Source organism: Mobula birostris, chromosome 8 (assembly GCF_030028105.1).
Source record: "Mobula birostris isolate sMobBir1 chromosome 8, sMobBir1.hap1, whole genome shotgun sequence".
Taxonomy (NCBI): domain Eukaryota; kingdom Metazoa; phylum Chordata; class Chondrichthyes; order Myliobatiformes; family Myliobatidae; genus Mobula; species Mobula birostris.
The window spans coordinates 41544646-42449203 of NC_092377.1; the positions used below are offsets into that span (position 1 = coordinate 41544646).

The following is a 904558-nucleotide window of genomic DNA, read 5'->3' on the forward strand; positions in this document are numbered from 1 at the left end:
GTTAGAGAAACAATAATGTCCCTTCCTCACCCTAAGTGGAATTGCATTTACCTATATCACTCTCAAGCACATTATGATTGTACCTGCTCTTGTACCCAATCTCTACCTGTTCCCTCCCCTCTTAAATTCCAGCTGTATTTACACTTCTCATTTTAGTTATACCCAATATTCTCTTTCTCACTCCCATCCTCAGCTCCTACTGTGATCCAACTGTACTCGTCCCTCTCACTCATATAATTCCTGCCTTTGCCCCTGTTTCTTGCACACTGGAGTATGTCTGCACCTACCATTCAAACTATTAAGGTCCATCTGCACCAGCCTCTCATTTTGACAATGGGCCTGCCTCAGTTTCCTCACACTTTCTACGCCTTTCTTTTTCTCTCACTCACTGACAGCGTATCAGCCGTCTCCCCCGCAATGAGTTTTGCTCTCTCATGCACTGATTGTTCCTGTCCCCGTCCCCTTTACACAAGCACACTTCCCCCTTTCATTTTGCATGTGGAATCTATGTATGCCTCACTCACACACAATGCGCCTACTCCTTTCTCTCTCACATAAGGAGCAGAACTACCCCATCCCTCACATTCTCATATTGTGCCTATCTCCATCTCCCTCACACTGACAGATATACCTGCACCTTCCCCCTCACCCCAAACACAGTATACCTCCCGCCCCCTGCTTCCCTCACACAAGGAGTGGACCGTCGTGCCCATGTCTCTCTTTCACATTGATTATACCTGCACCAGTCCCTCGCACACGAACCGTACCTGCACCTGTTTCTGTGGTTTCCAGAAGGGCGCCGCCTTTCGCTCCAGAGCACGCGCGTTTTACTCGCGCGCACGGAGCGGCGTGAACGTGCCTCGCCTGGAAGGTTCTGTGTGCGTGCCGGTGTCTGCTCCCTTCCCTCGTCCTCTTCCCTCACCTTTTCCAGCAACCGCTCCCCGGCGCGGTGGTGGCAGAGTCCGGCTGGATGGATCGTCAGCATCATGGCGATTGATGGTAAGTGGACCACACGAGACCCAGCGCCCCAGCTCTGCTTGGGCCTGGCTCATGGGCTCCCCACACCGGATTGCAGGCCCCAAAGTGCGGGCGCCACCGGCTATCGGTAAGCCGACCCCGCGACCGGGACCGGGCCCGTAGCCGACGTTAGGGTCTGCTGCCTCGCCGCTCTCCGCGGTGCTGAAAGCTGCACTGCAAGTTGTCATCGGCTGAATGCATGTTTAATCTGGTTAGTGACACGCAGGGCATGTGGAACGGGTTAATGATCTGACTGTGGATGTAGATACTCCCCTCCCCCGCCCTACATCCCCAGTCTCACTGAACGACACCCCAGGTGTCTGTCGCTGCCTCCCCGGGAGCCACTGCTTGTCACAACAAAATTCAGAGCTCGATACACCGAGAACGTTTTTAACACCGAGCATCCGCACACATCGCACCAGATGTATCCTCTCTCTGAGCGTCATTATCAGGTTCAGCGAAGAGCCATGCGAAGGCAGTCTCGTGTATAGCGAGGCCACCGTATCGCACGCTTTATCACTGTTGTAAACCGCCTCCATCAGCTTAGTTACTACATCTTATATTCATGATCAGTTCTTACCTTCTTTCAGAATCAGAATATCCATCTTGGGCCCAACATATTGATGCAATCACCAAGAAGGCACGCCAGCGTTTCTACTTCATTAGGAGTTTGAGGAGATTTGGTATGTCACCAAAGACTCTTGCAAATTTCTACAGATGTAGGTGGAAGGCATTCTGACTGGTTGCATCACCATCTGGTATGGAGGCTTCAATGCAAACTCTAGCTTAGGCACGTGTGCATATTAATAAAATATGCCTGTTTTTATTGGTATCTTCATTTTAATTAGAGCTCTAATTATTTTTGATAAGATTTATTTGATAAAGTTGTACTTGAGTTTATAAAGTCTACACTTGAGTTAGTTTGCAGTAGGACTGTAAAAAATCACATAGAATATGCATCACAGAAATATGGACAATAGGCTCTATATTGGGTTTTATGCACCAAGCAGATCTACAGAAGGGATAGATTGCAGTGAAATAAGTGGAAATATGAGATTGATAGGAGCTGCTAAATATTTGATAGTTGAATGGCCTTCATGTTATAAAGAAAGCTGAAAAAGAAAAACTGAAATATCCTTTCAACCTTCTATTCCTGTCTTGCCTCTTCTTATATACATTGTTCACTGTAACCACTTCCTGAAGTAGCAAGTTCCACATTCTTGTTACACTTTAGGTAAAGAATTTGTTCTGAATCCTTTACTTCACTTCTTGCCATCTATCTTATATTGATGATTTCTAGTTAGTCTTTTCAAAATGAAAATATTTTCTTTGTTTTTTTTATCAAAGTCTTTCATACTTTTATGACATGCCCTTTATGATATTTGTTAGCTTTTTTTCAAGAAAGAAAATCCAGTTTCTTCATCTCGCCAGAGGCAGGTACATTAACAACATTTAAAAGTCGCTTGGATAGACACATGAGTAGGAAAGGTTTGGAGACAATGGATCAAATATAGGCAAATAGCACTAGCTTAGGTGGGAATCTTAGTCAGCATGGACCAATAGACCTGAAGTGCCTGTTTCTGTACTGTATGGGTCTCTGACTCTACCCTTACCTGATATATTTGGATTTCTGAGGTCATCCTTCTAAATCTCTGCACCCTTGCTAATGCCTTGACTTCACTCTAATTGTAGTTAACCAAGGATCGTGAACTACAACTAGTGTGGTTTGACATAACCTTCCCAGCTTTAATTCTGTCTCTCTAGAAATAAAGACAAATGCTTTGTTTGTTTTTCTTATGGCCTTGCCAACTTGTGGCACACCTGTTATTGATCGGTGCATTTGTATTCAGAGATCCTTTTGTTACTCCTACCCAACCACACACTCATTTTCCAAATAATAAATCCGTTCTTCCTTTCAATGTATATACCCGCATTTATTGAACTTCATTTATCATTGATTTGCCTATTCTGCAGTTTTGTTTATTTATTCCTGTAATTTTTGCAGTTTTTCTCAATACTGAATATAAAATCCACAGCCCAAATTTGATATAATTCATAAATTTAGCAACTGTGTTCTTGATTCCAAAATTTAATTGTTAATGCAAATTGCAATAGCAGTGGTTACAGCATCTATTATTGTGCAATACCACCACCCACCTCCTCCCACTGTGAATTGCTTCTATTCAATCCCACTCTCTGCACTCTCCAACATGAAATGAGGAAGCAATTAATTCTATAACTTGTCCTCTGACCATTATTATGGATATCATAAAAAAAGTAGTTTGACTAGCTAGATAACTCATCTGCTGCATTAGCAAAGCTGCTCCTATTGCTATCTGTTCAAAAACATTCAGTAAATTTGATCAACAAGATTTAAAAATTACTGCTGATTGTTCATTATGATAATGCAGGGATACTATTGCAGTTATGGTATTGTAGGTTTCTTTAAAACAAAAAGAAGTGTAGTATAAATAAATAAAATGGAAAAGACTTGTTACATTTAGTAATAGAATATACGTGCATGGGATATATTAGTTATCATAAGATAAAAATGATTATTACAACATACAAACAGGAGGATGTGTTTTGTTTTGTAAGTTGCAATGATAGAATGCTGATTAAGTATTCTATATCTTACATGTTAATTTTTATTATGCTATATTGATGCTGACTTTTAAGATTTTTCACTACACTTAAATTCTTTTTGTTAGCACTCACTGACATGATGTATAATTATTATTTTGCCAGTAAGCTTTGTGGACATTTATTCAAAATGTCATTCAATATTTTAATTTTATGGATTTAATTTTAATCACATATTATATAGAGATGTATATTACTTATTCGACTTACTCTCAAACGTGCTTCCCCTTACCTAAATCTGTAGTTATGAATCTTCTTAGGTATAAGAAAAATGTGTATGAACTCTTTAGATTAAGACATTGTAGATTGTAGATTTTGGCTTTCATTGGTATGCCAGAAAATTTGAGACTAAAACCAAAATAAAACATATACACATATGTGAGCATTATATTGCTAGACAGTATTTTGATCTGGATTTTAGTGAGACTACCTCGTTGATCTAAATAATTTAAAATCTACTTCCCAGGTCACAATATGTTATCCATTAATGTTGGCCAAGAAGACATACAGCCAAACATCATATATCAATATTGTACTGAAATTAGAAATGAGAATATTTCAGGGAAGATTTGTTTTCTTTTTGTCATTCTTGAGGTTAAGTGCCCGTTCCATAAAAAAAATCCTTAATTGCAATGTGATTGGCATTAGAATTCAGTGACCTAGAAATTCAATCACTTGACACAGGGCAATTATTTTGTTAGTAAGGTTGATTGTGAAATGAAATCAGAGCACAATGGATTTATTTGATATAGGTAACTTTTTTGACTGCCTGTCCATTTTTATGTCATTTGGTCTACATGTATGTGTTTATATGTGGAGGATGTAGCATGTCCACAGTTTTAGCAGTCTGTGTCCAATGCACCATTGCTGGTTTCCTAGCTAAATTGAATGGAACAACCTTAATTAATATTTAATGTGGATCATACCCAGTAAAGGAATGTCTCCTCTAGCTGATCTGTTTAAAAGGGCCACCAATGATTTGCCGGTTATAGGGGGAACAGTGTGAAGTTGTGTTCACTAAATATGGACCGGGATTGCAGACTCATATTTGTGCAAGAGCTAAGCTCAAGGCCAAATTTTTGTTTGCTCCCGATGCTAGGATGTTTAAAATGAATTCCACTGAGCCTCTGGCTTGACCAAGAGCAGCAAATGAGGGATCCAAGGGAGGAATGACTTTTCAGAGGTGATCTTTTGCTGGGTACTCCCGTTTCCTCTCACATTGAAAGATGTGCTGGTAGGTTAAATGGTTACTGTATTATACATTGTTGGTAAGTGGCAATAAAAAGAATTGAAGGGGAGTTGATGGGCACGAGAGAGAAAAAGTTGCAAGGCTACAGGGATGAAGGAAAGGAGAAAGAAGGACTCATTAGTTTGCTTTGCTAGGAGCTGACATGGACCTAGTGGGCTGGATAGTTGCCTTTTATGATGTAATAATTGAGTAGGATCCTTAACATGGAGGGACAGAAGAGGATTGACTAGGAAGGTCTACACTTCCCTCCCACCATCCCCCATCACTGCACCCAATGTGAGATGTCTAGGACTTATGTTCTTTCTTCCAAGTGATCCTTGGCTAAGGACTTCTGAGACATTGGAGACAAAGATATGTCACCTTCTGCAAAGGAAATGTCCAACCAGACATCTGTGCTTGGGCTGCTCTGCTGAATGCTTACCAGTGATGAGGTGTCATGGATCATCTCTTCAAGGTGAGGGGAATTCATTTACTTCCTCTTCTGTAGAGAGCATCATGCATATTTTTCAGATCTGGAAGCTTCCTGAAAATTATATGGGATCCATCTGGTGTCTTCATGAACTAGAATGGCAGTCAATCTTTAAATGCATCGATGGTTGGTGGTTAATGCCACACATCCAGGAAATGCAGATGATACATTCATTCTGAGAAAACCATTGTGTCCTTCATTTGTTAACTGCTATATTGAGTGGTAACTCTTGGGAGAATGTCTTGGCTCCTTATTCTAGTACTGACTCCTGCTCAGGCTGGTGAGATAACGTAAAATCAGACCATTAGGCCTCTAGAAGCTTAGTGGAATGTACCTTAGCGGGCTGTAAGATCAGATGTATGTTGTCAGTATGCACATTATAGTACTGGGGCCCACTGAAACATTAGTTTCCAGACTGGGCCGCACAGACCATGTGCATTTTCATAATAATGAGATATTTTAGGACCTTTATTAAAAAAAATCAAGAGCCACAAGTTAACCACTTATCTGACTCTGTGCTCTAGGGACTCCGTGCCTGTGTGCAACAAATTGCTGCTTCAATATTGAATTTTAAGTAGCAGCATTACCATTGTGCACACCAGCCCTGATAACAACTATCTCATTTAATTCTCCCCATTTTTTCATGATATTGCTACTGTTACTATTTTCCCCAATGAGGTGTTTGGGACTCACTAATGATGAGGAAGTAACCTCAGAGCTCTTAATTACTGTGGCTGCAACAGCATTTTGGAGGCTGAAAATTAGCATTAAGGAATTGATCCTGTTACTTGGCAAAGTCATTATACCATTCCTAAGGCTGTAGTTTTGGATGGCTGTTGGGTTTTGTATTATTTTTACTTTCCCAACTAACTCTATGAATTATTTACTAGTGAATAGTTTTTCTATTTGAGATGAAGCATTTGCTGTTGGTATTAAAGAGTGTTAAGTACTTGCAGTACCAAAGAGTCTGTTTTTGGACTGTGTGTCTTGCTGTGAGAGACAGCAGCATAACTTAGCTAGCTCATGGGAGCTCAGATGAAATCATCCCAAAAGAATGTGAGAGATAGAAGCAAAAGTAGGCCATTCACACCTTCTCCACCATTCATTGAGATATGGCTAGTTTAAAAAAAAATCTTTCTGACTTTTTTACACTGATCTCAATTTCCTGGATTCTCTCAATATCCATAATGATCTCAATCTCCACCTAGAATATTTCCAATAACTGTGTCTTCATAACACTCTTATGTATTGTAAAATATTCCAAAATTCACCATTCTGGGTAAAGTAATCTCAGTTCATCTCAATCCTGAATGGTCAATCTTGTATTGTGAAAATGTGCTCCCTAATTCTAGACCCCCAAGCCAAAGGTATTATCGTCTTTGCATCAACCCTGAGAAGATTCTAAGAGCATAATCAATAAGATAAACTCTCATTTGTGTATATAGTCTCAATTTGTTTAATCCCTTTTTAAACAACAGCCTCCAACTCTGTCCTGGGAATCAGTCTGACACAGATTCATTGCACTTCTTCTTTCATGTATTCTCTCTTGGGTAGGAAGCTGACCAGATCTATACATAATATTACAAATGCCGCCTCACTAGGACCCTATAAAATATCAGTGAGCCATTTTTATTCTTGTACTTAAATTCTCTTGCAGTATAGAGCAATATACTACTTACTTTTTCTAATTTCTTGCTGCACCTGCATGTTAATTTTCTGTGATTTGTGTAGGAGGAAACCAACAGATAGCTTCTTTTGAACATCAACAACTTTTAGTCTCTTAGCATTTAAAAAATCTATCTTTCCTGTCGAAATTGTAAATTTTCACATTATATTCTATCTCCCATGGCTTTGGTTATTCACTTAGCTTGACTATATCCCCTTGAAGTTCCACTCTGTCCTCTTCTCAACACACATTGCCACCCATGAACAAATTTGCATACTTTATCCTTGGTTCCTTTAACCAAATCATTGATATACAGTATACCATGAGAGCAAATGGGACTTTAGCTATCTCTGTGGCACCCCAGCCCAAAAATTATCCATTTCATTCTACTCCGTTAATCAGCTTGTGGTCCATGCCAGTATATTATTCTGTAACACACATAAAAGTTGCTGGTGAATGCAGCAGGCCAGGCAGCATCTCTAGGAAGAGGTACAGTCAACGTTTCGGGCTGAGACCCTTCGTCAGGACTAACTGAAAGAAGAGCTAGTAAGAGATTTGGAAGTGGGAGGGGAAGGAGGAGATCCAAAATAATAGGAGAAGACAGGAGGGGGAGGGATGGAGCCAAGAGCTGAACAGGTGATTGGCAAAAGGGATATGAGAAGATCATGGGACAGGAGGCCTAGGGAGAAAGAAAAGGGGGAGGGGGGAACCCAGAGGATGGGCAAGGGGTATAGTGAGAGGGACAGAGGGAGAAAAAGAAGAGAGAGAAAACGAATATGTGTCTATAAATAAATAACGGATGGGGTACGAGGGAAAGGTGGGGCATTAGCAGAAGTTAGAGAAGTCAATGTTCATGCCATCAGGTTGGAGGCTACCCAGATGGAATATAAAGTGTTGTTCCTCCAACCGGAGTGTGGCTTCATCTTTACAGTAGAGGAGGCCGTGGATAGACATATCAGAATGGGAATGGGACGTGGAATTAAAATGTGTGGCCACTGGGAGATCCTGCTTTCTCTGACGGACAGAGCATAGATGTTCAGCGAAACGATCTCCCAGTCTGCGTCGGGTCTCGCCAATATATAGAAGGCCACATCGGGAGCACCGGATGCAGTATATTCCTCTTGTTTGCGATATTATTCTGTATCCTGTATGCTCTATTCTTTTTCAATAACTTTCTTCTGGCCTGCTATACAATAAAATTGAATTATACCATTTTCACGTATCTATTCTGTTAGCAAAAACCTGAAAAACCTCTTAACAGATTTGTCATTCATGACTTTTTTCATAACCATGTTGGCCCTACTATTATAATATTAATTAATATTTATGAGCAATTATTAATAAATGCTCTAGTATCAATTAATAATATGGCTCCTTCTCAGGTTATGTATACTCGACTTATAGACAACCTGCACATATGAATGTCTGGCAGTCTGGTAGGATGTACAGGGATGGTTTTGCTACCTGTTGCAGGGTTGCAAGCAACTTCTGCCAAATATGAATGGGGAACCCTGTCATAACATTATGCTGCCTGTAAATGCTAGCATTTTTTATTTTACTTAAGATCAGCAGGTCTATAAATCTCCATTACATCTCTCTCTCTCTCTCGCTCTCTCTCGCGCGCTCTCTCTCGTGTGCTCTCTCTCTCTCTCTCTCTCTCTCTCTCTCTCTCTCTCTCTCGCTCTGAATAGTGACATTAATTTGAACCCTTGATCTGTGGGAATTAGTCCAAAATAATTGTAATTTTGGAAAGTGAAATTTTGGAAGTGCTTTTCAGTACAAGTACATTCAGTACTTTTGTTGTTACCTCTTTCAAAGCTGCTGCTGGTGATTTATCAGATTTCGGTCCCAGTAATTTTTTCCAATACTAATCTGTACAAGTGTTAATCTCCTTCATTTGCTCATACACTCTGGATCAGTAGTTGTCCACTATTTCAAGGAGGTCTTCATTCAACATTCATTAAGCAAATAATTTCTCAGCTATTTCCTTATTTTCCAATATAATTTTTCTTGTTACCTGCATTAACTTAACCTAATGCAAGCCACTTCCCTTGGGAGACCACGTGATATTCTGTACCTTAGTGACATGCTTGTAGCTGGCGACTTAGTGGAACACAATACTGAAAGAAGCAACATGGTCTGGAGCACAAGTGGTCAGTGGAAATTTTTTTCACATTATTTTTTCACTGTTAAGAAAGATACTAGCATAGATAGAAGATTGGCTGACTGGCAGGAGGCAAAGAGTTTGAATAAAGGGGACCTTTTCTGGTTGGCTGCAGGTGACTTGTGGTGTTCTGCAGGTGTTGGTGTTGGGACCGCTTCTTTTTATGTTATAAATCAATGATTTAAATGATGGAATTGATGGCTTTGTGGCCAAGTTTGTAGATGATAAATGGAGGGGCGGGTAATGTTGAGGAAGCAGGGAGTCCAAGGAAAGACCTAGATCAGTGGTCCTCAACCACCGGGCCGCAAAGCATGTGCTACCGGGCTGCGAGGGAACGATATGATTTGGCGATATGAAACGATACGAGTCAGCTGCACCTTTCCTCATTCCCTGTCACGAACTTGAACACCCCACCCCCACCCCCATCAGCCAGTCCACAAGAATATTGTCAATATTAAACCGGTCTGCGGTGCAGAAGAGGTTGGGGACCCCTGATCTAGACAGATTGGGAGAATGGACAAAGAAGAGGAAGATGGAATATCATGTAGGGAAGAGCATGGTCATGGACTTTGGTAGAAGGAATAAAGCTATAGAATATGTCTTGCTGCAGCAGGAGTGATAACTCTTTCTTCCTCATTAATGAGAGAAAGCCTGTGGGATGTCAAGATGTTGGGATGAACAGTGATTGTTTTTTGAAGGACTCTAGATCATGGTCTCTTTGGGGGCTTTGTTCTTGCATGCGTGGTGCAAGGCTGATGCTGTTGCTGAGGCAGGTGGAGGCGGGGAGGGTTGATGCTTGTGCATGGGAGAGGGAAGGAAGGCTTCGGGATTCGAACAGTTTTTTGTCATTCATTCTTTGGGATATTTCTTCTGTTTATGGATGTCTACAAAGAGTAAGAATTTCAAGTTGTATACTGTATACATTCTATGATATTAAATGCAACCATTGAAATATTTTCTAATTAGGGAGAAAATTCAAAAATCAAAGCTGCAAAGGGGAATTGGGTGTCCTTGTGCTAGGTTCCTTAAAGGTTAACTTGCAGGTTGAGTGGGTGGTGAGGAAGGCAAATGCAATGTTAAAGGCAAGGATGTAATGCTGAGGCTTTGTAAGGTGTTGGAGTACTATGAGCATTTTTGGGCTCCTTTTCTAAGAAGAAATGTGCTGGCATTGGAGGGTTCTGAGGACGTTTTAAAAAAATTTATATAGATACAGTGCGGGCGGCTCCTCTGTTGAGATCGTTAAGAGCACCAAATTTCTTGGTGTTTATCTGGCGGAGAATCTCACCTGGTCCCTCAACACCAGCTCCATAGACAAGAAAGCACAGCAGCGTCTCTACTTTCTGCGAAGGCTGAGAAAAGTCCATCTCCTACCCCCCATCCTCACCACATTCTACGGAGGATGTATCGAGAACATCCTGAGCAGCTGCATACTGCCTGGTTTGGGAATTGCACTGTCTCGGATCGCAAGACCCTGCCATTACAGACATTTACACTACACGCTGCACCCGTAAAGCCAACAGCATTGTGAAGGACCCCACACACCCCTCATACAAACTCTTCTCCCTCCTGCCATCTGGCAAAAGGTACCGAGGCATTCGGGCTTTCACAAACAGACTGTGCAACAGTTTCTTCCCCCAAGCCATCAGACTCCTCAATACTCAGAGTCTAGACTGACATCTACATCATTTATTATTATATTGTAATTTGTCCTCTACTATCTTGCCTATTATCTTGTTTATTATTTATTGTACTGCCCTGCACTGTTTTGTGCACTTTATGTAGTCCTGGGTAGGTCTGTAGTCTAGTAACACACGTAAAAGTTGCTGGTGAATGCAGCAGGCCAGGCAGCATCTCTAGGAAGAGGTACAGTTGATGTTTCGGGCGGAGACCCTTCGTCAGGACAAGCATCAAGCCCTGACAAAGGGTCTCGGCCCGAAACGTCGACTGTACCTCTTCCTAGAGATGCTGCCTGGCCTGCTGCATTCACCAGCAACTTTTATGTGTGTTGCTTGAAATTCCAGCATCTGCAGATTTCCTCATGTTTGCGTCTGTAGTCTAGTGTAGTTTTTGTGTTGTCTTCCGTAGTCTAGTGTGACCTTGTGTTGTGTCAGTTAGTCTAGTGTAGTTTTGTGTTGTTTCATGTAGCACCATGGTCCTGGAGGAACGTTGTTTCACTTTTACTGTGTACTGTACCAGCAGTTTATGGTCGAAATGACAACAAAAAGCGATTTGACTTGGAATAGGCCCTTCCGCCCCTTCGAGCCACGCTGCCCAGCAACACCCCGATTTAATGTTAGCCTAATCACAGGACAGTTTACAATGACCAATTAACCTACCAGCCAGTAGGTCTTTAGACTGTGGGAGGAAACCAGAGCACTCAGAGGAAACCACGTGGTGATGGGGAGAACATATAAACTGCTTAAGGGTAGTGGCGGAATTGAACCCAGGTCACCTGTACTGTAAAACAAAGTGCTAACCACTATGCTACTGCACTGAGAAAGGAAGTGTTAATGTATGAGGAGCATTTGATGGCTCTGGGCCTGTACTTACTGGAGTTTAGAAGAATGAGGTGGGATCTCATTGAAACCTACAGGCTTAGATAGAGTGGGTATGGAGAACGTGTTTCCTTTAATAGAGTGGATATGGAGAGCGTGCTTCCTTTAATGGTGGAGTCTAGGACCAGAGGGCACAGCCTCAGAATAAAAGGATGTTCATTTAAAACGAATATGCGGAGGAATTTTTTTTTAGCTGGAGGGTAGTGAATCTGTGCAATTTATTGCCACAGACCACTATGGAAGCTAAGCCATTTGGTATATTTAAAGTGGAGGTTGATAGGTTCTTGATTAGTCAGGATATCAAAAATTACGGGGAGAAGGCAGAGCAATGAGGTTGAGAGGCATAATAAATTAGCCATGATGGAATGGCAGAACACTCAATGGGCTGAATGGTCTAATTTTATTCCTATATCTCATGGTCTTATGGTCATATTCTCCTCATGTGCACCAGTAGATATGCTTCTAGCACTAGATGGGATTTGTTTTTGTTTAACTCACTTTTATCAAACTTTTTTGGTCATTAATTTTTTTCCAGATTCAGGATTGACTCCTTGTGGCATCAATTCAGATATTGATCTCTTTAGACTCCACCTCTTACTGGCACAACATCTTGGGGCTTGGAAGCTTCCTGAATTCCTGAGCATGTAGTGCCTCTTGGCAAGAAGCAAATGTGTTCTAGAGAAAAAATAATTGAAAAGGAGGAAATGACTGAACGAAAAAAGGAACTTAGCATAATGACAGTACTTTGGAACAATGGTACAGTGATAGAACTGTTAAATATAGTCTGACATGTTTCTGCTAACAATCTCAAAGTAGTGTAATGTTATGCTTCAAATTGGAGAGTATTTTGGTGAATTGATTTGTTATTGCCTCATTACAATGAAAAGGTGCAATGAAAAGCTTGTCTTGCATACTATTCATAAAGACCAATTTATTACAACAGTGCATTGAGGAATTACGAGGTAAAACAATCAAAGAGTACAGAATGAAGTACCGGTATTACATCTATAGAGAAAGTATGGAGCGGGTGGACAATAAGGAGGTAGAGTAATTTCAAAGATCTATCTTATCATACTAGGGAACCACTCAATAGTCTTTTGACAGTGGGTAGAAGCTGCTTTTGAGTCTTGTGGTATGTGCTTTCAGGCTTTTTTATCTTCTACTCAATGAGAGAGAAGAGAGAATCGTCAGGGGTAGATGGAGTCTTTCATTATTCTGGCTGCTTTACCAAGGTGGCAAGAAGTATAGGCAAAGTCCATGGGGGAAAGGTTGGTTTCATGATCTGCTGAGCTGTGTCCACAGCTATCCACAGTTTCTTGCAGTTGCAGCAGAGCAATTGTCATATCAAATCATGATGCACCTAGATAGGATGCTTTCCTGTAGTGTAACAGTTAGCAAAATGCTTTACAATGCCTGTGATCAGAGTTCGATTCCTGCCATTGTCTGTAAGGAGTTTGTACATTCTTCCCGTGACTATGTGAGTTTCTTCTGGGTGCTCCAGTTTCCTCCCATATTCCAAAGGTTTACGGATTAGTAAAGGTTGTTAGGTTGTGAACATATGTTGGCTCCAGAAGCTTGGCAATCCTTATGGGCTGAACCCAACACATTCTCAGATTGTATTTGTCGTTACCGCAAACGACGCACTTCACTGTATGCTTCAGTGTTTTGATGCACATGTGGCAAATAAAGTTAATCTTTAAAGCTTTCTGTAGTGCATGGATTAAAGTTGTTGAGAGTCAGTTTGGACTTGCCAGATTGCTTTAGCCTCCTGAGGAAGTAGTGGCACAGCTGTGCTTTCTTGGCCATGCCGTCAACATTTTGGTGATGTTTATTCCTGGGAACTTGAAGCTGTTGGTCCTCTCAGCCTCAGCATTTTTGATGTAAACGGGAGCATGTGCACTGCCTTCTTTCTTAAAGTCAATGAACAGCTGTTTTGTTTTGCTGAAATTGAGGGAAATGTTATTGTTATGAAACTATATCGCTAGGCTGTCTGTATCCTTCCAGTGCTCTGACTCATTGTTATTTGAGATACAGCCACCATAATGGTATCATCTGCAAACTTGCAGGTGGACCTAGAACAGAATCTGGCCACATACGTAGTCATGAGTAGAGTATGGGGCTGAGGAGCCTTGTTGGGCGGCAGTATTGAGAATAGTTGTCGCTGCCTATCCTTACTGATTGCGGTCTGTTGACCAGGAAGTCAAGGATCCAGTTGCAAAAGGAGGTATTGATTCCCAGTTTTATGAGTTTGGGGATGAGTTTGCATGGGATTTTAGTATTGAAGGCAGAGCTATAGTCAATAAATAATAGTCTAACATAGTTGTCTTTACTGTTCAAATGCTCCAGAAATGAGTATGGGGTGAAAGAAATAGTGTCTATTCTAGACTTGTTCTGGTGGTGGTGAAATGCAGTGGTGTAGGTTTTCTGAACAGCTGGAGTTAATGCTTACCATGACCAGCTCCTGAGAACACTAAATGATGGCAGATGGCAGAGCCACAAGGCAGTGATCATTAAGGCATGTTACCTTGTTATTGTTAGGTACCTGGATGATAGTGGTCTTCTTAAAGCAGATGGAAAAGTCAGATTGAGACGGAAAAGTTAAAAATATCTGCAAGTACCTCCTCCTTATGATCTGTGCAGGATTTAAGAACACAGTCAGGGGTACCATCCTTGCCAGTTGTTTTCTGTGGGTTCACTCTCCAGAAAACTGAATTTACATTACATTCCAACCCCTTCCTGTTCAAAATGTCTAGGATGTGTTAAGCTCATCTGGAAGGTATGTACTGTTGTCAGTGGTGGCACCTGACTTTGCTTTGCAGCCTGTTATAACTTGCAAGCCCTGCTAGAACTGATGGCTGGTCTAAAACTCAACTTTGGTCTGGGGTTGTCTCTTAGCATCCCTGATAGCTTTATAAAGTTTGTGTTTTGATTTCTTGTAAAGGTCAGGGTTACCTGATTTGAATGCCACAGTCTTACACTTCAGTAGGGAGTGGATCTCCCAGATTATCATGTTTGAGAAAACCTAGCTGTCCTCTCATGTTCTACCAATAAAACATTTATCTGCTCGCATGTATTTATTTTGTTGTAGTAAAGAGTTAAAAAATATTCATCTATAACTATTATGATATTTTTATGGAGATTATATTTTACAAATCTATGTTAATATTTTCCTATTTAACATTCTGGGGAAAAGATAAAGTCTACAAAATCTTGCCTTAAAATTATTGCTTTATTTGGACAACTTTATGTGTGAGTAGGAATGAATGTGACAGGAACAGTTTGTGCAAGACATAATGCAAATGTAAACTGGGATTATTCTATGAGAGGTTTATGAAAGTAAAATGTGACTATTTCATTGATTTGAACAGTTTCTAAAATTAAGTAGTATAAATTGCTTAACTTCCTTCATTATTCTAGTGAAATCTACATTATAAGTTATGTGTTTTGGAAAAATAATGAAATAGTAATAGTGGAAGTCCTCAAACATACTCAGTTGTGTGGTTAGCATTGTTAAAAGCTAAGAATTAATAGCAAGTTGATATTTTGTAAATATTTCATTCCAGATATAATAAACTAATTTGCTTCAAGAAAAGCTATTGTACAGTGATGATTATGTAAGTGGAAAAGTGGGAAAAAACATGGATGCCAGTAAGCTGAAAATGCTGGAAATACACAGCATGCCAGACAGTTTTTATGAGAAGGAAAACAAAATTATCATTTCAGGATCAGTGACTTTTTTTTTTAGACTCTTTCTTTGGTTCATAAATTCTGATGGAAAGTCATTTTCTAGAAATATTAGCTTGATTTATCCCACTTTTGATGCTGCCTGACCCACTGGTATTTGATGTCATGATTACATAAATGTTTCTTTGAATTCCACAACTTCAGGCCATGTAGAATCAAGGCATCGTGAAGCTGTCAGTTTAAGCTCATTGAGTGACATGTCAGTTTGCAAATCCAATGGGCTGATGCTCATTTTTTTTGATTTTATTTCTTAGTTCTTTTTTGGCAAGGTAGATACAGTGTATGCTGAAGGGTCTTGGCCCAGAATGTCGACTCATTATTCCTTTCCATAAATGGTGCATGACATGCTAAATTCCTTCAGCATTTTGTGGATGTTACTCTGGATTTCCAGCATCTGGAGAATCTCTGTGATTACCAAATATTATGTCAGTTTATAATTTTAGCTATCTCTTACTGATCCAGAGTTTTTGCTACTGATATAATAGGTAAAAAATATTGAAACAGCTTCTTTAGATGCTATACCTTACCATCACAAATTGCTCAATAACTGCTATTGATGGTTAAAGGGAATTACTCCTTGTTTCTGAGAAAATCCAAATGAAAACTTGCAGCTTAGGAATGTGAGATACAATCCAAATTTCAGTTGAAACTTGCGTGTGCTTCTTTGGAGTGTGAAATTGGTGTACTCAGCAGATACAGTATTGAAATTTTGAAAATGAGGACTCTTTTGGTGCAGCACTAGTGTGAGTGACATTCACAATACGCTGGAGGAACTCAGCAGGTCGGCAGCATCTGTGGAAACGATCAGTCAGCGTTTCGGGCCGGAACCCTTCGTCAGGACTGAAGAGGGAAGGGGCAGAGGCCCTGTCTAATAAGAACCCTTCCCTCTTCAGTCCTGACGAAGGGTTCCGGCCCGAAACGTTGACTGATCATTTCCACGGATGCTGCCCGACCTACTGAGTTCCTCCAGCTTACCCTTTGACCCCAGCATCTGCAGAGTATTTTATGTTTATTTGTGAGTGAAATTGATGACATATGTGAAAGCGTACTTCTTAAATTATATCTAGCATGGATAAGCAAAAAGAAAAATGAAAAACAGCAATAACATAAGAAGATAAGAACTAGGAAAAGGAGTAGGCCATCCTGCTTGTCGAGTCTGGTCTGCCATTCAATAAGATCATGGCTGATCTGACCATGGACTCATCTCCACCTACTTGCTTTATAAGAACATATCAACAAGAATGGTTGCAAGCTCACCGATGAGCCAAATTGTGTCAAACTAAATATTTTTTAAATTTTGTTCTTGCTTTATCCTTTTCCACCCTTTGAAACATAGTCCTTCATGATTTCCTTTGCTGAATCACAAAGGCTGTAATTATACTACCGGCACATGTTCTGACTGAATTAAATGCTTGTTGTTATTCTGTCTCGTTCATAGTAAAGCCAGCCACAAAGTTAATAGTTTTGTTAGATGCGGACAATTTTTTGTGTCATTAGGTACATTCCACACCGACGTGAGAATGATACATTATCTTTTTTTTCTGCCTCCCTATAGAATATATATGTGTCTGCATAACTGCTGAGCTAGGTTCAAGTCTCATCAGTGCATTGGTAAATCTATGACTCAATCTTCAATGGTCAGATTTTAGAATGGGATAAAACTTACAAATATTTTGCATCAATCTGAATCCTTCCTTTGTGTTGTTGCACTGGTCAACTCTAATCCCAAGCCAATAACAATGTTATGATGTTAGCACTTTCTATATATAGCAGTAGGCAGACCAACAAAATTTGGACACCAGATTTCATTGGTTCCCTACAAAGGTATACTATAGGTATATGAAATATTTGTATCTATTGAACCAGAGTATTTGGTCATGAAGGGAATAAAGTTTGATACTTTATCAAAATCAAATAATGTTTGATACTATCAAAATCCATTTGATAGGAATATACAGAACTGGCAAATAAGATTAATGAAATAGGATAATTATGCTCGCTCAGTTTTTTGGAAAGTATTCTTGGGGAATGTGTATCATTTGTAACACTAGTTGTTGCCTAGATTTACCAACAAGGTATTATTGGCTGCTTTCTTGAATTGATGCAGCCCATGTAGATTAATTTATTTGTCAATTGAAATTAGCCAAATGGGAGCATTCTTGGTGACTAAGTCAAGTTCAGTTTTTGCAGTTGAATTGCATGGTGACATTCATGCATAATGTGTGCCATGGATTGATCTGCATACAACTTGGCAAGTCCTTTGGTACCTGTAATTAATAAGAAGTATACACTGATAGCTTGGCAGGTTGAATTCAGGTGCACCATCACTCACGCCTATGAGAAAGAATGAATTGTTAGCTGATGCCAGTTGGCATTGCTTCTTCTGTTATATTATGCTGATGTGGTCTTAACCAGAAAGAGTGTTGTGAGTTAGTTTGTGTAGCTGTTGGTCTAAAAAAAGACACCGGACATGGGTAGATGAGTTGGTTGTCTGAAATAAATTAGATAACATGCCAATTAGGTTACAAACAGGAATGTTCAAGTGAAATTGTGGAATTCAGTATTGAGTCTCAAGGACAGCAACATGTCTAGATGAAAGTTATGGTACTTTTCCTTGAATTTATGTTGTGTTTCATTGCATGGAACAGTGGTGCAGCTGGGAGGACTTCTTCCTTACTAATCTGCTGATTCATGTTCAATTCTTGTGGAGATTGCATGTCTGCTCTGTGACTGCATGGGTTTACATGGGTAGTCAGGCTTCCCAGCATGTTTGAAAGACATGATGGTTAGTGGGTTAATTGGCCACTGTAAATTGCCCTCAGTTTCTTGTGGGTGGGAATTGATAGGAATGTGGGGAGAATAGACTAGAGCAAGTGAATGAGAATGTTTTGTGAGCTGGCATCAACTCAGTAGGTTGTATCACCCCTGTCTATATTGTAAGGAAATACAAGAAAATTGTAAATATTAGTGTTGGCGGTCAAACTGAGAGAGATCATAGTGAGAATGGATAGGGAATGATGTGACAGATGAGTGTAAGCTCAGGCTCATGGAGGTATTCCACAAAACTATCTTTGGTTTCTCCAATGCATAATCAGGTTAAACTTCCCTTTATTGATGATGATTATTATTATCAGTGTGGAATGAATGTGACTTACCACCTTGCATGATGCAATTGGGAATCTTAACACCGCTGAATTCAATTTAGGAGTATAACTGAGTGGATCACTGCTATTTACTCGAAAGGAACTTAAAAATTACTTATTTCATTTCTTCATTCCTTTCATTTTAATATCCATAGCCACATTTTGGAGTTAGAATTTATCAAACATGTTTGAGTAATAATAAATATATCTTTACAGGTGGAGAACGAACTTGTGGTGTCCATGAACTTATATGTATCCGCAAAGGTAAGTGAACTGTTCTGGAAGTTAATAATCTTATTATCTGTGCCACATTTGGCAGTGGGGTGTGAGCTGGTGATTGTAGGAAGGAAACTTTATTGATAAATAAAGCTTTAGTTACATCTGTGAATGCGTCTTTTAATTTTTGAGACCGATTTTAAATAACAGAAGGGAAAAATGTTATATGCGCTATGCACTAAAAAGATTATGTATCTGATTTCTATAAATGGGATAATAATTTTATTTCACAGTGGAAACTTCTGAGCACTACCTTAATTTATGAACTTAATTTATGCCCTTTGACACGCAAAGTTTAATTGATAAGTTGCTTCTACCTTTTCAGTTTTTGGTTTTCCTGGAGCGATCTTGATTTGAGATAAGAATGAAAAATGACAGGGCCACTAGTAAACATCTCTCTTGATACTCGTTATGACTGACTTTAATGGAAAGATATGTGTAAAATTATTGTTGGCATGTCAACGCCCTACAAATGGGGATAATCAGTAGGCATTGTAAATCAACTATTTCTTTTGATGGAATATTTTTAAATGAGTCAACTATTCTCTGTAACTGTTTATTTTATTTAGGGTCTGAGCAGAATAGGCCCTTATGTCCCTTTGAACCACACCATCCAGCAACTCCCGATTTAATCCTAGTCTAATCATGGGACAATTTACAATGACCAGTTAACCTACAAACCAGTACGTCTTTGGATTTGAAAGGAAACTGGAGGACCCAGAGAAAACCCAAGTATTCCACAGTGAGGATGTACTGACTCTCCTTACAGATGATGTCTGAATTGAACTCCGATGCCCCAAGCTCTAATAGCATCACACGAACCACTACGTTATCGTGGAGTGCTGCCCCAGTCTCTCACCCCAACTTTAGTATCGCTGATTTTGCTTAATTGAAACAATTGCATTAAATTTTATTACAGAGGTTTCATCACAAAAAGGATCAAAATATTCCATCAATGCAACTGGTTACATAATTCTAAACCAGACATTGCACCATCAGAGGTTTATTATTGTCACAAGTGTCAAGATATACTGTTTGCGTACCAGATCGTTCCATACATACAAAGCACATTGAAGTAGTACAAAATGGTCAAAAAACAGAATACAGAATACAGTGTCACATTTACAGAGAAAATGCAGTTTAGGGAAACAAATAAAGTGGAAAGGCCCTGGCAAGATAGACTGAGAGATAATAAGAGTCCAGCTTTATTGTACAAATGGTTCATTGAAGGATGTTGTAACAGTGGATAGAAGCTTTTATTGAGCTTAGGTTCTAAGGTGGTATGTGCTCTTAAACTTTTGTATCTTCTGACTCATGGCAAGAGGAAGAAGGGTAAACGGTCAGTTTGGGAGGGATCCTTGATTATGTTGGCAGCTGCTCTGAGGCAGCAGGAAACATAGACAAGATCAATAGAGGGGAAGATGGTTTTGGTTAAAAGCCTGGGCTATGTTCACATCTCTCTGCAATTTGTGGTGAATCTGTAAAAAAACTGGTGAGGATCATTGGAAACATGTTAATATTTTCTTGTCTGGAGAACCCATCAAATAAAAGTTCAGGCATGTCAAGATTGAAGTAAGTTGCAGAAACCTGTAAAATTAGTCAGCTCCATCATGAGTGCTAGCCTCCATAGTATCCAAGATATCTTGAAGGAGTGGTGTCTTAGGAAGGCGGCATCCATTATTAAGGAGCCCCACCACCCAGGACATGCCCTCTTCTCATTGTTACCATCAGGAAGGAGGTACAGAAACCTGAAGCTACACACTCAGCGATTCAGAAACAGTTTCTTCCTGTCTGCCATCTGATTTCTAACTGGACATTGAACCCATTACATCACTACTTTTTTATTTCTGTTTTTTGTACTACTTATTTGAACTTAACTATTTAATAGACATGTATATCTTGCTGTGATTCAGTTATTTTTCTCCAGATTTACTTACCATGTATTTCATTGTACTGTTACCGTAAAGTTAACGAATTTCATGACATCTGCTGGTGATATTAAACCTGATTCTGACTTCCTAGCAACACACATAAAAGCCCAGGCAGCATCTCTAGGAAGAGGTGCAGTCGACGTTTCAGACTGAGACCCTTTGTCAGGAAGAGTGAGTAAGGGATTTGAAAGTTGGAGGGGGAGGGGGAGATCCAAAATGATAGGAGAAGACAGGAGGGGGAGGGATGGAGCCAAGAGCTGGACAGGTGATAGGCAAAAGGGATACGAGAGGCTCATGGGACAGGAGGTCTGGGAAGAAAGACAAGGGGGGGGCGGACCCAGAGGATGGGCAAGGGGTATATTCAGAGGGACAGAGGGAGAAAAAGGAGAGTGAGAGAAAGAATGTGTGTATAAAAATAAGTAACAGATGGGGTACGAGGGGGAGGTGGAGCATTAGCGGAAGTTAGAGAAGTCGATGTTCATGCCATCAGGTTGGAGGCTACCCAGACGGAATATAAGGTGTTGTTCCTCCAAGCTGAGTGTGGCTTCATCTTTACAGTAGAGGAGGCCGTGGATAGACATGTCAGAATGGGAATGGGATGTGGAATTAAAATGTGTGGCCACTGGGAAGATCCTGCTTTCTCTGGCGGACAGAATGTAGATGTTCAGCAAAGTGGTCTCCCAGTCTGCATCGGGTCTCGCCAGTATATAAAAGGCCACATTGGGAGCACCGGACGCAGTATATCACCCCAGCCAACTCACAGGTGAAGTGTTGCCTCACCTGGAAGGACTGTTTGGGGCCCTGAATGGTGGTAAGGGAGGAAGTGTAAGGGCATGTGTAGCACTTGTTCCGCTTACACGGATAAGTGCCAGGAGGGAGATCAGTGGGGAGGGATGGGGGGGACGAATGGACAAGGGAGTTGCGTAGGGAGCGATCCCTGCGGAATGCAGAGGTGGGGGGAGGGAAAGATGTGCTTAGTGGTGGGATCCCGTTGGAGGTGGCTCATTCCTAGCTTGCCTGTGAGCATCACTCAGGGTGCTGTTCTGGGTTCCATTTTGCTTACACCTGAATTGAATGGTTTCTCTAAGCTGAACCGTTGTGGTAGGGAATTATGCAGTTTTTCTGAGGAGTGCTTAATTTCTTGAGACATTGTTTGATGTTGTTGTTAAATTGAAGCCTTGGCTTTCCCCTGCCCCACAGCTGGGGTTATTGGGTTGGCTATAGAGCATAGCACTGATGGACCATTTAATGGCAAGCATGTCATTTATTATTGGTAGCAAATCCTCTGAATATTCTTATTCATTGTATGAAGAGAAAACTGGTTATATCAAGAATCTTAAGTTTCCTCTGTTTGTAAGTCATAGAACAGATAGTTGTAGAATAAAAGTAAAGCACTGCTAATGCTGGAAATAGAAAATAAAAAATAAGAACATCAGAAATAGAAACTTAGAAAACTTACAGCACAATACAGGCCCTTTGGCCCACAAAGCTGTGCCGAACATGTCCTTACCGTAGAAATTACCTAGGGTTACCCATAGCCATCTATTTTTCTGAGCTCCATGTACTGTCCAGGAGTCTCTTAAAAGATCCTATTGTGTCCGCCTCCACCACAGTTGCCGGCAACCCTTTCCACACACTCACCACTCTCTGAGTAAAAGAATTTACCCCTGACATCTCCTCTATACCTACTTACAAGCACCTTAAAACTGTGCCCTCTTGTGCTTGACATTTCAGCCTTACAAAAAAGCCTCTGACTATGCACACAATCAATGCCTCTCAGCATCTTTTATACACCTCTACCAGGTCACCTCTCAGCCTCCGTTGCTCCAAGGGAAAAAGGCCGAGTTCACTCAACCTATTCTCACAAAGCATGCTCCCCAATCCAGGCAACATTCTTGTAAATCTCCTCTGCACCCTTTCTATGGTTTCCACATCCTTCCTATAGTGAGGTGACCAGAACTGAGCACAGTACTCCAAGTGGGGCCTGACCAGGGTCCTATATATCTGCAACATTACCTCTCGGCTCCTAAACTCAATCTCATGATTGATGAAGGCCAATGCACCGTATGCTTTCTTAACCACAGAGTCAACCTGTGCAGCAGCTTTGAGTGTCCTATGGACTTGGACCCCAAGACCCCTCTGATCCTCCACACTGCCAAGAGTCTTACCATTAATACTATATTCTGTCATCATATTTGACCTACCAAAATGAACCACCTCACACTTATCTGGGTTGAACTCCATCTGCCACTTCTCAGCCCAGTTTTGCATCCTATCAATGTCCCGCTGTAACCTCTGACAGCCCTCCATACTATCCACAACACCCCCACCCTTTGTGTCATCAGCAAATTTACTAACCCATCCCTCCAGTTCCTCATCCAGGTCATTTATAAAAATCATAAAGAGTAGGGGTCCCAGAACAGATCCCTGAGGCACACCACTGGTCACTGACCTCCATGCAGAAAGTGATCCGTCTACAACCACTCATTGCCTTCTATGGGCAAGCCAGTTCTGGATCCACAAAGCAATGTCCCTTGGATTCCATGCCTCCTTACTTCCTCAATAAGGCTTGCATGGGGTACCTTGTCAAATGCCTTACTGAAATCCATATACACTACATCTACTGCTCTATGTTCATCAATGTGTTTAGTCACATCCTCAAAAAATTCAATCAAGCTTGTAAGGCACAACTTGCCTTTGACAAAGCCATGCTGACTATTCCTAATCATCTCCAAATGTTCATAAATCCTGCCTCTCAGGATCTTCTCCATCAACTCACCAACCACTGAAGTAAGACCCAATGGTCAGTAATTTCCTGGGCTATCCCTACTCCCTTTCTTGAATAAGGGAACAACATCCGCAACCCTTCAATCCTCTGGAACCTCTCCCATCTTCATTGATGATGCAAAGATCATTGCCAGAGGCTCAGCAATCTCCTCCCTCACCTCCCACAGTAGCCTGGGGTGCATCTCGTCTGGTCTCGGTGACTTATCCAACGTGATGCTTTCCAAAATCTCCAGCGCATCCTCATTCTTAATATCGACGTGCTCAAGCTTTTTAGTCCACTGCAAATTATCCCTACAATCACCGAGATCCTTTTCCGTAGTGAATACTAAAGTAAAGTACTCATGAAATACCTCTGCTATCTCCTCCGGTTCCATGCATACTTTTCCACTGACACACCTGATTGGTCCTATTCTCTCAGATCTTATCCTCTTGCTCTTCACATATTTGTAGAATGCCTTGGAGTTTTCCTTAATCCTGTTGGCCAAGGCTCATGGCCCCTTCTGGCTCTCCTAATTTCTTTCTTAAGCTCCTTCCTGCTGGCCTTATTATCTTCTAGATCTCTATCTAATTTTTTGAACCTTTCGTAAGCTCTCCTTCTTGACTAGATTTACAACAGCCTTTGTACACCACAGTTACTGTACCCTACCATTCTTTCCCTGTCTCATTGGAACGTACCTATGCAGATCTCCATGCAAATATCCCCCGAACATTTGTCACATTGCTCCGTACATTTCCCTGAGAACATCTGTTCCCAATTTATGCTTCCAAGTTCCTGCCTGATAGCCTCATATTTCCCTTTACTCCAATTAAACGCTTTCCTATCTTGTCTGTTCCTATCCCTCTCCCATTGTGACCACTATCTCCAAAATGCTCTTCCACTGAGCAGTTCATTTCCCAATACCAGATCAAGTACAGCCTCTCCTCTTGTAGGCTTATCTACATGTTGTGTCAAGAAACCTTCCTGAACACACCTAACATGCTGCACCCCATCTAAACCCCTCGCTCTAGGGACATGCCAATCGATATTTGGGAAATTAAAATCTCCCACCACGACAACCCTGTTATTATTACACCTTTCCAGGATCTGTCTCCCTAACTGCTCCTCAATGTCCCTGTTACTATTGGGTTGTCTATAGAAAACACCCAGTAGAGTTATTGACCCCTTCTTTTTCCTAACTTCCACCCACAGAGACTCCATAGACAATCCCTCCATGTCTTCCTCTTCTTCTATGGCTGTGACACTATCTCTGATCAACAGTGCCACATCCCCACCTCTTTTGCCTCCCTCCTTGTCCTTTCTGAAATATCTAAAGCCTGTCACTGGAAGTAACCATTCCTGCCCCTGAGCCATCCAAGTCTCTGTAATGGCCACTACATCATAGCTCCAAGTACTGATCCACACTCTAAGCTCATCCACTTTGTTCGTAATACTCCTTGCATTAAAATAGACACATCTCAAATCTTCTGCCTACCCTCCCTCTCACACTGTCTCCAAGCTTTCTCTATTTGTAAGCCAATCGTCTCTTCCTCTGTCTCTTCAGTTTGGTCCCCACCCCGCAAGTTTAAACTCTTCCCAATAGCCCTATCAAACCTCCCCACCAGGATATTGGTCTCCCTGAGATTCAAGTGCAACCCATCCTTTTTGTAAAGGTCATTCCTGCCTCAAAAGAGGTCCTAATGATCCAGAAATCTAAATCCCTGCCCCCTGCTCCAATCCCTCCGCCACACATTTATCCTCCACCTCATTCTATTCCTATACTCACTGTCACGTGGCACAGGCAGTAATCCCAAGATTATTACCTTTGCTTCTCAACTTCCTTCCTAACTCCCTGTAGTCTGCTTTCAGGACCTCCTCCCTTTTCCTGCCTACGTCGTTGGTACCAATATGTACCACGACCTCTGGTTGTTCTCCTTCCCACTTCAGGATATCGTGGTCATGATCAGAAACATCCCAGACTCTGGCACCTGGGAGGCAAACTACCATCCGTGCTTCTTTCCTGCATCCACAGAATTGCCTGTCTGATCCCCTAACTATAGAGTCCCCTGTCACTGCTTCCATCCTCTTCCTTTCCCTACCCTTCTGAGCCACGGGGGTGCTCTCTAGGCACGGCCATTGTTGCTTCCCCCAGGTAGGCCGTTCCCCCCCCCCCCAACAGTACTCAAGCAGGAATACTTATTGTCAAGGGGTACAGCCACGGGGGTGGTCTCTAGCCTCTGACTCCTGCCCTTCCCTCTCCTGACTGTTACCCACTTACCTGTCTCCCGAGGCCCTGTTGTGACTTCCTGCCTATAGCTCCTCTCAGTCACCTCGTCACTTGCCCTGACCAGATGAAGGTCATCGGGTTGCATCTCCAGTTCCCTAATGCGGTCCCTATGGAGCTGCAGCTTGATGCACCTGGCACAGATGTGGCTGTCCAGGAGGCTGGGAGTCTCCTGGACTTCCAACACCTGACATTGAGCACAGGACATTGGCCTCACACACATTCTTCCTGTTTGTATTCTACACAGGCAACCTACGTCGCCTCGACACATTATCGCCAAAGCTCCGTTGAGGCAAAGCCTTCCTACTCTGTCTCTCTCTACTCCAGTGCCGGCTCTATAAAGCTGTCTCCTTTTAAACTCTTCTCACTGTTTTAACTGGCTGATGTCCATGCACTTGCATAGTCGTGCCCCGGTCAAACTGCTGAAGAAATAATCATTTATAGATCACAATATCTTTGGAAGGAGATATAGTTAATATTTCAGATTGACACTAAGCCCATTCTGGCACTCTGGCTTAATATGTGTGTATTTATTGGTGCTGAATTGTTGAGCTGTTACAGTGGATTTCATTTGCCCTGGACCCAGTGTGTATGAACCATATTGAATAATATCTCACCACAAGTAGTTAGAAAAAGGCCATTTGGTACATTGGTGCTGAAAAACAGACTCAAAACAAAATCAACCAAAAACGTGAGAGAGAAATTCTGAAAAATTCCCTTGGTCTCTCAAAGGCAATAAAAACCAGAAGATAATAATCATGAGATACATTATTCCACATCTTTTCCATCTTTTGTGCTAAGCAGTATTGGCATCTTCCAGCTTTCTTTCCAATGTTTTTAATACAGAAGGATAATTAGTCCAAACATAAATTACATCTGTCCCATTTCCTTCCCTTCAGCTCTCAGCCCCTTCTCCACCCAGAATAAGGAAAGGGTTCTCTCCGTTCTTATCTTCCATTCCACCAACCTCCATGTTCAATAGATCACTCTCTATTATTTCCACAACTGTCAACTGGATGCCACCAGCACAGATACCTTTATCTCATCTTCCATTTTGGTATTTTGAAGAGATCTTTTCTTTTCTGGTTCACTTTTCATCTTTGCCATCACCCATTTCCTTTTTTCTTTGGGACGACCACGCAACCACCTGAGGGACTTTAATCACCTGCTCTATTTGTTTTTGTTCACCTCCACAATCCATGGTCCCAAGTAATTACCTTCTAAGAGAAATAATGATTCACTTGCACCATCTTCAACTGAGTGTACTGCATCCAGTGTACATAATCACGAAATACAAATAGGGTGACTACTTTGCCAAACACCTCTATTCAGATTGCAACAGTGACCTGAATTTTTCAATTGCTTGTCATTTTAATTCTCCATTCTACTCTCACTCTGATCATTGTTGCTAACCCCTTACACTGTTTTACTGAAAGCCAATTAAGATTGACATCTCATCTTTGCCACTGGGGCTCATCACTGAATTCAGTGAATTTTTAGATAAATGGCATTTCCTGTTAGTATCAGTACTGACCATTTTATGTGTCAGAGCAGAATGCTGGAGCTTGCGAACAGACTGGGTGGAATCAGGTTGGTGGTGGCATAAAGTTAAGCAGATCACATAGACAATCAAGGTAGCCTCAGAATAATTAGCAGGTGGAGTTTTTTATTAAGAGAAGTGGTTGGGGCAAATAATATGTATGCATTTAAATTAAACAGATGATGATAAAGATATTGAAGAAAGAAATATTGAAGTGGATAGATGAATAGGCTTGATTAGGGCATAAAGAGCTGCATGAACTTGTTGGTTCAACTGACCTGTTTTTGTGCTATAAAAAAATGTCACAATGTGACCTATAATTGATGTGGCTCTTATTACAAAAGTACAGCAGCTGAAGATTTTAAACCAAACCAGAGAATCCCAGTGAAAAATTAGCTATCACAATATTTTAATGGGTGGAATGTTAGAAATTTACCTCTACATATTTTGCAAGATTGATTATTTAATTAAATTACCACACACATTTTAACAGTTGTGAAATCCAAAAAAAAGCTTGCAGTCACAATAATTTACAATCACAACAAAGTTACGTCCCATTATGTCTTTCAATATAGGTTTTTAAATATAATCATATTCTTTAATGGTTTCTGAACATCATCTTGTGATACTCATACTTATTTGATTCACCTTTCAAGTTTTAATTTTTATTTTTAAATGACTCTATGCTTTTCATGATGTTTTAATTTTCATGTACTTAAAGGGACTGAACTGCTGTCTTAATAGTCCAGTTTCTGCCAGAGTGCAGATCAGAAATCCAACTCTAAATTCTGAACTAATATCAGCAGTATATGGTTAATGTGAGTTGTGCAACACCATTGAACACTTCTGTATGAAGTGATAGCTAATATTATGTATTATAAAAGCTGATGCCAATTCAAGAGAGACCATTGATGCTGCAGGTCGTCAAACTGTTATTTTTCACTATAACTTTCGAATGGTAAGAAACAGAAGTAATATGTGCAAATCAAAGCCCATCACTCTACTTGTTGACTACGTAGACTTTTTAAATTCTTTTAGTCTTTTAAATCTCTGTCTTCGGTTCTCATCCATTCTTTTGGCCTTTATCCTTATAAACTACCATATCAATTCTTTAAAAATATTTTTGATCTCATCTCATTTATTTATGAAGGTGTGGACATTTTTTTACCCCATTTTTTTTTAGTATTAACATAGAATTTAAAGTCTCCTTGTGAAGATTGTATTAAAAGCAAGAGCTTCATTTTGAAAGTTCACTATGTTGTTGGGTTGTCTTGTTGATTGCCCTGCTGAAAGTGTTGATTTTGATTTCAGCACTTTATTCCCTGTTGTCATATTAAAAGTTCTCACACCTATCACCAAATAACATTAACTCACTGAACAGCTGTCCTCATTGATATTTGTGTCCTCTAAGACCTCAACTACTACCTCACATATGTATCTTGATGATTTTGTCCATGAAGGCAACACTGGAGTTACTTGGAGCTTCAACTCAGGACCATTCAACTGATGCCCCTATTCACTTGCATGCTTAAACTTGCATGAAGGAAGTCACCCAATTATCAAAACAGAGGAAAAGATTTTTGTTGGAAGCTCTCATAGTGACATACAAGCTTCACTCTTGCAGCCACTCAAGAATATTGGTACTGAATGAATGGGTATGAACAGGCAGTGGTGAGGTGTTTTACAAGGAAATCAATGGTACCTGGCCAGGCTAGTAGAGAACAGAGACCACAGAAAGCATATTGATCTTCAAGGAGGCACTGAGACCTTCCAGGGTTAAGGTCAGGTACTTGTTATAGGAAATGACCAGTGATGCCTCCATGAGGACATTGTCTGAATGCCAGCATTTTGGGAAAGCCTGCAACACAGGTCCAATACTGCTTGCTTCAATGAACTGAAGACAAAAGAGGAAAATCTTTTCCTCTGTTTTGATAATTGGGTGACTTCCTTCATGCAAGTTTAAGCATGCAAGTGAATAGGGGCATCAGTTGAATGGTCCTGAGTTGAAGCTCCAAGTAACTCCAGTGTTGCCTTCATGGACAAAATCATCAAGATACATATGTAAGGTAGTAGTTGAGGTCTTAGAGGACACAAATATCAATGAGGACAGTGTGTAGTTTAAGTGTTTCTTTAAATAATATAGTTTCAGTCTACTGCCCTTGCAGTGCATATATACAAAGCTGTTCAGTGAGTTAATGTGTCAGGGCACTCTGTTTGCTTACCTACAATCTTCCTTTACATACAGATTCTACTCTCACAGTGTCTGAAATGACTTGAGTGCCTGTTCTCCAGGACATTACTCTTAAATGTGCTCTCAGTGAGCTGTTGAACACCACCAAGGCAGACTTCACCACCCGCCCCCCCATGATCCAACCCAGCTTTAGTCATTGGGCATAAGGTGCATTGTGTCAACCATCGCATTGTTCACATATCTTATTTGCACGGAAGGTGTCTAGGAGAATTCTCAGCAGAAGAGTCAAGTGGGAGAATCACATCAGCTATGTCTTTAAGGTGTGAACGACCACCTGCAGCTTCAGGAGTTGGGATTTCATCCCTGTTGTTGTGAGTATGGTTGCACTCAAAGAGGGTTGGCACGGGTAAACAGAGGTCCCCTGCTATTAACTCCATGACAAATCCATTGGCTTTTCTTCTGGCACTTTAGATGTTTCAGAATAAGTCTTTATAGTGCATGGGAACCAGACCTTGAATACTGAATGTGTCAAAGAATGTTGACTTTGTCAATGACATATTGCTCTGATCATCCGATATCATACAGGCCTTTATTTTTTGCTCAGGATGTCTTTTCGGGTAGGTGCTGTTAGACATATTTTAGAGCAGGATTTGCCTTGCAACCCTCATATGCATACCCTGTGTATGAGGAAGTAGCCTCATCTGATGGATGCTCAGCCTTGCTACGGGTGTGCTGGAACCAGTCTTAGCCCAGGGCTCTGGGCCCTGAATGAAGTGCTCATATGTGCTGGACATTGTTGCACTCGGTGCATTGTATAATAACTTTACAGTCCTTTGCTTCGTGTGGTGTTGAAGTGCAACACTTGAAACATATTGAGTGCGCCTTCAGAAAGCATCACCAGTCTGTAAGCAGTTTCTCTCTGAATCTCTGCGATTCTTTAAGGTATGAGGTTTCTTATGGACAGGGCATTGTCTATCAGGGCTCATGACAGAGTTTTCTACTTTGGTTTTGTTGACAATGATAGGGGTTTGATCTTCCATGCTTATGCTGGAGACTTTTCTCTGAATGATATGTTACCAGAAGTTGAGAGCATAAAACTGGGCCACTTCACATTTTTGTGTGGTGTTAGATGAATTCCACAAAGAATGAAAATGGCGGATAGTGGGCATAATGCATTATTTTATAGTTGAAACCTTTGGTTATCCTTTGTTCTTGAATATTGTTCGGTAGTTTCTCCACTATAGGGTTTAATCCTGTTTCTGTATCAAAAAAACTCAATCCTAGTAGGTAACCCTTGTACTTTTGTGGCTTGTAGTTCTGACAACAGATCTGCAAGCTCAAGTAGCCTCTTGGTTCTTTGTGTGAGAGCATCGGAAAGTTATCAAGTCTACTGAAGAGATTCTTCGATTGCCTCTGGAGAGCCATAGCAATTGTCCGGCCTCTGCCACAACATTTGTACCCGGCAGCTCAATTATTAATGTGAATGTGTATATTTTGATCCTTACAGGTTGCTGTCAAGCTTCCTTGTGTGTTACGTATTGAAAGTAATTTAGAGGGCATTTTGGGTAGGTGACTTACAAGCAAAATAAACTGCTGCACATTCGTTCCTCACCTCTTCGTCTCTCATGTGTGTTATCCATGACTACCATCCAGCTGCTCAGCACCACAAACATAGCAGCTGGCAACAAGGTGACAAGCCCTCATGTGATATTTATTATTTTGTTCCTTTCGCCAAGAAAAGTTGGGGGGGGGGTGGAGAGAGGGGAGAGAGAGAGAGATGTCTAATTAACTTTTCTGGAATGTAATTGTGTTTGAAAATAGAGGCAATGTTTGGAAGGATGGGGTCGTTGGAGTTCATATACTGAAATATTTATTCGTGTTCTATCTTTTCTGACTGATGGATGCACAAACGTTTCATTCATTGCACAGTCTCGTGCAACCTACTAAGCCTGGCTATAAGCCTTATAAGGACATAGTTAAAGAATTAAGGACCACCAATTATTTGAATCTTTGATTATTGCCAAGAGGTTTAGATTTCATTAAAGGAATCAAGACGAAGGCGAGTGTATCTCACAGTTTGTGGCATTGATGAAGCAATTGTCAACACTGATTTGGGCATTCATTGAATCATATGTTGTGTGATAGACTCGTATGTGGTTTGCGTAATGAGGCAATTCAGAAATGTTTGCTGACAGAAAACAGACTAACAATACAGAAGGCAAATGAGATTAGTACATCTATGGAGATGGCAGCTAAAGAAGCACACCTACTAAGTGCATCTTCCCAAGTTCATAAAGTTTCTACTGACTTTAAGAATAAGACGCCTTTTAGTAATCAATGTTACCATTGTGGCAAAACTGGGCATTCAACAGAAGGATGCTGGCATAAGGATTTAGATTAGCAAACCTGCGGCAAAAAGGGACATATTGAACACACCTGTAAAAGTGAAAAGACACTGTCAACCAAAAACACTGATAAAGACTATAAGACAAAGGAGCAGAAGTAGGCCATTCAGCCCATCAAGTCTGCTCTGCCATTTTATCATGAGCTGATCCATTTTATCCTATTTAGTCCCACTCCCCTGCCTTCTCACCATAACCTTTGATGCCCTGGCTACTCAGATACCTATCAATCTCTGCCTTAAATACACCCAGTGACTTGGCCTCCACTGCTGCCCATGGCAACAAATTCCATAGATTCACCACCCTCTGACTAAAAAAATGTTTTCGTATTATTTTAAAGAAACATTATTTTTGGAAAAAAACTAAAAGAAACACGTGAACAAGATGGAGCATACTGAGGATGGACTGAGTGACTCTCACTCCATGGTTGAAGGAGTTTTCCATGTTTTATCTGTTTCAGGACATAAAGTCGGCTGTAGGGTGACCCCGTGGTTTGATGGGGCCACAGTGAGGTTGCAGGTGGACACAGGTGCTGCGGTATTGCTGATGTCAGAGACTGTTTACAAAGAGAAATTGCAGCATCTCACCCTAGAAGGGGCGAGGTTGACTTTAAAGACTTATACTAGTGAGCTTTCTCCAGTGAGGGAAGTAATATATTTTACAGTGGAGATTAACAAACAGAGAAAGAAACTTGCATTGTACTGTATATTGTTAAAGGTTGTTATCCAGCACTTCTGGGCTGCTTGTGGTTCAAGTAGCTCAAATTCAACTGGCACGAAGTGCATTTGATTAGTGGGAGTGCTGGTCTACAAGAAGTATCAAAGAAACACACAGAAGTATTCAATGAAGAACTGGGCAGTATGAAAGAAATCACTTTTAAGTGAAGCACTCTGGTTCCATTGGCTGCGTAAGTCTGGGGAGGACAATCTCCGGCCCTGCCAAACGTGTGAGATTGAAGTGCAAAACCCTGAAACCCCCTGTTTGTGTGGATGCTGCAAGATGTTACAAATCAGTACCATGAAATAACAGCTTCCTCAACAGTTTGTAAGTGACAATGGCCCACGACTCCTGTCTGAAGAGTTCAAAGTATTTATGGAAGCAAACTGTATTTAGCACTTAAAGTCAGCAGCATATCATCCACCCTTCAGTAATAGCCTTACTGAAGGGTTTGTACAAACAGTGAAACAAGCCCTCAAGACTTCAGTGGGAGGTGGATCTCTCAACCGGTGTCTTAGTACTTTCTTGCTCACACCACCACCACCAAAGTGGCTCCAGCCACTGCACTGATGAAAATGACAGCTTTGCACCTGACTTGACCAAACACAAAACAGATTGTATTAAATGAACAGAAATCCCAAGCAGAGAGATGTGCCAAAGCAAAGTACAGGAGTTTCACAGGAGGAGAGGGAGTACTTGCCCAGAACTACCCTCTGTGACAAAGTGAATACCTGTGATGGTGGTAACGCAAACTGGTCCTGTGCATGCGCAGTGGAAGCTAGCGACCACAACATCTGGAGAAAGAATGTTGATTGGCTGCTATCTATTTCTGAGGCTACTGAAAAGCAGCATCAACTGACCAATCCAGATCCAGTTGTAGAAATGGGACACGGATTCTGAGATAACAACTGCAAAACCTCCGTTAAGATCGAATAGCACAGCCAGTGCTTCCCACGTCATCTGTGCTTGCCCCTACTGACAATGCAGTACCCAACCAAGAGGTTATAACTTTGAAGCCATCCCCAGGTCATCAGTACCCTCCCAGGCATAGGCAACCACCAGACAGATTGAATCTATAGTTTAGTGACTAACCCTTAGCACTTGGGGCAGAAAACTCCCCAGGGTTATATCTGGGAATAAAGGCAGTCTACCCTCTTTCCCTAGTTTAGAAAACATATTTTTTTGTTGTTGGTTTAATTTGATGATTACTCCATTGAATGTTAATAGTACAGCAGCTAGTCTATGTATGGGAGGGGGAGAAACCTTTTAAATAAGGGGGAGGGGAATATGTTATGTATTCATGTATATTTTGACCCTTATGGGTTGCTGTCTGGCTTCCCTGTGTGTTACGTACTGAATGTAATGTGAGAGGGTAGACGACTTACAAACAAAATAAACAGTTGCGTGTCTGTTCCTCACCCCTCTCTCTCTCATACGTGTTATTCACAGCCACCCAGCTTCCCAGCACCACAAACATAACACTACTTGCATGTTGCAGTGACTCTGCATCAAGCCCCTTCCAGAGAAGGCCGAACTCTTCGCTATGTTTGAGACTTGCTCTTTCCGTGGCATTGTAAAAGCTTGATTTCCAGGACAGATAACTGGCAGACTGGTTGTCGAACTCTTTTTTAGTGCTCCATGGGCCACATACCAAGAGCTAATGCACCTACAGCTCCTGAATGAGAGCACTGAGGAGACTGGTTTGCCAAATGTGTGTCCTGGGATGGATGGAAGTTCAGTCTGTGCAGATAGGGTTGGCATCAGTAGCAACTCTTGACTGAGGTTTTTGCTGTGATGAAACTGTGCAAGGTGGTGCTGTGGGTCTTTGCTGCTGTAGACTTTTGACTGTCAATACCTGGACTATGTGAAGGACATGTTGGCTGCGTGGTGTGGGCAGCTTCTCCTTGTGGAGCTGGGGCACTTTTTTTTTAATATAGCCAAAATGCATTTGGACATATTCTTTAGTAAGCTATATCTGCTTCTGTGACGGCAAAGCGTGACAGATTCTGGTTATAGACTCAGCACTGTCTAAGTCTGCTACTGCTTCATACACCTTTGCCTCTGCTGAGGCATCCTCAGCTTCTCGCTCTTCCTTGAATGCACTTAATGTAGTCTCCACATGTGCTTTCCATGTCTATATGTTCCTTCTCCATGTCTGTGCAAGCTTTCTCCATTTGCATCTAAACTTCAGGTTTAGCATAAGCCACTTTCATTCTTACCACTTCATCTTTAGCGAGGGCTCATGCTGCAGCTATGCTAATTGGGGATTTGTTCGAGCATCGCAAAGATATGATCAATGCACCAAATTCTGACTTCACTTCAGGTCTCGGTGATCGATGATCCTCAAATCGAAAGCTGATATTGTCATATACAGCATTCAAACGTGTCTACCATCTGTGGGTGAAGCCTTTGAAGATGAGTTATCTTTTCACTCTACTGCCCTTGCAGTGCGTATATATAAAGCCATGCAGTGAGTTAAGCACCTTCCCAAAAATCACCCAAGACAGAAGCTTCCTTCAGGGTTTTCAATGAGATCTTACTTGTGAAATCGCAGTATGTTAAGTAAAATACGCGTTAAATTCAATACAGAATCACTGTGGCCCTAAATATACTAACACTGTTGATTATACTCATAATTGTTGCAAACCAAGGTGCAACAATCCATAACTAGGCCATGTAAACAAGAGTAAATGCATGGCACATTGATATCTTAATAATGATAAGCAATTACCATAATAGTTTTTAAAAAAAATATAGTATTTTCTTAATGCCCAAATCAAACAAAGTAAGTTTAATCCAGCGTAGATCACAATAGCTTTTTGTTTTATGAAATTGCACAATGTGTGTTAGAGGACCTGACGTTTTTCTTGCAGCAGCTGTGCACTTAATGACGTTACTATCATGCAATGCTCATTTCTGCTTCTATTGAGGTAAATGAAAACTCAAAGGTGCAACTTGAGGTCTACATGGATCAGATTCAGTAGAACTAAGAGTATTTAATCAGCAAGGGAGGCTGATTAAAGGATAATCAGTAGCTAGGAAAATAGTGCAGGGAATTGAAGTTGGGATGGAGGATCAACCATGACCTGCTGACATTGGGAGGCCGGACTTGTCAGCTTCACAATTCCCAGGCTACTCAAGCACTTTCCAAAAACCAGGGAATGTATGATATTTTGTTGCTAACATACTCTTTCAGTGTCTTAGTGCTGACGCCACTGGCATCATTCCGTTAGCACTCTTTATAAGTGAGAGATGACAGGATCAACTTTAATTCCATCACCTACTGCATGACAATTTGCCAAAATGAGAGCATAGGTCATCTTGAGATGAGGAGAAATTTCTTGATTTAGAGAATGGTGAATCTTGGGAATTCTTTACCCCAAAGGGTGTGGATGCTCAGTTATCAGAATGTATTCAAAACAGAGATTGATAGATTTCTGGATTTTAGGAGAATCAGTAGATAGGGAAATAGTGCAGGGAATTGAAGTTGGGATGGAGGATCAACCATGACTTTGATGAATGGAAGAACAGACTCATAGGACCTCATAGCCTACAATCGTCCTTAATCTTATTAATGTTAATTAGCTTCTATTATTATCTTTTGTCCTTGGTGTAATGTAGAAAAAGCTGCAGCCAGCCTGTGCGCAGTATTCCATAACTGCACCATGATAATGATGAGGTGACAGGTTTTAGTATTATTGAGTGAGGGATATATTTTGACTATAATGCTGGGGATAATTCCCTTATTCTTTAAAATTGTGGCATTAAATCCATTACACCCTTTTACAGAAGCAGGAGAAGTTTTTGATTTTGTCATCCAAAAGACAGTTACCTCAGCAGGATTATACTTTCTCAGTAATCAGAGTGCCAGCACAACTTGAACCCACGACTTTCTGATTCAGAATCAAAAGCTGTTACTGAAAGAGATTAACTGATTATGTAGTATCTGAGAGCTGTAGTCAGAAATGGTTGCAGATTGGGTTTGATTATATACTCACTTTATAATGCCAGTGAAATTGTAAAACTTCTCAGTCCTTAGGGTCTAACTCCTTGCATTCATCTCAATGTCCTAAGATTCTAAAAAAAAATATGGCTCCTCATGGAAGTGAAGCATTTACCGATGGTAGAACCACTTGTGCCAATCAAAAAGAATAGTAGACTGCTAATATTTTCCTACATTTGTAAAATAAAGTTGAAAAAGATTTGAGGCTTTTGACAGATTTGTTTAACATTAGTAATAGAGAACCAAATGGAAATTTTAACTTAAAACTGGAAAAAAAAATCAATAACTAATTATATAAAGAACAGTCAGTGGTAAAATCTATAGGGATGACTTATACCTCGACGCCTTTGACTTCCTTGAAAAGAAACAGATAAATAATGCATGGGCAACCTGGTAGATGTAATATATTTGGAATTACAGAAGGTTTTTGGTAAGCTCTCACATAGAAGACTCATGATGAAGGTGGGTATGTGGAATCTGGAAAGCAAACTATCCAGAATATAAAATAGAACAGGTAGGTTTATGAGAGCTATTCACATTGGCATTACTTTAAGAAGTAGACTTCCAAAGGTATCTGCAGAGTCACAACCAACTTGCTTATGGCAATTGAAAGTATATTTTCAAAATTTATGCATAAAGTCAGCAAGAAAGAACTCTGTGATAAAATAGCAAATGCTTGCAGCATGGGCATGTAATTTGCAAATAAATTAAAAAATATAAGGGTTTGCATTTAATCAGGAAGAAAAAGGTCTCTTCGCATTCCTTGGATAATAATTGTCTAAATGGATTAGTGGAACAAAACAATCAAAGGATACAAATCCAGACATCAATTAAACTGATTCTAGTTAATAAGGCCATTAAAGAGAGTGATTCATTTCCAGAGAACTGTAAGGCAGAAAAGTGATATTAAATTTGTATTGACTTTGGCCTGACCGTTTTTGTAATACAAAGCACAGTTCTGGTCTCTATATTACAAAAAAGTACACAGAAAGCAATGTAAAGAAATATTCACCTGGATGACAGCAGAATTGAGTGGATGTTGTCAAAATGATTGAAGGGAAATGAACCCTTGTCCCAAGGAATGAGAAACCAAAGGAATGACTTGAAGGAGATCTTCATGATTATGAAAGATTTTGGTCAGCTAGATAAAGAAAATATGTTTCCTTTCTTGGAAAGGCCAGTTATGGGCCTCAATTATAAAAATATCATACGAATCCCAGTCAATCCAAATGGAAATTCAGGATAATTTACTTTATCCAATAAACAGTGAGAATCTGGTGCTCAGTACTACAAAGTATCATCAGGTTGAAGAGTGTTGATGAATGTAAGGGGAAGTTTGATATGCATGAGGAAAGAAACAGGAGTAAGATTAGAACTGTTACAGTACAAGTAAGGTAATTGAAGCGAAGAATTGAAAATTAAGGGAACATGCAAATCATAGCTGAGAAAGGCAACTATAAAAATGCAGGTAAGAGATCATGGGAGACCCTAAAATGGTCTAGCTCAAGAGGTTATGAAGAAAAAATGAGCACAAGAATGGATTTTGTAAACTTAATTTACATTTACAGTACTGTGCAAAAGTCTTAGGCATATGTAAAAAAAACCTATAAAAAGATGCTTTCAAAAATAATGCAATGCAGAGGTTCTAAATATCAAAAAGTCATTATCAGGAACAGTAAACAGTAAGAAACTAAATCAAATTAATATTTGGTGTAAAATCAGAGCTCATGGATTGGGGGGAGGATATTGACATGGATAGAAAACTGGTTGGCAGATAGAAAGCAAAGGGTAGCAGTGAATGGGTGTTTCTTGGAATGGCAGGTGGTGACTAGTGGGGTGCCACAGGGCTCGGTATTGGGACCACAGCTGTTTACGATTTACGTCAATGATTTAGAAGAAGGCATTGTGAATAACATCAGCAAGTTTGCTGATGATACTAAGCTGGGTGGCAGTGTGGATAGGGGAATCTTATGGATAGGGGAATCAAGGATTATGGGGACAAGGCAGGAACCGGGTATTGATAGTAGATGATCAGCCATGATCTCAGAATGGCGGTGCAGGCTCGAAGGGCCGAATAGTCTACTTCTGCACCTATTGTCTATTGTAACCACCCTTTGCCTTTAAAATTGTACCAATTCTCTTAGGTGGTGTTCCCCAACCTCCAGGCCGTGAAGCATGCAGGGGTGCAGCAGTAGCTGGAGCACACCCAGCACATCTTTAAGAAAAAAGCCGAAATAAACAAGTTAATTAATTAGGTGCTGCCCAGAATCCAGTCTTCATTAGAGGAACTGAGGTGGAGATGGTCAACAACTTTAAATTCTTCAGCATTAAGGATTGACGTTTCTCTCTCTGAAAAGTGTCAGAGAATCTGTCCTGGGACCAGCACGTAACTGTCATTACAAAGAAAGCACGGCAGTGCCTATACTTTATTAGAAGTTTATGTAGATTCAACATGTCATCTCAATCCTGACAGCCCTGTCTTTTCAGTCTGTCTGGGCTGGCTTTTAAATTGACCAAACAATGCAACAGCTAAAGGCTCCAGTGCCCTGGAAAGAGGAGTGAACATCGCGTAGAGCACGTGAAATTGGCAATCGCCTCTGATCTGGGCTGACATTTACGTGCTGGGCAGCACCTAATTAATTAGCTTGTTTAGTTCGGCTTTTTTCTTAAAAATGTGCTGGGTGCGCTCCGGCTACCGCTGCACCCCTGCATGCTTCACGGCCCAGAGGTTAGAGTCCACTGATCTTAGGTACACAGTTGTGCAGTTTTGTAAGAAAATAGTCTGGTAGGTTGTTCCAAGCACAGATCTTCAGCAGACTTTGGCCATCTTGCTTGCTTTGGTCTCTCCAGGTAACTTCCAGACAGCCTTGATGATGTTGAGATCAGGGCTTTGTGGAGGTCATACCATCTGTTGCAGAACTCCTTGTTCTTCTTTTCACTGAAGATAGTTCTTTATGACCTTGGCAATGTGTTTGGGGTCATTGTCCTGCTGCAGAATGAAAATGGGACCAATCAGATGCCTCCCTGATGGTATTATTGCATGATGGATGAGAATCGGCTTGTACTTCACAGCACTGAGGATTCCATTAATTCTGACCAGATCCATTTGCAGAAATGCATTCCCAAACCTGCAGGGAATCTCCATTGTGCTTCACTGTTGGGTATAGACACTCATTCATGTAGTGCTGTCCAGCTGTTCCTTGGACAAACTGCATCCTGCTTGAGCCAAAACTTACAAAATTACACCCAGTGAATGATTTGTGTATCATATCCAGATTATTCAGCTGTTTTCCTCTTCTAATTTCCTTTATACTTACAAAACTAAATTCAGGAAACAGAAAACTACCTTTACTTGGTCAGTAGGTTAGAAAAGTGGATGTTATTTTGATTTTTGTTAATTTAAATGAGGAAGTAAGTCAATTCTAACCTTTTAAATGTGTATGTTTACTACATTATTTATCTTCAACTTCAGTGCTGTTTTAGGACATGCATTATGCCATAAATCATTCTTAAATTTTATTTGTGCTTCAATAATATCAGTCTGGAAAGAAACAAATATATAGAACTCTAGTTATGAAGAAATCCTGCTAATTTTACACTAGTACCTAATTACAGGTAGTTTCATTTTCATTCTTTCAGTTCTTTACAAGGTTGTGTGCTTGTATATGAATAAGATACAGTTTCAGCAATCACATAACTTATTCATTTTCCTTGACATATGGTTGCTTAACCATATGGTGTCATCCAATACTGTCGATGGTTCACTAACCAATGACCTCAGATGAACCCAGCATGTCATTTTGCTTTTAATATACACTGAGTTGCCACTTAGATAGGTACATCTGTACACCTGCTCATTAATGAAATATTTAATCAGCCAATCATGTAGCAGCCACTCAATGCATAAAAGGATTCGGGCAAGGTCAAGAGGTTTAGTTGTTGTTCAGAACAAACATCAGAATGGGGAAGATTTAAGTGACTTTGATTGTGGAATGATTGTTGGTGAATGGGTAGTTTGAGTATGATCAGAAACTGCTGATCTTCTGGATTTTCATGCACAACAGTCTCTAGAATGATGCAAAACAAAAAAAAAAACCCACATTCAGTGGGTGGCTGTTCTATGTGAAAATGACTTGTTAACAAGATAGGTCAGCGAAGAATGGCCAGACTAATACAAGCTGACAGGAGGGCGACTATAATTCAAGTACCCACACAATGCTGTGGAGAAGAGCGTCTGTGAATGCAGGAAATGTCAAACCTTGAAGTGGATGGGCTATAGTAGCAGAAAATCAGACATCCCACTTCTCCCGGAAGTTCCGGGAGTCTCCCACATATTAATAATGGCTCCCTGATGCCCGCAAATTATATACAATGTTCCGGAAATTGATTTTTTTGAGAGCAAGTGTGAGAGAACGCGCGAGAAAGAGCGAGAGAGTGAGCGCAAGAGCAAGAAAGCAAGCGCGAGACAGCAAGCGCGAGTGAGAGCGACCACATGAGAGAGAGAGCAAGAGTGACCACGAGAGAAAGAGCGCATGAGAACGAGCGAGAGAGCAAGAAAGCAAGCACGAGTGAGCGACCACAAGAGAGAAAGCAAGAGCAAGAGCGAGAGTGTTCCAAAAAAAGAAAATATGAAACGTACGTCACCCCAGACTACACTAAAGTGTACTCCTGCCTAATAGGGGTCAAAAATAATGACAATGTTGCTCGCTGCACTGTTTGCAACAGTGACTTTTCTATTGCCCATGGTGTGTTAAGGCTGTAAAAGACATGTTGAGATGAGTTTAACAGGTGTCATTCATTCATTAGCATAGCTAATGTTATTTAAACTAGCTGGCTAGCTGCTAAGGAGCTACTCTATTGCAGACATCCCACCTCTCCCGGAAGTTCCGGGAGTCTCCCACAAATTGATGGTGCTACCTCCCTGAAATGAGTTTTTGCAGGGTGGGATGTCTGGAAAATCATGAATGTACACACAGTGGCCACTGAGTGAAGTTTTAAATCTTTATTCAGGACTAAGACAAATGTGCAAATGTGTGTTTCGTTAGGATGCCAACAACCAATGTTGTTTTGGGTCTCTGATACATATTATTGTAGATATTTGGGAAAGAAAACATGTCATTTGGAAATTGGCCCCAGACTGGGTTTAGGTTTGAAGTTCGAGTTCAAGTCAACCGCATCCCTTCTCTATATTTCCACGGTTTCTAGAAGTATCAACAGGATCCTGAAGAAATACCGGATAAATAACATTCAGAAACCTGTAAGGAAGCTCAAATCACAGCTTACGGGGGTCGAAAATGACCTTGGACTCAAGTTGGCTGGTGCTTCCAGGATTCCCTGTGAATACAGAGAAGTGTACCTTGGCCAGACAGGATGCAAGGTGGAAACCCACATCAAGGAACACAGGAGATGTATCCATTTTGGTTACCTGGAGAAATCATCAGCAGCAGAAAATTGCATTCACAATGGCCACAGGAATGACTTTGTCAGCACAAAACTACTGTGGCACACCAATGGCTTTTGGGACTGCCTGGTGAAGGAAGCCATTGAAATAAAACTAGAGGAAATTTTTTTTTCCACAAATATGAAGGTCTTGCTCAAAGTAAGAAACAGAATTTGATTGTAAACAAAGTGGGAAAGCAGAAACCTGATTAATGAGAACTAACCAATCAGGAGGGACGGACTATGGGGTCATAAATACCAGCGGACTAGACATACCTAGACATCATCCTTGATGAAGATGGCGGAGTTTGTCATCGAAACGTCGGTTATAATTGATATGTATACCCAACTGGAAGCCCAAGAAGAGTTTATGTATCATATACGCCAGGAAAGTACTAGATCCTTTTTCAAGTTTGTTATTTAACGTATAGGAAAACTCATGAATACAGCCAAATGAAACAGCATTACTCTGGAGCAAAGGTGCAAAACACAGTACCAGTAGTCATACACAGCACAAGGCACATATAGCACATATAAGACAGCGGTAAACTAACAATCACACAAAAAATATAAAGACTGATGGTTTGTGTTGGGACGGTGTTATGTAAGCTATCTCAAAAAGTTGCAGAAGGAATGTGGACGTTAATATGAAAAACACATCAGAAGCAGACACATTATTCATGCTTGAAAATACCTAGATGACCTTCTGGTGTGACACAAGAGACACAGAAACAGTTTGAAAGAAAACAATCTTTTAACTGTACAAAAGTCATATGATTTAATTTCCAGGCACACATAATTATGTAACTTTGCTGCCACGGAAATCCTTTGCAAGTGTTTGGCTGCTAAAGCAAATCCATTTCTGAATCTGTAACCAAAATATTTTAGTGAGTTGGTGTATTTTGCATCATTATATCAGGAGTATAAGGAGCAAGCAGTTGGGAAGTAGAATGAAGATTGCAGCTCTGAGGAGTACTAAATTTGCAAACGAAAATTCTAAGACTTTGGCTTGGAAAAAAGAAAAACAGAATTACAGTGAGAAATCCAGGCTAATATATTCACAGTGTTGCTGTCAATAAAATTGATGATTCTGAAAGATAATTTCAAATGTTTTTCTTTAAAAATAAGTAACTGCCTTAAGAATTTTCTGTGCAGTTAAAAAGACAACCAATATATTAAATTGTCTTTAAGCAGCATGAATTTGTTTCTATTATTTTGAAAAATAAATATTTTAGAATGTTTTGTTGATACTTTCATTTGCATTTTAATAAATGGAATAAAATCTTGAAAATTGACTTACTGCATTTATAACCATGTTTGAAATACTGCTCATCCATGTATATGATTCCAAAATGATTTTTAACTAGAGTGGGAGTAATGTATCAGAATTCTGTGAGAAATATATTTAAGAGACAAATTGTGGAACAGAGAAGTTATTACATTGGTGAGAAAGGCAAGATATTTATGAGATTGTATTATTTTATTCATATACTAATTTGGCTAAAATTTTGTTAATTTAAAATATAAATATGTTTCAGTAGAATTTTATATATTGCTTGGTCAATTAAAAATTTCCTTTTGAATTTCATCAGCTGGAACTCAGATGGGAATAGACAAGGCCGTGAAAGCCCACTCTGCAAAGAGGAAGTATTGAGTTACTTACATACGATGTTGTATCTCAGACTAGCATGAATATTTTACTGCGGAACAAGGATTAAAAAGCAGCATTATTACCAGATGTTGGTTGGCAAAACAAATGCTGTTTGCTGTTTTCTGTCCTGAATCCCATACAGTGAACTGAAATTATTATTTCTACTAAGTAAATTTCTGGGTCAATCTTAATGAATAACGGAAGTCAATAGAGCTGAATTTTAAAAGCATAGTAGAACAGTAACCATATATTCAGAGAATCAATCTAGGTGAATTTCTTGGCTAATATCTTTTAGTTTTATATCTGGAGTACACCAGTGTAATCTCTGATGACTACTTTCTTCATTTTCATTTGTTTAGAATGATGATTAATGCTACTTTTTCCACGTGAGCCTTCCCTTATGATACTGATTGTGGAAGTCACAGAAAATTTAGAACACAGAAGCAGGGCAGTTGGGTCCATTGTGTCTATGCTGATTGGAAAAAGAACTGCCTTATGAAAGCCCATATTTTAATACCGTCCATTGACTTGCAGGTGACAGCTTTGCAAATATACACCTAAGCATGTATTTTAAAATGCATTGGGGATTTCTGTCTCTTTCATCCTTTTAGTTCACAAGTTTCAGATATCGACAATTTTCTGGGTGACAATTATTTTCCTCCTTCTCCTGAACCTTCTGCCAATTATCTTAAATCCATTTTCTCTGATTTCCAAAACTCATTTTAAAGAAAATGAGGTTCTTATTTATTTGCACTGCCTCCTTCTTAAATACCTCAATTAATAACCCACCCTGTTTCCATAGGAACTGCATTCAAAGGTCTAATTATTCTTCATGGCACACAATATCCAGCTACTTATTCTATTTAACCTCGCCATATCGTATCTCCTCTAATATATTATCTTACACTTCTCTCAATTAAACCTCATTTGCTGTTTCCTGCCCAAATGACCAAGCCATCCATGAATTTCTAAAGTTACTCCTTCACTGACAAAACAGTCAATTTTGGTATCATTTGTAAACTTCTTTATTATGCACACTACATTTAGGCTACATTTACATCCTATATTTACCATAGTTATATCAATAAAAACATGCACCACTTCCATTTTCCATGACCCGCCACTCAGCAAAGTGAGACATTGAAAATGAGATGCAACATTGCCTTTAATGCATTAGCATAGCTTTTGGATAACTTTCAAGGGATTGTTTGACGATTGAGCTTAAATATGTCGGAATTCACAGATCCTTCGGCAGCATTGACTCCTGCTCTGGTCCACTTACTGCAGAAACAGTGAAAATGCTATTTCTGTAAAATCCTTCAATTCCATTGGGATCATAAGCAAACCAATTCAGAGTTCTCTTCTAGGCCAACATTCTCAGCTTTGAGGTCCTAGTTACATATACTTTGTTATCTGCACTTGATAGGCCATGCTATTCATAACTGACATCACACTTCCAAAACAGACAGTCAGTTCTGAGATTTTGGCTAAAGATTACCAGAAGAAAAGATTCATAGATGTGCTCAAAGTCTCTCTGGAAAAAAAAAACAAATGCAGTACTGTCACTGACTCACGGTAATCCCTGTCCATATGGACAAAGAGCATTCAGAGTGGTATTGAGAACTTCACGTCCACAAATGGTGGGACCCAGCGTAAACAGCAGAAGGAATGCATCACTTTGTACATTACTCACCACCTGTCCCGTCAGAAATATGCTGCTTCGATTGCTGCTCCCACATTGATCTCATCATTCACTTCAGAAAACTTGAAAGTGGAACGGAAGCAAGTCACCCCTGACCCTGAGGCACCATGTAGAAGAAGACGAAGAAGAAGAAAGGATATTTAATATGCAAGCAAGAGATTTGATACTGCACCGTGGAGGTGATTGAGATTGATGGCTGGAAGAGAATTCTAATGTTGGAAATGCATTTATGACATCCATTCACAAAAATGCTTTCCAACAATTACTCTTCCTTTCTACTTCTGGCACAGTTTTGAAGCCAACTTGCTATTCTCCCTTGGATCTGTGGTCAATCTGACTGCTTGATTTATTTTTTCTGTCAAGACCGTAGTACCAGCTCTGTTGAGGTACAGCCTGTCTCAGTGACACATTTCCTACTTTTTGCACATTTAATCTTCTTTTGTATGATTTAATGCAGAAAATGAATCCCACTCTCATTCACCCTTGATCTCACCTCTTTAAATTTTTGCCTCAGTCCAATTTGTGCACAGTTTGGATAATCCAGGGATTAAAAATAAAAATGTCTTGTTTGTTCACTTTAGCTTGTTTGCTTACTTAGTCATGTTCTGTCCAAAAGAGCCTTTTTCCTGTTCCTGAGCAACATACATAAAATGCAGGAGGAACACTAGACACTAGAATACTACAGCACAGTACAGGCCTTTCGGCCCTCGATGTTGTGCTGACCCATATATTCCTTAAAAAAATGTACTAAACCCACACTACCCTGTAACCCTCTGTTTTTCTTTCATCCATGTGCCTATCCAAGAGACTCTTAAATACCCCTAATGTTTTAGCCTCCACTGTCATCCATGGCAAGTCATTCCAGGCACCCACAACCCTCTGTGTAAAAAACTTACCCCTGATGTCTCCCCTAAACTTCCCTCCCTTAACTTTGTATATATGCCCTCTGGTGTTTGCTATTCGTGCCCTGGGAAACAGGTATGTCACAGCAGGGGGCATTGGGAGCGGACCCAACTGCAAGACACAGACACTGAAGTACTAGGAACAGGACAGGACTAGAGTTAGGGATGTGACTGGATGCAGACAAGGAGCTGGAACGAGAACACAGACTTGGGCTAGGACTTGACTAGGAAAACGGGACTTGGACGAGGAACTAGGAACTTGGAACCTGGGCAAGGACTCCGAGCCAGAGACTGGACAAGGACCTGAAACCTGGATCTTGACTTGAGCTCGGACCCCGGATCGAGCCGAGGATAGGATGAGGCTTGGATTCGGACTCCGAGCCGAGGGCAGGACGAGGCTTGGATTCAGACCCGGGCTCGGACTCCGGAACTAGGCAAAGACATGACGGGATCTTGGGAAACAGGAAACTCGGAACACAAAGCTGGAAGCCTTGACTTGGTCAAGGGAGAGACAGGAACGCAGAGCACAGAGCCTTGATCTTGGGGAGGACAGGAACGCAGAGCCTTGGTCTAGAGCATGGGAACACAGAGCCTTGGACTTGAGAGACAGGAACACAAGGACATGGAACACAGAGCTGGGACCCCTCCTTGGGAACGGGACTTGGGGCCAGGGCTCTACACAGAATGCTGAACATGATGAGACGGATCCCAACACTAGGTAATGGCAACCAGCCAGACCTAGCCAGCGAAGGCGTGGACACAGAGACAGTTCCCAACACTAGGTAGCAGCAAATGGCCAGACCTACCTAGCAAAGGCATGGACACAGAGAGACAGTTCCAAACAACAATAGACAGTTCCTTATCTTGCTCCGGCAGTTGAACTTAACAGCAGTGCAGGTGAGGGTTACAGGCAAGGCAAGGCTCCAGACACTGGCTGCAGGGCAAGACCTCAGGAGAAAGGGGCAGAGAAGGGATTCAGACAGGGGGTTTGGACAGGAACAATCCAGCAATTCAAGCTTCTTCTTTCCTTGAATTTTTACAGCAGTTGGCATCCACACTGTTGCATTACTGCCATCTTCAGGATTTAAAGTGAGAGTTTTAAAGGGGAACTGAGGACCATCTTTTCCACACAGATGGTGGTGGGTACATGAAATAAGATACCAGAGGAAGTGGTAGAGATGGGCACAATTATGTGTCACGTGATCGACATCAATGAATTATCAATTGAGGCAGGTTTCGTGAAAACAAAGAAACATTTATTAAACTCTGCTCAACAAATAGCGAAAAGTATTCAAGCGACTAACTTAGCTGGAAGTTAACTGCTATATGGCAACTCTGGAACAATTCTTTAAAGGGTAAATGTGAAAACAGTTCTTAAAGTGGTAAATTCGAAAGTCAAAGCGATTCACACAATCAATAAGGAGAGACTTCTCTGGAAACGAACTTCTTCAAAGATGTGACGTTACTGCTGATTCTCCAAAGGATTCACGACAAAGGAAATAAAATGGTTTAAAGGAACTGACCTTTTTCTGGCGAGTAGACACAGCTCAAACTTCCCTGCTCTTGCAGGAGTTATCTCAGATACAGGTCACCATTTCTGAAAGGAATCCTCAATAAGGTCGATCCTTTATAAAACTGCCAAACAACTCCAACTTTATTCGATCCTTCAGGTTCTCCAAATTTGAGGAAGGACATTCTTGCTATTGAGGGAGTGCAGCATAGGTTCACAAGGTTAATTCCTGGGATGGCGGGACTGTCATATGTCGAAAGATTGGAGCGACTGGGATTGTATACTCTGGAATTTAGAAGGCTAAGAGGGGATCTTATTGAAACATAAGATTATTAAGGGATTGGACACGCTGGAGGCAGGAAGCATGTTCCTGCTGATGGGTGAGTCCAGAACCAGAGGCCACAGTTTAAGAATTAGGGGTAGGCCATTTAGAACGGAGTTGAGGAAAAACTTTTTCACCCAGAGAGTGGTGGATATATGGAATGCTCTGCCCCAGAAGGCTGTGGAGGCCAAGTCTCTGGATGCTTTCAAAAAAGAGATGGATAGAGCTCTTAAAGATAGCAGAATCAAAGGTTATGGGGATAAGGCAGGAACTGGATACTGATTGTGGATGATCAGCCATGATCACAGTGAATGGCGGTGCTGGTTCAAAGGGCCGAATGGCCTACTCCTGCACCTATTGTCTATTGTCTATTGTTCCCATCCTTTAATAAAGTCTTCACTCTCTAATACTACTGAAAAGGGAAAATTATAGATGCAACACACAGACCTGGCAGCAATTGACGAAACTGCCAGCACCAATTTTTGCACCTTAAAATAGACAGGAAAGCTCTGTTTTAAAACGAAACTGCATCATGACAAATACGCAGCATAACGGAGTAACTAACAAAGCCAACAACAACTCAGCTGAAACTAACTGCGTCACCAGGGTTTCCCTTTATATACCTGTTGAGAACAGGTCATCATGTGACCTCACACTGGTGGGAAAATTACATCATGTGACCTCCACAAGATGGTCATCATGCTCATAAGACAGTCACAAGATACCCATGGGGTATGTAACATATGTTTAAAAGACATTTGATCAGATACCTGGATAGGGAAGGTTTAGAAGTATAATGACCAAATGCAGACGAGTGGGGTTTGCTCAAGTAGCAGTGTTTGTCAGCGTGAGTAATTTGGGCCAAAGGGCCTGTTTATATGCTGTAGAGCTCTATGGCTCTAAAATGCAAAAACACTGTTTACGAATGTTTTTACCTGCAAAAAGTATGTACGTTAAATTTCTCCAAACCTTGAACTAGACATTAGGTATCTTGTTTGTACCTACATGATGCCTAATGCCTATTTCATGTTGATGGACAGGTATCTCAGCACTCAACTTTGCTAATGTGGCTGCTTATAATCCTCGTGCAACTTTAGTTCTTTTGAATTGGGCACTCTGAAAATATGTTGATATATTAAATTCCTAGGATTGCATAGCCTATAGAATAATGTCATAAAAATACACCCCTGTGCAACACCAACATGTAATTATATAACACAGCCCAGTAACAGTGCAAAGGGCTAGACTTACAATGGTAATCAATCCCTGAGGTGTTAATTTACCTTGTTTTTTTCCAGTTTTGGGACCTTCAGGAGGCCCAGATGAGAAATTACATCTGCCTCAGTAGGCAGAGGCTCCATTGGTCTGATTAGAGGTGAACTGGGTAGAACTCCAAGGACAAATATAGAATATACCAAAGTACAGTGGATTCCAGTTAATTGAGACACATCAGCATCAGTACATTTTGACCCAATTAAGCAGCTGCCCTAATTAGCCGAAGTTTAATGGAAATACTTAAAAACATATAAAAAAGACCACCTACTGTTTATCTGGGTAACAAATTACATAGTTAAATGAAATACAAAAGAAATTAGAACACTACCAATACCACTACAGTACTGTAAAACTGTGCAGTAGTTTCTAATAGTTATCGATGGATGAATTCATTCAGTGTACTCTGCCATGTTCTTTTGATTGACTGTAAATGAACAAAATCAGCGCAGGCACCTAGTGCAGATATTGGACCACTTTCATACATTGCTGTCAATGATTGCATCCTGTAAATCCTCATTTTCATTGTTACATTTAAGATGATTGTTGATACCTTTAAATTTTTTGTAGTCTCTAATTTGCTGAAGTAACAAAATCTTTTCATTTTCACTCCCCACCATTTCCCACATCTCCAAGCCTGAATGCTTGAAACTACAATGAGCAACTGTCTTACTGCTTATTCCTCAAAAATCACTGCTTTTTGAACACAAACACACATAACTGATGTGAGTTTAAAAAGTATTCACTCTAAGCACTGTGTAGTGTCAAACAGCCACATAGTGCAAGTGACTGATGCTGGTTAGAAACTGTTCTGCAGTAGTCTCCTGTCCTAATTAAGTTACATAGTGTCCCAAATAAACAAAGGGAATCCTATCTATTTTCTTGATTAGTTTTTAATCTTTAAGATTTGTCCCAAATAAGTGGCTGTGTTGATTAATTAATGGCCCAATTAACTTGAATCCACTGTATTGTGTTGTGTATTTATGAGATTAAAGGAGTAGATTTTCTGCTATGCCATTTGTAAGTCAGTGTGTAGTTCCTAATATAGTCTGGGACTTCCTTAGTGCAAGAGGTTTAGATGGAGCAGGATTTGTTTGGTGCATCCAGGAGGGTTTTTTAAATCAATATGTAGCTAGTCCAACAAAAGGGGGGGGGGGGCATACTGGAGCTGTTGTTGGGTAATGAATCTGGCCAAATGATACACCCTTTCAGTGGGAGAATAGGTAGGGGATGGTGATCACTATTCCTTAAGTTTGAAGGTAGCTGCGGGTAAGGAAATGTATGGTTCTTGTGCAAGAGTATGAAATTGGAGCAGGGCAGACGACAGAGTATCAGGCAGGAACAAGGAAGAGTTAATTGTGAATAATTGTTTTTCGGCAAGTCCACATCTGACATGTGGCAATTGATTAAAGACCAACTTTACAAAGTACAGGGCAGGTATGTTCCACTAAGAAGGAAGGACAGTGATGGCAAGGTTATAGAAATATGGATGGAATGGCAGAGCAGACTTGGGTCGAATACCTAATTCTGCTCCTATGTCTTATGTTCTTGTGGTCTAACATTGACGGAGGTGGTGAATTTAATCAAAAAGAAAAAGGAAGGATATGTAAGGTTTATGAATCTACAATCAAACAGAACCCTTGAGAATATAAAGAAGCAAGTAAGTACTCAAGAAAGGAAATAGGAAAGCCAAGAGGAGTCATGAAAAGTCATTGGCAAATAGGATTATTGAGAATACCAAGACATTCTGTATATCCGTCAAGAGCAAGTGGATTACTAGGGAGCAGATAGGGCCACTCAAAGATAAAGGAGGGACCAATGTGCTTGGAGATGAAGGATAAGGGTGTAAGTGAGTACTTTGTATCAGTATATGCCAAGGAGAAGGACATGGAGGAGAGTGAGGTCAATATGGACTGTGCTAAAGTGCTCAGGCATTATGAGATAATAAAGGAGGTAGTGAGGGATCTTTGAAAGAACATTAAGGTGGATACATCCCCAAGACCTGATGTGATAAACCCCAGGTTATTGACAGAAGTAAGAAATGAGATGGTTCAATATCGCCATGTCCTCTCTTGCCACAGCTGAACTTCTAGAGGACTGGTGAGTAGCTAATGTTGTTCAATTATTCCAGAAGGGAAGTAGGAAACTGGTCTATTGAAAACTACAGGCCAGTGGGTCTCATGTCAGTGATAGGGAAGTTGCTGGAGAGGGTTCTTTGGGATTGGGTTTATGAGCATTTTGAACACTCAGTTTTTTTTATTGGAAGTGTCAGGGTAAGTCATGTCTTCGTAACTTGATTGTATTTTTTGAGGAGATGACAAAGTGATTTATGGGGGTAGACCTGTGAGCACTATCCACGTGGATTTTAGTAAGGCATTGGACAAGATGCCTCATGGGAGGCTCATCCAGAAGATAAAGATGTATGGGATCCACAGTGAATTGGCTGTTTGGATTTAAAATTACTTTGCCCATAGAAGACAGAGGGTTGTGGTCAATTAGAGTAATTCTGGCTGGAAGTTTATGACCCATGGTGTTCTGCAGGGATCTATACTGGGATATCTGTGATATCTGTGAAAAACCCTAACTTGCTCAGCCTTTCCTCATAAGACATTCTCTTTAATCGTGGTAGCATTCTGGTAAATCTCCTTTGTGCCTCTCTAAAGCTTTTGCATCCTTCCACAAACATGAGGAATTCTGCAGATGCTGGAAATTCAAGCAATACACATCAAAGTTGCTGGTGAACGCAGCAGGTCAGGCAGCATTCCGCTAATGCCCCACCTCCCCCTTGTACCCCATCCATTATTTATATACACACATTCTTTCTCTCACTCTCCTTTTTCTCTCTCTGTCCCTCTGACTATACCCCTTGCCCATCCTCTGGGCTTTCCCCCCCCCCCCCCTTTCCTTCTCCCTGGGCCTCCTGTCCCATGATCCTCTCATATCCCTTTTGCCAATCACCTGTCCAGCTCTTGGCTCCATCCCTCCCCCTCCTGTCTTCTCCTGTCATTTTGGATCTCCCCCTCCCACTTTCAAATCTCTTACTACCTCTTCCTTCAGTTAGTCCTGACGAAGGGTCTCGGCCCGAAATGTCAACTGTACCTCTTCCTAGAGATGCTGCCTGGCCTGCTGCGTTCACCAGCAACTTTGATGTGTGTTGCTTCCTTCCACAAGGTAACTAGACCCAAATACAATTCCCCCAAGTGGGGTCTAACCAGAATTTTATAGAGCTACAGCTTTACCTTACATCTCTTGAACTCTATCCTCCAACACAACATCAGCCTTCTTAACCACCCTATCAACTTGTGTGGCAACTTTAAGTGACGTATGGACATGGACCCCAGATCCTCCTCTCTTTTTCCACACTGCTAAGAATCCTGCCATCCTTAACTCTACCTTCAAGTTTGACCTTCCAAATTGTATCACTTCACACTTTTCTGGATTGAGCTTCATCTGGCACTTCTTGGCTTAGTTAGACAGGATGGAAGCAGGTCCTTGGTCCCAATTTGTTCATATTGGCTCATCATGGTACGATCTAAGCTAATCTCATTTTCTTACATTTGCTTGCATATCCTTCTGAACCTTTCGTATCCATATAACTATCCAAATATATAACCAAATATTTATATATATTTGCATTTGCACAGTTTGTTGTCTCCTGCACTTTGGTTGTTATAGTTACTATTTTATAGATTTGCTGAGTGTGCTGCAGGAAAGTGAATCTCAGGGTTGTATGTGGTGACATATATGTACTTTGACAATAAATTTACCTTGAACTTTGAAATGTCTAATACATGATTGAGCCTGTCTCTATCACCTTTGACAGCTCATTCCATATGCCATTGACACTTCGAGTGAGAAAACTGCCCAAGATCCCCTTTAATGTTTCCCCTCTCACCTTAAACCTATGCCCCCCCCAGTTTTTAAACTCCTTTGAGAAACAGGCCATGATGATCTATCCTATTTATGCCTCTGATAATTTTACACATCTTTATAAATTTAACCCTCAGTCTGCTAAGCTCCAGAGAACAGTCAATCTTAGCTTATCCAATTTCTCTTAATAACCATAAGACACAGGGGCAGAATTAGGTCATTCAGCCCATCGAGTCTACTCAGCCATTTCACCATGGCTGATATATTATCCCTCCCAACTCCATTCTCCTGCCTTCTCCCCAGAACCTTTAAAGTCTTTACTAATCAAGAACCTATAACCTCCGCTTTAAATATACTCAATAATTTGGCCTCCACAGTCATCTGTGGCAATGAATTCCACAGATTTACTACTCTGATCTCTGTTCTAAAGGGGCTTTGCCCTATTCTGTGGCTTTGCTCTCTCATCCTAGACTCCCCACTACAGGAAAAACTGTCTCCACATTCACTAAGTCGGCCCTTGCATACTTCGATGAGATCCTCCCTCATTCTTCTATACTCTAGCAAGTACTCCACATACATTATCCCTTTCATTCCTGGAATCAAGCCCTTTAGTCCAGGCAACATCTTTATGAATATTTTCTGCACCCTCTTTAGCTTAATCACATCCTTCCTGGAGCATGACAACCAGATTTGCACAAAATTCTCTGAATACAGTTTAAATAAAATTTTGTACAAGTGTGACACAATGTCCCAAGTCTTGTACTTATGCCATGGCTGATAAAGGCAAGTATATTCTATGCCTTCTTCAGCCCTTGTCTACCTGTGTTGCCACCTTCAAGGAACTATGTGCTTGTATTGCTAGATCTCTCTGCTCTATAACACCTCTCAGAGGATTGGGAAACTTTTAAAGAGCAACAGAAGGTAACTAAAAAGGCAATACACGGAGAAAAAATGAGGTGCGAAGGTAAACCAGCCAAGAATATAAAGGAGGATAGTAAAAGCTTCTTTAGGTATGTGAAAAGGAAAAAAATAGTTAAGACCAAAATTGGGCCCTTGAAGACAGAAACAGGTGAATTTATTATGGAGAACAAGGAAATGGCAGATGAGTTGAACAGGTACTTTGGATCTGTCTTCACTAGGTAAGACACAAACAATCTCCCAGGTATAATAGTGGCCAAAGGACCTAGGGTAATGGATGAACTGAAGGAAATTTATGTTAGGCAGGAAATGGTGTTGGATAGACTGTTGGGTCTGAAGGCTGATAAGTCCCCGGGGGCCTGATGGTCTGCATCCCAGGGTACTTAAGGAGGTGGCTTTAGAAATCGTGTACGCATTGGTAATTATTTTCCAATGTTCTATAGATGCAGGATCAGTTTCTGTGGATTGGAGGGTGGCTAATGTTGTCCCTCTCTTCAAGAAGGGAGGAAGAGAGAAACCAGGGAATTATAGACTGGTTAGCCTGACGTCGGTGGTGGGAAAGATGCTGGAGTCAATTATAAAAGATGAAATTACGACACATCTGGATAGCAGAAACAGGATTGGTCCGAGTCAGCATGGATTTACGAAGGGGAAATCGTGCTTGACTAATCTGGAATTTTTTGAGGATGTAACTATGAAAATGGACAAGGGAGAGCTAGTGTACCTGGACTTTCAGAAAGCCTTTGATAAAGTCCCACATAGAAGATTAGCGGGCAAAATTAGGGTACATGGTATTGGGGGCAGAGTACTGACATGGATTGAAAATTGGCTGGCTGACAGAAAACAAAGAGTAGTGATTAACGGGTCCCTTTCGGAATGGCAGGCGGTGACCAGTGGGGTACCGCAGGGTTCAGTGCTGGGACCGCAGCTGTTTACAATATATATTAATGATTTAGATGAGGGAATTAAAAGTAACATTAGCAAATTTACTGATGACACAAAGCTGGGTGGCAGTGTGAAATGTGTGGAGGATGTTATGAGAATGCAGGGTGATTGGACAGGCTGGGTGAGTGGGCAGATGACTGGCAGATGCAGTTTAATGTGGATAAATGTGAGGTTATCCACTTTGGTGGTACGAACAGGAAGGCAGATTATTATCTAAATGGAGTCATTAGGAAAAGGGGAAGTACAACGAAATCTAGGTGTTCTTGTACATCAGTCACTGAAATCAAGCATGCAAGTACAGGAGGCAGTGAAGAAAGCTAATGGCATGCTGGCCTTCATAACAAGGGGAATTGAGTGTAAGAGCCAAGAGGTCCTTCTGCAGCTATACAGGGCCCTGGTGAGACCACACCTGGAGTTCTGTGCGCAGTTTTGGTCTCCAAATTTGAGGAAGGACATTCTTGCTATTGAAGGAGTGCAGCGTAGGTTCACAGGGTTAATTCCTGGGATGGTGGGACTGTCATATGTTGAAAGATTGGAGCGACTGGGCTTGTATACTCTGGAATTTAGAAGGTTGAGAGGGGATCTTATTGAAACATATAAGATTATTAAGGGATTGGACACGCTGGAGGCAGCATGTTCCCACTGATGGGTGAGTCCAGAACCAGAGGCCACAGTTTAAGAATAAGGGGTAGGCCATTTAGAACGGAGTTGAGGAAAAACTTTTTCACCCAGAGAGTGGTGGATATATGGAATGCTCTGCCCCAGAAGGCTGTGGAGGCCAAGTGTCTGGAGGCTTTCAAGAAAGAGATAGACAGAGCTCTTAAAGATAGCGGAATCAAAGGTTATGGGGATAAGGCAGGAACTGGATACTGATTGTGGATGATCAGCCATGATCACAGTAATGGCTGAAAGGGCTGAATGGCCTACTCCTGTACCTATTGTCTATTGTCTATTGTCTCTCATCAACAAAGATGCAGCAATCCCATTGACTGTGTACATCTGCCTAGTTTAACTTCACGAAGTTTACCATTTCACTCTTGTTTGAGTTAAATTCAATTTGCCATTCCTTTGTCTACTTTCCCAGTTGATCAATATCCTGTTTTAATCTTTGTCCACACTATCACCAGTTTTTGGGGTCAGCTGTAAACTTGTTAATCATTGCCACCTGAACATTCATCCAAATCATCAAAATAGTTATCAATTAGGGACACAGCAATGGTTCCTACGCTGCTAGCACTCAGCCAAGATTGACTGATCATATCTTATGACAGTTGCTATCTATATAAATATACATGTAGTTGTGATGCCTATGAGGTCACATAGATATTATTTTAATGCCTTTCATTGTTTTTCAGTATCTCCCGAGGCGGTTGGCTTCCTTTCTGCTGTCGGGGTGATTATTATACTCATGATCCTCCTTTTTCTATATATCAACAAAAGGCTGTGCTTTGAGAATATAGGAGAATTTCCATGCCTTGATGCAGAATACAGGGCCAACAAAGATTTATCAGACAACAGCCGTAAGTGTTTTATTTTCTGTCTTAACCCTTTTAATCTTTCTTAAAGTAAAAAGTAGTTCACTTTGGTAGCAAAAAATAAATGTGCAAAATAATTTGTTTTATTCAATTCAATATTTCAACTATGTTGATGGTAGTAAATTATTCCTCTAATTTCTTTGAATTAAATTTTCATGAATGTCTTTCAGAAAAGCATTGGCAATGCCAAGATCATCTTTATTCGGTTCCATTATAGTTCAATTCTTGGATTTTTTCAGGATGATTTTGACTTCATCACAGAAGAAATGGACATGTAGGTCCTCATGGTCTCCATAGAACCTTATACTTTAGAAATCAACATTAATTTTTCTGTTTTTCCTTGTAGGTTCCCACATTTTGCATGATTTTCATGGAAATATAGGAAACAAATACTTGAGAAATTTTGTTCTATAGATTCCCAAATGTGCAACAAATCTCAATGACTAGGGAGAGGGATAGTATTTATATAATTCCATATTTGATTTACCATTGGTGAATCAGTTGATATAAAATAATGGGCTATTCATTTGTGTTTTTCCCATTTATTAATCTGGCAAGAAAACTTCCCTGGCCATGTTACAAAGAAAAAATATTACTCTACAGTTGATACTAAGGTGCAAGAGACACTATAAGATACGTTTTCTAGATTATTTTTATAGGTCACAGATAAATTTAGGATATGACGAATTTAGGCTCATTGTTGAAAAGTTGCACATATATTTATTGGATTTACTTATCATAATTAAACACTTTGCATTTATTTACTAACAGAGTTAAGCTGAAAAGGATGACCAATTTGGCACCATTAACCAAATGCACAATGCATCTGAATGGGGTTTTGCTTTACTGGGGTTAGAAAGACTGCGGGAATAAATGTCGTTTTTCAAGAGTTTTCAACAAAGCCTGCCATCAGTATCCTCTTTAGTTGAGCAACTTAGTAGTGTTGTAGAGGACCTGAGTGATGCAGTTGGGCAAGCTGGGTACAGTGTAGCTGACTCAGTCACAGAGCAGGTTACACACATACTAAATAGCTTGCGAACAGAGGAAGAATCTTCTGAAGTGTGTGATGATACAGCATCTTCAAGGAGTGGCTCAGAAGTCAAAGATAAGAAGCTATCTGCTGATGAAAATGTAGACACATGGAAAGATACAACAAAGTGTGAACTAAGTGTTAATTCAGGAGAGTTGCAAGACAGTGCAAAGCTTGTGGTATCAGAAATTAAAAATGAAAAAAGACAAAGGCAGTTACTACACCAGTCTTCAGTTAATAGTTTAAAAGGTGATGAATTTGCTAATAAAACAGATTCCAATGCATTCGTTTGTGTACCAGTGGAAAGCATTGCCTCTCCACAAAACAGAGATACTTCAGATTCTGCTTTGGGACAGAAGATTATACACCAACACAAAAAATCAAAAACTGACCTTGTGGAATCAGAAAACTTAAACAGTGCAGTTAAAAAGAGTCTCAATCAAAGGGAAAATAATTATGGAAGCAGAAAAGGATCAATTGTCAAGAAAGATACTTGCAACATTCCTGACTGCAATAGTGCTGCACAGACAACTGAATCTCAAACAGTTGAGGGAAAGACTAAAACATTAAGTTGCATGTCAACAAGAGCAGATTTGAAGGTCAGCAATGATTTTGAAGATCAACCTATAAGTGACAAAAAAAATAGTTCTGCCAATTCCAGCAAATCTAAAGTTAAAGCCTCTGATTGTAAAGTGCACATCAATGACCCTATGGATAAACAGAAAGATCAAGTACATGGAAAGGGCAAAAGGAAGTCATCACTAACTAATATTGGTGTTTGCAAACAATCTGATGGAAGTACTGCAGGGCTGAATGTGGAAGAACAAACAAAAGACAATGAAAAGGAAAAACCAAGCAGCCAGCTTTCAGAAGCTCCAAGGAAATTGGTCATTGATAGAATGGATCTGTCAGAAAAAGACAATAGAAAGCACAAAGAGAGTCTTTCAAATGGAAATAAAAATTGCACAGTTCTAAAAAAAGATTTGCAAGCAGAAAAGGAGCTTAATAGAAAAGGAGTCCATACTATAATATCAGAAAAATATAAAAAGATCAAGAAACAAAAGAAAGATGAGAAAACATCTGACAAAGGTGAGGTGCATTTTTCCAACTTAAGCTTCAATAGAACTTCAGCCTGATGTACTATGCTCTCTCAGCAGAACTATTTAAAAATTCTGGAAGGTTCTTCGAAAAATAATTTGAACTATGGAAGCATATCTTTTTCTGACCTTGTGTGAAAGACATTCTGTACTTCACTTTTTTTCTGTTCTTTAGGAATAACTTCAATAATGATATTCTTTCCACATCTGTCTCTGTAACTCTTGACACCTTACACAGTTTCTTTGAAAAGTTATGCATGAAGTTTCATATTGTTATTGTATAATATACTATAAAAGTGGTTGGAATAATGTAAGGTTACTTGTTAACATATATCAATGAACTTAAAAATGGTATAGAAATTATTCCACAGTATAATCAGCACTAACAGCTATCCAGATAAGAGAATTTTAGTTGCACCCCTTAGTTTGTATGTTTTTATTAATTTCATGTGAAGGTGCTATATTAAATATTCATCAGAGCTTAGACTTTGTACTTGAATCAGTGGCAAAACTGTTACTGTTCTTGCTATTACTCTGAAATTAGCAGCATTTTCTGGTATACATACTTAAGGGTTTAAATGGAGGGATCCAGATGTTGCTTCACTAGTACACTACTTCTCACAGGGTGTGTTTTGTAGCCTCTAGTGAGGCAATTAATGTAGAGATAGTGACAAATTGCAAACTTCAACTTAATGCTGTATTCTTGCTGTAAAATCACTTAAAATGTTTTATTTACAGAAATATAATTCAGTTTTTAACTGCAATTTAAGTGATTTTACTGGTCAAAAATCTCTCTATAACACAGAAGGTTGAAATAAAACAAGTTTTGTATGTGTGGATCTAATTCCTTCAGAATAATTACTTAAAAGTTGCTTATACATCACTCCCTTGATATATAGATGGTGATCAGGAAACCACATTAATACTCACTTCTTAAGCTGCATGTGTTATAAGTGAAACTTATATACAGTATCTAACTTTGGAATCTCTATTCTCTAACACAGTACAAGCACGAACAATTTGAACAGGTTTCTCATTTTGCCCACTTAAAATATCATACTGTATCTCACATCTGAATTTGTACAACGGATCCCAGTGCAGGAGTACCAATTCTTTTCCAAAGTCTATTGCTTCTTCCTCCTTACTGTTTTTATCAGTGAGACTTCCACAAACAACAGTTTATTACACTTGGCTGAAATAATATTGCTCCCATGATCCAGGAATAAAAAGTCCTCTATCTCACAAGTCCTCTATCTCGCAAGATGTGACAATACTGCTTGTTAGTCCAAAGCCATTTGTTTTGCAAGGTGTGTAATAACATAGCTGTACTGTATTTAAAATATTTGCAAAATTTTCTAAAAGTTCATGAACTTGAAGCAGAAACTATTATTCTGTGTATTTGTAGCTAATTTAATTTTGTTCTACATAAATTATTCTAAAAGTTATTAAAATTTGAGCTCTGATGCTTTCCATTTGCTGAATGTCAGAATATAATTTTGCTTTTCAGCCAGCTTTAGAACATTACTGATGCTTGACGTTAGAAAACTTTTACAGAATACCACACAGGAAACCATTCAGCCAATCAAGTCCACATGAGCTCCCAGCAGAGCAATCCAATCTGTCCCAATTCTTTATTTTCTGTAGCCCTGCAATTTATTCTCACTTACATATCCATCAACTCCCCTTCAGTTGTTTTGACATTTACCTAGAACTAAAGGATACTTTTATAGAGGCCATATAGAAAACATACAAATGGGGGAGAGCATGCAAACTCCACATTAGAGACAGCAATGCAGATGAGGATCATACTCAGGTGTCAGAACTGTGAAAAAGCAATAGCAAGTTTCACCAGCATGCTGCTTTGAGGTTGCAAAAGTGAAACCTGTAACATAGGAACTTTGATGTAATTTGCTAGTGCTTTCATTTTTCTATTGATGGGATTCACTGATCTCTGTATTTTTCAGTAAATTTAGATCAAAGTCTGGGTTTGAATCAACCCAATTTGTCTATTAAATTAATGCAATATCTATTACATATTGAAAATTCCAGATGATTTGTAATTTAAAGTACTGTATCTTGATAATTGCTCTGCAGGTTTTGCAGTACCTATGTTATGTCAAAGGCAAGTATGTAATGTTAAATGCCAGATCTAACATATATCATTTTTTGACTACATAATCATCCTTTAGATTTTATTCAAACTATTTTTCGTAATGGTGGCTGGTACTAGCTAACACTCTATGGTAATTGCTGTGCATTCTATTCTGATTCTGAAATTTCCCTCCATTGTTAACAATATTATGCATATCACTTCAATATGGCTGAACAAAAACCATAGACATCAATTCCCAAGACACTATTTGACTTCATCAAACTCTGACAAGGAAACATGCACTGTAGCAGTGTCTACTTCAGTTGTAATTTTTTTCTTTGCATCATTGTTACAAATGGCACATCCTCTCAGCTGATGCCTGAAATTATAGGAAAAGGATAGTATAATGCAACATCTTGGAAGCTTTTCAAATACATAGTTACTGATTTTGTAATAAGCAGTAATGTGCCTTTTATGTATATTTGAAATGTTGTGTGGCAATACATTAACTTTGTCTAGGAAATAAAAAGGTGCTGAAATCAAATTGGAAAAAGTACACCAAACAATATAAATTATTTAAGAGAGAAAAAATGTGACAATTACAAGCAACTGGTTGAATTTGTTCGTACTGTGTGAATTTTTAATTTATAGCAGGTGACTAGCAAAATTGGCAGCTATTTGTACCTGTCTATATTTATGTTCATCAGCTTTGCTAACAGATGGTAGGTGGTTTTGCAACTCAATGAAATAAGATAGATGTTTCTTAGCCTTTAGGTATTTTAATACGCAACTAATATCTGATATGTTATATACAATAGTTTTAATTAGGTAGTTTAATTCCTCATTTTTCTCATGGATTTCTGATGCTATGGAGTTGGAAGACAGGAGAGGTCATAGCCATAATGTTAATTTGTGGGTTCCATTAATCTTCCTTCAAGCGTGAGTCGAATTTTCATGTACCTCACTTCTCAGTTTACCCTGCCATTCTAATTTTGATCTTTCATTCAAGATTGTTCTCAATGTCCACAAAACAAATTTTAAGCATAATATTTAATTTTCTTTTGGAGCACCAGTATCTGAACATTAAATGCCAGTTTCAGATTTCCCCTTCCATTTTTCTGTGGTTTTCTCATCAACATTCCACTTTTAACTTGTCTATTTTCCTCAAAGGTCTCTATATAATCTTTTTGTACACTCAATGAAATGTCATTTGGATAGAAAATTACATTATGAAAACTGTCACCTTCTAAGAAGTGTATTTGTAATGATTAATTAGTATCTGATTCTCAGCTTCCTTTAGTATGTTCTTGGAGAGAATAGATCTAGTTTTTCATTGTAGGTTTGGTAAATATCTATATCACAAAAATAACCCATTGATGATTGTCTTTTCAGATGCTGAGGGTTCTGTATGTTTCTGACATTTTCTATTTCTATTTCTGAAAATTTCTACAGTTGGGTCCATGAACACTACCTCACTATTTTGCTTTCTTTCCTTTGTAACTTAGTAATTGTTATGTATTGTGCTGTACTGCTACTGCAGAACAACAAATTTCATGATTCTGATTCTGAGAAGTTTATTGTTTTCATGTTCCTTTGTCTGCTAGAACCATTTTGTGATGTATTTCAAAAGGTTTAGTAAAAGCCTTCCCAAGGTGTTTTTCATGTTTTACATTATTAGAGGAAAAAACTGGTTATAACAGGAATCTCAACTAGAAGTGACTGCTCTTTTTACCTACACTCAAAAGTAAACACTATTTCTTAAAAGGTAATAAGGATACAATTAGATTAATTTGAACCAAAGTATGCAGGTAATTATAATAAGTAACAGATACAGATAGTAGTTAACATAATTGCAATAAACAACTGCTATATTTATGATTTATTTCAAAATCCAAATAAGTCAGCAGGAAATATTTTGTTACTCAGATTCCCTAATCATTTTTGATTTTTTTTCCCCTCACTGGGTGTCTTACTATTAAAAGATTTCTTTCTGAGATATTTCTTTAAACTTTTGAGTAAATTTTCTGAATTTATCTGCAACTGCAAATAATTTAAGCACTTAGAGAACTTGAATGTCATTCTCAATGGCATGATTTCAGTGCTCTAAGTCTATAAAGATAGTGTCATTTGTCATTAATTACTATAATTCACTATTTCTTTTCATGGCATTTAATAGAAAAGAAAGAGATGACTGAATACGGGTATCACATAGTCCCTAATTTTCTTTTTCCAATTAAACTATAATTTATATTCTTTGATTCATAGTTATCACTTACAAATAGAAATGACAAGCTCTATTTCATCTTCACAGGAGGTAGAAGATTTTGTCAAGCAAAAGCACCTTTTTTCGTGTGATGTTTGACTTAAAATATACTGTAATAATAGATTATTAATATCAAAGCCAAGAACTACATAATGAGGCAAATTTTATGGTATCTCAAAGTCACTGGCTCTCTGTCCTGATTCCATCTTGCTTGTTCCCCCTGCAGAGTCATTTTGGCATGGCTCAGCACAGTATAGGGGCTATCTCAACACATCAGCTGGTTGTATTCACAAAAGCATTTTAACAATTAGTTATTCTGTCCCCCCCCCCCACCATGATTTCCAACAGCTGTCAATGGCAGTATCTTTGTGATTGGAGCCATATAACTTCTTTCATGATCATAAACACTGAGGAACATGTATGCATGAACAAAAAAAAAAATAAAAATAATTAAAAAGCAGTTTATACTTCAAAAACTAGTGAGTATACATAAAAATCTTGAGAATATACAATTCTGAGGATGTATTAATTACAAAAAACCTTGCAATAGCTATCACATAGTATGATAAAATCATTGCTATGTTTTGCAATTTTTTGATAACCATTTACAGTGAATATGATTTTCTGCCTTTAGCCCAGTGCTGTCAGGGTTAAATTCTGTGGCTTAGTGCCCATTTAAGTGGTAGTTCACTCTTAATAGGTCAAAAGCAGTGAACAGAAGAAAGTAAAGGTATATGCATTTTAGCAGTTAGTTTTCAAGCCTCATGAAAGTGCACTTTCAAGAAGAAAGTGCAGAAAGTTAAATTAATGAAATAAAAATGGGAGATGCTGGGAATAAAAATCAGCAGGTTAGGCAGGATCTTTGCAAAGAGTAACAGAGTTGTCATATTAGTTTCACACCGTAAAAGTGCTGAGGAATTCAGCAAGTCAGGTAGCATCTAGAGTGAAGGATAAACAGTCATTGTTTCAGTCAGAAACCCATTATCAGGGCTGTAAAGTAGGGGTGCAGAGGCCAGAATAAGAGGGTGGGAGGGGAAAAAGTGAGAATAGGTGAGGGGGGAAGGTGGGCAGGTGAGGGAGGAGGAGTGAAGTAAGAAGCTGGGTGGAAGAGGTAAAGGGCAGAAGAAGAAGGAATCTGATAGAAGAGGACAGTGGACAATGTAAGAAAGGGAAGGAGAAGGGAAGTCGGAGGGAGGTGATGAGCAGGTGAAGAGAAGTGAAAGAGTGAGAGGAGAACCACGATAGGGAATGGAAATAGAGAGAAGGAATCGTATTCATGGTTGCAAAGAGAAAACATTTCAGGATGTATATTATATACATTTGTCTTCCTTAAATGAACCTTTGAAACCTTTGAGTGAGGGGAGAAATTAATGGAAAAAGGGAGAAGGTGGAGAGGAGAGAAACTAATGGAAATAGAGGGAAGGTGGGAGAGGAGAGAAATTAATGGAAAAAGGGAGAAGGAAGATGTTTCCCTCCTCCTGTTTCTTCCATGGTCCATCACTCTCTCCTATTAGATCCCCTCATCTTCAGCCCTTCTTCCACCTGTCCCCTCCCAGCTTCTTATTTCATCCACCCTTTTCCACCTACCCACCTTCCCCTTCAGCTAGTCTCACTTGTGACCTGCCAGCTTACATACTCCTTCCCCTCCCCTACCTTTTTATTCTGGCTTCTGCCTCTTTCCTTTCCAGTTCTGATGGAGGGTCTCAGCCTGAAATGTAGAATGTTTTGTCCCCTCCATAGATGTTGTCTGTCTTACTGAGTTCCTCCAGCATTGTATATGCGTTGCTCAAGACTTCCATCATCTGCAGAATTTCTTGAGTTTAGCATATCAGTTCATCAGTCCATAGGGCAATGCATAGGTGAGAATTCAAATTTAAAGCAAGTTGCCGATATAAGCAGAAATATTTTGAATCACTTGAACTTTATGAAGTGTCATTAATGAAAGATTCACAAAGCTTGAATTGGAATAGTTGAGTCTGATGAGACAAAGGCATAATTATATTTTCAGCATTATGAGACTGAGCTAAAGACAAGCAGTATTACGAATGTGCAAATAAGCTACCTTTGCCATGGAGAAGAAATAAACGTGAAGTGTTAAAATAGATACATATAGAACGCAATGAATAGGTGGCTTGAATTTGAGTAGTGGATGAGTAATGGGGTGGAAAGAATGTCAGGGGTATGGAGTCGTGTTAGTGATGAATATCAGTCCTCTGAATCTTCATTTGGAGAAAATTTCAGCTCATCTAATTGTAACCATAGTTTAGAAAGGTAGATGGATGATGTAGAAGGCTGTACAGTTGGTTGGAGGGAGCTCACAGAGAGATAGAAGACTATGTGACATGTTTCTGGAGCCTAGTCTTGAGAAGCAGCATTAGATGATGAGGGGGAGAGATCATTACGTGATGGCCATGGTTTCAGCCACTTTACCTGGGATTTTGTTGCTCATCAGCTGAATTTATAACAAATGAGTTACAGAGTGCTTTGTAATTTCCATTAGTATTTAATCAAGTCTACTAATATGTTTATCATTAGCATCTGAAATCTTTCTCAGAGAAAATGATCAATCTGTTAAAAGACTTGACAAAGAATAGGATAATAGCTGAGGCAGTGAATAAATGACAAAAAAAGTTGAAGTTTATCATAATAAAAAGGCAATTTGTCCTTATCATTCTGATGTGTCTGGTTCGTGTCTGGTGCTTACTGTCATTGTTGTGTTAACTAGATAACAACTATGGTGATGGAGAACACCATGGTACCTCATCAGACAGTGAAGATGAGGTGCTTGGCAAATACCACGAGGCTTTGTCCAAAATACAGATCGTCTCTGGTGCAGCATCAGACAGCAGACACAATCAGAAGGGTTATGTGTGGGAATCCAGACTCAAGTATAGTCCCCTCTCAGCTGAATATGATGGCTACAGCAGTGAGGCATCTGCAGATGAAGGTAAGATAAATAATCTGATTTCATGCTTTACAGATAAAGACAAAAGAAATATATATCCTTGATAAATTGTAGAAAACATGCAGTTTTACCTTGAGCAAATGGTCAGATGGCTTTCGTATTGTTTCTATAATAACGTGATGTTATACATGATTTCTGGCAAATCATATTTCTATCTGAAGGAAAAAAAGCAAAATGTGTGATGCCAGTTTTAAAAATATGATGATATTCTACACAGATTATCTTTCACTTTTTACATTGGAAATTTTAGGGTTTCATTTTATATAAATGTGTGACCTTGACATATTTTACCTAATATTTCTTGAAAATACTGGAACTGTGTTTCTATTCTGTTTATTGACTTTCTCTCCATGTAGTAGTGCTTTATAGGACATTCTAAGTTATTTTGTGTTTCCTATTTGAAGGATGCTTTGCAGTATATTTATGATCTATTAATTTTCATGTGGGGTTCAGAGAAGCATTGGTTCAGAAACATGTTAAGTGGACTTGCTTTTGTGGAAACTAAGTTATGGACTAGTTACATAGAGGCCTGGATGAACAGTCCAGGGACATGAGTTCAAATTCTATTAAAATACTGTGAGATTTAATTCCAGTTATTTGTTGATAAAAGGATGCACAGCATTACTGGATTATTATGAGAAACTTTCTGGGCCAATAATATCCTTCAAGAGAAAAAATCAGCTCTATCTAACTTAGCCTGGCCTATATATGATTACATACAAGCAGAGTGTTTGCTGAAATGATCCGGCAAATCATTCAGTTGCAACATAGTTGTTGAAAAAGAGAAAAGGTAGAACCAAACAGACCACACAGTTTCAACCCAGGTACCAAATTTGAACATAACAGCCACTCCCAGTCTTGTAAGTTTACAGATCCTCATAAACATTTGAGAGCTGGATTCTCAATTGGGAGTCATATCACAGAATCACAGTCCCCTGAGTACATCCTAACCAGCAGGAAAAACCCACCAGATTGGTTGATATAGTATCTGTAGGCATGATGGAAGAACACTGGGAATTCTTTGTATTGGCTTCAGACTCCATGGGTTATTGGCATCAAATCTAACACAACTTCCTCCTGGTTACCAACTGCAATCCTTCCTTAGCTCCTTCATTTTGATCAACAGTTGGATGAAGTACTAATAGTAGCAAAGGCATAGAATGTACCTGGGTGATGGATTTCAACGCTCATGAGTAAGAAGGGGTTGGGAGCATCACTGATACAGATATGAACATTGAAAATTGGGTATGATTCTTGATTGATGAGGATTGTGGTGTGTGTGTATTGGGCTTGTGATATAATAAGCATGCTTCCACGAGTGACTGAGACTGATGAGCATTTGGTGGGGTGCGTTGCTTGGCCTTCCATAACTTGTGATTAATATTTCATCCACTAGATGGCCACATTTACATATTTTCTATAATCATTTATATTGTCAGCACAATTATTTGAGGCTGCAGCATTTTATGGCGTAGGAGATCCTGAAGGAAAACAAAATAGTCAAAAGAATGTTTTATAGAAGCTAATAATGTTATAAATAAACTTCAAAAATGCACTTGATGTAAGCAATCTGATTCTGATGCGTGTCAGTTCTCTATGAGATATTCAAGACAAATTAAGATATTTGTTTCAAATTCATATGGGAATGGATTGATATCAGCGGACGCTGTCTCCATCAGTACAAAACAGGAAGCAAAGCCAAAGCCTTTTCACTTTACATCTGCAAAGCTTGTAATTGTTTTCACTTAAAACCACATTGATCCAATATGAAAATAAAGCTTGAGAGCAACCACTCCAGATGTTTTCATGGATGAATTTCTATCATTCACTTGTTTCTTACAGTGTATAATGGAAGGGTTTATACTAAGGATGGGTTTAACAAAATGTTTTTACATTGTAATTTCTAATGTCAATGATAGAACATGGATCATTATAGCACATTTCAGTCTCTGTGACCCACAATGTTGCAGTGACCTTGTAGCCTACTCTAAGATCATCCAACCCTTTCCCTCCTACATAGCCTTCTATTTTTCTATCATCCATGTGCCTATCTGAGTGCTTCTTAAGCATCCTTAATGTATCTGCCTCTACCACCACCTTGGTAGTGCGTTCCATGCACTTATCACTCTGTGAACCCCCCCCCCTCCCCCGCCCATTCCTCCACTCACCTAAAATTGTGCCCACTTGTATTAGTCAAAAATGTCCTGTTTGTAGCCCAGTGGTGAGAAGACCATAAGACATAGGAGCAGCCATGGGCCAGTCAGCCCACTGAGTCTGTGCCGCCATTCCATCACAGCTGATTTATTATCCCTCTCTCAACCCCTTTTTCTACCTTCTCCCTGTAACCTTTGACACCCTGACTAATCAAGAACCTATCAACCTCCACTTTAAATGTACCCAACACCTTGACCTCCACAACCATCTGTCGCAATTAATTCCACAGATTCACTACCCTCTTGCTAAAGAAATTCCTCTTCATCTCTGTTTTAAATGGATATCCCTCTGGTCCTAGACTCCCACACTAAAGGAAACATCCTCTCCACATCCACTCTTACAATGTTTGGTAAGTTTCAATGAGATCCCCCTTCATTTTTCTAAACCCCAACGAGTACAGGCCCCAAACCTTCAAACATTCCTAATTACATTAACACTTTCATTCCCAGCATCATTCTCATGAACTTTCTCCGGACCCTCTCCAATGCCAGTGCATCTTTTCTTAGATAAGGAGCCTAAAACTGCTCAAAATATTCCCAACTATGGTCTGACCAATGGTTTATAAAGCCGCAGCATTACATCCTTGTTTTTAAATGCTTGTGTATACTCTTTATAGGGTGTGTCTGCAAAAAAAACTCTTATTATCCTCTTTTATATTATTGGCTAGCTTACCCTCATATTTCATCTTTTCTCTCCAGGTGGCTTTTTTAGTTGCCATAATATGCATTCTCACCTCCCTTTTACTCTTTATCTATCTGAATAAACTTTTGTTATCCTTTTATACTATTGGCTATTTAATATTTAATTTTTATTTATTTCATATTTTAGAGTTTTATGTCTGTTTCTTACAGGTATATCATGATTAGTTAAGAAATTCCCTTAAGAAGTGTGTGAAGTTACCATTACTAGGGAGATGGTTCTTGGGAAACTGAAAGGACTGAAGGTAGATAAGTCACCTGGAACAGATGGTGTACACCCCAGGATTCTGAACAAGGTGGCTGAAGAGATTGTGGAGGCATTAGTAATGATCTTTCAAGAATCACTAGATTCTGGAATGGTTCCGGAAGACTGGAAAATTGCAAATGTCACGCCACTCTTCAAGAAGGAAGAGAGGCAGGAGAAAGTAACTGTAGGCCAGTAACCTCAGTGGTTGGGAAGATGTTGGAGTCAATTATTAAGGATGAGGTTTCAGGGTACTTGGAGGCATATGTTAAAATAGGCCATAGTCACCATGGTTTCCCCAAGGGAAAATCTTGTCTGACAAATGGAATTCTTTGAAGAAAAAACAAGCAGGATAGACAAAGGAAAGTTGGTTGATGTTGTGTACTTGGATTTTCAAAAGATCTTTGACAAGGTGCCACACATGAGGCTGCTTAACAAGCTTCAAGCCCATGGTATTGCAGGAAAGATTTTAGTATGGATAAAGCAATGACTGATTGGCTGGAGGCAAAGAGTGGAAATAGAGGGAGCTTTTTTCTGGTTGGCTGCCAGTGACAGTGGTGTTCTACAGGGACCGGTTATTTTTACATAATATGTCAGTGATTTAGATGATGAGATTGATGGCTTTGTTGCAAAGTTTGCAGATGATATGAAGATAGGTGGAGGGGCAGGTTGTTTTGACAAAGTATAGAGGCTACAAAAGGACTTAGAATTGGAGAATGGGCAAAGAAGTGGCAGATAGAATACAGTGTCAGGAAGTGTATGGTTATCCACTTTGGTAAAAGAAATGAAAGGGTAACCTATTTCCTAAATGAAGAGAAAGTACAAAAAAAAACTGAGGTGCAAAGGGATTTGGGAGTCCTTGTGCAGGATTCCCTAAAGATTAATTTGCAAGCTGAGTCTGTGGTGATGAAGGCAAATTCAATGTTAGAAATTTCAAGTAGACTAGAATATAAAAGCAAAGATGTAATGTTGGGACTTTATAAGACACTGGTGAGGCCTCACATGTAGTATTGTGTACTGTTTTGGGCCCCTTATCTTACAGATGATGTGCTGAAGTTGGAGAAGGTTCAAAGGAGGTTCACAAAAATGATTCCAGAATTGAATGGTTTGTCATATGAAAAGTGTTTGAGGCTCTGGGCCTCTATTCATTAGAATTCAGAAGAATGAGGGATGACCTCATTGAAACCTATTGAATGGTGAAAGGCCTTGATAGAGTGGATATGGAGAGGATGCTTCCTATGGAGGCAGAGTCTAAGACCAGAGGACACAGAATAGAAGGGCGTCCTTTTAGAATGGAGATGAGGAGGAATTTCTTTTCCAGAGAGTGATGAATCTGTAGAATTCTTTGCCACAGACAGCTGTGGAGACCAAGTCTTTATGTATATTTAAGGAAGAGGTTGATAGATTTTTAGTTGGTCAGGTTATGAAGGGACACAGGGAGAAGGCAGGAGATTGGGGCTGAGAGGAAAATTGGATCAGCCATGATGAAATGGTAGAGCAGACTCGATGGGCTAAATGGCCCAATTCTGCCGCTATACCTTATGGTCTTAATTCAAACTCAAAATATGCCATTTTTAACTGTACTATTTTACATTGTTCCATTTATCATATTAATTGTCAGAATTTTCTCTTTGTAGATGTTTGTGAATATAGTTGCAATTCCATATCACAAACCTGTGTACATTCATCTTTAATTGTTTTATTTTAATGATTAATACCTTATTATGTACTGACTTGAATATTTAATGAATTTATACTCCTGGTCAACTTGTAATGAATTTACTCTCCACTTTCCGATATCTTTTGAGTTTTTCTACGTGAGATTATACAAAAATTGCTCAAGAACTACAAAACATTTCTTCATATCTGTGGAAGACTAAGATAGTCCCCAACATCAATTATATACTTGGAGATACAAGTGACTTCCAGTAAGATGGCAGCATGCTTAGTCACGGTGCCTCTCCACATCTAACAAATGGTGCAAATGTTTGCCTTAAATATTTTTCTTGTGACTGCAAAACCCTGTTGGATATTGGTAATATAAAATGCTGTGAGTCTAGTTCATTAGTTTATTGGGGCATGACCAATGACCAAGGAGCTGTGTGGCTTTGGGTTGTTGCATGGACCAGGCCTTCATGCCACAGCATTGCCTGTTGTCGACACTGGAGGTGGTGTGGGAGAGAACGTAGGTGTGGTGGGCGTGCTGAAATCTGTGCTGAGTTGGGGGCTTGCCTCTGCAGGCTGGCTCTCCCATTGGTGCTGCCTCTCCAGTGTTTGCTCCCTGGAAGACAAGTTGGATTACCTTCATTTGCAGCTGACCTAGCGCATGGTGAGGAACTGCTGTGTTCTTGTTCTTGCAGAAATCGAGCTTTAGGAAAACATCCCGTGCACCATCAATCTTCAGGCGATGTCGCTCAGGGACTTGTGATAGTATTATTTTGTGACTTTATGTGTTGGATCATAACTATATGTGCTGTGTTCTGTGTGTGTACTGTATTTTGCACCTTGGCCCCAGAGGAACAAAGTTTTATTTAGCTGTATACATATCTGTGTTGGCGTGACAATTAAACAAACTGGAACTTGATTAAACTGCTGCAATGAAAGAAGACTAATTAGTCCTTATGTGTAATGTTTCATTGTTTACATTTTGAAGAATGCAGAGTATCATTAATACAAATAATGGGATCATTATATCTGTGCAATCAAACCAAAACCAAAACAATTGCTGTTGCCGGCGACCCTATGGGTTTGTTTTACTTGCAGGATGTGCCCTCACTCCTATAATAATTGCTGCAAAAGATGAGGATATGTATTTGATCCTTTATTAGCAATTAGCAAGTATATTATTTTGAAGCGATGAAATCTAAACATACCCTATTGTAAGCTAAGTGTAGTTGAGCATTATTGAGTGTTCAGCAAAAGATACAACATCTACAAATTGCAATGAACAAAGCATGAAGACCATCATGGCTTGCAGCGGGATCTGGACCAGCTGGAAAAATGGGCTGAAAAATGGCAGATGGAATTTTAATGTAGACAAGTGCGAGGTGTTGCACTTTGGTAGGACCAACCAGGGTAGGTCTTACACAAACAGCAGCAGGCACTGAGAAGTGTGGTAGAACAAAGGGATCAGGGAATATGGGTCCATAATTCACTGAAAGAAAGCTTTTGGCACATTGGCCTTCATAAATCAAACAATTGAGTACAGAAGATGAGATGTTATGTTGAAGGTGTATAAGATATTGAAAGGGCTTAATTTTGAGTATTGTGTGCAGTTTTGGTCACCTACCTGCTGGAAAGATATAAATATGGTTGAAAGAGACGAGAGAAAATTCAGAAGGATGTTGCTGGGTCTGGAAGACACGAGTTTTAAGGAAAGATTGAACAGGTTAGGACTTTATTCCTTGGAACATTGAAGATTGAGACGAGATTTGATAGAGGTATACAAAATTATGGGGGGTATAGATAGGGTAAATGTAAGCAGGCTTTTTCAACTGAGGTTGGGTGGGACTACTACTAGAGGTCAGGGGTTAAGGGTGAAAAGTAAAAAGTTTAAGGGGAACATGAGGGGTAACTTCTTCACTCAGAGGGTCATGAGAGTGTGGAACAAGCTGCCACTGCAAATAGTGGTTACAGAGTTGATTTCAACATTTAAGAGAAATTTAGATAGGGGTAGAGAGAACTATGATCCTGATGCAGGCTGATGGGAATAATTAGATTAAATGGCTTAGCATGGAGTAGAAGGGCCAAAGGGCCTGTTTCTGTGTTGTACTTTTCTATGATTCTATGAAGACGTAACTTATTCCCTTCACTTTTACCATGTCCCAGTCACGTGACTTGTTACCACAGTAAAAGTGCAACACAGAGTACCAAGTAGATAAAAAACAGATAAATGGTACCTACATTCCACCCCCTAGTTATTATGCTAGAAAATTTACAGCTACATGCTACCAAGACACAGGAGATATGAAATGTCAACATTAATGCAAATACCCTGTTTTGGTCAGCAGTTTAGCAGTCTATCCTAGATTGCAGTCTTCTCCTGACAAACCAGGTTGTTCTTGACTACATTAAGGAAGTTCTGCTGAATTTCTGCTGCCAAAGCTTTTCCAAGTACAAAATTGAAGGCCCTTTAACTATCAGCTCTGGCTGAGCGTCGTCTCTCTACCACCACGATTTCCTTTCAATGGTCCATTTACAGTTGAACCCAGCATTGTTCTGATTACATCGGATCCATCATTAACACTGTGTATTACTTGCAAGGACTATAATGCCCTAGGCATATTCATCACTATCAGCAGCCCAATTTCTGACTCAATTTCCAGTAAATGAATATGCTTCAGGTGAGACCATTTCTGAAGATCTCTCTGACAAGGAGTATTCCCTTTTTCAACAGGCATACTTTCCTGCATATAGATGTTAGGCAGTTCACAGTAGCTTTCACTATCTGAGCTGGCCACTTCCAATCCTGAAATGACGTAGCTACTCACAACCTTCTCGTGGTCAATTATGCATAAGAGAATGCATGTCCCTTTTCCTGTCAGGTTGAGCTTGTTCATGAACCTCACTGTACGGAACACTACTGTACTTCCTTGATCTAGGAAAGCATAAGCAACCACTTTCTTGTTACTCTTCCTAGCCTTCACCTGAGCTAGAATTATAGGAAGTTTACATTCATGATCACAGCCCCAATAAGGCCATTAGGTACCAAGGCAGTACTCACTGCCAACGTTCCCTCTAATTTGTAATGGCCAGTGTGTGCAAAAATCTTGTGCTGCACAATTTTTTGCCTAGTATCAATAACATGTGCACATTGAATTTTTAAGTGGAAGTAAACCTGAAGCTATTCTAAGGATAATAAACTACCAAGTCCAGTTTGTTGTTCATTGTTTAAAGGAAACAAAGTAACTGTCACTAAGAACTTTGATTTCCTCTGGGTTTGATCACAAAACACATGTAGCAGGCTGTAGCAAGTAATGAAGGATTTTCTCACCGGAACTTTTGCACACTGTCCATATGTGATTTGCTTGCTAAATGACACTTTAAAAAGTCAAGTTTCCAAATATCAGTCCATTTCTTCCCACTTGCAAATTCTCCAGCAACTTCTGCATTGTGACAATACACACAGGTAACACCAATTTCTGTATTGTACATAAATATTTCTCAAAGTTTCGTGTTCCTGAACTCATGAGCTTTCGGTCTAGCAGTTTCTACTGTTTCATTAAGCCATTCTTCTTTAAATGAACTAGCGGTTCTTTTACGCTTCACAGTCTTTGCTTCTTTGGAATTCAACATAGTGAATGAATAATTTCTTCAATAAAAGCAGTATAAATAAGCCAGTTATAAAATCTGAAGACAAATCATTGCAAACTCCACGTTGTCAACACCATCCGCATCTGAAACCAGAAAAGGAAATGTGATTATGTATGATCATGAAATGTACTTAACATGCCAACAAGGTAGAGGGTGAAGCAAAATGCTGGAGGAACTCAGCAGGCCAGGCAGCATCTATGGAAAAGAGTACAGTCGACGTTTCGGGATGAAACCCTTCATCAGGTGATGAGCACAAAGTTGCTGCAGCTAACATAGAAAAGACACCTTCTTGGCCTCATATCAAATCAGAAGATGTGAAAACTTTCTCATTGCTGTGTTTGCTTCATTCATGGCTTTTTTCAAATGTGCACCCTTTTCATCAGTTCCAGGCTCAGTTGAAGCTTCACTTTCCACAGTAGCTACAGTAGTAGCAAAGCTGCTTCCTTTAGCTTGAGAATAAATTTGTGATGTCCTGTTGTTGACACCCTTGCTTACTGCCGCCAACGTTGCATCGTATTTTTTTCCAAACGCTGGGTGTGTAACAATTTTTACTTGCCTTTCAATTAAATCAACACTGTCAGTGAAAGTAACCATATGGTTGTTCCTTTCTTGCAGTTTATAGGCCACTGATTTCCATTTTTCCTTAAGTTTATGGGGCAATTTATTCCATGACAATCCTCGTATTAGCAGGCATGTCCAACTCACGCATGTCCTGCACACGTCCCATGGCACAGCCTCTAAGCAAAGGACTGTAATCTGGAAAATCTTTCACATCTTCTGATTGGATATGCGGCCAAGAAATAGTCTTTTCCATGTAGGCTGCAGCAATTTTGTTCTTGTAATAAAGCTTGGGTCTTTATCCTTGCTCTGGGCTGGTCCACTAGTATCATTTGACAAGCTCTCGAGGGTAACCTCCAGTGAACGGTTCAAGAAAATAGAGACGGTCACCATAATTATCAGTGTTGCCTTCAATGCTAATCTTGAAAGCCCTCATAAATGAATGTTACTGCAATGGATCGCCATCAAAGATTTGAATCTCTCTTTTAAACAGAGGTACAATGCACTGTTGTTGAATCACTATGTTTGTTATTTCCTTTCGTGTCCTTATGGTCTCCAGCGCAGCATTTAGATTTTTATCATCTGAAACACAAATGTCATCAAACTGTAAATCAATGTCCTCAGAAACACCTTGTGCTGTTGGATATGGCATAGGTTCAGAGTGCCTCCTTGATGCAGTTTGAGAGTAAACACCTGAACTACCCCTTGGGGTCCAAACTCGTGACGCATAGACATTTGTTCCTCAAATCTATCCACATTGACACCGAGTATGCTGGATTTTCTCTGTTCCATGTCAACATCGGAACTCTCACTATAGAACTATCCTGCTGAAGCACGTTTAGCACTCACAGTACACGAGTCTTGGCACTTTAACTCTGGCCACCTTGGCTGCAATTCCTCCTGCTCCATCTTTCTCCGAGTTTGTTCTTCTATCTGCTCCTGGTTTCTTCAAAGCTGTTCCATCTGTTCTTCCTGGTTTCTTCAAAGCTGTTCCATCTGTTCTTTCTGGTTTCTTTGAAGCTGTTCCATCTTTTCTTTCAATCCCTCAATAATTGTTGTCTTGCATATAACTCAGCTAAATCAGCCTCCATTGTAATATGTGCTGATGAGGTATCAGATGCATGGTCTCTGCTAGCAATGGGACATACTGCATGCATTTTTGATGCGCTGTCTTCAGCTTTATACGTAGACACAGTCTGTCCTGTTGCTTTATAAATATTTTCATTTCCTCCAGCAACCTGACACATTTGTTTAATTTCTCTCTTAGTCTTGATGTCGAGGTCATTGCTTCCAGCTTGACTCACGTTGTTTTCCAACTACACAAACCAGAAAAAAACAACAGCAAATTCAATTCAGCTGTCAACAGTGGAAGTATTTCAATTCAGCATTCAACAGAACCAGGATTCGAGCTACTCAAGCAAACACCACTATACAGTTTTTAGTCCCCAACTGGGCAGGCGGCGCTGACCATTTAAAACTGTGTTTCAAACCCAAACACACAGCATGAACCAACAAAAGGTTGTTACTTGCCACAAGCTGCTCCATGCAAGTAGGTGCTCCTAATTTCACAGACATATCTGAATGCCAATGATCATTTAGTATAACTGTCAAAAGCTTTTGCTGACTAAATGTAGCAGACAAACCAAACCAAAACAAAAACAATTGCCGCTGCTGATGACCCTATGGATTTGTTATACTTACCTGACGTGCCCTCACTCCTGTAATGGTTGCTCCAAAAGTCGAGGATATGTATTCGATCCTTTATAAGCTATTAGCAAATGTACAATTTTGAAGCGATGAAACTTAAGCGTACTCAAATATAAGCTAAGTGTAATTGAGTGTTATTGAGCATTTTGCGAAAGATACGACATCTGTCAGTCCTGAGCTATGACAAACTGCAATGAAGAAAGCATGAAGACGTAACTTATTTGCTTTGCTTTTACCACACCCTCCACTCATGACTAGTTGCCATAATAATCATGCTACACAGAGTACAATGCAGATAGAGAACAGATGCATGGCTCCTACTATATTGACTATAAAATTAGATTGACAATAAAGGCATTCAGTATATGAAAAAATCAAACTGTAGAAAAAAAACTTTTCCCACTGTCTATTGCCAATTACAATATTTGCTTCTGAAAAAAAGTGCCCTGCCCAGCCCCCCATAATTGATTTAACTCTACCTCTACATTTGGCATTAACCCAAGTTGAAACAATTTGAAACCACAGATGCTGACAGTACAGCATCTGTTGGTTGCCAGAAAATAAATTGTGTATTCAGTGGCTTAAAGGCTCCTTCGTTCTCCTTGTCAACAGAATAGATTCACTTAGAACTCCTTGATTTTAAAGCAGTGCTGCAATGATAACAACTTTTTATGATTTATTAGGAATGACATTGTAATATTGTCCAAAATACAGCATTGTTTTTTGAACAGCATATGCATAACATTTTGAAAAAATTATACTTAAGTCAACAATGAATTGTATCCCATAGTTTCAGCCTGCACTTGTCTTTCAGCACTTACTTTTTCCAAGCTTGATCCAGTCTCTTAGTCATAGTCATAGTCATACTTTATTGATCCCAGGGGAAATTGGTTTTTGTTACAGTTGCACCATAAATAATTAAATAATAATAAAACCGTAAATAGTTAAATAGTAATATGTAAGTTATGCCAGGAAATAAGTCCAGGACCAGCCTATTGGCTCAGGGTGTCTGACCCTTCAAGGGAGGAGTTGTAAAGTTTGATGGCCACAGGCAGGAATGACTTCCTATGATGCTCTGTGTTGCATCTCGGTGGAATGAGTCTCTGGCTGAATGTACTCTTGTGCCCAACCAGTACATTATGTAGTGGATGGGAGACATTGTCCAAGATGGCATGCAACTTGGACAACATCCTCTTTTCAGACACCACCTTCAGAGAGTCTAGTTCCATCCCCATCTTCTTACGTACACTTCTGATGTCTTCTGCCATTTTGACAATTTCCAGTTTTTCTCTTACCAAATGTGTTACCTTCAGTCTGAACATTCAGTCTTCTTTACCCTCATCCCACATTCATGTAATTAAAAGGTTCTTCACTGTTTCCTTGAACCAAGGTCTAACCAATCTTCTATCACCACTCTCTTCCTGGCTGAGCTTGTTATTACATTCAATAACATTAGACAGCCTAGTGGCACAGTGAAGTATAGTAGCTGCCTTACAGTGCCTGAGACCCGAGTTCATTCCTGAGCTTGGGTGCCCTCATTGTGGATTTTGCACCTTCTCCCTGTGACCAGAATGCTCTGAATCCCCCCACATTCTAAAGACATAGAAATTGATAAATTAATTTGCCACTGTAAATTGGCTGTCGAGTATTAGTGAACGGTGGAATCTGGGGGAGTTGAAGGAAACATATGGAGAATAAAAAATGCGATTAATGTAGGATTAGTGCATATGTGTGATTGATAGTTGGCACAAACTTAATAGGCTGAAGAACCTATTTCTGTGTAGCTTGTCAATATGACACTATGGATCTACAACTTCTTCAACTTATCTTACTTTCTCCAAGTCAAAGACATAGCTATGGAAACCCAAAACAACCTCCTCATTGGATATATGTATCAGTGTTATTCAGTCCTGTTTCTTATCTTTATCATACCTGCTTTGTTGATGAGGCTCTGGCAGTTGCACTGTGGCATAAGTAGTACAACTGATACCACACAGGTCCCTTGGTCTAGGTTCGATCCTAACCCCCAATGCTGTCAATGTGGAGTTTGCATGTACACCCTGTCAGGACATGGGTTTACCTTGTGTTCCCAAGATGCACAGGTTAGTAGATTAATTGACCATTGTAAGTTGACATTAATGTGTACATGAGTGGGAGAATATGGAGGCAGTTGATGAAAATGTATTTGAACAAAATGGGGTAAGAGTAAATAGGTGCTTTTTGGTTGATATTTTCATGCTGTATTAATCAATAATTATATCACTGGTGCCTTCCATTTTCCTTAATTGTAAAAGGGTTAGAAAGATTAATTTGTATATTGCAAACTTAAAGCATAGTGTGCAACAAAAGTGTATTTCTCCTACTCCAATTAAGTAAGATTTGGTCTGTGTAATAGTGCACAAAATAAGGGATAGCAGAACGCCCTTGTAAGGAATATATGAACTGGAGACAATCTGACATGCTTCGGGTACTGTCACTGAAGCCTGCATTGAGCAAGTTGATATTTTAGACAAACTAGTAGATCCTGATCAAGTGCAGGGATTTTTAAGCACAGGTTGATGAAGCTGTGTGTGATGATATCAGAAGAAATTAATCACATACTTCTTCACCTTGGGTTGGTCAATGTGGTACATTGACGGAGGTGCTTTACGTCATGTGAATAAAAATGTCTTGCTTTGTCCAAATGGAAAGAGTATATGTGGGTTCCACGAGTATGGTGAAGGGCCGTTCCTGTTCTTCCTCATTGAGTAAGTATTTTTTTGTTTGAGTTGTAAAATTTCTGTGAGTGAGTCTCTTGCTCGGCAATGGTGTTTTCTGCTATGTCTCTTCATTTCTGCAGCACTGGTCTCACTGCCTTCTTTTCCAGCCAGACCATGTATAAGGTATGCCTTGTCCTCACCTTCCATCCAACTAACCACACAGTCAATGGATCACACACTGCTCGACCTCCATTTTCAGCATTCTGAAGTGACCAAACTCTCTGCAACCTCTTGGATCACCCTTCCATTTCTACCAATTACTTCCCTTCCTTGGGCACTTCCCTATGCAAGTGCAGGAGATACTGATCTTTGACTATATCCTTCCCATCATTCAGGAACAAACATGGTCCTTTCAGGTGAAGCAATAATTTAGTAGCACTTCTTCTAATTTAGTGTAGCAGAGTTACTACTCACTACATTGCGGAATCTAAATACAGATGTGTGACCTCTTTTCAGAACATCACTCAATCTGCAATAGTGGTCTTAAGCTTCTCTCATTAGTCACTTTTAGTCCTCCCCATGTTTACTCTGACCATCTGGTCTTTGGCCTCCTGCAATCGTGCAATAATACTCTGAAGGGGAGAAAAAAGGAACTTAAGGAAAATTTTTTCGAGCTGGATGTGTTGATGGCTTCATAATATTGAATTTATTAATTTCAGGTAACTCATTGTTTCAGTGTTCTTCAATTTTCTCTTCTGTCTTACGAATTGCTGATTTAGCTGGTAATTGTTACCTTGAGAACTTTGGTCTGCGCCCTATTACAGACATTCACTCCCTTTTCTACATCTGTACTCCTCTTTGCAACTTAACACATACTTTTTCTCATTTATCTGGCTCTGTTGAAAAAACCTTGACCTGAAAGTTCAACTCTGTTTCCACTCCTCATGTGCTGTTTGAAGATGACCTGAACTGAACGCTTGAATGCTAGCAGAGATGATCTCCATTTGCATGTATTTTGTGTAATCTATGTAAATAGTAACATCCGTCTTCAGTTCTGCTTTTGTTACATTATGTTTCCCATCTTCCTCTTGACAGACCCCCCCCATTCCTATTTTGCTTTGGCTCCTCGCACTTTCTTTTGGCTTGAGGGATAGCCCTGGACTCCAGCTACACCTTCCTCTTCGTTGGCTAAGTAGAACAGTCCATTTTTCAACTCTTACCCAGTAACAGTCCCTAACTCTTCCTCTGCTACATTGCTGCTGCTTCATGCACCCATGCTGAGCTTGTCAATTTCATCAACTTTGCCCCCAATTTTCACCCTGCCTTAAATTCACTCGGTCAATCTCTGACACCTTCCCCCACTTTCTTGATCTCTGTGTCTCCATCTCTGGAGACAAACTGTCGACCAACAACTTTTATAAACCTACTGATTCCCATGGATATCTTGACTACACCTCTTCCCACCCTATCTTCTGCAAAAATGCTATTTCCTTTTCTCCGTTCCTTGCTCTGTGCCGCACTTGTTCCCAGGATGTAGCTTTCCATTCCAGGACATCAGAGATATCCTCCTCCTTCAAAGAACAGGGTTTCCTTTCTTCCACCATTGAGGATGCCCTCACCCAGACCTCTTCCATTTCCCAAACTTCTATGCTCATCCCATCCTCCCTCCACTCACTTCAACAGAGAGATTTCCTCTTGTCCTTACCTACCACCTCATGATCATCGGTATCCAACATATGCTCCACAACTTCCACCATTTCCAAAGAGATCCTACCACCAATCAGATCGCTCCCTCCATGATTCCCTTGAACACTCGTCCCTGTCCACTAATCCCCCTTTCGGCATATAGCCCTGCAAATGGTCTAAGTGCTACACATGCCTGTTCACCTCCTCCCTCACTTCTATTCAAGGCTCCAAATAGTTCTTCCAGGTGAGGCAACACTTTACCTACAAATCTCTCGGGATTGTCTATTGTGTCCAGTGCTCCCAATATGGCTCTTCTACATGATTGAGACCTGTTGTAAATTGGGGTTCCGCTTCATCGAGCACCTTCACTCCATCCAGCAAAAGCAGAACTGCCCGGTGACCAAATATTTTAATACCCATTCCCATTCCCTTTCCAACGTGTTGGTCCATAGCCTCCTCTTGTGCCAAGGTGAGGCCACCCTCAGGGTGGAGGAGCAACAATTTATATTCCATCTGGTTAGCCTCAGATCTGATGGTATGAATATCAATTTCTCCTTCCCCCCTCCCCTCTTCAATTCCCTACTCTGGCCTCTTACCTCTACTCACCTGCTTATCACCGCCTCCTAGGTCCTCTCCTCCTCTCTTTTCTCCTATGTTCCATTCTCTTCTCTTATCAGATTCCTTCCTCTCCACTCTTTATCTTTCCTACCCACCTGACATGACCTTCTAGCTATCATCCTTCCCTTCCCCCACACCCTTTTATTCTAGCATCCTACCCCATCCTTTCCTGTCCCAAAGAATGACCTTGACCCAAAATGTTGACTATTTATTCATTTCCATAGATGCTGTCTGTCTTGCTGAGTTCCTCAGGCATTTTGTGTGTGTTGCTTTGGGTTTCCAGAGATCTACAGCCTTTTTCGTTTATCATATAACATAAGTTGTGTTGTTTTTAACATCATTGATTTTGCTTTGCTCATAATAATCTTGATTTGGAAGTGTATTATCCACCTAGAAATACAACTTGATGTTTTTTATGAAATTGACCTGAAGTTCATTGCAAATATTAGAGTCATAATCATCATTTTTAAACATTCTCCTTTAGCTCCCATTTTTGCAGACTGCAGGTATCTCTACTCAGATTGTCAACATTGGTTCTGGTGCTACTTGAGGAGGGACTGCAAGTTAAGAGCAACAAGCTACCATATTTCTTCTTACATGGATGCTCTTTAGTGGCACTTCTGAATGTTGATAGAAAAGTAGAATGATATGTAGAATACTGATTGGATACAGAATTATGAGTAAACCGCTGTGAAAAGAACATTTTTTTTTTACAAATTTAACAGTCATTACTTAGTATAATTTATTTTAAGGGAGAAGGAAAGTTTAAAACAAAATATCAGTCAGGACCCATAAACAGGCTTTTCTGTAATTGTTTTTTAGTTGTTATAAAGCCGTAAAGATCTGTTTACTTTATAAAAGTCTCCAGGATCAACCAAATATTATAGCAGGGAAATGTTATAGCCAGGAAGCCTTACTCATTTTTTCTATAAGTGATAGATCCATAAATAATGCATGATTATTAAAGGATATGGGATTTCAGTGAGTATTGGTGACAGAATTTGAATTTTGGACTGTATGAGAGAGAAATTCAACATTGCTTCAAATGTCTTTTTGAAACAAAGGCTAGGGAATTCAATTTTTGATTATAATCTTCCATTCTTGGTTTCTGTCTGAAGTATGTTGGCTGTCAAATGATAAAGCCACAATATGCTTCCATTGGTGATCCAAGAACAGTCAGTCAAGGCTTTCTAGAGGGAATTGGGTAAGCAATAAAAAGAAAAAAACTTCCAGGACGATGTGGAAAAATGGAACTTATTGGATTGCTTTTTAAAAACATATTGGCTAAATGATCTCCGGTGCTATTAAGATTTGGTGTGCTAGGCATTTGGCTCAAGTGGGTTTTAAAGTCCTTTCCTATTGCAACAATGATAAAACTCTGATTAAAAATCATATATGATAGGTGCTGAGCTGCTCCTTCCGCTTGTTCTTGGTCTTGATCCACTTTGGGCTCCATGGTAGCGTAGTAGCTAATGTGACACTATTACAGCTCAGGGCATTTCAGAGTTTGTAGTTCAATTCCAGTGCCGTCTATAAAGATCTTGTACGTTCATCTCGTAAACCACATGGGTGCTCTAGTTTCCTCCCACAGTCCACAGATGTACTGATTGGTAGGCTAATTGCTCATTGTAAATTGTCCTGTGATTAGGCTAGGATTAAATAGGTGGGTTGCTGGGCAGTGCAGCTCACAGGGGAGGAAGGGCCTGTTATGTACTGTATCGCTAAATAAGAGAACCAAAAGCAGCTTCTTAATGGACACTTTTGAAGTTTTCGTAAACATTTAAATTCTCTCATTGATAGATTTCATTTTTCTACTTGCAATGACTCAAAATAACTTAAAGAATAAGCATTGCACCAAGAAAAATTGTGTTAAGGTACTTAAGAAATCATTTTAAACATTTTTGTTATTTGCTGCTTTAGCTAGCATTTAGAGAAGAATTTCAAGTTCAAAGATAAGCTGCAAGTAATATGCCTGGTGAATGTACTTGTTGGGAGGATAGGGATTGTAAAACTGGAAATGTAAAATATAATGTGATAAGTTTGAGGCCTGAATCTTGGTAACAGATAAATTAAACAAACCAGTTGGAGAATCAGTGGAAGGTCTCAAGACAAGCTTTTTGTTGGAGATGGACTGGGCAGAAAGAATTGAAAGCTGGTACAAGAACAATATTCCATTTACAGAAGGGAAACAGAGCAGGTGGAGAGTGGATAGAACCAAATTTTGCATCATGCCATCAAAGCAGGTATGCTGCTCACACCTCAGGGTTAAAAAAACCTAAAATCAATAACAGAGCCTACTGTGATTACAAATGATCAATATAGGACCCTGGTCAGACCACACTTGGAGTACTGTGCTCAGTTCTGGTCACTTCACTACAGGAAGGATGTGGAAACTATAGAAAGGGTGCAGAGGAGATTTACAAGGATGTTGCCTGGAGTGGGGAGCATGCCTTATGAGAATAGGTTGAGTGAACTTGGCTTTTTCTCCTTGGAGCGATGGAGGATGAAAGGTGAGCTGATAGAGGCATATCAGATGATGAGAGGCATTGATCATGTGGATAGTCAGAGGCTTTTTCCCAGGGCTGAAATGGCTAACACAAGAGGGCACGGTTTTAAGGTGCTCGGAAGTAGATACAGAGGAGATGCTAGGGGTAAGTTTTTTACGCAGAGAGTGGTGAATGTGTGGAGTGGGCTGCTGGTGGTGGTGATGGAGGCAGATACAATAGGGTTTTTTAAGAGACTCCTGGATAAATACATGGAGCTTAGAAAGATATAGGGCTATGGGTAACCCGGGGTAATTTCTAAATAAGTACATGTTCGGCACAGCATTGTGGGCTGAAGGGCCTGGATTATGCTGCAGGTTTCCAATGTTTCTATGTTTCTATTTTGAAAAATATTCTACTGAGTTGACCAGTACCATTTAAGAAACAAGTGATGAATTTAGCTGGATGGATTGGGATAGTCCAAGGGTCACATTTATGTTCAATCTTGTATTTGAAAGAGTTTTTCACCAGGAAGGACAAAACTGCTATGTGGAACCTACCCTCACCCAACAACAGCATGTTGCATTTCCATCAAGGGTTAATGAATTTCAACCATAAGATAATTACTTTGCTATTGTATTATATTTTATGCCAAAGTAATTTCTGGTATAATAAGTTTCAATAACACATGCATTGTCATTTACCATCACTTTTTAAAAATGAAGCAGCTGTAAGATTGCTTAAAATATCAAATTGAGTAATAGGATGAATAACCCAGGGAGTTTTGAAGGAAAGTTCTTGTAAAATAAAATCTGCTATTCAATTCTTTGATTAGTATTGCTTCATTCAATAATGAATTTTATATATGTTAAATGTGAAATTTTGCTTTCGATTAATTTATAATGTTAATTCTGATCAGAGCACTGTATTCAGAGGATGAGGAGGACACCCCCACTTGATGAACTTCAGCCTCCTCCTTATCAGGATGACAATGGATCGCCACATCTCTCATACACACCGTCAGAACTTGATGACAAGTGTGAACTGTCTCATTCCAGTGCAGATTGTAATAGTCCACGCTGTTCATACAGTAAGTGCCCTAGTGAGGGAAGTGTAGGCCCTGAGACGGAGAGCTACCATCAAAAAGGGTATGAAGAGGATGTTCCCAGTGACAGCACTGCCATTCTCAGTCCAGAGGTAATAGAGATGAACATTTACATGTGGTTTGTTGAATTGTTAATTTCAGCTATTTAAACTGTAGGAGCTGAGGTGATTTACAAATACATTAAAATCTTCATTATAGTGTGCCTGCAGATATCTAATGTTCTGTAAATGTTATCTAACTTATACCAATGTAATGTCTTGCTGTACATTTATTTATATTCTTTATCTCATTTAATTATACATCATTTAAATGATAGAGATCCACCTGGAAGTCAAGATGAGTTCCTTTCTTTTTTGCTGTAACTCAAGATTAAGCAGGGTTTTATAGAAATACCCAAAGTTAGCAATGTTATTTTTCGATTAAATAGTGAATAAATGGACAGAAATTTCTTTGTAGTTATTTCCACTTTGCCACAATAACTTCATTATATTTTAGTAGATTATATGCAGTGTTTGCTGTACTCCCAGCAGAGTTATGGTGTTGAAGTAGGGATATCTCGGAGAAGACTCCTGTGGTTGGTAAATCAATGATAGTGGTGTGTTAGATGGGGATTAGTTGCTGAAATGTTAGAGGTATTTAAAAGAATTGTTTAGTCACAATTTTTTATGGAAATGTGTAGCATTCCTGAAAATGGCTGTGGAAGATCATTCCATGATGACATCAAATAGGAGTTACAGAAGTAGAAAGTTGCTTTGGTCATTATTGGGATGGTTTTTTCTCACCACTTGGTAGTTCCAAAGTAAACTTAGTTATTTCCCCTTGTGATTGTACTTGTGTCTGACTTCACATTGAAATGCAGAAGTCAGGGATAACCTGGAGGGGATCAGATGCATAGCTTCTACTCCTAGGTCTTCCTGTTTTACAAATCTCTCCAGGGCCCACCCATTTACTATTTAGGACCTGCCCAAATTTAACTTAATAAAATGTAACCCTTCACGCTTGCCTGAGTTAAATTTCGTTTGCTATTTCTATGTGTATTTTTCCAGTTAGTCGATATTCTGTCATCATCTTAAATAGCCTTCTTTACTGTCCGCTATACCACCTATTTAAGCATGCCAACTACATTCATATCCAAATTGTTAATATAGATGACACACAACAGTGGACTCAGCATCAATCCCTGTGATCACAAGCGTCCAGTCTGAAATAAAGACCTCTAGTACTGTGCTCTAACTGCTACCACCAAGCCAATTTTGTATCCAATTGACTAGCTCACCCTGGATCTCCTGTGACTCGAACCTTCCAGATAATCCTACCCATGCAGGACCTTGTCCAAGACGTTCCTAAAGCTGAAATAAATAATGTTTATTACCCTACTCTTATCACTTCTGTTGGTTAGCTTTTCAAAAACAAACCCACCAGTTACCTTGAACTAATACTTCCATTCACCTGACAGAACTTGTTTGACTTCTCTATCAGTTCCTCTCACTTTCTGCAAATCACAGGTACAGCCACAGGCACTTGTATAGGCCTCAGCAATACCTGTCTTTTTGTTGGCTTCCTGTAACAGTCTTTACTCCAAACAAGTGTTCTCTGATTCCATTGCTCAACTCTTTCTCTGTTGGTGCTACTTCCTGCAGAATTTGTCAGTATATGAGCTTCACCATTTACTTCCATTCCACCCTTAAATTCACTTGGACAACTTCTTGCCCTTTTCTGTTTCCATCCCATTCAGTCTTCTCCACCTACCCCTTCTTCATCCATGGCACTTTCCCTTGAAATTACAGGAGGTGCAACACCTGTTTCTAAACCACCACCATACAGTGACATAAGTAACCCTTCTAGGTAAGGCAAAGATTTATGTGCACCTCCTTCAATCTTGTCTGCTGGATTTACTGCTTACATTGAGATCTCTGCTGCATCAGCAAGACCAAGTGCAGACTGGGTGACCTGTTTGCTGAGCATCTTCCCCCCAACTGCAATCTCCATCTGTAACTTCTAGTTGCATGCCACTTCAACCCTCTGTCCATTTCCTACACTTACCTGTCCATCTCTCGTCTTTCCCAATGCCATAATGAGGAGAAAGACAAACTAGATATCTCACGTTCTACATTCTGCAACCCAATGCTCAGATTTTTCCCATTTTAGGTTACTGTCACCTCCGTTTTCACATCTAATCTGGTTCTATTCCTCCCATTTTTGTTCCCTTTCCCATATCCACCCCTCAAGCAACCCCATCACCCATTTCATCTCCTTCCTATTCCTGGTTTTATCCATTGATTACCCACACACTTACAGCCATTGGATCCTGTGTGGTTTTCTGCTTCTCTCTCCCTTAAATAGTTCCCATTATCACCTTCATTACTTAGCATATATTAACATTGTAAACTTTAGTTCCCTACTCATCACTGTTCAACCTTCATCTTCATTTTCCCCCTCCCTTCTGAAGCATTCCCTTTGTTTTTCCCTTGTCTTTTTCTATCCAGCACCAGCTTGCCTGTTTCTCCTAACTCCATCCTTTCCTTTCCCCCCTTAGCTCCATCTGCTCATCATTCCTTACCTCTCCTCGGTGCATCTACCAGTCCTGTTTCAGCCCACCTCCTCTCCTCTGTATACCAGCTACCTTCCCACTCCACATTCAGTCTTGATGAAGAGTCTCAATCAGAAAAAAACTATCAGTTCCTTTCCCTCTCTGATGCTGCCCAACCATTGAGATTTTGCTTCTTGTCCTATTATACACCAAAGCTAAATATCTTTTCATTAGCGAGCACAGCTGAAAGCTTGCAAGTTGGCTTCACCAGCATCTTGAATTTGGCATGGTGTCCCCTTGAACAGTGCCCAAAACAGAACTTTGTCTATCACCTGCCTCTTCGCAATTGTGCTCCCAGGTATGTCTGGCCCCAGTGTTCATTCTTGGCTACCTAAATTGAAGTCTGAAGATAGTTTGGGATCTCCCAAGTTGTCCATTTCTCCACTGCCCAGATAGGAAGCTGCTCAGTTACCCAAGTGCCCACAATGATCCTGTTCTGTGCTAACAATAATGCCTTGTGGGTAGTTACAGTGTCAGTTCTGGTTACCTGTGATGTCATGTTGCTGAGTAAATTCAGGCATTCTTATTTTTATGTGGCAACATGAGCATGTAGAGAATGTCTTACTTCATTTACTTACTTAGTTAAGTCCATCACCCCTACTGGGGCATAGGTCACCGACAGCAGCTTGCCAGATACCTTTGTTTAGGGCCAGTCTTTCAAATTGTCCCCAGGTGTACCAAAGATCCTGCCTCTCCCAGGTATGATGCCTTTGGAGCTCTTGTTGGTGTTTCTTTAGCCCTGGGTTTTTACAGAATGTGGTTGCTAGCCCCATGCCCAACCTTCCTCCTTTTGCAGCTAGGCTTGGGACTATCCATGGCAGAATCCTTGCGTCCTTTGTTGTTTTCCATTTCTATGGTGGCCGTAGATCTTTAGTTGTCTGACGAGGATGTACACATTGCTGATGCTTGTTGGAATGAGACAGCCATTGAAGTTACTGCAGCTACCATTCAGCACTTGGCTGACTTTTTTTTTGCTGGTGAAAATGCACCCATAGCAGGCAAGTATACAAATTTATAGAATTCAGCAATTTAAAATATGGACGTGTGTGCCTTCTGTTTTGAATTGGCAAACTTACAGATTTTCTTGTAATTTTCTTGCTTTGAATTGTACTTGATTCCACTTCTGAAAAACTACATGAGAAGAAAGTCACTATATTAGTTCCAGATGCGATCCTTGTTGATACTTCATTTCACTCTTTTTTTAGACTAATCATTATATAAACATTGGAAGCTCAACTCCATAACTTTCCTGTGTGATATTATGTAGCTCATCTTATAATTTCCAATTATAGACTGAGCATTGGCTTTTTCAAAAATAATTGAACATTTCTGCCACATAAACACATATTTGAAAGCTTACACTAAAATATTGCTATAAGCATTGGTTTTAGCCAGTGATAAGACTGGAAAATAGAGGTATAAACACCCTAGCAGAAGAACAGAGATAAGCTGATATTAATTGTCTATGAATCCATTTTCTGGGACCATGAGAATATTTTGAAAGAAAATGTTATTTTTTATAGATCAACCCATGTTCTAATATCAGTTATTCAAGTTATTATTTCACTGGTTGATTGGCATCCGTCTGCCTCAAAGGACAATGAGTGATGATGATCATCATCACAAGCCTGGGTGAAAGGTATGGAGATCCTGAGATACTCAGTTGTCAAGAACCCCCTTTCAACCTCACTAGTGTAGTCCAAAGGAAAGCTTATGAAGCAATATGTTTGGCACCAGCTTGGCTGCAGAAGCTGCTGGAAGGATGTTTAATGACGTCCAGCTGCCTTAGGGGCTCCACTCCAGATTTGTGGCCTGGGTTTACTCTATAGCCTTTGTCTCTCCCGAAGCTGCCTACAAGGCAGTGGGGCTATTTACGCATACCTGGGGATCTGGTTCACAAATTCCAAGGCATGTCCACACACTGGTGGGCCTGCATGCTACATGTGTCCTCCGTAGTTCAGCCTGAATCCGAAAGGAGTTCAGTTTCTGTGTGTCACCAGCGAGGAGGCACTACATGAGGCTTGATGTTGGAGAGGTTATGTACTGGCAAGGAGAGACTTGTACATTCAACTCTCCTTTTTGCAAGACTACTAGCCATTGGTGGAAGCTGAAAGTGAGAGCGACGAGCACTACCCACTACATTACCAAATTAGATGCATCACAACAAGCATTTTGACACCATTTCACTATAAATGTGTTAAAAGGTGATTATATCATTACTTGTTGAAACTGATCTAATTGCCTATATATTCCATTTATGGTTTCTCCTTCAATGACCTTTCAAGTAACTTACACTGCAGGTCTATAAACCAGTCCATTTTATTTCATATTATTAATAATCTCTTTGCACTTCTGTACCTTAAATCATTAAATTTTCAGTAATCAGTCTCTGAAAGCAACTGTGAAAATGATACTTAAATAAACTAGATTAAACATAAGCAGTTAGGCAATTCATGCCCAAATGGACCAAGAAGTTTCCACTATATTGATTTGCACTTTGAAGCAGTAAATTGCTGTTGTACCATACTAGTCTCTTCCAATGACCATCGGTATCATCTCATATTTTTCTGTTTAAGTTCTCTGAAATTACAATAGTGCATTGCTCCTAACTGAAAGCTTTCAACTGGCATGAACTTAAAATTAGAAATAGAAGATATCAAAAAATACAAGCACATTTTTAAGGTAAGGGTTCACATACAGATATGTAAAGTATTATATAATTTGCTGTATCTCATTTTCCTTTGCTTGTATCCACTAAACACCTATAACACCGTGTCATATATTCCTCATGCCTCTTCTAGACTGACCAAGTTTGTCACTTCTAAGTTAATAAGTTTATACAAATTGAACTTAATCTTTAATCTTTTATTCATATTCTGTAGGACATGTCAGCTAGAGGATCTTCTGCACAGCTACCTAAAGCTTATGATCCAGAACCTGTTTCGAAGTATGGTACATTGGATGTCATTTTTGATTATGATTCACAAGCACAGAAACTAGTAGTAACGGTCACAGCAGTTACAGACATTCCTACATATAATCGAATTGGCAACAACTCGTGGCAAGTACATCTTGTGCTTCTTCCCACAAAGAAACAAAGGTCAAAAACAAGCGTCCAACGAGGATCATGCCCTGTCTTCACAGAGGACTTTAAATTTAATCGGATTGAGTCTGAGATGATTGGTAATTATGCTGTGCGATTTAGACTCTACAGTATACGTCGCATGAAAAAAGAAAGGATTGTAGGTGAAAAGATATTTTATCTCACCAAGCTGAATCTGCAAGGCAAGATGTCAGTTCCAATTGTGTTGGAGCCATGTGGCAGCATCACTGTAAGTAACTAAAATGGAATGAGTATATTAGTTGTAGTTGTTCTGTTTTTAATATTTCTGTTAATTTTTAGCAGCCTTGTATATAAATTGTTTAAGTATTCTTGTTCATAAATAATTAATTATGGGTTATATATAAAATACATTAATTGCATACGTCATCGTGCTACCATGTGATACGCGAAGACCTTGCTGAAAGTAAACTTGAAGTTACACCTATATTTTTGGACCCCATGTTTTCCTTTGAATTGACTTAATGTTTTGAAGTTACCAAACATAACACTGGTGACAAGGTATTTTGAAACAACCCCGTGATGGCTACTCACAGATTAAACACAAGACGTTCAAAATAAAATAAAATGCAGCAGGAGCATTGGTGAGTAAAAAGGCACCCCAGCACTTGGAGGGACAATTGAGTTTAAAACAAAAGCAGCCAGCACATGTTTTTCAGAAGGGAAGACATGATCGAGTTTTATTTTTAAGGCAGTGAACAGAAAAATTCAGAGTTTATTAAGAGTGAGTACCAGGTGATAATAATCATTAAAACACATCCAAAGTGGCTGGCTATGTCAGAAAGATTGAAGAGTTTGATTACACAACATGTAATTGGCTCATGTATACTGAGCTATTGGAACGGTATTTTGAAATAAATGAAACAGCCAATGGGAAGCAAGAGCTAATTTTGCTGAGTTCATTAGGTTTAAAGGCATACAGTTTGTTTTGAAGTTTGACTGCTCCAACCAAACCATCAGAAATAAGCTTTGCAGCTATTGCAAACGTAATGCTGGCACAGTTAGAACCAAAGCCATTGTTAATTGCAGAGCCTTTAGGTTTCACAAGCGGAATCAAAAAGAAGGGGAATCCACTTCAGCATACGTGGCTGAATTGAAGAGATTATCTGAGCATTGCCATTTCAGTAATGGGCTTAATGATACATCAAGTAATCATTAGTTTGTGGAAACTTGAAGAGAGCATTCAAAAATTACTCCTAACTAAAGCACAGTAACATTCAAATGAATCAGAATCAGGTTTATTACCACCGGCATGTGATGTGAAATTTGTTAACTTAGCAGCAGCAATTCAATGCAATACATAATCTAGCAGAGAGAGAGAAAAAATAAAACCAAACAAGTAAATCAGTTACGTATATTGAATAGATTTTTTAAAATGTGCAAAAACAGAAATACTGTATATTAAAAAAAAGTGAGGTAGTGTCCAAAGCTTCAATGTCCATTTAGGAATTGGATGGCGGAGGGAAAGAAGCTGTTCCTGAATCACTGAGTGTGTGCCTTCAGGCTTCTGTACCTCCTACCTGATGGTAACAGTGAGAAAAGGGCATGTTCTGGGTGCTGGAGGTCCTTAGTAATGGACGCTGCCTTTCTGAGACACCGGTCCCGAAAGATATCCTGGGTACTTTGTAGACTAATGCCCAAGATGGAGGTGACTAGATTTACAACCTTCTGCAGCTTCTTTTGGTCCTGTGCAGTAGCCCCTCCATACCAGACAGTGATGCAGCCTGTTAGAATGCTCTCCACGATACATCTATAGAAGTTTTTCAGTGTATTTGTTGGCATGCCAAGTCTCTTCAAACTCCTAATAAAGTATAGCCTCTGTCTTGCCTTCTTTATGACTACATCGATATGTTTGGACCAGATTAGATCCTCAAAGATCTTGACATCGAGGAACTTGAAGCTGCTCACTCTCTCCACTTCTGATCCCTCTATGAAGATGGTATGTGCTCCTTCATCTTACCCTTCCTGAAGTCCGCAAACAGCTCTTTCATCTCACTGACATTGAGTGCCAGGTTGTTGCTGCGGCACCATTCCACTAGTTGGCATATCTCACTCCTGTACGCCCTCTTGTCACCACCTGAGATTCTACCAACAATGGTTGTATTGTCAGCAAATTTGTAGGTGGTATTTGAGCTATGCCTAGCCACATAATCATGTGTATATAGAAAGCAGAGCAGTAGGCTAAGCACACACCCCTGAGGTGCTGCAGAAATTGCTGTTTCAATGGAAACCACAGACGCAACTGAGTTGTAGTCAGGAATGAGAGTGAGCATGAACAAATTTGCATTTTTTAAACAGAAACTGGCCTGGCTGAACAAACTGTGTTACTGTCCGTTGTGGCAAATAAATGTAGATTTAAAGGTGAAACTTGCAGAAAATATACCAAAGTAGGGCATATACAAAGAGCATGTCAGGCAGACACAAATAAATGGTCTGCACAGGGAAGAGAAAATGCTAAAAAGTCAAGTTGCAGTTTCAAAAAGAGCACTAATCTGCATGCTGTTGATAAAAAAAAATCTGATAATTTTGAGAGTGGCTCTGGATTGTGTAGCCTTGAGAATTACAGTGTGAAAAGTAACAATTAATGTAGTGTGGCTTACACCAGAAATGAATGGCAAATTAATTAAAATGGAATTAAACACTGGTTCAGCTCTTACAGTCATTCCACAAAGTGAGTTTGAGAGGCATTTCAAAGATACTGAACTGAAGCCTGCAGTATTCAAAAAAGAACTTAAACTGGAGAAAAGATTACTCCTGTAGGGATGACACCTGTAATAGTGAAATACAACAATCAACCAAGCCACATTGAGCTTGTATGTGGTAAAAACTGAAGGACCAGCATCGTGGGGTCATGATTGGCTGAGAGAACTACAACTTGATTGGAGATATATCCACCATTTGCATGCCACATCCCCTGCAATGAAGCCATCTAAAAGAGAATTCAGAAAGGTACTGGATGATTCCACAGCTTTCTCTATACCGAACACAATGAACTGTTGTCAGTTGTCTTGGTACATGTTGGTACCAATGACATAGATAGGACAAGAGAGGAGGTCCTGAAGAGAGATTTCTGAGAGTTAGGAAGGAAGCTGAGCAGCAGGACCTCCAGAGTAGTAATTTCAGGATTGCTACCTGTGCCACGTGCTAGCGAGGGTAAGAATAGTAGGATCAGGCAGATGAATGCGTGGCTGAGAGACTGGTGCAGGGGGCAGGGCTTCAGATTCTTGGATCATTGGGATCTCTTCTGGGGGAAGTATGACCTGTTCAAAATGGACAGGTTACACCTGAACACGAAGGGGACCAATATCCTGGTGGGAAGGTTTAGTAGAGCTGTTAGGGAGGGTTTAAACTAATTTGGCAGGGGGATGGGAACCGGAATGATAGAGCAGAGGAAGGGGAAAACAGAAATAAGTCTAAGATAGTGAGCAGTAAAGATGTCAGGAAAGACAGGCAGGTGATGGGGCAAATGTGTAGCCAATGGGATGAGTTGCAGTGAAATCAAAGCGAAAAGTACCAAATAATGATCTTAAGGTGTTATACTTAAATGCACGCAGCATAAGGAATAAGGTGGATGATCTCGTCGTACAGCTACAGATTGGCAGATATGATATTGTGACCATCACTGAGACGTGGTTAAAGGATGCATGTCTCTGGGAGCTGAACGTTCTAGGATACACGGTGTATCGGAAGGATAGGAAGGTAGGTGGAGGGAGAGGCATGGCTTTATTGGTAAGAAATGATATTAAATCATTAGAAAGAGGTGATAGAGGATCGGAAGATGCAGAATCTTTAAGGGTTGAGCTAAGAAATCGCAGGGGTAAAAAGACCTTGATGGCAGTTATTTGTAGGCCTCCAAACAGCTGCAGTGATGCGGACTACAAATTACAACAGGAAATAGAAAAGGCTTGTCAGAAGGGCAGTGTTATGATAATTGTGGGGGATTTTAACATGCAGGTAGATTGGGAAAATCGGGTTGGCACTGGATCTCAAGAGAGAGAATTTGTAGAATGTCAACAAGATGGCTGTTTAGAACAGCTTGTTGTTGAGCCCACTAGGGGATCGGCTGTACTGGATTGGGTATTGTGTAATGAACCGGAGGTGATTAGAGAGATTGAGGTGAAGGAACCCTGAGGAGGCAGTGATCATAACATGATTGAGTTCACTGTGAAATTTGAAAAAGAGAAGCCAAAATCTGATATGTCGGTATTTCAGTGGAGTAAAGGAAATTATAGTGGCATGAGAGAGGAACTGGCCAAAGTTGACCGGAAAGGGACACTGGCGGGAAGGATGGCAGAGCAGCAGTGGCTGGAGTTAATGCAAGAAGTGAAGACGGTGCAAGACAGCTATATTCCAAAAAAGAAGAAATTTTTGAATGGGAGAAGGATGCAACCATGGCTGACAACAGAAGTCAAAGCCAAAAAATTAGTGGGAAGACAGAAGATTGAGAAGTTTTTAAAAGCTTACAAAAGGAAACTAAGAAGGCCATTAAGAGGGAAAAGATGAACTATGAAAGGAAGCTGGCAAATAATATCAGAGAGGATACTAAAAGCTTTTTCAAGTATATAAAGAGTAAAAGACAGGTGAGAGTAGGTATAGGATTGATAGAAAATGATGCTGGAGAAATTGTAATGGGAGATAAGGAGATGGCAGAGGAACTGAACGAGTATTTTGCGTCAATCTTCACTGAAGAAGACATCAGCAGTATACCGGACACTCAAGGGTGGCAGGGAAGCGAAGTGTGTGCGGTCACAATTATGACAGAGAAAGTACTCAGGAAGCTGAATAGTCTACAGGTAGATAAATCTTCTGGACCAGCTGGAATGCACCCTCGTGTTCTGAAGGAAGTAGCTGTGGAGATTGCAAAGGCATTAGCGATGATCTTTCAAAAGTCGATAGATTCTGGCATGGTTCCGGAGGAGTGGAAGATTGCAAATGTCACTCCACTATTTAAGAAGGGGGCAAGGAAGCAAAAAGGAAATTATAGACCTGTTAGCTTGACATCGGTGGTTGGGAAGTTGTTGGAGTCGATTGTCAAGGATGAGGTTACAGAGTATCTGGAGGCATACGACAAGATAGGCAGAACTCAGCGTGGATTCCTTAAAGGAAAATCCTACCTGACAAACCTATTACAATTTTTTGAGGAAATTACAAGTAGGTTAGACAAGGGAGATGCAGTGGATGTTGTATATTTGGATTTTCAGAAGGTCTTTGACAAGGTGACACACATGAGGCTACTTAACAAGATAAGAGCCCATGGAATTACAGGAAAGTTACATACATGGATAGAGCATTGGCTGATTGGCAGGAAACAGAGAGTGGGAATAAAGGGATCCTATTCTGGTTGGCTGCCGGTTACCCGTGGCATTCCACAGGGGTCTGTGTTGGGGCCGCTTCTTTTTACTTCGTACATCAACAATTTGGATTATGGAATAGATGGCTTTGTGGCTAAGTTTGCTGACGATATGAAGATAGGTGGAGGGGCCGGTAGTGCTGAGGAAACAATCTGCAGAGAGACTTGGATAGATTGGAAGAATGGATAAAGAAGTGGCAAATAAAATACAATGTTGGAAAGTGGATGGTTATGCACTTTGGCAGAAGAAATAAATGGGTAGACTATTATTTAAATGGGGAGAGAATTCAAAGTTCTGAGATGCAACGGGACTTGGGAGTCCTCGTACAGGATACCCTTAAGGTTAACCTCCAGGTTGAGTCGGTGGTGAAGAAAGCAAATGCAATGTTGGCATTCATTTCTAGAGGAATAGAGTACAGGAGCAGGGATGTGATGTTGAGGCTCTGTAAGGCGCTGGTGAGACCTCACTTGGAGTACTGTGGGCAGTTTTGGTCTCCTTATTTAAGAAAGGATGTGCTGACATTGGAGAGGGTACAGGGAAGATTCACTAGAATGATTCCGGGAATGAGAGGGTTAACATATGAGGAACGTTTGTCCGCTCTTGGACTGTATTACTTGGAGTTTAGAAGAATGAGGGGAGACCTCATAGAAACATTTCGAATGTTGAAAGGCATGGACAGAGTGGATGTGGCAAAGTTGTTTCCCATGATGGGGAAGTCTAGTACGAGAGGGCATGACTTAAGGATAGAAGGGCGCCCATTCAGAACAGAAATGTGAAGAAATTTTTTTAGCCAGAGGGTGGTGAATCTATGGAATTTGTTGCCACGGGCGGCAGTGGAGACCAAGTCATTGGGTGTATTTAAGGCAGAGATTGATAGGTATCTGAGTAGCCAGGGCATCAAAGGTTATGGTGAGAAGGCAGGGGAGTGGGACTAAATGGGAGAATGGATCAGCTCATGATAAAATGGCGGAGCAGACTCGATGGGCCAAATGGCCGACTTCTGCTCCTTTGTCTTATGGTCTTATGGTCTAACTGTTGTCCAACAGAGGACAAACTGGTGTTGGTGCCAACCTCTGTGCGTCTGTTTGGAAAGCATATTGGATCAAGAAAGGACCATGCTGCTCAGAGGAATCGTGAAAGTGACAAAAGCAGTGGTCCAACTACAACAGTTTTTATTGGCAACATATCTGAGAAAGCTTCTGATATATTAATCAAGCATATATTTGTGACGTGGCTTTGTTTTAAGTTGGAGGAGTGTTCAAGGAGCTTCAGGAAAGTTGCAATCATTTGGCTTTTGTGAGTAGTAACGAACCAGAATCTACTGTGCGTGCATTAAGATTAATTCATGAACTTCAAGGGAGAGACAAAAAGCTGCTTGTAAAAGTAGATACAAAGACCAAAGCCCAGCTGGTTGAATGGAAGGCCAAAAAGAAAGGAGCAAATGGAGATAGTGAAACAGAAGATCTATCAGATGATATTGTCAATGAGGAAAACAAGAGGGGAGATCAGATTGTAAAAGAAGCAATAGAAGGATTAATAAGAGAATACTTCAGTGAACTAATGATCAAGATGCACAAACTAGAAGAAGAACGAGGGAAGAGATGTGAATGAGAAAGAGAAAGGTGTGGAAGGGATAAGGAATGTGAGAAAAAAAAGAAAAGGATTGAAGTAAATCCAGAGAGAGAAAGAGAGAAGAATGGTCAGAGCAGTCAGAGCCACGTCCTGCAGTCTCAGAGTCAACCCCTACAACCATCACAGAGGAGGCCCCAGAACCTGAGATTGTTTTCACAGCCACAAGTCTCACCGGGCAAGCAGAGTGATCTTGCTTGTCAAGAAAGATGTTATCCCACATGAGTAAGAAATCCTCCACATTGATTCAACCTCATGACCTGAATGGGACAATTTAAAATTTGCTATGCTGTGGATGTCTGTATATAGTAGTTGTATTGTATCGTATACTGTGTATATAGTTCAGATAATTCTATATTGAATTGGAGTTTATAGCAAAGCCGGGGGGGGGGGGGTAGTGTTGTGTATTTAATATTTCAGTTATATTTTAGCAGTTTTGTGTTTATATATAGTTTGATTAAGTATTTTTGTTCATTATAATTAATTTCCATTTATATGTAAAATACATTAATTGCATGCATCATCACACTACCACGTGATAGGTGCGCACCTTGCTTAAAGTAAACTCGAAGGTACATCTGTATTTTTGGACCCTGGTGTTTTCCTTTGAATTAGTTTAATGTTTTGACATTACAAAACATAACAGTAGCATGCTCAAAGACTTAAGTGAACAAAACTGTAAGGCTAACACAGGAATCGAATAATATCAATTAGCGAGTTACACTTAGATTATCTGTTGTGCTTCCTACAAGCTGGCATCACAAAGTCACATGAGAAACTAGTAAGATAAATAACTGGGCTACATAAGAATTGTGAACTTGGATTAGCCTGGTGTTTGATACACTACAGAAATTTACTACTTGAAGAGAAATCCATTTAAATAATCTGGAGTGAAGGACACAATATTTTCCTCACGAAGGCTTACTCCATTTACCTAACCCTAAACAACTTGTTTGAAAGCTGTCAAAGACAAATGTTTAGGGATTTCCAAATACACCTACATTACAGCTGGAGTCTCAAAAGATAAAACTGACAAGAACACTTGTAATCTTAATATCTGGAAGTTGTCCTATCCATAATGCCACATTAAAGTTAAGTAGGGTAAGTTCTGATGTATTGAGGTTGACTTGTTATTAGTAAGCAAAGAATCAGCAAACCATCCAGTGACAAAATGTTTAGTTTATACTCTAAGATTCTTGGTTACATTTACTTATCTCTCAACGTCCCGGAGATAATATTTCAATTTGAGGTTTATTTCTTAGTAGCTTACTCCTTCAGAAGGCTGAAACAGAGGTAGGATAGTTAAGGGGAAATTAGCATAATGATAAATTTACTTGATTAGCATTCAGAGGTGTAAGCTATTAACACAAAGAAGGAGTAGAAATACCATTATGACAATTGGGGAATTCAAATTCAAATAGAATATAGAACAGTACAGTACAGCACAGGAGCAGGCCCATTGGCCAATGATGTCTATGCTAACCATGCCAATTTCTACTAATCACACCTGCATGCACATGGCATACATTGTTCCATCCTCTGCTTGAAAATCTGGAATGAAAAAATAATCTATTCTTTGTAATACTGACAATGAAATTTTTGATTCTTGTAAAATCCCACCTAGCTTACTAATGTGCTTCAGGAGGTATATCTGCAACCCACTCCTAGTCTAGACCATGAGTGACTCTATATCCGACAGTGGAATTAACTCTTAACTGCCCTTTGAGGTGGTCTTTTAAGCTTCCTGATTCATTGAGCAAATAGAGATGCCACTACTTGCCAGCTTTGCAAGCAATGACCACATCCTGTGGATGAATAATTAAAAACAAAATTAATCCCTTGTGTCTTTGTGCCATCAAGAAGATAGTAATAGATTCAAGTGGGTGGAATAATCAACTAGATATGATTTACTCTCCACTTCAAAAACTCATTGAGTTTGATAGGCATGGTGTAACGTTTACATAAACACGAGGGATTCTGTTGGAGCTGGAAGTGCATAGCAACTCACAGAAAATGCAAGATGATCTCAGCAGGTCAGGAAACATCTATGGAGTGGAATAAACAGTCGATATTTTGGGTCAACACCTTAGGGCGAAGGTGGGTGGGTAAGGGAGAGGGGATGATGTAAGAAGCTGGGAAGTGATAGGTGTAAGAGGTAAAGGGATGAAGACAAATAAATCTTATAGGAGAAGAGAATGGTCTATGGGAGAAAGGGAGGGTGGAGGAGAACCAGAAGGTGATGATGGGCATGTGAGGAGAAGAGAAGAGGTGAGAAGGGAACTGGAATGGGGTATAGAAAAAGAGAGAAGGGGGAGGTGTGAGAAATTACTAGACGTGTGAGAAATTCAATGTTCATGCCATCAGGTTGGAGACTACCTAAACACATGTTCGCTTTTTCTCGACAACTGAACATTTTAAAGACATTCAGACACTCCATCCTTTATTACATTTTAAGTTTCTGATGGGACTATAATTTCCTAATTTTGTTGTCTTACCTTTCTTATGTTATGAAGTGATTGCTACACTTCGCCAAAATATAAAAAGTTACCAAATCTAGAGAGATTTGGAAGATTATTTTGAACACATCTGCAATATCCTCACTGCTTTTAAGCTGTAGGATCTTTTGTGGAACTGAATTTTCAAATTTTGTACAAAAGGGAAAAATACTGGAAATTCTCTGAAGATCAGGGGGCATCTATGGAGTGAAAACCTTTCTTTTTACAGGTTGATGACCTTTCATCAGAACAGTCATCAATTTGAAACTGTTTAATTCTTTCTATCACCAGTTCTTCCTGACCTGCTAGATATCTCAATTTTTTAATAAAAATTTTCATCATTTACAGTTTTTATGCCTTTCAGTGACAAATGTGTTGATGTATTCACAAGTGCTGGTAATGTTAGTCCTGATGAAGGGTCTCGGCCCGAAACGTCGACTGTACCTCTTCCTAGAGATGCTGCCTGACCTGCTGCGTTCACCAGCAACTTTAATGTGTGTTGCTTGAATTTCCAGCATCCGCAGAATTCCTCGTGTTTGTGCTGGTAATGTTCATAGCTCTTGTTTGTGTACACAAATGCAAACCAAAACAAAAACAATAGATTAATGAGTCCAAAACTATTTAAACATCTAGAAATAGCTGGCAATTCAAAAAAAGCCCCGAATGCAATCTAGAGCATGGAATTACAGAATCAAGAATAAATTTGTACTTACTAGTCAATAATGGCAAAGGTATCAGTACATTCCCCAGTCATTCATGCAGGACCCTGACATATAACTTGGGTACTGCTGCAGTTAAGTTTGAACATTTCAAAAGTGATGTTATCATGACTAGTGGGTGAACCAGGAACTCAGAATGATCTTTCTTTCATTCCTACCTCTCTCTCTTTAATGAAACATCTGACCATGTTGTGCTGACCTTTTAACCTACTCTAAGATCAATCTAATCCTTCCTTTCTACATAGCCCCCCAATTTTCTATCATACGTGTACCTACCTAGGAATTTCTTAAACGTATCAGCCTCTACTATCACCCCCTGGCAGGGCATTTTACACAACCAACAGTCTGTGTAAAGAACTTACCTCTGACAACCCCCCTATACTTCTAAAATTATGTCTCCTTGTATTAGCTATTTCCCCCCAGGAAAAAAGTCACTGGATATCCACTCGATCTATGCCTCTTATCATCTTGTACACCTCTCACATTCCTTCACTCAAAAGAGAAAGCACCAGCTTGTTCAAGCTATAATCAGAAGACATGTTCTCTAACCCAGGCAGCATCCTGGTTAATCTCCTCTGCACCCTCTCTAAAGCATCCACATCCTTCCTGTAATGAGGCAATCAGAACTGAACACTATATTCTAAGTGTGGTCTAACCAGGGTTTTTTTTAGAGCTAAAATATTACCTTGCAGCTCTTGAACTCATTCCCCCTACTAATGAAGGTCAACACACCATATGCCTTCTTAACAAACCTATCAATTTGCACAGCAACTTTAAGGGATCTATGGATGTGGACCCCAAGATCCCTCTGTTCCATCACATTGCTAAGAATTCAGCTATTAACCCTATATTCTGGCTTCAAATTTGTCCTTCCAAAATAAATCACTTCACTCTTTTACAGCTTGAACTTCGTCTGCCATTTCTCAGCTCAGCTCTGCATACTGTTAATGCCCAACTGCAACCTACAACTACCCTCCACACTATTCACAACTCCACCAACTTTTATGTTATCTGCAGATTTACTAATCTACCCATCCACTTCCTCATCCAAATCATTTATGGACATCACAAAGAGCAGGGGTCCCAGAACAGGTCCCTGCATGACACCACTGGTCATAGACCTCCAGGTCTCCATCTATTACTTCCCTCTGCCTTCTATGGGCAAGAAATTCTGTATCCACACAGCCAAGTTCCCCTGGTCCTGTGCCTCCTGACTGTATGAATGAGCCTACCATGAGTAACCTTGTCAAACACCTTACTACAGTTGTTATAATTTTTATAGATGCACCATAGAAAGCATTCTTCTAGGGTGTATCACAACCTGGTATGGAAGTTGTCCTGCCCAAGACCGGAAGAAGCTGCAGAAGATCGTGAACACGGCACAGCACATCACACAAACCAATCTTCCATCCTTGGACTCACTTTACACCGCACGCTGTCAGAGCAGTGCTGCCAGGATAATCAAGGACACGACCCACCCAGCCAACACACTTTTCGTCCCTCTTCCCTCCGGGAGAAGGCTCAGGAGCTTGAAGACTTGTACGGCCAGATTAGGGAACAGCTTCTTTCCAACTGATAAGACTACTGAACAGATCCTGACCCAGATCTCGGCCGTACTCTCTATATATCCGGACCTGCCTCTTGGTTTTTTTGCACTACCTTACTTTCCATTTTCCTATTTTCTATTTATGATTTATAATTAAAATTTTTAATATTTACTATCGATTTGTAATCCAGGGAGTGGGAAGCACAGAATCAAATATTGCTGTGATGATTGTATGTTGTAGTATCAATTGTTTGATGACAATAAAGTATAAGGTATATGCCACATCCACTGTTCTATCTTCATCAACATACTTTGTCATGTCAACCTCTTCACTTTCTGTACATCACTTGTGCCTATCTAAGAGTTCCTATTGTATCAACCTCTACATCATCTCTAGCAGTGCATTATTGGCACCTACTGCTCTGTGTTTTAAAAAAAAAACTTGCCTCTGACATCTCCCCTTACCTTAAACAGATGTCCTCGGATTTGGCCATTTCCACCCTGGAAGAGTGGTGCTGGTTATCCACTCTTATCTATGCCTCTTATAATATTATACACCTCTATCATTGCCTCTCATCCTCATCACTCCAAAGAGAAAAGTCCTAGCTCACTTAGTCTTTACTCATAAGACATGTTCTCTAATCCAGGCAGCATAAATTTTCTCCCTCAGCTTCCATGTCTTCCTATAATGAGGTGACCAGAACTGCACAGGATACTTCTGGAGTGGTTCACATTTTTTCTGAATCATACTCCATCTGCCACCACTCTGTCCAGCTCCGCATCCTGACTACGTCCCATTGTAACCTACAACAACCTTTTACCCTATCCCTAACATCTCTCATCTTGTCATTTTTGAATAAACCTTTCATCTTTTTCTTATTTTTCACTTTCCATTCCTCACCTAATTATTACTAACTCTCTTTTCCTAAAAGTGATGTAGATCACACTCCCTCTGAGTGAAGAAGTTCACCCTCATGATCACCTGAAGCATTTCACTTTTCACCCTTAGTCTATAACCACCCCTAGTGTAGTCTCACCCAACCTCAATGGAAAAAGCCTGCTTATATTTACCCAGTCTGCACCCTTCATAATTTTGTATACAGTACCTCTATCAAATCTCTCCTCATTTTTTTAGGCTCTAGGGAATTAAGTCCTAACCTACCAGTCAGAGGCCTCCAGTCAGAGAGGCATCCATCTACAGCCACTCTCTGCCTTCTCCCATGAAACCAATTTTTAATCCAGTTTACTACCTCAACCTGAATGTCAAGCAACTGAACCCTCTTGACCAGCCTTCCATGAACTTGTCTAAGGCTTTCCTAAGTCCATGTAGTCCATTTGTTTTCTAAGACACCAAAGGGTGAGGAAGTCCAATCACTATTGTCTTCAGAAAAGCAAATGCTCCTCATCTCAGTCTAAATGACCTATCTCTTATTTTGAGACTGGTTGCAGGCTTCCCAATTTTTATCCAGCATGTATAGTTCTGCACATATTGTATAATTTACAATGAGATTCCCATTAACTCTAGAAAGTGACACTTACTTGCATAACTTTTTCTCATGTGGCAAACTGCTCTCCCTGGAATCAGTTTTGTGAATCATTGTTGCTTTTTCTCTATAGCAAGTAAATCCCTTTTAAGTTGCGAGGTCCAAAAATTATGCTTTATGTTTCGGTTTCACTAAAATGGATAGCTTCACTTTTTTTTTCTGTATTTGTCATGTTGCTGTCCACTACTTTATTATTAGGTAACCTATAATGAAGTGGTGGTGGAGTTAGTTGGTGGAAGTGTTGTTCAGCCTTACTGCCGAGGAAAAGTAACTTTTTGAGTCTGGTGATGCAGGAACAGCTTCTCCCCATCTGTAATCTGACTTCTGAATAAACATTGAACTCTGAACACTACCTCACTACTACATTTTTAATTTCTGTTTTTGTACTACTTATCTTAATTTAACTATTCAATGTGCATAAATACTTACTGTATTTCAGTTATTTTCTATATTTATCATGTATTGCATTGTACTGCTGCCACAAAATTAACAAATTTCGCGACATATGTTGGTGATATTAAACCTGATTCTGATTCCGATACATTGGGCAGTTTTGACTACCCAGCGTAGAGCCGTCCTGTCTGCCACAGTGCAGTTTTTGTAATTAATAGTGATGCAGCTTGTCAGGATACTCTCCACTGTGCATCTACAGAATGTCTTGAGTATGGATGCGCAAAGTCCAGCTCTCTTGAAAATGCAGGGGTGTTGATGAGTTTTCTTGACCATGTAGGACCATGAGAGATGGTGTGTGATACACACTTCCAGAAGTTTGAAACTGCTCACAGTTTCCACTGCTGTGCTGCTGATGTAAATGGGATGTTCGTAGTGCGATTTCTCCCGAAATCGATAAACTTCTCCTTTGTCTTGTTGACGTTAAGGAACAGGCTATTTGTGTGGTACCAGGCCTCAAGCACTTTCACCTCCTCTCTGTAGGCTGTCTCATCATTGTTGATGAGCCCCACCACTGTCATGTCATCGGCAAACTTGATGATGTATTTGCTCGGGAGTTTGGCCATATGTGTGAATAGAGTGCACAGCAATGGGCTCAACAAAATATTGGGGTCACATTCTTGACTCTCCAGTCTCCTAAAGCATTTCCAAAATCAACAGAAATAAAAGCAGTTTAATGTAAAACTAAGGTTAATTTCTCCCTAGGTATATTTTTAAATAAAAAATATTCTCAAAATGTTTATAGCATGCATATCTCTGACAAAAGTTTAAAGGGTAGGCTACTACTAATCCTGATTTAGGAAAAGTGTAAGTTAAGCTTTACCCATTATGGTACTTACAGTAAATCTTTATGACTTTTTTTGGAGATCTTTACGATACTTATTGGTTAAAGGTAAGTAATGCTAATTAAAGGGCAATATATTATGAAAAGGTGACTTTCATACAGGAGCAAGTATTTTTAAAAAAATCCCACATTTAAAATCTCAATTCTAGAAAGATAGTATAGGTTTAGAGTACCACTTCTGAAAGGAAAAGTTAGTTAGCAGGTACTGTTCCTTACAGTATCGTGACCTATAAATTCATCAGCATAACAGGTAGAAATTTTACACCATGGCTCTGTTTGTATTGCTCATCCACAGAGTGTCAACTGTCAATGGTAATGCAATACAATATTTTCAATGATCTTCTTTTAAAAATGCTGTTCATTCATAGAGGAACCTGCTCTTACTGAAATTAAAGGCTACACTACAGCATTATTTAAAGGTCCAACTTCATTTTTCCTACATTCATTGCAGAAAGACATAATTCTGCCAACAGGCATGACAAACAGTCCAAATTTTCTCAAATTCAGATACATCAAATTAAGCTAATTTCCAACAAGTGAGCTTAATCTGATGTATGCGAATTTGAGAAAAAATCCCCTTAAAATCTTGTGACCATTGAAGCATTACAAAAACTGGAATTCTAATATTCAAAAAAATATTTTATGTACTGCTGCATTCAAAGCACTACACAATGCATGGAAATAATTTTTTTGAAAATTGAGCAACACTAAAAATAATCCATACCGGCATTCCAGTTCAATTAAAATTACTTGCAAAACGGTTTAAGAATAAAATCAGGGAAGGCCAGTATTTTCAAGTATCTTAACAGTTAGAATGTTTTTGTGCTCCGTGGCATTCAATATAAATAAAAACGTTAAGCAAGGCTGGAGACTTGCTGTGAGTTACATGAGGTGGTCACTATTTTTCTGTGTCCTCTGTGTACCTGACCACAGAAATGTGCAGTGGTATGCAACAGCTAGAATGTATGTCTAGATGCAAGTTCTGTTATTTATCATCTGTATGTTCGTGACCTGCACAGTCCACTGTCCATTCAGTCAGAAGCTGGTTTTTCACAGTGGTTAAGAGAGAGTTTCATCAGTATTTCTTAAAAACCTTTATAAGGTAATCTTTAAGTAATATACTCAGCTGGGTCTCTAACTATTCCCTTCAGTCATCAATCACCAATCCAAGGAAGTTATCCTCACCTTGCATAACTAAGTCTTCAACAACTACACCTGATAATTGACTTAAAATTGCACCATCTGTATTGATTGTTAGCCAATTCTTCCCTTAAATTCTCCTGATCCCCAGCAGTTGACCCCTGTCCTACCCATTTCCAAACAATAAGCTTGACCACAATCTTACTGACCCCATGCTAATCCTCTTTTTGATTCTTGCTTGAACCCTGTCATTTTCATCTCAGACCCAAAATCATACTTCTGATACCCTAACCTCCCAACTCTAGCTTCAGGATGATCTCTTTCACAGCTCTCATTTTCTACAATACCCAGACTTAGTCTTGCACTTACCTGATTTCTTTTGTACAACTCGCAGCAGCAGAGCACATGAACAAAACATTTTAGTGCAAGATTGAAAAGTTGTGCACAATGGCTTAGACCTTATGTGCTATTGAAAATACACCTGTGGCAGCGCTTAACTAAAATTGTTGGATCACACATCAATTTCTACACATATCAATTTAAAATTACGATGATGAGATTGAGGAGTGGCCTTAGAATATATTTTTAAGACCTCTGCCTCTGTTAGGTAAGAATCAGATAAATGTTTGAAACAGGAGATGATGCAAGGCATTGGGAATAGACAAGGAAATAAAAAGCCAGTACAGATTTTTAAACATCTAATGTTGCCTGATTTTAGACATGCTGTTGCAAGTTGCTAGAAGTATTACTGCAAAAGAAACAGATACCTGAAACTTACTGTCCATAGGCAGGCTGAAATTGGTGCACCTAAAATTCAGAAACCGGAAGTACAAAAAGTGGATGTGGATTTTACTGAGCCTCTAGTACACAGCCCTGGACTGTACTTAAGGAAGATAATTGACCGCAGAGTGGAATAATTAACTACAGATTAACTCAGGTTTCAGGTGTCATATTCTTATGCTTTCAGCTATTTGCAAGGTCAAGTCCAATTGCAGAAATATTGGATTTCATGCTTTTGGTCATCTGGTCCATTGAGATTTTCATCTGATTCATTAAAGTTTTTGTAATATGTGTGGAATTTAAAACATATACCAAAATACTAATTCAACGAATAAAAACAGAAAATGCGGCAACTTCTATTTGTATTTCAGATTTACAGCATTTGTAGTTTTGTGATTTTCAGTAATTCAACAAATTCTGAATATGAAAACTATGACCTGGATGAGGAAGTGGCGGGATGGGCTAGTAAGTTTGCTGATGACACAAAGTTAGGAGGTGTTGTGGATAGTGTGGATGGCTGTCAGAGGTTACGGCGGGACACTGATAGGATGCAAAACTGGACTGAGAAGTGGCAGATGGAGTTCAACCCAGATAAGTGTGAAGTGGTTCATTTTGGTAGGTCAAATATGATGGCAGAATATAGTATTAATGGTAAGACTCTTGGCAGTGTGGAGGATCAGAGGGATCTTGGGGTCTGAGTCCATAGGATGCTCAAAGCAGCTGCGCAGGTTGACTCTGTGGTTAAGAAGGCATACGGTGTATTGGCCTTCACTAATTGTGGAGTTGAATTTAGGAGCCGAGAAGTAATGTTGCAGCTATATAGGACCCTGGTCAGACCCTGCTTGGATTACTGTGCTCAGTTCTGGTCGCCTCACTACAGGAAGGATGTGGAAGCCAAAGAAAGGGTGCAGAGGAGATCTACAAGGATGTTGCCTAGATTGGGGAGCATGCCTTATGAAAACAGGTTGCGTGAACTCAGCCTTTTCTCCTTGGAGTGATGGGGGATGAGAGGTGACCTGATAGAGGTGTATAAGATGATGAGAGGCATTGATCATGTGGATAGTCAGAGGCTTTTTCCCAGGGCTGAAATGGTTGCCACAAGAGGACACAGGTTTAAGGTTCTAGGGAGTAGGTACAGAGGAGATGTCAGGGGTAAGTTTTTTTACTCAGAGAGTGGTGAGTGCGTGGAATGGGCTGCAGGCAACGATGGTGGAGGCAGATACGATAGGGTCTTTTAAGAGACTTTTGGATAGGCACATGGAGCTTGGAAAAATAGAGGGCTATGGGTAAGCTTAGTAATTTCTAAGGTAGGGACATGTTCGGCACAACTTTGTGGGCCGAAGGACCTGTATTGTGCTGTAGGTTTTCTATGTTTCTATGTTCTAAACTGTTTTGAGGCATTCAGTGCTTCTTACAACTTACTGCATTTGAACCTCAGGGGGAAAAAAACAGTTTGTAAACATTGTTACTTGGTAGGTTATATGAATTATGTGACATTAACATAATTTGTAAATTAACATAGTTCCTTCAAGTATCCTGTATAGATTACACAAAAAATGGTTCCTATCAGTAGATTTTAGCTTGTAAAACTGCAGCTTAGAGAGGAGATTTACAAAAAGTAAGACCTATGGATGGTGATAAATTATGCATCAGTAGAATCTTGGGTCTGATACAAATCTGAATGAGAAGGAAGTTTTATGGAAATGGGCATGATTCATCTTGCAAGCCGATTGCAGAGCTATATTGGCATTGATTGTCCATGGCTTATTTCCAAAGGTCTTAGGCTGAAAGAGAATAATGCTGTGTTTGCTATACAAAACAGATTTGGATTCAAATGTAAATTTGGAATAATTCATCATTGCTTTCTATAGTAACCCTGGAGAATGCCATGTTTTTGACTTAAATCTAGATTTAGGGACCTGTTCCAATTCAGTGAAAGTGTAGAAAATAGCAGTTGGTTATACCCAAACCTTGAAGCATAGACATCAAAATTGTTACCATTTCAGTTTTCTATGGAGTGATATTTTTTTACTGCCATCACCATGGCTGAAGAAAACTAGCATTCTTCATTAACTTTTGAAGAATGAGTTTTCTATATCTTCCATTTTCATGCCATGGGGAGGTGGCTGCTCTTCACTTGTCTGTTTCTGTTTTTATTTCTTTCCCTCCTCTTGTTTCTTCTTCAAAGTTCAAAGTAGATTTCATGTCTAAGTACATATATGTCACCATATGCAACCCTGAGATTTATTTTCTTGAAGGCATTCACAGTAAATACAAAGAAACATAATACAGGTCGACCTTCACTAATCCGACTACCTCTAATCCAGTTCCTTCGATAATCCGGCACTGATTATGCTTAATGTGATCCTTCTGTAATTCAGCATTTTCACTAGTCCGGCACTCCTCAGGTCCCAATGGTGCCGGATTAGTGAAGGTTAGCTATTGCTTAATGTGATCCTCCTGTAATTCGACATTTTCACTGATTCGGCACTCCTCAGGTCCCAATGGTGCCAGATTAGTGAAGGTCGACCTGTACAATGAAAAACCACACACAACAAAGACGGGCAGAGAACCAATGTACAAAAGACAACAAACTGTGTAAATACAAAAAGGAGAAAAATTCAAAATAATAGTAATAAATAAATAAATAAACAACTAATATCAAGTACATGAGTTGAAGTGGCCTTCAAAGTGAGTCCACAGGTTGTGGGATCAGTTCAGCTTCGGGGTGAATGAAATTGCTCTGGTTCAAGAGCCTGATGATTGAGGGGTAATAACTGTTCCTAAAACTGGTGGTGTAGCCCCTGAGTCTCCAGTACCACCTTCTTGCTGGCAGCAGTGAGAAGACAGCGAGAGCAAAAACACTCCTTGTAGATGTGCTCAATGGCAGGGAGTGTTTCACCCAGGATCTATTGGGCTGTAGCCACTACTTTTGTAGGCTTTTCCATTCAAGGGCATTGGTGTTTCTATACCAGGCTTTAATGTAACCAGTCAGTATACTCTCCACTGCACATCTACATAAGTTTGTCAAAATTTTAGATGACATGCCAAATCTTTGCAAACTTATAAGAAAGTAGAGGGGCTGCCGTGCCAGCTTTGTAACGGCACGTATTTGCTCGACCTTCTGAAATAATAACACTGAGGAATTAAAGCTATGACCCTTCTGGTGATGGTCTGCTTCATCCTGTTTATATCCATTAATGTTTCCCACTCCCATTTCTTATTTTCTTCTGATGTTTCTCTGTTCTTTTTTTCCTGTTTATTTAATTTGTTCTGTGACTATCTTGCGATTTCCCCCTTTGGTCTATATTGTATTTTTCTTATATCTCTTTCCAATTATTTTCAGTACTTTTGGGAAAGTTGAGGTGGTTGAGTTGTATTTTACAATGGTTGCTGACATAGTTTCTGATTGTAGGTGGAGGAAGGGAGCAATCACTTAGCATCAGGAAGCAGAAATAATTGGATAAGCTTAAAAAAAAGCAAGTCTGAATTAAGTGGCATATTCTGCCTCAGAGATGCAAATAGGAAGATGAGAAATAAATTGGATATTTAAACCTGATAGTTTAAATTGAATTATAAAAAAATAGCAGGAGCAGAATATTTAGCCTTTTGACCCTGTTGTGGCTTTTAACCTGTTCATCACTTCTTCTCTGTCCAAGACCGCTCATCAGTTCTCCCTATATACTCCATATTGACTTTGTGTGACAATGGTTCACAAGATGATATCTCATGTGAGCACAGACATCGTGAGCATATTATAAGACATATGAATTTATGTAGATAGTTTTAATAGTTTTCTTTAAACATTTTAAAGGTGTTATTGGTGTAGAAGCTATGTTAGGTAAACTGGAAATGTTGCAGAGGTGAGTAAGATAAAGAAGCCAATTTCACTCTCAAATATAATTGGCATAACAAACAAACCATGTTGATCGGCTTGTTTATGGCTTTTGAAACATTCACCTCATTTTTAATACTAATTGAAATAAAGAAATGAAGGTCATTTTTTAGTTACAAGATAAGTCTAAAATTTCAAAGTCGTTGTAGGTTGCGTAAGAGACAGAAAAATCTCTGCTGAGAAGATTTTAACAAAAAAATCACTCCATCACCATTGCAACATTGTGCACAATTCTGATTGCCACGTTACAGGAAGTTTGTGCAGGCTTTGGAGAGAGTGCAGAAGAAGCCCATGAGTGTCTTTTCCCTCAGGTGGAAATGTCAAAACCAAGCGGATATCGGTGAGAGAGTGAAAGTTCAATGGAGATTTGCGAGGCAAGTTCTTTTACACTAAGAGTGGTAGGTGCGTGGAATTCACTGCTAAGGAAGGAGGCTGAAGCAGATATCATAATAACATTTAATAGGTATTGTGTATTTATTATTTCATAATATTTGAGTAATTTTGTACATACACTGTGCCTGGTGCTCCTGATGTGGCCTCCTGTATATTCGGGAGACTGTTTCGCACCTGTGCTCTGTTTGTCAGGTGAAGTGGGATCTCCCAGTGGTCACCTATTTTCATTCCACTTCCCATTGCCAATCTGATATGTCAATCCATGGCCTCCTATACTGTCGTGATAAGGCCACACTCAGGTTGGAGGAACAACACCTTATATTCTATCTGAGTAGCCTCCAACCTGATGGCGTGAATATCGATTTCTTGTACTTCCAGTAATGCACTCCCCTTCACCATTCCCTATCCCACTTTCCCCTTCTCACCTTATGTCCTTGCCTGCCTATTGCCTCCCTCTGGTGCTCCCCTCCACTTTACTTTCTTCCATCGCCTTCTGTTCTCTCCTATCGGACTCCCCCTTCTCCAGCCCTGTATCGCTTTTACCAATCAACTTCCCAGCTCTTTACTTCATCCCCTCCCAGTTTCACCTATCACCTTGTGTTTCTTGTTCCCCTCCCCCCACTTTTTATATCTACTCATCAGCTTTTTTTCTCCAGTCCTGCTGAGGGGTCTCGACCCGATATGTCGACTGTACATTTTTCCATAGATGCTGCCTGGCCTGCTGAGTTCCTCCAGCAATTTGTGTGTGTTGCTTGTATGTATATCCTTTGATTAAGCATTCTTGTTTGTTTAATTATGGGTTGTATGTATAAGTATGTGAATCGCACGACCACGTGTCATGTATGCGCCTCAAAGTAAACATGAAGTTAGACTCACATTTCGGACTCCTGTGCCTCTCTTTCAATTAGCTTAATGTGAACTTACAAAACACAAATAGGTATTTATACAAGAAGATAAAACAGCCAGGGGTTGGAGGGATTTCGATCACAGATATAGGTAGATGAAATATGGTGGTCTGAAGAGCTGTTCTTTGTTCAGTGTTCATTTCTGTAAACCACCGTTTATATCAAACTTAGCTCAGCTCTGCTTCAGTAGGGGCACAAAATAGATGCTCTCAGATATTAGGAGTGTAACAGCTGGGTCTCATGTCTGTAAATCTTAGTTTTTACCAATTCTCTTTACTTCCCCTTCCTTCGACTCACCACTTCACCTTGCAAATGACACCTCAACACCCACTTTGATCTCACCCATCATTCGCTGACTGGCTGTATGCCTGACCTCTGATTAGTCCTGGTCCCAATATCCCTTGTTATCTTTAACCCTCACCCACCATCATTTTACCCAATCGACCCAAAGCTAACCAAAGATAAACCAACACCCCTGATCTCCAATTTCATCTCACCTCCACAAGAATTTCTAGCTACCCAGCCACATAACTATTGAAGCACTATGCGTCAACTGATGGATTTCTCTCACCCACTAACTCTGGATCCGGCACAATTCTGGATAGAGTTTCATTGGCTGTATCACAATTCTGATCTATATGAGGGCGCACTAAAATTTCTAGGCTTATATTTCAACGAACCATTGAGAAAAACCTTTTTGTTGTTTTAAATTATTTTGTCAAAACAATGCATTATCTGTAATGAGACAAATATCTTTCACACTCATTGGGAGCTTCTTTTCATGGAAACTTTCTTCGTTGCAATGCTCTAAGATTATAATTTTCAAGGCTGCAATAATGTCTGAAAATGCATTTAGGTGGCTTCAATGATAGGAGAAATCATTAAGTGAAGCGCTGTTCGTAACTGAAACACAAACCCTTTTTCAGCCGCAACTCTTAACCTAATGAAGGTGCATGTTTATTTATAACCTGGTGTTATATTCACTCGGCACTTAATTTTGAAGTGTTATATGATGGACTGGAACTTATCGCTGTTGAATAAAAATGAATAATAACAGTAGTCAATTGTCTTGTTACAAAATCACTCACTTGAAAGTGTGGAATAAATACTCAAAAGTTTGTGTGGTTGGTGCATTGCTATTCATCCAATCTAAACCCTAAGAGGAGGGGTTCAGGCAGAGCTGAATCAGGTGACAATTACAATGCATCTGTACATTCTCTTCTGAATGGTATAAATTTATATAATTGCTCTTTACTGCATTGTTAAAACTTGTTATTTCATGTTCACATAAACTTAATTTTGCTCCTTATATCAGACTGTACTAGCACTTTGAAGCAGTATGAATAATTAAAGATGATCAAAACAAAGCATGCATTCAGATTTTGCAGACCGTTTTTGGCAAGATTACACATGCTACAATTTACAACTCTAATGTGAATTTACTGCATATTATAGAGATGCAGAAGCATGCAATTATTAAAAAGCTAAACATAAGTGTCATCATTTCAGTAAGCATGTAATGAAAAAGATAGCCTGATCCTATAAAAGCATATTTGTTGCCTGGTTGACTAGTTGTTTGGTATTTGCATTTCCAGTGCATTTGTTTGGTGAATATACCTTAAATATTAATGTCTTCATCTATTTTCCTAGGGCTGTGACTCACAAATGAGCATGTCTGAGATGTCCTGTAGTGAAAGCACTTCTTCCTGTCAGTCTCTGGCACATGGCTCAACACCAGAAATTCTAGTTGGTCTGCTGTATAATGCCACCACTGGCAGACTGTCAGTTGAAGTCATAAAAGGAAGCCACTTCAAAAACTTGGCAGTGAATAGACCACCTAGTGAGTACAAGTCTTGTCTGGAATCCAGTAATGATGAATATGTCTTGTGTAAACTGAAAGTATATACTGTATAACATTTAATTTTTAAAAAACTTATTGAAGTAGTGCAGGCACTCTGGTCACCAAATAAAGTTATTTTTCTTCTGTTATTAATTAGAAAACTCAAGTAAATTGATGTTCTTTGGAAATTATGTGTGGCTGTGGAGAAATGCGGACTTTTTCATCTGCAGTGATGTCAAATTAGTGAGGAAAATATAGATGGGTCAGGATTAAAGTCTCGAATCTTGTTTTGGTAAAAGCACATTTCCATTAGTGCTTAATCTGTGCTATCTGAATCTCTGTATTGATCAGGTAATAGTCTGCATTCTCCACTTGTGTATGCATGTTGCTTTTTTATTATGTTAACTTATTATTACTTCCAGACTTTTCCAGTGCCAGTTCCTGCACAAAGTCATGTAGTAAAAAAGAGTAACCACTTTATCATTTACTAGAAGTTTCACATGCTTTGTACTACATCCTCACTAATGAGTAATTGGATTTTCTACATTTATTTCTCAGTAGTCAGATTGAAAAAAGACAAAAAAATAAATTTTAAAATACTTTTCATATATCAAAACATCCTGGCAAAGGGTGAATGCTCCAATTGACAATGTTTAATACTGTCTACTTTCTCTTCAAATACTCAAATCAGTAATCCAGGCTACTAAAGTGGAAATCACTGCTTTATGAGATATTTTATTAAACATATGTGCTTAGTGTCAACTACAATATAATTAGTGACACCATCAGTAATTGATCACTAAATAAGCACTCTGAACCCTTTTTTGTGATTTCTTAGTCAAGAACATTAGTTAGAAAAATAAATTCGGATACTTGTTTGGTGGAATAGTGGCTGAATTTCTGAAATTCAGGGTCTGCCTGTGCAGGAAAACAAAACTTGAACTGTAACTATCCTGCATCAGACTTGGGATTAGTTGCTGCTGCAGAAGTGGGAATGGTATATTGCCTTACTGAGTTCAGACAATTATGTAAAGTGTTACATATGATATGTTTGACATGCACACATATCAACTTAATTTACAATACAAATAATAAAATGCTTCTAAAGGTGATACTGCCATAGGATATTTTAAGTAATTGAAGTCTCCCAATAATAATATTCATATAGGTTAGAAATCACTACTGGAGATAAATGCTTTGAAAGAATAATAGCTTAATTAAAATAGTGAATAATGGATTGTTATACAGTACAAGTGTGCTCAACTAACAGCAAATTCTAGCTTCATATGACAGCTGAACAAAATAAACTTTATTCATGCTGAGGTATTATACTTAGAACAAATAACAATAAAACTAGCATCTAAGTGACTGAATAAAAAGAAACCAAAGTGAAGCAAATGAATTATACAAAATGTCTAGTTTTAGTGTCACTTCAAAAACAGTCATGAAAGGGTTCTCTTGAATAATTTCACTTGATACCTCTATCATTTTACAAATTAACACTGTACACATTCCCCAAATCATTGAAATTGCTTGCTAGAGAAAACAAATTTTTCTAAAACTCATGGAATTCCAGCATTGCCCTGTGTGATATTTTGATCAGATCTAAAACAATACAAATTAATGTCAAAATGTTTTGACTTTCAGATCAAAATCATCTCTGTTGCAGAAAAACGAAAAATAAATTAGGTTTGTGTTATTTTGCTTCATTACCAAAGTATACAAGTTGTAATTGTTTTAGGTCAGCTTGTGAATATCTTCGGATCCTTGCATTCTTAGCAATCCCACATTAAAAAAACAGTTCTTAAATGTAATTAATTAAAAGGAACTACTGCAAATTCTAACAAATATAAAAGATGTTTAAATTCTAAAGCAAAATGCAAATATAATCATCTATTTATTGTTCAATAATTTCACTCTGTAAATACAACTCACCCGAATCTGTTTTATTATTGTGGAAATATTGTGCATTAACTTAAGAAAAATGGCATTGCCATGGTAAAATTAATTGATGCTACTATATGTATTTGCACAATTATTATACAGTTGTTTTAACAAGAATTTATGTAACTTTTCTGGTAGGTACTTGCTCTGGTAAAAATTATTAGTTCTATTAAAGGTGACTACTGCCTGGTACAATGGAATCCTGGGCCTCCAAAGCACATGTGACACTAAATATGGCCCCATGTGTTTCTCATCATATTGTGGGCTGAGAACACAATTTTGTCCTGGAACATATCCACAAGTTGGTTATGATCATTAAGTTGCTCAACTTGAAGCTACTCAAAATGAAACATTGGCCATTGAAAAGTGCCATTTTTTGGTGGTATGACAATTGTATGATTGGCATTTCACTGACCTTAGTTATGATTGTGAATTTCAAATCTTCAAGTTATTTTTGACACATAATTGGATTGCACTACTACATCTCTGAAAGCATCTTCACAGGCAATTTTGGAAAATAGAATCCATAAAGAAAATACCAAGGCTGCTGAAAATCTGAAATTAAACAGAGAATGCTGGAAATACTCAACAGATCAGGCAGCATTTATAGAGAAGGAAGAGGAGTTTACATCTCTGCTGATTAACCTTTCATTAAAACTAGGAAAAGATGAAGGGAACGTTCCTTTAAGATTCAGGAAAAAAAGTGGAGGGATGAAGAAAACATTATAGTAGGCAGGAGAGATTCAATACCAAAAGATAAATTGGTGAACTCTGGAAATATACAAACATAAAAGCGCAAGCATTAGGAGTAAATTTAGGCTGATCTTCTACCTCATTTGTATTACCTTCCTGCAATGTCTCAGTATCTGTATTCTCCTAATATTCAGGAACCTATTGATCTCTGTTTTGAATAAATTCAATGACCGGAGGAGAGAATTCCAGAGGACTCACTGTCTGAATGAAGAGATGTTTTTTCTCACTTTAGTCATAAACAGCCAGGCCTATACTCTGTGACTCCTAAACTAGAGGAGACTAAACCTATATATATATATATATATATATACTATGTAATACAATCTCACCAAAGCCTTATGAACAACAAAGAAGAAAACTTTACTTCTCTACTCAGATGATTTTGTAATAAAGGATAACACTCTATTTAACTTCCTAATTGTGGTACCTGCATATCAATTTTTAATAGTTTGTACTCAAGGATATTGAGATCCCATTGCAGATCAATATATTCCATTCTTTCACCATTTAAAAATATTTTGCTTTTCCATTTTCAAGTTCAAGTTTGTCGTCCAACTGTACGCATGGATACGGCCAAATGAAACAACGTTCCTCTTGACCAAGGTGCACAACGCTGTACATATAACTCACACACATAACACATAAAGTAATATTATCACTAGTAAATTAACAAATAATAAGATGCATTTGCCATGCAACTTAAAAAGTAAACATTGTAACGCTCAGATGCTTCAAGCTTGATGAGACCTGGTTTTGTGCGCCAAAGTGGATGGCCTCACCCTTTTCACGTTAGGTTGCATCTGCCATTTTCTCATTCACTCACATAATTGATCTACATCTCCCTTAAGCCATATTCATATCCTTATAATCCATCTAGTTTTGTATCATCAGGATACTTGGAAATATTTCTTTTGGTCCCCTCATTCATAATCTTGCTAATTCACTTGGTCTAGAAGGCTCTTTGCATCTTCCTTGCAATCCACACTGTCGCTTTGCTGTGTATCATCAGCAATCTAGGAAATGTTGCAGTTCACCCCCTCTGACAAGTTATTGATACAGATTTTGAATAGCTGTGACGAAAGTCCTGATCCCTGTGGTATCCCACTTGTCTTAGCTTACCAACTTGAGAAGGACCTATATATTCCTATTTTTGCCTTCTATGTGTTAACCAATTTTAAATCCACCTTAGTATACTTCACCCAATTGCATGCGCTCAAATTTATGACAAAATCTTTGTGTTGTTATTTCATGCACTTTGTTGTGAATGGTATAAGCATTCAAATGAGAATTAAGCATTTAAAAAAGTTATTTGTAATTTCGCCCTTTTTATATTTTGATATGTGAAATGTCGAAGATGGAATTATTGATCGTCTGAAATTGAAATCAATTTTGAGCCCAGGAAGCTGAAAAGTCCTAACCAGAAGATGTTATTTTGTTCCTTTTGCTTAAATAGCAATAGAGAAATGGTAGAATGGTAGGGAAGGATTGGACATGGACCATGGAGCTTTCTAGTTCAATGCACCCAGTATCCATTATGCATCTAAGGACTGTTAGAGCAATATTTAGCACACATTCTTCCAACCCATTTTCTGAAGGACTTCATTCTCCAACTTTCTTCTCTCCATTTTGTCTGTTGTGACAATGATACCTTCCACACCAACGATCTATCTTATTACCAGCCCCTCAAGCATGTACGTGCTGTTTATCACTCCTCTCATTTCCATCTTTCCCTTACTCTCAGAAAGGATGAAGTTTCCCCTGTTGTCGCCTTTCATCCCACCAAACTCCACATTCAATGGACTTTGCTTGTAAGGTTGACATCTCCAATGCAATGCTCCCACCAAAATGATTTTCCTTCTGCCCCCTTTGCATTTCAGTGTTCCAGAGAGCTGTTCAATTTGGGGTGCACAGTTTCACTAGCCACACCTCATGGAGGCTTTTCTGCCAGTGCCTGAGCAGCTACATCTCGTCATTCATATCCTCCCCTGCTCACTATCTTAAGACTCAGTCATTCTTTTCAGATAAAACAGTAATTTACTTGGACTTCTTTCAATTTAGCGTACTGCATTGAGACCATAAGACATATGAGAAGAATTAAACCACTTGGCCCATCAAGTTTGCTCTATGATTTCATCCTGGCTAATTTATTACCCCTCTCAAGCTCATTCAAAGGTTCAAAGGTCCAACTTAATGTCAGAGAAATGTATACAATATACATCCTGAAATGCTTTTTCTTCGCAAACATCCACAAAGTGCCCCAAAGAATGTCTGACAGTTAAACGTGAGAACCTCAAAGTTCCCCCCAGCTCCCCCTCCCCCAGCAAAATAAAAGCACACCCGCTACCGAGCACAAGCGTAAGCTAGGCGATAGCAAAGGCACAGACCTTGCAGTTACCCCAAAGACTGTTGCATTTCATCTGGCATTTGACAAACCACAGGTTCTCTCTCTCCCTAATAAGGGAGAGGGAGGTGTCCCCCACTTTCACAGCGAGCAGGAGACATAACAACAATCTGCTGGCTTATGATGTTAAAAAGTCCGTTTCGTCCCTTTTCTTGAGTTCTGAGCCTGAAGATCGCAAAGATCTCGGGTCTTCGGGCCCACAGTGAAAGATTTTCCGGCCTCCCCTATGACACATGAGTCTCTTGCCATGACACCGACCCTCAATAGGCCTGTCTCCAGAGCCCCAAGATCTTAGGCTTCGACTTCGAGCTGGACCCTCAGGCTGAACCCTTGGCGTGCCGAACAACAACGGCTGGTTCTGAAACCCTGAGAATGGGTCCCATTCCCGCAGAAAACCGAAGTCTGCGTGTAACTCCAGGTCAGGGTCTTCAAAAGAACCCGGAAAGGGAAAAATAAAGATATTGAAGATGGAAATAGAGTTGATTTCGAAGGTGCAAGCAAAGGAGTTGTCGTTTAGCGCCATCTTAACTCTGCCTCCAACTTCTGTCAACTTCTTCTGCCTTTTCCCTGTTAGTTATGAACCCTGACTAATGAACCTATCAACCTCCAGTTTAAACATACTCAATGACTGGGCCTCCACAGCTGATGTGGCAATGAATTCTACAGATTCACCATTCTCTGGCTAAAGAAATTCCTCCTCACTTTCAGCGACTTGAATCTTTCCATTTTGCCTACCAGCACAACAGTTCCACAGCAGATGCCATTTCATTAGCTCTTCACGCAGCTGTGGAATATCTCGATATCTCAGGATGCTCTTATTGACAGCAGCTCAGCATTCAATACCATCACCCCCTCTAAACTAACCAATAAGCTTCAACACCTTGGCCTTGATACCTCCTTGTGCAATTGGATCCTTGATTTCCTCACTTGCAGACACCAGTCAGTTTGGATTGGTAACAATCTCCATTAGTACAGGTGCACTACAAGGCTGTAAGCTTTAGTTTATTTAAGTTTGTTGACAACGCTACTGGCATTGATCGAATCAAAAGTGGTGATGAATTAACATATAGGAGGGAGATTGAAAATCTGGCTGAGTGGTGCCATAACAACAACCTCTTACTCAATGTCAGCAAGACCAATGAGCAAATTATTGACTTCAGGAGTAGGAAACTGGAAGCCCATGAGCCAGTCCTCATCAAGGAATCAGAAGTGGAGAGGGTCTGCAACTTTAAATTCTTCGGTGTTGTCATTTCAGAGGATTTGACCTGGGCCCAGTGAGTAAGTGCAATTACGAAGAAAGGACAGCAACACCTCTACTTCTTTGGAAGTTTGCAAAGATTTGCCATGACATCTAGGACTTTGCCAAATTTCTGTGGATCTGTGGAGCAGAGTCTATTGACTGGTTGCTTCACAGCCTGGTTTGGAAACACCGATGCCCTTGAATGGAAATTCCTACAAAAAAAGTAGTGGAATCAGCCCAAACCATTATGGGTAAAGCCCTCTGTGCCATTGAGCACATCTACAGGGAGTGCTCTTCCAGGGAAGCAGCATCCATTATCAGGGACCCCCACCACCCAGACCACGCTCTCTTCTCACTGCTGCCATCAAGAAGAAGGCGCAGAAGCCTCAGGACCTACACCACCAGGTTCAGGAATCATTATTACTACTCAACGATCAGGCTCTTGAACCATTTGCCCCATCTGAACTGTTTCCACAACCTATGGACTCACTTTCAAGGATTTTTCATCTGATGTTCTCAATATATATAGTGTTTATTTATTTATTTATATTTTTTCTTTTGCATTTGCATAGTTTGTTCTCTTTTGTGCATTGGTTGTTTGTCCATCCCATTGTGTGTGGTCTTTCATTGATTTTGTTATGTTCTTAGATGTTTCTTGTATATCCACAAAAAAAAATCTCAGGTTTGTATATGTTGACATATAAGTACTTTGATAATAAATTTACTTTGAACATTGAACTTGGGAATGGACACCAACATCTTCCTAACCACTGGTCAGGCTAACTGTCTTACAATTTCCTTTCTGCTGCTTCCCTCCTTCTTAAAGAGTGGAGTGATTTTTGCAATTTTCCAGTGATTCTTGAGATATCATTATTAAGACAATCTCTTCAGCTCCCTCTTTCAGAACCTGGGGTATAGTTCATTTGGTCCAGGTGACTTGTCTATCTTCAGACCTTTCAGCGTCCCCCTAGTAATAGCAATTGCACTTATTTCTGTCCCCGATACTCTTGAATTTCTGGCATACTGATCGTGTCTTCCAGTATAATTTTCCACCAGTCCAATATCCACATTCATCTCTCTTTTACTCTTTCTAGATCTGTAAAAACTTTTGGTATCCTCTTATACTATATATTATTGTCTTCTTCCTTTATATTTCATCTTTTCTCTTCTTAGTGCTTTTATAATTGCCTTCTGTTGGTTTTTAAAATCTTCACAATTCTCCATCTTCCCACTAATTTTTGCTATATTATATGCTCTCTTTTTTGCTTTTATGCTTCTTTGACTTCCCTTGTCAGCTGCAGTTGCCTCATCCTCCCTTTAGAATACTACTTAATCTTCGGGATGTATCTTTCCTGCACCTTCTGAATTACACCCAGAAACCCCAGCCATTGCTGTTCTGCCATCATCCCTCATAGTGTTCCCTTCCAATCAACTTTGACCAGTTCCTTTCTTATGCCTCTGTAATTCTCTTTACTCCATTGTAATACTGACACATTTGACTTTATCTCCCTCTCAAACTGGGCGAATTCTATCATATTATGATCACTGTCTCCTAAGGGTTCCTTTATCTTAAGCTCCCTCATCAAATTTGTTTAATTACACTCCCCTCAATCTGGAATTGAATTTCCTCCAGTGAACTCAACTAAACGCTGTTCTAAAAAAAACTATCTGATAGGCATTCCACAAATTCCCTCTCTTGGGATCGAGCACCAACCTGATTTTCCCAATCTACTTACATATTGAAATCCCCCAAGACTAATATCACATTCAACAGGAATTCTGCAGATGCTGGAAGTTCAAGCAACACACATCAAAGTTGCTGGTGAACGCAGCAGGCCAGGCAGCATCTCTAGGAAGAGGTGCAGTCGACGTTTCAGGCCGAGACCCTTCATCAGGACTGGCGAAGGGTCTCGGCCTGAAACGTCGACTGTACCTCTTCCTAGAGATGCTGCCTGGTCTGCTGCGTTCACCAGCAACTTTGATGTGTGTTACTAATATCACATTGCCCTTATTACATGCTTTTTCTATCTCTCATTGTAACTTATATCCCACATCCTGGCTACTGTTCAGGGGCCTGTATATAACTCCCATCAGGCCCTTTTTACCCTTGCAGTTTCTTAAGTGCACACAAGGATTCTACATCTTCCGATCTTCTGCTACCTTTTTCTAAGGATTTGATTTAATTTTTTTTTACCAACAGAACCACCCCACGCACTCTGCCTGCCTACCTGCCTGTCCTTTTCATACAAGGAGTATCCGTAAACATTAAGCTCCTAACTATGAACTACTTTTTGCCATGACTCATTGATGCCCACAACATCATACATGGCAACCTCCAATTATGCTTCGAAATCATCTACCATATTCTGTATACTGTGTGCTTTTAAATATGACACCTTCAGTCCTGTATTCATCACCCTTTTTGATTTTGCCCCCATGTTACACTTCAACTCATTCGAATGACTGCAATTTTGCCCTATCATCTGCCTGTCCTCACCCCTATCAGTCTGGTTCCCATTCCCCCGCCAAATTAGTTTAAACACTCTCCAACAGCTCCAGCAAACCTGCATTTGGTGCTAATGATGTAGTTACTTCTGCAGTGAGCAACTGCACACAGAATAGGGTAACTGCTTTACAGAACACATCTGTTCATAAAGAAAACATGATTCTATGGTTCTATTTACCTACCATTTTAACTTGTTCCCACTCCGATCTCTCTGCTTTTGGCCTCCTACAATATCTAGTAAAACCTACTACAAGCTCAAGGAACAAGATCTCATTTTCTGACTTGGCACATAGAAAACCATAGAAATCACATCACAGCTTTCTGGACTCAAAACAGAATTCAAAACTTTCAGGTAATCAGTAGCCCTATATCTTGCATTTACAGCATTCACGCAGTTACAAAAAAATCTCTCCCTTTGTTGATTTCAGATTCTTATATGTCTGTACCTAATTACACATCTAGACCTATCTTTTGTTATTCACTTGGTTGCTGAAAGGTTACCTGCTGAAAGGCCTGAAAAGTTACCTTTTTAGCCCTCTTCACAGATACTGCATGTCTTGATGAGTATATCCAGTTTTCTGCTTTATTTCAGAATTTTGAAAATGTTTGCCATTCACATTAAGTGTCAAGGTACATGTTATACTGGCACTTGTATAAAATGAACGTAAGTGCATTGAACTGCAGATAACATTTTTTGCTATTTTGTTATATTAGTGTGCATAGCCATTACAGTAAACACAGAAGAAGTGCAATAATTTTCTCACCAAATAACAAACTGTTTTTTCCACTGCTTCATTTCCTTTGTTATTGTTATTCTCTAAAAGTAAATTATTTTTGAAGTTATTTAGATTGGATGTGTAAATCCTTAACTCTTTAGGTGAAACGAGGGTAGAAACAGGATAACTTGGCAGATAGATGTGTGGTTGAGAAGCTAGTGCAGGGGGCAGTGCTTCAGGTTATTGGATTATTGGGATCTCTTCTGGGGGAGGTATATTGTGTACAAAGGGGCAGGTTGCACCTGAACCCGAGGGGAACCAATAATCTCGCAGGCAGGTTTGTTAGAGCTGATGGGGAGGGTTTAAACTAATTTGGCAGGGAGATGGGAATCAGAGTGAAGGGACTCAGGATATGACAGATGGTTAAAAAAGCAAAGGTAGCATGCAGTCAGACTGTCATGAAGCACAGGCAGATGATAGGACAAAATTGCAGCCAGCAGGGTGAGTATAAATGCATTAGGGATGCAGAATCAAAAAGGGTTGCAAATACAGTACTCAGTGTTAAATCTCACTGCACGGAGTATAAGAAATAAGGTGATCTTGTTGCACTATAACAGATTGTCGGCTATGATGTGGCCATCACTGAATCATGGCTGAAGGATGGTTGTAGTTGGGAGCTGAATGTCCAAGGCTACACATTGTATCGAAGAGATAGGAAGGTAGGCAGAGTGGGTGGCGTGGCTCTGCTGGTAAAGAATGGCATCAAATCATTAGCCAGGTGTGACATAGGATCGGAAGATGTTAAATCCTCGTGGGTTGAGTTAAGAAACTGCAAGGATAAAAGGCCCCCGTCTGCAGTTATATACAGGCCTCTAAACAATAGTTGTGATGTGGACTGCAGATTACAACGGGAAATAGAAAAGGCGTGTGAAAAGGGCAATGTTATGATAGTCATGGGAGATTTTAACATGCAGATAGTTTGGGAAAATCAGGTTGGTAATGGATCTCAAGAATTTGTTGAATGCCTATGAGATGGCTTTTTAGAGCAGTTTGTTGTTGAGCCAACTAGGAGATCAGCTATACTGGATTGGGTGTTACGTAATGAACTGGAGGTGATTAGGGAATTTAAAGTAAAGGAATCCTTAGGAGACAGTGATCACAATATGACTGAGTTCAACTTGAAATTTGGTCGGGAGAAAGTAAAATCTGACGTAGCAGTATTTCAGTGGAGTAAAGGAAATTACAGTGGTATGAGAGGGAAGTTGGCCAAAGTAACTTGAAGGGAGATGCTGGCAGGGATGACAGCAGAGCAGCAGTAGCTTGAGTTTCTGGGAAAATGAAGAAAGTGCAGGATAGATGTATTTCAAAATCAAACAAATACTCAAATGGCAAAAATAGTACAATCGTAGCTGACAAGGGAAGTCAAAGATAATGTAAAAGCTAAACAGAGGGCATACAACAAAACAAAAACTAGCAAAAGATAGAGGATTTGAAAATTTTTAAAACCCTACAGAAAGTAGCTAAAAGAATCATTAGGAGGGATAAGATGAAATAGGAAAGCAAGCAAGCAAACAATATCAAAGTGGATAGTAAAAGCCTTTTCAAGTATATCAAAAATAAAAGAGAGATGAGAGTGGATATAGGACCACTAGAAAATAAGGCTGGAAAAACAATAACAGGGGCAAGGAGATGGCAGATGAGCTAAGTTAACAAATTTCACGACACATGCCAGTAATAATAAACTTGATTCTGAACTAATTGAATGTTCTGTATCAGTCTTCACTGTGGAAGACACTAGCAGTGTGCCAGGTATTGAGTGCGAGAGAAGAGAAATGAGTGCAGATACTACTACAAGGGAGAAGTTGCTCAAAAAGCTGAAAGACGTAAAAGTGCCTAAAGGTCACCCAGACCAGATGAACTGTACCCTAGGGTTCTGAAAGAGGTAACAGTAGAGATTGTGGAGGCATTAGTAATTATCTTTCAAGAATCATTGGACTCTGGCATGGTTCCAGAGGACTGGGAAATTGCAAATGTCACTCCACTCTAAGAAAGGAGGGAGGCAGCAGAAAGGAAATTTTAACCAGTTAGTCTGACCTCAGTGGTTGGGAAGATGTTCGAGTCAATTGTTAAGGATGAGGTTATGGAGTGCTTGGTGACACAGGGAAAGATAGGACAAAGTCAACATGGTTTCCTTAAGAGAAAATCTTGCCTGATGAACCTGTTGGAATTCTTTGAGGAGATTACAAGTAGGATAGATAAAGAGGATGCAGTGGATGTTGTATATGGATTTTCAGACGGCCTTTGACAAGGTGTCACACATGAGGCTGATTGCCAAGTTAAGAGCCTAATGTATCACAAGAAAGTTACTAGCACGGTTAGAGTATTGGCTGATAGGTATGAGGCAATGTGTGGGACTGAAACAATTCTTTTCTGGTTGGCTGCCAGTAACTAGTGGTGTTCCGTAGGGGTCAGTGCTGCAGATCAATGATTTAGATGATAAAATAGATGGCTTTGTTGCCAAGTTTGCAGATGACATGAATATTGGTGGAGAGCTAGGTAATGTTGAGGAAATAGGAAGGCTGCAGAAGGATTTAGACAGATTGGAGAGTAGGGTAAGAAAGTGGCAAATGAAATACAATGTTAGAAAATGCATGGTAGAAGAAATAAATATGCAGACTATTTCCAAAAATTTGAGATGCAAATGGACTTTATTAGGCACTGGTGAGGCCTCACCTTGAACAGTTTTGGGCTGTTTATCTAAGAAAAGATGTGCTGGCATTGGAGAGGGTCCAGAGGAGGTTCACAGTGATGATTATGGGAATGAAAGGGTCATCGTATGAGGAATGCTTGATGGCTCTAGGCCTGTATTCACTGGAATTTAGAAGGTTGAGGGGGGATCTCATTGAAACTTATTGAATATTGAAAGGCCTAAAAAAAGCAGATGTGGAAAGGATGTTTTCCTTGGTGGGGATGTCTAGGACAAGAGGGCAAAGCCTCAGGATAGAGGGCATCCATATAAAACAGAGATGTGGAGAAATTTCTTTAGCCAGAGGGTGGTGAATTTGTGGATTATTTTTTTACCACAGGCAACTCCAGAGGCCAGGTCTTTGGGTGTATTTAAGTCAGAGGTTGATAGTCTCTTGATTGGACATGGCATCCAAGGATATGGGGAGAAGGCTGGTAGTGAGGCTGAGGAGGGGAAAAGAGGATCAGCCATGATTGAATGGCGGAGCTGACTTGGTAGGCCAAATGGCCTAATTCTGCTCTTACACTATGTCTTATGGTCTAACTGGTAAGATATGCAACAGTAAAAAACTAATATTTTCATCTTGTCAAAATTTATAATTGTTGCACTACTACTGTGTGTAGAAATAAATGGCACTTAAAAAGAAAATCTTTGCAAAGTTACGTAATTTATCTTAAGAGGACTTGTTAACCTACCTCAAGTGACACTTGAAGGCCCATCCTTCAAGGTGTTAGATAGAATTATGTTTTAGTATGGTAATTAATATCTTGATAATTCACAAAATTACTTGATTCAATTATAAAGAAAATCAGTTCCAGATTTTGACAATGTGGTTATTAAAATGGGCAACATTATGTCACCAAACAACGTAAAGGAAACAAGTTCCTGTGAATTTCTTGTTTATGATGAGGGAAGGAATAGTTATATACTGATATTGTGAATTATATTTCTAAAAAATTGTACACTTGCACTTCTGTGCCATAAAGAGATGCTTCATTTCACCAGAATGCTAAGACTCTCTGTTGAATCCATTCTTATTACTAAACTGTTAGACTTTTACCACTCGATTAAACAGTGTTCCTCGTTTTAACTTTTGACCTATGACCCTTTCTCACCCAACTATTGACATTTGGCCATTATTTCTTTTACTGCTTTCCACCCCCTGTTGTCAGATGGACTGTTCTGTTGTCTAAAACACTTGATAGGTGGGCAGGTTTATATAATCCGAGGTGAGTTGCAGTACAGGATTGCTATTAGTGGCTCTTGTCTCTTTCATGTGAAAGAAACTTGCCAGCAGTGAAGCTGTCCACCATTTGTGCTGGCTTATTAAAAGAGATTTTTAACTAATGTCGTTTTCTGTAATCAAGATAAATTATACTGCTGGAACTAGCCATCTCTCCTTATCAAACGTTTGTGTGAACAATCATGAAGACTTGAAATAATATTCTGTGCATCACTATAATACATAGGGTAATAAAAAAGTGCTGCAAAACCCCAATAAATTTATCAACTTGGTTAAAATATTAGATACTTTGATCAAGACTTTTAGAAAACTTAATTAACATGGTCTTTTCTTTATTATTTCTGAATTAATCCTTTAATTATTTAATGGCTTTGTAGCAATATGCAAAAATGAATACCATGGTATATTTATTTAACATAAACTAAACCATACTGCTCATGGCAAGAGATTTTTGAGAACTGTTGAATTTCAATCCTGAAGACATTCAGAACTTGGATACAGTATATGATCTGATTAAGACTCCATAATATTGGCATGATCTAGTTTATTGGAGTTTTATATCTTGAGTCACATGTACAATCTATGGTTGGTAAGTTACGTTTTAATAATGAAAGATAGCAAAATAGAAAAAAATCTGAAAATCTAAGCACCCAGAAAATTGAGCCCAAGGAATTATCATCTAATTTGTGAGATGCAAAGACTATAGAACTGGGTGGAATGTTGGTTTTGCGACCCATCCAACGTAACTTTCTGCTAATTTTACAGCAGATTAAACCACTCTATTTTTCACAATTGTATCAGGTAAATTCTGAGACAGGTGGCCATGTTTCACCAGTGGCTGTCAAATTCAACACTGTTCCCTATACCCGCTGAAGATTGAGGGATCACTTTGCTGAGCACCTTCACTCCTTCTACCATAACAGCTAAGATCTCCTGGTGGCCAGCCATTTTAATTCCACTTTCCATTACCACAATGATTGTCTGTTCATGGCCTCATCTACTGCCAGAGTGGGACTAAACAGAGATTTGAGGAACAATACTTTTTATTCATCAAAGTAGTCTCTATCTTCATTACATCAACATCGATTTCTCTAACTTCCAATAAGCACAGCCCTCCCCCCTTTCACCCACACCCTTGTTTTTCCTTATTCCTTTGGTCCATCACCCCTTCCCTGCTCTCCAAACTTGCCTATCATCCACATTTTACTCTTCTGGTTATCTGTCTCCTTCCTTTTATTCCATGGCCCACTGTCCTCTCCTGTCAAATTCTCCCTTTTCATCCCTTTTTCTCTTCGACCTATCACCTCCCAACTTCTGACATAATTTCCTCTTCCCCCACCTATCTATCTTTCCCCTTTCACCTGTGTTCACTTATCATCTACCATCTTGTAATCCTACCCTTCCCCCTTCCTTTTATTCTGGCTTCTGCCCTCTTTATTTCCAGTCCCGACAAACAGTGTCAACCTGCAAAATTAACTGTTCATTTCCCTCCACAGATGCTGACTAACCTGCTGAGAACCACCTGTGTTTTCTTGTACGTTGTTCAATAATGTTCCAACTCTTTTGGCTCTGATTCTTCCAGAAGCTATTCAGAGTCAATCTTATAGTCAGCAGCACAGAAATTCATAAAACAGGAGAATGTTTCTTTGCCAGAACTAGTAATTATGTTAACTAATTTTAAATAATGAACTAACCAGATTTAGTTTGGGAGAGGATCTTTCCTTTACTGGACATACCTAGAAGTAAAGAAACAGCATCGAATTGAGAGACTACTCATATAAGATGACGAGGAACTAAATCCTCTCAAATGAAGGGATTCTTTGAAATACAGTACCATAGAGAGGCGTGAAGGAGGTGTATGGGGGCTTGATCATGCTTACCATGATCTGCCCTCATGTCCATGCCATCCTTAAAAAGCCCTATCAGTTCTAAAGATGTGAAGGCTTTGGTTCTGTAGTTGTCCCATGAGGGGAACTGACCATGGGTTAGGTAACTTTCTGATCTCCTAAGGCCTTCACCTCATCACTTCCACGTAAATCTTTTGATAGCACCTGTAGGCAAAGTTATATTTCAAATAATCAATGAAAATCAGAGACAAAACTGTGTAAATTCATAAAAATAGAAGATGTGCAATAAATATATTTTAAAAGGTTATTAATTAAACATTGCATAACTATGCATTAATGGATATACTGGGAAATTATGAAAAATAAACAGAGTTTGAGTAAAATTATATTTCTGTACATTGTGGAGTGCCCAATGGAATGGCAGAGCATGGAGCTGGATGTGCCTTCGTATGTTGCAGTACACAAGTGATAGTCCGGAATGCACTGCAGGTATTTTGTCATTCTTGGAGCTGACAGTTATCCATCAGTCCAATGGAAGCCTAAAGAAAATCAGAACAGGAATCAACCATGGGGTACGTTGAAATGGCTCTGCCATTCAATATGATCATGGCTGATCCTTTAGTTCACACACGATTCATGTTCTCCCTTCTTGCCATTGACGCCTTCGTGTTTTGAAATCTTTTGGTCCCTTTTTAAATTATTAAGGAAATTGGCCACCACAGCATTCTGTGGTGGAGAATTGCAGTTTGACTGCCCATTAGTTGAAGAAATTTCTCTTCCACTCATTTCTAAATATCCTAGTCTGTATCTTGAGAATGACCCACTACTCAGAGGCACTGATATCCCTGCATCTAATCTGCCAAGCCCTGTCAGACATTATATATTTCAGTGAGATCTCCTCTTTTTCTGTTGGTCTCTCATGAATACAGGTTGAGCCAATGTGATTTTTCCTTATTTGCCATCCATGGAAACAGCCCGGTAAACCTTTGTTGCACTCCTTCCATGTCAAGTATATTCTTTCTTTAGTAAGAAGACCAAAGTTACACACAGTGCCAGAGTCAGCAAGGTCCTGTATAATTGTTGGAAGACATTCCTACTCCTGTACTCAAAGCCTCTTGCAACTTGCTTCACTTGCATGTTTGCTTTCAGAGATCGGCATGCAAGGATACCCTGATCCTTTTGTATGACAACATTTTTTTAAGTTTATCACCATTTAAATAATATTCTTTTTCTTTTCTGTACCAAAATGGATAACATCATGTTTATTTGTACTATATTGTATCAGCCATATATTTGCCCACTCACTCAAATTATAAAAATTACCCTGAAGCCTCTTTCTCCTCATAACACACAGCAAACCACTGAGTTCCTGTATCATGAGTGAGCTTAAAAGTTTTACTTTTTCTTCCCTCATCCAAAATATTGAAACATTTTGAAAACAGTTGGGGCACAAGCACAGAATGCTGCAGTTCCCACTAATCAGTGCCAGCCATCATGAAAAAGAATTGCTATGTTTCCTTTCTTCCAACCATTTCTCAATCCATGCTACTGTATTATCCATAATCCCAATTGGTTTAATTTTGCACCTTAACCCCTTTTGTGAGACCTTTTTAAAGACCTTTGGAAAATCCAAATAAATGTCCTTAAATACTTGTAATAAGAACATAAGAAATAGAAGCAGGAGTAGGCCATCTGGCCCATTGAGCCTGCTCCACCATTCAATAAGATCATGGCTGATCTGGCCATGGACTTATCTCACCTACCTGCCTTTTCCCCTATAACCCTTAATTCCCCTCCTATGCAAAAATCTATCCAACTTGTCTTAAATATATTTACTGAGGTAGCCTCTACCACTTCATTGGGCAGAGAATTCCACCAATTCACCACTCTCTGGGAAAAGCAGTTCCTCCTCATCTCTGTCCTAAATCTACTCCCCCAAATCTTAAGGCTAAGTCCCCTAGTTCTAGTCTCACCTACCAGTGGAAACAACTTTCCTGCCTCTATCTTATCTATCCCTTTCATAATTTTATATGTTTTTATAAGATCCCCTCTCATTCTTCTGAATTCCATCGAGTACGGTCCCAGGCGACTCAGTCTCTCCATATAGTCTAACCCCCTCAACTCTGGAATCAACCTGGCGAACCTCCTCTGCACTGCCTCCAAAGCCAGTATGTCCTTCCTCAAATATGAAGACCAGAACTGCACACAGTACTCCAGGTGCAGCCTCACCAGTACCCTGTACAGTTGCAGCATAACCTCCCTGCTCTTACATTCAATCCCTCCAGCAGTGAAGGCCAACATTCCATTTGCCTTCTTGATAGCCTGCTGCACCTGCAAACCAACCTTCTGCGATTCATGCACAAGCCCTCCCAAGTCCCTCTGTACAGCAGCATGCTGTAATTCTTTACCATTTAAATAATAATCTGCTCTTCCATTTTTCCTTCCAAAGGGATGACCTCACATTTATTAACATTGTACTCTATTGCCAAACTCTTGCCCACTCACTTAACCTATCTACATCTCTCTGCAGGCTTTCTGTATCTTCTACAGAATTTGCTTTTCCACTCAATTTAATATTATCAGTAAACTTAGATACACTACACTGGGTCCCCTCTTCCGGATCGTTAATGTATATCGTGAACAGTTGCATGCCCAGCACCGACCTCTGCGGCACACTGCTCACCACAAGTTGTCAACCAGAGGAACACCCCTGTATCCCAACTCCATGCATCCTCATCTTATGGATAAGCCTTTTATACGTCACCTTATTGAACGCCTTCTGGAAATTCAAGCAAATAACCATGCAGTGTTTAATTAATAAAAATAGCAAACAGCACCTGTTCCCCTCTATCCACTGTGCTCATTATATCCTCAAAGAACTTCAGTAAGTTTGTCAAACAGGACCTGCCTTATTTCTTCTATTTCTTCTTTAATGATAGCTTCAAGCATTTTCCCAACTACAGGTGTTAAACTAGCTGGCCTACGGTTACCTACATTTTGCCGACATCCTTTTTTGAACAGTGGCGTAACATTTGCTGTCTTCCAATCCACTGGGTCCTGCCCAGAGTCCAGAGAATTTTGGTAAATTATCACTAAAGCTTCTACTGTAACTTCTGCCATTTCTTTCAGTACCCTGGGATGCATTCCATCAGAACCAGGTGACTTATCTATCTTCAGTCCCATAAGTTTGCTCAGCACTATCTCTTTAGTGATAGCTATTGTATCGAGGTCTTCACCTCCCGTTATATCTATAACATCTCTCTTTGGCATGTTAGATGTGTCCTCCACCATGAAGACCAACACAAAATAGTAATTCAAAACCTCTGTCATTTCCTCATTATCTGATATCAATTCCCCCTTCTCGTCCTCCAAGGGACCTACATTCACTTTAGCCACTCTTTTCCGCTTTATATAATTATAAAAACTTTTACTCTCCGTTTTTATATTCTGTGCTAATTTATTTTCATAATCGAGCTTCCCTTTCTTTATTGCTCGCATAGTGGTTCTTTGTTGCTTTTTAAGGTTTTCCCAATCTTCCAGTTTCCCGCTACTTTTGGCGACCTTGTACAAATGAACCTTTAGTTTGATGCCTTCTTTTATTTCCTTAGTTATCCAAGGCTGGCTCTCCCCACCCTTACTGTCCTTGCTTTTAACTGGAATATACTTTTGTTGAGCACCGCGAAAAACCTCTTTGCAAGTCTTCCACTGTTCCTCAACCATACCACCATATAGCCTGTGTACCCAGTCTACACTAGACAAATCCTTCCTCATCCCATTGTAGTCTCCATTGTTTAGTCATAATACACTGGTTTTAGATTGAACTATTGCAATCTATATTTGTATGCGAAACTCAGTCATACTGTGATCATTCTTTCCAGGAGGATCCCTAACTACAAGATCACTAATTTTACCTGTCTCATTGCTCAGGACCAGATCTAAGATAGCATGTTCCCGTGTAGGTTCAGTAACATGCTGTTCAAGACAGCCATCATGGATGCATTCTGTGAAGCCCTCCTCAAGACTGCCTTGACCAACTTGATTCACTCAATCTATATGCAAGTTAAAGTCCCCCACGATAGCTGCTGTTCCATTCTTACATGCCTCAGATATTTCTCAGTTTATTGCCTGTGCCACGGTAATGTTGTTATTCAGTGGTCGCTAGACAACTCCCACCAGTGAGTTTTCCCCTTTACTATTCCTAATCTCTACCCAATGGATTCAACATTCTGCTCCTTAGATCTTATATCATCTCTCATTGTAGCCCTGATCTCATCTTTAATTAAGAGCGCTAACTCTCCTCCCTTACCTTCCTGCCTATGCTTCCATATTACCTGATATCCTTAGATATTTAATTCCCATTCCTCTCCACTCTGCAACTACATCTCTGTCGTGGCCAGTAAATCATACCCCTTTGTACTGACTTGTGCCAAAAGTTCACTGACCTTTTTTTGAATACTATGGGCATTCAAGTAAAGTGCCCTTACACTCATTGTGCTTTTAAAATCTTGTAATCTTTTTCTGTTTTGCATTTGACTTTTCCTTACTCCACCCTTACCTTTCTCTTTTTTATCTTTTGCTTTTTCTTTAATTTTATCCACACTTTTCTTTTTTTACTTTATCCATACTTCTCCAATCTGTTGAACCCACCTCTCTACTATTTAGTTTAAAGCCCTATCCTAGTTATGCAATTCACTAGGATCTAGGTCCCATCATGGCTCAGGTGAAGCCTGTCCCATTGGTACAGCTCCCTCCTTCTCCAATACTGATGCCAGTTTCCCATGAATTTAAACCACTTCTTCCACACCAATCCCTGAGCCACACATTTAACTTCCTAATCTTCTTGACCCTATGTCAATTTGCACATGGCTCAGGTAGTAATCCAGAGATTACCACCTTTTCGGTTCTGCTTTTTAATTTAGTCCCTAGCTGTTCAAATTCCCTCAGCAGACCCTCTTTCCTCATGCTACCTATGTCGTTGGTACCCACATGGACCACAACAACTGGATCTTTCCCCTCCCACTGCAAATTCATCTGCCTTTGGGATGCTCTATCCTCGCAATAAAAAACAATTACCACTACATTTCTCCTCTCTCCCTCTTGAATGGCTCCCTGAACCACAGTGCCACAGTTAGGTTGCTCCTCCTTCCTACAGCCCCCACTCTCATCCACACAGTGAGCAAGGATCTCAGACCTTTTGGACAAGCTTAAGGGCTGAGGCTTCTCCAGCACTGTCACTTGGATCCCCCTACCCACCTCACTTACAGTCACACCCATTTTGTCCTTGACCACAGACTGAATTTGAGGCAGCTAATCTAATGGGCCAGCTGGTGGTGTAGTGGCATTATCAATGGACTTCAGGCAGATGGTCCTGAGTTCAAACCCAGCCGGGTCCCAACCTGGGCAGCAACAGTATCTGTGCAGAAGAAAGGCCTGGCAATCTACTTCCGTATCTTGTCATGAAATCCCTATGGGCCCTATGGTCCATGAGGTCACAAAGAGTTGGACTCAACTTAACTACTGAACAACAACAACTACCTCCTGAAACAGAGAATCCAGGTAACTCTGCCCTTCCCTGATGTGCCGCAGTGTTTGAAGCTCAGATTCCAGGTCATCAACTTTGAGCCTGAGTTCCTCGAGCAGCCAACACTTGCTGCAGGTGTGGTCATCATCTGATCCTGCATCATACCTACTTCATTTAATTAGCTGTAATTTAGTGACTGTTTATTTAACCACTACAAAAGCCTTACCTGCTACTTACCTGTAGCTCCTTGCCAAAGCCTCTTGAGCTAAAGCCTCAAGTTCCCACTCCAACACTGGTCCACTCTACTTTACTTTTATTTGCCCCTTCTAATGAATCGTGAATTGATTGGTCCAACGCCAATGTGCTGAGCCCCGCGAAACCCTCCCTTTTTATACTCTTCTTCCCGATCTGTGTGAAGCTCGCTCTCTCTGCGAATCGATTGGTCCACCGCTAATGCAATAGGATAGGCAAATGTGATTCTCTTTCAAAAATTCACATTAATGTTGTCTATTCTAATTAACATTTTCTAATTATTGTAATAGGCACTAGAATGTCTATACTGCTGATGTTAGGGCGAGTGCTCTGCAGTATTTTCTCTATCCCTTTTGAAATAGTGACCTTACAAGTGTTATCCTCCAATTTGCAGTAATCATTTAAGATCTTAAAAGATTTTAATCCTACTATTTCTTACAAATTCTTATGGTATGCTGGGTTGCAGATTATCAGGTCCTGGGGATTTATCAGTTTTCAATCCCATTAATTTCACCAGCGACATTTTATTACTAATACTAACTTGTTTAATTCCTCCTTTTTATAGATTCTTAATTCTCTAGCATTTCCAGGAAACTGATTGTATTTCTTTTCTTAAGAGGATGGCAACAGGTGAAAATTAGAAAGACTTTGCAATGACTTTTCCACTACCACATCTCTTTCTGTCATAATCCTTCTCTACTTTCCTGGCAACAATGGGTTTGAGAACTATTTGCTGAAGTTCAATAGGACCCTAAGTGGCTAAGGCTAGTGATCAGGTCTCTTATTTAAGGTAGCATTAATACTGTGTAGTTCATTAGTAAACACAGGCATGCACATGTGATTGCTCCAGTATAGTTACCAACTCTGCATGGTTGAAGCTGTTGTCACAAATGGCTGAGGCGCTCTCTTACTTGAGATGGTCATTACCTCCCTGTTGTGTAGATTGAGTGTTATTTTCCACTTACCATCATTCCATGCTTAAATTTTGTCCCAGTCTTGCTTTATGCAGGCATGTTTTGCTCAATTTTCTAAAGAATTTTATTTTTTTAATAGCATTAAACATGACTCAATCATCTAAAATCATCACTACTTCAGATTTATTGAGGGCCTCAGACTCTACTCTAAAGAACCCCTGTAACATAGAAACATAGAAAATAGGTGCAGGAGTATGCTATTTGGCCCTTCGAGCCTGCACCACCATTCAGAATGATCATGGCTGTTCATCCAACTCAGAACCCTGTACCTGCCTTCTCTCCATACCCCCGATCCCTTTAGCCACAAGGGCCATATCTAACTCCCTCTTAAATCTAGCCAATGAACTGGCCTCAACTGTTTCCTGTAGCAGAGAATTCCACATCCTGGGGCTGAGATGATTAACCATGGACAATTTTAACCAATTTCCTTAGTATGAAGTATGACCCCAGCCACTGGAGTTATTTCACATTGAGTCCTATTTATGTAGTTTTACCGGGATTCTTCAATACCACATTTGGTCAAGTGCTGCCTTGGTATTAATCACTTAGATATCAACTCTGGCTTCAGCTCTTCCGACAAAATTTGTACTTAGACTGTAATGAACAATGTCCCACAACCATTCAGGATGTGGATGCTCTCAGAGCTGCCCCCTCCTGTCTTCTGTTCAATTGACCATTACCATGAACACATGTATGTGATAGAAAATTTCAGAACTTTGATCTGATAAGTTACTTACGGGAACAGAAGTCCATTAGTTCTGCTATTTGATGCGCTTGACTGTGTCTTACATGTTTATCAGATTGGTACCTCATTTATAAGTATGCCTGGCGCTGCCCTTCTAAACTTCTTATTCAACCAAGGCTGATCCCCTGTCAAATTCTGTTGCTTCAAATGTTCTGCATAAAGCTCATGAATGCGCAGTCGATCTATGTCATGGAGCACAATATTGATGGCATTCAACCTGATGGAAGATGTTCTTGGTGTGAAGAAGAATCTTTTTCTCTGCAATGATTGTACAGTGGTTACTCCTGCCAATATTGTCGTCTGCAACAGCTACATTGCTGAGGTTGAGTGTTGTAAGATTAGCCCTTGTGAGAGTTTGTTCATCACCAGTACACATCCTGTCAGGTAGCTAGGACTTTGTCACTCTGGTTAGCAATGGGGATATATATTAAAGGTTCTCAGCTAGAATTCATTCTTTTACCTTTTAGCCTTTCTTTCAATCAGTTCTCAATATTGCAGAAACAATATTTTGTCAGCTAAGGAACAGTAGCTTTTACTGTGTGGACATCCATATTCTCACACAATGTGTGCAGGAATTTATCATAGAATTGAGATGCAGCCTTTGATCTTTATGACTCCATTTTCAGGTCTCCTCTTTTTTTGAAGTCAAACATCACATTACATGTTTGGAGCTAACTTTTAAATAACGGCATTGTAATTTATCACAGTGGCGATCTTTACAGCCTCAAAAGCAAACTGGTGAGGAAATGCAGTAATGATTTTATAGTATAATATCTGGATCAAATAGCCTCTAATTGATGAACAGTACTGAGGAATAAGCTCAAACTTGATGGAATATGACAGAATCCATTCAAGGTCACAGACAAGGGGCTCAAACCCCTTGACATTTCATTTCACTATTACAGGAGATGTGCCGTTTTCAAACAGACAGCAAGCTGCCACTCAACAAGTTTGAATAGCAGAAAAATAATCTAGTTTCTTTAGTTAAGGCTACTTTAGGGAATGGATGCAGGGGAGGATGAGAATGGGATAGCAATGAGTGGAAGGGTGCTTTGGACTGCAGAAATATCATTTATAAAAAAAATAACTTCAGTGCATAGAACTATCTCCTTAAGGATTTTGTCTATGATCGCATAAGGCCTTGTGCAATTGCATACTGATTTGCATATTTAGGCAGCTTCCCATCTATTTTGTATGGAGAAACTTGGCATCCATTTAAAGATTTGCCTGAAAATTGAATTGATACACAAATGTTCTCCAAGATGCTCACTTAATTTTCTTAAACCAAGTAATTGGCGAGCAAAATTAACATTTGATATTGGTTAGAAAGTTTGAAGAACTAAAAAAGATGAGAGAACATTAAAGGCTTATTAGCTTCAAATTATTGTTAAAGTGAAAAATAAATATCTTTGCAAACCAGTTTTAGTTTATCATTTTCTGTACAGTATATTAAAACAAAAAAGTAGATTTTGCTTTTTTGAATTTGTATTTGATCTAATGCACATATTGGTTAGTAAGTTATCATGATCAATTCTGAGATTTTTAAAAAGTGCAAGATTAGTTTCTGTTAGTGGTTCTGTGTGAAGTAAATTTGAGGAGTTTCATTCTAGTGCAGGACTATCAGAAGTTCAATACTAATTGGCACTGTCCATTTCACTCGGGTAGCCTACATGAATGAAAATGACATTATCTTTTCACATTAGTGCTGATGTATATTTTAAAATCAAGAATGAATGAAAATTTAATTATTAACTGTGAATCCCTGAACAGAATTGTGTCAGGAATGAAAAATTTCATATTGCAAAAGCATTGCCAGTCCTCAGCTTAGCTAATTCAAAATTGGACAAAAAGTAAAATGAATTACTACAAAAGGAATAATGCTCAACATTTGTAATCACCATACTGTCTGTTTCTCAGACACTATCAATCATTCTTTACATACCAACAAATTATGTTTTCCTAACTGTCATCTGATGGTTCAGAATTAAAGGATAACAAAAAAGGAGAGATGGTTATTCCAACCATTGCTATAATGTCCATCCATGCCAAATTGTTTTAATAGCATTCTCTGTGCTTCCTGTTAACCCTTGTTCCTGATTCATTTTCATTACCTGTGCTATCTTTTAGACATATCCTTTCATTTCTTCTAAATATGTATATTCCTTTATGGAGACCAACTAGTATGCTTACCAAGTGTTGTGGCTAGTGGAAGCTTGCTAAGTGTTTGTTATTGATAGAAATATGATTATAAAGATGAGTGTTTTCTTGCTTTTGATGCCTCTTTTAAACCTATTTACTTTTACAGATACATATGTCAAGTTAACATTGCTGAATTCTATGGGTCAGGAGATGTCCAAATGTAAGACGTCCATCCGCCGAGGCCAACCAAATCCTGTGTACAAAGAAACATTCATTTTTCAGGTAGCACTATTTCAGCTTTCCGATGTGACACTCATACTATCTGTATATAACAAACGGAGCATGAAACGAAAGGAAATGATTGGCTGGATTTCATTAGGTCTCAACAGTTCAGGTGAGGAAGAGCTGAACCATTGGACTGAAATGAAGGAATCAAAAGGACAGCAAGTTTGTCGATGGCATTCATTATTGGAATCATAACAAATCTGCTGTGGACTGTGGTGGGCTTTGGCTCAGGGGTTCAACACAATTCCTTTCAGACTTTTTTTCTTAACCAAATCAATGGTTGCAGAGTACGACAGTTGCCTCATTGTTGGCTCAGCTCAAGATAATGCTGGAAAAGAAATAACTTTTAGCAAAATGTGAGGGAACACAATTTCCTGTATAATGTGTACTGTTTACTATCAATGCAACACATAGGATGAGGCACAAACATTTATAGAAAACTAGAGAAAATTTATAGTGTTTGAAAAGCCTAAAGAACATGACATTGTGAATTCCAGTTATTGGTCAAGGTTATGGTACAAATAACAGTCACATGCTGAAGAAAACATGAAATTCATCCTTAGTTTGTAGTGTATAAGAGTATCAATGCATTGCACTCTGGCTCAAAAATCTATTCAACAAAGTGAATTCTGGAGGCAGAGCATCATTTTCAGATGTAATTGTGTAGCATGATTTGCTCTACTGACTGGGGGTGAATCTCTAGCCCGGGATATTTGCATGAAGATGGAATTTAGGCTACTTAATAGAAAAAAAAATACCAGAAGGAAAATTATTTTTGTGATGCAGAAATTTAGCCATTTTACTGTTTAAAGGCTTGTGGCAATGAAATACAAGCATATCATATTTTAGTAATTTTCAAAGGTAAACATGCACAAATATTAGCTTTTAATATTCTCATGCCTTAGCTTTACTCCTAGAATCTGACTTCCTTGTCAAACTGCATTGCTCTTTGACTTCCTGTTGTTGCTGGTAGGAAGGTTTTATGGTTGAAAGAAGTTGCAGTCAAATCATGGTGACACTCTCTAGAAAGCAAGCACACCAATCCTTTTGATTGATCAGAAACCAATAGGCCATGGTGGTTAATTAAACGAAACAGAAAATTCCTCTGGGATTTGTCAACAATGAAAATTTTAAAATAGTAGATGGTGGAAACTTGAAATAAAATCGTGTAATCTTTCAGCTCTGACACCCTTTGTCAAAAGTTGTAACAATATTTCAACTATAACCACTCAGTAAAATCAGCAGTTAAATGGAATAGAAAGGTGCCTTTATCACCTACTGGCTTTAAAGTAGAAATTTCACCTTAGACATGCTTTATGGCTGATTTATTAATGAAACTTTTAATCCCTACACTTGGGTACTATAAAGAAGCATAAAATATGGTCATGAAAACTGAGTACCTTCTATTTTAGAGCAGTAGATTGGGATTGCTTTTGGAATGGGAGTAAGGATGGAAGGCTGGAGTGGTGTGATTTCAATAGTATTCATTTATACAGTATTAGTAGAGCAGTTGTGTAAATAGTGTAGTCAGCTATTTATATACTTAGATTTTTGTTATGATTCATGAGTCCTTAATAATACCAGCTCCTACACAGTGACTAATGTGATCTAATTGTGATCACATTAATTCTGTATATAAGCTAAATGCTGTATATATTCTAAAAGTAGTATGGACTGCCACAAAATGTAACTGAAGAAATTAATCTTTCCATCACCAGCATTGTTAATTCTACAAGCACAAAATAAATTCATACCAACTTGTTTAAATACATGTAATTTTCAGACACTAGGATCAGATTTAGTTTAGTTCTATCCAGGTGGTTGAAATGGGATAAACATTTTTTTAAAATAGACTAAAGGTTAGTATACTGTAATCAAACTCTGTAGGGATATCAAAAACTCCAATTTTACTCAGCACTGCTGAATTTATTCTATTATAAGCTGCATTGAAATATGTTTCAGAATTTTTATACCAGATCAATATATTAGGAAAATTTTGCAAAAGAACATCAATATTTCATAGTTTGATATAATAGGCAGTAGCCATCTGCCACCATTCTTTTAAAGCACATTGACTGGAACAACAACACAACTTGTTTCAGCCATAAGAATTTTTAATAGCATTCAATTAGAGATAATAACTTAGCAACTACTTTCAAGCCAGTTTTATTTTGTAAAGGTACCAACATTTAGAAAATAGATACATGTAAGTTAAATGGAAGAAACTGTGTTAGTCCTCTATAATCCAAAAATTGCTGCAAAATTAAATTACCAGAGCATTTTGGAAGCTGTTTTTGTTATATATTTATCAGGTATTTTAAGACTTCAGAATCCCAGACTCTCATCTTGACATTTTGAACTTTATACTTAGAATAGCAACTATTGCTATAGTGAATATGTTCTTTGGTTTTTAAATCTGACATTGATATTAAAAATAATTTAACTGTTCAATTTGATGATTTTAGGTGAAAACAAATCCAGAAACTATCAATCTATTGCCTAATCAATTTTAAAGCTGACTTGGTGTGAAAGTGTGAAGTAATGTAACCTATAAGACACCGCATAGGTCTCCATTTTTACATTTGTGTACGGTCTACTGTGAGTCACTGTTGATGGAGTCTTGCCTTTCTTTTATTGGCATGACATTTATCAAATTGTAATATGTAGTACAATATTAATGATTCAACCAGAAACCAGGGTTCATGCACAGAAGGGAATAATAATACTTGACTGATCCCACTCATCTTCTCAATAGCTACCTGGATGGTCACAGAAAACCATCTGCAGAGGCAATTGAATATTTTGCCTCAATATCCTCTCACAGAAAATAATTCATAAACTTCAGGAAAAAATGAAATAAAGAAAACAATTTAAAATCACCATGTTCACTTTGCTCAGCATTGTTAGTCAGAATTCATTCTTCTCAAGTAAAGGCAAAATTAGGGATAAGTTTTGCTAACTTGGAACAGAAATGAGGTTAATTACATAATATCTAGCTAATTACATTTAATTATTCTAAAAGGTAAGCAATTTATTTATTTCATCAGTTTATGGAATAAATGAATTATACCCAAATGGAAATGCATTACCAAACAAAATTTATCAAAATTCAATTTGTTAAGGCAAATGTTAATAACCAACTTTACAACATTTGACTTTAATAATCTTATTACATAATTAGTAGTTCTGGGAGTATGAATAATCTAGTCACTGAAATTGCGTGAAATGTTTGTTAAAGGTTTGCTCTCATTTATACTTGGAATATAGCATAAATAAAGTTAAAAATTGGGACTAACAACACAAATTTGAAAGTAAATGCAAATAGTTTGAATACACAGGCAAAGACAGAGCCAGGAAGGATCATGGAGTGGTTGACATATTGCCCATTCCAAGAAATTGCCATCCCACTGAAACTTATGAATGTTGAAAGGCCTTGAGAGAGTGGATGTATAGAGGATGTTTCCTATGGTGGGGGAGTCTAAGACCAGAAGACACAGCCTCAGAATAGAGGGGTGTCCTTTTAGAATGGAGATAAGGAGGAATTTGTTTAGCTAAAGAGTGGTGAATCTGTGGAATTTCTTGTCACAGGTGGCTGTAGAGGCCTAGTCATTTGGTATATTTAAGGCAGAGGTTGATAGATTATTGATTAGTCAGGGCGTGCAGGAGATTGGGGCTGAGATGGAAAATTGGATCAGCCATGATCAAATGGTGGAGCAGATTCAATGGGCCAAATGGCCTAATTCTGTTCCTATATCTTATGGTCTTATTAGTACAATCCCAATACTTAGAAATTATATCAGTACCTGTCATTTGATTCCAACATGATCCATCTAGCCATATAATAATAAGTACTGATTAGCAAAGTCATGTGATAAAATTGTTTGTGCACAGATGCAATGAACAGTGTTGACGTGAGAAGAAAGGGAACAAGGTCAGCAGGTCTTGCAAAATTTCAAGAAAGACATGAGGCTAATGTTGTTCACAAAAAATGCAGATAAAATGACAAAAATAATTTTATTTAATTAAAAAGCATGAAAGAAAGAACATTTTATTGTTGAAACCAGCATACCCTGGGTTAAAAAGACTGTCGGGTAGCAGCCTAAAACCCAGTTTTATGAATAAATAATCTGAGTAGTGGGAGGTTGCTGCTGTGAAGTACAAAGGTTGAACATTTTTATTTTTATTTTATTTAGAGCTACAGTGTGGAACAGGCCCATTGGGCACAATGAGCCATGCTGTCCAGCAATGCACCTAATGACACAACAATTTACAATGACTAATTTACCTACCAAGTGCTATGTCTTCAGACTATGGGAGGAAGCCCATGATAGAAAATCTGCTTGTAAATGAGTTTTGTTCGTGTTACAAGTCCAAAAGGCAGCAGATTTATTATAAAAGAACACAAATCCTTTGAAATTTCAGGGAAGGAGAGCAAAGGAATAATTCTGCTGAAATTATGCTGGGATTTTCAAGTTAGAAATATTTCCTGCTGGGGATCCATTGCTCTGGAGCTCCTTCTTTGAATTTGATTGGAGGGATAAGTTTGTAAGCTCTTGTTTAATGTACTCCTTGATATGTGATCTTATAGCCTTTTACAGGGAAGTTGTCACCTCAAAGTTGCAGGAGGCAAGTAGCTGGGTGACTGTCAGGAGAAATAGAAATATGCAGTTAGAGCAGAGCACACCTGTGGCCATTCTCCTCAAAAACAAGTATACCGCTTTGGATACTTTTGTGGGGGAGGACCTCCCGGGAGAATATCATGGCGACTGAGTTACAGACACTGAGCATGGGTTCAGGTGCAGAAGGGAAAGAGAGAGAAGAAGGCAGCGGTAGTGATAGGGGTCTCAATAGTGAGGGGAACAGACAGCAGATTCTGTGGATGTGCATGGGACACCTGGATGGTATGTTGCCTCGCAGGTGCCAGGGTCAGGGACATCTCAGATCGCGTCCACAGCATTTTGGAAAGGGAGAGGGAGCAGCCAGATGTCTCGGTACATATTGGTACCAATGACATAGGAAGGAAAAGCAAAGAGGTCCTGAAAAGAGAATTTAGAGAGCTAGGTAGAAAGCTGAGAAGCAGGATAGTAATTTTTGGATTGCTGCCTGTGCCACGCGCCAGTGCGGGTAGAAACAGGATGATTTGGCAGATAAATGCGTGGCTGAGAAGCTGGTGCAGGGGGCAGGGCTTCAGGTTCTTGGATTACTGGGATCCTTCTGGGGGAGGTATGACCTGTTCAAAAGTGACGGTTGCACCTGAACCCGAGGGGGACCAATATTCTCGCGGTCAGTTTTGTTGGAGCTGTTGGGGAGGGTTTAAACTAATTTGGCAAGGGGGTGGGAACCAGAGTGAAGGGACTCAGGATAGGACAGATGGTAAAAAAGTAAAGATAGCATGCAGTCAGACTGTCAGGAAGGGCAGGCAGGTGATGGGACTTAGTTGCAGCCAACAGGCTGAGCGTCAAAACATTAGGGATGCAGAATCAGAAAGGATAGCAAATACGGTACTCAAGGTGTTGTATCTAAGTGTGTGTAGTGTAAGAAATAAGGTAGATAATCTTGTTGCAATATTACAGATTGCCAGGTATGATGTTGTGGCCATCACTGAATCGTGGCTGAAGGATGGTTGTAGTTGCGAGCTGAATGTCCAAGGTTACACATTATTTCAGGATAGGAAGGTAGTCAGAGGGGATGGGGTGGTGTGGCTCTACTGGTAAAGAATAGAATCAAATCAGTAGAAAGATGTGACATAGGATTGGAAGATGTTGAATTCTTGTGGGTTGAGTTAAGAAACTGCAAGGGTAAAAGGACGTTGATGGCAGTTATATACAGGCCTCCCAACAGTGGCTGGGAGGTGGACCACAACAGGAAAGAGAAGAGGCATGTCAAAGGGCAATGTTATGATAGTCATGGGAGATTTTAACATGCAGGTTGATTGGGAAAATCAGGTTGGTAATGGATCTCAAAAGAGTGAGTTTGTTGAATGCCTAAGAGATGGCTTTTCAGAGTAGTTTGTCGTTGAGCCTACATGGGGATCAGCTATACTGGATTGGGTGTTATGTAATGAACCAGAGGTGATTAGGGAGCTTAAGGTAAAATAACCCTTAGGAACCAGTGATCACAATATGATTGAGTTCAACTTGAAATTTGATAGGGGAAAGTAATGTCTGATGTAGCAGTATTTCAGTGGATTAAGGGAAATTATAGTGGTATGAGAAAGGAGTTGGCTAAAGTTGGAAGGAGCTGCTGGCAGGGATGTCAGCAGAGCAGCAATAGTGTGAGTTTCTGGGAAAAATGAGGAAGGTGCAGGACATATGTATTCCAAAAATTAAGAAATACTCAAATGCTAAAATAGTACAACCATGGCTGACAAGGGAAGTCAAAGCTATTGTAAAAGCAAAAGAAAGGTCATACAACAAAGCAAAAATTATTGGGAAGATAGAGGGCAACTAAAAAAATCATTAGAAGGGAAAGGATGAAATATGAAAGCAAGCTAGCAAATAATATCAAAGGGATAGTAAAAGTTTTTTTCAAGTACATTAAAGACAAAAGAAAAATGAGAGTGCTAGAATTGCTAGAAAATGAGGCAGGAGAAATAACGGTGGATGAACTAAATGAGTATTTTGCATCAGTCTTCACTGTGGAAGACTCTAGCAGTGTGCCTGATGTTGTAGTGTGTGAAGGAAGAGAAGTGGGTGCAGTTACTATTACAAGAGAGAAGGTGCTCAAAAAGCTGAAAGACCTAAAAGTACTTAAATCACCCGGACCAGATGAACTGCATGCTAGTGTTCTGAAAGAGGTAGCGTTAGAGATTGTGGCAGCATTAGAAATGATCTTTCATAAAGCATCGGACTCTGGCATGGTGCCAGAGTACTGGAACATTGCAAATGTTACTCCACTCTTTAAGAAAGGAGGAAGGCAGCAGAAAGGAAATTTTAGACCAGTTAGCCTGACCTCGGTGGTTGGGAAGGTGTTAGAATCGATTGTTAAGGATGAGGAGATGGAGTACTTGGTGACACAGGACAAGATAGTACAAAGTCAGCATGTTTTCCTTCAGGGAAAATCCTGCCTGACGAACCTGTTGGAATTCTTTGAGGAGATTACAAGTAGGATAGGTAAAGGGGATGCAGTGGACTCTTAGAAGGCCTTTGACAAGGTGCCACACATGAGGCTGCTTACCAAGTAAAGAGCCTATGGAACTAAAGGAAAGTTACCAACTTGGTTAGAGCATTGGCTGATTGGTAGGAGGCAGTGAGTGGGAATAAAAGGATCCTTTTCTGGTTGGCTGCCAGTGACTAGTGGTATTCCACAGGGGTCGGTGTTGGGAACACTTCTTTTTATGCTGTATATAAGTGATTTAGATGATAGAATAGATGGCTTTGTTGCCAAGTTTGTGGATGATATGAAGATTGATGGAGGGGCAGGTAGTGTTGAGCAAACAAGTAGGATGCAGAAGGACTTAGACAGATTAGGAGAATGGCAAAAAAGTGGCAAATGAAATACAATGTTGGAAAATGCATGGTCATGCACTTTGGTAGTAAAAATAAATGTGCAGACTATTTTCCAAATGGTGAGAAAATCCAAAAATCTGAGATGCAGAGGGACTTCGGAGTCCTTGTGCAGAACACCCTAAAGGTTAACTTGCAGGCTGAGTCGGTGGTGAGGAAGGCAAATGCCATGTTAGCATTAATTTCAAGAGGTCTAGAATACAAGAGCAAGGATGTGATGCTGAGGCCTTATAAGGCCCTGGTGAGACCTCACCTTAATTATTGCGAACAATTTTGGGCCCCTCATCTTTGAAAAGATGTGCTGGCATTGGGGAGGGTCCAGAGGAGGTTCACAAGGATGATCCCAGGATTGAAAGGGTTATCATACGAGGAACGTTTGATGGCTCTGAATCTGTACTCGCTGGAATTCAGAAGGATGAGGGAGGAATCTCATTGAAACTTTCAAATGGTGAGAGGACTAAACAGAGTAGATGTGGAAAGGATGTTTCCCATGGTGGGAAAGTCTAGGACAAGAGGGCACAGCCTCAGGATATAGGAGCACCCTTTCAAAACAGAGATGTGGTGCAATTTCTTTAGCCAAAGGGTGGTGAATTTGTGGAATTTGTTGCCACATGCAGCTATGGAGGCCAGGTCACTGGGTGTATTTAAGGCAGAGATTGATAGGTTCTTGATTGGCCATGGCGTCAGAGGTTACGGGGAGAAGGCCAGGAACTGGGGTTGAGGAGAAGAGAGAAGGATCAGCTATGATTGAATGGCAGAGTAGCCTTGATGGGCCAGATAGCCTAATTCTGCTCCTATGTCTTATGGTCTTACAGTCTTTATGGATTGCATGCCGTGATACAACATATTTGATGCTTAGTCATATAGCATTTGAACCTGTAATATTTGCCCACCAAATACACACCAATTCTTAATTTTGTTTCTTTGTGGGCATACACAGCAAGTCCAAGAAACACAATATAATCAATGAAAGACGGCACCCAACAGGATAGACAAGCAATGTGCAAAGGACAAACAGCTGCAAACGCGAAAATAAATAAATAAATCCACAAGAAGTCTTGAGTACATGAGATGAAGAGTCCTTGAAAATGGGACCATAGGTTATGGGAACCATTCAATGATGGGGCGAGTGAAATTATCTCCACTGCCTGATGGTTAAGGGGTAATAATCATAACATGTTCGGTCTAGGGCAGATCCTCTGAAATGATAACATTGTGGAATTTAATGTTGTTAACCCTCTCTACCTTTGATCTCCGACTGAGGACTGGCTTAAAGATTTCCAATTTTCTCCTCCCGAAGTCAGTGATCATCTCCTTGGTCTTGCTGACATTGAGTGAGAGGTTGCTGTTGTTGATACCATTTAGCCAGGTTTTCAATCTCCCTCCTACCTGCTGATTCGTCAGCACCTTTGATTTGGCCAGTGACAGTGGTGTCATAAGCAAACACATGTGGCATTGGAGCTGTGCTAGCCTCATCATCATAGCCAGAAAGTGAGTTGAGTAGGGGGCTAAGCATACAGTCTTGTGGTGCATCTTTGCTGATGGAGATTGTGGAGGAGATGTCTCCAATCCGAACTGTCTGGGGTCTGCAAGTGAGGGAACTGAGGATCCAATTGCACATGGAGGTATTGAGGCCAAGTTTTGAGGGAATTATAGTGTTGAAAGCCAAGCTGTGGTCGATAAACAGCATCATGATGTAAGCATCTTTGTAGTCCAGATGTTCTACAGTTGAGTAAAGCGCTAATGAAATGGCATCTGCTGCGGACCTGTTATTCTGGTGGGCAAATTGAAGCAGATCCATGGTGCTTCTCATGCAGGAGTTGAAAAGTTTCATCAGCAAATCTCAAAGCAACCATAGTGGATATATGCCTGCTTGAAACATGTGGGAATTTCGGACTGCTGAAATACCCACCTACTTTGGTGAACACTCCAGCCAGTGGATCAGCAAAGTTCTTTGGTACCTGGCCAAGCAATTCCATCTGAGTTGGATGCTTTCCGTGGTTCATCCTCTTGAATGATGCTCTCACATTGGCCCCAGAGACTGAAATCACAAGGTCATTGGGGGCTGTGGAAGTTTGTGAAGGTTCTTTCATGATTTGATGGGCAAAGCAAGCATAGAAGGTATTGAGCTTATCTGAGAGCAAAGCCTTGCTGTCACCTATGTCACTTGGTTTCACATTGTTAGAGCTAATAGCATTAAAGCCCTGCCACGGTGGTCACACATCCCACAGTGACTCAGGTTTGGTTCGGGGTTGCCACTTTGAATGTGAGATGGCTTTCTGGAGATTGTATCTGGACCTCTCATATCATACTTGGTTGCCAGACCTGAATCCCACTGATCTGGCCCTCAGCTAATTGTGGATCTCCTGGTTCATCCAGGCCTTCTGGCTGAGACTCGGAATGATTTTGTGGGGATAACTGTTTTAATAAAGTCGATGACAGCCATGGGTTATTTATTCAGATCCTCTATAGTCATTGAACATGGCCTAGTTCACCAACTCAAAACGATTTCATAGCCACTCCTTTGCCTCCCATGGCCACCTTTTTTTGTCCTTATCTTCAGAGCCTAGCTCTTTAGCCTCTGCCTGTATGTAGGTAAGAGGACAGCCAAATGATCAGATTTCCTGGGTATCCGCTCAGCATTAGCTTTTGGTAGTATGTAAACTGTGGTCAGGATCATGGAAGAGAATGGTCAGCTCTTAATTGTTATAGGTTTCAGGTGAGGGGAACAAGAGATCGACATGATCAAGCATCTGAGCACCACAGAGTTTATCATGAAACATAGACCCCCACCTTTTGCCTTCTCTGAATCGGCAGTTCAGTCCTTCCTGTGCATTGAGAAGTGCTTGGGTCTGATTGCAGAATCCAGCATGTTCGGAGTGAGCCATGTCACCATGAAACACAGAATGCTGCAAATCCTCATTTCCCTCCTGCATGCATGAGTGTTAAATTCACTGAGTCCTTCAGAAGATCATAAGATCTCTAGTTTATTAAGACAGTTCAAAAGTACATTGCTTAAAAGGAAATTACAGGCTGCAGATTGCAGTGAGTGTAATTCAGAAGAGGTACTGTATACTTAGAAGTTTTGTAAGTGCTGGCAACATGTTGCCGTGGTTCACCATCATTATCAGCTTAAATTAACTCTTCCTCTGTTGTGTTTCTCTCACTTCATCCACCAATTTGTGTTGCTCCTATCCCTTCGCTCTCTCTGTTTTCCACTTTGTGACAACTTCCAGCCAGTCCTCATGAGTCCCATGCTTTCTTCATAATCAACGAGCATGTGTCAGGCACTGAATTAACAGTGGTCAGCTAGAAGACCAGACAGAGAGTTGAGCTTGAATAAACTGGAAGTCACCAGCAGCTATACTTGTGAAACCAGTCATCTGTTCCAGTAAAGCTTTATGCCAAAAACAAAAAAAAAACATTATTAATCCCGAAGGGGCAAGGATCCATGGACTTTTACCTACGATAGAGCCATGTTCTAGAATTTTCTATTTAATCTCATTGTATGTTTCTGCTGTCCTTTTGAACTCCATATACCCATGGTAAGCAGGTACATGGTTACCTTCTAGACATGTTGCAGTTTCTCCTTGATCCCTGACCACTAAATCACAGTGTGACTTATCATTTTGTTAAAGACAACACAGAAATATAATTTGTTGATGACAGTGGTGAAGATAGGGAAGAGAGAACATAAAATGTGGATTAAAAGAGTAATATTTTAGTAATTACTTATCTGTATGTACTAAAATCTGTATAAGTAGCCATGTGATTTTGTATAAAATTCCTTGGAGATACATAATGACAAAAATTCATGATTGAAAGAATAACAAAAAAAAATCGCTGAAAGGTGGGATGGGAAGAACCAACTAAATGTGAAATATTTAGAAAAAGTGAAAGAAATTGGAGAAAATGCAATGAAATAATGTGTATGAATAGGACAAGAAATTTGTACCTTGAAAGAGCAGGTAGATGTTACAGTAAGCTGAATGGGAAACGTTAATACTAAACACAGTTTTATCATCTTGGCAATGAAAGAACAAGTGAAATACCCAAAGGAATAAAGTTCTGGAAAACTAGAAGGAAATAAAAGCAAAGTAATAATGAAATGAAGACGGGAAATGATGAGGGAAGTTTTGTTTTAAAATACCTGATAATACTGGTAAAGCAAAACAAAGGAGCCTTGCGTATCAGCAGGCCTTTCATTTCTGGGAGCTGGGCCAAAGCCAGTTCAGATTGATGTGATAAAAGATTTGCTTGCTGGCTAGCTATAGGGGTTCTCTGCCTAAAAAGAATTTGGGCAGTCAATCCAGTTCCTTATCAAAATAGCCCCACAGCAAAAAAACCTGTTCAGAACTGGTATTAAATCGGTAAGTATCCATTCAGACATACGCAGGAAAAGCTGTTATTTGGAATAGTAAATGAGACACTGATGCATTAGAGACAGTATATTTCTCAAAGGTTGCAATGTATTGTACAGAGATTCATGCAATCTTTGCCACATCCAAATCATTCAACAATTGGGATTATTTGAGACTGGATGATAAAGTGGGCAAAGCTCTCACTCCCAGTTCTAACAAAGTTCACAAAAAAGAAGAGATTTGAAATGAACACCTAAAATAGCAGAATATAACTAAACCAAACACAGCAGAACTGAAACAAGAGCAGAAAGCAGAAAAAGAGCAAAATCATTTTTAAAAAAATGACAAAAGACTTGATGAAAGGAATGAAGGAGGCCAATTTGCTAAGGTGCATTTTTCTTCATGTTGGCTACTGTCGGAATACTATGTAATTGCTGACGTGCAACCATGTTTAATTTGTGCCTTTTCATTCAGATATTAGTCTCACTAATTAATGTCACTATATTTCAAGGGCAGTAATAAATTTAATACCTTTAGTGTATCTACACTACATTGTATTGGTTTTAGATTGGGTTTTAATACCATCAACTACCAGAAGTTGAATAATTAAACTGGATTTTACTTGCTGCATCTGAAAGAAATCAGTCTTTTAATTTACTATATTTTGAAATTTACTTGTGGTGCCTTTATGCAGATAACCTGTCTTGATAAATAATGTATTTACAAGTTTAAATAAGTTCTAGTCTTCTAACACAGTAGAATATCCATCAGTAATATATAAATATTAATGCAGATCTTAATATCTTAATGCAGATTCCAGTATAATTTTGTAATTACAAATTCATCTTTGAATTTTAACAAAATATGGATCTTTAAGTAATGTAGTGAGAATAATTAAAGTAATTTACAACCTTTACATAAATTATTGCACTGAAAGTGACCTGGAGTGAAATGAGAATGTTTTAACAATATATTTGCAATAGAGAGTGGCTGCATACACCAGTAGACTTTACTCTGACCAGCAGTGGACTGAGACTAAACCAGTAGTAGGCAAAATCAAGTTACCCATGTAGAACCTATTTCTTTTCTGTTACTTATTATCTAGATCTGCAGGCAGCTGAGGTACCTACTTTAACCTTCAGAGACTTCTTAAATTTAAATACACAAATAGGAACCCAAACTTATTAGTAAAGAGGCTGCTCTGGCTTCTCTGCCAGGTGAAGGAAAGTTCAAAGCTCAAAGTAAAGTTATTTTCAAAGTACATATATGTCATCATATACAACCCTGAGATTCATTTCCTATGCATTCACATTAAATCCAAGAAACACAATAGAATCGATGAAAGGCTTCATCCAAAAGGATGGACAAACAACAAATGTGCAAAAGACAAAAAACTGTGCAAATAATAAAGAAAAAATAAATAATAATAATATTAAATAAGCAATAAATATCAAGAGCATGATATGAAGTGTCCTTAAAAGTGAGTTCACAGATTGTGGGAACAGATCAGTGATGGGGCAAGTGGAGTGAGGCTATCCCCTCTGGTTCAAGAGCCGGATGGTTGAGAGGTAATAACTGTTCCTGAACCTGGAGGTGTGGGTCTTGAGCCTCTCATACCTGCATCCCGAAGGCAGCAGCAAGGAAGGGAACATGACCTGGGTGGTGAGGGTCCTTGATGATGGATGCTGCTTTCCTGCGACAGCACTCCATGTAGTTGTGTTCAATGATAATTGAAAGTAAGAGTGAAAGTGAAACACTTTTGCATGTTATTCTTTCAGGGGATATAGGAGTCAGCCTTTATTGCCAATTGTTTTTAGTCCTTGACTTGATTGTCTTTCTTGACCATTTGATTGGATAGTTAAGAGATAACCACATTGGTCTGAGCCTAGGGTCATTATAGGCATGGATAAGGACAACAGCATGTTTACTTCTGTGAAGGACACTAGTGAACAAGGAAGTCAAAATAAATGGTATAAACTCAATATGCAGTGAGCTAACAATTTTTTCCAGATCTATTTTAAAATGGACTTATAAACAAAGGTCCACACATCAAAGTTGCTGGTGAATGCAGCAGGCCAGGCAGCATCTTTAGGAAGAGGTACAGTCGACATTTCAGGTAGTCCTGATGAAGGGTCTCGGCCTGAAATGTCGACTATACCTCTTCCTAGAGATGCTGCCTGGCCTGCTGCGTTCACCAGCAACTTTGATGTGTGTTGCTTGAATTTCCAGCATCTGCAGAATTCCTGTTGTTATAGACAAAGGTTATTTGTGGCCTTTGTTGCTGATATTAATTACTCCATTAAATTGTACCATCACACAAGGAATGCCTCAAGCATCCCATCTCTCTCACATTTCTTTCAGCCCTAATTGATTCCATGCATAGCCCAGTCTTCCCAACCTGTTGCAATTCGCCCCTTTGCTGCCAAGCATGCTTTTGATTTCCAAATACCTCCACTGCCCATCAAACTACTGCTGCTTATAGGTGTGCAGATGACTACCAGATGTGGCTTTGGAGTTAAAAGTAACCTAGTTCTCAAAGTGAATGTGTTTTGCATTCAGATGGTGCCCCGTGCAGGTCCATCATTTAAATAAAATATATCAACTGAAGCAAAAATTGTGATATTCAAATCACTATACCTATAGGGAATTTGGCTCACTCCACACAAATGTAAAATAATTAGCTTTTACAATGAATAATCATATTGATCTTTTCCATATAATAGAGAATACTGTTATTGGGATCGTCATTTCTCCAAAAGGCACATGCTCTAAATAGTTCTGACAAGAAAGGATGTATTCATATTTTTATATCCTCATCTCTTTTTAAGAGTTTGGCACACTGTGCCTAATCAATCAACAATTTGACATCATGAATGCAATAACAAAGTAACATTATGACTTGTGTTGTGAATGTCAAAAGCACCTTTCACAATAGATAAAAAAAAATGTGTCCAGCTGAATTTTATACTGAAATACTAAGTCACATTATACAATACTTGTGTTCTCTCATATTTTAATGCCTACAAAACACCGATCTTATCGGTGCCTTATTTTTATCGTGGTACTTAATAAAACTTTACAATTGTGTGTATTAGGAATGTAAATCTGAAGACCTATCTATTTGTACTGGTGACTTTAGCTCTTAAATTTATTTACTATGAATTTATATAGATTTATTGTGAAATCCAGATGTTTCTAAAGGTTTCAACTCAATAGGAAAGAATTTGGCAATCTGAACAACGTGCATGCTACTTTATTTATATTGTAAATATTATTTTCAGCTTATACCAGGTCAGTTTGATTTTTCTTTTGCAGGATATGCTGACATTGCTGATGAAGATTAATAGAATTGTTGAGTTTGATCTTTCCTTTCATCGTTTTGATTAGGCTTTGATAGGAGAGCTAATTTTGCTATTTTACCATTTTTTTTCAAGGAAGCAGTTGTGAAAGGAAGCAGACCAAATATATTGACGTGGATCAATTATATTTGGCAGATAGAATATTGAAATGAAAATGCTTCAGATACATTTCTGATACTAGGATAGTGCTGCTTCAGTGAACATAAGAGTCTATCAAAATGTCAGGACTGGCTTTGTATTCTGCTTATATGGGAAGGACATTTTATAAAATCAACATTAGGCATTGTAAACATTTTTTAAGATATACATTATGTTAAGGAAATCTGGCTGATTTGTATCTAAATGGTGAATGTGGAAAACCTTTGCAAAAATTACTTCATTCTACTAATCCATTGAAAGAAGTTTTGTACAAAGAAGCATTATCATATTTACTGTACTGAGAAGAAACTATCAAATGCTGCTATGTTCTTCCATTGTTAATATTAAGAAACTTAAGTTAATGAGGAAAACATAACCACATAAGAAGAGGCGAGTTAGATAACTATACAGGGACAAATTATGAAATTTACATTTAAATAACATCTGTTACTCCTTGCCCAACCAAAAGAAATAATATTGATTTTTCACTGTGTTAATAGGATTAAAAATAGATATAAATAATCCATGATATTTTACTGATCTCAGTCTGCTCACTAAAGGAAATCTTTGTAAAACAACCGGGAAAAGAACTAGAGAAGCTGGTTCTTAGTGTGTTAATGCGGAGTATGATACTTGCTGAAGATCCATGTTTAAAGATAAAGATATGCCTTTTTATGTTAGGTGTTGACAAGCAAAGAGAGTGCCTTGAAGCCTCATTCAGAAAGATAAAGGAAATATACAAACATTAACACACAATTGGCAGGAATGGATTATTCTAAATGTATTTCAGATGTATGAATAAGTACAGTGGTCATATTACAGTTGGAAGCTCAAAAGAGGCTGAGACACAGGAATATCACTAATCCTGAGGAATATGGCCTGATCCTCAAAGATCTGCACATACATTCAATCATTTAGTGTACACTGGTACTGATGCTAAAACTAATTACAACCCTCCACATTGAGACCAAAGAGTCCCCCTAAACATCTGTAGGTATACAAAAAAAATCATGTCAGATCAACAGAAAACTCAATTCACTGAACATCCTACTACACCCAGTTTAGGAGAGACCATGAGCAGTAATGGCAGTGGGCATTTTATACTAATGGTGACTTCCCTAACACCATATTGCTGTAGAAAAGATATTGATACCTGGGAGGCAAATTCTGGGCTGATTAGAGGTAAAGGTTTGCAGCAAAAAGAAAAACAAGATGTTATTGTTTTGTGAAGATGAAGAATTGAGAAAAAATGGGTGTTTTCAAATGTTCTGCCAAAAAGTAACTGCTTTGATTCTTTAAGTGGGGCACCAGTTGGCGAACAACCTGATTCACATTTTGGATGCAGTCAGTTTGAGGAGGATGCAGCCTTAAGGGCAAAGAGATGTGAAAGAATAATCAAAGAGTTTGGATAAGAAGAGGTGGCCCAGTTCAGAAGATGTGGGAGCCTGGTGTGAAGATGTAAGGGATCACAGTTCACAGCTGCTGATAACTGTATATGTTGGTGTGGAATAGGCTGGGGACCAGTGTTGGACAGGGATCAGATGGTGGTCAGTAGATACTCTTGATCATATGGGAGAAGACAGATCATGGGAGTAGGGCAGCATGTCTTTAGTCAGTAGTTTGTTGGACCCAATGAATACATTCCTGTTTCTCCTGGCCTTCTAGCACTGCTGTTTCCCAAGTATTGGGAAACCCAGTAAGTTGTTAAGACTGAAGGCTGTCAAATTCGTTATAATACAATATTTAAATGACCAGTTCTCAGTTCCCGTGAGTGGATCCTTTAAAACCAGATTGACGGGGTTTAGAAATTACTCTGAATCTTAAAGTTTTGATTTCTGACACGACACAACCCACCCATTTTTGAGAAACGTATGCAGAAAGTACATTAAAACTTGTCTCAGAAAAATGAAAATAGCATATTGCATGTCGCATAATATTCCCTTGGCTAAATAGTGAGGATTTCAATGAGAAGCAGAGGGAAACCATGGTAGACCAGGAGGGCAGAGGATAGAGCTATAGAGAAGTCACCAGCTGCAGATTGGAGTGTACCAATGGGTATTTTTTCTGTTTTCTTTCAGTCAATGAGCACAGCATTTTGATATAATAAATAACTGGCATTCAACAAAATCACAGGACAGTCATTTCAAAATTACTAGCCTATCTAAGATTCAGGATTGTTTCATGTCATTTCCAGTACACAAGTGTTACTCCGGATCCGATGCAGTGCAAAAACACACAATAAGATAAAGAATACAATAATAATAAAAAAATAAATATAAATACATAAGCTAGCTTATATACATTGAATGCATAAATGCATCTGATTCACTTTCGTAGGTTAGTGTAAAATGCATTGTGGTAATCATTTTCTGTGTTCCATTTTCAAAACACATCAATGTTACTCCTTCCTTTGTAATGGACATTTTTAATGCTAGAGTTGGTAATAATATTTCTTGTGTAGTTTTTGCTAACAGCTAAATAGTGCTGTATTTATTTTACTTTTGTATTTTTTTAGTGAATGCAAAAAGAATGATTTACTTCAATAGGTATTCTAAGTAACAGCATCCTAAAATGTCATTAAATGCATGTGATGTCCTAGTACGTGTGCTTCTTAAGTGCATGTGCCTTTGGTATTCAGCCTAGTTTTCTGTACACTTATTGTTTTTCAATCATATACAGCTTTGTGACTCTTTTCAAAGTGCGTGAACTCATAGGCTTCCATAAAGGAGGGAGAAGTGATTCATTTTTGCTTAAACACTGCTCAGGTGTAGAGTATGTGATCTGCAGAAACCACTAAATTGTCTGCAACGTGTTTGAATTGTGTACACCTGGTGTTTCCGGATGTATCACTTGTTGTCCTTTGAGCAAAGTTACATAATCACTCAGAATTGCTGCTGACACAAGAGCCAATTGGCTGCTCTTGTGCTTCTACATGCAAAGCCTATACTGGGAGAAGGATTGCCCTCGTAAGGTCCCTTGCTCTTTTTAGGCATGAATACAATGGACCAGTCCTCTTAGTTTACTGTGATTTTCCAGGTGAGTTGAAGCAGGCCTTAGTTGCTTGAGGTAAAATATACATTTCATTTTTCACTGGCAGAGCTACTGACAGTAAGGATACAAGTGACTTTTCTGTTGTGTCTGTATTTTAACATTGTATGTACAATGTGAAACCCTGTAATGTCTATTTCCTGAGATACTTGAAGTAATTTTGTCAGCTTGTAGTTCTCTGCCCTATACATGCTTGTCAATCATCAGTCTTTTTTGGTCCCTTCATCATTAGTATTTAGTGTTATTCATCAAGCTCCTGAAGATATGTTGCAGGGTATTTGGTAAAGAATGTGTGTTGACAGTTGTTGCCGTGGTGGCTATTCTGGCATGCTTGATCATTGTAAACCACCTAAACCATCGATCTGTGAGAAACTTGCAAATATTTAAGCAAATTCATTTATTTATCAAATGTATTGTTATTGTATGAACTATTGTTCACACTTCATTGTAACATATAGTGAAAATTCATATAACATGTTCATAATTGTTTTTTCTTGGGAGCTTCCACACCTATATGCAGCCTATGCTCTTCTGTTGTGAGTAACTCTTGCCTGAAAAAAATGAATTCCTCTGTAATTTGATCTGTCCTGTAAATTTTCTTTTTCTATTCTATAGTCAGTTACTCAACCAGAAATTCTATCCCATACATGAACCCACTACTGTCTCGCAAAATACTCCTACCTATGAGTTTGTCTTGATATTGAGACAATTTTCTCTTCTACTCTCTCCCTGCTGCTACGTTAATATGAAACCTTGTGAGTCTATATTTGTTGTCTCTTCTGTCCATCATGGTACAGGTTATTTGACAATTTCAAATTCATTTGTATCTCAGAGTCATACTCTAATGTACAATTTTACATAGCATCTGTTCAACATATTCATATTTTGCCTTTGGTGGTACAACATCATTTAATTATATCCTATATTGTGTTGTATTTTCCAGTTTTACAATATATTTTGTACTTTTTGCTTGCTTAATTTGATTAAAACTAAATTTCAGATGTTTTATCACAGTGATAATGTGCACTGTATGGTAGCTAACTGCCATGCAGCACCAGAAAGATTATTCTTTTTTTTATGAAAATGAGCATTGCTTCCAAGCCCAATCTGTAAAATTTGATGGCTTGATATAAAGAAACAGGTTTGCTATGAAATATGCTTCTACGGCTGGCTGAACAAAAATAAATTGGTATTTATATCAAAATAAGTAATTTAGATGTGTATGGAATGTGCAGGAATCACCATCAGCAGCCCAAAGAGATTGGACTATTCTGCTTTTCCCTGCTTTCAGCCATGTTTCCTGAGATCTGAGAGTGAAAAAAAAATCATCCACATATTAATTGGTGAGAAATTAAATTTAGAAATAAAGTATTTTATATCAAATATTATAGAATATACCCCCACAATTTTGCTTTAGTTCCAAAAATGTTTTGCATTAATATTTGCACCTCAAAGGGCTGGAAAGCAGTTGGCAAAATTAATCCTGTAATTCCTACTATTGTAATGGATATATTTCATGTCCGAGATGTTCTTACTTATTGTAAATGCTATTTGAATTAAACAGAACACAGCAGAGTTGTTTCAAATTGTTTACTTCTCTTAGTCCTATTTATAATTATTAATACAGGTGCTATTATTTTTGATGCATAATCTTTATGCACAGTTTCTAAAATCTCAAAATAAAATTTTTCATAGTTTACAAACTATGCTTGTGTAGATTCTCTAGTAAGGAATTGACAGATGACCTTGTACAAGGGCTTCTGTAATGATATTCAGTAGCTATTCTTTAAGACCTACAGTACAACTGTTGATTTTTTTCTTTTCCTATGGAAAAGTATCTCTCCGACAGTGTGACCACGATGAAAATCAACTCACATCCTGCCAGCAATTCTAACACAATCATGTTTTGCAGCTGGTGTGATTGATTCACTTTTATGCATAGAGAAGAAGGTAATTTTACAGGTTTTTAAAAATAAAACTATGGTTTTCATGTATTAGTTTCATAGTTAAGTAAATATCATTTTAATTGTAAAAAGAGTATTTGTTTTTTTTTGTCCTTCTGTAATCATTTAACAATGGACACAGGCAAAGGCTCGGAAGTTGTATGTTTCATTTGTGTTAACATCACAATTAAGTTGAATACATAAAATAATACAGGTTGAGTAGCCATTATCCAAAATGCTTGGGGCTGAGAGTGTTTCAGATTTCGGATTTTTTTCAGATTTTGAGATAGCTTGATCACCATCATTTCCAACTCTGAATTGATGTATTACCATTAAGCAGTCTTTATCTTAAACTTGTTCATCACACATACTGTATGTACTTAACAATAAAATATATTAGATAACATTAATATAATGAAAATTTAATGTGCAGATTAACAAAAGCAGCACAGCAGCATTGGGAGAATACCTGAATCAGCTGTTGAACAACAACAAACAACAGCAGGCTTTCAGTGTTGAGCTATGATGCCGTGTTTTGATTAAAGGGTTACAGTGCACTACCTTTGCATTTAAGTTTTTGTAAGATACGTGAGATATAAAAACAATCAGCATTGTAGACTTGTTCTGGTGTTAGATTTTCATCAGCAAAGATCTTTGCAAACCCATCAAAGATTTTCTCTGCTGCTTCGTGATCAGCAGACACTTTATTGTTAAAACTTTAAAAATCTTTTAAAATATTAACTCTGCGCCTTTTCTTAAAGCACTGCAACCAGCCTGCTAAATATTCACAATTACCTTCTATTTTCAGTTTGTCATAAATCTTTATTTGTTTCATGTCATTAAGCTGCATATGTTCACTCCAATGCTAACAAATCCATTCTTTCAATACACAATCGAGATATTCATTTTTCACTTTACGCAGTGTTTTTCTATTTTTCATTAACTTTTGCTCATTACGTATGTGAGGTTTCTTCTCCAAACAGAGTCCTGTGCATCACCTGGGAACCTTCCCAGTGCCTTGAGGAATTTTCCATTTGTGACATCATGTCAGTGCTCAAGAAAACTGCAGATTTTGGAGGTTTTTGAATTTTGAATAAGGGGTGCTCAACTTGTATTAATCCAAATCAATAGCTATTTTAATAGAGATCTTGTTACTTCATAAATCCATTAAGGAAGTAAAGAAAGAAATGCAAAAATGATTAAATAAGCATTTTGTGCAATAATACTGCCAGTAATAATTGCTAGCTTTGATTTTGGAGGAAAATATAAATTACATGATTCTGGTCACTTGCTTTCTATTTTGGTTTTCGGAAGAAGTATAATTCTTAATGATGTAAAATCTTGCATTCAATATTTTAATCTTGGCTCAGTGGTAGTACCCTCACTTGAGTAAAAAGCCTGTGGGTTTGTATAGCAATCCAAATGTTGAGCACATAATCCAAGCTGACACTCCATTGCTGTTCTTTTGATAAGATTCCACTAACTATCATGGGTGTGTATAAAATATTCCATGTCTCTAATCGGAGAAGAAGTTGGGAGTCTTCAGTATTTGTCCTTTGAATTTCACCAAAACTCATTATCTGTTCACTAATGTATCGGTATGAGTTGGATCTTGATGTACCTAATTTGGTGGTCATGATTTATTTCATTATAGAAGTGATTATATGAAAGAATTATTGCATTTGTTACATTCTGACATTTTCAAGGCACAATTTAAATAAAAAAAAATTCTTTTGGATAATTATTCCCTTTTACGGACAAAATTAAAAGTGTACCTGGTAACAATAAGCCATTAAGATTAAATAATTCATACATAGATGATATCTACATGTAAAGGTCTTGTATTAATATGTATTCAGGCATCACAATCCAAATGTCATATCTCTAATGACAAGTTCGTTGTGGCACACTCTTTATATCTGAAAGAGAGGAAGAATTGAAAGCAGATGTTAAATACTTGACTTCACTACTTAGCATGAAGACGTGGACTACTGGATGTGCCTATTGTTGCAGCTTTTATAAGACAAGTTGATGGTTAAGTATTTTAAATATGCCATGCTCTATAACCAAACAGGAAGAAATCCCACCTGCATTCACTCATAATATGCAATCAAACTGTGCATTAAGGGCCTGGACATTACTGTTATATTTTCTAACTGTAAAACCTTCAACTGGATTTTTAAAAAATGTGTTGCTATTTCGCTTCTTTTCCAAATGCATGTGCTCAAGTTTCCAGCTAAAATATAGAGCTGTTTGTAAACTCAGACATGTGGTTTTACTTAACACTGTGTGTGGTTAGCTTACCCAAGTTTAACCATCGGTTTAAGTACTTAGTGATACATGCATGGATACCAAATGTTATTTCTGATACTTTCCTACTTCTCTTATTCTAGATCACTCCCACAGGTTGGGTTTATACATAGGTAGCCATGAGAGTGTCTTCACAAACACTGATGTTGAATTATTGATATTAATATTTATAACAACATCAACAAGTAAATAATTATTAGTCGAACAATAACCTACATATAAAGCTATTTATAATAAAAGTGCATTTATATAGCTCCAAAAAGAAAAAAAAACAGAATAAGAATAAGAGTTAATACTTAGCTATTCTCAACGTTTCAGGAACAGCTTCTCCCCCTCAGCCATCAGATTTCTGAATGGACAATGAACCTATGAATATTCCCTCAGTATTTTTCCTCTCCTTTTGTACCACTTACTTAATTTATTTTTAAAATATAAACTTCTTATTGTAATTTATAGTTTTTATTACTATGTATTTGCAATGTACTGCTGCAGCAAAACAACAAATTTCATGACGTATGCTGGAGAAATTAAACCTGATTTTGATTTTGATATTCTTGTGTAAAATGCCTTTTTTCATCTGAAATGTTTTTGTGTTTCTTGCACTTGCAGAACGTGATAGTAATCTAACTTACTCCTTGGGAACTTCAAAACTACTCAAGTAATCGAACACCACAGTCTCTTAAATAATTGAAAACAATTACAAGGATTTCTTGCATTTGAATGACAAGTGAGGGTACTAAAAATAATTGGCTGTTTTTCCAGAAGACTAAAGAGGTTTGGCATGTCTCCATTGACCTTCACCAATTTTTAATCAATGCACCAACTGAAAACATTCAATTTGGATGTACAACAGATTGGTATGGCAATTGCTCCACCAATAACCTCAAGTAATTGCAGAAAGTTATGGACAGATCAATACATCATGGAAACCAGCTTCCTCTCCATGGAATCCGTGTACACTTCTTGTCTCAGTAAAGTAGCCTGCATAATCAAAATCCTCACCCACCCCAAATATCCTCTCTCTCTCTCTCTCTCTCTCCTTTCCCTTCCTACTGGGCAGAAGCTACAAAAGCCTGACAGCTTGTACTGCCTGTCTTAAGCACAGCTTCTACCCTGTAGTTATAAGATTATTAATAGTTCACTAATATAAGATAGACTCTTGACCTCACAATCTACCTTGTTATGAACTTGCACTTCCTCTGTAGCTGCATTCTGTTACTGTTTTACCTTGTACTACCTCTTTTGCACTGTGCAATGATTTGATCCGTATGACAGTGAAAGACAAACTTTTCGCTCTTCCTTGGTGCATGTGACAAAAATAAATCAATTCCAGTTCTGCAGATGAGGAAACAATTATACAATTTAATTGCTTCTAGCTGGAAATTAAGCTCACTTGTGGGAAACATTTAGCATTACTATCAATATCAGAAAACCACTCATGCAAAAACATGAGATATAGAAGCAGGAGTGCCCTTTCTGCTGGTTCTATATATCCCAGTCCGAGGAAACACCAACCCCACAGCAGCAACATCAATGGATTGGAATAATTTGCCAACTTGGATACATTACACTTGGTTCCCTATCCAACTCATTGATGTAGATTATAAAAACTGAGCCCTCAGCACTGATACCATTTCTTTTCCCCTCAATTTAAATTTTTTCTCTCAATCTGTAAGGAACCCACATTAACTTCAGCCAATCCTTTTTTTTCCCAGAAACTTGCATAGTCTTTCCCTATGTTCCTTGCTAAACTAACTTAATATTCTCTTCCTAAACAACCAGATCATCAATTACCATTTTCTTATTATACTATACAAAGTCTTAGATAAGTCATAATGTTAATCAGAATGCAACACTGACTTTGTGCTCCAACCAATGCTCTCTTTTAATTTAGCACGTTAAAACAAGTCAGTTAAATGACAAATACCCAATCAATGTTATCTAAAGCATTCATTGACAATAGGATATTTGCTGTTTTTTAAATATTCAGGCCATGGTTATTAATCTATAATTATTTGGTACTTTCTATTTGTATAAAGCTGTAATTTGAAACAATGTAGCAGGTACTGAAGGACTCACACCTGACTTTAAACCTTCTCCACCAATTAAATGCTTCCTCTCACGGGTATATGAATAAATACCCCCGTTGAGAATGGGCAGAGGGCATACAAATCAGGAAAACACCTGGCAAAAGAAGAAATATTTGCAAAGGAGAAAGGCTGGTAGAAAGAGCTCCTCTCTTCCCACAATGTTTAGGGAACTAACTCCAGTATCAAGCTGATTGTAACCTCAGAAGTGGGGCTGATTTTGTGAGTGGCTGAAACCAGGTGAAGCCAGCTTTTACTACTTAGGGTCACCCTTCTCGGAGTGAGTCAAGTGATGAGTATGAGTTTTTCAAGCAGTGATGCCAAATCACAATAAAGGACGGTCTCCAAGCTTATCCAGAAATATTGGCTGAGGAAGCTGAGAGAAAGAGTAATATCCTCTTTCCAGAGAGGCTGGAACAATTTGGGTAAATGATACAAGGGCAATGGTTGGAGAGGTCCAGAATGTGAATACCCAGCACATAATACTGAGGCAACACTCAAAATGCTGGAGGAACTCAACAGGTCAGGCAGTATCTATGGAGGAAAATAAACAGTCAATGTTTTGAGCCAAGGTCCTTCTTCTGGATATCCAGCATCTCCAGAATCACTTGCTCCACATAATCCAGAGGACCTGGAAGAAGTGCTTCAAAAAGCATTCATGTGCATTAGTCCATCATCTCCAATGTTTGATCAATTGTACCACTCATCTCAATACAGTCTACCACCACTCATTTCCCAAGATTCTCTTAATAGAAACTCATGCCTAGTCTGTTATAAGACTGCACTTTGTAGCTTAAACACACTGCCAGCTATTAATTGATAACAAACTACTTATCCAAGTACAATTAGTTTCACTCACCAACACACTTCCCTCCCATGAATAAAGAATTTATGCATAATTACTGGCAGCAGAGGATGACGAGCACATTCCATTCCTACTGGTAAAACTCTGCAGACAAGTTTTTGTGCACTTATGGCAGACGTTGTACTATTGGTGAAGCTAATGCCATTAAAATGACTATACCCTCACACCCCAATCTGCCTTCTCCTTCACCCTGCAATGTCTTTTTTTCCCTTTCATGCTGCAGCTGGAGTGAACTTAGACCTCTTACTTTCATCGATGTCTTGCCACAGCCCTACTCCATCCCTTCCTTGCATCAGGTTGTCAAGATCTCCAAACCAGCCAGGCAGCGATGGGAAAACCAGGAGAGAGGTTTGCCATTGTTCAACACAACACTCTGAAATTTCATGAATTTTGGTTTGTAGTTTTGGTATCTGGTTAGGGTGGACAAATGGGCATCAGTGGCAATGGATCCAAAACCAAATGGTGTTTGGTAGGGGGGGGGCAGTTAGGAGAGCAGTAAGAAATGCCAGTTTACAGATACCTGCTGGGCAGGACCATCTATCCCTTTCTAGCAGACTTTCATGAGGGAAGCCTGCAAAGAATGCTAATGTGTAAGCACAATAAATTGGTTACTGTAAGGGGCATGCCTGCCAAAACTACTGGTATGCATTGATAAGGAATGTGGAGAAGATAAACTTTGCATAGAGTTCAAACTTTTCAGCATGGAAATGGAGAGCAAACTGGTGATGGGGAGGGGGACACATTAGCACATATTGGCTTCAAACAATGATGCAGCATTTGATTGCTCATGCTGCTGCTTCAAGTGTAGCACAAGTAGAAGTCATACAACAGGGGATGGAGAGGAGTGAACATGGTTTTTTCTCTCAAGGAGTGGTTGGAATCTGGATTCACTGACAGAAGGAAACAGAAGAGAGAATGCAGATACTGGAAATCTGCCGCAACACACACAGACACTGGAGGAACTCAGCAGGTCTGGCAGCATCTATGAAGGGAAATGAATAGTCAATAATGAATAGTCAATATTTCAAGCTAATGAAGGAGTTAGCCTCTTTTCTAAAAGGGCTATCCACATACTGTTTCAGAAAACTTGTCTGGGCACACTTAACAAATTCTACCCCATCTAATCCCTCAGCTCTGTGGCAGTTGCAGTCTATGTTGACGAAGTTAAAATCACCTAATATTAAAACTATTATTTATGCAGTTATCTGCAACATCCCTACATATTCGCTCCTTTAATTCCTCCTATGTACTGGGGGACAAATATGTTGCAGATATTTTCAGTAACGGCATGGAGGGAGCCTGACAGAAACTGATGGCAAGTGCAACCCTACCAGCCAATAGCAATGTAGTCTGTGTTTGTATGCTGGTTAAGGTTACAACCTTAGCATGACGTTTTTCACCCAGAGCCTCCTTAATGAATTGCAGACACCCCATATGTCACTCCTTAATGGGGTGGGAAGGAAAATTACTTCCTGAAGACCCTATGATCCACTGCTGCGAGCCATTCACCCCTTCACCCTCTCCATTCTTTGAGCATCCTGGTTGCTCTGTATGCCCTCTCCTCTTGTCCTTGTCATACTGTTTCAACTAAATCAGCCATATGTAAGATTAAACTAGTTGTTGCAGATACTTTCATCTTTTCAGCTTATAGTTAAAGTAGACTTCACTAACCACAAATAATAATGCAGTCATGTATTTCCACTTGAATTGAAAGGGCAGTTCAAACCAATCAAGAATAGAATAACTAATAACCCCTTAAATAAGTTTAAAGAGGGCTCTTGCCTGCTGCTGAATATATTTAACTGTGTGTGGTTAATACGTGGTGTTAGCTGAATCATGCAGGTTCACATTAGTGTTACATCAGAAATGAATGAATGAGGACATCACCACCAACCTGCTTGGGATCTAACTGAATCTCAAGAGCAGAGGTTGACAACCTGTTCCAGGAGATACTGTAACACCGCTGAGCCAAGTCTGATTCCCACTCAGTACAACGAGACTTTCACCATTACTTTTAAAAACAATACTTTATTTCTATCCCTTTATGTCAATTTTTTGATTATCTTTCTTTTAAGTGCTGATGTCATCATTAAGGATAACTTGAATGAGGTAAAGGTTCAACAGTTATAGAACTAAATCTTGTGAAGGCGTGTGTAGCTGGAAATGATCGAGGATTGAGTGTGTATATTAATCCAGTTCCCTTCACCAAAGGATCCAGTCACTCTTCCATGTCTGATGATTCATTGTTTACCCATAAATATTTGAAGTGAGGATCAAAGAGAAAAATGTATGATAAACCATAACATTTTGCATACATAAGTTTTAAAAGGAATCCTGATTGTGTGATTGTTCCTTCAATTGGGTGATTGCTAACGGTGTGCAATAAAAACAGTTGAGCGAGTAAATTATTTCAATGCCTTTGGTTCATGCCACTGTATTTGATTTTTGTTCTTTCCATTCCTTTCTAACATTGGCTTTTTAACCCTTGGAGAACAGCCTGTGAATAATAAATCTTCAGTATTGTGAGTGTTGCTAAATTTAATGAAGGAAAAGGATCTGTGGAAGAGATTATTTGAGAACCAAGGATGACATCATCTGATACTTCTGGGCATTTGTGTTAATGTCAATGTGCTTAGAGAAAAATTAGATCCCAGGAGGACCGGCAATATGAATGCAGTGAAATTCCAGAATGAAGTGATAACGTAAAATAATTCAGCATTTTGTGAAAAGGAAACTTTTTGCAAAAGAGGCTAGAAATTAAAACTAGATAGATGAAGATGTTAATGTAAGTTAGTTCTTCCTCTGTAATGCTCAATTCACCATTTGAACTGAATTTAACGAAAGATGTAATACATATTATCAGATTATAAAGTCTGATTGCTTCTGCCACCTTTTATTTTGGCCCACCCTCACTTTGAATTTGCCACTTCGTCACAGTTTAAGGATGTATTGAAGAAGAATTAAATCTCAGGTTGTTGCTAGGAGAAATTAAATGTTTGAAGGGAAAGGAATTGTAAGTGTAAACATCTACAGTGGCATAACAGTTAATGCAAAGCTATTACAGCTTGGGGCGATGTATTTTGGAGTTCAATTATGGAGTTCTCCATAGGAAGTTTGGAAGTTCTTCCTGTGACTACATGGTTTTCTTCTGGGTGCTCCGGTTTCCTTCCACAGTCCAAAGACATACTGGTTTGTAGGTTAATTGATCATTGTAAATAGTCCTGTGATTAGGCTAGGTTGAATAGGTGTACTGCTGGGTGCTGCACCTCATTGGGCCAGAAGGGCCTGTTCTACATTGCATCTCTATATAAAAATATAAATAAAAATCAAGTAAAACAATTTTGTAAAAATTGAATTAACTAAGTGACATACAGATATATGTCAGAAACACTTCCAACAGGATGACGAGAATCTTGAGGTCACTGTAGGAATTAAGGACCATAAAATAAAGATTATGTCAGAAATTTGGAACCAGAGAAGTAAAAGCAGCATGCGTTCAAAATTGATTGTGGGATCAAAGGCAATTGTGGTAAATGATTTTCATCCATTTGGTATATACTGTAACTACAGGACTGAAATTGGTTTCAATTTACAGGAATAGGTTTAATTTTGGGGATACAGAGCACAATTTTGAAATTTGCTGATGCTGCAGATTTTGGAATCACTAATTTATGAATAGCTTTAAAGAAAAACTGGAAAGGGATGTGTAATGGGAGGACACATGGACAAATAAAAATCAGCATAGAAAAATTAGGACAGCTAATGCATGTTGAATAGTACCAAGTATCACAATTAAAAGAAGCTTTCACAACTTTTTTAATGTTGATGCTCATGAAATGATCTCTGCATTAGAGAAGCTGCAGATTGTTGCCCACTTTGTGGAGTGCCTTTGCAAGGGTCACTATGAGCTTCTAGCTGCCAGTAACTTTAATTCTCCATGCCATTCCTATTCTAATCCATTGGTCAAAAGCCTCTGGCATTCTTCAAACTGTACAAATAGAAACAGGAGGAACAACACGATGTTTTGTATCTGGGCATATGCAGTCTTTGGGACTCAATATTACATTCAACACTTCAAGTTAACCCACTTTTCCTGCTTGGATCAAAACTGGTCATTCCTCCTGTAATATTATTGCAGTTTTTCACCTTTCACATACTGATATGGTGGGCATTTCCAGCACTGTCTTTTGGCTTCACATTTCAGCAGCAGCACTGATGTGACTTCCATACCTTAAATGGGACCCTTCCACTTGTTCTCTCTGCCAATTCTCTCTTCACTCCTAACAGGACCAGGTTCTGTATTAGAGAAATATCCTGTGCCCTGTCTATTCCTTATTCACCCACTCTGCAGCTAAGACTTATTTTTCTTTTCCAGTTTTGATGAAGGGTCACTGACCTGAAACATTAATTATCATAAAGTCGTAGAGTTATACAGCACGAAAACAGACTCTTCATCCTAAATGATCCAGCTGACTAAGATACCCCATCCAAGCTGGTCCCATTTGTCAGTGTTTGCCCCCTAACCTTCAAAACCTTTCCAATCCACGTACCCATCCAACTGCCGTATAAAAGTTGTTATCATCCACTTCCTCCGCAGCTCAATCCACATAGACGTCTCCCTTTGTGTTAAATATAGTTGCCCCTCAAGTTCCAATTATATCTTTCTGCACTACCGTAACACTTATGCCTCCTATTTTTTGATTCCCCAATGCTGGGATAAGCACTGTGTGCACTCACCTTACCTATGCCATTCATGGATTTATACACCTCTATAAGGTCCCTTCTGTTTCCCACATTTCAAAGTCCCAGCCTCTTCAACCTCTCCCTCAGGTTTTGACATTATCCTTATAAATTTCTTCTGTACTCTTTCCAATTTAGTAACCTCTCTCCTAGAGCAGAGTGACCAAAATTGAACACAATACTCCAAGTGTGGCCTCACCAATAATTACAGTATGACCATCTAACTTTCATACTCAGTGCCCTGACTGATGAAAGCCAGTATACTAAAAGCTTTCTCCACCACCCTGTGATGCCATTTTTGGGGAATCATGCACTTGTTCTCCATGGTCACTCTGTTCTGCAACACTGATATAGATCATGGATGGTTTAGGGCCCAAGCCCCATTTCCTGAGATACCTCTTTATCATTATGTGTTAACCTGAGAATTATCCCTGCTCTTTGCTTTCATTGAGCAACACTGAGGCTACGTCCACACTACGCCGGATAATTTTGAAAACAAAGCTTTTCTCTTCGTTTTGACTCTCTGTCCACACTAAAACGGCGTTTTCATCCCCCGAAAACGGAGATTTTCAGAAACGGTCTCCAGAGTGAATAAATCTGAAAACGCCTAATATCCGTTGCAGTGTATACAGGGTAACTGGAGCTTTTTAAAACCACTGTCATGACGTGCCGGAACACATGGTGGCAGCCCGACATTTCATTGTTTTCTTCTTCTTCTTAATATTATTATTATAACTACTTTATTGTTGCCAAACAATTGATACTAGAGCGTACAATCATCACAGTGAAATGTGATTCTGCGCTTCGCAGAACCTAACAATTCCAGAACAGACGGCAATAAGACTGAAGCCAGAAGAGTTAGAAATGTACTCACCAAATACTTTGATAGCTTACTGAATGAATAAGGGATATTTTGAAAAACACTTAGTGTGTATGCCTGTCGTTTTTACTCGAACCGGTGTTTTCAAAACTATCCAGTGTAGTGTGGACGTAGCCTCATTATTTTTCACTTTCCTAATTCTGTGTTCCGGCTTATTGGTTGAGCTTTTGCTTTGTATCTTCAGTCTTTTAAAATCCAAATGATCACATCCACTGAATTTTCCCCATATCCATTCTACTAGTCCCAATGTCACTCAATTACATTAGTCAAAATTGATTTTCCTTTCATAAGTGCACAGTTCTTTATTCCTTTCTTATTCCAACCTTAACAACAGACTCGAGCACTCACAATAGGCTAACAGGTGGATAGTTCTCTGCTTTACTCCCTTCTTTCTTGGAGAGTGAAGCTATTTTTGGTGCTCTTCAAACTGCAGGAACGATTTCAGAATATACTTCCTTTGTATATACCTCTTTCAAATATTGGTATAGGGACAATCAGATTATATCGGCTGTAAATCTCACTACCTTCTCTAGTACTATTTTCTTACTGACACTTTCTTTGAGTTCCATGAAGGCATATGCAAAGTAAGTGTTTAATTCTTCTGTCATTCCTATTCCCTTTTGGAAAATCTCCTGGGACCCACAGTTACACTGGAAAGTCTTTTTCTCCTTGCATACCTATCCAATCTTTCACAGTCTGTTTTCATGTTTCGGGGCAATTTACTCTTTATATCTGTCCTTCCTTTTTCTTCTCTCAACTACTTGGAACTCCTTTGCGACTTCTCAAATGCTCCCAAACTTCAGACTGACTGATTTTTCTGGCAACTTAATAAACCTTGAATTCAATACCATCATTAATATCTCCTGTAAGCCTTCGATCACCAATGCTTCCTGCTGAGTTTTAGTCACTTAAGGAATATACATTTTTTCCAAATTATGCATTATTTCTTTAAATGCCAACCATTACCTGTCACGCCCTTTTTTCAATGTATTTTCCAGTTCAAGATTCAAGATAGTTTACTGTGGCCATGTAAAAGAGAACGAAATAATTGTTACACTGGACCCAATGCAAATGAACTCCACAAATGACAAAGAACACAACAATAATTAAAAACACAATAAATAGAACATAGACATAGAATAGTACAGCACAGTACAGGCCCTTCGGCCCACAATGTTGTGCCGACCCTCAAACCCTGCCTCCCATATAAGCCCCCACCTTAGATTCCTCCATATACCTGTGTAGTAGTCTCTTAATCTTCACTAGTGTATCTGCCTCCACCACTGACTCAGGCAGTGCATTCCACGCACGAACCACTCTCTGAGTAAAAGACCTTCCTCTAATATCCCCCTTGAACTTCCCACCACTTACCTTAAAGCCATGTCCTCTTGTATTGAGCAGTGGTGCCCTGGGGAAGAGGCGCTGGCTATCCACTCTATCTATTCCTCTTATTATCTTGTACACCTCTATCATGTCTCCTCTCATCCTCCTTCTCTCCAAAGAGTGAAGCCCTAGCTCCCTTAATCTCTGATCATAATGCATACTCTCTAAACCAGGCAGCATCCTGGTAAATCTCCACTGTACCCTTTCCAATGCTTCCACGTCCTTCCTATAGTGAGGCGACCAGAACTGGACACAGTACTCCAAGTGTGGCCTAACCAGAGTTTTATAGAGCTTATTTACATAAGAAAGCTTATTTACATAGATTGACTGTATGTCTATAAAGTGATTGTAAAGTACATAATTTGACTGCTAGGAAATAATTAAGTACCAGGTGGAGGTGTTGATCAGCATTACTGCTTAGAGAAAGTAACTGTTTTGATTCTGGTGGTCCTGGTGTGGATGCCTCATAGCCTCCTCCCTGATGGGAGTGGGACAAGTAGTCTATGAGCAGGGTGGGTGGGATTCTGCATGATCTTACTGACCCTTTTCCAGCACCTTTTGGCATCTATGTCCTTGATGGTGGGCAGTCTGGTGCCGGAGATTCATTGGGTGGTTTTAACTACCCCTTGTAGAGCCTTCCTGTCTGCCACAGTGCAGTTTCCATGATGCAGCTTGTCAGGATGCTCTCCTCTGTGTATCTGTAGAATGATGTGCATTTAGATGTGCAAAATCCAAAAATCTTCAGCCTCTTCAGAGAGTAGAGGTGTGGATGAGCTTTCCTGACTGTGCAGGACGTGCTCTGGGACCATCTGAGGTTGTGTGAGATGCACACTCCCAGGAGTTTGAAACTGCTTGTAGTTTCCACTGCTGTGCCACTGATGTAAAGTGGGGTGTGAATGGTGCGAGTTCTCCTGAAGTCAATAACCATCTCCTTTGCCTTGTTGATATTAAAGTAGAGGATATTTACAGCAATTAACTGCAGCCCTCATACTTTCATTCAGATGTAAGATCCTCATTTCAGATTGAACCACTTCACTTTTCAATTCAATGAAAAATGTTACCACAGTTTGGTTACTCTTTCCTTAAGTGCCCCTTACAACAAAATTATCAACTAATCATATCTTCTTACACAGGTGCTTCCTATAACCTTTTTTATTATTACAGATACTGTCTGGATTGTTCTAAAGATAATTTATTTCTTGTTATTAGAGATCCCTTCCTTTTGATCTTAACCATTTTATTCTACTCAAAAATGTTTAATACTCTGAGCATATACGGTAGTTTATTTTCTCCCATACTCTCCAAACTATTTTGTTTTTACTTAAACTTGCAACAATTTTTTCTTTAGCTCCCTTCTTTTTGGACATGTTTCATATTCAATAAATTTATGCAATTCTGTACAAGACATCAAATTGTACCTTTGAACCTTTGACCGGTCCCACAAATGTGGACTATCCCATCAAAGGGACTCTATCCCAGCAATACTATTGTCACCCTTTTTTTCTAAGTCAGCTTTTCATCAGCCATCTTTGATGTACTAAATCACCTGATCTAATAAATTTGTTTATGGGTGGTAGATCAATAAGTTAAATAGGCTGAATAGGTACATTTAATTTCAGAGAATTGTATACAATATACATCCTGAAATTCTTTTTCTTCGCAAACATCCATGAAAACAGAGAAATGCCCAAAGATTGAATGACAGTTAAACATTAGAACCTAACCCCCACCCACCCCAGCTCCCCCCTCCCACGCATAAGCAGCAGCAAGGCAACGACCTCCTCCTCCCCCACCAGCAAAAAAGAGCAACAGGGCCTTCCATCAAACACTCAAGTGTGCAGCAAAGCATCACTAAAGGCACAGACTTGTATTACCCCAAAGATTACTTGTACAGTACACCCGGTAATTTGACATACCACAGACTCACTCTCTTCCTAATAAGGGAAAAAGCGATGTCTCCATTTCACAGTGAGAGGGAGGGACATAACAAACAACTCACTGATTTATGATGTTAAAAAGTCTGTTGCATTGCTTTTTCTGAGCTCTGTGCCCAGAGAGTCAGCCCCAAGGCTCAGGTCTCTGGACACAGAGCTGGCAGCTAACCCTCTGCTCCCGATGTTCCGTGTTCTCCGGCAACGCCTCAGTCAGGGGCACCGGCCCTGAACCAGCCACAAAAATCTGGCACCCTAAAGGTGCACTAATCTTCCAGGCCGCATCCTTGGAATATCAAAAAGCAGCCGATCGCGAGGCCCTGAGAGCGGGTCCCATTCCCGCAAAGAACCAAATTCAGAGTGTAGCTCCAGGTCAGGATCTTCAAAAGAACTCCAGAGATAATTACTCAAGTACTTTTCTATAGCTCCTAACTCCTGATATTCTATGAGACTGCTTTTTTTTAAACTATTGTTGCATACCTCATGGGTATCTTGTGACTGTCTTAGGACCATGATGTTATTGAGTATCTTGTGAGCATGATGTAATGGTCTTGTGATGGTGGGGTGATGTAATTTTCTGGCTAGTGTGAGGTCACGTGATGACATGTTCCCAACAGGTATAAAGGGGAACCCTGTTGTGACGCAGTTAGGTTTTCAGTTTATTTCGTCAGTTACTCCGTTATGCTGCGTATTCATCTCATGACGCAGTTTCATTTTAAAGTGGAGTTCTACTTTCTCGTGTAAGGTAAAATCGTTGTGCTGGCAGTTTCTCCAATCGCTGCCAGCTTTCTTCGGTGTACCTAGGATTTACCTTTACAGAGTGAAGACCTTATTAAAGTACGGGAACCTTGAAGGATCGAATAAAGTTGGAGTCGTTTGGCGGTTTAATAAAGGATCGACCTTATTTAGTATTCGTCCAGAAATGGTGACCTGTATCTGAGAAAACTACTGCAAGAGCAGGGAAGTTTGTGCAGTGTTCACTCACTAGAAAAAGGTCAGTTCCTTTAAGTTGTTTTATTTCCTTCATCGTGAATCCTTTGGAGAATCAGCAGTAACGTCACATCTTCGAAGAAATCCATTTCCAAAGAAGTCTCTCCATGCTGACTGTGTAAATCACTTGGACTTTTGAATTTACCATTTTAAGACTGTTTTCGAATTTACCCTTTTAAGAACTGTTTTCGAAATTACCCTTTTAAGAACTGTTCCAGAGTTGCCGTATAGCAGATAATTTCCGGTTAAGTTAGTCGTTGGGATACTTTTCTCTATCATTGAGCAGTGTTTAGTAAATGTTCGTTATTTGTTTCATAAAACCTGACTCAATTGATAATTCATTGTTGCCGGTCACGTGACACTATTCCTACATTAATTGTTCATTCCAAAATAGACCATCAGGAGTGCATCCAGCCCTTCTTTTTTCCAAATTCCTCTCCAGCCACTCAAGCTTTCTCTTATCCTGCTGGAGTGGATGCTGTCTGTACTCCAACTAATAGATCGATTACCTACACCACATTTCCATTCTGTTTCTCCTCCACCTCATCTTGGTCCCTTTTCTGGGGGCTCTCTTCCCTAGGGGTCTTTTCTATTTTCGCAAGGATAGTGACCACATCATATCTGAAGGATGAGAACAGTGACTACAGAATCTCCAAACCAAACTTTTTTTTAAAGTCACTCTTCCTAGCTCTTTTGCAATCATATCTTTCCCCATCTTTTCTTCTAGAATTTGACTGTGTTCCGGAATAATCCATCCAAAATTTCTTCTTCCTTTCCCGTGTCTCTATCTTGCCTTCCAGGCACATAATTCCTTCCTGCAGACCTGACACATGCAAATCTGGGCAGGTCTTATTAAACCTGGACAGCCAAATCTTGTTTTAATTAATGGAATAGATTTGAACAATGAGACACAGTTTCAAGATAAGTTGCCATTGACAATGGAGATGCATGGAAATTTCTTTGCATAGAGGGAGTGAAAAACACACAAGTATTTCCTATCCCAGAGAGTTATGGAGGCTATATCATTATAAGGTGGAGGTAGATAAATTTGTAGAGAATCAGGGATTGAGACCAAAGGGACCTCATACAGGGAAGAAATTGACAGTCAGGGTAGATCATCAATTATCTTATGGAATGGTTGGGCAGGTTTGAAAGATAGGGTAGTCTACTAATGTTTTATTTTCTTGTGTTGTTCACTTCTTATGTTTCATTGAGTCGGGGATTTTGCATTTTCAATGCAGAATCACCAATCTGGTCTCTCATTACCTCTCACTGCAAAGCAGAAAAAGATTCCCTAATACAGCTTTTGGGTCCAACCTGAAAAAAGGAAGCCAACAATGACAGCAAAGCAGAGATTACATCAGCCTGCAGAAGTGAAGAAACTTCAAGAGCAATGAAGAAATTATTCCAGAAAGTTTTAAAATATGAGTTTGGCTCTAAATTTAGGTTGAAAATTTTCCCGTGATTTTGGGTAGTCATTGTCCAGCAGCTGACTGAGGTTCTGATAACAGAAAATAGAACCCCTGATGTGAGGACCACCTCGTTCAAATGCCCTTTATTTTATGGAACCTTTAAAGTAGTCATGTATGTGAGGTAATGCTTCAATTCTCATTCCATCCACCAAGCATTAAGATTAAATTTCAAAATAAATTTATTATCAAAATGCGTATATGTCACCATATACAACAACGAGATTCATTTTCTTGCAGGCATTCTAAATAAATCCAATAACCCTAATAGAATCAATGAAAGACCGCACCAACAGGGTGGAGACCAATGTGCAAAAGACAGCAAACTGAGCAAGTACAAAAGAAAGAAAATGAATGATTGAATAGATAAATAACCATAAAACCATATAGCAATTACAGCATGGAAACAGGCCATCTCGGCCCTTCTAGTCCATGCTGAATGCTTACTCTCATCTAGGCCCATCGACTTACACTCAGCCCATAACCCTCCATTCCTTTCCTGTCTATATAGCTATCCAATTTTACTTTAAAAGACAATATCGAACCTGCCTCAACCACTTCTGCTGGAAGCTCGTTCCACACAGCCGCCGCTCTCTGAGTAAAGAAGTTCCCCCTCGTGTTACCCCTAAACTTTTGCCCCCTAACTCTCAACTCATGTCCTCTTGCTTGAATCTCCCCTACTCTCAATGGAAAAAGCCTATCCACGTCAACTCTATCTATCCCCCTCATAATTTTAAATACCTCTACCAAGTTCCCCCTCAACCTTCTACGCACCAAAGAATAAAGACCCAACTTGTTCAATCTTTCTCTGTAACTTAGGTGCTGAAACCTGGGTAACATTCTAGTAAACCTTCTCTGTACCCTCTCTATTTTGTTGACATCTTTCCGATAATTCAGTGACCAGAACTATACACAATACTCCAAATTTGGCCTTACCAATGCCTTGTACAATTTTAACATTACATCCCAACTCCTATACTCAATGCTCTGATTTATAAAGGCCAGCATACCAAAAGCTTTCTTCACCACCCTGTCCACATGAGATTCCACCTTCAGGGAACTATGCACCATTATTCCTAGATCCCTCTGTTCTACTGCATTTTTCAATGTCCTACCATTTACCATGTATATCCTATTTTGATTAGTCCTACCAAAATGTAGCACCTCACACCTATCAGCATTAAACTCCATCTGCCATCTTTCAGCCCAGTCTTCTAACTGGCCTAAATCTCTCTGCAAGCTTTGAAAACCTACTTCATTATCCACAACGTCACCTATCTTAGTATTATCTGCATAATCTTAGTATCATCTGCAATCCAATTTACCACACCATCATCCAGATCATTAATGTATATAACAAACAACATTGGACCCAGTAAAGATCTCTGAGGCACACCACTAGTCATTGGCCTCCAACCTGACAAACAGTTATCCGCTACTACTCTCTGGCGTCTCCCATCCAGCCACTGCTGAATCCATTTTACTACTTCAATATTAATACCTAACAATTGAACCTTCCTAACTAACCTTCTGTGTGGAACCTTGTCAAAGGCCTTACTGAAGTCCATATAGACAACATCCACTGCAATACCTTCGTCAACTTTCCTAGTAACCTCTTCAAAAAATTTAATAAGACTTGTCAAACATGACCTTCCACACACAAATCCATGTTGACTATTCCTAATCAGACCCTGTCTATCCAAATAATTATATATACCATCTCTAAGAATACTTTCCATTAATTTACCCACCACTGACGTCAAACTTACAGGCCGATAATAGTTAGGTTTACTCGTAGAACACTTTTTAAATAATGGAACAACATGAGCAATACGCCAATCCTCCGGCACCATCCCCGTTTCTGATGACTTTTGAAATATCTCTGTCAGAGCCCCTGCTATTTCCACACTAACTTCCCTCAAGGTCCTAGGGAATATCCTGTCAGGACCCGGAGACTTATCCACTTTCATATTCCTTAAAAGAGCTAGTACTTCCTCTTTTTTAATCATCATAGTTTCCATAACTACCCTACCTGTTTCCCTTACCTCACGCAATTCAATATCCTTCCCCTTAGTGAATAAGCAATAAACATCAAGAACATAAGATGGAGTCCATAGGTTTTGGGAACAGTTCAATGATGGAGCAAGTGAAGTTGAGTGAATTTATCCCCTCTGGTTCAAGAGCCTGAGGTTGTGGGGTAATAACTGTTCCTCAACCTGGTGGTGTGAATCCTGAGGTTGCAGTGAGAGAGAGCTTAGTCTGGGTGCTGGAGGTCCCTGATGATCGAGACAAGGTCTTGCGACAACACTCTGTGTAGACATGCTCAGTGGTGGGAGGGCTTTATGTGTGATGAAGTCAAGCAAATGTAAATTAGTTGAAACTGACCTCTCTCACTTACAGAGTCAGAATCAGAACTAGGTTTAATATTACTGGCATATGTCATGAAAGTTGTAGTTTTATGGTAGCAGTTCATTGCAATGGATAATAATTAAAAAACTAAATTATAATAAGAAATATAGAGTATATAAAATCAAAAAGTAGTGCAACAAAGGAGCAAAAACAGAAAAAAAATAGTGAGGTAGTGTTCATGGATTCAGTATCCATTCAGAAATCCGATGGCGGAGGGGGAGAAGCGGTTCCTGAAATGTTGAGTGTGTGCCTTTAGGTTCTTGTATCTTTTCCCTGATGGTAGTAATTAGAAGAGCTCATGTCCTCAGAGATGGGGCCTCCTTAGTGACGGATCCATCTTTTTAACGCACCTCGATTTGGTGTCCTTGATGCTGGGGAGGCTAGTGCATATGATGGAGCTGGCTGAGTTTACAACTTTCTGCAGCTTTTCCTGATCCTGTGGAGTGGTGATGCAGCCAGTTAGAATGCTTTCCCCGATACATCTGTACAAACTTGTGAGAGTCTTTGGTGACATACCATGTCTCCTCAAACTCCTAATGAAATATGGTTGCTGTTATGCCTTCTTTGTAGTTGCATCAATATGTTAGGCCTAGGATAGATCTTCAGAGATTTTAATGTCCAGGAACTTGAACTTGCTCACTTTTTCCACTGCTGATTCCTCGATGAGGACTGGTGTGTGTTCCCTCAACTTCCCCTTCCTGAAGTCCACAATCAATTCTTTTGTCTTACTGACACTGAGTGCAAGGTTGTTATTGTGACACCACTCAAACATTTCACTCCTGTACACCTTCTTATAGATGGTGTTTTAGCTATGCCTAGCAATGCACCGTCATGGGTGTAGAGAGAGTCGAGCAGTTGGTTAAGCACACAACCTAGATGTCCGCCAATGTTGATTGTCAGCGAGGAGAAGATATCATTCTGATCCTGACTGTGGTCTCCCTGTGAGGAAGTCACATATTCAGTTGCAGAGGGAGGTATAGAGGCCCAGGTTTTGAAGCTTGTTGATTAGAACTGAGAGTATGATTTCGTTGACTGCTGAGCTGTAACAATAAACAGCAGCCTGATGTGAGAATTGCTATTGTCCAGGTGATCCAAGGCCGAATAGAGAGCCAGTGAGATTGCATCCACTGTACACCTATTGTGGAGATAGGCAAATTGTAACAGGTTCAGGTCCTTGCTTAGGTAGGAATTGATTCTGGCCACGACCATCCTCACAAAGCACTTCATCACAGTAGATGTGAATGTAACTGGGCTTTAGTCATTGTGTTCATCCTGCTGTTCTTGGGCACAGGTATGATTGTTGAAGCAGGTGGGACCTCTGAGTGCAGCAGTAAAAGGTTAAAGATGTCCTTGAACATTCCTGCTAGTTGGTTGGTGCAGGTTTTCAATGCCCGTGCAGGTACACGATCAGGGCCTGACACCTTGTGAGGTTTTACCCTCTTGAAAGATGCTCTGATGTCTATCTCTGAGACAGAGATCACAGGGTCACTGGATGCTGCAGGAATTCACTAGGATGTAGTTTTATTCCCCCTTTCAAAATGAGCATAAAATGTATTAAGCTCATCTGGGAGTGAAATACCACAGCCATTCATGATGTTAGGTTTCGCCTTATGGGAAGTAATGGCCTGCAAACTCTGCCAGAGTTGACGTGCTTTGAGCGGTTGGCAATGGATCATATAAAATCCCATCTTCCTGCTACATTGGACCCTTTCCAGTTCGCCTACTACTCAAACTGGTCCACTGATGGTGCCATAGCCTTGCCATCCACTCCGCTGGATAGGCCCCAGCTAGAAATTGATGCCTCCTACACCAGAACGTTGTTCGTCGACATCAGCCCGGCATCTAACACGATCATCCCTTGGAGGGTGGAGGATACACTGTCCTCGTTGGGACTCAACAGCCCTCTGTGTAACTTGATCTTGCACTTCTTAATGGAAAGGCCCCAGTCAGTCCGAGTTGGCAGCAACATCATCTCAAGCTCCTTGACGGTGAGCACTGGTTCCCCCGCAAGGTTAGTGCTCCGTCTGCAGCTGACTCGTGATGGCACTGCAGATTCAGCGCAAACCACATCATCAAGTTCACTGATGATAGTACAGTGGCTGGCCTCCTCAGCTACAATGATGAGTCAGCATTCAGAAAGGAGGTAGAGAGGCTTGTCAAATGGTGTGAGAACAGCAAGCTGCCGCTCAACGTGGACAAGACAAAAGAGATGGTTTATGGACTTCAAGAAGGCACAGGTTGACCACTCTCCATTACACATCAATGGCTCTGCTGCAGAGAGAGTGAGGAGCACGAATTTCCTTGGTGTGCACATAATGGATGATCTAATCTAGACCCGCTACACCACCTCACTAATCAAGAAGGCACAGCTGCATCTGTACTTTCTGAGGAGATTGAGGTATGCAAGGCTCCTAGCTCCCATTGTAACAATTTTCTATCAAAGCACCATCAAAGGTGTCCTGTCTGGCTGCATCATTGTGTGGTGCAGAAGCTGCAAAGCATTGGACCACAAGACTGACAGAGGACAGCAAAAGCTGCAGAGAAGATTATCAGGGTTTCCCTCTTTCCTATTTGCGACATTTACAAAGAGCGTTGCAGACTAAGGGCCTAAAGTATTGTTGAGGATCCTTACCAACCATCCCACAATCTCTTTGACCCACTACTGTCCGGAAGAAGGTGCAGAGGCGTTAGGACTAGGACTGCCAGTGTTATGGTCCGGTCCGTGAGGTGCGTATTCCGGTTCACGGTCCGGTCCATGGACTCCGGACTCCGGGTCTTCCAGCCGTCCTTTGCTTTGGTTGGGTTAATCATAAGCACCTGATTCCCATCTTGGGGCTAAGAATAGAAGTGGCCTTGGGGTCGTGTGTGGGCGGCTGGTTGTCTCATCAAGATTCCCTGGGAGTAACCTGCTGGTGGAAGGCTAGATCGGCCACTTGCCATCTTTAGGCTGCTTTGGTGAACCATCGCCTCATGGAGCCTTGCTGTCGGTGGTCGGAGCTGTCTTTGCGGTATGGATTCGGCCGTTTCCCGGCCAGCTGAGTGGCCATCAGCCACTTCGAGCTAGGTAGGGATCCAGCTGTTTCCGTAGCCAGCCAAGGTTGCTGGCCATAACTGCGACTTGGAGCAACCCCGATGCGGAGATGGAATTGTCTGTCGTTCTTCGGTGTTTGTCTCTTCTTGTCCTCACCTCCGTGGGTCAGTCAGGCTGTTTTGCTGTTTCCCTGTGGGGGGAGTCTGTCTTGTCTTGTCCTTGCCTCTGTAGGGTAAGTCAGGCCGTTCTGCTGTTACCCTACGGTTGGATCTGTCCCCTCTTGCCCTCGCCTCCATGGGGTAAGTCAGGCCGTACTGCCAGTGCTCTGCAGGGGGACCTGTCTTGTCTTGTCCTTGCCTCTGTTGGGTAAGTCCGGCTGTTCTGCCATTACCTGATGGATGGACCTGTCCCACCATGGTGTGGAGATAAAGTTGAGTCCCGGCTTGTCTTAGGATAAGTCCCAGCTCTATGTCTATGTACTGTCCAGTCTCATGTTAGTGTCGTGTCAAAGATGAGTCCCGGCTTTTCGAAGGATAAGTCTCGGCTCTATGTTGATGTACAGTTTCCAGTCTGTCTCCGAGCTCCAACCTCTGAGTTATCATCCTCTGCATTCCAAGACCCCAGCCTGCAAGCCTCAAGACCAAGATCCCAGCCTCAAGCCTCAAGACCCAAGACCCCAGTCTGCAAGCCTCAAGACCAAGACCCCAGCCTCAAGACCAGGAGCCCAGCCTGTCTCCAAGCTGAAGCCCCAGGAGCCCAGCCTGTCTCCAAGCTGAAGCCCCAGGAGCCCAGCCTGTCTCCAAGCTCAAGCCTCAAGACCCCAGCCTCCAGTCCTGTAGTCATGTCATGTCCTTGCCTGGTTCTGGGACCCGAGCCTGAGGCAAGACCCAGGTTCTGGGTCCTTGTCCAGTCTCTGGCTCGGAGCCCAAGCCCAGGCTCCTAGTTCATAGTTCCTTGTCCGGTTTCTCTGTTTCTTGTCCATGTCCTAGCACAGGTCCTGCATCCTAGTCCTGTTCCTAGTACTTCGGTGTCTGTGTCTTGCATTTGGGCCTGCCACCAATGCCCCCATTATGACAGCCAGACTGGGTAACAGCTTCTTCCCTCAGAATGTGAGATTAATGAATACCCTGCCACCACCAAGATCTTGTCACGAGGACAGTGAGCTGTTTACTGTTTACCTGAGCTGCACTTTACTACATGCATTTTGAATTATATTTTATTAATTTATTTGTAGTATAATTTTTTGGTTTGTGTGTAATATTTGTTATGTAGTTGCACCGTGTTCCGGAGTTTGGCTGCATACACTATATGTACAGTCAGATGACAACCAATTTTAACTTGAACTTGGTTCTATCTCTAACTTCAATTGGAATTTTTTTTAGCTCTTAAGATGGCCTTCCATAGGTCATAGCTGGGCTGCTTGTCTACTTCAGGATAACTGGTCTTGAATGCCACAGATCTGACCCTCAGCAGACTGTGGGTCTCCTGGTTCATCCACAGCTTTTGGCTTGGGTATGTCTGGCATGTTATCAAAGGCACACACTCACCCACACAGGTCTTGATGAAGTCAGTGACAACTATGGTGTATTCACTCAGATTCGAAGATAAATCCCTAAGTATTGTCCAGTCCACCAACTCAAAGCAGTCCTGCAAGCTCTTCTCCACCTCCCTTGACCATTCCTTCTTGTTCCTCACCACTGGTGCTTTGATGTTTTTTTAAAAAGTCTGTCACGGGCCTTGTGGCCCATCAGGCCGGTGCTTATGCCTAGCCTCTGCCTACAAGCTGGGAGTAGAAGTACAGCCTAGTGATCAGACTTTCCAAAGTGTGGGCGTGGGAAGACGTGGTAAGCATTCTTGATGTGCTTAATGGTAGTCAAGTGTGGTAGCTTCTCCGGTTCCACAGGTGATATGCTGGTAGTAATTGCTGAGAGACTTCTTCAAGCTGGCCTGGTTGTTCTCCCTTAAAACCATGAACCAGTGCCAGATGTACAACATCTGGGACACCGTGGGAAGCTGGTGCTTTGCTCCCTGGCTGCATGAGAAATTCAATAATGAAGCAAAGCTGAAATGACAGAAGTGAGGACTTGCAGAAGTTGAGATACGTTAATTCATGTGTGCTTTCTCTTAAAAATCTAGGCCTTTATAATGTCATTTAAAACAAAACTCAAATTTGTTTTAATTGTGTTATTTTGCCAAAAATATGAAGCTTTTTAATCACATCATCAACAACACTGTGAATTCATTTTTATCATCACAATCCAGCTGTAAAATATGTACTGGGAACCATGGACAAGTTTTAAAGCGTGTCACAATTAATTTAATCGTACGGATGATGTAGACATATCCCTGAAGCATGGGAGGAGATCTCTATACATGGGTAGACATGCTCACAGGCAACTCTCCAATCTATATGTTTTTAACTGGACAATTTTGGGTAATTGCTCGCTGAAACTTGCTCCCTAGCTACCTTTCTCAGGTTACAGCCCATGACCACTATAAGTAAGCCTAAAATTCAATGATTTTATTATATACATCAGCATACTTTATTTTTGTAATTTGTATTCATTGCTCAACATTCTCACGTTTTATTTTTTGTAGTTTTGCAACCCCAATTCTTTGAAATCTTCACTGTAATAAAACATTGAAATCAAGCACACAGCTTTCATGGTAGAACTTTACATGCATATACTTAATGTTCTCTTACCACATTCATGTAAGAGCTATTTTTATGCAGGTGTGAACCTGTTTAGAATAACAGATTTACTGCTTGCCTTAACAAAGCCCTGGTAGGAATTTTTTACCTTCAGTGCTTGCACTACCCTTCAGAACAATTCTCCTTTAGGCTGACAGCCACTAGTCACCCTCTGGTATGTTATTCATACAATTGTTTTATTATATGCCCTTCTATAACAAAAGGTGAAAAAGACTACCTCCATTGAGAATGTAGAAAGAAGAGAAAAGAGGACACGGACAATTTGCAGCAAAGTAATAAGCATTATCAGCATTCCATCCAATCCCTTACTGCTGAACTGTGGCTTCAGTTACATCTACAAAATACAATTCAGTTACCTTTCCAGGATCCTTAAAAAAAAAACCAAATCCTAACCCTCTACCACCAAGAAGGAGATTGAAGGTTAGTGCATTGAACACTTCCTTCCACAAGTTCCCTCCTTAGTCAAACATCATTCCAGCTTGGAAATATACTGTTGTTCATTCAACAGCAATGGATCTAAGTCAGTCCACAGTGGGATCAGCTTCACTTGAGGGCCAATAGTGATTCCAGAAGAGAGAGCTGACTACAACCCTATCTATGACAATTTATAATGGATAGTAGTTAATAGCCTTGTCAGCTATGCCAACATCCTATAAATAAAAGACAATTAAGCCTACTAATGCAGTTTTAATTTGCTTTGCTGATCAAAGCAGGGCACTGATAACACAGGAGTGGAGACTTTGCATACAGTATTTAGATTTCCTCTACCATGGCCTTAAGGTGAAGCATATTTGAAGCACAAAATAATCAGCAGATGCTGGGGTCAAAGCAACACTCACAACACGCTGGAGGAACGCAGCAGGTCGGGCAGCATCCGTGGAAACGATCAGTCGATGTTTCGGGCCGGAACCCTTCATCAGGACTGTAGAGGGAGGGGGCAGAGGCCCTATAAAGAAGGTGGGGGGAGGGTGGGAAGGAGAAGGCTGGTAGGTTCCAGGTGCAAAACCAGTAAGGGGAAAGATAAAGGGGTGGGGGAGGGGAAGCAGGGAGGTGATAGGCAGGAAAGGTGAAGAAGGAATAGGGGAAAACACAATGGGTAGTAGAAGGAGGCAGAACCATGAGGGAGGTGATAGGCAGCTGGGGGAGGGGGCAGAGTGAAATAGGGATAGAGGAAAAGAGGGGGATGGAATTACCGGAGGTTGGAGAATTCTATGTTCATACCAAGGGACTGGAGACTACCTAGACAGTATATGAGGTGTTGCTCCTCCAGCCTGAGTTTAGCCTCATCATGGCAGTAGAGGAGACCATGTATGGACATATCTGAATGGGAGTGGGAAGCAGAGTTGAAGTGGGTGGCTACTGGGAGATCCTGTCTGTTGTGGCGGAGGGAGTGGAGGTGCTCGACCTCCGTTTCTAATATTTGGAGCCTCTGTTTCTAATGGGAAAAAAGACATACTCGTCACATTGCTGGTGTATGCAGGGGCACACTTTTGATCAAGGCTGTTGACTGCTGGCCTGACACCACTAGATTTATCAATACTGCACATATTGCAAACAGATCATAAACTCCTCATCCTTTGGTTAACAAGTTTTGGGCCCCATTGATGATTTGATAGATCATGGGAATGAGGGATGGTAGGGGTGAACCGGCTTACTTTTATTCCTTGAACAGCTACAGAGAAGAAATTTGTTCCCTTTAAGTCCAAACAATGTTAAACCTCAAGCATTTTCCAGTCAAAAATCTGCTCAAATAGAAGGCATACAGTGGAGTATAGAAAGCAAGCTTCCCTCATGGGAGGGTCTTTGTTTCTGATCACCTCACCCGAGAGAAGGAAAAGATACTTTGAGCACATTTAGGGGCTCCATATTTCTGTCCCACATTCCGATGAACCTGAAGCGAGGGCATACCACAGGGCACTCTGTCATTCTCGAGTGATATTGGAATCGTCTACAGACTGACACCAAGAGAATGCAGATACTGGAATCTGGAGCAACGTGCAAACTGCTGCAGGAACTCAGCGGGTCAGGCAGCATCTGTGGAGAAAGATGGTCAGTCAGAGTTTCGAGAGAACGGTCTCGATCCGAAACGTCCACTGTCAATTTCCCTCCACAGATGCTGCTGCCTCACCCGCCCAGTTCCTCCGGCAGTTTTTTAAAAAAACTCAACATGCAGAAACAGGCCAAACAGGATTAGCTAGTTCCGTAAAGATCTTGGTAATTGAATGATCCTAAGTTTGACCTGAAGTCCTGAACCGTGACGGTTTCCATTCAGGTACAAGGCTGCGATCACCGGACAGTCTGCACGGGGCGGGACCAGCAGGGTGAAAAACTGAAGGGGCGATTTCTTCTTGGTTGTCAGCAGAAATTACAAAGAAGGTGGGCGAATAACAAGGCTTTGGGTGGCAATATATTTTCTTTATTTTTTCGTGATATAATTCAAAGATAAAACACCTTCCCACGGGGGTTGGGGGTGGGATGGAGTTGAAATACGAGGATGGGGCGATGAAATGTAAGTGAGGACCCGAGTCCACCACCTGGGGGATATTTTGTTTCCTCACCCCACAATGCCCTACAGGGCGACGACTTGCACAATTTTGAAGTTGTTTTGTAAATGACCAGCGTCCCACGACGGACTCCAAGGGACCGATTCCCAGATTCCTCCGGCCGCGGGACTTTGGCTAGGAACCAACAACAACTTACAATGAGGTAGCGCATTTGGATGTCCCGGGGCGCTAGGCGGGCTGGGCTGTCAGCCGCACATTGACCGCCCTTTCCGTGCTCTTGTTGCGGCATGTAACAATAAGGGCGAGGCGCCGGCTCTCGAGCGAATCGAAAAAGCATCCCGAGTGCACAGCGGATATAATGCCCTGAATTCCAGTCTGCAGAGAGCTGGGAGACGCTGCGGAGACGAGGTCCGTGAGTAAAAAGGAATGCTGCGCAGTGGGGAACTTCAGAGGTTCATTCCAGATGTGGGAGTCTATCCTGCGTTGGATCAGTGGGATCTGCACAGCCATTGCGGCGATGCGCCCGGGCTGCGCTCACACAAAGCAGCCTCTGTTGAAGCGTGCAAGGTCTGGGCTTGGGCACAGCTGCACGGCGCCTTTTCTGTAGCCCTTTTTGTTACTGCTTTACGTTGAACGCGTTTGATACAGGGACAATCGAATGCAATTTGATTCAAAATTGGAAGCCGAGACTTGAGAGCAGCGAACACACGGCCCGCATATGTGGCCAGCGCTGAACCTCTGTTTTATCTGTCTCTGGGCGTCTGACATCCTGAAATCAGATCGCCCAGAAAAGCAAGTTAAAAAAAAAACTCCAGTTGCCACGTCTGGCCGCGTGGTCCTAGACGGGCATAAGAATGCTCTATAAAAGGAATGGGAGAGTTAGCTGTGCTGGAGCCGGTCCCAGTGGTTTTCACAATGGTGCACGGCTGGACTTCTTGGGAACCAATCCTCCGTGTGACTCCGCCCCGTTCCTCACACAAATACTGGAAGCATTCATTCGGTGTCTGAACAGTTTGCCATCTATGGGGAAATGGATCTTGTAGGTAGGATTCCTGGGGATATGACTCTAGAAACTCTGAAATGTTGGCGTTAGTTCCCTGGGTCCCGGGCCAGGTTCACAAACCGGATTGCTGACAGAATTAGGTATGCCTTTGGAGATTTTTAATTAACACCCCTTTACGCTCCTGTTTTAAGTAGTTTCGGATGTCGAAATTATTTCTGCAGCATTAATCGCATTTGTGCTCTATATTTCTCCTCTGGGTATTTCTTTTGGGAAGCGGCTTTGTAGGAATGCGAGGGTTGAACATGGTAGTTAGAATCAGAATTTATTTCTTAACCTATCTCTGGACCCAGAGGCGATGATAGATTTGGGAGTGTGGAGCGAGGATCGATGTGAATTCTTTTGGCATTCAGTTTGAAAGTTCTTCCTCCCTCCCCCCCCCCCCAAGTCAAACATACAGTAAATGGATTTACCTTTTGCCCCGGTTTGGAATTTCCGAGCGCCTCCATTGCCCGCCAGAACTAACCAGCCTCCAAATTACATTTGGTGTCATTGATGGGAGCGGAATGCTGGCTGTGATGTGCTTGCATCTGTGTGAAAGTGGCAGTGGAAGAGATTGCCCGGGAGAAGGTCGAGCCCCTTGAGTCTGTAAACCCAGCCATTTAAAATAAATTGATTTAAACCGCTGGCAAAAATAAATGTGCTTTGGGAAGGACACGAATGACTTAATCTGTGTTTTGTTTATCTCCAGTCTCAGGGCAGCTCGATCTCCCCGAATACCAAGGCTTGTGCAATCTGCATGCTTTTGACGTTGTGCTTGGCTCCTCCGGGACTACACACACACACACACACACACACACACACACACACACACACACACACACACACACACACACACACACACACACACACACACACACACACACACACACACACACACACACACACACACACACACACCTGTTCCTCGCCAATTCGCCAATTCTGTTCCTTTTTCACAGTGTTGTGACTCCGGGAGCCCGGCTGGCTCAGGCTTTGGATCCAATCAATTTCCCTCAAGTTTCCCAAACCGAACTGCAAACCGAAATCGACTCTGAATGACAGGTAAGGCGCCAAAGGGGCTCTTTCTTGTGTTTGGTACAAGATGGGTTTCATTAGATGCAGATGTGCAGTTGAGGGGTTGTGGCTGCGATTTTAAATTATTACGGGAGGGAGAGGGAGCAGGATTGGCGATGGATCGCGGCTTTTACTGAAAAGGATTACTGTAATACGAGAGCTGAAACAACCCGAGATCTTGCACCAAATAAGGAACAATAACCGGAGAGAGAGAGAGATTTTCTTTGGAGCAATATGTGTTGTTTTGGGCTAAAATGGACTGAATGATTATTGCTGTTTTGGCCCTGCAGTCCCTAGGTTAAGAAATGACATTGGTGATTTCGATGAGCAGATTATGCGATCTTCCCACTGAAGAACGTTCAGATATCCCGGCGTACGTCCCCATCTGGGAAGAATCTTTCAGCAAAACCGCAGCGATTCCAAACCAGACTAAATACGGAGAGCCCACAGGTCAGTCGGGAGTAGATACCAGACATCACATCTCAATCGGTTGTGTTTTTCTATGTGTGTTTGGGTACGGGTGGGTCCGCACAACAGGCTGCCAAAGTGTGCCACACGGCCACAGTTTACAACGGGGGTGGCGTGGGAGAGCCAAGGTGGATTGCGATGAATAAGATTTTCACAAGGGAACGCACTGACTTTGTTTATTCTGGCATCATATACCAGCCTGCCCTAATGTACTGCTGTAGATTTTTAAAGGATTTAATCTTCAGAGGTACTGCTTGCAAAGGGTCTTCATAACCACTTCTAGCAGGCATCTGTCCAGTTGCTATAATGTTTCTGTATGTACCATAGAATCTATTTGCATATACTTTCCTGGAGCTGTAGCAAGTTATGTTTGAATAAAATGGCAGTAATAGAGTGGAAGTAATTAATATTTAATTCCCAACATTATTATGCAGCATCAACAGAGTGCAGTGGTGATTGACACATTGCAAACCAATTTCAGCACAAAGACAAATGCTGCACAAAAAAATAACTTCACAATCAGTGTGTTGACAGTAGTAAATCTCTGGCAGTGATCTCAATCTGGCAATATAATGAAGGTAGGTTACCCTGGTAATATATAAACCTTCCATTGATCCGGAAATTACTGCTAGCATAGCGTATTTTCAACAGTAACAGCGGATTAGAAGGGTGGAATGGAGAAAGGGCAGCAGAGGTGTGCCAACTGCTGCTTTTTCCAAAGCTGGACAAAACTGACAGGGGTGAAAATCTACTGGGACTCTTGTTTCAATCCAATAGTGCTATCAAGTATGCAATTGCTGAATCTGATCACAAGATTCTGCTATGTCATTGCATGTCAAGTCCTCACTAAGAAATAAAAGTCCTTGGACATTATGCCAATGTAAAACATTTCTTCAAAAAGCTTGATTGAAGTTACTGATTCTGCACTTGAGGGCCGGCAAATATTCTGCAAAGCTGTGGTGCCCCAGCATAATTCTGCTGGTGGATTATGCTGATTATAAGACCATAAGGCATAGGAGCAGAATTAGGCCATTCAGCCCATCGAGTCTGCTCCACCATTCCATCATGGTCGATCCTGGATCTCATTCATCCCCATATACCTGCCTTCTCACCATAACCTTTGGTGCCCTGCCCAGTCAGGAAACTATCAATTTTTGCTTTCAATATACCTACGGTCTTGGCCTCCACCCCAGTCCAAATTGCAGTGAGTACAGGGCCAAAGCTGCCAAATGCTCCTGATATGTTAACTCCTTCATTCCCAGAATCACTCTGGTGAACTTCCTCTGGACTCTCTCCAATTACAACACATCCTTTCTGAGATATGGGGCCCAACACTATTGACAATACTCTTAAGTGTGGCCTGACCTGTGTCTTATAAAATCTCTGCATTATCTCCTTGTTTTTATATTCTTTTCCCCTTGAGATGAATGCCAACTTTGCATTTGCCTTCTTTACCACAGATTCAACCTGTAAGTTAAACTTCTAGGAATCTTGCATGAGGACTCCTGTGTCCCTCTGCACCTCTGGTGTTTGAATTTTCTCTTCAATTAGATAATATTCTGCACTATTGTTCCTTTTACCAAAATGCTTTATCATACATTTCCCAACACTGTATTCCATCTGCCACTTTTTTGCCTATTCCTCTAATTTGTGTAAGTCCTTCTGCAATTGCATTGCTTCCTCAGCACTACCTACCCCATCCACCTATCTTCCTATCATCCGCAAACTTTGCCACGTTGCCATCAATTCCATTATCTAAATCATTGACAAACAATGTGAAAAGTAGCGGTCCCAATACTGACCCCTGAGGAACACCACTAGTCACTGGCAGCCAACCAGAAAAGGCCTCTTTTATTCCCACTTACTGCCTCCTGCCTGTCAGTCAGTTCTCTATCCATGCCAGTATCTTCCCTGTAATGCCATAGATTTTATCTTGTTAAGCAGTTTCATATGTGGCACCTTATCAAATGGCTTCTGAAAATCCACTGCCTCTCCTTTGTCCACCCTGCTTGTTACTTCCTCAAAGAACTAATAGATTTGTCAGGCAAGATATTCCTTGGCAGAAACCATGCTGACTTAGACTTATTTTATCATTAGTCTCTAAGTACCCAAACCTCATCCTTAATAGTGGACTCCAACACTTTCCCAATCACTGAGGTTAGGCTAATTGGGTCTGGCCCAAAATGTCGACTGTACTTTTTTCCACAGATGCTGCCTGGCCTACTGAGTTCCTCCAGCATTTTGTATATGTTGCCTGGCCAATAATTTCCATTCTTTTGCCTTCCTCTCTTCTTAAGGAGTGGAGTGACACTTGCAATTTTCCAGTTCTCCAGAACCATGCTAGAAGCAAGTGGTTCTTGAAAAGTCATGACCAATGCAACTGCAACCTCTCTCAGAAATCTGGGATGTAGTCCATCTGGTTCAGGTGACTTATCCATCTTAAGACCTTTGAGTTTACCTAGTACTTTTTCATTTGTAATAGCAATGGCACTCAAACCTGCTCCCTGACACTCACAGACTTCTGGCACACATCTTGTGTCTTCCACAGTGAAGACTGATGAAAAGTACTCATTAAGTTCATCTGCCATTTCTTTGTCCCCCATTACTACCTCACCAGCATCATTTTCCAGTGGTCCAATATCAGCTCTCATCTCCCTTTTACTCTTTATGTATCTGAAACACTTGATATCCTGCTTTACATCATTGGCTAGTTTATCCTCAAATTTCATTTTTTCCCTTCTTATAGCTCATTTAGTTGCCTTTTGTCAGATTTTAAAAACTTTCCAATCATCCAACTTCCCACTCAACTTTGATATATTATATGGCCTTTCCTTGGCTTTTATGCAGTCCTGAACTTCCTTTGTCAGACATGGTTGCCTAGTCTTGCCATTTGAGAACTTCTTCTGTGGACATATTTATCCTGTGCCTCGTGAACTATTCACAGAAACTTCAGCTACTTCTGCTGTGCTGTTATCACCACCCGTATCCCCTTCTGATCCACCTGGGCAAGCTCTTCTCTCATGCCTCTGTAATTCACTTTATTCCATTGCAATGCTGATACATCTGACTTATGTTTCTCCCTCTTAAATTACAGGATGAATTCAATCATATCATGATTACTGTCTCCTAAGGGTTCCTTTAACTTAGGCTTTCCTCGAGTAGGCTCAAGGACAAGCTGATCTGAAAAGCCATCTTGTAGGCATTGAACGAATTCCCTTTCTTGCGATCCAACACAACCTTGCATACTGAAGTTTCCCATTATCATTGTGACATTGCCCTTATTACATATCTTTTCCAGCTCCCTTTGCAATCTCAACCCCATATCTTGGCTACAATTTGGAGGCCTATATATGAATCCCTTAATTTTTTTTCAACCTTGCAGTTTCTTAATCCACCCACAATGATTTGAGATTCCCTAATCTATGTCACCTCTTTCTAAAGATGTAATTCCATCTCTCACCAACAGAGCCACACCACCGCCTATGCCTTCCTGCCTGTCCTTTCGATACAAGTTCTATCCTTTGATATTAAGCTTCCAACTATGACCTTCTTTCAGCCACGACTCAGTGATGCCCACAACATCATACTGACCAATCTCTAATTGTGCCATGAGTTCATCCACCTATATGAATACTACGCACATTTAAATACAACTTCAATACTGCATTCTTGGCCCTTTTGAATTTTGTTTCTGTGGTACAATTTAATTCTTTGCACTGTCTGCTTTTGCACCCAATCATTGGCTTGTCCTTCCTTACATTCATAGTATACCCATTATCTACTTGTAAACCTGCTGGCTCATCCTCAGCTCTCTCTTATTGGTTCCCATCCCCCTACCATATTAGTTTAAACCACTCCCAACAGCTCTATCAAACCTGCCTGCAAGGATATTGGTTCCCCTCGGATTCAAGTGCAACCCGTCCCTTTTATTCAGGTTACACCTGCCCCAGAAGATGTCCCTATGATCCAGAAATCTGAATCCCTGTCTCCTGTTCCAATTCTTCAGTCACACATTTATCTGCCACCTCATTCTATTCCTATCCTCACTGTTGTGTGGCACAGGCAGCAATCCTGAGGTTACTATCCTTGAGGTCCTGCTTCTCAACTTACTTCCTAACTCCCTGTATTCTGTTTTCAGGACCTCCTCTCTTTTTCGACCTATGTCGTTGGTACCAATATGTACCACAACTTCTGGCTGCTCCCCTTCCCTTTTCAGGGGCGCATTCAGAAACATCCCGGACCCTGGCACCTGGGAGGCAAACTACCATCTGTGTTTCTTTTTTGCACCCACAGAATCGCCTCTCTGTCCCCCTAACTCTAGAGTGCCCTATTACTGCTGCCCTCCTCTTCAGTTCCCTACCCTTCTGAACCACAGGGCCAGACTCAGTGCCAGAGGCACGGCCACTGTTGCTACCCCCAGGTAGGCCGTCCTCCCCAACAGTACTTGAAATGGAGTACTTATTGTTGAGGTGGGTGGCCACAGGGGTGCTCTCCACTATCTGACATTCTCCCTTCCCTCTCCTGACATTCACCCATTTATCTTCTCCTGTAGCCTTGGGTTGACGACCTCCCTGAACCTCCTCACTTTCCCTAACAAGGTGAAGGTCATCGAGCTGCAGCTCCAGTTCCTTAACATGGTCTCTAAGGAGCTACATCTTGATGCACCTGGTGCAGATGTGTTCATCGGGGAGGTTGGAGGTCTCCTGGAAGTCCCGCATCTTACGCACAGAACAGAACGCTGGCTCTGCAGTCATACCCCCTATTCTTTCAAGAGTTAAATAAAGAAAAGAAATAAGAAATAAACTTACCTAGCCTCCATCTGTGCTCACTGAAGCCTGTTGAGCCAAAGCCTTACCACTCTGATGATGACCGTTCTGCTAGACATTACAACCCTTTTATGGAGACTGGGTTTTTCAAGCTCCACTCCAGACCTGCGCGGGAGACCTCTACTGTGTTTGCGCCGCTGTCTAATCAAAGACTCCCACTGAAAACTGGTTGCTTTTTCAAGCTCTGCTCCAGACCTGCCGACGCAGGAATACTTCTGCTACGTTTGCGCCGCTGTCCAGTCAAAAAAGGAAAGCACTGTTAGAATACTTTCCAACAAAAGTTATAAGAAAGGTAACTTGAATCATCATTCTTTGAAGCCCATCCGATTTTTCTGGTGCTTGGGTACAATTTGTCGTCTAAGAAGCTTGGAGAACAAGGGAAGTCTACTTGTAATACTGTACTAGGTGGCAAGTGAAGAGGACAGTTAAGTTGTGGCACTCTGCACTTGCTATTACAGTGAAAAATGGCACGGCTTAAAAGGTTCTGGTCTGTAATTATGTCACTTTGTCACCATAACTCTGCAGAACATCTGCCTTTCCAAAAATATGGATACAGTGATTGCAATCATGTAATGACAAGGTTGTTTTCTTGCATAATATACAAGGACTTTTCTATTTCTTGATAAGGACATAATGTAGAATAAATTAATAGAATCATCTAGAGTGATATCTGCTTTCCTGGAAAGGTTTTATTACGCTTTTAATACTGGCCATCATTACTGCCCACATGGTGTTTAGAAAGACTGAGAAAAATCTTGAAGCAATAATGCAGCCATTTTCACTGGTAATAGTTCTCTTGTAGGCCTGCTGGTTAATAACATGGCTTACTTATTATGGTGGAACTGGTGTGTAATGGAAAAGAATCCCCTAGCTCTGTACTGGGAGGAGATTAACAGATAGGGAAAGATTCAAGAAGTGTTCAAAGCATCCGTGAAATAATAAAATATTCTCATTGACTCCTGGGAATCTCTGGCTGCTGACTGCTCCAAGGAAAAATGGGTATTGTGAATCCTAGAACGCTGAGGCTCTGCTTTTGGAGCACACAGAAACCCTGTGTAAACACTGGAAGGAGCGGACAACATCACAGACTACCCATCCTGCCAAATCTTTGGAAGAAAGCCTTTCCCAAAGTGGCCTCTTTAGCCACCTCAGGGCACACAAGTTTGGGAGTGGAAGCAAGTTAGCCTTGATCTCAAATGGTTGTCTAAAATTGGTTATTAAATTACCTGCTGAGGCCTTATAATGGACATAGGGCTCTGTTTCATGTTAACAACGGCTATATTTAATTACAGTGCCTATAAAAAGTATTCACCCCCTTGGAAGTTTTCATGTTTTATTGTTTTACAACATTGAATCACGGTGGATTTAATTTGGCTTTTTTTTACACTGATCAACAGATAAAGACTCTTTCATGTCAAAGTGAAAACAGATCCTTACAAAGTGATCTAAATTAATTACAAATATAAATCACAAAATAATTGATTGCATACGTATTCACCACCTTCAGTATTTAGTAGATGCACCTTTGTTAGCAGTTACAGCCTTGAGTCTATGTGGATCTCTCTTCTCTGGATATCCATCCCATAGGATGATGATGGTTCCTTTCAGTCAGTTAGTGGGGTGGTACCCCACTCCTCAGAAAGGAACAGCGTGTGCGTGAGTGGATTTTAGGTGAGTAGGGGGTTGCACAGGTCCAGACCCACCCTCTCGACATCCCCTCCTGGGTCCAGCGGCATGGTGGGGTCCAAGACGGCTGGGGGAAGTTCTGTTGTAGTGAATGGCCAGACCAGGTTTCGATGAAAGGGGTGCCCTTTCCATGCTTCACGGCGCGTGTTTGCTAGATGGTCATTGACCCTACGAGAGGGTTCATCCACCCTTTGACAGGTCTTGTTTTTCATCCTGCAGGGTGTCTAGCCATCCTCCTCACTAGGCAAGGCTGGTGGGGGAGCGGTTTAGTTGCCGACCACCCGACCATGCGACAGGTCATACTGGGTTACATGGTACCAGTAGCACTCAGACGAGTGACCTGACCAGAATCTGTGTGGATAGGTCTCTATCAGCTTTGCACATCTGGACACTGCATTCTTCTTTACAAAACTGCCCAAGCTCTGTTGGATTGCATGGGGCATCGTCTGTGAACAACACTTTTCAAGTCCAGCCACAAATTCTGAATTGGATTGAGGTGTGGACTCTGACTTGACCACTCCAGGACTTCAACTTTGTTGTTTTTAAGCCATGCCTATATAGCTTTGGCTTTATGCTTGTGGTCATTGTCTTGCTGGAAAACAAATCTTCTCCCAAGTCGCAGTTCTCTTACAGACTGCTTCAGGTTTTCCTCCAGGATTTCACAGTATTTTGCTGCATTCACTTTACCCTCTACTTTCAGAAGACTTCCAGGGTCTGCTGCAGTGAAGCATCCCCACAGCAAGATGCAGAGACCACCATGCTTCACAGTCAGGGTGGTGTGTTTTTGATGATGTGTGCAGTTTGATTTTAACCAAACATAGCGTTTAGTCTGATGGCCAAAAAGCTCAATTTTGGTTTCATCAGACCATCGAACCTTCTTCCTGCTGGCTTCAGAGTCTTCGTCATAGTCATAGTCATAGTCATACTTTATTGATCCCGGGGGAAATTGGTTTTCGTTACAGTTGCACCATAAATAACAAATAGTAATAGAACCATAAATAGTTAAATAGTAATATGTAAATTTTGAAATAAGTCCAGGACCAGCCTATTGGCTCAGGGTGTCTGACCCTCCAAGGGAGGAGTTGTAAAGTTTGATGGCCACAGGCAGGAATGACTTCCTATGACGCTCTGTGCTGCATCTCGGTGGAATGAGTCTCTGGCTGAATGTACTCCTGTGCCCACCCAGTACATTATGTAGTGGATGGGAGACATTGTCCAAGATGGCATGCAACTTAGACAGCATTCTCTTTTCAGACACCACCATCAGAGAGTCCAGTTCCATCCCCACAACATCATTGGCCTTACGAATGAGTTTGTTGATTCTGTCGGTGTCTGCTACCCTCAGCCTGCTGCGGGTAGCAGACACCACATGCCTTCTGGCAAACTCTAGTCGAGATTTCATGTGAGGTTTTTTTTTCAACTGTGGTTTTCTCTTTGCCAGTCTCCGATAAAGCTGCAACTGGTGAAGCACCAGGGCAACAGTTGTTGTATGCAGTCTGTCCCATCTCAGCCGCTGAAGCTTGTAACTCCTCCAGAGTTGTCATTGGTCTCTTGGTGGCCTCCCTCACTGGTCCCCTTCTTGTGCAGTCACTCAGTATTTGAGGATGGCCTGCTGGAGGCAGATTTACAGCTGTGCCATGTTGTTTCCATTTCTTGATGATTGACTTAACTGTACTCCAAGGGATATTCAGTGACGTGGAAATTTCCTTGTATCCATTTCCTGACTTGTGTTTTTCAATAACCTTTTCATGCAGTTGCTTGATGGTGTAGCTTTTGCCAGGATACTACTGACTAGCAGTTGGACCTTCCAGATACAGATTGATTGAAGATATTTTTACTGCAATCAATTGAAACACCTTGACTGCACACGGTGATCTCCATTTAACTAATTATGTGACTTCCAAAACCAGTTGGCTGCACCAGTGATGATTTGGTGTGTCACATTAAAGAATCAGAATCAGGTTTATTATCACCGGCATGTGTCGTGAAATTTGTTAACTTAGCAGCAGTAGTTCAATGCAATACATAATATAGAAGAAAAAATATTATAATAATAATAAAAATAAATCAATTACAGTATACATATATTGAATAGATTAAAAATCATGCAAAAAAGAAGTAATATATGTAAAAAAGGGAGGTAGTGTTCATGGGTTCAATGTCCATTTAGGAATCGGATGGCAGAGGGGAAGAAGCTGTTCCTGAATTGCTGAGTGTCTGCCTTCAGGCTTCTGTACGATTGACTTCTGGTAACAGTGAGAAAAGGGCATGCCCTGGGTGCTGGAGGTCCTTAATAATAGATGCTGCCTTTCTGAGACACCGCCCTCAGAAGGGGGTGAATGCTTATGCAATCACTTGTCTTTTATGTTTGTAATTAAGTTAGATCACTTTGTAGAGGTCTCTGTTCATTTTGACATGAAAGAGTCTTTCTCTGTTGAACAATTGTCAAAAAAAGCCAAATTAAATCCACTGTGATTTAATGTTGTAAAATAATAAAACATAAAAACTTCTGGGGGCGGGGGGATTGAATAATTTCATACACTATATTGTGGATCAATAAATGAGATTTATTCCAACTGTGCTCTGCTTCTGTACATTAATATTTGGGTATCATGTAATTGTGCACATATCATTAACAATGACTGAACATTGCACCCTTCATCAAAGACTGAAAGTTTTCTCTTGTCGTTATTCATAAACTAAAATATTCAAGGACTTGAAGAGACTATTCAAGGAGTGATAACCATTAATGAATCAGTATAACATGGGAGTCACGATGGAAAGAATGTGGTGATCTGTTTTGTGGGAACAGAGTCAAGAGAGAAGGGCAAAGATCCATGGATAAGATGAGGCTGAGGGTGAGAGGAAGTGTTAAAGGGAGAATGATACTGAGGAGATATATGGTGCACCAGGCCTGAGGAAGGGAAGGGAATGACAGGGGCATCTAATCAGATACTCTCACTTTAATGACAAAGAAGCCCATATGCTCCTCTCATTTGTTGTGTGGGAGATCTGGAGAAAAGTTTAAGAGAAAAAAGTTTTTACATTTGACTTTGTGCATGGCAGATGAGAGATCAGGCAATTATTGTCTATCTTATCTGTTGTTTGAATCTACGTCATCTGAAGTAAATGTGGTACCAAGGGAAATCACTGGGGTAGCGATAGTAATGGTTTTTATAGGGAAATGAGCAATATAGGTAAGATTTGGTTAAACTGATCTGTAGCTATAAGAAGGTACTGAAGGCCAAAGTTTAGACGTTTGTGTGTTTTAATAATGCAACTGTAAATAAATAAGACCAGAAGACATACGAGCAGAATTAGGCCATTCAGCCCATCAAATCTGCTCTGCCATTTCATCATGGCTGATCCCGGATCCCATTCAACCCCATACACTTGCCCTCTCACCATATCCCTTGATAACTCCGACCAATCAGGAATCTATTAACTTCTGTTTTAAGTATACCCATGGGCTTGGCCTCCACAGCAGTCGGTGGCAGAGCATTCCAGGATTCACCGGACTTTGGCTAAAAATATTCCTCCTTACCTCTGTTCTAAAAGGTCATCCCTCAATTTTGAGGCAGTGCCCTCTAGTTCTGGATACCCCCACCGGAGGAAACATCCTCTCCACATCCACCTCATTTAGTCCTTTCAACATTCGGTAGGTTTCAATGAGATCCCCCGCATTCTTCTAAATTGCAGTGAGTACAGGCCCAAAGCTGCCAAATGCTCCTCATATGTTAACCCCTTCGTTCCCAGAATCGTCCTTGTGAATCTCCTCTGGACTGTTTCCAATGACAACACATCCTTTCTGAGATATTGGGTCCAAAACTCTTGACAATACTCCAAATGCTGCCTTATAAAGTTACAGCATTGTCTTCTTGTTTCTATATTCTATTCCTCTTGAAATAAATGTCAACATTGCATTTGCCTTCTTTACCACGGACTCAACCTGTAAATTAACCTTCTGGGAGTCTTGCACAAGGACCCCTAAGTCCTTTTGCACCTCTCATGTTTGAATTTTCTCCCCATTTAGATAATAGTCTGCACTATTGTTCCTTTTACCAAAATATATAATCATACATTTCTCAACACTGTATTCCATTTGCCGCATTTTTGCCCATTCTTCCAGTCTGTCCAAATCCTGCTGCAATCATATTGCTTCCTCAGCACTACCTACCCTTCCACTTATCTTCGTATCATCCGCAAACTTAGCCACAAAGCTATCAATTCCACTACCTAAAGCATTGACAAAGAATGTGAAAAATAGCAGCCCCAATACTGACCCCCTGAAGGACACCACTAGTCACTGGCAGCCAACCAGAAAAGGCGCCTTTTATTCCCACTCACTGCCTCTTGCCTGTCAGCCATTCCTCTACCCATGCCAGTATATTCCCTGTAACACCACAGGATTTTATCTTGTTAAGCAGCCTCATGTGAGGCACCTTATCAACTGCCGTCGGAAAATCTAAGTAAATGACATCTACTGCCTCCCTGCTTGTTACTTCCTTGGAAAAACTCTAGCAGATTTGTTCAGCAAGATTTGCCTTTGCAGAAACCTTGCTGATTTTGACTTATTTTATGATTAGCCTCCAAGCAGTCCAAAACCTCATCATCAATTATGGACTCCACTACTTTCCCAACCACTGGGGTTAGGTTAACTGGCCTATAATTTCTTCCCTTTTTAAAGAGTGGAGTGACATTTGCAATTTTTCAGTCCTCTGTGACAACGCCAAAATCAAGTGCTTTTTGAAAGATCATGACCAATGCATATCATCCCTTCAGCAACCTCTTTCAAGACTCTGGGATGTAGTCCTTCTGGTCCAGGTGACTTATCCATCTTAAGGTCTTTGAGTTGTGCCTAACACTTTTTCCTTTGTAATAGCAATGGCACTCACTCCTGTTTCCTGACACTCATGGACCTCTGGCATACAGCTTGTGTCTTCCACAGTAAAGACTGAAACAAAGTACTTATTAACTTCATCTGCTATTTCTTTGTCCCCCATTACTACCTTGCCAGCATCATTTTCTAGTGATCCAATATCAACTCTCACTTCCCTTTTATTCTTTATATAACTGAAAAAACCTTTGGTATCCTGCCTTATATTATCCGCTTTTTTGCCCTCATATTTCATCTCTTCCCTTCTTATAGTTTTTTCAGTTGCCTATTGTTGGATTTTGAAAGCTTCCCAATCACCCAACTTCCCACTAACTTTTGCTACTTTATATGCCCTTTCCTTGGCTTTAATTCAATCTTTCATTTCCCTTGTCAGCCACAGTTGCCTAACGCTGTCATTTGAGAACTTCTTCTGTGGGATACATCTATCCTGCACCTTGTGAACTATTCCCAGAAACTTCAGCCACCTCTGCTCTGCCATCATCCCCGCCAGTATCCTCCACCAATCCACCTGGGCAAGCTCCTCTGTCGTGCCTCTGTAATTCCCTTTGGGGCATAAGAATAACGGTAATATTCTTTCAGGGCTTGACACAGAAGAAAGTAAGGTTGGAAGGATGAAAGGAGATGGGGAGGGAGTGATAAAGGAATAATTTCAGGTTGCAGAATACAAATCAACTGTAATAAAATTAAAAATGGCCGATGGAGTAATCTGGAATAGGACTGGAAGCTGATGAGAATGCGCTGCATGTCAGTCATCAATTAAAATATTGCAGAGGAACTATTCTGATATACTGCCGAACAGGAGCGCCAATGTACTTTCCCTTTTTGTTGTTAATTGGATGTCTATATGTTTCACAACATTTAGATTTTCCGAACAAATTCAAGTATTTAACATGTTCTTCCAGAGTTTACAGAGTGGCCCATGCACTTCAGATGCAGCTATCATTTATAGGCGGTATCGTCAGTTTTATAATCATTCTCATTTTGTTCTGTAGCATTCCTGGTAGAATTAACAATACCATTGGTAATAACTCACAGCAGTTATCAAAAATAAAGGTTTCCATATGCAGGAGGCCCAGTGCATTCCAGACTTAAGTGCAGAAATTGATTTCCCATAAATTCAAAACACTTGTCAGCAGGGAGATGGTTTCCGAGATATAAAACCTTCAACGTTATTCAATAATGGGCCAGTCCAGGACGAATGGAAAGTGTCAGTGAGCAAACTGATCGTTTCTGAAGCTTTGAGAATGTCAGAATGAATTATATATTTACACAATTAATTGTAACATATTTGTCGAGCCAGTGCTTTAAAGTGCTACAGCAGAAATATTAGACAGAATTCCTGACAGTAAACCAACAATACATGAGCAAGTATACATTCATTCTGTTTGCATCATACTTGTATAAAATCCGGATTTAGATGAAATAACCTTTAAGATATATTGCTTATACAGTATTTTTATTACAGGACAAATCAAAAACCAAAATGTGACAGAAGAACTGAACGGGTAAAAATAATAGAGTAGGTTGTTAAGCAAAATATTATATTTGGAAAAAATTGCACTTAATCCAAGCTGTCTGTAAGTGGCTACATAATCCTGTAACTGCAGTCATGAACTCAAGGTGCCCAATGTAAGTAAATAAACCCTAAATTAAAAAAAACTTTTCTCCAAGCATGGACTCTCTCTCAGTGGAACCCAGATTAGGGAAATGTGCGTGGAGTTCAATCCACCGTAAATAATAGAGTTTTCTTTTTCTTGGCAATTGATACAACAGCTGAAATATTTTAGCTACTGCAGATTAAATAAACTGGCCAAATATTTGATTTTGTACACGAAGCTTGGCTGTGGGGTTCCATACAGAAGCAGAATTTCATAATATTGGGGTTATCGCCAACCTTGTTGCAATTGTTTAGTCTTTCACAATAATGAATTTAAGGTATATAGGAAAAAGAGTCATCGTTGCCTGAGGATGATTATTATATTAGATCATAACTGATCTGTACTGCAGTTCCATTTACTGACTTGTGCTCCACTTAACTTTAAATCTTCACTTTTGACCCAAAGCATCAACAATTCCTTTCCTCTCACAGATACTGCTTGACTGACTGAGTTCTTCCAGCCAATCATTTGTTGCTCCAGATTCCAGCATCTATATCTCTTGTATCTCCAAAAATGATTAATCCTGACCATTCTAACAATGCTTAGTAATGGGAAAAATATATTGTGCAATTCTCTAAATATTAAGCAATATATAATGACGAATGTATATGTAAAATCAACTTGTCACTAATAAGTCTATATCTGAAAACCCAAGAGAAGGAGATGATTATAGATCTACGAAGATTTAGCCATCTTAATTCATCTTCCTAGTTTTACTCTAGTTATTTTTCCCTTGCAGTATTTAAATGAGTGATTCAATGTTTTACACTTATTGTATCAATCTTTAAATGAAAAATTTTTGACATCAGCCTTATATTTACCATATACTAGTTTAAACAATTCTACAGTTTACATGCCTAACACACATCCAATGGGTTTAACACACTTCGTTTTCTCCATTTGAATCTTTGATATTTTCTAAGGAACAGCAAAACATTATCATTAAAGCCATATCCTTCAACAAGATTAGTAATGACATTAAGGGGTTGTGTTTTAGAAGTGCCTTTTGAAATGCTACGGTGGCCATTAACACGAATCTTGTCCTATGAGACACAACTACATAAAATTGATTAGACTCCTACAATGTTGGATTGACCCCCTAAGGTCTTAATAAATTCATTAAAGTGAAATAATTCAAAAGAGAAGCTGTAGTCAAAGGACTACTTAATAAAGAGGCAATGTATCATCCTCTATTCAATGGGAGAAAATTAGCTTGAGGAAATGACTCATTTAATATCCCTTAGGTGAAGGCAGTAATAATTTAAAACAAATGAAAAAAATTTAAAAGATGCAATTATTATTCAAAGAGATGTTTAATGATCATAACAATGCTGAAATGTCAATCTTGTTACGTGGCCTTTAACATAACAAAAGTGATTGTGTTCATTGAATTGTGCACGTGCTGTTAGTGAAATTTTATGTGTCCTTTACTCTTCAAAAATGTTAATAGGATTTGTATGTGAGTAAAAAACCATAGCATATACATCTGAATATTTTATTGATTTTGGAATTGGTCTAAAATTGCATGGACTTTATTAATTGTTAATTTTAAGTGGAAAAAACTAAAGTATAAAACATGAAGAAATTTTTAACCACATGCTGTTCCTGAACTTGATTTATTTCAGCAGAATCCTCTTGCAAAGGAATCTCAAATTTTCTAACAACGTCCAAGATAGCATACTTCAAACGGAAATATGTGGAAGATGAAGATCTTCATCCACCTGCTCACAGCTGCTGCCAAAGGGTAGGTTGAAAGAATCAGTTGGAGTTTTTTTAAACTCAATTACTAATTTGTATTATATTATGTTCAGTTTTATTTCAACTCTTCACATACAATATATAACAGTATACAATGCACATATAAAATATGATCTGGTCGATTTAGCAATGTTTAACCATGACTTTACAGTTTTGTATTGCCTTAGCAAGTTACTAGATTGAAATATGATTAATCATGTGAACTCTGGATTAAAAAAGTACTAAGCAAAAAATCTCTATTCTATTACTTCTGTGGATCTTTCAAAGTCCAATCAAAAGGCAAGGGAAATTTGTTTGGTAAGAGGATTGAATAAAGAACCATGTAGTTTTATGGTTATTTATTTGGCGAGATACCTCGTGAAGAAAGCATACTGCCAGAAAAAGAAAGAAAAATGTAACCATGCATGTTTATTTACCTGTCCCCTTTTCCACAAACCCCACCTGTCGCAAGAACACTTAAGTTTATAAGGGGTGCATATGACTGGTTGTGGCTTCTAATGCATATACATGAACTCAATTACAACTGGCTAGTCAGGAAAGAGATCCCAATAAAGGCAAATGTTGGACCTGGTTAATGAAGGTGTGGGCCAGATCAAAGTGGCAAGATTGCATGACACTGAATCTTGAGTGACAAGAACAAGAAGCACAAGAGGGATGATTTTCCCACTGCCCGCATAACCTCAACCTAACCAGACAGTGACACACTTTTCATTCTCCCAGTCCACGAAATGCCAATAAAAAGGTCAAGATACCAACAAGGCAAGAGGGAGCCAGTAAATTAAAGCCAAGGTGGGATCACAGAAAACAAGTCACCACTAAACTCAGTGACAGGGTGGAGTGACACTGCATCTCCAGGAAGCCCTGAGAGGAGGAAAAGGTGGTGGTACAACGCAGCTCGCAGTGGCCACTCTGGTGGTCATATCTGTTATCTGTCAAGTAGGGTGCCGTGCACAATCCTGATTTGATGGAGACAGACATGAGAGCATGGAGGAACATCTGATGAAACTTCTGAAATGCCTGCTTCACTACCGCTGCTACTGTGTGATCCAGAATCTCCGGAGGGGAAGGCCCCGAGTCCTCGGCTTTGCTTGTTGCTTGGCGGCCGGGGTGAGGTCAAAGCACTTGGCAGAGGATGGTGCTCGGTGTCGGAGGGCTGGTCGGAGGCTCGAAGTTTTCAGACGGACTCAGAGTCCACTGCTGTCGGGTGCTTCCAATGGTGCTGCATCGGCAAGTTTGCGGGGAGAGTTCCTCCCTTCTGCCATCTGCATGAGATGATGGGGCTATCGGGACTTGAGACTTTTTACCGTGCCACGGTCTGCTCTTTATCAAATTACAGTATTGCTTTGTACTGTTGTAACTATACGTTATAATTATGTGGTTTTGTCAGTTTTAGTCTTGGTTTGTCCTGTGTTTGTGTGATATCTTTCTGGAGGAACATTTTTTAATGTATGCATTTCTAAATGACAATAAACGAGGACTGAGTGTCCTCATAATCTAATCTAATTTAACCCATGCAATCCGAGGCATACAGATTAAAGACCCAAACCCTCGAAATTACATACCTTTCATTATCTTGGACCATGGGATGAACACAAGCCGGGCCTGATCAACCCAGGCTGGGTGTGTAGTGATCAAAGACCCCAAACACATGATGACCCCAGGTTACATTACCGATGAGGTGGCTTGTGCAGTAAAAATTGATGTAGGAATGATGGTAAATCAAGAAGATTAAAATTGCCTTATTAAAGAGAATAACATGGCTTTGTTATTTATTTGATTTAGGCGCGGACCTTGGTTGCTTCAGAGGATCGTACCCACATACTTCGTTTATCACTGGAAAAACTAAGGCTTATTGAAGATCCTGAAGTATTTTTGCGGCGATCAGTACTGATCAACAATTTACTGAAACGGATCCGAGGCGAGATGCAGAATGACTGGTATTTGTCTGCCTGCTCTTTTGGGGAGACACGACCCAGTGATTGGTTCGGATCACCAGAGTCTACCTACAGGAAAAGGCTGCGGATTGCCAAGGAGTATGAGAGTAGCCTGCATGATTGCTGCTTTTACCAGGAATGTGGCAACCAATATTCAATAATACCTTTCTCTGTTTATAACGGGGAAAAAGTTGCCTCCACTCTGCCAAGTTGCTCCCACCAGGGCATAGACTGCTCTGAAGTTTATGGAGTCCATAGTGCACATCCCAGAATTCAACTGACAACCAGTGCAGGGTCTGACATTTATCAGAACATTGAAAAAAATTGTGATAAGGAAATCAACAAAGAAGATGAGCATCAAAGGGAAAACAGCACAGAGAAACATACTTCCAGTGAAAAGGCCCTTTCTCATGTATGCAGTGATAAGGAAGTTGATTGTACAGCAACTGACTTCAGAAACGATGGGGTAGTCTCTCCTGAATCCGCATTGGATCCTGACATACTAAAGCAATATGTAGGTGATCACAAACTTTGTTGTGTAAAGGAAGCGAAACTAGAGCCAGCTTGTTTTGCAGTGGCTACAACCAACAGTTTGACAAGCATAGCAAAGAGTACTTGCAGAGTCAGTGACACATATTAGCATGAACACACATGACAGAAAATGATGTCAAATTTTTACCATCATACTGATGCACTTTATTCAATTGTTGAAACTAGATCCTGAAGAAGAATAATTAGGAAAAGAAATAAATCAGCACATTGTAGGCTGGATTACTTGGACTATCCATCATAGCAGGTTAAGTTTTTATATTGTAGACAGTGGTTTATATAGAAAGTAACATGAGTGTGATCTAAGGTGCCTTAAATTTGTTACGACAGTGTTAACGTTTGCAAGACTGTACGAACATCTGTTGGGGTTAGCTGTAAGAGATTTTATACTATTTTCTTATATTTTGACTTGCCACAGAACGAGATCCAGTACATATGAAAAAAGAATTTTTGATTTAATCTTAAAATTTACATTTTGAACAGATAATGTGTGTAATTTCAGTCTGTTCTCTGTATAATATTCTTAAATAAGCCAACAATGTTTCCCTGGAGCAAACATCAAACAGCTTGAGCATCTCCATAGCAACAAATAGACCTTACGGAGAATGAAATTTGTACTGAATACTCCGTGAATTGGTGGCTGACATAATTCGTCAACATTTTTACTTTAAATTGCCTTGTTTTACTTAACCTCTAAGCTAAAAAAACACACCTTTTAAAGCTTGGTACCTGCTTTTTGTTGAAATCTTAAATTGTTTTAATGACCGTGAGGACCATAGAATGAAATTTTGGTTATAGGGGCTGTTCAGTTGTAACTGGATCTTAAAACTTTGGGAGCAGTATCAGCTCAAACAAAGAATGGAAAATGCTCTCCATTAAACCAATTGCATTTGGAGTGACTGAGTCCTTGACATTAAGACATTAGTTCTTTTGTTGTGATTGTGGCCAATATTTATGTTTCCAATGCAATTGTATATGCTTTTATAAAAGTTTCAAAAAATGCTATATGGGGTACTTTTCCAAGTGGTATGGTAAATTGGTACATACAAGTGTTTTACAGTAAAATGTGATTTACATGTAAAATATTTATTAAACAGAACATCTTACCCAGAAGTAGTTTAATGTTACTTTTCCTCAGAATAGATGAAAACAATTGAATGGGTACTGAGTGCGAATGAAAATTTATTAAAGATAGCATTTCAAGTGATCTCCTGTCCAAGTGTATTTGATAATGAAGTAAGGTGTGAGAAATAAAACTTGCATTTATGTAGCACCTTTCCCCATTAATGAGCATACCGAAGCATTTGACTGTACTTCAAACAGTAGGTAGCAATGTTATTTTGTAGTTGATTTTCATTTTACAGTGAATACAAAGAAAGTAGGTCAAAGATCACTTCTAACAAATGAGTGTTAGATAAAATTCTGTTGCAGTAGCCCATGAAAATATTGAGCTGGGCAATAAAATTTCTTGGTCCCGGTTTCGTATAAAAGTTTTACGTCTTAAGTTTGAGGGAGTAAAGAAAGATTCTTTTGTAATCTTACTCATTGGTTATAAAATTCAATCTTCTACTTTGAAGAGGTGGAACAAGGCGCTATCACTAGACCAAACCATATAGGCAAAAAAACCAAAGGTTATATTTATTCACAAACAGGGCACACAGAGTCAGACATGTGCACCAGAGTAACCTCTCCAAGATGTGGTTTTCGGCGTGAAGACTTGTTCAACAGGGCCCTTGTTCACTTTATAATATAAATTTTTCAAATTAAATTGCCATTTAGAATATACAGTAGATGTGTAAAATTTAGCTTGTGGAATTTATCATTCTCACCAATATTTCTTAATTATCATGAAAAATACAGGCAGGTTGAAAAAGACTTTGTAATGGAGAGTTATGTTTGGAATTCTGAAGAGGATCAATCTTTGGATTTAGAATATAAGAAAATAGGAAATTAGCCCTTCAAGCCTGCTCACTATTTGACATGATTATGGTCTCATCTCCACTTAGTGCCAGCTCTCCACAGCTATCAATTCCTTGATATTTCAAAAGTGTACACAGTATTTTCCTCTTTAAATGATCTAGCCTCTCCAACCCTCCAGGAACTCACTACCTTCTGTGAGAAGTTCCTACACAACTCAGTTTTAAATGACTAGCTCAATAATCTTGTAGTTATGTTCCCTCATTTGAGTCATTTCCACAAGTGGAAACATCTCAGCATCAACATTGTCAGGCCCCTATGAGAATCATGTATATTTCAATAAGGTCACACTTCATTCTTCTAAACTCCAAAGAATACAGATTATTTTGTAGAAATGTTCACATTTCAAAGCAAGAGTGAAACATGTATAATGCCCTGATTAAAATTTTTGCTGCCATACTGTAGGTATCTTATTTTAGCTGTTCTGCTTTTAGTGTGTTTGGGTATGAGCTAAGATAAGGGGCTTTGTTGTTCAACTTAGGAATGTTGTGTCAGCCAATCAGGATGGTGGAATTGGGAGAAAGTTCTAGAGAATGCTGGGTGGAGAGGTTTTTGTGTTGAACCCTGGTGTGGGTCAAAGTCTTTTTGGCGGGAGCTAGGAGAAGACAGGATGGAAGCTGGCCAAGGATGTTGCACAAGGTGCCTTGTATAGATGAATGGCTTCAAGGAGGAAGGGCCAATACCCCTGTGGGAGAGCCCGTTTGTTCGAGATGGATTTCGAGCAACATTTGGAAGGTGGTGTGTGCTTTCACACAGATCAGGGTTCGGGTGGGCAAGACATCCCAACCTCCTGGGTTTGGTGGGACCCAAGTCATATCAACCCTAGATGTATGGAGTCTGAGAAAGTTGTTTTTCCTCACTGCTCAGTCCAGTGGCTGTTAGCAAGGGGCTAATGAGCCACACCTCTAGAAATGCCCAGTAAAAAGGGCATGTATAAAAATAGATGATTTTAACATCCATAGTTCAGGATCACATGCAACTCAAAATTACAGCAATAGATTTTGGAGAAGGTGGTATATTATTCTTAATAGAAATATTACCCCATAGTGGGTCATAAGAGTAGAGCCAGCCCTAGACATTGATAAGACATAAGTAGTATTGAAAAGTGTCATCTAGTAATACATCACAGGAACAAGCTCACTGGCCTAATTTATCCATGTCAACAATGGTGCCAACCACGCTAGTCCCATTTGCTGTGTGGTCCATATCCTTATGAACCTCTCCTATGTTCGAACTTGTCCAAATGTTGTTATTGTACTTTGCAGTTCATTCCATATTTACACCACTCTCTGCGAGTCTATAGAAGTCCTCTTTGAACCCTCTCCGGCTGAATGATGGCTTTTCTCTAATGGGCTGACCAAAACTACATGTAATGCTCCCTAGTGTGGTCTCACCAACATATTAACTGCAACATAACATCCAAACCCTGACACTCAGTGTCCCGACTACCGAAGCCAGAATGCCGAAGGCCTTCTTCACTGCCCTGTATACCTGTGAGGCTGCTTTCAGCGAAACATGCACTTACACTGCAGGGTTCTCCTTTTGCACACACTCCACAGCACCTGGCCATTCATACAACAGCGCTAGTACAAACCTTTCAGTCCACAATTTCATGCCGAATTTTACAACCGACTCCATGATCAATCTAACCCCTTCTAAATAGCCTATAACCCTCTATTTTTCTTTTATCCATATGCCTATTTCTAAGAGTCTCCTAAATGTCCCAACTGTATCAGCCTTTACGATCACTCCTGGCACTTACTCAGTGTTAAAAACTTAACTCTGTCATTGCTAAATATTCCTCTCCTCACCTTAAAGCCACCTTAATCCTCCAGTGTTAGCCACGGCTGCCCTGGTTTTCCACTCTATCCATGCCGAACATTCTTACTAACCATGACATGTATATTCACATCCAAATAATTTATATAAATAATGAACAACAAATGTGCCAACGCCAGTCTCTGAGGCATGCCATTCATCATAGGCCTCCAGACTGCAAAACAACAATTGACCATCACTTTTTACTCCTACCACCAAGCCAATTATGAATCCAACTTGCTATTCCTGAGAGATTTAGACAAAGTTAATTAATCTAAGAGAGTAATCGTTCTATGTTAGTGTCTGTGCAATGAGGTGCTCCAAATGATAACCACGCAAATGATATTTTCACTGTTCTTTTCAGTTTTTTGATCACACAGCCATAGCATCGTTAACCACCTCACAACTAAATTACTTTTAAAGATCATCACTGTTCATATGTAGTAAAAGTTCCTCAATAAGTACATTATTCTTTGCTGCTGAGGTGAGGATAAATATTGGCAACTCTTAAAAGAGTTAGAGGATTTTTATATATACCTGAAAAGGACAAAAGTGCTTTGTTTCATATTCCCTTAGGAAAAAATCAAGGAATCTTCAGTACTGGACTGATGTATGACTTTTCAGGCTGCATGCTGAAATAATGGCATTGACACTGAATCCACGAACAATGTTACTGAGCCAAACTGATAGCCAATAATTCATTTCAGAGCTCAGATTTTTTAAAAAAGAAAACACAATTACTGTGAGTTTAACCGCATTTAAATCATTAATTTAATGATGCATTTGCATTTAGTGTTATTGTAATTTGTGTTAAACATCTTTTTCCAAGAAACAAATTGAAACATTTACAACCCAATATTCACGTGCTTGTGCTTATTAGCTAAAAAAAAACCTGCACAGGAATAAAAAATAGTAACTCTCTGGGGAAATTTGTGTGGTTTTATGTAGTTTGTTTGTTGTCCTTTTCAGCTATATATTGTTACAAAAATATGACATTTTCATTTTGAAAGGACTTTTCATAATTTCTATTTTCTATTTTAATTCTCTGCCTTCATTATATTTGTTGACATTCCCAAGTTTCAGTAGAGTTATATTTTTCAAGATTACTGGTTCATGCCATGTGCATTTATGTCTCAGTTACTGCAGTATTGGTATTGTTCATTTCATTATATAATACTTCTGGATCATTGTTAGGTCACCAATGTGATAGCTAATATTAGTGACTGATTGCCTGAGTATATATTTCTTCCTGTGACTGGTAATACTCAACCAAGTCTGTTGCAGTTCTTACCAGCACTTTAATGGTCTCATCACTTAAATTACTTTTTCCTTATCAACTTTCAGACTATTTGTTCAACAACAGAAAATGTTCTTATACAATAGTGGTAATATTTATTATGATTGTATGGCAGATATGGCAGATTCATTACCATATCTTCTTCATGAAATCACAATGACAAATTATATATTAGGAAGGTGGGAATTCTTGCAGTTTAACTCTTGATAACGCCAGAGAAAGATTTGCTTCACCTTTTTTAGGGAAAATGTCAGGCCTTCCATTTCATATCAATGCAGACTTAGCAAGAATGGACTTGCTCGAACTATGAAGGGAAATTATCACGAAACAAATTATTTAGAACTTGAACACCCTTCATTGTTTTCTTTGTTAATGTGCATGCACATTTTTCGCAGCTGAAAAAGAAAATTGAATGGAAAATTTTGGATAAGCTTACTCGTTGAAATACATGGGAAAGCATTTAGTAGGATGTGATCTCTATGAAATGTTCAGGTTAATTTTGTTGAAACTAGCATGAAGGGTAATCTAAAGATGTTTTAACACATTTACTTCATGCGTAAATGTTCTAAATTTGCTCAGATGCTTCTTTACTGATATTTTCCTTCAAAAATAATACAATAATTTAAAATAACACACATTTTTCATAATTTTAAACATGACAATTATATGTTGCCTGGATTTTTTTATATATTAGTTGACATTACTAAATAACTTTAGCATTTTGTAAATTAGACTATATAAGACTGTAAGAGACTTGAGCAGAATTAGGCCATTTGGCCCATCAAGAGTGCACCACCATTTCATCATGGCTGATCCATTTTTCTCTTCAACCCCATTTTCCTCCTTTCACATCCTGACTAATCAAGAATCGATTAACCTCTGCCTTAACTACACCTAATTATCTAGCCTCTACAGCAGCCTGTGGCAACAAATTCCACAGATTCACCACCCTCTAGCTAAATTCCTCCTCACTTCCATTCTAAATGGAGTTTCTCTATTCTGAGGTTGTGCCCTCTGGTCCTAGATTCCCCCACTATAGGAAATATCCTCTCTACATCCACTCTATCTATGCCTTTCAACCATTGATGGGTTTCAATGAGATCCCTCCTCATTATTCTAAATTCCAGTGAGTACGTGCCCAGAGACATCAAATGCTCCTTATACAATAACTCTTCCATTCCTGGAATTACTCTTGTGAACCTCTTCTGAACCATCTCGAATGTTAGCACATCTTTTCTTCGGTAAGGGGCCCAAAGCTGCTCACAATACTCCAAGTGATGCCACAGCAGTGCCTTATAAAGCCTCATCATTACATCCTTGCTTTTACATTCCAGTCATCTCAAAATGAATCCTAACATTGCATTTGCCTGTTGCACCACCAACTCAACCTCCAGGTTAACCTTTGGGAATCCTGTCCGAGAACAGCCAAGACCCTTTCCACCTTAGGTTTTTGAATTGTCTGCCCGTTTACCTCTGCCCATTTAGTCTATGCTTTTGTGCCTTCTATCAAAGTGTCTGACCATATACTTCTTGACACTGTATTCCATCTGCCAGTTTCTTGCCCGGTCTCCTAATCTGTTTAAGTCCTTCTGCAGCCTTCCTGCTTCCTCAACACAACCAGCCCCTCCACATATCTTCTGCTAACTTGGCCACAAAGCCATCAGTTCAGTCATCTAAATCATTAACATATAACGTAAAAAGAAGTGGTCTCAACATCACCCACTGTGGAACACTACTATTCACTGGCAGACATCCAGAAAAGATTCCCTTTATTCCCACCTTTTGCCTCCTGCCAATCAGCCGATCCTCTAATCACATATGTTTCCTGTAATACCATGGGCTCTTATCTTTTTAAGCGGCCTCTTGTGCGGCACCTTGTTAAAGGCCTTCTGAAAATCCAAGTGCACAACATCTACCATTTCTCCTTTGTCGATCTTGCTTGTTATTTTCTCAAAGAATTCCAACAGATTTGTCAGGCAAGATATTTCCTTAAGGAAAACATGCTGATTTTGGCCTATTTTATCATGTGCCTCCAAGTACCCTGAGACCTCATCCTTAACAATTGACTCCAACATCTTCCCACCCACTGAGGTTAGGCTAACTGGCTTATAATTTCCTGCCTTCTTGAAGAATGAAATGACATTTGTAACTTTTCAGTATGCCGGAACCATTCCAGAGTCAGGGGATTCTTAAATGATCATTACTAAAACCTCCACAAATCTCTTAATTTATCTCTTTCAAGACCCTGGTGTGTAGTCCATCTGGTCCAGGTGACTGATCTACCTTTGGACCTTTCAGCTTCCCAAACACCTTTTCCATAGTAATATCAAGTGCACTCACTTTTGACCACCGACTCTCGAACTTCTGGCATAGCACTAGGGTCTTCCACGGTGAAGATGGATCCATAGTAGTTATTTAGTTTATCCCCCACTTCTTGTCCCTCATTACTACCTCTCCAACATCATTTTACAGTAGTCCAATAATTTACTCTCACCTCTCTTTTACTCTTGATATATCTGAAAAAACTTTTGGTATCTTCTTTAATATTATGAGCTAGCTTACTTCTATATTTCACCTTTTCCATCCTTATGGCTTCCTTTATTCTGCTGTAATACTGATACATCTGACTTCTCCCTCTCAAATTGCATTGATTATGATCTCTTCTCCTAAGGGTTCCTTTACCTTAAGCTCCCTAATCAAATCACATTCGTTACACAACACCCAATCGAAAATAACCTTTCCCCTGGTGGGCTCAACTACAAGCAACTATATAAAAAAAACAACATCTCATAGGTATTCTACAAATTCTTTCTCTTGGGTTCCATCATCAATCTACATTTCCCAATCTACCAGATATTGAAATCCCCCATGACTATCAAAACATTGTCCTTTTGACTTGCATTTTCTATTTCCCATTGTAATTTGTAGCCCACATCCAGGCTACTGTTTGGAGCCCTGTATATAATTTCCATCAGGACCTGTTTACTCTTGCAGTTTCTTAACTCTACCTACAAGGATCCTACATCTTCCGATTCTACTGCATGTGACGTCTTTCCAAGGTTTTGAATGAAAGAAAGAAAGAAACCCCTCTGCCTACCTGCCTGTCCTTTTGAAACAATGTGTATCCCTGAACGTTGAGCCCTCAACTATGATCTTCTTTCAGCCATGGCCCTGTGATTCCCACAATGTTTTACCTACCAATCTCTAACGGCACTACAAGACCATCAACCTTGTATGTGCATTCAAACATAACACCTTCAGTCCTGTGTTTTTGATTTTAATCCCCCATTACACAGCAACTCATCCCATTGACTGCAAATTTGCCGTATCATTTGCCTGTCCTTCCTGACAGTCTCACTGTGCTCTTCATCCAGTTGTATACCAATTGCCCCGCCCTCAGCCAAATCACTGGTTCCTATTCCCCTGCCAAATAATCCCTCTCCCTAACAGCTCCAGTAAACCTGTCCATAAGGATATTGGTCCCCTTTGGTTTTAGGTGTAACCCATCCCTTTTGTACAGCTCATACCATCTGCAAAAAAGATCCCAATGATCCAGAAATCTGAACCATTGCTCCCTGCACCAGTTCTTCAGCCACACATTCATCTGCCAAATCATCCATTTCTTATCCTCACTGGTGCATGGCACAGGCAGCAATGCAAAGATTACTATCCTGCAGGTCCTGTTTTTCAGCTTTCTACCCAATCTCCGCGAAATTGTCTCTTCAGGACCGCCTCCCTTTTCCTACCTATGTCATTAGTGCCAATATGTGCCAAGACTTCTGGCTTCTCACCCTCCTCATTTAGAATGCCGTGGACCCAATCCAAGATGCTCCTGACCCTAGCAACTAGGGGGTGCAAGCATACCATCTGAGTCCCTTTCAGGTCCATAGAATCTTGTGTCTATTCCTCTAAATATGGAATCCCCAATCACTTCCGTAGTCCTCTTCTCCTCCTGTAATGGTTCGGTCCATGAAGTCTGCGTTCCGGTTCGCGGTCCGGTCCGTGGACTCCAGACTCCAGGTCTTCCGGTTGTCCCTTGTTTCAGTTGGGCTTAATCATAGGCACCTGATGCTCGTCTTGGGGCTGGGAATATAAGTGGCCCTGGGTTTGAGTGTGGTTGCTTGTTTGTCTTGTCAGTATCCTGTCCTTGCCTCTGTGGGGTAAGCCAGGCTGTCTTTGCTGTTACCCTGAGGTTGGACTGTCCCCTTCCCCTTCCTTCTGGAGCCTTTGCCTGCAGCCTGGTCAAGTTCTACCATGGGAGCGAGACAGGAGCCTTGCTGTGTCAAGATAAGGAACTGTCTATCATTGAGTTGGAACTGTCTCTGTGTTCATGCCTTCGCTAGGTAGGTCCGGCTGTTTGCCGCTACCTAGTGTTGGGAACCGTCTCGTCATGTTCTGTATTCTATGTAGAGCCCTGGCCCCAAGTCCTGTTCCCACGGAGGGGTCCTGGCTCTGTGTTCCATGTCCCTGTGTTCCTGTTTCTCAGGTCCAAGGCTCCATGTTCCTGTGCTCTAGACCAAGGCTCTGCATTCCTGTCCTCCCCAAGACCAAGGCTCTGTGTTCTGCATTCCTGTCGTCCCAAGTCCAAGATTCTGAGGATCCTGTCATCCCAAGTCCAAGGCTCGACTGTTCCTGAGTACCAAGTCAAGGCTTTGTGTTCTCATCCTGTCCGAGTTCTTTGTCCTGTGCTGGAGTTCCCTCATCTTGCCCAATGGTATCTTGTTCTGTCCTGTAGCCTTGCCTAGTCCTGTCTCTGAAGACCACGTCATGTCTTTGCCTAGTTCCAGAGTCCGAGCCTGAGTCAAGACCCAGGTTCTGGGTCCTTGTCCAGTCTCTGGCTCGGAGTCAGAAACCAAGCCATGAAGGCAGTCACTCAAGTCACTCAGGTACCTAATTCCTGTAACTTAGGTGTGACTACCTCCATGTAGCTCCTATGTATCACCTCCTCAATGCTGTAGGTCATCGAGCTGCAGCTCCAGTTCCTTATCACATTCTCTGGAGAACTGCAGCTCAGTGCAGCTGGTGCAGGTGTGGTTAAATGGGAGGCTGGAGGTCTCCCAGATTTCCCACATCTCACACAAAGAACACAACACAGCCCCGAAGCCATTGTCACTGCACTAGCTATTCACCAACAGACGAAGGATGATGAAGAAGAAATTAACTTTGCCCAAAGCTGTTGTCACTGAAGTCTGCTGAGCCAAAGCTGCCTCACTATTAACACTAGTCCTCTGCAGCAATGGATGGTCCACTGGTCCCTATCTTATTTGTATTTGCCCTTGTTAATGAATCGCGATTCAATTGGGTGCCCGGAAAAAGCCAAAAGAAATTGTCAGAATTTCCCATCACCCAGCTTTCACAATCAGCTCTCTGCTTTCCTCAGCTTTTCTGCTTCTTGTATCTTATAGGGTCATGCTGAGCTCACCAGAACTTCTCAAAGATTTGAAAAGTGAGCTGTTGATTTTGAAGTAAGACATGAAATGCTATGAGATTTGTGCAGCATATTGGCAATTCTGGATTTATGCACCTGGAAGAAAAAGAAAGGAAAGTAACTTTTGTCTGAAAGTACTTAGCATTTTTTAACTTAAGGTTACACTTTGGGTATCACGAAAAACCACAAAGTTCATTGTCAGTCCTTAGCTCTCTTTAAATAAATATGAAAAATGTTTTCTGGATTTAAAAACATCTTGAAAGAAAAAATCCTGCAGAAGACGTACTGGAATTGTACAGAATCCTTGGGTCGCAGACCCAGTAGATTGCAGTGCCATTTAAAGAATGTGAGAGGGGAAATTTAGAAACACAGAAATATTGGAACTGGGGTGGGTTCTTTGACGCTTTGGACCTGTTCCTCCATTCAGAATGAATGTGGCTAATCCTTTGTATCAAAATCATGTTCTTCCTCTCACCGAATGTCACTCATCAAATGGAGTTTGGGTAGGTCCCTTATCCAAATTGAAGATATAGTTACAAAATGGAATAGATTTTGGGGCAGCGTGAAGGCATGAAAAACAATATAAAACAATTTTTTAGATGCAATGCAAGCCAAGACAGTTCCTTTCTGCTAACCTAGTGTGTTTCCCATCAGAGCAACTGACCAGGTATGTCAATGTGATTTAAATAAAACACATTTCATAAACTTCCCTTGAATAGAATTATTATTCAGCTTCTCCACTGAGAAATTCATTGAAGTAAAACTTTGCCATTCTCATCAGAACTTTGCATGGAAGCATCCACTAGATTACGGATGTTCAGCGGTGCGCTGTCCAGGAGTTCCTTTCCAGATTATTTTTAATCCATTGCTTCCTGGTGATGAATCCTCCCTAGGCATCTGGTATACCTGGTTGGAGGTTGCAAACCTGTGCTGGAGTGTTCAAAGACATCTTCAACCCCTCACTGCTGCAGTCTGAGGTTCCAACCTGCTTCAAAAGGCGTGCAACCAGATGGGTGCCCGAGAAGAACAGAGAGAACTTCCTCAATGACTATTGACTGCAGTGCTCACATCTACTGTAATGAAATGATTTTAAAGGTTGGTTAGGAAGAGAATTAACTCCTGCCTGAACAAGGATCTGGATTCCATGCAATCCATCTATTGCAGATTCTGATTCTGATAATGATTCTGGAGATTAAATAGTTATCCTAGGAATCCAATTTTCTAAAAGGTGGGATCCTGAGCTCGAGATCATGATCAAGTGCAATGCCCAGTTTGAGCTTTGACTGCCATGGCCCACACACCTGTTTTGGGTCAAGTGGATCAATTTATTGGTATTCATTTCCAGTTCTCTGGCTGCTGTCCCCATCACCATTTGCCTTTGTCTTCCTCTTGCTTTCTTCCCTTCAATCTTTCCCATAATTACTGTTATTCTAACTCCTCTTTCCTAATCACATGTCCAACGAAGTTACGTTGCTTTTTCATGATCCTGTACACTACTTCTCTTCTTGTGTTTGCTCTGTTCATGACATCGTCCTTAGATATTCGTTTTGTCCATGATATCTTTGCATCCTCCTCAAAAACCGCATCTCTGCTGCTACAATTTGTTTCCTCATGTTACTAGATATTGTCCAACATTCTGAGCCATATAACATAACTGGATAAACATAACATTTCAGTACTCTGAAGCGGGTTGTCATGCCTAGTTTAGTATTGGTCAGTATACTAAAGGAGGGAGGGAGGAGAAGATGGCAGCGTGATGCAGCGCACGCAGCCATTCTGAATGATATCGATATGTGTTAACTTGGGGGCCATGCACAATCCTGATTTGATGGAGGCAGCTGTGAGAAGCAGGGAGGAACACCTGGAGAAACTTCTGAAATGCCCGCTTCGCTGCCGCTGCTACTGTGCGATTGAGAATCTCCGGAGGGGAAGGCCCCAAATCCTCGGCTTTGCCTATTGCCTGTTGCCAGGGCTGGGGTTGAAGCACTCGGCAGAGATGGTGCTCGGTGTCGGAGAGCTGGTCGGAGGCTTGGAGTTTTCGGATGGACTCGGAGTCGGACTGTGGTCGGATGCTTCCAGGATGCTGCATCGGCAAGTTTGCGGCGCTGGAGGTTCACCGTCTGCGTGAGATGGTGGGACTTTCGAGAGACTTTGAGACTTTTTACCGTGCCCATGGTCTGTTCTTTATCAAATTACGGTATTGCTTTGCACTGTTGTAACTATATGTTATAATTATATGGTTTTTGTCAGTTTTTCAGTCAGTTTGTCATGTGTTTCTGTGATATCATTCTGGAGAAACATTGTATCATTTCTTAATGCATGCATTACTAAACGACAATAAAAGAGGACTGTGTGTCCTCATAATCTAATAATCTACTCTTCATTCTCGTGAAGGTGTCTTTTGCCATCCCTATTCTTCTTTTGATGCCCAAGTCACACCTGCCATCTGATGTCACCCAGCTTCCTAAGTAGCAAAAGTTCTGTACTTGTTTTATGTCTTCATTTATTCTCAGCCTGCAGATAGGATTCTCCTTTTTGAAAATCACCATACACTCTGTCTTTTTGCCATTGATAGGTAGACCCATTTTTGCACTTTCTTCAACAATTATATCAATTAAGTTTTGTAGTTCTTCCTCCGTACTTGCAACTAACAGTCATCTGCATATCTGAAATTATTGATGTCTTCACCGCCAACTTTGATTCCAAAGATGTCTCTTATTTTTTGTAATATTGTTTCACTGTACACATTAAATAAATCAGGGGAGAAAACACACCCTTGTCAAACGCCTCTCTTGATTTTCGTAAACTGACTCACTTCTCCATCTATTCTTACAGCGGCAGTTTGTTCCCAGTACAGATTTCTGATTAGGCGAAGGTCTTTCGAATATAGATCTAGAGTTTCCTGTAATATTTCAAATAACTTATTGTGCTTCACTTGATCAAATGCTTTTGTGTGGTTGATAAAACAAACAAACAAATCTTTTTGCACTTGAATAGTTCATTCTGATAGTATCCTTAACATCAATATTGCATTTCTTGTACCTTTATCTTTCACAAAACCACATTGTTCTTTGCCTATTTCAGCTTGTATCTTACTTTTAGCTCTTGTCATCAAAATTCTTAGAAGTGTCTTAGAAGTATGTGTCATTAAACTTGTGGTCCTATGTAATTCACATTCTATTGCTCCAGCTTTCTTAGGAAGAGTGATAAATACTGATTTTTTTCATGTCTTCTGGTATTATTCCAGTCTCATAAACATCATTGATTAAATCAGTACGTTTTTCAATTCCATAATCTTCAAGGGTGATAATTTGTTCTATTACTAATTCATCAGGACCTGCTGCCTCTGCTTTCTTCATCTTATTTATTGCATTACGAATTTCAGATTTTAAAATACTTGGACCTTCAATGTTTTTCTTAATTTTGGGGTTTTCGCCTCAATCGTCTTCAAACAGTTCCTGAATATACTCAGTCCATCTGTTCATAATCTCATCTTTTTCCATGATAATAGTACCGTCCTTAAGGCAAAAATTTACAATTGAAGTAAGGAATAGATTTCAATGTCTAGAAATAGAATCTGTTGAAGATGATAGCAATCACGTAGAAATGAAATTTAACTCTCTGAAGGATGCCTTGGTAGAATCAGCAAAGTCAGTGATTCCTAAAAAAAGAAAAAAGCACAAAGAATAAATGGATTACAGATGAAATCAAAAATCTAATAGAAGAAAGGAGACAGAAGAAAGCAAATCCTATAGAATATAAGTCCTTAGATAAAAAAGTTAAAAGCTTATGTCAAAAAGCCAAAGAAGAATGGTTAAACCAGGAATGTGAGCAAATAGAAAGAATCCCTATTACTGATCCAAAAAGGTTACATCAACAAATCAAGAATATCACTGGCAAAAAGCTCCTCTGTTGTTCAGGTGGATGTTTGAAAGCAAAGGATGGTACAATTATCATGGAAAACGATGAGATTATGAACAGATGGACTGATCCTGAGATAGGGATTACATTACAATATTATTCCCAACACTAAACTTTATATCATCTAGCAAACTCCAAGGAAGCAAATATTTCAAAATAATAGACATCTTGTGCAGTCTCTCCCTTTCTTTTAAATTACTTCATTTAACTAAATGGAGTGGGGAGCAACTTGCCCATTCAAACTTTTGTGACTTGTTAACAGATCTGAGTTTTTATTGAATTGAATTGACTTTATTTCTTACATCCTTCACATGTATGAGGAGTAAAAACCTGTACGTTACATCTCCATCTAAATGTACAATGTGCAATCATAGTAATTTATAATAATTTATAATAAATAGAACAGTCAATGTAACATAGAAATACACACAAATCAGCGTGAGTTAATGTCTGATGGCCTAGTGGAAGGAATTGTTCCGGAGCCTGGTGGTCCTGGCTTTTATGCTGCGGTACCGTTTCCCAGATGGTAGCAACTGGAATAGATTGTGATTGGGGTGACTCGGGTCCCCAATGATCCTTCAGGCCCTTTTTTCACACCTGTCTTTGTGAATGTCCCGAATCATGGGAAGTTCACAACTACAGATGTGCTGGGCTGTCCGCACCTCTGTCTGCAGAATCCTGTGATTGAGGGAAGTACAGTTCCCACACCAGGCAGTGATGAAGGATGCTCTCAATTGTGCCCCTGTAGAAAGTTCTTAGGATTTGGGGGCCTGTACCAAACTTCTTCAACCGTCTGAGGTGAAAGAGGTGCTGTTGTGCCTTTTTCACTACACGGTTGGTGTACAGACCACGTGAGGTTCTCGGTGATGTGGATGCCGAGGAACTTAAAGCTACTTACCTCCTCAACCCCAGATCCATTGATGTCAATAGGGGTTAGCCCGTCTCTATTCCTCCTGTAATCCACAACCAGCTCCTTTGTTTTTGTGACATTGAGGGAGAGGTTGTTTTCTTGACACCACTGTGTCATAGAGATGATTTCCTCCCTGTAGGCCACCTCGTTATTGTTTGAGATTAGGCCAATCAATGTAGTGTTGTCCACAAATTTAATTAGCAGATTAGAGCTGTGGGTGACAACGCAGTTATGGGTATACAGAGAGTAAAGGAGGGGATCTAGTACACAGTCCTGAGGGGCTCCTGTGTTGACAGTCAGAGAGGTGGAGGTGAGGGAGCCCACTCTACCACCTCCTGATCTGACAGGAAGTCCAGGATCCAGCTGCACAAGGCAGGGTCAAGGCCAAGGTCTCTGAGCTTCCTGTCGAGCCGGGATGGAACTACGGTGAAGGCAGCCTGAATGCTGAGCTGTAGTCCAAGAACAGCATTCTTGCATCAGCATCCTTCTCCAGATGTGTAAGGACGGTGTGTAGAGCTGTGGCTATTGCATCGTCTGTCGATCGGTTGTGTCAGTAGGCGAATTGTAGGGGGTCCAGTTTGGGTGGTAGCAAGTTGCAGATGTAATCCTTGACCAGCCTCCCAAAGCATTTGCTTATTATTGAGGTGAGTGTGACAGGACGCCAGTCATTCAGGCATTTTTGGTACAGGGACAACGGTGGATAATTTGAAGCAGGAGGGCACTCTACACTGGGAGAGGGAGAGATTAAAATGTCAGTAAACACACCTGCCACTTGTGCTGTGCACATCCTGAGTACTCACCCTGGGATGTCGTCCGGTCCGCAGCCTTGCGACTGTCCACTCGTTGGAAACATCTGCGTGCCTCAGTCTCAGAGATGACCGGGTTGCAGGTTGTAGCGGTGGCTTTCCTCAGAGGCTCAGAGTTAGCGACATCGAACCGAGCATGAAAGCGATTCAGCTCATCTGGGAGAGAGGCCATGATGTTGGCGGCACCACAACGTTTGCCTTTGAAGTCTGTGATGGTATGCAGCCCTCGCCACAAGTCACGTGTGCTATTCGTTGTGAATCTTGACTCAATCTTGTCCCTGTATTGTTGTTTCACAGCCTTGATAGCTTTGTGCAGATCATGGTTGCTTTTCTTGAGCTCCAGCTGATTGCCGGCAATGTAAACTCTATATCGCACGGTATCACACGGAACTATTAATCCAGGGTTTCTGGTTCAGGAAGACCCTGACTGACCTCTGGGAGACAACATCATCAGTGCAGTTCTGGATGAAGCACGTGACTCCATCCATGAACACGGAGACATCCTCAGCATGGAAGATATTCCAGTTGACGACATCGAAGCAGTCCTGCAGCATGGAGCTGATTAGTCGGACCAACAGTGGACAGTTTTAGCTATGGCCGCTTCTTGTTTCAGTTTCTGCCTGTACGTCGGCAAAAGCAGGATCGAAGAGTGATCTGATTTTCCAGAAGCTGGGCGAAGGAGAGCTTTGTAAGCGTTGTGGAAGGGAGTGTAGCAGCGGTCAAGTGTCTTATCTCTACGAGTGCTCATCTGGATGTGCTGACAAAACTTTGGAGAGACTTTCATTAGTGATGCTCGATTAAAGTCACCGGTGACGATGAAGGCAGTTGCTGAGTGATATTTGTTTAAACCTTTGTATTAAAAGCTATCATAATCATTCTTTTCTTAATCAAAAACAGTGAATGAAATTGCTATCTCTCTTGCTTCAGCCACATGATTTACACGATATTAGCTGATGGGGTGGGCATTCTTCCACCACTCACAAGGCCTGCATTTGACATTCTCGGAATGTTCCTTCATCACTTTGAATGATCATGGGTCAGAGTTTCCCAGAAGCTGGACTCTTCTACCCTGGGGAAAAGACTGTTTCCATCCTCCTGATCTGTGTCTCTCATAATTTAAACATGTCCATCAGGCCACCCACATTCTCCTGCGTTCCAAGGAATAAAGACCCAGCTTAGCTGACCTTTCTCAATAGCTCAGGCCCTCTAGTCCTTGGAAGTCGTTTCTACACACTTCTCAATTAAAAAAAGTCTTTCCTGTAACAGAGTAGCCAATACTGTGAACAGTACTCCAAGGATCCTGGTTTGACTTTCCAAAAGGCATCACCTCATACCTACCTGTGTATATTGAAATCCATTCACCACTCCTTGGCCTACTTCCCTAACTGATCAAAGTTCCCACGTGAAACCTATTGCATGTTGAAAGGCCAAGATAGAGTGGATATGAAGAGGATGTTTCCTTTGGTGGAGGAGTCTAGGACCCGAGGGCATATTCTCACAATAGAGGAACGCCCATTCAGAACAGAGATGAGAATGAATTTCTTTTTCCTTCTGAATCTGTGGAATCTGTGGAATTTGTTGTTTCAGGCCATTGGGTGCATTTAAGGCGGAGGTTTATAAGCTCTTGATTAGTCAGGGTGTGAAAAGTTATGAGGAGAGGCTGGAGAATGGAGTTGAGAGGGAAATGGATCAGCCATGATCCAAATGACAGAGCAGACTGGATGGGCCAAATGGTCTAATTCTGCTCCTGTGCCTTATGGTCTTATCTACGATAACCTACTTCACTATCAATAACACCTCCTATTTTTGTGGCTTCTGGAGACTTTCTGATCAACACTTTTGTCCAAGTCATTTACATAATTAACAAATAAATAGGGTCCCAACATTGACTCCTGAGGCACACTACCAGTTATCCGTCTCTGATCTGAGAAATAACCTTCAATCACAACCCCTGCTTCCAACCTCCAAGCCAATTCTGAATCCACCTAACCATCTCTCCTTAGTTTCCATGGGACTAACCTTCAAACCAGCTAGTCAAAAGCCTTGCTAAGGTCCTGTTAGACACCATCCATTGCATTACCTTCACCTCCCTTTTAGATTAGATTAGATTATGAGGACACTCAGTCCTCGTTTATTGTCATTTGGGAATGCATGCATTAAAAAAATGATACAATGTTCCTCCAGTATGAAATCACAGAAACACAAGACAGACCAAAACTAAAACTGACAAAAACCACATAATTATAACATATAGTTACAACAGTGCAAAGCAATACCATAATTTGATAAGAGCAGACTATGGGCACGGTAAAAAAAAAGTCTCAAAGTCCTGATAGCCCCATCATCTCACACAGAGGGTTGAAGGAAGAAAACTCTCCCTGCCATGAGCTTCCAGCGCCGCAAACTTGCTGATGCAGCATCCTGGAAGCACCCGACCACAGTCCGACTCTGAGTCCGTCTGAAAACTTTGAGCCTCCGACCAGCCCTCCGACACTGAGCACCAAGCACCATCTCTGCCGAGCGCTTTGACCCTGTCCCCGGCTGCCAGGCAACAGGCAAAGCCGAGGATTCGGGGCCTTCCCCTCCTGAGATTTTGGATCACACAGTAGGAGCGGCAGCGAAGCAGGAATGTCAGAAGTTTCACCAGATGTTCCTCCGTGCTCTCATGTCTGCCTCCATCAAATCAGAATTGTGTACGGCCCCCTACTTGACAGATTACAGATATTCATCACCAGAGAGGCTGTGCGCGCTGTGTTGCGCCGCCATCTTCTCTTCCTACCTTTTCAAAGAACCCTAAAAAGGTTGTCAACCATGACTTCCCATGCACAATGGCATGCTGACTCCTCCAAACCAGACTCTGTCCAAGCAAATCCTGGTAGATCTTGTCTCTCAGAGTGCCTCCAGCATCTTCCCCACCAGTGATATCAGGCTGACTGGCCTGTATTTCCGTGGCTTGTTCTTGCTACCCTTCTTAAGCAACAGAATAATATTAGCCACCTTCCAGTCTTCAGAAACCTCACCAGTGGCTAATGATGAAGCAGATATCTCTGCCAGGGCCTCTGCAGTTTATTTTCTAGCCTGTCACAAAGTCTGAGAATGAAATCAGTCAGGCTGTAGGAATTTATCCACTTTAAAGGATTGTAAGACTTCAAAAGCCCCCCCCCCCCGATAATATGAATGTTATCTAAAACATCTCCATTTGCTATGCTTGTCTCAGTAACACTGAGGAAAGGAATTTGATAAAAATCCTACCTATCTCCTGTGACTTGAGACATTGCTGGGTCTACTCATCTCTAAGGGGACCTACTCCCTCTCTAGATCCTGAAGCAGATTGAGGGAATTGTGTTGCACAATTAATTTGCGTCTTTGAAAGGAATATGGACACCATTTTTTATGATTTATTGCATCCAGCGAAGCTAATCGTGCTTTTCAATATCCAGATATATCTCAAGCATAAATATTATGAGTGTTAACATCAGTTAAGGTTAGTCTGGACTCTTTAGAGCTACCTGGACTTGTGCAGAGTCATAAATTAATCCACAACTACATCCTACCAGGAGATATATAACTGGCATAACACAGGAGGGAGCAGGCTCCAAGGTTTTGACTGTTGCACTGGAGGAGGTAGAAAGTAAGAAAGGTGCTCAGTTTTGCAGCCAGAAAATCTTGCAGACATGATTAAAATGGCATGGAAACATATGAATACAGAGGCAAATGCCAGGAGCTGGATGGAGAATAGTTTAACAGTTTAATATGGTTGTTCAGAGATAGTAGATGCACTATCAACTGACACCTATCAAATGTATCTATAAACTTGGAAATTTCTCAATTCAACGTGCCCCCACCACTCATCACGAATCTTTATCAATCAGGACACATAACTAATAAGACGATGCTCACATTTAGCTTTGCTGTAATCTAATACCACCCTTCAAACATGAACTTATCACCAACCATTCAACCAGAATGATTACATCTTTCAAACAGGTTACGCAGGTCCCTGATCCATACACATCTCTCTCTCTCTCTTATAATACAGACCACACAGAATCAGACAAATTGACATGCATTGCAGAGAATGAAATGCAGGAGGCTCCCTTTTAACAGGTTATGTTGGTTCCAGCCTGCATGGCCTAATTGTGTTGGACTAATGACCATTGTCAATGGCAATGTGGACTTTTGCTCTGATCCTGTTCTGCAACCAGTGAATGTTTTTGGTGGCCTTAAAGATCTCGAGATGTTTCACCCCATTTGGGAGAATTGCTTTTAGAACATTGTGGCTAGTTATAGTCTCTACCTCAGAGCCACACGTAGCTTTCTGCTGCTCCTAACTTTGCCTGTTTTGCACAGTGGGCCTCTGATTGTCACCCTTAACCCTTTTCATGTTGCAATCTGACAGCAAGTAGCTATGGAGAAAATTTGCCATCAGCAGTAGCTCCTTCAGCACCTGACATACAGATTTCTTCAATCAGTAAAAGAAAACGAAGACAGCCCTGTATATTTCTACAACTATAATACCAATCAAAAGAATCTGACCAGCTACTAACCTGTGAACACCCACAGATGACTTTCAGTAGCACTGGACATTTGGTCCTTTCTGCTGTGTTCACCTGTGTGAGATTAAGAGAAGACATTAATTGGAGTGTTGAATTTCAAAGCAGCAATGCTGGTGCTAGATCTATTATATCACGGTTTGCTTACTTTGTATACTACTGAGGAGAAGATGGACTAAGAGATAATATAAATCTAATTTAGCTAAGTATAGATTAGTCAGCATAAATTTGTTAATGGAAGGTCAAATCTTAACTTAAAATGTTTGAGGAGATAATAAGGAGGGTCCATGAGGGAAATGCATTTGATGAAGTTTACATAGGTTTTAGTAAGAGGCATGGCAGATTGATCAAAAAGTTCATAGAGTTATACAGCACAGAAACAGCCCTTTAGCCAAACTTATTCTTGCTGTTGAAGACCCCTGTCTGATCTAACCCCATTTGCCCATGTTTGTCCCATATCCCTCCAAATCTTCCCTATCTACGTACCTGTCCAGGAACTCAGTACTTGTATCCCTAGATCTTTCTACAACATTCTCCAGTTTTATTTTTAAAGTTGAGATCCATAGTTTTTAGGGATTACAAAAAATATGGTTTCATGCCGAAAAATGGACTTGAGACAATTATCAACTATGAACTTATTGAACTGTGGAGAAGTAGTAAGTAGTCATATAAAAGGTGTCTATGTATAAAGTCTTTGGACTTAATTGTTGAGATCATAATTAAGAAGATTCAGCTGATGCCAAAATTAGCAATGAGGTTAATGGCAGGGAAGAAAATTATAGTGACAGGAAGATGATAGTGTACTGGTCAGATGGGCAAAATCTGGAAAGTGCAGTTAACGCAGAAATGGGAAGGTATGGATATGGGTAGGATGTATATTGCAAGATAATATAGTTGAATGTAGGGTACTGCAGTCAAATAGAAAGATTTGAGGTGCACATCACTGCTTTGTAAAGCCAGTAAAACTGGTAATTAAGAAGGTGCACGATAAACCTGCCTTTGCGGCCAGAGGCACAGAACAAAACAGGATGAATCAACTGTATAAAACAGAAGCTGTGTAGTTTTCATCACCACACAACAGGAGGTTTAGGGAGGTAAAGAGCTTCAGAAGGATGTAGCAAGAGGTGGAAAAAGGAGTGAGTAGCTTCCTTATAACTAAGAGAGACTGAGCAAAGATTTAAATGAGATGCATAAGGTTATGAAGGGCCAAGGGAAGATGAACAGTAAAATAAAGGACCAAAATATTCAGTCACTACTGCAGAAGCAAGACCTGGGAGGGGGGATTGGTGGACAAATAGCTGAGCCCACAGTAGAGGAAGTCACCAGCAAGCAGGAAGAAACATACTTTTCTTGGGTCTCTTCTGGCCCAAAATCATTCTCTGAGTTAAAATTGATCAAGGGTTTAGTTATCAGAGAACATATTAAAATCATAAACTGTCATCTCCTGACACTTCTTGGCTTGCACACAACTCAGGATTTTTAACTACTTGCCCACATGGTGCCAGCAGCTGTCAGGCAGGAACTAAACTGGGTCCATATACATTGTGAGATAAGATGCTGTATTTACTGGCATGTGAAAATGCAATTCCCAGATGTCAGAACAGTCATCTAATTGCTGCAGTACTGTTCTTCAATTAAACAAAATCATTGCAAATGCATCTTCTTTGCATTCAAATGATCCGGGACAGCAAATTGATAAATATTAAGAAAGTGATCTCATTTTAAAGTGATGCCTTAGCAATATTGTAACCCTGCTCATTAAGGTGAGTTGGCCAAGCATTCAAGTCACTCAGAGGGAATTGCTCTTTATTCAGTCGTTTCAATTTTGTTCAGTGGCTGAATTCCTTTGGCACAAATAAAGCAAGTCAAACTCTTGGCTGCCACAACCCTGTGCACCCATTTCCCCTCACACCGATTGATGTGGTATCCCTGACAGGAGGGTCTTCGGAGCACTTGAGAGGGTGGTGCTGAATTGTATTGACTTCCCATCTGAAATGAGAATAAAGTCAAGCTATTTATTAAGCAAGTTAAAATACCTTGGACCTCTTCCCTGATTTTGAACCGGACGGCTCTGGTCCAAGTGGGTGTAAGTGGGTTGCTACAAATTAATCATAGCAAAACAATTGTCTGTTTTTTCTATTTCATCCATTTAAAAAATGTTGATTTAATTATCACTCACTTTATCTTACCCCATACAAGGGCAAGATCAAACCCCAAACCAACTGAAGTCATAGACACTGGGTCTGCTCTCAGTTGTGTTGGTGAACTTCAATCAATCAAATCAAGAGCTGGGTATTTAAGAGAAGTAAGGAAGCGAATGGTCATGTTCCAGCAGCTGGGAAACCCAAGCCCAAAATACTGGGAGAGGATGGACTGCTGCAGGGTTTAATAGTGGTGTGATATGACACTACTTCACTGTTCTTTGGCTGGCAATATCCACGTTGAGAGTGTGGCAGCTGCCAGGAGGAGAAGTCCAGCATAGAGGCTCTATCTGCTGCAGGCCATCTCGAGCAGTGTAGATGATTGGGGTGATTACAGGACAGGGTTTGGAGCACGGCAGATAGAGGGGAGAGGTCACGAAAGAGATGCTGGGTCAGAGTATGATCTCGGCAGATATTGAGTGCGATTTTGAAGAGGTTTCCTTGCCCCACGGAGCTAGGAGAGTGCATACTGATGGACCTACTGTTTCTGTCTGTGTTTAACTGTTCATGGCACCTGAGCCAGAAACACTCAGTCAAAAGAGCTGGTCACAATCTGAGGACATTGCTATTAACTAACAATTAATGACCCACTTCAAAGAGCCAACTTCTCAGGTGCCCACCAGACCATTAATTTTTGAACAGGAAACAGTGGATGAAAGCAATATTAAAAATTCCACACTCCCCAAAACTCACCTACTCTAAAGTGGCCAGGAGTCAAAATCTTCATTTTGATTGGATTGGTGCATTGCTTTCTTCCCTCTTCTATTATTTTACGTTCTAATTCAAAGTTATTGAAATATCCCCTCCTTTCTTAGTCTATCACCAAGTCACTTTCTCTACTCAGGAAGCTGAACCATCTCAATAGTTCTGACTCATTTCCAAACAACCCAGTCAATCTTCTTCTCTGTTTCCCAAAGCCCTAAATCATGCACAACTGAAGCCTCTTCCATTCCCATCCCAACTCTACTGGTCCCTCCAAACTTTCATCCTAATACCCATCTGCCTTTGTTTCATTGTTAATTCAGCTGCAAATTTACCAAGTACAACATTCCTACAGTGACTGTATCTAAAAGAAGAAATTCACTTTTAAAGCATCTGGGAATGTTGAAGTTCTTAAAAGTGTTCTGTACATCCATGTACTTTTTGTTGCCAGTGAAAAGGAATTTAGATTGGGTCTGACAGAAGAACTGAGCCGGTATACCAGAGGTCTGCTATGGGGTGCAAAAATAAGACAACTTGCTGCCAACAACCGGCCCAGCGGGTGAGCAGTGTGTCTCTGGTAAGTGATAGTGCAACCTGGAATGTGAAAAGTGAAGCATCAGCTTCAGCTGCCTGCAGCAAGAAGGTACAGCCTGTGTACCAGGTCAACTGACAGCCAACGTTCCTGTTCACATCTCAAGCAAGTGCTAGGAGGGTCATAACTACAACGTGCTAAAATGTCATTATTATTAAAATGCCCAAAAGGTCTTCAAATCTTCACGTATTTACCTTGCAACTTCAATGACGCCTTGATCATAATACATCAATCAAAAATTATGGGAAGCAGAGATTATGTTTGAAAATTGGAGAAGTGGCCAATGAGCCTTGGTATAACTGAAGCAATAAGCATCAGTAGCAAATAGTCCAATGGTTTGAGTCATGCATCACACAAAGCAAGTCGTCAAGTCAAGTCAAGTCAAATTTATTTATAAAGCACATTTAAAAACAACCCATGTTGACCAAAGGACGATGAGAGGTGTTTTTTGGGGGTGAATTGTCCAGTCCCAGAACACAACTGTTGGAGTTCATTGGGACTGTACTTCAGGCTGCTTCAGCACTGACCTTCCTTCCATCATCAACTCCTATGTGGGCATGTTTACTGATGATTATGCCATGTTCAATTCTGTTCACAATTCTTCAACAAATTAAGCAGGCCATGTCTGCACGCAGTAAGACCCAGACAAAGATTCCAGTAGTAGCAAACAACATCCATGCTGCAAAAGACTGTAACCACTTCCAACAAGAGAACCTAGTCACCTATCCTTGACATTCAATGGCATTGCCATCCCCAAGTACCCACTCATCAATAACTTGGGGGTCACTATTGACCCGAAATTCAACTAGAACAGCACAGAGTCACTATGGACACAAGAACAGACCTGAAGCTTAATATTCTGTGGAGAGTGATTCACTTTCTAATATTCCAAATCCTTTGCTCCATCCTACCCTACAGAAAATACTGGCAAGTCTGGACAATGTTTCTCACCCTCTGCATGCCACCTTGGCTGAGCAGAGGAGCACTTTTAGTAATAGTCCAAGACAACTGCACTACTCCAAAGAGCGATATATGAGGTCATTCTTATCCTCAGCCATTAGGCACTATAATGAGCCAACGTATGGCTGGGGAAGTGATGACCTGCTCCTGTTAACAACAGGAATTCTGCAGACGCTGGAAATTCAAGCAACACACATCAAAGTTGCTGGTGAACGCAGCAGGCCAGGCAGCATCTCTAAGAAGAGATACAGTCGACGTTTCAGGCTGAGACCCTTCGTCAGGACTGGCGAAGGGTCTCAGCCTGAAACGTCGACTGTACCTCTTCCTAGAGATGCTGCCTGGCCTGTTGCGTTCACCAGCAACTTTGATGTGTGTTACTTGCTCCTGTTAGACTGTTTGTGGTAATTTATTTTTTATTCTTTCTACTTCTCTTCTAATATTTATATCTGTGCACTTGTAATGCTACTGTGACACTGTAATTTCCTTTGGGATCAATAAAATATCTATCTATCTACAAAAGGCACAAGTCAGGAGAGCAATAGAATATCCTCAACCTGAAAGATCAAAAACCTCAAGACAGGCTAGGTCAAAACAGCTTGCTCTAACCCACTTTCTACCTGTCAGCTTTAATTTATCATCCAGATAATAAATTCGCTGGAATTTAGAAGATTGAGGGGGCATCTGATTGAAACGTATAAAATTCTAAAGGGATTGGACAGGCTAGATGCAGGAAGATTGTTCCTGATGTTGGGGAAGTCCAGAACAAGGGGTCACAGTTTAAGGATAAAGGGGAAGCCTTTTAGGGCCGAGATGAGGAAAAACTTCTTCACACAGAAAGTGGTGAATCTGTGGAATTCTCTGCCACAGGAAACAGTTGAGGCCAGTTCATTGGCTATATTTAAGAGGGAGTTAGATATGGCCTTTGTGGCTAAAGGGATCAGGGGATACGGAGAGAAGGCAGGTACAGGGTTCTGAGTTGGATGATCAGCCATGATCATACTGAATGGAGGTGCAGGCTCAAAGGGCCGAATGGCCTACTCCTGCACCTATTTTCTATGTTTCTATAACCTTGTTTATCACTTATTTCCATTGTCATCCTAGCTTTACCCTGTCAGAACCCGCCCTCTCTCCCCATGTCCCTGCACTTCTTTTGATTCCATGTTCTGATGACTGGTCCTGGACCTGAAATATCAGCTCTATTGCTTTTACCACAGGTACAGTTTGACTCGAGCGTTTCCAGCTTTCTCTACCTTACTTTAAACTTCCAGTATCTACAGATGTCTCTTTATATAATTTTCAAAATGGATGGATTGCTTTATTTGCACTCCATCTCTCACCTTAAAGCATTTGATTCTTCCACCACCAGTTTATAGAAGCACAGCATGTACCTTTTATAAAATGCACTGCCATTATATTTCTGAGGTAGCTTGAACATCACCTCTTAAAGCTATGATCTCCACCTTCAGGAAGAACAAGGGCATTAGGTGTATAAAAACACCACATGGACCATGTTATCCTCCAAGTTGCAAACCTTTCTGCCATGGGAATACAGTATATTACCTCTCCATCACTCAGTCTAAATCCTGGAGCTCCTTCCATTGCAGAATTATGCAAGTCCCTTCACCAGTTCAGGAAGTCAGTCCCTTAGCACCTTCCTAGGGCAACTAATGGTGGTTATTAAAAGCAGTGTTTGGGCAGTGAGGCCTACTTCCATAAGCCATCCATATTTAAGCTACTCAGTTATGTATTTTACAGCATGAATATATTCCTCTAGATCAGGTGTTCCCAGTTTGGGTCCACGGACCCCTCAGTCAATGGCATGCAGAAGGCTGGGAACCCCTTCTCTAGATTTGGAAGAAACTTGACACCACAATAATTTATCAACCATCAGACCCAATATGTTCAGCCTGTGCTGTTGCTCTTTCAATCTGTTGTCTTCACACTATTTCTGAGGATCATTGAGTCCAAATTAATATTTGAACTTTTCAACCTCCATTATTCTCAATTTCAAATCCTGTTCCAAACTGCATTTGTGAGGCAGTGTTGTTTCACAACAAGAAAGCCTCAGTCTTTTCAATAGTTTAATTTTAATAGTTTGAATCAATATTTACTAACATTGCTGTGGATTTACTCAGTACATTTGATTCTAATGCTGAGCAATAAATCTGTTCAGCAGCAAAGGCAACATCATCTGGATTCTGTCAAACAGATGGGAGCGTCACAATAAATGCCAGACTCCAGTGTTTCTTCCAAGCACTTACAGATCCCAAGATAATATGTACTGAAGATGGAAAAGTATTTTTGTTAATGATATTACAAAAGGAATGGGGTCAGTTGTAGGAAATACATAATTTTTCAAGTCTGACTAATCTAAAACCATGGAACAAGAAATGAGTTCCATGTAAGGAAAGTATGTTACTTGGAGTCTGTTGTGATGGTCTATTTTTTTTAAACAGTTGCTTTTTCATCAGCCCTTTTCTTGGAATGAAAAACAGAATCTAAAGTTACATTTCTACAAATCTACGTTTCAAGGTTTAGCAGCTGAAAATTAATGCTCATCTGGTTTTCTTCCATGGGTTTTCACTGTGGCATTTCAATTTTCCCAAGAAGTTAATGAAGGTAACACATGCACTGCGAAGTAAATAAGTCACATGAAAAATGGCATGTGCTGGAGAACAGGAAACAGACATCTCCAATGTAAGACTTTGCATTCCATACTGTTTCTACAGATGATCTCATGCAATATGCAGGCATGTCTGAAATGTAGATTTGTGCTTTTAGAAACTTTGGATTCTTTCTTTCATTCCAAGATAATGGCTGATGAATCAGAATCAGAATCAGGTTTAATATCATCGGCATGTCGTGAAATTTGTTAACTTAGCAGCAGCAGTTCAATGCAATATATAATAATAGAAAAAAAACCTGTGAATTACAGTATGAATATGTGTATATATATATATATATATATATATATATATATATATAAATAGTAAAATTAAATAGGCAGTGCAAACTAAAGTAGTGAGATAGTGTTCATGGGTTCATTGTTCATTCAGAAATCGATGGCAGAGGAGAAGAAGCTGCTCCTGAGTCATTGAGTGTAGTGTGTTGTCAGGCTTCTGTACCTCCTTCCTGATGGTAGCAATGAGAAGAGGGCATGTCCTGGGTGATGGGGGCCCTTAGTGATGGAGGCGCCTTTCTGAGGCATCATTCCTTGAAGATGTCCTGGATACTATGGAGGCTAGTGGCCATGCTGAAGCTGACTAATTTTACAACTCTCAGCAGCTTACTTCGATCTTATGCAGTAGCCCCCTGGCCACCCACACCAGACAGTGATGCAGCCAGTTGGAATGCCCCCCATGGTACAACTGTAGAAATTTGCAAATATTTTTGATGACATACCAAATCTCCTCAAATTTTCCTGAAATATAGCTGCTGTATTGCCTTCTCTATAGCAGAACTGATATGTTGGGTTGGATCCAGGTTAATTCAACTGTTGAATAGGCAGCTGTTAAAAATTTACAGTAGCACACCTACTGTCAGTAAAGTACATCTTTACATAGAACTCATTTAAGGGCTATGTAGATTTCTATTAACTTGGCTTGAAAATTGATGTATTTCCTACAATTGGCCTCATTCCTTTTCTGAAGTTTCTGATGAACTTTTGCTAAAAAGTTGGCAAAGCCCGGAAATCGTTGGACTTGTTTCACACTGGATGATTGTGTCCAATCTCCAATGATTGTGGCCTGTGTCTTACTGGGGTCCATCCTGAGATTGCCATTGGAGATGATGGAGCCCAAAAATGAAATAGTGGTGACGTGAAACTTGGACTTCTCCAGCTTGAGGTAAAGTCCATGATCAGAAGTCTCTTTAGAATGTCTCTGATGTGAGTGACGAGCTTCTCCATGGACTTGGATAAAATTAGAATGTTGTCCAAGTAGATGAAGGCATACTTATGGAGAGCATCCTGGAGTATGTCATTTATAAGTGCCTGGAAAACTGCTGGTGCTATCACAAGATGAAAGGTGTGTGCAAGTCTAGCTTTGAGAATACTCCTGCCCCTTGGAGAATCTTGAAGGCAGTGTTCATGGGTGGAAGAGCGTAACGATTCTTGACTGTTATGTGATTCAGCCCTTAATAATCAATGCAGGGCCACAGGCTCCCATTCCTTTCTGCACAAAGAAGAAGCCAGCACCATCTGGAGTCCCATGGCAAGAGCCTCCTTTATGTACTCCTCCATAGTGCTTCTCTCCCGGCCTGAGATCGTGTACAGTCGACCCCGTGGAGGACAAGTACCTGTCAGTAGATCTATGGCACAGCTGTAGGGTCAGTGTGTGGAAGAGTTGAGGCCTTTCCCTTTCTGAATACCTCTTCCTAATCCTTGTAGACAGAAGGTATTTTGTACTGACTTGGGTTGCTGCAATTACCCCCGAACCTTCCTCCAAGGATGACTCCTGAGACTCCATTGGTAGCAGGAATCTCCCCCATAGGTCCATTAGAGTCTTTAGTGAAAACAGAGGCCAAATCAGAGTCCAAATCTTCATCCATCTCCTCAGACATCGGCAGTGAGGTGTGATAAATGGTCCCTGTGCTCCTAGGACTAGGCCCCAAGGGTCTCCATTTTGTAGCCTTCCCCTTAGATGGGACCTGGCAACTGGAACCCTTTGGCTTAGCTGCTAGAGCTCCAGACTGCTTGGACACCTCCTTGGCTTGTTCCTGAACCAGAGATTTAGTTCCTGTGCACCCCTGACTAGACAGGGTTGGGACTCGCACGGGCCTATTGGCTGGGACCAGCTGGTCTTCCCTCGTAGGCAGGATAGGGTTTCCTGAAGGCTCCAGGTTATGCTGAGCAGAACTCTGCCCCCTCGTCGGCTGCCTGTCTGGAAGTCGGAACACCTAGCCGAAAATACAACTTCTTGCAGCGACTGGACGATGCAATGATCCTCCCTTCCTTCCAGTTCACAGAAGAGTTAGGCTGGGTCAGCCAAGGGTTCCCAGGGATCAGGGATATGTGAGGAGACTCAATGATATAGAAACAAATGTCCTCTGCGTGATCCTCTATCCTCATCCGCAAGACCAATGTCTGCTGTTGGACCTGCCCGGAACCAAGCGGATGGCCGTCCAAGACAGTTACTGGCACGGGTTGACACAACACTTGCCATGGTGTATTGAGCGGATAGGCGGTCCCCAAGTCCAGGAAATTTCCCGCTGCCCCAGAGCCCAAAAAAGCATTCACCTCTCGTCAATTTATCCCTAGGAGATCTCTGCCCTCAGTGTGATACCAAAATCAGTGAGGTTGGGGGTAGTGGCTACTACTGTCACAATTGTCCTGACTCTGGACGGTCCGAACAGATCTCCCAACAGCTGCAGTTTTGGGCATTCAGCCCACATATGACCTGCTTCCCCACAGTAATGGCAGCAACCTCATCTCTGACACTGGAACCTCTCCTCGGCAGAGGTTCTTATGCGGCCAATTTGCATAGGCTCAACAGCATCTTGACCAGGAGATGGGCTGGTCGTGGTGAAGATCAGTTGTGGGGGTCGAGGGTCAGTTGGGGAGGTAGAACAATGATACACGGAGTCCAGGTCAGCTAGCCCTCTTCGATCTCTTGATGTTGTCCCACCTACGCTCTGCCAGATGATTATTGAGACAAATGGATTGGTTCATCAGAACCTCTAAGTCTTTGGTTGGTTCTCCCAAGGTGAGGGCATCCTTCATTTCATCTCGGAGTCCGTGGTGGTATAGTGTGGTCAAGACTCCCTGTTCCAGCTACTCTTTTGAACCAAAGTTTGAAGTTCAATCGGTTTGTCAGCTGCTGACCTTCCACCCTGTCGAATCTTCATCAGACGGTCTGAGATTTGGCTGGCTCCGGCAGAAGTGATGGAACACCCTTCTTATAGTGGCCATGAATTCCTCTGAATCTGAGCAAATCTCTGACCTCCATTCCCAATGCCCGGTGGCCCAGGCCAGGGCTCTTTCACTCAGAAATGAGATAATGAAGGCCACCTTTCCATGCTCTGAAGGGAACCGGGTCAGCTGGAGTTCAAATACTGATGAGGACACTGCAGCAAGAACCCGGATCACCATCGAATCTCTCCAGGGTTGGAAAATGGACCGGCTCTGCAGAGTGAGCGACAGCCTCACCCGAGTGACTTCGACTTCCTCCCTGCAGAAGTTGGCATATGGCGGCCTGGAGGTCATGCATCTCCATGCTCTGTCTAAAATCATTTTGCTATGGCTGGCCACAGCTGACAAAAGTCTCCGATACCCTGCTGAGTCCATGTTGGCTCAATTGTACAGCGACAGGAGTCCTTGATGAGGATAGCTTAGTCCCAAATGCTGGAGTATCTTAAGGCTAAGTTCGAGGCATGGTTTCAAACTGGATCAAGAATCAGAGCACAAAACACACACTAGACAAAATCACAAGTAGGCTTACAATTGAGCATTGAACCTCAGTGTTCAATCCTTCGCACCCAAAACATGATTGCCAGTTAGCAGGACTGTCCTGAATCTTTAAAGGGGCCTCACCAACTATCCATACTCCAGGGAGTTAGAGTGACTAAACCTCGGAAGCTGGCGCGGAAGGGTGCTTCTTGTAACAAAAAGTATCTGAAAAGTAACTGTGCAATGTCTGATTGTTTCCATTGCATTACAAGTGAAAAGCACCCAAGGTCTGTATGAGACAGTGGAAGTGTTCAGTGGACGTCACTATCCTCTATCATGTTTGCTGAGGTACTATGTGGGTCTACCAGCAATTCCATAGAAAATGAATCAGCAAGCTTTCCTCAAGTGACCTTTCCCCTTTGCCACTCTGCCCATGACCTGTTTTATCTCTCTGACAACCAAGTCAGACTACTGCCTCCCTGCTGGAAAGTATTGTAAAGTTGAGCCTTCCAGGTCTTCTAGACCTGCATTGCTAGTCAGAGTTTAGGATCTTATCAACTATACCTGCATTGCTAGTCAGGATTTATGGTCTTATCAACTATGCTGCAGGCATAGAGAGACACGACACAGGAGCATTAAACTAAGAAATGGGATATAAATGTCAAGCATGAAAATAAAGGCACAGTGGTAATTACTTGATGACCCTATGGATGTTGTCATGGTTGGGTAAGTACAGTAGATATGGTTCGGAAGGTTGATTTGGTATTGCATTGTAAAGTGTACTTGTCTGCAACTGCAAGAAGGCAAGGTGAGAACTATAGTAATTTAGATCAGGGCAATTTAGATTTTTGGGCATAATTTTCTCCACATAAGGATGAAATTAAAATTTAGCTCACATTGGTTAAAACAGAGTACTTAATTTGGAGCCAAACTATAATATAGTTTTATTCATCCAAGTACAGAAGTTCCAGTGGACAATCACAGGAAGAGTGAATCATAATTCTTCTGTGTACGAGGTATTGATCACCATAATCTTATGCCCTAAGGTTGAAGACAGCCAGAAATTCAAGATGTGAAATCTTTGTGTTTCCTGAACATCTATGAATTCCAATGTGGGATATTGGGTAGTCATTGCTGATTTACATCACCAGGAAGACTCACATTCTGGAACCACTATCGCTATTGGTGAAGAAAATAAATTTGGATTTGCTGGAAGGAAGGATCACCTTTCTAATGCTTGATGGTCCATATTGGAAAATATGATTGCTATTCTTCAGTGGTTTGATCGGGGTACGACTGCGCAAGTGTGTGGACGTCTGCCAGTGAGAACAACGAGAAGAGTTTAAAAGGAGATGGTTATTTCTTCAGCAGTTTGATCATGGCACGACTGCACAAGCGCGTGGATGTCAGCCATTGAGAACAGTGAGAACAGTTTAAAAATGAGAAGAGTTTAAAAGCAGATGGTTATTTCTTCAACGGTTTGATCGCGGCACGACTGCGCAAGTGCGTGGACGTCTGCCAGTGAGGATAGCGAGAACAGTTTAAAAGTGAGAAAAGATTAAAAGGAGACAGCTTTATAGAGCGGATGGTAGAGTAGAGGGAGACAGAGTTGGAAGGCTTTGGCTCAACAGGGCTTTGGCGATAATGGTTGATGCGAGGTAGGTTGCCTGTGTAGAATACAGACAGGAAGTATGTCTGTGAGGCTGGTTTTCTGTGCTTGGTGTCAGATGTGGGAAGTCCAGGAGACTCCCAGCCTCCTGGATGGCCACATCTGCGCCAAGTGTGTCGAGCTGCAGCTCCTTAGGGGCCGGGCTAGGGAACTGGAGATGCAGCTCGATGACCTTCGTCTTGTCAGGGAAAGTGAGGAGTTGATAGAGAGGAGCTATAGGCAGGAAGTCACACTGGGGCCTGGGGAGACAGAAAGTGGGTAACAATCAGCGAGGGAAGGGCAAGAGTCAGAGGCTAGAGGGCACCCCTGTGGCTGTACCCCTTGACAACAAGTACTCCTGTTTGAGTACTGTTGGGAGGGACAGCCTACCTCGGGAAGCAACAGTGGCTGTGCCTCTGGCACAGAGTCTGGCCCTGTGGCTCAGAAGGGTAGGGAAAGGAAGAGGATGGCAGCAGTGATAGGGGACTCTATAGTTAGGGGGTCAGACAGGTGATTCTGTGGATGCAGGACAGAAGCACGGATAGGAGTTTGCCTCCCAGGTGCCAGGGTCTGGGATGTTTCTGATCACGTCCATGGTATCCTGAAGTGGGAGGGAGAACAGCCAGAGGTCATGGTATATATTGGTACCCATGATGTAGGCAGGAAAAGGGAGGAGGTCCTGAAAGCAGACTACAGGGAGTTAGGAAGAAAGTTGAGAAGCAGGACCACAAAGGTAATAATCTTGGGATTACTGCCTGAGTCACGTGACAGTGAGTATAGGAATAGAGTGAGGTGGAGGATAAATGCGTGGCTGAGGAATTGGAGGAGGCGGCAGGGATTCAGGCTTCTGGATCATTGGGACCGCTTTTGGGGCAGGAGTGACCTGTACAAAAAGAATGGATTGCACTTGAATCCCAGAGGGACCAATATCTTGGCGGGGAGGTTTGCTAAGGCTGCTGGGGAGAGTTTAAACTGTAATTATTGGGGGGTGGGAACTAAACTGAAGAGGTGGAGGAAGAGGCAGTTAGATTATGAGAACACTCAGTCCTCTTTTATTGTCATTTAGAAATGCATACATGCATTAAGAAATGATACAATGTTTCTCCGGAGTGATATCACAGAAAACAGGACAAACCAAAGACTAACACTGACCGAACCACATAACTATAACATATAGTTACAGCAGTGCAAAGCAATACCATAATTTAATGAAGAACAAACAATGGGCACAGTAAATAAAGTCTCAAAAGTCCCAGAGCCGATCGACTCCCGAGTCCCCGATAGCAGGCGGCAAAAGGGAGAAGCTCCCTGCCATAAACCTCCAGGCACCGTCAACTTACCGATGCCTTGGAAGCAGCCGACCACAGCCGACATTAAGTCCATCCGTCTGAAAACTTTGAGCTTCCGACCAACCTCTCCGATACAGCCTCCCGAGTTCCATCCTCTGCCGAGCGCCTTCAACCTTGCCCCGGCCGCTGAAACACGCAAAGCCAAGGATTTCAGGGCCTTCTGCTCCGGAGATTCCGGTTATCACACAGTAGCAGCGGCAGCAAAGCGGGCATTTCAGAAGTTTTCCAGATGTTCCTCTGTGCTCTCACATCTGTTTCCATAAAATCAGAATTGTGCACAGGTCCCTACTTGACAGATAACAGACATCACCACTGAAGTGGCCGCGCGCGCTGCCGTCGCGCCGCCATCTCCTCCTCCTCCATCTTCCAATGTTGGCTCACAAATAGAGAAAGCTTGGAGACAGTGCAAGAGGGAGGATAGACAAGTGATAGAGAAGGAATGCGCTCAGAATGATGATTTAAGATGTGTCTATTTTAATGCAAGAAGTATTATGAACAAAGCGGATGTGCTTAGAGTGTGGATCAGTACTTGGAGCTATGATGTTGTGGCCATTACAGAGACTTGGATGACTCAGGGGCAGGAATGGTTACTTAGAGTGCCAGGCTTTAGATGTTTCAGAGAGGACAGGGAGGGAGGCAAAAGAGGCGGGGGCACGGCACTGTTGATCAGAGATAGTGTCACAGGTACAGAAAAGGAAGAAGACATGGAGGGATTGTCTACAGAGTCTCTGTGGGTGGAAGTTAGGAACAGGAAGGGGTCAATAACTCTACTGAGTTTTTATAGACCACCCAATAGTAACAGGGACAGCGAGGAGCAGATGGGGAGACAGATTCTGGAAAGGTGTAATAATAACAGGGTTGTCATGGTGGGAGATATTAATTTCTCAGATATCGATTGGTATGTCCTGAGAATGAGAGGCTTAGATGAGGTAGAGTTTATTAGGTGTGTTCAGGAAAATTTCTTGACACAGTATGTAGATAAGCCTATAAGAGGAGAGGCTACACTTGATCTGGTTTTGGAAAATTAACCTGGTCAGGTGTCAGATCTCTCAGTGGGAGAGCATTTTGGAGTTAGTGTTCACAATGCTATCTCCTTTAAAATAGCATTGGAAAGAGATTGGAACAGATAAGTTAGGAGAGAGTTTAATTGGAGTAAGGGGAAATGTGAAGCTATCAGGCAGGAACTTGGAAGCATAAATTGGGAACAGATGTTCTCAGGGAAATGTACGGCAGAAATGTGGCAAATGTTCAGGGAATATTTGCATGGAGTTCTGCATAGGTACATTCCAATGAGACAGGGAAAGGATGGTAGAGTACAGGAACCATGGTGTACAAAGGCTGTTGTAAATCTAGTCAAGAAGAAAAGAAGAGCTTACGAATGGTTAAATAAACTAGATTATGTTAGAGATCTAGAAGATTATAAGGCTAACAGGAAGGAGATTAAGAAAGAAATTAGGAGAGCCAGAAGGGGCCATGATAAGGCCTTGGTGGACAGGGTTAAGGAAAACCCCAAGGCATTCTAGAAGTATGTGAAGAGCAGGAGGATAAGACCTGAGAGAACAGGACCAATCAAGTGTGACAATAGAAATGTGTGTATGGAACCGGAGGAGATAGCAGAAGTACTTAATGAGTACTTTGTTTCAGTATTCACAATGGAAAAGGATCTTGGCGATTGTAGGGATGACTTACAGTGGACTGAAAAGCTTGAGCACGTAGGTATTAAGAAAACGGATGTACTGGAGCTTTTGGAAAGCATCAAGTTGGATAAGTCACCAGGACCGGACAAGATGTACCCCAGGATACTGTGGGAGGTGAGTGAGGAGATTGCTGAGCCTCTGGCGATGATCTTGGCATCATCAATGGGGATGGGAGAGGTTCCAGAGGATTGGAGTGTTGAGGATGTTGTTTCATTATTCAAGAAAGGGAGTAGAGATAGCCCAGGAAATTATAGACAAGTGATTGTAACAAGTGACAAGTTACTTCAGTGGTTGGTAAGTTGATAGAGAAGATCCTGAGAGGCAGGATTTATGAATTTTTGGAGAGGCATAATATGATTAGGAATAGTCAGCATGGCTTTGTGAAAGGCAGGTCGTGCCTTACAAGCCTGACTGAATTTTTTGAGGAGGTGACAAAACACACTGATGAAGGTAGAGCCATAGATGTAGTGTATATGGATTTCAGCAAGGCATTTGACAAGGTATCCCATGCAAGGCTTATTGAGAAAGTAAGGAGGCATGGGATCCAATGGGGACATTGCTTTGTGGATCCAGAACTGGCTTGCCCACAGAATGCAAAGAGTGGTTGTAAATGAATCATATTCTGCATGGAGGCCGGTGACCTGTGATGTGCCTCAGGGATCTGTTCTGGGACCCCTACTCTTCGTGATTTTTATAAATGATCTGGATGAGGAAGTGGAGGGATACGTTAGTAAATTTGCTGATGACACAAAGGTTGGAGGTGTTATGGTTACTGTGGAGGGATGTCAGAGGTTACAGCGGGATATTGATGGGATGCTAAATTGGGCTGAGAAGTGGCAGATGGAGATCAACCCAGATAAGTGTGAGGTGGTTCATTTTGGTTGGTCAAATATGATGGCAGAATATAATATTAACGGTAAGACTCTTGGCAGTGTGGAGGATCAGATGGATCTTGGGATCTGAGTCCATTGGACACTCAAAGCTTCTGCGCAGGTTGACTCTGTGGTTAAGAAGGTATACGGTTCTTTGGGCTTCATCAACCATGAGATTGAGTTTAGGAGCTGAGGGGTAGTGTTGCAGCTATATAGGACCCTGCTCAGACTCCCCTTGGTGTTTAGTTCTGGTCATCTCACTATAGGAAGGATGTGGAAACCTTAGAAAGGGTATAGAGGAGATTTACAAGGACGTTGCCTGGATTGGGGAGCATGCTTGATGAGAGCAGACTGAGTGAACTCTGCCTTTTTTCCTTAGAGTGACGGAGGATGAGAGGTGACCTGATAGAGGTGTATAAGATGATGAGAGGCATTGATCATGTGGATAGTCAGAGGCTTTTCCCCAGAGCTGAAATGGTTAGCATGAGCGGGCGCAGTCTTAAGGTGCTTAGAAGTAGGTACAGAGGAGATGTCAGGGGTAAGTTTTTTATGCAGAGAATGGTGAGTGCGTGGAATGGGCTGACGGTGACGGTGGTGGAGGTGGATACGATAGGGTCTTTTAAGAGACTCCTGGACAGGTACATGGAGCTCAGAAAAATAGAGGGCTATGGGTAACCCTAGGTAATTTCTAAGGTAAGGACATGTTTGGCACAGCTTTGTGGGCTGAAGGGCCTTTATTGCGCTGTAGGTTTTCCATGTTTCTATGTTGTCCCAAGAATCGGGACCCTGTCCTCCTAAAACAAAATCAAAAGACATACATATCTGCTACACTCATCTTCTGTGTCACTGGCAAAGCCATTCAGGCCCTGTAACATGGCTACAGCTATGGTTGCATTTCTGACATTTCTCTGTCAGCAAGTAGAAGCTGACTTCTTGCTAGATATGTCTTGCTGGACAACTTGCTGAAGTGGATTCCTGAGAATGTTGTCTAAACTCCATTGTATCTGCACTAAATAGTCATGCAAATAAGCTGGCAACATAAAGTACTAAAACTTGTACAAAACAATGAGCTTGCATTACTAGCATTTTATGATTCTTTCATCTCTCTCTGGTGGTCTCTGTTACTCAACCCTCCATTTACTCAAAATGCATGCCAAGAATCTCTATATTGCTTGACTGACTTGATTTGCATGGAACAATAAGAAAGGAAGATCCTGAGAATGTATTAAAACTGATTTGGATGCTAAACTATTTGTGTCTGCTGACTCCAAAATTTTCTGGGGCAGTGGCAGATGCCTTGTTGATGCTTGGTGAGAGAATTTTTCCTTCTCATCAGATCTTGTTTTAGTTTTGATGTAGTCTGATGGAGAAAATCACTTTGTCGCAGTCTTCCTCCTCAAATCTCACTTCTGATATTGCAAAGCCATTGAATTTTCTTGTTTTCGAGCAGTGGGTCCCTTCTATGTAACAAAAGTGTTGTAGAGATCCTATTCTACATAACTAATGATCCCATATTGAGGGTAATAATTTATGGGGTTGGTTCACAGGCCATAATTCATTGTAACTCTTCCACACGGGAACAACTACCCCGCAAATAATTCTATTTTCTATGCCTTCTTTTATCACACAATGTTTCAGTTAGCTTTGAATATTCTGCTTACAAACACGAGACTGCTGCTAAATAAATCAAAACAGATGATTCTGTGTTCGGAGATGTATATTTCAAAACATGATGACATTTCCCTTTACATATTTTCTTTGTCATGCAATCTGCTGAGTAAGTTATTTTTAGCATTCAGATGCCTTAGATGTGTATTCTGAAGTCATTTAAGTAACGTGCCAATTTAAAGCTTATTGGTTAAATTTGAAAGAAACCTGAAGTGAAAGCAGAAAGTGTTGGAAGTAATCAGGAAACATTTTTGGGTCAGTCACTGTTAACTTGCTAAGTTCTTTCTAGCACTGCCTGTTTTTATTTCAGATTTCCAGCATCCATGGTCGAGTTGTTTGCTTGTATAGTCTAGATGGTACCATTTTATGAATAAGTTTACAAACTTACTATCTGATTCAATAACCATTGTTTTCTGGCAGTTTAAGAAGATAAGAATATTTCATGGTCAGTCTCAAAGGTGCAACATTATGCAGCACTTGACTCTTGGTCAAACACTTTATTGTAAATCTCTATTCTATTAACTTTGGTGTGAAGTTGTTTTCTGGAATTACATTTAAAATAAGTAAGTTTTGCTTCATGCTGTGTCATCTTATGTTCATTCCACACTGAGTGGAATGAAAGTTAATTTACCTCTTTTTCTTTCCTGTGTACCTCACTTAAAGGAAGTTTCAGTTCATCCTGTATTACTTGACGTGTCTCACCTTATGCACTGTCAGTCATATAACACAACATTTAATTCTCATAAACACGAGGAATTCTGCAGATGCTGGAAATTCAAGTAACACACATCAAAGTTGCTGGTAAACGCAGCAGGCCAGGTAGCATCTCTAGGAAGGCATCTCTATTTAATTCTCATGCTTTTTTTTCAGAACTGTTGAAATAATTTTTTTTCTGGAAATCGTCTGCTGCAGGGGAAACAAAGATCTTAAAAACTCATGGATAAATTGCAAAATCTGTTTCTCATTAGATCTGCTATGCTTTGCAAATCAGGGTCAAGTTTCCCAGTAAAAATGGGCCCAGCTGGAATATATTAACTAGAGTCTTGCGCCACAAACTGGTGATACTGCTAATTGGTGACCAGTTGATCACTGCAATTAAGTACACTGAAAACAAACCCACCTGACATAATCTTAAAGCAGGAAATGTGAACAAAATGATCGAAGTTGGAAAAGCAAAATGACAGCTCACCATCTGGGTGGCAAGAAATGTGATTTCCTTTAACATGTGAGGATGTACTGAATAGAGAAAAAAGCTACTGATGAACACAGTTTGAAATATATTGCTCCCAATGGAAGCATTTATTTTCAGCACCTCCATCAGAGGCAATATTCACTCACAATAACATAAGCAAGGAGTCAGAAAAGCTCCTGGAGAATTAGATACTTTGAAAGGTTGTTTCTCCCCATGTGGTTAGAGGAAAACTCTCAAGTGTTGCGTAAAAAATGCTTTGGTAACAGGTATTTCTAGGCTAACGATATATTTTAAGTCAACAATCCAGATTTTTCAGTGCTGACCTCCAGACCTTCCTCAATGTTAGATCAGGCTGATAGACTTGTCACATTCTTACTTACAGTATGGGCGATTGAGTTAGTGTTGTCACCTGTATTCTATACCTGACAATCAGTTGAACTGCAGCAAATCTAGAGTGGCCGGGCCACTTTCAGATTGAGGAGCCCCATCCATAATAGACTGTAAATTTCACCAAAAGGTGCAGTAATCCTTAACTAACACATGTGCCCATTCCTTGCTGCATGTAATCATGCGAGCAATACAGTGAAACTGCTGCCAGTGCAACTGGTAATGCGTGACTAATCCAGGTACACTATTAAATGTATTTGACAGACAGTTGTACGGGGCTGTGGACTAGAAAAAGGCTCTTGTTTGTGTGCCTGTGCTGCTCTGTTTAGTGGAAACAGATGGGTAAAAATGGCTTTAGGCCAGTGGTAAAAATACTAGAGATGAGAAGTCATTGCAGCTTAAACGGAGGTTGTCAATTTAGAACTGAATGTATGAAAGCTGATGTAAGTGCTTTTTGTTAAAATACTATATCGCATAACAACAAACTTGTTTTGGTTAAATGCTTTTTAACTATTTGTTAACAAATATTTTAATATTCTATTTGTCTAATTTTTAAATGGCCAATTGTATTAACATTTCAACGACAAAATGATAGCCTAGTTACTTTAGTAGTACTTATGCTGGTTTACAAATTCTGACATGGATTTAATACATAAATAAATTTCAGCATGGGCCCTTGCCACTGAATAGTTCTGGAAAGACATCTGCAGTTATAAATCAGAACCTTTATCCAAAAGCAAGTTTCTGGAGCAGCTGGAAATCTGAAATAAAACCTAGAAAATGCTGGAATTAATCTGTAGATAAAGTGAAGAAAGAAACAGTAATTAATGACTCTTTGTCAGAACTTTCATATGATGGTACGAAGCTGCGTGCTCATGTGAATTGTAAGGAAGATACAATGAGGTTTCATGAGCATATTAACAGGCTAATTAAATAGGTTAGGACATGGGAAATGCAATATAATATGGAAAAACATGAAGGAATCCACTATGGAAGGAAAAATTAAAAAACAGATCATATATTAAATGGTGACAGATTAAAAATTGTGAGATTTCAGAGGGACCTAAGTGTTCCTGAACAGCAAAACTAGAAATAAAATGAAGTTATGAAAGCAAGCGGATTGTTACCCTTTAATATAAGAAGACTGAACTACAATAATTTATATAGGAGCTTGTTGAGAGAGCACTATGAATATTGTTTACAGATCTTGCCTCCCTTCTGAAGGGAGGAGAGAGTAATGAAAGCTCACCAAGTTATCAGAAAGGATAGTCTGGCAGGACCTATACTCAGTAGAATTCAGGAAAATGAGAGTTGACCTCTGAAACACATAAACTTCTCATGGGACCTGACTGCGTAGATGCAAGCATGGTGTTTTCTCTGGCTGGGGCGTCTAGAACTAGGAAACACAGTTTAAATAAAAGGTTGGCCCTCATGTTTGAGAGCAAAGAAAAATACCTTCACCAGTTTGGTAGTAAATCTTTGGAATTTTTTTTTCCACTCAAGAAAACAATGGAAGCTCAGTCACTGAGAACATTTTAAACTAGTTTTTCCAAACCAAGCTATCATGGGATATGAAGGTAGGAATGAACGGAATCAATAATAAGTTATGAAAAGTAAATTATGTTTGACTAACACTGGAATTTATGACAAGGTGATGAATAAAATAGATAAAGGGAAACAGAGAATGCTGCATATTTGGATTTTCAGAAGGTTTTTGATAAAGTCCCATAGAGCGCTTGTCTTGATAATAATATATTGACATCTCATTAGACAGACAGCAAAGAATGTGAATAACTTAATCCTTTTCAGATTGGCAGGCTGTGTGGAATGGCACACCACTGGGAGTGTCTCTCAAGCTCTTAAACTCAGAATCAAAAGCAACAATTTGGTCGAAGAGACCAATATTACACTTCCAAACTTGCTGTTGATACAAAAGTAGTGGAATTGTAAGTGGGGAGCATAATATAATGAGTCTTAATGGACATATAGGTAAGCTAAGTGAGGAGGGGTGAACATGATCTGGGAATACAGGTCAATAATTCATTGAAAGTGGCATCACAGGAAGATAAGGTTGTAAAGAAAGCTTTTGGCACATTGGCCTTCATAAATCAAAGTACTGAGTACAGGAGATAGGATATTATATTGAAGTTCTATAAGACATTGGTGAGGCCTAATTTGGAGGATTATGTCCAATTTTGTTCACCTACGTACAAGAGACGTAAATAAGGTTGAAAGAGTACACAGAAAATTTTCAAGGATGTTGCTGAGACTGTAGGACTTGAGTTATAAGGAAAGATTGAATAGATTTCAACTTTATTCCCTGGATGTAGAAGATTGAGAGGAGATCTGATAGATGTTCACAAAATCATGAAGAGTATAGACAGGGTAAATGGAAGCAGGCTTTTTCCACTGAGGTTGGGTGGGACTACAGCGAGAGGTCATGGGCTAAGGGTAAAAGGTGAAAAATTTAAGGGGAAATGTCTTCACTCAGAGGGTTATGAGAGTGTAGAACAAGTTGCCAGTGCAAGTGGTTCAAGCAAGCTTGATTTCGATACTTAAGCGAAGTTTGGATAGGTACATCGATGTTAGAGGTCTGGAGGGCTGAGGTCCCGGTGAGGGTTGATGATAGTAGGCTGTTTAGATGGTTCAACATGGACTAGATGGGCTGAAGAGCCTGTTTCTGTGCTGTACTTCTCTGTGACTCAAGGACTCTATGACTGATGCAACTTAATATGGAAAATACTGAAGTTATCCTCTTTTGAATACAAAGCATAAAAGCAGATTTTGTTTTAATAGTGAAAGCTGGAAAGTAATATAGATGTACAAAGGAACTCAGATGTCTTTGCACATAAAGTATTGAAAATCAGCATAGAAACCATGTGGTCATACAACATGGAAAGATGCCCTTCAGCTTTCTGACATTGTGATGACCATGGAGCACCTTTATAATAATTTACTAACTTGATACACTCAATATGTAAAAATATATCTGTCTCTATCTTAAGTATACTCAGCAACTAAATCGCCACAAGTTACTTGGGTAGAAAATTCTAAGGATTCGCTACCATCTGACCAAAACGGTTGGCAACATATTTTGACACATATGCACCTATGCTGTCAAGCCCAACAAGAATATATCAATGGAGAACAGAATGGAGGTCAACTTGGAAAGAAAATCTTTCTAACAATTGCCATCAGTAGCATTTGCACTTTGTGAAGTCTGTCCAAGTTTTGCATGTTTATACAGATGGGATACAGGCCAAACAGGAGTGAAATCAGGAAGCACATTTTCACACACATGCCAGAGTAAATGTGAAACTTGCTTCCCAAAACACTGCAGCTGTAGTGTGGAAATGAACAAGATAATATCCATTCCCTCCTCAATCTGACTCCATTTACCCATCAGCCCCTGCATTGTTGTTTCCATACAAGGCCATAGAGAAGCCGGTTAAGATACTCTCCACTGTGTATCTACAGAAGCACAGTGGAATATATATCCAGTTCAGTGCTAGTATCTATATACTGGCACAATAGCATAACAGTTGGATCAACACTATTACAGTTCAGGGTATTGGAGTTTGGAGTCTCTGTACGTCTTCCCCATGGAATAGACCATAAAACCATATGATATAGGAGCAGAATTAGGCCATTTGGCCCATGGAGTTTGCTCTGCCATTTCATCATGGCTGATCCAATTTTCCTCTCAACCCCAATCTCCTGCCTTCTCCCAATATCGCTTTATGCTCTGACCAGTCAAGAATCTATTGACCTCTGCCTTAAATATACTTAAAGACTTGGCTTCCACAGCTGCCTGTGGCAAATAATTCCACAGATTCACCATTCTCTGGCCAAAGAAATTCTTCCTCATCTCTGTTGTAAAAGGACGCCCCTCTATTCTGAGTCTGAGTCTTCTGGTCTTGGACTCTCTAACCATAAGGAACATCCTCTCCACATCCAATCTAACAAGGCCTTTCACTAATTGATAGGTTTCAATGAAGTCACCCCCTATTCTTCTGAATTCCAGTGAATACAGGCCCAGAGCCATCAAATACTCTTCACATGACAATTATTCAATCCCGGAATTATTTTCAAGAACCTTCCTTGAACCCTCTCCAGTTTCAGGACATTCTTTCTAAGATAAGGGGCCCAAAATTTCTCACAACACTCCAAGTGAGGAATCACTTGGAATAGAAGTGGTTCCAATCCAGACCCCTTTGGAACACCACTAGTCACCTTGGCCAACCAAAAAAAGGCTCCCTTTATTTCCAAACAACAGGAATTCTGCAGATGCTGGAAATTCAAGCAACACACATCAAAGTTGCTGGTGAACGCAGCAGGCCAGGCAGCATCTCTAGGAAGAGGTACAGTCGACGTTTCAGGCCGAGACCCTTCGTCAGGACTAACTGAAGGAAGAGTGAGTAAGGGATTTGAAAGTTGGAGGGGGAGAGGGAGATCCAAAATGATAGGAGAAGACAGGAGGGGGAGGGATAGAGCCAAGAGCTGGACAGGTGATTGGCAAAAGGGGATACGAGAGGATCATGGGACAGGAGGTCCGGGAAGAAAGACAAGGGGGGGGGGGGGGACCCAGAGGATGGGCAAGAGGTATATTCAGAGGGACAGAGGGAGAAAAAGGAGAGTGAGAGAAAGAATGTGTGCATAAAAATAAGTAACAGATGGGGTACGAGGGGGAGGTGGGGCCTAGCGGAAGTTAGAGAAGTCGATGTTCATGCCATCAGGTTGGAGGCTACCCAGACGGAATATAAGGTGTTGTTCCTCCAACCTGAGTGTGGCTTCATCCTTACAGTAGAGGAGGCCGTGGATAGACATGTCAGAATGGGAATGGGATGTGGAATTAAAATGTGTGGCCACTGGGAGATCCTGCTTTCTCTGGCGGACAGAGCGTAGATGTTCAGCAAAGCGGTCTCCCAGTCTGCGTCGGGTCTCGCCAATATATAAAAGGCCACATCGGGAGCACCGGACGCAGTATATCACCCCAGTCGACTCACAGGTGAAGTGTTGCCTCACCTGGAAGGACTGTTTGGGGCCCTGAATGGTGGTAAGAGAGGAAGTGTAAGGGCATGTGTAGCACTTGTTCCGCTTACACGGATAAGTGCCAGGAGGGAGATCAGTGGGGAGGGATGGGGGGGACGAATGGACAAGGGAGTTGTGTAGGGAACGATCCGTGCGGAATGCAGAGGTGGGGGAAGGGAAAGATGTGCTTAGCGGTGGGATCCCGTTGGAGGTGGCGGAAGTTACGGAGAATAATATGTTGGACCCGGAGGCTGGTGGGGTGGTAGGTGAGGACCAGGGGAACCCTATTCCTAGTGGGGTGGCGGGAGGATGGAGTGAGAGCAGATATACGTGAAATGGGGGAGATGCGTTTAAGAGCAGAGTTGATAGTGGAGGAAGGGAAGCCCCTTTCTTTAAAAAATGAAGACATCTCCCTCGTCCTAGAATGAAAAGCCTCATCCTGAGAGCAGATGCGGCGGAGACGAGGAATTGCGAGAAGGGGATGGCGTTTTTGCAAGAGACAGGGTGAGAAGAGGAATAGTCCAGATAGCTGTGAGAGTCAGTAGGCTTATAGTAGACATCAGTGGATAAGCTGTCTCCAGAGACAGAGACAGAATGATCTAGAAAGGGGAGGGAGGTGTCGGAAATGGACCAGGTAAACTTGAGGGCAGGGTGAAAGTTGGAGGCAAAGTTAATAAAGTCAACGAGTTCTGCATGCGTGCAGGAAGCAGCGCCAATGCAGTCGTCGATGTAGCGAAGGAAAAGTGGTGGACAGATACCAGAATAGGCACGGAACATAGATTGTTCCACAAACCCAACAAAAAGACAGGCATAGCTAGGACCCATACGGGTGCCCATAGCTACACCTTTAGTTTGGCCTTTTATATATTGGCGAGACCTGACGCAGACTGGGAGACCGCTTTGCTGAACATCTACGCTCTGTCCGCCAGAGAAAGCAAGATCTCCCAGTGGCCACACATTTTAATTCCACATCCCATTCCCATTCTGACATGTCTATCCACGGCCTCCTCTACTGTAAGGATGAAGCCACACTCAGGTTGGAGGAACAACACCTTATATTCCGTCTGGGTAGCCTCCAACCTGATGGCATGAACATCGACTTCTCTAACTTCCGCTAGGCCCCACCTCCCCCTCGTACCCCATCTGTTACTTATTTTTATGCACACATTCTTTCTTTCACTCTCCTTTTTCTCCCTCTGTCCCTCTGAATATACCTCTTGCCCATCCTCTGGGTCCCCCCCCCCCCTTGTCTTTCTTCCCTCCTGTCCCATGATCCTCTCGTATCCGCTTTTGCCAATCACCTGTCCAGCTCTTGGCTCTATCCCTCCCCCTCCTGTCTTCTCCTATCATTTTGGATCTCCCCCTCCCCCTCCAACTTTCAAATCCCTTACTCACTCTTCCTTCAGTTAGTCCTGACGAAGGGTCTCGGCCTGAAACGTCGACTGTACCTCTTCCTAGAGATGCTACCTGGCCTGCTGCGTTCACCAGCAACTTTGATGTGTGTTGCTGTCCCTTTATTTCCACTCTTTTCCTCCTGCCAATCAGCCACTGCCTTATCCATGCTAGAATCTTTTCTGTAATACTCTAGGCTCGTAGCTTGTTAAGTAGCCTCATGTGTGGCACCTTTGCAAAGGCCTTCTGAAAGTCCAAATACACAACATCAGCCGATTCTCCTTTGTCTATCCTGATTGTAATTTTTTCAAAAAGAATTCTAACACATTTGTAAGGCAAGATTTTCCCTTGAGGAAACCATGCTGAATGCAGCCTACTTTATCATGTGTCACCAAGTCCCCTGAGACCTTATCCTTAATAATCAACTCCAATGTTTTCCCATCCACCGAGGTCAGACTAACTGGTCTATAGTTTCCTTACTTCAGCCTCTCTCACTTCTTGAAGAGTGGGGTAACATTTGTAATTTTCCAGTCTTCCGGAACCATTTCAGAATCCAGTGACTCTTGAAAGATCATTACTAATACCTCCACAGTCTCTTCAGCCACCTCTTTCAGAACACTGGGGTGTACGCCATCTGGTCCATATAACTTATCTATCTTCACACCTTTCAGTTTCCCAAGAACCTTCTCTCTAATTATGGTAACTTCACACATTTCATGCCCCCTGACACCTGGAATTTCCACCATACTGCTAGTGTCTTCCATGGTGAAGACTGATACAAAGTATGAATTCAGTACATCCACCATTTCATTGTCCTCCATTACTACCTTTCCAGCATCATTTTCCAGTTGATTGATATCCACTCTCACCTCTCTTTTACACTTTATGTATCTGAAGAAACTTTTGGTATCCTCTTTAATATTATCAGCTAGTTTATTTTCGTATTCCATCTTTACCTTCTGAATGACTTTTTTAGTTGCATTCTGTTGATTTTTAAAAGCTCCCCAGTCCTCTAACATCCCACTAATTTTTGCTCTATTATATGCTTTCTCTTTGGTTTTTATGTTGGCTTTGACTTCTCTTGTTAACCATGGTTGTGTCACCTTGACTAGAATATTTCTTCCTCTTTGGGATGTGTACATACTGTGCCTTCCAAATTTCTTCCAGAAGTTCCAGCCATTGCTGCTCTGCTGTCATCCCTGCCAGTGTTCTTTTCCAATCAATTCTAGCCACCTCCTCACTGTACAACACCCAATCCAGAGTAGCTGATCCCCTAGTGGTCTCAACCATGAGCCGCTCTAAAAAGCCATCTCATAGGCATTCTAGAAATTTCGCCTCTTGGAATCCAGCACCAACCTGATTTTTCCGATCTACCTGCATATTGAAATCCCCCATGACTATTGTACCATTGCCCTTTTAGCAAGCATTTTCTATCTCCTGTTGCAATTTGTAGACCACATCATACCACTGTTTGGGTGTCTGTATACAACTCCCATCAGGGTCTTTTTACCCTTGCAGTTCCTCAGCTCTATCCACAATGGTTCAACACCTTCCTACCTTATGTCACCTCTTTGTAATGATTTGATTTCATATTTTATCAACAGAGCAACCCCATCCCGTCTGCCTTCCTGCCTGTCCTTTTGATACAATGTGTATTCTCGAACATTAAGCTCCCAGCTATAATCTTCTTTCAGCTATGATTCAGTGATGCCTACAACATTATACCTGCCAATCTGCAACTGTGCTACAAGTTCATCTACCTTATACTGCGCGTATTCAAATGTAATACTGTTATATTTGATGGCCCCAGGAGCCCTGTATTCACCCTTTTCGATTTTGTCTGCCTTTTACATTGCAACTCATCCTGTTAACTGCAATTTTGCCCTTTCAACAGCTTTTCCTCACTACACATTGCCTCTGTTTGTAAACCAACTCAGGACATTAGTTGCACCATGTCCAACCTTTTGATTCCTAACTTTGTCTGATGTCTTACCAACATCTGCCTCCTCAATCTCTCCATTAATTGCTCTGGCACGCTGGTTCCCATCTCCCTGCAACTCTAGCTTAAACCTCACCTTGCTGTATTAATAAACCTTCCTGCTAGGATATTAGTTCCCGCTCCAATTCAGGAGCAAGCCATCCCTTCTGTACAGGTCCCACCTTCCCTGGAAGAGAGCCAAAGATCCAAAAATCTTATGTCCTCCCTCCTATACCAAATCCTTAGCCACGTATTAAACTATATAATCTTCCTAGTTCTGGCCTCACTAGCACATGGCATGGGTAGAAGTCCTGAGATCACAACCCTGGAGGTCCTGCCCTCCCACTTAAGAATGCAGAGGACTCGATCTGAGATGCCCTGGATCCAGGCACCTGTGAAGCATCACACCATTTGGGAATCTCGTTCTCGTCCACAGAACCTCCTTTCCGTTCCTCTAATTAACAAATCCCATATCACCACAATGTGCCTCTTCTCCAATCTTCCTTTTTGAGTCACAGAGAGAGACTCAGTGCCAGAGACCACAACCATTGTTCCTTTCCCCCGTTAGGGCAACTGTATCCAAAGTGATATATCCATTGTTGAGGGGAATGGACACAAGGATACTCTGCCCTGGCTCCTTAACCCCTTTCCCCTTCCTGACTGTGACCCTGTCCTGCACCTTGGGTGTAACTACCTCTCAATATGTCCTGTCTATTACCCCTTCAGCCTCCCGAATGATCCAGAGTTTATCCAGTTCAAGCTCTAACTCCTTAATGTGGTTTGTTAGAAGCTGCAGCTGGATGCACTTCTCGCAGTTGTAGTCGTCAGGGACATGGGAGGTCTCCATGCCTTCCAAATCCCACAAGAAGCACATTGCATTGTCCTGCCTGGCATCTCTATGGTCCTAGCTGAGCAACTATAAAGAAGGGAAGGAGAAAAAAAAACTTAACCTTGAGCTTTTCTTTTCTTGCTTTCTCTGACTGAAGCCTCGAAGAGCTAAAGCCTCAAAGCTAGCCACTCTGACTGCCAACTCAGATGATAACTGCTGTGACGATAGGCACTGTGACAATTATGGTGGGTTTCACCCAGATTTCTGTGTTAAAATGCAATCTGCATAGTTCCTGACTGCAGCTGCCTGCAGAGGTTCGACCTGCCACGTCACAGCCTTAAACAGCACCTCACTCTTCTTGGACAGCCACAGTGCAGCAGCATATGAAGCTGCCATAGAGGTGAGGGGAAATACATAAGATATATATATATATATATATATATGTATATATATATATATGTATGTATGTTTGTGTGGCCATCCAAGCCATCTCCGCTGTCATCATTATCACAGGTTGAATCCCATCCTGAGTGGTCCCACATCAATGGCACACATTATTCAGGTAGAGACTACAGAGTGTATGATTTTAAAGTCTGCCCTCAGCTCTGTGAAATCAATGTAATCAGTGTAATAAATATGTATAACAGAGAAATCAGGCATCAGTGCACCCACATCTCAGTTGCACAGGCTTTAATTTATATCTCCATTCTTTACCTAGATTGGGTCTTCTGCATGTCTCACCCAGGTTAAGACAGGATTCTATTCCCGAGAACTGTTCATAACCCTAACAGGCTGCAAGTCACAAAAGTAACTGCCTGGCAATATATTTAAATAAAATCATTGGCTAACAGTGGTTAAACAAGGGCATTTAATTCAACCATTCAGATATTGCCATAAGTTGAAATCCACAAGGCAGAAGAGGCCTGCAGCCATGCAGTAGCTGGCAAATCCATTTTGCATCTCCAAAGTGCTTGTTCGTATAAGCAGGCGATATATAAGTCAGGTGTTTGTAACCTGGAGAGGACATATTAGACATTGGTTTTGCCAGTGCTGTAGACCAAAATCTCACCCTGGCTCTCTCAGAAGGATTTGGGCAAAAACTATCTCTGAACTTTATAATAAATCAGGAGACATGTATCTAATTTCAGATGCTGGTGTAATATGGATAATAACAAACTATAGTGGATTCTTGGTTTTATTTACTCTTTGCCTGATTTTTTTTTTGCAATTCATTTTCAATGGAAAAGAAATTAGGAGAGGTGTAACACAGGCTGCTGACTCATTATCATCCAGAAGATATTATGACACTATTACATCAGTAAGAAATGTAAAATTAGACTTTATCTCTGCCCCACCTGCAACCCCCTGCTCTTCCCACCTCGCATCTGTAGCCAAGGATCAGAAGGTCTTAATTAACTTCCAAAATTAATCAGAGTAAGAGTATACCCTTCAATGATCCCTTTTTCAATGGCAAATTGTGTCCTGACAATATAATTTCACTCCTGGTGAAATAATGTTTCTGATGTTATTGCCACAGATTCCAAAGAGTTTTTCTGCAAAGTTTATTCACAGTATATCCAGGAACAATTTGTTCCAGATTACTTTGAAGCTGACAACTCATTCCCACTAATATGTTGTGAATACTTTCAGTTAAAAATAATCCACTTGTACTATTCTGGAGGACATTAACATTTGTAATATTATTGATATTAATTTTTTGTTAAAAATTAAATACCTTTTAGCCATCATCAACCAGATTTTAACGTATTTATTAATGCTAGTTCATTATTCTAGAGTTAAAGTTTTGCCTTGAGAAGTAATGAATTATGCAGTGTTGTTTCATGCTTTCTGTTGGTTACCTTGTGATCATCAGCCCAACCTTTATTGCTTTCAGTCATTGAGCTGCACAGCACAGAAATGGGCCCTTTGGCCAACATTGTCCATACTAACCTTTTTTTTAATCTATCTACACTAATCTATTTGCCCATATCCTGACGAAGGGTCTCGGCCCGAAACGTCGACTGTACTTCTTCCTATGGATGCCGTCTGGCCTGCTGCGTTCCACCAGCATTTTGTGTGTGTTGCCCGTATTAGAATTGTATTCTTCAATGTTGTGTACATTTAAGTGTCTGCCTAAATGTTTCTTCGATGTAGTTATTGCACCTGAATCCACCACTTCCTTTGGCAACATGTTCCAGATATCAAACATCCTCTGTTTTAAAAAAAGAACTTCTCTTCAAATCCCCTTCTTCTGACCTTCAACCTATGCCATCATATTTTAATACTTTTACCACAAGAAAGAGATTCTGACTATGCACCTATTTATGTCCTTGATAATCTTACACATATTTATCAGTTCACCACTTAGTCACCTTTGCTCCCGGGAAAACCACTATCTTTCCGGTAATGGTAACTGACCCAATTGATAACTGTCTCACAGCACTGACTCCAACAATCATAAAATGCTTTGAGCGACTGGTAATGGATCATACAAAATCCCACCTTCCAGCTACTTTGGACCCTTTCCTGTTTACCCTCCACTCAAACTGGTCGACTGATCTGCCATAGCCTCGGCCCTCCACTCCGTCCTGTCCCACCTAGAAAATGATGCCTCATAACCCAAGATGCTGTTCATCAACTTCAGCTCAGCATTTAACACAATCATCCCTCACGACTGCACTGCCAGATCCAGCTAAAACTGCACGATCACTTTCACTGATCATACAAAAGTGGTTGGCTTCATCAGCAACAATGATGAGTCAGCACACAGAGAGGAGGTAGAGAGACTTGTCAAATGGTGTGAGCAAAACAATCCGAGTCTAAACATGGACAAGACAAGAGAGATGATTGTGGTCATCATTGCACGTCAGTGGCTCTGCCATGGAGCAAGTGAAGAGCACAAAGGTCCTTGGTGTGCACATAACAGACGACCTAACCTGGATCCACAACACCTCCTCACTAGTCAAGAAGGTGCAGCAGCATCCTCACTTTCTGAGGAGACTGAGGTGTGGAAGGTTCCCTGCCCCCATTCTAACACCATTCTACAGAAGCACCATCAATAGTGTCCTGTCTGGCTGCATCATTGTGCAGTACAGAAGCTGCAAGGCATTGGACCACAAGACCCTACACAAGATAGTAAAAACTCCCCCCCTCCCCCGCTCCTTCTATTTGTTTCATTTACCAGGAGCATTGTATATGAAGGGCTTGGTCATTGTTGAAGATCCCTACCACACATCCCACCAAATCTTGGACCCATTACCATCAGGAAGGAAGTACAGAAGTATTAGAACTAGGACTGCTAGACTGGTAACAGCTTCTATCCTTGTGCTACAAGAGTAATGAATACCTTTGCCACCACCGAGGTCTCATCACTAGAGCTGCAAGCTGTTCATTGTATTGCTACCTGTGCTGTACACCCATGCCTGTTGAATTATATTTTCTTAACTTATTTATAGTTAATTTGTCTTATGTGTTGTATGTAATATATGTTTTATGGGTGCATGGTAGTCTGGAGGAACATTGTTTCATTTGGTTTTATATATGTACAGTCAGATGACAATAAACTCAAATTTGAACTTGAACATGAAACAAGCCCTGCCTAACCAACCTGTTTCCCTTAACTCAGGTCTTCCAATGCTAGCAATATCCTAGTGAATTTCCTCTGCATTCTGTCAAACGGCATCACATCCTCCCTTTAGCTGAGTACTTCACAGAGTACTCCAGGTGCAGCCTAACCTTGGGTTTCTTGGGAAGAAGGAAACCATCAACTGCAGAAACTATGAAATTGATACCCCCATGATAATTAGATTACTTCAGAACTGTTAAGTTCTTTGTCACAGTATTGCAAACCTGATTAGGAATTCATGTCATGTCAAGTAACTCTAGCAAAATGGATTCTATATAGGCGTAGATTTATAATATGGGAAGTGAAAACCTTGCTGTAAATACCTTCCAAAAATAAGAGTAGACCACGAAATTACAATTTAATGCTGGGAGGAAATATATATTTGTTTAAGAGCAATTTTGCCCATTGATGTCATTTATTGCATCAGATGCTCCTGGTGTGTCTCTTCCGTATTGATGAAACCTGACACAGACTGGGAGTCGCATAGTCTAAACCTTTTCTCTGTCTCCTATAGCAGCTAGGAGCTCCCTGTGGCTATCTATATTAATTCCACTTCCTATTCCAAAACTATCATGTTTGTCGACGTCCTCTACTGCCAGCTTGATGATTGACACCAGTTAGAGGAACAATACCTCATATTCTGTCAAGGTAGTCTCCAACTTGACGGTATCAATATGAAATTTTGTAACTTCTGGTAATTATTTCCCTCAGTTCCCTCTCCCCACCCCATTTGTTTTACCTTTATCTCTCTAGCCCCATTACCCTTTCTCTTTCCTCTTCCCCACCATCACTCCCATTTTCTTCTCACTTTTTCCTGACCTTCTTCCCTTTATTCCATAGTCTACAGTCCACTCCCATCAGATATCACCTTTTTCCCACCCTCACCCAGCTAACCATCTTCCCCCTCTCACTTGAGTCCACTTATCCACCGATTCGTGCTCCTCACCATCCCTCCACCCTTTTATTCTGCCTTCTGCACTCTTTGTTTCAGCCCAGACGTAGAGTCTCAGCCCAAAATATCAATTGTCCACTTCCCTCAATATGCGCTGCCTGGCCTACAGAGTTCTCCAGCAACTTTTGTGTGTGTTGCTCCATTCTGGCATCCGCAATCTTTCTTGTGAAACAAAAACAAAATTGTAAATAATTCTACTTGGAATTTGAATTCATAATCAATTTTGTAGAAAGCTGAAAGTATTCACTTAGAATATGGTGGGGGGCAAATTAATTAGATTCAACAAATCAAGAATTTTGATGTTATGCTCTGGATGGAACTAATAATTAATAAGGCAAGACACACAAGAGAAAATCTGCAGATGCTAGAAATCAAAGTAACACACAAAAAAAGCTGGAGGAACTTTGCAGACCAGGCAGCATCTATAGAAAAAAATACAGTCGATGTTTTGGGCCGAGGCACTTTGACAGGACCTTGGCCAAGACTTTTTTCCATAGATTGCTGTCTGGCCTGCTGAGTTCCTCCAGCATTTTGTGTGTGTGTGTTGCTTTAATTATAAAGGTTATGTTTTCTCTGTAATATTATTTCAGCAAATTCAAAATACAAGTGAGGACTATTTCATCTCTGAAAATGGAAAGAAAAATAATCACAAACTTTTGGAATACTGTTTGCACATTGCAGCATATTCTGCCATCTGACACTTCTGTCTTTACCTTATGTCTCATTTAAAAAAAAATTCATCACTTCCTCTAAAGTGTATTTCCCCAGCAGTAGGAGTTTTTGGATATCCTCACAGTGTTTTCACATGTAATCTTATTCTTAAACACATCTGCAATGCGTCTTTAAGATTATGCAGCTGGAACTTCACAGTCAAGTACAATTGAACAGTTGTGCAGTGTAATTCTTATTTCCATCGTTAAAGTCAGGACCATTGAAGACTTCAGTAATTCACTGTCCAACAGTAAACAGTCAGCTTCCAGGATTTTACCATTGCTGGCCTGTAACTGGATGCCAATGGATGAAGGTGGTACAGAAACAAGTGTGCTGCCAGTTCTCCTACTTTATTCTAGTTAGTCTGGCCACACTCAGTAGTTCAACATGTGTGAAATTCACACCCTATCACTCCATAAGTTTCCATTTGGTTTGGCAAATACAGTGAGTTTTTAGTTGTCTTGTTTATTATTATGACTTGTTAGGTTTATACAGTGATTCGAGTTTCCCCGAAGTCGTTCTGGCTGCAGGAGAGAAAAATAAACACGATGAAACGCATTATGTTCTTGCAAGGTCACAAAGGTAAAATGGAAAAATAATGCAATCAGACTGATGAAACTTTGAGTTGGGTGGGAATGTCAAGTAGGTTAAAAGAAGTTGGCCATCTATTATATATCTAATTAATTGGTCCAAATGGAAAGGAAAATCTGACAGAATCTATAGATGACAGATGATCTGATACAGCTCTGTTTCTACCCTGAGTTTACCTCAATTGTGTTGAGTTTCACAACCCCTCTCTTCAGATGCAATACTGCTAATATTCCGGTAGCTTTCGGAAATGATAAATTAGTGATACATAATGCAATGAGAGTGAAAATGTTCACCAATTTCAGAAATTTTAAATTCAGTTTGAAACAATCTTGCATTTTAGCTGAGTTCAGTAGACATGCAGACCCATTTAATTTTGCAAAATGTTGTGAATCCTTTGGTGTTTGGTTCAATGCATTTCTTCCAATTGCAGGGACTTAGCAAAGCTAGAAGGGGACATGAGATCTTTAGCGAGCAGAATTAAGGAAAACCTTAAGGCATTCTACACATACTTGAAGAACTGGAGGATGACTAGAGAGAGTGTAGAATTGATCAGAAATAAAAGAGTAAACATGTGCTTGGAGTCTGGGGAGAAAGGGAAGGTTCTTAATAAATATTTTGCTTCAGTATTTACCAGAGAGAAGGGTTTTGGTGAATGTGATGCCGGAGAAGAACTATCTCATGTGCTGGAAATGTTGATGCTTAGGAACTTTTGAAAGATATGAGGATAGATAGGTCCCTGGGGGCTGATGGGGAGTTTCAGGAAGCGAGGAAAGAGATTGCTAATGACCCCTGTGAACTCACTGGCAACAGGACTAGTACCAGAAGATTGGAAAGCAAATATAATTCTTTCATTCAAGAAAGGGACTAGGGATAACTTGGGGAATCATAGACCAGTGAGCTTTACATTAGTACTGGGCAAACTACTGCAGTGATTTCTTAGAGACAGGACTTATGAGCATTTGGAGAAGCAAAGTGTGATTAGGGATATGTAGACAACATGGCTTTGTGAGGAGCAGGCCCTGATTCAAGAGCTTGATTGACTCATTGAGAAAATCAGGAGGAATGGGATCAACAGAAACTATCCCTTCCTTCAAGATGGAATCTGTTGTTCATTGGTGCCATTGTGGGTGCACTAAGCAGTATCTTAAGGTCCAGTTGCTTGAACTCCAAACACTTGTGCAAATTCCTTAACAATTTTTTGCCATGACTTAAAGGTTCCCTTGAGTATTATTTTCTGACATCTGAGGTGTATATGGACCTCTAAGCACAGAGTACCTATATATTAATCAAATTAAAATTTTGAGTATGGAGAGAATCAGAGTGCTTGTCCTTGTGCCAGGTTTGCCAGAGGTTCAGTAAACCTTCCTAAAATAATGACTTCCAGCAATTGTTCTCAGTAATGATTACTTAATTTTCAGAAGATGCAGGCATGGCTTCAATGCCAGTTAGATTCTGACACAGCTAATAACTTCTGAAATCATACCATGTGAGTATGCACTATGGAGCTAAACAGCCCAATTGTTGGTTGTTGAATGAGCAGTCAATATAATGAATAAATCTCAGGTGTGAGTAATAGCAGATCAATCTGGTGAGGACTCCTGTTCATTGTGATTCTACTGCATGGTTTCCAGCATAGTGGAATTTATTGCTGATGCTATTTTATCAGAGAGCACTCAGTATGCTATTTGAGACAGTTTCATGTAGATGCAACTGAGGCTGTGAGTGTGAAGAATGTGAGTAAATCTCTGTTGATAAAGATACCTGTATCCTACTGGATGAAATAGTTTTAAAGTAGAATTATTACTTACTAGCTTGGTGTCAAATTAAATGCTATAATTTTACTACTTTAAAAAAACACTGATCACCATGATGTAGCTGGCAACATTCTTTCCAAGAACTTTAAAACTTACCTGGCAAGATGTCACTATGGCTTGAAAGAGATTCCAAATTTGGTGAATAGTAATTGATTTGAAAACATTTCAGAACAATATTTTCAATAGAAATTCCCATTTGTAGTCTGAAGTTATAATGTTAACTTAGCTGATTTCTTGGCATTGTATGTGCTTTGAGGATGGTGCAGAGGAGATTCACTAGCTTGATTCTGGAGGATTGGTGTAATGGTTTATGATGAGGGATAGAGTAGTCTAGGATTATGCTTGCTGGAATTCAGAAAATGAGAGGGAATCCAAGTTCAAATTCAAGTTTAATTTTCATTCTTACAGAAACACAAAATTATGAAAGGGATAGATAAGATGGAGGGTAGAGTTTTTTCACTAGTAAGTGAGACTAGAACTAGGTTCTAGAACTAGACATAAGTTCAAGATTTGGAGGAATAGATTTGGGATGGACATGAGAAATTGCTTTTCTCAGAGAGTAGTGAAATTGTCTGCCCAGTGAAGCAGTAGGGGCTATCATTAAATATATTTAAGACACAATTAGTTTTTTTTTTAATTTTTTTTTTGCAAAATGGAGGAATTAAAGGTTAGAGGGAAAGACAGGTAGGTGTAATTGAATTGAAGGTGAGATTAGCTATGACATCGTTGAATGGTGGAGTAGGCTCACCAGGCTTGTGTTTTTATAATGGATGGTAGAAATGAAAGAAACAGCTGGAACATAGACAGTACAGGAACACATTTCATCTATTTGGCCAAGAAGGTTAATCTTTTAAAATATGAGCCTGATATGACTTTGTAATATCCTTTGAGGGATTTCTCTGGTGTTAAAACTCTTTCCAAAACTATTCAATTGTAAATTATAAAACAGACATTCAAATAGCTGGAAACTCTATCAACAAATTTGGAGCTTTTGTTAAGTTGATGAAAATCATTACAGGGAATTCTTTCAGTCCCCAGCCTGTCAATTTCTTTCAAACTATCCCTGTCTTTTGCTACTTGTTTCAAACATAATAATAAAAAAAAAAAATTGGAACTATTTTGAATGTGCTGAAGCAGAGATAGCTCTTGCTTGTTGCTAAGCAACCAAGCATACTGTGAATAGTATTGAGCTTTTGCTTTCTTTGTTTTGGGTATGGTCTTGGATGGAAGGAATGTCAATGTGAAACTGATGTCTCACCCGAGAAATTGTCAACCTTCACTGCTTGAGAATGAGGCTGTAATCTATAAAGTTACAGCAATGTATTTTGTCATTCCAATTCTATAATTCTAAAATATCAACCATGACTAATTGCCTCTTCAGTAGTGGAAATCTCCACTCAGTTATAATTGTTTTGAAGCAACTTTTTCAATGTTTGACTTTTTTTTTAAAAAAAAGAAAAAAATGAGAGGATGAGGATCATTAGAATGACCACCTTTTCAAAAGGAATAAAAGGAGAATAACTGATCTTGTTTGAGATTACTGAGTGTGGTCCAAATTCTACGTGGAAAGCAATAGATTTGAAAATTATACAATTCTACAGCTAAACTGATTCTCCTGCCATTGTTAAAATATTTTAGTCCAAGAGTCACTGTGATGCGCATAACCTGATAGGAGAAATGAGCACATAATCACATGATGATCATAGATATCACCAGAAGCTATTGCCCACTCCCAATTTCAATTAGTCATCACTGTATCGTGAGGCCTCAAGTGCAGTCATAATATTGGCACTCTTGTGGCAGACTCTAGAACACTAGTATGAACTTGCTATAACTACAAATCTAAAACCGTAGATGTGCTAAAGTTCTCTGCATGAAACCAGTCTGCACCTATTCAAGTGCACCAGTCTTTTGTTTGTTGAATGGCAGATTACAAAATGTAACCATACTGTTCAAAATGAATGTTACTGAACTACTGCAAGGTGAAATATTTGAGGCAAATACCATTGTTCTGATAGAATTGCCACTAAATTCCTTCTCCCTATATACAAAAAAAAAAGCAATGTACTGTGTTATTCTTGCTAATGAATACCCAAAGGATAAGTCTGGTATAATTCAAAGTTGGCTGAAGCTTCTTCCTTAACCAAAACAATTCTTCAAAGTTCACGATCCCCAAATGAGACTGTTTATAGACTGCCTGAAAGCCAGAATGACTAACATTTTTATCCAACAGCTGTTCAAATGATAGATGAGAGACAGCCTATATAGTCCAGTAAATGCGTATAGGTTACCCAAAATGTGTGTATGTGGCAAACTTCTTGGAAGATTAAGCGCAGAGGTTCATCTTTTTTTTTTATATAAAAAAAAAGTGAACCTGGCAAGGAGTGAGAAGAATAAAAATAGCATGGTAGTGTATACTTAAGTTACAGGCTGATATTCTGTTTGGGAAAAGTGCAGTATACAAGAGATGAAGAGGCTTTACTGTCAACATGCTTTGATAGTTCTTGTGGTGGTTCCTGGGGTGTTAATCTCAGGATAGTCTTGGCTACAAAACAGATGAGTTGGAATTCCCTCTGAGAAGCCTGTGAATACTTGAAGATCTCTACCCCAGAAGGATGTATATTCTGAGTAATTAGATATATTTATGACTAAACTAGATAGAATTTTGGACTACAGGGGAAATTAAGATTATGGGAGTTGGTCTTAAAAGTAGAACTGAGTCCATAAGCCAGATCAACAATAATGTTGAAAAATGGAGCAAGTTAGCATGAGGATGTGCTCTGATCTCTTGCGTTCTTAGTAAAATATATTCTTTGGATTTGCATTTTAGTTCTTTTCAAGTGAGCGTGCTTTTAACACTTTTAGTTGTGACATCAGAATATTTGCATATTTGTGTATCATTACTGTATGCTTACAAGAATCTACTTGGATTTTCAGCTGCTTTACATTCCTTCTTGATTCTATCTATCATATAGTTGGAAGAAGGGCAACTTTTACTCTGCTTTGATAGTTCATTTTCAGTGTGAACAGAACAGTTTAAAAGAGACATCACAGCTACAAAAGCAAAAGATTCCACCCAGATAGCCGACAACAAAAGAAATACATAAGAATTGACCACTAATATTACTTTTTATCTAGTACTAGTTAATACATCAAAACAAACATTTTAATCTTTTTTTCTAGAACCTCCATTATAAACTATTAGAAGTGCTGATTGGTTTCAAGAGTTGAAGTTTAAAGTTGAATAAGAATCATAGAATTACTGAGGAATTATTATTTCTATGATATTATCATATCCAATAATTTCCTGAAATCCTATGATTTCTGTCTTTGAGCTCGATGTGAGAGTAACCCTCAGGAGGGTGAATCTATGAAAAGCATCCGGACCAGACAGGATACCTAACCAAGTATGACCAACTGACTGGAGTTTTCAGTGACACCTTTAACCCCTCGCTTTGGCAATGTGTGTTACCCACTGACTTCAAGCAGTCTTTGATTATACTGGTGCCCATGAGGAGTGTGGTGACAATTTCAATTGTCCAGTAGCTCTTAAGATCCACAATGAAGAAGTGTTTTGAAGAGGTTGGTGACAAAACATATCAACTCCTGCTAGAGGAGTGACTTGGATCCTCTCCAATTTGTTTACTGGAGCAACGGGTCCACAGCAGATATCATCTCATTTGCTCCTCATTCTACTCTGGAACATCTGGACAGCAAAGATGCAGACACCAGGATGCTGTTTATCAACTACCATCATCCCCTCAAAAGTAATCAATAAGCTCCAAAACCTTGGTCTCAATAGCTCCTCACACAATTGGATACTGGATTTCCTCACTTGTAGACCCCAGTCGGTGCAGATTGGCAAAAAATCTCCTCATGATCTCCAGAAATACAGGTTCACCCCAGGGCTGTGTACTTAATCCACTGCTCTACTTGCTTTATACTTGTTGTGTGGCTAAGCACAGCTCCAATGGCGTATTCAAGTTTGCTGATGACACAATTGCTGTCGGCCAAATCAAAGGTAACAATGAGTCTGTATACAGGAGGGTGATTGGAAAATCTGGCTGAATAGTGCTGTAACAACAACCTCTTACTCAATGTCAGCAAGATCAAGGAGTTGATTATTGACTTCAGGAGAGGGAAACTGGAGGCCCATGAGCCAGTCCTGATCAAGGGATTGGGGGGGGGGAGGGGAGGGTCAGCAACTTCAAATTCCTCAGTGTTATTATTTTAGAGGACCTGTTCTAGGCCCAGCACTTAAGTGCAATTACAAAGAAAGCATCTCAGTTCCTCTGGTTCCTTAGGAATTTGCGGAGATTTGACAGGGCATCTAATACTTTGACAAAGTTCTATAGATGTGTAATGCAGAGTATATTGACTGGTTGCATCACAGCTTGGAATGGAAACACCAATGGCCTGAATGGAAAATCCTACAAAAAGAAGTGGATTTGACCCAGTCCATCACAGGCAAAGCCCTCCCAACCATTGAGCACATCTACATAAAACGCTGCCTCAGGAAAGCAACATCCATCATCGGGGACCCCACCACCAGGACATGTTCTCTTCTCACTGCTGCCATCAGGAAGAAGGCACAGGAGCCTCAACCATCAGGTCTTGAACCAAAGGGGATAGTGTCACTTGCCCTATCATTGAAATGTTCCCACAACCAATGGACTAATTTTTGGGACTCTTCATCTCATGTTCTTGATATTTATTATTATTTCTTTATTTTCATATTTGTACAGTTCATCTGCATGTAAAAGCTCAAGTTGATGTGGTCTTTCATTGATTCTGTTATGGTTATTATTCTAAAGAGTTATTGAGTATACCAACAAGAAAATGAACATCAGGGTTGTAAATGGTGACATGTATGCATTTTGATAATTATTTGAACTTTGTTTAATAGCTGACTAAGATATTTTAATAAAATTCATTCAATGTTTCTATCCTGGGGATAAGGCAATTATTATTGAAGTAAAGTGAACATGTATATGCTATACTACTTCAGCCAATCATGTCCATTAATATTTCAAGATTGGCATTCCCAGTGACACATGGATACATGGTCCTTAATGACTAGTAGGGCATTAAAATAATTGTGATTATCATATGATTATATAAAAAAAAATCCAAATTGCAGATTTAATTGGTCTCTGAAATGTCAAAGGGAGGTCCAAAAGACTCCATGCTTTTAACTTTAATAGGCTAAAAGGAAGTGCTTTGCTTTAATTATAATCATAGTATAACAATATTGTCATTGTGTTCCAATCTCTTCATACACTCGTCCTTCCAAATCTCCTTAAATTCTTTTAGTCCTATCAGCCTCAGATATCTGTATTCCTCCAATTACAACTTCTTGCACATCCCCCATTTCCTTCACTCTGCTTTAGGTGACAGTGTGGCTACTGACTTCTGTTCCTAACATCAGACAGTAAGGTCAAATAACACAAGAGAAGAACAGGGAGATGGGTAAATAGTTTTGGGCTTAGTCCTAATTTAACTGTTTACTATCCATTTGCTTTCTTTCTCATTCTCCCTCTTTCATGATCTCCCTTTTTGAACTCTTTCCTTGCCCTTCCCTTTTTCTCCTCCTGCTCCCTACTTCTGATTTCTTATCTATCTCTTTCACTCTCTTGCTCTGCCTTATCTTTTCCCTCGTATCCTCCCCCTCATACCTTTCCCACTTCACGTCTCCACCTAGTAGGTACGATTTCCTCCTTGCACCATGTGGCAGTGTAGTAACTGAGAGGTCTGGAAGTCTGAGCGATAGGATTGCATGGGGTTGGACAGGGATGGGTTTGGTGTAGGGTGGTGCTGGTCCTATATTTTGATGTCCTAATAATTACTGGGGGACCTGGGGTGAATGGGGGTCAGTGGTGGGATCGTTAGGAAGTGGGTTGGAATGGTTGGGGTGTGGAGTTCACAGGGAAGGGGAAGATTCCGAGGCTCATTAGTTCCCATGTGTCCAGGTAAAGTGATTATGAAGAATAATGTCAAGTTGGTTTATTGTTGGAAATCCCATATGAAATCTTCCTTCCCAGCAGCACAGATAATTCACACTTTAAAAATGTTAACCTGTTAATATGTAATTACATTTTCTGCACTTGATATGATTGATGGTTGTAACAGAGGCCATTAAAAGTTGTACATGGAAAATATTACTGATGTGACTGCTGAGACTGGGCTTAATTTGATGTTGTGACATGTAAATTCAGTCCCTCAACTCGTGCAATGGGGATTTTCAAATTGTGTCTTTCCACCCTCCACCCCACCCCATCCCAAACATGTCTGTTTGCCTTAATTTCTTATTGACTATTCTGTTCTGTTTGAATTTTGAAGTTTTGGGATTAACTATTGATTCTATTGCTTAGTGGAGATCTGCTTGCCTTAGCAACTTGATATAGAAGTGATTCATGAGAATGAAAGCTTGGAAATGATCATGGGAGTTTACAGAGTGTCTTCCAGAGTCCAATTTCTTATCTTGCTCAGTACATGGGTAGTTCCAATGTTGAAACTGTACTTGTTACAAAATCAATAAACTAGATAAAGAAGAATACATAGAAATTTGTTGAGCATGAGAATCCATAGATTTCAAACTCCTTACAGAGCTTGATAATGTGAAAATCATGCCTAATATAACAGATGCATGACAGACACAGCTTCTCTGAACCATATGATGTGGAGGATGATGATCATCTTTCCAATGTCCTCAGTCCTCATTAAGATGGGTGACATAATTGGCAAGCTGATCGTGCAATCAGCCAGTCTGGCTCTCCCGGGAAATCCCAAAGGACAGGATGTACTTTAGAATGGAAGAACACAGATCATTTTTGACAGTTCTGGATAAATAAATCAAACTACAGAAATTTGATGTAGAGGAGCACAACCCTTTATGTAGAGGTGCTAGTCTTTGGATTCTCCTGAACAGGAGTGAGAACAATGCCCTTGAAGTTAATGAGTGAATTTATTGGGAATAATTTTTTATGCTGTTGGACTGGCTGGGGAGGGGAGAAGGTGCTACTCATGCATGTAAAATGTTTTATTTCTAATCTCTCAAGAACAGCGGTGCAGGAAAAATTGGGAAACATGGCACTCTAGCTGTAGACGTTTTACTTGCAGCAGTAGTTCTGACATTCAAATGAAGTCAAGTTTATTGTCATCTATACAAGTACGGAGAAACCCAGGTGCAATGGAAAATCTTGAATCAGCATTGCTGGCTAATAGGTACAGACAACACGTTGGACATAATTTATACAAGAAAGTGAAGAGGAAAGAATCGAATGTAAAAACAAGACCTTAGTGCAAAAAAAGCATTTATTATTCCTTAAGAATAACCATCTACTTTTAAATTGAACATGCTTTGAAGGGGGTCAAAACATCAACTAACTCCTCAACTCCAAATGACAATATACAGACTATGAGCTCATGTAACTTTGCAAACAACCCTCAATCGGGGAAAAGATAAAATGCCCATAACAATGTTTGGCTTTGGTCAAGTTTGCTAGGTTCCCAGTCCACTTTATATCCACTTACTACTATTCGAAACAAGTTTTAAAACTTAATTTGCGCTAACTCTGCATCTACCACTCATCTCCAATCTCTCCTGAAGCAATTAAGTGGCTTGCTGATTGACTTCAGAGGGCAATCACATTAATGCTGAACAGGAGTCACATACAGTATATTTGCACTATACAGGGTGATTTATTTTGTTAACTGATTTTAGTGAATGGATTATTTTCTTTAATAATTCATCAGGTTTACTTTGACTAATTCCAGCTTTTTGCTATCTAATTAAATGGTTGATAACATTATGCCAACATGTGGTATGTGACTGATGGAATGGTGAGTTTTGAATTGTAGTGGAAATTGAGATTGTCCTTTTCCACTCTTTAGGATATTCAATGAGATGAATGTTTCTTTTATACACTTCACAATTATTGACTGTCATGTCTAAGGTTTTTTTCAGTTGTATTGACATGAATTGAGCTGTACAGAATTCTGACAGTTCCTATTCTTTAGTACATGTGAACATAACGAAGGTATGTTGGATGTCATACTTTCAATAGTGCATAGAAATGTTACTGAAATATGTTAATGCACATTAATTAAATAAAGATAAATACTATTGAGAAATATTTCAGAAATATCTCACTTTATAATTTGCACAACAAATTTATAATGAAATCTAAAATAAATTGTTTAATTTTACTGGAAAACAGTGTGGCTTCAGAGTTGGTCTGTAAGAGTAAAACCACGCTAGTGAATCAGTTATCTGCCATAAGCCCTTGATAAATCCTGCACAAAATTACAAATGATGCAGAGAATGCAGAATCTAGTTTGTTACACAGCACACTTAAAGTTCATCACATTATGAAGCAACAAAATTTTAAGCTCAATGTTTTGACTCGTAGTGCAGCTTGATACAGGGACAAAGTTTGCACTGCCCATTTGTATCAAGGGATATGGCCAGTTTTAGAATCAATGTTGGTGATGCTTAGAAGGAATTGAATATATTGATGGTCTGCTACAGTGGGAAGGGTCTTAACTTATCAATACTTTTGGATGACTATAATGCAAGTCTGACCTTAGTAGGCAAGAATTGCTTGAAAACTTATAACTTATTTTGAAATCTATTCATCATCCTTCCAGATACTCTAAAGCAGGGGTTCCTACAGTTTTTATGCCATGGACCCCTACCATTAACTGAGGAGTCCATTAGCCCCAGGTTGGGAACCCCTGCTCTGAAGTCGTGTGTGGAGAATTGTTTTGCAAATACAATGATATCTCCAAAGATTCTACAGGAGTATTTGGATACAAGTGCATTTGTAGATTAAACCAGCAGTCAACCCATTTTATTAAAAGTCCTGTACCTTCCTCCTTTGAAGAGCAGGAGAACCTTGAACTAAATTGAGTTTTGATTAAAGAAACTTGTAGCAGTGGGTGACACTCATAGTAATCCTTGTAGTACAGGTAAGATGTTTGAAAAATGCAAGATAATTTAAATCAGACACTTGAATGATATACAGTATTCTTCACTGATATACCAGAACTTGAATGGATAGCAAGCACCTGATTTATTAGTAACCTCAATTTGTCACATTCAGTAGATAGACAGACAGCCTACAGAGTTGGATCTTGCCAAATGTTTTCTCAATTCATCATGGACATAGGTAATTGTCCATGTAGTCAAGGTCTCTATCTTTTCACCATTGCAGCTACTCAGAAAAAGAAATGGAAGAGGACCAGCACTGAATAAACATTTGATCAATGAGATGGCATTTGAGCAGTGAATCTCGGTTGTTTCTTTACACTACAAAATTCTCAGTCCAATGTGGCAAATCTAAAATGGCAGCCTCCAATGTACTTTTGTAATTTCTGTATTTTCAGGCAGGTAGCAAGAAAAAAATAATCAAGCAGCTTTTTTCTCCATTTGATATGGCAGAATATCACTTGTCCAAGCAAATATAATTGCTGTTATTCTATTTAGATGACATTAAGGAAACTTAAGGTGGAGGTAGTGAAAGGTTGAATTTCACATTATAACTCACAGATGAGGATCTCCTAGTTATTACCACAGTGACTGTTCAGATGACTCTGGAAGATGAAGAAGCAGGTCTACATACAGACTCTGATAAAATGAACTTAGTCTAGTTTAAAGGAGATGGTAGCAAAGTGGCAATTAAAGCAAAATGCAGTAATGAAAGTTAAAGAAAATTCAGCTGAAGTAAAATCTAAAGTCACAAGTGCGAGACTCTGCAATGGGATCTTGGTGAAGAAGTATATGTCTAAGATGGAACAGTACAACACAGGAACAGGCCCGTACATCCACAGTGTTGGGCTAAACCTGTTGTGTCTGTGCACAACTACATGTATATTAAATAAAAACATATACATGGGAGACGGCTTTAACTGGTGTATTCACATTGCATCGAGAGAGGGAGAACAATGCACAAACAGCAGAACAATATGTAGTTCTAAGAGGGGGGGCATCATTACTCTAAAAGAAATGGATTCATATGTTACACTTCCTTCCCCTTTAGATTAATGTAACATAAAACTACATGTACAAAACATTCAATTTCCCTTTTTATAAACCCATATTCAAATAAACATACTTTCACAATAACGGTTCATAACTAACTTCACAGTTCTAAAGGTTTAGTCCTTTGGGTGGCACTCTATTTCTTTCAGGGCTCAAATGATTTTGTAAAATTGTTTTTTTTTTAATAAAAAAAAAATTGTTAAATGTCTTGCTGGCTTTTCGGGGTTACTAGTTTGCATGAGAGACTGTATGGTCTTGTACCCATTAAGTTAAGAAGGCTTTCTTTAGCTGCTCCACGTTGTTTGTGTTACAATACAGTTCAACCCTCTCGATATACAACTCCCAGCCTTCAATAATGGGAGTCATTCATCAACTTTCCCAGCTGAAGCTATCACCATGTTATTTTCACTTTAAATTCAGCACATCTTTCACTGTTACTCATGGTCCTTTGGCTTTCTTATGCTGTTTAACTCTCGTTGTTTCATCCAGTAACTGTTGGTACAGTTCATGAAATTTTTTGACGTTCAGGTTTGTACTTGTCACCAATTTGTGTCTGGGCGCTACATGTATGTTAGATAAAAGCCTGCATGTGGGAGATGGCTTTATCTGTGTATTCACATTGCAGCGAGAGAGCAATAAGCATGCGTAGACAACAGATCAATATGTAGTGCTAAGTTGGGGTGGGGGGTGTCATTGCTCTAAAAGAAATAGATCCATACATTACAAAACCAATTAAATTAGTCATCATAAACACAAGAGGTGGGCAAAGATGCCAGAATAAGAAGGTGGGGGGGGGGGGGAGGAAAGAAGTACAATCTAGAGGCTGATGGGTGAAGCCAGATGGGTGGGGGAGGGGGATGGTATAAGCTGAGAGGTGGAAATGGTAAAGGGCTGGAGAAGAAGGGATCTGATAGTAGAGGAGGAACTCAGCAGGTCGGGCAGCATCAGTGGAAATGATGAGTCGACGTTTCGGGCCTGAACCCCTATAAGCCTCTGCCCCTCCCCTCTTCAGTCCTGACGAAGGGTTCCGGCCCAAAACGTCAACTCATCGTTTCCACTGATGCTGCCCGACCTGCTGAGTTCCTCCAGCGTATTGTGAGTGTTGCTTTGATCCCAGCATCTGCAGATTATTTTGTGTTTATGATAGTAGAGGAGAGTGGACCGTGGGAGAAGGGGAAGGAGGAGAACCAGGGGAAGGTGAGAAGAGTTAAGGGTGGAGACAGAGTGGGGAATGAATACAAGAGGAGGGGGAAATCGGAGAAATTGATGTTCATGCCATCAGTTTGGAACCTACCTAGACAGAATATCATATTCAACTGAATTAATCCCTTCCATTTTTCTCATATACATGTGCCTATCTAAATGTATCCTAAAAGTCTCTAATGTATCTGCCTCCACCACCATCCTGAGCAGCACGTTCCAGGCACCTGTCACACTGAGTAAAAAAACTTGACCCCTCACATCTCCTTTGAACTTGCCCCTTCTCACCTTAAATGCATGTCCTCCGATATTAGACATTTCAATCCTGGGAAAGAGATGCCTTCTGTCTGCTTTACCTATGCCTCTCAGAACCTTAGACATGTCTAACAGATCTCCCCCCTCAGCCTCTGTCCTCCAGAGGAAATAGCCTAAGTTTGTCCAATCTCTTATTGTAGCACCCACCCTCTAGTCCAGGCAGCATCCTGGTAAACCTCTTCTGCACCCCCTCCAAAGCCTCAACATCCTTCCTAAAAATAGGACAGCCAGAACTGCATGCAATTCTCCAGATGCGCCCTAACTAGTGTTTTTTAAAACTGCAACACAACTTCCTGACTTTTGAACTCATGCCTCAACTAATAATGGCAAGCATACCATCTGCATTTTCAACCACCTCAAACTGTAGCTACTTTCAGGGATCTATGAACTTGGACACAAAGATCTGTCTGACTATTGATAGTCCTGCCTACATACATTGGAAATGAGGTTGGAATGTCCATGCAGAGCAGATGATCAGAATAGGAAACATACCTGAATGACAAATGCGTTCCTGCAAGGGGTCCAGATGTACATCTCTGTAATAGTGCAGATAGAGGGGATGAGGAAGCACAGAAGAATTGGCTAAGTTGCAGCATATAATAATGAACAGTAACCTTGATCATTTTTTGTTACTACCTGCCTGAAAATACAGAACTCTATTTGCAACTGTACAATCCTGGCCAAAAATATTTATTTTAATAGCTATCCATTACTTACGATGCATTGAATTTGTTAAGAAATATAACTGTGGACTCATTGGTAGATAAATCAGCTATATATACTTTTTGTTATTTTTAGCATAGTGGTATATCAATGTGGACTAATGCTAAGGAAACACAAAATGTGTGATGATTTGATCCATTCATATAATTTGCTTAGGGTGTTTGTGACTAGACAAATGCTAAGGTTTTGCAATGTAAGTTAATGGGTTAGTTCTTCAAAGACAGCACTTAAATGTGTCTTTTGGAATAATCTCATTTTTTAATATTTCATATATTTACTTAAAATTAATGTCATCCCTCTTACAAAAATAATTTTGAACTAATTGCTGATAATTTTTTGAGGAATATTACCTCGTGATAGAGGTAAACAGTTCTGACCTTATTTCCAATACATACCAAATACCTGAGGGAATGTACACTCCAGTCCTTTTAGTTATTAAGCCTATAATCCTTTATAAATTGAAACAAAACTTCTGAACCCTTGAGCTACATTTACTGCATTCACTTTCTGTGTATTAACATGATTCCAATGGAGAAAAAGTATAAAATCACAATTGGGATATTTTACATAATGTATAATCATAATGTATTTTTGTTGCTTGTGCTTTTACAGATTTTCTTGTCTTGTGTTTTCCACTTTTAAGGGATACCCAAGGTAAACAATAATATAAACATACGGTATAACGTAGTACAACCACTGCTTTAGACTGTCAAAACATGTTTACAATTGCTAATTTTGGTGATGAATTCAGAAAACTACAGATACTTTGTCAGTGCTGGTGCAAGTTTATTTTCCAGAGATTCAGATTCTCATAGGACATGCATGCTGTTTGACCTGGTGAGTTCCTTCAACAGTTTGCTTTACCTCTTCGGACATCCTGACTGGTTATATTAGGCTGGTATTCCCTGCTAGGATAAATGTACAGCAAGTTATTATTAATGCATAAATGTTAGATTACTTTCAGACCACAAACAAATATGTGGTTAAACTAGAATTCCCAAAGTTGCTGCCTCTTTAGTTTAGGTTAAAATAAATAGTCCCTCATCACCTGACTCTCAATTAACTAACATTGAATAGAAGGAAGTTCTTGTGTAAGGGATAGGAAATATAAACATTTGTCCTTAAGATATGAGAGCAGAATTGGGCCGCTTGGCCCATTGAATCTGCTCCAGCATTCCATCATGGCTGATTTATTATCCCTCTCAACCCCATTCTCCTACCTTCTCTCTGTAACCCTTGACATCCCAACTAAGAAATTCTACTCTAAATATATTCAATGATTTGCCCTCTACAGCCATCAATGGCAATGAATTCCACAGATTCACCACCTTCTGGCTAAAGAAATTCCTTCTCATTTCTATTCTAAATGATCATTCTTCTATTCTGATACTGTCTCCTCTTGTCTGGAGTTATCCACTATAGGAAACATCCTGCCCTCATCAATTCTGGCTAGGTCTTTCAATATCAGATAGGTTTTAATGAGAATCTTACCCCCCCCCCCCCCCCATTTTTCTAAACTCTAGTATGTAAAAGCCCAGAGCCATCAAATATTTCTCATACATTAACCCTTTCATTACCAGAATCATTCTTGTGAACCACCTCTAGACCCTCTACAGGGCCAATGTATCTTTTCTTACATAAGGGGCCCAAAACTCTTCACAATACTGTAAGAGCGGTCTGACCAATGCCTTAGCAAACCTCAGCATCACATCATTGCTTATATTCTAGTCCTCTCAGAATGATTGCTAACATTGCATTTGCCTGCCTTACCACCTACTGAACCTGAAAATTGAATTGTCTTTATTACTTACAACCTTCACATACATGAGGAGTAAAAAAATTTGTGGGACGTCTCCATCTAAATGTGCAATTTGTAGTAATTTGTTATAAATAGTATGTACAACAGGACAGTCAATATAGCTTAGAAATACAATTGTATCAGTGTGAATTAATCAGCCTGATGGCCTGATGGAAGAAGCTATCCCGGAGCCAGTTGGTCCTGGCTTTTTTATTGCGGTACCATTTCTCGAATGGTAGTAGCTGGAACAGTTTGTGGTTGAGGTGACTCAGGTACCCAATGATCCTTCTGGCCCTTTTTACGCAACTGTGTCTGTAAATTCCCTGGATAGTGGGAAGTTCTCATCTACTGATGGGCTGGGCTGTCCGGACCACTCTCTGCAAAGTCCTGAGATTGGAGGAAGTACAGTTGCCATACCACGTAGTGATGCAGCCAGTCAGGATGCTCTCAATTGTGTCGCTGTAGAAAGTTCTTGGGATTTGGGGACCCATACCAAAATCCTCATGCTGAGGAACTTAAAGCTGTTCACCCTCTCAAACCCAGATCCATTGATGTCAATAGGGGTTGGCCTGTCTCCATTCCTCCTGTAGTCCACAACCAGCTCCTTTGTTTTTGCGACACTGAGGGAGGGGTTGTTTTCTTGACACCACTGTGTCAGAGAGATAATGACTTCTCTGTAGGCTGCCCAGTTATTACTTGAGACGGCCAATCAATGTAGTATCATCAGCAAATTTAATTAGCAGATTGGAGCTGTGGGTGGCGACACAGTCATGGGTATACAGGGAGTAAAGGAGGGGGCTTAGGACACAGCCCTAAGGGGCTCCTGTGTTGAGGGGCAGAGGTGACGGAGCCCACTCTTGGCACCTGCTGACGATCTGACAGGAAGCCCAAGATCCAGCTGCACAAGGCAGGGTGAAGGCCAAGGTCTCCGAGCTTCTTGTCAAGCCTGGAGGGAATTATGTGATGAATGCTGAACTGTAGTCCAAGAACAGCATTCTCACATAAACACCCTTCTCCAGATGGGTAAGGCCGGTGTGTAGAGCTGTGGCTATTTGCATCTTCTGTCGCATTTCAGCTGCATGAGATTTCCCAAGTTCCTTTGCACCCCTGATTTTTGAATTTTCTCCTAAGTTAGAAAATACTCCATGCCTTTATTCTCTACCAAAGTGAATGACCATACACTTCCCAACACTGTATTCCAACTGCCACTTCTTTGCCCATGCTCCCAATCTTTCCAAGTACTTCTGCAGACTCTCTGCTTTCTTCAACACGACGCACCCCTCTACCTGTCTTTGACTCGTCTGAAAAGTTGACCACAATGCTATCAATTCCATCATCCAAATCATCGACATATAGCATGAAAGGAAGTGGTCCCAATACCAATCCTTGTGGAATGCCACTTGTCACCAGCAGTCAACCAGAATTGGCCCACTTTATTCCATCTCTTTGCCTCCTGTCAATTAGCCTACCGTGGGCTGTTATCTTGTTTAGCAGCCTCATGTACAGCACCTTGTTAAAGGCTTTCTGTAAATCCAAGTAAACAACATCCACTGACTCTCCTTTGCATATTCTGCTTATTATTTCAAACAATTCCAAATGGTTTGTCAGGCATGATTTCCCCTTAAGGAAGCCATGCTAACTTTGACTGACTTTATCATGTGCTTCCAAGTACCCAGAAACCTCAGCCTTCCCAACCACTGAGGTCAAGCTAACTGGCCTATAAGTTTCCTTTCTTCTGACTCCTTCCCTTCTTAAAGAGAGGAATGACATTTGCAATTTTCCAGTCCTTCAGAACCATTCCAGAATCTAATGATTCTTGAAAGATCATTGCTAGTACCTCCATAATCTCTTCAGCTAGCTCTTTCAGAACCCTGGGGAGTTATCCATCTGGTCCAGGTGACTTGTCTACCTTCAGACCATTCAGCTTCCCAAGCACCTTCTCTTTAGTGATGGCAACTACATTCACTTCTGCACTCCCTAACACTCTCAAGTTTGACATACTGCTCGTGTCTTCCGCAGTGAAGACTGGTGCAAAATACTTGCGTTTGTCTGTCATTTTTGTCCCCATTACTAATTCTCCATTGTAATTTTCCAGCCATCCAATATCCACTCTTTATACTGTATACCTGCAAAAAAACTTCTGGTATTCTTTACCTTAATGTTGTCATAATATTAAACATGAATTTACTTGTCTTAGAATTAAACAACCATGTGATGACTAATCAGTACACCTTCTAGCACTGAGATCAATCATCACCAATGCAAAGACTTATTCCTTCAGCTATTGCTTATCACGAAATATTAAAACTGTAATATTTTATATTGCTTTCTTTTCTTTCTGAAAATTTTATTATTTTCTCTCTCCAAATCAATCTTTCCTTCGCCTTTTCGTTCCTCTTTTGACATTGAGTTCTCCATTCTAATTTTAGAGTCTATGGCTAAGGGCAGCTCCAACGTCACCTTCAAATTTGCCAATGACACGATTGTTGCTGGACAAATCACAGGTGCTGATGACAGGATGTCTGGTTGACTGGCACTGCAGAGACCTCACTCAATATCAGCGACACTAAAGAGCTGATTGACTTCAGAAAATGGAAGGAGGATGAATGTGCCCCAGTCTACATGGGTTGGGGGTGGGGGGTGGAATTGGCAGTGGAAGGAATCAATGCTTTAAATTCCTGGGCGTTAGCATATCGGATGGTCTGTCCTGGGTTAGCACATGTATGAAATCATAAGGACAGCGCACTAGCATCCTTGCTTTGTTTGGAGGTCTAGCTTATTGTCAGACGCTATTGAATTTACACAGCTATACAGTAGAAAGTGTATTGAGGACATCACTGTGATTAAACACTACACTGATAGGGCAAACCTGAAACCATGGCTGATGGCGGAGGCTCATGCACTGCTTGGTGATTGGGATGCAGTCTTCAGATTGGAGGGACAGGGTGACTCTAAGGTAACATGAGCTGCGCCCTCCTGTGCCATCAGGAAGACAAAGCTTGAGTATGTGAGTACACACAGAAAATTCATAGACACCTCTATGACACCAGGGACACGCGGTACATTTGACAAGGTATACAAGCCATAACCGATCATGATCCCGCCTTGCACATCATCCTTTCCTGATGGACTGAACGCTTGCTATGCATGATTTGACCAATTGAATGGTGTGATATCAAGGAAAGCCCCCTCTTCCAGAGAAACAGGCACCCTGTCTGGCTGCAGCTGAGGCCAGGGCAAATTCATGTAAAGCTGCAGGGCTGAACAACAAGCTGCTCAGGCCCTGGGGGACTGTGCAGCTCAGCTAATGGAGGTTTGAAAAGGCATCTTTAATATCCCTATCCTCCAAGAGAACAACAACATTATTGTGGTTTGGAGGCTTGTGTGCCTCAATGACCCAGAGAGCTATGTTGACTGGAGTCAGGGCTTTATGATTTGGCTCTTGGTAGGATCACCAAACAGAGCAAAAGGTAGAGGACACGAGTGGTCTACTGGTCCTCCAGCTTCAGGGGTTCAGCTCAACAAGATCATTAAGGAAAGAGCACTGAAGAATCCTTCCACATCTGAGGTTTTCCTGAGTCTCCTCCCAGGGCTTCAGGATCTGCATGACTGGCAGCAGTGAAAACTGAGAAGAAGCAACTGACGTGATGAAGGAAGCCTGGAAAACTGCCAGAGGTGGAGGACTTTCATTGCTGCCCTAAACACCAGTGGCATAACAGGCTGCAAGTTAATATCTCTCTGAAGCAGTCTACTGTCCCTGCAGGCTTCAAGAGAGCAATGGTAATTGGTCTCAGTGATTACTTCCCAGTGGCACGACTTCAGCAATCATAAAGTGCTTTGAGTGGATAGTAATAGATCATATAAGATCTCACCTTCCAGCTACATTGGACCCTGTCCTATTTGCATACCACTCAGACTAGTCCATCAATGATGCCATAGCCTCAGCCCACCAATCCATCCTTCTACCTAGAAAACAATGCCTCATATGCCAGGATGTTCTTCAAATTCAGCTCAGCATTTAACATGATCATCCCTCAGAGGAAGGTGAGTAAACTATCCCGTTGGGACTCAACACCTCTCTGTAACTGGATCTGGAACTTCTTGATGAAAGGACTCTAGCCAGTCTGATTTAGCAGCAACATCTCATGCTCCATCATGCTGAGCACTGGTGTCCTCCAGGGCTGTGTGCTCAGCCCGCTGCTGTTCACACTGCTGACTCACAATTGTACTGCCGGATTCAGCTCAAATCTCATCATCAAATTTGCTGATACAGTGGTTAGCCTCATCAGCAACAATGATGAGTCAACACTCAGAGGAGGTTGAGAGGCTTGTCAAATGGTGTGAGAACAACAACGTGAGTCTCAACGTGGATAAGACAAAAGAGATGATTATGGCCTTCAGGAATGCACAGTTCGACCATTCTTCATTACATATTAATAGCTTTAACCTGGACCCACAACACCTCACTTATCAAGAAACACAGCAGCATCTAAACTTTGAGGAGACTGGGGTGTGCAAGATTCCCCACCCCCATTCTAGCAACTTTCTACTGGAGCAACATCGAGAGTGTTCTCTCTGGCTGTATCGTTGTGTGGTATAGAAGTTGCAAGGCATCAGACTGCAAGACCCTACAGATGACAAAAGCAGCTGAGAATTATTGGCGTTTCCTTCCTCCCTATTTGAGACATTTACCAGGAGTATTATAGATGAAGGGTCCAAACCATTGCTGAGGTTCCTTACCATCTATCCCACAACCTCTTTGACCCACTACTGTCAGGAAGGAGCATCAGGACTAGGACTACCAAGTTGGGTAACAGCTTCTTCCCTCAGGCTGTGAGAATAATGAATACCCTGCTACCACTGAGGCCTGTCACGAGGACAGCAAGCTATTTGCCTGTGTTGCACTTCACTACACGAATTGCATTTTATTAACTTATCTGTTGTCCTATATTATTGGTTTATGTGCTGTGTGTGATATGTTGTGTGGGTGCACGGTGTTCTGGAGGTACACTGTTTTATTTGGTTGTATGTACATGTACAGTCAGTTGACAATAAACTTGAACTTGAAGGTGAACTTGCTTATTGGTCTGGTACAACCATTCAAACTCACAGGGTTGTTTGAAGCCGCAGAGAGTAGAGAATGCTGCCTAATACATCATACGCACATCCCATCCCACCATCCAGGCCATACCATTATTTTGTAGCTGTCATCGGGAAGGAGGCACGGAAGTCCTACACTACCAAGTTCAAAAGCAGCTACTTCCCTTCAGCTATTTAGTCCTTGAACCAATGAGCAAAATCCTAATCACTGCAATTGTGTTTCTTCTCATAAAAACAGTATGATTTGTTTTTTTTTTCTTGTGAATGTCCCTTAAAATGATACTTTCCTGCAATACTACTGTTAACTTTTCATTGCACCTGTGTATACATGTGTATCTGACAATAAACTCAACTATTGACTTTAGCTTGCCGGCTTAGTATAGTCTTTGACCTGCTAATTTCGCAGTTCTTCAGATGGATTGATTAAGGAGGTACAAAGTCAAAGTCAGGTTCCTTGTCATAATCATGTGTTCATGTATGCACAGGGGGAACGATGAACTCATTTTCAGCTGCATCACAGGCATATAAGCAGTATTCACAAGTAAAACAAATTATTTTACAGTAAAAATACAGCTGGAACAAAAGAAAACAAGCTCCATTTTAGTGCAAGGTTGTCAGTGGTCATAGTCTACTCAATTTTGCTAAACTTTTATGATTAGTGTCTTTCCAGTTAATTCAAGAACCGGATAATTAAAGGGAAGTAGCTGTTCTTGAAAGTGGTGGTCTGAAACTTTAGGCTTCTATACCTTCTGCCAGATGGGACTGCAAAAAAAAAAAAGCATGATGGTGTTCTTTGATGGATATGGCCTTCCTGAGGCAGTGACTCCTGTAGATGCTACTGGTGGTGGGGAAGGATATGCCTGATGTATTGGGTAGAGGTCACCCCACTACTCTCTGCAGCTTCTTGCATTCCTGCCTGCACATTTGAATTGCCATACCAGACCATGAGGCAACCGGTCTGGATACTTTCAACAGTACATCTACAGAGGTTTGTAGAATGTTTGATGAGATAAACCTCCTTAATTTCATAAAAAGATGCTGGTGCACTTTTATGATTGTACCTATTTGCTAGCCTGGGACAGGTCATCCAATATGTTAACACCCAGGAATTTAAAGCTGCTGACTCTCTCCAATGTCAATTCACCAACATAGAATGGCACATGTTCTCTCTTCTTCCTCTTCCTAGAGTCAAAAACCAGCTGTTTTAGTTTTGCTGATGTTGAGCAGATGTGTGTGGTATTCATTCAGATACAAGATACCATTTTCCTTTCTGAGTTCTGTTTAGCTCAGACTTTCTATTCAAAAAAAAAAATTAAATTCCAAGTGTACGAACGCAAGTTTAACTAAAGACAAATATAATTAGCTTCTATAGCAAAATGTAGTTTGTAATATGTACTGAAGATAAATTGTTCTCTTCCCTCAGTATCATGACATTAACCAAATAACCTTCCTCTCCTAATTATATAGACGCTCCCTGCTCTGTCGAATCTAGAAAACCACATACTTTCACAAAGTATGTAATAGTCGTCGGTGATCTTTAATCATATCATTTCCATTCTGCAATGACTCTAAGAAGTTGAGCCATGCAGAATATAAGGCAAGTAGAGAAGACTAGAAATACTGAGCCTGTCAGGCCATATCTGTGGGAAGGGAAACGGGGTTAGTGTTTCAGCATTTCCAGCAAATTCTATTTTTAATTTTAGATTATGAAGACATGTAGTCCTCTTTTATTGTAATTTAGTAATGCATGCATTAAGAAATGATACAATATTTCCTCCAGTGTGATATCACAAAACACAGGACAGACCAAGACTGAAAAAACTGACAAAACCACATAATTATAACATATAGTTACAACAGTGCAACAATACCATAACTTGATGAAGAAGTCCATGAGCACAATAAAAGTTCCAAAGTCTCTCAAATATCCCACATCTCACACAGACGGGAGAGGGAAGAAAAACTCTCCCTGCCATGCTGACCACAGTCCGACTCTGAGTCATCCAAAAACTTCAAGCTCTGATCAGCTCTCCGACACCGAGTACTGAGCGCCATCTCTGTCCGAACGATTTGACCTCAATCTCGGTCGCCAACAGCAGGCAAAGCCGGGGATTTTGAGGCCTACCCTCTGAAAGATTCCCGACCACACAGTAATGACAGCAGTGAACGAGTGTTTCAGAAATTTCTCCGGATGTTCCTCTATGCTTTCACGTCCATTCTCCATCAAATCAGAATTGTCCACGATATCATTTTTCACCGGAGGGCTGCGCACGCGCAGGCGCGCTGCTCTCTCTCCTCCCGTTTAAATTTTCAGATCTAGATAGAAACATAGAAAACCTACAGCACAATACAAGCCCTTTGGCCCACAATGCTGTGCTGAACATGTACTTACTTTAGAAATTACCTAGGGTTACCCATAGTCCTCTATTTTTCTAAGCTCCATGTACCCATCCAGGAGTCTTTTAAAAGACCCTATTGTATCCACCTCCACCACCTTCGCCGGCAGTCCATTCCATGCACTCACCACTCTCAGCGTGTTTTTAAAAAACAAAACTTGCCCCTGACATCTCCCCTGTATCTACTTCCAAGCATCTTAAAACTGTGCCCTCTCGTGTTAGCCATTTCAGCCCTGGGAAAAATCCTCTGACCTATCCACACAATCAACGCCTCTCATCATTGCAGATCTGCAGATTTTATTTCGATTTCCAGAAAATAAGGTAAATGTTTTGAATCTTGGATTGAGCTGAGCTAGTTGAATGCATAGAATAATGACGGGAAAGTTATGAACATGGAATAAAGTCCAACACTGCTGAATTGGGGTAAGGATGAAATGACCACAGGGTAATGGAGTGGCTGATGGAAGTGGAGTGTGAGATCATTTGATTTATACTTTGAGATTAAAACTCGTGTGTTTTACAATGAATTGTCAAACTCTTCACAAAGAGAAAGGAAGAATGAAAACAAGCATTTTAAATTATCATTTATTGTGGTTGGCATTCTTTTTGCTCCAATTGGTTAATTCTAATCTTGCCTCTTTCCCTCTTGACTATCTTAGAACAGAAAATATTACTCAAATGCTGGTCCTCAGTTTGAGTGAATAAACTTGCATTCATATTAGAAATGTTGCATTATATCATAATTTGAAAGATTTGTATGGAGAGATAGATGTTGATTTTGTTACATTCTACAAGATTTGTTCTGCAGGAACACAGAAGTGCAGGTGGACGTGTAAAAGCGGGAAAGTTGCTCATGTGCTTCACGTTGTCTCAAAGTAATGATACCAGGTTGGGAATAATCTTCAGGTACGTTTTTTACTGTGCCCACGTAGTTGGTGGGATATACATGAGGAAGTCTGCAGATGCTGTAAATCCGGAGCAACGCACACAAACTGCTGGAAAAACTCAGCAGGCCAGGCAGCGTCTATGGCAATGAATAAACACCTGATGTTTCAGGCCAAGAGCTGCCTTCTGGTGTGAAAAGTCAAGGGGAAGTTACCAGTATAAAAAGGTGAGGGGAGGGGAAGGAGGATAGCTAGACGGTGATAGGTGAAGCCAGCTGGGTGGGAAAGGACTGGAGAAGAAGGAATCTGATAGGAGAGGAGAGTGGACCACAGAAGGAGAAGGGGACCCAGGAGGAGGTGATGGGCAGGTGAAGAGGTAAGAGGCAAGAGTGGGAATATAAGAGACCAGAGGAAGGGAATTGTTTTTCTTTTAAAGAGAAACTGATATTCATGCCATCAAGTTAAAGTCTACTCAGATGGAACATAAGCTGTTGCTCCTCCACCCTGAGGGTAGACTCTTCTTGGCACAAGAAGATGGACCAACATGTCAGAACATGAATGGGAATTGAAATTAAAATGTTTTGCCACTGCCAACTTCTGCTTTTGGCGGATGGAGTGTGTGTGTGTATACACATACACTTTCTGGCGTGCTTCCCTTTAATGCTCTGCCTCAGAAGGCAGTGGAGGCCAATTCTCTGGATGATTTCAAGAAAGGGTTAGATAGAGCTCTTAAAGATAGCGGAGTCAAGGGATATGGGGAGAAGGCAGGAGCGGGGTACTGATTGTGGATGATCAGCCATGATCACAGTGAATGGCGGTGCAGGCTCGAAGGGCCGAATGGCCTACTCCTGCACCTATTGTCTATTGATCTGGTTTCATCCTGCATTCCAAATGTGCGCTTGTTAATTGACTAACTCAAGTTATCCTCATGTGGCCTCAGAGCAAAGGAATAAAAAGCACTTGACAAGTATGTGTGAGTAAAGGTATTTTGCAGGGCACAGGGAAATTGAGGAAGGAGACTAATCAGAATTGTTCTCTGAAAAATGGCATGGATCTGATGGGCTGAGTGGCCTCTTTCTGTATTATTATAAACAAATTGTCAGCTATTCTGATTTTGGTGGTGTTCTTAACACTGAATGAATTCCGATACAATTGTTTCCATATCATCTGAAGGCGGGAACAATGTTTGCTCCTTTGGTCACCTGCCCCTTGTTTTGTGGATGGAGAATGAGTATCTTTTTACCTCTATTGGGAAGACTTTCTTTCTTAACTCTATCCAAGTATTCCTTGTTACATTAGGTCAGCAAGGAAAAAAATAATGCTTTCAAAGCAAGATTGCAGGAACACTTTAAAGGACTATTACATCAGATGCATTTTGTATGCATATACAGTATATATTTCCATAACAATGGTGCTCCCTGGAGTTAAATTTTTCTCTATTCAATGGTTTAAAATATGCTGACAAGTTGACATCTTGTTTTGTAATTCAGCCAGTTTTTGTCTCATCAACTGGGTGCATTGTTGTTTATCATTTATAATAATGATTTAGATGATGTAGTCAACTGGATCAGCAAATTTGCAGATAATACTAAAACTGGGAGCAAAATGGACAGTGAGGAAGGCAATCAAAGCTGAAAAATAGCAGCTGAAATTTAATGCAGACAAGTGTGAGGTGTTGCACTTTGGAAAGACAAACCAGAGTTGGACATGCACAGTGAATCGAAGGGCACTGAGGAGTGTGGTAGAACAAAGGATTCTGGGAATACTGATCCACAATTCCTTGAAAATGGCATCACAGGTACAATAGGCTCAAAATGGAAGTGCTTGGCACATTGGCCCTCATCATTGAGGGCATGGAATGCTGTGTTGAAGTTGTACAAGACATTGGTGAGGCCAAATTTGGAGTCTTGTGTTCACCTATCTACAAGAGGGGTATCAATAAGCTTTCTAGAGCACAGAGAAAATTGTTGTTGGAACTTGAGGACCTGTGTAATAGGAAAAGGTTGAATAGGTTGTATATGGTGACATATATGTACTTTGATAAATTTACTTTGAAGAGGGCAGAGATCAGTGATGATGGTGCTAAATGGCAAGCCCTTTGACCATAAGGTATAGGAGATATTCAATCATGAGCTGATCCAGTTCTTCCAGTCATCCCCCGCTCCCCTGCTTTCACCCCGTACCCTTTGATGCCCTGGCTAATCAAGAACCTGTTTATCTCTGCCTTAAATGCACCCAATGACTTGGCCTCCACAGCCACTTGTGGTAACAGATTCCACAGATTTACCACCCTCTGACTAAAGTAATTTCTCTGCATCTCTGTTCTAAATGGACATCCTTCAATCTTGAAGTCGTGCCCTCTTGTCCTAGACTCCCCTACCATGGGAAATAACTTTGCCATATCTAACCTGTTCAGGCCTCTTAACATTAGGAATGTTTCTATGAGGTCTCCCCTCATTCTCCTGAACTCCAGGGAATACAACCCAAGAACAGCCAGATGTTCCTCATACGGTAAATCTTCCATTCCTGGAATCATTCTCGTGAATCTTCTCTGAACCCTCTCCAATGTCAGTATATCCTATCTAAAATAAGGAGCCCAAAACTGCACACTATGCTCCAAGTGTGGTCTCATGAGTGCCTTTTAGAGCAGCGGTCCCCAACCACCGGGCCGCAAAGCATGCGCTACTGGGAGCGAGGAAGCTATATGATTTGGCGATGTGAGTCAGCTGCACATTCCCTGTCATGGGCCACTGTTGAGCCATTACGTATGCGAGGTCATTACCCGCGCATCATCCGTTTCAGCGCGGGAAGGAGATCAACTCCTCGAGCTTGCAAATGACGGCGGGCTGAAAAGTATGTTTTACATAACATCTCTGCCGGCATTCTGGATCAAAGTCAAGGCTAAAAATCCTGAGATTGTCAGGAAAGCACTGAAAATGTTGCTTCCACTTCCAACATATCTCTGCAATGAATGCAACGAAAACTAAACTGCAGAACAGACTGGACATAAGGAACCCCGTTTGACTATCGCTGTCTCCCATCACCCTTCGATAGGACCGTCTTGTTGCAGGAAAACAAGCCCAGGGCTCCCACTGATTCAGCGATATTGGTGTGTTGCAATAATTTTATATGTTCATATGGGAAAAAAACATGTATTGCGTGTTTAATATCCAAACATTACTTAAAATGTTATGATTCTATTGACTTGTATAACTATATAACAATTACAGCACGGAAACAGGCCATCTCTCCCCTTCTAGTCCGTGCTGAACGCTACTCTCACCTAGTCCCACCGACCTGCACTCAGCCCATAACCCTCCATTTCTTTCCTGTCCATATACCTATCCAATTTTTCTTGGAATGATAATATCCAACCTGCCTCTACCACTTCTACTGGAAGTTCGTTCAACACTTACTTCAAGCTCCCCGATAATTGACTTGTCACTATATTCATGAGAGGAAAATATGTGCTGTGTGTTTAATATTAAATTTGTTAGATAATCCCTTTTAGAAAGGAAATTGAGTGTATTAGCCACTTATCACCGATATTCCAGTTGTGATTAAACCCCCCCCCCGAACAGAATTGCCAAAAACGGTTTGTAGGAAAAAATCGTACACGTATGCCAAATCACGCATGCGCACTGGTGCCCGCGCAAGGCTGCATGGTCCTTGTAGTCTTTCTCGGGGTAAACCCAGCGTATTTGTCTGCTACTCTTGTCCGTTGGCAACCCTACCCCCCCCCCACCCCGCCAGTTGGCCGGTCCGCAAGAATATTGTCAATATGAAACTGGTCTGCAGTGCGAAAACGGTTGGGGACCCCTGTTTTAGAGCCTCAACGTCACATCCCTGCTCTTATATTCTAGCTCCCTAGAAATGAATGCAACATTGCATTCACCTTCTTCACCACTGACTCAATCTGGAGGTTGAACTTAAGGGAATCCTGCACTAGGACTCCCAAGTCCCTTTGCAACTCTGCATTTTGAATTCTCTCCCTATCTAAATAATAGTCTGCTCGTTTGCTTCTTCCACCAAAGTGCATGACCATACACTTTCCAACATTGTATTTCATTTGCCACTTCTTTGCCCATTCCCCTAAACTATCTAAGTCTCTCTGCAGGCTCTCTATTTCCTCAACACTACCCTCTCCTCCACCTATCTTTGTATCATCAGCAAACTTAGTCACAAATCCAATAATACCATAGTCCAAATCATTGACATACATAGTGAAAAGCAGTGGTCCCAACACCGACCCATGTGGAACTCCACTGGTAACTGGCAGCCAGCCAGAATAGGATCCCTGTATTCCCACTCTCAATTTTCTGCCAATTGGCCAGTGCTCCACCCATGCTAGTAACTTCCCTGTAATTCCATGGGCTCTTATCTTGCTAAGCAGCCTCATGTGCGGCACCTTGTTAAAGGCCTGCTGAAAATCCAAGTACACCACATCTACTGCATCTCCTTTGTTTACCCTGCTTGTAATTTCCTCAAAAAATTGCAGTAGGTTAGTCAGGCAGTATTGTCCTTTCAGGAAACCATGCTGGCTTTGGCCTATCTTGTCATGTGCCTCCAGGTACTCCGTAATCTCATCCCTAACAATTGATTCCAACAACTTCCCAAACACTGTTGTCAGGCTAACTGGTCTATAGTTTCCTTTCTGCTGCCTCCCACCCTTAAATAGCAGAGAAACATTTGCAATTTTCCAGTCGTCTGATACAATGCCAGAATCTATTGATTCTTGAAAGATCATTGTTAATGCCTTTGCAATTTCTCCAGCTACTTCCTTCAGAACCCAAGGGTGCATTCCATCAGGTCCAGGAGATTTATCCACCTCCAGACCATTAAACTTTCTGAGCACCTTTTCAGCTGTAATTTTCACTACACATACTTCACTTCCCTGATGCTCTTGAATGTCCGGTATACTGCAGAGGTCTTCCACTATGAAGACTGATGCAAAATACACATTCAGTTTCTCTACCATCTCTGTGTCTCTCATTACAATATCTCCAGCGTCATTTTGTATTGGTCCTATATATACCCTCGACTCTCTTTTACCCTTCATATACTTTTAAAAAAAAAAAGACATGTACGTTTGAATGCTGTTCATAGACTTTAGTTCAGCATTTAACACAATCATTCCTCAGAAACTGACTGGAAAGTTGAGCTTTCTGGGCCTGTACACCTCCCTTTGCAACTGGATCCTAGACTTCCTGACCGGGAGACCTCAGTCAGTCCGGTTTGGAAGCAGCATCTCCAACACCATCACACTGAGCATGGCCCCCCCCCCCCCCCCAGGGCTGTGTGCTCAGTCCACTGCTGTTCACTCTGCTGACCCACGACTGTGCTGCAACACACAGCTCGAACCACATCATCAAGTTCGTCGATGACACGACCGTGGTGGATCTCATCAGCAAGAATGATGAGTCAGCATACAGAGAGGAGGTGCAGCGGCTAACAGACTGGTGCAGAGCCAACAACCTGTCTCTGAATGTGAACAAAACAAAAGAGATGTTTGTTGACTTCAGGAGGACATGGAGTGACCACTCTCCGCTGAACATCGACGACTCCTCTGTAGAGATCGTTAAGAGCACCAAATTTCTTGGTGTTCACCTGGCAGAGAATCTCACCTGGTCCCTCAACACCAGCTACATAGCAAAGGAAGCCCAGCAGAGTCTCTACTTTCTGCAAAGGCTGAGAAAAGTCCATCTCCCACCCCGCATCCTCACCACGTTCTACAAAGGTTGTATTGAGAGCATCCTGAGCAGCTGCATCACTGCTGCCTGGTTTGGAAATTGCACCATCTCGGATTGCAAGACCCTGTAGCGGATAGTGAGGTCAGCTGAGAAGATCATAGGGGTCTCTCTTCCCACCATTACAGACATTTACACCACATGCTGCATCCGTAAAGCAAACAGCATTATGAAGGACCCCACACACCCCTCATACAAACTCTCCTCCCTCCTGCCATCTCGCAAAATGCACCAAAGTACTCGGACTCTCATGACCAGACTATGTAACTGTTTCTTTCCCCAAGCCATCAGACTCCTCAAAACCCAGAGCCTGGACTGACACCATCCTACTGCTCTCTACTGTGCAAATTGTCTTGTTCATTATTTATTGTAATGCCTGCACTGTTTTATGCACTTTATGCTGTCCTGTAGTCTAGTGTAGTTTTGTGTTGTTTTACGTAGTTCAGTGTAGTTTTTGTATCGTTCATGTAGCACCATGGTCCTGAAAAATGTTGTCTCTTTTTTACTGTGTACTGTACCAGCAGTTATGGTCAAAATGACAATAAAAAATGACTTGACTTCTAGTATCTTCTTTGATATAAGTCGCCAATTTCCTTTCATAATTCATCTTTTCCTTCCTAATGACCTTCTTAGTTTCCTTCTGCAAGTTTTTAAAATTTTCCCAATTCTCTATTTTCCACTAGTTTTGGCTTCCTTGTATGCCTTCTCTTTACTTTTACTTTGGAATATATCTGTCTTGCACTTCCCTCATTTTCCGCAGAAACTCCAGCCATTGCTGCTCTGCTGTCCTTCCTGCTAATGTCTCTTTCCAGTCAACCTTGGCCAGTTCCCCCCTCATGCCATTGTAATTTATTTTATGCCACTGAAATACTGTCACATTGGAACTTAGATTCTCCTTCTTTGCTTGCATCTTCGAAACAGCTTTATTTCTTTCTTTGAGATAGATAGATATATTTATATATATTATTATATCTCCATTCCTCCCCCTACCCCCCCCCCCACCTTCAAGGTTCTTCTGAAGACCCTGACCTGGACTTGCACTCTGACCTCAGTTCTTTGCGGGAATTAAACCCGCTCGCAGTGCCTTACGACAGGTCACTTTCGATATCCCGAGGACACGACCTGGAAGGCTAGCAAGTCTTCAGGGTGGCGGAGGCACAGAGCTCGGATAAAACTACACAACAGACTCTTAACACCATAAATCAGCAAGTTGTTTTGTTATGTTGCCCCTCTTGCTGTGAAACGGGGACACCTCTTTTTCCCTTATTAGAGAGAGAGAGAGCCTGTGGTATGTCGAATAGCGGGTGAACAAGTAGTCTTTGGGCTACTGCAAGTCTATGTCTTTACTGATATTTTGCTGCATGCTTGGTGGGGGGGTTCCGAGGCTGTTTTGCTGATGGCGGTGGGGGGAATCATTGCTTGGCTGCTGCTTGTGTGTGAATGGGGGGAGCTGGGGGGGGGGTGTGGTTTGGGTTTCTAACGTTTTAACTGTCATTCATTCTTTAGGGCACTCCTCTGTTTTTGTGGATGTTTGTGAAGAAAAAGAACTTCAGAATGTATATTGTATACGTTTCTCTGACATTAAATGTATCTATTGGAACTTGATTTCCTGGAGTGTAGGAGAATGGGGGGAGATCTCAGTTGTACAAAATTGAGCGGTATAGAGAGGGTGAATGCCTCCAGGTAGAGTGAGACTAGAACTAGAGGTAACACATTTGGGTTGAAATCTGAAACATTAAAGGGGCATCTGAGAGTGAACTTCTACATTCAGATGGTGATGCGAGTGTAGAATGACCTGCCAGCAGAAGTGGTAGATATGGGCTTAATTAAAACATTTAAGAGAACTTTGGATAGAGACTGGTATAGAGGATTATGATCCAGTTGCAGGTAGGTGGGAATCGGCAAAGACGAGATCACCATGGACTAGATGGGCCAAAGGACCTGTTTCTGTGTTGTTGTGCTCTGACTCTTAATACTTGCCATCTATTTAACTCTGTTGCACAAAATTTGCATCACTCCAATCCTCCATGTTGCCTTGCCACACCCCAGCCTTCTGCTTCTAATTCAACCTGCAGTCAGTTACATGGAGACATTAGATAACCATGCAATATCTTAGCTCTGGTCAATAGTTGGAAAACCTTCTGAAACTATTATCCATTACCTCACTACTTATTTTATCTGCTGCAGTTTGGCAAATTTGCAAAATGAGCCAGCGATCTTTCTTTGCTTTTTTTTAATGTGATGTTTGCCTATTAGAAAACTGCCTGAGCACTGAAGAAATAAACAATTACATTGAGTGCAATCACACTGCAAATTCCTAAAAAGTTTTTTTTTGAAAAAGTACTTATTTTTGCTTTGAGTGATTTTTTTTTCTCTCTTGCAGACTGCAAAACTCTGCTGGAACTCATTATCAGGTCCCTGTGGACATGAAAGAAAAATTGTAAATTCTGAGAAGTTTTGTAGAAATAAGATACTGGGTATAGGGTTACAAACTAACAATGGTGGCCAAATCCAGTTGCCTCCTCCCCTTTTCCCACAGTGGACTAACTTGCACAAGCCTTTTGTTTATTATAAGTTCAGACATTGACTGAGAGGTTGGAGAAAGAACCAGCAGTGCAGGGGGTGAAGTAACTGCTTGGCACTGAACTCAAAACTGCTCGGGGATTACAGTACTGATGAAAAGTTCCAGTAAAAACAAAAAGGGAGCTTTTTTTTTCTTCAAGCCATGCATTTCCTTTATGGCAATTTTTTTTTTAAAGAATGTGCCTTTGGTACTGCCTTGGCTGTCTGACTAACCCTCACGGGGTGTGTCTGCGGTTTGCTCCACACAGTAACTCTTTTGTTTATGAACTGCCGCCAAAAATACAAAGGTGGAGTGTTTATATAAACAACATGTTTGACCGTATTAAAAAAAATGCTAGTGTGGAGTGCTCAATCAAAACACAAAGTTCTTAATCACATCATGTGCTGACAATATTTAAAAATAATGTTTTATTTTTTAAATTTAGAAATGTAGCATGTTAACGGGAACTTGCGGTCCAATGAGCCCATGTTGCCCAATTCTATCCCTGTGACCAATTAACCTACTAGCCTGCATGTCTTTGGAGAGTGGTAGGAAACCAGAGCACCTGGAAGAAACCCAAGCAGTCACAGGGAGGACAGACAAACTCCTTACAGACAGGGGCGGGACATGAACCCAGGTTGCTGGCACTGTACTAACGTTATGCTAACTGCTACTCTACCATGTCCGTGCTGTCAGTATGCAGACTGCTATCCACTGCCAGTGTTTTCATACCACTACAGAGCAACACCCTAGCCTCACTCTCTTTGTCAGCAGAGTGATTCAGAGAGCAACATTTATTTAGCAACACAGCATGTTAACAGGCCCTTCTGGCCCAACGAGCCCATGTCACCCAATTACACCCAACTAACTGGTTAACTTATTACCTTGTATGTCTTTGGACGTGGGAGGAAACTGGAGCACACGAACATGCAAACTCCTTACAGTCAGCAGTGGGAACTAAACCCAGGTTTCTGCTGCTGCACGCTATGCAACCGTTCCATCCCCATTTCATGTGGAGTAGTCCATTCTTAATGTATGGTCCCCAGATAAGGGATGTATCAGATAAGAATAGATACCACACTTGATCTTAGCCGAAGGCTGAGAAGTGATTTCCTCCGCTGCCTTGCGGCCATACTCACCATGGGGAAAGGGTTCGGGAGTAAACTCTGAGGAAGAAATCCGCAGCTGGGGTCCCTAAGGCAGCTTGATGTTGTTTACAACTTTACTTTGGCAACCTCTGTGACGAGACTGGTGCCAAGCTGTATCAGTGCTTGCCCTTCCCTTGGACTACATCAGTGACGTGGAGAGGGGGATACCACTGCATGGGCAACAGCCGGTTCTTCAAATCTTCCCACCCAGGCTTGCTCCCTGGAGTGGACCAGAGGTGCAAACCCATGAACCCCTGTGATCGATGGCTGCCTACTAGTCCATTCTTGGTCTCCACCAAGCTCCTGCTAGCAGTGTGGCTGTGACTGTGGTCTTGTTCAACTGGTGTGCTGGCACTTGGAGCCAGAATGAGCAGCTCATAATGCCGAGGGATTTCGTCATCTCCCAGAATACATTCTTCAGGGCAATGTGGGCTCCGAAGGTGAGAGCAGCTGAGACTGGCCAATACCTGGATTATGAGAAAGGTCCACTGATGATCTACCACCAAATGTGTGTCGAGAAAATGTACTTCCTTTCTTTTGAGCCACAGTTGTGCATTGGTGACAGGAACTCTATCAACTAAATGAGTGCAGCCTATGACTCTGCAATTCAGCGAAGCCTACACGAGCAGTAAAAGCTGATGATTGCTCTGTCACCTTTTGTAGGCTCAAGAGAAAATAGACAAAATCTCCTCTCGTTGAAATGAAAGCATCAACAACCCCCTTAATGCAAAAGTCAGAAACAAGCTCAATTTATAAGGCTTATTTCAACAGCTGCTGACTGAATAATCCTGAGGCTAGGAAGTTAATAGTGACAGAAGAAATTGAGGCACTTGTGAATTTGTATCCAAGATTTTCTGAGGTCATTCCGCCTTGTGGAAGCATAGTCATTATTTCTCGAAGAAGAGTAGAGAGGTCATCCTTTTAGCATCACCCCTTTGACTTTTAGCAATTTTTATCTGTGTACCAGAGAACGTATTCTGTCTGGAGTATAACTTGGTATGGCAACAATTTTGCATGTGACTAATGCATATTAACAACCTGAATGTTAGAAGGCCGGAACAGATTAGATATGGCAAAGATATTTCCCATGGTAGGAGATTCTAGGACAAGAGGGCACGACTTCAGGATTGAAGGACGTCCTTTTAGAACTGAGATGTGGAAAGATTACTTTAGACAGATGGTGGTAAATCTGTGGAATTTGTGGCCACAAGTGGCTGTGGAGGCCAGGTCATTGGGCATATTTAAGGCAGAGATAGATAGGTTCTTGATTGGCCAGGGCATCAAAGGGTATGGGGAGAAGGCAGGGGAGCGGGGATGACTGGAAGAATTGGATCAGCCCATGATGAATGGTGGAGCAGACTTGATGGGCCGAATGGCCCACTTCTGTCCCTATACCTTATGGTCTTGTGGATTACAAGAAACTGCAGAATGTTGTGAGCACAGCTCAGCACATCACAGGAACTAGCGTCCCCTACATAGACCCTGTCTATACTTCTCAATGCTTCATTTAAAACAGCCAGTACAATAAAAGACCCCACCTGACTCACATTGTCTCTTCTAACTCCTCTGATCAGGCAGAAGCTACAAAAGCCTAAAAGTATGAGCCACCAGGCTCAAGAACAGTTTCTCTCTCACTGTTTTCAGACTCTTGAATAGACTTCTTGTACAATAATATGGTTTCATGGCCTCACAATCTATCTTGTTATGAACTTGTACTTTATCAGTTGCCCTGCTCAGCACCTTTTTGGTAGCTTTTACACTTTATTCTGCATTGTTATTATTTTATCTTATTCCAGTTCAATGCACTGCATAATGATTTGATCTGTATAAACAGTATGCAAGATAAGCTTTTCACCGGATCTTGGTACATGTGACAATAATAAATCAGAGCCAAAGAGCTTTGTTCCCATTGAATCTCGTGATTGAGTTTTGGGTGCTGATTGTTTCAAAAGGATGTAGCCTGCAGAATAATCTTCAAGAGGCCCTGGAAATTGTCCTTTGCACACTTGTGTTAGCCATGAACAGAAATGTTGGCATTGTGTATTGAATGTTTCAGTAATAGTTGAGTAATATTGTAACTATATTGTTTGTTGTTTAACATGTCTATAGAAATGAAGTATGTTAATATTATAGGTCATCACACCATGTGATAAGTGTGTTAGAAGAATGTGAATGGCATATGTCGTCACTCCATGTGATAAGTGTGCGCCTCACTTAATGTAAACACAGTTTGAAAATGCAACAGGGTGGGCACATACAAAAATAATGTCAGGCAGGCAGAAATTGCACAGGGATACAAAGATCAGGTCAGACACGCAAAGGTCATATCGGCAGAGAAACGTAATTGCACGGGGAAGAGATAAAAGACAAAAAGTCAGTCACAGTTTCAAAAAGAGCACTAATCTGCATTCTGTTGATGAAAAATCTGATAATGGTGAGAGTGACACAGGACTGGGTAGCCAATGTGGAAACTAACAATAGACAAGCAAAATGGCTTACACCAGAAGTGAACGGTAAATTAATTAAAATGGAATTGGACACTGGCTCAGCTGTTTCAGTCATTGCACAACATGAGTTTGAAAGGCATTTCAATAATACTAAGTCCTGTGGGAATGACATTCGTAACAGTGAAATACAGCAGCCAACAAGCCATGTTAAGCTAAAGACAGGAGGACCAGCATTGTAGGGACATGATTGGCTGAGACAACAGCAACTGGATTGGAAATCCATCCACCATTTGCATTGCACATCCCCTGCAATTAAGTCATATGACAGCGAATTGAGCAGTTACTTGCGAAATGTGGCTTGGTTTTAAGCTGGAAGAGAGTTCAAGGAGCTTCAAGAAATTTGCAAGCATTTGGCTCTTGTGAGCATAAAGAACCACAAACTACATTGTGTGCATTAAAGTTAATGCATGAACTTCAAGTGGGAGTCAAAAAGCTACTGATAAAATTAGATACAAAGACTGAAGCTCAAGGTGGAGGAACAGAAGACCAAAAAGAAAGGAGCCAATGGGAATACAAAAACAGAGGATTTATCAGAGGATGTTGATGATGAGGATCCAAGGGAAGAGATCAGATCATAAAGGGAGCAATAGAAGGATTAGTGAGAGAGTACTCCGGCGAGCTAAATGAACCTTCCTGAGATCAAGATGCACAACCTAGAAAGATGAAAAAGGAAAAGAAAGAGAAAGATGACATAAGTGCTATGGAAATAGAAAAGGATAATTGGGACCTAATTTCTTGAGAAATTAGCAAATTAAGGGATACTCACAAGAAACTCGAAGAGGAAAAAGGAAGGCAAGAAAGAGAGCAGAAATGAAAGCATGAGTGGAATCAGGACAGTCAGTGAGACCATGAATGGGAAAGAACCAAGGATAAGGAAAGGCAGCGTGATGGAAAGGGATCAACAGCAGGCAAAAGAAAGAGAGAGAAGGAAGCCAGGACCAGGAGAGAAGCAAGGATCAAAGTAGATCAAGGGAAAAGAAGAAGAAAGGTGTCAGAACCACTCCCAGCAGTCTCAGTGTCAACCATGGAGGAGGCCTCAGAACCAGAGAATGCTTTCACAGCACAAGTCTCAGCTTCAAAGCAGAGTGATCTCCCTTGTCAGGAAAGATGTTACCCCACAAGAGTAAGAAAGCCTGCACTGCAGCTAAATCTTTTGCAACACACACAAAATGCTGGAGGAATTCAGCTGGCTAGGCAGCATCCATGGAAGAGTACAGTCGACGTTTTGGGCCAAGTCCTTTCGGCAGGATTGGAGAGAAAAAGCTGAAGAGTGGATTGAAAAGGTGGGTGGAGGGGAGAGAGAAACATAGGGTGATGAGTGAAACCTGAAGGGGGAGGGATGAAGTAAAGAGCTGGGAAGTTGATTGCTGAAAGAGATAGAAGGCCATGGAAGCAAGAAAGTGGGGAGAAGCACCAGAGGGAGGTGATGGGTGGGCAAGGAGATGAGGTGAGGGAGGGAAAAGGGGATGGGGAATGGTGAAAGAGAATGGTGGCGGGGCACTACCAGAAGTTTGAAAAATCGATGTTCATGCCATCAGGTTGGAGGCTACCCAGACAGAATATAAGGTGTTGTTCCTCCAACCTAAGTGTGGCCTCATCAAGACAGTGGAGGAGGCCATGTATAGATATAACAGAATGGGAATGGAAAGTGGAATTAAAATGGGTGGCCACTGGGAGATCCTGCTTTTTCTGCTGGAATTAAGTCTTTTGGCCTGAATGGGACATTAACATTTACTACACTCTGGATGTCTATATAATAGTTGTATTATATAGTTAGTATACATAGTAATGGTATACAATTTGAGATACATTCTATATTGAGTTGGAGTTTATTGTCGTCATCGTGACTATCCCTCGAGGTCGAGGATGATGGTCTTCATTCTGTTGATCTACTTATGGGCTCTCAAGTGGCTTACGAGTCCAATCCTGGCTTTGAAAGTTCTTCTGCATTCAGGACAGGTAGTTCCGGATAGCAGATCGGGCTTTGTTTGTTGATGCCACCCTTCCCATTTTCTTCTCTTTTCTTCTAATTCGCACACCTGTTGGCTTCGAAAGTTGCTGTTCCTTCTCGGATAATGGCTTGCCAGAGCTTCCTGTCTTTGGCATTGGTTTCCTAATTGTTGATGTCGATGTTACATTTCTTCATGTTGGCTTTTAAGACATCTTTGAATCTCTTCTGTTGTCTGCCTCTCTTACATTTGCCTTCTTTAAGCTGGGAGTAGAAGATTTGTTTCGGCAGAATTTCGTCTTTCATCCGAACAACAAGACCGCTCCATCGTAGTTGGTTCTTGATGACCTAGGCTTCAATGCTTGTTGTTTTTGCTTCGTTTAGCACACTGGCGTTGGTTCTTCTATCTTCCCAGCTGATATTTAAGATGTTTCGAAGACAGCGTTGATGGAACTTTTCAAGTGCCTTCAGATGTCGTCGGTATGTTGTCCAGGTTTCTGATGCATACAGGAGCGCTGGGATTACCACTGCTTTGTACACTAACATTTTGGTGTCTGTTCGGATGTCACGATCATGAAAGACTCTTGTTCGGAGACATCCAAAAGCTGTTCCAGTGCATTTAAGATGACGTTGGATCTTGTCATTAAGGTCGACATTGGAGGAGAGGTGACTTCCAAGATACGGAAAGTGGTCCACATTTTCCAGGGTTGTTTCGCCAAGTTGAATTGACAGTTCTATCCAATTTGTCTAAATTGTTGACGGTTGATAGATGATGAGTCTTCTTGGAATTGATGGTAAGTCCAAATTTTGTGTATGCACGGTTGAAGGCAGTCAGAATCTGTTGTAGATGGTTTTCTGAAAGAGCTGCAACACTGTTGTCATCTGCATATTGGAACTCAGTGAGGGAACTCATGGATGCCTTCGTTTTGGACTTGAGATGGGCAGGATTGAAAAGTCTGCCATCTGTTCTGTAGACAATTTTGATTCCTGGGGGTAGGTCATCCTTGATAATGTGGATGATTGTGGCAATGAAGATGGTAAACAAAGTTGGGGCAATCACACATCCCTGTTTTACTCCTGATCTAACTTGAAAAGGCTCACAGTTACTGTTGCTGACCATGACTGTTGTGGAGGAGTCTCAGGATTCAAACTTACTTCATGACATTTTTCTTGTAGTTGTCGCATTGTGAAGATCATGCTGATTGCTCCACGTGATAGTCTAAAACTGGCTTGTGTCTCCGGAAAGATCTTAGCTAACAGCTTGAGCCAGTTGTTCATGATGCGGGTGAGGATCTTTCCTGCTGTTGCTAACAGGGAAATTCCACGATAGTTTCCGCATTTGGATCAATCGCCTTTCCTTTTGTAGATGGTAATGATTACTGAGTCTCTAAAGTCTACTGGTACATCTTCATTTATCCGGATCTTGATGAGAAGTTGATGCAGTTGATAATGAAGCGGGTTACCTCCAATTTTGTAGACCTCGGCTGGTATTCCATCGAGTCCAGCGGCCTTGTTGTTTTTCAAGGTTTTGATGGCTTCCTTGACCTCTTCAAGTGTTGGTATTTTGCTTAGCAGGGAGAATTGTTGTGTATTGAATATTTCAGTAATATTTGAGCAATATTGTAAATGTATTGTTTGATTAAGCATTTTTTGTTTAAGTAATTAAAGTAAAAACAAAGTAAGACTGTTAATCCTGGATATACATTTTTGCTTTTAATTAGTTTTATGTTTTAGAGTTACAAATTATAAACATTACAGTAGGTCCTGACAAATACCCATTGTAAATCAATAATGGAAGCAGCCAAGTGCTTGACGATGTGAGGAAGGGTCAGTTTTCAGTGTGGCCAGCATGTAATGCAAGTCAGGAGACTTCAAAATGGTACTTAGCAGATTGACCAGAAATGGAAGTTTCGTGTGATTAACTATTTAAGTAACATTTCCGAGATTCAGTTTTAGTAAAATCTGATTGTTCCACAAATGAAGAAACTTGTCGTGGTTCAGAATTAATGTGGTTGAAGTATTCCTAATGACAAATTTTGATTGTTGTACCATTGGTGTCATCTGGGTGAGTTACACACTGAAAAAAATGCAATTCACATGAAAATTTTGACAATAGAGGAGAATATGTTACTGTCATTCCCAAAAATCGACTTTCAAAAGCATAACATTATTTTAACGTGATTCTCAAAAGAAAAACATTGTTTGCAGTTGTATAGACGAATTTTTAGTGGATTGACTTTTCCTCCTTCTGGGTCAGAAAGTAAACCTACTTTGAATTGGCAAAAATAATTTAAATTCATGAGACAACTGTTGTCTCCAGTTGTAAAATTCAGTTCCATAATTAGATACAGACTATTTTAGTCATGGAGTGTAAAAATTTATAAGGACTGATTGAAAGATTGTGTTACCATGTTTTATTCATTTACTCTGGTTATGTTCATAGTTAACAATCATCACTTCCTTTTTGACTCAGCAAAGAAATGCCTTGAATGCTATAATCCTTATGTACATACACCAGATTTAACCTTTGGTCTATACTGAATTAGTTGATCTCATCAGTGAAATAGTTGGGTACTTCAAATTCCGACACAGTGAGGGTGAAAAATTATCTAGAATGTCCTCCTTTGTCTATTTTGCAGGGAAGTAACACTTACAGAGTTGTCTGAATAATGATTTTGTTTTCTGCTGTCTTGCTGTTCTCTGAACTCGTAGCCAAAAAAAAACATAGACACTGGGGGGTTGAGTTCTATGAGCCTGCATTATCAGGTGAAACCCTTTTCACTAGTAAATATCAGAAAGACATGGTTCATAACTGTAAAGCGCCAATAAATGATTTCTTATGGTGGATTACAAGTGAGCACTGCTTGAGCCTGTTGAAGATGACATGTAGGAAAAGAACACTGCAAGGTGAAAAAGGTTGAGTTCGTACAAAAAACCTGTTCTATCCTCAGGATGTTTGGAAGTGCTTTGCAGCTAATGTAAGAAGTTTGACAGCCAATGGTAGACAACAAGATCTTACTGAAATGAATTGTATTCATCCTCACTCAATGTACTGTCATGCTGAAACCAGTAAACGAGTAATCGGAGATACACGGGGTTGGTTTATGTTGATCCTCAGATGCCGGATCTGTAGATAACCATTGGTAAACTGCAGTGCATGGATCAGCTTAATTTGAATTCCATACCTATGCATTGCAGCATAGGAAACGGGAATGAGCTGTCATCCCTTTCTGCTGAGGACACAAAACTTCAGGCAGCACACAAACATCCCGAGTGGAGGGGCCAGAGCATTTTGTATCCGATCTCTGTTTTACAGCTGCTGGGGTGGTTTGTACACAACTCCTTCATTTGAAAAGAGTCACTGCCTTTGATAGCAATAGTACAGTTAATGTACTTTAGTTTCTTTGTTTTACTTGTACCGTGATGTTTTAAACTCAGTTATGGTAATTTAGTATGCCTTTAAACAAATCAAAGGTTTCAAAGTACATTTAAAGTCAGAGAAATGTATACAATATACATCCTGAAGTTCTTTTTCTTCGCAACCATCCACGAAAACAGAAGAGTACCCCCAAAGAATGAACAACAGTTAAATGTTAGAACCCCAAAGTCCCCCCAGCTCCCCTCCCTCCTGCGCGTAAGCGGCAGCAAGCAACAATTGCCCCTCCCCCCCCCACCGGCAAACAAAAGCATTGGCACCCGCCACCAAGCACTCAAGCATGAGCAAGGCAACAGCAAAGACATAGACTTCCAGTACTCCAAAGACTACATTGCTCACCCGGCATTTGACATACCAAGGGCTCTCTCTCTCCCTTATAAGGGAGAAAGAGATGTCTCTGTTTCACAGCGAGAGGGGAGACATAACAAACAACTCGCTGGTTTATGAAGTTAGAAGTCTGTTGTGTTGCTTTTTCTGAGCCCTTTGCCCAATGATCTTGGGTCTCCGGGCACACAGCGTTAGATCTTCCACCTCCCACGATACACCTGTCTTCTGCTCGTACACCGACTTCCGATCCCCCTGTTTCCAGAGCCATGAAAGCTCGGTCCTCTGAAGGCGAGCGGAGCTCTTAGGCTGAGCCCTTGGCGCGCCGAACAATGGCCAGTTGTGAAACCCTGAGAGCGGGCCCCATTCCCGCAAAGAACTGTAGTCAGCATGTAACTCCAGGTCAGGGTCTTCAAAAGAACCCTGAAAGGGAAAAATAGAGATATTAAAGATGGAAATAGAGCTGTTTCCAAAGATGCAAGTAAAGGAGTCGCTGTTAGGCTCCATTAACCCTCCTAAGCTCTGACTTCCATATACAAATACATTATATTTTAATATAACTTTTTTTGAAAGGCAAAAGAATTTGGTTGGAAAGTTGGAGAGGATGCAGAATAGATTCATGGGAATGTTACCTAGACTGGAGGGCTTAAGATATAAGAAAACATTGGATAAAATGGGAAAGTTTTTCCTGAAGCGACGGAGGATGACCTGGTAAAGAGAAGTTGCTAAAAATATCAGGGGCACAATAGGCTAGGTAGCTACAGTCTTTTATCCAGGGCAGGGGAATCTATAACTAGAGAGATTCATTTTAAAAGGGACCTGAGAGGAAAGATTTTCCCATAGAAGTCGGTGGGTAGGTATATGGATTGAGATGCCAAAGAAGGTTGTACAAACAGGTACAATTACAGCACTTAAAAAATCATTTGGGCACAGATACATGGACAGGAATTGTTTAGAGGGATATAGGCGAAAGTCATGCATTTGGATTAGGGTGGATAGGCACTTTGGTTGGCTTGGATGAGTTGGGCCAAAGGGATGTTTCTATGCTCTATTACTCTGGGAAAGTGTGAATCTAAAAACCATTAAAACATTAAAAAATAATATTTAGGAAAGATTAGAACAAAGTAAATAAGAAAAGAATACATGACTGAACTTAACATCTTCAAAATCTGCAGGTCTGGAAACACCATTCAAAAGAATGGGGATTCAAATCCGATATTGGTCCTGGCTGCCAAGGGACTTTCAGAATCTCAGCACATCTGGGCTCTGCTGTTAGACTCCACAAGGATTTGGGTACTGCGGTGGAGTGACAGATGCCTTGTACTGAACAGGGAACAGCTGAACATCAACAGTTCCCCTGATTCATTGTCTGCAGTTTGCACAATTTGGCTCGTTGTCTTCTGTGCAGGTATTTACAACCTGATCTGTTGATAGTCATAGTCATACTTTGTTGATCCCGAGGGAAATTAGTTTTCGTTACAGTTGCACCAACCAAAAATAGAGTATAAATATAGCAATATAAAACCATAAATAATTAAATAGTAATATGTAAATTATGCCAGGAAATAAGTCCAGGACCAGCCTATTGGCTCAGGGTGTCTGACCCTCCAAGGGAGGAGTTGTAAAGTTTGATGGCCACAGGCAGGAATGACTTTCTTTGACGCTCTGTGTTGCATCTGGGTGGAATGAGTCTCTATCTGCGAATTCTTAAAAGACTGTGACTCTTGCCACAATTGTCATGTACAATGATTTGCTTGCTGAATTGGTTACTAGGAGCCTGAGTGGCTTTTATTTGCCTTACTGGGTCCCATTTGAGAAATCTTTGTTTTGATGAAGGATCTTCAATGTAAGTGGTTAACTCCATTGTCTTTCCACAAATGATGCTGAATATAGAACATGGGACATCATATTGCAGGAAGGGTCCCTTTGACTGGAGTCTGTGCTTACCATGATGTCGATTTAAACTACGGATCTGATAGCACTCATTCTATGTCTTTCCATTGCCTGCTTGTTCATGTGTCTGTCAAAATGCTTCTTAAAAGTTGCTATTGTATTTGTTTTCACTTCTTTCCCTGGCAGCACATTCCAGGCAACTAACACTCTTTGTAAAATGAAATTTGACTCATAAATGTTCTTTAAACTTCCTCCTCTCATCTTAAAGCTATGCCCTCTAACATCTAATATATCCACTCGGGGTAAAATGCTCTATCTACCCATATGAGGGTTATCGTATAAGGAATGTCTGGCAGCTCTTGGGCTGTATTTCCTGGAGTTCAGGAATGTTAAAAGGCCTGAACAGATTAGATATGGCAAAGTTATTTCCCATGGTAGGGGAGTCTAGGACAAGAGGGCATGACTTCAGGATTGAAGGACATCCATTTAGAACAGATGTGGAGAAATTACGTTAGTCAGAGGATGGTAAATCTGTGGAATTTGTTGCCATGAGCGGCTGTGGAGGTCAAGTCATTGGGTGCATTTAAGGCAGAGGTAGTTAGGTTCTCAATTAGCCAGGCCATCAAAGGGTATGGGGAGAAGGCAGGGGAGTTTGGATGACTGAAAGAATTGGATCAGCCCATGATTGAATGGCGGAGTAGACTCGATGGGCCGAATGGCCTACTCCTGCTCCTATATCTTATGGTCAAAGGAGTCGCCATTTATTGCCATCATTACTAAGCTCCACCCTCTTCAAAATTCAGAGTAAATTTATTAATAAAGTACAAACATACATATATGTCACTATATACAACCTATGTCTTGCTGAATTCTTTGACAAACCTCCCAACTATCCAGAACTCTGCCAATTTCTGCCAACTGACCTTAAAATGACATGTTTTGGATATGGATGACATAATAGCCTCTCTCAATCTTCTCTCACCAGCTCCTGCTTTAATCTGTTGCAATTAACCTTCCCCCAAGTTAGCACTTTACCCCAATGCCCAGTCTTATCCTTAACCATAACTATATAAAAATGTACAGTGTTATGATAATTGTTCCCAAAACACTGAAATACTGATTACTTGGCCAGGCTCATTCCTTAAGGTCTAATGTGACCCTTTCCCTGGCGGGTTGCAAGCAACTCCCCTGGATCCATCTAAAAAATTCTGCCTCATTTCAGCCTCTGGACAGAAGGGAGTCCCAGTCAACACTGAGGAAATTAAAGTCATCCTCTGCAAACTACTCTGTTGTTTTTACATCAAGCCATAATTTGCCTAAATATATGTTCCTCTATAAGTTTTTGGGAGGTCAATAGGATAACCCTGTCATAGTGATGACGCCTTTCTTATTCCTGAGCTCTACCCATACTGCCTCACAGGATGAGCCCTCCAGAATGTCCTCTCTAAGTACTGATGATTCTTCCTCACCAGTAGGCAAGTCCCCCTCCTCTTTTATATCCCTCTGTAATATATCAGAAAATTGTGAACCCCGGAATGTTGAGCTGCCAGTCCTGTGCTTCAACGTCTGTGTTCATTCTTGTTAAAGTACAGGGCATTGATTGATATGATCCACCTAGGATCATAAGATTGTCACTGGCTGAGGATCTTCTATTCCATTTTAGATCTCTTGGATGGATGCATAAATAAAACATTTCAAATTTCAAGTTCCAGCATGCCACTGTCTTCTGTTGAGTTAATTATTGTGAAAGCATGAAATCCCTAATTTTTTCTCAGCTACCCACACACCTCCTATGGCTTGTCAACATGCTCCTGTCTGTTTTTGTGATCTGAACTGGTTGCTAGGAGCCTCAGGGTTTTTTTTTGCCACACTTGATCTCCTATGAGGAATCATGAGGTTTTACCTGGAAGCTCCTCCCAATGTTTATCTGTAATGTTTATCGAAGGTTATGGTTAAAATTTGTAACAGTTATAATTGTTGTAATGGGGGTCAATAATGTAGAATGGTGGCTGAAAGACTGGAATCACAGCTAGAGTAGTGGACCATTGATCTTGAAACATGACCTCAAATCTCACCATGGCAACAGGGGAATTTAAATTTAAGTAATTCATAACTATGGTATTAAAGTGAAAACCAGTCTCAGTGATGGTAAATATAAAATTACCAGATTATTGGGGAAAAAAAAGCATGTAATTCACTAATGTCCTTCAGGGAAGAAATTCTTTTATCCTTACTTGCTCTGGCTTGTATGTGACTCCAAATACACAGCAATCTGTTTGATGTACTATTTTTTCAGTTTGGGAATGATTAAGAATGAAAATAAATGCTGGAATTACCAGCAATATCCAATTCTGTAAAAGATTAAGTAAGATTTCTATTTCATCACCATTTATGGCATAAAACATAATTTAAGTATAACTTAGGCTCCTATTTTTGCTACTAGCTTTAGAACATATCATTTTGCATACTTTCTCCTTGAGAGGGTCTCCTTTAGATGTTGATGATTTTGCTGTTTGAATGGAACTCTAAATGTACTAGAAGAAAAAATATTCTGTGAAATGCTTCAATAATGCCTGATAAGTTTGATTAAGCAGACATGAAATAAGTTAAATTTTAATATTATCATAAATTGAAGAGCAACAACCAATATTTAGGCATAGACCCTGAAATTGCAACTTTATCGAATACACTCTCCAAGCTTATCATTACTCTGACAGAAAAGCAAAATTATTATTTCCAATGAAAAAACATTGTTCTGAAAAGTTAATTCTGCCTCTCTGGATGCTGCTTGGGTATATTTTGCATTATCAGTTTTAATTTTATATTTCCATGCAGCTGTGATATTTAGGCTTTGAAAAGATCTTGTTGCATTTTTTTTGAGGAAGCCTGATCCATTTCCAATTCATGTCAATATGAGAATACAGGGCCAGCTCAGAATCCCCTAGCTTTGTTGTAGATACGTATATTATTGTGTCAAATACACACTGATGGCTAAATTAGTTGGGTTTTGAATTGAGAGTCAAATTTCCCGGGTTGTCCACCTATATAAAAGGGCAAGCAGGCAATTTATAGTCCTTGAGTTATACAGTATCTAAAGAAGCTCTTCGGTCCAACTTATCTACACCGACCAGGTTGCTCACCTAAGTTATTCCCAGTTTAGCCAGTTTATTTACATCAATTAAAGATTAATTATTTAGAGACATGACAATACATTATACATCATAGAAACTGGTATATTATTAATATCCATAATCTTACTGTGGGTAAATAAGAAAGAGAAATTTTATTTTAAGTTGTGAACAACTTTAGAAAGAAATGTTATTAAATGAAACTTGATTTTTAAGAACAGGAGGTTCAAACAAGTTCTCCAAGATTCCCCAGTTTAAATCAGGGGATGATTTGAAGTTCAATGTTTGTTTGAAAATTAATGAAATTAAATCTTACTATAATTCCAATTTACTGCATCAAACCTCTGCAATCATTGTGCCTGGTTGTAGGTACCCAGTTTCTAGGATGCAACAAAATTTCAAGTCTCTTCTCATTGCTCCAGCCATGGATGCTAATTTACCATGATCAATGACAAACAATTCATTGCAAAAAAAAAAAGCAGCTAAGACTAGACATTATTAAAGTGAAAAAGTCAAAATATATTATTGATATGTACAAATTATTATTTCATTTTCAGACATGTTCTCTGCAAAATGTGTTTCCGTTTTCAAAATTATTCAATGTGTTTATTTCTCTAGCACTCTATTTCTCTCTGTTGCTATAAGTAATTGATAGTTATAATAGAGTATGCAAGATGACTGCTCTTGTTGAAACTTTTAAATATATAAACTGTATGGAAAGCTTATACTTTTAAAGCTATGTTGTGCTACTTTAACTTTTGGCAAAATGGTAGCTATTTACATTCACAATATAAAAAGCAACTAAAGACTATTTCATTACATTTTTCAAGAAACAGGTGACAGAAAGCAAAGTTGATGGATAAATTGTTGATTTGAAACAAAATTCTATTGCACGCATATCCCTTTTGAAATTAATGGTGGAAATAGCAATGCAGTGAGTTAGAATATTATTTTTCAGTTATAAACCCTTAGTTTCAATCCAGTCAGACAGGTGGAATTAAAGTCTCTTCACTCCTGACAGCTGTTACAAATTCTATGTGAATTTAGTTTTGGCACTCTGAAACTGATTCCCCATGAACAGGAAGCCACAAAACAAAATTGGCAATACTTTCAAACTAAAGTGCTCTTAAGGGTGCCTGCTGGATTAATGGAAATATCTCATGTGTGCTTATGCAGACTTTTGCTAAAGTTGGGGTAGGGTGGTCAATGTTAATAGAACTAAGTCCAAACAACAACACAAGACACTTCCTTCCTATTTTAAGTCTTGGTTTTAGTCATCACTGAGAGCATATTGAAAATAGCTGGAATCAAAGTTCAAAGTAAATTTATTATCAAAGTATGTATATGTCACCATAAGCAACCCAATGTTTGTTTTCTTGTGGACATACTCAATAAATTCAATAATCATAATAGAATCAATGAAAGACTCCACCCAACAGAATGGACATCCAGTGTGCAAAAGATAACTGTGCAAATACAAAAAAAAAGTTATTGCTTCCACATATCTTTACCAAGATTTGCAAGAATGAAATCGTATTGAAGTTATCCAGCAAAAAAATGAGTGTTTTAATTGTATGGTTTTAAATGACTACATGAGTACTTTTCTAGTTCTAGTTATTGAAACAAAGGTATTATTAATAATAAGTAGGGAAATTCTTTAAGAATAGAATGCCATGTATAAAATTGAATACCAGAATGAAAGACTCTGAGCAACATATAGCATCTGCACCCAGCATCAGAAGATTTTCCCTTGTTTGTGATGGAAGTCACTGATATAGCATCATTGATGGAAATCTCATTTTGGGAAATTCTGTTACATATGTTGTGAATTCTTATGAAATAAATATTTCCAGATTTTTGGGAAGGTTTGTGATATTAAAAGGTACCATGTAAAATTTGATAGGTGTAATTATTTATGTTTGGAGAAAGTTTTAATTATTATAAATTTCAGTAGTTAGGGGTTTGTAAGTTTTTAATTTGGTTCTTGAACAAACCATGATGAATAAATGTATTAGAATTTATTCAATGCTACTGTGACATTTGTCGTTTCATATTAAAAAATGGTACATGCATACGAAATGTACTTCGAATATAGAACAGTACAGGAAAGGAACAGGTCCTTTGGCCCATGATGTCTGTGCTGACCACGATGCCAATTTAAACTGCATGTCTGTCCACACGAGGTTATGTTCCTCAGTTTCCTGCCTGTTATAGTACAGTCGGCTCTCTGTATCCACGGATTCAACCAACCGCGGATCGGGATCCAAAAAAAACCAGTAAGTTCTCTCTTCGGCAGTCGTTGTTTCAGCATTGTTAGGTCACTACTAGTGTTGTGTGCACCCTTTGTTCCTGTGAAAAAATGGCTCCTATAAAAAGCAATTAAGTGGTCAAAGCAATTCCTCAAAGGCTAAGAGGGAGAATAAAATACTGTAATCTAGAGATGATTAAAAGTATTACTCGTATTAGGTATTATAAGTAATCCAGAGATGATTTAAAGTACACGGGAGGATGTGCGTAGGTTATATGCAAATACTATGCCATTTTATATACGGGACTTGAGCAGCCGTGGAATTTGGTATCCGTGGGGGGGTGGCGGGGTCCCGGAACCAAACCACCGCGGATACGGAGGGCCGACTGTATCTATTTAAATGTCTCTTAAGTGATGCTATCTTATCCGCTTCCATCACTTCTCTTGGCAATGCATTCCAAATACCAGCCACTCTTACTTGTGTAAGGAAATGCCTCAAATCTCATTAAAATTTCAGCTCTCTAATCCAGATGTTGTTCGTCCATCGTTGATGTCGATGAGGACCTTGACACCATAATGATGGTGTCCAGACTAGCGCGTGATTTGGATTTAAGTGAGGGAGAGTTGCGCAGCGTCAGCCTCACTCTCTCTTCCCAATTCCCATCAGGATCCAGTGGCAAGACAGAGTTGAGATGGCTGGAGATGGGACTAGTCGCAGTGGATGACCAGGACGTCTTCTGTGTCTTGTCCTGCTCTGCACGTTCCACAACGCTTGCAGAGACCACCTTCTTGACCGTTGGATCTTCCATTGGTCTCATCCACTCAATCCGCCGGAATCTGTCTTCACATGCTGGAATAGACAACTCCCTATCTCACCTAGGGTTTGAGACCTGTCGGCTACCCTCACCTGGTTTAGTCGGCTTCTCAAAGCCGTTGCCCAGGCTGTGGCCGCTGTCGCAAGCAAACAGCTACGAGGAGCCACAGGTGAGAGCTGAGTGCCAGGTGGGGACCAAAGGTGGACAAACCGCCCTGAAAAGGACACAACATGTTCCCCCACCAGAGGTGCTACCCCTCCCTGACACCCCATACACCCCTCTAATCCAGACAACATCCTGGAAAACCTCTTTTGCACCCCTACAAAACCTTGGCATTCTTCCTGTAATGCAAAGACCAGAACTTCAGCTACACCATGAGTTCCTGAATTCTTTTTCCCTCAACATCTTGAGGAAGGTTATTTCGAACATATCAGTAAGTAGTTTTTGACAGAATTCAGAGGAAGACCTTGGAAATTGATTCCATTGTGCAATTAACAGCCAGTGTCTGGAAGTACATTGCGGAAAGTTGACTACAGGCAAACTTCAGGGGGAAATATCGGCACAGGCGTTTACAACACTAAGCATGACCAAAAATAGTGAAAGCAGAATGCAGGAATTACGCAGCAATATGTAAAATGTTAGGGAAGAATATGACTGCACATGATCACAAGAGATTCTACAGATGATGGAATTCTTGAGCAACAAACACAAAGTGCTGGAGGAACTCAGCAGGTCAGGCAGCATCTATGGAGAGGAATAAGTAGCTGATGTTTTAGGCTGGGGTCCTTCATCTGGACTGGAAAGGAAGAACACAAAATAAGAACATTAGGGGGAGGAGAAGGGATATAAGCTGACAGGTGATGGGTGAAACCAGGTGAGGGGGGAAGGTGAGTGTGTGTGGGAGGGTGTTGCGAAGTAAGAAGCATGGAGGGTAGAGGTTGAAGACTCTTCAAAGGCTGAAGAAGAAGGGATCTGATAGGAATGGACCATGGAAGAAAGGAAGGAAGAGGGGAACTAGAGAGAAGTGATGGGCCGGAGAGAGAAGGGATGAGAGTGTAAACAATGGGAAATGAAAAAAGAGAGTGGGGGGGGGAATGGGAGAAATTACTAGAAGCTAGAGAAATCGATGTTCATGCAATCAGGTTGGAAGTTAACCAGATGATCTGGCCTCGTTATGGCAGAAGAGCAGGTCGTGGGTATAGCACAGCAGAGGCACGTCGGAACGGGATGTGGAATTGAAATGTGTGGCCACCAAGATGGTTTGATTTAAGAGTATTTCCAGCAGTTTCTCTTTATTATGTAAAAGTCAGATTGCTTATAATTAGGTTATCCATTTAGCTAGCATTCATGCCTTCTATAGTGTATGACAGTGATTTGTACAGTAGCTCAGAATCATAATCCATTTGGTTAATTCATCACATAGCTGAAGTATTAAAATAGCCAACAGATTCTTTGATTGTTACATTTGCTGTAATTTTATATTTGCTTACTATAACCAACATATATTAAGAAATAGAATCATAGAGTCCTTATAAACCCTCAGACTATTGAGTCAAATACTTCACATTTTTAAACACACAACTGCATTGCATATGACTGTGTCATATTTTAAACACAAACACTATATTTTTACAGATTCTGGCAATGTTTTTTTTAAGTTTGACTCAGATCTTCAATTCCAGATCAGTTGTGAGCCGCATCTGTATTTTGGTGAATGTCTTTGGATGGTCATGCTGTATTTCTGTGTTGACATTAAAATCCAAAAATTAATTTTTCCTAAATGAAAAACAACCATAAAAAATCCAGCTTGTGATTTAAAAATAATGAACAGAATAAATGGGGCCACAGGCAAGAATGCAAATGACCATAACTTGTTCATGCAGCATGGAAAAGAATTGAATTACATGGTTATAAATGGAAGCCATAATCATTTTAAACCATTCAAGTATTGTGAATGATGTTGTGATTTTAGTGTAATTCTAAGTTGCTCTGAGTAGACAGACTGTTCTTTTGACTAACTGTAGATTCTGTGCTGTTGCAAATGCCATAATGCTGTGATGAAAGAAAATGTTGGAAATCTGAAATAAAAATAGAAACATTTGGAAAGTCAGGCAACATTTGTGTCTTTGAGCAGAAATATTGACTCTTGTTTATTTTCCAAAGATGAAGAATGATTTGCTGAGCTTTTCCTACATTTTGTGCATCTGTTGTCATGGTGATAGTTATACAGCATGGAAACAGGCCCTTCAGCCTAACTCATCTAGAACAAGCAGGATATCTATCTGAACTAGTCCCATCTACCTGCCTTTTCCCTATATCCTTCTAGGTTTTCCCAAACACATATTCCCTTAAATGTCTTTTAAACATTATAATTGTATATACATCTCTAAAGCTTCATCTGGCACCTTGTTCCATCCACCCTCCATTCTGTGTGGAAAAAGTTTCCCTTCATCTCCTTTTCAAATTTTTACCCTCACCTTAAAACTACAGCATATCCTCTAGTTTTAGTCTGTCCAACCGTGGGGAAAAGACTGAATATCCAACTTATCTACTCCTCTTTTGATTCTTCCTATATATATACACACACACACATGAGGTCACTCAACAACCTCCAGGGAAAAAAAAAACAACAGCTTATTGGACCTCACCTTAAGTTCTCCCAGTTCTGGTAACATCCTTGTGAATCTTTTCTGTACCCTTTCAGGGTTAATGACATACCTCCCATAGCTGGGCAACTGGAACTGCACACAGTACTGTGTGTGTTCTCATCAACAACTTGTACAGTTCTAATTTGACATCCCAAACACAAGACAACCTTTGAATGCTGGAAACCTTGAGCAACATATATAAAATGTTGGAGGAACTCAGCAGGTCAGGCAGCATCTATGGAGGGGAATAAACAGTTAGCGTTTTGAGCTGAAACCCTTCATCAGTATCTTAGCCAAACTCTTGTATTCAGAGGCTTGACTAATGAATATAAGCATGTTTCTCCACTTTCAGGGAACTAGGTATCAGTACTTCTTAGTCTCAGTTTTTTTTTACCACACTCACCAGGGTCCTACCACCTACACTGTAAGTTCTGCCCTGGTTTAACTGATCAAACTGTAACACATTGCACTTGTCCAAGTTACATTTCAATTGCCATCTCTTGGCCCGATTCCCCAGTTCAATCTGATCCTGTTATAATCTTAGATATCCTTCTTTACTGTTCTCACCACCAGCAGTTTTGGTGTAATCTGCAAACTTTCTAAGCTTACTAAAATATTGTCCTTAAAGTCAAGAATATGGATGACAAACAACAATGGACACGAATGGCCTCAGGTCTCCAATCTGAATAATAACAACCCTCTACTTCTACATTCTTGACTCCTTCAATGAAACCATTTTTGGATCCATCGGGATAGTTCACCCTGAATCCCTTGTGATTTAACATTCCAAACTAGCCTACCATGGGGGACCTTGTCAAAAGCCTTGCTAACGTCTGTGTAGACAATGTCTGATCCCACCTATCACGCCCATCCTGGTCAATCTTCCTTGTCACATTTTCAAAAATTCGTATTCATGAGACACAATTTTCCACATACGGAGCTACGTTGACTGTTCCTAGTCAGTCTTTGACTTTCTAAATGCTGGTAGATCCTGTCCACCTAAATCCCCTCCAGTAACTTTCCCTCTACTGGCCCGTGGATCCATGGTTCCTCCCTGTAGACCTTCTTAAATAAGAACACAATGGTAGCCACGCTACAGTTCTCCAGTACCTCACCCATGGCTAAAGATAATACAAATAACTCTATCTGGACACCTACAATTTCTTCCCCATCTCCCTACAATATCTTAGACTACATTTGATCGGGCACTAGGATTTATCGCATTAATATACCCTAACACCATCAGCCCCTCTTCATTTGTGAAGTGGATTTGTTCTAATCCAACCACTTTGGGCTGTTGCTGACATTATGGGTACAATATAAATGGAAATTGTTTTAGTTGCAATATTCTCTGTACACTCTAGAGACTATTGCATGTGAAAATCCCAAGAGATCATCAGTTTCTGAGATACTCAAACCACCCTGTCTGGGAGCAACAATCATTCCACAGTCAAAGTCACTTAGATCACATCCCTTCCCCATTCTAATGTTTGATCCGATCAACAGCTGAAACTTTTGATCACGTGTTTATGCTTTATGCATTGAGTTGCTGCCACATGATCAGCTGATTAGATACTTGCATTAACGAGCAGGTGTACAAGTGTACCTAATGTGGCCTCTGGAGTGTTTATAGTATTCTGTGGCAAACCAGTCTTCCTCATCATCACCCCAGTCGACCATTTCTCTGCTTTTAAATCTGTCATGTAGTACCATATGAGCAGAGATTTCTCCAACCACGTATTATTTTGACTGAAGAATAGAACTTGCTATTGGTCATAAACTCTCCAGATGAATAGTTATACACTTACCCATTGCAGATTCATTGTTGACATCTAAAACACAAAATAATCTGCAGATGCTGGGGTCAAAGCAACACCCAGTCCTGATGAAGGGTTCCGGCCCAAAACGTCGACTGATCTTTTCCACTGATGCTGCCCGACCTGCTGAGTTCTTCCAGCGTGTTGTGAGGATTGTTGACATCTTGTGCTTGCACACAGGTTTTGAACCTCAGTGGCAAGGCCTGGTCCTGGAGGAGATGCCATGTCATGATGTCACATCGGGGAGATAGGATAAACTTTGTGAGTGAACACTGTGAAGAATTAACAGTCCCAATCTCTTGTCATTATTTTCATATTAACCTGTAATTTCCTTCTGCCTAACAACCTTTAGACGTTTCCATGATTCTGCTAATTCTGACTCCTGGCTTCTCTCTGAGTTTTAATTGCTCTGCTATAGATGGCCACAATTCCAGCCGTCAGCACTCAAAGCTCTGAAGTTTCCGTTTAATCTTCTCTTCTTCATTACCTCAATTTTAATCTCTCAGCATCATCTTTGACCAAGCTTCACACATCATTAAGCCATCATGTTTTGTGTGAATCTCCGCCTTGGGCTGTTTTGTTGTTAATGGTGCCTTTTATAAATGTAATTTTTTATTTGCTTTAGGAATAACTAACCACCTTTGAAACATGGGAATGCCTTGGCAGCATTGGAAATATTCTGGTCTTTGTGGCCACCTGCTGGCCAATTACTAAAAGTGAATCAACTTGTCAAAAATATTTAGTATGAAAAGTAATGGGCCAGAACTAGCTGCCAGCAGCAAACCTCATGTGCCTGCCATTAACATATGTGTTAAATACAGACTTGCCTCTTGATTTTATTAACACTAGCAGAAGCTGTCCTACTCATAATAGACAATGCAGGGTTTTGCACAATACTTACATGAAGATGTGCCAGCCTAGTGAAGTTGCAGCACTTTGATGCTAAACAGTAAAGAAAAACAGTATGCGATAGAAAGAACTGAACAATATCACAACCAATAGATCAGATTGAAGTTAACAAGTTTCATGACATAGGCTGATGATATTAATTCTGATTCTGAGTCCTACCACATCTAACTGTAAATGACGTTGGAAAATTTAAACAGCTAACAGACAAAGAGGCTCCAATAAAATCCTCTTTCTCAGGGATTGTAGAACCGTGCATTTGGGTGCTTATGAAAAGACTGGAGCCATTCAGAATCATTTACAGCCAGGACTGCTGAAGAGATAACCCATCTAGGCTTCCTCCTGATATCCCACATCACAGAAACCATTATTTAGCCAATATGATTCACTCCATGTGATATCAAGAAGTGATTGAGATTAGAGATTAAGGCAAACACCACAAGACTGTACCAAATCACCACATTAGTACTTAAGGTCTGCTTTAGAACTACCTGCACTTCCAGCTAACAAGTTCAGCACAGTTATAACATTACCCAATAATGTGGCTATGTCCTCGTTCAAAAAAAAATTGAACAAAACCAATCTGACCAAATACTACACGATCAATCCACTCTCAATGATCTACAATGGGGTGGAAATCTTTGTCAAGACATTCATTAAATGGCAATTGTTCACCAATAACTTACTCAGCAATGCCCCATCTGGATTTGCCTTTGAACTTCAGTTTAAAAGTGCTGCACTCTGGAGGTGAAATGGGACTCATTGCAGATGATGGGATTAAAGTGGCTTTTGTAAAGATGAAGTCAGTGGGCATCAAAGAGGAAACATTCCAGTAGTCTGAGTGAGGATCGGTGTAACTCATTGTTGCTCTGACTGAATTTTTGAGCTCTTTCTGCTGATGTGGCCTGCCCTGTTGAGTGCTCCCTAAAAAAAAGGTTTTAATTGAACACAGTTTCAGAATTGTAAAAAAAATCAATGAAACAATCAATGAAAATATAAGTGATTAATATGTTAACATTTAAGAAGAATTGCATTCTTAAAACATTCAAACTATCTCAACTAATTCAAAATTTCTCAGTTTGTGGAGGACTGACTTCCACACTAGATCACTAGGATGATTCTGGTCAGGTCACTCGTCTGAATGTACCATGCAACCCAGTACTACCTGTTGCATGGTCGGGTGGTCGGCGACTAAACCGGCTCCCCCACCAGGCTTGCCTGGTGAGGAGGGGGGCTAGACACCCTGCAGGATGAAAAACAAGACCTGTCGAAGGGCAAATGAACCGTCTCGTAGGGTCAACGGCCATCTAGCAAACACGGGCCCTGAAGCATGGAAAGGGCATCCCTTGCATCGAAGCTTGGTCTGGCCATTCACTGCAGCAGAACCTCCCCCAGCCATCTTGGACCCCACCATGCCACTGGATCTGAGAGGGGATGTCGAGAGGGTGGATCTGGACCTGTGCAACCCCCTACTCACCTAAAATCCATTCGCGCACACGCTGCTCCTTTCTCTGAAAGGAACCATCATCATCCTATGGGATGGACAGCAAGAGAGAGATAGAGAGAGAATGAGAGACTAGGATGGAAGATACTTGTTTGTGAATTTTGACAATGGGGTGGGCTTCGCCTGACCCTATTACATGGTATGAACAAGTGAAGTCCTGGTGCAGGGGCAAGGAGGTCCAGAAGAAATGATCACCAGACTTTACTGCCTGCAGTCAGCAAGGAGATGTGCATGAACACACATGCAAACATTGAGTATGTACAAAGTCTCACTAACTCTGCAAAGACTCAGCATCCACACAAACATGGACGTGCATGTATCTGCAAAGAGAACAAAGTTACACACAAAGTACTTAAATGTCATGGAATATTTTGCCTCTGCACCCTTATATTCATTCTGTCCTTTGCAGCAATTAGATTAGATTATGAAGACACGTAGTCCCCTTTTATTATCATTTAGTAATGCATGCATTACGAAATGCTACATTATTTCCTCCGGTGTGATATCACAAAAGCACAGGACAAACCAAGACTGAAAAAACTGACAAAACCACATAATTATACATATAGTTACAACAGTGCACAATACCATAACATGATGAAGAAAGTCCGTGAGCACAGTAAAGTTCAAAGTTTCTCAAATATCCCACATCTCACACAGACGGGAGAGGGAAGAAAAACTCTCTCTGCCATGCCGACCACAATCCGACTCTGAGTCATCCAAAAACTTCGAGCTCTGATCAGCTCTCTGACATCGAGTACTGAGCGATTCGACCTCTTTCTCGGTCGCCAAAAACAGGCAAGGCTGGGGATTTTGAGGCCTACCCTCCGAAAGATTCCCAACTACACAGTAATGACAGCAGCGAACGGGCGTTTCAGAAATTTCTCCAGATGTTCCTCTGTGCTTTCACGTCTATCTCCATCAAATCAGAGATTGTCCACGGCCCCTATTTAACAGATACGACATCAATTCATCTACATTCAAATGAATGGATTTTATGATTTGATCCTAGCAATTTTCCAGTGCAACTTCTAGATTATTGCAACAAATTTATGGACTTGCTTTGGGACTTAAAAGGGAACTGAAACCCACAGCACGACTGAGAAACCATGAGGGAAGTTTGGGCAATATGCTTCTGATATCACTGTCAATATGGAAGTCCACATTTTCTGATGCTTACAAAGGTGAATAATGGAAATTCTGAGCAGGTTGTGGTTCAGTGGAAAATTGCAATATTCTTAAATCTGAAGTGGTGTGTGGGAGTGAGTGAGGTGGGTTGATGGAGTCAATTATCTTCTCAACCCAGAAATTAAAATCAAATTTCACTTAACATCTTAAATGTGTTAAAAGATGCTGAAAAAGATCAGAACATACAAGAATAATGTTAAAACTGAAGGACCAACAGCACTGAAAAATATCTATATACAATTAATATGCTTATTATATTCAAAATAGATTTTGAAATAATAGTGTAGAAGTAATAATGCATAAAGTTAGATCCTTCAATTTAATTAAATTATTATTAGATCGTAAAGGTTACTCCACTCTTTAAGAAAAGAGGAAATCAAAGGACAGAGGCCATTTAGCTTAGTGGTTGGCTAGATGCTTGTGTCCATTATTAAGGATGAGGTTTCAGTGTACTTGGAGGCAGATGATATTATAGGTCAAAGTTAGCAAGGTTTTAAGAGGAAATTTTGCCTGACAAATATGTTAGAATTTTTTTTGTGGTAATAACATACAGGATAGACAAAGATGTTGTTTACTTGGACTTTCAAAAGGCCTTGGACAATGTGTCATATATGAGGCTGCTGAACATGATAAGAGCCCATGGCACCACAGAGAAGATACTTGCATGGGTAGAAGACTGGCTGACTGGCAGAAGGCAAAGAGTAGGAATAAAAGGGAGCTTTTCTGATGGGCTATGTGAATAGTTGTGCTCTGCAGGAGTCAGTGTTGGAGCCACTTCTTTTCAAGTTTTATATTAATGAATTAGATGACAGAATTGATGGTTTTGTGGCCAAGTTCGTGGTTGATATAAAGATAGATGGAAGGATGGGTGGTGTTAAGGAAACAGGAAGTCTGTAGAAGGACAGATGAGAAGAATGGGCAAAGAAGTAGCAGATGGAATACAATGTAGGGAAGTGTACAGTCATGCACTTTGATAGAAGAGAATAACGGCATAGACTATTTTCTAAACAATGAGAAAATTCCGAAATCAGAGTTGCAGAGAGACTTGGGAGTCCTCATGAAGGATTCCCTCAAGGTTGTAAATTCAATGTTAGTATTCATTTTGAGAGGATGAGTATATGAATGAATGAATGAATGAAATTTATTTCTGTCAGTACAAACATAACAAAACGCATCATTTTCAACGATGATTTCAGAGGGCAAAATTACAACAAAAAAGCAAAGATGTAATGCTGAGGCTTTGTAAGGCATTGTTCATACCACATTTGGAATATTGTTGGCAGTTTTGGGCATCATATCGAAGAAAGAATGTTCTGGCATTGGATCGGGGTCAGAGAAAGTTTATGAGAATGATCCTTGGCTGAAATGATTAACATATGAGGAACATTTGATAGCTCTGGGCCTGTACTTTCTGGTGATTATAAGAATGATGGGATGGGGCGGAGGGGGGAATGGAATCTCATTGAAACCCTGAATATTTAAAGGCCTAGGTAGAGTTGATGCAGATAAGATGTATCAAATAGTTGGAAAGTCTGAGACCAGAGAGCACAGCCTCAGAATGTCCCTTCAGAACAGAAATGATGAGGATTTCTTTAGCCATCAGGTGGTGAATATGCGCTACTCATTCCCACAGATAGCTGTGGAGGTCAAATTGTTGCGTATATTTAAAGTGAAGGTCGATAGGTTCTTGCTTGGTAAGGTTGTCAAAGGTTATGGGGAGAATCAAAGGTTATGGGGAGAAGGCAAGAGACTGAGGTTTAGAGGGAAGATAAATCAGCTATAATTGTACGGTGGAGCAGACTCGATGGGCTAAATGGCCTAATTCTTGTTCAATGTCTTATGGTCTTATTATTTTTTGAGGGTTGGTGTGGGTAGTAAAATGTCATTGTAAACTCACCTACATGCAGATTTTCAGGATATTTTACAACAGCAATAGGTCATGTGTTTCTAGGGGTTGAAATCTGTTCAATGGGACAATATATTAATGTATGTATAGTGTATTCACTTCTATTGTTCGCACTGCACTTTCTTATTACATAATGCATAGCGGGGTTAGTGCGTGTAACCGACAATGAATCGGTACTCTCCGAAGTTCTCGATTGTTTATTGATTTCTGACAATTACCTTAGAAATGGCTCTAAAAGGAGAAGGTGCAAGCAACTTCTGAATTCCTCGTTTCACTGTGCACAGCACATCGTTGTTGCTGTACTGACGGTAAATGCTTAAATTATTCGTAGCAGGCAAGTCCGAAGTTATGAGCATGTTAAGGAATGGTTGAGACGGATCCAGACTTTATACTTAGATTTCTGACAAAGAAGACTATCTCAGCCTCTTAGATTTGGAATAGAAAGTTCAGGCAAAAATGCAATTACAATAGAGTCATAAAAATATTATTTTATAGTGTTCAGGCCCTTTAGCTCTGCAGCACTATAATCTCTAAAGCTGCTAGGTCCCGGCTTGAGGCGTTGGGTAATTAAGTCAATATTATCAAACGTTCAGATTTGGAACAAATTGGAGTAAAACGACTGAAGGCAGGAGAACTTTCCTGGAACGCATGACGTTTCCCTCCAGGACCTAATATCGGCTGGAACATCCAATTCGCAATGGTGCAGCCGTTCTCAGGTTTCGGAAAGAAACATTGTCCTGTTGATGCAAGCGCAGAGTGAGCAGTCAGGACGGACGGATCCCGGAGCTGCGGTGAGGCCTGGGGCAGAAGCGGCGCCTGCTGCCGGCGAGCCCGGCAGTGATCGTGCGGCTCGCTCGTGCAGCCTCCGCGCGCTCCGGGGGTCACCAGCCACTCGAGCGCGTGTTGGCGTCTTTTGCAGCCGCTTGTCCGCTTCTCAGCGTGAGCGCCGTCCGCAGAAAGATGTGCTACAGCGGAGCAGCCGGGCGATTGCAGAGCGCACCCCTGCCGACCTATGAACTCGCCCTCTACCTTGCCATCACTGTTGGATTCCACCTGTACTCATTCTACGAGCTGTTCAGAGTCTCCAGAAGTAAGGGCACTTCATTTCAAAATTCTGCGGGGGAAATGCTAAAACGCTGCGTTGTAACTCCTATGCTACATGAAAGTTGCAGAAGTTGTACCTTCTTTATAATATGGGTTAAGTTTTGCCTAGGTACTCTATCTGTGCCTATCAGAACACTAGAGTAGAGAGGAAAGATTGAATTAAAGGCTTGGGAATTTGAACTAATAACAGAAAATGGAGTATGTACACAAACTGTCAAATTCTGTAAGAAGTAACTTGGGAAGGTACATACTCATCGGAATGTTTCCTCTTATGCCCGCTGACTCGTGTTCCAGCAGCGGAATCAGATTTAATATCACCGGCATGGAATTTGTGGCAGCAGTACATAATAATACAAACTGTGAATTACTCTCTCTATATAAAATATATTTAAAAGAGTAGTGAGGTAGTGTTCATGGGTTCAGTGTCCATTCAGAAATTGGATGGCAGAGGGGAAAAAGCTGTTCCTGAGTCATTGATTGTGTGCCTTCAGGCTCCTGTACCACCTCCTTGATGAGAAGAGGGTATGTTCTATGTGATGGGTATCCTTAATGATGGATGCCTGCTTTGAGGCACTGCTTATTGAAGGCAGTAGCGGTGCCAGAGACTTTTTCTTGCTGGTGCTACAGTGGTGCTGATGGATGTACCCTATGGTAATATGTATTTGCAAGACCAGACACGTGGCGTTCAAAAGTCAGTTTCAAGCATTATGTGCCTACTATAAATGCCTCTGTCGCTTCACAAGCAACAACAATTGATAAATATAATATAGAAGCGAACTGTAACAGTGTCAACAGCATCGGAGACAACCCAGGCTATACAGAGCATAAACAAACAAACCAACAGAGCATCCGACCCACAGCACACAACGTGAATCACGCACCAATCCCGCAATCAGCGTCAAATGTGTGCTTTTCAACTGAAAGACACAACACTAACCCACAATGTCCACTGCTATTCACATTACATAGACAGACAATGCCAAAAGATACACTGTTATTAAGGTCAAATAAGGCAAACAACAGATGCAAGACTTTACCAGGAGTTGGACAAATTGTACTCTGACCATGCAATACCCCAATTAATTCGGCTATTGAATTTAAAACAAAAATCAACAGAATCGCCGTTTGGAAGTCTAAGCAAAACCAGTGGGCTTAATAGAAGTAAATGTAATATTTTTGGATTTGCAGGAAACATAAGGACTATGGGGTATCCACCACAAAATAATAATAATAATCAGCATTAGTCTTGGACCAAATTTAAAACAAACAACTGCACTCACCATTGATGTTTTCAGAGAAGAACAATCTGTCTGTTGTTGTGATTGGTGGCGAAAGCATCAATGATTTTCTGGATGTCAAGTGCCCTGGTCCTCCGGCTGTTTATGGCCAACAGGGCCAAGTTGCTGTTCCGAGCATTGCCGCTGTTATTCCTTAGGTAGTTTTTGAGGCGTCTGAGGCAAGAGAAACTCCGTTCACAGGAGGCAGATGTCACAGGTAGAGTCAGTGATATGCAGATTAGTTTGTATAAATCTACAAATGCATCGCGGTAGGGTCTCATTAGAGCTAGAAATTCCACTGTGTCATTCACTGTCTGTCCTTGCTAGAGATTCAACCACTGCTCTCCTATACTCACGGTTTTCTTGGACAATCTTTGCATGTCCTTTGTCAAGCATATTTCCTAATCTTGAACTGTCTTGTTTTATCAATTTGAATTCAGCCCGTGCCTCCAAAGCAAACTTATGAGCTGCACTTACATGGTGGGTTATGAAAGCTGTTGTAGTTTTTCGCCAGTTGCGGTAACCGGTGACAGTGAAGGTAGACTCAGAATGGAAACCATGTCCTCCACACAGGAAATGCCTGCATGCGAAGCAGAACGTAATATCTTTCATGATCAAATATTCCAGTCAGTCAAACCAGCCACGAATAAAACTCCTTTGCTGATTACCAAGCTCTTGCAAATAGCGAAGGGTACTTTTTCAATGCTGGCCGACAGGGTCCTTCCTCAGACTACTGGCTAACATCGCTGACAGTATTCCCACTAGCACTAAGAGCAGCTTCATCCACGTTCTCTGCCGAACCCCACGCCATTTCTTGTAGCTCTACTTCGCCCTCACACTCCTTCGATGAACTGCTGTCCTACTCATCCCCACTTACTTCTTTCTGCATGTCACTTTCAGTTAATACAGGCTCAGGCTGAGACACTACTGATTTCTCTGGATGAGGTCGTTTTCTCACTAAAAATCGATCCATTTTTCACACCGGCCAAAATAATGCATGTTGCAGGCCCACGCTAGCTTGTAAAAGCACAATGTGTGTGTGTGGGGCCTCCGTTAGCTCGTGAGACCATGGATCTGCGCTTCGATGTAAACTATCAATCTCTCGCGTGAGTGAGAGTGAGTGACATCACCCCCTTAAGTGATCTTAGATCAGCTTAACTGATCTGAGGACAGCATCAGTAAGACATTGACAACAAATGAATAAGCAAAAGTGTAGAGTGGATCTGACATAGTTTATAACTTTATTACTGCGTGGGTGCTATGGTAATTGGGAGCGCTGTTTCACTAGATCAACTGGAGAAACAAGCTATATTCAAAACTATACAGAGAAAGCAAAGCAACTGCAGTTAATTTCTTGATGGTTCTACGCTGGTGCTATTGCAATTTCTGCTGGGGCTATAGCCTCAGCTAGCACCACCTTAGTGCCGCCCCTGATTGAAGATGTCCTTAATGCTGGGGAGGCTAGTGCTCATGATGGAGCTGACTGAGTTTACTGCTTTCTGCAGCTTATTTTGATCCAGTGCAGTGTTGATGCAGCCAGTTAGAATGCTGTCCAGGATACATCTGTAGAAATTTACAAGCGTTGTTGGTGACATATCAAATCTGAAAATCCTAATGAAATATAGCCACTGTTGTGCCTTCTTCAGAATCCTTTAATCAACTCATTTCTCAATTATATCACCCCTTTATGTATAAAAGAGTAGGTACATACTGAATCTTCCCAAACCAGAGCCCTGGATGAATCAGGATTTAAGCAGTCTGCTGAGAGCTGGAACTGTGGTGTTCAAGACCAGCAATCCAGAACCCTGCCAGAAGTTCAGATAGGACCTACAGGAGGCCATCATTAAAGCGAAAAGACGATTCTCTGTGAAGTTTGCGATACAATCAGATGTTGTGCCAGGGTTTGTACATTACTTCCTCTAAGGCAAAATCTGACTGCATAAATGGCAGTGATGCTTCATTCCCTGTTGAGCTTAATGCTTTTTATGCATACTTTGAACAGGAAAATAACACTGCACCTGTGTGAATCCCCACAGCTTCTAGCAAACTTGTGAACTCTATCTTCGAGACTGACATTAGAAGAGGGTTAACCTTTGCAAGTTGTCTGGCCCCAAAGGTGTACCTGGTGGTGTACTGAAGATCTGTGCTGATCAACTAGCTGGAGTGTTCAAAGACATCTTCAACCTCTCACTGCTGCAGTCAGAGGTTCCAACCTGCTTTTAGGGCATCGATCATACCTGTGCCCAGGAAGAGCAGGGTGAGCGGCCTCAAGAACTATCACCAGGTAGCACTCACTTATCTGTGAGTAGGTGCATCGAGAGGTTGGTCTTGCCTAGAATTAAGTTCCGCTGGAGCAAGCATCTGGGTCTGCTGCAATTTGCCTGCCCTGATAACAGGTCTACAGTGGATGCAAACTCACTGGCTTTCCACTTGGCTCTGGAACATCTAGACAGCAGCAAAACATGCATCAGGCTGCAGTTTATTGATTACATCTGGGTGTATAATCCCTCAGTATTAATCAACAAGCTTCTAAACTTGGGCCTCTATACCGCCCTCTGCAATTGGATCCTTGACTTCCTTATTGGAGACAACAGTCAATATGGATTACTAATAATATCTCCTCCTCATTGTCTATATGGGTGCACTTCAGGAATGTGTGCTTAACTTACTGCTTTACTCTCTCTATACTCATGACTGTGTGGCTAGATATAGCTCAAACAAACCCCATTTTCAGAAAAGTTGGGATATTTTCCAAAATGCAATAAAAGCAAAAATCTGTGATATGTTAATTCACGTGAACCTTTATTTAACTGACAAAAGTACAAAGAAAAGATTTTCAACAGTTTTACTGACCAACTTAATTGTATTTTGTAAATATACACAAATTTAGAATTTGATGGCTGCAACACACTCAACAAAAGTTGGGACAGAGTTAAAACAAGATTGAAAAGTGCACAGAATATTCAAGTTTGGAAGACTCCACATTAAGCAGGATAATTGGTAGCAGGTGAGGTAGCGTGACTGGGTATAAAAGTAGCTTCCATCAAAGGCTCAGTCTTTGCAAGCAAGGATGGGTCGTGGCTCACCCCTTTGTGCCAAAATTGGTGAGGGAATTGTTAGTCAGTTCAAAAGGAACATTTCTCAACGCAAGATTGCAGAGAATTTAGGTCTTTCAATATCTACAGTACATAATATTGTGAAAAGATTCAGAGAATTCAGAGACATCACAGTGCGTAAAGGGCAAGGTCGGAAACCACTGTTGAATGCACGTGATCTTCGAGCCCTCAGGCGGCACTGCCTAAGAAACGTCATGCTACTGTGACAATTGTAGCCACCTGGGCTCGGGAGTACTTCGGAAAACCATTGTCACTCAATACAGTCTGTCGCTGCATCCAGAAATGCAACTTGAAACTGTATTACACAAGGAGGAAGCCATACATCAACTCTATGCAAAAACACTGGCGAGTTCTCTGGGCCCGAGCTCATCTCAGATGGACCAAAAGACTGTGGAACTGTGTGCTGTGGTCCGATGAGTCCACATTTCAGCTAGTTTTCGGAAAAAACGGGCGTCGAGTTCTCCGTGCCAAAGATGAAAATGACCATCCAGATTGTTATCAGTGAAAAGTGCAAAAGCCAGAATCTGTGATGGTATGGGGGTCCATCAGTGCCCACGGCATGGGTGAGTTGCATGTATGTGAAGGTTCCATTGACTCTGAGGCGTATATTAGGATTTTAGAGAGACATATGTTGCCATCAAGGCGACGTCTCTTCCCGGGACGTCCATGCTTATTTCAGCAGGACAATGCCAGACCACATTCTGCACGGGCTACAACAGCATGGCTTTGTAGACACAGACTGCGTGTGCTTGACTGGCTTGCTGCCAGTCCAGATCTATCTCCTATTGAAAATGTATGGCGCATCATGAAGAGGAGAATCAGACAACGGAGACCACGGACTGTTGAGCAGCTGAAGTCTTATATCGAGCAAGAATGGACAATTGCAAGAAACTTCCAATTGCAAATCTACTACAATTAGTATCCTCAGTTTCAAAACAATTAAAAAGCGTTATTAAAAGGAAAGGTGATGTAACACAATGGTAAACATGCCTCTGCCCCAACTTTTGTTGAGTGTGTTGCAGCCATCAAATTCTAAATTTGTGTATGTTTACAAAATACAATTCAGTTGACCAGTAAAACTATTGATAATCTTTTCTTTGTACTTTTGTCAGTTAAATAAAGGTTCACGTGAATTAACATATCACAGATTTTTGTTTTTATTGCATTTTGGAAAATATCCCAACTTTTCTGCAAATGGGGTTTGTATGAATTTGCTGATGACACCACTGTTGTTGGCAGAATCTCAGGTGGTTTTCGAGTAAGATTGGTTGGTTGAGTGATGTTGCAACAACAACCTCACACTCAACCTTAGCAGGACCTAGGAACTAATTGTGGACTTCAGGAAGGAGAAGTTGAGAGGACACACATCAGTCCTCATTCAGGGCTCTGCGGTGAGCAGTGTTAAGTTCTTGGATGTGTCCACATCTCAGGATCTGTCCTGGCCCAACACGTTGATGTACTCATGAAGAAGATACTTCAGTGAATATATTCTTTAAGAGTTTGAGGAATTTTGGAATGTCACCAAAGACAGGAGCAAATTTCTATAGATGTTCTGTGAAACACATTCTGAGTGGTCTTTTCACAGCTTGGTATGGAAGCTCCAGTGCATAGGGTTGCAAGAGGGTTGTAGACTTGCCCAGTTCCATCACAAGCACAACTCTTCCTGCCGTTGAGGACACTTTCAAGAGGCAGTGCCTCCAGAAGTTGGCATCCGTCATTAAGGACACTCACCACCTGGGACAGGCCTGCTTCATATTATCTAACTTTGGGGAGGAGGTACAGGAGGCTGAAGTTCAAGTTTAATTATCATTCAGCCATGCGTGAATACAGCCAAACAAACCCTTGTTCTTCTGGGGCCAAGTTGCAAAACACAGTACCAACAGCCATACACCGCACGAGGCACAGGTAGCACATATAACACACATAAAAAAGCAAGTAAACCTGCAGTCACGCAAAAACTTAGCCCAAGTCCCTGAGTGGCATGTCCTGTAAATTGATGGTGCATGGGTGTTATTGGCAAGAACAAGCAATTCTCAGCCTGGCCCTTGCTACAACCAAGTCCACGCAGCTCACCCTCCATCTGTCTCACCAATAAACAAGGGAAATGGACGCAGCATTTTACATTATCAATGTCCAGCAGGATCTTACGATCGCAAGAGAAATGTCCAATTCACTGTTAGACTGCACACTGCCTTCGTGCATTGACTTTGATGCCTTCCTGTAACAAGCAGCAACATGGTCCATATCAAGTTCAGCTCCTTCAGCTCACTGATGAGGCTGACTTGCAGTACCTGAATGTCCAGCATTGTCCTACGATCATAAAAAAGACGTTTAAGAGCCACACTCAAAGTTTCAAGAACGGCTTCTTCCCCTCTGTCACCAGTTTTCAGAAAGGTGCATGAACACTACCACTTTATTCATCATTTGCTCTATCTATTTTTTTATTTTTAAATTTATAGTAATTTGTCTGTCTTGCACCACACTGCTGCTGCGAAACAACAAATGACCGTGATAACAAACCTGATTCTGATCATGATAAATTGTGCAGTTGTTATTATACCCAGTTGTATTAATAGATCTGAAATTAGTATTACTCCCATTGGAAACATGTAAGGAGACAAATCTCAAGTTTGTATATACTGTACATACTTTGTACATTAATGACAAGTTTGTAAAGTAATTCTGAAATATGTCACTAGAGGGCAGATTTTGACTGCGCTATGTACACTGATTTAACTTTTTGCCTTAATTGGCTGGATTAATGTTTGTCAGTGTTGTTTCAGGATGACTTGATTTCTCAGACCTAGTTCCTTTATTTATGTTTAAAAGGAACCCTTTTAGTCCGTGGACCAGTTTCTATATATTCTGCATGTGAGGTGTTTCTTTTCCTGCTGCTCCCTCAACCACTTTCTCTGCCATTCCTGGTTGAAAAAACAGATTTAATACTGCGTTGCATTTCTTTGTGCTTTAGTTGAGGTATAGCTAGAGGCAGCACGCATGGTTATCACAGTGCCACAGACTGAAAATATTTTGTTTTTATCAATTATTAGTTATTTAGTTATTAGAGAGAAAATACAACCCAGATATCACTGTGTACATTTAAGGCTGTTCCTGGGGAACAAATAGGTGGTTTAATGTTAAATTCATGCTGAGTAAATTATTACTCTCATTCTTTCCTGCTATCTGGACATATTGATCTACTTTCCTCAGGTTGGCCAGTGTTTTAAATCAATCAGGAGATTTCTTGGAAAGAGGCTAATCTGTTCCCTCCGATTACAGCTATACTGATGGATTGTTTGCATTACCTTTGGCATCTATATGTGTTGGACAAATGCCAATTGAACCATCAATTACTAACCTCTATAAGTATTTATAAGAAATACCTGTACTGTAGAGCTATGTTTGTGTCTGTTCCTCTGTGCTGTTTTATGTAACAATGGACACAACATGCATTTACTGGTTTCGGTGAAGGGCGTAAGCAGAGTTGTTTTTGGTGATTTAATTGTGTTAGCACTGCAATCCTGCAGAAAAGATGCTAAATTAGAATAAAGCTGGAAAAGTGGCAAGTTGTCTGTTGTTATCCTCTTTAGTAGGCTGCAAGACTGATTAACCAGATAAATAGTGGATGAACATTTAATTTAGAGAACTGTGAAAATGCATTCTCCCTCTGAGGTGTCAGGGAAGGCAATGTTGTCCAAATTACTCTTTTCCAAAGGGTTTTCAGGAAACCATGGACCTGGATGCAGAAGCAAATAGAAGCAGTATTTGGCTAACAGGCCCCTCAACCCTGTTGTACTCCTCAATATGATCCGAGCTGACTTATACAGGCCTTAATTCCTGTTTTAGTTCCCTGTAACTCTATGTCCTTGATCTTTCAAATATATCTCATGATCTGGCCCCATCCTCTCCTGATACAGAAAATTCCACAGATCTGCTACACTCTGAGAGACATTGAATTGGCAAGGCGTAGAAGGATATGGAGTAGGTTAAAAGATCAGCACAACATAGTGGGCCGAAGGGCCTGTTCGGTGCTGTGATGTTCTGTGTTCTTTCTAATGTAGGTAAGTTACTGGAGAATATTCTGAGGAGCATGATATAAATCACTTGGAAAGATAGGAGGTGATTAGGAACAGTCAACATGGCTCATCAATTTGATCAAGCTTTTTGAAGAAGTAACCAGAAAGGACAATGAGGGAAGGACAGTGTACATAGTATGTGTGCATTTTTGTAAGGCCTTTGATAAGGAGACACACAAAACTGCAGTCTGGAATCTGGAGCAACAGTTTTGCATGGCAAGCTTAATGGAAAGTTAGCTTGAACGTAATCCAGGGAAAGCCATCAAATTGGAGACACAGTTGGCTTGATGGTAGAAAGCAGAAGGTGGTGGTGGAAGGCTGCTTTTTGAACTGGAGGCCTGTTAACTGATGTTATGCCTTGGATCAGTGATAGGCCCATTGTTACTTGTCATCTGTATCAATGATTTGGATGAGAATGTACGGAGCATACAGAAATCATGATGATTCTAAAATGGCTTGTGTTGCAAACAGTGAGGATGGTTATCAAGAATTACAGTGAGACCTTGATCACAGGGAAAGTGAGCCAAGGAATGGCAAGTGGACAAATCCCGGTAAGACTTTCACAGTGGAGGGTATTGTAGAACAAAGATGTTATAAATGCACTATTTCCCTTAAAGTGGTGTCACAGGTAGACAGGGTGGTGAAAAAGGCTTTTGGCACCCTAGCCTTCATAAGTCAGGGAATGTAGAGAAATGATTGTGGTGTACCTGGATTTTACTAAGACATCTGACAGTGTTCCCCATGGTAGGTTCACTCAGAAAGGCACTTGGACAGGAAAAGTTTTGAGGGATATGCATGAAACTCAGGCAAATTGGACTAGCTTAGTTGGGAATCTCAGTTGGGTTGAAAGGCATGACTTGTGGCTCTAGCATCTTACCAGTAATGGATGTTAATTTAGAGCAAAAAGACGTATGCTAAAGTTTTTGCATCTGTGCAAACAAAAAGATGGTTGATATTTTGGGGTGATACTCTGTACATTACTGATGCAAGGTTTTGACCTAGAAGTATTATATATGAATGCACGGAGTATAAGAGATAAAGTGGATGAGCTTGAGGCTCAGTTGGAAATTGGCAAGTATGATGTTGTGGGAATAACAGAGAAAGGGCCACAAGAGGACCAGGGCTGGGAAATGAATATTCAGGGTATACATCCTATCGAAAGGACAGGCAGGTTGGCAGAGGGGGTGGGGTGGCTCTGTTGGTGAGGAATGAAATTCAGTCACTTGCGAGGGGGGACATAGAATCAGGAGATGTAGAGTCAGTATGGATAGAACTGAGAAACTGTAAGGGCAAAAAGACCCTGATAGGAGTTATCTACAGGCCCCCAAACAGTAGCCTGGATATAGGGTGCAAGTTAAATCAAGAGTTAAAATTGACATGTAGCAAAGGTAATTCTATGGTTGTTATGGGGGATTTCAACATGCAGGTAGACTGGGAAAATCAGGTTGGTACTGGACCCCAAGAAAGGGAGTTTGTGGAATGCCTCAGAGATGGATTCTTAGAGCAGCTTGTATTAGAGCCCACCAGGCAGAAGGCAATTCTGGATTTAGTGTTGTGTAATGAACCAGATTTGATAAGGGAACTCGAGGTAAAGGAGCCATTAGGAGGTAGTGACCATAATATGATAAGTTTTAATCTACAATTTGAGAGGGAGAAGGGAAGATCGGAAGTGTCAGTATTACAGTTGAACAAAGGGGACTATGGACCCATGAGGAAGGAGCTGGCCAAAGTTGACTGGAAAGATACCCTAGCAAGGATGACAGTGGAACAACAATGGAAGGTATTTTTGGGAATAATATAGAAGGTGCAGGATCAGTTCATTCCAAAGAGGAAGAAAGATCCTATGGGGAGTAAGGGGCGACCGTGGATGACAAGGGAAGTCAAGGACAGTATCAAAATAAAAGAGAGGAAGTATAACATAGCAAGGATGAGCGGGAAGCCAGAGGATTGGGAGACTTTTAAGGAGCAACGGAAGATAACTAAAAAGGCAATACAGAGGGAAAAGATGAGGTACGAAGGTAAGCTAGCCAAGAATATAAAGGTGGATAGTAAAAGCTTCCTTAGGTATCTGAAGAGGAAAAAATTGTTAAGACCAAAGTTGGGCCCTTGAAGACAGAAGCGGGTGAAATTATTATGGGGAACAAGGAAATGGCAGATGAGCTGAACAGGTACTTGGATCTGTCTTCACTAGGGAAGACACAAACAATCTCCCAGACGTAATAGTGGCCAGAGGACCTTGGGTAACAGAGGAACTGAAGGAAATTTGCATCAGGCAGAAAATGGTGTTGGGTAAACTGATGGGATTGAAGGCTGATAAATCCCCAGGGCCTGATGGTCTGCATCCCAGGGTACTTAAGGAAGTGGCTCTAGAAATCGTGGATGCATTGGTAATCATTTTCCAATGTTCTATAGATTCAGGATCAGTTCCTGCAGATTGGAGGGTAGCTAATGTTATCCCACTTTTTAAGAAAGGAGGGAGAGAGAAAACAGGCAATTATAGACCAGTTGTCTGACATCAGTGGTGGGGAAGATGCTGGAGTCAATTAAAAAAGATGAAATAGCGGCATATTTGCATAGCAGTAGCAGGATAGGTCCGGGTCAGCATGGATTTACGAAGGGGAAATCATGCTTGACTAATCTTCTGGAATTTTTTGAGAATGTAACTATGAAAATGGACATGGGAAAACCAGTGGATGTAGTGTACCTGGACTTTCAGAAAGCCTTTGATAAGGTCCCACATAGGAGGTTAGTGGGCAAAATTAGAGCAAATGGTATTGGGGGTAGGGTACTGACATGGATAGAAAATTGATGGCAGACAGGAAACAAAGAGTAGATATTAATGGGTCCTTTTCAGGATGGCAGGTAGTGACTAGTGGGGTACTGCAAGGCTCGGTGCTGGGACCACAGCTATTAGATGAAAGGATTAAAAGTAACATTAGCAAATTTGCAGATGACACAAAGCTGGGTGGCAGTGTGAAATGTGAGGAGGATGTTATGAGAATGCGGAGTGACTTGGACAGGTTGGGTGAGTAGGCAGATGCATGGCAGATGCAGTTTAATGTGGATAAATGTGAGATTATCTACTTTGGTGGCAAGAACAGGAAGGCAGATTACTATCTGAATGGTGTCAAGTTAGGAAAAGGGGAAGTACAACGAGACCTAGGTGTCCTTGTTCATCAGTCACTGAAAGTAAGCATGCAGGTACAGCAGACTGTGAAGAAAGCTAATGGCATGCTGGCCTTCATAATGAGGGGAGTTGAGTATAGGAGCAAAGGGGTCTTTTGCAGTTGTACAGGGCCTTGGTGAGACCACACCTGGAGTATTGTGTACAGTTTTGGTCTCCAAATTTGAGGAAGGACATTCTAGCTATTGAGGGAGTGCAACGTAGGTTCACGAGGTTAATTCCCGGGATGCGGGACTGTCATATGTTGAAAGATTGGAGCGACTAGGCTTGTATACACTGGAATTTAGAAGGATGAGAGCGGATCTGATTGAAACATATAAGATTATTAAGGGATTGGACACGCTAGAGGCAGGAAACATGTTCCCAATGTTGGGGGAGTACAGAACCAGAGGCCACAGTTTAAGAATAAGGGGTAGACCATTTAGAACGGAGTTGAGGAAAAACTTTTTCACACAGAGGGTTGTGGTTCAGTGGAATGCTCTGCCTCAGAAGGCAGTGGAGGCTAATTCTCTGGATTCTTTCAAGAAAGTTAGATAGAGCTCTTAAGGATAGTGGAGTCGAGGGATATGCGGAGAAGGCAGGAAAAGGGTACTGATTGTGGATGGTCAGCCATGATCACAGTGATGGCGGTGCTGGCTCGAAGGGCTGAATGGCCCACTCCTGCACCTATTGTCTATTGTTGACCATCCCACAGATACTACTTCACCCGCAATTCTTTCTTTTTGTTCTAGGTTCCAACATTTGTAGTCTCTTGTGTCTCCATAGATGTTAATCTAATAGGCCTATAGTTCTCCCTATACCCTATAATATTAGACTCTCCTAGTCTGGGGAAAGGATTGTGACTATCCAGCTTATCATGATTTTATTAACCTCATGAAGATCTCCCCTCAGGCTCCTTGGACCTAGGGAAAACAGTCCCAGCTTGTCTAGTCTTGCCATCCTCCCTTTATTGGGCAAAGGGGTCACATTTGTTAGTTTCAAATCTTCTGTTACCCTGCCAGAATTTAACAAGTTTGAAAATTTTCAATTAGTTGGTGCACTACCTCCACAGCCACTTCCTTAAAAGTCCTTGGGAGCAGATCACTGTCTCTAGGCAATTTGTCTGCCTTTAGCCCATTTGCTTTGTTAAAGGTACTTGCAAAATCTTTAATGGTAAGGACAGATGCAAAAACTTCTCTCTCTCCCCTCCCCCCTCCATCTCCTCCCTCTTCTCTCTCCCTCTCCCTCCCTTATATAGTTTCTTTGCTTCCTGGTACTAATTCAACAGCCTTGTTCTCTCAAGGTCCTACAATTCTTAGCCGTCATCTTCTTATTTATCTATCTAGAGTCATGCTTACTGTTTGTTTTGATGTTACATGCAAGCTTTCTCTCAAAATCAATTTCCTGCTTTCATGCAAGCTTTTTAATTTCTCACTCTGGGAATACTAAATCAAATCAATTTAAAATTATCTTTGACCTCCTTTGTTAACCACGGATTGGTGCCTCTTTCTTATAAAATCCCTCTTTCTAATTGGGAGAACCATAGAAACTACAGCACAGAAACAGGCCCTTTGGCCCTTCTTGGCTGTGCCGAACCATTTTCTGCCTAGTCCCACTGACCTGCACATGGACCATATCCCTCCATACACCTCCCATCCATGTATCTGTCCAATTTATTCTTAAATGTTAAAAAAGAACCCGCATTTACCACCTCGTCTGGCAGCTCATTCCATACTCCCACCACTCGCTGTGTGAAGAAGCCCCCCCCCTAATGTTCCCTTTAAACTTTTCCCCCCTCACCCTAAACCCATGTCCTCTGGTTTTTTTCTCCCCTTGCCTCAGTGGAAAAAGCCTGCTTGCATTCACTCTATCTATACCCATCATAATTTTATATACCTCTATCAAATCTCCCCTCATTCTTCTATGCTCCAGGGAATAAAGTCCCAACCTATTCAACCTTTCTCTGTAACTGAGTTTCTCAAGTCCCGGCAACATCCTTGTAAACCTTCTCTGCACTCTTTCAACCTTATTTATATCCTTCCTGTAATTTGGTGACCAAAACTGAACACAATACTCCAGATTTGGCCTCACCAATGCCTTATACAACCTCATCATAACATTCCAGCTCTTATACCCAATACTTTGATTAATAAAGGTCAATGTACCAAAAGCTCTCTTTACGACCCTATCTACCTGTGACGACACTTTTAGGGAACTTTATATCTGTATTCCCAGATCCCTCTGTTCCACTGCACTCCTCAGTGCCTTACCATTAACCCTGTATGTTCTACGTTGGTTTGTCCTCCCAACGTGCAATACCTCACACTTGTCAGTATTAAACTCCATCTGCCATTTTTCAGCCCATTTTTCCAGCTGGTCCAAGTCCCTCTGCAGGCTCTGAAAACCTTCCTCACTGTCTACTACACCTCCAATCTTTGTATCATCAGCAAACTTGCTGGTCCAATTTACCACATTATCATCCAGATCATTGATATAGATGGCAAATAACAATGGACCCAGCACTGATCCCTGTGGCACACCACTAGTCACAGGCCTCCACTCTGAGAAGCAATTCTCTACCACCACTCTCTGGGCTTCTTCCATCGAGCCAATGTCTAATCCAATTTACCACCTCTCCATGTATACCTAGTGACTGAATTTTCCTAACTAACCTCCCATGCGGGACCTTGTCAAGGGCCTTACTGAAGTCCATGTAGACAATATCCACTGCCTTCCCTTCATCCACTTTCCTGGTAACCTCCTCGAAAAACTCCAACAGATTGGTCAAACATGACCTACCACGCACAAAGCCATGTTGACTCTCCCTAATAAGCCCCTGTCTATCCAAATGCTTGTAGATTCTGTCTCTTAGTACTCCCTCCAATAACTTACCTACTACTGACGTTAAATTTACCGGCCTATAATTTCCCGGATTACTTTTCGATCCTTTTTTGAACAACGGAACAACATGAGCCACTCTCCAATCCTCCGGCACTTCACCCGTAGACAGCGACATTTTAAATATTTCTGCCAGGGCCCCCGCAATTTCAACACTAGTCTCCTTCAAGGTCCGAGGGAACACTCTGTCAGCTCCCGGGGATTTATCCACTTTAATTTTCCTCAAGACAGCAAGCACCTCCTCCTTTTCAATCTGTACAGTTTCCATGGTCTCACTTCCTGCTAAGCATGACCAAGCTGCCACTGTTAATCTACTGACCTCTCTCTCAGCTTATTTTTTCTCAGTTCACTGTAGATAACTTCACCTTCATACTAATTATTAATTGAGTAAAACAAGTGGTTTTGGTCATGTAGTATTCACCCTCAAACTCGATCTTGAATTCTATGATATTGTGGTCACTGCCTCCCAGGGGAGCTTTAACCACAAAATCTCTTATTAGTACCTCTCCATTACTCCTAGCCAAGTCTAAAATAGCCTGTTTCTTGCAGGTTTGTTATCATACTACTCTATAAGAAACAATCCCTGCTGCTTTCTGCTATTTTTCTTGATAAAGGCAGTGCTAGTTTGGTTTGTTAACATAATGTGTAGGTTCAGATCTGCCATTACAATTGCAGTTCTCTTCAAACATGCTGTCCATATTTTCCCAATTATTCTTTTCTCTTTAAAGAGGTCACATTTTGGAAGCCTTTAGACAACTCCCACCTGCGTATCTTTCCCTTGCTATTCATGATTTCAACCCAAACCAATTCTACATTATGATATACTGCCTCTATATTGTGACTCAGCACCACTCTGATACATTCCTTGATTAACAACACTAAACTGCCTCACTTTTCTTTGGCCTGCTCTTTTGGAACATTTCACCCTGAAATATTGAGCTCCCAGTCCTGGTCATGCTGCAGTCATATGGTCATAATAGCTATTAGATCACAATCATATGGTGATACTTTATCTGATACTTGAATTCAATTAAAGACTATTAAGAGCATAGAAAAGTATAGCACAGAACGGGCTCTTGGCTCACAGTGTTGTGCTGTGCAGGCCTGTATAACTTACTTCATTCCATAACCTATTTTTTCTTACATCCACGTGCCTATCTCAGAGACTTTAAAATGTCCCTGTTTGTTTCAGCCTCTACCACCATCCCCAGCAGTACATTCCAGACACCCACCACTCTGTGAAGATAACCAATCTCTGACATTTCCCCATAACTTTTGTTTGCTCACCTTAAACAAATATACTTTGGTTTTGGACACTGCCGTCCTAAGGGAAAGGTGGTGGCTGTCCACTCTATCTCAGCCTCTAATAAACTTAGGCACCTCTATCAAGTCACTTTTCATCCTCTGTCACTTCAGAAAGGAAAGCCCTAGGTCACACAGCTATTCCTCATATGACATGCTCTCTAATTCAGGCAGCATCCTGGTAAATACCTTCTGCATCCTTTCTAACATTGTAGGAGTCAGATTCTCTGCTACAGTACACTTGAAACTATGCATTTTCCTCTCTATTTTATTTTCCCTTTCTAAGTGGTTCAGGTGATTATCTTAGATTATTGAACGTGCATAGACCGTTTAAAGTATCAGGGTTTGCTGAGGGAGTACTCCGCAAGCTCTAAGTACAAAGCCAGGAAGTTGTGTTGAAACTTTGTGTAATAGCAGTGATTATATCTTAGGAAGGATATGATGATCCAAGGGAGTGCTTTATTTAATTTTTTACATTTATGTGGGCGTTGCCAGCTAAACCAGCATTTATTGCCCATCCCCGGTTGCCCTTGAGAAGGTGGTGATGAGTGTGCAGTATTCATGACTGGTTCTCCTCAGGGTTCTGTTCTGTAACCAGTTCCCTACTGGGATAGTTTGCAGGTTGGCTGTGACTAAGCTTCCCACACTGCAGAAAGAAGATGCCGGCAGCCCTGCAGCAGCTGGCAAGTTTATACTGCTAGTTTCCCAGACGCTCGATTATATGTATGGGTGGACTTAAATCAGATGTTCATTAGTTGGAAAGGAGCTATGTAACTGAGGTGCAAGCAGAATCAATCAGTGGCTTCAGAAGGAAATTATTAGGTACTTGAGGGAGAGCAGTTTCCTGGATCATGGGGAAAGAGCAGAGAAGGGGGACTGATGGGATCACCATAGGAGGAGGCAGTATGGCCTCCTTCTGTGCTGGGTCAATTTGCTGATTTGATTTCTATGATAGAAAATAGAAGTTAATTGACATGCCTTGGTAAGCACATTCCTTTTTTTTCCTCATTAACTCCACTAGGGGTTGTTTTTTTTTTTGGTTAGGACAGGTTTTATTACAGATCTAAAGGTGAGGCTAGCACAGTCCATGATTTCAGCCATGAATTTCAGCACCTGCCCATGCAATATTAGGTGCTGGAGGATGAGAATTGCTGCTCGATTTGGAATGTTTTTCTAGAAACTGGTATCTCGTTAATGGATATTCCTTTTTAATGGCAAGGAAGATCTTAACTACTGTCAAAGAGCTTTGGGCACTAAAATTTAACAGTAAACAATGTGGGAATTCTTCTGATATTTAAAAATATATACTTAACTTTCTCTCTTAACCCACTTCTATATTTATTTTGCTTTGCATACTTGATTTGAACTTGAATTATTCTGGGTGAATTTCTCAGTTGGACTTTGTGCTACTTTTCATTTTTGGTTAAAAAGACGTAATTGATTATAATTCAGGTGCTCTGGCGTGGTGTTATTTTCCATTGTGACAACATCAACGAATTCTGATAAAACTGAACAATAGGCAACAAAAGGCAAACACAACTAATGGTGAAATTCATGCCTTGAACAGAGGGAAATGATGTGAGTTTTGGCCATCAATTATTCCAGCTTCATAGTGTTACTGCAAGAGTTTCTCTAGGTAGTGTCCTTGACCCATCAGTGCTTCAACACAGGTGTTCTTTCTTTCACAAGGTGAGAAATGGAACTGGAGAACTGACTACATAAAGTTTAATTCCATTCTCAATTCCTCAGCTATTGACACAGACCATGCCAACATGCAGCACGATGTAGACATCAAATGGGCATGAGTGATAAGAGACAAGTAGCATTTGTGCTGCAGAAGTGTAAGACGATGGCCATTTCCAAAAGAAGGGAGATCAACCACCTCCCTTTGACATCAATAGTGTTACATGGTCAACTCATTCACCAGCACCATCTGTGGCTGGGGTAAAGGTTTGCTCTGACGCAGAAGTCAACTGGACTGACTATAAGAAAGGTAGCAGCTACAAGGATAGGACAGGAGCTCATTACCTTATGATCAGTGACTCCTCGTGATACCCCTAGGTGTTAAACATTCATATTTTCCACTACCAGCGTGGTTGTATTACGTGCCATCTATGCTGCAGTTAGCATCCAGGCCATTCTTGACAGCACTTAGGACTTTACCCCCAAGAAACTCATTTGGCATGAAATATTACATCCTGGTTCGGAAATGTATTGCAGGCCATGATCTGGAATGGAAATATATTGCTGGGTATAAATCCTGAAATGTCATTCGTAGCACAACTGTGAGAATACTGCCACCAGGGGTTGCAGCTGTTCAAAAGAATGGCTCACCACCACTCTTTTGCAAATGGGCAATAAATGCTGTTCGTACCAGTATGTCCGATCTCAAATAATGAATGCAATGACGGAAAGGACCATCTAGCATAAGAGTTCATGAAATGTCACATCAAATCCAGGCCGCTATTCCAGCATAATCGTGGAGTGTATCATTCATAAAAGAATTGATGTTGAATATTTTGATGTGAAATAGTTAGGGTGTACTCTGGAGTTATGGAATATAGCAAATATTAATTTGGATAGCAACCAGTCTTAAGATCTGAATGTGGATTGTAGATTGAGTTTGAAATACAGCTCAGAACAATGGCGTTCTTGGAGCTGCAGAATGCAAACCAAGAAATACTAATTGACCTGAGATGTCTGCATGAATGCAGATCAGAGAGAAAGGTGATTAGCAGTCATTTTGGATGTCTGGAGTGTTGCTGTGAAGATGGAGGTGTTTGAAAATTATATGTAATTCAAAGGAAGCATTGTGGATACATTGTAACTATAGAATTGTCCTACCGTTACCTTTGATCTTGAGCATATTAAAAATGTCATTCAATATTGGATCAGGGAGCCTCTTCTAGGAGTGTCTCCAGTATAGTGCCTGCTTGTGTGCTGAATAAAGACTGCCATATCACCAGCTTCAGTGTCTCCCAGTGACTTTGATCACAGTCACTACAAAATGAAATAAAAATCACCAGAATAGAAGTTTAAGAGCTAGGAGGATTTGGAAGTGTTGCACATAGCAGTAAATTCTGTTCAAATATTTCAGTCTGCTTTCTGAATTGTTATAATTTACTATCAACTTTATATCTTTCGAAAGATCAATGTCCTTTTTTAAACTCTGCTTTATCACTCACTCCCTCTCCTCACGTCCCATATTTCCAAATAGAAATTGCCTTCCTCGGGACAGCATTCCATAACTGCTGATGAAAGGTTGATAATCTGGGCTACAGAATACTTCAGATTATTAGCAGAAGCAAGTGAATAGTTTGACTTCTGTATGTGGCTGTTTACACAACAATATCGTTAATAAAAACGCTAGAGACTGGAGCTAAGTCCACAGGGGCTTTTACTTATGGAACCCAAACTGAACACAGTTAGGGTTAGGGTTAGGGAGTCAGGGCAAGATGTTGTTGAATTCTTCACCTGAGCATTCAGGATTTGATCGACATGACGTCTCCATACATTCTCTCCCACCTGAACTCTATACATCAGTGGCCCATCTATGGTGGAAATTATACCTGGCTGCCACTTTTCAGTCCAGTAATCCCATGCAAGAACTGACTGTCCCACATTGAAGCTCTGTGTTGACTTAGCATTCAAGTGTTTGCACTGTTTGTTCTCTACATCATGCCGTACATCTGGTTTGTGAAGATCCATGTGGGACCTCAGGTTCCCGTTCAGAAATATCATTGCTGGAGTCTGGTTAGTGCCTGTACGTACCGTATTACAATAGGCAAGGAGGAAGCTGTCTACCTTGTGTTGTAGTGTCGATTGTCGCTTTCCCTTGCCTTGAGGGCTTTCTTGAACGTCTGTACAAATCTTTCTGTCAAGCCATTTGTGGATGGATGGTAAGGAGCCGATGTAAAGTGCTTGATTCCATTGTTCTTCACAAAACTTTGCAATTCTTCAGAGACAAATTTTTATCCATTGTGCAGATTTGCTGTGGTATGCCATTCCTGACGAACATGGCCCTCAGCAGTGTAATGGTCTTTTCCGATGTGGTTGTCTTCATTTTGATGACCTCTGGCCATTTGGAATGTGCATCAACGGCGATTAAAAAGATAGAGTCCATGAATGGTCCAGCAAAGTCGATGTGCGCTCGCTGCCATGGTGATGAGGGCCACTCCCATGGATGGAGAGGGGCTTGTGGTGGTGTGTTCTGGATCTTTTGACATCCAGAGCAGTTCTTGGTCATGTCCTGAATTTGTTTATCGATTCCTGGCCACCACACATAGGCATGGGCAAGACCTTTCATCTTCACGGTACCCAGGTGCCCCTCGTGCAGTTCCTCCAGCACTCTGGTGCGTAACTTGGGAGGAATCACAACTCATGAGCCACGCATCGGGGTTCCTTGACACACTGACAACTGCTCCCTCGTCGCTGAGAAGGCTGGAAACAGTGTGTTACCCTACACTAGCCATCCCTTTACCGTGATGTCATACACTTTTGACAACATAGGTTCATTGCGTGTTTCCCTTTCAATGAGGCTGTTTGTTACTGGTAATAGTTCAACTATTGTTCTGTGAAAGATCTCTGCTGAATCCGTTTGCGTAGTTACCTCGGAAGTGGGCAGTGGCAAGCGTCACAAGCCATCTGCGTTGCCGTGTTGCCTGGTCCCCTTGTGTTTGATGTTGTACCTGTGACCTCCTAAGAAAAGGGATCATCGCTGTAGCCTTGTGCTGTCATCACTGGAACGCTTTTTCTTGGATTGAAGATTGACATGAGCGGCTGATGGTCAGTCAACAGAGTAAACTTCTGGTCATACAGGTAGTAACTAGATTTCTTAACTCCCCACACGAGGCTTAGGGCCTCTCTGTCAGTCTGTGCATAGTTGCATTCAGCTGAAGTTAGCATATTTGAGGCAAAGGCTATTGGTCTTTCGGAGCCATCAGGAAACTTGTGCGATAACACAGCTCCTATCCCATGGGGCAAGGCATCGTAAGCTAGTCGGATAGGTATGGAGTGGTCAAAGTGCGTGAGCACCCCTTCTGAAGTTATGAGTCTTTTAGTTTCTTGAAACGCCTTCTCACAGCTCTCAGTCCACTTCCATTATGTCCCTGCCTGTAATAATGCATTTAGTGAGTGTATGACTGTGGATAGGTTAGGCAAGAACTTGTGGTAGTAGTTCACTAGACCAAGATATGCTCTCAGCTGAGACATATTTTCAGGCAGTGGTGCCTTAAGCACTGCTTCTGTCTTGTCTTGAGACATGTGTAAGCCATCCTTGTTGATCACATGCCCAGAGTGTGAAAATTCCTTTTTGAAAAACTCACATTTCTGTCGATTAGCTCTGAGCCCATATTCTCGTAACCTGGTGAGCACTTGTTTTAGGTGAGAAAGATGTTCGTCGTCATCTTTGCCGGTGACAATGATGTGATCCAGGTAACGCTGAATCCCTGGAATCCCCTGCAGAACCTGGTCCATTGCCCTTTGCCAGATTGCAGGCGCTGATGCTATCCCAAACACCAACCTGTTGTACTGGTGAAGTCCTTTGTGTGTATTTATTGTCAGGTATGGATGCTTGGATGCTTCCTCGATTTCCATTTGAAGGTAAACCTGGGTCAAATCAATTTTTGTGAAATGTTCCCCTCCTGACAGGGAAGCAAAAATGTCCTCAATACAAGGTAGAGGATACTGTACTGCGTGGAGAACTGGGTTAACAGTCACTTTAAAGTCACCACATATGCGCACCTTGCTTGGTTTTCCTGGTTTTGTGCTGGAGGTTTTCTTCATCACTGGAACAATAGACGTGGCCCATTCACTCCAATCCACCTTTGACAGGACCCCAATCTGCCCAGAATTTTCAGCTCTGCCTCTACTGTAGGACGGATTGCATATGGCACTGGCCTGGCTTTGTGAAATTTTGGACATGCATTTTCCTCAATCTCAATCCTTGCCTTCATGCCCTGAAGTGTTCCTATTCCTTTCATGAACACTTCTTCAGAGTCAGCAAGTATTTGTGGCAGTTTCTCAGATGTAGCCTTGCTGCCCTCCTTTGCTGACACATTTAGTGCCTTGATGGTGTGCCAATCCAACTGAATTTTCCTCAGCCATTCACGTCCCAGTAACGGTGGTCCTCCATTTTTCAATACATAGAGGTTCAGTTGCTGTGTTTTACCTCCGTGGGTCACTGTCACATTAATTTTGCCTTCGGGATGCATATTCTGTCCTGTGTAAATCTTTACCAGTAGTTTAGTTTGTTTCAGAGGTATGTGTGAAAGCAGTTGTTTGTAGTCGTGTACAGAGATCACTGTTAAGGCTGAGCCTGTGTCCAACTCCATTTTCAGTATCACACCTGCCACTTGTGGAGTGATTGATATTACTCTTCGATCATCTGTCTCTTACACGCTGTGAAGTGGCAGACAAGACAATTCACTGTCGTCTGAGTCATTTTCATCAGAATTGCTTTCTTTCATTTTGTGCACATTGTTATATTTTCCTTTCTGGGGTTTCTTGTATCTCTGTATTTTGCCCTTTTCCTGCTGTTTACTAGTTTTGCATACTCTGCCAATGTGGCCCTGTTTGCCACAGTTTCTGCATTCTGTATCTTTAAACCAACACCCATCAGGGTCATGTGACCTGTTCCCACAACAGTAATATTTCTGCGCAGTGTCATTTTATTTGTAGCATATTCCAGAGGTTTTTGTTGTATCTCTGAAGCACCTCGTGCGGCTGTTTCTAATGATATTGAGATGTTTAGTGCTTTCTCGAATGTAAGATCTTTTTCACATAGGAGCTTCTTCTGTGTGGTTTCACCGTACATGCCACACACTAACCTGTCCCTCAATGCGTCTGATAGCCCAGCTCCAAATTGACAGTGTTCTGATAATTTGTACAATTCAGCACAATATTCAGAAATGCTTTCATTTTTGCTCTGATTCCGTTTATGGAATTTGAATCTTTCAGCAATGACCAGCAGTTTGGGGTTTAAATGCTGTCGGAGAGTGTCTACTATTTGCCTGAAAGTTTTGTCAGCTGGCTTTTCAGGGGTTAACAAGGTCTGTAGCAGGCCGTATGTTTTCTCGCCCATTACACTAAGTAAGACGCTGGCTTTCTTTTCTGCATTAACATGTTAGCATCACAATATAACTCTATTCTTTATAAGTTGCCCAGTCTTCAATGCCACTATCAAATGGTTCCAATTAACGCCATCTTTGTTGTGTTAATTTATCCTTGTTATGTCAATTTAGCCCCCGGTCCCTTGTTTTCTTTCTGACTCTCGTGACCTTTTTTTTTGCTAGCATTGCAAGCATACTCTGGCTAGATGTATGTGTCGCTCCTATTTTTTAATCTCTCTTCTGAGGTAGGCAGACCCTCAGCCCTGGGGTTCAGCGCTGGCTGTGGTCTCGCCTGGACGCGCCGCGGCTCCGACTGTGTCTTTTGGTCTCCCGACATTCCCGACTCTGGCTGAACTCCCGCTTCTTTTCAGACTCGCGGCCTCATTATGCCTCTTCTGAGTGCCATTATCAATTAAAACATGGCGTTCTGATATGATGCAGGTTCATTAACCTCGTCGCCAATTTGTTGTGCATGTGGCCGTTTACACAACAATATCATTAATAAAAATGCTAGAGACTGGAGCTAAGTTAACAGGGGCTGTTACTTACAGAACTTGAACTGAACACATATATACAGATCAATATGTGCCTAATAGCGCATGCTCAATACCGTGTTACTATGACTTAAAATAGTCCCATATTATACAGTAGGCTATATGGTAAAACTTGCATGTTCATTGCTGTGCTCTTTGACAGCCATTTATTCTCTTAAACATGCATAGTGACTGCCAAGCTGCAGAGGCAACAGAACATTATTACTTTGAATGCACATTGAATATGACAGATTAATTGAAAATTTAATTCTTCACAAACACTGGCAGGCAGTGCTTTATTTCAAGTAATGATTCTGGTGTTAATAATTCAAAATTATTCTTAAAATTTTGTACTGTAAAATACTGCTGATGCTGAAAATCTGAAATCCTGTTCGAAGCACTGAGCAGATTAAGCAGCACCTACAGAAAATAGAAACATTAGTGATTGATTACCCACTTTCATCAGAATATTATACAGAATTTTATATATCCTTAGTCTCACAATACATTTATTCAGAATCAGCTCAGAATGGAAAATTGTTAAATCTTCATTGGATATATTGTAAGAGTTGTGGACAAGGTTTCTATACATTTGTAAGGCAATATTTTAAATGCATCATGAATGTTGTACTTTTTTCTATGTTACAGATTCTCAATAACAGCAAGATTTAAAATCTCATTCAGAGTACAATCTCACTGTACACGACGTAGGAAATCCTTTCATGCTTGCCCTTTGTAAAGATTATTTCTGCACAACAATTTTTGTTTAAAACCATGCTATCTTCCCAGACTTTAATTCTGTATGAAATTTTCAAACACTTTACATTTACATGTATCCTGAAAATCTAGCGATTAATTGAAGGTCACATCTTATTGTAAAAAGACAATTCTGACAGATTATTTCCTAAACTTGTTCATCAAGCAGGTGGCTAAACACCTGTGTATGCAGTAAACTTATTCCAGAGTGAGGGAATCATAAAACCTTAGTTTGAATCACTTCAGAGTGAGTTATTGGAGTCACCTGTATTTTTTTGTGGATGATGAACTGGCTTAAACTTTTTCTTGACAACATCTGTTGAGTCGGTTGCAAGCTACCTCCGGATCAGCTGTATGTCTGGTCTATTAAACTCAAGAGTCTTGTTATTTGATTATGTGTATTTCAATGAGTTGAGGTAAATTTGCCCTTGGTAACTATATCAAAAACATTTTTCTGAAAGAAGAGTGAGGAAGTTCTTCCTGATATCTTGGCCAATACAAATTTCTCAACCATTACCTCTGAAAGCAGATTATCTGTCATTTTTTTTTCAGTCTTGGTTTGTCCTGTGTTTTGTGATATCACACCGGAGGAAATAATGTATCATGTCTTAATACATGCATTACTAAATGACAATAAAAGAGGACTATGTGTCTTCATAATCATACCCCTTGCTCTTTGTTGGTTCATGCTGATTATACGTCGGCCAGCTTTTGCGAATACAAGAAAATGTGTACAGGAGTATGCCACCTGCCTCACTATTCAAATAAACGTGGTTGATGAGCCTTTAGTCTTCAGCTCCTCTTCTGTGTCTGTTTCCTCCATTTCCCTTAACTTTCAAAAACTTATTTAAAGTGAAGGTAGATACCTCCAATGATCTGACTTTCAGACATTCAGGGCAGAGAATTTTAGAAATTTACCACTTTTTATAAGAAGAATTGACCACCTCTTAATTGTGTAACTGTGTCTCCTTGTTTGGACACACTAGTGGAAACATCTCAACATGTATCTCGTCACATCACTTGTGATCTGGTGTATTTCAATCCCCCCTCATTTTTCCAAGCCCCAAAGAGTACATTTCAAACTTTTTTAGTCTCTTTTGATAAATCGTCCCTCTCATTCCAGGAATTAGACTGTGAATCCCTCTTGGATTTCTTCCAGTGCTGCTATACCCTTTCAGTAAAATAAAGGGAACAAAATTGTCCATAGTACTCCCCCCAGATGTGGCCTCACTAAGTCTCTTTACAATTGTAATAATAAACTATTTCTTAACTGCACCCCATCCCCCACTATAAAGGTGTAGCACTTATCTTCTTAATCGTCTGCTGAATATCTGTTGAACTTCTATGATTGAAGAACCTATAAGTTGTAATCTTGATCTACTTTATGATCTGTGGGACTCGTAACAATGTGAATGACATTACACACATGCAACACACTAAGGGCTGGAAGAACTCTGTGCTCAAGCAGCATCTATGAAGGGAAATGTACAGTTGAGTTTTTTGGGGTGAAGACCTTTAATCTGAACTTGCACAAATGCATGTTTATCTATGTTTTTGTCCATTACTGTGTTTATGAATGTCCCAAATAACAGACAGGAAAATACATTACATAGAATACTGACATGATTTGCTGCAGAATATATATAATCATAACTACCCAACTTCCACTGAATCGAGGCAAGGCACTTCCCTACAGAATGGAAAGAAAATATCAAGAAATGACTTGTTTCAAAAACTGGATTTACTCAACATCCATTAACAAATTGTTTTAGTTATGGACCAGATCTTAGTTATGGACAATTATTATTAACAGTAACTATCTGATTATATGTAAATTTGAACATATTTGTTGTATCATAGTCGTTTATTGTCTAAAGAGATTAAATTTGTTTGTTGCTTTGTCTCGTGTTATTCTATTGAAGTTCAAATAAACAGCCTGATGTTATAAATGAGGCTTTAGAAGGAGTCCTGAATTTGTTACTTAGAAATTCATTTTAAGTATTAAGTTCACAACTTCTTATAAAGTCTCACTCTCAGTCCACTTGGTTACATTACTGAATGACTTGTACTGTGTCTATTTATCTTTTCAAGAGAAAGCCAAGTTGGATGGGCTAAATGTTTTTCAAAAATAATAATCTTGATCACAGGAAATATTTTAAATATGTAATATACCATGGTACATTGCTGTTTAGAGAACTGCGAGTTTGTTCTCTTTTGAATTTTCATATACTCTAAATTGATGAGATTCTTGTCAAGGATTCACACCACTGGCCCACCAGCATCTGTGTTTTGCCTTTGTTGTCCTTCTGATGTGTCCATGGTTTTTAACATGTCTCACCTGTGGACAACTTGTATTAAAAAAAAACAATTATACGCATATTACTTAATACTCCACCAAAGTTGTTTCAAGGTTCATTCAGACATATTTATTTTAGGAACAATATTTACAGTTGGATATTTATTGTTGAAAAAGTTTAATAATAAACTTGGGAAGTAATGACGATAGTTTTCTCCCTGCTTTAGTAGATGGTCGTATTTCCTTCCAGAAGTACAACTTTCACAAGACCAGTAAAGCATTTAGAATGATGGGCAACTTCACAGCTGCATGATGGAGAGCAGCTTAACTTCAGAGACTCTCTGTCAATGCTTTGGATCCTGAATAAAGAATGAAGGAACTGAAATCAACATTTATAATGATTTTAGTCAAAAATGTTATGTCACATTAGAGTTTTATTGGAGTTAGTTACCAGTGATGGCAAGAGATAGGTGTTGTGCAAACTGGTAAACCAAGTTAATTGTCTTATGTATTTTATGTGATAATAACAGTGAATAGTACTCCTTGTTCCTCTGTGTCTTATAATATGCTCATAACAGGCTTGGCTATGAGCTAATGAAAACTTGATTAATCCTGCTGGCTCTGTCTTTCTACATTGCCGTCTATTCCTTCATAATGTGCTATTTGTTGCTTGCTTCAACTGCTTATTGCCAAGAAATAGGTCGAGCACTGACTCAGTGATCTGATACTTTAAAAACCAGCTTCTTAACTATTTTTGTCTCTGAATTTCAAATATACTGATTACAACAAGAAAGTCAAAGTTCAGCAACTAGATTTATTTATGTTCACATTATTCTTCATTTCAGACTGTTAATCAAAATCCAAGCCAGAAAATGAATTTTGTAATTGGCCTGGAATTTTCTCACATTGGTTTATGAACATGTGTTTTATTTCTAACAGTTTATGAGAAAGACCTTGACTCAGAATTTGGATTTGAAAATGGATTCTTCATTTGGGGTTTTAAGAAGGTAATTAGACCCATTTAATAATTATGTTGGCTTGTCTTTGCAGAAACTATTCTGGTTGTAACTCAAGCTATACTGACAAACCTGGGATACTCAATAACAGATGTACATTTGTTCTAAAGTGTGTTGATTGGTTTATTTAAATGCATTGTTCGGTCATTGTCTTTTGGTATTAATAAGACTAATTTCTTGTAGCTTTTTGTTAGTACACTTGCCTTTGAGTCTGAGCTTTGCAGATTTAAGCCCTGCTTCAGAGATTTAAGCATTGACTAAAGGGTGACTGTTCAGTGCCAAGAAACATTTGCACCCCTGCAGCTACTGTCATTTAGCTGAAAGGCTCCATGTTCTCTCTCCTGTGATATTAGGAATGCCCTGTCCTATTTTAAGGAAGAGTAAATGAGTGCCAAATGCAGTGTTTATCCGTCAACCAACATTGTCTACACCTTGCGACCTTGGCTCCTGCTACACTTAAGTATCACTTTGGTCCTTTATAAATACAAGATTAAGTTGTACTTTATCTGTACTTTGGACATGACTTTATGTTACACACAGGACCTGACTTGCTCATAACATTAATTAAGCAAAGCACAAAATATAATGATTAGAAGTGTGAAGAAACTTGTAGAGGTGAAAAGGTGGACATCCTCTTCTGAATTTCCAGAATTGGAAAATATATTTAGCCAATACTGAGATGAAATAATTTACAAAGTTTAGACAGGTTGTCAAACGTGTATATTCTGAAAAGAATATGAAAGAAATCCCAATCAATGTGCTAAGAGGAACTAATCAATATATGCTAGATGGATTCAGCAACAGCAAACACAGACATTTAATTTGTGCTGTTAATTAAGGAAATATATCCTAAGATGTTACCAGAGAAGGAATCAAGCGTTTATAGACACTGAGCCAAAAGGGAAGTATTAAAGAGTTGACTAAAAGCTCGGTCATTGCGATGGGTTTTGGAAAGAACGTGTTGGAGCATGTAGTCTAGGAAGTTGAAGGCACATATGTCTAGTGGGATCAGCAGTTGGAAAATATTGTGAATAAAAACTAATAAATAGTTGATGGAAAAAGTTGTGGATATTTGCTGGATGCTGGAAGAGGCAGTTACATTAAAAAATTCTGATTCAGTTAAAGCTCCTATAAAAATCTATCCTTGGGAAGTTTCAAGTAAACCTGGCTCACATTAATTCCATTTATTTGCAGATTTGATGCCTAATTGACCCTGTACTCTGCAGAACAAATGCAGTTGTGGAGGAAGGGAACAAAATGGGTCAATATCCAGTATTTATTCTGTGTACTTATCCAATAGCTGCTGGTAAAAAGTGTGCATGTGCTCAAGAAATTTGGGTGGAAATGGAATCTGCCTTGTCTGTGATGTTGATTATTATTTCCTTTCTGCTGTTCTGGCAAAGAAACAAAAATATATTGGTTGTTGCATTTGTATTAAGATATTTCAGAGAACTCATCCTTGTGTTTCAGGACCCAACAGACTTTGAATGGAGCTTTTGGACAGAGTGGGTAAAGAAGTTGTTGCTGTGGACTCTCCTTGGTCACATAATCATATCACAAGTGTCCAATGCCTTCTTTCCAAAGGTTTGTATTATTAAAGTGGTATTTACTGGATAGCTCAGTGATAGGGTATAGTGGCACCTTTCTGAGGGGAAAAAAAGCTTTTATAGCTTTGTATATTTTTTCCACTAGCAGGTATGCGATCTTTTTAACAAAACATAGTGTATATAATGAATTTCAATGTACTATTTCAAAGTGTAAATATTTATATAAGATTAAGCTTGAAGGAATTGAGTTATGTGCTGTTAATTTGTTAGTAGCTATGAAAATATGCAAATGCATAAAGAGTATGCCTAAAATGTGTATGTACACACACACACACACACACACACATTAATTATGTCAATTTTTACCAGTGGTGTAGATGGCCTCGCTACAAGAGTGGTATAGTGGCATGCAAAAGTTTGGGCACCCCGGTCAAAATTTCTGTTACTGTGAGTAGCTAAGCGAATAAAAGATGACCTGATTTCCATAAAGGCATAAAGTTAAAGATGACACATTTCTTCAATATTTTAAGCAAGATTACTTTTTTATTTCCATCTTCTGCCATTTCAAAATAACAAAAAAGGAAAAGGGCTCAAAACAAAAATTTGGGCACCCTGCATAGTCAGTACTTAGTAACACCCCCTTTGGCAGGTATCACAGCTTGTAAACGCTTTTTGTAGCCAGCTAAGAGTCTTTCAATTCTTGTTTGAGGGATTTTCGCCTATTCTTCCTTGCAAAAGGCGTCTGGCTGTGTGAGATTCTTGGGCTGTGTTGCATGCACTGCTCTTTTGAGGTCTATCCACAGATTTTCGATGATGTTTAGGTCGGGGGGCTGTGAGGGCCATGGCAAAACCTTCAGCTTGCGCCTCCTGAGGTGGTCCATTGTGGATTTTGAGGTGTGTTTAGGATCATTATCCTGTTGTAGAAGCCATCCACTTTTCATCTTCGGCTTTTTTACAGATGGTGTGATGTTTGCTTCCAGAATTTGCTGGTATTTAATTGAATTCATTCTTCCCTCTACCAGGGAAATTTTCCCCGTGCCTCTGGCTGCAACACAAGCCCAAAGCATGGTCGATCTACCCCCGTGCTTAACAGTTGGAGAGGTGTTCTTTTCATGAAATTCTGCACCCTTTTTCTCCAAGCATACCTTTGCTCATTGCAGCCAAAATGTTCTATTCAAAATGTTCAAAGAACATCTAAACAAGCCTGATGTATTTTGGAAACAAGTCCTGTGGACTGATGAAGTTAAAATAGAACTTATTATTGACCATGCAGGGTGCTCAAACTTTTGCTTCGGGCCCTTTTCCTTTTTTGTTATTTTGAAACTGTAAAAGATGGAAATAAAAAAGTAATCTTGCTTAAAATATTAAAGAAATGTGTCATCTTTAACTTCATGCCTTTTGGAAATCAGGTCATCTTTTACTCACTTAGCTATTCACAGTAACAGAAATTTTGACCACGGGTGCCCAAACTTTTGTGTGCCACTGTATGTAATAAGTTCACAAGGAGGAAACTGAGGCTTAAAATGGCATTTGTTTTTGAAATTATAGAGTCATAGAAAAGTACAGCCCAGAAGCAGGTCCATACTAAAACCATTTAAACTGCCTAGTCCCATTGTCCTGCACCGGGGTCATAGTACTCCATACCTCTACTATCTGTGTACCTATCCAAACCTCTCTTAGATGGTGAAATCAAGCTCACATGTGCCATTTGTGCTGGCAGCTCATTTCCACACTCTCATGACCCTCTGAGTGAAGAACTTTCCCCTCATGTTCCTCTTAAACATTTCACCTTTCACCCCTAACACATGACCTCTGGATGAAGTCTCACCCAAAGTCAGTGGAAAAAGCTTGCATGCATTAACCCTATTATATCCCTCATAATATTGTATACCTCTATCAAATATGCTCTCAATCTTCTACTTTCTAAGGAATACTGTCCAAACCAATTCAATCTTTCCTTCTAACTCGGGTCCTCCAGACCTGGCAACATCCTTGTAAGTTTTTTCTGTACTCTTTCAACCTTGTTTATGATTATGAATTCCAAAATGGATCTCATTACAGTGAAAAATCATACCATTAACTACTTCTAAGGACTGAATAGAGTGAAAGTATTATATAATTTTGAAATCCAGTTTCCAATTGCTTATTTCTTATATTGTGAAATTATTATTTTAATAATTTATGCTCTTTCACTTCATAAACTGACAATTAATATTCTATATATTTAACAAATTCTACTGAAACAAGTTTGAGTCTTATGGTCGCAAACAACAGGAATTCTGCAGATGCTGGAAATTCAAGCAACAAACATCAAAGTTGCTGGTGAATGCAGCGGGCCAGGCAGCATCTCTAGGAAGAAGTACAGTCGACGTTTCAGGCCGAGACCCTTCGTTAGGACTAACTGAAGGAAGAGTTAGTAAGAGATTTGAAAGTGGGAGGGGGAGGGGGAGATCCAAAATGATAGGAGAATGGGGTGATATACTGCATCCGGTGCTCCCGATGTGGCCTTCTATATATTGGCGAGACCCGACGCATACTGGGAGACCGCTTTGCTGTCCACCAGAGAAAGCAGGATCTCCCAGTGGCCACACATTTTAATTCCACATCCCATTCCCAGTCTGACATATCTATCCACGGCCTCCTCTACGGTAAAGATAAAGCCACACTCAGGTTGGAGGAACAACACCTTATATTCCGTCTGGGTAGCCTCCAACCTGATGGCATGAACATCAACTTTTCTAACTTCCGCTAATGCCCCACCTCCCCCTCGTACCCCATCCGTTATTTATTTATATACACACAATCTTTCTCTCACTCTCCTTTTTCTCCCTCTGTCCCTCTGAATATACCCTTTGCCCATCCTCTGGGTCCCCCCCCCCCCTTTTCTTTCTCCCCGGACCTCCTGTCCCATGATCCTCTCATATCCCCTTTGCCAATCACCTGTCCAGCTCTTGGCTCCATCCCTCCCCCTCCTGTCTTCTCCTATCACTTTGGATCTCCCCCTTCCACTTTCAAATCTCTTACTATCTCTTCCTTCAGTTAGTCCTGACGAAGGGTCTCGGCCTGAAATGTCGACTGTACCTCTTCCTATAGATGCTGCCTGGCCTGCTGCATTCACCAGCAACTTTGATGTGTGTTGCTTGAGTCTTATGGTTGCTATCTTTCAGCATTATTAAAATATAACTTGCATGCACCAAGACACAAAAGAAGCATGGCAATGAGGAACGCTTGAATGTATTTTCACAATGGTAATATAAGAATTCTTTCTCTTCAGTTTAGGATGTGGTTGTTTATGATCTATGGGATGTTGGCCTGTTTCATTACAGTTGGCTATAAAGGTCTGGCAGTAATATTGCTGCACTTGCTCATCTCCTTTGCTGTGGCCCAGTTGCGAGTGCCTGTGTTTTCCTGGCTCTGCTCAGTTTTACTGCTGTACAGCTTACAAATTGACTCTCTTGGAAGAATTCAGGTAAGAATGTGAAATATAGGTGTGCAGAAAAGCTGATAAATCTTGATTTTATAGACTTTCTGAAATCAATAATAAAGCTAGTGAACGATTACTTAATTACTAATTATTGCTTCACTTATTTTGCAGATAATTCTGCAGCTTATAACCTGCTTCCAGAATCAGCTGGCCTATTTTTCCATTGTTAATTATAAGCATGCACATAAAACAACAAATTACTTGGAATATAACATGGTGTATTGTTATTGGCTTATTATTGTCGCAAGAACCAAGCTTGTCTTGCATGCTGTTATACAGATCAAATCATTGCACAGAGCATTAGACCATAAGACCATAAGATATAGGAACAGAATTAGGCCACTTGGCCCATTGAGTCTGCTTCACCATTTCATCATGCATTGAGCTAGAACAAGATAGTAACAATGCAGAATAAAGCACAAGAGCTTTCAGAAAGAGGCGCAGTGCAGGTAAGTGATAAAGTGCAAGATCATAACGAGGTAGCTCACTAGAGTCCATCTTATCATACGAGAAGTCCAATTTCATGAGAGTGATATGAAGTGGAAGAGGTGATTGACAAGTTTAGGCAACGTACTATTAAATAGGTAATCACAAGGCTTCATGATAGCATTCATTAAAAAAAATACAGAAGCAGAAGAACAGGCCCTATCCCTTGGACCTACTCCACCATCTTTGTCTTCAGTGTATTAAGTGACTAAGCTTTCGCAACCTTCTTGTAGAATTTCAAAATTTACTTGCCTCTGAGTGACGATATTCATTTTACCTCTATCTGAATATTTTGCAATGGAGCAATGCACGCAGTGTGCTGGAAGAACTCAATGGGTCAGGCAGCATCTGTGGATGGGAATAAACAGTTGACGTTTCAGGCTGAGACCCATCATCAGGATAGAGAACTTCATCTCAGCCTGAACCATCGGCTGTTTATTCCCATCCAGAGATGCTACTTGAGCTGCTGAGTTCCTCCAGCACATTATGTGTATTGCTCTGGATTTCCAGTATCCTCAGTACCTCTTGTGTCTTTTGAGGCAGTGACCTATGATTCTAGATATGCCAACCGGCAGAAACATCAATGCTATATCTACCCTGTCAAGCCTCATAAAGATTTTTCTATGTTTCAGTGAGACCTTTGTTCATTCTTATAACTTAAAACAGAATAGGCCCAGTCTGCTTAATTCTCCTCATAGTCAAACCACGTATATCAGGAGAGATCTGGTTCCCCTTGTTTGTATATCCCTTAATCTGAGTCTGTTCAGGCCAACCAGACCTGTGCAAAATGTTCCAGTTGAAGTGTGACCAGGAGCCTACGTATATCAAGAAGAGATCTTTATTATTGTATCAAAACACACTTTGTAATAAATGCAAGTGTAACTTTTGCCTGCCTTATCTGTCAGTGATTTGGGTAGAAGGACATCCAGGTGTCTCTGAGTGCTAGCAGCTTTCGATTTATTTTTGTTATTTTGGTTTTAATGTGCGTTCAATTTTTTTATTTTAATGTAATGTATATATTGGTTCCAGCCAAGTTCCTGACAATATCTTTAAAACATTATTTAATAATTGTGAAATATTAAAAATATTTGAATTTGGATAAAAACACTTTTTTGTTTCTAAGTATGGAGGTTTTGTTTTTCTTGAAAACATTATGCAAATTGATAATCTGTTAAGTGGCACAATTTGTTTATCTTATTCAGAAAGACAGTTGTTATTGATCTGGCTGAGTACACAGTTCTTTAATAATTTACCTTTCTGTTTCTTGGCAGTGTTCTTTACTGTATAGAGTAAACTTCATTTTGCATTTCCTGTCATAGTAGAAGGAATGCCTGTCATCAGCCCTAGAGTTTACCTTCAGCTATACATCCATGTTTGCTGTCATTATAAACTAAACTGCGAAATGTTTGCGAAATGTTTGAGTGCAAGTGGCAGATTGGATCATAATCCAATTTAATTTATCTATTACGGTAAAAAGAATAGTAAAACTGAAGGTGAGATGAATTTGTCATTAATTGGTTTGCAGAGATCATAAATATTTATTAGAAAATACACATCAAGTGATGGGGAAAACAAGTAGTCTGTTGGCCCTTACTCAAGATGCTTGGTTATTAAGGGTAAGGAAATTTGTTACACTATATATGACTTTGGGCCCATAAATAAGTATAGCACATAGTTTCTCTCACCTTGCCCAAGGAAGAATATGGAGTGGACGGTGCTGGGAGTGTAAACCAAAAGTTTTTAGATGATTCCTCAAGTTTTGTGAGAGGAGGTTGAGTTGAATGAGTCTTTATTTTCCTCGTTTAAGTTCAAGTTTATTGTCATTCAACCATATATGCGTAGACCGCCAAACAAAACAACAGTTTCCAGACCAAGCTGAACAGCACAGCACATATAACCCACACACAATGCATAAAGTAATATTAACACAAATTGACAAATAATAAGCTGTATTTAGTACGAGAATGCTACGGGTGCTTCATACGTGATAAGATCTGGGTGGTGGCAGAGCGTTCAGTCGTATCACAGCCTAGGGGAAGAAGCTGTTTCCCATCCTAACAATTCTCCTAATGTGATGATACCTCCTTCCTGACGGTAGGGAATCAAACAGATTGTTGGACGGATGTGACGGTTTTCTGTGATTAAGCTTTAAAAGGTGTTCTCACTGAAACATAAAATTCTTGGTAGGTAGGATAGGTTCATAACAACCCTTTTTCTGGGTGAAGAATCTGTAATTACGATTACTAGCTCACAGTAAGGGATAAATGTTGAGTACTATTTGGGTACTAAGAAAGTTGGGATATGGCTACAATGGGTAAGTGGAATGCATATGGAATTACATCTGTGGACTAACTGAATGAAGGACCAAGCTCAGTGTCATTATGGACCTCTGTTTCTTTTAGGTGCTTGTGTTTTATGTGAGCAGTAATTTATAATTAATTTGTGTATGGAAATATTTTGAAGAATGCAGATAGATTATAAGTGCATTCCTGGTTCATACTTGCGTATTATATTAAACAGATAACCTATATAGGTTATATATAATAATAGTAATTTAATTAGATATCTGTGTGTATTCAGAATTAGAAGAAATGGAGGCCTAGTGATGTAGCTTTCACTATTTTGACAGGACGTCTGAAGTTCATTTTACTACAGTCGTTACATCGTGGGCAGCTTCAGGCCCCTTGTCTAAGAAAGGATGTGCTGGCATTGGAGAGGATTCAGAGGAGGTTCACGAGAGTGATTCCTGGAATGAAAGGGTTAACACATGAGGACCGTTTGATGGCTGGGGGCCTGTACTCACTGGAGTTTAGAAGAATGAAGGGGAATCTCTTTGAAATCTATTGAATATTGAAAAATAGAGTGGGCATGGAGAGGATGTTTCCTATAGTGGGGTAGTTTAGGAATAGAGGGCACAGCCTCAGGATGCAGGGATGAGAAGGAATTGCTTTAGCCAGAGGGTGATGAATCTCCGGAATTCATTGCCACAGATGTCGAGGCCAAGTTATGGAGTATATTTAAAGCGGAGTTTGCTTGATTAGTCAGGGCATCAAAGGTTACAGGGAAAAGGCAGGAGAATGGGATTGAGAGGGTTAATAATTCAGCAATGATGAAATGGTGGAGCAAACTCGATGGGCTGAATAGCTTAATTCTGCTCCAATGTTTTATGCATTAATAGAAGAATCATTGTTTAAATATGTTTGAACTTCCATTTCGGGTTTGCGTAACTTGGGGATATCTGCATTTGTGTCCAGGCCTCATTAGGGTATTGTGGCTAATTATTTTAATTTTAAAGAAATTCATAACAGAATGTTTTTGATCAATAAAATAAATGTTTAAACTCCACTTCATAATCAACAATATCTTTTCACGTAGTTTAAAAACAGAAAAAAAAACATTGTGAAAAAACACTTGTTGCTTCATTCTGGCAAGATACAGTACCTCTGAGATTAGACATTCCGCTCTTGACGCTTAGGATTCCATGAGATGCTCACTAATCTTCACATTGTGAAGAACCTAGCAGATTACTTTTCCTTCTAACGCTGATCATTGTGTCGCACGTACAATGTGAAACTTGGCTCACATAATGAGGACATTGTATAGTATTATCTGTCATAATAATGGCTTTGGCCATTATGTATAATTGCTTATGCATTCTATAAGTGGGGTATTACTTGTTGTATAGTTTTCCTATTGACCAGAAGTTTTTCAAAAGATTGATGGCATATGCTTCAAAATACTGACAGGTTAGGTAAACCGTTCCTCCTGAGAGTTCTATGATTGAAGCAAAGAACAGAGGCATGAAATATAAATGGACCTCGATTGAGAATAAAGACAAGGAATGGCAATTATTTCCAAAATTGAAATCTGGAGGCAAATTACTGACACAGTCTACTGGCTGTAATTGAAGGAGAGATCTGCTAAAATTGAGAGGAGAACAAAGATAAATGTGCTCATCAGTGCTGCACACACACACTTTGCAGAGCTCAAGAAGTATGTAATCCACAGCAGTGACCTACCCACACATCCTGAGAGTACCATTTCATGCTTGATGTCAAAGATGCATGGAGATTGCGAATGAAGGTGGTAGACGTGGAACAGCAACCAGTAACTGTAGCTTCCAGCCCAAGAAAATGCCCTTTGTTGTTAGAGATTTCTCTCAGCCTTTGCAGCCAGAGATGTATAGTTTCCAAAAATTATGTGTGTTCTTTTGCACTAAATGAGTCACTGTGCATTGCCACAGTGCTTTTCCCTGTGATCAGAAACCATATGAGCACCAATTGAGGCAACATTTTTTTTGCTCTTAAACACTGCCAGATTAATAGGGGGATGATTTGGCTGTTGTCTGTTGTAGCTGAAGCCTATCAGCCCGCCAAGCTCCATATCTTTTTTGGGTGAAGATATTGCCGCCAGGTCCTTTATGATTCCTTGTCTTTCGCGTCCATTCGGCGTGCTGTTACCAGGAAAAAATGCCCATGTATTGCAATAACTAAGAATAAAATAATTTCTTAGCTACAGAGAGAAGTAAAAGTGCTAATGCAGCATAAGCAACCAATGCATAAAATAAGATGTTGCAAGCAGAACTGAAGATGCAAACAAGCAAAAATCTCCCGAGGCAAAGGATGGCATGGATTTCAGGTTTTACAATGGACAAGCAGTACATAGTAGTCTTATGCCTGAAGGCAGCAATTGTAGCACCATAATCAATTCATTGGCCTCACTCATCCCAAAAGTTGCTAGCATCTCCACCTCCTACTGCTAGTGAGATTTTCAACTGTTGACAGACCCTTGGAAAATGGGTGTAGTTGAGAGACAGGAACTGTTTTATTAAAGTTATCTTCATGGACGAATGTTTCAAATTCAAATTCCAGTTTAACGAATTGTGTGAAGTTTAAATGGAGCATTTGCCAAGTTTTTTTTTGTATTCATGTTAAAGCCAGTAGGTGGGGATAGAGTTCATTACGGTTTCATTCAAGGAGACTGGGGTGCTGGCCCACTACTGAAGCTAAAATATTTCCCTCATTAATTATTAGCACAGTTTGGAAAACTAGACAAAGCATGCTGTAACAAGGCTGTAATAATTGAAAAGACATTATGATTATAGAAAAGATCTATTACTTACAGTATAAACCAGTAATTCTTTAGGAAACATTTGAGCTTATAGTTCTGGATAATACTGACTTCCTAAGCAGGCAAGGTTAGTTTCTTTTTTAGTATTCAGCAGTCTATTTGTAATCCTAACTTTTACAGAATCCAGCACAGATCCAGAAGAACAGTTAGAATTTCATCTAGAAATGTATGCACAATTTATTGGTTGGCTGGTTTGGAAGAAGATCTAATTAAAATGCCCTGCAAATTCTATCATTTACAGCAATTTTTTTTGTGGCTACTGATAGTTTTATCAGGAACCTGATCACTTGCTGCATTGTTAAGGATATCACCTGTTTTCTTCCAAGACTTTGGTGGCACATCAATGAAAGCACGAGTTGTGTACAGTGCCATACAATGGTACTCAACATATGTTTGGGCACGAACTAGTTGCCATTACTTCACGTCCGTGCCTTGACAACACACATAAGTCTCATTGGTGCAATTTATAGGGAATTTTGAAAAGGAACAATTTTTTTTCATTTTTCATTCTCCAAGCCAAGCATCCTTTAATTACTCATGTGCAGTACAGCAAAAATTCTGTTGGTTCTTTGTAAAACAGATAAGCTAAACCTACACACTCAAATTTAAATCTGCCTTTACCTTAATACTCATCTGGCCTTGGTTTAGCAATCAGGATTACCTTTGAGAGGGGAAAGTGGAGTTCTGTTGGAAGCCCACATTGGCTGCGTGGCTCTTCAGTTGGGGACTATACATGGGGATTGTCCTGAGTCGCCTGTGTGTGGCTGAGATAAATATTGAGGTGAACCCTGCTTGTCCAGGGTCAGTGCCTCTGATCAGAATTGCTGGTGTTCAGCTGATAAAACTCCACTGAGTCTTGAACTTCTCTGTGTATGCTGCTGAATCCCTGGAATCCAGTTATAAAGAACAGTAACTGGTTTTTCGATTACTTCATTATAACTTGGTTGTAAATAATAAGTAACGCAGTTCTATTCAAAATCTCATTATCTTTCCAGATTGTGAATAAGACTGTGTTTTTTAATTTTTATTTTCGTGGTAGCTAACTAATACTTGCTTTTCGATTTAGAAACGCTGGTATGAGACAGAGAATGAATATTTCCTGCTGTTATTCTGCTTGGCTCTTTGCAATCTGCGTTACACAAGTTTCTGCCTGGAGTATTGCTGGGACCGTGTCTCTCCTCAGAGGTGTTGTAGATCCTTCTGTTGGCTGCTGACTTACGTCTTCTATTATCCTGTATTTCACAATGGACCCATCATATGCTATGATGACTTTAATAAACAGGTGAGTTCACCTATTCACACATTTTTGGCAGCAGGTCAACTGCGTTAAAATATAAAGCTAGAACTTACAATATCAAATATTGTGTCGTGTTGTAGCTTTTGAAAATCCCAAAGTGTTTTCAAATATACCAAAGGGGCTATGTTCATATTAGCCAGTTTTTGGTAAATCGGTTTTACAATGTTGATCAAACATTTTGTTTTAAATAGCTCATTTGGGATACTGGTTGTTAAATTGGCCATGTAGCAATAGTTACTAGACTTGAAATGTGTTATATAAATGCAGTTTATATTTTTATTTAATTTGTAACAGTTACTATGGCTGGGAGTGCTGCTACCATTTTAGACATTTCTAGCTTTCTGTCTTCACTTTTGAAACCCCCTGACTCATTACACAACTACAACATTTTAAATGCTACTTCAAAACTTCAGTGTTGTCTGTTTCCCACTGGTAGCTCAGGGGTATTTGTGAAAGAGAAATATCACGGAAGCATAACAGAAGCATGCGAATAAATACAGTTTGTTGAATTCTGACAGTGACTAAGCTACGTTTTCTGGGGAATGGAAGGATATTCAGCTCAAGACCTCCAGGAACAAGCTGTTTACTACAATACTGTTTAATCTTCTCTATCATTGTGAAATGAAGCACATGTGCTTAACTATAACAAGCTTGTGGACGGTTTTATATACTTCTCTCCGAAGATGGAAGAATATTCAAATAAAGCAGAAGACCTCAATACCTAAAAGTAAAGGAATTGAGTATTATCTCTGATTTCAAGATGAGTTGGCTGTCCCTAAACTGTTTTCACTTGTCTGAGTGAATTGCTAGTGCTTGCTTTTCAGCAGAGTGCTTTATTATTCTTCTTTCTAGTGTACGTGAATTAAAAAAAAAAACAAATCAGAATTTGGGCACTCTACAGTACTGTGGGAGAACTTGACAGTCAAATTAACCTGATGGTTTAAGATCTGTGATAATAAACAAATGGGCAGCTTACAGATCATTAACATAAGACTGGTTAATACGTGTAGGAGGCACACTATAAATTGGCCTAGTAATCAGACAAAGCAATTGGGAGTTTATTAAACATAGGAAAACACACCACTGCTTCACGTTCAGAGGAGACTACTCACATCATTCTACAGATTTGCAATAGCGAGCATTCCAAAAAGCGGCATCACTGTCAGACAGGAAGACTCTACAACTGGTGGTCAAAACTGCCCAACTCATCACTGGTACCAGCGTACCTGCCAACAGGGATGTGTAGACAGAAAGGTGGTGGAACATGGCCAGTAACATCATGAAGGATTCCAGTCATCCTGCTCGTGGACTGTTTGTCGCACTCCCATCAGGAAGGAGGCTGTTATAGCATCCACACCAGGACCAAAAGACTCAAAACAATTACTTTCCCCAAGCAGTAAGGCTGAACAACACCTACACCCATGAACTTACCCCTTCAGTTTCCCAACTACTACTAACTTTATCATTTCCTATCCATCACCTGATGTACAGACAATCCTGTGCCTAGTGTCACTTTATGGACATACAATCATTCTATGTATATTTATAAGCTATCATGGCTTTATATTTATTATATAATATTATAGAACACAGAAACCTATAGCACATTACAAGCCCTTCGGCCACAATGTTGTGCCATCCATGTCATCTACTCTAGAAACTGCCTAGAATTACCCTACCACATAGCCCTCAATTTTTCCAATTTCTATGTACCTATCCAAGAGTCTCTTAAAAGACCCTGTTGCATCCACCTTCGCCGCTGTCGCCTGTAGTGTATTCCATGTAGCCACCACTCTCTGTGTGAGAAACTTAAACCCTTGACAGCCCCTCTACCTTCATTCAAGCACCTTAAAACTATGCCTCCTTGTGTTGGCCATTTCAGCCCTGGGAAAAGCCTCTGGCTATCCTCACTATCAATGCCTCTCATCATCTTCTACACTTCTATCAGGTCACCTCTCATCCTTCGTCACTCCAAGGAGAAAAGGCCAAGTTCATTCAACCTATTCTCATAAGGTACACCCTCCAATCCAGGCAACATCTTTGTAAATCTCCTCTGCACTCTTTCTATAGTATCCAAATACCTCCTGTAGTGTGGTGACCAGAACTGAACACAGTACTCTAAGTGGGGTCTGACCAAGGTCTTGTTTAGCTGTAACGTTACTTCACGGCTCTTGAAATCAATCCCATGGTGTTCCTTATCTTATTGTGTTGTTTTGTTGTGTGCATCGGATCCGGAGTAACAGTTATTTTGTTCTCCTTTACACTTGTGTGCTGGAAATAACATTAAGCAATCTTTAATCATTGTTCAATGCTGGAATTTTCTGGTTACAACGTGTTTATAATGCATGTTTTCAGAATAAAGGAGGTATAATAAATTGCAAAACATCTGAAACAGTGCATGAACACATTTCTTTAAATTTGTTGCACTTTTTATACATGGGTACTTCTTGTCCAGACTAAAGGGAAATACAGATGTCAAAAGCAAAACATTTTACTTGATTACTTTTCTACGCTCATATTTGGAATCACTCATTTTTTCTCTTTTTATCTTTCAAATGGCAGATGCAGAGAACAGAGACATCTGTCCCAAAAGCAGATCTTGTGTGCTTGTTCCTGGGTGCAGTGCGCATTTTCTTCTGGTGGTGGCTCACCGAGTCCATGCTTCACTTCATGTACATTCACGCCATCCAGCATCAAGAAACGATACTGGAATCTGCTTCTTATTGGACATTAGGTCAGTGTAATGCTTCTATTTAATGAAAAGGGCAATAAATTTTCTTAGCAAAAATACTGCCTTTTATAATATTTGTAATCCTCAGCATTGGCTCTTTCCTTTTATATCACATTATGAGCATCTGGTGGTTTGAAAGTAAATGCTTTTGTGTGATTCTGAATTGTAAATACATGGCTTGACAACACGATGCTCGAGTGGAATTGTTAAATTAAAAAATTGACAGCATCATTTACTTAGTAACTTTGTAGTGAAACATCATAACATGCTTCATAGCTCCATGATTGGGTAAGAATGAGTGAGTCAAAGCTGAAGACATTGGGAGCGGGTGACCAAAGTGATGATCTTTTTAAGGTTTTGTCATGTTTTGAAATTGTATGAAGCAGAAAAACTCTATCTAAATGTGACAGGAAGAAAACGTGATTCGTATCAAAGGGATTAGTTAGATCTAGAGTTTTGACATTTATTGCTGTGGTTTGCAAGGAAAGGAAATTTATTTCTTCCATTTATACATGTTCAAATACCACTATATCTCAGCCTGATTATTATGAACTGAATCAGTCCAAGTAAAGAGAGAAGTAATGGAGGAAGAAATTGAGAAATATTTATTTACTTCAGCTTGTCACCTGAACAGTGGCATGTCGTAGAGGCAATTCGTTCATTCGTTATGAGCCATGTGGTCTGATGTAGGCGATCATGGTCTTTCCATGACTGTGATTGTTCTAGGCAAAATTTTCAACAAAAGTGGTTTGCCATTGCCGCCTTCTGGGCAGTGTCTTGACAAGATAGGTAACTGCAGCTACTATCAACGCTCTTCAGAGATTGTCTGCCTGTGGCGTCAGTGGTCGCAAAACCAGGACTAGTGATATGAACCAGCTGCTCATACAACCGTCCACTACCTGCTCCTATGGCTTCACGTGACCCTTATTAGGGGGGGCTAAGCAGGTGCTGTATCTTGCCCAAGGGTGACATCTTCTTTGATAGAGACATATCTCCATCCCGACACCCAAAATACAGAGTATTCTATATAATACAACTCTTAAATAGACACCCGCAGCATAGTAAATTTTAAATTGTCCCATTCATGCCTGAAGATTTAATGACTGTAGATGTACCACCACCCTTCCACTGTGGAGACTATCATACATGTGAAATAAAATGCCGTGGTCTTGAAGAAACATTTTGTACTAGGTGTTGATGTACAGTCCAGCAAAATATGATGTATGTAATGCTCCTGTTTATAATGAGGGCAAGAGTGTAGTAACATCTGTGAGAGGGCAATGTGATTTTTCTTAGACTATAAGACATAGGAGCAGTATTAGGCCATTTGGCCTATCAAATCTTCTCCGCCATTCAATCATGACTGATACTTTTCTTTTTCCTCCTCAGTCCAACTTCCTGTAACCTTTGATGCCGTGAACCTATCAATCTCTGCCTTAAGTACATCCAACGGCCTGACCTGCACAGCTGCCTGTGGTTACAAATTTCACAAATTCACCACTCTTTGGCTAAAGAAATTTCTCCGCATCTCTGTTTTAAATGGATGCCCTTCTACCCTGAGGCTGTTCCAGCTTGTCCTAGATTCCCCCACCATAGGAAACATCCTTTCCACATCTACTCTGTCAAGGCCTTTCAACATTCAAAAGGTTTCAATGAGATCCCCCTCATCCTTCTAAATTCCAGCGTGCACAGGCCCAGAGCCATCAAACTTTCTTCGTATGTTAATCCTTTCATTCCTGGAATCATCCTTGTGAACCTCCTCTGAACCCTCTCCAATGCCAACACATATCTTCTTAGATATGGAGCCTAAAACTTTTCAAAATACTCAAGGTTGTGGCCTCACCAGTGCCTTCTAAAGCCTCAGCATCACATCCCTGCTCTTATATTCTAGACCTCTTGAAATAAATGTTAACATTGCCTTTGCCTTTCTCACAACCGACTCAATTGCAAGTTAACCTTTAGGGTGTTCTCACCCTAAAAGAATCCCAAGTCCCTTTGCATTTCAGATTTTTGAATTTTCTCCCCTCTTAGAAAATAGTCTGCACATTTATTTCTTCTACCAAAGTGCGTGACCATGCATTTTCCAACATTGTATTTCATTTGACACTTTCTTGCCCATTCTCCTAATCTGTCTAAGTCAAAGATCAAATTTAATGTCAGAGGAATGTATACAATATACATCCTGAAATGCTTTTTCTTTGCAAACATCCATGAAAACAGAGAAGTACCCCAAAGAATGAATGGCAGTTAAACGTGAGAACCCAGAAGTCCCTCCCCCAGCTCCTCCCTCCTGTGTGTTAGCGGCAGCGAGCAACGATCCCCCCTCCCCCCACCAGCAAAAATAAACGTGTATCGGTACCATCACCGAGCCCAAGCGTATGCTAAGCAATAGCAAAGACACAGACTGCAGTTACCCCAAAAGCTTCACATTTCATCAGAAATTCGACAAACCAAAGGTTCTGTCTCTCCCTGGCAAGGGAGAGGGAGGTGTCCTGCATTTTCACAGCGAGCAGGAGACATAACAACAACCCGCTGGTTTACAATCTTAAGAGTCCGTTTCGTCACTTTTCTTGTAGAGTAAAGTCCTTCTGCATCCTACCTGTTTCCTCAACACTACCTGCCCCTCCACCAATCTTTGTATCATCTGTAAACTTGGCAACAAAGCCATCTATTCCATCATCTAAATCATTTATATACAGCAGAAAAAGGAGTGGTCCCAACACTGACCCCTGCGGAACACGACTAGGCACTGGCAGCCAACCAGAAAAGGATCCTTTTATTCCCTCTCGCTGCCTCTTACCAATCAGCTGATGCTCTAGCTATGCTAGTAACTTTCCTGTAATACCATGGGCTGTTAACTTGGTAAGCAGCCTCATATGTGACATCTTGTCAAAGGTCTTCTCAACATCCAAGTATACAACATCCACTACACCCCCTTTATCTATCCTACTTGCAATCACCTCAAAGAGTTCCAACAGGTTCATGGGGAAGATTTTCCCCAAAGAAAACCATGCTGACTTTACTCTATTTTGTCCTGTGTCACCAAGTACTCTATAACCTCATCCTCAACAATTGACTTCAACATTTTCTCAACCACTGAGGTCAAATGATGATTTTTGAAACGTTGTCTAAGAGGTGATTGTTGATAGGATTTACAACGCTAAGCAACAAAGCGTGAGATGGGCGATATTTAAAATTTGGTTGTTTCAAATGCTCTTTTAATTTTGAGTTCATAAGATAATGTACAGACATTTCTGGCTTTATGATATACCAGTCCATCAGTGTAATATTCAAGTACCTTATTTATGTAGGTAACTTCAAGTTTAAATTATCTAAAAGAGAATCATGTAACTCAGCGGTCCTCAACCACCGGGCCACAAAGCATGTGCTATCGGGCTGTGAGGAGACGATATGATTTGGCGATATGAGTCAGCTGCACCTTTCCTCATTCCCTGTCACGCACTGTTGAGCTTGAATGCACGCGAGGTCATTACCCGCGCGTCATCCATGTCAGCGCAGGAAGGAGATCAACTCCTTGAGCTTGCAAATGACAGCAGTCTGAAAAGTATGTTTGACATAACATCTCTGCCGGCATTCCGGATTAAAGTCAAGGCTAAATATCCTGAGATAGCCACGAAAGCACTGAAAATGTTGCTTCCGTTTCCAACAAGTCTCTGCGAAGCGGAGTTTTCTGCAATGAATGCAACAAAAACTAAATTGTGGAATAGACTGGATATAAGGAACCTCCTTTGAGTATCGCTGTCTCCCATCACCCCTCGATAGGACCGTCTTGTTGCAGGAAAACAAGCCCAGGGCTCCTACTGATACAACGATATTGATGTGTTGCAATGATTATGTTCATATGGGGAAAACATGTGCTGTGTGTTTAATATCCAAACGTTACTTAAAATGTTATGATGCTATTGACTTATAAATGACTTATATAACCATATAACAATTACAGCACGGAAACAGGCGATCTCTGCCCTTCTAGTCCGTGCCGAACGCTACTCTCACCTAGTCCCACCAACCTGCACTCAGCCCATAACCCACCATTCCTTTCCTGTCCATATACCTGTCCAATTTTTCTTTAAATGATAATATCAAACCTGCCTCTACCACTTCTACTGGATGTTCGTTCAACACTTACTTCAAGCTCCCCTGTCCTCCCCTGATAGTTGACTTATCAGTATATTCATGCGAAGAAAATATGTGCTGTGTGTTTAATATTAAATTCATTAGATAAACCCTTTTAGAAATGAAATTGAGTGTATTAGCCACTTATCACCTATATTCCAGTCGTGATTAACACCCCCCCCCCGCCGAACTGAATCGCCAAAAACGATTTGTAGAAAACAATCGGCACGTACACGCATGCGCACTGGTGCCCATGCAAGGCTTCATGGTCATTGTAGTCTTTCTCGGGGTAAACACAACGCATTTGACAGCTACTCTTGTCCGTTGGCAACCCTACCACCCCCCCTCGGTCAGCCGGTCTGCAAGAATATTGTCAATATTAAACCGGTCCGCTGTGCAAAAAGGATTGGGAACCCTTGATGTAACTGATGTGAGCAATGATCAACAAGTTGGATACTGTATATGAGTTTGTTAATACACATTGTTGACACTAGTTCAGGAAATTCATTACTTTCATGGTTACTTATTGAAAGTTAAAGAAAACGTTGTTCATGCTCTTTTGGGTGAGTTGTTAATACAAGAGAACGCAATGTACCATTAAAGGCATCTGGTCTGGTTTTGAACATGTATATCTGGGACAGGTAATCCATGAGTGAATGTAGAGTAAAGCTCCCTTTAATCACAGAATAACATACTTTAAGTACAATCTCGGAAGAGCAGTCTGCTGTGCCAATGAAGCTCTACTTAATTTAAAATATCTTTCACTCCGTGGCTTCTTTATGAGTTGTCAGTTAATTACAAGTGCAGGACAATTTTTTTTAACAAGCTGTCAGTTACACTAAGATGCACTCTAACCTCAGTAGTTTGGTTTTATTTAAGTCCCTGAAGCCATTAACTTTGAAGCAAGGAAAGCATGGAATAGATTATACAATTAGGTAATGAAAATAATGATTTTTGAAACATTGGATTATAGACAATTAACCTGATTGAGCATCTGAACATGACTGATTTGTTCAGCAAACTATCTGTTAGTTTTTATGTGGCATTCCTGATGGAAGCAATTCTACAGTGTGGAAGTAGTGAAACCTTAGTTGATGGATTTGATTTTGTTCCTATTCCCTACTGGAAAAATAAATATATTTTCTGGTATTACTAGAGTTGGATCCTCCATTTTGAATGTCCCATGATTATGTTCCTTCTGCTTATTATAATAAAAATAAAGATGCTACTCTTAAAATAGATTCTGCCCTGGCATGTATGGTCTCTGGAAAATAAAACTGAAGACTTCAGAGCAAGATTGCGGTACCAGAGGGACATCAGGGGCTGTGCTTCACAGAAAGATGGCTAGCCCCAGCCATTTCGGATATGAAAGCTACAGTCCGAACGCTTCACCATCCACTGAAAAGACAGGATAGATTAATCTTTTAAAGGTAGAGGAGGAGGGGGAGTATGTTTCATGTTAACACTCACAACACGCTGGAGGAACTCAGCAGGTCAGGCAGCATCCGTGGAAAAGATCAGTCGACGTTTCAGGCTGGAACCCTTCATCAGGACTGTAGAGGGAAGGGACAGAGGCCCTATAAAGAAGGTCGGGGTAGGGTGGGAAGGAGAAGGCTGGTAGGTTCCAGGTGAAAAACCAGTAAGGGGAAAGATAAAGGGGTGGGGGAGGGGAGGCAGGTGAAGAAAGAATAGGGGAAAACAGAATGGGTAGTAGAAGGAAGCGGAACTATGAGGGAGGTAGTAGGCAGCTGGGGGAGGGGGGCAGAGTGACATAGGGATAGGGGAAGGGAGGGGGAGGGAATTACCAGAAGTTGGAGAATTCTTTGTTCATACCAAGGGGCTGGAGACTACATAGACGGTATATGAGGTGTTGCTCCTCCAACCTGAGTTTAGCCTCATCATGGCAGTAGAGGAGGCCATGTATGGACGTATCTGAATGGGAGTGGGAAGCACGGCCGGAAACGTCGACTGATCTTTCCCACAGGTGCTGCCTGAGCTGCTGAGTTCCTCCCGCGTGTTGTGAGTGTTGCTTTGACCCCAGCATCTGCAGATTATTTTGTGTGTATGTTTCATGTTAACTCATCATCATGCTCAGACGTGGCAGTTCTGCCTCAATCCTGCTCACCTGATCTAGAACATCTAGTGGTCAAGTGTTGAGCATTTTATCTACCAAGGGAGATTTCTACCATTAACCTGGTAGTAGTGAACTATCCTTCTCAGACCAACATCAGGCAGGCATTGGAGGAGCTGAGCACCGCGATCAGCAATCATGAGACAATGCAACCTGATTTCAACCAGGCCAGTTTGAAGAAGTATCTAAACACTTACCACCAACATATCACCTGTGGAACCAGAGCTCCCAACACACTTGATCACTGTTTTACCACATTAAGATCAGCTACCGTGCCATTCCATGCCCACACTTTAGAAAGTTTGATCATCTGGCTGTGCTTCTACTCCTGGCGTACTGGCAGAGACTAAAGAATACAGCACTGTAGTATGGACAAAGATGGTATGGTCAAGGGAGGCAGTTGAGCACTTGCAGAACTGCTTTGCGTCAGTGGACTGGACAATATTCAGGGACTCATCTTTGAATCTGAATGAATACACCACAGTTGCTAGTGATTTCATCAAGACATGTACGGATGAGTCTGTGCTTCAAGAACATACTAAACGTACCAAACATACCCAAACCAAAAGCTGTGGATGAACTAGGAGATTTGTAGTCTGCTGAGGTCTAGATCTGTGGCATTCAAGACCGGTGATCCAGAACTCTACAAGGCGTGGGTACAACCTAAAGCAGGCTATTTTAAGAGCTATAAAACAATTCCGATTGAAGTTGGAGATGGAATCGAAGCAGGTTAGCTCTGGCAGGGTTTGTAGACCATAATTCCTACAAAGTGAAATCTAAAATCATGAAGGACTGTGATGCCTTAGTCCCAGATGAGCTCAAAGCTTTTGAGGAATCTTTGAAAGGGAGAATAAAACTATACCTGTGCGAACCTTTGCAGCGTCTGGTGACCCCGTGTTCTCTGTCTTGGAACAGTTTTCAAGAGGGTGAACCCTCACAAGGTGTCAGGTGTCAGGCTCTGATGATATACCTCATAGGGCACTGAAAACCTGTGCCAACCAGATGGTGGGAGTGTTCAAGGACATCTTCAATCTCACTGCTGAAGTCCGAGGTTCCCACCTGCAACAAATGGGCAACTATCATACCAGTGCCCAAGAAGAGCAGGGTAAGCTGCCTCAACAAATTTCGCTCAAGTCTACTGTGATGGAGTGCTTTGGTCATGGTGAAAATCAACTGTTGCCTAAGCCGCTGCATTTTCCCTATGGTCACAATAGGTCTACAGCAGATGGAAACTCACTGGCTCTCCTCTCTGCTTTGGATCACCTGGACAATAGCAATACATACTTCAGACTACTGTTTGTTGGATACAGCTCAGTGCTCAATGACATCCTATCCTCAAAAACTAATCAACGAGCTCCAAAACCTGGGCATCTGTATCTACCTCTGCAACTGGATCCATGACTTCCACATCGAGAGTCAGTGCCTATCTCCTCCTCACTGACAACCAACACTGGCGCACCTCAAGGATGCCTGCTTAGCCCACTGCTCTACTTTCTCTGCACCCTTCATTGTGTGACTGGGCACAGCTCAAACGCCAGCTATAAATTTGTCGATGACGAAACTATTGTTAGGAGAATTTCAAATGATGATAAGGAGGTGTACAGGAATGAGGTAGATCAGCTGGTTGAGTCATGTTGTAACAACTACCTTGCACTGAATGTCAGTAAGACCAGGGAACTGATTGTGGACTTCAGTAAGGGGAAGTCAATGGAACCCACACCATTCCTCATCAAGGGATCAGCAGTGGAAAGGGTGAGCAGGTTCAAGTTCCTAGGCATCAATATCTCTGGGGATCTATCATGGGTCCAACATTTTGACACAATTACAAAGAAGGCACAATAGGGACTATATTTAATCAGGAGTTTGAGGAGACTTGGTATCACACCAAAATCTCTTGCAAACTTCAGCAGATGTACCCTGGAGAGCCTTCTAACTGGTTGCATCAACCCCTGGTATGGAGGGGCCACTGCAAAGAATTGGAAAAAGCTGCATAAAGTTGCGAATTCAGACAGCTACATCATGGGCACTAGCCTCCCCAGCATCAAGGACATCTTCAAAAGCCAATGCCTCAAAATAATGGCATCCATTTTTAAGGACCCCCATCACCCAGTACGTGCCCTCTTCTCAATTGCTACCATCAAGGCGGAGGTACAGGAGCCTAAATACCCACTCAGTGCGATAGGAACAGGTTCTTCCCCTCTGCCATTTTGAATGGACAATGACCCCATGTACACTACCTCAATATTATTTTTACTCTTTTTGCCCTACTTATTTAATTTAAAAAATTCCTATTGTAATCTATAGTTTTTATTATGCTTTGCACTGTACAGCTGCTGCAAAACAACAAATTTCATGACATATGCCAGTGATATCATACCTGATGTGGATTCTGATCATAATCAATATTTTGAAACTTGTTTTACACATATATAAGTAAGTGTTCTCAAATCATTGTGGACTGGGATCTTTTTTATTTGGTGCTGTTCATACCATTCTGCATGTGAAAGCTTCTGTGAGAACATTGGCCAGACTAGCAGAAAGATTCGAGGAGATACTGAACTTGGAGTAAATTAGGTGGACTTAAGGAATGGAAAGGTAAGAGGAGACTGTTTCAGGGTGGTGCTTTGGAAGTGAGGGAAACATTAACTTTGGTGGAATATGATGGAAAACTACTGGAAGCTGAGTATAAAAGTACAGCTACAAGATTATTCTGTGTGAGAAGTTGGAATGGCCCAAAAATTGAAAATAACAAGTGGATTCCAGCCTCATGTTCATTCCTCGTATTTTACAGCAGAGTGAGTTGATGGCAGTTTTCCATTTCTCTGGGCATTGAGAAATAAAGTTAAATAAAAATTACAAAAGTTTTCTGAAAATACTTCAAAATATGATAAATAATAGTATTGCACTCAACACAGTGAAAACATTTTGGAGATGCCTCCAGTACCAGTGGTATTATTGGAATCTTACAGTTTCAAGCTGGAGACTTGGGCAAATTTTGTATTTGGAAAATAACTCAAAGCAAATTGAATTCTTGCAGCCTTTGACATTGATTCCTGAAATTATAAATTATGTTAATGATTTCCCTCTTTTTTGGATACATTTTCCAATTTTGCCCTGATTGCATTGACAGAACTGATGGAATCCTGGGTCTTGTGCATTGAACTATAGTGGCCACGAGGAATTGTGCAATTATTCATATAGGTTTCTTCAACTCACTTACCTTTCCTATCCTTTATAAAATAGGAAATTATCTAGGGGGGAAAAAAGGATAATCCACAAAGCATTGCATTTCAGAGCCGTTGTGTTATATTCAGGATTATAAAATGTGGATTGCAAATTCATTATTTGTTTCGGAATATTTAAATGTCTACTGTCATACCTGTAAAATAGTACTAAATATATTGCTATCTAAATGGCAATGAAATATTGACAAGAAAAATGGAGCTACTATAAAGTTTAATAGTTGAAAGTGTAGTGCTTCTGGAATTAGCAATCAGAGAACATTCTTGGGAATGAATATACTTGTTGAATCACCTCCAGAAGGGTCAATATGTGCTGTTCTTGGAAAGGTGACAATGGCATAATGTGCTCTTGGTGGCTGAATGAATGTGAGCAATATGGCCATGTCAGGGAGGCTGCCTGGATGTCTTTATAAACTGGTAACTTTTGATTACTTTATTCTTTTTTTTTTGTTTGGGCTTTGGATATTGTAACGGATCAGCATTTTTTGGAGAATCAGCACTTCATGGGCACTACCAGGGGCCAATGCACGGGAGCCCAGAAACAGAAAGTGTTCATTGCTGCCTGAACAAGTTGCACTGTGGTCCAGACTGAGTTAGCATTTTCTATTAGCAATTGTTGCCAGTGGTCATCCCTTGCCTTTTATTTCCTGACGTGTGTGGATTTCCTGCTTAGCTGCCTGAGCATACTGGAAACCCTCAGCGATGCAGGGCTTCTAATGATGCACTGGATAAATCCAGCCTTGGAAGTTTTTGATGGTTTACAAAGCCCAGACCCAGCTTTGCCAGCTGCCGAGACAAACAGACAGACCATTATAGATTTTTGAAAAATGAATTAGAAATGATGATCTAAATTTATTTTACTGTGAAAGTATTGGAGACTTAGAGAACTGGTGAATAAGGCAGCAATAGACTTCAAGAACGTAGAGCCAAGCTGATTGAAGTGACAATATAATTCAAACTTAATGCAGAAAATTTTCATAAACACCAGAAAATCTGTAAGTGCTGGAAATCCAAGCAACATACTTTATACTATACTTTATTGTCGTCAAACAATTGATACTAGAACGTACAATCATCACAGCAATATTTGATTCCGTGCTTTGTGCTCCCTGGAGTACAAATCGATAGTAAATATTAAAAATTTGAATTATAAATCATAAATAGAAAATAGAAAAGGGAAAGTAAGGTATTTAAAAAAACTGAGAGGCAGGTCTGGATATTTGGAATGTACAGCCCAAATCCGGGTCAGGATCCGTTCAGCAGTCTTATCACAGTTGGAAAGAAGCTGTTCCCAAATCTGGCCGTAGGAGTCTTCAAGCTCCTGAGCCTTCTCCTGGAGGGAAGAGGGACGAAAAGTGTGTTGGCTGGGTGGGTCGTGTCCTTGATTATCCAGGCAGCACTGATCCGACAGTGTGCAGTGTAAAGTGAGTCCAAGGATGGAAGATTGGTTTGTGTGATGTGCTGGGTTGTGTTCACAAACTTTTGCAGCTTCTTCCGGTCTTGGACAGGACAACTTCCATACCAGGTTGTGATGCACCCTAGAAGAATGCTTTCTATGGTGCATCTATAAAAGTTAGTGAGGGTTTTAGGGGACAGGCCAAATTTCTTTAGCTTTCTTAGGAAGTAAAGGCACTGGTGGGCCTTCTTGGTAGTGGACTCTGCTTGGTTGGACCAAGTCAGGTCATTTGTGATATTGACCCCGAGGAACTTAAAGCTTTTGATCTGTTCCATTTGCGCACCATGGTTGTAAATTGGGTCGTGCGGTCCGCTACTCCTTCTGAAGTCAACAACCAATTCCCTCAACCACCAATGTCAGCCCTCACAGCATTAATTTTGGGTGGCTGGGACTCTTTCCCCAGAAGTTTTTAGACCATATGTGTGAATTTCTCAGCAAAGTTATCTGAAAAAATATCACATATGTGTGAAGTTACCAATTGTAAACGTAAGAGAGCAATTAGGCTTGCTAGAAATGGTCAAGGAATGACGAGAAGAATGACCAAAAGGCGGGGTAACTGGAATCAACTCCCCTGCCTTTGATTTCTGTGATAGATGATTCATTGTTATGTCATTTTAGCTTATAGGAAACCCTTTGTGTTTTAGAAATTGTTTGAAATTTGCAAATCTTTTATAGGATAGAAATCCTCTGAGTTTTAAATGTGTTTTAACAATTTTATGTAAATTTAAACATGTATCACTAAAATGAATAGTGTTAGGCGGGAGTATCTCCTCCTCAGTAGGGAGTGGTGCCCCATGCTCAAATGGTGGGTATTGGCAGCTAAACTCTCTGTGGAAGATAAGCATGGAAGTTACCTAGCCTTTGAAGAGCAGGCGGCTACAGCATAACCTCTCTTCAGTGAGGGCACCCATAGCTGTCCATATCGGATTGGGTATTAAGATCTTTGTTTGAGTTCAACACTTCGCGGACAGCAAACCCAATACCATCATAAGAGATAAATGATTCCAGCTATGGGGGACCTGGATTGTGTAGTCAGACCGCAATTGTGTACAGGAGTGAGATATGCCAACTAGTGGAGTGGTGCCACAGCAACAACCTGGCACTCAACGTCAGTAAGACCAAAGAGCTGATTGTGGACTTCCGGAAGGGTAAGATGAAGGAACACATACCAATCCTCATAGAGGAATCAGAAAGTGGAGAGAGTGAGCAGCTTCAAGTTCCTGGTTGTCAAGATCTCTGAGGATCTAACCTGGTCCCAACATATCGATGTAATTATAAAGAAGTCAAGACAGCGGCTATACTTTATTAGGAGATTGAAGAGGTTTGGCAAGTCAACAAATACACTCAAAAACTTCTATAGTTGTATTGTGGAGAGCATTCTGACAGGCTGCATCACTGTCTGGTATGGAGGGACTGCTGCACAGGACCAAAAGAAGCTGCAGAGGGTTGTAAATCTAGTCAGCTTCATTTTGGGTACTAGCATACAAAGTACCCAGGACGCCTTCAAGGAGCGGCGTCTCAGAAAGGCAGCGTCCATTATTAAGGACCTCCAGCACCCAGAGCATGCCCTTTTCTCACTGTTACCATCAGGTAGGAGATACAGAAGCCTGAAGGCACACACTCAGCGATTCAGGAAAAGCTTCTTCCCCTCTGCCATCCGATTCCTAAATGGACATTGAATCTTTGGACACAACCTCACTTTTTTTTTAATATACAGTATTTCTGTTTTTGCTCTATTCAATACATGTAATTGATTTACTTGTTTATTATTAGTATTTTAATTTTATTTATTGCTATTATTTTTTCTCTGCTAGATTAAGTGTTGCATTGAACTAGTGCTGCTAAGTTAACAAATTTCACGTCACATGCCGGTGATAATGATTCTGATTCTGAATTGTAAGGGTTGCTTTTGGAATAGGTGACATTGGAAGACAATTTAAAATTACATACTTTATGTTCTACACAAAATAGACTGAGAAAAACTGTTTGCATTGGTGAAAGGGTCAAGAATTAGAGCACATAAAATAACATGGCTAAAATCTACAATGTGCTGAAATGGCTAGCGCGAGAGGGCACAGTTTTAAGGTGCTTGGAAGCAGGTACAGAGAAGATGTCAGGGGTAAGTTTTTTACGCAGAGAGTGGTGAGTGCGTGGAATGGGCTGCTGGCAACAATGGTAGAGGCAGAAACGACAGGGTCTTTTAAGAGACTCCTGGATGGGTACATGGAGCTTAGAAAAATAGGGCTATGGGTAACCCTAGGTAACTTCTAAAGTAAGTACATGTTCGGCACAGCATTGTGGGCTAAAGGGCCTGTATTGTGCTGTAGGTTTTCTATGTTTCTAAGTACACAAAAGAGAAACAAATTAGAGGAGGTACTGGGAAAGAATGGGTCTTGATTGCTGTTTCATCAAGCTGGCACATATTCCATGGGACTAGTGGCATCTTGTGATGTGCCTCCTGCAATTCTGTGAAATAATCAACAAAATATTCAGAAAGTTCCTTTAAATCATTGGAAACAGTAAACAAACCGCAATTAATTAAATTGAATGATCTTCCTTTATACTCTGCAGCCACATTACCTCAATGATATCAGTTAGATCATGGATTCTGAACCAATTCCAGAATGGCACATGATGGGAGAGTAACCTATGTTACTTTTACACTGGTAAACACTGGGAATTGCAGCAAGAACGAGCTCTGCAGCTGTAGTCCTTGGGGAGGTCAAGTATTTAGAACGTTGCAATTTGGTAGCAAAATCTTGGCCATTGGCATTATTTGTTAGGTAAAAATAATTCGCTTTTTGCTTACTTCAGACTTAAATTTAAATACATTCTTGTTCTAACCTGAATAAGTACATACACTTGTCGCCTTATGCTAACCTCACTGAGATAGACAACTTCATTTGCGGCCCTAATCTTCAACTGGATACGTTTCCAAGAGTATCATGTTGATCATTTGGAGATGGAGAAAGACTTTCATTTTTATACTTTTCATAACCTAAGAATATCTTCAAAATGCATTTCAGAAAATTAAATAAATGTTCTTGAACTGTAGTCCTTGGAAGTAGTTCCTTAAATATCTAGATAGGAATGTAATGACTTCAAAAGGCTTTGGTTGCAGTTCTAATTGCAAACTGAATAGTGATGATATTTTTGCAGCTGGGGGAGATTTCAGGATAGGAAGAGTTTGTTGAAGTTTGGGCTGCAGAGCAGTGCAACTCTGACTTCTAAAAGTTCAGTAACCACTGCAACTAATACAATATAAAGCACTAAAAGTTTTACAAGCAATTACAAAAATATGTAAAATACCAGAAAATGCAATGTCACTCTGCTGTTAGCAATCTTAACTTCATTTCATCAGCAAACTTGTTGACCAGGTGTGCATTTGCATCCAAGTCATTGATATAAATAATGAATAACAAGGATTGGAACACTGACCTCTAGTTACTGGCCTCCATTCTGAGAAACAACCTTCAACTACTGCCCTCTGTTTCCTACCTCTGACTAACTAACTCTCCCTGGATTCCATGGGACCTAACTTTCCAGACCAGCCTACCAGGCAGCACCTAGACAAATGCCTTGCCAAAGTCCAAATAAACAACATCTACTGCCCTACCTCATCTATGTTTTTAGTTACATCTTCAAAAAAATGCTCTGAAGGATTTGTCAAATATGACTTTTGGTCATGCTGACAGCTCCGAATCAGTCTGTCTGTCCATGGGCTGCCAGATCCTGTTTTTCAGAATTCCTTCCGGTAAAGAAGGCGCCGGCGTACATCAGCGACTCTCTGTGGGCTGCAGAAAATTGTCTTAAGTATATTTCTTTTGAACTGATTTTGCTGTAATCTGCAGCATGTAAATTTCCTCTTAATTATTACGAAAAAATTACATCAATGATCTTCAGATCTCACAATTGATGATCAAATGCGGAGCAGAAGTAATGAGCTCCAGAGGAGCGAGAGTGGTGCCTTTAAGGGTCAACTGCGGCAGGAGAGGCAGAATTCAAACCAGGTTGAAGCACAGAGGGATGAGGCCTCCTTTACCCAGCATCTTGTTGGCGACTGTGCAATTGCTGGAAAATAAGATTGACGGCAAGGCTGCTGTATCAGAGTCAGATCTCAATTGTTTATTGCATTGAAACTTGATTAGTGGTGAATATGCCGGATGTAGCTATCCAGCTGGAAGGTTTTACTATTTTCAGGATGGATTGAACTGTGAATCTAGTGAGGAAAAGGTGGCGGCATGTGCTTTTTACTCAATTCTCGTTGATGTATGAACATTGGGGTTATGTTGACCTCTTGTTTCCCTGACTTAGAACACCTAATGATTAAATGTAGACCATTCTATTTGCCCTGGGATTTCTCACCCATGATCCTGACCACAGTTTACATACCACCAGCGGATGATTATAAGCAAGTACTTGTGAAACTACATGTTGTCATCTGCAGGCAAGGAGTAGCCCATCCCGATGCATTTTAAATTATTGTCAGTGACTTCAACCAGGCATGTTTGAAGAAAACCCTGCCCAATTATCATCAACATGCAAATCTAGTCCTACACACTGGACTATTGCTACACCATGACAAGGAATGCCTGTTGTTCCTTCCTGAGACTGCATTTTGGCAAACCAGATCCTTTGGCTGTACTCCTGCTACTTACATACAGGCAGAGCCTAAAGATCAAGGCTTCAGAGATCAACACAACTAAGAGGTGGTCGCAGGAGGCAAAAGGAGACTTACAGGATTGCCTTGAGTCAGTGGACTAGGCTGTCTTCAAGAATTCATCTGAGGATCTGAATGACTTCACCGGGATTGTAACAGACGTTATTAAAACAGCTGTAGATGAGTGTGTTCCCATGAAATTGTTGAGGCTTTACCACAATCAGAAACTCTGCATGAAGCATGATATTCGAAATTTGCTGAGAGCCAGATCAGAGGCATTCAAGTCTGGAGATCAAGAATGCTGTAAGAGGTGCAGGTGTAATTTCCAGAAAGCCATCTCTTGGGCAAAGTGGAGATTCCAGACTAGACTGAAATCAATGAGGGATGCTTGGCAGCTGTGGCAGGGTTTGAATGCCAGAACCTCCTACAAAGTTAAATCTTGAGACATAGGGGACAGCAGAGCGTTGCTTCCAGATGAACTCAATGCTCTCTATGCTGGTTTCGACAACCAGGTCAGGGAAGAACCATTGCCCACCCCCCGGTATCCTGATGATCCTTTGGTCTCAGTATCTGAAGATGACGTGCGGGCTGCCTTCAAGGAAGTGAATCCAAGAAAGCATCTAGTCCAGGTGGAGTACCTGGCCAAGTACTGAAGACCTGTGCTGACCAACTGGCTGGTGTTTTCACAGATATCTTCAACCTCTCGCTCCGGAAGTGTGTGGTACCCATCCACTTCAAGCAGGCTTCAATCTTACCGGTGCTAAGGAAGAGCACAGGGACCTGTGTCATCAACTATTGCCCAGTGGCATTTACATCCACGGTGATAAAGTGTTTTGAGAGGCTGGTGTTGAAGCATGTCAGCTCCTGTCTGAGTGGTGACTTGGACCCGCTCCAATTTGTTGACGGAAGCAATAGGGTTACAACAGATGCCATCTCATTAGCTCTTCACTCAACCCTGGAACATCTGGACAACAAATGTGCATACATTAGAATGCTCTTTATCGATTACAGCTCAGCATTTAATATCATCATCAACCGTGGTCTCACTTTAAGGACTCTTTATCTTGTTATTTCATGCTCTTGTTAGTTATTGCTATTTATTTATATTTGCCTTTGCTCAGTTTGTTGTTCATTGATCCTGTTTACTGGTATTGTTCTATAGATTTGCTAAATATCTCCACAGGACAAAGAATCTCCAGGTTGTATGTTGTGACATGTATGTACTCTGATAATAAATTTTTTCTTTGAACTTTGAGCTTCCCAACACTGATGTCAGGTTGACTGGCCTGAAGTTTCCTGGCTTGTCCTTGTTACCTTTCTTAAACAAAAGAACAAGATTAATTGCCTTGCACTCTTCAGGAACTTCACCAGTAGCTAAAAATATAATAAATATCTTTGCAAGAGCCTCTGAAATTTCTTCTCTAACTTCCCGCAAAATTGAAGGATGCACTCAGTCTGCCCTTGGGGATTTCTCTATCGTAACACATGTTAAGGCTGCGTATGCTCCCTCCCTGGTATAATGAATGGCCTCTAAAACTTCTCCACTTGTTTCCCTTATCTCTTCAGCAAACATGATTTTCTCCTCCGTTTGCACAGTGGAGATGTATATTTTTTAAATACCCTGCCCATCTCCTGTGGCCCAAGGCAGAGACGATCCCTGGTGATCTTTAAAGGAACCTACTCTCTCACCAGCCACCCTTTTACTCTCAATATAGCTATAGAACCTCTTGGGATTTTCCTTAACCTTACCTGCTAGATCTATCTTGTACCTTTTCTTTCACCTCTCTATTTATTTCAAAAGATGTAAGCATTCTGCAGGTTGCTCGGGATTGGAAAATGGTCGTGGACTTGGAAAAAAACCTTGTGTTTCCCCCAGACATTGCGGCTACAATACTCCGGCCAGACGTGGTCCTGTGGTCCACAACAGCCAAGCTAGCATATGTTGTGGAATTGACAGTACCATGGGAAGATGGTGTCGAAGAAGCTTATGAGAGGAAAAAGACCAAGTACTCTAAACTGGCAACTGAAACTGCCCAGAATGGCTGGAAGACCAAGATTTTCCCTGTAGAAGTGGGATGCAGGGGATTCGTTGCTACATCTATGACCAGTCTATTGAAGAAGATAGGGGTGAGCATAGAACATAGAATAGTACAGCACAGTACAGGCCCTTCGGCCCACAATGTTGTGCCGACCCTCAAACCCTGCCTCCCTTATAAGCCCCCACCTTAAATTCCTCCATATACCTGTCTAGTAGTCTCTTAAACTTCACTAGTGTATCTGCCTCTGCCACTGACTCAGGCAGTGCATTCCACGCACCATCCACTCTCTGAGTAAAAAACCTTCCTCTAATATCCCCCTTGAACTTCCCACCCCTTACCTTAAAGCCATATCCTCTTGTATTGAGCAGTGGTGCCCTGGGGAAGAGGCGCTGGCTATCCACTCTATCTATTTCTCTTATTATCTTGTACACCTCTATCATGTCTCCTCTCATTCTCCTTCTCTCCAAAGAGTAAAGCCCTAGCTCCCTTAATCTCTGATCATAATGCATACTTTCTAAACCAGGCAGCATCCTGGTAAGTCTCCTCTGTACCCTTTCCAATGCTTCCACATCCTTCCTATAGTGAGGTGACCAGAACTGGACACTACTCCAAGTGTGGCCTAACCAGAGTTTTATAGAGCTGCACCATTACATCGCGACTCTTAAACTCTATTCCTCGACTTATGAAAGCTAACACCCCATAAGGTTTCTTAGCTACCCTATCCACCTGTGAGGCAACTTTCAGGGATCTGTGGACATGTACCCCTCCAACAAGCAATCAAGTCCTTGTCAAATGCAGCAGAAGAAAGCAGCAATTGGATTTGGATTAAAAGGAAAGACAACAACTGGGCTGCAAGATGAAGACAGGAGAGTATGGAACTGAGGGGGGTGTATCTGGGACGCCAGGTAGCACCGTTGAGCCCTCTGGAGACGTCGTGGGCTTATCAACGAAATGTCAAAGAAGGAGGGTGCCCACCTGATGACCCCGATGACGTACCTACCCTCCCTCCTTGTCACCACTCCAAACCCACTGCCAACATCGAGAGTGCCAATTTACCATAGGGATTGAAACATCAAGTCCTAGTAGCTCTACTGATCTTAAGAGAATTCTTAATCGTTTTTTATTGTCATCAAGGGATTCACTTCCCTGAATTCCTTCACTTCCTTTCATTCTAAAACAATGTATGTTTCCATCTTTTTCTTCACCAGATCAGATCTGATCCGATCTTTTTCTTGATCAGCAAAAGTTCGTTAAACTTTTGAGGTTTACTCCTCACCCAAGTGGTGTCGTGTTGTCTCTCAATGCTTGATGCCACACTCTTTTAAGCTGCCCCCTTGCCTTTCAATCCCTTCAAAAAGGCCAACCCAGCCAACCTCTGCTGGATCCTGCCCAATTCCCCCAAGGTTACCCTGCTTCAGTTCAGGAAGCCGTAGACCTGTCCTATCCTTTCCCAGCACCGTCTGAGAACTGATAGAATTAGAGTCACCAGAGCCAAAGTGCTTCTTGACTGCCACTTCAGTTACTTGCCCTGCCTTGTTCCCAAAGAGGAGGACAGTTCCTTTGTTTTTGCTGACTTTGAGGTAAAGGTTGATATCTTGACACCCTGTCATAATGCTTTCTATCTCCTTCCTGCCAGAAATATTTTTAAAGATGCACACCAAGGTTTATTTTTAGATGGCGTTGGTTTACTAGGAGTTAATTGCATTCCTTTATTTAAGCTTTAGTTACAGTATTATTTGATCAAAGTCCTTTATTTTAACCCTGCAGCAAGCTGTTGCTTTCATCCTATTTCAACTGGAAATTTGAATGACATTTTGCAGAATAAGCAGCAATGTCCTTGTGGAGTGGTCATAGCTAATATTAAATGTTCATTTCACTTCGTTGATAATATCGAAGCTTAGCTGTTTTTTATGTCAGAAGATGTTTCCTTGCTCTGGTTTGAAAAAGTTTCATGGAATAGAAGTGATTATCCATTTCAGATCACAAGGAGACACCAGTATGAAAGCCCAAGCTTTGCTCTGTTAACCTGAAATGATCAAAATCTCTGCTCTCTCCATTGATTCTATTATGCTCTGAGGCCAAATGTTGTTTGATAACATTTGACTACTGTACCTTGAAATATTGTGCTTTATTAAAGGTGCCATTTAAATGAAATGCTGCATTTGTCTAATTGGATTTTGGGAGAGAAACAGTTGAGATAAAAATAATTTGTATATTTTTTTCCAAGGTGGCCTTGGGTTTGCTCATACATTATTCTTCTATCTGAAATATCTGCTGCTTTATGGCATTCCATCAATTATCATGTATCTGGATGGTATTGAAGCACCAAGATTGCCAAGGTGCACCAGCAGCCTGTACAGTTTTACAGGAACATGGAGGTAAATTATATACAGTACTTTTTTTTGTTGAAAGTGAAGGTTAAGAATGAAATGGTGTTCTTGTTGAGGCAGTTGCCTCATTTACTTTATTGTCCTTTAACGCAAGGCTGGATCTTGCTGAATGGAAGGTACAACTGAGAGTCCTCAGATGTATCTGAAGTATTGTCCAGTACTTCTAGATGATATGATATTGACTCTGAACTGGATGAGGAGATACTAGGGAAAATTGCTAAAATATTAATAGGGAAAGAGGCTTTAAAGAATTGAAGGAAGAACCAGTTAAAGGGGTAGATATTGAGGGGGGAATCCCATAACTTAGGGTCTTGTCAACAGAAAGCATGATTGGTGATGGTGAAGCAATTAAATTCTACAGATGTCAATTTATAGAGGTGGAACAGATTACAGAAATAGGGACAGGTGAAACCATGGAAGAGTTTGGAAAACAAAAATCTTGAGAATTTTTAATTCCAGGGAAGGGAAAGTGAATTGACTGTTTTGAATGGGAAGCAGTAAGGAGAGCAGGAACCTATTAGTTGTCATTGATAAGATCAATGATAATATTGGAATGGGGAAATAATGGGAGAGGATGAATAGAAGGATTAAGGTGTTTATGATCATGGATTGTTAAGGATTGTATAAAGTTCTATCAGGTGTCCTTTCGTCTCCAATATTCTAGAGCAGGGGTTCCCACCCTTTTCTCTGTTATGGACCAATACCATTAAGCAAGTGGTCTGTGGACCCCAGGCTGGGAACCCCTGCTCTTGAGTAAATATCCCAAGTTTGTCCAATTAACACATGCTGACTATTCCAGCCAGCTTCCTGGTCAATGTCTTCTGTGCTCTGGCTAATGCCACCATTTCCTAATGGGGTGACCAAAGTTGCATGCAATACTCCAGATGTGACCCAACTGGAATTTTATAAATCTGAAACAAGGCTTCCTGACTCTTGACATCAAAGCAAACATAATTCTAATAGAATGGTGTCTCTGTCTCTCTAGCTCTCTCTCTTAAAAAATTAGATCACACTTGCTCTTCTCCAATCTGCAGGGACTATTTTTGAAGTTAATAGTGGCAGCATCCACTCTTGCTATAACTAACCTGTTTCAGAACAGTAGAACATCAGGTCCTTGGGAATCAGTGGAATTTTGGAAGATGTTGGTGTCTATCCCAAGCGATGATGGTGGCCTCAGAATGAATGTTTCCTTGCTTATAAGCAGCAAATTGTAATTTCAACATAATTTATTGAAGGCATTGCTTGAAAAGGAAAATTTGTGCATTTATCAATTCAAACTAGTTATCACAATGCTCTATGCTAGTCTAATGTCAGTTGCCTGCTTCAAAAGCAGTCTCTTGATGGTCTCCCCTCAGCCGACACAGGTGGGCTGTGAATACCTTGTCGCAGCTGCAGGCCCTTTGAGTCAATGACCCTTAAAAAAAAGAGAGAACTTGATTGCTTGTTCATTGTGCAATTGCAGCTGTAGCTGCTTCTGCTGAAAATGCAAGTACATTTCAGAGTGGTGTGCTCTCCACTCAAGTAGTTGGTAGCCTTCTGTGTAACCAACAGTGTTTTGTTTTTTCAAAATGTCTCTTTTTGGTCACAACTTCAAAGGAAACTGTGTAAGTAGAATCTGCTAACTGCCAAAGCGGTATGAGTGCACGTATTCACATGTAAGGACTCATGCAAATTTGATAATTCCTACCTAATGCTCTGAATGTGAAACTAATTGATTTTAATTTAAATATATTCATACCCACTCTGTCAGCCCAACATATTTCTCTGAATTCTACCTTCTCAACTCTCCACATTTTTTTTTTTGCCATCCCCTCATGTTTTCTCACATGCCTTCTCTGTCTTTTCCCAATTCTTCCACACTGTCTTTCTCTCCATTTGGCCTTTTAACCCATATTCTCTTTCTCCCAGCATTTTGTCCCTCCCTCTCCATTGTCTTTTCTATATAGTCTCTCTATAGGGTTGGACTGCTAGTCTCTGCAATTGTGAAAGGGTAAGAAAGTTTTAAAAAAAAGGTAGAGTGCAGTCAGTTGTTTTTGTGTTGTTTTCAGGTAGTCTGCTTACTCCTAATGCCCCACAGATCTTGGTTTCACTCTTCTAATATATCTATGAGCCTGTAAACTATTTACCATTAGCCAGAGAATTTGTTCTAACTCTAGATTCTGCAGACAGAATAGCGGAGGTGTTCAGCAGGGAAGTCTCCAGTTTATGCATGATCCTCTTTGGAGAGCTCTATGCGTTAGCATAGGCACAGCTGTCAGGTCCAACAGTGGCAACTTTAGGTATAATGCGGGCTCAAGATAGTGCCAATTCTGCATTCTGGGACGTCTGGATGGATAAGCAAGTAATTCCAAGTGGCAACCTTACATTGCCTCTTAAATTGTAGCCTAGTTGTTTCATCCTTAAAGATTCAGTGGAACTACGGCAGTTTGAATAATTTAACAAAACATCCTCAGAGTGATTCTTGAAGTTCATTCTGTTCTAAATTTATCTTAATTCTTGCTTTTCCCATTCCAGGGAGTTTGATGTTGGACTACACCGCTGGCTGGTTAGGTAAAGTACAACTTTTTAACTTGTATTATCTCTCAACTGACAAATTTCTTCTCCTTTCCCATCAATGGGTTTTGGAAAATGTGGATTCACGTAATAAGTCTTTATCTTTCAGTTTTATGTAATGCATTGTGATGCTCGATCAAGCGAAAATTAACTGTGTAATTTTCAAATCAGAATATTGGGCATAAAAAAGCTGAAAACTATCTTTTTAATGTAATGCAGCAAGACATTATTTGAATTATACAATGTTGAATTTCCTGTGAATGTAGTTTAAGGTACATTATTTTTTGAATTTGCAGCCTTGTTTGCCAAGATGTTTTCTCAGTCACTTTGCATTTCAATCACAATAAAGTTGATTTGCAGGGTCATACGCTGATACTTTGGCCTGTGTCCCTGTGCTGATGTTTTTTTTCTATTGGAATGTTTGTCAACTTGTTCCCTGTGAAGTCCATCCTTTGCAATTACTTGACATGCCAAATTTGGCCTTGTTTATTCAAGGAATGCAGTGAATGCACAAACTGATTTTGACCTTTATTTGAATATTTCTTGAATTACACTGAAGTGTTCAATATTTCCAAGCTTCTATAAATGGATGAGCTGCAATGCAGATTTAAGAGTTTGCATATTCAAGGAATACAGGTCAAAAGCCTACGTAATGCTATCTGCTGTTCTAAACTGAAATGTTCAGCTAACGTTAAGTGCATTGTGCATTGGCTGAATGCAAGAGCTGGACTCCAACGGTAAGGTGTAGTAAAAGCTAGATTGCTGCTCAAAGCCGCCTGGAAAATAACAGAGGTTATGTATTTACAAGAGTCCTGAAGGCAATCAAGACACCTGGGAGTAGTGGAGTGTAACTTTAATGACTTGGTTGCAATGTTACATGTTTAGTGAACATGTGGAAGTAGTATATTGGTTTATCATTAACACATGTAATGAGGAACAGTGCAAAACTGTTATACATGCCATCCATGCAGATTATTTCGTTATAACAGTGCACTATCGTAATACCAGGGAAAACTATAATAGAATGCAGAATGAAGTGTTACAAACACAGTGCCATTGAGGTAGACAATAAAGTGCAAGGCCATTTTATAGTCATAGAAGTGAGGTGTAAAAGAGTAAAAAGTTTTTATAGTAGAATCAATGAGTGGATCTGCAGAGAGCAGCTTGCAAGGATTTGCTATGCTGCAGTGCCATTGATTCCTGTTAATGTTAAAGCTATAGAAAACAACCAGTTCTGGATCAGTAGATGGCTTTCCAAATACCATAACTCTTCAAACTGTAATCTCTTTAATCTCGAGCAATCTTTAATTTACTATTGAACAGTGAACTATGAATAAGGATTCTCACCTAACATCCATTTGACCTACATCACATTTCACTGTTTTAACATTTACTGCAGTCTCTACCATAAAACACAGCATACGTGCAATGGCAGGGAGTCATATTGTCTATATTGATTACACAGCTATTGTTGATACAATTCTTTAGCTCCTTCAGGACTAGATGATGCAAAACCAGAAAAAAGCAGCAATTACGCAGAGTACTTGCGTGCCCCAGGTCCCAGGTCAATAAAGAAACTGGTTTTGATAATTATTAGGATACCTGCAGAGAAAATGGCCAGAAGCGAGGCTAAAGATGATATCATCTCCTTCCTCATCTTCCTTCTCACATTTTGTCTTGCTCATCCCATTTTTCCCCCATCACTCCCACCATCCAATCTTGCATTTGACACCTTCAAACTCCACAATGGCCAGATAGGACAGGAATACAAGGAGGTCAACTTTCTATTTCAAACTCTAGCACCATGAAGAGTTGGCACTTCAAGAATAACACAGAGGTAAGGTCTGGACATGGGTTGTCAACAGCCTGGCTGGTGGTGAAGTGAGTCAGTCATCAGTTTCCTGGATAGTATGATAGCTTATGTGTTCTCTCGCGGAAACTCTTGATGGTTTGATTAGTGTTGGCAATGAGGTTCTTGGCATATTCGAAAACCTGCTAGAGAGCTTGCCTTCGTTTACAGATTCTGGCACTAACTTCAGATTCAGATTGCCAGCTGAAGCAATTCCTATCTGCCCATACATGATCTGCCTATGTGTCTCTTAAATTCCCTGCTTGTTCATTTCTCTATCTAAATGCCTTTTAAATATTAATACTGCCCTCACCCACATCTCTTCTATTTTGCACTCACCACATCCTCCCACCTCCCCACCAGGAATAGGGTTCCTCTTGTCCTTCCTTACCTCCCAACTAACCTCTGCATCCAGCACATAATTCTCCATAACTTCTCCCATCTCCAGTGGGATCTTACCACCAAGCACATGTCTCCTTCTTCCCCATTTTCCACTTTCCCCAGGGATTGCTCCTGAAGCAACTCCCTTGTCCATCCGTCCCTCCCCACTGATCTCTCTCTTGGCACTTATCTTTGCAAGCGGAAAAAGTGCCCTACCCGCCCCTACACCTCCTCCCTCACTACCATTCAGACCCGACATAGATTGGGAGACCGTTTCACCGAGCACCTATGCTGCATCTGCCGGAAAAAGTGAGATCTCCCAGTGGCCACCGATTTCAATTCTACTTCCTTTTCCCATTCTGGCATGTCAGTCCATGGCATCCTCTACGGCTACGATGAGGCCACACTCAGGTTAGAGCAGCAACACCTTATATTCTGTCTGGGTAGCCTTCAACCTGATGGCATGAACATTGATTTCTCAAACTTACTGTAATTCTACCGCCCCCCCCCCCGCCAATCCTTTCACCATTCCCTATTCTTGTTTCCCGCTCTTACCTTATCTCCTTGCCTGTCCATCACTTTCCGCTGGTGTTCCTACCTCTTCCCTTTCGTCCATGGTCCTCTACCCTCTCCTATCAGATTCCCCCTCCTCCAGCCCTTTATTTCTTTCACCTATCAACTTCCCAGCTCCATACTTCACGCCTCCCCCTCTCCCAGCTTCACCTATCATCTACCACCTTGTACTACTCCTCCCCTCCCTTCACCACCCAGTCCTGATGAATGGTCTCATCCCGATACGTCAACTGTTTACTCTTCCATCGGTGCTGCCTGGCCTGCTGAATTCCTCCAGCATTTTGTGTGTGGTGTTTAAACGTTACTGTTGTTTTTGCTTTCATGACTTTCTCAGGTTTTTTAACAAAATATACTTTATTCAAAATAAAATTATTTACAATAAATTGTTCAATGATTCTCCATCCTTTACAGACATTACCATTACATTCTGTATATTCCCACACTTTCAGCCACGCATGTGGCACTCTGTTGGTTCATCTTTACCCACCAGTGTTGTTGAGTATACTCCCCACCACCCAACCCCTCCCCCTCCTGAGGGAGAAGAACCCTAAACCGTCCTTCCCTGCCGGGCCCTTGCGGTGGCTACACCAAGTTTGAGTGCGTCCCTCAGAAATGTACTCCTGCAGCTGAGAATGTGCCATGGACCTCTCCATGTGCAGGTAGACCATCAAGTTTCGGACTGACCAAAGAGCGTCTTCCACTGAGTTGATGATCTGCCAGCAGCACCTGATGTTTGTCTCCGTGTGCACCCATGTGAACATCCCATAGATCAGCGAGTCCTCTGTTATGCAGCTGCTGGGGGTGAAGCGTGACACTAGCCCTTCCATCCTCCTCCACACCTTCTCCGCGAACCCACAGTGTGCAAAGAGGTGGGTGCATTCCAAGTGCCATCTATTCTTTGTTTAAAAAAAAAAAAAAATCTTGACTCGCACATCGTCTTTAAACTTTTCCCCTGTCACCTTAAAGTTATGCCTTCTAGTTTTAGACATTTCCGCAATGGGATAAAGACTTTACCCACCTTATCTGTGTCTCTCATAATTATATCTACTTCTATCATGTTGTGAAACCATTATCACTACACAGCTAATTGCTGTTCATGGGATCAACATCTTGCCATTCTGCACACATTTCTATTAGAGATTATAATTTTATCCTCAGCCAACCCACCATCTCTTGCTCTTTGTCTTTGATGCGATGTTCACTGGTTGATAATCTTACCCCACTTGAGTAGCACTGACACAGTGGGAGACGGGAATCCTGTTCAAACAACTTTCAGCTGTCTGGACCATTGTGGGATTGCTGAAGACTTTAATAAGCCTCAGGCAGAGTGTCATATATTGTTGAGTTCTGCTTCAGTTGCACAGAGTTGCATTCCAGAGTCTGCACCTGGAGGTGGAAAAGCAATAGTTATTTGATGAGATAGCTATGGGAAAATCAGGTTATACAGCAGAAGAAAGGCTACTTTAGCATCTGATGTCAGGATGAATCAGGTATAATGTCACTGGCATATGTCGTGAAATTTGTTGTTTTGTAGCAGTAGTACATTGCAATACATAATAAACTATAAATTACAATAAATAATTTATAGTTAATAATTAGTGCAAAAAGAGCCAAAAAAAAATGAGGTAGTGGTCATGGATTCATTGTCCATTCAGAAATCTGATGGCAGAGGATGCTTCATTTTAGAGACTCCCTAAAATGTTGAGTGGGTGTCATCAGGCTCCAGTACCACCACCTTGATGGTAGCAATGAGAAGAGGATATGTCCTGAGTGATGGGGATCCTGAATAATGGATGCTACCATTTTGAGGCATTAACTTTTGAAGATCTCTATGCTGGGGAGTGTAGTGCCCATGATGGAACAAACTTTCTGCAGCTTGTTCCAATCCGGTGCAGTCACCCCTCCGTACCCAACAGTTGGTTATACAACCAGTTAAAATGCACATGGCACATCTGTGGAAATTTGCACAAGTCTTTGGTAATGTACCAAGTCTTCTCAAACCCCAAATGAAATATAACTGCTGTCATACTTTCTTTGTAATTGCATCATTATGTTGGGCCCAGGATAGGTCTTCAGAGATGTTGATACCAGGAACCTGAACTGCTCGCCCTTTCCACCGCTGATCCCTCAATGAGGACTGGTGTGTGTTCTCTCAACTTTTCCATTCTGAAGTCCACAATCAACTCCTTGGGTTTGCTGGTGGAAGGTTGTTGCTACACCATACGAGATCTGCTCACACTTCAACAATTTTCACAACTCGGTCTGACTTTTTTCAGAGCCCCTCCAAGTAAGGATGTCATAGATCAGTATTGTCTCCAATGATTATTGTGATAATCAAGTACTGTATTATACATAACTCAAGTGATTTTAAAACAGGTTTTAAAATCACAAACAAGCGAAAATCTGCAGATGCTGGAAATCCAAGCAACACACACACACGATTCTGGAGGAACTCAGCAGGCCAGGGGGCATATAGAACATAGAAATCTACAGTACATTACAGGCCCTTCAGCCCACAATGTTGTGCCAATCATGTAACCTACTCTAGAAGCTACCTAGAATTTTCCTACCCCATAGCCCTCTATTTTTCTAAGGCCCATATACCTATCTAAGAGTCTCTTAAAAGACCCTATGTAAGCACCTATGTAAAAGAGCATGTTGACGTTTCAGGCAGGACTGGTTTAAGATCATATCATTGCCTTATCACCATCCAAATGGTCACAGCACTATCACAAAATATAGCAAAAATTGCCATTTTTAAAATTGAGGACAGAGCTATAAATAGCAACTTTTCAATTTTCAATCCTAGGTAATTGTGGAGTAATACAAATGTAGTAGGAAATGTATAGAGTGGCAATAACAACTACATAATTTCCTTTTTGTAGTATTCAACTATTCTGCATGAAGATTGGCTAAAATTGATTTAATTTTTATTTTGTTGAAAGTTGAAACTTTCCCTTAACAAGGTTTAATGATCTTGCTGCACTGCATTGAATTATAAAATAATTAAAGAGGCCATTTGGCCCATTATGTCTGTGCCAGCTTTCTGCCAAAACAAGTTTTCCCCCTCTGACTTTTCCTTCATAGAGCTCCACCATATTTACAATGTTCTGCTGGCAGTGCATTCCAAATTCCATACATAGGCTGTGTTTTAAAAGAAACCTGTTTCTCCTCATGCCATTCTTAGTTTTCTTCCCCTTTATGTTTGTGATCTCTAATCCTTGAACTGTTCACCACAGGAAATGGCTTCTGACTGTTGACACTATCTAGGCCTCTCATCGTTTTATGTACTTCTGTAAGATATCCCTTCAGAGAGAAAAATACCTCTTTCACTCAATCATTGTAACTTCTTGCCTCATCCCAAGAAGCATCGTTGTAAATCTTTTCTGGAACTTTCTAATGTTTTCAAGTCCTCTTATAATGTTGCAACTGTAAATGGACACAATAATGTAGTTGAGGCCAGGCCAATGTTTTAGAGAGATTTAGCATAACATCCCTGTATAAACGGATGTACCATGGTTACAAAGTGGTTGTACCTATGGGAAAAGGCAGTAATCATCAGAACATGCAAGCCATTAAGTGTACATTTCTGTTGTAGACTTGATTATTGGCAGCAGTATTTATTGGTCATCGCTTAGATATATCAAGTCTCAGTGATGATGAACTGAACATATTTGAATTGTAATGAAAGAGAATTGATTTCTCTTGATGTAGAAGGGAAATTACCTTTAGATTGCGTATTACAGAAATTTTCTTTGATATTCTCTATGTAAGCCAATCTGAATAGCACAGAAATATGCACAGGAAAATCACTTTCACTCTGCCAATCTCTTATTTTTCTATGGCTGTCATCCAAAGCCCTCTGGTGCTCATGTGCACTGTTTTGCTCCCACGCAGTGACCAGTTTCATGAGTTTCATCCTGCATTGGAATGGGCTTGGTCAACAAAATTAACACCATGATCCAAAGCTGGATTCTGGTGTTTGAAAGGGAATTTATTTCTATGGCTCCATAATTTAAAAAGTACTTGCAATAAAATTAGTCAAATGTGAGCAATGTTTATTGAAGTATGAGATGGTTGAAGGTTTCAATTGATCTACCTTAAAACGCCCTAACAATTTAACATTGTTGGAAGGCTTATTGCTGGCACTGTACTCTCTATCTCATTCATTGCCTGGTTATATTCAAAAGACACTATAAACCACTTGATTTGTGACAAATAATGGCTAAATTTATTTATAGTGTTTGTTTCACTAAGGAAATGTCTCAGTGATCTGTACACCAAAAATTATTTTGGAATTGTTATGAACTAGGCAAATGTGATAGACATTCTTAATCATATACATTCTACTATTAATGACCCAGATCAATTCAGTTGATTTTAATTATAACCTTTTGTCCCTGTACACTGACACTTAAATCTTCAGCATCCTCCTCTGATTATCTTCCTGATTCACATCCTTGAGTTCAGTAAGTGTATCTGGATGATGACTTGGTGAAGCCTAGAATGTTCCCTCATGAAAGGCAAACCAGCGTAGAGAACTAAAGCTCTCCCTAATTATCATGTTTTTTGAATGTTTCTGCATTCAGAACCATTTAAAGCTCTTAAAATGAAGGCTTTCATTTCAAAATTACCTTAATTAAAGCATAGACACACTTTTTGAATTTAATTTTCAAGCAAACTTGTTTGTGAAGATAAGACAGCTAAGTTGATGGTATCCCAGACCCTCACCAGAGAAACATGTTTACTGTATTGTACTGATATTTTCAAGACAGATATCTGATTTTGGGCAATAACTAATTGTAAGAATAATGCGAAGTAGAAGATAATGCATGATAGAAGAAGATTAAAGGCCCAGATGTTATGTCTGCTCTTTTTGTTGTTTTTGCATTGCTCCTAATGAGAGCTTAAATAATAGTTTCACAAGGGCAAAACCAGATTTCACACATATCTGAAGAAAGTTGCTTACTAGATTTGATAATTTAAAAAAAAAGAATGTTCGCAGATCAAGGCGAACTAAATCAACTCTTGTCATTTGATAATCAGCATGAACACTAGTTTATCTGGTGTTAATCTAACAGCAAAAGTTTTGCAAAGCAAAGTTATGCAAAAATGTCAGTAGTATTCTAATGCTGCCACATAATCTTTGTTCTGAAATGCATAAATGGATCCATATTTCTGTTCATTAGCATCTATCTAATTTGTCCAAATAAATGTTTTTACTCTGATTTTAAGTTGTTTGACCCAGCTGGTGGCATAGTGGCATCAGTGCCGGACTCCGGGACAAAAGGTCTCAAGTTCGAATCCAGCCGGCTCCCCTGCACGCTTTCCACCCGTGCTGGGTTATGAACTGGTGATCTCTTTCGAAACTCACCCAGCAGAAGGCAATGGCAAAACCACTGCTGTAACTTGCCTCGTATGCAGTTCCCCACTACGTCAGAGAGGCGTGGAGGGAAATCATCCGCTAACCAGTGAAACTCTGGATGCGATGTACCTTTCCTTTCCTTCCTTTAAGTTCAATCCAGACTCAAAATTTCATTTAAGCTTCAAGTAAACCTTTATGGGTTCTATTCCATTATGTCTTCAAAGCAGAGAATTTAAGTAATGTACATGCTGCCATTTCTATTCATGGAAATTTGTATAAAATGCCCCAGCTTTCTCTAAATGTGCTGACAAACGACTGATAACCATGATTTAAAAAAAAAAAAACCTCCTCTGAACTGAGAAAAGTGCAGTGCAGGAATCCTTGTCAACCTCTGTTTTGGTTTCATCTTTTGAGTGAATGAAACTGATTCACTTATTGCCAATCAAATCAAATTTACTATGTCTCTTTTGAACCCTCTCCAAATTTTATCAATGCGCACAGAGAAAGCATCCTATTCAGATGCAGCATGGCTTAGTGTGGCAACTGCCCTGCCCATGACCACAAGAAACTGCAGAGAATTGTGGATGCAACTCAGCACATCACAGAGACCAGCTCCTCCATGGACTCTTGCTGCACTTCTGACTGCTTCAGTAAAGCAGCCAGCATATTTAAAAATCCCACCCTAGCTCAATATTCTCTCTCCCACCCCTACACTCCCCACCGCCCTGATCAGGCAGAAGATATTTTAAAAAAAACCTAGAAGCACATTCCACCAGGCTCAAGACAGTTCTAAACTGTTGTTATAAGACTGTTGAATGGCTTCTTAATGAGATAAGTCAGACTCTTGACCCCACAATCTACCTTGTTATGATCTTGCACCTTATTACACTGCACTTTCTTAATACTGTCATGTTTTATATTTTACTTTGTACTACCTCAATGCACTGTTATAATGAATCGATCTATATGAATGTTATGCAAAATAAGTTTTTCCCTGTATCTTGGTACACGTGACAGTAATAAACCAATTTACCAATTTAATATTTAGCTTTTCTTGTTTCCCTTTTTGTGGTAAACACCAACTTGCTTTCTTGCCTTCTAAGGGCCTTGTTGATTGGTTCATTGGTGCTTATCTGTCACATTAAAGGACATTTTTGATGTCTTTGGTATGTCATTGTGTTGACCTTTAACATTTGAAGCAATTTTTTAAATGTAGTCTTCTGTTCATATATACTTGGGAGTGGTGTTTTTTTTTTAAATAAAGCTCAATAGAAATAAAAGCTAAACATAAAAGGATCCTTGTTTTATCAGATATTATCCAAGCACAATCTCAATTTTATATCTAATGGGTCTACCTAGTGCTGGATAATCACCCATGCAAATATCTCTTGGACCGAACATCCATGCCAATCACTCCTGTTCCTTTTGAGCATGTACTGTCTTCAGCTTATTTACTGTAGGTTATGAGAAGGACCATCTTTTACCTTACTGAGCAAGAGTCGGTGGTACATACAGTATGTTTCTGATAATACATGCTGGGAAATAACATTTTGAATTCAGATTTAAAGGACGGGCTATGGGGTTGGGTGGAACACAACTCCTTTCTGTTTTTCTATTTTGTAAATAATACTTTGTTAGAAGTAGTCTTTTATTTTTGATCCAATATTAATAACTTACCTGCTTTCTGCATCTAATGAAGATTTGTGTAATGAAAGTTCAAAGTAAATTTATTTTCAAAGTACAGGTATGTCATCATATGTAGTACAACCCTGAGATTCGCTTTCTTGTGTATAAGAAACACAATAGAATCAATGAAAGAGCACACCAGGATGGACAAACAATCAATATGCAAAGGACAACAAACTCTGCAAAAACAAAAGAGAAGAAAAAATTAATAATAAATAAACAATAAATATTGAGAACATGAGATGAAGAGTCCTCGAATGTGAGTTCATAGGTTGTGGGACAGTTCAGTGATGGACCGAGAAGGGTTCAAGAGCTAATGGATGAGGAGTAATAACTATTCTTGAACCTGGTGGTGTGAGTTCTCAGGCTCCTGTACCACCTTCCTGATGGCAGTAGCATGAAGAGAACATGACCTGGGTGGTGGGAGTCCCTGATGATGGATGCTGCTTTCCTGCAACAGTGCTCCATGCAGGTGTGCTTGATGGTGGAGTGGGCTTTACCTGTGATTGACTGGGCCATATTCCCTACTTTTTGTAGGATTTTCCATTCAAGGGCTTTGGTGTCTCCATACCAGGCCCTGAGGCAACCAGTCAGTAAACTCTCCACCACACATCTATAGAAGTTTATCAAATTTTTAATGTCATGCTGAATCATCGCAGACTTCTAAGGAAATAGAGGTCTCCATGCAGTTTTCATATTTGTACTTACATGTTGGACCAAGGACAGATCCCCTGAAATGGTAACACCGAGGAATTTAAAGTTGTTGACTCTTCACCTCTGATTCCCTGATTGGCTCATGGACTTCTGGTTTCCTCCTCCTGAAGTCAACAGTCAGCAAGACCAAGGAGCTGATATTGAGTGAGAGGTTTTTGTTGTAGCACCACTCAGCTAGATTTCCAGTCTCCCTTCTATATGCTAATTCGTCACCACCTTTGATTCAGCCAGTGGCAGTGGTGTCATCCGCAAACTTAAGTATGGCATCGGAGCTGTGCTTAGCCTCACGGTCATAAGTATAAAGTGAGTAGAGCAGGGGGCTAAGCACACAGCTTTGTGGTGTACCTGTGCTGATGGAGATTGTGGAGGAGATGTTGTTGCCAATCTAACTGACTGGGGTCTGCAAGTGAGGAAATTGAAGATCCAATTGCATAAGGACGTATTGAGGCCAAGATCTTGAAGATTATTAATTAGTTTTGAGGGGATGATAGTGTCGAATGCTGAGCTGTAGTTGATAAGGAGCATCCTGATGTATGCATCTTTTCTGTCCAGATGTTCCAGGTTTGAGTGAAGAGCCAATGAAATGGCATCTGCTGTTGTGCTTTTCACAAAAATAAGCGATAGAATTATGATTATATTTTAAAATTAATAATGAATTTAAATTAAAAGTAAATAAGAAATAAGATCTACAGGGAATCTTGAACAATATGACCATTCGCAGGAAATGAAGGGTCATGGGCTGAAACGTTGACTCTTTATTTCTTTCTATAGATGCTGCCTGACCTGAGTTCCTTCAGCATCTTGTCTTTGTTACTCTGGATTTCTAGCATCTACAGAAACTCTTGTGTTCTTTAAAAAACTGTTTTCTCTAGTTGTTAGTTTTGGCCTTGCAGGAACTCCAAAGCATTTCTATAATTAGAAGTGACAGCATGAAATTTTCAAATTCTTCTCGGACTTTCCAGGGTATATCCAGGGCAGATGACTCCATTGGCTGAACTGTTGAGCACTGGCTCTGAAATGGATGAATGGATTTAGTTCAGTAATGTAGTGCTGAGGCTAATGATAAGCCATGGTCTTGTTACATGGTGAGGCAGCTATGATGGGCTGAATGGACTATTCATGTTATCTCTTGAGTTCTTACATGTTATTTAAACATGTCTTCCACCAGGCATGAAATAAATACCTTTTTGCAGATCACAGTTGGCTTTCTGGTTGAAAATTTTACTGACAGCTATATTTTTTGAAGAGATCTTAACCTACTACTTTGGACTCTTTTCCCCTCAGTATCTTACTTTGCCTCTAACAAAACATTCGGCTGCATTGCATTGTGCTTTTACTCATAAGCAGTTCAATGTCAATGTAAAATAAAATATTCAGGAGAATTACAGACTTCGTGCAACTCATGCTAAATCTGTAACTTCATTTTTGTTGTGCCCTTCATCTGAAGTGCAAACAGAGACAAGCCAACACCTGCAAGAGCATCCACAATTTGAATGCAAGCTTAAGCTCTACTGCTTGAATCTTGGGCTGCTCACTTTCCATGGGTCACAGTGCTTATGAAGCATGCTTCATTATTTATTATCTTCACATCTTTCAGATGCTGCTGTAAAAGGCTTTCTTCTTACAAGTCACAAAAATGTGCAGATAATGCTCACAAATTTTTCATTACTTGTAACTGATTTGTTACCTTTTGCCATCCCAAACATACTTTAATATATTTTTTGTGATTGTTCCATTTTATTTTTGAACAGTTCCTGCATTATGAGAAGCAGGATAATGGTTTCCTTTGAGCAGAATAATTTGTAAAGCTCCATTTGTCAACCATAAAGCTCTTGTATATCAGTCAGAGTTGTCCCATCTTCTGTTTTTTTGATTTGCAGTTCTTTAGAAGGCTACCATATATTAAAAGCAGATCTGAATCTCTTTGTAAAGCCCTTGCCAGTACTTGTGAACATTCTTTCCGTACTGCCGCCTTACTCACTGAATTTAAGAATGCTGAACCTTTTCAAATAATATGAGCTGGTAAGCTTGTTTGTTTGAACAGATGTTCATATTGCTATGAAACAGTTGGGTTATTTTTGATTTGTTGTTTCAAGGTCAACCTTTGCAATAGCCAGTGCCCTTGAAAAGTTCCCTTGTACAAATCAGGCATGTTAACTTGATCAATTTTTTAAATGTAGAGAGGATTCCAACAAATTGGGACCAGGGCATTTTGTCCCAATTAAGCAGCTGCCAAAGTTTCATGGAAATAGTTAAAAAGGTATAAAAAAAGACAAGCTACAGTTTGACTGAGAAACAATTCTCTTTAAATGAAACACAGAACAAATTAGAACACTATCAATATGACTATGGTACTATAAAACTGTTTATTTGTTCCTAATTGTTATCGATGGAGGAATTCATCCAGTGTACACTGCCACAGTCTTTTGAATGACTAACTGAGCAAAACCAGAATGCATCCTTCAAATCTTCATTTTTATTGTAAGATTCAAGATGATTTTCAATACCTTCAAATTCTTTGTAGTTCCTAATTTGTTAAAGTACAGTACTGAAATTGTTTCAGAATCAGGTTTACTGTCACCGGCATGTGTCATGAAATTTGTTAACTTAGCAGCAGCAGTTCAATGTGATACATAATATAGAAGAATAAATAAATAAGTAAATCAATTGCAGTATAGTGAATAGATTAAAAATTGAGTAAAAACAGAAATAATGTATATTAAAAAGTGAGGTAGTGTTCATGGGTTCAGTGTCCATTTAGGAATCGGATGGCAGTGGGGAAGAAGCTGTTCCTGAATTGCTGAGTGTGTGCCTTCCGGCTTCTGTACCTCCTACCTGATGGTAACAATGAGAAAAAGGCATGCCCTGAGTGCTGGGGGTCCTTAATAATGGACACTGCCTTTCTGAGACACCGCTCCTTGAAGGCGTCCTGGGTACTTGTACGTGAGTGCAAGTTTGTTGCTGCGACACCACTCCACTAGTTGGTATATCTAAATTTACAACCTTCTGCAGCTGCTTTCAGTCCTGTGCAGTAACACCACCCCCCCCATACCAGACAGTGATGCATCCTGTCAGAATGCTCTCCATATTACATCTATAGAAGTTTTTGAGTGTTTTTGGTGACATACCAAATCTCTTCAAACTCCTAATGAAGTATAGTCTCTTTCTTGCCTCCTTCATAGCTGCACCAATATGTTGGGACCAGGATAGATACTCAGAGATCTTGACATCTAGGAACTTGAAACTGCTTACTCTCTCCACTTCTGATCCTTCAATGAGGATTGGTATGTGTTTCTTCGTCTTGCCCTTCCTGAAGTCCACAGTCAGTTTTTTAGTCTTACTGACGTGAGTGCAAGTTTGTTGCTGCGACACCACTCCACTAGTTGGTATATCTTGCTCCTGTACGCCCTCTCATCTCCATCCGAGATTCTACCAACAATGGTTGTATCATCAGCAAATTTATAGATGTATTTTATCTTCACTCATGGCTTCCTGGTATCTCCAAGCCTAAATGCTTGAAACCGCAGTAAGCAAAACAATTCTGAATTGTCTTGCTGCTTATTTGTTGACAACTGTCAGTGACAAAAATCACTGGAGTTTGAAAGACATTTAGACAGATACGTAGCTACAGAGTGATCTTTAAAATGATACGGGCTGAATGCATGCAAATTCAATAGACAGGCATGCGCAATTGATGCTATTTAAAAACTTCGCTGTAAACATGGTGTAATGTCTAATGGCCACACAAATGCACGTGACAGAAGCTAGTTAGAAACTTTGGCAACAGCCTGCTGTCCCAATTAAGTGACCAAGTGTCCCAAATAAACAAAGGGATTCCTGGCTATTTTCTCAATTAGTTTTTGTTCTTTAAAAGTTGTCCCAAATAATTGACTGCCCTGATTAACCGATGGCCCAATTATCCACTGTACACGAAAGCACATATTAAAATCTAAACAACACACAAAATGCTGGAGCAAATCAGCAGGCCAGGCAGCATCTATAGAAAAGAATACAGTCGATGTTTTGGGCTGAGACTCTTCAGCAGGACTGGAGAAAAAAAGATGAGTTGATTTAAAAGATGAGGGAGGAGAGGGAGAAATACAAGGTGATAGATGAAATTGGGTGGGGAAGGGATGAAGTGAAGAGCTGGGGAGTGGATTGGTGAAAGAGAACAGGGCTGGAAAAGGGGTAATCTAATAGGAGAGGATAGAAGGTCATGGAAGAAAGAGAGGGGGTTAGGAGCATCAGAGGGTGTTGATGAGTAGACAAGGAGATAAGGTAAGAGAGGGAAAAGGGAATGGTGAAGGGTGGGGCATTAGCCGAAGATCGAGAAATCAATGTTCATGCCATCAGTTTGGAGGCTATCCAGATGGAACATAAGGTATTGTTCCTCCAACCTGAGTGTGGCCTCATCATGACAGTAGAGGAGGCAAAGGATTGACATATCTGAATGGGAATGGGAAGTAGAAATAAAATGTGTGGCAACTGGGAGATATTGCTCCTTCTGGCGGACGGAGCATAGGTATTTGGCCAAGTGGTCTCCCAACCTACGTTGAATCTTGCCAATGTACAGGAGGAGCATCAGACACAGTATATGACCCCAACAGACTCAGTGTCACCTGAAAGAACTGTTTGGGTCCTGAATGGTATTGAGGGAGGAGGTGTAGGGACAGGGGTAGCACTTGTTCCATTTGCAAGGATAAGTGTGAGGAGGGAGATCAGTGGGGAGGGACAAATTTTCAAGGGAGTCATGCAGGGAGTGATCACTGTGGAAAGCAGAAAGTGGGGGGGGGGAGGGAAAGATCTGCTTGGTGGTGTGATGGAAGTTATGGAGAAATCTAAAGTTAAGTATTAAGGTCCTAGTGCTTTAGGATATCTTAAATCTCACCTCTTTGGCTAATCATTTGGTCATCTGACCTACTTTAGAGTTTTCAAGTCATAAAGTTGTATAACATACAAGCAGGCCTTCAGCCATCATGTGTATCTATACAAGAGTTAGATGGCACGTAAGCAGGTTCTTCATCCTGACTTGTCCTTGTTGACCCTAATTATCTACCGAATTTGCGTGCATTCAGCCCATATTATTTTAAAGATCATTTTCTAGCCATGTATCTGGCTAAATGTCTTTTAAATTGTGATTGCACCCACCTTTACAGCTTCCTCTGGCAAACTGTTCTATATATTCACCACCCATTTTATGGGCAAGTTTTCCTTTGTGTCCTTTCAAATCTTTTCCCTATCACTATAAATTTATGTTCCTCGAGTTTTAGACATTCCTACCCTTGGGGAAAAAGACTTTATGCAGTTTTTCTACATGTGTCTCACCAATGACTTGAAGGGTTGCAGCATGACATCCTGACTCCTGTACTCAGAGCTCTGACTGATAAAAACAAACATGTCAATGCCTTTGCCATCCTGTCCACCTGCGTGCCCTCAGTCTCTGCTGGAATATGAAAGGACTATAAAATTCAGTGTACAATGACAGCATGTAGACCTTGTCATTGATGTGATTTCTGAAAGAAAGCTTGAGAAAATGTCATTTGAATCCTTATGAATTTTAATTTAAAACTAATGCAGATGTACTTTTAACTGAAAACATGATAAGCCCAATCACATTTTGGGCACTATTCACTTTTATTCAAATATATTTTTATTGCTAAATTTCGTCCTGGGATTCTTCAACAGGAATGCTCACATACCATAAAGCAAAATGAAAAAATGTACTTTGAATATAATTGATCCTGTCTTGCAATCAAGCTTTAATTCTTTGAAATCACATGCTGACAGAGGAGCGAAAGGAAAAGCAGCTTGAATATTTTTGGAGGAGTCACTTTCCCAGAAATTATTATGTCTTATGAATTTTCATAAAACAATCCTTTTTTCCATTTAATTCCCAAATTACAAGTGAATATATTGGAATATTTTCCTATTCACAGCAATGACATCCAGGTGTTGTACTTTAATAGGGGAATTCTTGATCATATTGTAGGCAGAAATGAAGGGGATCGTTTTAATTCATACATTAATTTATAGACACATTTGTTGGTTATATCAGGTTTTGTATTTATTATTTATCTTCCTCCCCTCCTCCACCCATACACCAAAAAAATGAGTGAATTTTAGTCCATGTTTCAAATATTTGGGTATTGACTTGTGAATTCTTTAAAGGTGAATTTCCTTTAGCTGAATGGATGTTATGGGTGGGAGATGTTTTTATGAAGCTTAATTAATACCTGTTTTCTTGCTCTGGAGCTCTTTTGCAAATGAATGAACTGAAAGGCAGTAATGTGGTTAATGCAACATTTTAATTTGATTGTCAAAAAGAGAAAAATATAAGCATATTAATTTGTTTGTGACTGAAAATGCTAACTGATTAGTTTATTTTTCAATGTTATTATTTATATACATTTGAGAGTTCAGAATACCTTGAACTGAATATTTGGATGGCAAAGCAGTAAAGTAGTAGGAATAGTTGAGACTTAATTAATATTAATATGCTTCAGTTGATATCTGTCATTAGTTAACTATTTCTTTGATAGGCTTATTTTGTCTATATAACCATTGTCAGTTGAAATTGTTTCCTGCATTGAGGTATAGTTTGTTTCAAACTGGGTAGGCCTGGTAGGTTGATTTGGAACTTTAGGTGGTTAATTTTTTTAAATTAAATAATTTTGACATGCTCCAAAAACTTAAAAAATATAAGAGCTAATTATTCTGATGGAAGAATGGGAAGCAGATGTCCTCCAAAGGGATCTCTTTGTCATTATACCATAATCTGCACTGTACTAAATGTAAGTTAGTACATGTAACTTGCTTGAAGAAGTATTTTGTTGAGCTATCCACTGCAATTATGTAGATAATCATCTCTGACAAAGCTTTCCTAGTCTATGGCAGCCAAACAGTGTTAATAGCTTGATGTTCTTGAAAGCTGCCTTAGCTCTGCAAATGTTGCTGTCCATCCATATTTTGGGTTTTTAAAGACATTCACTTTGATGAGAAGACATTTGCACTTGGTCTTTAACTTAATATAGAACATAGAACAGTACAGCACAGGAACTGGCCCTTCAATTAAATTAGTAATCAAATCGGCAACCTAACTAATTCCCTCTGCCTACACAATAACCATTGCCTTCCACTTTCCTTAGATTCATGTGCCTGTCTAAATGTCTTTTAAAAGTCTCATGTATCTACCTGTACCACCACTCCAGACAATGCATTCCATGCACCCACCATTCAGAGTTTTTTAAAAAAAACCCTGCCCCTCACATCTCCTTTGAAATGACCTCCTCTCACCTTAAACGTATGCCTTCTGGTATTAGATATTTCAACCCTGGGAAAATGATACTGTCTGCCTACTATACCTATGCCTCTTATAATCTTACTAACCTCTGTTAGATCTCCCCTTAGCCTCCTCCGTTCCAGGGAAAACAACCCAAGATTGTCTGACCTCTCGTTAAAGTACACTCCCTCTAATCCAGGCAGCATAATGGAAACAATAGGAATCTGCAGATGCTGGAAATTCAAGCAACACACATCAAAGTTGCTGGTGAACGCACTCACTCTTCCTTCAGTTAGTCCTGACGAAGGGTCTCGGCCTGAAACGTCGACTGCACCTCTTCCTACAGATGCTGCCTGGCCTGCTGCGTTCACCAGCAACTTTGATGTGTATAGCATAATGGAAAACAGCTTCTGCACCCTCTCCAAAGCCTCAAAATTCTTCCTATAACAGGGCGACCGGAACTGTATGCAGTACTCCAGATGTGGCTTAGTTAGAGTTTAATAAAGCTACAACATAGCTCCCTGACTTTTGAATTCAGTGCCTCGACTAACAAAGGCAAGCATGCCATATGCTGCTTTAACCACCGTATCTATCACTCTGTGTGGCTACCTTCTGAGAGCTTTGAACTAAGATTTCTCTGCTCATCAACACTGTTAGGGTCTTGCCTCTAACAGTGCACTGTCTCTTTACATTTGACCTACAAAGGTGTAACGCTTCACATTTGTTTGGGTTAAACTCCATCTGCCATTTCTCCTCCCATAACTGCAACTGATCTATATCCCACTGCATTCTTTGCCAGTCATCTATGCTATCCAAAACACCGCCACCACTCTTTGTATCATCTGCAAACTTACTAACCCACCCACCTATGTTTACATCCAGGTCATTTATATACATCACAAACTGCAGAGGTTCCAGTACAGATCCCTGTGAAACACCACTAATCACAGACCTCCAGCAAGTATAAGTCCCTTCAACTACTGTCCTCTGTCTTCTGCGGGCAAGCCAGTTCTGAATCCAAGCAGCCAATTCATCTTGGATCCGGCATGTCTTAATCTTCTGGATGAACCTCCCATGAGGGACCATGTCAAATGCCTTACTAAAATCCATGTAAACAACATGTACAGCTGTTCCTTCATCGTTCACCCTCACCATCTCATCAAAAAAAACTCAGTCAAGTTAGTGAGACATGACCTGCCCTGCACAGCGCCATGCTGGCTCTCCCTAATTAGGCCATGGTTCTCCAAACGCTTATTAATGCTATCTAATAATTCTCTTCAGTAATTTCCCTACCACAGATGTGAGGCTCACCTTTCCATAGTTTCCAAGATTAATCCTGGTTTCCTTCTTGAATAATGGAGCAATTGATACCTTGCCTGAGGCTAGAGAGGATATGGTGATATTGGTCAAGGTCCTAGTAATCTCTTCTCTCTCTCTCAATAACCTGGGGAATATGCCATCAGACTCTAGGGACTTAACCCACCTTAATGCTTTTTAAGAGAACCAACACAACCTCCTCCTCAACTTCAAAATGCCCTAGCATATTAATATGCTCGGCATTGATATTCCTATCCTCTACGCCCTTCTTGGAAAATACTGATGTACAGTACTTATTAAAGACCTCACCCACCCATATCTCCCATATCCAAGAAAATGTCCCTCCCTTTATCTTTAAGTGGTTCTACCCTCTCCCAAGTTACCCTCTTGTTCTTGATGTATGTATAGAATGCCTTGGTGTTCTCTTTAATCCTACTTGCCAAGGAATTTTTATGGCTCCTCTTGGGCTTTCCTAATTCCCTTGAGTTCTTTTCTGGCTTCCTTATAATCCTCAAGAGCCCTATTGGAAACTGGCTTCCTAAGCTTTACATACTTCACCTTTTTCTTCTTGATTAAATTCATCAACTCTCTTTCAAGGTTGCCTTAGCTTGCCATTCTTGTCCTTCCTTCTGAGAGGAATGTATTTGTCCTGTACTCTATGCAGTTAGTTTTTAAACACCCTCCACATGTTGGACATGGACTTGCCCAAGAACAGTTGTTCCAAATTAACTCTCCCTAATTCCTGCCTAATGCTCTCGTAATTTGTCCTGCTCCAATTTAATGATCTCTTGCAAGGTCCAAATTTACCTTTATCTGTAGCTATTTTATAACTTAAGCAGTTGTAGTCACTATTCCCTAACAGCTCGTCGAATGAAAGGTCAGTCACCTGGCCAAGCTCATTACAGTAGCTCCTGTATAGCCCCTCCTCCGAGAAGCACCTAACATATTCTGCTCCATCTAAACCTCTTGTACTCAGAAGCTCTCAGTTCGTATTAGGGAAGCTGAAGTTCCCCCGTGACAACAACCCTATTGTTTTTACACTTTAATCTGCCTGCATATCTTTTCCTCAATATCCTGGTGGCTATTGGGGGATGGAGGTCCGTAGAACAGTCCCACCAAAGTGATTGCTCCCTTCCTATTTTTGAGTTCTACCCCTATAGACTCAGTGAATGTGCCTTCCATTATGTTCCCTCTGAGTGCAGCTGTGATATTGATTAGTAGTTCACTCTCCCACCCCCTTTAACTCCCTCTCTATTTTTTCTCTAAAACTTTGAAACTCTGGGACATGAAGCACCCATTCCTGTTCCTGTTCCAACTAAGTCTGTAATTGCCACAACATCATAATTCCATCTACTGATCCATGCTCTTAGGTTTATCACCTTTACCCATAATACTCCTCGCATTAAAAGCTATCTGTCCTTTCATATCTATTACTTTGCTCCTGCCTGTTTTTTACTGGGCATGATATCTACCTTCCTCTGTATTCCTCCACTTTCTGACCTGGTGCTCTGGTTCTGATCTCCTTGCCAAACTGATTTAAACCTTGCCAAGTAGCACTAGCGAACCTCCAGGCCAGGATATTAGTTTCAGGTGCAACTTGTCCTTCTTCTGCAGGTCTCCCTTGCCCCAGAAGAAGTTCCAATAATCCAAGGAACTGAAACCTGCACCAGTTCCTCAGCCACTTATTCATCTGTGCTGTCTTTCTATTCCTGCCCTGAGTAGCACATGCCACTGGGAATAATCCTGAGATTAATACCTTGCAGATCCTACTGTTGACAACCTCTTTTCTAACTCCTTATACTCCCTGTGCAGGATTTCTTCTCTCTTCCTATCTGTATCATTGGAGCTATTGTGCACCACAACTTCTGGCTGCTCACCCTCCCCCTTGAGAATATTCTGCAGCCGCTCTGAGACATCCTGGACCCGAACACCTGGGAGGCAACACACCATCCTAGCTTCTCTGTCTTGGCCATAGAATCTCTTCTCCGTTTCCCTAATTATCAAGTCACTGTTGCTCTGCCTAACAATATGTTTTGTTAACGTTCTAAAGTCTTTCAATTTCCTCAGTTAATTCAGCATATTTCTGGTGTTTTTCACTTATTAATTTATGTATGTTATGTGTGTTTGGAATGGCAGTTTTTTTTTACTTGTTTATCCTGTAATATTATATGCAGCCAGTTATTATAGATTGTCCTACCTGTAATAGCAGATCAGTCGTAGTATAATTTGTAGGACTCTGACTCTAAAACTGGATCGGGCTTGAATTTATAGCAAGTTGTGGTGTCTTTTATGAGTTTGTATCTAAAAGCAAGATTTTAGTGAATGAGGTTTGGCATTTGATTGTGCCTGTGTAAGTAATCAGATTGAGTTAAATTGCTGCAGTATCCTGTAATGTGTTGGATTCTTTCTTGTTTCTCTTGGCATTTTCTGCATTTACCATCTTGAATTTGTTGGTCCTTTATTATGTATTTTAGATAATTATTTTCTGTTAACCATCTGGTCCTGTATTGCCACAAGGAACCCTCTGTTTCTGAGAAGAGCTCCCCAGCTCTGAGCCAGGCATTCGATGCTTCCTTGTCGACATCTAGTCTGCTCATTGCTTATTTTATTTATTATTTCTTCTTTCTTTTTGTATTTGCAAAATTTGTTGTCTTTTGCGCTGTTTGTCAGCCTGTTGGTGCGGTCTTTCGTTGTTTCTATTATGGTAGTTGGATTTATTGAGTATGTCCACATGAAAGTTAATTTCAGGGTTGTGTATGGTGACATATATTTACTTTGAAGAAATGATCTAAAAGCGTATATAATCCTACCCTTTAAAAGTAAAAAGACAAGTTGGTAATTACAGTACAATATCCTTCCTCAGAAAAATTCTAAATTAAATTATGTTGTGAAATCTGGTGTTTTGGTCAGTATTGTATTTATAAAGCAAGTAATGTATGAGCTGTTTAGCACTTTAGATTCATGCCCTGACAGGAGCAGAATTGATTGCAACTGCTGTAATTGGAAGTGAATTGTCTCCATTAAGTCCATTATTGTTATCAAATAATGTTGAGTATGAAATGTTAACTTGTGCCACAATTTGAATTTTTGATACTACTATGTTTTGCATTGTACTGCTGCAGGAAGTTAACAAATTTCACGACATATGCCGGTGATGTTAAACCTGGTTCTGATTCTGTTTATGAAGGTGATTACATGGTTTTTACCTGATTGCCAGTGGCAGTGTGATCTTTGCACCAATTGGCTGGTGAATTATAATCATAATCACATTTCAGAAGCTTTTCTTTGGGTGTATTTTCAATTCTGGATGTCCCAAGGTGGTGAAAACCTACGATTTAAAGTCAAAAATTCAAACTGTTTACTTTCTCTTTAAGCTAACCATTAGTTCATTAGATTAAGCAATGCACATCAAAGTTGCTGGTGAATGCAACAGGCCAGGCAGCATCTCTAGGAAGAGGATGCTGCCTGGCCTTATGCGTTCACCAGCAACTTTGATGTGTGTTGCTTGAATTTCCAGCATCTGCAGAATTCCTCATGTTTGAGTTCATTAGATTGTTTTTTTTATCATTTGTTCACAGTATTCCAATTATGTTATTCAACACCTATAATTGATAGGAAAGCAATAAGGTACCAAAGTTGAATTTTCATAAATGTTCTGTAAATTTTATGATGCTTTATTTAACTCTGGTTAAACAGTACAAGTGCTGTTTGCCCATCTCTCTGAGGTTTAGATTGAATTTCCAATAAGTTACAACTGACAGGAAGAGATATTCAGTCCCATCATTATAATTTCTTGCACTACTTATAACAAAAAAATCCTGTATGAAAAGAAAATGATAAGATATTTTTAAAAATGCTTGGCTTTGTCTTCCTATCAAGCATCTCTGAATTATAGGTTATCACTATTCTAGTTTATAACTGAGGTTATCCTTATTCTCTGCATCTCAGCAGGTGACAAGATATTGTGTCAGAATAACACAAAATGTCTGAAACCCAGATCTTTCACGGTCTGCTCAGCATTAAAATATGTTGTTTTCAGTGAAGAAGTTTTGCTTAAATTAAACAGAAAACAATAGAAAGTTTCAGCAGATACATAAATGTCTTGACGAGGTAGACAGGTTAATATTTATAAAACCTCAGTGTCATGCATAAGACTTTCTGCTTTAATGCTTACTGTGACTTTTTAACACAATGCAGCAGGTTTTGCATGATGTCTCACTGCAGTTTTTTAGTTTAAGATAGAATTAATGCAACTTCATAATTTTAACAAACCTTGCAGAAGCGGTTGGAAGGATACTCCGCGATGTGGCCCTGCAAATCAAAAGAACCTTCCATGCTGTGGGGCAGCAAAGCAAGTCCTGTTAACAAATTGAATGCAAAAAGTGTTGATTGCTGGCTAAATTATGCACCAGGATTCTGAATTTTTATAAATAGTTTGAGTAATTTTTGAAATATTCAAAACCATTCAAAGACTAAGCAAAGTATTAATCAGTTTTAGCTGAACTACATACATATACACACATTTATATACACACAACCAAATGGAACAACATTTTATCTGAAAACAGTGTACCCACAAAACATGTATCATATACAGCACATAAATCAAAATATTACCACAAATAAGTTAATAAAAATATAGTTCAAAATGCATGTAGTGTACATCACAGGTAGAAAGTAAACTGAATACTAGACAGTAAAACACCTCCAAGAGGACCACAACCTTCTCATGGTTTGGAGGCTTGTGTGCCTCAATGACCCGGAAAGCTATGCTGGCTGGAGTCAGGGCCTTTTGCTTTGGCTCTTGGTAGGGTCACCCATACCAAACAGGTCAAAGGGCAGAGGCCAGACTAAAAGAGGTCCACCAGTCCTCCAGGTCCAGGGGTTCAGCTAACAACTCTAACCGATCAAACAAAACTGTTACAGAAACAGTAGTGAAGAATCCTTCTACAATGCGGGCTCACTCTTAAGTTTTAAGAACAAATTGGATAGATACATGGATGGGAGCGGTCTGGAGGGTTATGGACTGGGTGCAGGTCAATGGGACTAGCGGAATAAAGTTTCGGCACGGACTAGAAGGGCCGAATGCCCTGTTTTCTGTGCTGTAGTGTTCTATGGTTCTATTTGTGTATGACGGTATCGCTGAATCTCTACCCAGGACCTGTGTGGCTGATAGTAGTAAAAACAAGAGGAAGCTATTAGCATTTTGAGGGAAGCCTTGAACACTGCCAAGACCAAGACCAAAATTGGTTTCTGGAATGTACGAACCATGTACAACAGTCGCAAGCTAGCACAAATGACTGCAGAAATGCGTTGTTCCAACCTACATATACTGGGTGTCAGTAAAAACAGGCTCTGGCAGACAAAAGGCAGCAACTGCTGAAACAGTTTTATACTGGGGAAGCAAAGATGGTCAGCATCATGATGGCGTTGCTGTCATTTTGAAAAAAGGCTGGAGTGGAAACCAAATAACATTACACTGATGAGAATCAGACTGAAAAGGAAGCAAATAAACAGGACTGATCCAGCGTTATGCACCAACTAACGATAGTGTCATGGAAGAAAAGGATGTATTCCACAAACAGCTGGTAGAAGTCGTCCTTTTCTTCCATGTCACTATCTTGAGGTAGAATTAACACCACATCATAAAATAATCATCGCCTTGGGAGATCTAAACGTCAAAGTGGGAAATAACAACTCACACTTCACTAGGGTCAGGAGCACACATGGATGTGGAACGATGAATAACAATGGCGAAAGACTGGTGGAATTCTGTGCCATGAACAATCTGGTCATAGGAGGGACCCACTTTCCATGCTGTGAATCACAAACTGACATGGTGCATACCCAAAGGACACAACAAGAGCCAGATTGACCACTTGATGATCAATGATATGTGGAGACAAGCCTTGCAGGATGTCAAGGTGAAATGAGACACAAACAGGAAGTGATGGCCACCTTGTTATGGCAGTGAAGAAACTCAAACTGAGAAGCACTGGGACCGTTGCACATGTACAAGGACGTTTTGATGTTGAGAAGCTCAGGGACAGCAGTGTGAGATCTGTATTCACTGTTCAGCTTGAGAAAAAGTTTCAAGCCTTGCAAGACCTTGAAGAGGATGTGTCAGTAGACAAGATTGATGATTGTCTCAGTCATCAAGGAGAACACTGAAGCTTGTCTATTATACAGAGCTGGAAAGAAGAACAAAGAATGGATAGAGCAGGAAACATGGACAGATTTAGAAGAAAGGCAGAAAATTAAGAAGTGCAAGATTCAGTGTCAACACAGCTTAAGGAAGAAGTTCAACCAGCATACACTGAAGCTAACAAAAATATGAAGAATATTGTAAGAAAGGATGAGAGATGCTACATGGAAGACATTGCAGTGCAGGCTGAAGAAGCAGTGAATTGAGGTGATCGGGGAAATATAAACGAGATTTCACATTGTATGTGGTAAGTTCCAGGCCAGAATGGTCTGTTTTTGACAACTGAGAAAGAGCAAGATGCACGATGGACAGTGTATTTTGGAGAATTTTTGAACAGGGCACCACCAGATGAAGAACCTGACATATAAGAGGCAGCAGAGGACCTCGACATCAACACAGCTCCACCCAAGAAAGGAGATTATTGCTGTGATTTAATCACTAAAGAACACCAAAGCTCCAGGACTTGACAATTTGAACACTGAACTGTTCAAAGCTGATCCAGAAGTTGCAGTAGCCATTCTGCAATCATTACTTAGTATAATCTGGGAATGGGGACAAGTACCCAAGAACTAGACAAAGAGAGTTAGGATGCTCATGAAAGGAACACTAAGTGAATGCAACAACTGGCATGGCATCAGACTTTTGTCAGTGCCCAGCAAGATTCTTACCGAAGGCATTGATCAAAGGATTACAGATGCTGTCAATGTGTGCTTAAGGAATGAGCAAGCTGGCTTTCGGAAGGATAGAGGCTGTGTTGACTAGATCTTCATGCTGAGTAACATCATAGAGCAGTGCACAGAGTGGCAGTGACAACTCTGTAAATTTCAAGGACTTTGAAAAGGGTTTTGATTGTGAGGTGGGTGGTAGAGCTCCTCAACAATGCCTGAGTGCTCCATCTGCAACACTCCCAATAAGTGTCACACACAGAAGTGAGGAAGACCCCAGTGATCCTCTCACCAGTTATTACTATCTTCTGTAGGGTCCTGTGGTCTGATGCCTTACAGTTTCTTAAGTACGTACTTAAATTTGCACATGCAGTATGCACATTATCAAGCCAAATACAGATCTTTAAAAAATATCAAGAACACCTAATATTGTACCTGAAAGTCTTTTTAATTTCTGAACTTTTCATTGGGGCGATTATGTCTATCTTCCATTTATATACAGGATTAAACGATGTTTGTTTGAGTCTCTTGCATACATAACAGAAGTTCAGGCATTTACTCAATATTTCCTCTTGAATATCAGTGAAATGTAAATGATGAAAGAATTACCATTATTTTCTCAATGATTAGGCCATTGAGTTGGGAAGTGTATGTTGCAAATGATGTGCTAATATGTACAGTATATAAACTCTGCGATAGTTGGATGCATCAGCAAGGGAGATGAGGCTGAGTACAGGGCTACGGTAGGAAACTTTGTCACATGGTGTGAGCAGAATTATCTGCAGCTTAATGTGAAAAAGACTAAGGAGCTGGTGGTAGACCTGAGAAGAGGTAAGGTACCGGTGACCCCTGTTTCCATCCAGGGGGTCAGTGTGGACATGGTGGAGGATTACAAATACCTGGGGATATGAATTGACAATAAACTGGACTGGTCAAAGAACACTGAGGCTGTCTACAAGAAGGGTCAGAACTGTCTCTGTTTCCTGAGGAGACTGAGGTCCTTTAACATCTGCCGGACGATGCTGAGGATGTTCTATGAATCTCTGGTGGCCAGTGCTATCATGTTTGCTGTTGTGTGCTGGGGCAGCAGGCTGAGGGTAGCAGACACCAACAGAATCAACAAACTCATTCGTAAGGCCAGTGATGTTGTGGGGATGGAACGACTCTCTGACAGTGGTGTCTGAAAAGAGGATGCTGTCTAAGTTGCATGCCATCTTGGTCAATGTCTCCCATCCACTACATAATGTACTGGGTGGGCACAGGAGTACATTCAGCCAGAGACTTATTCCTCTGAGATGCAGCACAGAGCGTCATAGGAAGTCATTCCTACCTGTGGCCATCAAACTTTACAACTCCTCCCTTGGAGGGTCAGACACCCTGAGCCAATAGGCTGGTCCTGGACTTATTTCATAATTTACTGGCATAATTTACATATTACTATTTAACTATTTATGGTTCTATTACTATTTATTATTTATGGTGCAACTGTAATGAAAACCAATTTCCCCCGGGATCAATAAAGTATGACTATGATTATGTATTTGGGCTCTCTTAGGTTGGTATTGAAGAAACATATCTAAGTCCTATTACGTTCCGAAATTTTAAAGAAGGATTGCTGGAATTATATGGTTGGTTTGGAGTGATTTGTTATGAAATATGCTGGTATGTCCAAGAGAGTGCCCCCCCATCCCCAGTACTTTGGTATTGGCTTGGATATCTAGAACAGGGATCAGAGAATAGAGAACCAACTCCATCTCCTCATCCCCAAACAAACTAGAGAGCGAAGCAGAAGACATGATAGAACACTGAGATAACTAACCCACTGTAAGAAGGAGCAGTTGAATGTGTCTGCTTTACACCCATTGAAATCTCTTCCAAGTTCATATCTAAACTGTTTTCTGGCATTTAATTGTGGTCCAATGTTGCAGCTCCACCATCAAACGTGTTTAGCTTGACCAGATGCTAAATGTCATTTGTACATAGGCTTGCCTTTCTTAACTTTAGACCTTGCACCTAAATTCAATTGCATAGCACATAACAAATAGATATGGGGTTAGTGCAGAAAGGTGAACTTTTGATTTGCAGAGCTTGCGCACAAAGAGGTAATGGACTTGTTTAACACAGGTTGAGCATATTTTTCGGTAAGTGGAATTGGATAACTGAGTTGCAGCATTACAACTTTCATATTGTGTTTATCTTTGTCTTCTGGAAGGTCCAATATCATGGTGAAATTGTTTGTGTTGGTTTAAACTAATTAGGCAGGGGGATGGGAACCAGAGTGATGGTGCTGAAGATGAGATAGTTGGTTTACAAACAGAGGCGGTGTTCAGTGAGACTGCTAGCAAGGAGAGGCTAATGATAGAGCAGATTTGCAGTTAAGAGGATGACTTGCAACATAAGAGGCAGATGAAATTGAAACGGGTAAATAGTGGACTAAAGGTGTTAGAGTTGAATGCCTGCAGTATATGGAGTAAGGTCGATAAACTTATAGCACAGTTGCAGTTCGGCATGTATTCTGTTGTGGACATCACTGAATCATAACTGAAAGAAGGTTATAGCTGAGAGCTTAATGTCCAAGGGTACACATTCGTTGAAAGGACAGGCAGGAAGGCAGAGGGGGTGGTGTTGCTCTGTTGGTAAAAATGAAATCAAGTCATTAGAAAGAAGTAACAGAGGGCTGGTAGGTATTATAGTGGAGCGAATGGAATTACAGAGGCTTGAGAAAGGAGTTAGCCAGAATTGATTGGAAAAGAACACTGGCAGGGATGACGGCAGAGCAGCAATAGCTGGAATTTCTGGAAGCAATTCAGAAGGCACAGGATATACATCCCAAAAAGGGAGAAGAATCCTAAAGGCAAGATGACACAACCATGGCTAACAAGAGAAGGCGAAGCTAACATAAAAGCCAAAGAAGTAACGGAGGGCCAGAAGGTATTACAATGGAGTGAATGGAATTACAGAGGCTAATAGAGCAAAAATTAGTGGGAAGTTAGAGAATTGGGGAGCTTTTAAAAACTAACAGAAGGCAACTTTAAAAAGTCATTAAAAAGGTAAAGATGGAATACAAAAGTAAGATAGCCAGTGATATCAAAGAAGATGCCAAAAGTTTCTTCAGATAGATAAAGCGTAAAAGAGAGGCGTGAGTGGATATTGTACCACTGGAAAACTATGATAGAGAGGTGGTAATAGACAAGGAAATGATGGATGAACAAAATAAGTATTTTGCATCAGTCTTCATTGTGGAAGACACTAGCAGTGTGGTGGAAGTTCCCGGTGTCTGAGGTCGTGAAATATGTGAAGTTAGCGTTACTTTGGAGAAGGTTCTTGGGAAACTGAAAGGTCTGAAGGTGGATAAGTCACCTGGACCAGATGGTGTACACCCCATTGTTCTGAAAGAGGTGGCTGAAGATATTTTGGAGGCATTAATAATTCTGTTTCAAGAATTACTAGATTCTGGAATGGTTCTGGAAGACTGGAAAGTTGCAAATGTCACTCCACTCTTCAAGATGGGAGAGAGGCAGAAGAAAGGATGTTATAGAGCAGTTAGTCTGACCTTAGTGGTTGGGAAGATTTTGGAGTTGATTGTCAAGGATGTCATTTCAGGGTACTTGGAGGCACATGATAAAATAAGATGTAGACAGCCTGGTTTCTTCAAGGGAAAATCATGCCTGACAAATCTGTTGTATTCTTTTTCAGAAGGCCTTTGACAAAGTGCCACATGTGAGGCTGCTTAACAAGTTAAGCGCCCACAGTATTACGGGAAAGATTCTAGCATAGAGGAAGCAGTGGCTAGTTGGCAGGAGAGAAAGAGTGGGAATAAAGAGATCCTTTTCTGATTGGCTGCCAGTGATTAGTGGTGTTCCACAGGGGTCCATGTTAGAACCGATTCTTTTTAATTCCATCATGATTTGGATGATGGATTTAATGGCTTTGTTGCAAAGTTTGCAGGCAATACAAAGATAGGTGGAGGGGCAGGTCGTTTTGAGGAAGTAGAGTGGTACGGATAGATTTGGGGAACGTGTAATGAAGTGGCAGGTGGAATACAGTGTCGAGAAGTGTGTGGTCATGCTCTTTGGTGGAAGAAATGAAAGGGTTGACTATTTTCTAAATGGAGAGAAATTAGAAAAAAAATGAGCTGCAAAGGACTTGGGAGTTGTTGTGCAGAATCCCCTAAAAGTTAATTTGCAGGTTGAGTTTGTGGTAAGGAAGGAAAATTCAATGTTAGCATTCATTTCAGGAGAACTGGAATATAAAAGCAAGGATGTAATGTTGAGACTTTATAAAGCACTGGTGAGGCCTCACTTGGGGTATTGTGATCATTTTTGTACCCCTCATCTTGGAAAGGATGTGCTGAAACTGGAGAGTGTTCAAAGGAGGTTCACAAATATGATTTGAGGATTGAATGGCTTGTCATAGGAAGAGCATTTGATGGCTCTGGGTCTGTATTCACTCGAATTCAGAAGAATGAGAGGTGGCCTCATTGGAACCTATTGAATGGTGAAAGGCCTTGATAAAGTGGATGTGAAAGGATGTTTCCTTTGGTGGGAAGAGTCTAAGAATAGAGTAGTGTCCTTTTAGAATGGAAACGAGGAGGAATTTCTTTAATCAGAGAGTGGTGAATCTGTGGATTTCTTTGCCACAGACAGTTGTGAAGGCCAAGTCTTTATGTATATTCAAGGTAGAGGTTCATTGATTCTTGATTGGTCAGGGCATGAAGGGATACAGGGAGAAGGCAGGAGATTAGGGTTGAGAGGAAAATTTGATGAGCCTTGATGAAATGGCAGCACAGGCTCAATGGGCTCAATGGCCTAATTCTGCTCCTATATCATTGGTCTCTACCTCATTGGGCTAGTATAGTGACATAGCAAGTAGAGCCAAGCTGTTGCAGCTCCAGTGACCTGGGTTCAATCTTGACCCCTGATGCTCTCTGTATTTTCCAATATCTTCCTTCAACTGTATGGGAATTATCTGAGTGTTTCGGTTTCCTTCCACTTCCCAAAGACATGGAAGTTGACAGGTTAATTAGCCACTGCAAATTGCCCCTGTTGTGCAGATGAGTAGTAGAATTCAGGCTGGGAGACTGGAAGGGAATTGGTGAGATTATGGGGTGAATAAATAAAGAACAGAATAAAAATTGATTGACTATGACTATACCTCTTCCCACCCTGTCTCCTGTAAAAATGCTATTCCCTTTTCTCAGTTCCTTCGGCCCCACCACATCTGTTCCTAGGATGAGGCTTACCTTTCCAAGACATCAAAGATGTCCTTCTCATTCAAAGAATCAGGTTTCCCTTCCTCCACCATTGTTGCTGCCCTCAGCTGCATCTCCTCTATTTCCCTGGTATCCGTTCTCATCCCATCTTCCCACTGCCTTAACAGCGAGGGAATTCGTCTTTTCCGTTACCTACCACCCCATGAGCATCCACAACTCCCGCCATCTTAAATGGGATCCTTCCACAAAGCACATCTTTACCTCCCTCCCTCTCTTCACTTTCTGCAGGGATCACTCCCTCTGTGATTCCCTCATCCGCACTAATCTCCCTCCTGGCACTTACTCCTGCAGGCGGCCAAAGTGCTACACCTGCTCATTTACTTCCTCCCTCACTTCCATTCCGGGCTCCAAGCAGTCCTTCCAGGTGAGACAACACTTCACCTGGGGTCATCTTTTGTATCTGGTGCTCCCAACTCCACTACTTTGTTGAGATCCATCGTAATTTGGGAGACTGCTTCATTGAGAAACTCTGTTTCATCTCCCAAAAGCAAAACTTCCTGGTGACCCAACTCTTATTCCCATTCCCTATCCAACATGACAGTCCATGTCCTCCGCCTCTTGCGCCATGATGAGGCCACCCTAAGGGTGGAGGAGCAACACCTTATATTCTGTTTGAGTAGCCTCTAACCTGATGGCATTATTCACTCCTCTTCCCCTCATCTTCTATTCCCCACTCTGGCCTCTTAACTCTCATCACCTGCCTATCATATACCCCTCAAGCCCCTCCTCCCCTTTTTCCTTTGGTCCACTCTCCTCTATCAGATCCCTTCATCTCCAGCCCTTTACCTTTCCCACCCACCTGGCTCCACCTCTCACCATCTAGCTATCTTCCTTCCTCTCCCCTCACCTTTGTAATCTGGTGCCTTCCCCTTTCCTTTCCAGTCCTGAAGAAGGGTCTCAGCCCAAAACGCCGACCGTTTGTTTATACCCAACCTGCTGAGTTCCTCCTGCATTTTGTGTACGTCCCTTTGGATTTCTAGCACCTGCAGAATTTCTTGTGTTTACAGAATAAAGAATGGTTGATGGTCAGTATGGACTGGAGGCTTAAAGATGCAAATTTAAACAGCACAACTGTCTGCACATGTTCTAAATCAGAATTGGATTTATTATCACTGACTTGAATGACATAAAATTTGTTGTGCTCAGGCAGCAGTACAGTGCAAAGTCAAGATTGCTCTAAATTATAGAAACAAATAGTGCATAAAAAAGGAATAATGAGTTAGTGTCCTCATTCATGGATTGTTCAGAAATCTGATAGCAGAAGGGAAGAAACTGTTTCTGAATCATCGAGTGTCAGTCTTCAGTCTCCTGTACCTCCTCCATGATGGTAGTGACAAGAAGAGGGCATGTCTGGGATAGTGAGGGGTTTTAGTGAAAGACACTGATACTGCCTTCTAAAGGAACCACCTCTGGAATGTTGGGGAAGATTGTACCTGTGATGGAGCTTAGATCTTCCAAGCTATTGATTCAGTTCTTGCCTGTTGAAATGTCTCTCATATCTACTTCCAAAACCTTCCCCAGCAGCGTGTTCCAGGCAACTTTCACTGTGTTAATAAAAATAAAAAAAAAACAGCAAGAAGTTAACAATTTGTCTCAATAATCTCTTTTCCCTCTTACCTTAAAATGTTGCCCTCTAGTATTTGGCATATCAATCCTGGACACAGCTAACAAATTCTGCCCCATCTTAAGCCTCTTGCATTAATGGAGTCCCAGTCGATATTGAGGACATTAGTCAGCCACTGCAACTACCCTCTTGTTTGTACCTCTTTCCATTATTTGTCTACATATCTGTTTCAATATTTCCTCTTGGCTATTGGGAGGCCAGAAGTATAAGCCCAATGTAGTGATTGTTCCTTTCTTATTCCTGAGCTCTGCTCATATCCCCTCAATGGTTGAGCCCTCCAGCAAGTCTACTGCTGGAGCAGTCTCCTTGATCAGTAGTGTAATTCCCCACCTCTTTTACATTCCTTTCTATCATGTGTCATATCTGAAACCTAAACATTGTGCTGCCATTTCTGTCAACCAAGTTACTGTATCAGATACAACGTTGTACTTCCATGTACTAAACTAGGCTCTAAGTTCATCTATAATATTCCTTACATTGAAATAAATACAGCCCCACTCGCTTAATTACCTGATCCCACCTGTCCTTCCTCTCAGCCTCACTCGACCTGGCCTTCAACTTCCTCTCAGCCTCACTCGACCTGGCCTTCAACTTCCTCTCAGCCTCACTCGACCTGGCCTTCAACTTCCTCTCAGCCTCACTCGACCTGGCCTTCAGTCCTGCTGAGCTGCTATGCTGGTCCTACCCTCCTGCCGCCCTCACGTTGGAATAGGGTTGTGGAAAGAGAAGAGAATCTAGCAATACTGCCCATATTGGTCATTTGGTAGATACAGGTTCCCCATAGTTCAACCTGGCCAGTTTAGCTGCGCAATAAGTTTCTCTGAAAACTAGCTGTGAAAACAAGTAACTGACTCAATGTTGGTGAGGAAATATTTTATGCTAAATTAGTAATTTTATTCTAAATAAAATACTTTATTGGGGCAGGCTTAAGTCAGTTACTTTCAGTTTCCTGAACAACATGATGTTCATGAAAGTACAGCAGGAGAAAATTAGAAGTGAAATTTCTTTGGCATAGTGAACATAGAACATAGGATAGTACAGCACAGTACAAGCCCTTCGGCCCACAATGTTGTGCCGACCCTCAAACCCTGCCTCCCATATAATCCCCCACCTTAAATTCCTCCATATACCTGTCTAGTAGTCTCTTAAATTTCACTAGTGTATCTGCCTCCACCACAGACTCGGGCAGTGCATTCCACGCACCAACCACACTCTGAGTTTAAAAAAAACAAACCTTCTTCTAATATTCCCCTTGAACTTCCCACCCCTTACCACGATCTGCTCTTCACAAAGCCATACTGACTGTCACTGATCAGACCATGATTCTCTAAATGCCCATAGATCCTATCTCTAAGAACCTTTTGCAACAGCTTTCCCACCACAGACGTAAGGCTCACTGGTCTATAATTACCCGGACTATACCTACTACTTTCTTTGAACAAGGAGACAACATTCGCCTCCCTCCAATCCTCCGGTACCATTCCCATGGACAACGAGGACATGAAGATCCTAGCCAGAGGCTCAGCAATCTTTTCCCTTGCCTTATGGAGCAGCCTGGGGAATATTCCATCAGGCCCCGGGGACTTATCCATCCTAATGTATGTTAACAACTCCAACATCTCTCCCTTAATATCAACATGCTCCAGAACATCAACTCACTCATATTGTCCTCACCGTCATCAAGTTCCCTCTCATTGGTGAATCCTGAAGAGAAGTATTCATTGAGGATCTCGCTCACTTCCACAGCCTCCAGGCACATCTTCCCACCTTTATCTCTAATTGGTCCTATCTTCACTCCTGTCATCCTTTTGTTCTTCAATAATTGAAGAATGCCTTGAGGTTTTCCTTTACCCTACTCGCCAAGGCCTTCTCATGCCCACTTCTCGCTCTCCTTAGCCCCTTCTTAAGCTCCTTTCTTGCTACCCTATATTCCTCAATAGACCCATCTGATCCTTGCTTCCTAAACCTCATGTATGTTGCGTTCTTCCACCTGACTAGATTGTCCACCATAGTGAAGGTTGCCAGTTTTTTATATAACAACAAACCTTTAGTTGCACCATTACTATGGCAGTAATTGCAGAAGCTAGATGAAGATAACCAAAGGGGGAAATGGCAGCCATGGATAGACTAGAGGGAATGGTTCATTTGGATCTATGTGGTTCATAACTTCTAAATATTTACCGAAGCATTTTTTCAAAGTTTTAAGAAAATTATGAAGGAAAATTCTTAAGATGCATGGATAAATCAGGTATCCTAACTCAAAACAGCAACCGCTCCTACCGAATCTATTAAGTACCAAACCATGTGTATATTTGTGCAAGCATGCTTTGATTGTCTTTTCTTCTCCCTAGATGGGCATCATTTTGGAACAGCTTCCCACAAGAATGGCATTAAATTCATTTAAACGTTTGCAGGACTGAATATTAAGACATTGAGTAATATTTTCAGTGTACCGGAGGGTAAATAACAGACTACTTTGCTTCACCATTCCACTCCCACTTTGACCTAATTGACCTCTTACAATTTTGTAATGAAGCCCAATGTTCTGGCCACCTCACTACAGGAAGGATGTGGATGCTATAGAGAGAGTATAGAGGAGATATACAGATCTGTTTACCTGCATTGGAGGGTGTACCTTATGAGAATAGTGGAGTGAATTTAGCCTTTTTTCCTTAGGGTGCAGAGGATTAGAGGTGACCTGATAGAGGTGTATAAGATGATGAGGGGACAGCCAGAGGCTTTTTGCCAGGGCTGAAATGGCTAATATGAGGGGCATAGTTTTAAGGTGCTTGGAAGTAGGTACAGAGGGGATGTCAGGGGTAAGTTTTAAACACAGTGGTGGGTGCGTGGAATACACTGCCGGTGACAGTGGTGGAGGCGGATACAATAGGGTCTTTTAAGAGACTCTTGGAGATGTACATGGAGCTTTGAAAAATAGAGGGCTATGCGGTAGGAAAATCCCAGGCAGTTTCTAGAGTAGGTTACGTGGTGGAACAACATTGTGGGCCAAAGGGCCTGTAATGTGCTGTAGATTTCTATGTTCTAGACACAAGAAACAGTATCTCAGATTGTCCGAAATTGCTATGTTTCCTCCCTTCCATTCAATTCACCTCTCTCTCTGTTTACTCTTCCTCTGGGCATTTACAGTCCTTCACCACGTTTCCTTGGCAGATGCCACTCTGTACTACTCATTTTTTTTTCTCTTGGCTTTTGTCCGATCATGGGCATCCTCTGTCTGTCTCTGCCCTTTCTCTGTAAATTAAAACATGCCTGTTTCTCAACTTTTCATAGATCTGAAGAAAAAGCATTGACCTGAAACATTAACTTTGTGCCTCTCCACAAAATGATGAGTACTTCTAAACCAAATAGATGATTCTGTTAATTAAGCATTCATACATTTGAAAATTTGGCATTCCATATTACAGACTTGCTGGATAATGACAGAATAGTCATTATCTTTAGATTTCTTCTTAAGCAAAATATACCCCTCAAAGCGCGAGTCACATGGGTGTCTCCTGTCTCACTTTGATTTTGTCTGCAAGCTGGAGCTGAGTACAATACTAAAAATAGATTGTTCTGGAACAGGGTGCAGCAAGCATTTGGAAACTGGAAATCCACAAAATAAAATGTAAATAGTTTTGTTGTACACACCAGTGTATTATTTTGCATGAGTTCATGTAATACAGTGTATTGTTAAATGCTGTTACAAATTGCACCATTTTGGGAATCTGGGTTTGAAGATAAATGAATGCACTTTGTATAAATTGGAAATCAGGGTTTCATGAAGTCTGTGTTTAAGCCATAAAAATGATGCTATCAGAAAATTAAAAATAAGTAATTTATTTTGTCTTGAAAACTAGAATGAGAAACACTGGAATGGTGTAGATTTGAATGTATTTTAGCTATATATGTGCAAAGATTTGTTTCATTAAATGTGTAGTGACCTGGTGGAACAGATTTCTTGCTCATTAAAAAGACCTCCATGGTTTTTGTGCAATTAGTGGATAATCTCCTTTATTCATAATAACTGCTGTTAATGATTTTATTAAAGCATCTTTTAAGTTATCTGTCATACTGCAAATTCCTACTGGTTTACAAATGCAACTGTATCCTTTGCTAATGTCTCACCTACATCAGAGATTCCTTGATTGTACCTCAGTATCCTTTACACTTTTCTCCTTTCATTCTTTTCTTTCCCTTAATGCTGTAGCTTAAATGCAACCAATCAAGTAACGCACAAGATTCTGCAGATGCTGGTAATCTAGACTAACACACACAAAATGCTGAAGGAACTCAGCAGGTCAGGCAGAATCTTTGGAAACGAATTAACAGTCAACAGTTTGGGCTGAGTCCCTTCATCAGGACTGGAAAGGAAGAGGGAAAGTATTAAAATAAAAAGGTGGCAGGAGGGGAAGGAGGACAAGCTAGGAGTTGAAGCCAGGTGGGTGGGAGAGGGGGATGAAGTACGAAGCTGGGTGGTGATAGGTGGAAAAAGCAAAGTGCTGGAGAAGAAGGAATCTGATCGGAGAGGAGAGTGGATCATGGGAGAGAGGGGAGAAAGAAGGGCACCGGGGGAGGAGATAAGCAGGTGAGAAAAAGAGGTAAAAGGCTGGAGAGGGAAAGGGGTCAAAACGTATGACCAGAAGGTGAAATCAATGTTTATGCCATCAGGTTGGAGGCTACCTGGGCGGTATGAGGTGTTGCTTGACGCCCCTGAGAATGGCCTCATTGTGGCAGAAGAGGAGGTCATGGACCGACGTGTGGAGTGGGAATACAATTCAAATGGTTGGACACTGGGAAATTCTGCTTTTTGTAGGTGGAGCAGAGGTGCTCGATAAAGTGGTCCCCTAATTTATGTCGGATTTTACCAATGTAGAGAAGGCTGCATCAGGAGCACCAGAGGGTGCTGTCGTCAACAGACTTGACAGAGATATACAGTTGTGTCTTCAGCATAACTGTGGAAATTGTCATGCAAACCACACAGCCTGCCCAGTGTAGACATCTAGGTGTAGTAGTGACTCAATGCTGGATACTTTGGCCTGGGAAATGCCATAGATTGTTGTGTACTTGTCCTTATGCTGAATTTAGTGAACTTTGTAAAGATGGCATAAACAATCGGATAAGTGTATGTACATCTAGCTGCAATACTGGTGGAAATGTGTGTCTCATTGAATAGGTGTATTATTGATATCAAAGATTCTTTTACACTGTATCTCATGGTTATGACCTCAGAACAGAATTTACTTCAGTATTTCAGCTGTTTATCCTTTGTTTCATATTTGCATTTATGTCAAAAGATTCAGGTGCTTTATTCCCTTTGAAACTCGGATAAAAGGAAATCCAGCAAGAGTAGTTTAAAAGAAATTGCAAAACCTTGCTTGGCTGTTTGAAGTCTCAAACTCTGAAAATGGGTAACACTATTTGTTGTTTGAAAGTTAATTACTGGTGGGAATGAGACCATTATCAAGGACTTTACCCAGTTTTACTCCAGGAATTAATGTCAGACAAAGTTCAAAGTAAATTTATTCTCTAAGTACATATGTCACCCAATACGATCCTGAGATTTGTTTTCTTGTGGCATGCTCAATCAATCCAATAATCACAATAGAATCAAGGAAGGACCACACCCACTAGGACAGTCATCCAGTGTACAAAACACAACAAATTTTGCAAATACAAACAAAAATAATGATAATAAATAAGCATCAAGAACATGAGATGAAGAGTCCTCGAAAGTGAGACCAAAGGTTGTACAAACCAGTTCAGTGATGGAGCAAGTGGAGTGAAATTGTCCCCTCTGGTTCAAAAGGCTGATGGTAGAGGGGTAATAACTGTTCCTGAACCTGGTGGTGAGAGTCCTGAAACTCTTGTACCTTCTTGATGGCAGTGTAGAGATGAGAGCGTGACCTGAGTGACAGTGGTCCCTGTTGATGGGATGCCACTTTCCTGCGGCAACACTCAGTGGTGGGGACGGCTTTACCTGTGATACACTGGGACATATCCACTACTTTTTATATTAGGATACAGTAGATGACCCAACTGATTTGCAGGTGAAGCTTTACTTCATCTGGGGCACTGAATGGAGCTGAGGGAGGAGATGAATAGGCAGCTATAGTATTTCACACACAATGCTGGAGAAACTCAGTAAGCTAGGCGGCATTTATGGAAAAGAGGAAGTAGTCAATGTTTCAGGCCAGGATCCTTCATTGGGACTGGAAAGGAAGAGGAGAAGTCTGAATAAGAAGGTGGAGGTGGGGAGAAAGAAGTACAAGGTAATAACTGAAAGAGGGGGAGGGGGGTGAAGCAAAGAGCCAGGAAGTTGATTGGTGGAAGAGATAAAAGCCTGGACACAGAGGAATTTGATAGGAGAGAACAGAAGACTATGGAAGAAAGGGAAGAGGGAGGTGCAGCAGAAGGGAGTGATGGGCAGGCGAAGAGACAAGGTGAGAGAGGGAAACAAGAGAATGGTAAGGGGTTGGTGGGGGGGGGGGGAAGCCACAGGATATCTGAGAAATTGATGTTCATTCCATCAGGCCTGAGGCTACCCAGAAGGAATATTCCATCTCAGGTGTGGCCCCATCACAGCAGAAGAGGATTGACATGTCAGAGTCAGAATGGGAAGCAGAATTAAAAAGGAGGGCCACTGGGAGGTCCCACTTTTTGTGGCGGATGGACTGAAGGTGCTCGGCCTCTGGCCTGATGGCATGAACACAGGAGCCATCCCATCCATGTTTATTTGCAGCATGACACAAAACTGTGGTCTTTTTCATGGAGCTTTTGCAGTGAATGCACCCAGCATATACTCCTCAACGTGGGATGTGCCAGTTGGCAGCAATTACTTGTAGACATTTCCTTGTACTGGAAAGTCAACAGTTTTCAGGAAAACCTGAATGAGACTTTAAGTGAGTTGACCTTTCATCACAAATTGATGTTTGTCTTGATACGTGCCCCTTGGAACAGCCATAGAGCACAAAGTTCTGTGTTACACAATTACTCAGGACAAACCTTGACAAAGACCACTGCACCCCTCTTCATACCTTTTCTGTATGCACAGGTCCACAAAGAGACAGACAATCATCTCATCAGCTGCTTCAGGAGCAGCGTATGGTGGGACTGAGAATCTGGTTGTGCTGGAAGGATACGTTGAGGATGGCTCCTCTCACCACCATGCATGTAAAGCCTTAGAGCTGGTGTTTTGACACTTTGCTGGTCAGCTCAAGGAACTATCCCAGTTGATTCACTGTCTCCTTCATCTCTGGACAATTGTGCTGACCATACCTGATGGACTTGTGGTCAAAAGTGTTTCTCTGCAGGATCTTTTCTAAGAAGGAATAGCACACGCAGACTAAAACATTGCTCAGTTACAAGGGCAGATTCATGCTTTGTAACAACAGGGACAGGCAGATGTACAGCACAAAGTAATATTTGGTATTTATATGCTTGGATTAAACAACAATGACTCCACCTGATTTGATGAGGATGTTGTGTGTTATCAAGCTGATTAACCTCAGGGCATTTGAGAATTGTATCTTGCTGGATCATTCCTTGTCCTTCTACTTTACAAGCAAACATTTAAAAAGAATTTTTTTTGCAAAAATATAACAAATCATTGAACCTTCCCAAGCATTCATCTGGCCAAGTTATACCAATGGTTTCCAATCTTTAAGCATTAGTTAAAAGCTGTGAAACCCAACCTTTAGACACTCACATTAAAATGACAAAGGATATGGGAACATTATAGAAATAAAATTCAGCAGAAGAGCCTTGTTATCTTCCAATAGTGTAGGCAGGATTAATATCGAGATTATACTTTTGTTATCAACAGTCATACTTTCACTGACCCTGTTTTTTTCAGTATATCTCCTTAATTTACCAATGAAGGACTTTATTTTAACGTATTATGGTTTTATTAATTACAAATGTATATCTTGTTCCTATAGGTACATATATGTTCCTTTGGGAGGCTCTCGGCATGGCTTAATAAGAATGATGTTCTCCTCTGCACTGGCCTTCAGCTTTGTATGCTACTGGCACGGTGGCCACAGCTTCATGCTAAACTGGGCAACCATGAACTGGGTTGGAGTAATGCTAGAAAATCTACTGAAGATGATCTGTTTTCTTTCACCTGCTCAAGAAATCATTGTAAGTGCTAACACTGTGTATTCACTACAGTAACTAGGGCACAAATTTAAATTGCATTTTAAAATGCTTGTAATTAGTAATTTGAATTTAGAAATGCTTTTATCATTTTTACACTGTGGAATTGTAAGCATAGTTAATTATCTAATATACAAGAATCTCAATTAACCAATCTTTCTCCATATCAATACGATGTAAAACGTCTTTTATGAGATAAATTTGAGTTAATTGCAAAGTGATGAATATTGATCCTTGCTGTGCTTATTAAGTTAAAATTTTCTTAGTAATCATCACCCACAGCAGCACTTGAAATCTTAATCTCAGATGTATACAGATATTGAAAATCTAATTTAGCCAAGGAGAGAAAATAATTTTATATTGTACTTAATGATAATTATTGCACTTGATGCTTCCAGTGTGCATGTTTTGGACCTTGAGTTCCAAAGTTTTCTAAAGACTCTGCTTGCATATACATGGTCATATTAATGTGGCTGTTAGTATGTGCAATGAATGTTCTGTGGAAGTTTGTGCAGCTGGTAGATCACAAAACAGGTTGAGTACCTCTTGCCTGAACTTCTAAAATCAGAAATCAAATTCTTTTTGTTTGACACTGACATGACGTCAGAAATGGAAAATTCCACAAAACACCAGGAAGTTTCCCAGGTGATGCACAGGTCTCTGCACAGCACAGACAGTTCAGAGAATGACCTCACATACATAATGACCATAAGTTAATGAAAAATAGAAAACACTATAAAAAGCAAAAAATGAAGATCTCAGTCGTGTATTATCAGTGTCAGAGTGAATATACGTCACTTAACAATTTGCTGATCATGATAAGCTGAAAATTGAAGGTAAATGTGAATATTCAGCAGACAAACTTAAGAAAAAGCACAGCGTTAAATTTTTAAAGTGACTGCTGATCACAAAAAATCTAGCACCAGAGCAAGTCTATGATGCTATTGTTTTTATATAATGACATTCAATTTTTAAAGTGTCACTAATGAAAGTCGAACACGAGGACAAGTCTACAATGCTGATTGTATTTATACCTTACATAAAACCTTAAAAAAAGTAATATACAAATACTGTAATCTTTTTAATCAATACATCCCATCATAGGTAGAGACTGAAAGCCTGCTATTGTTTGCTATTCAACCAGCTGGTTCAGGAGTTCACCTGGTGCTGCTTTTGTAACCCTTCATACATTATATTTTCACTATATGACTGGTATGTGATCATTTTTACTGTTAAGTACATATGTGTGACAAACAAGCATAAGACAAGGGCTGCTTACCAGTAGTACATAAATTTGGAGTCAGAAGTTATGGTGATCCCAAACAATCTCATTTTACTGTATATTCCAAAATCTGAAAAATTCCAAAACATTTCCGGACCCAAGCATTTCAGATAAGGGGTATTCAACCTCCAATCAGTTTGCAGTCTTGCTGTTCTCGAGCTCTGATCCAGCCAATGGGAACTCTTTATCTGACCAAGCCCATTCAGTATACTGAAAGAACTGTGTTCAATTACTTATCAATGACGTAGTTACTCGATTTCTTCCCGTAGCAGAATGATTTGGCAGGATTCCTGACTTCAAGGCATCTGCACATCTAAAGTGTGGATGTATGTCAGTCTGGGTTCAATTGCTCAACTACTTGGTTTTGTGGGGAATTGGAGCTGCCTTATAACACTGCAATTTAATACTTAGCACTTGCCTAGTGTTAAATAAATCTCCCCTCCATTGACTGCATCCATACTGCCTGGTGCCTCTGGAAAACAGTTCACAATCAAGGATACCTAAAGCTAAATTTAGTCATTCTCTTCCCCATTCTCCCAGAACAGGAACACTACAATCCAGAAATGTACAGTCTCCATTCCCCTTTGATGACAGTGGGATGTAGAGAGAGAGTGGATAGGTGGTACATCTATGGTACTGTGTAAGACAAGTAACAGCAACCCCTCCACGGCTTTGGTTCAGACCAAGGATCCCATTTTAGAAAGGGTGTATCCCTTGCAGCCAGTGATATGCCTGACAACCACATACCCAGTAAGTACCATTAAAAGGATTCAGAGGATCACCAGTAGTATAGACATTGCATCTACTTTTACTTAAGTCTAGTCCCGTTCATGATAGTTACAGTAACATACTTCACCCCTATCTACAAAACAGCTTCAGAGCTGGGTGGGTGGGGGTGGGTTATGCAATCATTGCAAGTAGATCGATGCCATTCCTCAAAGCAGTCGCATTGGCAAGAGTCATCCCAATGGGCAGTGCTCCCTTGACAGTTCTAATTTAATTGTCAAAATAAAACACGGAATCAAACTCACTATGACCCAAGGGTATAAACACATCGGCAATCCTCCTTTCAAATGCAAAGGTCCTCCAGAGTATACCCATCAACCTGACTGGTGTGCACGTGACGCACCTTCATATCCAAGGCAAAGAAAAGTGTTGGGAGTATGTGTCATGGGATACTTCTGCATTTGGTCAGAAAAAAGGTGTCCCTGGTCCGGTAGCAACATTGGCTTAACATGCGAGGCGTTTAACCACATCGACTCTCCTTGGATCTTAAAAGCAGTATATGTGGTCAGCAACACTTGGAATGAACCTTTCCTGCAGGTCTCCAGGCAGTTCTTTTGTAGTCTTCAGCCAGCATGATCTCTTTGGTTTCAAGTACCTGTTGATGGGAACCTTTATGACCTTGCGTTAATGCTATGCAATACTGCAGCATGCTTTTGCTCATAATATGGATGTCCATCTGTTTAATTAAAAAGGGAGGGGTGACTGGCAAGTGCATGGACGTCCCATAATTTTCTCATGCGGAGATTGGCCTGATACAGAGTTTGGAGTGCAGTGCAGTGTCATGGGGGCCAGTGGAAGTGCCTTTGCTCAATTTAACTTGGTCTTGTGCAATTTAACTAACCTGCATTTCAGAGCCCCGTTCTGTCTTTCAGCTGCCCCACAAGATGGAGGGTGGAAAGGGCATGTGAAATGATGTTTAGAGTGAACTGCTTTTATATAGCATCAGTTGTGTATCTTGTATTCAAAAAGCAGTTATTTTTTGCCACTGACCATTAGCGAGAAGTAAGCAGTAAGAGAATTCAGAACTGTTTTGTTCTCTGCGGTTTCAAGCACTCAGGCTTGGAGATGCCAGAAACACTGGGAGTGAAAATGAAATGATTTCACTAATTCAACAAATCAGGAACTATGAGGAATTTGAAGGTATCACAGTCATCTTGAATATTACAATAAAAATGAAGATTTGGAGAATACAATTGTCGATAGCATTGTATGAAGACAATCTATTATCTGCACTATGTACACTTGATGAATTCCTCTGGTAACTATTTGGAACTAATATACAGTTTAATAGTGCTGTAGTGCTATTGGTGGTCTAATTAGTTCTTTGTTTCTTTAAATATATAATTTGTTACTTGCTCTTTTTTATATACCTTTTTAACTATTTCCATGAAACTTCAGCTAATTGGGGCAGCTGATTAATTGGACCAAAGTGTACCCTATGTGTCCCAGTTAATTAGAATCTACTGTAATTGAAAAGCAGGAAAAGGTTCATAGTTAATTCATCATGTTTTATCAGAGTTCTGAAGAGGTGTGAAATCTACGTAGTTTCCATAATTGTCCATTGTCATGTGCTACTCCTAAGGCATAATAAGATTCAGTGTAAATGTTTACACGGGATCACCTGCAAGGAGGCAGACTTTTATTCAGGTAAGAAGGTACAGGTCCTTGAGCAAACAGGAAGGAATGTTAACACACAAAACACAGGAGGAACTCAGCAGGTCAGGCAGCATCTATGGAAGTGAATAAACAGTCGATGTTTCGGGCCAATATCCTTTTTCAAGTCTGGAAAGGAATTGGGAAGATGCCAGAATAGAATGGTGGGGGGTGGAAAAGAGGATAGCTAGGTGATAGGTGAAGCCAGGTGGGTGGGAAAAATAAAAGGCTGGAGAAGACGGAATCTGATAGGAGTGGGATGGCTGGCTGGGCCAGAACTAGAGGGGTGAGAGGTCCCTGACTGCAAGGGAGTTGGAAATATCTTACCCAGATTCAGCCTAGCAGTTTGGAAAGGGTTAGTTTGTAGCCTATGGCTGCAAAAGGGAGGGGTGGGTTCAGATTGAAGGAGGAGGGTGGGAGACTGTGGAATACTCCAGAGGTAAGGGTAGCCAAAAAAGGGGTGCATCAAGTGAAAGATCTGAAGTAATGGGGGACAACAAATTGAGGAAAATGGGTGAATTGGAGGAATTTATAGTTCTGTATAAAGTTAAAGGTCAGAAGGAAGGGGAAGGAAGATTTGGAGCCCTTAATCCTTTGAAAGTGGCAGCAGCATTAGAGAACCAAATAGGTAAAGGATTCCAGGCCAAGATTTTGTCTAATGGATTGCTGAAAATTTGTTGCAAATTATTGACCAATATAACAGTGCTAAAATGGTGGGAAAATTGGTTGTGAAAGTGGAGTGTATTACTCCGAAAGAAAGGAAGGGAGTTAGTGGGGTAGTGCATGGTACTTGGTCTGGCATGACTGAAAAGGAAATTTTGGACAATATTAAAGGTAGTCAAGTGATTGAAGCCAAATGATTAAAATCAAGAGAAAGTGGTGATTGGGATTTTCCTGTTCTACTGGTTTTTGCAGATGACATTCTTCCAACTAGAGTCTATCTTGGGTGCTTGTCTTATCAAGTTAGAGAATATACTGTATTAGACCTCCCTTGCGCTGTTATAATTGCCAGAGATTTGGACACGTTGCTGGTTCATGTCGAGGTAAAAGAAGATGTGTGAAATGTGGAGAGGATCATGATATTAAAGCATGTAAGGCAGCGGTGCCTAAATGCAGTAACTGTGGAGGGGACCATATAGCGGCGTTCAGAGGATGTGAGTATTTCAGTAAGGCAAAGCAGATTCAGGATGTTAGTATCCAACAAAAAATATCTTATGCTGAGGCAGTAAAGAAAGTTGATAGAGAGCAAAGGATAAGTTAAGAAAAGATTGGAATGATGGGGAGTCAGTACATTCTGAATTCTGCAACTATGGTTCCTTCAGGCATGTTGTTGATGACTAAAGACTCTTTTTGCCATTTGTTGTTGATGTACTGGTCGGGGCTAAAATTACAACCCAAGAGGTCGGATATGATAAAAGTAATTGTTGGAGCTGCAGAGAGATTCCTTGATATGAAACAGATTTTGCCGGAAAAATTACGTGAGTATGTGACAGACAAACATTCACTGGATACTTACCAGTTGTCAGGGTCAGAGAATACGGAGGAGCTTTATGTGGGTGAAGAAGCCAATAATTAGTATTTGGATGTTTTTAATATTACAATGGAATGCAAGAAGTTTAACTGCAAATGGTCAAGAATTAAAAGATTTCTTGGAACTTTTAAAGACAAGCCTGATTTGATCTGTATACAGGAGACATGGTTAAAGCCTCATTTAGATTTTGTGATCTCTAGATATGATAATTTGAGAGCTGACAGAACGGGTAAATCTGGTGGAGGGTGTGCAACTGTCATAAAAACAGAACTCCAGTTTAGAAGACTTGATTTTAAATCTAACCTTGAAATTGTGGCTGTGGAGGTTTGGAGCTCTCATGGTCAAACAACTGTGATTAACTTTTATAATCCATGTAATATGATGTTATCAGATGTGGATGAAATTATGAATAAGGTAAGATCCCCAGTAATCTGGGTTGGAGATTTCAATGCCCATAATCCTATATGGGGTAGTGAAAGTAAAGATAGTAATGGAGCGGTAGTAGAGGAGTTTCTAGATAAATACAATATGGTACTGCTAAATGACGGAAGGCCTACAAGATTTAATATTGTAAGGAATACTTGTAGTCACTTAGACTTATCTATCACTTTCTCAAACTTAGCTAGGGTTGGGGAATGGGATGTTATGGACGGATACACACTAGGAAGTGATCACTATCCTATATTATGTAGATTTGGTAGAAATTTGATATTAGAAGTTGTGGAGAGGTCTGCTAGGTATAATTTTTCTTTGGCCCATTGGGATGAGTACCAGGAGAAAGCTGTGGATATAATAGAAGAGATTAATAGCGAGAGCTCCATAAATGATTGGAATGAATCCCTCTGTCCTATAATTCATAAAGTTGCTCAGTTGACTATTCCGCTACAGAATGTTCCTAAGGCTCGAGCATTAGTTCCGTGGTGGAATAAAAATTGTGATATAGTGGTAAGAAACAGAAATAGAGCTTACAGGAAATTAAGAAAGTACCCAGTGTTAGATAATGTTATGGAGTATAAAAAGGAAAGAGCAGTAGCAAGGAGAGTAATTAAAAATGCAAGGAGGGATAGTTGGAGAAGATTTTGTGGAACCCTGGGCCCTGAGACACCTATAAGGCAGCAATGGATGTTCATTCACAGAATGACAGGGATATAGGAAATCATCTATCCCAGCTTTGCTGGAAGGAGATACTGAAACTGTAACCAATAAGGAAAAGGCTGATATGTTTGTAGAGGTGTTCCAAGCGTTACACAGTTCTGGAGAATTAGGTGATTTGAGAAAGGAAATTATGATAAAGTTGCAAATTGGACAGGAGTTTGGATGATAATAGCTCCATAAATTTCTTTTTCTCCCTTCAGGAATTGCAGGAAGCTGTCAAATCAGGTTCAAACGCTTCTGGTAGGGATGGACTGTGTTATGAATTGCTTAAGCATTTAGATGACTTTGTATTAATAGAAATACTAGCATTGTTTAATTCAGTGTGGAAGGAAGGAAAATTACCAGTAGAATGGAAGCATGCGGTGGTAGTTCCAGTTTTAAAAGCCAGGTAAGGACGTGTCTAGTCCTAGTTCTTATCGGCCTATAGCTTTAACATCAGTGCTTTGTAAAATTATGGAATGAATGGTCACCAACAAATTGTTTATTTTTTGGAAAATGAGGGACATTTTGCTGCCTATCAAAGTGGTTTTAGAACTGGAAGATCAACAGTGAAATCTGTTGCCCTTTTAGATCATGATATTAAAAAAGTGTTTCAAAATAGAGACGTAATGGTAAATGTATTTCTAGATATTGAAAGAGCATATGACTCACTATGGAAGATCGGCTTATGAATTAAACTCTATGATGCGGGAATTAGAGGTAGAATGTTTAATTGGATCAAAGATTTCCTTAAGGAAAGGAAAATTCAAGTAAGAATAGGTAGAACAAGCTCTAGGTCAGTTAAAATAGGTAATGGTACCCCTCAAGGAAGTGTCATTAGTCCAGTTCTTTTTTAATGTCATGATAAACGATATCTTTGATCAGGTAGGGACAGGATTTGGCAAATCATTGTTTGTAGATGATGGTGCAATCTGGAAAAGAGGAAGAAACATCAAGTATATATTAAGGCAGGTACAGAAGTCTTTAAGATCAGTTGAAAACTGGGCTAATAAATGGGGTTTCAGAATTACTGCTTCTAAGTCCAAGGGTCTCAGCCCGAAACGTCGACTATACCTCTTCCTAGAGATGCTGCCTGTTCTGCTGCGTTCACCAGCAACTTTTATGTTTTCTGATTGTGAATTGTGTCTATATGATTCTCCACTAGAAAAAGTCAAGGTATTCAAGTTTTTAGGTGTCTGGTTTGATGAAAAACTTACTTGGAGGGTTCATATAGATAAAACAATTGGGAGGTGTGAGAAAGTTTTAAATATTATGAGAAGTATTGCTGGATGCGACTGGGGAGCAGGGTGCGAAACTATGTACTTAATACTGTATACCTAGCTATGATTAGATCAATTATTGATTGTGGTTGTATTGCTTATGGTTCTGCTGCTACGGCAGTGCTTGGAAAACTAAACACTGTGCAATCCAAAGCACTTAGACTCTGTTGTGGAGCTTTTAGAACAACATCAGTCCCGGCATTATGTGTGGAGATGGGAGAAGTGCGTCTATATTTAAGACGAATTCAGTTGGGCCTGCAGTATTGGGCAAAATTAAATGGATTCAATCACAGCTGTCCGCCAAAGTGTCTTTTGCAGGGGAAGTCAGAGCGGCAAAGTAAAATTAAAAGATATCCACTTTTAGATTTGGTTAATAACTGGGCTGTGAAATTGAAAGTGACTGAGGAAGACATAGTTGACCAAAATTGCTTGCCGCCTGTTCCTTTTTGGCTCATGCCAGAACCGGAAGTAGACCTATTCCTCCTTTTTCAGCTTCAAGGAAGCAGAGCAATTTCATCAGCGATGATCATAAATGAATATTTAAATAAATGGGGATCTTATCTGAAGAATTTTACTCATGGCTCAATGGACCCAGAGAGCAGTAGGACAGGATTTGGGATGTATGTGTCTCAACTTGGAGTTAAGATTGGTCACCGGGTTTCAGATGGTGTTTCTGTCTTTGCAACGGAATTATTAGCAATCCTCTGGGTCTTATGGTGGATAGAAGACTCTCGACCATGTAGGGTTATCATCTGTTTGGATTCTACTGCTGCCTTAGAGGCTATAAAAGGGAATAAATCAAAAGTTATTGAGATTCTCTTAGTGTTGTTTATAGTAGGGAAGATGGGTTGTGTAGTCAGATTTTCATGGATACCTGGGCATGCTGGGGTGGAGGGAAATGAAATTGTGGATGGCATTGCAAAGTCTTCCTTACAGAGCAGGCAAGTAGAAATTAGAGTTCCCCTCGGCAGAGCAGAATTGAGAAGTAGGATTAAAAAAGGTGTAGAGAAGAAGTGGCAGGAGGATTAGAAAAATGAATTAAGGGCAGGCATTATTTTTCTAGTCACCCACTAGTTAAAAAGGTCTCAGACTGTAAATCTTTTAAATCGTAGAGATATGGTGAAATTAACAAGACTTAGGTTGGGGCATTGTGGGATAAACTATTATTTAAACATAATAGGAAAACATCCTACTGGATTATGTGACTGTGGTAGTCCAGCATGTTCTGCTGAGCTGTAATCAATATAAAATTGAAAGAAGCATGTTGTTCAAGAGGCTGCCTGGCTTAAATGTATTTTGGTTTTCTATTAAATCTTTGTTTGGCCATCAAGAGAACCAACATCTGATTGAAGAGTTTATTATTCATTTTATACGTGAGACTAGGTTATATTCGAGAATTTGAGTCCCTTGAAGTTCTATACTTAATTATACATCCTGCGGAGAGCAGTAATACACTTAGATGTGTCTAAACTGGAAGGAGGAGGAGGATGAAGAAAGAGAAGAAAGAGAAGAAGAATTATCATCATACTAAATGCAGGAGTAACTCAGCAGCCCAGACAGCATCTACAGTCCTACCGAAGGGTTTCAGCCTGAAACGTCGACTGTACTTTTTTCCATAGATGCTGGCTGGCCTGCTGAGTTTCTCCAGCATTTTGTGTGTGTTGCTTTTTCATGTCAAACTGAAAACAGATCTCTACAAAATGAACTAATTTAATTACAAATATAAAACACAAAATAATTGACTACATAAATACAAACGTATTAACCCCCTTTAATATGACACACCGAATCATCACTGGTGCAGCCAATTGGTTTTGGAAGTCACATAATTAGTTAAATGGGGAACACCTGTGTGCAGTGAAGGTGCTTCAGTTGATTGCATAGGCGACCTTAAGCATCTGGGGGCCCATTTCAAGAGTTAATGTGGGACCCTACCCCCACTTCCCAAAAAAAAGAAAGAAAGAAAAACGAATATTCAAGTTGGTTTGCATCAATAATGGTATAATTTCGGACTTAAACGTTGATGCATTATATGCACTTTCAGCATAATGGACGGATAGCTCAACATAATCCAAACAATTCTCTGCATTAAAAACTGAAACAATGACATTTTTTTGCTTTGGAGTGAGAAGCCTTGCCCTTTGCAGCAACTAGCCTGCATTGAATGGCACTATGTGTTAGGTATCAGCTCACATAAGAACAGCTTAAACAATTTCCCTCAAATTAAATTAATAACAAAAGCAGCATCATATTTAATGAAGATTCACACTTTATTTATTCAGTGAACAGTGTCTGAAAGCTAACCACTGGCAGTTTACAACAAACTGCGTGGCACGCTCTTTCAGCATCATGGACAGCTCATGTCAGGCCTGGAGAGCAAACAGGAGGAGAGTGAGAGAGAGAGGGAACGCAAGCGGGAGAGAGAAATTACGATTTGTGGAAACGCCGCCTAATCGCCTGTACACATTTTGAGTGAAATACGTGGTTTATTTTATTATTTTAATTATAAACCTTATTTCTGCTGAAAATGTGTTAAAAGACTTACCACTAGAACTTCACCACCCTCCTGTGCTTGAGTGTTGAGAATGCTTTAATGAGCTCATCTTTGTCCAGCGATCTTGTTATTTCATGTTCAATTGATATCTGAGCAAGAGCTGACAGACGCTCCTGGAGCATGGTTGTCCTCAGATGCGTTTTGATGAGCTTTAGCCTTGAAAAACTTCTCTCTCCACTCGTTATAGTCACAGGCACTGTCAGCATGAGTCTTAGAGCAATGGTGAGGTTAGGATACAGTTCAACCAGATTGTTGCTGTAAATGTAGCTCAGAATCTGCAGGCTAGTGGTTTCTTTTGCAGGCACGGCACTGACAGCAGCCGACACCTTGCGCAGAAGGTCCTCAGCATCCACATCACCAAGTGTCCTCTCCATGTTTACGCAGCTGTCTTTCAGTGTGTGACTTTGGGTGGCTTTTTTCATTTCCTGTCTTCCATAAATGAAGCCAAACAGACTGTAAAATGACTCCATCAGCTTGAAGCGCTCACTAATGCGTGTGATGGCGGAGTCCACTAGTGGAAGGAAAACTTCTCTCTTGTACTGTTCCTTGGGTGCCACTGTAGGGAAGGATCTGCACTTTGGGACTCGTACTGGAACTGGCATTTTGGTTTTCTGATTCGTGCAGTAGGAAAGACCATTGGCATCCCTATCTCTTCAGCTATGTCTCTGGCATCTGTTTGGGCGGATGAACAAACTCAACAAACCAACCAACAAAATCAACAAACTCATTCGTAAGGCCAGTGATGTTGTGGGGATGGAACTGGACTCTCTGACGGTGGTGTCTGAAAAGAGGATGCTGTCTAAGTTGCATGCCATCTTGGACAATGTCTCCCATCCACTACATAATGTACTGGGTGGGCACAGGAGTACATTCAGCCAGAGACTCATTCCACATAGGAAGTCATTCCTGCCTGTGGCCATCAAACTTTACAACTCCTCCCTTGGAGGGTCAGACACCCCGAGCCAATAGGCTGGTCCTGGACTTATTTCCTGGCATAATTTATATATTACTATTTAATTATTTATAGTTTTATTACTATTTAATTATTTATGGTGCAACTGTAATGAAAACCAATTTCCCCCGGGATCAATAAAGTATGACTATGAAAGGCCTTTCTCTCTGTATTCCTTGGGAAATTTCAGAACATATTCCACCTCGTGCTGTAGCACATCGATTCCCACTTGTGGGCTCTGGAGCAGCTTGCTGACACGATTCACCTCATGTAAAACGTTGTACCAGATGATAACAGTCAGCAGGAATTTCCATGACATGATCTCCTGTTCTAGGCCTCTGGCTACAGATATGGTTTCACTGTCACCTTTCTGTGTGGCATGTTCAATCAGTGACAGGAGTGCATTGCCAACATCGGGAAGCTGGTAGCACAGGACTTTCATAATTTCTATGTGGTACGTTCTCCTTGAAAAGCTTCCATCTTTGTGTCGATGAGCTGAATAGTGCGTATAGACATTGCCGCACCCCAAAGAAGCCCACAGACTCCACTGTTGATTTTGCAGCATCGACAATGACTAGGTTTAGGCTGAGGCTGGCGCATGGCATGAACAGTGCTTTTTTGTTAATATTTAGCACCCTCTTCTGCACCCTGCTATTTTTCCCCTGCATATTGCTCCCGTTATCATATGCCTGCCCCCTGCATTTTGAGATATCTAATCTTAACTTCTCCATATGCGTTAAGAAAACGTTGGTGAGGCCTGCACCTGTTGTGTCAAGCACTGGTAGGAAACGGACAAAATGCTCACTAGCAGTAGCTCCGACATTTACTTGGCGTGTGACAATACACAGTGTCACAGAGAGCTGCTCTATGTGTGCAGCGTCAGCGGTGCAGTCCATTATCACCGAGTAGTAATGTGATTGTTTTACTCTCTCTGTTATTGCTTCCAGTGTCTTGTCTCCAATAAGTGTGATTAACTCATTTTGTATGGTTTTCCCCACGTAGTGGTCAGCAATCTCTTTTTTTCTCTCCTCGTGACATGTTTGCTCATCACTGGGTCGAACTCGGCAAGCAGCTCCACCAGACCTAGAAAGTTCCCACTATTTGGTTCATGTGGGGTGGAATTGTGGCCATGGAAAGCAAGGTTTCCTTCTGCAAAGTGACAGACTATGGCATTGAACATCTTCATGACATCATTCCAGTGTTTTTTTTCAAGCATTCTTGGTACGTGCTGTCAATGGCACTGTGCGTTCTGAAGCGCGTTTCCAGCTCGCGCCAGCTATCCATGTTGGCACGGTGCGCATTTGACTTCTCATGATCCTGTAGTGTGAGAGTGAATCGTTCCCATACTCTGAAACCTCCGCAAATGAGACTGTGATTTCGCTTGCCAAATAGGGTACAGCAGAAACGGAAGATTGAATCAGATGGTTCTGAGTACACTAGCAATGACCTATGAATGGTTTCTTCATTTTTCATCTTCATAAGATATCTGTCCTTGGTAAAACATCGGTGTGATTGGCTCTGTGGAAAGTTAATGTCCTCTAACTGAACGGGACCTCTCCTAACAATATCGATCCGTTGGTCACTGGTAATATGCGTTGGCCAACGTGCTGGATCAGTCTCTGTGAATGTTCGTGGGGCTTTCTCTCTGTCTGGTGAGCTGGTGGCAGCATCTCCCTCACCTGTCTCAGTTGTAGGACTGTCATCATGCTGTGGTGCTTGTTCATCAAACAAAGTTTGGTCATCATTATCACCATCTGTTTGAGTAGAATTGTTCTTCTCATTTTCATTGCTCTGATTATCAACATCTCCTGTACCGCTTACACTGTCACTTGGTACTGCAGCCCCATGCTGTGACAATGGTGCAGCAGTAACTGTCGTTGGCGGGCCTTTTACAGATGCTGGACCAAAGAAAGATGTAACTTTTGGGAGACTATTTATACATTTTGTTTTGTTTTACTCTCATTGAAAGTTTTGTTTTACTCTCATTGAAAGTAATTGCATGTCTTCTTTGCTAGGAGCAATGTTTACAAGTGAAGTAAATATTTTAATGTATTTTCTGAGAGGTCAGTCAGCGAGTGCCCACTGGTGAATCGGCTGGCAATAGCAGGAGAATATTGTGGCATCTGGGAGCTGTGCACTAAATTTTTGCATGTCAGTCAGGGGCCCCTTGGAGGGCGGGGCCTGTTTCAGTTGAAACAGGTGAAACATAGCTAAGGCCGCCTATGGTTAATTGCAGTAAAAAATACACCTGTATCTGGAAGGTCCAACTGCTGGTGAATCAGTATCCTGGCAAAAAATACACCATGAAGACAACAGAACACTCCAAGCAACTCTGCAAAAAGGTTATTGAAAAGCAAAAATCAGGAGATGGATACAAGAAAATTTCCAAGTCTCTGAATATCCCTTAGAGTACCGTTAAGTCAATCATCAAGAAATGGAAAGAAAATGGTATAGTTGTAAACCTGCCTGGGGCAGGCTGTCCTCAAAAACTGAGTGACTATACAAGAAAGGTACTAGTGAGGGAGGCCACCGAGAGACCTATGACAACTCAGGAGGAGTTACAAGCTTCAGTGACTGAGATGAGAGAACTGTGCATACAACAACTGTTGCCCCGATGCTTTATGGGAGAGAGGCTACTGTTGAAAAGAACTCACATGAAATCTCAGCTAGGGTTTGCCAGAAGGAAGAAGGTTCTATGGTCTGGTGAACCCAAGATTGAACTTTCTGGCCATCAGACTAAACACAATGTTTAGCGTAAGCCAAACACCGCACAAAGTCAAAAATACACCATCACTATCAGGAAGCATGATGGCTGCATCATGGCTGTGGAGTTCTTTACTGCAGCAGGCCCTGGAAGGCTTGTGAAGGTTGAGGGTAAAATGAATGCAGCAAAATCCAGGGAAATCCTGATGCAGTCTGCCAGAGAACTGCGACTTGGGCGAAGATTTTCTTTAGGTATGTGAAAAGGAAAAAAAATAGTTAAGACCAAAATTGGGCCCTTGAAGACAGAAACGGGTGAATTTATTATGGGGAACAAAGAAATGGCAGACGAGTTGAACAGGTTCTTTGGATCTGTCTTCACTAGGGAAGACACAAACAATCTCCCAGATATACTAGTGGCCAAAGGACCTAGGGTAATGGATGAACTGAAGGAAATTTATATTAGGCAGGAAATGGTGTTGGATAGACTGTTGGGTCTGAAGGCTGATAAGTCCCCGGGACCTGATGGTTTGCATCCCAGGGTACTTACGGAGGTGGCTTTAGAAATCGTAGACACATTGGTAATCATTTTCCAATGTTCTATAGATTCAGGATCAGTTTCTGTGGATTGGAGGGCGGCTAATGTTGTCGCTCTCTTCAAGAAGGGAGGAAGAGAGAAACGAGCGAACTATAGACCGGTTAGCCTGAGGTCAGTGGTGGGAAAGATGCTGGAGTCAATTATAAAAGATGAAATTATGACACATCTGGATAGCAGAAACAGGATCGGTCCGAGTCAGCATGGATTTACGAAGGGGAAATCGTGCTTGACTAATCTTGTGGAATTTTTTGAGGATGTAACTATGAAAATGGACAAGGGAGAGCCAGTGGATGTAGTGTACCTGGAGTTTCAGAAAGCCTTTGATAAAGTCCCACATAGGAGATTAGTGGGCAAAATTAGGGCACATGGTATTGGGGGCAGAGTACTGACATGGATTGAAAATTGGCTGTCTGACAAAACAAAGAGTAGTGATTAATGGGTCCCTTTTGGAATGGCGGGCGGTGACCAGTGGAGTACTGCAGGGTTCATTGCTGGGACCGCAGCTGTTTACAATATATATTAATGATTTAGATGAGGGAATTAAAAGTAACATTAGCAAATTTGCTGATGACACAAAGCTGGGTGGCAGTGTGAAATGTGAGGAGGATGTTATGAGAATGCAGGGTGACTTGGACAGGCTGTGTGAGTGGGCAGATGCATGGCAGATGCAGTTTAATGTGGATAAATGTGAGGTTATCCACCTTGGTGGTAAGAACGGGAAGGCAGATTATTATCTAAATGGAGTCGAGTTAGGAATAGGGGAAGTGCAACAAGATCTAGGTGTTCTTGTACATCAGTCACTGAAAGCAAGCATGCAAGTACAGCAGGCAGTGAAAAAAGCTAATGGTGTGCTGGCCTTCATAACAAGGGGAATTGAGTATAAGAGCAAAGAGGTCCTTCTGCAGCTGTACAGGGCCCTGGTGTACTGTGTGCAGTTTTGGTCTCCAAATTTGAGGAAGGACATTCTTGCCATTGAGGGAGTGCAGCGTAGGTTCGCAAGGTTAATTCCCGGGATGGTGGGACTGTCATATGTTGAAAGATTGGAGCCGCTGGGCTTGTATACTCTGGAATTCAGAAGGCTGAGAGGGGATCTTATTGAAACATATAAGATTATTAAGGGATTATTATGCTGGAGGCAGGAAGCATGTTCCCGCTGATGGGTGAGTCCAGAATCAGAGGGCACAGTTTAAGAATAAGGGGTAGGCCATTTAGAACGGAGTTGAGGAAAAACTTTTTCACCCAGAGAGCGGTGGATATTTGGAATGCTCTGCCCCACAAGGCAGTGGAGGCCAAGACTCTGGATGCTTTCAAGAAAGAGATGGATAGAGCTCTTAAAGATAGCGGAATCAAAGGTTATGGGGATAAGGCAGGAACTGGATACTGATAGTGGATGATCAGCCATGTTCACAGTGAATGGTGGTGCTGGCTCGATGGGCTGAATGGCCTACTCCTGCACCTATTGTCTATTTGTTTTCCAGCAAGACCATGACCCCAAGCGTAAAGCTAAAGTTTCACATTAATGTCCTGGAATGACTGTCAGAGTCCAGACCTCAATCCAATTGAGAATTTGTGGCTGGACTTAAAATGGGCTGCTCATTCACAATCCCCATGCAATGTGACGGAGCTTAAGCAGTATTGTAAAGAAAAATGTGGGGGAAAAAATGCAGTGTTCAGATGTTCAAAGCTGATGGAGAACTATCCACACAGACGCAAGGTGTATCCAGTAAATACTGACTTGAAGGGGGTGAGTAATTATACAATGAATTATTTCGTGTTTAATAATTGTAATAAATTTAAATCAATTTGTTTTCACTTTGACATGAAACAGTCTTTTTTGTTAATCAGTGTCAAAAAGCCAAATTAAATCCACTGTGATTCACTGTTGTAAAACAATAAAATATGAAAATTTCTTTGGGGGGTGGGGTGAATACTTTTTTAAGGCACTGTACATTGGTGGCATTTTACAACAGGCAGAATTAAAATTGTACAAATTCTTCAAATTATTATTTAAAGCAATTGTGGTCTGTGGTCCTGGTGGAGGTGGAAACTATTATCAAGCTCAACATGATGGAGCTTGAGATGTTGCTGCAAACTTGGACTGACTCGAGCCTTTCCGTCAAGATGTCCGAGATCCAGTAACAGAGAGGGGTGTTGAGTCCCAACGAGGACAGAGTATCCTCCAGCCTCTGAGGGATGATTGTGTTAAACGTGGAGTTGAAGTCAGTGAACACCATCCTGATGCCTGAGGCATTGTTTTCTAGCTGGGACAGAATAGAGAGCCAGGCCTAAGGCATCATCAGTGGACCAGTTTGAGTGGTAGGCAAACTAGAAAGGGTCCAATCTAGCTGGAAGATTAGATTTTATACAATGCATTACCAGCTGCTCAAAGCACTTCATGATAACCCAGTGGCACTTTTTTTTTATACGACAATCTACTGTGCAAGGAAAACGTTTTCTTGGAATTCCTGCTGCATCAGTTCAAGGTACATTTAAATAAAATTTCACTCATGCCCTCTGCATCCCTCCACCTCCCATCTTACATTGGGCTACTGGGAACTGTCATGTTTGGCAGGGTGCTGGTTGACACTGGCCTCATCAAGTGATCGAGGGAGGCATCACTTGGCGTGGGCCTTGTTGGGAAAGTAGGGGTATAACAGATTATAGTCATATTGTTCATTCTCAGACTCTGGTGTCAGTGTTTCTTTTCAAACACTTCTTCCTCCCCTCTTTCTCCCAGCCCACCCCGCGCCCCCCCCAACTTTCTTACTCTGTCTCCTCATCTTTTTTTTGCAGTGCTGATGAAGGATCTCAGCCTGAAACATTGACTCTACTCTTTTTCATAGATGCTGCCTGCATTGTTGAGTTCCTTCAGCATTTTGTGTGTGTTGCTTGGATTCCCAGCATCTGCAGATTTTGTGCCTTTTCCTCCTTTAACTTTGATTCATATTCACATTCAGGGTGCACACAGACAGATACATTTTGTAATTACTTTTTTTTAAACCAGATACTTCCTGCTGGACCCAAACCAGACCAGAGCGACTTTATCATTTGCGCAGGACCCAACTTCTTTCTGTGCTTCCTGCAGGACCCGACCCGGACCAGGGCACGCCCTTTTTTAATGTGCTCGAGTGATACTCTATCCGGACTGTGGCATTCCCCATTTAATGTGGCAGCTTTCCTATGTCGGCAACTGAGGTGTTGGCGTAACTTGACTATGCCACACAGGAAGAAATTTGGATTCCAGCAACAGACTCAGTCCCTTGCTCAAATACGAGCAGTCCAGGATTTAGGCCTGATCAGCAATCAGGGCTGAATTCCTTTGTCCCAGATAATGAAGCTAAGGACTAGTCATCTTAGTGGAATCTTTGAGTAACTGTCATCACTGATCATAAAATAAAGCACACACACTCTTAGGACTCAAACATACTTTATCTTACTTGTGCACAAGGAGAACAGCATGCGTCCTGTCACCACACTGTTCTGAATTCTAAACAGATAAATGTCATTTTTACACAGGATTGACTAGCAGTTATGGATAGAGATGTTAAAATCAATAGAAACTACGAGGTCCGAATCGATGACACTTTGAGTCAATAAAGCAATTGTCCCGTAGTAGCTGGGTGTGTTTTGCATCCTTCCATTATTCCTGAGCAGGGTGTCTCCAGCAACTTCACTTCCAAGGTCTCTCTTGTCTGGGTTTGACTATATACTGTCACTATATCCTCACCTGGACATTGTCCATAATCCTTGCTTTACTCCAAGTCCCACAGCCTGAATCAGACTCAGGATAGCTTCTATTCCAGTGTTATCAGATCATTCAGCAGACCCTCCTGTAAACTTAAAAGATGAACTTTTGAATTTGGAATCTACCTCCTCATGACCAAATAGTACATTGAAGATGAGTTATATGACTTGCGGCCTAAGCAGCTGGCAGTAAGGTAGCTGCAGAAATTTCAGGAATTCTGATAAGGGTTTGTAAGTTGGGGAGAGCATTGTTAGGAACAAAACAACAGCTGAACGACACTGGTGGGGCTCGTCACAAGCAACAGCCAGACAGCCTATAGAGAGGAGGTGGTAGAGCTTTGAGGTTTGGCGCTAGGTAAATAACCTGTTCCTCAATGTCAACAAGGCACAGAAGATAGTTGACTTCAGGAGAACTCACACCCCTCTACACTGGCGGCACAGTAGTGAAAAAACAGAAGTGTGAGGCATTTCAAATTCCTGGGACTGCACTTCTCGCACAACCTCTCATGTCCCAGAACACATCCTGCACAATCAAGAAAGCTCACCAACACCTCTACTTTCTGAGAAGGCTGAAGAGAGCTGGACTAGACACAATACAACCTTCTACAAATGCACAGCAGAGAGCATCCTAACATGCTGCATCACTACACGGTACGGAAGCTGCACGGTTGTGGACAGGAAGGCTCTACAACTAGTCAAAATTGCCCAGTGCATCAGCGACACCAGCATACCTGCCTGCCATCAGGGACATATATACAGAAAGGTGCTGGAAAATAGGCCAGCAATATCACGAAGCATCACACCTACCCTGCTCGTGGACTGTATGTTCCCCTTCTGTCAGGGAGGAGGTTGCATAGCATCCATGCCAGGACCATCAGATACATAAAGTTACTTTCCCCAAGCAGAAAGGGTCAAAGCCTCCACTCACTAACCCACCCCACCACCATTACCTTATCATTTCCAGTCATAGTCATCTTATGTATTGACACTCCTGTACCTAACATCACTATATGTACATGAGATATGTATTTATATTTATTATTGTCTTCTTTATCTTATTATGGGTTTTTTTGTGCTGCATCAGATCCGAAGTAGCAATTATTTAGTTTTCCTTCATACTTGTGTGTACTGGAAATGACATTAAACAATCTTGAATCTTGAACCTTTGATATTTTGGATTAGCTTTGTTAGTCTCTTTGTTTATTTACTGTCACGGTGAATTTTCAGTAAATTTCTACTTGACATGTGAGGAAAAGACATACTGCATGTTCCAATCCAGGCAGTCCCTGTGTTATGAATATTTGAGTTGCATCTATACATATGAATGAGCTTTTAGAATAAATTCAAAAGCTATAAGCAACACACATCAAAGTTGCTGGTGAATGCAGTAGGCCAGGCTGCATCTCTAGGAAGAGGTACAGTCGATGTTTCGGGCCGAGACCCTTCTTCAGGACTAACTGAAAGAAGAGCTAGTAAGAGATTTGAGAGGGGGAAGGGGAGATCCAAAATGATGGGAGAAGACAGGAGGAGGAGGGATGGAGCCAAGAGCTGGACAGTTGATTGGCAAAAGGGATATGAGAGGATCATGGGACAGGAGGCCTAGGGAGAAAGAAAAAGGGGAGGGGGAAGCCCAGAGGATGGGCAAGAGGTATAGAGAAAGGGACAGAGGGAGGAAAATGAGAGAGAAAAAAAAAGAAAGTGTGTATATAAATAAATAAATAACTGATGGGGTACGAGGGGGAGGAGGGGCATTAGCGGAAGTTAGTGAAGTCAATGTTCATGCCATCAGGTTGGAGGCTACCCAGATGGAATATAAGGTGTTGTTCCTCCAACCTGAGTGTGGCTTCATCTTTACAGTAGAGGAGGCCGTGGATAGACATGTCAGAATGGGAATGGGATGTGGAATTAAAATGTGTGGCCATTGGGAGATCCTGCTTTCTCTGGTGGACAGAGCGTAGGTGAGCGGAAGTTTGAGAAGTCAGTGTTTATGCCATCAGGTTGGAGGCTACCCAGACGGAAGATAAAGCGTTGTTCCTCAGGTTGGAGGAACAACACCTTATATTCCGTCTGGGTAGTCTCCAACCTGATAGCATGAATATTGACTTCTCAAACTTCTGCTAATGCCCCACCTCCCCCTCGTACCCCATCTGTTATTTATTTATATACACACATTCTTTTTCTCTCTCACTCTCCTTCTTCTCCCTCTGTCCCTCTCACTATATCTCTTGCCCATTCTCTGGGCTCACCCCTCCCCCTTTTCCTTCTCCCTGGGCCTCCTGTCCCATGATCCTCTCATATCCCTTTTGCCAATCAACTGTCCAGCTCTTGGCTCCATCCCTCCCCCTCCTGTCTTCTCCTATCATTTTGGATCTCCCCCTCCCCCTCCCACTTTCAAATCTCTTACTAGCTCCTCTTTCAGTTAGTCCTGACGAAGGGTCTCGGCCCGAAACATCGACTGTACCTCTTCCTAGAGATGCTGCCTGGCCTGTTGCATTCACCAGCAACTTTTATGTGTGTTGCTTGAAATTCCAGCATCTGCAGATTTCCTCGTGTTTGCATCAAAAGCTATATGTTCATTCTTACAAATGGCTCAACTAGTATTCTTTCTCCACTTTTAGTAAACGTTCTTATCAGTCTTGTCTTATTTTGATGCATTATTACTTTTGGTTGCCATATCATGTGATTTTTTTTTAATGTGTATTTTCTGGCTTGTGGAGAAAATCAACTTTTAAGGAAGACTGTAAGACCAGAATCTGTTATCTGGGGTGTCTTGTTATGTGTTCAGAACACTAAGAATTTAAGAAAATTATCAAATCAATCTCATTAATGAATTAGAAGTCTTGAGATGTCTTTAAACTATCCAAGTCTATTGCCTGCCTTTGAAAGGAAAATAAGCTATTGATAAATTATTCATTTTCTGTGGATTTAATGAGTAAGAGAGTGTTAAAGCAACTCGTGCAGTGGTGCCGGTTAAAGCGGTTTGTTTTGTATATCTGTGCTGTTTTTGATGTAAAAATCAGTCCCATGGAATTAGCAGGAGTAGCTGCTTGCTACCCGTGCATCCTGTAGGCTTAGGATAGCATTGTCAACTATCAGAAGGTTGTTGGTTCAAGTCTCATTCCAGAGACTTGAGCATAAATATCTAGCTCGCCAAAGTGCTGTTGAATGAGCATTGCCCTGAAAAGGTATCATCTCATATGTGGGACAGTAAACTTGAGCCCAACATGTTAATGGAATATATGTAAGTGATGTGTTCTGTACTATTATTAAATGCTGCTCATTTAAAGTTTATTTATTTATTTATGATCAAAGCATGTATCTGAATTTGTTTTTCTCTGGATAGCCACGAAACAAAGAAAGAACATTAAAGACATTCAGAGAGGAACACCAAACCCATCCTCCCTCCCCCTCCATATTAAAAAATAGTACGGCATCCCGATCATCAACCTCCCAAAACCCTTCTCTCCCTGCATGAAACAGAACAGGAACATCAACCCCCAAAAAGCAAATCCTGCCTTGCACAAAAACTAACAGAACATCAATCCCAAACACCCTCCCCTGGCACAACTAAACGGAAAAGGAATGGACGATTTAAAAAAAACACAGAATATGAGAACCATAAGTCTGAAAAAGCAGTAGTCCAATCCATAAATGCAGAACCACCATACCATCCTACAATATCATCGGCATTTGTTGAAAGGGAAGGATACCACACGAGGCAGAGGCCCACAGTGAAACACCGCTCACAGACTCCTCCTTCAGCAGTGATCAAAAGTCAGGCGGCGCTGAAACAAGTGCACGCATCTGGAAATTTTGACTCAGTTGTGTTTTTATCTGTAAATTACTCAGAGTTTTGCACTTGTTTATGACTATTAGGAAACTGGACCAGGCATTAACTGCCAAAATTCATTGTCTCTTTTTTTCATACACATGACAAACTTGAGTATGTGGCTTATTTTAATTACTTATTGAAGTTTAATCATAGAATATTTATAGCAGAGGGGCTGTCATGTCCATGCCAGTTGACTAAAAGCTCTACAGCCAAATCTCAGCTTCCTCAGAATCATTTGGTTCATAGCCCTACAGGTTATGACTCTTCAAGTACATATATAAATAGAGTGTAATAAGTACAGTGAGTTCCAGTTGCTTGCTACCCTCTGAGAAATTCTTTCCTTGACTCTCCTCTAATACTTCCACTTGTACTTTAAATCTCGCTCCCTGTTTTCTGACCCTTTTGCTCATGGAAATTGTTTCTTTACCTTTTTAGTCGACTTGAGCTGTCCTAATACTTCACACTTCAGTTGCAGCTGCTCTGAGATCAATAGGTCATGACTTAAAACCTGTGTAAATATATCACTATAAAAAGATCATATCAAGCTGAAAGAAGTGACATGCACATGATTTAAGGTGCCTTCCTCTCAGATATTGTATCTAGGTTGCAAAAATTCCTCCTGTGAAATTTTTATTGGATGTTATCATGCCTTTGTAAAGGTTGTCTTCTGTAACCTGGTCAGTGGTGTTCCTAGATCTTTAGTCTAGTCTTGGCTCTGACAATGAGACTTAGTGCCACCCAAATCATGGTACACGATTGGGTCCGTTCCATATTTGACAGGGAAGTCTACTCCAGAGAGCCATGCACTGGTATCCCTTCTCTCCCCTGTGAAGCACTGTTTCAGTAATATCTACCGACCTTCTTCATTGGCCATAGGCTTCCATGGGGAGGTCATTAAATTTGCTGATCCATTTCCAATGTTCAGGTTTTGAATGAAGTAACACCTGCTGTCTCGTGATGAATGCAAAATGTGCAGTTCAAGGTTTAATGCTCAGGAGAGAAGCACAAACTGAACTGTGCATATTTCATTTTGCAACTGCTCACCAGTACCCAGCTGCTGATCCTTTAAAAGCGAGAATATCCATTTTTTTTTCTTCATTTCTTCTTATTTGTCCCTGATACTAAATGCAACACCTATGAAAATTACCTGGGGTCTAGTTCCTAGGCAGCAGTGCATAAATTTTGTGAATGCTATGTTTGATTCATCTGTAAGCATGAAAGAAGAATTCAAGTCTCTGTTTGAACCATAATTGCCAGTTTTATAAATACTAGTATTCTCTATATGACAGTGTTCATGTTGAGCTGGAGGTCATGCTGGAATGTAATGGCCGGAGCAGTTTTCTCTATTATAATAGATTTTCTCTGTTGCTGCTCACAGAATTAAATGAGATTGTAAAATTAACCAGTGTGTCACTAATAGTCTTTTAAAAAAAAAATTAAAAGTGCTGGACCAGCATAATGGATGAAGAAAAGAACAAAATATGAATGAATCAGCTTGAAAATTAAATTAAATCAGTTGGCTAGACGGAGGGAAATTATTGATTTGGAATAGATTCTGAGTGGAAAATATATGAGAAAATGACTATGGATGGCTGAACCCTGTTTTCTCATTGTTTTAATGTTTGTTTATCTTAAGGGAAGATTTTTATCAAGCAGAATGCAGCGTCGAGCTCATGGAGCCTTGGGAAGTGTTGCTACAACTCTACTCATATTATCTAATTTGGTATTTCTTTGTGGGAATGAAGTGGGGAAGATCTATTGGAACAGAACTTTCATACAAGGTAACCAGAACCAAAGAAGTGGTATTTGCTAAGATATTTAGTTTCCTTAAACTAAAGGTGACTGCAATTTGGGAACAAATAATTCCAAATGTATTGATACAGTAGAAGACTTCTTTTAATAATTTGGAATAAAGGGTGTTATATGCTTTTTGATCATAATTGTTAGCTCTAAACATGTTATTAAAGCAGAGGACATTGATAGTCTTTCATAGATTCAGCTAAATTGCATCAAGCAGTTAAACAATGAGAGATTTTTAAATTTGTCTTACAATACAAACAGCACATGCCAAAAAGGTTGGGAGAAAAGTTGATGGAATTGTTGACTGAATATTTTCAGCTATTAAGTTTTATTCTAAGCAGATATATAATTTCAATTTGATAATTGAATTGGTTTTATTTCTTAAGTGCTTCATATACATGAGCAGTAAAAATGTAAATTATGTCTTCGTCTGAATGTACAATGTGTCAATTATAGTAGTTTGTAATAAATAGTATGTACAGTAAGATGTACAACAGAGCAATCAATATAGCTTAGAAATACAGTTGTGTCAGCGTGAATTAATCGGTGTCAGGACCGGGTGGAAGAAGCTGTCCCGGAGCCTGTTGGTCCTGGCTTTAATGCTGTGGTACTGTGTCCCAGATGGTAACAGCTGAAACAGTTGTGATTGGGGTGACTCGGGTCCCAAATGATCCTTTGGGCCGTCTTTATGCACCTGTCACTGTAAGTGTCCTGAATAGTGGAAAGTTCACATCCACAGATGCGCTGGGCTGTCCGCACCACTCTCTGCAGAGTCCTGCAATTGAGGGAGTCACAGTTCCCATACTAGGCAGTGATGTAGCCAGTCAGGATGCTCTCAATGGTAATGGTAGTTGTTTTGCTGTTTCCATTTTTTTGTTCTGCTTTTGTAGAGGACCAAATATTTAGAAAACACATATGGAGGATTGTTAAACTGAGGTTGTTTTATAGGTATCTGTTGCTCTTTGGATGTGTGTGTGTAAAATGCTGGTCAATGTAAAGTGTATTTGAGATATCAAACCATAAGTAGGAGGAATGGTTCACTCTGCCATTCAAGTAGGTAATTGCTCCTCTTCTCATGGCATAACCCCATATTTTTGTATATTTTTACTGGGTAAGAGTGCCAAGTCTCAGGCTTGAGAGCTCCAAATGTCTCATTTTATTTTGGTTAGAGGTAGTCAAATAGTATTCATTGGTCATTGAGCAATGTGAATAAGGGATATGTGATCACAGCAGTTTGGAAGTACTCTTCAGAGAATGTGTACAGCATGTGATTGCAGCTGAGGAGTAAAATAGCTCACTACTGCTGCAATTGCATTTTCTAGATCGTTGATTGTTCAGCTACATAATGTTCTACTAAATTTTAATTTGTTACCAATGCAAAGTGGATATAGCTAGTAGTAAAATGAAGTCTGCTTTCGAGCAGATGACTGAATTACTTTGGTCAATATTCAAACTTTTGTGGAATTTTTAACAAAAAGCTTCTCAATTGCAATGTCTTTTCTACTCATGACTACTAATCATGGATATTGTTGACAAAACATTAACTTATAAATGCTGCATGTGGTAGTATATCATCTAACTGATGGCAATGTCGCAGGCCCAATGAAGTTCCGAGAATTAGTCTAGTACTATATGCAATCCTCTCAACAGTGATCAAATGGTTGCACTTTCTTAAGCAAATCAATTAAGCATGGCAGACACTATCATTCAAATGTTTTCCTATTGAGATAAGTGGAAGTTATTTATGAATGTGACTAAATGTGAAGTGGGACATAGCACCTCCTAGATTTTCAGAGGGATTGAATTGCTAGTAACCAGTAATCTTCCCACCATTTGACATTGGCTCATTGGCTCTGCTATTCATGCCCCTCCGATCTATCATCTTAACTTCAACATTGTTTCAACATTTTAATGTGATTGATATATTTTAATGCTAAACTTACTGAGTTCACTGAAATGATAATGTTAAATTATAATATATACATAAATATTTTGCCATTGATTTTGGAAAGGAGAAATTTCTTTTTAAACAGCACGTTTCATAATCACATGCTCTTATAGATAAGAAACCTTGCAATAGAAGAAGTGTTAACTGCTGTTTAACATGAAATTTCTTTTGAAAGTTATTTCAAAAAGTTATCTGAAAGTTTCGGATGCTCTGGTGTTTGAGCCGGTACACTCCACTGGGGGTAGCATAGTTGTAATTAACTGAAGATTTCCATGGGCTGAAGGGTCTGGACTATATACATATACTGTATATTTTGTGTATTTGTATTTTACTCATATTCCATTTGTGCTTCTATATGCGAGGGCTGGGCCTGAAGCCGTGTTGTTGCCTGGCAGGAGTTGGGGCTAGTGTACTCCATTGTGGTTGACTGATATACATGCATATTCTGTGTTGTTATATTTTTCTGATATTCTGTATGTGCTTGTTTTCTCGTATGTATGAGGACTGGGTCTCAAGCCGCAGTGTCACGGGGGTTGGGGGGGGGATGCGTCGGGACCGGTGTGCGCATTGTCGCTGCTGCTCTGCAGTGCTCACTTGGCGGAAGACAGGCTCTATTGTGGTGGAGTGTGGATTGATGGTGTGAGTTTTGGGACTCTTTTATTGCATGGTTGTGATACCATTTGTGCTTGCTATCTTGTGCGTGCTTTGTGCTGTGTGTGACTTTTGGTACTGTGTTTTGCACCTTGACCCTGTCTCATGTTGTGCTATCTCATTTGGCTGTATTCATGGGTATCCACATATAGTTGAATAAGAATTAAACTTGAATTCAATTCAATTAAGTTTTTAGTTCAGTTCTTGTCTCTCCCACCCTCTCTTTCCACAACTCCCACTCCACTCCAGAAACGAAGGGATCATTAAACTGTCGAAGCAGTGCTTAAAAAAAAAACTCCACTATTTGAATGTAGTTTAATTGGTAGAGTCTTATTTAAGAAAGGAAATAGGAATAATCCTGGAAATTATTGATCACCGAGTCTTACTTCAGTGGTGAGCAATCTATTGGAGAGAATTCTTAGAAACAGTTTTTATGAGCATCTGGAGAAGCATAGTCTTATAAGCGATATTCAGCATGGCTTTGTGGTTGGCAGGTAATGCCTCATGAGCCCAATTGAGTTTTTTAGGGATGACAAATGATCCTTAAAACAAATTTTAATTTTAGTAAGGTGTTTGGCCAGGATCTCTGTGGTAGGTTTATATCGGAAGTCAGGGCATGTGATCCATGGAAACTTGGCTGTATGGATTCATAATTGACTTGTCCACAGATGGCACGGTGTGGTCGTAGATGGAGCATATTCTGCCTGGAAGTTGGTGGCCAGTGGTGTTCCACAGGATCTGTCCTGAAACCCCTGCCCTTTGTGATTGTTATAAATGAAGTGGAAGGGTAGGTTAGTAAGCTTTGAGATGACTTGGAGATTGTAGGTGTTATGAGTACAAAAAAAGGTTGTCTTCAGTTCCAGCAGGATAGAGAAAGGATGCATAGTTGTACAGAGATGTGGCAGATGGAGTTCTATGTAGAAAATTATTAATTGCTACACTGTGGAAGGTCGAACTTGAAGGCAGAGTAGAAGGTTAATGGCAGGATTCTTAGCTGTGTTGAGGAACAGAGGAGTCTTTGGGTCCAAGTTGCTAGATCCCTCAAACTTATCATGCAAGTCAGCAGGATGGTTGAGAAGGCCTAAGGAGTGCTGGCCACCTTTGGTTGGGGGAATTGAGTTAAGGAGCCACTCAGCGATGTGGCCTATATTATTTTTTTTTGCGACTGTTTTTCTGGTTTTGTAATTGTTTGTGCAGTGTGTGACTGGTATTGTGTTTGCACCTTGGCCCTGGAGGAACACAGTTCTCTTTGGCTGCTCCATCTTGGGTACTAGACTACAAAGTACCCAGGACATCTTCAAGGAGTGGTGTCTCAGAAAGGCAGCGTCCATTATTAAGGACCTCCAGCACCTAGGGCATCCCCTTTTCTCACTGTTACCACCAGGTAGGAGGTACAGAAGCCTGAAGGCACACACTCAGTGATTCCGGAACAGCTTCTTCCCCTCTGCCATCTGATTCCTAAATGGACATTGAACCCTTGGTCACTACCTCACTTTCTTTAATATATAGTATTTCTGCTTTTTGCATGATTTTTAATCTATTCAATATACATATATTGTATAAAGTATACTGAATAAGATGTACTTATTTATTATTATTTTATTTTTTCTTCTATATTATGTATTACATTGAACTGCTGCTACTAAGTTAACAAATTTCATGTCACATGCCAGTGATAATAAACCTGATTTTGAACTCGAACTTAACGTGAAAATGCTATAAAACTCTGGTTCAACCACACTTTGAGTATTGTGTTCAGTTCTGATCGCCTCATTGTAGGAAAGATCTGGGAGCTTAAAAGGTAGTGTAGAGGAGAGTGGCGAGAATGTCTTACCAGGAGAGGTTGAGAGACATCGTACGGCTTTTCTCTTTGAAATGACGGAAGATTCAAGGCAATTTCACAGAGTGTATAAGATTATAAGAGGCATTGATAGCGGATAGTTAGGAGCTTCATCCCCGGGTGGCAATGACCAATACTAGAGATCATTCCTTTAAAGTGAGTGGAGGAAAGTTTCTTGGAGATGTCAAAGGTAGTTTTATTTTTAAACAGGGTGGTGGTAGAGGCTGATTCAATAGGAACTGTTTAAAAGACTCTTTGGGCACATGGGTGTAGGAAAAATGGAGGGTTATGGGCTTTGTAAGATTCATTATGGAGTAGGTTTTAACAGGTCAGCACAACATTGTGGGCTGAAGGGACCATACTGTGCTGCACTGATCGCTAACCTGGGAATCATGATGCATGGGAAAGATGTTATCAACTGTACCCTACAAGTGGCCTTTGGTCACAGCTAACCTGCACACTTGATGCCCAGTTTGTTTTCACTAGGACCACTTCTCTATAAACCTCCTGCCTGATAGCTTTGGTTCAAACGTAAACAAAGACACTAAGTTCCAGATGAGAGTGACAGCCCTTGGTTGCATATGACTGTATTTCCAAGTGGCCGTGTCAAACTGAAGTCGTGGACATCAAGGAGGAGGCTCTCCAGTGGTTGGAATACTTGCACAGTGGAAGATGCTTGTGATTGTTGATCCTAGTCCCAGGACCATGCTGAAGGAGTGCTCAGGGTAGTGTCCTGGACACAACCATCTGCAACTGCTTTGTCAATAATCTTCCAACTTCCATTGTGCATTAATTGGCAAACATCTCTAGTTCCTATCCTATATTCAATTCCAATCACAATTCTTCAGTCCGTGATCCATGTAGAGACAACATTCAGTCATGCTCTGAAAATCGACGAATAGCATACACACTACAAGTGCCAGCCAATGACCATTCTCAATAAAGTTGAATCTAACCATATGTCTTTGACATTGACTAGTACTACTATCAATGAACTCTCCTGCATTGTACTGTGGCTATAGTGTATGTCATCTACAAAATGAGTAATTATTAATCGCCGTGGCTCCTACAATGGCTTTCCTTACTTCAGATTAGAAGGTGTAAAAGGTTATTCATTCAGGGCCCCAAACAGCTCTTCCAGGTGAGGCAACACTTCACCCGTGAATCTGTTGGGGACATATACTGTGTTCGGTGTTCCTGTATATTGGTGATACCCGACATAGATTGGGAGACCATTTCACCGAGCAGCTATGATCTGTCAGCCAGAAGAAACAGGATCTCTCAGTGGCCACCCATTTTAATTCCACTTCCCATTCCCATTCCAATATGTCAATCCATGACCTCCTCTACTGTCACGATTAGGCCATACTCTGGCTGGAGAAACAACACCTTGTATTCAGCCTGGGTAGCCTCCAACTGATGGGATGAACATCAATTTCTCAAACTTCCAGTTATGCCCCCCCCCCACCCCTTCACCATAACCCATCCCTTTTCCCTCTCGCTCACTCTATCATCTTGCCTGCCCATCGCCTCCCTCTGGTGCTCCTCTCTGCTTTTCTTTCGTCCATGGCCTTCTGTCCTCCCTTATCGGACTCCCCATTCTCTAGCCCTGTATCTCTTTCATCAGTCAACTTCCCAGCTCTTTATTTCATTCCTCCCCCTTGGTTTCACGTATCACCTTGTGTTTTTCTCTCTCCCCTCCCCTACCTTTTAAATCTACTTCTCATCTTTTTTTCTCCAGTCCTGCTGAAAGGTCTCAGCCCGAAACATTGACTGTACTCTCTTCCATTGATGCTCCCTGGCCTACTGAGTTCCTCTAGCATTTTGTGTGTGTTGCTTGGATTTCCAGCATCTGCAGATTTTCTTTTGTTAATCATCACGAGTGCTATTTCCTGTATGACTTAGAAACGTACAACTATTCCTTCATTTGTGTCAGACCTAAATCATGGAACATCTACCAAACACGAAAAAAAAAGGATCGAAAAGTAATCTGGGAGATTATAGGACAGTAAGTTTTACGTCGGTAGTGGGTAAGTCATTGGAAGGAGTACTAAGAGACGGAATCTACAAGCATTTGGATAGACAGGAACTTATTAGGGAGAGTCAAGATGGCTTTGTGCGTGGTAGATCATGTTTGACCAATCTATTGGAGTTTTTCGAGGAGGTTACCAGGAAAGTGGATGAAGGGAAGGCAGTGGATGTTGTCTACATGGACTTCAGTAAGGCCTTTGACAAGGTCCCGCATGTGAGGTTAGTTAGGAAAACTCAGTAGCTAGGTATACATAGAGAGGTGGTAAATTGGATTAGACATTGGCTCAATGGAAGAAGCCAAAGAGTGGTAGGAGAGAATTGCTTCTCAGAGTGGAGGCCTGTGACTAGTGGTGTGCCACAGGGGTCAGTGCTGGGTCCATTGTTATTTGTCATCTATATCAATGATCTGGATGATAATGTGCTAAATTGGATCAGCAAATTTGCTGATGATACAAAGATTGGAGGTGTAGTGGACAGTGAAGAAGGTTTTCAGAGCCTGCAGAGGAACTTGGACCAGCTGGAAAAATGGGCTGAAAAATGGCAGATGGAGTTTAATGCAGACAAGTGTGAGGTATTGCACTTCGGAAGGACAAACCAAGATAGAACATACAGGGTAAATGGTAAGGCACTGAGGAGTGCAGTAGAACAGAGGGATCTGGGAATATAGATACAGAATTCCCTAAGAGTGGCGTCACAGGTAGATAGGGTCATAAAGAGAGCTTTTGGTACATTGGCCTTTATTAATCAAAGTATTGAGTATAAGAGCTGGAATGTTATGATGAGGTTGTATAAGGCATTGGTGAGGCCGGATCTGGAGTATTGTGTTCAGTTTTGGTCACCAAATTACAGGAAGGATATTAATAAGGTTGAAAGAGTGCAGAGAAGGTTTACAAGGATGTTGCCAGGACTTGAGAAACTCAGTTACAGAGAAAGGTTGAATAGGTTAGGACTTTATTTCCTGGAGCGTAGAAGAATGAGGGGAGATTTGATAGTATATAAAATTATGATGGGTATAGATAGAGTGAATGCAAGCGGGCTTTTTCCACTGAGGCAAGGGGAGAAAAAAACCAGAGGACATGGGTTAAGGGTGAGGGGGGAAAAGTTTAAAGGGAACATTAGGGGGGGGCTTCTTCACACAGAGAGTGGTGGGAGTATGGAATGAGCTGCCAGATGAGGTGGTAAATGTGGGTTCTTTTTTAACACTTAAGAATAAATTGGACAGATACATGGATAGGAGGTGTATGGAGGGATATGGTCTGTGTACAGGTCAGTGGGAATAGACAGAAAATAGTTCGGCACAGCCAAGAAGGGCCAAAAGGCCTGTTTCTGTGCTGTAGTTTTTCTATGGTTTCTATGGTTTCTAATGTGAGAGCATATTCATCCAAAAGAATACAACTCCAAGGGGAAGCTCGCCATTTCTTTTATGAGGGCCAGTAAAGCATTAAATGCTGGCTTTGCCCGTCTAAATGGCATCCTGAAAAACATTTTTTAAAGTAGATTTTTTCCATTCAGTAATCAGAATTAATAACTTCTATCTGCCCTTGGCCAGTATTTTGTCCAGAACTGTTTACACCAATCCCACAAAATTTATTTAGTTCTTTGGGATTGTAGACATAATTGTTGAGGCCATATTTGTGTCTGTCGTGAAACCTTTTTTAGCTTGCTTGCAATTAAAGTGAGAGAGGAAGTCTTTTGGGAGAGAGAATTTTTAATCACTTCTGATATACTGGTCTTATGGAAATAAAGGCATAATAAGTTCTTGTTTCCAATAACTGGGAATAATGTAGTTGCCAAATGTGAAAGTGCTTGTTGATCACATGGTAATATAGTACTGTGCAAAAGTCTTGGACATATTATATAGCTAGGATGCCTAAGTACTGTAGTTGTCAGCGTGGAGTGGAGAGCAGGTTTGTAAATCTGGTAGAAGCAAAAGATGTTGGGAATGGAAAGGCTGCAGCGCCACGGAAAGGATGTGGGATAGGTGGCAGAGAAGGATTGCCAGGGGTGGGGGTGGCGTAGGTGCAGGTACACCCACCCTGAGACACCAGACAAGGTCATTTAATTCCAAACAATTGATTTATTGATCATTACAGAATGTCTCTCTGATACTACCACTCATGCCCTTCTCTCTTCTCCTTTTCTCAACCATGATTCCCCTCTCCCTCTCCCCTTCCCACTCTCAGAGCACAATAGAGACCCGTACCAGAATTAGGTTTATCAACACTTATGTATGTTATGATTTTTCTTACATCAGGAGGACAGTGCGATATATAAAATTATTACAGTACTAAAATAGATCCTTCAACCAGACCATCTCACACACGCACACACATTTACCCTTTACCTTTTTATTCTCCCCACACTCTCATCAACCCTTCCCCAGATTTTACCATCCATATACAATCTTGTAGGAAAAAGCCAAGGAACCCAGAGAGAACCAACAAGGTTCACAGGGAATGTAAAAAATCGACAATGATTGGGACTAGAGTATGAAGGGATTTGTGGCTAAATTTGCTGATGATACAACGATAGGTTGAGGAGCGGATAGTGTTGAGGAAACAGAGCCTGAAGAGAGACTTGGGTAGTTTTGGGAAATGGGCAAAGAAGTGGCAAATGAAATACAATGTTGGAAAGTGTATGTTCATACACTTTGGTGGAAAAAATAAACGGGCAGACTATTATTTAGATGGGGAGAGAATTCAAAATGCAGAGATGCAAAGAGACTTGGTAGTCCTTGTGCAAGATACCCTAAAGGTTAACCTGCAGGTTGATTTGGTTGTGAAGAAGGCGAATGCAATGTTGGCATTCATTTCTAGAGGTATAGAATATAAGAGCCGAGATGTGATATTGAGGCTCTATAAGGCACTTGTGAGACCACACTTAGAGTATTGTGTGCAGTTTTGGACTCCTTATTTTAGAAAGGATATACTGTACTGACATTGGAGAGGGTTCAGAGAAGATTCACAAGAATGATTTCAGGAATGAGAGGGTTACCATATGAGGAACATCTGGCAGCTCTTGGGCTGTATTCCCTGGAATTCAGGCGAATGAGGGGGAATCTCATAGAAACATTCCAAATGTTAAAAGACCTGAACAGATTAGGTATGGCAAAGTTATTTCCCATGGTAGGGGAATCTAGGACAAGAGGGCACGACTTCAGGATTGAAGCATGTCCTTTTAGAACTGAGATGTGGAGAAATTACTTTAGTCAGAGAGTGGTAAATCTGTGGAATTTGTTGCCATGAGTGGCTGTGGAGGCCACGTCATTGGGTATATTTAAGGCAAAGATTAGCCGGGGCATCAAAGGGTATGGGGAGAAGGCGGGGAAGTGGAGATGACTGGATGAAGTGGATCAGCCCATGATTGAATGGTGGAGCAGACTCGATGGGTCGAATGGCCTACTTCTGCACCTATATCTTATGGACAACAGACAGCATTGGGGATCGAGGTAGAACCCATAACTGCATGGAATGATTTGGAAGCTTGGGATCGTGCCTAAATGTTACCAGGTTGAAACCCGCCCCACTTCAACAAAAGTCACCAACTCCATTGCCTCAATATCCCAAGTTCGGTTTCATGCTATTAAAAGTACCAGTTAAAGTATTTATGTGAGCAAATGTGTTTTTCTGCACAATACTGCTTTATTATTCCATTGAATAATACAAAGAGTGTCCTCTGTATGCTGATAATTGAATTATTTTTGGAAATAGCAGGCAGGATAGTCAGTGGATGTTGTTTACTTAGATTTTAAGAACGCCTTTGACAAGGTGCCACGCATGAGACTTCTAAACAAGATAAGAGGCCATGGTGTTACAGGAAAGATACTAGAATGGACAAAAGATTGGCTGATTGGCAGAAGGAAAAGAATAGGAATGAACAGGGCCTTTTTTGATTGGCTGCCAGTGACTATTGTTTGCAGGTGATGGGGTTGGGTCCGCTACTTTTCAAGTAATATGGTAATGATCCAGATAATGGAATTGATATCTTTGTGGGCAAGGATCAGGGAGTCTGCAGAGGGACAGATTAGCATAACGGGCAAAGAAGTGGCAGATAGAGTACAGTGTAATGTAGGAAAGTGTTGGTTGAAGGAATAAAGGTGTACACTATTTTCTAAATGGAGTGCAAATTCAGAAATCGGAAGTGCACAGAGACTTGGGAGTCATAGTGCAGGAAAGTTGTCCTTTAGAGCTGAGATGAGGAGTAATTTCTTTAGCCACTGGGCGGTGAATCTGTGGAATTTGTTGCCACAGATGGCTATGGAGTTGTCCTCTTTTGTATTATTGGCTAGCTTACTTTAACATTTCATCTTATCTCTCCTTTTGATTTTTTTAATTGCCTTCTGTTTGTTTTTAAAAGCTTTCCAATCTTCTAGCTTCCCACTAATTTTTGCTATGTTGTCTGCCCTATCTTTTATTTTGATGCTGTATTTGACTTCCCTTGTCAGCCACGATTGCCCTGTCCTCCCTTTTAGAATGTTGCTGCTTCCTTGAGTTGAACCGATCCTGTGATTACCAGATTACTCCCAGAAACTCCAACGATGCTGCTGTATTGTTATCCCTGCTACTTTCCCTTCCAATCAACTTGGCCAGCTCCTGTTTCATGCATTTACTCCACTGAAATACTGATACACCAATTTTAGCTTCTTCCTCTCAACTGTAAGGTGAGTTCAATCATATCATGATCACTACCTCCTAAGGGCTGCGTTACCTTTAGCGCCCAAAGCAAATTTGTTTCATTATATAGCACCCAATCCAAAATTGGTTTTTCTCTAGTGGGCTTGACCCCGCTGTTCTAACGAATTCTACAAATTCTTTCTCTTGAGATCCAGCACCAACCTGATTTTCCCACTCTACCTGCATATTGAAATTTCCCATGACCATTGTAACATTGCCCTTTTTTACATGCCTTTTCTGTCTCCTGTTGACATTTCTACCCCACATCCTGCCCACTTTTCAATGGCCTGAATATACTGTAACTCCCATCAGGGTCTTATTTCTCTTGTAGTAGAGATCTTTGATAACGATGCCTGTAATTATTAGTTGTCAGTTCATTGTTGATAGTGTTTAATCCTAGTCCCAAGAATGAACTAAGCTTCTGACATTGAAATTTGTCTTTATCTTGCACTTGCCTCAGATGTTAATTCTCAAAAACACTCAAAGGCTGAGTAACTGACACTGGAAATTTGACAGGATTTTTTGGGAGCCATAACCTAGTTGTGAACTTCAGTGCAATTTACTGAACACTTTACAAAACAGAAAAAATGTCAAATCATTCAAAACAAATCTGTCACAGCTCTAAAAGCTGACAAATCAAGAGCTAGCTGACATGAATGTAAACTGTTGTAAGGTAATAATGTTCACACTAACTCGTTCATGAGATGGCAATCTGCTGTTCGATCTGTATTTGTGTATATGTGCGAGATTCCCTGATCCTGTGAAAAAGAGCAAAAAGGTTAGCCAGGTATCCTGAATAATATTTATCTCTAAATCAATAAAACTAAATGATAGAGCAGTTTTTTTTAAGTTTGCCGTGTTTAATTGCACATCGGTAACCAAGAGATTGACCAAAGACCAGCTTTAATTACCTTGGTAGCTTTATATCACAAGGTGCTGGAAGTAAAGTAGAAATAAAAAGAATTGCCATTGCCATTGCCAAAACCAACTTCCAAAAAATGAAACCCATTTTTACGAATAGACACATTTCTATGACAGCAAGGCTTAGGCTACTAAAATGTTATATCTGGTCAATCTTGCTGTTTGCTTCTGAAGCATGGACTGTAACACCAGAACTCCAAAGAAACTTAGAAGCAACAGAAAGGTGGTTTCTTCGAAGAATGCTGAAAATATCATATAGAGATAGGGTAACTAATGAGACAGTACTCCAACATGCCCATACAAAAAGATCTTTAATGAGAACATTAAATGAGAGAAAACTTAAATTTCTGGGCCATGTCATCAGAAAGGGAGAAATAGAATGCCTTACACTACAAGGCCGTATGCCTGGGAAATGCAGAAGAAGAAGGCAAAGAAGAAAATATATGGACACTGTGAAAGAACTAATAGATCTAAGTGTGCGAGATATCATTGATGCTGCATGGGATCGTTCGATGTGGAAAGCCATGATCGCACAAGCGTGTAACGCGCAAGGCACATGAAGAAGTTTTTCCTCATCATAGTAGTGATTATATTTCTTAAACATAAGAAACCAGGGACTGGAATAGACTATTCAACTCCCAGTGTGATCTCACTGGATACCATGTCCCTGCTGTCTCACCATACCCTTCGGTGCCTTTTGTGTTTAGAAATCTATCTACCTCCAAATATTTTTAGCAACTTGGACTCATTTTGTGGTAGAGAATTCGCCAGGTTCACCACCTTCTGAGGGAACAAGTTGCTCACATTGATGAAGTGTGAAGTGATTCACTTTGGAAGGTCACACTTGAAGGGAGGATTCTCGGCAGTGAGGGGAGGAGCAGAGGGAAATTAGGGTCCACAGGCATAGATCCTTTAAAGCTGCCGCATAAGTTGATTAGTTTATTAAGAAGGTGTATGGTTTTGTTTGCTTTTATTAGTCGGAGGATTGAGTTCAAGAGCTGCGAAGTAATATTGCAGCTCCATAAAACTCTGTTTGGACTACACTTGGAGTATTGTTTTCAGTTCTGGTCAACTCATTACAGGAAGGAGGTGGAAGCATTAGAGAGGGTACAGAGGTGATTTACCAGAATGCTGCCATGTCATATGAGTATAGGTTGAGTGAGCTATTGCTTTTCCCTTTGGAGCAACAGAGGATAAGAGTTAACTTTATGGAGGGGTATAAGGAAATAAGGCATAGATAGATTGGGCGGCCAGTGCCTTTTTCCCAGGGTGATAGTGGCTAATATGAGTGGCCATAAGTTTAAAGTGATTGGAGGTAAGTTTCGAGGGGATGTCACAGCTAGTTTGTTTTGTTTTACAGCTAGATTGGTATGTGCATGGAACACTGCCAGGGGTGGTGATAGAGGCAGGTACGTTCTGAACTCTTATGAGATTCTTAGATAGGTATGTGAATGATTGAATAATAGGGGGTCTGTGGGAGGGAAGGGTTAAATTGATCCTAGAACAGGTTAAATGGTTGGCACAACATTGTTGGCCAAAGTGCCTGCACTGTCCCTTCCTCCAGTGATGCTGCCCTCACCTGCGTCTCCTCCATTTCCTGGATATCCTTGTTAACCCCTTCTTCCCACTGCCTTAACAGAGGTGGAGTTCCTCTTATTTTCACCTACCACCCCATGAGTCTCCAATCAAACACATCATTCGCTGCAAATTCCACCATCTTCAATGGGATCCTACCACCAAACACATTTTTACATCTTCCCAATCTCCACTTCCTGTAGAGATCACTCCCTCTGTGACTCACTTGTCCAGTCATCCCGACCCACTAATCTCCCTCCTGGCACATTTCCCTACCCCTGCCCCATCAGCTCCTACCTCACCAAATTCAGCGCCCCAAACAGTCCTTCCAGGTGAGGTACCACTTCACCTGTGAATCTGCTGGGGTTGTCTGTTGTATCCAGTGCTCCTGATGCTGCCTCCTCTACATTAGTGAGACCTGATGGAAACTGGGGTCTGCTCTGTCAAGCATCTCCACTCCATCTGCCAAAAGCGGAATTTCCTGGTGGCCAACCATTTTGATTCCTATCCCCATTTCTGTTCTGACATGGCCTCATCTTCTGCCATGTTGAGGCCACTTTCAGGGTGCAGGAGCAACACCTCATATTCCAGCTAGGTACTCTCTAACTTAATGGCATGAACATTGATTTCTGGTAATTTTCTTGTCTCTTTTAATTCCCTCCCACTTCCCTCTTCTATTCCCCACTCTGGCCTCTTGCCTCTTCTCCTCAGCTGCCTATCACCTCCTCCTGGTGCCCCTCTTTCTCTTTCTCCCATGGTCCACTCTCCTCTATTATCAGATGCTGTCTTCTCCAGCTCTTTACCTTTCCCACCCACCTGTCTTCACCTATCATCTTTTAGCTTGCCCCCTTTCCCCTCGCACACCTTTTTATTCTGGTATCTTCCCCCGTTCTTCGCAATCCTGATGAAGGGTCTTGGCCCAAAACATTGACTGTTTATTCATTTTCATAGATGCTGCCTGATCTGCTGAGCTCTTCCAGCATTTGGTGTGTGTTATGCTGGGATTCTAGCATCTGCAGAATCTTAAAAACGCAAACAACAGGAATTCTGCAGATACTGGAAATTCAAGCAGCACACATCAAAGTTGCTGGTGAACGCAGCAGGCCAGGCAGCATCTGTAGGAAGAGGTACAGTCGATGTTTCAGGCCGAGACCCTTCGTCAGGGCTAACTGAAGGAAGAGTTAGTAAGAGATTTGAAAGTGGGAGGGGGAGGGAGAGATCCAAAATGATAGGAGAAGACAGGAGGGGGAGGGATGGAGCCAAGAGCTGGACAGGTGATTGGCAAAGGGGATATGAGAGGATCATGGGACAGGAGGTCCGGGGAGAAAGACAAGGGGGGGGGGGGCGGGAAACCCAGAGGATGAGCAAGGGGTATAGTCAGAGGGACAGAGGGAGAAAAAGGAGAGCGAGAGAAAGAATGTGTGTATAAAAATAAATAACGGATGGGGTACGAGGGGGAGGTGGGGCATTAGCGGAAGTTAGAGAAGTTGATGTTCATGCCATCAGGTTGGAGGCTACCCAGACGGAATATAAGGTGTTGTTCCTCCAACCTGAGTGTGGCTTCATCTTTACAGTAGAGGAGGCCGTGGATAGACATGTCAGAATGGGAATGGGATGTGGAATTAAAATGTGTGGCCACTGGGAGATCCTGCTTTCTCTGGCGGACAGAACGTAGGTGTTCAGCAAAGCAGTCTCCCAGTCTGCAGAATCTCTTGTGTTCATGCTGTATTGTTCTATGCTCTGCCACAATCCTGACCGTCTTACACCATATCCTGTGACTGTGAACCTTTCTGCATCCAGCCTGTCAAGATGTGTTTCATTCTTTGAAATGTATGGCCCTGTGGTATCTTTCTTGATAGTAAGGACATATTTCCGCTTGTGGGTGGCTAATTTAAGATTGAAAGGGTATGTAATGTTTCCTGGGGAGTCATGGTTCTTTGAAACACTCTTCCTTGAAGGATGATAAATGCAGTGTTGAATACTTTTAATTCAAGGTAAATCAACTTTTGATAAGCTAAGGGGAGACGGGTTATTAAAGGTAGGCTGGTTACAGTCAGATCAGTCATGATTTAACTGAATGGGTGACTAGGCTGGGGGACTTGAGTGCCCAACTCTTGCTCATAATTTGTATAATCGTATATGTCATTATTTCCATCCTATATAACTTTGCAACTGAAGAATATCTTGGCCCAATGGCTGGGAAAATAGATCAGGGGGTAATCTTGTTTGTTCAAGGTAGAAGATCAATATAAGACACCATTATTGGCAATGTGTGAGGATCACAAGCTGTGCCGTAGGAAAGAGACTTTCTTTGAAATGCATGTAAAGGCAATTTAATTGATCTCATGAGCACTAGACTCCACAGCCTAATCATCAGTCCTGCACGTACACTGGTGTGATTGGTGACGCAATCTTGCAGCAGAAAAGAGTCTGTGACAGTGTTACTGTGTCGTGAGCACAGTTTCCATAAACTCCAGTGGACTTTCTATATTGAACCCAAAGAAATCTTGCTTTATTGTTAGAGCCAGAATTTTCAAAGACGAATTAGGACTTTGAATGACTGGGGTATTGTTTTCATTTGTGGATTTGTCATTATTGTGCCCCGATGCCAAAACAGCTCATAAAAAGCAGAAGCCAGCAGTCCTTAAAAGTGCTCAAATATCATTTGCCTTGGCTGAGGCACTACCTTCTGAAACAACTGCAAAAAGGCCTGGTTATTGCTGATCTACATTACAATTTTTTTGACACCATTCAGGAATTAATTCATATTGGGTTTTAGGGTTAAGTTGGTGCTGTAGAGAATTCTTTACCATTCCAATTAATTGTGCTAAATAATCAGCTGAGGAGGACCTTCTTTGATTGTACAGTAGCAGAATGCCATAATAGCTTATTGCTTATACAATGGATCATGAGATTCTCTCAAGTAAGAAATTCAGTTAATGCTAGTTGTAAAAATAGTGAAGAATGGTCCAGTTAAAGGACCAAGCTTAATGGAAATCATATATTTTTAAACAGCTTGTGTGGAACACTGAATTGTGAAGACAATTGTAAAGAATGTAAGGAGGTGTCTATTGAACTTTCCCATTCTGGCTACTGTCGAACAATCTGCTTAAGGAACTCAGCAGGTTAAGCAGCATCAGGGGTGGTGGGAGGGGGGTGGGGAAGAAATTGTTGAAATTTCAAGCCAAAACCCTGCATCAGCACTGGGGCGGGGAGATGGTCAGTACAGAGACAAGGGGATTGGTGATCAGGAGCGTGAGGTGCTTAGTGGACAAATGACAGGCAAAGTGCACCTTTGGCAATGGGAGTGAAGATTGGATACAGCTGTTGTAAAGTGAGAAGCAGGCATACTGTATATGTTTATCTGATAAGTAAAGGATGTGGTCACTAGGGGATAGGTGAATGAGCTGCAGTTGTATCTTCTGATCCCTCTTGGCCATTGAGCTCCATATTGAGCAGCCCCAGGACAAGAAATCCCATGATACAATCAATACTTTGCTCAGAAATTTGCAGTATGCCTTGGCAGCCAAAGCCACTAAATCTGATGATCCATTCGTTCTGAATCATTTATACCCATGCAATGAGGGGCCACCTCTGAGTAAACTGCACTGCCTCAATTCACATTACTTTTCTCACATCAGGTCCTGTGAGAATCCCAGTCGCTATTCACCTATTCGCTATCATGTGGCCTTTTCATCATAGAACATAGAGGACTGGTAATAAAATACCCTCATTGCAACTTGCTCTCAGAGTACTTATTGCACCTGATCCCCTTCAACAAAGCAGGATGAACTACATTTATCATGCAGAAAGTAAGAGCCATTCTCTGTTTTGTCTCAATAATTTTGGAGAATTCTTTGTGCCTTTTAATCTCTGACCATAAATAATTAAATGGGGGGGGGGTTAGGGTTAATGGCTTAAGAAACAAATGAACAAAATGGCACACTTTCTTATTTCATAACTTGGTCAAAGTAGGTTCCTGCTGCCCATTTCTTTTCAAGCTTAATTTGTTGTCCAGCCTTAATTAACTTGGTCCTAATGTGGAGGTCCCTTTTTATGGTCTGGGTGGTAACAGGGTCCCAGGTGATTCAGTGAGAATAACCTGTCCTGAAACATCTCCAGCCCTCTGTGACAAGCTGAGGGAGTGGCTTGACTGGTTGCTGTGGACTTTAATAAGTTTAACATGTTCCTATTGCTATAACCCTGAACTCTGTATTGCCTCCCTGATCATTGCTCTCTATGACCCTGATATCACCTCATCATCAAATTCTGTTTGCTAATACTGCTGTGAAGAGCCCCAGATTTTTTTATATAGGTGTTTTATGCATGTACTAAATTTTATTTTTCTTCTCATCCCATCCTCTACTATATTACCATAATTTCACCTTTATTATTATGGTTGCCATTCTCCCGTGGCTTTTAAATTCCCATTGACTACTTTGTTCCATTTTGTAGTAATTCTGGTCAATAATGACAGATTAAATTTTAACATACTGGAGATAGTTTGATTTCCTTTTATAATATGATGTTTTCCTTGTGAATGTTGTGCATCTCATCATGATTATCTAAGTTAATCATGAGGGTGACGGGTAAGTAAAATGAGTTGCCAGAGGAAGTGGGTAGAGGGTGGATACAGTTTAAACATTTTGAAGGGCGTTTGAAGAAGTTCATGGATAGGATAGATTTAGAAGGATATGGACCACATGCAGTTAAATCAAGTTGAGTTTATAATAATATGCACAATTACAGTGGGCTGCAGCTAGAATGAATAACTTGCAGCAGCACCACAGGCAGGTTGAAATAGGACGAGTTCAGAAGGGCAGCTTGGTTGGACGAGACAAGTTAAGCCAAAGGGTATGTTTCTGTGATGTACATTCTGTGACTCAAGCAGGTGTAGGTTATGGAAGCAAAATGTATTGGATACTTTTTGAGTTTTGTATGCTGTTATTAATGGATGGACTGCATAAGTACTTCATAGGGAATATTGCGAGGTAAATGTATTCCCAACCTATAATCGAATTCAACAATAAAAAATGTAGAGAATTTTTTTATTACGAAGAGAAATGAATGAAGGGGAACAATAGGGATGCTTTTGCCCTTCAGAAGGATGGTTTGAGAGTGAAAATTCAGCATTGAATTCCTAATTTTCTAACCGTTGGAAACATGGGATCCCAAAAAGAGAACAAAAATTTAATATCATACTACAAAATTGCTAAAAGAGAGAATAGTATAAATGCTGCATACAAGACACTTGATGCAAATTAGTTGCCTATGGGAAGAGTGAGTTTCCAATGGACATTTTAATTTCCACACCTATCAATCAGCAGATTAATTTCTATCTCACAGTAGGAATTTTACTTTCATAACAAGATACTATTTCTGACTTGCTATTTTTATTTTTATACAAAAATTATATTCCAAGTTAATGACCATCCATCTTTATCAATAACACTTTCTGTTTATAGCTAAGCTTACAACAAAGCAAATTGAAATACGGTATTTAAGATTCTTTTTTTAGCCTGGAGGTGAGCTTTATGTTGAACCATGTGATAAGTTCAGGAAATCACTTCTGTGTCTCCTTGCTGACCTGCAGCTTTTTGCCTACGTGACTTTTGGTAGGGTTTTGTCCAGATACAGCCTAGCTGACAATTTCACAATCTTCAATTCCATTTGCAATTCTGCAGTAAAAAGTGACCCAATTATGACTGCAGGTGTCAAATTGGGGCACTCAGTACAGGGGCTGGATGTCCCTCTATTCTGAGACTCTGCCCTCTGGTCTTAGACTCCCCCACTATAAGAAACATCCTTTCTACATCCATTCTAGGCCTCTCAATCTTCAATAGGTTTCAATGAGATTTCCCCCTTCATTCTAATAAATTCCAGCGAGTACAGGTCCAGAACAATCAAGCGCTCCTCATTCCTGGAATTATTCTCGTGAACCTCCTCTGAACCCTTTCCAATGTCTGCACATCATTTCTTAGATAAGGTTCCCAAAACTGTTCTCAGTACTCTGAGGCCTCACCAGTGCCTTAAAGGTACTCAACATTATATCCTTGCATTTATATTCTATTCCTCTTGAAATGAATGACATCATTGCACTTGCCTTCCTCATCACTGACTCAACCTTTAGGAAATTCTGCACAAAGATTCCCAAGTCCCTTTGCACTCAAAGTTTTGAGTTTCCTGCCCATTTAGAAAATAGTCTACGTTTTTGTTCCTTCTACCAAAATGAATGACTATACACTTCCTGATACAGTACTGTATTCCATCTGCCGCTTTTTTGCCCATTCCCTTAATCTGTTTAAGTCCTTCTGTAGACTTCCTGCTTCCTCAACACTACCTGCCTCTCCACCTATTTCATATCATATGCAAACTTTGTTTCAAAGAGATCAATTCCATAATCCAATGTAAAAGAATCGGTTTCAATGCAAACCCCTGTGGAACATCACTAGTCACCGGCAGCCAAACAGAAAAGGCTCCCCTTGTTCCCACTCTTTTCCTCCTGCCAATCAGCCACTACTTTATCCATGCTGAAATCTCTCCTGTAATACCATGGGCTTGTAGCTTGTTAAGCAGCTTCATGTGTGGCACCTTGCCAAGGCCTTCTGAAAGTCCAAGAACATAACATCAACTGATTCTCATTTGTCTATCCTGCTTGTTATTTCCTCAAAAAATTCCAACAGATTTATCAAGCAAGATTTTCCGTCAAGGAAACCATGCTGACTTTCGCTTATGTTTTCTTGTGCCTCCAATTACCCTTAGACCTCATCCTTAACAATCAACATCATCTTTCCAACCACTGAGATCAGGCTAACTAGCCTATAATTTCCTTTCTCCTTTCTCCCTCCCTTCTTCAAGAGTGGAGTGACATTTACAATTTTTCAGTCCTCTGGAATCGTGTGATTCAAGTCATTCTTGGAAACTCATTACTAATGCCCCCACAATTTTATCAGCTGCCTCTTTCAGAACCTGGGATGTCATCCATCTAATCCAGATGATTTGCATACCTTCTGATCTTTCAGCTTCCCAAGTACCTTCTTCCTAATAATAGCATTGCACTCACTTCTGCCTCTGACACTCCTGAACCTCTTGCATACTGCTCATGTCTTCCATAGTGAAGACAGATGCAAAATTTTTCAGTTCATCTGCCATTTCCTTGTCCCCCATTACTACCTCTCCAGCATCTTTTGCAGCAGTACAATATTGACTCTCTTTTACTCTTTATCAGTCTGAAAGTATTTTTGGTATCCTCTTTGATGTTATTGGCTAGCTTAACTTCATACTTCATCTTTTCTCTTTAGTTGCCTCCTGTTTTAAAAGATTCCCAATTCTCTAACACCCCACTAACTTTTGCTCTACTATATGTCTTCTCGATTGCTATAATGTTATCTTTGACTTCCTTTGTAAGTCGCAGTTGCGTCATCCTGCTTTAATAATACTTCTGCTTTGGGATGTATCTATCCTGTGCCTTCTGAATTTCACCCAGAAACTCCAGCCATTGTGGTTGCACTGTCATCCCTGCTAGTGTCCAATCTACTTTGGCCAGCTCCTCTCTCATGCCTCTATAATACTGATACATCTGACTTTAGCTTCTCCCTCTCAAATTGCAGGGTGAAGTCTATCGTATTATGATCACTGTCTCCTTAGGGTTTCTTTACCTTAAGCCTCTTAATCAAATCCAGCTCATTACACAACACCCATTATAGAACAGCTGGTGGACTCAACCACAAGCTGCTTTAAAAAAAACAGTTTCATAGGCATTATACAAACTCTCCCTTGGGATCCAACACCAACCGTATTTTCCCAAACTACCTGCATATTGAAGTCCCCCATGACTATTGTATTATTACCCTTTTGCATGTGTTTTCTATCTCCCATTGTATTTTGCAGCCCACATCCTGGATCCTGTTTGGAGGCATCCCATCAAGATCTTTTTACCCTTGAAGTTTCTAAACTCTACTCACAAGGATTTTACCTCTTCCGATTATACTGTACAGCGTGTCACCTCTTTCTAAGGATTTGATTTCATTTTTTACCAACAGAGCCGCGCCAGGCTTCTGCCTACCTGCCTGCTCTTTTGATACAATGTGTATCCCTGAATGTTAAACTCTGAACCTTCTTTCAGCCAATGCTCAGTATTGGCCACAACGTCATACCCGCTGATCTCTAACAGAGCCTCAAGATGATCTATTCTGTTTACTGCATGCATTCATATACAACACTTTCAGTCCTGTATTCGTCACCCTTTTTGATTTTGTCCCCATGTTACACTGCAACTCATCCCACTGATTGCAAGTCTGCCCTATCATCTGCCTGTCCTTCCTGACAGTCTCATTGCCCACTGTATCTAGTTGTATATGAACTGCCCCATTCTCAGCTCTATCAATCTGGTTCCCATTCCCCCTGCCAAATTAGTTTAAATCCTCCCCAACAGCTCTGGCAAACCTGCTGCAAGGATGTTGTTCCCCTTTGGGTTCAGAGATAACCCATCCATTTTGTACAGATCATACCTTCCCCAGAAGAGGTCACAATGATCCAGAAGTCTGAAGCCCTGACACATGGCACAGGCAGCAATCCAGCAATTACTACCCTGGAGGTCCTGCTTTTCAGCTTTCTACCTGACTCCCTAACTGTTCTCTTCAGTCTACACAGAGTACAGAAGGAAGCAATTTGGATATTCATGTCAGCCAGCTCTTCGCTAAAGCCTATCCCTAAACTAATCCCACTGGCCTGGGTTCTCATCTCATTCTGGATCTTCCTCTCCTTCAATTCAGCGAGGGAGATGAGGCTGAGTACAGGGCTACGGTAGGAAACTTTGTCACATGGTGTGAGCAGAATTATCTGCAGCTTAATGTGAAAAAGACTAAGGAGCTGGTGGTAGACCTGAGGAGAGCTAAGGCACTGGTGACCCCTGTTTCCATCCAGGGGGTCAGTGTGGACATGGTGGAGGATTACAAATACCTGGGGGTAGGAATTGACAATAAACTGAACTGGTCAAAGAACACTGAGGCTGTCTACAAGAAGGGTCAGAGCTGTCTCTATTTTCTGAGGAGACTGAGGTCCTTTAACATCTGCCGGACGATGCTGAGGATGTTCTACGAGTCTGTGGTGGCCAGTGCGATCATGTTTGCTGTTGTGTGCTGGGGCAGCAGGCTGAGGGTAGCAGACACCAACAGAATCAACAAACTCATTCGTAAGGCCAGTGATGTTGTGAGGATGGAACTGGACTCTCTCACGGTGGTGTCTGAAAAGAGGATACTGTCTAAGTTGCATGCCATCTTGGACAATGTCTCCCATCCACTACATAATGTACTGGGTGGGCACAGGAGTACATTCAGCCAGAGACTCACTCCACCGAGATGCAACACTGAGCGTCATAGGAAGTCATTCCTGCCTGTGGCCATCAAACTTTACAACTCCTCTCTTGGAGGGTCAGACACCCTGAGCCAATAGGCTGGTACTGGACTTATTTCCTGGCATAATTTACATATTACTATTTAATTATTTATGGTTTTATATTGCTATATTTATACTCTTGGTGCAACTGTAACGAAAACCAATTTCCCTCGGGATCAATAAAGTATGACTATGCCTATGACTATTAACTCATTCTCCCCTACAAATGGCCCTTGCCTCAATAACTCGCTGTAGGAAATCTCTCCATTCTTTGAGACCACTTCAAATAATTAAAGTTAAATTATGAAATTACTCTAAATTTAGTTCCATGTTTCACAGTAGGGATATTAACTGAATATTGTACAATGGGCAATTTGATAACGTGGAGGAGATGACTTTACACATGGATAAATCAGATCTTTTGCAGCACGCCTTCTACTTCAATTGTTCACTAAACCAAGTAATTTGGAGTTTGTATGTATAAGATTAGCACATTGTAACCTGCTAATTATAAAACATTACTTTCATGTCAGCACATTGAAAAATGGACAATTTTTCCCATAATTAATTAGTTTGAAGAACTGATTTCCCTGTACCATATTTTTGTTTGTAAACAATGTTTTAATTGGCATTATTTAATTGGTTTAGCAGATCAAAGTGAACTGTTTGCAATTCTGCAAATCACTTCATATGATTCAAATCTGTCAAGGGAGTTGAAATAAAAGGTAGTTAATGATCTACTGGTTTCCTGTTCAAATTTAACAAAAGATAAACCAGTATATAGCTGACATAACTTCAAAAACGTATGGAAAACTTTATTACAAAGCAAGTCCCAAAGCAAATAATTCCTGCTCCCAAAAGTGAAAACTTGTAGAAATTGATGAACAGTGACTATATAGGTCAGAGATATATTTGGAGATATCTCTCAGGAATGGAAAGTGATAGATTGTTCTCACTGTCATGTTTCTTGAAGGAACTGATTTGAAGAACCTTGCTGCACCTTGTGCAATGTGCTTTTTAATTATGAAATACTGAGTTCGCTGGTGTAAAGAATTAGCTTAGCCTATGATGACCATCTTGTATTGGGCTAAATCCATAAGACAAAGGAGCAGAAGTCAGCCATTCGGCCCATCGAGTCTGCTCCGCCATTTTATCATGAGCTGATCCATTCTCCCATTTAGTCCCACTCCCCCGCCTTCTCACCATAACCTTTGATGCCCTGGCTACTCAGATACCTATCAATCTCTGCTTAAATATACCCAATGACTTGAGCTCCACTGCCGCCCGTGGCAACAAAATTCCACAGATTCACCACCCTCTGGCTGAAAAAATTTCTTCGCATCACTGTTCTGAATGGGCACCCTTCAATCCTGAAGTCATGCTGTCTCGTACTAGACTCGCCCACCATGGGAAACAACTTTGCCACATCCACTCTGTCCATGCCTTTTAACATTCGAAATGTTTCTATGAGGTCTCCCCTCATTCTTCTAAACTCCACGGAATACAGTCCAAGAGCGGACAAACGTTCCTCATATGTTAACCCTCTCATTCCCGGAATCATTCTAGTGAATCTTCTCTGTACCCTCTCCAACGTCAGCACATCCTTTCTTAAATAAGGAGCCTAAACTGCCCACATTACTCCAAGTGAGGTCTTACCAGTGCCTTATAGAGCCTCAAAATCACATCCCTGCTCCTATACTCTATTCCTCTAGAAATGAATGCCAACATTGCATTCGCCTTCTTCACCACTGACTCAACCTGGAGGTTAACCTTAAGGGTATCCTGCATGAGGACTCCCAAGTCCCGTTGCATCTCAGAACTTTGAATTCTCTCCCCATTTAAATAATAGTCTGCCTGTTTATTTCTTCTACCAATGTGCATGACCATACGCTTTCCAACATTCTATTTCATTTGCCATTTCTTTGCCCATTCTCTGAATCTATCCAAGTCTCTCTGCAGACTCTCTGTTTCCTCAGCACTACTGGCCCCTCCACCTATCTTTGTATCATCAGCAAACTTAGCCACAAAGCCATCTATTCCATAATCCAAATTGTTGATGCACAATGTAAAAAGAAGCGGCCCCAACACGGACCCTTGTGGAACAGCACTGGTAACCGGCAGCCATCTGAAATGGGATCCTTTTATTCCCACTCTCTGTTTCCTGCCAATCAGCCAACGCTCTATCCACGTATATAACTTTCCCCTAATTCCATGGGCTCTTATCTTGTTTAGCAGCCTCATGTGCGGCACCTTGTCAAAGGCCTTCTGAAAATCCAAATACACAACATCCACTGCATCTCCCTTGTCTAGCCTACTGGTAATTTCCTCAAAAAAACTGCAATAGGTTTGTCAGGCAGGATTTTCCTTTAAGGAAAATATGCTGAGTTCTGCCTATCTTGTCATATGCCTCCAGGTACATCCTTGACAATCGACTCCAACAACTTCCCAACCACTGATGTCAAGCTAACAAGTCTATAATTTCCTTTTTGCTTCCTTGCCCCCTTTTTAAATAGGAGTAACATTTGCAATCTTCCAGTCCTCCGGAACCATGCCAGAATCTATTGACTTTTGAAAGATCATTGCTAATGCCTCCGCAATCTCCACAGCTACTTCCTTCAGAACACGAGGGTGCATTCCATCTGGTTGGGAGATTTATCTACCTTTAGGCTATTCAGCTTCCTGAGTACTTTCTTTGTTGTAATTGTGACTGCGCACACTTCTCTTCCCTGACTCCCTTGGGTGTCCAGTATACGTGCTGATGTCTTCCTCAGTGAAGACTGATGCAAAATACTTGTTCAATTCCTCTGCCATTTCCTTATCTCCCATTACAATTTCTCCAGCATCATTTTCTATCAGTCCTATATCTACTCTCACCTGTCTTTTACTCTTTATATACTTGAAAATGCTTTTAGTATCCTGTTGATATTATTTGCTATCTTCCTTTCATAGTTCATCTTTTCCCTCTCAATGACCTTCTTAGTTTCCTTTTGTAAGCTTTTAAAAACTTCCCAATCCTCTGTCTTCCCACTAATTTTTGCTTCCTTGTATGCCCTCTCCTTTGCTTTAACTTTGGCTTTGACCTCTCTTGTCAGCCACGGTTGCATCCTTTTTCCATTCGAAAATTTCTTCTTTTTTGGAATATATCTGTCTTGCACCTTCCTCACTTCTCACATAAACTCTAGCCACTGCTGCTCTGCCGTCCTTCCCGCTAGTGTCCCTTTCCAGTCAACTTTGGCCAGTTCCCCTCTCATGCCACTGTAATTTCCTTTACTCCACTGAAATACAGACACATTGGATTTCAGCTTCTCTTTCTCAAATTTCACAGTGAACTCAATCATGTTATGATCACTGCCTCCAAAGGGTTCCTTCACCTCAATCTCTCTAATCACCTCTGGTTCATTACACAATACCCAATCCAGTACAGCCGATCCCCTAGTGGGCTCAACAACAAGCTGTTCTAAAAAGCCATCTCGCAGACATTCTACAAATTCTCTCTCTTGAGATCCAGTGCCGACCTGATTTTCCCAATCCACTTGCATGTTAAAATCCCCCACAATTTTCATAACACTGCCCTTCTGACAAGCCTTTTCTATTTCCTGTTGTAATTTGTAGTCCACATCACTGCAGCTGTTAGGAGGCCTGTATATAACTGCTATGAGGGTCCTCTCACCCCTGCTATTTCTTAGCTCAACCCATAAAGAATCTGTACCTTCCGATCCTATATCACCTCTTTCTAATGATTTAATAGCATTTCTTACCAATAAAGCCACGTCACCCTCTCTGCCTATCTGCCCATCCTTCCGATATACCGTGTATCCTTGGACGTTCAGCTCCCAGAGACCTGCTCCTTTAGTCCCATCTCAATGATCACCAAGATATCATACCTGCCAATCCGTAGCTGTACGACAAGATCATCCACCTTATTCCTTGTGCTGTGTGCATTTAAGTAACCTTAAGTCCAGTATGGTACTTTTTGCGTTGATTGCACTGCAACTCATCCCAATGGCTGCAAATTTGCCCCATCACCTGCCTGTCCTTTCTGACTTCTTTACTGCTCACTATCTTAGATTTATTTATGTTTTCCCCCTGCTCTGTTCTATCATTCCAGTTCCCAACCCCCTGCCAAATTACAAACCCCATTTCCAGAAAAATTGGGATATTTTCCAAAATGCAATAAAAACAAAAATCTGTGATATGTTAATTCACGTGAACCTTTATTTAACTGACAAAAGTACAAAGAAAAGATTTTCAATAGTTTTACTGACCAACTTAATTGTATTTTGTAAAGATACACAAATTTAGAATTTGATGGCTGCAACACACTCAACAAAAGTTGGGACAGAGGCATGTTTATCATTGTATTACATCACCTTTCCTTTTAATAACACTTTTTAATTGTTTTGGAACTGAGGATACTAATTGTAGTAGATTTGCAATTGGAAATTTTGTCCATTCTTGCTTGATATAAGACTTCAGCTGCTCAACAGTCTGTGGTCTCTGTTGTCTGATTCTCCTCTTCATGATGCGCCATACATTTTCAATAGGAGATAGATCTGGACTAGCAGCAGGCCAGTCAAGCACACGCACTCTGTGTCTACAAAGCCACGCTGTTGTAGCCCGTGCAGAATGTGGTCTGGCATTGTCCTGCTGAAATAAGCATGGACGTCCCGGGAAGAGATGTCGCCTTGATGGCAACATATGTCTCTCTAAAATCCTAATATACGCCTCAGAGTCAATGGTACCTTCACATACATGCAACTCACCCATGCCGTGGGCACTGATGCACCCCCATACCATCACAGATGCTGGCTTTTGCACCTTTCGCTGATAACAATCTGGATGATCGTTTTCATCTTTGGCACGGAGAACTCAACGCCCGTTTTTTCCGAAAACTAGCTGAAATGTGGACTCATCTGACCACAGCACACCGTACCACAGTCTTTCGGTCCATCTGAGATGAGCTCGGGCCCAGAGAACTCGCCAGCATTTCTGCATATAGTTGATGTATGGCTTCCTCCTTGCGTAGTACAGTTTCAAATTGCATTTCTGGATGCAGCGACGGACTGTGTTGAGTGACAATGGTTTTCCGAAGTACTCCCAAGCCCAGGTGGCTATAATTGTCACAGTAGCATGACAGTTTCTTAGGCAGTGCTGTCTGAGGGCTCGAAGATCACGCGCATTCAACAGTGGTTTCCGACCTTGCCCTTTACGCACTGAGATGTCTCTGAATTCTCTGAATCTTTTCAAAATATTATGTACTGTAGATGTTGAAAGACTTAAATTCTCAGCAATCTTGTGTTGAGAAATGTTCCTTTTGAACTGACTAACAATTCTCTCACAAATTTTGGCACAAAGGGGTGAGCCACGACCCATCCTTGCTTGCAAAGACTGAGCCTTTGATGGACGCTACTTTTATACCCAGTCATGATACCTCACCTGCTACCAATTAGCCTGCTTAATGTGGAGTCTTCCAAACTGGTGTTACTTGAATATTCTGTGCACTTTTCAATCTTATTTTAACTCTGTCCCAACTTTTGTTGAGTGTGTTGCAGCCATCAAATTCTAAATTTGTGTATATTTACAAAATACAATTAAGTTGGTCAGTAAAACTATTGAAAATCTTTTCTTTGTACTTTTGTCAGTTAAATAAAGGTTCACGTGAATTAACATATCACAGATTTTTGTTTTTATTGCATTTTGGAAAATATCCCAACTTTTCTGAAAATGGGGTTTGTAGTTTAAACCCTCCCTAACAGCTCTATTAAACCTTCCTGCCAGGATATTGGTCCCCTTTGGGTTCAGATGTAACCCGTCCTTTTTGAACAGGTAATACTTCCCCCAGAAGAGATCCCAATGATCCAAGAATCTGAAGCCCTTCTCCCTGCACCAGTATCTCAGCCACACATTCATCTGCCTGATCCTACTATTCTTGCCCTTGCTAGCACGTGGCACAGGTAGCAATCCTGAGATTACTGCCCTGGAGGTCCTGCTTCTCTGCTTCCTTCCTAACTCCCAGAAATCTCTCTTCAAGACCTCCTCCCTTGTCCTATCTATGTCATTGGTACCAACATGTACCAAGGCTGCTCGCCTTCTCCCTTCAGAATATTCTAGACCCGATCCGAGACATCCCGTACTCTGGCACCTGGGAGGCAACAGACCATGCGGGTATCTCTATCAGGCTCACAGAATCTCCTTTTGGTATTCCATTTAGCAGAAGGTTTGTTCCTGCAAGGGGTTTGTGGTGGAAATGCTGTCATGACAGGAAATAGGACAATACAGCACACAGCAATGCCTTTTACCTGCAATGAATCATTTGGGGAGGGTCAGATCAGGTTTTTGCTGGTCATGTTTGTAAAATGAACATTATTGCAGACACAGGTCAGCTCAGAATGGAGTGGCATATCAATCTCTTTCTCATGGGTCTGTGGACTGACATAAAGGCAAAATTGATTGAGGATAGCAGATTTCATATGCTGAAGGACTGCTTCAAACAGATGGTTACCACTGGAGAATCTGCTTATTTTTTATTTCCAGAATACTTAATAGGGTGCACTCTAGATAATAGAGTGCATCTTTGATTTGTGAATAAAATTCAGTGGTTCTGTTTGTGATAAATGTTCCAATAAAAATCATCAACAGTGGAACATCTTTTTGAGTGCATTTTCGACATGACATCCTTGGCCCTGGGGATGAAGTAAACATACATTAATAGCATCTTGAAAAAACTAACTTTGTTAGATTAAATCCAGCTAGAATTTCCTTTCTTTAATTTCCAATTGTTCTTCAATTTTAGTTGTATTAATCTACTTTACTATTGCTCCAGTCTCTAGTCTGTGATGAATATTGCCAGTAATTATCAAAAGTAAATTGCGTGTTTAATTTTTAAAGTGACATTTTTCCAATGAATTGTGACAGAATAAAATTCTTGGTTACTGAGTTAGTAGCATAAAGAGTAACCTGTCTACCTAAACTGAGAGCAAGTTTGATTTGATCTAAGCGCCGGGCCAATTTGGTGATGTCGGGTACAGGCAGCGTATCAATGCGACAGGGCCCAGGTCCTAGTGCGGGGAACGACCTGGTGTTTGAACAATTTAAACGTTGGGACAGATGGACTGAAAAGGCAGGGTGTTGGGACCAGAGGCAAGGGTCAGGCCAGTTCTGCTCACTCCTCTGCGGCGTTTATTCCACTCTCCATGGTAGTAAGGCTGTGAGACTGCTCCTTGTGTTGCTTGTTTTGTGACAGTCTGTAAGCAGACAAATCTCAAGATTGTGTAATTTAAGCATACTTTGATAATAAATGTGCTTTGAAATTATTGTTACATGTACTGAAGTGCAGTGAAAAATATTTTGCATGGTGTCCATAAAGATCACTGCATCAGTTTGATAAATTCAATACAGCAAGTGAAATTAACTGTCTTTCCAGATAATAACAATAATCTCAAAGATTAATTTATCTGCCACAAGCCAGACAGTGGCCAAACATTTTAATTCCCATTCCCATTCCCATTCCTGTTCCAACGCGTTAATCCATGGCCTCCTCTTGTGCCAAGATGAGGACACTCGCAGGGTGGAGGAGCAATGTGTTATATTCTGTCTGAGTAGACTCCAATCTGATGACATGAATATCGATTTCTCCTTCCAGTGAACAAAAATTCCCACCCCGCCACTCCCTATTCCCCACTCTGACCTTTTACTCCTTCTCACCTGCCTATTACTTCCCTCTGGGTCCCTTCCTCCTTCCCTTTCTCCTATTGTGCACTCTCCTATCAGATTTCTTCTCCAGCCCTTAACCTTTCCCATCCGCCTGGCTTCACCTATCACTTTTCAGCTAGCCTCTTTCCCCTCCCCATCTTTTAATTCAGGCATTCACTCCTTCCCTTTCAGTCCTGAGGGTGAATCGCGGCCTGACACATCGACTGTTTACTCTTTTCCATAGATGCTGCCTGACATACTAAGTTCCTCCAGCATTTTGTGTGTGTTGCTTTATGTTATACCATCCTGTCTACCCTTTCTTTATCTTTGAAAACTTTGCTATTTTGGGTTCCCTATGTTGAATGTCTCAGATATTTTTATTTTGAAGATTAAGGATTCAATTTAGACCCTTTTGGTGAGTGTCCCACACTTTACCAGAATTTTTCTGGCAAAGAAAGCCAATGTGGAGCTCTTTAAGTAAATAGTCACATTGAAACTTTCATGATTAACATCTGTTACATATGGCCCATTGGTGCTGCAAACAGAAACAGAGAAGTTCCCGGAAAATGTGAGACATGGCAAAGTAATTCTAATTGGTTTAGGGTTTCCCATGATTGTTAAAACCCTTAAATTACCAAAGGTATGTATAAAACAGAAAAAATTCCATAATAATAATAATAATAATGACATTCATTGTCTTAATTGTAAACATCAAAAGGCATATTGGTTTCTGGGAATACCACATAAACATTTTTCATGCTACATAATTATCTGTTCTACAGTAAAAATTATTTATTTTTTAATCTACCTCCTTTGGGTCTCAGCCGTTCACTATTCCACTTTAGGGATGCCATCGATTTAGCTTAGAGCAGATGGTCTGCTGCAAAAATGGGTGAGCTTGTGGTCTATGATTAGATGGATGGATTGAAATTAGCCAAGGTGAAGGCTCAGAGGATGTGAAAATGGAGTATTTTGAGCAATCCAGCCTGTGGCAATCAAAGTCCGATCTTATGAAATCCTCAATTTTTGCAATATTGTAGGTTTGTGAGACTTAGTGTTGTAGTGATGACATCGATCATAATGTCATTTTATTATAAATAATTCTTGGAAAGCTTACCATTTCACATAGATGTGCATGGCTTTCCAAATTGAGTACTAGTTTTATATGGTGGACTCTTCCCGCTTTTGGCTCACCACATTGATAAAGTTAGATTCAATTTCTGGCATGTGTGATTAATGGTCTCCAATTATTTCTTCATTGAAGATTGATCCCTTTAGATACATTCCCTTTACTTCCTTCTCCTCACTTTAATACTCTTGTTCCTCCCAGGTGTATAATACTCTGTACTTTGAAGTCTTTTGTTGTATAAAAATCTTGCTGACTAGATAAATACTTCCACATTGTGCCTGAATACATTATTCTATCGATATTTTATCTGTTCTCAATCCAAACTAAATGTCGGTAAAAATTTGTAAATGAAGTTGAGTTTCCTGAACAATCGCATGACCGAAGAAATAATTAAAGAGCTAATGGGAGGTAAAAGGCTCCAAGGACAACCCAACTTCATATAGATTATTTTCCCTACGTCTAATATACCAGACATTTCCCCAAAGAACTCCAGATTAGCCAAGCATGATTTCAATTTTGTAGATCCATGCTGGTTTCACTCAATCATACTGCTATTCTAATTGACTTAATATAAATCAATATTGACTTATTATAAGTTTCTGTATTTAGTCCGCTGTTGACATTGGGCTCACAAGTCAGGAATTCCTCATGTTCTGCCTTCCTTTTTTTGAAATAATGGTGATCTCACTTTCTATAGTTTAATATCCGTGAGCAATTCCAATATTTATTGAATTTTGGGAGCTGGTAACAAACGTAGCCACTGTCACTTAAATTCTGTAGTGTTGGTTATAGTTACTTGGGATTTATCGGTTTTCAGCTCAGTAACTCCTTTCCTTTCAGCATCTTTAGAAAAACGAGTTCAGATAACTTCCACGTAATTCCTGAGGCATAATGTGGCATAGATTTGTAATGTTAGTCAGATAATAAACCCCAGGACATGTGTTCATGTTCTGCACAGACAGCCCCATGCCAGACCAAGACTACCACCTTGCCTTTCCTTTCAACTCCAACGTTAACATCTTTTATCCATATCAGCATGATAAAAGGCGACAGGGCAAAGCATGGGATACGTCTTGAAAAATATTACTGTATCTTCACATCATGGGGAGCCGAATCATCGTTGTACTGCTGCCACAAAACAACAAATTTCATGACCGGTTAGTGGTAATAAACCTCATTCTGATTGAACAATGGGCTGAAGCCAGTGTAATTCTTAAAAATAAGAGATGGTATAAATGAAGCAGCAGTTTAGCTGACCAACCAGAACTGATTAATTTTAATTTCACTGAACACCATGATGGACACATGGATATATCATATTCAAATTAAACAGAGAAAGTGTAGGTCTATCATGTGCTCCTGTCCATTTAAGGTGCCAATCTACATTTGCATAACTTCAATCTGTGATGTTAAAAAGGGTCATAGTTTCAGATGCTTATAACTATAAATTCATATTATTAACGTGGAATTTATGCTTGCCAGTTTTATTACATTAATGTATGATGTTTGTTATTGCCTCTGGGCTTTAATTAATTTGGTACATAGAAAATACATTTTGAATGCAATTATTTTCTCATACAATTTTTAATGATATTTTTGAACAACAAAGGGGACAGAATTTTCTCTGTATAGAAAACATTCAGTCCTGAGAACCATTCATCTGCTGCCAACACAAGCTTCCTGCACTGTACAATTATTTCAGAAAGACATCTTCCTAGTTGTCTAATTTTGAAACTGATGTCAAATTATGTCAAATTTTTTGGAGGAGGCACTTGAACCCTTTTCCATTTAACACAGGTTGTCAAAGCAACCTCTGCACTGCTCCTCTGTGTTGCTTAGCTCTTTGTCTCCTCTGTTCTGAAAGTCTATTAGGGCCAGTGTTGAATGTTCAAGATGCCCTTATACACATCTAATTTTTGCAATAAATATGTATTTTTGCAAAATGCCATGTATTGAAAACAAACATAACATGAATGGTTTTGAACTGCTTTTGGAAGTCGGCTAGCTGGCAGGAAGACCAGTCTCTTTTTAAATTCAGAAGACGTTTCTTTTACTTTCATCAGTGACTGAGCATTCAACTCAAAATGATACAATCAGGTAAATCGGATTTTACAATCCATATTGTACGCTCAATTGCATTAAGATGCATCATTAATATTTTAAAAGAGTGAAATATTGAAAAAGTATGAATGACAATAGCTTTTGGGATTATTTTGTGATGGTAGAATAGCATACCAGAATAGGTATTTTTCATGTAAAGTATGAAGGTGTTAGCCATGTAAAATAGCTATTTTAGTATTGTAAGAAGGATTGCCTGTGAAAAGAAGCATTTCTTAATGGATTAGAATTCTTTTTCCTTATTTGTAAAGAAAGTTCATTGCAAAGGTGAAACTTTATTTTGTAATCATCGATTCCTAGGAAACATTTATTATTCTATACTACCTATTAACAAATATTTTTGGTTATTTTATTTAGTTATATATTTAATTATTTTAGACTGATGAGCTAGTGATGCATTCCGTAAATTCTTTATTTTATCATGATACAGCATGGAACAGGCCCTTCAAGGCACACTGCCCAGCACTCCCGGATTTAACCTTCCCTAATCACAGGACTATTTACAACGGTGGTCCCCAACCTCCGGGCCGCGGACCGATACATTGCCGCGAAGAATGTAGCGGCAGTCTGAACGCAACCAGCGCATCTATAAGAAAAAAGCTGGGCAATCGCCTCTGATCTGGGCCGACATTTACGTGCTGGGCGGCACCTAATTAATTAGCTTGTTTATTTTGGCTTTTTTCTTAAAGATGTGCTGGGTGTGTTCCAGCTACCACGGCACCGCTGCATTCTTTGTGGCAATGTATTGGTTCACGGTCCGGAGGTTGGGGACCACTGATTTACAATGACCTAGTAACCTACTAACCAGGAAACACACATAAAATGCTGGAGGAACTTAGCAGGCCAGGCAGCATCTGTGGAAGAAAGTACAGTTTCAGGTCAAGCCCTTTCGGCAGGACCTACCAACCAGAATGCTCTTGGACTGTGGAAGCAAATCGGAGCACGTGGTCACTAGGAGAACGTACAAACTCCTTACAGCCATGGTGGGAATTGAACCTGGGTTGCCTGTACTGTAAAACGTTGTGCTAACCACTACACTACTATGCCAGCCACCACCATCTTATGAAAGCAGAACTCATTTGTAAATCTAGTTTTTAAAATTGTAAATGCACATTTTTCTTTTTATTTCCTTCTACTTTTTTGTCACTTCATGTGGCTCATTTAACTTCAGAAGTTTGGACAATATATTTGGAAATTCTTTTCAGCAAGTGGAGAAGGCAGAGCGTTCAAATGGGGCTTTAATTGTCATCAAAGTGTTGCAGAGAAACCGATGTTAATGAAGCAGTTAGAGATAACTTGCTGTCTGAGGATGAATCAAGGCTCGCTGTTCAGCAGTGATCCTCAACTAGTGGTTGGAAAGGACAAGACAGTCAAGGGAAGTATACATGAACCAGAATTACCATTTTGGGAATAATTGATTTAATGCCAATGTTTCATGACACTTGATTATTTAAACTTAGTGAAGATATTAGCAATCCTCCTGCCTCAAGTGGTTTAAGTTTCTGCTTTCAGCCACGAATTTTGGCCAGGTGATATTTGTAGAATGCTGTGAAGCATTGTCATAAAATCAGCCAGGGCCCTTGTAATATGGATAGCTGATGGTTCACTAGGCCACGTTCCTACCCAGTAAGAGCCTGCCTTAAAATAACATTGAGTGCCATCACGTAGATTCACAGAACACTACAGCACAAAAACAGGCCCTTCAGCCCATCTAGTCTGTGCTAAACCATTAATCCACCTGGTCCCATTGACATGCACGTGGACCATAGGCTTCTATACCTATCCAATTTTCTCAGTCAAAACTGCATCCACCACTTGCTCTGGCAGTTTATTCCACACTCTTACCACCCTCTGAATGAAGAAGTTGCCCCTTGTGTTCCTATGTTTCACCTTTCACTCTTAACCCATGACCTGCAGCTGTAGTCTCACACAACCTCAATGGAAAAAGTTTGTTTGCATTTACCTTATCTATACCACTAATAATTTTGTATACCTCTATCAAATCTCCTCTCAATCTTCTACGTTCTAGGAAATAAAGTCCTAAACTATGCAATCTTTCCCTATAACTCTGGTCCTTAAGAACTGGCAACATTCTTATAAATTTTCTCTGCTCTCTTTCAATCTTATTTACAGCTTAGCTGACCAGAACTGGACACAATACTCCAGATTAGGCCTAACCAACGTCTTGTACAATTTCAACATTACATCCCATCTCTAGTACTCAATACATTAAGTTAGGAAAGCCAAGGTGCCATAAGCCTACTTTACGACCCCATCTACGTGTGCACCACTTTTAAGGAATTATGGATCTCTATTACCAGGACCCTCTGTTCTACCGCAGTCCTCAGTGCTCTGCCCTGGTTGTTCCTCCCAGAGTGCCAACACCTCATACTTGACTGTGTTAAATTCTGTCTGTATTTTTTTCAGCCCATTTTTCCAGCTTGTCCGTCCAGTCCTGCTGCAAACTTTGTTAGCCTTCCTTGCAATCTATTACACCCCCAATTTTGGTGTCATTTGCAAATTTGCTGATCCATTTTACCACATTATCGTCCGGATCATTGATATATATGACAGGCAACAGTGGACCCAGCACTGACTCTGCAGCACTCCACTGGTCACAGGCCTCCAATCAGAGAGGTAACCATGTCTCTGGCTTTTCCTGTAAAGCCAATGTCTCATTCAATTTGCTACTTCATCTTGAACGCCAAGCGACTGAAAATCCTTGAACAACCTCCCATGTGGGGCCTTGTAAAAGGCCTTGCTAATGTCCATGTAGACAACATGCGCTGCTTTGCCTCCAGCAACTTCCCTGGTTGCTTCCTCAAAAAACTCTAATATTGGTTAGACACGAAATACCATGCACAAAGTCACATTGACTATCCCTAATCGATACCTGCCTATCCAAATAATTGTGTATCCAGTCCCTTGGGATACCTTCTAATAACTTTCCCACAATTGATGTCAGGCTCACCGGCCTAAAATTTCCTGTCTTATTCTTAGGGCCTTTCTTAAACAATGGAACAACATCAGCTATTCTCCAGTCCTCCAGCACCTCACCCGCAGCCGAGAATGTTTTTAATATTTCTGCCAGGGCCTCTGCAACCTGTGCCACAGGATCTGAGGGAACACCTTGTCAGGCCCTAGGGATTTATCTACCCTATCTTGCCTCAAGACAGCAAACACCACCTCCTCTGTAATCTGTATTGGGTCCATTCGCTTGCTGCTGCTTTGCTTCACTCTGACTCTGTGTCCATCTCCCGATTAAATACTAATGCAAAAAATCCATTCAAGATCTCACCCATCTCTTTCAACTCCACCAATAGGTTACCACTCTGATCTTCCAAAGGGTTAATTTTGTCCCTTGCTATCCTCTTACTCTTAAGATATCTGTAGAAGGCCTTGAATTATCCTTCATCTTGTCTGCTAGAGCAACCTCATGATTTCCTCCTTAATTGGTCTCTTGTATTTCTTATACTCCACAATTACCTTGTGTGTTCCTATCTGTCTATACTAGCTACACACTTTCTTTTTCTTAACCAGGTCCTTAATCTCTCTCAAAAACCAAATTTCCCTAAACCTGTTATCCTTGCTGTTTATTCTGACAGGAACATGCAAGCTTTATCACTCTCAAAATTTTACTTTAGAAGGCTTTCCACTTTCCAAGTATTCCTTTCTCAGAAAACAGCCTGTCCCAATCCACACTTGCCACCTCCTTTCTGATACTATCAAAATTCGCCTTTCTCCAAATTAGAATTTCAACTCAAGGACCAGATAACCTTTTTCCATAATAACCTTGAAACTAATGGCACTGTCTTCACTAGATGCAAAACGAGCCTCAATGAGCCAAAGCCTCAGCTCCCCACTCTAACATTGGCCCTCTCATAAAATGGCCACTCCACTTAAATATAGCTTTTTATTGGACCATGCTATACCTAATTATGCACAATCCAATGCCTCCTTGGGAACCGTGCCTTGCAAAGTGTGCCAACTGTCCCTGCTCGGTTTTTTTTTTAAAACTCTCTCCCTCTATGCAATCCAATGTCTCCTCAGGAAATGTGTCATGTAAAATGCTGCACCCTTTCTTGGTATCATGCAGGACTTAGGAATGATGCTGTGATTCTTTGAAAACAAACCTCAGGATCCTCTGATAAACTACACGATAGCTGTACACTCCGTAAAACTGAAAGAAAATCTCAAAAGAATGAGTGGCACTTTCAATTCAAGGAGTAAATGTGTCTCTCTGACTTGCTCCCAGTTACTCCCAGGTTACACAGGAGTTATGCCCTTGATCTTACCTGCTCCCTTCACCCCTGGGAGCTCACCTCACAGCCTCCAGAAAGTCAGGGACAACATCAGCAGCATCTTGAATTTCTGTAGTATCTATAGTTTTGAGTTTTTATTTGGAAAAAAAAAGAATTTTGAGGATATTGAGTTGCAAAAAATGTTTTCATTGTTTCAACATACTTACAAATGAAGTTTTACCATTTGACCTCGCATTTAAGGGTAATTGGTCTGAAATTTCAGAATTGTAGTATAGAATTAGAGAAAAGATCAATTATGTCAAATGAAAGTCAAAAGCTCTGACAGTTTAATTGTGAAAATTACTGAGTGACTAAACAAATAACTATTATGTTTTTGTTTCTTGGCCCATGCAATTTATTTAATTTTAGTAATTGTCATTATTGTTGCAGGCAACATTTTCTTGATGCTTTGATTTTGTCAAGTGGCTTTCTGGACCTTAGAGAATTTCTATCACTTCTGTGAACAGTTGACGGTCTCTTAAAAAGACTCCCTGGATACTGCTATCTGTACATGGATGTCTGAATTTCTGATGTTTTGTGTCACTGTTTGAAAACAAACAAGCTATGGGTATCTGCACTCTTCCTCCCCTGTTAGTAAAATGCCTGGCATCTCTTTGGAATTGAATACATTTTCTTCTTTCCCTCATGGTTTAATTAGTTAACTGATTGCATTCATACAAAATACAGAGAAAGAAGCTGTAATACAGAGTTGTGATTATTTTACTGCTTCAGTTAACAGTGATTTCCCACTTTCAAGATCATGCCTTGTAGTTAATGAACAACAGGAAGATCTTGCAGTCTTTAGTAGTCCTAACTTAATAAACATTGGAAGGATTGAGATTTGATGGTGATGTTAGATTATAATTTTTTTTGTTGGGATTAAAATGCCCAACATTAAGTGCCCAACCTCGTGTTCTCTAAGCAAGCTCTTCACACACAGCTCAAATTAGTGGAAGACACTTCTACCAGCTGCTGACAGAGGTGAATCTATGTCAGAGGCCAGTTTAAATCATTTGGGAGAAAAGTGAATACTTGGATTACAGAAACATAAACCTTGTACAGAAAGAAGGAATTTAACTCCATGCTAGTATAAGCTCTTTGAAAGAGCCATTTAATTTCCTCCTACAACCTACCCTTTTCTCCATAAATTGTAGATGTTCTCTTCAATTATAATTGAAGTATATACCTATATGCAGTAACTGATAATTGCTTGTCCAACTGCCTTTTGCAATATTGTTTGTAACCTGATCCCATCATACAGAAGTCCCCAGGTTGTTACAGGGTTCCATTCCTGAGAACTGTTTGAAACCTGAACTGTTGATAAGTCAGAAACGAACAAAAATAGTGTGTGGAAGAGGATCACAGAAACAACTGAGATGGGAGAGTGAGCAGATGTGGGAAGAGCACCTGCCAGCTGGCCTCACTGTTGCGGCGAATGAGTGAATCCTTTCAGAGCTCCCAGTTCTGCTTGGCTTGCCTCAGCCTGGCATGAGTGATGGGGGGGGGGGAGAGTGAGGATGGGTGGGCTTGCATGTGCAAAAGAGTGCACTGCCGATGGCTAAGTGGGTGATGAGAGAAGATGTGCAGGAATGCCTGGTGATAAGTGTTTTCAGGCTTTTGTACCTTCTGCCCAATGGAGGTGGAGGGAGAAGAAGGGAGAATGTCTGGGCTGGCTGGGGTCTTTGATTATACTGGCTGCTTTACTGAAACAGCGAGAGCTGTAGACAAAGTTCATAGAAGGGAAGCTGGGTCCCATGATGTGCTGAGCTGTGTTCACAATTCTCTACAGTTTCTTGAGGTCATATGCAAAGCCATTTTGCATCCGGACAGAGTGATTTCTATGCTGTATCAATAAAAAATAGTTATTGTTGACGGGGTCATGCCAAATTTCTTGACTCTCCTGAGGAAGTAGAGGCACTGCTGAGTTTTTTTTTAATCCCTAACGTCAACGTAGTTCCACCAGGAATTACACTGCTGATCAAAATGAACCAGAGTTGTGCCAAGTTTCTCATCAGGCACTTTGTTGAATTTTATGAGCAACTGAGCGACCACCCCTGTTTACTGGTCCTATTGTCAAAGGGAGCAATTCCTTCCTCCTTGGTCCTCAATTTGGTGTCTCCTTAACTTTCTCAGCTCTAAGGAAAGCAATAATGAAGACACTTGGTGGGACAGAGAGAGGTAGCATTCCCAAAGTTCAAAGTAAATTTATTATTCAAGTACATGTATGTCTCCATATAGTACCCAGAGATTTGTTTGCTTGTGTGCATATTCAGTAAATCCAAGAACCATAATGAAAGACTGCACCCAACAGGGCAGACAAATAACTAATGTGCTAAAGACAACAAACTGCAAAGAAAAAAGAGAAAAATAAATAAGCAATTAATATCAAGAAAATGAGTTGAAGAGTCCTTGAAAGTGAGCTCATAGGTTATTGGGACAGTTCAGGACGGGGCAAGTGAAGTTGAATGAGGTTATCCCGCTGGTTTAAGTGCTGATGGTTGAGGGGTAATAGCTGTTCCTGAACCTGGAGGTGTGAGTCCTGAGGCTTCTATGCCTTTTTCTTGATGGCAGCAATGCAAAGAGAACATGGCCTGGATACTGGGGGTCCCTGGTAGTGGATGCTGCTTTCTTGCAGCGGCACTCCGTGTAAAGTGCTCAATGGAGCACAGAGCTTTATTCGTGATGGACTGGGCCGTATTCACTACTTCTTGTAGGATTTTCCGTTCAAGGGCATTGGTGTTTCCATACCAAGCTGTGATGCAGGTAGTCAGTGTACTCTCTACCACACACCCGTAGATGTTTGTCAAAGTATTAGATGTCTTCACAAATTTCTAAAGATGTATAGGCGTTACTGTGCTTTCCTCGTAATTGAACTTGCATGCTGGGCCCAGGACAGGTTCTCTTAAATGTTAATGCTGAGGAATTCCAAGTTGCTAACCCTCTCCACCTTTGATCCCTTGTTGAGGACTAGCTTATGGACCTCCAGTTTCCTCCTCCTGAAGTCTTTCTGACATTGAGTGAGAGGTTCTTGTTGTGACACCACTCAGCCAGATTTTCAATCTCCCTCCTATATGCTGAGTTGTCACCACCTCTGATTTGGCCAAAGACAGTAATGTCATTGGCAAACTTAATTGAGCTTAGCCACACAGCTGTAAGTGTAAAGTGAGTAGTGCAGGAGGCTTAAGCACACTCAAATTTGTGGTGCACTGTGTTGAAGGAAAAGTTGGTGCTGATCCAAACTGACTCGAGTCTGTAAGTGAGGAAATAGTTTACAATTGCACAAAGAGATATTGAGGCCAAGGTCTTGAAGGTTATTGATTAGTTTTGAGGGGATGATGGTATTGAATGACGAGCAATAGTCGATAAAGAGTATCTTGCCGTCCAGATGTTCCGGGGTTTAGTGGAGAACCAATGAAATGGCATTTGCTGAAGACCTGTTGTGCCAGTAGACAAATTGGATTTCCTCCAAGTAGCTTCTCAGGCTGGAATTGTTATGTTTCATCATCAACCACTCAAAGTACTTCATCACAGTGGATTTAAGTGCTATAGGATAATAGTTACTGAGGCAGGTCACCACGTTTTTCTGAGGCACTGATATAATTGAGGCCTGCTTGAAGCAGGTGGGTACCTCAGACTGTCAAAGTGCGAGGTTAAAGATCTCAGTGAACACTTCAGCTAGTTGATCAGCACAGGTCTTTAGTACTTGGCCAAGTACCCCATCTCGGTTGGTTGCTTTCCGTGTGTTCATCCTCCTGAAGGATGCTCTGTCGTTGATGTCAGAGACTGAAATCACAGGATCATCTGGGGCTGTGGAAGTTCATGAAGGTTCTTCAAAACAATATTTTGATGGTCAAAGCGAGCATAGAGGTCATTGGGCTCTTCGGGAAGCAATCTTCTATTGTCACGTGTGTTGCCTGATTTCACTTTTAAGAAGAAATAGCATTCTTAAAAAGCCTTGCCACAGCTGCCAAGCATCCTTCATTGATTCAAGTTTAGTCCTTAATAGTCACTTAGCCCGTGAAATGGCTCTACGGAGATTGCACTAGGACCTTCTGTATCTTATTTGGTTGCCAGATCTGAATGTCTCTTATCTAGCCTTCAGCATGTTGCAGATCTTCATGTTCATCCAGGTCTTTTGTTTTGGAAAGGCTCTGATTGATTTTGTGGGGACATACTTGTCTCCAGCCGTTTTTATCCAAGACAACTGTGAATTCATTCAGATCCACAGATGAGTCCTGAGGGTGGCACAGTCCATTGATTCAAAGCTGTCCTACAGCCACTTCTCTGCCTCCCCACAACCACCTCTTCATTATCCTTGGCTCTGGACCTTTGTTCTGCAGCCTCTGCCTGTATGCAGGTAGGAGAAGGCCAGCCAAGTGATCAGATTTCCCAAAATGCGGTCTAGGCATAGAATGGTAGGCATTCCTTCTCGTATGTGTTCAGACCCACCAGAACAGCAGTGGAAATTAAATTCAAATAATTAAGTAAATCGGAACTTTAGGAGAAAAGGCTAGTTTCAATAATGGAATTCTCATAAAGCCACTTGATTCAGTAACATCCTCCAGGGAAGGAAAATGCTAAAATCGCATGTTCTGTCTGATATGTGACTCTACAGCCATTAAAGCAGTTAACTATTTTAAAGGTCATGTCAGTTCAGGTGCAAGTAAGCATGAACAAATAAATGCCAGCGCTGTCATTTATTTCTGGAATGGGCAACCTATGACATAAGTTCACCTCTGTTAGTAGCTGATGAGAGTCTCTTTCACTAATTTGAATTATATAATAGCTTGCTTCGAGAACCTGAATTTGTTACTAGATACTGGGCATTTTAATCCCATCCATCAAAACAAATGCGTCAAGTCCTGCAAGGACAGCTCCTTTCCCACCAAATCATTCTATCAATGTTTGCCCAGATTTTTCTAGGTGTAATCACACCAGCTCGGAAATTCAGTTACAGGTACTATAGTTCCACTTTCACCAAGCACAAAATGAAATTATTGTCTGTCCCATTCCTCCAAAAGACAATTGTTGCCAGTTACTCCTGGAACAACTTTGTTCTTGCGACTCTCTTTGACTTGTTACAGTCCTTTATGAGCGCCACTGTAGCGTAGCGGTTAGCGCGACACGATTACAACTCGGTGTTCCGGAGTTCAGGGTTCATTTCCACGGCCATTCTGTAAGGAGCCTCTGTACGTCTTCCCCATGGGATGTGTGGGTTTTCTCCTTGTCCTCCAGTTTCCTCCCACAGTCCTAAGGCGTACCAGGTAGGTTACTTTTTCATTGCAAATTATTCCATGATTAGACTAGCATTAATCAGGGTTGTGTGGGGCAGTGTGGCTCGAGGGGCCACAAGGGCCTACACCATGCTGCATTGCGAAATTAATAAATAAAGGAACATAGTTGTAATTGTACAGCTCTATTGGTTAATTAAAGGTACGATGTAAGAATACAGGAACAGCAGACAAATCAAGAGCAATGGTAGGATGGTCTTCACTGCAAGGAGGTTGGTATCCAAAAATAAGGAAGAACTACTTCAATTCTGGATGTACTGAATTGGTGGTATTATGGCTATGAAACCCGTGCATGATATTACAGAGTGGGACTCTCCATGAGGCGCTCATGGCATAAGGTACAGTTTGGCTTCGCTCCATTCCCTTTACTTCTTTTACCTGTAACCACCCTTATTTACTTTATCTATACCTACACTAAAGAGTTTATACCACAAAGATATCTTTGATCTTCGATTTTAACTTACTGAAAATGCTGACCAGAGAACGAGAAGTTAAAAACGGGAAGGATTCTGGCAGGAATGGGAAAAAAGATGGCGATTCCAAAGCATCTAAGCAAATTCCATTAACTTTTGAAACGATGTTGAAACTTTTAGAAGATACACTTAACCAAAGATTTGCTGTGTTTGAAGAACTTTTGAAGACGATTCAAGATGACGTTAAATCGTTCAGATGCGAAGTCGATCAACAACACATTAGAATTTCAGAGCTAGATGAAGCTGATCGAAATAGGGACCGAATAATTGAATCTCTCGAGAAAAATCTAGCTTCGACATCTCAGCAGTTGGAACGTTATAAATCAAAGATTATCGATCTTGAAAATCGTTCTCGGCGACAGAATCTGCAAATAATCAGGCTTCCGGAAGATGTTGAGACGGGCGATCCTACTAAATACTTTTCTGAATTGTTAGTGGATGTGTTTGGTCCAGAAGTTTTGGATGCCCCTCCATTGCTAGATCATGCGCATCGTACATTACGCCACGAACTTTCCAAAGAATTTAAATCGAGACCTATTATTGTCCGGCTTCACTATGTTCATATTAAGGAACAAGTGATACAAGTTGCTTGGCGGAAAGGTATGATCGAATTTCAAAGTTTCAGATTTTGCATCGTTGAGGATTTCAGCCGGGGAAGTATTGGGGGAACGGATGGCTTTTAAACCACAGATGTCAGAACTCTATCATAAGGTCTTCAAGTTAGCGTTGCTGTTCCCAGCGTATCTGAGAATTGTTCTGGCATATAACTCTCGTCGTTTCTTTAAAACTCTGGACGAAGCTCAAAGCTTTCTCGACAATCTGTCTTCCTTTGCTAAGGATTAATTAACACACTGTTCTCTTTTTTTTCTTTTTTTCTAACTTGCTTTTCGGCTTTTTTTAGGGGGGAGAAAAACTACTATCTAGCTTACAAATTTATATTTTTATATTTTGAGGGTTCCTGCTTTGATTTTGTAGTGTAGGTATTTTTCGTATTTTTGAATAAAAGTATTCTTTTTTTCTCTTTTTTCATTAGTGAGCTTGTATTTTTCACTTTTAATCTTTTAGCTTTTGAGAGTAATTAAGTAGTAGATTCAGTGTTTGATTTTCCTTTTCTTTGAAACTTAATTAGAGAAGTATTACATTGTAAGATGGCGGATTGCTTTCCTTCTCAGAATTTATTTTTTCTTGCTGTATTTCTGATCATTTATATACGAAAAACTGATAATATGAATTGGCGCTTGATCTATTTTTTTTGTAATATGAGTAAGAAGAAACTATTTTATGTTTGTATTTGTTATCTTTTTACATTTATAGTAATTGCTTTTTTACTTTTATGACCATGGGTGGTGTTTTTTAAGAAAAGCATATTTCTTTTGGGTTGCCTTCTGGAGAGATGGGGGTAGATTTAGCATTAGATTTAATATTGGCCACTTTCTGGCTTTTTTCTGTTTTTTTGTGGGGGGGGGGTGGTATTTTTGTTCTTATTTTTAATTTAGACATTTTCTTTAAATGGGCTGACTTGAAACTACCAAAATGTCCGAAATGTCATGACTTCCAGTTCCTCTTTGAACCTTTCTTCCTCTTCTGGGGTAATGAGTGTGTATTCTGGTTAACCCTTGACATACCTAATGCTCAATTTCACTACTATGGATAAGATTACTAATTTGGTTTCTTGGAATAGAAATGGTTCAGACCACCTGATTAAGCAGAAGAAAATTCTTAAAGTATTCTATAGGATGAATGCTCGTATTATTTTGGTACAAGAAACTCATGTGCGGAAAGAGGATAATCAGCCTTTTTTTTTAGGTTTTGGAAGGATTACCAGTCCCATTCGAATTCACAGGCGAAAATGAAAGGTGTTTCTATTTTTATAGATCCTTCAATTTCATTTGTGCATTATGAGACTATTTCAGATCCGAATGGTAGATTTTTGTTAATTACTGGTCTGTTATTTAACAGAAAAGTTGCTATGGTTAATGTTTATGCTCCAAATGTTGATTGTCCTGAATTTTTTAAACATCTCTTTACATCCCTTCCTAACTTAAACGATTATATGATGATTATGGGTGGAGATTTTAACTGTTGTTTAAATCCTTTGATGGATAGATCTATGTGTAATCAGGCACTCCCAAACAAATCGGCTACTCTTATTAACTCTTTTATGGTTGACTCTGGAATTTCAGAAATTTGTAGATTTCTACATCCCAACGATAGAGTTTTCATTCTTTTCACATGTATATCATTGTTATTCTAGAATTGATTACTTTCTTATTGACTCTCGATTAATTCCACTTGTTATTGATTGCAAATATGACTCCATTATTGTCTCCGATCATGCGCCATTGAAACTATCTATTAAGTCGGTGGATACATCTTCTAGTACTGGACAATGGCGATTTAATACCACTCTGCTCCAGAACTTGGACTTTGTTAATTTTATTGAGGAACAGATTAATTTTTTCTTCACAATGAATTTTACGGAGGGAATTTCCAGCGGGGTACTATGGGACACTTTTAAAGCATATATTCGTGGACAAATTATTTCATATTCTGCCGGACTGAAAAAGCGAACTAATGATGAAATACTTAAGCTGGTTGACAAGATCAAAGAAATCGACAAGAAATACTCTATTACTCCTAATCAGGGGCTTTTTAAAGAGAGAGTTGAACTTCAAATGGAACATAGTCTATTACTATCATCTTCGATTGCAAATCAATTAATTAAAACTGGGAGTCAATTCTATATACAAGGTGATAAAACTGGAAAAGTACTGGCTAATCAACTGAAATCAGCTTCGGTTAAACTCCAGATAGTTAAGATTCATAAAAATGATGCTACTCTGACAGTTGATCTTGATGAGATTAACAAATCCTTTCAAGAATTTTATACCTCTTTATACCAGTCAGAATTTCCTGATGACTCCACTTTAATGCACGAATTTTTAAAGAAATTGAATATTCCAAAATTACCACCTAATGAATGTTTAAAACTAGATGTACCTATTACGGTAGAAGAAATAAAAAATGCTATTTCTTTGATGAATTCAGGTAAATCACCTGGTCCAGACGGTTATACAGTAGAATTTTTTAAATGCTTCTCTACTATACTTCCTCCTTTGTTATGTAGAACCTTTAGGGATGCAGTATCTATAGGTAAATTACCTCAATCCTTTTATCGAGCTTCTATTTCCCTAATTCTTAAAGATAAGGATCCTACTGAATGTTCATCTTATAGGCCTATATCTTTGCTGAATATGGATTCTAAGATTTTTTTCTAAAATATTGGCAACGAGACTGGAGAATGTATTACCTCATATTATTTCTGTTGATCAGATTGGATTTATAAAAAATTGTTACGGCGCTCCTTTAATATTAGGAGATTAATGAATATTGTTTGTACTTCTTTACCTAGAACTCCAGAATGGGTCATCTCATTGGACGCTGAGAAAGCTTTTGATAGAGTCGAATGGACATATTTGCTTAATACATTTGAGAAATTCAATTTTAGTCCAATATTTATATCTTGGATTAAATGGATATACCTTACTCCTTTGGCTTTGGTATTTACCAATAATCAAAGATCTCCCTTTTTTCAGTTATTCCGTGGTACTAGGCAGGGTTGCCCTCTTAGTCCATTATTATTCGATATTGCCCTGGAACCGTTAGCTATTGCTCTTCGTCACTCTCCTAATATATTTGGTATTACCCGTGAGAATGAGATACATAAATTATCACTATATACAGATGATTTACTATTATATATTTCTAATCCTGAGAAATCCATTCCAGCAGTATTATTTTTGCTTACTCAGTTTAGTCGTTTTTCTGGTTACAAATTGAATCTTGGTAAGAGCGAACTTTTTCCATTAAATATGCAGGTTCCCATTTATAGTTGTTCACCATTCAGATTGATTACTGACTATTTTACTTATTTGGGGGTTAAAATTGCTAAGAGATATAAGGACCTATTCAAGCTCAATTTTTCACCGTTAATTAGTCAGGTTAAACAATCGCTTACTAAATGGTCCCCATTGTCTCTATCACTGATTGGCCGAATCAATGCAATTAAAATGATTATTTTACCTAAATTTTTATATTTATTTCAAGCTGTACCAATTTTATTGCTAAATCTTTTTTGATGCTATTGATTCTAAAATTTCCTCTTATATATGGCAGAATAAAAATCCCAGGTTAAGTAAAAATATATTTACAGAAGTCCGAGAAAGGTGGTGGTTTAGCATTGCTGAATTTAAGATACTATTACTGGGCAATTAATATTCAATATTTAATATTTTGGACATAATATTGGAATATAATTCCAAGTCCACAATGGATAAACCTTGAAGGATACTCTGTACAAGTGTTTTCATTGGTTTCTATTTTAGGAACTTCACTTCCTTTCCTTTGTATTTTCTAAATTGAATAAAAAAATTGGTTAATCCAATAATTAAACATACATTACGAATATGGTTCCAATTTTGTAAATTTTTTGGTTTGAACAAATTCATATTATCAAGCCCTATTATATCTAATTGTTTTTTCCAACCCTCAGTTATGGATCAAGCCTTCCTGATATGGAAAATGAAGGGTATAACATGTTTCCATGATTTATTTCTGAATAACTGTTTCATGTCTTTTGAACAGTTATCTAATAAATACAACTTGCCCAGATCCCATTTTTTTTAGGTATTTACAAATAAGAAACTTTTAAAATACCATGCTGCCTACTTTTCTGATTTCACACTCTACTGATATCATAGACAAAATTTTAGGTTTAAATCCTTATTAGGAGGGATTAATACCAATTATTTATGATACAATTTTGAAAATACAGCCAGGTATATCTGATAAAGTTAAAAATGAATGGAAAAGGGAACTTAAACTTCGCCTACCTATAGAGAAATGGGAAAAAAAATCTTTCAAATTGTTAGCTCTTCCTCTATATGTGCTAAACATACACTGATACAATTTAAGGTAGTGCATAGGGCCCACATGTCTAAAGATAAACTAGCTCATTTTTACCTCTATATAAATCCTATTTGTGACAGATGTCACTCTGAGGTGGCTTCTTTGACTTGTACATTCTGGTCCTGCCCTGTCTTGGAAAAATTTTGGAAAAATATTTTTGATATTATTTCAACAGTTTTGCATTTTGATTTACAACCCCATCCTATTATGGCAATTTTTGGTTTGCCAGTGATGGAACATAGATCTTTATCCTCTTCAGCTCGTCGGATGATCGCATTTGTTACACTAATGGCCAGAAGATCCATCTTATTGAATCGGAAAGAGACCAACCCCCCTACTACATTTCAATGGTTTTCCCAAACTATATCATGTTTAAATTTTGAAAAAATCAGAAGTGTCATTTTTGATCCTTCAGTTAAATTTGAAGAGACTTGGAAGCCATTTATTCAGCATTTTCATATGATGTAGTTTGACCTTTTCCGAATCCTTTTTATTAACTTAGAATATATGAATAGAGGAGTGGACTTGACGACATTAATGAATGTATTCGATCTAATATATTGGTTCAGCCTTGTTTTGTCCTGTTTGTCTTTTTTTGGGTTCAGTCATTAGTTCTATCTTATTAGTTTTTTTTCTGTTTTTTTTTTGGTGGGGTTTTCTTTGTAATATCCTTTTCTTTTTATTTCTTCTCCATGATTAACTATATCAAAAGTTTGGAAGTCTATTACGCTTGTACTATTTGTAGTCTTTTTTTGTATATGTTTATTAACAATAAGGTAATTCCAATCTCTTTGTATCACTATTGTTATGTTTATGAACTTGAAAATTAATAAAAAGATTAAAAAAGAAAGATAATATAGAATGGTAAAAGAGGCTTGAAGAAACATTTCTTTAAGTTGCGCCAGCAATCTGAAATTAGGTGATGTCCAACAAAAGAGCATGTGAGCCAGTGCCCATGTTGTTGTTAGTACTGCACTGCAATACCTTGTTATACATTGCTCGGATAGAACTGCTTCCAAGTATCAGAGAAATATAGTTTTCCTCTTGCACTCTGATGCTAAGTTTGTCTGCCTGTGCCTTGGAAAGGGTTTGGTGCTTTGGGAGGTGAGTCAATTGCTTTAGTTATCCTGAGCTCATTCATGTTTTTGGTATTTAAATGACTTATCCAGCTGAATTTTTGGTTGAATCTGGTGCCCATGTTGAAGGTATGAGATTGTGTAATGCCTAAGATATGTATTTAGATTCTTTCCTGCTGGAGATAGTCGTTGTTTGGCACCTTTCTGATGCAGATGTTGCTTGCCCAATATCAGCTCCTGTGTGTGAATGTGGAGGAATTGGAAAAGAAATTGAGTATCGCGCAGTTATCAGCAAACATTCTCACTTCGAACCTCACAATGGAACAAAGCCACTGATAAAACAGTTATAAATGGTAGGGCTTATGACACTTCATGAGAAACGTCTGCCATGATGCCCGTAAGACCATAAGACATAGGAGTAGAATTAGGGTATTAGGCTCATCAAGTCTGCTCCACCATTCCATCATGGCTAACTTAATACTCCACTCAACCCCAATCTCCTGCCTTCTCCAGAACTGATCAACCTCTATTGTGACTGTGATCAGTCACTAGAAAGACTAGAAAGCTGGTGATATAGAAGACTTTGTTCGTTATGACAAGCAGGCAATCTTAATGGAGACACTCTCAGCAGAGGCTCATAAACCCAAGGGTAAGGCAAGATGAGTTTATTTATATAGGTCTTTTCAAACACAAGGCAGTTCGAAGTGCTTTACATAGAACAAGGTATAAAAATCAAGTATCAAACTTCAGACAATATAAAAGAGAATAAAATCACACAAAAATAATGTGATAAAGATTAAAAAAGGAATAAAAGTTACAGTGCAGGAGATTATAATTAAAAGCTACAGTGAAAAAAGGTTTAAGTCTCGATTTAAAAGAGCTTAGAGTTGGGGCAGATTTCAGATTCTGTGGAACTTTATTCTAGTTATATAGAGTATAGTAAAAAAAAAAGTGCTTCAGCATGTTTAGTTTTGACCCTGGGGATGGTAAGCAGAACTACCCCAGATGCAACAAAAGATCGGACATATATTTTGGCCCTACACCATTCGGTGCTTTATAAACTAGTAGTAATATTTTAAAAATCAATTCTCTGATGGACAGGAAGCCAATGAGAAATGGGTGATGTGTTCTACTTTCTTGGTCTTAGTGATGACTCTACAGAAGTGTTCTGAATGAGCTGCAGCTGTCTGAGGGGTTTTTTTACAGAGAACTGTGAAAACATGATTACTGTAGTCAAGCCTACTAGAAATGTATGGACGATTTTTTCTAGATCTTGCTGAGGCATAAGCCTTTTAACTCTCACTAAATTTTTAAGATGGTAGTGGGCTGACTTTGTAGTTGTCTTAATGTGGCAAATAATATTTAATTTGGAGTCCATCACAACACCAAGGTTTCTGGCTTGGTTTGTTGTCTGTAATGACAGAGATTCTAAGTGAGCTCTGACTTTTAATCATTTTTATTGGCACCAAAAACAATTATTTCAATTTTTTCTTTGTTTAACTGGAGGAAATCTTGGCTCATCTAATCAGTGATTTGTTCAATACAGTTTTTTTTTAATGATTATGTGGAACCACAGTCACTTGATGACCCTGTTGTATAAATCTGAGTGTCATCTGTAAGGTATAATATTTTGTTGCTTACCATGATTTAAGCTAGAGGAAGCACGTATATGTTAAAGAGGCCCTAGTATGGACCCTTAAGCCACTCTGCATGTCATTTTTGTTTAGTCAGATATGCAGCTACCAATCGACACAAAATAGTCCCCATCCTGTAAATATGATTTAATCCACTTTAGGATTGTACACGAAAGTTCCACTCAGTTTTCCAGTCTGTCCAGTAATATGCCATGGTCGACTGTGTCAAAAACAGCACTGAGATCCAGTAAAACCAAAACTGAAATTTTACCATCATTGTGGTACATCACATGTTTATACCCTTAAGATTAAAGTTAACAATTGGTGATTCAATACAATTTCAATAGTTATAATGACATTGTTTACTTCAATACCTTGGGTTGACAAATGGTTCCTTTGACGTACATATTTACCGCGGAAGCACATTGGAATTGATAAGGTGCCTATGAAGGTTCAAACACCTTTGTTGGGAGAAAATAATTAGCACAGATTTATTATATTCTGTTTATTATATTCTAAAAACTTCTGATGACAGACAGCCAGAAACTCAAAATTAATGTTATCGGGACTGTGTCTGAGTGCATAGATATCTTGAGTACACAAAAACTATTGGTTGCCTATACCTATGGCTATGTTTGATATGCTAAATGATAACAACAGTCTGGTCTACCAGCTTGAACTCAAGTCACAATGTGCAAATAACTTAGTGCATGTTGCCTGGCTTGATGGAGGTCAATTAGTCTAACTCCATTGTCTTAACGTTTGGCTCATGCATATGCAAATATCTCATGGTCACCATTTTGCAAACTATATCTCTTAGTCCGTGGGCTTTAAACTTCAGTTTACTGCTTGCAATTTACAATAAAAGCTGAGGACTGAGTCTTGCTTGAATTAATATCTGCTATAGTCGCATAACTCCAGAATACTATCTAGCAGTCTCCACAGCCGTCTGAGGCAATGAATTCAATAGATTCACCATCCTTTGGCTAAAGAAATTCCTTTTCACCTCTGTTCTAAAAGAACGTTCCTGTATACAGAGTCTGTGCTCTCTAGAACTAGACTTTTCCACTATATAGGAGTTTCCTTTGCACGTCCACTCTATCTAGGCCTTTCAAAATTCGAAGAGATCACTGCTTATTCTTCTAAGCTCCAGTGAGTACAGGCCCAGAGCCATCAGACACTCCTCATACGTTTACACTTCCATTCCGGAATTATTCTCATGACCCTCCTCTGGACCCTATACGAGCATATATTTTCTTAGATAAGCTGCCCAAAATGTTCACAGTATTCCAAGTGCAGTCTGATCAATGCTTTATAAAGCCTCAGTATTACATCTTTACTTTTATATCCTAGTCTGCTTGAAATGAATTCTAACTTTGCATTTGCCTTCCTTACCAGCGATTTAACTTGCAAGTTAAACTTTAGGCAATTCTGCATGAAGGCTTTTCTGATTCCTGAACTTTCTCCCCATTTAGAAAATAGTCTACATCTTTATTTATAACCACCGTATCCTTACCGAGTCTCTGGTCAGCAGTAAAACACAGGAGAGTTTGGTACCAACTCTGGCGGGAATGTCATCGAACAAAAAAAAATAGTGGATTCGGCCCAGTCCATCTGAATACAAACTTGCAATTCACCCTAGATCCCATGCTCCTTTATCTTCTAAATCAACCAACTATTAAATGCCTTACTACAGTCCATGAAGATAACATCTATTGCCTTCCCCTCATCAAGCACCTTTGTCACCTCCTCAAAAAACTCCGTCAAGTTTGAAAGTCATGACCTACTCTGCGCAAAGTCATACCGACTGTCAAAGTTCAAAGTAGAGTTGTTATCAAAGTATATATATGTCACCATATACAACCTTGGGTTTCATTTCAATGGGCAACAACAGTAAATACAAGAAAAACAATAGAATCAATGGATGTTCACACCCAACAGGATGGGCAAACAACCAATGTGCAAAAGACAACAGACTGTGCAAATACAAAAAGAAAGAGGGAAAAAATAAATAGGCAGTAAATATCAAGAGCATGAGATGAGTCCTTGGGAGTGAGTCGTAGATTGTGGGAACAGTTTCTTGATGGGGTGAGTGAAGTTATCCCCTCTGGTTCAAGAGCCTGATGGTTGAGGGGTAATAACTGTCCCTGAACTAAGTGATGTGGGTCCTGAGGCTCCTGTACCTTCCACCTGATTACAACAGAAAGAATGGCCAGGATGGTGGGGGACCTCGATGATCAATGCTGCTTTCCTGCAACAGCCCTCCATGTAGATGTGCTCAGTGGTGGGGACTGATGGACTGTGACCTGTGATGGACTGGACCGTATTTTCCATTCAAGGGCATCGGTGTTTCTATAGCAAGCCATACATAGGCTGTATGCATATGAGGCATACTCTCTCCCTCAACTCATCTATACCATCTGGCAAATGTCTTGCATACACCCAAGGCTATACATATTATAGCTTGGGAACCTCAGTCATAAGTACGAAGTGAGTAGAGCAGTGGGTGAAGCGCACGGCCTCATGGTCCACTTGTGCTGATGAAGATAGCGGAGGAGATGTTGCCAATCTGAACTAACTGGGGTCTGCATGTGAGAGAATTGAAGATCCAGTTCCACGAGGAGGTATTGAGGTCTGAGTCTTGATTCTTATTGATTGGTTTTGAGGGGATGATGGTATTGAATGCCGAACTGTAGTCAATGAAGAACATCCTGAAGTATGCATCTTCACTGTCCTCATGTTCCAGGGTTATGTGAAGAGCCAATCTGCTGTTGATTTATTGTGACAGTAAGCAAATTGGAGCAGATGCAAGTTGCTTCTCAGACAGGAGTTGCTACGTTTCATTGCCAACCACTCAAAGCGCATCACTGTGGATCTGAGTGCTACTGGATGAGAGTCAATAAGACAGGCCAAGCTTTGCCAAATGTGCATAAATTCTATTCCTCAGTACCTCTCCAGTAGCTTCCTTACTACTGATATGAGGCACCCAATCCTATAGTTACCTGGATTATCCCTCTTTCGCTTTTTGAACAAAAGCACAATATTTGCTACTGTCTGGTGCTCTGGTATCCTGCCTGTTGCCAGTGAGAGCACAAGGACCTTTGTTAAAGTCACAGCTATCTCCTCACTTGCTTCTTTCAATATTCTGGGATTATATGCCATCAGGCTTGGAGGAAGTCCTCAAAGGGTCTTCTGAATGTTTTTCAGAAGACCCAGCACTATCTCCTCTTTAATCTCAAAATGTCCCAGCACATTAGCATGTCCTACTCTGCCTTCACTATTCTCCAAATCCGAGAGAATCTGCAGATGCTAGAAATCTTGAGGAAAATAGGGAGAGTGCTGGAGGAACTCTGCAGGTCAGGAAGCATCTATGGAGAGGAATAAAAATGCCGACTCTTTATTCCTCTCCATAGATGCTGTCTGATCTCTCCATCCTCCAAATCCTTCTCTTTAGTAAATGCTGGCACAAAGTACTCACTGAGTGCTTCAGCCACTTGTTGTGACTCCAGGCACAGAAACCTCCTTTATCCTTGAGTGGGCCTATCCTCGCCTGTTATCCCCCTTTTTTTCTAATATTTTTTCAAAGGCATAAAATGCCTTTGAATTCCCCTGATTCTGCTCGCCAAGGACGTTTCACACCCCCTTTTGGCCTTCCTAATTGCCTGCAGTAGCATTTTCAAACTCTACAAGGAACCAGTCTAATTTCAGTTTTGTAAACCTTACATATGCTTCCTTTTCCTTCCTGATCTCTCAGGTCATCTGGGGTTCCCTTACCTTATCATCATTGTCTTACTCTTAAACTGATCCTGCACTCTGATCAGCTGGTATTTAAACAGTCCTGAAGTTAGACATGGACTTGTCTGACAGCAGCTGATCCCAATCAAATCCTGTTTTATCCTGTCATAATTTGCCCTTCCCCAATTTAGTACCTTTCAATAATCTGTCTACATATTTGTATCTCTCCTTCTTGGTGGCTATTGGGGGTCTTATAGTATAATTCTATCAGTGTAATTAGCCCTTTCTTATTTCAAGCTCTACCCGTATTGTTCCTGTGGATGAATTGTCCAGTCGTGTCTCTCTGTTGAATACTGCTGTGATGTTCTCCCTTATCAGTAGTACAACACCTCCACTTCTTTTACCCCACTCTATCGTGTCTAAAACAATGAAACTCAGGAACGTTGAGCTGCCTGTTTGTCCCTCACAGGAACAACGTCACTTGTTTTTAGAGACTCCTGCAAGAGAGAGGAAAGTGAATTAATGATAGTTTTGTAATGTTTCTTTGTGACATCCCTATTGTTGTAGAATAATAGGCAGGATGTAGAAACTGAAATGTGTTTTGACCAGTGCAGTAATAGTACATCTTGAGGTGTGTTGCAAGCTATATATAAAAAAAAATTAGGTAGTTGTCCTGATCAACACAGATTGCAAATAGTGTTCATGATTGTTATGTGTTTAATAGATCAGAACATGATGCTTTTGATACAATTTATGAGAGTAGGGATGATATATTTATTGATCTTGTGGCACTGTATCCATGATTTGCAATTTTCTTTCTCCCAACACTGGTCAAGTTCAACTTTATTGTCATCTGTTTGTACATGTATACAACCAACTGAAACAATGTTTCTCCGTACCATGGTGCACCCGCAAAACATTTATCACGAGCAGCACGAAAACAAAATATCACCATAAGAATGTGTCTTAAGATCAGAGTTAGCAATTTTTACCAAGACTTGTAGAAAGCTCTCAACCTTCGGAATGATTCCCACTACTATTTGCAGCTGAGATTACCTAGCATGGACTAAAATCATTTTAAACAAGTGTAGATTACAGCTAGCCATTCAGAACATGGAATGTGTCAACAAACAATGCATTTTTTTATTGTCTGAACAATGAAATGGCAATAATGAAGGAAAGGGATAAGTTTGTACGGACTGCACCAAATTCCAAGTCACTTCTTTAATTACACATTGTGGCACATACTATATTCTTTAGTGCTATGCAGTTGCTTATACAGTGTGTTCTAATTATGGCCTCCTTGACTCCTCAAACCTTTTTCCATTAGAACAATATCCCATATTGTGAATGGTGGGATCCATAACAGGATTTCTGCTGTTTGTGATGTATGTAAATGACCTGGATGAAAATGAAGATAGGTGGGTTATTCAGTCTGCAGTTGGTGCAAAGATTGGTGGTGTTGTGGATGATGTAGAAGACTGGTAAAAGATACAGTGGGGATAGATCTGTTGCAGATATGCATGAAGAAATGGAGAGATCAAATGTAAGGGGATTATACACTGTCAATGGCAAAACACTTAGCAGTGTTGTTGTACAGAGGGATCTTAGTCCGGAGCTCCCTGAAAGTGGCTGCTCAGGTTGATAGCACGGTATATGGCATGTTGGCTTATTAGTCATGGCATTTCAATTAGGATTCCGGAAACTATATTGCAGCTTTATAAAACTTGAGTTAGGCCACACCTAGAGAATTGCATTCAATTCTGATTAGCCCAGTGTAGAAAGGACGTGGGGGCTTTGGAGAGGGTGCAGAAGAGGCTTACGAGGATACTACCAGGATTAGAGGACAATGCTATAAGAGGTTGGACAAACTAAATTGTTTTCTCTGGAGCAGCTGGAGCTTATGGAACATCTAAAAGAGGTTGACAGGAGTACGAGGAGCAGAGACAGAACAGACCGTATCGTTTTTCTGGGATTGATATGTCTTAGACTAGAAGGCATGTACTTAAGGTGAGAAGGTATAAGTTCAAAGCAGATGAACGACGATACGGACGATGCTGAGGATGTTCTACGAGTCTGTGGTGGCCAGTGCTATCATGTTTGCTGTGGTGTGCTGGGGCAGCAGGCTGAGGGTAGCAGACACCAACAGAATCAACAAACTTATTTGTAAGGCCAGTGATGTTGTGGGGATGGAACTGGACTCTCTCACGGTGGTGTCTGAAAAGAGGATGCTGTCTAAGTTGCATGCCATCTTGGACAACGTCTCTCATCCACTACATAATGTACTGGGTGGGCACAGGAGTACATTCAGCCAGAGACTCATTCCTCCAAGATGCAGCACAGAGCCTCATAGGATGTCATTCCTGCCTGTGGCCATCAAACTTTACAACTCCTCCCTTGGAGGGTCAGACACCCTGTGCCGATAGGCTGGTCCTGGACTTATTTCATAATTTACTGAAATAATTTACATATTACTATTTAACTATTTATGGTTCTATTACTATTTATTATTTATGGTGCAACTGTAACGAAAACCAATTTCCCCCGAGATCAATAAAGTATGACTATGACTCTGAGCAGTGCAAGCTTTTATTCAGAGATCGGTAGATGCCTGGAGTGTACTGCCAGGGATGGTGGTGGAGGCAAATACCATAGAACAGCAATTCCCAACCACTTTTATCCCATGGTCCCCTGCTATTAACCGAGGTTGGGAACCCCTGTGATAGAGGCTTTCGAAGGGCTCTTAGCGAGGCCCATGACTGTGCAGAGGATGGAGGAATATGGATATTGTATAGCCAAAAGGGATCAGTTTAGACATTTCAATACTTATTAGTTCAGTGCAATATCATAGGGCAAAGGGCCCATTCCTGTGCTATGTCTAAAAGAACAGTACAGTATACGAACTCGTTATTTGACCAAACATGCTGTCAAATTAAACTAAATATCTGTGTCCTACACATTATTAATATTTGGTGATGTAGAATGCCACATTATGCTAAAAAATAATAATTAATAGTTGTCGTATTTACATTCCACTCTGAAACTAAAATCTTACTGCAAATGCTCAATATTCTTCCAGAGATGTAGAATCTACGACTACAGACACTCCAGCTATGATCTATCAATGTTTGCTTTTGATTCATCATTTTTTTGCCTTTATATCCTTTTAATGCTAAATTCCTATGAAGTTTTTTACATCTGTATTATCCTGAGGTGCTCCCTCAGTTTTTTTGCAAACTTTTATTCGTCAAGTTCTGAAGGTACAAAAGTTAATTTTATTGTCAAAGTACGCATGTACAATACATCTCTGATATTTGTCTCCTCCAGATATCCATGAAATACAGAAAGAACATGGGTGTTGATGAAAGAAAAGACATCAACTTCTTACCCTCCCCCCAAAAAAAACAAAAGAAACAAAACTCACAGAGCCCAAAACTTCCCCCTCCCGCAGCAAAAAACAGGCACAATAACAATCACCGACCCCTGCACATAACAATCCTCGATCCCTGACACCCTCACTTGCAGAAAAGATTTGCACCAAGCACCCAACAATTCCTCTTACACACGAAAGTTAACAGACCATCCTCTTGCCAACACAAAATAATCTGCAGATGCTGTAAAGGATCAAAGCAACACTTTCAGTACGCTGGATGAACTCAGCAGGTCAGGCAGCATCAGTCAGAAACGGTGAGTCGACGTTTAGGGCCGGAACCCTTCGACAGGACTGAAGAATGAAAGATGGGGAAGGATTTGAAGAATGCTTGTAGCGTCTGTAGCTCCCCCCCGGCCACCCTCAGGGTCGCTCGGCTCGCTGTCGTCTAGGGAAGCAGCCTCGGCCCCGGCAAACTGGGTAATTCGTTTGTGTGGATGCTGTGTGAGGTAACCCACCCCGCCCAAATAACAGACAATACACCAGGTGCAATTAAATGATTTACAGTTTATAGATATTACTGGAACTATATAATTAAAAAAGAATAAAATATAAATGGAAAATAAAAGGCACCACACTTATCAAAGTTCAATCTCTTCGTGCACAAAAACCGTTGGAGCTCAAGGACCTTCTTCTTCACCCTGTGACCCCCTCGGACCAACTCGACCGGCCGCCTGGGACCACCAACGGTGGTCGACCAGACGCTCCACACGAGTCTGTCTCCGTCTCCTCGCCGAATGTCCCGCTCGGGGTCCGACCCCGTTAGCGGACTCACAGCACCTGGTCCATCCTCTGTCTCGCTCTCCCGCCTTCTGCCCCAAAACCTCGCACATACAGTATCTTCAAATACACCAAAACCATAACAACTATCCCAATTGGTTAATAGCACTCTCTTATCGCACTCTCTTATCACACTCTAAAGCAAAAACAAACTGCTAGCGCAAACTTTCTCAGCGTTTAACACAACAAAGCCGCATTCCCCAGATTAACATAACAAAGACGCCATTTTAATTAGCCTCCGCAGTAACATAAAAGTCGAAACCTCCTTACACGTCAGTTGATAGACCACTGGTCCATCCTCTTGCCAATCAGCCACAAGAAAGAAAACACTGAAAAGCTAAAGGAAACAAATATAGAGTAGTCTAAAATTCTCTGCTCTTTGATAGCACTGTGTGTAGTACTTTTGAATTATGATTGCAATAGTAATACTTCTTTAAAAATGCATCACTTCACAGCAAGAATTATTCATTCTATCAATTTTTTTCTCAATTTTCAGATCTTCTCAAGTGCTCTTTTTCAATTTCCTTTAGTTTTCTAAATTATTATTTATCTGTCCAATTTTAGTATTATCAATAAGTTTCAGTGGTATCTTCAGGGATGCATCCAAGCTATAGGTATGTGAAGTGAACAGCATTAGTCTAAAACTTCATCTTGATGTACACTACGTTAGATAATTGTACAGTATATTTTCCTTTTTCTCAGTCTATTCTATCCCCACTAAATCCATATTTCATCTTCCATTAATATTCTTCCAAGAAGAAGCATGTCAAATACTCTCTTAAACTTAATACAACTATAATGAAATTCTCCACTTTGTTTTCATAATTTTATCAAAGAATTCAAAGATTTATAAGGTGCGGTTTTCTACTCAGAAGTTCACGCTGCCACCTTTCTTATCTTTTTTTTGGTCTCAAGGCAACAGTGAAATATTGGCATTCTGTTATTTATGTTTGGTCACTTGTGGAATTATTCAAGGACCACATACTTGGTTAAAGCCAAGTTATGACAGGCAAATTATGCCATCCACCATTAGCTTTGTGTAATTTAACCTGTTATCTGAGTCAGCATTGAAATGCACCAAAGATCAGCAGGTTATTTTTATGTAGTAAATTTGAACTAAATTCACCTCAGATAGGTCAACTTTGGCATTACGAGCATCAATAACTTTTAATAGTGTGAAAATCAAAAAGGCTTTTGAAGCCTTATCGATTCTTGTTCCACATCATTCATCCATTTATAACATTGTTATCTTTTTCCCTGTTTTTCTGTCTCTTTATGCAAATCTTGTTCTCCTGCTCTGCAATTCACAGCTCTTACATTCTTTTGTCTGTGGGCTAGTTCTACCTTATCAGAACCATCTCCCTCTTCCATTCTCCCTGCAGCTTTCCAAACTTATTTTGCCTCTCTTTCATTTCTGATGGAGGGCCTCTGATGTGAAATATAGGCTCTGATTTTCTTCCTACAGATACTGCCTCATCTGCTGAGTATATCTTGCATTTCATGTTTTTTACACTTTAAGCAGCATTGTTGTTAATAATCAACCTTTTTAGCATTGAACATTGATATTTACATTTGGGACAGCCATTCACTCAGTAATTAACTGTCTTTAGAGATTTTAATTCGTCAAATGCAAAATCTTTTTTTTTGTCTATTTTTTCCTGTATCTCTCAATTCAATCTCCTAATTTATTTCTCTTTTTGTACCTGATTTTAAATTGCATTCACTCGTTCCAATGTACAGTTCGTTCTCAGTCCTTTTGCCACTAAATCACAGTCCATTAGTCTGAGGAAATGTGCAGTTATGGGTCCTGTTCATTGAAGTTCAGGTTATGCCATTTCTCAGTGGGGCATTGTTTGGACTTGCAGCAGTTTAGTGGGTGAATTGTTTGTAGTTGTAGGGTGAAGGAACAAATTTTGCCAAATAGGCATTGTTAGATCTTCTGCTACAGCAACATGAGGCCCATTGAGGATAATTTTAACCTGAGCAACAAGAGGCTAAAGTCTGAGAGAAAATTAAAAAAAAACACCTGAGCAGGAGCTGGTCTACTCTTGCCATTCAGCATCACAGCTAATCCAGCCCTCATCCTGATATCTCTTTTTCTTTTGGAATGCTCCCAGGACAACTATCAGCTTCACTATTCTTACTAACCTTCTCTCTTCCCCACACCCACCACTGGACCTTCCTGTCAACCAGTGCCAGAATTTTCAGGTTTTACTGAAGCGAAGTTGGAAAAAATTGAGAACAACATTATCAGACTTGCTATAAAGAGATGGTGCAGGGGTGGTGCCAGACATACCCAACGCATGCTGATGCTGAAAGCTTCAACATAGTATTTGCACACACAGCAGACAATACCTGTAGTAAAGCGGACTAACTAATATCACAATTAACAGATCATATCAAAGCTGTGCAGTCCTATCACAATTGTGATCCTCTTACAAACAAAATGCCAACAAAGAAATAATCTATTCTCCCACAGTAGGAAACTCTTGCAGAACATAAATATTTTCCACATTGACCTTTTCCTGAGGTTCAAGCTATTGCAGAAGATGACATTGAATCTGAGTCACAGCTCTCGTTGCCAGTAGGCAACAGAGAATATTGGAGCAACACACAAAATGTTTGAGGAACATAGCATCTCTGAAGGGAAAGGAATAGTTGACTTTGCAGGCTGACACCCTTCATCAGGACCCAAAAGGAAGAGGGCATAAGCCAGAATAAAAAGATAGGTGGAGGGATAGGAGCACTAGCTGGCATCCTGCACATTCAAATGTAATAGGTGAGTCCAGATGGATAGGTGTGGTGGGAAATGAAAGGGACTGTCTGAAATTTAATGTGCAAAGCTAGGAGGTGATAGGTGGAAGAGGCAAAGGTCTGAAGAAGGAATTTAATAGGAGAATGCACTAGACCATGGAATAAAGGGAAGGAGGGTGGGAATATTGGGTACAAGAAAGGTCATGGATGCAGCATCATTCGAGTCATCCTTCGGAACTGACCAACCTGTAGGTAAATTTTTCCAGTACAGCTGCAAGACTATATTCTTCCTCGAAATGTGGAAACTTGACTAATCAGGTGCTGACCATAAAACAGCAATCTAACCCTGCTAATTACTCCTCTATTAATATAAGCTCATTTGGTAGCAAAGCAATGAATGATGTCATAGACAGTATTATCATCCTGCACAATCACATGTGAACTTGCTTAGTTTTGGTCCAACAGAACCACTCAGCTCCAAACATCATGAACTGTCTCTAAACTGGGCCTGAGGAGATCCAATATAAAAATGAGATCAGACTGATAGCCTTTATCCCAATTTCAGTGGAGGAATTGGTTAATTTTTCATAGCTTTTAATAGTTTTTGTTTTATGAATTCTCTCTTCTTCCCCTTTCACATCAACTTTTTTGAGCATTCATTAACATCACCATCTTGTTCAAACTTTCTAACTGATTTTATATTCTGGATATTCCATAGTCCTCAAGAGTTTGAGTTTTTCAGGATCAACTATTGCCTGCCCACCCTCAAAATATTCCCTCCCCATTGCCTTTCCTACATCATCTCAGAAACACATGTCCTGTTATGTCTAGATGCCTTGATCTGCTTTATTATCACCCCCCAAGACTTTCCAATTACCTTTCAATTCTTTATTCACCTCACTCCCCCGAACAGCTTCCACTTCCACACTTTAGATCTGATAACTCCTTCTTAAAGACTTGATGGACCTTAAATTTAATCAGTGTATCCCTCATTCCCTCTAATATCTCTTCTGATATTTCAGGATTACCTTAAGGAATAATGAAACTCTACACCCTCCTCCTCAATTAAAGTGCAAGGAGCTCTTGGACTTTTTCCACATTTAATTTATTGTTCTAGTATGTTTAATGACATTTGAGATTCTGTCTGTGTTGTAGATAAAGCTTAGTAGAATCAGCTTATGATCTTAAACAATAGCCTTTGGAAATTGATGACAATATAGGATTACAGTAATGGAGCATTTCAATGATGAGAAGTGATTCACTACAGACACGGATCTTATTTTAAATGGAGGTAAGCTAACCACTTCTAAGTAGCTTGACTCGAGAATAAAAACCCCAGAAAAAAACATTATAGACTATTATCTGGGTACAAATATAACTGGAAGCAAAAAATGGAAATGTTGTGTCTGCACAATTACATATCAATTAAATAAAAGCATGCATGTGGGAGAAGGCTTTAACTGGTGTATTCACATGGCAGTGAGAGCAAGAAGGAACAATGCACATGCGTACATGACAGCACATGCACAGACAATAGATCGGCAGGTGTGCTGGGGGTACACGTCATCGCTATAAAAGAAAAGGATCCATATTTTACACTTCTTTCCCCTTTAGGTTAATGCACCATGAAGCTGTATATGTACAAAACGTTCAATTTCCCTTTCATAAATCCATACTCCAAATAAACATGCTTTCACAATAACAGTCCATAACTAACTTCACAGTTCTAACGGTTCAGTCTCTTGGGTGGCGCTCTGATTCTTTCAGGATAGTCCCTCTGGACCTGTGGAGTGGCATCAGGTTTGGTAGGTGTCTTCTCGGTTTCTGGTGTCATGTTGCTGCCAGTGACATGATCATCACTGAGAGGTAAATCCGGTGACTGTAATGTATCCATCTTATTGGATGCATTCGACTCAGGTGCGTTCTTCGGTTGAGCATCCAGTATCTGGTCCACATGATGTCTCCATGTCTGATCTCCAAAATCAGTGGTTCAGTTCGTGTTGCTATCCTACTGGGTGTCCACTTGTCTTTTCAGGGATCACACACTAGGACTTCCTCTCCAATCTCAAAGCTTCTTGCTGCTTCACTTGAAACTGGCTGAACTGTTTATTCTGCACTTCCCTCCATCGATCTGGTTTCAGGAGGTCTATGTAAGATCTCAGATTCATGTTCATGAACAGCATTGCAGGAGTTTGATTTGTCGTCACATGAACAGAGTTCCGTAGAAACCAAAAGGAAGTTGTCTACCTTGTGCTATAGAGAAATGTCCTCCTTGTCTATGGCTTTAACGGACTTCTTGAAGGTTTGGATAAACCTTTCAGCGAACCCATTCATTGCTCGGTGGTGAGGAGCTGACTTGAAATGTCTGATGCTATTTTTCTTCATGAACAGTTGGAATTCTTCTGATGTATATTGTGGTCCATTGTCACACACAATTTTTCTGTTAAGGGATTTCTTGCGAAGATAGTCCTCAGAGTAGAAACAGCCTTTGCTGACGTGGTTGACTTCATTGGTATAACCTCCGGCCACTTCAAATGAGCCTCCACAGCAATCAGAAACATGGAGTCCATGAATGGCCCAGCAAAGTCAATATGTACTTTTTACCATGGTGACGACAGCCACTCCCACGGCTGTGGGAGTGCACTTTGACCTTTTTGGCCACCCAAACAGCTTTTGGTCAAGTCTTCAATCTGTCTATCTATTCCGGGCCACCACATGTAGCTCCAGGCGAGACTCTTCATCTTGACTGTACCCAGGTGTTCTTCTTGCAGATTTTCTCTCATCCTGGTGCACAGTTTAGAGGGAACTACAACACAAGATCCACACATCAGTGTTCTTTGACATACCAACAGTTGGTCTCGTCTCACTGAGAACTCTGGAAACATAGGATTACCGTGAGCTGACCATTGTTGCATGGTGATATCATTGACTTTTGACAATGTTGGATCATTTCTAGTTTCTCTTTGTTTTTTAGAATTTGTTACCAGCATCTGGTCCACCAATACGGTGTGGAACACTTCTGCTGGGTCATAGTTTGAAGACTTTTCTTCTTCAGTTGCCAGTAGTGGAAGACGTGCCAAGCTGACAGCATTGCTGTGTTGTTTGGTACCCTTGCACTCTAAGTCATAAGAGTGGGCTCCTGGGAACAGTGCCCAACTTTGTAACCGGGTAGCGGGTAGCTGGCAGCACTGGAATTCCCTTCCTGGGATTGAAAATGAACACAAGAGGCTGGTGATCTGTCACTAGCATAAACTTTTGTCCATAGACGTAGTGGTGGAACTTCTTTATTCCCCAATCTAAACTAAGGTCCTCTTCGTCGATCTGTGCGTAGCTGAGTTCTGCACTCGCCAGTGATCTTGAAGAGAAAGCAATTAGGCATTCAGATCCAGCTTTCATAACATGTGACAAAGCTGCTCCAATGCCATAAGGGGACGCATTGCACACCAGTCTGAGGAACAGGGATGGGTCATAATGGGTGAGCAGTTCATCTGATGTTATTGGTCTCTTTGTTTCCTTGAATGCTTTTTCACATCTTTTTGACTATTCCCACCTTGCTCCTGTCTGTAACAGTGCATTCAATGGGTGCAGCACTGTAGCAATGTTTGGCAAAAACCGATGGCAGTAGTTTACAAGGCCCAAGTATGACCTCAATTGTGACACATTTTTTGGTTTGGGTGCCTGTAGCACTGCTACAGGACCATTGATCTTTGCTAAATTGCTGGAGCTGCTGAGTGTTGATTGTGAGGAACTCCTCAACTCCTCAATCTCCATTTGCAGATAGGCTTGTGACAAGTTGATCTTTGAAAACTTCTCCCCACCAGCCAAAGATGCAAAAATATCTTATATTCATGGCAGGGGATACTGCATAATATGCAGCACCGGGTTGATGCTCACCTTGAAATCCCCACATATGCGAACATCTCCAGCCTTTCCTTTCTTGATCACTGGGACAATGGGCGTGGCCCAATCGCTCTGAAGTTCAGCATCCACTTTAGGGTGTAGTGCATAAAGCACTGGACGTGCATTATGGAATCTTGGTGTTGCTGTTTCATCCACTTTAATTTTGGCCTTCATGCCTTTGAGTTTACCAATCCCCTTCTCAAACACCTTCTCATTAATTAGCATTAAGCAGCTGTGCCAGTGTCTGGTTAGTGCTACCATTTGGACTACTGTTGCCTGTTGATGTCACACTAAGAGCTTTGACTGGGGGCTTGTCTAGTTGGATTTTTCTTAACCGTTCACGTTTGAAAAGTGCTGACCCTCCACTTTTTAATACATAAAGCTCTTGCTGCTCTGTTTGCTTCCATATGTCACGTTTGCTTTCATTTTATCTTTGGGAGATATTTTTTCACTTATGTAAGTCTTTAGCATCACTGAGGTCTTCTCTAATGGTATCTTAGAAAACAGTCTGTTGTTGTCAGCCTTTGGAATTATAGACAAAGCTGACCTGTATCCAGCTCCATTTTCAGTTTTACACCAGACACATCTATTGTGATCCAGATGATTTTGTGATTTGTATTTCTAGGCACGACATTTCACCTTTGTCAAACTCTATGTTGTCTGATTCTGTTTTACATTTGGTAACTTTATGCATTTGTTTAGTTTTGTGTTTGAGACTTTTCACTGGGTTGTGCTTTTTGTCTGCCTTGCACATTTTCTCTGTATGTGACTCTGCAAACTTTTTCTTTGAACTAAGTCATTTGCATCACAGGAAGATTTGCCACATCAATAACATTGTTGGCTTTTTGCACCATTCAGGGACAAACTGTGCATTTCACATTCTGACCTCCTTTTCTGTAGATCTGCTGCATCCTTTGCTGTAGTCTCTAATGATATTGCAATGCCTGTTCTAAGGTTAGGTCTCTTTTGGACAGTAGCCTCTTTTGAGTGCTTTGACTATGCATGCCACATACAAGCTTGTCCTTTAATGCATCAGAAAATTAATCTCTAAAGTCACAATACTGGGAAAGTTTGTGCAGTTCAGCAAGGCATTCAGAAATGCTTTTTCATCTGGTTCCTTTTGTAAAATATAAACCTGTCAACCATAATCAGAGGTTTAGGGCTCGAGTGATTTTGCAAAATTGTAACAATTTCATAAAACATCTTGCTTGCTGGCTTTGCAGCAGTTACTAGGTTGCATAAGAGACTACCTTCTTGGGCCTATTAAGCTAAGAAGTGTAGGGGCTTACTTTTGCTCCTCCACGTTGTTCGCATTACAATTCAGTTCAGCCCTCTCAATATACGATCCCCAGTCTTCGTTAGGGGTTCACATTCATCAACTTTCCTCTCTGAAGCCATTGCCACATCATTTTCACTTTAAATTTAGCTTCTTTCACTGTTACTGTGCACGGTACTCACACCTTTGTTAGCATCAGTGACTGCTTTCTCTGTACTGTCTAATTCTCATTGTTTTGTCCCGTAATCGTGCCATAACTGTCGATGCAGTTCATATTTTCTGACATTCTGGTTCGTCCTTGTTGCCAATTTGTTGTGGCTGTGCACAACTACATATCAATTAAGTAAAAGCACGCACATGGGAAATGGCTTTAACTGGTGTATTCACATTGTAGCGAGAGAACAATGCATGTGCAGACAACAGATCAATACGTAGTGCTAAGAGGGGGCATCGTTGCTGTAAAAGACACAAACACAACACAAAATACTCTGCAGATGCTGGGGTCAAAGCAACATGCACAACACGCTGGAGGAACTCAGCAGGTTGGGCAGCATCCATTCGTTTCCATTGATGCTGCCCGACCTGCTGAGTTCCTCCAGCATGTTGTGCGTGTTGCATTGCTCTAAGAGAAATGGATCCATACATTACAAGTAATTCTGCAAATTTTTAGCAAGCCAGACAGCTTTTGTGGAGAGAAACAGAAGTAACGTTTTAGCTCTGAAATCCTTCACCGTGTTCAGCAGGTCATGCACACAGATGCTGGCTGACCTGCTGAGTGTCTTCTCAGAAACATAGAAAACCTACAGCACAATACAGGCCCTTCGGCCCACAAAGCTGTGCCGAACATGTCCTTACCTTAGAAAGTACCTAGGGTTACCCATAGCCCTCTACTTTTCTAAGCTCCATGTACCTATCCAGGAGTCTCTTAAAAGACCCTATCATATCAACCTCCACCACTGTTGCCGGAAGCATATTCCACACACTCACCACTCTTTGAGTAAAAAACAACAACAACTACTACTGCTACTACTTACCCCTGACATCTCCTCTGTACCTACTTCCAAACACCTTAAAATTGCGCCCTCTCAGCCCTGGGAAAAAAACTCTGACTATCCACACAATCAATGCCCCTCATCATCTTGTACACCTCTATCAGGTCACCTCTCATCCTTCATCACTCCAAGGAGAAAATGCTGAGTTCACTCAACCTATTCTCATAAGGCATGCTCCCCAATCCAGGCAACATCCTTGTAAATCTCCTCTGCACCCTTTCTATAGTTTCCACATCCTTCCTGTAGTGTGATGACCAGAACTGAGTACAGTACTCGAAATGGGGTCTGACCAGGGTCCTATGTAGCTGCAACATTACCTCTCAGCTCCTAAACTCAATCCCACGATTGATGAAGGCCAATACACCGTATGCCTTCTTAACCACAGAGTCAACTTACGCAGCAGCTTTGAGTATCCTTTGGACTCAGACCCCAAGATCCCTCTGATCCTCCACACTGCCAAGAGTCTTACCATTAATACTATATTCTGCCAGCATATTTGACCTACCAAAACGAACCACCTCACACTTAGCTGGGTTGAACTCCATCTGCCACTTCTCAGCCCAATTTTGCATCCTTTCATTGTCCTGCTGTAACCTCTGACAGCCCTCCACACTATCCACAACACCCCCAACCTTTGTGTCATCAGCAAATTTACTAACCCATCCATCCACTTCCTCATCCAGGTCATTTATTAAAAATCACAAAGAGTAGGGGTCCCAGAACAGATCCCTGAGGCACTCTATTGGTGACCAAGCTCCATGCAGAATTTGACCTGTCTACAACCACTCTGCCTTCTGTGGGCAAGCCAGTTCTGGATCCACAAAGCAATGTCCCCTTGGATCCCATGCCTCCTTACTTTCTCAATAAGCCTTGCATGGGGTACCTCATCAAATGCCTTGCTGAAATCCATATACACTATATACACTTCTTGCTTCAGATTTCTAGTATCCACAGTTCCTATGATCTGCAAGTGTAACTTTGAAGTACCAGTCTGGAACTTGTGCTATTATAAAGGACATGAATTACATGACTTCCCAGAATTAGACAGCCATCCCGACGGAGCTATATTGATAATACTCACCAAGTTGCAGGAGCCGAAAAAAGCTACAAAGATAAGGGAAAAAAATTTGTACATCTTTGTAACTTAAGTGAAAGTTTGCATTCATATTCCTCTCAGGCTTGGATTTGGACTTTTAGGCTGGTTCCAGGTTTGCTATTAGATGCCAGAAATATCTGGTCTGTTACCTGCTGATTCTGCCTTTTGATGTCTGGGATGAAGGTTCTCCAAATACTGACTTTCATGATTATCTTCTTTTTTGCCCTTGACCTTGTAATGGGGTCAGAAAACTCATAGCAGGATTTCCCACTAAATGTTGGGACATAACATATCCAGTCTTGGCCTAGCTTGCAATGTTTTGACTGACTGTTGCCCAAATTAGCATGGGAGAATGGAAGCTTGTCACAAGATTTTAGAGGTCACAATCTTTATCTTTCAAATCTGAGATTGAACTTTACTATTCAGTGCAATTAACATGAAGGTCAGCACTTGAAATATCAAAACTGCCATCTTCATCCTTTTCCTGTGTCCACTGAGCTCTGTTTAATATCTAATTATCCAGTTGTACTACCTGGTTAATGAAACTTAACAGCTAACTTCAAAGATCATATCTTGCAATCCTGTGCGAAGACAATGTTGTCACCAAAAATCAAGCCCTTCCATTTCCTCCCAAGGTTAGGAGTGTATCTCGAAGGGTGAATAAATCATCTGGCTAATTTGTGACATTTTAAATGCTGCTGAAAGAAAAGCACAAGGAACTCATCATGATAGGATGCAAGGGACATTGATAGGATGCAAAACTGGGCTGAGAACTGGCAGATGGAGTTCAACCCAGATAAGTGTGAGGTGGTTCATTTTGGTAGGTCAAATATGATGGCAGAATATAGTATTAATGGTAAGATTCTTGGCAGTGTGGAGGATCAGAGGGATCTTGGGGTCCGAGTCCATAAGACACGCAAAGCTGCTGTGCAGGTTGACTCTGTGGTTAAGAAAGCATACAATGCATTGGCCTTCATCAACCGTGAGATTGAGTTTAGGAGCTGAGGGGTAGTGTTGCAGCTAGAAAGGACCCTGGTCAGACTCCCCTTGGTGTACTGTGCTTAGTTCTGGTCGTCTCATTACAGGAAGGACGTGGAAACCATAGAAAGGGTACAGAAGAGATTTACAAGGATGTTGCCTGGATTGGGGAGGATTCTTTATGAGAGTAGGTTGAGTGAACTCGGCCTTTTCTCCTTGGAGCGATGGAGGATGAGAGGTGACCTGATAGAGGTGTACAAGATGATAAGAGGCATTGATCGTGTGGATACTCAGAGGCTTTTTCCCAGGGCTGAAATGGCTAACATGAGAGGGCACAATTTTAAGATGCTTAGAAGTAGGTACAGAGGAGATGTGGGGGTAAGTTTTCTTACACAGAGTGGTGGGTACATGGAATGGGCTGCTGGCAACAGTGGTGGAAGCGGATACAATAGGGTCTTTTAAGAGACTCCTGGACAGGTACATGGAGCTCAGAAAAATAGAGGGCTACAGGTAACTCTAGGTAATTTCTAAGGTAAAGGCACAGCTTTGTAGGCCGAAGAGCCTGTATTGAGCTGTAGGTTTTCTATGTTTCTATGAAATTAAATCATCATTGAACTTTTTAACAGCTCAAACCTGAATTCAGGTGCAAGCTTGGTGGACTTTGCACATTCTCCATGTGATCACGTGGGCTTCCTCCAGATGCTTCACTTCTTCCCACATTCCAAAGATGTCTGGATTGGTAGGTTTATTTTGGCCACTGTAAATTGCCTTGGGTGGCTAATATGAGGCGGCTCCATCATTACGGTGATTGGAAGGAAAGTAAAGGGGGTCATGTCAGACGTATTTGTTTTTACACAGGGAGTGCTGGGTGCATGGAACACCCTGCCAGCATTGGTGGTAGAGGCAGGTACATTAGGGACATTAAAGAGAACCTTGGATAGGCACATGAACGACAGAAAAATGGAGGGCAATGCAGGATGGAAGGATTAGATTGATCTTAGAGTAGGTTGTAAGATCAGCAGAACATCGTGTGCTGAAGCACCTTTACTGTGCTGTAATGTTCTGTGTTTGATTGTGTAGGTGAGTGTAAGTTTGGGTAACATTGGTGGGGTTATAGGAGGCAGCCTAGACTTGATAGGCTGAGATTGCCTACCTCTATGAGGTAAAGAAATATAGAACCATGGAATAATTGTCCATAAATATTGTAGCAAATATGTATTGTTCAAAACTGGCAAGAGTTAAAATCCACAGGAAACAGATATTTCTGTAGAAGATTCACCAGAGTTACAATGAGAAACCAGGAGAGCTCCTGGGGAATTTCAGCATGCATGATAGTTTCTGCCTTTCCTAATTGCTTGATTTCCATTTTCTCCTGCCTATCTCTCTGTCCCTCTACATCCAGTTTAGTGTCTATTCTGCTCTACAAGCCTTTCAGTTCTTTGGATTTCACCACATTTCCCCTAATGTTCATTGCTTTATCAGTGGAAGCAACACTCCCAGATGACTACTCATAAACCTCTGAGTTTGCCTAATGTTTCTCCCACCTTTTTTTGTCTTTGAAGATTCTCCTTAAAATTTACCTGCATGACCAGGTTAGTGGGAATCAGAGCTTGCTGCCACTATTTTTGATAGCTCTTGGGAACTTCATTGTTTAAGATTAGAGATGTTACATGAATGTAAAGTTTCAATGTCACACGAAAGGAAAACAGCAAATATTGACTAGCTGCCAGTTATGCACCTGACAAGTCATAAAAGTTCCACAAGTAGAAAATGTGTCTTCATGATTTTCAGAGTTAATCGGGGACTTGAGAAGCAGACAGACAGGGAGAAGGACAATAAGAAATTCTACTTAAATCCTAGCAAAACAATTTCAATTACAATTTAACTTTTTGAAATACAGTGGATTCCGGTTAAGTAGGCCATCGGTTAATCAGGGCAGCTGTTTATTTCGGACAACTCTGAAAGAACAAAAACTAATCAAGGAAATAGCTGGGATTCCCTTTGTATTTTTGCGACACTGTCTCTTAATTGGGGCTGGTGACTGTTGTTGCACTAGTTCTAACTAGTTTCAGCCATGAGCACTTGTGCGGTCTTCAGACGCTACACTGTCCTTCGAGCAAGCTGTTTTTAACTAGCTTCAGCTGCATGCATTGTGTTCAAAGAGCAGTGATTTTTGTCACAAAAGATGGCAAGAAATAAGCAGTAAGACACCTCAGAACTGTTTTGTTCACTCTGGGTTCACTGAGGTTTCAAGCGGTGAGGCTTGGGGGTGCCAGAAATGGCTGGGAGTGAAAATGAAATGATTTCACTTCTTCAACAAGTTAGGAACTACAAGGAATCTAAAGTCATCGCCAGTCGTCTTGAATGTTACAATGAAAGTGAATAGCGTTGTATGAAGGCAGTCCATTTTCTACACTAGGTGTCTATGCTGATTTTGTTCATTGCGTACACAATGAATTCCTCCGTCAATAACGAATACACATTTTTATAGTGCTAATTTGTTCTGTATCTCATTTAAGTGCATAATTTGTTACTCGGTTTGTCTTTTTTTATTCCATAGAAACTACAGCACAGAAACAGGCCTTTTGACCCTTCTTGGCTGTGCGGAACCATTTTCTGTCTAGTCCCACTGACCTGCACACGGACCATATCCCTCCATACACCTCCCATCCATGTATCTGTACAATTTATTCTTAAATTTTAAAAAAGAACCCCCATTTACCACCTCATCTGGCAGCTCATTCCATACTCCCACCACTCTCTGTGTGAAGAAGCCCCCCCCCCAATGTTCCCTTCAAACTTTTCCCCCCTCACCCTTAACCCATGTCCTCTGGTTTTTTTCTCCCCTTGCCTCAGTGGAAAAAGCCTGCTTGCATTCACTCTATCTATACCCATCATAATTTTGTATACCTCTATCAAATCTCCCCTCATTCTTCTACACTCCAGGGAATAAAGTCCTAACCTATTCAACCTTTCTCTGTAACTGAGTTTCTCAAGTCCCGGCAACATCCTTGTAAACCTTCTCTGCACTCTTTCAACCTTATTTATATCCTTCCTGTAATTTGGTGACCAAAACTGAACACAATACTCCAGATCCGGCCTCCCCAATGCCTTATACAACCTCATCATAACATTCCAGCTCTTATACTCAATACTTTGATTAATAAAGGCCAATGTACCAAAAGCTCTCTTTACGACCCTATCTACTTGTGACGCCACTTTTAGGGAATTTTGTATCTGTATTCCCAGATCCCTCTGTTCTACTGCACTCCTCAGTGCCTTACCATTAACCCTGTATGTTCTACCTTGGTTTGTCCTTCCAACGTGCAATACCTCACACTTGTCTGTATTAATCTCTATATGCCATTTTTCAGCCCATTTTTCCAGCTGGTCCAAGTCCCTCTGCAGGCTCTGAAAACCTTCCTCACTGTCTACTACACCTCCAATCTTTGTATCATCAGCAAATTTGCTGATCCAATTTACCACATTATCATTCAGATCATTGATATAGATGACAAATAACAATGGACCCAGCACTGATCCCTGTGGCACACCACTAGTCACAGGTTTAATTCCTGTTTAATTATTTCCATGAAACTTCAGCTAATTGGGGCAGCTGCTTAATTGGCCCAAAATGTACTGCTCCTGATGTTCCCAATTAACTGAAATCCACTGTATATCTATAAGGAGTTTGAGACTATGTGAGCTGTTGCTAGTGGTGATTTAAAAAGCGAGGAGTCCTGTCGGGTCCTTTGCTGGACTTTGAGATTGTTGGGTAATTAGGCACTTGGCAAGGGCCAATAAAAACAAGTGAGGTTTAAGCAGAGGGAGCAGCCATTGTGTGAGTTGTCCAGCATTGGAATGCGGAGCACAGGCTTTGCCTCAAGAACCTTCTGCGAGGAGAGGGAAAGGCTGGGGTATTTTTCTGGTAGTCTTCTAGTTCACACAGTTAAAACAGTAGGAATGACAGGATAGTAGAGTGTTCCTCTTACAGGATGTGAGAAGTCCCCTATGTTCCTGAAAACTGCACTTAGAAAGAAGTACATCCAACTGAAGGTTCTTACTGACTGCTGTAGGGAACTGAAACTGGAGCTGGATGATCTCTGGATATTTTGGGATGCTGATGTGTTGATTGCCAGGCTATACAGAGAGGTAGTTACATTTAAGGTGCAGGACACAGATAACTGGGTGGACTGTCAGGAGAGGGAAAGGGGGTAGGCAACTAGTGCAAGATATCGCTGTGTCTGTTCCCTTCAGTAGCAAGTCAATGTGTTCATAAAGTGCTGGTGAATGAAAATCAGATACCCTGCAGATGCTGGAAATCCTAAATAAAAATATAAAAAATTCTGAAATAAAAGTTCAGCAGAACATGTAGTATCTGTGGAAAGAGAAACAGTCAAACTTATGGGTCTGTAGCAGGCCAGGCAGCATCTGTAGGAAGAGGTGCAGTCGACGTTTCAGGCCAAGACCCTTCGTCAGGACTAACTGAAGGAAAAGTGAGTAAGTGATTTGAAAGTGGGAGGGGGAGATCCAAAATGATAGGAGAAGACAGGAGGGGGAGGGATGGAGCCAAGAGCTGGACAGGTGATTGGCAAAAGGGGATACGAGAGGATCATGGGACAGGATGTCCAGGAAGAAAGACAAGGGGGCGGGGGGGGGAACCCAGAGGATGGGCAAGGGGTATATTCAGAGGGACAGAGGGAGAAAAAGGAGAGTGAGAGAAAGAATGTGTGTATAAAAATAAGTAACAGATGGGGTACGAGGGGGAGGTGGGGCATTAGCGGAAGTTAGAGAAGTCGATGTTCATGCCATCAGGTTGGAGGCTACCCAGACGGAATATAAGGTGTTGTTCCTCCAACCTGAGTGTGGCTTCATCTTTACAGTAGAGGAGGCTGTGGATAGACATGTCAGAATGGGAATGGGATGTGGAATTAAAATGTGTGGCCACTGGGAGATCCTGCTTTCTCTGGCGGACAGAGCACAGATGTTCAGCAAAGCGGTCTCCCAGTCTGCGTCGGGTCTCGCCAATATATAAAAGGCCACATCGGGAGCACCGGACGCAGTATATCACCCCAGTCGACTCACAGGTGAAGTGTTGCCTCACCTGGAAGGACTGTTTGGGGCCCTGAATGGTGGTAAGGGAGGAAGTGTAAGGGCATGTGTAGCACTTGTTCTGCTTACACAGATAAGTGCCAGGAGGGAGATCAGTGGGGAGGGATGGGGGGGGATGAATGGACAAGGGAGTTGCGTAGGGAGCGATCCCTGCGGAATGCAGAGAGAGGGGGGAGGGAAAGATGTGCTTAGTGGTGGGATCCCGTTGGAGGTGGCGGAAGTTACGGAGAATAATATGTTGGACCCGGAGGCTGGTGGGGTGGTAGGTGAGGACCAGGGGAACCCTATTCCTAGTGGGGTGGTGGGAGGATGGAGTGAGAGCAGATGTATGTGAAATGGGGCAGATGCGTTTAAGAGCAGAGTTGATAGTGGAGGAAGGGAAGCCCCTTTCTTTAAAAAAGGAAGACGTCTCCCTCGTCCTAGAATGAAAAGCCTCATCCTGAGAGCAGATGCGGCGGAGATGGAGGAATTGCGAGAAGGGGATGGCGTTTTTGCAAGAGACAGGGTGAGAAGAGGAATAGTCCAGATAGCTGTGAGAGTCAGTAGGCTTATAGTAGACATCAGTGGATAAGCTGTCTCCAGAGACAGAGACAGAAAGATCTAGAAAGGGGGGGGAGGTGTCGGAAATGGACCGGGTAAACTTGAGGGCAGGGTGAAAGTTGGAGGCAAAGTTAATAAAGTCAACGAGTTCTGCATGCGTGCAGGAAGCAGCGCCAATGCAGTCGTCGATGTAGCGAAGGAAAAGTGGGGGACAGATACCAGAATAGGCACGGAACACAGATTGTTCCACAAACCCAAAAAAAAGGCAGGCATAGCTAGGACCCATACGGGTGCCCATAGCTACACGTTTAGTTTGGAGGAAGTGGGAGGAACCTTTTTTTTGGGTTTGTGGAACAATCTATGTCCAGGTGAGGCAACACTTCACCTGTGAGTCGACTGGGGTGATATACTGCGTCCGGTGCTCCCGATGTGGCCTTTTATATATTGGCGAGACCCGACGCAGACTGGGAGACCGCTTTGCTGAACATCTACGTTCTGTCCACCAGAGAAAGCAGAATCTCCTAGTGGCCACACATTTTAATTCCACATCCCATTCCCATTCTGACATGTCTATCCACAGCCTCCTCTACTGTAAAGATGAAGCCACACTCAGGTTGGAGGAACAACACCTTATATTCCGTCTGGGTAGCCTCCAACCTGATGGCATGAACATCGACTTCTCTAACTTCCGCTAATGCCCCACCTCCCCCTCGTACCCCATCTGTTACTTATTTTTATGCACACATTCTTTCTCTCACTCTCCTTTTTCTCCCTCTGTCCCTCTGAATATACCTCTTGCCCAACCTCTGGGTCCTCCACCCCCCCGTCTTTCTTCCCGGACCTCCTGTCCCATGATCCTCTCGTATTCCCTTTTGCTTATCACCTGTCCAGCTCTTGGCTCTATCCCTCCCCCTCCTGTCTTCTCCTATCATTTTGGATCTCCCCCTCCCCCTCCAACTTTCAAATCCCTTACTCACTCTTCCTTCAGTTAGTCCTGACGAAGGGTCTCGGCCTGAAATGTCGACTGCACCTCTTCCTACAGATGCTGCCTGGCCTGCTGCATTCACCAGCAACTTTGATGTGTGTTGCTTGAATTTCCAGCATCTGCAGAATTCCTGTTGTTATGGGTCTGTGACCCTTTGTCAGAATCCTAGTGTTTGGTAGATATTGAATAAGCTGATTGATGCAGTTTTTAAGTTCATAGACTTGCTATAAAACCATCAATGTCCACAAATAATGAAAAAGAATCTGATTAAGGATTTCCTAACCTGGTTAATCTCTGAAGAGTATTATTTGAAAATGAATGTGAATTATCTGAAATGAATAAATACATGAAAATTTTAGCTAGAAATAGGAAAATAATGCAGCTAAATACATGGCTAAGGAGTTGGTGCAGGAGAGAGGGCTTCATGTTTCTGGACAATTGGGTCTTGTTCCAGGGAGGGTGGGACCCGTTCCGACAGGACGGATTGCACCTGAACTGGAGGGGGACTAACATCCTTGTGGGAAGGTTTGCTAGTGCTGCTCCTGGGGGTTTAAACTAGGTTTGCAGGGGGAGGGGAACCAGAGGGTTAGAGCAGATAATGAGATGGAGGAGGATAAAGGTTATGCGAGAACTGCAAGTATAGTGCATGGTGTAAAGCCAGATCTAACATATAAAGAGGCTTTGAGGAAAGAGGAGCAGAATAAAGGGTGTAAAGGTAGTAAGGTAGAAGGGCTAAAGTGCATGTACTTCAATCTAAGAAGCATCAGGAACAAAGGTGATGAACTGAGAGCTTGGATACATACATGGAATTATGATGTAGTGGCCATTACAGAGACTTGGCTGGCACCAGGGCAGGAACGGATTCTTAATATTCCTGGATTTCAGTATTTTAAAAGGGATAAAGGGGAGGAGGGGTGGCATTACTGGTCAGGGATACTATTACAGCTACAGAACGGGTGTGTAATGTAGCAGGATCCTCTTTTGAGTCAGTATGGGTAGAAGTCAGGAACAGGAAAGAAGCAGTTACTCTATTGGGAGTATTCTATAGGCCCCCTGGTAGCAGCAGAGATACAGAGGAGCAGATTGGGAGGCAGTTTTTGGAAAGGTTAAAAAATAACAGGGTTGTTATCATGGGTGACTTTAACTTCCCTAATATTGATTGGCACCTGATTAGTTCCAAGGGTTTAGACAGGGCAGAGTTTGTTAAGTGTGTCCAGGATGGATTCCTGTCACAATATGTTGACAGGCCAACTAGGGGGAATGCCATACCAGATCTAGTATTAGGAAACGAACTGTGTGAGGTCACAGATTTCTTAGTGGGTGAGCATCTAGGGGGCAGTGACCACCGCTCCCTGGCCTTTAACGTTATCATGGAAAAAGATAGAATCAGAGAGGACAGGAACATTTTTAATTGGGGAAGGGCAAATTATGAGGCTATAAGGTTAGAATTTGCGTGTGTGAATTGGGATGATGTTTTTGCAGGGAAATATACTATGGACATGTGGTCGATGTTTAGAGATCTCTTGCGGGATGTAAGGGATAAATTGTCTCGGTGAGGAAGATAAAGAACGGTATGGTGAAGGAACCATGGGTGACTAGTGAGGTGGAAAATCTAGTCAGGTGGAAGAAGGGAGCATACGTGAGGTTTAGGAAGCAAGGATCAGATGGGTCTATTGAGGAACATAGGGTAGCAAGAAAGGAGCATAAGAGGGGGCTGAGGAGAGCAAGAAAGGGGGCATGAGAAGGCTTTGGCAAGTAGAATAAAGAGAAAACCCCAAGGCATTCTTCAGTTATGTGAAGAACAAAATGATGACAGGAGTGAAGGTAGGACCAGTTAGAGATAAAGGTGGGAAGATGTGCCTGGAGGCTGTGGAAGTGAGCGAGGTCCTCAATGAATACTTCACTTCGGGATTCACCAATGAAAGGAAACTTGATGAAGGTGAGGACAATATGAGTGAGGTTGATGTTCTGGAGCATGTTGATATTAAGGGAGAGGAGGTGTTGGAGTTGTTAAAATACATTAGGACGGATAAGTCCCCAGAGCCTGATGGAATATTCCCCAGGCTGCTCCACGAGGTGAGGGAAGAGATTGCTGAGTCTCTGGCTAGGATCTTCATGTCCTCGTTGTCTACGGGAATGGTATCGAAGGATTGGAGGGAGGCGAGTATTGTCCCCTTGTTCAAAAAAGGTAGTAGGGATAGTGCTGGTAATTATAGACCAGTAAGCCTTACGTCTGTGGTGGGAAAGCTGTTGGAAAAGATTCTTAGAGATAGGATCTATAGGCATTTAGAGAATCATGGTCTGATCAGAGTCAGTCAGCATGGCTTTGTGAAGGGCAGATTGTGTTTAACAAGCCTGAGAGAGTTCTTTGAGGAGGTGACCAGGCATATAGATGAGAGTAGTGCAGTGGATGTGATCTATATGGATTTTAGTAAGGCATTTGACAAGGTTCCACATGGTAGGCTTATTCAGAAAGTCAGAAGGCATGGGATCCTTGGAAGTTTGGCCAGGTGGATTCAGAATTGGCTTGCCTGCAGAAAGCAGAGGGTGGTGGTGGAGGGAGTACATTCAGATTGGAGGATTGTGACTAGTGGTGTCCCACAAGGATCGGTTCTGGGACCTCTGCTTTTCGTGAATTTTATTAACGACCTGGATGTGGAGGTAGAAGGGTGGTTTGGCAAGTTTGCAGACTACACAAAGGTTGATGGTGTGGTGGATAGTGTAGAGGATTGTCAAAGATTGCAGAGGGACATTGATAGGATGCAGAAGTGGGTTGAGAAGTGGCAGATGGAGTTCAACCCGGAGAAGTGTGAGGTGGTACACTTTGGAAGGACAAACTCCAAGGCAGAGTACAAAGTAAATGGCAGGATACTTGGAAGTGTGGAGGAGCAGAGGGATCTGGGGGTACATGTCCATAGATCCCTGAAAGTTGCCTCATAGGTAGGTAGGGTAGTTAAGAAAGCTTATGAGGTGTTCGCTTTCATAAGTTGAAGGATAGAGTTTAAAGTCGCAGAGTAATGATGCAGCTCTATAAAACTCTGATTAGGCCACACTTGGAGTACTGTGTCCAGTTCTGGTCGCCTCACTATAGGAAGGATGTGGAAGCATTGGAAAGGGTACAGAGGAGATTTACCAGGATGCTGCCTGGTTTAGAGAGTATGCATTATGATCAGAAATTAAGGGAGCTTGGGCTTTATTCTTTGGAGAGGAGGATGAGAAGAGACATGATAGAGGTATGCAAGATATTAAGAGGAATAGATAGAGTGGACAGCCAGCGCCTCTTCCCCAGGGCACCACTGTTCAGTACAAGAGGACATGGCTTTAAGGTAAGGGGTGGGAAGTTCAAGAGGGATATTAGTGGAAGGATTTTTACTGAGAGAGTGGTTGGTGCGTGGAAAGCACTGCCTGAGTCAGTGGTGGAGCCAGATACACTAGTGAAATTTAAGAGACTTCTAGACAGGTATATGGAGGAATTTAAGGTTGGAGGTTATATGGGTGGTAGGGTTTAAGGTTCAGCACAACATTGTGGGCCAAAGGGCCTGTACTGCGCTGTACTGTTCTATGATCTATGTTCTATTTTATACAGAAATATAATTACAATGAAATTCCAACATTGTATGATGGAAGTTACTGACAAAATGTGAACCTAACATTGGATTTGTGAAACCCAAAATAAGCAAATGGATAAGGATATGAGGATTTGCATTGTGACATGTAGTTGTGTGGATTAATCTAGATTCAATCAGTTTATGAATTTTAACACTGTCGATGAAGGCCTTTGATTATGAGGGTAAATTTGCACATTATTTTCCAAGTCTATCTTGTAACTTTAGTGGCAGCTCTTTCAATTGTCAGTATTATGATCACATCTAATTTATGAAGCATCTTTTTCACCCCTGTAACATGCTATATATTTGTTAGGATTGGTTTATTTGGAATAGGACAGTCATTATGATTGAAGTAATTTCTTGTAAAGCTGTAATTGTTTTTATTCACAGTTCAATTTTTATTAAGTTATTGTAATGAATGAGGCAAATTTAAAAGTATGAAAGATAATTATTAATACCAGTATCTTAAAACAAAAATAAATTTCAGAATCAGGTTTATTATCACCGGCATGTGTTGTGAAATTAATTAACTTAGCAGCAGCAGTTCAATGCGATACATAATGTAAAAGAAGAAGAAGAAAAAAAAATCAATTACAATATACGTATATTAAATTAAAAATCGTGCAAAAAAACAGAAAAAATATGTGTTTTTAAAAAGTGAGGTAGTGTTCACAGGTTCAATGTACATTTAGGAATCGGATGGCAGAGGGGAAGAAGCTGTTCCTGAATCACTAAGTGTGTGCCTTCAGGTTTCTGTATCTCCTACCTGATGGTAACAGTGAGAAAAGGGCATGTCCTGGGTTCTGGAGGTCCTTAATAATGGATGCTGCCTTTCTGAGACACCGCTTCCTGAAGATATCCTGGTTACTTTGTAGGCTAGTACGCAAGATGGAGCTGACTAGATTTACAACCTTCTGCAGCTTCTTTTGGTCCTGTGCAGTAGTCTCCCCATATCAGACAGTGATGCAGCCTGTCAGAATGCTCAGAACTATAGAAGTTTTTGAATGTATTTATTGACATACCAAATCTTTTCAAACTCCTAATGAAGTATAGTCACTATCTTGCCTCCTTTATAACTACATCTATATGTTGGGACCAGGTTGGGTTCTCAGAGATCTTGACAACCACTCTCTCCACTTCTGATCCCTCTATGAAGATTGGTATGTGTTCCTTCGACTTACCCTTCCTGAAGTCCACAATCAGCTCTTTCATCTTATTGACGTTGAATGCCAGGTTTTTGCTGCAACATCATTCCACTAGTTGACATATCTTGCTCTTGTACACCCTCTCATCTCCATCTGAGATTCTACCAACAATGGTTGTATCGTCAGCAAATTTACAGATGGTATTTGAGCTATGCCTAGCCACACAGTCATGGGTATATAGAGAGTAGAGCAGTGGGCTAAGCACACGCCCCTGAGGTGCGTCAGTGTTGATCGTCAGCGAAGAGGAGATATTATCATCAATCCACATAGATTGTGGTGTTCCGGTTAGGAAGTCGAGGATTCAGATATTAGAAACCAGATCTGTTAAGGAATGTTAACCGAACTGTTAAGGAATGTTTTTGTTACAAGCAGATTACTTTCAAGGCATGTGTGTCCATTGATTATGTATTCAGTTCCCAAACTGTTTTAATATCTTCAACCCCATCAGAAATTGTAATATGTTGTGTTTCTTAGGAATCTAAAAAGCACTGGCAGTCATTGTTGGGTGTAGGGGAAGTTGAACTGAGCAAAATACACCAAACCAGCTTCTAAAAGGAAATGTAATACAATTTTTTAAAATTAAAATGAGGTGTCCATGCATGATTGCTAACTGAAATAACAGCTTGGTGCACAATGATGAAGGAAAGCAGCAGAAATTCACCATTAGTTAAATTCATGTGGAAATATATTTTTACGTTTACTCTATAGCTAACTCTGTTTCCTCCATCTGCTGAATTTTAGTGGACTGCTTTTATGTACAGTCATAAGTTAGAAATCAAATCAAATCAAGTTTAATTATCATTCAACCATACATAGATACAGCCGAACGAAGCTGTGTTCCTCTGGGGCCAAGGTGCACATTCAAAATAGCGAGCAAAGAAAATGTATTTATGTGAATAAAAACATTTATAGTTTCCTTGGAGACTATATCACTCTGTAATTAATGTATATCCTTATACATGCTCGGAGGAATTAATATTAATTGAAGTGCTTGATTCAAGAACATTCTCCGAAGTCAAATTGGAGAATTTAATTACTTCTCTAAAAGTAGATTAAACTGAAGGGACTAATGACTTATCTAGCACAGATCAATCCTGCTACAGAAGTCCTACGTGCTTCATGAATATATATGCTTTCAACAGCAATATTTTAGATTTGCCAAACATTTCTAATTCATGTCATCTGATGAAATATAGCCTCAAAACATTTATTGGAATAGTTCCTTTCAATTCTGAAGTTTTTATGTTTTTAACAATTTTACAATTTTTATATCTGTTACCATGGCATAGGCAGTATATGATGTATACTGTATATCTATTCGCAGTCCTAGTCTCACACTTTTAAAATGCATGTTTGCTATCCGGGATTAACTAATCCTTAAAGACAGTTCCATGCATACTTAGAACCACTTCTATTCTCAGTGCTGTGAGGAGTTATTGACCTGATGAAGCTTATCTCCTATCACTGTTCACTTGCAGACGGTGAAGAAAGTTGGTTGAAGGCTCCAGGTATATCAATGTGCTGTCGTCTATAGGCTCTGGAGTAACGTACCTGCTGCTTAGCTTCACCTTATCATGAACTGAAATTAGTATGGCCATTGCCTTAATGCCAATAATGAGATTAACAAGTTTGGTTTCATTGAGTAAACCTTTTGAAATAGAGAGTTTGGACCAATGAGAGGAATCCACGCTGTTTAATAACTTTACAGAAAATGCCTCCATTGTTGCTATGTGCTCCATCATCGTGCTGAGTGTTTTGAACATAACTTGCAAAACTGATATACTGGCAATTATCTTCAGGAAATGCACAGTGTACAATCTCAGGAGGCACTGTATACTTAAAAAAGTGGGCATGACAAAAGAAATAGACTTTTGAATAATCTAAATGCGCTAGTGATTTTACAATCTCCTGATATCCCTGAGGATTTGGTAAACTTCGACCTTAGGGCGTGAGGAGTCTGTTAGGCATAAACTGGACTCTGTTCCACTGCACTTGGAATAATACCTAAATGGATAATCTATACAACTGTCTCCACATTCCTCAGTAACAAGTAAATGAGCAGGTCGAAAATGTAGACAAGCTGCCAGTGGAAATAGACCCTTACAGCTGAAGAAAGTTATTTGATGCGTAGGCCTGATTTGTCTCATGCAGTGTAAACTTAATTATCTTTCTAAAGAGCTTGTTGCAGACAGACTAGCTCAAGTGCAAACACCGCACTCACAGAGCATTGTAGATCGTTTGTCTTGTGGAGATTGAGACAATATCTGTAAAGATGCAAAACTATCTTTGTTATTGGAATTGTACTGTCCTTCTCAACGTTAAGGTGTGTGATACACTTTGATTTTATCTGAATTCTTAGAGATCCAATTTATCAGTTATTTAAAAAATGACATGCCATTGTATGGGTTTTATTAGTTAAAAGTTTTCACCATGTTGGTGAGGGATTGATTATGGGGAAATGTTTAATTTGTTTTAATTAAAGGTTCTAGATTTTAACCAGGTGATGAACATGCAGCAATCTAACCAAGATGTTTCTATTAGTGCCCTCGAGTACTGACCCTGCTTTATTTTTAAAGTGAGAGTTTATTTATATTGAAACATGCATTGCAATCAAAGATTCTGGAAGATTTATTTGTTATTTCCTGTTTGGCCCTGCTGTTGTATCCTGGAGGGCTTTCTATTTTGATATAGCAAGCAATAAAACTCTGACATCCATAGAGATAAAACATGCCATTATCCAAGCTTTCTAGTCCTTTGATATGAAGGAAGACCTTCCCCACTCCACACTCTGCACTCCCCTGGAGATAGAAGAATTAAATCAGCCCATGATTGAATGGCGGAGCAGACTCGATGGGCTAAATGGCCTACTTCTGGTCCTATATCTCATGATCTTAAACTTTTTACCCATTAGGCTGCTTGGGCATTGAAAATCCAATTCAGAGAAATGTGTGAAGTAAGGAACATAGATTTTAAATGAAAATGTAAACAATATTTGAACCATACAGATCTGGTTGTGAAGCAACACACACAAAATGCTGGAGGACCTCAGCAGGTCAGGTAACATCCAGGGAAATGAATAGATAGCCAACATTTCAGGCCGAGACCTTTCTTCTGGGCTGAGAAGGAAGGGGGAAGGTGGCAGTGTAAAAAGGTGAGGGGAGGGGTAGGAGGCTAGCTAGCAGGTGATGGGTGAAGCCAGGTGGGAAAGGTCAAGGAATGGAGAATAAGAAATGTGATAGGAGAGAAGAGTGGACCTTAGGAGAAAGGGAAGGAGGAGGAGACCCAAATGGAAGTCATAAGCAGGTGAGAAGAGGTAAACAGTTAGAATGGGGAAGGGGGGGGGGGGGGTGAAATTTGTTCACTGGAAGTAAAAATAGATTTCCTGACATCAGGTTGGAGGCTACCCAGACGGGATGTGATGTGTTGCTCCTCCACCCCGGGAGTGGCCACATCGTGGCACAGAAGAGGAGGCCATGGACCGACTCATCTGAATGGGAATGGGAATCGGAATTAAAGTGTTTGACCACTGGGAAGTCCCACTTGTGGTGGATGATGTACAGGTGTTCAATGAAGAGGTCCCCCAATTTACGCTGGGTGTCACCATTGTAGAGAAGGCCGAGTCGGAGGCACCGGACACAACAGACGACTCCAGCAGATTCGCAGGTGAAGTGTTGCTTCACCTGGAAGGACTGCCTGGAGCCCTGAATGGAGGTGAGGGAGGAGGTGAATGGGCAGGTGTGGCACTGAGGCCACTTGCAGAGGTGAGTGCTGGCAGGGAAATTATTGGGAAGGGATGGGTGGACAAGGGAATCACAGAGGGAGCAATTCCTGTGGCAAGTGTGGGGGCGGTGGATAGGTAAAAATATGTTTAGTGGTAGGATCCCTTTGGAGATGGCGGAAATTGTGAAGGATGATGTGTTGGATACCCAGGCTGATGGGGTGGTAGGTGAGGACAAGGGGAATTCTGTCACTGTTATGGCCGCGAGAAGATGGGGTGAGCATGGATGCATGGGAAATGGAGGAGCTGTGAGTGAGGGCAGCATCAATAGTAGAGGGAGAGAAACCCCATTCCTTAAATAAGGAGGACCTCTCTTATGTCCTGGAATGGAAAGCTGCATCCTGGAAACAGATGCGACGGAGGGAAAGAAACTGAGGAAAGGGAATCACATTTTTACGGGAGATAGGGTAGGAAGAGATATAGTCGAGATAACTGAGAATCGGTACGTTCATAAAAAATGTTAGTTGACAGTTTTTCTTCAGAGATGGAGACTGAGATTAGGAAAGGGGAGAAATGTGTCAAAGATGGACCTAGTGATCTTAAAGGTAGGGTGGAATTTCAGAATCAGAATCAGATTTATTATCACCGGCATGTGACATGAAATTTGTTAACTAAGCAGCAGCAGTTCAATGCAATACATAATATAGAAGAGAAAAAAATAAGTAAATCAATTACAGTGTACATGTATTGAATTTGGGGGCAAAGTTGATAAAACTGATAAGCTAGCATGTGTGCATGAAGCAGTGTCAGTCAAAGCAGTCATCGATATAGTGGAGGAAGAGCTGGGGAGTATAACCGGGGAAGGCTTCGAACATGGACTGTTCTACTTAGCCATTGAAAAGGAAATGGAGCCCATGCAGGTGCCCATGGCTACCCCTCAAGTTTGGAGAAAGTGGGAAGAACTGAAGGACAAATTGTCCAGAGTGATGACCAGTTCTGCCAGACAGAGGAGGATGGTGTTGGATGGGGATTGATTGGTTACTTTATCAAGAAAGAAGTGGAGAGCTTAGAGGCCCTGATGGGGTATAGAAGAGTATAGGGACTGAACATCCATGGGGAAGATCTGGCTGCCAGGGTCAGGGAATTGAAAGTTACTGAAGAAATAGAGGGCATGAGAAATGTTGCGGATGTAGGTGGGATGGGACTAAACCAAATGGGATAAAACAGAACCGAGACATGAGGACATGTGTTCAGTGGGACAGGAGCAAGCAGAGACGATAGGCCTACCCAGACAGTTGTTATTGGATCTTGGGTAGGATGTAGAAGCAAGCAGTGGATGAGAGTCCTCTGGAGGGGATGAGGTCAGTGATAGTGCTGGAGACAAATTTCTGATGGTCTGGACTGGGGTCCTTTTTGAGGGGTGGGTATGAGGAGATATCTGAGAGTTGCTGCCTGGCCTCAGCAAGGTAGAGGTCACAACAGCACCCTCTTTTTCTGTGGGTTTGATGGTAAGGTTGGGATTGGTGCAGAGAGAGTGGAGAGCAGAGTGTTCATAGAGGGCAAGGTTGGAGGAGGAGAAAGGAATGCTGAAGTTGAGATGGTTGATCTGTCATTGGCAATTCGAGATGAAAAGATCCAGAGCAGGGAGAGAACCAGAGTGGGGTGCTGAAGAGGAGGAGGAGGCTTGAAGATGGGAGAAGGGGTCATCAACGAGAGGTGTGGAATTCTTGCCAAAGAAATTGGCTTGGAGGCAGGCGACTGCAGAATAGCTCAATATTGTAGCGGACATGGAACTCACCGAGGTGCAGGCAAAGGGGGACAAAGGTGAGGCCCTTACTGAGGACAGAATGTTCTCTTTAGTGAGGGGGAGGTCTGAGGGATTTGTGAAGACATGGCAAGAATTGGAGTTGGTATCAAATGGGGGGAAGAAAGAGTTGGCAGTACCAGAAGAAAAAGAGAGGTTGGGGTGTTCAGGGAAGGTGGGGTGGGAGGAAGATCTCCAAAACCATCTTCCCCTTTCTCGATCTCTCTGTCTCCATCTCTGGAGACAAACTGTCAATCAACATCTTTTATGAGCCTACTGATTGCCATGGTTATCTTGACTATTGCCTCTTCTCACCCTAGCGAGCCTCAATCCCCTCCCCTAACCTTTTTATTCTGACACCTTCTCCTTTCCTTCTCAGTCCTGAGGAAAGGTCTCAGCCTGAAACATCGACTGTTTATTAATTTTCATAGATGCTGCTTGAACTGCTGCGTTTTTTGTCTGTTGCTTTGGATTTCCAGCATCTGCAGACTTTCTCTTGTTTATGATCTGGTTGTGAAGATGTTTTTTAAATTGCACTTCAAATTTGGGGAAGATTTGTGAGGACAATTATTTATTATATCTGATTGACTTTCTTACTAGAAAGTTGAAGAAAGGATGCTTGCACATTTAAAAGGAGTTTTTTTCAGATTTTTGTAAGAAGACTTCTTTCTGTTCTGTGAACTCTGTATCCATGATATCTGTATCAAAGCCAAACATTATATCATCTCCACAATAATCAAGAGCAATATCCACAAGAAGATCAATTAAAAATCTCTTTCCGGGATTTGGTGGAAATCCCAGGAGATAAGTATTTGGTAATTTATATTACATTATGTGCTTGCAATCAAATTACATTAGGCTTTAAGCTTCCATTAGAAGAATATTGCAAATGCACAAGAAAGAATTTTGTTCCACATGGCAACACAATTAATTGGCAAAGCAATGAAATGTGATCTTTTAAATTTTTTTCTAGAAAATGTTTTATATATTGTGATAATCTCATGAACATTTATTAACATCTGAAAATAAGATTAAAATGCGAAGTTAACACTAACAAAGATGTCCAGTCCTTGAACTGAGAGGAACATGAATTAAGATCACTAATTAAAACTTTTAAAAATCTATACTGAAGCATTTAATCACTTCTTTCATTATCATAGTCTGAGTCAATTAAATGCTTTTGATTTTAAAAAAACCAAAACTCATGTATACCTAAGAATTAATGCAATTAAAAACGGCATTCTTGAGTTGATATCAGCAAAATCTGACATGTAAGTGTTAAATGCACCATTTAAATCTGAGATGGATTGGGGAAACAGACAATCATTAACTGCATGTATCTCAGAGAATTGAGAACCAAAAATTCATTCTACAGTAGAATATTTTCACATCTAAATGGCAGAGAATAAATGCTGATAGTCATTGCCACACTAACAGTATCTACCATTATTAAAGCAAAAAAGAGCAGAAAAGGATAAAACCCTTATTTATTATGAACAATATCAGATAGCATTTCCAAAGCAGTAGATTCATATGAGCCCTGCTGATAATTTACAGTGAAAGCTGAACTCAATTCTGTTTTTAGAATATAATTACTCAATGTACACTGTACTCTGTGTCATTGCTATTATTACCACATCAGTCCTGTTGCAAGGGTTTGTGGGATGATTTTAAACATTTTGAAACTGACCTGTAAGGTGATGTGTCAAGTTTATGATCATGGTGCCATAGATGAAACATTTCTGGAGATTAATACAGTTTTCATTTCAACATGAGTAGTCTGTGTTAAATTGTTAACAATAATTCACAAGTGACATGATTGCAGTATTTTTACAAATGAAATCTTGGATTTGAGAAATTGACTTCTTCATTGTGACACATTTGTATTTGCGGAGCATCATTAATCATTGTGAAATATAAAGGGATTTGTTTCCATTGATCATTCTGGCAGATATTAACTCTTAGTTACAGTGCAAAATATGAAATAGTTGTTTTTTGGCGGATGCGATTCAGCAAATCCAGCCTTCACATAGTTTGTATTAGTGTTTAGCAGAAAACTCAGAAGCTCTGTGAAATGCTAATCCACATCTTAGCCTCATCAATTATTCCGTTAAGCTAAGACCTATTACAGTTTTCAGAATCCTACTGAACCTCATCATAAAGCAGTTATGGAGTTTGGATATACCTACTCAAAAACTTCTAGTTTTCCTACAGATTCCTCGGCAGTGTTGCCTTATAGTTGGCCCCTCTGATCCCTTTGTCTGAACAGGTTGAGTACCTCTTACCGAAATGATTGGGGCCATGAGTGTCTTGGATTTCAGATTTTGGAATATATAATAAGATGGCATGACTCTGACTCTAAATTTCTGTGCTAACCATAAGCAGTATTTGCCTTGCGCTTGCTCATCACACATATGTACTTAAGAGTAAAATTTATTACATACCATAAATGTAATGTGTGCAGCATCGCAAGAATACCTGAATCAGCTGTTAAACAAAACAAAAGCAAGCTTTCAGTCTCCAGCTACAATGTCATGATTTGATTAAAAGGTTGCAGTACAGTGTATTTATATTTTATCTTTTAAGATTTATGTAGGGTATAAAACAGTCAGCACTTGTTCTGGTGGTAGAGTTTCATCAGCAATACTTTAAAAATTTAATGCCATTATGTAAGGTATAAAAGCAATCAGCACTGTAGACTTGTTCTGGTACTAGATTTTCATGATCAGCAGACACTTTAAAAATTTAATGTTGTGCCTTTTCTTAAATTTCTGCAACTAGCCTGCTGAATTTTCGCAATTACCTTCAGTTTTCAGTTTGTCATGGTTGAACTTTCCTTGTTTCATGATCAGCAAACCATTAAGTAGTATATGTTCACTCCAACGATACTACACGATCGAAATCTTCATTTTTCACTTTATGCAGTGTTTTTCTATTTTTCATTGACTTCAGATCATAACACATGTGAGGTCACTTCTCATAACTGGTTATGATGCGCAGAGACCTGCGCATTGCCTGCGAAACTTCCCAGAGTCTTGTAGGATTTTCCATTTGTGACATCATGTCAGTGCTCAAAAAAAAATCAGATTTCAGAGGTTTTTGGAATTTCGGAGAAGGAGTACTCAACCTATGTTATAATGGGATGCCTTAGTATCCATTCCTCTGCAAATTAGAGTGCTGCATTATTATCCTACAGCAACATACACAAAATGTTGGAGGAACTCAGGAGGTCTGGCAGCATCTATGGAAATAAATAAACAGTCGAAGTTTCAGGCTGCAATGTTGACTATTTATACATTTCTATGGACACTGCCTAACCTGCTGAGATCCCCTAGCATCTTGTGTGTATTACTCTGGATTTCCATATCTGAAGAACCACTTGTGTTTATCACCGTCTTCTACCTGTGTCTTCAATGTTATGGCTATTTGGGTTATGGAAATTCATCCTTACAGAATTCACAAATTACAGCCCAAAGATTTGAGATTTGGAATAAAATTCACTCTCACACAATTTGTGAGGAAACAAAAAAACAATTAAGACAAAATTTATTTATTTTACCTTGCCCTACCTAAACCGCTGGCATGCATAAGGTTATGTGAACTATTCTTACACTGAGTTTTGCCACAATCATTTGTGAAATTTGAGAAATTTAAAGTAAAAGAGAAATATTGAACTTCATTGTTTGGGTTCTCCTGAAAAATGTTCCTGTTTATTAAACAGTTTGGGCTTTCTATAACAGATCATATTTTTAAAAATCAGCAACTTTTACTTTCTGTCTAGTCAAAGTTATTAATCTAATCTCTTTACACACAGGAAAAAAATAATGTAGACTATCTGGCTTTTATTATTATTAAATTTTCCCCAATTAATGTTTATTTCTGATAGTAATTTTAAAAAAAAGTTGTAGATGTTGGAAATCAGCAGTAAGACAAATCAAAATTCTGGAAACATTCAGCAGGTCAAGTTGAAAAGAGAAATAGTTAAAGTTTCAGATCCAGGTCCTTTCATCAAAATTTGGAAGGAGAGAAAGCAAGAGGAGCAGAGAAGGTGGGGGAGCCTGAGGTTGAGTTAATTCTGATTTTTGGTGGAGGCTAGCTAATTGCAGATTGTTCCTGTCATTTTGAAGCATAATTTAAGTGCACATTGAGGTTTCAGCTTCAACATCGAACGAAAAATTGTGATTTTTCATTTACTCATGAATGACCATATTTAACATTGCAACTTGAAGCATGGATGGAATGAATTTAACCAGATGAATACATTTTCTGATTCTGCAGGGCATTCAGCAGTATGATTCTTTATTACTGCAGCAAGCTCTGTAGTACTTAACTTTCAAATTTGATTATTAAATAAATGCATCTAAATAGGTGTATGCAGAAATGCATAAGTTGTTCTTTTCAAGATGTTTACGTTGTTGCAGATTAAATTCAAGGTGAAAAATTATGTCAGCGTTTTCCATTTATTATCCAATAGAAAATCACTGCAGAGCTGAGCTGTCAGTGCAAAGCTGTGAACCCGATGAGATATGATTCTCCTCTGAGAGGTTACTGACACTCTTACTTAGACTATAACTGGAATGGGTGCATAGCTTAATTGTAGAAACTGTGCAAACGTCAGCGCTGAGAAATAGTTCAAATTAATGATATCTATGAAATGTGTGTCTGCTAGGGGTGAGTTGCAAATAATATTATTCCAAACATTGCCAAGCAGGAGCAGAGAAATAATGCATGTGTTTTAATACATGAACCTGTTGGTGCATATTTGTGATTATATGCCAAAGGCTTGTGATGAGTCACCTAAAATGGCTCTGGTGACCTACTTCGCTCGGGGTGAATTGGTTTTAAGACTTCTCTCCAATTTCCTGAGAAATTGTTATGGGAGTGCTGTAGATGTGGTACTTTTAATCAGTAGTTCTTACTGATTGATGGCCTCACTGTGCTCCCTTTAAGGTTGTGGTGGATAAGCAGAGAAATGACATCAAGCACAAGGGAATAGTATACTGACCACATGGTTTTAAATCTGTTCATTAGACGAGGGCTTACTGGCAAGGTCAACAGTTATTGTCCATGTCAGAGAATGTAGAGGTGACCACTTCAGTCACAGGAGCCTAGAAGCTTGTGGGAATTTGATGAGCAGATAAAGGAACAACAATGAGCTGTATCAAACTGGATCTACCACCGATCCCATGGCCTTTTCCAGAAGTTCAAGGCCAAAACACTTGATTCTCCACATCCTTCGTACAGAGCGGATTTTGAGAGTGCTGGGTGCTGTTGAGGCTTCACCCCAGAATTCCCTGTTGCCTTTTGCCATCTCATTCATTGTTGGAGGCATTTTAAAGCAGTTCCAATTAATTTAATTAATTAACAATACTTACATAATTAAGAGCAATGTGAGATACTGATAGATAATTTAAAAGTTAAAGTAATTAAAATAATTTGCTTCCATCCACTCATTTTTTCCAATAGGGCAACGAACTTCATTTAAGTGAATGAAGCCTCCGTGAGTACATGAAGCAGCCCTACTAAATCCAGTGGCAGAGTGAGAGATCGGATGTCTTGGCATCTGATCTCCACTCCCTTTTGGGCTATTATTTTTGTGGAGTGTGCACAGAGATAGAGCAAGTTGAGCTGCACCTGCCGGCTGGAGACCCTCAATGGACCGCCAGCTCAATTCGATTCATTACTTTTGAAGATCAAGATGGTGTGTGTATCATAAGGCAGCTTGGGTGCCGCAGTTTTCCATTATAACAGCTGTCTCTGTCTGTCTAGCTGGTGCAGAGTCTGGAAGTTGGGTTGTCCTATCAATGAAGTACAGTATTTGTGAATTCCCACAGTGCATCTGGTAAACTGTCCATGGTTCTGTCATGGTGTGCCAGTGGTGGGGGTGAGGGTTTTAACTTGGGAATGGGTGTAAAGAAAGAGGCTGTTTTGCCCTTCATGATTTTGGGCTTGAATGCAACTCCAGCTGTACTTATTCAGGCAGGTGAAGAATATTCCATCACTCTCTTAATTTTTGTGCCCTGTAGTGGATGAAAGTTTTCAGGAGTTCCCAAGAAGTCACGTTTGACCAGCTACTATATCTGAGAGGATGATATATTTTGTCCTTCAGGGTATCGATGGTGATAGATTTGATTACAACACCACTGTGGAGTGTCTGTTGCATTGGAAGTAAAATTATTTAATTCGAGGCGAAGCTTAGAGCATTTGTTACATTCACAATGCTTAAGAATTAAAACTCCTTGTAGTGAAGATTTTGATAGACTAGTTTTTGCCAGGGAAAGCGAAAACTATTTTTGTCATGATGGTTTCATGTATGTATTTGTTTCAATATTATTGCAGCAGGCGTTGATGAAAATGTAAAAAAAAGATTTGTCGGAGTATGGGGCTGGTATCTTCCATTGATATTGATGTTTACAAGTAAATTAATTACTGCTAGCAGTACAGATGTTCTGATAGGGGAATTGAGTAAATAACAAAGGACCAGAACTTATTATAGAGTGATGAAATACCATAAATTTGAGGGATTACAATAACCTTAGTATAATACTATGACCTCTTTTGCTCTCTCCATTCTATGAGCTAAGCCTTGCAATAAAACTCCCAACTGCCTTGTCTAGCTGGATCCTGGACTTCCTGTCGGATTACTGGCAGGTGCTAAGAGTGGGCTCCCTCACCTCTGCCCATCTGACCTTCAACACAGGTGCCCCCCTGTACTCTCTGTATACCCATGACTGTGTCGCCACCCATAGCTCCAATCTGCTAATTAGATTTGTTGATGACACTATACTGATTGGCCTAATCTCAAATAATAATAAGCCAGCCTCAGAGAGGAAGTCATCACCCTGACACAGTGGTGTCAAGAAAACAACCTGTCCCTCAATGTCGCAAAAACAAAGGAGTTGGTTGTGGACTACAGAAGGAATGGAGACAGGCTGGCCCCTATTGACATCAATGGATCTGGAGTTGACCATAAGACAAAGGAGCAGAAGTAGGCCATTCGGCCCATTGAGTCTGCTCCGCCATTTTATCATGAGCTGATCCATTTTATCCTATTTAGTCCCACTGCCCCGCCTTCTCACCATAACCTTTGATGCCCTGGCTACTCAGATACCTATCAATCTCTGCCTTAAATACGCCCAATGACTTGGCCTCCACTGCTGCCTGTGGCAACAAATTCCACAGATTCACCACCCTCTGACTAAAAAAATTTCTTCGCATTTCTGTTCTGAAAGGGCGCCCTTCAATCCTGAAGTCATGCTCTCTCGTAGTAGACTCCCCCATCATGGGAAACAACTTTGCCACATCCACTTTGTCCTTGCCTTTTAACATTCGAAATGTTTCTATGAGGTCTCCCCTCATTCTTCTAAACTCCAAGGAATACAGTCCAAGAGTGGACAAACGTTCCTCATATGTTAACCCTCTCATTCCCGGAATCATTCTCGTGAATCTTCTCTGTACCCTTTCCAACGTCAGCACATTAAATAAGGAGACCAAAACTGCCCACAGTACTCCAAGTAAGGTCTCACCAGCGCCTTATAGAGCCTCAACATCACATCCCTGCTCCTATACTCTATTCCTCTAGAAATGAATGCCAACATTGCATTCGCCTTCTTCACTACTGACTCAACCTGGAGGTTAACTTTAAGGGAATCCTGTACGAGGACTCCCAAGTCCCATTGCATCTCAGAACTTTGAATTCTTTCCCCATTTAAATAATAGTCTGCCCGTTTATTTTTTCTGTCAAAGTGCATAACCATACACTTTCCAACATTGTACTTCATTTGCCACTTCTCTGCCCATTCTTCCAATCTATCCAAGTCTCTCTGCAGACTCTCTGTTTCCTCAGCACTACCGGCCCCTCCACCTATCTTCGTATCGTCAGCAAACTTAGCCACAAAACCATCTATTCCATAATCCAAATCGTTGATGTACAATGTAAAAAGAAGCGGCCCCAACACTGATCCCTGTGGAACACCACTGGTGACCGGCAGCCAACCAGAATAGGATCCCTTTATTCCCACTCTCTGTTTCCTGCCAATCAGCCAACGCTCTATCCACGTATGTAACTTTCCTGTAATTTCATGGGCTCTTATCTTGTTAAGTAGCCTCATGTGTGGCACCTTGTCAAACGCCTTCTGAAAATCCAAATATACAACATCCACTGCATCTCCCTTGTCTAGCCTACTGGTAATTTCCTCAAAAAATTGTAATAGGTTTGTCAGGCAGGACTTTCCTTTAAGGAATCCATGCTGAGTTCTGCCTAACTTGTCATATGCCTCCAGGTACTCTGTAACCTCATCCTTGACAATCGACTCCAACAACTTCCCAACCACCGACGTCAAGCTAACAAGTCTATAATTTCCTTTTTGCTTCCTTGCCCCCTTCTTAAATAGCGGAGTGACATTTGCAATCTTCCAGTCTTCCGGAACCATGCCAGAATCTATCGACTTTTGAAAGATCATCGCTAATGCCTCCACAATCTCCACAGAGTTGAGAGAGTGAACAGCTTTAAGTTCCTCAGCATAGACATCATCGAGGATCTCACGTGGTCTGTACATACCGACTGTGTGGTGAAAAAGGCACAACAGTGGCCTCTTTCACCTCAGATGGTTGAATAAGTTTGGTATGGCCCCCCGCAAATCCCAAGAACTTTCTATAGGGGCATGATTGAGAGCATCCTGACTGGCTGCATCACTGCCTGGTGTGGGAGCTGTACTTCCCACAATTGCAGGACTCTGCAGAAGGAGGTGTGGACAGCCGGGCTAATCTGTAGATGTGAACTTTCCACTATTCAGGACATTTACAAAGACAGGTGTGTAAAAAGGCCCCGAAGGATTATTGGAGACCCAAGTCACACCAACCACAGACTATTCTAGCTGCTACCATCTGGGAAATGGTACCGCAGCATAAAAGCCAAGACCAACAGACTCCGGGACAGCTTCTTCCACCAGGCCATCAGACTGATTAATTCATGTGGACGCTACTATACTTCTATATAGACAATCCTGTTGTACATAATATTTATAATAAATTACTTTAATTGCACCTTGCACATTTGAACAGAGATGTAACTATCGTAAAGATTTTTACTCATGTATTTGAAGATGTAAGTAATAAAGTCAATTCAATTCAGTCTCATGAATCAATCTTTTGATGAACTGATGAGGCACATCTGTTAGCAACCTTTCTTTGACAGTAGTACCCTTGTGGCTGAAAGCTCTTACTTTTATGGTAAAATCTTTTAGATTAGATTAGATTATGAGGACACTCAGTCCTCGTTTATTGTCATTTAGAAATGGATGCATTAAAAAATGATACAATGTTCCTCCAGAGTGATATCACAGAAACACAAGACAAACTAAGTCTAAAACTGACAAAACCACATAATTATAACATATAGTTACAACAGTACAAAGCAATACCGTAATTTGATAAAGAGCAGACCACAGGCACGGTAAAAAAAAAAGTCGCAAGTCCCGACAGCCCCATCATCTCACGCAGACGGTAGAAGGGAGAAACTCTCCCTGCCATGAACTCCAAGCGCCACAAACTTGCCGATGCATTGGAAGCACCCAACCGCAGCCGACTCTGAGTCTGTCCGGAAACTTCGAGCCTCCGACTGGCCCTCCAGCACCGAGCACCATCTCTGCCGAGGGCTTTGACTCCGCCCTGGCCGCCGAGCAACAAGCAAAGCCCAGGACTCGGGGCCTTCCCCTCCCATGATTCTGGATCACACAGTAGCAGCGGCAGCGAAGCAGCATTTCAGAAGTTTCACAGATGTTCCTCCGTGCTCTCACGTCCGTCTCCATCAAATCAGGATTGTGCACGGCCCCCTACTTGACAGATAACAGATATCATTCACCGGAGTGGCCGCTGCAAGCTGTGTCGCGCCGCCATCTTCTCCTCCCACCTCAATAATTGCAGATTCCCTATTGATTTGACACTTTGTACTCCACACAATTCTGCTCCTGGCCTGAGTGGGGCTCACAGCATCAGACACACACCAGAGTTTCCAATTACTGCTGCTTTCTTTACTTGACTGAAGTACCTAAAGTATTCTTTTTGATTTATTTTCCCTAATTTGTCAGCCTTTGACTACATTGAGGATATTGTTGCCATGTGACGGGTAGGGGAGGTGAGTATCAGATTTTAAAAATTGTCAAATTTAATCATGAACACATCTCCACCTTTTCTCCACTTCACTCCATTCCCAGTGTTTGTATATTTACAGAGTATCTAGTTCTGTCATATCTTGCTGAGACATGATTCTGGGAATGAACCGGTTAACATATGAAGAGCAATTGTTTGGTCCAGGCTTGGACTTGCTGGAATTTAGAAGAATGCAGGGGGATCTCATTGAAACTTATCAAATACTGAAAGGCCTATATCGAGTGGATGTGGTGAGGGGTTTCCTATAGTGAGAGAGTCTGGGACCAGAAGGCACAGCCTCAGAATAGAGGGACATCTGTTTAGAACTGAGCTGAGGAGGAATTCCTTTAGCCAGAGGGTGATTAGTCTGTGGAATTCATTGCCACAGACACTATGGAGGCTAAGTCATTGGGTATATTTAAAGTGCAGGTTGAGAGGTTCTTGATTAGTCAGGGGGTCAAGGGCTGTGGGGAGAAGGCAGAAGAGTAGTGTTGAGAGGAATAAAAAAAATCAACCACGATGGAACGGTAGAGTGGCCTAATTCTGCTCTTATGGCCTTATGGACACTTACAGGCAGTTTTTGGATTTAGGCCATAAGACATAGGAGCAGAATTAGGCCATCTGGTCCATCGAGTCTGCTCCGCCATTCAACCATGGCTGATCCTTTTTTTCTCCTCCTCAACCCCAGTTCCTGGCCTTCTCCCTGTAGCCTTTGATGCCATGTCCAATCAAGAACCTATCAATCTCTGCCTTAAGTACACCCAACAACCTGGCCTCCACAGCTGCATGTAGCAACAATTTCCACAAATTCACCACCCTTTGGCTAAACAAATTTCTCTGCATCTCTGTTTTGAAAGGGCACCCCTCTATCCTGAGGCTGTGACCTCTTGTCCTAGATCCTCCCAGCATGGAAACATCTTTTCCACATCTACTCTGTCTTGGCCTTTCAACATTGCAAAGGTTTCAATGAGATTCCGCCCCCCCCCCCCATCCTTCTGAATTCCAGCGAGTACAGACCCAGCGCCATCAAACGTTCCTTGTATGATAACCATTTCATTTTTAGTTTTCATTCGTGGTCAGTGGAAATGGACTGTTATCATTTTAGATTATGAGGACACTCAGTCCTTGTTTATTGTCATTTAGAAATGCATACGTTAAAAAATGATACAATATTCCTCCAGAATGATGTCACAAAAAAAAGGACAAACCAAGACTAAAACTGACAAAACCACATAGTTATAACATATAGTTACAATAATGCAAAGCAATACCATAATTTAATAAAGAGGAGACCATGGGCACGGTAAAAAAAAAGGCTCAAAGTCCCGACCAACCCACCATCTAACGCAGGCGGCAGAAGGGAGAAACTCTCCCTACCATGAACCTCCAAGTGCCGACAACCTGCCAATGCATTGGAAGCACCCGACTGCAGCCGACTCTGAGTCAGTCCGAAAACTTCGAGCCTCTGACCAGCCCCTCCGATACAGCCTCTCTGCCGAGCACTTTGACCTTGCCCCGGCCACCGAGCAACAAGCAAAGCTGAGGACTCGGGGCCTTCTCCGGAGATTCCGGACCACACAGTAGCAGCAGCAGCGAAGCAGGCATTTCAGAAGTTTCTCCAGATGTTCCTCCGTTCTTTCACGTCTGTCTCGATCAAATCAGGATTGTGCACGGCACCCTACTTGACAGATAACAGACATCACCACCGGAGTGGCTGCTGCGAGCTGCATCGCGCCACCATCTTCTCCTCCATTTGTAGATAACAGTCCATTTCCACTGCATGGACATGTTAATGTAGTTATAGGTAGTCACTCCTGCAGATAAGGCAACAGTGATAGGATATAAGCTGTTCCCCACACTTAATCCCTGGTGAACTTTGATCTCAACCAGGCTAATGGTTGAGCAGAGGTGATTCTACCTTTGGTCTTTGTGCAAAGTCTCAGCGTGAGCATTTGCTGCATGTTGAGCTCACTTCTTTGCTTCCATTGGCGTCAATGGAAACAAATGTCACAGGGTGAATTCAACCAGCAGCTGGTAGTCTAGTACTGGTTTAATTCTCACAACAATGAGTTTATCCCCTTTGGTCATTGTCTGTTTTCTTACTGGTAGCCATGCTTGGTGTGGAACAGTCTCAGGCAATATCATTTTAGATTCAAAAAGAAGGCAAGTACAATGATGCAAGATAGGTGCATGGCAGCAATTGACACCTGACCTGTTTAAAGGACCTTTCAATATTGAAGGAATTTTTTCTACAGCAATTTTTTCACTTGAATTTATTGCATATTTTTATTTCCTCTCGACTCTGACCTTCTGTGAAACTTCTCTGTTTCTTAACACACACACTCTGTACCATGAGTATTAATTACATCAGCAGGAGTAGTAGCTGTGCAGGTCACAAAGCCAAGCTCTTTCCAATTACAAATGAATTCTGTGCATGGCATTCTCTTCCCACAGCTGTAACCTTACTATTTTAATCATAAGTTTTCCATTAAAGAAAACTCTGTCAGTATACCCCAATAGAAAAAAAATGTAAAAACAAGTCAACAGTAAAAATAAATGCTGGAAAAGAAAGGGGCAGGCAACATAAGGCCATAAGATGTAGGAGCAGAATTAGGCCATTGGGTCAATCAAGTCTGCTCTGCCATTTCATCATGACTGATCCAATATTCCTCTCAGCCCCAAACACCTGCCTTCTCCCTGTATCCCTTCATGCCCTGACCAATCAAGAATTTATCAACTACTGCCTTAAATATAAATAAAGATTTCGCCTCTACAGCTATCTATCCGTGGCAAAGAATTCCACAGATCGACCACTCTCTGGCTAAAGAATTTTTTCCTCATGTCCATTCTAAAAGGATGCCCATCTCTTCTGAGGCTGTGTCCTCTGGTCTCAGACACTCCCACCATAGGAAACATCCTCTCCACATCCACTCTGTCAAGGCCTTTCATCATTCGATGAATTTCAATAAGGTCAACCCTCATTTTTCTGAATTCTAATGAATACAGGCTCTTCATATGATAAGCCATTCAATCCTGAAATCATTTTCATGGATCTCCTTTGAACCTTCTCCAGGTTCAGCACATCCTTTCTAAGATAAGGTGCCCAAAACAGCTCTCAATACTCCACCAAGCGAGGTCTCAGCAGTGCTTTATAAAGTCTCAACATTACGTCCTTGCTTTTATATTCTAGTCCTCTTAGCTTTTATATTCTAGTCCTCTTGAAATAAATGTTAATGTCGCATTTGTCTTCCTCATCACAGACCCAACCTGCAAATTAGCCTTTAGGAAATCTTGCACAAAGACTCTCTAGTCCCTTTTCACCTCAGTTTTTTGGAATTTGCAATTTTCCAGTCTTCCGGAACCATACCACAACTTAGTGATTCTTGAAATATCATTACTAATGCTGCTACAATCTCTTCAGCCACCACTTTCAGAACCCTGGGGTTTACAGTACCTGATCCAGATGACTTACCTACCTTCAGATCATTCAGTTTTACAAGAACCTCTCTCTAGTAATAGTAACTTCACACACCTCATGACCCTGACACCTGGATCTTCCACCGTACTGCTAATGTCTTCCACAGTGAAGGCTAATGCAAAGTATTTATTTAGCTCATCTGCCATTTCCTTGTCCACTACTATCTCTCCAGAATCATTTTCCAGTGGTCTGTTATCCACTCTCACCTCCTTTTATGTATCTGAAGAAATTTTTGGTATCATCCGTAGGAAAGAGAATCTGAGTCAACATTTCGGGTCAAAATCACTCCTTCAGAACAAGAAAGGAGCAAAGACAAGTTCGTAGCATCAAACTGCAGGGAAGGGTAGAAGAGGGAGATGAGTAAAATAAATGCTCGAGGCCAGGGTTCCACTGCAGAAAAGGTCTAAACAAGGTCATGTGTTTGACAGGTTGATGGGGGGAAAGAGCAGAATCCTATGTTCATAAAACAATCAATGAAGTGAGGGCAGCTAGAAAGTGAGAACACAAATTAAGTTTAAGAGTTGTAAATGTAGATCAGCAGGACGTATCTGACAGTACCACTATGTGAACAGGGAGCAAAAACCTGAGCCAATATCACAGTTGGATGATGTGGCAGACAGAGAAAGTGGAGTTACCTAAAGTTGCTGAATTTAATATTAAACCTGGAAACCTCTAACATGCTCAGCAGGAAGGTGCACTACTGTTCTTCAAGCTTATGTTGGGCCTTGTTATAATACTGCAGAACATCACAGACGGCTCAGCGTGGAAGTGTGAAGGAGATTTAAAATGGCAGGCAATCAGAAGCTCAGGGTCATCCTTGCAGAATGGATGTAGCCGCCTTGTAAAAGTCACTCAATCTGTGAATGGCTTCTCCATTGTGAAGGAGATTACATCCTGAGTACCCAGTGCAGTAAACTAGATTGGAAAACGTGCAAGGAGATTGCTGGTTCATCTGGAAGGATTATTTTAAAGTTCAAAGTACATTTATATATACATTATACAACCTTGAGATTTGTCTCCTTACAGGCAGCCACAAAACAAAGAAACCGAATAGAACCCATTAAAAAGAAGACCGTCAAACACCAAATCTGCAGAAAATAAAACAAATTGTGCAAACAGTAAGCAAATAACATCAGAATTGAAGTTCACAAAAGTGAGTCCATTGCTACGAAGCCAGTCTTCGCTGCAGCCGGTCCAGGAGCCAGTTAGTGGCAGGACACAGCCTCAGTTCAGCACAGAGACGAATAAACCTCATCGAGCGGCTGGCCTGTTCCCCTCCTTCGACCCCAGCACTCTAACCTTTTCAATCAGGCCCGGCACTTAACTCCATCTATAGTCAGGTGATTTTTCACTTTTGGACCCATGCCCTATTCCTTTGTTACGCTCTTGGGCCTCGGGCCCCAGGCCCCGGACCCCGTTGTGTCGGTTCAGCCCATACCTGATCTTTGTAATTTGGCCTGGCACTTGAATCGGTCGAACCTTGGGTTGTTCCTCACTTTCGGATCTGGGCCCTGCCACCTCAGCTCTGCCTCAAATCCACTCTGCTCGCCTCAGTTCTGCCATATTGAATCGCCTCCAAGCCGATCGAGCAATGGCCAAACATAGGCTCATTCCCCACTTTCGGGCCCGGGCCTTTTCGCCTCGATTCAGCCTGTACCTGCCACACCACACCATCCTGCACCTTGGAAACTTCAGTTCACAGCTCAAAGGTGCCAGGTTCAAAAAGCTCAACTCTGAAAGCAAAATAACAGGCTACTGAATGTAGTGATAGTTTCCAAGAAAAAGTATGATTAATACTGTAGTTTATTGTTTTCCTTGCTGCCAACAAGTCATCACAGTGCTTCGCCAGCGTCATCTTAAACCGGAACCGTTCTCTGAATGGGTGATCACTTTGCTGTTTGCACAGGCTGACCCTGAGCTTCCTGTTGCCTGATACACTGCTATTATAACAAGGCTCAGTTGAAGGCTGAGGAGCAGCCTTTCTTCCAGTTCAATCCCCTCCACTGTTTATAAGTTTGTACGTTCTTCTCTTGAGCTTTAAATTCCTTGGTTCAGAGGACCTATCCTTGGTGCAGCACCTAAGTGCAATAATGAAGAAAGCACGGGAGCACCTCTACCTAGCAGTTTGCGAAGATTTGGCATGACATCTAAAACTTTGACAAACTTCTATAGATGTGTGGTGGAGAATGTATTGACTGGCTGCATCACAGTCTGGTATGAAAACACCAGTGCCCTTGAATGGAAAATCCAACAAAATGTATTGGTTTCGACCCAGTCCATCACAGGTAAACCCACCCACCACTGAACACAACTACACAGAGTGCTATCACAGGAAAGCAGTATCCATCACCAAGGATCCCCACCACCCAGGCCATGCTCTCTTCCCACTGCTGCCATCAGCTGGAAGAAATGCTGCTCCTCAGCCTTCAACTGAGCCTTGTTATGATAGCAGTATGTACAGGAGCCTCAGAACTCACACCACTAAGTTCAGGAATAGTTGTCATCCCTCAACCGTTGGGCTCTTGAACCAGAGGGGATAACTCACCCCATCACTGTACTGCTCCCACAACCTATGTACTCACTTTCAAGGACTTTTCAATGTTTATTGCTTACTTATTATATTTTTTTTGTATTTGCAATTTGTCGTCTTTTGCACGGGTTGCTTATCCTGTTGGGTGTGGTCTTTCATTGATTCTATTGCGTTTCTTGGATTTATTGTGTATGCCCCCAAGAACTCTAATCTTAGGGTTGTATATGGCGACATGTAACTACTTTGATAATAAATTTACTTTGAGCTGCGTTTGAGTTGACCGCATGGGTTTCCTCTGGGTGTTCCAGTTTCTTCCCACATTCCAAAGACGTATAGGTTAGGGTCAGTAAGTTGTGAGCATGCTATGTTGGCTAGAAACATAATGACACTTGCAGGTTGCCCTCAGCATATTCACAGACTGTGCTGGTTGTTGACACAAAACATTTCACTGGAGGTGTTTCGATGTACATGTGACAAATAAAGCTAATTTCTTTATCTACACTTTGTAGTCTTCTAGACTGTATATCACATTTGACAACTTCAGATAATACATTTTCTCTGTCTTTACCAGAATGGGCCAAGTCATCCATCAGTTTCTCTCTCATTATCATTGCGGTGTGAATTGCTGGGCACGTTCTGCTACGCTGCATTTTGCAGCTCGTACATTTATTTGAGTGCTCGCTCTTTCTGCCATCATTCTGCTTTTATGAACAAAGTATCACATCTGTCTCCCTAACTGTTCCCATTAACTCAGATGGTTTTACAGTGTATCAGGCAACAGGAAGCTCAGGGTCAGCCTGTGCAAACAGCAAAGTGATCACCCATTCAGAGAACGGTTTCGGTTTAGGATGATGCTGGTGAAGCACAGCGAAGACTTGTTGGCAGCAGAGGAAACTATAAATTACAGTATTAATCATACTTTTTTCTTGGAAACTATCACTTCACTCAATAGCCTGTAACTTCGCTTTCGGAGTTGAGCCAACCCCACCGGAGATAATTTTTGTCTTGTTCATCCTTCTAGTTCTACTCCTGCTTGATACTAGCCCTTCCCCAGTTCTATCAAAGGCTTTGGACCTGAAGTAAGTAGCATCTCGAAAAGTTAACGATTTTAAAAAAATTAAATAATGTTTTTCAAATTACTAAAAGGAGATTGTATCTTTATCAATTCTTATCTTGGGATTGATGAAAATCATTTCTTTAATGGGAGTTAAGTGTTCACCACAACTCTATGAATTCTAGTTCATTTTAGCCTGCCCTTTGCAACTGAACAAAGGTGTTCTCCTTCCTTCAGAATTCCAGACTTCAGTATCCAAATATTAGCAATAGCATTTGTGAATGTTAATATATTCCATTATTATAGTGGATATTATCGGATTAGCAGACAAAGATCTGGATCATTGTTCAAGGTCTGCCAAGATTGCTAGGAAGCTTGAAACTCAAGCAATTAAATAAATTTGAAATATTGATCTAATACCTGTAAATGTAAATATTTAACTGTTGTATTAACATAGAACATAGAAATCTACAGCACATTTACAGGCCTTTTGGCCCACAATGTTGTGCTGACCATGTAACCTACTCTAGAAACTGCCTAGAATTGCCCCAGCACATAGCCCTCTATTTTTCTAAGCTCCATGTACCTATCTAAGAGGCTATTAAAAGACCCTGTTGTATCTGCTTCCACCACCGTCGCCGGCGGTGCATTCCACACATCCACCAGTCTCTGTGTGAAAAACTTATCCCTGACATCCCCTTGGTATTATTTCCAAGCACCTGAAAACTATGCACCTCCACGTTAGCTATTTCAGCCCTGGGAAAAAGATCAGTGCCCCTCATCATCTTATACACCTTTGTCAGGTAACCTCTCATCCTCCATTGCTCCAAGGAGAAAAGGCTAAATTCACTCAATCTATTCCATTAGGTATGCCTTCCAATGCAGGCAACATCCTTGTAAATCTCCTCTGCACTTTTTCTTAGTATCCACATCCTTCCTGTAGTGAGGTGACCAGAACTGAACACAGTACTCCAAGTGGGATCTGGCCAAGGTTTTATATAGCTGTAACATTACCTCATGGCTCTTGAACTCAATCCTATGATTGATGAATGCCAACACACCACGTGCCTTCTTAACAACATTGTCAACCTGTGCAGCAGCTTTGAGTGTCCTGTGGACACGGACCCCAAGATCTCTCAAATCCTCCACACTGCCAAGATTCTTACCATTAATATTATATTCTGTCTTCAAATTTGACCTACCAAAACGAACCACTTCACACTTACCTGGGTTGAAGTCCATCTGCCACGTCTCAGCCCAGTTCTGCATCCCACTATAACCTCTGACAACCCTCCAGACTATCCACAACACCAACCTTTGTGTCATCAGCTCACTTACTAACCCACCCCTCTACTTCTAACCCACCCTTCTACTTCTTGTAACGTTTCATTGTTTTCATTAATGCCAAATCAGTATTGGAAATCTGACTTCCTTGCCCACTGCCTATATGTAACTCCAGACCAAAATGTTGCCCTCTCTTGTACCCTTTAATCATAGGTCCGAGAACCTCAGTTCTACAGGCAATTAAGGTTGGGCAGTAAGAATTTTGACAAATTCTGTAATGGGGTAACTTCATTTTTTTTTCAATACAACAAAGCTTTCAATCTCTGGAGTGATGTACAAAGGTTGTATCTTTGCTGCGTTGGTACATCTCAGGGATTGGAGAATTAATGTTGATGATTGTGAATATCTGTTGGATATTCTTTTGCTTAAATAAAATTCAGATTTTATTAACAATTGTAGCACCAATGTACGTGAGTAAACATAAAAGACAGTGAACTACTGTGACCCTAGAGCCTGTCCTTTAGATCCTGCTTGCTGATTGCAGCTGAGATATCGGCAGTTATCAAAGTCGGTGAGATTGGAAAATGTTCTCATCTTAACAGTATTGCAGAGAATCTGAGGAAGACCTTTCTAACTAATAACTAATTATAACATAATGACTAATGTTATACTAATTCTGTCAGAATATTAAAATAAAGTAGAAAATATGGTCACACAAAAAGGGTTATGGAGTAATACACCATGGAAACAGGCCCTCTGGCTCAACTGATCCATAGCAACCCCAGCATTCTCCAACTCATCCTCAATGTCTGCACTTGGTCAATATCCTTCTAAGCCCCTCCCCTCCACGTACCTATTCAAATACCTCTTTAATGTTGCAATTGTATCCACTTCGACCACTTCCTCTGGCAGCTCATTTCAGGTTCTCAAAGTTCAAAGTAAATTTATCATCGAAGTACGTATACCATATACTGTCTTGAGATTCATTTTCTTACAATTATTTACAGGAAAAAAATACAGTAGAATTTTACAAAAACAATAAATAAGCAGGCAAAGACTGACAACCAATGTGCAAAAGAAGACAAACTGCAAATAAAAATAAGAGCAAAAACTTATTAGAGTTCTTGTAAGTGCATCTGTAGGTCATAGAGTAATTTCAGAGTTGTGACTGAAGTTATCCACACTGGTACAAGAGCCTGATAGTTGTAGGCTAATAACTGTTCCTGAACCTGGTGGTGCGGGACCTAAAGCTCTCTTTTCCTGAGCCTACTGGTATGATACAGAGGCCATACACATAGGGGTTGACTATGCAGGTGTGGCAACTGACCAAGGTACTGACCCAGGTCCAAGCTTACTGAACAGCAGCCACAAGCCTGTGGTTGGCTGACATGAAGTTTGCAGAAGCTGGGATTTTTCTCCTATGCGATGTCTCAACCTATCGCCCTCGCACCGTAGCACCCGGAATCTAGAGGTGGACTGTTTCTAACTCCATTGATGGCCTCTTACATCTGGACTGGAAGGCCTCATTGAAACTGTTGCACTAAAGTTTGTGTGGCATGGCCTGAGAATGGACGTGCGTAATTGGAGTGCAGCCTTTGCTGAGTGCCCGTGGGTGAAAATTAACTGTTATGTTCGGCTGCCGTTGGCACCTTTTTGAGATCTCTGAGCGACGGTTTGACCATGTCAATCTAGATCTGGTTGGTCCTCTGCCCTGCCCCCCCCCACACACAATTTCACGCATCTCCTTACCATGGTGGACCGTGCCACCATGAAGGCCAAAGGTTGTCCCTCTAGCATCGATGACAGCCACAGACATGGCTCAGCTGGGCTACTCAGTTTGGTACCCCTTCTGATATTTTCTCTGACCGCAATCCCCAATTAATATCAGACCTCTGAGCTGCTCTGAGGGCTTCCCTGATGGATGAGTGTTGGCATGATCATCTCCCATGGATCCTGCTGGGGCTCAGAACAGCTCCAAAAGAGGACCCGCAGTCATCTGTGGCTGAGTTAGTATATGGGTTGCCATTAGAAACATACGAACACAGAAAACCTACAGCATAGTACGGGTCCTTCGGCCCACAATGCTGTGCCGAACATGTACTTAGTTTAGAAGTTATCTAAGGTTACCCATTAGCCCTCTATTTTTTCAAAGTACCAGGTGATTTTATTCCTGATGCCACAATCGCCTGGTCAGCCTCTCAACGGTGTTCTGCCCTCCTCAGTAAATTAAATTCCCTTGCACCTATTCCTACCTCCCATCACAGCGTACAGCTCTCTTGGGTTCCCGTTGACGTACATTCTGCCTCATTTGTTTTTGTCCACCATGATGGACACCAACATCCCCTTAGGCCCCCTTACGCTGGCCCATTCCATGTTTTGGAATGGAGAGAAAGGACTTTTATTATAGATAAGAAGGGTAAACCTGAATGTATTTCGGTAGATCTCCATAAGCCTCCCCACCAAGGTTGGGAGGATACCGCTATCAGGCCCCTGCCGTCACGACGTGACCATGAGCCTGTCAACACACCTCTAGATGAGCCAGAGGCCTGTGCTGTTCCTCCGCTTGTGGAACATAGGACCCGAGCTAGCTGGCTCATCTGAGCTCCAGACAGGCTCACAGTGCCAGTTTTGATGAATTCTGGAAAGGGCCTGTGCAGCGTAATGTAATGGGTGGAAACATAGGCATAATTCACAACCACCGACATTGAGTTGGGGTACACTTTAAGAGGCTGTCCTGATGTGATGAGGTAATTATGTGAAGTTTTTTTACCACGATGTTCTGCTTTTGGAGGACAATAAAGAAGACATTACGGTTTCATGTAAACTTGAAACCCCTCTGACATTTTATTTATGAAAGTCATGGTACCTTCTGCCCGATGGTTGTAGTGAGAAGTGGCCTGGATGGTGGGTTTCTATAATGGATGTGCTTTATTTTATTTAGAGATACAGCATGGAACAGGCTCTTCTGGCCCAGTGCCCAGCAACCCACCTATTTAACCCTGGCCTAATCACAGGACAATTTACAATGATCAATTAGCCCACTAACCAGTACATCCTTACAGATGGCACCGGAATTGAACTCCGAACTTTGACACCCTGAACTGTAATATTGTCACGCTAACTGCTACGCTACTGTGGCACCCCCGTGTGACACCATGTAAATGTACCCAATGGTGGGGTGGACTGCATTGTATCCTCCATTTTCTGTAGCATTTTCCATTCCTGGGTATTGGTGTTTCTGTATCAAGCCGTGATGCACCGAGTTAAGATCCTCTCCACTCTGCATCTGTAGGTGCTGAAAATCTTGAGCAACACACACAAAATGCTGAGGTAACTCAGCAGGCCAGGCAACATCTATAGAGAGGAATAAACAGTTGATGTTTCGGACCCTTCATCAGGACAGGAAAGGAAGGGGAAAGAAGTCAATAAGAAGGTGGGGGTGTGGAGGAATGAGTACAAGCTGGCAGCTGATAAGTGAAACCAGATGAGTGGGTGGGGGGTGGGGGAGGAAGTAAGACGCTGTGATGGGCCTGTATTCACTAGAATTCAGAAGAATGAGGAGAGACCTCATTGAAACCTATCGAATGGTAAAAGGACTTGATAGAGTGGAGACGATGTTTCCTATGGTGGGAGAGTCTAAGACCAGAGGACACGGCCTCAGAATAGAGAGGTGTCCTTTTAGAATGGAGATGAAGAGGGATTTCTTTAGCCAGAGAGTGGTGAATCTGTGGAATTCTTTTTCACAAGCAGCTGTAGAGGTCAAGTCTTCATGTATATTTATGGCAGAGTTTGATAGATTCTTGATTGGTCAGGGCATGAAGGGATACAGGAGAAGGCAGGAGATTGGAGCTGAGAGGGAAATAGATCAGCCATGATGAAATGGTGGAGCAGACTCAATGGGCCAAATGGCCTAATTCTACTCCTGTATCTTATGGTCTTATAGGTGGGAGAAGTAAAAGGGCTGAATAAGAAGGCATCTGATAGGAAGTACAGTGGAGCAAGGAAGAAAGGGAAGGAAGAGGGGCACCAGAGGGAGAGGATGGGATGAGAAGAGAGGTGGAAGAAATTACCGGAAATCACAGAAATCGATGTTCATGCCATCTGGTTGGAGGCTGCCTAAACAGCATAAGAGGTGGTGCCCCTCCTAACTCATCATGGCAGTAGAGGAGGCCATGGACCAATATGTTGGGATGGTAAGTCAAATTGAAATTGTAGGCACTGGGAAATCCTGCCTTTTGTGGTGAAGCGATCCCCCAATCTTTGTCAGGTCTCACTAATGTAGAGGCAGCTGCACTGGGCATACCGAACACAGTTAATAACCCTGGCAGACTCACAGGTGTTTCCTCACCTGGATATTTGTCAATGTTTTTGGGGCATGCCGAACCTACATGAACTTCCAAGAAAGTTGAAGCAATATCATGCTGCCTTTGTGATAATACTTACTGGTCCCGGAACAGATCCTCTGATATGTTAATGCCAAAGAATTTTTAAAGCTACTGACCCACTCCACCACTCATCTATGTAAAGAAGTTACCTCTCAGGTCTCTTTCAAATCCCTTCCCTCTTATATCTTTGGTTGATTTTAATTTTCTGGACTCATGATTAAATAAAAATTTCTACAGTAAAGTACAACTCCCTTTGTTGAACAATGCATATTTCAGAGTTATTTTTGTGTTACCTAATTAGTTAGTGCCCAATTTACTGAATAGTTTCCATTATCTTTGTGCACTTTACAACTAAACCCTTTATATTCCAGTAATATACTGGAAGACTGTAACAGTAATATATTGGAAGCAAATCCATGGATATTACCAACAATTGACTTCAACAGTATTGCATTTTGACCTAAACAGAATATGTTGTTAATTCTAGCAGTAAATTAATCTATTTAATGAACAAGTGCTGGTATTATATACATAAAGCAAAGCAGGAATGAAAATGAAAAACTTAATCATCAGTAATGACTCAGGCATTATTTCAGTCAGATATAAAAGAGGAACACACATATGAATTTTATTCATATGGAATGGCTGGAGATCACTTTTACCTACCGACCAGCTCCCATGCCAAGCCTGGTGAGGATAGATGATTCTGGGTAACAACCCAGAGATTTATTGCTGAGACCAAGAGAGGAACTCATTCTGCTAATTTCCCAGGACTTTCCCGGGTGATTTTGTTTTGGATGGTTCCCACTAACCTCCACCATATCTTCTTATAACCTCATCAGTGAGCTTATAAGAAGATTGTATGGTAAGGTTGTTATGCTGTATGAAGGAAGATGGAAGAACTATTTTACATGTGTACTGCTCAGCTGAACCTATTTTTTTTGTTAGTGTTGTCGGGTTCATAATTACCCACTGTGATACCCAGTCTCTCCAGGGGGACCACGTACTTTTTCCTGAGGTTTAGAACATGAACGTGGAACGGCACAGTGCAGGCCCTTCGACCCATGATTTTGTGGCAACTTCTTAATCTACTACAAGATCAATCTGACGCCTGTCTCCCATATAACCAACCATTTTCCTTTCATTAATAGTCTCTGAAAGCTATTGCTTCCTTCAGCAATGTCACTGGTTTTAAGCTGTATAAGATTTTAAGCTGGTTTTCAGATATATACTGTATCTTTTAAGTGATTGTCCTTGGCCATCACACCATGATAGTGTCTGTATGGCACTCTGTTTTCTATTTATCTTCAATATTTAGAAGATACTTATACTTCATACTTTATTGTCACCAAACAATAAAACTATAATAGGACTATAGACAATCACAGCTGCCTTTGTTGTTATGATTGAAAACTATGCCTTTGTTATACAGCACATCTGATCAGTGTTAGCAATTGAAAGACTATTTTAAAAATATATAGCAATTATAAATATTATGCTTGCACTGAATAATTGAGTAATACCTGTGATACCTGTGTTTTTATGAACCTTATTTTTAAAATCCTTTTTGATGTATTTAACATCACATGAGATCAATGATAATCCATTACCATCACCATTTCGATCAAGCTTTGTTGTGCCAATGTATATGGCCTTTTCTTCCAAGATCTTGTAGTCTTGGTCTTCTTAAAGTCAATATTCATGTGGTCTTTAAGTCAAAGTTCCCAAGCTATAATGATTTTCTGACCAATTGGACTGAGTGTGCTTCAAAAGCCATGCATTACTTAATTGGTTTAAAAGAACATTGTTTAAATCATGACCTTTGGGGGATCTTGCACTTGTTTTTGTGGAAAATAGAATAGATTTGGGCAAATACATCACTGATTTGGTATCTCTGCACTGAAGACCATGTTGGAGTCTTGAAGTTGTTACGTACCCCGTAACTGGGTTGCCAAACCAGCAAAAATGGATCACTCAGTTGGAGTCTGGATTACTAGAACTAAGAAAGTTTTATTAAAGAAACAAGCAACACAGTAATTGAAAGGATAATAAATGCAACAGTTCAGCAATGATAACCACACATGTGCACAGAATTAAGATAACAGCATCAATCAAGCTCTATCGTTGTCTAGGGATAAATGACCAATTTCAAAGTGACACAAAGTTCAGTCCAATTTAGTAGTTCAGTTCGCAGTAATCGTTGCCATGGCAATGGACAACGTGGGGGGGAGAGAGAGAGAGAGAACGGGAACGACTGATCATTCAGAAACGGCTTCTGCTCACAGACCGGCGATAATTGCTCACAAGCAGCTTTTGGGCAGGTCCTTGGTGATGTCACCTGAGGTCACTGACTGTGACCCCTCCTCCAGATGCAGTCGATCCTCTGCAGTGAACCTGGCACCCAAGCGAGGGTGGACACACACCGGGTTCCCGCTGATCGTACCTTTCCACCCTGTGCGTTTAAGGTCCGGTACTTCCCACCGACTCGTGAGAGGTGCACTGCTTCCAGGGTCTCGTTACCTCGGGTGTTGTGTGTGACCTGCCTTAGCGAACCTGTCCCTTTTTATCCCCCTGCTGGGGTATCGCCTGTCCATCACTTCAAACAGTTCTGGGTTCAAAGGGGGAGCCGCTCCAGACAGCTCTCTCTCCCCCCCCCACCCCGGTCCCTTCATTACACATCTCCAGACGCTGCTCCATTGTTCCTTATCTCTCCTTCCCCTGAGGACAGGTGGCAGACCAACTGCTGATTCCACTGATGCTAACCCAGGCCAGCAAACATCTTGATTTTATGTGTATTCTCATCACAAAGTAAACTCAGGAACTTCGTTTCCACACTGATATTTTTTAAACTGACAATAATGCATGAAAGGGTTGGTTTAAAGATGTTGTTACCAAAATGATCAACAAGAGCTTGGTTCCTGCCATTTGTTTGTCAACAAATCTAAAAAGTTAGGAGTGATATGCTTTGCTTCAACCCCATTATTCCCTTCTTTTAAATCATTTACATAACACCATCCCTTTGCCTGTGGAATTTCTTATATCTCCTTTTATACAACTAACACTAACTTTCAGCTTCTTCTTTATGCGAGACCATACTTGTCTCTTGTTGCCACAATCAGCAGCTATTCTTTATCATCAGTCTAGAACAGGGGACACCTTGAATTTGCTAAGTGCTCAACAGCTCTTTGCTGGTAGAGAAATCTGGGAGGGCCACAGGAGAAATGGCAGAACAGACTCGTGGCACTGGGGATTCTAATCAGCGGCTTCTATTTCTCTCCCATTAGTCAGTATCCCACATGTTGCCTTCTGCCCCGCTGGCTGTGTCTGGCACTGGGCAGATGCTTGCTGTGCAAAGACTCACAGGCTCAAGTATTCAGAAGAAGTCACAAAAACAGCAAGGATCTGATCGCACTTCATTTATTTCGGTTGATGCTACAAGGGTTGCAATGGTGTGAATTCTAGTGAGCAAAAGAGTCATTGTTTGTGGTTGCAGTAGGTTAATTTGAGTGGACATTTTACCAAATAATAGCTATAGTTGTGATTTTTTGAATTACTTTAGCTGTTGACCAAAAAAGTAGATTTGTGCTTATTTGGAATGCTGAATGTTGAGGAAGTTGAGATTAAGCAGAATATGCATGGATCCTAACTGAGGCATTCTGTGTTGGGAGGAGGTGGGGAGAGAAAGTGAGGTTAACATCTAGATGTCAGCAAAATACATTTATTAAAGATTTAACTGCAAAACTAATTAAATATAAATTAAGATTTATATTTAGTCTTAGATATTCATGAATCATGTGTATAATCCTTGTGGTAAGCAAGATTTATTGCTTATGTCTTGCAGGTTGGCCGTGGACACCGCTCATAGTTTTGGGATATTTTTACTGCTACACCCAAGTAGGAATTGAATATGACAGAATCAAAAAATAAATCCTTTGGTTTTGTTGTTTGTATCATGAAATGAAAATGGTAGTCCTGACCATATTTTGTTTGTGCTTAAATGTTAAAATATAAGACACATTTTCATTATGAATAATATTTTGACTGCATTCCCATCTCTCTGTTTGATATGCTGCTGAGTAAATTTTTAAACATTTTCTGTACTGAATAAGATTTTTGGTAATTGTAGAATGCTTTAGTGCTCTTTGAAATAACTTTAAAAAAAAATATTGAACTGATCTTTTAAAATCTTTTATTTGATGCTTTCAGTCATTTAGGCACGTTAATGCAGGTACATGAAACTCCATTGCATAATATTTTACCAATATCAATACATTAACAAATGTGGAATTTCATACAAACTGTTCCATATATTTTATAAACGTGTACATGATTCTAAACCAATGTACTTTATTCGTGGAGGATAAGGCTTATGAGCCAGCTTTCAATAGTAGCTTGTGAGCTACTTTGTGAGACTCAATTAAAATTAGAATTGCTTCATACAGCTGGAGATTAATGCAAGTTAATACACCAGTTAAGTAAGATATACAGTATCTGATTACCCTATCTCAAAGAAGATTTAAGGAATGGAATTAAATTACAACAAAATTATTGGAATTAATTTGAAACATATGATGCAGTGTTGAGATGTTAAATCAAAGTGGGTCTAAAATATCATTATTCTTTGCTATATGTTGTCCATTTTGCTAGAGAAAAATCAGCTTAACAATTTTAAACTAACTTTCATTAATCAAATGGTAACTATTCTAGCAGAACAAGTGCAACACCTCCCCCTACACCACTTCCCTCACTACCAGTCAGGGCCCCAAACGGTCCTTCCAAGTGAGGCGACACCTCACCTGTGCGTCTGTTGGGATTGTATACTGTGTGTCAGGTGCAGCCTCCTGTATATTGGTGAGACTCGACATAGATTGGGAGACTGCTTCACTGAGCGCCTACGCTCTGTCCGCCAGAAAATGTGGGATCTCCCAGTGGCCAACCATTTTAATTCTACTTCCCATTTCCATTCTGATATATCTATCAATGGCCTCCTCTACTGTTGCAATGAGGCCACACTCTGGTTGGAGGAACAACACCTTATATTCTGTCTGGGTAGCCTCCAACCTGATGGCACGAACATTGATTTGTGTGCTTCCAGTAATGCCTCCCCCTCACCATTCTCCATCCCCATTTCACTCTCATCTCTTTGCTTGCCTCCCTCTGGTGCTCCTCCCTCCTTTCTTTCTTCCATGGTCTTCTGACCTCTCCAATTGGATTACCCCTTCTCCAGCCCTGTATCTCTTTCACCAATCAACTTCCCAACTTTGTACTTCACCCCTCACCCTTTCGGTTTCACCTGTCACCTTGTGTTTCTCCCTCCCCTCTCCCCATCTTTCTACTCTACTGTTCATCTTTTTCTCTCCAGTCCTGCTGAAGGGTCTCAGACCGAAACATCGACTGTACTCTTTTCCATAGATGCTGCCCGGCCTAATGAGTTCCTACAGCATTTTGTGTCTGTTGCTGGGTTGCCAAGGAGGTGAGCTATAGATGAAGTCACCGAGTTTTACAAGAGTTGACAAACATGTTCAAGTGACAGATGAGGGTTGAATATAAGAACACAAGGCCATAAGACATAGGAGCAGAACTAGGCCATTTGGTCCATTGAGTCTGCTCTCCCATTCCATCATGGCTGATTTATTATTCCTTTCAGCTCCATTCCCCTGCCTTCTTCCTATGATACCCTTGCTAATCAAGAACCTATCAATCTCTACTTTAAATATACCCAACGACTTGGCCTCCACAACCCTCTGTGGCAATAAATTCCACAGACTCGCCACCTACTGGCTAAAGAAATTCCTCCTCATCTCTCTTCTAAAGAGCATCCTTGTATTCTTAGGTTGTGCCCTCTGGTCCTAGATGCCCCCACTATAGGAAACATCCTCTCCAGATCCACTCTATCTAGGTCTTTCAATATTCAATAGGTTTCAATATGATACCTGCTTATTCTACTAAACTTCAGCCTAGAGCCATCAAACAGTCCTCATAATTAACCCTTTCATTTCTGGGATAGTTCTGGTGAACCTCCTCTGGACTCTGTCCAATGCCAGCACATCCTTTCTTAGAAAAGAGGCCTAAAACTGCTCATAATACTCCAAGTGAGGTCTGACCAATGAAGTGGATCTGGACACAGATCATGTTGGTGTTCTGCCAGTAAACCCAAGGACACGACCTATGGTAAAATGGAAGGTCAAATGCACCAAGACTTGATTTTCTGACTTCTGTGTTTGACAGAATACATGTCGATGTCTAAGTGTATTAAGTGGTAACTGTTAAGAATTAGTGTTTTTCTGTGTAATTGCAATCAGCTCCTTGTAGCCCATTTGTTTCTTATAATATGATATGTGAAAACTTGTTGCAAAATTTCAATTATTAAAATTGATCGTGGACTTCAAGAAGGGGAAGTTGGGGGAACATGCACCAGTCCTCATTGAGGGATCAGTGGTGAAAATGCTGAGCAGCTTTAAGTTTCTGGGTTTTTTCAAGGATCTGTGCTGGGATCAACACATTGATGAAGAAGACACGCCAGCAGCTCTATTTTAGGTCGTTTGAAGAGATTTGGTATGTCACCAAAAACTTGCAAATTTCTACAGATGGACGATGGAGAGCAAGCATCATAGCCTGGTTTGCATGCTTCAATATAAAGAAGCACAAGAGGCTGTGGAGAGTTGTAGACTCTGCTGGCTCCATCACAGGCATAACCCTCCCCACCACTGAGGGCATCTTCAATAGGTGGTGACTCAAGAAGCCAGCATCCAGCATTAAAGACCTTCACCGTCCAGGATATGCTATTCTTGTTACCACCATCAGTGAGAAGGTAATATATGATATGAAATTTGTTTTATGCTACAAAATAACAAATTATTTACCAACTGCCCCATCCTCAGCCCCATCATTCTGGTTTCCATTCTCCTGCCAAATTAGTTTAAACCCTCCCCAACAATCCGAGCAAACCTGTGCCACAAGGATATTGGTTCCCCTCGAGTTCAGGTGTAATGGGTCCTTTTTGTACAGGTCATAACTTCCCCAGAAGAGATCTTAATGATCTAAAAATCTGAAACCATGTCTCATGCACCTATTCCTCAGCCATGCATTCACCTGCCAAATAATCCTCTTTTTACCCTCACTGGCACATGGCACAGGCAGCAATCCAGAGACTACTACCCTTGAGGTCCTGCTTTTCAGATTTTGACCTAACTTCCTGTATTCTTTCAGGACCTCATCTCTTTTTCTGCCTATGTCGTTGGTACCCATATGTGCCACAACTTCTGGCTGTTTACTCTCCCTCTTTGGAATGCTGCGAACCCAACCCGAGACATCCCTGACCCTGGCACCTGGGAGGAACATATTTCTTTCATGTCCAAACAATCTTCTGTCTGCTCCTAACTGTGGAAACCCTTATCACTCCTGCACCCCTTCTCTCTCCCCTTCCCTTCTGAGCCACAGAGCTAGACTCAGTGCCAAAGACCCAGTTACTGCGGCTTCCCCCTGGTGGGTCATACCCCACTCCAACAATATCCAAAGCAGTGTACTTATTATTGAGATGAACAACCAAAGGGTACTCTGCACTGACTACCCCTTCTCTTCCTCACATCACTCAACTACGTGCCTCCTGCAACTTATGGGTGACCCCGTAGCTCCTATCTATCATTTCCTCATTCTCCCATATGAGTCAAAGGTCATCTAGCTGCAGCTACAGTTCCTTACAAAAGTCACTAAGGAGTTGCAGCTTAATGCATTTGGTGCAGATTTAGTTATCAGAGAGACTGGAGATTCCCACAAAGAACATATCTCTAACTTGCACCCATTCTCTCCATACTAGCAATGTACTCATAGACAAAGAAAGAGGGAAGAAAAAACATACTAGAAACTTTGATCCTCAAAGTATTTAAGTCCTCAAAGGGTATCCACCTGGTAAAGCATAGCGTCATGTCCTAGCTGCTTGTCAAAGTTATATTCTTGAGTGTGGCTCAATTGCATCTACTGGCAAATTGGAGCCTTATCATCATAGACTGAACAGTTTGGGAAACAAGTTGATGCCAGTAGATCGGAAAAAGATAAGTTTCACTTGGTGTATATATCAGCAACAAGCGTAGGCAGTTTGCTGCTGGCACCAAGCTATGGCCCAGTACTTTATATGTGTAACAAAACTGCTGATACTAGGTGGTTCTTTTGTCTTGATTATCCCAATTACCATATTTTGCATTTTCTCTTTCTTTCCACACTCATGAAGAGATCTATATGTATTTTCTGTGCTCACATCTTCCCGTTGCCTCAATAGTGATAGTTACTTTTGTCCTTACCTACTACCCCATCAGCCTCCACATTGAACACGTCATCCTCTGCAGCTTCCTCCATCTACCACTAAACACATCTTTACCTCCCCCCCCCCACCCAGTTTTCCACAGGGTTCACTCCCTCTGCATTTCCCTTGTCAATTTGTCCCTCCTCACTAATATACCTCACAACACTTATCTCTGCAAGCACTGAAGTTCTACACCTGCCCATACACCTCCTCCCTTACTTCCATTAAGAGCCCCAAGCAGTCCTTCCTGGTGTGGCAACACTTCCCCTGTGAGTCTGCTGGGGTCGTCATATTGAGTCCAGTGCTCCTGATGTGGCCTCCTCTACAATGTTAAATTCGGGGAACCACTTCTTTGAGCACCTCCACACCATCCACCACAAGTAGCACTTCCCAGTGGCCAAAGATTTTAATTTCAAATCCCATTCCATTGTGTCGATCCATGGCCAAGACAAGGCCACCCTCAGGGTGGAGGAGCAACACCTTATATTTCGTCTGGGTAGCCTCCAACCTGGTGGCATGAATATCAATTTCTCCTTCCGGTAACCAAATTTCTCCTTCCCTACCCCACCCCCTAACTTTAACCTCCCCTCACCTGCCTATTACTTCTCCCTGGGTTCCACCCCCTTTTTTTTCTCCTTTGGTCCATTCTCCTGTCCTATCAGATTCCTCCTTCTCCAGCCCAAGATCTTTCCCCCTCACCTGGCTTCACCTATCACCTTCCAGCTAGCCTGCTTCCCATCCCCCCACTTTTTTATTCTGGCATCTTTCCCCTCCCTTCTCAACCCCGAAGTAGGGTCTTGTCCGAAGCGTTAACTCTCTGTTTACTTTCAGGGATGCTGCCTGACCTGTTGAGTTGCTTCAGCATTTTGTGTGTGTTGCTTTGGATTTCCAGCTCTAGCGAATTTCTCATGTTTCTAATCTATATACAAGTTGTGCATTTAATCATGTTATATGTGTAGGCCAGGGAAGTCCCAGTCTGCTGTCTTGCTCTAAGATATGCCATAAATTTTAATTATTTCATTAAAAAAACTGACAAAAGTAAAATCCCAACAAGGTTTAGCTGTGCAACACACACAAAATGCTGGAGGAACTCAGCAGGCCAGGCATCATCTACAGTCGACGTTTCGGGCCGAAACCCTTTGGCAGGACTGGAGAAAAAAAACTGAGGAGTAGATTTTAAAGGTGGGGGAAGGGGAGAGAGAAACACAAGGTGATAGGTGAAATCTGAAGGAGGAGGGGATGAAGTAAAGAGCTGGGAAGTAACTTGGTAAAGGAGATAGAAGGCAGACATCCCACCCTGCAGAAACTCATTTCAGGGAGGTAGCATCATCAATTTGCGGGAGACTTCCGGGAGAGGTGGGACGTCTGCAATAGAGTAACTCCTTAGCAGCCAACCAGCTAGATTAAATGACGTTAGCTATGCTAATGAATGAATGATACCTGTTAAACTCACCTCAACATGTCTTTTACAGTCTTAACCCACCACGGGCAATAGAAAAGTCACTGTTGCAAACAGTGCAGCGAGCAACACTGTCATTATTTTTGACCCACTTTAGGGTAGTCTGGGGTGATGTACAATTTATATTTTCTTTTTTTTGGAACACTCTCCCATGGCGCGTGCTCGCTCGCTGTCTCGTGGTCGCTCTCTCTCTCGCTCGCACGCTCGCTCTCACTCTCGCTTGCTCTGGCGCTCTCTCTCTCTCTCCCCCTCCCTCCCTCTCTCTTTGTCTTGTTTGCTTGCTCGCTCTCGCGCTTTCTCTCTCTCTCCAAAAAATTGATTTCCGTGACATTGTATATAACTTGCGGGCATCAGGGAGCCACTATTAATATGCGGGAGACTCCCGGAATTTTTGGGAGAGGTGGGATGTCTGCAGAAGGCCATGGAAGAAAGAAAAGGGGGAAGAGGCAGGCAATGGGTGAGCAAGAAGCTAATGTGGGAGAGGAAAAAGGGGGTGGGAAATGGTGAAGGAGCAGGTGGTGGGGGCATTACTTGAAGTTCATTTTGTGTGTCAAATTTCAGTACAAATACCCTTTTGCTTGTTTGGAGAGGTTTCCAATTTCAGCAGAAGGCTCGAAATACTTAAAACAAAGGTTACCCCTATACATGACCCTTGGGGAAACAATTTTATAGGTGCCCATTGAGAAATCATTCCAAGAGCAATGAATAGTCAATACTTTAGAGAGGTCTAGATGGTGATTGTCATTTCAATTCATTTTACTTTTTCCTCCTCTCTCCTGCTCTATGTGACATCTGTTATGTTTGTGCTTGGTTTTTGAGAAGTGCTTGGCCCTTCAATTTTCCAACAACCCAAAGCACTGCTTTCAACTGGTGCTGCAGAAACTTGTGTTGCACAAAAGAAAGTTGTTCTTACTTATATAGGCATTGCCTTTAATCTAAGAAACAGCATTACAATATGATTTAATTTCACTCAATAAGATAAGCTGATTAGTCTTGAATTTTTGGTAGTATTGAGATATGATTGTTCAGTGACATGAAACCTACCTCTTACTGGCTTTTAGTTCAGCTAGAATATTTTACAATAAACTGATCTCCATTCTGAAACAATTAAATTTGCAAGGTTGTAGTGCTTTTTTCCAACTTAAGATATGACAAAGTATTTTCAGTCAATGAAATAGGTTTTTTTAACTGCTGTAAAATTACTGTTAAGAAAGATTACCATGGTAAAGAGAAAATTTTTCAAATTTTAACCATAAGCAAATGACAACAAATGTGTAAAAAATGATAACGTGGGCCATTTAACATGAGCACTATCAACATTTTATAATTTATGCACAAACAAAGCTTCTATATGAGTAAAATATTCTTTATTTTTGTAAATAAAGTTTACATATCTTTATAAATCAAACATTTGTGCTTCATGTCCCATTTTATTATAGGAATAAATATGATGTGCATAAATTCTGCGTAACGTTGCAAAACTGTTACATGTGCCACTACAGGCAGCTTTCCTGGCTGACCACAAAAATAATTCCTAAACTCTTCAGTACATTTGTCATGCTCATGGTTGTATATGCAGAATTATAGTAATGATAAAAGTGTATAGTTCGACTGAAACCAATATTGTAGGTAATTTGGTGCTTCTTTGACTAGAAAAGAAAATAAGTGAAGCACATCCCAACAAAGCTCTAACCCTACTGCATTATGCAGATCATGCAAAAATTAAACTAAATGAAAACAGAATTTCTTTGAGAACAAGTATTAGACTTTTTCCCAGTCACGTTGAAGGTTTTGTCCTTTAGATATCTCCCACAATTCTAAAATTTGAGCCATTTATTGTTAAAGCATTTATATTCTTACATCTTCAGTGTCTTATTAACAGCCTGTTGCTTCTGTACATATTAATCTGTTGATGTGACTTTAAATCAGGTAATTAATTTCCTATGAGAATATCCAGGCATTTTATGCTGCTAAAACAAATTCAGACAGTGTATTGCTCATTTACTATGTGTACACTTTTTCTGATGCAATACAATAAAAAGGTTTACAGCAGCAAGAATAAAACAGAATGATTAGAAACTTGTATCAATTCATTCTTCTGCCTACTTAAAAGCAATATAAGGTTCTTTGGAAATCAAAATTCTTATGTAGAATGTCAGGCAGTTGAAGCAATGTGCTCTGCTAAACTATTAAAACATACACTGTAATAATTAAAGCATGTTTTTAAAATACCTCCTTTGCAGTCTCGATTATATAATATGGTAGCATCTATTGATTTATCTTAAGCTAAAGAATAAAGATTATTGTGGAAAAGTTACTTGGAAATAAATGCAATTAGTTTAACAAAGACTTGGGTATGATCTCAGTTGCTATCTTTTGATAATTTAACTTTTATTTGACGAATGTAAACATAAGTTCAAGTTTAATTAAAAGTTTTATTACATATATTATTCAATCATGTTCAACCACCCTTTCTACATTCTACTCATTTGAAATTATCTATTATCGATACTCTGGGAAGAATTAAATATTGTGCAGAACCACCATTTACCTTAGTTGGAACAGTATAAATATTTTAAAGAGTTCTAAATATCATGAACAAAACTGAAACTAGATTCATTACTTGCAGCATTCAAAGAAAACTATTTTATAATTTTTTTTATTGTTCCCTCTTACTCTAGGATCAGCCTTCTCGCTAAATTGGAGTATGTAGGCCTGCTTCAATTTTGTCTTTCAGGTGTAGGATGCTCTGTAATCCTTACTGTTGAAGAATATCTTCTTTCGGCACATTCAGGTCAGCATACGAGTCATTGCAGTAGATTCTTGGGAAAATCAGTTGTTTATTGAATGATTTCTCCAAGCTCATTTTTGCAAATTATCAACATTTAAATTTTAAATTGTTGCATTCAACTTCATGGTGGAAGAGGATACTTAATTTTTGTACTTTTGTAATTAATTCTTGCTGTCAGCGGGATCATCCAGGATGCTGCAAAAACATTTGGATTCCATGGCAACTTTTAAGATAGTGTATGTAACTATATTAGTTACTTTAATTAGTGGAGGTGTTTGAGGATTATTTTTGGGAAAGTTTATATTTAGGATTTGTCTCTTCGAACTTGTATAATCTAATAAATTCTTCCACTGCTCGTAAGACCTCAACAATGAATTCATAATAATAATTCCTTTTGTATTTCAATAACAATGTCTAGTTCCACAGAGTGACAGAGGTGGATAAGTCATTAAGATAAAAGTTTGATATGAACTGCTTAATGTAAAGGTTATTTATGTTTAGTAACACTGATGCGAGAATTTGGGCTACAGACATTAATCTGCCAGTATCCATTATGAAATTGTTTAGATGTTTCAAATTATTGCAGCATCTTTACTGGAGGATGAAAAATTATCCAAGGTTCACTGCCCTGATGAACAAAATTTCTTAGTATACCCAATGAATATAAAGGGGTCTCAGTACTGAAGCTCCATATTTAAGAGTATTGACTATCCAAGAACAATACATTAAGAATAGCCATAGGATATAAGATACCGGAGAACCCCTGCATCTTTGGAATCATCTGGTATAAATTGGTCGCTTCAGAAGGAAAAATTCCAGCTGTGGTGTCAGAAAACTGCAAACAAAAACAGTAGAACAGTAAAATAAACAATCCTGACGGGAAACAATTTTTACACTGAATTTTTGTTTTTTTTTAAAAAATACACTTCAATTTGAGCTGCTTAAAACAAAAGTTAGAGTAAAGCCGCAAAGAGCAATAATTATGTGCAACCTCAGCTATTGCCAGAACAAATGCTTAGACATATTTTTGCTCTTTAAAGCCAATGAGGTACAAATAGCTTAAATAGTATTATGTTCTATGGTCATAAACACAAAATAAACTTAACTTTGGTAAATAATTAATCTACAGAATATAGTGCAGATTTGTAAAAAATCACCATTTTTTGTTTACACCTGTGAAATAGGCTGAATCAGATAGAACAAAGAATCCTGCGTTACCCAAATTAATTATCCAAAAAAGTGTGGCAGTTACCTTTTGTGATGAGGTGTAAAAAGACAGCATGTCAAAGATATTTTAGATTGTGTATTCATAATTTCATCACTTTTAAACTGATCATCATATATTCACCAGCAAATCGGCAAAATCTGTAGTATTTTTAGTCTTCATTCTGTAAATGTGGCAATCATACACCTTTTTATGTATGCTTCCCAGGAAAGTCATGAATAAACAAGATTACACCCCACCATTCCATTGTCAAGCTAAATTTTCACCTGTATTTTCTCATTGTAATTTATTTTGTATTAATGTAAAGACCGTTTCAGTTAGAACTGCTGATCTTCCTTCTCAGACTCTGGGGTTGCTGGTCTCGATATTTCAAATACTTCCTGTGGTGAATGTGTGGACCTTGCATTTAATATTCTCAGTATTTCTGAAAGTTGTTTTTCAATGTTAGTGATCTTGTTATTAAGTGATTTGATATCTTGTTTCAGCTCATTCTTTACTTCCAGTATGGTGGCTTGAAGAGTTTGTTCAGGAATTGGACAAAAAGTATGCTTTGCCTCTGTAAGCACAGGGCTTCTGTCCTGAGGGCTCCGTGTTTCCCCTGCATTGTCTAATCTCAAATCACTCTTTGTGATGCCACTGTCAAATGAGTCTGTTTTTCTCAGAGACATCTCTTCATGTGCTTTAGTTCGTTCTGGCAAAGTTTCCATGGATTCTGCCTTGGACACTTTATTCCAGTCTTCTGCTTTGGAAGCAGAGTCTTTATACTTTGACGAATCCTTGCGCTTAGTGGACTCACCAGATTGCCTTGCAGTTGCAAATTGCTCAGATGTTGGAGCTTGCAACTTATCTTGGTCTGATGTCTCTGTTAACGCTCTTACCACTTGTGAAGGGATTGGAGTTGCAGGACTTTCTGTAACTGTAACTACACTGGTTGTTGCTGCTACATCCATCACAGGGCTTTGTAATTGTGAAGGACCTTTCTCCACATCCTCAGCTTCTTTTAATCGCTCTGCTGCCAAGCGTGCTTCTTTCTGCTGTCTAAACCTTTGGAAAAGTCTGCGGACTGGATGATCAGGAGGTAGGTTTAAAGGTGCCTCATTCTTTCTCCTCATCCTTTCTTCTTCTTCACGCTTCACATCACTGATCTTTCTGAACACAATCTGTACCAATGAAGAATGGTAAAAATTATATTAATAGATCTTTGTGCATCTTCCATTGTGTTATAGTTAAAGTTGTGACATTAGTGATACAGAGTGACAAAGATCATATTTAGCTTCTGGTGCATTATGGTAACATACTGTTTTATACTATTTTTCCTTTTTAATGTCTTGCAACTTTGATCTGCATCTCTTAGATTAGATTAGATTATGAGGACACGCAGTCTTCTTTTATTGTCATTTAGTAATGCATGCATTAAGAAATGATACAATGTTCCTTCAGAATGATATCACAGAAACACAAGACAAACCAAGGCTAAAAAACTGACAAAAACCACATAATTATAACATATAGTTACAACATTGCAAAGCAATACTGTAATTTGATAAAGAACAGACCATGGCACGGTAAAAAAAAGTCTCAAAGTCTCTCGAAAGTCCCATCATCTCACACAGACAGTAGAAGGAAGAGAAACTCTCTTTCTGCCCCGAACCTCCAGCGCCGTAAACTTGCCGATGCAGCACCCTGGAAGCACCCGTCCACAGCCGACTCTTGAGTCCGTCTGAAAACTTTGAGCCTCCGACCAGCCCTCTGACACAGAGGACAGAGCACCATCTCTGCTGAGCGCTTCGACCCCGACCCCAGCAACAGTTAATAGGCAAAGCTGAGGATTTGGGGCCTTCCCCTCTGGAGATTCTCGATTAGACAGTAGCAACAGAAGCAAAGCAGGCATTTCAGAAGTTTCTCCAGATGTTCCTCCGTGCTTCTCATGTCTGTCTCCATCAAATCAGGATTGTGCACGGTACCTACTTAACAAATATGATATCATTTCGTGCTGCCATCGTCTCCTCCCCATCTTGCTGAGGTATCTATGAAATAGCACTGGTTTAAGATTCTAATGAAAAATCTCTGACCTGCAAAGTTAATTCAACACCTGCAAAAACAATTGATCTGGCCTATTGTGTTTTTCTAGAATTTTCTGTTTTTATTCCCTATCTAGAAGTTGGTCAAATCCATAGATCACAGAAAAAAGCAAACTATGCCTTTTCTCACTGTTACCATCAGGTAGGAGGTACAGAAGCCTTGAAGGCACACACTGAGCGATTCAGGAACAGCTTCTTCCCCTCTGCCATCCGATTTTTAAATGGACATTTAATCTTTGAACACTACCTCACTTTTTAAATATATTATTTCTGTTTTGGCACTATTTTTAATCTATTCAATATAAGTATACTGCAATTTATTTATTTATTTATTTTGTTTTCTATATTATGTATTGCACTGAAGTGCTGTTGCTAAGGTACCAAATTTCACAACACATGCCGGTGATAATAAGCCTGATTCTGATTCTGAAAGTGTATGCCATCTTGCTTTCGTCAGTCAGAGCAAGAAGTATGACAGTCAGGAATGAAGCTGTAGAAAACTTTTGTAAGGACACATTTGGAGTACTGTGTGCAGTTCTGGTTATTTCATTACTCAAAGGATCTGGAGGCTGTGGCGTGGATGCAAGAGTGGTTAGACAAACTTAGATTGTGTTCTCTGGAGTTTTGGAGACTGAGGGGAGACACAATAGAGATTTATAAGACTATGGGAAGCATAAATAGAGTAGTTGGAGTCTTTTCCCACAGGCTAGAAATGTCAAATGCTAGAGCACGTAGCTTTAAGGTAACAGGGGGAAAGTTGAAAGGACTTGTGCAGGGTAATTTTAGAGAGTGGTAGGGCCTAGAACATGCTAGAGGTGGTGGGGGAAGCAGGCATGATAATGGATTTTGAGACATTTAAGACAGACATTGAATGTGCGGGGAATTGAGGGATAAGGACTATGTACAGGCAGATACTTCTGTCAAATCTGGCAACGTGATCGGCACAGACATTGTGGGCTGAAGGGTCTTTTCCTGTACAATACTGTTCTGTCCTTTCTTCAATACAAATAGCATTTTGTATGTATAATACTTGTATTATAGAATTATCTAGACATGTTATGTACTTATCTTTTACACACACTAGTTCAATTCTACAAACATAGTCAACACTTGCTACTTTGCTTAACGCTGTTAAATCCCATCATGGACAAATCTCCTGTTACTACCAAATATACATTCAGTGACCACTTTATTAGATACACCTTCAGAACGCGGTGTGGTCTACTGTTGCTGTAGCCTTCAAGGCTCGACGTGTCATGCGCTCAGGGATACTCTTCTGCACACCACTGTTGTAAACCGTGGTTATTTGAGTTAATGTCACCTTCCTGTCAGCTTGAACCAGTATGGCCATTCTTCTTTGACCACCCTCAGTAATAAGATGTTTTCGCCAGAGAACTGCTGCTCACTGGATGTTTGTTGTTTTTTGTATCATCCTCTGTAAACTCTAGTGATCGTGTGTGAAAATCCCAGATCAGCAGCATCTGAGATACTCAAACCACCTATCTAGCACCGACAATCATTCCATGGTCAAAGTCACTTAGGTCACATTTCTTGTCCGTTGTAATATTTGGCCTGAATAACAACGGAACCTCTTGACCACGCCTGCATGATTTTATGCATGGAGTTGTGGCCATGTGATTAGCTGATCACGTGGCTGATTGAAAGAGAAGCAATATATAATACAATGTTAAGGGTAACGATAAACAAAAATCTGCAAGTTTACATACATAAAAGATTTCAGGGCAAGTTGAGAAGGAAAGGGATTATTACCTTTAATAATAGAGGGAATGCAGTATAAAACAACAGATAATGCCTGATCTAACTATTACATGCGTTTTCTGTTTTATTCCAACATCTTGAAATCATTTGATTTGTTTCTGAGTATATCTGACAGGGTTTTCATTTGATGTACATCAGGCATAATTTTTTATGACTAAACTGCAGTTTCAGCTTTTAAAATTTTCCAGTGAGAACTGACAGTAGACACTCAACTGGCAGCATACTTAAGTTTTGTTTTGCTTCTACAATCTTTCTATGACTGAAAGTTTAACGCTAGTATTCCCTTGCTTTGCAATTGTACTGTATTGAATTCTAGGTATCATATAAAAGTACATCATGTTTAAAATATAAATCTTGATAGGGACAGCTTCTGGCAAATCTGTTTTATTTTGGAGCATAAAACAAACCGCTGAAGGAATTTAATGGGTCAAACAGCCTGCTTGGAAGGAGAGGTAAGTGGATTAGGAATTCAGTACAGGGTTCCCCTGTGGCCATTTCCTCAGCAACGTCTACCTTTGGATACTGCTGGGGGCTGGATGGGGGAGGGAGTGAAGACCCATTGGTGCCTGGCAGCAGCAGCCAGACTGGTGGCACTGTGACCAGGTCTGAGGCTCAACAGGGAATGATAATATCAGGCAGTATGGTGGTTATAGGAGACTCGATAGTTAGGGGGATAGAAACGAGATTCTGTGGCCGCAAAAGAGACACCAGGATGGTGTGTGCCTCCCAAGTGCTAGGGTCAGGATGTAATGGTATTCTCAAGGGGAAGGATGAACAGCCAGAGGTAGTGGTGCATATTGGCACCAATGACACAGGAAGAAAAGGGAAAGAGATCCTGCGAAATGATTAGAGTTAGGAAAGAGGCTGAAGGGATGGACTTCCAAGGTAGTAATCTCCAGATTACTCCCTGTGCCACAGGCTGGTGCAGGTAGGAAAGAGGGACAGCACAGATGAATGAGTGGCTGAGGAGATGGTGCAGGGGACAGGGTCTCATGTTCTTGAATCAATGGAACCTTTTCTGAGGAAGGGTGACCTGTACAAGAGGGATGAGTTGTACCTGAACTGGAGAGGAACCAATATCCTGGCCAGGAGGTTTGTTAATGCTACACAGGAGAGTTTAAACTAGTTTTGCAGAGGGCTGGGAACTGAGCATTAGATTAGTACAGGAAGAACTGGACCAGAAGGAAGATGTCAGAGAAAATATTGAAAGGCAAAATCGAAATAACGGTTTTGATGGGTCGGATAGTTTGAAATGTCTATATTTGAATGTTAGGAGTCTTATGGGTAAAGGTGATGAACTTAGAGCATGGATCAGTACATGGAACTACAATGTTGTGACCATTTCTGAAACTTGGCTGAGAGGGGCAGGAATGGGTGGTGAATGTACCAGGTTATCAAAGTTTTAGAAAGATAGAGAAGGAGGTAAAAGTTATTGTGGGGGAGGTTGCGTGGACAAAATCACATCTACGCTCAAGGGAGACATAGTGGAGGGTTCAGACATTGAATCTATTTAGGTAGAACTCAGGAATCGAATGGGTGCAATCATACATTGATGGGATTGTACTACAGACTCCCAAATAGCGGGACATTGGACATGTGAAGGGTGTTTAGAGACCAATTGCACAGAGGATAGGAAAGGTGTGTTCCTCTTAAAAGGTAGGACAGGGATAGAAAGATATCCAGAGAGGTCAAGAAGAAAAAGGAAAAGTATGTAAAGCTTCGGAAGTTAGGATCAAACAAAGCACATGAGGAGTATAAAGAATTCAGTAAAGAACTAAATAAGGAAATTAAGAAAGCCAGGAAGGGCCATGAAAAGTCCTTGGCAAGTAGAATGAAGGTGAATCCGGAGGCATTCTATACATACATCAAGAGCAAGAGGATAACTAAGGAGAGGGCAGGACCACTAAAAGATAAAGGGGGAAATATTTGCTTGGATGCAGAGAATGTGAGTGAGTTACTTAGTGAGTACTTTGCTTCATTCTTTATCAAGGAAAAGGATATGGAGGACTAGGCAATCACTGGTGAGTGTATAAATATGTTAGGGTGTTTAGAGGTGAAGGAGGAGAAAGTGTTGGACATCCGAATGAGCATTAATGTGGATGTCTCCAGGGCCTGATGGGATTCACACCAGGTTTTTGAAAGAGACAGACAAGATTTTTGAGTCCTTGACCAGTATCTTTATATCCTCTTTAGGCAAGGTCCTGGAGGATTGGCGAGTCACGAATGAATTTCTATTTAAGAAGGGAATGGAGGAAAATCCTGGGAACTATAGACTGGTGAGTCTCAAGTCAGTTGTAGGAAAATTGCTTGAGAAGATTCTTAGGGGCAGAATATATGGCCTAATTAGGGAGAGCCAGAATGGCTGTGTGTGAAGCAGGTTGTGTCTTACCATCTTGATTGAGTTTCTTGACAAGATGTTGGGAGACATTAATGAGGGTAGGACAGTGGATGTTGTCTACATGGATTTTAGTATGGCATTTGTCAAAGTTCCTCAAGGGAAACTAATCCAGAAGGTTAAGATGCATGGGGTCCATGGCGAATTGGCTGATTGGATTCAGAATTGGCTTGTGCAGAGAAGAGACAGAGGGTAGTGGTTGAAGGAACTTGTTAGAACTGGAGGTCTGTAATTACAGGAGTTCTGCAAGGATCTGTGCTGGGACCTGTTCTGTTTGTAGTGTACATAAATCACCTGGATGAAAATGTAGATGGGTGGTTTAGTATATTTCAGAATCAGGTTTATTATTACCAGCATGTGACGTGAAATTTGTTAACTTAGCAGCAGCAGTTCAATGCAACACATAATATAGAATTAAAAAAACAAAATATAATAAATAAATCAATTACAGTATATGTATATTGAATAAATTAAAAATTGTACAAAAACAGTAATACAATATATTTTTAAAAGTGAGGTAGTGTCCAAGGGTTCAATGTCCATTTAGGAATCGGATGGCAGAGGGGAAGAAGCTGTTTCTGAATCACTGAGTGTGTGCCTTCAGGCTTCTGTACCTCCTTCCTGATGGTAACAGTGAGAAAAGGGAATGCCCTAGGTGCTGGAGGTCCTTAATAATGGACACTGCCTTTCTGAGACACCGCTCCTTGAAGGTGTCCTGGGTACTTTGTAGGCTTCTACCCAAGATGGAGCTGACTAAATTTACAATTCTCGGCAGCTTCTTTCGGTCCTGTGCTGTAGCCAACTCCCCCCCCGCCCCACCTCCATACCAGATAGTGATGAAGCCTGACACACATCTATAGAAGTTTTTGAGTGTATTTGTTGACATACCAAGTTTCTTGAAACTCATAATTAAGTATAGCTGCAAAAACTTGCCTCCTTTATAACTGCATTGATATGTTGGGACCAGGTTAGATCCTCAGAGATCTTGACCCCCAGCAACTTGAAACTGCTCACTCTCTCCACTTCTGATCCCTCTGAGGATCGGTATGTGTTTTACCCTTCCTGAAGTCCACAATCAGCTCTTTCGTCTTACGCCAGGTTGTTGCTGCTAGTTGGCACTCCGCTAGTTGGCATATTTCACTCCAGTACGCCCTCTTGTAACCAACTGAGATTCTACCAACAATGGTTGTATTGTCAGCAAATTTATAGATGGTATTTGAGCTATGCCTAGCCACGTAGTAATGGGTATATAGAGAGCAGAGCAGTGGGCTAAGCACATATCCCTGAGGTGCACCAGTGTTGATCGTCAGCGAGGAGGAGATATTATCACCAATCTGCACAGATTGTGGTCTTCTGATTAGGAAGTCAAGGATCCAATTGCAGAGGGAGGTACAGAGGCCCAGGTTCTGCAACTTCTTAATCAGGATTGTTGGAATGATGGATTGCAGATGATATCTAGGTTGGTGGAATCTTGGATAGTGTAGAAGACTAGCAAAGAATACAGTACAATATAGATCAGTTGCAGATATGGGCAGAGAAATGGCAGATGGAGTTGAATCCAGATAAATGTGAGATATTGCAGCATGGTAGGTCAAATGCAAGGCGACAGTGCACTGTTAAGGACAAGATCCTTAACAGTATTGCTGAGCAGAGAGATCTTGGGATCAATATTCATAGCTCCTTGAAAGTGGCTACACTAGGTCGAGAAAGTGGTTAAGAAGGCTTATGGAATGCTTGCTTCTATTAGTTGAGGCATTGAGTTCAAAAGTCAAGAAGTTACGATGTAATGTTATAAAACTCTGGTTAGGTTACATCTGGAGTACAGTATTGCATACTGTTCTGGTTGCTCGCTATAGGAAGGATGTTGAGGCTTTGGAGAGGGGACAGAAGAGGTTTACCAGGATCCTGCCTGGTCTAGAAGGCATTTGCAATCATGAGAGGCTGGATAAACTTGGGTGGTTTTCCTCTGGAGCAGCGGAGGCTGAGGGGAGATTTGATAGTGGTTTATAAGATTATGAGAGGCATAGATAGAGAAGACAGAGAGTATCTGTTTCCCAGGGCAGAAATGTCTAATACTGGAGGGCATGCATTGAAGGTGAGAGTGCTAGGTTCAAACGGGATATGAAGGATAAGTTTTTGTTTAAATCAGAGTGATGGATGTGCTGCCTGGTGTGGTGGTAGAGGCTTTTAAGAGGTGTTTGGGTAGGCACATGGATGAGAGGAAGGTGAAGGGACATGGGCATTGTATAGGTAGGAAGGATTAGTATTTGGGTGTTTTAAATTTCCTTTTTAGCTGCTTTGGCACGACATTGTGGGCGGACAGGCCTGTTGCCATGCTGTCCTGTGTTCTCTGAAATGTTTACTTGCTAACTAAAACCTAAAAAAAAACACTGATTCATTTCTCTGACAAAATGTTCAACGCTATGGAAATGCATAAAATTTAAAATTTTCAAACACAGGCAAAAATCCAAATTATACACCAGGCTACCAAGTATTTGGATAATGCTGCTGTTTTCTGTATTTGCAGTGACAATCTGGTTTGTACACAGTGTCCTTGTCTCAAATGGATCCGCTTTGATAAATCTATTTTACAAAGAGCTTCTCTGAAGTCCTCCGTTATGTTTCAGGTGTTGCTACATCAAGCTTCCTGAATCAGTCTTTAATTGTGTACTTATCTTGAAAGGAGTACAAAAATTGGGAACAGATGTTCTCAGGGAAATGTACAGAAGAAATGTGGCAAATATTCAGGGGGTATTTGCCTGGAGTTCTGCATAGGTATGCTCCAATGTGACAGGGAAAGGATGGTAGGGTACAGGAACCATGATGTGTGTACAAAGGCTAGTCAAGAAGAAAAGAAAAGCTTACGAAAGATTCAAAAAACTAGGTAATGATAGAGATCTGGAAGATTATAAGGCTGGCAGGAGGGAGCTTAAGAAAGAAATTAGGAGAGTCAGAAGTGGCCATGGGAAGGCCTTGGTGGACAGGATTAAGGAAAACCCCAAGGCATTCTACAAGTATGTGATGAGCAAGAGGATAAGACGTGAGAATAGGACTTATCAAGTGTGACAATGGAAAAGTGTGCATGGAACCGGAGGAGATAGCAGAGGTACTTAATGAGTACTTTGCTTCACTATTCACTATGGAAAAGGACCTTGGTGATTGCAAGGATGATGTACAGCGGACTGAAACCTTGAGCATGTATATATTAAGAAAGAGTATGTGCTGGATCTTTTGGAAAGCATCAAGTTGGATAAGTCACCAGGACAGGACGAGATGTACCCCAGGATACTGTGGGAAGTGAGGGAGGATATTGCTGACCCTCTGGCAATGATCTTTGCATCCTCAATGAGGACGGGAGAGGTTCCAGAGGATTGGAGAGTTGCTGATGTTGTTTCATTGTTCAAGAAAGGCAGTAGAGATAGCCCAGGAAATTATAGACCAGTGAGTCTTACTTCAGTGGTTGGTAAGTTGATGGAGGATATCCTGAGAGGCAGGATTTATGAACATTTGGAGAGGCATAATATGATTAGGAACAGTCAGCATGGCTTTGTGAAAGGCAGGTCATGCCTTATGAGCCTGATTGAATTTTTTGAGGATGTGACTAAACACATTGAAGAAGGTAGAGCAGTAGATGTAGTGTACATGGATTTCAACAAGGCATTTGACAAGGTACCTCATGCAAGGCTTATTGAGAAAGTAAGGAGGCATGGGAGCCAAGGGGACATTGCTTTGTGAATCCAGAACTGGCTTGCCCACAAAAAGCAGAGAGTAGTTGTGGACGGGTCATATTCTGCATGGAGGTCAGTGACCAGTGGTGTGCCTCAGGGATCTGTTCTGGGCCCCCTTCTGTTCATGATTTTTATAATGACCTGGATGAGGAAATGGAGGGATGGGTTAGTAAATTTGCTGATGACACAAAGGTTGGAGGTGGTTGTGAGTAGTGTGGAAGGCTGTCAGAGGTTACAGCGGGACATCAATAGGATGCAAAACTGGGCTAAGAAGTGGCAGATGGAATTCAATGCAGATAATTGTGAGGTGGTTCATTTTGGTACGTCAAATATGATGGCAGAATATAGTATTAATGGTAAGACTCTTGGCAGTGTGGAGGACCAGAGGGATCTTGGAGTCTGAGTCCACAGGACGCTCAAAGCTGCTGTGCAGGTTGACTCTATGGTTAAGAAGGCATACAATGCATTGGCCTTCATCAACCGTGGGATTGAGTTTAAGAGCCGAGAGGTAATGTTGCAGCTATATAGGACCGTGGTCAGATCCCACTTGGAGTACTGTGCTCAGTTCTGGTCGTCTCACTACAGGAAGGATGTGGAAACCACAGAGAGGGTGCAGAGGAGATTTACAAGGATGTTGCCTGGATTGGGGAGCATGCCTTATGGGAATAGGTTGAGTGAACTCGGCCTTTTCTCCTTGGAGCGACGGAGGATGAGAGGTGACCTGATAGCGGTGTACAAGATGATGAGAGGCATTGATCATGTGGATAGTCAGAGGCCTTTTCCTGGGGCTGAAATGGCTAGCATGAGAGGGCACAGTTTTAAGATGTTTGGAAGTAGGTACGGAGGAGAGGTCAGGGCTAAGTTTTTTTTAATGCAGAGAGTGGTGACTGCGTGGAATGGGCTGCCGGCGACAGTGGTGGAGGTGAATACGATAGGGTCTTTTAAGAGACTCCTGAACAGGTGCATAGAGCTCAGAAAAATAGAGGGCTATTGGGTAACCCTGGGTAATTTCTAAGGTAGGGACATGTTCAGCAGAGCTTTGTGGGCCGAAGAGCCTGTATTGTGCTGTAGGTTTTCTATGTTTCTAAGGTGATAACCTCTGCTATCATTCTTTCTCATGATTACAACATTCCCCTTCTTCAGTTCTCACTTCACCTACTATTAAATTCTATTCATCCTCAGATAATATGTCCCATTCCAACCCCTTTTTTTGCTAACTGGAAGGATCATTCCTTAGAGAATATTTTTGTTTTTCACCTCTCTGGCACCTCTTTGCTAAGCTGTTAACCTTTTTTCTCCCAAGATCTTTTGAGTGAAATAGTTTTTGTGTTATTTCCATAGTTGTTGGTCTTGGAAGGACCATTCACAACCATTGTTTCATGTGCATTCATATCTTATGGTATCCTTCCAGTTCAACACCAGCTCCCTTGCATTCCTATCTGTTCACTCTTTTCTTTGATCGATTTCGTGATCTTCACAAAAGCATCGCAGTCCTCAGTACCTCAGTCTTTTTACTTCTTTAGCATTGTGTAGTACTTTCTACAACCTGCTTTTAGTAAATTCTGCTTGACATTATCACTAGTCTTAGAGCAGTGGGTACCAAGGATAATTAGAATTCACTGTGTTTAGAACAAGTGCAGAAGAGGGAAATTGACATTTTGCTTAGAGTTATTCACTTCGATGCATCAGGAGGAAAATGAGCAGTTTGGACACAGAGCTCAATACTGGGAAGGCCAGGATTGTGGAGGCCCTGATAAATTTAATTTGAGATTCACATTATCATTGATTTCACAAGTTTGTTGCTTTTGTATTGCCTGTTGATACAGCAGGAACAATGGAGAGAGAAAGAGTAATGTGGAATGGTCGGATCGGAATAGAGTATCATACCAACACTTTGGGAGGAGGGAAGAATACAATTGCACGCAGGGGTTTTAATTCAAGAGTTTGGAGTAAGGAATGGTGGAGATTAACTAGACCTGCAAAATTAAAACAGATTGGGCCCTAGACAATGCAGAATCACAGGAAACTTACAGTAAGGAATATGTCTATTTTGGACATCAATGCCTTGGAATAGCTATCCAACCACATCCCCCCTTCAACCTTGCTATTAGATGTTTGAATTTGTTTTTTCAAGTTATTTACTTCAATATTTATATCTTTAAAAGGTCCAGATGTAGCCCAGAAAAATAAAGGCATACAGGAAATGTGGTTTACAATTCCAGGCAGCGCAATCTACTCCATGGTATTTTATTCCTCGTTGTTCATTATTTTGCCCCTTAAATACCTTTTTACTCCTTATTGAGATAGCCCTTTGTATCTTTCAAAAGGTTACTGGTACGCCATTAAGCAAATAGATTGTCATTTCCACAACAGATTCAAGATTCTGCAATGCTGGAGGAACTCTGCCAGTCAAGCAACATCTATGGAAGGGAATAAATAGTCAACATTTCAGGGCAAAACCCTTCATCTGCTTGACTTACTGAGTTCCTCCAGCATTTTGAGTGGATTGTCATTTAATTAAATTTCCTAACTTGTATCTACATTTTATTCCATTGCTTTCTTTTTGATTTCAGTTATCAGTTTAATAAATAAAATGTTAGCATATCATCTGTTATTACAAGGCAGCCACTTTAGCTGTACATTTCCCATAGTATCTCAGATTTTTAGCACTTGCAATTATTTGAAAAGATATATAGGAGGCTACTCAGAAAGTATTCGATGAGATTCATAAAAAGCTTACTGCCCCAGTTAAGAGCACATAGGATTAGGGGCTATATATTCAATAGTTCAATGGTTCCATTTAATATCAGAATTTGTACAATGTATACAACCTGAAATTCTTGTTCTTCACAGACATCCACAGAACAGAAGAGTACCCCAAGGAATGAGCGACAGTAAAAATGTTAGACCCCTAAGACCCCTTCTCCCCCCTCCCAGGCACAAGCAGCAGCAAAGTATCAACCCTCCCCCTTCCCCACTTATTTCAGCAAAAAGCATCAACACCAATTATCCATCAAGCAAGCAACAGCAAAGCCCGAAGGGAGATCATGATCTGCAGTACAATAAAAACTAATTGTTCAACTGACAATTCAACACACCACAGGCTCTCTCTCTCTCCCTAATAAAGGGGCAGAGAGATGTTGCTCAGTAAGAGACGAAAAACAAAACAACTTGCTGAGTTTGGTTTGGATAGTGACATAGCTAACTAACAGAAAGCACAATTAAGATAAATATGTCATTTTTAAATCCACAAACAGGGGATCATCCAATTATTAGTATTTGGATGTTGCCAAATTTGCTCATGATACAAGTGTAGGTGAGTTAGCAAACTGTAAGGATAGGAAGTGCATAGCAAGAGATTATGCTGAATAGAATAATAGGGGTAAATGTGCAATTATTCACATGGATGAATGAATGAAAAAGTTAATTATTATTTAAACAGACAGAGACCAGAAAATATTGTGATACCAAGTGATCCAGGGTGTCAGATCATGAAACATAATAATGTACGGGTACCGGAAAGCTAATAGAATGTTGGTCTTCATAACATTGGTTATGGAGTATTGCGTTCAATTTTGATCTCCATATTAAAGGAAGGGTGAGCTTCCCTTTTGGAGCACCCAGGTAGATTTCTGTGATGAAGGAATTGATGTATAAACTAAGACTGAGCAGGTGGGCTTCTATGGAGTGAGGTGATCCTATTAGACCAAGGGTTCCCTATGTCTGATCTCCCCTTCCAGCCATAGTGTGTACTTGGGTGGTTCGGCTGAACTGCTGGTTAATGGAGATGCCAAGGATACTGAACATCCTTCTTTCACCGGGTTAACAATGGTGAGTAAAGCAGAAATAGTAATGCCTTTACATGTCAAGTATAAGTGAATTGTGTGTGTGTTTTTCTTGTTGTTGGCGGTGCAAATTCTCTAGTGTAAAGGTGCATGGAATTCATGGTTGTTTGGATTCAGAATTGCTTTGCTCATAGAAGACTGAAGGTTGTGGTAAATGGGTATTATTCTGGCTGGAGGTCTCTGTTGCTTGTGCTGTATATAAATGGCTTGGATAAAAATGTAGGTGAGAGGGTTAATAAATTTGTAAATAACACAAAGCTCGGGAATTGTAGACAGAGAATATTGTCAAAGGATACAGCAGAATATAGATTAATTACAGATACAGGCAGAGAAAATGGCAGATGGACTTTAATCTAGACAAATGAGGAGTTGCACTCTGGGAGGTCAAATATTGCGGTAAGTATACAGGATCCTTAACAGCATTAATGTACAGGAGGATCTTCGGATCCAAGTCCTCCTGAGACTGACAATGCAAGGGTGATAAAGATGATGTTTGGCATCAGAGGAACACAAGAGATTGTCCAGATGCTGGAATCATGAACATCAGACACAAACGTCTGGTGGAACTGAGCAGGTTAGGTAGCATCTACGGAGGGAAGTGAACAGTCAACACTTTGGGCTGAGACCCTTCAGGTTGGCATAGAGTGTGTATTGCTTTCATCGGTCAAGGCATCAGTATAAGAGTAAGAAAGGTATATTGCAGCTGTATAAAACTGCAGTTAGATCCTAATTGGAGAATTGTGGGGTGCAATTTTGGTTTCCCTTTACAGGAGGTGGCTTTGGAAAGGGTTCAGAAGAGACCTGCTCGGATGCTGATTGAATTAGAGAATATGAGAGAGAGAAACTTGGGTTCTTTTCTCTGGAGTGTTGGAGGTTGAGGGTATACCTAATAGGAAGTTTTATAAGATTATGAGAGGCTTAAGAAGAGTAGACAGTCAGAATCATTTTCCCAGAGCAGAAATGTCAAATACTAAAGCACATGCATTTTGGGTGAGAGGAAAAAAAATTGAGGTGATGTGCAGGGCTCGTATTTTCTACATGGAGAGTGGTAGATGCCTAGAACATAGAATGATATGGTACAAACTCTTAGCCCATGATGTTGTGCTGACATTTTAACCTACCCCAGATCAACCTACCTTTCCCCCCACATAACCTTCTATTTTTCTTTCATCTTTGTGCCTATCTGCCTCTACCACCACCCCGGCAGTATGGTAAAATATAAAAACATAGAAAACTTACAGCACAATACAGACCCTATTTGACTATCCACATGATCAATGCCTCTCATCATCTTATACACCTCTATCAGGTCACCTCTCATCCTCCGTCGCTCCAAGGAGAAAAGGCCAAGTTCACTCAACCTATTCTCATAAGGTATGCTCCCCAATCCAGACAACATCCTTGTAAATCTCCTCTGCATGCACCCACCACTCTGTGTAAAAAAAAACTTATGGACAAGAGATCTTATCTAAGTTTCCATATTGTCCTGTAGATGCCAATCTAGTAATTGTACTGCATCAGCTCAACTAGAGACACTTCACGTCCTGCATTTGCTTCATTTGCTTTCATAAATCCATGTATTGAGTACAGGAGATGGGACATTATGGTGAAGTTGTATAAGGTGAGGCCTAATTTGGAGTTTTGTGTGCAGTTGTGGTCAGCTACCTTCAGAAAAGAGATGGATGGTAGGGGTATGGAGGGCGATGGTCCTGGTGCATGTTGATGGGAGTAGGCAGTTTAAATGGTTTCAGCATGGACTAGATGGGCTGAAGGGTCTGTTTCTGTGCTGTACTTATCCATGACTCTGACATTCCCCCTTATACTTTCCTCCAATCATCTTAAAAGTATGTCATCATGTATTAGCTTTTGCCACCCTAGGAAAGAAAGGTGCTGCTTCTCCAGCTCTATCTAAGCCTCTCATTGTCTTTACATTCTATTAAGTCTCCTCTCATCCTCTCTAAAGCGAAAAGCCATATCCCATCAACCTTTCCTTATAGGATATGTTATCTAATTCAGACAGCATCCTGATAAATCTCATCTTCACTCCCTCTAAAGCCCTGCATCCTTCCTATAATGTGGTGACCAAACTGATTACAATAGTTGAAGTATGGTCATACCATAGCTTTATAGAGCTGCTATATTACCTTGTGGCTCTTTAACTCAGCGCCCTGACCAATGAAGGCCAACACACCATATGCCTTCTTAACCACTATGTCAACCAGACTGCAACTTTGAGGGATCTGTAGTCTTGGACCCAAAGATCTCCCTGTTCTTCCACACTGCTAAGAATGGTTGCCACGGGTGATGGTAGAAACATTTAAGAGACTTTTAGATAAATACATGAATATGTAGGGAATGAAGAGATTAACTTAACTTAGCATTGTGTTTGATGCTAAAATTGTGGGCAAAAGGGCCTATTCCTGTACCACACTGTTCTATGATCTAAAGGTATTTGCCACTTTCAAACTAGACCTGTTGTGTTAGGTCCTGTTGCATTCTGCACGGACTGCTTCATTTGCTGAGAGGCTGCGAATGGAATTGAACTTCTTATTTGTCAACAGATATCTCCACTTCTCTCCTTAAGATGGAAGGGAATTCATTGTTAATCATTTTGAAAAAATTATTGCGGCGCTGGAGGTTTACTGTCTGCGTGAGATGATGGGACTTTCGAGAGACTTTGAGACTTTTACCGTGCCATGGTCTGTTCTTATCAAATTACAGTATAGCTTTGCACTGTTGTAACTATATGTTACAATTATGTGGTTTTTGTTCGTTTTTAAGTCGGTTTGTCATGTGTTTCTGTGATATTCTGGAAAAACATTGTATCATTTCTTAATGCGTGCATTACTAAATGACAATAAAAGAGGACTGCATGTCCTCATAATCTAATCTAATCTAAAATTGAGGTCTGAGGAAAGGCAGCGCCATGATGTCCTGCAGCTGAGAATGATTTATCTCCAACAACCACAACCAGAGTCCTTTGGGATAAATAAGATTCCAGTGACTAGAATGTTTTTACTTTAACTCCCACTGATCAGATTAACTAGGGTTCCTCAAAACCATCCTCTATTAAATGTCATAGTTTCACACTTGCCTCACCATTGTATTTCAATTCTAAAGGCCATCTTTTCAATCTTGATCTAATGAGATTCAAAGTTGAAGTGAAAAGATTATTGTTGAGAATGGGCCTCCTGATAACACTTTCATTCATTAGTTTGGTTGAATTTAGCCTGTTTTAGTGAATAGGAGACTTCATCCAGTTTTCCACATTGTCCTCTGGATGCCAATCTAGTAATTGTACTAGGTCAGCTTGACTAGAGGCACTTATGGTCAGACATTTGCTTTATTGTCTAGTTTCCAATTTCATTGCTGTATCCAAAGCTATCAGTTGAGATGCGGCATGTGTTGAATTGGCTTGTATGATGGGAATAGTAGAAGGATGCAGAGATTATTTCTCTAACCAGCATTTTCATCGGAACACCAGCCTCCAGGCAGAATACACACCATCTACAACCATGCTGTGCCTTCTTTGGGCAAACCAATTCTGAATCCACACGGCCAAGTTTCCATGGCTTCTGACTTTCTGAATGAGCCTACCATGGGGAACCTTATCAAAGGTCTGACTAAAACCCATATACACCACAGCCACTGCTTTATCTTCATCATTGTGCCCTGTCACATCCTTGAAGAATTCAATCCAGTTTATGAGACACAGCCTGCTCCTCACCTCACAAAGCCATGTTGACTATGCCTAATCAGACTCTGTAATCAGGTCACGTCTCATCAGTGGGAGAGAAAATGTTCTCCGACCTGAAACTTTGACACGGCTTCTTTTTCCACAAATACAACTGAGGATTTCCAGCATTTTTTGTTTATGTTTTAGATTTCTAGCATCTGCAAATTGTGTTGAATTTCACTTTGCTGATATAATTAAGGTAATTTCTATTTATCTTCATTAAGTAAAATCTATAAACAAAGAGAACTGGTATTTGCCTCAATACTATTGTCTTGAAATTATCAGCTGCACAGAACATGTGCAAAAAGTCTTTTACAATTGCCTGTGGTTTAAAATATTCCTAGACAGGCACAACTATGACTTATCAGGAATGCGAGGCAGTTACATTTTCAACAATTAAAGATTATAATGTTTTTAAGTCTAATATTGGGCTCTTTGAGTCCGTACCAAATAAAACTCGACTAATGCTTCTCGAACATGTGGAATTATAAGTTTTAACTAGTACCAAATTCAATTTATTACATTATTATCATTGGTTTCGAGGAGTCAAAGGTAATTAAATATCCTCTACGAGGAAGGTAATGTCAGTCCTTCACACAAATTATTATAATTTTATCAAGAGGAATAAAGTGTACTTTTCATTTGCCAATTATTAACATTTCTAGTGCAAATTGTGGCCAAAACAGCTTATTGTAAAAAATTCATTTTTATTATATTTGCCAAGAGTGACATCTACAATGAACCAGTGCATTAAATATATTTAATATTTCAGTAATCAATCTTTAGCAAAATTTACAATTTAAAACCACAGTGCAAAATGAAACCATCTGATTAGCCTAATTTTAATGAATGAAAATACCAGTTTTAAAAATTTACAAACCTATTTTCTCATTATATTGCAGTTCAATCATTAGTTCCCTGATTTTAAAAAAATCATTCAGACCTGAAAATAGAATCCTCGATATGTTTTCGCCCCAGCTCTAGCTTAATTTGTAGAGCCTCCACAAAGACCCATAAACAGTTTAAATTAGCAGAAAGCTCCAGTGATAATCAATGTATGCTGGAAGTGCTTTTTGTTGGAGACTATTTCGAGCTTGCTATTATTAAACTAGAGGGTTGTGGATGCTTGCATTGTGCTGCGGGTTACTTTGCTTACAATTCCTTGCTCACTTTATCCCAATATTAGGAAACTATACCAACATGAAGTTGCAATTAATGAGAACCTCCAGGCAAATGTGTACAATTATAGGAATACTACAACATGTAGCAGATTATGATCTGCTTCAGAAATTTGGCTTCACTGAAATCAATGAAAACATTGCGAAGCCTGTGTACTGTATACACAACTAAGAACAAATTTCTATCTTTCACCTGCAACAAGTTGTATTTTCTTTCTAAGTGATTATGAATTTTGCAGAAGAACAAGATTTTAGAGTAGGATTAAGCTTTGTCTGCTCTGCTGTACATCAAGCTCATAGTTCACCTGACACCTCAGCTCTATTTTCCTGCACTGTTTCCATATACTTTGATTTACTTAATGTCCAGAAATGTATTGATGTTTTGAATGAAACTAATGATTGTTTTTTCTACCCCAAAGGCCTGTGGAAATGCAAACATTTAGCATTTCCTTTTTCTGAGACTGTGACCACTGCTAGGGGAAACTATGTTCCCCATATCATCCTGTTAAGATCTATAAGCATTTTGTAAGTTTAAATAAGATTATATCTCATTCCTAAATTCCAGAGAATAAAAATCAGTCAATCATTCCTCATATCTGGCATCTACCATCACAAGAACCGGTCTGATAAATCTTCATTATACTCTCTCTAAAGCCCTTTTTAGACAAGGATATTGAAACAAGACAAAAGCTTTACCAGCACCCCATATATTTCTACCAATAAATTGAACAACCTTATAATAGTTCAACATTTCATTTGCCATACTTATTGCCTGCTCCACCTTTATGTTACCTATCAGTGACGTGTGTATAAAGACACAAAGGCCTCATTGAACACCAACATTTTCTAATGGCACCATTGAGAACTCTGCTTTTCTGTTTTGTGCATTAAAGTCAATAGTCTCACATTTTCCACAACATATCCCGTCTGATATGTGCTCTCTCAGTTTATCTGCATCTCCTTGCAGATACAGATAACTTAGATTATGAGGACACACAGTCCTCTTTTATTGTCATTTAGTAATGCGTGCATTAAGAAATGATACAATATTCCTCCGGTGTGATATCACAGAAATACAGGACAGACCAAGACTGAAAAAGTGAAAAAACCACATAATTATAACATATAGTTACAACAGTGCAAGCAATACTGTAACTTGATGAAGAACAGGCCATGGGCACGGTAAAAAAAGTTCAAGGTCTCTCAAACTTGCTTTAGAACATAGAAATTTATAGTGCAATACAGGCCCTTCGGCCCACAGTGTTGTGCTGACCATGGATTCTACTCTAGAAACTGCTTAGTATTTCCCTAGCGCTTAGTCCTCTATTTTTCTAAGCTCCATGTACCTATCCAAGAGGCTCTTAAAAGAACCTATTATATCTGCTTCCACCACCACTGCCAGCAGTACATTCCACCACTCTGTGTGAAAAACTTAACCCCTGACATCCCTTCTGTAACAACTTCCAAGCACCTTAAAACTATGCCCGGAAATAGGTACCGGGCAGTTTATATCATCATGAAATTTGGAAATATGGCATTTGGTCCCCACATGCCATATCACTAAAAATAAATCCTTTTGAATATCAGCTGTTTCTTCAATTAATACTTATGAAAGGGCATACATTGAACATACCTCAAACACTCAGTTCTTGAAAATGAGGTGTATCCAAAGCAAACGGGCAAGTTATGCATTAAATTTGTTACCAAACAAGAATTACTCTTTTTAATTTTAATGTCAACTTATCTTGGTGTTTCTAACTTTTTCATTTCTACTTCCTTTTTAACAAGTTGGTCATCAAGTTTTTAAAAAAGTAAAACTTTTGTTCACCAAGATCTCAGGTGAATTCTCGCCTACCAATATGTTTTAGAAATACAGTTATAAATAATTTGCTATGAACGCTTATTTAATTTGAATATGGTGCAAAATGTTAACATTTTTCGAATGGAGTGTACAGTAGGTGGCTGTTTTGAGGTCTTTTAAAGGTGAATGCTTAAGTTTCCAAAATAGAAAAAAAAAACTTGTTTATATTCTGGAATTCCAAATTTAGTGTTTCTCTGATTATTTACCCACTACTTGACATGTTTAACTTTTCGGAATTAAAGATAACATATTTCTTGACACCTTAGGATATTATTGAGGTTGTAAAGTGAGAGATGTGGCCACTAAGGCCATTTGATTAAGCAAGAGCCAATTTTTTTTGAGCTCTTAGTTTCCTGAACTCCAAGGAATAGCTAGCCCAACCTCTCCCTTTAACTTAGTCCTGACAACATTCTTATAAATCTTCCTTGCACCCATTCAAGCTTAATGATTTCTTCATATAACCAAATAACCGAAACAGTACGCTGCATTCCTGGTGCAATCTCACCAACGCCTTGTACAACAGCTGCATAATTCCTGACTCCAATTGCCGATGCCCTGACTGGTGAAGGCCAGCGTATCAAGTGCCTCCTTTACAACTGTCTAACTGTGATGCCTCTTTTACGTGCCCCCTCTGTTCTACAACGGTCCTCAGAGCCCTACCCTACTTTGACTTAACAAAACACAACACAGCATACTTTTCTGAATTGAGTTCAATTTGCCACTCCTCAACCCAATTACATCACTGATTAAAGTCGGCCATTTTATAGCCTTCTTCACTGACTACAATACCATTCATTTTAGTATTCTTTGCAAACGTAATGAGGAAAGATGGCAGCAGACTAAAAAGATTAGTTAGGATTTTATCAATGGGATAAATTTACAAAAGAATATGTTAGGGCTGTAGACTTCATTAGTTTTAATTTCATACAATATTATTTTTAAAAAATGAAAGAGATATGATGCAGAGTATTTAGACAGAGCATAGTGGGAATGTATGCTAGATACCTAATTCTACTGCATATTCTACTCCATCCTCCTATTCCTTATCCTTGTATTTAACACTTTCATAAATATAGAAAATAATACAAAATATAAATTAACAGATGCATTTTACTGAAATATACAAAATGTTACGTTTTGTAGCCAGATTAATACATGAAAACATTGCTTAGGATCTGCTCTGTACTTAAAGACCATAAGACATAGAAGCAGAATTAGGCCATTTACCCATCGAATCTTCTCCACCACTTCACCAGGGATGATTCATTATCCCTCTCAACTCCATACTCCTGCCTTCTCCCCCTAACCTTTGACACTCTGATTAATCAAGAACCTACCAACCTCCACCTTAAATATACCCAATGACTTGGCCTGCACAGCTATCTGTGGCAAAGAGTTCCACAGGGTCACCAATCTCAGGCTAAAAAAGTTTTTCCTCATCACTGTTCTAATTGGATATCCTTCTATTCTGAAGCTGTGCATTAAAGACCCCCCCCCCAATAGAAAACATCCTGTCCACTTCCACTCTAGCTGGACCTTTCAATAGGATTCAATGAGATTCTCGCCCCCCACCCCCAAATCTTCTAAATTCTAGAAGGCCCAGAGCCATCAAATGCTCCTCATATGTTATCCCTTTCATTCCTGGGATCCGTATTATGTTGGGCTAAGGGTGATGTAATAAATATAGCTCACTTGGTATGTGACCGCCTTAGAAGGATTTATATTTTGTGCCTGATGATGTGGTTATTGAGAAAGCATTTAATATCTTCAAAGATCAGAAAAAAACCCAAATCTTGTCTACACTGATAACACCTTTGGATTGAAAGGAAGTGATTGGTCAGGGTTTAAGTTGTACAGCAGAAAAAGACAATCTTTAGTCTGTGACCCTTCAAATCTCATGCTTAGTGCCAGATAAAATATCAATCTATTTAACTGCCATTAAATGTTAACTTATGTTTATTTTCAATATTTACTCAATTTGGAAACTCATTTTAAGGGCTGTATTGTTGGAGGATTAGGACAAAGGGAAGAACAAATAACCATGGAAATCTACTGAACTCCTACTGGCGAAGGCATATTTTTAGCTTCTAATTAAAAAACAGTGGAAGCACTAAGCAGGTCATTCAATCACAACGCAGAGGGTAATTCTGTTAATGTTTTGGTTCTAATGAAAAGTCAGAACTCTACAGATGCTACACGACTTGTCAAAAAAGTATACGGTTCTTTTTCATTTTTCATGTCACTATCTTCCACAGTCATTTGCTTCAAAATAAAGGGTGCTCATTTAATAAATAAAACACAAATATTATACATCATCCGCGTGGCTGTAAAGGGAATGGGGCCAATATTTGTCTCTGCTCAATATGTGTCTGCTTATATCTGTAAGTGGACCAGAAGCAAGTCAAAAGCTTATAGTAAGGAAACACTGGGTTACCACTGGTATGCATACATTCTAATTTTCATGTGGACTTCCAAATAAGCAAGATCTAGAATAAAATACTCAAATGTAGACCAGTTGATGTTACTAGGCCAAACCATTTTATATTCTTTGTATACCAGTATTAACATAGTTACCTCCTCAAACTGGTTACAAACCATGACTAATTTCATCAACCTCCTGGGTGTGATTAATATATTTGTGTAGCACTAAAACTTGAGGTTTGTGTGTATATACCATAGATTTGGGAAAGGAGGCCGTAGGAAAGGGAACTTAAATCTCAGAAACAGTAGTTTAAATGATGGGTAGACACTAATCATCAGGGTACCGCAGACTTGTTCTCTCATGCCCATGGACAATGGAATAGAATCTTACTGGGAAGGAGAGAAAATGTGGGGGTGGGGGAGGATGGGGGGGGGGAGAGAGAGAGAGAGAGAGAGGAAGGAGAGAGGGATTTTCATTTCATTCCATGCAATGCATTCTTGATTTCTCAATAGCTAAAAGTGCTAAAGTTATCATGAAGAATATGTTCTCCATAGTCCCAGGAAAATTGTAATCCAGGGTTAACAGTAAAGACGCAAAGGAGGGACCAGGTGAAAAATTTCCTCAGTTTAAGTTAAAAATTAAATAGCTATCGGTATGATAATTCAAAATCATTGTACAATGTAATTTGTTTGGTTTTGTTTTAAACACTTCTACACCAGTTCATTAATGTTAAGTATCTTAGTTCATTCTGTAATGTATTGCTTTAAATATTAGCTGTCCGGCTGCTCTCTCACATTCCTGATCTGCTAGTTGAATAACACGCTTATGTGGTCAAGGATGAGGTCTTTGCACAGTTGAAATTTCATTCTGCCCCATCAGTTCCTTGCTGAGACTCAAAAAATAAAACCTGACAAACTCCCCAATACAAGAAACCATGCAATTTCAGAAGGAGTTTCTCATTTACACAACCCTATACAGGTTTTCTGTGCACAGTAGTTCATGGACAATACTGAATTATCTTCAGTGCAGCTGTATATTTATCCTCATGATTGGCCAGAGTCTTTTTCATTCTGAAGAATTCATGCACATTTAACATTGAAGAGGCAAATGAAGATTTATTATTTACTGGTTTGAGAGTAATTCTAATTTGCAATTATATCTTAGATTAACAGTTGAGATCCAATTAATGTTGCTATCATCTGTTAAAAATAATTATTTTTTCAGAAGTAATTAATCAAAATATATTTTAATTAAATATTGACTACATCACTTTTTGTGGAAATGATGTTCTGAAGCCTGCAGGCCTTCCAGCAGGATAGTTTAGGACTGTGACCCATTTATACAACATATAAATAATATATTAGCAGTGTAATGTTGGATGAAATAGTTCACGGGAAGTAGACTAATCTCAGAGATGACGAAATGCATAGTGGTAAAGAAATCAGTTTTCAAATGCGTTTGAAAGCAAGAAAAACAGAACATCTTTCTTTGATTTCTTTTGCAGATGCATGCTACTAATTTTTGCAGAAATTATGTAGGTCTTTCGAACCCAAACACAAAGTATTATTGACATTTATCACACACAGTTCAAATTAGCACCTAAATTTTCCAATAATAAATATGCTGTAAAGCTCCACTTATTGTGCATTTGTGCATAAACTCAAGGAATTGTGGAAACTTAAAAAGCAGCCACTTATTCGATAATGAAAAATAGTTGACTAGAACAATCAACCTGTTGGGGGTGAGGAAAGATCCCTCCTATAAGATATTTAAAACATTCGTTGGGATTTCATCTTTCAAAATTACTGTTAATAAAATAGACATGTATTTGTATACCTATGTCAACCTGATAGAGATTGAGATACTGTATTTGTAATCTAATATGCCTAGAATATTGAAAAATAAACTCCTGTTGAAAATGCTGTTTCATAGTAAGCCATTGAAATTCATAATCACGAGGTTCTGCAGATGTAACTCGTACAAAATGCTGGAGGAACTCAGCAGGTCTGCATAGTCCTGATGAAGGGTCTTGGCCCAAACCATCAACACTTTATTCCTCTCCATATATGCTACCTGACCTGTTGAGTTCCTCCAGCATTTTGTGTAAGCCACTGAAAGTTTTGTTTGAGGCAGTGGTACTGGGAAATTCAGATCAGTGGTCTGCAGAGTTGTGGGCCTAAGGGTAGAGCTGATAAGCACAGTACTTAAGAGACCTAGCTAAAGGAGGTTCTCAGAATTAGACTCCAAGCTGGGAAGTTCATCAGATGGAGCAGGTCTCAAGTGGTATGAAGGCCTGTATTTACGCAAGTAGCACATAGGTGATGCAGACCAGGCAAACACAGGAGTCCCCAAGTGGAATGCCGAGCATATGGTGCACATCATTTGGCCATCACTATGTATGTCTTGGCTCATCCATCAGTATATCACATGCACAAAAGATCCAAGAGTAAAATCCCAAGCTTTGTGTAACTCACGTAATAAGCCTCTGATTTTGAAGGACATTTTATTTTCCTGAGTTTGACTTTTCATTTAGTGCACAAAAATGCAGTAATACCCAATCACACTGCTGAACAATACTTGAAAATATTACAAACATGAAATGTATAAACAACACAGACAAAATGCTGGAGGAACTCAGCAGGTCAGGCAGTGTCTAGGGAAGGAGTAAACAGTGGATGTTTTGGACTGAGGCCCTTCTTCAGGACTTGTATAAATGTATAAAATGCTGCAGTTGTACAGTATACCTACATATCCTGCCACTGCAGTTAGCATGATGCTATTACAACTCAGGGTCTGCTGCAGTTCCGAGTTCAATTCCGGCACCATTCTGTAAGCAGCCACTGTAGATCCCCCCCTGTGGAATGTGTGGGTTTTCTCCGGGTCTGCCCACAGTCCAAAGACATACCGGGTAGGTTAATTGGTCGTTGTAAATTGTCCCGTGATTAGGTTAGAGTTAAATCAGGGTTTGTCGGGTGTTGCTGGGGCAGCGTGGCTTGACAATAAATAAAAATAAAATGAATTTGGATTACCATGCAAACTCCAGCTGTAATACTGTCAATTGGCACTGTTAACAGATACAAGTTTAGTACCTCCTCCTTCATGACAATGTTAGTGACTCCGTTTTACCATATTCATCTTATTCAAATGCCCAATTTGATGTGCACTAGAAATATAACTGATTATTTTCTGCAACCAACTTTTTTTCCTAGTGGAATACATTAGATATAGATTCCCCCCTGTTAAAGCATTGTGCTGTGCACCCAATATATTTTTAATCATAAAAGAGGGAACATTAAAAATATCGTACACTTAAAGAATTAAGAATATCTTAGGTTAATTAATTATTAATATCCATGCTGCCACTGAAACTTGTATCTTTCAAAAGGTACTCTAGAAATGAAAAGATGACAAAAATAACTTCCCTGGAATTTCACATCTTTAATCGTTGGTGTTGCTTGTTCTTCATGAAGATCAATTTTTCCAGAGATAGAACAGGTTTATGATATTTTGCAACAGACTGTTCATTTCACCAGGCACTTATTTTCATGAATGGCCCTGACACAAGTCAATCACTTTCCATGTTGACACATCATCACTGTCTGTGCAGTGTCCTTCTCTAGCATTGCCAAGAGCAATTAATTGATGTAGTTCCAAAAGAAGCTTGACGGTGGGCATTCTGAGCAGAACCAGATTCTAGCAGCTTTACTTACTCTATGACAGAATGATTTTTTTTCCCCAGGAGTTCTATGGAGTAGTTTTCACCTTGACTCCGGGAACCTAGTTGAACTTACTTCATTTACTTGCTCTCCTTTGAGCTACCATGCCCAGCCTCACCACAGTAGACTGATCCCTTTCCTCTTCCATCAATTGTATTAGTCCCCAAATCTGAATTCCACAAACTGTAAACCCCACAGTCACTTGAACCAATCTCTCAACATACATCCACCAACATCTTTGACTCAGTAGGATCCTGGACAGCAAAATATTCCTTCCCCAACTATAATTAGCCCTCTCCTTCTCTGTTCCATCAATACTAATCACAGATCTTCTATTCACACAGCCATCCCATTTCTGACCCTTTAATTTCCTCCTCTCGCAATCTACATTCACTCTCCCACCTCTTTCACCTAAATTTCTGTTTTCCTTCATGTATTCTGTATTTGCATTGTATGCAAAGGATAAGTTTACTCTTCTGCAATGCCCAGTATTGTATGTCGTGCCTAGCCTCAAATAGTATTGAACTTTGAAGTGAAAGGTACATCAGTGAGGTTTCATGCTAAAATAACCAAATAAATGTAAATTGATTTAGGACATCAACGAATACAGTGCAAAGTCAACAATGCTTAGAAATTGTGTTGCTCTGTATAGTTATGCTGTCTGGTCAATATGGCCCATCACAGTTGTCAGGCTACTGTTATTAACATCAGCAATTCTCAGCCCTGTCCAAGAAACTACTGTGGACACACTAGTCTGGAGCAAACCAGTCATGGGATGGCTCATCCAGCAGTTGTGCTAACAACTAGAATGGAATGTAGCAATACACCATTTTACTTCAGTCTTTTACTGTTTGAGTCAGGCCCATACAAGCCCCCAGAAACATAGATTTATGTTGGGGAACCAAAAAAAAAATGGTGTTTTTCCTGAATCATGCAACCTTTGCTGGATTTGTTTATTTAGGCAATACAGCACGGAGTTGGCCCTTCAAACCACACTGCCCCTGCAACCCAATGACCCTGATTAACCCTAACCTAATCAATGGACAATTTACTATGAACAATAGTATGTCTTTGGACTGCGACAGGAAACCGGAGCACCTGGAGAAAAGTCATGCATTCCATGGGGAAGACGTACAGCCTCCTTACAGATGACATCAGAGTTGAACTCTGACACCCTGAACTCCAGCAGCATTGCGCTAACCACTACTCTACTGTGGATCTAAAATGAATACAGCAAAGTGGATGACATCACGTTAGGCTGCATTAATATGCATTTACCATGGTTTATTGCACTATTTAACCTATTGCTATTTTCATTAATAACAAGAGCTTCCAGGTAAATTACTAATAATGGAATTTAAAAGCTTCATGCAAGCTGTAGTTAATAAAACTTCAATCATGTTCATGATTAATATTATCAACAAGAAGGATTTTTGAAGACTTTACTGATTTAGGCACTTTTATGAATTTCCTTCACTTTTTGATATTGGTCCTTTGAGATCCTTTGAGCATAGAGGAATTTCACCGATAGAAAGAAGATACAAACCTAATATTTAAAATACATATTCTTGTAAACCCTGAGTTTTATGACACAAGAATCTTTTCTGGAAAATTACTAACAAGTATTAATGGAGTTCCTTTGTTAAATATTTCGATGAAGATGGGTTCAATTAGAGTAATAGAAAAAATTCTTCAAGCATTCATACACAAATATTTTGAAGCCACATTTTGATAACTAAAACCAACATTATGAAATTGCATTAAGTGGTGAAAGACAGGATTCTAGCACCGTAAACGTGATTCTTCATGTGGAATTCTGGAAAATGGAAACCACAGTTTCTCTGCAAGTTTTCGTTTAAAGAGTTATGTTTATAATTAAAGAGTAACGAAGGAGAGAATAGGACTCATGAAGGATAAATGTTGTTGTCAATGTACTGAACAACAGGAGCTGGGTGAATTCTTAAATGAATGTTTCTTATCAGAGAATGCCATGGAATTATCTCTGCTTAAAGAAGCAGTGGAGACTGTCTCAGTAAATATATTTAAAACAAGGTTGGATAGATTTTTGCATAGTAGGGGAATTAAAGGCTATGGAGAAAAGACAGGTAGCTGGAGGTGAGTCCATGGTCAGATCAGCCATGACCTTATTGAATGGTGCAGCAGGCTTGATGGGCCAGCTGGCTTATTCTTGCTCCTATTTCTTATGTTCTTATGTAATTCAGATAAGAGAAAAGTGATTATCTTGAAGCATATCCTCATTACAAAAGGGGTGGTACTGGCAGTCTTAAAGTGTGTAAAGGTGGATAAATCTGCAGACATGACCAAGTGTATCTTTGGATATTGTGGCAAGGTAGGGAAGAAATTGCTGCGGCCCAGGCAGAAATATTTGTTTGTTTGTAGGGTCGCTCGCCAAACTCGAGGCTCCGCGAACAGCCCTATAAACAAGCAGTCAGCTTGAGCTACGAATCTCTTTTATTTCAGAAATATTTGTATCATCTGTTAGCTATGGGCAAGACTAAAGAGTGGTTTATTAGAGAATGGTTTCAAGGACAGGACAAGAACTATCTGCCGAAACAACATGCACAAAATGTTGGAGGAACATTTTGGACTGAGAACCTTCATCAGGACAGATTTCCAGCATCTGCAGAATTTCTTACATTTATGGTAAACTACCTGCCTTTGGAGAGGAAGAACTGATCAGCAATCATTAGCAAGGCTTTGTACAGAGGGAATCATGTATTTGACTGGGTTTTGTTTTTGAAGAGGACATAAGGAAGTTTGAGAAGGGCAGGATGGGCAATAAGCAGTTGATGTTTTGGGTCAAGAACCCTCATGAAAAGTGGAAATAAAGGGAAAAAAATCCAGAATAAAATGATGAGGGGGAAGAGTAGCTGGTAGGTGGAAGGTGGGTGGGGGAGGGGAGAATAAAGAAAGAAGCTGGGAGACGATATGTGAAAGACGTAAAGGGCCGAAGAAATCTAATAGTGTGGACCACGGAAGAAAGGGAAGGGAGGTGATGGGCAGGTGAGCAGAAGAGAGAAGAGTATGGCGAGGGAGGAATTTTCAGGTTGGAGGCCTGTAACCAGTAGTGTGGCACAGGGATCGAGACTGGGTCCACTGCTGTTCATTATATATTTTAAATGATTCAGATGAGAAAGTAGACAAGAGACTGCAGATGCTGGAATTTGGAACAAAATACCAAAAGTCGTAAGAATCCAGTGGGTCAAACAGCATCTATGGAAAGAAATGGACATTTCAGGTACAAACTATTAATCTGAACTACTGGTCTTAAATTGAAATCCCAGCTGTCTATTTCTCTCCTTCAGTACTGCCAGACACGCTTAATTCCTCCAGCTTTGGGTGCTGGATGAGAACCCAGTTGTCTTGATTAGTAACCTTGCAAGTGACACCAAAACTTGTGAGCGCTGTGGATGGTGATCTTGATCAGCTGGGGAAGTGGACCACGGAGTGGCAAATGGAATTTAACACTGGCAAGTGCAAGGTGGTGTATTCTGGCAAATTAAGCCATTGTAATACTTGCACAGTAAATGGTAGGACACTAGAAAGCACTGTAGATTGAAGAGACCTCAGGCTAGCAAGCACATTGTTTGCTGAAAACAGGCAGGGTAGTGACTCACGTGTTTGGCACATTTTTCTTGATCAGTCAGGGTGCTGAGTGCAAAAGTTGGGATGTCATGTTATATGGCTTTGTGAGTTCAAACATGAAGTATCAGGTGCAATTTTAATTCCTAACTATTGGGAAGGCATTAAACTGGGAAGCACATAAATAAGGTAAATACTCACAGTCTTTTTCCCTGGGAGATGGAGAGTAAAATTAGAGAGCATAATTTAAGGTAAGAGGTGAAAGATTTGAGGGGTAACCACAAAATGTGGTGGGTATGTGAATGAGCAGGCAGAGGAAGCCAGATACAGATACAATGTTTAAAAGACATTTGATATGTACATAGAAAGGAAAGATATAAAGGGGGTATAGGCCTAGCTTAAGTAGGCAACTTGGTCAGCATGTGGCGAGTTGGGCTGTAGGGTGTGACTGTGTGCTATATAACTCTATGACACTAAAATAAGAATGATGTCTCAGAATAGGGTCCTATTCACTTATAATTTCATTTTACTCTGCCAGAATAGTTTGAAGAACTTCATTAGTTTATAAACCAACTACTCCACGCATTATAAAGTTAAACAGAATTTTAAAAACTTTACAACTGATTGTGTCTTAGAAATCAGTATGTAAAGAATACAGCTGTCCCAAGAAAACGCAAACACGAGGAAATCTGCAGATGTTGGAATTTCAAGCAACACACATAAAAGTTGCTGGTGAATGCAGCAGGCTTTTTCTCTCTCTCCTTTTTCTCCCTCTGTCCTCCTCACTATACCCCTTGCCCATCCTCTGGTTTTCCCCCCATCGCCCTTTTCTTCCTCACTATAGCCCTTGCCCATCCTCTGGTTTCCCCCCCACCTTGCCTTTTTCTTTCTCTCCAGGCCTCCTGTCCCATGATCCTCTCATATCCCCTTTGCTAATCAACTGTCCAGCTCTTGGCTCCATCCCTCCCCCTCCTGTCTTCTCCTATCATTTCAGATCTCTCCCTCCCCCTCCCACTTTCAAATCTCTTACTAGCTCTTCTTTCAGTTAGTCCTGATGAAGAGTCTCAGCCCGAAACGTTGACTGTACCTCTTCCTAGAGATGCTGCCTGGCCTGCTGCATTCACCAGCAACTTTTATGTGTATCCCAAGAAAACATGTGAGCTGTCTCAAAGAACGATAAATAGCATGGTACTTTGATAAATAAAATAAATAGATTTTTATATCCCCTAGTGTATTAGTATGACTCAAACTGCTTATTAATAATCAAGGTAAAACAATTAATAATCAAGGTAAAACATTTAATCAACAATTGTATAATTACTGAACAATGGACAATACCGAACATACATCTAAATAATTGCATCTTGAATCTGCTTAAAATCTTACAAGAGGCTTGGTTGCAATGTGAAGTTTTGTAACATTCCCAAATGATCAACATGAGTGAAAAGTGAACCTTTGCTAATCATTATGTAAGAAGTGTGATTTTCAAACAACTCAAATGGGAAAGAAAACCAAACAGGGGAGGTTTCTGGATTCTGAGGAAGGTCACAATGCAAAACCACAGGCTTTGCCATCACCTTGTATTATACCCACTCGCAGAGGCAGAGGAAGTGGAAATTGCTTTATTCTATTTTTAATGGATTCTGGTTAATCAGGGCAGCTGCTTATTTGGGACAACTCTTAAAGTGTCAAAACTAATTGAGAAAATAGCCGGGATTTCCTTCGTTTATTTGGGACATTATACTGCTTAATTGGGACAGAAGACTGTGGCTGAATAGTTTCTACTAACGAAAGCTGCTGGGGAAGGTCTCAACTAATTTGGCAGGGGGATGGGAAATGGAGTGATAGGGCTGAGGATGGAGCAGTCAGTATACAAGTAGATGCAGTGAGACTGTGAGGAAAGAAGGATAGATTGCAGTCAGTGGGATGAGTTAAAATATAACGGAGCCAAAATCAAAAAGGGTGATGTATACAGGACTGAAAATGTTATATTTGAATGCACGCAGTATACAGAATAAGGTAGATGATTTTGAAGCATAGTTGGAGGTTGCCATGTATGATGTTTTGGGCAACTCAGAGTCACGACTGAGAGATCATCGTTGGGAGCTCAAAATCCAAGGATACACATTGCATTGAAAAGACTCACGGGTGGGCAGAGGAGGTGGGGTGGCTCAATTGCTAAAAAATGAAATCAAATCCTTAGAAAGAGGTAGCATACAGTAGGATCAGAAGACGTAGGATTCTAGAAACCGCCATAGTGAAAAGAGCCAATGGTAGTTATAACCAGGCCTCTGAACAGTAGCCAGCATGTGGGTTACCAATTACAATGGGAGATTTCAAGAGGGCATTATTGTGATAATTGTGGGAGATTTCAATATGCAGTTAGATTGGGAAAATCCAGTTGGATCCTGAGAGAAGGAATTTGTAGAATGCCTACAAGATGGCTTTTTGGAGCAGTTTGTGGTTGAGCCCACTAGCAAAACAACAATTCTGGATTAAGTGTTATGTAATGACCCAGATTTGATTTGGAAGTTTAAGGTAAAGGAACCTTTGGGAGACAGTTATTATAGTAGGATTGAATTCACCCTGCAGTTTGAGAATGGAAAGCCAAAAGTAGGTGTATCAGTATTACAGTGCAGTAAAAGGAATTACAGAGGCATGAGAGAGGAGCTGACCAAAGTTGATTTGAAGGGGACACTAGCAGGGATGATGGCAGATCAGCAATGGCTGGTGATTCTGGGGGTAATTAAGAAAGGCACAGGAAAGATACATCCCAAAGATAAAGAAGTATTCTAAAGGGACGATGAGGCAACCATGGCTGACAAGGTAAGTCAAACACAGAATAAAAGCAAAAGAGGGAGCATATAATTTAGCAAAAAATAGTGGGAAAGTAGAGGATTGGGAAACTTAAAAAATCAACAGTAGGCAACTAAAAAACCAATCAAAAGAGAAAAATAAAATATGAAGGTAATTAGTCAATAATATAAAAGAGGATACATAAAGTTTTTTTTAGATATACAAGGAGTAAAAGAGAGGTGAGAGTGTTCTATTGGTCTGCTGGAAAATGACATTGAAGAAGTAGTAATAGGGAACAAAGGAATGGTGGAGGAACTTAATAAGTAATTTGCATCAGTATTCTGTGTGGAAGACACTAGCAGAAAGCCAGAAATGCGAGAGTATTGGAGGCAGAAGTGAGAGTCACTGCCATTATTACGGTGAAAGTGCTCGGGAAGCTGAAAAGCCTTGAAGTAGATAAGTCACCTGGATCAGAACCCTACACCACAGGGTTCCTGAGAAGATAGCTGAAGAGATTGTGGAAGCATTAATAATGATCTTTCAAGAATCACTAGATTCTGGAATGGTTCCTGAGGACTAGAAAATTTCAAATGTCACTCCACTCTTTAAGAAGGGAGGGAAGCAGAAATAAGGGCATTATAAGCCAATTAGCCTGACTGTGGTTGGAAAGATGTTGAAGTCTATTATTAAGGATGAGTTTTGGGGTACCTGGAGGCATATGATAAAATAGGCTAAAGTCCAACATGGTTTTAAAAACAGAAATCTTGACCGACAAATCTGTTGGAATTCTTTGTGGAAAAGACAACAGGAGAGACAAAAGAGAGTTGGTGGATGTTGTTTACTTCGATTTTTAGCAGGAAGTTGAGAGTCAATGGATGTGGTTTATTTGGATTTTCAGAAGGCCTTTGGCAAGGTGCCACACATGAGGCTGCTTAACAAAATAAGAGCTCATAGTATTATGGGAAATGCACAAATGAATGGAAGATTAGCTGTCTGGCAGGAGGCAAAGAGTGGGAAAAATGGAGGTTACTGGTTGGCTGCCAGGTACCAGTGGTGTGCTACAATCAGGGATTGGTATTGGGACTGCTTCTTCTCACTTTGTATGTCAATCATTTGGATGAAGGAAATGATGGCTTTGTGGCCAGATTGATGGACAATACCAAGATAGCTTGAAGGGCAGGTGATGTTGTGGAAGTATGGCATCTACAGAAGCACTTAGACAGATTGGAGGAATGGGCAAAGAAGTGGCAGATGGAATACAATGTAGGGAAGTGCATGGTCATGCACTTTGGCAGAAGGAATAAAGGTGTAGGCCATTTTGTCAATGAGAAAATTCAAAAATCAGAGGTGCAGAGGTACTTGGGAGTCCTCGCGCAGGATTCCCTAAAGGTTAACTTGCAGGTTGAGTCAGTGGTAAGGACAGCAAATACAATGTTAGCATTCATTTCAAGAGCAACACACACAAAATACTGGAGGGACTCAGCAGGTCAGGCTGGAAGAGAGTAAACAGTCAATATTTTGGGCCGAGACCCTTCACCAGGACTGAAAGATAGAATGAGGTCAGAGTAAGGAGGTGGGGTGAGGGGAGGAAGAAATACCAGGTAGATAGGTGAAACCGGGAGAAGGGAGGGGGTGAAGTAAAGAGCTGGGAAGCTGTTTGGTGAAAGAGATAAAGGGCTGGAGAAGGCAGAATACGATGGGAGAGGACAGAAGACCATGGAATAAAAGGTAAGGAGGAGGAGCACCAGCAGGAGGTGATGGACAGGTAAGGAGATGAGGTGAAAGAGGGAAATGGAAATGGGAATTAAGTTACTGCTCCACTTGGTCTGTACCGCACAGAGCAGCCATTTCCCTACTCAAGCATCAATGCTTTGCCTTGCTTAAGATAGCATGGATCTGAATCTTGGCTACCTTTGCTATAAACAGCATAGATTGGAGATCCTGGTTTTTCTTCCCTGCTGGTAATTCCTGTTCCACTTTGTTGCATCACACTCCACCACATCACATCCCCCCTCACCCCCCTATCCAATGCTATAGTCAGGATCAATTGTCACAAAGAACAGATTCTCATAACCTATGGTGATTTGGGAAACAGCTTTATGTCATTCTGGATTTAAAAAAAGCACAGCAACTTTTCAACAAAAGAACTAATTTTTAAAATCATAGCTAGGAATGCCTCAGTTGGTCCATAAAGAAAAGAAAAAGGCCTGACTAGCATTTCTGGAAGTGAGCTGGGAGCTGTCAATTTGATGTTGAAAGTACATCATCCAAGACGATAACATTAACACTGATCCGAGGAAAAAGTCAGACCATTGAGGTACTTTGATTATAGTACCTGTGATTCTGTCACAATTTTTAAAAATGTCTTCTTGACCGTCTCAGAAGCACGTAACACGTATTGCATAAAGTTCAGCAAATAGCAGTTTTATATAACATGAAATTAATCACAAAGTCGCTATCTGACAGGTTACTACATCAACATGTATTCTATCTAATTATGGATATTTTGGGGAAGATGATGAATATTTCCATTCTTTCTGGTCATTAATGTTTACATGTTATACTCTGGTGTACAGAACAATATTAAATTTATCTAACTTAATGATTATGGTAGACTAAATTGAGAAAAGAATAGAACACATTAATAAGACTAATTCCAAATTGAAATAATTTGAATGGACTACCCTAACTTTTGTGTCTATTTCTTTCCACCTCTACTGTGTTCATACCTACTGCAGATGAATTGATCAGCAGGAGTCAGAATTATGGTAAGAAGCTGGAAGAAATCAAAGGGGTAAACCTTCATATTTACCATTTGAGGCATGCATTTTCAATTCCTTGTGCAAGTGTATGTACTTCCTATAGTTGAAGTGATGTTGGGAGTACAAAATACACAAATATGATTTTTCAGCCATGCAAAATGATAATGGAGAGATATCTGCAGAATCAATAATATACTAGAAACTTAAATTTGAATGTTTTGTCTGAACTAACAACCTCAAACTATCCTTTTCCTATCAGCTTGCTAGGATTGCTAGGACTTCGACAAGAGATCTTTGTATCTTCTTTAGCCCCAGTCAAAGTCCCAAGGGATTGGTGTTCCTTTGTTTCGGAAGGTTAATAGGGATAAAGCAGCAAATTACCGATGAATCTTGCGCCAGTGAGAGGGAAATTATTGGAGAGGGTTGTCTACTAGCATCTGAAAGAGCATAGACTTATTAAGGATAGTCATCGTGGCTTTGTATGAGCGGACATCATATTTTACTAAGATTTTTTGAGGCAGACAGAAAATAATTGATGAAAGTAGGGATGAAAGTGGATGTGGTAGACATAGACGTCAGCAAAACATTCATCAGGGTCCCTCATGCCATTCTGATCCCGAAGATTAAGGCACATGGGCACCACAGTGGCTTGATGGTTTGAATTCAAGACTGGCATGGCCATAGAGACTAAAGGTAGCAATGGAGGGGTGTTATTCTAAATGGAGGCCTGTGACCAGTGGTGTTCTACATTGATCAGTGCTGGGACCTCTGTTACATGTGATATACATAAATGATGTGTAGGAATACTTAGGTGGGCTAATAAGTTTGCAGATGGCACAATAATCACCAAAGTTGTGGGTAGTGAGGAAGTTTGTAAAGGACATAGCAAGATAAACATCAGTTTATATTAAGAAATATGGGTGGATAAACAGCAGATGGTGGTTAATCTGTACAGGTATAAGATATTGCACTTTGTCAGCTCATATGGAAGAGGACAGCATACAATAAGTGGCAAACCCCTCAGAGCACTGATGTACAAATCCATAGCTGCTGGGACGTGGCAACAGCATTATAGAAGGAGGCAAAAGTGGCATAATGGCATACTTGCTTTCATCAGTCAGGGCACTGACTATAACATTTGGTAAGACAGATTGCAAAATAAGACTTTATTTAGGCCACATTTGGAGTATTGTGTGCAGTTTGCTTGCCACATTATATGGAGGTTTTAGAGAGTGTGCAGAAGTGATCCACCTACATGCCAACTGGATTTGAGCATGTTTTCCATGTCTGTCCAAACAAGGACTGGTAGACAAACTTGGATAGTTTTCTCTGCAGCACTGAAAGTCAAAGTGTGACCTGATTGTGAGGAAGTTGTGAGAAGGCAAGGGTTAACAAAATGTCTAGGCAAGCATAGATTGCTGATAGAGAGCAGACAGCCGAGACAAGAAATATCTTTGAAGGGCATCGTTTCCTTTTGCATTTCCATTTTGGCTTAGGTAGACAAGATAAGAATGGTGCAAAGCATAAAACAATGGAGGGACAATTGCTTTACTAATTTCAAATTATCATTAGTTGTTAGCTTGTAGTTTCTATTGACTTTGAATATCTCTACTGTGAATGGGGATTGATATTGCAAATAAGGAATTCAAACATACAAATTTGGCCAAATGGTCAATTATCATAACTGCTCGTCAATTCTCTATACAAATGACATTATCTGTTCCGATTTCAGAACAGAGTATTGATGGGCTGTGCTGTTCTCCTTGTACACGAGTAAAATAAAGTATGATTTGAGGAACGAATGCAAGTCTTCAGAGTCCAGTTAATCGGCAACAACAATTGAAATATAAAACTAAGAGAGGCACAGATAGATAATATACTCAGTCCTTTTCTCCAGGATGGAACTATCAATACCAGAGGGCATAGCTGTAAAGTGAGAGGGAAAAATTTAAAGAGGTTTATGAGGCAAGAATTATTATCTTTTTTAAAAAACACAGAGTGGTAGGTTCATGGAACATGCTACATGAAAGCAGATAGGTTAGTAATATTTAAGAGGCAGTTAGACAGAAAATGGAGGGATATGGGGGGATATAGACCACGAACAGGCAAATGGGACATGATCAGCACAGACATCATGGGTGAGAGCGGCTGTTTCTGTGTGGTACAATGCTATGTCTAAGTGATCTTGGGAAAATCCAGCTTCTACCTTTCTTAATAAAATATTGCCAGCTTCTAAAGTAGTATTTATACAAAATGAAAAATAAAATTACTTTTTTCCGATGACAGATCTTGACATGTATTTATACAGTACTACTCCAGACCGTAGAATGTCCTGAGGTATTTACAATCAGATACATTTGGAAGTATTGTCGTTGTTTTAATATGTAAGTAAAAGCCAGTTTGTGCAAAGGTCCCACAAATAGCAATATGATAAAGATGCCTGATAACTTAGTAGTTTTATTTAAAGAATATATTTTCGCAGGTATATTTGGAAGCTCCATTTGAAGGACGAACACGGGGTTAATGGAAGGATTCTTAAAGACCATACAAGACATAGGAGCAGAATTAGGCCAAATGACCCAATGAGTCTGTGCTGCCATTCATTCACGGCTGATTTATTATCTCTCTCAACCACATTCTCCTGCCTTCTCCCCGTAACCCTTGACACCCAGACTAATCAGGAACCTATCAACGTCCACTTTAAATATACCCAAGGACTTGGCTTCCACAGCCTTCTATGGCAATGAATTCCACAGATTCACCTTTCAATATTCAATAGGTTTCAGTGAGATCCCCTACCATTCTTCTGAAGTCCAGTGAATACAGGCCAGGAGCCATCAAATGCTATCCATGTTAACTCTTTCATTCCTGGAATTATTCTCATGAACCTCCTCTGAACTTTCTTTAATGCCAGCACTTCTTTTCCCTAGATGAGGGGCCCAAAACTGATCTTAGGATCCATGTCCATAGATATCTCAAAGCTGTCACGCAAGTTCATAGGGAGATTAACAAGGCCTTTGGGTGTGGCCTTCATTAGTTGAGGGATTGATTTCAAAAGCCTTGAGGTAATGTTGCAACTCTGTAAAACCCTGGTGTGTCCATTCTTGGAACATTGTGTTCCGTTCTGAACACAGTTCATTTCCGTCTCATTATAAGGAGAATGTGGAAAGTGTGTTCTTTGTAATTGCTGCAATATATTGTGTGCAGGATAGATCTTCAAAGATGTTGATACACAGGAATGTGAAAATGGTCATCCTTTCCCCTACTGATCCCTCATAGAGAGTTGGTCTGTGTTCCCATGACTTCCCCTTCCTGAAGTCCACAATCAATTCCTTAGTCTTACTGGCGTCAAGTGCAAGATTGTCATAGCGACACCACTCAATCAGCTGATCTATTTGAACCATGTACACCTCCTCATCACTGTCTGTAATTCTGCCATCAATAGTTGTGTCAGTGGGAAATTTAGAGATGGTGTTTGAGCTGTGCCATGTGGTTTTGGGTGTAGAGACAGTAGAGCAGTGGGATAAGCATGCATCCTGGAGGAGCACCAGTATTGTCTGTCATTGAGGAGATGTTATTTCCAATCTGCACTGATTGGAATCCCAATGAGGAAGTCAAGGATATGGTTGCAGGAGGTGGTACAGGGGCCCAGGTTTTGGAGCTTGTTGATTAGGACTGAGGGTATGATTGTGTTGAACACCGAGCTGTAATCAATAAACTGCAGCCTTACATAGATATTGCTTTTATGCAGCTGATTCAAGGTGAGTGGAGAGTCAGTGAGATTGCATCTGTTATTACAGAAAGGATATGGAAGCTTTAGCGAGGGTGTAGAGGAGATTTACCAGGATGCTGCCCGCGTTAGAGAACATACAGTACTGTGCAAAAGTCTTATGCATATGTAAAAAAAACTTCTGCAAAGTGAAGATGCTTTCAAAGCTAATGAAATGTAATGTTTCTAAATATGAAAACAATTACTATAAAGAGCAGTAAAGAGGAAAAAAAACAATCAAATTAATATTCAGTGTGACCACTCTTTGCTTTAAAACTCTATCAATTCTCTTAGGTACACTGTCAAGCAGTTTTATGAGGAAAAAAAATTTAATATAAAGCAGGATACCAAAAGTTTTTTCAGTTATATAGAGTAAAAGGAAGTGAGAGTTGATATTGGACCACTGGAAAATTATGCTGGTGAGGTATTAATGGGGGACAAAGAAATGACAGATGAACTTAACGAGTACTTTGCATCTGTCTTCACTGTGGAGGACATTAGCAGTGTGCCAGAGGTCCGCAGGTATCAGGGAGCAGCAGTGGGTGCCATTGCTATTACAAAGAAAAAAGTGTGAGGCATACTCTTAGGTCTTAAGGCAGATAAGTCACCTAGACCAGATGGACTACATCCCAGAGTCCTGAGAGAGGTTGCTGAAGAGATAGTTGATGCATTGATCATGACCTTTCAAGAATCACTTGATTCTGGCATGGTCCTGGAAGACTGTAAGATTGCAAATGTCACTCTACTCTTTAAGAATGGAAGAAGGCAAAAGAGAGGAAATTATAAGCCAGTTAGCCTAACCTCAGTGGTTGGGAAAGGGTTGAAGTCTATTATTATTAAGGATGAGGTTTTGGGTTACTTGGAGAGTAATGATAAAATAAATCAAAGTCAGCATGGATTCTGTAAAGGGAAATCTTGTCTGACAAATTTATTAGAGTTCTTCCAGGAAGTAACAAGCATAGTGGACAAAGGAGAGGGAGTGGATGTCATTTACTTGGATTTTCAGAAAGCGTTTGATAAGGTGCCACACATGAGACTACGTAACAAGGTAAAATCCTATGGCATTACAGGAAAGACACTGGCATGAATAGCGTAATGGTTGACAGGTAGGAGGCAGTGAGTGGGAATAAAAGGGGCCATTTCTGGTTGGCTGCCAGTGACTAGTGGTGTTCCTCAGGGGTCAGTATTGGTACTGCTACTTTTCACATTGTTTGTCAATGATTTGGATAATGGAATTGATTGCTTTGTGGCAAAGTTTGCGGCTGATACGTAGGTAGGTGGAGGGACAGGTAGTTCTGAGGAAGCAGTGTGTTGCAGCAGGACAGAAAGATTGGAGGAATGGGCAAAAAAGTGGCAGATGGAATACAGTGTTAGAAAATGTAATGATAATGCATTTTGGTAAAAGGAACAATAGTGCGGACTATTATCTGAATGGGGAGGAGGTTCAATCATCCAAGGTGCAGAGGGACTTGGGAGTCCGTGTGCAAGACTCCCAAAAGGTCACTTTACAGTTTGAGTCTGTGGTAAAGAAGGCAAGTGCAATGTTGGCATTTATTTCAAGGGGGATAGAATATAAAAGCAAGGAGATAATGCTGAGCCTTTATAAGACACTAGTCAGGCCACACTTGGAGTATTGTCAACAGTTTTGGGCCCCATATCGCAGAAAGGATGTGTTGTCATTGGGGAGAGTCCAGAGGAGGTTCACGGAGTTGATTCCAGGAATGAAGGGGTTTAACATGTGAGGTGCGTTTGGCAGCTTTGGGCCTATACTCAATAGAATTTAGAAGAATGCGGGAGGATCTCATTGAAACCTACCGAATGTTGACAGGATGAGATAGGCTGGATGTGGAGAAGGTATTTCCTATGGTGGTTGTATCCAGAACTAGAGGGCACAGCCTCAAAATTGAGGGGCAGCCCTTTAGAACAGAAGGAAGGAGAAATTTTTTTAGCCAGAGAGTACTAAATCCGTGAAATGTTCTGCCACAGAATGTGGTGGAGGCCAAATTCATGGGTATATTTAAGGCAGAAGTTGATAGTTTCCTGATGGGTCAGGGCATCAAGGGATGTAGCAAGAAGGCAGGTATATGGGGTTGAGTGGGATTCAAGACCAGCCATGATAGAATGGCAGAGCAGACTGATGGGCTGAATGGCCTAATTCTGCTCCTATGTCTCATGGTTTTACGGTCTAAAATCAGCTGGTGGTTTATTGCAAGCATCTTATGGTTTTATGGTCTAAAACCAGCTGGTGGTTTGTTCCAAGCATCTTGGAGAACTTGCCACGGTCCTTCTGCAGATTTTGGCTGTCTCACTTACTTCTGTCTCTCCAGGTAATCCCAGACAGCCTTAATGATGTTGAGATCAGAGGTCTGTGGAGGCCATACTATATCTAAAACCCTAAAAAAAATCCAGGGTGCCCAAAACTTTTGCATAGTACTGTATCTTATGAGGATAGGTTGAGTGAGCTAGGGTTTTGAAATGAAGGAGGAATCAGAATCTGGTTTAATATCACTGGCACATGTCATGACATTTATTGTTTTGCAGCAGCAGTACAGTGCAATATGTAATAGATAATTTGATGGAAATGTACACAAGATGATAAAAGGCAACGATCGAGTGGATAGCTATAGGCTTTTTTCCAGAGTGGTAATGGCTAACAGCAAGGAACAATAATTTGAAGGTGATTTGAGGAAAGTACATCTCCATCAAAAATAAAATAAAATATAATTGTAGGTGATAGGGGGACTGTTCTAACCTTAAAATCATACAGTATTAATTGGCACTTTGTTAAATCCTTTAAATGTTAAACTGTACTCCCCATTATTCTGATTCACACTTCAATGAAGTACCAAGGGAGAGCTGCATTGTTCAGGTGCTATAATTTCAATGAGATATTATTTTAAAAAGTATCTTCTGTCATCGGTGGATGAGAGAGGCAAGTTTTATTTACACGGAGGGTGGTGGGTACATGGGACATCCTGCCAGGAGTGGTGGTAGAGGCAGATACATTTACTTAAAAAAATTCTTAGATAGGCACATGGTTTAAAGTAAAATAGGGGGGGGGGGGTGTTATGTAAGATGGAAGGGCTAGATTTTAAGGTTAGAATAATCCCCCTATAACCTACCATTTTATTTTATGCCCATTTTAGTACTAACAGTTCCAAATTATCCATTTTCTTTCCATTTGATAATAACTTATTTTTGATGGAGATATTGAAGCAGAAAATTAAGTGCTGAAAGCTTTGAAATAGATTTCAGTTCTGAAATAAAACTGTTCATTGTATGTCACTTGCAAAATAGTTTGAATCTTGTTGGCAATGCTGGCAATTTCATAGTGAACTGCTTGGTTTATAGTACCCGTAATTCCATTACATTTTCAATTTTTTAAGCCTATTTCAAATACAGAACCTGCTGTTTAGAGACATTGACTCATAGAAAAGTAGAACACAGAAACAGACTCTTCAGCCCATCTAGTCCATGCTGACCCATTTAAACTGCCAGCTCCCATTGACCTGCACTGGGACTGTAGCTCTCAACATCTCTACTATCCACATACATACTCGAATTTTCTTATATCAAACTCACATGCACCACTTGCACTGGCAGCTCGCTCCACATTCCACATTCTCTGAGTGAAGAACTTTCCCCTCATGTTCCCTTTAAACATCTCACCTTTCACCCTTGATCCATGATCTCCAGTTGTAGTCCCACCCAACCTCAGTGGAAGAAGTCTGCTTGCATTTACCCTATCTCTATCCGTCATAATGTTGTATACCTCTATCAAATCTCCCTTCAATCTTCTACATTCCAAGGAATAAAATCTTAAGGTCTAATTTCAATAGATATAATAAGATGCATGGAGGTCAACACATAAAGGCATCCGTTAGTCTTGCGACCATGGATCTGTGCCTTCAAAATCTTCACTCTCCAGGGCGCAGGCCTGGGCAAGGTTGTATGGAAGACCAGCAGTTGCCCATGTTGCAAGTCTCCCCTCTCCACGACACCAATGTTGTCCAAGGGAAGGGCATTAGGACCCATACAGCTTGGCATCAGTGTCGTCGCAGAGCAATGTGTGATTAAGTGCCTTGCTCAAGGACACAACACATTGCCTCGGCTGGGGCTCGAACTCACGACCTTCAGGTCGCTAGTCCAATGCCTTAACCACTTGGTCACGTTCCCACACTCAACACATAACAGACATACAAAAATATATGAGATTAATTAAATTATACTCATTTGACAAGTCACTATTTAAAGCATACAGTGAAGTATGTGTAAACAACTTCAGGGTTTGGTAGATACACAACAAAGCAGAAGTCTTAAAGATGCACAGATTACCAACCAGGAGCAAAACACAGTACCTACCAGATCTTTGCAAAAATAAAATTATAACATAAATAAGTAAAATCTGTTTTCTTTTTACATGAAATAGTGGCTTAAATAGATGGAACCTATTAAATTTAATTAAGTGTTGAAATGCTAGTGACTTCTGTGTGGACTGTGGAATTGAAAACTGTCTTAATGAAAATTTAATTCATTGTGGTGATAAATTACTGTTACAATTCTGATATCATTTCACTTCAACATGGAAGCCCTTTTAACAGTTGCAAAAGATCTCTATACTATAACTCATGAATTGTTTACATCATTCTTGGGAGATTAACATAGTCAATTTATTATGGAATTGCCTAGAATGATGGACAGGATAATTCTTCTCCCGGATCTTCCACTTAGCTAAATATCAACTATAGACAGTGAATTCTTTAATAATGAAAAGACGAATTTCCACAGGCCTTTCACATACATTATCCTTTTCAGACATCAATGGCAATAGTGACAGAATCCTGACTACAAAAGCCAGCAGCTCTCAGAAACTGATCAGCTGAGAGAGAATGGACAGAATTTAAATTACATCTAGACACTCCACCTTCTCAAAACGGCTGAGGACTTTTATCTGACTGACATTCAAGTTGTATCACTATATCCTTTGCATCTCTGAAATCTACATTAATCTTAACCTTGCCATCTTCTGAGGCAAAACTACATGCATTGTCTTTAACAGTAGCAATTGTTTAGACATTGTTCTCCGTTCACCAAGTTATTCCTACAGCTAACAGTCTGTTCAACAGAACAGTTGCCTCTATCTTTGATGCCAGAGTGCTCAAGAGATCTTTAAATCCTCTCTTACCGGCACTAGTTTTGCAGCCATCTGCACCACGACATATGGGGATGCATTCTTAAACTAATCAGGTGAATGTCTGCTTTAGTCATTCACTGTCGGACATGGCTAGACAAAGGAGACCATCAGTGTAACCTAACCCTTTTACTGTCCTCTTCCTTATGAACCCAGTGTTACAATGGATACATTCAGTGGCCACTTTATTAGATACATCTTTCTAGTACTGGTTAGGACACTAACCCACACCTGCCCCTTGAACAGCCTGAATTCTTCATGGCATTGATTCAACGAGGTGTTGGAAACATCCTCAATTGGTATTATGAGCCAAATGTGAGCCAAGAAAATATTTCCAACACTGTTACACCACACCACCAGCCTAAACAATTGACACCAGACATGATGGATCCATGGATTCATGTTGTCTATGGCAAATTCTGGCCCTGGTATTTGCACATCACAGCAGAAATCAAGATACGTCACACCAGGTAATGATTTTCCAATTTTCAGCTACCTAGTTTTAGTGAGCCCAAGTCCGAGCCCATAACTGACAGGAGTAGAACCTGTTGTGGTCTTCTGTTGCTGTAGGCGATTCACTTCAACGTTTGACATGTTGTGCATTCAGAGATGCTCTTCTGCACACCACTGTTGTAAGCATTGGTTATCTGAATTACTGCCACCTTCCTGTCAGCTTGAAGCAGTCTAGCCTTTCTCATTAACAAGATGTTTTCACCCACAGAAATGCTGCTCATTGGTTTCTTTTGTTTTGTTTTAACACTTGTCTGTAAACTCTAAGAGACTGTTGTGCATGAAAACCCAAGAGATCAGCAGTTTTTGAGATACTCAAACCATCCTGTCTGGCACCAACAAGCATTCCACAGTCAAAGTAATTTAGATCACATTTCTTCCCCATTCTGATGTTTGGTCTGAACAACAACTGAACCTTTTGACCATGTTTGCAGGCTAATATGCTTTGAGTTGCTGCCACATGATTGGCTGATTAGATATTTGTATTAGCAAGCAGGTGTCAAAATGGTTGTTGTGATGCACCTAGTGTGGTAGTGTAGTGGGTAGAGCTTGTCGCTCTCACTTTTAGCTACTGCTGGCTAGTAGTCTTGCGAAAAGGAGAGCTGATTGTGTAAGTCTCTCCCTGCCAGTACGTAACATCTCCAACCGCAAGCCTCATGTAATACCTCCATGGTAACACACAGAAACCGAACTCCTTTCGGACTCGGGCTGAACTACAGAGACGGGAAGGACATCCGGCAGTTGCACACATAGCACGCAGGCCCACCAATGTGTGGGCATTCCCTGGTGCCAGCTATGGGTAAATAGTCCCCTTTGTCTTGTGGGCAGCCTTGAGAGAGACGAAGGCTACAGGAGTAAATCCAGACAGCAAATCCGGAGTGGGGCCCCTAAAGCAGCTGGATGTCATTGAACATCCTTCCAGCAGCTCCTGCAGCCAAGCTGGACTATACCAGTGAGGCCACGGGGCGATCTTGGCGACTGGGCATCTTAGGATCTCCATATCTTTCACCCAGGCTTGTGATGATGATGATAATCACCCATTGTCCTTTGAGACAGATGGATGCCAACTATCTAATGTAAAATCCTAAATGTGTACCGAACATGGATTTCTTCAATATTCGGTTTAAACCTCATCCTTCCTATAGATGACTGTGATCAGGAACTTTCAATCTAAATTCAACAGGTGCAATGATTGTGACAAACAGGTCTGAGAATTTCTCCGAAGCTTCTCACAGTGCCGTCATAACTTAAAATGCTTTCTAACTCTTCTGAATATTAAACATCTCACATTTGTGTTCTAGTAACTGTGCCATAACCCATGGAGACCTTCAGGAGTAACACAGTCATGGTGCCAGTGTCATGTACAAAAGCTGCTGTTTATTCCCTTGGTCAGTTTCTTGCAGTGATAGTGTGTTCCCCAAAAAGTTATGGGGAAATATTGAAATCTGGGTTCTCGCTATCATAATTCCTTAGTGGCAACACTCCATTCCTAAGTAGTATAACAAGTTTATGACCAAATGTGTCAGATACAATATTCTAGCATTGATCTTATTATCAAGGGAGCCACTCAATTGGGGAGGCAGAGGCCAGTGAACTGACTCAAGTTAACTAAAGACATCCCATGCACTGACAGCAGCAACTATCAGAGTTCACTCACTGATACAATGAAGTAATAGAATCCTAAATATATATATATTTATTTATTGTGTCATTTACACAACTCACAGCGTGAGTGGGCCAGTGAAGGAGTGGAGCTTTGAGGCTTTGACTCGAGAGGCTTCGACGAGAAGAGGCGGAGGACAAGCTAGCTCACAGTTAGTTTTTACAATGTCTCCTGAGATGGTGATGTGCCTCTCATGTGAGATGTGGCAGTCTGAGGGGAACGCCCCTCTCCCGCAGAGTCACATCTGCCAGAAGTGCATACGGCTGGGCGATCTGGAAGACCATGTAAGGAATCTGGAGCAGCAGCTGGATGACCTTCGACTCATAAGGGAGAATGAGGCGGTCATAGATGAGAGCTACAGGGAGGTAGTCATACCTAGGCTGTCGGAAGCAGGTCGTTGGGTGACAGCCAGAGGGGGGAAAGCGAAGGTGAGCAGACAGGTAGTGCAGAACACCCCTGTGGCCATTCCCCTGAATAATAAGTTTACCATCCTGGATACTGTTGGCGGGGACGACCGACCAGGTGTGAGCCACAGTGGCAGGGCCTCCGGCACTGAGTCTGACCCTGTGGTGCAGAAGGGTGGGACGGAGAAGAGGAGAGCTGTCGTCATTGGAGACTCTATAGTCAGGGGAGCAGACAGGAGATTTTGTGGACATGAGAAGGACACCCGCATGGTTTGTTGCCTCCCGGGTGCCAGGGTCCGGGATGTCTCTGACCGGGTGCACGACATACTGGTACGAGAGGGAAAGCAGCCAGAAGTCATGATGCATGTTGGGACCAACAACATAGGCAGGAAGAGGGATGAGGTCCTGAAGTGTGAGTTTCGGGAATTAGGCAGAAGGCTGAAGAACAGGACCTCAAGGGTGACGTTCTCAGGATTGTTGCCAGTGCTACGTGACAGAAATGGTAAGAATTGGAGGAGATGGTAGTTGAATGCGTGGCTGAGGAGTTGGTGCAGGGAGCAGGGTTTTAGATTTTTAGATCATTGGGATCTCTTCTGGGGAAGGTGGGACCTGTACAGATTGGATGGGTTGCACCTGAACTCGAGGGGGGGCAATATCCTTGCAGGTAGGTTTGCTAGCATGGTTCGGGAGGGTTTAAACTAATTTGCAAGGGGGATGGGACCCGGAGCGATAGAGCAGTGAAAGAAGTGCATGGAGTAAAGCCAGATCTAACATATAGAGAGGCTTTGAGGAAAGAGAAGCAGAATAAACGGTGTAAAGACAGTAAGGTAGAAGGGCTGAAATGTGTGTACCTCAATGCAAGAAGCATCAGGAACAAAGGTGATGAACTGAGAGCTTGGATACATACATGGAATTATGATGTAGTGGCCATTACAGAGACTTAGCTGGCACCAGGGCAGGAATGGATTTTCAATATTCCTGGATTTCAGTGCTTTAAAAGGGATAGAGAGGGTGGAAAAAGGGGAGGAGGGGTGGCATTACTGGTCAGGGATACTATTACAGCTACAGAAAGGGTGGGTAATGTAGCAGGATCCTCTTTTGAGTCAGTATGGGTGGAAGTCAGGAACAGGAAGGGAGCAGTTACTCTACTGGGGGTATTCTATAGGCCCCCTGGTAGCAGCAGAGATACAGAGGAGCGGATTGGGAGGCAGATTTTGGAAAGGTGCAAAAATAACAGGGTTGTTATCATGGATGACTTTAACTTCCCTAATATTGATTGGCACCTGATTAGTTCCAAGGGTTTAGATGGGGCAGAGTTTGTTAAGTGTGTCCAGGATGGATTCCTGTCACAGTATGTGGACAGGCCGACCAGGGGGAATGCCATACTAGATCTAGTACTTGGTAATGAACCGGGTCAGGTCGCAGATCTCTCAGTGGGTGAGCATCTGGGGGACAGTGACCACCGCTCCCTGGCCTTTAGCATTATCATGGAAAAGGACAGAATCAAAGAGGACAGGAAAATTTTTAATTGGGGAAAGGCAAATTATGAGGCTATAAGGCTAGAACTTTCGGGTGTGAATTGGGATGATGTTTTTGCAGGGAAATGTACTACGGACATGTGGTCGATGTTTAGAGATCTCTTGTGGGATGTAAGGGATAAATTTATCCCGGTGAGGAAGATAAAGTATGGTAGGGTGAAGGAACTATGGGTGACAAGTGAGGTGGAAAATCTAGTCAGCTGGAAGAAGGCAGCATACATGAGGTTTAGAAAGCAAGGATCAGATGGGTCTATTGAGGAATATAGGGAAGCAAGAAAGGAGCTTAAGAAGGGGCTGAGAAGAGCAAGAAGGGGGCATGAGAAGGCCTTGGCGAGTAGGGTAAAGGAAAACCCCAAGGAATTCTTCAATTATGTGAAGAAAAAAAGGATGACAGGAGTGAAGGTAGGACCGATTAGAGATAAAGGTGGGAAGATATGCCTGGAGGCTGTGGAAGTGAGCGAGGTCTTCAATGAATACTTCTCTTCGGTATTCACCAATGAGAGGGAACTTGATGATGGTGAGGACAATATTAGTGAGGTTGATGTTCTGGAGCATGTTGATATTAAGGGAGAGGAGGTGTTGGAGTTGTTAAAATACATTAGGACAGATAAGTCCCCGGGGCCTGACGGAATATTCCCCAGGCTGCTCCACGAGGCAAGGGAAGAGATTGCTGAGCCTCTGGCTAGGATCTTTATGTCCTCGTTGTCCACAGGAATGGTATCGGAGGATTGGAGGGAGGTGAATGTTGTTCCCTTGTTCAAAAAAGGTAGTAGGGATAATCCGGGTAATTATAGACCAGTGAGCCTTACGTCTGTGGTGGGAAAGCTGTTGGAAAAGATTCTTAGAGATAGGATCCATGGGCATTTAGAGAATCATGGTCTGATCAGGGACAGTCAGCATGGCTTTGTGAAGGGCAGATCGTGTCTAACTAGCCTGAGAGAGTTCTTTGAGGTGGTGACCAGGCATATAGATGAGGGTAGTGCAGTGGATGTGATCTATATGGATTTTAGTAAGGCATTTGACAAGGTTCCACACGGTAGGCTTATTCAGAAAGTTAGAAGGCATGGGATCCAGGGAAGTTTGGCCAGGTGGATTCAGAATTGGCTTGCCTGCAGAAGGCAGAGGGTGGTGGTGGAGGGAGTACATTCAGATTGGAGGATTGTGACTAGTGGTGTCCCACAAGGATCAGTTCTGGGACCTCTACTTTTCGTGATTTTTATTAACGACCTGGATGTGGGGGTAGAAGGGTGGGTTGGCAAGTTTGCAGACGACACAAAGGTTGGCGGTGTTGTAGATAGTGTAGAGGATTGTCGAAGATTGCAGAGAGACATTGATAGGATGCAGAAGTGGGCTGAGAAGTGGCAGATGGAGTTCAACCCGGAGAAGTGTGAGGTGGTACACTTTGGAAGGACAAACTCCAAGGCAGAGTACAAAGTAAATGGCAGGATACTTGGTAGTGTGGAGGAGCGAGGGATCTCGGGGTACATGTCCACAGATCCCTGAAAGTTGCCTCACGGGTGGATAAGGTAGTTAAGAAAGCTTATGGGGTGTTAGCTTTCATAAGTCGAGGGATAGAGTTTAAGAGTCACGATGTAATGATGCAGCTCTATAAAACTCTGGTTAGGCCACACTTGGAGTACTGTGTCCAGTTCTGGTCACCTCACTATAGGAAGGATGTGGAAGCATTGGAAAGGGTACAGAGGAGATTTACCAGGATGCTGCCTGGTTTAGAAAGTATGCATTATGATCGAGATTAAGGGAGCTAGGGCTTTACTCTTTGGAGAGGAGGAGGATGAGAGGAGACATGATAGAGGTGTACAAGATAATAAGAGGAATAGATAGAGTGGATAGCCAGCGCCTCTTCCCCAGAGCACCACTGCTCAATACAAGAGGGCATGGCTTTAAGGTAAGGGGTGGGAAGTTCAAGGGGGATATTGGAGGAAGGATTTTTACTCGGAGAGTGGTTGGTGCGTGGAATGCACTGCCTGAGTCAGTGGTGGAGGCAGATACACTAGTGAAGTTTAAGAGACTACTAGACAGGTATATGGAGGAATCTAAGGTGGGGGCTTATATGGGAGGCAGGGTTTGAGGGTCGGCACAATGTTGTGGGCCGAAGGGCCTGTACTATGCTGTACTATTCTATGTTCTATGTTCTAAAAGCTACTTGCACAAAGGGTCAAAATACTGGTGTTAGAATGTTTAAGCAGCATAGCTAATAAATAGTTGTCTAGCATATTTAGTTTTAATAAATCTGCCACGAGGTACAATATCCCATGCACTTTCAAAACAAACATCATGAGCAAAGCACTTTAAATATACAATTGGAGCGATCCTTAGCCCCATTTCAAATAATTATGCCAAGAAGGAATAATAACTTGCAGAAGCATCCCAAAACTACATTCTGAACTGAATGATATATGTGCATTCTCAAAGTATTCTTCCCAATTAAGTTAATCCGCTAAATTCAATAATCCATGAAAGCCCACTTTAGTCAGCCAGTTTAGTTTAGATTGCATTTTCCCACACTGTTCAATGTTAATTAACCATAGTATTTTAATTACTATACTTTTATATGGAATTATTTGAGTGGTTGGTGCATTTAGGAGGTAAGTATGGATCTTAGACTCCCAAACTAAGCCATTAGTACAAATAGTCAAAGTGAATATCACTACTGAGGTAGGATGCTTTTGCTTTCTGACAAATTTTCTTTCCTATTTCTGTTGGTAAGGAACATTCTGTGATCCATTAAGATTGATATCAAATGAAACAAAAATTTGTTTTTCTTTGAAAAATAAAAAGTTATCATTATTGTATTCTGACAATGGCTACCAATCAAGTGATTTTAAAAAAAACTAATATCTAAATGTAAATAAGGAATATATTTAAAATGAAACCGCAGCCACTATAAACACAAAAGGTTCTGCAGATGCTGGAAATCCAAAACAATGCACACAAAACGCTGGAGGAACTCAGCTCCAATCCTTATGAAGGTCTTGACCTGATTGGTAGTCATTGGCAGAATACAATAATGGTCACTTGTTACTTTCCAAAGAAAAACAAGTTTCTGTTTCATTTGATATCAATCTTAGTAGATCATAGAATGTCCTTACCAACAGAATATTTATTCATTTCCATAGATGCTGCCTGACTTGCTTAGTTCCTTCAGTGTTTTGTGTGTAACGAGTTAATATTTTACGTCATCTCAACTGGAGACAAAAACACTACGCAACAACAGACTGGGAGACTGCTTTGCTGAATATCTACACTCTGTCCACCAGAGAAAGCAGGATCTCCCAGTGGCCACACATTTTAATTCCACATCCCATTCCCATTCTGACATGTCTATCCACGGCCTCCTCTACTGTAAAGATGAAGCCACACTCAGGTTAGAGGAACAACACCTTATATTCCGTCTGGGTAGCCTCCAACCTGATGGCATGAACATCGACTTCTCTAACTTCCGCTAATGCCCCACCTCCCCCTCGTACCCCATCTGTTACTTATTTTTATACACACATTCTTTCTCTCACTCTCCTTTTTCTCCCTCTGTCCCTCTGAATATACCCCTTGCCCATCCTCTGGGTTCCTCCCCCCCCCCGTCTTTCTTCCCAGACCTCCTGTCCCATGATCCTCTCGTATCCCTTTTGCCTATCACCTGTCCAGCTCTTGGCTCCATCCCTCCCCCTCCTGTCTTCTCCTATCATTTTGGATCTCCCCCTCCCCGTCCAACTTTCAAATCCCTTACTCACTCTTCCTTCAGTTAGTCCTGACGAAGGGTCTCGGCCTGAAACGTCGACTGCACCTCTTCCTACAGATGCTGCCTGGCCTGCTGCGTTCACCAGCAACTTTGATGTGTGTTAATGATTAATGTATAGATAGTTTTAGAGGTGATTTTTATTATTTTCTCCTGGTATAATGGTTACCTCCACTTTGATGTGTGCTGTCCAGAAAACACCCATTATTTCTATCAGTAGCTGCCATTTAGTATAGAATCAAGATCCTGTGACAATAATAGGACTACGCTGTTATCTTGTCATTTTGTTTTTAAGTCAGTACTACATTGAGCCTCTAGTTAAGGATCACATTAGTTCTATAGGAACTGTGCAAACACAAGACCTCCCCTACCCCACTCTACACCTTGCTGTCAGCCGCCACAACCCAACTTTCAGATCAGAACTGATATATCTTCTTTGGAGAAGCTATCTGGCATCCTGCAGCTCACCAATTTTAATTGGGACTGGGACCTGAAAATCAAGTTGCTACCGGAATGGCAGCCAGTTAGTTAGAAAGACAAAACCTACAACAATGCAACTGGAACAGCTACCCTATTCGACACATCTTTGATAACACAGTTCCATCACACACTGCTGTAATAAAACGATCCTATCTAATTATACCAGCTTTCCACTGGCAGGTAGGTTAGTCCAGTGTTCTTTCAAAAACAATTTTTTTTCTTTAAATAAAGAGTATTTATATTTTTAAGTGCTGCACTCAGTAACCACTGATCCTTATCCAATTACTTTCAGTTTCATAGTTTTAGTAGTATCCAAGTTTTAAAAAAAGTACATACATTTATGTTCTTACCATGTCAAAATTTAATAACCTACCAATTTCAGCTAAAAAGTGTCAACATGGCATACAGTATATAATCAGAACATTTCAAGAACTTCACTGAATGAGAGAAAATTATAAACTTCATTTTAACTGCTTATGAATTTTAACATATTTAAAGTTGACGCATTGTATACAATTTTCTGAGCACCAGGAGAACGTCTTAAGAAATCACACACCATGATTTTGTGAACACTTGATATTCAGGCAAAAAACTGAATGTGGCACACTTCTAGTTATCCGATATGTGGAAGCAATGTGGAACCAATTCAAAGGTACTCCTCCAGTGTGTTTGAAAAATCCAACCATCAGCAAAATCGTGTTGGTAAGAAGCCGGAAAGTGTAATTTCTCAAAGCAGAAATGCTAAGGAAGGGTGACAGATTTAAAGGTACTACATTGTCCCCTAGACATTGATAATCCTTTTAGGCAGCTCTCCACTGGCTTCAACTTAGATTTTGTGGATTCTGAGTGACCTATTATCCGACTCTCCCACAGGTGCGACTGGAGTTTGTTAATGAGGTATTGTTCTCCTCACTACTTAAAACAGGGTTCTTTTGCAGCACTGGCTGAAAACTAAATGACACTAGTCCAAGGTGCAACTGATGTTGCACATTTTTAGAATTAGCATGTTTTAGTTAAACTAGTGGAGCTAGGATCAATTCCTAAGCACCTAAACCCTCCTCTCATTTTAGTATGACTTACTCCGCAATCCCTACATAACCTCCTGACCCACCGAGTGACTCACCATGCTGTATTGAATCCAAACTGCAAATGCTAGCATTCTCTCCCCCATGATTTCCTGAGACTTGTCCCAGGTCTTGGACTTGACTCAGCAGATGCCTAGAAAACATGGCTTTTTCATTAAGTTACTAAAAATACCAGTTTTGGTGCAGCAAGTTCACACCCTACCAGGTTGATTGGTTCACCAAGCAATGTTCTCAATCTTGGCTTCCCTGGCACCAATAAATTTCTTGGCCCTTAAGTTAATCTGTTGAACCATGTTAATGGCTGCATTTATTTGAGATCGTATTTCATTTCCAATGTAACAATAGACCATTTAGGAATAGGAGAAGAGTTAGGCCATTGGGCCCATCGAGTCTTCTCCATTCCATTATAGCTGTTTCACTATCCCTCTCAACCCCATTCTCCTGCCTTCTCCTCGCAACCTTTGATGTCCCTGAATAATCAAGAACCTATCAACCTCTGCTTTAAATATACTCAATGATTTCGCCCCCACAGCCATCTGTGGCAATTAATTCTACAGATTCGCTACTCGCTGGCTAAAGAAATTCCTCCTCATCTCAGTTCCAATTGGATGTCTCCCTATTCTGAGGCTGTGCCTTCTGGTCCTAGACTCACCCAGTAAGGAAACATCTTCTCCACATCCACTCTGTCTAGGCTTTTCAATAGTCGTGGGGTTTCAATTAGATCCCCGCTCAAAGTGCATGACCATACACTTCCCTACACTAGATTCCATCCACCACTTCTTTGTCCATTCTCCTATCTAAGTCCTTTTGAAGACTCCTTGCTTCTTCAACAGTACCTGTCTGTCCACCTATCTTCATATCATCCACAAACTTGGCTACAAAGCCATCAATTCCCATCATCCAGACCATTGACATAAAAGGTGAAAAGAAGCAATCCCAACACTGAACCCTGCCACTAGTCAACGGCAGCCAACCAGAGAAGGCCCTCTTTATTCTTACTCTTTACCTCCTGTCCAAGACAGCCAATCTTCTATCCATGCAAGTATTTTTCCTGTAATAACATGGGATCTTGTTAAGCAGCCTCAAGTGCAGCACCTTGTCAAAGTCCTGCTGAAAATCTAAGTAAACAACATCCACTGACTCTCTTTCGTCTCTCCTGCCTGTTATTTCCTCAAAAAATTATGACAGGGATTACAGGCAAGATTTCCCCTCAAAGAAACCATGCTGACTTTGGCCTATTTCATCATATGTCTCCAAGTACCCTTAAACCACACCCTTAACAATGGATGCCAAAATCTTCCCAATCACTGATGTCAGGTTAACTGGCCTATAATTTTCTTTCTTCTGCCTCCCTCCCTTCTTAAAGAGCAGAAAGAATTTGAAAATTTCTAGTCCTCCACAACCATTCCAGAATCTAGTCATTCTTGAAAGACGACTACTAATGCCTCCATGATCTCTTCAACTACCTCTTTCAGAATCTGGGGTATAGTCCATCTGGTCCAGGAGACTTATCTACCTTCAGACTGTTCAGCTTCCCAAGCACATTCTCCTTAGTAATAGCAACAACACTCACATTTGCCCCCTGATACTCTCAAATTTCTGGCATACAGTAATGAGTGATGCAAAATTCTTCTTCTCTGGTGCCATTTTCCAGCAGTTCGATATTCACTGTTACCTCTCTTTGACTCTTAATATACCTGGAAAAAAAAACTTTAGGTAGCCCCTTTTATATTATTGGCTATCTTCCTTTCATAGTTCATGTTTTTCACTCCTCATGGCTTTTTAGTTGTCTTCTGTTGGTTTTTAAAAGCTTTCCACTAACTTTTGCTATATTATTTGTTGTCTCTTTTGCTTTTATACTGGCCTTGACTTCCCTCGTCAGCCACGTTGCCTCATCCTTCTTTTATAATACTTCATCTAGGGATGTATCTATCCTGTGCCTTCTGTGCCCCAGAAACCCAAGCCATTGTTGTTCCAGCATCACCCCTAACAGTGTCTATTTCCAACCAACTTTGGCCAGCTTCTCTCTCATGCCTCCGTTAATTACCTTTACACCATTGTAATACTGGTACAGTACATCTGACATAAGCTTCTCCCTCTCAAACTGCAAGATGAAGTCAATCATATTATTATTACCACCTCCTAAGGCTTCCTTTACATTTTCCCCATTCAAACCTGGTTCATTACGAAATACCCAATCCAGAATTGCCTTTCCTTCAGTGGGCTCAATCTCAAACTGCTCTAAAAAGCTATCTCACAGGCATTCTACAAATTCCCTCTCTAGGGATCCAGCACCAACTTGATTTTCCAAATCTACCTGAATATTGATAGTCCCCCCATCACTATCATAACATTGTCCTTTTTACATGCCTTTTCTATCTCCCATTGTAATTTCTATCCCATATCCTGGTTACTATTCAGAGGCCTGTATACAACTTCCATCAGGGTCTTTTTTACCTTTTCAGTTTCTTAACTCTACATCTTCTGATCTTCTTCGATTTGATTTAATTTATTTTAAGCAACAGAGCCACTCCACCCCCCCGCCTACCTGCCTGTCCCTTCCATACAATGTGTATCCTTGGATGTTCACCTCCTGGCTGTGATTTTCTTTCAGCCATGACTCAGTGGCACCCACAACATCATACCCGCCAAACTCTAGCTGCACTACAAGATTATCTACCTTAATCCACATACTGCATACATTCAAATATATCACCTTCAGTCCTCAATTCCTCACCCTTTTTGATTTTATCCCCATGCTACACTTCAACTCATCCCACTGGCTGCAATTTTGCCCTTTCATCTCCGCCTAACCTCCTCAGTCTCACTAAGCACTGCATCTACTTGTATGTCAACCACCCCATCTTAGCCCTCTCCCTCTGGTTCCCATCCCCCTGCCAAATTAGTTTAAACAATCACTGGCAGCAGTAAGAAACCTGCCTGCAAGGATACTGGTCGCCCTCGGGTTCAGGTGTTACCAATATTTTTTGTACAGGTCATAAGTTCCCCAGAAGAGATCCTGATGATCCAGAAATCTAAAACCCTGCCCCTTACACAAATTCTTCAGCCACACATTCAACTACCACATCATCCTATTTCTTACCTTCACTGGCACTTGGCACAGGCATCAATCCGGAGATTACTGCCCTGAAGGTCCTGCTTTTCAGCTCCCTCTACTCTTTCTCTTCAGCACCTCCCCCCTTTTCCTACCAATACCATGACTTCTGGCTGCTCATCCTTCCTCTTTAGAAGGCTGTGGACATGATCCAAGGCATTCCTGACCCTGGCACCTGGGAGGCAAATACCATCCAGGTGTCCCTTTCTTGCCCAATTAATCTCCTGTTTGCTCTTCAAACTATGGAATCCCCTATCACTAATGCACTCCTCTTCTCCCACTTTCCCTTCTGAGCCACAGGGCCATGCTCAGTGCCAGGGACCCCATTGCTGCAGCTTCTCCCTGGTAGGTCAACCACCCCAATAGTATCCAATGCAGTACACTTATTATAGAGGCACTCTGCACTATCTGCCTACTCCCTTTCCCTCTGCTGACAGTCACCCAGCTACCTGCCTCCTGCTACTTAGGGGTGACTACTTCCCTGTAGCTCCTATCTATCACTCTCCCATATGACCCAAAGGTCATCAAGCTAAAGCTCCAGTTCCTTAAACTGGTCTCTAAGAAGCCGCAGCTTGATGCACTTCATACAGATGTAGTTATCAGGGAGACCGGAGGTCTCACAGAGTTCCCACACCTCACACAAAGAACATACCACCAACTCTGAATCCATTTTGAGCACACTAGCTATGTACCTATAGACAAAGAAAGAGAAAACAAAATACCAGAAACCTTCTTAGAACTTCGGCCTGTGCTTGCCCAAGCCTGGAGTCAATGAAGCCTGTTGAATCAATGCTTGACCACTCTAACCCTGAACTGCTCCAACAATGGCAGCTCCATTTACATCTCCCTTCTTTTTATATTAACTCAAATAAAGCTCACTCCTGATGAGACCTTTTCTTTTCAAATGGCATGCACACTGCAGTGATGTCTTTCTGTCAGTCACTACTTCAATTTATGATTCACTCCTGATGGGACTTACTCTTTTTGAATGCCTCCCACACTGCAACGTTGTCTATCTCTCTCTCTGTTAGACACCTCTGCTTTATAAGGCATAAGAGAAGCATAGTAAAAGAGGTGTAGAAAATAGATTGAGACCATTGCAAAGTTTACATTTCTAAACTACATCTAGGTTGGTATTGCACTGACTTTTTTGTGACCTATCTGTTCTTTCTGAGAGGGCATAGCATCTATCAGAGCAAAACTGCATAGGTGTGAAGAGAAAGACCCATTTCATAACCTTTCTTAGACGATTATCTGGATTCAATTTTAAAGTTTTATAGAGCTGAGGGTCCAATATTCAGCTAATGTGGATACAACCTTTTATCATGAGAAAGCTAATTTTGTGCATGATGCATTTTTTTTTCCTTTCCAGAATTAACAAATGATGCAGATGTATTCTGGGAAGCAGCCTCACAGGCACATCACTGGTTTGGAGCTCCGTCAAATTGCTTTTTGTCTTTGACAGTGATGAACCTTCTATATACAAGCTATAGGATGAACATTTGCAAGTTCATTGGTATACATTAACAGCCTATGTCTTTAATCTTTTTTGCTTTTCTATCTGGTCCCATGTACACTAAAATCAGGAAAACATTGGAGTATGAAGCAAATACATTCACATAGTGTTGTCACAAAAACAAGTTACAAAACTGGGTTATTTCTGCAGAGATTTCAAGTAGCTTTAAGCAACTGGACAGATACACACCAAATAGTAGCCGTTTACATTTGAGGTTACGAATAAGGAGAATCAGAACTGCTGAGGACAACATAGGACATTCAGTTATTCCACATGCTGCTCATTGAGAACTATTAGCATAAGAAAACCTTCATTAATTACACAAGATTAGAAGGAGACAGCCAATCTAATCATCACAAAACTTGGAAATGGCTGCTAGCCAGAAACTAATGGATTAACCAGCCACCTTGTTTGGTAGTGAAGATTCAAAGTCATGGCAGATAGCTTCATAAAGATTTCAATCTTTCTCCAATTATTAAATACACCATGATTTATAATCTAGTTCTTGTACTTTTGGTGATGGAATTATTGCAATGGAAATCTGATATAACTGAAGAGAAGAGAAGGCATCTACCATAATTAGCATACGCACTTAAATCTGATTTCAAAAGAACATTGTAATTACAAAGTATTAAGGTGTATTACCTTAATCTTATGAAAGTGACCTTTATTTTCTAAGTAGATTGGGGACATTTATGACTTGCACACAATTCTTCAGCATACAAGTGAAACAATGAATTTGCCGAAACAGGCTGATATGCTTGAACATGTCAACATTAAGAAAGAGAATTTGGTGAAACTTTTGAAAAAACATTAGGATAGCTAAGTCCCTGGGGCAAACAGAATATATGGAGAAGATTCTTAAACAAACAGGATTTACAAACATTTGGAGAGGCATAGTCTGATTAGGTTTAGTCAGCATATCTTTATGAGGGGCAGGTCATGCCTCATGAGTCTGATTGAATTATTTGAGCTAGTGACAAAGCACGTTGATGAAGGTAGAACACTTGATGCAGTGTATATGAATTTTAGTAAGGCATATTATAAGGTTCCCCATGGTAGGCTCATTCACAAAGTCTGGAGACATGAGATCCAGGGAAACGTGGCTGTGTGGATGCAGAACTGGCTTGCCTATAGAAGGCAAAGGGTGGCTGTAAATGGAGGGTGATCTGCAGGGTTCTGTTCTGAGACCCCTTCTCTTTGTTATTTTTGTAAATGACTTAGATGAGGAAGTGGAATGGAGGGTCAATAAGTTTGCAGATGATATGAAGGTTGGTGGACTTGTAGGCAGAGTAGAAGGCTGTCGAAGCTAGGCTGAAAAGTGGCAGAGTTCAACACGGAAAAATGTGAAGTGATTCACTTTGGATGGTCACATTTGAAGACAGGATACAGGGTTAGTGCCAGGATTCTTAGCGATGTGGAGGAACACAGAGACCTTGGGGTTCACATCCATAGATCCCTCAAAGTTGTGCAAATTAATAGGGTTGTTAAGAAGGTGTAGGTGTATGGTGCATTGGGATTCATTAGCTAGGGGATTAAGTTCAAGAGTTAACATTCCAACTCTATAAAATGCTGGTTAGACCACCCTTGGAATATTATGTCCAGTTCCGGTCGCCACATTATAGAAAGGATGTGAAAGCTTAGATGAGGTGCGGAAGAGGTATAACAGAATTAAAGATCATGTATTATGAGGGTAAGTTGAGTGAACTTGGGCATTTCTCCCTGTAGTGAAGGAAGATGAGATGTGGCTTGATAGGAGTGTACAAAATGTTAAGAAGCATAGATCAAGTGGATAGTCAGAGACTTTTGGCTCATACAAGGGAGCTAAAGCTTACGGTGATTAGAGGAAAGTATAAAGGGGATATCAGAGTAAGGTTTTTTTTTGCACAGAATGTAGTGAATGCATAGAATGCCCTACCAGAGGTGGTGGTAGAGGGAGCTGGATTAGGGGCATTTAAGAAACTCTACCATAGGCAAATAGGTGATAGAAAAATGGAAGGCTAACTGGGAGGGAAGAGTTAGATTAAGTGGGTTAAAAGTTCTGCACAACTACTTGGCTGAATGGTCTGCATTGTGCAGTAATGTTGGCTGAAAGGCGGGCTGAAAGAGTATCACAACTGGAAGTTTAACATCCAAGGATACAACTTGTATCAAAAGGACAGACAGGTAAGTAGAACTGGGTTAAGGTTGCTCTATTGGTAAAAAGTGAAATAAGATCCTTAGAAAGAGGTGACCTATTATAAAAAAAAGATCACTCCCTACTTTGTACATAGTTTTCTCCTTCCGATTGTTCTTTCTTTCCTCTCCTTTCTATAAGTGTATACCTCAGATAAATATTATGTGGAGATTTGTGACAAATATGATTATGTGATATATATGTACAGTATCTGAAATACATCTTATGGAAATGTTTGATGATGAACCTCAATAAAAAATAAATTACAAAAAAAAAGAGGTGACATAGGAGCAGAAAATGTAGAATCCTTGTAGGTAAATTTAAGAAACTGCAAGGATAAAAAGACCCTGCTAGGAGTTATATACAGGCCTCTGAATAGCAGCCAGGATGTGGGATACAAATTACGATGGGAAATAGAACTGGCATGTAAAAGGGGCAATGTTACAACAGAGATCAGGGATTTCAATATACATTGGGATAATTAAGTTGGTGTTGGATCCCAAGAGAGGGATTTAGTAGACTGCCTGTGAGATAGCTTTTTAGAGCAGTTTGTGGTCGAGCCCATGAGTGGAAAGGCAATTTTCGATTGGATGGTGTGCAATGAACCAGATTTGATTAGGGAGCTTAAGGTAAAGGAACCCTTAGGAGAGCCGAAACTTAATGATCATAATATAGAATTCACCCTATAGTTTCAGAGGGATAAACTGAAGTATCAGTATTACAGTGGAGTAAGGGGAATTACAGAGGCATGAGAGAAGCACTGGCCAAAGCTGAACAGAAGGGAACACAAGCAGGACAATGGCAGAACAGCAATGTCTGGAGTTTTACCCCGGGGCAATTCAGAAGGCACTGGATAGATACATTCTTAAGACGAGAAGTATTCTAAAAGTAGATGAGGCAACTGTAGCTGACAAGGGAAGTCAAAGATAGCATAAAAGCAAAAGAGAGGGCATATAATATAACAAAAATTAGTGGGAAGCTAGAGGATTGGGAAGCTTATAAAACCAACAAGAGGCACCTAAAAAGCCAAAAGGAGAGAAAAGATGCAATATAATGGTAAGCTAGCCAGTAATAATAAAGAGGATACAAAAAGTTTTTACAGATACATAAAGTGTAAAAGAAAGGTGAGAGTAGATAATGGACTGCTCAAAAATGATGCTGGAGAAGTAGTAGTAGGGACAGGGAAATAGCTGATGAACTGAATAAGTATTTTGCATTAGTCTTCACTGTGGAAAACACTAGCGGTATGCCAGAAGTTTGAGAATGTCAGGGGGCTGAAATGTGTGAAGTTACCATTAGTTGGGAGAATGTTATTGGAAAGTGAAAGATCTGAAGGTAGGTAAGTCACCTGGACCAGATGAACTACACTCCAGAGTTCTGAAAGAGGTAGCTGAAGAGGAGGTGGAGGGATTAGTAATGATCTTTCAGGATCAATAGATTCTAAAATGGTTCCAAAGGACAGGAAAATTGCAAATGCCACTCCACTCTTTAAGAAAGGAGGGAGGCAGAAGAAAGGAAGTTAGCTGACTTCAGTGGCTGGGAAGGTACTGGCATCCATTATTAAAGATAAAGTTTCGGGGTACTTAGAGGCACATGATAAAATAGGCTAAAGTCTGTGTGGTTTCCTCAAGAGGACATCTTGCCTGACTAATCTGTTGGGATTCTTTGAGAAAATAACAGGCAGAACAGACAAAGGCGAGTCAGTGGATACTGTTTACTTGGATTTTCAGAAGGCCTTAAGAGCCCACGGTATTGCAGGAAAGATAGTAGCATGGATAGAAGATAGGCTGACTGGCAGGGGGCAAAGAATGAGAATAAAGGGAGCCTTCCCTAAAAATCAGTGTTGGGACCCCTTTTTACATGATATGTCAATGATTTGGATAAAGGAACTTATGCTGTTGTGGCAATGTTAGTGGACAGTACAAAGTTAGGTGCAGGGGCAGGTAGTCTGCAGAAGGACTTGGACAGATTGGGAGTAAGAGCAGAGAAGAGGCAGATGGAGTACACTATAAAGAAGTGTTTGATCATGCACTTTGGTAGAAGGAATAAAGGTGTGGACTATTTTCTATGGGGAGAAATCCAAAAACAAAAGTTGCAAAGGGACTTGTGAATACTACAGTAGGATTCCCTTAAGGTTAACTTGCAAATGGAGTCCATGGTAAGGAAGGCAAATTGCCACACTTGGAATATTGTAAGGAGCTTTGCGCTCTTGATCTAGGAAAAGATGTGCTGGCACTGGAGAGGGTCCAGAGGAGGTTCAAGTGAAAGATTCCAGGAATGAAAGGGTTAAGATATGAGGAGTGTTTGATTGCTCTGGACCTGTACTTGTTGGAGTTTAGGAGAGTGAGGGATAGATGTCATTAAACCTATCAAATATTGAAAGGCCTGGATAGAGTGGATTTGCAGAGGATGTTTCCTATAGTGGTGGAGTTAAGGACCAGAGGGCACTGTCTCAGAATTGAAGGACATCCATTTTGAACAAAGATGAGGAGGAGTTTCTTTATCCAGAGGGTGTGAATTTGTGGAATTCATTGCCACAGATGGCTATGGAGGCCAAGTCATTGTGTACATTTAAAGCAGAGGTTGATTAGTCAGGACATCACAGTTATGGGTAGAAGGCAGGAAAATGGGATTGACAGCGAGAAAATGGGATTGCTCCCATGTTCTCTAATATTATGGAAAATGAGGTTTTGAATGAGGAGAGGAAGACAAGGGTCAAAGGAAAAGTAAGACATCTTAAAGAGACTCTTTGAAAGCCTTGTTATCACATATACATCAGCTGGGAGAATTGAAGGGTCCCTTGAATGAAGCTGTTTGTGAGTAGATGTAGTCAGGATAGCTGTGGGAGTCAGTTGATATAAAATGCATGCTTGTCACTAACCCATCCCCTGAGGTAGAAATAGATGGAAATGAGAAGGATGGGAAGAGTCAGGTATCAATTCTGTGAACATTGAGTATGAGTGGGAATTGGCAGCTAAGGCAATGAAATACTTAGCTTCTATGCAAGACCAGAAAGCAGCATCAATAAAACAATCAATGTAAGAGAGGAAGCTTTGAGGAACAGAACCCAGATAGAAGTGAAACAAGGACTGTTGTACATCTCCTTTGCTTCAATTTGTAAAAGACATCTTGGTAAAAAGGTGGAGCCAAGATCCTCAGAATCATTTGACAGCCAGTTGGATTGAATAGGAATGGGGAAATTACGGTGTACATGGATGGATGGTCATATAGAGCTGAACTAGCTTCTTAATTTTAAATTATTTCATGACATGCATAGTTGACTAATTAATATTTTGCTGACTTTACTGGTAGTTGAATTTTAGAGATAAAGAGTTTTTTGTCACATATATATCAAAACATACAGTGAAATGCGTCAGTGACTAACACAGTTCAAATGTGTGCTAGAGGCAACCTGCAACTGCTGCCAGGTATCTGGCGTCAATATAGTATGTCCACAAATCAGTAGCCCACATGGCTTTGGAACATGGGAGGAAACTGGAGCACTGGAGGAAACACGCGTTTTCACGGGGAGAACATACAAACTCCTTTCAGACAGTGGCGGAATTGAGCCCCAATTGTTGATATAATGATGTTAGGTTAACAGCTGCATTACTGTGCTCCCCATTTTGTGATACATGTACTTTAGCCAAGAAATAAGATCAAAAACAATCTGATACAGGAATTATATTGAAAAATTTGTTCAAGTACGTAATTTAAAAATTCACAATCAAATTATTTTTTCAGCATAATTTGATATTGTGCAAGCCTTTATCAGGTTTTAAAATGATAATGTGTTTAATTATGGTTTGTGTGAAAGATTAAAACCTCTCTATGAATTCCCCTTTGTGTGAGATTAGTAGAGATATTCATTCATTCATTTTCAATGGGTCAGCACTTTAATTGAAATAGCCCAAAGAGGATTTTACTGCAGATATTAAAGATTTACTTGTTGAAGTCATGTGAACAATGGGAGCATTTGCTTCTGTTAATAAGTTGTGTTTTGGACCTGATTGTCCCTCATAACCAAAGACTGGAATAAACATTTAGCTGAATAACTTTAAACTTAATAGATAAGGACTAAGAAGGCAGATTCAATACTCACAATTTATATAATAGTCATACTTTATTGATCCCGGGGAAAATTGGTTTTCATTAGAGTTGCACCATAAATTAATAAATAGTAATGAAACCATAAATAGTTAAATAGTAATATGTAAATTATGCCAGTAAATTATGAAATAAATCCAGGACCAGCCTATTGGCTCAGGGTGTCTGACCCTCCAAGAGAGGAGTTGTAAAGTTTGATGGCCACAGGCAGGAATGACTTCCTATGACGCTCTGTACTGCATCTCGGTGGAATGAGTCTCTGGCTGAATGTACTCTTGTGCCCACCCAGTACATTATGTAGTGGATGGGAGACATTGACCAAGATGGCATGCAACTTAGACAGCATCCTCTTTTCAGACACCACCGTCAGAGAGTCCAGTTCCATCCCCACAACATCACTGGCCTGACGAATGAGTTTGTTGATTCTGTTGGTGTCTGCTACCCTCAGCCTGCTGCCCCAGCACACAACAGCAAACATGATAGCACTGGCCACCACAGACTCGTAGAACATCCACCTCATCGTCCGGATGACATTTTACTGAAACTAAATGCAAATAGTCTTCCTTCCTTCTCACAAAAGAGGAAAGTTAACAAATAGATATCAGAAACTAATTAACTGGTATTATTCTAACAGAAGGCTCACAATTTATAACTGTAATTAGAACCATGATAATAGAAAATCTATTATGTGACTGAAGTTACTCTTTGCTACCTCACTGTTAAAGCATTCACTGCTTTTCCATTTCATGAGGTTTTATTCAATGAATATTTGAAATTATATCATTAGCAGTTCTCAAATGACAGAACAAATTCTCAGTCTCCATCCTTGATTAATACATGGCAACGTTTACACCGTAGGCAGGGGATTCTTATACCAAGCTCAGAATAATACAGAACTGAAAGAAGCTAGTCATCCCACTCTTTGCGTGCTAGCTCGTTGCAACTTGGTCCTTTTCAAATACATATTAAATTCCCTTTCAACTGTACTGCTGAATCTACTTCCACCAGTCTTTCAGATCATAACTCACTGCATAAATCAAATTGTCTTCACTTGGTTTCTTTGCCAAGTATCCTTACAAGAGTTACCCTGTCTCAGCTGGAAGTAGTTCATTCGTACCTAGTCTCTCAAAATCCTGATTCTTTTGAACACAACAAAAGACAGCAATACCAGATTCTCACCAATGTCTCTTCTAAAGTCATGCTCTTAACTTAGTACAGGTTCCTTCTAACTACTCATTTATACAGGTGCACCTTAACGTCCTTGCATACGCACTTTATGTGTCATTTATTATTCCAAATGTGCAGTATAGATTTTTGTTGAAACAGCTTTATTATCTATCTTGGAGCTATCAAGGATTAATGCATCTGCTGCCTCAAATTAAAGCATACCCTTTAAAGTCGCACTGTTTAATTTGAAATTCATTTAGAAATGATTTTCAATGATTATGTTCAGTTTATAATTAATGAATTCATTTATAAGGAGAATTCTAGAACTTCACAGTTTTAAAATATTTGTGTCATCTCACTGTACAAATAAAATGTGCTCTTAGTAGCCTGGTATATGCTATTGATTCTCTGTAATGGATAATATTTAAAGCAGGTTGAATCAGTCATTTTCTAATGGTACTTTGGATAAAGAATGCATTAAAACTTTTTTTTTTATTTACCTCGGACATGAACACTTAATCCAGCTGAATAAATGTAATTTATGCCTTTCTCATTTCGAATATTCTGCTCCCAGCTAAAGTCTTTCATAATGAAATGTAAATGGGTCCTAAAAACATGAAACTTAAGTATTAATTTACTCTGGAGAAAATCACTCAGGTTTCTGCATTTTCTCATAAAATAATACCACAAATTCCAGAAATCGCTGAAGTATTTTTGGATGAGGGATTAAGCACAAGCATCCTACAGATATACAGAAAGAAATCCATCAGAGTCTAGCCTCCCAGTGGAACTCCTGCAGGGCCATGTAGGGTGACCCAAGGAGAATATTTTCATGGAACAGCTGCTGTTATATGCTGCTATAATTAAGTCAAATATGGAATATATATTTCAAAAAGTATTTCTGAATCAAGTTAACAGTATATATATTAGGATGTAAATGTACATTTTATTACAGGTGATTTCTTTATAAATTTAGAGAAATGCAGAATGATGTAGCTCAGAAGCCAGCCTCTCAGCTCACGACATATGCACCAGCTCTCTGACTGAGCTTTTCCTTTGATCCCCCCACCACCCCCATGTCTTCTAAAAGCTTTCCTTTCAACCTCTGATCAAATCCCTTTCAAAAATTTGAATTTTGAATGTGACTCCCAGTAAGAGCAAGAGAAACAATAATAATTCAATATTTCAAAGACCTCCTCATGCCACCTCAGGATATTTTCCTGATCTCTTAAATCAATGTTCTTCATAACTAACTCATTCACCATTGGAATCAATTTTAACTTATTTGTACTACCAGAACTACTTAATCATTTTCACCTTTCTACAAGCACTATGGCTAATAAAAGTCTTCAATCTTTTTCAGAACCAATCACAAACCTAACTGCTGCTATTAAGATTTTGCACAGTGTCCTTGCTTTCATATCCCATGCCTCTATTAATAAACGTGTAGATTTAACGAGAAATTTGTCAACAACCTGAGTGTCAATGTGGACAAGAAAAACAGATGATTGTGGACTTCAGGAAGGCACAGGTTTTCAATAAAGAATGCATACCCTGCTATCACAAACATTTCTTCACTAGGAGAGGGAGTTATTTATCATTTACTGTTTACCTGAGCTGCACACTTCACATGCATTTTGAATTTTATTTTATTAGCTTATTTGTGGTAACATTTTGTTTTATGTGCTGTGCCCGATATATATATTGTGGGTACCATGGTCGGGAGGAACATTGTTTCATTTGATCACATGTATGTACATTTAGATGACAATAAACAAATATAACTTCATAACTTTACAGCCAAGCAAGCACATTGTATGTCTATAAAATGAGGAAAATCATTTGGCCCCTTCTGTCCCAAGTGGATGTTAAGGCTTGTCTATGTTCCTTCACCATTAACTTTACTATTGAGTTTATATTTTCTCATTACATTCAGTTCAGAGTGCGCTTTAATTCATACTCCTCTGAACTAAATTTCATCTGTCACCTGTCTTCACATTTGTTTGCATTGTCTATAAAATGCATTTCTAAATACCATGTAATTTACAAAATATGAAATTATGCACTGTAAATTTAAAATCCAGTCCAATGGCACAAATCAAACAGAATTCTGGTCTTAATGCCAAACAGTGGGTAATGTCACAGTATCCTTCTGTGATCTCCACTGCTCACTGTTTCTATTAGTCAATATTGTATCCATGCTGACAATATTTTTGAAATGATTTTTTTTTAAAAGTCTGCTACAGGCTTAGTTAAACAGGGCCCAAACTGAGCAGTGCGGGCTGCCTTAATGACATCATCCAGTAGCACTCACATCTGCGGTGATGAAGTGCATTGAAAGGTTGAACATAACTAGATCCGACCCCTGCTTCAGGAAGGGCCAGGACCCACTCTAATTTGCCTATCGCCACAACAGACCTATGGCGGACGAGATCTCAATGGCTCTCCACATAGCCTTGAATCACCTGGACAATAGAAATGCCTACATCAGTATGCTATTTATTAACCATAGCTCAACACTTAACACCATCATTCCTACTGTCCTGATTGAAAAGCTACAGAACCTGGGCTTCTGTACCTCCCTCTGCAACTGGATCCTCGACTTCCTAACCAGAAGACCACAATCTGTGCGGATTGGTAATAACATCTCCACCTTGTTGACAATCAACACTAGCACTCCTCAGGGGTGTGTGCTTAGCCTACTGCTTCACTCTCTCTATACCCATGACTGTGTGGCTAGGCACAGCTCAAATACCACCTGTAAATTTGCTGATGATACAATCTTTGTTGGCAGAATATCAGATGGTGATGGGAGTGCATACAGGAGCCAGCCAATTGAGTGGTGTCATGGCAACAACCTTGCACTCAACGTCAGTAAGACCAAAGAACTGACTGTGAACTTCAGAAGGGTAAGACAAGAGAACAGAAATCAATCCTCAGAGAGGAATCAGAAGTGAAGAGAGTGAGCAATTGCAAGTTCCTGGGTGTCAACGTCTCTGGGGACCTAACCTGGTCCCAAGAATACGATACAGTTATATAGAAGGCAAGACAGCAGCTGTATTTCATTAGGAGTTTGAGGATTTTAGGTCTGTCACCTAAAACACTTGAAAATGTCTACCCGTGCACCATGGAGGGCATGCTGACTGGCTGCAAAACCATCTGGTATGGGGGTGGGGGCTACTACACAAGAATGAAATAAACTACAGAGGGTTGTAAATTTAGTCAGTTCCCTCAGTGTCTCAGAAAGGCAGTGTCCATTAGTAAGGACCCCCAGCACCCAGGCCATGCCCTTTTCTCACTGTTACCATCAGATAGGAGGTACAGAAGCCTGAAGGCACACACTCAGCAATTCAGGAACAGCTTCTTCCCCTCTGCAAACCAACTGAACCCTTGGACACCACCTCACTACTTTTTTTTATTTCTGTTTTTGCACTACTTATTTAATATTAACATATATACTTACAGTAATTCACAGGTTTTTTTCTATATTTATCATGTATTGCTTTGTACTGTTGCCACAAAGTTAACAAATTTCATGACGTATGCAAGTGATACTAAGCCTGATTCTGATTCTAATCAGCATGCCATTGTCAATATTTCCCAGCTCTTTCAGAACCTGGGTGCCATTGGAATTAGACTAAGTTATTTCATTAATCAGTCATACAGCACAGAAACAGACCCTTCAGCCCACCAAGTCAATTCCATCCACCAGAACCCATCTAGAAATTACAACACATGGTCTGTAGCTAGTGTTTACCCACTTAATAGGCAAGAACATTTAATACTTATAAGTAAGCCACAAAACATGACAAGAAATATCTAGGCTTGTATCACCGAAGCATACATGAAATATTAAGGGCTTAGTTGATCTTAAATGTGACTAAACTACTTCTTAACACTGAAACTCACTCTTCAGCTGTGGAGTGCTCTACCTTTAGACTTTAAAAGATTTCAAAACGTATGATCTTTTTGGAGCATTGTGATGATGATAGACTAAGTTGCCTGGGAGCAAACTTTGTTGATCACTCCCAAGATAACTTGGTCTTCCCAATGCATTGCAGGTTTGGGCCTGTGTCAAGATAGTTCATTGCTTGTGTTTTATCCTTCTGTCACCTCCACAAACACCCCACCTTCAGGTCACTAGTGATTGCCCCATCCCTTATCATTTATGTCTTCACCCTGATCCTGGGTCCCAATCAGATTCTCTAAGTTTTGCCACTTCCATCACAGCACTGGCTGCAGTCACTCTCCTCATCCCCACAAACTCAGTTGCAGTTGATCTCCATTCCCTGCCTTCAGCAGATGTATCTCACCCTATCCCTATCCCTCCACCCACTATGTACAGTACAGATTTGATGAGGCCTACTAGTTCTTCCTCCCTCCCTCCACTGAACGAATCATCAGTCGTAACTCTTGAGCAGATAATTTTGAAGACTAAAATATAAAACTCCCAGCTGAGCACAAGGCCATTGCTTTCTAAGCAGTAACCATTTCTGTCCAAATGTTCTCCTACTGAAACATAGTCCACCTTTCAGACACTTTCCTGAGAAAAAGATGCAGCATGGCTTTTCGCTTCACTTGAACATCAAATCAGAAAAGTGCAATTGCACACATTCCAATTCTCCCTTCTCTTTGCCCTTTGTATTTCTATGATTCCACTCTAGTTAAGACTAATATACTTCAACATTTCTTAGATCTATATGTTTTATTCCCTATAATTGGAAGTAATACAGACTTTGCAGGCAATATCCATGATACGAACATCAAAGCCACATTTAATGAAAATGTCCAACTTATGTAAATGAATAACGTAGGAGGAGAATTAGAACTCATCTCAAAAGATTGATAACGTGGAATCCAGGGTTCAACCAAATAAGGTAAATTAAATCAGGAAGAAAATCCTCAAAGTATATGCTCTGCTGTATCTAGAACCTACTGAACATTACTATCATTACACTTGATAACATTCATTAGGAGTCATGATTCTTTTTCAATGATATTGATTCCTATTCTCTCAACGATAGCCTACCAACAATGCTAACTCAAAGCTAACAAGGATAACATTTTATTTTTCCTAGTGGTTGCCTGGACTACATATTTTAAGTTATTCAAAGTTAATGCTAACAAGCTACACATAAATTTTGACGACATTTACTTGAGCTTTTTTTTTTTACACACAAGTATAAATAGGTTACAAATCTGAAATTTCTGTTGACATTGAATATAATCTTCATCAATGATCACAGATTAAGTAGTTTGAAAGCAAGCTCTAAACAAGGCTAGGACATACGTTTCCATATATCATAACACAACGATGGCCAGGATTTTCCAGAATAAGCTGTGCCCACGCTCACATCTAATATTCCTCATTCCCTAGAAATTGCCTTCTTCGTAACAAGATTAATCACAGTGGCCTAGATAGTTCTGGAGTCAAGTTGAGAAGCTCTGAATAGGAATTGGAGATCCAACACAGAAGGGCCAGAAAATCCATGTCCACATAACTCCTCAGGAAGACTTTGACAGCTAGAGAAAAAACACCCCCAGATTCGCCAGCTATTAAAACTGTCAAGATTTTCTGGGTGTCTCTGACATACATCCAGAAAGCAGAACATAGAACAATACAGCACAAGAAAAGGCTCTTCAAACCACAATGGTGCGTCATACTAATTAATCTAATAGCACTAATTGACTAATCCCTACCACCTACACATGGTCCATATCCCTCTGTTCTCTGCCTTTTCCTATGCCTGTATAAGAACCCCTTTAATGCCTCTACTGCATCTGCCTTCACCAACAATCCTGGCAATGCTTTCCAGGCACTCACTTAAATGCATGCCCGAGTAACAGCTGTCTACTGTGCCTCTCTTAATTTTATAATCTGAAGGCCGTGGCTGCAATGCCACCCTATTACAATGAATATAATGATAACATTAAGAAAAGTAATTACTGAAGTAGGGAAATACCATCAGGGAGGAGGCACACCAGCAGCTGTATTTCATTAGGAGTTTGAGGAGATTTGTTATGTCACCAAAGACTAGCAAATTTCTTCAAATGCATCGTGGAGAACATCCTGACCGCAGCGTTATCGTCTGTTTCGGAGGCACCAACATACAGGATTGGGAAAAGCTGCAGACGAATGTGAACTTAAGCCAGCTCCATCATGGCTTCTAGCCTCCTCACCACCAAAGACATATTCAAAAGGCGATGCCTCAAGAAAGCAGCATTCACCTTTAAGTACCCTCACCATCTCAGACATGCCCTCTTTCATTATTACCATCAGGAGGAGAGACAAGTTTTCTTCTCTCTGCCATCAGATTTCTGATTGGCCCAGGAACCCATGAATACTACCTCGCTATTTTGCTCTTTTTGCACTGATTATTTTATTATATACAATTGTAATTTTATGTATTGTACTGTACTAATGCCACAAAACAAATTTTGCAGTACATGTCGGTGATGATAAACTTGATCCTGATAATTCTGATATGATTTAGCTCTCAAGTCTCTGGCAAAATGCAACTAGACTGGTCATTCAGAGCAACACAAACTAAATGCTGGAGGAACTCAGCAGGTCAGGCAGCATCTACTGAAATGAATAGATAATCACTCTGATTTCTAATAGTGAACATTCTAATTTAACAACTGTTGTTCAGCATGTTATTAGCATTGGTAAGGGAGGGTCAAATTATTTCTTCTGCGGTAATAATTAAGCTACTTTTCCTGAATACTGTATTTGAAATATAAATTTTCAAAGATTATTTTGTGCTTTTATTGTATTAATTTTTATTTGTTAGCAATAGATCAAGACACTGATTCAACTTAGATTGTTTCCTTTCAAGCGGTCCCAATTAGAAGTACATATCAACTTATATTTGTGCAGACTTGGAATGAAGTTAAGGTGATGACGATTTATAACAGTCTCAAAATGTCAAGTACATTTAATGTTTTTACAGTCTGGAATTTGTTTATAAAGGACTGTGCATTAATATTCCAGGCCACTTTTCCCCTCCAAGCATCAATTGATATATTATTTTCTCAAAATCTGCTACTTCATTACTTACACTCATTACATATTTACTTGTCTTAACCGACATCATCATTCACCTCTAGCATTCGTTCTCACAGATTTCCGTGCCCTGTAATTTTTGCAACATCTATAAGATCTGAAGCCAGTTGTTTTGTGCCTGGGCAAAAGTTACATTTGGAAGTTGAGAATAGCAGCTCAAACTACAAATATCTGAGGTGAACAATTAGTTGCATTTATCATTTAGGGAAACATCCATTTACATGATTCACTACTTTATACATGTCAATCATCCCAATTTATTTATTCCTACACTCTGAATTCAACACCAAAGATCGATCCTTATAACCTGCCACTTAGGGTGTAAGCTTTATAAGATGGTTTTAATGTTAGCATACATCTCATTCACTGTATTTATTTTGTCTATCTTCTCTGTAATTTTCTCAAAGGATAAGCTTTATATATCCATGCTGATCTTAACCACTGCTGAGGAAGACATAAAATTATCACAAATCCAAATGAGTCATGTCATGATTTATCTTCACAAAGTATTTGTGAAACACAATAAATCATGAACTGAAAGATATTAAAATCACTTGGTTCCTTGCAAAGAAACAGTTGGTGAAGTCGGCTGGTGTTTCATGCCCAAGGCTTTCAGCTCTGTACACTGTCACTATCTCGGCATTAATGGCATCTGCTCTGTGGGGAAACCACACATACTGAAGCAGTAATCACAGGTGTAGTCTTTCATAAATGCTTTTGCTACTGTTGTCAAGGTGATGGAGTCAAATTTCAAGTTTCAGCAGCAGCTGGTTTCAACATGCACAGAGATGTACTCCAGAGAATCCACAGATTCAGGAGGTCAAGTAAGAGTGTAATGCTTTGTTCTCAAACAAAACAGCTTACATGGAGCTTGGTCTCCAGTACCAGTATTGGATCAGACAGAAAGGTTTGAACAACACAGCTGAAAAACTAAATAAGAATTCATCACCAAAATCTCAGAAGAGAGGGTAACATTGATTATGGACACAGTGAAAACTAGAAAGGAGGTGTTGGCTCAAGGATTGAAGATGCAGATTTATTTCTTTTTGATAAAATAGTAAGACAAAACTCAGAAATGATTAGTTTTGATCTGGACTTCCAAAGTTAGTAGAAAGATAATCAGTGCCTTGAAAAGGGAATTAGATAGGTATTTGACAGAATAATTTGCAGGACTGTGGTAAAAAAAAACAAAAAAAAAATAGATTGACAAGATTGCTCTGATAGGAGCTGGCATTCATTTGATTGGGATAACAGCCTCCTTTCATGCCATAAAAAAAAATCAAAGTTCAACTTCTTTTGATGTGCCAGTAATATGCTGAGTTTAGCATTAACATCTATTGCTCCAATTTCCATTAAAAATGCACGAAGTTGGGACAAAAACATGTTAAAATAGCACCATAACATTTTATACACCAATTTATGTGCAGAACCGGACTTGTAAAGTTCCCACTGAGAGCTGTATGCAAAGCTTGAAGCAGCCATGCCATTCTGGTGTTAAAAATACTTCCCTCCATGGACAGCCCAGACCAGTTGCAGAAAAGTATGGTAAAGAGGTGAGGGTAAACACAGAGGAAGCAGTGACCTCGGCTATGTGTGGTCACTCCTGTACGTGATCTGATACAGTGTTCAATTTTTGTGTAGCTGATGGCTCCACAATGAAGTACAAGCTGATCAGTTGAGCAGGTATTATAGAAGTGCATAACGTAGTAACATTGTGATTATACTGCAAGGTTGGCACATTATAAACACAAGAGAGTCCGCAGATGCTGGAAATCCCGAGAAACACACATAATGCTGGAAGAACTCACAGGTCAGACAGCATCTATGGAGGGGAATAAATAGTCAGCATCTTGGGCTAAGACAGTTAAATAGGACTGGAAAGGAAGGTGGAAGAAGCCAAAATCAGAAGGTGAACGGAGGGAAAAGAAGTAAAGCTAGCAAGCGATAGGTGAAGCCAGGTGAGGGGGAAGGTGGGAGGGTGACGTGAGAATCTGGCAGGTGATAGGTGAAAAAAGAAAAGGGCTGAAGAAAGAGGTGTCTGATAGAAGAGGAGAGTAGACTATGGGAGAAAAGGAAGGAGGAGAGGCAAGAGAGGGAGGTGATGGGCAGGTTAGAAGAAGCTAAGAGGCAAGAGGGGAGCCAGAATGGGGAATGGAAAAGAGAGAACATGGGGGGGGGGGGCAGAGGTAGAAGTGACTAGAAATTAGAGAAATCAATGTTCATGCTACCAGGTTGAAGGCTACCCATTCAGAATATGAAGTGTTGCTCCTTGAACCTGATGGTGGCTTCATTGTGGCAGTAGAAGAGGCCGTGGACTGACATGTCAAAATGGACATGGAAATTAGAAGTAAAGTGAGAGGCCAGCAAGTAATCCCCCCTGTGGTAGTGGACAGAGCCAAGGTGCTCAACATAACAAGGTTGGCGCATTCAGGAGAAAATCTGCAGATGCTGGAAGTCCAAACAACACATTCAAAATGTTGGAGGAAATCAGCAGGTCAGGCAGCATCTGTGTCAGAATTCAACCGACGTTTCAGGCCGAGACCCTTCAGCATGTCTGAAATGTCAGCTGTACTCTTTTCCACAGATGCAGCCTGACCTGCTGAGGTTCCTCCAGCATTTTATGTGTGAAGGTTGGCACATTGTTATGTCATGTTACTAACCTTGCACCTCTGCACTCAGTTATCAAAACTGATGGTGTTCCATGAAAGGAGCCCTACTGAAGGGCAGCTCACTATAAAGGAAAAGAAAGTGACAACTTTGACTGTCTTTTTGATTTATTTTTCAGTATCTGGGCATTACTAGCCAGGTTGTCATTTTTTTGCCCATCATTAATTGCCCATGAGAAGGCAGAGCCAAGGCACCTTCCTGAACTGCTGCAGCCCTTCCACTGGGGAGTGCTGGGGAGACAGTACCAGGATTGATGTAAATGCCACCATTAGATCAGTGAGACAAGAACAAGTAGGTTTGCGCTGATCACCATCTGCTGCAGACCCAGTCTGGCAGTCATGTCCTTCAGGACGCGGCCAACATGGTCAGTGGTGGTGCCAGCAAGCAACACAAATCCCCTACACAAAGTATGCTTTGTCCCCTTGCTTACTTTCCATGTTCGTTCTAAAGGCTGATTTATACTTGTGCGTACTAACTTACACCGTAGCCTACACAAGTGGGCTACACCGTTGTGAGCGTTTATACTTGTGCATTGGTGTGTCTGCGTCGCTCTGCAGTTCACCATCAAAACGCTAGTTGGTGGTGGGGTTTCTATGCCACTGTGTTGAGTTTCTTCGTGTTGAAACTCAACATGAAGAAACTCAAACTTCAAACAATGGCGACTAAAACTGAAGGAGGGTGAATTTTCAGTGCTTGTCTGGCCACTGAGACATGGACAAGGAAATGCATTTCAAATATTTTCGGAAGTCAGCAGGTAGATTTGACGATTTGGTTCATCGTCTCCAACCATTTATTTCGCATCAGTGTACGCACAGTATACTCAGAGACTGGCAATCACCATTCGAGTTTTAGCTTCAGGAGGAAGTCAACAGGCTGTAGCAGCTGGCTACAAACTGGCATCAAGCACAGGGTCCTCCATAATTTCTGAGGTCTGTAAAGCTTTATGGAAAGCATTGCAGCCAGAGTTCCTTCCCTGCCCTTCAGTCGCCCAATGGTAAGCTATTCCAGCGTAGGAGGAAATGCGACGCTATCAAGCAGACCAATCACAGTGGTTGAGGTCTGTGTCGCCACGACGCGTAGTTACATTTTTGGGGAGGTGCACGTCAGGCTACAGCATAGGGTATGGTGTAGGGTATGCGGCTATGCCATACCTACGGCGTCAATTTGACGTACGAGTATAAATCAGCCTTTAGTGTTGTTCAGCTCATAGGATCACAGCCGCGGATTGGCAGTAAAAATTTATTAGTCAATGCTTACTAGACTGCTGGTGTCACATTCTCATCATCTGCCTTTTTACTACCAGTTAGTTTTTAAAAAGGTTATGAAGCCTGCCAAAGAAGGGCAAAAAACTGATAAGCACAATAAAACTGAAATGGAATACAATGGATTACATATGAGGAAGAAAACATTAATATACTCCATGTATCATGTTCAAGTATCTAAGTTGTTAAAGAGTACACACTTATGATTCACACTTTTCATCACTTCTGGACCCATATGTACCTTACAATGAAGTGCATTGAAATTGTTTTAAAGTATGTATTGCAGCAGATCATTTGCACCAGCTGAGCTCTAATAGAACCAAATAGCACAAAAAGCAGGCCACTCATCCCACCTAATCCATCAGGTACCTGACAATTCTAATCCCACTTTGCAGCACTCAGCCAATACCATGCGATACCATGCATTTTAGGTGCTCATCTAAATATTTATTACATGTTGAGGGAGTATTACTTCCACATCCTACAAGTAGTGTGTTTCAAACTTTAATTAATCTCTGGGTGAAAAATATTCGTCCTCAGATTCCCCCGAAATCTCCTTATCTGAACTTAAACCCATGCCCTCTGGTTATACCCAACTATGCCATGGGAAAAGCTTTTCACTATCTACCTCTTATAATATTGTATGCTGACATCAATCAGGTCTGTCTTCTCCACTTCAGATAGAGATAAACTCTGCCTACCCCTTCTCTCTACACAGCTAAAACCCTCCATTCCATGTAACATATTGGTAAATCTCTGCTGTACACCTCCAGTGTATTCACATCCTTCCTACAGTGTGGAAACCAGAATGACACCCAGTATTACAGCTTTGCCTTAACAATAGTTTAGAAAAGTGTACCATAACCTCCACATGCTTAAATTCTACAATATGCTCCAGCTAAAGAAAGCAAGTGTTCTATTTGCCTTCTTAATGGTCTTTTCTGCCTGTGTTGCTGCTTTCAGGAGTCCCTGGGCATGTATGCAAACATCCTTATTCTTCTGCAGGCTTTAACCAAAGGAAAAATATTGGCCAAGGCTTGCTAGCTTTCTAAATGGTGTCATGGGTCTACTACATCGATGTCAAACCCAACAGATATTTATTTTGTACAATAAAACTGATCTCACAATCTACCTTGTCATGGCTCTTGCACCGTACTTGTCTACCTGCACTGCACCTTCTCTGTAAATATAACTATAAAACTATCTTCTGCATCCTGTTATTGCTTATCCCTTTGTTTTTCTTCAATGTACTTATATTTGGAATCGACTGTATGGGTGACATGCAAAACAAAGTTTTTCATTCTATCTCTGTACATGTGACAACAATAAACCAATTAATAATATTGCCAGTGCAAAATTTCCTTGGTATCACACCTAACACCATTGTAGACTTTGGTACTCAAGTCTTTGAGTGGCTCTTTAACATAAAACCTTCTAAATCAGATGTAAGAATGCTGTCAAATAAGCCACAAGTTTGAAGGACTTTAATAGATTGGTGCAAAACATGTCTGATCAGTGCAAAACCACAATTATCAATGGCAACAGCATATTGTCAAAGAGTTATTAAAAAGATAAGATACAATAAAGAGAAATTTGTAATCAGACAAGAGAGAGCATTAGACAAATTAAGGCATTGAAAGCTTACAGATCTGCAGAACCTGCCACCTTGAATTCCAAGGTTTTAAAGTGATGGTTATGGATATAATGGTTGCTACATTCCAAAATTCCATACTATCTAGGCCTATTTCAACAGATTGGAAGGTAACAAATGTAACTTCACTTTTATTTAAAGGAAGGAGAAGAAACACTGAGAACTACGTACAACTAGTCTGTTGAAGGCAATAGGGAAAAATGCTAGAATTGAAAAGAAAGTGGTTACAAGGTGTCCAGAAAGTGATGAAATTAGCTGAATCAACATGGAATTATGAAAGGAAAAGCCTTTTGGTTAAATCTGTTAAAGGCGTTGAGACAGTAAGTAGCAGAACAGATAAGGTGGAACCAGATGATATCGGGTACTTGGACTTCCAGAAGGCTTTGGATAAACCAAAAGGCATCTGATCATCCAACAGGTTATTCAACAAAATGAGTGCAATTCAGGCTGGGTTTAATATCTCAACAAGATCTGTTAATGGGCAAAGAACAAACAGCAATCATAAACCAGTCAGTTTTGGGTTGGGAGACTGTGAATGGAGCACCATACCCTGACTATTTAGTAATTTGAAGGAGGGGACCAAGGGTGAAATATCCAGGTTTGTTAATGAAACAAAGTTGTATGGGATTATATGGATTGTAAAAATGATTCAGGAAGACTTCAGAAGGATAGGTTAAATGAATGGGCAAGGACTTCAGAGGCATGATTTTGCAAAGGTATACAACATAATGAATATTTGAAAAAAAGGTTAGACTAGTAAGCAACTACAAATTAACTTGTCCAAACACGAGGAAGAAACAGCTTTTGTTTACTGGTTTAAGATAATTGTACAGGGAATTCTGTCTTCCATGTGGGCATCAACCAACATTTGGAATTAAGCCAACTGGCAGAGCAAAAGAAAAACATTCTATTCATTTAGAAACAATTACATGCAGAGTAGTATTTTTCTGGATGGATGAATCAAGAAGGGCAAAATGATTTTCCTTATCCCCTTGTAGCTCAATCTTGTGGTGTAATATTGAGTTATTAATCAATCAATCAATTCCTGGTCAAAGTGCCAAAGGACATCAGAAACACAAGAGACAGCTGATGCTAGAATCTGGAGCAACAAACAGTCCTGGTGAAGGGGTATGATCCCACAGAAGCTGCTTGAATTACTAAGTTCTTCCAGCAGTTTGTTGCTAAAGTATATTAATGTGATCGCGTATTTTAACAGAGTACCCTTTAAGGGAAAATTTTAATGATTCTCCAAGAGACAGCTGAATGAGATATGTTGTATAGTATAAAAAAGCCTACGACAGTATATGAATGTTGATAAATAAGGCCACCTCATCCTACAAAGTCAATAGCATTACTTAAATGGTCATAAAGGTTTATAGAGATGTGAGGTTGATTGCAGAAGATAAGAAAACAGTAAACATAAACATTATATTAAAATGCTTTTACTGAATGGAATACTTATAGGATTGAAGATAAAGGGGTTGCTGGAGGAAAATTTCCTAGCAATATTAGAACTATGTTCAACAATCATTGTGTAATTTGAAATGTGCACACAAGCCCAAAGCATCTTTAAGACGAAGACTATGAGCACGGACCATGAGAGACTAAAACCATATCAAACTTTTCAACATTTAAGAACTAACGTGAACACTGTAGATTTTGAATCCTGATTTTAATTGTTTGATTTAAATTGCTTATAGTAAATATTAAAAACAGCAACATTAGTAAATTTTAAAAGTTTATTGAAAGAGTAACCAAAATGTATTTAAGGTTGTGATAAAGTACTTGCATAGACTTAAGCCTGCACTCATTAGACTAAATGTTGGAGAGCAGCAGAAACCCTACTTGCAATTCTAGTCATTAGCCTTTTGATCCCGCTTGTCAGTAACCTGATCAATTTTAAATCTTTGGCTTTTCTTTTTATAATTGATTGCAAAATCCCTCAAGGATATCCTCCTGCTAAAAATGTTAAAAGCTCATTAGAAAATTAAAAGCCTATAAAACATATGTGATGTGTACTTACAGCTTCACATATTGGCCATTCAATCATTTAAGTAATGGATGATTTTTTTCTCCAAAGCCCGTTATCCCTGGTACCATTCTCACAAATCTGTTCCTCTGTTGCACCTTTAAACCCTCTCTAAAATGTTTTGGACAAAACACCCTTCTCAAGATGTAGGCTAACTAGTGTTTAGTACAAGTCCAGCATAACGTCTCTGGTTTTGTATCTCATGCCTTCATTTATGAATCACAAAACTTGATCTGCTTTACTATGATATATAGTCCTGTTCAAATACAGGCAGAAGGGACAAGCTTAGATGGATATGTAGGTCAGCATGGACTGATGAGTGTGAAGGGCTCATTTCCACACTACCACATCTTCTGTGCTCTTATCCAAGTCATTTCTATAGATTGTAATAAGCTCAGGTCCACAGATCCCTGTAGCGCACCACACATTACCAAGCAGAGAAAGATCCATTTATGTTGACTATCCTGTTAGCCAGCTAATCATCCATTCATGCAACAAAAGTTAACCTTACATGATAAATTTGTTGCAACACTTTATTAAATGCCTTCTGAAAAGTATAGAAATCCACTGGTTCCCTCTTTATCCACCGCACATGACAAGTTTTCAGAGAACATTAAATAAACTACCATCTCAATCATGATCATTATTTTGTCTTATTTGAACCACATTGGACTTATGAACAATGGCATCCAGATCTGTGTTGGACCATAAGACTATAAGACACAGGTGAAGAATTAGGCCATTTGGCCCATTGACTCTGTACCTCCATTTCATTGTGGCTGATTTATTATCCCTCTCAAGCCTATTTTCCTGCCTTCTCCCCTTAACCTTTGACACCTGTACTAACCAAGAACCTATCAACCTCCACTTTAAATATACCCAATGACTTGGGCTCCACAGCAGTCTGTGGCAATGATCCACAGATTTGCCACACTCGGGCTAAAGAAATACTTCCTCATTTCTGTTCTGAAGGGATCTCCCCCTATTCTGAGGCTGCGCCCTCTGGCCTTAGACTCCCCTACCATAAGAAAAATCCTCTTCCACACAATGTTATTCTGCACATTTGAGCTCTTTCAGGTGCATAGTTGCAGAGTATATAGAACAGTACAGAACAGGAATAGGCTTATCAATTAAATTAGACTAGATCATTGTCCATGCATGTCCCAGGGAGATAATTTTGGATTTCAACAGTAGCTAGGGAAATCAAAAGTCAAAGTAGAAGGCCATATGATGCCCTGATAAATGGAGTTTAATGTCTGGAAAAGTGAGGTCATGCACTTTGGTAAGTGGAATTCAAAGGTAGGTTATCTAATATAGAAGAGTACAGCACAGGAACAGGCTCGTGAGCCCACAATGTTGTGCCGAACCAATTCAATTAATAATCAATTGGCCAACTAACCTAATCCTCACTGCCTACACAATGTCCATATCCTTCCATTTTCCTCAAATCCTTGTGCCTTTATAAATGTCTCTTAATAGTCTCTTAATGCACCTGCCTCTACCACCACTCCAGGCAGCCACCACTCTCTTGCCCTCACATCTCCTTTGAAATTACTCTGTCTCATCTTAAACGCATGCCCTCTGGTATTAAACATTTCAACCCTGGGAAAAAGATACTGTCCATCCACTCTATCTATGCCTCTCTTATAAACCTTTATCTGATCTCCCCTCAGCCTCCACTGCTCCAGAGAAGACCACCCAAGTTTGTCCCATCTCTCATTATAGCACGTCTCCTCCAATCCAAGCAGTCTCCTGGTGAGCCTCTTCTGCACCTTCTCCAAAGCCTCAACATCCTTCCTATAATGAGGTGACCAGGTCTTCCCCTTAACAGTGTACTGCCTCTTTACATTTGACATACCAAGGTGTAACACTTCACAATTGGCTGGGATAAATTTCATCTGCCATTTCTCCGCCCATATCTACAACTGATCAACATCCTGCTGTGTTCTTTGCCAGGCATCTATGCTATCCATAACACCACCAATCTTCGTATCAGCTGCAAATTTACTAATTCATCCACCTACATGTTTATCCAGCTCATTTATATAGGTCCCACTACAGATCCCTGCAGTATGCCACCAATCACAGACCTCCAGCTAGAATAAGTCCCTTTGACTGCCACCCTCTGTTTTCTATGGGAAGTCAGTTCTGAATCTAAATGGTCAATTCACCATTGATCCCATGCATCTTAATCATCTGGAAGAGCCAGCCATGAGGGACCTTGTCAAACACCTTTCTAAAATCCAAATAGACAACATTCACAGCTCCACCTTCATCAATCATCCTCGTCACTTTGTCAAAATACTCATTCAAGCTAGTAGGTCACAACTTGCCCTGCACAAGACCATGCTGGCTCTCCCTAATTAGACCATTGTTTTTCAAATACTCATAAATCCTCTCCCTAAGAATTCTCTCCAGTAACTTCCTTATCACTGATGTAAGTCTCGCTGATCTATAGTTTACCTCTGATTTCCTTCTTGAATAATCAACAACATTAGCTACTTGCAAGCCCTCCGGGAACTCTACTGTGGCTAGAAAGGATGCAAAGATATTAGTCAAGGCCCCAGCAATCTCTTTACTTGCCTCTCTCAATAACCCAGTATATATCCCATCATGCCCTAGGAACCTATTCACTGTATTGCACTTTAATAGACCCAACACTACCTCCTCCTTCACCTCAAAATGCCAAAGCCTATTAATACTCTCAGCATTGACATCCCTATCCTCCATGTCCTTCTCCTCAGTACATACTGATGTAAAGTACTTAATAAAGACTGCCCACATCCAATTAGATGTTCCCCCCTTATCCTTGAGTGGTCCCACCCTCTCCCTAGTTACACTTTTGCTCTTGATGTCTGTATCAAAAAGTAAACAAGAGAAATTTGTGATCTTCATGTTCTAGCCATTTTTTTTTCAGTTATGTTTTATTTTTCCTTAAAAATGTTGGGACACGATTAAAATGTTGGTCCATGTAGCTTCTACATGGGCATCAACCTTTATAATATTTAACTACTTGTCAAGGAATCTGCATTTGAAGTTATTCTGTTAATCATGTTATATTAAAAATAGACACATAGCATATTTTCAGCAGCCACTGTAACAATCTGCATCAGGATTTTTTTTTCCACAAGCCCATGGGAGGTCATAAAGCTTAAATATTGGCTATTTGTTGAAAAAAAAACACTTTACTGTGACAGCTGAATAAAATCACATGTAAATTATTCAGTGTGGTCATTTGACAAATAAATATTTTATCCTTATGTACATATTCTAAAAATGAAAATAAGTGTGGCAGACCTTCTGGAAGTCTTTCATAATCAATATAGGTAAAGTGATGTTGTGACATTTTGATGCAAGTGAAATGTTAATGTTAATGACTTCAGTCCGTGAGGCTGTGTAAATATGTATACTTCTAACTTTGTGGATCAAGTAGTCATAAGGAGATGAAATTTTATGTTTTAAGTGTGTTTGTTTGAGTAAGGTTATGCTGATGCCCCAGTAGTTGGCATATTAGAATAGCATAGCATGATGTGACTAATACAGAGAAACCAACAGCTTCCTCATCTAAAAAACAACAAGTCACTCTACCCAATTGTATTCATATCTTTCCCAATAGAAGATTGTAGTAAAAAAGACCAAAGCACGATGGGAAATCACCTGGTTAGCACTCAAATGGGATAACAAGACTCCAAGAGTGACAGGACAGGCTCTCCGGCTCACAATGTTGTGCCAAACTTATTAAACCAATAACTTCTAATTAATCTAATTCCTCTTTCCTACACATTGACATAAAATTCCTCCCTTTTCTGCATATTCAGGGATTTATCCAAGAGCCTTTCAAGTGCTTCTATGCTATCTGCCTCTACTACCACCCCTTGCAATGCAATATTAGGCCACAAAAACATCCTTCCTTTGTGCTTTCCCTTCTCACTTTAAATATATATATACCCTCTAGTAGCACACATTTCAATCCTGGGAAAGAGATACTGGTTGTCTATGACTTACATAATTATATAAACTTCTATCTATTCTCCCGTCTCCGCTGATCCAGAGAAGATAGTCCCAGCTTGTCCAATTTCTCTTCACAGCACTTGTCCTCCAAACCAGGTAGCACCTGGTGAACCTGGTCTTCACCCTCTTCAAAGCCTCCATATCATTCCTATAATTCTATGACCCAAATGCAATACTCTAGATGTGGCCTAAGCAGAGTTTTAAAGACTTGAAACCACTGGTCTATAATTTCCAGAATTATCCTTATTTTTTTTCTTGACCAAAGAGGCAAAATTAAGTGCCCGCCAATCTTCTGGTACCACACCAGTGACGAGCAAAGATACAAAGATTTTAGTCAAGGCCCCAGCAATCTCACCTCTTGCCTCTCTCAATAACTTGGGGTATATCCTATCAGGCCCTGGGGATTTATCCATCTTAATGCTTTTCAAGGCACTTAACACTATATCTATATTTCATTATTTTAATTCTATTGCATAATTATATATTTCATTAGGAGTTTGAAGAGAAATCACCAAAGACTAGGAACTTTCTATGGATCGCTGTGGAGAGCATTCTGACCAGTGTATCATGGAGAGACCAATACACAGGATCCAAAAAAGCTGCTTTTTCAGGATCAAGGGCTGTAAACTCAGCCAGCCCCATTGTGGGCACTAGCCTCCGGAACATTCAGAACACCTTCAAAAGGTGATGCTTCAAGAAGGCCGCATCCATTATTAAAGATCTCCACCACCCTGAAGACATGTGTTTTAGGAGCAGCTGCTTCATCTCTATCATCTGATTTCTGAGTAGTCCATGATCCCATGAACACCATTTCAACATTTTGCTCTCTTTTTTGCACTACTTTTTTTTTTAAACTTATTTGTTTGTATTCATGTACAGTATGGTTAAATGATAATTCAACTTAACTTCAAGATCAAGTTTAATTATCATTTAACCATTCATGAATACCCATGAATACAGCCAAATGAGATAGCATTTCTCTGGGGCCAAGTTACAAAACACAATACCAACAGTCATACACAGCATAGTGCACATATAACACATATAAGATACACAGTCACTAAGCGACATGTCCCACAGATTGATTTGATGTTGTGGGAAAAACAACATTCAATCATCCACAGACAAACACACACAATTCAGCTTGTCCTCCACCGAGCAAACACTGGAGAGCAGCACTGTTTGCCCCAATCCAGCGTGGATGCTGCACCACACCATCTCTGGTGTCTCCACGTCTAGCAGATGCAAGGCAACACCGCAGCATGAAGCCTAGTTTGTCCTACAACTGAGCATTTTTTATTCCAATTTCTAGCATCTTTTTATGCATTGCACTGTACTGCTGCTGGAAAACAAACTTCATGACATAAGTCAGAAATAATAAACCTGATTCTAATTTTGATTCTTAACCTTGAAATGGCCGAGCATCTAAGTATGCTCCACTCTGATCTCACCACCCTCTAAATCTTTCGCCTCAGTAAATACTGATGCAAATTACTATTTTGGGATCTCACACACATCCTCTGTTCTTAAATAGAGGTTTCTTCTTTAATCATTGCGTAGTTCTCCCCTCTCCCTTGCTTGTAAATATAAACTAAATAAACATGTAAAGACAAGCCAAACTCCAAATTGTTTCCGCAGTTTCTGCCAATTAAACTCAATCTAAACTTGCAAAGGATACTTTGAATATCTTCAGTGTCTATTGCTACTACTGCTGAGAACTCAGAATTCCTGATTTCCTTTTTAATTCACACTTCAAGACTTGAACTCTAATTAATCTTTCACTAAGATCTCAACATTGTAATAAACCACATGTCTACCCTTTTAAGCAACCTTTGGATCCTTAAGGTTGTAATAACCCCAGGTGGTAGTGCGGATAAGCTCCCACTACCTATTAAATGCTCCCAATGGCATGCTCCCCAAAGAGCTCCTGGCCTTCAAGTTCGACTTAGCTACTAAGCCTGGAAGAACTGTTCCTACTGACAGAAGGGGCAAAGGCGTTTGATTACTGGTGCCTTAAAGCAAGTCACTTCAAGCAGATTGAGCTCGTCAGCCATGGTTGCCAGGTCTCCTCGGAGAAGGAAAACTCTGATCTCAAACTGGCACTACCTTGCAGCTGATACCCACTCATGGAGAAGACCGGGAGTAAACCCCGAGGAAAAATCCAGAGCTGGAGTCCCTAAGGCAGTCCTCAGTTGAATTTAAAACTGACTGGCAATTCCTGTGACGCCGATAGTGCCAAACTATCAGTCTCTGCCGTTCCTTTGGATTTACCAACCATGTGGTGCGGAGCAGCGTGCTACATGGGCAACAGCTTGCCCTCCATTTTGTATTTTCCTGGTTTGCATAGCACATACTCAGCTGGGATGCAACATCCACGGTCGACCCCGAGTAACAGAGGGTCTCAATCTACTCTTTAGCAAATATTTGCTCAACAAATCATTACAGTACTACAACAAATAGCTTAATTTAATCTGATTCTTTTCTAACCAAATTTTGCTCAGTGCACTTAAATTCTCCCAATATGACTGCACTTGAATAAACTCACCAATTGCTGATCTGCTACCAGGCAATGAGCTACCATTTTTAAAACAATGTGCACAAGTACAAAGACATCAGACAGCAAGTTATCTATTTAAGAACTGGCACTTGGACAATAATGCCACTGCTGACTAGCTATCCTCTCAGCTGGAGTTACCCTGGCTGGGAAATCAGCAAGTTCCATGGTTGTATTATGGCCTGGTATGGAAACCCCAATGCCCTTTGTTACGTACCCCGTAACTGGGTTGCCAAACCAGCAGAAATGGATCACTCAGTTGGAGTCTGGATTACTAGAACTAAGAAAGTTTTATTAAAGAAACAAGCAACACAGTACTCTAATCAAAAGGATAATAAGTGCAACAGTTCAGCAATGATAAACACACATGTACACAGAATTAAGATAATAGGATCAATCAAGCTCTATTGTTGTCTAGGGGTAAATGACCAGTTTCAAAGTGACGCAAAGTTCAGTTCAATTTAGTTCAGTTCAGTTCACAGTAATCGCTGCCGTGGGAGATGGACATTGGGGGGAAGGAGAGAGAGAGCAAAACGAATGAATATTCAAACGGCTTCCACACAGACCTTCGATATTCTTCGCAGTCAGCTTTCGTGCGAGCCCTTTGTGATGTCATCTGAGGTCACCGACCATGACCCTTCCGCTTCCAGATTCGATTGTTTCTCTGCGGTGAACCTGGCACCCAGGCAAGGGCGGACACACACCAGGTTCCCGCTGATCGTGCCTTTCCACCCTGCACGTCTATGGCTTGGTCCCGCGACCAGCCTTCCAAAACTTCCCACCGACTTGTGGGAGACGCACCGCTTCCAGGGTCTCGTTACCTTAGGGTGTCGTGTGTCCTGCCTTAGCGAACCTGTCCCTTTTTATCCCCCTGCTGGGGTATCGCCTGTCCATCACTTCAAACAGTTCAGGGTTCAAAGGGGGAGCCGATCTTGACAGCTCTCCTTCCGTTAAACTCTCCCGTCCCTTCATTAACATCTCCAAATGCTGCTCCATTGTTTTCCTTATCTCTCTTTCTCCTGAAGACAGGTGGCAGACCAACTGCTGATCTCACTGGTGCCAGCACAGGACAGCTAACATCTTAATCTATGTGTATTCTCGTCACACCTTGAACAGAAATTCTAGCATGACATCTAAAACTTTGACAACTTGGTGTGGTGGAAAGTATATTGAGTGGTTGCATCATGGCCCAGTATGGCAACACCAGTCCCTTTGAATGGAAAACATCATGGGTACAGTCCTCCCCACCATTGAGCAGATCTACACGTAGAGCAGTCGCAGGAAAGCAGCATCCATCATCCCTGGATCCAACCACCCAGACCATGCTTTCTTCTCACTGCTACCATCAGGGACATGGTACAGGTACCTCAGGACCCACACCACCAGGTTCAGGAACAGTTATTACCCCTCAACCATCAGGCTCTTGAACCAGTGGGGACCACATCACCGGCCATCACTGAACTGTTCCCACAACCTATGGCCTCACCCTCAAGTACTCTTTATCTCATGTTCCTGATATTTATTGCTTTTGTTTTCTTTTGTCTTTGTATAGTTTGTTGTTTTTTTGCAAATTGGTTGTTTGCCATCCTGTTGGGCGAGGTATTCCATTGATTCCATTGCATTTCAAATTTACTGTGTATGCCCGGAAAAAAAAAAGAATCTCAAGGTTGCCTATGGTAACATACATGCACTTTGATAATAAATTTACTTTGAACCTTTAAGTTCCTACCTTGACAAGCACCACTCTGGAATCTGCCAGTGAGTGTCAGTCAGCATTTCACTCTAGTCTCATCTTCCTCTATCAACATCTTTTTGATGCTAAGTACCAAAGCAGATTTTCTTTCTAGGGGAAACCTACCTCCGGATTTCTGTGTTCAACATATGAATTCAGTTCACCATCTAAAGAAAAGTAGAGTAAGTTGCTCCAGGAATGCAAATAATACCACAAAGCCCAATTTTCATTGTTGCCAACATACACACTTAAAAACACAATTTTTTTGTGGAGATTAAAGCATTCTTCAGTGCAGCTTTATTCCACAATGATGACTGCCAGGAAGTGGCTATGTTCATACAGTTACAAATTAGCTCAATTCGCATTAGCCTTAGTTGTTCAACCGTTTTGTCATCCAAGTCAGTAAAGGGTTTATGCTGCATTCAAAAAAAAATCTGGCATTACCTAAACTGATACAGTAGATACTGAAAAGCATGGTGTTGTGGAAGATGGCTTTCAGATGAAACACAAGTCTAGCTTCTTTTTTGCCTCATGCTATTAATCAAACCACAGGGACATTCTCATTATATTGCGAACAACATCTGTCACTCAACAATCATTAATACCATGTAAAACAGTTCAAAAAATCATATTGCAAATCTTGGAAATCTGAAGTAAAATAGGAAATGCAGTTCTGCTGAAGGGTTATTGACCTGAAATGTCAGCTTTGATTGTCGTTCTACATATGATGTCTGATCCACTCAATGTTTGAACATCTTTTGTTTTTACATGGTGTTCCTTCATCTTCAGAATTCTTTTAATTTAATAGTACAAAAATTAAATCTATATTTAAAGTATGTTAGACATCTATTCAGAATTTACCCCATTCACAAAATTATTTTAATGTTGATTATGTTATTGTGAATCATGGAGAATCTCAAACAATTGATTCCTATCCTGATCTTTCTTTCATTGAAAGCCATTACAAAAATATACTTAATGAGCACAACCATTTTCACTCTCTGGTCATTTCAATTGTCTTTCTTACGGAAAGAAATTCTGAATTGTTTCCTTTTGTTATTTCTACCCCTTTTTTCCTCCCCATTTTAAAATTAAAACTAGCCAGAGAGTAAAATAATCATGAAAATTACAGCAACACATTATTTACAAAACTCAATCACTGTGACTGAAGAAACAATACTCAAGCTGCCCTGTCAGTTATAATGATTGGCATATTATTTTATTGCACAACCTAGCAGGAAGGGAGGTAAAAACTTCGTCAGACAAAGACAAACATTACTGTAGTGAGGGTCACTTTTCCTAATTTCAGAACACAGCGTCATTTTATTTTGGCAGATAAAATTTGTACAAGAGAATGAAGAGAAAAAAAATGAAATGAAGGTGTGTGGGGTCGTGGACAATGATGGGTTATACTTCTGTTTGCTGCCATCTCCCAATAGCAGAGAGATATAAAAGGTACTAAGAGTCTGCGTTTTTGAATGTTATTCAATAATTCCTATTTTGAAGGGCACTCAGCAGTTAAACCCAACGATCAGCTGGTCCATCAATACTTATCATGAGAATTTACCATTGTGGTGAGCTAATCAGGTTAGAGTAGGGGAATATTTATGCTTTAATATAGTTTCAATAATAGTTTTGAACAGGAAGAAAATTGGAAGTACATGAGGTTCATATTTGATCACTGGTCAGGCAGCATCTATGGAAATGTTTCAGTGTTGTTTATCTTTTTTTCCATAGATGCTGCCTGACCTGCTGAGTTCCTCCAGCATTTTGGGCATGTTGCTTTGAATTTCACCAGGTTAGAGTAGCATGCCTTGTACATGGTTTGGAACTGGCTCCTACTGGGACTAATCAACAGGCAGAAGGACTGTTGAAGCAACTGGACATATTTATAGTTTTGTTTCTGTTGAGGTATAAAGAGCACAGTTGCCTATTTAGTCTCAACTGCTGACTGTGTTTATCAAAATAAAGGCGCAACTTGAAATAAAGTAGTATTTGCTGATATTTAAGCTGATCATAGGATAGAATATTGCAGAAAAATACTAAAATATACATGATGATATCCACGTAGAGAACTAACAAACTTTATACCGACAATGGAAAGTATTATATTGTTTCCTCCTGATTAGAGAGGGAAATTCAAAGTAGAAGATATGCGGGAGTATTGCTATAAACTACATGAGATTATGGCTATTACTGTGAATGCATGTAATCTTCACTTATTCCCCCCAACCACAAATGTTTCAACTTGCAACATTACTTGAAATCAAAGATAGTTTTAATCACCTGGACCAAGAACAAGTACTGCATTAGTCATTCAAGAAAGTATACAGTGGTTTAATAACAACCCTTTTCACCATATATTATCAAAAGCCTTAACTCATATTGTTTTATTTAGACCTCCAAAATGAAGATTGTTGGGCACTTTCATTTCTAGTATGATGACAGCCTTTGGCATTCACCTTTTATTAAAGACTCGCTTCAAGATTACTGTAGGAATCCTGTTTGGGTCAGAAATGCAAATGATTGAAAATGAATTTACCATGCCTGAAGGTGAAAACATCAGGCAACTAAGCATAAACAACTGAAGTGACGTAACCATTACAACACTATCTAGGTGAATGAGCATCTATGAATATTAATGTATGTAATATCAACAGGGTGAATAACTTACCAGCCTGACATCATTACTAATGCAGCTAAAACAATTTTTTGGAAAATAAATAGCATACAGAAAAATGTAAACTATTTTATCTTTCTTAAAATCATTTACATTGGAAAGAGCTTCTGAATGTGTCGGAGATCAGAAAAATACATTTAAAGAAACACTTTTATGAGCAAACTGAAATATGGAGGGATTACATTTCTGGAAAAGTTTCTATCATGATCTTCTATTACATAAACCTCCTCTTCCCCATAGAAACCCGTGTTATAATACACCCATGGATCGGGTGCAGAGTATTCCGAAGGGAGAGGGTGGACAGCCAGAAGTCCTAGTACACGTTGGTACCAATGTCAGAGGTAGAAAAAGGAAGAAGGTCCTGAAGAGAGAATTCAGGGAGTTGGGTGAGAAGCTGCAAAGCAGGACTTCCAGGGTAATAATCTGGGGATTGTTGCCTATGCCACATGCTAACGAGCGCAAGAATAGCATGATCAGGCATATTAATGTGTGGCTGAGAGACTGGTGTAGGGCACAGGGCTTCAGATTCCTGGATCATTGGACCCTATTCTGGGAGAGGTACGACCTGTACAAAAAGGACAGGTTACACTTGAACCGAAAGGGGTTCAATATCCTAGCAGGCAGGTTTAATAGAGCTGTTAGGAAGGGTTTAAACTAATTTGGCAGGGGGATGGGAACCGGACTGATAGGGCTGAGGAAGGGGAAAACAGAATGAAATCAAAGATAGAGTGCAGCAGACAGGATAGAAAGGACAGGCAGGAGATGAGGCATAATCACAGCCAGTGGGATGATTTACAGAGCAATAGAGATGTAGTGCAGTTAAAACAGAAAGCAACAAATACTGGAAAGAAAGTGTTGTATTTGAATGCACGCAGCATAAGAAATAAAATGGACGATCTTGAAATTCAGCTACAGATTGGCAAGTGTGACATTACGGCCATCTCAGAAACTTGGCTAAAGGATAGCTGCCATTGGAAATTGAATGTCCAAGGATATATGGTGTATCGGAAAGATAGGTTAGTAGGCAGAGTGGGTGGTATGGGCCTGTGTATAAGAAATGATATTAAATCATTAGAATGGAATGACATAGGATCGGAAGGTGTAGAGTCTCTATGGGTTGAGTTAAGAAATGGCAAGGGTAAAAGGACCCTAATGGCAGTTGTATGCAGTCCTCCAAACAGCAGCTAGGATGTGGATTACAAATTAAAGCAGGAGATAGAAAAGGCATGTCAGAAGGGCAATGTCATGGTAATCTTTGTGGATTTTAACATTAAAATGGATTGGGAAAACCAGGCCAGTACTGGACCTCAAGAGAGAGAACTTGTAAAATGTCTAAGGGATGGCTTTTTAGAACAGCTTGTTGTTGAGCCCACTAGGGGATCAGCTGTGCTGGATTGGGTGGTGTGCAATGATCCAGAGGTGATAAGAGAGCTTAAGGTTAAGGAACCATTAGGGAACAGTGATCGCAATATGATCGAGCTCACTTTGAAATTTGAGAAGGAGAAACTAAATCCCAGTGTGCTGGTATTTCAGTGGAATAAAGGAAATTACAATGGCATGAGAAGAGAACTGGCCAAGGTTGACTGGAAAGGGACACTAGCAAGAAGGACAGCAGAGCAGCAATGACTGGAGATTCTGCAAAAAATTAGGGAAGTGCAAGACAGATATATTCCAAATAAGAAGAAATTTTTGAATGGAAGAAGGACGCTACTGTGGCTGACAAGTGAAGTCAGAGCCAAAGTAAAAGCAAAAGAGAGGGCATACAAGGATGCCAAAGCTAGTGGGAAGATAGAAGATCGGGAAGCTTTTTAAAAATTGCAAAAGGAAACTAAGAAAGTCATTGAGAAGGGAAAAATAAATTATGAAAGGAAGCTGGTGACTAATATCAAAGAAGATACTGAAAGCTTCTTCAAGTGTATAAAGGGTAAAAGTGAGTCAAGGGTAGATATAGGACCAATAGAAAATGATGCTGGAGATATTGTACTCAGAGATACAGAGATGGCAGAGGAACAGAATGCATATTTTGCATTAGTCTTCACAGTGGAAGACATCTGCAGTATACCAGACATTCAAGAGTGGCAGGGAAGTGAAGTATGTGCAGTGAAAATTACGACTGAGAAGGTGCTCAGGAAGCTTAATGGTCTGAGGATGGATAAATCTCCTGAACCTAATGGAATGCACCCTCAGGTTATGAAGGAAGTAGCTGGAGAGATTACAGAGGCATTAACAATGATCTTTCAAGAATCAATAGATTCTGGCATTGTACCAGATGACTAGAAAATTGCAAATGTTACTCTGCTATTTAAGAAGTCTGACATCAGTGGTTGGGAAGTTGTTGGAATCGATAGTTAGGGATGAGATTATGGTGTACCTGGAGGCACATGACAAGATAGGCCAAAGCCAGCATAGTTTCCTGAAAGGAAAATCCTACCTGACAAACCTAGTGCAATTCTTTGAGGAAATTATAAGCAGGGTATACAAAGGAGATGCAGTAGACATGGTGTATTTGGATTTTCAGAGGGTCTTTGACAAAGTGCCACACATGATGCTGCTTAGCAAGATAAGAGCCCATGGAATTACAGGGGAGTTACTAGCATGGTTGGAGCATTGGCTGGTTGGCAGAAAACAGAGAGTGGGAATAAAGGGATCCTATTTGGCTGGCTGCCGTTTTCCAGTGGAGTTCCACAGGGGTCGGTGTTGGGACCACTGCTTTTTACGATGTATACCAATGATTTGGACTATGGGATTAATGGATTTGTGGCTAAATTTGCTGATGATACAAAGATAGGTGGAGGAGCGGGTAGTGTTGAGGAAACAGAGAGCCTGCAGAGAGACTTAGATAGTTTAGGGGAATGGGTAAAGAAGTGACAAATGAAATACAATGTTGGAAAGTGTATGGTCATGCACTTTGGTGGAAGAAATAAATGGGCAGACTATTATTAAATGGGGAGTGAATTCAAAATGCAGAGTTGCAAAGAGACTTGGGAGTCCTTGTGTAGGATACTCTAAAGGTTAACCTCCAGGTTGAGTCAGTGATGAAGAAGGCGAATGCAATGTTGGCATTCATTTCTAGAGGTATAGAATATAAGAGCAGGGATGTGATGTTGAGGCTGTATAAGGCACCTGTGAGACCATACTTAGAGTATTGTGTGCAGTTTTGGGCTCTTTATTTTAGAAAGGATATACTGACACTGGAGAGCCTTCAGAGAAGATTCACGAGAATGATTCCAGGAATGAAAGATTTACCGTATGAGGAACGTCTGGCAGCTCTTGGGTCGTATTCCCTGGAGTTCAAGAGAATGAGAGGGGACCTCATAGAAACATTCCTAATGTTAAAAGGCCAGAGCAGAATAGATATGGCAAAGTTATTTCCCATGGTAGGGGAATCTAGGACAAGAGGGCACGACTTCAGGATTGAAGGATGTCCATTTAGAACAGAAATGCAGAGAAATTACTTTATTCAGAGGGTGGTAAATCTGTGGAATTTGTTGCCGCAAGCGGCTGTGGAGGCTAAGTCACTGAGTGCATTTAAGGCAAAGATAGATAGGTTCTTGATTAGCCAGGGCATCAAGGGGTATGGAACGAAGTCAAGGGAGTGGGAACGACTGAAAGAATTGGATCAGCCCATAATTGAATGGCGGAGCAGACACGATGGGCCAAATGGCCTACTTCTGCTCCTGTATCTTATGGTCTTATACACAGAGAAGTGTTCCTATAGGATGTTTTCTTTCATATTAATCCAATTTATTGGTATGGACAGAGGAACTCACTATGATTATTTTATGGCTAATGCCAAAATTAGACTTGGGGATGGACAACACCCCTGTAAAACAAAACAAATTTTGTCATCTTTTATTTTTAGCCAATCAGTTCTTTGATCAATGATGTCACCATATCAACTGCGTTGGCAGTCATAGCAAAGACTCACTCTGTGTTTCATGATAAACTTATTGTGATGCTCGGACGCGAGGGTTTTGCGTACTCTTGTTCCCCCGATCAGGAACATGTAATGATTAAGTAACAACCATTTTAATGTCAGGAGAGTTCACCGTTATCCTAAATGCATTCTTATGCCACCAAAAGCCGAAGGTAATCATGCACTCGAGATATTGAATGTTGTCATCACCAAACAAGAAATAGCCCACCCCAATGCATTTCATAGTCGGGGACCTCATTCAGGTTCATTTGAAGAAATCTTTGCCCAATTATTATCAGCATATAACCTGTAGCCCCAGGGGTCCCAACACACTTGACCACTGCTATACTAGGATAAGGAATGCCTACCGTTCCATACCTCGAACGCATTTCAGGAATTTGATCACTTGTCTGTCCTCCTCCTACCTGACAGAGGCCAAGGAGCAAAGCTCCAGAGATAAGGACAACAAAGAGGTGGTTGAGGGGGGCAGAAGTGCGGCTAAGGGATTGCTTCCAGTCAGTGGACTGACCACATTCTAGGACTGATCAGAGGATCTGAATGAATACACCATGGTTGTAATATTTGTAAATATTTTGCTTGATTAAGCATTCTTTGTTAGTTTAAATAATTTATATGCAAAAGTACGAGAATGATAAGCGTTATTATCCCAGCATGTCATATATGTGTGCACTTCACTTAAAAGTAAAACTAAACTAATACACGCATCTCTCGGCTCCATGTTTTTCTTCAATTACTTTCATGTTTTAAAGTTACAAAACAACAGAGGAGGAAACCAGAGGTCTATGTGCCAGTCTCATCAGGGGGTCAGAAGTAGGGAGTCATCAACTTTAAATTCCTGGGTGTTACGATTTCAGAGGACCCAGCAGGCAAGTGCAATTACAAAGAAAGCATGACAGCACCTGTACATCCTTTGAAGTTTGTGATGATTTGGCATGACATGTAAAACTTTGACAGCTTCTAGAGATGTAGTGGAGAGTATATTGACTGGTTGTGTCAAGGTCCAGTCTGGAAACACCAGTCCCCTTGAATGGAAAATCCAATGAAAAGTACTGGGTATAGCCAGTCCATCAGGGGTAAAGCCCTCCCCACCATTCAGCACATCTGCATAGAATGCTGTCACAGCAAAGCAGAATTCATCATCCCCGAATCCCCACGATCTAGGCCATGCCATCAGAAAAGAGGGTACAGAAACCTCAGGACCCATGCCACCAGGTTCAGCTTCAGTTATTACCCTTCAACCATCAGGCTCTTGAACTAGTGGGGATAACTTCACTTGCTGCATCACTGAATTATTCCCACAACCTATGGACTCACTTTTAGGACTCTTCATCTCATTTTCCTCAATGTTTATTGCTTAGACTTGCTTTTTTTTTGCTTTTGTATTTACAGTTTGCTGCCTTTTGCATATTGGTTGTTTGTCCATCCTGTTGGGTGTGGTCTTTCATTTTGTTCTATTATGTTTCTTGGATTTACTGTGTCTGACAGCAAGAAAACGAATCTCAGGGTCATATAGGGTGACGTAAATTTACTTCAAACTTTTGAAATAAAGGATTGAGTAGTGTGTAGCTCAATTGGTTATGAACATCTGAAGAATGTATAATGATTAGTATTTTATATATCCAAGTAAGGAATGTAAAAGTCTACAAGCTTTCAATTACGCAAACCGAAGGGTCTTGGCCTGAAACGTCAACCGTACCTCTTCCTAGAGATGCTGCCTGGCCTGCTGCGTTCACCAGCAACTTTGATGTGTGTTGCCCAAGCTTTCAATTAGTCAGTATTTGCATAAATGATGAATTCTGAGCTGATGTTTTAGAACAGTTTCAGGACAGGGGCTGAACTGTTCTTCTTGTGAACACGTAAATCAACAGTGATTTAGAAATGAGTGGAAATTGTCAGAGTCTAGTTGCAGGCTAATACTGAAGTCATTTTTAAAGACAGTTTTTTTCATAAAAGATAACACTATCTAGCTAAGGTGTAAATTGCAATTCTCAATAATATTTAGTTCTGATTGTCCCCAAGTCCATGTATTTTCAGGCGGCCATGCGAAAACATGAGCCAGAAATCCTCCAGTCATAATCACCTGACAGAGAAATGAGAAGGAAAAGGTGCTGCAAAACACAGCAGGTATAGCAGTTCTGTGCAGAGGGCAATATGATTAACATTTCAACTCGATCACCATTCATCGGCAATGCGGAAAGTTAAGCCTGAATCAAGTTTTAAGAGGAGACATGACTAAATAAAATTTATGGGGTGTAAGTTGCATTGGTGTTTCCATAACAGGCTGTGATGCAGCCAGTCAATATACTCTCCACTTCACATCTACAGAAGTTTGTCGAAGTTTTAGATGTCATGCCAAATCTTCGCAAACTCCTAAGGAAGTAGAGGCACTGCCATGCTTTCTTTGTAATTGCACTTACGTGCTGGTCCAGGACAGGTCTTCAAAATTAATGTCACCAAGGAACTTAAAGTTGCTAACCCTCTCCATCTCTGATCCTCCAGTGAAGACAGATCATGGGCTTCTGGTTTCCTTCTCCTGAAGCCAATAATCAGCTCCTCGATCTTGCTGACATTGAGTGAGAGGTTGTTGTTATGATCCAACTCAGCCAGATTTTCAATCTCCCTCCTTTTTGATGATTCATCACCACCTTTGATTCAGCCTGTGACAGTGGTGCCATCAGCAAACTTGAATATGGCATTGCAGCTGTACTTAGGCACACAGTCATAAGTATAAAATTATAAAGTGAGTAGAGCAGGGGACTAACCACACAGCTTTATGGTGTACTGTACTGACGGAAATTGTGGAGGAGATGGTGTTGCCAATCCAAACTGACTGTGGTCTACAAGTGAGGAAATCCAGGATCCAATTGCACAAGGAGGTATTGACGCCAAGTTCTTGGACCTTGTAGATTAATTTGAGGGGATGATGGTAGTTGAAAAAGAGCATCCTGATGTATGCAGCTTTGTTGTCCAGATATTCCAGGATTGTGTGAAGAGCCAACGAGATGGCATTTGCTGTGGACCTGGTGCGACGTTAAGCAAATTGGAACAGATCCAAGTTGCTTCTTAAGCAGGAGCCGATACGTTTCAGCATCAACCCTATCAGTGTGGATGCAAGTGCTACTGGGCGACAGTCATTGAGGCAGGTCACCACGCTCTTCTTAGGCACCGGTTCACTTGAAGCCTGCTTGAAGCAGGTGGGTACCACACACTGCCAGAGTGAAAGGTTAAAGATCTCAGGGCAGACACCAGCCAGTTGATCAGCACAGTTCTTTAGTACTTGAATTGCCTAGGGATAGTGGACTATGGACCAAGAACTGGGCTATGGGATTAATATAGAAAGGTTCCTACTATACAGTATGGGTAAATTAGAATGAATGGCCTATTTCTATACTGTACAATTCTATTTTAAAATGCATACTAAGTCCTTAAGGGCTCAACAATGAATCCAACAATTTCAGATAATCAGCCATTCCAATCTTGTCTTTCCGCATTCATTTTGTTTTTTTTCACCCATCTCCTCTTTTTCAGTTTTCATTAACCTCCTTTCATTTACACCTCTTCCAGACAAATTTTACTATTCTTTTCCAGTAGTCTCTACTATGACTTCTCTCATTTAATCTCTCCTAGTTTTCTTTACTTTTCTTCCCTCCACCCCTCCCTCTTTCTCAGCATTTTAAACTTGTTTTATAACTAATTGATGAAAGATAATCACATTATAGGTCATTTCAGCTTATCATTCTCTGCAGATGCTGCACAGCCCACTGAACATTTTTCTGTTTTTATTTCAGAAGTACAGCATCTGCAGTATTTTTGATGATCTAACAAGAAGCTTGGAAAGCACTACCCCCGTGGATGCAAAAACCTTACGTCTTATTTTATTGAGAAGTACACAGCAATACCAACAACTGCATATTTCCTTTTAACCATCCCTAGTTGCAAATATATCACTTTCCCTTTACTGTCACTGAGTCTAAAAGAAACTTTGATCCAACAGCACAGTAGGAGTATCTTCACCAGAGGTACTACAGTTGTTCAAGAATTGCAGCTCACCATCAATTTCTTAAGGGCAAGTTGATGCTTTTAAACAGAAGACAAAGCGTAACACTGAAAACATACCCATTGCCAAATGACTCCACCTTATTCTTCAGACCTTTGCTCGAGTGCAAAGGATTAAAACATTACATCCTGTTTTACTTTTAAAACACCATATAATATACTGCAGTCAATGGATATTTTTGGAAGAAAGTGCGAACTACAGATTTTTGCTTGAAATTTTTTGTCTGATGCTCGGTAGTGAATTACATTAATTACACAGAAAAATCAAGTAGGAGGCTTATGTCATGTCGCAACATGAGCAGTGAGAACAAAGAGCCCATAACACTATCCGGAATATCTATGCTTCAGCTTTCATGAAAGTTAGGTATCCACCCATTGATTATTTAAGTCACACACACACACACACAAACCTGCCTTTAACTGGGCATCGTAAGGTATCAAGCAGATTTGCTGGTGTGTGGGTCTGTAGTGACAGACAGAGTTAAGGCTTCAATCTCTCACCTTTCATCAGAAGTGAACGGAAGAAGTTCAGAACTGTTTGATTAAAGGTCATTAATCTGTAATGTTAACTTTGCTTCTCTCTGCACAAATGGACCAGAACTTGTTGAGTACTTGGAGAAGATGGTCTGCTTTCAGTTCAAATATCTAGGATCACCGGTGTTCTGCTGTTCTCTCATTTTATTACAGAATTAGTTCTTTAAAACAGAAATTGGCTCAGCACTAGAGATCTGTATAGAGACAACATTATCAACTCCCTGATCTGTCTGCATAAATCAAAAGAATACATGTTAGATACTGACAAAATAGTTTATATAAGTACTCTGGTGGACTACCCTTACTTATGGGTAAGGGTAATCCAGCAAACTACTGATAACTGAAGCTGAAACTAACTTACTCAGTAAAGTGTAAACTCAGTGCGGGAGAAAGCTCGATTCTTACTTTTGAAAAATAGTTAATTATCTCAGACTGTATTTGGGATTTCTTGTATTGTCAAATTGATGGGATCCTGGTATGTAGACTGGCATTATACATTGCATGAAAATGAACAAGAGTTGCTGCTGCTTGAAGATTCTCTGGCAGAAAAGCAGAGCCCTTCAGAGTTAAACTGAAGACAATTGGGACAAGAGGGTGGGCAGTGTATTTCTCATCACTCAAGTTATATTTTCTTGTCATATGCACCACTCAATGGACGAAAAATACACCTGCAAAACTGACGAAAATTGTACACAACAAAATTTCAATATTTTTCCTTCGTGTCTGTTAAGAATATTGTCAACTGGTTTCAGATTGGAAGAGTTGTAGAAAGTAATGTTTTGCTCTGAAGCTATGTGGTTTTGGGAAAACAGATGTAGGGTGAAATTAAATTTGCTGTATAATATACACATTCAATAAGTCTCTTTAGACAACAATGGCTGAGGTTCAGACATGGAGTACAACTTTATAAAATCTTTGAATTATGTTTATCTGGATCTCAAATCAATAAATATGCAATAACAATAGATATTTTGCTGCTGTATATGTAGAAGAATATTGCTACAACTCTGCCCTTCAAACGCTTTCCTTAATCATCTTGCTTAATTGCTTTCTTGCTGAAAATTTGGCTCTAATAATCAAATGATGCTGGATTTACCTTAAATCTAAAAATTGTTTCATGGCATGGATTCAAACTTAGGGCAAAGCAGTAACAATAGATAGGAAGCATGAACTGGCAAAGGCAGTATCACTAAAAAAAGATGATTAGGTGAGGGGAAAAGTATTTGAAGAGGAAAATGTCACAACCATCTTTTCCCCAGGTTTGTGGGATGTGTGAAGGGTATCTCTGTAAAACAGAAAGGATAAAAATTGCAGTTCTTTTGCATCAACAGGCAATAAGCCATATCACTGCACTGCAGGAGAGAAAAGAAAGATTTATAGAGTAGCAACTGCACCAGTCGTAAATGCAATCAAAGCCTCAGCTCTGATATTGCATCCTCTGCTCACATTTTATTACAAGGCAAGTAAATGGCTCCTTTGGTATTTATTGCATGCTGAGAATACAACATTATATTTTCTACATTGCAGAATAGCTGAATTCCTAACAGGCAGAGAGGTTTTAAATATAAATGCAATTTCCTTTACTTCCCTTTTCTGCATTAAAAATTTAAACAAAATCTTACTTGATTTTGCCTGTGAAAGGAATTTCACATTTTAACTGTGTTACAAATCATATGAAATACAACATTCAGCAGAGTTACAAAGTAGCAGGAGGTATCTTCTATATTTGTAATTATCACTAATGAAATGTTATTTTCATGCGTGTACTATATAGTCCAGTCACTACAAAAATATATCGATATTTATAAATTTCTAATAATGGTATACATTAACTTTTTTTAAAAAAATACTACAGGTTAAATTATGGCAAATCATTAGTCTTTTTCCGCAAGTTTTCATTTCTGAAAGATGCATGAACAGTACCTCATTCCATTACTTTTAATTTTGTAATTTATAGTAATTTTATGTCTTGCCACTGAACTGCTACTACTAAACAACAAGCTTCAGTGATAACAGACGTTACTCTGATCATTACACCTAATTTATGAGTAAAACTAGCAAGCTTTGTGCATTGCAATAATACAGTCGAGGCGATGTGGAAAATTACCGATTGGATTGTGAAGCTCCATGTTGAAAGGAGCTGAGATGACCATCTTCTTAAAAAAAATCATATCATCAAAGGCAGTGATAATAAACCTGATTCTGACCTCAGCACTTTGTCGCCCTTTGTGCAATCATATTGTTGATATCAACCAACAAATTATTTGTCTCCAAGGAAAGCCTCTTAAAATTGTTGCGTTTGATCAAACCCCCATTAGACCATAAGGCATTAAATCAGAGGTTCTCATTTTTTTATACCATAGACCAATACCATTAAACATAGACCAATACCCCGCCCTAAGACACAAGAGCAGAGGCTATTTGGTCCATCAAGTCTGCACTGCCATTCCACCATGGCTGATCCCTCTCAACCCCATTTCCCTGCCTTCTCCCCGTAACCTTTGATGCAATGATTAATCAAGAACCTATCAATCTTTGCCTTAAATATACCCAATAAATTGGCCTTCACAGCCATCTGTGACAAAGAATTCCACAGATTCACCACCATCTGACTAAAGAAATTCTTCCTCATCTCTGTTCTAAACAGATGTCCCTCTATTCTGAGGTTGTGCCCTCTGGTCATAGACTCCCCCACTATGTGAAGCATCCCCTCCATAACCACTCTATCCAGGCCTTTCAATATTCAATAGGTTCAATGAGATTCCCCCTCATTCTCCAAAATTCCAGAGCCCAGAGCCAGTAAATGCCCCTCGTATGTTAACCATTCATTCCTGTGATAATTCTCGTGAACCCCCTCTGCAGTCCCTCCAATGCCAGCACATCTTTTCATGGATACATGGCCCAAATCTGCTCACAATACTCCAAGTGCAGACTGACCAGTGCCTTATAATTAAACACAGAATAGTACAGCACAGGAACAGGCCCTTCAGCCCATGATGTTTGTGCTGACCATCATACCAATTTAAACCAAACATTTGACTGCATGTGGTCTGTATCCCTCCCTCAATTCCCCGCCTGTTCCTCTATTTTTCTAAATGTGTCAAGACACTGCTGTCAAATCTGTTTTGACCACTTCCCCCAGCAGCTCATTCAAGGGAATATCGCTCTGTGTGAGAAGACCTGCCTTGTAGATCTCTTTTAATCTTTTCCCCAAGTTATGTTAAATCTAGAATTTGATATTTTCACCTTGGGAGAAAAAAAACCATTTCTGCTATGACTCTCAAAATGTTATATATTCTCTTAAGTCACCCCTCAGCCTCTGACACTAAAACAACCCAAGACTGTCTAAATATTTCCTTATCGCTAATACTCTGTAATCCTGGCAACACACTGGTGAACCTCTTTTCCACCCATCCAAAGTCTTCACTATCATTTCAGTAATGTGGTGACCAGAACCACACACAACACTCCTCATGTGACCCAACCGAAGTTTTATGCAGCTGCAACATTTCTTCCCAAATTTATATCCTAGAAGTCCTAGAAGTAATCCTTGTGGAAAACCACTAATCAGAAACCGCCAGTCAAAATTCGACTTTTCCACCACTACATTCTGTCAGAATCACAATCAGGTTTACTAAGATCGACAAATATTTTGAAATTTGATGTTCTGCAGCAACAGTACAGTGTAATACATAAAAATTACTACAAATTACAAAAACAAATAAATAGCCCAAAAGAGGGATAATGAAGCAGTGTACATGGGCTTGTGGACTGTTCATTCAGAAGTCTTATAGCCAAGGGGAAGAAGCTGTTTCTAAAACTCTGAGTGTGGGTCTTCAGGCTCCTGAGCCTCCTCCCCAATAGTAGCATTGTGAACATAGCATGTCCTTGATGGTGAGGGTCTTTGATGAGACATACTGCCTTCACGAAACACCTCTTGAAAATGTCCTCAATGGACAGACTTGTGCTCATGATGAGCTGTAGCCTTTATTGATCCTGTACACCTTCAATGGCCAAACCAATATTCAGTCCAATTTACCACGTCTCCATGGATCCTACAGGGCTTAACCGTCAGGATCAGGCTGCCATGAGGGACCTCGGGATAAGATCAGGTTTAAAACATGCGTTGCCATATCCTCATCAATCACCGCCATTACCTCCTCAAAATTCTCAACCATTGGTTAAACATGACATGCCCTGCACAAAGCCATGCTGTCTATCCCTAATAAATAGATGCTCTTCCTGGTATGAGTTGATTCTATCCCTAAGAATAGAGCTTTTGGCTTTGGAGAAGGATGAGAGGAGACTTAACAGCTGTACAAGATGGTATGAGCAGAGAAAAGTGGCCAGCAAGCACCATTTTCCCAGTGTGGCATTGGCTAATACAAGGAGGCATTCGTCAAAGGTGATTAGAGGAAAATGTAGAGGAGAACCTCATAAATATTTTATTTTTTAATTACACACAGAGCATAGTAAGTGCATGCATAGCACTGCCGGCAGTGCACCAAGGCAGATACATTAGGGACACTTAACAGACTATAAGATAAACACATGTATGAAAAAAATAGAGGGCTCTGTGGGAGGGAAGGGTTACATTGATCTTGAAGCGGTTGCAAGTTCAGCAAAACATCGTGGGCTGAAATTCCTGCCTTGTGCTGTACTGTTCTATAAAACTTCTCCAAAGTGTTCCCCCTACCACTGATGCAAGGTTCACAGGTGTATCATTTATATATTAAACAACAGGAGATATTATATGGAGACTGGTAAATTGATGGCTGATGCCCACAACATGGGTGCACATAGAGCCAACTGTGTATGGCCAAAGATGGCCCAGTTCCTTTCAACCCAGTACTTCACAATCCAATCAGCACGTTTTCCACACCACCTGGACTGTTCACTTGTAATGCACAAAGCTGGTTAATAGCCCAGAAGAAATGTCTACCCAACATGTAGGCCACTTTACAGCACTCCAGCTATTTACGTAGAACTGGTAAACTGGGAAATACCTCAGAGTGGGTCGTTACTTTTAAATATGGTGCTGCTTTGGGGACTTCATTTGCCACTTGTTGCCTCTTTGCTGCATTGCTGCTTTAGGAGAAATTAAAGTTTAGAAGTTTCTACTTCCTTATTGGATGCAGCAGATTTCCAATATGAGAACATAGAACTGTATAGCATTAGACAGGCACTTGGACCACGATATTGTGCCAATCTGGATGTTAGTACATGCTGCGTCCTCCTCCTGTGTATCATCTATATGCCTCCATCCCCTCAATATTCCTGTGTCTATGTAAAAGCCAATTAAACTACAGCAAACTACCTGTTTCCACGACTACCCCTGTAAACACCTGGCACCTTTCACTCTTTACATAAAAGATCTAGCGCTCGCATTGCTTTTAAACATCCCCGTTCCACCCACCCATCCCCAAATCTTAAAAAGTGTCCTCTGGTGTTTGATATTTCAACCCTAAGGGAAAGATTCTGACCATCTGCCCTATCTAAAGGTTTGTCTAACCTTTCATTGTAGTTCATATTTCTGAACCTAGAAAACCTCTTCTGCACCCTTTCCAGTGTCCACATCCTTCCTACAGGAAGGATTATACAGGGAATTATAGACTGGTTAGCCTGATGTCAGTGGTGGGAAAGATGCTGGAGTCAATTATAAAAGATGAAATTACGACACATTTGGATGGCAGTAAAAGGATAGGTCCGAGTCAGCATGGATTTACGAAGGGGAAATCGTGCTTGACTAATCTTATGGAATTTTTTGAGGATGTAACTATGAAAATGGACAAGGGAGAGCCAGTGGATGTAGTGTACCTGGACTTTCAGAAAGCCTTTGATAAAATCCCACATAGGAGATTAGTGGGCAAAATTAGGGCACATGGTATTGGGGGCAGAATACTGACATGGATTGAAAATTGGCTGGCTGACAGAAAACAAAAAGTAGCAATTAATGGGTCCCTTTTGGAATGGCAGGCGGTGACCAGTGGGGTACTGCAGGGTTCATTGCTGGGACCGCAGATGTTTACAATATACATTAATGATTTAGATGAAGGGATTAAAAGTAACATTAGCAAATTTGCAGATGACACAAAGCTAGGTGGCAGTGTGAAATGTGAGGAGGATGTTATGAGAATGCAGGGTGACTTGGACAGGCTGGGTGAGTGGGCGGATGCATGGCAGATGCAGTTTAATGTGGATAAATGTGAGGTTATCCACTTTGGTGGTAAGAACAGGAAGCCAGATTATTATCTAAACGGAGTCAAGTTAGGAAAAGGGGAAGTACAACGAGATCTAGGTGTTCTTGCACATCAGTCACTGAAAGCAAGCATGCAGGTGCAGCAGGCAGTGAAGAAAGCTAATGGCATGCTGGCCTTTATAACAAGGGGAATTGAGTATAGAGCAAAGAGGTCCTTCTGCAGCTGTACAGGGCCCTGGTGAGACCACACCTTGAGTATTGTGTGCAGTTTTGGTCTCCAAATTTGAGGAAGGACATTCTTGCTATTGAGGGAGTGCAGCGTAGGTTCACAAGGTTAATTCCCGGGATGGCGGGACTGTCATATGTTGAAAAGTTGGAGCGACTGGGCTTGTATACTCTGGAATTTAGAAGGATGAGAGGGGATCTGATTGAAACATATAAGATTATCAAGGGATTGGACACGCTGGAAGCAGGAAGCATGTTCCCGCTGATGGGTGAGTCCAGAACCAGAGGCCACAGTTTAAGAATAAGGGGTAGGCCATTTAGAACGGAGCTGAGGAAAAACTTTTTCACCCAGAGAGTGGTGGATATGTGGAATGCTCTGCCCCAGAAGGCTGTGGAGGCCAAGTCTCTGGATGCTTTCACGAAAGAGATGGATAGAGCTCTTAACGATAGTGGAATCAAAGGCTATGGGGATAAGGCAGGAACTGGATATTGATTGTGGATGATCAGCCATGATCACAGTGAATGGCGGTGCTGGCTCAAAGGACCGAATGGCCTACTCCTGCACCTATTGTCTATTACAATGGACAACCAGAACTGCACACAATACTCCAGTGTGGTCAACTAAAATTTCAAATAGCTGCTACACGATCTCTTTATTCCTACACTCAACACTCCTAGCAATGAAGGCAAGAATGCCATACTCCTTTCCACCTTTTCCATTTGCATCAACACGCTCAGTAAGCTACGGACGGGAACTGGAACTAGTGGACATAGCTTCAAGATTTGATCATGGAGGGCAGGGGGAGGAAGTAGATTTAGGACGGAGTTGAGGAGAAACTGCTTTCCTCAGAAAGTACTGAATCTGTGGAATTCTCTGCCCAAAGAAGCAGTAGAAGCTCCCTCATAGAATCACTTTTGTCTTGTAATCCCTGCTCGAGCTCTCGGGTCTTCTTTCACTAGTCTCTTAAATTTAAGCAATCTCCTCAAAAGAAAATTGGCAGGTCAATTTAACTACACTACTAAACTGTGGAACTCAATATCTAAAGCTATAAAGGGACGCAGACTCTGTTGACATTTTTATATGTCAGCTCAAAGCCTATTTATTTAACTTTGATTTTAACTCACATCATTTTGTCTTTTATTTTGATGTTTACACCTTGTCCCATTGTAAAGCACCTTGAGTTCAATCGCTTGTATGAGAAGTGCTCTATAAATAAGTTATTATCATTATTATTGAATATATTTAAGACATAGTTAGATAGGTTTGCATTGTATGGGAATTAGAGGTTAAAGGGAAAAGGAAAGTATGTAGAGTTGAGTCTATGGCAAGATCAGTCATGATCGTATTGAATGGCAGAGCAGGCTCGATGAGCCAGATGGCCGACTCCTGCTCTTATTTCTTATGTTCCTGTGGACCCCAAGATCCCTCTGTACCAGTGCCATTAAAGGGCCGACCATCAACAATTCTTCTGTCCATGTTGCTTCAAAGGTGGGGTTGGAGTTTTAAGGTCTGGAGCAAAACTGAGGTAATGACATAAATGTGTCCTTGTGGATTTATCCACCCTGCAAAGCCCTGCTACTATTACAGTATCCTCCTCAAAAGGAACTGCTTTTGCTACAGATAGTACAAGTGAAGCCAACTTCCACTACGCTTGTATTTCAGTGTTAGCCACACTAACTACGACCCAGGTTTGGTAGGCAAGTTTCAGAGAAACTGACCGTTTTCATTGACATTATCCCATTACCCTTACTGTAAGCTCTCCAATTGTGCATGCCCATTACAAAGTCATGGTCTATTGTTTTGGCATTCCACCTGACTGCCCCCGAAAATGGATTCCGCCAGTAAGGGAGCATGGAAGTTGCAACAATCCTTTACCGTTGTAATGGGAAATCTACAGGAACATGCTGGTTCTTCTTTTTACAGGAGAAGGAAGAGTTACATCAGTAATTTCAGTGGAGGGGAATTGTTGATAAGGGTCAACATAATTAACAGATAAATAAGATATATTTTTAAAAAACAATAAATATTGAGTTAATAGGGCAAGACAGACTCATTTTGGAAGTATTGACTAGTGAGGTTTATACTTATTTTACATTTTTGAACATCATGAATCAATACAAGTTTACAAAGAAGGCAAGAAGTTAGAAATTTTCAGTACTGAAGTAGATCTTAAGAGTGTCAAACTATCAGTGTGTATTCAGCTCTAAGCAGAAATAAATATTCTGTGCAGTCATTTAAGAAGCCTGTTCTAGACTTATAAGAAACAAGACATCTAGAGCACAACTGGTTGAAAAACAGTTCTCATTTTGGGAACTACATGTAATTTCTGATTGATACAAGTACTTCACATTAACATTTTAATCTGAGGATATGCTAGATATTCAATCTAATACATTCCATTTAATTACTTTCATACTCCTTAAACAAGTATTGCTCTCAGAAACATAAAACTTTAGTTTCTGCTACTTTTGGAAAATATATAATTATTAAATTGATACTATCTATTTTGTCTATAATTTGATCACACAATTAATTTTATAGACTAACATTTCAAATTAGCCTAATCTATTCATATTATATTTCTGTGTACATTATTTTAACATAGTCATTAACCAGTTATTTGAATGGACTAATACCCATACAATGTATTCCAGCACATGGTTTTTTTAAAGCGTGTCGCACCAGTCAGCCAGCCATTCTTGTCTGGCGCGTGGTGTCAGGATTGGTCTCCTTTGTATTAACCGGGTCACGAAATGAACGTTCTTGACTCAACCCTTGTTTTTTCACAAGGCCGAGTGGCTAACTCGACGCTCAACCCGGCACGGATGGAAAGCGTGCTTGGGAGCTGGCCCGAATTGGATTCGAACTCGGGAGCCTTCGCTCCGGAGTCCGGTGCTGATGCCATTGCATGGTGAGATGCTCAGGTTCTCTACTTCAATTTCTATGTTTTCGATATACCATGGTACGTGGCGGCTTGCAGGACTCTACGGTAGTGTAGCGGTTAGCACAGCTCGGGCATTCCGGAGTTCAGATTTCAATTACGGCACCATTCGGCAAGAAGTCTGTATGCTCTCCCTGTGGAATGCATGGGTTCCCCCCCCCCCCCGAGGTACTCCAATTTCCTCACACAGTCGAAAGACATATCAGTTAGTAGGTTAATTGTCCCGTGATTAGGTTAGAGTTAACGGGGCTTGTTGGGGTGGCTAGGGTGACGTGGTTCAAAGGGCTGGAAGGGCCTACTCCATGCTTAGATAGACAGACAGAAAGATCCCCCCTAAAAAAAAATCCATTTAAAAATAGGCATCTGGAAACAATTCATATAACTATCAAATCAGTTTTCTTTTTCCATGCATGGACTACGTAATATAATTCATTGCACTACTCGCTTTGTAATTGAATAAAATTAAGAATAGTTTGGATAATGTTTCAGGTAGAGATGCTTAAGCAGTTGTAAATAAACAGCACAGCAAGTAAAGTTTTGAGAAAAGTTCTTGGGAGGAAATACGAACCATTTTTTTTTGCCATAATGAGCCCAGGTATGTTAAATCCAGATATATATATATATATATTCATTCCAAATTTTGAACATTGCATCATCTTCATTCCATTTTTACCAAAATATAAACTGAAGGAAGTCAAATACATTTCACCCTATTCCATTATATTTTTACACTTAAAGATCATCTAATGTACATCTTAGTTGTCAAATATGCATCTTACTTACCAGATCAAAGTCACAAAAGGTCTAAATGCAATATGGTTAATTGCATAATAATGCTTAATAGCACTGAAACAAAATTGTTCCCTTCAGTTGTATCAGAGCAGTAAATCTTAAACTTGTTATCCAACATTTAATTCTAACTGTGATATTTTCTTCAATAAGTGTTAACATTACAAAAGCGTGTGAGTGTGATATAGGCCAACAGAAAATGCTGGCGGCATCAGAAAGCTGAAGGGCAAATCAAAACTATTTATAAAAATACAAAAGAAAGACTCAATTATTTTCCGAGTTTATATAGCACAGATGTTATTCCTTTTGAAGATGCAATTAAAGGAAAAGAGCTTGTTTATAATTAAAGGAAATCTTACCCTTTTCCGAAGATTATACGTCAATATAAGGTTCCTTGAAAAGGAGTTTGCAAAGGCTGTATAGAATTCCAGAACCTTCTGCAAGGCATCTCTTTTGATAACATGAAGATCACAATATGTCAAGGCTCTGACATTGACGCATGATTGAGCAAGGGTATTTTCCTTCCAGAAAACATCTCCAAAGACATCTCCTTTCCCTGGGCAAATAAAAAAATACAAAGGAGGGACAGATTCGGTTAGACATTTTTGCATGCAGAGACTTTTTTTTAAATTTCGTTTTCTTTCTGTAATGATATTTGTATGAAAATGCAAACACTCAAGACTCAATAATTTTAAAAAAACATATGTAATCTGTTAGGTAGTCAATATTTGTTAAAGTGATTAACAAACACTGTCAAATTTCATGATGCCAAATGGACAATCACTATGCGGTTATAATAAAAAAGTAGCATCATTTCATACACAATTTGCAATATATCATTAATAGGAGCATTTGAACAATAGGAATATTTTACTTGCTATATGCCTATTAACAATATAATAATTACTTGCTTACCCACACTGTACAGTTAGAAATTGACAAAGATTTACTGCAGATGATTTTGAGATTATATTCTAAACTAAAATACTAAGATACTTAGCACTGAGATCTGGGCCAGCTGAGACGAGGCTAAATTATGGGAAATACAAGAGTATTCCATATTAATTGGTGTGAGATGCAGAACAATAGTATACAAAACAAAAAATTTCACAATATATGCCTGTGATATTAAACCTGATTTTGATTCTGATTGATAGCATTAGCACTGGCCATGTTAGCAAGCCCAGGTTAGCAACACAGAACTAGACCAATAGGCTTGAAACACTGGTTCATATCCTGCTGTGCAGTTTGAGATTATTCTCCGGAAAAATCTGGAATAAAAAAATACCAGTTTGTCATAAACATCCCACCCACAGAGTCATATACAGCTTTTAGGAAACAATATCAGTAAAAAGGACTCAGCTGAGTTCATATTCCTGAGAGAGTACAAAAAAAAATTAATTTCATTGGAGTGCTCAAAATCATCAAGGGTCCAGACACAGTAAACAAAAGAGAACAGATTCCAGTTGTGGAAGGGCTGAGAACCAGTGGGCGCAGATATAGGGTGATTACAAAAAGGGCCAAAGTAGCTGGATGAGAAAAACAATATGCCAAAGCAACACACACAACACGTTGGAGGAACTCTGGCAGCATCTATGGAAAAAAGTAAACAGTTGACATTTCAGGCCGTGACCTTTCATCAGGACTCCTGACCTCCTGGTGGTAAAAAGGTCCCTTGACCTAACTGGCCCTTGCTGAGCAAGTCCTTCAGCAGACTCACTGTTTCTTCAACACTACCCGACACTACCCACACCCCCACCCCCACCCCACCTGATATTACCTTCCTGCTACAGCTTGGGTCACTACCAGTGCAAAAAGGAATTAGATGATTTACCTCGACTCAAACTCCTGAAAGAGGAAAGCAGACAATAAATGTCCAGCAATTAAGCCATCAACAGAAAAGTGTAAAGAGGTGTATGCACATTTCACACGTCCCCCTCTATGAAAAGTTATTTTCAACCTGCTCCAGCTGAAAAATTCTGGGATTAATAATGATCAGAATATCTGCTGAGTTTGATTTGATCTGGGAAAGTAGGTTGGTTATCACTAATCCCAACCAGAATTTTACTTATAACTGCATAGATTTATCACTGCATTGCAATATCAAACCAGTATTTATTTTGTGTAGCAGAATATTAATGATGTGAAGCAGCAGTACGACAATTTTGCTTTGAACTGCATTTTCAGTGGTAATGAAGACCCAAAGCTCAATGACAATATTCATATTAAAAAAGTCCTGTTAAGGTTAGTTTTTGTTGCATTTTGATGCCATATTTAAACTAATTTCAGTAATTGCAGTAGTAGTATTTTAAGCATGAAGGTAATTTGCTTAGTGTTTATGCTAGAGTTGTTTGGGAGGGTCGATACTGATTTGTCAAGGGAATGGGAACAGGAGTGAAAGTGCTGAGGTTGAGGAATTTGGTTTACAAACAGAGGCAGTGTGACTGCTAGCAATGAGAGGCTGATGATAGGGCAAAATTGCAGTTAACAAGATGAGTTACAATGTAAAAGGCAGACAAAATTGAAAAGGAAGAATACTGGACTGAAGGTTTTACATTCGAATGCGTACAGTATACGGAATAAGGCAGATGAACTTGTAAACACAGTTACAGATTGGCATTTATGATGTTATGGGCAACACTGAACCATGGCAGAAAGAAAATTATAGCTGGGAGTTTAATGTCCAAGGATACACATTGCATCAGAAGGAAAGGCAGGTAGGCAGAAGGGGTGGTGTTGCTCTGTTGGTAAAAAAAAATAAAATCAAACATTAGAAAGAGGTGACACAGGCTTGGAAGATGTTGAATCGTTGTGGGTAGAGCTAAGGAACTGCAAGGGTAAAAAGACCATGGGAATTATATACAGATTAACAAACAGTAGGAAGGATATGGCCTATAAATTACAATAGGAAATAGAAAACACATGACAAAAGGGCAATGTTACAATAGATCATGGGGGATTTCAATATGCAAGTAGACTGGGAAAATCAGGTTGGTGCTGGATCCCAAGAGAAGGAATTTCTAGAATACCTACAAAATGGCTTTTTGTTGAGCACACTAGGGGATCAGCTATCTGGACTGGGTGTTTTGCAATGCACTGGAATTGATTAGAGAGGTTATATGAAGGAATCTTAGTGGGAAAGTGATTGAATGCACCCTGAATTTTGAGAAGGAGAAGCTAAAGTCAAATGTATCAGTATTACAGTGGAGTAAAGGAAATTACAGAGGCATGAGAGAGGAGCTGGCCAAAATTGATTGGAAAAGAACAATGGCAGGGATGACGACAGAGCAGCAATGGCTGGAATTTCTGAATGCAATTCCAGAAGGCACAGGATATATATATACATCCCAAAGAAGAAGTATTCTAAAGGAAAGACGTCACAACCGTGGTTGACAAGAGAAGTCAAAGCCAACATAAAAGCGAAAGACGGGGTATGTAACAGAACAAAAATTAGTATTAGTGGGAAGTCAAAGGATTGCGAAGCTATTAAAAATCAACAGAAGGCAACTAAAGAAATCATTAAGGAGGAAAAGATGGAATATGAAAGTAAGCTAGCCAATAATATTAAAGAAAATATCAAAAGTTTCTTCAGATACATAAAGTGTAAAAGAGAGGTAAGAGAGGTGAGAGTGGAAAACGACACTAGAGAGGTAGCAATGGGGGTCAAGGATATGGTGGACGAACTGAATAGGTATTTTGCATCGGCCTTTGCTATGGAAGACACTAGCACCACACTGGAAGTTCAAGAGTGTAAGGGGGCAGAAGTGTGTGGAATTGCCATTACTAGGGAGAGGTTCTTGGGAAACTGAAAGGTCTGGAGGTAGATAAATCACCTGGACCAGATGGTGTACACCCCAGGGTTCTGAAAGAGGTGGCTGAAGAGGTTGTGGAGGCATTAGTAATGACCTTTCAAGAATCAGTAGATTCTGGAATGATTACAGAAGACTGGAAAATTACAAATGGCACACCACTCTTCAAGAAGGGAGAGAGACAGAAAAAAAGAAATTTTAGGGTTGTTAGTCTGACCTCAGTGGTTGGGAAGATGTTGGAGTTGATGGTTAAGGATGTGGTTTTGGGATACTTGGAGGCACATGATAAAATACGCCATAGTCAGCATGGTTTCTTTAAGGGAAAACCTTGCCTGACAAACTTTTTAGAATTCTTTGAAGAAATAACAAGCAGGATAGACAAGAGAGAATCAGTGGATGTTGTGTACTTAGATTTTTAGAAGGCCTTTGACAAGATGCCACACACAGGGCTGCTTAACAAGTGTCCATGGAATTACAGGAAAGATACTGGCATGGATAAAGCAGTGGGTGATTGGCAGAAGAAAAGATTGGGAATAAAGGGAGCCTTTTCTGGTTGGCTGCTGTTGACTAAGGGTGTTCCACGCGGGTCTGTGTTGAGACCAATTCTTTTTATGTTACATGTTAATGACTTGGGATTCAGAATCAGAATCAGGTTTATTATCATCGGCACGTGACGTGAAAATTGTTAGCTTAGCAGCAGCAGTTCAATGCAATACATAGTCTAGCAGAGAGAGAAAAAAATTAATAATAAATAAAGTAAATCAATTATGTATATTGAATAGATAATTTAAAAATGTACAAAACAGAAATACTGTATATTAAAAAGAAGTGAGGTAGTGTCCAAAGCTTCAATGTCCATTTAGGAATCGGATGGCAGAGGGGAAGAAGCTGTTCCTGAATCACTGAGTGTGTGCCTTCAGGCTTCTGTACCTCCTCCCTGCTGGTAACAGTGAGAAAAGGGCATGCCCTGGGTGCTGGAGGTCTTTAATAATGGATGCTGCCTTTCTGAGACACAACTTCCTAAAGATGTCCTGTGTACTTTGTAGGCTAGTGCCCAAGCTGGAGCTGACTAGATTTACAACCTTCTGCAGCTTCTTTCGGTCCTGTGCAATAGCCCCTCCATACCAGACAGTGATGCAGCCTGTCAGAATGCTCTCCATGGTACAACTATGGAAGTTTTTGAGTGTATTTGTTGACATGCCAAATTGCTTCAATCTCCTAATTAAAGTATAGCTGCTGTCTTGCCTTCTTTATGACTACATTAATATGTTGGGACCAGATTATGTTCCCTGATGGCTTGTCTTAGGTATATTTAAGGCACAGGTTGATAATTGATGGCTTTGTTGCAAAGTTTGCAAACAATACGAAGATAGGTGAAGGGGCAAGTAGTTTTGAGGCAGTAGAGAGGCCACAGAAGGACTTAGACAGATTGGGAGAATGGGCAAAGAAAAGGCAGATGGAACACAGTGTCAGGAAGTGTATGATCATGCACAATGGTAGAGGACAGAAAAGGATAGACCATATTTTTTAAAAATGGAGAAAGAAAATCAAAAATCCGAACAGGATTCCCCAAAGATAAATTTGCAAGTTGAGTTTGTGGTAAGGAAGAAAAATGCAAAGTTAACATTCAGTTGAAGATGACTAGAATATAAAAGCAAGGATATAATGTTCAGGCTTTATAAAGCACTGGTCAGGCCTCACTTGGAGTACTGTGAGCAGATTTGAGCTCCTTATCTAAGAAAGGATGTGCTGAGAAGGCTCAAAAGAGGATTATAAAAATGATTCCAGGATTGAATGGCTTGTCATACAAAGAGCATTTAATGGCTCTGGGCCTATACTCACTGGAACGCAGAAGAATGAGGAGTCACCTAACTGACACCTATCAAATGTTGAAAGGTCTCATTAGAGTGGATGTGGAGAGAATGTTTCCTGTAGTGGGACAGCCTAAGTCCAGAGGACACAGCCTCAGAATAGAGGGTTATCCTTTTAGAATGGAGATGAGGAGGAATTTCTTTAGCCAGAAAGTGGTGAATCTGAGGAATTTGTTGCCACAGACAGCTGTGGAGGCCCAAGTCTTTAGGTATATTTAAGGCACAGGTTGATAAATTCTTGATTAGTCAGGGCATGAAGGGATATGGGGAGAAGGCAGGAGATTGTGGCTGAATGGGAAAATTGGATCAGCCATGATGAAATGACAGAGCAGACTCAATGGGTCAAATGGCCTAATTCTGTTCCTATGGTCTTATGGTCTTATTTAGAGACACACCTAATTAAAAATGATTAACATTAGTAAGGATTTTGTGACAAGTGGTGATATGATGGTGCTCAGCATTGAACTCATTGAAAAATTGCCCCAAGAATTCAATGTTTTTTATATCATTTTTCAGCTCTAATACACATATAGAGGTTTTGTGATGACCAAGAATTGTGAAACATCCAAACAGGGAAAACAGGAAGTTAAAGCCTGTTGCTCAAAATATTAAAAGAGCCTGGATAATGATGAACTTTTTAAACTATTTTATAAGAAGTCAAGTTTAAGAAATGCATATGGATTAAACAAAAATTTGAAATGCCACAACAACATTTGTTGCTAAGAGTTTATAGTAACACAAAACAGAATAATCAGAATATAATACTTTCTTATTTTTAAATGAACTATACATCTCACACTTGTGAAATTAGATTTAAGGCTAGAGAGTTAATTATCATTAGCTGTAACTAAGTTTACTATTAACACCATTTACACTTCTTTCAACAGCACATACATTTTTGTTTACAGTGAGAATCGCACATAAACAGCTTGAAATTCTCATTAAATCACTGACTCCTGCTTTGATGCAGATAGCATTTTGTAGGAGCTGGCTTTACTTGACAATATTTTTCCTGCATCATTCCCCATTCTCCAAATGTCCTTTCATCAGGAGATCAGCAAGGCCCAGAAACCAGCAGGACTTAGGCGATATAATGTCTCTCCCTCTAAATGACCTTATATAATTACCATTGACTTCTCACATATTAAAAAAAAAGGTCACCACTTTATTTCCTATAGTTTCAGCAAAAATAGGTCTATGATGAAAGCCACACTATTCATGAGATAGGTATCTCACAAGCTTCTGACAAATTTTCACTTCCTGGGGGAAGGGTTCAATATTTGCCTCACTTCCACAGTCGCATATTTCAACAATAGAGAAGGTAGTAGTAGCTATATGACCGCTTTTTTCAAAGTTTCCACTTTATGCAACAAAGGGTTCTTTGTTTCAAGTTTTACTTAGAGGCTTATACAAAATGAATCCATTTGATATGCAGTAAAATTACCAAAGGCAATAACATTGGTCTTCAAGGAGATCAATGCGATTTTATTACATACTAAATGATAAAGGGCTATGATGTGACATAAAACACCCTTCTAGTTTTCAGAAAGATTGATGGCAAGTTGACAAAGTCACCCTGGACTTGCCAATCTTTGCTGATGTACTGATGTTAGCAAGCAAAAGCTTTGGAGTTGATGAAAGTGCACCAAAGGTTTTCAAGAAGATTTCAGTTTTGTATCTATTCCTCTTCAAACTTTTCTAAAGCTGAAGTTTGTGACAAACAGAAATAAACAAGAGACAAATATCGCAAGACTGGTTTGCTATATCTTATTTTAGAATTCATTAGAAAGTCTGGGAACCTCTGATTCTGTGGAATACCCAATCTCATAATTTTTTTTCCAGAGATGGGTTATCAACTAATACATTTTATCTGTGGAACGATGAGGTTCCAACTTGTTCATGGGTTCTTGGACCCGTTATATTCTAAGTACTCTGCTCAGAGGGAGTCATTCTTACAGGAGCTGCATGGTGTATTTGTTATAGCGATTCAGCAATAGACTATTGTTTATTGACAATAGCACAGCCTACAATACTATAATTCCAAGCAAGTTCTTCTCAAAACTCCTAGACCTGGGATCAAGCCAGTGATCCTTGACTTCCTAACCAACAGACCATAATGAGAAGGTAGTACCACCTCTACCACATAGGCAGTACCTCAGCCATGATTATCAATAGGGTTGTCCTACAAAGTTGTGTCCTCAGCCCCCGACTCTGCTCCCTATATACATGACTACGTGGCCATATAATGCTCTAATTTCATCTACAAGTTTGCAGATGATAGCACTGTCGTGGGCTGTTTCTCAAATAACAATGAGTCAGAATCCAGGAATGAGACTCAGAGCTTAGTAACATGATGTCATGACAACAACCTTTCCCTCAATGTCAGCAAAACAAAAAGAGCTGGTCATTGATTTCACAAAGAGGAACTGACACATGCAGCAGTCAACAGTTATGGTTGAGAGCATCTAGTTCCTGGGAGTGAACATTACCAGTAGCTCAGCCAGGTACAATTATGTAGACACCATGACCAAGAAAGCTCACCAAGGTCTCTATTTCCTCAGGAGGCTAAAGAAATTTAGCAAGTGCCCATCATCCTGTCAGAAAGTAATCCATCTTGATATGTCAACGGCTCTGCATGTAAGTGCAAGAAACTGCAGAGAGCTGTGGACACGGCACAGCACAGAAAATCAGCCTCAGCCTCATTCCATGGAATCCGTCAATGCTTCTTGCTGTATCAGTAAAGCAGCCAGCATAATCAAAGAACGCACCCACCCTGGACAAACGTCGCCCATCTCCCAGAGATGTAAGAACGTGAAAGCACATACCACCAGACCCAAGGATGTTCTGCCCTGTGGTGATAACTATTGAATGGTTCCCAAGTACAATAAAATAGACTCTTGACGTCACAATCAGCCTCGTTACAATCATGCACCTTCTTACCTACCTGCACTGCACCTTCTCTATTGCTGTTACATCTTATTCTGAATTCTGTTATTGTCATACGATACAGAGAAAGGAGCCCAACTTAGATATCTGCTGTTCTAGAACAGGATGCGTATGAAATACATAGATCAAAGGAAATACTTAGTGGTGATTGGAATAAAGATCAGAATCAGATTTAATATCACTGGCATAATATATATTTTTTCTCACCCCTTATGGGTGGCGTGTATACGTATTTTTTCTTCAGTCTTGGGTCCACTACCACAGGCCTGGGACCTAGAGGGTTCAGAGCAGTATCCTTGCTGTTCCTGGCAGAGTGCTCTTCTGGACCAAGATCTCAAATGTTGTTCCCGGGATATGTTGGAGCCACTGCCCAGTCCAAATGTCACAGCTCAAGTGCTCCTGTCACCACTGCGATTACTCTGGCTTTAACTTTCCACATCTTTTCTATCTGATCTTTCAGTTCTAGTATTCTCCAGCTTCTCATATTCTTTCTTCCCGTTGTTAGTGTCATTTGGAATCACCACATCTATTACTATTGCTTTCTTCCATTCTTTGTTCAGTGTTACTATGTCAGGTTGGTTGGCCAGTACCTGCTTATCAGTCTATATTTGGAAGTCCCACGGGATCTTAGTCCAGTCATTCTCTACTACCTTCTCAGGTGTTTCCCATTTGGACTTGGGATTGTCCAATCCATACTCAGTGCAGATGTTCCTCTACACAATGCCTGCATCTTGGTTGTGCTGTTCAGTGTATGCTGTCCTTCCCTGCACCTTGCACCCTGCTGCTATGTGGGTGGTTTCAGCGGATTCCTTGCACAGTCTGCAACTTGGGTCTTGTCTGGTGTGATGGACGCCTGCTTCTATTGCCCTTGTGCTCAGCACTTGTTCTTGTGCAGACATGAGCAGCACCTCTGTGTTGTCCCTCCGCCCTGCCATTTTCAGCCATTGGTAAGACTTTTTTTATGTCAGCCACCTCTGACATCTGGTGATGGTATGTCCTGTGCAGTGACGTGTCCTGCCATAGCCTCTGGTCCTCTAGCTCTGCTTCACAAAATTCCATTTCCATGTCCCCTGTCTGTTGTCTGAGGTATTCTCCTAGCAGGTCATCCTTAGTGACCATCTTCCTGACATACTCATGGATGTTTAGCCTTTCTTCCAGGACTGTGGCCTTGACACTTCTAAGTCACCATCCTCCTTTATTCTGTGAGTGCACAGTCAACGTTGGACTTTGGATGGAATCCTCCATGTATTGTTAGTATTTTCCGGGCTTTGATGTCAGTGGCTCCCAGTTCGTTCCTTGGTCAGCACATTATCACAGCTGGGTATCTGATGACTGGTAGAGCAAGTGTGTTGATGGCTCTGATCTTGTTCTTCCCATTGTCACGTACCCTGTGACGGGTTAATGAATCAGCAGAAATGGTAAACACTTTGGAGTCCGGTATTGCTACTAACTAATAATATTTATTAGTAACTACGCAATACAATAATATAAATGCAGATAAATCAAACAGGTTAGCAATGATTATCTACAAGTAAGTGTGGAATATATGTGAAAACCAAGCTTCTTCAAGTCTCGGGGTAAATAGATACAGTCTTACGATGATGAGTAAAGTTCAGTCCAGTTCGTGGTATTGAGTTGAGTAGTGATGGGGAGGGAGAGAGAGGGAGAGAGAGGGAGAGAGAGGGAGAGAGAGGGAGAGAGAGGGAGAGAGAGGGAGAGAGAGGGAGAGAGAGGGAGAGAGAGGGAGAGAGAGGGAGAGAGAGGGAGAGAGAGGGAGAGAGAGATTTGAGTCTTCAGATGAGCTGACGCCATTGATCTTCCCATTGTCCTCTGAAATCCTTTAAAAGACACCGACTGTGACTTCAACAAAGGGGACCGTTCTTCTGTGGTGGAATCATCAACCCAGGCAAGGGTAGGACACATGGACCACTCCCCACCGGTCACTCCCTTTTCTCACTGCAAGAGCCACTGATTGATCCTCCAAAAACCCACTTTTTCTGTGGGCACAACAAAGCTCATTCAGTGTCCAAAAACATGTGTCTCAGGTCTATCATCTGACCTTCTATTTATCTCACCGTACTGAGTACCAACTGTCTCTCCAATAACTCATTTCTCTGTCTGTGTAAGAGTGTATAAGTGAGCAAATGTCCTTGGAGAAAGTATAAACAACCTGTGAGCAGTCTTTGTCTCTCTCTTGCTTAAGAAAACAAGATGTCGGTGTTAAATAACTCTCTCTTTCTCTTTTTAAAAGCACAGTTCATAGGGGTAATCGAGCACAGTTTATAGGGGTAATTCAGGACCCCTTCACACCATTCAACTGGCTTTTAGGGCCTGTCTCACTCTTTGGAGGTGCTTGGATGTTGTAGCCTTCCATGTGTCCTCATCATGGATCCCGTGCACCTGCCGGATTCCAGGTATTTGTAGCCATCCTGTACGTCTGGTGTGTGGCCTTCAAGTAACCCAACTTCTTCAGTCTTGATGAGTTTGACTCTTTTCATTTCCATCTGGCTGCACTTTTCCAGTCCAAATGACATCCCGATGTCACTGCTGTACACCCTTGTCAGGTGGGTTAGAGAGACAATGTTTCTTTCAGTTCTGGCATACAGCTTGATGTCATCCACGTACAGGAGGAAGCTGATGGTCACTCCACTCTTGATCCTGTACCCGTGCCCACTCTTTGAGATGATCTGGCTGAGGGGGTTCAAGCTTATACAGAACAGCAGTGGGGATAGTGCATTACCCTAGTATAATCCATCAGCTTTGAGTTTAAGTTCTAGCATTGTCCTCCAACAACCCACTGAGTTCTTGATAAAGGTCCTTAGCATCTTGTGGACCTTGTTCAGGGACAGGCTTTCCAGGATCCTTGTGTGGGGCATTGAGTTATATGCTTTCTGGAAGTCAATCCAGACTGTGCCTAGGCTGGTTTGCCTGGTCTTGGAGTCTCATATGACTGCTTTGTCTATCAGTAGTTGGTGCTTAGAGTCTCTGGTTCCAATACCAACCCCCTTCTGAGCAGTGCTCAGGAACTTACACACGTCTGTTCAGCTCGGTGGCTATGATGTCTGATAGGAGCTTCCATGTTGTTGACAGGGAGGTTATAGGCTGGTAATTCGAAAGTGTTCCTCCTTTGTGAAGATACTTCATTATGAGCACTGTCCTCTCTTGAATTAGCCAGTCAAGGTTGGAGCCTGCTTCAAGCAGCTGGTTCATTTGAGCTGCCAGCAGTGTATGTAATGCTGCAAGTTTCTTCAGCGAGTAGGCTTGGATCATGTCAGGCGCTGATGATGTCCAATTCTTCATACTTACTACCCGTTGCCAGACATCTACTGCTGTGATGGTGACTGGTTCTTCTTCTGCAAGATTACAGAGGCTTGCTTATGGGCTTTCATCCATTGGACACTGGGGTTATGTGATGCTTCTTTTAGATATTATATATTTAAAAAAGTAGAGCAAAATGAGAGAAAAAATAGTGAGGTATATAGTGCTCATGGGTTCATTGTCCATTCAGAAATCTGGTGGCAGAGGGGAAGAAGTTGTTCCTGAAACACTGAGCATGTGTCTGCAGGCTTGTACATCCTCTTTGATGGTAGCAATGAGAAGAGGGCAAGTCCTGGGTGATGTGGGTCCGTAATGATGTACGTTGCCTTTTTGAGCCATCGCCTTTAACAGGTGCTATCGAGGCTGGGGAGGCTACTGCCCATGACAGAGCTGCTGAGCTTACAACTTACTGCAGCTTTTTCCAATCCAGTGCAGTGGGCCCTCGATACCAGATGGTGATGCAACCAGCTAGACTGCTCTCCACAATACATCCATAGATACTTGTAAGTGTCTTTCGTGACGTACCAATTCTCCGCAAACTCCGCAAACTAATGAAACACAAACACTGTTTTGCCTTCTTCGTAATTGCATCAATGTGTTGGGCCAAGAATAGATCTTCAGAGATGTTGACATATCTTTTGAATAAAGATTTAAGCTGCAACTCTACAGTGTCCAATTATACAGGAATTGCATAACAGACCATGAGTTCAGTGAGGGAGAATTTCATCTTGCTTTCTGCTGAAGACTGCAGCACCAGTGGCAAGAACTGTGTAGATATGATCAAGAGAGGTGGAGGAGTGTTTACAGGACTGCTTTGAATTGGTGGACTGAACCATTAACGGAGATTCATTGATGAATGTGAATAAGCCATGGCCATCACTGATTTCATCAAGACCAGAGTGAATGAGTGCATGTCTTTGAGAACATAGCACGTCTTCACAAACAGAGGCCTGGATGAACTAGGAGGTTCCCAGTCAGCTGAGGGCTAAATCTGTGGTTTTCGAGACTGATGATCTAGAATCCTACAAACAGTCCAGGTATGTCCTAAGGAAGGAGATTGTGAGAACAAAATGACAACTCCAAGTGAAATATTAATGCACCACAAAGAAGGCATAACAGCAGCTTTATTTCATTACAGTAGTAGTTTGAGGAGAACTGTTATGACACACAAATTTCTACAGATGTACTGTGGAGAGCATTCTAACTGGTTGCATCACTGCCTGGTATGGAGGGGCCACTGCACAGGGTCAGAAAAACCTGCAAGAACTTATAAACTCAGCCAGCTCCAGCATGGGCAATAGCCTCACCAGCATCAAGGACACCTTCAAAAAGGGAGGCCTGAAAAAGGTTGCATCCAAAGTTCAAAGCAAATTTATTATCAAAGTACATACAAGTCACCATACGATCCATTTTCTTGTGAGCATACTCAACAATAACCCTAATCAACAAAAGGCCACCCAACTTGGGTATTCAACCGGAGTGCAGAGGACAAACTGTGACCCCCATCACTCAGGACATGCTCTCTTCACATTGCCACGATCCAGGAGGAGATACAGGAGCCTGAAGACACACACTCAATGTTTCAGGAACAGCTTCTTCCCATCCACCATCAGATTTCTGAATGGACAAGTAACCCATTAACACCGCCTCAGTTCTTTTTCTCCCTCTCCTGCACTACTTATTTAATTTAATTCTTCTTTTTTATACATACCTCTTATTGTATTTTATAGTTTTTATTATCTATCAGGAGGCACTGCTGCCACAAAACAACAAATTTCACAACAAATGCCCGTGATATTAAACCTGGTTCTGAATCTGAAATCAGGGACAGGACTGGATGCATGACATCTTTTTGACGGTTTCCATATCTTTACTTCCTACAAGGTAAAACCTAACAGCATAAGTAGCAGTGAAGTTTCACTCCCCAACGTGCTCAGTGCTTCATACGCATGCTCTGAAAGCATGAACAACGCCACACCTGAATGGATCCCCAGAGCATTCAGAGATCCTGTGATCTCCGTCTCAGAGGCCAGTGTCCAAATATTCTTCGGGGGGGCGGGGGTCCTCACAAGGCTTCAACCCCGATGGCACACTGGCAGCATATTGAAAACCTGTGCAAGCTGACAGATGAAAAGATTCGTGGATGTGCTGAAAGCTTCCTTGATATGGAATAGTTCCAAGGGCTCCTGGGATATATACAAGCCCTGTGTAAGTTCAAAGTACATCATCAAAGTATGCACACGTTATACATAACCTTGGGATTCGTAACCTCACAGGCAGCTACGAAACAAGATCCCAAAAGAACCATAAAAAACCCAAAAAACACCTAATGTGAGGAGAGAGGGGCGTGGGAGGGGGGAGAGAATAGTAAATTGTGCAAAGATTAAAAGCAAGCAAATAGCGTTCAGAGTGAAACTGAGTCCATAGACACAAAAGAATGGAGCAGCCCCACACCCTCAGCCTCAGCTCATCACAGAGTGGAGCAAAACGTCAAAGAGGCCACAGCCACGCAGCCTGGAGCAGGCCACCAGCGTCAGACTGAGAGCAGGGGACAGCAGAGCTAACCTTGCAGAGCAGCATGCAGAACCAACCCAACTCTCGCGTCCAGGTCCAGATGCATCACCTGAAGGTTATCAAAGCCATTCTGAAATGTTGCTTCTCCATTTTGACTGCTCATGTACCAGAGATTTCCTGGAATCATTGGAACTATTACATGTCAAGCAAAGTTTAAGCATAACCTTGAATCTTTTTATCTGTCAGCTTGCTAATCTCCTGGCTTTACAAGTCTCAGAATAGTTTCCATGACAAGTAATGCATTCAATTTCAATTTACATCAGGCATCTACCAGAGATTTCACAAAGACACAAATGCAATATTGAAACATAGAAAACCTACAGCACAATACAGGCCCTTTGGCTCACAAAGCTGAACAACCTTACCTTAGAACTACCTAGGCTTACCCATAGCCCTCTATTTTTCTAAGCTCCATATACCCATCCAGGTGTCTCTTAAAAGACCCTATTGTTTCCTCCTCCACCACTGCCGCCAGCAGCCCATTCCACGTACTCACCATTCTCTGCGTAAAAAACCTACCCCTGACATCCCCTCTGTACCTACTTCCAAGCACCTTAAAACTGTGCCCTCTTGTGTTAGCCATTTCAGCCCTGGGAAAAAGCCTCTGACTGTCCACATGATCAATGCCTCTCATTATCTTGTACACTTCTCATCCTCCGTCACTCCAAGGAGAAATGGCCGAGTTCACTCAACCTATTCTCATAAGGCATGCTCTCTAATCCAGGCAATATCCTTGTAAATCTAATGCAATATAGTTAATTCCATAGTCACTTGCATCCTTTAACATCACTCGCTAATTCCTCATTATTAACATGCTTAATAGTGTTACAACAAAGAAAGCAATTTATTTCAGATTTAAATTAAAGTAGCAACATGATTTCCAAGAAACTGGCACGTCCAGACTTTACTACAGTTTCAATTAACATGTCATTTTACAGTCTGGAACAAAGCTTACTGACAACTACCACAGTGTGACATCAAACATTTCATCACAATGGACATCAATGGACCTTGCAAGTGGGTTTATAACTATGCCAGCAATCATCATTACACCAGACAATACACCAGCCTAATAGTCATCATAGGAAAGCTATGAGCATCTGCCCACCAAGTAGATCCACTGAAACCTCCAGTCAGTTTGCCACTTCACCTTAGTTTCCTCTGAAGACCTGAGCTACAATTATTACACAGTATAAACTTGGTGAGGTCCACGTTTTATGCAGTACTGAAAAACACAGCACACAACTTAATTTACTTGCCCGTTTTTGTTCTTCGAAGAAATATCAAAGGGATGGCCCTCTGCATATTTGGCTGAAGATGTCATCAGTGGAATCTCTAATTAGGTTGTAAGCAAATAAAGACTTACAAAACTTTGTTTAGGACCAGTCAATAGTGCAAATGCTGATTAACAAGAGTGTAATTGCAATTTAGCAGTCAATTCACATTTCCACTAATGAAAAAAGCCACCAGAAATCAGTAAAACTGTCCTGCAGAAGGGAACGGCATGCTGCCTTTGGCCAAATTGGATCTGTTCTGTGGTTGGTGGGGTAAGGAAAATTAAGCATGGCTTAAGCCTGAAGTCAAGTAGGGAAGGTTAACAGAAAAAGAATTGTGCCTCGTTGTAGAAGGGGACGGTGTGGCTATAGAAAGGATCCTGCCAATGAACTGGGTATTGTGACCCAGGACTAAAGCTAAAGACAGGAATGGCCAAGTGATTTGTGAGTAGGAATCATAATCAAAATTCCATGAGGTCTAAAGAATCAAAGAGGTGCAAGTCTGAGGTAGGAGTATCAGAAGGATAGAGCCTGGGTAGATTTCTGGGTGGAGGAGATGGGTTGGGAAGGAGGGGAGAAATGGGGTACACTATAGAGGATAGCCAGAAGGATGCAGTGTTAGTCAATGACTTGCCTATCTAAGGTCCCAATTTAGCTTTGCACCATGAAAAATGTATTTGCTATTCCTGGGACAGCTTAGTTTAAACTCCATCACAAGAGTTTAAAATGAGTGCATTGGGGAGAATGGTGTCAGCTTGTGTATCCTAAGACAAGTGATGTTGGGGTGCAGGTTGACTCACTTTGAGAGCTCTCAATCAAATATCTAGGGTGGTGCAAAAATGTTTCTTCTGGTATCCCACCCTGAAAAGATTTCAAACTCCATCGACCTGAAAAAGCACAGCACTACACAGCTGAACTTCTGAGTCTGAATCTTTATTTCAAAAAAAAAGCAGCCTTAAAAATTTTCTGCAAATGAGGATATATAATGCATTCAAGATGACTAGCACTATAATTCAAAAAAATGCTTTGATCATTTCTATCATAAATGAATATCCAGCTAATATCTCATTAAATTTCCATCAATTTCTGCAGCTGATTGAGTTATTCTCAGAGATCATTCAACTCTCTCTAAACAGTAACTTATCTGCTCATTATTCTGGCTTAAATTTATCACTTTAAACTAAAATTAACACTGTTCTCTATACATCATTTTAATTCAGTTATGCAATTCAGTATATTATGTCATTCAAATTCTTTTATTCAGTGCAAGATTATATACTTTTGCTTATATAAAAATGCTTGAATTTATGTTTTGCTTAGATGACATTAGGGCGTTTAATGCATAATAGTCATTGAGGTACCCTTGAAAAATTGTGATTATCTTTTAAAATATACAAAGCATTACCAGTGAATCAGAATCACGTTCAAAATATGAAATCTCCTAAATCTACAAATTGCTTGCTGAACTGCAAGTTGATCATGCAATTTGCTCAGCGTTCAACATAACCATCCCATCTAACCTCATCATCAAGTTTTAAGACCTAGGCCCCATACCTCCCTCTGCAACTGGATATTTCCTCATCAGCAGACATCACTGACCATCAACACAGGTGCACCTCAGGGCTACATGCTAATTTCACTGCTCTACCCCTATGCCCACACTGTTCCAATGACACATCCAAATTTGACAACGACACCACTGTTGTTGGATAAATTACACATGGCAATGAGTCAGCATACAGGAGCGAGATAAGACAAGTGGTTGAGAGGTGCCACAATAACAACCTCACACTCAATGTCAGTAAAACTGAAATATCTGATCAACTTCAGCAAGGGGAAGGAGGGCAAACATTTATTAGTCTACATTGGTGGATCGGCTGTGCGGAGGGTCACCAGCTTTAAATTCCTGGGCATTAATGTATTGGATGACTTGTCCTGAACCTAGCATGTATATGCAATCTTAGGAAAGGCATACCATTGCCTTTACTTTGTTAAATTTGAAAGTATTCTGGCTGGTTGAATTATTGTCTATTATAGCAATTCAAATATGCAGGAATGTAAGAAACTGCAGAGTCCAATAGTTTCATTTAATATCAAAGAAATGTGTACAATATACATCCTGAAATTCTTTTTCTTCACAGACATCCTCAAAAACAGAAGAGTGCCCCAAAGAATAAGTGACAATTAAAACGTTAGAACCCAGGAGCACCCCCCACTCCCACTCGCAAGCAGAAAAGAAACAACCCTCCACCACCAACTTCTGATGCAAAAAGCATCTGCACCCTCCACCCACCAAGCATGCAACAGCAAAGCCCCCAACAAAGACCATGATCTGCAGTACAACAAGAACTAATCGTTTACCCAACAATTTGACAGTATATTCAGCCCAATACATCACCGGCACATCCCACCCACCATCAAAAGTAGAGGCTTTTTGATGACAGATGTTACTTCCTTGCACTGCCTCAAGGTGACAACATCTATCATCCAAATTCCCAGGGTTCTGTTTGATTCTAGCTTACTAAGCTTGCATACTTTTCCTTTCTCTTCTTGACTGAATTCATCACGTCTCTCGACATCTAAGGTTCTCTTACCTTGCCATCCTTGTCCTTCGTTCTGATTGGAACTTATCTACCCTGTCCTCTGTGTCGCTGGTCTTTAAACATCTTCCACATGTCAGATGTGGACTTGCCCAAAAACAGCTGTTCCCAAATAACACTCCTTAGTTCCTGTCTAATGCTCTCGTAACTTTCTCTGCTCCATTTTAATATTCTGCTGCAAGGTCCATAATTATCCTTAATTTAAATCTTTAGGAGTTGTGGTACTGTTCCCTAACTACTCACCCACTGAAAGATCAGTCAATTGGCTCACTATTCAACACCAAGTCGAGTCTAGCCCCTCCTCATGTTGGACTATCTACATATTGATTTAAGAAACCCTCCCGGATGCATCTAACAAATTCTGCTCCATCTAACCTCTTGCACTAAGAAGGTCCCGATTTACATTAGGGAAGTTGACATCCACCATGACAACAATCTACTGTGCTGCACCAATGGCTTTTGGGACTGCCTGGTAAAAGAAGTCATTGAAATAAAGCTAGAGGAAAAGAATTTTAGCAAAGATGAAGTTTTCACTCCAAGTAAGAACTGGAACTGTGGGATGGGGGAAACCTGATTGGATGGGGACTAGCCATTCGGGAGGGATGAATAACTGGGGTATAAATACCACTGGACTTAGACATGCTCAGGCATCATCCTTGATGAAAATGTCAGAGTTTGTCATTGAAACGTTGGTTAAAATTGATACCTGTACCCAGATGAAAGCCCCAGAGTTCATTCATCTCCATTTCCATCCTCTCCATTTCTCCACTTTCTGGCCTGGTGCCCTGGTTCCCATCCCCTCCCCCCCCCCAGTGGAGAGAATCTTTTAATCAGTGAAATTCAGTGCTATCTGGTGTTCTAGTGTAGGAATCACAAAAAGTTAGCAGTCATGTCCAACAAATGCTTTAGGCAGCAAACAGTATTTCAGTCATTATTGCAAAGGCATTGGAGTTTAACAACCTGGAAGTTTTCTTACAGTTATAAGGGCTGTTGGTGAAGACACACCTGAAATATTGTGCACTATTTTGTGCCCCAAGCCTATAAAAGAGTAAGTAGCATTGGAATCAGTCTGAAGGAAGTTCACCAGATTAATTCTTGGGATGAAGATCAAGTCACATGTGATTCAAGTCAAGTTGGTAAATTGGATACAATATTGTCTGTAGCATTTTCTGATTTTATTTCAGATTTCCAGCTTCTTCAGTTACCTGCAGAATATATCCAGAAGAGGACAGTTTTCTCTAAAAATACAACATCCCTCCTAACACATGGGAAACACTGACCCAGGACAGTTTGGAGAAACATCGGTCAGGTCGGCATTGAGAACAAAAAACCCACTGAAAGTGACAGAAGCAGCATATCAACTCCCAAAGCTATCCACATTGTCCTCTAGTAAGCACCTTCCAATTAAATGTAATAGAGTCAGTTCATTCCATATTAGCCTCATTATTCACTCCAGAATCCACTGAACTAGAGTGGAAGCATGTCCACCTCAATCACAAAAAAGTCATTGTAGAATGAGCAAGACTCCAGCGCTCTTGTAATACTTCTACTCCCAGCTTAAAGAAGGCAAACGTAAAAGAGGCGGACAACAGAAGAGATTCAAAGACATCTTAAAAGCCAACATGAAAAAATGTAATATCGACATCAACAGTTGGGAAACCAATGCCAAGGACAGGAAACTCTGGCAAGCCATCATCTGAGAAGGAACAGCAACTTTCAAAGCCAACAGATGTGCAGAATTAGAAAAAAAGAGAAAAAAATGGAAAGAGAGGCAGCAACAACCAAAGCCCGATCTGCCATCTGGAACTACCTGTCCTGAATGCAGAAGACTTTCAAACTCAAGATAGGACTCATAAGCCACTGGAGAGCCCAGAAGCAGATCAACAGAACGAAGACCATCATCCTCGACCTCGAGGGATAGCCATGACGATGAATACTTCACCCATTTTAATGTTACTCCACAGCCACCACTGATTCATTTATTGTAAAGTCCGTTTTTGATCCATTTTCAAATTTTCATTTTGAACTCTCACAATTTTCAGATCCTGAAAAGAATCTTTATTGAGGAACTTTATTGAACGCTTTCCTGATATGAGGTGACACCTCCCAGATTGAACAAAAAAAATAAACACAAAAGCTTTGAGAAGGTAATTTTACAAACAAATAAATGGATTTTTTTTTTTTTTTGCTTTCTGACCATTCCCAATAATGAAGGACAAAGCAGAAATGCTGAATGGCACCTGCTGGAATCTTTCACGATTGACTCCTTGATGGACCTTAATGTCAACAGGAATGCTGGACAATTGCATCACTAAGGACAAAGAATATTTAACTATATAACAACTTATTAGTAAGGTATACATTATCTTTAAATCCAACCCAAGCTCTAAAACACCACGAACCCATTACCTTACTTGTGATCAGAATGCCCCAAAATATAGTCAGAGTCACAAAACACTACAGACAGAAACATCAGCCCATCTAGTGCATGCCAAACTATTTAATAATATGGGAATAGTCACTCTGTGTTCAGGCCTTTTTAACTACAGTTTCTATAGGAGTTCATTGCAAGAACTACAAATGACTCTTTTTACAACTAATTTTGCACAAAGGTAATGCTCTGTTTCTACTTTCTTTCCCTTAGAAGATACAAGGTTTCTGCATGTTAGTTTGCCTTCTAACTCTAGGATATTGCTTCCTAAGGTATGGGAGTATGATCATGAAGGATTGTGTCAGACCTCCACATAGATCAATGATGGGTCAGGGATTCTCACAAGTCAGTGGAGATGTTACTTTCACTTTTTTTTTAAATGGAAGCTTTATGAATATTTTGATTCATTTCCTCTGCCCTCCTGTGAATGTTCATGTGACAGAGCTCAGAGGGCATGTCTCTTTTCAAGAGTCTGGTGTCAGAATAATGTGCCTGCAAAATTAGGGCCTTAATATTGGAGGATGAGAGAGGACATGGTCATTGTGGACATTATTCTGCCAATGGATTTGGGAGATTTTGTGGAGGCAACATTGGCATCGATGGTGCGTGCTACAGGTGTACAAGAGGGCAGCGACGACTGTGCTGGGTTGATCTCCAATTACTCTTTCCTTCCAATGGCCAAAGTCTGCACTGGTACACAGAAGGCAGTGGTACATTTTATCATCAATCACTGGCTGCTGAGGTGTGCTACTAATAAATGGGAAGTGTTCTGATGTTTTTTTGGTGCATCATGGTGGACCTTCATGACTGGATGGCATGAAGTTCTGCAGATGTGCAAGGCTTATCCTCTCATACTTCAATGAGTAAATCAACCAAGACTTAGAGCTCAGCCTCTAAACATTGAAGTGATGATGATATACTTTGAACAGTTTCCTATTGCCCTGTCCATTAGGTCTACTCCACAGGGAGATTGTTGGAAGAATAACGCAAATTGAGAAAGAGTGCTGCAGCCTTGCATGACACAAGTCTGCACTAGTGTCAGGCTCACTGTGGAACCACACAAGTTTATATGCCATCATGTGCAGACGTAGTGGGAGGGGACTTTCTGCAAACCATCACATTTACGATGGAGATTCCACCATCCTGCTCAATTGAAGGAGTGTTTTTGAAAGTTAAACAGGCCAAATATTGTAGTTGAAAATTCCAAAAAACTTTTGTTGGAAATCTGAAACAAAAACAGAGGATGCTGGGAAAGCTCTGATCAGGTTTTTAAAAAAGAAGCAGTTCATATTTCTACCGAGATATTCTTCCATCTGTTCATGGAAGCAGTTCTATGGGCACTAGAAGGTGGAATTCCAAAAGTAAATCTATAACCTAAAGAATAGCTGATAGGTAGAAAAAAAGAGTCCAGCAACTTATTAATAGAAGTGACTTGCGCCGAACCTACAGTGCTGTCAAGGCCATCTATGATCTGAGACCAAATGTTCATTCAAATGAAGATCAAGAAAGAAAGTGAATTTACCAGAACAGAGGCAGTCAACAACTGCTCAACAGAACTCTTCAAAGAACAACTGAACACTGACTCTGTCCCTTGCCTCCCGTATCTGATTCAATCTCAGTCCACCCCTAAACAGGAAGTATTTGGAAAGGTCTAACATCCACTAGATACAAGCTCTCTAAAGCAGTATGATTTCTAAAGTTCTGAAACTGAGGCTAACTTAAATCACAAATTCTGCATCAGTAGAGTTTGGAGGAACTACAGCTATTTATTATTCATAGGAAAAGTACAAATGCATTTTTTATGACAGCCAGTTAAAATTTAATATTAATAATTAACAGTAGTAACTCCCCTTTGAACTGAGAAATTCAATCCTAACTAAACTGGGCTGGCACGGTAGCATAATTGTTAGCACAATGCTTTACAGTACCAGCGACCCAGATTCAATTCCTGCCGCTGTCTGCAAGGAGTTTGAATATTCTCCCTGTGACAGTGTGGGTTTCCTCCAGATGCTCCAATTTCCTCCCACAGTCAAAGAAGTACCGGTTGATAGACTGTAAATTGTCCCAAGATTAGACCACCATTAAACTGGGGGGCTAAGCGGCACAGCTCAAAGGGCTGGAAAGGACTATTCTGCATTGTATCTCAATAAAATAAAATAACTTCCCAGTCTATATTAAACTAGAGAGTAACCAGGAACTTCTATAAAGGATTAAGTAAAATTTGTATACAAATGTACTAAATGAAATTTAATGTAAGTAGGAGATATATTTAACATTTAATGCAAGTACCATGAAAATATTAATACAATATTCAATGCATGGCATGTCAAACTGCATTAATGGAACATCAAACAGAATATTATTAAGTCAACAGAATAAATCAATGGATGAAATTACTATTTACTGTAAATTATAACCAATGTTCAAAGCCAGACCAGAAAAGTGATTTTGAAGTACGAAGAGGCAAAAAACATGTTTTCAAAAAAATTAAATTCTTGACCATGATTGGAAAAAACAGTAAGCTCTGTAGGCTCAAAGTACTCTATCAAAAAGTCACACTGACATCTTAGTTGTACTTCTGGGATATCTGAAGACTGCCGTTTAAATGAGAGTTATCAACTTGGGAAATTAGTTTCATCCAATGGTTAAAATAATTAATCAAATTGGGAATAAATAATCAGTAAATGAGTAAGTTCCTAAAAATGAATGGATAGCACCCTTCATGTTCACTTCGAGGAAGGGACTCTTCTGACATTCCCTGGTTCTGTATCAATTAACTCTTAGACATAGAACAGTTTGGGTCATGATGTTGTGCTGAACTAACCATTGGCACCCAGGTAAAATAATGTCTTCTGCCTGCACATTGTCGATATCCCTCCATTCTCTGCATATTCATGTGCCTCTTAAATATCTTGATTGTATCTGCCTCAACGTTAACGCCATCAGCACATTACAGGCACCCACTGCTCTATAAAAAAAATGAATTCTCCTCCTTTCACCTTAAATGAATGGCTTTGTGTATTAGTAGATTAGTATACTACCCCGTCTATACCACTCAATTTTATAAACCTCTGTCAGATCTCTCCTCAGCCTCTGCCACTCTTGAGAAAACAATTGGAATTGCGTTCTGAGGGGAAATGCAGCAGAATGACCCAGTACTGCCTGAGGTGAATGAGAAATAACCTGATGGAAGCATGGAATTTTGAGAGGGATTGATGGAATTGATTCCTCAGCTTGAAGAGTCCAAAGTTCAAGCTCTATTTCAGGTTAAGGGCCCTGAATAAAAATTAAACTTAATCCTTTAGAATCCATTGTGATAATGGATACTCACTCAGCCATCACATAAATTTGATGTGATTGATTTTTGAACACCAAGAAGTAGTCGCTTAGGAACTGGGTGGATTTCTCAACTTGAAGTGGGAATTCTGATCATATGGTAGACAAGTTTGAGGGAATCTGAGGAAGTTTTTTTTTTAACCCAGAAGGAATTTGGGATGCTTGAGAAAGTGGTGGAAACAGACACTCTCAAAACACTTAACACGTATCTGGATGACTACTGGAACCACCAAAGCATAGAAAGCTATGGACATAGTGAACCCAGTGTTCAATTCTATACTGTCCGGCTCTGACTCCAACTTACTTCCTCACTGATTGAGGTACACTGTGGAATAGGTCTTTCCAGCACTTTGAGCCACACCACCCAGCAACCCCCAATGTAACTCTAGCCTCATCACATGATAATTTATAACGACCAATTAACCTACAAAACAATACATCTTTTGGCTGCAAGAGGAAACTGGGTCATGGGGAGGATGTACACACTCCCTACAGATGACGTGCCTAATGCGTTAAAATTTGACACATGGATTTCCAACTTCCCTTTTCTTCAATGAAACTATGGTACTGGAAAGATTTTCTTTGCCTGTAGATGAGAGCTCCTTTGTAGTGCAGCTTGCAACTGGTAACCTTCCAAAGAAAAGATTTTTGTCCCAGTAATTTGAACTAGGTTCATAGTTGGTTCAGTTTGTCAGACGGAAATAATACCTCGTGCCATCTGAGCGCAAACAAGATATCTGTTCCATAATTTCCATCAAATAACACCTTGAAACCATGCCACCAGAATGCTAAACAACAATTTACATAAAGGAATTACTCAACCTGGTTACCTCAGTCTTTGTAAGGTGTTTCTGTTCAAATGGTGCTCATTCTGAGAAAGTGACAGCTACAGTACAAATTTGGGCTGAAACCTAATCAAGCACTATTTAATTACAAAATGCTGGAGGAACTCAATAGGTCAGGTAGCATCTATGGAGGAAAAGAAACAGTTGATGTTTCAAGCTGACACACTTATTCAGCATTGGAAAGAAAAGGGTGTGGTAAACCATGTATATATGTTGTAACTCGGTTACCTGTTTGGACACACCCCTCTGCTGACTGCCCCTGTGGCTCCTCCCACAGAGTCCTATATAAAGTTGTTCGTCTTGCCCCTCCCCCTCAGTCCGGGGGCAGATACTCACTGTGGAGGTCGTATTGTACAGCGAATAAAAGCCTTTCAGTATTTTACCAAACCTCAGTCTTTTGGAGTAATTGAAGGTGCTTCAAAGGGGCAGGAGCCTCTGGCTCCTCTAACATTTCACCTGTATTCCTCAAAGTTTCCAGCATCTGCAGAATTCCACGTTTACTATTTTATCAACTCCTATTCTTTAAATGGTACAACTGGAGAATCAAGCCAAATGTAACTAATGAAAGAAAACTGAATTATTATTTCATACTACTGAAGCATTAAAAACAAGTTAATAGACTGAACATAGAAACAGAATTATAGAAAGTGTAGTGAATAAAATGAGACCATCTGTAACTGAACAGTAATTTAAAGGCTAGAAAGATGAAGGGTTGGGACATTACCAACACAAGCTCGATTTACCAGATGCAAGTGTATTTCTGGTCTAATATCACATGCATTCAGTTGTGCTGGATCACAAATTGATATCAGCACACATTCAACTAAAGTTGCCACAACTATGGAGAATTCACAGATTTTCAGGTCATTAATATATTGCCAATTTCATGCCTGCTCTAAAATTTCATCCCTGAATTCACAAATTAGCACCCTCTCTTAACATTATATGTTGGATCATTCATCATGCCCCAGAGAGGACAACTTGACCAGCAGCCCTAATTAACAGGGTCATTAAATACTGCAAGGCAAATTGGCATCTACTACTTATTCCTATCAACACTTTCAATTCATTTGTGAACCAAAATCTTGAGAAGACAACACTGAGCTGTCCTTTTGAGCCACTAGAGTCCTTAGGTAATGGCCTTTCCACTCAGCCATCAGGTAGCTTGTTCCTAGATTTCGATCCATTTAGAATGTAGGATCAGTTGTTAGCAAATCAGGATGGCCCTGAATGGGCAGAGATCTGGTGGGTGATAGCAGCATTCCGACCTACCTTGTGTTGAGGAGCAGGACTTTGAGCTGCTTAGAAACTATCTACAGCTTATAAACCAAAACTGCAGTAGAATAAGAGGAGAAACAGAGGGTTAGTCACAGGAATCCGATTGACTCAATTATGTCAGCCCTGTTATTGGTTGGTATCTGAAGGCTGATTTATACTTGTGCGTACGGGCTACACCGTAGGCCTGATTTATACTTTTGCGTAGGCCCACGCCGTAGCAAGCATGTGTAGTTGTATCTGCGTCGCTCTGCAATTCACCGCCAAAATGCTAATTGGCAGTGGGGTTTCTATGCCACTGTGTTGAGTTTCTTCGTGAGAAGCATGGACGAGGAAATACATTTTAAATATTTTTGGATGTCGGCAGGTAGATTTGACAATTTGGTTCATCGTCTCCAACCATTTATTTCGCATCAGTGTACAGACATAGCAGAGAAAAGCAACCGGAAATGCGATGCTACCAAGCGGACCAATCACAGTTGTTACGGCCTGTGTCGCCGCGACACGAGTTACATTTTTGGGGAGGCGCACATCACCCTACGGCATAGGGTACGGCGTAGGGTACGCGGTACCTACGGCGTACATTTGACGCACTAGTATAAATCATCCTTTAGCAATATCTGCCTCAAAGACAGCAAGCTCTGTCACAGTTTCATCAACAGCTGATCTTACAATAGCTGAATAAAAGAATACATGGGCAAGCTATGGGAAACAAGTGCAAAATTTGCAGCCTTGCTTTTTCCTGAAAGAGTGAGGTGATCCTATAAATAACAGATCAATGTTCTGACAAAAAGATTATTGATAGGTGAATGATGGCAGCCTGGTGCATAGAGTTTCACCTGAGACTAGAGATATTGCTGGTGGGATGTGGCATTAACAATACGCTCACTAACTTTGCCATGTTCACCAAACATTTTGTTGTACTGCCTCCAAATCCTCAGTGTTTACTCCTGGCATTAGTCTCAATAGTTAATTGTTTCCACTACTTTTGGAGAGATTTTCTGGAGAGCCTACTGTGGACGCACTCATTAACTCCTCCTATCCAGATCAAGATCCTCAGCCAGAACATAGCATGCTCTCCTGTAATGTATTTGCCAGAGTTTCTTAAGACAGCTCTCACTGGAGAAGTACTTGCTGCAGGTACTGGGCATCTCCCCTTCACAAGCTCGATCTGACTTGAACTAGTTCTAGGTTCTCACGATGCTGCGAACTAGAGAAATGATCATGAACAGTGTGGCTCATGCAGCAATTATGAGCAGATGATACAAAGTCAGTAGGAAACTTGGAGAAAGTGGAAGGAGGCCAGGATTAGTCACAAATCATGATCCCTACATCATCTCACCCCAGAGGCCACTATTTTTAAACAAGTTTCTTTCTAGCATGAAAGCACACTCTGAACAGCAAGATAACTTGAGCTGCTTGTTATTTACATTTTCATTTCATGTGATATAGATTTAATGTTCTGAAAAGCCTTATGTCAGCTCATAGAACAATCCCATCTATATCATTTTTCCATGTATTTCGCTCTAAACTATCCTCATTAACTGCTGATCTCCAACCACCCATGTGCAATAAAGGTAATTTACAACAACTAGTTCATCTACTATCCAGCAAACCTTTGAAAGGGAGAACCCAAAAGGAAGCCTGTAGAATCTTGAACAGCAACATAGGTCAGAATCAAACTTGGATCCCTGAAGCTCTGAGGCACCAATGCTGTTACCGTGCCACCTCTGACACCCACTCAGACTTTAAATTTCATTGCACAAACTTAAGGTGGATTTGCTGTTGTTGGTCCTTTCCACGCCTTGTGGCGCATCAGGCAACAACCTTGCTATTTCTTCAGCAATTGTCTGTTTTTCACGAGACAGAGTTTCTAGCTTGATGCTCAACCCCGCACAGATGAAAAGTGTGCAAGGAGACGGCCATATTCAAACCTGGGTCCACCCGCCTTCAAGTCCAGTGTAGATGTCACTACTCCACCAGCTGACGTTTGTTTTTAAAAAGGTGGTTTTACAATCCATTAAAATCGCATACCCCAAGTATTAATATGTGGATTCTGATTACCAAAAGTTAGTGAAGTATTCTTAAACAGAAATGCCTAATAGAATCAGAAATAGGTTTATTATCACTGTCTTATATGATGTGGAATACGCTGTTTTGTGGCAGCAGTACAGTGCAAACATAGTTAGTGTTCATGAACCACTCAGAAATCTGTTGGCAGAGGCGAAAAAGCTGTTTCTGAATCAATGAGTGTCGGTCTTCAAGGTTCTGTAACCCCTCCCTGATGGTGGTAATAATGAGAAGAAGGCATGTCATGGATGGTGAAGATGCTTAGAGAATGGTACCACCTTCTTGATGTGCCACCTCTTCAAGATATCATCAATGGAGATGAGGCTTGTGCCTGTGATGCATCTGGCCAAGTCTGCAGCCTCTTGCGATCATGTGCTTTTGAGGCTCCATACCAGACTATGGAGCAAACCGTCAGAATGCTCTCCACTTTACGTCTATAGACATCCGTAAAAGTCTTTGATGACATACCAAATCTCCTTGAACTCCTAACAGAGCCACTGAGGTGCCTTCTTCGTGATTACACAAATGTGTTGGGGTTAGGATCGATCCTTCAAGATATTGACATCCAGGAACTTGAAGCTGCTCAACTTTTCCACTGCTGGCCCCTCAATAAAGACTGGGTTGCATTCTCCTGACCTCCCCTTCCATAGGTCCATAATCAATAACTTGGGTCACGCCGACAGTGAGTGTGAGGTTGTTGCTGCGACATCAGTAAACCAGCCAAATTCACCATTGTATGGGTCTTCGTCACCATCTGAGACATTATGTTAAAATCATTTAGAAGGTTCAGTTACTGGACAGAACTTTTCTGTCTGCTGTAGGAAAGGTATGCAAGAGATTCACCTTGATGTTGCCTGGAATGGAACACTTCAGTGATGAGGAGAAATTGATAAGCTCGATCTGTTTCCCCTGCAGCAGAGGAGGTTAAAATGGTAGGTCATGAGATATATAAAATTATAAGCAGTATAGATAGGATAGACTTCAGGAAACATTTCCTCATATCAGAGATAGATAAAACTAGAGGGTACAGATTTAAATAAATGGTTAACAAATACAGATGGGACACAAGGAGGGATTTGGTCACCTGGGGAATGGAATGCCCTGTTTGAGAAAGTGATGGAGACAGAATCGCTGACAGTATTTAAGAAGTGTCTACATGGGCATTTAAAATAGCCTAGTCATAAAAAGCTATGGGCCAAACACTAGAAGATAGGTTTAACATGGATAGGTATCCACCCATCAGAGTGGATGTGATAGGTAAATAACCTGTTTCAAGAGCCAAGATTTTGTCTCATGCAGAGTCATAAATTCAAACACAATGACAAGCTGAGGATAAACATTCAAGTTGGTCAGAATGCAATTCTAGACAATGTTTTATTTATAGTATAAGCCCTATAAGCACAAATCAGAAAATAGTTAGAGGGCAGACCTTCATTTTTCACCCTACATTGACATTACTGAACAGCACTTCAATGGAGGATTTCAGATAGAGGTCATCATTATATAGTCCTGCAGGGATAATGATAATCGAATGAAAGCATTGTCCCCAGAACGTCCAAACTTTTCATTTGGACAGCGCAAATGGGCCATGAGCCTAGAAGGTACTACTCATTTTTCTATCCACAGCAGAGGTGACTTAGATATGCAGTTGCATAGAGAAAAAAAAATCAAACTTTGTTGGTAGATAATAACATTAAAACTAAAAGTTAAGCCAATTATATTCATGAAGCCTACCCAATTAGATTACAGAAATGGAAAACTGGAGAGCCTCAACGATGCTCTGTCAAATTACTGTCCATGCACTAAATATGATAAATTAGTCCACAAACTCTTGCATTAGTATTACATTTATCATATCAATATTTCACAAAATTTTATGCATTTGTAGATTAAGTATTGCAGGGCAAGAAAACTGCTCCCCTCCTCTAAAAGATCCATACATAACATTGCACCATTGATTACTTTTTGTCCTGCTCTTCTCCATTAAACTCATTTTCCAAATCTTCCAATCCCCTTTCTTCAATCCATAATCATCATCTTCTGCAACTCTTGACACTCTCTGACACTTCAACAAAATTCCAGCATTCTGTCCCTAGTCATCAAAATAAGGTAGCATCTGGACATTCAAATTTTGGCTGTGATCAGCACATCAAACTCTCATCAATCAATATCCTTCTGTGCCTTGCTGAAAAGCAACTCACTTAAAGTAACTTGCATACAATTTTTTTTCCTACTGTTCTATCATCTCATGCTAATATCACATTCTCTTATTATTCAGTTCAGTATTTTACAAATAATATTTATTTATTTTCCAATGTCAGTCCTTCCCAAAAGATGCACATCAGTAATATCCTTCAGTTCTGATAAGGATTCCATTAACCAAACATCAAGTGTTTCATCTTCATGGATGAAACTATAAAATATTCATCTTCATCTGAACTACTCCCCCCACCCACTCAACATTGAAGGGGACCATTCACCCCATCAAATCTATGCTGGATTATTTTCCCTGTGAGCTACTCCCCCAACAATCCCATTAAATTCTGTCAAGAGAAAATTTACAAGAGAGGGCTTACATACTAGCCATTACATTTTTGGGTAATCAAAGCATCTGGGTGAAGCCCATGCAGGCCACAGAGAGCACATGTCAACTCTTCACAGACTGCACTAGAGATGAGGACTGAACCCAAATGGCTGGTGCTGCAAGGCAGCAGTTCTACTAGCTGCATCACTGTTAGATGGACTTGCTTCATTCGGTAGAAAATGAAACTACATTAACACTTGTAAAATAACATTCCTTTATTCCTGTCCTTCAGGTATATTTGATAACAAGTGGACTACACCACATATTCAAGGTATTTTTCCCAAGGGATCAGTCAAAAGACCTCAGTTAGTATGACTTTGCACAAAACTACAATAAAGGGGAAAAAATCTGATTTTAAAATCAAATGGTGCAGTACTGCAGTACACATCACTTTATAATTGAAAGCCAAAATATGTCATAGATGCTACTTGAAGCAAATTTGATCTGATTTGAATATACTGAATCATTTGGACACTCTAGGCTGATGCATGCAGAACTGAATTTTAAGTGGTAAAAGTACTGACCAAACCAATTATATTAGTTCATTATCACGCCAATCCTTGTGTCATCCTTTAGGAAGGTAATTAGCAATGCTAGAAACAGCAGATGAAGATCTATTTCCAGAAAACAATGGCATCAAATTCATGCTGAGGTAGGGGATGCAAGGCAAAGACTCAAAGGCAAACCAATAATGAGTAACTTAAGTACTTAAAAGGTAATCAATTGGGACTGCACATTTTCACTGACACAAACAAATGCAGAAATGAAAGTTTGGTGCATTGAACTGCTTAATACGAAGTCCCTTGAATTTAGTGGTTTCTTAGTCACTAACAGAATCCCGTGCAAAACACAGAAATGACTAGTGGCAATGGAATTTCAACTTTTATTAATTTGCTTTGCTAAAACATTTCAAACTAATAAACCCACGTTTAGACCATGATATTTAAATTACATGCATCTATTTTACTCTTATCCTTAGCTTACTTCAGTCATGGCCACCTCAGGCCAACGTCGGGCAGGCACTAGCGGAGCTAAGCAATGTAGTCAGCAGGCATGAAATTGTGCATCCTGATGAATTCACAATCACTGAGAGAGATTTCAATCAGGCCAGCTTGAAGAAATCTCTGAACAACTACCACCAACGTATCACCTGTGGAACCAGAGGAGCCAACACACTTGACCACTGTCATACCACCATCAAGAATGTTTAACTGCCATCCGATACCCACACTTTGGAAAGCCCTATCACCCAGCTGTACTCCTACTCCCAGAATACAGGCAGAGACTAAAGACTGCAGCACCAGTGGTGAGGACCAAGAAGGTATGGTCAAGGGAGGCAAAGGACAGCACTGAGTCAGAGGACTGGACAATATTCTGGGATTCATCTTCAAGTCTGTATGAATACGCCACAGTTATCAAGACCGATGTGGATGAGATGCATATTTGGGACATACTGGACACATCCATACTAAAAGCTGTGGATGAACCAAGAGATCTGCACTCTGCTGCAGGCTAGATCTGTGGCATTCAAGATCAGTGATCTAGAACTGTACAATAAGTCCAGGTACAACCTACAGAAGGCTATATTAAGGGTAAAAAAAAAATTCCATTTGAGGTTAGAGACAGAATCAGATGCACACCAGCTCTGGCAGGTTTTGCAGGCCATTACTTCCTACAAAGCAAAACCAACATCACGAATGGCTGTGATGCTCCATTCCCAGATGAGCTCAGTGCCTTTCATGCATGCTTTGAAAGGAAGAATAAAACTACACCCATGTGACTCACTGCAACATCTGGTGACCCTGGGATCTGTCTCGGAGGCTGACGTCAGAACATCTTTCAAGAAGGAAAAGCCCCACAAGGCATCAGGCTCTGGTAGCAGGGCACTGAAAACCGGTGCCAACCGACTGGCAAGAGTGTTTAAGGACACCTTCAATCTCTTACTCCTACAGCTGGTCTTCAAATGGGTGAAAATCACACTAATGCCCAAGAAGAGCAGGGTGGGCTGTCTCAATGACTATTGCTCAGTGACACTCACGTTTACTGTGAGGAAATGCTTTGAGAGGTTAGTCATGCCTAGAATCAACTGCTGCCTCAGTAAGGACCTGGACCTGCTGTAAAGTGCCTGTCGCCACAGTAAGTCTATGATAGATGCAGTCTCACTGGCTCCCCACTCTGCTTTGGATCACCTGGATAATAGTCAGGCTGCTGTTTATTGATTACTACTCAGCACTCAACATAATCATACACTCAGTTCTAATCAACAAGCTCCAAATTCTGGGCCTCTATATTTCCCTCTGCAACAGAATCTTTGACTTCTTCACTGGGAGACCACAGTCCATGCCAAATGGAAGTAGCATCTCCTCCTTGCTGGCAATCAACACTGGCACACCTCAAGGATGCGTGCTTAGTCCACTGCTCTACTCTCTCTACACCTACGATTGTGTGGCTAGGCACAGCTCAAACACCATCTATAAATTTGCTGATGACACAACTATTGTTGGCAGAATTTCAGATAGCAATGAGGAGGCACACAGGAGCAAGGTAGATCAGCTGATTGACTAGTGTCACAGCAACAACCTTGTACTCAGTGTCAGTAAGACCAAGGAATTGATTGTAGTCTACAGGAAGGGGAAGTCGAGGGATCACACACCAGTCCTCATGGAGAAATCAGAAGTGGAAAGGATGAGCAGTTTCAAGATCCTGGGAGTCAGCATCTCTAAAGATCTATCCTGGGCCCAACATAGTGATGCAATTACAAAGGAGGCACAACAGCGACTATATTTCATTAGGAGTTTGAGCTGAATTGGTATGTCACCAAAGACACTCGCAAATTTCTACAGATGTATTGTGGGGAGCATTCTTACTGGTTGCATCACCGTCTGGTATGGAGGGGGTCACTGCAGAGGGTCAGGAAAAGCTGCAGGAAGTTGTAAACTCAGCCAGCTCCATCATGGGCACTAGCCTTCTTAGCATCGAGAACTTCTTCAAAAGCCGATGCCTCAAATAGGCTGCACCCATCAAATGTTTACGTCACTATATACAACCGAGGGTTTAAGGACCCCCCCCCCCATCACCCATGACATACCTTCCTCGCATTGCTACCATCAAGAAGGTACAACAGCCTGAAGACACCCGCTCAGTCTTTCAGGAACAGCTTCTTCTCCTCCTCCATTAGATTTCTCAATGGACAATGAACCCATGAACACTACCTCAATACTTTCCCCCTTTTTGTACTACTTGATTAATTTCATTTTCTTTGTTTTATAAATACATACAGTAATTTATAGCTTTCATTATGTATTGCACTGTAGTGCTGCTGCAGAACAACAGGTTTCACAACAACCTAAATGAAGTGATATTAAACCTGATTCATGTTGTGGATTCTTGACCCACAAACTTAATGCACAGAAACATGCCAATGAAATAAAGAGGAGCTATGATATGGGTAAGGAAGTTATACATTATATTTATCCATCAATGTCTTAAGAAGATCATATTAACCTCCAGTCTTAAAATGCATGAAGGTTTGCTGTACCTGGATGATTTAATTGTTAACAAATAAACTCTTCTTGGGCTTCCAGCTGGGCACAAGTATTTATTATAACTGCCGTTTCTTTTTTTTTGGCGGTTTGCTGTACCTGGACAATTTAATTGTTAACAAATAAACTCTTCCTGGGATTCCAGCTGGGTACAAGTATCTATCATAACTACCATTTCTTTTTTTTTGGTGTGTGCCTGTGTGCGAGTCTGTGCGTGTGCGTCTGCGTGTCCGTGCGTGCCTCCGTGACGATGCCTTTTTCATGGCTTTTACAAGGCGCAAAGCAAGAGAGAGAGACTGTGTGGCGCACCACTCCTCACACAGACATTTTTGCAGTATTTTCCCTTTTTTATTTTTTACAGGGTCAAGTTGTGATCTCGACACTCAACCCAGCACGGATGGAAAGCGTACTCGGGAGCGGACCCGACGCTGATGTCGTTGCGCCACCAGCCGGCCCCTATAACCGACGTTTCAAGGACCAACTCTGCCTCTGAATGGTCTACTCTGAGCTTTGCCATTACAAGGGAGGTAAATTATAAAATGTCATCCATTGTAGTGTATGCTAAATATGTACACTTGTCTGGTTTTACGTAACAAATTATGGAGAAGACTATCTATATAAACCCATGAGATTTTGACATGTATCATCTTGAAACGCACATCAAGTGTTAATCGAGTGACAAGAATCACGTCAATTTTATTGCAGTAGTGTTATAATCTAGCTCGAATCTCACCTACAGTGCCAGCAGATTGTGGCTTAGAAACTGTGGTTCACTGGATCTATCCCTAAAGCTCAAAGCCAGCAGGTCCATTAGGAAAAGAAATAGGATATTAACTATAGGGTCTTGATCTATTATTCAAATGAGATAACAGCTGATGTGTAATTTAACACCAAATTTTCACCATTACTCTAATGTTCCTTACATTGCCATTAAACAAAATGTTTCGAGTAGCTCTGCTCCAGGACAGTAGTGGTTAGATCAGGCCTACAGGAGCTTCTGCTGATGAATCCACTGTCTCCAGCTACTAACAATTTTCTAATCAGTTCATTGAACTTGTCTTCAGTTCTTTGTGTGTCAAGTTTAGTTAGCAGTCTAATGGAGGACTTTATTAAATACCATCTGGTCCAAATAAATAACCTTCATTTCCACTCTTCAAATTAAATACAGCCAAGTTTGTCAAATATGACCCATAACCTATACATCCATGTAGGATCTGTAGATGAAGCTGAAAGTACTCAAGAAGAAAATAACAAGCAGGATAGAAAAAAGGAAAGTCAGTGGATGTTGTTCACTTGGATTTTCAGAAGGTCTTTGACAAGGTGCCACACACAAGGCTGCCTAACAAGATAAGAGCCCATGGTATTATAGGAAAGGTACTAGCACGGATAGAAGATTGGCTGAATGGCAGGAGGCAAAGAGTGGGAATAAAGGGGGCTTCTTCAGGTTGGCTGCCAGCAAATAATGGTGTTTCACAGGGGTCTGTATTTGGACCAATTCTTTTTATGTTGTACATCAATGATTTGGATGAATGATTTGGCTTTATGGCCATGTTTGCAGATGATACAAAGATAGGTGAAGGGGTAAGTAATGTTGAGAAGAGAGGGAGTCTGCAGCTGGATTTAAACAATTACCAAATCAAGTATCAATTGACAATTGGAAATGATACATTGAAACATTTTTTCATTGAAAATATTTCCTAAACTATTCACTAACTATCTGGGTCCACTACTTCACAATACAGGTATTATTGAACGCTTAACCACAGAAAAATCTAGCAATTTCACTCTAAGTACACAATATGAGCTTTCATATTTTATGTTTGACTGGTTGATTAGTTGCAAATTACAGATAAACTGTAAAGTAATGAAAATATCCTGGGTTGGCCACATAAGTCATGAGCTCAAACACGAGGAAATCTGCAGATGCTGGAAATTCAAGCAATGCACATAAAAAATGCTGGTGAACGCAGCAGGCCAGGCAGCATCTATAGGAAGAGGTACAGTCAACGTTTTGGGTCGAGACCCTTCGTCAGGACTAACTGAAAGAAGAGGCAATAAGAGATTTGAAAGTGGGAGGAGGAGGGGGAGATTCGAAATGATAGGAGAAGACAGGAGGGGGAGGGATGGAGCTAAAAGCTGGCTCTGTCTTCGAGCCTACTTCTTCGGCAAGGGCTCTCCCACCCCCACCGATGACCCCTTCTCCCGTCCTGAACCCTCCTCCTCTTCATGGACACCCTGCTCCCTGGTCTTCTGCCTGCTCTGGATCTCCTTATTGCTAACTGCCGACAGGACATCAACCGTCTCGACTTCACCGCACCTTGTCCCCATTCCAACCTCACTCCTTCCGAACGCTCTGCTCTCCACTCTCTCCGCACTAATCCTAACCTTATTATTAAACCCGCCGATAACGGTGGTGCTGTTGTAGTCTGGTGTACTGACCTCTACCTTGCCAAGGCACAGTGACAACTCGCGGATACCTCCTCTTATTTGCCCCTCAATCATAACCCCACTAAGAAGCACATTGTCTCCCACACCATCACCAACTTTATCAGCTCAGGGGATCTCCCATCCACTGCTACCAACCTTATAGTTCCCACACCCCGCACTTCCCATTTCTACCTCCTACCCAAGATCCACAAACCTGCCTGTCCAGGTAGACCCATTGTCTCAGCTTACTCCTGCCTCACCAGACTCATTTCTGCATACCTCGACACTGTTTTATCCCCCCTTGTTCAATCCCTTCCTACCTATGTTCGTGATACTTCTCACACTCTGATTTTTTTTCAATGATTTTAAGTTCCCTGGCCCCCACTGCTTTATTTTCACCATGGATGTCCAGTCCCTATATACCTCCATCCTCCACCAGGAAGGTCTCAAAGCTCTACGCTTCTTTTTGGATTCCAGACCTAACCAGTTCCCCTCTACCACCACTCTCCTCCGTCTAGCGGAATTAGTCCTTACTCTTAATAATTTCTCCTTTAGCTCCTCCCACTTCCTCCAAACTAAAGGTGTAGCTATGGGCACCCGTATGGGTCCTAGCTATGCCTGCCTTTTTCTTGGCTTTGTGGAACAATCTATGTTCCGTACCTATTCTGGTATCTGTCCCCCACTTTTGCTTCGCTACATCGATGACTGCATTGGCACTGCTTCCTGCACGCATGCTGAGCTCGTTGACTTCATTAACTTTGCCTCCAACTTTCATCCTGCCCTCAAGTTCACCTGGTCCATTTTCGACACCTCCCTCCCCTTTCTTGATCTTTCTGTCTCTATCTCTGGAGGCAGCTTATCCACTGATGTCTACTATAAGCCTACAGACTTTCACAGCTACCTGGACTATTCCTCTTCCCACCCTGGCTCTTGCAAAAATGCCATCCCCTTCTTGCAATTCCTCCGTCTCCGCCACATCTGCTCTCAGGATGAGGCTTTTCATTCCAGGACAAAGGAGATGTCCTCCTTTTTTAAAGAAAGGGGCTTCCCTTCCTCCACCATCAACTCTGCTCTCAAACGCATCTCTCCCATTTCACGCACATCTGCTATCACCCCATCCTCCCGCCACCCCATTAGGAATAGGGTTCCCCTTGTCCTCACCTACCACCCCACCAGCCTTCAGGTCCAACATATAATTCTCCATAACTTCCGCCACCTCCAACAGGATCCCACCACTGAGCACATCTTTCCCTCCCCCCCACTTCAGCTTTCCGCAGGGATCTCTCCCTACTCGATTCCCTTGTCCATTCGTCCCCCCCATCCCTTCCCACCGATCTCCCTCCCTGCACTTATCCTTGTAAGCAGAACAAGTGTTACACATGCCCTTACACTTCCTCCCTCACCACCATTCAGGGCCCCAGACAGTCCTTCCAGGTGAGGCAACATTTAACCTGTGAGTACGCTGGGGTGATATACTGCGTCCGGTGCTCCCGATGTGGACTTCTATATATTGGCAAGACCCGACGCAGACTGGGAGACCGCTTCACTGAACACCTACGCTCTGTCTGCCAGAGAAAGCAGGATCTCCCAGTGGCCACACATTTTAATTCCATGTCCCATTCCCATTTTGATATGTCTATCCACGGCCTCTTCTACTGTCAAGATGAAGCCACACTCAGGTTGGAGGAACAACACCCTATATTCCGCCTGGGTACCCTCCAACCTGATGGCATGAACATTGACTTCTCTAACTTCCGTTAATGCCCCACCTCCCCTTCATACCCCAACCCTTCTTTATTTACTTATTTCTCTCTCCTTTTTTTTCTCTCCCTCTGTCCCTCTCACCATAACCCCTTGCCCATCCTCTGGGCTCCCCTCCCCCTTTCTTCCTCCCTAGACCTCCCGTCCCTTCTCCAGCCTCGTATCCTTTTTGCCATTCAACTTTTAGCTCCATCCCTCCCCCTCCTGTCTTCTCCTATCATTTTGGATCTCCCCCTCCCACATTCAGATCTCTTACTATCTCCTCCTTCAGTGAGTCCTGATGTAGGGTCTCGACCTGAAACGTCAACTGTACCTCTTCCTATAGATGCTGTCTGGCCAGCTGCGTTCACCAGCATTTTTTATGTGTGTTGTAAGTCATGTGTTTCTTGGTTTCAATTGATAAGTTCACAACAGCTAAATCTCAGAGGAGGTGCTTGTTAACTATTGGGGCATGAACTGGATCAATAATATCTGTATAATTCCTGTGTGAAAATTAACACACAGATTTAAAGAAAAAACAAATGTGTTACTTATATGATACATAGATTACTAAAGGACCCAAGGCTGCAAAAGCAGAAAGAAAAATAACAGGACTATGTTCATTTATATAGATGTTTTCCCTGATTTTCGGGAGTGTTGTCCTCATTGAAGTTAGTGTTACTCAAGTACAACTCTTGGACAGAAGATTAGAAAAATCTTGAGACTTTTTTTCTTAAGGTCAGGCAGCATTTATTTTCTTTCCACAAATGCTGCCTGACCTGTAAATATTTCAACAGTTTCTGTTTTAGAATTTCAGCATTTGTAGATTTTTGGATTTTCCTTCTATACACTGGAACTTAGAGGACTGATAGGAAGACTGATACAAAGTTCTGAGCCATCTTGTCAGGGTGGATGATGCACCATCAATAACTCCAAAAGACTGGAAGTAGAGTAAATACTGAAAGGCTTTTATTCGCAGTAAAATGTGACCTCCAGCATGCTGAGTGTCTGCCCCTGGACTGAGAGGAGGAGCCAAGGCCCAATCGCCTTTATTCAGAGGAGCCACAGGGGCAGTCAGCAGAGGGACAGGTAACAGGTAACCCAGTTACAACATATATATATGGTTTACCACACTGGACAAAAACATGAGGAAAGTAACTGGTTATTTAAGTTAATGAAGAAGTGTTCTTCAACCCATACTCAGACAGTTTGGAAAATACTTCCTCAAGGGCAGCAGAAAGGATCTTCGAATACTCTGAAAGATTCTTGATAGCCAACAGAATGAAAGATGATCACATATAGATAGGAAGGCAGAGTTGAGGTTACAAACAGTCAATAATCTAATTAAATGCTGGAGTGGATTTGAAAGGCATAATCCTGTTCCTAATTTATATGCTTGTATTTTAGTCAGATCTCAAATGCCAAGATTACTTATTTCACACAGGAGTAAAAGCAGGGTAACCTTACAAATAACAAATTTACCACTAAATTAATCTTTAACTATTTTAATCACATCCATTTGAAAATAAAATTTAAAATCTAACACCCAAACGAAGGTTTAAGGTGTAGATGGAGACTTTCAAATGATTTCTGGTACAGGTACAAAATAGATCTTGGTATGATTCAGTGGGAGCTGATAACTGAGCAATACTACTTGAAGGCAATTTTTGTCTCTAGAAGGGGAAATGCAATTCTATTTACAATTAAATGTAGAAGTGATAGTTGGAGAATTTCTACAAGGTCATAGGTATTTCAGTCAGTGCTCTAGATGTCATTATGGAGCTGTACTTCTTAGCTACGGGAAAAAAAAAGTGTCAAGGCAAATATCTGTCAGCAGTAAGAGATGACACAACAAGTGAGCATCGTATTTCTGGCCTGGCTTAAAGCTGAAAGTCCTACGAACATTTGTGCTGTTCTGTTTATCTGTAGTGCCAGTATTAACAAGACCCCATCATTCTCCCATCCCAGTTAGTGACTGCCACTCATACCAAAGCTTTCTTCTGCTTCTACTTGCAAGTTCCAAGTCACAATGAGCCTCAAAATTATCACACAGATTTTCCCCTTCATCTGGTCACTTTTCTACACTGTCCAAATTATACTATGAAGTTGCTTCAAAACCTTTTAACTTGACACATTGTAACAATTGCTTTATTTATGCAGCCAAAAACAACACACAATACCAGGAAGTTCACAAGTCCACTATTCCTTTGAATACTGTGCCTATTAGTAGAGGCAACATTTGAATCCATAACGCAAAGCAATGTTCACACTGATCTATGGCATGTGATAATTCATTGTTTTGGCTATCTTATAATTTCTTTCATTTCTCATAGAACTTTTTCTTGAGTGCTCTTTTGAATTGCCACTGGTCTCTTCCAGCCTGATCACAAGTAACTAATCCACTTACTACACAGGACAAGGAACCCATGTCTCAGCTCTCCTGCAGTGACACAGATGTTAGCCTTGAGTAAATTATGGTTCTATACAATGCCCTCGTGGGCATTGTGCTTATTTTTGCAGGCATTTGTCCTCTTTGTTGAATGAAAGGCCAGTATTTAACATCAAGCAGACACAAGGGCCGTGGAATGAACAGTGAGAGAACCCATGTCTCAGCTCTCCTGCAGTGACACAGATGTTAGCCTTGAGTAAATTATGGTTCTATACTAACAATTTCTCAGTCTAATGTGTACTTTCTAGTTGGCAGTCCATGTCAGCATGTAGGATCCCACTTCTAATATGTTTGAGGTCACCAAGAAAGATACAGAAACAATGGAATCAGTGTGAAGAAGTTGTGAGTACTTTTAACCACAATATGCAGCAGGAACCTCAATACTGAAGGTATTGATGGAATCCTGGACTGTTGCCACTGTGGTTCTAAATGAGGACATCTTTTCCAACTTGTAAAATTATGGTAAATGGATAGGACTATGCAAACAATTTAACTCTTGTACTCCATTCTCATGCAGAGTACTAGCATTACAAAGATACTACCCCATACAAGTGACTGTAGCCTATCATGAGGACAGCACATTCTGAGTGAGTGAGCAGACACACTGATTTCAGCCTGGTTAAACTGCCATATCTACATCAAAAATACTGAAGACTGCAGCGCTCTGAAAACCACAGGTCTCAAGATCATCTACCGTTCCATCTCAAATGCCTTCATATGTAAACTCACCCGTTTAACATCTGGAATACCAGCATGTAGGAGTGCCAGATTAGGCAAGTAAGCACTCAGAACAGGGTATGAGCTTTGCATAAGTAGGAAACTTAGTCTTTGAGCTTGTTCGTCTCAAATAAAAACACACCATTGGGAATTGGTGCAGAGCTGACTCAGGCTGATGGTTCGACATGCCTGGTGTTGCGAGTACTGTAGTCACACTGATGTTGAACTTGGTGTCACTCTTCCACAGGGTGCAGGCAGCATGTTAGATTGCAAGCAGCAGGAAGCTTTCAACATCCCTCTGAATCCTCAGTGTTTTGCTGACCTTTCTGACACCGTGGTCAGGTGGCTGTAAGAAACGCCTTCTCTGGGGAGTAAAAATATTATGGAGCACGCTGCAGGCTATGAGAAATCTGGTGAGTCATTTCCACAGCAAAACAAATTGGTGGCCCTTAGCATCAGAATATCAACAGCTTTCTCAGCCTGTTTGAAGTTGGAGACTAGTAATTCATTGCACCTGCTTGGATCCATAAATACTTACCATGAACCACACACTTAACAGATCCACTTATCCAAATGCAAGTCAGACTGAAGAACACACTGGAGGAGAGGGGAGGAGGGTTAGTTAGGTGAAAATCAAGGACAGATATAGTATAAAAGCATTACTGCAAATGCCAGGAAAACTACTTTGCTTGTTACTGTACCCCAGCAAAAAGTCAAATGAACAGAGGATATTTCTTCTGATATTACCACAGAGTTTTAGATGTGAAGTATTCAAAAGTTGTATGCACATGTAGATAAACATTGTCCCATGTGTGGAAAGGCAGACATTCCACTGTAAAGCTCGATGTTCTGGCAACATTGCCTCCTTGAAGAAAGTGATGATTTTGTTAAGTGCCCACTTGTCACATCATTGACGCAGCAAATGGAGTTCTATTGACCAGAATCACTAATGCCACCTGCTCAAGGTTGGAATGACCCCTAAGTATACTCATCCAGCACTATAATGAGCTTCAAAGCCACAGGAAATAAAATGACAAATGGCAGGGTCACACGCTAGTGCAACAAAGCATCATGGTATCCCTGGTGAGTTCATCCGCCAGACATGCAGTTGCTCAGTTAATTTTGTATATTTGGTGCATTTTGAAATAATTCTAGCATCTGATTGTATTCCAATTTCTTCCAGCAACTGCAGACAGCCATAACCTGCCCTCAATTCAATCTGCTCCAAACACAACAGCACAACCATTTTGGTAAATATCTTGCACTGGAAATTAAAAGCTTTTCCACTACATACAGCACGGTCTGTGAGTTCAGGCCAGCAAAGGGCAGTTGGAGGACTGAGGTCTGCATGCCTCAGAGTCCAGGTACCAGTATGTGTGGTGGCTGCTCTCAGCTGTGTTTGTTGTTAACGCAGGAGATGACTTTCATTGTTTCAGTGTACGTGTGATAAGTAAATGCATTTCAATCAACGTCAGAACCTTAAATGGCACAGCCAGTCAAATGTTGCTTATATGTAGGAACTTAAGCCTATCACACAAGTGTAATTACAAAGAAAGTACGGCAGTACCTCTAATTCCTTAGAACTTTGAAAAGATTCAGTATGACATCTAAAATTTTGACAAATTTTGACAAAGCTGCCACCTGCACTGCAAAAGGTTTTCAGTTAATGGAAGTATAAAGAATGGCACTCCAATCAGTGCTAACCAACCAATTGTTCCACCAATCTAAGGCATATAGGCTCCAGCTAATTTTATCTCTAAAACTGTTGCTAAGGAATCTCACCTTGGACGTGAGACAGGAGATATTGTCAATTTGAAATCCAAAATTTAAAAGTAAATCTGAAGTGAATGAGTTCATAACCAGAGTCATGTGTGTATCTATGTGTGCATGCACTTTAAGATGCAACTCAAGACAACACAAAAGACGCAGTTAGTGAAGCTTTGCTTCCCAATTCCAGCAGCCACGTTTCAATCCTTCAGTGTTGCCCGAGGTGGAATTTTGCACTTTTCGCCAATGACCCCATGGATTTCCGACCACAGCCAAAAGTCATTCAGATCCATAGACCAATTGGCAGTAAACTACCCTTAGCATCTAGATGAGGGAGTAGAATCCAGACAGAATTGATGGCAGAGCAAGGAGAGTAAAACTAAAGCAACAAACAATCTGCTGGAGTAACCCAGTGGGCCAAACAGCTTCTGTGGGCTTTTCCAACGTGTGTTAATTTTGGGGTTAAAATACAATTCCATATGTTGTTCAACCTGCTGAGCTCCTTCAGCAGACTGCTTGCTGCTCCAGATTCCATCTGTTGTCTCCTGTGTCTCCAAAATAAAACTGGATTAGTGTGGAATTAGTATAAATGATGCCTGATGCTCAGCATGGACTCAATATGCGATATGTCTCCATAACATAAAGGACTTTGTGACCGTGTTTGACCAATATTTGTAAGCTTTGCCATTATTACAACAGAAAAATAGTCACTTCTAGCAAATCTGCTTTTGGATGTTTGTGCTGTTCCAAATCGTGTAATGTTTTCTACATTACTAGTTATGAGATGTGAGAAGTATTTAAATGGCTGTACAGGACATAAAGACAGACTGAGTTCATAAAAAGTGCTTTGTAATAGCATTTTGTTAGCTTTCTAATGTCAGATTCCCACCTTCCCAGCTCACTTACATTAAACCACTGCGTGCACAACTTTATTTTTAAAATAGATAAAAAAGCATTTACTGTTCGAACGTTCAAAACAAAATACTACTCTATGATACCATCAACAACCATTTTGGTTCAGTGCAGATTTAATTGATGCATTATGTAAAATTCTGTTTTACTGGCAATAAAGCCAATTGACAATTCTCAGATGTTCTTGATGTTTTAGTTTTCATAATGTATTCTATCATTAATCTTCAAAGCAAGCAAGTTACTAACAGTTTGACCCCTAAATAGTTTAATGTTAGTCTATCATCCACAAAAATTAATTTTAATCAATACCATATGTTCAAGTCTTACCTAGGATAGCAACAACTTCATCATCTTGAATTACTTCCAAGGACCCAGAAACCACAAAGCAAAGGTTGTCAACACTTTCGCCTGCGTGATATATTAAATCTCCTGGAGCGCTATGAATGGTCTGAAACTCCATTGCCAGAGCTCGTAAACAGCCGTCACTTGCGAGCCTAAAAGCAGGATGCTCTTTGAACACTTTACGATTTAGATGAACACAAATATCTGCACGCATATCCTTAGGACATATTTCTAGAACCTAAAATGGGAAAACAAAGACAAATAAATCAATTTGTAATTCATAACTTGTTCAGTTCAGTTGAAACTCTCTGGTCTGGCAACTCCTGTGGCCCAGCAGGTTTTGAATCTGTAGTACAGATCTATACTAATTAACTAATTCTAATTAAGACCAAATTGAGATCTAAAATTAACTAAGATCCATATTAAAGTTGCTGGTGAACACAGCAGGCCAGACAGCATCTCTAGGAAGAGGTACAGTCGACGTTTCAGGCAGAGACCAGCATCTGCAGAATTCCTGTTGTTTAAGATCCATATTAAACTGTTGCTAATGAACTTCCCAGTGCAACTTCTGCAATCTCAGCTGGAAACTGTCTCAGCCACCAGCTTTTCCGATTTAAGGAGTCTTCAGGTTCTGGAAATTTCTTAAAAACCTACATGACCCTGGGAATGTCTGCACTTAAAAAGAACAGTTCTCTTGTTCAGAGGAAGATGATGTGTAGTTTCTTAGGTCTGCATTTTCTGTGGTCCAATAACATACACATCACAAGGAAGCTAGACTAGAGAACACACATTTAGTAGATTTCACGCACTATAAAAACATATTACACCCAAACGTAATGGAACATATTGAACTATCTTTCCCATTATTGACAGTGCTGTTTTTTAAAACAGAATTGCAAAAAAGTCTAAAAATTGAAACATTTCTAGCAGTTGCATTAATATTTTAAAGACTAAACAGCATGATACAGATGATAATATCTTTAAAAATGTTAGTTTCTCTTAATCTCTCATATCTACATTCAGCCTGTGGGTTAGATCCAAAATTTGACAACAATACAGTGACTTATTCATGATGTATGTTCTAGAAAGAAATTACAACCAAAATCAAAGCCACTATTAGCAAACAAAACTTGCAATGGTAGATCTGTACCTCAACTGTACATAAGGAGGTGCGTAGTTTAATATTTAAACAATTGCTATTGGAATAATAGTTTACACATAAAATCGTGGAACCTGGTATTCTTGTAATTATGTTGAATATCTGAAGGTTTTCTTTGTCCTGTTGTCTTGCGAGTTCCATAATTGGGAAATGTTATAAATTACCTTTCATGACTATTTTAGATTATTTCACAAAATCAAGATCCACCGCTTTTTTTTATGGCTCTGGAGAATGTTTCCTTACTTATATTCAAATCAGTAATCTCTTTTCACTTTAAGGGTTCAAATCGGATATGAGGCTGCTGCAGGCAGAGATCTGGCTGAGTAAGTGAGAAATTACAACTTGGCGATTCATGATAGATGGTTGCAAGGATGCAATGCCCAGCAGGAAGCAAGGAATTAAGATTTGGAGTGTGTCAGTCAGAACAGGTGCCTAAAAGATACTCCATTTGATTTGGAGACCTAAAAGATGTGAGATTCATAAGTTGGCAATACAATTTATCCACAGCTGAGAGGATAGCCCTTTGCATTAATACACTTTGCTGTCTATAAAAATATATAATATACTAAGTAGTGATGACACCAATTTTATCAAAAGATATTATAAAGCAATAAAACTTATGCTTTCTTTTTGTTACTTTTTATACCTTTTCAGTATCAATTCCTTTTGACATTGACCAAGTTGAAACAATGTAGTCCATGACACGTTCACTCAAGCCTTTGGGCACCTGATAAAGCTTCAAAAAGTCTCGGACGCAGTTCAACATCTCGTGGTATCTGTTGCTGTTAGCATACATTTGTTGGAAGATCGTTGTCACATTACCAAATATGGTTGCATACAAGAGAGCTGCAAACAAAAGATAGCTTTTATAAGCAAATTTACAGTTATAAACCAACAGGGAAATAAAGGACAAAAATTGAACTTTGATACAGGTATCCCCTGCTTTTCGAACGTTCGCTTTACGAAACCTCGCTGTTATGAAAGACCTACATTAGTTATCTGTTTTCGCTAACAGAAGGTGTTTTCACTGTTACGAAAAAAAGCAGTGCACAATAAAAGGCAGCGCACGCCCCATGCAGCCAAGCTCCTCCCCCAGAACTGCATTCTAGCCAGCATTGCTTAAACACGAGCCTGTGAGCAGCCGTTAGCAAGAGGAGTTCTAAGGTATCGGAAATGCCTAAAAGAGCTCGTAAGGGTGTTACACTTAGCGTAAAACTAGACATAATTAAGCGTTTCGATCGTGGTGAATGAAGTAAGGGCAAAGTGAGGTTGGCTTGTGGAAGTTGACGAAGATGATGTTGAAGAGGCTTTGGCATCCCATGACCAAGAACTGATAGATGAAGAGCTGATGCAATTGGAAGAGGAAAGGATAACCATCGAAACTGAATGAGTAATGATAAAGTACGACTTTAATTTTGAAAGGGTACATCGGTTTAGGGGATATTTGCAGGATGGTTTGAGTGCTTACAAAGAACTGTATGATGGAAAAATGTGCGAGGCTCAGCAGTCAAGCAAGCCTTCCACATCAGCCACAGCAGACGACGAACCTCGACCTTCGACATCGAGGCAGGCAGTCATAGGAGAAGATAAGCTGCCTGCTCTAATGGAAAGAGACGACGATGAGATGACACCCAGGGTCCCACCACCCCAACACCCAGGCCACGGACAGATACCAATTCGCGGAGAATACAGCGGTAGCTGGGAGGCACACAGCACATCTTTAAGAAAAAAGCCGAAATAAACATGCTAATTAATTACGTGCCGGGCGGCACTTAACTAATTAGCATGTTTATTTCGGCTTTTTCCTTAAAGATGTGTTGTGTGCCTCCTGGCTACCGCTGCATGCTTCGCGGATCAGTATCGGTTTGCTGCCCGGAGGATGGGGGCCACTGCACCACTCAAACTCTGACGACCCAGCCTAACACACCACCATCAGTGTGCTCCGCACTTTCCCAATTCCGGTAAGTGATACTACACTGTACATACATTATTTCTACTTTATATCGGCTGTGTATTTTTATGTGTTGTTTGGTATGATTTGGCAGCTTCATAGCTTAAAGGTTACTGGAGAGCACTTGCGCCGTGTTTTTGTCGACGGTGCTCGCGTGAGTTTTTCGCTGCGGAGAACAGTTCAGGGCAATGATTGTGGAAAAGTACTTCTACTTTATATAGGCTGTATATTTATCATATCATTCCAATTTTACTATACGTTACTGTTATTTTAGGTTTTATGTGTTATTTGGCATGATTTGGTAGGTCATTTTTGGGTCTGCGAACGCTCACAAAATTTTCCCATGTAAATAAATGGTAATTGTTTCTTCGCTTTACGACATTCCGGCTTACGAACCATTTCATAGGAACGTTCCACCTTCGAATGGCGGGGGAAACCTGCATAGGAGCAAAGAGGTCCTTCTGCAGTTGTACAGGGCTCTGGTGAGACCACACCTGGAGTACTGTGTGCAGTTTTAGTCTCCAAATTTGAGGAAGGACATTCTTGCTATTGAGGGAGTGCAACGAGGTTCACGAGGTTAATTCCTGGGATGGCAGGACTGTCATATGTTGAAAGATTGGAGCTACTGGGATTGTATACACTGGAATTTAGAAGGATGAGAGGGGATCTGATTCAAACATGTAAGATTATTAAGGGATTGGACACAGTAGAGGCAGGAAACATGTTCCCAATGTTGGGAGGAGTCCAGAACCAGAGGCCACAATTTGAGAATAAGGGGTAAGCCATTTAGAACAGAGTTGAGGAAAAACTTTTTCACCCAGAGAGTTGTGGATCTATGGAATGCTCTGCCTCAGAAGGCAGTGGAGGCCAATTCTCTGGATGATTTCAAGAAAGAGTTAGATAGAGCTCTTAATGATAGCGGAGTCAAGGGATATGGGGAGAAGGCAGGAATGGGGCACTGATTGTGGATGATCAGCCATGATCACAGTGAATGGTGGTGATGGCTCAAAGGGCCGAATGGCCTACTCCTGCACCTATTGTCTATTATCTATTAAAATGTTGGATATCAAAAATTTGATTTCCAATATCCTGGTAACTGAACAATAGCTTTAGAGCTGTTGGAGATACAAGAGACTGCAGATGCTAGATTCTAGAACAAACTAATAGAAATTGTTGGAAGAATCAAGCAGATCAAGCAGTATCAGAGCGAGTCAATGTTTTGGGCTGAGGCCCAGCATCATTCCTGAGAGGCTCAGGAAGTGGATATTGAAACCTCACTCCCAAGCTGTTCTGATGACCCTTTGACAGTTAGAGAATTTAGAAACAATTCAAAGTGATTAAAACAAGAAAAAAATGAGAACACTTTTTAAAAACCCAAATTAACAGCAACAACAATAAAAAGAAAAAAAACACAACACTTCGTTAATCTCTGGCCTACATTTAAAGATACTCAGTTAGCATCTATATCAGTAAATTCTCAAGAAATTGGAATATTTTATTTAGGAATAATAAAAAATGTACAAAAGGTTTTCCCATACACAGTGCATTGTGAGCAAATTCCACCTTTGGAAATTTCCCTCAATACACACAGTTATTACACTTTTAATTACAGGTGGTGATTATATACATAGCTTCACATTATGGCATAACAATGGTTAAAGAAGCAGATTCGATACACACTGAGCAGCTATGCTCAATATTGCATTGAAGCAACATATATAAGCTTATTGACTTCTAATTAAATAAAACTCTGCACTTAAATAGAGAAATAGCTCCAGTCTGAGAAACATCATTACTTTTCTGAGCGAGGTTGGAGGTGACATCAGACTCAAGACAACTCTGGCAGGATTTGCAAGACATTACTTCCTACAAAGCAAAACCCAAAAGCATGAATGGCAGTGATGAGCTCAATGCCTTCTATGCCCACTTTGAAAGAGAGAATATAGCTACAGCTGCGAAGATCCCTGCTGTACCCAGTGACCCTGAGATCTCTATCTCGGAGGCCAATGTTAGGCTGTCTTTAAGGAAGATATACTCTTGCAAGGCAGCAGGCCCCAGTGGGGTACCTGGTAAGGCTCTGAAAACCTGTGCCAACCAACTGATGGGAGTATTCAAAGACATTTTAAATCTCTCACTGCTACAGCTGGAAGTTCCCACTTGCTTCAAAAAGGCAACAATTATACTAGTGCCTTAGAAGTGTAGTATGAACTGCCTTAATGACAATTGCCCAGTAGCACTCACATCTACTGTGATGAAGTGCTTTGAGAGGTTGGTCATGGCCAGAATGAACTCCTGCCTCAGCAAGGACCTGGACTCACTGCAATTTGCCTACTGCCACAATAGGTCTACAGCAGACGCAATTTCAATGGCTCCCCACACAGCCTTAGATCACCTGAACAATACAAACACCTATGTCAGGATGACTATAGCTCAGTGTTTAACACTTCATTCCCATAGTCCTGATTGATAAGCTACAGAACCTGGGCCTCTGTACCTCCCTCTGCAACTGGAACCTCAACCTCCTAACCAGAAGACCACAATCTGTGCAGATTGGTGATAACATCTCCTCCTCACTGACTACCAACACTGGCGCACTTCAGGGGTGTGTGCTTAGCCTACTGCTCTACTCTCCCTATACCCATGACTGTGTGGCTAGGTATATCTTAAATACCATCTATAAATTTGCTGATGATGCAACCATTGTTGGTAGAATCTCAGATGGCATCGAGAGGGCGTACAGGAGCAAGATATATCAACTAGTGGAGTGGTATCACAGCAACAACCTTGCACTCAGTGTCAGTAAGACAAAACAGCTGATTGTGGACTTCAGAAAGGGTAGGATGAGGTCACAGGAGCCAATCCTCATGGAGGGATCAGAAGAGGGAGAGTGAGTGATTTCAAGTTCCTGGGTATCAAGCTCTTTGAGGATCTAACCTGGTGCCAACATATCGATGCAGCCATAAAGAAAGGAAGAGAGTGGCTATACTTTATTAGTAGTTTGAAGAGATATGGTTTGTCAACTAAAACACACAAAAACTTCTATAGATGTACCATGGAGAGCATCATTGTCTGGTATGGGGGGGGGGGGGGTGGCGGGGAGCTTCCGCACAGGACTGAAAGAAAGTTGTACAAAAAGTCAGCTCCATCTTGGGTACTAGTCTCCATAGTACCCAAGTCATCTTATAATCATATAACAATTACAGCACGGAAACAGGCCATCTCGGCCCTTCTAGTCTGTGCCGAACGCTTACTCTCACCTAGTCCCACTGACCTGCAACCTGCACTCAGCCCATAACCCTCCATTCCTTTCCTGTCCATATAGCTGTCCAATTTTTTTAAAATGACAATATTGAACCTGCCTCTACTACTTCTACTGGAAGCTCATTCCACACAGCCACCACTGAGTAAAGAAGTTCCCCCTCATGTTACCCCTAAATTTTTGCCCCCCAACTCTCAACTCATGTCCTGTTTGAATCTCCCCTACTGTCAATGGAAAAAGCCTATCCACATCAACTCTATCTATCCACCTCATGATTTTAAATACCTCTATCAAGTCCCCCCTTAACCTTCTACGCTCCAACGAATAAAGACCTAACTTGTTCAACCTTTCTCTGTAACTCAGGTGCTGAAACCCAGGTAACATTCTAGTAAATCTTCTCTGTACTCTCTCTATTTTGTTGATATCTTTCCTATAATTTGGTGACCAGAACTGTACACAATACTCCAAATTTGGCCTCACCAATGCCTTGTACAATTTCAAGATTACATCCCAACTCCTATACTCGATGCTCTGATTTATAAAGGCCAGCATACCAAAAGCTTTCTTCACCACCCTATCCACATGAGATTCCACCTTCAGGGAACTATGCACCAATATTCCTAGATCACTCTGTTCTACTGCATTCTTCAATGCCCTACCATTTACCGTGTATGTCCTATTTTGATTAGTCCTACCAAACTGTAGCACTTCACACTTATCAGCATTAAACTCCATCTGCCATCTTTCAGCCCAGTCTTCTAAGTGGTCTAAATCTCTCTGCAAGCTTTGAAAACCTGCTTCATTATCCACAACGCCACCTACCTTAGTATCATCTGCATACTTACTAATCCAATTTACCTCCCCATCATCCAGATCATTAATATATATGACAAACAACATTGGACATAGTACAGATCCCTGAGGCACACCACTAGACACCGGCCTCCAACCTGACAAACAGTTATCCACCATTACTCTCTGGCGTTTCCCATCCAGCCACTGTTGAATCCATTTTACTACTTCAATATTAATACCCAACAATTGAACCTTCCTAACTAACCTGCTGTGTGGAACCTTGTCAAAGGCCTTACTGAAGTCCATATAGACAACATCCACCGCATCACCCTCATCAACGTTCCTAGTAACCTCTTCAAAAAATTTAATAAGATTTGTCAAGCGTGACCTTCCACGCACAAATCCATGTTGACTGTTCCTAATCAGACCCTGTCTATCCAGATGATTATATATACCATCTCTAAGAATATTTTCCATTAATTTACCCAACACTGACGTCAAACTTACAGGCCGATAATTGCTAGATTTACTCTTAGAACCCTTTTTAAACAATGGAACAACATGAGCAATATGCCAATCCTCCGGCACCATCCCCGTTTCTAACGACATTTGAAATATTTCTGTCAGAGCCCCTGCTATTTCTACAGTAACTTCCCTCAAGGTCCTAGGGAATATCCTGTCAGGACCCGGAGACTTATCCACTTTTATATTCCTTAAAAGCGCCAGTACTTCCTCTTCTTTAATCATCATAGTTTCCATAACTTCCCTACTTGTTTCCCGTACCTTACACAATTCAATATCCTTCTCCTTAGTGAATCTTCAAGGCATAGTGCCTCAGCAAGGTGAAGTCCATAATTAAGGACTCCTATCACACAGGGCATGCCCTCTTCTCATTGCTACCATTAGAAAGGAAGTACAGAAGCCTGAAGGCACACACTCAGCAACTCAGGAACAGCTTCTTCCCCTCCGCCAGGACATTGAACATTGGATTCCTAAATGGATGTTGAACCCATGAGCACTACCTTACTTTTTTCTTATTTCTGTTTTTGCACTATTTCTAATCTATTCAATATACATGTACTTATTTGTTTCATTTCTATGTTATCATGTATTGCAATGAACTGCTGCTGCATCTCAACCCTCATGTCAGCACTCTGACAACACAGCAAACCCTTAGCTTAGATTTTGTGAAATTTACATCCTGAATCTATTTGACCAAAGTCATTACATCAGGCTCATACCTCAGCAACAGATTAACATTGTGTGTTGTCACATATCACTTTCAATCCCACTTTCTCACATAAATTGACTTATTTCACAAATATTATTAAAATTTACCAAGCTGCTGTATTTGGATGCAATTTACTCTTTCCAGATTTCAAAGTAGTCTGAACAGATTTGGAAGAAGAAATAGATTCAGTGCTTTTTTACTGGGAGCTTTTGAGAGTCAGTAAAATGACACCTATGGCATGTGTACACACTTTGGACACAAGTCACAGTCGGTATCATGTTGAAGAAGGTACTGGCACATTGTCAAAAGACACAGCATTTACTGCCCAAGGAATGGATCCATCCTGTCCAGACTCACTACCTTTGCAGCCCCACTTCATTCCTCTCCAGCCACTGACAGAACCAGCCGCCCTGCCAATAGGTTAATCAACAATCCTTGATGGCTGTATTCTATAAAAGAAGCAACCCATAATATCGCTAGAGAAAGCATCTGGAGACCAACCGGAACATTTTATACATTGCAACTGAAAATTCTAGGTGAGACCTGATCCCCTTTTGCCCCACCAATACAAGATCATGACAGGCCATAGTATCAGGGCCCAACGAAGTCAAGATAACTAGAGACCAGACAGCTGAGACCAAAGATAAGTTGACCAGATCCAGGTCCAATCACCCGGGCCCAATGTTGATAATCAGGTCCAAATTCAGCTCCAAAACCAGGTGTACTGCACGAATGGGCATGTGAACTGCAGAACTGATACAATACGGGCAGCCACAGGACTGACACTGCATACCCTACTAGTGGGCATGGTTCCATCATTGTACATAACTGGGATATGCCAAGTGGAAAGGAACATCTTGAACGCCGTGAGTGAAGAAGCATAGATACAACACATGGATTATCTGGTCCTAGAAATAGTTTGTAAATTTGGCTTTCCCCACACACTATTTGGGCACCAATGTGATTTAGGCACCCATGACTCATTCGAAAGACGCTCAGCAGGCACAGCAGGAATCAATTGGACGCAAATGCCGGCATTTTGTTTATTGCTGCAACTAACACCTCCTCAGATATACACAACTGATCATACACTCAGCTTCTGCACTGTCCTTTCCCAAAGGCAGCAGTGTAGCTGATAATTAACTTTCTGCAGAGGAAACTGGTGGATAATTTCATCCAACAACCTTGTGCACGAGGACCTGACTGCAGAGGCCCACAGCATCTAACATCTTCTCAGCGTGGACAGCAGCAGGCTAGGCTGGCTGGCTGGCTGGCTGGTTGGTTGGCATGCAATAATAAGGAACTGTGGGAGGAGCAAGAGGATGTTGTCTTCCTGTGCCAGGACAGTACTTATGCCTCCCATGAATAGCTTCCATTCCTGCCTTCACCACTTCACTCTAACTTGTTACTGCTGACTGAAGTCATAAACAACATTGTTTCACAACAGATATGAATATGGGTCACTAAATATTATATAAAATTATTTGAGTGGAGAGCTCATCTTAGTTGCATTGCTGGCAACATGTGCAATTTGTGACATTTACGTCTCTGCCAAGTGCCTGCTGGTCCATTTACGTCTCTGCCAAGTGCCTGGAAGATCCAATTCCTGCTTCCTTCGATATGTGACATGTCATATGAAATGGGCAATCGTGGTCTTTCCATGACCATGACTGCTCTTGGCAATTTTTTCTACAGAAGGGATTTGCCATTGCCTTCTTCTGGGCAGTGTCTTTACATTATCAATACTCTTCAGAGATTGAATGCCTGGCATCAGTGGTAGCATAACCAGGACATGCACCAGCTGCTCATACGACCCTCCACCACCTGCTTTCATGGCTTCACGTGACCCTGATCAGGGGGCTAAGCAGATGCTACACCTCGTCCAACTGTACGCTAGCAGAGGGAAAGAGCACCTCACACCTCTTTTGCTAAAGACAGATCTCCACTCCATCACCCAAATTCCAGATTAAGAGAGGTTTTGATAGCTGAGTGATTAGGGATGGAGAATTGACAATTGCTTACAAACAAGTTCCAGTCCTCAGGGCTAGACATTTGGCATTAAGTTCTATAGCTACCCACTCCTAGAGCCTCCCTGTGGACACTGGGCAACACACATCTCCACCAAGTCTTGAAGTGTAGAGACTGAAGCCACACTGCAGCTCTTTCCCATTCCTCCCACAATTACTGTGGTTGTAGGTTCTGCCACTTCTCCAGCCACAATGCATCCATTGCATTAAACAGCATAAGCTTTAATTTGTGCAAACTCTAGGCCCCAATGGATGCAAAAGCTGAGAGAATGATTATTGTTATCCAAATTGGAGAACCAGAGAAAGGATAATGAGACTGAAATGAGACCAGTGAGTGAGTTTGGGCTGCTGCAAATTAGACCAAACCTATCCCAACAAGGCATTCCTATCCAAGTGTCATTAGGTGGTCCTTCTGATCATTTACCACAATATAAATGAAAAAAAAAATCCACGAAAATTTGAGTTTCACTTTGCACTCAGTAGCTGCAATGAATTTGATAATTTTATAAAGAGCTCCAAAATTAGTAAAAAATTATATTTTGAGAATATGATTATTAGTTGTGAGAGATACAAGCATTCAGCCAATAGATGCAGATATGACACTAGAAACACATCACCACAAAAGACATTCGAAATTTCAAAAGAGTTCAAAGCCAGGTTGATGGCCAAGAAAACCTCTTCTCACTGCTGCAAAATATCAGGAATCTATTAAGGCACAGAGTTGGAATGTCAAATTTGTCTATACTTCAGCTTTGCTAACTATGATTCTGGCAGTCTATAGTGTCCCTTGAAGTTTCATCAAATCAGATGGCATGGTTTGGTGCTCCAGGATCCCTATTCCAACAGAATCGAGCCTCCAGCAGAATTACTGGCAAACAGCTTGAGCAAGCAATTTCTACATCTGGTACCATTCATGTGGAACTTGCACATTAGGCTGTGATCATGTACAGTTTGCCCAGATGCAGAGTTTCTTTATCTCAAGGACAAAGAAACGTTGGTTGCTAGATTAATTGCCTATTGTAAAACTTCCAGCAATGTATGTGGGTTCAAAGTTTGAAGTATATTTACTGTCAAAGTACGTATACTACATAAAACCTTGAGATTCATCTCTTTGCGGGCAGCCACAAAACAAGGAAACACAATCGAACTGTTTATATTAAAAAACACACACACACAAAGACCGTCAAACACCCAATGTGCGATAAAAGGAACAAATTGTGCAAACAATAAAAGAGTAAACAAATAACACACAGAATACGAATCGCAGAGTCCCCAATGTTAAGTCCACAGCCGCAGAGCCGGTTCAGGCCAGAGCTGCATAGTCATTTCAGCACTGCAGCAAGTAAACCTCACAGAGGAGGGAGCTGAACACCAGCTCATCCTTCACCCTCAGCCTTGATCTCTTTAATCTGGCTCATTGCTTAGATCAGCCAAATATTGCTTCATTTTTCACTCTTGGGCCCAGCTCTGCCACTTCAATCAGGCATCCACACCAGCATTGGGTCTATATCTGTCTATGTCTTGCTTAAATAAGTGTGTATCTAACGTCCTCTTAAAATAATAATTGTATCTGGCAACTCTATCTCCTCTGGCAGCAGGTTCCAGATATCAACCAGTGTGTTAAAAAAAAAACCTGAAATCTACTTAGACTTGTTCCTTTTATCTTAAACCTACATCCTCTTATTTTTGATAGCTCTAACATGGGAAAAGATTCTGATTCCTACTCGTCTATTTTTGTCCCTCTCTGTCAGCCTCCTTTACAGCAGGAAAAGCAAGACCAAACCAGTCAATCTCTCCATGTAACCAAATACCCAATTCAGGTAACTTCCTGATCAATCTCTCCCACACACTCGCATCCTTCCTCTTGTGAAGCAACTGGAGCTGCAAATGTGGCCAATTGGCATTTTGTAAAGTTGCACAGAAATTTGAACTTGTATATTTGCTGTTCAAACCTACAATGGCAAGCTTCCTGTGTGCCTTCATTGCCCTAACAATCAGTCAGGGAGATATTGACTTGAACCTCAAAGACACTCTGCTCATCAACTATTCACTGCATACTTAATTACTAATCAGGCATCCTACACTCACGTCCAGATTACTTGCATATATCACAAATTGGTCTACTCTGAACTCAAACTACTTCCCACATAATTCAAATCTCCTCTGCAACCCTTCCACAGCTTTGTAAATTAATTTGAGGACTCAAGCTATTCTAGGGGCTCTCAAAATTTGTCTGATGGCAGCCACTCTGCACATCCATTCCATGCACCAATTAGATCAGTGATAGATAACTGACAGTACAAGTTCTCCACCCCTGAAATTTGGACCAGACACTGCATTTCACACTTACTAGTGCCCAACCCATCTAAAAACTACTCCTTGCATATTCAAGTCAAGTTTATTGTCATTTCGACCATAAGCTGCTGGTACAGTACACAGTAAAAACGAAACAACATTCCTCCAGGACCATGGTGCTACATGAAACACAAAACTACACTAAACTATGTGAGACAGCACAAGGCTACATCAGACTACGTAAAACAACATAAAAACTGCACTAGACTACAGAGCTGCACAGGACTACATAAAGTGCACAAAACAGTGCAGGGCAGTACAATAATTAATAAACAAGACAATAGACACAGTAGAGGACAAATTACAATATAATAATAAATGATGTAGATGTCAGTCTAGACTCTGAATATTGAGGAGTCTGACAGCTTCGGGGAAGAAACTGCTGCAGTCTGGTTGTGGTACCTTTTGCCAGATGGTAGGAGGGAGAAGACATAACCACATAGCCAGGTTCTGTCTAACTTCATCTACAACAGGAGTTCCCAATGATTTTATGTCATGGACCAAAACCACTAAGCAAGGGGTCCATGGACCCCCAGGTTGGGAACCCCTGATCTACAAGCTTGTGGATATTACCAGAGTAGTGGGCTGTATCTCAAATACCAATAAGTCAGAGAATAGGAAGGAGACAGAGTCTCATGACATAGTGTCATCACAACCTTTTCCTCAATATCAGCAAAACAAAAGAGCTGGATTGACTTCAGAAAGAAGGACAGTGAATATGCTCTAATCTACATTAACTGAGAGGGTTGAGGGGCTCAAGTTCCTCCAAATGGACATCACCAATAGCCTAGCCTAGTCCAACCATGTAGATGCCATGACAAGGAGAGCTCAGCAATACCTCTGCTTCCTCTTGGACTAAGGAAATCTGGCGTGTCCCCATTGACCTTTATCATTTTTTAAATCAATTCACCACAGGAAACATCCCATCTAGATGCATCACAGCTTGGAATGGCAACTGCTCTGCTTATAACCATAAAAACTGCAGAGAGTTTTGGACATAGCTCAGCAAGTCATGGAAATCAGCCTCTCCCTCCATGGACTTTGTCTGGACTTCTTGCTACATCAGGAAAACTTCCAGCATAATCAAAGACCCCACGCGCCCTGGACGTTCTCTCTTCCCCCCTATCTCATCGGGTAAAAGATAGAAAAGCCTGATATACCATATGTTTACCGACTTCCACTGACTCTCCTTTGAATATCCTGCCTGTTATTTCCTCAAAGTATTCCAACAGCTTTGTGGGACAAGATTTCCCCTTAAGGAAACCATACGGACTTTGGCCTACTTTATCATGTGCCTCCAACTATCCTGACACCTCATCCTTAATAATCAATTCCAACATCCTCCCAACTATTGAAGTCAGGCTAACTGGCCTATAATTTTCTTTCTTCTGCCTCCCTCCCTTCTTAAAGAGTTGAGTGACATTTGCAATTTTCCAGCCCTCCAGAATCAAGTGATCCTTGAAAGATCACTACAAACGTGTCCACAATATCTTCAACTACTTCTTTCAGAACCCTGTGGTGCAGTCCATCTGGCCCAGGTGACTTACCTACCTTCAGACTTTTCAGCTTCCCAAGAACCATCTCCTTAGTAATCGCAACTACAGTTACTTCGGCCCCCTGACACTCTCAAATTTCTGGCATATTGTTAGTGTATTGGAAGCACTCATCCAAATGACAAAGAGCGAGAGAAAAAAATCATTCCAATGTAGCACGACAACTGCCAAATAATCTGAGGATTCCTTAAAGTAAACAATGTTATACATATTCCCTGGAATATAAAACTGTCAAACGTTCAGAGAAGCTTGGCCAGCCATACAGAGTGCCAGAGAAGAGCAATCATTGCCAGTCAAAAGCAGGAGCCAAATACCTGTAGTCACAATACTCAAGGTAGCATTCAAATAGGAAGTGGTATGGTTTGAACTCCATTGCCCACAGGACTATCCTTTGGAGTTAATTGGTGGGATTTGCCCTATTTGCTTCCCCAAAGAATAACCAAGTTCATCAGTAAACCTTTGTCAGGTTGATTATTCCAAATAACTCCTGACATGGTTGTATCAAGAGCAGTTTGTTTTTGAGCTTCTGGAGCTTTGCACTCAATTCCAGCCATTTGATTCTGAATTAATACGTCTCCTTAGCTTTTACTACAGTCGAAGATTCTCCCAAGATTTTCCTGGAGAGAATTGGGAGTTCTAGGCTAAATCGTTGGTTTTGGGTGGCATAGTTATTGTGATTAAAGGAGTGACATTCAACAATTGGGAGCAGCCTTGAGGTCCACGTGGTCTTGGGGAGAGACTGGAAAGCTGGGAGATGGACAGATAGAGTGGAGGCCCAGTGTTCTGCTGCAAGTGGCTGCAAGAAAGTGAATCTCAAGGTAGGATATGGTAACCTATGCCGTACGGACTTTAAATTTTGAAATTTTTGAAAAATTTAAGTGAAGGGAAGAAGGGAGGGACCAAGAATAGAGTCAAGTGAAGCAAAAGGGAGGGGTCTCAAGAAAGGAGGCATTTATAAATTAGGATCATTTGAGCATGATTGTGGCAGTGTCAGTGAAGAGATGAGTGGGATGTGTGCATGCTTGCCTGCATATGCACATTTATGTAGGTTCCAAGTCTGCTCAACAAAGCTTTATCTCCAATCATCTTGGACCTCTTCACTAATGTACCAAAACTGGTGTTAATACAGCACTGTATGTTGAAAGGATTTGTGCCCAATAAAGTCACTTTCAATTCAGGGGATTCTGAATATTAATGTGGAAATATGGTAGCACAATTTGGAGACTATGGATTTTCAGCGAACTTAAGTAATTTACCAGTCTTTGCATGGATGGCAAAAGGAACAGACAAGAACATCAATCACACCAGCTAACCAGTTGAAAACTAAGAAATTTCACCACATCCCAAATCTGCAAAACTGGCTTGAAGAAAAATCACGTAGATGTTTGCTATCCAAAGATGGCTTCTGAGTAATTCATAACAATAATATTAGAATAGATATTATAGAAGCTTATGCCAAGTGTTTACAAAAGACAACTAAGCTTCAATACAACTATTGTTTCCTATTTGCAGTACCTGCTTTTGGGAGATGATTAAAACATTCAATATTGTGCAGGGGAAACTAGTACAATTATCACTGATAAGGACCTTCAGTTGCTAGAACAGCATAGATTGCCCTGAGAGCACAGAAAGTTTAGATGTGATTTGACAGAGGAATTCAAAAATACTGGTTTTGATCAAGTAAGTAATGAAAAATAGCTTGCCGTATCACAAAGATCAGTAACCATGGAATATAAATTTAAAATGATTGCCAAATGCACTGGAACAAGGAGAGGTAATAAGATTTTAAAAAGAGCTGCTTGATTTGGAATGAATTGCCCTAAAGGGTATTGGATGTTGATTGAATTGTAATGTGCAAAAGAGAAATAGATTAATACATGAAGGGAAATAGAACTAATATGCTAATATTGTAAGGAATAGCAAAGTAGGATTAATTAGTAGTTCCATCATACAGCTGTCAGCTGCAGAAGCTATGACAGGCCGTCCAATTTATTTTCATGCAATGTCATTCAAAGATTCAGACATGATCTGTGCTTAATGAATAGTAGAACCACACAAGAACCCACCTCAAGTGCAGGGATCATTTAGTGCAATGTTCCCTAAAGATTAACTTGCAGGTTGAGTCAGTGGTAAAGAAGGCAAATGAAATGTAGGCATTGATTTCAAGAAGATTACAATATAAAAGAAAGGATGTAATGCTGAGGCTTTGTAAAGCATTGGTCACAACACTTTTGGAGTATTGTGAAGATCTTTGGGTCCCATGTCTAAGAAAGGATGTGCTGGGATTGGAGAGGGTCCAGAGGAGGTTCAGGAGAATGATCCCGGGAATGCAATATGGACAGTGATAGAATTATAACATATGGGGAGCATTTGATGGCTCTGGGCTTGTACTCACTGGAAATTAAAAGAATGAGGGGGGGAATCTCATTGAACCCTGCCAAATATTGAAAGGCCTACATAGAACAGACATACAGAGGATATTTCCCATAGAGGAAGAGCCTACAGAATAGAGGGTACAGTTTCAGAATGCAAGATGTCCTTTTAAACCAGAAATGAGGAGGAATTTCTATGGCCAGAGGGTAGTAGATCTGTGGAATTCAATATTATAAATGTCAGTGGAGGGTAAGTCACTGGGTATACTTAAAGCAGAATTTGATAGGTTTTCGATTAGTAAGGTTTGTGGGTAGAAGGCAGGAGAACGGGGTTGAGAAGGGAAATAAATCAGCCATGATGAAATGGCAAAGTACACTCAATGGGCAAATTCTGCTCCTATGTCTTATGGTGTAATGCATTGAACGAGGTCAAAATTTTATTGGTATGAAACCAAAACAGAAATTTAAAATGTTGGAAAGAATTGAAAAAAATATTGGAAGAATACACTGCAGTGAAACCTTATTAGTTGGTAAGTAATCCATTTGATGAAGTTATAGGCTTCTAACCGGCTCTGCTATTTAATAAGATCACTGCTTCTATCCTTGTCCACTCTCTTGCCCAAAATTCCACACCCTTTGATTTCCTTATGTGTATAAAATATCAGTCACAATTGTGAATATATTCAGTAACCACCATGCTCTGGATTAAAAAATGCTAAAGATTTATAACATTATGTAAAGATATTTATCTACCAATGATCCTAAATGGCTGACATCTCCTTTATCACTAGTTATGATTGCTTGAACTTGAAGAAACCCCATTCAACATGTAACCTCACAGAATCTTATACACATTTTCAATTATGCAGTCTCCCTTCATTCTCAACTACACAGGACAATCTCACTCTGTCTTTCCTCATGGTACTCTTCTTAACCAGAAATCAATCAAGTCCATGCTGCAATGTTACAAGTATGAAAGTTTTTTGCAAAAACTATAAGCAGTATTCTAGATATACTCTTCCCAAGGCACATATAATTGCAGCAAGACTTCCATCATTTTGAATTCCAAATCACTTTGCAATAAAATACCACATGTTAGTAACCTTCCTAATTACCAGCCTCTTAACTTTTATAATGGAACAGGATAATAAGATCCCCAAGCTTGCTTAGTTTTTTAAAAATTGGCATTTTATATTCTTCCAAACAATGTTCACAACTTTTCCACAAAAGTAAACTTAACTTTACCCACTCCAATATCCTCTTCACAGTTCTCTTTCCAACCAGGGTTGAATACAGCATTTATATTCAAATTAGCATTCATTATTTCCAATTGTAAGTTCACCACTGGTCTTTTAACACCCCTTTAGAAACAGACTGGGGTGTATGGGGTGTCAGGGAGGGGTAGCACCTCTGGTGGGGGAACATGTCACGTCCTTTTCAAGGCGGTTAGTCCACCTTTGGTCCCCACCTGGCATTCAGCTCTCACCTGTGGCTCCCCGTAGCTGTTTGCATGCAACAGTGGCCACACCCTGGGCAATGGCTTCGACAAGCTGGCTAAACCAGGTGAGGGTAGCTGACGGGTCTCAAACCCTCGGTGAGATAGGGAGATGTCTATCCCAGCATGTGAAGACAGACTCTGGCAGATTGAGCCGACGAGACCAATGGAAGTTCCAATGGTCAAGAAGGCGGTCTCTGCAAGCGTCGTGGAATGTGTAGAGCACACCAAGACACAGAAGACGTCCTGGTCATCCGCTGTGCCTAGTCCCATCTCCAGCCATCTCAACTCTGTCTTGCCACTGGATCCTGATGGGAATTGGGAAGAGAGAGTGAGGCTGACGCTGCGCAACTCTCCCTCACTTAAATCCTAATCATGTGCTAGTCTCGACACCATCAATGGTGTCGAGGTCTTCATCAACGACGACGATGGACGAACAATAGAAATAGACTAGCAACATAAAAGATAACAATTTATTGCTGTCTGTACTTCAGCCAATCTGTATACCTATATTATAAACATAAGAGATTCTTCAGATGCAGGAAATCTTGAGCAACAGAAGCAAAATGCTGGGGGAGCTCAGCAAGTCAGTCAGCATTTATGGAGAGGAATAAGCAGTCAGTGTTTCGGACCCAGATCCTTCATCAGGAACCATGTTGTTTTTTTAACTAACCCAGAAAGCTTTATTTTACATAAAAAGCTTTGGTATATTTCTTCATAAGGTACACTTTGAAAATCCAAATTTATTATGCATTACTTCCCAAATAATTTGCCACTAACATTCTTGGAAGTTGAGATGTTTCAAATGATTTTCTTTTCACAGAACCACTTTTTTTTGAAAACCAAGGACAGCACACAAGAGTACAACATAGTATGAATGGAGATTTAGTGCATCATTAAGAATAACTTATGGATTTCTGCATTAATCCTTATGAACAGAAATACCACTGCTATTGCATCATTTTTATATTGTAATATCAAGTGATAATAGTTTTTTAAGCCAACTTAATGCTTTTTAAAAAGATCAAACCACAATATATATAAAAAATATTTTGCTTCAGAAATGATTAATTTCCAGACATCAAGCAGCAAATTAGAGCAAAATTTCCAATATCCACCATAATAGAAGGTGCTTCTCTGTGACCATTGTCTCGCTATAGAGGTCAGCAATGTGTTTGCATAGAATACAAAACCACAAAAGATATCATAGAGATGCAGAGACATTAGGCAGGTCACAGCTAGAGTGCCTTTGTGGTAGCAACACTACAGAGAATAGGTGAAAACACTGAAGAGTGTAGAGGAGATTTCTAAAGGTGATGTTGCCAGAGCTATATCATTGTACTTATTAGCAGAGGCCAGAATAGGGTTTTCTTTGTATTTTGAACAAAGGAATCCAAGGAAAAATAATTATGCTACATGAAATTCATCCGAAGCTTAGAGGAGATGAAAAAAGTGAATTCTGTAATTAACTCAAAGTTTAAAGTAAATTATCGAATTATGTATGTAACTATATATTACTGTGAGATTCAGTTTCTTGCAGACATTTACAGGAAAAAAAGAAGCACTATAGAGTTTAGAAAACACTATACATAAACAGACAAAGACTGTCAAAAAGCAATGTTCAAAAGGAGAACAAGTTATAAAGAGTGAGTCTGTAGATTGCAGATTCAGTTCAGAGTACTGGTGAATGAAGTTATCCATGCCAGTTCAGGAGCCTGATGGTTGTAAGGTAATAACTGCTCCTGAAACCAGTGGTGTCGGAACCAAGACTTCTGTACCTCTACTGATGGCAGTAGCAATAACAGGGCATGGCCTGAACGATGGGGGGGGGGACTTAGATAATTGACACTGCTTTCTTGTTAGGCATTGTTGATCACAGCTTCATCTGTGATGGACTGGGCCATATCCACCACTTTCGGTAGCGCTTTCTATTCAATGGCAATGGCATTTCCATACCAAGCCATTATACAACCAGTTAGGATGTCCTTCACTGTGCATCTATAGATGTTTGTCAAAGTTTCTGATGAATTGCTGAGCAGAGTAAGGAAGTAGAGGTGCTGTCGTGCCTTCAGGACGACACTTATGTGTTGTTCCAGGAAGCACCAAGGAGTTTAAAACCACTGGCCCTCTCTACTGACCCTAGGAGGTATAGCACTTAAATTATTTGATACCAAATTGAAAGCAAACTGAACAAAAAGTGGTTGGGATTTTTAACCCATCTTTAAAAAGGATGGTAAAGTTAGAAACACACACTACATCTTAAAGAATCATGGTGAGCACTTTAAGGACATTTATCTGTTGGCCCTGAACCAAACAAAAGAAACAGTTTCAGATGGATAATATTGTGTTTAATTCTCCGTGACTTGTCATAGAGTCATAGAGCACTGCTGCAAAAAACAGGCCCCTTGGCCCAGACTTGTGTAGCCAATTTACCCTGCAGAAACCACTTAGTATCTGAAACTGTATCATGAAGTCATATTGTAGGCAAAAAGATGTTTAAATTCAAATACAGAAAAATGGAACTTATCCAGGGGAGTTCTTGTACACTTTGATTAATGAGGTTAACTTGGGAAGTGAATCATAATTATCAGATAATATTGTTGATGAACAACCTCAAGACTTCACAGTACTTCAAATAAAATTTGCAGTATATTTTTCCCATTTGAAACATACAAAACCAAAGAGCACTCACAGGTAGATAAGGTCGTAAAGAGACCTTTTAGCACACTGACCTTCAAAATTCAAAATATTGTGTACAGGAATATTGTGTTGAAGTTGAAAAAGACATTGCTGAGACTTAATTTGGAGTACTGTGACTAGTTTTGGTCACCTACGTACAGAAAAGATCTAAGTCAGACTGAAAGAGTGCAGAGAACATTTATAAGGATGTTGTCGGGACTTGAGGACCTGAGTTATAGGGAAAGATTGAATAGGTTGAGACTTTACTCCCTCGAATGTAGAAGATTGAGTGTAGATTTGATAGTGGTAAATAAAGTAAATGAGGGGTATAGATAGGGTAAACACAAGCAGGCTCTTTCCACTGAGGATGGGTGAGACTACAACTAGAGGTCATGGGCTAAGGGTGAAAGGTGAAAGATGAAATGTCTAAAGGGGACATGGGGGGAATTTTCTCACTCAAAGAGTGTGGAACGATCAGCCAGCAAAAGTGGTGGATGCAGGTTTGATTTCAGCATTTAAGAGAAATTTGAATAGGTACCATACATAGGTGGGAGTGGTATGGTGGGCTATGGTCCAGGTGGAAGTCAATGGGAGTAGGCATGGACTAGAATGACCAAAGTGCCTGTTTCTGTGCTGCAGCACTCTGACTCCATGACTCTTTGAAACCTCAAGCATGGCTCAATGAAATGGAGAACTTCCTCAGAAATTCAACATTTTTATTTTATTCAATCTAAGGCTTTACAAAACTTCTAGTAACAAAGTCACATATCAATATTCAAACAAATGTGGTTAAATTCATCACAGAAAATTCTATTGTTGGTACTAGTATTCTATTTTAGTTAACTCTAAAGCAAAAGACTACCTATACTGGAAATCTGAAAGAAAATGCTGGAAATACTTAGTTGCTCAGGTAGTATCAACAAAAGAGAAAAATTAATATTTCATATCAATGACCATTTATTAGAACTAAGCTTATGAACATCCTGACGAAATATCATAGGCCTGAAATGTTAACCATTTTTCTCTCCACAGTTGCTGCCTATAGCATCTGTTAGGTATCAAAAAATATAATTTGTTTTGTTAATAATTCTTAACAAACATACATTACTAATTTCCTGCACATGTCCTCTTTGATGCACAGTACAATCCTGGTATACCACAGTGGATACTGTGGATGAACCAGGGGATCCACTCCCTACCAAAGCCTAGGACCTCGGCATTCAAATCACCTGACGCTGACTGGTATGTGGTCAGGGACAAGAGAGTGTAACTGCGAGTGAGGCAGGCAGTGGGATCCCAGAGACAGTGCTGGAGGAGCCTCAGCCCTTAAGTTTGTCCAGCAAGGTCTGAGATTTTCGCTCCCTGTGTGGATGAGAGTGGGGGCTGTAGGAAGGATCAGCAATCAAACTGTGGCACTGTGGTTCAGGGAGCCATTCGGGGTTGGGGGTTGGGGGTGGGGTGGGGTGGGGTGGGGAGGGGTGGGGTGGGGAGAGAGAGAGAAGAGAAATGTAGTGGTAATTGGAGATAGTATGGCCAGGGGAATAGACGAAGTTCTCTATCGCAAGGATAGAGCATCCCGAAAGCTGTGTTGCCTACCTGGTGGCCAGGTTCGGGACATCTTGTTTTTGGGTAGATGATTCATTTACACTTAAATGGCTTGCCATCAGTCTTCTATCTGACAAAGTACTGTGGATTGAGTTCATAACACTGCATTTCCTAAAAGCTGTGAATACCAGATGCTGCTGACGCTGTAGTTTGACCAGATGCTGTAGTTTTGAAGACAGTATTATTTATACTTTATAAATATTAATTGTCCTCTATGTTAGCACGTAAAATAGAAAATAAATGTATTGTGGATTTGACTTGCACACCTAAAGGCAGCGAGTACCAACCCATGCATGTTGGCATCAGGAGGAAAGGATGAAGTCAGAAGGTGTGATGTTTTTGTATGCAGCTTCAAAAGGAAGCAATGTCTATGCATTGTCTATAACTCTGTAAGTAGCGTTTGCCTTTTCTATTTAGCATATAAATATCGAGCCCACACTGGGCTAGCAGACCTTTCTACTGAAAGCGTCTCCGTCTGTATGATGTCTGCTGTGCCTTGTTGTGTCAAATAAAGAAGCTGCTTTGTATCTACCAGTGACTCTGTCTCTCTGGTGATTTCATCCACGCAACAACAATCTTACCTGACTTGCAGAGGAATTTGCAGTGGAAGGGGAAAGATCCAATTGTTGTAGTCCACGTGGGTATGAACAACGTAGGTAGAATGAAGAAAGAGATTCTGCGGAGGGAATTTGAGCAGCAAGGGACTAAATTAGAAAGCAGAACCAAAAAGGTGGTAATCACTGGATTACCACCTGGGCCACATGCAAATTGGCACAGGGTTAAGAAGATTAGAGAGTTAATTGTGTGGCTCAAGGATTGCTGTAGGAAAAGTGGGTTTGAGTTCCTGGGAAACTGGCACCAGTATTGGGAAGGAGGGAGCTGTACCAATGGGATGGGCTCCACCTGAGCCATGAGGGGACCTGGATCCTGGTGAATCGCATAACTAGGGCTGTGATTAGGGCTTTAAACTAAATAGCAGGGGGTTGGGTTCAACAGTTTGGGGAAGTATGGATAAAGTAAAAAGAGAAAACTGTGGGTAACGATAAAGTAAAAGCAAAAGAAAAAAACAGAAGGGTAAGGGTGAAGTGCAGAAAAGTCAAGTGCTTAAGATTTTAAAGGCACAATGAGTGCAAGGGAACTTTATCTGAATGTCCATAGTATTTGTAAAAAGGTCACTGAACTTTTGGCACAAATCAATACAGAAATATGGTTGCAGGATGGAAAGGATTGAGAATTAAATATCCAAGGATATCAGTTAATATGGAAGTACAGGCAGGATGGTGAGGGAGGTGGGGTAGTAGTCTTAATTAAAGAAGCGATCAGGGCCCTAGATACAAGATCCAAGGAGCAGAATGTTGAACCTATCTGGGTAGAGATTAGCAATAGTAAAGGGAAAACATCACTGGTGGGAGTTGTCTATCAGACACCAAATAATAACATCACCCCGGCACAGGCAATGAACTGAGAAATATCTGAGACATGTAAGAATGGAACAGCAGTTATTGTGGGGTCTGTAACTTGCACATAGATTGGATGAATCAAGTTGGTCGAAACAGTCTTGAGGACTTCATAGAATGCATTCACTATGGCTTTCTTGAACAGCATGTTACTGAACCTACAAGGGAACATGCTATCTTGGATCTGGTCCTGTGCAATGAGACAGGTAAAATTAGCAATCTTGTAGTTAGGGATCCTCTTGGAAAGAATGATCACAGTATGATTGAGTTTCTCATACAAATGGAAGATGCAATAGTTTGATCTAAAACCAGTGTGTTATACCTAAACAAGGGAGACTACAATGGGATGAGGAAGGAGTTGGATAGGGTAGAATGGGAACACAGGCTATATGGTGGGATGGTTAAGAAACAGCAGAAGACTTTCAAAGAGATTTTTCATGGTGCTCAACAAAAGTATATTCCAGTTTAAAGCAAGGACAGTAAAGATGGGAAGAACCAGCCATGGATAACTAAGGAAATAAAGGAACGCATCAAACCAAAAGCTCGTGCATACAAAGTCACCAACAATAGTGGGAAACTGGAAGATTGGGAAAACTTTAAAAAGCAACAAAGAACCACTAAGCGAGCAAAAAGGAAACAGAAGATCAATTATGAAAATAAACTAGCACAAAAGATAAAAACGGATAGTAAAAATTTTTAATAATTATATACAGCAGAAAAGGGTGGCCAAAGTGAATGTAGGTCCCTTGGAAGGCGAGTAGGGGAAATTGATATTGGATAATGAGGAAATGGCCAGGGCTTTGAGTGACTATTTTGTGTCAGTCTTCATGGTGGAGGACATGTCTAACATACCGAAGAGAGATGATATGGATGCAATGGAGGCGAGCACCTCGATACAATAGCTATCACTAAAGAGGTAGTGCTAAGCAAAATTGTGGGTCTAAAGATAGAAAAGTCCTCTGGTCCTAATGGAATGAATCACAGGGTACTGAAGGAAACGACAGAGGTTATAGTAGAGGCTTTGGTGACAATTTACCAAAATTCTCTGGACTCTGGGCAGATCCTAGAGGATTGAAAGAAAGCAAATGTCATGCCACTGTTCAAAAAAGGATGTAGGCAAAAGACAGGTAACTATAGGCCAGTTAGTTTAACATCTGTAATTGGGGAAAATGCTTGAAGCTATCACTAATGAAGAAAGAGCAAGTCATCTGGAAAGAATAAATCCATCAGGCAGATGCAGCAGGAATTCAGCAAAGGCAGGTCCTGTTTGACAAACTTACTGGAGTTTTTTTTGAGGGTATAACAAGCACAGTGGATAGAGGGGAAAAGATGGACATTATTTACTTGGATTTCCAGAAAGCATTTGATAAGATGCCACATAAAAAACTTACCATAGGATAAAGGTGCATAGGGTTGGGGGTGATGTATATGCATGGATAGAAAATTGGATAACCTTCTATGCATGCTTTGAAAAGGGAGAACACAACTACAGCTATGAAGATCCCTGCTGCACCTGATGATCCTGTGAGCTCCATCTCAGAGGCCGATGTTAAGCTGTCTTTAAAGAGAGTGAACCCTCGCAAGGCGGGTGGTCCCGATGGAGTACCTGGTAAAGCTCTGAAAACCTGTGCCAACCAACTAGCAGGAGTATTCAAGGACATTTTCAACCTCTCACTGCTACGGGTGGAAGTTCCCACTTGCTTCAAAAAGGCAACAATTATACCGATGCCTAAGAAGAATAATGTGGGCAGCCTTAATGACTATCGCCTGGTAGCACTCACATTGACAGTGATGAAATGCTTTGAGAGGTTGGTCATGACTAGACTGAACTCCTGCCTCAACAAAGACCTGGACCCATTGCAATTTGCCTATCACCACAATAGGTCAACAGCAAACACAATCTCATTATGGTTTTAGACCACCTGGACAACACAAACACATACATCAGGATGCTGTTCATTGACTATAGCTCAGCATTTAATACCATCATTTCCACAATCCTGATTGAGAGGTTGCAGAACCTGGGCCTCTGTACCTCCCTCTGCAATTGGATCCTAACCAGAAGACCACAATCTGTGCGGATTGGTGATAACATCTCCTCCTCGCTGACGATCAACACTGGCGCACCTCAGGGGTGTGCGCTTAGCCTACTGTTCTACTGTCTCCATACACATGACTGTGCAGCTAGGCATAGCTCAAATACCATGATAAATTTGCTGACGATATTGTTGGTAGAATCTCAGGTGGTGAGGAGAGGGCGTACGGTAGTGAGGTATGTCAACTAGTGGAGTGGTGCTGCAGCAACAACCTGGCACTCAACATCAGTAAGATGAAAGAGCTGATTGTGGGCTTCAGGAAGGCTAAGATGAAGGAACACATACCAATCCTCATAGAGGGATCAGAAGTGGAGAGAGTGAGTAGCTTCAAGTTCCTGGGTGTCAAGATCTCTAAAGATCTAACCTGGTCCCAACATATCGATGTAGTTATAAAGAAGGCAAGACAGTGGCTATACTTTATTAGGAGCTTGAAGAGATTTGGCATGTCAACAAATACACTCAAAAACTTCTATAGTTGTACCATGGAGAGCATTCTGACAGGCTGCATCACTGTCTGGTATGGAAGGGCTACTGCACAGGACCAAAAGAAGCTACAGAAGGCTGTAAATCTAGTCAGCTCCATCTTCAGTACTAGCCTACAAAGTATCCAGGACATCTTTTGGGAGTGGTGTCTCAGAAAGGCAGCAACCATTATTAAGGATCTCCTATGCTGATGATTTACTTTTATATATTTCTAATCCCCAAAAATCCATCCCTGCTGTTTTAGAGCTATTAGCACAATTTGGTCTTTTATCAGGTTATAAATTAAATCTTAGTAAGAGTGAACTTTTCCCGATTAATAAACAACTTCCCTTATATCATAACTTTCCATTTAAATTAATTAATAATTATTTTTCATATCTTGGGATTAAAATGACTTGTAAATACAAAGATTTATTTAGGATTAACTTTTTACCCTTAATTGACCATATTATTCAACTTTCATCTAAATGGTTTCCTTTATATTTAACTTTGATTGGTCATATTAATGCAGTTAAGATGTCTTTTTTTGCCAAAATTTTTATATATATTTCAGGCATTACCAATTTTTGTTCCAAAATCTTTTTTTGATAAAGTTGACTCCAAAATTTCTTCATTTATTTGGCAAAATAAAAACCCGAGACTGGGTAAAGTACATTTACAGAAAGCTAAGCGAGATGGAGGTTTAGCATTACCTAACTTTAGATTTTATTATTGAGCAATTAATATTCGACATATGAAATTTTGGTTACTTGACCAGGATATACTATCCATTCCTAAATGGGTAGCATTGGAATTACAATCTGTTCAGGGTAAAACACTTGGCTCTTTTAGGTTCCTCTCTTCCTTTTGATTTGAAACGCCTTAAACAGGTATCTAACCCGATTGTTAAATATACCTTACGTATTTGGTTTCAATTCAGAAAATTTTTTGATCTTAACCAATTTGGGCTAGCGATTCCTATTTTAGGTAACATATTTTTTCCTCCCTCTTTTACGGATCGTGCTTTTCAAATATGGAAGACTAAGGGTATTTCACGGTTTTTGGATTTATTTTTAGATGGTTCCCTTATGTCTTTTGAACAATTATCTAATAAATATAATTTATCAGGAATACATTTTTTTTAGATATCTACAAGTTAGAAATTTCCTAAGTACTATACTTTCTTCCTTTCCAATGCTTCCTCCTACATACATTTTAGATACTATAATTAATCTTAATCCATGTCAGAAAGGTGCATCGGCTATGATTTATAATATTATTATGAAACTTAGGAAAGCTCCATTTGATAAGATTAGGGTAGATTGGGAACAGGAATTGGGGTCTATTATTTCCGTGGATGACTGGGGGCAGATTTTACAATTAGTCAATACTTCCTCTATCCGTGCTAAACATTCCCTAATTCAATTTAAAGTTGTTCATAGAGCACATACGTCCAAAGATAAATTAGCTCGCTTTTATTCTCATATTAATCCTTTTTGTGATAGATGTCCGGGGCAGATAGCCTCTTTAACTCATATGTTTTGGTCTTGTCCTACTCTGGAAACTTTTTGGAGAGACATTTTTAATATGATCTCCAAGGTATTGAATATAGATATCTCTCCTCACCCTATTACTGCTATCTTTGGACTACCTAAAATTTCCAGTAATCTTTCTCCTTCAGCCCGTAGAATGATTGCATTTCTTACTTTAATGGCGAAAAGATGTATCTTACAACATTGGAAAGAGCCTAATGCTCCAACTACCTTTTTTTGGTTTTCTCAGACGATATTATGTTTGAATTTGGAGAAAATTAGAAGCAATCTTTATGATTCCGCATTTAAATTTGAACAGACCTGGAGATCTTTTATTCAATATTTTCATTTAATGTAATATATACCCTTCTTGTTTTTTTTTACTGTTTTTAATGGAGGTTGGGATTGAGGACGTGATTTTAAGTTTTTTAACTCTGTTTGGTTTCAAGTTAGCCCATTGCTTTGCTTTGCTTTTAGTTAGTTGCACGGTGGGTTTTTTGGGGGTTTTTTTTTTCCTTTTCTCTATTGATATATATATAAAAATTAGTATACTATTATGTTACCTTGGTACGTTATGTTTAAATTACATTGTTTGTATCATTTTTTTTGTATTAATATCTCCTGTAATTTTATTATATTCTAACAGTGTATTAGTGCCTATATGGCTTACCTTTTTGTATACTTATTCAATAAAAAGATTTAAAAAGAAAGAAAGGATCTCCAGTACCCAGGGCATGCCCTTTTCTCACTGTTACCATCAGGTAGGAGGTACAGAAGCCTGAAGACACACACTCAGCGATTCAGGAATAGCTTCTTCCCCTCTGCCATCTGATTCCTAAATGGATATTGAATCCTTGGACACTACCTCACTTTTTAAAAAATATACAATATTTCTGTTTTTGCACTTTTTTTCATAATCTATTCAATATACATAATATATTTACTTGTTTATTTATTATTATTATTCTTTTCTCTGCTAGATTATGCAGACATCCCACCCTGCAAAAACTCATTTCAGGGAGGTAGCCCCCCCACCCCCAGGGTCGACCTCCAAGACATATTATATATTATATTATCATGTTTATTCTATTACAACTTTAAGCAAGTCTACAGGGAGTTTGGCCTCATCACGTAGGACATCAATAGAGTAGCTCCTTAGCAGCTAGCCAGCTAGTTTAAATAACGTTAGCTATGCTAATGAACGAATGACACCTGTTAAACTCACCTCAACTTGTCTTTTACATTTTAACCCACCATGGGCAATAGAAAAGTCACTGTTGCAAACGGTACAGCGAGCAACACTGTCATTGTTTTTGAGGTTGACTGCAAAGCCCGCCCACAGAGAAAACTGATAGGTCTACTTAGCACGAAGGGAGACCAATCAGGATGCTCACTCTCGCTCTCGTTCTCCCTCTCCCTCACCCTCTCAAAAAAATTGATTTCCAGGATATTGTATATAAGTTCCGGGCGTCAGGGAGCTGCTATCAATATGCGGGAGACTCCCGGAACTTCCGGGAGAGGTGGGATGTCTGAATTATGTCTTACATTGAACTGCTACTGCTAAGTTAACAAATTTCACATCACATGCTGGTGATAATAAACCTGATTTTGTTTCTGAATTCAGAGAGTTGGGATACATGGGTGTTTCTCTGGTTGGCAATCAGCGGCAAGCAGTGTGCCGCAGGGGTTGCTGCCGGACCTGCAACTGTTCACGATATACATTAACAATCTGGAAGAGGGGACTGTGTGTAGTGTATCTCAGTTTGCTGATGACACTAAATTGAGTGGCAAAGGAAATTGTGCAGAGGATACAGAGAGTTTGCAGAGAGATACAGGTAGGTTAAGTGAGTGGGCATGGAGCTGGTAGATGGAATACAATGTTGGTAAATGCGAGGTCATCCACTTTGGAAGGAAAAATGAAAGATCAGATTATTATTTAAATAGTGAAAGATTGCAGCATACTGCTGTGCAGAGGGACTTGGGAGTGTCTGTGCATGAATCACAAAAGGTTGGTTTGCAGATGCAGCAGGCTATCAAGAAGGCAAATGGAATGTTGGCCTTCATTGCTAGAGGGATTGAATTTAAGACTCGGGAGTAAATTTAGGATGGAGATGAGGAGGAACTGTTTTTCCCAAAGAGTGGTGAATCTGTGGAATTCTCTGCCCAATGAAGCAGCGGAGGCTACCTCAGGAAATATATTTAAAAAAGGGTGGATTAATTTTTGCACAGTAGGGGAACTAAGGGTTATGGGAAAAGGCAGGTAGGTGGAGATGAGTCCATAGTCAGCACAGCCATGATCTTATTGAATGGCGGAGCAGGCTCGACGGGCCAGATGGCCGACTCCTGCTCCTATTTCTTACGTTCTTATGTTCTTATAAGAAATAGTTTTATGGAGTTTGTATTTCTATTAACAGTATCAAGAGCCAATACCATTCCAAAGATTGAGTCCCAGACCAGCCATAAGTTACAGCAGGAATTACATGCTATAACAGGCTACAAGACAATGTCAGGCAACATTGCCAACACCAACGCATCCCATCCCAATTAACTCAACATATTCATGGCACGTTTTGAACAAAAAGTGGTTTGGAATGTCACTGTCCACCCTGACAGCATTCAATGCACCTAAACCCATGGTCACCATTGCAGACCCAAGGGCAGTCTTTCGGAGAGTAAACCCACAGAAGGCATCTGGCCAGAATGGGCCCCTGGCTTTGTCCTTCGATCATGCACAAATCAGATGGATCACATGAATCATCTGCAAACATTTTTAACTACTACTTCCTTCAGTCTGAGGTGCTTACCTATCAGAGGAAGGCTACTACTACACTGTACCAAAAAAAAATGCCAATATGCTTTAATAACTATGGCCCAGTGCCCCTGACAGCCATCATTGTTAAGTATTTCAAGGGGCTGGTCAGGGCACATGTTAACTCCAGTCTCCTAGGCAACCTCAACCACCGAATTTTGGCTACAGCTGAAACATATCCATGGCAGATGGCATCTGCCACGCTCTACAGTCATCTCCGGAGCACATGGACAGTAAAGAAACCTACATTAGACAATAGTTTAATGACTACAACTCCACCTTCAATACTATGTTTCCAAACAAAAACACTTCCAACCCCCTAGACCTGGAATTCAACGTCTCCCTTTGCAATTGGATGTTGGACTTCCTGACCAGCAGACCGTATCGGTAAGGATAGGCAGCAACACCTCTGCCATGATCGCCCTTGATTATTCGTGCCCCACCAGGCTGCATCTTCAGCCCCTACTCTTCTTCCTATACCACTCACAACAGATTCTGGCCCTAACTCCATCCACAATTTTGCAGATGGCGCTACCACAGTGGGCCATATCTCAATAAACATTGAGTCAGAGAAGAAGATGGAGCCAAGTGACATGGTGTCATGACAATTACTTTTCTCTCAATGTCAGCAAAACAGAAGAGATAGTCATTGACTTTCAAAAGGAGGTCAGTGTACATACTCCTGTCTACATCTATTGTGATAAGGTTTGGGATTCAAGTTCTAGGTGTGGACAACAGCAAAAGCCTGTCCTGGTCCAACCATGTAGATGCCCCTGCCAAAAGAATTCACTAATATCTCTCTGCCTCAGAAGGCTAAAGAAATTTGGCATGTCCACTTTGCCCCTCGCCATTTTTTTTTAAATAAACGCACCATAGAAAGCATCCTGTTCGAAAGCAACATGGATGGCAACTGTTTACACAGCTCAGCAAATCACAGAAACCGGAACCCCTCCATGAACTTTATCTGTACTTCATGGACTCAGTAAAGCAGTTAACATAATCAAAGATCCCTCCCAGCATAGACATTCTCTCTTCTCCCCCCTTCCCAGCAGGCAGAAGGATCAAAAGCCTGAAAATACAAACCAGCTTCTATCCCACTGTTATAAAACTACTGAATGGTCCCCTAGAACAACAAGATGGCTCTAGGCCTCAAATCAACCTCCTTATGACCTTGTACCTTATTGTCTGTCTGCACTACACTTTCTCTGTAAGAATATTCTGTGCTCTGTTATTGTTTTACTTTTACTACCTGGATGCACTGTTGTAAAAAATTGATCTGTATGAGAGACAAGTTTTTCCACCTTACCTCAGTACATTTGACAATAATAAACCAATCCAATACATTTAGATTAAAATAAAATGTGACTCTAACTTAAGCAATAACAATGAATTGTCAGTTACTGTTGGAAAATTCTGAAAAGATCAGAAGGAAATTAGTATTGGTTTATTGGTGTTATATGTACCAAGATACAGTGAAAAGCTTGCCTTGCATACTGTTCATACCAAACAAATCATTGCATGGTGCATTGAAGTAGAACAAAGTAAAGCAGGGGTCCCCAACCTTTTTTGCACTGCGGACCGGTTTCATATTGGCAATATTCTTGCGGAACATCCGACCGGGGGTGGGGGGTGGGGGGGGGGTAGCGTTGCCAAATGACAAGAGTAGCAGTTAAAACGTTGGGTTTACCCCAAGAAAGACTACAATGATTATGAAGGCTTGCGGGGGCACCAGTGCGCATGCGTGTACGAGCCGATTGTTTTTCCTCTGCAAATTGTTTTTGGCGATTCTGTTCGGGCGGGGAGGAGGTGTTAATCACGATCGGAATATAGGTGATAAGTGGCTAATACACTCAATTTCGTTTCTAAAAGGGTTTATCTAACGAATTTAATATTAAACACACAGCGCATATTTTCCTCGCATGAATATAGCGATAAGTCAATTATCAGGGGAGGACAGGGGAGCTTGAAGTAAGTATTGAACGAACTTCCAGTAGAAGTGGTAGAGGCAGGTTCGATATTATCATTTAAAGAAAAATTGGATAGGTATATGGACAGGAAAGGGATGGAGGGTTATAGGCTGAGTGCAGGTTGGTGGGAGTAGGTGAGAGTAGCGTTCGGCATGGACTAGAAGGGCAGAGATCGCCTATTTCCCTGCTGTAATTGTTATATGGTTATATAAGTCACTTATAAGTCAATAGCATCATAACATTTTAAGTAACGTTTGGATATTAAACACACAGCACATATTTTCCCCCGTATGAACATATAAAATCATTGCAACACACCAATATCGCTGAATCAGTGGGAGCCCTGGGCTTGTTTTCCTGTAACAAGACGGTCCTATCGAGGGGAGATGGGAGACAGCGATACTCAAACTGGGTTCCTTACGTCCAGTCTATTCCACAATTTAGTTTTCGTTGCATTCATTGCAGAGATATGTTGGAAATGGAAGCAACGTTTTCAGTGCTTTCGTGGCTATCTCAGGATATTTAGCCTTGACTTTGATCCAGAATGCTGGCAGAGATGTTATGTCAAACATACTTTTCAGCCTGCCGCATTTGCAAGCTCGAGGAGTTGATCTCCTTCCCCCCCCCCCCCCCGACATGGATGACGCGCGGGTAATGACCTCGCGTGTGTTCAAGCTCAACAGTGACCGTGACAGGGAATGAGGAAAGATGCAGCTGACTCATATCGCCAAATCATATCGTTTCCTCGCGGCCCGGTAGCGCGTGCTTTGCGGCCCAGTACAGGTCCGCGGCCCAGTGGTTGGGGACCCCTGAAGTAAAGCAATAACAGAATGCAGCATAAAGTGTACCAGATACAGAGAAAGTGCGGTGCAGGTAGACAATAAGGTGCAAGATCGCAACAAGATAGATTAAAGTCAAGAATCCGTTTTATCATTTGAGAGATCCATTCAGGAGTCTTAGAATTGGAGGATAAGAGCCATCCTTGAGCCTGTGAGAGTGAAAGAGAGAGAATGCCCGGGGTGACTGGGGTCACCGATTATGCAAGCTGCTTTACTGAGACAGTGAGAAGTGTAGAGAAAGTCCATGGTGGAGAGGCTGTTCCCATAATATGTTGAGCTGTAACCACAACTCTCTGCAGTTCCATACAAAGCAGCTACCATACCAAACTAACACATACAAAATGCTGGGGAACTCTGCAGGTCAGGCAGTATCTATGGAAAGGAATAAACAGTCAACGTTTCAGACTGAGACCCTTCATCAGGGCTGGACAGGAAGGGGAAGAAGCCAGAATAAGAAGGTGGGGTAGGGAGAAAGTGTATGAGCTAGAAGATGATAGGTAAAGCCAAGTGGATAGGGGATGAAGTGAGTAGCAGGGAGGTGATAGGCAGAAAAGATAATGGAATCTGATAGTGGACCATGTGAGAATGAGGAGGAGGAGGGGCATGGGTAGGTGAGAAGAGAAAAGCTAAGAGGGAAGCCAGAGTGGGGAATGGAGGAGGAGGAATGGGAGGGGAATTACAGAAATCAATGTTCATGCCAACAGGTTAGAGGCTACCCAGACGGAAAATGAGGTGTTGCTCCTCCAACCTGAGAGTGGCCTCATCATGGTAATAGAGGAGGCTGTGAACCAACAGGTCAGAATGGGAGTGTAGATTGGAATTAAAACTGTTGGTCGCCAGGAAATCCTGCTTGTTGCGGATCGAGCGAAGGTGCTCAACAAAGTAGTTCCCCCAATCTATGTCAGATCACACCAATGTAGAGGAGGCTGCATTGGGAACACCGGATACAGTAGACAGCCCCAGCAGATGCACAGGTGAAGTGTTGACTCATCTGGAAGGACTGTTCTGGTCCCTGATTGGTGGTGGAGGAGGTGAATGGGCAAATGTAGCACCTCTTCCACTTGCAAGGCTAAGTGCTGGGGGGAGATTAATGTGGAGGGACAAATGGAAAAAGGAATCATGAAGAGCGATCCGTATGGAAAGTGAGAGGTAAAGATGTGTTTACCTGTAGGATGCCATTGAAGATTACAGACTTTGCTAAGAATGATTTGTTGGATACTGAGCTCATGGTATAGTAGGTGAAGGAAACAGGAAATTCATCCCTGTTAAGGATGCAGAAAGATGGGGCAATAGGCAATAGGTGCAGGAGTAGGCCATTCGGCCCTTCGAGCCAGCACCGCCATTCACTGTGATCATGGCTGATCATCCACAGTCAGTACCCCGTTCCTGCCTTATCCCCATAACCTTTGATTCGGCTATCGTTAAGAGCTCTATCCATCTCTTTCTTGAAAGCATCCAGAGACTTGGCCTCCACAGCCTTCTGGGGCAGAGCATTCCATACATCCACCACTCTCTGGGTGAAAAAGTTTTTCCTCAACTCCATTCTAAATGGCCTACCCCTTATTCTTAAACTGTGGCCTCTGGTTCTGGACTCACCCATCAGCGGGAACATGCTTCCTGCCTGCAGCGTGTCCAATCCCTTAATAATCTTATATGTTTCAATAAGATCCCCTCTCAGCCTTCTAAATTCCAGAGTATACAAGCCCAGTTGCTCCAATCTTTCGATATATGACAGTCCCGCCATCCCGGGAATTAACCTTGTGAACCTACGCTACACTCCCTCAATAGCAAGAATGTCCTTCTTCAAATTTGGAGACCAAAACTGCACACAGTACTCCAGGTGTGGTCTCACCAGGTCCCTGTACAACTGCAGAAGGACCTCTTTGCTCTTGTACTCAATTCCCCTTGTTATGAAGGCCAGCATGCCATTAGCTTTCTTCACTGCCTGCTGTACTTGCATACTTGCTTTCAGTGACTGATGTACAAGAACACCTAGATCTCATTGTACTTCCCCTTTTCCTAACTTGAATCCATTTAGATAATAATCTGCCTTCCTGTTCTTACCACCAAAGTGGATAACCTCACATTTATCCACATTAAACTGCATCTGCCATGCATCTGCCCACTCACCCAGCCTGTCCAAGTCACCCTGCATTCTCATAACGTCCTCCTCACATTTCACACTGTCACCCAGCTTTGTGTCATCAGCAAATTTGCTAATCTTACTTTTAATTCCCTCATCTAAATCATTAATATATATTGTAAACAGCTGCAGTCCCAGAACTGAACCCTGCGGTACCCCACTGGTCACCGCCTGCCATTCCAAAAGGGACCCATTAATCGCTACTCTTTGTTTTCTGTCAGCCAGCCAATTTTCAATCCATGTCAGTACTCTGCCCCCAATACCATGTGCCCTAATTTTGCCCACTAATCTCCTATGTGGAACTTTATCAAAGGCTTTCTGAAAGTCCAGGTACACTGCATCCACTGGCTCTCCCTTGTCCATTTTCATAGTTACATCCTCAAAAAATTCCACAAGATTAGTCAAGCACGATTTCCCCTTCGTAAATCCATGCTGACTTGGACTGATCCTGTTTCTGCTATCCAGATGTGTCATAATTTCATCTTTTATAATTGACTCCAGCATCTTTCCCACTGCCGACGTCAGGCTAATGAGTCTATAATTCCCTGTTTTCTCTCTTCCTCCCTTCTTGAAGAGAGGGACAACATTAGCCACCCACAGGAACTGATCCTGAATCTATAGAACATTGGAAAATGATTACCAATGTGTCCACGATTTCTAAAGCCACCTCCTTAAGTACCCTGGGATGCAGACCATCAGGTCCCGGGGACTTATCAGCCTTCAGACCCAACAGTCTATCCAACACTATTTCCTGCCTAATATAAATTTCCTTCAGTTCATCCATTACCCTAGGTCCTTTGGCCACTATTATATCTGGGAGATTGTTTGTGTCTTCCCTAGTGAAGACAGATCCAAAGTACCTGTTCAACTCGTCTGCCATTTCCTTGTTCCCCATAATAAATTCACCCGTTTCTGTCTTCAAGAGCCCAATTTTGGTCTTAACTATTTTTTTCCTTTTCACATACCTAAAGAAGCTTTTACTATCCTCCTTTATACTCTTGGTTAGTTTACTTTCGTACCTCATTTTTTCCTCCACGTATTGCCTTTTTAGTTACCTTCTGTTGCTCTTTAAAAGTTTCCCAATCCTCCGGCTTCCCACTCGTCTTTGCTATGTTATACTTCTTCTGTTTTATTTTTATACTGTCCATTACTTCCCTTGTCAGTCATGGCCTCCCCTTACTCCCCTTAGGATCTTTCTTCCTCTTTGAAATGAACTGATCCTGCACCTTCCGCATTACTCCCAGAAGCACTTGCCATTGCTGTTCCACCGTCAGCCCTGCTAGGGTATTGCTAGGGGCCAGGGCAGATGTCTAGGAAATGAGGATGTGGGTGAAGGAAGCGTCAATAGCGGATGAAGGGGAACCCGTTCTTTGAAGGACATCTCTGATGTTATGAAAGGGAAAGCCTCATTCTGGGAATAGATGCAGTGGTGACGGAGGAGCTGAGAAAGGGAATGGCACTTTTACAGGTGATGGGGTGGAAAGAAGCCTTGTCAAGATAGCTGTGAGTCAGTAGGTTTATAAAAGATTATCAGTAGACAGTTTGTCTCCATAGATGGAGACAGAGAGATCAAGAAAGGGAGAGAGGTGTCAGAAATAGACAGGGAGAATTCAAGGACCGGGTAGAAGTTGGAGGCAAAGTTGATGAAATTGATGAGCTCAGCATTAGTGCATGAAGCAGCACCAATGCAGTCAGTAATGTAGCGTAGAAAGAGTTAGGGTGTATTACCAGTGAAGACTTGGAACAAGGACTGTTCCAGGTAGCTAACAAAAAGGCCAGCATACTAGACCCCATGTGGGTGCCCGTGGCTACACCTAGGGCTTGAAGAAAGTGGGAGAAGCCAAGAAGGAAATTGTTGGCTGAAAGGACCAGTTCACCAGATAGAGGAAGGAGGTGGTGGAGGGGAAAAGGTCAGGTCTGTTGTCAAGGAAGAAACAGAGAGCTTTAATGCCTTCTTGTTGGGGGACAGAAGTGTATCGGGACTGGACATCCATGGTGAAAATGAGGCGATCAAAGTCAGGGAAATGAAGGTTGTTGAAGAGGCCATACCAAGCTGTTATGCATCAGGCAGAATGATTTCTATGGTGCATCAGTAAGATTTGGTAAGGTTAAGTAGAAACATGCCTCCTGAGAAAATAGGAGTATTCATGAGCTTGTTTGGCTGTGATTCATTGAGGATGGATCAGGACAGGGTATTGAGAATGTTCACTCCTCTAGGAACTTGAATTCAACTTCAACACCATTGATGTAAACAGAAGCACGTGCACCAATCTTCATCCTGAGGACAAGGACTACAAGCTCGAAGGTGATAGGTCAAGCCAGGTGGATGGGGGAGAGGGGATGAAATAGAGGTGACAGGTGGAAAGGCAAAGGGCTGAAGAAGAAATATGATAGGACGGGAGAGTGGACTGTGGGGGTAAAGGGAAGAAATCTGATAGGACGGGAGAGTGGACTGTGGGGGTAAAGGGAAGAAATCTGATAGGACGGGAGAGTGGACCATAGGGATAAAGGGAAGGAGGGGGGGGCACCAAGGGGAACTGGTGAGCAGGTGAGGAAAGGAGAAGAGAAGAGTTAAAAGGGGAGCCAGAGTGGGAAATGAAAGAAGAGAGATGAGGGAGGGGGATAATTACCAGAAGATAGTGAAATCGATGTTCATGTCACGAGGTTGGAGGCTACCCTGACAGAATATGAGGTGTTGCTCCTCCAACCTGAGAGTAGCCTCATCATGGCAGTGGAGGAAGCCACAGACTAACACATCAGAATGGGAATGGGGGTAGAAATTAAAATGGTTGGCCACTGGGAAATTCTTCTTTTTGCGGATAGAGTGGAAGTGCTGGACAAAGCAGTTCCCCAATTTACATTGGGTCTCACCAATGTGGAGGAGGTCCCATCGGGAACACCGGATAGACTCAGCAACCCCAACAGGTTGGCAGATGAAGTGTTGACTCACCTGCAAGGACTGTTTGGGGCCCTGGAGGCAGTGAATGGGTAGGTGTAGCACTCCTCCACTTGCAGGGATAAATGCCAGAAGAGAGATTAGTGGGGAGGGATGAATGAAAAACAAAATCACGGTGTGGGGGGGGGGTGATCCGAGTGGAGAGTGTGGTGGGGGCAGGTTAAGATGTTTGGTGGTAGAAGTTGCAGATGGAGCAGCATCATTGGGAGGAAATAAACTGTAGAAATATCCGGTCAACACAGAAGACTACAAAAGAAACATTAACAATGTCTTTCCTCCCACTGATACTGCATGACCTACTGAGTTCCTCCAACAGACTGTGTGTTGCACCAGATTACAGCATTTGGTGACTTTGGTGTGTCCATTTCATAAATATTTAAACCAACTCTTGGGTTATACTATCATGTGTAATTTGTCAAATGTGTATCTCAACTGAACAAAAAGAGAGCTAGTAGCTGATGCGCTAACTCCCTAAATTCTATAGAGACATAAATGAACCCATCTTAAACTTTGTTCATTCCCCCCTTCCCCTTAAATCACCGAAAAGCTAGTTTATAGCTTTGTTAAAATGATAAAGCCTTAGATAGATGGCTGGAAATCATCAGTTGATATAAGAATTTCAACTTATCTCAAGAGTCCTATTTTATGTCTGTTATGGGATTATCATCCCTTTTGTCAGATCTAGTCATTCAATATTCATATAATTTACTGTAGCCAGAGCATCTGGAAATACAATTAGTGTGTATTGACAGAATGCAGATTTATGAAGTAAAATAGTTCTTTACTCTGATTAGCACAGAAGCAAAATAAGTTCCAACTACTAAAAGAACCCCAACAAAAACAATTAGAAAATATGATTCATCCCCCCCAACGGAATGGGGAGGGGGAGGTATAATTTAACAGATAGCCTAACTAGTCTTACTAATCATAGTGTTACCTCACTACAGTGACTTGTCGAATTAATGCAAACCTTGTAATATAATCAATATAAGTTGACAATTACATATTAAGTATAGGAACCAAAATACAGTCATATGAATTACTTCATCCATTTTTCAACTTACATCATTTGATAGAAAATGCCAACTTACGTTAAGTAGTGACCTATCCAGAATGTTTAAGTTCTGAGTCTGTACTGACTGAGTCTTTCATGCTCAGCTGCTGCAAATTTGTCTTGTTATTGGTGAATTATTACATAATTTACTCAAATGGGCTTCCTAACAAGTGTCTAAATTACTGGCTTGAAAAACAAGACAAGCTTTCTCATTCAGGTGTCTCTGTTTATGTTTCAAAGTTTCAGGTGACTATTCAGAAAAGATTACCAGACAAAGTATCAATATTCACATCTCAGGCAATTTCTATCACTTTAGCCTTATAATAGATCTAAGAAGTACACTCTGATCATATACTTCTGTGCTCTGATTCATTCTCAGATTTGACATCTATTAAAACAGGAGTTTCAAATTGTAGGCCAGACATTGTTCTGATTGGACATCTATTGAGGCTGCAGGACCTAGGCATGTGTGTACATTTCTTATGGGTCTCTGCCCATGCTTGGATTGACAGAAATGAAATTCTACCCAAGCAATCATTTAAAATTAATGTAATGGTTCCTTTGCATAAAGGGGAGGTTAAATTCATAATTAAATAGTCTATTCCATCACTGTGGCAACAAAGTTGGAATAAGAAAAAGAAAGGACAGCATTTATATAATATTCAGAGGATGGTGGGATCTTAGCTGGAAGATGGATATAAAAGGAGGGAAGAAGTTATACTTACATATTTACATATTGGGCATATTAAGTTGAATAACTTCTTGTTCAGAATTAAATGCATGATATGGACATTTGTAGGAAGTACACTTGTCAAGAAACAGTGCAGCATATATTGTTTGAATGCAGTTCCTATGAAGTGCAAAGGAAATATCTAATTACTAAATTAAGATCTTTGAGGCAGACAGTTTAGCATGGAAAATATGTTAGGATATCACTGGCATTGTAATGTATATAAGTGCATATTTGACTTTCCAAAAAGTATTGAACATCGTAAAATGATTTCATCTTTTTTGGGGGAGATAAATTTAATGGGTATACTTCCCGTCTCTTTGCTCCACACCCCAACTCAGTAGGTGGGGGTAGTGCACCTTGTGTTTTTCTGCCAACTGCCATTAAACTTTACAGGAAGAAGAACAAGACAAGCTTTCTATCAGGCAAATCCAGTTAAACTGTTTCCTGATAGCCTCTGCTTAATGTGCTCTTGGGCATAAACTCAGATTACCTGCACAAAATAGTTCCTAATGAACACAAATGAGAAGTTGCATCCATATTTTCAGTAAGTGGCTGCAAGAAGCTGTATATTAGATTGCTGCAAGCTAAATTATAAATATTAACAATACTGTAGGCACTTCTTGGTGTATTAGGAAATGAAAGACGGTAATAAAAATGTGCATTGAGCATTCAATTGTATTTGAAGTGTATCTTTTATCCATGGCACCACTTAAACAAACCTACTAGTCTTGAAGACAACTAAGCCTCTGTTGTAGTTGGGAACTAACAAATTTGCATAATGAGGGGCAGAGATGGAGTGAATGTACTCATTCTTTTTCACAGGACTGGGGAATCAAGAATTAAAAGGCATACGTTTAAGGTGTGAGGGGAAAGTCAAGTAAAAGTCAAAGTCAAATTTATTTATATAGCACATTTAAAAACAACCCACATTGACCAAAGTGCTGTACAGATGAGAGCAGATAGCTAAAATCACAAATACAAGAAACACAGACATAATCAACAAGGCAAACAGCTTATAGGCACAAAAGAAACAACACAAGGGCCTAGGCACAAGCCAAAAATCAGCCACGTCAGGAGGATTCAAATGCTAGTGAATAAAAGTAAGCAACACACATAAAAGTTGCTGGTGAACGCAGCAGGCCAGGCAGCATCTCTAGGAAGAGGTACAGTCCACGTTTCAGGCCGAGACCCTTCGTCAGGTTTTGAGCCCGGTTTTAAGATAGTTGATGGAGGAGGCAGATCTGATAAGGAGGGGAATGCTGTTCCACAGTCTAGGGGCTACAATAGCAAAGGCACGGTCACCCCTGAGCTTAAGTTTAGATCGCGGGACAGCCAGGAGCCCCAAGTCAGCTGACCTGAGGGACCTGGAAGTAGAATAAGGGGTTAGAAGGTCTGTGATATAAGGCGGGGGGGGGGGCAGCCCATTTAGGGCTTTATAAACAAACAGGAGAATCTTAAAATCAATTCTGAACCGTACTGGCAGCCAGTGGAGGGAGGCCAGGATAGGAGTAATATGGCATACAAAAGATTTAATAAGAACATGAGGAGCATATTTGTTTTACACTCAAAGGGTGTTATGTATGTGGAATGAGCTGCTAGAGGGAATGGTTGAGACAGTTTCAATAACCATTTATAAAAGTCATTTGGACAGGGACATAGAGTGGACCAAACACTGGCCAAATGAGACTGACTTGGAAAGGGTGTTTTGATCAGCATGGAGCAGTTTGGTCAAAAGGCTTGTTTTGGTGACGTATCACTCTATGACCCTGGAGTCCTGATTGGGGTTGGAGCAAAGGACTGAGCCTGCTGTTGGGAGCTGTGCTCAGGCAGGAAGTGACAGTGAAGACAGAGGTAGCAAACAGATGTGGTATGAAGTGATAGAAGTTGTATGGAGGAAGGTGAATGGCAGGTTTCTGGGAAATGGAAAAATAAGCAGCTAATTGAGGATTGTACTGGCTTATCATCTGATGATGAAGGCAGTAGACAGGATTTAAATAAAGGAAGGAAGGAAGTGTTCAAGGTTTTGTTGAGATTTGAATGTGGACCTGTTTCTGATATCAATCCAATCAGACAAACTGAAGGTGTGAAAAAAGCATTAGGAGATATTATGGATGCAAAACCTTTAAGGGGTAACTCTCCCATAGTGTTTTGTAAAGATAGTAAGCAGTGTGAGAAAGTTTCAGGGTTAAAAGCTGTGGAAGGAAGGAAGGAAAGTAACATTAAGAAATTATATTGAATGACAGTGGCTTTGGGGAGTCATCTCTGGAGTGCCTTCAGATCAGGGGTTCCCAAGCTGGGGTCCATGGACTCCTTGCTTAATGCTATGGGTACATGGCATACAAAAGATTGGGAACCCCTGCTCTAGATGTACTGAGGGACCAAGTTAATAATAATTTAGTTGTGGTCGCTCAACATATAAAAGGGTTTTGTGGTGAAGAATCAGTGTTAATTAAATTTGATGACTAAATATTGCAGGATAGGGGTAATTGGGGTATAGGAGTTATATAGTTCAAGTCTATGTGCCGCCCCCTCTGAGATGTTTTTAATGCCAGAACATTACCCACGTAGCAGCCGTGTGTAAGAGTAAGAGTAAAATGTGATCTGGTAGATGTGGTGGAGAACATTATTATGGCTATTGTGGAGAAGGCAATTGTTTAGGAGAACATAGATCTGCATATGAAGGGTGTCCTGTACATAAGAAAGCTGTGGAAGTGTAGCACGTTTGGGTGGAAATAGGCATATCATATGCTGATACTTTGCAGAAAGTACAGAACATAGTGTCACTGGGACCTATTAGTAACCAGAATACAAAAAGATTAAAGACAGTATGTAAAGTGAATGATCTTATAAAAAAGGATTTGTTGATAAACTAAAATTTGTTACTTTCATGGCAGATGTAAACTTACAGCGCAAACTAAAAGGAGGACAGAAGTAATTAAAATTATGTTAAAAGCTGCAGAAGAACATCTTTAGCTGCACAAGGTATTACTATTCAACAGTGGGGAGTGATCATTTCCCCATTATCTGTACAATGGGAATAAATATGTATCAGAGGAAAGCTTGTCATATCTCCAGATAAAATTTAAAAAGATAAGTTGCGATGCATTTAATGATTTAGGTTTCCTGATCATTTGGTATTGGAGGATATAAAGTTGAATAGTAATACCGTGTGCTCTGTACTCAACACAATAGCTAAGGAATCAATTCCTAGATCGTCCAGGGATAATAAAAGGAAAGTTGTTCCATGGTGGATGGCTAAGTGTAAAAAAGCTGTGAAGGAGTGAAATAAAACTTTTAGAAAAGTTAGACAGTATTACTCCTATTCATCTTCCATACAATATAAAAGACCTCAAGCTATAGTTAGAAAAGTGGTGAGAAGAGCAAAGAAAATGTATGTGATAGCATTGGGGAAAGAGATCCAGGTAGGGCAAGTTTGGGGTACGATACAGAACATGGGGTGAGTTAGAAAACTTGATGCATTATCAGTTTTGTATGGTGGGAAGAGGTTGCAGTTACTGACTCTGAAAAAGCAGAATTATTAACAAAAACATGTGACAGTGTACATAGTTTGGCTAATTTAGATTAAAAAATGTCTCATAGAGAAACAGTTTTGGCAAGCAAACTTCAGATTGCTGAGAAAAAAGAATGTTCCAGTTCCTGCTTGGATGTTGAATTGACATTGTCTCAATTTAAAAGGGCTGTTCATAGTGCTGGTCAGATATCACCTGGGAAAGATGATATTTATTATGTTTACGTAGTTATCAAATTCGGAACCTATGCTGGTTTTGAAATTCTTTAAAACAATATGGGTTGAAGGGCGACTTCCAGCTTCCTGGAAGTTAATGATTATTATCTCTATATGAAAACTTGGTAAGGATCAATCAGATCCTTCCAGTCATAGGCCTATTTTACTAACTTCACGTGCATGTGAGATAATGGAATGAATGATTTGGGATAGTGTAAGAGAATGGAATTAAAGCTTTCTTATTTTATGGAAAGCAATGGAAAATTAGCTGTATACCAATCTGGATTTTGTAAAGGGAGAATGACCATGGACTCGGTGTTAAGCTTGGAAAAGTTAATAAAGAATCAGTGGTAACATCTATGGAAAAGAGTACAGTCAACATTTCAGGCCGAAACTTCGAATGTACTCTTTACCATAGATGCTGCCTGGCCTGCTGAGTTCCTCCAACATTTTGTATGAGTTGCTTGGATTTCCAGCATCTGTAGATTTTCTCTTAGTTGTGAAAGAATCAATGGTAGAAGATTTCTTTCTTTGAAACCTTATCATATGTTATAGACACAAGGGATGGAAATAGGTGGTAGAATATTCAAATGGATTTAAGATTTTTTACGTGATGGGTGGGAACAACATTCTATAAAGAGTATGAGATAAAAAAAGTTAGACTCCACAGGGGAGTTTGTGTAGCTCACTCCTTTTTAATACTATAATTAACTATATTTTCTTAAATATATGTTCAGAGTTTTCCAAATCATTATATGCTGATGATGGTGCAGTGTGGAAGAAAGACAGGAATATAAATTACTAGACAATGGGGTGACCTGTTGGGGCGACCTTTGAGAGAAGGGCAGTGCAGTCTGATGTGACCAGAATGAACATTAAATTTTCCTGAATGCTATTGCTATCTCTTTGATTTGGAAATTAAAGAAGAAAAACCCAGCTTAATAAAGAAGAAAGACACATAGCAAGACAAATATGTGACTAGAATGAACATTAAATATCCATGAAGTAAATTTGAAAGAATCGGGCTTGCTGGATCGCGTCTGGAATTAAATGTCCGATGTATTGATAGATTTGGCCTTGAATAATCACTGAAGGATTCTATCAATTCCTAGTTGGAATGACTTCTTTGGCACCAAAGGATATCATTTGGAAGAGGCAATTGTATTGTCTGATGTTCTTCCTGAACTCGTTTGCAATAGGTTCATCATTGCTGTACAAATTGAGGAGTTCATTAGGTAGAGGCTGCAAATTACCTATCCTGACCTTTCCCTTCATACAGCAGAAATGTGCGGTTTCTCCAGTGAATAGGTAGGCACCACAGTGAGGGCATACTCTGGTCACCGAACCGACATCAGCAGAAATCTGACGGCATGCGAGTCATGCATTTTGCCTTGCTCTTTCTCTGTCGAGGTATTGTCGTCGAAAGCGGCCATTGTCGTCTTCAGCAACTCTCGCAATAATTACTCTGTGCCGCATATTCTCTAGTTGATCTTTCCTTTTCTCCTCTGCCTCTTCCTCTCTCCTCCTTCTCTGCCTGTTTTTGTCATTCTGGAGACGCACAGCCCTTTCATCCTTCGTCTCTTCATCTCTTTTACCATTTGTTCTTTCTTTCTGATCCTGGAGTCGTGCGGCCCTGGCCTGATCGGATTCTTGTTCTCTCCTCCGTCTGTGCCTATTGTTGTCATTTTGGAGATGTGCATGCCTGTCCTCCTCTGTCTCGTCTTCTCCCATCTTTTTTGTCCTGACTCTTTGGTCCTGGAGTCATGCGGCCCTGGCCTTATCCGATTGTTTTTCTCTCCCTCTCCTTGCCACTTCCCAACGACGTTTGGTGTCATCTCTTGACCATAATGTCCCCTTCTCTTTCCACGCAGCATAATTAGGCTATCCATATATTTTTACCCTAATGCTTGATAGAAGATAGGAAGCAGTAACACCAAAGCCTCCAAGCCGCTGAGGCTGGCCGCACACATGCATCGAGCTGTGACATCACGGTCTCCATGGAAGGTAGAGGCGGCTCTGTGAGCATCGTGAGACACTGCTGAGGCTGGCCGCGCACATGCGTCGGGCTGTGGCCTCCCGATTTCCATGATGGCCATCGGGTCTCAGGTGAAAGGCAGCCTGTTGATTTTTGGCGAATGAGCAATTTTATACGAATATATAACCCTGAACCTTGCCTGCATTCTGTAAGTTAGCGCATTTTAATTAGGTTTAGCCAAAAATAAGTGCCGCTGTAATGCACCGTTTGCGCTAATTGGAGGTCACAAACAAACAGACAGACAGAGCATGAGAGTTTTAGTAGTATATAGATATAGTTAGGAAAATGTAGGCAGCTAATAATGAAGTAGAGGGTGGGGGTTTAAATTTCCTGTTGCAAAAAGTTACTTGTTTTCCTAAAAGGAAACTACACTCACAATTTATCTCAAGTTATATGGTAAATCTCTTAATCAAGAGTCAGTGATAAAGTTCCTTGGTTTGTGGATGGACACAAGGCTAACATGGAAGGTGCATGTGAATAAAATTCTAAAGAAGCGTTAAAAAGCCCTTAATGTGCTCAGGGTGTGATTGTGGTGTGAGTCGGAGATCACTTAAACAAAAGTATATTGTTTTAATCAGACATCAAAGTTGCTGGTGAACGCAGCAGGCCAGGCAGCCTCCAACCTGATGGCATGAACATCGACTTCTCTAACTTCCGCTAGGCCCCACCTCCCCCTCGTACCCCATCTGTTACTTATTTTATGCACACATTCTTTCTCTCACTCTCCTTTTTCTCCCTCTGTCCCTCTGAATGTACCTCTTGCCCATCCTCTGGGTCCCCCCCCCCTGTCTTTCTTCCCAGACCTCCTGTCCCATGATCCTCTTGTATCCCCTTTTGCCTATCACCTGTCCAGCTCTTGGCTCTATCCCTCTCCCTCCTGTCTTCTCCTATCACTTTGGATCTCCCCCTCCCCCTCCAACTTTCAAATCCCTTACTCACTCTTCCTTCAGTTAGTCCTGACGAAGGGTCTTGGCCTGAAACGTCGACTGTACCTCTTCCTAGAGATGCTGCCTGGCCTGCTGTGTTCACCAGCAACTTTGATGTGTGTTGCTTGAATTTCCAGCATCTGCAGAATTCCTGTTGTTTTTGTTTTAATCAGATCTGTCTTTGATTATGGATGGGTTGCCTATGCATCAGCCTCACTAGCGATCTTAAAGTCTCTAGATAAGTTCAATCTCAAGCATTAAGATTATGTTGTTGTGCTATTAAATCATCCCCAATTTTAGCATGACTGTATGAAGTACCTTTACACCTACACAGGTTAAATTTAGCAGTGGTTTATTGCATTAATGAGGACATTAAGTTGGCTGTCAAACATTGGCAAGATTAGTACAGTGGTAGGAGCACTGTATTCATAAAGTCTTCAGTTTGGGTGGGTGGGAAATGACTGGGCACAAAACCTTGGGTTGTTTAATGTGGAATATGGTCCCAGTGTACCTGTTTCTGTCACTCCTCCATGGATTTTGCCTTTGCCTGTGGCTGATTTAAGCCTTCAAGAAGAGATCAAGAAGAAGAATATTTGTATATCAGTGGCATAGGAAGTTCAGCAATATATGCAAGGCAGATATTATGGCTTCTCACATATCTACACCTACACAGATTGTTCAGAAGATCCATCGTCAGGTCGTACAGGTGTTTCTGTTTATGATTCAAAGTTTTGAGTGTATATTAAGAAAAGATTATCAGACAAAGTGGGGTGTATGGGGTGTCAGGAAGGGGTAGCACCTCCGGTGGGGGAACATGTCGCGTCCTTTTCAGGGCGGTTAGTCCACCTTTGGTCCCCACCTGGCACTCAGCTCTCACCTGTGGCTCCCTGTAGCTGTTTGCATGTGACAGCTGCCACACCCTGGGCAACGGCTTCGACAAGCCGGCTAAACCAGGTGAGGGTAGCCGACGGGGTCTCAAACCCTCGGTGAGATCAGGGAGTTGTCTATCCCAGCATGTGAAGACAGACTCCGGCGGATTGAGCGGACGAGACCAATGGAAGGTCCAATGGTCAAGAAGGCGGTCTCTGCAAGCGTCATGGAACGTGTAGAGCAGGACAAGACACAGAAGACGTCCTGGTCATCCACTGCGCCTAGTCCCATCTCCAGCCGTCTCGACTCTGTCTTGCCACTGGATCCAGATGGGAATTGGGAAGAGAGAGTGAGGCTGATGCTGCGCAACTCTCCCTCACTTCAATCCAAATCACGCGCTAGTCTCGACACCATCATTATCATAATGGTGTCGAGGTCTTCATCGACAACGACGATGGACGAACAACAACAACATCTGACAAAGTATCAGTATTCATGTCTGAGATGGTTGCTATCATTTTAGCCTTAGAATAGGTCTAAGAAGTATGCCTGATTATGTACTTCTGTGCTCTGATTCATTCTTCATTTTTGACATCTATTAAAACAGGTATTTCAAATTGTGGGCTAGATGTTCTTCTTCAGATTGGACATCTATTGAGGCTACAGGGCCTAGGCTTGTGTATACTTTTCTTATGGATCCCTGCCCGTGTGGGGATTAAAGGAAATGAGGTGGAGGACACTCTAGCTGAGCAATCACTTAAAATTAAGGATAGAAATGTCATAGGTTCCTTTACATAAAGGGGAGGTGAAATTCATAATTAAATAGTCTATTTGATCACTGTGCCTACAAAGTTGGGATAAGGAAAAGAAAGGATAGCATTTATATAAAATTCGGAGGATGGTGGGAACTCAACTGGTAGATGGATATAAAAGGAGGGAAGAAGTGCAAAGGAAATATCTAATTACTAAATTGAGATCTTTGTGGCAGACAGTTTAACATGGAAAATGTGTTAGGATATCACTGCCATAGTAATGTACATAAGTGCATACTGTATTTGACTTTCTGAAAAGCACTGGACTTCGATATGATTTGAGTTTTTTGGGAGGAGAGAAATTTAATGGATGTACTTCCTGTCTCTTTGCTCTACACTCCAACACAGTAGGTGGCGGTAATGCACCTTATGTTGGTCTGCCAACCACCTTTAAACGTTACAAAAAGATAAAAAACCTTTATTTTAAGAGTAAGTAGAGACAGAGAAGTGGATAGATAAGCCGTTAAGTATTCGCAAGCTATCAACTTACTTTCAAGGACTCTTCATTTCATGTTCTCAATTTATTGCTTATTTATTATTATTATTATTATTAATCCTCTTCTTTTTCTATTTGCACAGATTGGTGTCTGTTATTGGTCTGTCTTGTATGCAGTTTTTCATTGATTCTATTGTGCTTTTTGTTTCTAATTTACTGTGAATGCCTGCAAGAAAATGAACCTCAAGGTAGCATATGGTGATGTACTGTATGTGTACTTTGATAAATAGTTTACTTTATACTATTGAACTTTGAACTGAGTGAGTTCCTGAGCTAAGTACATGGAACTGAAGGTAGCTTGGCAGCTGAAAGCACAGCTGCAGTTGTATAACAATTAGATTGCGGAATTGAACAAGAAGCCTTAATGAGATATTATTGGGTTTGGTCCATCAAGTATGCTCCACCATTCCATCATGACTGATTTATTATTCCTCTCAACCCCATTCTTCTGCCTTCCTCCCGTAATCTTTAATGCCCTGATTAATCAAGAACCTGTCAACCCTCACCTTAAATATACTCAATGAATTTGCCTGCACTGCTGTTTGTGGCAATGAATTCTTCTGATTCACTACCTTATAGCTAAAGAAATGTTCCTCATCTCTTCTCTATGTTGACAGCCCTCAATGCTGAGGCAGTGCCCTTTGGTTCTAGACTCGCCCACTACAGGAAACATCCTCTCCACATTTCCCTATCTAGGCCGCTCAACATTCAATCAGTTTCAGTAAAATTTGTCCCCCTCCCCTTCATTCTTCTAAATTCTAGTGAGTAGACTCAGTACAGGTCGACCTTCACTAATCTGACTACCTGTAATCCGGTTCCTTCGATAATCCAGCACTGATTATGCTTAATGCGATTCTTCTGTAATTCGGCATTTTCACTAATCCAGCACTCCTCAGGTCCCAATGGTGCCCGATTAGTGAAGGTTGACCTGAACAATCAAATGCTCTTCATATGTTATCCTTTTCATTCTCAGGATCATTCTTGTGAACCCCTTCTGGATCCTCTCCAATGCCAGCACATCTTTTCTTAGATAAGGGGCCCATAACTACTCACAATACCACAAGTGCGGACTGCCCAATGCCTTATAAAGCCTCACCAGCAACTTTTATGTGTGTTGCTTGAAATTCCAGCGTCTGCAGATTTCGAGTTTGCGTTTTTAAATACACTACTGCGAAGCCTCTTCCGGTGATGCCTATACTGAAGAAGTTTAAATCTTCTCTTTGACCGGAGTTCAGTGAAACCATCTCTCACTGCTTCCCATCTGTAATTTCTTCGGCTCTTCAACTTTTCGACTACATTTTAACTCAGACTCGCTATCACAGCCTGTCCCATGATCCTCTCATATCCCTTTTGCCAATCAACTGTCCAGCTCTTGGCTCCATCCCTCCCCCTCCTGTCTTCTCCTATCATTTCGGACCTCCCCCTCCCCCTCCCACTTTCAAATCCCTTACTAGCTCTTCTTTCAGTTAGTCCTGACAAGGGGTCTTGGCCCGAAACGTCGACTGTACCTCTTCCTAGAGATGCTGCCTGGCCTGCTGCGTTCACCAGCAACTTTTATGTGTGTTGCTCAGCATTATATCTTTGCTTTTGTGTTCTAGTCCTCTCAAAATTAATGTTAACATTGCTCAAGCTGCAAGTTAACCTTTAGGGAATCCTGCACAAGGACTCACAAGTTCCTTTGCATCTCTGATTTTTTTAAAATTTTCTCCCCATTTAGAAAATAGTCCACAGCTTTACTCCTTCTGCCAAAGTGAAGGACCATGCATTTCTCTATACCATATTCCATCTGCCACTTATTTGTCCATTCCCCTAATCTGTCCAAATCCATCTCCAGACACCCTGCTTCCTCAACATTACCAGCACCTCCACCCATCTTTGTATGGTCCACAAACTTGGCCACAAAAACATTAATTCCCTCATCCAAATCACTGACATACTGTATAACATGCAAAGAAGGGGTCCCAACACTGACCCCTGTGACACACCAGCAGCCAACCAGAAAAGGCGCCCTTTACTCCCACTCTTTGTCTCAGCCAACCATGCTAGTATCTTTTCTGTAATACCATGGGCTCTTACCTTGTTAAGCAGCCTCATGTGCGGCACCTTGTCAAAGGCCTTCTGAAAATCCAAATCAACAAGATCCACTGACTCTCCTTTGTCTATTCTGCCTGTTATTTCCTCAAATTCAGAATATAGAGTAAGGGTGATCAAAATCATAAGAGATGGAAATTTTTAAATCAAACCTGAAGGTCACATATCAGTGATTTTTGTGCCTCCAACTCTGCTCAGACTATCAAAGGGAGCATCCTCAGTTTCAGTCAGTTTACAAGATAAAACTCAATCTGACATGCATTTTCAGCAAGGCAAACACCTTCCTTACATTTCCCAGGGACAATATGAGCAAAACAAGTACTATACTTTTACGATTTAAGAAATTATGTAAAGTACATGAGTTTACCAACAGTGTCTTTCAACATACAATTATTGCTATGAACTGCGAGGTCTTTCAGTGTATTAGCATACAGACAGTCTGATCAGAAAAAGCCAATAAAGGTTGTTTAGTAAAATTAGGTTGTAGCATTCAAGACTATTGTGGGTTGAAAGAGAAAACAATGAGGAAAGCTGAATGAGAAAGTAACTGTGGACCATCACCTTCCACAGTGCAAATTATATACTGAAAATTATCATGAGAATAGCTATAGTAACCAAGGTAACTGATACGTCAAATTTTCTGAAATAAGATCTGTGTCTGCTTCCATAAAGTACCTCTTACACAGTATCTTTGATACCCGCTCCAGATATACTTTAATGTTATCTAGGCTGTTGAAAATGTAGTTCCTACAAATCTGTGTCTTAAAGTTTCTGGTACAGTTTTCAGTAGAGTAAATACCTTCACCTTATTCTTCATGTCCATGTAGACCAGTACATTAATATATTGCACTAATGAAAACTTAAATAACATATTTTTAAACAATAAGTGCATTTGAGAGAAAGGGGCATGCTTTCCATAATTTATAACAGTTGAACATGGAAGGCATTATGTTTGAAATGAGTGGACATATTTATTTGGGAAACCTTTACATTTGAAAAAGTGAAGGTTTCGGTCATTCTCTGATTTTTAATTTGTTTTCATTTGTAAATTCCATGATATTTTGTACCAATAATAACTAAGTCTTTGGGGGGGGGGCCATTAGTTTTGTTATTAATGCAGGTGTTGCTTTTAAATTAATTATATCCTAATCCATTCACATAAATTAATTAGCATCATGATTATGAAATTTATGGAGAAATACTGTATGTAGTAAACCCTTTGTGAGTACTTACAACCAATCATCATCATAGCCACTGCAAAAATCTTCTCGCCGTCAGTTGTTGGAGCAATGTTACCGAACCCAATACTGGTGAGGCTGGTCATTGTGAAGTAGAGTGAGGCAATATACACAGAGTCTTTACTTGGTCCACCTTCCCACTTTTCTGTTCCACTTGTATTAAAATGATACGGCATTCCTATGGTTTCTCCCAACTGATATAGCCAGCTATCAGTTCTGACTCTGTTTAATTCTTCATCGATCACTTCATAATCCCCAATGCTGTACCAGATGCAAGCCAACCAATGAGCAGCAAGACCAAAGACACACACAAGAAGCACCAGCACAGCTGCTCCATATTCAATGTAATGGTCCAACTTTCGTGCTACTCGGCCTAGACGAAGAAGCCTCACAACTTTCAGAGAGCTGAAGAGACTGCTGATACCCTGCAAAAACCAAACAGTACGTGTAAATGCACATGTACTGAAATTAGTACTGACAGAACATTTTAACTATCTCAATGGCTGTATACATCAGAATTGCTTTTTTTTTAACTTTTGTACTGCTTTTGTACATTTAAAAAAGAGAGGTTTGGACATCACAGGAGGGATCTAATAGAAGATAAGGACTGCAATGGAATGAGTAGCCTTTCCAGAGACATGGGAAATAAAAGATTGTGGAGCAAAAGAACAAGCTATTAAGGGAACACCATGGCAGCATCTGCAGAGGAAAACCGTTTTAGTCATGGCCAGTCCAGATGAATGTCTTGAACTAAAATATCAACTATCCATTTCCCTTGACAGATGATGCCTGGCTAGCTGAGTTCCTTCAGCAGTTTTATGCTCCAGATTCCAGCATCTGCAGTCTGTTTGTCCAAAGACAAGATTATGTTTGGGAGGAAGAAACGTTCTTATGCATACTATTGTAATGTTTCGTACTTCCTTGATGTACTTATGTATGGAATGACCCGTCAGGATGACATGCAGCCAAAAGCTCATCACAGTATTTCAATACATGTGACAATAATAAACCAATTAGTGGTACAGTTCCTGGCACAGGTCACAGTTTTTATAAAGTAAGGGGAACAAATAAATTGAACAGAGAGAAACTTACAATTTGAGAACTCTGGGAAACTGGGTATTGCCTAAAAATTAAACCTTGTAGTTTCAAGAAAGAAATTATAAAACTTTTATACAGGTTCAGCATCCTAATAATGACATGCTCAGCTGATAACATCAAATCTCAAAGTGACAGATTTTTGTGGCAATTAAAGGGACATTGGGCAAAGAATATGGTTAGTCCATATAGCAGCCTTGATCTACAAATTGTAGAATAGATTTGTGGGGCAAAATGTGTTAAACTGGATTGTATTCCAATGAGGAACTATCAAAGGGGAAGCAAATGATTAGTGTTGGGGGAATGTGTTGGTGGAGTGGGCGCTAGGTGCTTTGGGAAAGGAAGGGAGATACTGCAGCCAGAGGTGTGAAAGGATATTGCAGGAGAAATGAGACATCAGGTTTCTGCAGCATCTATCGAATTTTAATTCATAATTCTCAAAGACGTTGTGGGTACTCAAATTAAATATACCAATAAAGAACCCTGCTCCTTCCGGATGGGACAATGACAATACTCAAAAACCCACTGTCACAAAAATGACAAAGAATGCACCATGTTGTGAAGATATTCCATATTCACTTCTTCTTAATTTACAACCAGTCCACCCATCTCAAACTTCTTTTGCCTATCAGAATGATTGTTAATACTCAAACTGGAGTCTTTCACATTACTTTTGTTCTTATAAAGATACAAATACCTCCATTTGGCTGAGGTGTGAAAATGTACTTGTCTGTTTGCATATGCAAATCTAAACCCTGCACAGACTAATTTGAATAATTAATGACAGTTTCAACTTTCAAGGACGTAAAACAAAGTATTATCAAGAGATTGAAGTGGAGAGGCAAAATACCTAAAACACAGTGAGTTATGACTATTGGGTCCTCAATGTGGAATAGCAAGTAAGAATGAGTCATTCTAATTTATGGAATAAATCAAAATATCTTCTAGAACTCAATTGCACTCACAAATATGATGATCATATTATTCCTGCATTTTTGTGTAATCTTAAGAACATATTTAAAGAAATGCAGAAGCATTAGCTGCAATTCTATATTTCATGTGTGAATTGCTATTCCTATTTTCACAGTTTTCAACAGTTTAGCAACTGGCACCTATCCAACCATTTTCACAGAATTATTGGAAATTATATCATTACAGAAAAAGCCAAGCAATTTTTAATGCTGTCTACAATCCCACGTTGTGTTTGTGTGGGCAAACAAATTGTGAAAATGCTTTAAAAACTGCAAAATATGCTAAAAATGGCACGATGATTACATTAAAAAGAAATATTACACATTAGTATGCTGACTGTAATTAAATGATTTCATTTGATAATTAGTAAACAAACTAAGCTTTAAGATGTTAAGGCACACTTTTATTCATTGAAACTATACCATCCTTACTCCAAATTCATTACATACACTGAGCAGTGAACAGAGCAAAAATAAAACATTTTGTTCAAATACCAATACCTAGTAATGCAAAGAAAAGACTTAAAAGTGCAAACCATTATTATTTTCAACTACTAAAGAAAGCACATTAAAGATATATTAGAAAACACAAAGCCTACTTTAGTTAGAGCACGATGGTTCCAATTCTTCACAGCCCATTGGGCATTCAGAAGAGGATCAAGTCACATAATTAAAGTAGCATGCAAATGGAAAAAGTAGAAGGCAAAAGGGAAAACAATTATAAAGCAGCACGTGTAACTCAAGAATGCAAATGTCTTAAATTATTGTAACACAATATAAAAAACAATTTTCCATATGACAAATCAATGCAAAAAAAAGTGAAGTACCATAATTAGTGGTAGCACAATTTAGAACTTTGCATTCATCTCAAAATGTTTGGACCATAATAAAACCTGAAATCAATTTAGAAGATACAATTCAAATTTTCCAGCAGCCTTGTTCTCAGTGGAAAGACACTTAATATATATGCAGATTAGGGAAAAAAAACAGGGATTTCCTCTAAATTCATCAAACAACCCATTATTAACTAATGTTTTTAATCTGGAACAATTTAATGGATACAAACAATTTAAAAGTTCCTGTGAGAAGTCATACCATCAGGAACAGTGAACAAAATGAAAGAGAGAGAACAAAACACAATGCACAGAAAAATTGGAGCCAGAGTTGGCAGCAGCCTCTTGCACCCACCCAAAACACGCACACAAAGCCTCTCCCACCACCCTGAATGATGATGACAAATTGGTGCTGTCCTCTGTTTCATAGGTAAGAGAACAGATAAAGTCCTGTAATGTGTGCTTTGGGAACAAGGTAGCCATTAAAAATCAGGACCTCAATGACTAATCTCTGCATGAGCTAATGACGTACCAGTATAGAAGGATAGGTCAGATGTGTGGCTGAAGGGATGGAAGAGGTGGTGTTTTAAGTTCCTTGGTCATTTAGACCATTTCTGGAAAAGGTGGGACCTGTACAAGCAGGATGGGTTGCACCTTAATCAAAGGGAGATCAACGTTCTCGCTGTGTTCACTTGTATCGAAAGGACAGGCAGGAAGGCAGGGAAGCAGCATTGTTCTGTTGGTAAAAATTGAAAGCAAGTCCTTAGAAAGAGGTGACTTGGGGTCAGAAGATGTTGAATCATTGTGGATAGAGCTAAGGAATTGCAAGGGTAAAAAGACCTTGATGGGAGACCAGGTCACAAACAGTAGTGAGGATATGGTCTACAGTTGCATTGGGAGATAGAAAATACATGACAAAAGGGCAATGTTACGATAGTCATGGGGAATTTCGATATGCAGGTAGATTGGGCAAATCAGGTTGGTGTGGGATTCCAAGAGGAGGGGTTTCTAGAATGCCTATGAGATGGCTTTCCAGAGTAGTTTATGGTTGAGCCCACTAGGGGATCAGCTACTGTATTCTGGATTGGGTGCTGTGCAATGAACCGGAATTAGTGGAAGCATCTCAATATCTACCCTGTCAGGCCCCTTTAAGGTCAATTATGTCCGAATGGTGGAAGTTCCAGGTGTCAGGGGTCATGAAGTGTGTGACGTTCTCAGAACTAGAGAGGCGGTTCTTGGGAAACTGAAAGGTCTGAAGGTAGACAAGTCAGCTGGACCAGATGGTGTACATCCCAAGGTTCTGAAAGAGGTGGCTGAAGAGATTGTGGGGGCATTAGTAATGATTGTTCAACAATCACTAGATTCTGGAATGGTACCAATAGACTGGAAAATTGCAAATGTCACTCCACTATTCAAGATGAGAGAGAGGCAGAAGAAAGGAAATTATAAGCTAGTTAGTCTGACCTCAGTGGATGGGAAGATGCTGGAGCTGATTAGGAAACATGGTTTCTTCGACGGAAAATCTTACCTGACAGATCTGTTGGAATTGTTTGAAGAAATAACAAGCAAGAGAGAAAAAAGAGAATCAGTGGATGTTGTGTGTTTGGATTTTCAGAAGGCTTTTGACAAGGTGTCACACATGAGTCTGCTTAATAAGCTAGGAGCCCATAGTTTTACAGAAATGATTCCAGCATGGATAATACAGTGGCTGATTGGCACGGGGCAAAGAGTGGGAATAAAGGGAGCCTTTTCTGACTGGCTGCTGGCGACGAGTGTGTTCCACAGAGGTCTGTGTTGGCACTGATTCTTTTTATATTATATGTCAATGATTTCAATGATGGAATTGATGCAAAGTTTTCAGACAGTAAGAAGGTAGGTGGAGGGGCAGGTAGTTCTGAGAAAGAGAAGAGGCTACAAAAGGACTAAAACAGATTAGGAGAATGGGCAATGAAATGGCAGATGGAATATAGTGTTGGGAAGTGTACGGTCATGCACTTTGGTAGAAGAAATGAACGGGTTGACTGTTTTCTAAATGGAGAGAAAATACAAAAAAATTAAGCACAAAGGGACTTGAGAGTCCTTCTGCAGGATTCCCTAAAGGTTAATTTGCAGGTTGAGTCTGTGGTGAGGAAGGTGTTAGCATTCATTTCAAGAGGACTAGAATATAAAAGCAAGGATGTCATGTTGCGACTTTACTAAGCACTGGTGAGACCTCACTTGGATAATTGTGAGCAGGTTTTGGCCCCTTAGAAAGGATGCACTGAAACTGGAGAGGGTTCAAAGGAAGTTCACGAAAATGATTTCAGGACTGAATGGCTTGTCATATGAAGAGTGTTTGATGACTCTGGGCCTGTATTCACTAGAATTCAGAAGAATGAGGGGTGATCTCAGTGAAACCTATCGAATGGTGAAAGGCCTTGGTAAAGTGGATGTGGGGAAGATGTTTCCTATGGTGGGAGAGTCTAAGACCAGAGTACATAGCCACAGGATAGATGGGCGTTCTTTTATAATTGAGATGAGAAGGAATTTCTTTAGCCAGATAGTGGTGAATATGTGGAACTCTTTGCCACAGGCAGCGGTGGAGGCCAAGTCTTTATGTATGTTTAAGACAGAGGTTGATAGATACCTGATTGGTCAGGGCATGACCGATCCCTCATAGAGGGATCAGAAGTGGAGAGAGTGAGCAGCTTCAAGTTCCTGAGTGTCAAGATCTCTGAGGATCTAACCTGGTCCCAACATATCAATGTAGTTATAAAGAAGGCAAGACAGTGGCTATACTTTATTAGGAGTTTAAAGAGATTTGGCATGTCAACAAATACACTCAAAAACTTCTATAGTTGTACCGTGGAGAGCATTCTGACAGGCTGCATCACTGTCTGGTATGGAGGGGCTACTGCACAGGACCGAAAGAAGCTGCAGAAGTTTGTAAATCTAGTCAGCTCCATCTTGGGCACTAGCCTACGAAGTACCCAGGACATCTTCAAGGAGTGGTGTCTCAGAAAAGCATCCATTATTAAGGACCTCCAGCACCCAGGGCATGCCTTTTTCTCACTGTTACCATCAGGTAGGAGGTACAGAAGCCTGAAGGCACACACTTAGCAATTCAGGAACAGCTTCTTTCCCTCTGCCATCCGATTCCTAAATGGACATTGACTCTTTGGACACTACCTCACTTTTTTTTAATATACAGTATTTCTGTTTCTGTACTTTTTTAACCTATTCCATACACGTAATTGAATAACTTGTTTATTTATTTATTTATTATTATTTTTAGTTCTTCTTTTTTCTCTGCTAGATTATGTATTGCATTGAACTGCTGCTGCTGAGTTAACAAATTTCACATCACACGCCGGTAATAATAAACCTGATTCTGATGAAGGGATACAGGGAGAAGGCAGATGATTGGGGCTGAGAGGAAAATTGGATCAGCCATGATGAAGTGGCAGAGCCGACTCGATAGGCCAAATGACCTAATTCTGCTCCTATGTCTTATGGTCTTGTCAATTCCTTTTGGAAATCTAAATATGCTACATCTACAAGTTCCCTTCTATCACCTCCCTTTGAGCAATTATACTTTATGAAAGCAGGTTTGATTTTATTCAGCTTTCCTGTGATTAATTATTTCCTGCTTGATTATTTATCCTAGCATCTTGCTAAAAGTAAATGTCAAACTGACTGGCCTTTAGTTCCACACCTTTGTCTTCCTTCCTTTTTGAAAAAGGAAATGCACTGGCTGTTTTCAAGTCTTCATTCCAGATCTTAGTGAGGTATAAAAAATTTCAGCCACTACCTCCGGAGCCACTTCCTTTAAAACCCTTGGATGCAGGCCATTAGTCCTGTTGATTTACCTAGTTTTAAACTAAGGAATTTCTCAAATACTTTATCCTTTGTGCTTTGATTTTTAGAAGTCCCTGCATGTTATCTGAAATTAGCCCATCCATTGTCTTAGCAGCACTTGCAGAGACTAATAAAAATGAATGTGAAAACATTTGCTAACGTATCTGTCAATTTGCAAAATGCATTTGAGTGTTTGAATTCTAATTCTTAGAGTAACATATTATGTTCAGTGAGACACAATGAGTAGTATAATCCATATTATGCTTCAGCATATAGTCCTAATATACACTATGGTGGTATTCAATTGGGAATAATGGTTTGTGGATTCCAAATAAAATTTCAATTTTTCTGTGGTTCCAGAGAATGGCTAACCAAAATTAAGTCCTCCAATTTAGAGAACTTCTAGCTGAATTTTCTCTGCATTCTCTCAAGTGCCATCACATCCTTCCTATAGCAGAGCAACCAGAATTACATGTAACATATCAAAAGCAGCTTTACCAGTGTTTTGTAAAGTTGCAGCATAACACTGCAACTCTTGTATTCTGTGATCTGACCTGTGAAGGAATAAATTTGCTGATCACCCGCACAGAGAGTGAAGGTGAAAATAACCTCCCTTAAATCATTCCTCAACTGCAAAGATTTATTTCACCTCTAATTGTCCTCCTTCCTGAAGACAACAAGTTCAGCTCTGTATTTACCTGCATGTTCACTGACAGAAATCAATTGACTAAGGATTTGATTAAGTTACAGAGGGTGCAAGTAAGACTTACAAGGATGTTGCTGGGACTGCAGGGTTTGAGTTACAAAGAAAGATTAGAAAGATACTGCTTTAAGGAGGCCATGGGGTGACCTTATAGAGGTTTATAAAATTGAGGGTCATAAATAAGGTGGATGATTTTTTCTGTGTGTGGATGAGTCTAAAACTAGAGGGTATAGGTTAAGATATGGGGGAAAGATTTAAAGGGGCCCTCTGGAGCAGGCTTTGCACACAGTGGGTGGTGGGTATATGGTATGAGCTAACAAAGGATGAAGTAGAGGCAAGTGCAATAACAATATTTCAAAGACCTTTGGGCAGGTTGATAGATAGGAAAGGTTTAGAAGGAAGTAAGCCCAAAGCAGGCAATTAGAATTAGCTCGGGAAAGATTCTTCAGCATGGATAGGTTGGGCTGAAGAGGATTTTTCAATGGATTATAACTCCATGCATCTCTGGCTTCCATAAAAAACACATTCCAGTAAGAATGATTGACAACACTCTGGATTTAAAAAAAGATATATTTTCCAGTTCTACACTGGATCTGAAGTAAGTTACTTGATTCCTGAGATAAATTTTGATCTAAAAAAAATTAATTCAGAGAATAACTTGTCATATACTCACCTCATCAACATTCTCAAAAGCGTTGATAACATCATATGGCAAACAGGAGAGGAGATCTATTACAAACCAAGTCTTCAAGTAGTTCATGCGGATGAGTTTGGGATCTGAAATTACTTCCCCTGCTGGTCCAACAAAAGTGGTATGAAAATTGAGGACAATGTCTACCAAAAAGATTACATCGACTATGCTGTCAACCACCAACCAAGTCACATTGTTTTGTTTGGTCTTGAAGGAGACATTGTATGGAACCATGATTGCAGTGTAGAAGGTCAGGATTAGAATAATCCAATCCCAGGAAGTTTTGAATGCACAGTAATGCAGGATGATATGGGGTGGAGTCTTTGGTGCTTCTTGTTTGTACTGTGGAAGAATCTCAGAACCAAGCTGCAAAACCTGCATGGAAAAGACACAATCAATATATATCATCACTAGATATTAAGATATTAACATTCGTAACATTTAATCCACATAGTATACTTCAGAAGAGTGAACACAGCAGCAGACCAGCTATTTCTCTTTGGCAAGTGATTTGGAAACAAGTGCCTGAGAAATGACAACAGTGGACAATCCTGTGTTGACCAGGCAAAGCATCAAAGATCCCATTCTAATGGAGATTCCTAGCCTACATGAAAATTTTGTTTAACTTTTTTACTTTGGAAGTCATAATGGTGGCAAAGAAATGGCAGACAAACTGAATAAGTATTTTAAAAGAGACTTACTGTGGAAATTCACAAAGAGTGTCAGAGGACAGAAGTGAATGTAGTCATGAATACTAAGGAGAAGGTGCTTGGGAAGCTGGAAGGTCTGCAGATAGGTGTCACCATGAACAGATGGATTAAACCGCACTGATCTGATAGAGGCAGTTGAAGATTAGGAGGATGGACAAAGAAGTGGCAGATGTAAACAGTGCAGTGAAGTGTATGAATATGCAAATTGCTAGAAGGTATAAAGGTGTAAACTATTTCCTAAAGAAGGAGCGAATTCAGAAACTGGAGGTGTTAAACGTCTTGGGAGCCCTAGTGCAGGATTCCCTAAAGGTTAACTTATAGGTTGAGTTGGTAGTAAAGAAGTCAAATGTAATGTTAGCATTCACTTCCAGAAGACTATAATATAAAGGCAATATGTATTCCAGTTCTCACTGGACTAGAGGCCCAGAAGCAGAAGAACGAGAAGCACTGGTGGTGGGGTGGGAGTGCAACCTCAGTGAAATCTATCAAATATTGAAAGGCCTAGATAGCGTGGTCATGAAGAGGGTAATGGGAAACTTTAGGACCAGAGGGTACAGCCCTCAGAATACAAGGATGACCCCTTAGAGCAAATATGAGGAAGAATTTCTTTAATCAGAGAGTGGTGAATTTGTGGAATTCATTGTCACAGACAGCTATGGAGGCCAAGTCATTGGCTATATTTAAAGTGGAGATTGATAGATTCTTGATTAGTTTGGGAATTAGAAGTTATGGGAAGAAGGAAGGAGATTGTGGTTGAGAGTAAAATATAAATCAGCCATGATCAAATGGCAGAGCAGACTCAATAGGCTGATTAACCTAATTCTGCTCCTATGTCTTATGGTCTTATGGTCTTTAAATCATTTCCAACTGTTTGGTGTGTGTTATTTAATGTTTAAAAAGTCAAATTGCAGTCTTTTTTTAAATATATTTACATTAACCTTTTGCAAATGTTGCAGGATATGAAAAACATTTTAAACTCTTCAAATCAATTGCAAACTTTGACAAAAAGCAACATTGCACCCCCACACTCCCATAGTCTACTCCCCCATCCCTCTCTCTTTGTGCATCAAAGGCTGCCAGAGATGTCCAGTGGCTTCAGCAGTACACTATTTGAAGCCACGTTGTTGCTTAGACTTTACCACAATTCCAGGATGCAGAGGGCCCTTTGTAACCCAACCAGATGAATGCAGCAAAAGGCACGAAGTGACTCCAACTGGTGAGCAGGGTTCAGGAGGATCCAGCCTATTATTCTGATCAATTAGTTTGTTCAAACTAATAAATGACATTACAATTTTAACAAAACAAATTCAATTTCTCAATGGTAGTTATCACTGAGTATTTCAAAAGAACAAGGTTCATGGTAATTTATAGTATTATGCATAAACAATTGTTCTCAAAGAGTGGTGTTTGACAAAGGAATCATTGTTAACATATGTTTATGCTGTCACTCTTTGCTGTCACTCCTAACCAGGAAAAGTACAAACTTGTGAGATACCAGCCCAGTCAGTCAGACACTTCCAATGTCCAAGTAGGTTTGTGAGCAATGAATTTTACTAAGTACATTACTAGTCGAGGTCAGGTGACCAAACATTTTGAAAAGTTCAAACAGATAAATAGAGAGATAGCTCAAGCGAAGCGGTCAGTGGAAAGCGGCCAGTGCGTGAGTGGGCCAGTGAAGGAGTGGAGCTATGAGGCTTTGACTCGAGAAGCTTCGACGAGAAGAGGCGGAGGACAAGCTAGCTCGCAGTTAGTTTTTACAATGTCTCCTGAGAGGGTGATGTGCCTCTCATGTGAGATGTGGCAGTCTGAGGGGAACGCCCCTCTCCCGCAGAGTCACATCTGCCAGAAGTGCATACGGCTGGGCGATCTGGAAGACCGTGTAAGGAATCTGGAGCAGCAGCTGAATGACCTTCGACTCATAAGGGAGAATGAGGCAGTCATAGATGAGAGCTACAGGGAGGTAGTCATACCTGTCGGAAGCAGGTCGTTGGGTGACAGTCAGAGGGGGGAAAGCGAAGGTGAGCAGACGGGTAGTGCAGAGCACCCCTGTAGCCATTCCCCTGAATAATAAGTTTACCGTCCTGGATACTGTTGGCGGGGACGACCGACCAGGCGTGAGCCACGGTGGCAGGGCCTCCGGCACTGAGTCTGACCCTGTGGTGCAGAAGGGTGGGACGGAGAAGAGGAGAGCTGTCGTCATTGGAGACTCTATAGTCAGGGGAGCAGACAGGAGATTTTGTGGACGTGAGAAGGACACCCGCATGGTTTGTTGCCTCCCGGGTGCCAGGGTCCGGGATGTCTCTGACCGGGTGCATGACATCCTGGTACGAGAGGGAAAGCAGCCAGAAGTCATGATACATGTTGGGACCAACGACATGGGCAAGAAGAGGGATGAGGTCCTAAAGTGTGAGTTTCGTGAACTAGGCGGAAGGCTGAAGAACAGGACCTCAAGGGTGGTGTTCTCAGGATTACTGCCAGTGCTACGTGACAGTGATGGTAAGAATTGGAGGAGATAGCAGTTGAATGTATGGCTGAGGAGTTGGTGCGGGGAGCAGGATTTTAGATTTTTGGATCATTGGGATCTCTTCTGGGGAAGATGGGACCTGTACAGATTGGACGGGTTGCACCTGAACTCGAAGGGGAGCAATATCCTTGCAGGTAGGTTTGCTAGCATGGTTCGGGAGGGTTTAAACTAATTTGCAAGGGGGATGGGACCCAGAGCGATAGAGCAGTGAAAGAAGTGCATGGAGTAAAGCCAGATCTAACATATAGAGAGGCTTTGAGGAAAGAGAAGCAGAATAAACGGTGTAAAGGTAGTAAGGCAGAAGGGCTTAAGTGTGTGTACCTCAATGCAAGAAACATCAGGAACAAAGGTGATGAACTGAGAGCTTGGATACATACATGGAATTATGATGTAGTGGCCATTACAGAGACATGGCTGGCACCAGGACAGGAATGGATTCTCAATATTCCTGGATTTCAGTGCTTTAAAAGAGATAGAGAGGGCGGAAAAAGGGGAGGAGGGGTGGCATTACTGGTCAGGGATACTATTACAGCTACAGAAAGGGTGGGTAATGTAGCAGGATCCTCTTTTGAGTCAATATGGGTGGAAGTCAGGAACAGGAAGGGAGCAGTTACTCTACTGGGGGTATTCTATAGACCCCCTGGTAGCAGCAGAGATACAGAGGAGCAGATTGGGAGGCAGATTTTGGAAAGGTGCTAAAATAAAAGGGTTGTTATCATGGGTGACTTTAACTTCCCTAATATTGATTGGTACCTGATTAGTTCCAAGGGTTTAGATGGGGCAGAGTTTGTTAAGTGTGTCCAGGACGGATTCCTGTCACAGTATGTGGACAGGCCGACCAGGGGAAATGCCATACTAGACCTAGTACTAGGTAATGAACTGGGTCAGATCACAGATCTCTCAGTGGGTGAGCATCTGGGGGACAGTGACCACCACTCCCTGGCCTTTATAATTATCCTGGAAAAGGATAGAATCAGAGAGGACAGGAAAATTTTTAATTGGGGAAAGGCAAATTGAGGCTATAAGGCTAGAACTTGCAGGTGTGAATTGGGATGATGTTTTTGCAGGGAAATGTACTATGGACATGTGGTCGATGTTTAGAGATCTCTTGCGGGATGTTAGGGATAAATTTGTCCCGGTGAGGAAGATAAAGAATGGTAGGGTGAAGGAACCATGGGTGACAAGTGAGGTGGAAAATCTAGTCAGGTGGAAGAAGGCAGCATACATGAGGTTTAGGAAGCAAGGATCAGATGGGTCTATTGAGGAATATAGGGAAGCAAGAAAGAAGCTTAAGAAGGGCCTGAGAAGAGCAAGAAGGGGACATGAGAAGGCCTTGCTGAGTAGGGTAAAGGAAAACCCCAAGGCATTCTTCAATTATGTGAAGAACAAAAGGATGACAGGAGTGAAGGTAGGACCGATTAGAGATAAAGGTGAGAAGATATGCCTGGAGGCAGTAGAAGTGAGCGAGGTCCTCAATGAATACCTCTCTTCGGTATTCACCAATGAGAGGGAACTTGATGATGGTGAGGACAGTATGAGTTCTGGAGCATGTTGATATTAAGGGAGAGGAGGTGTTGGAGTTGTTAAAATACATTAGGACAGGTAAGTCTCCGGAGCCTGACGGAATATTCCCCAGGCTGCTCTACAAGGCGAGAGAAGAGATTGCTGAGCCTCTGGCTAGGATCTTTATGTCCTCGTTGCCCACGGGAATGGTACCGGAGGATTGGAGGGAGGCGAATGTTGTTGCCTTGTTCAAAAAAGGTAGTAGGGATAGTCCAGGTAATTATAGACCAGTGAGCCTTACATCTGTGGTGGGAAAGCTGTTGGAAAAGATTCTTAGAGATAGGATCTATAGGCATTTAGAGAATCGTGGTCTGATCAGGGACAGTCAGCATGGTTTTGTGAAGGGCAGATCGTGTCTAACAAACCTGATAGAGCTCTTTGAGGCGGTGACCGGGCATATAGATGAGGGTAGTGCAGTGGATGTGATCTATATGGATTTTAGTAAGGCATTTGACAAGGTTCCACATGGTAGGCTTATTCAGAAAGTTAGAAGGCATGGGATCCAGGGAAGTTTGGCCAGGTGGATTCAGAATTGGCTTGCCTGCAGACGGCAGAGGGTGGTGGTGGAGGGAGTACATTCTGATTGGAGGATTGTGTCTAGTGGTGTCCCACAAGGATCTGTTCTGGGACCTCTACTTTTCGTGATTTTTATTAACGACCTGGATGCGGGGGTAGAAGGGTGGTTTGGCAAGTTTGCAGACAACACAAAGGTTGGTGGTGTTGTAGATAGTGTAGAGGATTGTCAAAGATTGCAGAGAGACATTGATAAGATGCAGGAGTGGGCTGAGAAGTGGCAGATGGAGTTCAACCCAGAGAAGTGTGAGGTGGTACACTTTGGAAGGACAAACTCCAAGGCAGAGTACAAAGTAAATGGCAGGATACTTGGTAGTGTGGAGGAGCAGAGGGATCTTGGGGTACATGTCCACAGATCCCTGAAAGTTGCCTCACAGGTGGATAGGGTAGTTAAGAAAGCTTATGGGGTGTTAGCTTCATAAGTCGAGGGATAGAGTTTAAGAGTCGCGATGTAATAATGCAGCTCTATAAATGATGCAGCCAGAGAAAGCAGGATCTCCCAGTGGCCACACATTTTAATTCCACATCCCATTCCCATTCTGACATGTCTGTCCACGGCCTCCTCTACTGTAAAGATGAAGCCACACTCAGGTTGGAGGAACAACACCTTATATTCCGTCTGGGTAGCCTCCAACCTGATGGCATGAACATCGACTTCTCTAACTTCCGCTAATGCCCCACCTCCCCCTCGTACCCCATCTGTTACTTATTTTTATACACACATTCTTTCTCTCACTTTCCTTTTTCTCCCTCTGTCCCTCTGAATATACCCCTTGCCCATCCTCTGGGTCGCCCCGCCCTTGTCTTTCTTCCCGGACCTCCTGTCCCATGATCCTCTTGTATCCCTTTTGCCTATCACCTGTCCAGCTCTTGGCTCTATCCCTCCCCCTCCTGTCTTCTCCTATCCTTTTGGATCTCCCCCTCCCCCTCCAACTTTCAAATCCCTTACTCACTCTTCCTTCAGTTAGTCCTGACGAAGGGTTTTGGCCTGAAACGTCGACTGCACCTCTTCCTAGAGATGCTGCTTGGCCTGCTGCGTTCACCAGCAACTTTTATGTGTGTTGCAGCTCTATAAAACTCTGGTTAGGCTACACTTGGAGTACTGTGTCCAGTTCTGGTCACCTCACTATAGGAAGGATGTGGAAGCATTGGAAAGGGTACAGAGGAGATTTACCAGGATGCTGCCTGGTTTAGAAGGTATGCATTATGATCAGAGATTAAGGGAGCTAGGGCTTTACTCTTTGGAGAGAAGGAGGATGAGAGGAGACATGATAGAGGTGTACAAGATAATGAGAGGAATAGATAGAGTGGATAGCCAGCGCCTCTTCCCCAGGGCACCACTGCTCAATACAAGAGGACATGGCTTAAAGGTAGGGGGTGGGAAGTTCAAGGGGGATATTAGAGGAAGGTTTTTTACTCAGAGAGTGGTTGGTGCGTGGAATGCACTGCCTGAGTCAGTGGTGGAGGCAGATACACTAGTGAAGTTTAAGAGACTACTAGACAGGTATATGGAGGAATTTAAGGTGGGGGCTTATATGGGAGGCAGGGTTTGAGGGTCGGCACAACATTGTGGGCCGAAGGGCCTGTATTGTGCTGTACTATTCTATGTTCTATGCACTGATTGGATTTTAGCTCTGATTTTAATCAAGGCAGAGAAAGTTAAAACTCCACCTAAAAGGCTCAGGAAGACAGTTTATAGCCAATTCTTACTTTTTTGAGGTCATTTACTTGATCACATGAGCTATAGGACATTCAGAATATCGCTCTTTGATCTGACAAACTGGTGGAAATCCCGTCAAGTACAGTGTTGCTAACTCACAACTCCAGAAATGGTTTAATTCTGATTACTCGAGCAGCTTGTGTAAAGATTGCATGTTCTCCCTCTGACTGTGTGTGTTTCCACAAGGTACTCTAGTTTTCTCTCAGCTCCCAAATATGTGTTGACAGATTAAATGGCTGCACTAATATCTGAGTGTAAGTAAGTAGCACATGAACCAAAGTGTGGTTAACAGGCATTTGAGAGAGTATATGTTGCAATGATGTAAGGAGACAGAAAATAGGACTGATGGGATTGGTCTGCTGGATGCCAGCGTTAGCCCAATAGTTGAAAGCTGTCTGTTTTGTAGTAATTAAGCCTACTGGGTTCTCAACCAGGAAAACCATCTTGTGCTCAGATGGCCAAATAATTTAACCCCAACTGAATACTGCCCCATACAGGAAATTTTGTGCAAGCACTAGCAGAAAGAAAATGGCATACAACACTCAGGTGTCTTTTCAACTTCAAAGTTGGTCCTTTCATCCAACCCTTTACAATTTAAAATTGAGTTAATATAAAATAATATATTTTGGAACTACTAGTAAGTCAAGCAGTTAGTAAATAAGTCAAGTGTTAGAAGGTTAATTCGGATGAAAGGTCATTGACTTGAAACATTAACTCTGCTTCTCTCTCCACAGAAGCTGTCCAACCCGCTGAGTACTTCCAGCAATTTCTGATTTTATTTCAGATTTCCAGCATCTGCTATTATTTTAAATCATTATGGACTGTTTTGGATTTTTCAGTTGAAATGAAACCTCGAAAATCTGGAAACAGTTTGAATGGACAATTGAGTACATGACATAAGAGTAAGATGTTCTTACTAATTTCATGTAAAGCTTTGGGGTGCAAGTTAATGATCTGAATGGCACACAGTACATAGTCATTCAGGAAAACTTGAGTGTAAAACCAACAGCTCAGGAGATACAACAAGATGCAAAACATCCAGATGCCCAGAACAATCCAATCACAATGTGATGGTCTTATACATCTTATTGCGCAGTATGGATTAGGCTATGAAACCTGATCATTGCATTGCTAAAGAATAAAAATTGCCTTAAAAATAGGTGAAGGCAGACTCATTTAATGGGATTGCATAAGTAACATATTGCAAATGCAGAAGCCTAAAAAGGACCAATATTCTTGAAATACTTGGGTAGCATCTATAAAGTAAGAAACAGAGTTAATGTTTCAGATCAATTTCCTTTCCTCAGAATTCATATTAAGTTCCATGAAAGTTCACTGACATGAAAAATCAGTATTGTTTCTCTCTCCATGATTACCTAACCAGCTTATCATTTCCAATATTTTCTGCTGTTATTCCTTTGAGATGTAATGTATTGGAATATCTCCTGTAGAGATCATAATGCACAAGATTTCTTATAACACACTCATGTTCTCCAATGGACACTAACCACTATTCCGCCACTCCTTCCCCTACAAAAAACAGCATGATTCAGCTTTTACTTAAGTTTTTAAAAGATAAGTTCTCAACAACTTATTGGGTTCAATAATTTCAAGTATTCAGGGATCACTGAGATTTCCACAATCAAATCCATAAAGGTCAGTAATGTTATTGTCTGTTCCCCTGTGTAGACATATCAGGGTTTAAAGCTGTAAAGGTGATTGCTCGTAATCATCAGTAATACTCCTCAAGAATGTTTTCAAATATCAGTATATTTGTTGACACTGATAAAATCCCTTCCATTTTCACATATCCAGAAAAGCATGACTAACAACCTCTACCGAACTGCTTGGCTAAGTATAAAAAAAAACTAAAGTTATCAAATTTGAGCAGCAATTATATCTGGGATTACTGAGCTGTAACATCTACCATATTTCAAAGATTAGGTAGAATTCTAATTTTAGCACATATGAGGAAGAGACATCAAATCATAGGTAAAGTTGTATTAATAGGTGATTTCAACTTCCCCTCATATCGACTGTTCTGCCTGAGTGCAAAGGAATTAGATGGAGCAGAATTTGTTAAATGTGTCCAAGGAAATTTTATGAAGCAATATATAGATGACCGTACAAAAGAAGGGGCAAACCTCAAACTCCTCTTCGGAAATGAGGCTGGACAAGTAGTTAGTGTGTCAATGGGACAGCCATTTGGGACCAGTGAATATGATTCCATTAATTTCAAGGCACATCATGAAAAAAGATAGGACTGGTTCTCAAGTTTAAGTCCTAAATTGGGGAAAAACTAATTTTGATTGCATGATACAGGAACTCCCAAAAGTCGACGGGAGAAACTGTTTGCAGATAAAGAGATGTCTTGAAGTAGGAGTACACTTAAGAAGGAAGTTAGAAGGGCAAAAAGGGGGAATGAGATAGTTTTGGCAGGAAAGGATGATCCAAAGAAGGACCTGTTTCTATGCTAAATTAAACAAATAAAAATGACAACATGTATCATGTTTTAAATAATTCATGAGGTTTTCAAACAGTAAATTGAAAGGAGAGCAGTGTGTGCATTGCTATTCATCTTGATGATAAAGGTATGTGTATATTCTGTTCAAAAAACTGGTAATTGCTAATCTCAGTTTTGCAACAAGGACTTCAAAGCACTAAGTGTTTGAAGTAATAGCAGTTCTGAAATCTTAGCAGAATTTTTACCATGGAAACCAATTATTAGCGTCACCTAAGAATCATATCAGTAAATCAAAAAGAGATAAACATCATAGGGTAAGTGCTTAATAGCATCCACTTTTTGAACACAAATTTTTGTAATATAGTTTAAGATGTTATATTATGCTGAAGCCTGTTTCTAATGTACACCTTACAATCCAGTGATCAGTGATTAACATTCAATAAAATTATCTTTGCATAATTGAAGCACCTTCAATAACTCCAAAAGACTGAGGTTTGGTAAAATACTGAAAGGCTTTTATTTACTGTACAATACAACCTCCACAGTGAGTGTCTGACCCCGGACTGAGGGGGAGGGGCAAGGCAAACACACTTATACAGGACTCTGTGGGAGGAGTCACAGGGGCAGTCAGCAGAGGGGCGTGTCCAGACAGTTAACCCAGTTACAACATATATACATGGTTTACCACATTCACCCCTCCTTTTTTTAAAAAAGAGTCCCGCGGGATGAGGTGACTGACAATATTTACAAGAAGTATATTTACAGGTCAAGTCTATCAGGCGGTCGAGTCCGTCGCTGTGATCGACGTAGCACCGGTGGTGATTGCATCGGCGATGGCGGTTGTGCTGGCTCCGGCCTGACTTGAGGTGTCAGCACGTTAGGCGTCGGTAATCCCTCGTGCGTGTGCGTCGCGCCCGGTATGGGAGTGTCATGTGGTGTCTGTGTAGGGTTTGGAGTGCGCAGTGTCTCATGGGTACATACATCGGTGGGTACGGGGTCAATAGTCACCACGAAGTGTTCAGGGAAGGGTCCCGGTGCTCCTGTGGGCGCCAGGTTGCGGATGGAGACCGTGTCCTCCCGCCCATCAGGTAAAACCTCTTAGGCATACTGGGGGATCGCATGAAGTAAGTGAACCCTCTCGACCATCGGGGAGTATTTATTGCTCCTCGCATGTTTCCGGTGCAGCACTGGCTCCGGGGACATCAGCCAAGTTGGTAAGGTGGTCCCAGTGGTCGACCTTCTGGGAAATGAAAAGAGCCGCTCATGAGGCGTGGCATTGGTGGCCGTGCATAACAGGGAGCGGATGGAGTGGAGTGCCTCGGGAAGGACCTCCTGCCAGCGGGAGACCGGCAGTCCCTTTGACCTGAGGGCTAAGAGTGTGGCTTTCCACACTGTGCTATTCTCCTTCTCTACCTGTCCATTCCCCCGGGGATTATAGCTCGTGGTCCTACTGGTTGCAATTCCCCTAGCCAGTAGATATTGGCGCAGCTCGTCACTCATAAACGAGGATCCTCTGTCACTGTGGATATAGCATGGGTATCCGAATAGAGTGAAGAGCTTGCGCAGGGCTTTTATAACTGACGTGGTCGTGGTATCGGGGCAGGGGATGGTGAAGGGGAACCGCGAGTACTCGTCAATTACTTTGAGAAAGTACACATTGCAGTCGGTGGAGGGAAGGGGGCCCTTAAAGTCAACACTCAGTTGCTCAAAGGGGCGGGTGGCCTTGATGAGTTGTGCCTTTTCGGGTCGGTAGAAGTGCGGTTTGCACTCAGCGCAGACTTGGCAGTCCCTGGTCATCGTCCTGATCTCCTCAAGGGAGTAAGGCAGGTTCCGGGCTTTCACGCAGTGGAAAAGCCGGGTGACCCCCGGGTGGCAAATATTTACATGTAGGGCGTATAGCCGGTCGATCTGCGCGCTGGCACATGTTCCCCGGGATAGGGCATCGGAGGGCTCGTTGAGCTTCCCAGGCCTGTACACGATGTCATAGTTGTAGGTGGAGAGTTCGATTCTCCACTTCAGAATTTTATCATTTTTGATTTTGCTCCGCTGCTGATTATTAAACATGAATGCGACTGAGCACTGGTCAGTTAGCAGGGTGAACCTTTTGCCGGCAAGATATTGCCTCCAGTGCCTTATAGCTTCCACTATGGCCTGGGCCTCTTTCTCTACCGCAGAGTGCCGAATTTCAGGGCCTTGAAGGGTACGGGTGAAGAATGTCACTGGTCTTCCTGCCTGGTTGAGGGTAGCAGCCAGCGCAAAGTTGGAGGCGGTGGGAGGTGGCACCGACCAAGATGGCCGCCCCCATGTCTCGCATGTGGTGGCGGCGTGCAGGGAAGATGGCGGCCCCCATGTCTCACACGTGGTGGAGGAGTGCAGAGAAGATGGCGGCAGGCAAGATAGCAACCCCCACATCTCGCACGCAGCACTGCTCGATCCCGTTCGCGGTTTTGACTTACAGGCCTTGGCGAAGTGGCCCTTTTTTCCGCATCTGGAGCAGGTAGCTTGTTGGGCCAGGCAGCGTTTCCGGGGGTGCTTCTCCAGTCCACAGAAGTAGCACTTCGCGGACTCACGACTGGCTGTAGCCGAGGTCGATAGCTGGCGGGTTGCGGGGTCTGTGGCGCCCACGAGGCCATCGGGGGATCGTGTGCCTGGAGAGCCTCGGAGTTATGCAGAGCAGCCTCCAACGTATCAGCCAGCTCGATTGCTGAACTTAGGGTAAGATCGGCTTTTTCCAGCAGCCGCTGGCGCACGTACACTGACCTGGTCCCCGTAACGAAGGCGTCTCTCACTAGGAGTTCTGCATGCTGCACCGCCGTCAGCTCCTGGCAATTGCAGGCCCACACGAGTGTCTGTAGGGCCCGGACAAACTCAGCACTCGATTCCCCAGGCCGCTGTTGCTGTGTCGCTAAGCGGTGCCGAGCATAGACGCTGTTTATAGGCCGCAGGTATTGTCTTTTGAGTGTGTTCATCGCACCGTCGTAGCTCGGCTGGTCTCTGATCATCGAGTAGACCCATGGACTGACCCTGGAGAGTAGAACTCTGTGCTTCACTACGGGGTCGATCGCTTTAATCTCCTCTAGATACGCTTCGAATCAGGCCAGCCAGAGTTCGAAAGCGTTTCCAGCGTCATGTGTTTGCAGATCGAGGTCTAATTTGTCTAGTCTCAGTGCCTGTTCCATGTTAAAAATGTACAGCGAATAAAATTGAAGCACCTTCAATTACGCCAAAAGACTGAGATTTAGTAAAATACTGAAAGGCTTTTATTCGCTGTACAATATGACCTCCACGGTGAGTGTCTGGCCCTGGACTGAGGGGAGGGGCAAGGCGAAACACCTTTATACAGGGCAGTGTGGGAGGAGTCACAGGGGCAGGCAGCAGGGGGCGTGTCCAGACAGTTAACCCAGTTACAACATATATACATGGTTTACCACAATAATACTAATGATTTTCTTTTGTATCCTGATTCCATTTTAGTTCTCTCATAATTTACAATGCAAGATTCAGGTACAATTATTTGTCATTTAATAGCACAAATTTAATTCCACATCAATCATTGATGCAAACCAAACAATTTTCAGCAAACTAGATTTAGGAAACAGTGGATAACATGATTTCAGATAGAAGTTTAAAACCTCCTTCATATACTATATAATGAATTACTAAGGAAAATAGTGACTGATGCTATACAAATATATCAGCCATTTTTGCATATAGACTGTAAGATGAATGAACATCCATCTCAGTAACTCAGAGCTGAAAAGTTATTTCTGGCTGCAACCAAGCTCACAGTCAGGAAAAGTACCAGCAAAACATTGCAATTTTATATTTTGATAATGAAAAATTTTTGAAGACTTTGAACAATGATTAAGAAAGCAAAATGCTTTCCTTCACGTGTCCATAAAATAGCAGAGTATCATTTCGTCAGATTATATTTACTGCATTCAGTACCAGACTTCGAAGAGAACACTCCTGCTTTGAAGCAGAAAGCTGTAATTTCAAACCCCACTCCAGAAAATCCAGTACAGAGTCAACAGAGAGACTTTAGTGTCTACTGGATGTGAAGAGGTGCAGACTTTTGAAAGAGATGTTAATTTAACCCCTTGAGAGTCTTCTCTCAATGAATGATAAAGGCCTCATACTATTATTTTGAAGGAGGGCAGAGGATTTCTTCCCAGGATTTTGGTTAGTATTTATTCCTCAATTTCAGAATTACGGAATTGTTAGGGTACAGGAATGTGTCCCTTCAGTTTATTAAGTCCTCAGCCTTTTCAGAGCAAGCCTGTCCGTGACATTTTCGTGCTCTTTCCTGACATCCCTACAAAATTATTCTGTTTTAAACATCTATCCAATTCCCTTTTGAAGGAACTGATTTATTCTACTTCCACCACTCCTACCAGTGATGAAATATAGATTCTAACTGTTCTAAGTAAAAACGTTTTTTTTTAATTTCCTCACATCTTTTGCCCAAAACTTTAAACATGAACCCCAGGTCTTTGAACATCTTCCAAAAGAAATAACTTTACTCTACCTACCCTAACTAAACCTGCCATGATCTTCTGTACTTCTATCAAACCTCCTCTTATCTTATTGCCAAGAGGAACAACCTTATTCCTTTAAGCTTGCAGCTGAAATCCTGTGTTCTAGTAAATCTTTTCCTAACTCTCTCCAGGGCTTGATATCCTTCCTGCTGACTAGAATATTCACTTGCGTCCTTACCAGTGATTTAGGCAGATGTGTACCATGGATGATCCACCTCAGTCTCCTCCAGGATTTCTCAGCATGATGGATGTCAATCTTCAACCAATTAGATTCACTGCACATGATATCAAGAGAAGGCTAAAGGCAATGGATACAGCAAAGACTAAGGGTCCTGACAACATTCTAACCATACTACAGTAGACATGTGCTCCACAACTTGAAACATCCTTGGCCAAACTGATACAGTACAGCTACAATACTGCTATCCACTAAACAATGTGAAGAACTGCAACACACATCAAAGTTGCTGGTGAACGCAGCAGGCCAGGCAGCATCTCTAGGAAGAGGTACAGTCGACGTTTCAGGCCGAGACCCTTCGTCAGGACTAACTGAAGGAAGAGTGAGTAAGGGATTTGAAAGTTGGAGGGGGAGGGGGAGATCCAAAATGATAGGAGAAGACAGGAGGGGGAGGGATGGAGCCAATAGCTGGACAGGTGATTGGCAAAAGGGGATACGAGAGGATCATGGGGCAGGAGGTCCGGGAAGAAAGACGGGGGGGGGGGAACCCAGAGGATGGGCAAGAGGTATATTCAGAGGCACAGAGGGAGAAAAAGGAGAGTGAGAGTAAGATGAAGCCACACTCTGGTTGGAGGAGCAACACCTTATATTCCGTTTGGGTAGCCTCCAACCTGATGGCATGAACATCGACTTCTCTAACTTCCGCTAGGCCTCACCTCCCCCTCGTACCCCATCTGTTACTTGTTTTTATGCACACATTCTTTCTCTCACTTTCCTTTTTCTCCCTCTGTCCCTCTGAATATACCTCTTGCCCATCCTCTGGGTCCCCCGCCCCTTGTCTTTCTTCCCGGACCTCCTGTCCCATGATCCTCTCGTATCCCCTTTTGCCAATCACCTGTCCAGCTCTTGGCTCCATCCCTCCCTCTCCTGTCTTCTCCTATCATTTTGGATCTCCCCCTCCCCCTCCAACTTTCAAATCCCTTACTCACTCTTCCTTCAGTTAGTCCTGACGAAGGGTCTCGGCCTGAAACGTCGACTGTACCTCTTCCTAGAGATGCTGCCTGGCCTGCTGCGTTCACCAGCAACTTTGATGTGTGTTGCTTGAATTTCCAGCATCTGCAGAATTCCTGTTGAATGTGAAGAACTGCCCAGGTATGTCCTGTTCACAAGAGCGAGGATCAATCCAGCCCAGCCAACGTTCGCCCTATCAGTCTACTTCTGAAGATCAGCAACGTGATGGCGGAATGTACAACAGTGCTATCAAGCAGGTCTTGCTTTGCAGCACTCTGCTTACAGAAGCTCATTCTGGGCACCACTGAAGTCACCAAGCTCCTGACTCATTGCAGCCTTAGTGTAAAACCTGGACAACGGCCCTCAGCTCCAGAGGTGAAGTGAGTGTAGCTGCCCTTGATGTCAAGCCAGCATTTGACTGAGTATGGCATCAAGGCACCCCAGCCAAAGTGGAGTCAGTGGGCATCGGGGGAACTCCACTGCTGGTTGGAATCATACCTGTCACCAAGGAAGGTGATTGTGGTGGTTGGAGGTCAATCATCTCAGCCGCAGGACATCTCTGGGTTCCTCAGGGTAAGTCCTAGGCCCTACCATATTCAGTTGCTTAATGAAGCAGCAGAATATGGTTGAGCCTAGAACAACAAGTGATGACCTTTCTTCAACTGAAAGCTCAGAATTAGGGAGGTTTGCTATTAATTGCACAATGTTCAGCACCACTTGTGCCTCCTCAGATAAGGAAGCAGTCCACATTGAAGTGCAGCAAGACATGGACAATATCCAGGCCACACCACACAAGTACTGGGAATGGCAATATCCAATAAGAGAAAGTCCAGCCATCACCTCCAACCTTCAATGGCAATATAACTCAATGAATCCCCACATCAATATCCAGGGGATAAGTAATGATCAGAAAATGAACCAAAGTTTTTACACAATAGTCTGTAAGAATTGATCAGAGACAAGGAATGCTGCAGCACTTCTAAACTCCATAAAGCCTGCCCACCATCTACAAGGAGTGTGATAGAACAGTCTTCACTTGCCTGGATGAGTGCAAGTACAACAACACTCAAGAAGCTCAACACAGTACAGGATATTGCAGCTCACTTGACCAGCAACCCACCTACAACCATTCACTCACACACAGAGGAGCTGCAGCAACTCACTAGGTTCCTAAGACAGCACGTTCCTAACCTATGACCTCAGCTAGAAGTGTGGGGGCAGCACAAGCATAGGAATGCTACTGCCTGGAGGCTGTCTTCCAAGCCACACACCAAACTGACCTGGAAATTATCATGACTGAATCAAAATCCAAGACCTTTCTCCCTAATCACAGTGCAGGTATACCTACACCTCAAGAACTGCAGCTCACCATCACCTACTCAAGGACAATGGACAATTCGTAGTCATAGTCATACTTTATTGATCCCGGGGGAAATTGGTTTTCATTACAGTTGCACCATAAATAATAAATAGTAATAAAACCATAAATAATTAAATAGTGATATGTAAATTATGCCAGGAAATAAGTCCAGGACCCGCCTATTGGCTCAGGGTGTCTGACCCTCCAAGGGAGGAGTTGTAAAGTTGTAAATTATATGCTGGTTCAGCCCACAAAGCTCACATCCCTTGAATGAAGTGAAAATCAAAATTAACATAACTTTTCTCCTTTTGTACTATGACTTATATACAGTATGAAGGATTCCATATCTTTTATTAGCCACTTAGTCAAAATGTCATGTAGTTTTCAAAGATTTATGCACATGTACATCCAGCCCCTTCTGTTCCTGCATACTCTATAAGACAATGCTATTTGGTTTATATTAACTCATCTTATTCTTTTAATTGAATAGGTAATTTCACCATGTTAAATTTCATCTGCCATTTGATTTTTGGTAATTGATTGCTATCCTCCTCATTGTTTATGATATTTCAAAATATTATACCACTCAAAATTTTGCATTTCACCTTGTTCAACTACTTTCTTTGGAAAATAGTTAATTGACTGTAAACTGAATAAAATATCCCATGGTTATGAAAATGGAAGACAGAGCCAAATTATTCCTTTATCACCTGCACAATAAGTGAAAAGACTAACTTGTTTGACATAATTTCACAACCATTTTATTACGACAGCAGTCTCACCTCAGCCAGCCGTGAATGCTTGTGTACACTTTCTCCTTTATGCACAGTGGGAGCAAGTTGTTGTAGAACACCTCTGCTGCTTGTGAGTGCCCTTGTCAGACGAGCAAATTTACCCCAGCCTGCAAATACATGAAGCAGTTTCAAAAATCACACCATCCATCAACTAGTAATAAACACAAGAAAATATGAAACAACGAGAAAAGACTTTGTACAAGTGTGTCCAGTTTATCATAACGGAGTTGACCACTTCTATTCTCCATGAAAGGAAGAAATGTAAATGCTTTTCTGATCCTATCTGGCAAGTTAAATTGCTGGGCCAGATTGCACTAGCACCTGCAGCAGATAATGAATAGAGACTCACAAGTCCATCACAATGAGTGCATCAGCACACTTTGGCTTCTGCACTGGCACAATGCAATGCAGAATTGTAGATGTCTACATTCAATCTCTTGCTCAATGGTGAGTCCACGAGCACTTTACTGCGTGAAGAGGTCAGATACATCTAGTAATTGGTTCCTCTCTTTACATTCACCAATGCTGTCACATTTTGTATGGCTATATTTGTTTGGACAGGTGACTAGCCTCATGCAAAACATGTGATCAGCTAAGTTTCTTCATTATCTTTCTATATTTCATTTTACATTTATAAATCTAATTAATTTGTAACAGTTTGTAATATATAATTATTTCATTATTTTGATTTTTAATTAAATATTGATATCAGTTTTAACTGCTTTTGGATGTTTCATACACTGCTAAAGGCCATCAGGGTACTGCAGAGGATGAGGCCTGAGTACATTGCCCAGAGGCCCGGTTGATTTTGTAGCACACTCTGGTGGTGGAGAGCATTCTGACTGGCTGCATCACCATGTGGTATTGGGGGTGGGGGTTACTGCACAAGATCGAAATAAGTTGCAGAAAATTGTAAAATTAGTTCTGCTCCATCATGGATACCAGCCTCAACACCGTGAAGGAGCGGTGCCTTAGGAAGGCAGCGTCCACCATTAAGGATCCCCACCACCCAAGACATGCCCTCTTCATACCGTTACCACCGGGAAGGAGGTACAGAAGCCTGAAAACACATACACAGTGTTTCACTAATAGCTTCTTCCCCTCTGCCATCCGATTTCTAAATGGACAATGAACCGATGAACAGTGCCTCACTACTTTTTTGTCTCTGTCATTTTGCATGACCTTATTTTAACTTTTGAATAGACATACATATGCTTAATGTAACTCAGTTTTATTCTCTATATTTATTTATCATGTATTTCATCGTACTGCTGCTGTAAAGTTAACAAATTTCATGATATACTATAAGTCGGTGATATTAAACCTGATTCTGAATCTGTAGGTTGGCCGTAGAAAGGCAGTCATGAAATAGCTGAGTTTATGTGGCCATGGAGCCAGCACAGGATAATTGGTAACATGAGTCAAGCGTGATACAATCCAATACTATAACTGATTGATTAGAAAAATTACTCTATTGTTGTCTGCTGATTTTCCCAGATTTCAAATGCAGAAGTTTTGTTTAAAGTTCTGTGAATGATATCAGCAACGTCCATGAGATTTTTTGAATTAATGAATAAAAAATTCTGCACCGTGGTCAAACATCAGACACTCTTCGAAATTATTTTGAGCAATAAATTTTTTATGCCCTATGAAATAGAATTTTATCCTACTCCTGCTCCTACTTCTTATTTTCTTATGTTCTTAACGTAAAGAGTCCATTCATGTCTGAACCATTAACTGTTTCCTTGCACTTTTTCCTCATCATCCTCAGTGATCACAACCTCACTCCTCTGATCAGTAAGTATTCCTTTCTAAAATGCACCCAAGGTGTTTTTGAGTCTTTTCCAGAGATAATTAATCTTGACTTTCCTCAATTCAACAATTTAACTTTTCTGCATCTTCCCCATGATTCCAGTATTAAGCTCTTTTACCCTGATATCCTTCCCAATAATGTTCTTCTAGCATTAGCTTCTTGCTCTGTGTCATGCTAATGTGATGAGACTGTTGGCTCAGATTTTGTCCTACTCACTCAAATCTAACCTGCTGGGCAGGCAACTCATTACATAGACCAAAACACTTAAAATGCTGCTAACTGGTACCATGACACCATTGTGACATATTCTATTACAGTCATTCCCTTCTTTCTACACATTAGCTCCCAACTTGCATTTTTTGCTTTGCAATCTTTGATAGAGCACCATAGACCTGAAACACTGACTGTTTCTCTTTCTACAGATACTCCCTGACCTGTTGAGGTATACAAGCATTTCCCTTTTTTATTTCAAATTCAGGAGAACCTTTTCGTACTATGATTGAAGATCATTTTTACGCTCTTTAATATTTTTATCTGGCTGAATTTTAAATACCTCCAAGGGAGTACAATCTATAATTCAAATGTCAAAAAGGTTAGAGCAGTTACCTTTGGATGAATCATCTTCAATTGGTTGTTTGAAAGCTGTGATATCACTGAAGGTGCAAAGAAATAATACCACTTTGTCTTGTTCATTCCGGATAGGAGCAATCTTCATAAAGAACCAAACTGGTGTCCCTATCAAAATGAACAGTTAAGATATCAAATGTACCTTTTCCATTGTGCTACATGCAGTGCATGTACTGAATGTGCATATAACCATTAATAAGAGAATATGCATCTAATACATCAAAGAGAATATGGAATTCATTAAAGTAAAAAGAATGGTCTGTTAAATAAAGTGTAATCATACCATAAGAGATATTTTGTGTCTGTGTTTTAAATATACTGGTGAAAGCACTGACTACCTGTGCATGAACATTGGGATATACGGATTTAATTTCCATTATGAGCTATTTTGAGCATACTGCTTTATGCATTCTCAGCACATTCCTCACCGTGCTCCTTTAAAGTACTGCAATAGATCCATATAGAGACTTCTGAGCTTCAACCTACATTAACCAGTTTAATTAAATATGAACTCTAAACTCAGCTTGAAAGAGCGACATACAGCCTTTTTTGTTTTTGAACAAAAAAAAAGGTTAAAAAAAGGCAAATGCATGAAAAGGAAACATAAATTATATAAATGGATCAAAACACTTTTTGGTGAAGTAATCAGATGGAAAGATGATTTTTCTATTTTTGGTGGTGTCAACTTCAGAACTTTCTATATTAAATTAGTTTTACAGCATCAATTTACTTTTTAAAAACTGAACGCACTTCCTGCAAACATGACATAATGCCGTTAAAAATGATGATTGATTCATGTTCTGCTCAGGAATTCTGACATCTTCTGTAACTCAATTGATATATGTGTTTAATCAAGATAAAAATACGCCATATATTTGTAAGAAAACGAAAAAGCATGATTTTCTTGCAAAGTACACCTGAATGAACAGTAATTATTTAGCATGAACCAAATGAAATACCCATTTCTTAACTGTGTTCACTTATATTATCTAAATTTCTGTCAAAACTAAATCTATACTATGAATTTTTGATGACATTTAAAATAGGTTCTGCATTAAATTATTTTACTTACTGTTCTTTTTATACATGAGGATTTCAAACGAGTTGATCTCATAGTTTTCAAATGTCTGTTGCACTTTTTCAGTTGTTTCTTTGTCTGTTAATTCCCCAAACATGAAGCTGTGAACATAAATTAAAATTGAAATTTGGTGGTGAATATTGGTAGCTTGGTGAACACCGCCACATTAAATTTGATTATTGGTATGCACAGCTTCAAAAGAACAAATGTAACACAGAACATTATATACAATTTCAAATTTAACATTCCCATCTTTTACTTCAATTCTGAGTTCCTTGGTTTCTTTTTATTTTGCTACTGTTAAAAACACCAGGTTCCATAACACTGAACCCCACAGAAAAACAGTTCTTTAACAGCTATGCTCCACCAAGAATACTGATCTCCCTGCAATGCTTTGGCAGCTCCAACACAGGCAATACCTAATCCATTGCAATAGTGTGCAAAGTTCCCACACCTCACAGCAACCTTTTAAAGACTATTGAACATAACCTTAGATATGGTGGGTGAGAGCATAGACAAATTCAACACTGATGACATCAGATTTCAAAAATCTCCTAACAAATGTGGTTTGGCCTCTTGCCTAAAAGATTAAGTGGTGAACTGCGGATACTGAATTGGACTGACCATCTCCAGGAACGGAAAGCAGAATAAAAAATCATGCAAACAACAAACAACAGGAATTCTGCAGATTCTGGAAATTCAAGACATCAAAGTTGCTGGTGAATGCAGCAGGCCAGGCAGCATCTCTAGGAAGAGGTTCAGTCGATGTTTCAGGCCGAGACCCTTCGTCAGGAGATCAGTTAGTCCTGACGAAGGGTTTTGGTCCGAAACGTCGACTGTACCTCTTCCTCGAGATGCTGCCTGGACTGCTGCGTTCACCAGCAACTTTGATGTGTGTTGCATAAAAAATCATGAGCATTATTCCATCATTCTTCCTTTCTGTAAATTTGCTACTCAGACTTCTTAATTTGAACTCTGCTCCAAAGTATCTTTCTGTGAGCAATTTCTTTAATGAAAAAGTGAAGCACACACAGTCCTTTTATAAAGCAACTCTTAAATTAGAATTAAGTTCCCACATCAATTACTTTTGATTTTTCTTTCATAAGTCTTGAATGCTTAATCAGAAGACCATTCTTTTGAAGCTGACAAACCTCTTGGAGGACTCACAGGATATTCCTTGTACATTAAAGCCACTCCAGAAATGAAAGCTGGTATTCCAGTAATTACAAAGCCACTCCATACCTTTTTTAATTTTCAAAAGATATGATTACACCATGCACTGTATGAAAGTTAATTTGGATAACACTGGAAAACATGTGTTAGAATCATATAGCACAACTGGCCAGTCCTGTTTACATAATGTCCATCTAAATTCCGAAGAGTAACCTACTCCCTTTCTGTGATCAGCCACTATTAACTGCATTGTGGCTCACTTCAATGCACCATGGCAAGACCTAATTTTGCGACTGACCACTATCAGTCAAAAATAGTTAATACAGGTTGCCTCTATATTTCCATCTCTTAAAGAGAAATTACTGTGTAGCTGCAATGAGTGATCGAAGTTCTTTAAGAAGTTTTAATCGCTTGCTGGTAGCCATGTCTAAATGGGCACTCCAATTTTCAGACATAAATCTCCGAGGACTTGTTTGACTTTGGGAAAAGGAGGAAAGAGGACCTTTTCCACAGGATGTCAAAAAGTCCATCAGTGACCTTCTCTACAGGTAGTGACCAGTCTTCCATGAGTTGTATGCTGTCAATAGGAGAGCAATGGGTACAATTTGCAAACTACATCCCTCAATGCAAGGGCATGCACAAGGCGCTGGAGGGAATGACTAGTTGACATTTTAAATTATGACTCATGACAGTATTTGGCTTAGTGTCAGTTGTGGCCAAGGGGGCACAGAGATAACAAGCAATAAAGGATAGGAAACATAAGATGTAAAATGTGGAGATTTGTTTATATATGTTGGCATGGTTCATCCAGAAAATACATCATTTAGAGGCTATCTCTGATTCCTTTGATGGGCTGCTACATTTTTTTCAGCATTATAATCTTGGTTGAGCTACTTCTATGGCACTGTTAGGTATGAGGTTTGAGGACATTAAAAATAGAGGAAGACCATTAAGCATCAACGTCAATATTCTGTGATGTTTGAAAGTGGATTCATAGGTGGTTACATTTCTATACACTTGCTTTCCTTTGCCCCTATTGTTGGTAGTGATCATACATTTAGAAGATGCAGTCCAAGGATTAGCTGAAGTGTATTTTATTGATGGTACACACATAAGAATGTAAGAATATAATAAAAAGGAAGAGAAGATCCTGTAGTTGATCTTCTCCCTGATTCCTTTAATATAAAAAAATCAATATTTTTAATATTGAATAAACATTGTGACTGAGCCTCCAGGTAGAAAATTCCAAAGATTCACAGTCTTCTTGGTGAAGAAATCTCTACTGATCTCGGTATTAAATGGCCTATTCCTTATTTTGAAACTGTGCCACCTGGTTCTAGACTCCTCAATCTGAGATAACATCCTCTCTGAATGCAGCTAAGATCTCATTCTTCTGAAAGCCAAAGAACGCAGTCCCAAACTACTCAATTTCTCCCCTTATGGCAAATCTGCCACCCCTGGAAACAGTCCTGTAATTTTCCTTGTACTCCCTCTAAGGCAAGTACATCCTATCTTACATAATAGAAATTAGAATGACAAAGTGTGTCTCAGGCTAAATCTTGCTCCACAGGGTTTCAGCAGCAGGAAAATACAAAACACTAATCTGGGAGTGGGGAGAGAAAGGACAAGAGAGAGGGAGAGGGAAAGAATGAGGTGGGTGGGGGAGGGAGGAGGGAGAGAACGAGATGGGTAGGGGAAGGAAGAAGAGCAAGGGAGAAATGAAGTGTGAAAAGGAAGAAGAGAGAGCGAAAGAGGAGGGAGAGTGAACATGATAAGGTAAAAGATGTAAGGGTTGTGGAGAAGGAGTAATGGAAGGGGAAAACAATAGGGAGTAACAGAGAGCTGACAAAGGGTCTCTGCCCAAAATGTAGACTGCTTACTCTTTTCTATGGATTCTGCCTGGCCTGCTGAGTTCATTTTTTGTGTGTTGCTCTGGATTCCCAGCATCTGCAGATTTTTCTTGTGTTGTGAAACAGAGAGGTGATAGGGGAGACAGAGGAAGAAAGAAAGATAGGGAAATACATAGGGTGTGAGAGGGCTGAATGAGGGAAAGGAAGCAATTGTTCAAATAATACAGATGATAGTATGCATTTCTGAAGAGATTAAGCCAACCAGGCCTAAACATGCAACAAAACATATGCTCTGCTCTCTTATCTACAGCTTCAATTACAATACGTCAGGTGTTAGTTGCTCTGAATGAAGTTCAACCATGGCTTCGATGTTGAATCCCCAAGCAAAACATATTGCTACGTACATTCAAACAAATGATTGTATGTAAATTGCAAGTGAATATTAATATAAAATTCGTTCTAGAAAATAATTCGTTTCCATACAAATCAGTATGATGCATTAGAGCACATTTTACTTTGGAAAAAAACAAAATGCTATCACATCTTTGAATACCTGCAAGTGCTACTCTTCTGCATAACTTCCGCTCGATGATATCCAGACAGCTTGCAGAATCCATCATTGCTGTACACAATAGGCCAGTCCACAATCTGGGCATTCCCAAGGACAAAATTTGTGTCTGCAGAAAAAGAAAATAGAGCTCTTTAAAGAAAGTAGATATCTTCAATTCAATAAAATCCTAGCACCATTCACTTTAAAGCAGATAATTTCTAATAAGTTACTAAAAGGATGGAATAATACTTCAATTTCAAATGCAACAGAGAAACTTTTGTCACAAACAAGAGAAAATCTGCAGATGCTGGAGATCCACGCAACATACATAAAATACTGGAGGAACTCAGCAGGCCAGGCAGCATCTATGGAAGAGAGTACAGTTGATGTTTCGGGCCGAGAAATTGTTGTGATAGGATTGTTGCTTCACGAATATGAATAATCTGGACATTGTTATGGACGGGCACTATCAAAATCTGGCCCAAAAAAGGGTCATATGACAATGACTGTAAGGATCTGTGCAGAATTAGGAGGCTGGGTAGAAAAATGTAAACGTAAATTGAAAGGAGAGAAATGTGAAGAAATGCTTTTCCAGAGGAGGCATAAAGGAAACAAATAAAGATCTTGGAGGAACAGAGAGATTTAATATATTTCAACTATATCCCTCTTCACTTTGCAGGAGATGTGCAAAAATAATTCTTCCAGCTCACTCAATTCCTCAGAACCACTAGAGGAAAGTAGGGTTATCACAGAGAAAAAATAATGGAGAGAAGGTGAGGGGCAGGCACTCTCTAGTTCAGTAAAAGCAAATACAGAGCTGGATTTGGAAAGGTAGTTCATGCCTGGCAAGCCTTAGTGAACACTCAAATAAATGCAAAGTGAAATTAGTGATATTGTAGGGTAACGTAATTGGTGGAAACATATAGAATTCACCACCACCGACATTAGGTTGGGTTCACTTTAAGAGGCTGGTCTGTTGTGATGAGGTAATTACAAAAAGGACTTTTACCATGCATTGTGTTCAGTTTTTGGTATTCAATAAAAGAATCATTACTGTTTCTCAAACATAAAACACCTACAATATTAATTGTGTGGTTTTCAAATCCCCATCAGTTAATGTCCCTCATGTCCCATATGTCTCATTGGACAACATGGAGACAAAACTGAAAAAAAAAAAGATAGTGAATACAGGACTGAAGGTGTTGTATTTGAGTGCATACAGTGTATAAATAAGGTAGATGATTCTGTCATACAATTAGAAATTGGCCGGTATGGCATTGCGCACACCACTGAGTTGTAGCTGACAGAACACTGGGGCAGTACAGTACTGTAGCGTTGCAGTTGACGTAACAGTATTACTATGTCAGACACCGGGGCTCAATTCCACCACTGTCTCTAGCTGAACATCTTATACCATCGGCCATTAGTTAGTTTGCCCTGCAGCACTTGCTCAAAAAACTTTTGCACGTTCAATTGTCATATTTGCAACTGATGACAGTGAAGTGAGGAAAGCTGAACTAGGCAACCAACAAGGTATGTACCTCCTAAATCAAGTAAATTTAGGATGCAAACAGCAGAAGTGCTGCAAAGATGGGTGAATTAAAGCAGGTGAAAATATAAAATCAGGAAGAGGAAATATAAATAACACAAAACTGAATTGAGAATGCAGAAATAGAAAAGAAACAAAAAATTACCATTTCAGATTATACGTTTTTAAAAATCTACAAAGTACAATTTAAAAACTTAAGAAACTAAATTATACAGATTATAGTTAAAATTCAGTGACAGATGAATTGATTGGCAGATATCAACATGCAATCACACCACATAAAATGTACTTCAGCTTGTAATAACCATCCTGAAGTCAAGTTATTTCATATCTAACCCTACAAATACAAACAATATTCAATGCATGTCAGTTGTGAAGCAAAGAGCCAAATGCAGTGGAGTGGGGAAATTCTAACTAACTTTTGAACAGTGGCATTGAACAGATAACCAATGATAACTATTTCACGGTTAACTGTTTGCAATGTTTGCACAAATCATTGTAAGGCAGTACTTAGTATATTATGTTCAGCTCTTTACATCCTACTGGTTTCCAAGGTTGTCAAGCCAAGGACAAGCTCCCACTACCTAAAAGTGCTCCTCACAGCATGCGCCTCAAATAGCCTCTGACAACCAAGTCCAACTCCTGGCCTTCTCGTGTGGCTTAGCCTCTAAGCCCAGCGGAACTGTTTCTACTGACAGGAGAAGGGGCGAAGGCGGTGTGGTAAACCATGTATATATGTTGTAACTCAGTTACCTGTCTGGACACACCCCTCTGCTGACTGCTCCTGTGGCTCCTCCCACAGAGTCCTGTACAAAGGTGTTCGCCTTGCCCCTCCCCCTCAGTCCGGGGGCAGACACTCACTGTGGAGGTCGTATTGTACAGCAAATAAAAGCCTTTCAGTATTTTTACCAAACCTCAGTCTTTTGGAGTAATTGAAGGTGCTTCAATTTTATTCGCTGTACATTTTAAAACATGGAAAAGGCCCTGAGACCAGAAAAATTAGACCCCCATCCGCAAATACCTGACGCTGGAAACGCTTTCGAACTCTGGCTGGCCTGCTTCGAAGCGTATCTAGAGGAGATTAAAGTGACCGACCCTGTAGTGAAGCGCAGAGTTCTACTCTCCAGGGTCAGTCCATGGGTTTATTCGCTGATCAGAGACCAGCCGAACTACGACGGCGCGATGAACGCACTCAAAAGACAATATCTGCAGCTGATAAACAGCGTCTATGCTCGGCACCGTTTAGCGACACGGCAACAACGCCCCGGGGAATCGAGTGCTGAGTTTGTCCAGGCCCTACAGACACTCGTGCGGGCCTGCAATTGCCAGGAGCTGACGGCGGTGCAGCATGCAGAATTCCTAGTGAGAGATGCCTTCATTACGGGGACCAGGTTAGTGTACGTGCGCCAGCGGCCGCTGGAAGAAGCCAATCTTACCCTAAGTTCGGCGATGGAGCTGGCTGATACGTTGGAGGCCGCTCTGCATGACTCCAAGGCTCTCCAGGCACGCGATCCCCCGATGGCCTCATGGGTGCCGCAGACCCCGCAACCTGCCGGCAAATCGACCTCGGCTGCCGCCAGTCGTGAGTCCGCGAAGTGCTACTTCTGCGGACTGGAGAAGCACCCCCGGAAACGCTGCGCAGCCCGACAAGCTACCTGCTCCAGCTGCGGAAAGAAGGGCCACTTCGCCAAGGTCTGTAAGTCAAAACCGCGAGCGGGATCGAGCAGCGCCGCATGCGAGACGTGGGGGTCGCCATCTTCCCTGCACACTGCCACCACGTGCGAGACATAGGAGCCGCCATCTTCCCGGCCGCCATCTTCCCTGCACACTGCCACCACGTGCGAGACATGGGGGCGGCCATCTTGATCGGCGCCACCTCCCACCGCCTACGACCAACGGGTGCTCACGGGCACCCCACCACGCCGGACCAAGACAGCGACCCCACCCTGGCTTCCGTGACCCTCAACCAAAGCACTCCCCACCAGCTCGCAAGGTCAATGATTGACATCCTGGTGGAGGGGCACAGGACAAGCTGCCTGTTTGACACAGGCAGCACGGAGAGTTTTATCCACCCGGCCACGGTGCAGCATTGTGGACTCATGATACGGCCGGTAAGTCGGAGGGTCACCATGGCCTCCAGGTCGCATACAACAGACATCCGGGGGGGGTTGTGTAGCGACACTAGTGGTGCAGGGCACAGAATATCGGGACTTTACGTTCTGGTCTTGCCTCAACTGTGTGCCCCTGTGCTGTTGGGGTTGGACTTCCAGAACCACCTGAAAAGCGTGACAATGAAGTATGATGGGCCCCTCCCACCAATCACTGTCGTAAATCCCCAGTTTGGTAGGAATACGTCACATACCCCACTACTGACCACACACACACTGACCCACGCATCCCACCCAACATCATGCCAACTGCCACAATACCGACACCACTCGTGGCCTCACCACCCTCAGGATCCCTCCCCCACCGCTGTTCGCCAACCTGACCCCCGACTGTAAACCTGTGGCAACTAAAAGCAGGAGGTACAGCGCGGGGGACAGAGCCTTCATTAAGTCGGAGGTGCAGCGGCTGCTCAGGGAGGGGGTCATTGAGGCAAGCACAAGTCCTTGGAGGGTGCAGGTGGTCGTTGTTCGGAACGGGGAGAAGAATGGGATGGTCGTGGACTATAGCCAGACCATCAATAGGTTCATGCAGCTCGACGCGTAACCTCTACCCCGCATCGCGGATATGGTCAATCAGATAGCACAGTACAAGGTGTACTCGACCATAGACCTAAAATCCGCTTACCATCAGCTCCCCATCCGCCGAGAGGACCGCCCTTACACTGCCTTCGAGGCGGACAGCAGGCTTTATCAATTCCTGCGCGTCCCCTTTGGTGTCACGAATGGTGTATCTGTCTTCCAGAGGGCAATGGACAGGATGGTGGACCAGTGCCAACTGAAGGCCATGTTCCCATATCTGGATAACATCACCATCTGCGGTCACGACCAGCAGGATCATGACAACAACCTCCAAAAATTTCTCCAAGCGGCCAAATCTTTCAACCTCACCTATAGCAAGGACAAGTGTGTATTTGGGACCAGCCGACTTGCTATCCTTGGGTGTGTCGTGGAGAATGGAGTCATTGGCCCTGACCCTGACCATATGCGCCACTTGTTGGAACTCCCTCTTCCCAATACCCTCAGAGCCCTCAGAAGGTGCCTGGGCTTCTTTTCATATTACGCCCAATGGGTCTCTAACTATGCAGACAAGGCCCGCCCCCTGGTCAAGTCCACCACATTCCCCCTCTCTGCCAAGGCCCACGCGGCCTTCAACCGCATAAAAGGGGACATTGACAAAGCAGCAATGCATGCGGTGGATGAGGCCATTCCCTTCCAAGTAGAGAGTGACGCCTCCGACTTTGCGCTGGCTGCTACCCTCAACCAGGCAGGAAGACCAGTGGCGTTCTTGTCCCGTACCCTTCAAGGCCCTGAAATTCGACACTCTGCGGTAGAGAAAGAGGCCCAGGCCATGGTGGAAGCTATAAGGCAATGGAGGCAATATCTTGCCGGCAAAAGGTTCACCCTGCTAACTGACCAGCGCTCAGTCGCATTCATGTTTAATAATCAGCAGCAGAGCAAAATCAAAAATGATAAAATTCTGAGGTGAAGAATCGAACTCTCCACCTACAACTATGACATCATGTACAGGCCTGGGAAGCTCAACGAGCCCTCCGATGCCCTATCCCGGGGCACATGTGCCAGCGCGCAGATCGACCGGCTATACGCCCTACGTGTAGACCTTCGCCACCCGGGAGTCACCCGGCTTTTCCACTTCGTGAAAGCCCGGAACCTGCCTTACTCCCTTGAGGAGATCAGGATGATGACCAGGGACTGCCAAGTCTGCGCAGAGTGCAAACCGCACTTCTAACGACCCGAAAAGGCACCACTCATCAAGGCCACCCACCCCTTTGAGCAACTGAGTGTTGACTTTAAGGGTCCCCTTCCCTCCACCGACCGCAATGTGTACTTTCTTAACGTAATTGACGAGTACTCGCGGTTCCCCTTCGCCATCCCCTGCCCCGACACCACTACCACATCAATTATAAAAGCCCTGCGCAAGCTCTTCACTCTGTTCGGATACCCATGCTATATCCACAGTGACAGAGGGTCCTCGTTTATGAGTGATGAGCTGCGCCAATATCTACTGGCTAGGGGAATTGCAACCAGTAGGACCACGAGCTATAATCCCCGGGGGAATGGACAGGTAGAGAAGGAGAATGGCACAGTGTGGAAAGCCACACTCTTAGCCCTCAGGTCAAAGGGACTGCCGGTCTCTCGCTGGCAGGAGGTCCTTCCCGAGGCACTCCACTCCATCCGCTCCCTGTTATGCACGGCCACCAATGCCACGCCTCATGAGCGGCTCTTTTCTTTTCCCAGAAAATCGACCACTGGAACCACCCTACTATCTTGGCTGACGTCCCCAGGGCCAGTGCTGCTCCGGAAACATGCGAGGAGCAATAAATACTCCCCGATAGTCGAGAGGTTTCACTTACTTCATGCGAACCCCGAGTATGCCTACGTGGTTTTACCTGATGGGCGGGAGGACACGGTCTCCATCCGCGACATGGCGCCTGCAGGAGCTCCGGGCCCCTACCCTGAACACTCTGTGGTGACTATTGACCCCGTATCCACCAATGTATGTACCTACGAGACACTGTGCACCCCAAACCCTCTACAGACACCACACGACACTCCCATACTGGGCGCGACGCACACGCACGAGGGATTACCGACGCCTAACGTGCTGGCACCTGAAGTCAGGCCGGAGCCAGCACAACCGCCATCGCCGGTGCAATCACCGCCAGTGCTACGTAGGTCACAGCGACAGACTCGACCGCCTGATAGACTTAACCTGTAAATATACTTCTTGTAAATATTGTCAGTCACTTCACCCCGCGGGACTCTTTTTAAAAAAAGGAGGGGTGAATGTGGTAAACCATGTATATATGTTGTAACTCGGTTACCTGTCTGGACACACCCCTCTGCTGACTGCCCCTGTGGCTCCTCCCACAGAGTCCTGTATAAAGGTGTTCGCCTTGCCCCTCCCCCTCAGTCCGGGGGCAGACACTCACTGTGGAGGTCATATTGTACAGCGAATAAAAGCCTTTCAGTATTTTTACCAAACCTCAGTCTTTTGGAGTAATTGAAGGTGCTTCAGGCGGGTCCTGGCGCCTTAAAACCAGTGCTTCAGGTAGATGGAGCTCGTCAGCCTGGGTAGGCAGTCCATCTAAGAGAGGGAAAACTTTGATTTCAAACCTCCGTTGCCTTGCGGCCATACCCACTCATGGGAAAGACTTTGGGAGTAAACCCTAAGGACAAATCTGGAGCTGGAGTCCTTAAGGCAGTCCGACGTTGCCTTCAACCTCGTTCTGGCAACTCCTGCAACGACACCAGTGCCAAGCTTCAGTACCCTTCCCTTGGACAACATCAGTGTCATGAAGAGGAGAGACTTGCTGCATGGGCAACTGCAGGTCTTCCATACAACCTTGCCCAGGTCTGCGCCCTGGACAGGACACTCCAGCGTCGCCTCACCATGATGGCACAACAGCAAGACTTTCCAGGAGCAGATCCATGGGCTCGCGAGACTAACGGATGCCACCAATCTTTACACCCTACTGTGAGTAATGTCAGCAGTATGCAGATGAAGTAGCAGAAGAGATGAAAGTGATATCAGGGGTTTATATCATGCTATTATACTCAACTTGATCTTGGGTTTATCAAAAACATATAGAAGTATGTTGAGGATGCACATTTCTTTGTGATACCTGCTTGAAATGAGTGTTTTTGACTGATATAGAAGTTTCATGGAAGAGAAAAAAAAGGAGTTTAAATTATACTAAAATGTGCATATTACCTACAGATTAATGTAAGCATTTTGGTATAAAAATACTGCATTTAATTCATTTACTACATCACATTATGTCCGCTAAATTCGACAGACAATTTATATAAAAGAAAATACATAATCAGAGTTTTATGAAATATGTTAAGGAGATGTTGACAGGAAATGAAAAAAGTTGACTACTTTTTACCCAAGTCTTTTTATTCATCTAGACAGACTATCAATCCTCAGTTAACATATCATCTAAAAGTATTGAACTTACACCTTAAATTATATTTTGGAGTTCTAAAAAGGGCCTAAAATCATAAATTCCAGATGTAAAGATATCAGAGTTAATAAGAAAGCCAGACACTACTTAACAATTTCAAAATTCTATAAGATTGCATTTGAAATATATTCTGCAATAATTTTTGTGGGAAAAAGTTTACATAACTTATGAAAGCTTGCATACATGTACAAGCAAAAGGGAAATCAAATTATCTTGCCATGGTTTACAGTCATTAGTGATATGTCCATATTTAATGTCTTTCTCCCGTCACCTTTGAGTGGTGAGTGTGTTTTTCTATTGTTGCAACCTATATGGTAAAATTTACATTTGTGTTTTTGAAGTCCAACAATGTTCCTTGGTTGGCAAATTTACAGACATGGCAAGGATCCACTATGCTCTGATTAATATTACATCATGCTAACACTGAAAGAATTTCAACAGCTTCTGAGCAATTGAGCAATAATTAACTGTTATGACACCTATCAACATAACACCTTTTGAAAAAAAAGTTTCCTTTAAAATTAATAGAATTCATAGAGTAATTGCGCATGTGAATTTTAACCATTTCAACTATTCCAAAATCAAATTTCTTATTGCTTATTTCTCTCTATAAATAAATATATTTGTATATTTTAAAGTCATATTCATTATAAAAAATGAATATTCAAGTTATAAACAATGTATAGGGTTTCCTGAAAAGATAAATGATTTAAATCAAACTGTCTGCTTTAACGTGTAATACCCTTGCATCATCTACCACCCACCCTTTGGCCAGGGTTGCAACAGCTTGCTTTAGTTTGCTGTGAGCTGTGGGAATGCTGTAGCACCCTCTACAGAGTCTGCAAGATCTGTGTGAACAGAGAAACTAATTGCATATCTAAATAAATCCAGTTGATGTGTTGTGAAATGAAGAGATAGATCAGAAAGTAGACATTAAAATTGAAAGCCAAATCAAAATGAAAAATAAGGAGAAGGAAAAAACTGCATTAAAGGGAAGTGAAAAAAGTCAATAAAATTTGTTTACATCTTAAGAAATCACTGGGTCAAGAGTCAAAAAGGAAATAATCAATCATTTATGAAATATAATATAATTAAACCAGGTCAACATGATTTACAAAAGATAAAGCATCTGATAAATTTTTTAACTCAATGAGTATATAACTGGAAGAGTCCACAGAGGGGAATCTTTAGATGCAGTGTATTTAGAGTTCAAGAAGGCATTTGACAAGATGCCACACAAGAGGTTAATATAAACATTAAGAGCTCATGGTATTCGAAGAAATATGTTAGCATGGACTGAAAAATGGACCAACAAACAAGTAGCAAACAAAGAGTTGGAATTAATTGATGTTTCAAATTGGATGTAACTCGTGGAGTCCCCAGGGATCAATTCTTTAATTTTTATATTAAAAACCTGGAGGAGCAGACAGAAGGGAGCAAAAAGTAGATTGTAATCTAGACAAAAAGACTGCAAATGAGTTACATATAGAAGATTCTAGGCTTTTTTGTACATGAATAGTTAGCGGACAGGTTCAACAGATAGTTAAGGACATGAACGATATGTCAACATTTATTGAAAAGTGGGTGGAGTTCAAAATTAGGGAGGTTTTTGCAGTTGTACTGGATGCTGGTGGGCCATAAGCAGAAAACTACATCTAGTTTTGGTCCACTTATCTAAAAAGGTAGCATCGGAGGCAGTCCAAAGGAGATCCACGAAGCTAATTCCTGAGATGAGAGGATTATTCTATAAAGACTGTCAAAATATTTGGATCTACATATTTTGTTTAGAATGTGAGAATAACCTTATTGAGACATATAAAATCATGAGGAGATTTGACAGGGTAAATGTTGAGACGTTTTCATGAGTAGGAGAATTCCAAATGAGAGGACACAAGCACCGGATAAGTGATGGACATTTAAAAAGGAGGAGTACAGATATTTCTTTTCACAAAGGATAGTGAATTCTTCCCAAAGGGGGTTGCAGAAGATAGACAGTGACAATTAGAAGTAGTTAAGTAGGTACACAGAGGAGTTGAGGCCAGTGTAGATCAGCTAAGATCATATTGAATGGTGGGCAGGCATAGTGGGCCAGTTGGCCTATTCCTACTCCTATTTTCTTATGTGATCTTGGGCTCAGTTAAAACCTTAAGGAGTAAGACCTTTAATTCTTAATTTTTCAGACCAAGAGTATCTGACAATAGTTAACACATTGTACCATATAGTCTACAGTATAATAAGGGACTACTTTATGTTTTAGTAACACATTGTTGAATGTGCTATTAGGCGCATATTGAGCATGCACTATTAGACGCGTATTGATCTGTACATGTGTGCCAAGTTCGGATTCTGCCAGGAAAGAACCATGAAACTTAGCTCCCGTCTCCAGCGTTTTTATTAATCGCATTGTTGTGTAACCGGGCCACATACACAACAAATTGGCGGTGAGGTTAATGAACCTATATCATATCAGAACGCTGTGTTTTAGTTGATAACGACACTCGAAGGAAGAACGAGCCAAGGAGCAGGTGAAGGAGGCAGGACGAGGCCATGAGCCTGAAAGGAAGTAGGAGCACAGCCGGGGTCGGGAACGTCGGGAGACCAAGAGACACAGTCGGAGTCGCAGCACGTCCAGCTGAGACCACAGCCGGCACTGAACCCCTGGGGCTGACGGTCTGCCTGCCCCAGATGGGAGATAAAAAGGAGCGACACACACATCTAGATGGAGTGCGCTCATGGCGCTAGCAAAAAGGACACGTGAGTCAAAAAGAATACAAGTGGAAAACGGGGCTAAATTAACATAACAAAGATGGCGATGATTGGAACCATTACAGCATTTGATAGTAGCATTGAAGACTGGGCATTGAAGAGTGGAGTTATATTGTGAGGTTAACGGTCTTAGTGATGAAAGGAAAGCCAGCATCTTACTCGGTATTAGGAAAGTTATGCTGCATCCAGAGTTTCTCCACGCCTCTCTGACGTAGTGGGGAACTGTGTACGAGGCAAGTTACAGCAGTGGTTTGCCATTGCCTTCTGGCAGGTAAGTTTCCAAAGAGATCACCAGCTCGTAACCCAGCACAGATGGAAAGCGTGCAGCAGAGCCGGCTGGCTGGATTCGAACCTGGGACCTCTTGTCCCGAAGTCCGATGCTGATGCCACTACGCCACCAGCCGGGTCGGCTCAGTATTATGGGACCAAAAGCATACGGGCTGCTACCGAGCATGTTAACCCCTGAAAAGGTAGCTCACAAAAGGTTCAAGCAAATAGTAGACACTCTCCAACCGCATTTAAACCCCAGACCACTGGTCATTGGTGAAAGATTTAAATTTCACAATTGGAATCAGAGTAAAAATGAAACCATTTCTGAAAATTGTGCTGAATTGCACAAATTATCAGACATTGTCAATTTGGAGCTGGTCTATCGGATGCATTGAGGGACAGGTTAGTGTGTGGCATGTACTGTGAAACCACACAGAAGAAGCTTCTGCATGAAAGAGACCTTACATTTGAGAAAGTGCTAAACATTGCAATATTAACACAAACAGTGGCACAAGGTGCTTCCGAGATACAACAACAATCTCTGGAATATGCTACAAATAAAATAACACTGAACAGAAATGAAGGAAAGAAATGTTACTGTTGTGGGAACATGTCACATGACCCTGATGACTGTTGGTTTAAAGACAAAGAATGCAGAAACTGTGGCAAACAGGGCCACACTGGCAGAGACGCAAAGCTAGTAAACAGCAGAAAAAGGACAAAATACAGAGAAACAAGAAACCCTATGAAGGAAAATACAACAATGTACACAAAATGGAAGAAAGCAGTTCTGATGAAAACGACTCAGATGAAAGTGAATTGTCTTGTCTGCAACTTCACAGCATGAAAGAGACAGGTGATCGAAGAGTAATATGGATCATTTTACAAGTGGCAGGCATAAGACTGAAAATGGAGTTGGGTAAAATTGAAGTGACAGTGACCCATGGAAACAAAACACAGCAGCTGAATCTCTATTTACTGAAAAAGGGAGGACCACCATTGCTGGGACGTGAATGGCTCAGGAAAATCCAGTTGGATTGTCACACCATCAAGGCACTAGATGTGTCAACAAAGGAGGGCAGCTCGACGGGGAAGATGTCCGCAGCTCTCCTCTCACCCGTTGTCGACTATTACAACAATGAGGAGGAGCTAGACAGCGTCAACGATGAGGACAAACACAGTATCCACGGCCGCAACACGGATGAAGATACAGCGGATGCAAGGGAGACAGCTATTGCCAATAAGCAGGATGGTGAAGACCACCTGGAAGTAAAAGAGCAGATGTACCAGAAGAAATTGACATCTCTCCAAAGACAGCTACAGCAGTTACAGGAAGGCACTTTGCGGGAGTATCAGAAAAGGATGAAGAAACTAGATCAACAATACAGGGAAAGAATATGAAATCCAGAGCTTTTTCTGCAACTGGAGACGAACAAGTGGAAGGGAATTATATTAAAAAGAAGAAAGCAGCAGTGAAGGAATTTGAAGATAAAAAGATTGAGTTAGAAGAAAAGAAAAGATGATTGAGAATGAAAGGCTAACAATGGAACTCACAGGAGATTCTATGGAGGTAAAACCAATAATGACTAGGAAACTAAGGAAGAGACCGAATGACCCTGTTCCAATTACAGACGAAAGACAAAAACCTGCACCTACGCAGTGAAATTACTTGTTAACAGATGAACAGGTAATGAAAGATCTGCGAACTCGCAATAACCTTAAATCTCCAAAAAGACCAGCATCTCCACAAATCTCGAACCAATCATCTCCTCCATTGAGAATCATACACTTAATCTTTTGAAGGGAAGTTTCTTTTGCATGCACATATTTTGAATCCTCAGCCAATGTGTCTTGTTTTTCACAAAGAAGTTGGGAAGCAGCATCCAAACAGAGGCAAATTCTGGCAACAAACTGTAAGGTTTCTATTGTTGTATTTTCACACTTGTGCTGAATGTGCACCTGAAGGAATTCTCCCTCTTGAGCCAGACAGATAGCACTGCAGGTAATCTTAATATCAGCAAAACTGTACTTTAACAGCAGCTTAAGAACAGTGGAACGAACAACAGGATTTCAATCAAATGCTTCATCAAATGGTGAACGATTACCGGTTAAGCACTGATCTTTCTGTGAGTCATTGGATTGCCCCAACTTTTGAATAACTAGCAGAGACAGCAGTTCACCAACCACTTCTTTTGTTGGAGGCAAGTCACCTTTGAAGCAGACCATGGAAACTGAAGCTACGAAAAATGCATCACACCTCTTGCGAAATATGACTAATTTTGCTATAGCTTCACTTATTTCTTCTGTTACCGCTGGTACATAAACATCATCTGGAGAAGTACAGCACAGTGGGCAGAGTTGTTGTCCTGATTCAAGCCACCGTTTTATACATTTTAAACAGTAAAAATGATCACATGGAAGCAGGATGAGTTTGTCGAGTTCTCCTAAGCAACTTGTACATTCTTTCAGATCATACCTGAAGGACAGACATAGACCCCCCCCCCCAAGAGACTTGAGTTATAAATGGGTCTTAGACCAAAAGTAAAAAAAAGGCTTGTTATAATTTGATATTATTAAGTTACTAAGTAAACAAATGGTAGATGTTTGTATGTTAAGGGTAAACGTATTTGTTTAGCATAGTGCCCCAGTAACAAAAACAGTTAAAAGGGGAGGAGTGTACCATATAGCCTACAGTATAATAAGAGACTACTTTATGTTTTAGTAACACATCACTGAATGCGCTATTAGGCGCATATTGATCTGTACGTTTGTGCTGAGTTTGGATTCTACCAGTAAAGAACCATGAAACTTAGCTCCCATCTCCAGCATTTTTATTAATTGCATTGTTGTGTAACCAGGCCACATACACAACACATATAATAAAAGGTTTCTTAGCCTGAAATGAGCAAGAGAAACTTTCTATGCTATCATTAGTTCATTTTTACCGAGCAAGGTACTTCATGGTACAACGGTGAGCCTATTGGGAACATGCCAGTTTATCAAGGCTATCTGCTCTCATCTTCAGTTGCAGTGCAATTTCAACATAATTAAACCATCTGACTGTTGAAAGTAAACATTACCACCACATAACCCAAAGGAATTCTCAATTACATATTTCCCTCCCTCTTTCAGAGATGTTAACACATAATCACAGGCAGAAGAAACCAGCTTGAGGGTAATGGCCTGCCTCCAACTTCTAACACTTAACCGGGTATGGCCAATGCCAAAACTGTAGCAATCGGCAGAGCTGAAGCTATTGTAGCTGAAGATATCCACATGCTGGTTCTTTCCTCCCATTTCTCCGTCATCTCAAATACTTCCATGACTAAGAAGCTGCTAATGGTCTGAGCATATATTTCTTTCTTACACTTCTCTGTTACTCTCTCTTTTCCCCTTGTTGTAAATGTACACTTTATTATTTAGTTACAGAAGAACTGTAACTTAACCAGACAGTTGAAGAAAATCATACTATCAATTAATATCACACTAGTAGTCACTTCACGTTTGGCAACAACTGATCTGTACACAATCTTTAAAGGCACCAAAATAAGGATTTCAGCACCTGTTGGACAACTTCATGTGGACAAGTATGCAAAAAAACACTCAAGATGGCGTAACCTTCAAAAGCAAATGTACAATTTGTTGATAACTGATCTCTTCAAATATAACAATGAGAGAGAGAGAAAGAGTGGATTGAACAGAAAGAGAAAAAGGCATTTGGATGTAAGATGATATAAGAAGGTTAGAGCATGAAAGGCCATATGGAAGTCAGAAAGCAGAGTATGTCCAGGGATCTTTGATTATGTTGGCTGTTTTACTGAGGCAATGAAAAGTGTAGAGAGTCCATGGAGGATAGGCTGGTCCCCATGATGTGTTGAGTTGAGTCCACAACTCACTGCGGTTTCTAGCAGTCACGGGCAGAGCCGTTGTCATACCGAGACATGATGCATCCAGATGGAATGTTTTCTATGGATCACCAATAAAAATTGGTAAGGGTCAGTGGGGACATGCTAAGTTTTGTTAGCCTCCTGCAGAAGTAGAGCCTTTAATGAGCTTTTTTTGGCCATGCCATCAATGTGATTGGGCCAGGATGGTCTATTGGTGATGTTCACACCAGGGAACTTGAAGCTTTCAACCCTCTTGATCTTAGCACTACTGATGTAACAATGTGTGTGCACTCCCTTCCTGAAGTTAGTGGCCAGCTATTTTGTTTGGCTGACATTGAAGGAAAGGTTGTTGGCATGACATCATGACACTCGGCTCTCTACCTCCTTCCTCAACTCTGACTCGTCATTATTTGTGATTCAGCCTGCTACAGTGATGTCACCTACAACTTTTGGATGGAGTTAGAGCAGATTCCAGCAAGGCAGCCATGAGTGTATAGCAAGCAGAGCAGGGCGCTATGGATTCAGCCTTGTGGGTCAGCAGTGTTGCGAATAATCATGGCAGAGGTGTTACCACCTATCCTTACTGATTGCAGTCTACTGATCAGGAAGTCAAGGATCCAATTGCAAACAGAGGTATTGAGTCCCAGGTCTAGGAGTCTGTAGATGAGTTTGATTGGACTTAAAGTATGAAGGCAGACCAGTGGTCAATAAATAATAGCCTTACAAAAGCAGCTTTACTATCTAGATGCTCCAGAGATGAGCATAGGACCAGGGACCTATTTCAGAAGCATGCAAATAGCAGTGAGCCAAGGTTGTCTGGGAAGATGAAGTTAATGTATTTCTCTTTAAGCATTTCATGACTGTGGATGTCAAAGCCACCGGGCACTCATCATTAAGGCTGTTCACCTTATTCTTCTTAAAGCAGTTGAGAACTTCAGATTGAAATAGGAAGAGATTAAAAATGTCTGCAAATACCCCTGCCAGCTGATCCTAAATATGAAAGTGTGTTTGCATACTTCAAAGAAAATGTGTTCATGCAACCAGACACCAGGAAAAAGTGTTGGGAGCACATTAAAGATTTCCTTTCTAGACATTATGGAGAAGTCCCGAAATACCCAGTGCAACAGATATAATGAAAAATTACTGAAATTTTCATCTCCAGAGGGATCAATCCCAGAATTGAGTGTATGAAGTATTTATGTTCTATCATAATAGAATTGAGGATGAATAAGTGTTTTCACTTCTCTAAAACTCTTCTTGCTTTCCCCACATAACTCTCAAAAATCACCTTCCATAAGGACATAAGAAACAGGACTAGGCCATCTGGCCTGTCAAGCCTCCTCTGCCATTCAATAAGATCATGGCTGATCTGGCCATGGACTCATCTCCACCTATCTGCCTTTTCCCCATAACCCTTAATTCCCCTACAATGCAAAAATCTATCCAACATTGTCTTAAATATATTTACTGAAGTAGCCTCCACTACTTCATTGGGCAGAGAATTCCACAGATTCACCACCCTCTGGGAAAAGCAGTCCCTCCTGATCTTCACCCTAAATCTACTCCCTCAAATCTTGAGGTTACGCTTCCTAGTTCTAGCCTCACCTACCAGTGGAAACAACTTTCCTGCCTCTATCCTATCTATCCTTTTCATAATTTTATACGTTTCTATAAGATCTCCTCTCATTCTTCTGAATTCCAGCGAGTACAGTCCCAGGCAACTCAATCTCCCCTCCTAGACTAACCCCCTCCTCTCTGGAATCAACATTATGAACCTCCTCTGCACCATCTCCAAAGCCAGTATGTTCTTCCTCAAGTAAGGAGACCAGAACTGCACACAGTACTCCAGGTGCGGCCTCACCAGTACCCTGTACAGTTGGAACAAAACCTCCCTGCTCTTAAATTCAATCCCTCTGGCAATGAAGGCCAACATTCCATTTGCCTTCTTGGTAGCCTGCTGCACCCGCAGACCAACCTTCTGTGATTCATGCACGAGCACTCCCAAGTCCCTCTGCACAGCAGCATGCCGTAATTTTTTACCATTAATATAATAATCTGCTCTTTCATTTTTCTTTCCAAAGTGGATAACCTTGCATTTACCAACACTGTACTCCATCTGCCAAACCCTTGCCCACTCACTTAACCTACGTACATCTCTCTACAGACTCTCCATATCTTCTGTACAATTTGCTTTTCCACTCAATTTAGTATCATCAGCAAACTTAGATACACTACACACTCGGCCCCCTCTTCCAAATTGTTTATGTATACCGTGAACAGTTGAGGACCCAGCACCGACCACTCACCACTCACCACCGATTGCCGACCAGAGTAAATCCCATGTATCCCAATTGCCTGCTTTCTATTAGTTAACTAATGCTCTATCCATGCTAATACATCACCTCCAACTCTATGCATCCTTATCTTATGGATAAGTCTTTTATGTGGCACTTTATCAAATGCCTTCTGGAAATCCAAGTAAATAACATCCATCTGTTCCACTGTATCCACTGTGCTCATTATATCCTCAAAGAACTCCGGTATGTTTGTCAAACAGGGCCCGCCTTTGCTGAATCCCTGCTATGTCAACCTGACACATCCATTTCTTTCCAGGAGCTTCGCTATTTCTTCTTTCATGATTTCCAAAAGACTTTACTGTCTTTACTGAAACCACTGTGCAAGAGCAGCAGAGAAATTAATAAATATTTTGAGGAAAGTCCTACAGGTGACAAAGAAATTTACCATAACATTGTGCTTGGAAATTGAATCGTCATCTTTATCACACTTGATATATTCATCTACTGTATAGCTGATTTTTCATAACAACTTCATAGCATACATTGTCAAGATGTCAGGAGAATATTTTCAATTTCTTTAATGAAGAATGGAAGAACTAAAGAAACTGTGGTTGTTCATGTTAAGAAGCTTAGCAGTTTGCAGGTGAGAAAAGGCAACAAAAATAAATTGTGTTTCATCAACTGCTCACTGGTCTCGCTTGTTCCATTTCGTTGTGCCTTCTTCGTATGTGCAGTCCTCCACCGTCAGTGCTTTGTTCTATAGCAGTCTCCACAGGCCCTTGGCTGTGACAGTACATAACTGCCACTACACGGTGGGATTGATAAGAAGTGTCAACAACTAGGAATGGGGAGATGAGGAAGGTATGATAAGGGTAGGTTGGTTGGAAGAAGAGTTGGTGGGGGGAGAAATTGTTGAGTTTGTAATAAAATGAAGGCACTGTTGCAGTTCCTAGCACATATGGTACAACCACATATTCTCCGTCTGCACAGATCACTCACTAATTGAATACTAATGACGGAGTCGCAACCCTTTCTGTTTGCAAGTGATTTTGACTCACCTTCAACATTAGAGAAATAAATCAGTAGGCAAGGTTTACAAAGTAACTGGCAAGCACAGAATAACAACTGTATACTTCAACTTACCAAATTAATTGACAGGAAGAAACAGCATAATAAGAAAAAACTGTCCCTTTTCCAAGCATATCTAATAAAGTGGTCCCCAACCACTGGGCCGCGGACCGGTACTGGGCTGCAAAGCATGTGTTATCAGGCCACGAAGAAACGATATGATTTGGCGATATGAAACGATATGAGTCAGCTGCACCTTTCCTCATTCCGTCGTGCACTGTAGAACTTGAACATCGGGTTGTCAGCTGTCCCATATTAGCCGGGACATCCCGTATATTGGGCTAAATTGGTTTGTCCCAGACGGGACTGCCCTTGTCCTGTATTTCCCCCACTAAGGTACAGCATTCCTATGAAATCATTCATATACCGAAATGGCATAAAGCGCAGAAGCAATTACCATTAATTTATATGGGAAAAATTTTTGAGCGTTCCCAGACCCAAAAAATAACTTACCAAATCATACCAATAACACATAAAACCTAAAATAACACTAACATTTAGTAAAAGCAGCAATGATATGATAAATACACAGCCTATATAAAGTAGAAATAATGTATGTACAGTGTAGTTGCACTTAACAGAATCGGGAAGATTAAGCCAAAACTGATCTGTAAAAAAAAATCGGCACATACACGTATGCGCACACAGATGCCCGCGCAAGGCTTCACGGCAGTCTTTCTGGGGGTAAATATAAGTATCCCGTATTTGACTGCTACTTTTGTCCCTTATTTGGGAGTGGGAAAGTTGGCAACTTCACTTGAATACCACCCCCCGCCCCCGACCACCGGTCGGCCAGTCCGCAAGAATAATGTCAATATTAAACCGGTCTGCGGTGCAAAAAAGGTTGGGGACCCCTGATCTAATATACACTAATTGATAAGGTGATTTGGAACCCACAAAAGGGATCTTCACAAAAAAAAAATCATGAATTGATCAGAAAAGACAGGAAATTTAAGAATAATGCAGAAGGAAAGCATTCTACTGATTTTAAGGATTAAGATCAACTATGAAATCTGTAGGAACTCATACCCCAATCCTCATAGAGGGATCAGAAGTGGAGAGAGTGAGCAGCTTCAAGTTCCTGGGTCTCAAGATCTCTGAGGATCTAACCTGGTCCCAGCATATTGATGTAGTCATAAAGAAGGCAAGATAGCGGCGATACTTTATTCGGAGTTTGAAGCGATTTGGCATGTCAACAAATACGCTCAAAAACTTCTATAGTTGCACCATGGAGAGCATTCTGACAGGCTGCATCACTGTCTGGTATGGAGGGGCTATTGCACAGGACCAAAAGAAGCTACAGAAGGTTGTAAATCTAGTCAGCTCCATCTCGGGTACTAGCCTACAAAGTATCCAGGACATCTTTAGGCAGTGGTGTCTCAGAAAGGCAGCGTCCATTATTAAAGACCTCCAGCACCCAGGCCCTGCACTTTTCTCACGGTTACCATCAGGTAGGAGGTACAGAAGCCTGAAGGCACACACTCAGCGATTCAGGAACAGCTTCTTCCCCTCTGCCATCTGATTCCTAAATGGACTTTGAAGCTTTGGACTCTACCTCACTTTTTTTAATATACAGTATTTCTGTTTTTGCACATTTTTTAATAATCTATTCAATATATGTAATTGATTCACCTGTTTATTTATTACATTTTATTTTATTTATTATTATTTTTTCTCTGCTAGATTATGTATTGCATTGAACTGCTGCTGCTCAGTTAACAAATTTCACGTGACATGCCGGTGATAATAAACCTGATTCTGATTTTGATTCTGAGATATTGATTCCAGAAAAAAAGAACAAATAATGAGGTCCTGACAGTGCAACCAAAGAAGGCAAATTGGGAGAATGCTTTGAAAAGCAAAAGCACAAACAGTGGCAAATGGATAAAAAGGTAATCATGAGTTCAATTAAAAGTTAGCAATAAACAATCTAATTAGAAGGCACCATAGGGGAATAAATAATGAAAGATAAAACTGAATCTAAATAAAACAGCATGCAAAAAGCATTTAAACCGAGGAGGACAAAATCGAACACAAAAGAAGAATCTATAAATAAAGTCAGGAAGACAAAGAGATAGTGCAAAACTAAATTACAAAGAAATATAAAAAAGAATGAAGCATGCAATGCACAGATGCATAACAACCAAAGTGATAATAAGGTACCAAGAATTTTTATGGGTTGACAGCATACCACTTTGCCTCAGTTTTCACTGAACAAGCTAGTAAAAAAGGACTGCGAGTCTGACAACCAATACAATTGAAGAGAGAAAATAATTGACAGAATAGCAAAAACTATATAAGGATAAAAGGGAAAAATTTGAGAGCCAGGTTCATTCTCAAGCAAAGTAGGAAGGAAATAACAAAGGTGCTATATTAATTTAAAGATCAGCAGTACAGAGGAAATTACCGGAGTATTGGCAGACAGCTAATGTTATCACAAGGTGAACAAAAATCGGTAGAACAAAACCTGGAAACCACAGAGCATTCAGCTCAACATGAACCAGAAAATATTAGCAGCTCAGCTTAATTCCAAAAACCAACTGATGGCATTCTTTGAGGAAGAGGGAAGAGTAGGCATGGATAATGCAGTCATGGGTAATAGATTTCCAAAAGGGCATTGTGGTACGCCATTGTGAGCTCACGACAGGGGTTGAGGATTAGACAGTCGGAGAAAAAGTGCTGAAGGGGCAATAAATAGGCTGAAAAGATATCAATCTCTGGTACTAAAAACTGAGCGAAGGTGGAATGTGATATTCCACAATGATCACTGCCAATTCCACTGTCATACATTGTTTGCACTGATGCTTCAGCATTTGAAATGGGTGTGTCACATATCCTGACTTTGCCAAAAGGAATAACAATACATACCAGAACTCATCATCAATAAGGGAAAAATATCAAATAACTCCATTATTTCCATTGCACAGGAAAATGTAAAAGTCTGGAAGTTGGTGTGCATAAGCAACAAAAAAAGCAGATACTGAAATTTGGAAATAAAAAAGGAAATATTGAAGATATTCAGCAGGTCAGATTGTGACAGAATCAAAATTAATACTTCAAGCTAAATGACCTTTCATTAAAACAGGAAAAGTGAGATAACCAACATGTTTTAAATTGCAAAGAGGTGAAGAGAATAAAGGGGATGTTAGTGACGGACAGTAGACAGAGATTGTCTAAGTAACACATATATGGTTGACACTGTCTAAGAAAAGGTGCTGAGTGCTTATTAATCACAGTGGCTTTGTCTGGAAGAGTGTAAAAAGAGGAAGATGAATGAGTCTGGTAAGCAGAAAAGAAAGCATTGCTGAAACTGTGAGATAACACAGTTGTTGCTGAACCTAAAATAAAAGAGAATGCTGGAACTACTAAGATAAGACATCATCGATGACAACAGATGGGAATTCACTAATAAGAAAAAGAAAAGTCATTTTAGAAGCATGGTGTGAAAAGTTTTGAAATTAGAATAGATATGATGGGGCCAGAGAAATTAGAAAGAATGGAATTGAATCCTTTTAACAGGCGGAATGGAAGCAGGTGTATCAAGAGAGAAGTGGGAATCTGTGTGCTTCTAATGAATATTGGCCAACATCCAAGCTCTATTGTTCCTTCCAAAGACACATAAATTAAGTACTGCCCAAGAGATTCAGCATTCAAAATCATTCTGCGGCAATTATCTAATAGCATCGAGGATGCCTTTAAAAGGCGATGCCTAATAAAGGTGGTATCCATTATCAAGGAGTCCCATCACCTAAGACATGCCCTCTTCTCATTGCTGCTATCAAGGAGGAGGTACAGGAGTCTGACGACCACATTCTTCACATTTCAGGAACAACTTCTTCCCTTCTGCCATCAGATTTCTGAATGGACATTGAATCCAGGAACACTACCTCACTATGTTGGTGCAATAATAACAGGGTTGTTGTGATGGGAGATTTTAATTACCCCAATATTGATTGGCATCTCCCTAGAGCAAGGGTTTAAATGGAGTGGAGTTTGTTAGGTGTGGTCAGGAAGATTTTTTGACACAATATGTACATAAGCCTACAAGAGGAGAGGCTGTACTTGATCTGGTATTGGGAAATTGACCTGGTCAGATGTCAGGTCTCTCGGTGGGAGAGAATTTTAGAGATAGTGATCACAATTCTATCTCCTTTACCATAGGATTGGAGAAGGATAGGAGCAGACAAGTTAGGAAAGCGTTTAATTTGAGTAAGGGGAAATATGAGGCTATCAGGCAGGAACTTGGAAGCATAAACAGATATTCTCAGGGAAATGTATAGCAGAAATGTGGCAAATGTTCAGGGAATATTTGTGTGGCGTTCTGCACAGGTACGTTCCAATGAGACAGGGAAATGATGGTAGGGTACAGGAACCATGATGTACAAAGGCTGTTGAAAATCTAGTCCAGAAGAAAAGAAAAGTTTATGAAAGGGTCAAAAAACTAGGTAACGATAGAGAGCGAGAAAATTATAAGGCTAGCAGGAAGGAGCTTAAGAATGAAATTAGGAAAGCCAGAAGGGGCAATGAGAAGGCCTTGGCCAGCAGGATTAAGGAAAACCCCAAGGAATCCCACAAGTATGTGAAGAGCAAGAGGATAAGACTCAAGAGAATAGGACCAATCAAGTGTGGAAAAGTGTGTATGGATCTAGAGGAGGTAGCAGAAGTACTTAATGAATACTTTACTTCAGTATTCACCACGGAAAAGGATCTTGGCGATTGTAGGGACAACTTACAGCTTTTGGAAAGCATCAAGTTGGGTAAGTCACCGGGACCAGATGAGATCTACCCCAGGCTACTGTGGGAGGCAAGGAAGGAGATTGCTGAACCTCTGGTGATGATCTGTGCATCACCAATGGGGACGGGAGAAGTTCTGGAGGATTGGAGGGTTTCAGATATTGTTCCCTTATTCAAGAAAGGGAGCAGAGGTAGCCCAGGAAATTATAGACCAGTGACTCTTACTTCAGTGGTTGGTAAGTTGATGGAGAGGATCCTGAGAGGCAGGATTTATGAACATTTGGAGAGGCATAATTTGATTAGCAATAGTCAGCATGGTTTTATCAAAAAGGTGCCTTTGTCATAAGTGCCTTATGAGCCAGATGGAATTTTTTGAGGATGTGACTAAACAGATTAATGAAGGTAGAACAGTAGATGTAGTGTATATGGATTTCAGCAAGACACTTAATAAGGTACCCCATGCAAGGCTTATTGAGAAAGTAAGGAGGCATGGGATTCAAGGGGACCTTGCATTCTGGATCCAGAATTGGCTTGCCCACAAAAGGCAAAGAGTGGTTGTAGACAGGTCATATTCTGCATGGAGGTTGGTGACCAGTGGTGTGCCTCAGGAATCTGTTCTGCGACCCCTTCTCTTCGTGATTTTTTATAATGACCTGTATGAGGAAGTGGACGGATGGGTTAGTAAATTTGCTGATGACACAAAGGTTGGGGGTGTTGTGGATAGTGTGGAGGGCTGTCAGAGGTTACAATGGGACATCGATAGGATGCAAAACTGGGCAGAAAAGTGGCAGATGGAGTTCACCCAGATAGGTGTGAGGTGGTTCATTTTGGTAGGTCAGAGATGATGGCAGAATATTGTATTAATGGTAAGACCCTTGGCAGTGTGGAGGATCAGAGGGATCTTGGGGTCCGAGCTCATAGGATACTCAAAGCTGCGGCACAGGTTGACTGTCTGGTTAAGAAGGCATACGGTGCATTGACCTTCAATCATGGGATTGAGTTCGAGAGGCGAGAGGTAATATTGCAGCTATATAGGACCCCGGTCAGACCCCATTTGGAGTACTGTGCTCAGTTCTCATCATCTCACTACAGGAAGGATGGGGAAACTATAGAAAGGGTGCAGAGGAGATTTACAAGGATGTTGCCTGGATTGGGGAGCATGCCTTATGCGAAAAGGTCGAGTGAACTTGGCCTTTTCTCCTTGGAGCGACAAAGGATGAGAGGTGACCTGATAGAGGTGTATAAGATGATGAGAGGCATTGATCGTGTGGATACTCAGAGGCTTTTTCCCAGGGCTGAAATGGCTAACACGAGGGGGCACAGGTTTAAGGTGCTTGGAAGTAGGTACAGAGGAGACATCAGGAGTAAGTTTTTTATACAGAGAGTGGTGAGTGTGTAGAATAGGCTACTGGTGATGGTAGTGGAGGTGGATACAATAAGGTCTTTTAAGAGACTCCTGGATAGGTTCCTGGAGCTTAGAAAAATAGAGGGCTATGGGTAACGCTAGGTAATTTCTAAAGTAAGTACATGTCTGGCACAGCATCGTGGGCTGAAGGGCCTGTAAGTTTTCTATGTTTCTTCTATGTTTATATTTTCCTCTCTTTTTCCACTATTTATATTGGCCTAGGAATGCTACTATACCAAATGGCAATGCTAGATGATTTTACCTGTATTGCATCATCAAATGTTTTGATCATAATTTCACAACTACAAACTTCGGTAACACCTGATAATTGAATTTATATTTTCTCTTTGAACACTTGGGAAATACAATAAAATAAACATGGTTTGGGACAGCTTTGTGCTTTAGGGGGCCTAGCACTCCATCTGTAGACTCTTATCTTTTATCTCCATCCAAATTGATTCCACTATCTGTTCTTCTGTATCAAGGTTATCTCACCACTGCCCATCTTTTATTGTCACAGCTAACACTTCTTTTCAATTTTGACTTTACTTTCTAATATCAGCTTCAGATACCAGTCATTTTTCAAAAATACTTATCATACCAAACAACCTCTCTTGTCATGAAAATAAAGACTCCCAGACTTAATTCATTGTTAAAAGATTTTATGAATATACTTTTCCTCTGCCTCTCTGTCTCCCTTTCGCTTTTATTCCTTTTCTGCCTTCCTTTGCCCACTTAACCCAATCTTTATTTTACCACATACATGATTTGGATAATAAATTAAATATCTTGGCTAACACCTCCTTCCTGGTCTCAGTAAGGGAATTTCAATTTGATCAGTAAAGGAGATATTCTTTTATTTAAAGACAAAAGAGGCAACAGAGGCCCGAAATGTCGACTGTACCTCTTCCTAGAGATGCTGCCTGGCCTGCTGCGTTCACCAGCAACTTTTATGTGTTTTGCTTGAAATTCCAGCATCTGCAGATCTCCTCGTGTTTGCATTTTTAAACAGATGCTGGAATCCACAACAAAAACAAACACAGAATGCTGAAGCAATTCAGCAGGTCAAGAGGCATTATGTGTAAATCAACGTCCAAATCAAGACCCAGCAGCAGTCCAGATGCAGAGTTGCAATCTGAAATACTGTCTTATACCTTTTTCCTCCACAGATGCTGTTTGACCTGCTGGGTTCTTCCAGAATTCTGGGGCTGGGGGCATTGTTCCCTCCGTTAACATAGCGCACAGATTCCTTTGCTAGGCTTACTGATTGATTCCTGTAGGTTGCAATGCAAAAGGCCCACAGAAAGCCTATTGCTGAGTGCAAGTGTAACAAACAACTGGCCCCATTCATTTGCCACTTACTACAAAAACTAGTCCATTATCAAATATGCATATGATATCACACTGAGGATTATTGCTAACTGAAAGGAAGAATGGAATATATTAAGACTTGGGAACAATTGTGAAAAGGTATTTTAAATGCCAAATGAATTTTAACACAAGTACATAAGGGAATGCACATTAAGAGAAATTACAGGAAGGAAAAATGCACATTGCATAATGAGAAACTAAACATAGAGAAGTACATTAATCCCAGGATGCAGCTGAAAAGTTTTTCAAATCAATATTCTATTGTAGCAATACAATTAAAAATATTAACAAAGAATTACATTCCTTCTAAAGGGCTATGGAATTCAAAAATAATGAATAAACCTTTCCAGGGCACTAATCTGGCTTCACCTTCAATACTGTGCAGAGTCTTGGGCTCCCTTTCATTAAAAAGATTTCAGACTGGTCGAAGTGCAAAAATGTATTGCACAGAGATTACCAGTGGAGGGAGGAATTCATCTATCAGAGAGATTAAATAGGTTTGCACTTTTGGAGGGCTGAAAAGCTATAAATTGGTTGGTCATGGTAGATATGAAGACAATAGTCTAGAAAGTGTACCATGCCTGAAAATGTGAGTTCAAACAGTATTGCGTGAAACTCATGGCAGCTTCAAGTGAAGCTGTTCTCACAGCAACTTATGCAAGGCTCAAGGCCCAAATAAGAATAGACTTAGTTTGTTTAATTATGCACAGAGGGTTTTCTTCAGAGAATGACTGAGGAAGGAGGAGACAGCTGTAAGTACGTAGGGAGGACTGGGGAAGTGGAATGATCAGAGATGATTAATAAACATGAGTGGAAGGGCAAGAGGCCTGCACAGGGATTAGGGGTCAATAGGCAACCTGGGAAGAAAATCAGAGTAAATGGAGGAAAAAAGTGATGGTCACTGAAGACAGCAGAGAGTGGTAGGGAAATGATTACTCTGAAAAATCAAAGCCAGCAGAATAGGGTTGTGCTAACAAGCAGGCTTATGTTTCCTCTACCCAAAGTTTTATGAGGTCTCAACTCTCCCATTTAAATTTGCTTCAGCGTGTGAGGCCCTTGCTGCACATATTAAACCTAATGTATGTTGCATGCTTTATGACTTTACTCCTTATGCCCAACAGCATCTCTATGTATATACATCTTCTCCACAGAGGGCTCAAAAAAATATCCAGAAATGCACCACCAATGCATGAAGGTTTCAATAAATGTTTGTTCTGCAATGTACAAAAATATTGCATTACATGTTAGAATTTCTAGGCCATTATTTCCACTTGAAAGGAAATATAAAAATTTGGATCCTTAAATAAAAGACAGGCGATAATTAATCTAATGAGCAAATAAGGAGAAATTTCTTTTTTCAGAGAATGATTATAACATGTAACTCTCACAGGAAGTGGTTTCCGAAAATAGCTTTGATTCATTCAAAAAGAAACTAGAATAGCAGTAAATAAATAGCAGTAAAAAGATATTCTACAAATCTGATCAGAGATGGAGAGAATCAAAGGAAATGTGTGTCATTTAAACATTGGTATAGTTACTGAGCTGTTGGTCTGGAGTATTTATTCAAATTCATTTTCCTGGCCACACTCCCAGGTTGCCTCTGCTAAAATGGTGATGAAATCTCACAATTTCAATGTCATTATTTTAGTAGATAATCAATAACCACAGGATAATTTTTAAAGTATTCACAAACCCCATTTTTCTTTGCCATTTTACTAACAAATTAGTAAATATATTAAAATGCACAAAAAGACAGCACAGCCATATGAGATCACATGACTACCAACAATGTCTATTACTCATTTAGCACCTAGAACAATACAACATTCAGGTCCTTCAGCCCACCAATACAAATTTCCTCCTGCATTTGACCTCCTGAAGTGTAACAACTCATACTTTGAATTAGTTTCCATCTGTCATTTCCCTGCCTGGATTTCCCACTGATCTATACCATACTGCATCCTTTTAATAATCTTCCTCACTATACACAAATTTTCCTTGTCATCTGCAAACTTATTAATCAACCTGCCCGCACTTTCATTCAGACAGTACTATAAATGACAATGTTTGGGACTAACTAGGGAGTTGGTTCTAATAATTTCACAAGCATGGTAGTGTAGCATTTGGTGTAATGTTTCACAGCACCACCAATTGGGATTCAACTCCTGCATCTGTTTGTAAGGAGTTTGTATGTTCTCTGCACGATCATGTGGATTTCCTCTGGTTGCTCCGCTTTCCTCCCACATACAAAGATGTACGGCTAGTAAGTTGTGGGCACACTATGTTGGTGACACTTGTGGGCTGCCCCCAGCACATCTTCAGACTGTGTTGGTTAATGATGTATTTCACTGTATGTTATGATGTTTCAATGTATATGTGACAAATAAGGATAATCTTTGATCACTTTCCATTTAGTAATGCAATTAAGTAGTGCATCTGAATTTGCATCAAGTTTTGGGACTAACAGCCAATGCATTGGACAACCTTGATGCGACAGACAACAAGATCATATATGATCTCAATGAAGGCTTTACATGTTTAGGTTAAGTTGAATTACTTTTTACCCATGGTTCATTTCGTACAACTCTTGCCTTTGAAACCGTACTTCAAAGCCCACTACAGAGACTTGAGCTCTAAAATCTAAGCTAATACTTCGAGACAACATTGAAGTCTCCTGCACTGTTGGAAGCCGAGCTGCTGAATGTTATACAAAGACTTTTTTGATTCACTCACCTGGATGTAAAACCAATAACATATGTGTCTTAGCTGCATCCTAGCCCATATTTATCCTTCGATCATCATTACTAAATTCTTATTAGACCATGTCTCAAGACAGGGAATTCCTTGCTTACACTCTACTTTTATGGGGTAAGAGGTAGCTTATGAGCACTGTTCAAGCTAAGTGGCATGGGTGCACAGCCATGCAGTAACTGAAATGCTCCTACACACATAGCCTTTGTTGCCACACAGCTGGAATTTTCCTTTATATGATGTTAATACAATTTTGAAATTATGCTAATTGTTTTGAAATGTATATTAATATAATTCTGGAATACCCTGTAATTATGTATTAATGAATATAATCCATAAATTTTCTAAATAATAAACATACCACAACCTTTAATTTGAAACATTATAGAGCTTCAATGTATTTACGTTGTCAGTGTTTCAAGTTACAACACTGTTACAAATTGTAACAATAACACAGAATGGAAGTCAATAGCTCATTGTTAATAAACCGCTGGTCTGCTGAACACTAACGCCATCTAGTCAAACTTTTTAATTTTGACATTGTGCCTGTCAGTTGTTTTGACTGCCTGACATCGTTTACTTGTGTTGTGAGTTGTGGTTTATGTTTGTTTGATGCATGTATTACAAAACAGACATTTAAAATGCCACACAGTTTTCAAGCCATGTAAAATTTTTCTGCTCAAAGCAATGTGGTCTGTGCCGCTGTAAAAAAAAATAGCTGGAATGTTTCTATAAGGACAATGAGGGGGGCTACGGACTCTTCCACAATTGGGGCAGAAGGTAAACCGCGATAAAGCATAGTAGGTACTTCATAAAGTGGTCACTGATGTCATTATCAAATTGCTACTTGTGGGAGCCTGCTGCGATCAAGTTGTCTGATGCATTCCATGCAAAATTCACTATTTAAAACTGGCTTTATTGACTGTAATTACTTTAGGATGTCCTGCAATAAAGAAAATCCAAGCCTTTCGGCCTTTACTTTCTATTTTTAAAGAAACCACAATAGATCTAAAACACACTGTCCCAGGAAACCTGAAACTAATCTCAATTAAAATCAATAAAGTGGAATGTGAGATTCATGAGATACTGATATCGAGATTGTACCTTTCTTTGTGTATTGGATGCAGTCATCAACAACCTAAAAGCTGCTACAAATATTGATAAACAGTCCATATAAAACCTATGCAAGCAAGTTAACAATTTAGAACACAGTTACAAAAGTCACGTCCTGGATTATCTGCTGAGTTGTAAACCATCAAACCTGTCCATCACATCTCTGCTAAATCCACTGTTTAACACGCACACAAAGTGCTCGAGGAACTCAGTGAGTTGTAGCATCAAAGGTGCGAAATAAACAGTTGATATTTTGAGCTGAGAACCTTCATGGGGACTGGAAGAGAACGGGGCAGAAGCCAGAATAAGAAGGTGTAAGGAGGAGAAAGCATACAAGCTGATGACAGGTGAGACGAGATGAGGGGGAAGGTTACTGAGTTCGGGAGGTATTATTTTAAACTCTACATTGAATAAAAATTATGCTGATTGATCTGTGAATATCTTGTTTTCAACATTGTTGCAACCCTGGTTGGAAATATGTATACCAAATTACACTTGAACCTCTTCATGTGTGACCTAAATAAAACAAATGGAGGAAGAAAAGTAAATTTTGTACTGTATTAGGGAGAGTGATGGATCAAGCATAGACATGAAGTAGAAGAGATAAATGGGAACTAACTGCTAGGGCTAAAGGTCCAAGAAGACTTTTGAAGATAAAGGGAGAAGGCATTCAGATGGAAATCATGGACAGAATCACAATCATTGATTTTGCTTTGTTAATACGTGATAGTTACAGGTTGTAGCACAAGAAAGCTGGATAAGGCTTTGAAATTCATTTTAAAGTTCTGGCATCTGCTTATGCGAACTGCACATCGCTAAACAACTCATCAATATATCAGAAGTGAATGTTAGACAAGTATAAAGCTGAAAAAATAATTCTTGAATGGTTGTTTGCAGTGTAGCCTCTAGAACGGGCAAATATGAGCCATGAACAGCCAAGAGAATGGCAGAGGAGACAAGCGGGTCACTGCTATCTCCAACTTCAGGTATTTTTTAAAACTTTAATAAATCCTGTGTACCACACATCATCAGGAGATTTTGGACTGTGCATAGCTAAAGAGAGATTTCAAAAGAAGAAAATGGGGCCAGTCGGGACATTCTGTGCGCCACACATCACTAAGAGACATCGGAGTGTACGTAGCAAGAGAGAGTTATCAAAAGAAGCAAGCAGGGCCAGTCAGGACTTTCATAGCACCAAACATCATGAGGAGATGTGTGTACGAGTGTGCGTAGTGAGAGAGAGATTTCAAATGAAGCAAATGGGGACAGTTGGGACATTCAGTATACCACACACATTCTAGGAGATGTTAGAGTATGCATAGCAAGAGAAATTTCAAAGAAGCAAGTGGGGACAGTCGAGACATACTGTGCACTACACTTCAATTAGAGATATTCGAATGTGTGGAATTAGGAACTTCACAAGGTCCAATAAAATGAATTTAGGTTTAAGCGGAGTGGGGAGTGCAGACTTTGGTTCACAGAGGCTTCGACAAGAAGAGCTGGAAGCTGTAGGTAGATCTTTTTTGTTTAATCTTTCTTCATTTGTTTCTTACTGCACAGTTGGAGCATTGAGGATGCCAGGCAGGATAGTGAACTGTGCGAAGGAAGGAAGACCTCCAGTGACTCTGACAACTATGCCTGCACAAAGTGTACCCAGCTGCAGCTTCTTACAGACCGTGTTAAGGAGCTGGAGCTGGAGCTGGGTGAACTCTGGGTCATCCTGGAGACTGAGGGGTTGGCTGACAGGACGTACAGGGAGTAGGTTACACCCAAGGTACAGGACACAGGTCACTAGATGACCAGCAGGAGGGGGGAGGGGAAGGGGGAAGGGGAGAGGCAACATTTATGGCTGTTCCACTCAATAACAGGTATACTACTGTGCATACTGTTGGAATGAAGGGAAGAGTCGTAATGAGAACTTTTGGCCCATTGGCCTTTATAAATCAAGGTACTGAGGACAGGAGTTGGGATGTTATGTTCAAGTTGTGTAAAACATTGGTGAGGCCTAATTTGGAGTATTCTGGTCACCTATCTATAGGAAAGATATCAATAACATTCAAAGAGTACAGAGAAAATTTACAAGAATGTTGCCAGGACCGAGTTACCGTGAGCGCCACAGTAGTGTAATAGTTAAAACAACACTATTACAGATCGGGGTGTCAGAGTTCAGAATTCAATGCCAGTGTTCCCCATAAGGAGATTATACATCCTCCCCTTGGAATGTATGGAATTCCTCCAGGTGCTCTGGTTTCCTCCCACAGTCCAAAGACGTACCAGTTAGGAGGATAATTGATAACTATAAATTGTCCCGGATTAGGCTAGGGTTAATTCAGAGGTTGCCGGCGGCATGGCTCAAAGGGCCAGAAGAGCCTATTCCACATTGCATCTCTAAATAAATAGATAGATAGATTGATAGATAAATAGGGAAAAAGTTGAATAGGTTATTCTCCAGAGCCTAGGAGACTGGGGGGAGATTTGATAGAAGTACATGAAATTATGAGGGGTATAACTAGGGTAAATGCAAGCAGGCTCTTTCCACTGAGATTGAGTAACACTAGAGCTAAAAGTCATGGGTTAAAGGTGAAAGTTGAAATGTTTAAAGGGTATATGAGGGAAAACTTCTTCACTCAAAGAGTGGTATGAGTGTGGAACGATCTGCCAGCAAAAGTGGCGGATACAGGCTTGATTTCAACATCTAAGAGAAATTTCAATAGGTGCATGGATGGGAGGGGTATGGGAGGCTATGGCTGAGGTGCAGGTCAACAGGATTAGGCTGAACGGCCTGGTTCTACTCCATGACTCCATGAACAAAAACCTACCTAGTCTTCATTGGCTGCCAGCCTTCCGTTAAAGATCCACTAACCAGGTTGCGGGTGACCTTCACAGATTAGTCTGCATTTGCAGGGACCAAGCTCCACCTACTTTAATGAAACAGACTCTGAAACAGGTGTTCGGCACCAGCAAACAACATACAACAGGCGAGGTAGTTGTGTTTTTATAGCAGCTGCAGGTGCAATCCTAACGATGATATGGAACAGAGAGAAAGGAACAGATACTATCCAAAATAGGAAAATCAAGCCCTTATGATCAAATTTTCCAATGCTGAACAGGTTAAACAATCTAGTAAATGAGACTTAAAAGAAGCATTTGAAGATAGCAGTTCTGGCAAACTGGTTGAGCTGTAATTTTTAGGAGATGTCATTTGGATGTCTGACAAAGTGCATACTGAGAAATGGGACTCTAAGGTGATAAAGTGTGAGAAAACATTCCAGCTGAATCTAATTGGTTTAGGGGCAGTACAAATCACTTACCAGCATTAAAATCTGGGTTGAAAACTATTTAAAAATCTATTTATCTCATAGCTGGTGGCATGTGGAATATGGAGAAATATTAATACAAAGTGGAGAAAAATCTAAATGTTTGTATTTCTTTGCAAATTTTATATATTGGATCCTGCCTGATGCCAATCAAAAAGATACATTCACTCCTTGACATTCACAGTTTGTGATTTTACTTAGATTCTCTGAAATAACATCAGAAAAAACACTTTGATGAGAATATCTCCATGTAACTTCTTGTAAAAAAAAAGTTCCACAGAAAATGACTCCTGTACATTTGTCCCATGTGTCATATGGTTTAATTCTTATCCACTGTTCCACCTCTATCACTGCTCCTGCCTCCTTCAATCCAGTTGAATGTTATATTCTACAAAATTATTTCTATTCACTCTTAAACAAATCATTTTATGTCCACCTAAGTGAAGGGTCAGATATAACTTATAAAGACTGCCCATTACCAAGTAGCAGACGAATCAATATACAACTAACTGAAACAATATTAATGAGTTATGTAAATTTATTACTTCAATAGATCAATCACTTTGACAACACAATCTTGGAAACAGTACAATTCGATACTATTTTTACTCTGGGATATGTTATAAAATAACCATTGGTTTACTAATCACCATTTTCTATTATGAAAATTATTTTTAAAAATAAAATAATTCCTATTAAATTAATACAATTTTAATTTTGCAAAAGACAGCAGATATACAACCACCAATAAGGCATGAAAGAATAAAGAGTAGCTCAAGTTGACAAATAAGTTGTTTTGTTCAAATGGACATTCCTTTAGTTTGGGTAAAAGTGTAAGATTGGAGCAAATACTTTATTGGCTCATGACTACCACAAATATGTGGAAGTTCACAAGATAACAATTACAAAATAGACCCAAAAATAAAAGGCAGAGTTATTTAAGCAAATGCATCTCTTTGCTTCAGATCTGTTAGGAGCATGACATTATGTCATTATCCTCAGCCCTTTTACCAATACATCATTCCACGCACTAAATCTTGAGAAATGCTTGTTCTCTGAAAAGTTAATACTTTTCAATTTACCAATAACTCAGAACAAAAAAAAAGGTGCCAGGCAAACCAGCGGTCATAATTTATTAATAGCTGATGAAATAATTTATTTATTAGTTTTGAAATCAGAATATCTGTTTGTAACTATAGGGGATAGCAGAGCAAGATTTCTGCAGGAATGAATGCATCAAGAACGAAGCGTACTGATCTTGTCTCTTTCCTTGACTAACCCGTCCGGTTTTCAGGATTAAAGCAACAATAATCGTTTATTAGCTACTGCATACAATAAATTCGAATCATTTGCAAATTTAGTCAAATTTGGTCAGAACATTCTTCCTTATAGGATAAATTTGAATCTTCAATTTACTCCGAGACCTTAGTGTTTGAGCTATGAACCAAAGAAAACTCAAGTCCCCTTCTCATACAAGAAGGATTTTCAAATTCTCTGTCTACAAAGAGTACTGAGGTGTATTGTACATTATGCCCAGAATGTATGCTTTCGAAACTAAACTTTATAGTTCTAAACTATAAATTCCACAATGTCCTTCGAAATCAGCAAAATATCACAAAATTTATGGTGAGCTCGTAATTTGTTCAAATAATTTCTCTTTCTAAACAGGATCTGATCTGTAATTCAGTTAAGTAAGTCGATTTTAAGCAAAACAAAATACTGGGGTGCTTCTGAAGTTTCGTTAAGTGTGGAATACCAAAGAGTAGCATCCAAATAGAAATTATGACTTAGAACATTCCACCTTAAATACTTCCTTTGCCAGCAGATCGAAGTTGCAAATTGACCGCATTGCTATTTGTATGACCTGTGCAATCACGCTGTTAAAAGAACCCAGCTAGATGGGAAAATCCCCGCTGCAACGAAACAAAAAGAAAGCCGCACAAAAATATCATCACCACAATCTAACAACAATGCTTCTCCTTGCTCATGCAGTGTCGCTGTCTACTGAGCGTATTGCTATAGTAATCGCTGTTCCAAAACGATTACGCTATTAACATTCTAACACTATAACAGCGGTGCAAATATGTTCAAAAATCTCTATATCTCACTGTAGGTCCAATCAATGTGCTGCATTATCAAAGGTGCTATTCTGATGAGACACACAGGTGATGTGTGTGAAAAGATTTCAGTTTTATCCTCTGGGTGATGTGCCTTTTACTTGGAGCGGAATAAATGAGAGCAGCGTAACAAAAACATATCAGCATCGTGATATTCATAAAAAGCATTTTCCCGCTTCATTTGGGAAGTGGATTAGTACTCGGCGTATTCTGCCACATCTCGAAAATTAGGGAAACGTTTCAAAGTCTTGTTTAAATAAGGTTGTTTGGGGCACTCAATGCTCAGAATTACAACGTTCCTACCCATAATCCAGAGAGTTTACATCTTTGACTGCAAAAACTTGCAGTGTTTTCAGGCTGGCAGCCTGCTGCATTAAATGCTCACCGATATTAAACACTGCAGGATGCACGATTTAAATTTGTGCTTTAAAGGCATTTTCTCTACACCGTTACCCCGGTTCCATTCCCGATAATGGGGAGCGTGGGAATAAGACAGGATGGGAATGGAGATTGCAAAACAATTCAGGTCAAGGAATGGATTCTGGATACTGCACTTACAATGTGTGCCAACCCTCCTGCAGAACGTGGACATCAGCTCATACTACTGCCGATGCTGCATTCACACTGGAATTAAATCACAGTGTATTTCCCTGGAACTTGTAATGGGGGGCCTCTGGGATACCCGTAAATAGGGTGAGGAACACCCGAGAAACACACAGCAAGACAGGCATTCTTTAAAAACAGAACAAAATCACACTTTTGTTTTTGGGCAATATACACCCAACTTTTAAGAACAAGGATTGGGAGACTCTTCCTGCTTACCATTGGATCGCCGGACAATATTTTCCAAAAAAGTATTTTGTGGGGCAACAAGTCCTTTCCTTCCCCCCGCCATTCTCTTTTTTCAGTGGGCTTGATGGTAACGCTGCAGTGGCCGAGCTGGTGCGATGGATGGGGCGATCGGGATGCAGGGCTGCAGCTCTCGATCTTCCCAGCTCATGGTAACGGCGCAGACTGTGCGTGGGGCGAGGAGCTCGGTGAAGCCTTGTCTACCTCCCCCGCCTTCTCGTGCCCCTGCTCGGCGCGCTACGCCGCGAGAACGCGCATCTTCGGCAAACTCCGGGAGCGAGTTTGGACAGGAGCGAGCGTGCTTTCTCCACTCCCCCACCAGCTCCCAGCAAATGCAGCACAACCCTACAGTGCACACGCTTCACCTAATCCCGTCTCTTTCTCTTTGCCTGGTGCCCAGTGTGCGTCTACCTGAGAGTGAATCAAGGCAACATCAGCATCTTATATAAATGTGGCGAGTCTCACCGGCGCAAAACAAGCCTTTGCTTATATCTCGCTATTTTTAATATAGTTGTATGAGTTTCTAAACCCATCTCTTACTTGTCATCAAGGTTGACAGCTTCCTCATACATAAATACTACAAATGGGCGCAAAAATTGCCGTGGGGTAGGTGAGGTGGAGGTCAGGTGTAAAAGGAGAATGGATCAACTTTCAACAAATGGATGTTCCTTTGAATCAACGCTCGACACCGTGAGACCAAAACTCGTGGAGAGCAAATAATCAGGATTGTTGATGTGAATTGCAATGATGGTGAAGATATGTAACTTTCGGTCATCTTTTCCTGGGATCAGGGAGGAAGTTTTTTTAAAATGACAGGATCCATCGTTGGCAATGCCTTTCCAGTTTGACCAATGATGGATCCTAACATTTTTTCCTTCATATTTTGACGTTTTCTTAGATTTTGTATGGAACATTTCCTGGTTAAATATAATCAGTAAATGCTCAGCTGTAGTTTGACCAAACTTAGGACATCTAACATCTTTGCCATTTGTTAAACAGTTATTAATGACGAGCAAGTTTCAGTACAGTTGGATACCAATTGGAAAAAATATACAAAGTCCCTAATAAACAAGCAACATCACTGCTCTCTGAGAAGCAGGCTTGATAGAAACATAGAAAACATGCAGCACAATACAGGCCCTTCGGCCCACAAAGCTGTGCCTAATGCGTCCTTACCTTAGAACTACCTAGGCTTACCCCTAGCCCTCTATTTTTCTAAGCTCCATGTACCTTTCCAGGAGTCTCTTAAAAGACCTTATCATTTCCACCTCCACCACCATTGCTGGCAGCCCATTCCACAACTAAAAGCACAACTCAATATCAGCTCCAAATTCTCCACCGGTGAAATACTAGTCTGAGAGTATGTGCGCAAAAACTTTAAATGAAAAATCAAAATAACGTCGCAGATGCTGGAAAACAGGAATAAAAGCAGAAACTTATTGGAAGCACAAAGCAGGTCAGACAACATCTGTGGAAAGGGTGACACATTGATGCAGCAGTTAGAGATGTGGCCTCATGACTCGAGTGACTTGGATTTGATCCAAACGTCCGTTTCTGTCTGTGTGGAGTTTGCAAGTCCTCCTGGTTATCATGTAAGTTTCTCCTAAATACTCCATTTTCTTCCCATATCCCAAAGATGTGCCAGTTGAAATGTTAAGTTGCTGCTGTAAATGGGCCCTGCTGTAGGCTGGGGGAGTGTGGGCAGTGGGATGAAGGGAATAAGAGGAACTATAAGGTGAACAGGTATAAATCACAGGGAAACAAGTCGGGATTCATGGGATTGCTCTGATAGCTGGCTGAATGTCCTCCTCTGTTAACATAAGAAAAACTTAGAAACAGAGAGAGAAGGTTAATGTCTCAGATCAAAGGTGTTAAATTTGTTTCTCTTTCCGCAGATGCTTCCTAACTTGCTGAATGTGTTTTTTATTGTACATTAACTAGCAAACTCTCCATATAATATGCATTCTTGAACAATGAACATAGTCCACCTCTCTTAGAATGTCTTTTGATTGTTGTTTCTACTCTATTATTGAATTTGATTCATGTTAAATTTCTTAAGAACTTTTCAAATGAACAGAACTTCATAAACAGAGCTAATTTTCATTGTAATTCTCTCTTTTACAACAGAACTGGCTTGCCCACAGAAGGCAAAGAATGGTTGTAGACGGGTCATATTCTGCATGGAAGCCGGTGACCAGTGACCAGCATCAGGGATCTGTTCCAGGATCCCTACTCTTTGTGATTTTTATGAATGACCCGGATGAGGAAGTGGAGTGATGGGTTAGTAAGTTTGCTGATGACACAAAGGTTGGGGGTGTTGTGGATAGTGTGGAGGGCTGTCAGAGGTTACAGCGGGACATTGATAGGATGCAAAACTGGGCTAAGAAGTGGCAGATGGAGTTCAACCCAGATAAGTGTGAGGTGGTTCATTTTGTTAGGTCAAATATAATGGCAGAATATAGCATTAATGGTAAGACTCTTGGCAGTGTGGAGGATCAGAGGGATCTTAGGGTCTGAGTCCATAGGGCATTCAAAGCTGCTATGCAGATTGACTCTGTGGTTAAGAAGGTATACGGTGCATTGGCCTTCATCAATCGTGGGATTGAGCTTAAGAGCCAAGGGGTAATGTTGCAGCTATATAGGACCCTGGTCAGACCCCGCTTGGAGTACTATGCTCAGTTCTGGTCGCCTCGCTATAGGAAGGACGTGGAAACCATAGAAAGGGGCAGAGGAGATTTACAAGGATGTTGCCTGGATTGGGGAGCATACCTTATGAGAATAGGTTGAGTGAACTCAGCCTTTTCTCCTTGGAGTGACAGAGGAGGAGAGGTGACCTGATATAGGTGTACAAGATAATGAGAGGCATTGATCATGTGGCTTTTCGCCAGGGCTGAAGTGGCTAGTACGAGAGGGCACAGTTTTAAGGTGCTTGGAAGTAAGTACAGAGGAGCTGTCGGGGGTAAGTTTTATACACAGAGAGTGGTGAGTGCGTAGAATGGGTTGTCAGCGGCGGTGATGGAGGCAGAAATGATAAGGTCTTTTAAGAGACTCCTGGATGGCTACATGGAGCTTAGAAAAATAGAGGGCTATGTGTAAAGCCTAGGTAGTTCTAAGGTTTGGCACAGCTTTGTGGGCTGAAGGGCCTGTATTGTGCTGTATGTTTTCTATGTTTCTATGTAAAATTTCTTCACATATTATAAATGTAAAAATAAAGGAGCATTCTTGTTTCTGAATCAAGCCTAAAATCTGTGTTAGTATACATAACAGTACTTTCGCTACATAAACTGGAAGGTTGTATAGTATTTTGACCTCTACAGCAATACACATTCAACCAGCTCACTGTCAGATCAATACGTGGAAGCTCAGTCAGTGAAAATGTTGATCCTTACAAATTTTCTGAAATGTTAAAATACATAGATACCCAGAAAAATAATTAATAACAGATTTGTAATCATTCAAATTTTATCTAAAGCAAAACTTCTATTTCCACTATTTTCTTAGAAGTTTGCAAAGATTTGAACGACATCTAATACTTTGACAAACTTCTATAGATGTGTGGTGGAGAGGATATTCACTGGTTGCATCATAGCCTGGAATGGAAACAGCAATGCCCTCAAACGGAAAATCCTACAAAAGTAATGGATACAGCCCAGTCCATCAAGAGTAAAGCCCTCCCCACCATTGTGCATATCTACACAAAGAGCAGGACAGCAGCTTCCATCATCAAGGACCCCCACCTGCCAGGACGTGCTCTCTTGGCACTGCTGCCATCAGGAAAATGGTACAGGAGCCTCATGACCCACACTATCAGGTACAGGAACAGTTACTACCCCTCAACCTTCAGGCTCTTGAACCAGAGGGGATAACTTCATTCAACTTCAGTCGCCCACCACTGAACTGTTCACACAACCTATGGATTCACTTTCAAGGACTCTTCATTTCATGTTCTTGATGATTATTAATTATTTATATATAGTTTTTTTTTCTTTTTTATTTGCACAGTTTGTTTCCTTACGCACATCGGTTGTTTGTCCGCCCTTTTGGGTACGGTCTTTCATTGATTCAATTATGTTTCTTGGATTTACTGTATATGCCCACAAGAAAATTAATCTCAGGGTTGTGTATGGTGACGTGCATGTACTTTGATAATAGATTTACTTTGAACTTTGCACTTAAAACTTAGAACTTTGAAACTTAAAGTAGTTTTGTTTTACTTAGCAATATCCTTTCATCCATGCTTCTTCTAATGTTCATAGTGCCATTCTGTCAGGTGCATTGTGTGCCCTCCAGTACAATATCCAGCTTGGCCTCTGTTGATTGACAAGTCAGCTGTAATTCAGAATTAGTCCCACCTAATTGCTGTGCAGGAATATTTCTCATTTTGATTACTTGATGTGATTCAGTAGTGCCACGTCAAATGGTACCTCTCCTGAAGTGTTGAAGTCAATTGGAAGCCTACCCGCAATTTGTCTGTGTCTATTTTATCATCTGCTGTACTCTTGTTGCAGAGAATGGTGAGTTTGAAATTTTCTATGCCATAGGTTGGGAAAACTAGTTCACAGGAGGTATTTAATGAGGGGAAAAATAAACTTTTGAAAGATCAGAGAATGGAAAGCTATGGGAAATTGACTCAGAAAATGAACTGAGGCCTGTCACAAATCAGTCAGGTTAAATAGTGAGACTAGCTTGAAGAGCCAGGTAACTTACTCCTACTCCTATTTGCATGTGTTTTGTGTTCTTCTACACGGCAAATACTAATGAGAGAGTAAGATATCAGTAGAACCTTTCTTTTAGCACAAATCCATAAGCTCATCTGGGAGGAGAATTAGCAAGCTAGGGGACTTCATATGTTTCATGCTCTTTAAGAAAAGAGATTCTGAATCCAGTTATTACCAAAGGATCTTCCCATTGCCTGCCTGACGAAAAGTCATCACAAAGCTTGCCGTCAGCCACCAGTGACTAAAGAATTTCTATAGTTACACTGCAGATTCCATCGAGATGTAATGACACCTCCAAGAAAAATGCAGGCAACAGCAACAACCAGATGGCCAGAGGAGAAGAGAAGGATCATAAAAATCTCTAAGTCAGTTGTCCTCAGAAATTATTCCTGCTCTAAATCCTTAAACTTCTGGAGTAAAGGACAATGAGGGGTACCTGATATAAGTGTATAAAATGATAAGAGGCATAGAAAGGGAGGACAGTCACGGGCTTTTTCCAGGGCCAGCAATAGCTAACACAAGGGCCATAATTTTAAGGTAATTGGAGGAAGGTATAGAGGGGAAGTCAGAGGCAGGTTTTTTACATAGAGAGTAGTAAGTGTGTGGAACACACTGCCCGGGCTGGTAGTAGAGACAGCTATATTAGAGACATTTAAGAGATTCTTAGGTAGGCACATCCAGTGGATGATAGAAAAATGGAGGGTTATGTGGGTGGAAAGTGTTAGGTTGATTCTGGAATAGGTTTAAGGGTCAGCACAACATCATGGGCTGAAGGCCCTATATCATGCTGTGCTGCTCTATGTTCTAACTTTGCATTCATGATGGCATGCCAGTTGTGATCCTAACAAATGACTGAACAAATACTCAATACAGATGCATACTGCGGTTAAGCAAAACTATGCCATCATACCAAGGGGTGGAATAGTGGTGTCGCTGATAGAGCTGCAGCTTCACAGCACCAGCATCCTAGGTACAATCCTGATTTCAGATGCTGTCTGTGCGGAATAGACAATGTTCTCCCTTTGACCATATTGGCTTCCCTGGGTGCTCTGGTTTCTTTCCATATCCCATTGGTGAGTGGGTTGATAGATGAATTAGCCACTGTAAGTTTTCCCTGGTGTTTGGTTGAGTGGTGAATCTAAGGGTACTTGCTAGAAATATGGGGAGAACAAAATGGGATTAGTATAAATGGGTATTTCATGATCGGTATGGACACAATGGGCTGAAGGTCTGCTTCTGGTCTGTATGCTTCTACAACAATAGTTCTTCATGCAAATACTGTACCTCAACTTCCCAGTGGTAGGATGAGTGATAGATGTTCAATTTTGTCATCTCCAATCGAGAATCAATTACTGAATTATAGTACATAGTGATACTTGCAAATGTGCAGATTTGGAGTCTGCGTTCCAGGTCACCATTGACTCCTCCACTGAAAGAAAAAACTTGCCTTACATTAATCACCTGAAAATGTCCACCAACACCACCCTGTGACAATCAAGATACATTGGAAATGCATGGAAAATGTGGACCTCATTTTGGATGTCATCATTCACTGAAGAAAGATGTTGGTAATAGAATTAAGCTCTACCTTGATGCACAAGCAGCCTTTGACCCAAAAATCTGAATCTGAAATCCAGCACCGAACTCGTTGTCTGCTAAGCAACAGTGGTTGTTGTTCTTCTGTTTGCTTCAGAGACACGGACAACCTTTAGCACTGGGAAGGTACCTTCAATGTCGACACTGCAATAACTTGAAAATTTATTAATATGACAGTTGAACCAACATCAGCCTGCTGTCCCAGGTGAATATTTCCAGCACCGACTCTTTGTTTATACTCAACTAGTCCAGTGGCATGGCCAGATTCTCCTCATGTCTGGCGCAAGACTCCCAAAATCAGCATACTAATCTGAGCGATTTCCAGGAGTACAATAAAAATGTTTAAAGTTATCTTTAAAAAATATTACATCCTCATCAGCTCCTGGAAATCCTCATTCAAGGTAGCTCAAAATGGAGAAGGAACATCCAGAAAGGCAATGAACATTTTGTTTATTTACAATGGGAGGGTGCAAAGGCCTTGCACAAACTGCAGAAGGAGTGTGCAGCATCGCCAGCTACCCAGCAGTCTTGTGAAGTACCATCTGTCCCACCTGTGATTATCTTAGAACCCTCAGATTAGGACAGATATCAAGGATAAAAGAAGATAAGAGATGTACACTTCACATCGCCTAGAAAACAACTACAAATTGCTGATGCCTTTTTTTAATGTCACTCTTCCATATTTCAGAATATGTTGTTCTTCTATTGACTATATAATGTACCTTGTATGAATTGAATGGAAGTTTTGTAAGGTAAAAGAAAATAAACTGCAATTTTTTGAGTTTACAACATTATTTGCAATATATAAAGCAATTCTCCATTCTTATCCTTCACTTGAATGATTAACACAGAATTGTTTGCCCAAGTACTGATAATAAATGATGCATAACTCCATACAAGCAATACTTCACTGGGAGCATTCAGGCTACCAGTAGTTACATTATCTATTTCAAAAAAGAAGTGGTGCTGCTTGCAGCTGCATCCTCCTGATCTCAGAATAAAAAGAGTATTTTGGTTGTGTCTTGATTGACAAATTGTTTTTCTACTTCACCTTCTTTGCAAGCAACATGTAAGTTGCTTTCTTATCATACAATTGAATTTTTGCATGCCAGACCACATCCTGTTCACGAAGTCTGAATAAAACTTAATAAATATAAAAAACTACATTTTAAAGGTAGTGCTTGAAATTCTTGGATGACAATACATAACAGCATATTTTAGAAAGTTCAAAGGTACAGCGAGCAAAATTATTTGATAATTGATATTTTATACAATTTCAAGCATTCTTGGATTACATCACACTTTCAAAGATTCAAAGTACTGTTATTATCAAAGTATATATACAGTACACAACCCTAAGATTCATCTTGCTGCAGTCAAGAAAAAAAGAAAACTATGGAAACTATTCAAAGAAAAACATCAAACCCCCAACATGCAAAAAAAAGACCAATCACACAAACGGTAAAAAAGAAAAAAAAACACAGAATATAAAACATCAAACCACAAAGTGAATTAAACAGTTCAGGAATGTTTAGTCTCAGTTCAGTTCAGTTCAATCTAGCACTTTCAAGAATATATCAGTAGTTAAATATGATTAAAAGTCTGAAACATGACTTGGATAACTACCATTTGATAATTAATCATCTGATTTCAAACAAGGAAATTCCAACCTTCTACTGAATGTTGTTTAACAACAAATCTCCAACAAATATAAATCACCTTGCATTAATTTGCATTAAAATACAATTTGTCAATCATTAACTGATACATCAAACTTTCCTGAATTGCTTCAATTAACTTTTGTCTTTGTACTTTGTTCTCCCACACAAAATTATATTAACTAACTGATTTCAATTTTCCTGGTAAGCATCAGCTTCCTGCTGCAGCAAACACTGCTAAAATCTGTTAATTTTACAGATAACATTCATCTATACATGCAATCTGCAAGCCATTCCAGAACTATATTATCAAAGATTTCCACTTATATTTCATGTATTCACAATAGAAGTGAGCTTATAGGAATTCATCATACCTCTCAGCAACTATGGATGAGAAAGAAGAGGCCAAATTCAACTACATAATTTAACTACATATTTTCTATTTTCTATTTATGATTTATAATTTAAATTTTTAATAGTTACTATCGATTTGTAATCCAGGGAGCGGGAAACGCAGAATCAAATATCGCTATGATGATTGTACGTTCTAGTATCAATTGTTTGGTGACTATAAAGTATAAGTTCCAATGTAAATCATGTTTGCCCTTTTTTACTGAGAAACATTTTAAGACCATGAAATATAGTGCAGAATACTGTTCATTACAAATCTCTTGTGAACCCACAACTCCCCAGCAACTTTCGAGGTTAGCTGCGGTCCTGTGCAAAATGTGCAGGGTTTAAAATAAAATATTATAATAACAGTTAATAAATAGTAATGAGTCACTAGGTGCACTTTATTGAAGTACACTATGTACTGATTATAACTGCTCCCTGGAACATTGTGCTTGGATTTACTAATAACGCTAGCTCTTGCATTCTGATAACATTTATTTTTTTCTAAGTACATGTTCTGTGTTTTATTAATCATATATTCTGTTGTAACATTTGCATATTATAACTGCTATAATTTATCAATTTAATATTAGAAACAGGAATATTGGAACATGAATAGACTATGCACTCCATCAAGCCTGTTACAGTATTCAATGAGTTCATGACTCATATTTATATACTGTGGATTCTGGTTAACTGGGCCACCAGTTAAGTGGGGAAGCCATTTGATTTGGACAACTCTTAACGAACCAAATCTAAATCAAGAAAATGGCCAGAATTCCCTTTGTTTATTTGGGATACTATGCTGCTTAATTGGAGCAGGAGATTGTTGCCGAACAGTTTCTGACTAAAATCAGTCTCATGCATTTGTGTGGCTGTTAGACGCTACACCATGCTGAGTGCAATCAATTTTTAAATAGCATCAGTTGCGTGTGTTTGTGTTCAGAAAGCTGAGATTTTTGTCACCGATAGTTGATGAGAAATAAGCAGATCTTTTTTGCTTATCGTGGCTTCAAGCATTCAGGCTTTGAAATGCCAGAGAGAGCCAGGAGTGAAAATGAAATGATTTCACTTCTTCAACAAGTTAGGAACTATGAGGAATTTGAAGGTATTGACAGTCATCTTGAATGTTACAATGAAAATGAAGATTTGGAGGATGCAGCCATCTAAAGCATTGTATGAAGGAAGTCCTTTACCTGCACTAGATGTGTGAGCTGATTTAGTTCATTTACAGTTTATCATAAGAACACGGCAGATTAGTTCCTCTGTTGATAACTATTAAAAACTAATACACAATTTTATAATACTGTAGAGGTATTGGTAGTGTTCTAATTTGTTCTGTATTTCATTTAAAGGCATTAATTGTTGCTCAGTTAAATGGTAGTTGGTCTTTAACTATTTCAATCAAGCTTCAGCTAATTGGGGCAGCCATTTAATTGGGCCAAAATGTACTGGTCACGATGTGTCCCAGTTAACTAGAATCCACTGTACTCATATATTTCCAAATATCTGAATACCTTTGGTCACTAAAAATCTTTCAATGTCAGACTTTGAATTTACTATTGACTTAGCATCAATTGCTATCTGCAAAAGAGATTTCCATATTCCCCAAACCTAAAAACTGGATGCATTAATAACATTTTTATACACATGATAAAAGCCACTTGGTACAGGTTTTAGTGCAATTGCATCAATTTCTGGTGCAAGTCTCATCCATCAGAAAATTGAATCAAGCATGTCTGCCATTTTTTGAAATACCATTCACAAATGTCAAGGCATAATCAATATGCATGTGCCTATTTTAGGAGATTTCAGAATTGTATTTTCCATTGTCTCTTGATGGTGCAAACCTCAGAAGGGGATCACTGGGCCATAACATCGTTTGTCAGCTGTAATTCACATTGTAGAATGCTGTGAATCCCCAATCTTCCTACTTTCCCTCACTTCCTCTGCAGGCTTTGTGCAACTAGACTGAGGCTAGCCTGGACAGTGTGCTTTGATTGGCTTCCTAGCAGTCAACATTGGAAAGATAAGGCAGCAGCAGGCACTACAGGAAACTATCATAGGAAAACGTCCAGACAGCCACTGAAATGAACGAATAAGGTTGAAAGTCACCTCAATGATATCCCTACCAGGATTTCACCAATTCCGTGATTGTGTTTTGACAGTTCCTTGATTGGATGCTAGTGCCTCACATAGGATCCATTTGGCACACAAAGGAGGAGCAAATTACACTTTTCAGGCATCTGTCAATAACATCATTCCTGAAAAGAGCTGGTTTTAATTTTTTTAAACAATGTCTTATAACCTAAGATTCCCCAACCTGTATGAATGATTTCTGTACTTCTACCCTATCTGTTAATTTTTTTAAAATTTTAATTATCTCTTAACTTTCTTTACTCCAGAATATAAAACATCAGTTTCTATCATCATCTCTCCTCATAATTTAACACTTGGAGTACAGCTTCAATCGTGGGATGTCAGTGCTACATTCTATTTGTGTATCTTCCTTAATGTGTGATGTAGCCAAACCATTCACAATTTTAAACGCAAGAGATTCTGCTGATGCTGGAAATCCAGACTAACACACACAAAATGTTGGAGAAACTCAACAGATCAGACAGCCTCTGTGGATATATAAACAGTCAATGTTTCAGGCCAAGACCCTTCATCAGGACTGGAAAGTAAGAGAGAGGGGAAGGAGTACAAGGTGGCAGGTGATAGGTGAAGCAAGGTGAGGGGAGAAGTTGGTGAACAGAGGTAAGGGATGAAGTAAGAAGCTGGGAGGTGATAGGTGGAAAAGATAAAAGGGTGAAGAAGGAGGAATCTGATGGGGAGGACAGTGGATAATGGGAGAAAGGGAACGATGAGGGGCACCAGAGGGAGGTGATAGGTAGGTGAGGAGAACAGAAGGAGTTCATTCACAATTTTCCGAGCATGACTGAACCAGACCATCGTGGTATAAGTTTATAGGCCTATTATCTCATTGATTTTAGATTATTCTAATATTAGTGGTTTCTTTTCACCTTTTGGCAAACTTTAACCTTGGGTAAGTTTTTTTTTCCTTAGCTGTTATATTATGCAAGATACCTGGTCAATTTAATACTTTTTCTAAAACTTCAAAACAATTCCTTTTTCACTGTTTTTTGAGTAGTAATTAAAATAATTTTTGCTAATTAGATATTAATATTTTCATTTTGATTTAAACTTTCACTTGGACCATCTGACACAATGTATATAACTGCAATTTAAGGGCAATATGTATTATGTGTATTAACTAGAACTTTTTAAAAGTTCTACTATGAATTTCACCCTGAAGAGTCACAGTAGTATATGAAATTGTGTAAATAAGTAAAAATCTGTTTCCTTAAACTGTGTAACAAAATTAGAGCAGCAATAAATATTTGATTAATCATTGAGCAAAAATAAAATCATCTGGTATAAAAAACAACAAATTAACTCTGAATTCATTTTTCGTACAGTCTGTATCCTGCAAATGTCCACATTGTGAAGAGATGGGCCTGCATTATAACTCTGAAACTTTGATTTTTGAATCATCTGGCACCAGGAGAGAAATAGAAAAGCATGCTGTCTGTTCTTTGTCACCAAAATAAAACAATAACAAAGGAAAATCTTCTCGTAGGAAATATTGCCAACCCATGCTGTTTTAAAGGTCTATAACATCTGTTACGCAGTATGAACTAAACCTGCATTATGTGATTTGTTTTATCAGTTAATGCGCAATTCAGATTACCATGGTTCAGTCAATATAAACACAATATATTCCTTGAGAAGCTTATTTCAGTTCTACAGACTCAAAGTGCTGAATGCTAACTTACTAATTGCATAATTCCTACTTCTATTTCATTGAAGCATCAGATGAGCAGTTGCCCCAGTGTCTTATGGTGTCCATCTCTTTTCTCCATACTTCAAGCACATCTCAGTTATGACCTAACATTTTTAATTTATTGCCTATTGTGGCAATATTAGCCAGTGACTGCCATGTGTCACATGTTAACTCCAGTGTTAATGATTAACCTGTAGCAGCCCAACTTCAATGTGTTCAATCACACCCCCCCCCCCACCTTGATGGTCACTTGAACAAACTCCTTTGCTGAATCCACGCAAAAATAAATATCTACATTATTGTTTGGTAGAGAGGTGTTTCACTTCTACCTTCTTGTGTCTTATAAAATGAACCAGGAGCTAATCGAATGTACATTTATGAGTGCATACGTAATTATATAATCTCCAAGTAAGTTCTTAAATGTACATGCCAACCACTATATCTATTTCTTAACTACTAGATGCCTCTGGTGCAGCTGCAGGCAATGGAGCATACCCATCAATATGTTGCTGTCAGTGCATCGAAAAGATTACTTGGACTTGGTTTAATTATATTCAGTAATGCTGTCCTTATTTCTGTCATCAAACATTAATCTATGACACACATATCTTTTGCACCATTTATATTTTTTCTGTATATTATTTTAGATTGATCAAGATTACAGCTGTAAATGCATTTGCAAATTTCATCATTAGACGTGCATTAAGCATCCAGTCATAATCCTGCAGGGCATCCAGCAAATGTGTCTGAGGTATTGACTAGAACTCAGATGTCAGAAATCTTGGCCACCGCAACATATGGGAAGGTCTGTTTGGAGTAGTATCTATATTAGTCCAATTCTATGATGCCAGAGAGAGGCAAAGTTTGGTATTTTCCTCCTCCTATTTTTTCATTGTAGTTGTGTGTTCCGCCTACCTTTCAGTTTCCTAAAGGGCCACATTTTGGGAGCTTGGGAGCATATGAAATTTTGGTTAGAATCCAGCGGAATTCTCGTGCAAATGCGAATCTTTTTTTCCGGGGGCAATAAAAATAATGCAGCTATGGATGTTTAATTCACTGAATCTAGGTCCCTCTTTTACAATTCTAAATTATTTCACTCTTTCTCTAATTGGTGAACATTAGCACTGTTTTAATATGTACAATACAACAGGGGATTTGATGGTTGTATACAGAGTTAACCACAATGACACACATTTCAAAAGCAAGATGGAACTAAATTGTAAACAGCAGTAAAAGAAACTGAGAAAATCACCTCATTAAGCATACTTGCTGCTTCTCATTCTTCCAGCAAATCCAAGTTAATTTTCATTGTACGTGCTAACACTTCTTATTGTTGCTAATCAGTGTAACTGCGTAACACAGTGAGGAAAATTTACTTATCCTACATTCCCAGAAGAATGCCTGATATGAAAGAAACGTAAGGACTTAACTGCAACAAGGTAGCCACATATTGTGCAATCGAATGTGTCTACCTTTCCGATATAGCCAGCCATTCCTGCTACTTTTTAAAATTTATTGTTATCACCCAGTGCTCATGGTTTATGACCCCGTGGCCATACTTGTTGCCTGTTAATTTTGTCTGTTTAACTCGAACGTCTATCCATCCTCTCGAAGAAATTCGTGTCACGCTCCAATGGGTAGGTAGTCACCTCAGGTTCATTTTAAAACTTTGTCATTGCCATTGTTATGTTTCCAAAACTAATTGAAATTAAAACACAGGATCTAGGACACGTGCCTACTTAGTTTTTCTTTTCCTTTTCATTAGTGAGATGCTCACATATGACATGGTGGTATATGATATTCATGTACTTCTCACATAATGAATTATGTAAGCAAAGAAAGCTTCATCAGACAATGTATTTACAATATTACTCAAATATTACTGAAATATTGATTACACTACACATCTCATCAAAACCATATAATTGCAGTAAGATATTTTTATCTCATACTTGCCCTCTCACTCAGCTTGTCTATATCAACTTGAAGATTCCTTGCATCCTCATCCCTGCTTACAATCCTACCTAGTTTTGTATCTTCAGCAAATCTGGAAGTATGAGATTCAGCTCCATCAACAAAATTGCCAGAGTCTCAGATTGTGGAATTTACGAGATTTGCTGACTTTCCACATGTACCTCGTCCCTCAACAATCCATCAAAACCTTGCAGCTCTCTTACATGAACATGTTCATTTAATTCCCTCCCAAGACAGAGATTTACATCAAAATGGCACATTGCAGAAGATTAATGGAGTGCTCGGTAGGGCTCTGAAAACCTGTGCCAACCAATTGGCAGGGGTGTTCAAAAGACACTTTTAATCTCTCATTGCTACGATTGGAAGTTCCCAACTGCTTCAAAAAAAGGGCAACAATTATACCAGTGCCCAAGAAGAGCAGGGTGAACTGCCTTAATGACAATCATCCAGTAGTACTCATATCTATGGTGGTGAAGTGCTTTGAGAGGCTGGTTATGTCCCAGCAAGGACCTGGATCCACTGCAATTTACTCTCTCTACACCTATGATAGTGTGGCTAGTCACAGCTCAAATGCCACCTATAAATTTGCTGATGCCTATTGTTGGCAGAATTTCAGATGGTGACAAGAGGGCGTACAGGAGCGAGACATATCCACTAGTTGAGTGGTCACAACAACAACTTTGCACTTAGCATCAGTAAAACCAAAGAACTGATTGTGGACTTCAAGAAGGGTAAAACAAGGGAACACATACCAGTCCTTATAGAGGGATCCGAAGTGGAAAGAGTGAGAGATTTCAAGTTCCTGGTTTCAATATCTCTGAGGATCTAACCTGGACCCAACATAATGCTGCAGCTTCTAAGAAGGCATGGCAGGGGCTATATTTTTTCAGGAATTTGAGGAGATTTGGAATGTCACCAAAAGTACTTGTAATTTTCTACAGGTGTACCGTAGAGCACATTCTAAATGGCTGCATCACCATCTGGTATGGCGGGGGGTAGGGTTGTTGATACTACACAGCATTGAAATAAGCTGCAGAGAATTGTAAACTTAGTTATCTCCATTATGGATATGAACCTCTGTTGCATCCGGGGCATCTTCAAGAAGCGATGCCTCAAAAAGGCGGTATCCATCGATAAGGACCTCCATCCTCATTGCTACTGTCAGGAAGGAGGTACGGAAGCCTGAAGGCACACATTCAATGATTCAGGAACGGCTTCTTCCCCTCTGCCATCTGATTTTTGAATGGACATTGAACCCATGAACACTACCTCACTACTTTTTTATTTCCATTTTCACACTGGTAATTTTTATTTAACTATTATATACTGTAATTCGCATTTTTCTATTATTATCTATTGCATTGTACTGGTGCTGCAAAGAGAACAAATTTCACAATATATTCCGATGATATTAAATCTGATTCTGACTTTATGTCTTTGCTAGCAACCTCCTCCATATTACACTGCCTTTCACAAGAGTCCCTGTCTCAGAAGTGACTATGACAGAGTGAACGTCAAAAAGAGAAGGGTGAAACCTTGAGGAGGAAAATAACCTGGCACTCAGATGTAATCAGTTGCTGGCCTGCATCACATGAATATCCAGATTTCACAATGAAGAGTGCAGCTGCCAGTCAGCTAAATCCTCAGTGGGAAGGCATCATTCAAATGAGGAATAGCCTGGAGCACATAGCATTCATTTTTATATTAAAGTTTCTGAAGGCAGCCAGTGCAACAATGCCAACATCCACCCACAAAATTTCTAGTTCCACCCAAATGAAAATGGGTACAATAAAAAAAGGCTCTTTGTGTGCGTGTGTGTGTGTGTGTGTGTGTGTGTGTGTGTGTGTGTGTGTGTGTATGTGTGTATATATAAACAGATGAATTTAAATCTTTTTTTAAAAAGTGAAAGTAAAAAAAAATAGACCTCCTTGTATCCCTGCATTTCAGCATCCAATATGTGGGTTTACAGTCTGAGTACCACATTACAGTGATCCTGTGTGGTTGTAGTCTACCTACTGAAAGACTCTTCCTAACGGTGGACTTAATGATCTCTGAGAAACTCTTACTTTGGATGGGCCAGTTTCAAACTGCTCCCAATTAAAGTAGTTTCAAATGCTGCATGTGGTGTATGTATGCTGCTGCACTAGGTGAATTAGTGCCCACTTGATGGTATCACTAATGTCCCAAACTATACTGGACTATCTCCAAGGGACTGGGTAAAAAAAAACCTTGTAATGGTCTGATGGCACCCAGAGCACTCCATTACTCTATTAGTCCCCAAAACCATCACTGAATTCAGTCCACTCCTTGGAAGTAGCTCTGTGCACAATGAGTACTGGACTCTGAACACAATAAAGATGCATCCAAGTGGAGAGCACCTGTATTTGCTCCTACAGGCTGATCTCAAACATGCCATAACTATTCTCCAGCAGGAAAGCAGGCTGTTCACACAGGGCTTCTCTCTGCTTATATAGAAGAGCAATCTGCTGTTGCACTGAATCTCTTTGTTCATGCAAATCTGAGAGTTGCTCATGTCCCACATCCTTTGCTCCTGAACTCAGTGCCAAAAGATACATGTCTGTGTACACTTTGATCAGAGATCTGCTCACAGGCGGCATCTCAGGTCATATTGTTGCTTCACAAGCATGGCATCACGGAGTTGTGAGTGCCCAAAACAGCACCCATGAGGCAGAAATGACACACATATGGATCAGGGCAGAATGGCATAGATGCCTCTGTCTGTGCGTCCATTGCATATGACACTTCCCTAAGTTGAGTAATGGTGTTGGTGAAATCCTGGCTCCACATAAACTGTTGTTACAACTTGGAGATGGATTTATATTTGCTCCTTCTTAACTCCGGCATTTGGTTGAGCTAACTGACAGCACTCTTAGCATTCACGCGTCAGCCCTCATTGAAAGGGCATCCCACATGCAGCTACTCACCTAAATGAAGTGTACTGATGTAATGAGCACGACAATACTTGAACTCTTTCTCCATTAATCTCCACGAGTCCTGATGTAGGGTCTCAGCTGGAAGCATTGATTATCCCTTCGCCTACACAGACACTGTTTGACCCACCAACTTGCTCCAGCAGTTTGTTTTTCCTCCAGATTTTAGCATCTGCAGCCACCTGAAGAACCACTATATCTAATTCTCTTTGGATCCTTCCATATTTCAGTCCAGTCCAGCACGATTTACCACAAAGTTTACTTCACTCACTGGAACTTGCAAAACCCTTCAGTTCAATGTAATTACTGTCAAATTCTTTCACCTATATTAGAGAGAAAAAAGATAGAAAAGAAATGAAAAGATATGGAAATTATGTAAAGAAACAAGCTTTTTACAGATTGCTCCAGATACTTACTCGCATTGTGTTTATATAATAATTACATTCTGATGATTCAGAAGTCTTTTGAAGAGAATTCATTAACAGCAATGATATTTTTAAACATACATTTACTGAAACTAAAAGAGAAAGATCTGTTAGGGAAGTTAAAAATTTAGACTTGCTGATAATATAAGTCAAGAGGAAATCTATGTCTACTCATCAAAACGCAGAGACAAGGAACTGAAGACCATTACCAGTAGAACAAAGAAAGGGGTTTGGAGAAATCCTTTACAGGTTCAGTTAATTTGTAGATAATTTGTACTGTTAAATCATTTTAAAAAGTAAAATATTAAATGCAGGGAATAATTCCTGAACCCAAATAGAGAATCCTGCTGTACATCTGATGTAAGAGCTGAGGGTTTATGATAATGAACCTTATGTGAATGCCTAGTAGACTTTTTTTTTGCTCCCTATTTTGAATTTGTTCATTCATTATTCAATATCTAATTTACATTAGATTCTTGCAATAGCAAGATTTGCTCAACATCTCAAGGTAAAGCTCATAGAAAGCTCATTAACCTTATGCGTAGGACCTGAGTCTACAAACAAAACTAAGTGTCCACCTGGCCACTGGCTGTCAATCCTGATGCAAGCCTGTGACATTCGAATGCCATGTCGTAAAACTGAACCACTATCATGTGAGTCATCTGAGGGAACCGATGAAAATAAAATGCAGAGGTCCCAGTCACCGAGGTTTTAACATGGATGGGTAGTTCAAACACCCAAAGTCCATGGATAATATCACAGATAAGCAATCAAACCATGTCTCTTGCTCGGTGTGTTACAGACAGTTTAAAGAATAGATTACCCTGACCATGTCTTCCAGATGTAAAACGAGTGAATGCCAAATAAGATTTTTTTCACAGGAAGCTTAAGTAAGGTGAGGAAAGATTTCTCAGGGAGCCCAGGATACTTACAAAATGTTTCGGTATTGACCTGGAGTATTGAGAGGGTCTTGATAGATTCATCTGGATTAGCTTTGTTCATATTGGATCTATAGTCTATATACAAAGGAGAATTACTGATGCAGACTAGAAGTATAAGCAGACCCAAACTAATGTTTCAAGCTCAGTATAGTACCCTGAGTTTAAATCACAAATTACCCTGATCAGTCATGGTAGTCATAGAGATCAAACCAACACAGTTGTCATCGTCATCTTTGAGAATGAAGGACAAATGAATATGCACAAGTGCATTCGATTCATTGCATCTACATTTACATATTAAAACTAACAAGTCTTAGTTTTATACTTAGAATCCAAAGATGGCAGCATAAATCCTAGTCGATATTTGCATTTTACTTCCTACTTTATTGAAGTTTTCCAACGTTGCTAACAATAAAAAAGCTAAATTAAATTTATAAAATTATGTATTCATATTTGAAAACTAGAAGGCATATCAATTATCTTTCATTGAGATAGAAAGAAAAGAAATGTGATGGAGCTTACGTTTATTTGGTGCCTATCATATCCTTAAAACAATCTGAAAGCACATCATAGACAACAACGTTCTTCTAGAATGCATTCATCTGGCAGCCAGTTACAATATTGCACAATACCATATAAAACAAACACCAGATTATTTGAATTATTAAATTTGCCAAAACACATATTCAGATTGATGCAAAAATATACTGTAACTGATGTCAATTTAAGGAATACTTTTATTATTTACATGACTTTTTTTCTCGGCACATTGAGTGTTTGACAGTCTTTTTTTTAAATGGGTTCTGTTGGGTTTCTTTGCCTGTAAAAAGAGGAATCTCAGGGTTGTACATAGTAAACATACTTTGATAAATAAATGTACTTTGTACTTTGAATACAAACACTTATGTCAGGATGCTGTTCATCAAATATAGCTCAGCATTTAATACCATCATTCCCACAATCCTGATTGAGAAGTTGCAGAAGGCCTCTGTACCTCCCTCTGCAACTGGATCCTTGACTTCCGAACCAGAAGACCACAATCTGTGTGGATTGGTGATAATATCTCCTCCTCGCTGACAATCAACACTGGCGCACCTCAGGGGAGAGTGCTTAGCCCACTGCTCTACTCTCTCTATACCCATGACTGTGTGGCTAGACAAAGCTCAAATACCATCTATAAATTTGCTGATGATACATACAACCATTGTTGGTAGAATCACAGATGGAGATGAGAGGGTTTACAGGAGTGAGATATACCAACTAGGTGTCGCAGCAACAAACTTGCACTCAATGTCAGTAAGATGAAAGAGCTGATTGTGGACTTCAGGAAGGGTAAGATGAAGGAACACATACCAATCCTCAGAGGGTTCAGAAGTGGAGAGAGTGAGCAGTTTCAAGTTTCTGGATGTCAAGGTCTCTGAGGACCTAACCTGGTCCCAACATATTGAAGCAGTTAGAAACAAGGCAAGACAGCATCTATATTTTATTAGGAGTATGAAGAGATTTGGTATGTCAACAAAAAAACTCAAAAACTTCTATTGCTGCACCGTAGAGAGCATTCTGACAGGCTGCATCACTGTCTGGTACAGGGAGTGGCTACTGCACAGGACCAAAAGAAGCTGCAGAAGGTTGTAAAATTAGTCTGCTCCATCTTGGGCACTAGCCTACAAAGTACCCAGGACTTCTTCAAGGAGCTGTGTTTCAGAAAGGCAGCGTCCATTGTTGAGGACCTCCAGCATCCAGGGCATGCCCTTTTCTCACTGTTACCATCAGGTAGGAGATACAGAAGCCTGAAGGCACACACTCAGCGATTCAGGAATAGCTTCTTCCCCTCTGTCATCCAATTCCTAAATGGACATTGAACCCGTGAACACTACCTCACTTTTTTAATATATATTATTTCTGCTTTTTGCACAATTTTTAAACTATTCAATATACGTATACTGTAATTGATTTACTCATTTATTTATTATTATTATTTTTATTTCTTCTTCTTCTATATTATGTATTGCATTGAACTGCTGCTGCTAAGTTAACAAATACATGATGCATGCCGCTGATAATAAACCTGATTCTGATTCTGTTTCTACAATTCTAACAGATTGCAATGCAATTTTTTTGAGATTCTTTGTGAAAACGTGCCATCTGCTGGCTGTTTGAGATGATAGCAAAACAAAGCCGTTGCTGTGCCAATGAGAAAAGTGGAACATTGAACATAAAACATAGAACTGAACAGCATAGGAACACATCCTTTGGCCCAAAATACCTCTGCTGAACATAATACCAATTTAACAATCTCACCTGCCTGCACATGGTTAAATACTTCTGTCACATCTGCATCTACCAATTCCCCAATCAGTATGTTCCAAGTATCCACTCACTATGTTAAAAACTTACCTCACAAATCTCCTTAAAAGGTTTTCCCCCTCACCTTAAACCTACACCCTCTAATATTTGGTATTTCCTCTGGGGGGGGAGCTCTATTCTAATTCTGCATCTCGTAACTTGATGTACCACTATCAGGTCGCCTCTCAGCCACCAAGTTTATCCAACCTTTCCTTATATTAAACAATATTTAAACCAGGGAACATCCTAGTGAATGACCTTTACTCCCTCTCCATAGTCCCCATGTAATTCCTGCAACCAGAACTACATGGAACTCTAAATGTGGCATAACCAGAGTTTTATATAGCTGCAACATAGCTTCTTGGCACTTGAACTCCATGCCTAATGAAGACAAGCATGCCATATGCCTTCCTTACCACTCAAGCTAATGTGTTGCCTCTTTCAGGAAGTTATAAACTTGCACTCCAAGATCCCTCCGTACATCAATGCTCCTAATGCTCCTGACATTCACTGTATACTTTCCTTTTGCATTTGACCTCAGAAAAAGCAACACCTCACACTTGTCTAGATAACATTCCATTTGGCATTTCTCTGCTCACATTCCCAATTGGTCATATCCCACTGAATCCTTTGACAAACTTCAATATCCACAACTCCACTAATTTTGATGTCATCTGCAAACTTACCAATAAGTAAACATACAATTGTTGTCAAAATCATTTATATATATCGGAGACAACAAAAGTCCCAGCACTGATCCTTGTGGAGCACCACTGGTCACAGACCTACAGTTAGAATAATACCCCTCCATCATTACCCTCTATCTTTCATTCTTAATCCCATCTGCTAAGTCTCCATGGATCACATGTGCCTTAATCTTCTGAATCATCCTACCATGAGAAACTTTGTCAATTGCTTTACAAAGGTCTATGTAGACAAAATTCACTGCTTGACATCTTTGTCACTCCTCAAAAAACTTAATCAAGTTTGTAGGTATGACCTACCAAGCCAGATCCAAATTGATCCTATCCCTAAGAATCTTCTCTAATAATTTCCATTCCACTGATGTAAGTCTCACTGGCCTTTAATATTCCCTTCTTAAACAATAGAACAAAATTGCTGTTTTCCTTGCACTGTGATCTCACCTGTGGCTAAAAAAGATACAGTATGAAGATCTCCGTTAAGGCCTCAGTAATAGCTTTTCTTATCTCCCTCAGTAACTTAGGATCGATTTCACAGGCCCTGGAGAATATCCTTCTTAATGTTCTTCAAAAGGCCCAACTTGAGATCAAGATGCCCTGGAAAATCAACCAACATGAGGTGCCTTGTTAGATGTACCCTGATCTCATTGTCTTCCATGTCCTTTGCCTTGGTGAATACCAGTGTGAGGTATTAATTTAATGTCTTGCCCATTTCCTCTAGTTCCAGGTATAAATTCCTTCTTTTGTGTTTGAGTGGCAAATCATCCAGGAATTTTACCATGGCCACAGAAACAAGCAAAGTTCTTTCAGCTGGATTATGCTTTGGGCATATATTTGCCTCATAAGGAAGATCGCTAAACATCTTTAATGTTTACCAGAATAGAATTGGTTGTGTTAAGAGAAAATACCAGATATTTCTGACCTATGGAGCTTGGCATTCAGGATTAGGCAGAATACTAAGGCATTCTACGTATATACCAAGAACAAGTAGTTCCTCCATGGAATGCCTTAGCATTCTCTGACGTAACAAAGGTGAACAATGAATGTAGAACTTGCGGATGTTGTTTACATGGATTTTAATAAGGTGTTTGAATAGGGCCCTTATGGGAGGATCATTCAGAAGATTAAGATGCATGGGTCCACAGTGAATTGGCCATTTGGATTTAAAATAAGTTTGCCAACAGAAGACAAGAGGGTGGTCGTCGATGAGATTTATTCAGGCTGGAGATTCATGACTAGTTTTGTTCCACAGGGATCCATAGTGAGACTTCTTCAATTTTTGAAGAATATACTGTACTTGACTTGGAGGGAAATGTAGTTGGATGGGTTAGTAAGTTTGCAGATCAAATGTGAAGGGACACCACACTGAAAAATTATCTTCTGCTTTCCAGGCGCATATGACGAAGAAACTCTTCTCAGCCTTCCAGCCGGGTACACATATCAATTTTAATCGATATTTCAATGACAAACTCTGCCATCTTCATTGGGAATGATGCCTGGGCATGTCTAGTCCGGTGGTATTTATACCTCTGTCTTCCATCCCTCCTGATTGGTTAGTTCTCATTCAATCAGGCTGCGCCACGTTGTTTACAATCGAGTTCCAGCTCTTATTTAGATTGAAACCTTTGTCTTTGTTAAAATTCTTTTCCTCTAGTTATATTTCAATGGCTTTCTTTACTAGGCAGTCCCAAACGCCATTGGCATAGCACAGAAAATCAACTAGGCCCTGATAACGGCCGACAGAAAAACTAAGAAAGCTAACAACAAGGAGGAACCCATCACTACTGACTGTCTTCCCAATATTTCCATGGTTTCTGGAAGGATCGCCAGGATCCTGAAGAAATAGTGGACTAATGGCATCCGCAAACCCGTAAAGAAGCTCAAATCACAGTGGGACCTGGGACTCAGGACAGCTGGCGTTTACAGGATTCCCTGTGAGTGCGCAGCAGCATATATCGGCCAGACAGGACGCAAGGTGGAAAACCATATCAAGGAACATAGAAGGTGTATCCATTTGGGCTATCTAGAGAAATTGGCGGTACAGTAATAAGAGCATAAGAAATAGGAGCAGGCATAAGCCATCCGGCCCATCGAGCCTGCCCCGCCATTCAATAAGATCATGGCTGATCTGTCCGTGAACTCAGCTCCATCTACCTGCCTTTTCCCCATAACCCTTAATTCCCCTACTAGGTAAAAATCTATCTAACTGTATTTTAAATATATTTATTTAAGGAGAACATTACATTTGCAATGGCCTTAGGATTGACTCCAAAGGCACAAAACTACTGTGTTGTGCCAATGGTTTTGGGACCACCTGGTAAAGGAAGCCATTGAAATAAACTAGAGGACAAGAATTTTTACAAAGAATAGATGTTGCTTTAAGTAAGAACTAGAATTTGATTGCAAGCAAGGTGGGAGAGCGGCATTCTGATTGTTAGAGGACTAACCAATCAGGAGAGATGGACGATGGGGGTATAAATACCACCAGACTAGACATGCCCTGATGAAGATAGCAGAGTCTGTCATTGAAACATCAGTTAAAATCAATACTTGTACCTGGCTAGAAGCTCAAGAAGAGTTTAATTGGGACAATACACTGTTAATGGCAAGGTCCTTAACATCGTTGATTTACAGAGGGAACTTGGGGTAAAAATTCAAGCTCTTTAAAAGTACCTACATGGGTTAATAGGGTGGTGAAAAAAGCATATGGATGGCATGCTTGACTTTATTAGTCAAAGCACTGAGTGCAAGAGTCAGGAAGCCATAATGAAGCTTTATAAAACTCTAGTTTGGCCACATTCTGTTCTGGTTGTCCCCTTCAGGCTTTGGAGGAGGTGCAGGAGAAGATTACAGTTTGCTTCCTGGATTAGAGGCCATGTGCTGTTAGGAAAGACTGCATGAACTTAGGTAGTTTTTTCTGAAGCAGAAGAGGCTGAGGGGAGATATGATAGAGGTTTATAAGATCATGAAAGGCATTGATAGAGTAGACAGCCAGTATCTTTTGTTCAGGGTTGAAATGTCTAACACAAAGGGACACACATTTAAGATGAGATGGAATATCTCACCTTAAATGCCTGGCTCATCCTTGTTCAGGGTTCCCTAAAGCTTAACTTGCAGGTTCAGTCAGTGGTGAGGAAGGCAAATACAATGTTAGCATTCATTTCGAGGTGACTTGAATGTAAAAGTAACGATGTAATGCTGAGGTTTTATAGGCTATTTGTCAGACTGCACGTGGAGTATTGTGAACAGTTTTGGGCAAAGGTCTGCTGGCATTAGAGAGAGTCTAGAGCAGGTTTGCAAGAATGATCCCATCAACGAAAGGGTCAATGTATGAGGAGAATGTGATGGCTCTGGGCTTGTACTCACTGAACATGAGAAGAGTGACGGGGGATCTCACTGAAACCCATTGAATATTGAGAGGCCTGGACAGAGTGGATGTGGTAAGGATATTTCCTATATTGGAGAGTCTAGGACCAGAGGGCACAGCCTCAGTATAGAGGAACATCCATTTAGAACAGAGATGAAGAGGAATGTCTTTAGCCAGACGCTGGCTATGTGGAAATCATTTCACAGTGACACAAGTCATTGGATATATTTAAAGTGGAGGTTGATAGGTTCTTGATTAGTTAGGCCATCAAGGGTTATAGGCGAAGGCAGAACAATGGTGTTGAGAGGGATAATGAGAGCCATGATGGAATGACAGAGCAGACTTGATGGGTCAAATGGCCTAATTCTGCTCCTATGTCTTATGGTCTTATGGTCTAATGGAATAAGTTCAAAGGCAAAGTGGGACAAGGGTTTTTTTTTTTAACACAGAAAATGGTGGGTGCCTGAAATGTGCTTCTACAGGTTGTTATGGAAGCAGCTACATTGGAGGTGCTTAAGAAGTTCTTAGATATGCACATGAATGTGCAGGAAACAGAGGTTTATGGACATTACATAGGCAGAAGTGATTAGTTTAGTTACTTGCTAATTTAATTAGTTCACACAACAACAATGGAACTTACTTGGAAATTATCTCTCAGGCTACGTCCACACTTCGCCGGATAATTTTGAAAACGCCGGTTTCCAGTAAAAACGACAGATGTACACACTAAGCGTTTTTCAAAATATCTCTGTCCACACTAACATGGATATTTGGGTGAATCTCCTCTACTGGGCATGCGCAGGACACACAGAAAACAAGTGAAGAGGAAACAGTATACTTAGTGCTCGTTTGTCCAGTTACAGAGTAGAAAAACTTAAAAGGAATTGCTCTTGGCTCTCGCGCAGGAGGACTTAAAACTAAAAAAAACAAATACTGGAGCATATGGAGGCAACTGACAGGGAGCTCACGGACAGTATGACCCAGCTGACGACGAACATTGAAAAACTGACTAACTCTGTTGCATTAATAAAGCACCTTGTTAAATGTATAAAACATGTCTGCATCAGTGTTATCTTGTATTTCCATACGATGTTACATTAGGCTGTTACACATCTATTGTCAGAGAAGTACTTGCATAAATAGGTAAACCACCTTCATACAAGCAAGGACAGAAAACAGGGCAAAGTGAGAATACTTATTTATTCAGTAAGCTATGGGTCAAAGTATTTAGTGAGTACATTTCTAACTCTTCTGGCTTCAGTCTCGTTGCCGTCTGTTCTGGAATTGTTAGGTTCTGAGAAGCGCAGAATCAAATATCGCTGTGATGATTGTACGCTCTAGTATCAATCGTTTGGCGACAATAAAGTAGTAATAATAATAAGAAGAAGAAAACAATGAAATGCCGGGCTGTGGCCATCTGTTCCAGCACATCATGACAGCGGTTTTAAAAAGCTGCAGTTACCCCGTACACACTGCAACGGATATTAGGCTGGAGACCGTTTCTGAAAATCTCCGATTTCAGGGGGATAAAAGCGCTATTTTAGTGTGGACAGAGAGTCAAAACGAAGAGAAAAAGCTTCGTTTTCAAAATTATCCGGCGTGGTGTGGATGTAGCTTCAGGCTACGTCCACACCAGGCATTTTTGAAAATACCTCCATCCACATTAGAACGGATATTTGGGTGAATCTCCTTCTTTTGGGCATATGCAGGACACACAGAAAACAAGCAAAGAGGAAACAGTATTCTTGGTGCGTGTTTGTCCAGTTACAGAGTAGAAAAACTTAAAAGGAAATTGCCAAACAAAAGACTTGGTGCGCGTTTGTCCAGAAACATTTCCTACAGCCATAGTCTCTTCACCGATGAAAGGGACGACAGCTACAACTAAATGCAATAAGGCTTGTTACTGGGCAAAAGTGAAATTTGCTGTTACCTCATTTGTTTGCCTTTACTTTTGCCATGTCTTTGTGTATATTTTGCTGTATTTAACATGTGCAATAAAATGAGTTACTGGGCAAAAGTGACAATTGTATCTATTGAATGTTTGCACAAGCAATAAGCACCTTGTTAAATGTATAAAACTTGTCTGCATCAGTGTTATATTGTATTTCTGTACAATGTTACATTAGGATGTTACACATCTATTGCCAGATATTATTGTTGTGGTGTTGGAGGGCGTGTTCAAGAAAACAATGAAATGCTGCACTGCCGCCACCATTTGTTCCGGCACCTCATGACAGCGTTTTTAAAATTAGCCGGTTACCCCGTACACACTACAACAGCCAAATGGCATTTTCAAATTTTAACACTCTGGAGAGTGTTTTAGAAAAGCTCCATTTTGGGGGGATGAAAATGCCGTTTCAGTGTGGACCGAAGGTCAAAACGAAGAGAAAAAGTTTCGGTTACGGATTTATCCAGTCTAGTGTGGACGTAGCCTCAGCTTCAAGTAAAACCATGCTCCTTCCACCTTTTGCAGAGAGTATCTGCCTTATCTTGAGGACCTCAAAATACCCTGCCTTATCTAATATACCGTAGGTCTTAGATTAGGAATCATTTGTGAGGCAATTTAATAAGAACTTTTCTTCCAAATAATCTATAAAGTGAAAAAGTGAATTTCCATTTAGTAACATTTTCACATTTTCTGAATGAACGAAATTCAATAAAAACCTGTCTTCTAGAAACCCTCCTTGACAGCATCTACTTTCATAAAATTATCTTAAAGATATATATTCTAAATTTGGAATCGATGGATTAAATCTTGGCTTACTTTCATTAAATTTGAAACATTTTCAAATCAAAGAAGAAATGGTTCTAATGGTTTCAAATTTTATTTAATTCCAGCATTATAAACTAAAGGTAATATCAAGTCTGTCAACATTTATAAAGAGAAACAGAGGGAACAGTTTAAATTAACAATCTTTTGTGAACTCTATACAGTACTGTGAACATTAAAATTTGCTAATAAAGTTCTTAGTACGTTTATAATTCTGGCATTCTGTTTTGAATTGTTGATTTTAACTGTTAAAATTTAACTGCGTTAAATTCTGATTTTAATTGTTCCACCTTTAGTGGTTGTGATATTAGGTCAGGCCTTATATTCTGGAAATCCCTTCTTTTCCATCAAAACTTTTCCATGGAGGGCTTCCAGACCGTTCGGGCTGACCGGACGTGCACTGAGAGCGGTAAGCGTAAAGGAGCTAGGGGCTTGCTGTTCTGGTTAATAACGGATGGTGCAATCCTGGTCATATTACGATTGAGGAACGTGTTTGTAGACCGGATATTGAACTTTTTACTGTTGGACTTCGGTCATACTCCATCGAGATACAACACTGGGCGTCATGGGAGGTTGTTCTTGCCTGTGGCCATCGAACTTTGCAGCTCCTCCCGTGGAGGGTCAGACACCCTGAGCCAATAGGATGGTCCTGGACTTATTTCCATCTGGCATAGTTTGCATATTGTTGTTTGATTGTTTATGGTTTTTGTCTTGCTATATTTATGCTCTATTCTTGGTTGGTGCAGCTGTGACGAAACCCAATTTCCCTCGGGATTAATAAAGTATATCTATCTATCTATTTAAATTCCTTTCCCTCGATCTCTCTCTCTCTCTCTCTCTCTCTCTCTCTCTCTCTTTCTCACACACACACACTGTAAAGTTGTCCTTAAATTGCACTTCTTTGACAAAGATTGGTCACTTTTCCAGATAGTTCATATTCTGATACAGTAATACTCTATTAAGCCACTTGAGATACTTCATTACATTAGAAGTTCTATATAAATACATGATGCTCAAATTTGTTTGGAAATGTACAGCAAACATTATTAGTTGCAAGTAATTTAAAGTTCAGAAAGTATTGAGATGAGTGTCATAGAACATAGAACAGTACAAAACAGAAACAGGCTCTTCAGCCCATATGGCTGTGCTTAACAAACTACAATAGTAACCCAAATAAACTAATCCCTTCTGCCTACATAATGTCCATATTCTTCCTTTCTTTGCACACTTCTATTGTATTTTCTCTACTACAAACCCAAGCAGCGCATTCCAGGCACCCAGTACTCTCTGTGTAAAACACTTATCTGCACATCTCCTTTGAACTTAATCCATCTCAGTTTAAACATATGTCCTGTGGTATTAGATATTTCAACGCTGAGGAAAATATACTGTCTGTCTTCTCTATCTATGACTCTCTTAATCTTATAAACCTTTACCAGCCTCCATCCCTCCAAAGAAAAGGATGGAGAAGACTATAAGTCAAACTTCTACTCATAGTGCATGCTTCTTAATCTAGGCAGCATCCTGGTAATCCTCTTCTGCACACTACAAAGCCTCAACATCCTTCGTTTAATGGGGTGACCAAGAACTGAATGGAATACTCCAGATTCAGCCAAACTAGAGTTTTATAAAGCCGCAAGCATAATTTCCCAACACAAATTCAATTCTTCACCTCATAAAGCAAGCACGCCATATGCCTCCTTTACCACTCTATCAACCTGTACAGCTCCTATTTGATGAGCAAAAAAAATCTTTAGGTAAGAGCATTTGTGCAAATTCATTAAAATAAAATCTATAACCCCCATCCATTATTCCTCCCACTATAAAAGCCACCTATCCCTTCACTTTGCAGCACTTAACAGATCTATCTAGTCCAGTTGCTTCTCTCTGTACCAAATGCAATATTGACAGAAGCAGCAAACCCCCTTTGCCATCTGCCCACAGTGTCTCTAAGTAACCACCAGGTGGTGATAAAGACCAATTGATGATCATTCCTTCCTCATATCCAAAGGATAAATGATAGGTCCCATTGATTATAGGAGATAAGAAACTTTCTCTCTCCTTAGTATAGAAAAATATTATTATAAAATACTGCTTGGAACGATTGAAAACACACTGCTTTTGATCATGCTTTTTATCATCTCAGGATGTCCCAAAGAGTCTCACAGCCAAAAAAGTACTTTTTGTAGAGAAGCTACTGTAAGAAATGCAGAAGGCACTTTCCAAGTTCCTATCGTCATCATTAAGATAACAATTAGATAATCTATTATTTTCTCCAGGGATGTTGTTTTAAAGTTAACATTAGTCAGAACAAGAATATCTTCCTTACTTCTCTATTAAATGAAGTCATGAATACTTTTACAGGTATTGACCACCTGTAAAGGCAGACAGAGCCTTGGTTTTCCACCTCATTCCAAGATAACAGCTCCAATGATACCTCAGTAACCTCAGTACCACAGTGGCACATCATCCTGTTTGCATTGTGCTCCGTCCTTGATTTGAGCTTGATCAGCATGAGAGTGTTACCCATCTCGGACATATTTGCAGAATAAGACACACAAAATGCTGGAAGAGCTCAGCTGGTCAGGTATGGAAACAAGTAACTAGTCAACATTTTGGGTCAAGGTTCTCGCTTGTCCAAGTAACTGCTAATCATGTCCTTGATTGGTGTTTGTAGAGCTTTCCTGTCATATAAGTTAAAATAACTGGTCTGAATTAGTGTATCACAAACAAGAGAATATCTGTAGATGCTGAAAATCCAAGTAACACATACCCACACAAAATGCTGGAGGAACTCAGCAGGTCAGGTAGCATCTATGGAAAAGAGTACAGTCGATATTTTGCGCAGAGACCATTCATCAGGATTGTGTATTAGTGTATACCATTTTTCTGAATTAGTGTGCAAAGTTTGCAAGACTTGATTCTTTAGATATTTGGAAGATTATGACAGCCACTTACTTATAGAATTATATCAACAACAAAGTAAAATTAAGCAGCAACTGATCTTTAAACATTTGATGACCTTTTTAGCATCTAGATATGGATCATGGCATGCGACTCAAATAGCCACTGACAACCAAGTCCAACTCCTGGCCTTCTCGTGTGGCTTAGCCTCTAGGCCCGGCGGAACTGTTTCTACTGACAGGAGAAGGGGCGAAGGCGGGTCCTGGTGCGTTAAAACCAGTGCTTCGGGTAGAGGGAGCTTGTCAGCCTGGGAAGGAAGTCCATCCAAGAGAGGGAAAACTCTGATTTCAAACCTCTGCTGCCTTGCAGCCATACCCACTCATGGGAAAGGCTTCGGGAGTAAACCCTGAGGACAAATCCGGAGCTGGAGTCCCTAAGGCAGTCCGACGTTGCCTTCAACCTTGTTCTGGCAACTCCTGCGACAGCACTGGTGCCAAGCTGTATCGGCCCTTGCCCTTCCCTTGGACAACACCGGTGTCATGGAGAGGGGAGACTTGCTGCATGGGCAACTGCCGGTCTTCCATACAACCTTGCTCAGGCCTGCACCCTAGAGAATCCAGGCACAGATCCATGGTCTCGCGAGACTAACGGATGCCACCAGTATGGATCACATTAAATCTCACCTTACTGGACACATTTTTTTTCTGTTTATCACTCAAATCAGTCCACTGATGATACCACAGCCTCTACACTGCACTCTGTCCTGACCACTGGAAAATGGTGCCTTATACGCCAGGATGTTTTTTATCAGTTTCAGCTCAGTGTTTAATATGAAGCTGGTGGGTAAACTGCCGCTGATGGGTCTCAACTTTTCTTTCTATAATTAGATCCTGGACCTCTTGTCAGAAATCTCACGGTCAGTCCATGTTGGCAGAAACATCTCCAGCTCCATCACGCTGAGCACCGGTGCTCTCCAGGGATACGTGCTCAGCCCGCTGCTGACGCTTGACTGCACGGCAAAACCCAGTTCGAACAGAATCATCAGGTTTGCTGATGACTCAACAGTAGCTGGTCTCATTAACAATGATGACAAGGTGCAATGCAGGGAGGAGGTACAGTAGCTGGTAGAATGGTGCAAGCGCCACAGCTTGAGTCTCAATGTGGACAAAACCAAACAGACAATTGTGGACTGTAGGAAGGATCAGGCTGACCACACCTCACTGCACATACATACACGGCTCTTCCATGGAGAGTTAGGAGCACCAAGTTTCTAGGAGTGTACACAACAGATGTTCTCTCCTGGTCCCTCAACACCACTTCTTTGGTCAAGAAAGCGCTTCCTGAGGAGATTGGGGGAAGTGAGACTCAATCTCTCTCATTCGGTCCAATGATTACAGGAGCACTATCGAGAGTGTCCTGACCTGCTACATCACTCACCTTGGCGGCTCGTTGCTGTAGACTCACTTTTGGGGATTCTGTGGTTTGACATTTAACGTTCTGTGTGTTATTTGTCTGCTTTTTGTTGTTTGCATGATTTGGTTTTTTTTCCACACATTTGATGGTCTTGTTGTGTGGGGTTTTTCACTGAATGGGTTGTATGGTGTTTCTTTGTTTTGTGCCTACCTGCAAGAAAACAAATCCCAGGGTTCTATACTGTATATATTGATAATAAATATACTTTGAACTTTGGTAGGGGAATTGCAAAGTATCTAACCACAGGTTCCTCCCAGGGATTGTGGGTTCTGCAGAGAAGATCACTGGAGTCCCTGTTCCACCTATCAGAGATGTTTATCAGGAGCACTGTGTATGCAAGGCCCTAAGCATAGTCAATGATCCAACAATCTCTTTGACTCCCTTCCATCAGCACGAGGTACCGTAGTATTAGGACAAGAACTGTTAGGATAGGAAACAGCTTTTTCTCTCAGGCCATAAGACTACTGATCTCCCTGCCACCACCCTGGTCTCATCATGTATGAAGCGTCAGTAACAGTACACTGTTACAAACATGAGAAATTCTGCAGATGCTGGAAATCCAAAGCAACATACTCAGCAGGCCAGGCAGCATCTATGAAAACAGTTGATATTTTGGGCCGAGACCCTTCATCAGGACCTGTAAAACATCAACTATTTACTCTTTTCCATAGATGCTGCCTGGCCTGCTGAGTTCCTCCAGCATTTTGTGTGTATTATGTTTCACTGTTTACTTTTTAAACCTGTGTCATAAATGCACCTTATTATTTGTTAATTTATTCATGGTAATATTACTTCATGTGAATTGTGCGAGTTACGTGTACTCTGTTGTGTACCTTGGTCCAGAAGAGTACTGTTTTGTTTAGCAGCATACATGTGTATGATTGAATGACAATAAACTGAACTTGAAGTTAAATTAGGGCATGGCTAATTTTGATGTCATAAGATAGAAACTTGTAAAAGTTGATTGGAAGAGGCTGTAACCAAATCAAAGGACATACAGCAAGTAGGAAGCTTTTAAAAGTGAGACGGGAGGAATTTAGGCCCAGCATGTTCCTGTTAGAATGTACGGCAAATGTGGCCAAGATGGGAGGAGCCTGGTTGATGAAGGATATTGAGGCTCTGATCATGAAAGACAAGGAGACATATGTCAGGTAGGGGCAGCTGTGATCAAATGAATCTGTTGAGGAGCATAAAACTTCTAGGACATGCTTAAGAAGCAAATCAGGAGGGCAAAAAGAGGACATGAGGTAAATTGACAGATATATAAAGGAAACTTTAAAAGGTTCAATAAATATATGAAGACCAAGAGGGTAGCTAAGGAGGGAATATATCCCATTAAAGATTAATACAGTCATCTATATGTGCAGCTGCAGGAGAAGTGTGAAGTCATAGATGAGTATTTCTCACATTGAAGGTGGTCATGGAAATTAGGGTATTCGTGAAGAGAACAATGTTACCTTGCAAAAAAATCCACATTACAGAAGAGGAGGTGCTGGCAGTCTTAAAGTGTGTAAAGATGAATAAATCCCTAGGACTTGACCAAGTATGGGATGTTGACAACTTTCCTCACTATCTATAACTCCACCAGTTTTTGTGCTGTCTCCAAACTTACTAAACAACCCGCTTGCATCTTCATCAAAATCATTTGTATAGAGATCCCAGCATGACCTTTGTGGAAAATCACTGTTGTGGACCACCAGTCGGAATAACACCTCTCCACCACTACTCTCAATATTCTAAGGCCAATCCAGTTTTGAATTCAATCTATCAAGTCTCCATGGATGTCATGTGTCTTAATGCTTTACTGGAGTCTGTGTAATTAACATCTTCTGCCCTGCCTCAACAATTATCTTTATCACCTCCTCAAAAATCTGAATTAAGTTTGTAAGACCTCTCCCACCATACTGATTATCCTTAATAAGTGGATGTGAGCACTTTTACTGATGTGAGTAGATAATATTCTAAGAACCTCCTTCAATAATTTCCCTACCACAGATGCAAGGCTCACTGGACTATAATCTCCTGGCTTGTCTTTCTTGTCCTTCTTAAATAAGGGTATAACATTAGCTCTTCTTCAGTTCTCTGAGATCTTACCTGTGACTAAAGAGGATACAAAGATCTCTGTCAAGACCCAAACAATTTCCTCTCTTGCCTCTCTCAATTTCCTGAGATAGCTAACATAAGGCTCATCCACCTTAATAGTCTTCAAGAATGCCAACACCTCCTCCTTCTTGCTATCAACATGTCATAGAATATCAACATTACCCATCACTGATCACATTATCCTCCATATACTTCTTGATGAATACTGAAGTTATGTATTCATTTGTTAATTGATCCATTTCCTCTGGTGCAATGGATAAATTCCCTCCTTTGTCCTTGAGCGGCCCTATCCTCTCCCTAGTTACCATTTTGTTTCTCATGTATATAAACCTTGAACACTGGTGCTTCATAAAGGAGCCATCCAATCTGCATTTTGTTTCTCCAGTGTGAAGGAGACCATATTGTGAACAGTAGATTGAGAGAAGTGCATCATTGTTTGAAAGGGTGAATTGTTTGGGTTTCTGGTAAGAGGAGGACTGGTGGTGCATCTCCTGCGTTTGTAGAGGAAATTAAGGGGAAATGATCATTCATGATATTGAAAAGGGAGAAGGAGGAGAATATGGATGGAATCTCAATGAAGGTGACAGAAATTGCAAAGAAGATCTGCTGAGGTGAAGACTGGTGGGGTGAAAAGTGAAGAGCAAGGGAACCTTCTCTTTTTCTCTCAAGAAGAAGATGGGATGAAAAAGAGTTGAAGGAAGTAGATAACATGCAGCAAAATGCTCTGCTGACAACAGTAGATGGGATGTCGAAGTTTAGGAAAATGAAAAACATCTCAAAGGCACTTGTGTGCAAAGACGGGTTGGAGACAGTGGAACTAGAAGAATAGATTGGAGTTCCAAAAGACACAGGTTGGGCAGAAGGATAGCCAAGGAAGTTGTGGGAGTCTGTGCTGCTCACCTAAACTCTGAGATGATGAAAGGAAAAAATCAGAGATGGGCTGTGTGAAGGTGAAAGTAAAGTGGATTTGGCAGCAAAAATAATGTTTTTTTTTGAGTTGTGATTGAATGCAGGAATACAATTATCACTAATTCCAAAAAAGAAGAGTTGAGGAAAGGGACCCGAGAAAGACTGAAACAGTCTGTTTCAGACAATCTACAAAAAAGATGGGGGTAGATGGGGCCCATGTGAATTCCTATAGTCACACCTTCAATATGGAGAAAGCAAGTGGATTTCACAAAGAAAATATACCCAAACAAATGAATCTGTAACTGGTTGGGGCTTTGTTGCAGGAAGGCTCTCAAACTATCCTGGTATGGAGATGGAGGTATGAAGTGATTATGCACAGAGGTGAGCCAACTAAGAACAGGAAATTGGAAACAATCAAAGTGGTCCCTGGACCAACCATCAGCTGTTGTATCAATTATTTTCCTTCCATCATAACAGTAGAATTGAGACGGTTTTCTCTTGATTGCAAAAACATTGCTCCTGTGCCTCCTTCCTGATGGCAGCAGCAAGAAGAGAGCACAGCCTGGATGGTGCTGGTGCTGCTTTCCCGTGACAGTGCTCCTCTTGGATGTGCTCGTGGTGGGGAGGGCTTTATCTGTGATGAGCTGAGGCATATCCACTACCTTTGTAGCCTTTTTCTTTCAATGGTATTAGTTTTACCATATTAGACCATGATGAAACCAGTCAGTATACTCCCCACTGTGCATCTATAGAAGTTTGTCAAAGTTTTAGATGACATGTTCAATCTTCATAAACTTCTAAGAAAGTAGAAGTGCTACTGTAATTTGTTTGTAATGGTGGATCCAGTACAGACCCTCTCAAATGATAACACTGAGGAATTTAGAGTTGCTGACCTTCACCTCTGATGAGGACTGGCTCATGGACCTTTGGTTTCCTCCTCCTCGAGTCAATAATCAGCTCTTTGGTTTTGCTGACATTGAGTGAGAAACTCCATTTAGGCAGATCTCAATCTCCCTCCAATATGCTGATTTGTCACCACTTTTAATTCAGCCAACAGTGGTGTTGTCAGCAAACTTAAATATGGCATTGGAACGGCAGATAACATTTCAGTATCCTCCCAGGTGTCATGATGGTTTCATATGGCATCAGTCATCTTGGCCAGATCAGAGGGAAAAAACAGATGGAAAACAAATACAAGTTCAAGTTTATTGTCATAACCCAGGGTATAAATGCCATAAAAACTTGGCTTTTGCAGCAGCTGCACAGAACATTACAAATTAAAATACATTTAAATTAACAAAAATTATGCATAACATGCACAGCAAAACAAACAGTAATAACATTACAGTATTAGTGCATGTTGGGAGAAATACCGTGTGGGGTAGAAAGGTCAGGTCAGTTCAAGAGCCTGATTGCAATGGGGAAGAAGCTGTGTTGAACCGTGAAGCACTGGTCTTTGGGCTCCCATGCAACCTGCCTGATGGCAGCAAGAAGACTGCTTGGATAGAGGATTGGCTGACTGTCGCAAGGAGAAGAGTGGGAATAAAGAGGAGCTTTTCTGGTGAGCTGCCAGCAAATAGTGGTGTTCTGCAGGGTTCAGAGTTGGAACCACCTTTTTTCACATTATATGTCAATCATTTGGATGACAGAAGTTTACAGATGATATAAAGATAGGTGGAAGGGCTGGTAATGTTAAGGAAGTAGGAAGTCTGCAGAAGGACTTGGACAGATAAGGAAAATGAGCAAAGAAGTGGCAGATGGAGTACAGTGTAGGGAAGTGTACAGTCATGCACTTTGGTAGAATGAGTAAAGGTGTAGACTATCTTCTAAATGAGGAGAAATTTCAGAAATCAGAGTTGCAAGAGAACATGGGGGTCCAAGATCAGTTTAACTTTAAGGTTGAATCAGTGTTAAAGAAAACAGGTGTAATGTTAGCATTTGTTTCGAGAGGACTGAAATATAAAATCAAGGATATAATGCTGAGGCTTTATAAGGCATTTGTTCGACCACTTGGAATATTGTGAGCCATTTTGGACCCCTTATGTAAGAAAGGATGTTCAGAGGAGGTTTATGAGAAAGATCCTGGAAATGAAAGAGTAAACATATGAAGAGCATTTGATGACTTTGGGCCTGTACTCACTGCAGTTTTAAAAAATAAGTGGTGGGGGGATTTAATTGAAATGTATCAAATATTGAAAGGCCTAGACAGAGAGAATATGGAGACGATGTTTCCTATAGTGGAGGAGTCTAGGACCAGAGGGAACAGCTTCAGAATACAAGGATGTCCCTTTAGAACAGGGATGAGAAGGAATTTTGTAAGCCAGAGGGTGGTGAATCTATGGAATTCATTGCCATGTGCAGATGTGGAAGCCTGTCATTTGGGTATGTTTAAAGTGGAGGTTGATAGGTTGTTCATTAGTAGGGATGTGAAAGATTACAGAAAGAAAGCAAAAGATTGGAGTTGAAAGGAATAGTAAATCGGCCACGATGGAATGGCAGAGCAGACTCGATTTGCCAAGTGGCCTAATTCTACTGCTAGGTCTAATGGTCCTATGGTACAGTATGGATGGTTGGGGTCCTAATAATTTTGCCTTCCTGACACATTGGCTCTAGAAGATGTCCTCAGTGTTAGGGAGATCTGTACTCCCGATGGAACTGGCTGAGTTCAACATTCCCTGAAGCCTCTCGCACTCCCAGGTGATGGTCCAACCAGCCAGAATGATTTTACACTGTACATTTGTAGAAGTTTGTCAGAGTCTTCCATAACATATCGAATCTCCTTAAACTTCTAAGATAGAGACACTGGCACACTTTCTTTTGTTTGTATCTATGTGTTGGACCCATGAAGAAAACTTCTGAGATGTTGACACCCAAGAGCTTGAAGTTGCTCACTCTTTCCCACCGCAGACACTTCGATAAGGACTGGAGCTAGCTTGCCTGACTTCCCCTTGCTAAAGTCCACGATCAGCTCCTTGATAACTTTGACTGCAAGGTTATTGTTATGGCACCACTCAACTATCTGACCTACAACACTTCTCTAGCAGTGAAGCGAAGCAGGCTCAATGGGCCAGATGGCCCAGTTCTGCTCCTATGTCATATGGTCTTATGATCTCCACCTCTTCATCAGTACCTATGATTCTGCCAACAAAACTAGTGTCATCAATAAATTTATTGATGACGTTCCTATGCTTAGCCACGTATTTGGAAGTATAGAAAGAAGAGCAGGGGCTATGTCCATAGCCTGAGCTGTGCCTATGTTGGTGGTCAGTGAGGAGGAGATGAAGTTTCCATCCTTTACGTTATGGTCTCCTATTGAGGAAGTCAAGGATCCAAATGCAGAGAGAGGTACAAAGGCCCGAATCTTGGAGCTTGACAATGTTGAGGATATAATGGTGTTGAACGCTGAGGTGTAGTCAATGAACAACATCCTGACATATGTGTTCTGGCTGTCCAGATTGGCAAAAGAGTGGATACCAAACAGTATAGCATCTGTAGACTGTAGTTAGATGAATTGAAGGGGATCCAAGTCTTTGTTGAGGCAAGAGTTGACTCAAACCATAAATAACTTCTCAAAGCACTTCATTACCATAGATGTAAGTGATACCAGAAAGTATTCATTGAGGCAGGTCACCCTGCTCTTCTTGGGAACCGTTACAATTGACGTCATCTTGAAGCAGGTAAAAACCTTTGAGCACCGAAGTGAGAGGTTGAGTAAAGCTCCCAGCATAATCAGAGAACCCATCTACCATGGACATTCACTCTTCTCCCACCTTCCATCGGGTGGAACATACAAAAGCCTGAAAATATGTACCACTGGGATCAAGGACAATTCCTATCCCCCTGTTATAAGACTAATAAATATTTCCCTTGTACAATAAGTTGGACTCTTGACCTCATAATTTACCTCATTATGGCCTTGCACCTTATTGTTTACTAGCATTGCATTTTCTCTGTAACTGTTATACTTTGTTCTTCATTGCTATATTTTTTAACCTTGTTACCTTGTTCTGTGTAATAATCTGATTTGCATAAACTTAAGACAAGAGAAGCATTTTACTCGATTCGGTACATGTGACAATAATAAATCAATTCCAATTCCAGTGTTCCTGAACACTCCAGCCAATTGGTCAGTGCAGATTTTCAGTACTTGACCAGGTACTTAGACTAGTGAGGCTTTACCCTACTGAAGGATGTTCTGATGTCAGCTTCCAAGATTGAGAGCACAGTGTTGTTGGGTGCTGTGGGGACTCACTCACCTAGGTGTGACATTATTCTCACACTCAAGACACGCAAGAAAAACTTTGAACTCATCAGGGAGTGAATCATCTTGCCTTGTAAGAGGTGATGGTGCAGAAGCTCTGCCACAGCTTTCAGGTAATGATCGGTGCCTCCAGCTTCATCTAGAAATGCCTCTTCACTCTCACAATAGCCTTCCATCTCTGGACCATGAGTCTTGATCTAGCCCTTAGGTTCATCCAGAGCTTCGAGATTAGGAAGACCCAATTCATTTTCACTGACACACTCTCATCCACACAGGAAGGACTTGATGAAGACCATAAGACATGGGAGCAGAATTAGGCCATTCAGCCCATCAAGTCTCCTCTGCCATTGCATCATTGCTGATCCCAGATCCCACTCAACCCCATTACCTGCCTTCTCACCATATCCTTTGATGTCCTGAACGATCAGAAAGCGATCAACTTCCACCTTAAATATATTCACTGATAGTCTCCATCACAGTCTGTGGCAGAGCATCCCACAGATTCACTACTCTCTGGCTAATAAAAGGCCTAAAAGGTCGCCCCTCAATTTTGAGGCTGTGCGCTCTAGTTCTGGATATTCCCACTTTAGGAAACATCCTCTCCACATCCACCCTATCTAGTCCTTTCAACATTCGGTAGGTTTCAATGAGATCCCCACACACACTTTTAAATTCCAGTGAGTACAGGCCTAAAGCTGCTAAATGCTCCTCACATGTTAACCCCTTCAATCCTGGAATCATCCTCATGAACATCCTCTGGAGTCTCTCCAAGGACAACACATCTTTTCTGAGATACAGGGCCCAAAACTGTTGACAATACTCCAAGTGTGGCCTGACTAGTGTCTTATAAAGGCTCAGCATTACCTCCTTGCTTTTATATTCTATTCCCCTTGAAATAAATGCCAACATTGCATTTGCCTTCTTTACCACAGACATAACTGTAAATTAACTTTCTGGGAGTCTTGTACGAGGACTCCTAAGCCCCTCTGCACCTCTGATGTTTGAACCTTCTCCCCACTTAGATAATAGTCTGCACTATTGTTCCTTTTACCAAAATGCATTATCATACATTTCCCAACCCTGTATTCCATCTGCCACTTTTTTGCCCATTCTTCCGCTTTGTCTAAGTCCTGCTGCAATCACATTGCTTCCTCAGCACTATCTACCCCTCCACCTATCCTTGTATCATGAAGCTGGCGATGACTGTGGCACATTTGTACAGATCTGTTGATGAGTCCCTGCATATTGTCCAGTCGACTGATTCAAAGAAATCCTGTATTTGCTCCTCCGACTCTCTTGACATCATGGTCCTCTGTACTGATGCCCCACTCTTCAGTCGCTGCCTGTATACAGAAAGCAGAGGGCACAGCTAGATGGTCAGATTTCCCGGGGTGAATGCATGGGATGGCTCAGTAGGTACACTTATTGGTCGTGCAACTGTGGTCAAATATGTTGGATCCCATGGTGGTGCAGGTGACATACAGGTAGAAGTTAAGCAGAGGCTTCTTCAAACTAGTCTAGTTGAAAACTGTGTGATGATGGGGGTGGCGTTCAAGTGCACTGTTTCATGCCTGTTAATCACAGCATGAATGCTAAGACTATTTTACATACCAGCTCGTGGTGTATAGGAGGTTTCAGATCCCTAGAGTCTAGTTTATAAATGTTTACCATCTAGTGATTAGCACTTGTCGCTTTCTCCAGTAACCATTTGGAAATGAATATCAGATCTTTAGGAGTTTGTTTAGTCTATTTCCTTCAATAAGCCCATGGGGAAATAAAGCTGTCTTTGTTATTCTAATTTGGCTTTACCTAACTTATAAACCTGATGTGCTAGCAGGCAAAAAGGCTATGTTGTCTGCATTAGGGTCTCTTGTGGTTTAAAGTTTAGACTGTATCTGTTTTCTTTAGATATATATAGTAATGAAAAGGGTTTTATTTATTCCTGAGAGATAAGAGGAGCTTCGATTTTAGACTTTTTGTGTTTGCTTTCCTAATCTTTGAATTTTTTTTTTCCAAGTAGGTTTCTGAGGCAATATTTATTTTTTGACTGGATGAAAAACAAGTTTTAATGGATCAAGCCATGTAAAATTCTAGCTGGCATGAAACAATAAGTTGTATGATTTACTATGAAAAATATAGGGACATTTAAGGTAGGCAAGACAAGCCAAACAAGACAGCAAAGTAAGACCAAGATAACAGCAAATCAGATAGTAGCAAATTAATATCAATATTCAAGTTCTGAATTCACTTATTTTCATGATCAAACTATGTTATAGTAGAGGAATTAGAGTATAAATTTGCTTTAAACATTGAATTCGGTCTATTTTAAGAGTCCATTAGCTACATTCACCAATACTACATTTGTGCTACTTCAAGACCAAACATATGGCACCTTTGAGGGAGTGAATGCATCTATCAAAAAATAGCAATATATGGTTATACATTAATTATTCCAATAGTTCTGTAAACATCTAAAGAATGATTCCCTTGATCACGTGAAACACCCAATTTCTTGCGATGGTTATAAGATGGGACTTTCCTTATTTGATCTGTTAAGATCAAATAACTTGAATAATTTAAATATATTCACTGTGTACTGTCCGCATGTACAAGTTGATCCTTGCTCATTGCTTGTTTTGGAAGAGATCCTGATGTACAGTAGAGAATCTGAATTCATTGTGGAAAGCACAGCAGGTAGCAGATGGTCCCTTGCCTGAGGATGCCTGCCAAAGTAATTTTGTTTGTCGTTTTCCTTCCCAATTTACACAAATATTTGTCCTATTCATGTGCCAAGCTAAAGTTATATTGATCTTTAAAAGGGATAGTTGATCAGAACTACAGAGGAATATCTGGATTGATAATATTGTGCATTTTATTTTAGGGTACCTCTCTAAGGGCAATGAAAGAGAAAACTTGGCTTTTTGCTGTCAACCAAGTGTTCTTGCTTAGATTGTATTTTATCTCTGCCCAGTAACAGCCTGTAAATATGGAGATTTCACTGCAAACCATTTCTTGTGCACTTCATGGTGGAATACCAATATATCCAACATAAATGTGTAAAAAAGTGCCACATAACTTAAGTACCCACAAAATAATTTTTATCCTTATCCATAAACTTTTATTTGCCTATCTTGAGAAAATCATATGACATCTGTAATTGAGAAAACAGTGCAACTGAAAAAGATGACAGCAGAGAAACGGTAATAAGTGAAAGAAAAATCTATTGCCAGTTAAAGGTCAATTACAAGACTTAGATTCTGAATTGTATTCAAAGCACGATATAGAGACTTCAGGTGATTCTTTGGGAATTATTTGTGCTTCTTGTATGTAGCACTCTGAAAGTGCACAGCTCTGAAGCCTGTATATTCAAGAGCATATAACAAACCTCCTGCCCATAATAAATTTTTGCAATATTTATATGTATTTTGAAAGGAAAGAGATAAACAATTTTTTGCTTGATAATGAAAGGAAGGAATAAAGACTAGCAAGTTTATAAGTTCTTTCCATTATGCAGGTTAACAACCATTGTTTTTTAGCCAAAGTGTTTTACAGCCATTGACTTACCCTTAATCTGTACTTACTGAAGACCTGCAAGAACACTACGGCTGGCAGTTTATTTGCAGCCCTCATGTATGTTTCTCATCCTGTGTGTGATAAAGAAAACAAAGCTCTAAAAATATCCAGCAGAATAATAAATACCTGTAAAAGTTTTACATTAAATGTGACAGGCATCTAAATTAAAAAGAAAGCTTTAATGCTCAGAGCCAAAATGCTCCATTACAACTTCGTGTGTAAAGGCTTTTTCATATCCAACAGCTGATTCGCATCTGTAACCAGAGACAGATTTACAGATGTGAGTTTCCCTTTTCATGCATAGACCTTCAAGGGATCTAAACTATAATGTTTTATCACAGGTATTTATAGCTTGGTATGCTATTTCATTTAATAATAAATTTAGTTTCTTTCACACAATATCAAATCCTTGTTACAAGTGTGTGAAAGGACCTTGTCAACAATATTGTCCATTATTAAAGGAATTCTTGTCAAAAGAGTTAGACATTTATCAACAGATAGGAATAATGATTTTGAGTATTGAAGGATGAGCAGCTGGTCCCCAAATTGCTCCAATCTTTTTGGTGCTTACAATACACTTAAACATTTATTGAAATAGTCCTGTTAATTTTGATATACAACTATTTTCACCATTTCTTTGGTTAAACGAGCCAAATCTCCTCAGAACACTTTTGCACAGAATTTATTGCTTTCCTACAACCAGAGTAACTTTATATCCTTCTAAAATGTCCAAAGAATCTCTTTATTAATTCAGACAAAAACTGTGAAAAGTTGAAAAGGCCACAAACTACAGGCTATTGAGAAGAGATTACTTTTCCTTCCTTTTCATCTTTAACTGAAATATTTCACACTTCACCATGATACATTCTTCCCTTCTCAGCCCAGGGGTCAAAATGTTTTAATAACTACAAGACTATTTTACGATCCAGCATGAAGTTAGCTTTGGCAAGAAACTATCACAATAAATGGAAATCAAAGAACTGTAGATGCTAAAAATTTGGAAATAAAAACACAGACTACCGAAAACAATCAGCAGTTGGGGCTGGATCTGTGGAAAAGAGAAACAAAGATAATACTTCAGATCACAAACTATTCTCTCAGCACATTTGTTGCCTAACTTTATTTTTCCCACTGAGTTAACACTTACAAACACTAATTTTGGTGACAGACACTTTTAATAAGGGAAGATGATTGTAATTTTATATCAGAAATCTAACTAACCATATCTGAATTGCCCCTCATTCTTTGTGTGTTCTATGTGTACTCATTTTTTTTCCAATAACTACTGGAATGTTTGACAAATACTGTAAGTGTGATTGCAGCTCGGGGTTCAATTGAATGGCAGTAACCATGACACTGCCTTAACCTACACAAAAAGAAAGCATCCTTGCAAAAAGTAACAGATACAAATTGATGAGTTAATGGTAACGCATGATAAATTATCAATGAGCTAGCTGAATGTGAGTTACCTTTGCAACTACCATTTAAGGTAATCAATGACTGACAAAAAGTCTTTGAGTTCCAGTACAAACAATATGGACATCTGCAGCATTAATATGGAAGAACACTTCATTTGAAGTGTAAAGGTAAAGCAGGCCTGGGAACTGCTTAAATATGATAATGTTAAATCACAGGGGACAGTATATTCCACACTTTACCTTTGTAGTTAAGTGGAGGAGGGGAAATGAACAGCCAGTGCAGAGTACACCTGTGGCAGGTCAGCTGTGGTTATTTAAAAAGGGAGCTTCGAAAGTGTTTGTCCATTGTAAGTAACCTATCAACGGTGTCAACAGAGCTCTATGAACTACATAATAGTACAGAAGGGATAAGTAGAGCAGCCATTGTCGGGAGTAAGCCAGTGGCGAGAGTAGAAGCAACAGGCTTTGGCTCAAAAGAGGCTTCGGCTCGGAGGAGGTATCAGTTTTGTGTAAAGCGTCTGTGCAGGTTTCCTTTCTATCTTTTTTCCCCTCTCTTACTGTACCATTTAAATACCGCTTTGGATACTTTTGTGGGGGATGACCTGCTGGGAGAATGCCACGGCGACCAGGTTACAGGCGCTGACCATAGGTCCATGGTGCAGAAGGGAAAGGGAGAGAAGAAGGGAGCAATAGTGATAGGGGACTTGATAGTGAGGGGAACAGACAGGAGGTTCTGTGGACGTGAACGGGATACCCGGATGGTATGTTGCCTCACAGGTACCAGGGTCAGAGATGTCTCAGATCGCGTCCACAGCATTTTGGAGAGGGAGGGAGACCAGCCAGATGTCATGGTACATATTGGTACCAATGACATAGGAAGGAAAAGCAAAGAGGTCCTGAAAAGAGAATTTAGAGAGCTAGGTAGAAAGCTGAGAAGCAGGATAGTAATTTTTGGATTGCTGCCTGCGCCACACGCCAGTGAGGGTAGAAACAGGACGATTTGGCAGATAAATGCGTGGCTGAGAAGCTGGTGCAGGGGGCAGGGCTTCAGGTTCTTGGATCATTGGGATCCTTCTGGGGGAGGTATGACCTGTTCAAAAGTGACGGTTGCACCTGAACCCGAGGGGGACCAATATTCTCGCGGTCAGTTTTGTTAGAGCTGTTGGGAAGGGTTTAAACTAACTTGGCAAGGGGGTGGGAACCAGACTGAAGGGACTCAGGAAAGAACAGATGGTGAAAAAGTAAAGATAGCGTGCAGTCAGACTGTCAGGAAGGGCAGGCAGGTGATGGGACTTAGTTGTAGCCAACAGGCTGAGTATCAATCATTAAGGATGCAGAATCAGAAAGGACAGCAAATATGGTACTCAAGGTGTTGTATATAAGTGTGTGTAGTGTAAGAAATAAGGTAGATAATCTTGTTGCAATATTACAGATTGCCAGGTATGATGTTGTGGCCATCACTGAATCGTGGCTGAAGGATGGTTGTAGTTGGGAGCTGAATGTCCAAGGTTACACATTATTTCAGGATAGAAAGGTAGTCAGAGGGGGTGGGGTGGTATGGCTCTACTGGTAAAGAATGGTATCAAATCAGTAGAAAGATGTGACATAGGATTGGAAGATGTGGAATCCTTGTGGGTTGAGTTAAGAAACTGCAAGGGTAAAAGGACGTTGATGGCAGTTATATACAGGCCTCCCAACAGTAGCTGGGAGGTGGACCACAAGTTACAGGAAATAGAAAAGGCGAGTCAAAAGGGCAATGTTATGGTAGTCATGGGAGATTTTAAAATACAGGTCGATTGGGAAAATCAGGTTGGTAATTGATCTCAAGAGAGTGATTTTGTTGAATGCCTAAGAAATAGCTTTTTAGAGCAATTTGTCATTGACCCTACTAGGGGATCAGCTATACTGGATTGGGTGTTATATAATGAACTGGAGGTGATTAGGGAGCTTAAGGTAAAAGAAACCTTAGGAACCAGTGATCACAAGATGATTGTGTTCAACGAAATTTGATAGGGAGAAAGGAAAGTCTAATATAGCAGTATTTCAGTGAAGTAAAGGAAATTACAGTGGTATGAGAGAGGAGTTGGCCAAAGTAAATTGGAGGGAGCTGCTGGCAGGGATGTCAGCAGAGCAGCAATGGTGTGTGTTTCTGGGAAAAATGAGGATAGGATATGTGTATTCCAAAAATGAAGCACTCATATGGTAAAATAGTATAACTGTGGCTGACAAGAGAAGTCAAAGCTATTGTAAAAGCAAAAGAAAGGGCATAGAACAAGGCAAATATTTGTTGTAAGATAGAAGATTGGGAAGTTTTTAAAAACCTACAGACAGCAACTAAAAATATCATTAGAAGGGAAAAGATGAAATATGAAAGCAAGCTAGCAAATATTATCTAAGTGGATAGCAAAAGCTTTTTCAAGTGCAGTATGTTACAAATAAAAGAGACATGAGAGTGGATATAGGACCACTAGAAAATGAGGCAAGAGAAGTGAGGGGTGATCTAATTAAAACCTATCAAATGATGAAAGGACTTGTTAGAGTGGACATGGAGAGGAAGCTTCCTGTGATGGAATTGTCTCACACCAGAGGACACAGCCTCAAAATAGAGGAGCATCCTTTTAGAATGGAGATGAGGAGAAATTTCTTTAGCCAGAAAGTGGTGAATCTGTGGAATTCATTGACACAGGCAGCTGTGGAGGCCAAGTCTTTATGTATATTTAAGGCAGAGGTTGATAGATTCTTGATGGTTCATGGCATGAAGGGTCTTATGTTTGCGTATTTATTATTTCAGTGATATTTGAGTATTATTGTAAATATACTGTTTGATTAAGCATTCTTGTATATTTAAATAATTCATTATGGTTTATAACTAAAAATTCATGAATTGTATAAATCATGGAGCTACCACTTGATAAGTGCCTCATTTAAAGTAAAAATAAATCTAGTTATGCATTATCTCCAGCTCCATGTTTTTCTTTTAATTAGGTGTTTGGTTTTGGTGTTACAAAACATAACAGTGATGATGAGGAAGTTTAGGTAAACGCGAGATGGCTACCTACTTGTTGAAATGCAGCAAGACGTCAGAGTTTTAAACAAGCACATCGAGACGTACGAGTTTTTTTTTAAAGTGCGGTGAAAAATAAATCAGTAATTAAAAAATGGTGCAGCACATGCTTCTTCAGGAAGAGGAGATTTTGAGTTAAAATAAAAGGCAGGAAACAGACAAATTCACAGGTTCATAAACAGTGAGTGCCGATGATAGTAATCATGAAAAAAGAGCAGAAATGGCTGGTTACGTTGGAAAGATTAACACACTTGATTACATGACAGACAATTGGATTTTGGATACTGAATGAATTGAGCAGTATTTCAAAGCAAACGAAATAGCCAGTGAGAAATGAGAGCCAGTTTTGCTGAGTGCATTAGATTTGAAAGCATACAGATTGCTTAGAAATTTGACTGCTCTGACAAAACCGGCTGAAGTGAGCTTTGCATTTGGAACTGAAGCCATTGTTGATTGCAGAACACTTTAGGCTTCATAAGCAGAATCAAAAGGAAGGGAGTCCACATCAATGTATGTGGCCAAAATGAAGATATTGCTAAGCATTTTCAGTTCAATGATGCATTGAGAGATCATTTAGTTTGTGGAATCTTTCAAGAAAACATTCAAAAACAGCTGCTAACTGAAGCACAACTGATGACATAGCTGTAGTGCTGAAATCAGCAGACAGAGACACAACTGAGTTGCAGTCAGGAATGAAAGAGAGCGTGAACAAAATTGCAAAGTCTAAACAGAAATCTGCCTGGATTGACAGATAGTGTTACTGTTGTAGCATGGGCTCATATACGCCAAACCAACGTAAGCCTAGAGGTGAAACTTTCAGAAAATGCAACAAAGTAGGACAGATACAAAGAGTATGTCAGGAAGACAAAACTAAATGGAATGCACATTGAAGAGTAAAAGATTAAAAGTCAAGTTGTAGTTTCGAAAAGAGTACTAATCTGAAAGCTGTTGATAGTGGTGAGAGTGACACAGGACTGAGTTGCCTTGAGATTTATATGTGAAAACTAACAAATAGACAAGCAAAATGACATGCCAGAAATTAATTAAAATTGAATTGGACGCTGGCTCAGCTGTTTGATTCATTCCACAAAATGAGTTTGAATGGCATTTCAAAGGTACTCAACTGAAGCATGCAGATATCCAATTAAGAACTTATACTGGAGAAAAGATAACTCCTGTGGGAATGACATTCGTAACAATGAAATACAAAACCCAACAAGCCACATCGGGCTTGTATGTGCTAAAAACAGGAGGGCCAGCATTGTGGGGGTGTAATCAGCAGAGACAACTACAACTTGATTGGCTATCCATCCACAACTTGCATGCCATGTTCAACTGAAAACGAATTCAGAAAGGTACTGGATGATGCCACAATTGTCTCCATGCTGTACACTATAAATCATGCCCAACAGAGGACAAACTGGTGTTGGTGCCAACCTCTGTACCTCTGTTTGGAAAGCATATTGGATCAAGGAAGGATCATGCTACTCAGAGGAATCGTGAAAGTGACAAAAGCGGTGGTCGAACTACAACAGTTTTTTTATAGGCAACATATCTGAGAAAGCTTCTGATATATTAATCAAGCAGTTACTTGCGAAATATGGCTTGGCTCAAAGCTGGAAGAGAGTTCAAGGAGCTTCAGGAAAATTGCAAGCATTTGGTTTTTGTGAGTATAGGGAACCAGGATCTATTCTGCATGCATTAAGGTTATTGAATTAACCTTAATTGTATCACGGATATTGCAGCTGGATGAATGGAAGACTATAAAGAAAGATCAAATTGTAAAGCAAGCAATAGAAGGATTAATAAAAGAATACTCCAGCGAACTCAATGTACCTTCACAAGATCAAGATGCACCTTCCCAAGAAAGAGGAAAAAGGAAAAGGAAGAGGACGATTTCATAAATGCTATAGAAATGGAAGCCAATAAACGAGACCAAATTTTTCAAGAAATTATCAAGTTCTGAGATACTCACAAGAAACTAGAAGAAAAAGGAAGGTGATTAATGAAGACAAGCAATTGAAAGGAGAGAAAGAATGTGAGTGAGAAAGAGAAAGGCATGGAAGAGGGAAGGAACATGAGAAAGAAGGGGTGCAGAAACAAGAGCGTGAGTGGGATCAGGACTGTGAACGA

General features: G+C 40.6%; 4 protein-coding genes, 1 long non-coding RNA gene and 1 pseudogene across 12 annotated transcripts; 3 read left to right on the forward strand and 3 right to left on the reverse strand.

Annotated features, from left to right (window-relative positions):
* The first annotated feature begins 56682 nt into the window (after window positions 1–56682).
* LOC140202181 (synaptotagmin-14-like) lies at window positions 56683–140345 on the forward strand. Of its 2 annotated transcripts, XM_072267054.1 has the most exons (7): window positions 56683–56809; window positions 66032–66253; window positions 85411–85688; window positions 91069–91518; window positions 114649–114838; window positions 128317–128373; window positions 140032–140345. In XM_072267054.1, the coding sequence occupies exons 1-7, from the start codon at window positions 56698–56700 to the stop codon at window positions 140343–140345; spliced, it is 1623 nt and encodes a 540-aa protein (XP_072123155.1). In that variant the 5' UTR covers window positions 56683–56697. The 2 variants fall into 2 exon arrangements, with proteins under 2 accessions (XP_072123155.1, XP_072123154.1); XM_072267053.1 differs by lacking the exon at window positions 128317–128373 and having other exon boundaries at window positions 56698–56809.
* Window positions 140346–160647: 20302 nt separating this feature from the next.
* LOC140201258 (uncharacterized) lies at window positions 160648–189427 on the reverse strand. Its single transcript, XR_011886811.1, has 3 exons — window positions 189290–189427; window positions 172353–172405; window positions 160648–162423 (listed from the first exon to the last, which is right to left on the reverse strand). It is a non-coding gene; the product is annotated as an uncharacterized lncRNA (long non-coding RNA).
* LOC140201257 (SERTA domain-containing protein 4-like) lies at window positions 188083–208933 on the forward strand. 4 transcript variants are annotated; one of them, XM_072265052.1, is made up of 5 exons: window positions 188083–188224; window positions 189818–189920; window positions 190223–190382; window positions 205093–205211; window positions 207008–208933. In XM_072265052.1, exons 3-5 carry the CDS (start codon window positions 190238–190240, stop codon window positions 207797–207799), a joined length of 1056 nt encoding a protein of 351 aa, XP_072121153.1. In that variant the 5' UTR covers window positions 188083–188224; window positions 189818–189920; window positions 190223–190237; the 3' UTR covers window positions 207800–208933. The 4 variants fall into 4 exon arrangements, with proteins under 4 accessions (XP_072121153.1, XP_072121154.1, XP_072121152.1 ...); XM_072265053.1 differs by lacking the exon at window positions 188083–188224 and adding an exon at window positions 188770–188859; XM_072265051.1 differs by lacking the exon at window positions 188083–188224 and adding an exon at window positions 188867–188959.
* An 87841-nt stretch (window positions 208934–296774) lies between these two features.
* Window positions 296775–296872, reverse strand: LOC140202367 (U2 spliceosomal RNA; annotated as a pseudogene).
* A 27000-nt stretch (window positions 296873–323872) lies between these two features.
* On the forward strand, window positions 323873–574888 carry hhat (hedgehog acyltransferase). Of its 4 annotated transcripts, XM_072265056.1 has the most exons (11): window positions 323875–324268; window positions 351748–351815; window positions 353295–353408; window positions 356646–356840; window positions 363538–363753; window positions 366331–366502; window positions 386392–386542; window positions 389069–389104; window positions 429978–430179; window positions 453877–454021; window positions 568452–574883. In XM_072265056.1, exons 1-11 carry the CDS (start codon window positions 324139–324141, stop codon window positions 568535–568537), a joined length of 1515 nt encoding a protein of 504 aa, XP_072121157.1. In that variant the 5' UTR covers window positions 323875–324138; the 3' UTR covers window positions 568538–574883. The 4 variants fall into 4 exon arrangements, with proteins under 4 accessions (XP_072121160.1, XP_072121159.1, XP_072121157.1 ...); XM_072265059.1 differs by lacking the exon at window positions 453877–454021 and having other exon boundaries at window positions 323873–324268; window positions 568452–574888; XM_072265058.1 differs by lacking the exon at window positions 356646–356840 and having other exon boundaries at window positions 323874–324268; window positions 568452–574886.
* Window positions 574889–578701: 3813 nt separating this feature from the next.
* kcnh1a (potassium voltage-gated channel, subfamily H (eag-related), member 1a) lies at window positions 578702–855079 on the reverse strand. Its single transcript, XM_072266862.1, has 12 exons — window positions 855007–855079; window positions 819326–819449; window positions 815744–815850; window positions 814651–814779; window positions 812220–812338; window positions 794779–795171; window positions 789332–789358; window positions 786662–787091; window positions 735730–735929; window positions 733910–734162; window positions 689455–689651; window positions 578702–579544 (listed from the first exon to the last, which is right to left on the reverse strand). Exons 1-12 carry the CDS (start codon window positions 855077–855079, stop codon window positions 578702–578704), a joined length of 2895 nt encoding a protein of 964 aa, XP_072122963.1.
* Window positions 855080–904558: the final 49479 nt, after the last annotated feature.

Bases quoted from the DNA above. Each gene is read 5' to 3' on its own strand.
- LOC140202181 (XM_072267054.1), top strand. From the start codon at position 56,698: ATGATCCTCCTTTTTCTATATATCAACAAAAGGCTGTGCTTTGAGAAT. The intron at 66,254-85,410 runs GTAAGATAAATA...AATTCTGATCAG, and splicing joins TGAGGCATCTGCAGATGAAG to AGCACTGTATTCAGAGGATG. The intron at 128,374-140,031 runs GTGAGTTGCAGT...TTACTTTTACAG, and splicing joins GCAGGTTTATATAATCCGAG to ATACATATGTCAAGTTAACA.
- LOC140201257 (XM_072265052.1), top strand. From the start codon at position 190,238: ATGACATTGGTGATTTCGATGAGCAGATTATGCGATCTTCCCACTGAA. The intron at 190,383-205,092 runs GTCAGTCGGGAG...GATTTATTTCAG, and splicing joins TAAATACGGAGAGCCCACAG to CAGAATCCTCTTGCAAAGGA. The intron at 205,212-207,007 runs GTAGGTTGAAAG...TATTTGATTTAG, and splicing joins CTCACAGCTGCTGCCAAAGG to GCGCGGACCTTGGTTGCTTC.
- hhat (XM_072265056.1), top strand. From the start codon at position 324,139: ATGTGCTACAGCGGAGCAGCCGGGCGATTGCAGAGCGCACCCCTGCCG. The intron at 324,269-351,747 runs GTAAGGGCACTT...TATTTCTAACAG, and splicing joins GCTGTTCAGAGTCTCCAGAA to TTTATGAGAAAGACCTTGAC. The intron at 363,754-366,330 runs GTGAGTTCACCT...TTCAAATGGCAG, and splicing joins ATGATGACTTTAATAAACAG to ATGCAGAGAACAGAGACATC.
- kcnh1a (XM_072266862.1), bottom strand. From the start codon at position 855,079: ATGGCGGGGGGAAGGAAAGGACTTGTTGCCCCACAAAATACTTTTTTG. The intron at 812,339-814,650 runs GTAACTGCTCTA...ATGTATTTGCAG, and splicing joins TGAAGATGATTCATCCAAAG to GCTGGGGTAAATTTGCTCGT. The intron at 789,359-794,778 runs GTGAGTATATGA...TGGGCTGTGAAG, and splicing joins CTTTTGAGAATGTTGATGAG to AATTGGAACCATCGTGCTCT.